Source organism: Schistocerca nitens, chromosome 9 (assembly GCF_023898315.1).
Source record: "Schistocerca nitens isolate TAMUIC-IGC-003100 chromosome 9, iqSchNite1.1, whole genome shotgun sequence".
Lineage (NCBI taxonomy): Eukaryota > Metazoa > Arthropoda > Insecta > Orthoptera > Acrididae > Schistocerca > Schistocerca nitens.
In genome coordinates, this window is record NC_064622.1 from 451,720,103 (window position 1) to 452,551,273 (window position 831,171).

At 42.6% G+C, this 831,171-nt stretch overlaps 4 protein-coding genes, 1 non-coding gene and 1 pseudogene across 7 annotated transcripts; 5 read left to right on the forward strand and 1 right to left on the reverse strand.

Moving 5' to 3' along the window:
• Nucleotides 1-24,895: 24,895 nt before the first annotated feature.
• LOC126204314 (nucleoredoxin-like) lies at nt 24,896-156,734 on the forward strand. The gene is made up of 4 exons (XM_049938699.1): nt 24,896-24,906; nt 33,652-33,778; nt 73,635-73,892; nt 156,630-156,734. The coding sequence occupies exons 1-4, from the start codon at nt 24,896-24,898 to the stop codon at nt 156,732-156,734; spliced, it is 501 nt and encodes a 166-aa protein (XP_049794656.1).
• Nucleotides 73,734-368,730, forward strand: LOC126203881 (nucleoredoxin-like). Its single transcript, XM_049938263.1, has 6 exons — nt 73,734-73,892; nt 156,630-156,730; nt 345,136-345,334; nt 355,719-355,809; nt 356,433-356,554; nt 366,842-368,730. Exons 3-6 carry the CDS (start codon nt 345,170-345,172, stop codon nt 367,076-367,078), a joined length of 615 nt encoding a protein of 204 aa, XP_049794220.1. The 5' UTR covers nt 73,734-73,892; nt 156,630-156,730; nt 345,136-345,169; the 3' UTR covers nt 367,079-368,730.
• LOC126204809 (5S ribosomal RNA) lies at nt 250,770-250,887 on the forward strand (annotated as a pseudogene).
• Nucleotides 264,858-264,932, forward strand: Trnas-uga (transfer RNA serine (anticodon UGA)). The gene has a single exon. It is a non-coding gene; the product is annotated as a tRNA-Ser (tRNA).
• A 9,205-nt stretch (nt 368,731-377,935) lies between the features above and the next one.
• LOC126203622 (cell division control protein 45 homolog) lies at nt 377,936-528,693 on the reverse strand. Of its 3 annotated transcripts, XM_049937993.1 has the most exons (15): nt 528,639-528,676; nt 528,399-528,496; nt 528,118-528,270; nt 514,585-514,722; nt 514,431-514,496; nt 493,307-493,480; nt 472,835-472,896; nt 451,918-452,109; nt 443,696-443,827; nt 415,582-415,786; nt 413,604-413,659; nt 413,382-413,520; nt 397,686-397,885; nt 390,100-390,176; nt 377,936-378,574 (listed from the first exon to the last, which is right to left on the reverse strand). In XM_049937993.1, the coding sequence occupies exons 2-15, from the start codon at nt 528,447-528,449 to the stop codon at nt 378,510-378,512; spliced, it is 1,710 nt and encodes a 569-aa protein (XP_049793950.1). In that variant the 5' UTR covers nt 528,450-528,496; nt 528,639-528,676; the 3' UTR covers nt 377,936-378,509. The 3 variants fall into 3 exon arrangements, with proteins under 3 accessions (XP_049793950.1, XP_049793951.1, XP_049793949.1); XM_049937992.1 differs by having other exon boundaries at nt 377,937-378,574; nt 528,399-528,693; XM_049937994.1 differs by lacking the exons at nt 514,431-514,496; nt 514,585-514,722 and having other exon boundaries at nt 528,399-528,693.
• A 227-nt stretch (nt 528,694-528,920) lies between these two features.
• LOC126203419 (mitochondrial fission process protein 1) lies at nt 528,921-530,276 on the forward strand. The gene is made up of 3 exons (XM_049937725.1): nt 528,921-529,108; nt 529,188-529,315; nt 529,418-530,276. Exons 1-3 carry the CDS (start codon nt 529,057-529,059, stop codon nt 529,709-529,711), a joined length of 474 nt encoding a protein of 157 aa, XP_049793682.1. The 5' UTR covers nt 528,921-529,056; the 3' UTR covers nt 529,712-530,276.
• Nucleotides 530,277-831,171: the final 300,895 nt, after the last annotated feature.

Sequence of the window (831,171 nt, forward strand, 5' to 3'; positions counted from 1 at the left end):
ATATCTATTTAAAAAAGCTAATAAAAATGTTCTTAACGCCTTTGTAAGAGACAGTCTTCACTCCTTCAGATCTGATCATGTAAGTGTAGAAAAGTTGTGGAATGTTTTCAAAGAGATAGTATCAACAGCAATTGAATGGTTCAAATGGCTCTGAGCATTATCGGATTTAACATCTGAGGTCATCAGTCCTCTAGAACTTAGAACTACTTAAACCTAACTAACCTAAGGACATCACACACATCCATGCCCGAGGCAGGATTCGAACCTGCGACCGTAGCGGTCACGCGGTTCCAGACTGTAGCGCCTAGAACCGCACGGCCACTCCGGCCTGTTCAATAGCAATTGAGAGATATATACCACATAAATTAATAAGTGATGGTACTGATCCCCCATGGTACACAAAACGGGTCAGATCGTTGTTGCAGAAGCAACGACAAAAGCATGTCAAATTTAAAAGAACGGAAAATCCCCAAGATTGGTAAAGTCTTACAGAAGCTCGAAATATAGCGCGTACTCCAATGCGAGATGCTTTTAACAATTTGCACAACGAAATTCTGTCTCGAAATCTGGCAGAAAACCTAAAGATTTTCTGGTCATACATAAAGCACACCAGTGGCAAGGCGCAATCAATACCTTCACTGCGCGACAACAACGGTGAAGTCACTGATAACAGTGCCACTAAAGCTGAGTTATTAAACACGGTTTTCCGAAACTCCTCCACCAAAGTAAATATTCCTGAATTCCAATCAAGAACAACTGCCAAGATGCGAAACATAGAAGTAGATATCCTCGGTGTAACAAAGCAGCTTAAATCACTTAATAAAGGCAAGGCCTCCGGTACAGATTGTATACCAGTCAGGTTCCTCTCAGAGTATGCTGATAAAATAGCTCCATATTTAGCAATTATATACAACCACTCGCTCACAGAAAGATCCGTACCTAAAGACTGGAAAATTGCTCATGTCACACCAATACCCAAAAAGGGAAGTAGGAGTAATCCGCTGAATTACAGGCCTATATCACTAACGTCGATTTGCAGTAGGGTTTTAGAACATATACTGTATTCGAACATTATGAAGTACCTCAAAGAAAACGATTTATTGACGTATAGTCAGCACGGATTCAGAAAATATCGTTCTTGTGGAACACAACTAGCTCTTTATACTCATGAAGTAGTAAGCGCTATCGACAGGGGATGTCAAATTGATTCCATATTTTTAGATTTGCAGAAGGCTTTCTACACAGTTCCTCACAAGCGTCTTCTAACCAAATTGTGTGCCTACGGAGTATCGCTTCAGTTGTGCGACTGGATTCGTGATTTCGTGTCAGAAAGGTCACAGTTCGTAGTAATAGAAGGAAAGTCATCGAGTAAAACAGAAGTAATATCCGGCGTTCCTCAAGGTAGTGTTATAGGCCCTCCATTGTTCCTGATCTATATTAACGGCATAGGAGACAATCTGAGTAATCGTCTTAGATTGTTTACAGATGATGATCTCATTTACCGTCTTGTAACGCATCAGATGGTCAAAACGACTTGCAAAATGATTTAGATAAGATATCTGTATGGTGCGAAAAGTGGCAACTGACCATGAATAAAGAAAAGTGAGAAGTTATTCACATGAGTACTAAAAGAAATCAGCTAAATTTCGATTACGCGATAAGTCACACAAATCTGAGGGCTGTAAATTCAACTAAATACTTAGGGATTATAATTACAAATAACCTAAACTGGAACGATCACATAGATAATATTGTGGGTAGAGCCAACCAAAGACTGCGATTCATTGGCATAACACTTAGAAGGTGCAACAGGTCTACCAAAGAGACTGCGTACACCACGCTTGTCCTCCCTATTCTGCAGTATTGCTGTGCATTGTGGGATCCCCATCAGATGGGACTGACGGATGAAAAAATGGCTCTGAGCACTATGGGACTTAACATCTATGGTCATCAGTCCCCTAGAACGTAGAACTACTTAAACCTAACTAACCTAAGGACATAACACCCAGTCATCACGAGGCAGAGAAAATCCCTGACCCCGCCGGGAATCGAACCCGGGAATGACTGACGGATGACATCATAAAAGTACAAAGAAGGGCAGCTCGTTTTGTATTATCGCGAAATAGGGGAGATAGTGTCACAGACATGATACATGAATTGGAGTGGCAATAATTAAAACAAAGGCGTTTTTCTTTGAGACAGTATCTTCTCGTGAAATTTCAATCACCAGATTTCTCCTCCGATTGCGAAAACATTCTGTTGGCACCCACCTACATAGGGAGAAATAATCATCACAATAAAATAAGAGAAATCAGGACTTGCACAGAAAAATTTAAGTGCTTGTTTTTCCCGCATTCCGTTCGAGAGTGGAACGGTAGAGAGACAGCATGAAGGTGCTTCATTGAACCCTCTGCCAGGAACTTTATTGTGAATAGCAGAGTACTGATGTAGATGTAGAGATACAGTTATGCGGTTTGATGAAAACGGAAGCTTAAACTTGGAAAGTTTTTTTGCGGATACACTTCTACATGTACTGCCTTTGTTTCCCCTAGAACTTGAATTGATATTCGACTTCTCTTCACGTCTTTGCCAACATATCTTCCGCTATCCTGGTTAACTTATTATTTCACCCTCAGCTTAAACGCACAACGAAAAGTCAAGAGGGGCTATGTCTCAAGTACATGGTGTCCATGATGTTGGGCAGTCCCTATTGATCCATCTGCCTTCAAAGGTTTCATCCAATGACTGAAGAACAAATAATTCCCACTGAGACGATGCACTATCTTAGTGAAACATTGCCTATGGCTTCAATTACTGTACTGAGGTGCAACATAAAGTTCCAACACGTCCCGGTAATGGTAGGTTGTGTGAGATATAACGGTAAATAATTATCATGTACAGTTAACCTCACTAGAAGTTCGTTTTCGATCTGTTCCTGTACAACAACAGAACCCAGCCAGAAGAGAAGGCTAGTGGAATACTACATACGATTAAACAATAATGTCACTACAACAAACTCACGATAGCCGAAAACAAAACAACATTGACATTACTGAATGGATCACTCTAAAGAAATCCTTCAGTTAAAACAGAGGATACAAACATGAAACGAGCGAGCACATGTTACACTCTATGTTTGGGTACACATAGATGAGAAATTGAACTTCCACGCATATATAAGGCTAACAGCTGACAAAGCAGTACTCTGCTTCGCATCTAGCACGTGGGTACAGTGACTGAACCTGGTCAGCAACAAAGCACCAGTCAGACGATCTGGAGGCCTCGGTACCAACTTAGTGAATGCACTGTGTGTGATGCGCTGAATGTGCCCCATACATATTACGATCAAATACAGAGCTGCAAGGTACTGGTTAAAGATAGGGACACTAGATAAAATACACGCAGTCACTGGTGTACCGATACGGACGACACGTCACCTTAAAAGTTAGCGTTTGGGTACAAGGCCAGGCGAGTGGGATGTAAGTAATAAGGGACATAGACTTTACTACTTCCTCCCTCACATAAGGGACCATTTGAGAATGAAACATATCGACCCCACTCGCGCTTGGTGCATTTCTTAACTGGGCACAGACCTTGTCCACACACTTAAACCGCATGATTCGGAGAAGACACCTACACCACATGTGGGGAAGAAGGCTCCCCACCACACACTGTCTTCCTCCGTTGGGAATACACTGCATTTAGACTACACAGAAACAGACGTACATACATACACAGCAATAAGAGATGCAGAACAAGGAGCCCAACTACATACATTATCAAATACTACACATGAAGAATTCCTGCGAATGCAGCGCGACAAACATGCCTATATGTAGAGAAACAACAATCTCTAGAGAGTGGACAGCGACACCCACAGTGACAGTGACAGCAGGGACACTGAAGAGGAACAGGAGGAGGAGCAAGTTGAGATGTAATAGTAAATAAGACACCTGGAACTATGAATGAGATATAACATGCCAAAATGCACTGACAAATTGTACATATCAGTCACGTAAGAGTTACGGATAGCGAATACTAGAGTAAATGAAGTGTAGGATGTTGACAGTCTAGCCAAGAAAACTCCCAATTTAGGTATGAATACCCAATATTAGCCCGCCCGGCTAGCCGCTCGGTCTAACGCGCTGCTTCCCGAGCGACAAGGAGTGCCGGTCCCCGACACGAATCCGCCCGGCAGATTCGTGTCGAGGTCCGGTGTGCTGGCCAGCCTGTGGGTGGTTTTTAAGGCGGTTTTCCCTCTAACTCGGCGAATGCTGGCTGGTTCCCCTTATTCTGCCTCAGTTACACCGTGTCGGCGATTGCTGCCCAAAGACTGTCTCCACGTACGCGTGCACCATAATTACTCTACCATGCAAACATTTCGGGTTACACTCGTTTAGAGTGAGACGTTCCCGGGGGGTCCACTGGGGGCCGAACCGCGCAATAACCATGGGTTCGGCGTGGGGCGGCGGTGAGGTGGGTGGACTGCTGTGGCCTGTTGTGGGGTTGTGAACCACTGAGGGCTACAGCGGAACGAAGCCTCTCCGTCGTTTCTAGGTCCCCAGTTTAATACATACATACATACATACCTAATATTAATGCATAGGATTGGAAATACCATTCTCCACTTCTAACAACTGCTATGACTGTGATCGACAAATCGAAGAAACCATTCCGAGGTATTCACCGCCTGTCACAACTGGTGATGGCACTAAGAAATCTCTCCTGTATCGTAATTTTACATTCTTCTTAAAACAACAACATTTTATTTATAACTCAGTTTCAAGTTATTATTATTTAAAAAAGCATTATTCTGTATCAACTGTCGCAGGTAAAACAAAAAAAAAAGTACCTACTAAGAAGTTTACAAACGGAAACGGTAATACGTACGACCTGTTTTAAAACATCAGGTAACAGGTCTTTAAATTTACAGTAAATAAATAATGAATAAATACGAGGGTTGTTTTTTTAAGTAAGGGCCGTTCGCGCGTATAGTCCCGTAGTTCGCGCGGACGCCGCAACAACCCACCGCGCCACTTGCCGGCATCCTTCCCGTACACACTGATGCAAGTTGCAGCTCTGTAGCTGACGTGTACGCATTGCTGTGCTACTTTATAATGTTTGCGATTATTGAATCGCCCGCCCCGTGTGAGATACAGTCAGTGATACGTTTTTTGACCGCGAGAAGGCTATCAGCTGCAGAAATTCATCGTGAGTTAACAGAAGTTTATGGCATGAATGCAATGAGTGAAGGTAAAGTGCGTCAATAGGTTAGAGAGTTTAAAAATGGCCGTCAAAACGTCCATGACGAAGAACGCTCAGGCCGGCCCTCTGTGATCACTGATGATTTGGTGGCTGCAGTCGAAACAAAGATTCGTGAGGACAGAAGATTCACAATTTCCACTCTTTCTTTGGAATTTCCACAAGTTTCAAGATCGGTTTTGTACAAAATTGTGTCTGAAAACCTAAACTTTAAGAAACTGTGTTCTCGGTGGGTACCCAGACTCTTCACAGGGAAGAGATTTGCCACTTCATTGGACTTTTTGATTCGTTACGAGGAAGAAGGGGATTACATGTTGAGTCAAATTGTCACTGGAGATGAAACATGGGTATCCCATATCACTCCCGAAAGCAAGCGACAATCGATGGAATGGCGACACACAACCTCACCCGTCAAGGTCAAAGCTAAACAGACGCTTTCAAAGCGCAAGATTGTGGCAACTGTGTTCTGGGACCGGCGCGTTGTTTTGCTAGTGGACTTTATGCCACGAGGAACGACAATCAACTCAGATGCCTACTGTGCAACTCTAAACAAGCTCCGCAGAGCAATTCAAAACAAAAGGCGCGGCATGCTGACAAAAGGAGTTTTGCTCCTGTACGATAACGCTAGGCCTCACACCTCTCAAAAGACTCGGGATTTGATTGATTCTTTTGGCTGGGAAGTTTTGGACCATGCACCATACAGCCCCGACCTTGCTCCTAGCGATTTTCACCTTTTCCGATACCTGAAACACCATCTTGGCGGGCAGCGCTTCAATGACGACGATGAAGTGAAAGCGGCCGTGAACTCTTGGCTGTCGGAACAGGCGGCCGAATTCTTTGAAGAGGGAATTAAAAACTTAGTTGTACGGTATGACAAGTGCTTAAATAAACAAGGCAACTATGTAGAAAAATAGGTAAAAGTGTGTAGAATCAGAAAATAAAAGTTTTTTTACTAAAATATTTGTATTTTTTTAACATAAAAACGGCCCTTACTTAAAAAACAACGCTCGTATCTGCTGTACCACGAATAAGAGTTGTCCGACCCACAGCTCGGCACATTATGCCTGCTTACTTTCCCGGAGATGTCAAAAGCTGCTTCATCGGAAAAACAAACTTTGTGGAGGTACTCATTATCTGCATAGATTTGTTACAGCATGTTGCTAGCAAACACAGCACGTCTGGGCTTGTTAGCTGGCTGCAAAGCTTGCCGCAGATGGACTTCGTATACATAGAAATGCGGCCGTCTGTGTAAAATCTCCACCACTCTGCTCTGAGGTATTCCTGTTTATCTGCAAACACGACGCAGCGATATCTGCGGACTGCACTGAAACGCTGTACGCACGCTACCAACAGCGTCGTCACTATCTCCAGGTCTCCCGCTTCTTGCCGTCTCACCAACGCTGCCAGTTTATTCGTAACGTCCTTTGATGCCCTTCTCGTCTGGCCCATCTCGATAATAGCCACATCAGAACTGTCGCTGAACTGTAATAGGCGACCGCGCTTCATGAAACCAAACAACACAATATCCCTTCTCCTGCTCAGAATGGTTCAAATGGCTCTGAGCACTATGGGACTTAACAGCTGAGGTCATCAGACCCCTAAACTTAGAACACTTAAACCTAACCTAAGGACATCACACACATCCATGCCCGAGGCAGGATTCGAACCTGCGACCGTAGCAGCCGTGTGGTTCCGGACTGAAGTGCCTAGAACCGCTCGGCCACTTCGGTCGGCGTGGCGTTACAGGAGAGTAGTAAAAGATTGGATGGACAATTCTGATAATTGACGAGTGGATGCTGAATTTAATTGGGGAAAGAAGAAGTCCATGGAATAACTTGACTAAAAGAAGTGATCGGTTGATAGGTCACATTCTGACGGTCAAGGAACAAGGAATCGTCGATTTGGAAACGGGGTCGGGGGGGGGGGGGGGGTGGGATGAAGGATTATGGAGGCAGATCAAGGCTTGACTACATTAAGCAGTTTCAAATACATGTTTTTTGCAGTAATTATGCAGAGATGAAGAGACCAGCGCAGAACAGACTAGCATAGGGAGCTTCATGAAACCGGTCTTTACTGAAGACCACAACAACAACAACAAAACAACAATATACTCAACAACAACGCAACCACAGCGAATATCGTAAATGCTTCATTCTTGTAACTACCTCGTATATACCGACGAGATCCGTATCTACATCCCAATCCTAGTTGCTGCCTTATCAGGTATGAATGAAGAACTTCGGCGACAAGATGAGAACACATTCTGGGTCCTTAAGATGTCATAGGTCTTCTTCAAACCATACGTATCATTGATCCGTGGACAGTCCTACAACATTTCCGCCGATACTTTTCGATGGTGTCCAATTACCCTACCAATAAATAGTAAAATATCTTGTAATAATCTAGAGTCAACTTCTAAAGAAATTTTTAGAGCATGCAGGAAATCTCTGTCTTGCTGTCATGTAATCTAAAAATTTAGATAAATATTCCCACCTCGTATTAAACAAAAATTGGTCTAGCCTTTAAGTTGCTTAGTATTTAATATTGTGGCGTAGTAAAATAGTAAAAACTACAGATGTGTTGAAATTGTTATGCACGCTTGCGTATGCGGTTGTTTGCTCGCGTGAAATAATCTCGACAGTTCATCGACCGTGTGTAGCTGTCTCTTTGATGCCCATGCCGCACTCTTCATCACTTAAAAGTCTGTATAGGCTGGTACGGTGTCATAACTCCCGGTGCGTGCCAGATGGGGGACAGCGCCTTTGAGCTCGTCTCCCAGCAGTTCCTGCTGCCACGAACGCGTCACAGCCCACGCGAAATACATTCCGCTCAGATGTAGCCGCGCGAAGACAGCGGAAGGCGAGCCGGTGAAGTCTTATAATGACGTCTCTCGGACAAGGGGACACAGTACCGGTGTAGAAAGGGGCGAGGCTCACCCACTGTGCATCACTTCGGCCCTCGTACCGGCCTAACATACGCCAGCCAGCAGGGGAGTTAAAACACTCGCTGTGTGGCGGTTGGAGCCAAACCCACCGACGCTGTAGCCACGGTCAGAAACCTCAGGAGGATGCAACCGAAGCAGGTGTTGGAAATTAACGTACGAAATGAAGGCATGATGAAAGGATACGACAAAGAAAGCAGTTTATCTAAAATCTCTACCAGAACAATTGTCAGGTTAATTGGGACGCAGAAGTAGTTGATTTTTTAAAAATTTATTAGCTTTCGAAGCGGACCGATACAGCCACCTCAAGACTGCAATGTTATGCTGCAGTTCGTTTAGTTTATATCATACCCTGGTACGAAGTTATATAGGCTTAACAAAGGACAAATTGCGACATAACACAATTTTACATGCACAGTATACTGAAACAAGGAAACGAGACAAGCGTAACACAGCCTACACAGAGGTAATATGTTAAAAAATCCTACTAGCAACACAATAAGAAATAATAAATCGCCGTTGTACACATTTTGAATACTCTCAATTGAATCCATATTGATAACTACCTAAATTAACTACCTACATTATCAGAAAATTGTTCAGTTTGTGTTCAGTAAGAACTGATTCAAAAACTCCAGGTAGAGAGTTGGATATCAGTGCAGGGACATAAGTACCATGTAAAGTCTAAACAGAACCGGAGAACAGTATAAAAGGGCCAGATTTTGGTATTGTAGACGTACGTGTAGATACACCAGTATTGAGACACATTCTAACATTCTGCGTAGTGTCTGTTGTTCTATATCGTGTCTCCCTCCCACTTTTGCGCAACGACGCTCTGAGCGTGTTTTTTAGGGAATTGACTAGTTTGAACCTGGGACCTGTTGCTGGTAAGGAGACGTCAGACCACACATGACATGTAGAGTTCAGAAGAATTCAGTGAGACTAGCCATCATATAACCAAATACTTAATGATTTCAGCGTCAGCTCCACTGCACTCCCTGTAAAAGAATCTTAATACTAGCTAAATTTAGTGGAAGGGGTTCAAGGCTTTCCTATTTTTAGTTAGCTGGTAAAATAACGTCGAGAAAGCAGTTAAGTTTACCATTGGAAATTTTATTCTACTCACAAAACATTGTTTATAAATTGCACTGTTGATAAAAGGAAATGTTTTAATACAGGATGGTAAAAGCCAACTGCGTTCAACAAAAATGTGAACGAATATTCCCTGAGTGGGTTTCCAAGTTCTACAATGGATCAAAGGATGACCTATGCCATATCACATCTATAATCTAGGTTTAAATTAAGTTTCACAAAAGAGAAAACTATCAAAATGGTTTACAGTGACCCTCAATTATCTTTAATTACTTATCTAACTTTTCGTAAATTACAGTGGCTGATGTGGCTTCTCAATAACTATATAACAGAAAAATCATCGCGTTTCAGATTTTTACTTCAAGTGGCAAATGTGAACACCATGAGCTTTAATTGACGATCGACACTAGTATTACGCAAAAAGGGGGTGTAACAGATGAGACTTCTGCAGTTCTGAGTGAAGCTTTATGCGCTGTTATGCGGCATCGCGTGCGTTCATTACCTTGTCGGTGTTCGTCAGGGGGCGGCAGGCAGCATAGCTCCGCTCACCTCGCCGTCTCGGAAGCAACTCTCTCCTAACTTCTCCTTACTACAATTTACCGAAGTTGGTTTAAAAAAACTATCTGGCTGTGTTTTCATCTGACCAATCAGGGTCTCAATGTTAACCTTAAGCTCCGACTACAAAAATTCTGTCTATCCAATGAGAAACGACCGAGCGAGGTGGCGCAGTGGTTAGACACTGGACTCGCATTCGGGAGGACGACGGTTCAATCCCGCGTCCGTCCATCCTGATTTAGGTTTTCCGTGATTTCCCTAAATCGCTCCAGGCAAATGCCGGGATGGTTCCTTTCAAAGGGCACGGCCGACTTCCTTCCCCGTCCTTCCCTAATCCGATGAGACCGATGACCTCGCTGTCTGGTCTCCTTCCCCAAAAACAACCAACCAACCAATGAGAAACGTTATACTTTTCGTGGTGGGGCAATGTTTTTAAAGTTTGCAACGTAACAGAGACGCGAAAAAGTCTCACGCTAAAACTTGCAGCTGGTGTGGTCCTTTTAGTGTTATCGTAAGATCTTTACTGTTCTTCTGGAGGGCTCTATCTTTTAACATGGGCTGGGGGGTGGTCCTGACGTAACAGAGACGCGAAAAAGTCTCACGCTAGAACTTGCGGCTGGGGGTAGCCCTTTTTGTGTTATCGTACGATCTATACTATTCTTCTGGGGGGCACTAGCTTTTAACATGGGCTGGGGGTTGGTCCTAGCGGTTAGCTGGCGACGTGGGTGTCCGTCCCTTATCGTAGGGCCTTCCAGCTTAACACGGTTCTGCTCTCGGCTTCTGTTCTCGTTTCTGCCCTCGGAACGGCGTCTGTCTCACGGTGGGAAGGTATGACACCCATTTAGGCATTCTTGTGTTAGTCTGTGGTATTCCGTTTGCTCACTCGTTACTCGTATTACTTTTGTTAATTTAATGTCACGATTTATTCGGAGCTATGTGATATACTACTGGATTTGCTTATCATGTCAGGGTTTTCATGGAAGGTGTTGGATTTGCCTGACACCTTACAACATACATACCAGATGTACATAATAACATACATTTAGAGATTGAGCGTTCCATATCCCGCTGGATAGCGCTTGGGAACGTAGTCAGTTAATAGTGTTTTGGTCTTCCTTTAGCATTCTAATTACATCAGAGGCACAGGGAGCTTTACCGGGATATCGGCACTGTTGACGAATCTGTACAGTATTTAATACGTTGCTATATCGTTGGATGCTAATAAGATTTTGAGGCTGCTTGGAAACTGATGACCAAGAGCCCGAAGATTACTTGCAAGTACGTTTCTGTGATACGTGTTCCGACGACATTGTCAAATATATGGCGTGGATCTTCTTCCTACCAGCAAACAAAAAGAAGGATCGCGCTTGGACGGAGCCGATAGTGGAGTTTGTTGAACTTCCAATGATTAAATTTCCACCTTACTATAAATGTCGTGAAGCTTCTCGATGTTTGTCTTCTATTGTATCGTGGTTCTTTTGGATTTGTGGGATAAATCAGTGTGTAGTAGCCGCCTTTGATTTTAGTTGTCCTCGACCATTCCTGTTCCCAGTCTGTGGATAACCGCTTTTCGAGCATGGATATCATATCTGTGAGAGGGACTGTGTCGTATTTAGTACCGCTGTGTAGTGCTCGCTTCACTAGGATAGCTACTCGTTCAATTCCAGGTATTAGAAGTGACCTTTGTTCCATACCATCACGATTTTGCGATAGTTCCTCTGCACTCAAAACACAAAATCGATAACTGCTGCAGCTATTGGTTGGTACAGTTATTATGACGGTTTCTAATCAGTGGTAGGCCTGACACACTACCAGAGATTGTGACTATTGTGTCTGCGGTGGTCGTCTGTTGAAGTAAAACAGTGAGGGACTCTGGTTTGTAGCTCAGTTCTTAACTCTCGATTGATCTGTCACCTCGATGCTTCTCATGCTCACAACTACGTCAACTCGCTGCGAAATGACGTAACTGTCTTTTGAAAAACCCTTCTGTATTTTGTTGCTGAAATGAAACAATTACACAGTTGTGTGAAGAGAGCTTACATTAATTAGAGCTACGTATCTTAAGTGAATCTTATCACATCGCTTCAAAGAGTATATCGGTTTAAGTTACATACCAGACGTACAACATTTTCAGATATTTTCTCGGGTGTTAAGGTTGTAGACAACGCCCGTTTCTCTCTGCCATCCAAAACACAGCGAATCCGCGATGCCAAAGTAAAGGCGACCCATTCACAGCAGATGGGGGCGCTCAATGGATGTGTGTGATGTCCTTAGGTTAGTTAGGTTTAAGTAGTTCTAGGGGACTTATGACCACAGCAGTTGAGTCCCATAGTGCTCAGAGCCATTTGAACCATTTGAACCTGGTGATGAAAAATGCTCTATTTACAATTATCTATCGATACCGCCAATTTTGAGTCGAGCGCTCGTCATAACCTTTAGGGGTGATTTTCTCAAAAACGCGGGGGTGTTGACCCAAAATATCTTAGATTCCTTCGTTTTAGGTTGTGCACAAGAGACCTACCAAATCTGAGCCGAATCGGTTGGCCGTGTCTGAGGCATTCGCCTTGTAAGACTCCCTCTAAAACAAATCAGGATCTGTTTTTATCCATTCCGAGGCGGAAGGCCAACGGTTTTCCTACACACTATTACGCATTGTAATGTTTTGTGTTATTGGCGTTTCCATAGTTTTGTCCACTCCCGGCAGCCAGAAGGCCGTTATTAGGTAACACGCGCTGCGATAACAAAACAGAAATTCGTCAACGTCAACGCCATCTGTGAGCGAGACCTAGAACCATCCATTTCTTCCCAACTAATTACTGTCACACGTGTAAGAACATTTAGGGTATCAAGATAGATACCGCTCGTTACGTAAAGCTCGGCATTTAACTCACTCTGATACCGCACCTGTAGTCACTGAGATTACTGATAAATTTCTGGCGGGCGTTTTGTCATTTCTGAAGTGCAGAGGCTGATGGGGGATCGGTCAGTATCCCGTGCCTGTGTGATGTTAGATGGTTTACAATAACTCCTACGAAATATACTTTTATACATTGACTGTTAGTGTCATGAAGAAATAAGAACACCACGTATATTTAGGAAAACATAAATTATATGTACATGAAACATACGATCTGTATAAAATTCAACTTTTTAACAGACCTGATCGCTTTGCTAGTATCCTGTGTCCGCGCTTCGTTCATCACTTCTGAACATACGAGGGTAATCCCAAAAGTAAGGTCTCCTATTTTTTTTATAAGTACATGTACCTGTTTAGTTCTACAGTGGTTTACACCAGTTTACAGATTGAACATTTAGCTATTTTTCGACGTAATCACCATTTCTGTCGATGCATTTTTGTAGACGCTGTGACAATTTTTGTATGCCTATGTCATACCAGCTCGCCGCCATACTGTTCAGAAAGTTATGCACTTCTTCTTTCACCTCCACGTCGGAGCTGAATCGCTTTCCGGCCCAATGGTCTTTTAACCTAGGGAACAGGTGATAGTCACTGGGCGCCAAGTCAAGGACTATAGCGTGGGTGGGTGATCATGTTCCACTGAAAACTGTTGGAGGAAGGAAACGGTTTGCCGAGCGATCTGTGGGCGAGCGTTGTCATGGAGAATGTGTACGCCATTGCTCAACATTCCTCTTCTCCGGTTCTGAATTGCCCGTTTGAGTTTTTTCAGAGTCTCACAGTACCTGTCAGCGTTCATTGTGGTCGCAGTGGGCATTAAGTCGCCAACAATCCGATCCCAAAAAACAGTTGTCATGACTTTACCGGCAGACTGTGTTTGAATTTCCGCGGCTTTGGCGAAGAAGGATGCCGCCATTGGCGTGATTATTGCTTGGTATCAGGTTTAAAGTGGTATGCCCAGGTTTTCGTCACCCGTGACAATTGAGTCCAGAAAGTTGTCCTGTTCGGCAGCAAGGCGGTGAAGAAATGCGCGGGAAGTATCAACTCGTTGCCGCATGTCGTCCTCAGTCAGCATGCGTGGCACCCATCTTGCGCACACCTTCCGGTAGGTCAATGTTTCCGTTAAAATTCTGTGAGCGGTGCTTCGGGAAACCTCAGGAACCAACGTGCAGAGATAATCCAGGGTGATCCGCCGATCTTCATGCATGCTTTGCTCAACCTTCAACACTGTATCCTCAGAAGTTGACAGTCTCCTGCTCCTTTGTTCGTCGTGAATTTCGGTCCGACAAGCTAAAAACTCTGCACACCACTTACGAACATTTTTGACATCCATGCACGACTCACCATACACTTCCGTCAATTGGCGATGGATTTCAATCGGCACAGTGCCCTTTGCGTTCAAAAACCAAATAACTGCGCGCAATTCGCACTTGGCGGTAACATCCAACGTGAGCTCCAGTCTCAACGGCTGCCAAATCAAGACTGAGCACATCAGCGGAGCGTGCTCATGTTTACACACAGCGCGTGAAGCAATCTTCATAACAGTGTGACCAACTGCCACACAAACTGAGTTCTGTACTTATAAAAAAATAGGAGACCTTACTTTTGGGATTACTCTCGTATTAACGTAACGAACGTACAGCTGCGTGTTCGGTACCTACTAACTGCCTAAAATACTATATATGACGGTAGTATCTGTTCCCGAAAGAACAGTTACCGTCGATGACCATGCAGCTTTGCTCGAAATGAAATGATAATTAAATAGACACCCTAGCTGCAAGCAGGCGTTGATACACTTCATTGGGGACATGTTGAAAATGTGTGCCCCGACCGGGACTCGAACTCAGGATCTCCTGCTTACATGGGGCAAACATCTATTAGGCGCACTACGAATGTAGTGTTGTGGACATGTTGGGAATGTGGATCTCACGGGGAGCGTGCAAGGGATAAGTCCCTGCAGACGCACTATCCTCTGTGCCCGCGGTGGCTCAGATGGATAGAGCGTCTGCCATGTAAGCAGGAGATCCTGGGTTCGAGTCCCGGTCGGGGCACACATTTTCAACATGTCCCCAATGAAGTGTATCAACGCCTGCTTGCAGCTAGGGTGTCTATTTAATTATCATTTCATGCCTAAAATACGTTTCCTACATTCACGAGTATCCTTCGTCAGCCTAGGAGGATAGTAGCGGAACATGTTATTGGGGAGAATCTCAAGTTACACTTCTGTGAAAAGAGCGGTGCTTCCAAATTGTGATTCAGATCTGCTGTCATAGTAGTGGAGTGTGGATACAGCTTGTACAGGCCTTGTCATTTGCCTCAGGGTACCCAGTCGGCGTCTTCAGCAGACTAGGACCTGTCTGTACGCACCACGCACGCATCGTGATTGTGAGACACGAATTCCATTACCGTTACGTTAGTTGGGTCCCTATTTTGAAATGGTAAACACGTTCTGCCATCAGTCTGCAGAGTCGACGTCTCGTTCGGCCTGTTGTGATGTGGTACAAGTGGACTTTCCCACACTTCGTGCCTGAAGGCCAGCAACCACATACACTCAGCTGCGGCTGGTGGAAGTTGTAGTATCGTAGGTTATCGGTACTATCAAGATACCTGCGGGCACCGCGAGCAGCACTTTGACTGTCTCCGCCAATGAGGAACCTGCAGGTCGCGGACCAATTAAGATGGCCACGACGGTGTTACAAACGACGGCCGCCTGGGCACTGGTCCCCACTACTACTTCCACTTCTACTTGTAATTCCGCGTTTGTAGTGAGAGTCCGTGCTGCTAGTTGGTGCCGAACATTACTTCCAGCTCTAGCGGAAAACATTCACTGTATATAGAAGCACGCCGATGTCAGGTCTCTGCTTATTTCCAGCCACGGCTGTACCGACTTGTCAACAGTGTAGCAGTTCTTCAGAATAAGTGGAGGGAAGGAAAAAACTCAACACCAAGAAGGAGTTGTGCGACATAAACGAAAGGTGGTAGGCATGTTTCTTCATATGAAAGATGATGTGTATTCAGATTGGCGCCAGTGGCTTAAGAGTGGCTCTAGTAGGGTTCGCTTTAAATACACGCTGTAACGGTCGTGAGAGGTGAGCGCTAGTCACCTTTGAGATTGAGCGTGGTGAGTGGATGTCATTCAAGAATATCTTTAAGGCGACAATGACGCAGTTATCAACACATCACTGAGTTTCAACGAGATCGTGTAATAGGGCTGCGAGAAGTCTTGTGCGATATTGCAGAAATATTTGGGAGGAGTGTAGCAACTCTACATGACAGCTGGCAGTGGTGGTCATGAGAATGGACGGTCGCAAGAACACTGTGCTCCGGACGGTCACGTGGCGCTAACAAGAGGGAAGACCATCGAGTTCGGCGTCTGACGCTGACACATCGCGCTGCATCTGCAGCAGAATTTCGAGCAGTAGTTGACACCAAAGTGACAAAACGAACTGCTACAGATCGGTTACTTCGAGGACAGCTCCGAGCCGGACGCCCTGCATCGCGCCTTCCATTGACCCAGAACCACTACCACTTCCCAGTTGACGGCCTACAACCAACCTGTCTGCGCGCTAGAAACACTGCACCAGAAAATGGTTCAAATGGCTCTGAGCACTTTGGGACTTAACATATGAGGTCATCAGTCCCCTAGAACTTAGAACTACTTAAACGTAACTAACCTAAGGACATCACACACATCCATGCCCGAGGCAGGATTCGAACCTGCGACCGTAGCAGCCGCGCGGCCACTGCACCAACACCCGGAGTTACGATCTGGGGTGCGATTGCGTATGACAGCAGGAGCAATCTCGTGGTCATCCCACGCACACTGACTGCAGATTTGTACGTCTGTCAGGTGTTCGATCTGTTGTGCTGCCATTCATGAACAGCATTCCAGAGGGTGTTTTTCAACAGGATAACGCTCTCTCACATACTGCTGTTGTAACCCAGCATGCTCGATCAATAGGTCTGTCTCCATTCGAGCACATGTGGTACACCATCGCACGAGAGCTGCAGCGCCATCCTCAACCAGCCTTAGCCGTCCTTGTCGTGACCGACCAATTGCAACAGGCATGGCAGTCCGTCCCACAAACTGACATGCAACACCAGTACAACGCAATGCATGCATGTTTGCATACTTCCATTCAACATTCTGGCGGATGGCCGTTTATTAATATACCAGCATTTCACATTTGCAGTCGCTTATCTCGCGCTTACATGAACCTGTGATCTTAAAATGTTAACCACTTAAATATGTGACCTAAAGAAATGTGTTCCCAAAATTTGATTATTCTACATTAATTATTTTTTGGTGTTCCGATTTTTTTCCATCAGTGTATTCATTCAAACTACATTTGTCTCAACTGATGTTTTGCTTGCCTGTCCAAGTTCGAACGGCGATAGGTTCTTTGGGCGTATTCAACTCACTTGTCATTAGCAACCAGGTCATAACTGTTTCCGACGCGCAACGCAACAGAAGTTGGTCGTTTAGCCAATAAGTTCCGCGCGCTCCAATAACTATGGGGAAGGTATGTAGCTGACTTGGCTCCGGGAAGTGAAACGGAGAGGAGGGATTGTCTGAGTGTCAGCGTGGCAGGGCTCCGGCGAAAGCGTGCCGAAAGACGACTGCAAGGAAGCGGGATAAAAGCTCCCTGTACTACTGTTAACTACTGGCGTAGTTATGTATGCCGGCCGGAGTGGCCGAGCGGTTAAAGGCGCTACAGTCTGGAACCGCACGACCGCTACGGTCGCAGGTTCGAATCCTGCCTCGGGCATGGATGTGTGTGATGTCCTTAGGTTGGTTAGGTTTAAGTAGTTCTAAGTTCTAGGGGACTTATGACCACAGCAGTTGAGTCCCATAGTGCTCAGAGCCATTCGAACCATTCTTAGTTATGTATAACGGAACTGCGCCGCGTCGCTCCACTCGGTTCGGGATTTTCCGGAGCGCTTCGGTGGGGTAACAAAACAGGCGTCTACGACACGCTTTCTTAGCTCTAAACGCTTTCATCCGTTCACTCTCGCGAGGAAGACAGAATTTGGTTTCCTCCGTTTCATCTGGGGCAGGCTACTCACTCGATGCTGAGACCACGCTCGTGTTCAAACCGTCTACGTGCCCCCCGCCCCCCCCCCCCCCCCCACCCAGCAGTGCTGTTATTTGCTGCCGCTGCTGTTGGTAGCGATGTTGTGTAATGTGTGTGTGTTTTGTGAGGTGATGTGTGGAGAGGGGCCAAGAGTACGTGGGCAATGCCTTTTCCTTTCCTTTTTTTTTTTTTTTTGCCTTAAATGAAACTCAGAGATCTTCAGCAGAGAAACAAGCGGCAGATAATCCAATTTATAGAGCATTATTCCAGTGTCTGGAACTCTTATCCAGGAGACATGACAACAGGCCTCGAATTCAGATTGACGTTGCTGGGATTGTAACAGGCCTGTATAATCTATGTGAAAGTGCAACAGAAATGACCGGGGAACCTGAATGGGAATCCTTGCAAGAAAGAAAGACGGGTTAGTTCTCGCGAAACCCTGTTTGGTATATTTAGAGAACTTGTATTGGAATTAAGAGTGTGCAACCACTATGCTGCTAACATTGTAGGGGTCCTGACAATAACATAACACGGGTTAGGACATGGTCGAAGTCTGACAGACTAACATATTTCCCTTGCTCATTACGCTTGTGGAATAGGACAGAAAATCTATAATACTTTGTAGGATGTTCACTCCGTCATGGTCGTATGCAGCGTAGTAAGCAACACTCTGAAGCTTGTAAGTGTGTTACAGGTTAGGTTGTCAATTCGTTGCGCCGTTTCCGAGTTAATTAGCATTGAAGTCAGCCCACCAGGCCGTTGCGCGCCCAAATTCAAGCGGCCCGCCAGACACGATAAGTGTCAGTTGTTCTCTTCTTCGACAAACAGCGTAAGTACTGAAACACCCTTGGAGCACACAGTTTTAATCTGCAAGGGTGTTTCAGTACTTACGCTGTTTGTCGAAGAAGAGTTTTTCAGTTGTTATGAGGAATTTTTTAGTTTTCCAGAAAAGTTTTTTTAGTTCAATGTTTTAAATATCAAGGACAGAAAAAAGTGTGGTAAACAAAGAAAAGTAGCCCACTGGTAGGTCGTGTCACATTAACAACTCTCTTTATATAGAAAATTTTTTAAAAAATACGTAAGGGTTGCTGAGGTTCTTAATGGACGCCTGTACCTTGACGCTCGACACTTGGGCAATCGATTCAGATCGTGGTGATGGGAGAAGTTTTCACCGCCAGTATTTGGCCGGCAAGATGATCTGAGGGGCTGGCGTAAAGTTCCTGATAATCAACCTAATATATATATATATATATATATATATATATATATATATATATATATATATATATATATATATATAATTCACAAAAAAATTACAAGAAAGTTGAGTAACAGGTAGTGTTTACTGCCCATTCTTATATTATTTCATGTGTAAATTTTCGAACGTGCTTTTATTATTCAGTTCTGTTTTCGTAGCCATTTTCGCTTGTGCTATAAATCAGTCGGGACATGAGAGGCAATCAACAACCGTCGGTATGCGTGTGAATTGAAAATATTCAAAAATATACGAAATCCAGATAATATTTAATGCATTATATTTTCTACCTGGTACATTTTTTGCTTTCACTGTGAACATTTTGGATAGCTATTTTGATCAACCCATACTACGGATCTAGAGTAGAAGCGTAGACATGTAGTTATTAAATATGCTCATCGTTAGCAAAACAAAACCACGAAAAATAATAATAAGAGCAGAGGAGACCGGGGCTCGAACTTGCGACCTTTGCCTTTTGCTAGCAATTACTCTACCGACTTAGCTATCCAAGGACGACTCACAACCTGCCCTCACAGCTGCACTTCCACCAATACCTTATTAACTTACCTCCTAATTTCAGAGAATTCCTCCGGCATACCTTGCAGGATTCGCAGTCCTGGAAGGAATGTCATTAGGTACTGGCGGAAGTCTTCGGGTAGTTCAGTCTGTAGAGCTCTTGACCGCAAAAGGCAAACGTCCCGGTCTGACACACGGTTTTACTCTGTTTCGAAGTTTCAAACCAACGCACACTCCGTTGCAGAGTGGAAATCAACCCGGCATGGAAGGTTCTCTGCGAAAAACAGAGAAGCTATTGTCTGGGAAACGAAAGTACGCGTTTTAGAGCAATCTGTCACTCATCTGCGAGAAAGTAATAAACCTTCGAAAACTCTTCTTTGAAACTCTTCTGAAAAACTGTTTAAACCATCTTCCAAAAAAATTAAAGGGCTTCTCACTAAATGAAAACTCTTCTTCGGAAAAAAATAAAATCTCTTCTTTGGGACGAACAAACATCTCTTCTTTTAGGAAAGAAAAACCGTTTTTCTTTGACTCTACGGAGGCAGGTAATGGAGAAGAAGAATATGAGTAGGTGCTACAATGATCGTAGCATCTATATCTATTCAGACAGCCAGGCAGCCCTAAAATAATTGGCAACTCCTGCAACAAGATCTAAGATTATTGCAGATCGCCACATGGCTCTGGTGGAGCTAGGGGGAAGCAATAGGGTGTACCTAGCGTGGGTCCCTGGCCACTCAGGGATCTGTGGCAATGAACAAGCCGATAGATTGGCTAGGATGGGGGCAACAACTCCATTTATTGGACCGAAACCTGTCTTGACAATCACCAAGGCTATGATCAAATTAGAACTACGGAACTGGCTTAGGAAACAGCACGTAGGATATAGAACCAAGGTCCATAAACAAAAACATGGTAAGGTAATGATGCCCAAGCCATGTTTTAAAAGAAGCTCTGTAATCCTGGGATTGAACAGGAAAGAGATCAAACTCATGACTGGACTGATGACCGGGCATGGGAACTTCCAAAAACACCTACACACAATGGGTATAATGGAAGAGGACCCTAAATGTAGGATCTGTGATGAGGGTGAAGAAACTGCATCACACCTAATCTTTGAATGCATGGCATTGGAGAGTAAAAGATACAGAATCTTCGGGACCTGAAGAAATTGTGTCTAATATAAAACTGGTAGAAGGACTCCTTGCACTATTTAAGGGCACTGGTTGGCTCTACTAGATATACAGGGAGCGATACCGCACAATAAACCTAGTTTCGGTGCGGGCAGTGGCGGGTTAGACCTAAGCTGTTTTAGCTCTCCTGTTAAAATAAAAAAAAAAGAAATCAATAGAGAAGAAAGCTTTACGGACTTCCAAGGCCTCCAGAGAACATTGAGTGGACAGCTTATCCTCGAGAAGGAGATTTGTTTAAGAGAGTATAAAGTGGAGCCAGTTGTAACATTAATGACTGAAGGAAACAGAGTTGCAGTATAAGGTAATCGTCTGTGCAGTGAGGTATATGGAGACAGTAAAGAGGCGGGGGCAATAAAAGCACTTCTGCCGTGATGGAGGAGAGTAAGAACCTCCGGGGGCAGCTTTCTGCCTCGGGATTGGCCGGCTCTGGCTTTACGGCCGGCGGTCACGGCAGCGCCGGGCCCCCGTCTGCTCTTAAAGAGATGACTCGGGCTCAGCCTTTCTCTGATCTCCTCTGCTGTGATACGGGCCGCGGCCGTCTCCGCCAGTGCGGAACTGCCCGTGTGCCGGCTGGCCTCTGGAGCGCACTCACGTTTCCTCCTGCTGAGACCAGCTCTGATACTGATGCCGACACCGGTTTCCGAAAGATTTCGGTCGTAAAAGTTGGACGCGTAAAGCTCAGGACAGGAAAAGTACAGGGTGCGGCGCTTAGATGCGGACAAATTTCAATTTGAATTTCTCACCATATCGCAGTTCCACCGGAGGTCGCTATTGTTATTCTTGAAAGCCACAGGCATCTAGTAAACAGTTGTTGTTGTTGTGGTCTTCAGTCCAGAGACTGGTTTGATGCAGCTCTCCATGCTACTCTATCCTGTGCAAGCTTCTTCATCTCCCAGTACTTATTGCAACCTACATCCCTCCGAATGTGCTTATTCATCTCTTGGTCTCTCTCTACGATTTTTACCCTCCACATTGCCCTCCAGTGCTAACTTTGTGATCCCTTGATGCCTCAGAACATGTCCTACCAACCGGTCCCTTCTTCTTGTCAAGTTGTGTCACAAACTCCTCTTCTCCCCAATTCTGTTCAGTACCTCCTCATTAGTTATGTGATCTACCCATCTAATCTTCAGCATTCTTCTGTAGCACCAGATTTCTAAAGCTTCTATTCTCTTCTTGTCTAAACTATTTATCGTCCACGTTTCACGTTCATACATGGCTACACTCCATACAAATACTTTCAGAAACGACTTCCTGACACTTAAATCTATATTCGATGTTAACCAATTTCTCTTCTTCAGAAACGATTTCCTTCCCATTGCCAGTCCACATTTTATATCCTCTCTACTTCGACCATCATCAGTTATTTTGCTCCCCAAATAGCAAAACTCCTTTACTACTTTAAGTGTCTCATTTCCTAATCTAATTCCCTCAGCATCACCCGACTTAATTCGACTGCATTCCATTATCCTCGTTTTGCTTTTGTTGATGTTCATCTTACATCCTCCTTTCAAGACATTGTCCATTCCAGGTTCTTTGCTGTCTCTGATAGAATTACAATGTCATCGGCGAACCTCAAAGTTTTTATCTTCTCCATGGATTTTAATACCTACTCCAAATTTTTCTTTTGTTTCCTTTACTGCTTGCTCAATATACAGATTGAATAATATCGGGGATAGGCTACAACCCTGTCTCACTCCGTTCCCAACCACTGCTTCCCTTTCATGCCCCTCGACTCTTATAAGTGCCATCTGGTTTCTGTACAAATTGTAAATAGCCTTTCGCTCCCTGTATTTTACCCCTGCCACCTTCACAATTTGAAAGAGTGTATTCCAGAAAACATTGTCAAAAGCTTTCTCTAAGTCTACAAATGCTAGAAACGTAGGTTTGCCTTTCCTTAATATATTTTCTAAGATAAGTCGTAGGGTCAGTATTGCCTCACGTCATCCAACATTTCTACGGAATCCAAACTGATCTTCCCCGAGGTCGGCTTCTACCAGTTTCGTCTGTAAAGAATTCGTGTTAGTATTTTGCAGCCGTGGCTTATTAAACTGATAGTTCGGTAATTTTCATATCTGTCAGCACCTGCTTTAACCTCAAAATGACCGAGATGTTACGGGCGAGTGCGGAGTACAGCCGAACAGCCGCGATTATCAAAAGTCTTGGCTCTGGACATCCGCCCACTGAAATAGCTCGATTCTTCGGTTACCCGAGATTAACTGTTTACGATATTGTGGCCAAGTTTAATGCTCCGCAGAAGTCAGGGGTTCACGTCCCAGGTATCGCGTCCTGTGACAGTGATATCAGGCCGCCACATTTGTTTGAAAAGGGGGAATCTGTCACGAAAGAAATTTTTATGCAAGTTTTGACGAATTTTGTGAAATCGTGGATGGTTACTGTGACCTCAGGGAGACAATATGGCTTTCAACAGGACGGTGCCCCGGCTCATACGAGCCATTTAGTGAAAAACTGTCTCTTGGATAACGTTGACACCCTGTTAAAAGAGTTCTTGCCGCAGAATAGTCTGGATCTGAACCCCCTAAACTACTATGTTTCGAGTGTAATCAGAAGAGTTACCAATAAGATGAGGCACCCTAAGGTCTCATCTCTACGCACCGCTATAGAAGCAGCATTCTCGAGTATGGACAGCGCTGTTTTATAGTGCCTGCGATCACTTCAGGCCAAGATTGGAGGCGGTCATTGCGGCTGAAAGGGGTTGCATCGAGCAACGTTACTTTTGAAAGATACCACTACTTACATATAAAAGGATTTTCATTTTAATTTGTATTTTGTTTTAATAAATCTGGTTTTTTTTCGCGCCACTTGTTGCCATTTCCAGCTCGTGATTGGTTCAAACACAGTCACATGATATTTGGGTTGCCGGAAAAGTTTCCGACCTCGACATGAAGTTTGCAGACCTTGTCAACAAAAGTTGGGGCATTTGTGTCCGCATGCACGGTAAAAACAACAAGCAGACGGACATTTAAAGATATAAACATCCCAATGAGCCTTAAGTGGGAACTGTGTAACTAGTGTGACTGATGACCTCAGAAGTTAAGTCCCCTAGTGCTCAGAGCCATTTTGTAACTAGTGTATAAAGCCAGTACTCAAGTGGTTCAAGTGGCTCTGAGCACATGGGACTTAACATCTGAGTTTATCAGTCCCCTAGAACTTGGAACTACTTAAACCTAACTAACCTAAGGACATCACACACATCCATGCCCGAGGCAGGATTCGAACCTGCGACCGTAGCAGTCGCGCGGTTTCGGACTGAGCAAGGTAAGGCATTCACCAACATTGTTGTCCAATCAGCCTTTTTGGTACTGACTGTGGCTTCTTTATAATACCATTTAGCTGCCAAATCAGTGATTTTTCACAATCATTTCGCTTTTTTCACCATCATTTGGCTTCTTTTCTAGCTTTAGCAAAGCATTAAAATCCATGTTGATTAATGGAAAATTACTCGCTTCAGTTTTCCACCAAAATGTATTATTAAATTGTATTAAAATTCACAGCAAAGCAAAATAAGCTGTGTTGGTGTGTGTTGTGAGCTTTTAAGCATGTACATACACAAGAAAGAAAACGTAACTACGAAAAATAGACAGTTCAGAGCCTTACTGGAAACGCTGTTGCAATAGAACTAACATTAACAAAGTATCGCAACTTCACAATAATGGAGGAAGCTGTTCTAAGCAAAGCGGACTTCTATTTAAGCTGGATGAATTAGAACTCACACGCTTCACAGCTGTAATAAACTATGCTCCTGCGACTGAACTGAGGAGAGGAACAGCGAACTTCTGTTCATTGCAGTTATTTGTTAAGTGTACTAAATAATGTAATATTATGCTACAGATATTCTGGAGTTTGTACTGTAAGTGCGAACAGAAACATTATCTATATTTTTACTGTGAGAAGAAGAAAGTTATGCGAAAGACACTGATGAAGATGTTTATTTACATTCACTTTTTCTTCAAAATATCGAGGTTTTAAAAATAGCCTCATATTCTACATGAATATCACGGAAATAAATTCTCAGATTTTTATATCTGCATTCTAAGTACTGTCGCATCCAGAAATCATTTCTCTCGTGAGACAACCATGGCGCTTCTGTAAGTTTTTATTCCTTTTCTCTTATGTCTCCGGCTGTTACGGCCATTAAAATGAAATGTCGTATACGCATTTAAGATGTAATGCAAGATCCAGTGGAACAGTTATTTTCTGGAGTTGTTTTAAACTGAATAACTTACATGATATGAGTAAATCTGAGTAAATTAGTTTTCAAGGACTTGAATCCAAAGTAAAAAAAGAAAATCCATCAAAGTATTATCAGCAGTGATTACATTTTTAATTTGTCTGTGTATAAAATTTGATCTGTTTTATTTCGACTTTTTTCTGGCTTGTTTTATAAACACATTGAGCTTATTTCCTTTTGGAGAGGTGCAACACTGCTCACCAAAATATCGGGTATTTCGGGCGTGCAGCTGTTGTTTGACAGTCGTTTTAGGGAGTCGATGCCAGTGTTTTCGTGAAAACGGATAAAATCCAGTATCGAGCTCTCACTAGAGTTTTGTTTTAGAAAGGCAATATGCTTACGCAAATTAAATACTATCTGAACGCTGTGTACGGGGCTCTACGCCATTATTTACCAACCTCAAATTTTGGGTAGCTGAATTTAAACGTGGACGTACCAGCTCGGGTGACGATGAACGTTCGGGAAGGCCAAAAACTGCAACCACTAACAATAACATTGCTCATTAAATGAAACAACAAGTTCACTGTTACCAGTCACCGTTTTATTTATTTCCACGACGCGTTTCGAAGGTTTAAACCTCCATCATCGGGTGGATTTACATTAGTAAGTATTACATTTGTGTGTGTGTTGTGTTACGATTTTTGGAGGAACTTGTGGCACTGCCTTCAGTGGTCACAGGTTCCTTTTGCTGTCGTAACACATCACATACATACATACATGTGATGTGTTACGACAGCTAAAGGAACCTGTGACCACTGAAGGCAGTGCCACAAGTTCCTCCAAAAATCGTAACACAACACACACACAAATGTAATACTTACTAATGTAAATCCACCCGATGATGGAGGTTTAAACCTTTGAAACGCGTCGTGGAAATAAATTAAACGGTGACTGGTAACAGTGAACTTGTTGTTTCATTTAATGTCAGTAACAGTCACGGTAAAGCCTAACCTAAAAATGTTCGCATTTAAACATTGCTCAGATTCACCAAACTGTCCTAGAAAACAAGGAAAAACCTATTACAGGATCCTACTACGCGACATTACTTGACAATCTGAAAGCGGAAATTGAGGAAAACGCTCACATTTGCAGACGAAAAAAAATTTTTTTCTCACGAAGATAATGCATCATCTCACTCCACAGCCGCTGCAATTCTGAAATTCCACGAAGTTCGATTTCAACTCCTTGACCACCGTTCTTAGTCAAAAGAACCAGCACCAGGCGATTTTGTTTTCGTTCAATGAAGTGTCCATCACTTTTGTAAACAGAGGAAGTCATAAACTACTATTTGGACAGGTTGAAGAGATGTGGGCGTTTCTGGAAGAAATGTTTTATTTTTTTGTCAGGTCGGAAACATTTCAGACTACCCTCATATTGGACCTATTCGACGCTTGTGTCACACAGGAGGTATTGTCCATCTCTGTAAGATTCGTGTGAATAACACCGTAGTGCCATGCTTTCGGCTGTACTTTTTAAGCCCAGAAGAGAGGAAAAATTTGTAGGTTTCCTTCTGAACGGAGAGCAACACGTACTCTTTTGCCCCTGCTTTCATATTTTATGGGTATGTGAGATCATATTCGCAGAAAGTTCAGAGACTAAGTACAATAGATTTTATATTTTGTTTTAGTTGTCCTCGGAATACGGTTGTTGCCTCCGGATATTCCCGTACGAAGACTTTTAAACTTTCCAGGATTGTAGAAGTTCGATGGATCAGTAACTACGACATAATAAATGTTCACAGTTCTGACTTTCATATTGCTAAACACTTCAAACAAGTAGTTGACAAAAATAATTTCCTTCTAGTGCCATAAGCTAAAACTTCCAAATAAATGCAAAATATGTATACGCTTAACAAGTGCCTTCAAACGACTCCATCTTACAATTCCTCTTCTTTCCAAACGAACGCCACATCAACGATTACATTTATACGCAAAGAATCTGATTATTTACATCACTGACGAAGACTATTCAAATTAGTTTAGATATTTTCTAAGTAAAGGCGAACAAAATTCATTTTGAAATGTTGTAAACGACTTTGTAAAATTTAGAGTTATGTTCGTATCCACATCGAATGCAAGCGGTAACGCTCAAAATATGTCGTTTGCTATGAGATTATTGTCCTGCAGTCAGTATCAGAGAATTCATCTGGTGCATTAGGCTTCATTACATCACAGCATAAGTATCAGTTATACTTCCCGTCAAGATCTGCATGTGTGGTCTGCTTGGTGTCAGGCAAGGATACTATAAATTCTTCAGGCTTTGCTGATACGTCTGTCAGGGAGATAGTGTTCACTTGTTTTCGCTATATGCATAATGCGTTTTTTCAGCATATTGTTTTGCTTCGGCAAAATTTCCTTCTCAAAAACCCAAAATTATTACTACATACAACAATATATAACATACCGTAATTCTGCCTTGATAACAAATGAGCGATTATGAAAGCTGTGTAATAAAAAATTTTGCAGCAGCTGGAATCTCGTCTGTTTAAAACTGCTTGTGAAAATGAAGTTTTGCGATCTAATATTGCTTACCTTTTTCTGGTTCTGAGGACTCGAGATGGTCAGTTAAATGCTACAGGTATTAATGCCATCATTAAGTATTGGAGCTTACTGCTTCAGTGGAAGGAACGAAATCTATTGCTGTCGCTGTTAATGACAGTATCACGAAAACTGAAGTTTGAGCTGATCAGAAGATATATCTTTGACATATTATCCTTCCATTTTTCGTCGCTGAAAATTCGAGATATTCACTACGAAGCTTGTACTCTATATCAGCAACTCTTGAGATACCTGAGCTCGCTTCTTTAATAAAACACGCTCAATAAACCGTAGCAGTAAATGTATAATCAGTAACGCAAAAGGACCGATACGGCCGCCGCCAGCAAGCTGAGAAAAGAAGGAAGGATGCGTTCAACTTCCCGTCTACAGCGCGGTCATTAGAAACTGTGTACAAGCTCGAATTACGAGAGGACGGGGAAGGGAATCAGCTGTGCCCTTTCAGAGGAACCATCCCAGCATTTACCTCGAGCGATTTATGGAAATCACGGAAAACCTTTACCTTGGTAAGCAAACGGGGGTTTGAGCCGTCGTCCACCAGAAAGCGAGTCCCGTATGCTGACCACTGCGGCACCTCCCTCGGTCCCATAAGTCAGTCAGCCGTACCTTCCCCACACGCAGACATAGGACGCCGTCGCTGTATGAAGCGGAACCGGCGTGCTCTGTGGCTGCCTTCTCTCCTCCGACGACCGAGGCTGCTGTGGCACCATACACAGGGTCGCTATGCGCGAGAGTCTCCCACCAGAGCATAGAGTCCAGCCACCTCCGTACTTAGTTGCAGAGCTTAAGACACGTTCAGCAATCCTTTACACCCGCGAAACAAATGTGTGTACCTGCTGCTAACCGTAAGCTACAAGGCAGCTTCGAGAGATGAAATAGTCAAGGCAGCAGACGATCAAATAGGTAAAAGGACAAAGCCTAGTAGGAATCCTTGGCTATCATAGGAGATACTGAATTTAATTGACGAAAGTACAAAAATCCAGTAAAGGAAGCGGGCGAAAGTGACTACAAAGGTCTAAAAAATGAGATCGACAAGAAGCGGAAAACGGCTAACCAAGAACACTTAGAGGACAAATGTAAGGATTTAGAAGCTTATTTCATTAGGGGAAAGGTAGATAACACCTACAGGAAAATTAAAGAGGCCTTTGGAGAAAATTTATGAATATCACGAGCTGAGGTGGAAGAACTTGCTTCAAATGGCTCTGAGCACTATGGAACTTAACAGCTATGGTCATCAGTCCCCTAGAACTTAGAACTACTTAAACCTAACTAACCTAAGGACAGCACACAACACCCAGTCATCACGAGGGTGGAAGAATTGAAACGTGGAAGGAGTATATAGAGGGTCTATACAAAGGAGATGTACTTGAGGGCAGTGCTACACAAGTGGAAGAGGACGTACATGAAGATGAAATGGGAGATATGATACTGCGAGAAGACTGTGATGGAGCACTGAAAGACCTAAGTCGAAACAAGGCTCCGGGAGTAGACGAGATTCCGCTAGAGCGACTGATAGCCTTAGGAAAGCCAACCGTGATAAAACTCCTTCCATCTGATGAGCAAGATGTATGAGACATGTGAAAAGTCCTCAGACTTCAAGAAGAATATAATAACTGCAATTACAAAGAAATCAGGTGCTGACAGGTGTCAAAATTACCGAACTATCAGTTTAATAAGTCATGGTTGCAAAAACACGAATTGCTAGCAAAAGATTGGAAAAACTGGTAGAAGCCGACATCGGGGAAGATCAGTTTGGATTCCAGAAAAATGTTAGGCTATATTAACCCTACGATTTACCTAAGAAGATAGGTCAAGGAAAACCAAATCTATATTAATACATTTGTAGATTTAGAAAAAGCTTTTGACAATGTTGACTGAAATACACTGTTTCAAATACTGAAGGTAGCAGGAGTAAAATACATGGATCTAAATGCTATTTACAGCTTGTACAGAAACAAAACGGCAGTTACTGAGGTCGAGGGGCGTGAGAGGTAAGCAGTGGTTCAGAAAGGTGTGAGACAGAGCCGGCCGGGGTGGCCGAGCGGTTCTAGGCGCTACAGTCTGGAACCACGCGACTGCTAGGGTCGCAGGTTCAAATCCTGCCTCGGGCATGGATGTGTGTCGTGTCCTTAGGTTAGTTAGGTTTAAGTAGTCCTAAGTCTAGGGGGCTGATGACCTCAGATATTAAGTCCCATAGTGCTCAGAGCCATTTGAACCATTTGAAATACAGACATGAAGAATAAAGGTGTAGGACGTTAATAAAGTTTATTTATTTAAAAAGCTTTAAGTTTTCACATAAAACATTCAGAGGCATTACTTTTTAGCACGACAGTGTTGGGATGAGGCCTATGTTGTTCCAGAGTTAGCTCCTTGACAGGTGCCTGTCGTACAGGAACATCGTTTCGTTCCAAATTACGTCGCAGCTACAGCCTGGCAATCTTGAAAAACATTACTGTTTATTGAGCAAAATTTTGTTTTGCAAAGCTATTCGTTGCAGTCCCTTTTGCTGCAGCTTGTCCGTATGCTTTACCGAAGAGATTTCAGTATGAAGAGTACGATTTATTAAATTAAATAACACTTGTTGTTATTCAGTTAAAAGTTATTCAGTTTATCAATTACTCTACTGATTGGTATAAAGTTATCGTTCTATTACTTGTTACTGTATCGATTGTAATTATTTAATTCTGTCATTAACCACTGCTCATTTAATATGTTATTAATTATTCTGTTACTTATTATTCATAAATTATTAGTCAATTAAATATTACTAATGACATTAAGCCAACTGTCGCATTTGTTTGATATGTAGCTCAAACAGTTGCTGCGACAGTATGAGAGGATACACTTCCCATCATTGAGCCACCAGCTCATTCGTGGAACAAGTGCAGTTGACCTACACATTTGTGGCACATTCTTGAATAACTTGAGAGCGTTTGGGATCCACACCTACATCTACATCTACATCTACATTTATACTCCGCAAGCCACCCAACGGTGTGTGGCGGAGGGCACTTTACGTGTCATTCTCATTACCTCCTTTCCTGTTCCAGTCGCGTATGGTTCGCGGGAAGAACGACTGTCTGAAAGCCTCCGTGCGCGCTCGAATCTCTCTAATTTTACATTCGTGATCTCCTCAGGAGGTATAAGTAGGGGGAAGCAATATATTCGATACCTCATCCAGAAACGCACCCTCTCGAAACCTGGCGAGCAAGCTACACCGCGATGCAGAGCGCCTCTCTTGCAGAGTCTGCCACTTGAGTCTATTAAACATCTCCGTAACGCTATCACGGTTACCAAATAACCCTGTGACGAAACGCGCCGCTCTTCTTTGGATCTTGTCTATCTCCTCCGTCAACCCGATCTGGTACGGATCCCACACTGATGAGCAATACTCAAGTATAGGTCGAACGAGTGTTTTGTAAACCACCTCCTTTGTTGATGGACTACATTTTCTAAGCACTCTCCCAATGAATCTCAACCTGGTACCCGCCTTACCAACAATTAATTTTATATGATCATTCCACTTCAAATCGTTCCGCACGCATACTCCCAGATATTTTACAGAAGTAAAGTGCTACCAGTGTTTGTTCCGCTATCATATAATCATACAATAAAGGATCCTTCTTTCTATGTATTCGCAATACATTACATTTGTCTATATTAAGGGTCAGTTGCCACTCCCTGCACCAAGTGCCTATCCGCTGCAGATCTTCCTGCATTTCGCTACAATTTTCTAATGCTGCAACTTCTTTGTATACTACAGCATCATCCGCGAAAAGCCGCATGAAACTTCCGACACTATCTACTAGGTCATTTATATATATTGTGAAAAGCAATGGTCCCATAAGGACACCAGGTCGGATTAAAGGAAGAGATCGAAGCAATTCGCATGTGTTTCATGAATGTCTCTAAAGCAGTATGGGACTTAACATCTGAAGTCATCAGTCCCGTAGACTTAGAACTGCTTAAACCTAACTAACCTAAGGGACATCACACACATCCATGCCTGAGGCAGGATTCGAACCTGCGACCCTAGCGCAAGCGCGGTTCCGGACTGAAGCGCCTAGAACTGATCGGCCACAGCGGCCGACAATTCGGATGTCTGCTCGCAGATTTGTTACCGGCAGGTTCGATCAGCACAAATGTTGCACAAACGTTCCATACATTCAAATAGTAATCCCTGGAGGGAATAGATGTTCTTTTCGCAAAACAGTATTGAGAGAATTTAGAGAATCAGCATTTGTGGTTGACTGCAGGATGATCCTCCATTTATCAACATACATCTCGCATGAGGACTGTGGAGACAACCTAAGAGAAATGCAGGATTGTACGGCACCATTTACAGATGAAACAGGAAAGAGAACGGCTATCAAAGGCATGGTATCTTCCACAGGTCACGGTGCCACAAGAAAGTCGGCAACGCGAATCAATACCACAGCCATTCGCTACAATCCGCAAAAACGTATGGCAGGCACTCCTGAAGACGACGCCTTCCTTTGGAGCACAGCTGTGCCCTCGCACAGGAGGTCAATATGGAGCCGAACAAGGAAGCATTGGTTGGTTGGTTTGTTAGGGGAAGGAGACCAGACAGCGAGGTCATCGGTCTCATCAGATTAGGGAAGGACGGGGAAGGAAGTCGGCCGTGCCCTTTGAAAGGAACCGTCCCGGCATTTTCCTGGAGCGATTTAGGGAAATCACGGAAAACCTAAATGAGGATGGCCGGACGCGGGATTGAACCGTCGTCCTCCCGAATGAACAAGGAAGCATTCCACCTCAGTTTGTAAGCTCAGCTTCAGCAGTCAACAACAACGCGAAGGCCCGCATCTCGTGGTCGTGCGGTGGCGTTCTCGCTTCCCACGCCCGGGTTCCCGGGTTCGATTCCCGGCGGGGTCAGGGATTTTCTCTACCTCGTGATGGCTGGGTGTTGTGTGCTGTCCTTAGGTTAGTTAGGTTTAAGTAGTTCTAAGTTCTAGGGGACTTATGACCACAGCAGTTGAGTCCCATAGTGCTCAGAGCCATTTTTTGAACAACGCGAAGGGGCAGTGATCATGAAGTTTCAGATAAACATGTACATTAGTTAAAGTTGAACGTTAGACTTCAGAAGAACAGTTTTTAGAATGAGATTTTCACTCTGCAGCGGAGTGTGTGCCGATATGAAACTACCTGGCAGATTAAAACGGTGTGCCGGACCGAGACTCGAAGTCGGGACCTTTGCCTTTCGCGGGCAAGTGCTCTACCAACTGAGCTACCCAAGCACGACTCACGCCCCCTCCTCACAGCTTTACTTCCGCCAGTACCTCGCCTCCTACCTTCCAAACTTTACAGAAGCTCTCCTGCTCAGTTGGTAGAGCACTATCCCGCGAAAGGCAAAGGTCCCGGGTTCGAGTCTCGGTCCGGCACACAGTTTTAATCTGCCAGGAAGTTTCAGAACAGATTTTGATTGCGTGAAAGAACAGGTGTTTTCATAGTCAATGACAGTTCTAAATATTCTGCGCTCTCCTGTTGCAAAGAACTGTCTCAAGCTAAACATTCATGTAATAAAGTGAACCAGTATTTCATCTGTTGTAGTTAAAAATGAAACTTTTGCCAGAGCCTAGAGTTGTGACCAGTGGTTTCGTCTGGTCACAACAACTGGTACAAAACGCCATCTGTCAGGCAACGTACCGTTGCTTCGGAAGTATGTACGTAGATTTAGGCTAACGTCGAGAATGCCTTCGGGAAATCTAGGAAACGGACTCAACGTGTTCACGTGCCTGTTTACAAGACGATCTGTGTGAATAAAGCAAGTTGTGCCAGACACGAGTTATTTTTCCCGAATGTGCGCAGATTCGTTGAAAGGAGCTTGTTTTGCTCCAGCAAATCCGCAGTGTTTGAACTCGGAATGTGCTCTAGGGCTCCGGAGCAGACGGACGTGAGGTTTTTAGACGTGCCAGCAACACTTAGCAGCGCCTGTGCGGCCTACAGAGTATTTATAGAGGCTTCGCAGTGCAGAAGCGATAAGGCGCGAGACAGCGGGCGCGGGCACGCGCCTCTGTGAGTGCTCCCAGAATAGAGGCGGCAGGCTGTACACAGTGGCTGCTGTGCTGTGCTGTGCTCTGGAAGCGAGACGAGGTCAAGGGCCGGCTGCCGGGCCGCGCTCTCACACCGACACTCGCGGCGCCGCTGCTCGGTGCAGTAAATGCGAAAATGTGCACACAGGTCTCAGACTGTGGACGACGGCCATCGGAACAGTAAAAAAGTCCGATTAAAATTACTTGATAGTTGCGTCTGTCACTTGCCGCTACAGTGTTGCCGCGTCAGCTGCGGGATACTGCTCGGTTATAGGCGACACACAAGCACGACGAGTCGACGAGTCACATCACAACGCTGTTTATGTGTATCGCGGAGCAATGTTGGAAGCGGCAGCCGCGAGGTATGAAGTAAATGCGAGGTGCTCTGTCGGCCAGTAACTGAACTGCGGCAGACGACCCGTATTCTGGCGCTGAATTTAAACTCGTGTCCTAAGTTAACCGCAGACTCGTGATGTCCAATGTGTCCGCCGGCCGCGGTGGCCGAGCGGTTCTAGGCGCTCAGTCCGGAACCGCACGACTGCTACGGTCACAGGTTCGAATCCTGCCTCGGGGATGGATGTGTGTGATGTCCTTAGGTTATTTAGGTTTAAATAGTTCTAAGTTCTAGGGGACTGATGACCACAGCTGTTAAGTCCCATAGTGCTCAGAGCGATTTGAACTATTTCCAATGTGTCCGAGAAAACGGAGGTTAGCAGTCTGCAGCAGAACTAAAATAACGATCTCTTTGTTCACAGCGATTAAGCTTATCTCTACGGGAAAACTCAAAACACAAAAATTTCAGTTTCAGTGCTAAAAAGCAAACTGTAATTTCTTACTGTCATTCTTTGGTTACTTGAAAGTATCGTTACACTGCTACACGAACTGCGGCTTTACCAACCGATAAACAATCCTTTTCCACACTTCTTTATAGATTAAACACGATACTGGCAGATTCCAAATGAAGAAAGAATGATTGGAAGAAAAAATAAGGGCTAGTAAAAGAGTTGATAACATAATGAAAACGATGCGGCAAAGTATCAGAAATTAAAAAATTTAAATCAGTTGAATAAAAATAATAATGCCAGTTTTTTCCCTGGACAGGAAAGGGAAACACAAAAAGAGAAAAAAAAGGATCTACTTGCCGCCACCACCACTTCTGTCCTAAGAAAAAAAAAAGAACTGCTCCTCTTCAGGCGTTGGCGCCGACCTATGCCTGTCCCAAAACAACTAACCTATTACTAAAAGGTGGTAGGATAGGAAGAAGGTAGGGGAAGAGAAAACTCAGGACAGCAATGAAAATGTAAAGAGTTTTGTACGAGCTTCTTTTTCCAGAAATTCCGGATTCGCTCGCGTCTTCAGATGGTGGAACATCCAAAAGTGTCTTCTCGAATTTTTTATGGACATTCCATTTCTAGTTCCTCCTGAGCATCACGTTGGCAAAATAAACATCAGCTTCGCATGGCTTCAACGTCCCAACATGAAGGCGGGTCGTAAAAGGCGCTCCATAAAAATTTGAAAAAATTGCTGGTATTGGGGGATGAGAAAAAGTGCGCAGTTACTTCGTTAAGGTACGTCCAATAACTCAGTTTCGACTTCTCTTCGGGATCAAAAAGTTGCCGGACCGTATGGCTGCGTATCCAGTTCACGGCGTTAGTTTTCGCTCTGTGGTAATGAATCACATCCGGGAATAAAAACGTCAGGACAGTGATATGAGCAGGTGTCTGTCGGGTAAGGAAAGCCAAGAGCGTCCAGACATCAGACGACGGACCAAATGGGAATCGGTGGGCGTCTGTGTCGTCCACACCACAGTGAACACAGAGGGGTGTGTCAGCGAGGCGGACGCGTTGCAAACGAAACTGGTTGACCTGTTGGCCACTGACGGTGATACATCAACAGAATCGAACGCTTGTGTCAAGAAAGCCTGCACGCACTGCTTTCTCTACATGGCGCCATATGGTCTGGGGAAACTTGTTTCCAGAATGAGATTTTCACTCTGCGGAGTGTGCGCTGATATGAAACCGACATTCGAACTCGGGACCATTGCCTTTCGCGGGCAAGTGCTCTGGGGAAACTTGTGTTCGGTGTGATCTGGGAGCCGATGCGTTTGTAGTGCGTCGTGTACAGTCTTTGTCCGGAGTATTCGTGGGAGTGGTAAGGATTGGAGGATGCAACATAATTCCATAAAGAAAACAGCGGTGGAATGTCTGCCAATATGTGTTGTGGATTGGCAAGACAGCCAATCCACTAGGAGGAAGCCGAAAGGCACGCGTTTAAGCTCACGCATGCTGGCGTGAGGTCTGGAACAGGACCCGGAAATGAGACTAGTAAAAAACGTACGTAGCTTCTGGAATACTTAACTTTAATCCATAATTGGTGAACATCGCTATTGACGGTACATGTTTTACAGCATCAATAGTAACTAGTAATGGCGCCTTGCTAGGTCGTAGCAATTGACGTAGCTGAAGGCTATGCTAACTATCGTTTCGGCAAATGAGAGCGTAATTTGTCAGTGAACCATCGCTAGCAAAGTTGGCCTGACAACTGGGGCGAGTGCTAGGAAGTCTCTCTAGATCTGCCGTGTGGCGGCGCTCGGTCTGCAATCAGTGGCGACACGCGGACCGCGGCCTATTTAAAGGCTACCACCTAGCAAGTGTGGTGTCTGGGGGTGACACCACAATATGAATGTGGCTGACATGGAGGCCGGAGCATATTCATGTAAAAGCAGTCCGGTGAAATTCATCGGGCAACGGCGCCGGGATTTCGGTTGGGAGCTAACAGAAAGTGCCGTGACTCTGTCTGGCACGTGGAATAGCGGACCACGTTACGCTCCCATGGGAGGACAAGGGAGGCATACTGAACTTTGAATAACACCCCAGAAGAGACAAAGGATCCCATCGCCATCAACATACGACGGGCGAGGATAACGGGACTGGGAACGCATGTGCCACGTGAGGGACGGGAGAGACGTGGTAGACATTCACGTATCGCGCACACTTTTACAATGTCGAGGGATCTTAGCCGGTGATCAACAAGGCCAGCCCTGATCGTTTGGAGCAGATGTCTGCTGTTTGTTGCCCCCGAACGACGAAGATCATTTGTAAAATCAGTACCTAAGCAGCGGGCGGTGGTGGCCACTCTTAGAGAAGCGACACACCTCTCATGTAGGCCCACTCCGATGAGCATAAGTTGAGATTTGGAACCGTTAAGAGAACTGCCCGATGTCTCACTGTGTCACACATGCGCGGACATCATCTTCACTGCGTAGGTATAGGTGGAGATCGTCAGCACAGCTGGGTTTCCAACCTACATCCTCTACTCGACAAGTTCATGCGCTAACAACTATGCTACGATACCATCATGCTAAAAATTGTTACATGTATGACTGTTATTCCAGTAGCAACTATAATTTGCAACCTTCAAAAATTTGACCTCACTTAATATCGTGCGAAACTTTTCTAATATCAACAGATCTCTGTGATTATAGTAACTGTATATGTGGTACTGAATCACGTCGTATGCGGAAGAATCTAGCAGTGTTTGGTTAATACTGTGTATGAAACACATGAATATCGTTAACATAGTTGTGTCCATGTGTTGCTCTATGGTAATCATGAACGATGAAATACGACATTAATGGACCGGATTCAGGATCCAGACAAACAAGAAAGAAAGCTGGACAAGGGGAACTGATGACTTGTTTTGGCAGTTTGGCAACAGCGTAGAGTTAGAGCGTGACGTTGAGCGCTCTGATGGGACCAAAACCAGCTCCAGCTCGTGATGTGTCAACTACCAAGTAATTTTAAGCACACTACAGTCGAGCTGATTGTGGAGATTTGTTTAAGGAGACCCGGCCGTCCCTGAACGGGCTGCGTTTTTAAGACTCCCTTCCCCCTCACAATATCATTGATTTATAACGCACAAGTAGATCAACCTTGTACAAACAATTAGTGTTATTAATCAAAGCATTTCCAAGAAAAAACCTCTTAGATATCTATTATATTGTGATATTGACGACAGTGTTTATAAAAGGCTAAAAACCAAAAGACTGTTTAACTAAGGTACCATTTTCTTTGGTATCACGGACAGCGTAGTTTAGAGAAAAAGTCAGGCTACAGACAAGATACAGGGGAGTATGTCATGCCTCGGTTTCCTCTTCTGATGTTAATATCTGAGAAATACACAAAATTTATTTTACTACAGGTAATACACTCCTGGAAATTGAAATAAGAACACCGTGAATTCATTGTCCCAGGAAGGGGAAACTTTATTGACACATTCCTGGGGTCAGATACATCACATGATCACACTGACAGAACCACAGGCACATAGACACCGGCAACAGAGCATGCACAATGTCGGCACTAGTACAGTGTATATCCACCTTTCGCAGCAATGCAGGCTGCTATTCTCCCATGGAGACGATCGTAGAGATGCTGGATGTAGTCCTGTGGAACGGCTTGCCATGCCATTTCCACCTGGCGCCTCAGTTGGACCAGCGTTCGTGCCGGACGTGCAGACCGCGTGAGACGACGCTTCATCCAGTCCCAAACATGCTCAATGGGGGACAGATCCGGAGATCTTCTGGCCAGGGTAGTTGACTTACACCTTCTAGAGCACGTTGGGTGGCACGGGATACATGCGGACGTGCATTGTCCTGTTGGAACAGCAAGTTCCCTTGCCGGTCTAGGAATGGTAGAACGATGGGTTCGATGACGGTTTGGATGTACCGTGCACTATTCAGTGTCCCCTCGACGATCACCAGTGGTGTACGGCCAGTGTAGGAGATCGCTCCCCACACCATGATGCCGGGTGTTGGCCCTGTGTGCCTCGGTCGTATGCAGTCCTGATTGTGGCGCTCACCTGCACGGCGCCAAACACGCATACGACCATCATTGGCACCAAGGCAGAAGCGACTCTCATCGCTGAAGACGACACGTCTCCATTCGTCCCTCCATTCACGCCTGTCGCGACACCACTGGAGGCGGGCTGCACGATGTTGGGGCGTGAGCGGAAGACGACCTAACGGTGTGCGGGACCGTAGCCCAGCTTCATGGAGACGGTTGCGAATGGTCCTCGCCGATACCCCAGGAGCAACAGTGTCCCTAATTTGCTGGGAAGTGGCGGTGCGGTCCCCTACGGCACTGCGTAGGATCCTACGGTCTTGGCGTGCATCCGTGCGTCGCTGCGGTCAGGTCCCAGGTCGACGGGCACGTGCACCTTCCGCCGACCACTGGCGACAACATCGATGTACTGTGGAGACCTCACGCCCCACGTGTTGAGCAATTCGGCGGTACGTCCACCCGGCCTCCCGCATGCCCACTATACGCCCTCGCTCAAAGTCCGTCAACTGCACATACGGTTCACGTCCACGCTGTCGCGGCATGCTACCAGTGTTAAAGACTGCGATGGAGCTCCGTATACCACGGCAAACTGGCTGACACTGACGGCGGCGGTGCACAAATGCTGCGCAGCTAGCGCCAACACCGCGGTTCCTGGTGTGTCCGCTGTGGCGTGCGTGTGATCATTACTTGTACAGCTCTCTCGCAGTGTCCGGAGCAAGTATGGTGGGTCTCACACACCGGTGTCAATGTGTTCTTTTTTCCATTTCCAGGAGTGTATATTTAAAAATTTCTATCAATGATCACACACACATCATCATATTTTAGAATTTTCTAAAATTAGTGGGCAACGGAGGTAGAGGAGGTCATTCTGACTGTATACTAAAATGCCATGAAGCTGGTACACCTGTCTAATATCGTGTAGGGGCCCCGCCAGCACGTAGAAGTGCCGCAACACGACGTGGCATGGACTCGACTAATGTCTGACGTAGTGCTGGAGGAAATTGATACTATGAATCCTGCAGGGTTGCCCATAAATCCGTAAGAGTACGAGGGGGTGGAGATCTCTTCTGAAGAGCACGTTACAAGGCATCTGACGTATGCTCAACAATGCTCATGTCTGGGGAGTTAAGTGGCCAGCGGAAGTGTTGAAACCCCTAAAAATATTCCAGGAGCCACTCTGTTGCAGTTCTGAACGTGTGGGGTGTCGCATTGTTCTGCTGTATCTGCCCAAGTCCGTCGGAATACACAAAGGATATGAATGGATGCAAGTGATCAGACAGGATGCTTACATACGTACCACCTGTCAGAGTCGTATCTAGTATCACCGAGCGAGGTGGCGCAGTGGTTAGCACACTGGACTCGCATTTGGGAGGACGACGATTCAATCCCGCGTCCGGCCATCCTGATTTAGGTTTTCCGTGATTTCCCTAAATCGCTTCAGTCAAATGCCGGGATGGTTCCTGCGAAAGGACACAGCCGACTTCCTTCCCCATCCTTCCCTAATCCGATGAGACCGATGACCTCGCAGTTTGCTCTTCTTCCCCAAATAACCCAATATCATAGGCGTATCAGATGTCCCATATCACTCCGATTTGAAACGAGACTCGTCCGACAAAGCAACATGTTTCCATTCATCAACCGTCCAATGTGAGTTTTGACGGGCCCAGGTGAAGCGTAAAACTTCGTGTCGTGCAGTCATTACGGGTACACGAGTGGTCCTTTGGCTCCCAACTCCCATATCGATGACGTTTCGTTGAATGGTTCGCACGGTGACAGTTGTTGATGGCCTAGCATTGAAATCTGCAGCAATTTGCGGAAGGGTTGCACTTCTGTCGCGCTGAATGATTCTCTTCAGTCGTCGTTTGTCCCGTTCTCGCAGGATCTTTTTCGGCCGCAGCGATGTCGGAGGTTTGATGGTTTACAAGATTCCTGATATTCGCGGTAAAGTCGAGAAATGGTCGTACAGAAAAATCCGCAGTTCATCGCTACCTCGGAGATGCTGTGTCCCATCGCTCATGAACCGATTATAACACCACGTTCAAACCCACTTACATCTTGGTAACCTCCCATTATAGCAGCAGTAACCGATCTAACAAATGCGCCACACTTCTTGCCTTACATAGACGTTGCCGAGCGCAGCGCCGTATTCTGCCTGTTTACATATCTGTTTACTTGAATACGCATGCCTGCACCAGTTTCTTTGGCGCTTCAGTGAATGTGCCAGTCTTCACGAACTTATCAGCTTATTACCATGCAGCTTTAGATCTCTCAAGCTGCATATTCCTGTTCGTCACCTGTTTCTTTATCCTTCATAACCTTCTCTTCATTCTTTTTTTTATCCTAGTCTCCTTGGTAACAGATTCTGTAGCTTTCTCCACTTGGCTTACTCGCAGCCGATGAGTAACAGCCAGACCTTAAACATTACTCCATCCAGTCTAGATGTATCATATTTTTCAGATAATGAATCCTAGAAACAGTACAACCATTGAAAGGTATCACTGCACCCATTACATCTATCTTCAACACTATCAGTTCCCCAAATACAGTGTTCGAATTTCATTCCCCTATGCAGCTGTTGAAGCTTTCGTTGGGATTCTGGAAGAAACCATGAAGATGTCTCCAAAGAAGATTTGTATTTGCCAGATCGCATTGTTTAGGCTTAATTGCCCCATAACAGCAAGGAATGCCAGTGAGTGTGTTGTATGTCTGTACAAGCAATTTCTGAAGGTGACTCTTAAATCAGATGATGTGTATTATTCGAGGTTACTTTGAACTGGTTTCTTTATTCTTGGAATTTATAACACAGGAAACACATACACTGAAATAGCATAACATAGTAACAACTGTGAAACACATGTATTTCAAATACCGACAACAAGAGTAAACAAATACTGTATACTTACGCTCTTTATAAAGACAGGGGACGTGGCACCTGTTCAACATTACGTTCACACTAAATTTACGAACAAATGGAAAATGGAAAAGTAGATAAACTATACGATTTTGTAATCTCTACGAAAGCTCTTATATATAGAGCGGATATACCGGGTGATCAAAAAGTCAGTATAAATTTGAAAACTGAATAAATCACGGAATAATGTAGATAGAGTGGTACAAACTGACACACATGTATGGAATGACATGGTGTTTTATTAGAACGAAAAAAATACAAAAGTTCAAAAAATGTCCTACAGATGGCGCTTCATCTGATTAGAATAGCAATAATTAGCATAACAAAGTAAGACAAAGCAAAGATGATGTTCTTTACAGGAAATGCTCAATATGCCCACCATCATTCCTCAACGATAGCTGTAGTCAAGGAATAATTTTGTGAACAGCACTGTAAAGCATGTCCGGAGTTATAGTGAGACATTGGCGTCGGATGTTGTCTTTCAGCATCCTTAGAGATGTCGGTCTATCACGATACACTTGCGACTTCAGGTAACCCAAAAGCCAATAATCGCACGGTCTGAGGTCTGGGGACCTGGGAGGCCAAGCATGACGCAAGTGGCGGCTGAGCACACGATCATCACCAAACGACGCGCGCAAGAGGTCTTTCACGCGTCTAGCAAATACTTCGTTTTTTTTTCGTTCTAATAAAACCCCATGTCATTCCATGCATGTGTGTCAGTTTTTACCTCTCTATCTACATTATTCCGTGGTTTATTAAGTTTTCAAATTTATACTGACTTTTTGATCACCCGGTATTATTTTTCAAAATTTTTGGTAATTTTTCACGAGCAGGTCCCCTTACACACCGAAGATTTTAAGCACAACGTGTGAGTTCATTTACCAGTCAGTTACGCACATCTGTATTACTTAACGGCTAAACCAGTGCGCATTTCCACACACCGACGGCTGTTGTGTCGGCCCGCCTCCACGTTGTGTTTACGCAGTTTCTCACATCCAATGACGCGAATACCGGGCTGGTACCCACGTGCGGCTTCAGCTGCACACTTCGCGAACATTGAGAAAACGGTCTTATACTTTACATGTGCTGTAATACTGCAACAGACAGCTGTGGTGTACAAATTCCCTCGCAGCGAGAAATGGTGGCGATAGGAACGATATTATCCGGGCTCCCACTGCCATTAACAACGCCTGAAGAAGGTATGATTACTGACCAAATTTAAAAATTTAAGATGCTGTCATCTGCCCAGTAAGAGGAGTGATCTCACATTAAAGGTTTGACACAGTAGAGAAGTATTAAAGCTAGAAACTATGACTATGTTCTGAGACAGCATAACTCTTGGCACAAGAACTAACCAGATGACATCCATCCAGCTACTCAACAAACTTTAAACATAATTTCAAAGCTGTTCTAATCTTTTTGATTACTGTATGGCTGAATAATGTGAAACTAATAAAACCAATATAATTAGGGTTTTGGGCCTCCAGCCACAAAGGTTTTACATGCTTAACGTCAAGTATTGTCAGACTTTTGTACAATGGAGTTCGATTATTTGCAAAACTGATGTTGGAGTCATTATTAGTCAAGAATAAGCTTGATAATTACTGCACAAACAACTCTGTCCATGGCCATGGAACAAGATAAACATTAAATTTACATTTATAAGGATAAAAGTAAACACTAAACTCACAAGTACGAGACATCGATGCCAGACAGATTTATGCTGGTGACAATCAGTAACATGAAATATAGCATACAAGTTTTCAACATAACTTTTCAGGATGGCTTTGGCAACTCACATGCCAATCATTCCACATTCTTCGATGTTTTCTGCTGCAGACACGCCACACTAAATATAAATTATGTAGAAATGAGCAGAATTACTGCGGAGTGAATTAATGTTTCAAAACAATCTACTCTTGCATGACCCATATTATTAAACAGCTAAAGCATGTCACGGAGCCAGTAGCAGGACGACTATCTAAAAGCTCTCAGAGGCAGCAAAAATGATTTTCAATACTTCATGCAGCTATTCAAAATTCAAAAATTGTAAGTGGTGTAATAACCTACTCATTAAGAGGTTTAATCCTGAGTTAAAAGTTTAACACGGTAGGACAAGTAACAGATGTAGATACTGTGTATATATCTTGAGGCAAGTCACTGAGAGAAAATTACCCAAACCCTATTCATTCGCTATATGTGAGTGAGAGCACGTAGCGATTCCAAACAAACTTTGTACATTATTTCAAACCCACACGAAATTTTGTCTCGCTTACATGCTTAACGTAAAATATGTAGCCCATTAACTGATTTGTAAAGTAATCAGAAGTTTGAAGTTCTTTTAGACATGGGAGTTGAATTCTTTAAAGAATCGGACGTAGGGGCTTACTGGTGTATAAGGAAACACAATTAGTTACCTCAGACGATTTTGGAACAGAGAAGACGCCCATTTGAAGCGACTTTCGTGAAATGCACGCACTGTGCCCATTTGATCGCTCACAGCCTTCTGTACATCCATTACGTAGTAGATAGTATTTTTTCTCCGTGCTCCGAAAGCTTCTGTCTTGATGGTACCACTTTAGAGGTTTGGGTCTAGACGTTCTAGTGTTCAAAACGGCGTATTGCACTTTAAGAGGAAAAAATGACTTACTACAAAGGAATTATCGGAATTGGTTCGGAAATCGTTAGATGTGATGGATATATACAGACAAACAAATGATTACAATTTCAGGAAAAAATTGAATAATTTATTAAGCAGAAATAACTTCACAAATTGAGCAAGTAATAACGCGTTGTTACATCTCTGGCCCTTCGCGAGCAGTTATTTGGCATGCCGTTTATTGATAAATTTTCTGGATGTCTTCCTGAGGCATACTGTTCAAACTCGATCGTCAGAATACAGTCCTGGACTCACATTCCAACAAAATAATGCCCGCCTGCGCACCGACAGAGTTTCTACTGCTTGCCTTCGTGCTTGGCCAGCTAGGTCGCCGGGTGTCTCCCAATTGAGAACATTTGGAGCATTACGGACAGGGCCTCCAACCAGTTTGCGATTTTGACGAACTAACGCGCCAGTTGGACAGAATTTGGCACGATATCCCTCACGAGGACATTCGACAACTTTTACCAATGAAAGCCAAGCTTCCATAGGGGCCAGAGGTGGACCAGCGCCCAACTGCCTGCTCAATTTTCAAAGCTCTTTCTCTTGAATAAATCATTCAACTTTTCTGATATCGTAAACCTTTCTTTCTCTGTGCATCTACATTACATATACCGACTTCCGTCGTATTCTCATAATTCGTTCGTGCTGCGTCTTCTTTTTTTGTCTTTTTCTTTTTGTCTTACAGTGTGAATACCCCATCTACCACGACGGTGTTAAATGTAACGATGTGCAGAATTGTCATAAGGCGAGGAAAGCACTTATGATAAAAAGAAAAGAGAGCCACAGAAAAATCGTAGATATCAGAAGAAGAGAGAGAAACATACACTCCTGGAAATGGAAAAAAGAACACATTGACACCGGTGTGTCAGACCCACCATACTTGCTCCGGACACTGCAAGAGGGCTGTACAAGCAATGATCACACGCACGGCACAGCGGACACACCAGGAACCGCGGTGTTGGCCGTCGAATGGCGCTAGCTGCGCAGCATTTGTGCACCGCCGCCGTCAGTGTCAGCCAGTTTGCCGTGGCATACGGAGCTCCATCGCAGTCTTTAACACTGGTAGCATGCCGCGAAAGCGTGGACGTGAACCGTATGTGCAGTTGTCGGACTTTGAGCGAGGGAGTATAGTGGGCATGCGGGAGGCAGGGTGGACGTACCGCCGAATTGCTCAACACGTGGGGCGTGAGGTCTCCACAGTACATCGATGTTGTCGCCAGTGGTCGGCGGAAGGTGCACGTGCCCGTCGACCTGGGACCGGACGGCAGCGACGCACGGATGCACGCCAAGACCGTAGGATCCTACGCAGTGCCGTAGGGGACCGCACCGCCACTTCCCAGCAAATTAGGGACACTGTTGCTCCTGGGGTATCGGCGAGGACCATTCGCAACCGTCTCCATGAAGCTGGGCTACGGTCCCGCACACCGTTAGGCCGTCTTCCGCTCACGCCCCAACATCGTGCAGCCCGCCTCCAGTGGTGTCGCGACAGGCGTGAATGGAGGGACGAATGGAGACGTGTCGTCTTCAGCGATGAGAGTCGCTTCTGCCTTGGTGCCAATGATGGTCGTATGCGTGTTTGGCGCCGTGCAGGTGAGCGCCACAATCAGGACTGCATACGACCGAGGCACACAGGGCCAACACCCGGCATCTTGGTGTGGGGAGCGATCTCCTACACTGGCCGTACACCACTGGTGATCGTCGAGGGGACACTGAATAGTGCACGGTACATCCAAACCGTCATCGAACCCATCGTTCTACCATTCCTAGACCGGCAAGGGAACTTGCTGTTCCAACAGGACAATGCACGTCCGCATGTATCCCGTGCCACCCAACGTGCTCTACAAGGTGTAAGTCAACTACCCTGGCCAGCAAGATCTCCGGATCTGTCCCCCATTGAGCATGTTTGGGACTGGATGAAGCGTCGTCTCACGCGGTCTGCACGTCCAGCACGAACGCTGGTCCAACTGAGGCGCCAGGTGGAAATGGCATGGCAAGCCGTTCCACAGGACTACATCCAGCATCTCTACGATCGTCTCCATGGGAGAATAGCAGCCTGCATTGCTGCGAAAGGTGGATATACACTGTACTAGTGCCGACATTGTGCATGCTCTGTTGCCTGTGTCTATGTGCCTGTGGTTCTGTCAGTGTGATCATGTGATGTATCTGACCCCAGGAATGTGTCAATAAAGTTTCCCCTTCCTGGGACAATGAATTCACGGTGTTCTTATTTCAATTTCCAGGAGTGTATATTTAGGAAATATTGGTTCGCAATACTGAGAGAAGATACGATATTGATTTATTGATCAGCCAGTTAAGGATGTGATTGAAAAGTAAATTGGGAGGGGGGAGGGGGGGAGGGGGGGGGGGGAGCGAGACCGATAGACGGAAATAAGCTCGAAAGTGTTTCTTCGTGAATACATTGTAGCTGGTAACATTTCATTGATGAGTTTTGGTTCTGTTGACATTTAGTTTACTATCATTCATGTCCCTTGGGATCGTACGAACGCTTTAGGCGTAAACGTTATTGTTCCAGCGTGTATGACTTTACGAGACGACTGGCCCTCTCACCGCTAGGAGCGCTGGTGTCGCTCCTGCTGTAAGACGACAATTTTTCGGACCAGCGAGTGTCGCAACCCTCTGATGTCAAGACTGTGGTACAACTGACCGCCTGCTCATCTGAAAAAGGGAAGTCCAGCCTCGCAACGTTTCGGGACTGTGGGAAGGGAGGCGAGGCAGTGCATCATCGCTACGCTCTGGTCGCGCTGACGCTTCCGAAATGAGAGCTCGGCTCGGCTTGGCACCGCGCGAAGAGTTCTCGTAACGTTCTAGTAATCAGCCTCCACCACTTTGTGCTCAGCAGCTGAATAATGTAAAAGTCACCACAGAGGCATTACGCCACATCCGGTTTCGTTGTAAATAGACTTCTTCAGGTTACACCAGAAATTCTCCGTAGTCTTTCTACCTAGCTCTCCCAAAGTAACAGAAATGTGCCGGTGTCATGACTTAGTACGTATTAGTTTCCTTGTATGACGCCAAAAGTACAGTCTGGAGCACGAGGAGCACAGACAGAGACTTCGCCGACCGCCCGGTACCGGCTGGTTACAGTAATTAACCTGCACACTACTCGCGGAGTTTCAGTATGAGCTGTAATTATCACATGCCAGCGAAACTTGGTAGATATACTAATGCGTTAATGCACAACCGATTTACGCTGAAAACAAATTAGTTCCAGTTATGGCACCAGATGCAAATCTAGCGGTGTACACTGATTGTGAGAGGGGACGACATCCACGCTGACGTTTGACAAACCATAACGTGAGTGAATAGCACGGCTGTCGAGATAAGAAACCGTCCACTGTTAATGAACGTGCTTTATGAGAACGGCAGCCATTACTGTACTGCATTAAGAGAGTATCGCCGACTGAAAGGTCTGAGGAGAAGCCCGATGTAGATGATTTAAACAAGGCGATAATGAAATTAGAAAACACGTGCGATCTTGGTGTGGCACCTGAAGAGGAAGGCGTCCTGTCGCAGTGGTACTTACTGACTGGGTTGCTTTTCCTGTAACTGACGATGCAGCACGTGCTGCCGGTAGTGCTAGTGCTCGTGCAGCTTCACGACAATTGTCTACCCCATGGCCGACAGTACGGAAAGTTTTTTACACTGCTACATGTACAAGATCCAGACGGCGCAGCCACGGAAATTTCATCATCCACAGCAACCACCTGGTAGTATAAGCACAGCCGGCAGTAAATACTGGGGACAAAAAACGACGCTGCGCTGCGCTGCACTGGACACTCCAGACAGGACAGCTTAATGGAAAAAGTACACATGTGAACATACTGGTCGGCTACTGTTGAGCGGGATGTATCGATTGTAGGATATCATAGTCGTTTCAGACGAAAGTAGGTGATAGTGTAACCTAATTAATACATAGATATGATTTAAAATACTCCTCACTCATTGTTCCGTATTAGATGCATGTTCTTAATTAGATTACGTATTTCGATCACAATGTACTCGTATCATCCAAAGAGCTAAGTAGTTGCTTCGGCAACCTGTGTTCTCCATTCAAAACCACATATCAGAATAATCTGACCACCCCAGACCTAAGTAGTTGAGTGAACAACCCGTCTTGCCTTTCCAAAACAACATATCAGAGTACTATGGACCATCTTCAGATCTCACTGTGAGCCAGCAGTCTACCTTTTCTACTCAGAACCGCATAAGGAGAACTCTTGATCATCCTAAGATCTCAATTGTTGCTTCAGCAGTCCATCTTGTCTACTCGCAACCAGATATCACAGTACTCTGGATCATCATCAGATATCAGTAGTTGCGTCAGTAGCCCGTCTTGTCAGAACCACATATCAGAGTACTTTGGATCATCCTCAGGTCTCAGCAGTTGAGACAACAGCTCATGTTGTCTACACGGAACCACATATCAGACTACACTGGATCATCTTCAAATCTTAGTAATTGAGTCAGCAGCCCATCTTCTGAACTCAGAATCACATATCAGAATACTTTGGATCATCCTCAGATGTCAGTGTCTGAGACAGAGGACCATGTTTTACACTCATAACCACAAATCAGAGTACTCTTGATTATCTGTAGATCTCAGTAGTTGAGTGAGCAGTCCATCTTGTGTACTCACGAACACATATCAGAGTACCTTGGATAATCGTCAGATCTCAGTAGTTCAGTCAGCAGCCCATCTTGTCTACTCATAATCACATATGACTACTCTGGATCTTCTTCGGATCTTAGTAGTTGAGTCAGCAGCTCGTCTTGTCTACTAAGAACCACATATCACTCTATACCATCCTCAGATGTCAGTGGTTGAGAGAGCAGACCATGTTTTACCCTCATAACCATAAATCAGGGTACTCTGGATCATCTGTAGATCTCAGTAGTTGAGTCAGCAGCCTACCTTGTGTACTCAAGACCCATATCAGAGTACCTTGGATGATCTTCGGATCTCAGTAGTTCAGTCAACAGCCCATCTTGTCTACTCAGAACCACATATGACTACTCTGGATCTTCTTCGGATCTTAGTAGTTGAGTCAGCAGCTCGTCTTGTCTACTAAGAACCACATATCACTCTATACCATCCTCAGATGTCAGTGGTTGAGAGAGCAGACCATGTTTTACCCTCATAACCATAAATCAGGGTACTCTGGATCATCTGTAGATCTCAGTAGTTGAGTCAGCAGCCTACCTTGTGTACTCAAGACCCATATCAGAGTACCTTGGATGATCTTCGGATCTCAGTAGTTCAGTCAACAGCCCATCTTGTCTACTCAGAACCACATATCAGACTACTCTGAATCAGCTTCAGGTCTTAGTAGTTGAGTCAGCAGCTTGTCTTGTCTACTGAGAACCACATATAAGAGTATATCATCCTCGGATCTCAGTAGTTGTGTCATCAGTCCATCTGGTCTGCTCAGAACTACATATCACTCTTCAGATCTCAGTAGCTGAGTTAGCAGCCCATCTTGTGTACTCAGAGCCACAGATCAGAAAACTTTTGATCATCCTCAGATATCAGTGGTTGAGATAGCAGAACATCTTTTACACTCAGAATCACATATCAGAGTACTCGGAATCATCTGTAGATTTCAGTTGTTGAGTTAGCAGCCCATCCTGTGTATTCAGAACCACATATCAGGCTACTATGGATCATCATCGGATCTCTGTGTAAGCAGCTCGTCTTGTCTACACAGAACCACATATCAGGCTACTCTGGATTATCTTTAGATCTCAGTAATTGAGTCAACAGCCCATCTTGTGTACTCAGAGCCATATATAAAACTGAGTCAGCAGCCAATCTTGTCTACTAAGAACCACATATCAGATTACTCTGCATCATCGTCAGATCTCAGTAGTTGCGTAAGCAGGCCACCTTGTGTACTCAGGACCACATATCAGACTACTGTAGATCGTCTTCAGATCTCAATAGTTGAGTCAGCAGCCTATCTTTTTACTCAGAAGCAGATCCAGAGTGTTGATCATTCTCAATTTTTAGTGGTTGCGTCATCAGTGTATCTTGTCTACTCAGAACCAGATGTCAGAGTTCTTTGTATCATCATCAGATATCAGCAGTTGTGACAGTAGCCCATCTTGTTTACTCAGAAACAGATATCAGAGTATTCCTGATCATCATCAGATCCAAGCAGATCCGTCTTGTCTGCTCATAACTACATATGAGATACTACTCTAGGTCATCTTCAGATCTCAGTATTTGAGTCAGCAGTTCGTCTTGTCTACTCACCACACATATCAGGCTACTCTGGATTATCTTCAGCTCTCAGTAATTGAGTCAGCAGTCCATGTTGTGTACTCAGAACCACATATCAGAGTAATTGAGTCAACAGCCCAATCTTATCTACTCAGAACCACATATCAGAGTCAGAGTAATTGAGTCAGCAGCCCAATCTTATCTACTCAGAACGACATATCAGAGTACTCTTGATCATCTTCAGATCTTAGTTTAGTCGGGATCTCGTCTTGTGTACTCAAAAGCACATATCAGACTTCTCTGATATAAGGTTCTGAGTAAATACGAGGGGTTGCTGACACAACTACTTAGGTCTGTAGATAATCCGGAGGGCTCAAAACATGTAATCTATTTAAAAATATGCAGCTGAAATGGAACAATGAATGAGAATGATTTTAAATATATATACAGTTACTGAATGTCTCAAGACAATTATGTCGACGCAGTGTATACAGATATAAGCTTAGCTGGTAAGTAATATACGAAATTACTTAACATCTGTGAATGCCGACTGCACAAGTGACTCTTTTAGGTGACAGTCAAGTGTAAAAGTCATCTTTTATTCATACATTTTGGAAAAGCTGCATACAAACGGAAGAGTAGGCCAGAAAGCAATTATGTACAATACGAGAGGAACAAAAACTAGCGCCTACAAAAATTCGTATCGTCACTATAGATGTGAAACAGTAAGTTTCTGTGACTAACAAAATGATGGCGACTGATGAACATTACAAACGGAAATAACAACTTTTCCACTGCAATCTGTAATCTTACTAATGAACGGAAGGAAAACTTCCCCCTTGTGTATCTCTTGTTGATCGCTGATCCTGATTTTCTCCCTAGGGCGAAGTGCTCGATCTGCCCCTTTGTTACAGTAACCATTCTTCTTGAACGTCAACCATAGATGTCCAACCTCATCTTTTAAATAAGTCGGTTCACAAATTTTGTACGCCCTGTTCACCAAGGTTTTAATCACACCTCTTTTTTGTCTGGAGTGGTGGTTATGAACATAACGGTCAGCATGTGTGGCTTTTCTATTGCCACAGATAACTTCCTAGCTGACTTCATGGGAAGGATTGTGGTCTCCTCTACACTGCCCATATATCTGGTGCTCTCTCGAGCACTGGTTGCAGTTCGCCAGTTTATCGCTGAAGGTGTCTCCCACAGTCGGAGAGAAAACGTTAAGAGCAAGTTTTATACATCGACCTCGACCTATTAGCGTATTGTACGATCAGTTAGGTGCGTTCAGTCATATTGTTAGGCCGCGTGGGGTAGCCACGTGGTCTAGGGAGACTTGCCACGGTTCGCGCGGCTCCCTCCGTCGGAGGTTCGAGTCCTCCCTTGGGCGTGGGTGTGTGTTTTGTCCTTAGCGTAAGTTAGTTTAAGTTAGATTCAGTAGTGTGTAAGCCTAGGGACCGATGACCTCAGCAGTTTGCTCCCATAGGAACTTACCACCACCACCACCATCTTGTTAGCAACAAAAGTAGATCAGAGAACAGTTAGATACAATATCATAATTATTGTTTGCTTTATATTGTACAGCACATGTCTGTCCTCTCGGGCGCTAGCCACGTGGGGCCGTTTAAGTTCTGTGTGCCGTTGACTATGGCCCTCCTGGACCCATGGATTCCATTACCGCACGTCAGTCGTGGAATCCTGACTGATACAGTATCACGAAATGATAAATGCTGTCTCAATAGGGCACAAAAGTGCCACTGTCCAAATCTGACACATGCTGGTAGATGTATCTCCTTCTTACACGAGGCATAACAACATATTCTGACACATAGCCAAAATGCAATCTGTAAAAAACAAGCAAAGACTGTCGGAACAGGGCATCACCAGATGCAGGTATGGAGGAGTACGTGGTCAGCACACTGCTCTCCCGGCTACTCCTCAGTCAAGTAACTCCTCTATTGGCCTCACGAGGGCTGAGTGCATCTCACCTGCCAACGGCACTCAGCAGACCTGGACGGTGACCTATCCAAGTTCCAGCCGAGCCCGACAGCGCACAACTTCCGTGACCTGACAGGAACAGATGTTACCACTGTGGCAAGGCCTTTGACACAGAAATAATCTGATCATGCGAATTTCTCTGTGACGGATCACAACTGAGTTTGACCTTTTCCCGCTTCACATTGCTTTTCACTTTTTCATGGCACACTCTTTCTCTGTACTCCTAATGCCGCATTTTGACACGAAGATAAAAGCAGCAGCTGTCCATCAGCGCCGTCGACAGGCCGGGTTTAATTAGCTGCTCACAAAGGAAGCTACTTTCCTCTTTGTGCGCGTGTGAACACGTTCAGCCCCGCGCCGATATCGCTTTTTAGAGTGGAGTTGCCACTCAGATGAGGCGTATTGTCTCCAAACTCGTCTACACACAGGACGGCACCCCAGAGCACAAACGGCGATTTGCGTAGCAGTGCACTGCTGCGCTCTTCATATGCGAGCCCTCTATTGATTGGCTGCGCAGCGATTCACGGTGCAAGCTGAGCCTATGTCGATGTTTCTGTTTGACACTGAAATGCGTGCTAAATAAACTTCACTTCGCGACGGTCTCAAGTAACTGCAGCTTCGCTAATCATCTTTCAATTCCTACTGCGATATTAAACTAACACAGCAATAGCGAGAGGCTGTTTCCAATATTACCGGTGCACTGCATGTTCCGAATGCCCGATTCTGTTCACACACAAGAAAAATCACGTCAGACCCCACTAATACCTATACTGGTGACAGATCCTGAGGTGATTAAGTTAGATTTGATCCTAATGCATTTTATTCCGCTGTATGTTCTTGAACGACGGATAAAACAAATGGAACTATTCCACAAACAGCTGAAATGCTCGCATACCATCGTTCTAACCACAAATACCAGAATACACGGTAGGGATCACGAGGTGCATGCGCAGCAGCAAGCCGCGCCACTGACGTCAGAGTGAACCCAACCAGCGCTCAGTAGCCCGGAACTGCCATTATGTATTGAGTTTTAATTGCGTTTATGAGCGAAAAAATTGTTACTTACGACAAGGAATTTTTGTTGCTGACAGGCAACTGAGTACAGAGTTCCGTCTTAACTGTCACTGTATTGTGGGATTTTTAGAGAAAGTTTTGAAGTTAAAATAATGTTTTGTTGAGTGTCCTAAAAGCAGTGAGACGAAAAGGAAACGGATAAACGATTGTAAACTTGCAGTTTCGTTTTCAATTGAAACTGCTTGTAGCCGGCCGCGGTGGTCTCGCGGTTCTAGGCGCGCAGTCCGGAACCGTGCGACTGCTACGGTCGCAGGTTCGAATCCTGCCTCGGGCATGGATGTTTGTGATGTCCTTAGGTTAGTTAGGTTTAAGTAGTTCTAAGTTCTAGGGGACTAATGACCTCAGCAGTTGAGTCCCATAGTGCTCAGAGCCATTTGAACCATTTTTTTTAAACTGCTTGTGTTTGTTTAATACATTTTATTGCTTCGGATTATGAAAGGGATTTGAAAAAAATCTGTTGAATATCGCTTCGAAATGCAAGTTGAAGGCTGATGCTCTTCCAACTCTAGCTCTGTTACCCTCCAGTGCTGGTTGAGGGCGTAATAATGAGCCTAATAAACAGACAAATATTCGGGCACAAACACGAAGTTCCCATAAGGAAGTAGAGGATATTTGACAGGTGAATATATAACCGACTAATGAAGAAAGCACTGCTATACAAAACGATAACCATGAAAAGAAACACTGCTGTGAATGCAATAATGGGTACTTACTCCAACAAATAGAAATTACAGAAAAAAAAGACTTTAGCCAAAAGATGCAGATCTACAGGATTCTCCCTCTCGCCAGAGCTCTGAATTACTGTAATTAAAACATGTGTAAGAAGTGATTCAGAGCCCTTATTCTATGAAAAACAGGTGGTTATGAAAGGACGGTGTAGTAACTGATCATCTGAAGACATTGCAAAGGCAGCGAATTTGCGGTTCCTATCTTATAAAGCGTTATCCGTTGTCTCTAAGCTAGTCGTAGTTTGTTTTCCAGAAATGAACAGCATAGAGAAAGAAGTGATGACACTTTCTACAGGACCTGACCATCATTTTGCAGGACAATCCTCAAGCACGTACAGTGCAAGCTGTTACTGATTTGTTTGACTGAAGGGGCTGCTACGTTATATACCACCTACTGCACTCCCCTGACTTAAGCCCTCGTAAGTTCAACTCGATTTCTAAACTGAAGGAAATAGTTCACGGCATTCGCTTCAGAACTGCTACAAATTCGTCGGTCAATAGATCGCGCCGCTCGAACTGTCAACTGGCACTTCTAAGAGTATCCTAAGACTTCCGCATCAGTGGCAACGGGTTATACACAATGCTGGTGATTACTTTGAAGGTCAGTAAAACTTTCAAACACGTATCTATTTTGTACGAGTTATAAATAAATAGTTGTCACTATTAAAGCTCCAACCCTCGTACATATTAAAGGATTAGGAACTAAAAAGACGCCGGTATTAGAATTCAACGTTGTGCCAAAATTTCAAAGCAATCCATGAAGAATGTTCGGAGATTTGAGATTTTGAAGAAACGAAGATCTACGTGATGCAGATGTTCCTAATCGCAAATTTCCGAAAGTATTTAACCGGATGCTTTGAAATTTTGAGACAACGTTGCATTGGAATACCCTTGTGTTTTTATTTATATATATTTCTATGTATGTAATATATAATTTTTATTAATTTTATAACAGGGAAACATTGTTACACAAAATCTCGCATGTGTATCTGTTTGTATGAACCTAAAAGCAAGCCTGTATAGGAAAACAACATTGTGCCAAAATTTGAAAGCCATCAGTCTAGAACTTTCAGAGATACACGATTTTGAAAAAAAAACATTTACATTTTGATTTATATACATTTCAATATATATTTTTATGTACGACATGTGCAACGTTAAGCATAATTTTAATTGTTTCGAAAGTACATATGCCAAGATTCTGTAACTCACTTTTATAATTTTTGTATGAGAGATTTCGACTGAAATTAATTTTACTGTTCGTACCATTGTAGCAAGGATTACATTGTAGACCAAGTAGAAATTGGAACTCGTACTTTTTGAGAATGTATTGATAGTATATTTTTGATTTGCATAAAAGATGGATGCACTCTAAACAGAAAGAAACATTACCGTTAAAACGTTTTCAAATTGGTGTGCAAAGAGATCTGCGAGCGCAAACCCGAACAGGTGGATACTGATGACTCTAGGATCTTGACTGGTGCTGTGATTGGGTGTTTTTGCTTCGTTTGAAGGGCATATAACTGGAATACGGGGCAGTACAGACAGTATCGAACTGCTGTACTAACGGTTACACGAAGCAAGCCAAATATTATGAACTGACCAACCGACGCGAAACGTCACTGAAAAGTTACGTGAAAAGGAAATAGTGGTACTCTATACTTCAGGAAGTTTATTTTTTTATCCAGTGCATCGAGTACCAAGTGTTATAGTTACAATAATGTGAAACTGGTGTGAAACAATTTTCTTTATTAGTGGAAGTTCCCAACCGAGGAATTATCTCTTCAGTTAAATGCGACGTCAGTGAAAAGTATTTTTGGCGTTTAACTAAATTCTTTTAAATTTTTTTTCGACGCTATTTACCAACATTGTTTCAACTTTGAGGGATTACAATTACTGAAGATTCTGAACCAACAGCTACCATTTCAAATTCGCTATGTACAAAGACCTCTCATGAAATGAATAACGGTCAGTAATAGTAACAATGCCAAGCGTTATTTTTCGTAATTAATATTATGAGGAACGTCTCCACACGTCAAGATAATAGTTTCAAGATAACGAAATATGTGTGTATTCCTAAGGGACCAAACTGCTGAGGTCATCGGTACCTAGACTTACACACTACTTAAACGAACTTAGGCTAAGAGCAACACACACACTCCCATGCCCGAGGGAGGACTCGAACCTCCGGCAGGAGGGGCCGCGCAGTCCGTGACATGGCGCCTCAAACCGCGCGGCCACGCCGCTCAGCTTCAAGATAACAAATGGTTCAAATGGCTCTGGAATTTAACATCTGCGGTCATCGGTCCCCTAGACATAGAACTACTTAAACCTAACTAATCTCACACACATCCATGCCTGATTGTTATCGTTCAGCAACAGCAGTAACTGTGCATCAGTTCAAATGGTTCAAATGGCTCTGAGCACTATGCGACTTAACTTCTGAGGTCATCAGTCACCTAGAACTTAGAACTAATTAAACCTAACTAACCTAAGGACATCACACACATCCATGCCTGAGGCAGGATTCGAACCTGCGACCGTAGCGATCACTCGGCTCCAGACTGCAGCACCTAGAACCGCACGGCCACTGCGGCCGGCTGTGCGTTAGTTCTTTTACTTTGAGCAATCAGATTAATATTGTGACAAAGTCTTTTCAGTAACTTGCCATAAAAGTAGTGGATGCAGTATTTCAACATACTTTAATTATTCCTAATCATTAGCGATGAAGTCCTTTAATTGGTCATTAAAATTAAAGTACATCAAAAACCCTGCCGGGTAACCGTGCGTGTTAAGTCGCCGCTATCGAGACGGGGAGGTGCGCCGGCCCCGGAGCGATTCCCCGGTGGATTTACGGAAAGGCCCGGTGGGCCGGCAAGCCCGGCTGTGGTTTTTACGCGGTTTCCCACATCCCACTAGGTCAGGGCCGGCCAAACGCTGCACAGTGTGCAGACGTGCGGAAGTGCTGCACATGTGCGCACGTGTGCGACAGCGACATCTGTTATTAGTCATGTGTCCTAAATGAATGGCGGCGGCTCCACTTCCCTGTTTATGTGGTACACGCAAGAGCTTGTTTGTGAAAGATTTGTCTCGGTGATGAAAATGAATAAATCAAGGTTTCGATCAAGCATACGTGATGGAAATCTTCGCAACTGCTTGCGTTTGTCAATGAACCGCGCTTTTGCGCCCGATTTTAACTATATCATTTCTCATGACGAGTGATAGACGTGTTTGGATTTATTCCATTCATAATTAAAAATTATTGTTTACTAATTGTTCATTATTGCCTCATTCTGCTCCATGTTACATTATTATCAGGAAAATTGGTCATTAAACCGATTGTTCCAATGTATACTTACATTTAGGAGTTTTTATTAGTGTGAGAAGGGCTACGCTCAGCTGAAGTCGATAAAACATAACATTCATCTAATTGTCGGTTACTATGGAGATTTCAGACGGAACTGATGAAAGATGTAGGAATAATGGTACTGAAATAACAGGTGATCATCGAGAGGTCTGTGGTTATCATTCTGTTCAGAGGTCAGTGAGACAGAAATTATGTGTGTGTAACTGAGGGCACCGAGATTTAGTTACAGGAAACCTTACATTAGTTTAATGTTATTTGAAATCATGAATAAGGTTAGTTGGAAGTCGCTAAGTGCTCTCTTTCTTAAATACTAGATCAAAAACATTACTCGCATTTACGTGCCGTCAGTCAAGCTGCCTTAATAAAAACCCACGAGTGTTAACTGTATTGCTTGTCTTACTGGGTTAAACTGTTAACATAAAAGTAGACGTCTCAATGAGCAGACTGTGACAGTAATGTTCAATACGCGAAATACCTTCCTATGGTTGGCTTGCAAGCTGTGGAAAGAGCACTAGAATGCGCCGGTACAGAGTATCCCAGCAAGTGGATAAAGCGACATCTATGCGTAGAAACATGCACTACATGAACGCTGACGGCTGCGGCGTGCACGCTGTGACCCGGAAGTTGCACATGTGCAGGAGCACCGCACGCGTGCAGAATTTCTGGCCGGCCCTGCACTAGGTGAACACTGGGCTGGTACTCAAGTCCTGCACAAACATGCAGAAGAATTTCGCTTACTTTCACATGAATAGCACTACACACAGAAAGGTGGGTTGCACATATTCCGACCCGAGGGATAATGGACTTGGGGCAGGAAGGTCATCAGGCCGCCCCTTAAATTAAATACACTCCTGGAAATGGAAAAAAGAACACATTGACACCGGTGTGTCAGACCCACCATACTTGCTCCGGACACTGCGAGAGGGCTGTACAAGCAATGATCACACGCACGGCACAGCGGACACACCAGGAACCGCGGTGTTGGCCGTCGAATGGCGCTAGCTGCGCAGCATTTGTGCACCGCCGCCGTCAGTGTCAGCCAGTTTGCCGTGGCATACGGAGCTCCATCGCAGTCTCTTTAACACTGGTAGCATGCCGCGACAGCGTGGACGTGAACCGTATGTGCAGTTGACGGACTTTGAGCGAGGGCGTATAGTGGGCATGCGGGAGGCCGGGTGGACGTACCGCCGAATTGCTCAACACGTGGGGCGTGAGGTCTCCACAGTACATCGATGTTGTCGCCAGTGGTCGGCGGAAGGTGCACGTGCCAGTCGACCTGGGACCGGACCGCAGCGACGCACGGATGCACGCCAAGACCGTAGGATCCTACGCAGTGCCGTAGGGGACCGCACCGCCACTTCCCAGCAAATTAGGGACACTGTTGCTCCTGGGGTATCGGCGAGGACCATTCGCAACCGTCTCCATGAAGCTGGGCTACGGTCCCGCACACCGTTAGGCCGTCTTCCGCTCACGCCCCAACATCGTGCAGCCCGCCTCCAGTGGTGTCGCGACAGGCGTGAATGGAGGGACGAATGGGGACGTGTCGTCTTCAGCGATGAGAGTCGCTTCTGCCTTGGTGCCAATGATGGTCGTATGCGTGTTTGGCGCCGTGCAGGTGAGCGCCACAATCAGGACTGCATACGACCGAGGCACACAGGGCCAACACCCGGCATCATGGTGTGGGGAGCGATCTCCTACACTGGCCGTACACCACTGGTGATCGTCGAGGGGACTGAATAGTGCACGGTACATCCAAACCGTCATCGAACCCATCGTTCTACCATTCCTAGACCGGCAAGGGAACTTGCTGTTCCAACAGGACAATGCACGTCCGCATGTATCCCGTGCCACCCAACGTGCTCTAGAAGGTGTAAGTCAACTACCCTGGCCAGCAAGATCTCTGGATCTGTCCCCCATTGAGCATGTTTGGGACTGGATGAAGCGTCGTCTCACGCGGTCTGCACGTCCAGCACGAACGCTGGTCCAACTGAGGCGCCAGGTGGAAATGGCATGGCAAGCCGTTCCACAGGACTACATCCAGCATCTCTACGATCGTCTCCATGGGAGAATAGCAGCCTGCATTGCTGCGAAAGGTGGATATACACTGTACTAGTGCCGACATTGTGCATGCTCTGTTGCCTGTGTGTATGTGCCTGTGGTTCTGTCAGTGTGATCATGTGATGTATCTGACCCCAGGAATGTGTCAATAAAGTTTCCCCTTCCTGGGACAATGAATTCACGGTGTTCTTATTTCAATTTCCAGGAGTGTATATCAAGTCCACTACCAGCCACACCAAACCCGCGCCGATGCGACACAAGGCACAATAAAAAGGTCAAATAAATAAAAAAAGCGCACATTTAGTTTCATTGCATGAACAACAACATAACTCTGACCACCACTATACATTTTGAGAAATTGAACTTCTTTGGAAACGTGCTAATTTTTTAAGTGTTCTTCTATGTCGTTTCTGAGTGTACCCTTACGTGTGCATGCACGTTCGAAACTTTTGAAGCTTTTCACTATAGGAAGTTCCTTATAAACGTATTCCGACCACACAGGGAACAACGTATTAAAGTTTTGAAGTTGTTATTTTGAAACTAATTTGGGATATCAGCTGAAAATCCACTATTCACTTAATAAAATTAATATTTTACGACACCTTTTATAGGAACTGTGACATTACTTTAACAATCTGTCACACAGGCAGAGATCTACAAAAAATGCTCGTCCTGTAATCATATTTTTCAAAATTACTGGTAGTATAGCATTGCGTGTGTTACAACGGGGTAGGAAACACACTTGACCTCTTAGCAACAAATTATCCTGAGCTAATAACGAGCATCAAAACCGATTCAGAGGGTTAGTGAACACAAGGTTGTCGTAGCGAGACTGAATATTGTAATCCCCAAATCCTAGAAAAATAAGCGAAAAATATACCTGTTAAAAAAATCAGAAAAAAACTCACTTGACGCCTTCCTGAGAGACAATCTCCACTCATTCCAAATTAATAATATAAGTGTAGACCAGATGTAGCTTAAATTGAAAGAAATAGTATCGGCAGCAATTAAGAGATTTATACCAAATAAATTAACAAACGTCGGAGCTCATCCTCCTTGGTACACAAAACGGGCCAGAACACTGTCGCAGAAACAATGAAATAAATATGCCAAATTTAAACAGACGCAAAATCCCCAAGATTGGCGACCTTTAACAGAAGCTCGAAATTTACATAGTTTCCACAACTAAACTATGTGTCGAAACCTGGCAGAAAATCCAAAGAGATTCTGGTCGTATGTGAAGTATGTTAGCGGCAAGAAACAATCAATGCCTTTTCTGCGCAATAACATTGGAGATATTATCGAAGACAGTGCTGCCAAAGTAGAGTTACTAAACACAGCCTTCCGAAATGCCTTCACAAAAGAATACGAAGTAAATATTCCAGAATTGCAATCGAGAACAGCTGCCAACATTAGTAACGAAGAAGTAAATACCCTCGGAGTAGTGAAGCAAATCAAATCTCTTAATAAAAGCAAGTCTCCTGGTCCGGACTGTATACCAATTAGGTTCCTTTCGGAGTATGCTGATGCATTAGCTCCATACTTAACAATCATATGCAACCGTTCGCTCCCCGGAACATCCGTACCCATAGATTGGGAAGTTGCACAGGTCACACCAATATTCAAGAAAGGTAGTACGAGCAATCCACTAAATTACAGACCAATATCGTTAACGTCGATATGCAGCAGGATTTTAGAACATTAATTGTGTTCGACCATTCTGAATTACCTCGAGGGAAACGGTCTATTGACACATAGTCAACATGGGTTTAGCAAACATCGTTCCTGTGAAACACAATTAGCTCTTTATTCACATGACGTGCTGAGTGCTATTGACAAGGGTTTCAGACCGATTCCGTATATCTGGATTTCCGAAAGGCTTTTGACACTGTACCACACAAGTGGCTCGTAGTGAAATTGCGTGTTTATGGAATATCGTCTCAGTTATGTGACTGGATTTGCGATTTTGTGTCAGAGAGGTCACCGTACGAAGTAACTGACGGAAAGTCATCGAGTAAAATAGAAGTGATTTCTGGCGTTCCCCAAGGTAGTGTTATAGGTCCTTTGCTGTTCCTTATCTATATAATCGATTTGGGAGACAATCTGAGCAGCCATCTTCGGTTTTTTGCAGATGATGCTGTCGTTTATCGACTAATAAAGTCATCAGAAGATCAAAACAAACTGCAAAACGATTTAGAAACGATATCTGAATGGTGCGAAAAGAGGCAGTTGACCCTGAATAACGAAAAATGTGAGGTCATCCACATGAGTGCTAAAGGGAATTCGTTAAACTTCGGTTACACGATAAATCAGTCTAATCTAAAAGCCATAAATTCAACTAACTACATAGGTATTACAATTACGGACAACTAAAATTGGAAAGAACACATAGAAAATGTTGTGGGGAAGGCTAACCAAAGACTGCGTTTTATTGGCAGGACACTTAGAAAATGCAACACACCTACTAAGGAGACTGCCTACACTACGCTTGTCCGTCCTGTTTTAGAATATTGCTGCGCGGTGCGGGATCCTTACCAGATAGGACTGACGCAGTAAATCGAAAAACTTCAAAGAAAGACAGCACGTTTTGTATTATCGCGAAATTTGGGAGAGAGTGTAACAGAAATGATATGGGATTTGGGCTGGAAATCATTAAAAAAAAGGCGTTTTTCGTTGCGACGGAATCTTCTCACGAAATTCCAATCACCAACTTTCTCCTCCGAATGCGAAAATATTTTGTTCAGACCGAACTACACAGGGATAAACGATCACCACGATAAAATAGGGGAAATCAGAGCTCGTACGGAAAGATATAGGTGTTCATTCCTTCCGCGCGCTATACGAGATTGGAATAATAGAGAATTGTGAAGGTGGTTCGATGAACCCTCTGCTAGGCACTTAAATGTGATTTGCAGAATATCCATGTAGATGTAGATGTAGAAGTAGATGAAATTGGACGAATTCTTTTCAAAAGAACTATAGGAACCATCCAGGCGTTCGCTTAAAGTTACTGAGGGAAATAGCGGAAAACCTAACCGGAGCCGGCCGGTGTGGCCGAGCGGTTCTAGGCGCTTCAGTCTGGAACCGCGCGACCGCTACGGTCGCAGTTTTGAATCCTGTTTCGGGCATGGATGTGTGCGATGTCTTAGTTAGGTTTAAGTAGTTCTAAGTTCTAGGCGACTGATGACCTCTGATGTTAAGTCCCATAATGCTTGGAGCCATTTGAACCATTTTTGTTGCGTCACCTATACACGCAATTTATTTACAAAAGACTCTGGATGCGACAGCGCGCGTGCTCTTGAGTACCACCACCAGGATGTTGGTTCCTACGGCACATCTGTTCCGTGCGCCCAGAAACTTTTTGTTTGTAGCTGTTACAGACCCTTGCCCGCCCCCCGGTAGCTAAATGGTCAGCGTGACGGGTTGTCAATCCTTTGGGCCCGGGTTCGTTTCCCGGCTGGGTCGGGGAATTTTCTCCGCCCAGGGACTGGGTGTTGTGTTGTCCTCATCATCATATCATCCTCATCGACTGCAGGTCGCCGAAGTGGCGTGAAATTGAAAGACCGGCACCCGGCGAAAGGTCTGCCCGACATGGGGCCCTAGCCATACGATTAAATAAATATTTATAAAATTCTACATGATATTGTTTTATTGTGCACTAAATATTCAAATATTCTTGCGGAGTGTAGGAGCAGACGACATGCTGTTGATCAAAATATCTAACTAACTGAAAATATTAGCCATCTGAAGACGGTCATGGTAAACCGAAACCGGTTATGGCACTAAATAAAACATTTAAAAAGTATTTATATTTGGTTGCGACATTCGCCACAAGATCCATCATGGATAAAACAACACAACATTGTTATTTTTCTGTTATGCACCAACGTATTTAAACCATTTGTGTATAAATCAGTTTAAGTCAAATTTCTATCAATGTTTGTTTGGGAGACTGAAACGTTCAAAGATTTAGGGGTGGGTGCAACATGCAGTACACATAGCAGCCGATGCCACGGAGCGAGAAGCTTCCTCGGTGCGCTGTCTGAAGACATCTGGGGTTGCCAGTTTGGTAACTTAAACACGATTCTTTAGAGTCCCCACAGAAGTAGATCTACTGTGTGTTCAATCGGACGGCCCTGAGTGCCATTCCTAAGGACCACGACGCCCTACCCAGCTGACCATGATGCTGTATCGAAGTATGGCCTCTAGCGTCTAGGCTGACACTTTCAAGGAGGGTACCTAAACCTTTGACGATAAAAGCTCGATACATCTCACCTGCCGGAGTACATGGGAAGTAGTGTGGACTGGTGATTTCATCTCCAAAAATTGCACATCACACATTAATGAACCACCTCCTTTGATATGACATACCCACCTAGCTTTTTTTTTTTTTTTTTGTGGCCTGGTAATGCGCATTACGGCGATTCACTGTACCACAATTAGTGAACATGGATTCATCAGAGAACTTAACACTAAGTAAGGCGTCCAGAGTGGCATTATTCACGATCCATTCGTAGCAATTAACTTTTCGATTGAAATCATTCCTTACTTTGTTTTTGTTTTTGGGGCGCAAAAACGACTAAGGTCATACACGACTAAGTCAGAACCGTAGAACACAAGACGAAAAAAGGAATTAGAAGCGACTACACGTTAAGCTCAATCGACGGAAGGAAATACAGCTAAAAACGGGGACTTTCTCTTGGAGAAAGGGTCGTAAAATACGCCATAAAGACAACGGAGGTCCTGAACTAAAGATTAAATGCCCTTCGCCATATTGTTACGATTTATTAAAAGTGAAACGCGCTCGACAGTCCTGTATCTGTGACGGGTGGTATGGGATGAAGTTGAAACCTTGTACTATTCGCTGCATATGTAATGGCCGGCCGGTGTGGCCGTGCGGTTCTAAGCGCGTCAGTTTGGAACCGCGTGACCGCTACGGTCGCAGGTTCGAATCCTGCCTCGGGCATGGATGTGTGTGATGTCCTTAGGTTGGTTAGGTTTAAGTAGTTCTAAGTTCTAGGGGACTGATGACCTCAGTAGTTAAGTCCCATAGTGCTCAGAGCCATTTTTTTTTTTTTTTTTGCGTATGTAATGCAACCGACTGCAGCAACTTCCCACAAGCTGACATGCGGATCATGGTGTTTTGCAATTAAGAGAAAAACCTCGATAATATCACTCCTTGCTGGTCTTTCTCTACTGTCACCACCTCTTGTCTTCTTCATTACAGGCACTGGCGCTACAACACTCTAAATGCTTACTACGCGGACTGTATTAAAAATGTGTATCGACACTTTTCATTCCCGTGTTCGTATTTTAATGTGTATCTCGCAATACGTTCAGTTTCCGTAGTCATTATTTGATTGGTGCTCTATTATTAATTACATGATTATTATTACGGTTATCTCGCTGGACGGATGACGCACAATTATCTACATAGAATGGTTAGCGCGTTAGCGCTCTGTACCGAAGTTCACGTGTTCTACCTCAACTTCGGCTAGTGGTCTGTTTTCTTTTCTTTCTGTTCGCCATGCCGTACAAGGATTCCGGCTCTGACAAGAGCTTGGAGTACGTTTATTGCAGTCCATTGAGAATGTAAACTGCATATTTTGCTAGCAGATGACTGTATTTCCGTAGGGTACGTGAAAATCATCCTTTATGTTTACTAATATTGATGTTGCGCTTGATCCCTGATTTTTCGAAACATGAAAGCTTGTAGGGAGTCTGTTAATTCCTATGTATCTACATGTACAGTTTTCTTCTAAAAGAAATAAAGCCCGAATTAATTAAACGCAATCTGACTTTCTCACGTGGTGTTCTACAGATACCGACACTTATATAGCAGGGCGGAACATTTCGTTTCATTCAATAGCTCCTAGATTAGCAAGACAAACTCAGATTTTTGCTTTCATCTAAGAAGTTCTTATAATTCGTCGAAATGACCTCCCAACGCCACAATACCAAAAAAGAAGGGATTAAAAATTTCGAGTTACCACTATCTTGAAGCTGCCGAAGTGACTTATCTTTTCTAACCTGAAAATAATCTACTAATCCAAAATGTTATTCTTTGTGAGCACCTACCACGAGCGGAAATGGTTATGTGATTGAGAAAACTGAGTTGGGTTAGGTACAAGAATATTTTGTTGAATCATGTCCAGGTAGCTACTGGGCTATACCTCAGGCTTGTTCTGTTCTACTACTGTATCTGACAAATTTGACGCTTCAGTTAATTAACTCACGAAAGATGCGAATTTGAAATATAGATACGAGATCTGCTCTAGCTTTATAATTATTGTTGCTCTGCAAAATTTACAAAAGCCTTACACTGTTCAACTGATTAATGTACAAACACATGCTGGTGTCAGCACAGCCATGCAATGATCGAATCCTTAATACAAGTTTGAAAAATGGTGTGAAAAGTGCAAGATCTATATGGTAAATGAAGTGCCGACTTACTACACCCAATCACGAGTTAAATTTAGTTCGTAAAGAGAACAAGATCCGCCGCACATTGATAAGAAGATCTAATAAGCAACCACATTGGTCCAATGCAACACACCAAGTTATAAGCAAAAAGTACACATTACCTCGCGATGCTGAGCAGACAGACAGACGGACAGGTATATGCTGTTGTTCTTACGTTCTCAACAGCAACTTGTCACTGCACGCTCCCTCCCTTGGAGTGCATCTTATAGCAGCGTCGCTCACTACCACTTCGTACCAACATCACGCCTTCGGTCCACAGCATTGCCAAAACAGAATGCATCGGACAAAGTGTCCTATCTTATCACATACAGCTTCTAGCGACCACATTCTGGCCACCACTGGCTGCCTGCTCGTAACCACAACAACAATCACTCCACAGCTGACTCCTACACTCCAACTGTCACTCCCTCGTTTCAAAAACAATCCTGCCCAAGGTAAGGCGGCCACGTCCTCGCGATTCATCGGTTGAGCCAAATTCGTTTAAAGATCTACAGTCGACGTGGCAGACAAAATGCGGAAATCCATGCCAGTAGTCCACATGTCAATAAATGATAAATAAACGTACGAAGGATGATTGATTAAAGTAGACATCTTACGAGTTAAAATGCTATTGGTTTGCTGTCTTTTTTGTATTTCATTGTTGGAAACTGTTATTAAAGTATCTTCTAACGCGTTATAATTGCTTTGTTATGTTACTAAAGAACACATATTACGATGTAGAGGATAAGAATGAAGGGAGGTAGGCGGTCGGAAAATACATTACTGGCGAAGGCCAACGAAACAAATGCACAGTGTTTTTAACTTAGTTTTAGAAAAGTAACCTTTAATTGTGAAAAGGATAAATAAACTTACAGAAATGTCTGATACAGCACATATCTTACAGTTTTATTCTCGCGTAACACTGATAGCTCCCGACGTTCCCTCTGGGTGGCATGCGTGAATGATGATGATGATGATGATGATTGGTTTGTGGGGCGCTCAACTGCGCAATCATCAACACCTGTACAAAGTCACAATTTTTACACAGTCCACTTTCTTTTCACAATTTAGTCTAGTCACTCTCACAAATGATGACGCTGATGAAATGATGAGGACAACACAAACACCCAGATCCCGTGCAGAGAAAGTCCCCAACGCGGCCGGGAATCGAACCCGGGACCCCGTCCAGAGGCAGCAACGCTAGCCCCTAGACCACGACCTGCGGACATGCGTGAATACGTTATGTCAACAGCCATCGTGGAGTCATACAACGGTGCAGAACGTCTGCAGTATTGAATCCAAATCCACTACAGCAATTCAGGAACAACTCAGAAGTAAATATCGCAAGCCACTACCTCAAAGAGAAATTGTTATTAATTGGTACAATCGTTTCACCGAAACTGGCTGTGTATCGCATAGGATGCCGGGTCAGGGTCGGCCAGCAGTCTATGGCGCGGCAGTTGAACAAGTTTGGCGGTTGTCTGGGTAAATCAACGAGATGTGCCAGCTTAAAACTTAATATGGCTAGCGTTACGGTGTGGGACGTATTACGAAAACGTCTATCACTTAAATTCTACAAACTGTAACTGTTGTAAACTTTAAGAGAAAGTGACAAAGAAAAGCGAACTCAGTTTTGTATAGAAACGTTTAACAAAATGCCGAGTGAAGATGATTCTCTTAATAAACTTGTGTTCAGTGATAAAGCCACCTTTCACGCCTGCGGTAAAGTGATTCGGCGACATGTTCGGATATGTGATGAACAAAAACCACATCGCGAATCGAATGTGTTCGGGACTCCGCTGGGATGGCGCATTTTAGCCCGTATTTTGAGTGTTATTAATTCGGTGCAACAGATAGACCACGTCCAGAAGAACAGTGAAAGTTTGTATACGCGTTTTCTGGACAACTGAACAATTTGATTCCAGGAATTGAAGTTGGCTTGAAGATGCAAAGAACAATAGTATTGTGGTTTTTCGATATAGTGTCATAGCTCAGATTGCATTTTATTTACGTTTTTTTTCGGTAGCGTGTTAAGAACTGACAGCCAACGATATTTTTTCGCTTTCTATTGCATTTATTCATGTTATCAAATGTCTGTTCTAACTAATTACATTGCAAGGAAGTGTAGACGGTGCCAACGTGTGAGGAAAAAAAAAGTCGTATTTGGAACTCTGAAATTATTATAATAAAAACGGCAAGCGATTTGCACCAACTGCTTTTCCATAATTATTTTCAATGTTTCTCCGGTTACTTTTCTACTTTTTAAAGACATGTATATAATATTTTTTACGTTTTCTATTTAACTGATTCATATTGTCGATTCTATTCTAATTACGTTACAGTGACACTGTATAGAAAATAGTTTCATGCAGAAATACTTAGATACAAGGTAAAAACATTCTACAGTGAAGATCGCATAAAAATTTCGTTATTTAAAACAACCGGTTTCGACAGACTTTGATGTCAACTTCAAATCTTAGAAAATATTTTTGTTACGAAAAGTGTTCATTTTAAGTTGGACCTCACACGAGGGTGGTCATTTAGATAAAAAGACAGCACAATGTAAAAGGTTTGTCATAACTAAAACATTTAAAAACATAAAGCACGTTATGCAAATGGCCATGTGCAAATACGCTGAAGAGCCAAAGAAAGTGGTACACCTGCCTAATATCGTGTAGGGCCCCCGCGAGCACGCAAAAAATGAAATGATCGTATGGCATTGTTGGCCGGGAGGCTCCATCCGGGGACGTTCGACCGCCGATTGCAAGTCTCATTTCAGTCGACGCCACATTGGGCGACTTGCGTGCCGGTGATGAGGATGAAGTGATGATGAGGACAACACAAGACGCAGAAGTGCCGCAACAAGGCGTGGCATGGACTCCATTAATGTCTGAAGTAGTGCTGGAGGGAACTGACATCATGGGCCGGCCGCGGTGGTCTCGCGGTTCTAGGCGCGCAGTCCGGAACCGTGCGACTGCTACGGTCGCAGGTTCGAATCCTGCCTCGGGCATGGATGTGTATGATGTCCTTAGGTTAGTTAGGTTTAAGTAGTTCTAAGTTCTAGGGGACTGATGACCACAGTCCAATAGTGCTCAGAGCCATTTGAACCATTTTTAACTGACATCATGAATCCTGCAGGGCTGTCTATAAATCCGCAAAAGTACGACGATGTGGAGATCTCTTCTGAAAAGCACGTTGCAAGTCATCCCAGATACGCTCAATAATATTCCTGTCTCGAGATGTAGGTGGGCAGCTGCACTGTTTAAGCTGATAAGGGTGTTCCTGGAGCCTCTCTGTAGTAGTTCTGGACGTGTGGAGTGTCGCATTGTCCTGCTGAAATTGACCAAGTTCGTCGGATTTCGCTGTGGACACGAATGGATGCGGGTGACCAGACAGGATGCTTATATACGTGTCACATGCCAGAGTCGTATCTAGACGGATGAGGGGTCCCATGTCACTCCAACTGCTCACGCCCCGCGCCATTACAGAGCCTCCATCAGCTTGAACAGTCCCTTGAAGACATGAAGGGTCCATAGATTCGTGAGGTTGTCTCCATACCCATACACGTCCGTCCGCTCGATACAATTTGAAACGAGGCTCGTCCGACCAGGCAACATGTAACCAGTCTTTAACAGTCCAATGGCGGTGTTCACGGGCTCATGCGAGGTGTAAAGTTTTGTGTCGTGCACTCATCGAGGGTACACGTGGACGTTTGACTCCGAAAGTCCATATTGATTATGATATTTCAGTGAATAATTCGCACGCTGAAACTTGTCGATGGCGCAGCACTGAAATCGTCAGCATTTTGTGGAAGGGTTGCACTTCTGTCACGCTGAACGATTCTCTTTAGTTCTCATTGGTCCCGTTCTTGCAGGATGTTTTTCCGGCCGCAGCGATGTCGGAGATTTGATGTTTTACCGGATTCCTGATATTCACGGTACACTAGTGAAATGGTCCTACGGATAAATCCCCACTTCATCGCTACGTCGGAGATGCTGTGTTCCACCGCTCGTGCGCCGACTGCAACACCACGTTCAGACTCACTTATATCTTGATAAACTGCCATTGTAGCGGCAGTAACCGATCTAACAACTGCGCCAGACACTTGTTGTCTTACATAATACTATGACTGACATGGTGGCTCTATTATTGTGTCGTTGTTTTGTCAAGTGCGCGTCACTAGGTTCGTATGAGCAGTTGCCAGCGGGCTCGTGCGCATGCGCACAGCTGAATTCGCGTATGAGCAGTGGCTTCATCCGCTTCTGGCTACTTAAAGCGTGGCTGTTTGCTGTATAAGCAGTAGCAGCAAGTAGCCAGAAGCTACCCGGAAAAAATTTTCTGACGCGCCCAAGCTGCCTGATTCGCGCATGCGCAGAGCAAGCTGAGTTATAGTGGGAAGGGTCCTTCCCCACGTGACCCGTGTTCCGTGTATATGTTTCGTGTCTTCGTTTACAGCTCCCACGTCAAATGAAAACAAAACAGATTCCTGTAGCCGGGAGCCATCAAGTGAATTAATATACATTCTCATAACCATGAAAGGCCAAAATAAGTTATTAGTTTCAATTTTCTGATTTTATATTATTTCCACGTTATTAGCAAACAACCATTAATTTCTTAATGAAGCTATTTCCGTCTGTTTGATAGAGAAATTTGCTTCAGTTAATTTTTTTCCGCTGAGGCAGTTAGTTTATTTGAAACGAAGTGTTTCATTTCGTACTATTGGCTACTTTCAACCTCGTTCAATTTAAAGCGCAAATTTTCATTTTCTGGGACGAATGACGTTATACCATAATAAAGAACGAAACATGAGAATACAGTACTGGACCTCCAAGAAAATTGGTATCACGAAAACCACATGAAAAGCTGAATATCAGGTACTTCAGAGTGCATCTGGACAAGGAAATGTGCAATTAGAACGGAATGAAGCATTTTAGTATGGTTTATGAAATTCCGATGCTGCTCGAGTAGTCTCTGATGTCCTGTTCCTTTTATGACACTCTAAGATCTCTTAATGCTATATACGTACGAACATACGTAAAGATTGACTTGAAGCTAAGTAGGCAAATTTGGTCAGTAGTTTTGAACTAAATATTTTGTTTCAAATATAATGACAGCTGTAGCAGAATTTTACAAATCTGCCTTCTGTGAAAGTGTTTTACGATCACTTGTCTAGTACTTCCTCTAGGCCTGAAGTTAATTATTAATTTGTGTTTACGTCTTAAATTTTGTAGAATGCCATTCTATGCTAAATTTTAGACTGGCAGCATACCGTGTTTTATCGTTTTAACTCCCCACATGGCTTCATATTTATTTCTAGAGTAAAACATAAACTTTCAGTTGTACAGTTTCTTTGCCTCACATACAGCCATGTTAATTTTTTTACATTTTGAAATAGTCATGAAATTTATTGTCCTTTATTCCGGTGTAAGCTACACAAGAAACTGTCTCTTTTTTTTTGTTGCAAGAAATTTGTATTCCATCCTACTAGCTTTTTGCGGTGCTGTGTAGATGTAAACCTGTTGGAAATGATACATAACAATATTGCAGAGTACAAAAAAATCTCTCGAAGTCACGCCTTAGTAAAATTTTATGGTACTTCGAGCTGTGGAATCTAATTTTGAAATGACAATTTGCCAAGAACTGCTTCCTTATTTGCATCCTTTATCTACATCTACATCTACATGATTACTCTGCAATTCACATTTAAGTGCTTGGCAGAGGGTTCATCGAACCACAATCATACTATCTCTCTACCATTCCACTCCCGAACAGCTGGCGGGAATAACGAACACCTAAACCTTTCTGTTCGAGCTCTGATTTCTCTTATTTTATTTTGATGATCATTCCTACCTATGTAGGTTGGGCTCAACAAAATATTTTCGCGTTCGGAAGAGAAAGTTGGTGACTGAAATTTCGTAAATAGATCTCTTTGCTTTAATGACTTCCATCCCAACTCGCGTATCATATCTGTCACACTCTCTCCCTTATTACGTAATAATACAAAACGAGCTGCCCTTTTTTGCACCCTTTCGATATCCTCCGTCAATCCCACCTGGTAAGGATCCCACACCGAGCAGCAATATTCTAACAGAGGACGAACGAGTGTAGTGTAAGCTGTCTCTTTAGTGGACTTGTTGAATCTTCTAAGTGTCCTGCCAATGAAACACAACCTTTGGCTCGCCTTCCCCACAATATTTTCTGTGTGGTCTTTCCAACTGAAGTTGTTCGTAGTTTTAACACCCAGGTACTTAGTTGAATTGACAGACTTGAGAATTGTACTATTTATCGAGTAATCGAATTCCAACGGATTTCTTTTGGAACTCATGTGGATCACCTCACACAATTTCGTTATTTAGCGTCAACTGCCACCTGCCACACCATATAGCGATCTATTCTAAATCGCTTTGCAACTGATACTGGTCTTCGGATGACCTTACTAGATGGTAAATTGCAGCATCATCTGCGAACAACCTAAGAGAACTGCTCAGATTGTCACCCAGGTCATTTATATAGATCAGGAACAGCAGAAGTCCCAGGACGCTTCCCTGGGGAACACCTGAAATCACTTCAATTTTACTCGATGATTTGCCGTCTATTACTACGAACTGCGACCTTCCTGACAGGAAATCACGAATCCAGTCGCACAACTGAGACGATACCCCATAGGCCCGCAGCTTGATTAGAAGTCGCTTGTGAGGAACGGTGTCAAAAGCTTTCCGGAAATCTAGAAATACGGAATCAACTTGAGATCCCCTGTCGATAGCGGCCATTACTTCGTGCGAATAAAGAGCTAGCTGCGTTGCACAAGAACGATGTTTTCTGAAACCGTGCTGATTACGTATCAATAGATCGTTCCCTTCGAGGTGATTTGTTTGAATACAGTATATGCTCCAAAACCCTACTGCAAACCGACGTCAATGATATAGGTCTGTAGTTCGATGGATTACTCCTACTACCCTTCTTAAACACTGGTGCGACCTGCGCAATTTTCCAATCTGTAGGTACAGATCTATCGGAGAGCGAGCGGTTGTATATGGTTGCTAAGTAGGGAGCTATTGTATCAGCGTAATCTGAAAGGAACCTAATCGGTATACAATCTGGACCTGAAGACTTGCCCGTATCAAGCGATTTGAGTTGCTTCGCAACCCCTAAGGTATCTACTTCTAAGAAACTCATGCTAGCAGCTGTTCGTGTTTCAAATTCTGGAATATTCCATTCGTCTTCCCTGGTGAAGGAGTTTCGGAAAACTGTGTTCAATAACTCCGCTTTAGCGGCACAGTCGTCGGTAACAGTACCATCGGCACTGCGCAGCGAAGGTATTGACTGCGTCTTGCCGCTTGTGTACTTTACATACGACCAGAATTTCTTCGGATTTTCTACCAAATAGTGGGATACGATAAAACAATTGCTCTAAGTACATCTCAGTATGTCCTCTCAACAACATGCCGCACGGCTACACACGGTCACGTGATGCCCCACCAGAAATACGACGAAAAGCGTACGAGGAGAGCAAGAACCAAGCACGAGCTGCCTACGTCGTCGTAGCTGCGCACGCGCAGTACAGCCTGTTGTCCGGCGCTTTCTGGTGCATGCTCAACCGGACCTACTGACTGTGTGTGTGTGTTTGCGGTGTGTGCGCAGGCGCGGCTGTGCCGGCGCTACCGCGCGCGCTCGGGCTGCCCGTCGCTGGTGCTGCTGGAGGGCGGCACGGGCCGCGTGCTGTCGGCGGCGGCGGGCGAGCACCTGCTGCGGGACCCCGAGGGCCGCGGCTTCCCCTGGCGGCCGCGCCCCGTCTCCCACGTCCTGCACGCCGCCGCCCTGGTAGCCGCCGACGGCAGCTCCACTGCCTTCCGGGACGTCGACGCCACCATCGCCGGGCTCTACTTCTCCGCGCACTGGGTGCGTACCTGCCTACACCGCCTCTCCGCCATTCACCTGCTGACTCGGCCAGGTTGCGAAGTTTCAACCCTTTCACTGCCGAAGGCGTGCGTACACTCCTACTACACCGTTCCCCGGGTGTCGTAGACGTGCGTACGCGTGCCGCTTCAATTTTCCTCCAATGCTCTGTACGGATGTCGGAATGCGTCCTGAGCCGCCGACCTATCTCTGCTCTGGACGAGTTACTTTCATATCTCGCTGAATGAAAATGTTTCGAATACACTACTGGCCATTAAAATTGCTACACCAAGAACAAATGCGAATGATAAACGGGTATTCATTGGCCAAATATTATACCAGAACTGACATGTGATTAGATTTTCACGCAATTTGGGCGCATAGATCCTGACAAATCAGTACCTAGATCAACCAACTCTGGCCGTAATAACGGTCTTGATACGCCTGGGCATTGAGTCAGAGCTTGGATGGCGTGTACAGGTACAGCTGCCCATGCAGCTTCAACACGATATCACAGTTCATCAAGAGTAGTGCCTGGCGTATTGTGACCAGCCAGTTGCTCGGCCACCATTGACCAGACGTTTCCAATTGGTGAGAGATCTGGAGAATGTGCCCGCCAGGACAGCAGTCGAACATTTTCTGTATCCAGAAAGGCCAGTACAGGAACTGCAACATGCGCTCCTGCATTATCCTGCTGAAATATAGGGTTTCGCAGGGTCGAATGAAGGGTAGAGCCACGGGTCGTAACACATCTGAAATGTAACGTCCACTGTTCAAAGTGCCGTCAGTGTGAACAAGAGGTGACCGAGACGTGTAACCAATGGCACCCCATACCATCACGCCGGGTGATACGCCAGTATGGCAATGACGAATACACGCTTATAATGTGCGTTCACCGTGATGTCGCCAAACACGGATGTGACCATCATGATGCTGTAAACAGAACCTGGATTCATCCGAAAAAATGACGTTTTGCAATTCGTGCACCCAGGTTCGTCATTGAGTACACAATCGCAGGCGCTCCTGTCTGTGATGCAGCGTCAAGGGTAACCGCAGCCATGGTCTCCGAGCTGATAGTCCATGCTGCTGCAAATGTCGTCGAACTGTTCGTGCAGATGGTTGTTGTCTTGCAAACGTCCCCATCTGTTGACTCAGGGATCGAGACGTGGCTGCACGATCCGTTACAGTCATGCGGATAAGATGCCTGTCATCTCGACTGCTAGTGACACGAGGCCGTTGGAATCCAGCACGGTGTTCCGTATTACCCTCGTCAACCCACCGATTCCACATTCTGCTAACAGTCATTGGATCTCGACCAACGCAAGGGGCAATGTCACGATATGATAAACCGCAATCGCGGTAGGCTACAATCCGACCTTTATCAAAGTCGGAAACGTGATGGTACGCATTTCTCCTCCTTACACGAGGCACCACAACAACGTTTCACCGGGCAACGGCGGTCAACTGCTGTTTGTGTATGAGAAAGCGGTTGGAAACTTTCCTCATGTCAGCACCTTGTAGGTGTCGACAACGGCGCCAATCTTGTGTGAATGCTCTGAAAAGCTAATCATTTGCATATCACAGCATCTTCTTCCTGTCGGTTAAATTTCACGTCTTGAGCACGTCATCTTCGTGGTGTAGCAATTTTTATGGCCTGTACTGTATTTATCACACGTGCCTCATTCCTTGCTATCAGTTGCAGAAAAACTCCTTTCGATATCTTGAATCGTTAATGAAACAACGCCGATTTTTATGACCACATGATTCGCAATGCGCAGGGACGTAAATGGGCGAATCGCGCTCGACCGTCCTTCAAACATAAAACCCAATAACTCGAGAATCAAATCAGATACCCTTCTCAATTTTAAATCAAGTTTCGATATCTTATCAACATCTCATTCACTGCAATATACGAGGTGTGTTTTTTTAAGTAAGTACCGTTTTGAAATTAAAAAAAAGACGTTCTAAGATATCTCAATAATTTTATTTTTACATGAAAGCCTGTACCTTAACCTACTTTTCTACATAGTTTCCGTCAATATTGACTTGTCATAACGTTGTACCAGTCTTTGAATACCCTACTCATAGAAGTCTGCCGCCTGACTTATTAACCACTGCATCACCACTGTTTTGACTTCGTCGTCGACTTGAAGACGCTGACCGCCCAGATGTTTCTTCTAGTGCAGGAACAGTTGGTAGTCACTGGGTGCAGGATCGGGGCTGTACGGAGGATGATCTAGAGTGTCGCATCGAAAAGATGTGATGAGATCTTTGGTCTGATTCACCACATGCGGACGGGTATTGTCTTGCAGCAAAACGATGCCCTTCCTCAGCTTCCATGGATTGTTGCTTTGATTCTGGTGTGACGTAGGCCACCCATGCTTTATCGCCCGTAAGAATTTGCCTTAAGAAATCGTCATTGTGGTACCGTTCATGGAAAGTCAATGCACTGTCTAAACGTTTGGTTTTGTGCACATCCGTTGACATTTTCGGTACCCAACGTGCGCACAATTTTCGGTAATTCAAGTGCTCGGTCACAAAGCCATACAAAACACTACGAGAAACATTAGGAAAGTCATCCCGCACGGAGGAAATCGTAAAGCGTCTGTTTTCTCTCACCTTATTGTCCACTTCCTGAACCAAACTTTCATTAACGACCGAAGGACGCCCACTCCGTTGTTCATCATGCACATTTGTGCGGCCATCTTTAAATTCTCTGACCCACTTTCTTACCATTCCATCACTCATAATGTTTTTTTCCGTAAACTGCACAGATCTCACGATCAATATCGATCGCTTTAAGGCCTTTAGCACTGACAAATTTTATAACAGCCCGTACTTCACAGACGGCGGGGCTCAAGATTATCGGAGGCATCTTAAACACTCAGTACACAACGTAAACAAGGAAGAATCAGACTGTAATGGTGTCAGTGCGTAGATTAAGGTACAGGCTTTCATCTAAAAATTAAATTATTGAGATATCTTAGCACGTCTTTTTTTAATTTCAAAACGGTGCTTACTTAAAAAACACGCCTCGTATGAGCTAAAATTAACCATACGTAAACTTTACGGAATGCGTTTTTACCTCTGCAAAATATTCGCTCAATGTATTACTTAATTTGATGCAGCGCAGTAGACATGACGGATAGCGAAAAGGAATTCAGTTACTTATCGGCTGATGATATCAGACAGTAAGATGTGCAAAAATAATTTTTTCCCCTAATAGTTTTCGAAAAATCGGACGCAGCGAAGCCTCTCAGCACAGGCACCAGCATTCGGCGAGCATCACAGCCGCAATACTGAGGGTACTTCCTTTGTCTGATGTGTGGCACCATGAAAGCCACGGTTGAAAGCAGTCAGTCAGATGCAGTATTTCTTGATATCCGAAAAGTGTCTGACCACACCTACTCTTACCATGGTAAGTACGGGATATCGAACCAGATTTGTAACTGAACTGACGGTTTCTTGGTGGGAACGACGAGCCATGTTACCTTGCGTCGAAAGACATCGACAGATGTAGAAGTAACTTCAGGTCAGTCTCAGGGAAGTGTGTTGGGCTCTTGCTGTTCATGTTGTATTACACTCATGCTCATAAATTAAGGATAATTGCAGAATGTGGTGCCACACAACGTGGCACTACACTATCATCACCATGCACACGTATACAGGCCGCAAAGTCGGTTGGCATACTCTGTATCAAGTGGTCGAGCAGATGCTGGGGTATGGTCCCCCCATTCTTGCACATTACCTGTCGGAGCTCCTGAAGTGTCCTAGGGGTTTGTAGACATGCAGGGATACGTCGACCGAGAGCATCCCAGACGTGGTCGATGGGGTTTAGGTCTGAAGAACAGGCAGGCCACTCCATTCGCCTGATATCTTCTGTTTCAAGGTACTCCTCCTCGATGGCAGCTCGATGGGGTCGTGCGTTATCGTCCATCAGGAGAAAGGTAGGACCAACTGCACCCCTGAAAAGGCAAATGTACTGGTTCAAAATGACATCCCGATATACGTGACCTGTTCCAGTTCCTCTGTCAAAGACATGCAGGGGTGTACGAGCACCAGTCATAATTCCACCCCACACCATCAAACCACGACCTCCATTCAGGAGCCTTTCACGGACATTAAGGGGTTGGTATCTGGTTCCTGGTTCACGCCAGATGAAAACCCGGCGAGAACCACTGTTCAGACTATACCTGGACTCGTCCGTGAACATAACCTGGGACCACTGTTCAAATGACCATGTACTGTGTTCTTGACACCAGGCTTCACGGTCTCTCCTGTGACCAGGGGTCAGTGGAATGCACCGTGCAGGTCTCCTGGCGAATGAAACATGTCTGTTCAGTCGTCTGTAGACTGTGTGTCTGGAGACAACTGTTCCAGTGGCTGCGGTAAGGTCCCGAACAAGGCTACCTGCAGTACTCCATGGCCGTCTGTGGGCACTCATGGTGAGATATCGGTCTCCTTGTGATGTTGTACACTGTGGACGTCCCGTACTGTAGCGCCTGGACACGTTTCCTGTCTTCTGGAATCGTTTGCCATAATCTTGAGATCACACTTTGCGGCACACAGAGGACCCGTGCTACAACCTGCTGTGTTTGACCAGCCTCCAGTCGCCCTAGTATTCCACCGCTCATAACGTCATCAATATGTGTTCTTTGAGCCATTTTCAACACACAGTTACCATTAGCACGTCACCGTGCGAGGACGGTAAGTGAAATGCACCGCATGGTCATACCCCGAGGTGATTTAAACTCGCAAACCGCCCACCAGAGCGTTGTTTCACCATGTATGAGCATTATTCTTAATTTATGAACATGAGTGTAGTTTGGTGCATAAGTTCGCAACCTTTTCATTTTTCATGATGGTATTCCGATTGCTATGGATTTATTTATTGATGGTCATTTTTTATCTGTAGTCCACTGGTCCTTTTTGAGTTTTATATGTTGTTATTTTGTCATTTCGAGATAGTGAGTGGAGTCGTGGACGCTAGAAAATGGCGTGCCAAGAGTAGAAATCGGAACATTTTAGACATATTCTTCTGTTTGAGTTAAGTAGAGGGAAGGCAGCAACGGAGACAGCCAGAAACATTTGCGCCGTGTACGAGGATAATGCGATTGGACTAGGTGCGGCAAGAAAACGGTTTTCTCACTTTAACGAGGATCGTTTTTTGATGATCATTTAAGGACATTAACCCGCAGTGGTCAACGTCATTGTGCTGGAGAACTGGCAGATGTGATGATTTGTGATCATTCCACCATCGTGCTACATTCCCGTGCAATAGGAAAGGTTCAAAACTCGGATCTATCGGTACTGTACGCTGTAAACCAAAATCACAAATGTCAGCCATAGGTGCATCTGTGCTTGCTCGCCATCAGTTGGCTCGCGAACAACACCGATCATTCCTATCCTGGTGACAAGAAAATGTGTCTTCATCGTAACGCAAGGTAAAGAAGGAAACGGTTGCGCCCCAATAAAGCAGCAAGTCACATTACAGATATCTTCGCGTGTCCACAAAAGATAACGTTCTGCGTCCAGTGGAACAGCGACGGAGAGCTGTAGTACGATTTTCTTCCCCGAGGTGTAATCATCACTGCTCACATTTACTGGCAGCAAGTGAGACTGTGGTATCAACGATCGATACCACACTTGTTAGGGCTTGCAGTTATCGACCGCGGTCCGTATTAGTATCGTTGGACCCGCGAGTCGCGACCAGCGCCGCTCCGCGGCTTGTATCAAGTTTCTAGCGAGCTCTCGTCCACTCTTGCTCGGGACGTCAAGTAGTAAAGTAGCATAGCCTTCAGCTGATAGGAAGCAACCTCTAACAAGGCGCTTAGTAACGTATGGCCTATGTGAGGCCTCAATAGCTATCTGTTTATAATTATATGTATGCAGCCAAGAAAAATCCTGTACAACCTGTTAAGTACAATATATATTATTTTTTACCAACGACTTCTAATTATTTTAGTAGTTGCAGGTCCAGACCATGCATCCAGCACCTTAGCGACGTTACTGACAAACCTGCTATGATTTATGTATTTCTATTTAGCACTGGCCACCAGTCAGCACTGGCAACGACTCGTACGTCGTCATCATAACAGGGATTTTCTCTGCCTCGTGATGACTGGCTGTTGTGTGCTGTCCTTAGGTTAGTTAGGTTTAAGTAGTTCTAAGTTCTAGGGGACTGATGACCACAGATGCTAAGTCCCATAGTGCTCAGAGCCATTTTTTTACTCACCTTATTCACTTGATCTTGCGCCCTCAGATTTTCCACCTTTTACGCCGTCTACAGAAGTTCCTTTCCAGATGAAAATGCGTTCCGAACATGGCTCGACTAGTTCTTTGCCTCAAAACCACGCGATTTCTACAGTCGCTGAATCCCAGCGTTGACACAGACTGTTGTAAATACATTATTCATCACTAAAGTCTGTGTTATCTGTATGTGTTGTATTTGTTGAACTTATGGAAAAACGCTACGAACTTATGCACCAACCGAATATATTAATTACTGTGCAGACAATATTAAGAGTAACCTCAGACATTTCGCAGATGATGAAGTCATCTGTAAGGAAATATTGTCTGCACGATTATTCATTCAGATCTTGATAAGGTTTCGAAATGGTTTCATTGTTTCTGACTTATTTAAATGTAGATAAATGTAAAACTGCGCATTTCACCTGACAGGGAACCTAGTATCCCATGGATACAGTGTCAGTGATCGCAACTGGAATCGGTGAAGAATTCGTACGCATAGGAAATGGAATCATAGCATAGTCTCACTCGTAACTAAAGGTGCTGCCACATTTCGATTCATTGCTAGAATACTAAGGAAATACAGTCTAAAAACCAGATGGCTTACGAGACACTCCCATGTCCCATCCTTTAATGTTGCTCAATGTGTGAGACCCATACCAAACAGGACTAAGAATGGATATTGGACTTATTCAGAGAAGAGCACCACAGACGGCCCCAGTTTCGGATGTCCCACAGAAGGTCCTCGCGGAGATGCACTAGAAACTCAACTTACAGATGTCTGAAGGTGGATGCAAGCTATCTAGTGAATGCTTAGTTACACATTTCCAAGAACCAGATTTAAATGAAGAACCTAAGAATATACTGCGACATATTGCGCATCGCTTCTGTAGGAATCGGGAGGACAAGATCATGCAAAAATACAGCACACACAGAGGCGTTTACACAGTCTTTCATCTCACGTGCTATACGCGTATGGAGCGGGAAGAAGCCAGAAAAAAATGATAAAAAGGGGATATATTGTGCCTTTCACTTAACACAATTTGCCTAGTATTGCTGTTGCTGTATTTAATTCCAGCAACCCAGGTATTACCTTTCGCTGAGCTTACTAATGCTTGGAGCTGTAGAGCAAACGACTTGCAGTTTCTTTCTTTGAGCCTTATGCATCGTTTACGGTTACAAATAGGCTGCTTTAGGAGCGTGATCCACCACACATCGTCAGCGATTTGTTTGAAAAATGTTAATCTTTCAGTTCGTTTTGTCAACGTTGATAAGTTATTATCAAAATGACAGTTGCTTTTTCTACAGAAGTTATACTGCTGATTTCTCACATGCAAAGAATCTCTGCAGATCAAAATACTTCTACTATTCTTTGATAGCAGTTTCGTATCAATAACTTGAAAGTTCCAAAGTTATTCAGAAAACTATCCGTTTCGAAATGCTGTAAAACACGGCGTCAGTGTCTTTTAAGTTCCGATGTTAGTCAATTAACGGTCGAGATTCGAACTCGTATAGAAGATGGGGTTGTCAAATACAGTCATGGAATAAAGGTATTCATACACCAGGTACAATAACAGTGTGGGGGGTTTTCTTCCTAATCTGTAAAGATAAAAGTATTAACTAAATGAGCCTTCTGCAAAAAGTAAATAAAAATTCTGTACCAGCTGGCTTCACACAGTGCAGAAGAAAGCATTAATACATACAATGAAAATTACAATGTACGTAAATATAACGACAATGTTAATACTTTTTAGGCATTCCTCTTCCATGTATCACTGCTCCTAACCTTTTTCAAGCTTACTACAAAGACGTTCAATTGGATTAAGGCTTCCAGTCGTTTATGGAGCGCGAGAAGAGTTGCTACTTAAATGCCTCTGCGAATACTGTAATAATTAGTCTAGTCTTGTCTTCACGGTACCTATGAGAGCAACACATAGGAGCTGAAGAATATTTATAGATACATCATTCATTTCCCCCACCATGAGCCATAGACCTTGCCGTTGGTGGGGAGGCTTGCGTGTCTCAGCGATACAGATGGCCGTACCGTAGGTGCAACCACAACGGAGGGGTATCTGTTGAGAGGCCCCAGACAAACGTGTGCTTCCTGAAGAGGGGCAGCAGCCTTTTCAGTAGTTGCAGGGGATGATTGACTGATCTGGCCTTGTAACACTAACCAAAACGGCCTTGCTGTGCTGGTACTGCGAACGGCTGAAAGCAAGGGGAAACTACAGCCGTAATTTTTCCCGAGGGCATGCAGCTTTACTGTATGGTTAAATGATGATGGCGTCCTGTTCGGTAAAATATTCCGGAGGTAAAATAGTCCCCCATGTGGATCTCCGGGCGGGGACTACTCAAGAGGACGTCGTTATCAGGAGAAAGAAAAATGGCGTTCTACGGATCGGAGCGTGGAATGTCAGATCCCTTAATCGGGCAGGTAGGTTAGAAAATTTAAAAATGGAAATGGAAAGGTTGAAGTTAGATATAGTGGAAATTAATGAGGTTCAGTGGCAGGAGGAACAAGACTTTTGGTCAGGTGAATACAGGGTTATAAATACAAAATCAAATAGGGGTAATGCAGGAGTAGGTTTAATAATGAATAAAAAAGTAGGAATGCGGGTAAGCTACTACCATCAGCATAGTGAACGCATTATTGTGGCCAAGATAGACACGAAGCCCATGCCTACTACAGTAGTACAAGTTTATATGCCAAATAGCTCTGCACATGACGAAGAGATTAAGAAATGTACGATGAGATAAAAGAAATTATTCAGATACTGAAGGGAGACGAAAATTTAATACTCATGGGAGACTGAAATTTGATAGTAGGAAAAGGAAGAGAAGCAAAATTAGTAGGTGAATATGGAATGGGGGTAAGGAATGAAAGAGGAAGTCGCCTGGTAGAATTTTGCACAGAGCATAACTTAATCATAGCTGACACTTGGTTTAAGAATCATGAAAGAAGGTTATATACGCGGAAGAGGCCTGGAGATACTGACAGGTTTCAGATAGATTATATAATGGTAAGTCAGAGATTTAGGAACCAGGTTTTAAATTGTAAGACATTTCCAGGGGCAGATGTGGACTCTGACCACAATCTGTTGGTTATGAGCTGTAGATTAAAACTGAAGAAACTACAAAAAGGTGGTACTTTAAGGAGATGGAACATGGATAAACTGACTAAACCAGAGGTTGTACAGATTTTCAGGGAGAGCATAAGGGAACAATTGACAAGAATGGGGGAAAGAAATACAGTAGAAGAAGAATGGGTAGCTTTGAGGGATGAAGTAGTGAAGGCAGCAGAGGATCATGTAGGTAAAAAGACGAGGGCTAGTAGAAATCCTTGGGTAACAGAAAAGATACTGAATTTAATTTATGAAAGGAGAAAATATAAAAATGCAGTAAATGAAGCGGGCAAAAATGAATACAAACGTCTCAAAAATGAGATCGACAGGAAGTGCAAAATGGCTAAGCAGGGATGGCTAGAGGACAAATGTAAGAATATAGAGGCTTATCTCACTACGGATAGGATAGATACTGCCTACAGGAAAATTAAAGAGACCTTTTGAGAAAAGAGAACCACTTGTACGAACATCAAGAGCTCAGATGGAAACCCAGTTCTAAGCAAAGAAGGGAAAGCAGAAAGGTTGAAGGAGTATATAGAGGGTCTATACAAGGGCGATGTACTTGAGGACAATATTATGGAAATGGAAGAGGATGTAGATGAAGATGAAATGTGAGATACGATACTGCGTGAAGAGTTTGACAGAGCACTGAAAGACCTAAGTCGAAACAAGGCCCCGGGAGTAGAACTACTGACGGCCTTGGGACAGCCAGTCCTTACAAAACTCTACCATCTGGTGAGCAAAATGTATGAGCCAGGCGAAATACCCTCACACTTCAAGAAGAATATAATAATTCCAATCCCAAAGAAAGCAGGTGTTGACAGATGTGAAAATACCGAACTATCAGTTTAATAAGTCACAGCTGCAAAATACTAACGTGAATTCTTTACAGACGAATGGAAAAACTGGTAGAAGCCGACCTCGGGGAACGATTTGAAGTGGAATGATCATATAAAATTAATTGTTGGTAAGGCGGGTGCCAGGTTGAGATTCATTGGGAGAGTGTTTAGAAAATGTAGTCCATCAACAAAGGAGGTGGCTTACAAAACACTCGTTCGACCTATACTTGAGTATTGCTCATCAGTGTGGGATCCGTACCAGATCGGGTTGACGGAGGAGATAGAGAAGATCCAAAGAAGAGCGGCGCGTTTCGTCACAGGGTTATTTGGTAACCGTGATAGCGTTACGGAGATGTTTAGCAAACTCAAGTGGCAGACTCTGGAAGAGAGGCGCTCTGCATCGCGGTGTAGCTTGCTCGCCAGGTTTCGAGAGGGTGCGTTTCTGGATGAGGTATCGAGTACATTGCTTCCCCCTACTTATACCTCCGGAGGAGATCACGAATGTAAAATTAGAGAGATTAGAGCGCGCACGGAGGCTTTCAGACAGTCGTTCTTCCCGCGAACCATACGCGACTGGAACAGGAAAGGGAGGTAATGACAGTGGCACGTAAAGTGCCCTCCGCCACACACCGTTGGGTGGCTTGCGGAGTATGAATGTAGATGTAGATGTAGATCAGTTTGGATTCCGTAGAAATATTGGAACACGTGAGCCAATACTGACCCTACGACTTATCTTAGATGCTAGATTAAGGAAAGACAACCCTACGTTTCTAGTATTTGTAGACTCAGAGAAAGCTTTTTACAATGTTGATTGGAATACTCTCTTTCGAATTCTGAAGGTGGAAGGGGTAAAATACAGGGAGCGAAAAGCTATTTACAATTTGTACAGAAACCAGATGGCAGTTATAAGAGTCGAGGGACATCAAAGGGAAGCAATGGTTGGGAAAGGAGTGAGACAGGGTTGTAGCCTCTCCCCGATGTTATTCAATCTGTATATTGAGCAAGCAGTGAAGGAATCAAAAGAAAAATTCGGAGTAGGTATTAAAATCCATGGAGAAGAAAAAAAACTTTGAGGTTCGCCGATGACATTGTAATTCTGTCAGAGACAGCAAAGGACTTCGAAGAGCAGCTGAACGGAATGGACAGTGTCTTGAAAGGAGGGTATAAGATGAACATCAACAAAAGCAAAACGAGGATAATGGAATGTAGTCGAATTAAGTCGTTTGATGCTGAGGGAATTAGATTAGGGAATGAGATACTTAAAGTAGTAAAGGAGTTTTGCTATTTGGGGAGTAAAAGAACTGATGATGGTCGAAGTAGAGAGGATATAAAATGTAGACTGGCAACGGCAAGGAAAGCGTTTCTGGAAAAGAGAAATTTGTTAACATCGAGTATAGATTTAAGTGTCAGGAAGTCGTTTCTGAAAGTATTTGCATAGAGTGTAGCCATGTATGGAAGTGAAACATGGACGATAAATAGTTTGGACAAGAAGAGAAGAGAAGCTTTCGAAATGTGGTGCTACAGAAGAATGCTGACAATTAGATGGGTAGATCGCATAACTAATGAGGAGGTACTGAATTGGGGAGAAGAGGAGTTTGTGGCACAACGTGACTAGAAGAAGGAACCGGTTGGTAGGACATGTTCTGAGGCATCAAGGGATCACCAATTTGGTATTGGAGGGCAGCGTGGAGGGTAAAAATCGTAGAGGGAGACCAAGAGATGAATACACCAAAGAGATACAGAAGGATGTAGGTTGCAGTAAGTACTGGGAGATGAAGAAGCTTGCACAGGATAGAGTAGCATGGAGAGCTGCATCAAACCAGTCTCAGGACTGAAGACCACAACAACAACAACAACATTCATTTCTGGTTCCTGAATCCTTGTAAGTAGGCTTCCTCGACATTATTTCGTCTTATCTTCAAGAGTTTTCCAATTCATGTTTTTCAACATACGCGAGATGTTCTCCCATGAATAAAACAAACCTGTGACCATTTGTACCGCGCTTCTTCGTATACGTTCAATACCACTGTTGTGGTATATGGACTATGATATGGTCTTAAGGCTGTATCCCGGAGTACCGTTACCATCAAGGTTGTATAACCTCCTAAAGATACAGAAGACGGACACCATACATTCACCAGTGTATGGAGTAGCTGAACATCAGGTGCAACTACTAAAACCTCTCATAAGTCGCTGCACAAATCATCTCAAAAACTCAATTGAGTTTGCGAAGGTGCTTCAGGAGATACATCTAGACAAGGGTCACCTGCTTGTCAGTTCCGAGACCCGTCTCTCTTCACACGGGTACCGCTAGAGGAATCCTAGGGAGCCACTTCGACGAAGACCCTGTGAACTTTTCCAACACATACTACTACAAACTGTTACACCTAGCCATTTGTATAAGTCGACTGATTTCAGTTGTGACTCATTGATGCTGTAGTCATGAGAAGCTAATGTACTGCTTTTTGCAAGGTTCATAATTTTACATTTTTAAGATGTAGACAAGTTGCCAATCTTTGCACCACTTTGGAACTGTGTCAGGATCTGTCTGGATACTTTTGCAGATTTTTCAAGATAGTATTTTATTATAGATAACCCCAGTATCTGCGATAAGTTGAAGGTTACTGTTAATACTGCCTGCTAGTTAATAAATGTACAACGTGAAAAACAGGGGTCTGAGCTCATTTCCCTGGATCTCGCCTACTTCTGTCAATGAGTTTCCTCCCAACATAACACGTTACGTCCTCCCAACGAAGATATCGAGTGACAAATTTTGCTTGGTATCCCACATATCGTAAACGTGCTCCTGTTAATAAAGGTGGGTGAGTCTTTCGCACGTCAAGAAAACTGCACCCTCCTGACTGTCTTGATGTTGACTGGTGGGTAAGTTCGCAGCGTTAGTCCATAAGTTTAATAAACCCAACAAACATAACAGACACTTTAGTTATCAATAATGTTATCTCCTTCAGTATTTACAATAGTCTGCCCGCGACGGGGTAACTTTTCGATTACGCAGCTGAAGAAATCAGTTTTGAAGCGAAGAACTCGTCGAGCCACGTTCGGAGCGCATTTTCACACGGAAATGAAGTTTCCTGACGGTTTTTCAGCAGCGAACGGAAAAGGTGAAACTCTGAGTGCGCAAGATCAGATGAATAAGGTAGGTGCAAAATGACTTCCCAATCCACCTTCTGTATAGTGGTTATTTTCAGTCTAGCACAATGCGGACGGACGTTACCTTGGAGTAACATCATTTCACGCAGTTTCCTGGTTCCTGTTGTTGGACATCTCAGTTGTTGACAGTAAATGTCAGCAGTGATGGTTACACCGTGCAGAAGCAATTCCTAGTTCAGCACATCGTCGCTGTCGCACCAGATCCACTACGTTATCTTTTAGTTCAGCACATCGTCGCTGTCGCACCAGATCCACTACGTTATCTTTTAGGTCAGCACATCGTCGCTGTCGCACCAGATCCACTACGTTATCTTTTAGTTCAGCACATCGTCGCTGTCGCACCAGGTCCACTACGTCATCTTTTAGTTCAGCACATCGTCGCTGTCGCACCAGATCCACTACGTTATCTTTTAGTTCAGCACATCGTCGCTGTCGCACCAGATCCACTACGTTATCTTTTAGTTCAGCACATCGTCGCTGTCGCACCAGATCCACTACGTTATCTTTTAGTTCAGCACATCGTCGCTGTCGCACCAGATCCACTACGTCATCTTTTAGTTCAGCACATCGTCGCTGCCGCACCAGATCCACTACGTTATCTTTTAGTTCAGCACATCGTCGCTGTCGCACCAGATCCACTACGTTATCTTTTAGTTCAGCACATCGTCGCTGTCGCACCAGGTCCACTACGTCATCTTTTAGTTCAGCACATCGTCGCTGTCGCACCAGATCCACTACGTTATCTTTTAGTTCAGCACATCGTCGCTGTCGCACCAGATCCACTACGTTATCTTTTAGTTCAGCACATCGTCGCTGTCGCACCAGATCCACTACGTTATCTTTTAGTTCAGCACATCGTCGCTGTCGCACCAGATCCACTACGTCATCTTTTAGTTCAGCACATCGTCGCTGTCGCACCAGATCCACTACGTTATCTTTTAGTTCAGCACATCGTCGCTGTCGCACCAGATCCACTACGTTATCTTTTAGTTCAGCACATCGTCGCTGTCGCACCAGATCCACTACGTTATCTTTTAGGTCAGCACATCGTCGCTGTCGCACCAGATCCACTACGTTATCTTTTAGTTCAGCACATCGTCGCTGTCGCACCAGGTCCACTACGTCATCTTTTAGTTCAGCACATCGTCGCTGTCGCACCAGATCCACTACGTTATCTTTTAGTTCAGCACATCGTCGCTGTCGCACCAGATCCACTACGTTATCTTTTAGTTCAGCACATCGTCGCTGTCGCACCAGATCCACTACGTTATCTTTTAGTTCAGCACATCGTCGCTGTCGCACCAGATCCACTACGTCATCTTTTAGTTCAGCACATCGTCGCTGTCGCACCAGATCCACTACGTTATCTTTTAGTTCAGCACATCGTCGCTGTCGCACCAGGTCCACTACGTCATCTTTTAGTTCAGCACATCGTCGCTGTCGCACCAGATCCACTACGTTATCTTTTAGTTCAGCACATCGTCGCTGTCGCACCAGATCCACTACGTTATCTTTTAGTTCAGCACATCGTCGCTGTCGCACCAGATCCACTACGTTATCTTTTAGTTCAGCACATCGTCGCTGTCGCACCAGATCCACTACGTCATCTTTTAGTTCAGCACATCGTCGCTGTCGCACCAGATCCACTACGTTATCTTTTAGTTCAGCACATCGTCGCTGTCGCACCAGGTCCACTACGTCATCTTTTAGTTCAGCACATCGTCGCTGTCGCACCAGATCCACTACGTTATCTTTTAGTTCAGCACATCGTCGCTGTCGCACCAGATCCACTACGTTATCTTTTAGTTCAGCACATCGTCGCTGTCGCACCAGATCCACTACGTTATCTTTTAGTTCAGCACATCGTCGCTGTCGCACCAGATCCACTACGTTATCTTTTGTGGTTGCGCGCAAGTGTCTATACGGGGACTTCTGCTTTGCTTGGGCTCAACCATTAGTTTCCTTTCCTCATGTTAGCGAATAGACAGCATTTCTCGCCACAAACGACGATACAGGATAGGAACTGTCGGTGTTGTTCCCGGGCCAATTGATGATGAGCAAGTAGAAATGCAAATATGTCCACCCGCCGATTTTCGTTATTTTGGCTTAGAGCATGCGGTATACTTACACCCGAGTTTTGAAGCTTCCCTGTTGCACAAATTGTCGCACGATGGTGGAATGATCACAGTTCATCATATCTGCAAGTTCTCGAAGGCACTGACGTGGATCATTGTAGGTTAATGTGTTTAAACTATATTCGTAGAACCACAAAGATCTTCCTCATCGTGAAGAGTCACTAACGTCAAAACGATTCCCCTTAAAACGAGAAAACCACTCTGTTGGCGCGCTCTGTCCATTGGCATTGTCCCCATACGCAGTGCAAACGTTTATGGCTGTCTCCGCTGCTGTCACCCCTCTATTGAACTCAAACAGAAGAATATTTCGGAAATGTTTCGATTTCTCCACTTGGCGCGTCATTTTCTATCGTCCAAATCTCCACTCACGATCTCCAAATTACAAAATAACTGTATATAAACTCAAATATCAACAGCAAACTACAAATATAAAAATTACAATCGATAAATAAATCTATAGCAACCGGAATAGGAACATGCAAACCAAAAACGTTGTAAACTTATATACCAACCTAATACACAGTTGTTGTAGGATTACATGTGAGGAAAGCGGAAATTAGGTTCCGTATGACGGACTTATTCGGAATCCATGCTGGTTGGCGTGGAGGACGCTATTCTGTTCGAAATATCTTACTGCCTTTTAGATTAGCTGCACTCAACTAATCGGATGATACTTCACTTCAAACGTTTAAATAGAACGCTACATTCGAAAACCGAATGCTTACAACACATTCTTACAGGTTGGGTGTCTATCATGAATTCGTGTAGAGGTCTATCATAAAGGGAAAACCACACCGCTGTCATTGTTGACTGCAATGGCTTGCTTGCTCTGTTGCCAGGCGTATCGTGGAGGAAGAATTATCAGTACATTACAGCAAGAAAACATGAAACGAATATACCTGGCAGATTGTTCCAAAGTAACTGCAGGAGTAAAATACCAGAATCCGTTTGCTACCACATGCAGTTGGTTTGACTGTACTATAAAGAAGTGCACTGTACTAAAAAGAAGTGCACGTTGAAGGTATCCCTGAATTGAGAGTGGGTCAGCTACGTTCCGTATGATAATCGTTTGATGTTCAAAACACATAAATACTGAGTTGTATACATTCTTTTTCGGAATTCCGTATAGGATATCGGAGAGTCAAACGCCATTGAACTCGTGTCATTCGGATCTACGATACAAGAAACGGAAATCACTATCGTTCCACTTCACGGAGCGGAGGTTCTGCCGTTGTCCCTGTGCTTAAAATATTGCTGACCATTAAAACTGCCAACCACGACGTCGGCACGCAACGAAGTTGAAACTGGTACGAGATATACTACATCTGTGATATGCAAATGATTAGCGTTTCAGTGCAGCCACACAGAGCACGTGCGGAGTCTCCACCTTGGGCTCGGCATCGTCGCACGAGCTCAGCCGTATGGCAGCGGCTCCCGTTGGGTACACAGCACGATCACCTCTGATTCGCAGAGCAGGTGGTCTACACAGTAGGCGTTACATTGCTGACGTTTTAAGGCCGGTAGCTCTGTCTTATCTACGAGGTCCCAGTGACGTTACCTTTCAACGAGATAACGCAAGATCGCATGTCGCCTGTGCTGTCCTGACCTACCTCGATACCGAGTGAGCGTCCGCCTGTTGCTCTGGCGCGACACGTTAGGTTCACCGCGTGATGTCTCTCTGTGACGTCACTACGCTGTGTCGGAGCCCAGTTTCGACCTTCGGGGATGCCTATCGACTTTCGTGGTCGCAACGAGTCTGAGCTTGGTGAGCCCTCCGTGGCACAGAGCTGACACTTGGTATACTTGCTGCTGTGACTTAATGATTCCGAGATGTAGTGTGGCTGGTTGCTGTTTTCACTACCCAATTATTTACAAGTATGAAAGTAATGTGTGGCTAACCAGGTTATCTTCATTACAGACATTCTGTCGGCAAATGCAGCATCATTCTGCGTACCTCTTTAAGTGTTAATAAACGGAAACATATATATAAGTTGTGCACCAGTGAATAAGTCATATCTTGCCTGATCTTATTCGTCCTGAACATGTTTGTTGACTTTGTTTTAATTTACCTATTTTTCCATTTGAGGACCACATATATAACGTAATGTCGTCTAGTTATGTATTCAAAAGTATACGTCCTTTGTACACCAGAATAATAAATTTAGTATTAGCATAAGGCTGTTCTGAAACCTTTAACAGATTGCAAATAAGGAGTATCTTTGCGATTGTGGTAGTCACTTCTGCACACGAATTAAAGAAGAAACTCATATCTTCAATTGGTACATTCATTGCACTTTTCGCAACTACAGGATTGCTACCTTTTCTTTCTTTGAAAGTGAATACCTGCCAATTGCGTGTTTGTTTCCCTATGGGAGAAGTGTGCTGGTTTTGTGAAGTTTGTTCTTATTTGTGCCAATAATTATATATCATTACGAGAAAAACTTCTTCCTTTCCCTTAAAAGTAACCGAAACAGCAAGAAAAACCAGCATCGTTAACATTCCTGTACTGGTACCATAATACATTTCTACTGCAAATGTACTTTAATTGAAGAAGTTCTTCTTTGGCAAAGAAGTGTCCTAAAATAAATATACAGGGTGAGTCACCTAATGTAACCGCTGGATATATTTCGTAAACCACATCAAATACTGACGAACCGATTCCACAGACCGAACGTGAGGAGAGGGGTTAGTGTAACTGTTTAATACAAACCATACAAAAATGCACGGAAGTATGTTTTTTAACACAAACCTACGTTTTTTAAATGGAACCACGTTACTTTTGTTAGCACATCTGAACATATAAACAAATACGTAATCAGTGCCGTTTGTTTCATTGTAAAATGTTAATTACATCCGGAGATACTGTAACCTAAAGTTGACGCTTGAGTACCACTCCTCCGCTGTTCGATCATGTGTATCGGAGAGCACTGCAACATACATCGCGTTTCTACAGAATGATCTGCCAACGTTGCTCGAAAATGTCCCACTCGAAACGCGTCGACTTATGTGGTATCAGCATGATGGTGCACCTGCACATTCCGCAATTAACACTAGGCTGACCCTTGACAGGATGTTCGACGGGCGTTTCATAGGACGTGGAGGACGCATAAATCGGCCAGCGAGTTCTCCTGATCTTACACCTCTGGACTTCTTTCTGTGGGGTACGTTAAAGGAGAATGTGTACCGTGATGTGCTTACAACCCCAGAGGATATGAAACAACGTATTGTGGCAGCCTGCGGCGACATTACACCAGATGTACTGCGGCGTGTACGACATTCATTACGCCAGAGATTGCAATTGTGTGCAGCAAATAATGTCCACCACATTGAACATCTATTGGCCTGACATGTAGGGACACACTCTATTCCACTCCGTAATTGAAAACGGAAACCACGTGTGTACGTGTACCTCACCCCTCATGGTAATGTACATGTGCGTCAGTGAAAAAGACCAATGAAAAGGTGTTAGCATGTGGACGTAATGTGCTGTTCCAGTCTCTTCTGTACCTAAGGTCCATCACCGTTCCCTTTGGATCCCTACGTAATTCGGTGCTCTCCGATACACACGATCGAACAGCGGAGGAGTGGTACTCAAGCGTCAACTTTAGGTTACAATATCTCCGGATGTAATTAACATTTTACACTGCAACAAACGGCACTGATTACGTATTTGTTTATATGTTCAGATGTGCTAACAAAAGTAACGGGGTTCCATTTAAAAAAACGTAGGTTTGTGTTAAAAAAACATACTTCCGTGCATTTTTGTATGGTTTGTATTAAACAATTACACTAACCCCTCTCCTCACGTTCGGTCTGTGGAATCGGTTCGTCAGTATTTGATGTGGTTTACGAAATATATCCATCTGTAACGTTAAGTGACTCACCCTGTATAGCTTGTAAATTTTCTTTTGTGGTCTATAGACGACTGAGACTAAGTTACCTTTTAATTCTTTTTCTGATGTACCAGTCTTTCCTATGATTTTTATCCTGAGTAGTATCTAGTTTCTTTACCAGACGATCGACGTGTTGTGAATATTTATTGACATGTGCGTGCTTCATCCTTAATTTGTAATTTATTGACAATGGCAACTCAATCCTGGTAGAGAGCGCTCTTGTACCTCCTGATCGAGCGAGGTGGCGCAGTGGTTAGCACACTGGACTCGCATTTGGGAGGACGACGGTTCAATCCCGTCTCCGGCCATCCTGATTTAGGTTTTCCGTGATTTCCCTAAATCGTTTCAGGCAAATGCCGGGATGGTTCCTTTGAAAGGGCACGGCCGATTTCCTTCCCAATCCTTCCCTAACCCGAGCTTGCGCTCCGTCTCTAATGACCTCGTTGTCGACGGGACGTTAAACACTAACCACCACCACCACCACCACTTGTACCTCCTAAGGCAAGAAAAAAGGACGCACCACGACCGAATCATCCGATTGGGACGGAAATCGGCAGATCTGATGTATGTGTACAGACAATCAAATTATTATAATTTAAGAAAAATTGGATGATTTATTCAAGAGTGAGAGCTTCAAAAATTGAGCAAGTCAATAACGCGTTGGTCGACCTCTGACCCTCATGCAAGCAGTTATTCGGTTTGGCATTGAATGATTGAGTTGTTGGATACCCTCGTGAGGGATATCGTGCCGAATGCTGTTCAACTGGCGCGTTGGATAGCCAAAATCCTGAGATGGTAGGACAGTCTTGCCCGTAATGCTCTAAACGTTCTCGACTGTGAAGAGATCTTGTGATCTTGCTGAACAAGCTAGGGTTTGGCAAGCACGAAGAGGTGCAGTAGAAGCTCTCATTGTGTGAAGGCGTGCATTATCTTGCTGAAATTTAGGCCCAGGATGCCTGGCCGTCAAGGACAACAAAACGGGGCGTAGTGCCGCTGATGACAAGCAAAGGGGTCCTTCTTTGAAACGAAATGGTACAGCAGACCATCGCTCCCGGCTATCGGGCTGCATGACGGACGACGGTTAGGTTGTTATCCTACTACTGTCTGGGGCATCTCGAGACACGTCTTCTGCCTCGAATCTCATTGGCTGGAGTGAAATTATCTTCAGCGATAAACCCCCTTTCGAATTGAGCCCCGTTAACCAGCTAGGACGCGTGTGGAGGTGCCCGAGACAGTGGTGAGATACCAACCTCACTTATGCCCGTCATGGGGCCTGACTGACAAGGAGGAGTGATGGTCTTGGGTGCCACTTCATTTCATAGCAGGACCCCCATTGGTTGTCGTCGGCTGCACCCATACTGCACAGAGGTACGTCGACGATATTCTACGCCCGGTTTTGTTACCCTGGGAGGCAAGCCATCCTGGGCCTACATTTCAGCAAGATAATGAACGCCTGCACACAACAAGAATTTCTACTGGTCATCTTCGTGCTTGCCAAACCCCTATCTTCGTCAGAAAGGTCACTGGATCTCTCCCCAAATGAGTACGTTTGGAGGATTATGGGCTAGGCCATCCAAACCATCTCAGCATTTTGATTACCTAACGCTCCAATTGAACAGGATTTTGCACTAATCCCTCAGGGGGGCATCCAACAACTCTATCAACCAATCCCAAGCCGAATAACTGTTTGCACAAGGGTCGGACATGGGCCAACACGTTAATGTCTTGCTCAATTTGTAAATCTCTTTCTCTTGAATAAATGATCTTTTTTTTTCTATACATGTATATCGATTCGGAAAACTCCTCTCGGGAACATTCCTCTGAGTAGTATTCACGTGGGCGTCCATGGGTCCAGAGCAGCTCGTGCGACGCACCATGACAGCCAAGGAGTACCGTACACTGGTTGCAGACCGTGTACACCCGTTCATGACGATCATGTTTCCCGACAGGAGTGGCAATTTGCAGCAAGATAAAGCGCCATATTATAAGGCCAAGAATGTGACAGAGTGGTTCGAGGAACACAGTGGCAAGTTTCAATTGATGTGCTGGTCCTCCAACTCGCCACATCTGAACCCAATCGAACACATATGGGATATGATTGAAGATGGTGTCAGACCTCACTCCCTTCCCTGAAATTTGCGAGAATAAGCTGATTTGTGTTTGCAGATGTGGTGCCAATTCCCTCCAGCGACCTTCCAAGGCCTCAGTGCTTCCATCCCACGACACGTCGCCGCTGTTATCCATACCAAAGGTGAACATACCGGCTGTTAGATAGGTAGTAATGTTCTCCCTGAGCAGTCTATGTTCTTTAATGACGAAATACATAAATCTCAACAAGGTGAAAAGAGTTTTGTGCTAATCTAAACGTTTTCACAAATATTTGGCGTTAACGGTGTAGCGGAATAACCTTTTATATGAAACACGAAACTGAAGATTTAAGTGCGAACCGTTACCTACCGATGCTCGGTAACTGTTAACTCCGTGTTGCCCTGAGCTGTAATAATAGTGGCAGTTTGACAGGAAACTGAGAGAGTGTGTAACTCTAGCTTTGGTCACGCTGCGGAGATCACCGGGGCTTCTCTCCGCTGCAGCGGCGTCGGCTGTCTATTCCTGGCGGCCCCTCCTTCTATGCGACTCCAGCCACGGCCGCCGTGGCTCGCATCGCCTCGTTAATCATACAGAGCCTCACTCTGGCCGCTCACATCTCACAGCCCGAGCCCCAGCCTGCCGACTCTCACACGGCTTATGGCTAGGGGAATAATAACGGAAGTAGGAGCCGTGAATACGCTCCCTCTGCTGCGGAAAACGGAACTCATTTGGGTTGAAAATCATGTTGTGCCTTCATGACCTACTATGAACAACTCAACTGCAAACGATATTGGATTGTCACAAACGATCATCAGACTGGAAGTTTGCCGATCACGGTTGACAAGCGTGTATGTTAGACTACCTCCGCTGTGTCGTGGTTCGGTCTACAGTGATTTATTCTAACTGTTTACTGTTCACAGTTTGCGTGCAGTATACTCTTTTTTTTTCTGCTGACATTCCATTTTGTGAAAAATGTTGGATCTTATTTATCAGGTGCTAGTGTTCAGTTTGCGTTTTTAACCTCATGTAGAACGTGGTTGAACATTCTGAATGTCTCCACACAAGTACTGTCACTAAGAAACGTCATGTGGCTGATGATTTTTGACTGGAAACTTCTAACAATTCTAAAAGCTTTTCATACCAACTGAAAGTGGTACAACGTGATTTTTGTGAAGTATGTACAAACCGTGGGAACCACCAATTACAAATACTCATTTCTGTGTTTGAAGGTGTGGAGTACCATATACGCTTGACGCCTCACGACACTGGTGTTCATGACCTTAGCTGTCACCAAATAAGTTTTGAGCAATTAAAACTTGGACCATACCGGGACTCATTCAAATCGTTTTGCTTACCGCAAGCAGCTGCCAGAACCACTCACCCCATCGGAACGCGGCGCCTGGACCGCTGCAGACATCCAGTGTCACTTATTATGCTTTTCTACAGTTTGCGTGATGCCACCATAACCGTTCATCCGGTGGAACGAAAAAACCTTTGGTTGTTCGTTCGGAAAAATAGGAGCAAAACGTAACTTCTGGAGACGTTTTGGGATGGTCAAACTGACTATAGTAACCGCTCGCGAGAGGCGTCAATACAGGGTTTGATTTTCAGTCTGCACAAATTGTCATCTGTTACGATATACACTCCTGGAAATGGAAAAAAGAACACATTGACACCGGTGTGTCAGACCCACCATACTTGCTCCAGACACTGCGAGAGGGCTGTACAAGCAATGATCACACGCACGGCACAGCGGACACACCAGCAACCGCGGTGTTGGCCGTCGAATGGCGCTAGCTGCGCAGCATTTGTGCACCGCCACCGTCAGTGTTAGCCAGTTTGCCGTGGCATACGGAGCTCCATCGCAGTCTTTAACACTGGTAGCATGCCGCGACAGCGTGGACGTGAACCGTATGTGCAGTTGACGGACTTTGAGCGAGGGCGTATAGTGGACATGCGGGAGGCCGGGTGGACGTACCGCCGAATTGCTCAACACGTGGGGCGTGAGGTCTCCACAGTACATCGATGTTGTCGCCAGTGGTCGGCGGAAGGTGCACGTGCCCGTCGACCTGGGACCGGACCGCAGCGAAGCACGGATGCACGCCAAGACCGTAGGATCCTGCGCAGTGCCGTAGGGGACCGCACCGCCACTTCCCAGCAAATTAGGGACACTGTTGCTCCTGGGGTATCGGCGAGGACCATTCGCAACCGTCTCCATGAAGCTGGGCTACGGTCCCGCACACCGTTAGGCCGTCTTCCGCTCACGCCCCAACATCGTGCAGCCCGCCTCCAGTGGTGTCGCGACAGGCGTGAATGGAGGGACGAATGGAGACGTGTCGTCTTCAGCGATGAGAGTCGCTTCTGCCTTGGTGCCAATGATGGTCGTATGCGTGTTTGGCGCCGTGCAGGTGAGCGCCACAATCAGGACTGCATACGACCGAGGCACACAGGGCCAACACCCGGCATCATGGTGTGGGGAGCGATCTCCTACACTGGCCGTACACCACTGGTGATCGTCGAGGGGACACTGAATAGTGCACGGTACATCCAAACCGTCATCGAACCCATCGTTCTACCATTCCTAGACCGGCAAGGGAACTTGCTGTTCCAACAGGACAATGCACGTCCGCATGTATCCCGTGCCACCCAACGTGCTCTAGAAGGTGTAAGTCAACTACCCTGGCCAGCAAGATCTCCGGATCTGTCCCCCATTGAGCATGTTTGGGACTGGATGAAGCGTCGTCTCACGCGGTCTGCACGTCCAGCACGAACGCTGGTCCAACTGAGGCGCCAGGTGGAAATGGCATGGCAAGCCGTTCCACAGGACTACATCCAGCATCTCTACGATCGTCTCCATGGGAGAATATCAGCCTGCATTGCTGCGAAAGGTGGATATACACTGTACTAGTGCCGACATTGTGCATGCTCTGTTGCCTGTGTCTATGTGCCTGTGGTTCTGTCAGTGTGATCATGTGATGTATCTGACCCCAGGAATGTGTCAATAAAGTTTCCCCTTCCTGGGACAATGAATTCACGGTGTTCTTATTTCAATTTCCAGGAGTGTATATTGACACCTTCTGAGCGGCCTTCACTGGTAACATATCATATCATGCCTTTCCGTTCGTTTTATCGAACTGATAATCCACAAATAAAATATTCAGTGATGTACCGCCAATTTAAGGCAAAAGTTTTGGCAGGAAATCATACAAAGAACTGTGAGATGACAGATGTATTCGAGATTTTTCTGTGACAAATGCTGGTTCATTTGTTCGTGTGACAAAGAACAGTGATTGACAGAGTAGACAAAGAACAGAACGGCTTTGTTTGGTCACCAGGCTGGTGTAACAATGACGATGGATAATCCTTAGCAAGAGCGACTGCTAACAATGGTTGGCGCACTCTTTTCTCCCTCAAGACGTTTCACCACTGCTGCACCTTCACGCACAGCGATCGATCCGCTCTGAAACAACATTTAGTCTCTTCGCAATATCCTGTCTCCCAAGACCGTACGTAAGAGGGCGTCTTAGCAGTTTGCAACACAGATGTTGTCAGACAAACTCTGCGTCGCTAAATGAGGCGTGTCCAGATGGTCTGTCGCACGGCTAGCAGTTTCAGTTTCAGAAAGTTTCATTGCAAGAAACGCATGACAAGAAGGACTGTTCAAAAGTATTCATGATGTTAGCAGCATTTGGACATTGATATGCGTCAACGATAATAGGTGAAGATTTGTGCCGGATCGGGGCTCGAACCCCAGGTTCCCGCTTTACGCGAGCGGTCTGCTTAACTGTTTCGGTCATCCGAGCACGCTTCCCCTTCGACCCGAAATCCCAGCCTGTTACTCACTACTGATGTAGCGACACCTACCCATCAACCAGTTTACGCGCAGTCCCTGATTCCAGTAAGAGATCAGGCATAGTGTGCATCACACTTTCCATTCGATACAGATATGTTGAGACGTTTCTCGACATAATTTCTGCATTACTGCCGTCCAATATTGTCACCTTGAGCCTTATGCACAGGAGGGAACAGAATATACTAACATACTTTATGAGCCGAGAGATTCTCTCTCTCTCTCGAGAGAGAGAGAGAGAGAGGGGTAGAGGGGGGGGGGAGAGGGAGAGATAGAGAGTAAGAATCTCTTTTCTCGAAAACATATTCTATTTCCTAGTGTACGTAAGGCTTAAGGTGGCAGTTCTGGAGAAATTAGGCCGCGTAACATATCAACATATCTGTACTGAATGGAAGTATAAATGTACGAGCGGTAATCTTACAGTTCTAATCATCTCCTCGAAAAAGCAAGCTGCGATCATGAATGCTAGATATGGTGTTAGTCCTTCTCTATGCACTCGTCCTTCAGTATGATGATGGCAGAGACCTCGGTTGTAGAAATCTGCCTTTTGGCTGTAATGGAAACGAGCCACCTCGTCTCCGTTCTGGCAATGGCTGTCACGCAAAGTTTTCTTTAACTGGGGAAAGAGTAACAAGTCACTGGGTCATAAGAATACGGAAAGAGGGGAGATGGAGGAGGGGCAGGGGCAAAATTTCGCATCCCAAGCAGCAGCATGTGTAGCTGTGTCGCTTGTGGTATTAACTGAGACGTTGTCACGGCGTCTCTTCGGACAGTTCCCTGCGACACGTCGTCTTGACCCTCGTCACACGATTTCAGTAGGATGTTCCTGTGAAGGCTTGCCCGTTACGAGCATCACTAGTAATCAGCACACCATGGTTTTTTTTTTTTTCGGTCATCAGTCTACTGACTGGTTTGATGCGGCCCGCCACGAATTCCTTTCCTGTGCCAACCTCTTCATCTCAGAGTAGCACTTACAACCTACGTCCTCAATTATTTGCTTGACGTATTCCAATCTCTGTCTTCCTACATCTACATCTACATCTACATTTATACTCCGCAAGCCACCCAACGGTGTGTGGTGGCGGGCACTTTACGTGCCACTGCCATTACCTCCCTTTTCTGTTCCAGTCGCGTATGGTTCGCGGGAAGAACGACTGTCTGAAAGCCTCAGTGCGCGCTCGAATCTCTCTAATTTTGCATTCGTGATCTCCTAGGGAGGTATAAGTAGGGGGAAGCAATATATTCGATACCTCATCCAGAAACGCACCCTCTCGAAACCTGGACAGCAAGCTACACCGCGATGCAGAGCGCCTCTCTTGCAGAGTCTGCCACTTTTTATTAAACATCTCCGTAACGCTATCACGGTTACCAAATAACCCTGTGATGAAAGGCGCCGCTCTTCTTTGGATCTTCTCTATCTCCTCCGTCAACCCGATCTGGTACGGATCCCACACTGTTGAGCAATACTCAAGTATAGGTCGAACGAGTGTTTTGTAAACCACCTCCTTTGTTGATGGACTACATTTTCTAAGGACTCTCCCAATGAATCTCAACCTGGCACCCGCCTTACCAACAATTAACTTTATATCATCATCCACTTCAAATCGTTCCGCACGCATACTCCCAGATATTTTACAGAAGTAACTGCTACCAGTGTTTGTTCCGCTATCATACAATCATACAATAAAGGATCCTTCTTTCTATGTATTCGCAATACATTACATTTGTCTGTGTTAAGGGTCAGTTGCCACTCCCTGCACCAAGTGCCTATCCGCTGCAGATCTTCCTGCATTTCGCTACAATTTTCTAATGCTGCAACTTCTCTGTATACTACAGCATCATCCGCGAAAAGCCGCATGGAACTTCCGACACTATCTACTAGGTCATTTATATATATTGTGAAAAGCAATAGTCCCATAACACTCCCCTGTGGCAAGCCAGAGGTTACTTTGACGTCTGTAGACGTCTCTCCATTGATAACAACATGCTGTGTTCTGTTTGCTAAAAACTCTTCAATCCAGCCACACAGCTGGTCTGATATTCCGTAGGCTCTTACTTTCTTTATCAGGCGAAAGTGCGGAACTGTATCGAACGCCTTCCGGAAGTCAAGGAAAACAGCATCTACCTGGGAGCCTGTATCTAATATATTCTGGGTCTCATGAACAAATAAAGCGAGTTGGGTCTCACACGATCGCTGTTTCCGGAATCCATGTTGATTCCTACAGAGTAGATTCTGGGTTTCCAAAAACGACATGATACTCGAGCAAAAAACATGTTCTAAAATTCTACTACAGATCGACGTCAGAGATATAGGTCTATAGTTTTGGGCATCTGCTCGACGACCCTTCTTGAAGACTGGGACTACCTGTGCTCTTTTCCAATCATTTGGAACCTTCCGTTCCTCTACAGTTTTTGCCCTCTACAGCTCCCTCTAATACCATGGAAGTCATTCCCTCATGCCTTAGCAGATGTCCTATCATCCTGTCCTCCTTATCAGTGTTTTCCACATATTTCTTTCCTCTCCGACTCTGCGTAGAGCCTCCATTCCTTACCTTATCAGTCCACCAAATTTTCAACATTCGTCTATAGCACCACATCTCAAATGCCTCGATTCTCTTCTGTTCCGGTTTTCCCACAGTCCATGTTTCACTGCCATACAATGCTGTACTCCAGACGTTTATCCTCAGAAATATCTTCCTCAAATTAAGGCCGGTATTTGATATTCGTGGACTTCTCTTGGCCAGAAATGCCTTTTTTGCCATAGCGAGTCTGCTTTTGATGTCCTCCTTGCTCCGTCCGTCATTGGTTATTTTACTGCCTAGGTAGCAGAATTCCTTAACTTCATTGACTTCGTGACCATCAATCCTGATGTTAAGTTTCTCACTGTTCTCATTTCTACTACTTCTCATTACCTTCGTCTTTCTCCGATTTACTCTCAAACCATACTGTGTACTCATTAGACTGTTCATTCCGTTCAGCAGATCATTTAATTCTTCCTCACTTTCACTCAGGATAGCAATGTCATCAGCGAATCGTATCATTGATATCCTTTCACCTTGTATTTTAATTCCACTCCTGAACCTTTCTTTTATTTCCATCATTGCTTCCTCGATGTTCAGATTGAAGAGTAGGGGCGAAAGGCTACAGCCTTGTCGTACACCCTTCTTAATACGAGCACTTCGTTCTTGATCGTCCACTCTTATTATTCCCTCTTGGTTGCTGTACATATTGTATATGACCCGTATCTTCCTATAGCTTACCCCTACTTTTTTCACAATCTCGAACAGCTTGCACCATTTTATATTGTCGAACGCTTTTTCCAGGTCGACAAATCCTATGAAAGTGTCCTGATTTTTCTTTAGCCTTGCTTCCATTATTAGCCGTAACGTCAGAATTGCCTCTCTCGTCCCTTTTCCTAAAGCCAAACTGATCGTCACCTAGCGCATTCTCAATTTTATTTTCCATTCTTCTGTATATTATTCTTGTATGCAGCTTCGATGCATGAGCTGTTAAGCTGATTGTGCAATAATTCTTGCACTTGTCAGCTCTTGCCGTCTTCGGAATTGTGTGGATGATGCTTTTCCGAAAGTCAGATGGTATGTCGCCAGACTCATATATTCTACACACCAACGTGAATAGTCGTTTTGTTGCCACTTCCCCCAATGATTTTAGAAATTCTGATGGAATGTTACCTATTCCTTCTGCCTTATTTGACCATAAGTCCTCAAAAGCTCTTTTAAATTCCGATTCTAATGCTGGATCCCCTATCTTCTAAATCGACTCCTGTTTCTTCTTCTATCACATCAGACAAATCTTCACCCTCATAGAGGCTTTCAATGTATTCTTTCCACCTATCTGCTCTCTCCTGTGCATTTAACAGTGGAATTCCCGTTGTACTCTTAATGCTACCACCGTTGCTTTTAATGTCACCAAAGGTTGTTTTGACTTTCCTGTATGCTGAGTCTGTCCTTCCGACAATCATATCTTTTTCGATATCTTCACATTTTTCCTGCAGCCATTTCGTCTTAGCTTCCCTGCACTTCCTATTTATTTCATTCCTCAGCGACTTGTATTTCTGTGTTCCTGATTTTCCGGGAACATGTTTGTACTTCCTCCTTTCATCAATCAAATGAAGTATTTCTTCTGTTACCCATGGTTTCTTCGCAGCTACCTTCTTTGTACCAATGTTTTCCTTCACAACTTCTGTGATGGCCCTTTTTAGAGATGTCCATTCCTCTTCAACTGTACTGCCTACTGCGCTATTCCTTATTGCTGTATCTATAGCGTTAGAGAACTTCAAACGTATCTCGTCCTTCCTTAGTACTTCCGTATCCCACTTCTTTGCGTATTGATTCTTCCTGACTAATGTCTTGAACTTCAGCCCACTCTTCATCACTACTACATTGTGATCTGAGTCTATATCTGCTCCTGGGTACGCCTTACAATCCAGTATCTGATTTCGGAATCTCTGTCTGACCATGATGTAATCTAATTGAAATCTTCCCGTACCTCCCGACCTTTTCCAAGTATACCTCCTCCTCTTGTGATTCTTGAACAGGGTATTCGCTATTACTATCTGAAACTTGTTACAGAACTCAATTAGTCTTTCTCCTCTTTCATTCCTTGTCCCAAGCCCATATTCTCCTGTAACCTTTTCTTCTACTCCTTCCCCTACAACTGCATTCCAGTAGCCCATGACTATTAGATTTTCGTCCCCCTTTACATACTGCATTACCGTTTCAATATCCTCATACACTTTCTCTATCTGTTCATCTTCAGCTTGCGACGTCGGCATGTATACCTGAACTATCGTTGTCGGTGTTGGTCTGCTGTCGATTCTGATTAGAACAACCCGGTCACTGAACTGTTCACAGTAACACACCCTCTGCCCTACCTTCCTATTCATAACGAATCCTACACCTGTTATACCATTTTCTGCTGCTGTTGATATTACCCGACACTCATCTGACCAGAAATCCTTGTCTTCTTTCCACTTCACTTCACTGACCCCTACTATATCTAGATTGAGCCTTTGCATTTCCCTCTTCAGATTTTCTAGTTTCCCTACCACGTTCAAGCTTCTGACATTCCACGCCCCGACTCGTAGGACGTTATCCTTTCGATGATTATTCAATCTTTTTCTCATGGTAATCTCCCCATTAGCAGTCCCCTCCCGGAGATCCGAATGGGGGACTATTCCGGAATCTTTTGCCAATGGAGAGACCATCATGACACTTCCTCAATTACAGGCCACATGTCCTGTGGATACACGTTACGTGTCTTTAATGCAGTGGTTTCCATTGCCTTCTGCATCCTCATGTCGTTCATCATTGCTGATTCTTCCGCCTTTGTGGGCAATTTCCCACCCCTAGGACAAGAGAGTGCCCTGAACCTCTATCCGCTCCTCCACCCTCTTTGACAAGGCCGTTGGCCGAATGAGGCTGACTTCTTATGCCGGAAGTCTTCGGCCGCCAATGCTGATTATTTATCAAAATTTAGGCAGTGGCGGGATCGAACCCGGGACCGAAGACGTTTTGATTATGAATCAAAGACGTTACCCCTAGACCACGGGTACTACCTACCACATCATGGTAGTCACAAAAAACACCCTCAGCTTCATCTTACCGGTGATGGTTGCGCGGTAGTGAATGTACATGTTTCCGTTATTTGCTCCGCTCCTCAGTCTTGGTAGCTTAAACCCAGCACTGATCCGCGGTGATTAGGGGCTCAAGATGACGTGTGGATCGCCGCAACGTGGCTGCAACATTTCCTCTCTGCCTCAGTTCGACGGGCCTTCTAAATGGGTGTGAGCAGCCGCGGCAGAGAAAATCCCCAACCCGGCCGGGAATCGAAGCCGGGACCCCGTGATCGAGTGGCAGCAACGGTAGCCACTAGACTGCGAGCTGCGGACGGAAGGAAGGTGACAGTGTCAACAGCAACCTCATCATGAGGATATACAAGAAGGTTCACCAAGAACGCTTTGATGAGCATCCTCGTTCCTGTACACAGAAACCTGACTGAGTGGGTCCAAGTCATGACATGAAAATACCCCCTAAACATCAAGTAATCACCTGAGGTCTGAACGGCACCCTCCACAATGTGTTAAACACCTGTTAGTGAGTACACTTGATTCCATGCTTGTTTTGAAAAGAAGAAACAGTGTCATGTCGTGTGACACTACATCCCTACAGCCAGCTACTGTCTTTTATGTAGTTTGGCCCACTGACGACGTCACCTTTACCTCTCACGGTGTGCAATGATGTTTTGTCAGGTTGTGTATTGTTGTTGTTGTGGTCTTCAGTCCTGGTTTGATGCAGCTCTCCATTCTACCCTATCCTGGGCAAGTTTCTTCGTCTCCCAGTACTTTCTGCAACCCACGTCCTTCTGAATCTGCTTAGTGTATTCATCTCGTGGCCTGCCTCTACGATTTTTACCCTCCACGCTGCCCTCCAATGCTACATTTGTGATCCCTTGATGCCTCAGAACATGTCCTACCAACCGGTCCCTTCTTCTTGTCAGGTTGTGCCACAAACTCCTCTTCTCCCCAATTCAATACCTCCTCATTAGTTATGTGATCTACCCATCTAATCTTCAGCATTCTTCTGTAGCACCACATTTCGAAAGCTTCTATTCTCTTCTTGTCCAAACTATTTATCGTCCATGTTTCACTTCCATACATGGCTACACTCTATGCAAATACTTTCAGAAACGACTTCCTGACACTTAAATCTATACTCGATGTTAACAAATTTCTCTTTTTCAGAAACGCTTTCCTTGCCGTTGCCAGTCTACATTTTATACCCTCTCTGCTTCGACCATCATCAGTTATTTTGCTCCCTAAATAGCAAAATTCCTTGTCTAATTCCCCCAGCATCACCCGACTTTTGTTGATGTTCATCTTATATCCTCCTTTCAAGACACTGTCCATTCCGTTCAACTGCTCTTCCCAGTCCTTTGCTGTCTCTGACAGAATTACAATGTCATCGGCGAACCTCAAAGTTTTTATTTCTTCTCCATGGATTTTAATACCTACTCCGAATTTTTCTTTTGTTTCCTTTACTGCTTGCTCAATATACAGATTGAATAACATCGGGGACAGGCTATAACCCTGTCTCACTCCCTTCCCAACCACTGCTTCCCTTTTGTGTCCCTCGACTCATATAACTGCTGTCTGGTTTCTGTACAAATTGTAAATAGCCTTTCGCTCCCTGTATTTTACCCCTGCCACCTTCAGAATTTGAAAGAGAGTATTCAATAAACATTATCAAAAGCTTTCTCTAAGTCAACAAATGCTAGAAACGTAGGTTTGCCTTTCCTTAATCTAGCTTCTAAGATAAGTCGTAGGGTCAGTATTGCCTCACGTGTTCCAATATTTCTACGGAATCCAAACTGATCTTCCCCGAGGTCGGCTTCTACCAGTTTTTCCATTCGTCTGTAAAGAATTCACGTTAGTATTTTGCATCTGTGACTTATTAAACTGATAGTTCGGTAATTTTCACATCTGTCAACACCTGCTTTCTTTGGGATTGGAATTATTATATTCTTCTTGAAGTGTGAGGGTATTTCGCCTGTCTCATATATTTTGCTCACCAGATGGTAGAGTTTTGTAAGGACTGGCTGTCCCAAGGCCGTCAGTAGTTCTACTCCCGGGGCCTTGTTTCGACTTAGGTCTTTCAGTGCTCTGTCAAACTCTTCACGCAGTATCGTATCTCCCATTTCATCTTCATCTACATCCTCTTCCATTTTCATAATTTTGTCCTCAAGTACATCGCCCTTGTATAGACCCCCTATAACTCCTTCCACCTTTCTGCTTTCCCTTCTTTGCTTAGAACTGGGTTTCCATCTGAGCTCTTGATATTCATATAAGTGGTTCTCTTCTCTCCAAAGGTCTCTTTAATTTTCCTGTAGGCAGTATCTATCTTATCCCTAGTGAGATAAGCCTCTATATCCTTACATTTGTCCTCTAGCCATCCCTGCTTAGCCATTTTGCACTTCCTGTCGATCTCATTTTTGAGACGTTTGTATTCCTTTTTGCCTGCTTCATTTACTGCATTTTTATATTTTCTCCTTTCATCAATTAAATTCAATATTTCTTCTGTTACCCAAGGATTTCTACTAGCCCTAGTCTTTTTACATACTTGATCCTCTGCTGCCTTCACTACTTCATCCCGCAGGGAGCCAATGCCGTAGACATCAGGCGCCGACGGCAGCACGCACAACTTGTTTGTCGTGCGGGTTGCAGCAAAATCAGCTCCTACAGTTCAGGCGACGTGGGACAGTCCAACTCGGGAACTCACGACAGAGCCCGTTGACGTAACGCGCCTCTTCACGCATCCGCCCTGTTACGTGCAGCAAGTATCGAGGCTGCTATTTAGACTAGTACAGCTCTCCAGACAGTAATTCTGTCACAGCCAGCAACCTGGAGATCTCCACTACGCCGCGCCAAGGGCTGTACCATCGACATCTGGACAGCACGCCGCCTCTTCAGCTGGGACTCTAAAGTCATCAGCGACATGCTCGTTGAGACTTGTTATGATTGTACTGTTGTTCTTCCAGCCGACAAGCTAGTGCCACACTGGTTTCTATCCTTGTCGGACTTAGATGTTTCGCTACTGTTGGCTCTCAGTTCTTCTTCAGCGAAGTACACGATAAGAGTTCTTAAGTGTTTTTGCTTCTTGACTGCGGCTTGGATTTGGATTTTGGCTTTAAATCTGAAGTAAGAAGCTTATTTTTCCGTGTTAAGCTAAGGTTATTAGGACTTGATGACACAGCTCATTAAAGAGCGTGTGACAGCAAAAACTTAAGTCGCTTCTTTAGGTCTTAAAGATGGTGTTCTCTGAAGCGTGTGGAACTCTTTCAAATATCACGGAACTTATTTATTACTTTTTTGATTGAGAAAGTTTAAGTGGTTCCATTACATAAGAATGATAATTTATTTTGTTTCGCTTACTGAAGCTCTCGCATCCATTTATTGAAGAACCATCCTTTCTTGTGTTTCATTGCGCAGAATATTTCTGTAGAAATTATGTTCAATAAACATTTGTTTGTTCCCCCTAGCTGGTCTGTTTTCTGTCCACTAAACTTTTGTTTGTTGCCAATAACTGGGATGCCTACTTGTGCCCGAAAGCGACAGACACATCAAGAGGCAGTTCCCTTCGCTATATTCACTTCGAAACTTGTCAAGACAGATGTTGAATTGACTGAAAGAGATACTTGCTTTCAGTTATGATCTTTTTATAGCCACGTTTCATGCTGTATGACCGAGCGAAGTGGCGGAGTGGTTAGCACACTGGACTCGCATTCAGGAGAACCATGGCTCAAACCCTCGTCCGGCCCTTTTTCCACGATTTACCTAAATCGCAGCAGGCAAATGCCGGGATGGTTCCTTTGAAAGGGCGCGGCCGATTTTCTTTCCCATCCTTACATAATCCGATGGGACCGATGACCTCGCTGTTTGGTCCTCCTGTCCCAAATCAACCAATCAACCATTTATGCTATATGGCTGCGAGTAGTGCACTGTCCGTTGTAGATACGTTGACCTTCTAGAATGACATTTTTTACTAATCAATTAACTTCATTCACTATGTGCTCATGGGCGTGTTCAAACACGATCGCTTGTTTCTTGCATTATGCGACATCAACTCGTATGACTTGACTGATTCCATACAACTGTCTGGCAGGTTGACACCACTTCTCCGCCGTGACTTGCGTCAGTTGTGGGCAGTCACGTGACCGCCTGGTGCTAGTTCTGTTCCGTATACAATCGTTCAGAGCAACAACTGGGCTGTTTTAAGGGGGCGTCTGGCGTGCTGAGCTTGCGATGGTACATTGTTTGCCGTATAGTTCTACTAAATCAACGTGGATTGTTTCAAAACTGTTGCCCTTCAAATGACAAAAAATAATTACTGCACCATTCTGCACTTCAGCATTGGGCCGCGCCATTTTGCTTTAGTTCTTACGGTACTGTGGCACAGGATTTCAGTGTGGACCGGGACTGCGGATATCTACTTACAACCCAGCAAAAATTGAAATAAATGTCCTGACTGACTGACTCATCATCGCCCAGCCCAAACCGCTAAGGATATAAATATGAAATTTGGAGAGAGTGTCCGTCTTATCCTCTAGGCGTCGTTTAAGAAGAGATTTTTCGAAATTGCAAATTGTTCAAATGGCTCCAAGAACTATGGGACTTAACATCTGAGGTCACCAGTCCCCTACAACTTGAACTACTTAAACCTAACTAACCTAAGGACATCACACACATCCATGCCCGAGGCAGGATTCGAACCTGCGACCGTAGTAGCAGCGCGGTTCCGGACTGAGGCACCTACAACCGTTCGGCCGCAGCGGCCGGCTTCGAAGTTGCACCCCTAAGAGGGTGAAATAGTGGGAAACGTTTTTTGAAAATACGTCGCTATTATGGCAATTTTGAAGCTAGAACGACGAAAATTGATATTTGGTTTCTTAATCAGTAACAAAGAAATACGTGTTTAAGCATTTTTCGAAGTATAGCCCCTATAGCGGTGAAATAGTGCCTGAAAGTTTTTGTTGAAAATAAATCATTGTTATGGAACTACTAAAGCATTTTTAAAGCTACATCTATCAAAAAGATATCTGAGTTCCCGGTTAGAAATTAAAAAATCCTGTTTCAGTGTTTTTGGAAATTCAACTCGTAAGGGCGTGAAATAGGGGATGAAATCTTGTATGAAGATATTTCATTATGGAATCATTTTTAAAGCTACCTCTATGAAAATTTGAATTTTGCTTCTCTGTTAGAAATAAAAACTACGTGTTTCCGTGATTTTTGGAAATTAAACCCCTAACGGGGTGAAATACGTGATGAACATTTTTAAGGATGTATTTCGTAATATTTAAACGTTTTTAAATCTGATATTAGTCTTCTAAAGAAATCTCTGTTAGGGGATGAAAGTTTCTATGGACATGTGGTGACAAATCACTTTTTCGTGAGAAGTACTCTCGGAAAAGACGTTGCTACTGCCTCAATTGGCATCAAATGTTGCAATCGTGAACATGAAAAATCGATTAAAGAAAATCAAAAAGTTCTGTGTAGACCATACAGTCTTTGCAAGCGAAGTAACAGAAGCTAAGCTAGTGTGCCATAATTATTTGGAGGCGGTAATTAAAACTTAATGCCCACAGTTCACAGACGCTCCTTCAGTGGTGAGACGGCGGCTTTGCGTAAGGTTTCGAAGAGAGTTCCAAGGGTTTTGCAGATCCGAACATCCACTGGAGCCACGCCATTAGGCTCGTATACAGACCAGCCCAGCGCGCGGAGCTGGACGTAAAAAAACCAACAATCAGTTGGCGCCCCATAAATCCATTAGCGCTCGGGGCGCGCCTGATGTGATTAGCACGGCGTGGCCGCACCGTGGTTTGTTAACAGCGGCGCACCGGCTGGCGGATAGCAGACCTTAACGCATTCACCGGTGAGACTGCTGCGCGTAATTCACTTACCGGTTATTGGCGACGTTACCTGCGTCACGGTCCGTCTATGCACACTTCGACTGTGTGCGTCACTATTTGCTACTCGCCAATGTCTATCACGGCACCCTAATTAGTGCAGTATGATATCTGTCGCTGCGGTTAGGGCACATTTACTCTGTTCACATATATGAACAAGCATATCACGTTAGCAGTTGTGTCAATGTGTGCGTCCGTGAGATAAAGATATGTTTACCACTGTGCAGATTCTGCGAAAAAAAGACGACGTCCCAGCCATTTTTGCCTTTGCAACAGGAGTGCTTTCGCTGCAACAGAACAAAACTCTCTTGATTGAATCGCTCATGAGTATTCAGAGGCTGTCGCTGGTGTTCGATGAAGCACTCCACTTAATTACTTTCTGTGAACTGAGTGATTATCTAACAAACGTACATCAGCACAGATATACCCGTTAATTAACAAGACGCCACTGAATAACTGTGAAATATTGATTATTGTATTTTTGAAAAGAACTAATTTGCTAAGTCCGTAAAGGAATGAAATTTTAAAACTCAATCACGTGAGAGCATGGCTTGAGTTCCATTGTATACTGACGTGACGAAAGTCAGGCGATATGCACATATTCGAGGGGCGTTTGAAAAGTCTTGCAAAAATAAAAACTACTTAAGTGTTTGGGGTAAACCATTTTTATTTCTCGACTTAGTCTCCTTTTAGACTTATACACGTCGTCCAACGCTGTTCTAATTTGTTGATCCCTTCCGAATAATAGGAATTGTCCAAGTTTGCAAAATAGCTATTATTTGCTGCAATCCTCCTCGTTTGAATAAAATCTTTGTCCCGCCAGCCATTTCTTCAAATTGGGGAACAAATAGTAGTCCGAGGGAACCAAGTCTGGAGAAGAGGAGGATGTGAAACGAGTTGGAATCCTATTTCCATTAATTTTGCGACCACAAGTGCTGAGGTGTATGCTGGTGCATTGTCGTGATGGAATAGGACTTTTTTGCAGTTCAATCGCCGGCGTTTTTCTTGCTGCTCGGTTTTCAAACGATTCACCTGTAATAGTTGTACCATTTTCCAGATAGTCGATGAGAGCTATCCCTTGCGAATCCCAAAAGACAGTCGCCATAACCTTTCCGGCAGAAGGAATGATCTTCGGCTTTTTTGGTGCAGATTCTCTCTTGGTAACCAATTGTTTAGATTGTTGTTTGGTCTCAGGAGTATAGTAATGTATCCATGTTTCATCCACAGTGACGAAATAACCCTTAAAGTCTTGCGGATTATTCCTGAACAGCTACAAACCATCCTTGCAACACTTCACACGATTCCGTTTTTGGTCAAGCGTGAGGAATTGCAGAACCCATCTTGCGGTTAGCTTTCTTATATCCAAATGTTTATGCAAAATATTATGTACCCATTCATTCGAGATGTCCACTTATCAATGATTTATGGAGTCTTGAGCTCCACAGGGCGTCCAGAACGTTCAGCATCACTTGTGTCCATATGGCCACTCTGAAAATTTTGAAACCACTTACAAACTGTTCTAATCGAAGTTTCAGAGTCGCCATAATGTTTATCAAGCTTCTCTTTAGTCTCCTGAAGCGTTTTCCCTTTCATAAAGTAATGTTTAATCACCACACGATATTCTTTTTCGTCCATTTTTTGACAATCACTCGACTTGATTAAAAAAAAAGGTTCAAATGGCTCTGAGCACTATGGGACTTAACTTCTGAGGTCATCAGTCCCCTAGAACTTAGAACTACTTAAACCTAACTAACCTAAGGATATCACACACATCCGTGCCCGAGGCAGGATTCGAACCTGCGACCGTAGCGGTCACGCGGTTCCAGACTGTAGCGCCTAGAACCGATCGGCCACTCTGGCCGGCCTTCCTTGATTGTGCCAAACACAAATAAATAGATCAATATGTCTGAAACTTGGTGTGCGTTCTCTCCAAAGATGCTACTAACTAAACATGACCTCGATACGCGCCAGTGGTGCCATCTCTCGGACTTTGCACGGACCTTTCAAACGCCTCTCATATATATGGCGATAGTATTGCTTATACAAGGTATAAAAGGGCAATTCGTTGGCGGAGCTGTCATTTATACTCAGGTGATTCATGTGAAAAGTTCCGAGGTGATTATGGCCGGACGGTGGGAATTAATAGACTCTGAAAGCGGAACAGTAGTTGGAGCTTGATGCATGTGACATTTGATTTCGGAAATAGTGAGAGAATTCAATGTTCCGAGGTTCATAGGGTCAAGAGTGTACAGTGGATATCAAATTTGAGGCATTACATCTCACCAGACAACGCAGTGACCGACTTCCTTCTCATAACGACCGAGAGCAGCGGCGTTTGCATAGTCAGTGCTAACAGACAAGAAACTCTGGTTGAAATATCGGCAGTAATCAATGTGGGGCCTACGACGAACGTTTTCGTTGCGACAGTGCAGCGAATTTGACGTTAATGGGCTATGGCAGTAGACAACCGAAGTGAGCGTTTGCTGACAGCACAACATGGCCTCTCCTGGGCCAGTGACTAATGGTTGGACTCTAGACCACTGGAAAACCGTGGCTTGGTCATATGAGTAGAGATTTCTGTTGGTAGAAGCTGATGGTAGGGTTCGAGTGTGGCGCAGACCACACGAAACCAAATTGTCAACAAGGCACTGTGCGAACTAGTAGTGGTTCCATTGTTGTGTGGTCTGTGTTTACATGGAATGAACCGATCATTGACTGGAAATGGTTACGTTTGGCCACTTGGAGACCATCTGCAGCCAAGAACACAATGTAGGCAAACAAAGATGAAATTTTTATGGATGACAATGCGCTCTGTCACCAGGCCACAATAGTTCGCGATTGGTTTGAAGAACATTCTGGACAATTGGAGCGAATGATTTGGTCACCCATAACACCCGATATGGAACATGATCGAGAGGTCAGAAATCCTGCATCGGCAACACTTTGGCAATATGGACAGCTGTAGAGGCAGCATGGCTGAATATTTCTGCAGGGGGCTTCCAATTAGTCATTTAGTCCATGTTTTGTCACGTCGAGTTGCTGCACTACGCCGGGTAAAAGAAGATCCGACACAATATTAGGAGGTATCACACGACTTTTGTCACCTCAGTGTATAAACACGCATTGTGTGTGGTGAGGTACGACCTGTTTTTCGCTGTTCACTTTCTTGTTACTGTTCCGTCGTGTCAGTTGATCTGCGCTCTACAAGGCCGAAAGGCGACTGACAGCATATTTTAAGAGCGACAGTTTGTTATCGTTCACCATGCGGAGAATCGCTGTGTCGCCCTAATCGCCAACCCGAGAATCCTAAATGAAAGTGGAAGGCGATTAAACGTGAGAAATATTAAGCGTAATCATCGATTAAGGGCACCTAAAATTGTAAGCCACCTGCACCAAGAATGTGGTACGCTAACATGTGATTCAAATTTTGATATGGTTTTTCATAGACGGCCGCACCGAAAGAGTGGCAACGAAAGAGCCGTAGGAGAAATAAGTCAACCGAGACAAACGGCGCAACTGGAGAAAGAGTTACATTGATGGCATCTGATGAGAGAAAATTCAACATGTTTTCTACGGGTGGAATAACTACTCTGCGGCGATAGCTGAATGACAAAGTACAGGCTAAGCATTTGTATCCTATATTGCAAAGCACGGCAAGGGGAGGTGACGGTGGAAAGGGGGTTCTTCCTCCGAACTGTACGAATGCTATAATATTATCTTGGAACTCTTCCATTTGGTCAGTGTTTGCATAGAAAAACAGTAATATCACAAATTGAGTCCGCCTTGATGCAAAACACCGTGTTATTTGTTTATTTCTTTATTATCCCAAACTAGTTTCGGCGACAAATATCACAATCATCAGTGGGTTTTTTTTTAATCTAAAACATGCAGAAAATGGTATGCTTGTACAAACACAGTAAAACATTATTACATTTTAACAGATCGTCTTTTGAAATATAGTTTTATTGATACTTTCATACTACCCTGTTATTGTACGCTACAGCATGTTTTAAGCTATTATTGGCGCTGTTTGTGGCATATTTTCTGTGCTCGTTTTTCTGTTGCCGTCTTTATTACTTAGCGAACATCATGTCATCTGCAACCATATGAGCGGCTGTTAGTAAACAATTATTCAGAGGTGAACAACACTATCACAACCCCAAGTATATACTGCTGACATACGAAGCCACAACACTACCACAATCCCAAGTATATACTGCTGACATACGAAGTTCATCTCTGAATATTTGCTTACTTACAGCCGCTCACGTGGTTGCAGGAGACATGATGTTCGCTAAGTAATAAAGACGGCAACAGAAAAACGAGCACAGAAAATATGTCACAAACAGCGCCAATAATAGCTTAAAACACGCTGCCGCATACAATAAATAAGGTAGTATGAAAGTATCAATATAAAACTATATTTCAAAAGACGATCTGTAAAAATGTAATAATGTTTTACTGTGTTTGTACAAGCGTACCATTTTCTGCATGTTTTAGATTTAAAAAAAAACACTGATGATGGTGATATTTGTCGCCGAAACTAGTTTGGGATAATAAAGAAATAAACAAATAACACGGTGTTTTGCATCAAGGCGGACTAAATTTGTGATATTACTGTTGTACTAATGCTATTCAGACAGTTCTTCAGTCGCCAGATTTTTCTTTTCTTTATTGCATTTGGATTCCCCGGGGGGGGGGGGGGCTGGCAGCAGCGTAATAGGCCGCTCTATAGCGTACAGAAAAGTTGAAAAACATAATGAGAATATAAACAAACAATAAAAACAGGTGATAAAACGGTGACATTGTAAAAACTGTAATATGGTGAAAAGTTGTGGAATTTAAAATATAAAAAGACGGCGTTGACGATGCGGATGAAGACACACAGTAAGTAGACAGGCACAATTAAAAAACACAGCGACAGTCTGGTTTCTGTTCGCACGAGATAAAAAACACAACTAGCGACAGTATGGTGGCTGTTCACTTTAAACAGCACTACAGAGGCGACACGGCGGCAGATGTCGGTGGGGGGAGGACCCGGACCGATGAGGGGGTTAGGGGGGAGGCGAGATTAAGGGGGGGAGCCGGTGGAGGGAGGGGAGATAGAAAAAAGGGGGCGACAGGGCGGACGCGAGGAGTGGGGAAGGCAGTGGAGGGGAAAGCAAAAGGACTCGGGGGGGGGGGGGGAGAGAAGGGAGTCAGAGGAAGGGTAGATAGGGAAAAAGAAAGATGGAAGAGGAGGGAGAGGGAGCCGGGGAAAAGGACAGATTGAGGGAGAGGAAGAGGAAGGTGAGGATCACAGTTGATAGGAGGGATAAATGGAGTAAGAGAGGGCATGAGCCGGGAGGGGGAGTTGATGGAAGCCACCTTGGGAAAGGAGATGAAGGGTGCAGAGGTGGAGGATAGGGGGGACACAACAGTGAAGGTGCGGCAGAGGGCAGGGTTGGAGAGGAGAGAAGCAACCAGGGGGTGAGGGGGATCAAGGCGACAGGAGGTGCAGAGGACGCAGATATGTTAGAGGAAAAGGAGCAGATGGGGGAAAGGAATCAGGTCATAGAGGATCCACATGGAGGATGGGAGGCATATATGGAAGGCGAGGCAGAGTGCATGGCACTCGAGGATCTAGAGGAACAGAGAATTTGGGGGAGGGGGGGGGGGGGAGTTGCTGGCATAACAGAGGATGGGACGGGTTAGGGATTTGTGGGTGTGGAGGTCGCCAGACTTTCACACCATAGACAGTTTAAGAGGCGAACTCGATAAAAGGGTAGCGAGAAGTACAATAAACTACAAAGAAGATCTGAAAAATGAAGTGGGGAACAATAAGAAGTGTTTGAGTACAAAGAAGGACCCATTGATAAGGAAGAAGAACTTTCGGAAGCTGTACACGGAGCAGTAGGTACACTATCTGATCAAACTTATCCGGACACCGCCATGTGTTGCTGAACCGACCGCTAGATGTCACGAGAGGCGGATCCGCCAATATAAAACGAGGCGGCGAGTGCTGTGTTGTCGGTAGTGGAGCAGCGACAGCAGAATGGGGCCGTCAGGAGAGCTTAGTGACTTCGAACGTGAACTGGTCTCTGGATGTCACCAGAGTCACAAACCCACCAGGGACATTCCAACCCTTCTAAGGCTGCCCATGTTGACTGTTGGTGATGCGACTGTGAAATGGAAACGCGAAGGAACAACCACAGCAAAACCAATACAAGGCAGACCATTCTGCATTGAGGAGGGTTGTTGTAAAAAATCGTGTAAAGTATTCGCAAGTGCTACCAGCAGTCTAGGCAGCACAGTGACCCCTCATAAGCCACACATTCCTCCAGTCTGAGTTGAGTGACGCTTGAGGTCGTGTAATGGGTGACCCCACTGGACCACTGGACAGAGCTTGACTGAAAACGAGTTATTGGGAATGATGGATCAGGTTATACCTTGTAGCAGTCTGATGGAAGGGTTTGGGGTTGACGACTGCATGCTGACCGTTACCTAGCACCACGTTTAGCGCCAACAGTGTATTGCAGAGGAGATGGTTTCAGTGTATGGCACTGTTTCTCGTGGTTATGGTGTGGTCCACTTATTGCACTTAACAGCTTTCAAGCGTTGCGCACTGCGTACGATAGAGGAACAGTTCGGAAACGATAATTATTGTACCAGTGTGACAGTGCACCCCGTCATAAAGTAGTGCCTGTGAGGACAACAACATTCCTGAAACGGACTGGCCTTCCCAGAGCCCTGACCTGTACCATGTGGAACACCTCTGGGATCTCTTCACTTCGATTCAGTATCTTCCCATTACGAGGTGCATTCAAGTTCTAAGGACTCCGATTTTTTTTCTCCGGACTAGAAAGAGATAGATACATGTGCATTGTTTTAAAATGAGGCCGCGTTCATTGTCAATACGTCCCAGATATTGCAGCAACGTACGGCAGATGGAATTTTACCGCCAGCGGCGAGAATGAGAACTGTTTTAAATACTTAAAATGGCGACGTTTTCCTTACTTGAACAGCGTGCAATCATTCGTTTTCTGAATTTGCGTGGTGTGAAACCAATTGAAATTCATCGACAGTTAAAGGTGACATGTGGTGATGGAGTTATGGATGTGTCGAAAGTGCGTTCGTGGGTGCGACAGTTTAATGAAGGCAGAACATTGTGTGACAACAAACCGAAACAACCTCGGGCTCGCACAAGCCGGTCTGACGACATGATCGAGAAAGTGGAGAGAATTGTTTTGGGGGATCGCCGAATGACTGTTGAACAGATCGCCTCCAGAGTTGGCATTTCTGTGGTTCTGTGCACACAATCCTGCATGACGACCTGAAAATGCGAAAAGTGTCATCCAGGTGGGTGCTACGAATGCTGACGGACGACCACATGGCTGCCCGTGTGGCATGTTGCCAAGCAATGTTGACGCGCAACGACAGCATGAATGGGACTTTCATTTCGTCGGTTGTGACAATGGATGAGACGTGGATGCCATTTTTCAATCCAGAAACAAAGCGCCAGTCAACTCAATGGAAGCACACAGATTCACCGCCACCAAAAAAATTTCGGGTAACCGCCAGTGCTGAAAAAATGATGGTGTCCATGTTCTGGGACAGCGAGGGCGTAATCCTTACCCATTGCGTTCCAAAGGGCACTACGGTAACAGGTGCATCCTACGAAAATGTTTTGAAGAACAAATTCCTCCCTGCACTGCAACAAAAACGTCCGGGAAGGGCTGCGCGTGTGCTGTTTCACCAAGACAACGCACCCGCACATCGAGCTAACGTTACGCAACAGTTTCTTCGTGATAACAACTTTGAAGTGATTCCTCATGCTCCCTACTCACCTGACCTGGCTCCTAGTGACTTTTGGCTTTTTCCAACAATGAAAGACACTCTCCGTGGCCGCCAATTCACCAGTCGTGCTGCTATTGCCTCAGCGATTTTCCAGTGGTCAAAACAGACTCCTAAAGAAGCCTTCGCCGCTGCCATGGAATCATGGCGTCAGCGTTGTGAAAAATGTGTACGTCTGCAGGGCGATTAGGTCGAGAAGTAATGCCAGTTTCATCGATTTTGGGTGAGTAGTTAATTAGAAAAAAAATTGGAGGCCTTGGAACTTGAATGCACCTCGTACTTATCCTGTCTACTCGTGTAATCATCGGCATTCTTCCCTAGCGCCACATGTGTCAGAACTCTTTACCGTCGACTTTTCTCTTCTGTACGAGTCTACTAACATCTCCAGAAAAGAGTTCCTAACCATTAAATTTATATTAGTTGTTAATAAATCTATCTTCTCCGATATGCTTTCATTGTTATTGTCTAGTCTGCATTTTATATCCACTCTTCATCGGCGACCGTAGCGGTCGCGCGGTTCCAGACTGAAGCACCTAGAACCGCTCGGACACACCAGGCTGCCCTCGTACATTGGTAAGAATTTAGCCTCAAAGTTATCATAACGTCCACAGATGAGCTGCCGTATGTGCAACGGAGTTGGACCTTGTTCTTCATGAGTATTTGTGTGACTTATCCACAGTGGAGGAGGCCTGTGAGCTTATTACACCACCTCGCCTGCCTCAGGTGAAAAGGAACGTTGCACGAAGTGTGCGTGGCTATGCACCAGATTGGGAGAATGTTGTGATTTCTCCAAGGGTCGCGAACACAGGAGGGGGGCGGAGCAAAACACTCTAAAATTTCCATTTTAGATATAATTGAGTTGGCTAGTTTGAAGACGTATCATGCCTCAAGAATCAAATTTTATTAGTGGCACAAAAACGTTATTGTATTACAGAGAACTGCCTTCTACTACTCTGAGTGTCTTATTCTCTTAAGATCATCTACTGTAATTCAACTATGTTCCATTACCCTTGTTATACACTTGTTGATTTTCATCTTATAGGCTGTTTCCAAAACACTTTCAAGACCTTTGCCGTATGTAACAGAATTACAATGCCATCTGCGAATGTCAACGTTTTATTTTCTGCTCCCTGAACTTTAAGCCGCTTTCCAAATTTCTCTTTTATTTCCTTTACTGCATTCTCAATGTACAGATTGAATAATATCGCGGATAGATTACAGTCCTGTCCTACTGCCTTCTCAACCGTTGCTCCCCTTTCTTGCCCTTCGTCTCTTATAACTGCAGTCTGGTTCTGCACAACTTGTCAACTTTTCGCTACCGCCGGACGGAGTGGCCGAGCGGTTCTAGGCACTTCAGTCTGGAGCCGCACGACCGCTACGGTCGCAGGTTCGAATCCTGCCTCGGGCATGGATGTGTGTGATGTCCTTAGATTAGTTAGGTTTAAGTAGTTCTAAGTTCTAGGGGACTGATGACCTCAGATGTTAAGTCCCATAGTGCTCAGAGCCATTTGAACCTCTTTTTTTTTTTTTTCGCTACCTCCATTGTATCCCTGCTGCCTTCAGAAATTCAAATAATGTATTCTAGTCAACGTTATCAAAAGCTTTCTCTAAATCTACCAATGCCTTCGTTCAAATTGTCTTTTAATGCAAATTGTAGTGTCAGTATTGCCTCGCCTGTTCCTTAATTTCTCTGGAACCCAAACTGTTCTTCGGTGAAATCGGCTTTTATCAGTTTTTCTTTCTCATTTTCAATGGTAAGATACGGGATCTGTTGATTTGAAACATTACTTTACGTCAAGATCGCAAATTTTCTTTATTGATTACCGGGTTTCGCTCACTGACGAGCCATCTTCAGATCTTGAGCAGTTTTCTACAATCTGCCTACGCCTAAAGGGTCATATCTATGTTATTCTTTGAGTCCGCCAATGGGAAAGACATGCGATCTGTTGATTTAATACATAAAATCAACAAAGAAAATTTGCTGCCTTGACGCAGCATTTTTATCCACACTTATTTTAAATCAACAAATCGCGTAGCTCCCCATTGATCAGAGAATAACATAAACATCCCTTGACAGGCGAAGTGAGATTGTAGAAAACTGTTCAAGATCTGAAGATGGCTCGTCAGCGAGCCGAAACCGGTAATCAATAAAGAAACTTTGCGAACTTGGCTTAGGAATTTTATCGGCACATGTTCTACCAGTAATATGAATGCGTGGTGTCTGTTCTTTCGCATATCTCCGAAAGAACGACACCACGCATTCACATAACTGATTCGTTTAGATGAGCGATGGATCCACCATCTTCAGTGCGGATGCAGAAATACGTTGAAATGTTCAAATGTGTGTCAGTTCCTAAGGTACCGAACTGCTGAGGTCATCGGCCCCTAGACTTACACACTAGCTAAACTAACTACACACACACATATGCCCGAGAGAGGACTCGAACCTCCGGCGGGAGAGGCCGCGCCATTCCTGACATGGCGCCTCTAACCGCGCGGCCGCTCCGCGTGGCTACACACAAATACCTCCGATCTCCTGCGGGAGTCTCACATTAGTGAGCAGATAGGAAATGGGCAGAGACTGAAGATAGGTGGCGCTCGGTGGGAATGTAGTTCGCCCGTGAGGCGTGCCGAGGTGGTCTGCCCAGCGGCGCTCATCGCTGTGTCCGGGTGGCGGAGTGGTTTCCGCACCTGCGGGAGACCCTGGTCGGGTACACATTTTTGCTCATCGCTGCTGATTCCGTATAATGTACCAATGCACCGGACATCACTGATCCCTGCCCTCTCCTTTCCTTCCTCCTCACTCGAGCTCCAGTTTTCATATAAACAGTTTTTCGATTATCCTGTAAACGGCATGTATCAGTATTCTGCAGCCAGAAGCTATGAAACTGGTGGTTCAACGAGTGTTCACGCCTGTTGCATCTGTCTTCTAGACAGTTTTGTCATGTAAGTCTGACAGAGGGATCTGACACGAGACCTGCTGCGGTCCAAAGGAAGTAGCGAGGTTCGATCAGCGCGCACATGTGAAATTCTGATGGTATATGGACGAAATGCGATGTCGCATTCAGCCGGAATAAAATGGTGTGAACAATACGACCAAAGTCGCACAGACGTGTGTGCCGCTGATGGGGCAATCCAGACCTGCGCCACGCGATTTCCATCTTTCCGGCAATCTGAAAACACATATATGGGGGAAAGAGGTTTTTCAACGATGAGAACGTTCAGGTAGCGGTTCTCGAATGGCTTCGTGGACAATCAGCCGATTTCTATTGTCGAGGAGCTGAACGATTGGGAGAACATTCCAGCCGTTATTTTAAGAGACTTGGTGACTGGGTTCAAAAATAGTGTCATGTATCTGTGTCACTTTGAACTGCAGTGCAGCATTCGAGGAAAGCTAATTGGCCTACCACAATAATGTGTAACGTTTATAAGTCCTCTTGTATGAACGATGATGTAGTTCCTACTTTTCATGTAGCCAGAGAAACGTATATGTACTGAAGCCAAACGTGCCGCGGTGGAGACTGTAGCGCTGGTTCTTGGAATGGCTCCAAAAAAGTGTCTGCTGCAACTGGTGAGGTTGGGGATCCCCGTAGCCGCGTCATCCACGTGTTCGTTCCGCGGGAGGAGAGTTGCCGGTACTCGAACAGTTGCCATCCCCATCCGTCCGCGAGTCTAATGACCTCGTCGTCGACGAGACGTTAAACGCTGATTTTCTTGTCTCCCTTCCTTTGTTGCACTTGTTTATAAAAGTTCCCTTTCCATCTCAAGCACATGGTAGTAAGGTAGTGATGCACAAGAAGACAGCTACAAAGCATTAGAGAAAATTTTCCTGGTATGAGGAGCGTTCAATAAGTAATGCAACACATTTTTCCCTCTGCCAGTTGCGGTTGAAAAAATGCGAAATTTTTTGTGGGACATCGTGAAATATTCCCGCATCATATCCTACAGTTTCATTAAGTTCCGGTGGGGGTTATCGGTATACGTAGCCTTCAAAATGGCATCTGTAGTAGAAGTGTGTTCCAACCAGAGAGCTGCCACTGAGTTTTCTTCGGCAGAAAACTAAAGCATCGTAGATAATCATAGGCACTTGCAGAGTGTGTACGGAGACCTGGCAGTGTACAAAAGCACGGTGAGTCGTTGGGCGTGGCGTCTGTCGCCATCGCAACAAGGTGGCGCAAATCTGTGCGATCACCAGCGTGGCGGTCGGCCGCACACAGCTGTGACTCCCGCAATGTTGGAATGTGCGTACAGTCTCATTCGAGGTGATCGACGGATCGCAGTCACAAGTGGAACCATCTATTGGTAGTGCTGACACACGCATCCACCAGTTGGGGGTACTCAAAGGTGTCTCACCGCTGCCGGCCGAAGTGGCCGTGCGGTTCAAGGCGCTGCAGTCTGGAACCGCAAGACCGCTACGGTCGCAGGTTCGAATCCTGCCTCGGGCATGGATGTTTGTGATGTCCTTAGGTTAGTTAGGTTTAACTAGTTCTAAGTTCTAGGGGACTAATGACCTCAGCAGTTGAGTCCCATAGTGCTCAGAGCCATTTTTTGTCTCACCGCTGGATTCCTCGGCACCTAACAGGAGACCGAAAGAGCAACGAAGGACCATCTGCACGGAATTGCTTGCGTCTTACGAGACTAATCGTGAAGTTTATTTGCCGAACATCGTCACAAGCGATGAAACGTGGGTTCAGCACTTGGAGTGTTCTTCCTCATTCATCCTATAGCCCGGATCTCGCACCTCCGATTTCCATCTGTTTGGCTCAATAAGTATGCACTGCACGGGAAGAAGTAGGTGGACGATGGAGAGGTTATAGATGCAGACGGACGTTGATTCCGCCCTCGATCAGTAGATTGGTAGCATGGTCGCATGCAGGACCTCCCAGTAAGTTGCCGTATGGCCGTCGCAATGAATGGAGATTATGTTGAAAAATAGGGTTTTGTAGCCAAAAGAGTGGAGAATATTGTGTATTGGAATCCTGAATAAAATCAACCCGCTTTCAGAAAAAAATGTATTGCATTACTTACTGAACGCCCCTCGTACATTGGTTCAAATGGCTCAAATGGCTCTGAGCACTGGGACTTAACATCTGAGGTCATCAGCTCAAAATGGTTCAAATGGCCCCTAGAACTTAGAACTACTTAAACCTAACTAAGGACATCACACACATCAATGCCCGAGGCAGGCTTCCAACCTGCGACCGTATCGGACGCGCGGTTCCAGACTGTAACGCCTAGATAAGGTCATCAGTCCCCTAGAACTTAGAACTACTCAAACTAACCTAAGGACGGCACACACATCCATTCCCGAGGCACGCTTCCAACCTGCGACCGTAGCGGTCGCGCGGTTCCAGACTGAAGCACCTAGAACCGCTCGGACACAGCAGGCTGCCCTCGTACATTGGTAAGAATTTAGCCTCAAAGTCATCATAACGTCCACAGATGAGCTGCCGTATGTGCAACGGAGTTGGACCTTGTTCTTCATGAGTATTTGTGTGACTTATTCACAGTGGAGGAGGCCTGTGAGCTTATTACACCACCTCGCCTGCCTCAGGTGAAAAGGAACGTTGCACGAAGTGTGCGTGGCTATGCACCAGATTGGGAGAATGTTGTGATTTCTCCAAGGGTCGCGAACACAGGAGGGGGGCGGAGCAAAACACTCTAAAATGTCCATTTTAGATATAATTGAGTTGGCTAGTTTGAGGACGTATCATGCCTCAAGAATCAAATTTTATTAGTGGCACAAAAACGTTACTGTATTACAGAGAACTGATGATTATCCACTCACTTCTATAAGTTTGTGTATCCCGCCTGGAAGGCGTGGCTCTGCTCCTGTGATCCGCAAAACACGCCGAGTGAAGGAAGCGAGTAGGAGCAGGAGTGGTAAAGCACTTCGGTACTGCGTGTAAATATAAAGATGGTCACTATAGGCAGAAACGTGTTAGTAAATTGTTACATAACTTTTCGATGATGGGCGCGTAGGTGCGAAGCCGTATTCCCGTCTAAGTAGTACAAAGTCTCACTAGCACGCTAGCCCATTCTGATAGTACATGCGATGTTCCCAGGCCGTCTGCTCTTGATGAAATGGGCAGAAAGCAGAGCTGCGCTTGTTGAGGTCCACAGCGTCGGCTAGAGGCGCTGTGGTCGGCGTAGTTCGTCCGCTCTCGTAGTGCCAACCTACGAGCGTGCCCTTACACTGTGGCATCGGAACTGTCGATACCACAGAAGCGTATGAGGATTCTGTAACGAATAAAAACTCGGTGCCCCCGATTCCTCGAGGGAGGGGGGGGGGAGGGGGCAGTAGCAAGTGCCCTCTTGCCGCCCCCTACTCCCCGCACCCCGCGCGCCGCGCCGTGTGGACGCCCACGCAGCTGGCTGAACATGACGCCGCAGATAACAGAGGCTGCGCGACGCTCTCGTCGCAGCATCAAAGAGCCCGGCCTGAGCGGGGGTCCCCAGCCGTTTTACGGTAGCGCAGCACAGCACAACGCCGCCGCTTTTACTGCCCACATCTGCCCGTCTGCAGCTCCTAAACAAGAGGTCTGCGCTCCCAGCTATCTCCGGGAAGTCGCGATTCTACTGCGGCAAAGTCGTGCTTTGGACAACGTCCTGAACGGGAGCCGTTGTGACCGGGAAAGGAATATTATTACTTATCTCACCTAAAAAACCTCTTGATTTTCCATTAACTACTTCGCTATGCTTCGAACTGTAGTGATACTTTAGTCGAATCGTTTCAGATGCACTGTTGTCGAAGTATATTGAAAATCATCTCCAAAAAAGAAATGCACACTATTTTTTTTTAAATCCATCTTTTATTCTACATGTTTGAAAGTTTTATAGTGTGTAGATACATCCATTAGGAACAATATTTTCATTTCTCCACATAATTTCCATCCCTCTCAACTGCCTTACGCCATCTTGGAACCAGCGCCTGTATACCCGCACGGTAAAATTCTGGACCAACCTGTTGGAGCCATTGTTTGGCAGCGTGCACAAGGGAGTCATCATCTTCAAACCTTGTTCCACGAAGAGAGTCTTTCAGTTTCCCAAAGAGATGATAGTCACATGGTGCCAGGTCAGGACTGTAAGGCGGGTGTTTCAGTGTTGTCCATCTGAGTTTTGAGATCGCTTCCATGGTTTTTTGACTGACATGTGGCCGTGCATTGTCGTGCAACAGCAAAACATCCTGCTTTTGCCAATGCAGCTGAACACAACTCAGTCGAGATTGAAGTTTCTTCAGTGTCGTCACATATGCATCAGAATTTATGCTGGTTCCACTTGGCATGATGTCCACAAGCAAGAGTCCTTCGGAATCGAAAAACACCGTAGCCATAACTTTTCCAGCAGAAGGTGTGGTTTTGAATTTTTTTTTTTTCTTGGGTGAATTTGCATTATGCCACTCCATTGATTGCCTCTTCGTCTCTGGTGAAAAATGATGGAGCCATGTTTCATCACCTGTCACAATTCTTCCAAGAAGTTCATCTTCACCATTCTCGTACTGTTCCAAAAGTTCGCTGCATACCTTTTTCTCGTTTCTTTGTGAACCACTGTCAACATCCTGGGAACCCACATGGCGCAAACATTTTGTAACGCCAACGCTTTCAGTATTCTGCAAACACTTCCTTCCCCTATCCCAACGTAGCGTGACAATTCGTTCACTGTGATGCGTCTGTCGGCAGTCACCAATTCGTTAACTCTCTGCACATTGTCTGGAGTGTGTGCAGTACGAGGCCTGCCACTGCGAGGACAGTCCTCAATATTGCCGTGCCCGCTTTCATCGCGTAACCTGCTTGCCCACCGACTAACTGTGCTGCGATCAACAGCAGCATCTCCATACACCTTTTTCAACCTCTTGTGGATGTTTCCCATTGTCTCGTTTTCACAGCACATGAATTCTATGACAGCACGTTGCTTCTGACGAACGTCAAGTGTAGCAGCCATCTTGAAGACATGCTGTGACGACGCCACTCATGGGAACAGGTTGAACTAAGTTTGAAAAGAAGCGGGAAGCATGTATCTACACACTGTAAAACTTTCACACTTGCAGAATGAAAACTTTATTTTTACAAAAATAGTCTGCATTTCTTTTGGAGTGACCCACGTAGTACACTGAAAGACAGAAAAACGACGCACTACGAAAGAGTTGTCCCAATGGAACGGAAATTGGTAGATGTGATGTATGTGTACTGACAAACAAAAAATGGTTCAAATGGCTCTGAGCACTATGGGACTTAACATCTGAGGTCATCAGACCCCTAGACTTAGAACTGCTTAAACCTAACTAATTTAAGGACATCACACACATCCATGCCCGAGCCAGGAGTCGAACCTGCGACCGTAGCGGTCGCGCGGTTCCAGACTGAAGTGCCTAGAACCGCTCGGCCATCCCGGCCGGCACTGACAAACAGATCATTACAGTTTCATAAAAACCAAATGATTTATTCTATAGATAGAGCTTCACAAATTGAGCCAGTCCACAATGCACAGGCCGTCATGCGCGCAAATTCAAGGATATTCCCTGAGGAAGTGTGGCCAAAGTTCTTGTTCGTTTGCTTTCCTCAAACCGAGTAAAGGTAACTTTTTCTCACTAATCTTCAGTTTTTCACTTCCAAAAAGCATATTTTAACTGGTAATGAACATTTGAAAAAGTGGTTACTCACGGACCTCAGACGTCTGTGCATTGCCGCTTTTTGGTGCGTGCAAGAGCTTGATTTTGCGCTCGAAACCATCTGATTGGCTAACTTCAGTGTTAAATAAATCGGAAATGGCACAACGTATCGATTTTTTTTTCTGAATAATTATTTCTGAGTGCAAGATTCCCTAAAACAACTTACAAGCTTTTCATACTGTTGCTGACCACCATGCACATATAATCAACATATCACTTGTCGTTTAGGGGTCTTCTGAAAATAGATTAAGCTGCATTACTTCAGCCGCCGTAGCTGAGTGGTCAGCCTTGTGGAATGCCACGTGAGGGGCCCGGGTCGGAGATTTTCTCGGCTCAGAGACTGGGAGTTGCGTTGTTTTCTTCATGATTTCACTCCATCGTCACGCAAGTTGCAGGTGGTGTCAACTAAAATGGCTTGCATCACGTGGCTGGGCTCCTCGCCTAGACTCAGGCATCGTTAATCACTTGAGAAGCAGGTAACACGTAAATTTAATATCCAACTCTATACACTTTTATTGGCTCCGTAGACATTAGACAATGTGTGTGTCCTCAACGGCGGACGACAGGGGACAGACTCTTCACATGTTTACAGTTCCATTATAAGGACAATTAGATTTCTTTTTTTTCTTTTAATTACAGTGCTTAACGTCGAATAGTTAACACTTTGAACTCTTTGGTTAAGTAATCATATGCTTGAAGTGCTTTATGCATGGGAGCTAGATTCTTGAAATCCAGAGTTCGGCAACAGTCGGCTGCAGGATCTGCTCGCTATCGCCGGCAGTCGCTTCAGTACTCACAGCGGACGGGACGGCTTCTCCGGTCGCTGGAGTGGACTCTCATCGTCGGCGTATTGCCTCGTCGTTGATCTCGACATGAAACAAAGAAAACGAACACTGATGCAACAAACAGTGGCAATAAGAAACAAATTAGATAAGATTTGAAAACGCTTTTACTTGCATTAAATTTAACCAGCGGTAAAATGCTTCTATCGGAACACAAAAAACGTGAATATGTTCCTGTTTATTTAAATACTGACTGAAAAATGTGGTACCAACTGCCTCATTCTAACGTCCTCACCATCTTCCAAAGTTTTCCCAAAAATTTTGACATACGAATATACTCGCGCCTTTTTTTTGAGATGCAACTCACCTCAAACTCCCACAAGCTCCCCTAACTGTAAGACACTGACAACGACCGCTGTAAATCTCTCATACCCATCCGCTCCCTGCTGCCCTTTCTCACTCATTCAGCCCAACTCACTGTCATTGTCTCTTTGTGTCGTTCTGTCATTGTGTCCTGTGTCACGGCCACAGACTCCCTCCCTTTCACTGTCTCCCTCGCATGCTCTCTCTCAGTATCTCATTTCTTCCTTGCTGCTACTGCTGTGTCTCCTCATTGTCACTCTCTGTGCCTTCCTCACCGTCATTGTTTATACTTTGTCTCTCACTGTCACTGGCTCTCACCCTCTTTCACTTTTCCTTTCTATTTATTCCTCCCCCTCCCCACCTTGCACTATCTCCTTCACTCTCTACCAAGCACTATTCTATCACTGTCAACTATGTTTCACTACCACTGTATCCTTCTCATTCTATTACACTGCCATTATCTCCGTTGTTCTTTCTATAAGACAAACATTGTCTTCCAGTATTTTTAACTTCTCCGTCTCTTTGCCACTCTTTTTTGAAGGTGCCGAGAATGATAGAATGAGGCAGATAGTACTCTATTTTTCAGTCACAGACTTTTAAACAAACAGAAAGATATTCGCATTTTTTGTTCTCCTATAGGACCATTTTTCTGCTGGTTCCCTCCTTATCCCTGCTGCAGCAGGGTATGTAACTAATATGAAACGGCATGTATTGGTCAGTAAAAATTAGATACTGTAAGCTACTTATGTGGAATTAAAATAAGGCAAATCTAATTTTACAGCTATTTCCGGATTTTACGTGCAAAAGAAATTTTCATGTGCTTCAATACTACAACAAGGAGTTCCCAGTTACTAAAAGAGATACGTTATACTATATTTATCCATGGTGCGTCACTTTATAAACAACGTTTTCGCCTCACACGAGATTTTAATGCGTATTTTACATGTGAAAGTAGGATAACTTTGAACCTATTGTACCCCAGGAAAAGAATACAGATATCAGTAACATTTTCAAGTTTGTTCGTGATAAGGATCTTAGGAATATATCGTAAAAATTTGAGCTATTTGTTGGGCATAGCCGTTTGGAATCAGCGACTCGGTTTTGGTACCCAAATCCCATGTTTTTCGGGTTTTCTCAGCAAACACCTAAGAACTAAACGGAGTCTCTATAGGACCCTGAAGTCACTCCGCAGTCCGCAAACATCGAATGCAAAAAGTATCAATCTATTTAATGCTCCATTTGCCTAACCAGGATGAAGTGTGTAATATTCAAACATTGGCCCTGTACTGTAGAATAGAGCAAAACTATCCTTCTGCTGGGTATAGTAATTGTCCGTATCCCTAAGTCTCTCCAAGACTCTACCTATTCATCACCAATAGAATTTCCAGTTTTTATGCATATCGGTTACGTTGCCTTTTCATCTGTATTCCCCAAGGTGGAGTGACAGCTTGCGATATTCTGTTACACCACGACAGGCGAACATGAATGACCACGACTACAGAAATTCCAAGGGGCATAGAAAAAAAATAGAATCTGTGAGCGGAACTAGTGTAGCAGTATGAACGAGTGTAGCAGACTTCATCTTTCTTCATTACATGTCTAGAGAGCAGGAACCCTGATTCGTACCGTGGTGTGCCTTCCACCTACAGAAATCTTCCCTCGGCGCAACGAGCTGAAGCAGCGATTCACCAGAGTAATCACTCGCAGCGCCGGTTATTACAATTCTGGACTTAATTCCGACCCGTGATTAAAACGTTTGCGAGTCGCGATAATGAGCGAGCGAAAAAGTTCCGCCAGCCGCCATCGGCTGATTTTTGCGGACGCGGCGGAACTTGAAATAAAAAGTGCCAGTGAGAGCGGGCGTGGTGGAGGGGGGGATGGCGGAACGGCCGCCCCCGTGCGACTCTGCCCGGCTGCCGCGCCCCTTGCCGCCGCCCCACAGCCTTTAATCACGTCGCTCTCCCAGCCTTTTAACCCGGCCAGCACCTGGCTTGCGGCTTCCCTCCAAAAGCCTGCGCCGCCGCGTTTCATGTTTGCGACGCGGCAGTCGGCAGAAAGGACTGCGGAGAGCATCGGGCGCGGAAAGCTCGCGCGCCGCCCTACATACCGGGGGCCGTCCGATACCGGCCGTGGAAGCGCCGCATCGCCCAGTCTACCTCTGACATAGGAATGGCAAAAAACGACCGGTTAAAACCGATAACGATTGTTTAGTTCTGAATAACCGCTATTTCTCGATGTTGTTTGATCTCTGGTAAAATAGGTGGTTTTTTTTTTTTTTTTTTTTTTTTGGCTGTGTCGTCCGAAAAAGACACCACAGAGCAAAATCACTACAGGGGCAAAGATGCGAGCTGGTGCCAGTGTCATAGACACTCGCCCCTTGAGCGACTTCCATCAGCGCCACGGGCTGCGCTGAGGATGAAGATATCGACTTCGCCTCGGCCAATTTCCGGACGAGTACAATCCGCCAGTGACCGGACGACAACGGAGAAAAGCCTACTCGGAAGACAGAAAAGCAGCTCTCGCCCACCTGGTTATAGATCACCGTCCAGGGCTTACTTAGACAGGAAACGTCGTTTAGTAAACTCTTAGAAGTGAACAAACCGTTTTTTCTAAATTGCATTTGCTATGTACTGTGAAGTTTACTACTGAGGGTTTTCTGTGTTATACAGGGTGAGCACAAAGTCTTGCCCTGATTATAACAATTTATAACAGAATAATCGTTTGACATAATAAGTTACATTTGATGCCGTAACATAGGTTAGTGTTACTAGTTTTTTTAAGACCACTTACGTTAATAAACCTCAAGGTGTTCTCCCTTGGCAGCTCGGACAATGTCGAGGCGGTATTCCAGTTCCCGCCAGGTGTTTCGTAACAAGTGTTCTGTCACAGTACCCACAGCAGCTTGTATCCTAGCCTTCAGTTCGTCGACGTCAGCAAATGGTGTGACGAAGACTCTGTCCTTGATGTAGCCCCAGAAAAAAGAAGTCAAGAGGCGTAATGTCTGGAGTGGGGAGTAATGTCCGGATCGGTGGATTGGAAGGAACGGTCCTACACCCTGGCCACCACGCTCTCCAGACATTACGCCCCTTGATCTTTTCTTTTTCTGGGGCAATATCAAGGACAGAGCCTTCATCACACCAGTTGCTGACGTCGACGAACTGAAGGCTAGGATACAAGCTGCTGTGGGTACTGTGACAGAACACTTGTTACGAAACACTTGGCGGGAACTGCAGTACCGCCTCGACATTCTCCGAGCTACCAAGGGAGCACACGTTGAGCTTTACTAACGTAAGTGGTCTTAAAAAGAAAACTAGTAACACTAACCTATGTAACGGCATCAAATGTAACTTATTATGTCAAACGGTTATTCTGTTATAAATTTGTATAATCAGGGCAAAGCCGGCCGGAGTGGCCAGGCGGTTCTAGGCGCTACAGTCTAGAGCCGCGCGACCGCTACGGTCGCAGGTTCGAATCCTGCCTCGGGTATGGATGTGTGTGATGTCCTTAAGTTAGTTAGGTTTAAGTAGTTCTAAGTTCTAGGGGACTGATGATCTCAGAAGTTAAGTCCCATAGTGCTCAGAGCCATTTGAACCAACCAGGGCAACACTTTGTGCTCACCCTGTATTACATGGAGTGTTGCTGACTTCATTATTCAACAAGTCCCGAAGATAAGTAAACCTTTTTCACTCATTTGTGTGACGTTGAAACTAATTCGTTGGAGTGTTGTAGAACCTTCTTTCTCCTACCCTGTTACCTGACCCTGGGGTCAGTGTAATAGTGGTATGGAGAAATAGTCTTAGCACCAGAAGCCGTTTCACGAACTCACAAACTCGGCCCACCTTAACAACAGTGGCAACTCGGCCTCCCCAACAGTGGCGGCGTGGCCATTACAAAAAATTTTTACTGACAATCGAGCAATAATTTTTATTCACAACATTTGCGTTGGTTTGAAATATTGTGTTATTATACAAACTGGAAGAACAGATCAGTGCCATTTTAATAACAATGCCGACAGAAACGAGCAACAAACAGATGGCATTAGAATTGGTACAGCATTGATGTGACAATAATGTTAGTATTGCCGTGTGTCGTGGCTTGAGGTACGTGTATAATGGCACCAACGAAAATATTTTTACGAAGTAATGTAGCAGTGAAGTACCGTGCTTTATTTGCTTTATAAGATTAAACATTTGTCTTCCGTTTCTATGAAATAATAAAAGATAAGGAAATTACGCTAACAGCAATAAATTAAAAACTTAACAACTCATTCATAGTATACAATCAAAATGGAAAGTAACTGGTTTACTACCTGCGCCTACATAAATGCCTTTATCTGCTTATAGCCCTTAAAAACGGACAAATTAGCACGGAAAGCAGATGACATAAAGGTTTTGTAAGTATCATGCCGCGTCATACTGTAAAAAACTATACTGCAGAAACGAACGTTGGATTCTCCAGTATATATATATATATATATATATATATATATATATATATATATATATATATATATATATATATATATATATATATTGTACGTTATGACGCTGTACGATACTTGCAAAACTTTTACGTCAACTGACTCTGGCCGCGGAATCCTACGCAGTCATATTACGAAAACCCAGTGTTTCAACCTCAGTTTTTCACTCTTTAGCTCTGACTGTTCGTAATGCTCACTTAGTCGTACGATCCCCGCTCACAACATGATTATTGAGCAGAGCTTCAAAATATTGGAATCAATAGGAAATTACTGGTAAATTTTTGTACTGTTCAGCCACTTACTACTTTTCAAGAAATGCAGCGTACGGTGGACGGACTAATGTGTTTTATTTGTATATTTAATTTAATGTTTTGATTTCATTTATCTTGAAACTGAGAGAGTCAAATTGTCTTCTGCCTTTGTTCACATTCTGCGTTTTTTACAGGAAGTAATAGGAATTAAAAAACCGAAAATCGGATATTTTAGAATCAGGTTATTTCGACCGGTCTTAACAGTCAGGTAAAACCGGCTTGAAAGAAAAAAAACAACAATGTAACAGAAAACCGGCTGTTTCAGGGATATCCGCCATCCCTACCTCTGATCAGTTGTCTCGCCTCTCCAACAGCAGACGAGAGCCCTGTGTGGGTCCCGAGTTCATCGTGGCGGTGTCCTTTACGCTTCGTCCACACGCCGGTGCCAACGATGCAGCCAACGTTGGCGAATAGTTATGGGACAGCAGAGTCCTGACGGACAGGTTTCGTCCAATGCATTTGCGGTTGTGAACGTGAGTAATTATGTCCTGTTATTGCGAAACAAAAAAAGGGCTACATGTTAAAGAAGATGGTGAGCAATGACTGTAACACATATACACTAAAATACGACCTATTGTGCTATTGTGTGACATTCAGAATGCGAACACATGATCTGGAACACTCAGTTTTAAGATCAGTCTTCGAGTGGTTTAACACACCCTTTACTATTACGTTGGTGCACAAGTTCATGCCGTTTTTCCATAAGATTAATAAACACAACAAATAAACATAACAGAGACTTTAGTCACCAATTTACGAGGGTGAGTTAAATGAAAACCTTAAATATTTTTTAAATATTATTTATTGTGCAAAGCTGTATCACTTTTCAACATAATCTCCCCCACTCTCAATGCAAGTCCTCCGGCGCTTACAAAGTGCGTAAATTCCTTTAGAAAAAATTCTTTTGGTAGTCCGCGCAACCACTCATGCACCGCGTGGCGTACCTCTTCATCAGAACGGAACTTCTTTCCTCCCATTGCGTCTTTGAGTGGTCCAAACATATGGAAATCACTTGGGGCAAGATCTGGTGAGTATGGTGGATGAGGAACACACTCAAAACGCAGGTCTGTGAATGTTGCAGCTGTTGTACGGGCAGTGTGGGCCTTGAATTGTCATGTTGCAAAGGACACCTGCTGACAGCAATCCACATCGCTTTGATTCGATTGCAGGCCGCAGATGACTTTTTAGGAGATCTGTGTGTGATGCACTTGTGACAGTGATCACTCTAGGCATGTAATGCTCCAAAATGACGCCTTTTCGTCCCAAAAGAGAGTCAGCATAACCCTCCCTGCTGACGGTTCTGTTCGAAACTTCTTTGGTTTTGGTGATGAGGAATGGAGCCATTCCTTGTTCGCTCTCTTCGTTTCCAGCTGGTGGAAGTGAACCCAGGTTTCGTTCCCAGTGACGATTCTTGCAAGGAAGCCATCACCTTCTCGTTCAAAGCGCCGAAGAAGTTCCTCACAAGCATCGACACGTCGTTCTCTCATTTCAGGAGTCAGCTGCCGTGGCACCCATCTTGCAGACACTTTGTGAAACTGGAGCACATCATTCACAATGTGGTCTGCTGACCCGTGACTAATCTGGAAACATGCTGCAATGTCATTCAGTGTCACTCTGCGGTTTTCCTTCACTATGTCTTCAACTGCTGCAATGTTCTGTGGAGTCACAACTCGTTGTGCCTGACCTGGACGAAGAGCATCTTCCACTGAAATCACACCATTTGCGACCTTCCTACTCCATTCGTAGACTTGTTGCTGTGACCAACATGCATCACCGTACTGAACCTTCAGTCGTCGATAAATTTCAATAGGTTTCACACCTTCACTACGCAAAAACCGAATAACAGAACGCTGTTCTTCCCAGATGCAAGTCGCAAGTGGGGCGGCCATCTTTATACTGATACTGAGACGGTATGTGTGCATCTGCACCATACTGCCACATACAGGCCATTCTGCACGCTGTATGTAGCACGCTTACCAACTTACAGGATAACGGCGCGAAATTTCGATTTGTTATTACAAACTTAAGGTTTTCATTGACTCACCCTCGTAATATTCACCTTCAGTATCTACAACAGTCTGCCAATGCTCGGGTAACTTTTCGATTACACGACTGTAGAAATTACTTGGTTTTCAGACGAAGAACTCGTCGAACCACGTTCGGAGCGCATTTTCAGCCAGGAAGGAAGTTCCCTGAAAGTTGCTCGATAGAGAGCGGAAAAGGTGAAAATGTCAGAGCGCAAGATCGGGTGAATAAGGTAGACGCGGAATGAGTTTCCTCCAAAGTCGGTGCTAAATCCGATTACATCCTGACACATGCACAGGCAGCATGGCAGCAGGACAAGAGAATGTTTTCTTTGGAACGCAACGCTGGAACAGTTCCGGCCACAACTGCGTGGTGTGCTGCACATAAACGACGTAATAAAGTGTTTCAAAAGAATCTTAGCTGGTCCCTTCACTGTAAAAACTCTACTTTTTATCAGCATCTGCTCAAAATTTATGAAAACTGATATATATATATATATATATATATATATATATATATATATATATATATATAACTCGTGTTTTTACTTGAAAGTCAATTCTATTTTTTTAAGACCCGAAGATGATAGCAAAGTCTGTCGAAACTGGTTGTCTTAAATAAAGAAATATTTTATGCGATTTAGGCTGCTGAATATTTATTAACAAGTAAAACAGATCGAGCCTCTCAAAACGAGAAAATTCAGCGAAAATGAATACAGTGGATGGCTGATGGCTCTGAGCACTATGGGACTTAACATCTATGGTCATCAGTCCCCTAGAACTTAGAACTACTTAAACCTAACCTAAGGACAGCACACAACACCCAGCCATCACGAGGCAGAGAAAATCCCTGACCCCGCCGGGAATCGAACCCGGGAACCCGGGCGTGGGAAGCGAGAACGCTACCGCACGACCACGAGATGCGGGCAATGAATACAGTAATATGAATATTTATGGCATTTAACTAATGTATAACTTTTTCTGATTTTGCGGATTATCCGGATTTTCGATTATCCAGATGACCTGCGGTCCTACCAAATTCGGGTAAGCGAAGTTCCACTGTAACTGCAAGGATTGCTCCCCACAGAGCGCTATTGTACACAGGTAGAGCCCAACAGGCGTATCTTTGAATCCCACAGCGGTCGTAACTGCGGCCTGAATCGGTGTGTCCGCCGTGTGTTTTACTACGTCCTGCCTGCCACGTACCGCTGTAGGCATCGCCGATGCAGACCGCGTTAACCTCTCGGGTCCAATGTTGTCACCGTGCAGCGAGGTTTGTGGTAAAACGACACACACAGTGGCAAAAGATGGAATCATTTAAAACGCCAAATATCATTCATTAATTTCAAGCATCAAACTTTTAAGCTGTGTTGAACAGAGGGTACAAACTGTACGACTGTGTATTTACCGCCAGGCACGATGAAAATTCTGGTCTACGGTACCCCTTAATGCTATCACAGATCGTAAAACTAACAAATGGATGCTATTTGTCTTATGGGCTAAATGTACGACAAACCACAGCACCCTCCAAGGCTCAGGTATGATTCAGTCCTTATTACATACTGGTTTGATTATACACTCCTGGAAATGGAAAAAAGAACACATTGACACCGGTGTGTCAGACCCACCATACTTGCTCCGGACACTGCGAGAGGGCTCTACAAGCAATGATCACACTCACGGCACAGCGGACACACTAGGAACCGCGGTGTTGGCCGTCGAATGGCGCTAGCTGCGCAGCATTTGTGCACCGCCGCCGTCAGTGTCAGCCAGTTTGCCGTGGCATACGGAGCTCCATCGCAGTCTTTAACACTGGTAGCATGCCGCGACAGCGTGGACGTGAACCGTATGTGCAGTTGACGGACTTTGAGCGAGGGCGTATAGTGGGCATGCGGGAGGCCGGGTGGACGTACCGCCGAATTGCTCAACACGTGGGGCGTGAGGTCTCCACAGTACATCGATGTTGTCGCCAGTGGTCGGCGGAAGGTGCACGTGCCCGTCGACCTGGGACCGGACCGCAGCGACGCACGGATGCACGCCAAGACCGTAGGATCCTACGCAGTGCCGTAGGGGACCGCACCGCCACTTCCCAGCAAATTAGGGACACTGTTGCTCCTGGGGTATCGGCGAGGACCATTCGCAACCGTCTCCATGAAGCTGGGCTACGGTCCCGCACACCGTTAGGCCGTCTTCCGCTCACGCCCCAACATCGTGCAGCCCGCCTCCAGTGGTGTCGCGACAGGCGTGAATGGACGGACGAATGGAGACGTGTCGTCTTCAGCGATGAGAGTCGCTTCTGCCTTGGTGCCAATGATGGTCGTATGCGTGTTTGGCACCGTGCAGGTGAGCGCCACAATCGGGACTGCATACGACCGAGGCACACAGGGCCAACACCCGGCATCATGGTGTGGGGAGCGATCTCCTACACTGGCCGTACACCACTGGTGATCGTCGAGGGGACACTGAATAGTGCACGGTACATCCAAACCGTCATCGAACCCATCGTTCTACCATTCCTAGACCGGCAAGGGAACTTGCTGTTCCAACAGGACAATGCACGTCCGCATGTATCCCGTGCCACCCAACGTGCTCTAGAAGGTGTAAGTCAACTACCCTGGCCAGCAAGATCTCCGGATCTGTCCCCCATTGAGCATGTTTGGGACTGGATGAAGCGTCGTCTCACGCGGTCTGCACGTCCAGCACGAACGCTGGTCCAACTGAGGCGCCAGGTGGAAATGACATGGCAAGCCGTTCCACAGGACTACATCCAGCATCTCTACGATCGTCTCCATGGGAGAATAGCAGCCTGCATTGCTGCGAAAGGTGGATATACACTGTACTAGTGCCGACATTGTGCATGCTCTGTTGCCTGTGTCTATGTGCCTGTGGTTCTGTCAGTGTGATCATGTGATGTATCTGACCCCAGGAATGTGTCAATAAAGTTTCCCCTTCCTGGGACAATGAATTCACGGTGTTCTTATTTCAATTTCCAGGAGTGTAGATACAGTTGACTGTTAATAATTCCAGAATCAAGAGACATAACAAAGTGAATAATTAAGAGCTCAACGATTGGTACAGAATCAGGAAAAAATCGAAGTAAGTTATAAGTTAAAAATAGCAATGTACGAGGGAGCATTAAAAAAAAAACGGAATAAGATTGCCAGGGGCGGAGCTTGCGTAGTACGCATTTCTCCCGCTAGACGTCTACAGCACAACTCATTGCCTGTTCATTGCGGCCTGTGTTGTCGACCTGTCTTGTTCTATAGTGACTGTTTTTGCTAGCGCTGTTTTGTTCTTGTTTGGTTTTTTATGATGGCAAATTTAAGTGAACAAAGTGTAGCTGTGAAATTTTGTTCTCTACTCGGTAAAAATGTTGCCGAATCTGTTTTAATGTTGAAAACAGCTCACCAAGGTGACGCTATGGGAAAAACTCAACGTGTACGAGTGGTTTGCTCGATTTAAAAATGGCGTCATGTCGATTGATGACAAACCTCGGTCTGGACGTCCATCAACTGTCCGAATCGATGAAAAAATTGAAAAAATTCGAGAGATTGTCCTCACAGTCAACAGACAATTGATCAACTGTCAAAGATTAGTAGGTTGTCTTAGTGTTCGGTTCAGCGAATTTTAACGGAAGATTTGGGAATGAAAACGGTTTATTCCCCGCCTTCTGACTGACAATCGAAAGCAGCGTCGAGTTGACACATCTCGTGGTTTGAAACAACAGCTTGAAACTGATCCAGGTTTTGTGTTAAACGTATTAATGGTGATGAATCAAAGCAACAGTCCGGCCAAGGGAAGACGTCATCGTCACCTCATCGAAAAAAATCAAGTGAAATCAAACATCAAAACAATGCTGATTTGCTTTTTTGATGCTAAGTGCGTACGTATTCAGAGTGTGTTCCCCCAGGTCAATCAGACCTTTTATTTGATAGATTTAAGAAGATTGCGCAACAGTGTTCGTCCCAAAAAGACCGATTTGTGGCAGGAAGGATATTGGTTCTTCTGCTACGACAACAACCCTGTACACACAACCATCTCTCTTAGATAGTTTCAGGCTAAAAATTGCACGGTTCTGCTGCCCCATGCACCTTACTCGCCTGGTCTGGCTCCGTGCGACTTTTTCTTATTTCCACGCATGAAAAAAGACACCGATTTGACTACTTTGAAGAAGTCAAGAAAAAAACGAGAGAGAAGGTGTCAGCTATTTTCAAAGATGACTACAAAAAATGTTTCGAACTGTGGAAACACCGATGGGACAAATATATTAGTTGTAATGGAGAGTATATTGAAGGGGATAAGGTTATGTTGTAAACATTTTGTAAATATATACCTTTTAAGAAATAATTCCGGTTTTTTTGGGTACCTGCTCGTAGTTTCAATACGACTCGTATTTCTTTACGAGAGGAAGCAGAGTCAAAAGACCAAAACTCAAATCAAAGGAATGTTTACTTTTACCTGCTTAATTATTTCTATTTGTTTATAAATTAAATTCCGTGCCTGATACTGAAGTGCTACCGCAAGAACAGCGCAGAAGTATTAAGCTATAAACTTCTTTTCCTTTCATTATTCTGCGATACGTATCAACGTGAAAAAGTTTCAAAAAGGTCTTAAATTATATGTAGAGTTTCTTGGGCGTCGCTAAGTGTTCCCATTTTGAAATACTGGATGAAAATAGTTGGGGTTATTTGCGAACAGTGAGTTACAGTGGCTCAAGACATATACACAGTTTCCATCTTTAATGTTTGACTTATTGTGTTGAATGTTTATCGTAAATTTATACCTCTTAATGAGTAGATTATGAAAGCGCGTTAATACTGAACACCAAATTTTTTATTCGTCTGGGAGCCGTTAGACAGGCGACGTACTGTGGCGGCCCTGTCACTGTTTCAGTCATTTAATAATACAGACATAACCTCCGACATGTATGTTTCGTCCTCTAGGTTGACTAAACCATTTCAGTAAACATTCTTCAAGGAATGGGAACCCTGTTCCCTTGGTCCGCTTTCTCCCTCCTTCTGATACTTTTCAGCAGTCTAACCTTTAGTTTTATGTTTGTTAACAGCGCCAATGACGAAATACCGAAACTTTTTGTTGCATCCTCTACTCCACGGGCCAACTAACCCGCTTTTTTTCTTGAACTTTTCAATCAATTTCACAATTGATTTGCGTATAGTAATAAGTGACGCTTTGTTGAAAAAGCAAAGATGTGTCGCGAAGTGATGACTGGGAACATAATTATCTTAACAACTGACGTAACAGTTCGAGTAATCGGGTGTGACACATCCGTTACTTGTATTACAGAGTCTTTGCGGTACAATCTGTCGTGACAACCGCTTCGATTAATGGAGGAGGAGAAGGATATTGGTGTTTAATGTCCCGTCGACAACGAGGTCATTAGAGACGGAGCACAAGCTCGGATTAGGGAAGGATGGGAAAGGAAGTCGGCCGTGCCCTTTCAAAGGAACCATCCCGGAATTTGCCTGGTGTGATCTAGGGAAATCACGGAAAACCTAAATCAGGATGGCCGGACGCGGGATTGAACCGTCGTCCTCCCGAATGCGAGTCCAGTGTGCTAACCACTGCGCCACCTCGCTCGGTTTCGATTAATGGAGCGTGGCATAACAGATATACGATTTCTTCGATTTATCAAGATTTTTTCAAGGGACTACACAACTAATTCAATTTATCTAGAAGTTATATTCATAAAGGGTCGAACTAATATGAGTCGACTGTATGGTGATAATGTTGCATTCCGAACGCGATTCCTGTGATGCGTGACGATGACTATTGCGACCGAAGCACATATTATTGTTAGACAGTCATGACAGCGTCAGCAGAATGCAACGACATCCATCTCTCTCAAAGTCGTGTCTCTCTCCAGTACGGCACATCTTGTCATATGTGGTGGAGTTGCCAAGAAAACAGTACAGTTTCACGTCTGTTCTGCCGTTAATGAACTCTTCGCTAAATCCATATTTCTTTCTGTGACATGACTTAGCATCGTATGCCTCAACAAATTTGCGATAAAATTCTGCTGGGTAAAATTTAAACTCAAAGAGTTGACCATACTAAGGTTTTCTATACTCGATTGTACTTCCCTGAGTTAAACGATGAGGCTGCCAACTGTGGTGGTCTGCTGCTATGTGGTCAGGGATTTGTTTCTTTCCATTTTTAATACCGAGATGGACACCTGGCTTACTGAGCGTTCAGATTTTTCGTTGGAGATGAACAACTATTGAAACGTCCCCTTTTGAACAATTATACAAGACTGACACACAATATTTTTAGCGCAACGCAATCTGACTTTCAGTAATGCCTACAAAAGAGTGGCCCTGACTAACATTAACCTATACGTTTCACAAATCACTTACCTCACAAAAATCTTCGTTACTCGAACTGCTGCAATACAGCGAGCGCCACTACTGCCAGCTAAATAAAAGATTCAAACTACGGAAGGCACTAACTACTGATAGGCATAGTTAGCAAATGAAAGATTTTAATAGAGAACAAACAATGTATTTACCTTAATAGTGTTGAAAAATCATAAATACATAGCAGTTCATGACATCCAGTCTTACAAATTTCGAAACTCCGCCATTTCTCTCCCCACATCCACCACTGCTGGCGGCTCACCTCCAACTGCGCAACGCTACGCGCTGTTCACATCCAGCTGCCCAACACTACAATGGCAGACAACAATGCAAACTAGCCACAGACTGCACACAGCACAGCCAGTGATTTTCATACAGAGCGCTACGTAACGTTGCCAATAAGAAAATATAAACAGCCTACTTACACTATGTGAAATGACATCTAGATACGTGCAATATCATTATATCGTTTTGATCAATTTTTCGGTGTGATGATATCTCTTACTTGTCTTTTGTCATGAAAGCGTAACGTGATGAATGGAATATTAGCCCGAAATGGAATACAAACGAAGTCAAGTGTAGCATATATGAAACACTACTGGAAGAACAACTGGAATTGATCATCGAAACTGGGGATCTCGAAAGAGACTATGGGGTCTTAGAGTCGCTAATCAATGAAGCAGCGGCACTCTTAATACCCCAAAAAGGACGAAGGCTCAGCTGGTGGGATTCAGGGAGGCATTAAGAAAGTACAAAAATCTCCCTAATGACGAAAACTTTATTGCTCTTTATTGCACAAGCTACAGCCAAGAAAACTTTCAAGTACAAAAATAGAAGGAAAATCGTGGCGAAATTTCTGCACTGCGGTCTGCAAAGAAATACAATCAATAAGTAACGTATAATGCGGTTCACAATAGACATGCACACACCTCCACCATGCGACGACGTTTTAGAATGGTTCTTGTGCGTGACAGCCCAAATTGAGATAATGGACAAGGAAGACAATGCGGAATATCGAGAGGACTACAGTGTAATTATACAATCCTTTTTTTGCTGGAAGCACTCCACATTACGCTCTTCCAAGTGAAGGCTACTGCACCTAGCCGGGATTATTGACTACCTAATTCTATGATACATCCCATAAAAACGTAAATTGATGGTGCTGAAAATTTACAATAGCGTATGGATTCAAATATTAAGATAGACTCGCTGAAAACATGTCATGTTATCCGCATCCACAAATCGGAAAAAAAGATGTGACAAACCTTACTTAGTACCGTGTTCGACGAAGGTAATCGAAAGAATTATTGAGCGGCGCTTAGAATAGTGGCGTGAAAAGAAAGAAAATATTACCGAGAAAAACTGGGGCTTCGCCAAGGAAATGGGGCACCTGGAATCTTTCTACGGTTAGTTACTGACAGACTGCAAAACTTCTCTCAGAATAATTATATGATAGTTGCGATCATAGATGTGACTAAAGCATACGACAACACCGTCTTGTCACTCTGAAGGACAAACCTGCGGAAACTTCAGATTCCACTCGTGCGTAAAATTGTAAGCTTTCTGAACAATAGAAAGATAATCATGTTGCAACACGGAACTACATTAGGACCCAGAAACACTATCAAAGGACTCCCACAGGGATCAGTCTTGGCTTCCTTATTCTTCAATCTCTATACTGTAGACCTCTTCGCCACTAACATACAACCATTACAATACCGAGATGACGTATGCATATATTCTGAAGACAGTAGTCGTCAGTCCTGTCGTCTGAAAATGCACACCGTTCTCATACGTTTGCACAAATGGTGCACAGAAAGTGGCCTCGAAATCTCTGATAGAGAGTCTACTGTAATGATTTTCAGTTGCCACGGAGTTCTACTTCCCCAAACAATGCAAGTACGACAACATAATTTTACAGTTGCGTAAAAAACACAATATCTTTGGTTGACTATCGACGATAAACTAAAGTTGGCTCATCACGTACGATATACCATTACTAGATGCGAAAAAGCATGCAATGTCATCAGAGCTATGGCTGGAGTATGGTGGGGCTCTGATCAGCGGACAGCGATGACTTTATACCGGCCTCTACTAATGTCACAGTTTGACTATGGACACATGTGCTACGGATCAGTGTCAGACAGCACGCTCCAAAGACGTAGCGCTATGCAATACAATGCCTTCCTGGAGAGAGGTGGGGGGGGGGGGGGGGGAGTGAGAGTTCACGTCAATCCCAACCGATGCGTTAGTGACTGAAGCGAATAAACCTCAGTTAAAGCTGTGAAGAATATTCCTCTGCAAGAAATTCCTCCTGTTTTTCTATCTCGACGAATAGGATCCCCTTGGTGAGAAAATATGGAAATTAACATCCTACTGTGTGAGCGGACGATATTGGGTAAATGAGCAACTTCCATCCACCACGGCTCAATATATGGAGATGCAGGTATTCAAGCGCAAGATGTGGAAAAGTCCTATTATAATGCACTACAACGGGCCACACGATAGTCGACTCTACAGATTGATGCCAGGACCAAATTTTTTTTTTTTTTTTTGTCATCACTCTACTGACTGGTTTGATTCGGCCCGCCACGAATTCCTTTCCTGTGCTAACCTCTTCATCTCAGAGTAGCACTTGCAACCTACGTCCTCAATTATTTGCTTGACGTATTCCAATCTCTGTCTTCCTCTACAGTTTTTGCCCTCTACAGCTCCCTCTAGTACCATGGAAGTCATTCCCTCATGTCTTAGCAGATGTCCTATCATCCTGTCCCTTCTCCTTATCAGTGTTTTCCACATATTCCTTTCCTCTCCGATTCTGCGTAGAACCTCCTCATTCCTTACTTTATCAGTCCACCTAATTTTCAACATTCGTCTATAGCACCACATCTCAAATGCTTCGATTCTCTTCTGTTCCGGTTTTCCCACAGTCCATGTTTCACTACCATACAATGCTGTACTCCAGACGTACATCCTCAGAAATTTCTTCCTCAAATTAAGGCCGGTATTTGATATTAGTAGACTTCTCTTGGCCAGAAATGTCTTTTTTGCCATGGCGAGTCTGCTTTTGATGTCCTCCTTGCTCCGTCCGTCATTGGTTATTTTACTGCCTAGGTAGCAGAATTCCTTAACTTCATTGACTTCGTGACCATCAATCCTGATGTTAAGTTTCTCGCTGTTCTCATTTCTACTACTTCTCATTACCTTCGTCTTTCTCCGATTTACTCTCAAACCATACTGTGAACTCATTAGACTGTTCATTCCGTTCAGCAGATCATTTAATTCTTCTTCACTTTCACTCAGGATAGCAATGTTATCAGCGAATCGTATCATTGATATCCTTTCACCTTGTATTTTAATTCCACTCCTGAACCTTTCCTTTATTTCCATCATTGCTTCCTCGATGTACAGATTGAAGAGTAGGGGCGAAAGGCTACAGTCTTGTCTTACACCCTTCTTAATACGAGCACTTCGTTCTTGATCGTCCACTCTTATTATTCACTCTTGGTTGTTGTACATATTGTATATGACCCGTCTCTCCCTATAGCTTACCCCTACTTTTTTCAGAATCTCGAACAGCTTGCGCCATTTTATATTGTCGAACGCTTTTTCCAGGTCGACAAATCCTATGAAAGTGTCCTGATTTTTCTTTAGCCTTGCTTCCATTATTAGCCGTAACGTCAGAATTGCCTCTCTCGCCCCTTTACTTTTCCTAAAGCCAAACTGATCGTCACCCAGCGCATTCTCAATTTTCTTTTCCATTCTTCTGTATATTATTCTTGTAAGCAGCTTCGATGCATGAGCTGTTAAGCTAATTGTGCGATAATTCTCGCACTTGTCAGCTCTTGCCGTCTTCGGAATTGTGTGGATGATGCTTTTCCGAAAGTCAGATGGTATATCGCCAGACTCATATATTCTACACACCAACGTGAATAGTCGTTTTGTTGCCACTTCCCCCAATGATTTTTGAAATTCTGATGGAATGTTATCTATCCCTTCTGCCTTATTTGACCGTAAGCCCTCCAAAGCTCTTTTAAATTCCGATTCTAATACTGGATCCCCTATCTCTTCTAAATCGACTCCTGTTTCTTCTTCTATCACATCAGACACATCTTCACCCTCATAGAGGATTTCAGTGTATTCTTTCCACCTATCTGCTCTCTCCTCTGCATTTAACAGTGGAATTCCCGATGCACCCTTAATGTTACCACCGTTGCTTTTAATGTCACCAAAGGTTGTTTTGACTTTCCTGTATGCTGAGTCTGTCCTTCCGACAATCATATCTTTTTCGATGTCTTCACATTTTTCCTGCAGCCATTTCGTCTTAACTTCCATGCACTTCGTATTTATTTCATTCCTCAGCGATATGTTTGTACTTCCTCCTTTCATCAATCAACTGAAGTATTTCTTCTGCTACCCATGGTTTCTTCGCAGCTACCTTCTTTGTACCTATGTTTTCCTTCCCAACTTCTGTGATGGCCCTTTTTAGAGATGTCCATTCCTCTTCAACTGTACTGCCTACTGCGCTATTCCTTATTGCTGTATCTATAGCGTTAGAGAACTTCAAACGTATCTCGTCATTCCTTAGTACTTCCTTATCCCACTTCTTTGCGTATTGATTCTTCCTGACTAATGTCTTGAACTTTAGCCTACTCTTCATCACTACTATATTGTGATCTGAGTCTATATCTGCTCCTGGGTACGCTTTACAATCCAGTATCTGATTTCGGAATCTCTGTCTGACCATGATGTAATCTAATTGAAATCTTCCCGTATCTCCCGGCATTTTCCAAGTATACCTCCTCTTCTTGTGATTCTTGAACAGGGTATTCGCTATTACTAGCTGAAACTTGTTACAGAACTCAATTAGTCTTTCTCCTCTTTCATTCCTTGTCCCAAGCCCATATTCTCCTGTAACCTTTTCTTCTACTCCTTCCCCTACAGCTGCATTCCAGTCGCCCATGACTATTAGATTTTCGTCCCCCTTTACATACTGCATTACCCTTTCAATATCCTCGTACACTTTCTCTATCTGTTCATTTTCAGCTTGCGACGTCGGCATGTATATCTATCGTTGTCGGTGTTGGTCTGCTGTCGATTCTGATTAGAACAACCCGGTCACTGAACTGTTCACAGTAACACACCCTCTGCCCTACCTTCCTATTCATAACGAATCCTACACCTGTTATACCATTTTCTGCTGCTGTTGATATTGCACGATACTCATCTGACCAGAAATACTTGTCTTCTTTCCACTTCACTTCACTGACCCCTACTATATCTAGATTGAGCCTTTGCATTTCCCTTTTCAGATTTTCTAGTTTCCCTACCACGTTCAAGCTTCTGACATTCCACACCCCGACTCGTAGAACGTTATCTTTTCGTAGATTATTTAATCTTTTTATCATGGTAACCTCCCCCTTGGCAGTCCCCTTCCCGGAGATCCGAATGGGGGACTATTCCGGAAGCTTTTGCCAATGGAGAGATCATCATGACACTCCTTCAATTACAGGCCACATGTCCTGTGGATACACGTTACGTGTCTTTAATGCAGTGGTTCCATTGCCTTCTGCATCCTCATGTCGTTGATCATTGCTGATTCTTCCGCCTTTAGGGGCAATTTCCCACCCCTAGGACAAGAGAGTGCCCTGAACCTCTATCCGCTCCTCCGCCCTCTTTGGGCCGTTGGCAGAATGAGGCTGACTTCTTATGCCGGAAGTCTTCGGCCGCCAATGCTGATTATTTATCAAAATTTAGGCAGTGGCGGGATCGAAAACCGGGACCGAAGACGTTTTGATTATGAATCAAAGACGCTACCCCTAGACCACGGGTACCTTACCAATTTAATGCTTGAAAATCAGGACGCCACTAACGCAACGGCCATGAAATTCCTGTCACCGTACCGTGATACGTGCGTGAGCGGTGCGTGTAGTGCCTGGTGGATACTCCACTATTATGACGGCCGGGCTATTCATACAGACGCCCACATCAGACACAATAGTAGTCTTACTCTCTGATAGTATGTCAGGCCTGCAACGGATTATAAAGCATCGCAATAGTTGTGGCTCTGAGCACTATGGGACGTAACATCTATGGTCATCAGTCCCCTAGAACTTAGAACTACTTAAACCTAACTAACCTAAGGACAGCACGCAACACCCAGTCATCACGAGGCAGAGAAAATCCCTGACCCCGCCGGGAATCGAACCCGGGAACCCGGGCGCGGGAAGCGAGAACGCTACCGCACGACCACGAGCTGCGGACGTCGTAATAGTTGTACCAACCCCATAGTTGCAGTTATTGTTGACGTTGTGATTCACGTGCAGAGGAACTTTAGCAACATCGTGATGTTGTGGATGAAAGGCCGCGCTGGTATACTAGGAACATAAGAAGTAAGTTTCCTAGCAAAGTAAGCGTCTCAACATGGAGCTATTAAATATGTTAAACTCCCTCTCACAGATACGATACCCATATTCAGAAAGCAGATGTCCCCGGAAAGGCAAGAGGAATGGCCAAGGACTTCTCAGATCAAAGGCAGCCACTATGTACTAATTCATCCCACGATTCCAAGAGTACCGCGGTATACACACATCAAACAATGTTTTGCATCACCTCGGTTCCCAGAACTAATGAATACAGACGTTGTCTGTGGATATTGTATCACAGGCACAGTCCTTTTGACTGTTCAGAGATTAAATACGCCCAAAGATGTAAATAGCCATGCAGGGGCAGCGCCTATTAGACGGAGTGTGTCCGACAGCCGATCAGTTCCAGTCATCCCACGAGCAAGGAGGTGCACGGCTGGTGTTGTCTGTAGTTCAACCATGCGTACACGGTCAATGCCGCGGTTCGATCGCGTCCGCATTGTTACTTTGTGCCAGGAAGGGCTCTCAACAAGGGAAGTGTCCAGGCCTCTCGGAGTCAACCAAAGCGATGTTGTTTGGACATGAGGAGATACAGAGAGTTGGACTGTCGATGACATGCCTCGCTCAGGCGCCCAAGGACTGCTACTGCAGTGGATGACGGCTACCAAAGGATTATGACTCGGAGGAACCCAGACAGCAACGCTGTCATGTTGAATAACGCTTTTCGTGCAGCCACAGGACGTCGTTTTACAATCAAAGTGTGCGCAATAAGCTGGATGATGCGCAACTTCAACCCCGATGTCCACGGCGAGATCCATCTTTGCAACCACGACACCATGCACCGCGGTACAGTTGGGCCCAAAAACATGCCGAATGGACCGCTCAGGATTGGCATCACGTTCTCTTCGCGGAAGTGTCACATATGCCCTCAACCAGACAGTGATCGGAGACGTGTTTGGAGGCAACCTGGTCAGGCGGAACGCTTTAGACACTGTCCAGCGAGTGCAGCAAGGTGGAGGTTCCTGATGTTTTGGTGTCGTACGTATTATGTGGGATCGACGTATGCCGATGGTGATCGTGGAAGGCGCCGTAATGGCTGTACGATACGTGAATGCCATCCTCCGGCCGATAGTGCAACCATATCGGCAGCATATTTACGAGGCATTCGCGTCCCAATCGTGCACATCTTGTGAATGACTTCTTTCAGGATAACGACGCTCGACTAGAGTGGCCAGCATGTTCTCCAGACATGAACCCTACCGAAAATGCCTGGTATATATTGAAAAGAGCTGTTTATGGACGACGTGACCCACCAACCACTCTGAGGGATCTATACCGAATCGCCGTTGAGGAGGGGGACAATCGGGACCAACAATGCCTTGATGGACTTGTGGATAGTACGCCACGACGAATACAGACAAGCGTCAATGCAAGAGGACGTGCTACTGGCTATTGGAAGTACCGGTGTGTACAGCAATCTTGACCACCAACTCTGATGGTATCGCCGTGTGGTGGTAAAACATGCAATGTCTGGTTTTCATGAACAATAGAAAGGGCGGAAATGATGTTTATGTTGATCTCTATTCCAATTTTCTGTACAGGTCCCGGAACTCTCGGAAACGCGGTGATGCAAAACGTTTTTTGACATGTGTAATAAAACACAAACATCGAGGAGCTTCACGGTTGAAACTTAGTCGTACTTCTATCTGCTCAACCAAAGCGTCACCCTGCAGTGAGGAAGAAGGTCCAAAGCATGTATTGCTACAGTGTCGTCGGAACACGTATCACAGGAATGTGCTTAAAGTAATTTTCGAACGCCTAATCATCAGTTCCGAACAGCGTCCAAACCTTGTTAGCATCCGACGATACTGCAACGTATTAAATACTGTACGAGTTCGTTAATAGTGCCTGCGGTGCTAATCTAATGCTCGTGGTAATTAGAACACCAGGACAAGACAAAAGCACAATTAACTGACTATTTTCCCACATGCAGTTTAGCAGTATGTGGAACGCTCAGCTTATACATGAATGTCATTATGTTCCTCCTATATATACGTATGACTGTAATACTCAAATCTGGTTATTGCATACTGTTCTCATATTCTGGCTAGATGGTGTTTATAGACCTGCATGGGGACATACAATAGCACAGTGTATTATTATTTTAGATACATAGTCATTAATATTGACTGAACTGGGAATATCCCAAATCTGTATCAATGGCGTTTCACAGTTTTTTATTGTGTTACCAGAAAAATTTTTACAGTATGTTACCTCTGTGTATCCCGTGTTACAGTTTCGTTCCTACATAAAACAGTATGTACTGCACCAATACAGTGAACTGCTATTCCAGACAACCGGGCCTATATTGACCTACTCTCAAGTGCATCTCTCGGTCTCTTCTGAAGCAGACAGCCGGGTTGGTTTCTTAAATGCGTGGTCCCCTCCCCCACTTCCACCTCTTGCTAGATTTGAATAAGTACCTCGTCTCTCTGATGACTCATCTAATGCCTCGCAGCCTGAGTGCTACGGAACAGCAATTAGCGAATAGCCCTGCGTCCCACTTGGACAGGTTCCCTTTAGAGCGATTTCTCAGAGTTTTCAGGAGCACGGACTGGCTTCGCGTGGCTGTTGACCTTGGGACAAGAAGTGTTGAAGGTGAGAGACGGAGTGCCTCTAGGTTCTAGGAGGAGAGAAATTACGAGGAAGGGAAAGATTATTCAGCGCAGAAGAGGAATTTAAAAGTCACAGTGCGAAGTAAGTTGAGGGCGAAAAGTTGTAGCTGTTTGTTTGTCACTCACTTATTTTTCTTCCTAGCGATCTTCATATGCTTTGCTAGTTATTTATTCCAGTATTTGGTATTTTTCTAATGTTGCCGCCACAGTCGTCAGGTGACCTAAGAGAGGAAAGCCGCCTGCGGCAGCTGTCTGTGATCTGCTTAACCTTTGTTCTGCGCGTTATCGTAACTGTGCGTGTTTCGTGTCTTCCGAGACGAAGAGCGGAGACCAGCCCGACATTTGCCTAAACGTGCGTGGAAAATCGCCTAAAAACCTCATGCGGACTGGCCAGTGCCTCAGATCAACGGTAGTTAATCCACTCTGACCCGCTTCTCTGTCACTCATCACCTGCCTGTCTAGCGAAGAAGCACACTACATGTTAAGCGCATCTTGACAGCCACCTGTTTATCTGGTCTAATCGCTCAGCCCGTGCGCTGTCTTCACTGGATGCATGCGACGCATACGGTTCCGGAAGAGAGGCAGATTTGCTGCAGTTGCCGGGGCAACAGTATGGGCGATCGACTGATCTGGACCTGAAACGTTAGCCAACACGGCCCTGTTGTGCTGGTACTGGAAAATTGGAAATTTGTGGTAAGTTCCTATGGAATAAAACTGCTAAGGTCATCGATCCCTAGGCTTACACACTACTTACAAAGGGAGGCCGCCAATTGTGAAATTCAGATTCGATTCATACTGCGCATAATAAAAGCTCATGGCAAGAGGTGTAATGTGGCAAAGCACCAAGATGCACTTCTCAGCCGTTGTCGAGAAAATCGAAAGTTAAAAGAAACCGTTGCGGTGAAATACTCTCTACGATTAATAACTTTCTACAGCGTCGTGGTGCAGCGGTAAGCGCTCGGGTTCGTAATCCGAAGGTCGCCGGATAGAATCTCGCGCCATGCAACCTTGCAACAATTGCAACAATTATGCATATAATAAGTTGTTGAAAGTCGTTTGTCATGGAAAAACTGGCGACTTAGGACATCATTAAGTTTTCCGCAAACAAAGTTGTATTTCACAAATGTTATTAATTGTCTTCATAATGTTAACCACGTATAGTTAACGGAAGACGTAGAAACGATATTCCGAAACGAATACGTATACCGTAAGTCAAACGTTCGAACTAGAATAGAGACCCCACGAACACAAATTTGCTGTGGCTTGCCACATTACACCTCTGGCCATGAGCTTTTACTATGCGCAGTATGAATCGAATCTGAATTTCACAATTGGCGGCCTCCCTTTGTTAACCTAACTTCCACTAACGACAACACACACACCCATGCCCCAAAGAGGACTCGAACCTCCGACGGAGGGAGCCGCGCGAACCGTGGCAAGGCGGCTGTTTTGCTGGTACTGTGAACCGCCGAAAGCAAGGGGAACCACAGGTGCTATGTTTCCCGAAGACATGCAGCTTTATTGCGTTAGTCAATGATGATGGCATCGTGTTGCGTAACACGTTATGGAGGCAAAATGATTTCCCATTCGGATCTAGCTGTGGCGACTACTCACAAGGATATTGAGTCAATATGTCTTCCATTCGGATCTACATTTGGCGATTACTCAGAAGGATATTGTCATCCTGAAAAACAAGACGATAATCACTTAACAGAAACAAAATATAAGCTGTCGTATAACCAAAGAGGTGTTAAATCCAGTCGGGGAGAAAAAATTGTAGCACAGAGTGGCTAAAAGAAACTGTCGGGCAGTGGCACACAGCACGTTATTAAGCATTACATTCTGGTTACACAAAATGCAATACTCGAATCCAGGTCTGGACGTAGTCGATTATGGGTTGTTGTTGTGCGGCCGGCACAGAACCTTCGCGAAATCTAAGTCTGTAGGAGCTGTCAGCGTTTGAAACAAAAGCCGGAACGCAGGGCCTGAGCAGCGAACGAGAGCAACACGCAAGTTATCCTCCGCTAGGCGTGTCGACGTCTTTATTCTGAGCTGGAAGTGGCGTCACCTGATCCTACGGGAAGCACTGCGAACAGGCGACTCGATATAGAGAAGCGGAAAAAATAAAAAATAAAAACATTGGCGTCGCTGCTGATCAGCCACTCACGTGCGATTTCATCTACGCTCACTGTGTGGCGGCGATTTGCCCACCGCTGGTGGTGGGACCGCGCAGGTCCGCCAGCATATGTAGGTGTCCGAATCGCTGGGTACAGCAGAAGGGATCAGGTGACAGGACACAACCTGAGACACCAATGAATCATCACCTTAGTAGTGGGGGGAAGTGGGGGGGGGGGGCGTAAAAATCTTAGAGGGAGACCAAGGCTCCGATACAGTAGGGGCAGGTTCAATTGGATGCAGACTGTAGCAGTTAGGCGTAGGTGACGAGGCTTGCACAGGATAAAGCCGGCGTAGAGAGTGCCATCAGACTAAAGCTGAAGACCTCAAGCTGAAGTCGGTTGTCATAAAGTGGGTTGTAACCTATCCCCGATGTTATTCGGTCTGTACGTTAAGAAAAATGTGAAGGAAACCCAGCGGAAATTTGGAGAAGAGAAATTCAAGGAGAAGAAATATAAAAAAATCTTACGTTTATTGAGGATATAATTTTGTCAGAAACGGCAAAGCATTCGGAAGAAAAGTTAAACGGAATGTATACTGTTTTGAAAAGGGATTGTAAGACGAACATCAACAAAGCGAAACGAGATTAATGAAATGTAGTCAAGTTATATCGGGCAGTCCTTAGGGAATTAGATTAGGAACTGACGCACCAAAAGTACTGGAGCAGTTTTGATATTTAGGCAGGAAAATAAATGAAGACGATTGTAGTAGAGAGAATGTAAAATGAAGACTGGCAATGGCAAAAAAGCATTTCTGAAAAAGCGGAATCTGTTAAGATCTAATATAAATCCAAGTGTCGAAGTCTCTTCTGAAGCTATTTGTTTGGAGTGTAGCCGTCTGTAGAACTTGAATGCGGACGATAAAGACTTCAAGACTTCAGGCAAGAAGAGGATACAAGCTTTAGAAATGTGCTACAGACGGGTACTGAAGATTAAACGGATAGATCGAGTAACTAATGAGAAGCCACTGAATCGAATTTGGTGAAATGGTGTAACAAGAAATTGTCAACGGACTGGAAACCACGAAAACGACAGTAGATTGGTCTCGGTTTCCGGAGGACACCGATTCTGATCTCCGTCCGGTCACCCGGATTTACGTTTTCGTGGTTTCATTAAATCTCGGAATGGTTCCTTCGAAAAGGATACGCTCTATTTCTCTGCCTGTCCAGCACCCAACCCGATTTGCGTTTCATGTTGAATGACCTCGTCGTCGATTAGGCTTGAGACCGGGTCTCCTTTCGTTTTTCCAGTCTGTGGAGAGTTCTGACCCACGTTCGTGAGGTGCTAGTTGAACATTTCAGGGGGAGAACCTTTTAGGAGTTTAGAAGCTGTGGAGAGGAAGACGTGGCAAAAAACGGCAGTAAGGCCCTCCGTGGGGAAGACCGGCCAGCACAAGCGGTAGCGCACTGCTCGCGAAATACAGCGATTCTCGTTCGAGCCTAGATAAGAAATACAATTTAAGTTTGTCACAATGTTCATTACGGGAGAGCTGTTCAGAAAGTAAGGGAACATTGCGAATTCCACGACAACAGAGATATTTACTGATAACTGATGCAAACACCTTTTTTTAGAGTGTTGGTGTCTCGTTTAGTATTTTTATTTGCATGTACCGTGTGTAAACATTAGTGCAGAATCGTCAAATGTGCCTAAGGCATCACTGGGCGGGAGTCTGTTTTATCATTTAACGCCACTTTGCGGCTTGGCCGTCGATGATGATGTAATGACGGTGAGGTCATCACGCACGGCAGTACCGTGCAGAGAAAAACGCCAACACGGCAGGGAATCGAACTCTTCCACGAACGAGAGTCAGCAACGCCAACCACGAGACCACGAGCTGCTAACGCCACAGTACTGCAGCGGAGATTTCAGTGTCTACCACGACTGCAAGTCAACAAAGTATTTATTACGTCAGATTATGTTTTGAAGGTAATAATTATAATTTTATGAATGTCATCCTGTTTAAAGGCTTGTGACCTACATTGTACAATATATAAAAAAAGGTATCGTTTGTTTTTTAATTGACTCCGCTTCGAGCAGACAGTTCTTTCTTCCCGCCTTCGCCGACTCGCTCACAGCCGCCTTCCGTTCTCAAAGCGTTGTTCCCTCTACTCGCGGTCGGCACTCGCTTATATCCCGAGCCGGCCCAAGCCCCAAGACAAACCTATGTACTAGGAAATCGGTCGTATTCATGTCAGAGATACTACTGGCGCCGGTCCTACCACAGCTCAGCACTACTGTTAAGTTTTAACACACAGAGTAAAATCAGTAAATCCGTATATCCTAGCCAAGTACATTCAATTTCAGTTTGTATTCAAAAATGGTTCAAATGGCTCTGAGCACTATGGGACTCAACTGCTGTGGTCATAAGTCCCCTAGAACTTAGAACTACTTAAACCTAACTAACCTAAGGACATCACGCACATCCATGCCCGAGGCAGGATTCGAACCTGCGACCGTAGCAGTCGCACGGTTCCGGACTGCGCGCCTAGAACCGCGAGACCACCGCGGCCGGCTCAGTTTGTATTTGTAAACATCGGGTCGCGACACTTAATTCTGTCACTGACGTAAACTTCCCAAAATATATCTTTCACTGGCTATGACTTAAAAAAAACTAACAGTGCCATGTGTTGGTACTTTGGTGTACTACAAAACTAACGACGCAATTTATTGGTTCGTTGGCTATGCTGTGATGACTAAACATACGAACTATTACGCCGAGCAGATTTTAACTTACAATATATTTCTCGTGTTCCGATTTTGATGAAATGAATCCTGTATGTTGCCCCAAGCTACACTCAAATCACCTGTGAAAATCCCGTAAAAATTTGTGTAGTACTTTTGGAGGTTAGAGTGTTCAAATAGACAGACAGACCTGACGATTTACAGTTTTATTATTAGTACACAGATACCAGGAAAAATTTCTCTTTACTCTCATACATAGAGAATTTCAGCTTTTACGTAAAGTATTCACAAACTGAAACAACTTTTTATACTTTGTTAGCACATCATATATTTTTGCAACCTAGAATGCAGTGTAACTGTTATTCTTTTGCCGGCCGGAGTGGCCGTGCGGTTCTAGGCGCTACATCTGGAGCCGAGCGACCGCTACGGTCGCAGGTTCGAATCCTGCTTCGGGCATGGATGTGTGTGATGTCCTTAGTTAGGTTTAATTAGTTCTAAGTTCTAGGCGACTGATACCTCAGAAGTTAAGTCGCATAGTGCTCAGAGTCATTTGAAGCATTTGTTATTCTTTTACAGTTCGTCATCTCAAACGAAAGAGAACTTAATATAGAAAACTTATTTGCATTTGTGGTTTACATTATTTCATTCTATGCGAAAAACTATGTGTCTATGTGTCATGCAATATGTTTTCACTTACTTTTACTAGTTTCCACAGTGTCTTCAGTGTGAAACTGCCTTTTGAACATGCATTGTTTCACTGTTTAGAAGATACGAAAACAGTTTGGTTTGGACGGGAGTTTTTGATGTTGTTTTGACCGTAGGCTCTGAGAGGTCTCTCTCTCTCTCTTTCTCTCTTCTCCTCTCCCCCTCCCCGCCCCCCCCCTCTCTCTCTCTGTGTGTGTGTGTGTGTGTGTGTGTGTGAAGGAGGGAGGAGATGGGGGGTGTTGTTAATGGGTATGGGTCGTCTGAAAGTTCTGTTAGGTCACAGAACAGAGTTCTGTTGCACAGAGCTGTGCTTTGGTTTATTATTTCTTTACCTGCTACTATGGCGTTCTGTGTGTTGTAGTTGGAGACTGTTGCTATATATATATATATGAGAACTTTTCGGCTACTGTTGATGTCTGTTAGTGTGTGGTTTGTGTTTCCCTAATATGAGGTACTGTGGTACGGGTGTGTTGCAGTGCCCGCCCTGCAAGGCGTTCACTCCGCAGCTGGTGGAGACCTACCACAAGGTGCGCGCCCGTGGCCACCGCTTCCAGGTCATCTTCGTCAGCTCGGACCGGTGAGTGCTCACTGCTCACTGCTCACCTCAGCTCTGCTGCGCGTCCGGCCACTGCTGTACTGTCAAAGACGCAGCCGTATCTCATTACTGTCTGCTCAGCAACTCGACAGCTATCACTTTGCATCTTTTGTCCAGGAACTGTAAATTTTCTGCCTAAAGCGTTTCTGCTTAGTAAAAGACAATCACTAGTAAAAAAACACTTTGGTGCTCAAAACAACCTTCGACTTGAGATCAGCATTACATAAATCTACTCGGAAATACACTACTGGCCATTAAAATTACTACACCAAGAAGAAATGCAGATGATAAACGGGTGTTCATTGGACAAATACATTATACTAGGACTCACATGTGATTATATTTTCACGCAATTTGGGTGCATAGATCCTGAGAAATCAGTACCCAGAACAACCACCTCTGCCCGTAATAACGGCCTTGATACGCCTAGACATTGAGTAAAACAGAGCGTGGATGGCGTGTACTGGTACAGCTGCCCATTTAGCTTCAACGCGATACCACAGTTCATCAAGGGTAGTGACTGGCGTATTGTGACGAGGCAATTCCTCGGCCACCATTGACCAGACGTTTTCAAATGGTTCAAATAGCTCTGAGCACTATGCGACTTAACTTATGAGGTCATCAGTCACCTATAACTTATAACTAATTAAACCTAACTAACCTAAGGACATCACACACATCCATGCCCGAGGCAGGATTCGAACCTGCGACCGTAGCGGTCGCTCGGTTCCAGACTTTATCGCCTAGAACCGCAAGGCCACTCCGGCCGGCCAGACGTTTTCAATTGGTGACAGATCTGGAGAGCGTGCTGACCAGGGTAACAGTCGAACATTTTCTGTATCCAGAAAGGCCCGTACAGCGCCTACAACATGCGGTCGTGCATTATCCTGCTGGAATGTAGGGTTCCGCAGGGATCGAATGAAGGATAGAGTCACGGGTCGTAACACATGTGAAATGAAATGTCCACTGTTCAAAGTGCCGTCAATGCGAACAAGAGGTGACGAGACGTATAAGCAATGGCACCCCATACCATCACGCCGGGTGATACGCCAGTATGGCGATGATGAATACACGCTTCCAATGTGTATTCACCGCGATGTCGCCAAACACGGATGCGACCATCATGATGCTGTACACAGAACCTGGATTCATCCGAAAGAATGACGTTTTGCCAATCGTGCACCCAGATTAAATGGCTCTGAGCACTATGGGACTCAACTGCTGTGGTGATAAGTCCCCTAGAACTTAGAACTACTTAAACCTAACTAACCTAAGGACAGCACACAACACGCAGCCATCACGAGGCAGAGAAAATCCCTGACCCCGCCGGGAATCGAACCCGGGAACCCGAGCGTGGGAAGCGAGAACGCTACCGCACGACCACGAGATGCGGGCGTGCACCCAGGTTCGTCGTTGAGTACACCATCGCAGGCGCTCCTGTCAGTGATGCAGCGTCAAGGGTAACCGCAGCCATGGTCTCCGAGCTGATAGACCATGCTGCTGCAAACGTCGTGCAGATGGTTGTTGTCTTGCAAACGTCCCCATCTGTTGCCTCAGGGATCCAGACGTGGCTGCACGATCCGTTACAGCCATGCGGATAACATGCCTGTCATCTCGACTGCTAGTGATACGAGGCCGTTGGCATCCAGCACGGCGTTCAGTATTACCCTCCTGAACCCACCGATTCCATATTCTGCTAACAGTCATTGGATCTCGACCAACTCGAGCAGCAATATCGCGATACGATAAACCGCAATCGCGATAGGCTACAATCCGACCTTTATCAGAGTCGGAAACGTGATGGTACGCATTTCTCCTCCTTACACGAGGCATCACAACAACGTTTCACCAGGCATCACCGGTCAACTGCTGTTTGCGTATGAGAAATCGGTTGGAAACGTCCGTCATGTCAGCACGTTATAGGTGTCGCCACTGAAGTCAACCATGTGGGTGCTCTGAAAAGCTAATCATTTGCATATCACAGCATCTTCTTCCTGCCGCTTAAATTTCGCGTCTGTAGCACGTCATCTTCGTGGTGTAGTAATTTTAATGGCCAGTAGTGAATATTTGGGTCAAAAATTCAAATTGTTCCGACTTCGACGAAACGAATTGTGCACCGGATGCCGTTAACATCAGTCCCGTTCCCGTTTTAATGACAAACTAAAAATAATAAACCGCTAGGAACTGTAACTGATAGTTTTGCAAAATCTGGACTCGGCTGAATAATTCAAACTACTCAAAAATAAATGTTTGCTGCTCGGCAAAAGAACAACATAAAGGAAATAAACAGGATTCTCTTTCTGGCAAATGACGTTGGTAAGAGGTACCTGCGTGCAGAGAAACACTAGCAAACGAAGGGATGTTGGCGTGTCCACGTGGTGTTAACGCCAGACGGAGCCGCGCGGTGAAATCAGAACTCAACTTCTGTCGTTATTCTCCCAGTACAGTACTTCCGTGCCTGCACACGTTTCCTTCCGAATTTTTCCCCAGAAGCGACTCTGCTAATGATCTGGTATGTGCTTCTGGTATTGCGCTTGTGGCAGAATGAGCAATAAGTGTATTGTTTCCTTAACTGCTTTTGCTTGCATCAGCAAACTTCTCGGCTTTGAAACTGTTCAGATTCTTAAGTGTCTCACAGTAACACCTGAAACTCCGTGTGACATCGTCGAGACACGTGTTACCACTTATTCGACAAAATCACACGTTGCTGCTGAGTCTAGCCTTGAGAACAAGCGCAAACCGTGCTCTCGGTGGACGGTCTTATCCATGTAGGCCGTGACGAAAGCTCGCATTACACGCCGTTTGAATGAGTGAGCGATCGACTAGACTGCAGTTGGCGTATGCGTTGGTCAGTAGGTGCACACAGCCGTCAAACACACTGCACGCACACTGTGCATGGGGGCTTAATTAAAAAAAAATGCAAATACTTTTTAAAATTTTTTCAGTCGCTGTATGTCCGATTACGAAGTCTCGTAAACGGTTGGCCCTGATCAGTTTTAGTACGCAATCTGACTGCATAGAACAACAACAAGGAATGAAATAAAAATTTTCGTTAATACAATTAATTAATTAAGTCCCCAGCAACTATAAAACCTACGAAACCAAAGCATAAGTATAGCTGTTCTGTGTGTGGAAGTATGACTCAACGTACACATCTGGCACGGTTCTTCTTCAATAACACAAAAAAAATTTAAATATCATTTATACTGAAGTAATTAAAGAAAATAGAAATACTATAATTACGCAAGAAAACCAGAATTACACTCTAATCCAAGAACACAAGCCAGATGCTTTGTTGACTGGACCTGTAATGACGCATTATTTAAGACACTGAAATAATGAAAAAAAAACAGGGAATATTTTACCTTCATATATATTGACGAAAAGCACTCTGATCATTACAATATCTCCATTCGAACAACATCTGCTGTCTATCCCATCAAACAACTGCATAAAACATGGAACAAGCACTCCCTACTACAACATCTCGACAAGGACTTTTCACTACGACATCTCAATAATCACTGTCCACTACGACTTCTCGACAGGAACTGACTACTGCCACATCTCGACAAGAACTGCCAGTGGAGGCGGCGAAACAAAACTCTCTGGCGCGATCTCTGGCGCTGTGGCTCAGTGTAGCCACCTTTCAACTGAACGGTTTTGCGTCTGACTACCCACATCCACACTACGCGTCTTGTAATGCAGGCGTAAAGGTACACCTACATCTACATGGTTACTCTGTAATTCACACTTAAGTGCCTGGCAGAGGCTTTATCGAACCATTTTCATATTACTTTTCTACCATTCCACTCTCAAATGGCTCGTGGGAAAAAGGAAGATCTAAATCTTTCCGTTCGATCTCTGATTTCTGTTATTTTATTATGATGATCATTTCTCCCTACATAGGTGTTAACAAAATATTTTCGCATTCGGAACAGAAAGTTGGTGATTGAAATTTCGTAAGTAGATCTCGCCGCAAAGAAAACCGCCTTTGAATCAGTTACTTCCAACCCAAGTCGCATGTCAGTGACTCTCTCACCCCTGTTGCGCGATAACACGAAACGAGCTGCCCTTCTTTGCACTTTTTCGATTTCCTCCGTCAATCCTACCTGGTAAGGATTCCATACCGCGCAGCAATATTCCAGCAGAGGACGGACAAGTGTAATGTAGGCCGTCTCTTTAGTGTGTTTTCGCACCTTCTAAGTGTTCTGCCATCAAAGTGCAGTCTTTGTTTTGCCTTCCCCACAATATTATCTATGTGGTCTTTCCAATTTAAGTTGCTCGTAATTGTAATTCCTAGGTATTTAGTCGAATTGACAGCCCTTAGACTTGTGCGATTTATCGTATACCCAGAATTAATCGGATTTCTTCTATAATAACACTAACGCCCCACCACTGATTTTTTTTAAAGAATCGTACTCTCATGTGTAAATTAGCTTATAATCCAGTGTAAAGTTTGTCGGAAGTCACTAAGTGGTATTATTCTCAAATATTGAATGAATAAAGACTGGGCAATTTGCACAACGTGAGCGAAGCTATCATATATTATACCCCTTAATAAATACACTCCTGGAAATGGAAAAAAGAACACATTGACACCGGTGTGTCAGACCCACCATACTTGCTCCGGACACTGCGAGAGGGCTGTACAAGCAATGATCACACGCACGGCACAGCGGACACACCAGGAACCGCGGTGTTGGCCGTCGAATGGCGCTAGCTGCGCAGCATTTGTGCACCGCCGCCGTCAGTGTCAGCCAGTTTGCCGTGGCATACGGAGCTCCATCGCAGTCTTTAACACTGGTAGCATGCCGCGACAGCATGGACGTGAACCGTATGTGCAGTTGACGGACTTTGAGCGAGGGCGTATAGTGGGCATGCGGGAGGCCGGGTGGACGTACCGCCGAATTGCTCAACACGTGGGGCGTGAGGTCTCCACAGTACATCGATGTTGTCGCCAGTGGTCGGCGGAAGGTGCACGTGCCCGTCGACCTGGGACCGGACCGCAGCGACGCACGGATGCACGCCAAGACCGTAGGGGACCGCACCGCCACTTCCCAGCAAATTAGGGACACTGTTGCTCCTGGGGTATGGGCGAGGACCATTCGCAACCGTCTCCATGAAGCTGGGCTACGGTCCCGCACACCGTTAGGCCGTCTTCCGCTCACGCCCCAACATCGTGCAGCCCGCCTCCAGTGGTGTCGCGACAGGGACGAATGGAGACGTGTCGTCTTCAGCGATGAGAGTCGCTTCTGCCTTGGTGCCAATGATGGTCGTATGCGTGTTTGGCGCCGTGCAGGTGAGCGCCACAATCAGGACTGCATACGACCGAGGCACACAGGGCCAACACCCGGCATCATGGTGTGGGGAGCGATCTCCTACACTGGCCGTACACCACTGGTGATCGTCGAGGGGACACTGAATAGTGCACGGTACATCCAAACCGTCATCGAACCCATCGTTCTACCATTCCTAGACCGGCAAGGGAACTTGCTGTTCCAACAGGACAATGCACGTCCGCATGTATCCCGTGCCACCCAACGTGCTCTAGAAGGTGTAAGTCAACTACCCTGGCCAGCAAGATCTCCGGATCTGTCCCCCATTGAGCATGTTTGGGACTGGATGAAGCGTCGTCTCACGCGGTCTGCACGTCCAGCACGAACGCTGGTCCAACTGAGGCGCCAGATGGAAATGGCATGGCAAGCCGTTCCACAGGACTACATCCAGCATCTCTACGATCGTCTCCATGGGAGAATAGCAGCCTGCATTGCTGCGAAAGGTGGATATACACTGTACTAGTGCCGACATTGTGCATGCTCTGTTGCCTGTGTCTATGTGCCTGTGGTTCTGTCAGTGTGATCATGTGATGTATCTGACCCCAGGAATGTGTCAATAAAGTTTCCCCTTCCTGGGACAATGAATTCACGGTGTTCTTATTTCAATTTCCAGTAGTGTAGATTACGAAACCATTTAAAATTTTTGTATTCGATGAATAATTAACGAAATACTGAAAGCGAAATTTTTATTACTCGAAGTCCTTAGATAGCCAATCTGCAGCTAGAACTGGGTTTCAGGATAACCGTCTCAGCGGTTCAGTGGTATACGAGTAGACAGAGACTGGAGCACTTACTCGTCTCTGCCTGGACTATGCATGCATCTGCTACGGATCTGCAAGCAAGTCCGCCCTATTTAAGCTGGACAAAAATACAGTATAAGGCGCTCCGCATCTGTGTTGGTCGGTGAAATCGACGCCAACAAGCATACTGTTAAGGGAGACAACATTAAATGTACCACTACATCTCTGACAGCATTACCTTTATCATGGCAAAAAAATAGTCAGTTTAGGTGATCGTTTGTTATCCGAGTATCCGGACGGTGGCGATCGACCATTTTACCGAACGCTATTGCATTCAACAAAGAAGTTCCGACACACGCTCCACACTACTTTGAAATAGAACAACTCTCGCACAGAGTGATGCGAGCTCCAGCTGTACCGTGTTACGATCTAAATTGTACCTATGATAACACTTTCAGAGCAAGTGATAATAATAAATAATAATATATAATTAATAAGTTAGTTTTTTTGGAATGCGTAATCAATAATTGATTAGTCAGGAGGAAAGCTAATAAATGAAAAGTAAAATGTATTTAAATATCTCATTCGCATACAAAAATCACTTTCTTAATCTTTTTTTACCTTTTTTGTTGTTTGAAGTGAAGTTCTGTAGACTCTTAACATGCTGGAAAAACGTTTAGCTTGCGATCTTAAAATCTCAGGGAAATGGAAAATTGTCTTCTCCCGTCGCGAGAAAATTCAGATCAGTTCTAAATTAATTTTGTGAGTATCGCGTTGACAACGTAAGAAAAAATGTAGTAAAGCAAAATCTGTAACATTTTATAAATTGGGGATTGATAACCGTTACTATGAAATAAAAGCGGAAATGCCAAATTAAGCAATTATTATTTCACAAAGTACTTTTTTATACAGACATCTGACATCTCGAACACTAATCTCACAGTTTTGAACAAAATTAAGAATTGCGCCGTATTTCGGCGAAACACGTAGAAATTGCAGTAATCTCAGCTCGAATCTGGAGCGAAAGAAAAATATTCATAGTAAAGTCATTTCGGTAATCGCAGTTGCAGATAATAATTACACAACTAAGTAAATTCCTAACAGGAATACCATTTCAGTTCATTTGAAACAAAATGGAAGAATATAGGAGTCTGGTAGCGTAAGATGCTGTAGGAAAGGCGCGCGACTAAAGAGAGAAAAAGAAAAGATCCTGGGCGTGCATATTCGCTGACTTGCAGCTCAGTTAATTGGCACAAAGATTAAATTATATCTTTAACTTTTGGTATTTCGATAGGAAAGGAAAATAGTACATTATCACGTCGCGGGCAGGACACAATATTACATGATATGAAAAGACTTATGGACACATAACGGACACCAAAATACTATACACAGATGGTACCAAGAATGCTAATGGCACTGGTGGAACACGAACTTGGGGGTATGTGCCACCCTGAGGATAATAGATGTTCTGATAATGAATTTTATCCATAGTGGGTGCTGTCGAACTACGTGACTGTTCCTTTATGGGGTTGTAGAAAAATATCCGCTACCAGTCACAATAAAAGGTTGTTTATTCGTCACACGACCGGTTTCGGGCTTGCGCCCATCTTCAGGTGTTTATACATGTACTTGAATGTATAAACACCTGAAGATGGGCGCAAGCCCGAAACCAGTCGTGTGACGAATACACAACCTTTTATTGTGACTGGTAATGGTTTCAACGTCGTCTGCAAACAGATAGCGTAGTGCCCACTGCCAGAATGTTCAACGTGGTGCAAAGTGTGAAGCAAGCAGGCAACCGTGCCACGGAGACGCAGTCGTGCTTCCTACAGCCTACTGTACCAGTTTGAAAAGGTCAATTTGTGGCCTTCGGAGTGGCAGAATGGTCGTTTCGGAGAATTGTCACACAAATTGGATGTGCACCGGCGCTGGTGTCAGCGGTCACGTGAACATTCCGGCAGGTGCAGACGGGATTCTGGATGTCCACGCAGGACAGGCGCCCTTTGGGATCGTCGTACTGTAATGGTCCCATTGGCAAATCGTGCAGCTACTAGAGCACAGATAAGAGGGCTTGTGAACTGCTTATTAGCACGGGGACTACTGGCACGCACGCTTCTAAGCAGTCTGCCACAGCACGGAAGTACACGGCTCGCCTGGCGCCGACACAGTATCACTTGGAAGATGGCGCGCCGTGGTCTTCAGCGATGAAAGCGGAATCTGGCTGCACGCAAGTGATGGTCGTTTGCGCGTACCGCGTAGACGTGATGAGCGGTGTCTCGTAGAGGGCATCCGTCAAAGCCCACTGGCCCCATCCCAGGCCTCATGCTCTGGCGTGCGATAAGCTGCTACTCTCGTTCACCCTCTCTGTTTCTGGAGGGGACACCAACCAGCGCTCGATATCTGCAAAATACAGTTCGGCAAGTTCTTTGGCCGTTCTTGCAAGAGGAAGGTGATGTGCTGTTCCAACAGGATAATGCTCGCCCACACACTGCTCGTGAAACTCAAAGTGATCTGCAAGACGTGAAGCGACTTCCCTGGCCAACACGATCTCCAGACTTGTTTCCAGTCGAGCACGTGTGGGGTATAATGGGGCAAGAAGTGCGATCCGTTAACCAACAACTCTTACAGAACTAGGAGGTCAGAATACGCCTTCTGTACGATCGACTGGATGCCAGGGCCAGCGCTCGCATTGCCGCTCATGGAGGCAACACCACGTACTTAATACGGCTGTTTCAGCATTGGTCGATACCTGGTACATCAGAATCGCTTGAGCTATTGATCTGTATATGTAATAATTTTATCTTCTAGAATGAAATTTTCAATCAGCAGCGGAGTGTGCGCTGATATGAAACTTCCTGGCAGATTAAAACTGTGTGCCAGACCGAGACTCGAACTCGGGACCTTTGCCTTTCGCGGGCAAGTGTTCTACCAGCTGAGCTACCGAAGCACGACTCACGACCCACAACCCGTCCTCACAGCTCTAATTCCGCCAGTACCTCGCCTCCTACCTTCCAAACCTCGCAGATGCTCTCCTGCATACCTTGCAGAACTAGCACTCTTGGAAGGAGACGAGGTAATGGCGGAATTAGAGCTGTGAGGACGGGTCGTGAGTCGTACTTGGGTAGCTCAGTTGGTAGAGCACTTGCCCGCGAAAGGCAAAGGTCCCGAGTACGAGTCTCGGTCTGGCACACAGTTTTAATCTCTCAGGAAGTTTCATTTCATCTTCTGCTTATACATTGTTGCAACAATAAATCTTGAGTGAATTGGAAACTTTTCAAACGGTGTACTAATATTGTTTCCGACAATGTAGTAGCCATTTTAGCAGCACCGAAGAAACTGCATTGAGGTCAAAATTAGTATCTTAACTGATTCCCGAACAGCAGTGAAGAATTTGAAAAAAAATTTTACACTACGTCGCAACAACCCAATCGTTTACAAAATTATGCAGTAAGTCAGTAGGCTACACAGTCAACCAAAAGCAGTCACCTTAATCTGGGTCAAACGCCTTAGCGGTATCCGCGGCAACGAACTGGTCGACCCAACTGGCTAAACAAAGCCATGCAACGCCTTAAAGAAAATGGTGCTCTGAGCACTATCGGACTTAACATGTGACGTCATCAGTCCCTTAGACTTAGAACTACTTAAACCTAACTAATCTAAGTACATCACACACATCCACACCCGAGGCAGGATTCGAACCTGCGGCCGTAGCAGTCGCGCGGTTCCAGACTGAAGCGCGTAGAGCCGCTCGTCCACAACGGCCAGCCCAACGCAGTAAACGACGAGGTGAATGAGTTGGCATGAGGAATGGAGCAGACAAACCAACGACAAAAGGAAATATTACAGAGGGAAACACCCTGTCATCCGGACAACACATTGATATATGAAGCACACGTTGTCAATAGAATTTTATACAACCATTGTACAAGTGAAATTCAGTCACCGTCGCGTCAAGAAACACTTTCTTTGCCTGCGACTGATCGATAACCCTCTTTGTACTAACGGAGTATGTTGTGTACATAGTTCCGCGTAGTCAGCGCGTACACACATTTCCCACTAGAGCGCGCCCCGCTAAGCACAACAGCGCAGGCGCAGCGCTCGTCCGTCTCCGCAATACGAGATGGCGCTGCCAATGAGATGGACGAAATTCTGCTTCCGCCGATCCGCGTATTAATATGTAACGCAGCCAATGAGATTGCTGCTGACGTAGAACCTTTTTTCCTCGCGGATCGCACTCGCGCAGTGATACCTGAACGCACGAGGTATTATAACGAGTGTACAGACCTCCGATTAGTCACTCTGCATTTGTCTGCACTAGTCTACATTTGTCTGCTCTAGTCTGCATCGGTCTGTACCAGTCTACATTAGTCTGTACCAGTCTGTACGAGTTCTACATTTGTTTGTACCAGTCTATAGTCAAGATTCAGTCGGCGCCTAATAAGATTACCATATTCCTGTACATAGCCATGAAGATAAATGTATAGACACTTTTGTCAAGTATTAGAGATATATGTGAGAATAAGATTAATGTACCAATACCAAAGGAACTTCAGATTGTCAATTGTAAATAGCATCCATAACCAAGTTAAGTAATTTTTATGCTTGTTATTATTTTAATAAATGTGTGTTAAAATTAATCAAGTTCTGTTTAAAGTTGGTCACCGTCAATCTGCTACTCTATCGTTTGACCTAATGGCAGAAGATAAACACGCCACGATAAGACCACGAAACATATTGCTGACACTCGCCTACTTCGTTAGAGTGACAAGTCAAATAATCTGATGGTGTGTGTACTGATGGTCTTACAGTATGCACACCACAGAGAAGAAGAATATTAGCATGAACCGAAAAGACAAACATTGTAGATCGAAAGCTAAGCCAGCTGTGTGCTATGGGGTACAAAGGCCACCACTGTGTTGCCACTCTTATAGGAAAACAGGCGTTAGGGTGTATAGACTCATAAACACAGCTGTCAGTGAACTAGCAGTCCCCCATATAATCAGCCACGTGTAAAACTAGACCCGGCAGTACGGCCGGGAGGAGGAGGAGGAGGAGGAGGAGACGGCAACAAATCTTTACAAATGTTGACCCATTAATATTTGGGTCAACATTTATAAAACTCTCTCTGTAAAACGCCCATTAATATTTGGGTCAACATTTGTAAAACTCTAATTTCTCCCTCTCAAAACTCACCCTATGGGGACAGAGGGAGAGTTTTAGTTTTAACGAATCAAAATTTACGAAGTAAATAAGTATTTTTTATTTATCCATAACCACTTTCCACGCAAAAATGAGAACATGGATTTTCTTGAATTACAGCGCCAACTACCAAGAATCTAAGCAAATGTTTAAGACAAAAGTACGTAGTTTTTTATGTAGAATCTGATTCTGAAATAAAAAATAGGGGTTCGCATTTGAAATTTTAAAGTTGCCTCGCGCCCCATTCCCAGGGGGCTGGAGTGGCTGGCTAATTTTAGCGCCAGCAGATGTCCCGTTCGTAAAGAATCGACTTTGGATTCTACACATTTTTTCGTGGGAAGCTTATTTTTCGAGTTATTCTGGTTTCTCAACTTAAAATTTACACCCCGTATATAACTTAATTCTCGCTAGATACAATGGCCAGCCCTGTCAGACGTTGCAGCCACAATTGGTCCCAGTTATCTAGGTGTAAAATAAGGCTCAAATGGTTCCGAGCACTATGAGAGTTAACATCTGAGGTCATCAGTCCTCTAGAACTTGGAACTACTTAAACCTAACTACCCTAAGGACATTACACACATTCATGCCCGAGGCGGGATTCGAACCTGCCACCGTAGCGATCGCGCGGTTCCAGACTGAAGCGCCTAGAACGGCTCGGCCACGCGAGCCGGCTGAAAAATAAGGATCGGTGAGCTGTGACCTCGCAGATGCAGGATATGAAGTGAAGTGTGGAGGGCGGAGTTGAGAGCCTGGCAGGTGCTGTGGGCGCTTGTGAGACAGTATTAACTGATTAGACATTTATTAGCTTTAGTTTGTAATTGAAATGTCTTCGCGGCAGCAGGGGAGGGCTGCGGACGCGTCACACTGATGTGCTCGCTCAGCCGCCTCTCAAGACTGTTGCCGAGATCAGGACAAGACGCGCAGCAACGTCTCTGCACAGGGCAGACCACACGGCGGGCTGCAGGCGCTGTCTGTGTGGTGGTGTCCCACACCTCGGCGACACTTCTGACAGGCACACTCGTTTACCTCGTAGGGAGTGGCCCAGGCAGCTTCCAGCGGCTCAGCACGGGCGGCAATGGCTGTGCGGAGTTACGGCGCGGCCTGCCACCCTGAGGATGGCCAGGTCACTGGTGTCAGCTCTCAGATGGGAGACAGGGGCAGCGGCAGCAGCTAGCGCGACTCGTTGCCACAGCCACATCGTGACAATGTGGCTGAGCGAGCCGGTGGTAGAATACTCCTGGTCTTCACATCAGCGGATAAGAGCTCGGCAGCTCACAGGGACTAAGTCCCATAGACCAGGCTGGCTACAATCTCGAAGGTAGCAGTCATCTGGCGAAACGTACACAGCACATCACTAGTCCTGCCTCGATGCTGGCTCACTGCAACTGGAAGGTAGAGAGGCTTCAGAGCCCGAGTATTTATAACTGTCTACATCTGCATCTACATATATACTCCGCTAGCCACCAAGCGGTGTGTGGTGGAGGGCATAATTCGCGCCAGTCAATTCCCCCCACCCCCGCCGTTCCACTAGAGGACCGCGCGAGGGAAAAACGAGTGTCTGAACGCCTCAGTACGAGCTGTAATTTCCCGTATCTTTGAATGGTGATCATTGCTCGATTTGAAAGTTGGTGGTAATAATATATGCTCTACATCCTCGGCGAAGATCGGATTTCGGAATTTAGTGAGCAGCCCCTTCTGTTTAGCTGGCCGTCTACCTGCAAGTGTGTCCCTCTTCAAACTTTCTATGAGATCTCTAACGCTCTCGCGATGGCTAAATGTACCAGTCACGAATGTTGCCGCTCTTCTTTGGAGCTTCTCAATCTCGTGAATCAGACACAACTGGTAAGGATCCCATACAGGCAAACAATACTCTAAGACTGGACGAACTAACGTACTATAAGCTATTTCCATTGTTGAACGACTGCATCGCTTCAAGATTGTACCAATAAACCGCAATCTACTTACCCGTTACTTCTGTAATCTGATCATTCCATTTGCGGTCATTTCTAATAGTCACACCCAGATACTTGACGCATGTTACCGCTTCCAAAGACTGGCCATTTATTTCGTACTCGTACATTAATGGGGATTTTCACCTTGTTATACCCAGTAGGTTACACTTACTAATATTGAGAGATAACTGCCAGTCATTACACCACGCATTTATTTCCTGCAAATCCTCATTGATTTGTTCACAACTTTCGTGTGATACTACTTTCCTGTAGACTACAGTATCATCGACAAACAGTCTAATTCCGCTGTCAGAACCATCAACTATATCGTTTATGTAAATCGTAAAAAGCAACGGACCTATTACGCTGCCCTGGGGCACACCTGAAGTTACGCTTGTTCATGTTGAAGTCGCCTCGTTCAGGACGACATACCGCTCCCCGGCTGTTAGAAAACTTTCTGTCCAACCGCATATGTTATCGGATAGACCATAAGCGTGCATTTTTGGAGCAAGTGACAGTGCGGAACTGACTTGAACTCCTTTCGAAAGTCGGGAAATATGACATCAACCTGGGAGTCGGTAAGTAGAGCCTGTTGTACATCATGCATCTGTTGGAGGCAGTGACGTTATGTCTTGGCAAGCGTGACCGAATGTGGCCCTGTTTTCTAGGCTTGTCAGCAGTCTTCACCACACATCGGTGTCCAGACAGTGGCTTCCACCTCTTCAACTTTGTGATTTTCTGTAGGCTGAAGGGCGTTCTTGTGTAAGATTTATGCATTGTTGTGGTATCTTACGGTGTTGTCAATATGGTGTTATGTTCCATCCACAATGAGATCATCTTGCTGAATTGGCGATTCATACATCTCGCTCAAGCGATGGCTTCACTTGTGTGCCACGATATTATGGTGTCAGCTCTCCTGTCTGTCTGACGTTTCACTATGCTCCAGAGTGCCTTGCTACGGCTTGGTGATGGCTGAGGAAAATTTAAAAAAAAAAAAAAAATTACATTCATCTAGTACATCTTTCTGCAGTGCAACGGTACAGAATACCGCAATCTTCTCCCAATGGGAACCTGGCACACAGATATGAAACTCTGCGTCAATAGTAGCCACCTTCAGTTACGATGAGCTCCGCCTTTTGAAGCCAAGCCTACTCAGCTGCTCCTCCCGTCACCACGTGCTTCTTGGCTGGCGCTGCGACAGCTGCTTCAGGTGGCCGCTTTGCCTGCCGCTTCTGTCTGTCGCCTCACAGCGTGCAAAAGGCCAAGATTCCAGCAGTAAGGGCTAAACGTGAGGCTTACAGGGAATAGTTTGCGTAAAAACATGCAATCTTCTGTAACGACTTTGTCGTCGACGGTACGTCAAACCCCAATCTTTCCTTCTTGTGATACCCTGCATGCATCTTTTCAATTCTCATCTGGCAACCCACAATTTTTTTAACGTTGTGAGCATTTAACGTCCATGTTTCACTTTTGTAAGCTAGTACTGGCGGTATACACTAGCTACACAATTCCCATTTAAGGCTCATTGGGATTTTGCTTGTGCTGTTTATGTCTTTAATTGTCCGTCTGCTTGTTATTTTCAATTATCCTCAGTATATAAATTTGTTAAGTTTTTTTAATAACTTCATCATTAATCATTACTATTTTCCCATCGGTAACTGATTATATGACTTCGGTCCTACAGTGTTCGGTAACGTTATCCCTTACTGAAGTTCTTCTAGATCCGAAGCAAACAAAACGGCACTATCTACAAATGAAAGACGGTTCAGATAATATCCGTTAATACGTTTTCCGTTTTCAACTCATCTTAACGATCTGAAGACCCCTTCCAGAGGTAGCAATATAAATTAAAGAGAGTGAGCGAATCATCCAGAGTTCGAAGTGCCTCAGTAGTCGAGGTCGAAAAGTGAATTCTTCTCGATGTACCGTTAAATAGCTGCGGGGAACTTGACAGAATGTACGGCTGCAGGTGCCAGAGTACACCTCCCAGCAGCTGACTGAATTGTTTACGTCTCGACTGGATTCTGTGATAAGTGAAACTGGGATATTTCTGTCCGCTATCAGGCGGTCACAATTACTTCAGTCGGCGGTGTACCTGGTGGACGTAACAGGCCGGCGCTCAAGTTGATGCAGGCTACATCTCCGTGTAGCGAGGACGATGCCTGCCCAACCACGACTATTAAAGCCCATAGCCTCTGTGGCCAGGGGACAATTCCGTTTCGCTGGCCTTGTGGTGGTGGTGGTGGTGGTGGGGCGCAAAGTGGCAGCGGGCTGAGGCAGAGCTCGGGCGCCTCTCCCCCTGTGTCCGGCCGCCGACACAAGTGCTCTCTGTGACGGGCCGCCTTTGATCTCGAGCGCCGGCCACTGGCACAGCGTAAGCAACCACACTCACCTCCCGCCCGGGGTCCGGTCCGGGGGTAATATTCCGAGCGGATTGCTTCTTTTGTAAGGATCCAGTGGCCGGACATCGAGTCTGAGCGTCAGCTTGAAGATGTGCACTTCCATTAAAGACAGGAGAAGGGGAGAGCGTGCGTCGTGGAGGGGACGTAAAACCTCATTGTAAAGGAGGAGAAAAGGGCCGAAAAATTACGTTTTTCCGTTTCGGGGTAATTTCCGTTTTAAGCTCCCACACTGTTGCTGCTCTTGCGGAGATACTTCAGTGACGTACTAGCGTCCAGTTACACTTAGAGCGAACCAGGAAGCCAACAGTCCTGGTACAGATACAGCTGAGAGAGGATAATAACATAAGTTGATACAAATAATGCGAAAAATATTTTTTTCTGTGGCATGCACAGTAATTCCATGATCGAGCTGGCTAGCGCACGATAATCTAGTGGTGGTCGACCTCGATATAGACTCGTGTGAGTTGCCCAAAAATAGGGCGACTATTCGACGAAAATTACTCTCACCGTCTCTATTCAGGACGAGGAAACGAGGAGTGCAGTGGGACCGAAAGTCCCATGTTTATTTTTACACTCCCAGTGACGTGCATTTAGGCGACAAATTCACTTCTATTCATGTTAGATATCAGTCCCCAAATAGTTACAGTACTCGGCGAGGACACATGGAAATCTCTTACGGCCTATTATGCTAGGACCAAAACATAACGCATATGAAGCTGAACTCGGAAATTTGTGTTGCAGAAACGTTAACTGCAGATTATTTTCTCGCGAACTGGCATCAGTTTTGAAAGGCAGGTCTTCTCAAGTTCACTTTCAGTCCTGAGTTCACAACCTGGTGATGGTACAAAAGCACAGATTTCGCTTCGGGCAAAGAGAAGCTGAAACCAACTAAATATTGAAGAAGAGATGAACGAGTGCAGATAACATGTGCTCCCAAAAAAGTGAGGTAGAGCAAGTAGCTATGGAGTTGGACAACTCTCCAGACGATTCCACATCTACATATATAGTCTGCAAACCACTGTGAAGTACATGGCAGTGGATACTCCGCATTGTACCAGTATTAGCGCTTCTCCCCGCACCACTAATTTTTTATAGAAATACTTAATCAATAGGAAAGTGTTGCTACTCAGTCGATGTAGAATTCAATTTTGCTAACGTTAACTTTTTCGATAAAATCCTTAGTTTCGGAGCAATTTGAAAAAAAAGGGGAAAAGTGTTAATTTTTTTATTGTCACTGCTGAACATCCACTCAGAAATCGGGGCAAACTCAGATAATTCATACAAGAGGCTTAGGTGAGTGATTAAAACAGTTTCCAGAATTCCATTAGTTTTTGGAATACAGAAATCTAATTTTGTTAGGCTATATGTTTTCTTCTCGATTACTACGGGAAGCACATTGAAGGAACCGTTGTAGATTCCTAAATTCCTTATTTTGATCTGTTGCTTGAAAAATTTCAAAGGCAGCTATCGCGGGATAATTTACGTTTATCTCCAAGCGTTTACCAGTTCAGTTGTTTCAGCATCTCGGCGATGTTCTGCCAAGGGTCAAACAAATCCGTGACCATTCGTGCTGCTCTTTTCGTACACTTTTAAAATCCCCTGTTAGTCCTATTTGGTACTGGTCCCACACACTGGATCAGTATTCTAGGACGGGTCGCAGGAGTGGTTTTAAGCTATGACCTTTGAAGACCGATTGCATTTCCCCAGTATTCTATCAATAAAGTCTGCCACCTCCTTTATTTACGACTGAGTCTACGTGATCGTTTCTTTTCATATCCCTACAAGTTGTTACATACAGGTATCTGCGTGAGTTGACAGATTTCAACTCTGGCTCGTTGTCATTGTAGACAGAGGATAGTGCTTTTTTTTTTGTTTGCGGAATGCGCAATTGTACATTTACGAATATCTAAAGCCAGTTGCCGATCATTTGCATCAGTTCTCGAGATCTAACTGATTATTATTTGTGCAGTCTTTTTCAGTCAGTGGTTCATTATAGATGAGTGCACCGTAGCAAAAAGTGTGAGGTTACTGTTAATATTATCTGTAACGTGAAACACACTATATGAACAGCAAGGGTCCCAACACACTTCCTTGGGGTACACTTAAAAGTCACATCTGCATCCGTTGGGGTACTCTCCATTCACAATAACATGCTACATCCTTTGAATGTTGGCCTCCGTAAGAGTCCCTTTCTGTGCAGCGACCGTACGATATAAAATTGTGAAGAATGTAGCAACCAGTCGCGGAAACATAATTCATTTATCTTTCTGCAAATCGATTTATACACACGTCAGTCATAATCGGTGCTTGGCGACACTTTGTTGCTTATACGTCGCTTTTTGAACGCGATGTGTTGGCTGGCGGTAGTATTATTAATGTCTCGTCTTCATGAAACATGGCACGTGCCTAGCTTACTACCACCAGCCAACACATCGTGTTCAAAAAGCGACGTATAAGCAACAAAGTGTCGCCAAGCACCGATGATGACTGACGTGTGTATAAATCGATTTGCAACAAGATAAATAAATTATGTTTCCGCGACTGGTTGCTACGTTCTTCATAATGCTACATACTTCCAACGAATAAATCCTCAATCTGGTCACAAATTTCGCTCAATACCCAGTAGCGATCGTGCTTTCGATAATAAGCGTTGGTGTGGTACAGAGTCAAATGTTTTCGGACGTCAGCATATACTGCATTTATCTGACTTCTTCATCCGTGGATTTCAGGACATAATGATCGACTTTTTCGGAACCCACGCTGGTAGTCACGGAGAAGGTCAAAAAATGGCTCTGAGCACTATGGGACTCAACTGCTGTGGTCATTAGTCCCCTAGAACTTAGAACTACTTAAACCTAACTAACCTAAGGACATCACACACATCCATGCCCGAGGCAGGATTCGAACCTGCGACCGTAGCAGTCTCACGGTTCCGGACTGCGCGCCTAGAACCGCGAGACCACCGCGGCCGGCCGGAGAAGGTCATTCTGTTCGTGATACTCGTTACGTTTAGGCTCGGACGATAGGGCGTTTCAAAAGTAATATCGTGGTTTGAAGACCTTGTAGCATTTATTACATTCAACTTACGGTCATAAATAATACACCAAGTGAAACAGCAACTGAAAGAGTTCTGTTCGATGCCTGCACGCATGATGATGAAAATTTTCTGGATCGTTTCGTCGTTGTTGATGAATCGATATTTCACCCAAGTGGAAATGTGAGCACACGTAGTATGCGCATCAGGGCGTTAGGAAATCCCCACGAGACGGGGCAGCTGTAACGTGAATGTTTTTTGTGTCATATCCCGGTGGAAAGTTTAGGGACCTTTCTTTTTCAGTGAAGCACTTGTAACTGGTGCTTCTTATCTGGATGTTCTAGAACTATGGTTCTTTCCTCAATTGGAAGAAGCCGAACCACAGAACTTTACTCGGCAGCAAGATAGTGCGCCGCCTCACTTGCATAACTCAGTACGCGACCGCTTAAACGATGTTGTACCTGACCGCTGGACTGACCGCAAGGAGCTGGACAGCAGAGCTTGCTTCGCATGGCCACCACGTTCTTCTGATATGACGCCATTCGATTTTTAACTGGTGGTTCATAAGGCTTGATGTGTATGTTCCTCCGCAATCAACCGATCTACAAGACTGAGGCAGTCGTTGCAACACGTACTCCAGACACACTGATCAAGGTTTGGTAGAACTCGTCTATCGACTCTATGTGTGCCATCTGACGAATGGTGCTCACAATGCTCTTACATTTGATGTATTATTTATGTCTGTAGTTTGAATGCAATAAATACTACATAGCCTTAAAACCCCGAAACCGACGGCAGTATGACTGCAGTATTTTGCGTCGACCTCGTGCCCGGCCTATTTGTGAGCTTCTTTCTGCTGCGGGGGCGCGAGACAGCGCGGCTGTGGGCGATGTTTGCGGTGGATGTACAGCAGAAGTAGCCGCTTGCAGGCGGGGCTGCCGAATGCCTGTCAGCAGCGGCCACGGGTCCCCTCAGCTGCTGCGTGAGCTGCCAGCCGCCAAGATCCCCACAGACATAATCCTAGAGGGGGTCTGGAAATGATAGGGGGGGGGGGTGGCGGGGGGCTGGAGGGGCGAGCGAGTTTACGACTTGGGGGAAAGGACGGAAACAAGCAGACCACCTCGGAGACGAGGGGAGAACACACACACACACACGCACTGGTACCCTCCTGCCCCCCACTGTTCGCCAGACAGCGTGGAGCCACCTTCGCTCTGCTGTGGGCAGACTGGAAACGCCGCAGGCACTTCGCAACTGTTACAAACGCATGCCGGACATTTGCCAGGCCGGAAATTTGCCACACTTGCCCCTTCGCCAGGTAGCTTGAGAAGCGATCCCTCAGGTAAGGGACGCCCTTCCTCGTACTTCTTCTGTCCGCTTTCAAACTGCCGTCTCCACATCTTAGTCGATACAACCAGTACGTACGGTACCTTCTTCTTCGACATCTTGGCGAAATACAGAGCTTCTTTTTCGAAATCGAAATATTTATAACTTTTCGGAAATGAAAGCAATACTGACGACTATGTCAGTATGTAATTAGTTCTGCCAAGTATAAACATAGATCCCTCTGTCTGTACGGTAGCTTCTTTTCACGCTTATTGGTTGCGATAGAAACAGTCCATCGGCAGGGGAGCAACAAGAAAGGAACGATGTAAAGAAAAGGCGAATGTACGCTAATCATTTCCTTTTGATCACTGCATTAGTGCCTACTTTAATTACTACAACTGCCCAAAAGACAATAAGGAAAGAAGAAATGGGAATGTGAATGTTTGAAAAGAAGAACGACGTACTCCATATTAATTTACTCTGTAAAATCCGATATCCCTTGCGGCGAAACATTAGTTAATAATGTGTAACGGGACAATGTTCAAAACATGATTGAAAATACTCTCACTAAATAGAGATAAGAACATCTATGATTGACATGTCATCTATAGTCGACGTACAATTTTAAAATGTTAGAAATAAGGAAATGAAGCAATACAGAATGCTATGCTCGTAACGTACGTTGTTGTTCTACATTGTTTAGCTCTGGTATTTACAGGATCACAGAGAAAGCATCTTAGGGTCTGGAGGGAAAAGCCATAATTGTAATTATCTGCACTACAACAGAAACAAGAAGGACAACTTAAGGAAAAATAATGTAAGCTCACAATCGACTTTGAAGCAGATACTTCCTGTGAGTATGGGCAGAGGTTATATTCAACAACCGGAATAAGTTAATAACTGGCTCCTTATACCGACCCCCAGTCTCAGATGAAACAGTTGCTGAACAGTTAAAAGAAAACTTGAGTCTCATCACAAATAGATACGCTACTCATACAATTATAGTTGACAGTGACTTCAGTCTGCCTTCCGTAATTGTTCTAAATGCTTTTTTTAAATTATTTTGAACAATTAGTTCACGAGGCCATTCAAATTGTAAATGGTTACGAAAACACACTTGACCTCTTAACCACAAATAATCCTGAGCATCACGACGGATACAGGGATTAGTGAACACACTGGGCGTAGCGAGGCTCAATTCCGTAACAAAAAGCTTCACCAAAACTAAACGCGAAATATATTGATTTATAAAAGTAGCTAAAAATTCTGGTGACGTCTTCCAAAGAGACAGTCTACAATCCTTCCAAACTACGTAAGTGACGACCATGTGTGGCTTAAGTTCAAAGAACTAGTATCAACAAAACTCGAGAGATTGATACCAAATAAATTAATAAGAGACGGAACTGATCCCCCATGGTACACAAAACACGACAGAAAGCTGCTGCAGGAGCACCGAAAAAGGCACGTAGAATTCAGACGAACGTAAAATCTCCAAGATTGGCGAAGTTTTACTGAGGCTCGAAATTTGATGCCGATTTCAATGCGAGATGCATTTAATAGTTTCCACAACGAAAGTCTCTCTAGAAATGTGGCGAAGAATCCAAAGAAATTCTGGTCCTACGTGAAGTAAACCAGCGGAAAGGCTCAGTAAGTACCTTTACTGCGTCACAGCGATGAGAAGGAGGAGGGGGAGACAAGGGATCCAACCCTTCGGAGCAGGTAAAATTGAAGCAAATGTCCGGCGTGGCAAATGTCCGCACACCGTTACACACATACTGTGTGGACTCTGTTCAGAAGTACGTTAGGGCAGATACTTCAGCAGGACAACGTGGAGCGGGCGGCCGGAGTTGCCGTGCGGTTCTAGGCGCTACAGCCTGGAGCCGACGACCCCTACGGTCGCAGGTTCGAATCCTGCGTCAGCCATGGATGTGTGTGATGTCCTTAGGTTAGTTAGGTTTAATTAGTTCTAAGTTCTAGGCGACTGATGACCTCAGAAGTCGCATAGTGCTCAGAGCCATTTGAACAACGTGGAGCACACAACACAAGCGTAACCCCCGCCCCTTTACACCGACGCGTTCGAAAAAGTGCAAAAGCGAATAAGTGTTCTCTCTGAAGTAAACACTACACGCGTGTGAGAAAACTGCACTCGACCGAGTTCGGTTCTGCGGTGTCGTCCAAAGAGCGCGCCGGCACATCGATCTCGCTACATAACGCACGTCAGTACCTCAGACGTTAGCGATGTCCTGCTGCAATCTGCAATGGCGAATGGGAGAGGCTGAAGAAGACACGTCGCTGTCTCTCAGCACAGCAGAGCCACCGCGCGTAGGTCAATATAGAACCAAGCAAGAGTGCGCTCTGCCCGTTTTGTGACCTCAGCTGCAGCTAACATCATCGAGTAGGGCTAAAGAGTTACTCAAGTTTCAGATGCATTCTTGTAAATGTGGGATACTGTACTTCGAGAGGAGAGTCTGTTAATTACACTACTGGCCATTAAAATTGCTACACCAAGAAGAAATGCAGATGATAAACGGGTATTCATTGGACAAATATATTATACTAGAACTGACATGTGATTACATTTCCAGGCAATTTGGGTGCATAGATCCTGAGAAATCCGTACCCAGAAGAACCGCCTCTGGCCGTAATAACGGCCTTGATACACCTGGGCATTGAGTCAAACAGAGCTTGGATGGCGTGTAAAGGTACAGCTGCCCATGCAGCTTCAACACGATACCACAGTTCATCAAGAGTAGTGACTGGCGTATTGTGACAAGCCAGTTGCTCGGCCACCACTGACCAGACGTTTTCAATTGGTGAGAGATCTGGAGAATGTGCTGGCTACGATAGCAGTCGAACATTTTCTGTATCCAGAAAGGCCCGTAGAGGACCTGCAACATGCGGTCGTGCATTATCCTGCTGAAATGTAGGGTTTCGCAGGGGTCGAATGAAGGGTAGAGCCACGGGTCGTAACACATCTGAAATGTAACGTCCGCTGTTCAAAGTGCCGTCAATGCGAACAAGAGGTGACCGAGACGTGTAACCAATGGCACCTCATACCATCACGCCGGGTGATACGCCAGTATGGCGATGACGAATACACGCTTCCAAAGTGTGTTCACCGCGATATCGCCAAACATGGATGCGACCATCATGATGCTGTAAACAGAATCTGGATTCATCCGAAAAAATGACCTTTTGCCATTCGTGCACCCAGGTTCGTCGTTGAGTAGACCATCGCAGGCGCTCTTGTCTGTGATGCAGCGTCTAGGGTAGCCGTGGCCATGGTCACCGAGCTGATAGTCCATGTTGTTGCAAACGTCGTCGAACTGTTCGTGCAGATAGTAGTTGGCTTGCAAACGTCCCCATCTGTTGACTCAGGGATCGAGACGTGGCTGCACGATCCGTTACAGCCTTGCGGATAAGATGCCTGTCATCTCGACTGCTAGTGATACGAGGCCGATGGATCCAGCACGGCGTTCTGTATTACCCTCCTGAACACACCGATTCCATATTCTGCTAACAGTCATTGGATCTCGACCAACGCGAGCAGCAATGTCGCTATACGATAAACCGCAATCGCGATAGGCTACAATCCGACCTTTATCAAAGTCGGAAACGTGATGGTACGCATTTCTCCTCCTTACACGAGGCATCACAACAACGTTTCACCAGGCAACGCCGGTCAACTGCTGTTTGTGTATGAAAAATCGGTTGGAAACTTTCCTCAAGTCAGCACGTTGTAGGTGTCGCCACCGGCGCCAACCTTGTGTGAATGCTCTGAAAAGCTAATCATTTGCATATCACAGTATCTTCTTCCTGTCGGTTAAATTTCGCGTCTGTAGCACGTCATCTTCGTGGTGTAGCAATTTTAATGGGCAGTAGTGTAGTTCATCAAGTGATGCTTCAATAGTCAATGACGGACGTAAATTATCAAGCACGCCTGTGGCAAAGGACTGTATCAAGTTAAGTAACTTTTTTTATCACTCATATAATGAAGTGAAGTAATATTTCATTTATCGTAGTCCGACGAGCCATCTCCCAGAGCAATCAAGGAACCCACAGTTGTGGCCAGACGACTGTAGTTTCGTCTGGTCGGCACAGATTCGCTTTCGCTTGTGTTCTACTGGTTGTCGATCTTTTAGTGTACCACCAAAGGAAGTTTGCATTCCCTCCGCTTCGGCGTTTCTGTTGTTGACACGAGTTGCATGAGCAATGGCGTGTCGTCTGAAGACAATGCTGATAGATAAATATAGATTTCATATGTGGTGCTGGGATCCAAGAGATCCACAGTACAAATGCCGAACAAAAAGAAACATTACTGGTAGAAAATGGCAGAAGCACTCCCAGGTCCAACTGGGGACCTGAAAAAGAAGATTACGCATTAGATGTTTCCACCAGGCTGAAACGGAGTGACTAAACACAAGCTTAGTACTTCTTTTCATTAAAGTGTGAAAGCGCTGTACATTTGCTAGAAAGTAAACAAGTCTGAATAGTCTATAATGCTGCCTAATATTTAAAATATATGGGAAAGTCCTGGTCATTGTGGTTGATTACGTTCGTGCTAAGTGAAATTACGTGGCTGGTGTATCATTCTTACGTTTGAAATTTGTCATGGTAAATAGAAAAAGCGTACCTTGGGTCACACTATCTAACATCTAAGAAACTACATAGGAGATTTTATTAAATAATATAGGTGACAGATCGCATGCGAGTATATATTTGATATTTCAGTAACCATATTTTACCATGTTGAGATTATATTCCTTATTGTACGGTACTTCAATAAAATTTTTGAAGTGCCTCGCATATGCCACTACAGACATCGCATACACAGCTGCTATTGAAGTACGAAGAAGTCACAAATGCAAATGCCTTCAGTTGTTAATGATTAGAGTGTAAATGCTAGCGTTTGTTTAGGTTATCCTGGTCGTTTGCTTTTACATTTTCTCATCACCTGTAATGAGAAGCCAGCGAATAGCGTCAACCGACGTATGTGCAAAGGTTTGGAATAATGCTAAGGAAAGCTGAAGCTGCAGTTCAGCGTTAAGCGCTCTACCTCCACACATTTCACGATTGCATACAAAGTGAGACACTAAATTTTTCCTTTCCTTCTCTATTTTGCTTATTTCGTGAAAAATAGCGCTTCCGCCATGGTTCATCATCCTCTGTGAATACCACACTTCCGCGTCGTGGCTCTGGCTATATCTGTTGATCCCATGTACCGAATACTAGCTCCAGAAAACAATAATACAGCGTTCGCAGGCTTTGTTTGCTATCTCGTGTTCCCCTCCGTTGCCTCCTGGTTAAATGATAGTCCACAGAGACAAGCGAAAGGCAGTCAACGCTGGCGAACTGTCTGTGAACGCACATTCGTTTGTGTTCGGTTCCATTCGCTTCGTTGTAAAGGGGTCTTTACCTTTCATTCAACTCGCAAGCAATACAGTGAACAAAGATGAAATTGGCATCACTGTCTTCTGGAGCAACTACATTATGTTTTCATATTAGTTCCAATTACGGCAGCAAAATTTTATCACCGTACATTCAAAGCTCGTGAAACCACATTTCTTGTTGATTTTACCGTATTTTCAGCAAGCGGTCAAGATATTAGGATCATTCCAATAGTAAAGAACGTACATCTTCAATCGAACTTTTGAAAAAAGCTTGTTTTCCAACATATTTTGATATCTTAACTAATTTTAAGTGGCCATTTTTGGAGTTCAAACGTTTATCGTAGTGCTGCGCAAGGTTTCCTGCTCCTTCTGCATACTCAGTAACCGCCTGTTTGCTGAAACAGTCATTAGCGCCCTCTACAGGTCATTGTCGTTTCCGTCCAAAAAATATCTCAACTTTGGGGAAATGTTGGTAATCACTCGTGCCGCAGTTCTTGCTATAAGCCTGATTTTACAAGACTTGTCTGTCACAACTGACGGTCGGCATGGTCGTTCTTCATTGTGACTGCGTAGTCTTTTCTGGCGTAATAATTCTTTATAGTCTCTTCGAGTTTGCTGCCAGATCTTAAAATTGACATGATTCGGTATTTCGGCGAACCAGCTGTCCACCATGTTGAGGACAGAAGCTGGTGCTGCTCGGTCCCGCTGAAAACTGATGTCAAGGCTAGAAACGATCTTCCTATACAGGCCCTCATACCGACCATTGTAGAACATCAGCGCTAACAAAATGTACCGAAGTCATAGATTATCCTCAAGCTCTCGGGTCGGCTGCACCAAAGAACGTTCTTCATTGATGAGAGATCGCACAGGGCTCCACGTCCTAGTGAGAGGAAAACCCATGTCACAATTAATCACGTTGCCCATCAACCTAATTTCAGTCGACTCCTTATAAACACATAAACACTGTCTCCAAAACTGGGTACTGGCTACTATCAGAGTCTCGTCAAATTTTATCACATAACCCTTGTTTCAACAACGTTTCGCTACCACCGAGTTTTCAGGTTGTTGTAGCCTTCTATAATGGCGATGTTCCACGCGCCTCTCCTGAAGTGTGTGAGCAAAGTTTCCATCGGGCAAACAGGGAGAAGTTTTAATACCAGATTTAAAGAACATACTACTGGAACAACACATAATAAATCACTCTTCGGACAGCATTTAGATGTGGAAAAACATGCAGAAATCAATATAAAGGAAAATCTGAAGATACTGCATGTAACCCAAAAAGGACCTGTGATGGATATTCTAGAGAGCCTGGAAATTTTTATACGTAATAAACGGAATCCGGCAGCGATGCTGAATGAACACAAAGAGTGTCACGATAAAAAAATTTTCGAGTTATTCGAAAATATTATTTGTACACAATGATGCTACATTTCCTTTTATTATTTTAATACTTTGGTTCCTTTAATGGATATTACAAACGTGTCGTAAACTTTTATCCTATCTTTAGATTTTTTAGGTTATCCTTGATTGTCGATATTTCCATAACCTCAAATAACTGACAACATCTCTGTGGATGAAGAGCCATGACGTACCACTACCACGGCAACGGACGCCGAGGCCAGGGCAAAGATAACACCATACGAACTCATCAGCTGCTACCATGACGACGGCGTCCTCGCTACACAGACTAGAGGGCGCCTGATACACGCTTTATAATCCATGGCAACGGCGTCCTCACCACGAGGAGTAGGGCTTTGTAGTCCTTCCATATTAGCTGCTTTAGTAAACTGACTCAAATGTTTTCTACGTAAATGTACGAATAGATATATCATAATACAAGACGACACCAGTTTTTGTGTGTCAGAAATTGTTTTACTTTATATTATGGCACATAATGTAATATACACTCCTGGAAATTGAAATAAGAACACCGTGAATTCATTGTCCCAGGAAGGGGAAACTTTATTGACACATTCCTGGGGTCAGATACATCACATGATCACACTGACAGAACCACAGGCACATAGACACAGGCAACAGAGCATGCACAATGTCGGCACTAGTACAGTGTATATCCACCTTTCGCAGCAATGCAGGCTGCTATTCTCCGATGGAGACGATCGTAGAGATGCTGGATGTAGTCCTGTGGAACGGCTTGCCATGCCATTTCCACCTGGCGCCTCAGTTGGACCAGCGTTCGTGCTGGACGTGCAGACCGCGTGAGACGACGCTTCATCCAGTCCCAAACATGCTCAATTGGGGACAGATCCGGAGATCTTGCTGGCCAGGGTAGTTGACTTACACCTTCTAGAGCACGTTGGGTGGCACGGGATACATGCGGACGTGCATTGTCCTGTTGGAACAGCAAGTTCCCTTGCCGGTCTAGGAATGGTAGAACGATGGGTTGGATGTACCGTGCACTATTCAGTGTCTCCTCGACGATCACCAGTGGTGTACGGCCAGTGTAGGAGATCGCTCCCCACACCATGATGCCGGGTGTTGGCCCTGTGTGCCTCGGTCGTATGCAGTCCTGATTGTGGCGCTCACCTGCACGGCGCCAAACACACATACGACCATCATTGGCACCAAGGCAGAAGCGACTCTCATCGCTGAAGACGACACGTCTCCATTCGTCCCTCCATTCACGCCTGTCGCGACACCACTGGAGGCGGGCTGCACGATGTTGGGGCGTGAGCGGAAGACGGCCTAACGGTGTGCGGGACCGTAGCCCAGCTTCATGGAGACGGTTGCGAATGGTCCTCGCCGATACCCCAGGAGCAACAGTGTCCCTAATTTGCTGGGAAGTGGCGGTGCGGTCCCCTACGGCACTGCGTAGGATCCTACGGTCTTGGCGTGCATCCGTGCGTCGCTGCGGTCCGGTCCCAGGTCGACGGGCACGTGCACCTTCCGCCGACCACTGGCGACAACATCGATGTACTGTGGAGACCTCACGCCCCACGTGTTGAGCAATTCGGCGGTACGTCCACCCGGCCTCCCGCATGCCCACTATACGCCCTCGCTCAAAGTCCGTCAACTGCACATACGGTTCACGTCCACGCTGTCGCGGCATGCTACCAGTGTTAAAGACTGCGATGGAGCTCCGTAAGCCACGGCAAACTGGCTGACACTGACGGCGGCGGTGCACAAATGCTGCGCAGCTAGCGCCATTCGACGGCCAACACCGCGGTTCCTGGTGTGTCCGCTGTGCCGTGCGTGTGATCATTGCTTGTACAGCCCTCTCGCAGTGTCCGGAGCAAGTATGGTGGGTCTGACACACCGGTGTCAATGTGTTCTTTTTTCCATTTCCAGGAGTGTACTTTTACGAATTTTACGAGTTGACTACGGAACATTTGTTATTTATAATGAACACTATAATTGTAACTCTTTTTGTATGGAATATTCCGTTTTCTGTTATTTACTGTCACTTAAATTTATGTTAAACCAAGGTGACCATTACATATAATAAACTGTATTAAATACCGTTGATCGCCGCTGGGGTGGTTGCCTTCTATTCACGTGACCTCAGCACGCTATTTAAGACCATACGAAGGGTTAGTCTCATCGTTCACTTGTGCCTTCAGATTCATCAGTGTTATGTGCGCCGTGTCAACGTGTTTTCAGTGTCGTTATCGTCGCGTGTGAACGGCTCCGTGTTTTTTGTGTATCTGTGACCACTATTTTTTGCCCATCACTCTGCTCATTTTAATTCTCCGTTCTTGTACTGTTATTGTCACCACTATGGCTGAAGAGCGGCGTAGCATGCCGCTGCCAGCCTACCTGCTTGTTCAGGTGTTAAAATAACAATAAAGTAAAAAAAAAAAAATTGTGTCGCATAGTTTCCTGCCGCTATGTAAACAGGAGTAACATATTTTAAATTTACGTAATTTTAACTGTTGTATAATAGAGTCTTTCTGACGGATATCTATAATTTCATAGTGTAAACTCCCAGAAGGTGACCCCTACGTCGGGTTGAAACCAGTTGGCGGTATAATAACAATAAATGCGATTAAGACTGTTTTTTAATAATTGATTAATCATACTAATCGCTGGTTCATCTCCACAACCATGATGTCCAAAAAGCGCGTAAAGAAGCCTGTAAAACGGTGTATCCCGCCAAGTATGAGTGCCTGTGACAGATTTCGCCTGATTTCATGCAGCCCACACAACGTAACTGTCATGCATCTCCTTCTTCATGATAATCCTCAGCCTCAAAGTGCAGGAGCAATCAAATGGCTACTGCAGCGTTTTCGATGGGAAGTGTTTCGTCACCCACCATACAGCCCGGAATTCGCTCCCTTAGAGTTCCCTCTCTGCTCACACGAACCGCTGGATTTGAAGACAACATTTTGGCACAGCTGCAGATCAACGTAGAGAATTGGTAGCAAGCACAGACGACTGCCTTCTGTGACGAGATTCATGGAAAGTTGCTACAATGCTATGACAAATTTCTCAGTCGGAGTGTTGGAAGGTGTAGCTACCTCTAGTAAATAAAACATTTTTATTTTCGCTGTGATTGGCATTTCGCGACCGATCGGACATTACTTTCTAAACAGCCCTCGTATATGCCAGGCTTCCAAATCATTCTTGACATATCCAAGTATTGCCCTAATCTTCTCACGTGGATAGCACGCAGTCCTATCAAGCTTACTTAAAATTCTTCCAATCTTAAAGGATATTACCCTCGCATAAAGAGTAACCGCCACAGAGCAATAATCCTTTCATGCACATCCGGGAATTATCAGTTCTACAATTCGACGAATCTGCTTCTCGAAGTTTCCATTTCCCTTAAACACAGACGCCAAATACTGCATGCTCTGTACGTTAGTCCTAAGTACGTCACTGTGTTCGTTGTTGGATGGCAACTCTTTGCATACAGATATCGATCAGAATGTGTCGGTTCTCGGTGAACAGTATGTTGGGGTGCCTGTGGGCCAACAACAAAATGTAAAAATACAGAAACAAATATGAACTATCAATTACGCAAAAACATTACTCCTGCATGAAGTACACATGTTGTCTATTACAGTCTCACAAAATAAATGCGTTGTCGTTTCACAGATCGCATAGGTGAGGAGCGGAAATATGTGAGTGACTCCAAGCTACGTAAGCGGAGGCCAAGAGCGGCCAGAGACGTTCCTGTTGCCGGCCGTTGTGACCGAGCGGTTCTAGGCGCTTCAGTCAGGAACCGCGCTGCTTCTACGGTCGCAGGTTCGAATCCTGCCTCGGGCATGGATCTGTGTGATGTCCTTAGGTTAGTTAGGTTTAAGTAGTTGTAAGTTCTAGGGGACTCATGACCTCAGATGTTAAGTCCCATAGTGCTCAGAGCCATTTGAACCATTTTTGAACATGGGTTCCTGCTGATGACCCACCGGTCCCATCCCGGTCGCCTTTAGCTTTCGAGGGTAGCAGCAGTTGTAGCGCGTACAATGTTCTCGTCTTCAATTCGTTTATGGGAAAAAGTTTATTTTTTTGTTATGACTAGCACGAAAATTACTGGAACCAAATAAACACATGTCAACCAAACGTCAAATGTTTTCTCCTGCAATATCCGAGTATTTAAATTAACTGTGCATCGAACTGTGATACTAGCTGTGCCAATAATGATGGTTTGTTGTGAAAAAGTACGAATTCCGGCACAGGACTTGACAAAATGCATACATAAATTAGAAGCTTTATATCAACAATGATGGTAACTACAAAAGCATGTTGAATTTTTATAATTAATTGTAAATTTTTTTGACGACGTATCTAATTTGTCTTCTGCATGAAAAACGAAAATAATCACTGCATTAAGTCGTGAGGCACAACTGTCAGACGCAGGTGTTAAGCAAGTAAGGATCGAGCAAATCCCTGAAATGATCAGTAATGGAATTGAATTCATATAAAACACAAGAATTTTTTACCAAACTTGACTTGAATGCGTGATGAGCTCATTGCTACAGATTCTTTTCTGTGGTAGAAAAAGAAACTTTTACCAACGATCTACACTGATACTAAACTAAAAGTCTCAAAACGTTCGGGCTCAGGGAGCATCAAGCTAATTGTGGTCTATAATACATTCTTTACAAAAGATGCGGAAGTCAAGCAATCTGTGCTGCAGGTGTATCTACGAGGCTTGCCCAGGAAGTAATGCACCATTTTTTTTTCTCAGCCGAAAACAATTCCACGAGTGCGAAACGTTACTACGTATGTATGATTCGAAGTTTCCTGAGTGAGCGCGCCAAGTTTCTCTCACTTCCGACAGATAGCGCAGCTGTTGGACAGTTTCAAAATGGCGTCTGTAGGTAATGTACGTTACAAGCAATATGCTATCTTTGTATTTCTCAGCACAGAGAAAGAAACTGTGGGGAATATTCACAGATGGTTATGCAAATGCTATGGAGCATCTGCTGTCGACAGAAGTACAGTTAGTCGTTGGGCACGGAGGGTGAAGTGATCAGAAGGCGGTTCTGCGGAGCTCCACGATTTTTGGAGCGCTCGGGGAGATCATACAGGGCTGTCACACCTGACATGTCGCAACGAGCTGATGTTGTCATTCGCCATTAAAGGACACCATTCGTGGAAGACGATGAGGAGGTGATTCACACAGCGAAACACTGCCTCCACCACCAGGACAGGATTGGTACCGACAGGGCATACACGCCCTTGTTTCGCGCTGGAGGAAGGCCATAGAACGGGGTTTAGATAACGTGGAAAATTAGAGTGTGAAGATAACACATCATTCTTTCCTGTGTGTAATTCTCATTATGTTCAATAAAGAATTGTTGAAGAATAAAAAATGCGGTGCAATACTTTCTGGACAACCCTTGTAAGTATCAACATCAGTTTTCAGGGCGTAGCAGAAAAACAAGGGCTTTTAACTGAAAATGTGATTTTTCTCATAATACTTGCCTTATAAACAACGTGCATAATAGTGTTACGGACTGTGTTATTTAAGTTAACAGAAATATGAAAAGGTGTGTCAGTGACCATTGAATTATATGCTGAAGCAACATGTTTCGAGGTATAAACCTCATCTTCAGGCTACGATGGCAGCACAAAAACATTTAACGGAAAGTACCCACAGATGTATTTAAGTTATTCTGTACAGTCTTGGAATGTGCTGTTCTAATCCCGTGGAGACTCAGAAGGATGACCTAATGTGAGGGAATATTCTCCTCTTATCCTGATTTGCTGTTCACATAAATTTTTTAAACAAATATTCACTTACGTTGTTGATACGAAATGGCTGTCGTTTTGGTGGTGTGTTCAGTTACTACCATTGGTATGGATTCTCGGATCTTGTTTAACCATACTTATAAACTTCTGAAGGATTCAAAACACACGACATCACAGTCAGCTTTCCTATGTGCTAGAAAGAAATTCGCCACCAAAACAGAGCTTGTTTAACTATTAGTATGTCAGCCTTACCTTATGTCGGTATTCCGAATGTTTGCTGCACATTTTGCTGTTCGGTCTCTGATGTTGGTCGACGAAATGTATTCCAATAAGGGACGCTGGTAGTGGTCTCTGATAAACTTTTCATATTTTGTAACAGTCTACATCTACATCTACATTTATACTCCGCAAGCCACCCAACGGTGTGTGGCGGAGGGCACTTTACGTGCCACTGTCATTACCTCCCTTTCCTGTTCCAGTCGCGTATGGTTCGCGGGAAGAACGACTGTCTGAAAGCCTCCGTGCGCGCTCTAATCTCTCTAATTTTACATTCGTGATCTCCTCGGGAGGTATAAGTAGGGGGAAGCAATATATTCGATACCTCATCCAGAAACGCACCCTCTCGAAACCTGGCGAGCAAGCTACACCGCGATGCAGAGCGCCTCTCTTGCAGAGTCTGCCACTGGAGTTTGTTAAACATCTCCGTAACGCACCGCTCTTCTTTGGATCTTCTCTATCTCCTCCGTCAACCCGATCTGGTACGGATCCCACACTGATGAGCAATACTCAAGTATAGGTCGAACGAGTGTTTTGTAAGCCACCTCCTTTGTTGATGGACTACATGTTCTAAGCACTCTCCCAATGAATCTCAACCTGGTACCCGCCTTACCAACAATTAATTTTATATGATCATTCCACTTCAAATCGTTCCGCACGCATACTCCAGATATTTTACAGAAGTAACTGCTACCAGTGTTTGTTCCGCTGTCATATAATCATACAATAAAGGATCCTTCTTTCTATGTATTCGCAATACATTACATTTGTCTATGTTAAGGGACAGTTGCCACTCCCTGCACCAAGTGCCTATCCGCTGCAGATCTTCCTGCATTTCGCTACAATTTTCTAACGCTGCAACTTCTCTGTATACTACAGCATCATCCGCGAAAAGCCGCATGGAACTTCCGACACTATCTACTAGGTCATTTATATATATTGTGAAAAGCAATGGTCCCATAACACTCCCCTGTGGCACGCCAGAGGTTACTTTAACGTCTGTAGACGTCTCTCCATTGATAACAACATGCTGTGTTCTGTTTGCTAAAAACTCTTCAATCCAGCCACACAGCTGGTCTGATATTCCGTAGGCTCTTACTTTGTTTATCAGGCGACAGTGCGGAACTGTATCGAACGCCTTCCGGAAGTCAAGAAAAATAGCATCTACCTGGGAGCCGGTATCTAATATTTTCCGGGTCTCGTGAACAAATAAAGCGAGTTGGGTCTCACACGATCGCTGTTTACGGAATCCATGTTGATTCCTACAGAGTAGATTCTGGGTTTCCAAAAACGACATGATAGTCGAGCAAAAAACATGTTCTAAAATTCTACAACAGATCGACGTCAGAGATATAGGCCTATAGTTTTGCGCATCTGCTCGACGACCCTTCTTGAAGACTGGGACTACCTGTGCTCTTTTCCAATCATTTGGAACCCTCCGTTCCTCTAGAGACTTGCGGTACACGGCTGTTAGAAGGGGGGGGGGGGGGGGGGCAAGTTCTTTCGCGTACTCTGTGTAGAGTCGAATTGGTATCCCGTCAGGTCCAGTGGACTTTTCTCTGTTGAGTGATTCCAGTTGCTTTTCTATTCCTTGGACACTTATTTCAATGTCAGCCATTTTTTCGTTTGTGCGAGGATTTAGAGAAGGAACTGCAGTGCGGTCTTCCTCTGTGAAACAGCTTTGGAAAAAGGTGTTTAGTATTTCAGCTTTACGCGTGTCATCCTCTGTTTCAATGCCATCATCATCCCGGAGTGTCTGGATATGCTGTTTCGAGCCACTTACTGATTTAACGTAAGACCAGAACTTCCTAGGATTTTCTGTCAAGTCGGTACATAGAATTTTACTTTCGAATTCACTGAACGCTTCACGCATAGCCCTCCTTACGCTAACTTTGACATCGTTTAGCTTCTGTTTGTCTGAGAGGTTTTGGCTGCGTTTAAACTTGGAGTGAAGCTCTCTTTGCTTTCGCAGTAGTTTCCTAACTTTGTTGTTGTACCACGGTGGGTTTTTCCCGTCCCTCACAGTTTTACTCGGCACGTACCTGTCTAAAACGCATTTTACGATTGCCTTGAACTTTTTGTATAAACACTCAACATTGTCGGAACAGAAATTTTCGTTTTGATCTGTTAGGTAGTCTGAAATCTGCATTCTATTACTCTTGCTAAACAGATAAACCTTCCTCCCTTTTTTTGTATTCCTATTAACTTCCATATTCAGGGATGCTGAAACGGCCTTATGACCACTGATTCCCTGTTCTGCACATACAGAGTCGAAAAGTTCGGGTCTGTTTGTTATCAGTAGGTCCAAGATGTTATCTCCACGAGTCGGTTCTCTGTTTAATTGCTCGAGGTAATTTTCGGATAGTGCACTCAGTATAATGTCACTCGATGCTCTGTCCCTACCACCCATCCTAAACATCTGAGTGTCCCAGTCTATATCTGGTAAATTGAAATCTCCACCTAAGACTTTAACATGCTGAGAAAATTTATGTGAAATGTATTCCAAATTTTCTCTCAGTTGTTCTGCCACTAATGCTGCTGAGTGGGGAGGTCGGTAAAAGGAGCCAATTATGAACCTAGCTCGGTTGTTGAGTGTAACCTCCACCCATAATAATTCACAGGAACTATCCACTTCTACTTCACTACAGGATAAACTACTACTAACAGCGACGAACATCCCACCACCGGTTGCATGCAATCTATCCTTTCCAAACACCGTCTGTACCTTTGTAAAAATTTCGGCAGAATTTATCTCTGGCTTCAGCCAGCTTTCTGTACCTATAACGATTTCAGCTTCGGTGCTTTCTATCAGCGCTTGAAGTTCCGGTACTTTACCAACGCAGCTTCGACAGTTGACAATTACAATACCGATTGCTGCTTGGTCCCCGCATGTCCTGACTTTGCCCCGCACCCGTTGAGGCTGTTGCCCTTTCTGTACTTGTCCAAGGCCATCTAACCTAAAAAACCGCCCAGCCCACGCCACACATCCCCTGCTACCCGTGTAGCCGCTTGTTGCGTGTAGTGGACTCCTGACCTATCCAGCGGAACCCGAAACCCCACCACCCTATGGCGCAAGTCGAGGAATCTGCAGCCCACACGGTCGCAGAACCGTCTCAGCCTCTGATTCAGACCCTCCACTCGGCTCTGTACCAAAGGTCCGCAGTCAGTCCTGTCGACGATGCTGCAGATGGTGAGCTCTGCTTTCATCCCGCTAGCGAGACTGGCAGTCTTAACCAAATCAGATAGCCGCCGAAAGCCAGAGAGGATTTCCTCCGATCCATAGCGACACACATCATTGGTGCCGACATGAGCGACCACCTGCAGATGGGTGCACCCTGTACCCTTCATGGCATCCGGAAGGACCCTTTCCACATCTGGAATGACTCCCCCTGGTATGCACACGGAGTGCACATTGGTTTTCTTCCCCTCTCTTGCTGCCATTTCCCTAAGGGGCCCCATTACGCGCCTGACGTTGGAGCTCCCAACTACCAGTAAGCCCACCCTCTGCGACCGCCCGGATCTTGCAGACTGAGGGGCAACCTCTGGAACAGGACAAGCAGCCATGTCAGGCCGAAGATCAGTATCAGCCTTAGACAGAGCCTGAAACCGGTTCGTCAGACAAACGGGAGAGGCCTTCCGTTCAGCCCTCTGGAATGTCTTTCGCCCCCTGCCACACCTCGAGACGACCTCCCACTCTACCACAGGTGAGGAATCAGCCTCAATGTGGGCAGTATCCCGGGCAGCCACAGTCGTAGCCCGATCGGGGGATGCGTGGGACGAGCTGGCCGTCCCCGACAAACCCCCATCCGGACCCCCACAGTGATGCCCATTGGCAACAGCCTCAAGTTGTGTGACCGAAGCCAACACTGCCTGAAGCTGGGAGCGAAGGGATGCCAACTTAGCCTGCATCCGAACACAGCAGTTGCAGTCCCTATCCATGCTAAAAACTGTTGTCTAAAGAACGTCTGAACTAATGTACAGAGAGCACAAACAAATCAACACAAAATTTAAACGGTTATTAAAATACAAGATTGCCTAGTATATGCAGTAATGGTGCTACTTGCGCACTGCTGACACACTGCTCGGCGGCGGAAGGAGACTACGCGATTTTACACTATTCAGGTACTAAAACGCGATGCTACAACTCTCAAACACTATAATACGCCCGAAATTTATGAAAAACAATGCAAGTACCAAAAACACTGTCAATTAATGGCCTATGTGGCTTAAAAAAGTTAATAGAGGAATATTAATTACTAATTTAATGGTGCATTAAAAATCAGATATAAACAGATCTAGAATAAGTCTGCAGCGATATAACCGTGAAGTGCATAAGAAAAACTACGTATATTCAAGGGAGGATAAGGCGCACTTGTTACAGAAACTGGTATTCATGCGTTTCGAGTCTCGTCGATACAATTTACAGGATGTGCATGATTGTGACCTACTACGTCACGCACATCAAATTGTATGTAAAACGTAAATACAATGATTTCAAGCGAAGCAGCGGGCGATTACATAACTTCAAAGAGTGCTGCACCATAGGAAGATGTAAGATAACGAAATTTCAAACGAAGCGTCAGCTTGAGGACGCACAGCAAACGACGGAATTGGCTCGAAAATTTGTAGATGAGATAAACAGACTTATCCCATCGTTCAGTAAGAAAATTCTTTCCAACTCCGACCAATCGGCATTTGAAGAGGAAATGCATATGAAAGGAACCCTAGAAATTAAAGGTACCAAGAGAATTGTATCAAGATCAACTAACACCAATGCCTTAACGCATTCGTATACAATTATGTCGACTGGTAATCTAGATTGAAAAGTGGTTGGAAAGTTATTTGTTGTGCTGTGAGCAGTTGGAGGTGCCCTGCCCCCTACGATTCTTTCTCGTGCGCGTGATTTTGCATGGACAGTAGAGAATATTTATGTCACATCAAGCAATATTGCGGAAATGGGCGTAAGAGAACTACAGCTAAGGTATGAACACTGTTTTTGGCCAACAGCTAGTCAAAATAATTTCCTTGTGCTCGATTCCTGGCGTGCGTATAAAAATCATACTCGTTCAGAACAAACTATCCATCTTAGAAATATTTTGACACTGCAGTTCATACCACGTGGAACCACTGGACAAATTCAGCCTCTGGATATTTGTTTTTTCCGTCCCTATAAAACATTATCTCACTATGTGCTGCTGTGCCTTAAAGGATAGCTTCATGACAGACTGTTTCCCATTTGGTTGCATGCTATCACATTCCATCAGTTCTCATCACGCCGGTACACTAATATGATTCTATATGCTTTCTTTAAGAGTGGATGCCTAGTTGAACTTCGATCTTAATAGTGCTAACCATTCATTCGGTGTTCATGGTGCAAGTTAATGGTTTGTTTTGAACATTTCTTGAATCTTGACGGTGTCCATTTTGCGAAGCGTAATACGTACAGCCCATAGAAGGTTGATCTCTGCACCTCCCGGACACACATTTTCTATCACCTTCTCGATGCACATGGTGAGTCATTAGCAGCTAAAATTTTTCCCGTCTGTACTGTTAAGACAACGCTTTCGAATGAGCCTGACTAAAGATTGAACTTGCGCCCACACACTCAGAGAGTTCCAGGTGAGACTAGCAACTGTAGCCAACGTCCTCAACTATTTTTTGGATATATACCGACCTGTGTCTTCCTCTACAGTTTTTATCCTCTACTGTTCGTGTAGGACCATCGAAGTTATTTCCTAATGTCCTGTCGTTCTGTTCCTTTCTCTTATCAGTCCGTAATGATAGCACTGTCGACGGATGTTGATGTATTAATCTTCCTGCCTTCCTATTTTTTCATGTCAGTGTTTTCCACAATTTCTTTTCTTGCCTATTCTGCGGAGAACTTCCTCATTTACTGTCGTATCAGTCCACTTAGTTTTCAGCATCCTTTTATAGCACCAAACCTCAAAGCGCTTCGATGCTCTTCTTTGCCGCGATTCCCACAGTCCATGATTACCTGTCATACAACGCAGAGACCCTAACACTCTTTCTCAGAAATTTCTTGGTAGAATTAAGGCCTTTGCTCGACTCCTCTTGGCGAGGAATGCCTTCTTTGCCTGGTCTTGTCTGATACTTACATCCTCCTTGCTTCGTCCGTGGTGGGTAACTTTGCTTTCACGGGAGCAGAATCCTTTTATTTCGTTTACTATGTGTTCTCTAGTTGTGATGTTAAGCTTATGGAAAATTTTATTTTTACCTTCCTCATTACAATTTTCTTTCTCTCAATGCATATTCTGAGTTCATCAGCCTATTCATCCCATTTAAAAGGTTGCATAATATTGCCTCACTTACACTGAGAACAGCAGTAACATAAGCGAATCTTAATCTCCTGATCTTATATTTAATTCCATCATTGTTTCTTCGATGAACAGATTGAACGGCAGGGGAGATGAACTCCCTCCCTGTCTAACACCATTTTAAATCCGAGCACTTCGTTCTTGGTCGCCTTTCCTTCTTGGTTCTTATACATATTCCACATTACCCGTCTTTCCATGTATCTTACTTCTATTTTTCCGAAAATTTCGAAAATCTTACACCAATTTACGTAGTCGTACGCTTTTTCTAGGTCGACAAATCCAATGAACGTGTCTTGATTTTCCTTAAGTCCTGGTTCCACTGTCAAGCACAACGTCGGAACTGCCTCTCGTGTCCTTACTTTCATAGCGCGAAATAGAGGTCTTTAGCTGACCATATTTCCGGTTATCTCTAATGTAGCAACGCTTAACCCCTTCTCATCCGCTTCTTCCCGGCTTGTACCAGATCTACGTGACTGAATACGAAGGCATTTACATACGGTACGATAAGTTAAGGTAAGCGTGTTTGCTATAAGGAAATGAGAAGTCTTCTCTAATATGTTTCTAAATGTAACCGCCATATAAATCGGTGCCCATTTGAAAGTAGTACACGAGACTTACTTCTTACAGTTAATATCAAACTTTTGTTCCACAAAGGGGACGAAAATACAGAATCGGATGAGAGTTTGGATGTAGGTCTTTAAATAACGCTTCCTGACGATTATTTACGTGTGCAGCCCCTGTCGGCTCCGGTCGCAAGTTCTGACAGCGCCATCACGAAGCTAGGTCCCCGAAATACTGCGCTCGCTTTGTCTGAAGTATTGGCTTTTACCACGCGATATATTCGAACAGAGCTTGTTCTTGATACACGTGTTTACACCAGCAACTTGAGGAGTCAATTCTACATCCTTCGAATGCCAGACACGAGCGAAGTCACACCAGAAATGTCTGCAGCCGTGGCGCTTGTCACCGGTAAGTCAATAATGATAGAAATCCTAGGGCGTGTCATTCTGCTTCTAGCTACTGAAACTGTACCAATCAAAACTGTAGAGCCGGTGTTTTACCGGGTGGCTCTAACTGAAGAGTAGCTGCTCACAGAAGACCAGTGTGGGCTCTAATTATTGTAAGGTAGCGAAACTTCGTAGATATTCTAATGCGTTAATGCGGAACTGATTTACGCTGGAAAAAACTAGTTCCAAGTTCGGCATCCAGGTGGCAATCTGGCGCTGTGAATACAGGAAAGACGTATAGACGTACAAAAACGTTTCCATATGTAATGGATATGAAATAGGACGTGGGCATAAAAGGTCGAACAAATGAGGCAGGCGTAATGTTGATTTTAATATTACGAGTAACTGCCACATACGCACTTTGTTCGCTATAATCACAGGAGACGTCGACTAGATGCTGCATGCGTAAAACGATGTGATCAGTTGTTACTCTTAGCAGTTGTTACTCTGAGCAACGCGTTCCTTTATACTGTGATTAGGTAGACACCGAACGTGTCCCCGGTAAACGTGTTCTTTTAAATATCCCCAGAGTCCAAGTCTCACGGATTCAGATCAGATGATCTTACAGGGCATGCATCTGAAAAATCTCTCGAGATAACACGTTCGTGGGAGGTTGCATTAAGCAGCTCTTTCACTGGGCGAGAGACGTGAGATGTTTCCCCGTCTTGCACGAAAACAGAGCTTTCCACACAGTTGCGCTCTTCCAAACTACGAATCACATGCTGTGCACGGAGGTGCCGATAACGTGCAGACATCACGATACACCTGACAGGCCCTCTGGCTGTATTCCCTTCAAAGAAGAACAGACTCAGAATAAAGACTCTTGCGAATCCACGCCACCCAGTCACATACGGCGAGTGCAGTGGCTCTTCGTGCAGAACGCTCGGTTTAACAGTATCCCAAATTCGGCAGTTCTGTGAGTTCACTGCACCCTGTGATGCAAAATGACCTCGCCACCCCGGCCACACGTCACCAGAAACCGAACAGCAAGTTTCAGTTGCTGCATCGCAAAACCTTCTGTACTGTTGACCTTGGGATGCACAATGTGGTGACACTGCACGAGCACTAGCACTAGCCAGGTCACGTGCTGCATGGTCAGATACAGCAACCCTGTAAGTACACTACTGGCCATTAAAATTGCCACACCACGAAGATGACGTGCTACAGATACGAAATTTAACCGACAGGAAGAACATGCTGTGATATGCAAATGATTAGCTTTTCAGAACATTCACACAAGGTTGGCGCCGGTGGCGACACCTACAACGTGCTGACATGAGGAAAGTTTCCAACAGATTTCTCATACACAAACAACAGTTAACCGGCGTTGCCTGGTGAAACGTTGTTGTGATGCCTCGTGTAAGGAGGAGAAATGCGTACCGTCACGTTTCCGACTTTGATAAAGGTCGGATTGTAGCCTATCGCGATTGCGGTTTATCGTATCGCGATATTGCTGCTCGAGTTGGTCGAGATCCAATGACTGTTAGCAGAACATGGAATCGGTGGGTTCAGGAGGATAATACGGAACGCCGTGCTGGATCCCAACGGCCTCGTATCACTAGCAGTCCAGATGACAGGCATCTTATCCGCATGGCTGTAACGGATCGTGCAGCCACGTCTCGATCCCTGAGTCAACAGATGGGGACGTTTGCATGACAACAATCATCTGCACGAACAGTTCGACGACGTTTGCAGCAGCATGGACTATCAGCTCGGAGACCATGGCTGCGGTTACCCTTGACGCTGCATCACAGGCAGGAGCGCCTGCGATGGTGTACTCGACGACGAACCTGGGTGCACGAATGGCAAAACGTCATTTTTTCGGATGAATCCGGGTTCTGTTTACAGCATCATGATGGTCGCATCCGTGTTTGGCGACATCGCGCTGAACGCACATTGGAAGCGTGTATTCGTCATCGCCATACTGGCGTAGCACCCGGCGTGATGGTATGTGGTGCCATTGGTTACACGTCTCGGTCACCTCTTGTTCGCATTGACGGCACTTTGAACAGTGGATGTTCAGATGTGTTACTACCGTGGCTCTACCCTTCATTCGATCCCTGCGAAACCCTACATTTCAGCAGGATAATGCACGACCACATGATGCAGGTCCTGTACGGGCCTTTCTGGACACAGAAAATGTTCGACTGCTGCCCTGGCCAGCACATTCTCCAGATCTCTCACCAATTGAAAACGTCTGGTCAATGGTGGCCGAGCAACTGGCTCGTCACAATACGCCAGTCACTACTCTTGATGAACTGTGGTATCGTGTTGAAGCTGCATGGGCAGCTGTATCTTTACACGCCATCCAAGCTCTGTTTGACTCAATGCCTAGGCGTACCAAGGCCGTTATTACGGCCAGAGGTGGTTGTTCTGGGTACTGGTTTCTCAGGATCTATACACCCAAATTGTGTGAAAATGTAATCACATGTCAGTTCTAGTATAATATATTTGTCCAATGAATACCCGTTTATCATCTGCATTTCTTCTTGGTGTAGCAATTTTAATGGCCAGTAGTGTAACTTCCACCGGGATAGGATGACTTCCTCGTCCAGGTGCCACATCGAGCTCACCAGTGCTTTCAAATTTCATAATCATTTTCTTTAAAGAATTTAATATCATCGGGCCTCTCCTCAGACCTTTCAGACGGTGATAGCATCTCAATGTAACTCTGTAATTGGTGCCGTTCACAGTTTCACTAACATCGCACAGTTTCTATAGCGACACTATTCACATACTGTACGGGTTGTCAAATGACAGCTAGCTGTCATATTGGGATAGAAACAATGTACAACGATAGACTTGGACTTGGTGGCAAAAGTAGCGACTATTCTTTTCCAACGTAAATCAGTTCAGCTTTAACGCATTAGCATTTCTACCGTGTTTGCTGCCACACGGTAATTACAACCCACACTGGACCATGGACCATCGTGAGTAACCACCCGGTACATAAGGCCTCTTTATCGACTTCTGCAAATTAGAAATACCTTACGATTGGAAAGTTTGTCCACTGTAGCTACGGAAATTGTGTACCATATTCCTGCTCCTTACGACTATTATGTGTTGCACCACACAGTGGCGGTCTCAAAAAACAGTCAGCATCACCTGTGTCTGATAATAATTGTGTCTTTGCCATTTTTAGCGGCAGTGAACATCATGTTTCCTCTGCTTGCTTTGCTTCTCTGTCTGGGGGTCACAGTGATACACCGAGCATTCGTCCATGGTTATTAGGCAGCTAAATAAGTTACGTGGATTGGCCCGACGCGGCTGTCTCGGTTTGACGGGCGTTTGGATTTGGCGCGAGCAGTCGCAGAAGCCAGCGGACTGCGACGTTTGTTATGTCCGAAATGTCGTGCAAGATGTTGATAAGCGATGCGTGACTGATTTTCGCATTTTCGACTATAGCCCCCGTTTTTATACGTCGTTCTTCGACCACCAGGGCCTTCACTTCTCTTCCGATTCTCTGTTCACAGAAAGATGCGTGCCTCTTCATTCTGCGTCATTCAGGCTTGTTTGACCATGCTAGAAGCGTGTGAAGCGCCTGACCACCGTAGTTCATCGCACCCGTACGTTTCCAACAACTCAGCGTGTATATCTGCAGATTTTATTCCCTTGAAACGCAGAAAGTCAGTTACAGCGCGATACTACACTTCATCAATGGACTGGACTATATTTTAATGTGTCCTCCAACGGTGTGCTAAGCTACTGTACTTTGGGCATTTCGTTGTGTAACAGAACTCCAGACATATACCTGCACAAAAACAGTTTCCCGAGGTCATAAATAAAACCTCACGAAAGCCCATAGCAAGAAAATAACTTGTTGTGATGTTCGCAGCTATATCTAAACGTGGCTTATCTGTTTCTGCCTCTCTTAACTACCGCAGTAAACACTGCGTTTCTGAAGGGCATACTCCTCACGCTGTTGGAAGGTCTCCCACTTGGTCTTCCTGTCGGGATTTGTTTCCGTCATGATGGAGCCTCAAAATACTACCCACATCTTGTTCGTAAGCATCTGCAGCAGGCGTTCATTTAAAGTTGGATAAGAAAAAAGGAGGATTTTTTTCCTGGCTAGGTCAATCACCTTATCCAACGTCACTCCATTCCATATTCTATGGTCATGTTAAAAGTTTTGTGTTCGAAGCACTGGAGAGACTGAAGGGATCACGATGGGCGTTCCTCCAGCGTGTGTCACTGTTCGAACAAAACTAGCGTTGTTCGAACGCGTAAGAAAGAACTTAGCGAGACGATGTCATGCATAGGAGCTGGGGACGCCGCGTACAAAAACTGTTTACAATGTAGCTCCACGTGCAAATAACTAAACTTTTTACAGAAATGTGTGTACGCGAATTTTTATCGTTGTCAGCAAACCGACAGCAAGTTTGATATTTTATTACTTTTTTTTGTTCCCTGTGTCAAAGTGATACGTTTGCCCTTCTCTTTCGTTCGTGAAAGATTAGGTCATCATAGAAATTCCTTGTAGCACGAGAGACGTCTGTACCACAAGGTACAACTATTTAAGCAGGTGCGGGTCTAAATGGAAGGGAGCAGGTGCTGCAGTCCTGTCGGAGAATAATGGAGTAGCATGGAAATTAAGTGTCTCAAACAATGCAAGAGGTTCCAGAAGTTACGTTTAATAAAAAACACTATTCAACTGCTTATGTGGGGTCGTGCACAAGTATTGGCTTGCGGCCTCACTGACAACAGAAAACATACCAGCTATAAAAAGTCGCGTATTACATTCACCGGCAGAACTTACCTGCTGTCAGCAACAAATGCGACACAGTTAGTGAGACCATAGGTATAGTAGCCGCGAAACGACAGGAAGTTGAGTATGACAAGACACAAAGGGACAGATCTTCCACCGAGGAGAAAAAAAAAGATAACAGAAAGACGAACGTGCCGAACGTAGGCGGAAAAGAGCGAAAGAAACAGCGTTCCCCGCATTTACTAGAGCTACTCTATAACCATAACCTGGAGAGCTGTGTCCACAGTCAGAGTGCTAAGTGAAATACTGGCAACGGCGACTGCACCCGTCACTTTTATGCTGCGTAAATTATGAGGTTACCAAAGTTGTGAGAGGTTGTTGCTATTTTTATTATAGGTCTTAAACTATTGTCTCAACTTTTTGGAGAAATGCTTTTCAAATGCTATATTTCTCTGAGTTGCAATTTCTTGGGTATTATGGTAAAGCGGAAGAATAAGTGCTAATGAAAAAAAAATTACTATAGTATTAAAATATTTCAAATATTTTTTTATTACTATTAAAACGTTAGGCATATCTCGGAAGCCTGCTAGGCCAGAACGAACGGGAATATCAACGACACGCAAATGCCAGTCATTTACAATTATTATGTTGCTCAGCTCCAACACCGAAATGTCAGACAATGTTCTGAAGTTGTTCGCAGCTACATAAATGGCAGATTCGGTTATGAACTCTTTTAAATTGCAGGAGTGGTTCACTTTCTTATGGCGAGAATTCGCAATCCGTTTCTGGAACGGATAACTAACTGTTACGTGCCGAATTGACTGGGCGTCGTTTTATCGATAGTTCTCAGTTTCGAAGGCGAGCATTGTGAGTTTCCGTACCTGCTTGTTTGCGGCTTCAGCGTTGTTAGTGTTAAGCCAAGAGGCAGGAGCCGCTGGTCGAAGAAAGGGGAGTTTCCAAGCTTTATTACGCTGAAAATAAGATCAAATGCTGCCGAGGAAATGAAGTACTAAGCCAAGAGTGATAGTGTGAATATTACACTCTTGTACTTTTTGAACTCCAGTCCCAATGGGTTACTTTCCGGACAAGCCGAGGACGTACGCAGCGCATCGCCTGGTCCGAGCGGAATTCTCCTGGACTAGGAGAGGCGACACTGCCACACCGGGTTAGGTCTCCGGCATCGCCCAGTATTTCTCCTTGGGAGCAGCCAGGAACGGGATGCACTCAGCTTAATGACGACGAATGGTGGAGTTCTTTCAGCAAAAGTAGCAGTTCTTGTTTTCCCTTCCAGTGTTAACAGACGGAAGAAGAGCGTACTGACCACATCCCCATTTAACATTTCCGTCCAGTGTTGGCTTAGGTAAGGGGTGAGAGGGCGTATAGACGGCAGGTAACTATCCAATACGACAAGGGTACTATAGAGTGTATTTTAATCAACCTTTCCGCTCTTGTTGTATTAGTATCACTTGTCTATTCAAAGCGGGAAAAATGCCTGTCCTATACTGATTAAACAGTTCCATCTTGTGGGCAAATATGTTTTGAGTGTATTTCAATCAACCTTTCCGTTCTTGTTGTATTACAATCACTTGCCTATTCACAGCAGGAAAAATGCCTGTCCTATACTGATTTCACAGTTCCATTTTGTGGGCAAATATTTTTGGGGTGTATTTTAATCAACCTTTCCGTTCCTGTTATATTAGAATCACTTGCCTATTCAAAGCAGGAAAAATGCCTGTCCTATACTGATTACACAGTTCCATTTTGTGGGCAAATATTTTTTGAGTGTATTTTAATCAACCTTTCCGTTCTTGTTGTATTAGAATCACTTGCCTATTCACAGCACGAAAAATGCCTGTCCTATACTGATTTCACAGTTCCATTTTGTGGGCAAATATTTTTGGGGTGTATTTTAATCAACCTTTCCGTTCCTGTTATATTAGAATCACTTGCCTATTCAAAGCAGGAAAAACTGCCTGTCCTATACTGATTACACAGTTCCATTTTGTGGGCAAATATTTTTTGAGTGTATTTTAATCAACCTTTCCGTTCTTGTTGTATTAGAATCACTTGTCTATTCAAAGCAGGAAAAATGCCTGTCCTATACTGATTACACAGTTCCATTTTGTGGGCAAATATTTTTGAGTGTATTTTAATCAACCTTTCCATTCTTGTTGTATTAGAATCACTTGTCTATTGAAAGCAGGAAAAATGCCTGTCCTATACTGTTTACACAGTTCCATTTTGTGGGCAAATATTTGTTGAGTGTATTTTAATCAACCTTTCCGTTCTTGTTGTATTAGAATCACTTGTCTATTCAAAGCGGGAAAAATGCCTGTCCTATACTGATTTCACAGTTCCATTTTGTGGGCAAATATTTTTGGGGTGTATTTTAATCAACCTTTCCGTTCTTGTTGTATTAGAATCACTTCTATTCAAAGCAGGAAAAATGCCTGTCCTATACTGATTACACAGTTCCATTTTGTGGGCAAATATTTTTTGAGAGTATTTTAATCAACCTTTCCGTTCTTGTTGTATTATAATCACTTGTCTATTCAAAGCGGGAAAAATGCCTGTCCTATACAGATTTCACAGTTCCATTTTGTGGGCAAATATTTTTTGAGTGTATTTTAATCAACCTTTCCGTACTTGTTGTATTAGAATCACTTGCCTATTCAAAGCAGGAAAAATGCCTGTCCTATACTGATTACACAGTTCCATTTTGTGGGCAAATATTTTTTGAGTGTATTTTAATCAACCTTTCATTCTTGATGTATTACAATCACTTGTCTATTCAAAGCAGGAAAAATGCCTGTCCTATACTGTTTACACAGTTCCATTCTGTGGGCAAATATTTTTGGGGTGTATTTTAATCACCCTTTCCGTTCTTGTTGTATTAGAATCACTTGCCTATTCAAAGCAGGAAAAATGTCTGTCCTATACTGATTTCACAGTTCCATTTTGTGGGCAAATATTTTTTGAGTGTATTTTAATCAACCTTTCCGTTCTTGTTGTATTAGAATCACTTGTCTATTCAAAGCGGGAAAAATGCCTGTCCTATACTGATTTCACAGTTCCATTTTGTGGGCAAATATTTTTTGAGTGTATTTTAATCAACCTTTCTGTTCTTGTTGTATTAGAATCACTTGCCTATTCAAAGCAGGAAAAATGCCTGTCCTATACTGATTACACAGTTCCATTTTGTGGGCAAATATTTTTGGGGTGTATTTTAATCAACCTTTCATTCTTGTTGTATTAGAATCACTTGTCTATTCAAAGCAGGAAAAATGCCTGTCCTATACTGTTTACACAGTTCCATTCTGTGGGCAAATATTTTTGGGGTGTATTTTAATCAACATTTCCGTTCTTGTTGTATTAGAATCACTTGCCTATTCAAAGCAGGAAAAATGTCTGTCCTATACTGATTTCACAGTTCCATTTTGTGGGCAAATATTTTTTGAGTGTATTTTAATCAACCTTTCCGTTCTTGTTGTATTAGAATCACTTGCCTATTCAAAGCAGGAAAAATGCCTGTCCTATACTGATTTCACAGTTCCATTTTGTGGGCAAATATTTTTTGAGTGTATTTTAATCAACCTTTCCGTTCTTATTGTATTAGAATCATTTGTCTATTCATAGCAGGAAAAATGCCTGTCCTATACTGATTACACAGTTCCATTTTGTGGGCAAATATTTTTGTGGTGTATTTTAATCAACCTTTCCGTTCTTGTTGTATTAGAATCACTTGTCTATTCAAAGTGGGAAAAATGCATGTCCTATACTGATTACACAGTTCCATTTTGTGGGCAAATATTTTTTGAGTGTATTTTAATCAACCTATCCATTCTTGTTGTATTAGAAACACTTGTCTATTCAAAGCAGGAAAAATGCCTGTTCTATACTGTTTACACAGTTCCATTTTGTGGGCAAATATTTTTTGAGTGTATTTTAATCAACCTTTCCGTTCTTGTTGTATTAGAATCACTTGTCTATTCGAAGCAGGAAAAATGCCTGTCCTATACTGATTACACAGTTCCATTTTGTGGGCAAATATTTTTTGAGTGTATTTTAATCAACCTTTCCATTCTTGTTGTATTAGATTCACTTGCCTATTCAAAGCAGGAAAAATGCCTGTCCTATACTGATTTCACAGTTCCATTTTGTGGGCAAATATTTTTGGGGTGTATTTTAATCAACCTTTCCGTTCTTGTTGTATTAGAATCACTTCTATTCAAAGCAGTAAAAATGCCTGTCCTATACTGATTTCACAGTTCCATTTTGTGGGCAAATATTTTTTGAGTGTATTTTAATCAACCTTTCCATTCTTGTTGTATTAGAATCACTTGTCTATTCAAAGCAGGAAAAACGCCTGTACTATACTGTTTACACAGTTCCATTTTGTGGGCAAATATTTTTTGAGTGTATTTTAATCAACCTTTCCATTCTTGTTGCATTAGAATCACTTGTCTATTCAAAGCAGGAAAAATGCCTGTCCCATACTGTTTACACAGTTCCATTTTGTGGGCAAATATTTTTTGAGTGTATTTTAATCAACCTTTCCGTTCTTGTTGTATTAGAATCACTTGTCTATTCAAAGCGGGAAAAATGCCTGTCCTATACTGTTTACACAGTTCCATTTTGTGGGCAAATATTTTTTGAGTGTATTTTAATCAACCTTTCCATTCTTGTTGTATTAGAATCACTTGCCTATTCAAAGCAGGAAATATGCCTGTCCTATACTGATTTCACAGTTCCAATTTGTGGGCAAATATTTTTTGAGTGTATTTTAATCAACCTTTCCGTTCTTGTTGTATTAGAATCACTTGTCTATTCAAAGCGGGAAAAATGCCTGTCCTATACTGATTTCACAGTTCCATTTTGTGGGCAAATATTTTTTGAGTGTATTTTAATCAACCTTTCCGTTCTTGTTGTATTAGAATCACTTGCCTATTCAAAGCAGGAAAAATGCCTGTCCTATACTGATTACACAGTTCCATTTTGTGGGCAAATATTTTTTGAGTGTATTTTAATCAACCTTTCCATTCTTGTTGTATTAGAAACACTTGTCTATTCAAAGCAGGAAAAATGCCTGTCCTATACTGTTTACACAGTTCCATTTTGTGGGCAAATATTTTTTGAGTGTATTTTAATCAACCTTTCCATTCTTGTTGTATTAGAATCACTTGTCTATTCAAAGCGGGAAATATGCCTGTCCTATACTGTTTACACAGTTCCATTTTGTGGGCAAATATTTTTTGAGTGTATTTTAATCAACCTTTCCATTCTTGTTGTATTAGAATCACTTGTCTATTCAAAGCAGGAAAAATGCCTGTCCTATACTGTTTACACAGTTCCATTTTGTGGGCAAATATTTTTTGAGTGTATTTTAATCAACCTTTCCTTTCTTGTTGTATTAGAATCACTTGTCTATTCAAAGCCGGAAAAATGCCTGTCCTATACTGATTTCACAGTTCCATTTTGTGGGCAAATATTTTTTGAGTGTATTTTAATCAACCTTTCCGTTCTTGTTGTATTAGAATCACTTGCCTATTCAAAGCAGGACAAATGCCTGTCCTATACTGATTACACAGTTCCATTTTGTGGGCAAATATTTTTTGAGTGTATTTTAATCAACCTTTCTGTTCTTGTTGTATTAGAATCACTTGTCTATTCAAAGCAGGAAAAATGCCTGTCCTATACTGATTTCACAGTTCCATTCTGTGGGCAAATATTTTTGGGGTGTATTTTAATCAACATTTCCGTTCTTGTTGTATTAGAATCACTTGCCTATTCAAAGCAGGAAAAATGTCTGTCCTATACTGATTTCACAGTTCCATTTTGTGGGCAAATATTTTTTGAGTGTATTTTAATCAACCTTTCCGTTCTTGTTGTATTAGAATCACTTGCCTATTCAAAGCAGGAAAAATGCCTGTCCTATACTGATTTCACAGTTCCATTTTGTGGGCAAATATTTTTTGAGTGTATTTTAATCAACCTTTCTGTTCTTATTGTATTAGAATCATTTGTCTATTCATAGCAGGAAAAATGCCTGTCCTATACTGATTACACAGTTCCATTTTGTGGGCAAATATTTTTGGGGTGTATTTTAATCAACCTTTCCGTTCTTGTTGTATTAGAATCACTTGTCTATTCAAAGTGGGAAAAATGCATGTCCTATACTGATTACACAGTTCCATTTTGTGGGCAAATATTTTTTGAGTGTATTTTAATCAACCTATCCATTCTTGTTGTATTAGAAACACTTGTCTATTCAAAGCAGGAAAAATGCCTGTTCTATACTGTTTACACAGTTCCATTTTGTGGGCAAATATTTTTTGAGTGTATTTTAATCAACCTTTCCGTTCTTGTTGTATTAGAATCACTTGTCTATTCAAAGCAGGAAAAATGCCTGTCCTATACTGATTACACAGTTCCATTTAGTGGGCAAATATTTTTTGAGTATATTTTAATCAACCTTTCCGTTCTTGTTGTATTAGATTCACTTGCCTATTCAAAGCAGGAAAAATGCCTGTCCTATACTGATTTCACAGTTCCATTTTGTGGGCAAATATTTTTGGGGTGTATTTTAATCAACATTTCCGTTCTTGTTGTATTAGAATCACTTCTATTCAAAGCAGTAAAAATGCCTGTCCTATACTGATTTCACAGTTCCATTTTGTGGGCAAATATTTTTTGAGTGTATTTTAATCAACCTTTCCATTCTTGTTGTATTAGAAACACTTGTCTATTCAAAGCAGGAAAAACGCCTGTACTATACTGTTTACACAGTTCCATTTTGTGGGCAAATATTTTTTGAGTGTATTTTAATCAACCTTTCCATTCTTGTTGCATTAGAATCACTTGTCTATTCAAAGCAGGAAAAATGCCTGTCCTATACTGTTTACACAGTTCCATTTTGGGGGCAAATATTTTTTGAGTGTATTTTAATCAACCTTTCCGTTCTTGTTGTATTAGAATCACTTGTCTATTCAAAGCGGGAAAAATGCCTGTCCTATACTGTTTACACAGTTCCATTTTGTGGGCAAATATTTTTTGAGTGTATTTTAATCAACCTTTCCATTCTTGTTGTATTAGAATCACTTGCCTATTCAAAGCAGGAAATATGCCTGTCCTATACTGATTTCACAGTTCCAATTTGTGGGCAAATATTTTTTGAGTGTATTTTAATCAACCTTTCCGTTCTTGTTGTATTAGAATCACTTGTCTATTCAAAGCGGGAAAAATGCCTGTCCTATACTGATTTCACAGTTCCATTTTGTGGGCAAATATTTTTTGAGTGTATTTTAATCAACCTTTCCGTTCTTGTTGTATTAGAATCACTTGCCTATTCAAAGCAGGAAAAATGCCTGTCCTATACTGATTACACAGTTCCATTTTGTGGGCAAATATTTTTTGAGTGTATTTTAATCAACCTTTCCATTCTTGTTGTATTAGAAACACTTGTCTATTCAAAGCAGGAAAAATGCCTGTCCTATACTGTTTACACAGTTCCATTTTGTGGGCAAATATTTTTTGAGTGTATTTTAATCAACCTTTCCATTCTTGTTGTATTAGAATCACTTGTCTATTGAAAGCGGGAAATATGCCTGTCCTATACTGTTTAGACAGTTCCATTTTGTGGGCAAATATTTTTTCAGTGTATTTTAATCAACCTTTCCATTCTTGTTGTATTAGAATCACTTGTCTATTCAAAGCAGGAAAAATGCCTGTCCTATACTGTTTACACAGTTCCATTTTGTGGGCAAATATTTTTTGAGTGTATTTTAATCAACCTTTACTTTCTTGTTGTATTAGAATCACTTGTCTATTCAAAGCCGGAAAAATGCCTGTCCTATACTGATTTCACAGTTCCATTTTGTGGGCAAATATTTTTTGAGTGTATTTTAATCAACCTTTCCGTTCTTGTTGTATTAGAATCACTTGCCTATTCAAAGCAGGACAAATGCCTGTCCTATACTGATTACACAGTTCCATTTTGTGGGCAAATATTTTTTGAGTGTATTTTAATCAATCTTTCCATTCTTGTTGTATTAGAAACACTTGTCTATTCAAAGCAGGAAAAATGCCTGTCCTATACTGTTGACACAGTTCCATTTTGTAGGCAAATATTTTTTGAGTGTATTTTAATCAACCTTTCCGTTCTTGTTGTATTAGAATCACTTGTCTATTCAAAGCAGAAAAAATGCCTGTCCTATACTGTTTACACAGTTCCATTTTGTGGGCAAATATTTTTTGAGTGTATTTTAATCAACCTTTCCGTTCTTGTTGTATTAGAATCACTTGCCTATTCAAAGCAGGAAAAATGCCTGTCCTTTACTGATTTCACAGTTCCATTTTGTGGGCAAATATTTTTTGAGTGTATTTTAATCAACCATTCCGTTCTTGTTGTATTAGAATCACTTGCCTATTCAAAGCAGGAAAAATGCCTGTCCTATACTGATTTCACAGTTCTATTTTGTGGGCAAATATTTTTTGAGTGTATTTTAATCAACCTTTCCGTTCTTGTTGTATTAGAATCATTTGTCTATTCATAGCAGGAAAAATGCCTGTCCTATACTGATTTCACAGTTCCATTTTGTGGGCAAATATTTTTGGGGTGTATTTTAATCAACCTTTCCGTTCTTGTTGTATTAGAATCACTTGTCTATTCAAAGCAAGAAAAATGATTGTCCTATACTGATTACACAGTTCCATTTTGTGGGCAAATATTTTTTGAGTGTATTTTAATCAACCTTTCCGTTCTTGTTGTATTAGAATCACTTGTCTATTCAAAGCAGGAAAAATGCCTGTCCTATACTGATTTCACAGTTCCATTTTGTGGGCAAATATTTTTTGAGTGTATTTTAATCAACCTTTCCGTTCTTGTTGTATTAGAATCACTTGCCTATTCAAAGCAGGAAAAATGCCTGTCCTATACTGATTACACAGTTCCATTTTGTGGGCAAATATTTTTTGAGTGTATTTTAATCAACCTATCATTCTTGTTGTATTAGAATCACTTGTCTATTCAAAGCAGGAAAAATGCCTGTCCTATACTGTTTACACAGTTCCATTCTGTGGGCAAATATTTTTGGGGTGTATTTTAATCAACCTTTCCGTTCTTGTTGTATTAGAATCACTTGCCTATTCAAAGCAGGAAAAATGTCTGTCCTATACTGATTTCACCGTTCCATTTTGTGGGCAAATATTTTTTGAGTGTATTTTAATCAACCTTTCCGTTCTTGTTGTATTAGAATCACTTGCCTATTCAAAGCAGGAAAAATGCCTGTCCTATACTGATTTCACAGTTCCATTTTGTTGGCAAATATTTTTGGGGTGTATTTTAATCAACCTTTCCGTTCTTGTTGTATTAGAATCACTTGTCTATTCAAAGCGGGAAAAATGCATGTCCTATACTGATTACACTGTTCCATTTTGTGGGCAAATATTTTTTGAGTGTATTTTAATCAACCTATCCATTCTTGTTGTATTAGAAACACTTGTCTATTCAAAGCAGGAAAAATGCCTGTTCTATACTGTTTACACAATTCCATTTTGTGGGCAAATATTTTTTGAGTGTATTTTAATCAACCTTTCCGTTCCTGTTGTATTAGAATCACTTGTCTATTCAAAGCAGGAAAAATGCCTGTCTTATACTGATTACACAGTTCCATTTTGTGGGCAAATATTTTTTGAGTGTATTTTAATCAACCTTTCTGTTCTTGTTGTATTAGAATCACTTGTCTATTCAAAGCAGGAAAAATGCCTGTCCTATACTGATTTCACAGTTCCATTTTGTGGGCAAATATTTTTGGGGTGTATTTTAATCAACCTTTCCATTCTTGTTGTATTAGAATCACTTGCCTATTCAAAGCAGGAAAAATGCCTGTCCTATACTGATTTCACAGTTCCATTTTGTGGGCAAATATTTTTTTAGTGTATTTTAATCAACCTTTCCATTCTTGTTGTATTAGAATCACTTGTCTATTCAAAGCAGGAAAAATGCCTGTCCTATACTGTTTACACAGTTCCATTTTGTGGACAAATATTTTTTGAGTGTATTTTAATCAACCTTTCCATTCTTGTTGTATTAGAATCACTTGTCTATTCAAAGCAGGAAAAATGCCTGTCCTATACTGTTTACACAGTTCCATTTTGTGGGCAAATATTTTTTGAGTGTATTTTAATCAACCTTTCCGTTCTTGTTGTATTAGAATCACTTGTCTATTCAAAGCGGGAAAAATCCTGTCCTATACTGTTTACACAGTTCCATTTTGTGGGCAAATATTTTTGGGGTGTATTTTAATCAACCTTTCCGTTCTTGTTGTATTAGAATCACTTGTCTATTCAAAGCGGGAAAAATGCCTGTCCTATACTGATTTCACAGTTCCATTTTGTGGGCAAATATTTTTTGAGTGTATTTTAATCAACCTTTCTGTTCTTGTTGTATTAGAATCACTTGTGTATTCAAAGCAGGAAAAATGCATGTCCTATACTGATTTCACAGTTCCATTTTGTGGGCAAATATTTTTTGAGTGTTTTTTAATCAACCTTTCCATTCTTGTTGTATTAGAATCACTTGTCTATTCAAAGCAGGAAAAATGTCTGTCCTATACTGTTTACACAGTTCCATTTTGTGGGCGAATATTTTTTGAGTGTATTTTAATCAACCTTTCCATTCTTGTTGTATTAGAATCTCTTGTCTATTCAAAGCAGGAAAAATGCCTGTCCTATACTGTTTACACCCATTTTGTGGGCAAATATTTTTTGAGTGTATTTTAATCAACCTTTCCGTTCTTGTTGTATTAGAATCACTTGCCTATTCAAAGCAGGAAAAATTCCTGTCCTATACTGATTACACAGTTCCATTTTGTGGGCAAATATTTTTTGAGTGTATTTTAATCAATCTTTCCATTCTTGTTGTATTAGAAACACTTGTCTATTCAAAGCAGGAAAAATGCCTGTCCTATACTGTTTACACAGTTCCATTTTGTGGGCAAATATTTTTTGAGTGTATTTTAATCAACCTTTCCGTTCTTGTTGTATTAGAATCAATTTTCTATTCAAAGCAGGAAAAATGCATGTCCTATACTGATTACACAGTTCCATTTTGTGGGCAAATATTTTTTGAGTGTATTTTAATCAACCTTTCCGTTCTTGTTGTATTAGAATCACTTGCCTATTCAAAGCAGGAAAAATGCCTGTCCTAAACTGATTTCACAGTTTCATTTTGTGGGCAAATATTTTTGGGGTGTATTTTAATCAACCTTTCTGTCCTTGTTGTATTAGAATCACTTGCCTATTCAAAGCAGGAAAAATGCCTGTCCTATACTGATTACACAGTTCCATTTTGTGGGCAAATATTTTTTGAGTGTATTTTAACCAACCTTTCCATTCTTGTTGTATTAGAATCACTTGTCTATTCAAAGCAGGAAAAATGCCTGTCCTATACTGTTTACAAAGTTCCATTTTGTGGGCAAATATTTTTTGAGTGTATTTTAATCAACCTTTCCGTTCTTGTTGTATTAGAATCACTTGTCTATTCAAAGCGGGAAAAATGCCTGTCCTATACTGATTTCACAGTTCCATTTTGTGGGCAAATATTTTTTGAGTGTATTTTAATCAACCTTTCCGTTCTTGTTGTATTAGAATCACTTGCCTATTCAAAGCAGGAAAAATGCCTGTCCTATACTGATTACACAGTTCCATTTTGTGGGCAAATATTTTTTGAGTGTATTTTAATCAACCTTTCATTCTTGTTGTATTAGAATCACTTGTCTATTCAAAGCAGGAAAAATGCCTGTCCTATACTGTTTACACAGTTCTATTTTGTGGGCAAATATTTTTTGAGTGTATTTTAATCAACCTTTCCGTTCTTGTTGTATTAGAATCACTTGCCTATTCAAAGCAGGAAAAATGCCTGTCCTATACTGATTTCACAGTTCCATTTTGTGGGCAAATATTTTTTGAGTAAATTTTAATCAACCTTTCCGTTCTTGTTGTATTAGAATCACTTGCCTATTCAAAGCAGGAAAAATGCCTGTCCTATACTGATTTCACAGTTCCATTTTGTGGGCAAATATTTTTTGAGTGTATTTTAATCAACCTTTCCATTCTTGTTGTATTAGAAACACTTGTCTATTCAAAGCAGGAAAAATGCCTGTCCTATACTGATTTCACAGTTCCATTTTGTGGGCAAATATTTTTGGGGTGTATTTTAATCAACTTTCCGTTCTTGTCGTATTTGAATCACTTGTCTATTAAAAGCAGGAAAAATGCTTGTCCCATACTGATTTCACCGTTCCATTTTGTGGGCAAATATTTTTTGAGTGTATTTTAATCAACCTTTCCATTCTTGTTGTATTAGAACCACTTGTCTACTCAAAGCAGGAAAAATGCATGTCCTATACTGATTACACAGTTCCATTTTGTGGGCAAATATTTTTTGAGTGTATTTTAATCAACCTATCCATTCTTGTTGTATTAGAATCACTTGTCTATTCAAAGCAGGAAAAATGCCTGTCCTATACTGTTTACACAGTTCCATTTTGTGGGCAAATATTTTTGAGTGTATTTTAATCAACCTTTCCGTTCTTGTTGTATTAGAATCACTTGTCTATTCATAGCAGGAAAAATGCCTGTCCTATACTGATTTCACAGTTCCATTTTGTGGGCAATTATTTTTGGGGTGTATTTTAATCAACCTTTCCGTTCTTGTTGTATTAGAATCACTTGTCTATTCAAAGCAGGAAAAATGCATGTCCTATACTGATTACACAGTTCCGTTTTGTTGGCAAATATTTTTTGAGTGCATTTTAATCATGATTTCCGTTCTTGTTGTATTAGAATCACTTGTCTATTCAAAGCAGGAAAAATGATTGTCCTATACTGATTACACTGTTCCATTTTGTGGGCAAATATTTTTTGAGTGTATTTTAATCAACCTTTCTGTTCTTGTTGTATTAGAATCACTTGCCTATTCAAAGCGGGAAAAATGCCTGTCATATACTGATTACACAGTTCCATTTTGTGGGCAAATATTTTTGAGTGTATTTTAATCAACATTTCCGTTCTTGTTGTATTAGAAACACTTGCCTATTCAAAGCAGGTAAATGGCTGTCCAACACTGATTACACATTTCCATTTTTTGGCCAAATATTTGTTGAGTGTATTTTAATCATCCTTTCCGTTCTTGTTGTATTAGAATCACTTGCCTATTCAAAGCAGGAAAAATGCCTGTCCTATACTGATTACACAGTTCCATTTTGTGGGCAAATATTTTTTGAGTGTATTTTAATCATCCTTTCCGTTCTTGTTGCATTAGAATCACTTGTCTATTCAAAACGGGAAAAATGCATGTCCTATACTGATTACACAGTTCCATTTTGTGGGCAAATATTTTTTGAGTGTATTTTAATCATCCTTTCCGTTCTTGTTGCATTAGAATCACTTGTCTATTCAAAGCGGGAAAAATGCATGTCCTATACTGATTACACAGTTCCATTTTGTGGGCAAATATTTTTTGAGTGTATTTTAATCAACCTTTCCGTTCTTGTTGTATTAGAATCACTTGTCTATTCATAGCAGGAAAAATGCCTGTCCTATACTGATTTCACAGTTCCATGTTGTGGGCAAATATTTTTGGGGTGTATTTTAATCAACCTTTCCGTTCTTGTTGTATTAGAACCACTTGTCTATTCAAAGCAGGAAAAATGCATGTCCTATACTGATTACACAGTTCCATTTTGTGGGCAAATATTTTTTGAGTGTATTTTAATCAACCTATCCATTCTTGTTGTATTAGAATCACTTGTCTATTCAAAGCAGGAAAAATGCCTGTCCTATACTGTTTACACAGTTCCATTTTGTGGGCAAATATTTTTTGAGTGTATTTTAATCAACCTTTCCGTTCTTGTTGTATTAGAATCACTTGTCTATTCATAGCAGGAAAAATGCCTGTCCTATACTGATTTCACAGTTCCATTTTGTGGGCAATTATTTTTGGGGTGTATTTTAATCAACATTTCCGTTATTGTTGTATTAGAATCACTTGTCTATACAAAGCAGGAAAAATGCATGTCCTATACTGATTACACAGTTCCGTTTTGTTGGCAAATATTTTTTGAGTGCATTTTAATCATCCTTTCCGTTCTTGTTGTATTAGAATCACTTGTCTATTCAAAGCAGGAAAAATGCTTGTCCTATACTGATTACACTGTTCCATTTTGTCGGCAAATATTTTTTGAGTGTATTTTAATCAACCTTTCTGTTCTTGTTGTATTAGAATCACTTGCCTATTCAAAGCGGGAAAAATGCCTGTCCTATACTGATTACACAGTTCCATTTTGTGGGCAAATATTTTTTGAGTGTATTTTAATCAACATTTCCGTTCTTGTTGTATTAGAAACATTTGCCTATTCAAAGCAGGTAAATGCCTGTCCAACACTGATTACTTATTTCCATTTTTTGGGCAAATATTTGTTGAGTGTATTTTAATCAACCTTTCTGTTCTTGTTGTACTAGAATCACTTGCTTATTCAAAGCAGGAAAAATGCCTGTCCTATACTGATTACAGAGTTCCATTTTGTGGGCAAATATTTTTTGAGTGTATTTTAATCAACCTTTCCGTTCTTGTTGTTTTAGAATCACTTGCCTATTCAAAGCAGGAAAAATTCCTGTCCTACACTGATTACACAGTTCCATTTTGTGGGCAAATATTTTTTGAGTGTATTTTAATCAACATTTCCGTTCTTATTGCATTAGAATCATTTGCCTATTCAAAGCAGGAAAAATGCCTGTCCTATACTGATTACACAGTTCCATTTTGTGGGCAAATATTTTTTGAGTGTATTTTAATCATCCTTTCCGTTCTTGTTGTATTAGAATCACTTGTCTATTCAAAGCAGGAAAAATGCTTGTCCTATACTGATTACACAGTTCTATTTTGTGGGCAAATATTTTTTGCGCATCCAGCGAATTACTTTTTTCAATATCACATTCGCTTAACATTTGGTGACTGTGAAGGTTTCAGGCAGAATGAAGTCGTTAGCGGCGTTACCTCTGCACAGTGTGACACTACACCAGGGAGATGGGACGAGGGTGTGCCGTATCAAGACCTAGCTGCTGGTACAGGGTGTAATGTTATGTGTGCCGCACTGCGTTTTTTTTTTTTAACTAATTTGTGCCTGATTTTATTCTGAGAAGCTCAGTAATGTAGGTAAATACCGTAAATGTAAATGTGATTCAAAAAGTACTTGAAGTGAAGCGCAGCTGGACTGCAAGATGCTCTGTAGCGCGCAATCCCCGCAACTATAGTAATTGTGAATCTTTGAGCATGGACTCTAAAAAAATTGATTTATTAAAGAAAAAAGAGGGCTGTTAATCTGTATCTTGTGGAAAGAGGACATTTTTGCTAGGCTGTCGCTCAGAACGTATTGTTACATTTAATGGAAACCGATATTTTAGTGATAAAACCGAGTAAAGTATGTGTAAGAGTTGCCAAATATTTATGTATACAAATTTTCTGGAAGTGAAGAACAGAAATATCTTGTTTTTGGAAAAGGAGGTGAACATCATTGTCGTCGCCGTCGATCAATCGACAGAATTTTAAGTGTACAAAGTTCACTAAAATACAGGAAAAGAAATGCAGTCTCTATAGTTTTCATTCAATAAGTAACAACCTCTCATAATTTATTAATTACAGTAACTGGATTATATTCTTGTACAATAGTATGGTGCTGAACTCCACTAACCAATTTTTATGTATCATGACGTGTAGTTTGAAGGAAGTTTGTGTGCCAAGCAATCTCTTTTCTGTCGAAAAGCAGATTGCTGTTTGATCTTATTTACTTACAACAGTGGTTCCTTAGGTATGAAAAGCAACGAAACCTTGACTGAAAGTAACTAACAGAGTCGTATTTTAAACCTTAAAGAACAATAACTTCCTCCAAATTGTAATACGTCACCAACTGGTGCAGAAGCTGATCATTCAAGGAGGCAGCAACCAAAATTCATGTACCAGTTACAACTTTAAGTAAAAATCTCAATCAAAAATCAATCTCTCTCTCTCTCTCTCTCTCCAAACACGTATATAAATATTCACATTATTAAGATAAAAGTCATTTTATAGGGGCTCCTCTAAATGTGGACTTCCGAAAGTACGTTACACATGGTAAGACCACTGCGCAATCAGATATGCACGTTGCACGACTAACAAGGGAATATATGTTCTGTGTTTGCGGCAGACAGTTCTGCTGCGGTACGGGTAATAGGTGCACCTCAGTGTGTGGGTAAATTGAACTGTCTACTGGAAACATACTCTAAAGTTGGGTACACGGAACAGTACGGCTCTTGGTGGCAAAACATCACCGTGAAATTGTGGCGGCATGCGGGCCAAAGCCCAGCCGCAGTGAAATGGTGCCAGCAGTTTGATGAAGACGGCACAGGCGTGGGTGATGCTGATCAAGAAGCGAGGCCATCACACCGACCAGAAACGACAACGCCCGGGCTGCCGCGGAGCCGATTCGCACGAATCGCAGTGCTTTATCTGCGGACATTGCTCAGCAGGCAGTGGAAGCCTGTCTGAATAGGCAGTGTTGATTCCAGCGCCTGAGACAGTCTACCTTACCGGAAACAGCCCACACTGGGTTCCGCCATCACTGTCAGCTGCAGTCAAAGGAGCAACATTTGTGGCGTCTCTCTACTTCCTTCAGCTTTACTCCGCAATGATTTCCTAAGCCGCATCATTACCGGCGATGAGACATGGCCCCATCATTTCACACCACCAACAAAGGGAGCTCATGTCGAATGAAGCCGCGCCTACTCGCCTATGAGAAATGCAAAGTTGCGCCATCAGCAGGGAAAGTCATGACCACAGTTTTTTTCACTGTGGAGGGATTGTGTACACAGAGCTTATGGGAAAGTGCCCAACGCACACTGGACTCGAATTCGGGAGGACGGCTGTTCAAACCAGCGTCCGGCCATCGTGATTTTCTTAAATCGCTTGAGGCAAATACCGGGATGGTTCCTTCGAAAGGGCACAGCCGACATCCTTCCCCATCCTTCCCTAATCCGATGGGACCGATGACCTCGCTGTTTCGTCCCCTCTCAGAAATCAACCAACCAACCAAAGTGCCTAACCATCCAAAGCTGTGGTACGTATTAAAAGTAAGACTGTGTTTAAAAAACAGTAACAGCGTTTTACACAGTTTTACGAATTCCAGCGGTGTGCTTACCGTGTACTGTGCGCCTTGAATTATGTGTGCGCCCAGTTTGTTCCATTTGCGTGCCATCATCGCTGAAAATGTCTGTAGTGCTTCTTTAGGAAGATGTGTGGCTCGGCGTGATAAGAAGTTGAGATCAATAGAAGGGACTGTAAGGCCGTGGGTCATCTGTTACTGACCAGTTACAAGTCATGAAATCTACTTAACATGCCTTCGAATAAGACAGCCCCGTGACGCATGGCTGTCTTCTGACAAAAGAACCATCAGACACGTTAATCGCGAATTTTGATGAGTCTGTGATGATGTAGCCGGCCAGAGTGGCCGTGCGGTTCTGGGCGCTACAGTCTGGAGCTGAGCGACCGCTACGGTCGCAGGTTCGAATCCTGTCTCGGGCATGGATGTGTGTGATGTCCTTAGGTTACTTAGGTTTAAGTAGTTCTAAGTTATAGGGGACTGATGACCTCATATGTTAAGTCCCATAGTGCTCAGAGCCATTTGAACCATTTTTTCGTTTTGAATTTAAACGTTTTTCCGGTATCGCTTGTGAAACATTCGTGTGTCTGCAGAGTAGATTTTCATTAAATGTGCATGATGCTCTACAAGTTTATCACTCGATTGTTTCTGCGACAGATGCCATCCGGAATTGTATTCCACTAGCACAGAACGCGATGCAAGACATAGCGAGTAAGATCATTGAGTACTCTGTTCCGTAACAAACGGAACACACATTTGAAGAAATTTTACTATAATTATTGATTAATTAATGAAATTATTAAGGCGAAATTGAGTATTTTTGAATAATTTGGCATGGCATATATTATTTAATGATATTCTGTACGATGAAATTGGAAAACAAGGAAGTACACAGGTGAGTTTTGAACCCATACTGCTAACATGGTGGTCACAAACCTTAGCCGCTAAGCTACGCTCATTTTTTCGAAGCATGATTGAAGTTGCAGGTGTGGGAGTTGCACATAAAACTTCAACATCGATTTTGTCGATAAGTTGGGGGTCGTCGCATGAAAAGCCGTTAGCCAGATACTCAGAAAAGGTCCGTCTGCAGTCTACAACATACCGCAGACTCATCAAAATCCATGATCAACATGTCTGATGGCCCCCTTGTGAGAAGCAAAGAACCCCGCGTTAGTGATACATGTGGAATGTTGGTTACAGTTCGCCACATTTCAAATGACGAGAGGGTAGAAGACGGTTTATTAACAGATCATCCTTCCGCCTTAAGTCATGACGAGATTAATGTGGCGCGTGGTCTACGATTGTGTGTTTTGTTTGACCTTCTAGCTAAGTTTGAACCCGGAGATTGTAGTGTGTGTGTGGGATGGCTGGTTCTTCCAATTATTACATTCGTGATCTACATCTACATCTACATGGTTGCTCTGCAATTCACACTTAAGTGCTTGGCAGAGGGTTCATAGAACCATTTTCATACTACTTCTCTATCATTCCACTCTCGAATGGCCCGTGAGAAAAAGAAACACTTAAATCTTTCCGTTCAATCTCTGATTTATCTTATTATGTTGATCATTTCTCCCTAAGTAGGTGGGTGTCAACAAAATACTTACGCATTTGGAAGAGAAAGTTGGTGATTGAAATTTGGTAAATAGATCTCGCCGCAAAGAAAACCGCCTTTGTTTCAGTGACTGCCACCCCAACTCGCGTATCATATCAGTGACACTCTTACCCCTATTGCGCGATAACACGAAACGAGCTGCCCTTCTTTGAACTTTTTCGATGTCCTACTTGGTAAGGATCCCATATCGCGCAGCAGTTTTCTAAAAGAGGATGGGCAAGTGTAACCTAGGCTGTCTCTTTAGTGGGTTTGTCGCATCTTCTAAGTGTTGTGCCAACAAAGCGCAGTCTTTGTTTCGCCTTCCCCACAACATTATCTATGTGGTCTTTCCAATTTAAGCTGCTCGTAATTGTAATTCCTAGGTATTTAGTCGAATTGACAGCCCTTAGATTTGTGCGATTTATCGTATACCCAAAATTTATCGAATTTCTTTTAGTACCCATGTGGATGACCCCGCACTTTTCTTTGTTTAGTGCTAATTGCCACTTTTCGCACCATAAAGAAATTCTCTCTAGATCATTTTGTAATTGATCGTCTGATGAATTTACTAGACGGTAAATTACAGCGTCATCTGCAACCATCTTTTCTGAACTAGAATGTGCTTTCACTTTTGTACCGTTAAGAGTGAATGTATGTGCTAATATGTGGAAGAATGCGAGAGAACGAATGTGACCTTATATAGCGTTTAGGAGGTCTGCATGTCACACGTCTGAAAACTATGTATCTTCGCGGTAATTGTAAGGGTGTTGACAACCACGATGTTGGGCGCTCTGAACGAACCTTGAAGTCCCCGTCTGCGCCACCCGCTACGTCGAGCAGGCGGGACCGCTAAGCCGTCGCCCGCTTTTTGGCCCTTAATTGGCCTCGCCTTGCCCGCTGGCAGCTGCCGGCTGGCGGCTTCACACTCTGGTAAAAAAGCGCCGCGCCTTTGTAGAGTGCCGCCCATTGTGTGAAAGCGGTCACAGCGCAATTCCTCTCTCACTGCTCCGAAAAACAACGGAAGGCTTCGGATGGGGGGCGGGGCGGCCAAATGAAAACCCTCCACGGCTCCTCCACTCAATTCCGGCCGCCGCCGCTCGGCGCCAACTTTTATCGCGACTTTATCGCCTCCTCCCCGGCCTGCTCCCAAGTTAGAGCAGATGCCTTACGTCCTTTGATGGCGATGTCCGTGGAACGATCTCAGTTAGGGGCGGGAGTGGCAAAGGGAAGACTCGCGAGAACCAGTCCTGCCTAATCCTATTTCCTCTGATCTGTTAAAAGCAGGCACCCTGCTCTGCTATTGCAGGAGCTGTGTCGTCTTGTGGAAACAGTCTGCCGCGCCAGAGTCAGCAAATTTCCATGCGGCCTCTTACTGAAAACTTTGTGTTACAATGGGCGGAGAACAGCAATCTGATATAAGTAGGCGTGAGCAGGGTAGGGGACGTCGAATCGTACAAAATATTCCAGATAACCACAGCTGAAAACTCGTGGTTATAGAAATACAACCAATGGGAAAAGAGCGTGATGCACTTCATCCGTTTAAACTAATTTCCACAAGATAGTATTTTTTTATGCAAATGAGCGAAATCACTAATTAAATTTTCTGAAGATAATGATTGGAGCTGAACACTCAAAGATAGGCGACCGCGGCTTTTTAGGTTAGGTGCAAATTTTTTATCATATCTACCGAATAGAGCTCGACTGTTAAATGAACTACTCTAAAACCACCGTAACGTCTTTAATTTGTTCAAAAAAATGGCTCTGAGCACTATGGGACTTAACTTCTGAGGTCATCAGTCCCCTAGAACTTAGAACTACTTAAACCTAACTAACCTAAGGACATCACACACGTCCATGCCCGAGGCAGGATTCGAACCTGCGACCGTAGGGGTCGCGCGGTTCCAGACTGTAGCACCTAGAACCGCTCGGCCACACCGGCTGGCTTTAATTTGTTAAATCAATAAACTATACTGTGTAGAAACAGGACTACACTAAGACAGTCGACATGTTCAATGTTATTAATCAGTATATAATAATAAATGTGAGCGTAGCTTGTCAGTGCGTGCTGTTAGCAGCCCACCGCCGCAGCCCTATGGGGGGTTATGTGGTATGGTAACCCTCCGTCCCCCAAACACGAAGAAGGTTTCGGTTTCGAACTGCAGAGATTGGAATCTGAGATATGGGTGTCAGTAGACGGCATCGCATGCGAGTGCTTGTTGTGGGACGTCAGTGAATAAGCTGTGGATTGAGTTCCTAAGTGACCCATACTGGCTAGAACGTTCCTTCAAGAATGCTCGAGTACGTTGGATAATGTTACAGAAGCAGACTTTCCAGAAAATGAACATCTGCGAAGCTACTACCATAAACAGAAAGCCAACCAGCGACGAACGCGCTGGAAATGCCATGTAAGCAGGCGTGTTTGGGTCTGTCTAGCAGTGTGGCATTTGAAACGCCCGCTAAACCCACAGGGAAGAACAGGTGATTTGGATTGTGGAAAGGGCCAAATAAGTTGTGAGTCAGGTTCACTCAAAATTGTAATGTAATTCTAATTTAATAACACCTTTAAACCAAAACGGCAAATAGCCGAATCTTTAGCACTATGAGTTTCAAAAAGGCAATTATTTCACGGCTGAGGGCCTCCAAACAAGAAATCTTAAAAGTCAACAAAATAAAAGTGCAGTTAAAATAGCAAGTAAAATAATTAAAATATATATGGTATCGCAGTTAGGCTGGAAAGCCTCACGGCAAAGTAGATAGAACAAACATATGCAAGGCGCAATACAAGCGGCTGAGGGCCACAATTAAATTTTAAATTTCTAAAATATATTACCATAATCTTTAAGGCAGAAGGCCGCAATATTTTTGCTTAAAGGGTCTGTGTAGTAGTATGGCTTTGACCGACCTCCGGCTGTATTGTGCTCCTCACTGATTATTGCAATAAACCTTTATTTATGCTCTCTGCACATCAGTAAAAAATATTTGTGGCCCTCTTTATTTCATTACTAGGTGGGAAAGGCCCGTTTCTCGTTGTCATCATTTTCATTTGTTTTCTGAGCAAGTTCCAGATCAGTCGAGAACATCCAAAAATTAACATTCAGTAAATCGTGAAAATGTGTTTCACGGCCGGAAATAGTGTCGAATGCTCAAAAATACTCTTAACTACTGTTAAGCCCACTTCAGTATTCAACAGAGACCTGATCTGAAATAAAGTACTCTGTAACTCAGTCATTTCTAATATACAGGGTGTTACAAAAAGGTACGGCCAAACTTTCAGGAAACATTCCTCACACACGAAGAAAGAAAATATGTTATGTGGACATGTGTCCGGAAACGCTTACTTTCCATGTTAGAGCTCATTTTATTACTTCTCTTCAAATCACATTAATCATGGAATGGAAACACACAGCAACAAACGTACTAGCGTGACTTCAAACACTTTGTTACAGGAAATGTTCAAATTTGTCCTCCGTTAGCGAGGATACATGCATCCACCTTCCGTCGCATGGAATCCCTGATGCACTGATGCAGCCCTGGAGAATGGCGTATTGTATCAGAGCCGTCCACAATACGAGCACGAAGAGTCTCTACATTTGGTACCGGGGTTGCGTAGACAAGAGCTTTCAAATGCCCCCATAAATGAAAGTCAAGAGGGTTGAGGTCAGGAGAGCGTGGAGGCCATGGAATTGGTCCGCCTCTACCAATCCATCGATCACCGAATCTGTCGAGAAGCGTACGAATACTTCGACTGAAATGTGCAGGACCTCCATCGTGCATGAACCACATGTTGTGTCGTACTTGTAAAGGCACATGTTCTAGCATCACAGGTAGAGTATCCCGTATGAAATCATGATAACGTGCTCCATTGAGCGTAGGTGGAAGAACATGGGACCCAATCAAGACATCACCAACAATGCCTGCCGAAACGTTCACAGAAAATCTGTGTTGATAACGTGATTGCACAATTGCGTGCGGATTCTCGTCAGCCCACATATGTTGATTGTGAAAATTTACAATTTGATCACGTTGGAATGAAGCCTCATCCGTAAAGAGAACATTTGCACTGAAATGAGGATTGACACATTGTTGGATGAACCATTCGCAGAAGTGTACCCGTGGAGGCCAATCAGCTGCCGATAGTGCCTGCACACGCTGTACATGGCACGGAAACAACTGGTTCTCCCGTAGCACTCACCATACAGTGACGTGGTCAACGGTACCTTGTACAGCAGCAACTTCTCTGACGCTGACATTAGGGTTATCGTCAACTGCACGAAGAATTGCCTCGTCCATTGCAGGTGTCCTCGTCGTTCTAGGTCTTCCCCAGTCGCGAATCATAGGGTGGAATGTTCCGTGCTCCCTAAGACGCCGATCAATTGCTTCGAACGTCTTCCTGTCGGGACACCTTCGTTCTGGAAATCTGTCTCGATACAAACGTACCACGCCACGGCTATTGCTCCGTGCTAATCTATACATCAAATGGGCATCTGCCAACACCGCATTTGTAAACATTGCACTGACTGCAAAACCGCGCCACGGCTATTGCTCCGTGCTAATCCATACATCAAATGGGCATCTGCCAACTCCGCATTTGTAAACATTGTAGTGACTGCAAAACCACGTTCGTGATGAACACTAACCTGTTGATGCTACGTACTGATGTGCTTGATGCTAGTACTGTAGAGCAATGAGTCGCATGTCAACACAAGTACCGAAGTCAACATTACCTTCCTTCAATTGGGCCAACTGGCGGTGAATCGAGGAAGTACAGTACATACTGACGAAACTGAAATGAGCTCTAACATGGATATTAAGCGTTTCCGAACACATGTCCACATAACATCTTTTCTTTATTTGTGTGTGAGGAATGTTTCCTGAAAGTTTGGCCGTTCCTTTTTGTAACACCCTATATATATATATATATATATATATATATATATATATATATATATATATATATATCACTTAACACGTTAAATTTCCGCTTAATACAATGTTCGCTTTGAAACTTCCTGGCAGATTAAAACTGTGTGCAAAGGTCCCGAGTTCGAGTCTCGGTCCGGGACACAGTTTTAATCTGCCAGGAAGTTTCAAATCAACACACACTCCGTTGCAGAGTGAAAATATCATTCGGGGATGTTCGCTTTATTAAGCAATTCACTTTCACTTAAATTTCTTTCGCTTTTTCTCAGTTTCCAGAAGTAAACTGACGCATGCGTCTCGCTCACGCCTACACATACAATTTTAAGCAACAATGCATCCCCACCACAACAGGATAAGGGAACATTCGAGAATGTTCTCGAAAATCCTGGAACATTCTGTAAAATTCTATAACATATTAGAATATTCTCGAAACTTGTAGAAGATTCTATAACATTCCATTGAAACGAAAGTAACATCAGATTTGTTCCAAGGAAGCGTAATAGTGCCTCTAATGTGTTCGTATACATAAACGATTTATCAGACAGGATCAGCAGTACTACAAGATTGTTCGTTCAACATACTGGCGTGCACATGGAAGTATCGCCGTTCGACGATTCTAAGGAATTGCACTAGAACTTGAACAAAATTTTCGCTTGGCGTAATGAGTAGTATCTGTCTTTAACTGTGGATAAACGTAAGATAGTGTCCATAACGAAGAGAAAAAAGTTGACCTGGTGCGAATGGGACTCGCGTACTGAGGGTTTCGTACAAACTTAGTTATGTAAATAGACAGCCCTAGCACCCGGGAATCGAGGATTTAAATGATTTTTGCCTGTTATCGATACTGATACTGGCAAGGTCTCGGGGTAAATTTTCATTTGTGTGATACAGTTACAAGTGTAAAGCTTTTCTCCTTGTCAATATTCTTTATTGTAGGTCTACGGAGAGTACGCTGTATATTTTGATGAGTGAGCTTGCGAATGTCAAAATGTTGACATAAATGGCCGTACCTTTTGGTTGCATTGACTCAGAAGCTTACATTTATTACACCGCCAAAAGACTATAGACCTTACTACGTGACATAAATTTCAACTTGATATGTCCACCCGTTCCTCGGAAAAAGGGGTCTTAACAGATAATCGGACAGAGAGACTGGTAGCAAATGACAAAAATTTTTTATCGTGTAATATAATTACAAATTAATAGTTTTGTCATTTTAACCTTTGCCTGTAGCGTGAAACCGTGCATCTTGCCTAATTTCATGATTCTAGGTCAACGGGAACAATCCCGTAGGTTTTACTGAGTGAGTTTGCGAGTATAAAAATATGTGACACTAATGGCCGTATCTTTTGATCGTATTCATTTAGAAGCTTCACGTTTTTACATACCAAGAGACTCTAGGCATTAATATGTGACATAAATTTCAACCTGATACGTGAAACATTTCGCGAGAAATGGGTTTTATACAGTCGGACGGACGGACACACGGACAAAAGGTGATCCTATGAGGGTTCCGTTTTTGACAGCTGATGTATGGAACCCTAAAAAAGGTAGTGTTAGTGGTGAACATCTTGAGCACGTTACATCGTGTAAGTATTTGGGGTATGTTAAGAAGCGATATCAAGTGGGACGATCACGGAAAATGAGTGTTAGGGAAGGCGAATGGAAGGTGGACACTGGGAAAATGCAATACAGCCGTGAAAATCGCATACAAGACCCTAGTACAGGGACCGCGTTGAAACGATGACGATCCGCCTCTAAACCTTCCTTCTTGTTATTTTTTTCTTTTTTTCCCAATCTTTCAATTTTCCCCGGAAGTCAGCGGGCGGGTGCTTATTGAACTTGGTACTTTTGAGTCATGCTAATATATCTGGCATTGGAGCAAAGTGATACCAATTCGGAATAATAACGTGTCTTAAGGCACGTTATATTTGAAGTCGCACTTGAGCCTGCAGGGAATGGCATTGTTTAGTCAGTGAGCTTCATCAGCCTACTCGTTCCCCATTAGTACGTTGAACTTCTTGCCACGAAGGTAATCAACGATTGTACGTATTTCTGTTGGACTGTAACCATTTACTTCTCGACCATCGGTCAATAATTATAGAGGGTGTTACAAAAAGGTACGGCCAAACTTTCAGGAAACATTCCTCAAACACAAATAATGAAAAGATGTTATGTGGACATGTGTCCGGAAACGCTTAATATCCATGTTAGAGCTCATTTTAGTTTCGTCAGTATGTACTGTACTTCCTCGATTCACCGCCAGTTGGCCCAATTGAAGGACTTCGGTGCTTGTGTTGACATGCGACTCATTGCTCTACAGTACTAGCATCAAGCACATCAGTACGTAGCATCAACAGGTTAGCGTTCATCACGAACGTGGTTTTGCGATCCGTGCACTGTTTAAAAATGCGGAGTTGGCAGATGCCCATTTGATGTATGGATTAGCACGGGGCAATAGCCGTGGCGCGGTACGTTTGTATCGAGACAGATTTCCAGAACGAAGTAAGTTGTCCCGACGGGAAGACGTTCGAAGCAATTGATCGGTGTCTTAGGGAGCACGGAACATTCCAGCCTATGACTCGCGACTGGGGAAGACCTAGAACGACGAGGACACCTGCAATAGACGAGGCAATTATTCGTGCAGTTGACGATAATCCTAATGTCAGCGTCAGAGAAGTTGCTGCTGTACAAGGTAACGTTGACTATGTCACTGTATTGAGAGCGCTACGGGAGAACCAGTTGTTTCCGTACCATGTACAGCGTGTGCAGGCACTATCGGCAGCTGATTGGCCTCCACGGGTACACTGCTGCGAATGGTTCATCCAACAATGTGTCAATCCTCATTTCAGTGCAAATGTTCTCTTTATGGATGAGGCTTCATTCCAATGTGATCAAATTGTAAATTTTCACAATCAACATATGTGGGCTGACGAGAATCCGCACGCAATTGTGCAATCACGTTATCAACACAGATTTTCTGTGAAAGTTTGGGCAGGCATTGTTGGTGATGTCTTGATTGGGCCCCATGTTCTTCCACCTACGCTCAATGGAGTACGTTATCATGATTTGATACGGGATACTCTACCTGCGCTGCTAGAGCATGTGCCCGCATCTCGTGGTCGTGCGGGTTCGATTCCCGGCGGGGTCAGGGATTTTCTCTGCCTCGTGATGGCTGGGTGTTGTGTGCTGTCCTTAGGTTACTTAGGTTTAGGTAGTTCTAAGTTCTAGGGGACTTATGACCACAGCAGTTGAGTCCCATAGTGCTCAGAGCCATTTGAACCATTTTTTTTGCTAGAGCATGTGCCTTTACAAGTACGACACAACATGTGGTTCATGCACGATGGAGCTCCTGCACATTTCAGTCGAAGTGTTCGTACGCTTCTCGACAACAGATTCGGTGACCGATGGATTGGTAGAGGCGGACCAATTCCATGGCCTCCACGCTCTCCTGACCTCAACCCTCTTGACTTTCATTTATGGGGGCATTTGAAAGCTCTTGTCTACGCAACCCCGGTACCACATGTAGAGACTCTTCGTGCTCGTATTGTGGACGGCTGTGATACAATACGCCATTTTCCAGGGCTGCATCAGCGCATCAGGGATTCCATGCGACGGAGAGTGGATGCATGTATCCTCGCTAACGGAGGACAAATTTGAACATTTCCTGTAACAAAGTGTTTGAAGTCACGCTAGTACGTTCTGTTGCTGTGTGTTTCCATTCCATGATTAATGTGATTTGAAGAGAAGTAATAAAATGAGCTCTAACATGGAAAGTAAGCGTTTGCGGACACATGTCCACATAACATATTTTCTTTCTTTGTGTGTGAGAAATGTTTCCTGAAAGTTTGACCATACCTTTTTCTAACACCCTGTATACGAAAATTTTATACAGTAATCGCCTTTTCCCGTACGAAAATTTTTGTTTTCCTCTTACAGACGTTGTTGCCAATATTCGTAGTCTCACTTGGAGATGGTCTAAAACCAAACCTAGAATGAATGAATAGGGGCCAGCCGTGGTGGCTGAGCGGTTCCAGGCGCTTCAGTCCGGAACCGCGTGACTGCTACGGTCGCAGAATCGAATCCTGCCTCCGGTATGGATGTGTGTGATGTCCTTAGGTTAGTTAGGTTTAAGTAGTTATAAGTTCTAGGGGACTGATGACCTCAGATGTTAAGTCCCATAGTGCTCAGAGCCATTTGAATCATTTTTTGGATGAATAGGGACCAAGTAATGAAAAACTACAGGAACGAGAAGCGACAGTTTCTGCATAGCTGGACCAAAAACATTTTTTTTTGTTCTACGGCTGAATAACATCATTCATCATATTTGCAAAAGTGTTGTAGCCGCCCCAAATAAATGAAACTTAAGGATATACTACGAAAGTCTGCATTGCGCATTTTGTTAATGACAAGAAGAACTACATAAATAAAGAAGTTCTTGCTTGGAGCGAGAATTGGCTTGTAAGCAAGCGAGGTTGTTAAAACCTTTCGAAGACAGAAACTGCAACAAAAATAAGTTCTGAAATATCTTGCCTCATAGCAAAACGTTGCTGGCCATTTACGAATCGAGATTTTGTAAAATATTCTTTCGAGACAGCTACTAAAATTATTTGACCTGATTCTGTAAGACATTTTGAGAAATGTCGGTGACACAGGATGCTGTGCAAAGGATAATTACTGCAACGTTGGCAAATATCAAGGACCTGTTAAAATTTTATCCAAAGAGCTTTCTTTACTTCTCACAAGCTATTGATGAATCAGCTGACGCATCTCCGCATCCCAGTGATTAGTATCTGCACGTCGGATAATTTACGAGATTGTAGTATGTGATGAGTTGATTGGAGTGAGCTTATTGTCAGGACAGTGATGTGTTCAGTGGACTCTTAGAATAGCGTCCGAACATAGATTTAGATCTCACTAAAGTTGGATTGGTATCGTCACTAAAACACCATTTAGGAGCGTTCGGTGATGATTTAATACAATTACACAGTGTAATCCACTAGAAGATTTCGTGCCCAATGAAAATAGGTTTCAAACATCTCATGAAGGTTGCCGTTGCAACAATTAATTTAATAAAATCTTTTTATCTCAGTTACAAATAGTTTAAAACTTTTCTAGAAGACAATGGCAAACAGTGATTTGATTTTTTACGTAGAGATAAAATGAGTAACCTGAGGTGAAACGCTGGAATAGCTTCTGACTTTAATTAATATAACCGAAATTTTTCATGACTGAAAAGAACAGGAAGATCCCTGACTTAAAAAATACGGTTTGTTTATATGACCGAGCATTTTTACTGACATTATTAATCATTTAAATACGTTAAATGCGAAACTTCAAGGCAAAAATCAATTTGATTACTCAACTCTGCTATATTACATTTTTTCAATGTAAATTAAATCACTTTCAAACTTAACTGAAATCTGACACCTACGTCCAGCTTTCAGACTGGAAAGAAATGTTAGAAAAGTAAAAAGATAACTTTAAGAGCTTATACGATGAAAAAGCCTTCACGGCTCCTTTCACTGATTTTCACAGGATATAGCTATTGATTGCTAGATTTATTTAGAAATCCTGTGGCTGTTTTGCCTGAAAATGCACCAGAAGTGGTGCAGCTGAAACTCATCGACATTCAGAACGATGAGAAACTCCGCCTTAAATTCAATAAAGGAAATGTGTTGAATTTCTGTCGTTGTGTCGATAGACACAATTACAAGTTATTGATAGACAGTGCATTAAAGTGTGCGAGCCTCTTTCGCGAAACTTATATACTTGAACAAAAATTTTCCATAATGAACATTTGTTGATGTTAATGTTAATCGAGAAACAGAACAGCTCGATGAATAACAATTCGGAGTAAGTTTTACACTTGACTGCGACAAAGATTGAGCTAAACACCGAAATAATTATGGAATCAGTCGAGTGTCATGTTTTATGTTAAATTGAGTAAATTCTGTTGAAAGGCGTCGATCAATCCACCTTTCATATAATGTTGTAGTTTTGTAATTGCGTTCGTTGATCAAGTATGCAGAGCATCTTTTCTCTGCCTGCGCTTTCTCAAATTTTACATCAGAAAGGAAGCTGACGCTAGGTGTCAAATTGATTATGTTTTAATCTCAGTTTTATTACATTTGATATTTAGCACATTAGCCTAAGTATCTGTATCCACCTGTCCTAAACATGGACAATCGCTTCAGTGAATGAATGTGGGAGTAATTACAAACAATAAATAAAGAGCGTATAAATAAATAAAGAGCGTATACGATGAAAAAGCCTTCACGGCTCCTTTCACTGATTTTCACAGGATATAGCTATTGATTGCTAGATTTATTTAGAAATCCTGTGGCTGTTTTGCCTGAATATGCACCAGAAGTGGTGCAGCTGAAACTCATCGACATTCAGGACGATCCGGGCCCATCCGACCGGGCGCTGATTGGCTGGGTTGGCGTTATCAGTAGCAGTTTCCGCTACAGAGGCAGCAGCACGCTCATTCGACTCGAGGCAGCCGCACAGTACAGACAGCCATGCCTCACCGAAGGAGAAGATATGCTAGAAGATCGAGACTACCAGTGTACAAGAATGTTGATACTTTTGATCTGAAACCTAAACAGACTGCTCAACAACAACTTCTTGGAGGACCTATTACATTTGTAGGGTGTAAGATTAATTTTTCTTGCACAACAACAGAAGTCGTTCTTCCCGCGAACCATACGCGACTGGAACAGAAAAGGGAGGTAATGACAGTGGCACGTATAGTGCCCTCCGCCACACACCGTTGGGTGGCTTTCGGAGTATAAATGTAGATGTAGATGTAGACATATGCGACGGATGAATTCAGCAGGAGTTCTTGGGATACTCATCTGTCCAAATGTTGTCAGCGTGCGACGACGTAACTGGTACTTCTGGAGGCGAGGGAGGTAGTCCGCGCAGGTGGGCTGAACATCGAGCTCGGGATGGCGCAGTGCTTAACGCACCTGCCTAGTAAGCAGGAGATCCTGGGTTCGTATCCCGGTCCGGCAGACATCTTCACTCGTCACTGATGACTCCGCATAATGTCCCGAGGCAGCTACATCGTTAATCCTTTCCTCCCCCTCCACCTTCAATTTATATGTAATGTATCAGTGCTGCGGATTTTACGTGTTGTCTGTGCTTTTGGACATGTCCGGAAGAACAGACCCCATGCATTCATATAAAGTGTTTCTTATGCTGATTTCATACTCCACTTTAAACTGAGCGCCACAGCTTACCCATGTAGGCATCAAGTTCCATGTTAACGACTTTATAAACGACACTTTTATCCTTGTCATGGCCTATAGCATACTTACCTTACGAATCCCGCAATATCTAATGAAAGCAGATGAGCAGTAGTCTGGAACAGGGGTACCCAGAGTATTTGTCACTGTGTGCCACTTAACGTTTTCAGAAACTTGTGCGTAACATTATAGCTTGTTCACTTTTTAACGAACTACGCTGAAAGGCAGGGTGGGGAGGGGGACACAAGATTGAGAGATTGAGTGATGACTGCCGCAGGGGTGCGGAGTGGGGGAGGTGGGTAACAATTTGTGCCATCTTGCTCGGTGTTGTCAACAGACATAGTGTTTTGCGTGGTGCTGGCCAACTACTTTGTATGGTAGAAATGTGACACACACAGGTAGTAAAGTTTTAAAGTTTTTTGGAGACACTTTTTTGTAGAGTCGATGAAGTTCACATGTGGTACTTAATTTTTAACAAATTATATGACATTAAATTAAGCCAGTTATGATACAAATATTAACGAATAAGAGATGAATCACATTTAAAATGTTTATTAAACTTTTGCAGCACATATAATATAAACCAGTTTTGCAAGAGAGTAATAAACGGAACATGCAGTATAATAAATTAGAGCCCAAAAAGCAAAAATATTCAGAATCAAATCAACCTTTGACGACAAATGACACTTAAAATCAGTAATTAGTTTTTAAATGTAGGTTCTGATGAAAGAACAGAGCTTCAAAGTCTGGCTCCATTGAACTCAGCTAACCTTCTAAGTCTTCTTCAAGACTATTTCTGTTTCTGTACTTATTTTTAATGTACAACAATTCAGAAAATCCACTTTCACACATGTAAATAGTGACTTCTTGTTTGAAACAAGAAGGGCATTACTTTTTTGTTCCTATCTAAAAAGAGAGCAGAGGTTTATTTTATTTTATCTTATTTTAAACAATCTTCCATTGAACTGTGGCTGTCATATCAATGAAAGTTTCTTTCATGATTACTTTTTCCGGTACTTCTCCTGACAATCGATTTCTTATCAAGCCATATTTTGCGTAGTCTTTGCGAAGTACATCCAGAATTTTTTAAAAGACCTCTAAATGTGTTATATCGAACCAAATCGTCCATGGGAGCTAGTTCATTCTCTTCCAAAACTGATATATATATATATATATATATATATATATATATATATATATATATATATATATATATATATATATATATATTGAGTACTTGTGAACTAAAACTCAACTTCCGTTTGAAAGGCGATATGTTGCTGAGAAACGTCCTTGTAGGCACATATTCAAAATGTGAAGCCTGTCAAAAATGTCAGCTAAGTAGGCCAATACTGATAACCACAGACGATCGGCGAAAAAATTCATGTTATTGTTTTTGTCACTGTGACACATAACAACCTCGGACCTCAGCTCAGATAACCGATTTAAAACATTGCCTCGAGAGAGCCATCTTCCTTCAGTAGGATGAAGCAAATTTTAAATGTACCGCCCATATCTTAAAACAATAGCGATAAGGTGTATAACCTCTACAGCGTCTGTCAAAACAATATGAAGGGTTTCGTGCATATCCTTAGAGAGGCAATGCTTCTCGATGTATTGTACGTTTGCTTCGACAGTCAGATGCAGCTTTTTTCCTACGTTCCCGTTGCGCTTCTATGCAAATACCATTTTTGGTAAAGAATACCTACTTTTCACAAATAAAATGTTTTCTGCTGTAGCATTTGACTGAAACGATTTGTAAAATAAAAACTCTTATGTCTTTACGATAGTCAAAACATTAAGAAAACGAATAACTGTTTCATATTTATGACATCTGTACTCTCGTCTATCAGCGGAGCGAAGTAAGTGAGCTCTTGCAATTGTAATAAGAACGTTTCTTCAATAATGGAAGACATGTCTTCGAATCTCCTTTTTTACCGTATTTTTGGATAACGGAGGTTTTTGTGTTTCTTTGGTCGCACGCTTGGAACATGTCTAGTCGCGTGCAGTAAGAGAGACTGACCGATTGTGTGAGAATTTTCCTTCCTTGGTAATTCTAAAACTAGCTAAGTATGAGGCTTTTATCAAGTTAGTATGAGTTTTGATAAATTTTTGCCTGCATTTGCATTCGTTTTCCCAAACGCATATTTCTTTTGAAAAAGTCAATAGCTTTATTAACTAATTCAGAGTAGTCATAACTTCGATGACGTTTTAATAAATAAGGGTTCATGCTTTGATTTGGAAGCGTTTCTAAGCATATAACGCGTTGAGGAGTTTGGTTATCACTGGTTTCTGTAGAGTCCTTTACTGTAATGCTAAAATCTGAATAATTTTCAACATAGCTGCTGTCAGGTGTTGATTTAAGACTTTTGATGGCATCGTTGTAGGTAGAAGGGGCTTCCTGGTTTGAAAATCGCTTCGTGGTTACCTTAAAACAAAATAACGTGTAAGTCATACTATCAAGTTAAACTTCTCGTCACAGTTGTAGCAATGAAGAATCAGCTCGATGTAATACGCGCACTCCGGCTCCAGGCGCAAGGTTTCTTCATGTCGCGGTGCCATTTAACGTAACGCCCAACAAAACAACAACGACGACGAGAGCCCGCCCACTGCATAATGACCACTGCGACGCACACATTGGTTCAAATGGTTCAAATGGCTCTGAGCACTATGGGACTCAACTGCTGAGGTCATTAGTCCCCTAGAACTTAGAACTAGTTAAACCTAACTAACCTAAGGACATCACAAACATCCATGCCCGAGGCAGGATTCGAACCTGCGACCGTAGCGGTCTTGCGGTTCCAGACTGCAGCGCCTTTAACCGCACACATTGGTACACCGCATAAGTAGGCAGCAGTTACAAAGCGGCACGAAAACTTTCGAATAACTTCTGAGAAAACTCGATAAAAATATCGCCAGCATCGAAAAAAATGAATCATTCCCAGCCAAGGGATCGGCGACTAATGATGTGAGGAGGGTGTATACGATCCGACTTTCCTGTGTTCTGAGTACAAAACAACCATTCTGCGGTAAATCCATGTTCTTACATTACATTTATCAGTCAGTTTCCTCAGTATCATTTTACTTTAAAAATAAAGTTACATAAAAGAATAATTTTTCTTAGTACATGTTTTGTTTACTTAAATGCGTACCAAATGAAATGTCCCTAAGTACCACCAGGAATGCCTGTCTAGAATATACACTCATGTTGAGAAGAAACAGAGCGCCCTGAAAGACTGGAGATAAGACGTTCATATTCACAGGACATGTACGTTAGTATTTTCTGCAGAAATGATTGAACCATGTCGGCCAGCGGGTTCAAGGTCAACGTCGATAGGCTATCACGGCGCAACACCGCCCCCGGTAAAAATGTGCCTGAGGCTCTCGTTGTCGCTATAAACCGAAGGTGATGGATCAGTGTGACTTGGGCAGGCGTGCCGGTTGTCTGTCAGAAGTATGCGTGAAACGGACCGTCAAATCAGTGAGTTTGAAAGAGGGCGCGTTATTGGGATGAGAGAATGTGGTGCATCCATCCGGGAAATTGCTGTTCATGTGGGACGGAGTGTTTCGGCAGTGCTACGAGCGTATGCAGGATGCACGACGAGATGCATCACCCAGACCACCCCCAAGAAGATCGTGTCAATCATCCGATCCGATCCGATTGGCTCTGCAGGATAGATTTGCTTCCTCTTCGGCTCTGGCGCAACAGTGGAACAGGGTAACGCATAGTACACTATCAGGGGTGACAGTCCTTCGCCGTTTATTAGGGCATGGGTTGCGTGCGCGTCGTCCACTTCACCGCCTATCTTTGACGAATGTGCAGGAACGTGCTAGAGGGCAATGGTGTATGGAACTGCATCACTGGGGGCAGGAATGGCATCAGATAGTCAAAATATCCACGGGTGTGCTGCCGGTCTACAGTGTCCAACGGGCACAATATTTCGGCGATCATACATGTCGCCATCATCAGGTGAACTGACGGACTGAGCTCCTGTGAACGTGCCGGCACGGAGATCCGTACGCTATGCCTGCTCAGAGGGAACTGGGTTCGGTCGCGGCGGCGGCCGATTTAAATACCCTCCGCCCGCGGCGCGCTCCATCCGCCGTCCGCGCCCCGCGCCACGGTCGCGCGGTGGAACAGATTGCGACGGCGTCTGAGATGACGTCGGTGTGATGGCTCTGTCCGCCGTGGTCGTCACAACTATACGTTTGCTCGATTTACTCTTGATTAACTTTTTAGGCATGTCTTGACTTCCACGTATTTTCTTTTTAATGGAGAATACTACGAACAAACGGAGGGAGTCGCCATGGGTAGCCCACTCTCACCGGTGGTAGCGAATTTGTACATGGAGAACTTCGAGGAGGAAGCCCTGTCGTCATCCGTATGGAAACCTACTTGCTTTTTCCGTTACGTGGACGACACGTTCGTCATCTGGCCACATGGTATGGATAAACTCCTTGACTTCCTTACACATCTAAACTCCATACACCCCAACATCAAATTCACTATGGAGACTGAAATGGAGGGTAAATTACCTTTCCTTGACGTCTTGGTCAAGAGAAGGGCTGACGGCACCCTAGGTCATGGGGTGTATCGGAAGACAACGCACACTGATCTGTATTTGCACGCAGACAGCTGCCACCACCCTTCACAGAGGAATGGGGTACTTAAAACTCTAGTACATAGGGCGCGCACTATCTCTGACGCAGAGAGTCTACCCCAGGAATTGGAACATCTGAGAACTGTATTTCGAAAAAATGGGTACTCAGAGTGGCAGATTCAACGTGCTCTCCGCCCAACCACTGCAGCACAACCTGTTGAGATGGATGAAGTCACGAGGGAGGAGGTAGGCACTGCATTTATTCCATACACAGGCGCACTCTCGGGGAAAATCGCCCGCATTCTGAAGAAACACCGGGTCGGAACTGTGTTTTGTCCTCCAAATAAAACTCGTGCACTGGTGGGGAGCGCCAAAGATGACCTCGGTTTGAGGAAGGCCGGCGTGTACCAGATTCCGTGTCAATGTGGCAAGTCGTATATTGGTCAGACGATGCGTACCGTCGAGGATCGATGCCGTGAACACCAGAGGCACACTCGACTGATGTATCCGAGCAAGTCGGCGGTCGCTGAACATTGTTTGTCGGAAAATCACGCCATGGAGTATGGCCGCACGAGGATTCTGGTACAGACGTCGAGATACTGGGACAGCGTTGTTACAGAGGCCATCGAAATTCGCACCAATGACGACCTCATAAACCGTGACTGTGGCTATAATCTTTGCAAGGCTTGGGAACCAGCGATTGGATTAATCAAGAGTAAATCGAGCAAACGTATAGTTGTGACGACCACGGCGGACAGAGCCATCACACCGACGTCATCTCAGACGCCGTCGCAATCTGTTCCACCGCGCGACCGTGGCGCGGGGCGCGGGGCGCGGACGGCGGAGGGAGCGCGCCGCGGGCGGAGGGTATTTAAATTGGCCGCCGCCGCGACCGAACCCAGTTCCCTCTGAGCAGGCATAGAGTACGGATCTCCGTGCCGGCACGTTCACAGGAGCTCAGTCCGTCAGTTCACCTGATGATGGCGACATGTATGATCGCCGAAATATTGTGCCCGTTGGACGCTATAGACCGGCAGCACACCCGTGGATATTTTGATTATCAAATACGCCGGGAGAAACTCAAGAATCACAGCATCAGATAGTGTTGCCGGACGAATCCAGGAACTGTTTGTTTGAAAATGATGGCAGAGTTTTGGTTCGCCGCAGATAGTGGGAGCGGAATCACAGTGACTGCATTGGCACGAGACATACAGCGCCAACATAAGGCCTTACAGTGTGGGGTGCTGTTGGGGACAACCACAAATCACATTTAGTGCGTCTCCAGGTCACTGTGACCAGTGTGACCTACGTGAATGACGCGCATGCGAACCGTAGCCCCACCCTTTCTGCACAACATCCCAGACGTCACTTTTCAGCAAGACTACGCACGACCACACATTGCCGCACGAACTCGTGCCTTCTTGTCATAACCTTTTGCCCTGGCCCGCCAGATCACCAGACTTGTAATCGAAAATGTGTGGGATATGGTGAAATGTTGGATGCAGCGCTGTGACCCAGATGAACTTTGGAGCCGGATGAAAATGGCACGGGTGGCTGTACTACACTACGTCATTCGCATCTTATACGCGTCGATGCCATCACGCATGGAACAAGTTGTCAGAGCCTCCTAGGCAACAGAACGCGTGCTGAACACAGGTGACTGAAATGCAAGTCATTTCTGCAGAACGTACTAATGTACATGCCCTGTGGATATGAACGTCCTGTCTCCAACCGTTCGAGGTGTTCTGCTTCTTCTGAACGTGAGTGTATGATCCTCGTTGACTTGTGAATTTGTGGCAGGAATGTTTCTATACTGCAACGGAGAGGCGCCGTGCGCACTCGGCAGTAATGAGATGATCCACTCACATCGAGGCGGAGAGATTAAAACTGTTTTACGGCCGTGGGCGGCACTCGCTGCGGAGCGCCTGCCAACGCCGCCGCGCGGCTTTCGACACGGCGCTTCTCGGCGTCTCGTTTATTTCGCACTCCCGAAAACTCGTGCGGCTCCTGTCTCGCTTAGAAATATTCAGAGTGGAAACTTAATTTCTTTCGTTGTTTTTCTTCTTCAAATATAACTTCCCGCCGCCGCAGGCGTCCTCGTAATATTAAGGCTTACCTCGCAGGTAGCGAGCGGCGCCCTTCGCCAACTCTTCTCGCGTTGCGTTGGCGCTCTGAACGCGGCCGGGGGGGGGGGGGGAGGGGGGAACTCGTCTGCTTTCATCCGCGGTAACAGCGCGGTCCCGAGTCCCGGGGAACTGCAGTTAACTCACTCGGCACGCTAGACGGCGTGCGAAAATAGCGACGTGCAAATTTCATCGCGAGAAGCGGGGATAGGGGTAGGCACTTCGGTGTGATTTATGGCTCAACACCGGAAGACGCACTTCACTTTCCACCACACGACTGACGTAGAGCCACGCTCCTGTTCCGAGCGGAGGACTGCGGTGAGAATGTCGAAAGTTTCCAGAGTCTTGCCTACTCATCCAAACATTACTTGCTGTCACCCACATCTTAAATGCATCGCAGCGGCCTAAGATTTTAATCGTGATAACAAATAAATAATTTGTACAAAAAACAGACAGCAGTTATGCAGTGGAAGGACGTGCAAAGAAAGCAGTGGGTAAGAAGGGTGTGAGGCAACATACCCCTGACGTCATTCATTGTGTACATTGAGCAAGTAGTAAAATAAACCATGGACCAATTTGGAGATGGAATTGAAATTGAGGTACAGGATATAGGACTTTAGATTTCTGAATAACATTCTAACTTTATCAGACACGGCAGAGGAGTAGGAACAACAGTTGACTAGAATGGATAGAGTCTTGAAAAGGAATTATAAGAGGAACATCAATGAAAGAAAAAAAAGTGTACTGGAATGTAATCCACTTAAATCTGGAGACGTTGAAAGAAAAGCGAGGAACTAACAGTAGTAAATGAACTATGTTGTCTGGGCACCAAAATAACAGATAATGGTCAAAGTAGAGAGGATATAAAATGCAGAGTGGCAACAGCAATAAAAGAATATCAGAAAAAGACTAATTTGTTAATACCTAATATCACTTTTTGCGTTAGGAAATATTTTCTGAAGGTACTTGTGTGGAGTGTTCAAAAATGGCTCTCAGCACTATGGAACTTAACATCTGAGGTCATCAGTTCCCTAGAACTGAGAACTACTTAAACCTAACTAATCTAAGGACATGACACACACCCATGCCCGACGCAGGATTCGAATCTGCGACCGTAGCGGTCGCGCGGTTCCAGACTGAAGCGCCTAGCCGGCCGAGGTGGCCGAGCGATTCTAGGCGCTACAGTCTGGAACCGCGTGACCGCTACGGTCGCAGGTTCGAATCCTGCCTCGGGCATGGGTGTGTGTGATGTCCTTAGGTTAGTTAGGTTTAAGCAGTTCTAAGTTCTAGGGGACTGATGACCTCAGAAGTTAAGTCCCGTAGTGCTCAGAGCCATTTTTTGAAGCGCCTAGAACCGCTCGGCCACACCAGCCGGCTTGTGTGTAGTCTTGTACGGAAGTCATACGTGGATGATACGCAGTTCTGCCAGGAAGAGTCTTTTGAAATGTTCTACAGAAGGACACTCAAGATTAATTGGGATAGCTCGAGTAACTAATGTGGAGATGCTGAATCAAACTGGGAAAAAAAGAAATTTATGGCATAATTTGACTAAAAGAAGGAATAGGTTGATAGGACACGTCCTAAGGCATGAAGGAATCGTCAGCTTGATAGTGGATGGAAGTGTGGAAAGTAAAAATTGTAGACGGAGACGGGAGAATGAATATAGTAAGTAGATTCAAATAGTTGCACTAATTATTCGGAGATGAAGAGAGTGGCACGAGACAGACTACCGCGGGGAGTCCCATCAGAACAGTCTTCAGACTGAAGATCACAACAACAAAATAATAACAATAATTCATGATTCAGAAAAATACATCATTTCGAAAGCACGTTTCCGAAAATTTCAGACGCACCTATAGTACCACGAAACCAGAACAATTTTGACAGCTCCACAGTTTTCAAGATACACTGGTATGAACAAAAATATGGAAGCACAAAAAACACGACACGTTACCATGCCTAGGAAATCCGTTGGCAAACAGCTTCCAGTCGTCTCGGAATGGATAAATGCACGTACTATATGGATTTAGAGGGAATCTTGTACCATTACTCCTGCAAACTAGAGGCAAGTTCAGGTAACGGCGAAGGAGGTGGATAGCGATTACTCACCCTGCTCTCCAAAGTACACTACTGGCCATTAAAATTGCTACACCAAGAAGAAATGCAGATGATAAACGGGTATTCATTGGACAAATAAATATATTATACTAGAACTGACGAGTGATTACATTTTCACACAATTTGGGTGCATAGATCCTGAGAAATCAGTACCCAGAACAACAACCTCTGGCCGTAATAACGGCCTTGATACGCCTGAGCATTGAGTCAAACGGAGCTTGGATGGCGTGTACAGGTACAGCTACCCATGCAGCTTCAACACGATACCACAGTTCATCAAGAGTAGTGACGAGCCAGTTGCTCGGCCACCATTGACCAGACGTTTTCAATTGGTGAGAGATCTGGAGAATGTGCTGCCCAGGGCAGTAGTCGAACATTTTCTGTATCTAGAAAGGCCCGTACAGGACCTGCAACATGCAGTCGTGCATTATCCTGCTGAAATATAGGGTTTCGCAGGGTCGAATGAAGTGTAGAGCCACTGGTCCTAACACATCAGAAATGTAACGTCCACTGTTCAAAGTGCCGTCAATGCGAACAAGAGTTGACCGATACGTGTAACCAATGGCACCCCATACCATCACGCCGGCTGATACGCCAGTATGTCGATGACCAATACATGTTTCCAATGTGCGTTCACCGCGATGTCGCCAAACATGGATGAGACCATCATGATGCTGTAAACAGAACCTGGATTCATCCGAAAAAATGACCTTTTGCCATTCGTGTACCCAGCTTCGTCGTTGAGTACACCATCGCAAGCGCTCCTGTCTGTGATGCAGCAGTGTAACCGCAGCCATCGTCTCCGAACTGATAGTCCATGCTGTTGCATACGTCGTCGAACTGTTGGTACAGATGGTTGTTGTCTTGCAAACGTCCCCATCTGTTGACTCAGGGATCGAGACGTGGCTGCACGATCCGTTACAGCCATGCGGATAAGATGCCTGTCATCTCGACTGCTAGTGATACGAGGCCGTTGGGATCCAGCACGGCGTTCCGTATTACCCTCATGAACCCACCGGATAAAAAAAAAAAATGGCTCTGAGCACTATGGGACTTAACATCTATGGTCATCAGTCCCCTAAGAACTACTTAAACCTAACTAACCTAAGAACAGCACACAACACCCAGTCATCACGAGGCAGAGAAAATTCCTGACCCCGCCGGGAATCGAACCCGGGAACCCGGGCGTGGAAAGCGAGAACGCTACCGCACGACCACGAGCTGCGGACCCCACCGAATCCATATTCTGCTAACAGTCATTGTATCTCGATAAACGCGAGTAGCTTTGTCGCGGAACGATAAACCGCAATCGCGATAGGCTACAATCCGACCTTTATCAAAGTCGGAAACATGATGGTACGCATTTCTCCTCCTTACACGAGGTATCACAACAACGTTTCACCAGGCAACGCCGGTCAACTTCTGTTTGTGTATGGGAAATCGGTTGGAAACTTTCCTCATGTCAGCACGTTGTAGGTATCGCCACTGGCGCCAACCTTGTGTGAATGCTCTGAAAAGCTTATCATTTGCATATCACAGCATATTCTTCCTGTGGGTTAAATTTCACGTCTGTAGCACGTCATCTTCGTGGTGTAGCAATTTTAATGGCCAGTAGTGTAGATCACAGAGGTCCAATAATATTGCGATCTGGTGACTGCGGTAGCCAGAGATGCGGTAGTTCATTGCCGAGATCACAACAACAGTCCTAAACGATGCGAGCTGTGTGAACAGGAGCCCTGTCGTCTTGAAAAGAAGCATCACCGCCTTGGAACAGACATTGTGCCACGGGATGGGCCTGACCAGCCCAACTGGTCACGTGATTGTTGGCAGTAATACGATACTGCAGAGTAATCACGAGGCCCGGGGAATACCGCGATATGCTTGCCGAAATCGTCGTCCAACACCGGCCACGGGACGTAAACTCGGTCAGAAGTTCGAAGCGGTGCGATCAAACGATATTCTTCTATTGTGCCATCATGCAGGTTTTATAGCTTCGGCACCAAGTTTCTCTGTTACGCCGTTTGCATCACTGATGGTTGGATCTGGAACCTCAGTTCGCCCTGCAAAACCCTGCTGTTATCGTGCTGACAGATTTCGTGAGTGCGACAATCAGTTCTGCAGCGACTTTTTTCCGCTGTCGTCTCTTCTTTTTCGACACACTCCTCTTCAACGACCGTCCGTCTCTATCACTCGACACACACTTTCGCCTGCATTGTGACTTAGTGGATAATGTTTCTCCGCTTTCTCTGTAAGGGCTATAAATCTTCGCTACGGTGCTTCTTGAAACACCTTGTTTACGGAAGGGTTCACCATACGAGGAACAACAATTTACCCACGTCCGAATTGACTTACCTCCGACAAAACGCACTCACAACTACACGGAACACTGTTTTGACTACGACTGACACTCGCAACGTACTGAGGACATTGCACAGGTGCTGTTCGTTGTCAAATACAACAGCACCACCTGCAGGCTTCGCTGCCATCTGTATTTGTGTTCAAGCATGCATTTCTCGTCCTGCTTCCACAATTTTGTCCAGCCCCTGTAGGTTGATTAGTGAGATAGTAGAGAAATTCAATCTACAATGGAGACTGTTTCCAGAACTCACTAGAAAAACATGGTGAGACCATAATGAAATTTTACTGTGTAGCGAAGCGCGCGCTGATATGAAACTTCCTGACAGATTAAAACCGGTTGCTGGACCGACGCTACAACTCGGAACCTTTGCCTTTCGCAGGTAAATGCTCTCCCGGCCGAGCTACCTAAGTACGACCCATGACCCGCCGTCACAGCTTCTGTAAAGTTTGGAATGTAGGAGACGAGGCACTGGCGGAAGTAAAGCAGTGAGGACGGATTGTGGGTCGTGCTTGCGAAGCTCAGTCGGTACAGTATTTGCTCGCGAAAGGCGATGGTCCCTAGTTCGAGTCTCGGTCTGGCGCACAATTCTAATCTGCCAGGAAGATTCATAGTGAGTCCATTATTTACACAAACTTGTGCATTGTGTGAATAATGAAATGATCGTACGTTGTCCTCGATGGTGAGTGTTCATCGGAGGTGAGAGTATCATCTGGAGTGCCCCAGGGAAGTGTGGTAGGTCCGCTGTTGTTTTCTATCTACAAAAAATGGTTCAAATGGCTCTGAGCACTATGGGACTCAACTGCCGAGGTCATTAGTCCCCTATAACTTAGAACTAGTTAAACCTAACTAACCTAAGGACATCACAAACATCCATGCCCGAGGCAGGATTCGAACCTGCGACCGTAGCGGTCTCGCGGTTCCAGACTGCAGCGCCTTTAACCGCACGGCCACTTCGGCCGGCTTTTCTATCTACATAAATGATCTTTTGGATGCGGTGGATAGCAATGTGCGGCTGTTTGCTGATGATGCTGTGGTGTACGGAAAGGTGTCGTCGTTGAGTGACTGTAGGAGGATACAAGATGACTTGGTGTAAAGAATGGCAGCTAACTCTAAATATAGATAAATGTAAATTAATGCAGATGAATAGGAATAAGAATCCTGTAATGTTTGAATACTCTATTAGTAGTGTAGCGCTTGACACAGTCACGTCGATTAAATATCTCGGTGTAACATTGCAGAGCGATATGAAGTGGGAGAAGCATGTAGTGACAGTTATGGGGAAGGCGGATAGTCGTCTTCGGTTCATTGGTAACATTTTGGGAGGATGTGGTTCATCGGTAAAGGAGACCGCTTATAAAACACTAATACTACATATTCTTGAGTACTGCTCGAGCGTTTGGGATTCCTGTCAGGTCGGATTGAGGGAGGACATAGAAGCAATTCAGAGGCGAGCTGCTAGATTTGTTACTGGTAGGTTTGATCATCACGCGAGTGTTACGGAAATGCTTCAGGAACTCGGGTGGGAGTCTCTGGAGGAAAGGAGGCGTTCTTTTCGTGAATCGCTACTGAGGAAATTTAGAGAACCAGCATTTGAGGCTGACTGCAGTACAATTTTACTGCCCCCAACCTATTTTTCGCGGGGAGACCACAAAGATAAGATAAGAGAGATTAGGGCTCGTTCAGAAGCATATAGGCAGTCATTTTTCCCTCGCTCTGTTTGGGAGTAGAACAGGGAGAGAAGGTGCTAGTTGTGGTACGAGGTACCCTCCGCCACGCACCGTATGGTGGGTTGTGGAGTATGTATGTAGATGTAGAAGTATGGCATTCTCCATCCGGGGAATTTTCGGCGCCGAGTGCAAGTCTTATTTCAGTCGACGCCACATTGGAAGACATGCGTGCCGATGATAAAATGACGATGAGGACATCAGTCCACGAACTGAGAAAAACTCCATCCTGGCCTGGAATCGAACCCGGGCCCGCTGCATGGTAGGCAAGCATGTGACCACTCAGCTCAGCAGGCGGACATTGTATGAACAGATCTTATCTAACCCATCCGTAGAAATGACCGATGGTTATAGGAATTGTGCTGTCGCGACGTATTTGTTAAACTCCCAGCAAAAAGGGAATGAGTCGGGGATGTAAAAGCTACGGTTCAAAGCACCCTGTTCCATTCTGTGCCTGGTAGCGTTTGTATGCAGAAGTGTATGTAATACCCAGGGAAGCGAGAAGAACAGAGTGACTGTGAAGCGCGAACGCTGCAGTTTCCTTGGCAGTGAGACTGGAGCCGGGAGCAGCTGTAGAGCAGCTGGAGCCGGTCCCGGCCCGCCTCACGCCTGCTCCGCCGCTACCGGCCACACTGAGGCTACTCACAGGGGCTGGCGCTCCCCGCCCAAGACGCACACCCGCGCCAACCCCAGCCAGCGGAGGGCAGGGGCGTTGCCATGGATACGGACGCGCCGCGCCGCGCAGCACGGTGGCGTGCGATCGTAAAGTTTGGTGTTCTGTTTTTATGTAGGGCCGTTTATCACGCTCCCCTCTCCGGACGCGGCGCTCCCCTTCGCAGCCCTCGCCCTGCCCTGTTTCGTCTTGAGAATGAGGCGCCCTGCTCTCCCCTCCCCTTCGGCCCCCTCCCGCAGTATCGCAGCTTCCTGAGCGCCCCGCGTGTTTCCCGTGGCCATCCCGGCGCCTGCCGCATCTCGCCGTCCCCCTCGAGACTCGGCTTTGATTAATAGCCTCCCCCGCACACACGCTTCCCTTATTCATTAAACGCCTCGCCGTTCAGAATGGAGGCGCGAGAAAGATAACGTTTCAGTCGTAACCGTGAGGGCGTGAGGTGAGGACCCTCCAGCGTTAATGGCGAGTGTTCCTCCGTCAGCAGCTGGCGATACGACGACAGGCTCAGCTCTGAGAAAACCTCGTCTTCTTTACTGGCGTTCTGGCGACGTACTTATGTCTGTCCCAAGAGCTTCACTGTACTAAACATATAGTACTGGTAAAACACCTGCAGCAAAGGAAATTATAGAGCGAGTGAGGCGTACCGCTAACAGTACCAAGACTTATAGCTACCATGCATGTGACTATTACGAAATGGACCGGAATACTGGAAATTATTACTAGCTGAGACAGGTTTTCAGATGATAGGAGGAGGGTAGGTATACGCATTTAAATACTAATATATCAAAAAATATATACCCTATATTTATTCAAACGTAACATGTAAAAATTTGAAGTAAATCGGGCAAATACACTTCAGGTTTTTGGTAACAACTTTTCCCTTTTACATATTACATTTTTATTTACATACACACATAAGAAAAACCATCACCTCGGTTCAAAGAGTTCCGGAAGCTGAACAGAAAATTAGAATAGAGATCAACATAAACATCATTTTCGCCCTTTTTATTACTCATGAAAACCACATACTGCATGTTGTACCGCCATACAGCGAGACCTCCAGAGCGGGTGGTCCAGATTGCTGTACACACCGGTGCCTCTAATACCCAGTAGCACGTCCTCTTGCATTGATGCAAGCCTGTATTCGTCATGACATGCTGTCCACAAGTTCCACAAAGCACAGTTGGTCCAGATTGTCCCACTTCTCAACGGCGAATCGGCGTAAATCCCTCAGAGTGGTTGGTGGGTCACGTTGTCCATAAACAGCCCTTTTCAATCTATTCCAGGCTTGTTCGACAGGGCTCATGTCTGGAGAACATGCTAGCCACTCTAGTCTACCGGTGTCGTTATCCTGAAGGAAGTCATTCACAAGAAGTGTACGAAGGTGGGCGCGAATTGTTGTCAATGCAGACGATTGCATCGCCAATATGCTGCCGTTATGGTTACACTATCTGTTGGAGGATGGCATTGTACAGCCGTTACGGCGCCTTCCACGATCACCATCGGCGTATGTCGGCCCCACATAATGCCACACCAAAACAGCAGAGAACCTCCACCTTGCTGCACTCCCTGGACAGTGTGTCTAAGGCGTTCAGCCTGATCGAGCTGCCTCTAAACACGTCTCCGACAACTGTCTGGTTGAAGGCTTATGCGACACTCATTGGTGAAGAGAACGTGATGCCAGTCCTGAGCGATCCGTTCAGCATGTTGTTGGGCCCATCTGTACCGCGCTGCATGGTGTCGTGGTTGCAAAGATGACCTGGCCATATACGTCAGGAGTGAAGCTGGGCATCAAGCAGCCTATTGCGCACAGTTTGAGTCGTAACACGACGTCCTGTGGCTGCACAAAAAGCATTATTCGACACGGTGGCGTTGCTGTCAGGGTTCCTCCGAGCCATAATCCGTAGGTACCGGTCATCTTCTGCAGTAGTAGCTCTTGGGCGGCCTGAGCGAGGCATGTCATCGACAGTTCCAGTCTGTCTAAATATCCTCCATGCTTTGGTTCACTCCGAGACGCCTGGACACTTCCCTTGTTGAGAGCCTTTCCTGGCCCAAAGTAAGAATGCGGACGCAATCGAACCGCGGTATTGACCGTGTAGGCGTGGTTGAACTACAGCAAACAAGAGCCGTGTACGTCCTTCCTGGTGAAATGACTGGAAGTGATCGGCTGTCGGAAACCCTCCGAGTAATAGGCGCTGCTCTTGCATGGTTGTTAACATCTTTGAGCGGGTTTAGTGACATCACTGAACAGTCAAAGGGACTGTGTCTGTGATACAATATCCACAGTCAACGTCTATCTTCAGGAGTTCTGGGAACCTGGGTGATGCAAAACTTTTTTTGTTGTGTGTATTGGGAAATGGGCCAGAGTACCGGAAATTATTCGTAGCTGATAACAGGTTTTCAGCTGATACGAGGAGGTTAGGTATAGGTGTTTATATACTACATATATTACAAAAAATGTACAGCCTATATTTGTTCAAACGTTTACTTGAGTAACATATAAGAATTTGAAGTAAATCGGTCAAATACAGTTGAGGTTTTTTTATTTTTCCCTTTTATATATTACTTTTATTTTTATATATTATATATATTGCCGGCCGGAGTGGCCGTGCGGTTCTAGGCGCTTCAGTCTGGAACCGCGAGACCGCTACGGTCGGAGGTTCGAATCCTGCCTCGGGCATGAATGTGTGTGATGTCCTTAGGTTAGTTAGGTTTAAGTAGTTCTAAGTTCTATGGGACTGATGACCACAGATGTTAAGTCCCATAGTGCTCAAAGCCATTTGAACCATTTTATATGTATTAAAAATATACATATTATTGTTCATTTAAATATTCATTAGGGTATCGTGTAAAATTTTAAGTAAATCTGTCAAGACGTTTCGAAATTTTCATAACAATGGTTCCTGTTTTATATACACTACTGTTGGAAAAAAGGTCGAACACAAAGACCGAGAGATGTGATCACAGTGAAGTTTGTTCCACCGATTACACTACGTAAATGATTAGCGTTGCAGGCTTATACATGCTCTGTGACTGTGGAAATTCAGAAGGGAGTAGCTGCAGTCAGCGCGTCCACAAAACATCGTCTGTGTCTCCAGGAGGATCTGAACGGACAAGGTCCCGACCGACCATATCCTAGACATGTTGGATGGGCGACATGTCAGGCGAATGGGCAGGCTGGGGCAGCAGTGGTACCCGCTGTCCTCCGAAGGGGGCTCGCATATCCCTCGCCTCATGCGGCTGGGTGTTGTCTAGGGGCAGTATCTCGGGCTGTAAAATCTCCCAGATTTAGCGGTAGCTGTTCAGATTGCCCCCAAGAACATGGAAGCCGAGGTCGCGTATTACAGGCAATGGCGCCCCAAACCGTCACACTTGGCGTTTGTCCGCTATGCTGCTAACAATACTAAAACTAAAAAAAAAAAGGAACCTCGTAAAAACAGGTCTCTGTAGACCCTAACGCTATTGACCGACTGCCGTGTCAACCTCAGCCTATAGGCGTCACTGAATGCTCATATGGAGCGGCATGTGGTCAGCACACCGCTCTCCCGACCGTTGTCAGTTTTCGTGACCGGATCAGTTACTTCTGAGTCAAGTAGCTCCTCATTTGGCCTCACAAGTGCTGAGTGCACCCCGCTTGCGAACGCGTGTCTTCAAGGCTGTAGGTTTCTAACCTTGGTTTGGTGCAACAGGTCCTTTGTAAAACGCCACAGGAAGAAATCTAGTGGTATGATGTTAGGGGATCGCGTCAGCTATTGAACTGGACCATTTCGTCCGATCCACCTAGTAGGAAGCGTTCCATCTAGAAATTGGGGGACATTTAGCTGCGAGTGGGGTGGTGCTCCATCCTGATGGAATATGACCTCAGGTTGCAGATGTTCCAGTTTTGGCACAACAAACTCTTGCAACATGTCCTGGTAAAGATTACCGTTGATGACAAACTCGATGAAAAAGAATGGACCAGCTGTGCAGTTGTGCATCAGAGTACACCAAAGACTGACCTTGGGGCTGTCTCTTTCCACTTGACGTGTAACACGAGGATGCTGTGAACCCCGTATACTATAATTACGACGATTCAGTTTGCCAAATACATGAAACGTTGCAAAAATTTCCAAAAAGTTATTGTTAGCGTCAGCATTTCCACACCAAAATGTTTGCACTAAGGTTTGTCCGTAGGCTTTAATGCCTTAAGTAGCTGCACCTTGTAGAGGTATGGCAGTAACTTCTTATGCAAGACATTGTGCACTTATCATTTGGCCGCCTACGCACCGACTTTGTTGGATTCATTGCAAGCTACTGCGGTACGTTGTCCACGTTGCCGTCTGAAACACATGGGCCACACGCACACGCTTTTATGGGACGAAAAAAAAGCTAATGAAACATCTTCTCACATGTTGAAATTCATTTGCTAGTAGCTACTATAGTTTTAAAAATTATTTAAATCCAAACTGGTAAAGATAATCTCTCGACACCCAGTATAAGACACAGTCCATGATTACTCTACTCTCTGCCAAATTTAGCTTAACCCAGAATAATGAAGATGAGCCTTTCTCCTAGCGTTGTAGCATTGCTATCGCTTTTGAATTTCAGTGTTTTATATATATTCCAACGGCCTTGCAGCAGTGGTAACACCGGTTCCCGTCAGATCACCGAACTTAAGCGCTGTCGGGCTGGGCTAGCACTTGGATGGGTGACCATCCGGTCTGCCGAGCGCTGTTGGCCAGCGGGGTGCAATCAGCCCTTATGAGGCAAACTGAGGAGCTACTTGGTTCAGAAGTAACGGCTCCGGTCTCGGAAACTAACATACGGCCGGGAGAGCGGTGTGCTGAACACATGACCCTCCATATTCGCATCCTGTGACGCCTATGGCCAACGTTGGACCTTCATGGCCTGTTCGGGAGAAATTATGCACTAATACACTCCTGGAAATGGAAAAAAGAACACATTGACACCGGTGTGTCAGACCCACCATACTTGCTCCGGACACTGCGAGAGGGCTGTACAAGCAATGATCACACGCACGGCACAGCGGACACACCAGGAACCGCGGTGTTGGCCGTCGAATGGCGCTAGCTGCGCAGCATTTGTGCACCGCCGCCGTCAGTGTCAGCCAGTTTGCCGTGGCATACGGAGCTCCATCGCAGTCTTTAACACTGGTAGCATGCCGCGACAGCGTGGACGTGAACCGTATGTGCAGTTGACGGACTTTGAGCGAGGGCGTATAGTGGGCATGCGGGAGGCCGGGTGGACGTACCGCCGAATTGCTCAACACGTGGGGCGTGAGGTCTCCACAGTACATCGATGTTGTCGCCAGTGGTCGGCGGAAGGTGCACGTGCCCGTCAACCTGGGACCGGACCGCAGCGACGCACGGATGCACGCCAAGACCGTAGGATCCTACGCAGTGCCGTAGGGGACCGCACCGCCATTTCCCAGAAAATTAGGGACACTGTTGCTCCTGGGGTATCGGCGAGGACCATTCGCAACCGTCTCCATGAAGCCGGGCTACGGTCCCGCACACCGTTAGGCCGTCTTCCGCTCACGCCCCAACATCGTGCAGCCCGCCTCCAGTGGTGTCGCGACAGGCGTGAATGGAGGGACGAATGGAGACGTGTCGTCTTCAGCGATGAGAGTCGCTTCTGCCTTGGTGCCAATGATGGTCGTATGCGTGTTTGGCGCCGTGCAGGTGAGCGCCACAATCAGGACTGCATACGACCGAGGCACACAGGGCCAACACCCGGCATCATGGTGTGGGGAGCGATCTCCTACACTGGCCGTACACCACTGGTGATCGTCGAGGGGACACTGAATAGTGCACGGTACATCCAAACCGTCATTGAACCCATCGTTCTACCATTCCTAGACCGGCGAGGGAACTTGCTGTTCCAACAGGACAATGCACGTCCGCATGTATCCCGTGCCACCCAACGTGCTCTAGAAGGTGTAAGTCAACTACCCTGGCCAGCAAGATCTCCGGATCTGTCCCCCATTGAGCATGTTTGGGACTGGATGAAGCGTCGTCTCACGCGGTCTGCACGTCCAGCACGAACGCTGGTCCAACTGAGGCGCCAGGTGGAAATGGCATGGCAAGCCGTTCCACAGGACTACATCCAGCATCTCTACGATCGTCTCCATGGAGAATAGCAGCCTGCATTGCTGCGAAAGGTGGATATACACTGTACTAGTGCCGACATTGTGCATGCTCTGTTGCCTGTGTCTATGTGCCTGTGGTTCTGTCAGTGTGATCATGTGATGTATCTGACCCCAGGAATGTGTCAATAAAGTTTCCCCTTCCTGGGACAATGAATTCACGGTGTTCTTATTTCAATTTCCAGGAGTATATGAACAGGCAGAGTACGGCGCTACGGTCGGCAACGCCTATACAGGGTGTTACAAAAAGGTACGGCCAAACTTTCAGGAAACATTCCTCACACACAAATAAAGAAAAGATGTTATGTGGACATGTGTCCGGAAACGCTTAATTTCCATGTTAGAGCTCATTTTAGTTTCGTCAGTATGTACTGTACTTCCTCGATGCACCGCCAGTTGGCCCAATTGAAGGAAGGTAATGTTGACTTCGGTGCTTGTGTTGACACGCGACTCATTGCTCTACAGTACTAGCGTCAAGCACATCAGTACGTAGCATCAACAGGTTAGTGTTCATCACGGACGTCGTTTTGCAGTCAGTGCAATGTTTACAAATGCGGAGTTGGCAGATGCCCATTTGATGTATGGATTAGCACGGGACAGTAGCCGTGACGCGGTACGTTTGTATCGAGACAGATTTCCAGAACGAAGGTGTCCCGACAGGAAGACGTTCGAAGCAATTGATCGGCGTCTTAGGGAGCACGGAACATTCCAGCCTATGACTCGCGACTGGGGAAGACCTAGAACGACGAGGACACCTGCAATGGACGAGGCAATTCCTCGTGCAATTGACGATAACCCTAATGTCGGCGTCAGAGAAGTTGCTGCTGTACAAGGTAGCGGTGAGCACGTCACTGTATGGAGAGTGCTACGGGAGAACCAGTTGTTTCCGTACCATGTACAGCGTGTGCAGGCACTATCGGCAGCTGATTGGCCTCCACGGGTACACTTCTGCGAATGGTTCATCCAACAATGTGTCAATCCTCATTTCAGTGCAAATGTTCTCTTTACGGATGAGGCTTCATTCCAATGTGATCAAATTGTAAATTTTCACAATCAACATATGTGGGCTGACGAGAATCCGCACGCAATTGCGCAATCACGTCGTCAACACAGATTTTCTGTAAACGTTTGGGCAGGCATTGTTGATGATGTCTTGACTGGGCCCCATGTTCTTCCACCTACGCTCAATGGAGCACGTTATCATGATTTCATACGGGATACTCTACCTGTGCTGCTAGAACATGTGCCTTTACAAGTACGACACAACATGTGGTTCATGCACGATGGAGCTCCCGCACATTTCAGTCGAAGTGTTCGTACGCTTCTCAACAACAGATTCGGTGACCGATGGATTGGTAGAGGCGGACCAATTCCAAGGCCTCCACGCTCTCCTGACCTCAACCCTCTTGACTTTCATTTATGGGGGCATTTGAAAGCTCTTGTCTACGCAACCCAGGTACCAAATGTAGAGACTCTTCGTGCTCGTATTGTGGACGGCTGTGATACAATACGCCATTCTCCAGGGCTGCAGGAGCGCATCAAGGATTCCATGCGACGGAGGGCGGATGCATGTATCCTCGCTAAAGGAGGACATTTTGAACATTTCCTGTAACAAAGTGTTTGAAGTCACGCTGGTACGTACTGTTGCTGTGTGTTTCCATTCCATGATTAATGTGATTTGAAGAGAAGTAATAAAATGAGCTCTAACATGGAAAGTAAACGTTTCCGGACACATGTCCACATAACATCTTTTCTTTCTTTGTGTGTGAGGAATGTTTTCTGAAAGTTTGGCCGTACCTTTTTGTAACACCCTGTATAAGACAACAAATGTTTGGAGCAGTGTTGGATCGGTTACTGCTGCTATAATGGTAGGTTATCAAGATTTAAATGAGTTTGAACGTAGTGTTATAGTCGGCACACGAGCTATGGGACACAGCATCTCAGAGGTAGCGATGAAACGGGGCTTTTTCCGTACGACTATTTCACGAGAGTAGCGTGAAAATCAGGAATCCGGTAGACTATCAAATGTCCGACGTCGTTGTGGCCGGAAAAAAAAATTCTGCAAGAACGGTATCAACGACGACTGAAGAGAATCGTTCAGCGTGACAGAACTGCAACCCTTCCGCAAATTGCTGCACACTTCAATGCTGGGCCATCAACAAGTATCAGCGTGCGATCATTCAACGAAACATCGCTGATATGGGCTTTCGGAGCCGAAGGCCCACCCGTGTGCCCTTGATGACTGCATGACACAAAGCCGTACGACTCGCCTGGGCCCATCAACACCGACATTGGACTGTTGATGACTGGAAAAAATTTGCGTGGTCGGACGAGTCTCGCTTGAAATTGTATCGAGCGGATGGGCTTGTACGGGTATGGAGACAACCTCATGAATAAATGAACCCTGCATCTCAGCAGGTGATTGTTCAAGCTGGTGGACGCTCTGTAATGGTGTCGGGAGTGTGCAATTGGAGTGGTATGGGACCCCTGATAGTCTACATACGACTTTGACAGGTGACACGTACGTAAGTATTCACTGTAATCACCTGCATCGATTCATGTCCATTGTGAATTCGGACGTCTTGGGCAATTCCAGCAGGACAATGCGACACCCCACACGTCCAGAACGGCTACAGAGTGGCTCCAGGAACACTCTTCGGAGTTTAAACATTTCCACTGGCCACCAAACTCCCCAGATACGAACATTATTGAGCATATCTGGAATGGTTTGCAACGTACAGTTCAGTAGAGATCCCCACCTGCTCGTACTCTTACGGGTTTATGGACTCATGGTGTCAATACCCCCGAGCACTACTTCAGACATTAGTCGGTCCATGCCACGTCGTGTTGCGGCACTTCTGCGAGCTCGCGGGGGCCCTACACGATATTAGGCAGGTGTGCCAGTTTTTTTGACTATTCAGTAAATATACACTCCTGGAAATTGAAATAAGAACACCGTGAATTCATTGTCCCAGGAAGGGGAAACTTTATTGACACATTCCTGGGGTCAGATACATCACATGATCACACTGACAGAACCACAGGCACATAGACACAGGCAACAGAGCATGCACAATGTCGGCACTAGTACAGTGTATATCCACCTTTCGCAGCAATGCAGGCTGCTATTCTCCCATGGACACGATCGTAGAGATGCTGGATGTAGTCCTGTGGAACGGCTTGCCATGCCATTTCCACCTGGCGCCTCAGTTGGACCAGCGTTCGTGCTGGACGTGCAGACCGCGTGAGACGACGCTTCATCCAGTCCCAAACATGCTCAATGGGGGACAGATCCGGAGATCTTGCTGGCCAGGGTAGTTGACTTACACCTTCTAGAGCACGTTGGGTGGCACGGGATACATGCGGACGTGCATTGTCCTGTTGGAACAGCAAGTTCCCTTTCCGGTCTAGGAATGGTAGAACGATGGGTTCGATGACGGTTTGGATGTACCGTGCACTATTCAGTGTCCCCTCGACGATCACCAGTGGTGTACGGCCAGTGTAGGAGATCGCTCCCCACACCATGATGCCGGGTGTTGGCCCTGTGTGCCTCGGTCGTATGCAGTCCTGATTGTGGCGCTCACCTGCACGGCGCCAAACACGCATACGACCATCATTGGCACCAAGGCAGAAGCGACTCTCATCGCTGAAGACGACACGTCTCCATCCGTCCCTCAATTCACGCCTGTCGCGACACCACTGGAGGCGGGCTGCACGATGTTGGGGCGTGAGCGGAAGACGGCCTAACGGTGTGCGGGACCGTAGCCCAGCTTCATGGAGACGGTTGCGAATGGTCCTCGCCGATACCCCAGGAGCAACCGTGTCCCTAATTTGCTGGGAAGTGGCGGTGCGGTCCCCAACGGCACTGCGTAGGATCCTACGGTCTTGGCGTGCATCCGTGCGTCGCTGCGGTCCGGTCCCAGGTTGACGGGCACGTGCACCTTCCGCCGACCACTGGCGACAACATCGATGTACTGTGGAGACCTCACGCCCCACGTGTTGAGCAATTTGGCGGTACGTCCACCCGGCCTCCCGCATGCCCACTATACGCCCTCGCTCAAAGTCCGTCAACTGCACATACGGTTCACGTCCACGCTGTCGAGGCATGCTACCAGTGTTAAAGACTGCGATGGAGCTGCGTATGCCACGGCAAACTGGCTGACACTGACGGCGGCGGTGCACAAATGCTGCGCAGCTAGCGCCATTCGACGGCCAACACCGCGGTTCCTGGTGTGTCCGCTGTGCCGTGCGTGTGATCATTGCTTGTACAGCCCTCTCGCAGTGTCCGGAGCAAGTATGGTGGGTCTGACACACCGGTGTCAATGTGTTCTTTTTTCCATTTCCAGGAGTGTAGATATCCACACACATTCACTTACGAAATATGTTATTAATAACCCATTTCATTTCAAATGCATTAGCAATGTGCATAGCCGTAACATTAGGAGAAAAACACCTCTTTTCTCTTCCGGGCTAACTCTGAATTTGGCAGAGAAAGGGGTGAATTACTGTCACAGAAGTCTTTGGCCACTTACGGAACAGCTTTAAAAGTATAAAAGTATGACGGATAGCCATCCGGCACTAAAAAAAAAAATTAAAATAATTTCTCAATGTCAACTCCATCTATTCAATAGATGAATTTTTAGATATAAATTAGTAATTTTATACTTATTGAAAAACTTAAATGTTAACATGTAAAGTGACCTTTTGTTAAAGTGACACGTTCCACGTCATTATCAAGTGTCGTGATCGTGATGTGTGGACCAAGTATAAATCAAATCTAATCCATAGACCGGCCGGGCGGTGCGCCCCACTTGCAGCGGTCGCGCGACAAGAGCGACAAGAGCCCGAGAGTGCCGACTTGTGTCAGAGGCTGCAGAGCGCTCTTCGTCGGTCAGCTAATCCGCCTGCGGCACGAAACACGAACCGCTGCGGCGCAGGGGCTATCGAACGCAAGAGTCCGATGCAGCGGCGAAGTGTCACCATCGTAACCGTGTGCGCTTCCACTAACGTGCGCAGCAGCACGTGGCGAAAATCACCTCCGCGCATGAACGACTTTTAAACAAATTCTGATTATTTGTTCGCTTAGAAAGGCGAGTTTCCATGGAAACTAAAGACTAGAATAATTGCATTTTCTCATGAGAAATTTTCAACCCTACATAATGTGGTGTGATTAGAAAAGAAACAGTAATTTCCCTGCCCCACTTCCGATTCTTAAAAGAACGGAATTATCATTATAAATTGCCCCTGTCTAATACGTAGTTTACATGATTGACATGCAAAAGTAGCTAAAATTGCTATCGCGTATACTACGGGAGGAGGAGTTATATTGGCCCGCATCTCGTAGTCGTGCGGTAGCGTTCTCGCTTCCCACGCCCGGGTTCCCGGGTTCGATTCCCGGCGGGGTCAGGGATTTTCTCTGCCTCGTGATGGCTGGGTGTTGTGTGCTGTCCTTAGGTTAGTTAGGTTTAAGTAGTTCTAAGTTCTAGGGGACTGATGACCATAGATGTTAAGTCCCATAGTGCTCAGAGCCATTTGAGGAGTTATATTGTTTCAAATGGTAAAAACTGATATTATTATTTAATAGTAGCTTTGCCTCTTTAGGTTGTTGAAGTGAACATACAACTCTGTCGCTTAAATAAAACTGATAACTGACTTTACGAATGCGTTATCGTCTGCTGTTTGTTTGAGTTCCGTCTAAGGACCGCGTCGAAATGTGTAAATTTATTTATACAGCGTCGCCTATATAAACATCGGACTTCGAAGGCTACTAATAAAAAAGGCAGGTCCTTATTTGCAGATACTGAAATTACGAGCGCTTCATAATGCGCATCAGTCGTCCACACTTCCACACAAAGCGTCAACTAGTACAATTACTAAGCCCAAAACTATTTGTTAAAAATGACTTCAATTCGAAAGGTAACTCGGGGTGATCAGATTATTTGAATGAAAAATGAGATTCTTTTTGTCGTGATATTATTTAATTAAAATAGCTCAAACGTACAGAAGACCTCCATGTATAACGTCGAACTGTCAAGTCTAGAGGGAAATGAATCAGTCGTAAATCATCGTTTTACAATCATTACATGAAAAAAACGTGACACGATAATGAACATTACATAATACTTTCTTCGGATTATGGTTACATTTCTTTGATAAATGACTACGTTATCTTAGGCAATTTAACAATACCTCAAACACTTTATACCTTTTATTTAAAATAATGTGACGGCAAAAAACGTTTTAAAATAATAAACTGACTACGATTAGTAAAAGTAGCGCCACACAACGTATAAAACAGCTTCAAACGTGTGATGACTTTACAAATGGGTTAATATGTTGAATATTTGAGTGTAGCAAGCAAAATATTTATGGTTGAAGGCATTATAGTTTTCACTCATCTCAGTGTTTAAAACGCCAAACCTCTGAATATGTGTCATACAATAATATAATTGTACTGTTAGATTCAGTGGCCTATGTGGATACAATTTGCAAAATGTGTTGTGAATAGGATTAGTTGGAAAAATACAGTAAATTAAAACTTCGCATCTAACGCTGAAGTTTTAGTTTATTGTCAGCGAAAAATACTTTACCTTTCATTATTTTGTAGGGGATGGCAAAAAAAGTTTCGAACAGTTTTCAGATTATGTACGAAGTTTCTCGGAAGGCGGCGAGTGCTCCCATTTTCAAACACTGGTTGAATGCATTTAGGGTAATTTGCGAGCCCCGAGTTACGTTGTCTCAGGCCCCACACCAAGTTTCTAACTCTAATACTTGACTTATTGTAGTAAACTTTAACGTAAGATTATACCCATTAATGAGTTGATTGTGACAATATTATAAATTTTTAAATTGGTTCAATAATTTAACGAAATACTGGAAATCAAATTTTTGTTGGCGCTGGAATCCGTTGGATAAACAACCTGCAGTCAGAAACCAGGTTCGTGATGAACGCCAAACACTTGATGCTACGTGCTTGCACAGTTCGTGTTTAAAACTGAACAATTGATGCTACGTGCTTGGTGCTTTTAGAGCAAGCTGCTGAGCTGTTCGTGCACAAGCAGCTGCATTTGAATTAATAAATGAAAAGCACTAGTCTGCTTTTGTTCCATTGTATTACTTTTATTGTGTTAACCGGTTTCCGGTTACAAGGCCATTTACTGAGTATTGTCACCAAAGAAGTTACAATGTCTGTAGACATTGGAAGAGAAGTTACACGTCTAGATTGAAGCAGAAACATACAGTAAGTAACATCTTTGACAGTGTGGCGGTAATGCAATGAAAAAGTAAAAAGAGCTGAACAGTCAATAAATAAAAATGTGGTAGACAAGAAAAACATAAACACAAAATAGGAACAGCATGCCTACATAAGTTTCTATTAATAAACAAAACTAATAAAATAAAATTGATACTTGACAAGGCTACTTCAGGAGGTATAAGACATGGACAGTGATACACAAACCAATTAAAAGAAGAAACTATTATCAATGTAACTACAGAATATAAGGTATAAGGAACTTAACCACTATCAATAAGATAATTACATTGTTAATTGTTTCTTCTTTTAACTGGTTTGTCTATCACTCTCCATGTTTTATACCTCCTGAAGTAGCCTTGTCAAGTACTAATTTTATTTTATTTTATTAGTTTTGTTTATAAATAGTAACTTACATAGGCATCCTGTTCCTATTTTGTGTAAAGGTTTTTCCTGACTGTTAAGTTTTTTTACTTTTTCATTGCATTACTACCACACTGTCAAAGATGTTACTTACTGTATGTTTCTGCTTCAATCTACACGTGTAACTTCTCTTCCAATGTTGTCTACAGACATTGTAACTTCATTGCAACACATTATTAATATGGAGTTTCTTGCAGTGTTTCATCTTCTGCATTGGCTGCAGCAGTCCATACTGAGTTGCTGGAAGTGTACCGCAACAGTGCACCACCGTGTGGCACACAGGTTGGGTGGCAAAGACGCTTGCAGTGTAGTCAGATAAGTCTGAATGGCTAGCAACGAAGTGGCAGACCATGTGTCTGAGATGAATCTGGAATCGCAAGTGTAGTGGACGCTCTGGTTCTTGGAGACTGGCTGTGACGATCGAGGGGACAATAGAAAAAATTAACATCAGTCGTAGATCACTTATCACCTAACACGAATTTTGAACGTCGCAAAGATAGCCGCCCACTGGGCTGCACGACTCAGTGGAAATGTTGCAAATTTGTCAGGCCAATCCACATTAATTCTTTGGTCGCCTAATCACAATGGACGGATGGTGGGTGTACTGCTTCGACCTCGAGATGAAGGGACAAAGCGAACAGTTCAGTCATGTGAATCCGTCACCGCTGAAAGTGGTGACTTCTCCATCATCAGGCTAGGTTCAAATGGCTCTGAGTACTGTGGGAGTTAACATATGAGGTCATCAGTCCCCTAGAACTATTTAATCCTAACTAACCTGAGAACATCACACACATCCATGCCCGAGGCAGGATTCGAACCTGCGACCGTAGCAGTCGCGCGGTTCGGAATGAAACGCCTAGAACCGCTCGGCCACCGCGGCCGGCTCAGGCTAGGTGACGCTAACTGATTTTTTTTTTTGGGGGGGGGGGGCGGGGGGCCTCTGCTGTGATGTGTTATTTACATATTATGATGGTAAGGAGCGAATAGTCACCGCAGCACACTACCGACATCTCCTGACGAGGTTGTGGGATGCTGTCAAGACGAAAGGTCGCGGGAAGCTGCCGATCGGGGTGTCTTTGCTCCGCGACAACGCTCAAGGCTATTGTGTATAATATACAGTCACACGTGTTTCTTCTTTGGGGTATCAAATTTCCCTGCCCCCCATATCCTACTCTTTCGCCTTTCGTATTCTCCACACATAATGCTATGACTGGACTAAACTACAACAGTCCAGCAATAAAATGGGTTTTCTCAAAGTTCCATATGAAAGTTGAATAATCTTTAGTTTGACTCGATGATGTTGACAGTTCCAGAGGAGGTCACAAAACTGGACAGAGTAATTGCATGCTTGGCTCTCCTTGACTTCTATGTGAGGACGCTGCCGTGCTGAGAGAGAGGAGAGAGAGGGCGTGTCTTCTTTACCCTATCCCATTCTTCGCTGTTGACTGTAGCGAAGCATCGCTAATACCTACAGTACCGATGCGTGTTGCCGACCGTGGTGTTGCATTGCGATGTTTGGACAATACCAGACATGCCGTCAGGGGAATTCGCCCTTTCTCGCTTGAAGAAACTGTAGCAGGAGTTTCCAGAATGGGGACGATGTGATTTTGGAGGTGAAAACTTTCATGAATAGGTAAGAACCAGACTTGCCAGCTCAAGTCTCTTTCTTTGGATTTGGGTTCTTTGGGGAAGGAGACCAGACAGCGAGGTCATCGGTCTCATCGGATTAGGGAAGGACGGGGAAGGAATTCGACCGTGCCCTTTCAAAGGAACCATCCCGGCATTTGCCTGGAGCGATTTAGGGAAATCACGGAAAACCGCCGGACGCGGGATTGAACCGTCGTCCTCCCGAATGCGAGTCCAGTGTCTAACCACTGCGCCACGTCGCTCGGTAGAAGTCTCTTCCAAATCATACATTGTTAGAAAAAAATCTGTCGCACTGAGAGGTGAATATGTAGTGAAGTTATGAAACCTCGCCACCTTTCAAGATCGCAGCATGATTTTTTCAAAGAGATAATTAAAACTTTGTGACGACCCATCATAGTGATCACAGAGACAGGCGTCGTGACTGCCGAGGCAGGCTGCATGCGGGCAGCAGTCAATACCGGCCTAGTGTACCGCACATTCTTAGGTGGCGGTGAGGGTGCTAGCAGGCGCGAGCTCCACAGTGCACCGGCTCGGGAATGGGCCCGGCCTGGCGATACGATAGCGCGAGGGAGGGCAGCGGAACTGGAGGAGTGGGGAGGCGAGCTGAGCTGGCGCCGTTCAGGAGGTAACGTGTGGAGCTGGCTGCAGCTGCACGGCAGGAGGGGACGGCGGTGCCGGAGGGAGCGCGCCCGGGGATCAGATGCGGGAGAGCGCGCGCCCAGATACGGTCCCGCGCCGCCGCCAGTTTGCCTCTGCTGGCGCATTTTAATTAAATGAGCGTCGCGCAACCTGACGACCGTACACAGTCCTAATGGAGATTACAGGACGCCCCGCGCGCCGCCATACTGCGTCCAGCACGATTTCTACTAGTGGCAGTGCAGACAAAGTGGAAAAAAAAAACAACGAAAATAGTACCAGAGATGGAAGGGAAGAGAGATAGAGAGAGAGAGAGAGAGAGAGAGAGAGAGACGGTGAGAGAGGTTGCATACGTGTTCTGCTTGCAGCAGAGCTCAAAGTAATCTCAAACAGCAGTCAACCAAGAACTCATAGAGAGACGCTGGATTCAGCTATGCTGCCAGACTGAGGACAGCTGTGGTCCCGGCTTGATGAGAGTGGTAGCTCGTGAGGCAGACAAGTGCACCACCCATGGTTTTTTTTTTCAAATAACACTAAACAACTACATTATTTTTGTTGTGAACTGCTTTTTACACAATCGTAAGGAGAGGTGGTCCACAGAGAGGAGCAGCAGCTGTCGTGATAGCGAAGCTGGACAGAAGCAGAAATGATTAGTGAACATGTAAATACAGTAAACAGAAGTCTTGCTGACCTTATATCACTCTCCAAGATCCGCAAAGAAACCTTACGAATGAACAAAGAGCAAAGAAGTACAGCTATCTGTCCAACTGCTAATTAGTTGTTGAATGTTTTCTGTGACATGATGCCCTATAGTAAAAAACAATTTTCAATCGATGAATGTTCTGATCAGAAATTGTTGTGTACATAGTTCCGCGTACTCAGCGCGTACACAACTTTCCCACTAGAGCACGCCCCGCTAAGCACAACAGCGCAGGCGCAGCTCTCGTCCGTCTCCGCACTACGAGATGGCGCTGCCATAGAGACGGATCAAATTCTGCTTCCGCCGATCCGCATATTAATATGTAATGCATCCAATGAGACTGCTGCTAACGTAGAACCTTTCCTCCTCGTCGATCACACTCGCGCAGTGATACCTGAACGCTCGAGGTATTATAACGAGTGTACAGACCTCCGATTAGTCAGTCTGCATTAGTCTGTACCAGTCTATAGTCAACTTTCAGTCTGCGCCTAATAAGATTATCATATTCCTGTACATAGCCATGAAGAGAAATGTATAGATACTTTGTCAAGTATCAGAGATATGTGAGAATAAGATTAACGTACCAAGACTAAAGGAACTTCAGATTGTCAATTGTAAATAGCATCCAGAACCAAGTTAAGCCCGAGCGAGGTGGCGCAGTGGTTAGCACACTGGACTCGCATTCGGGAGAACGACGGTTCAATCCCGTCTCCGGCCATCCTGATTTAGGTTTTCCGTGATTTCCCTAAATCGCTTCAGGCAAATGCCGGGATGGTTCCCTTGAAAGGGCACGGCCGATTTCCTTCCCCATCCTTCCCTCCCCCGAGCTTGCGCTCCGTCTCTACTGACCTCGTTGTCGACGGGACGTTAAACACTAATCTCCTCCTCCTCCTCCCTCCAAGTTAGGTTATTTTTACGCTTGTTATTATTTTAATAACTGTGTGTGAAAATTAATCAAGTTCTGTTTAAAGTTGGTCACCGTCAATCTGCTACTGTAAGCGTTCAAGTGGCATTTCTATCGTCTGACCTAACGGCAGAAGATAAACACGCCACGATAAGACCACGAGACATATTGCTGACACTCGCCTACTTCGTTAGAGCGACAAGTCAAATAATCTGATGGTGTGTGTACCGAAGGTCTTACAGTACGCACACCAGAGGAATGATAATCAAGGATGAACTCGAGTTTAAAAAAAAGATGGCCAGGTGCGAGTAGTGCTCGCGTAGTAGGGCTCCGCGTATACAGGGTGATTTGTTCCACCGTTTATAAAGTCGAGGGATCGATAGATCGATGAGAGGATGCGCAACAAAACGGTCTAATGATCTTGGGTCTAGGAAATGCAAAGTTTCCATGCTAGAGACCGGTTATTCAAACACACTTTGTCACAGGAACTGCGATCTAATACGTGCCATACCGTGCAGCCACGGTTACAGTATGCATGGTCTCCTCCTAGAGGGTGGTACTGTTCCTCATACGTCATGTCCTAGCGCCCTCTCCTGCCATAGTAATTAGTAGTGTTGTGTCCGATTCACTTCTCTTGGTGTCTGACCTTGTGATGGATGTGATGTGTGGCATCCATCTGTTGTAGAATTGTATAATATGTTTCGAGCTCAAACATAATGATGTATCCAGAATGAGATTTTCACTCTGCAGCGGAGTGTGCGCTGATATGAAACTTCCTGGCAGATTAAAACTGTGTGCCCGACCGAGACTCGAACTCTCATTCTGGAAACATCCCCCAGGCTGTGGCTAAGCCATGTCTCCGCAGTATCCTTTCTTTCAGGAGTGCTAGTTCTGCAAGGTTCGCAGGAGAGCTTCTGTAAAGTTTGGAAGGTAGGAGACGAGATACTGGCGGAAGTAAAGCTGTGAGACCGGGCGTGAGTCGTGCTTCGGTAGCTCAGTTGGTAGAGCACTTGCCCGTGAAAGGCAAAGGTCCCGAGTTCGAGTCTCGGTCGGGCACACAGCTTTAATCTGGCAGGAAGTTTCATAATGATGTATCTCGAACGCAGTGACCTCGTCTATCCCAGTCAGTGTACATTCCGAAAACATCCATCGTGTGAAACTTAACACGTCCTTTTGTCTCGTAACATTCGGAAAGTCGGGGAAAAAGACATTCAGACAGCTGCAGTATTTCCTGACTTCTGAAAAGGAGTTGAGTCACTACAAAACCTACGCTTATTAACAGAAGTACAGTCATATAGAGTACGAAAAGAAATTTGTGACTGGACTGAGGATTTCGCCGGCCGGAGTGGCCGTGCGGTTCTAGGCGCTGCAGTCTGGAGGCGAGCGACCGATACGGTCGCAGGTTCGAATCCTGCCTCGGGCATGGCTGTGTGTGATGTCCTTAGGTTAGTTAGGTTTAATTAGTTCTTAGGCGACGTCTTCCGAAGTTGTCGCATAGTGCTCAGAGGCATTTGAACCATTTGACTGAGGATTTCTCGGTAGGTAGGAATCATCACATTTTGAACTGAGTGTCAGCGACAGATGTAGAAGTAACTTCATCCGTGCGCTATGTAAATGCATTGTCACTATTGCTGTTCATTTTGTCTGTTAATGTCCTGGCAGACGCTATTAATAGAAACTCCGAACTTTACGAGGATGATGCAGTTATCTGTACACATTGCTTCCGTATTCGAATCGAGAGCTTGCCGACATGGTTTTTATTTACGGAAAGGCAAATGGCAACGGACGGCGGGTAAGAAGGTTTTATCAGGAGACCCATCCCCGCCGTCAACAACCATAACATTCAGTGCCTGCAACAGAGTTTCGCCGATGGTCGGAGGCAGGCCCATTTCAGGAAGCAGGAAATTGTGAAGGAAGTGCCCGAAATGTTCGGACACCAGACTTCAAGGAAAATGTGCATAACACTGTGGAAGGCGACCGCTGTGTCAGTACCAGGCAGTTACCTCGCCAGTACATGGTAAGCTAGGCGACCGTGTGAACAATTCTTCATGACAATTGTTACTACCCCTATCATCCCGCCAGGCTAGCCGCACGGTGTAACGCGCTGTTCCCCGGGCGCCGTGCGAGAAGGCGTGCCGGTCCCGGCACGAATCCGCCCAGCGGATTAACGTCGAGCTCCGGTGTACCGCCCAGCCCGAGGATATGTTCCTAAGGCGGTTCTCCATCAGCCTCGGCGAATGCGGACTGGTTCCCCTTATTCCGCTTCAGTTACACTATGTCAGCGATTGCTGCGCAAACACCGTCTCCACGTAAGCGTACACCATAATTACTCTGCCACGCAAATATTTCGGTTATACTCGTCTGGTACGAGACGTTCCCGGAAATGGTCCACTGGGGGCCGAACCGCAAAATAACCCTGGGTTCGGTGTGGGGCGACGGCGGGGAGGGTGGACTACTGTGCCCTGTTGTGGAGTTGTGAGGTCCCCGGTTTGAATACACAATACAGTACTATCTTTATCACTTACAGCGTGTGCAAGGATTACTAGCCACAGACTTTCCACACTTTACGCATGGGGAACAGTTTTGGCACTGGTTTCTTCAACAGGCAGTCACGATTCTGGGATTTGTGTCACCCATCCCATTCACAGATGAGGCCAGCTTCACGCGTAGTTTCATAACATCTACATCTACATTTATACTCTGCAAACAGCTATGAAGTACATGGCAGTGGGTGCTTTCCGTAGTGCCAGTTATTAGGGCTTCTTCCTGTTGCATTCACATATTGAGTGTCGGAAGACTGATTGATTAAATTTCTCTGTTTCTTGAAACTTTAGGCTTTCGCTCTGTAACTTACGTCTGACTTCAAGCTTCTGCCAGTTCAGATTTCTCGTCATGTCCTTGATCCTGTCCTATGAATCAAACAAACCTGTGGTCCCCATTCATGCTGCTATTGTTTGTATATTACACCTATCTGTTACAGGTCGCACTCACTTGGACAATATTCTAGGATGGAGTGCACAAGTGATTTTTCAGCAATCTCTTTTCTAGACTGACTGCAGTTCCTCAGTATCCTGCTAATGAGCAAAAGTCTGGTACTTGCTTAACCTATTACCGAGCTTATGTGATCGTTCCATTACTATACGCATGAACTGTTACGCCCAGGTGTTAGTAAAAGTTGATTAAGTTCAGTTTTGGCTCCTTGATGTTATCGTCATAGGACACCACGTCCTTTTTAGTACTGTGAAGTGTATATGTTTACATTTCTGAACATTTAAAGCAAATGGTTCAAATGGCTCTGAGCACTATAGGACTTAACGTCTGAGGTCATAAGTCCCCTAGAACTTAGAACTACTTAAACCTAACTAACCTAAGGACATCACGCGCATCCATGCCCGAGGCAGGATTCGAACCTGCGACCGTAGCAGTCGCGCGGTTCCGGACTGAAGCGCCTAGAACCGCTCGGCCACCGCGGCCGGCATTTAAAGCAAGTTGCCTATCTTCACATCCCTCTGAAATCTTATCAAGACCTGACTGGACATTTGCGCTGCTTTTTCAGGGTGTACTGCGTTACAGATAACTGCATCATCCTCGTAAAGCCCGAAGTTCCTATTAATAGCGTCTGCCAGTACATTAATAGACAAAACGAACAGCAATAGTGACAGTGCATTTCCATAGTGCACGCCTGAAGTTAGTTCTACATCTGTCGCTGACACTCAGTTTAAAATATGATGCTGCTTTCTTCCTACCAAGAAATCCTCAGTCCAGTCACAAATTTATTTTGGTAATCCATATGATCGTACTTCTGTTAATAAGTATAGATGTTGTGGTGACTTAACTCCTTTTCAGAAGTCAGGCAATACTGCATCTGTCTGAATGTCTTGTTCCACGACTTTCCGGATGTTACGTGACAGAAGAACGTGTTAAGTTTCACACGATCGATGTTTTCGGAATGTATACTGACTGGCATAGACGAGGTCACTGATTTTGAGATACATCATTATGTTTGAGCTCAGAACATATTATAAAATTCTACAGCAGATGGATGTCACATGTGGATCACTTCTACTGCCTTCATGTTGACTGGTGTAATCTGTGCTTTCTTCCAAATACTGGGCACAGTATTCTTCGAGGGACCTACGGTATATTTTGGTTGAAAGATGGGCTAACTCAGTTGCAAATTCTGTGCAGAATCTGACAGGAATTCCATCAAGGCTTGAAACTTTTTTCAGTTTTATCGATTTCAGTTGTTTCTCAATACCACTGATACTAATGCCTATATCACTAATCTTTGTAATGGTGCGAGAGTTAAATCATTTGCTGTGGCTGAGTCTGGTGACGGACTGTATATGACATGCTGGCTCCTGGGAAACTCGAACTCACGACCCTTGTCTTACAAGATAAGCGCTATAGCTCCTTCCCATTATATGTTTCAGGAGATTTTGCTTTTACTTGATCTGCTTCATTCTATTTGCTTTTTTTGATAAATCAGAAGTGAGTAAGGCTTACAAGAAGAATAGAAAGAATTACAAAAAAAGAAGAAAAGTTTCGTGAGCTCTCGCAGATTCACCTGCGATTACCTTCTTCCTGCTTTCAGAATCATTTCTGTCGCCTGTAGAGTGCTGCTGGGAAATTATGCTTGGGAGACTTTTACGATCCCAGTCAGAGCAATAAAATACAGTTTCAGCTTACATGACAATGTTTATTTCACGACGTGTGAAACACCCACAAAAGATCACTCTTTATTCGCTCCTCGTATCTACCACAAACGTTTGCCCAGTGCGCATGAGTTAATTCAAACACACACACGCACACACACGCACACACACACACACACACACACACACACACACACACACACAGCCACACACACACAGCCACACACACACACACACCACAGCGCGGAGAGAGAGAGAGAGAGAGAGAATTTAGCAGCTACAGTAGTTGTGCAGAGCAGCTACATCTATCGCGTAATATCCAGTTTCCGTTCCATGACAACAGATCATGCTAAAGCGGTACTCTTCTGTTTCCAGTGTATGAAATAAGTTTGGAGTGAAGCTTTCCATCCGTACCGAGTTCCTTAGAGATGGGTTTCGTCCTTTGAGAACGACACGTTATGCCACAAGCAGTCAACTCAGTTATGCGTCAAAACATTAGTTCAACTTTCCAAGTTTCGCAGATTCTTGCGACTGCAGAAGCATCCCATTCATTTAGCTCCTTGAACTAGCACAGCTGCTTAAACACTACTCTCTTTCACGCACAGCGTGCGAGCTATGGAATTTCTAGAAAGTTAACAACCTTTCGTTCCCGTTTTTATATTAAAAAATTTCGTATACCGTAAAGTATATGGAAAATGTTAGAGCCAATATATAATTTAATAACGATGGAAGAGCGTACCAGTCCTGGATTTGTGGTCGTGGAGATATTGTCTTGTTTTGGGGATGTTATAGTCCGGAAGAACTCGTAACGCAAAGCAAATAAGCACTGATGAAATTTTGCTGTTGACAGAGCTTGTATTAAAGCGAAGACAGCTTTAATATCATTATTTTTATTTACTTTTAATCAATGTTTCCGCAGTCACCACATAACTCTGGTAATTAGCAGCGTCGTACGCCAGCAGTGCATGGTCTATATGTGACAAAAAAGCGTAGTTTGCTTTTGCTGCAGTCACGCAACGCAACGTATTCAAGAGAGATTCGCTTCAGTAGTGATAGGCAGGAACTATTCGAGCCATTTTTTAAATAAAAATTTAAAGAGTACTCCCTGTTATTACACAAATCTCTGTCCATGTGCAGCGCACTGCAGGCCTGTTACCCGAGAAAAACAATGGTTCAAATGGCTCTGAGCACTATGGGACTTAACAGCTGAGGTCATCAGTCCCCTAGAACTTAGAACTACTTAAACCTAACTAACCTAAGGACATCACACACATAAATGCCCCAGGCAGGATTCGAACCTGCGACCGTAGCGGTCACGCGGTTCCAGACTGAAGCGCCTAGAACCGCTCGGCCACTCTGGCCGGCTGTTACCCGAGAAGTAACCACAAAAATGGTGAACTTGTCGCATATAAATTCGTGAAAGAAAGACGTGGAGATATGGACCAGGAGAGCGGCGATGCGCTGCCACATGTAAAGCTCGTTGAAGAAGTTACTGGCAAGCTAAGAGAAGAGTAGAAATGGAGCTCACATTTTTATCCTGCATCTCAAAACGTTGGCGAGCACCTCGAGGGCCAGTCATAAAGTTTTAATTATAGCCACGAAAGAAATAATATTCCGCAATTAATTCTTTTTTCACTGCAGGTACACGTTTACTGTCATGGTACACACTCTGCAATCCTGGTGCTGCAGCACTGTAGCACGCCGCTGGGGAAGCCAAAACCACGTGGTGCTGCCCATCTCTACTTACCGAGTATCCTACAGTTCACAAGGCTTCGTGCGTAACCTCATTTTGACGCAACACTCTGTATAGAAGACGTAAAGAGCTATATGTCGACTATCGTGATCATTCGCTCCACAATACGTGACGCAAACATGACGTTCAAAACAGTACCATTCGCCTCAAGTACAGACAACTGGAGGTACGCTTTTTCTTTACTGCAAGGTACTTCAACCGCGAGGTTACGTTGTTTACAGATGTGTCAAGTTCTACATTCAAGTGGACTGGGCAGTAGATAGGGAAGAGATTAAAATGTTTGCAAGAACGAGATCCGAAATTTACTACTCATGAAGTTACACTACAGTAGGTGTTTTTGCTAATACGCCTTAGTCAACCCGGAAAGTGAGACGATTTGCTGATTTACAAGCAGAAAACAAGCTGAAGATAGCTAGCATAGAATTCAATAACGTATATACTCAACAGTGTACATTAAGTTGTCTCAAAAACATAAATTTATTTTTATAAACTCTGAAAACTAGTTTCAGAGTTGGTATGTAATTAGAAAGGCTTGGTAGCGATTCTACGAGTAGCTCATTTATCTTGTGTCCTATGAATGAAAGCTGTTTCACAACACCAGAACATGGAGGGCCTCTCGAAAATGCGTCGGAACTGGTAAAATCTGTTATAACAAAAATTACGAAATGCGTCAAATGGTTCAAATGGCTCTGAGCACTATGGGACATAACTGCTGAGGTCATCAGTACCCTAGAACTTAGAACTACTTAAACCTAAGTAACCTAAGGACATCACACACACACCCATGCCCAAGGCAGAATTCGAACCTGCGACCGTAGCGGTCGCGCGGTTCCAAACTGAAGCGCCTAGAACCGCTCGGCCACTCCGGCCGGCATGAAATGCGTCATATTTGTTTTTAAACATTTACTTTGATAGGAAACATTCTGTTTGGAATAGAATGTCGTGAAAGATCTAGCTCGCAAATTTTCTTCTGCTCCTTGTATATGGCTCGGAGTAAGTTAGCATTAAATTCTTTTGGATATGCGTCAGTCTTTCCTATGCTTTTCATTGTGAGTGATGGTTTGTTTTACCAGATTATTAACGTGTTTTAAATACTTGTTAACAGCTCCGTGTTTTATGCTTTATAAATCATGACAAGCCAAGTGGCCGCGCGGTTTGAGGCGCAATGTCACGGACTGCGCTGCCGCTCCCGCCGGAGGTTCGAGTCCTCCCGGGGGCATGGGCGTGTGTGTTGTTCTTAAGTATAGTTTAAGCAGTGTGTAAGTGTAGGGACCGATAACGTCAGCAGTTTGGTCCCTTAAGAATTCACACACATTTGAACATTTGGTAAACCACTGACAGTAACAACTCACTCCTGAGAAACGCGAAGGAGAAAAAATTTGGACGTACTAGGACACGACCGAGTCACTGAGAGAGAGAACGTTATAGAACCGAATTCTTGTAACCACTCCATGATGAAATGGCGAAATTCCAGCCTTCTTGCCGTATCTTAAATGTGATAAACAGTTTAACCGACGATATGTGATTACGTGACTTTAATTACAACAAACTGTACGAAGAACATATTTTTATAAATCTTCAACGTGCTGCTTCTTTGAAACGGCGCACTTTCATTATAAGCAAGTTACGATACGGGAACTATCCACTTCGGAATTCAATGTGGGGGTTCCCAAGCACCAGACATCGAACGTGACGCCCTTGAATCATTGAAGCACATACAATAATAATTATAAAGGTAAACGTAAACTCCGTCCACAGGCTCTGGCGGACCCAGAAGTACCGACAGGAGCCGGCCGCGGTGGTCTCGCGGTTAAGGCGCTCAGTCCGGAACCGCGCGACTGCTACGGTCGCAGGTTCGAATCCTGCCTCGGACATGGATGTGTGTGATGTCCTTAGGTTAGTTAGGTTTAAGTAGTTCTAAGTTCTAGGGGACTGATGACCACAGATGTTAACTCCTATAGTGCTCAGAGCCATTTTTGGTACCGACAGGCCGCCGTGTCATCCTCAGACCACAGGCGTCACCGTTTGCGGATATGGAGGGGCATGTGGTCAGCACACCGCTCTCCCGGCCGTATATCAGTTTACGAGACCGGAGCCGTTGCTTCTCAATCAAGTAGCTCCTCAGTTAGCCTCACAAGGGCTGAGTGCACCCCGCTTGCCAACAGCGCTCTGCAGACCGGATTGTCACCCATCCAAGTGCTAGCCCTGCCCGACAGCGCTTAACTTTAGTGATCTGATGGGAACCGTTGTTACCACTGCGGCAAGGCCGTTTGCCAAATAATGACTATAAGAATAAAAAAATTATATATGGTGTTATTTCGAATGATAATATGTAATTAAGGAATTGTGAGGTATATCGAAACTACGTAAAAAATACACTCCTGGAAATGGAAAAAAGAACACATTGACACCGGTGTGTCAGACCCACCATACTTGCTCCGGACACTGCGAGAGGGCTGTACAAGCAATGATCACACGCACGGCACAGCGGACACACCAGCAACCGCGGTGTTGGCCGTCGAATGGCGCTAGCTGCGCAGCATTTGTGCACCGCCGCCGTCAATGTCAGCCAGTTTCCCGTGGCATACGGAGCTCCACCGCAGTCTTTAACACAGGTAGCATGCCGCGACAGCGTGGACGTGAACCGTATGTGCAGTTGACGGACTTTGAGCGAGGGCGTATAGTGGGCATGCGGGAGGCCGGGTGGACGTACCGCCGAATTGCTCAACACGTGGGGCGTGAGGTCTCCACAGTACATCGATGTTGTCGCCAGTGGTCGGCGGAAAGTGCACGTGCCCGTCGACCTGGGACCGGACCGCAGCGACGCACGGATGCACGCCGAGACCGTAGGATCCTACGCAGTGCCGTAGGGGACCGCACCGCCACTTCCCAGCAAATTAGGGACACTGTTGCTCCTGGGGTATCGGCGAGGACCATTCGCAACCGTCTCCATGAAGCTGGGCTACGGTCCCGCACACCGTTAGGCCGTCTTCCGCTCACGCCCCAACATCGTGCAGCCCGCCTCCAGTGGTGTCGCGACAGGCGTGAATGGAGGGATGAGAGTCGCTTCTGCCTTGGTGCCAATGATGGTCGTATGCGTGTTTGGCGCCGTGCAGGTGAGCGCCACAATCAGGACTGCATACGACCGAGGCACACAGGGCCAACACCCGGCATCATGGTGTGGGGAGCGATCTCCTACACTGGCCGTACACCACTGGTGATCGTCGAGGGGACACTGAATAGTGCACGGTACATCCAAACCGTCATCGAACCCATCGTTCTACCATTCCTAGACCGGCAAGGGAACTTGCTGTTCCAACAGGACAATGCACGTCCGCATGTATCCCGTGCCACCCAACGTGCTCTAGAAGGTGTAAGTCAACTACCCTGGCCAGCAAGATCTCCGGATCTGTCCCCCATTGAGCATGTTTGGGACTGGATGAAGCGTCGTCTCACGCGGTCTGCACGTCCAGCACGAACGCTGGTCCAACTGAGGCGCCAGGTGGAAATGGCATGGCAAGCCGTTCCACAGGACTACATCCAGCATCTCTACGATCGTCTCCATGGGAGAATAGCAGCCTGCATTGCTGCGAAAGGTGGATATACACTGTACTAGTGCCGACATTGTGCATGCTCTGTTGCCTGTGTCTATGTGCCTGTGGTTCTGTCAGTGTGATCATGTGATGTATCTGACCCCAGGAATGTGTCAATAAAGTTTCCCCTTCCTGGGACAATGAATTCACGGTGTTCTTATTTCAATTTCCAGGAGTGTATATAATTTGTAAACATATTACGAAAAAATAGCGACGTAATTTGTCATGTAGCTTGGCAACTAGAGGCTAAATAAATGCAATAAAGATACTGGTCATCGGGACTCAATTCGAAGCGAGCCCCATTACTAAAGACAATTCCACTCCACCATTAGGTTTCGGGAATGCAGCCGCATAAATTCTGCTTCTTCTTCTAATATTTCGGCTGTATACCTTTCAGCCATTTTCAGAGAGAGCCGTACGACTGACGCTCCAGCGCTCGCTCCATCCTTTTAAACTCGCGGACCGCGCCACTGCGCATGCGGCCACAGATAAACAAGGCGCCAGTGATGTTAATCGGCGGTAAAGACGTACAATATGTATGAGTTACGTCTGTGGCTGCGCATTCGATCCATGCTGGGAGGTCGATGTATTACTGGGAGCTGAACTGTAGCGACGTCTTTGTAAGTTCAATATTGAAAGTGCCGATTCCATGATTTATCTAATGTGAAACCGCTGTCTCTATTAATTAAATTCTTCGTCAAGCGGATTTCAATGGCCTCTTTTACTACGGAGTCCCAGAAAGATGAAACAGAAGTCAGAATTTCGACATTTTCATATACCATAGAGTGACCAGAATCAATACAATGCTCTGCCACAGCCGATTTACTGGGTTGCAAGAGCCGAGTGTACCTGCGATGTTCCGTACACCTCTCTTGGACTGTACGATTCGTTTGTCCGATATATGAAAGGCCACATTCACAAGGTATCTTGTAAACTCCAGGCTTGCGGAGTAGTAAGTCATCTTTAACGGAACCCAGGAGTGCAGCCGTCTTCGCCGGTGGACGAAAAATCACTTTTACTTTATGCTTAGTGAGGATCCGTCCTATTTTGGATGAAAGGCTTCCCACATACGGCAGGAAAGCCATGGATTTAAATGTTTCCTCGTCATCTTCTGCATTCCTTACGGACACCTTAGGTTTTATTTGTAGTGCCTTGCGTATCTGTTGTGGAGAATACCCGTTGTCCTCAAAAACTCTCTTCAGATGTAAAAGTTCGTCTTTTAAACTACTTTCATCAGATATGACGTGTGCTCGGTGTACCATAGTTCTTAGAACACTACTCGTCTGCGAAGGATGGTGACAGCTATTTGCATGTAAATATAAGTCCGTATGGGTCGGTTTCCGATATACTGCATGACCCAAAGTGCCATCTTCTTTGCGCCGAACCAAGACATCCAAAAATGGAATACATCCCTCCTTTTCCACTTCCATTGCAAACTGAATTTGTCCATGGATGGAATTCAGATGGTTTAAGAAGTCCTGCAGTTTGTCCTCGCCATGGGGCCACACTACAAAGGTATCATCAACGTACCTCCAAAAAACTGTAGGCTTCAAACTAGCAGACTCCAGGGCTTTCTCCTCGAAGTCCTCCATAAATAAATTGGCCACCAAGGGTGACAAAGGACTACCCATGGCAACACCGTCAGTCTGTTCAAAAAAGTCGTTATTAAATAAAAAGTATGTGGAGGTCATCACATGGTGAAACAAAGCTAAAATCTCCTTATCAAAACTTTTTCCAATGAGATCTAAAGATTCAGAGAGAGGTACCTTAGTAAATAGCGACACTACATCAAAGCTAACTAACAGATCGGAGGTGTTCAGTTTCAAAGATTTTAATTTGCCAATAAAATCTGCAGAGTTCCTTATATGATGATCACATTTTCCCACAAGCGGCCTCAATAGTGACGCCAGGTGCTTGGCACAATCATAGTTGGGAGAACCAATATTGCTCACAATAGGACGTAGAGGAACGTCTTTCTTATGGATCGTTGGGAGTCCATAAAGCCTTGGAGGCACTGCACCACTTGGTTTCAGTCTTCGTATGACTTCCAGTGGAAATGGGGAGGCATTCAAAAGCGACGCCGTCTTCCTTACCACCTTGTTGGTGGGGTCCTTACTGATCTTCCGGTACATACTATCATTCAGTAAGCTGTATATCTTATCATGATAGTCTTCACGTGGCATTAAAACAGTGGCATTACCTTTATCAGCAGGGAGAACCACCGTTTCAGTATCTTGGCGGAGCATACGTAGTGCAGTCCTCTCTGCCACAGATGTATTGCTTCTTTGTGGGCGAGCCTTCATAACAGCTCGACAAGTTTCGCGTCTTATTTCATCTGCAGAATCCATAGAGAGTGGTCGAACAGCTTCTTCAACGGCACTGATGAATGCAGGTATAGGCAAAACCTTTGGCGTGGGTGCAAAATTCAATCCTTTGCTTAAGACCATCACCGTAGCATCGTCCAAATCTATGACGGGTAGAGCGAGCGCTGGAGCGTCGGTCGTACGGCTCTCTCTGAAGATGGCTGAAAGGTATACAGCCGAAATATTAGAAGAAGAAGCAGAATTTATGCGGCTGCATTCCCGCAGTCTTTGCGCCGAGAAAACCTGAAGATTCACAATTCCACTCCAGTCAATCAGATTCCAGGCTGGAGACGTGTCTGGAGACTCCCTGGACAGGGGTGGGATACCGACCTGACCGTTGCCGGCCATACTGTCAGACAACCACGAGTGATGGTCTGGAATGTCATTTCTTTTGATAGCAGGACGCCTCTGGTTGTCATCTGCGGCACTCATACAGCACCGCGGAACGTCGAGGACATTCAACACTTGTCCTCCGTGGCAAGTCATCCTGGGTTTACATTTCAGCAAGACAATGAGAGTTTCTGTTGCTTGTCTGTGTGCTTGCCAAATCCTGCTTTGCCCAGCAAGGTCACCAGATCTCTCCCCAGTTGAGAACGTTCGAAGCATTATGGGCAGGGCCTTCCAACCAGATCGGGATTTTGAAGCTCCAACCCGCCAATTGGACAGAATTTGGCGCGATATCCCTCAGGAAGAGATCTAACGACTCTTATCAGTCAAAGTCAAGCCGAATTGCTGCTTGCATTAAGCGTCACGGGCGGACCAACGCGTTGTTGACTTGCTCCATTTATGTAGCTCTTTCTCTTGAATAAATCAGCCAGTTTTTCTAAAATTTCAGCCATTTGTGTGTCTGTAGATATACATCAGTTCTACCGATTTCCGTCCCATTCGGATAATTTCTTTGTGGTGTATAGTTTTTTTTCCATTATCGAGTGTAATTTGTAAACATATTAAATAACTGCATAATTTTGCCATGTAGGTTGGTAGCAAGGGGCTGATTCCTCGTCCTAAGAACCAATAACAACATATAACAAGATCTTCCCATTTCTCTGTTGTACACCTCACATATTTGAAAGGTGCGATAAGCAATAATGTCTCTTTCATTAAAACTCTCCAGTCCTCCTACTTTGGACACTTTGTCTCCAAGATACTGTACTATAGGTACAGTAACCCATCCATTACCATGCTGATTAGCATCAGCATTATCCAAAGTAAAATTCAGTACGCCTCCACAAAACATTGGAGGAGCATGCAAAAACACTTGTCCATTTACAACAACAGTGGTCATCTGCATGTTATCCACTGCTTTATACACCCTTCGCCTCCTATAATAACGAGGCATCTCTGTAAGTCGTCCGATACTGCACGTGCGGCTGCTCGACGACTGTCGCCGTCTTTCCACATAAATTACTTGTATAGCTGCCAGTTATCTAACCGCAAAGCTCGCTTTATCAACTTCCGGTCCCTCATTTTTAGTGCGCGCAGGGTTAAGTAAAGCTAGTAATGCCGCGCGAACCCCACCAACTTCCCCTTCCGCCCTTCCTTTCACGCAGCGCAATATTGCGCAACAACTCATGAGCTCTAGACGTCTCTGGAAGTCGTGGCTCATGAGTTGTTGCACAACACTGAGCCGTGTGAAAGGAGGGGCGGAAGGGGAAGTTGGTGGGGTCCGTGCGGCGTTACTAGTTTTACTTAAAGCCGCGTGTGCTGAAAATGAGGGACCGGAAGTTGATAAGGCGAGCTTTGACGTTAGATAACTGGCAGCTATACAAGTAATTTATCTGGAAAGACGGCGTCAGTCGTCGAGCAGCCATATGTGCAGCAGCATCGACGACTTACAGAGACGCCGCATTATTTTAGGAGGAGAAGGCGTTCGCGTCTTACAGTGTATAAAGCAGTGGATAACATACAGATGACCACTGTTGATGGTGTAAATGGATAAGTGTTTTTGCATGGTCCTCCAGTGTTTTGTGGAGGCGTACTGAATTTTACTTTGGATAATACTAACGCTAATCAGCATGGCAATGGATGGGCTACTGCACCTATAGTACGGTATCCTATGGCTGAGAGCCTATGGTTTTCAATCGTGATGCCATTTCTGTTTCGCATTGTCAATGTGAGTGTTTGACGGTTACAGTAAATGGGCAGTGGTTCATCACGTATAAGCTAGTGGACTCCCAAGGGAGTTTCCATGTGATGGCTGTAGCCACGTTCTCTCTTGGAGTTAAATCGGCATGGAGTCTGTAGTTTTCAAACACGATGCAATTTCAGTGTCAGGTTAAAGGAAATGGGCAGTGGTGATTCGGATGGAAAGTACTAGACTCCCAGGAGGGTTTCCATAAGGTGACCATAGCTACGTCAGTATCAAAAAAAATGGTTCAAATGGCTCTGAGCACTATGGGACTCAACATCTTAGGTCATAAGTCCCCTAGAAATTAGAACTACTTAAACCTAACTAACCTAAGGACATCACACACACCCATGCCCGAGGCAGGATGCGAACCTGCGACCGTAGCAGTCCCGCGGTTCCGGACTGCAGCGCCAGAACTGCTAGACCACCGCGGCCGGCTACGTCAGTATCATGGATGTTAACTAGCACAACGTACCAACAATGGCTTCGATGTTTATGCATTAACGCTGCATCTGCCTAATGGTGAGACCACTCATGAAGGTGGCATTAGTCTCTTGGAGATTACTCAGCATGGAGCCTGGAGAATGTAATTGCAAAGCAATTTCCATGTTGCATGGATTAATGTGAATGCGTGACAGTGACGGTAAACGGTCAGCTGTGCGTCGGATATAAGTTACTGGACTTCCAGGAGAGGTTTCATGTGGTGACTGTAGCAGCGTTTGTCTCTTGGAGAGAAGTCGGCATGGTGTCTGCAGTATTCAATCCAGACATAATGTCCATTTCGCATAATCGATGTGATGGTGCAAGGGAAACAGTAAATGGACAGTGGTGCATCGGGTATGAGCTACTGGACTCCCAAGAGAAGTTCCATGCGGTGATCATAGCTCCATTAGTCTCTTCGAGAGAAGAGGGAATGGAGCCTGCAATATTTAGTCGCGATGAGATTTCTGTGTCGCATCGTCAATGTGAAGCTGTGCGGGCTACAGTACATTGGCAGTGGTGCATTGGGTATAAGCTACTAGACTCCCAGGCGAGGTTCCATGTGATGACCATAGCAGCGTTAATCTCTTGGAGAGAAGTCGGCATGGTGCCTGTAGGATTCAATCCAGACGCAATGTCTGTGTCGCATCGTCAGTGTGAGGGAGTGAGGGAAACAGTAAAAGGGCAGTGATGCATCAGGTATAAGCTACTGGACTACCAGGACAGGTTCCATGTAGTGGCCGTAGCCACATTAGTCCCTGGAGAGAAGTCGGCATGAAGCCTGTAATATTATATGAAATGTCTGTGTCGCATTGTCAATGTGAGGATGCGTGGGTTACAGTAAACGGGTAGTGGTTAATTGGGTATAAGCTACTTGACTCTCAAGACAGGCTGCATGATGTGACCGTAGCTGCGTTACTGTCTTGGAGATCACTCGGCATGGAGATTATGCTTTTCAATCAGGATGCAATTTCAATGTCGCATTGTCGATGTGACGGTGCGAGGGCTACAGTAAATGGTCAGTGGTGCATCGGATACAAGATACGGGACTCCCAGAAGAGGTTGCATGCAGTGACTGTAACCATGTTAGTCTCTTGGAGATCTGTCAGCATGGGCCTATAGTTTTCAAATGCAATACAATTCCTGTGTCTCATCGTCGATGTGATGGTATGAGGGTTACAGTAAATGGGCAGTGGTGTAGCAGGTATAAGCCACTGGACTTGCAGGAGATGTTCCATGCTGGGACCGTATCCGTGTTAGTCTCTTGGAGAGAAGATGGCATGGAACCAGTGGTTTTCAATTGCGATGGAATTTCTGTGTCGCAATGTCAATATGAGTCTGTGAAGGTTACAGTAAATGGGCAGTGGTGCATCGGATACAAGCTACTGAACTCCCAGGGGAGGTTCCATGTGATGACCGTAGCCACGTTAGTCTTTTGGAGAGATGTGTACGTGCAACCTATAGTTTTCAATCACGATGCAATTTCTGTGTCGCATTGTCAATAGGAGGGTGTGAGGGTTACAGTAAACGGGCTGTGGTGCATCGGGTATAAGCAACTGGACTCGCAGGAGAGGTTCCACGTGGCTACCGTAGCTGTGTTAGTCTCTTGGAGAGAAGTTATCATGGAACTTGTAGTTTTCAATGGCGATGTGATATCAGTGTCGCATCGTCAATGTGAGGTTGTGAGGGTTACAGTAAACAATCAGTGCTGCATCGGATACAAGGTACTGAACTCCCAGGGTAGGTTCCATGCAGTGACCATAGCAGAGATAGTCTCTTGTGGAGAAGTCGGCTTCGAGCCTTTAGTTTTCAATTGGAAAGCATTTTCTGTGTCGCATCGCCAATGTGAGGGTGCAAGGGTTACAGTAAATGGGCAGTGGTGTATCGGGTACGAGCTACTGAACTCCCAGGAGAGGTTCCATGCAGTGACCAAGGCCGCGTTAGTCTCTTGGAGAGAAATCGTCATGGAGCCTGTAGTCATATATCCCAACGAAATTTTCTGTGTCGCACTGTCTATGTGAGGGTGTGTGGGTTACGGTAAACGCATAATGGATAATTGGGTATAACCAACTGGACTCTCAGGACAGGCTGACAACCCTGCACAGTCGCTGCTGCGCTCAGTCGTTAAGTGAAGGCCGTCGGCCACCATTGTGCATGGTAACAGGTAGTTGGTTCAAATGGCTCTGAGCACTATGGGACTGAACTTCTGAGGTCATCAGTCCCCTAGAAGAACTACTTAAACCTAACTAACCTAAAGACATCACACACATCTATGCCCGAGGCAGGATACGAACCTGCGACCGTAGCGGTCGCACGGTTCCAGACTGTACCGCCTAGAACCGCTCGGCCTCTCCGACCGGCTAACAGGTAGTACCTGATATTTTGCAGTCTCGGCACACTTTTAACACTATGGATCTCGAAATATTGAATTCCCCCAGCGATTTCCGAAATTGAATGTTTGATGCGCCTAGCTCCATCTACCATTCTGCGTTCAAAGTCTGTTAATTCCTGTCATACAGCCATAATCATGCCGGAAACCCTTTTATATGAATCACCTGAGAACAAATGACATCTCCGCCCCTGGGCTACCCAATAATAGTGTACGCGATACTTCTACCTGTTGTATATGTGCATACCTCTACCTCATGACTTCTGTCACCTCAGTGCCCTGGTATGTAAAGATGGTGACTGCTGCCAGCGTTGTTCTATAAGCGTGCAATGATGCATTAACGGGTCTCTTCGCCTATATACAAACGGTGTTATTTAGAGTGCGACCTGTTACGAGAGGGAGGAGGGGTGTTGCATTCAGTAAAGCCTACAGTCTTTAACGAGAGGGCAGCGCACGAGCCGGCGCGCACGCACACTTCAAAACACAGTAGCCAGACGTGGAGTTGTAGTGGGGCTCTAGAGAAGGGAGGAGAGGGCGGCTTTAGTAGGGGTCGGAGAGGACCGTGAAATATGCATGCAGGGCCACGCATTGCCAGGCACAGGTGGCGACCTGCATTAAGATGCGCTCCATTATGGATGGGGTGGGAGTCTCGCTGACTCGCGCTCTCTCCCTGCCCCCTCCCCCTTCCCCCCTCTCAATCCCACCCTCCCCTGGCTGAGAACTTGGCGCTACGAGATTTAGTCGCCTATCGCAGCCGTTTCGTGTTAATTCCTTACGTGGAGTCCTTGCATGGTACCTTACGTGGAGTGTTTGCATAGTACACCGTGACAGCGCAGGCCTATACGAGAGGTCGTAACATATATACCAGAAGCCTGAGTAACCACCTTCTATATCGCGGACCGATGCGAGAGTGCAGGAAGAGGGTCAGTGAGGTTCTAAAACAGGGCTTCACAACATACGTTCTCGTGGAGCAAGCTGTGAGCAGCAAGGCGCGAGCACGAGCAGCGCGAGCACGCTACCCCCACTACCGGACCAGAGCGGAGAGTGGGGAGAGTCACGTGGGGCACACAACAGCTGCCGCCAGTCAGTGTAAATCCGCGGCCACCTGCAGGGATATCACTCACGAATTATTACTGCGACAAATGAAACAAATGAAGGAGAATGTATACGTGCCACATAATTTTATTAGCTTAGCGTATGCCTCTACATTCGTATTAATTTGTGAACTGTTACACAATAAAAGGTATCACTGAAGTGTGGGATTCTCGGTTATCTTGTACTTTTTGCCCTTTACAATTGCGTCTATGTTCGGAGTAATTGTTCTTGTGCATTTTAGGCGCAGCGTGCAGTTTAAATTTCGATCAGACAATGCGTTTCTCAGGCGCGTCTTGTTACATTTCATTGCAGAGAACAGATGTTCACAAACATACGTGGTACCAAACATTGATATTATTGTAGCCGCCAGTTTGTGCAAACGAGGAAATCTATCCTGAGGGAAGTGTCTGTAGAATTCCAAAATGTTTTTCTTGTTCTGAAAGTTGTCTCTGTATTCTCTGTCACACTGCAGGTCAATAATTTCTTGCTGCAGCTCAGGACGAATCTTTTAAATATTCGCTGAATATGGAGAGAACAGATCAAAATCACTGTCTAGTTCTGTCAGATCTCGAAAGCGCTGATCAACTAAACTATGTGAATAACGTTCACAGTCTTTGTGAACATCTTGCATGGATGATAATTTAGGAAAATGGGCTAGGTTTCCTGTTTCCAGCTGACTCACCCAAAGTGTCAATTTCATTTTAAAAGCTCGTATTCGATCTATGAAATGAATAATTAGCAGATTTTTACCTTGTAGTAAAATGTTCAAAGCATTCAGATGGCTAGTTAAATCTGCTAAGAACGCGAGATCACATTCAAACGTGCGCGCCCATTTCCCCTCCCTCCCCTCCCTCACTACTCCGTGACCTTGCACCTGCTCGCGAGCATGTGCCTGAGCAGACGCGAGTACTCGCGCTCAAAACCGGCCAGTTGTTAAGCCCTGTTCTAAAAGGTACCACAGGAATGCGGATCCATGGTGACTCTTGTGCTGTGGTTGAGAATCCATAGCACAAACAGGTCGATCGAGGTGGTTCCACAGACTGATTTTAATTCTGGGGAGTTTGATGGACAGGGGAGTATGCTGAACTCATCCAGGTGCTCTACGAATCGCTCACGTACGCTGTCAGCTGTGTGACTCGTTGCATTGCCCTGCTGTTAGATTCGTACCGATGAAAAACTGCATCAAGGGGTAGACATGGTACTCAAGGTGCACACTTGTGTTGATGCATTGTTCCTTCCAGAACGATGAGATAACTCGGAGAATGCCACGAAAACATTCTTCAGACCACAACACTCCCTCCTCCAGCTGGACAGACGGTGCATTAAAAGTGATTAATCTGAAAAGGTCACCTGTCGCCACTCAGTGGACGTCGGTTGCGTTTGCGCGGGATTAGCCGAGCGGTCTCAGGCGCTGCAGTCATGGGCTGTGCGGCTGGTCCCGGCGGAGGTTCGAGTCCTCCCTCGGGCATGGGTGTGTGTGTGTGTTTGTCCTTAGGTTAATTTAGGTTAAGTAGTGTGTAAGCTTAGGGACAGACGACCGTAGCAGTTAAGTCCCATAAGATTTCACACACATTCGAACCGGTTGCGTTCGTCGCCGACGAACAGCCGTCAGCATGAGTGCGTGAACCAGGCACCTGTTGCGGAGGCTCATAAGCAGCAACCTTCGCAGAAGGCACTACTGGTAGTCCCGTAGTTCATCTCGGCGCTCAGTTGCTCAACAGTTGCACTTCTATTTGCCCGTACACATCTCCGCAGCCATCGTTCACCCGTGTCATATGTATACTTATATGGATATGGTGTCTGTTCTTTCGGACATGTCCGAAAGAACAGACACCATTTCCATGTAAGTATATAATTCTGGCAACACCAGCCATGACCTTCTTGTTCTGTGCGGATGCACACATATTCCCCGAACTCTTACGGGACTTGGAAAGAATGTCCTCCACGAGTAACGAGTGTGTTGGCGTGGGACACTACGAATGTAGCGTGTGGACATACAAGGTGAGAATGTGGGTCTCGCGGGAGGCGCGCGCGAGGTAGTCCCTGCAGTCGCGCTATCCTCTGTGTCCTCGGTGGCTCAGATTGATAGAGCGTCTGCCATGTAAGCAGGAGATCCCGGGTTCGAGTCCCGGTCAGGGCACACATTTTCACCTGTCCCCGTTGATATACACTCCTGGAAATTGAAATAAGAACACCGTGAATTCATTGTCCCAGGAAGGGGAAACTTTATTGACACATTCCTGGGGTCAGATACATCACATGATCACACTGACAGAACCACAGGCACATAGACACAGGCAACAGAGCATGCACAATGTCGGCACTAGTACAGTGTATATCCACCTTTCGCAGCAATGCAGGCTGCTATTCTCCCATGGAGACGATCGTAGAGATGCTGGATGTAGTCCTGTGGAACGGCTTGCCATGCCATTTACACCTGGCGCTTCAGTTGGACCAGCGTTCGTGCCGGACGTGCAGACCGCGTGAGACGACGCTTCATCCAGTCCCAAACATGCTCAATGGGGGACAGATCCGGAGATCTTGCTGGCCAGGGTAGTTGACTTACACCTTCTAGAGCACGTTGGGTGGCACGGGATACATGCGGACGTGCATTGTCCTGTTGGAACAGCAAGTTCCCTTGCCGGTCTAGGAATGGTAGAACGATGGGTTCGATGACGGTTTGGATGTACCGTGCACTATTCAGTGTCCCCTCGACGATCACCAGTGGTGTACGGCCAGTGTAGGAGATCGCTCCCCACACCATGATGCCGGGTGTTGGCCCTGTGTGCCTCGGTCGTATGCAGTCCTGATTGTGGCGCTCACCTGCACGGCGCCAAACACGCATACGACCATCATTGGCACCAAGGCAGAAGCGACTCTCATCGCTGAAGACGGGCTGCACGATGTTGGGGCGTGAGCGGAAGACGGCCTAACGGTGTGCGGGACCGTAGCCCAGCTTCATGGAGACGGTTGCGAATGGTCCTCGCCGATACCCCAGGAGCAACAGTGTCCCTAATTTGCTGGGAAGTGGCGGTGCGGTCCCCTACGGCACTGCGTAGGATCCTACGGTCTTGGCGTGCATCCGTGCGTCGCTGCGGTCCGGTCCCAGGTCGACGGGCACGTGCACCTTCCGCCGACCACTGGCGACAACATCGATGTACTGTGGAGACCTCACGCCCCACGTGTTGAGCAATTCGGCGGTACGTCCACCCGGCCTCCCGCATGCCCACTATACGCCCTCGCTCAAAGTCCGTCAACTGCACATACGGTTCACGTCCACGCTGTCGCGGCATGCTACCAGTGTTAAAGACTGAGATGGAGCTCCGTATGCCACGGCAAACTGGCTGACACTGACGGCGGCGGTGCACAAATGCTGCGCAGCTAGCGCCATTCGACGGCCAACACCGCGGCTCCTGGTGTGTCCGCTGTGCCGTGCGTGTGATCATTGCTTGTACAGCCCTCTCGCAGTGGCCGGAGCAAGTATGGTGGGTCTGACACACCGGTGTCAATGTGTTCTTTTTTCCATTTCCAGGAGTGTATATCAACGCCCGTTAGCAGCTGAAGGTATTAATATAATTCTAATTTCGTCTCATAATTGGTCCGTGGTACACCACACCCGCGTCTGCGCCGGTTTTGGATAGCGCCATTTTGACATGCGCGGTATACTTTTAACTACGGCGAAACGCGATCAGTTTAAGGACCTAGCCGTTTCGGAAATGATTCAACTCTTGAGCCCTTAGCGAATGATCGTATCCTTCTGAACGTCAGATAAATCGCTGCGTTTCTGCATTGCGACAACGACCGCACTCTTTTCCACGTTTCCCTGCACGCTTTATGCACCCTCCACTGCTAGTGCTGCCACCTGTCGCCTGTGACTGATTGTTGCACGTTGACGTCGAATTTAGGCGGTGGTTTCATTAATGTGAGTGGACCATGTAGTTATAGCCTCGCAAAAATCTACCTGCGACCATGAGGCTTAGTGATTCTGCTAGCCCTCCTTTATGTATTCAGTGCAATACCAGCAAAGACAGACGACCTGACGGAAACCTTATTTGTAGAAGTCTGCATTCTGGCCGCAATTTAATCTGAGGGCCAAGGAGGGGGGGATAGCAATAACTAAAAGACAACCAGTTCATTATGAGGCTGCCATGTGAGATCATAATAAACGAAAGCATCCATTTTCTCCTGAAATAGTTTCCCTAAAGTCGCATCAGGAAGACTGTATAGCAGTGACGACAGTCAAAACGAAATAGTGTGTTTTTTGTCCATAGCAAAAGTAAGAGGTTCTCCAAAAAATCCGAAAAATTGCAAGTGGAATTCGCGCACCGATGCTTCCATACAAGCGTACTTATGTAGGCTACATCGATGATTCATCCAACCTGGGAATGGAGAATTTCGACGATTTTTGCATGCTATTGATATCGGTACTAACAGGATACCAACATATATGACATAAATGGCTGTATCGTTTGAATGCGTTGCTGTAGAAGCTTAAATTTTTTTACACCAGCAAGTACCCTCGACTTGATACGTTAACCGTCTTGAACAAATAGACAGTCAGTCCGATAACAAACGACAGAAAAACATACACATGAACAATTTTCGGATTTTTTCCTTAATTGCACTGTGAAACCTTGCTTCTCGCCAAATTTCGTGATTCTAGGTCAAGAGCAAGTACGCTATAGATTTTGATGAGTGAGTTTGTATCAAAACATTTAACAGTCGGACAGACAGACAAGAAAGTGATCCCGTAACCTTGTCCGTTTTCACCGACTGAAATACGGAACCCTGAAAACGAACTTTAGAAAAGGATGTGATCATGAATCATATTCATAAAATTGTTGTCGTTACAAAGGAAAGAGTATTAGAGTTTGATGTCCCGTCGACATCGAGGTCATTGGAGACGAAGCATGTAACCACTTTTAGTCGGTCTTAAGCTGTTCAATAAAGAAAATTCAATGAATATTAGGATGAATTAATAATTTTTAATAAGTTTATTAAATATTATTTAATAGAGAGTAGTTAAAATCACTAAGAGAGTGTAAGTTGCAGAAGCTAAAATACGTACCATTTTTCGTTTTTCTAGTATTACGAATAACCTGGAATCTTTTGTTTCATTCTCTGTCTGTCGTTCGCTTTGTTTCGGGGTGTTCATGTTGGCTCGTGTGAGCATTGATGTATGATTTTTTGTTTTGTTTTTTGTTTTCGGAAATATATTGAAAAAAGAAGTTTCAGCGTTTTATTTACAAAGTGTATAGCTAATGTTCTTAATTCGTGTGTATTAAAGTGACTAAAGCTAATCAAATACTCAAGTAACACGGATGAATCTCATAAAGAATAGCAAGTGAATATTTTTCCACTACGATAGGCTGTAACCTTAATAAACTGAGATTATTTTATAAAGAATTAAAGCGCTGTCGTACGATACGCTGCAGCGCTACAGTCAATTGTCTGAGTAAGATCGATTGTTACTTTTCTTACCTCCATATGGATTGCATCCCGATCAGGCTTCGATCTCTGGATTGGACTGTTCTGTTGAAAACATTGCGAAAAAAAAGATATGAGGCAAATGATAGATAAAAATGAACATTTTAGCCAAAGATACAGAATATTAGCATGAACATTTCCTGCCTACTGCGATAAAACCAGAACATTACGTAAAAATAACAGTGGGATTTGTCTCAGCACATACGATTATCCAACACTTACCGGGCTAGAACTTTACAAAAGATTTACGGTGAACCACATATGAAGATTACTAACTAGTCTAGGTCTGTGACGTCTCCTTTGGCAAGGTTTCTGCGTAGCAATCACGTCCCTGAGATACACTTAGTCAAGAAACTGCAAGAAGAGAGACAGCGCGAGAACGAGCTACGCGCACCACGACGACAACGAAGAAAAAGACGAGAGACGGGGGACGCCACACAAGCTCAAGCTCAGCAGTTTCAAGTTCCGCTGTTTGGAACCGAATAGTGAGGAGTTTAAAAAGTGAAATATCTTCGCCATCAGTTCAGTATCGATTCTTTCTGTATTTTGTACTTCGGCAGTTCTGATATGCAGTGTCGTCGGAGCAAAGCCATTAGCAAGAGTGAAGCTCCAGTAACCGTATTGCCTACTGTCTACCGTACCACGGAGTGTGTGACACGGCGAACCTCTATTTTGCTGGCGATTAAAACTGCAGCGTCACGAAGATGGCATGCAACGCACGTCAGATTCTGGAATCCCATCATTGCGTTAGTAGAAGGATCAGCAGTTGTATAATGTATTATTATTTCTTAACTATGGATCACAGTTTTTTGCTCTCCCTTTTTTGCAGCGGGTGAATTAAACTGACGAAAAGTCTACAGGCTAAAGTTGAACGAAACCCAAAATATTGCTCTCTGGGAATAACTGGACTGGCAGGGTATTTTCGAGATCGTAGAAATTTGGAATATCTTAAGGGCACCAGTTTGATTCTCTCTGAATTTGAAGACAAGTAGGCTCTTAGTAATTACTACAATTCGTTGTTATCTCGATGGGATGGCCACAACGGCGGCTGGAGAGATATCGCCCAAGCCGGTTATTTCCGTTCATACAACAAGTTTCACCCACATATTAATGAGATTAGCGGTATCAAACAATAGGACATGAATCAACGCTTGAACAAAAGTAAGCAATTATTCTCACTTAGTGGGACTTCCATTGATACATTCACTTCAACATATGAAGGCCAGGAGGAGTATAGGAAACGAAACAAAGAAAGTTATAAGAGAAATATGTCAGATAAAAGACGGACATCTCTCTACAGAGATAACTTACACTACTGGCCATTAAAACTGCTACACCAAGAAGAAATGCAGATGATAAACAGGTATTAATTGGACAAATATATTATACTAGAACTGACATGCGATTTCATTTTCACGCAATTTGGGTACATAGATCCTGAGAAATCAGTACCCAGAACAACCACCTCTGGCCGTAATAACGGCTTTGATACGCCTGGGTATTGAGTCAAACAGAGCTAGGATGGAGTTTACAGGTACAGCTGCCCATGCAGCATCAACACGATACCACAGTTCATCAAGAGTAGTTACTGGCGTATTGTGACGAGCCACTTGCTCGGCTACCATTGACCAGACGTTTTCAGTTGGTGAGAGATCTGGAGAATGTGCTGGCCAGGGCAACAGTCGAACATTTTCTGTATCCAAAAAGGCCCGTACAGGACCTGCAACATCCGGTAGTGCATTATCCTGCTGAAATGTAGGGTTTCGCAGGGATCGAATGAAAGGTAGAGCCACGGTTCGTATCACATCTGAAAAGTAACATCCACTGTTCAAAGTGCCGTCAATGCGAACAAGAGGTGACCGAGACGTGTAACCAGTGGCACCCCATACCATCACGCCGCGTATGGCGATGACGGATACACGCTTCCAATATGCGTTCACCGCGATATCGCAAAACACAGATGCGACCATCATGATGCTGTAAACAGAACCTGCATTCATCCGAAAAGATGACGTTTTGCCATTCGTGCACCCAGGTTCACGTTGAGTACACCATCGCAGGCGCTCCTGTCTGTGATGCAGCGTCAAGGGTAACCGCAGCCATGGTCTCCGAGCTGATAGTCCCTGCTGCTGCAAACGTCGTCGAACTGTTCGTGCAGATGCAAACGTCCACATCTGTTGACCCAGGGATCGAGACGTGGCTGCACGATCCGTTACAGCCATGCGGATAAGACGCCTGTCATCCCGACTGCTAGTGATACAAGGCCGTTGGGATCCAGCACGGCGTTCCGTATTACCCTCCTGAACCCACCGATTCCATATTCTGCTAACAGTCATTGGATCTCGACCAACGCGAGCAGCAATGTCGCGATACGATAAACCGCAATCGCGATAGGCTACAATCCGATCTTTATCGAAGTCGGAAACGTGATGGTACGCATTTCTCCTTCTTACACGAGGCAACACAACAACGTTTCACCAGGCAACGCCGGTCAACTGCTGTTTGTATATGAGAAATCGGTTGGAAACTTTTCTCATGTCAGCACGTTGTAGGTGTCGCCACCGGCGCCAACCTTGTGTGAACGGTCTGAAAAGCAAATCATTTACATATCACAGCATCTTCTTCCTGTCGGTTAAATTTCGCGTCTGTAGCACGTCATTTTCGTGGTGCAGCAGTTTTAATGGCCAATAGTGTAGTTACTAATGTGTCGCTATAAGTTGCATTGACACAGAAAAATAAAGAGATAATAAGAAAAACGTCAAACTGGCGAAAGGTGTACTACATGCTTGGATGTTCAAATGATGACCATTTCAGCACAACTGCACATAAGCAGGTAACAGTAGCACCCTCTACATTCTGCGTATAAAATGATTTTACGCAGCGGGTACGTCGTTCAGAAATCGTATTTCAATTTGTGAGTTGATCGTTTTATGCCTGGTGCAAGAACAAGATATGTCTACCAGCATGTATCGGTATTTGGCAGCGGTAGGACAATGGTATTTCGGGACAGCGGGTTACCGTTCGCAGATACTATTGCTCGTGTTGGCCGCGATCCCGTGGTCGTCATGGGAGTATTGAATCGGTGCGTTCAGGACGGCCGTACTGAACGTCATATAGCAGGGGCGGCCGAGAATTTGGCTGGTGGGCCGCGCCCTGACACGGGGACCGTTGCCCCTCAGGCTCGCTAGACGAGTTGCGGCTTCTGACGCGGCGCAGTCCAGATGAGCGCCGAAAGACAACCACAGCAGTGGCGGACGAGTGTCAGTTCTGCCAACTTCATCACAACGTACATGTCGAGGCTTCAAGGCTCCAAAATGACCGAGCAGATTGCATTTGCCATAATCATACGGGCCCAGCTGCTGACCTGATGGTAGGAAGCGCCGATGGCTACACAGCACAGTCATCTCTGATTCGTAATGCCATTAATCTGGACTCCAGCAATAACATTTATGTCTGATAGCTACATCTGATACTGTAGTACGTACGTAAATCACTGTGTTGGTTATTTTCTCTGTGCATCGAACAGCCTTTCCACAAACACGTTACATAATTTACTACCTGATGTTTTCTGCAAGGTTGTAGCTGCACCACTAAGTGCACTATGCCTATCAGTATAGACTAACGATTTTTCGTCCATGCGTTCAACATCTGACCCGCTACTCAGGGAAAAATTCACTGTCAAGCCAAAACATTGTGGCCACTGCCCACAGCGATGTTGGGATGTCGCCTGTTGGAATTGCGGGCACGTGACTTGGCAAAAAAAGTGTGTGAGTGGAGTAGACACAGACAGGGATCATCCTCGTGAAGGTACGGGCTGCAAACGGGGAAATCCATCGAGATAAGTGACTTTGATATAGGGCAGATTATAATTACGTAGAGCCCGTGAACGAGTATCTCGAAAACGGCGAAGCGGTCGAACGTTCACATGCTATGTTGTGAGCTTCTAGGGAAAGAGGTATAAGGACAGTGAAACTACCACTGGCGCTAAATGGTTAGACGTGCAAGACTCTTCACAGCACGTGGGGTTCGGAGGCTTGTCGGCTTGGTATAGTAGGATAGATGGTGATCTGTAACATGTATGCCAAGAGAGCACATTGCTGGTGCACGCACAAGTGTTTGGGAGCATACCATTCATCGTACAGTATTGAACATGGAGCTCCACACTCCCTGTGTGTTCACATGTTGACCCACCGACATCGTGAAAGCCCGCCGGTGTGGCTGAGCGGTTCTAGGCGCTTCAGTCTGGAGCCGCGCGACCGCTACGGTCGCAGGTTCGAATCCTGCCTCGGGCATGGATGTGTGTGATGTCCTTCAGTTAATTAGGTTTAAGTAGTTCTAAGTTCTAGGGGACTGATGACCTCAGATGTTAAGTCCCATAGTGCTCAGACCCATTTGAATCATTTGACATCGTCAGTTACGATTGCAATGAGTACGGAACCATCGGAACTCGACCGTCGATCAATGGAAACGTGTCGGCTCTTCGGGTGAATCACATTTTTGCTACACTAGGTCGATGGTTGTCTTCACATTCGCCGGCTCGAAAGTTGCAGCGCGTCACGGACGCAGGCTAGCGGAAGTAGTAGTATGCTATGGGAGGCATACTTCTGCGCTTACATGTGACCTGTGGTAGTAATTGAAGACACGCTAACAGCTGAGAACCAGCAGGATTCATGCTCGATGACTTCCCCAATGTCTCAGCAATATAATTGTTCATATCTCTGAGGAAGAACCGTGCTAAAGTGGTATGAGAAGCATTATAGCGAACTCACGTTGATGTCTCGGGGACTAGAGTCGCCTCATGTAAATCCTATGCAACCCACATCGATTGCTGTCGGGCGTCATCACTGTGTACACAAATAAGCGGCCCGTTATTTACGCGAATTATATGATGTATGCCTACATATCTAAAGCAACATACCTCCAAAAACCTACCAACAAACTGTCGAATCCCCCATACGCAGAATCAGTGATATATTTCGTTTTAAACACGGACGAACAAGTTATTAAGCAGGTGGTTTTAATGTTTTGGCTGATTAGTGTAATCACTAACGACTTGCTCTTGCCACATGTACTTGGAGGTACTACCCAAACTGAAAGTTACGAGTTGTAATAGCTATAATTTTTACTGATGTAATGTTGAGATGACCGACGTAAATCACCGACAGATTAGCACTTATACTAATGGGAAAGGAAGGCGACGTTATTTTCGGGAAACAATGTTGAGAATATTTAGAGAACCGGCATTTGAAGCTGACTGCCGAACGATCCTACTGCCGTCAATATACATTCGTGTAAGGACCACAAGTAAAGATACGAGAAATTTGGGTTCTTACGGAGGCATAAAGTCAGTCGTATTTACCTCGCTCGCCGCTGTGGCCGAGCGGTTCTAGGCGCTTCAGTCCGGAACCACGATGCTGCTACGGTCGCAGGTTCGAATCCTGCCTCGAACATGGATGTGTGTGATGTCCTTAGGTAGGTTTAAGTAGTTCTAAGTCGGGGGGACTGATGACCTCAGATGTTAAGTCCCATAGTGCTTAGAGCCATTTGAACAATTTTTTACCTCGCTCTATGTGCGCGTGGAACATGAAAGCAAATGACATGTAATGACCGTACGGTGGTTTGCGGAGAATCTATGTAGATGTATATTACTCCGTGTATAACAGTTAATTCTCTTACCCATTTTGCCGGCCTGTGAGGCCGAGCGGTTCTAGGCGCTTCAGTCTGGAACCGCGCGACCGCACCGGTCGCAGGTTCGAATCCTGCCTCGGGCATGGATGTGTGTGACGTCCTTAGGTTAGTTACGTTTAAGTAGCTCTAAGTTCTAGGGAACTGATGACCTCAGATGTTAAGTCCCATAGTGCTCACAGCCATTTGAACCATTTCTTACCCATTTTCATTGTCCAATATTTTCAAGGACGTTCTAAGAGTCAGACACGATTAACACCTTTAAGAAAGCAGAACTTTTAAAAGTGCCACTATCTCTGGCATAAATGAGAAGCGCTTTGAGGAAGTCTGAAGGCTTTCTAGACTTGGATCTGATGGCATAGGAAAGCACATCCAGTATACTCCTCTTCGCCGGGCAGTCCCGACCTACCTTGGATACAGAGGATTGTCTGGTTGTTGGTCTGGCCAGCATGCTCTCCAGACCACTCACGTACTGTGGACGTCGGGTGGAGGTTTGACGAGAGACAGGCACGCCACCGCCCACCAGCCAACCAGTTTAAGAGTTCGACTCGATGCCTACCAAGGTTAGAGCAATTCGGTGCCAGTTGGCAGTTCTACAGTCCACAATTCTCACCCTGTATTCCCTAAATCACCTAAAAGGTCGTGGTTCAATTACATTAATGTGAACACCACCTATGGTCGACGTCAAACGTGCAACAATCACTCGCAGACAGCAGGTGGCAGCACAAGCAATAGAAGATATATAAACCATGTCGGGAAAACGCGGAATACAGTACAGTCGTTGTCGTAAAGAGGAAGCGAAGCAAATAAATTTGCAACTTCAAAAAAAATGTTCAAATGTGTGTGAAATCTTATGGGACTTAACTGCTAAGGTCATCAGTCCCTAAGCTAACACACTACTTAACCTAAATTATCCTAAGGACAAACACACACACCCATGCCCGAAGGAGGACTCGAACCTCCGCCGGGACCAGCCACGCAGTCCACGACTGCAGCGCCTTAGACCGCTCGGATAATCCCACGCGGCTAAATTTGCAGCTGTTGAGAAGCTGGCCACCCAAATGAACCAAGGGGCAACCATTAGTTTCTGCTCCACGACTGTCCAGCGAATGTTGCTGCATACGGGCCTCTGAAGCAGGCGCCTGGTTCATGCACCGATACTCATTGCTGTTCATCGGCGGCGAAGGCTGGAATTTGCCCACCAGTACTGCAACTGGACGTCCATTAAGTGGCGACAGGTGGTCTTTTCGGATGAATCACGTTTTGTGCTCCATCGGCGGGATACGTCTGAAAGCAAACACCCTGTAACAAGCATCAGAAGAGTCCGGGAGGAGGGAGCTTTATGGTCTGGGAAATATTTTCGTGGTATTCTATGAGTGAGCTCGCTATTCCGGAGGGCGCAATGGATCAACACAAGTATGCATCTATCCTTGGGGACCATGTCCACCCCTACATGCAGTTTTTTCTCTCCTCGTCACGATGGCATCTACCAGCAGGACACGGCTACGTGTCACAGTGTACGTGCATGGTTTGAAGAGCACCAGGATGGATTTGTGGTGATAAGGAGTAACTACTTTCGTCTAGCAACATCTTTGGTTTTTTTATTGCTCTGGGAGAAGATTCATTTTTATACACAACAAATGAACTTTAGTTCGTATCATTACATGAATGAGTAAAAGAATTACTTAACTTTGACACAGCTCGTTGCCACAGAAGTACTGGATAATTTACAACTGTCATTGACTAGCCAAGCATCACTTGATGCACTACGTAACAAACTATTCTCTCGCACAACAGTGTTCCACATTTCAGTGAACAAGTCCATCAGAAACTTTAGCTGTCACGTTGGTCCTCTACTATGATGTAGACTCCTTCAGAGTAGGTCACGGACTGGGACAGAGCTTTTGCTAGCTCGACACTCTATTGCCCTCAGAGTGAGGGCTATGCTATACAGTGGTTTTTGGGAGCGCCTCTCATACGTCGTGGCGGATTGCAGCGAGGCGTCGCTGCCACGCGGGGTAGCCGCACGGTCTGAGGCGCCATGACACGGATTGCGCAGCATCTCCCGTTGGAATGAAAGTGTGTGTGTGTGTGTGTGTGTGTGTGTGTGTGTGTGTGTGTGTTGTTCTTAGCATAAGTTAGTTTAAGTAGTGTGTAAGTCTAGGGACCGAGGGCCTCATCAGTTTGGTCCCTAAGGAATTCACACACATTTAAACATTTGAGCGTTGCTAATGTCTGTGTTATTGATTCACATAGTCAACTTTCGTGCGGAAACACAATCTCTGGACAATACCACAGAATTTACCATACTCCCCTGGCCACAAACATCCTCGGGTTTAAATCCAATCATGAATGTATGCGACCGTCTTGATCGGGCTGTTCGCGCCATGAATCGTCAACCGATAACTCCAGCGCAGCTGGCTGGCCACGGCACTGGAGTCGGCGTGGCTCCACATCCCTGTCTGGATCTTCCAGAACTTCACTGACACTCTTCCTGCGCGCCTCGCAGCTCTACGACTAGCAAAGGTGTTTGTGGAGGCTTTACCGAGCGAGGTGGCGCAGTGGTTAGCACACTGGACTCGCATTCGGGAGGACGACGGTTCAATCCCGTCTCCGGCCATCCTGATTTAGGTTTTCCGTGATTTCCCTAAATCGCTTCAGGCAAATGCCGGGATGGTTCCTTTGAAAGGGCACGGCCGATTTCCTTCCCCATCCTTCCCTCACCCGAGCTTGCGCTCCGTCTCTAATGACCTCGTTGTCGACGGGACGTTAAACACTAATCTCCTCCTCCTCCTCCTCCTCCTGTGGAGGCTTTGGACAGGTGGTGACATTAATGTGACTAAAGAGAGAATAATTAGGTATTATTGTTATTACAGTGAGGTGATAAAATTCATTGCTGCGATATGCACATATACAGATGGAGGTAGTAATGCATACACAAGGTATAAAGGTATAAGGTCAGTGCATTTGCGGAGCTGTCATTTGTACTCAGCTGATTCATCTCAAAAGGTTTCCGCAGGACAGGAATTAACAGACTTTATTGAGTAAAGGTAGTTGGAGTTAGACGCATGGGACCCTCGATTTCAGAAATCGCTAGGGAATTCAATATTCCGAGATCCACAGCGTCAAACGCAAATTTCAGGCATTACCTCTCACCACGGACAATGATCGAGAGCAGAGGCGTTTGCGTCCAGGGCATCACTGTTAAGACACAAGCAACACAGCGTGGAATAACCGCAAAAATCAATGTAGGACGTACGACGAACATTTCCGTTAGGACAGTGAGATGAAATTTAGCGTTAATGGGCTGTGGCAGCAGACGACTAACTCGAATGCCTTTGGCAACAGCACAACATCGCCTTTATGGCCCCTCCTGCACTCGTGACTATATTGGTTGGATCCTAGACGACAGGAAAACCGTGTGCTGGCCAGGTGAATCACGATTTCAGTAGGTAAGAACTGATGGTTGGATTCGGCCGTGGCGCAGACCCCACGAAGTCCTGGATCCGAGTCGTCAACAAGGCACTGTGCAAGCTGGTGGTGGCTCCATAATGGTGTGTTTACGAGGACTGGGCTGGATCCTCTAGTCCATTTGAACCGATTCTTGACAGCAAATGGTTATGTCCGCCTACTTGCTTCCAAACACCGTCCCGCAATCGTTCGCGATTGGTTTGAAGAACATTCTGGACAATTCGAGTAAATGATTTGGATACCTAGGAAACCCGACATGAATCCCATAGAACATTTATGGGACATAATCGAGAGTTCTGTTCGTGCAGAAAATCCTGCACTGGCAAACATTTTCGCAATTATGGACGGGCTTAGAAGCAGCATGGCTCAATATTTCTGCACACGAAAAAATGTGTGTGAAATCTTATGCGACTTAACTGCTAAGGTCATCAGTCTCCAAGCTTACACACTACTTAACCTAAATTATCCTAAGGACAAACACACACACCCATGCCGGAGGGAGGACTCGAACCTCCGCCGGGACCAGCCGCACAGTCCATGACTGTAGCGCCTACACCGCTCGGCCAATCCCGCGCTTTATGCACGTGACTTCCAACGACGTGTTGTTTACTACGTCGGGAAAAAGGGAGTCAGACAGGATATCAGGACAGATCCCATGACCTCTGTCACCTCAGTGTATACTGTAGCCGTCGAATAAGCAAAATCTCGTAATTTGCCAGCCTTCCTGGGGTTGTAGTTTTAACGGCCAGCGGTACATTTGCATAAGGCTGTAACGCTGCTGCTCGACTCGGAGGCAGACGTTGGAAATTTGCTGGTACGGGCGCAGGCAGCACCTGTTCTCGACTAGAGGCTGAAATTGAATGCAGCCCTCCCCGGCGTCCCTAGGAGTGGCGGCTCCGCGCCGGATATTGCGGAGCGACCCATCCATCCTCCTTATTAGAGCACGGCAGCAGCCGGGACGGCGCGGCCAATTCCGCGCCCTCTTTGTTTATTCCGTCCGCGCTCTGGCCCTTCTAGCGGAGCTGTGTAGCAGCTGCGCTGTCCAATCGAGAGCGGCCGCCGCCACGCTGGTACCGGCTCGGCGTACATGACAACTACGGCGGGCGCTCGATAAGTAATGCAAGACTTTTTTTTTCGGTTGACTAAGAGCAGAATTTGTTGTGGGACATCGTGGAATATTCCCGCTTCAGCTCTATAGTTTCACGAAATTCCTACACGTAGCGGCGCTATAATAAGCCTTCAAAATGGCGTCTGTAACAGGGGCGCATTCATATCAGAGAGCTGTCACTGACTTTCTTTTGGAGGAAAACCAGAGCATCGCAGATATTCGTAAGTGCTTGCAGAAGGCATACAGAGACCTGGCAGTGAACAATAGCGCGGTGAGTCGTCGGGCGAGGGGTGTGTCGTCGTTGCAACAAGGTCGCACAAATCTGTCCCATCTCCCGTGTGCTGGCCGGCCGCACACGGTTGTGACTCCTGCACTGTTGGCACGTGTGGACACTCTCATTCATGGTGGTCGACGGATCTACATCCACATCTACATGACTACTCTGCAATTCACATTTGTGCTTGGCAGAGGGTTCATTGAACCACAATGTTACTATCTCTCTACCATTCCACTCCCGAACAGCGCGCGGGAAAAACGAACACCTAAACCTTTCTGTTCGAGCTCTGATTTCTCTTATTTTATTTTGATGATCATTCCTACCTATGTAGGTTGGGCTCAACAAAATATTTTCGCATTCGGAAGAGAAAGTTGGTGACTGAAATTTCGTAAATAGATCTCGCCGCGACGAAAAACATCTTTGCTTTAATGACTTCCATCCCAACTCGCGTATCATATCTGCCACACTCTCTCCCCTATTACGTGATAATACAAAACGAGCTGCCCTTTTTTGCACCCTTTCCATGTCCTCCGTCAATCCCACCTGGTAAGGATCCCACACCGCGCAGCAATATTCTAACAGAGGACGAACGAGTGTAGTGTAAGCTGTCTCTTTAGTGGACTTGTTGCATCTTCTAAGTGTCCTGCCAATGAAACGCAACCTTTGGCTCGCCCTCCCCACAATATTATATATGTGGTCTTTCCAACTGAAGTTGTTCGTAATTTTAACACCCAGGTACTTAGTTGAATTGACAGCCTTGAGAATTGTACTATTTATCGAGTAATCGAATTCCAACGGATTTCTTTTGGAACTCATGTGGATCACCTCACAGTTTTCGTTATTTAGCGTCAACTGCCAAACACCTTTCTACACACTCAAAGGTGCGTGTCTCCTGCGAGTGATTTCCTCCTCACCCATAATAGAAGTTCATGAAGACAAGGAAGAACTTTTTGTGCGGAATTCCTTGCATGTTACCAGGCTCACTGTGACAATTTGTTTTCGAATATCGTCACAGGCGATGAAAAATGCGTTCATCACGTTGAACCGGAAACAAAACGGCAATCCGTTGAATGACGCCACACCACTTCCCCAAAGCAAAAATTCAAAGCCGCACCCTCCGCCGCTGAAGTCATGGCGACGGTTTCTGGGTTTATTCTGTTTGATGTCGTCCCTCATGGTGCAACGACCACCTCTGAGGTGTATTGTGCTGCCCTCAGGGGACTGAAGAAACGACTTCAGCGAGTTCGTCGCGACAAGAATGCAAACGAACTTCTCCTTCTTCATGACAGCGCAGGTACTCACACGAGTCTGCGCGCCGCAGAGGAGCTCACAAAATGTCGTTGGACTGTTCATCCTCATCCACCCTACAGCCCAGATCTCGCACCTTCCGATTTGCGTGCGTTTGGCCCTATGGAGGATGCACTCCGCAGCGTGTAGTACGTGAAGGTTACTGTTGTAGCAATATATTGGCTGCTACGTCGACAGGTAGAGTGGTACCATGTGGGGGTACAGGCCCTCCCAGTGCAGTAAGCCGATCACATTTAACGGAGACTGTGTTGAAAAATAGGGTTTTGTAGCCAAAAAATTGCGGGAATAACATAGTGTATTAGATTCCTGAATTATGTATCCACTGTCTGTAATATTGTCTGAAAATTATACTGTGTTTATAACTCAGTGAACAATGCATTAGTTTGCAGAGTGATTTTATTTGAAAGCAGCCTTTCTTTTGTAGTTTTGCGTAGTGTGCAGTGAAGCTGAGATAAACATTTATTCCTTGTTTTTCCATTTTGTGTTCAGTGTTTTATGAGAGGCGCCCATAGCAATGGAACTTGAACTGCATGCAGTTGCTAAATCCACGGCCCGAGCTACGACTTCTCTCGTACCCGCATTACCTGTATGTTAGATGTGTTGCATACCCATCGGGAGTCACCACATTGCTATCGCTTTGTTGTGTATGCCCCAAGTGTCTTACCAGAGTGCCCTAGAAACTGGAAGTGGCGAACCGTCTAGAGACTGAATGTGGATATATATAGGGCCACCTAATCTACGGAACATATATGTTCTACATAGTTGTCTTCCTGTTTGTTACTTTAAAATAAACAGAATTTATAACAAAAGTGACATTGAATTCAGGTTTTATTCGCATTTTGTCCAATTACAATGTAAGGCAGATGGACGTTGTAGTGAAAATAAAAAACAATACAAATCTATCATATAGTGCTTGAAATCGCAATTTCCCCAAAAAAGGTAAAATTTAAAAAGACGTAAAACAGAAACATGTCAAAATGGTTTAAATATTTTGTCGAGCTTATAAAAAACATGTTCCTGTTATTGCTAAACAACTGTCCCACTTATCAGTTATAACAGGAAACTATTGCCTTTGATCATGGCGAAGAATGTTCTCTTGAGTAGAAAGTAATAATAATATAGAATTTTTGTGTTTGTGTATGTAAACTGTACTCGCACCAAAAGTAACTGTTTTATTTGCATAAAAACGCTGAAGTTAGGTGAGATGCTAATTTCTTTACTTAATGCTATTTATATTTTGTAAGGATATAAAATAGACAGTGGATTAGCTCCAAACGATGGGCGGTTCTAATTATGTGTAAAAGAAACAAATAAACAAAAACCAATTCCTCTCAAACACATTCATTTATGTTTCTTTCCCTATCAGTGCTATTAATACTACCGCTAATCTGTCACACATTCATTTGTGTTTTTTTCCCTACCATTGCTACCAGTACTACCGTCGATACTACCACTTACTACGTCATTTATGTACTGTACCAAAGTTACAAAACCGTATCTCAGTACTCGAATGTTGCACAGGTCACACCAATACACAAGAAAGGAAACAGAAGTAATCTGCTGAATTACAGATCCACAGCACTGATTCGATTTGCAGTAGGATTTTGTAACGTATAACGCGTTTGAACATTATTAAATACCTGGAAGAAGCCGACTGATTGACATAAAGCCATTACGGATTCATAAAATATGTTTCTTGTGAAAGACAAGTAGCTCTTTGCGCACACGAACTAGTGAGTACCATCGATATGGGATATCAGCTTGATTGTAAATTTCCAGACTTCCAGAAGGCTTTTGACACCATTCCCGACAAGCGGTTTCTTTGCTGCCTATGGAGCATTGTCACAGTCGGCTGACATTTCCTAGCAGGAAACTCACAGTTCGTAGCAACTGACGGGAAGTTATCTAGTCAAACGGAAGATATATCTGACTTCCACAAGGAAATATTATAGGCCCTCTGCTGTTTTTAATCCATCCAAACGATTTTGGAGAGAATCTGAGGAGTCCTATAACAGTATTTGGTTTTCATATGATGCTGTCATTTCCACCTAGTAAAGTCATCAGAACATCAGTAAGAATGAGAAAATCATATAGGCAAGTCATATGTATGGCGTGAAATGTGGCATTTGACATTAACAGTAAAAAGAGTACTACAAAAAATCCGTTAAATTTCGGCTGCACGATAAATGACACAAATTTTTAGGTCGTCGATTCAAGTAAATACCTACGTCTTACAATTATGACTAAATTGGAACCATCACATGGACAATATTACAGGTTGGGGGTGAGGGGTGGGAGGGTGAACCGGAGACTCCGTTTTATTGACAGAACGCTTGGAGGATGCAAGAAATCTGTTAAAGGGACTGCATACAATATGCACGTACGTCTTCTTCTGGAGTACCGGTGCGCGATATGTGATTCTTACCAGATAGGGTCGATGTAGGATACGGAAAATCGTAAAGAAGGGCAGTTCGTTTTATTTTACCACGACAGAGGGGAGAGAGAGTGACGGATATGATACTGAGTTGAGATTCCAATCATTAAAAGAAAGGTGTCTTTCCTTGCGACGGAAGCTTTTCAGGAAATGCAAATCACGAATTTTCTCGTTCAAATGCGAAAATATTTCATTAACTCCTACTTACAGTGTGACACATGGCAGACGGACAGTTTTGAACTGCCTGTTATTGAGAGCACGGTGGTGGGAAAAGATGGCGCTGGGAGTAGCTCTTGTCCACACAGGACGCCATTTCTGTTATAACAGAGCAGCGGGACTTGCAACATAATTTGCTCGTCTACGACAGATTCGCTAGAAATGAGGAGTCTGCCACAGCTAAGCAGCGAATGTTTCGTGTACAATTCGTTCTCGGTCGACACGGAGTTGTTCCGAGTCGTAACACAACCCTCTGATAGGTGGAACACTTCAGATCATGGAGAAGGTAATGGATAAGAAGGCCCGAGACGCAGTGAAACGACGCCAGAAAACGTTGTAAGAGTGTGGGAAGTGATAGTAAGAAGTCCAGGACAGTCACATAGACGTCATGCTAGGGACCTAGCAATCAATCGTGAAGCGGTTATACGAATTTTGCATGCATCAAAATTCCATCTGTACAAACTCCTTATTATTTAACAACTCAAACCAACTGATTTTGGTGTACACGAAGACTTTGAATGTAGAATGCGAGTGATTTTGAGTGATAAATTGATTTTATCGATGAGGCTCATTTACATTTAAATGGGACCGTCGTCAAACAGAACCTGCGATACTGGGCTTCTGAGCATCCACACCATGTTCATCAGCGTCCTTTACACTCTGAAAAAGTAACAGTTCGGTGTGCTTCTGTGTCGTTCGGCAGTATTGGGCCATATTTTTTTCGCAGGAAATGGGGCCACAGTCACTGTTAATTCGACTCGCTGCATACGTTTGAAATGTTCTTGAAATCAAAAGTGAGAAGACGAAGAATCCCTTTAAAAGATCTGTGGTTCCGGCAGTGACGCTCTTCAGCAGAGAAAGAGGAAGAGGAAGAAGAAGAGGAAGAGAAACGGCCAGTCAGCAGCAGGACTCTCGCCCTGCGGTTGCTGAGCCCAGCACAAAGGGCCGAAGGGTGGGAGCGGGCAGAGGTGAGCTCCGGCCCTTCTTGCACCCGCGCCCCACTTTGCACGTTATCTCGCCCTGCTCTCGCCCTCGCTGCTGTCTCTTTGCTTGCTCAAAGAGGCCTGAGTATCGAAGAGGCTCATATTTCCGTCCTTTCCCGTGAGGTACGGATTGCTATTGCACTTTAAAAGACCATTAACCCTCACTCTTTTCCCTTCTCCTCGCCACTTTCACTCTCCACTGATGCCTCTACTACATTGGCTCCTCTCCCCCTTCCCCCTTCGTGAGCATAGTATTGTAAGAGGGGCTTTCAATAAATAATTGCGGTTAAAAATTGCGGAATTTGTTTTGAGACATAATGGCTGGTTCTGAGCACTATGGGACTTAACTTCTGAGGTCATCAGTCCCCTAGAACTTAGAACTACTTAAACCTAAGTAACCTAAGGACATCACACACATCCATGCCCGAGGCAGGATTCGAACCTGCGACCGTAGCGGTCGCGCGGTTCCAGACTGTAGCTCCTAGAACCGCTCGGCCACCCCGGCCGGCGAGGCATAATGAATGAGATTTTCACTCTGGAGCGGAGTTTGTGCTGATATGAAACTTCCTGGCAGATTAAAACTGTGTGCCGGACCGAGACTCAAACTCGGGACCTTCGCCTTTCGCGGGCAAGTGCTCTACCATCTGAGATACCCAAGCATGTCTCCGCAATATCCTTTCTTTCAGGGTGCTAGTTCTGCAAGGTTCAGGGAGAACTTCCGTAAAGTTTGGAAGGTAGGAGGCGAGGCAGAAGTAGAGCTGTGAGAACGGGGCGTGGGTCGTGCTTGGGTATCTCAGATGGTAGAGCACTTGCCTGCGAAACGCAAAGGTTCCGAGTCTCGGTCCGGTACACAGTTTTAATCTGTCAGGAAGTTTGTTGTGAGAAATGCTGGAATATTCCTGCTTCAGCCCCTACAGTCTGATGAAGTTCCAATAGGCGGCGGCGCTAAACGTATCCTTCAGACTGTCATTTGTAACAGAGGTGCATTTCTGGCAGAGAGCTGTCACTGACTTTCTTTTGGCGCAAAACCAGTGCATCGCAAAGACCTGGCAGAGAACAAAAGCACGATGAATCGTTGGGCGATACGTCTGTCATTAAGGCAGCAAGGTCGTGCAAGTCTGTCCGACCTCCGGCGTACCGGCCGGCCGCACACATCTGTGACTCCTGCAATGTTGGAACGTGCGGACACTCTCATTAGAGGTGATCGACGAATCGCAAACACCTCACTGCATAGCTGGATAACTGGATATCTCTGTTGGTGGTGCTGACACACTTGTCCACCAGTTGGGGTACTGAAAGGTATGTGCCCGCTGGGTTCCTAGCTGCCTAACAGAAGACCATAAAGAGCAACGAAGAACCATCTGCTCGGAATTGCTTGCGTGTTACAAGGCTGTTCGTGACCATCTTTTGTCGAACATCGTCATAGGTGCTCCAACATGGGTTCATCCCTTCGAACCAGAAACAGAATCGCAGTTCATGGAGTGGCGCCACACCACCTCTCCTCCAAAGAAAAAGTTCAAAGCCGCACATTCAGCCGTTAATGTCATGGCGATGATCTTCTGGAACTGTGAAGAGATTATTCTGTTTGATGTTCTCCTTAGTGGTGCAACGATCAGTTCTGAAGTGCACTGTGCTACCTTGAGGAAACTGAAGAAACGACTTCAGCGTGTTCGTCGCCGCAAAACGCAAACTTTACTTCTCCATGACAACGCAAGGCCTCACACAAGTGTGCACAGCCGAGAGGAGCTCACGAAAATTCACTGGACTGTTCTCCCTCATCCACCCTACAGTTCGGATCTCGCACATTCCGACCTCCATCCGTCTGACACAATGAAGAAAGCGCTCCAAGGGAAGCAGTACGTGGATGACATGGGGCTTACTGATGCAGCAAGACGTTGGCTCTGACATGGACCAGTCGAGTGGTACTATGCGGGCATACAGGCTCTCGCAGTAAGGTGGCACAATTCCGTCGCACTGAACGGAGATTACGTTGAAAAATAGAGTTCATAGCCAAAAGGGTAGGGAAGAATATGACGTATTGGAATTCTGAATGAAACCAAACTGCTTTCAGAAAAAATGTGTTTCATTACTTATTGAACGCCCCTCCTATGTTGCCACACATGTTAGTCATACTATTCTATAAATTTTGAAAAGTTGAATGTTATACTGAGTTTATGGACTAGGTTCTCAGATTGAATGGGGCGAAGACTTTGGAGGGTGAGTGTTCATCGAAGACAAAACTAGGGTCTGGAGTGCCCCAGGGAAGTGTGGTAGGACCGCTATTATTCTCCATGTACATAAACGATCTGACGGGTGGGCTGAACAGCAGTTTGCGACTGTTTGCTGATGACGCTGTAATGTTCCGGACGTTTTCGTTTTTGAGTGAATATAGGATGATACAGCATGACGTGTACATACATTCTATATATTGTGACGAATCGAAGATTCGTGTAAATTTGGAAAAATGTAAGTTACTACAGATGAGTAGGGAAAACAATCCTGTAATATTCGAATGTAGTAATCCACGTCGATTAAATATCTAGGAGTAACGTTGCAAAGCAGCACAAAGTGGAACGAACACGTAAGGACGGTAGTAGCGAAGGCGAATGGTCGACTTCTGGTGATTGGTTAAATTCTAGGAAAGTGTAGCTTATCTATAAAGGAGGCCGTGTGCAGAGCATTCGTGGCGAGTGGATCCCCACTAGATAAAATTAATGAAAACCGTCGAAACAATTCAGAGCCGTGCTGCTGGATTTCTTCCCAGTAGGTTTCATCAATACGCAAGTATTAAGGACATGCTCCGTAAACTCCTGGAACGAAGGAATCGTTTCTTTTTTCTGAAACATATTCAGAATCTACATTTGCGACACACTGCAGAAAGATCCTGCTGTCGCCACCATAGGTCCCGTGAGAGGAACGCAAAGACAGAGCTCGTATGGAAGCATGTAGACAGTCGTTCTTCCCTCGCTCCATTTGCGTGTGGAACAGCGAATAACAGTGGCGCAAGGTACACTCCGCCACGCACCGTATGGTTTCTTGCGGAGTATGTAGATGTAGAATCCGGTAATGATCCCTAAATTTTTTGATTGGGTCATAATTTTTAGATTATGGCATTTATCGACTCTTACAAGATAAAGAAGTTTAAAGAAATATCAACTGCCTTGCGAGCTTGTCTCTTACTCCTCTGTCTTTTACCATGATACAGCAATGCGCGCTCAACCTGGCAGTATTCCGTTTGCTTTTGTCCCTGAAATACCCTGCCGCGAGCTCTCCCTCCGTGTCAACCGTTGTACTCATTAGCCGGCCGGTGTGACCGAGCGGTTCTAGGCGCTTCAGTCTGGAGCCGCACTACCGCTGCGGTCGCAGGTTCGAATCCTGCCTCGGGCATGTATGTGTGTGATGTCCTTAGGTTAGTTAGGTTTAAGTAGTTCTACGTTCTAGGGGACTGATGACCTCAGATGTTAAGTCCCATAGTGCTCAGAGCCATTTGAACCATTTTGTTGTGCTCATTACAATTTGAATTTTAAGTTATAATTTATATTACACTTGTTCGTACCAGAGCATCACGTGACTCGTACGTTCTTTCAGTCCTGCTGCCTAGAAGTTTCCCAGAAAACCATTAGAGACTTTCTTAAAAGAATGCCATGTTGTGTTATCTTTGTCTTTTACCACTATTTCAAACTGAATGTCTTCAAAAAGTGCTGTGAAGTCTGAAATTATAAACGCACCTGCTATCACTTTTTTCGAAATTGAGTCTATGTAGAGACTTGGCCACTTCTCGAGGTCGATGGTTTATCATGCCTAACTGAGGGTCCTCTAGGATTCTCAGAAACCCTTTCTGGCGGTCCAAGAAGTTCAAGAACAGGAATTTCTTTGTCCGAGCGTACAGAGTCAAAATCTGCATTTAGGGCCTGGTGGTTTAAAACACTGGCGGGACGACGATCTAAAAGTCGGAACACAATAAACGACGCACGCTTCCAGTCATCTGATAAATATTTTCTTGTAATAAATATGACCAAAACTCGTTTACTGGTACAACTCTATTCAAGTGTAGAGCCTATTGTTCAGTTCATCAAAAGTACCAACTTTAGGCTGCCAATAAGAAGTATTTTACATGAAATAAAATTGTATTTTTCTTTAGTCTTGCTAACATCAATGACTCATAAGTTCATCTTTAAAAAATACTTTACGCAAAAAACTGATAGTTAGTTAAAAATGAAGAAACATACGCGTAATCAAGGATTGTATCATCTGCATTTCTCAGGAAGATCTACATCTACATCTGCATGGTTGCTCCGCAATTCACAATTAAGCTCCTGGCGGAGAGTTCATAGCACCACTTTCACACATTTCTCTAACGTTCCACTGTCTTACAACACGCGGGAAAAACGAACACTTAAATCTTTATGTGCAAACTCTCATTTCTCTTATTTTATTACAATGATATTTCTCCCTTATGTAGGTAGATATCAACAAAATATTTTCGCATTTGGAAGACAACGTTGGAGACTGAAATTTAATGGGAAGATTTACCAGCAGTGTATCGTATGTGTCGCATTCTCCCTCCAATACAAAACGAGCTGTCCTCCTTTGAACTTTTTCGATGTTCTCCGCCTACATCTACACGGATACTCTGCAAATCACATTTAAGTGCCTGGCAGAGGGTTCATGGAACCTCCTTCACAATTCGCTATTATTCCAATCTCTCACAGTGTGCGGGAAGAACGAACACCTATATCTTTCCGTGCGAGCTCTCATTTACCTTGTTTTATCGTGGTGATCGTTTCTCCCTATGTAGGTCGGTATAAACAAAATATTTTCCCATTCGGAGGAGAAAGTTGGTGATTTGAATTTCGTGAGAAGATTCCGTCGCAACGAAAAACGCCTTTCTTTTAATGACGTCCAGCCCAAATTCTGTATCATTTCTGTGACACTCTCTCCCATATTTCGCGATAATACAAAACGTGCTGCCTTTCTTTGAGCTTTTTCGATGTACTCAGTCAGTCCTATCTGGTAAAGATCCCACACCGCGCAGCACTATTCTAAAGGAGGACGGACAAGCGTAGTGTAGGCAGTCTCCTTAGTAGATCTGTTACATTTTTTAACTGTCCTGCCAATAAAACGCAGTCTTTGGTTAGCCTTCCCCACAACATTTTCGGTGTGTTCCTTCCAATTTAAGTTGTTCGTAATTGTAAAACCTAGGTATTTAGTTGAATTTATGGCTTTTACATTAGACTGATTTACGGTGTAAACGAAGTTTAACGAATTTCTTTTAGCACTCATGTGGATGACCTCACACTTTTCGTTATTTAGGGTCACCTGCCAATTTCCGCACCATTCAGATATCTTTTCTAAATCGTTTTGCAATTTGTTTCGATCTTCTGATAACTTTACTAGTCGATAAACGACAGCACCATCTGCAAACAACCTAAGACGGCTGCTCAGATTGTCTCCCAAATCGTTTATATAAATAAGGAACAGCAAAGGACCTATAACACTACCTTCGGGAACGCCAGAAATCACTTCTGTTTCGCTCGATGACTTTCTGTCAGTTACTACGAACTGTGATGTTTCCGACAGCAAATCACGAATCTAGTAGCACAACTGAGACGGTGGTCCACAGACACGCAATTTGATTACTGGTCGGAATGGTGTCAAAAACCTTCTCGAAATGTAGAAATATGGGATTAGCTTGAAATCCCATGTCGATAGCACTCATTACTTTATGAAAATGAATAGCTGGTTGTGTTTCACAAGATATTTTCTGAATCCTTGCTGACTGTGTGTCAACAGATCGTCTTCCTCGAGATAATTCATATTGTTCGAACACAGTATATGTTGCAAAATGCTTCTGCGAATCGACGTCAGCAATATAAATATATCATTCATCGGACTGCTCCTACTTCCTTTGTTGAGTGTTTGTGTGACCCGTGCAGTTTTCCAGTCTTTAGGTACGGATCTATCGTCGAGCAGTAATGAAACTATAAAACTTAAGAATGGTCGATGTTTACGCTTCTTTACCAGCTCTGTTCCGACTGACTCAATGAAGTGTGAAGATCGACAGACATCTAAAAGTCACCTGACTCCCGTGTTTTGTTTCTCACTACAAACGAAAGCACGGAGCAAAAAGGTGTGTGGCCGCGGCCGCTGGTCACCGCAGCGGAGTGGAAAATACTCGGGGAAATCGCGGCAAGCCAATAGGGAGCGGAGCGTGCAGGGAGAAAATAGCGGCCTGGAGGTAATAATACAACAACAGAAGTCACTCAGCTGAGTGTTTGGCGAAAAGTACAGTTCTGGCAGTCACTGAGGCGTCCCTTTGGTTCGTCGGCTGAGGCGACCTCGGGGCGCACCGTATTCTGGCTTCCTTGGTTACTACCATCGCCGCATTCACAAAGTCATTGCGGAACTTTAATTTACTGGACCTAATTTGAAGTGAAGACGCAATCTAATTCGCATTCTTACAAGGGAACCTCCCCATCGCATCCCCCTCAGATTTAGTTATAAGTTGGCACATTGGATAGGCCTTGATAAACTGAACACAGATCAAATGAGAAAACAGGAAGAAGTTGTGTGGAACTGTGAAAAAATAAGCAAAATATACAAACTGAGTAGTCCACGGGTCGCATAGGCAACATCATGGACAAAGTGAGCTCAGGAGCGTCGTGGTCCCGTGGTAGCGTGAGCAGCTGCTGAACGAGAGGTCCTCGGTTCAAGTCTTCCCTCGGGTGAAAATTTTATTTTCTTTATATTTGCATAGTTATTATCTGTCCGTTCGTTCATTGACGTCTTTGTTCACTGTAATAAGTTTAGTGTCTGTGTTTTGCGACCGCATCGCAAAACCGTGCGATTAGTAGACGAAAGGACGTGCCTCTCCAATGGGAACCGAAAACATTTGATCGCAAGGTCATAGGTCAACCGATTCCTCCACAGGAAATCACATCTGATATATTCTATACGACACTGGTGACGGCATGTGCGTCACATGACAGGAATATGTTGTCGACCCACCTAACTTGTACACTTGGCGAAGGGGTAAAAAAATTCTTCTACCTTGCCCGATTTAGGTTTTCTTGTGGATGTGATAATCACTCCCAAAAAAGTGATGAAAACATAAGAGTTTGTCACATAAACTGAAAATAAAAAATTAAACTTTTCACTCGATGGAAGATTTGAACCAAGGACCTGTCGCTCCGCAGCTGCTCACGTTACCACGAGACCACGGCGCTCCTGCATTCCCAGTGTCCTTGACGTTGCATATCTTCCCATGAACTACTCAGTTTGTATATTTTGCTTATGTTTTCACAGTTCCACACAACTTCTTCCTGTTTTCTCAATTGATCTGTTTTCAGTTTTTCAAGGCCTATCCACTGTGCCAACTTATAACTAAATCTGAGGGGGGTGCGATGGGGAGGTTCCCTTGTTAGCACTACCCAAAAGTCGTGGAACCTGGCGTCGCTTGTAAGTGGGACCGATGAAGACATGCCTCATACACTGAGGCGTCGAAAGTCATGGGATACCTCCCAATATCGTGTTGGACCTCCTTTTGCTCGGCATAGTGCAACAGAACGGCAAGACATAGACTCAAAAAGTCGTTGGAAGTCCACTGCGGAAATATTGAGCCATGCTGCGTCTATAGCCGTCCAAAATTGCGTAAGTGTTGCCAGCGCAGGATGTTGTACACGAACTGCCCTCTCGATTAAGTCCCATAAATGTCTGGCGATATGGTGGCCAAATCATTCTCTCGAACTGTCCCGAATGTCCGTGAAGCCAATCGTGACCAATTGTGGCGCAGTGACGTGGTGAATTTTCACCCATAAAAATCCCATTGTCGTTTCGGAACATGAAAATGGTCTCCAAGTAACCGAACATTACCATTTCCAATCAAGGATCGGTTTAGTTGGAGCAGAGAACCCAGTTCATTTCCCGTAAACACAGCCCACAGCATTATGGAGCCGCTACCAGCTTGCACAGTGCGTTGTTGACAACTCGGGTCCAGGGTTTCGCGGGATCCGCGCCACACTCGAACCCTACCGTCAACTCTTAGCAGCTGAAATCGGGACTCATCTGATCAGTCGTCTAGGGTACAACCAATATGATCAAGAGCGCAGGAGAGGTGCTGCAGCCGATGTCGTACTGCTGGCAAAGGTGTTGGTGTCGGCCATCTGACCAGGCCACGGTTTTCCAAACGTCCAGGGTCCAACTGCTAAGGTCACGAAACCAGGAGAGGCGCCGCAGGGGATAGTCTCGCATTATGTCCTATATGAGGTCTGCCGTTATTTTAAGCAGTGTTGCTTGTCTGTTAGCACTGACAACTCTACGCATACGCTGCTGCTCTCGGTCGTTAACTGGATGCCGTCGGCCATTGTGTTGACGTGGTGAGAGGAATGCCTGAAATTTGGTATCCTCTGAACACTGTGGATCATGTTGTTGTTGTTGTGGTCTTCAGTCCTGAGACTGGTTTGATGCAGCTCTCCATGCTACTCTATCCTGTGCAAGCTTCTTCATCTCCCAGTACCTACTGCAACCTACATCCTTCTGAATCTGCTTAGTGTATTGATCTCTTGGTCTCCCCCTACGATTTTTACCCTCCACGATGCCCTCCAATACTAAATTGGTGATCCCTTGATGCCTCAGAACATGTCCTACCAACCGATCCCTTCTTCTGGTCAAGTTGTGCCACAAACTCCTCTTCTCCCCAATCCTATTCAGTACCTCCTCATTAGTTATGTGATCTACCCATCTAATCTTCAGCATTCTTCTGTAGCACCACATTTCGAAAGCTTCTATTCTCTTCTTGTCCAAACTATTTACTGTCCATGTTTCACTTCCATACATGGCAACACTCCATACAAATACTTTCAGAAATGACTTCCTAAGACTTAAATCTATACTCGATGTTAACAAATTTCTCTTCTTCAGAAACGCTTTCCTTGCCATTGCCAGTCTACATTTTATATCCTCTCTACTTCGACCATCATCGGTTATTTTGCTCCCCAAATAGCAAAACTCTTTTACTACTTTAAGTGTCTCATTTCCTAATCTAATACCCTCAACATCACCCGACTTAATTCGACTACATTCTATCATCCTCGTTTTGCTTTTGTTGATGTTCATCTTATATCCTCCTTTCAAGACACTGTCCATTCCGTTCAACTGCTCTTCCAGGGGCTTTGCTGTTTCTGACAGAATTACAATGTCATCGGCGAACCTCAAAGTTTTTATTTCTTCTCCATGGATTTTAATACTTACTCCGAATTTTTCTTTTGTTTCCTTTACTGCTTGCTCAATATACAGATTGAATAACATCGGGGAGAGGCTACAACCCTGTCTTACTCCCTTCCCAACCGCTGCTTCCCTTTCATGTCCCTCGACTCTTATAACTGCCATCTGGTTTCTGTACAAATTGTAAATAGCCTTTCGCTCCCTGTATTTTACCCCTGCCACCTTTAGAATTTGAAAGAGAGTATTCCAGTCAACATTGTCAAAAGCTTTCTCTAAGTCTACAAATGCTAGAAACGTAGGTCTGCCTTTCCTTAATCATGGAATAATGAATTCCGTAGCGATTTCCGACATGGAATATCCCATGCGTCTAGCTCCAACTACCATTCCTCATACAAAGTCTGTGAACCCCCGTCGTGCGACCATGAACAAGTAGGTCATCCTTTCCCACGAATCACCAGAATACAAGTGACAGCTCCGTTAATGTACCACCGTTCTATACGCGATACTGCCGCTATATGTGAATGAGCATATCCTTATCCCATTACTTTTGCCATGTCAATGGAAACCGGAACATTCTGCGAAATCTGGGACATCTCGCAGCACGAAGAACCACAGCTTCCGTGCAGACACCGGCATAATTCGGTGTTGGCGGGGGATGTTAGAGGAAGCCACGCGCACAGACCTGTACGACCCATCCGAAACGGTAGCATATACGGGGTGTTTTTGTAAGAGCGCCCAAAAATTTAACAGGACATAGACGAACAATTTGAGGTAGGGAACCTGGGATCGGAGAAACCTGCTTAAGGAGATAATAGGAATAAAATCACATTACTGTGTACTTTATTTACGTTAGTTACAGTTAACTGCAAATACCATCATTGACACAATGAACTTACCATTTGTACTGTCTCTTACAAAATATGCTGAAACTGACGGCCATCAACCTCAATGGAACCATGACAACGGCGGACAAGATTCTGATGCACCCTGACAAATATCCCAGGTGTGTTTCTAATCACATCACAGGCAGTTAAAATTCTGGCAACTGATTCCGTCTCCGTATCCACTGGAGTCCCACACACAAATGGCTTTAGATATACGCATAGGAAATAATCAAGGGGATTCAGGTCAGGTGACCTCGCAGGCCGTGGAATAGGACCTCCTATTTCGATCCAGCGACTAGGAAAGATAACCCCGAGATGTCTGCGGACGTCCACACTGAAGGAAATCTGTAGACTGCCATGCTGAATGGGTGTGCCATTGATTCGTAGCACGTTCTGTCATGGCCAACGTAAATACAACAGAAATAAATACAACAGAACCACTATATAGAGAAGTAAAGTAAGCAAAAACCTGCATCACGAATTCCTAGTAAACAGGCTCGTCGTTCTTGTTTCCTTACAGGAAATAAAGAATGTACATGTAAATGAACAGCACAGTACATGTAAACCTGTACGCATGTTAGTTATAAATAAGCTGAAAACAATAATGCTAGACAAAGCGGTAACCAAGTTTACCTCCGTATCTCTTTAAGCTGGCTTCTCCGACCCCAGGTTTCGTGCCTCATATTGTTCAGTGGAGCATTCTCTATGTCTTGTTACATTTTTGCACGCTCTTACGGAAACACCCTGCAGGGGCGTGTGCCCGTGCTGTTAACAGCTAACAGCCGTACGTGCCACGAGCGAGAGCTGTCGGCCGGGCTGAACTGTTAGCAGGCGGTAGCGGGTAGACCAACTGCAACTGCACGCCGACAATTACAATAACCGCAGTATCACATCAGCGACGCTTCGGGTGGCTCGTCACTTCTACTGATGAATTTAATTTTTGTTTTGATTTCACTCCGCTAGGCACATGGTGGAAAAATGCTAGGCTTAAATCAGCAGCGCAGCGGAGGTTGGTGGTTAGTAAAACCTTCTGACGTTTTTGTTCTGTATTAGCTCTTCCCAGCCACGCACTGTTCTGGCTCAGACTGGTTAAGTGGAAAAGAAACAAAAGACAAAGCATACGTTCCTAATACATATGGGAAATGAATATACGCCCTAATCTCCCCCCCCCCCTCTCCTCCCACCGTAGGCCTGCTTCTCCTCCCCCCTTTCTATGCCCATATTTTCCTTTCTGCTTTCATTTCCCTCCAAACCCACAGTCCATCTCCTCTTCCTCCCTCTCTCTGACCAAGCCTTGCTTATTGTTATTGCAAATTCAAATACTGTAATAGTATTCTAATCATAACATCATAAGCCATAAATACAACTTTCCTATTTCATAACAACTTTTTTCTGTTATATGTAGATTTATACACTGTAGCCCCAAATAAACTGGTATAGACATGCATGTTCAAATACAGAGATATCTAAACACGCAGAATACAACGCTGTGGTTGGTAACGCCTATATCAGACAAGTGTCTGGCGCAGTTGTTAGATCGGATACTGCTGCTACAATGGCAGGTTGTCAAGATGTGACTTTGAACGCGGTGTTAAAATCAGCGCACGAGCGAAGCGACATGGCATCTCCGAGGTGGTGATGAAGTGGGGATTTCCCCCTACGACTATTTCACGAATGTACCGTGAATATCAGGGATCCGATAAAGCATCAGATCTCCGACATCGCTGCTGCCGGAAAAAAGATCCTGCAAGAACGGAACCAACGACGACTTAAGAGAATCACTCAACGTGACAAAAGTGCATCCCTTCCGTAACTTTCTGCAGATTTTAATACTGAGCCAGGCATCAACAAGTGTCAGCGTCCGAGCCATTCAACGAAACATCAGCCGAAGGCCCACTCGTTTACCCTTGATGACTGCACAACACAAAGCTTTACTCTTCGCCTGTGCCCGTCATCACCGACATTGGACTGTTGATGACTGGAAACATGTTGTTTGGTCGGACGAGTCTCGTTTCAAATTGTGTCGACCGGAAGGACGTGTACGGGTATGGAGACAACCTCATGAATCCATGGACACTGCATGTCAGCAGGGGACCGTTCAAACTGGTGGAGGCTCTGTAATGGTGTGGGGCGTGTGCAATTGGAGTAATATGGGACCCCTGATACGTCTAGATACGACTCTGACAAGTGACAGGTACGTAAGCATCCCGTCTGGTGACTTGCGGCCATTCATGTCGATTGTGCATTCCGACGGACTTGGGCAATTCCAGCAGGACAATGCAACATCCCACAAGTCCAGCATTGCTACGCAGTGGATCGAGGAACACTCTTCTGACTTTAAACACTTCCGATGGCCACCAAACTCCTAAGACATTGCCTTGCAACAGGCTGTTCAGAAGAGATCTCCACTACTTCGTGTTCTTACGGATTCATGGACAGCCCTGCAGGATTCATGGTGTCATTTCCCTCCAGCACTACTTCATACATTAGTCGAGTCCATGCCATATCGTGTTGCGGCGCTTCTGCGTTCTCGCGGGGCCCTACACTATGTTAGGCTGGTGTACGAGTTTCTTTGGTTCTTCAGTGCATATTAAAAATATATAACTAATGTCCGTCCGAATGTTCATCAGAGCGTTGTATAAAAAACTGAAGTAAATTGGTCAATAAGTTTTCGAGAATTTGGTAATAACGTTTCGCCTTCACATAATACACATTTTTTATATATTATATGCTTTAAAAAACAGTTACAAAAATTGCGCTCGTATTGGAATGCAACGTTGGATCAAAATTTTGAATCGTGAAAAACTTTCGGAGATTTAAGATTTTGAAAAAAAAACGACCATTTACATTTTTATTTATACAGGTGCAAACGTTAATTTGTTCAAAATCTTAAGTCTCTGAAAGTTCTTCACCGATTGCTTTGGAATTTTGTCACAACGTTGCATTCGAGTATTGCGTTGTTGTATTCCTACTGGAAAAAAACTGGAGAACCATAAACGGATACGTTACTAGCAAAAATCTCATGTACGTTTGTTCAAAAGCGTAAATCTCCGAAAGGTCTTCACCGGTTCCTTTAAAATTTTGCTACAAGGTTGCATTCGAAGACGCACATGTTTTTATATACGTACTATACCGCCATACATATATGGCGCTCTTGTAGAGTGGATTTCAAATATCCAGCTTGTGTACTACTAGGCTGTACTTGCGCTTTTTGTCGATCGACGACCAGTGTCTTCATGTATGAAACTTCTGCGCCAACGTCTCGTAAGACAGCATATTGCTAAAACCAGGAGGCGTGGATCACGGGCGAATTGTAGACATGTTGGCGTTTTGAGTTCCTTTCGGAGATTTCGTGTTGTCATGATGGTTTATTTCTTCTTCTCCATAACCATAGGGCGCAGCTGTTTGAGATTTTTGGTGGAATGATTTTCAGATATGCAGTAAACTCTTGTCCTGCAGAAATTTGTTTGCAAAGAGAAAACCTAAAAAATTCAAGCAAATTTCTGTCTGCAGTTTTTCTGTTACGCGAAAGTAAGACTCTCTTATAACACTCATTTCTATTGTTTCTAGAACTAATTAGTTTTCTGGCATTGTTCATGACAGCATACTGTTCTACTACAACTGCATTTTACGTTCACAAAAGAAAATAGCGCTTTTAATTCTCGTGCGCATATTACCTTTATATTACTATTTCATACGTACTCATTTTGTAAATAAAAATGAAATGACAGTGAAGGAAAGACTTCACAGGTATACTAAGGGGTTTTACAACGTATGACGTAAATATATCTCATGCAGGTTTACCTTCATCTGAAGGACATCTCACAGCTTGCCATCGAAGTTTCCCTTGATTGACGCAGACATCACTTAAGTGTTCCTGCAAACCGTATTTGCCTAAAATGCTGTTACGCATAATACAGATACATCTTACAATATTGTCTACAGTCTTCGACAATAAGCGCCACTTTAGTGTCACAATACCAAAGGCAGACACCACTAATTTCCTGCATCTCGATACCGACTTTGTTGGGGGCAAAATACTAGGTTCTGCACCGTCCAGCATTTTATCCTTTAGTAATATGTAGAAGGCAGATGCTTGAAATGCGACACCACAACTCTGCTCCACCGGCTCGACAGTAGTAAACTTGCAATGAGCATCGGCAGGCGGACGAGGAGGAGTAGATTAGTGTTTAACGTCCCGTCGACAACGTCATTAGATACGAAGCACAAGCTCGGATTAGGGAAGAATGGAGAAGGAAAGCGCCCGTGCCTTTTCGAAGGAACCATCCTGGCATTTGCCTTAAGCGATGTAGGGAAACCACCGGAAACCTAGATCAGGATGGCCGGACGCGGGTCTGACCCGTCGCTTTTCCGAATGCGAGGCCACTGTCTAAGCATTGGGCTACCCCTCTCGGTCATCTGCAGTTGTCCGGAGGATAATGGAAGAGAATGTCTACTAATTGAAAAAGATTGGTCCTGAATTGTTTGGACATTGAACATGAATGTTTTTGCAATCAATAGCTCCAGTAGTGTTAGGAAAATTATATATGTATTATGAAATCCTACTGCCTTCTCTCTTAAGGCCTCCTTGAAAGGCATATGCACGTGCTTTGGTTGCAGTTCTTTCATTCTGCGACAACTATTTCAGCAATAAAGTTGCATACCGTTGATGCACCCACTCTAAATTGTAAGCAAGACTAAAAGTATTAACCGTAGCAGTAATATATGTTTTTGGTTTAATTTTCCTATATCATATGTAACGAATTCTTCAAAACTAGAATACTAAAACAACGAAAATATTTTATTTTCAGAGGCTATACTAAGAAAAAAAGGAAGTACTCGGGAGACCAGTTCGTAGTAGAACACGGAAAATTTCCAGATGTTGCAGATGGTACCAGTCTATCGAAATGGCCTTATTTCAGTTTGCTGATGTTTCTGAATTACTTTGTGCCTGTCTTGCTAGCCAGTCTAATCCACTTCAGCATGCGTTTCTGAGGGTAGGCTGCCAGATGTGTGTCGCAGATACAGAACCTTCTCATGTGATAACCTTTTATCACTTTCAATATTTTGAGCGAGGCAAAAACGGAAAGAGGAAGACTTGCCAAAGAAAAGGCTATAATGGAAGTATTTTAGAGACAGAAAGGTAAAAACTCCAATATTTATTGAAAAAATGCTACACGAAACTGTGTGAAGATCACGAAAATGAGGTCAGATTGGTTTTCAAAAGTTTGCTGGCCGACGTAAAAAAATATACAGAATGGAAGAAATTATTTAGGAATCGAACACAGAAAGTAATACACGAGTTGGCTTATCCACATGCACCCACATCTGGCATAGTGGAGTCGTGTTCCTCTGCCCACATTTAACCATTTGGAAAGTAGTTCATAACTGCAGTTTGTTATAAATTTTGCAATTCTTTTGATTAGTTGGATATTTCTACAAATTTATAAATAACTATTCCAACAGTCTTCCAAATACACACAGTAATTAATAACATTTAGCTGCTAGTCCCCCCCCCCCCCCCATGAACCATGGACCTTGCCGTTGGTGGGGAGGCTTGCGTGCCTCAGCGATACAGATGGCCGTACCGTAGGTGCAACCACAACGGAGGGGTATCTGTTGAGAGGCCAGACAAACATGTGGTTCCTGAAGAGGGGCAGCAGCCTTTTCAGTAGTTGCAGGGGCAACAGTCTGGATGATTGACTGATCTGGCCTTGTAACATTAACCAAAACGGCCTTGCTGTGCTGGTACTGCGAACGGCTGAAAGCAAGGGGAAACTACAGCCGTAATTTTTCCCGAGGACATGCAGCTCTACTGTATGATTAAATGATGATGGCGTCCTCTTGGGTAAAATATTCCGGAGGTAAAATAGTCCCCCATTCGGATCTCCGGGCGGGGACTACTCAAGAGGACGTCGTTATCAGGAGAAAGAAAACTGGCGTTCTACGGATCGGAGCGTGGAATGTCAGATCACTTAATCGGGCAGGTAGGTTAGAAAATTTAAAAAGGGAAATGGATAGGTTAAAGTTAGATATAGTGGGAATTAGTGAAGTTCGGTGGAAGGAGGAACAAGACTTTTGGTCGGGTGATTACAGGGGTATAAATACAAAATCAAATAGGGATAATGCAGGAGTAGGTTTAATAATGAATAAAAAATAGGAGTGCGGGTTAGCTACTACAAACAGCATAGTGAACGCATTATTGTGGCCAAGATAGACACAAAGCCCATGCCTACTACAGTAGTACAAGTTTATATGCCAACTAGCTCTGCAGATGATGAAGAAATAGATGAAATGTATGACGAGATAAAAGAAACTATTCAGGTAGTGAAGGGAGACGAAAATTTAATAGTCATGGGTGACTGGAATTCGTCAGTAGGAAAAGGGAGAGAAGGAAACATAGTAGGTGAATATGGATTGGGGGGAAGGAATGAAAGAGGAAGCCGCCTTGTAGAATTTTGCACAGAGCATAACTTAATCATAGCTAACACTTGGTTCAAGAATCATGAAAGGAGGCTGTATACATGGAAGAAGCCAGGAGATACTGACAGGTTTCAGATAGATTATATAATGGTAAGACAGAGATTTAGGAACCAGGTTTTAAATTGTAAGACATTTCCTGGGGTAGATGTGGATTCTGACCACAATCTATTGGTTATGAACTGCAGATAGAAACTGAAGAAACTGCAAAAAGGTGGGAATTTAAGGAGATGGGACCTGGATAAACTGAAAGAACCAGAGGTTGTAGAGAGTTTCAGGGAGAGCATAAGGGAACAATTGACAGGAATGGGGGAAAGAAATACAGTAGAAGAAGAATGGGTAGCTCTGAGGGATGAAGTAGTGAAGGCAGCAGAGGATCAAGTAGGTAAAAAGACGAGGGCTAATAGAAATCCTTGGGTAACAGAAGAAATATTGAATTTAATTGATGAAAGGAGAAAACATAAAAATGCAGTAAATGAAGCAGGCAAAAAGGAATACAAACGTCTCAAAAATGAGATCGACAGGAAGTGCAAAATGGCTAAGCAGGGATGGCTAGAGGACAAATGTAAGGATGTAGAGGCTTGTCTCACTAGGGGTAAGATAGATACTGCCTACAGGAAAATTAAAGAGACCTTTGGAGAGAAGAGAACCACTTGTATGAATATCAAGAGCTCAGATGGAAACCCAGTTCTAAGCAAAGAAGGGAAGGTAGAAAGGTGGAAGGAGTATATAGAGGGTTTATACAAGGGAGATGTACTTGAGGACAATATTATGGAAATGGTAGAGGATGTAGATGAAGACGAAATGGGAGATAAGATACTGCGTGAAGAGTTTGACAGAGCACTGAAAGACCTGAGTCGAAACAAGGCCCCGGGAGTAGACAACATTCCACTAGAACTACTGATGGCCTCGGGAGAGCCAGTCATGACAAAACTCTACCATCTGGTGAGCACGATGTATGAGACAGGCGAAATACCCTCAGACTTCAAGAAGAATATAATAATTCCAATCCCAAAGAAAGCAGGTGTTGACAGATGTGAAAATTACCGAACTGTCAGTTTAATAAGTCACAGCTGCAAAATACTAACGCGAATTCTTTACAGACGAATGGAAAAACTGGTAGAAGCTGACCTCGGGGAAGATCAGTTTGGATTCCGTAGGAATGTTGGAACACGTGAGGCAATACTGACCTTACGACTTATCTTGGAAGAAAGATTAAGAAAACGCAAACCTACGTTTCTAGCATTTGTAGACTTAGAGAAAGCTTTTGACAATGTTGACTGGAATACTCTCTTTCAAATTCTGAAGGTGGCAGGGGTAAAATACAGGGAGCGAAAGGCTATTTACAATTTGTACAGAAACCAGATGGCAGTTATAAGAGTCGAGGGGCATGAAAGGGAAGCAGTGGTTGGGAAAGGAGTGAGACAGGGTTGTAGCCTCTCCCCGATGTTATTCAATCTGTATATTGAGCAAGCAGTAAAGGAAACAAAAGAAAAATTCGGAGTAGGTATTAAAATTCATGGAGAAGAAGTAAAAACTTTGAGGTTCGCCGATGACATTGTAATTCTGTCAGAGACAGCAAAGGACTTGGAAGAGCAGTTGAACGGAATGGACAGTATCTTGAAAGGAGGATATAAGATGAACATCAACAAAAGCAAAACGAGGATAATGGAATGTAGTCAAATTAAGTCGGGTGATGCTGAGGGAATTAGATTAGGAAATGAGACACTTAAAGTAGTAAAGGAGTTTTGCTATTTAGGGAGTAAAATAACCGATGATGGTCGAAGTAGAGAGGATATAAAATGTAGACTGGCAATGGCAAGGAAAGCGTTTCTCAAGAAGAGAAATTTGTTAACATCGAGTATAGATTTAGGTGTCAGGAAGTCGTTTCTGAAAGTATTTGTATGGAGTGTAGCCATGTATGGAAGTGAGACATGGACGATAACTAGTTTGGACAAGAAGAGAATAGAAGCTTTCGAAATGTGGTGCTACAGAAGAATGCTGAAGATAAGGTGGGTAGATCACGTAACTAATGAGGAGGTATTGAATAGGATTGGAGAGAAGAGAAGTTTGTGGCACAACTTGAGTAGAAGAAGGGATCGGTTGGTAGGACATGTTTTGAGGCATCAAGGGATCACAAATTTAGCATTGGAGGGCAGCGTGGAGGGTAAAAATCGTAGAGGGAGACCAAGAGATGAATACACTAAGCAGATTCAGAAGGATGTAGGTTGCAGTAGGTACTGGGAGATGAAGAAGCTTGCACAGGATAGAGTAGCATGGAGAGCTGCATCAAACCAGTCTCAGGACTGAAGACCACAACAACAAACAGCTGCTAGTGGTCATAGATTTAGCATCAATGGAGAAAATTGAAAATGTGTGCCGGACCAGGATTCAAACGCGGGTCTCCTGCTCACTATGCAGACACTCTGGCCACTAAGTTATGCAGGGACACCGGTCACCGCAACTGCACGGACTTCCTACCACGCTTCCCGTCAGACCCACATTCTCAACCTACCCACACGCTACCGACTTACTGCCCCTGCCCATTACCCTCATTACTCGCACCGTTTCGTAGATTCCCGTAAGAGTTCGAACTTGCTGTACGTCTGCACTGAAGGGATCACTGTCCGTCTTCACCTTAATTACATATGTCGTGTCTGTTCTTTTGACCACTCAGCCATCAGAGCTTCTGCCTAGTGAACAGACGCCCAGCTTCGACTCCCAGTCCGGCACAAATTTTTAACTTCCCCACTGATGTAAAATCAACGTCCGCTAGCGCTAAATGTCGCTAGTTCCTTTGTGTCTTGATTCATACGGCTGTAGGATCAAAACTGATGTTTATTCTTTCGGATATGTCTAAGAAAAGACGCCACATATGTATAATAAAATCTTTTAAATGTGTTCATATTCAACTCTCCATTTTTTATCAGAAAAACATTTGAAACAAATAATAAAGGAAACACTATTTCAATAATGATTTCACTCTATCATAATTACACTACTGGCCATTAAAATTGCTGCACCACAAAGATGACGTGCTACAAAAGAATATGCTATCAAACGCAAATGATTAGCTTTTCAGAGCAATCAGGCAATGTTGGCGCCGGTGGCGACACCTACAACGTGCTAACATGAGGAAACTTTCCAACCGATTTCTCATACACAAACAGCAGTTGACCGGCGTTGCCTGGTGAAACGTTGTTGTGATGCCTCGTGTAAGGAGGAGAAATGCGTAGCATCACGTTTCCGACTTTGATAAAGGTCGGATTGTAGCCTATCGCGATTGCTGTTTATCGTATCGCGACATTGCTGCTCGCGTTGCTCGAGATACAATGACTGTTAGCAGAATATGGAATCGGTGGGTTCAGGTGGGTAATACGAAACGCCGTGCTGCATCCCCGGGGCCTCGTATCACTAGCAGTCGAAATGACAGGCTTCTTATTCGCACGGCTGTAACGGATCGTGCAGCCACGTCTCAATTCCTGAGTCAACAGATGCGGACGTTTGCAAGACAACCACCATCCGCTCGAACAGATCGACGACGTTTGCAGCAGCATGGATTATCTGCTCGGAGACCTTGGCAGCGGTTACCCTTGACGCTGCATCACAGACAGGAGCGCCTGCGATGGTGTACTCAAAGACGAACCTAGGTGCACGAATGGCAAAACGTCATTTTTTCACATGAAGCCAGGTTCTGTTTACAGCATCCGTGTTTGGCGACATCGTGTATTCGTCATCGCCATACTGGCGTATCACCCGCCGGGACGGTATGGGGTGCCATTGGTTACACGTCTCGGTCACCTCTTGATCGCATTGACGGCACTTTGAACAGTGGATGCTACATTTCAGATCTGATACGACCCGTGGCTCTACCCTTCATTCGAGCCTTGCGAAACCCTACATTTCAGCAAGATAATGCACGACCGCATGTTGCAGGTCCTGTACGGGCCTTTCTGGATACAGAAAATGTTCGACTGCTGCCCTGGCCAGCCCATTCTCCAGATCTCTCACCAACTGAAATCGTCTGGTCAATGGTGGCCGAGCAACTGGTTCGTCACAGTACACCAGTCACAACTCTAGATGAACTGTGGTATCGTGCTGACGCTGCATGGGCAGCTGTACCTGTACACGCCATCCAAACTCTGACTCAATGCCCAGGCGTATCAGGGCAGTGTTCTGGGTTGTTCTGGGTACTGATTTCTCAGGATCTACCCACCCAAATTGCGTGAAAATGTAATCACATGTCAGTTCTAGTATAATATATTTGTCCAATGAATACCCGTTTATCATCTGCATTTCTTCTTGGTGTAGCAATTTTAATGACCAGTAGTGTACTAGTCTTCGTTCTGGTGAATTAGGTTGCCTATACCAGCAGATGAAGATGAAATGGGAGATATGATACTGCGTGAAGGGTTTGACAGAGCACTGAAAGACGTAAGTCGAAACAAGGCCCCGGCAGTAGACAACATTCCATTAGAACTACTGATAGCCTTGGGAGAGCCAGCCGTGACAAAACTCTACCATCTGGTGAGCAAGATGTATGAGACAGCCGAAATTCCCTCAGGCTTCAAGAAGAACATAATATTTTCAATCCCAAAGAAAGCAGGTGGTGACGGATGTGAAAATTACCGAACTATCAGTTTAATAAGTCACGGCTGTAAAATACTAACACTGAATTGTTTATAGACGAATGGAAAAACTGGTAGAAGCCGACCTCGGGAAAGATCAGTTTTCATTCCGTAGAAATGTTGGAACACGTGAGGCAATACTGACCCAACGACTCATCTTAGAAGACAGATCAAGGAAAGGCAAACCTACGTTTCTAACATTTGTAGACTTAGAGAAAGCTTTTGACAATGTTGGCTGGAATATTCTCTTTCAAATTCTGACGGTGGCAGGAGACAAATACAGGGAACGAAAGGCTCTTTACAATTTGTACAGAAACCAGATGGCAGTTATAAGAGTCGAGGGGCATGAAAGGGAAGCAGTGGTTGGGAAGGGAGTGAGACAGGGCTGTAGCCTCTCCCCGATGTTATTCAATCTGTATATTGAGCAAGCAGTAAAGGAAACAAAAGAAAAAATTGGAGTAGGAATTAAAATCCATGGAGAAGAAATAAAAACTTTGAGGTTCGCCGATGACACTGTAATTCTGTCAGAAACAGCAAAGCCCCTGGAAGAGCAGTTGAATGTAATGGACAGTGTCTTGAAAGGAGGATATAAGATGAACATGAACAAAAGCAAAACGAGGATAATGGAATTTAGTCGAATTAAATCAGGTGATGCTGAGGAAATTAGATTTGGAAATGAGACTAAGTGTCAAGAAGTAGATGAATTTTGCTATTTGGGGAGCAATATAACTAATGATGGTCGAAGTAGAGAGGATATAAAATATAGACTGGCAATGGCAAGGAAAGTGTTACTGAAGAAGAGAAATTTGTTAACTTCGAATATAGATTTAAGTGTCAGGTAAGTCGTTTCTGAAAGTATTTGTATGGATTGTAGCTACGTATGGAAGTGAAACATAGACAACAAATAGTTTAGACAAGAAGAGAATAGAAGCGTTCGAAATGTGGTGTTACAGAAGAATGCTGAAGATTAGATGGGTAGCCGGCCGGAGTGGTCGAGTGGTTCTAGGCGCTACAGTCTGGAGCTGCGCGACCGCTACTGTCGCTGGTTCGAATCCTGCCTCGGGCATGGATGTGTGTGATGTCTTTAGGTTAGTTAGGTTTAAATAGTTCTAAGTTCTAGAGGACTGATGACCTCAGAAGTTAAGTCACATAGTGCTCAGAGCCATTTGAACCATTAGATGGGTAGATCACATAACTAATGAGGAGGTATTGAACAGAATTGGGGAGAAGAGAAATTTGTGGCACAACTTGACTAGAAGAAGGGATCGGTTAGTAGGACATGTTCTGAGGCATCAAGGGATCACCAATTTAGTACTGGAGGGCAGCGTGGAGGGGAAAAATTGTAGAGGGAGACCAAGAGATGAATACACTAAGTAGATTCAGAAGGATGTAGGTTGCAGTAGGTACTGGGAGATGAAGAAGCTTGCACAGGATAGAGTAGCATGGAGTGCTGCATCAAACCAGTCTCTGGACTGAAGACCACAACAACAACATGCCAGTTACATCATGTTTTCATAAGCAGATGTAAAATATAGATGATGTTGCTAACGTCATCCTCAAACATTGGAAAAACCTAGGATTACGACGTGTTAATTCTTTCTTTGTGGTTCTCCAGAAGAGTTCTAAGAAGTGGATGGGTAGTTGATGTAGAACTGGGGAAAAAAGGAATTTGTGGCATAACTTGACTAAAACGAGGTTGATAGGACGCATTCTGAGACGTCAGACTATAGGGAAGTGAGGATAGTAAAAGTTACACCGGGAGACCAAGAAATGAACACAGTAAGCAGATTCAGATGGATGTTGGTTGCAGTAGTTATTGGAGATGAAAAGGCTTGCAGATGACAGAGTAGCATGGAGAACTGCATCTGACCAGTCTTCGGAATGAAGACAACGACAATAATAATAACTCCTTCTTTAAAACTCTCTTTGTGTAAAAGGATTTAATCAAATGTTTGACCGGTTTTTAAAGTTTGTTGAATTCGTAGGTGTCTAGGGGATGGCCAGATACTTGTCGCATTACCCTGTTACTGTTCTGTTAAGTTCTTATAACTTGATTAAGTTGTAAGCAGAATTGTGGTTGGTGAAATGAATAAATGTTCTTATTACCAGCTGGGAACCGTCCAGTTATTAAAATATTTACTGAATCCTAGCTAACACTGGGACTGCAACTACAGACCGATTCGCGAGCTCGATCAAGAATGCACTACGTCCGACTCACCACATTGCTGTTCAAAGTTAAAATTTGAAGAATCGGTTGTGAATTACTTCTGAAAGTCCACCAACCTATACATAAATTTCACATATCTTTAAACACGAGCCGGCCCCGGTGGCAGAGCGGTTCTAGGCACTTCAGTCCGGAACCGCGCGACTGCTACGGTCGCAGGTTCGAATCCTGCCTCGGGCATGGATGTATGTGATGTCCTTAGGTTAGTTAGGTTTAAGTAGTTATGAGTCTTTTCCTCAGTTCTCTGTCCAGATTGCTGCAGTAAATTCTCCTTTTCTTATCAAATGCCTTTTTTGTCATTGCTATCCTTGTTTTAATTTCTGTGCTGCACTTCCAGTCAGTGTCTATCCTGCTTCCAAGATACTTAAAATTTTGCACCTGTTCTAATTTTTCTCCATTCAGTGTTATTTTTACTTCTTTATTTCCTCCTAGTACCAATACTTTTGTTTTCTTTCTGTTAATTTTCATTCCATAATTTTTCCCGTTAGCTTCAATGGTGTCCACTAAATCCTGTAATTCTTTTTCCCCTATGGCTAGAAGGATCTTGTCATCAGCAAACCTCGAACACCCTACTCTTCTTTCTCCAATTTCTACTCCTTTTCATCTGATGAGCATTGGCCAATCATATTTTCCAAGTAGAGGTTGAAAAGGGTAGGTGATAGACAGCATCCTTGTCTCATTCCTTTTCCTAGTCCGATCCAGTTTGTACTTTCTCCTCTCACTTTAACGGAGGCTTTTTGGTTCAGATATAATGAGTTTTACATGTCTTCTGGTTTTCCAGTCCACTCTTTTTTCCCTCATTATAGTCGCCAGCTTGTCCCAAACCACATTGTCAAATGCCTTCTGTAGATCGGTGAAGCACATATAGAGATCTCTTCCTTTTTCAATAAACCTTTTTCCCAAGATTCGCAGGGGCCCTACTGCACCTTTGGTGCCCTCCGTCTAAAGCCAAACTGTTGCTCGCCAAGATTATCCTCCATTACTTTTTCAAGTCTCTTATTAATTATTCTTAACATCACTTTGTCTGCATGTGAAATGGGGCTATGTGTCATGTGCTCACTGCATTTCTTGGTTCCTTGTTTTTTCGGTAATGGAATCATTACTGTTGTCAGTAAGTCCTCAGGTCATTCAAAATTGTCATATATTTCATTACATAACCTCAATATTTCTCTTATTCAATCTTGGTTCAAGCATTTTAATATTTCTCCCGGTATCGTATCTGTACCTACTGCTTTTCCATTTTTCATTGCAGCTGTGGCAGACTTTACTTCCTCCATTACGATGGTTGGTCCTTTCTCATCATCACTTACACAGTTTAAACTTAAGGAGAATTAAATCTCAACACATAGGTATTGTAGTCTACCACCTAGTACGACCACTACACTTTTTGTTTTGCAACTTATTTTGCACTAAAATGCGCTTCTTTCTCATAACTCAAACTGTATGGTACTACTTGAAATTCTTAAGCTGTTTTACAGTAGCACTCTTCAAGCGCTATCGGATGACACATTGTTGCTAGGATCGCTTGAGGCGTTTGGAAGTTATTAACTTTTAGAAATGATAGATAAGTACCGGGTGATCAAAAAGTCAGTGCAAATTTGAAAACTTAATAAACCACGGAATAATGTAGATAGAGCGGTAAAAATTGACACACATGCTTGGAATGACATGTGGTTTTATTAGAACCAAAAAAAAGTATTGCCAGACGCGTGAAAGATCTCTTGCGCGCGTCGTTTGGTGATGATCGTGTGCTCAGCCGCCACATTCGTCATGCTTGGCTTCCCAGGTCCCCAGACCTCAGTCCGTGCGATTATTGGCTTTGGGGTTACCTGAAGTCGCAAGTGTATCGTGATCGACCGACATCTTTAGGGATGCTGAAAGACGACATCCGACGCCAATGCCTCACCATAACTCCAGACATGCTTTACAGTGCTGTTCACAACATTATTCCTCGACTACAGCTATTGTTGTGGAATGATGGTGCAGATATTATTTCCTGTAAAGAACATCATCTTTTCTTTGTCTTACTTTGTTATGCTAATTATCGCTATACTGATCAGATGAAGCGCAATCTGTCGGACATGTTTTGAACTTTTGTATTTCTTTTTTTTTTTTTTGTTCTAATAAAACCTCATGTCATTCCAAGCATGTGCGTCAATTTATACCTCTCTATCTACATTATTCCGTGATTTATTCAGTTATCAAATTTATACTGACTTTTTGATCACCCGGTATATTCCATCATCAAAGTCTAAACTATTAGAGCGGGTGTCTAGACGTGCTTCATCACCCGATTTCTGTCTTTCTTGTGGTTACACAGCCTATTACTTATGTTTATTAGTATGGATTTTACATATTCGGCGGCTTTGGAATACTTTGCGGCCTCACAGTTTTCGCCACGGCTGCACCCTCACGCCACTCTCACGCGGAGACCGTGCGCGGTAATCTCTTCAGACGGTCTGCTCACTTCCGACAGCCGACATACTTCGTGGTTCGTACATTTCGCCGCTTAATGAAATGAAGCCTGAACTGTCAAACGCTGGACGAGCGGTCAGTACAACCAACACCGACTCAAAGGAAGGCCTCGGCGCTTGTTCAGCTAGGCACGGCGAACGCCAGGTCTGTTGCAGGCATACTCATAATGGTGGTGTCTCCCTCTCTGACACAGGAAAATGTGAAACAGTTGGCGGTAGTTGACCAACACACATTGTTCTGAGAGATTTCTGCAATCAATTAATTGTGCAATTCATTACACTTCTTAACAAATAGTGTGCTCCTGAAATTAAATTTCCACCTGTTTTAAGGATTGACATACAAAAACAACTTCATGGTCCAGCAGCAACAGAATTCGTGCTTCTTTACCTTATTTGTAAATCTGAGAAAGTTACGTTTATACTGGGTTGCTTTTACAAGAAACTGTGAACATATTGGTGCTCTTGGTTAGGCATCTTGGTTGACTATGGGGTGAGGAGCACTGAATTTTAATGAAATATCTTGCGATTGTACGCGTTGGGGGAAGGGGTGGGGGACAGAAGAAGAGGCAAAAGAGAGATACTTCTTTTATCAAATACATTTTTTTTATCTTATAAAGTTTTTCCTTTCAGTTGCAAGAGGGGAATATTTATCTTTTCTAATGTGCATGTTTAAAAAAGTTTAAGCTCAGCAGCATTTTCGATGTATTAAGCTATTTTGTTTCCTGTTTAGAATTCCTTTCGCTGAAAACGACTGTAATCTAATGAATGGCAACAGTTGGACATTTACACATGTAAATTAGTTCATATTTCCAGTGACGATGTCAAACGAAAATAAATAAATAAATAAATAAATAAATAAAAGAAACGAGTTAATTGTAAGGGGGTTGTGTAAGTTTCGATAGCAAAATGGATCAAGTAAATATAGTTACTTGAACGTAAAATTTCCGAAGCTTGCAATGGGGCAAAGCATCTTCTCATATTGATCTACGTTTGTTTCGACAGGATTCAGTAATACAGAACTATGATCTTCATTTGTAGCTATACGATAGTAAGAAAATCTTTCATCTAAATAAAACTGCAGAATCCAAAACAATTCCAAACATTTTGTCCAAAAATAAGAGATTTATAGTGATAAGCACGCCCAGGCGTTTCAGCCTGCAACAGACCTGGCGTTCGCCGTGCCCAGCTGACGTGACGTCACCAACAAGCGCCGAGACCTTCGAGTTGGGGTTGGTACAACACGCTACAGCAAAGTCACCGAAAGAAGCTCCATTACGGCTTAGCGCGGCCACTTCGCGCGTCCACCTTGTAAATGGACCGCCAAAAGTCGTCGTAGATATCTTTTGCTAATTGCTGATAAACGCACTATTTCACTCCCATTTACGGAGCTTGTTAGCACTTGATGTTAGGTTGGCGCCATTACAAAATATTGTATTGTAGTAATCGCTGCTGCTTGCTGGATCGCTGCTGCTTGCTGGATCGCTGCTGTGTCTCGTTGCTGATGCTGGCTCTAAATTTGGTTGTCTAGGGTAAACACATGAGGTTCCGTGTTTTTCATGTGCTTTTGATGATAAAGAACGAGCGAAACCAACACGTATGTAAACATCAAATATTTATTACTTTAGTGGCCATATTAATTCCACTGTCCACCAAAGACCATAACACAACACAAAGTAATACTTCCTTTACATGTTCTTTGACTTGTTTTGCCAAACAATAACACAGAAACACACTTCACCAAAGTGACATTCCGACTGCCCTACTGCCTCCGACTGCCCTCTCGACCCTTCTAGCTGCTTGTATTTATAACATTGTCAAAGAACTACTAAAAAGAGATACAGTTTATGAGTCACATGTACATCTGTTATCATAATTTGTGCAGAAAAGTTATTAATTTGCATCGAGTGACATAATTTAACATGTTATTAAAATGACAGACAGATTTGTTGACTTGACAGAATAATTCTTTGTTACAAAAAAGTCGTTTTTTAGAAGTTTGTCAATTGACTTCTCTAATTTGCATAAATAAGTAAGTAACATGAATTATGAAGAATTACATAGGTTTTCGTCTAAAATAGGATTGATTACGTGAATACTGAGTGAAAACGCTCCTAGTGAACAAATAGGTTTCACTGGGCGAATTTTATTTAAGGAGATCCAAAATACGTAAGTTGGCCACTATTTCTCGTACTTCATATTAATTATTTAAGATGAACTTAGTGTTTTTACATGATGACATTTGCTGTATCAGTGATCAAGTGATATTAACTTTTGTGTGGGTCAGTTATTCAGTATAATTTAATGGGTTGACTGTTTATGGAGACATGTTGTGCAATCATTGTTAACATACACAATAACTTTTCTATAATCATAAATACTCATTAAACTGGTTGAATTTGGAAGGGATCGCATACTTCATTAAAGTAAAGCCTTTAATATGTATCGTTACAATACCCCCCTCGGGTAATATCATTTACAGAATGTTAATGATATTAGCCGACTAGGACAAATGTGTTAATTACTGTGCATAATGAGTATGTATACAACAACCGTTACACCGTTTCAAAATGACTTTTTCCTGCAAATATTTTAGTTGTGTTGTTTGAAATGCACTTTGTGTTATGTCAATCAGTATGACAGCATAATAAAATTATTTAGTAATATATGAAAGTAAAAAAATTGTTGCTTTGCTCCCAGTGAGCCACATGGAAAATGATCAAAAACAGACACAAATATATCACATGCGATTTTAAGATATATAAAAAATAAATATGTAAATTATTTCAAAGTCAGCTCTCATTGAGTCACAGATTAGTCAAGATGATAGAAGGAACATAAATATATTACATAGATGGACAGGTCAGATGTCCATAGCAAAATTTTGCAACTGTCTGCTCGTTTTGAGCCACATAAAAGAAATGAAAACCAAGAACATAATTATAAGTATGGACATGATATATAAACACAAACACTAGAGAAGTCACATGTATGAATATAATACGCATTTAAAAAAAAGAAAATATTTAAAAAACTTGTCTCCCATTGAGACACATAGTCAAGATAGTACAAGAACATATTAATACCAAAATTGCACACTTAAATTGGTCACAACATAACAAACATCAAATTTGGTAAACATCTGATTGGCTGTAGAAAATTGTCCACAAATCTTATGTCTAAGAAAACAATAGTAACACAATGATGGGTCTTGCACCACAATTTTTTACATTGTCTTTTATATTTGGTGCAAGTATGTCCCATATTCAACAATACAAAAAGAAAGTAATAAATGTTGGTCACCTTCTTGCCCATTGCAAGTAAAGGAGATATCACAATATTTAATATTCAATAGTGACAATAAAAATATAAAAACATTGTCTCAGACATCTGGAACTTTTCCAGGGTCTGTAGTGGTAGTTGCTATTTGACACACCCAGTAAAAATCTTTGCTGGTAAAACACTTTACGGAAAATGGGTAAGTAACTGTATTCAAACAGGGAAATGTGCTTAATCATGTTTATATGGTTTCAATTCAGTGATGTTTCTTAATCCAAATAACCTTCTTGATCTGGGGAAGATAAGTCTATACGCATTTAGGATGTGGGCTTTCTTTTATTCAAATGGACAAATGTCAATGTTTACTTTAACATATAGCCAACCTAGATCAACATCTTTGTCTATTTCAGTATTTTCAAACAATAGATCATTTTCAATTTCTTTAGTTCCTAAGTCTAATGTCTTTTTCCTACACTTAGCCACATCCCTCTCTGTTTGCAAACCATTGACATTTAAATATAAACCTTTGTTTTTATCTGTTCCTCTTAACACTCTGTTGCCACTCAACAAATTATTGTTTTCACCCCATTTTTTATAAAGTCCACTACGGATTCTTATCCACCATATAGGATACAAGGTTGCACTTACCTTTGCTAATTCTTTCCAAAAGGCATCTTTGTTTATACAGTTTCCATAGTTGTTCCACAAAACTTCTAAAAACTTTTCCCCTTTTTCTTGAAAACACACATTTACATTCCATCCCTTTATATTTTCTTTAATGTTATTCTTATTACCATTCACATAGATTAGCATTTCATAGTTCCCAATAGGCAATAGCTTGTCCTCAGATACACATTCCCTAGTCTGCATTTCACTTAAATTAACCTCATTATTACCCATGTTCGTCACATCACTTACCTTTACCACATAATCACTTTTCAATTCTGCAAATACTTTTATTTCTTCCTTCACACTCTCATCAATAACATCACTTGATTTAGGATCATTATTTAAATGTCCCTCTATTACTTCTTCCTCCTCCTCCACAACAACCCCATCTTCAGTTTCCCCCCTATGTATCTGAATCTCAGCAATTGAGTCTTTGGCTCCATTAAACACATCGTCATCCCCCTTCTTATCAAATAAACCCCCCAAAATAGATTCTACTTGTGGTGTGTCTGACTTGTTATTCACACCAGAATCCTTTTCAGCCCAACTATGGAACTCTGCAATACCTTCAACTTCTGCACTTTCACTAACTACCTGTGCTTGAACACAGTTTTTATTAACTGTATCACTTTTACTCATAGTATCCCAAAACCTTTTATTAAATTCTAATTTATTCATTCTAACAACTTCAGTATTTTCATGGTATTTACTCTTTACATTGTATCCTCTCCTTTTCCAGGTTCGGTTATGTGTTGTCCTGTCATAATATTGTCTAGCCCCAAAACTACGGACATCTAGTGGGACTGTCCACCGTTTCCCGGCTGGTTCCCTCGGTCTGTCTGCTTGTAGTTACCATTTTGTTCACTAGTTTCAAGAAACCCCCTTCTCTCTTGTTCTCTTCCCCAATACCTATTTCTATCATTCCTGTTATCTCTCCTCCATCCTCCCTCCTGTGTATTGTTTCTGAAATCATTTTCATATCTCCTATCTCCCCTATTTGGAGCATTATTTCCAGAATTTTCAAAGTCTCTCCTCCCATAATAATCTCTATTTACATTCCTGTTCCACCCCCCATACTGGTTGTTGCCAGAGCCAAAACTTTGGTTACTTTCTCTTTCCAAGGCCCTATCTAATCTATCTACAAATTTCAGGAACTCTTCCATTGAATCGTCTGGTCCATGGACCAATTCCCACTGCAGTCTCTCTGGTAATCTTCTTTTTAAAACATCAATTTGTGTCATAATATCAAAAGAGTTATTCAAGTGAGCAAGTTTTTTCAATTGATCTCTGCAAAATTTTTGCATTCCCCCTACTTTCCCTCTATACACTGGTCCATTTAGAAATTCTGACTTCAATCTGGCTTGTATGGACTGTGACCAAAATTTACAAATAAATTTGGCTTCAAACTCTTCAAACGTATTCCAAGAATCATTATTCTCATTTGCCCAGGATAGGGCCTCCCCTTCTAGAAACCGTTTTACTAACTTAATTTTTATGTTGTCTGACATTCCTACAACAAACATATCCTTACATTGGTGAATAAAGTCAATAGGGTGCAGATTTTCACCAGGAAAGCATTTCACTTGGATGTGCCCATACATTGTATTTTGATTGTAAAACATTTGTTTTGACATTAATGCATCTTCCAATTGTGTATATTTAGTGTGTATATTTTCTACTTTTCTATCTACATTAGTGGTGTACAGGTTGTATTCCTGGTTAAGGTTTTCTGATGTTTTGTCTATTCTCTGATCTAATCTTTTAGTTTCAGTATCTACTCTGTTGTAGATGACAGCAATGCTGTCTGTGTTAGCTTGTATGTTTTCATTTAAACTTTCAACTTTAACTTGAAATTCTTTTCTGAAGTGTATCAACTGTTCTCTAGTGTCCCTACTGAGGGTAGTTTTAATTTCCTCACACTTCTCATTGAGCTGAGTACTTAATAGATCAAAATCCAAACTTAACTTATCCAGTCTATCTGTGTTTTCTTTACTTGATTGTTTAAAATCCAAACTTAACTTATTCAGTCTATCTGTGTTTTCTTCACTTGATTGTTTAAGTTGTGAGCTTATTTGAGTTGCAAACCCTGCTAGCCACTCTGTTAAGTTTAATTGTTCACCATCCCCTGGTTCAATTTTTACATTTCCTACGCTCTCATCCCTCTCAGGTAGAGACATGTTCACTAATAATTATTTTAAATGACAACAACAAAATACCTTGCTTTATGCTATGATGTCGTGATCGGTGTTCTTGTTGGCTTTCTTCACTTATATTTGGTTTTATTGAAGCTGAAGTCTTGATTGATGAAATCCATTGACATAATCCAGACGTTAATCTCCCGAGCGGTGTGATGATAGTTCTTCGTAGTCGCACAAACACACTTTATTTATTTATTTTTTGACATATTTTCACTGTTGCCACAATGCACAAATAAACTTTTTTGGAATGCTAAGCACTTACGAAATTTATCGGTGCACTATTATCATCGATGCACTTAAAAATCCTGGACGAGCCCCCACTTTTGTAAATGGACCGCCAAAAGTCGTCGTAGATATCTTTTGCTAATTGCTGATAAACGCACTATTTCACTCCCATTTACGGAGCTTGTTAGCACTTGATGTTAGGTTGGCGCCATTACAAAATATTGTATTGTAGTAATCGCTGCTGCTTGCTGGATCGCTGCTGCTTGCTGGATCGCTGCTGTGTCTCGTTGCTGATGCTGGCTCTAAATTTGGTTGTCTAGGGTAAACACATGAGGTTCCGTGTTTTTCATGTGCTTTTGATGATAAAGAACGAGCGAAACCAACACGTATGTAAACATCAAATATTTATTACTTTAGTGGCCATATTAATTCCACTGTCCACCAAAGACCATAACACAACACAAAGTAATACTTCCTTTACATGTTCTTTGACTTGTTTTGCCAAACAATAACACAGAAACACACTTCACCAAAGTGACATTCCGACTGCCCTACTGCCTCCGACTGCCCTCTCGACCCTTCTAGCTGCTTGTATTTATAACATTGTCAAAGAACTACTAAAAAGAGATACAGTTTATGAGTCACATGTACATCTGTTATCATAATTTGTGCAGAAAAGTTATTAATTTGCATCGAGTGACATAATTTAACATGTTATTAAAATGACAGACAGATTTGTTGACTTGACAGAATAATTCTTTGTTACAAAAAAGTCGTTTTTTAGAAGTTTGTCAATTGACTTCTCTAATTTGCATAAATAAGTAAGTAACATGAATTATGAAGAATTACATAGGTTTTCGTCTAAAATAGGATTGATTACGTGAATACTGAGTGAAAACGCTCCTAGTGAACAAATAGGTTTCACTGGGCGAATTTTATTTAAGGAGATCCAAAATACGTAAGTTGGCCACTATTTCTCGTACTTCATATTAATTATTTAAGATGAACTTAGTGTTTTTACATGATGACATTTGCTGTATCAGTGATCAAGTGATATTAACTTTTGTGTGGGTCAGTTATTCAGTATAATTTAATGGGTTGACTGTTTATGGAGACATGTTGTGCAATCATTGTTAACATACACAATAACTTTTCTATAATCATAAATACTCATTAAACTGGTTGAATTTGGAAGGGATCGCATACTTCATTAAAGTAAAGCCTTTAATATGTATCGTTACAACCTCAACCTGTCACATAAAGCAATTCCGTATATGTCCCTACGGCAATGCCTCAATGTTGTCGCAGTTCTGCAAATGAGTATTGTTTTTGCCTGCAGCTGCTTGCACTTCTCATTTCTAAGCTGACAGAAGCGTTTCCGATACCAAGGATCTTTTTTGATGCGCCGAATTTTACATGCAAAAAACAATTATTTTCTGGAAGGTTTTTGAAGCGTGTCACTCTATACTTCAAAATTGTTCGAATAAGTTCGAACTGTGCACGAATGTAGATGAACCGATAAAGTCAAAACGAAATTTTTTTATCCAATAATCTTTATCCGTTGTGTAGCATGTAAATTACGTTCTCACGTGAACCGAATGCGCGGAAACGGTTTAAAGCGAACAAAATAAATTAAAAAATGGATTCTTTCGATAAATTTGAAAACTCGCTTTCATAAAGCGTAGCTTCATTCGGATTTTACGTGCAAAAGAACACGTATTTGTGAGTTTTTTACACACGCCACTTCTATGTTTCAAACGTCTGCGAATCGGTTTAAATTTTTTGAGAAGGTAGGCAAATACAGCAGCTAATGGCCGTCCTGTTGTTTTATGACAGCTTTATCCGTTGCCACGATATAAGCAACATCCAGGTCTGAGAAGCAATAAAGAAATCTATACCTGGTCAGTCATCGGCCGAGTCAACAAATATCTACATCGATTGCCAAGCTATGGCGGTCTAGTGTCAGAATTACGGTACAGTAATGGGAACCAGAATGATAAATGTTCCTATCGGAGCACAGAAAAAGGCGAATATGTGCTGGGCGGAGTCAAGGATGTAAAAGAAGGGAGCTAACTTTTCGATTTATTTGGAAGATTCAAAGACGTTTACTCAAAACATATTGAAATACTCCCACTTTTTTACGAATTAACCCTACTGTCCCAGCGCAGTGACATCACTTAGCTGCAAGGTACTGGCACATCGTCATATTGGAATTTATAGGCTAAAGTTCCTGATCGTGTGCCCAAAATCCAGAAGATTCGCCAGCCATAGTAAACAATATATAAAATCACATGGCCGAAGAGCATACATGTAATAGGTAAAATAGTTTTTATGCCTGGCGCTGGGTTTGTTCCAGGGGAGAGAGTAAAATAATTTTTTTGATTTCTGGATTTGGGGGGGGGGGGGGGGAGGTGATGTCCTCCCCGAGGAGAGCATTCCTTTCCCAAACTCACCCCTGTTACATGTATGGTGAAGGATATTATAAGAAACAGACACACATTTACATGCTTCTAGAGAACAGGACGCATCTATAATAAAAAGTATCCGAGAGTGAAGGTCCATGTATAATAGGAACTGTACCGGAGTAATTACGTGTGCATCCTGAACTACACACATCAAAAAAGGTTTTGCGCCACCTCGGTTCCGAAATTTGTACAGAAAATTGGAATAGAGATCAACATAAACATCATTTCCGCCATTTTTACTGCTCATGAAAAAAACACATAGCATGTTGTACCACCATACAGCGAGACCTTCAGAGGTAGTGGTCCAGATTGCTGTACACACCGGTACATCTAATACCCAGTAGCACGTCCTCTTGCATTTATTCATGTTTGTATTCGTCGTGGCATACTATCCACAGGTTCATCAAGGCACTGTTGGTCCAGATTAGCGCACTCCTCAACGGCGATTCGGCGTAGATCTCTCAGATTAGTTGGTGGATCACGTCGTCGATAAACAGCCCTTTTCAATCTATCCCAGGCATGTTCGATAGTGTTCATGTCTGGAGAACATGCTGGCCACATTAGTCGAGCGATGTCGCTATTCTGAAGGAAGTCATCCACAAGATGTGCACGATGGGGGCGCGAATTGTTGTCCATGAAGACGAATGCCACGCCAATACGCTGACGATATGGTTGCACTGTCGGTCGGAGGATGGCATTCACGTATCGTACAGCCGTTACGGCGCCTTCCATGACCACCAACGCGGACGTCGGCCCCACATAATGCCACCCCCAAAACAGCAGTGAATCTCCACCTTCCTACACTCGCTAGACAGTGTGTCTAAGACATTCAGCCTGACCGGGTTGCCTCCAAACAAGTCTCCGACGATTGTTGAAGACATATGCAACACTCATCGATGAAAAGAACGTGGTGCCAATCCTGAGCGGTGCATTCGGCATGTTGTTGTGCCCATCTGTACCGTGCTGCATGATGTCGTGGTTGCAAAGATGGATCTCGCCATGGACGTCGATAGTGAAGTTGCGCATCATGCAGCGCATTGCGCACAGTTTTGAGTCGTAACACGACGTCCTGTGGCTGCACGAAAAGCGTTATTCAACATGGTGGTGTTACTGTCAGGGTCCCTCTGAGCCATAATCCGTAGGTAGCGGTCATCCACTGCAGCAGTAGCCCTTGGGCGGCCTGAGGGAGGAATGTCATCGACAGTTCCTGTCTCTCTTTACCTCCTCCATGTTCGAACAACATCGCTTGGTTCACTCCGAGATGCCTGGACACTTCCCTGGTTGAGAGCCCTTCCTGGCACAAAGCAACAATGCGGACGCGATCGAAACGCGGTATTGACCGTCTAGACATGGTTGAACTACAGATAACACGAGCCATGTACTTCCTTCCTGGTGGAATGACTTGAACTGATGGCTGTCGGACCCCCTCCGTCTAATAGACTCCTGCGTGGTTGTTTACATCTTTGGGCGGGTTTAGTGACATCTGTGAACAGTCAAAGGGACTGTATCTGTGATACAATGTCCACAGTCAAAGTCTATCTTCAGGAGTTCTGGGAACTGGGGTGATGCAAAACTTTTTTTGATGTGTGTATAACAACATGTTGTGTCACATTGCACGACATGACATTATGTATCATGTATCATGTTACTTTACTTCACGCGATGCATTATACTACATCACATGGGTACTAATACTGGCAAGTAAAAAAGTGCGAAGATGTTTTGATTTAACATAAATGTCTTTAAAACTGCCAGATAAGCCGGAAAGTTAGTTGCCTTGTTTTAAATCCCAACCTCTGCACAGGACAAATTCGCCTCTTTTGGTGCCACGACAGGAGCATTTTTCATTCTGGCAGATAACATTCGTACTTGTTTACTGTCAAAGAAATTTATTGTTCTATTCCTTTTTAATAAAAAGATATTAAAAGCCTGTGTTATTCAATACATTCCCGCTTGTTTCAGCAATTTTGTACCAACCATATTTCTTTTGTCATCAACGTTATATTCTCTTCAGATCACTCCATTGGTCACGCAAATCACGCCAACAACAATGGATAGAAGACGAAAGCTTCCTGTAATGCTAATGCTAAAGCGGAGAGGACGTGGAGTTCCTTTGATGGTTCACTGAAAGAGCGACCGCCAACAGAACACTAGTGAATTTGAGCCGAACACGACTGAATACAGTTCGCTCGCACTCATATACCGACCTTTTATGCTGCTGCGCGTTTGCTCCAACAAGAGGATCATGCCCAGTAAATCACTATGATAGCCAAAGTAACCCTCATGTTGACGGCAGCTCTACTTTAAACAAACAATACGAATGTACAGCTCAGCTACTCTCTGTGTCGATAGTTTCTTAAGCGTTGAATAAACATGGCTTTAAACCCGAGAATTATCGAAACTATCGTCCGCACGGAAAGCAGCCTAAAGCATTTTCATTACGTTCAGCAAAATTCTGCAAGCCCATCATAATAGCACAGTAGCCTCCAGTTTGTACTCGCCTTCAAATTTTTCGCAACGGCAGGTTTCTTGGAGAAGTCTGAGAAGTTTTTTGCACCTATTTGCGAGTTCATTTTCTGAACAAACCAGGAAACCTTACAAAAGTGGTTCAAGTGGCTCTGAGCACTATGGGACATAACTTCTGAGGTCATCAGTCCCCTAGAACTTAGAACTAATTAAACCTAACTAACCTAAGGACATCACACACATCCATGCCCGAGGCAGGATTCGGGTTTGACGCACAACAGAAACAAAAACTCTAAAAAATTGCTTTGAGGAGTGTTATTAAGTATAAAATATTTGAAGCATTTTGATATTAAGTATAAAATATTTGAAGCATTTTAACAGAGCCGCCAGCACTTGAGCGTGTAGTGCACAGGTCTTGTAAACATTACGTCGTTGATTCGATTCTCACTAGTAGCGCCCTGTTTAACTTTTATTTGATTTTTATATTCATTATCAAATAAATTTAATTAAAAATACTGAATCATTATTATTTATTAAAATAACATAATTCATTTTAAATGACTAATCACACGAGAAGAAACTAAAATTGATATGCAATGGCGAAATTCCTTGTTATTAAATTAAAAAAATTGTTTATACCGTACTGTTGGATACTAGAAATAAAATAGTATTTTATTTTCTGTTTGGTATTTCCCATTTCTCAACCAGTTTATTATGTATACTCGCATTGTCATGTGATTAGTAATTTAAAATAAAAAGACACGATTTTTATAAAAAAAAACATTTCCATTTGATAATAAATACATAAATCAAGTAAGAAAAGAAAGTTTCTGTCAGTGAGAATTGATATAACGACTTTAGAAGTCTCAGTTGCTGGTGACTATAGAAAACTGATGCGGTGTGTTGTAAATAACACCGTTTGGAAATATTCAGATCCTCAAAGGCCAGTTTTCTGAGGTTTTTCCAGAAATGAGCTTTACTATTTCTTCTTTCTTCAAATGTTTGGCATTTGCCGGATACACACTTTTGTTCAGTGCTTCAGTCATCTGTGGTTAGTATTTATTTTCTCTCCACCTCTTTCTTGCTCTAATTATTGATGTTTTGCCTATTTTTCGATAACAATTTAATTATTATTCTGAGAATTCTAATTTCATTCCTTCTTGTGACATGATCTCTCCATCTATTTCTATACCCCTTAATCTGTTCATTTATACTTGCCATGTATTTTCTTTCCTCATTCACCAATAAAAACATTTTATTCAGCAGAATAGATATTTTATTTCAGACAGTAAACTCTATCTGCTAATAGACACAGAAAAAAGGATTATTAATGTTAATATTTCTGAAATATATGATCTCCAATTTAGGTTTTTGTTCATGTTCTAAAGCAATTTCATAAATGTATGTAAATAGTAATCACACAATAATTTGTGGCATGTAACAATTTGCCACTGCCGACAAATAATTCTTTATGGTAAATTTTATGATAAGTCTCAAAATAGTTATTTTTCACAGTACATAAATACATTTCACATTTGACCACATGTCTCTTATCTTTGTATTGCAGCCATTTTGCATTTTGAAGCATTCCTTACCTCAACGAATTTTGGTGGTTTGCCGACAATGTAACATCTAACTTCTGAAATTGGTTGCTACACAACTCTACCTGTCTTTTTATTCATATATATCCTGCAGCATGTACATCTTCACTGTCAGAGAAACTGACTGTACAAGGACATCCTCTTCTCCTAACTAGTGGCACAACCTCTTAACATTCTTATTGCTCACCTGTCAGCTTCATCGACCTCAGCAGGACAATCTTTAGTCAAAAATGAGATTTCCCTCTTCGTAATCATATAATTCCGCAGTGCTGTCATAAAGAAGAGTTTCTAATTGCTCATCAGTTAATTATTCACGAATTGCTGCAGAGTGTAGAAATAACAGGTGTTTCAATACTCTATTATCGAAGACCAAATTGAAATTCGCAAATATGCATTATGACCTGAAGTCCACATATGAAGACCTTGAGAAAATGGTTTATTTTGTAGTAACGAACAAAATTACACCGATCTGAACTAATTCTCAACAACACGAATAGTTTCGAATGCTGTGTAAAAAACGCAGATTCTCAGTCTAATATGTAGGTGTGTTATGTTAACCGGGGACCTAGAAACGACGGAGAGGTTCCGTCCCTGCCGCAGCCGCAGTGGTCCACAACCCCACGACGACTACCGCAGTCCACTTCACCCCTCCGCTGCCCCACACCGAACCCAGGGTTATTGTGCGGTTCGGCCGCCCGCGGACCCCCCAGGGAACACCTCACACCAGACGAGTCTAACCCCTATGTTTGCGTGGTAGAGTAATGGTGGTGTACGCATACGTGGAGAACTTGTTTGCGCAGCAATCGCCGACATCGTGTAGCTGAGGCGGAATAAGGGGAACCAGCCCGCATTTGCCGAGGCAGATGGAAAGCCGCCTAAAAACCATCCACAGACTGGCCGGCACACCGGACCTCGCCACAAATCCGCCGGGCGGATTCGTGCCGGGGACCAGGCGCTGCTTCCCGCCCGGAAAGCCGTGCGTTAGACCGCACGGCCAACGGGGCGGGCCAATATGTAGGTGTAATAATTATTTAGATACCATTTAAATTTGCAGACGAAACCATTTTCTGCGTACAAACAGCTGTAAAGTAACACACCAATTGTTCTTTACAAGGCAACGTGCCCTGGTTTTGAAACTAAGAACTAGAAAGTTCACACTGGCAGACCGTCGTTCTATAGCCGGAAAAATGCGCCAGTTTGAGGAGAAAAATATTAATTTGCAGCTGTTATTTTCCAAGTTTCCCTGCCACGAAGTACCGACGGTGTTGCCATTGTTTTGTAAAACTAGATTAGGGATTTCTTTTCACACCTTTTCACTCACCTCATTAATGAATTTCACTCTTGGTACCTCATTTTCGTTTGTGAAGGGCATGGTATTTCCCAAGAAGTTGAATTGATTCAGTCTCTGTGTTTTCAAGTGTTTCTCACAATTTTGTTGGGGTTGACATCGTCGTGCTGCTTTATGATATCGATACCGGGGCACTGGCCTTCAAATCCTGAAAGTACACTACCGGCCATTAAAATTGCTACACCAAGAAGAAATGCAGATGATAAACGGGTATTCATTGGACAAATATATTATACTAGAACTGACATGTGATTACATTTTCACGCAATTTGGGTGGATAGATCATGAGAAATCAGTACCCAGAACAACAACCTCTGGCCGTAATAACGGCCTTGATTCGCCTGGGCATTGAGTCAACAGAGCTTGGGTAGCGTGTACAGGTACAGCTGCCCATGCAGCATCAACACGATACCACAGTTCGTCAAGAGTAGTGACTGGCGTATTGTGACGAGCCAGTTGCTCGGCCACCATTGACCAGACGTTTTCAATTGGTGAGAGATCCGGAGAATGTGCTGGCCAGGGTAGCAGTCGAAAATTTTCTGTATCCAGAAAGGCCCCGTACAGGACCTGCAACATGCGATCGTGCATTATCCTGCTTAAATGTAGGGTTTCGCAGGGATCAAATGAAGGGTAGAGCCACGGGTCGTATCACATCTGAAATGTAACGTCCACTGTTCAAAGTTCCGTCAATGCGAACAACAGGTGACCGAGACGTGTAACCAATGGCACCCGATACGATCACGCCGGTTGATACGCCAGTATGGCGATGACGAATACGAGCTTCCAATGTGCGTTCACCGCGATGTCGCCAAACACCGATGCGACCATCATGATGCTGTAAACAGAACCTGGATTCATCCGAAAAAATGACGTTTTGCCATTCGTGCACCCAAGTTCGTCGTCGAGTACACCATCGCAGGCTCTCCTGTCTGTGATGCAGCGTCAAAGGGTAACCTCAGCCATGGTCTCCGAGCTGATAGTCCATGTTGCTGCAAACGTCGTCGAACTGTTCGTGCAGATGGTTGTTGTCTTGCAAACGTCCCCATCTGTTGACTCAGGGATCCGTTACAGCCATGCGGATAAGATGCCTGTTATCTCGACTGCTAGTGATACGAGGCCGTTGGGATCCAGCACGGTGTTCCATATTACCCTCCTGAACCCACCGATTCCATATTCTGCTGACAGTCATTGGATGTCTACCAACGCGAGCAGCAATGTCGCGATACGATAAACCGCAATCGCGATAGGCTACAATCCGACCATTACCAAAGTCGGAAACGTGATGGTACGCATTTCTCCTCCCTACACGAGGCATCAGAACTACGTTTCACCAGGCAACGCCGGTCAACTGCTGTTTGTGTATGAGAAATCGCTTGGAAACTGTCCTCATGTCAGCACGTCTACGTGTCGCCAACCTTGTGAGAATGCTCTGGAAAGCTAATCATTTGCATATCACAGCATCTTCTTCCTGTCGGTTAAATTTCGCGTCTGTAGCACGTCATCTTGGTGATGTAGCAATTTTAATGGCCAGTAGTGTATGAAGATAGCCGAGGTCAAGTCCCGTAAGGTCGCCTAGTGAGGCGAAAATTGGTCTCCAGTCAGCGACGTTGATGAGAGCGCTTCTCGTGCTGGCCGCTGGTGACGGACGCTCAGGCTCGCCGTGGCTGCCTTACAGGAGCGCCGAGAGCTTCGAGTCGTACCTGTCGACGATGCCGTGGCTGGCGGTGGCCTACGAGGAGGCGGAGACGCGGCGCGAACTGGCGGCGCTGCTGCGCGTCCAGGGCATCCCGGCGCTGGTGCTGCTGCACGCCGGCGACGGCAGCGTCATCACCGACGACGGCCGCGCGCTCGTCAACGACGACCCGGACGGGCTGGTGAGTGACCTTGCAAACGAGATGCCACACGCTGTATCGAAGACGGAAAGAGCTCTCTACCAACTTTCGTGATCGTTCGGTTCACAGTATGCGAGACGAACATGACGTTAAAAACAACAACGTTTACCACATACGGGGAGAACTGGACGTCACGGTTTCTCTTTACTGCAGGATACGTTAACCTCGAAGTTTGCGTTGTTTATAAACACATAAAGCTCTGAATTCATGTAGACTGGGCTGTGAATAAGGGAGAAATTAAAGTGTTGGCAAGAACTATCTCTGAACTCTGGTGACGCAGTGGTTAGCACACTGGACTCGCATTCGGGAGGACGATGGTTCAATCCCGCATCCGGCCATCCTGATTTAGGTTTTCTGTGATTTCCCTAAATTGCTCCAGGCAAATGACGGGATGGTTGCTTTGAAAGGGCACGGCCGACTTCCTTCAAAACCTGATGAGACTGATGACCTCGCTGTTTGGTCTCTTCCCCCCAACAACCCAACACAACTTGTAGAACAAGATGTACCATTTTTTGTAATATGCCTCTATCAGCCGCAAAAGTGAGACGACTTACACAGATTTACAAGGGGGGAAAAAAAATAAAATGACTAGTTTCACGAGTTGCTTCATAATTGGAAATGATGCGTAGTAGTGGTGATGGTGGTGGTGGTGGTGGTGGTGGTGATGGTGGTGGTGGTAGTAGTAGTAGTAGTAGTAGTAGTAGTAGTAGTACTAGTAGTAGTAGTAGTAGCAGCAGCAGCTTTATTCATCTGTAGATCTCTTTTTACAAGGCTATAGGACATGTCAAAGTATTTACAAGTTTAGACCAATTCGTATACATATACATTTACAGACTTCTAGTTAGAGACACTAATTAGATTTACTCCTGGTATAGAATACTTCTTTTACAAATAACTTATTAAATAATGTAAAGCCACACTGTTCACTCATATCTATCAGTCACTGCACACACACACACACACACACACACACACACACACACACACACACACACACACACACACACACTGGCAATTACTGGGCCATTTTGTTTACTGCAACTTCCCATTTGCTGTCCTGAAAAACTGAGTCAGTATCCCTCTATAATGAATGAGATGTTGAGCTCAGAAAGAGGAAGAGGTGTTAGTATTATGCTATGCATAGCTTCAAAGTAAGTTTTTCTAGAAAAGGAAAAAAAAGCATTATTTATTTGTATAACCTTTTTTTTACCAAACCCCTTCTGTGTTTAATCTAAGTATTCCTTCAATGTATAAAATGTATTGCATAACAGGTACTTTTTAGCTGCCTTTTAAATAATTATATTTTTGCAATTTCTTTAATCTCTTTTGATAATTTATTAAGAAGTTTTATTCCTTGGTAGAAAACGCTGTTTTGAGTTTTATATTTATTCTCTCTTGGTAAATGTAAGTTGAGTCTAGCTCTTGTTCCATGGTCATCAACAGAGCTGTTTGTGAGTAATTACCATTGTTATTTTTGATGCGTACAACTGACTGGTGAATGTATTCACACAGACCAGTTAAAATCCCCAGTGTTTTGAACAGATCTTTACAATGAGCTCGACTACTCTTTTTGGTTATCATTCTTATGGCTCTTTTCTGGAGATTGAAAACTGAGTTCATAATATTTTGTGCATTTTTCCTCAAAAAAGACTGCCATAGCTATGAATTGAATGTACATATGAACAGTATATAACTAAAAGACTCTGCATGTTGCACGCTGATGATAGGATTCTACGGGCATAATGTGCTGATGACATTCTGTTTGCAAGTACCTTTGTGTATTCACACCACTTCAACTGAGAATCAATATTCATTCCTAGATATTTTGCATTCGTTACGCAATCTATAGAGGTGCCATCTACATTTACTTTAACATTGTCATTTTCCCTCTTCAAACTGAAATTCATGGAATTACTGTTATTTATGTTTAATGTCATTTTATTGCTTATTGACCAATCGTAAACTTCCTTGAGAGCTTCATTTGCTTTCTCTGCAAGGAGTTCTCTTGTTTTTTCACAGTGACTATAATGTTGCTTTCATCAGCGAAGACAATTTTTTCACCATGTGTAACCCTACTTGGAAAGTCATTGACGTGTATTAGGAATAGTATTGGTCCTAATATGCTATCTTGCAGAACTCCCATATTAATGTATTTTGGTTCTGATAAGTGTTTTACTAAATCTTTAGATCTATTTGAAGTATGTGTTATCCCTACTTTTTGTACCCTATCTGCTAGTTATGATCGAAAGCAGCCATTAACTACCCGTCTTATCCCTAATACTTCTCATTTATTTTATAGAATCTTGTGGTTGACTGTGTCAAAGACCTTAGAAAGATCAAAAAATATGCCTGTAACACACTCATGTTTGTCAAGAGCATCAAGTACAACTTTTGTGAATTCTATTATGGCTGACTCCGTATTTTTGACATCTTGGAAACCAAACTCTGATTTTTTTAAAAGATTGTATTTATTCAGGTAAGTCATTAATCTGTCTTTTGTAATTGCTTCTATTATTTTTGAAAATGGTGACTGCAGGGAAATGGTCCAGTAATTTTCTGTGTCTTCTGCATTACGTTTCTTAAGCAAAGGTACAACTCTTGCCTGTTTTAACTGCTCTGGAAATGTCCCTGATGTGAAGGATTCATTTATTATGATTAGTCATTCTAGCAGACAAATGAAAGCAGCAGCTTACTTATGTTATGTCCAATGAATGACAGCTGTTTCAAAAATTAAAATCTGTTGTGCCAATATTATGAAAAATGCCACATTGCAGGTTCAAGATGTACTTTAATCGAAGAAATTTTTGTTTGGCAAAGGAGCATGCTAAATGGAACAACAACCGATATCTTCAATCAGTGGTAATACACAGAAAATCAACATCCAAATTCTCACAAACAGTATGATTACATAACATTATTAACAAGCTAACTGCTGCACCATTCAGAGACCTCTTCAATATAATAATAACAAACATTTAGGTTCTGCCAGTCAACTTTTTGTAGCTGCAGCTATTCAGCATTTTCATTTACTTGTTATACATTGATACGCCATTATCTTGAATCCTTCTTGATTCATCAGTTTCATTTCATTAATTTCGAAGTCATGTTTTGGCAAGCACAGCACATCTCTTTGATATTCCACTTTCCCTTCCATTTCAAAAGAATATATTAAATGAATTTGCTACTTTTGGTCTGCTTGTAGCTCTTTCAGTAGCACCTGTATTTACTCTGCAGGTCTGGCTTTCAGAAGAACTGCTCATTAAATATGTGTAGTGAAAACATTGAGATTGACTGGATGCTGCTTTTGGTCACACTGAATTATTCTGGAAATTCCCCATTAAGGAAACCTCTTATCAGAAGTCTTCCGATGCAGACTCTTTCATGTATGATGTGACAGAGTCAATGCATCAGCCACACCCATATACAAATGCCAGTCTCCAGTCACTCTCCAGCTCCAACAGTTAAGAAGTATCACATTATGCTTCATGCATTTTCATAATACTGTGAAGAGCAATTTCAAATTTACCTGATATCCTGAATTGTGTTTTAGTGTAAACAATTTCCAGTTATTGTTACACTACCTTTCTGAACTATATTTCCCACCAAAGAGCCTAACCCAGAGGTAGAAAAGCTGAGGCCTGCACTTGGCTTAAAAATACTACTTACTTGCTGATTAACTGGGTTCATTCAGACACCCTCATTCCAGGTTACTAATTAGCAGTAATACTTATTTCAAATTCTTTTAACACTTTAATTTACCTTATCCCTGCACTGCCAGACTACTTATTAAGTTGTGGGTTTCTCTGAATACTCTTGTTTATAATAAAACTACTGACACTGTGGCAGCTAAAAGATCGATTAATTGTGTTTGACTGGTGAAGTACACTCCTGTATGTATAGACTATCTTTGTGCTGTTCTTGTTTGGTTTTTTGAGTGTTGTATCATGTTTTTTGTCTTTGATAAATAAAAGTGGTTTTTAGTGCATCTGAAATTAGTGTGGGTAGGTGATGTTATCCCTATAATCCTTTTCTTGTGCTATGTACAAATCACATCAAATTTTCGAGATTAGCTTCTTTTCTTCCAGTACTCTGTAGCACTGCCAAAAATTACCCATCGTTACTCAGATCTCCTGCTCACTAGGCAGATGCACTAACCACTATGCCACCCGGGGCATAGACGCTTCGCAAAACTACATGTACTACCCTAGCATGTCTCCCTCCTAATTCCAAATTCCCATCACACCTCAGCCCACTTGGTATTCCTCCTCAACTTCAACAGCATTGCTCTCCAACTGTATTGGATTAGCAGCTCACCACTGATTGAAAAGGGGGTCCTGGCTGAAACCCAGGCACAGGAGCTTTAATGATTTGAAACTATAAGATGCTAGTCCAACACATCTGGAGAGCCTTTGCAATGCTGTTTGAGTTTGGGGGGAACACCAAGTGGGGTGAGGCATGAATGGGGAATTTGGACTGAGGAGGGAGGCTTGCTTGTGTAGTCAGTGCATCTACCTAGTGTGCAGGAGGCTCAGATTTGAATCCAGGCCTTGGTACAAAGTTCCATTTGTCACTTTAGTCTGCGTATGTACATTATTTACAAAAGGCAATGAAAATTATTTATAAAAGATAATGTCAATATTACTTTAATGGGGAAGTTGTCTGCATTAAATAAATTTATTTATAAAGGCTACTTAACAAATGGTTATGTTTACTACAACAGAAATGAAGGTGAGGCAAGGTTAATCCATAACCAGTACCTTTAATCAAATTTGCATTTGAAATAACATTTTAAATCCCATTTACTGACCTGAATATGAGGGAGCAAGACCCAAGAGAACTCAAAATTCTGTTTACTTTTCACGTTCTTCAGAAGGTGGAGCTTAAGCTGTAATGAAAACAAATTTGTTAATATGCCACATGAGAGATTAAATATAACTTTTGTCTAACTCAATCACACTTGCTTAGTTTTTGTAGCTTTTTCATTTTTTTTGTTTTTTTCTTGTGATGATCCTTCTTTGAAAAAGGATTAAAGTACGAACTTTGCAGAGACTCAAATTTTGTAATGGAAATGATCTTATGATGAAGAGAAATTGATTGTACATTCATGACTGTACCTCTGGCCAGATTCCTATTCACACTGTCCCTTTTGTCCAGGAGAAAGGTCCTTGGAACATGGCTCTATAAAAATCAGAGCTCAGACATGGAGATAAAATATTGCATAAACAATACTAGCAACACTTTCATAAAAGTCACAAAAATTCCCATTAGTACAGACCTAAATCTAAATCTTAGAGTTCAATTTGTAAGATGTGATGCCTGACCTGCACTTCTATATGGCTCTGATGAATGGACATTAAATACACCAATAGCAAAGAATGAACGGGCATAGGCAGAGGGTGCACACTGACAACACACAATATCCTGTTGCACAGCATGCACTACAACATGACAGTCATAACCTTGGTGCTTGTTTCTCCGCACGTGCAATCTGGATTCTTTCCCCAGACACCAGTTTCTCAGAACTCAGCATGTGGGGAACTGGCACTACAACATGTTCTTGGTTCTCACTACCCACCTGGCCTAAATTTATGTTAATTTCTTTGGTTTCAGCATTTATTCACAGTAGCTATTCCTTTCTTAACTCCATTCTAGTTTTCTACCTCTTTCATTTTCTGACCTGTCTATTTTTTGCCATCCCCCTCCCACCCCTATCACATACAATGCCCTTAGCTTTTCACTCTTATTAACTTGTGCATGATGTTTTAGCAGTACTCTCTGCTTTTCATATTACCTTATCCTCCACCTTTAAGATTTTAGTTTTTCAAATCTTGCCCAGTGCTGTCCCCAACAATTAATCTTTCCTTCTTATTCTGTCTGGTAAGTCTCTCCTGACCCAGTGTTCTGGTGACTTTTCCGAACTCTACCCCTCTTCCTAAACCTCCCTTCATGCCTCTTCCTTCCTCTTCAACCCTTTTGCCAGGAGGAGGAGCCACTGTCTCCAAAAGGTTACATATGTAATACCTTCTTATGAGTGTTCACATGCTTCCGCTTGGTGAGTAGACTTTTATCTATCCAATTACATTATGTTTTCAAAAATTGATTTTTTTCCAAAAAGCATTAAAATGGTACTTTTTGAAACATGAATTTGTTAACACCACCACCTAAAAGATTAATATTGCTGCTTTTATTTGAAATAATCGATCTGACATCTTTCATACCTTTTTTTGTTGGAGCTCAAAGTTTTTCAGTCCAAAATTGGGTTTTTGTCCAGTGCTTCCTTGCTTCTATGCCATAATCCATCGAGCATACATTTACAGGGACAGATTAGGAAATGTTTCATATTCCTGATATTCTCCAGAATCACATATGTTGTCATATTCATTTGTCAGGCCCTGCTTGATTGGGTTTGCCTTAACTGGTGCCACACCAATTCTGGTGCTGTGGAGACTCCTCCAAATCTTCCATTTCATGTTCTCACCAGTAGTCATATACTGTAGTGGAGGGTAATCATTTGGAGTTTCAGTAAGTTCTTTGTTTGAGAATCTCTTGAGGGATTTGAGTCTTTCAAGTCCAGAGGAAATGCCAAATAAGGTATGGCATTTAGCATATGTATGCTTCAGCTTCTCACGAATTGGGTCTGTGAACTCAGCTATGCATCGTTTATTCAGCAGCATGGGTTTAATCTAAACAGTTATTAGTAGATGCTTTTCACTTAATCTTTAAGTTGGCCTGTTTGATATGTACAGATATGGACCACAGTGGGCAAGCATATTCTGCAATGCAGAAGCATAGTGCCTGATATTGGTTCTCAGCAGCTTTGGTGTAATTTCCTGTTTGCTGTTAGCCAATTTTTTCAGTATATTTCTTGCTGCGACTTTATGACGGGTCTTCTCACAGTGATGTTTGTATGCTGAAGACCAGTATACTATGACACCAGAGTATGTTGTTTATGTGTGTGTTCTAGCTTGATGCCATTCCAGCTTACATTCAGCTCTTGGTTTTCTTGTATTTGCAACTAAAGTACTTACATTAAGGCAAAGCAAAAATAGATTATCTATAGTAGTAACTTCTGTAAGGTTTGGAATGTAGGAAAGGAGTACTGGTGTAAGTAAAGCAGTGAGGAATGATGGTGAATCTTTCCTGGAGAGCTCAGTCAATAATACAGACTATGAAGAAGCTCACCGATATCTGGCAGAACAGAGCGATAACCAACAGTACAACAATCCAGCTTTTTGAAGTACTTGTGTTTTCCATCTTCTTTTATGACTGTGAAACATGGGCACTCAATGCCAGAATAAGCAGCATATGGATGCATTTAAGCTTTGGTGCAGCCTCAGGATGCTGTGCATAAAATTAACTGAAAGAAGAACTAATACATCTGTTACTGAGCAACTTAATTTCTCCAGCCATCCTTCTCCTCATGTCAACAAAAAAAATTCACCAGTTCTTTGTCCATATTGTTAGAAAAGAGGGAGAAAATCCAGGAGAAATAAATATGGGAGGAAATATCAAGGGCACAAGACCACAAGGGAGAGCAGCGAACAGGAGTATAGACCAAAGCAAGTCAGCAGTCTATCAGCAGGTGCTAAGAGAAGCAGGTAACCATCCGGCAACAGACGCTCAGTTCATGGGGTCACAGTGTTCAGCAATAAAAACTATGACTTGTGTGATGATGAAGTAGTTCATGTTATGTACGGTTTTCAATTAAAGCAATTCACAACACACATTATTTTAATATTTTATCTTACTTCCAGGATACTCAAAATAAATAAATGAATGCAATCACAGTTTTTTATAAGAGGCTTGATATGTGGATAATGGGGTGACGCAAGAGAGTTGCATTGAATGTAATCTTTTAAAATTCCTCAGAAACCAGTCAATCCTTTCAGTTGCTGGACACTATATATTGTAGTATCATTAGACTGTCAATGGTCTTGGTTGACCTTCCATGACTTTTACTTTCATAATATGAGATCCTGAATGATGTCTACTAAATGTAAATTTCATACACATCCACTGTAAACTATGCTCATTCAGTTTCTGAGGACATGTTTGAGCAGTGTGTTATATTCTAGTTGAGATGTAAGCCAATCGAACAGTCACAGATAGTTTTGTTCTATTTAACCCTTAACCCAAAAATTTGTCTTTAGAGTCCATTGTCCATTTTAAAGATCACGTGTAATTGCACTGCAAAACATTCAATCTCTCTTTCTCAGTATCTTCAGCTTATTACCAGCTGTGTGGAAAGCATCATTCAACAGTCAGTATGACTTTGTCAGTCTAACAATAAAGTACTGTATATTATTTAGAGCTGATGCACAATTAAGTGCCTGGAATAACACATGTTTCGCTTTATGTGTAATAATTAGGTATTTCCAACAGACCACAAATTTCTAATTACTATATATTTTGCTCTCCAACTGCTTTTTTAGATTTTTTATTTTACAGCATTTTATTATAAGTGTGAATTTATGTTATTTTTTGGATATAGCATAGAGAAACTTTTGAAATGTAAGAGGAGCAAGATGTCTGCAGCTAATCCAAATTTTTAAGTTAGGTACAAGAACTGATGTGTGATATAGATGACGAGATAAATGGGAACGACCATGATATATTTTAGGATTCTGATGCTGGTCCCAACTTTGTGGTAGCTGACAGTTGCTATGAAATAGATAGTGATACTTTTTTCTTTGTCATCAGTCTACTGACTGGTTTGATGTGGCCCGCCACGAATTCCTTTCCTGTGCTAACCTCTTCATCTCAGAGTAGCACTTGCAACCTACGTCCTCAATTATTTGCTTGACGTATTCCAATCTCTGTCTTCCTCTACAGTTTTTGCCCTCTACAGCTCCCTCTAGTACCATGGAAGTCATTCCCTTACGTGATACTAGCGAGAAAAATACTTTATTGGAAGAAGAGCCTGATGTGATCTGTACCCAGTGCTGTTTTTCTGGGGGAACGCTGGGGGATGCGTACCCCTAAACTTTTTCGTCGACAAAGTAATTTTTTTACAATGTTGAGAACTTGGAAGAGTGCCAATGATTTATTTCATGGACGTAAATTTTTTATTTCATTTTTTCGTGTTGGTAACTGCAATACGAACGATACCAGTGCAGTTTTTGGTGGGAAAATCGATGTCATTGATTGTTTCAAGCATTTCGAAGCTGCGGCAACCGTTCTCGACAACTGAATCGCTGGCAGCCAGTTCGACAAGCATGTAGTTAGTGCCTTCGCCCGCTAATAGTGGGCGATGAAAGTGCTAAACGGATATGTGTATGCTCAAATAGCATACTTCATTTGAGATGATGTAAACTGAAGTGTTCGATACCACTTTCTCTTGTATGTTTGTGTGTTTCTTTGTATCGCCTGCTTCATTTGTGTTTTAAAGTAAAATGAAGAGTCTAATACAATTTTTTTTGTAGTTCAACATGTTGATGACGTCATGGCTAAAAGCAGACGGGTGGTATCCTATGCTTCAGTTATAACTAATTTTCGCTGCATTATATCCCATGTCGGAGTACCCTCAAACTTTTTTTAGAAAAAAAGCACTGTCTGCACCACAGATAATTTCTCGCAGCAGACACACTGCTAGAACAAAAATTATTTCAAATGATTTCAAGGGGGGATGTTCTGAGCCTGTTAGTGCAAAAAAAAAAAAAAAAAAGAGAGAGAGAGAGAGAGAGAGAGAGAGAGAGAGAGAGAGAGAGAGAAAGCATTGCATTTTGAAAAAAAGGAATATTTGGACTAAGAGCCAAGATTTGAATTTTGGGACAAAAGCCCACTAAATCTCAAATATTTGTAGGATTTATTTGATTATGAAATGTTAGAGGCATAACAAGTGACAGAATGGAAAAAGAGGTAAAAGTGTATAAAATGATCTGGGTCCACTAAAAGAAAATGGCACATGCACCAAATTTGATCAACTAATTTACCTGAAGTACTGTACAAAGATATGCTTTGACTATGCAAAAGTCGTGTGATTTAATATTTTCAGTTAATCTGATTATTAATTTCATTTATATTTTCTGTTATTTTTCATTTATATTTGTGACTGCTGTAACAATATTAGCAAATTTTTGAAGACTGATAATAAATGACAGCACACACGTATGATATTTGGTTCATTTTAGATAATGTAATCATCTAAGTCCTTATACATGCTGAATAATATTAAATTTATTTTCAGTATGAATTAGCTGACTATTTACTTAATTTCTGGCAGCTAATGTGAAGTACTGTGATAAAAAACATTACAAAGTTTGGTGGACAACATGTTTCTAGTTATGCACATTTGAGAGATGTTTAGGGTTAAGGGTGACGAAAATAGAGGAAGAGAAGCTAACTGCACAGTATGACAATGTTTCAGGAATTCCCATGGCAGCCCAAGTTGGTGAACATCTTGACAGAGAGGTATGCTGCAAGAATACATGACCATCCAGCTATTATCCTATTTGTTGGTGAGTATTCTGTCTGCATTGTTCTCATGTAATATGCGTGTATAAAGCAATGTTAATGTGGTACTCTTGTGAGCAAAAGTAGGGACATAGAGCAAAAACACAATGTACAAGTTAATCTATATATTTAAGTAAAAAGAAAAGGTTATAGCAATGTAAAGTAACCATTTTACAATTTTAAGAAAGCTCTCCTTTCTACAACATTCATACCCCTTCCCCTATTTGCCCCAACAAAAATGTCTGAACTTTTAAGTCAACATTTGTTTTGAGTGATTGTTGTACAATGAGCAACACAAGTTTTGCATAACTGATTGATTATAACATTTGATCAATCATCTGGTATGAAAGTATGTCATTTACAAATTCATATCCATTTGGAATAAAATTTGTAAGTTTTACTACCAATTTTATCAACAGTTTAAGAAGAGTGTATGTTTAGTAACACCAAGTCATCTCTAATTTTCACTATCGCCATATTATATGATAGCTTTTTGCCTGCATGTAAATTGCAATAGTATACTCTGTTTTAGTATTATTACTTTCTATGAAACAAAGCAAATAAAGATGGGTAATAATGAATGATAAAAGTAACAACCCAAAAGCTAACTGATGATTTCTTTTTACAGAGGGGGAAGAAAGTGAAATGGAGTTTGCCGAAGCTGTTCTGTTGCCTGCAGCTGAGGAATATGATGCAGAGCACCGGCTCGATGACACTGAAGATAGACTCCAGTTTTTCATTGGTTGTGATGTAAGTCTCTTTTAAGCTTACTAATTATAATGAACACGCACTACCAATTGCTTGAAATGGTCCCTAGTGGAGATAAAATATCTCAGCAGAAGTATGCATAATCTGACACGAGTTGTAGGTACAAAGACTGCGCATAAATACTGAAATCAGCATGCTCAGTATGCATTATTTGTCCAATAATTGCTGAGACTGAAGTAGTTTAAAAAGGAATCTGTTGCAAATATGTGCACAGTGGGATAATATTCTTCAGAATATGACTTATGTAGCAATACAACACTGCAGGTACTTTCTTCAGTCTTCATACACCCCCTGGAAGTTGGCAACAAACCAGATACCACACTGAAGTTGGCTGGACTGCCCCAATCATCATAACAAAATGTCTTTTGAGGCCTCTTGTAAGCCACAAACATCATATCAATCATCCTTGTTTAATGTACCACTTTATTGCAAAAAGCTGATTGATGGTTCACTCTCAGCACTTATACTTCAGGCACACTGTTCACACATCCACGACTTGAAGGCAACTAAGCCAGTTCTATCTAACATAACAGCCTGTCCATAGAGACTGCCTCTGCACCCCTTCCTGATGGGAGGGATGGATGGATGGTGTTATAGGGACCAAACTATGAGGTCATCAGTCGCTTAATCCTTTGTGTGTCAAGCCGGGAATAGTCCCCAGAGAGAAAGTACACAAAAGACACATCATAATGGTCTCAACTGTATACAAGGACCAAGAACGCCAAGAGACAGAAGCTAGCTGAAGTGAGAGAGGGGTAAAAGGGTGAAGGTCGGAGAGTTGTGACCCCCCCAGAAAACAGCTGGAGGCCCCTGGGACATATGTTACCGGAGGCAGACCATCTGCGTTCAACCAGTGCTTCCATTCTCCACCTGCATTACCACAAGAAAACTACACCAGTGTCCAAAATTAGAGCAACAAACTGCTATTTACCCATCCTGTGTCTAATTCACAATATAATCATACAAACTGTCAACAAATGTCGTTACCATCATGTTCAGCACCGAAGATGGCATTACGATCAACGGATAACCATGCTAGCAATGATGTCAGGGCACCTATCAAGCAGGGTAGTGTTTGCTGGGTAGTTCCACATCTATAATCGCTGTGTGCAGTCAAAGATGGTGCAGTATGGCACAGAGAATATGCCTACAGACTCTCTGCTGTAGAGGGTCATAAGAAGAATGGAAGCAGGAGAGTCGCAAACTGATGTGACCTGATGGCTTAATGTAAATCTTTCCATTGTTTCTTGAATGAGGCAACAGTTTATAGAGACCAAAACTATATCCCAGAGACCAGGACAGGGCCAACCACATGTGATATCAGAAAGAGTGGATCTTCATTTGGTTTTAAGGGCATGATGATACTGTCTTAGTACTGCATGACAACTGGCATCTGACCTCGCAGCATCCAAGCAAACGGTGTACAGAAGGCTTCAGCAGAGTGGACTTTATTGTCGGAGCCCTGCTGTATGTATACCTCTGATGCATCTTCACAGAAGACAGTCAAACAATGTGGACTAATATTCTTTATTCAGATGAGTCCCAATTTGGTCCGGAAAATCTTGATGGATTCGTATCTGGAGGGAATATGGAACACAATTTCAGGACCCGAACTTTGTGAAAAGGAGGAATGGCAGGAGCCACAATGGACTACTGAGTAAGGGCAGCCATGGGCCCCTCGGGTCAGAGCAGTGACAGGGCACTCCTCCAGTCCCTCAATCGACCAACAATACTAATGTACCCTATGTCACAGAAAGGAGTAAAAACCTTCTTCACAGTAAAACATAAAACCAAATTGGTCAGTCTGGCATCATCTGCTAGCCCAGAGGTAGCATGTCTACAAGGTTAAGGTTTTGCAAATAATGTGGTCAAATAAGGGTAGTTGAGTAGGATGTGGACCACTGTGAGATGGGCACCACTTGGAGAATGTGGTTGTCAGCTAGCCAAACATTACCAATGTGAAACTGACAGAGGACAGTAGATACCATAAGTAAAGCATGAAGGGAAGATTGCCACATGGTCATGAGGTCATTTATGGTTCGCAGTTTATCCAGGCAAATCAGGGCACAGCAATCCACTTTCCAAGCCTCGAACAATTGCCAGTGTAGAGTTGACCAAAGATCTAGTTCTGCCGCCTCCATCCCCAAAGTCAGCATCTAGGTAGCCAACTTGGCCGACCAACCAGCATCTTCATTCCCTGGGATCTCAATGTGACCAAGAGTCTAGACAAAGACTTTTGTTAACCCTCATTGCCAGTTTTGTAATGGCCTAGTTGCTACTGCCGTGGACACAGAGTTGTCACTGTTATTACAGTACACCGAGTTTGGGAGTTCGTGAAACAGCTTTGGTGCAGTACACTGCTAAGACAATTTCTCCCTGCCACTATTACACAGCTATGCCCCAGGGTCAGGTGACAGGATAGGACAACAAAGGTTCTACAACACTCCAACAAATTAGTAAGCAAGTCACACAATTGAGTTAAAAAGGTTTACTTACCTTTGTAACTTGTTGAATAATGAAGTCTGCAACACAAAAAGGCCCTCAATGGCTAAGTGCAAATAATCATAGGTAAACTTCACAGTACATAGCAAATGCAATTTACAACAATTGACTGTTCATTTCTAAGAGTTCACTAAACACTGTTCCCTGTCAAAGTCAGCCCTGGTCGATGATCTATAACTAAATGGGCTAGAGCTGCTATTCTATCTTCTGAGTAGGCTTCTGTCCATTGTTGTCCGGTCCCTGGCGGATTGTACTCAGCCGGCAACTGACCAAGGCAAATTCAACATCTTCATTCTCTGCACTGCCCATGGTGCTGGTGGAACTAGCACAAGTGGAAACCCTCTTTGGCACTGGTACCAGCTCGCATCTTTGTGCCTGTGGTGCTTTTGCTCTTGGCTGTGTCTTGTTTGGACAACACGGCAAATATGACTGACCATCCAGCATGGTGGAGGTCATACTGGAGATCTTGCATAACAACAACTAATGGATGTCCAGGGTAGCACTGGTCAACAGCCTGGAAACTACTCAAGGAGACGCTGATGACTAAGAATGACTCGTCAGTGCAAGAATGCAGCTGGCTGAGGGCTCAAGAAATGGCCACCAATTCTGCAGTGAATACAATGAAACCATTCAGCAGGCAGTGTAGTTCACTGTATCTTGCATATGTGCAGGCAAAACCAGTTTGTCTGTAAAACCATCAGTGTGTACCATGTCTGAGCGTCAAGGACATCCAGAAACAAGTGGTGGAAAATCATAGGATCTACCAAGTCTTTCAGTCAAACTGACAGGTCAAGGCAGATCTGAGGATGGAGTATACACTATGGGGCACAAGCTACAGCTCCCTGACAAGAGGCGACAGTGGGGAAAGATGGAGTTCAGAGCAGAGAATCTGAACTGCGCTCATGACTCCAGACCTTGGCCTCTGTTGTGCACAGTTGAGAAAAAGTGGTTGGCTCTTGATCTGTAGGGGATCTGCAAAGAGGCTGTTCACAGGGCTGGTCCAAAAGCACTTGTTGCAAGTCGGAACCCACAGTGGTGTACCAGGTCCGGCATCTGCAATGTTGGAGGGCCTGTCACAAGTCGAACCCCACAATGGTGTACCAGATCCTGCATCTGCAATGCTGAAGGTGATGCTGAACCATACAGGAGGCTCTCATAATCAATATACAACAGGATCAGAATTTTGTAGAGCTGCAAAATTGTAAAGTGGTCTGTACCCCAGCTGGTGTTACTGAGATGGCAAACGAGTATTAAGCTGTGACTGAAATGTTTGCTTAAGTTGGCAAAGACAGGGAAGCCATGTCAACTGGGCATCAAAGACCAATCCCAAAAAATGGTAAGTACACAAAAGGATAGTACGAGGCAACAGAAGTACGTGCCACATGTTTTGGTGGCAGAAAACTGGAATCCACGAGTCAGAGCTCAGGACTGTGTGTTTTGTATGGCACACTGCAGTCAGCGTTTAGCAAAACTGACATTTGAGGAGCAATAGCAGATGCAAAATCTGTCGGCATACAAGGAGAGTAACACTGTAGATCCCACAGCTGCAGCTAGACCATTAATAGCCACTAGAAAAAGGATCATATCCAATAGAGAGTCTTGTGGGACCTTGTCTCTTGTATATGGGGAGTACTGTGGGAACCACCACCTTGGGCCTGGAAAATATGGCGAGACAAGAAGTTCCAGATAGAAACTGGGAGTTGGGCTCAGAGACCCCACTCATGGAGGATGTGATGATGCAATGTGGTGCCATATGTAAATGAAAAAGACAGCGATAGGATGTTGACTCTGGAAAAAGCTGACCGACTAGTGGTCTCCAGACAGAACAACTTGTCAGCAGTAGAATGGCCTTGGCAAAAACCACCCCAGTATGGAGCTAAGGAACCCTGAGACTCAAGGTACCAACATGTAAGATTAATTGTGTGATAGCTTCCCATCTCAAGGGAGTGTCTGCCTGGTTTCAATACTGGGATGATCAAGCTTTCTCACCACTGAGGCAGGAACTCACCCTCGCTCCAGATACTGCTGAAAATGGCAAGACTGTGACACTAGCAATCCACTGATAAGGGTCTGAGTATTTGGCTGTGGATGCAGTCTGACTCTGGAGCCACGTCAGAGTGAAGGGCTAGGGCACTGCAGAATTCCCACTCACTGAACGGGGCATTATGAGATTCTAGGTGACATGTAGTAAATGGTAAAGTAAGTCACTCTTTCCCGACCGGGAAGGTGTGCCAGTCCCCGGCACAAATCCGCCTGGCAGATTAGTGTTGAGATCCGATGTGCCGGGCAGCCTGTGGATGGTTTTTAAGGCAGTTTTCCATCTGCCTCGTTGAATGCAGGCCGGTTCCCTTTATTCCGCCTCAGACTATGTCGGCAATTGCTGTGCAAACAATCTCCACATACGTGTACACCATAAATACTCTATCATGCAAATATTTGGAGCTACACTCGTCTGGTATGAGACATACGCAGGGCGGGGGGGGGGGCTGTCCACTGGAGGCCGAACCACACAATAATCCTGGGTTCGGTGTGGGGCAGTGGTGAGTGGGTGAACTGCTGTTGCCTGTTGTGAGGTTGTGAACCAGTGAGGGCTATGGCGGGACGAAGCCTCTCCATTGTTTCTAGGTCCTCAGTTTAATACCCAATAAACAAGTTGCTCTACCCACTGTTTGAGGACACAGAATGCAGGCTGAGGATTCTCATATGTAGAAGCTCAAGCATAATGAAAACCAAAATGTTTGGCAACACCATCTGGCTCAGCACACCACATACCGGTGTCCATAGACGCGTTGTTGAACCTTCGCCAAAATCTATGAAGGAGGGGTATGTGGTCCAATGGTAGCAACTTACCGCTCTCAGCATTATAGTTTGTGTTGTTTTATGAGGTGGTGGACCTGAGCATGGAGCTGTTTAAAGGTAATGAGGTGCTCCATCGACTGATGCCACTTATGGCAATGGAGAGCCCATCTGTGGTCTCTAATGGCCACGATGATTTTGGGGATTGCTGAATCAGCTGCTGATAGAATGGCTGCAGTTGGGCTTCAGGCAACCATATAGATACCTCCACAGGGTGGGGTGTGAAAGGCAACGGCAGTGGTGAAAGCGTTCGTCTGCTTTGGATAGAGCTCATCTGAATTTACACCTATGGACACCCTGGTGAATGATGCCAAGGAAGGGTCAAAATGATCATAAAATGATCACTGTCACCCAGGTTATCATCGATTTATGCCACTTCTCCAAATCTGTACTCAAGATGTTCAGTGAAGAACAAAGGCGTTGAAGTTCAAAAGGAATCCATCTCAGAACAAACAAGTATGGGGGAGTACTTCTCTCCTTGTCTCTGCACCCTACATTCCTCCTATGGGTGTAGCCATGGAAGGAAACATTTTGGTGTCATATCTCTCAGCATTGCAGTATGACTTAGCTTCAGAAGTGACTGATGGGACTGTGTAGCCATCAGCAGAAGAAAATTTAATTTGTTTAATGTGAAAATCTTCTGCCATGGTACTGCCCACACCAAATGGCAGCTCTCTCCATAGGCACCACCCAGCTAGAGCAGCTGTTACCTGGCTAGCAAATCATCGTCCAGAGCCCCATGCCCCAGCCATATTCCTTGGCTTCATGGGGTGTTTCCACCTTGGGCACCAACACTGCAATCCCAGCATCGTCCAGAGGCTACCACTGTATGGGTACTTGACAACTCCCCACACAACAGAATGGCTACTGTGCTGGGTTTTGGGCATAGTATCATTGCAAAAAACACACTGGGTATCCCTGTGCGATCCACACTTCAGTAAAATTTAGAAAGGAAGTATCAAATCAAACCAAAGAAGGGGACCGTATAATAAATAATGAAAAGGTTTAGAAGGCTGGAATATAAGAAAGCAAGTGTCCAAAATACAAACGAGATCCAAGCCAATTGGCACCTAGAATACCATCTAATAGTATGTACTCACAAAAGAGATCCCCTCCCTCACACACACACACACACACACACACACACACACACACACACACACACACACAAACACACACACACACACACACAGAGAGAGAGAGAGAGAGAGAGAGAGAGAGAGAGAGAGAGAACCGATAAAATTTATCCTTTGGCATGAACCTTACATTGTGCTGTACTGTCAGTCACATAACAGGAAAAGACTGTTTCTTTAATGCAACGTTCATGACAAACTGAAAACCTCATAATACTCTTCACTGTGCCCCTCATAAACCCAGAAGAGTGATATTTCTGTTATTATATAATATGTATGTTCTCTTCTTGCATTATTTCAACTGTCCGCAGCGCAGCTAACAATCTGTTTACCAGCCCTTTACATTTCTGAATGTTCCACAAAGAACATTGGAATTCTGATTTTCCACTATGCATCTTAGCTGTAACATACAGTAAATAATTCAAAACTGAAAGAAACAATGAATATGCCAGTTTAGTAGGTGCTCATAAACTGCTTCCATAACCAAACACTTGGAAGCATCACTAGTAAAGATGATACTTGTGAACACCATTACTGCTGTATTTTGCAGTTTGAAAGGGGTAAATCTATGATTTTAGTTCGCTGCATGTTTTGTACCAAGTTCAATTGCAATTCCTTCAGCAATGATAACACACTAATAAGTCATTAGTTTGAAAGACTTGATTGCATTTGTAAAGGAGTTTGGAATGGCTAAGAAGAGTGTTTGAACTGAATGCAGAACATGAGTCTTTTGTATGTTCCCATATGAAATCTTTTAAGTGGTCTAGTCATAAATTACCAAATTCAGTGATGGCTTTGGAGGTTTCAAGGACATGTTTTCAACTACAGTCATATCACTCACAGCTGTTACATATTATAAAGCTGACAGTTTACACCCTGACTCCGAATCTGCAAACAAAATGCTGCTGCAGTAAGAAGTATTGCCTTCAGTAGTGAAATTTTATCTTTATGGAATCATAAATGCCCATAATGTGTACATCAGTGGAATTGAAAACTCCAATTTGGTTATGCAATCTTAATTTGACTCGCAAAGTATGAACTTGCTTTTAGGATTCACTTATTATGTTCTTTTGAGACATATTTTTCACAACACAGTCAGAGCAACATTTGACAATGCCATAGCCAGTTTCCATCAGCCATGCTGAGAATGCAATGAAAACTGCTTAGAGCAGTCCTAAGTTACAAAACATACCAGGGAATTTTATTTGATAACAAGATGCTGCTCCTCCACACTGGTGTAGCTGTTCGCAGGGTTAATTAAATAATGATACCCCTAGCTGGTGGGCACAGAGGGCCAGATGACACAGTTCATTTGCCAGGTACACTTTGTTCACTTGATCTGGTACTATGCAGTAGCATTTTTTTTTTTTTTTACTTATTTATTTTCCTGTAGGAATGGCAAAAATGCAAAGCTCTGCCACTCTGGCCTCAAAACGGGCCAACTGCGACTGATCAACTGCCGTGTTATCTTCAACAAATGGCATCACTTGGATGCGGTATGGTAGGGTGTGGGGTCAGCACAATGCTCTCCCAGCTGTTGTTGGCTTTGCAGCTGCTACTTCTCTCAGGTGGCTCCTCAATTGGCATCATGAGGCTGAGTGTACCCATTCCAGTCCTCCCACCAAAGAAAAATCCCTGGCAATGACAGGAATTTAATGTGAGTTCTCCACATGGCACCTAGCTACACTGACTACTCAGTTATGGCGGTGCACCTGTGGGAGAGGAAATTTATAAAGGACTTTGTGCGCCCTCTACCAGCACGCTTGTCCAACTAGAGAATCACAAATGAAGCAGCTGTCAATTTCTTCCAGACATGCTGATAAACATATGGGAAGAAATTGTTTTTGGGCTATATGTGTGTGCCACATGACGTTTGACTCCCTTCCATTTGATGTATTACTGTAGGTAAGAATTAATAATATTGCGTAACTTTTAAAACACTGACATTTGACTTGTTAATTAATTTGTTGTAACTTAATTTGAACACACAGTCCCTTATGAGTACAAGGCTAGTCAATGTTGACACATTCAAAACATGTAAGTAACGTAATAATTTTCTTAGAATATGGGTTCAAAGATGCTAGAAATCTTTGAAATGACAACATGTCTGCCTGCAAAAGTCACATTCTCAATCTAGTCTCCATAAAGTTCTACAGTTTAGACCGTCATTTTCAAGAACACTATCTTTGAATTATGGATGTGGAATAATTTATGATGTCAAATACGTTTTTACATTCGTTGATCAAAAATTATGAAATAGGCTTCAAAATACTGTAAAATTGCGCAAAAATATTCACAGGCTTTTTTATTTATTTATTTTATTTACTGTTTCTTGTCATGACATGTTTCAGGACTCGCCCATCATACGATGACAGATAATAAACAAAATTTCTTTTTACATGAGGTAGAAATTACAAGAATATTATACTGCTCATTACAATAAAACAGTCAAGAGTAGTACAATGTGAACCTACAATAAATACCACAGAATACATATGCACAAGATGACTTTGACATACCAGTCATGTATCATCAGTTAACTTAATGCTGACAAGAAACCTAACAGGCATATGGCTAGAGCTGTGGTCTCAAGCTGCAAAAGAAGATACGGCACCCACTAAAAGCCAATGGAGCATAGATATGTGCACTGAGTACCACAGCTTTGTGTGGTTTATGTGGAAGGTCCACATCAAGTAACGACTTAGCATACATGTATGCAAAAACCTGAAATTATGCACTGGTCCACAGTCCAAATCATTGGCAATTTACTGAATAACGTTACAGAATAAACTTGTCTGTATTCATGAAAAACAATCATGCAATACAGGCAGTTTTAGATAGACCTTGTAACTTAAGTGAAACTTTTGATAACTAATTCCTTCGGATGCAACTGAGAAATAACACTGCAGCTAAATCTGTATTGGGCAAGAACACAATCAGTTATGCCCAGACCAGAACAACAATGTGATTGACAGCTAGTTGTTTACATGAAAGCTACCACAGCAACAACCAACCAGAGAACGAACTTGGCCATGTCTTCTGATTTGTTGGCCTTTGCTATATCAGTCTACAGACAACAATTACGGCCATTAACATACTGTTGTTCATCGTATGCTTTCTTTGTTTGTGCAGATTCTTTTTTATAATATGCCAAAGACTGTAGATAGGTAATAGTAAGAGAGAGCAACAAAATGATAAAGGTTATTATGATCCCATAAGGTGAACTGAGTGCTGCAGATTAATGGAAAATGTGCAAATCAAATCAGTACTGATCTGAAAAGCTGTTGCTACTGCAGCCACATTGGGTGGGCTTGTAACAGGCAACTGACAACATCTCCCCTTTCCGCGTCTAACTGTCAATTATTGTGTTAGTCTGATCCAGGTGTAATGAAATTAGGCTTCATATGTTCAATACATAAACAAATGTTTCCTCTTTTATTGTAAATGATGAAGGTTATTAGCCACATAACTAGAATTTTAATGGAGGATAATTACATATCTCCATGATTGATTATATCAGGGATCTGGAAACCTGTTACTGAATGCATAAATTATGTTATCAAATTCATTGCCAATTTTACAAAAGTTATTTTTATAAATAGCTTTTTTTCTGAACTTTATTTATCTCCTCCATTTTCACTCTTCATTAAAATCATCCCTGTGCAACATTATTTATAACACCATTGTCACCTAGAAAGGAGGTTATTAGTCATTTCTTCATAGATTACATCGCAACGATGGTAACACATTAATTTTGGTTTCCCACCTCTCTTTGCAGAGTGATACGAGTGACTTACTCCGTGAACTGGTGGGCATTGATGATGCTGTACCCCTACTTGCTGCTGTGGACATTCCTAGTGGAAGACTGGCGGTTATGGAAGATGGTGCTGAGATAACCGAGGACTCTGTCCGGCAGTTTGTTGCAGCTTTCTGTGATGGCTCTTTACCCACTGTTGATATAGGATCTCCACAGGATCAGGAAGAGGGACAACTTGTAGAGATAGGGCAGTGTTAGAAATAGAATCAGCAAAAAACCTTTTGGATACACAATGTAACTACAGATGTAACTGAATCGTGTGACTTTGAGCTGAGTATTCCAGAGGCAAGTAAATCAGATCAACAGTAAAATTATGCTGCAAGAAAAAGTACATAGGATTAATGGACAGCACTTCATAAGATTTTATAACAAATACTGGATTATACTGCTCTATAAGCTTATCTTAACACTCTTTGAAATATGAAAATATCTTTTACAGTAAAATGTCTTTCACAATAAAATGAAAGAATTAAGCTTAGACAGTAGTACGGTAACATGGCAAAATGAATAAGGCATGTTTCGGTAATCCAAAATTCAATCAAGTTTATTTTTAATTACAGAAGAATGAGATCGATGATCGTTAATGGCTGAAATGCAGTTAAATGACAAAAAATTGTTTCTCTTTCTTAGGAGTAATAGGGTATATTAACACCTTTGGTAAGCAAGGAATCATAGTAATAAATCCAGAATAAACTTTCAGTAACATTATAAAATTTTAGTTATTTCATACCACAAACAAGAAGACTATTTAAACAATGTAGCCCATAATTATAAAATTGCAAATGTTAACAACAGATACAGTATTTTAAAATGTTTATTTTAATGAATTCTTTTATAAATGAACCAAAATATATGTACCAAAGATATCTATATTGGATGCTATAGCACTGTCAGTGATATTAGCTGCTGTCTTCTACATTCATGTTGCATCATGATTTTCAAATGAGATATTTCAGACATAGTTGTAGCCATCTTTCAGTTTTCTACATGAATGGGACTCCATGACATTTGTAAGGAATGGAATAAAAGTATCATCTTTAAAATGAAGTTGTTCCCTCTCCTGATAATTAACGTAAGGCTAAAGTATGCTGCCATAAGTTCAAATAATAGAAACCACCTTAAATTATCATCCTTTTTATATTCAGTAACACAGATTAAATCTATAAACGCTTTTTTGTACATATAACTGCAAATAAACTTGTGATGTGCATCCTGAATATTTAGATGAGTGAGAGATAATAGAAAATGTGTCATACTGGGTCATCTGAGGATTAACATTTCATGCTGGGCATGACTCACACCTATAGGTTTTGACACGTAGCTATACAGATGGCTCCATCAACTTTCAGACTACTCATTTGTCTTCAAATATGGCTACACACAGATCAAAACAGGTTGCTAGCATTAATAAGTGTGAAATACTTTGTTGCATTAAGTTTTTAAATAAATGTTAACTAAAATAAGAGCTGTCCTGAAAAAAAAACTTTTTACAGGCTGCTTTCACAGTTAAGATTTGTTGCATGTCAGGCATTTTACATGAGAAGGCAAGTGACTGAAGATTTAGGTAGCAGCATATTCATATCTTTCTGAGCTGAAGTCAGTTATAATGAAAAGTGATAAATATCAATTTGACTTTTATGCATATAAAATGCAGAATGTTCCACTTTATTTCATAAGACGGTATCATCAGCAATTTTTCTTCTTTAGGGCCAGCAGCATAACATATGTCTGATGACGATATGATTATTAGAATAGATGCACTAAACTGCTGCTTAAAATAAGTAATCTATATTCATGACAGACTGTTTCGGCCTTTATCAGCCTTTGTCAAGTACATCTAGATCGATGTGACGTGCATATTATGTCATCAGTGAACTGTCGTACAACTGTCACTGTTTTAGTAAGATGATAAATGATGTCAATATGGTGAAAAAAAATGTTGATTACAATTTGACAGCAGTTTGACAGTTACACTCTTACGATGCTATATGGTAAATATATAGAGTGAAACTGTTAAACTACTTTCACACTGTAATTATCTCTTTATTTTCAATATACTGACATTTACCATCTTATTAAAACAATGACAGTTATAAGACAGTTCACTAACAATGTAATATGGATGTCACATCAATCTAGATATATTTGACAATGGTGATAAAGGCCAAACAGTCTGTCATGAATAAAGATTATTTATTATAAGTGGCTATTTGGCACATCTAATCTAATAATTATGTCATTATCAGACATATAGTACACTCCTGGCCATAAAGAACAAAACTTGTTGACAATATCATCTTATGAAATAAGGGGAACATCATGTGTTTTAATAATAAATATCACTTTACTTCTAATATTATAATTAGGGCCATCATCATTGCTTATGAACTGTATTTCATTATTTACCATAAATCTAACATGAAAATATAATTATTCACTGCAATGCTGTAGTTACGTAATTTAATTCTGTAAACAGTTGTTTACCATGTGTTCATTTGCAAGCACCACAAATTATGATACACAATTGAATGTTAATATCTCCATTGTTTTTTCACCGTGTTCCTCTTTTCAGTTCTTGTATTCCACACGAACTGAGTCTTCCTCTTAGCCACTCATCTAGTAAAACTGTTGTTATCAGTCTGTCCATATCTATTGCCTGTGTCCATACAGAGCAAGTAATACAGTTTTGTCTTGTATGCTTAGGCCCATCTGTTAAAAATGTCTAGTTTGTAACAGACTTAAATTTATGCTACATACTATACTTTAAAATGTCTGACAGTTACTGCTTATGGAATCTGGCCCAAGCTGCCAGAGTTAGTGCTCATGTGTGTGTGAGGTGTACTTGCTTGTGTGCGTGAATGGTATTGTTTCTCTTTTGCTGATGAAGACTCTGGCTGAAAGCTCTGTGTAAGTGTCTTAATTGTCCCTGTCTGCAACTTAACCTGTCTTCTTTACAGTAAGTAGCGATCTACCTATCCTACAATTGATAAATTACAATGAAGCAAAAAATGTGGCCCATACTTCGAACTCTGGATCTCCAACTTTAAGGAATCAGTGGAAATACAACTGTCTGAGGACCTTATAAATTGGGAAGGTGGTCTCCAGTTGGTTACTACACTGAACTCTGTCACTGCAAAATTTCATGTTCCTTATAGCTAACGATGCTCTGTTACGAGAGAAGATAAGAAAATATTGTACAATAATTTTGTTACCAAACAGTTTCATAAGTAACAAAAAAACACAAATGAAATTACATCTTTTACCTACTTTTCTATGTAGTCACCAACTTTCTCAACACCTTTCTCCCATTGTGGTACCAGTTTCAATAAGCCCTGTTCATAAAAGTCTGTTTGGCCAGAGTGCAGCAATCCACATCTGTTGCAAAGCATTGGACAGCAGGAATTTCTTCATGCAGCCAAACAGATGAAAGTGTCATAGTGCACAGTCCGGAATGTATGGTGAATGCTGGAGCACCTCCCACCCAAATCTGGCGATTTTCTCATGAACAGGAACAGCAACATGGAGGCGAGCATTGTCAGGAAGAATTTGACACTATCAGCATTAATGTTGTGGCGATTGTCAAAAAGGGCATGATGCAACTTAACCAAAGTTTTAACGTAGGCTGCAGCATTCACAGTGGTCCTTTGTTCAGCAAAATTCACCAATTACACGTCATGCATATCCCAGAAGCTGTCACAAGCACTTTCCTAGCAGATTGAGTCACTTTGAATTTTTTTCCACTCCATACAGGCCTGCTTGGTTTTAGGCGTATAGTGGTATGCCCACAACTCACCACCACTGATGATTTCTTTCATAATGTCATGCCCTTACACAGTGTAACATGTTAAGTGATCCAAGTTTGTCATCATTTGTTGGCCCTGTAAGTTACTAACCAAGTAGAAACAGGCCTGAGTCTCACACTAAATAAGCAATATAGTATTCTGTAGCTGATGAGACTGGAAGAGCAGAACATCAGACCAATCCTACTTTAAGCTATTAGGCACCCAGAGAACGTTAACTCACCGAAATTTCAACACAATGTCGTACACCACACCCTAGGATATGTTTGCAAATGCACATGTGGAGTATTCAAAATTGCTGCCTCAATGGTCCACTCATTCTGCAGGGTTGCAGCTGTTTCTGGCCTACTGCTGGAGTGTGGCGAATCACTGAGGTTCACTTGGCCCACATAGAACATAGCACACCATTTGGAGGCATTTCTGTGGTCTACACAGTCGTCCCCTTATACACCAGGCATGCCCCTGTGAATTTCACTCAGTTTATGCCCTTTGGCCCAAAAATATTGAACGACACTTTGCTGCTCTTCACAAGTTGACAACAGTAACATGTGCACTACGTCTGTTACATCGTTCACGCTTCTCTCACTAGAGCTGCACACGAAAACAAAATACCCTCTGTAGTGCAAACTTCAAGCTATTCAACATTCCAGCTGCAATACCAGGGGAGAAAAAAAAACCTATTGTGCATTATTTTCTGATCCTCCCTCCTATTTTATTGAATGAAGATAATCAATCTGACATTCATAAGATGAGCTTCAACCACAGGGGATACTCAGAGCAACATGTGTGCACTCAAGTTACACTTGCATCATGACATTTGGGAGTCTAACACACCTGCACTGGCATGGTTTTAGAAACAGATGCTCAGTGTACTTTCATCAGGATATGCATATACCTGAAGATGGGCAACAGACTCTGTGCTTAAATATCATGGCAGAAATTTATTTACATAAGGGAAATCACTAAAAATTTCATGGAACAATTGAAGTGGTGAGAAAGTTTTAAATCTATTGTTTTCTTAAAAAAAAAGGGAGAGAGAGAGAGAAGAAGAAGAAGAAGAAGAAGAAGCAGCACGTAGTACTTTGGACACAAGTATCATGCGTTAATGAATATTGCTATATACTGACATGAAAAAGTAAAACATACATAGTATACCTATCATTTTCTCAATTAATTCCTATTTTACATGATGAATAGTGGAATAACATGATCACCGCATTCATAAGCACATTTATTTATTCCAGAAAGTCCTCTTGCCCTTTGATACACCATAACACAATTCAAAATCTTTTGCAATATTTTGTGTGGGATTATCAACACCATCAAAGTTTTGCCATCATAAAATTGTCAAAACAATGTCATAGACATGAGAACACGTATTTGTAAATAGTTTGAGTCTCTGCTTTAAACACTTTCATAGAAAGATTTAACAAAGGGATAACACTGAAGAACATTAAGGCCGGTTAATTCAGTGTTTCGAGAGTTTTTTTTTTTTTTTGGACTTGACAGTGCATGCTTGTTGTTCAATACAAGTCATGTTCTAAATGCTAGAGGAGCATCCCTCTGTGATCCTTTCTTCAATTACTATAAGTCACTAGTCAAATGAAAAGAGATCTGAAAATAGTTTGAGTAACACACTCAATAAGCTTATAATGTTATCTAGCTGAAGAGGATGGAAAAACAGAACATCAAATCAGTTCTACAGCAGGAACTGTGGACTAGAATTAAGTTTTTCAGGACAGCCATGAGTTGCATTCAGTAGATTGTAGGGACCGGTTTCACTTTAGAATATTACAAGAGCGCGATGAGAATCTCTGGAATTTGCACTGTGCAATATACAACAAAGAGTGACAATATGAAATCTTACACTGACATTTGAAGCTATATACAGGGTGTATACGAGGACGAGGAAAAAAAAATTCCCGGATTTTTCCCTGTTAAAGGTGCACTTCCTCCCGAGTGAAAATACGGTTTTTCCATGTTAAGTGAGAGTATACTTTTCCTCGGAACTGTAAAACTTATCAGTCTTTTGAATGGTTATGGTTTTATACACAAGCGTAGAATTTCCCGGCACTTTAGAAAACGAAACTCAGGGAAAAAACACGTTTTGGGAAGATGTCTGACATGCAGTTTTGGGAAGATGTCTGACATGTAGCAACATGTACACTGCATATTTTCTTATTATGAAAGGATAAATTCGAATTCCACCAAACATCGCATGTTACTTGCTAAAACATTGAAACCACTGTTCCATTTATGGAACAATCAGTATGCCGGGAAAGCTTTAAACATCATTGAAATCATGATTATGATGCGCTTCTGTAAGCCTGTCATAGCTCATGTCACGTGATCTCGCCAGCCGACGACAGCGGATATTCAGAACATAGGACATGTGATGCAGTCAGCCCAGAGTTTTATGTTCCTTGCCAATAGCAACATCACTGTTAAGCAACGCAAACACACAAATAGGAAAAGTTAATGGTTTAAATTAATATACGTAATGCTGCTACAAGAAAAGAAAAGCTTTCACATATAGTGTTGCCCCTTTTTGCGCATGTTACACTTTAAGCTACATCACACAAATGTGCAAGTAAAATTTTTAAGAACGACATAAATGTCAGGTCTTCTGGGCTCGAAATTATTCTAAATCATCGTACTCAAAGAGTTGATTTTTAAGTGAGAGTCAAAAGCTCTGCGTGTTAAGAAATTCATCGTACATTCTCGCACATAGTTCATCTTGCATAAAAGGAAATTTACTTTGAAAGTAACGCTTTTCAAACCACCATTTGCAATATTTTACCGCAACCTGTTAGAAATAGGTTCGTTTCAGCAGTTGCCAGAAAGTGCCAGATAAAAAGCGTCTTACATAATGTCACAAAAGAAACAAGATATTAGAGGATACTCCAAGAGCACGGTAATTTCATGAACCGTACTAAAATGCATAATTCAGCTTAAAGTGCACATTCATATGTCCAGATTCGGACGTAAGTTTTCTTGGAGTACCAGTACTGTATTATCTCATGTTTGGTTCTTTATTATGGCGTAATGCCATACATTCTATAAGATGAAAACATGCACCTGAAATGCAGTGAACAATTGAAACTAGCCAATAGTGTGGCATTAAACACTCCGTTTCAAATAAATTGGCTGGTTCAACGAAAAAGATTAATGAAAGCCAAATTTCTTTAGCAAATCGACAAAAATAAGTTCATTGTTCTGCAATGCGATAATGCTTGACTGTTAGAAAGGGGAAATAAAATAAAATATGAAACTAATAACATATTTTAGCCTTCTGTAATTATGTGAATGTATTTTAATTCACTTGATAGCTCTTGATCACAAAAATCCATTTTGTTTTCATTTGACGTGAGAGCAATAAATGAAAAGGAAACAGCAAAATCACTAAACGTAACCACGGGTCACATGAGACTACCCACCTCCCTATTACAACTTGAGACTGCTCTGTAGATCTGCCTACGATATTTCCGAACCGGGGAAATACTAGAGAGTGGTGCCCCTCCTCCCTCGAGCGTTTGAGGTAGGATGCCAAAAATTAAAAAAATCGACTTTTCAAAAATATGTCCATTTTGCAGTGCACATCTTTCTGAAGAGCTGGTACATAAAACATATGTGTTTGAGGAAATGTAATATATATTATTTGGTCTTAAATGTGCCAAAGTGTAGTGCCACGCCTCTTCACACAGCATTCTTCTATCGCATGTCACTGTATTTCATTCTGTGGAACTCAACCATGTAACATTTTGTAATGGTTTTGTGTGACATAAAATTAAATATAGGATACATAAAACCAATAGACAAGCAAGACAGTACACATTTCTTCAATCCTTAAGTCCTTGCATTGATCTTCTCACTAACCTTAGTACAGCTTTACATGGTGTGCTTTCCTTTTGGGCAAGAATCTATTAGCTCATCAAAGTTCGTCAAACGTTTTGCTACATGAAAATACCAAATGTCATTGACTAATACTGAAAAACGTATTAATACTAATATTACCCAAGACAAGGGTGCTTTCTCGATCTGATTATGTGTGTTTTGTCACTGTCTGCTAGATAACAGGTCTGCCTAATATTGCAGGAATTGTAACACACACCGAATAAACGACACTGTTTTGGCACAAATGGTCATTTTTATAACACAACAGAACATAAGCACGAAGTACCAATATCACATGCCTATTACACCTACTACAAGCAAAAAGTTTCATGTTAGGAAATAGTTTCACATTTCATTTATACGCTCTAGCTTCTGAAGCATGAGATCGAAAAGTAGTAGTACAAAATTTTTATATAAATTTGGAATCGTCATATTCTTCCATAATTTGTGTGATGTACCCGTTTCTTCTCCTTCCTCAGTCTAACAAACAATCTTGTCATCACTAATTCTGTAACTATTCCTGCCAGGGTTAAAACTTATTCTCCGGTTTACTTGACCAAACCTGCCACAATCATCGTTTTAGTTATCCCACGTTTATTCTCCAGTTCGTGTTATTACGTGTTCGTACAACGCATTTTCCGTGCTACTCCTGGAACAGAACGTCAGCGGCTGCCCACCCCAGAAATTGCCGACCGGGACAGATATCGCGGTTTGCTCCCATCCCCTATATCCAGGCCTGTTGTGCATGTGTGAATCTGACAGCTTAGGAGGCCCAGTAAAATTTTTCTGGGTAGTATCCGGCTGTTTGCTGCTATTGCTTATACAGTTAACTGTCACACTTCTGTAGCCAGAAGCAGAAGGTACTACTCATACGCAACTCAACTGGGCATGTGCTCGCTCACAACTGCTCAAACGAATGTTCTGTAAGCAGTTGTGACATCACGCTCATCGGAGGCAATTTGCTGTTATGAAGCATTACATAGGCTTCCTAAAGCTGTTGACACATTTCTTTGTTGGCAATTGCTTGTGTGAGCACTGTGTTTTGTTGCTGTATATGGCACATTTCTTTGTTGGCAATTGCTTGTGTGAGCACTGTTTCGTTGCTGTATATGGCACATTTCCCTGGCAACTTAGTCCCCCCCTCCATGTTTTATTGCTGAAGTAGCGAGATACAGTAATATCCTTTATTAGAGTATTGGTTCTTACCAGTCAATGCTACAAAAATTTAATTGAAAACTGAAACAATGAAGAATTCCCGGAATTCTAAAAAATCCCGAGTTTTTCCCGGTTTTCTCCCGGATGAAAACTTCCCGAGTTTTTCCCGGATCTTCCAGTTGTCCCGGGTCATATACACCCTGTATATAAAGACCATATTAAGAATGTATGAAAATTTTCTAATAATATCTGTAATGCATCTTAAGGGAGTTAACTTGGCTAATAAAGTGTGAGAATGAGTGCATTCTGGGAGTAATACTAGAAGTTGTAGGGCAAGCAATTCTGTGCACAGAAACAGGAAAAATCCTTGGACTGAAGAGACAGCAGGCAGCACTTGGAAACCAAGAAATAGATTCTATGTTTTGCATGCCTGTCAACAACCCAATGTCTCTATTATTTAGTGAGTTATTATTTTTACCCCCAAACTATTTAAATTTTGCCAGAACTTTCCATACCAGTTTGTTGAATAAATATATATACATAAAGCTAGAGGTCCCATTTGATTAAATCAAAACAGTGAAAACTTCCAAGCTCAGAAAGGAGTTAGTAAAGAATACTTTTTCACCAAAACTATTTTCTATAATCATGGAAGAGGTCTTCAAATCACTCAACTGGGATGAAGAAGGAATAAATGTTCAATTTGTGTTGTTTTGTTTGCATGAAACCCAGAACTTCAACAGAGGGTGGAAGAACTGAACACGGTAAGTATGACAGTACGCTTGAAGATTAATCACTGTAAGACCAAAATATTGAACAATCAGAAAGCCTGTGGGTGGCCCTGCAGCAATGATGGGAGATGGATTAACATCAACGAAACAAGCAGAAAAAAATGATGCAGTAAGCTGTAGATTGTAATCTATGGAGAATTCTGCATGAGGCCAATATAAAGCAGCAAATGATAAACAGCTGTTGTTGATGATAAGGTCCGGCTCAGCTTTCATATCATGCTGTAAGTTAACGAGTACCAAAGATTTTGCTTTTATTTGGTGGACACGTGATGCATTGTGGACCAAGCTTCAGGCAGGCCTTGACAATATGCCAAGTGATACATGTGCCAGCCAATAATATGATTCTACAATTGGTCACTGTAATAGTGCTACCACAGCACCCTACAATTTGGAATTCTGCTGTCATTGGTTGAATGTGTTGCATGATGGTGTAGCACAATGTGGCTTCTACACAGTCAGAGAGAGAGTATAAATCCTCCCAAGTTCCACTACTAGTATGATTCCTTCGGTGTCATGCAGTCTATTGCCACAGTCTCCGCATCAGTCATTGGTCAAATGTATGACTAACTGTCAGCAAGCCCTGATAGTTCCAAGCTTCAGGAGGTGCCATTGGCTAACACTCAAACCAGTCTCTGAGGGTCCTAGGTTTGACATGGGACCCACACACATCCCACCAGTATTCTACCACTGCCTAACTTGGCCTCATGACACCAAGCATACCACTAGTGACAACACATCTGCCCCTTCCCCTAGCCATGACCGGCACCTGTGTCACTACTGTTGAAGTACTGTGTGGAAGGCATCAAGTAATAATGAATATTCATCTTTCAGTGCCCATTCTTGACTCTGCATGCCCCACAGTATTGAAGAATCTATACCACAGCCTCCCACACATAGAAGTCTGTAGCCAGCACCAGTCTACAGTAACAAATTTCCTCGCACCATTCAAGTAATGTAATAATCAAAATGAAGGTTGACTTAAATACTATAGTGCTCTCCTATGCATGGTCCCCCCTCTCAGTCAAGAACCAGTTTGGCAGCTGTATACAGGAAAGGCAATAGTTTGTCTTGGATTCTATGCACAACTTGTTGTAACATTAGGAAAACATTGTGTCATGGAAAAGGCATGTTAAGAGACTGGAAAAAATCTTAGGACAGGGCAATAATCAAACCCTGACCCTTTGTATATGCAGTCTGATACTTTCAATTCACAAAGTACAAAGCAGAATAACCATTAGGAAAGATACTTCATATGTGTCATGGACGGTCCACACAAAAACGTAAAAACGTGTCCGTAGCAATAACTGGCAGAGTTTCATTCAAAAGGATGGAACAAATGGTTAAAATATCAGTACAACATTTTTAATTTCGCACAAAATATAATTTTTCTTGTTAAAATATTGTATATGAATACATTTCATTGAACATTTCAAATATTTTTTGACTCTTTACACCTACGTGACAATTGTGTTAAAACACTTCAGTCAATTTATGACTCCTCTGTTCATAATATATTTCATTGTCTATTTTTTGTAAAACATGAGAAGTATATGAAAATTTATACAAAATGTCAATATCACATACAAGAATTGACTGCTCATAAAATAATTTTACTATCAGGTAATGTCACTACCAAGATCCCATAACAGCTAAGCATTAAATACACAGGAAGTTGTAAATCTTATTGTACACTCCAAATCACACACACACAGACACACACACACACACACACACACACACACACACACACACACAATATTAACTGTTAAACCATTCATTCACATATACCTTAAAAGGCACTATTCATTATAGTATAATTGATATTTAAAGCTTGTTTTTGAAAGAACATGTGACGGAGTATGAAGAGATTTTTTGTCATTTTTGCCAACTGTGCTAGCACTTGTGTAGAGGTACTAACATGTGAAAGACTCCTTCAGACAAGGCACTGCAATTGTCTGTTGTGTAAAGAGTAAAACAGAGATACATGAAGAGTCAGCTAAGAAGAGTAGTCAGTGCATCGAAGAACTTTGCTCGGTCATCTGTCTTCAACTGAACAACTGAAAAGAAATAAATGTCCATGATTAATTAGTATGTGAATCACAAAACAGAGTGGGGCTATAAAATATAATTCTTTACTACAGGCTAGTTACTTTTTACTAAACTTATAATGTAACAGTAGGCAGTTCACATTTTGTTTTAACTGTTTTTGACCAAACCTTTTGTTTATTCTAGAGTTTGACACACAAGCCCAGCCCTGAACTATTGTCACTGAACTACTTATTTCCTTTAAAGTTTCAGGAACTCATTATGTCTCAAGCAACTCGTTACATTTTCATACACCTAACTTTTTGTCTTTCACTTTTTGATACTCCCCAAAATGCCCCTATCTCACAGTCAGTGAGCCGTACAGAGAGCTGTAAGTGGTGCATAAGAGGAAGAAAGCAGTCGTGGGAGGGGGACCGCGAGTGAGAGGGAGGCTATGTACCTCCGCTACCCACCATAAAAATATAAGAGCGTCAAACGGCACACACCTGTAACACGAGACTAAGGCTACTCATGGAAGTGATGCTGCTGTTGATAGCAATTGTCAATGTCATATGAATGTTATTGCTGCTTACATTTTACTCTCACTACCAATAAAGCAGCTGGCCTCTACACTGACAAAGAATTGTTCTGTCATACTGTCAACAATTATTCACCTTCGAATTTATGATCGTGACTGTACTGAGAGGTCTGCTTAATTTCATACCACCAAACTGTTCCTTTACACTTCAAGTGAACTATTTAAGCAAATGCAACAGTCTAAATTTCTTAATACTGTTTCACTGCAGCACAAATTAGATCACTTGCATTTATACAAATTTTATGTAATGAGGTAATATTTAAAAAAGCGGGGAGGGGGGGGGGCTGCTCACACACGGTGAGGCTAGCATCAGTTTTAAATACTTTGACTCTTTCCTTGGTGATTTAATGAGAGGGCACAGTTCTGCTCCTCATGTACCTACATGAAACTAAGTAAGTTTTTATGAAAACCATTCAATTATTCCAACATTCTGAAGACAAAAGGCAGGTGATGTTAACTTTAACTTAATGATAACTATAATCTCACTATTTCATCCCAGGCTTAAATATTTAACACACTTGGCACAAATCCATTTTCATCACCAACATTCCCACTTATATATATAGTCTCCCCAGAAACCAGTGCAGAGAGTCTTTGTTCTTATTACCATTCCAAAAATGAGGAGCAGTGTGTTAGAAGTGCATATTCATTAACGTATATGTCATGACCAAAGTCCAAAATCGGCCAAAGCGGAAACCGGCTCGCCAAGAAGTTGCGAAATCGCCAATGTCACTTTAAATTGGACAGCCAATGTCTGATCTTTTCCTGATTTCGGGTTTTGGCCAGCCAGTTCACGAAGTGGCTGGGACTGATCAGCCAAACTTCGAAGAAAGAAGCAAAGCAGATTTGATTGAACAGTTTCAAACTGTATAAGTCAGGAAATGACTGTAAACTGACTGGCCAATGTCCAAGCTTTTCTCCAAGTTTGGAATCTGGCTGCTCAGTTTGCGAACTGCGGTAGACAGAATCAGAAGGTAAAAACGAGTGGACAAATATGTATAATTTCAAGATGTATGCAATCTATCTATTTTATCAATCTCACTTATAAAGAATATAAACTTTTTACAATCTATTTGCTTTTAAATCTTTTTTAATACAACCACTATTCGCTTATTACAACAAGTTAAGCTTTTATGACTTTGGAATTACACAAACTATCTTATTTCTGCATTTGCAGCGATTTATTGCACATTTAGTAGAGCAATTGCATCGATTGTATCCTTGGCTACTGGTCAATGACTGTAAAGACGATATGGTTAGTAATGATATTTCTTCTTTGGCCACGGATTCCAGTATGAGCAGTTTCTCATGCAGAAGAGAGAACTCATTTCTGGAATGTAGTTGCTTGAGAACACCATGTTCTGTTCCCAGCTCGTAAAAAGTGCCCTCGAAATTCATGACAACTGCAAGAACGCTGGGATCTCCACAACCTCTGTCAACATCTGGTATAAAGATGTGAACATTGTCTCCAGCTTTTGTAGGTGGGAATTTTGCATCTGAATTTTTAAATCTCTTTCACCTTGCGCTTGCAAACTGTCATAAACTCCTGCCCTCTTCTTCCCAATTTCTTGTTTATTATAACATAATTCACAAATAATTTTCCCTCCATATCCCTCCTTTGCTTCATTTCTTCTTCCACAAATTGCATGTACATCTTTGCCAAGGATATACAACAACGAGCTGCACTTCACTCTTCTTCATAAACCAAATCACCTTGTTATTGTCTGGTACTTGGTCTTGACCCCCACTTTTGCTTCACAGCCAAACATTGCCTTGTATGGCAACTGCTGAATTCCATGATGAAAAAAACAGTTTTTCATGATTGGATGAATCAAAGACCCTCAGCCCAATGTGCTAAGTTATTTGCCTGCATCGATGTCATAATGATATTCTGTATATCCTGGTTGGCTCGTTCGATGGAACTTTGGCTTTGGCTATGTCTGGGTTTTCCATGTACCAATTTCAGTTCAGGCCACATGTTATTTAGCTCGTAACTTGATTCGAAAACTCTCTAAGAAAATCGGACTGCTACACATCTGTAGCACCTATCATGGGAAAGATGTCAAGAAAATAATAAGTAACTTCTTCTGCTCTTTGGCTTTTCGGGGGTTGCAATAATATAAACTTGGTTACGTCACCTTGGTAACTGAGTACAACTTGTACTCCAAGTCAAGGCTATTTTGTATGTCTATCAGATCTACCTGGCATTCTGAATTAAATTATTTAAAAATTAGAGGTGTGGAAACTAAACCTTCCTTGCAATTCCTTTTCCATTGTGTGTGACCTCCATGTCCTATTTTCAAGTGAGTATCATGCATTATTTCGAACAGTTTTTCTGTATGAACATAGTTGAAAACAGTGCTGTTCTCTCCTGTTACTGGTGCAAAAGTATTTCTTTTCCATCAGCTTCAGCAATGTTATATTCTCTTAGTAAATGATAGGCAACACTCTCTTTTCTCTTCTTTGCTTTGGCTTGTTAAATGTCCTCTATAAAAAACAGTATCTACTGCTTGTGATTATTCCACTGTTATTTACTTTTTCTTGTGGCAGCGTATTCAAAGTGTTCCAGAAACCTGCTTTCCACATCAAATGTCATTTCCGCATTTGCATGTATCCCACCTCCATCGTGAATATCGTATCCGTGTGAAGTAGCCACGGGTCATTTACAGAAGAATGATATGAACAATTGAAATCGAATGACATTACATGTGATCAACCTAGGTCCCACTACTGAATAATTAGTAGCGGTATGTTTGATTACTGATTTAGGGCACATCCATTAATTAAATGAGCTCAAAATGGAGGAAATTAGTCTGGCAAAACCTCACCAATTCTCATTTCAAGGGGGAGGTCAATGATCCTCACGTTAAAATTTTAATTCAGAAAACCCCCATTATTTCAAAAGTTAACATTTTGTTTTATAAAATTAATACATAGCATAGACCATATCTGAAAGGCATGCTGCAAAAATGCCATATTTAATTTGGGAAGTTCTCTCCTGGAGCGGCCAAATTCACATGTCAGCTGAGAAAGAGTCATGATAATCAGCAACTCTCAAATGTATGTTGTTGTGTTTACAATTAATTTGTACCTTAACTTTTATAATGCGGGTCTTAAATGGCCTGTTGATAAGTCGAAACAAATGTTCCTGAGAAAGGTTAATCTTCTGTGAAAGGAAGTTAATCTCAAGTTCACTGACAAGAATTCTCTTAGAGGTCATATAAATTTAGAAATTGAGAAGGTACATAACAATAAGGCTCGGAAGATGCTACAACCAACATTGTCTTTCACATGAATAGTAAAGTTCAAAGGCTTTAGTCTATATCAATAAACAGTCAGTTTTTAGGGATGTGTTATACAGTTAGACCTACTATTTTCAGGAACCTTTTTGTCTGTCTGTCTGGTGGTTATAAACATAAATACTAGGGCCTACAGGGTTGGTGTGTTTAAAGCAAGGTGTTTTCATGCATTAAAAATGTTTGACAAAATTTCTCTATAAAACATGTTTTCTTAAAGTGTTTTTAATAAAGGTTTAAAAGAAATAATGTTTGTTAGTAGAGCGTTTCATATAGATTACAGTAGAGGAAGCACTGACAGAACGAGCGAGGAATTAGGGAAGATGGTATCGCCACCTAACTTGTATTTAGTTATTTGAAGAATTTTTTCCCCCCTCAAAAAACTGCGATCGTAGAGAGCCATTTGTCAGCAATCAGTGTATCACTATAATTTCCCTTAAGATAATGCAGTTATTTTCTCAGCCACTTTCACAGAAAAAATGTAATACATGAAAGACAAGTATGTTTAGTAAATATATTTCCTATTTCAAATGGCCAGAGAAGACCTCACGTGAGGGGGGCAGTACATTACATTTCACAAAACATCACAAATGGATGGGGGAAAAAAGGGAGGGAGGGAGATGGAGAGGGAAATGGAGAGAGAGCAGCTCACATACTTAACCGACATACCCTAAGCACATCTGAAATGCGCTAATACCACAAACAAAAATACCAGAAAACGCAACAGTAGTCACAATTAATCCAGTTTGTCACAAAGAAAAACAACGCACAGAGACAGGACCTTCTCCAAAAAGCAGCACATACCATGTGCACAGCACAGTTAACACTGAAAGTGACAGAAGTGCTGCCTACCATACAGGAGGCTCACACTGCTGCCTCTTCACAGTATGCAGTGTGGTTTAGCCATGGATTTCCCAATGTATGTGCAATCACACCATGTTTTGGCCAGGAATCTCCAGCCAATTCATGAAAAGGCTGGCCGAAGCCAGATATCAATTCTTTCCAGTAATTGGACTTTGGCCAATCCTCTCGGCCAAAGTGCGAAATGGCCAGCCAATTCGCAATCTGGCCAGCCTTCAGGCTGTGACTACAATTATATAAAGACCTCTCACTATTACTGATTTTTTCAATGGTTCGGAAATATTGCAACCACCTTCTTGAACGTCTACTTTTCTCATTAATAATTTCCACTTCTTTGGCATTTTTCTCTGTCTAATTCTTAATCACTGCTAATCACTCATGTAAGTCCTGCCTACTAAAGATGTTCTTTTTACTTTTTTCCCTTCAAAACCGGACACAGCAATCTGAACACTGGGTGAATAATTGTATTGTGGACTGATATACTGTCCAATGAAAGACACATCTACTGGAATCATCTTTGAATGCTCCATATTTGTAAATGATTCAGCTTTCTTGTCAGCTCCAAAATATTGCAGGTAATCTTTGTGAATATCTTCCTTTCACCATCCACACATTTTGCTTGATATATACAGATGTGTAGTCATAACATCAACACCACCTGATACATTAGCCTCATACTTCAGGAACATGCATATACAATTCAATGGTTTCTGAATGGAGTCAGACAAGCAATGTGGACACAGGAGCAGTCACCAGCTCCTTCCCCTACCACACAAAACAAGACCACGGTTATTGTACCTGCTGTTGCTACAGCTCATGCTACACCCCATCGACTATGCTTCCAACACTGTACCAATAACCCACAAGTGAAACCATTCTGTTTAAGATTACAATTCTATCAAGTCTTCCAATAGGCAGCTCTTGCTGCATGTGCACAATAATCTGTTTTTACCTGTGCCTCTAATATTGTCTGCCAATATCTGGGCACTCTACTTCATGGCACAGTAGAAATAATAGTTTGATTTTTTACTGCCTGTGAAATGTGAGAGCAATTCATAAAAATGTGGTTCTGACATCCCAATTATATTTGCAGCTCCACAACAATGTTTAATAACACACATATGTCCACTCACGCAGGGGTTTTGTTCAGCAAATTACATCCCTTGATTGTGCATTGCCTACTGCTGAGTAGAAACGGGGGAGAGAGAAAATAAGTTTTATAACTTAAAATCATTGTACTCACAATTACTGCTTTGTACCTAATTGAGGAGTGATTTTTCTTTTTGACAATAGCATGAAAGTAGAAATCGTATTGAGACTCAAAGAAAATATAGGGTCACCTCGAGAAAAAATACTGATCCACAATCTACCATAGTTGAACACTATCATGTTTGCCCGCCTGGCTGTGCATTTTCCTGGGCACAATCACTCTCCGTCAGAATAAATATGAATAATACCAAATGTTGAGACCCCTCTACTGAATATGAAATGGTATCCAAAAGTTCTCAAAAATATATTAATTAAAATTATTATGTCTTAACTTGATCTTATACTACACCATCACCTGCAACACAATCTTCTTGGGAGTGACAACAACAGTTCCAATACTTCTGCCATCACCTTTCAAACACACCCTGGAAGTCTATCCTTGTTTGAGTGTTTACTATCTTTGTGTTTCAAACTGAATCTCCTCCACAATTCAAGTGTTTGCTCCTTCAACTAGAGACCTCATTTTGGAGAAGAGGTAAATGTCACTCTCAAATAAGTCCTATAGTGAACATGATGGGTGGGAGATAAATGCAGTCTCGTTTTTAGTCAAAAATTCATGAATAATGTAGGCTATATGCGACTATGCAGTGTCATGTCATAGTGGATCAATCATATATTAACAAGGGCCTAATGTTACTTGTGATTTGTCGAGCTCTTTTTGGCCAAAGTGAAGGATGACTCATCCATTGTCACAACTGTTGTTTAGTTTTGGGGTCACAGTCGGAAATCTAACTTTCATCACCAGTGACAGTCTTTGAAAGAAAGATTGGATCATTTTCAACCAGTTGTTTCAGTTCCCTGCAAGTTTCCATACCACGTTACCTCTGATTGCCTTGAAGTAGTTGTAGCGCAAACTTCACTGCAGTCTTTCTGATGTTCAATCTTTTGACAGAGCATGTTCACATGGCTTATAACTTATTTTCAAAGTGTTGCAGAGGTCTTTGACGGCTTGCATATGATCTTGCAGAATCAGATCCCTCACTTTCTGAACATTTTTTATGTGATGCTATGCTATATGTTTATGTTTACATGAAGTTTTTAGTAGTAAAAAATGTATGTTTTTCTATTAAGCATTGAAACCTACTTCTGTACATGTTGAGGGTACTGCCTACATGGATTTTGAGTTTTTTAGACTTGAGATGTTAATTATTAGCATAAGTAGTTCTGAATAGTCACTTAATACAAGTCACATATGTGTGCTTACTATACCAATGCACAAAGAGTGGAACACCATTATTGATTTCAGCTAATCTTACACATGATCTTACCGGAAACCAAGGATAGATGTATAATGAGGCACAAGCTTCCTCGAATATACATTCAAAACCTGCAAACTAGACTTAACTTATGAAAATATCCACACTATTGCAGCACCGAGTGTACAGCTCCTCAGAAGTTTAACAGTTAGCACTGACTAGCAGCTTCTACTTCATAAATGATTTCATAATGTTTTTCATCTTTTCTATGGTTGAAAACTAAAGGGTACATGCTTGATACACTCGTGAACATTAATGTTACTAATGTTTTTTCCTTGCATATTTTAGCCACCAGTCACACAAAATGTATCATTATTGATTTCAACCCGCTAGTATGCTGTTATCAGATGATCCTTCTCAAAGGAAAAACTAGTAAAAATTAGTTGTATACCACCAGCACGTTAAACTATGCCTGCCTGAAGAAATGATTTGACAGGTGTATGTGTAACTTACCTACACCCAGTGGCAGATACATATTTGGGAGGGGGGGGGGTTGTGTGCACCCTCCCCCCCCCCTTACATAGCCACCCGAACCACCCCCGCCAGTCAGCCCGCACACTATTCGTTCATTTCTTTCGTCACTCAACTCGAGTGAATTAACTTATCGAGTAGATGTACTTTCCTATGTAGCATGCGCATCCGCGTCATCGTATTTTATGTTTCTATCTGGCATGTAGATAGCTGACACACACCAACGAGAAAAGTCGCGGCCATTCTAGTGATCTCGATACGTTACTCTGTCTGGCATTTGTTCAAGAAAAGTCATGAATATTCTACTGTTTTCTTGTAATTTGCTCATATTGTTGAAGAGGCAAGGGCAGTTATGGAAGAGTTAGGTGTGGAGATGAGAGTTCCTCGTCTTACAGGTGGACAAAGACAGGGGGAAAACTGCGATCATAATGATGATGCTACGACATATTAGAAAAGAACTGTTTTTATTCCAACACTGGACCACGTTACGACTGACATGAGAGAAAGTTTTGCTGAAGAAAATATTTATCATTTAAAATTCAACATACTTTTGCCCTCACAACTACTGAAACATGATGGTAATGATCTGGCACATAAATTGAATCAGTGCTTAACTGAACTGCTGTTCTTTGAAGAACAATCACTCGTTTGGTTAAAAAGAGACTAATGGGAGAGATTCTTCAATATAAGGAAGCAAGCATAAACACCCTTAATGATCGTGATTATGTTATGAAAGAGTTGTCTGTCTGTCCTAGATCTGACTATCCTACTTTGCACATGCTGTACAAAATATTTTCTTGTCTACCTGCTTCTACTGCTATTGTAGAAAGAAGTTTTTCAACACTGTTGTTGTTGTTGTGGTCTTCAGTCCTGAGACTGGTTTGATGCAGCTCTCCATGCTACTCTATCCTGTGCAAGCTTCTTCATCTCCCAGTACCTACTGCAACCTACATCCTTCTGAATCTGCTTAGTGTATTCATCTCTTGGTCTCCCTCTACGATTTTTACCCTCCACGCTGCCCTCCAATGCTAAATTTGTGATCCCTTGATGCCTCAAAACATGTCCTACCAACCGATCCCTTCTTCTAGTCTTTCAACACTGCAGTGTACAAAAACATGGCTGAGGTCGACAATGGAGGAGGATCGACTTAATGGCTTAGCTCCGCTGAGCATTCTCCCTGACATTGATTGTCCTATTGACGATATAATTAACCAATTTGCCAGGAAGAACAGGTGCATACAATTCATCATTTAAGGAGGAGAACCACAATTGTAACTTTTTTATATAATCAGGGCATTGTCTTGTAGATGTGTAGAATCAGTTTAAATAAAACTTTCTTAAACTTTGCATGTGACTTGATTATTTTTTATTACAGTAAAAGTAAAGGTAGCTCAAGATGTTTCCAGCGCCCCCTCCTTGAGGATTTTCTGTATCCCCCACTGTGTACACCAGTAGTTACTTAAATTTTTACTGGCTTTCACACTGAGACAGATCTCCAATCATTACTTACATTTATGTGACTCCCGGCTGAAATGTAAAATTAAAAACAAAATCATTTACATGATGAAAACTGTGTTCCCCAAGGTAGTGTGTCTCACATGGGTAAATTAATGTTACTCTAGGAGAATATTCATGTTTTCTGGTTTATCATACAATTTTTCTTTGAAAGTTCCCAGACATAAATATTAAAAGATCGATGAAATGACAGAGACTATTTACCATTAAATATAAATTTTCAAGTCATTGGAGGTACCTTTTGAAAACAAAAAAATTGTCTAAGGAAGGGAAAAAGAAAGGGAATGTGTTCAGTGGTGGAGGTGCTAGTAGTAGTAGTAGTAGTTGTTGTTGTTATCACCATCTTCTGTCCAAAGACAGATTTGAGGCAGGTCTCCAAGTTGCTTTATCCCACACAAGCCTCTTCATCTCCGCAAACCTACTACAACCTACATCGCTTTGAACCTGCTTACTGTACTCACCCCTCTTTGACACTCTTTACAATTTCTCTCCCCCACATTTCCCTCTAATATCAAGTTGACAATTCCATGATGCCTCAGAATGTATCCTATCAACCAACCCCATTTTTCACGAAGTTACGCCATAAATTTTTATCTACTCAGTTTGCTTTGGTATCTCCTCATTAGTTACGTGATCTACACATCTAATATCCATTGTCCTTCTGTAGCACCTCATTTCAAGAGCTTCTATTCTCTTCTTGCCAGAACTGGTTAGTGTCCATATTTCACCTTCATAACAATCTTCCGACCACTTAAATTTATTTCTATGTTAATGAATTCCTCTTTTTAAGAAATTTTTTCATTGCTAGAGCCAGTCCACGTTTTCTATCCTCTCTACTTCAGCCTTCCTCAGTTATTTTGCTGCCGAAATAGCAAAACTCATCTGTTATTTTTAGCATCTCATTTCCTAACAAATTCTCTCAACATCGCTTGATTTAATTTGACTACAAGGTCAGTACCTAATAACAATTTCTGAAACTAAGGGTCCTTCTTCAAGAATTGAGGCAAAGTTTTGTTATTTCAATGTCATGTTTGCTACATCACCATTTTCATTCTGTTCAATGCTGCTGGTCAGAATTATTGCAAGAGATGGTGAGAATAGAGAGCAGCAAGCTGGAGTGACGGGGGTGGGGGGAACCCACAGAGGAGCAAAAGCGATAATGGCAATGGATAATCTGTTGCAATGACTAAACAAAGTAAGAAAAATACTGAAGTAATGTACAATGATGAACCACTGTGGAGATTCTAAAATTACTAGAAATGGGCGGGAGGGGGGAATGTTCCACAATTTCCACACCCTCCTTTTGTAGTACAATCTGCCCTAAATGGAAATACAAATTTTACTGCCATTCTGTGTTTTGCACATCAAATTTATGATACACCCTTGTGATACCATGTGTCATCAGCCATTCCTATTAGAAAGTGCCATTCATGTGCCAGTATATATCTAGCAATGGTGGGTGGTGAAGGGTATGGTTCAAATGGCTCTGAGCACTTCTGAGGTCATCAGTCCCCAAGAACTTAGAACTACTTAAACCTAACTAACCTATGGACACCACACACATCCATGCCCAAGGCAGGATTCGAACCTGCGACTGTAGCGGCCCTGCAGTTCCAGACTGCAGCGCCTAAAACCGCATGGGGTGAAGGGTATCTTGTACCATTGTAGGTCACTCCATTTCCTGTTCCACTCACAAATGGAGCCAAAAAAACAATTGTCTGTTTTCCTCCTTATGAGTCCAAATTTCTCATCTTTATGGTCCACACGCTAAATATACATTGGCAGCAGTAGAACTGTTTTGCAATCAGGCACAAATGCTGGTTCTCTAAATTTTCTTAGTGGCATTTCATGAAAAGAAATTTTGTCTTTCGTCCAGGGGTTCATTTGAGTTCACACCTGCATGTGTCTAGTGGTGTCCCATGAGGAAGTGTGAATACGTTTGTTGAAATGTTTGTGAATCATGTATTCCCTTGTTGGATTTGAGCCTAAAAACCACATCCAAGCTGCCTGGCACACCAGCACTCATCATTTATCTGCCAGACAGATTCAATCTGCTACTTAAGTATCTGCCCGAATCCAAGAACTGGGGTGCTAATGCACGGGCGGGCATCATTATATATGATTCAACCACTTAAAATATAAGAAACAGACACATCACATTCTACATTACCACACCACTGAAAATGCTTGAATAATTACATCAGAGTTCTGTTTAGCTGCTATTTATAGTATAGAGACAGTTGCTATAAACATGTGAAATGTGTTAGTTATACATAAGCCTTTTTACTCACTTGAGGTGTCAAAGCAATCCATAGTCATTCGAGCCCGTATTTTGATTGCAGCTTGTTCAAATGCCTTCCCAAAGAAGCTACAAAAAATAAAAACAGGCTGCATAAGAGAACTGTGGAAATCATTAAAATGTTAGTTAACTGATTCTGAAACCACAAATCAAATTTATGACTAATAATCAAGAGTTGTCATTTATTATTTTTTTAAATGATGCATTATATTTAATGTTTATTACAAGTGACACCAAATATCAGACAATAACATTTTAGGCTATAAATTTAATTTTTATCTATGGTGCTACTGACCAACTTCATTATCAAGCACCTAGAAAAACATATTAACTTGTATAACAGTTCAAATATTTTAACAACATAATAAATGATGATGAAATTAGGCATGTAATACCATCTATTATTTACATTTCGTTTTCTTTTTCTTTGAGTTACCAATCTCTCGACTGGTCTGATGCACCCAGCCACGAGTTCCCCTCAAGTGCTAATCTCATCATATCAGAGTTGCACCCTAAGTCCTCAATTAATTGTTGGAAGTATTTCAATCTGTGTCTTCCCCTTTAGTTTTTACCCTCTACAGCTCCCTCTAGTACTAAGGAGGTTATTCCCTGATAGCTTAACACATTCTATCACCCTGTCCCTTCTTCTTGTTAGTGTTTTCCATATGCTCCTTTCCCCACCGATTCTGCAGAGAACATTCTTACTCCCTATCTTAACAGTCAACTTAATTGTCAACATTCTTTTGTAGCACAACGTCTCAAATGCTTCAATTATCTTCTGTTCTGGCTTTCCCACTGTCTATGGTCCACTACCATACAGTGCTGTGCTCCAAATGTAAATTCTCAGAAATTACTTCCTCAAATTAAGGGCAATATTTGATACCAATAGAATTCTCTTGGCCTGTGGTACTCTGCTTTTTATGTCCTCCTTGTTCTGTCCATCATGGGTTATTTTGATTAGAAGGTAGCACGATTCCTTAATTTTGTCTATTTCATGGTCACACATTTTGATCGTAAGATTCTCATTAACCTCATTTCTGATGTTTCACATTACTTTTGTCTTTTTCCAGTTTACTCCCAATCCACATTCTGTACTTATTAGAGTGTTCATTTCTTTCAACAAGTCCTGTAATTCTTCAGTTTCACAGAGGATAGCAATGTCATCAATGATTTTACAACTGATATTCTTTCACCTTGAATTTTTATCCCCTCTGAAACTTGCCTTTCATTTTGGTCATTGCTTCTTTGAAGTATAGACTGAACAATAAGGTCAAAAGACTGCAACCCTGTCTTACAACCTCTTTAATCTGAGCACTTTGTTCTAGGTCTACCACTCTTATTGTTCCCTCTTGGTTCTTGCACATATTGTATATTACTGTCTTATCTTTCTCAGAACTTTAAACATCTTGCACAATTTTACACTGTTGAATGCTTTTTCTAGGTCAACATATCCTATGAAGATATTTTGAATTTTCTTCAGTCTTGTTTCCACTATCAACAGCAATGTTGAACTGCCTCTCTGGTGTCTTTATCTTTCCTAAAATGAAACTGATCATCATCTAACAGCTTCTCAATTTTCTTGATGGTATTTTTGTTCTATCATTGCAACTAGAAAAAATGCACATCTTTTTCACTAGCCACATTTCACTTTATAGAGGTAAGGCACTATCAGTGGTCTGCAATTAAATTATGTACATTTTGATTTGCTTTAAGATCGAAAAACAGTTCGTTAACAATAGGCTGATTTCTACTTACGGTGATTTCCACTTGAAAATACCCTCAAGAATTGTAAAGCAACTACGGACAATATATCCACACAAATGAAGAATTTAATGATGCTTCTTCAATTTTCTTTTCAATTCTGCTGCATATGATTCTCGTCAGCACCTTGGACGCATAAGCTGTCAAACTGATTGTGTGAGAGATCTCATGCTTATATGCCCTTGCTACCTTCAGATCTGTGTGAAAGATTTTTTTCTGGAAGTCCGATGATACACCAACAGTCTCATATATTCTACACACAAAATAAAACAGTCGTTTGAGTATTACTGTCCCCCAATGATTTTAGAAATTCCGACAGAGTGTTATCTTAATGTTAGCGCCCTTGCTTTTAATTTCATCAACCGTTGCTTTGATTTTTCTATATGCTGAGTCAGTTGTCCAGACGATCATTTATTTTTCGATTTCTTCACATCTTTCTTACAACCATTTCATTTTTTTAAATGTCTTTCCTTAGGGATTTATACTGCAGTATTCCTGTCTTCCCCAGAAAATTTTTGTTCTTCCTTCTTTCCTAAATCAGTTTAAATATTTCTTCTGTTATCCAATGTTTCTTCATAGTTACTTTCCTTATAACTGACTGTTGAATGTCCATGATTGTTCTTTTTAGAGATGTCCATTCCTCTTCAACTGAACTGCCTACTCTCGTGTTCCTTACCGTGGCATCCACAACCGTAACGAACTTTAATTGTATCTCATCATTCATCAGTAACTCAGTATCCCGCTTCCTTCCACATTGATTCTTCTGGACAATAATCTTGAACTTCAGTCTCCTCTTCAACATTACTAAACTGTGATCTGAGTGTAGATCTAGACCTAGGTATGCCTTACAATCCAATACCTGATTTTCAAATCTCTGTCTGACCATGATATAGTCCAGCTGGAATCTTCCCACACCTCCGGGTCTTTTCCTAGTATACCTCTTCTTGTCATACTTGAACAGAGGATTTGCTATTACCATCGGTAATTTACTGCAATACTCCTTTTTCATTCCTTCTGCCAAGATCATATCCCCTCATAGCCCTCTGTTTTATTCCTCCCTTACAACTGTGTTCCATCTCCCATGATTATTAGGTTTTCATCTCCTTTCACATACTGAATTATGAGTTTAATATTCTTTATCTCTCCAACTTCTGTTTGTGATGGTGGCATATATACCTGGTCTATCGCTGTTGATGTTTTTATGTCGAATCTGATGAGAACAACCTTATCACTGAACTGTTCACAACAGCTTACTATCTATCCTAGTTTCCTACTCATAATGAATTCTACTCCCATTATACTATTTTCTGCTACTGTTGATATTCCTTACTTTTTTCTGGCCAGAAATCAACATCATCTTTTCATTTCATTTCACTGACCACTACTACATCTAGACTGAGCCTTTGCATTTTCCTTTTCATATTTTCTACCTTTCCTACTAAGTTCGACTCATAAAATGTTATTCCATTTTTCATTATTCCATCTTTTTCGCGTGGTCACCGCCCCCTTGACAGCCATCTCCTGGAGATCTGAACAGGGGCTAATTCAGAATCTTTTGCCAATGGCAAAATCATCATGATACTTTTTTAATTTTAGGCCACATGTCTTCTGGAAACACATTATGTGTCTTAAATGCAGTAGTTTCCATTGCCATATGCATCCTCATGCTGTTGATCATAGCTGATTCTTATGCCTTTTCGGGGCACTTTTCCACCCCAAGGGCAAGAGAGTGGCCTGAACTTCTGTCTGCTCACTTGCCCTCTTTGCTCTTTGACAAGATCATTGGTGGAATGCGGTGACTTCTTATATTAAAAGTCTTTGGCCACCATTGGTGATGATCTGTATTCATAATTTACACAGGACCCAAGATGATTTTATTGCTAGTCAAAGAAGCTACACCTAGTCCATGATAACCACTATTTAAATATGCAGTAATATTAGGCACCAATGTTGCATGAGAAGTAATATGCAAATCTTGTCAGTCCACATTTGGAGCCACATATCAATGTGGGTATGTTCTGTATATAACAGAGGGAAACATTCCACGTGGGAAAAATATATCCAAAAATAAAGATGATGTGACCTACCAAACGAAAGCGCCGGCATGTCGAAAGACACACAAACAAACACAAACATACACACAAAATTCAAGCTTTCGCAACCAACGGTTGCTTCATCAGGAAAGAGGGCAGGAGAGGGAAAGACGAAAGGATGTGGGTTTTAAGGGAGAGGGTAAGGAGTCAGTCCAATCCCGGGAGCGGAAAGACTTCCCTTAGGGGGAAAAAAGGACAGGTATACACTCGCTACAAACACATATTCATCCGCACATACACAGACACAAGCAGACATTTGTAAAGGCAAAGAGTTTGGGCAGAGATGTCAGTCGAGGCGGAAGTACAGAGGCAAAGATGTTGTTGAATGACAGGTGAGGTACGAGCGGCGGCAACTTGAAATTAGCGGAGGTTGAGGCCTGGTGGGTAACGAGAAGAGAGGATATACTGAAGGGCAAGTTCCCATCTCCGGAGTTCTGACAGGTTGGTGTTAGTGGGAAGTATCCAGATAACCTGGTCCTACTCCAAATCCCATGCCACTTTCCTTGACGTTGACCTCCATCTGTCCAATGGCCAGCTTCACACGTCCGTCCACATCAAACCCACCAACAAGCAACAGTACCTCCATTATGACAGCTGCCACCCATTCCACATCAAACGGTCCCTTCCCTACAGCCCAGGTCTTCGTGGCAAACGAATCTTTCAGTCCGGAATCCCTGAACTATTACACCAACAACCTGAAAACAGCTTTCGCATCCCGTAACTACCCTCCCGACCTGGTACAGAAGCAAATTACCAGAGCCACTTCCTCATCCCCTCAAACCCAGAACCTCCCACAGAAGAAACCCAAAAGTGCCCCACTTGTGGCAGGATACTTTCCGGGACTGGATCAGACTCTGAATGTGGCTCTCCAGCAGGGATACGACTTCCTCAAATCCTGCCCTGAAATGAGATCCATCCTTCATGAAATCCTCCCCACTCCACCAAGAGTGTCTTTCCGCCGTCCACCTAACCTTTGTAACCTCTTGGTTCACCCCTATGAAATCCCCAAGCCACCTTCCCTACCCTCTGGCTCCTACCCTTGTAGCTGCCCCCGGTGTAAAACCTGTCCCATGCACCCTCCCACCACCACCTACTCCAGTCCTGTAACCCAGAAGGTGTACACGATCAAAGGCAGAGCCACGTGTGAAAGCACCCACGTGATTTACCAACTGACCTGCCTACACTGTGAAGCTTTCTATGTGGGAATGACCAGCAACAAACTGTCCATTCGCATGAATGGACACAGGCAGACAGTGTTTGTTGGCAATGAGGATCAACAGACTGAAGCCATAATTAGCTGTCTTCACTTGTGTCAAACAAATACTCAAAGTTAATACACTAGTATCGAAAAGTTAAGCATAATCGCGAAAGCATGAAAATGAAAAGAGGAAACGTGAGGAATCACCCAACATACTGCACATGCTTACCTACTAACCCTATTTGTTAACTCAGTGTAGGAAAGAAGAACTCTGTGGTATGAATACTTTTATAACAGAGAGTTAACACAAACAGTGCATGAGACAACTTAATGTCTCAGTCTTGTTTGTCTGTTCATAGTGAGCAGAGTTGGTGAATCTGACAGTGTAATGCCACAAAAAATGTATTTGGACCCTGTTTAGCAGGGGAGAATACACTCTGTCACCAGGAAGTAGGGCAGACACAGACCATTACCTTGGTACCCTTGGATGCACTACGAAGTGTCACTGTTTTGGGATTCAGGAGATGTTCATAGGCCAATAAAAAGTCAACACTAATCACAGCACAACAGGACCAATATCTGGCCATAACGGCCTAATGAAATTGCAGTACACCTGCAAAACAATTGGCTGCAGAGCTTGCAGCTGCCTCAGCAGTTGGTGTTTTTCTGACAAACTGTGTAACGGAGACTCAGAACAGCAGAGCTGTTTGATAAACATCCTGCTGTATGCATACTGATCACTCCAGCACAGGAACAGGCCCATGTATTGAGGAGTCGGCAAGATCAAAATCGGATCATGGATGAACGAAGGAATATGCTCTTCACAGATGAAACCCGCTTCAGTTTGTAAAATGATTCTCACTCCACATTACACTGCAGAGAACCTGGTAGCCTATACAACCACAGGAACATCACGGAAAGCGACCGGTTGGGTGGTGATGCCTCATGGTATGGAGAGGCATCATCCTGATTGGTTGTATGGGGCTGCACATCTTCATCGGTGGTGAACAACATAGAGCCATAAGGTAATAACATAAATGTTGATTCAGTTATTTACATTCATAAATTATTCAATCCTGTTTGATACAAAGCACAGTAACACAGATGTGTGGCTCTACATGTGGACTGAAATTGATCTGCACATCAACTTCGTGCAACATGGTGCATTACTGCCTGCAGGTACCTTATGTCAAATTTGTAACTTTTCATTTATGAGGTTTTAATGATTCAAAATGTCATACAAGTTAAGCATTTCACTATTCAGCAGTTAGTATAAATTGGCCAATAGTACAACAAATAAAAGCAAATTTACAGCCCAAAAATGACACTGTTTCTTTCATAAAATACATCAAGGCTGTCGATTCATACACAAACGCGATCTCAATGTTACATCTAAACCACGATAAAAATGCTTTCTATGACCCTGGTACATTTGTCTGTGCCACAATGTACACTTCAACAACTGAAGATTCAAATGTCTCGGAGATCACAAAATATTAACATATTTAAAAAGGCTAGCATTAAATAAATACTAGAGACAAAGTCTCATTTCATCAGCCTTTGTAAACTGAATAACTTCTGAATTGTAATGCAAATATGAGCGTGATTCAATAATTATACAAACAAATAGTTGTACAGCAAAAGTGGTTTATTATTATATATCGATGCAATTTTCTTTTTATTCAAACGTAGGAGTAGGTCCTACTTACGTATTAGATATACTATTACTAAGTTATGTTAAATGAAACTTTAAGATATTCTAAATGTATTAACAGCCATCAATGTTTTTCTTAATCACATTTTAGCCACATGTGAGGCAATTAATCGATGTATCCAATATTGTGCAAATGAATGGAATCATTAATATGGTTGGATAACCGGAAACACATCTATTACTAGTCACACTATAAATGCTGAAGAACAAGCAGCTCAGTGCTTAAATCGGAAACACAAAGACAAAAAATGTAATTGTTTATAATAAGTGCAATTCTCTGCAAGTAATAGAGAATGAAGTTTAATAATGTATTACGTACATTCTCTGTAAAATAATAATAATAATAATAATGATGATAATAAACCAATGGATGTGCTTTAAAGCTCAAGCAAAGACAGAGCAGAAATAGCGTGGTTCACAGCAGGCCAAAACAAAGCACTAACAAGAAGCTCGCCCAACAAAAGTAAAAACAATATTCTCACATAAGAAACATGTCACATTTTCATGATTAATTCAATAAATATACAAAAGCAGTTATCAGACACTACATTTGAAAGTTTTTATTTCAAACTTACTAGAACATATGAAAGAGAATCACTTGTTTCCACTAGCTGTAATCCTTACAGACTAAATGTGAGGAACACAGAAATTTTTGTACTGTAAATAAAGTGTCCTTTTCTCAATAAGTCTGCCAAGTCTGAACTAAGACATTTCTTAATAATGTGAATGCTTAAACTTTGTGTGCATTGTCATTTCACACAAGTTTATTCAGGAAAACATCCATAACTGAAATATTTAAATTTTATACTTACTTCTTAGGTGAATCCTCTGAAACTGGAGGAATACCAACAACAAGACATGTCCCTTCTGACGGATCAAGAGGGGCTGAGGCAACCATGGGTAGGCCATGAGCTTTCTTGTTGCGGGAAACAGCTACATAAGCCTGCAGTGCAAACTGTGCTAGCAATGCAAGACTGTGAGGACGAGAAAACATCTTCACATCTATAGAGCCCTGTGGTAACACATGAAACATTACTTGCAAAACATATAACACACTGACACTGAAGACAAATCAAATAAACACAAGACACAGAAAATAAATAAACCAGCAAAAATACATTTCAAAAAGTAAAAATTCATGTCAGCACTGACAGGCATACCTATGCAGTGACTCCCACTATATGCACTCCACGGTACAGTGATGTAGACTGTACGAGAAGTCTATGGTTCCATGCTGCATTGTGTTTGTTCATTGTTTTTGATTATGTAGTTACTCCTTGTTTTGTCTCATTGACACTGAACATAATGCAAATTTCATACTTCTGTGTAATTATTTTACACGGGGAAATAAATCTTTTCATGATGTGATCATGCATAACAGTCCTTCTGCACCGGCTTCAACATTCCATGCCACATCAAAACTAAGACTGTTACTTATACATAAGCTGCATTGATTTTTTTGTTCAGCACAAAGATGAATTCCTCACCAATGCCTACCAAGCCAGCCTCAAGTAATGGAGTTATCAGCAGGATTACAATCAAATCACCCCCTTTCTGGCAGCATAAACCCTTCCCGGTTCATGTAATTAGAGTGCCAATTCATCTTAGCACAGATAGATAAAACGAAATACAGTTAAACGTTAGCTGCGATAACAGAATATCTTACGCCTCTGGGAACCAAACAATATGCTGCTATCACGAAAGCATTGATTATGTGACCACAACAGTCTGAAGTTAAATAAGGTGGAACTTTGATTTCACAGTCTCCAATTTTATGTTTTTCAAAATTCTACACCATCAATTCGTTGCCCCTGTGAAAAACCCATAAGATCAATGTTAAACATTCCCTGATTTTACATTTCTTCCTAGCAGGGTTTACCTTGAGTCTAAGTTTTTACTTGACGTCTTGCTTGACTTCATCCCATTTCTTCCTATTGACATTTGATGTGACTGATCGAGTTATAAGTTGCACAACAGACAGATTATTCACACCATGGATGATGGCAGAGTTATGGAAATATTTTAGATCGTTCTGCAGAGGACAGATATGAGAGAGGAAACGCTGACATAATCGATGTTCAGTGTTGCCAACACAACTTGCAAAATTTAGTTTCACGGTGCAATTATGATACAACTACTGCTAGGTTGCAGCGTTAATGGAACAAAAAAGACAGTGAAAGCGAAATGTTCTGGACCAGGCTGATATGTGATGAAGGGGACCAGCCACAACCTTTCCTTGTGCCACTTATAACTCTGTCTCATCTTTTTTATGTATTTCCGATGTACTGTATTCAGCAACAATATCAATCGTCAACTTTTTACGTTCAAATACTGAGACTCAAAGAATATGCTCTGTCATAATCGAGGATATGTCGCCCATTTCTAGCAAGTGAACTTTTATTGGCTGGCATCTTGTTAAGTCACCCAATAGCCAGACCAGCAACCACTCCACACTTACACATGTAAAATGAGCTCACCTACTGGATGTGTGGAAAGAGTGAGTGGCCCTTCAGTGACAGGAGTGCTGGTAGGGGTGAATGCATTTTGTGAAGGGCTGAAAATAAACTTTTCGTGCAACTGATATACTTAGACAGAGGTGTCACACGGAAATAGAACAAGGGTTTTGCGACAGCACATTTTAAAGATTTTTTTGTTCAAATCCGGCTCGATACAGTTTGCACCTCACCTCATGTATACATTTTGCACTACACAATGGAAATTGTAAAGATTGGTAGCAGTGATAGAGGTCATGAAGCAAAACTGTAGCACCTGAGCTTTGTTTCAAATTTACGTTTTACATAGTGTTCAGAAATTCACTGAGCCGACTTCTAATAATCCTGTAATGTCAATTCAGGAATCAAACTCATTTTTTCACATCTCTGTTTCTCTCATCAAGCCTAAAATAACATTTAAATGGTGGTGAGCGTATGAAGTGCAGCTGATAAGAAAGCATCAAACAATAACAGCAATGGAGACAAAGTACATCATTAAGCAGATGTCCGCATTTATGCCTATGGCTTAACCACTTAGCTTTTGGGATGTTTTTGGTTTATTCAACACATTAATCAATTTTTTATTTTTTCTGGGTGAGCACAAAGGAAAATCTGTCAAAAATGTGAGTTTTGAACATATAATTTGTGGCCATACCATGCCGGAAAATAGCTCGATTGCCTTGTACCCAGATGCCTTCTTCAATTTTGTGACGATTTTCTACTTGTTGTTACAAATATGTGATATTTTAAAAACTGATGAAATTCATCACCACAAATTACCATATAAACATTGAATTCTACATTTAATTTCCTTCATTTAGATTTATTCAAAGTACTGGAGAGGACTGCGATTTTTAATCATATATGCCAATTACATGTGTTTTAGGTAATACTTTGAAGGGTTTTAATGTTTTCCTCAATTCTGTATTTTTTTCAACTTCGCGGTTTTTAAATCTGGACTGCACAAAAATGTAAAACAAAGGTTTCACTGTATCTGGAAAAGCTTCAACAAACAGCCGAATTAGGTAACAGAGCTCCATCACAACTGCTTTGTCGTCTGCGTACTCTTGCAAGTAATACTGTCGGTGATGATGTGTTACACAATATACAGCTATCCCAACTACCAGAAGATTTTAACAGTATGTCCTGGAGATTTGAATGCATAGCAGAAACAGCTGATCGTGATGATGGTTAATGCACAAGATAACTCAACCTCAGAGACTTTGTTGTCACTACTGTCTCAACTAGCTAAGCTTACAGTACAAGTGAACGTTCTACAAAAATCACAGAAAAGGCAATGCACAAATTCATGATCAAGAAGTTGAATTCTTTCACCAGTGGCACACAACATATTCTGTACCACAGAAAATTTGGTGAGGATACATGGAAGGGTACATCACTGTGTAAAGCAAATCGTGATGCATACAGTAGCAGCTACAACCATACCCACCTGGCAACACATGATGTTTGTTTATTATGGACCACAACTCAAAAGTGCAGTACCTGATAGACACCAGAGCAGAAATACCAGAGCATTCTGCAATCAAGTTACCATGTTGTAGCCATGACGATGGTTGCCTGTATGCTGCAAATGATACAAAGATTATGACATACGGACACGTCACTTTACTACTCAACCTTGGACTCTGGCGTACCTTTGAGTGGCAGTATGATCACAGCATCACACCCCATACTAGCAGAAGACTTCCTCGTGTTCTACAATCTGGTACCCAACCTGTCAGCAGCAATTAAGCGATAACTGGGGACATGAAATATACACGACTACTAACAAGTTTCCCAGAGATCACCAGGCAATCAATAATATTATCACCTGTCAAACACTTGACAGTTCATTGTGTCCTCACTACCATCAACTTATGCACGCTCTCAAAGTTTAGCATTGGATAAATTACAAATTATCAAACAAGAGTTCCATAGCATGTCAGCTGAACATATCTTCTGTTCTTGAAGTAGCGGCTTCACAGGGCACCCAAAAAGGACAATGGTTGGCACCTTTATGGTGATTACCAGCGACTGAATGCAAGAGCCATTCTGAGCAGATATCCTGGGCCACATACAGAGGATTTCTCTGCCGGTGTACAAGGCAACACAATTTTTTCAACAATAGATTTGGTCAGAGTATACTATCAGTAGGGGCCAGGAAAAATTAGCATTTTGCGATAAATGCGAAATAGATGTGAATTCTGCCTCAAAATGCTAAAATCCAAAATAAGTTAATAGGGCTGTTTCATAGCGAATTGTATCCAGATGAGCTATTTATCAGAGACAGTTTGAAATAGCTTTATTTTATGCATACAATGTCGAAAACGTAATCAGTTATGGCATTTTACATAATCTGGCGAATCCCAATTTGGAAAGATAATTTGCGCAAGAGACTACTTGCAAAATAAAGTGTATGAATGCAACAATGTATCAATGCCCTCAATGACCTGGTACCACGCCAATTGTGAATGGTTAAATGGTCTATTTAAGATCCACGTCCATAATGCAACATAGTACTCAGTTATGGGACCTAGCATTTTAAAAGAAAGAAACACTTACTATTATTTGTTAGCTAAAGCTCGAAAGGTAGTATGATGCGGGCAGTTTTAACATTGCATATTAGGAGGCAGATGTTTTGAACTGTAGTTGCGTTGAATACCGCCTGAACTACTTTGTTAACAATATGCACTAACTTCAACCAGCAATTGTGTGGTAGCCGTTGCCAAATGCTATGTGTTGTGTGTTTCTCGTTGTTTTCTCTTCTTATTTCAAAACAAGTGAAATCACTAATTCTGGTCCATCATGGATTTCGATTTTGACCCTTACAACACCAGAAGAGATTGGTGATCCCCGTGACAATGAGTTAGTTCTGCTGTAGGCTGCTGCCCAGCGAAATGGAGGCGGGGCCTGTTTCCCCGCATTGCTCCTTCCCCTGTGACGGTCAAAATTCTAGTCCTGTTTACGCTCATGGCCATCTGCGACTACAGCCTATGGCGCCCACCCTCTGCGCTAAAGTGATTGGAAAACAAAAATCTAACATTTTTCGACAGCTCCAAAATTCTTCCCCTAACATTAACATTGAGTTGTCGTACGTTCGGTTCTACTTCTACAGTAAATGTTGACAAGTTCTAACTGCAGCGTTGACAAGCATGGGTCGCAGGACTATGAGAGCCTACAAAAGATTGAAATTAGTAGCTGTAGATTTTTTAAGTCTTCAAAATGGGCAGGACAAGACAAATAATGTTCAGAAATACCTTATACCGGAGACGCATTTAATTAATTGGTGGGAAGAAGCTTCTGCTTTTCAACAGAACAATCATTTTTGATAGCTTAAATGCACCCAAACAAAGAAAAGAAATGCCATTTCTGAAGAAAAAGGTGTTCAAGTTTTTGCAAAAGCAAGCATTCCAACAAAAGTTCCAAATCAGCACTTTTTTTAGCAGTCAATTTCAAAGAACTAATAATTTGTTTGTCTTCACTTATGTAGTGTGACAACCTTTTAAATTTGTGCGTCTAATGATTTATTACCAAAGAAAATAGATGAGAAGTTCAACAAAAATAGATGCAAAATTTGCAAAAAATAGATGGGAATTTTACCAAAAATAGATGCTACATTTTCCAGTCCCTAGCTATCAGATTCCTAAAGACATTCCTAACATGGCTGTCACCACACCGTTTTGTTTATTTGAGTTCAAACAAATGCCATTTGGGCTTTGTAATGCAGCAGAGACTGTTCAGTGATTGATGGACAAAATAACATGTGATCCAGAATTTATGTATATATAGAGACAATATGTTCTTTATATCTACATCTGAAGAGGAACACACACAGCAGTTGACAAAGTTGTTTGAATATTTGGATGCAAAAGGACTGACAGTGAATGCATCAAAACATATTTTTGGCATCAAGAAGTCCACTTTTTTGGCTACACAGGGGATGCACATGGCATCTGACCACCACAAGACAAGGTGGAAGCCATATGTGAATACTCACAGCTGGTTACAAGTCAGCAGTTGCGATGTTATCTTGGTGTAATAAATTTCTACCAGATGTTTTCGTCACATCATGTATCAATAATAGCACCACTGAATAACTCCTAAAGGGTGCACATTGGCCAAACAATAGACTGCGATGGACACACGAGGCAGAGTCTGTCTTCGGTGCTATCAAAACAGCACTAGCAGATACAGCTCTACTAGCACACCCTGAAGCAAACACACTGTTAGCATTAATAGTCGATTCTTCTGCTAACATAGCTGGAGCAGTGTTACAGAAGAGGATAATCCACTCACTTTCTTTAGTCAAAAGCTGTCACCCTCACAGCAGAAGTTGGCAATGTATGGTTGTCAGCTGTACACAGGCTACACTGCAGTAAAAAAATTCAAGCATTCTTTGGAAGGCCACCATTTCAGTATCCTTATGGACTATAAGCCGTTAACATATGCCTTCAAAGTGAAGCCAAGAAAGACATTGCCAAGACAACTGAGGCATATTGACTACATTGGCCAATTTACAACCAACATCATCTACATGCAAGACAAACTTAACATACTGAGGCAATGGATGTAATTGAGCTGCAGCTATTGAATTTGATGCCATGGCATGGATGAGGAGCTGCACACATGGCTTGTGCAACAATCATTTTTTCCAACTACAAAAAGTGACAATACCATGCACTAACATGGATTTATATTAAGATGTTACCAAGTTAAAGCCTCAGCCATTTGTTGTGCAGCAATTTCGAGCCCAGGCAATCGCTTCATTGCACAATCTAGCACATCCTAGAGTGATGAACCACAAAGGCGGTTAAACAATCTCTCATCTGGCCCAGCATGAACACTGACTGCTAATCATATACCCAACAATGCATGGCCTGTGTAAAGAACAAAATCACACTGTGTGTCAATGCACCACTAGGTACATTTATACTGTCTAACCGGTGAGTTGACAATGTCCACATGGATTTTGTAGGCCCACTATTAATATCTGAAGGCTGCAGTTACTGACTTACAATTGTTGACAGATACTCAAGATGTCAAGAAGCATTACCTATGGCAAACATCACTAAAGACATTGTGGCGAAAACATTTTTCAATGGACGGATTGCACATTTTGGTGTACTGTTGAGCATAATGACAGATCAAGGAAGCCAATTTGAGGCTTAACTCTTTCAGGCCCACCTGTCAGTTTTGTCCAGTACAATCTCGGGAACAAACACGACGCCGCACATTTGTCTTTGCAGATTTAGCAATCTGTTCATCAATTATGTGGTACGCGGACCACTGCAACCCCCCTATGATGCTCCATGTACAGTAATCAGTCGAGGCGATGACAATTTCTAAATCGAGATCCATGACAACCTAACACTGTTGTACTTGACCATATCAAATTAGCATTTCAAGATTCACAGCCGAAAGAAAAAGAACTGACATCGAGAAACACGAAGAAGGGACACGCAGCAACTAAAGATCCTTCCCCATGACAAGCTACATAGGAGCCTCGACAAATATCGCATGCTGCCATGCAGGAAACATCAGCAGGCCTACCACCCCACAGCTAGAACAACATACCAATCCCAAGGAGAAGCTCCAGGGTTTCAAAAAAGGTGTGAGAACGCGATCTGGACAGCAAGTCACATTTAACGAGAAATATCGCTGACATTAGTGGGAGTGGGGGAGGTGTGTGTGTGTGTGTGTGTGTGTGTGTGTGTGTGTGTGTGTGTGTGTGTGTGTCCGTCCCACTATATATACACTATGTGATCGAAAGTATCTGGACACCTGGCTAAAAACGACTTAAAAGTTCGTGGCGCCCTCCATTGGTAATGCTGGAATTCAATATGGTGTTGACCCACCCTTAGCCTTGATGACAGCTTCCACTCTCACAGGCATACATTCAATCAGGTGCTAGAAGGTTTCTTGGGGAATGGCAGCCCATTCTTCACGGAGTGCTGCACTGACGAGAGGTATCAATGTTGGTCAGTGAGGCCTGGCACGAAGTCGGCATTCCAAAACATCCCAGAGGTGTTCTATAGGATTCAAGTCAGGACTCTGTGGAGGTCAGTCCACTACACAGATGTTATTGTCGTGTAACCACTCCGCCACAGGCTGTGCATTATGAGCAAGTGCTTGATCATGTTGAATAATGCAATCGCCATCCCTGAATTGCTCTTCAGCAGTGGAAAGGAAGGTGCTTAAAATATCAATGTAGGCATGTGCCGTGATAGTGCCACGCAAAACAACAAGGGATGCAAGCCCCCTCCATGAAAAACACGACCACACTATAACACCACCACCTCTGAATTTTACAGTTGCAACTGCACACGCTGGCAGATGACGTTCACCGGGCATTCGCCATATGCACACCCTGTAATTGGACTGCCACATTGTGTACCATGATTTGTCATTCACACAACGTTTTTCGACTGTTCGATCGCCCAATATTTACGCTTCTTACAACAAGCGAGGTATCGTTTGGCATTTACCGGCAAGATGTGTGGCTTATGGGCAGCTGTGCTTGTCTATGAAATCCAAGTTTTCTCACCTCCCGCCTAACTGTCATAGTACTTGCAGTGGATCCTGATGCAGTTTAGAATTCCTGTGTGATGGTCTGGATAGATGTCTGCCTATTATACATTATGACCCACTTCAACTGTCAGTTAACAGACGAGGTCAGCCTGTACGCTTTTGTGCTGTATGTGTCCCTTCACATTTCCACTCTACTATCACATCAAAGACAGTGGACCTAGAGATGTTTAGGAGTATGGAAATATCACATACAGATGTATGACACAAGTGACACCCCATCACCTGACCACATTTGAAGTCCGTGAGTTCTGCAGAGCATCCCATTCTGCTCTCTCGCGATGTCTAATGACTACGGAGGTCGCTGATATGGAGTACTTGGCAACAGGTGGCAGCACAATACACCTAATATGAAAAACGTATGCTTTTGGGGATGTTAGGATACTTTTTATCCCATAGCATTCACACACATTGTGGTACAGTGATGCACACTGTATGAGAGTTCCATGGTTCCGTGGTATATTGTGCTTATTCTTTGTTTTTTATTTTACAGTTATTCCTTGTTTTCTCCCATTGACACTGAATGTCATGAAAAGCGTGTACTTCTGTGTAATTAATTCTTATGTGGAAATAATTTTTTTTTTTTTTTTTTGCAAATTAACCACACCAATATACTTTTCTATATTATTCTTACATTCATTCTGAATTATTACTATTTTTTTTTTAATTTTACTACCGACTTGTAATTCTATTGTAAGCTTTTATTCTGTAATTATGTGTAACACCAATGAACATATGAAATGTGTAACAATTTTGAATACTGAATACATGAAGTAGCAAGAGTCTCTGTTGTAGTTTGTTTTTGTAACAAACACCTTGCGTTTTATATTCTCTGACACGTGTACACTTAGCTGATGATCAGTCATTACTGTGATTTATAATGGATCACACCCTCTCTTGTGCTAAGATACCAGGTGGGTTTATGTATATGTGTTACAATGTAGATGAAACAAGTATGACAACGGGCGTTCAATAAATAATGCAATACACTTTTTTCTGAAAGCAACCTGGTTTTATTCAGGATTCTAATACGTAATATTATGTCCCACTCTTTGGCTACACAATCCTATTTTTCAACATAATCCTGCACAATTTTGCGACCTTACACCACCTCACAGGGAGGGTGTGTACATTCACACGGGACCACTCTACTAGTCGACATAATACCCAAAGTCCGTCTACATCAATAACCTCCCCAGCATCCACGTACTATTTCGTGCAGAGTGTAGCATTTATTGCGCCAAACTGATGGAAGTCAGAAGCTGGGTGGATGCAGAAGAATAGTATACTGAAGTTTTGAGAGCTTCTCTCAGTTGCACAGACTTGTAGGGCACCTTACATTGTCAGGGAGAAGGAGAACATTGTTTGCATTTTTATGGCAATGAAGACAGTTCAGAAGTTACAGCTGCGTGCAGTCGGCTGGCACGTGGGAGGTCAGACAGATTTGCGTAACCTTGTTTTGATGAAGATTGATGCCTCACCCAACAACTCATTGTGCTTTTGTTCACTGCCAGGTCTCCGTATACCCTCTGCAAGCGCCTATGATTATCTGCAATACACTGATTTTCCACCAAAAGACATTAAATGACAGCTCTTTTCATGGAATGCATCTTCATTTCAGAGGCTACCTTTAGCACTGCCACCTATTACAACTTCATGAAACTATAGGGGGTGAAGCAGGAATATTCCATGATGTCCAACAACAAATAACGCATTTTTTCAACTGAAATCGGCTGAGAAAAATAATGTTATGCATTACTTATTGAACGCCCTTCATACATGGATTCCATTTTGACAGATGCTATGATAGGTGATTAGCAATTGATATTTTTGTATTACCTTGTATATCACCAACATACAACTGATTAGTATTTGTGCATTTCTATGTATTTCCTGCTTTGTTTCTTTGAATGCCGATATCAAATGATGCTGGAATTAATATTAAAATTGGTAGCAATAAAAGACAATTAATAGTGTGACACATATTTAAAAAAGTACATTACTGCTGTTTGCAATTGGCTTAAAAAAAAGTTCAAATATGCATATGTTAGTGCACACAAGCACCATTTCCTGTCTCTTCCTTTGACACATTATCCCTATCACATTCTCATATGAATAACATACAATAAGCAAAGAAAGAGTGCAAAATAAATTGAAATACTATTGAAATACCATTTCAGGTTGATTGATGAATCGTACTGATGTATGTTTCATTGATCCATCTGAAATGGATAAAAAGGAAATAAATGTCTACACAACTAGAAATAAGTTACCTAAAACCATTAATTCATTTAAATGCACAACATAGAATTATATCTGTGCTGCAGAAATATTTCACTCACTATTAGCAGATCTTCATCCTTTTAGTGAAATTTGTAGTGATATCAGAGTCATTAAACAGAACTGCACTATCCAGTTTTTTTAACAGGAATCTCCTCCTCTTGACATCAGTGGTAACTTCTTGTAATATCGTTTTGAGGTTCAGAACATTGGCTGACGGTATAGGACTTCTGAACGAACCTGGTACTCTTCATTGTGTACTCTTTTAGATTAATTTTGTTAACTATTTGCACACTTTTTCTTTCCCTCTTGGCTCCTAAACCCAGCAAAAATTTGAAGGCTATGGATGAGTAGTGCGTGTATCAATCTCAGAGCTGTAGCACAGTAGCTGACACAGAAGTGCTGTATATTCTCTTTCTTTCTTGTACACTGTTTTGTGAACTGTTTTATGAGAAACCCAGTGATAAGGGCATTTCCGATCCACAAGGCTCCTTCAAGAAATATGTAAAGTTCAGGTACATACAACAGCTCCCACCATGAACCATGGACCTTGCCACTGGTGGTGAGGCTTGTGTACCTCAGCGATACAGACAGCCATACCGTAGGTGAAAGCACAGCGAAGGGGTATTTGTTGGAAGGCTAAACAAACATGCAATCATGCAGTTACTGAACAAGGGAAGCAACCTTTTCAGTAGTTGCAGAGCTGCAGTCTGGATGGTTGACTGATCTGATCTTGTAACAGCAACTACAACAGCCTTGCTGTGGTGATACTGTGAACAGTTGAAAGCAAGGTGAAATTACAGCCATAATTTTTCCCTAGGGCATGAAACTCTACTGCATGGTTAAATGATGATGGCATCCTCTTGGATAAGATATTCCAGAGGTAAAAAGTCCCCCATTCGGATCCCCTGGAAGGAACTAGTCAGGAAGACATTGTTATCAGGAGAAACAAAACTGAAGTTCTGCAGATCGGAGTGTGAAATGTCAGATCCCTTAATCGGGCAGAGAGGTTAGAAAATTAAAAAACTGAAATGGGTATGTTAAAGTTAGTTATAGTGGGAGTTAGTGAAGTTCGGTGGCAGGAGGAACACGAGTTCTGGTCAGGTGAAGACACATTTATAAACACAAAATGTCTGCCCCTGGTAGCTGAGTGGTCACCACAATGGACTGTCATACCTAACGGCCCAGGTTCGATTCCCGGCTGGGTCGGAGATTTTCTCCAGTCAGGGACTGGGTGTTGTGTTGTCCTTATCATCATCATTTCATCCTCATCGACACGCAAGTCACCGAAGTGGCGTTAACACGAAAGACTTGCACCAGGCGAATGGTCTACCCAATGGGAGGCCCTAGCCACACGACATTTCAATTTCAACACAAAATCAAATAGGGGAAATGCAGGAGTAGGTTTAATAATGAATTTAAAAAAAAAATCAGTACACTGATAAGCTATTATGAAAAGCATAGTCAATGGATTATTGTTAAGACAGACATCAAGCTCGCTGCCACCACAGTAGTACAAGTTTATATGCCAACTAGCTCTGCAGATGATGGAGAGATTGAAGAAATGTATGCTGACATAAAAGAAATTATTCAGATAGTTAAGGGAGATGAAAATTTAATAGTCATGGGGGACTGGAATTCAACAGAAGGAAAAGGCAGAGAAGGAAAAGTAGTAGGTGAATATGGACTGTGGGAAATGAAGTAGGAAGTCACCTTGTAAAATTTTGCACAGAGCACAATTTACTCATACCTAACACTTGATATAAGAATCATGAAAGAAGGTTGTATACATGGAAGAGACCTGAAGACATCGGAAAATTTCAGATTGGTTATATAATGGTAAGACAGACTTCAACACCAGGTTGTAAATTGTAAGACATGTGGAGGGGCACATGTGGGCTCTGACCAGAATTTATTGGTTATGAACTGTTGATTAAAACTGAAGAAACTGCAAAAGGACAAGATTTTAAGGAGATGGGACTTGGATAAACTGAAAGGACCAGAGGAACGATCGACAAGAACAGGGGAAAGGAATACTGTAGAAGAAGAATGGGTAGCTTTGAGAGATGAAATAGTGAAGGCAGCACATTATCAAGATGGTAAAATGATGAGGGCTAGTAGAAATCCTTGAGTAACACAAGAGATATTGAATTTAATTGATGAAAGGAGAAAATATAAAAATGCAATAAATGAAGCAAGAGAAAGGCAATACAGATAACTAAAAAATGAGAACAACAGGAACTGTAAAATGGCTAAGCAGGAATCGCAAGAGGACAAACATAAGAATGTAGAAGCATATACCACTAGAGGTAAGATTGATGCTGCTTACAGGAAAATTAAAGATACCTTTGGAGAAAGGACAACCACCTATATGAAGCCACATTTGCAAAATACTAACAGGAATCATTTAAAGAAGAATTGAAAAACTGGTAGAAACCAACCTCAGGGGAGATTAGTTTGGATTCTAGAGAAATGTAAGGAATATGCGAAGCAATACTGACCCTATGACTTATATTAGAAGATAGGCTAAGAAAAGGCAAACCTGCATTTGTAGTCTTCGAGAAATCTTTTGACAATGTTGACTGGAACACTCTCTTTCAAATTCTAAAGGTGGCACAGGTAAAATACAGGGAGCAAAAGCCTATTTACAATTTGTACAGAAACTAGATGTCAGTTGTAAAACCCAAGGAGCATGAAAGAGAAGCAGTGGTTGAGAAGGGAGTGAGAGAGAGTTGTAGCCTATGTCCAATGTTATTCAATCTGTGCATTGAACAGGCAGTAAAGGAAACAAAAGAAAAATTTGGAGTAGGAATTGAAGATCAAGAAGAAATAAAAACTTTGAGGTTTCCCGATGACATTGTAATTCTATCAAAGGCAGCACAGGACTTGCAGGAGCAGTTGAGTGGAATGGACTGTGTCTTGAAAACAGAATATAAGATGAGCATCAACAAAAGCAAAACGATAATAATGGAATGTAGTCAAATTAAACCAGGTGATGCTGAGGAAATTACAGTAGGAAATGAGACACTTAAAGTTGTAGATGAGTTCTGCTATTTGGGAAGCAAAATAACTGATGATGGTTAAAGTAGGGACAATATAAAATGTAGACTGGCAATGGCAAGAAAAGCATTTCTGAGGAGATAAATTTGTTAACATCAAGTATAGAATTAAGTGTCAGGAATTTCTCTCTGAAAGTATTTTTATGGAGTTTAGCCACCTATGAAAGTGAAACATCGACGATAAATGGTTTAGACAATAAGAGAATATATGCTTTCAAAGTGTGGTGCTACAAAAGAATGCTGAAGATTAGATGGGTAGAGCACATAACTAATGAGGAAGTACTGAATAGAACTGGGGAGACAAGAAATCTGTGGTACAACCTGACTACAAGAAGAGATCGGTTGGTAGGACTCTGAGGCATCAAGGGATCACCAATTTATTACTGGAGGGAAGTGTGTGTGTGTGTGTGGGGGGGGGGGGGGGGTTAAAATCAAAGAGAGAGACCAAGAGATGAATACAGTAAGCAGATTCAGAAGGATGTAGATTGCAGTAGTTACTCAGATATGAAGATGCTTGCACAGGATAGAGTAGCATGGAGAGTTGCATCAAACCAGTGTTTGGACTGAAGATCACAACAACAACAACATACAACAAATGTTTGTGTCAAGGGAAGGAGTACAAAACGGATATCCCAGCTCTTACTGGATACAGTGTATAACTGAGATGTGTTTACTACTTCTAGTCCATGCCTAGTTCCTCTTTTTAGGATTTTCTGAAAACAGCAAGGAGAAGGTCTGCAAAGATAGAAAGTATCTCTGTCCAGTTCAAAGGCTGACCTCTTCTTTTACTATAAAACTGAAGGTTAACTATTGGTTCAATAACAAGATATTTCCACAGGCATGATTTTGTCAGTTCTTACTCCACATGCTACTTTTATTTCCATTTACCAACACATTAGCGCTTGAGCAAAAATAATTAGTCATTAATTTTAGGATTATAAACAACACAGTGACTTTCCTTTGTTTCATTGCACATTTTTGCATTAAGTTGTGGTTGGATGTGGTATCTCATATGAACAGTCAAATCTTCTTCACTTCAGCATATCTGACACATACTAGAACTGATAGGCATACTGCTAATAGATCATTGAAGTATGTATTCTCATGGATGGGAAGCTCAGAATTACCTTACTTGAAACAAAAGTACTGGAGCATGAGAGAAAATAATATGTGATGAAACATTAAACACACTGTATAAAATGGAAAATCTCATTCAGAAATTTACAGTCACAAAGACATATGCCTTGAACATTATATACCATCAGAGTGCACAATTCCCAGGCAACAGAAGCACACTTGAATCATAGAAACAGACCTCCCAGACTATTCCTCTTACTCTTTTAAAGGAGGAATCTGTGAGTCTGAAAGTTAGGAGTTTTGTTCAATATATTTGTAAATGTTTCTGTAAACTGTATTGGAATCTGTGCCAACTGAAAGAGGGAGGGGGCGAAAAACCTACCAACTTCAACACAATAGTGAATTTCAAGAGCCACCCTACCAAGAAGATCATCTGTCACTATCTCAGTAGATATAATTCTGTGTGTTCTGCATCTATTTAGCTACTTGTGGACTTTGCTTTTATTTGCATCTAAGTGTTAATCTTTGGACATTTTATTAACCATTACCTCTCAGCAAGCACTAAGGTTTAGCTCACTAGAAGCTGTTCTATAATAAGACAATGATGATATTTGTTTGGCTGTATGACAACCATGTCTGTCTATTACTGACTTTTAGTACTTCACTATTCTTCTAAATTTGTTGGGTGGAGCAATTACATATATACACCATTCCTACACAAATATAATCAAAACACGGTTTTGTCCTTGTGCCAATTTCTCACATTTTTTAAGTTTCTGAGGCAGGAGCTTCCTGTTCCGCAAGCTATAAATTAATAAATCTTGAATGTACCTTATTGTAATATTGTTCTTATTATAAAGCCTTTGCAGTATTTGCAGTTGTCTGTAATTGGCTTATTATGTGCCACAAAGCAATTAAGAATGGGCAATTATAGCTTAGAATTCTAATAATAAAAATAATAAAATCAATAGGAAGATTAACATGAACTTACTATCAATATGAGAAACCACCTTACCTCTTGAAGAACCATGTACAGAAATGGACCTGCTGATATTACCAATCGCATTTCAAGCATAGACTGAACATGCCTGAAAATACACATTAATAACTTTTTTGCCTTCTCTATTCCATCCTCCAGTACATCTCTCTTGTTTCTGTAAATTGGACAAACAAGATATTTCAGGTTAAGAAAATCAAATTACAAAAATAATATGTTTTCAAAGCACTGAAATCAAACCTTGAGAGGCAATCTAAAGCATCCATGAAGCAGTCAGCAGGCAACCGATCCTTTCCCTGCAAAAAATCAGATCATTAATTCAGTGTCTGTGAATTACAAGCTAGGCATTAAAATAATTCTGGAGTGTCTAAAGAAGAACTTCTTTATCTTTTGGAACATTTGCAAATGTTATATCTTCAAATAAACTGATGAAATTTACAGGTGTGCTGTCATGGCTGTAACAATATAGTTCATACAATAGAAAGCTTAGGGAGTTTATGCAAGTATTCTTGGGAGAAACTGACATTTTTCTCTTTACATGCTCTTAGGTAAATTTAGAGAACTAATTTTTAAACACATATTTATTTGTAGGACTGCAAAATTGGAGTAAGAACCAAATGTAAAAAAAGGAAGTTTTATGGAAGCATGGCATGTTCAGAAAATAGCAATTAATACAATAATATGAAGATGAAGAAGAAGAAGTTCTACACGAACACATAGAACAAAACTGTTATAAGGCTAAAAATTTGTAACATGGATGATGGGTGAAAAATAAAGTGTACAAAAATATAATTTGGGAGCTTGTATGAAGCAATAGACTATTTTTCTAACTGTGAAGGCAACATTGTGGGAAGAAAACTTATCTACTTTTCATCAACTATGTCAAGCATAGAAACATACTACAAGTGGCATGAAGAGACAGACAAGAAGCAGTAAAATGGAAGGGAACAGAAATGGATATCAACTAGTAAACAGTTCTTGAAAAGGAAAATAAGAGTTTATAGTCCCATTTGATAAGGAGCACAAGCTCAGACTGGGTACTGAGAAGGGAGGAAATTGGCCATGCCCTTTCAAAGCAGCATTTGCCTTCAGCAACTTAAGAGAAATCACACGAAACTTCCTCGTTAGCACAATGCTGATTTGAACCGCTGTCCTCCCAAATGTGAGTTCAGTAAGCTAACCAGCACCATGTCGCACAGTTAGTTTATCTGCACCACATATTGACATTGAAGAAATAATACCACATAACTGACTGGTATCACCACGTCACTCCCCCCCCCCCCTCCCAATAGTGTGTGTGTGTGTGTGTGTGTGTGTGTGTGTGTACACAATTCCTTTCCCATTACCCCCTTGCAGTGTGTGTCAGCTAGTTGTGTGCTGCCATCTCACACCCTAGTCTGTGGAATGGCATGCTCAGCCGTCTGCTACATGTCCCCTCTACCTGCAACCTTAGCTAGACGACAGATGGCTCCCGACTTTCCCACAAGCCGCTTCCCCTCAACCCGCTCCCTGCCTCTCTTCATCCCTAGCCTTACCCCACCCTGCACCACCACCTCACCCCAGTACACTCACCATGGACCAGGCAAGAGCTTGCAGTCGAATGAGCACAATGTAAGTAGACAGGCGTGTGTGTGTGTGTGTGTGTGTGTGTGTGTGTGTGTGTGTGTGTGTGTGTGTGTCCTACAGCTTGAGAAAGGAATTTCATTCCAAAAGCTAGCAAAGTAAAGTTCTGTATCTTTTGTTTGTGTATCTGTCAACAACGCAGCATTTCTGGCTTCCTGTGAGTCATCTCTTTATTCCTAAATAACCTGTTATTCTCAACCAGAATGTTCCATGCATTATTACATCAACTAATAAATCTATCAATCAGCTCATCAACAGATTACAAAAAATTCACTCATATATAGGATTTTTATTAATGAATACTAGAATAAGTCAACTGGGTCACCAGAATGCAACACAAATCACTAACATCCAGCACAGCTTTATATCAAGTATGTAGAAATGAACTAACAGAAACTAACTTAACACTTACCACGTAGACATCTTTCAGATTGCAGCAATGCAAAATGAAGAACGTTACATTAAAATTTTCTACAAAATTCACAAAAAATATTTCACAATTCGTCTATAATTCTCTGTCTCTCTGATGAAGTAGCAAGAAGTGTATTATTTGTGCCTGTTTAATGACATAATTAAATACCAAATGAAAACATACCGTATGCTCCAACAATGCCAACATAGCATAAACAACATCAGCTGCACAGTATCTGCCACGGAAGCCGTGCTGCAATGTAAATGACGCATAAACAATGCCATCCATTTCATATTTCTCACCCATCTTCTCCATCTTTGAATGGAATTCTTGACGAAGGTCCAAGTCCATTGAACTGAATTTTTGTCGACTTTGAGCTAAAGGTAATCTGAAAGTGAAATCGGTCTCTATTATTTTCCTAATGCAATAAACACAACTGATACAGCTTAGCTAATATGTGCAAGTAACATTTTGTTTTGACTACAATCAAGACAGATAAGCATGGTGTCAAAAGGTAAGTAACTTTTAGCATGAAAGCAATTGAAATTTTTCAACTAAAACACCTGTACCGACAGCCAAACCCTTCAAATGCTGTAGCTCCCTTGGGTTTTAATAACAATATTCACTACAGATCCCTTCAATTGGACACCATATTGAGTAAGAATTGTGCATTATTTCTTTCTTATCTGAAATATTTATGCAATTGCCTCCAAAGTTTTTGGTCCATTTATAATTAAATTAGAGGTGTTACCTGGTTTCTTCTGCCACTGCTTGGTAGAACAACTTCATATTTACAAACGAAAAGCACAATGACGCTGATGTTATCTTCAGACAATAATTGACTAGCATCATCACAGAGGATAACAACACTGAATCTAGATTTGTAACTTTTATAGGTTCTATGAAAATTGTGGGTCGAGCGGCACGGCCAGCGGTCGCCACCACCACATCTGCTGGCTGCTGCTGTGCCGGACACTAATCTGCCGGTAGTCAGCTGCATGTGCGCTTCCCAAGTTAAGTGTAAACAACATTGCCATCTAATTAACTTACGCTTACCTTTATTTACAGTAGGTGCTGAAAATGATGTCCCTATGTGGTAAGAGCAGTCTGACATCTCCTGAAAACATTAGCAAACACTCGACAAATTTCAGCTGATAAAATCTGAGAAATGACCAGCCGATTCCTGTCTTCCAACTCTTTGAGCATGTGGGGACTGTTTGCACACACCTTGGCTTTTAACATTCTCCATAGATAAAAATCTCAACTGGAGAATGAGGCCAGTCAACTAGCCTATCATCAAAAACACTTCATATTGCTGTCATAGAAACATTGGTGTTGTGTGGTCTTGCATTGCCCTGCATGAAATAACAGTACATCTTTTCGTTGAGTGCTAGTTCCCGAAAAGAAGGATGCAGTATATTGCTCACATACCTGTCAGAATGTATTGTTTAGTGGAAACAGATTGGTCCAATAATTTGTCTTGCACTAGTTGCACACCACACTCCTATTTTTGGATCATGCAGAGAATGTTGTAATTCATGAGCATTTTCTGAGCTCCAATGTTGATTGTTCTGAGAATTTACATGCAGCCACACTTCATCAGATTGTTGGGAAAAAAATTGTCTCAAGATCAACTTCCCACTGTGCACAGACTGTAACAGCCAGATGCAATAACGATGTTGAGCAACAATATCCGAGTTCCTCAGTTGATGCGCTACTGTCATTTTTGTATGGTTTCAATTTCAGTCTGTGCACAGCTCTTTGAACAGATGACCCACCAGTCTGAAGTGCCAAACAGCACAGAGATTTTCTCAGACTTCCTCCCGAGTGCCCCCCCACCCCCCCTCATCTTACCTAATTTATTTTTAGTTAAAACACTGGTTCTCTGGGATTTAATTTGTGTGACACAGATCCAGTCTCTTGAAATTTCTTCATTATTCTGTGTATCATCAAATTACTGGGAACATGTACACCAGGAAATTTTCGTATGAATTCAATCCAACATCCACATACAATTCTGTTTTTGCATAGTTCAACACAAGAAACATTCACTGATCCTTCTTGTTTACCGAACCGAAATGGGAACTCAACAGGTTACTCAAAACGAAACACTCGAACACTCAGTTAGGCATTATAGATGACATGCACATGGTGTTTCTGTCCTGGTCCTGCGACATATAGGTAGGGATAGTCCCAGACTTGGCACCATTGCAATAATCATGTCTAGCAACAATATTTGAAGCTATTTAAAAAAAAAAAAGAGACACCAGTTCACTCAATCGCACAGTACAGGCGGTATACACAAAGTATTGGTGTCCAAGAATTATGCATAGCGACAACCAGCAGATGCAGCAGCAACAGCCAGCAAATGCGTGATGCAAACCTCTGTAATAAAACTGGTTATGGTGAGATAAAAGTACTAACTGATCTTAGAGCATATGAAATGATCAATTTCCTAGTTGAAGACTTAAAACAAAGAAATCCACTATCATATAGCGGTATAAAAATGTATAAATGTCAACATACATAAACACTTCATGTAATTACTATGACGATTATGGACATTTTGAAATGATATACAATGATAAACAATTATTTGTACTTTGTTTTTGTAATGTATGCTTTACAGATGATTTTGCATGAACAGATCAATATACAATAGTGTTTTCTTTGCCACAGGTTGTTATAGGTAAACCTCTGTTGTAGTTCGGTATCAGTGGGGTGTGGGAGTATGGGGTGAATGTAATGTGTATGTTTTGTTAACATGGTGGCTGATGATAAATTTGTATTGTGAAATGAAATGACTAAAAATATACCTATTCAACAACAGAAAATCCACCAGTGTTCATATTATATGAGAAAATGTAGCCGAGCATCCACTAGACCAGTACAACAAATTGCATTTCAGAATGTACTTTGGGTCTACAACTTTCAACAACAAAGAACAATAACAGATGGGGATTATAAAAACTGTATATTTTAAATTCTACTGTTTCTACCTCTCTCTGCAGTGTGTCATTATCTCAGCATGCCAAGTGCCACAAAATTGTGACCTGCAGTTCAAATTTCGACTGACTTCAGAATTAATGAACATACACTGGGTTATAAGAGGGTGGTGACAGTCAGAATATGGTGCCATCGGCTACGATTTTCTCAAAGTTAAATGTGAATACTGTGTTGGACTATATTCTTGTTGCAGATTAAAAGTGCACATATTGTGAAAATTTTATATGTATAATTAGCCAAGTAAGAATCACAGTTACAAAACAGCAACAATAACAGGAATAGGAGATCACAACCAAGAAGAAGAAAAGGATAAAAAATAAAAAGTGAGGTGAACAATTAACAACGTCGATGTCCAACAATGAAGTTAAGTACAGGAAATATTTTCTTTATTGGTGAAGCATTTGGTTGCACAATCATTAACAATAACAGTCACTGGACAGGAATCTGAAATAGCGGACGATAATACAGAAATGGGAGATTTATGTAGTGTTGCAAAACAAGAACGGGATAGGTTTATTGACAAAGCTATGGAGTCATGTAAATTAATAAAATGAGGTGATAATAATGACATACATACTATGTCGGCATTGTTAATAAAAATGAGAAATGATAATTAGGATCTGTTAATTGAAATGAATAATGACAATAAGGATCAGTTAGTAAAAATGAATAATAATAATAATAATAATAATAATACAGATCAGTTTGCAAAAATTAATGAGCTACTTGAAAATCACAAACAAGAAATTAATAGCCAGTTCACAGAATTTGGTCATTCAATAGGAGTGTTACTTGTTGTATCAGTATATATAGAGCTCAACTAAATGATATCAATCCAAAAATTGAGAGGTTAGGTGGTCGAGTAGGGTCTGTTGAGTCCAGGATGAAAGAAATTTATCTTAAATTTAACACTAAAGTCCAAAATATCAAAGATGAACTCCCTGAAGACAAGGAAAAAAAAAACAAAACTGCTTTCGAAAAAGTGCATGCAGAAATAAGTACTGTTGACAAAAATGTAAATAGTCAAATTTTGAGTTTGGAAACTAATGTTGACACCAAAGTGGCACTTGTTGAAAGCAGTTTTGTTGAACATGTGAAGACAGTAGACAGCAAATTCACAGGAAATGAATTATAAACGAACAACAAAACCAGCACCGTACAAGTAGTGTTTCTGTTCTGTGCAAAAAAGTTAAAGAATTGCTCAGTGATGAAGTTAATACAGTAGACATTGCATTTTACATTCTCTAATTTTACAATTTTCGTGATTCTGCGCCATAAATTCATAGCCGCTATGAAAAACCCGTAAGAGCAATGTTAAAAATTCCCCAATTTTACACTTCTTCCTAATAATATTTACCTCGATTCTAAGTTCTTACTCAATGTCTCGCTTGACTTCATCCCGTTTTCTTCCTACTGACATTTTATATGACTGAATGAGTTATAAGTGGCCCAAAAGACATATGGTTCACACCATGGATGATGGCAGAGTTATGGGAATATTTTATGGAGAGGGGTGATGTGAGAGAAGAAATGCTGACAAAATCCACGATTGGTGCTGCTAACACAACTTGCAACATTTAGCTTCACTGCACAATTATGATACAACTACTGCTAGGTTGCAGCAGTAATGGAAAAACAAGACAGTCAACGGGAAGTGTTCTGGACCAAGCCAATATATGATGAAGGGGCCCAGCCACCACCTTTTCTTGTGCCACTTATAACTCAGTCCCATCTTTTGGTATGTGTTTCCAATGTACTGTATTCAGCAACAATATTAATCATCGACCTTTTAAACTGGAACACTGAGTCTCGAAGAATAAGCTCTGTTATCTTCAAGGAAATGTCACCCATTTCCAGCTAGTGAACTTTTATTGGCTGGTAACTTGTTAAGTCACTCAATAGCCAACACAGTAATCACACCACACTAACACACACAAAATGAGCTTGGCTGCTGGATGTACGGAGTGAGTGAGTGGCTCTTCAGCAATGGCAGTGCTGGTAGGGGTGAATGCATTTTGTGAAGTGCTGATAATACGCTTTTCATGCAGATGGTGTGCTTAGACAGATATGTCATATGGAAATAGAACAAGGGTTTTGCGATAGCATATTTTAAGGACTTTTGTGTTCCAATCTGACTCAATACAGTTGCAACAACTTTGTACACTACTTATGCATATACTTTGCACTACATACACCACACACTGTACATCATAAAGAATGGCAGCAGTTATAACGATACAGCCTTCCCCAAAATTCATATGAAATGTCTGATACCACCAACTCTTTCCATGCATCCGGACAGTTATCGAACAATTCAGTGCTTCCTAAGGCCTTGTATGTGTGTCTTTATATATACACTACTGGCCATTAAAATTGCTACACCACGTAGATGACATGCTACAGAAGCAAAATTTAACCGACAGGAAGAAGATGCTGTGATATGCAAATAATTAGCTTTTCAGAGCATTCACACAAGGTTGGCAGCATTGGCGACACCTACAATGTGCTGAAATGAGGAAAGTTTCCAACCGATTTCTCATACACAAACAGCAGTTGACCGTCGTTGCCTGGTGAAACGTTATTGTGATGCCTTGTGTAAGGAGGAGAAATGCGCACCATCACGTTTCCAACTTTGATAAAGGTCGGATTGTAGCCTATCACAATTACCGTTTATCGTATCGCGACATTGCTGCTCGCATTGTTCGAGATCCAATGACTGTTAGCAGAATATGGATTCGGTGGATTCAGGAGGGTAATACGGAATGCCGTGCTGGATCACAACAGCCTCATATCACTAGCAGTCGAGATGACAGGCATCTTATCTGCATGGCTGTAACGGATCGTACAGCCACCTCTTGATCCCTTAGTCAACAGATGGGGACATTTGCAAGACAACAACCATCTGCACGAACAGTTCGACGACGTCTGCACCAGTACTGACTATCAGCTCGCAGACCATGGCTGCGGTTACCCTTGATGCTGCATCACAGACAGGAGCGCCTGCGATGGTGTACTCAACGACGAATCTGGGTGCACGAATGGCAAAACGTCATTTTTTCGGATGAATCCAGGTACTGTTTACAGCATCATGATGGTCGCATCCGTGTTTGGTGACATTGAGGTGAACTCACATTGGAAGCGTGTGTTCGTCATCGCCATACTGGCGAATCACCCGGCGTGATGGTATGGGGTGCCATTGGTTACATGTCTCGGTCACCTCTTGTTAACATTGAAGGCACTTTGAACAGTCGATGTTACGTTTCAGATGTGTTACGACCCGTGGCTCTACCGTTCATTCGATCCCTGCGAAACCCTACATTTCAGCAGGATAATGCACGACAGCATGTTGCAGGTCCTGTACGGGCCTTTCTGGATACAGAAAATGTTTGACTGCTGCCCTGGCCAGCACATTCTACAGATCTCTCACCAATTGAAAACGTCTGGTCAATGGTGGCCGAGCAACTGGCTCGTCACAATACGCCAGTCACTACTCTTGATGAATTGTGGTATCGTGTTGAAGCTGCATGGGCAGCTGTACCTGTACACGCCATCCAAGCTCTGTTTGACTCAATGCCCAGGCATATCAAGGATGTTATTACGGCCAGAGGTGGTTGTTCTGGGTACTGATTTCTCTGGATCTATGCACCCAAATTGCGTGAAAATGTAATCACATGTCATATATTTGTCCAATGAGTACCTGTTTATCATCTGTATTTCTTCTTGGTGGAGCAATTTTAATGGCCAGTAGTGTATCATTCTGTCCTATTTGATAAAAAACTTGATATCCATTGTGAAGGCGTATGGAATGTTCTAGAAGATTGTGCGTTGCCATAATTATTGGTGGATTGTTGTCATTGATAAAATTCTGTACATATACTAAATTAAGTAACTAAACTAGAAATTGAAGTGATAAGTCCTGAGCAGTAAATAACTAGAGACTGCAGAGATGTCAGCATGAAAAAATCAATGCTTCTAATTAACAAAATGGTAATCTAAAGGTCTAGTAATAGAAAGCATCTTTATCTTGAGAATCAGCTTAAGAGTTATTACTAAGCGGTGTATTTTCATTTGTTATTTATTTTTATGTCTTCCTCTTTGTCTTTGTAATTACATTTCTAATTAACTCTCTAATTGTTTACATCTCACAGTTTTCCAATTTCAGAATTTGAGGCCTTATTTGTAACTTTCTCATATGCAGTCGGATGAAGCACAAGATTTGTAATATCATTTAATGTTATGAACCAGATCCAAACTGTAATTAATTATGTAACTAAAATAATATGAGAGACATTATTGCAATTAAAGTTCAGAATGATTTTCTTAAGGAAAACTAAATATATTACTATAAAATATTGTTATTCAAATATTGTATTTTATACCTTATTCGGCTGTATCATCAGTTTCTGTACGTTTTGTAAATTTTAATTGTAATATTGAAATTGTACAAATTTAATAATGCATTAATTTGGAAGCTATTGTTAAAATTCTATATAAAGAAATGCAGCGATACTGCGACAAGTCAGTTTTGAAATTACTTTTGGAAGTCAAAGAGATCAGTGAAGTCTGTCCGTTTTTGGTTTACATGATGAGTGTGCAGTTCCGATGTCAATTAATGTGAATAAATTTTGTTAAGCTTGAAAATTTTGCATTAATTCATCAATGGACCAAGCAGAAGAAGCTAAAGTTAAGTAACATTCAACGAGAAACGTTACACAGTGATAGAGAGAGAGCATGAAGCAAAACTGTAGCACCTGAGCTTTCTTTTAAATTTACATTTTACATATTGTACAGAAATTCACTGAGCTGATTTCTAATAAACTTGTAACATCAGTTTTATCTAGCATAAAATAACACTTTAACAGTGGTGAGCATAAGACATGCAGCTTTTAAGGAAAGCATTGAACAATAAAAGCAATAGTGACATACTTTGTCATTAAGCAGATGTCCACATTTATGTTTATGGTTTCACCACTTAGCTGTTGCGATGTTTTCGGTTTAATTCAACACATTCGTCAGTTTTTGCTTTTTTCCTGGGTGAGTACAAAGCATTATCTCTTAAAAACACTTGTTTTGAACCTATAATTTATGGTTGTACTATGTCGGAAAACGGATCGATTACCTTGTACCTGGATACCAATTTCAATTTTTTGATGGGTTTTTACTTGCTGTTACACATCTGTGATTTTTTAGGAACCAATGAAATTCACTACCACAAATTATTATATGAACATTGTATTGTACATTTTATTTCCTTGCTTAAGACATATTATATACAGTGTGTTGGAAAGGATTGTGATTTTTAATCGCATATGCCAATTACATGTTCTTTAGCTCATATTTTGTGGATTTTAACATTTTCCTCAACTCTTTTCGTTTAATTTTGCATTTTTTAAGTATGGACAGTATGAAAATGTAAAATAAGGGTTTCACTGTAAGTACACTAATTTTGTTCTGCGGTCTAAAGTATGTTGCTATATTTTCTATAAAGCAGTTCAGTTCAAATAACTCTGCATGGACTAAGTGTTTTCTTTCGATCATAGTGCATAACTAATCAATAATATTACAGTAACTAAAGTCACATTTCTAAATATTAGTATACAAAAGACTACAAAGAAAATGTTTTTGTGTAGTGATTACTTACAGGCATTTGTTGATCACAATACTTCTAAGTTTTTCAAAATACTTACTTTTCATAAAATACAGGTTCTACTATCATACCACTGTGATAAAATCAATGAATGTAATTTTATGTCAAAGAATAGAGAGAGTTACAAGTAAAAATATTTGTTATGTGTACCATCGTTTGCTTATCCCATTCATCTTAAATCACATATGTAACAATCTGAAAGCTACAGACTAGGTAAAAAGTTAGAAGACTTTAATTGTTTTGAAAATTTGTGGGTAAAGAACTTCGTAAAGACAAACTTCTGCTCTTGTTGTCCTTTGAATGAAGTAATATTGCTAAGGTAGTTGAAAACGTTGTATATCATGTAATGAAGATTGTACAAATATATACTGATTTGTTGTACTCCAAAATCTTGTTCACATAACCAGTTTAATTATTTTGTACCAAAATTCTTCTCGCATTTCAGCTTTTTTTTGGGGGGGGGGGGAGGGGGGGGAGGTGGGTGTTAATTGCAATAAAACTGGTTATGATGAGATAAAGGTACTAACCAATCTTGAATCATTTGACTGGTTTCCAAGTTGAAGACTCAAAAGCAGAAATCCACTACCATGTGTCTGTACTAAAATTTGTAAACGTCAACATATATAAACACTTCATGTAATTATATGATGATTATTGACTTTTTGAAAAGATATACAATGATAAACAATTATTTGTACTTTGTTTTTGTAATGTACGTTTCAAAGATGATTCTGCAAGAATAGATCATTATAAGACAGTGTTTTCTTCGCTACATGTTGTTATAGGTAAATCTTTGTTCTGGTTCAGAATAAGCTGGAAATGTGAGCAGGGAGAACATGTTATGTGTGTGTTGTGTTAGCATGGTGGGTGACATCAATTTGTATTGTGGAGTGAAATGACTAAAAATACGTCTATTCAACAACAGAAAATCTGCCAGTATTCACATTATTTAATAAAATGAACCTGAGCATCCTCTACACCAGTATAAAATATTGCATTTCAGAATGTACTACAAGACTACAATTTTCTACAATGAAGACCAATAACAGATTAATATAATGAAAACTGTTTATTTTGAATTCTACAGTTGCTACCTTTCACTACAGTGTGTCACTGTCCAAGTGTGTCAAGTGCAGTGAAACTGTGGCCAGCAGCCCAAATTTCAACTGCCTTCAGAATTAACGAACAGACATTGGATTATAGGAGGGTGGTGATAGTCACACCGCAACCTGCTCCCACACTTTTTTCATGAGACACTCTGTGTCGCTCAATGAGAAAGATGATATACAGATGGTGAAACAAAAGAACATGTAACAATTGGACTACATATTCCAATACACATTATTTGGTTGTAATGGTTCATATTTATTTACTGTGTACTTTCAACATTTTCACTTATGTTACAATTTCAGTGTCACTGTCAAGGTTACATTTACTCTATTTTGCCCATCACTCTCCACAAGTAAGACCCTTTACAAAGTTTTTCAACAAGACTGAATCCTCTTTGATGACAAGTTATTCTCTTATGATGCACTTGCATGCTGAAAAATAGTAAATAAACGAATACTGTAGAACATCCACAGTTTTGTCTTATTTATTTATAAATTAGTTTTGATGACAGTTGAACATTTTTGCTGGAGGTCTAAGACAAATTTGTCACCCTTTTACCAAAATTCACTTGCAAGATATGTGTGTTGACAATGAGTGGCAAAGCCATCATAATCCACAAAGTACGAGGGAGATGAGTGAATGTCCAATGAAGGAATGGTTTCCATTCTTTTATATTATTTAATCAACATCAGACAGCTTTCATTGTAAATTTAAGCAGACCAGACAAAAAATTGTTATCTCCAGGAGACATTACATTACACCACTCCTAGCCTCGATAATGGCGTCAATACAGGGAGGAAAATAGTTGACAATTTTCTTCAGGTATTCACTTACGCCATATTAAACCAAAGCCACGCATTAATGATTACAGGTATATCCTTACGAATTACGAAACTGCACAAACATTGATTGCTATGTTTCACCCACTGTTCCAAATAGTCCCACACACTTTCTGTGGGATTAAAATTGTACGATTTAATGGGTCAGTTTATGTCCAATAGCATGACTTAGTGTTCACCAAATCAGGAACCTGTTTGTTCAGCCATGTGACAGATCTGTTGTCATCTTAGAAGATTGAATTGTCCACAAAATACTCATTATGAAAAATGAATAAGAATGAGCAACACCTGCTCACCGACAGTACTGAAGTAAACATCCTGCTTGATGTTCACAGTAACCTGAATGACTGGCCCCAAGTCTTGGAATGAAAAACACGCTCAAAACATCACAGAACCACCACCGGCCTAACTACACCCTCCGTACACTGCAATCTAAATCCCTTATTTAGATGACAATGCACTTGACACCTTGCTTCACCTGAAAAGAAAAAAAATCGCAACTCACTGAATCACACTATGCACCTCCAGTCAAATACTGGTACAGAAGCAATAATTAGTTTCCTTTCCCCTTCCCTCTCACAAATGCCTGGATGTTTCTAACTACAATTATCGACTTCCTACTCCTGTGAAGATCCTGTACCATCACAGGCCGAGTTATTTGCTATCATTTCTAACATCTGAGGGTCAATTTATTTAAATGCTTAATCACATGTTGCAGCTACCTCGGGTTCTGCTAAGGTACAAATTTAAAGTAATCGTTGCTGACCGGCAATGTTTTGAATAAGATACAACAGTTTTTGCTAAGCACTAATGCTAGGTGGCAGTAGTTAGCAGTCCACAGTCAGCAGGCAGAGGAGTCGCGTGACCTACACAGTTGGGTTGAGAATATGTACGGGCCAGCAATGTTTGATTAAAGTTGCTAATCTGTTTGGTATATGATTATCTATACCACGTTATTTCATTTGAGAGTTTCAGCGCGAAATGGTACAAGTCAAACAGTGGTGTGCAGAATATTAAGTAATTGTGAATGTGTCAAAGGATTTGCTGGGTCATAAAAACAATACACAGTACCATTTCTGGCCTCAAAACAATTACTGTTCTTCATATTACCTGACATTCTCTAGTTTCTTAAATCATCTATCACTGGATTACACCAAGGTAACAAAAGTCGAGGAATACCTAATAATATCCAGTTGGACCTCCTTTTGCCCGGCATAGTGCAGCAACTAAACACAGTAAGGCCTCAACAAGTCATTGGAAGTCTCCTGCAGAAATACAGAGCCATGCTAACTCCATGGCTTGTGACAAAGTAAGCTGGGATAATTTTAATTCCCCTCTTGTTTTGCCATCTGCCTCCTTAAATTGGTTTTGTTACTTTAAACTATTTATCATTAGCATACATGAATATAATCTGCATTTTCATATAACGGAAGGGTTGGCCCTCAGTTTTAAGAATTTAACACCAAATCTAGTTTTGTGCTCAGTTTTGTGTATGTAATTGATTTTCTAATTTATTTTGACTATTCCTAGTTAGTACCTTTCATTACAGTGTAAAATAAAACAAAAATAAATTCTGTACTAATTATAAGCATTTGGAAGACAAAATACTAGTAATCTTAAAGTCTCTATTTGAAAACATGTTGGCAAAGCCAGCCCTTAATTAATTCCCAAGTACTTTTCAGTTTTGTCAGAAGTATTATTTGCGTACTTATATTTGTTAATTTCATGATTTAAATACATAATTTGACCTAAACCCTGTAGTAGAAGAAACTGTTAAAAAGATACAAGTTTTTGATGTATTCCGTTAATTTAATGAGCTAAGTTTTAATTGTTATTTCTGTAAATTAAACATTGAACAATGTGAAATTTCAGTACCTATTATTGTGGTGATATATAAGGGCTAGAGTTTTGGTCACAAGACAGTCAGTCCACAGCCGAGTTTCAGACGATGAGGAACTTGTGTTGGTTAGAACGACAACAATGCACCAACTGAACAGTGTAATAAGTGGTACACAATTAGGCCGTGTTAGTGACAGTGTCGGATCCATACGTACCTGTTTATTCTTCAAGAACTGTGAACTTTGTGGCTAGGTTTCTACTATACAACAGGAAACTATTGTAGCAGTATGTGGAGCTTTGCCTGCAAACTAATAATGAGGCTTATCGAAAGTTAAACAATAGGGCACTGGCCATATAACTGTGTATTATTAGGGGGTTGTGAAAAGTGAAATTAAAGTACTATGAAACACAACTGTGCGCCTGTTGGCTACATTATATACGGTAGTCAGTGTCGGAATCCACAACCCATTTTTCAGCCAGTGTAGCAACGCAACAAGTCGACACCGAGGACAACAAACAAAGAAATACCGTATTTACTTGAATTTAAGCCGCACTCGAATCTAAGCCGCACCTGAAAAATGAGACTTGAAATCGAGGAAAAAAAAAATTTCCCGAATCTAAGCCGCACCTGAAATCTGAGACTCGAAATTCAAGGGGAGAGAAAAGTTTTAGGCCGCACTTCCAAATCGAAACAAACTTGGTCCATTGTAATATGAGACACAATTTAGGTTGAATGAATGACGATACAGCTGTAGTAGTTTGGTTCGAGTAGTAAGCTTAGCAGTTAAGCTTTACCAGGTAGCCGTTGTTATGCGTCAGGCGCTCCGTCCATATTTATAAGTACCCTTCCTTTTTCACGTGCTTCGTCTGGTTTGAATTGATTGCTTATTTTTCTTTGATCTGACAAGTGCAGTTCTCTTTGTTATAGGTGTTTCCGTCACTCAAAGCTGAAAATGCATTACTGTACTGTGTCATGCACTGTTTGTCGCATTCTGAAAATGAGGGTTTACGGCCTGTCGCCGCTCGCGGCATGGCTTGCTTTTGTGCACGCTACCGCCGCTTACAATTAAAAAAGAGAGGAATCGTCTCATTAGCGAAACAATGGCATGAGACTGCTATTTGTTGCTACTTACACTGCTGCTTTCTTTGATTATGATCAACAAGAATCAAATAATAGACTGCGTATGATAGAAGATGTTCTGAACGAGAATGTAGCGAAAATTTTTTCCGTTTGAAAATCTTTGCAGACGCCTCTTTAGTACATTACATTGTGCATGGAAATTAGTCATCTTAGATTTAAAAATCTAGTCAATTGCCCTGCTTCATTTTTGACTGTATCACTATTAGGCATAAGAATAATACGAATATAAACATGACATGGTATGTACACTCCTGGAAATGGAAAAAAGAACACATTGACACCGGTGTGTCAGACCCACCATACTTGCTCCGGACACTGCGAGAGGGCTGTACAAGCAATGATCACACGCACGGCACAGCAGACACACCAGGAACCGCGGTGTTAGCCGTCGAATGGCGCTAGCTGCGCAGCATTTGTGCACTGCCGCCGTCAGTGTCAGCCAGTTTGCCGTGGCATACGGAGCTCCATCGCAGTCTTTAACATTGGTAGCATGCCGCGACAGCGTGGACGTGAACCGTATGTGCAGTTGACGGACTTTGAGCGAGGGCGTATAGTGGGCATGCGGGAGGCCGGGTGGACGTACCGCCGAATTGCTCAACACGTGGGGTGTGAGGTCTCCACAGTACATCGATGTTGTCGCCAGTGGTCGGCGGAAGGTGCACGTGCCCGTCGACCTGGGACCGGACCGCAGCGACGCACGGATGCACGCCAAGACCGTAGGATCCTACGCAGTGCCGTAGGGGACCGCACCGCCACTTCCCAGCAAATTAGGGACACTGTTGCTCCTGGGGTATCGGCGAGGACCATTTGCAACCGTCTCCATGAAGCTGGGCTACGGTCCCGCACACCGTTAGGCCGTCTTCCGCTCACGCCCCAACATCGTGCAGCCCGCCTCCAGTGGTGTCGCGACAGGCGTGAATGGAGGGACGAATGGAGACGTGTCGTCTTCAGCAATGAGAGTCGCTTCTGCCTTGGTGCCAATGATGGTCGTATGCGTGTTTGGCGCCGTGCAGGTGAGCGCCACAATCAGGACTGCATACGACCGAGGCACACAGGGCCAACACCCGGCATCATGGTGTGGGGAGCGATCTCCTACACTGGCCGTACACCACTGGTGATCGTCGAGGGGACACTGAATAGTGCACGATACATCCAAACCGTCATCGAACCCATCGTTCTACCATTCCTAGACCGGCAAGGGAACTTGCTGTTCCAACAGGACAGTGCACGTCCGCATGTATCCCGTGCCACCCAACGTGCTCTAGAAGGTGTAAGTCAACTACCCTGGCCAGCAAGATCTCCGGATCTGTCCCCCATTGAGCATGTTTGGGACTGGATGAAGTGTCGTCTCACGCAGTCTGCACGTCCAGCACGAACGCTGGTCCAACTGAGGCGCCAGGTGGAAATGGCATGGCAAGCCGTTCCACAGGACTACATCCAGCATCTCTACGATCGTCTCCATGGGAGAATAGCAGCCTGCATTGCTGCGAAAGGTGGATATACACTGTACTAGTGCCGACATTGTGCATGCTCTGTTGCCTGTGTCTATGTGCCTGTGGTTCTGTCAGTGTGATCATGTGATGTATCTGACCCCAGGAATGTGTCAATAAAGTTTCCCCTTCCTGGGACAATGAATTCACGGTGTTCTTATTTCAATTTCCAGGAGTGTATATTCTTCCGCGTCTGCTGTTGCCTCACTGTAGTTTCGTAGTTTATTAGGTGGACAGGATTTAAATGAGATAGCAGCAAACACGAAAGAATACATGGCAAAATGTTTATATTCGTATTATTCTTATGGTGAAGAGAATACTGCATGTGATTCACAATTCATAAAAGTTCCTATTAGCAACCATTTCTTCTCACAGTTAGGAAAAAATTCAGAAAGCAGAGTTGGCCATATTGACAAATATCTCAGTCTTGCCAGTCGGATTTTCGTAGTACATTGAAATGCTGCTACGTTGAGGAACAATACGGAATTTGTATTTACTTCGTTGGATAATGTATGAAAATGCAGTGGTCGAAACTCGGGGCGGAGAAAAAAAAGCTCGTCTTCCACCTTTTTTTTATTTATTTACTGACGCAGAGGTTTTGGTGCCAGTATTTGTCTTTGTGCCTGGGAAGCATGCCTGCGTAGCGCTACATATATTCGACGACAGAAGTTAGTTGTGGCGGCACCTACCAACATTTTTCAGAACTTCCACTTACTTTGCACTCGATTCTAAGCCGCAGGCAGTTTTTTGGACTACAAAAACCGGAAAAGAAGTGCGGCTTAGATTCGAGTAAATACGGTAAATAAAGCAGGCGGAACCGCTACAAGCTGCCCATAAATGCGAAAGTGTTGCCAGTGCTGGATTTTGTGCATGAACTGATCTCTCGATTATATCCCACAAATGTTCTATGGGGTTCATGTCGGGCGATCTGGGTGATGAAATCATTTGCTCAAACTGTCCAAAATGTTCTTCAAATCAATTGCAAACAACTATGTCCCAGTGACGTGACACACTGTCATCCATAAAAATTCCATTGTTGTTTGGGAACACGAAGACCATGAATGGCTGCAAATGGTCTCCAAGCAGCCGAACATAAATCATTTCCATCAAAGTCTGGTTCAGTTGGACCAGAGAACCCGTGTCAATTCCATGTAAACACAGCTAACACCGTCATGGAGCCACTACCAGTTTGCACAGTGCCTTGCTGACAACCTGGGTCCATGGCTTCGTAGGGTCTGCACCATAGTCGAATCCTACCTTCAGCTCTTACCAACTAAAATTGGGACTTCTCTGACCAGGCCATGGTTTTCCAGCTATTTAGTGTCCATGTGACATGGTCACGGGCCCAGGATGCAGGCAATGTCATGCCGTTAGCAAAGGCACACACATTGCTTGTCTGCTGCAAGAGGCCATTAACGCCAAATTTCGTCGCACTGTCTTAATGGATACATTTGTTGTATATCTTGCAGTATTGCCTGTCTGTTGGCAATGACTAATCTATGCAAACACTGCTGCTCTCAGTCATTTAATGAATGCCACTGCATTGTCTGTGGTGACAGGAATTTCCTGAAATTTGGTATTCTTGCCATACTCTTGACATTGTGGATCTCAGAATACTGAATTTCCTAATGATTTCTGAAATGAAATGTCCCACTCGTGTAGCTCCAATTATCATTCTGCATTCAAAGTCTGTTAATTAGTGTCGTGCGGCCATAATCACTTTGGGAACCTTTCACATGAATCACATGAGTACAAATGACAGCTCCATCAATGCACTGCCCTTTTATACCTTGTGCACGATGCTAACCCCATCTGTATATGTGCACACTGCCATCCCCTGACACTTGTCACCCCAGTGGATATCTGTTTCCTAATTAATGGAATTGAGAGGGACAGCAGTAGCGACTTAATTATAGCACACATCATCCCTGTCACTGTGTATACCCTACCCATTATAACTAATTTCAAATAAAAAACTTACACACTCATTATAATCACACAAATACATGAATAAATTAATGTATAATATTTATGCTTATAAGATAGAAGCAAATGAAATGTGATAAAATTGCTAGATTATATCTCTAAACATTCTTTTGTACAACAAAGAAGAGGAAACTGCCACATGATGTTTTGTTTTGCTTTAGAGTGCAAAAAACAACTGGGGTCATACGTGTCCATGTCAAAACTATAGAACACAAAGACAGAGAGAAGTTAAAAAATGACTATATGTCACTCCCAGTTGACATTAGAGAAGACAACTAAAAACAGGCACGTAGAGCCAAAACCAGGCACGTGGATAAAGGGCTAAAAGACACGCCACACACAAACGGAGGTCCAGAACTAAAAATTAAATAGCCTTCGCCATATTGCTTTGGTGGATAAAAAGTAAAACACAGTCGACAGCCCACACGTAATTTGCTAAAACAGCCGATAACTCAGATGGTAAACCCAAGCAGGAATGTAAATGGTTAAAAAATGGGCGTTCTGTCAGGAAGTGGCAGATAGTTAAAACTTGGGCACAATGTGTGCAAATTGGTGGGGTAGCGCCACTTAGCAAATGAGAATGGCTAAAAAGGCAATGCCCAATACGCAGCCTAGCTCAAATGACCTCCTCCCAGCGGGAGGGACGAGAGGAGGTCGTCCAAGCCGCTGGGAGAGGCTTAATAAGCCAGAGCTTATTCCCGTGAAAGGAGGACCATTGGCGATGCCAAAGGGACACCACCTCATGACAACACAGAAATCATCGGAGGGAATATAGGAACTAGCGAGCTGAGGTATGAGGACTGTAGCCTTGGCAGCAGCATCAGCACCCTCGTTTCCTGGCAGGCCGATATGACCGGCAACCCACAGAAACATCACACTGGCTCCAACAAGAGTGAGCAAGTTACAGTTTTCCTGGAAGGGTCGCTGAAAGAGTATGGGCAGAGGACGCAATTGAAAAGTCTGTGATGGCCTGATACAGGGCGATGAGCTTGACTGTAAATACTTAGCAGTGTGCTGGAAGCTGATATCGAAAAACACAGGTGTCAATGACAAAGGCACATCTGACCCCACAGTCAGCCCGAGAGCCATCAGTGTATACAAAGGTACTATCGCAAAGTACGTTTCCTGAAGGCAGAGTACAAGGGGACACTGTAATGCTAAAAGCAGCTGTAAATCCTCTTTGCGGGACAGGAGGCCACGAACATTCCATTGGAGGAGAGTCATGATGAGGAAGAGATGTCGGTGGCTGCCGAGACAGCCTGTGAAGAGTCGCTACTACAGGGCACAGGAGCAGGAGGATCCTGCTCCATGGTACCCACAGATGCATCGGCTTGCTTATGCAGTCAGTCTGTGGAGTTCAACAATGAAAAATGGTTGGTGATGTGCACCCTCAAGAAGATCTTTGAGTCAGCGAAGGGGAAGACCGTTTGTCTTCGATGGACTTCTTCGAGCCTTTCTAGTTAGACGAAGACTCGGGTGCTGTGTTGTTGGTGGCTTTGTCTCTTGAGGTGAGAGTTTGATGGCTTGTTGCACAGCTGGACAGGGGTATGGCAATGCTACCTTGACACTGAGCGATTTCACAACCTCAGAGCTGAATTGGCGGTCGCATGTCTGCGTGGCCATGTCCTTCATGGAGCGAAGGGGAACAAGAACAGAGCTATAGGTGTCAGAAGGGAGAATGCACGGTTTGCGACTAGCCAATAACTTGCAAGCGACTGGGTAAGGCACTTTTTCTTTTACCCGAATCTCTTGGACAGCGCCCTCATCAAGATACATGGGACAATCCCGAGAGGAGGCAACGTGGCCGCCATTGCAGTTAATATAGCAGGGAGGAGGAGGCAGACAATTGCCCTCATGCACATCCCTACCACAGGTTACACATATGGCTGGGTATTGACAAGACTTTCTCGGGTGGTTGAAATCATGGCACTGGTAGCAGCGAATCGGGTTCAGAATGTACGGCTGGACTGTGATAATTTCATAGCCCGCTTTGATCTTGGACGGAACCACCACTCTACCAAAGGTGAGATAAAGAGTGCGGGTGGGCACTAAGGAGGAATCTACCTTTTTAATTACACGATGGACGACAATAACACCCTAATCAGAGAGGTAAGATTGGATTTAGGCCTCGGTTAGACCATCGAGCGGCCTAGTGTAAATTTTACCACAGGAAGAATTCAAAGTTCTATGGGCCTCGACACAAACAGGGTAGCCATGGAGAAGCGAGGTGGCAACCAGTTGTGTTTGAGGATCAGAAGTAGTATCTAAAAACGAAGTGCCATTCTGTACTCAAGAGCAGGATTTCACAGAGCTGGCAATTGCACTAACATATTTCTGAATAATAAATGGCTTTACCATGTCAAAAGATTGACCGTCTTCAGTACGTGAGACCATGAGGAACTGTGATACAGCAGGAAGGGTATTTGAATCATTAGCCTCATTATGTTTACATTCCGTGGACGTTGATTGTTAAGATGATTGACTCGTTGCGAGAAAATTCCCCATCATTCCCATCGTCTCAGATGGCGCACTCTTTCCAACTGGGGGTCCCCTTCACAAGGGGGCGCACCTGCCTTAGAGGATTGTTCACATCTCAGGTCACACCTCCCGAACACCTGACAGAGGGACCGATCGGCAATTTGGGAAGGTTGCAGCTCAGGCAATCAACCCTCCCTGGGCCTGGCCTGTACTGGGGGGTACGTGCAAACCCTGTCGACCCAGGGCTGGGAATTATGCATTACCCAGTCACCTGTAACGTGTCAGACGTGTGGGCCGGCCTTCAAGGGCACACGGGGAGGAAGAAGAAGAAAAAGAGGAACCTCAAACACCGAAGCAGAGGAACGAGAGGAGAAGGGAAATGAAGAAAGGAAAATGGAGCAAAAAACAATGATGAGTCTGTTCTTGCATCAGCAACAGAAAATGCAGAGCATTCCTGATAACACACCAGAGTTGTTTCCCAAGGGAGGGGAAAAAGAATAGCAAGAGGACAGACATACAGCATGGAAGGGGAAACATGCTGCAAAGGCTGCGGCCCCTTGGTAGCCAAGCATGAACTGGCAAAGAGTGGCGAGCCCCCTGGGGGAGGGGGTGGGGGGGGGGGCACATGATGTGATATTATTGAGGGCACAGTAGGAACATTCTGCAGGACAGAACTTGGGAGACATAAAAGAACAGCAGAGGGGGTGGGGGGAGAATCTGCACTCTTCTTTCTTAGTATATGGAAGAACTGCCAGCCCTTGAAACTTTGCATTTGTCACTGTTTGCTTGTCCATATCTGTGTGCCTGTTTCTGACTACAGAGCACAATTTTCGATCAGTATTCAATTGTTTGACCATTTTAGACATTATTTATCTAGGAGATGATTACTTATGACATATATTTAGATCATTTGCTTGGTATTCCAGTCTGAAAGGCTGGCAGAGAGCATGGAATTGGATCCTGAATGATAGGCAGAGCTGACAATGTGCTAGCACTAACACCATCTCGCTGCAGCACCAGACACCATTCCACTGGCCAACTGGAGTTCATGGCCACCCTACAAGTTCCACTGTGCAGTGACATGGAACTAGGTGATGCATTTGCTTTGCTATCACATCACTGTCATAACACATCACTGGTTTTCTGCTGCTGCTTTTGCTATGTCTCAGGTGTTTTCTCCAAGGATTGTTCACTGGACTTTGTTTATCTGTAGTGCCATCTCCACCTGCCCCCTTCCTCATTGTTTGCCTATTCTGTTCTCACTTGGGAGATCTGCTGCTGACAATCCCCGATCGTTCAGACCAGCCTCATCAGGTCTGAGTCATTCCTGACATTCAGTCAAATCTCAGTCACAATAACTTGTTTATTAGTCAGTTAGCTATAAATTTTTCTATTTAATTGCTAATCTCCTTCATCTGAGACAAATAATGATTTACCAGTTCCCACAAACTGTTTAGTTTCCTTTTTATCATAAAGATGACAAGTTGCAGGCAGGCAACATTAAAAGCCTTCATTAGAAAAAGAGAAACACACAACATTAATTCAACCAAGCAAGCAACCACACAACACCTCATGCACACATGAGCACCACTTTTGACTGCTCAGAAGAGAATGCAGCTACCACATGGGATGGAAGCAGCAGTCTGGAGGGGCGGGAAAAAGAAAGTGATAGCAGTGTAGGAGTGGAGTGTGAAAGGAACAATGTCTGATGGAATGTGCAGGAACCAGAATGCAAACAGGCACAGTGTAAAGAGGTTGTGGGGAAGGGAGGTGGGGAAAACAAAGTGAAAAGGGAGAGAAGCGGACAAAGATGGGCGGGTGCATTGGCAGAATGTGGCAAACAAGGAGGGTGGGAGATGAGAATGGGAAATAAATGACAGGATAGAGGGGGTGGAAACAGTTGGGTGGAGGGTTTGGGGACAGTATGTCCCTGTAGGTTGAAATCGGAATAATTATGGGAGTGGGAGAATAGGTTGTCAGAATAACTCCCATCTGCGCAGTTCAAAAAAGCTAGTGATGGAGGATAGGATCCAGGTGGCTCGGGTGTGAAGCAGTCATTGAAATCTGTTATGTTCAGCTGCATGTTTTTCCATAGGGTGGTCTACTGTGTTCTTGGCATATAGTCTGGCCGTGGCCATTCATTCTGGTGGATAGCTAGTTGGTAGTTTTACCAACATAAAAGTCTGTGCAATGACTGCAGCAGAGCTGGTAAATGACACAGCCGCTTTCACATGTGGCCCATCTCATTATGGGGTAGGATAAACCTGTGGCAGCACTGGAATAGGAAGTGCTGGGTGGGTGGATTGGACAGGTCTTGCACATACGTCTTCCACTGGGATATTATCCTTGTGGCAAGTGGTTGGGATTGGGAGTGGCATGGGAATGGGTTAAGAGGATGTTGTGGAGGTTAGGTGGGTGACGGATGTGGTCCAGTTGTTCCAGTCTGAGATGGTACCAGGTGACGAAGGGAAGCTCCTTCGTACCTGGTTGTTGTGGGTGGTGGCAGCATTTGGGTTGAGTGGGAATATCGCAAAGGAAAGCTGTTTACAGACTAGGTCTGGGGGATAAAACTTATCTGTGAAGGCCTCTGTGAGACCTTCAGCAGATAGGAAAGAGTTCTTGCCACTGCAGATACACTGTCTTCAGATGGCCAGGTTGCATAGGATGTGGAAGAGATGAGAGCTGTCTAAATGCAGGGACTGCTGGTGGTTTTAATGTGGACAGAGCTGCGGATGGAGCGATCAGAAAGGAGGATGTTAATGTCTAGGAAGGTGGCACACTAAGTTGAGGAGGACTGGTGAAACAGATAGGAGAGAAGGTGTTGCAGTTGTGAAGGAATGAAGTCGAGATTACAAAGATATCTACAGTATTACAGTGCTAGCATTATCCCAAATTATGATGCAATCTTCCTTCAGATGACATGTGGAAATTTGGGTCTGGTCATGAGTAATGCTAAGACAGCCAAATGTTAAGGCAACCACTCATGATAAGTGGGAAATCTGGATTTGAGTTCCAGTATAGCAGGAATTTTCATTGTTGTTATCCTATTATACAGCTGATAGTTGCTCATATTCGCAATACTGAAGATATCATCAATGAACCTAAACCAGACTACAGGTTTTCGTGTTTTGGGAGGCTAGGGATGTCTCCTCTAGATGGCCCATGAACAAGCTGGCTAAGGATGGTGACATGTGGATGCCTATGGCTGTGCCACAGATTTGTTTGTATACCTTCCTTTCAAAGGAGAAGTAATTGTTGGTTAGGACCAAGTCAGTAAGATGTACAAGGAATGAGGTAGTGGGTTTGGAGGACTTTGGGAAAGGTAGGATTTAATAGCAATAAGACCATGGGCATGAGGGATGTTGCTGTACATGTAGGTGGCATCAACAGTGATGAGTAGTGATCCAGGAGGTAAAGGGGTGGGGGTGGTGGAGAATTGGTGATTCCAAGTGGATGGTATCTTTGGTGTGGGATTACAGGCAATTGGTTGCAAGTGTTGGTCAACGAGGGCCAAAATTATATCACAGGGGGGCACAATAACAGGCCACAATGGGGTGTCGAGGACTGTTGGGTTTGTGGATTTTGGGAAGCATGTAGGAGGAGGGTGTGTGGTGTCATAGAGGTGAGGAAGGAAATCGATTCAGGGAAGAGGTTCTGGGTAGGGCCTAGGGCTTTAAGCAGGGATTGGAGGTTGTGTGGGCCTTCTGAGATCAGATTGCTCTGGCAATGTTTATAGGTGAAGGAATTAATTGCAGGTTATGAATGGCAGTGACTACCTGACGGAAGGCTTCAGTCAATTACCTAATTCCTCCGTACATAAACTCTGTCAAAGTGATCCCAAGCCAGAAGTTCAACACAACCCCAATTCCTGCTTAAAACTTAAGCCATGCCCAGAACCTATCCCTGAATCCATTTCCCTCCTCACCCCTATAACAGCCTGCACGCCTACTTTCTCATGCTCCCCACAGTCCACAAACCCCAACAATCCTGGATGCTCCATTGTGGCTGGTTATTCTGTCCCTTCTGAAAGAATTTTGGCCCTCATTGACCAACACCTCCAACCAATTGCCAGACATCAATTCTTCAACATCAAAGATGCCAACCATTTCCTTCATCAACTCTCCACCATCCTCACCCTTATATCCCCTCAATCCCTACTTGTCACTAGTGACGCTATCTGCCAATGCACCAAAATCCCTCATATCCATGGTCTTACCACTATTGAACACTACCTTTCCCAACATCCTTCAGACTCATACCCCACTATCTCACTCCTCATACCTCACTAATTTCATCCTAACCCACAATTACTTCTTCTTTGAAGAGAAGCCTTTCAAACAAATCCGCAACACAGCCATGGACGCCTGTATGGCACCCTCCTATGCCAACCTGTTTATGGCCTGCCTAGAGAACACCTTCCTAGCCTCCCAAAATGTCAAACTCATAGCCTGGTTCCAGTTAACTGATGATCTCTTCATGATCTGGACTCAGGGCCAAGACAATATATCTTCATTCTTTCACAATCTCAACAGCTTCTCTCCCACATGCTTCACCTGATAATCATCAACCCACCATGCTACTGTCCTTGATGTGACCTCAAGGAGCTTTGTCACCCAGTACCATCCCACAACTAGAGCAACTGAATCACATACTTCACCAGGACCTTGATTACCTATCATCATGCCTAGAAATGAGGGATATCCTACCCAAGATCCTTCCCACCACTCCTAAAGTGTTCTGCCAACCATCCAACCTCCACATCATCTTCGTCCATCCCTATGCCAATCCCAAACTGTTGCTACAAGGTTCATATCCCCATGGAAGACCCAGGTGCAAGACCTGCCCAATCCACCCAATCAGCACTTCCTATTCTGGTTCTGTCACAAGCTTATCGTACGCCATCGGTGGTTGGGCTTCCCATGAAAGAATCCATGTCATTTACCAGTTCTGCTTCAATCATTATTCAGCTTTTTGTATTGGTATGACTATCAATCAACTGTCCATAAGGATGAATGGCTGCCGCCAAACTGTGGCCAAGAGCAAAGTAAACCACCATGTGGCAGAACATGCAGTTGAACATAACAGGCTTGATTTCAATGGCTGCTTCACTAATGAGTCATCTGGATCCTCCTCTCCACCACCAGCTTTTCTTAACTGCGCACATTGGAGTTATCGTTACAATACATTCACCCACTCCATAACTACCCGGCCTCAAACTACAGCAACATACTGTCCCCACACCCTCTACACAACAGTTTCCAATCCCCCCCTCCTCAAATCACTTCATCTCCTCCCAATTCTCATCTCACACACACTCTGTTTGCTGCCCTCACCAATGCATCCACCCATCTCTCCCTGCTCCTCTCCTTTTTGGCTTCGTTTTTCACGCCTCCCTGCCACACAACCTCCTGACACTGCACCTGTTGGCATTCTAGTACCTGGACACACTTTCAGACAGTGTTCCTTCTTCCCCCACCACTACACTGCTATCCTTTTCCCTTCACAGACCATTCCAGATTTCTGCACCAGCCTATGGGGATCTTGCAGTCTAGTGCAAGTTACCAGCATTGGCGGTCATCCATGCATGAAGTGTGCTTGCTTGTGTGAATGAATGGTGTGTGTTTCTCTTATTCTGATGAAAGCTGTGGTTGAAAGTTTATCTATGTGTATCTTTTTATTGTGACTGTCTGCAACTTAAAGTGTCATCTTTACGGAAAGTAGCAATCTTTCTTTTCCTACTCTGTTGATATTCTTACATGGAGTTTCCATTGTTTAATTTTCTTTTCCTTACGACCTCTACAGAAAGAGTTTCTTTTTATAAAACATTGTTCTTGGCTATTTTCCAATTTTAGTGCTATAGAACAGGTACCAGTAGTTCATAATCCTTAATCACTGTAGTCAGTCATGGTAGTGAATCTGTGTGCACTTTTCAATCAGCTGTGTGGAATCAGTGCAGTAGATGTTGCAGAAAGGAACTATCACATTTGTACAAACCCTTGAGTTCACAGTGAATGTAATTGGCCTATTTGTTTGCGTACCAACAAGGTCTGTACGAAGTGCCTACATGGAATGGTGTTTGACTCACAGACATTTAACACAACATGAGAAGAGTTGTTGTAAAGACATTCAAACCAATGGGGTGTAGTGAAGAGTGTCATGCCTTGTCAATGATAGTCGGGTTTCCAACCTAACAGCAACTGCTGCTGTCAGTGACTCCAAGCCCATCTAAAACAGCTTCCGAGAAAACACTGCAAAGGGTACTGCATGCAACAGACATTTTGAGTTGGGTACTTCGCAAAAGATCATGCTCACAGTGGCATGCAATGCTGCATATTCTTAATGAGCCACATTTTGCCATTTCTTCCAGTTCCATTCATTTATGGTACATGAGAGGAATGACTGTTAAAATGCCTCTCTGTGTACTGTAATCAGCTTCTTATTCTCTTTGCAGTGCTATGTACTTTATGGCAGGCTTCAGTATTTTCCTAAATTCTTCAAGTAATACCGGTTCCTTAAAGTTTGCAAGTAGGTTTTCAAGGGTTGGTTGATGTCTGCCCTCCAGCATTAGTCTATTTAGGCTTTTCAGCATTTGCACGATTTTCTCCCATGAATTACATTTATCTACGATCATTTGTGCTGCCCTTGGACTCTGCTCTAAGATGGGATGCAACACAGTTTTGCAAGCAGCCTTCTTTGTTGACTGACTGCATTTATTCCATTATCCTACCAACGAACCAAAGACTGTCACACGCTGTCCCTACAACTGAGCCTATGTCATCGTTCTATTTCACATGTTCCAGCGTAACATCAAGTGCTGGCACATCGGCATGGAATATAACCTCGGAGAAGACTGTGAGATGATGTCAGCCAATAGTAAGCTAACTAGGACACTAGAAGACGAGCCATCATCCTAACTGTTTACCTGAGACTTGTGTCTTATATTAATAGCTTGCATGGAAATTGTATATAGCGAAGGGCATTGATTATTTGCATGTCGCCAATTGCATCAGAGTTAAGTGTGGTCAGTCCAATTTATTGTAATAAACTCCATTAATATGATTTGCTTTTATATTAATATGATTTGCTTGTATGTTGTCTAGCTATTCAAGAAAACAGCTCCCTAGGCACCCTATTTTGCATCAGTGGGCAGGATCCAACATCACAGTCCCGCAGACTGTTATAATTAATAAAATGTTCTGGGCTATTATGCCATGGTCAAATGGATTTCACTTTAAAACATGACGTTTCATCCAAATCTGCGGAGGACATTTTCAAGGGGGATTATAGCATTGTTGAATGTCTGATTCACACCCTGGCTCACTGCTGAGCCAAGGGAGAAATGCAAAATTCCACTTTTGAATGTTCGTTCACAAAGAAAAGTCTATACAGGAATACTGTTCCACGTTCATTCTACATTACAGAAAATATGATTGATGATAGTGTCAGTGACAGTGAGAAACAGCTAAAACAGTTAAAATTAAACTAGGCACTAATGCCTAGGTTCTATACAGAATTTGCAACTGAGTTAGCACCCCTTATAATCGTAGGTCCCTGCAACAAATTTCATTGGCTACAATCATCTCTGTAGGTACTATGAATTCATTTATATGAATTTTCAAAGTTGTAAAGTCCTTTTTGAAACACTCTGTATAATCTAGGGGAAACAGCATATTAAGAATTAAGACTCTTGATAATATCTTACAACAAGGAACTTTCATTCAGTACAATGTTAGTCTTTTTCTTGACACTTTTGGTAGGGTCAATGCCAATCCTGCAGTAAGCTGAATCAATTAATATACAGTACATCTTTTGAATGTAATCCTGCTTTCCAACTCCGCTGTAGCATTTTGTCTGTGTGTGTGTTTGTGTTGGGGGGGGGGGGGGGGGCAACTTAATATGTAACCTTTATGGTAAGTAGCAATCTAACTTTCCCTTATATTTACAGGAAGATAAAATCTCAATGTGTACTGTCAAGTCGTATCTCTGCATTGTGTTCCACAATGTACTAGTTCTGAGCACATGTCCCCACCGGAAACAATACAGTTATGGCTAAAAATCAGCACCCGTATGGTTGCCAACTCCACCTTATCAAGAGTAAATTGAGTAATGGTCTTATTGATGAGAACCTGGAATTACACCAAAAATTAAAAACAACAACATATAAATTTGACTACCCTAAGAAGATGCAAGGCCACTGCTCACATTACTGTTTTCGTCAGTCACTGTCATGATTTAATTTTATGGATACTTTACAACATAATTTTACAAGATATGATACTGTTGTTAAGTATGATATCAAGTTTTATTTAATGTACCTATAGGGTAACTAAGACAATACTTGAAGAAGAGTTTGATGAGTTAATCTTATGGAGCACTGTGGAATAAAGAAAGATGTGGTCTCGACTATTGAGAAAGAAATGTTAAAATAGCTTGGATATACAGAGAGGATAGGCGAAAGGAGGTAGATGAAAAAGTTACACATGACAAATGTGGATGGGAGAGCTCGAACAGGTCAATCTTAGCAAACATAGCTCAATCAGATTCAGTACATTTTTAGCGAAGGTCAGCCCTGGACTTCCATAACAACAACACTTATCAATGAACCTACCTATACAGTTCAAGTTTACAAAATTTGGCTCTTGTAAGATATTTCGGTAGTTGTACTGTTGATATTTGACCAATTATATGGTAAGAATCAATAAATTTACATTTTAGAAAAAAACAGACATAAAACAAAGTCAAACAAAAACAGGTAACTCACCCCATCTCAACCAGCAACTCGTTCATCTTCTTTTCACCCTTCAGTGTCCAGAGTCGGAGTTTACAAGAGGGGTAAACAGAATACCGCAAGCTACTTTCCACTGTCCAGTGGCGATACAATGCCAAAAGAAGACTAGCAAGTTAAGAGAAAAATAAATCATTTTTTATGAAACATGTACATCAAAAATATTATTCTCACAAGACTCATTATTACAAGTTGGAAATTTGTGTGACCTTATTATTGTTTCTTTATTTTCAGTGAAGCTAAATCAAGGTAGGAATGTAACATATATAGGAGATTACATCACTAATCACCAAGAAAATACTCCCAACTCTCCTGCCTACCAGAAGACAGGGTTTGTATATGGAACCGAGAAGCTAAAAAATTAACATTCAAACACAGAGTTACTGGTTTTGCACAGGTGAGTACATCAAATACAGCCGGCAGACTTTAATTTCACATTTAATTATACATCAAACAAGCCAAGATCTAAGTATGAGACACACACAAATACAAAATTCTCAGAATTTTGACAGTGTTGAAACACATATCTGGCCACCGCACAGACACCACTTATTATTCACTTCATGGTGATTATAGACTATTTCCTGAATCTATTTCAGTGCTGCAAAATAATGACAAGAATTATTTACAGAAGAACAGAAAACTGATTATAAGATGACTATCAGTAAGTAAGTCAATAAGTAACCAAAAGCAAAATGAGGTAATGGAATGTAGTCAAATTAAATCAGGTTCAATATATTATGAAATAAGACACTGAAAGTGGTAGAAGAGTTTTGATATTTGAGCAGCAAAGTAACTGATGATGGCTGAAGTACAGAGTATAGAAAATGCAGACTGGCTGTAACAAGGGAAGTGTTTCTGGAAAAGAGAACCTTGTTGACATCTGATACAGGTTTAAGTGTTAAGAAGTCTTTTGAAGTAATTGTCTGGAGAGTAGCCTTGTATGGAAGTGAAATGTGTGCAATAAGTAATTCAGAAAAAAAGAGAATAGAATCTTTTCCAATTCTGTAAGTTTACCTCTGAAGAGTGAGTAACTAATGGGGCAGTACTGAATAGAACTGGGGAGAAAAATCTTTATGGCACAACTTGACTAAAAGAAATCAGTTGACAGGACGTGTAATGAGGCATCAAGGCATTGTCAATCTGGCGATGGGGAGAAAGTAGCGAATGAAAACTGTACATGGAGACCAAAGGATGAATACAGATTCAAATGGATGCAGATTGCAGTAGCCTAGTTATTCAGAGATGAATAGACTGGCACAGGACAGACCAGCATGGAGACAACTGCATCAACCCAGTCTTTGGACTGAAGAAAAAAACAACAACAGCAGCAGCAGCACACTGTGACAATGTACCACCACCCATTCGCTTTTGGAGACGCTGAGGTTGACTACCCACTTCTGGAAAAAACACTCTCCAGGCCGGAATGTGATTTGTGACTTCTCAACATCTCATGAGTCATTATAGCAATCTACTCAACTTTTGATTCTTCGTTGGGAATTTCAGAGTTATAATCACTGAGGCACATTAGTAATCAAATCTTGGAGGATGCAAAAACCTGATCTAATTTGTATAACAGTACAGCAAAACCCCTTTTTATACTTTTCAGCAGACTGACTAAACAAAGTGTACAATGCAGGAAAGTGTAAAATACAGGTAAGCATACTAAACACAACCAGTGAAAATCAATAAATTACTCTTACTGTCATTCTATTTTGTTCAAAATATGAAACTGAAACAATTTAAATTTTGCCTGTTTAAAAAATCTGAAATAATTGTTTTTGTTTCTTTCTAACAGTAATTAGCTCTACTTGCCTCTGCACAGCATACAAAGCATCAATCATAAAAGCAGTGACTGGCTGCTGACACACACAAATGCATGCACAGGTTTCCTTCTTTGTTCCGATCATGTCCAATGGCATAAATAAAATACAGAATCAAAAGTATTTTGTGAAACCACTTTAAAAAGATATTCATGTTCTGATGTGAGACGTATTATTGATAATCAACATAAAATTATGGCAAATAATACTTGTAACACAATACTGGTGAAAACACTCAATCTGGCAGTCTTCGTAGACAGAGAACAATAGGCATGAAATCTACAGCTTGTTTCTGACAAGGTCACTCAGTTCAGGAACATCCTGTGTGATAAGGAGGGTGGAAATTGCTATCATGTTACGGAGCATATTGGGGAAGAATGTTTACATTACATCAGGTCGTACCAGCCTAAGGCTGGGGGCCTAGTATGGATTAGCGTATTTCACACAGAAGTAACAATGATTCAAGAAAGCCCACTATATAGGCGGCTATCTTCAAAAGTGTTGCTGATCTGTGTATACAACTATGAAATTAAATTAAAGCTGTTGTAATACAATGCATTGGGCAGAAGGAAGTTTGCTACTAGAGTCACTAGGATCAGAGCGTGATTATCATTAAGGCAGTGACTCAGCATACTTTCCCACCAAACACTGCAAACCTATAACACAGACTGCTGTGACCCAACACGCTGACAGTGGAATCTCACTTACTGTGCTAATGCTACTTTACATGAACAATAAATCTACATGTATTCTGTGTTTTCTGCTTTGTTCCAAGGCTGACTTTCAGCATGAATATGATGCAATTTTTTGCAGGAATCTGTATGAAAAACAATATTAAACGTTGTGATAACATCAAAGAAAATTAAAATGTGGGAAATGTTGTGACACGGAATCATTAATTATGAGAAAGAATTGTATTGAGAGAACAGGCGTTCTGTCGGGACAACAAAGATGAATGTAAGACGTAGGAAATTGTAAAATGCGGGGACATAAAAATGAGTCTTTACTGTATTTATTGATTTTTTATTTAATCATGATGCAGATTAATTTCCTTCATTCTTTGATTTTTTTTTACATAATTTTTGTACACAGTGCATATATTTTGTCAATTTGATGGAATACCACAGTTTACAAACTATAAGACGCACCTTAATTTTTATGCAAAATTTTTTTGAAATAACATCTTAGTTTATAAACCAAACTGACCTTCAATATTCCTGAAAATTTTCACATGAACTTTCTTCTTCTCCTTGTCCTTCTTCCTCTTCCTTGCCATCGTTGTCCTCCTCATACATAAGGTGGTCTTCACTGCCATTGAGAGTGTTATTTATGAAAGATTTAACAATAAAGTCTTCTCTCACTCTAGACCACAACTGGTTTATCAAGAGACACACTTGTTTGACTGTAGGTCATTTTAGAGCTCCCTTCGGTGTGAATTCATGTTGGTTTCATCCATCATTCATTTGTTCCATTCCTCTCTCATAGACACTTTAAATGGTTTATTAATTGAGACATCAAGAGGTTGCAATTGAGAAGTAAATCCTCCTAGATTACAGCAAGCTCTGTATTTCCCTGTCTCAATTTCTCTTTCACAGAATTATTCAAATGACTACTAAACTGATCTAGCACAAGAGAACAGTGCTTCAATAAAGCACATTTCCTTCTACTCCCACACTCTGTTAATCCATAATTTCATACAAGCCTTGTCCATTCATCCTTCATTGTGTACATGAAAAACACAACTTGGCAGTATTTAAGAAGGTTTTGGCAATGTATTGGACTTGAAAATGATCATTGGGTTAAGTTTAGTACTGTTAGCACAACATAAAAGGACAAAAGTGTAGTGCATTTTTTCATGTTCACTTGCTTTTATATTTACAGTTTTAGCACCTTTTATGGTAACAGTTCTGTTACTCAGACATCAAATTTCAAGGAGTTTCATCCAAATTTGCTATTTAGCTTAGTTTCACGCTGCTTTTCTTTCAATGTTGAACAATAATAGAATGGGAGGATAATATTTTCTCTGTATACTCTTGTGGGATTTTCTGAGGTATTTTGGTTCACATGCTAAGTCCATGATGCTTCATAAACCTTTAGCACCAAACAACTTCACTTTTAACGTCTGTTTATCTCCACTGTAGCGCTAGGTTATGAGTGTGTATTTGACATTGTCATATTCCATCCTGGATTTTCCATTGTTTGACTGTGTATTTGAACCATTTTTTTTATTAATTTCAATGCCATTTTGACAGTGTCCTTGAATTCATTTCAATACGCCATCTCCTAGTATTTTCAATCCTCTATTTACCAAAATGCCGCTCATCAGCTCTGTTTCCCTGTTCTTCTGCATACGCTGTTACTTTCAATTTATAGTTCAAATCATATGAATACCTTTTATTTTTCCATTACAAACCACTACTAACAAAAATACTGTAATGTTACTGATAACACAAGTCATTTTCAATTCGGGCTCACTGGCACTGTAGACAGCAATGACACTGTACAGGCTGGACAGTGTTGGGTTTTGTGATGGTGTGATGGTGGGATGGAAGGGAGACAGCATTAGTAAGCTTGTAAATCCCTGCAACTCATGTTTGTCACATCGGTGCACTGCTGCCGCCAGTTGAATCCAATGTTGCAGATAGATAGGTTTTCTGTGGCATCAAATATATGGCCATTTTCAAGACTGGTGCGAATTTTAAATCAAACACTGGATATATTTATATTAATTTCAAGTATAAGACACATCTAAATTGTGGAGGCAATGTTTTGAAGAAAAAAGTGCATCTTATAGCCCAAAAAATGTGTTAGTAAAGTTAGTAGTTCTGTCAGTAAAACAATTTTCAATACTGTAATATAGTCCAAACAGTAGTCTGAGACTCAAACTGGTTCTTGTTACTGAATAACACAGCAAATTTGCCAATATTTCTCATTTTAGTGCAGATTTTCAATAAACTTCTTGCATTCTGTATTATTTATAGCACTTAATCTAACAACTGTTGTTGTTGTTGTGGTCTTCAGTCCTGAGACTGGTTTGATGCAGCTCTCCATGCTACTCTATCCTGTGCAAGCTTCTTCATCTCCCAGTACCTACTGCAACCTACATCCTTCTGAATCTGCTTAGTGTATTCATCTCTTGGTCTCCCTCTACGATTTTTACCCCCCCCCCCCCCCCCACGCTGCCCTCCAATGCTAAATTTGTGATCCCTTGATGCCTCAAAACATGTCCTACCAACCGATCCCTTCTTCTAGTCAAGTTGTGCCACAAATTTCTCTTCTCCCCAATCCTATTCAATACCTCCTCATTAGTTACGTGATCTACCCATCTAATCTTCAGCATTCTTCTGTAGCACCACATTTCGAAAGCTTCTATTCTCTTCTTGTCCAAACTATTTATCGTCCGTTTCACTTCCATACATGGCTACACTCCATACAAATACTTTCAGAAACGACTTCCTGACACTTAAATCTATACTCGATGTTAACAAATTTCTCTTCTTCAGAAATGCATTCCTTGCCATTGCCAGTCTACATTTGATATCCTCTCTACTCCGACCATCATCAGTTATTTTGCTCCCTAAATAGCAAAACTCCTTTACTACTTTAAGTGTCTCATTTCCTAATCTAATTCCGTCAACATCACTCGATTTAATGTGACTACATTCCATTATCCTCGTTTTGCTTTTGTTGATGTTCATCTTATATCCTCCTTTCAAGACACTGTCCATTCCGTTCAACTGCTCTTCCAAGTCCTTTGCTGTCTCTGACAGAATTACAATGTCATCGGCGAACCTCAAAGTTTTTACTTCTTCTCCATGAATTTTAATACCTACTCCGAATTTTTCTTTTGCTTCCTTTACTGCTTGCTCAATATACAGATTGAATAACATCGGTGAGAGGCTACAACCCTGTCTCACTCCTTTCCCAACCACTGCTTCCCTTTCATGCCCCTCGACTCTTATAACTGCCATCTGGTTTCTGTACAAATTGTAAATAGCCTTTCACTCCCTGTATTTTACCCCTGCCACCTTCAGAATTTGAAAGAGAGTATTCCAGTTAACATTGTCAAAAGCTTTCTCTAAGTCTACAAATGCTAGAAACGTAGGTTTGCCTTTCCTTAATCTTTCTTCTAAGATAAGTCGTAAGGTTAGTATTGCCTCACGTGTTCCAACATTTCTACGGAATCCAAACTGATCTTCCCCGAGGTCCGCTTCTACCAGTTTTTTCGTTCGTCTGTAAAGAATTCTACAATATGAAAATGATAGACAGCTACTCACTACAAAAAGGAGGCATTGAGTCACCAATGGGCACTATGAAAAAGAGCACAAGTAATATTTTTAGCTTACAGATAAATTTCTTCTTCTGAAGTAGAACTTTGTCTGAAAGCAAAAGATATTTCTAGCATTCTTTTCTGTTGTGCCAGTCTGCGACTCGGTATCATCCATATGTGGGGAGCAGCTATCAACCCTTCCCATATTGTTGTTATTTCATCATGGACTTTCCATTGTTTCACCTTATTTTTAACATCCTTCTATGGAGCCACATTTAAAATACTTAAAATTCCTTCTTTTACAAGTTTATTTGCCAAAATGGTCACTAGTGGAGAGTATTCACACTGTCTCATTGTCTTAATTCAGAAATATTTCAGTTCCTCATTTGTTCCCCTCTTCTACATCTTTCAAGGGCACCCTACCAAGTCTAGGTTATGAAATGAATCCATAATCATATCTGGTTCAGTATCACTCTTAAATATTAGGCATAATCCAGATGGTACTTTTCCAAGTATCTCAATTTGTTTCAAGTACATTTTTTCTTCCGTGAGAGTGTTCAGAATGAAGCTGAAACTTATCACAGACCTCTAAACAACTCCCTTCTTTCCTATTGCTGCCACCAAAGTTGTATTTGTCAATAAATATGCCTTCCTTATGCCCCTCATCCCATTCTATAGCAATCCACTCACGCTAGACTACTAAATATCTATCAAATAGTCTCAATTATTTTTACCATTTCCCAAATTTCCTCGTTATTTTATACGAATCACGATGTGACTTACACATAAACTCATAGGATGGTGTTCTTGTTGTTGTTAGCATTTTTTAGTGGAAATAATAGTGTCAGTACCGTTGTGCTCATATTAACTCACTGTATTATCCATTTTTCCACTCAGAAAAATGTCAATATTTGTTACAGCATTCACCAATACTATTGTTATAGCCTAATAGTCAATTCACCAAAAGTCTTTCTATTTACTTTCACTACTGCTAATTAAACGTCCGCATATCCATTTCCTCCTCCAAATATTCCACCTATTCTTTTCACGAAAGTCATGTAATGAAGTCCTGCACGGAAAAGTACAAACAGCTGCCAAAATGAAACGTATATTACTTCATTGTTAAGTCTGCAATAAATTTATCCATCATTTATTCATTTGTTGCTTGCAGACTGAGCCATGAAAAAATATTAAATTTACCATTTACATAATGTTTCTAGTGTCATCTGCCTACTATATTACAGTTCTCCGGAACTGTTTGCTTTTTTATCAAATATGATGTGCTCAGTAGTACACTAAACTTTTTTTTGGAAAATTATTTTTCACCATATGAGAGTCCAATCCTATATTTTTTAAAGTAATGTCTGCATTAAGGTTAAACAACTAAAATTCATCAACATTTAAAACAATATTTTGCAAGTCACTTTACAGTATGTGGAATAGGGTACTTCCTGGTAACACGATCATTTTTCCTCTTCCCTGTTCAGTTGATGAGTAATGTGTGGGAAGAATGTCATTAATATTTTGCATTAGCTGCTAATCTTGTGGTTAGGATTTATGTCTCAACTAAGGAGACTTTCTCAGAAATAAATGAGGAAAGATTAATTATTTAATCTCCTACTATCTTTGACATTCCCCTATTTTTTAGGTTACCTAGCAGCCCTTTGACACTGGCTAATCCTTATCTTTTACTTGATTGCACCCAATTTTTGTTGCATTTATGCTTATAATTTAGTTATTACTATTCCTTATCTCTGATTTGTCTATTGCCCTTTCTGACTTCAAGCTAGTTTTAGCAATTTGTATTTATAAATTCAAGCAGTAGAATGCAGTCCACCCATCATGTGGAGTAACATGAGAAGCAATATGACTGCATAGGGCTGTATTAAAACAATAAAAATTAGGTAGTAAGTATGAAATTTGGAAAATTTTTTATTCCTACTTTGAGGGTTTTTAGTGTGTGTGTGTGTGTGTGTGTGTGTGTGAGAGAGAGAGAGAGAGAGAGAGAGAGAGAGAGAGAGAGAAATTTGTGACACTCCTGTTCTATTTGCTCTAGTTTTCAATGAGTAAGTTATGATTATTTTAAACAACATCAAAAAGGATACTCTTTGGTGTATGTGATTTTCAGTTTTGGACAAAGCCTTTGGATCTCATCATTACCAAAATCATCATCTGGCATATTTTGGTGCTGACTCAGTCTGGCAACATGATTTTGCAGATTTCCTGTCTCCAATACATATTGCTGATTTTCAATTTTACCCATAAGCAGTTGTTCTGTCACACCAACAATGCACCACCTACAAAAATTGAAAGTTGCATTAGTTATAGCATATGGATATAACCTTTATTTTTTATTTTTGTTTCATTCTTTTTGGAAAGCTAACAGTAAATGATGTGATTTTTTCTCAAAACAAATAACTTTCTTTAAAGGAATAATCAATTTTGATGCATTTATTAGATTTTTTAACATTGATCAGTCATACAAGTAAAAGTTTGATGTCATTTATATCTGTCCACATTTTGAACACACAAGGAACTGCAGGCTTGTGTTTCTTACTGCTACTGACCATAAATAGCTGTATATTAAAGAAAATTGCACTCAGAAAAATATCAACTTCACGAACTGACCCATGGACTAGTTGGTAATTACCTACAGGAGGCAAATCTTTGAGGACAGCGAACAAAACAGATAACAGTAACACTATTTACATGAATCAGATGTTCATTCTTCAAAGGATACAAAAGAAAATCGCTGACGGGATAGTGGACAGGAGAGAGCAGCAGTATGGGTTGGTCACCCACAACTCACACCAACAAGAACCACTCCATATGAGGAGAATGAGAGGCAAAATCTCTTTTCTTTTCCTCTCATTATGAGAAAACTCTTGTTTTCCTAATCTAGGCCTCCTGTTACAGTTGTTGTGCATTTCTGTTGGCTATTCTTACCATTATTAACCTACTTTGGCTGTCATTATTTATGCATAGCATGAAATAACTGATGTTAAGTTGGAGGAGGGAAACAAGTGGAACTCTTTGACTCATATCATGGGACCATGGCCCAATATACTTATACTGGAGAATAATGATATAACGGCAACAACTGTTGTGTTCTCATGTATGCTGAAGACATGAACAAACCTGGAGCTCCTATTAGCAAGCAACACAAACATTACAGAAAAATCCTCAAAACTTTGAGAACAGAAATCGGCCAGTGAAGTGCACAATTTACTCCTTGCAAGCATTGTGGATTTTGGAGTAACACTTTTATTCTTTACTGATTTATAACTGTTACTTCTGATTGTGACTGAGAAAATAAATGTTGTGAAACATATGTGGTTTTCATTTCTGGTCTACGTAATTCGTGACCCCAAAAATTCATACAGTTTAAGTCACAAAAACATTTCTCGCATTACATTCATTAAACAGTGTTATTTTTACAAATCACTGGTGACAAGATCTGGCAGCTGCGGCAAGAGATTGAAGTTTTAGAACTTTTGACACTGAGACAGCAAGATAGGCACAATGAGACCACAAGCTCCAACAGTCACAGCAACATTGCAAGAGTACACCCTCAATGGTTCGTTAGCGTCAACTGTGTCGCATCTACAATTGTAAGTACCACCATTTACGCTCACACAATCGAACATACAGTTTGCGATCTTAGAGAACATTTTTACACAACAACGGGTCACAGAAGACCATTAAAAATTTATATTGGCAATTAGCAACTTGGACCAGAGAGCAACAACGATAGCTTCCGATGAAATTCTACACCCACCTCATTAACAAGCATACCTCGCACTGAAGACCATTAATCACATGCTGCATGAAGTTAAAGGAGCAGAGGCTTCTGCAAGACCTTTAGCATGAGAAATACGGGGCCAGAAATCCAGAGGAGTTTTAGAGGCATTTGCGCATTATAGTGGATGTTAGCATAACGAATCTACCAACCAATAGCTTCTGCCAAAAGTGCAGTTGACATTAATAATGAGTGACAATCATTATCTAAGTTACTCCAAGCAGCTGATAGCGCATATGCCACATTGGAGTCTCCTGCTGTGGCATTCGTAGCAATGACAACAACATGTCACAGCAGAAGGCAAGAAACATGCAATGGAGTTCCTAGATAAATATGGGCCAAATTGTGTCAATCATCAAACATCGCTGAGGAACCCCAAGAGTTACAGACCATGGTTGGAAAGGTTGCCATGTAGTTACAGATCTCGGAGTTATGGACAGACTTCGATAAGAGGACATGATTGTTGCGTAAATTCAACCTACAGCCATTACAGCACAGTCAAGGTCAAGCTAACACTGATAATTCTGGTGGTATCACAGATGGTTCGGTCCCTGAGCTACAAACTGCATGATGCCATGTGGGTATCCAAATGGCTACGGCAGTCTGAATTAGGCACCAAGGACTGCGGCACTCGCAAACTGTGCCACTGACGTAAGAAGAGTCATATCACAGTTGTGTGCAGATGGATACACAATGAGGGCGAGGCCCACCGTGGCATGCTCGTTTCTATTCCGACGAGTCACAGCATGGCATATCATCAGATGCATGTGGTTGATAAGATTTCGAGCTTACGGTTTTTAATAGATACCACCTCAGAGGTCAGCATCCTTCCAACCACAAGCACAGTTCAAATGATGGTGCATGAACTCTTACAGCTGCTAGCTGTAAACAACTCCAGCATCAGCACGTGTTGTCACAAAGACCTGACAACAGGCGTTGGTTTTTCTACTCAATATGAGTGGAGTTTTGTGGTAGCAGACATCATGCAACCTATATTAGGTGCTGATTTCCTGTTGCACATTGCACTGGCCATATTCTTGGCAAATGTCTGCCTTATAAGCAGGGAATTCAGAGAGGTTCTGTGGACAACATAATAAGAGTAAAATCAATAACTCAAGAAAACAGTCCATGCAGTAAGAATTGGTGCAGTCACACAGCATTAAACACAGTACTGTGCACTATACAGGGTGTTACAAAAAGGTACGGCCAAACTTTCAGGAAACATTCCTCACACACAAATAAAGAAAAGATGTTATGTGGACATATGTCCGGAAACGCTTAATTTCCATGTTAGAGCTCATTTTAGTTTCGTCAGTATGTACTGTACTTCCTCGATTCACCGCCAGTTGGCCCAATTGAAGGAAGGTAAGGTTGACTTCGGTGCTTGTGTTGACATGCGACTCATTGCTCTACAGTACTAGCATCAAGCACATCAGTACGTAGCATCAACATGTTAGTGTTCATCACGAACGTGGTTTTGCATTCAGTGCAATGTTTACAAATGCGGAGTTGGCAGATGCCCATTTGATGTATAGATTAGCATGGGGCAATAGCCGTGGCGCGGTACATTTGTATCGAGACAGACTTCCAGAACGAAGGTGTCCGGACAGGAAGATGTTCGAAGCAATTGATCGGCGTCTTAGGGAGCATGGAACATTCCAGCCTACGACTCGCGACTGGGGAAGACCTAGAACATTGAGGACACCTGCAATGGATGAGGCAATTCTTCGTGCAGTTGACGATAACCCTAATGTCAGCGTCAGAGAAGTTGCTGCTGTACAAGGTAACGTTGACCACGTCACTGTATGGAGAGTCCTACGGGAGAACCAGTTGTTTCCGTACCATGTACAGCGTGTGCAGGCACTATCAGCAGCTGATTGGCCTCTACGGGTACACTTATGTGAATGGTTCATCCAACAATGTGTCAATCCTCATTTCAGTGCAAATGTTCTCTTTACGGATGAGGCTTCATTCCAACGTGATCAAATTGTAAATTTTCACAATCAACATGTGTGGGCTGACGAGAATCCGCACGCAATTGTGCAATCACGTCATCAACACAGATTTTCTGTGAACGTTTGGGCAAGCAATGTTGGTGATGACTTGATTGGGCCCCATGTTCTTCCACCTACGCTCAATGGAGCACGTTATCATGATTTCAAACAGGATACTCTACCTGTGCTGCTAGAACATGTGCCTTTACAAGTACGACACAACATGTGGTTCATGCACGATGGAGCTCCTGCACATTTCAGTCGAAGTGTTTGTACGCTTCTCAACAACAGATTCGGTGACCAATGGATTGGTAGAAGTGGACCAATTCCATGGCCTCCACGCTCTCCTGACCTCAACCCTCTTGACTTTCATTTATGGGGGCATTTGAAAGTTCTTGTCTACGCAACCCCGGTACCAAATGTAGAGACTCTTCGTGCTCGTATTGTGGACAGCTGTGATACAATATGCCATTCTCCAGGGCTGCATCAGCGCATCAGGAATTCCATGCGGCGGAGGGTGGATGCATGTATCCTCGCAAACGGAGGACATTTTGAACATTTCCTGTAACAAAGTGTTTGAAGTCAAGCTGGTACGTTCTGTTGCTGTGTGTTTTCATTCCATGATTAATGTGATTTGAAGAGAAGTAATAAAATGAGCTCTAACATGGAAAGTAAGCGATTCCAGACACATGTACACATAACATATTTTCTTTCTTTGTGTGTGAGGAATGTTTCCTGAAAGTTTGGGCGTACCTTTTTGTAACACCCTGTATATGCATGACTCCAAGGCTTGCTGGTTGCACAAAACTTCCGTAGAATAGCTCCGTAGTGGTTGGTTAAGACCAAGGCGGTACTCGGAGAAATGATCTGTGCTGGTGTTATACAAACGTCAAATAACCCTTGGGCACCCTGTTACACCTGGTGCACAAGGACGAAAGCACATGGCGCCCATGCATAGATTACTGAATGCTAGAACGGTTCCAAATAAACACCCAATACTTAATATCCAAGAATTTGCCCCTGCTGTGGCGGGCACAAAAGTTTTCTCAGTGTTGGATTGTCAGAAAGCTTACAAGCAGATCCCAGTAGTGCATACTGAGATGGCAAAGACAGCAGTGATTACACCTTTTGGCCTGTTTTGAGTTTTTGTTTATGTCATTTGGTCTTAAAATGCAGCTCAGGCCTGGCAGAGATTCAATGACAAAGTAATAAAAGGCTTTCCATTATTCTTCACATATCTACATGATATATTAATATTCTCAGCTGACACACAAGTTTATGACACACATACATGAAGTACACCAGTGGTTGTGTTGTTATGGCATGGTATTAAATGAAGACACGTGTGTCATGCCTGAAAGTGAGGTAGCTTTCCTAGGTCATAAAGTTTCAGCTGGTGGGATCCAACATTCGCTTGAAAAGAAAGCCATGTTGTATTGTCTGTCATAGACAATGGAATAAAGCAAAGCCAATGGACTATAAGCAACTTGACGGTTTCTAGATATGGTACACATTTACCGCTGTCTGTCGCCGGTAACAGCTGCCACTTGGGCACCACTAATGGATGTACTTGTGAACTAAGAGCACCAAGCACATTTTTATATTATGGAGCCCGGAAACGAGCAATGCTTTCAGCCAATTACAAAACAGCCTCATAGATGCAGTGTTGCTTGCCCACCTTGCCCTGTCCACACTTTTGGATGTTGTTGCCAACCAGATCGTGACTGGAGCAGCACTACAATAGGAAGATAATGGACACTGACAGCCTCTGAGGTTCTTCTTCTGAGAAAGCTACAGGGCAGACGGACAAAATGGAACGCCTACGATAAGTTGTTAGTGATATATGAGAGTGAGAGACATTTTTGCCCTTACATTGAAGCCTGGCCAGCGACAATTTTCATGTAGCATAAAGCCATCATATTGGCCTTCAGCAACATCAGCAATAAATGTTCATCATGGCAATTCTGGCACATAGAGTTCATCAGTCAGTTCACCATGGACATATGACATATTAGAGGCACAGAGAACATAGTCATGGCGTTATGTTGCAAAGTCAATCACCGGCATGCCAGTCAGGAATGACAGGGAGAGTAGGCCACGAGAAGAAGTCCGCCAATCACATGCTGACCAGACCTCCCTCCAGGATGACAACTCAACAGCAGCGGCCCCTATGTGAAGATGACATCAGCGTCGTGACCGACTGATGATGCCCCATTGTGATAGTAGTTTCGAGATTAGTGACATCAATAGCAGCATCAATGTTAGTCACTTCGCTTGTACTCTTTATGTAGCATGGACTTGGTATTGTGTATACTGAAGAAGATGATTTTGTATGTCGCCCTCTGCTTGCGACACATCTGTGTAATTGCCAAAGTTAAGTATTGTAATTTTCTTTTTGTAATAAAACTCATTCATATGACTTGTTTGATTGTTTGTCTAGCAAGCTGAGTATGCAGGCTTCCCCGACACTACACACCGATTATTTTTCCTGGGTATGCAGTTTAGTCAGAATCTTATATTACAAAAACCTCACCACAGCACAAGTGTCTGATCAAGAGCAGCACGATTTGTGAGACAGGATTGCAAATGGAACAAATAGACATACCAGGAAGCAAGGTCAAGGTATGGTGCAACACCTCATGACAAAGCCCACTGCCCTACATAGGCAGCAATTTCGCGAAGTGGCATTTGACACTGTCCACAGCCTATCACACCCAGTGGCAAACGCCACTATCAAGTTGCTAACCCCACAGTTTGTGATGCCCATCAATTAAAAAGTATGCCAGAAATTGAGTTCACTAATGTCTTCAATGTCAGAATTGCAAAATGAGGCAACACATTCATGCAGAGGTCAGAGGTTTTGCAGGATCACCAGCAAGGTTCACTCAAGTACACCTCAACTCAGTGGGTCCACTTCCACCCTCAGAGAATTATAGACATTTGCCCATGGCAGTAGACAGATTTACAAGATGGGCAGAGGCCATACCAGTCACAGAAGTAGCAGCAGAAATGATAGCAAAGGTGTTTGTTGTGCATTGGTTAGCACATTTCAGTTGCCCAATGCACATTACGATAGACTACAGCTGATGCTCTAAATCTAATCTGTTCAATAACTGGCTAGAATGTGTGGGTACCAGCACCATCACATAACCAGTTATCATCTGGTGAGCAACAGAATTGTGTAAAGGTGGCAAATAACACAGAAGGCAGTACTTTTGTGTCACATGTTAGGAATGGAGGATGTGAGGGGAAATGGCACGGGATATCTGTTTGCGGACTACATCTGGGAGCTAGTGCCTCTCTGTGAAGGCCTTGGTAAGACCTTCAGCATACTGAGCAAGGGAGTTCTTGTCACTGCAGATGCACCATCCCTGGGGGGCCACAATCTATGGGAGGGCTTTTTTGGTGTGAAAGCGATGACAGCTGTCAAAATGCAGGTATCTTTGGTGGTTGGGGGCCTTAATGTTGACAGAATTGCAGATGCAGCCATCAGGGAGGGGTCGGTCAGTATCTAGGAAGGTGCCACACTGGGTTATAGAGGACTAGGTGAAGCAGGTGGGAGGTTGTGAAGGAATTAAGATCGTGTGTCTTGCTCTGAATCCAAATCATGAAGATGTCATCAATGAAACTGAACCAGACTAGGAGTTTGGCATTTTGGGAGGCTAGGAAGGTCTGAGCATGAGAGATGTAGGTGTTTAGGGAGATGGTGTCAACAGTGATCAGTGATCCAGGAGGTAAAGGGGTGGAGATGGTGGAGTAGTCAGATAATGGGTGGAGGCTTTCTGCCAGGTAGTCACTGCAACTCATAACCTGCAATTCGTTCCTCTATCTACTAACTCTGCCAGAGTGATCCCAACACAAAAGTCCCACACAAACTCCAACTCAGGACGAAGACCCCTTTCTTCATTCCTTCATAACCCTAACACCTTCCCTCCAATCTGCTTCCCTGATTCTCTTCAACCCAGCGTGCCACCTTCCTTGATGTTGACCTACTCTCCTCTGATGGCTCCATCCATACCTCCGTCCACATTAAACTTACCATCCATCAATAATACTGCATTTCAACAGCTGTAATTCCTTTCACACCAAAAAATCTGTCGCATAGAACTTGGTCACCCGGAGACGGCACATGTGCAGTGACAAGTACAAACTCTCCTTCTTGCCCAGTATGCTGATGGTCTCATCAAGGTCTTCACGAATAGGGTCTACCCCAGACCTAGTCTGCAAGTGATGTCCCATGCCATTTCCTCTCACATCCCCCAATTCTCCCACCATCCTCAAGAACCAGCCACAACAGAGAGCCACCTTCATCACCCAATACTGGTCCGAACTGAAACAATTGAATCGCATCCTTTGCCAGGGCTTTGATCACTTATCACCATGCCCTGCAATGAGGGACATGCTACCTGAGATCCTTCCCCCCCCCCCCCCCCCCCTAGAGTGGTGTTCCATCGCCTATCCAACTGCCACAACATCCTATTCCATCTAAACACCACACCAAATTGCAACCTCTTTCAACAAGGATCTTGTTGTTGTTGTTGTTGTTGTTGTTGTGGTCTTCAGTCCTGAGACTGGTTTGATGCAGCTCTCCATGCTACTCTATCCTGTGCAAGCTTCTTCATCTCCCAGTACCTACTGCAACCTACATCCTTCTGAATCTGCTTAGTGTATTGATCTCTTGGTCTCCCTCTACGATTTTTACCCTCCACGCTGCCCTCCAATGCTAAATTTGTGATCCCTTGATGCCTCAAAACATGTCCTACCAACCGATCCCTTCTTCTAGTCAAGTTGAGCCACAAACTTCTCTTCTCCCCAATCCTATTCAATACCTCATTAGTTACGTGATATACCCACCTTATCTTCAGCATTCTTCTGTAGCACCACATTTCGAAAGCTTCTATTCTCTTCTTGTCCAAACTGTTTATCGTCCATGTTTCACTTCCATACATGGCTACACTCCATACAAATACTTTCAGAAACGACTTCCTGACACTTAAATCTATACTCGATGTTAACAAATTTCTCTTCTTCAGAAACGATTTCCTTGCCATTGCCAGTCTACATTTTATATCCTCTCTACTTCGACCATCATCAGTTATTTTGCTCCCTAAATAGCAAAACTCCTTTACTACTTTAAGTGTCTCATTTCCTAATCTAATCCCCTCAGCATCACCCGATTTAATGTGACTACATTCCATTATCCTCGTTTTGTTTTTGTTGATGTTCATCTTATATCCTCCCTTCAAGACACCATCCATTCCGTTCAACTGCTCTTCCAAGTCCTTTGCTGTCTCTGACAGAATTACAATGTCGTCGGCGAACCTCAAAGTTTTTACTTCTTCTCCATGAATTTTAATACCTACTCCGAATTTTTCTTTTGTTTCCTTTACTGCTTGCTCAATATACAGATTGAATAACATCGGGGAGAGGCTACAACCCTGTCTCACTCCCTTCCCAACCACTGCTTCCCTTTCATGCCCCTCGACTCTTATAACTGCTATCTGGTTTCTGTACAAATTGTAAATAGCCTTTCGCTCCCTGTATTTTACCCCTGCCACCTTCAGAATTTGAAAGAGAGTATTCCAGTTAACGTTGTCAAAAGCTTTCTCTAAGTCTACAAATGCTAGAAACGTAGGTTTGCCTTTCCTTAATCTTTCTTCTAAGATAAGTCGTAAGGTTAGTATTGCCTCACGTGTTCCAACATTTCTACGGAATCCAAACTGATCTTCCCCGAGGTCCGCTTCTACCAGTTTTTCCATTCGTCTGTAAAGAATTCGCGTTAGTATTTTGCAGCTGTGACTTATTAAACTGATAGTTTGGTAATTTTCACATCTGTCAACACCTGCTTTCTTTGGTATTGGAATTATTATATTCTTCTTGAAGTCTGTGGGTATTTCGCCTGTCTCATACATCTTGCTCACCAGATGGTAGAGTTTTGTCATGACTGGCTCACCCAAGGCCATCAGTAGTTCTAATGGAATGTTGTCTACTCCCGGGGCCTTGTTTCGACTCAGGTCTTTCAGTGCTCTGTCAAACTCTTCACGCAGTATCTTATCTCCCATTTCATCTTCATCTACATCCTCTTCCATTTCCATAATACTGTCCTCAAGTACATCGCCCTTGTATAAACCCTCTATATACTCCTTCCACCTTTCTGCCTTCCCATCTTTGCTTAGAACTGGGTTGCCATCTGAGCTCTTGATATTCATACAAGTGGTTCTCTTCTCTCCAAAGGTCTCTTTAATTTTCCTGTAGGCAGTATCTATCTTACCCCTAGTGAGACAAGCCTCTACATCCTTACATTTGTCCTCTAGCCATCCCTGCTTAGCCATTCTGCACTTTCTGTCGATCTCATTTTTGAGACGTTTGTATTCCCTTTTGCCTGCTTCATTTACTGCATTTTTATATTTTCTCCTTTCATCAATTAAATTCAATATTTCTCCTGTTACCCAAAGATTTCTATTAGCCCTCGTCTTTTTACCTACTTGATCCTCTGCTGCCTTCACTACTTCATCCCTCAGAGCTACCCATTCTTCTTCTACTGTATTTCTTTCCCCCATTCCTGTCAATTGTTCCCTTATGCTCTCCCTGAAACTCTCTACAACCTCTGGTTTTTCCAGTTTATCCAGGTCCCATCTCCTTAAATTTCCACCTTTTTGCAGTTTCTTCAGTTTCAATCTGCAGTTCATAACCAATAGATTGTGGTCAGAATCCACATCTGCCCCTGGAAATGTCTTACAATTTAAAACCTGGTTCCTAAATCTCTGTCTTACCATTATATAATCTATCTGATACCTATTAGTATCTCCAGGATTCTTCCAGGTATACAACCTTCTTTTATGATTCTTGAACCAAGTATTAGCTATGATTAAGTTATGCTCTGTGCAAAATTCTACAAGGCGGCTTCCTCTTTCATTTCTTCCCCCCAATCCATATTCACCTACTATGTTTCCTTCTCTCCCTTTTCCTACTGACGAATTCCAGTCACCCATGACTATTAAATTTTCGTCTCCCTTCACTACCTGAATAATTTCTTTTATCTCGTCATACATTTCATCAATTTCTTCATCATCTGCAGAGCTAGTTGGCATATAAACTTGTACTACTGTAGTAGGCATGGGCTTTGTGTCTATCTTGGCCACAATAATGCGTTCACTATGCTGTTTGTAGTAGCTTACCCGCACTCCTATTTTTTTATTCATTATTAAACCTACTCCTGCATTACCCCTATTTGATTTTGTATTTATAACCCTGTAATCACCTGACCAAAAGTCTTGTTCCTCCTGCCACCGAACTTCACTAATTCCCACTATATCTAACTTTAACCTATCCATTTCCCTTTTTAAATTTTCTAACCTACCTGCCCGATTAAGGGATCTGACATTCCACGCTCCGATCCGTAGAATGCCAGTTTTCTTTCTCCTGATAACGACGTCCTCTTGAGTAGTCCCCGCCCGGAGATCCGAATGGGGGACTATTTTACCTCCGGAATATTTTACCCAAGAGGACGCCATCATCATTTAATCATACAGTAAAGCTGCATGTCCTCGGGAAAAATTACGGCTGTAGTTTCCCCTTGCTTTCAGCCGTTCGCAGTACCAGCACAGCAAGGCCGTTTTGGTTAATGTTACAAGGCCAGATCAGTCAATCATCCAGACTGTTGCCCCTGCAACTACTGAAAAGGCTGCTGCCCCTCATCAGGAACCACATGTTTGTCTGGCCTCTCAACATATACCCCTCCGTTGTGGTTGCACCTACGGTACGGCCATCTGTATCGCTGAGGCACGCAAGCCTCCCCACCAACGGCAAGGTCCATGGTTCATGGGGGAAGGGGAAGGATCTTATCCCTGTGAAAAACCAGGTGCAAGACCAGCCCAATCCGACCACTCAGCACTTCCTATTCGTCCTGCCACAGGTTTATCCTATCGCATCAAGGGTTGGGCCACCTGTGAAAGCAGGCATGTCATTTACCAGCTCTGCTGCAGTCATTGCACAGATTTTCATACTGATATGACCACCAACCAGCCATCCACCAGGATGAATGACCACTGCCAAACTGTGGCCCAGAGTAAAGTAGATTGCTCTGTAGCACAACATGCAACTGAACACAACAGGCTTGATTTCAATGGCTGCTTCACTACCTGAGCCATCTGGTTCCTACCCTCCACTACCACCTTTTCTGAACTGCACAGATGGGAGTTATCCTTATGACACTCTCTACTCACGTAATTATCCCAGCCTCAACCTAAGGTAATATACTGTCCATGCACCCTACACCCAACAGTTTCCATTCCCTTCTCTCCATGCTCATCTCACAATTTCTTTGTTTGCAACCCTCTGCCAGCACTCTCGCCCGTCTCTCCATGTTCTTTCTTGCTCCATTTTCCCCTCCTCCCTGCCCCACAACCACATGACGCTATGCAAGCTGGCATTCTATTTGCTGCACACTCCACAAGACAAAGCTCCTCTCTCCCCCACCTGTACAATGCTATCCCTTCCTTTTCCCCACCTTCTCAAGATTGCTGCTTCCATCCGTGTTATAGATGCATTCTGGCCCAAGCTGAGGAGTTTGAGGCCATGTGTGCGTGAGATTGCTTGCTTGTGTGAATAAATGGTGTGTGTTTCTCTTTCTTTGACGAAGGCTGTGGCCAAAAGCTTTAAGTGAAAGTTTCTTAATTGTGCCTGTCTGCAACTTAACCCAGCCCTAATAGCAATATAGTGAGTTGATCAAATGGCACACAAAAACTTAAGCTTAGGAAGACATCTTGCACAAGCTCCACAGAGAAAATAAAATATCAGAAATGGGAAGAGAGATCAACAGCAACTGTTTACGATCTGCCATTTCACTGATGATCAGATCAGTTATTATGAGGGAGGAGTAAGTGACAAGAAAGTTTAAGAGTGTCAGAAATGACAATGGATAATGTGTACCATTAAAATAATATAACTCAAAACACGAGAAAGAAAATAGTACTTTCAACAAAAAGTCAAAGAAATCATAAAATGCACCTAATATAGATATTCAGGAACATCCAGAACAGATGTATGTGACACAGACAAAAACATATCACAAAACTGAAAATCTATACAACTGTTATGAACTTTGCTGCTGGTTTACCAGCAGCAATGTCATCAGCTTGTGAAAGCTTTCATTCTGTCAATACGATCTTTGTTTCTATACATGGATAATAGTGTGGAACATCTAACAAAACACGAGGATCATTGAAAAAGTCACACCAACTGTTTTTTGTCTTGAAAATGGAAATAAATTAAAAAATTCTGAAATATGCAAATGGGCAGTTAGTTCATACGTAAACACCATATGCAGGGAGACGAATGAATATACACACACACACACACACACACACACACACACACACACACCACCACCACCACCACCACCACCACAAAGATAAAGCACAAGAAAAAAAATGAAACAAATTTTGTCATTTCAAATGTGTTTCATTGTCAACTGTAAATGTATGCAATAGTACAGGGAAGGAACACAGACCTGTGACATCTCAGAGTCCCTAAAAATAGTCTGCCAATGAATCCATCACACACTGCCAATGCTGTGAAAGAAGTTTAATACCCATGGCCTCATCATGAGTGAATCGTAGGATCTCACATGTCACTGTTGGGGCAATGTCGTAGGATTTCACGCGTCACTGCTGTGGCAATGTCTTTATCAGTTTGGAAGCTGTTCCACACAATGGCTCTTTTAGTTTTGGTATGAAGTTATAACCACGTGGTGTTATGTCTGGTGAATATGGTAGATGCACCAGTAATTCTCACCCCCATTGTGCGAGCAGATTCTACACACACACATTGTCGTAGGAGCTGTCACGCTCTCCTGAAGAATTAATGCATCATGTACACATTCAGGATGTTTCTTCTGAGTAGCCCATTGTAGGTTGTGTTGCAGGAAAGTGCAACAGTGGTACAGTGCATTAACAATTTGTCCATGTGGGACAAAATGGCACAAAATCACTCCTCTCATGTCATATGCTGTGATGACCATTAACTTGACAGACAGGGATTGCACTGAAATTTCTGCCTGCACCGTGACCTGGATGATGCCATTCTGCGGACTGGCATTTGAGTTCTGCCCCATAGGCCCTGGCCCAAAATTCATTTAGGCAATGATTCTCGCACGCATACTGTCTCCGTGCTCCTCATAACATGCTAGATGCAAACAACACATTTTGTAACATGTCAACTTTTCCACTTCACTTAGTGCATGACACACCCACTTTGCAGCAACTTTATGCATGTGTAGCTCATCATCTAAAATTCTGCAGATTGTGGTCTTCTCAATACCTGTACGTCACTGTAATTCCTACAGCATCCACTTTTTGTTGTACTCCAAGCATTGGGTGATCTGGGTGTGAGTACAGCCCATACGCACACCGATAGGCCACCCGTATCAGTATAGGTTGGCCGTTGCACCTCTGCCATGCCTGAATGCACCTACCTACCGGGCAAACGTTCAGGGCACTAGAGCAGCATTTCCTACCACTTCCACAAGTTCCTCATGGCATTGTTGCACATTCCTTCCACGCTGAACTGCAATCTCTACATAAGAGTGCTTTTCAAGTCAGGTAACATCCATCCTGAATGGCTGCTCAACACACACTGTTGTCTCTCTTCATGCTTCGTTCTCCAAGAAAGGACTGCCATCTAGCATCATGCCATGTTACTGTGGATTCTTGGGAGACTTCTGATGTCACTGAATGTGCGTAGTTTGTAATGTGCTATTGTGTATTGTTGCAACTGACAGTAAATCACGTTTGCAATGACTAACTTTTTTTTGTCTTTTTTCTTGTGCAACATCTTTATGGCAGTGTGTGTGTGTGTGTGTGTGTGTGTGTGTGTGTGTGTGTGTGTGTGTGTTGACCTATCTCCCTACATGTAATGTTTACATAAGGACTACTCTTTGTACATAAAGTAATCAAAGGAAAAGTCACTTGAGGAAACTATAAAATTACAGGGAGACAGAATGACTGGCTAGTTATTGTCTTCTGAAGGTGAAATTTCAGTACTGTCATGACACATTTGAACAACAGAGTTTTTCCTCCCATCGTTAGAATAGGTGAGTTCCTCCCATCCTAGTACCTGAGTGATTTGCCTCTACTTTCTTTGAGAAATGAACTTATAGTTCGAAAAGTTTTCTTCACCCTAAATGCGACTATCAGCAGTACTGAAATTTTTTCTCCTGAAAGAGACACTGTCTATTTTTAATGAAATAGATAAATGATCAATTGAGGTAGTAGAAGGGCCATCCTATGGCAAAGAGGCCAAAGTTAGAATAAAACATCTGCCCAGAAGCAAAATAGGGTTAAAAAACCAACAAAGTAGACATAACTTAGACTAGAAAAACAGAATGCCGTGGACCATTGTGGGTGTTTGGATGCAATTACAAAGTAATCTAGATGTGAATCTGGAGAATGTACTAATAATTTCACAATACAGTACACAACTGCCATAATAGAAATGATGAACTAGGAGTGGAACCAACAGAAATCAATGCAGAGAGCCAGCCAACACCTTCAATTATCAGTATCAACAATGAGGAACATTCAGCTGAAACAGTTCATGTTAACCTCATAAATATACAAAACATACACAAGCTGCAGCTTAAGAATCCCTTACAGAGGCATGTGACTTGTTATAAATCTATGGTCATTGCACAGAGGACGAGTAATTAGGAATGGTAAACTGATATGTCAGTTATTTAGAAAAGCCAGTATGCCTAATGGCTGGGCATGGATACTAAGAAACTCTATAATGTAACTAGGATTAAATATGACAGGCCAAACAAAAGTAAACCGATTTTGTGCTACTTCTAAATGATGTGTTTGGTTAATTTTGTCTTAACCAAGAGCAATATCACAAATGCTTGTAGCCAGAGCATTAATTAATAGCACAACTTACAGTGGAGACAGCCCAACACGGGGATCATTTCCCCACAAGACAAACTTCCTCCACAATGGCATGCGAGTATTTAGGAGTATCTCACTAACTGTCTATAATGTCAATGGACTGGTTATGCGTTGGTCACAGCTGACATAGCCATTTGCACATTGCCTTCCTACTTGTTGGTTTTCCCAGTGGCAGATTCTTGAGGAGTTTCACCAACTACAAAATTTGCACACATCACTTCCACTAACATCATCAGAACTGAATCCACTGTTGTCCTAAGCTTTACAACAGAGGTTTAAGAGAGTTTGGCAAGAATGAGCATCAGTGATAGCGGTTAGATGTTTGTGACAGTCACTAGGACAGCGTCCAGCACCTTTACAGTGCAAAACTCTGAACTATCTTCACGGCGACAGTTAAAAGAACATGAAGTTATATAACAAGAAATCAGAACTTCAGCCACTTATGGGCAATGAAATAAATCAATGGTGAAAGTCAAAAATTTGTGTCGGACCAGGATTCAAACCTGGCTGCTCCGCTTCTCTGGAACAGCTGAGCCCAAATTCTCAACCTGTCGCGCGCAAAGTAATGCCCCCTTCCATTAATCCCACTGCACATAGCAGTCACTGAGCTCCATATCACTTATGGTTGTTGGGCGTATGGCGGATGACAGTCAATTTTGTATCCTGCCACAGTCCAGGATGTCTCCAGACATTTCTTCAGTCTGGAGTCTCATTGACTGGAGAACAATAGGCTATTTTCCTATATTAAAAATATGGTTAAGATTGTTGTTATTCTGAGTGATTATAACATTCAAGTAGCAGTTACAGTAACTATTCACACAAGAGATCTGTTATTTTTATCCAATTAAACCTTAAAAATCATTAAATATCAAGTTTGGTCATGTGATCAAAAATGTTCTATTACTAGCTGAAGCTCTGGAGACTTCACAGACCAGGAGTAAGATGAAGTTATATGTGTGTCATAGAAGTGTTAGCCAAAGTTGCCAGGTTTTGATGTATTTCTTCTGCAAACAGCTTAGTCATTTAGTGACAGAAATTGCAATTCCAAGTTTTAACTAATATCAGAAAGGAATTTTGTGAACACTGATATTAGAAACCTTACAAAAGTTAGTGTGTTTATGCTCCACCCATTTAGTGGAGCTATGTGCAGCAATGGACATTCTTTTCCCTGATACCTGTAACATCATTACACATACTCAAAACCAGGGGACTGTAGAACTTTTGCAAATGGATATGTATCTTGTAACTAGTTCGTTGACTATCAGTCATGAACCACGACCCAAACCACAATAAAATTGTGGTGTCACCGCCAGACACCACACTTGCTAGGTGGTAGCCTTTAAATCGACCGCGGTCCGTTAGTATACGTCGGACCCGCGTGTTGCCACTATCAGTGATTGCAGACCGAGCGCAGCCACACGGCAGGTCTAGAGAGACTTCCTAGCACTTGGCCCAGTTGTATAACTGACTTTGCTAGCGATGGTTCACTGACAAAATACACTCTCATTTGCCGAGACGATAGTTAGCATAGCCTTCAGCTACGTCATTTGCTACGACCTAGCAAGGCGCCATTATCAGTTGCTATTAATATTGTGGATCATGTACCGTCAGACCGACGTTCACCTTTAACGGATTAAAGTTAAGTATTCCACCAGCTACGTCCGTTTTTCTATATTCTAATTTCCTTGTCCTGTTCCAGACCTCACGCCAGCCTGCGTGAGCTAAAACGCGTGCCTTTCGGCTTCCTCTATTTATACGGGTTGGCTCTCCTGCCAGCCCACAACAAAAATTATTATTGGTGACTCTCAATGCTGATTTCCTCTACATAAGAAACTTGGCAGAGGGACAGCTCAGAGCAAGCATTCTGTGATGCAGTGAATAGCACATTTAACTGTGGGTAAAGAGGACATGAGTTCAAGTCCTGGAAGGGCATTATATTTTTAAAACTTTTACACAAAATACTAAAATAGTGTTAGCAAGAACTCATTGTATCAATTGTTTAAATGGTGGGTTGTATTATATATAACTTCAAATTAATTTAGTTTGATCAATGGACAAATGAAGTTAAAAGCATTTCCTTTGCATACAAACAATTCATTCTTTTGGAAAGCATGGTGAGTAGTGAAGATATCACCATAGTCCCACAGTACAACGAGGTATAGGACGATGAGATTTTGTATGCGGAAAGAGAGAAAACATGTACGACATGCAGGTAACACAAATGTAAGGGCTGTGATGTTTGTGGGTGTAGACTAACATCAGTATCTGGAGTAGACTTATTTCGTAAGATTATGAAACTTCAAAATTTTAAACAATAAGGATTCTAGCTGTACAGTACAAAGATAAAAATATTGTTTCTAATAAAGTAAAAGGTGTTTGGTTACATTAACTAGAAAATATCTTTTTGAATGTGTCGTGTGTGAATAGCAAATGCAAATGTAAGAGCATGTAAACGACAAGGAAAACAAAATAGTACTCTGTTTCTTATCAGTGTGGTAAAGTTTTTTAATTTTAATTTGGTTTCGTTAATGAGAGGACTGCCAAGTCATAAGTTAAGATATTCTTTTGGGCTGGATTTGAATCTGTGATCTACGGATATCATTTCATATAATTTGACAGTCTACCACTCTAACAACGAAACTACTAAAAAGGTACATGTAATAGGATAAAATGACAACTTTCACTAAGAGTTTAATTTTGTAGAATGACACTATCCTTCCTTGTAACAGTGGGAAAGCATACCTTGGAGGTAAATCAATGTTAAGTTCAAAGTGCAAGACACTCTTAATCAAGCTATGGAACTTGTACGTTGACTACTGGCATTTTACCGGTACAGTGAAACCACATTTTACACTTCTTCTCATTCTTTGGAAGAGCAAAAACAAGTTTTCATAAGTTTTTACAGATGTATTTGTACAGTGTAGTACTACACACCATTTGCAAACCATTTTTTGAAATATAAATTCCAAAACAAGACATCACTATGAATGAGCTTTATGAAAGTAGGAGCAGCAACCTAGCCAGTGACGTTACAGGCATCACACAACTCAAATAGAGCATTTTAGTCGGCTTTCCAATTATTTGAATTTCATATGTTTTTATAAAAGAATAATGAAATTCAAGAGGGAAAAAACATGTTATGAGGATAAAATGACATAATTAGCCATTTAAGACAATTTCCAGGAAAAAGTCAAATACTCTATTGTCTTCAGAGATGAACTCACTCAGAACTGGCTGCCAATGACCAGTGAAGACATGTCTGGAGATGCCTCAGACAGGGTGGGACACCAACCTGACTGTCGCCCACTATACAGCCCGACCACCAGGAGTGATGGTCCGGAGTGCCATTTCTTTTCACAGCAGGGCCCATTTGGTTATCACCCACGGCACTCTTACAGCACAGTGGTAAGTTGTTGCCCTTCAAGGCAAGAAAATCTGCACTTACATTTCAGTATAATATTGCCCACCCGCATATGGTGAATGTTTTTAAAACTTGTCTATACACTTGCCAAACCCTACCTTGGCCAGCATGGTCACCGGATGTCTCCTCAATTGAGAACATTTGGAGCATTATGGGCAGGATCCTCCAATGAGCTCATGATTTTGACGTTCTTAAGCACCAACTGGAAAGAATTTCGCACGATGTCCCTCAGGAGGACATCCAACAAACGCTTATCAATCAAGGCAAGCCAAATAACAACTTGCATAAGGGCCAGGAGTGGACCAATGTGTTATTGATTTGCTCTATTTGTGAAGCTCCTTCTATTGAATAAATCTTCCAATTTTTCTGAAATTGTAATCATTTGTCTCTCTGTACATGGAGATCACATCTACTGATTTGTGGCCCACTGGATCATTCCTTTGTCGTGCGTCTACACACCCCTCCCCTCCCCCACACACACACAAATCAGAGGGAAGGAGAACAGGTAGATCTAAATAATCAAGGAGCTGTGGGAAGTTCTTGGATGACCCAGTTAGTAAAAAGCAACTACGTCACTGACTAACTAACGTGACTTGTAATTGACAATTCACGATCCCAGTTCAAAGTTGCACATCTAATGGTTTCCCATGGCAACAGAAATTTGATTTTCAGTATTTCACATAATTACTGACTGAATTATAATTTTTAAATGTTGTCATAACCTACTCAATAAGAGTTATAATCTTATTTTAAACCTTTAACACAGGAAGTATTACTGTTAGAATTTGTGTAGTACAAGTATTGATATACTTCACACATGACTTCACAAAAACCACATTTACCATATGGTAATGTGAAGGAACTTCTAATAAAATAACGTGACTTCTAACAAAATATAAGAACGTGTAAATTAAAATTAGTTTTAAGTTCACACTTCACACCGTGGAACTGAATTCCTACGATCTGATCATAAAACAACACGAGGAAATTTTCTGCTCTTGCCAATGAACACTAACAAAGCACCAATTCTTACAATGCTCGAGTAGTACACACCTTCCGCATTCTGCACACATGGCATTTGTAAGTGGGCTGTCAGGATACTGTCAACTAAAGTTTTTCCCATAAGGGCTGCCAGTTTCATATGATACAGCCGTAAGTGAGGACCAGCTGGAGTTTGTTTTTGCAACACTGGAGTGACATATGACACATAGAACTCTAATAAATGATTTTAATTAGACTACAGTTTTAGATGTCCTGTCATTTGCCTAGAAAATGACTTTTGTAACCTACTGCATTCAGCAATTCCTTCCAAAACATAACAAACTAGTTAGAAACGTAAAAAGGTTCGCTGCAGGAAACACCCAAAAATGAATGGCCATCTGACTTTTCAGTGGTTCTGAATGCCACTCTACATTTTTATGCCTGTGGAAGCTGATGACCAAATGCTGTTAAATAATTAACAAATAAATGGCGAACGACAGAATACAGGACAACTCATGTTTGTTATCTGTTTGTCAAGTGGTACCATGTACTATTATATTTATAAGTCATCAGGACTTGGGTATAATGCACTGAATATAGTTACACAGTAGCTCAAATGAATCTGCAACAAACAAATTAAAAATTTACAACCGATGCTGCCCTACCTCCAACTGTGAATAAAGAACAAGTCTTTATCTGCAGATTCTTGATATTTGTGACCTATCCTGAATTGTGGTTTTCCAGTGAACACCTACATCTGTAGAGCTTTTACTGGTATTAATACATATCAAGTCATTACAACCACACACCAAGGACTACAAAAGTATGTGAGTTTCTACCCTGTAATATACCACTAAAGGAAAATGTAAAGACCAAATGACTTACCACAACATTTCATTGTCGTCCTTTGAAAGTTTCCACGCTAATTCAAACATTTCCACAGCACTCTGAAAAACAAAAAAAGAAAGTTACTAACAATTATCATTACAAAGCTTGTTAAACCGTATCTATAAGTAAAAGTCTGCATTTGGAATTTATGCTCAATTGAATTCCTTTGCACATGTTGTTCCGTGGAAGTCTGAAAGACATCAATGCAGGTGCTTCGAATACAGTGAGCAACTGCATTTGATTTTGTTCATTCTCATTTAAGCACCTCAAGCTCAAATGGCCACTAAATCACCTGCTGCAGGATCATGGCACATGGCGTGAGCCTAAGCAAACATGAAAGTGAAGGCTGGAGCTCAAGGCAGTGTTTAGAAAAGATTTTCCTAAGTGACTTACCAGATTATTTCCAGCTCGAGCATTATCGTCCATTAATACGAAATCTGGGCCCACAGCACTTTGCAACAACCGCACGAGGTCCAAAAGTCTCGTTACAAAACCTGACAGCACTTAAACCTTGTTGATTCACCCATACAATTGCATCCAGATGTGTTCAAGTGGTCAACGTAATACAAGCTTGTGCCATTAGGGATCCTCCTTGATATCTGTCTCTTTCCACAATGTTTGGTCCTGAAATCATGTTCCATGTTCCCTCCAGATACAAATCCGTTGAGAATCACTCTGCAAGCCAAATCAGGACTCATCTGTGTAAAGAACATTGGCCCATTGTTTGACTGCCCAGGTGGCATGCTGACGACTCCACTCTAGACGTACCCATCTGTGAAGATGCATGAAAGAGAGAGAGAGAGAGAGAGAGAGAGAGACACATGAAGCAGGTCTCCGACAATAAAGTCCACTCTGCTGAAGCCTTCTGTACACCATCTGCTTCAATACAACTCATCCAGTGGGTGCTGCAAGGTCAGATGCCAGTTGCTGTGCAGTACTAAGGCAGTACCATAGTGCACTTATAGCCAAATAACAGTCCTCTCTTTCTAATTTCACATTCAATCAGCCCTACTTTGGTCCTCGGGATAAACTGTTGCAACATTCAAGAAACAACAGAACCATTCACATTAAGCCATCAGGCCACATCACTTTGCGACTGTCCTGCTTCCCTTCTTTCTACGGTCCTTTATTGCAGAGAGTCTGGAAGGCATCTTTTCTGTGCCATACTGCACTGTCTGTGCCTGTGTACACAGCAATTGTGGATCTAGATCTATCTGGTAAACACTACCATGTTTGATAGGTTTCCTGGCATCACCATTGGGGCGGTTGTGAGTGTTCTGCATGGAAGACATCTGTTGACAGTCTGTGCAATTATGTCGCGAATTAGATGCAAGACATGGAAAACAGCAGTTTGTTGCTTCAATTTTGGACACCAGAACAGTCTTCAAGCCACTACATGCTCATCATCAGATGGTGGTGTTACAGATACATTACTTGGACAATGAGCAGCTAGACACTATAGGCGTGGTGCTGGAGAAAATAACTGTATTTCCATTATTCTGTGAGCAACACAGCCATAGCACCTTCCTGCACATGGTTCAGGTAATGTTCCTGTAACAACCCCGTTGGACAATGAGTCTGCAGTGGCTTGAAGACTAGTTAATATTGCAGAAAATAAATTTGTTGTTTACACATAAAATGGCAGAAACTCTGCTCTTCTCTCTTTCAGTTTGACGATGACACATTTGAAGGCACATGTCCAAGAACATGCCCAAATTTGAATTCTAAAGCATTATCAGCTTCTGTGAACAATACTGAAACAGAAATTGCATAGAAATTTGTATCACAAATCATTGTTCATTTACATTAATATCAGGCGGGGCATTTCTCATACAAGTTTGCAGACACTGATTCACGATTTGGACAGGTGGACGTCTCCAGAATTCCACCTCATCTCACAACAGTGTCATCCAACACTGAAAGACAGACCAATGAAATATGGATGAATATGATGTCCAGAATTGCTAGCCCATAGGTACAAATGCCTGATTGCGTACACCAGATATATGAACTGACCCATATAGGAAAAAGTGTTAACCCATCTATTACTGTACACAATGTTGACCATGAAATCATCTTCATTATCATCATCAGGAAGTCCTTCAGTAACCATATCGGATGTCATCTAGTACTACATGTTTTGAGCAAAGTCCTAAATTTTGTGTGAGTTATTAAAAAATGGGGTCAATGGCTTATTTTACGATTTATGCTGCCAAACACACTGTCCCTTTCATGAAGAAAATTGGTGACATGAATTTGTTAGAGACAAGTTAGACACAAAAAACAGAGACATAGGCAGAACAGCCGTTTTAGAATGCAGTTAGCATAATTGAGCCACAGAAATATAAGATATGCCCAAGAAAAGAAGACCTTCGCTGAAGCAATGTTACATATAATCCCAGTGTGTGTGTGTGTGTGTGTGTGTGTGTGTGTGTTTACCTAGAGATAACACAGTGGTATTTCCAGTTGCACTAGTGAAGTTAACAGCTTCACAGCAATTTTCTCATTTCTGGAGAGTTAATTCTGCAGTTCACTGCATGATGGATTCCCCTCAATCAGCATAAATAGTGGTTATCCAGTTTCTTTGTGTGGAAAGTGAGCATGCTTCACAAGTTTATCGCACAATGAGTGACATGTATGGTGAGCAGTGTCTCCCATGGTGCACAACATTCTGGTGGTGTCAGCATTATGAGGCAGGATGTGTAAACATCAAGAACATAATTGATTGATTAACTGAGGGGAGGGGGTGGTGGTGGTGGTGGGGGGGGGGAGGTTATGGGACTAAATGGTGAGTTCATCAGTACTGCAGTTCCAAAGGTACTCTCGGAAGAGAGAGGATCTGCTAAAAGTAGACGGATCCAGCTGGACAGGTAAAACTATAAAACGAGCAAGTTAAAACACAAACACACTACTAGGCATCAAAGGGTAGACCAAACCTAAATACAGGAAAAACAAAAATCAAACAACAGAAAACCCAGGATGGAATGTAACAATATTATGACAAGGAAAGTAGCTACTCACCATATAGTGGAGATGCTGAGTTGCAGATAGGCACAACAAACTGGAAAAACAAACATCAAACAATGGAAAACCCAAGATGGAATGTAACAATATTATGAGAATGAAAGTAGCTACTCACCATATAGTGGAGATGCTGAGTTGTAGATAAGCACAACAAAAAGAGTCTCACAATTAAAGCTTTCAGCCATTGGCCTTCGTCAACAATAGACACACATATGCATATACACACACACACTCATGCAAACCCAACTCACACACATGACTGCAGTCTCAGGTAACTGAAACCACACTGGAAAAACAGACAGATAAAAGAGTGGTCTTCGCATGGGGAAGTGGTCATGGGTCTCAGACCGAGAAAAGATGAAGAGAGCCCCAACCACAACCACCCTGCCCCTGCTCCAGGAGTAAAGAAAAACTCTATATCAGGAAATAAAAACAACTTTCATGGAGGAAACTGAGGACCAGTTCAACCATCCGTGAATTGTCTGCTAATGTTAACGATTAAGAATCTGGAAGACTATACTTAATACGAAGGGCCAAAAGAAGGGCACATTCCACCAATCTATGCAATACTGTCAGTCCAGCTCCACAGCCACATTGTGGGAGTGGCTCATCAAGCAAGAGCAAACAATAGGTGAGCCTGGTACGATCAATGTATAGATGACATAAGACAGTAGTTGTCTTGATTGTGTAGAGTTTATCAATGAGGGCAGCAGTTCACCATGTATCATTCCACTTTTGGGCAGAGACACATTTGATGAAGATCCACATTCTCTGCAGCTGGAACCATGGAAGGGAATTTGGGGGGGGGGGGGGGGGGAGTACCTACTTCTCTCACCAAACTGTCAGCCAGTTCATTCCCTGGGATGCCCAAATGACTTGGGGCCCAGAGAAAGACAACTGAGCAGGTGGCATGGCCAAGGGCAGAGAGAAGATCATGGATAGCAGAGACCAAAGGGTGACGAGAGTAGCATCGGTCTATAGCCTGAGTCATACATGTTAAAACACTGTGAAGGGAGGCCTGCGTAACAAAGTGGCCTGTTAATAGCCAGCAGCTCTGCTGTGAACACACTACTACATGACCGCAGCAACAAATGGTGTTCTAAGCCAATAAGAGATGTGAAAGCGTATCCTGCCTTATCTATTGTCTTAGAACCATCAGTGTAGAAGATGGTAGCACCCTGGAACTCTGCAAGAATGGAACATACAACATGCCAAAAGACCATAGGGGTGACAGAGACCTTTGGATCCTGGAATAGGTCAGTCCTAATCCATGGTCTAGGCACCATCCAAGGGGGCGGGCAGGGGAGGAGGAAATATACGGGGCACATTCTAGCAAGTTGAGATGAAGATCCCAATAGAGGGAAGTTAGACACATGTCAACAGGAGGGAGACATCTGTCATTTGCAAAGAGGAGAGGGTAGACGTGATGGTCAGGGAATCGGCATGTGGCAATTGCGTAAGAAACCATGAGTTCGCTCCCCACTTCTGGGAGCAGACTGTCAATGGGAGTAGTACGAAAGGCACCAATAGCCAGATGCATACCACAATGGTGAACAGAGTAAAGTACTTTCAGAGTGGAAGGAGCTGCTGTGCCATAAACTACCATAATCTTGTCTGGACAAAACCAGAGCACAGTAAAGAAGGAGAAGAGTAGCATGATCTGCACCCCAAGAGTGTTAAGCTTCTGCAAGAAGGCAGGCTTCAGGCGGCAAATATGAGGCAGCCATGTCAGCTTTTTATCAAAAATAAGGCCCAAGAAATGGGTCTATGCAACAAAATCTAGGTGCTGGTCATCTAAATAAAGTTCCGGATTGGAGTGTACTGTGGACCAACAGCGCAAATTCATAACCTGCATTTTGGAGGGAGAAAACTGGAAGCCATGGGACGGGGCTCATGTAGAGGCCTGTCAGATGGTGCCTTGGAGCTGGCACTCAGCCGATGCTATTGAATGCGAGCTGCATCAGATGCAAAAATCGTCTACGTACAACACTGGGATACCAAGAGGCCCAAAGGAGGCCACAATCCCACTGATGGCTATGAGGAAGAGTGTGACACAACTGAAAATCCTGTGGGCTACCACTCTCCTGGATCCAAGGGGTGCTGAGTGAAGTGCCAACTCGAACCCAGAAGAACCTTTGGGATAAAAATTAACATATAAAAATAGGGAGAGGGCTGCAAAAGCCCCAGTCATGGAGGTTAACTAAAATGTGAAGGGACCAAACAGTCTCGTATGCCTTACGTAGGTCAAAGAAGACCGCAACAAGGTGCACACTCCGTCTTCAGGCCACAAGTGGCCCATCGGGACCATCCGAGCGCCATGTCATCCTCAAGGAGGATGCGGATAGGAGGGGCGTGTGGTCAGCACACCGCTCTCCCGGTCGTAACGATGGTTTTCTTTGACCGGAGCCGCTACTATTCGGTCGAGTAGCTCCTCAATTGGCATCACGAGGCTGAGTGCACCCCGCAACAAGGTGCCGGCAGTGAGTAAAAGCCGGTCGGATTGCTGATTCCAACCTGAGTAAATGGTCTGTTGGAGATAGTCTTTCCTGAAAGCTATACTGATACAGGGAGAAAAAGCCTCGAGATTCAAGTACCTGATTCAATCAGAGCAGTTTACCATCCTTTCAAGCAGTTTACAAAGTACATTGGTCAGGATAATTGGGCAGTAGCTCTTGAGAGATGTTGGGTTCTTCTCAGCTTAAGGACGAGGATAACTATACTGTCTTGCCATTGCAAGGGGAAGGCACCCATAAGCTATATGTGGTTGAAGACCCTAAAAAATCTTGCCTCTGGGTAACATCCAAGTGTTGGATCATCTGGTTGTGAATGGTATCTGGGGCTGGGGCCATGCCATGTAAAGAAGTAGGGGCCTACAAGAATTCCCATTCAGTGAACTGTTCATTATACAGCTCAGCTTGGCGGGGGTTGAAACAGAGGGATTCTGTTCAACTCATGTTTCCGCTGGAGGAAGGGACCAGTATAGGAAAAAGATACCGATACTGTCTCAAAGTGTGTCGCGAGGTGTTCTGCAAGGACTGATGGGTCAGTACACACAGCACTCTGGAGAATAACACCCTGTAGAGTAGACTCTGGACAGTTGATTGTCGCTGGCAGCCCGGAAGGCTACAGAGTTGGGACCAAACCCACACTGAAGAGGCTTACATCTCCATGGAGGAAACATACTGCTCCCAGCATTCCTTTTTACTCTGTTTAATAAGGCAGCAAGCCCAAGCATGCAGACCCTTAAAAGGGATAAGGTTGGCATGTGAAGAGTGTCATTTAAATCACTGCAGCGGCCATCGACAGTTCTGGATAGCGACTGCTACATCCTTGGCCAACCACAGTACTGGTCTCTGATGAGGGGGAGCTGTGGATAGGGGGATAGCAGAGTCAACAGCATGAAGATTATTGATAGAGACGTCCTGCATGACTACATCGATGCAATTCAAAATGGAGATGTTGAAGTGCACAGCAGACACATGTAAAGACCAATTAGCCCTGTGAATGCCCAACATGGGGGCCCATCTGCCTGATGGCAGCAGGAGAACGATGGAATCACCAGAAAGTGATCACTGTCACAAAGGTCATCATGGGATGACCAAAGTAGGGAAGCCCCGAGAGCAGGGGAGGAGATTGTGAGATCGATAGCAGTAAGGGTGCCATGAGAGGCACTCAATTGCATTGGGGAACTGTCATTGAGGGGAGGCAAATCAAAGTCTGTAATAATTTGGTCAATTAGAAGACCCCTACAAGTTGAAGTGGCACTCCCCCACAGGGGGTGGTGTGCCTTGAAGTCCCCAAGGAGGAGATACGGGGGTGGGAGTGCAAAGGTGGACATTTCAACGTAAGGAAGTGGCTTACCTGGAGGGAGGTAGATGTTGCAAACATTGATTGCTGGGGTTGTTTCTACTCTAACCACTATTGCTTCCAGTTTGATACAAAGGGGGATCCAGTCACCAAAGACACTGGTGTGAATCAAAATGCGGACCCCCCGACGCGCTATCCCGGGGCTGGCACGGTTACGGCAGAACACCCAATAACAACGAAATGTTGGAGAGTGGTCATCACGGAAGTGCGTTTCTTGAAGAGCAAGAGAGAATACAAAGTAAGAGGAAACAAGGTATTGAACCTCCAGTAGGTGTCACTAATGTCTGTTGCAATTTCACTGCATTATCATGTGGAGAGAATCCAGGTTAGACAATACGGAGCCGAGTGGAGGTCATGTCAATTGTTCAGTGGTCATCACCGACAAGGGTGGGGTGACTTCCATAAATAAGACAGCAGACTCAGGTTGCGGGGTGGGGGGATAGCACCTCTGAGGGCACCAGGTGGGCCTTGTCCTGGGACTTACATTTCTTCTTCTTCTCTTCAGATGTGGAGTAGGGCAGGGCACAGAGGGAGAGCAGGCTTCTGCAAGATTCGGAACCAAAAGAGAGCGAGCAACCTTGGGACGCACAAGTGAGGCGCCTCATGGCCGAGTTGGTAGTAGGCTTCCGGCCTCAGGTATTAGTAGTGTGATTCCTGTGTGTGAGGGGGCTCTGCCAGATGGGACATAACAGCCCCACCACAATGACTGGATACATGTGCTGATGGCCTAGCAGGGTGGAGGGGGGCGACTGGGGGGAAGGAAGAGGGAAAGGAAGGGGGAGAAAGGAATACACACCGTAGATGGTAGAAGGGAGTTCTTCCCCAAATGGCTCACGCTAAAAACAGAAAATTTAGAAGTGGAAGCAAGGACCAAAACACCAAAAAGGATGAAAGACAACAGGCTAGAGGAACAAAACTGCAAGCAATACAGGGAACTAAGTGGATAACCAGGAAGACATAAATAAATAATGCCGAGAGAGGGGAAGGAGGGGGATGCTGGGAAGGAGCAAGGATTGGGAAGTAGGGGCACGGTGAAGGAAATGCAATAGCTCAGGGCTCCACGTGCACCACGCTCGAACTCATGAAAGATGCGTGAGTTGTTTGGTTGGTTGGATTAAAAGTGGGGGAGGGGGGGGGGGGGATCAAACTGCGAGGTCATAGGTCCCTTGTTCCCAGTAGATCTGCTACCCAAGGAAAAGAAGAAAACAAAGAAGACATACAGCATAATAACAGGAGGCAGGAAGTACCAGAAGAACGACAGAAGGAAAACAAACACTCAAATGGACAAAGCAGGACAATAAAACCACAGAGAGATGCAAGAAACAGGGAGAAGAGATTAGAAACAAGAAAGCAGATTACCATGGCTGGCTGACCATGAGAATAGAAAAGGAGAAGCCAGCCACTCTGCAACAAATTAAAATCTCCACCCTTGAAGCACTAGGGTGGAGGACAGGGACAAAGGACATGTGCTAAAACTCAGATCCAATGATAAAACCTACCCTCACGAATAAAACATAAAACTAAAGCTGCTGTCGAATGTAAAACTAAAGCTGCTGTTGAGGCATTGTCACCCAACACCAAACGTAGGATGCTGGGAAAGTTAAAAGTCCGCCGCAGAGCGGCTAAAAGGGAGCAGTCCAGCAAGAGGTGGATGACTGTCATTTGGGAGCCACAGCGACCCTGAGGTGGGTCCTTGTGACAGAGGAGGTAACCATATGTGAGCCACTGATGGCCAATGCAGAGCTGCCAAAGGACAACTGATTCTCTGCGAGAAGCCCGCATGGAAGACTTCCACACATTTGCAGTCTCCTTAATGACACGCAGTTTGTTTTGCATACTGTTATGCCACGCCGTCTCCGAAAGCCAAAAACCTTGCTGCGTAAGACACAAAGCAGGTCCGTTTCAGAGATGCCTATTTTCAGGAGCAGTTTCTGCATAGCATGTTTGGCCAGCCCGCCAGCAAGTTCGTTGCCTGGGATTCCGACATGTCCTGGGGTCCACACAAACACCACTGGACAATTCCAGGACAGAGATGGACTCCTGGATGGTCGCTACCAAAGGATGGCGAGCATAGCACTGGTTGATAGCCCGTAAGCTGCTCTGGGAGTCAGAACACAGAAGAAACGACTCACCAGAACAGGAATGGATGTACTGAAGTGCATGAGATATGGCCACAAGCTCTGCAGTGAATAGACTGCAGCCAGCGGGCAAGGAATTCTGTTCAATATGGCCTCTGTGGACACAGGCAAAGCCGTCGCTGAAAACCACTTCAGAGCCCCGGAACACAGCAATAATCGAGAGCAAGTGACGGCAGAGAGCAGCGGGGTTAAAGGAGTCCTTAGGGCCACGCAAAAGGTCCAGACGAAGCTTTGGCCGAGAAGTACAACATGGTGATGTAAGTGAATGGACCTCAAGTAGAGGTGGTAAAGGGAAGGACTCCAGTTCGGAGAGAACGGATTGCACGCAAACCGCAATCGTGAACCCTGACCTGGGCCGCCTATGCGGGAGATGAACTGCCATGGGTGGGAAAAGGAGATGGTAACTCAGATGCTCAGGAGAACTACAAATGTGTGCAACATAACTGGCGAACAGTTGTGCACATCGGATCCAAATGGAGGGACCAGGACACTGGTCACTAGACTTGTTCTAAAAGCTCCCGTCACTAGGTGAACGCCACAGTGGTGCACTAGGTCAAATAAACACAATGCTGAGGGTGCCGCCGAACCATAAACAAGACTCCCATAGTCAAGGCAGGATTGAACCAGGACTCTGTAGAGCTGCAGCAGTGTAGAGCGATCTGCACCCCAGTTGGTGTTGCTCAGGCAGTGGAGAGCATTGAGGTGCTGCTAGCACTCCCATTTAAGCTGACGAAGGTGAGGTAGCCGAGTCAATTGTGCATGAAAACCAGTCCTAAGAATCGATACGTCTCCACTACAGTGAGTTGATCATCATTAAGATAAAGTTCGGGTTCTGGATGAACGGTATGATGCCGACAAGTGCATGACACACGACTTCATGGTTGAAAACTAGAATACGTGGGCTAGAGACCATGATTGCACCTTGTGAATGGCTCCCTGTAGGCACTGCTCAGCAACATCAGTACTGGAGGAGCAATACAAAATGCAAAAGTCACCCACATACAGAGAAGAGGAGACCGACGGCCCTACAGCTGCTGCTAGGCCGTTAATGTACACTAACAATAGAGATACGCTCAATACGGAGCCCTGCAGAATGCCATTCTCCTAAATATGAGGGGGGGAGGGGGGGGACTTGGCTCTGAGCACCATGGGACTTAACAGCTATGGTCATCAGTCCCCTAGAACTTAGAACTACTTAAACCTAACTAACCTAAGGACATCACACAACACCCAGCCATCACGAGGCAGAGAAAATCCCTGACCCCGCCGGGAATCGAACCCGGGAACCCGAGCATGGGAAGCGAGAACGCTACCGCACGACCACGAGATGCGGGGGGGGGGGGGGGGGGGGACTATGGGAGGCACCAACTTGGGCACAGAAAGTACGGAGCAACAGGAAGTTTTGGATAAAAATCGGGAGTGGGACCCGGAGACCCCACTCATACAATGTGGCAAGAATATGATGTTGCCAGGTCGAGTTGTATGCTTTACATGAAGACGGCAACCAGGAGTTGGCATCTGGAAAAGGCTGTTCAGATGGCAGACTTGAGGGACACAAGATTACAGCAGTAGAGCGACCCTGACGGAAGCCCCTACATGGAACTAGTAGGCCACCTGACTCCAGGACCCAATACAACTGTCGACACACCAAACATTCCAGCAGCTTACAGAGAACATTGCTGAGGCTGATGGGCCGATAGCTATCAATATCAAGCGGATTTTACCTGGTTTGAGCACCAGAATGATGGTGCTCTACTGCCATTGCGATGGAAAGATGCCATCACGCCACATCCGGTTGAAGATGATGAGGAGATATCGCTTGTAGTCAGATGAGAGATGTTTAATCATCTGACTCTGCATTCAGTCCAGTCCAGGAGCTGTGTAGTGGCAATGTGCAAAAGCGCTGAGGAGCTCCCACTCTGTAAATTGGTCATTATAGGGTTCACTGTGGCATGTAGTGAATGAGAGGAGTTTCCTTTCCTTCCGCCATTTGAGGGTACGAAAGGGTGGGGAGTAATTTTCCGACACAGAGGCCTGAGCATAGTGCTCAGCAAAGTGCTCGACAATTATGTTTGTTTCGGTAGAGAGCACGCCGTTGATGTTAACACCAGGGACACCTGTTGGGGTCTGGTACCCAAAAAGACATCTGATCTTCGTCCAGACTTGGGAAGGTGACATATGGCACCCAATGGTCAACACGTATCTCTTCGAACGCTCTTGCTTCCGTCGTTTTATAAGCAGGTGAATGTGGGCACGGAGCCGCTTAAAGGCTATTAGTTGCTCTAGAGATGGTGCCGCTTATGTCGCTGTAGAGCTCGCTGACACACTTTAATTTCCTCAGTGACTTCCAGCAACCACCAAGGGAAGCGACTTTAGGTGACCACCAAGGGTCTGTCTTCAGGGGCACTCTAGAGAACGAGGGATCTCGTTCCCACAGAAATTATAGTTGTAGTGACCTGCTGAATCACAATATCGATGGCACCATGTGGGGGAGATTCAACGGTGACAGCAGAGGTGAAGGCTATCCAGTCTGCCTTGTTTAAAGCCAATGTGGGTAGGTGTCCTTGGGCATGACACCAGGGGAGTGACAGGAAGATGGGGATGTGGTCACTACCACACAGGTCGTCATGTGCTCTCCAGCGGATAGATAGGAGAAGTCCTGGGCTACAAACTGATAAATCAATAGCCAAATAAGTGCCACGAGCCACACTGAAATGTGTGGTGGCCCCAGTACTTAAGAGGCAGAGGTCGAGTTGGGGCAGTAAATTTTCGACATCTCTGCCACAGCCAGTAAGCATGGTGCTACCCCACAAGAGGTTACGGACATTAAAATCTCCCGAAAGTAGGAAAGGTTTAGGGAGTTGATTAATCAGTGCAGCCAATATGTTCAGGGTTACCGCACCATCTGAAGGGAGATATATACTGCAGACAGTTATTTCCTGTGTCGTCTGTATCCTGACAGCCACAGCTTCAAGAGGAGTTTGGAGGGGCACAGTTTCACTAAATACCGAGTTCAGGACATAAACGCAACTCCACCTGACACACTATTATATTCGCTACGGTTCTTGTAATATCCCCTGCAATCGCAAAGGGCAGGGTTGGTTGGTTGGTTTTGTGGGATTAAAGGGACCAGACTGCTACGGTCATCAGTCCCGCAAAGGGCAGGGGTCCGCATGGCCGGGAACCAGGTTTCCTGGAGGGCAATGTAGAAAGCAGGTGTAAAGCTTAACAGCTGCCATAGCTCAGCCAGGAAATGCAAGACTCATGTAGGCAGCCTACGCCTCAGGGTCACCTGCTGCCACTGTAAGCCCCCTGGGGGCATTGGGGACATGCCATGCCCTGGAAAGGTGTACATTGGCACCACCAGTGCCAAGATTTCAGATGTGGAATAGCTCATACGGTCGATTTGTTGGATGACCATATCTGTTGTTTAACTGTTGATAAGCAAAGAAACTGTGCATCACATAATCCATGAGAAGTTTCATGATGGCAAAGTTTGTGCACAGACGGCGCCCAAGCATCTCTCAGAGAATCAGAATATGGTGAGGATGGTGTTTGCCTGAACCATCTGTTGATATATGCGGAGCAAGGAACAGATTTCACTGCTGCGACTGTGGCATGTGATGAAATGTGGCGCCACCACTTCAACCCTGCCTTCAAATGGATGAACATGGAGTGGTGCCATCTCGTCTCCCTTTGTTCAAAACCAGCCCAATCAGCCGCAATGGCTGCACATATGATGATCACTTTCTTTTTCAATGTAGAAAGACCTCTACCCATCTGGCTATCACAGAGTGCAACAGTTAATGATCAAAGGTATTGCAACACACTGCTAAGGCTGAAATAGGCCATCAAGAACAATCGCACGGGCAAGCTCTCAAATGGCATAGTGTTTCTCCATGACATTAGGTCGTATTTGTAGAAAGATCCTACAGCACCTCCAAAAATTTCAATGGGAGGTCCTGGAATATCCTCCTTACAGTCCTGATAACTCCCCATCTGACTCGCATATCTTCGGCCCCTTAAAACAATCTCTGAAAACTCAGAGGTTCATCTATGATGAGAAAGTACAGGACACAGTGGAAAACTGAATCTGGAGTTCCTTTGCTGAAGTCATCCAGTTCCTACCGACAAGCTGGGATCAGTGTATCAACATCAGCAGCAATTATGTATTGTTGTACTGTTCCAAGTAAACTGCAATTATGATACTGTTTTTAAAATGTCTTTACATATAACTACAGTCTAATTTTCATTTGGACACACCTTACACTTGATGATGAAGTTGGTCTGAAAAAATTAATGGTCATGAAAACACCACTGTCATTAAACTAGTAACATTTTTAGAGTCAGTCAAAGAAGCAACAAAATGCTCAATGGTGAGAGACCTCTAACAATAACTTTTTTTGAGTGCAGACTGGAAAGTCACTGCAATGCAGCAGCCGGCGATGCAGAGGCAATTTTACAACACTCAATTTTTTCAATTATTGACTAAAATGCTGTCACAATTATATAATGTTCTAATATCTCACACCTCCCCTGCCTGTGACATTACACTTGTGATATAACACTAAGTGTTTGGTTTCATGGTTATGTTGTAGCATTTGTAGTATTAGTTTTTCGTTCACGATTCTTTTGATGCTGAAAAAATATAATCTGCCGCCGACTCATTTTTATTAGTCACCAACTGCAGAAAGGAAACAAAAAAGGACATTTGTGCCTTCTTGTTCCAGTAGCAGTCATACTGAGTGGATGCAAGTCAGAAGCACATTCATAATTTTATAATGTTTTACTCAATGTAGTGGCAAGTTAATGAAAGATTTGGTGTTGCATACATTATTTCAAATATCACCGAAAACTTTATGATATTTATATTATAGGCTATTTCACAAAGTGAAAATCAAGTACGGAAAGCAGATTGCAATACCTGGAATAACAGAGCATTTCAGATTTGAGAGAGCAAGAAATGATGATGATGATGATGATGATGATGATGCTTACTACTACTACTACTACTACTACTACTACTATCCTGCAGCAATACGTATATAGCCAAATCTGGTTAACGAATTTCTGACTCCTGGTCAGAATATTAGCATCAACACCAGATTACTGATGCAGGCTTACTATTACCACAGTGGCAGCATGGTGTGCCAACCTTTGAAGCCACACTACTTCCCATGGTGCCCTGTATGATCACAGCATTCTCACTCCAAGCATTCACACTCATGTATGCTACATCCTAGTGAGAATTAGTGAGGGGAAACCACCACTCTGCTGATGTTTCATTTTCCAGTCAGTCAAGAACATACACAGTTGATGGGTGACGGGTGACTTTAAAGAGCATTATGGTTCAATTCAGTGATGTCACTGAGCTGTTGGAACACCCACTGGATGGCTCCAGCACATCCACTGTCACCAGAAAGTACAAACGCTGGTTACAGCTGGTGGGGAGACACTGTGGCTCACTTCAGGCAGTGCAGCTTTCCGAGCACGGTCTTCCCTGTCGAGCCACCAGCATGAAAAATCACCTGCCATCACAATGCTGATGTGAGGATTTTGTGCCATGTGCCTCAACTGATGAGCATTTGGACTCAACTGGATTTGCAGCCTGCATATTATGTTGGGTTGGTATCGGCTCGGTTCCACTTGCATTAAATGTGAAACACAAAGCGCAAAATGACTTCTTGTCAATAATTCTGGATTTTGAGTTATTGTTTTTTACATTCAGCATTAAATTACAGACAGTTAAAAAAATAAAAATAAATTAAAAAATTTAATTCAGTCTCTTAATCTGAGTTCGTTACAACAGACTGAATATTTGTGATGGAAAAGAAGTGTTTTGAGATAATGCTTTAAAAGTTTCACTTTATTACCATTGTTTAATTGGACATATTTAAGAAACAAATTCTGCGTATATATTACCCACAAAATGTTCTTGGTCAAAAGGTACAGAGTTTTTTAGGTTAACATCACATACTACGAGATTAACCCCTTCAGACCTATAACACATTACAGTGTACATAAATCTAAAACCATGTAAATTGCCTCTTGACAGTGAGAAATTAGTGAACCCTTTGCTGCTTTTGTTGGCAGACTACTGGTATGTTATTGCCAGCTGCAAATTGGCAACATCTGAGAGCATTTATAATTCTCATATAAAAACAGACCTCTCGCCTTGTTTGGTGCTATTGAAATCACAAAATGTTGTTCTTTTATAAAAAGCTACTCTGAGCTTCTTAAAATGCCTCTTAAATTTAAGAGATGCTATTTTGTGGAACACTACATATGGAGCTGCAAGATTTTGAAAAGCAATTTTTGTCGGGGCAATGTTGTTTCCCCATAACAAAATGAGGCCCATTTTCAGAAGAATGACATTGATTGATTTTAATGTTACTATGATTGCTTTTAATGATATTATTGACTCCTGTTAAATTCAAACAACTTTCAAATCAACATAAGCATGTACAAAATGAAGTAAATTATTACCAAAAATGAAAATAGATTATGTAAACATCACTACACATTTTTGCTTGTACTGAAGATTTTGCTTCTTTGACAAGAGCTGCTGTTTTGTTTTCCATTTGAGTGGAGATCAATTGTGTCAAATAAATTATTGTGTTATTAGCTCATTAGGGACCCACTGTGTGGCAGAACAGTTGGGTTATGGAAGTCGTATAAAGTTTGTTAAAAGGTGGTCGTAGTAAGCTGTAGTGTTTCTATAATTTGTACAAATATTTTTCTACTCATTATCGACTAACCGTCGTAGCCTCCATGTTAAATCACACTGCCAACTGAATGACAGTTGTGGTTTTTGCCAAGCACATATATAATAACTGCTAGCTGTCTTTATTGTTAATGTTTCAGCTATTGTGTTTTTTGGGTGGCCCCGTTTCGAATAAATAATGTTTGGCAAGAGCAGGGCAGGCATTACCTGCAGGGGAAGTAATGGTTGTTGAAATCAAATCTGTAGGAGAGCCAAAAGTCCTACAAGTCTACTTTGGACATTACAAATATGTTCACAAATACATCAGTTAATGAAGCATCAGACATAATTAAACATAATTTACAAACACATAAAAGCATAGCAGTAAGTGAGATTGTAGAGCAGTTACACTTCTTGCAATGTAGTCTTGTAGTCTTGATTTCATGACTTTATCTTTAACAGAAAAATTTACCAAATGGAGACCGCTTAGCGATGGGTAATAGTTTGTTAAGTATATTGTCAGGTTTATTTCTTACTGACTTGGAAATTAACTTTTTTGAGAAATTACTTGATATAAAAGAGGAAATACTGTATTATCACTAGTATGACGATGACACTATAATTTTATTTAGAGGCACTAAACAAGATTTAAATGAAATAACTAACAAACTTAATCAAATGTACCCAAAAATTATATTCACAGACAAACATGAAACTGATAGCTGAGTTAATTTCCTTGATTAACAGTTGCAGAAAGCCTACATATTTGGGAATCATTATTGGAAATAATAGAATCATACAACCCAACATAAAAAGCATATTTTTATTTAGCTTTAAACAGCATGTTACAGTTACCACTCACTGACGAAGAAAGTTTCAGAATAACAAACAATCAAAAAGCTGTATTTGGAACAATTCTCATGAAGTGACGAAACCGTACTGTGCTATAAAGAAAAACAATGAATGGACGGAACAACAAAAATACGGGCAGACCAGTAGAAGGAAAATCACAAAGACAAAGAAAATTCCAAAGACAAAACGTTAATGTCGAATTTCGGAGAAACATTCCCTTAGACACTGGAAGGAGAATGTGCATAAGACCAAGTACTGTAATTCAGGATTATATTAAAAAACTGTTAAAATTTTCAGAGTACATACATTGGCCAAACTGGAGAATGTATAAATATTATAATAAAGAAAATTTCAATTTAAATTCCAATTGTACAGCATTTGGTGAACATTTGAAGACAACTATCCATACTTTTGGCAAGATTCAAGATAGCATGAAAATTAGCCAGATAAAGACCCTTTATCGGAAGAACTGGAAATTTTCATAAAAAAGAAGAGAAACAGACAAAATTTATTACATGAACAAAACAAATTTATTTCTATAGATTCTTCCAGTTGTTCGACAAAGTGCCAGCGATTGTCTGTTAAGACACAATCTTAACTACCTGCCATTTTATCCTTACCAAAATATTTTCAGAAGTGTCCTTTTTGAAGATGCATTGAAAGATATATTTTTAAGGATCTTTTAATGTATTTTTTGAACAATTACTTTAACAGATATAGCAGCATAGTGAAATTTGACTAACACATGAATGAAGTGTGTACATACACAACCATAAAAGCAGCAATTGACATTTAAATTTGTATCTTCTATGGCAGTTTAAAAGTATTTCATTACAAATGGTAGTTGCTGAGCATAGTTTAATAATGATGTGGTAACTAAATTAAATTGGTGTTTCATGTGGTGAATTCAAACCATTTTTGAGTCAGTCAGTAAAAAATATTCCATTATCTTTGGATGCAAATGACCATAGACATCACAAAAACTAATATTATATAACCAACTTCATCTCTAAGATCTGTAGTGCAATTACTGAATTCTTTGACTGTATGTTATCTTAGTGTAAATTGAATACGTTCTTTTACGTCACTTTAAGATTCCAACACTCTGTAAATTCCACAGTATATGGTGATGTTATTGTTAAATTGCCCAAAACCGCTTCATAAAAAATACTGACTGCAACTTACGGCTATCCTACCAATTCAAACAGTGGTTCCTCAAACCTCAGGTGATTACTTTTTGGGGGGAGGGGGGAGTGATTTCTTGAAAGAGCCAAACTGGAGTTTTAAAATCATAAGGATCTGAGTGCTTGGACTGACAAAAACTGTGCAGTGTACTAACAAATGTGAGTAGATGGGTAACGTACTCACACAAATGTGTGTTATGTGATCATTTTAAAGGAAATGTAAATGGCATCATATACCCAAGATCTTCAGGGTATTTTTTTTTATTTATAGGGTTAACAACAGGGTCTTATGAGCATTAAATTTTGTAAATTTCTGTAGAAGTGATGCCATCCTGTATTTTCTTTTAGTAATAGCTGTATATTGTGGTTATTAGAAATTGTATTACTGAATTGTAAATGCAAACTGGGGGTTCAACTCTTGATTGTGATCAGTCTTTTGAAATTTTTAAGTTGCTAATAAAGATAGTGCCTAAATGCTGTTGCATAACTCTCAAACCGGCACCACCACTCCTAAAATCACAAATAGTCTGCAGTTATATTTGTTTAATAAGGTAAACACATTCACATTTTTGTACCACAGGACTTCTTCTTCTTTGTTTTGTTTGCAGATGATAACAAACATTGCAATAAGTTACAAGTCAAGTACAGATTTAGAAATGGCTGCTAATCAAATCTTCACAGAAAATAAATGGTTTAAAGCTAATTCACTGTCATTAAACTTTGAAAAGACCCACTACATGCAGTTCAGAACCTGTAGGAGATGTCCTTCCAGCATGTGTATGGCATATGAAGACATGCAGATCGAAGAGGTAGACAATGCTGAATTTCTGGGATTACAACTCGATAATAAATGCAGTTGGGAAGGGAATACCACAGAAATGATGCAGTGCCTGAACAAGTCTGTACTTGCAGTGACAATAATGTTAGGTGTAGGAGTCATAAATATAAACAGCTTGCATACTTTCATTCTATTATGTCATATGTTATCATATTCTGAGGTAACTCATCAAACTGAGCAAAAGTTTCTAGAACGCTAAATTGTGTAATAAGGCTCATTTGTGGCGTCAATTCAAGAACATTATGGAGACAGCTAACTTTGTATTCTAACCACTGCTTCTTAGTTACTTTATTCCTTAATGAAATTTGTTGGAAGTCATATATCTCTATTTTCAACCAATAGCTCAATACATAGTATCATTACTAGGAATAAGAACAACCTATATAAAGACCTAAAATCACTCACCTTGGTCCGAAAAAGAGCCCAATATTGAGGAACACAATTTTTCAATAAATTGCCTGCATCCATTAAAGACTTGGTTTCAGATAAAGCACAGTTTAAACAGAATTTGAAAGACTTTTTGATAGGCACCTCCTTTTACTCTATAGGTGTATATCTTAAAGGGAACTGTTAGACCAGCTTAATTAAAAATGTCTGTTAGATTGCAGTTTTGACAGCACTTGGTCACAACAGTCAAGATTACGTAATTTGTGTACAGTAAATTTATTAAAAGTGCATAACTATGTTTCATTCTGATAGTGTACTAATTATGTAAATATTAGCAATTCCAGTTTGCTGTAATGTATTCACCTATTTCATCAATATCCTGTCAAATGATCAGGGTAATGGGTATTATGTTCAAATGTTTATGCTGTTTATGTTATACTTTCTAACTTGTTCCACACCCACAAGAAGCATCTAATTTTTGGGTCTGTGTAATGAAAACTGAATCTAACCTAAAAAAAAAATACTAAATACAAAATAGCTCCTGCTCTGACAATCCCTTACACTTCCATTTTTCTATGAGTAAGAAAGTTTACACACACCAACCACCAATTAAAACATGAATGAAACTGAGGATATATTATTTAACAACTACTGGATTACAAGCATGGAAATTGCTGATGGTGTTAATATACTGTACAGTTAATATCATGCAATTTTAATGGACTTTTGGGTGATATAACACCAGAAGCGAAATCCACTGCAGTTCTTTAATTCCTAGCAATAATTACAAAACAGTAACCTCATTGGTAAGGGCTGGCAATTACTGCCAATTGAACAGATCTTATGTGGATAAGGACAAATGATAAAATGTGTGTGCATGATTATGATATGGGATGGGAAGCTCAGTTGTCCATTCAGATACTGCCTGAAGAGCTACCAGCACGTATAGCAATTTAATTTCACGGTGCTCCTTATCATTATTCTCAATTACATTAAGTTCTCCAGTTAATCACCACAGCCATTTTCTTGATGAACCTACAGGAAATTGCAAGTGTGATCAACATTTGAATGTTGACTCATGATAATTCATTAATTCACAGTTAAGTGCTGTTCTCACGATTTTTGCCATTAACATCTCCAGTCTGTAACTGGAGTTTCTGTCTTGCTAAATAAGCCTCCTTGCAACTTTCTGGTCTCCCACAGATTTCAGTAAATTGAAAGCTACGATAAAACCTTCTATGTACAATGTTAGAATGCAGGAGCATTCGTTCTATTTATTACAAAGTTTAGAGTAAAGAAATTTAAATATGCAAACAACATTTTTGTTTGTAATCAGATGATTACCATTTCTATCAATCCTTCAATAAGATATAGTGAGTACTTTCAAAAAGTGTAGCTGACAATGAAACACATCAATGTCAATTTCAGTATAACTACATAAACTTCTTAAGTAGAAAAATGAAACAATATACTCACGGAACGACCATAGTAACTGAACTGTGTATACTCAAACATGATTCGGTTTCTATTTTCTTCCCATAACCTGCGTTCTCTTCTTTTGAGGATGGCTTCTTCCCCCAAACGCCTGCGTTTAGCCTGACGGGATTCCTCCTCTCCAGAGCCTTCACTCTCTTCATTTTCTTCTTCTGACTGGAATGAATTTATTTGAATTTCATGATGGAAATAAACAAGATAAACTTATACTAGCACTTCTCCTTTTTAAAAGAAATTTCCGCCATTTGACTGCTAGTTAATCACTTTTTTTACACAATCATGATTTCGGATTTGAAGCTATTCTCAAGTGCATGCTGGATTATTAAGATAAGTCACAGGCATTATTAAAATAATGCCTGTGACACACCATCATGGGAAAAACATTTTCCTGGACTTATAGGCCAAATGTCATATTACAGGATAAGAGTAAATATCCAAGATACGTAATACTGATGACATTATGCGCAATGTGAAAACCATTAATAAACACTATGGCATATTTAGCAGAAAATATATTCCTATGATCTGCATTCATCACTTCTGTTCATCAGTCGGAATAATGCCAGCATAATTATGTATCTTGGAAATGTACTCTTATCCTGTGAAACCATAACTGGTCTATAAGATCAGAGATATTTTTTTCCCACGATGACATTTCAGAGACATGTCAAACTTATTTTAATAACTCAATGTGCACTGGAGAATGTTTATAAAGCCAAAATCATGACTGTCTAAAATAAATGATAAATTAACAGTGAAATGGCAGAAATGTCTTTAAAAAAATTTATATGACTGGTCCTCTACGAAGGAAAGATCATTATACAAATACGAGGGTCATTTGAAAAGTAAAGAATGTTTTGTCTTAACACATGACTGTATCCTACCCCACCACCACCCCACCACCACCACTACTGCCGCCGCAAATCACCCAATGACTTGGTACATAACCGCTTCAGTTTGACGGCAGCTATGATCCAATATGGCTGCTTACTGCTTAGTTGAGTGACTTTAAAATGTATGATAAAATTCATGATCCCACTAAGTGTGAGTGCACAGTGTTACCTGCATTTTAAATGGGCAAAAAATATGACCCATCAGTATTTATAGTCAGATAACTAATGTTTACCGCAATGTGACAAAAAAGGCATTAGTTTGGGAGTGGTGTTTCAAGTTTAGGGGCAGACAAAAAAATGTTCACGATGAAGATCACTTGAGCCGGCTGTCAGTGGTGACTGACAGACTCGAAGCAAGGATTGAAACAAAAATTAAAGACGATAGGCGTTTCACAATTAGTGGATTGCACTCATTTTTTCGAGACATTCAAGAACTGCGTTGTATGAGATTGTTAGTGCAGATCTGGGCTATAAACATGTGTGTGCCAGCTGGGGTCCTCGAATTTTGTTCAACGAACGCAAAACCAAATGAATGGCTGCTGCATTGACATTTCTCAGTCACTACAAAAAGGATAGTGATCAACGTTTGATTCACACTGTCACTGGTGATGAGACTTTGATGTCAGGAAACAAAGTGCCAATCAATGCAGTGGCATCATACGCAATCCCCATCGAAAGCCAAAAAAGCAAAACAAATTTTAAGCACCAGAAAGATTATGGCTACAATGTTTTGGGATCGTAAGTGTGTCCTGCTCATAGATTACTTACCTAGAGGTGAGACCATGAATGCAGTGGCCTACTGTCAAGATGATTCAATGACTTAGCCATGCCACTAAAAACAAGTGGTGCAGAATGCTTGTTACTGGAGTCAAACACCTACACAATAATGCACATCTGCATGCAGCAGGTGTGACATTGGACTTGTGTCAGTGATTTCAGTTGGAAATGTTCCAACTGCTGTACAGTCCAGACTTGGCACCAAGTGATTGTCCCTTTTCCCCTAACTGAAAGACTTTTTGAGTGGACAATGCCATGGAAGTGATGATGAACTTAAAGAAGCCATTAATCAGTGGTTCAACAACTTAGTGACAACTGAGTATGCAGAAGGCATAGAAAAGCTGGTAAAACGGTGTGACAAGTGCTTAAATTTGAATGGTAACTACGTAGAAAAGTAGCTTGGGTATAAAATTGTATGTAAAACAGTTTTGTTTAATTACATCAAATAAAACTTTCTACAGAAAAAAGTGTTCTTCACTGTCTGAATGACCCTCATATAACCAACATCAATAAAAACTTATTCCAGCAGTTATTACAGATTACGTATTAGTCATAACAGCCTGTAAATTGAGTTATTTTGGTTGGTTGGTTGGTTGGTTTGTTTGGGGTATAAAGGTACCAAACTACAGGGTAATCAGTCCCTTTTTCCTGACACAGGCAAGGCTCAAGGAAAGAAAAAAAAAAACACCCACCACCACACCTAAAAAGAAAATGAATGGAACAAACAAAAAACAGGGTAAACATATACCACAAGTAACATAAGGTGGTAAAACCATAGAGCATATGGTCAGGGCTGGCTGATCACAATAATAAAAGAGGATGAGCCAGCCACTCTGCAACACAGTAAAATGTCCACCCCAAAAAGACAAGACGAGATGAACACATGTAGGGAACAGACGATCCCCAAGACAAACAAATGCAAAGAAAGTGTGACAGAGTTAAAATGTAGGGAGGGTGGCAACCTCATAGAGAAGGCTAAATGCCCACCCTTAGATGGAATGATTTAAAAAACCCTAACGAATAAAACGTAAAACTAAATCTGCTGTTGAGGCATTGTTGGACAACACTGTAGGTAGGGTGCTGGGAAGGTTAAAAGTCTGCCACAGAGCGGCTAAAAGTGGGCAGTCCACCAAGATGTGGACGACAGTCATATGCGAGCCACAGTGACGCCAAGGTGGGTCCTCACGACTGAGGAGGTAGCCATGTGTTAACCACGTATGGCCAATGCGAAGCCGGCAGAGAACTTCAAAGTCCCTGCGAGAGGCCCACATGGAGGTCTTCCACACATTCATAGTCACCTTTCACCTTAATAGCACACAGTTTGTTGTGCGTACTGAGATTATGCCATACTGTCTCCCAAAGCTGAAAAAAGTTGCCGCATAACAGGTCAGTTACAGGGATGCCAATCTCTAGAAGTGGCTTCCGTGTAGTCCTGCCTGGTCAGCAAGTTCATTTCCTGGGATTCCGACATGGCCTGGGGGCCACACAAACACCGCGGAATGACTGGATCGTTCCAGGGCATAGAGATGGACCCGTGGATGGTTACTACCAAAGGATGGCGGGGGTAGCACTGGGTCAATGACTTGTAGGCTGTTCAAGGTGTTAGTACAGAGAAGAAACGACTTGCCAGGGCATGAAATGATGTGCTCAAGAGCATGAGAAATGGCCGCCAGCTCTGCAGTGAAAACACTGCAGCCATCTGGCAAGGAATGCTGTTCAATATGTCCTCCACAAACATACGCGAAGCCAACATGACCATCACGCATCAAGCTGTCAGTGTAAACCACTTCATGGTGCCAGCACTGTGGTGTCACCGCCAGACACCACACTTGCTAGGTGGTAGATTAAATCGGCCGCGGTCCATTAGTACATGTCGGACCCGCGTGTCGCCACTGGCAGTGATCGCAGACCGAGCGCCACCACACGGCAGGTCTCGAGAGACGGACTAGCACTCGCCCCAGTTGTACGACGACGTTGCTAGCGACTACACTGACGAAGCCTTTCTCTCATTTGCCGAGAGACAGTTAGAATAGCCTTCAGCTAAGTCCATGGCTACGACCTAGCAAGGCGCATTAACCATATCTGGAGAGAGTCTCACTTGTATTATCAAGAGAAATGTACCACAATGAATTAAAGTTAAGTACACGAGAAGCTCCGTTCTTTTCTTTATAGCTTTCATCACGTATCCTGTTTCAGACTTAACGCCAGTCGGCGTGTGTGTACGCGTGCCTTTCGGTTACCCGTCACTGTGGACTGGCTGCCTTGTCAGTCCACTACAAGCACATCTCAAGAATCAAGAAGTGACAGCAGAGAACTGCAGGGTTTACCGAGTCCTTAGGACCATGTGAAAGATCCAGGCGAAGCTTCGACCTAGGTCTACACCATGGAGGTGTACATGAATGGACCTCTAGTATTGGCAGTAAAGGCAAGGACTCCACTTCAGACACAAGAGATCGGATGCGAACCGCAATCTTAAGCCCTGACCAGTCCTAAGAATCGATACGTCTCCACTACAGTGAGTAGATCATCGTTAAGATAAAGATCAGGTTCCAGATGAACGGTACAACATCGACAGAAGTGTACGACACATGACTTCGCGGCTGAAAACTGGAATCCGCGGACTAGAGACCATGACTGCACCTTGTGGATGGCTCCCTGTAGGTGCTGCTCTGCAACACCAGTACTGGAAGAGCAGTACGAAATACAGAAGTCATCTGCATACAGAGAAGGTGAGAAGAGACCAACAGCCCAACAGATGCAGGTAGACCATTAATAGCCACTAAAAATAGAGATACACTCAATACAGAGCCCAGTGGGATCCCATTCTCCTGGATATGGGGGGAATTATGGGAAGCACCAACTTGGACACGGTAAGTATGGAGCGATAGGAAATTTAGGATAAAAATCATGAGAAGGCCCCTGAGATGTCATTCATATAATGTGGCAAGGATATGATGTCGCCAGGTTGTGTCATAAGCTTTTCGTAAATCAAAAAAGATGGCAACCAGGTGTTGGCATCTGGAAAAGGCTGTTCGGATGGCAGACTCGAGGGAAACTAGATTATTAATGGTAGAGCGACCCTGGAGGAAACTGCCATGGCATGGAGCCAGTAGGCCACGAGACTCCAGGACCCAACACAACCGCTGACTTACCATATGTTGTAACAACTTACAAAGAATGTTGGTGAGGCTGATGGGCCGATAGCCATCCACATCAAGCAGCTTTTTACCAGGTTTGAGCACTGGAATGCTGGCGCTCTACTGCCATTGCGATGGAAAGACACCATCGCACCTGATCCCATTAAAGATGACAAGGTGATGTCACTTGTAGTCAGACGAAAGATGTTTGATCATCTGACTGTGGATCCGATCTGGCCCACGAGCTGTGTCGGGGCAATGTACAAGGAGCTCCCACTCTGTAAATGGAGCATTATAGAGTTCACTGTGACGTTCAGTGTATGAGAGGGCTTTGCTTTCCATCTGCTGTTTGAGGGTGCGAAATACTGGGGGATAGTTCTCTGATGCGGAGGGTCGAGCATAATGCACAGCAATTGTGTTTACCCAATGGGTGAGATGTACCTCTCCCAACACGCCTGTTTCCGACTTTTTATAAGCTGTTGAATCCGAGCACGGAGCTCTTTAAAAGCTATTAGGTGCTCTAGGGAAGGGTGCCGCTTATGTCGCTGTAGAGCTTGCTGATGCTCTTTAATGGCCTCAGCGATTTCCGGCGACCACCAAGGTACTGACTTTCGCCGGAGGAACCCTAAAGAACAAGGGATCATGTTTTCCGCCGCAGAAATGCAGAAATGATTGTTCTGGCGACCTGCTCAACTAACATGTCGACAGTGCCATGTGGGGGAGATTCAATGGTGACTGCAGAGGTGAAAGCTTCCCAGTCTGCAATGTTTAAAGCCCAAGTTGGTAGACATCTGGGGGAATGGCACTGAGGGAGTGACAGGAAGATGGGAAAGTGGTCGCTACCACACAAGTCGTCGTAGGCTCTCTAGTGGACAGGTGGGAGAAGTCCTGGGCTGCAGAGATAAATCAATGGTCGTGTAAGTGCCACAAGCCACACTGAAATGTGTGGGGGCCCCAGCATTTAAGAGGCAGAGGTCGAGTTGAGACAGGAAAGTTTCGACATCTCTACCTTGGCCAGTAACCACAGTGCCACCCCACAAGGGGTTATGGGCGTTAAAATCTCCCACAGTAGGAAAGGTTTACGGAGTTGATCAATCAGTGAGGCCAACGCGTTCAGGGAAACTGCACCATCTGGAGGAAGATATATGTTGCAGACAGTTATTTTCTGTGTCGTCCTTATCCTGACACCCACAGCTTCAAGAGGGGTTTGAAGGGGCACAGGTTCACTGCATACTGAGTTCAGGACATTGATACAAACTCCACCTGATACTCTATTATAGTCACTACGGTCCTTGTAATATCTTCTAGAGCTGCGAAAGGCAGGGGTCTGCATTGTCGGGAACCACATTTCCTGGAGGGCAATGCAGAAAGCAGGTGTAAAGCTTAACAGTTGTCATAGCTCAGCCAGGTGGTGGAAAAAACCGCAGCAATTCCACTGGAGGATGATGTTATCGTGAGGCTGGGAAGGCATGAAGCATGCCAGCATGCAAGGACGCAGGTTACGCCTCAGGGTCACCGGCTGCCACCTATTGAATATTTGTATCCATTCCTGTTGTGGGTAAGGCATCAGTGGGATCCAGGTCCTCAGGGGATCTCCACCTCATCCGCAGGTACAGAATTGGTAGGGAGTTGTGGTGCTGGGGCCACCGGAGGGACATTTTTCTTAGCAGACTTCATTGTTTGATTGCCCTCTCGCTTCTCTTAATGGACTTGCTGGGAGGACTTTTCTGAAGTAGCTTCAGACATGGAGGAAGACCATGAAGATCTTCATACAGCAGCTTTTGGCTCCTTTAGCCATTGGTGAGTGTCACTGTGGAATTGGTGAAAACCTTGGGAGAGAGGGTTCGAAGTGACCCCTTCCGTACGAGAGGAGCCAGAGAAGGCTGTTGCTTCTCCGGCTGGGGAGAGGGGACCAATGTCCCCTGCATTTGGGTGGGCCTTGCTCCCGAAGTAGGTCCTTTTAGAGCAACGGAAGGAGATTTTCCCCCTACCATCAAGGGAGCAGATGTATTCTGGAGGTCCAGAGGGCCCACTGTTCGTGGCACAGAGTGTGGTATGACTGGTACTTGTGATGGCAATGGAATGTAGCTACAGCATATGTGGATGTCAACAGAATGAGGCGTAATTGTTCAAATTTACGTTTAGCCTCTTGGTAAGTCAACAGGTCCAGGGTCTTATACTCCATGATTTTCCACCCCTTTTGGAGTACTGTGCAGTCTGGCAAAGAGGGGGATTGCTGCACTCTGCAGCTGATACAGGTGGGAGGAGGCACACAGGGAGTATCTGGATGCAGTGGACGTCTGCAGTCTCGACATGTGGCGTTGGAAGTGCAGCGGGAACACGTGCCCAAATTTCCAGCACTTAAAGCACTGCATAGGGAGTGGGATGTATGGTTTAACATCATAGCAGTAAACCGTCACCTTGACCTTTTCGGGCAATGAATCACCCTCAAAGGCCAAGATAAACGCACCAGTAGCAACCCTGTTGTCTTCGGGTCCCCTGTAAATGTGCCGGATGAAATGAACACTCCACCATTCTACATTGGCATGGAGCTCGTCATCAGACTGCAAGGGGAGGTTGCGATGGAAAATAATCCCCTGGACCATGTTGAGGTTTTTATGGGGAGTGACGGAAACAGGAATATCAGCCAGGCAGACACAAGTGAGTAACGCCCAGGATTGGGCTGGGGATGCTGTCTGAATCAAGACTGCATCGCTTCTCATCTTGGACAGCACTTTCACTTCCCCAAACTTATCCTCAAGATGTTCAACAAAAAACTGAGGCTTCATAGGTAGAAAATAGTCGCTGTCCATTTTGCTACAGACTAAATACCGAGGCGAATATGGCTCTCTCCGTTCTGTAGCCCTACGTCCCTCCGATGGTGTAGCGAGGGAGGGAAACGATTTAAGGTAATATCTGTCAGCATTATACTCGACCTTGCCCTTCTTAGAGACTGCTGGCGCTGTACGGTCACCAGCAAGAGGTGACTTAGTCCACTTCATTGTGGATCATCTGCCCTGATACCACCAACTCCTATCAGGGACTCTCCCCACGGGTGCCACACAGCCACAGCAAAGGCCACCTGGCATGATGGCTATTGCCGGGAGTCCTGATGCCTCAGGAAGACAGGCAGCTACTCCTTGGCATACATGGGAAATTAACAGCTCGGGCATCAGCAGTGCGATCCCTGTGTTGTCAGGGGGCTACCACCAAGTGGGTACATGATAGCCCCACCACAACAGACTGACTACCATGCTGGATATTGGGTGCAGAGAAATCCAATATCGTCATGGGGGCAAAATAGGACAGGAAACAACAGAAGAAGATGACATACCCCGGAAAATGTCCTCGCCCAAACAGTTGAATTGTGGGTGGAGATGCAAAGCCATATGGAGCACATTTCTGTATAATTTGGAAAGTGGCAGGTCAAACCATAAAATGGGAACTGAACTTATAAGGCTACAAAGTGTGACTCCTTTTAGTCGCCTCTTATGACAGGCAGGGATACCTCGGGCCTGTTGTAACCCCCGGTCCCGCAGGGGGAAGTTATTTTGGAATTCAAAAAGCAAATCAAATAGCGGGAAATTGATATGAATCCACATGTACTGTAGAAATCAGACCATGATATTCAATTCTTCTTGTCACAGTTCAGAGAGTATAACACAATATACTTGCTTCTCAAGTAAGGTCTATGTACAAGTGTGTGACACATTACCAAGGCAAATATGTCCAATGGATAAGAAACCAACAGTTTGTTATTATTAACGGTTTCCCAAGTCATTTACATAAGCTTTTCGTGGCTTCCAGTCTCTCAGACACAAATCAGGAAAATAGTTTCAAAATAATCTAAATTTGCACAATACCAATCTTAAACAGTAAGCAGAAAGCTGACATCTAAAATGTACTCTACCCTATACAACTCTATATTGATCAGGGAGACAAATAAAAAAATCAGGCACCATGAAGGGAAAGTAGTGGGTTGTGCACAAAACACACAGTTATCAGTACTGGTATAGTTAAATAAATTGTACTGGCTGAAAATCTAACTTTAACTGACATTCACCATAATTTAAAAGTTCTTTATGGTGAAACAACTTGTGACTGAAAGGCTAAGAATGAGTAGGCAGTAAAATTTCTTGTGCAAGAGACTGAGGGGTGGCAACTAGGCTTTATTCCTCAGCCACAATGCAGTTACTTAGTGGGGAAGGCTGCTTGGGGAACCAAATTCAGATACACACAGCTGTTACACTATTTATGCATAACACATTTAAAAACCTACTAAATCAACAACATGGAACCAAACGATGCAAAATACACATTCAGTACATCATAGCCCAAACTATTCAAGAACTTAAACACACAACTTTTTTCAGTTTCTCCACAGACTTGAATCTGAAACTCCAAAATTTTCATCTTTTTTTTCAAATTTAAAGAGAAAGCTAACTGAGCTATGCAGGCATAACTCAAGTCCATCTTCACAGGTTCATTTTTGTAAATATCTCTCATCTACACTATGAGATCAAAATTATCTGGACAGCCCCCAAAAACTTACTTTTTCACATTAGGTGTATTGTGCTGCTACCTAGTGCCAGGTACTCCATATCAGTGACCTCAGTAGTCATTAGACATCATGAGAGAGCAGAATGGGGCTTTCCGCAGAACTCACGGACTTCGAACGTGGTCAGGTGATTGGGTATCACTTGTGTCATATGTTTGTATGCAAGATTTCCACACTCCTAAACATCCCTATGTCCACTGTTTCCGATGTGATAATTAAGTGGAAATGTGAAGGGACACTTACAGCACAAAAGTGTACAGGCCAACCTCATCTGTTGACTGACAGAGACCGCTGACAATTGAAGAGGGTCCTAATGTGTAATAGGCAGACATCTAAGCATACCATCACATAGGAATTCCAAACTGTATCAGGATCCACTGCAAGTACTTTGACAATTAGGCAGGAGGTGAGAAAACTTGGATTTCATGGTAAAGCAGCTGTTCATAAGCCACAAATCACACCAAACGACACCTCGCTTGGTGTAAGGAGCGTTAACATTGGATGACTAACAGCGGAAAATATTATGTGGAGTGACGAATCATGATACACAATGTGGTGTTCCGATGGCAGGGTGTGGCTATGGCAAATGCCCGGTAAACGTCATCTGCCAGCATGTGCAGTGTAAACAGTAAAATTTTGAGGAGGTGGTGTTATGGTGTGGTCATGTTTTTCATGGAGAGGGATTGCACCCCTTGTTGTTTTGTATGACATTATCACAGCATAGGCCTACATTGATGTTTTATGCACCTTCTTGCTTCCCACTGTTGAAGAGCAATTCGGGTATGGTGACTGCTCTCTTTCAACATGATCAAGCACCTGTTCATAATGCACGGTCTGTGGCGAAGTGGTTACACGACAACATCCCAGTAATGGACTGGGCTGCACAGAGTCATGACCTGAATCCTGTAGAACACCTTTGGGATGTTTTGGAACGCCGACTTCATGCCAGGCCTCACCGCCTGACATCAGTACCTCTCCTCAGTGCAGCACTCCATGAAGAACGGGTTGCCATCCCCAAGAAATCTTCTAGCACCTGACTGAATGTATGCCTGCGAGAGTGGAAGCTGTCACAAGGCTAAGGGTGGTCCAACACAATATTGATTTCCAGCATCACCGATGGAGGGCACCACGAACTAAGTCTTTTTCAGCCAGGTGTCCGGATACTTTTGCTCAAACAGTGTACACTCTCAAGTCACTCAGACATTCTCCTGTATGTTTTGGTCTCAAGGGCTTGAGTTCAGGTCCCAAATGATTACACAGTTTTAATCTGTTGGGAATTTTTATTTCTTTTATTTTAATCTGGTTAAATACGCTGTTTCTGTTACTTTGAATCCAAGCTACCAATTATATTCCTATTTTCAGTGCTGCTTGCTTTTTTTATCTTCCCACTGAGGATTCATAACATCTTGCATTTCTCCTTAATGCCATCTTTATTCAGTCTTTCAGGTCTTCTCAACTTAGCATACAAAACAACTATTTCATTTTCAACTGAACATGTAGGACAACAGAGAACATTCCTAATCTACTTCATTAGTAGTACACTGTGCATCACCAATTATGTATATGATTTACATCTTTTTCACTTGCTTTCTCAGGCTCTGTGCAGTTAAAAAAAAAAAAAAAAAAAAGGTAAAGTTGTCATCAATCAAAAGGGTAGTTTGAACACCACAGTGTTTTACCAGGCACAGTTCTGCTGGAGATGGTATGCCACTGCTTTCCACCAACATTCTGAGCTGATGTACCCAGTCAGTTATAGGGAGTTCTGTAGTATAATGTGAATTCCAAATCACAATACAATTTAGAGTTTTTCACATTAACAGACATAGCCAGAGGTGCAAGAAATGATGACCAGCAATAGAACTCAAGATATTTGGATCTGCATAATAGTACTTTACCACTGTGTCACCAAACCACACTTTTATCTGACAACAAGTTTAAGTACAGCTTTTAAACTGTGCTGGGTGTTTTAAAGATCAAGTGTAACAGCTGAAAATGTTACATCTGCATAACACTTTAATTACAACAATGAATTAATATGTTTCAGGATTACTGAGAAAGGAAGTGGATTGGACTTGTGTAAATCAATAATTTTGATACAATTTGTGTGAGCAAACATCACAGGATGAATTGCAAGTATCTGTTGCAGTCAGTCATATATCATTGCTCACACTGACACCAATTACACCTGTCATCTGATATCAGAGACAATTCTCAGTTCATTCTGGAGGCTAGCAGAAATGAAGGATCTTAACACAGTTGTCTGTTGGCATCAATGTTACGAGTATCACTCTTATACAGCATGATGCCAATCCTTCATCTCAGAAAATCCTTTCATGGATTTGTTCGCCATCTCCATGAGTCAATTAACAGACGAAATTTGTTCTCCTACACATCAGCATGTAAGGTGTTCTTTTTTTTTTTAAAAAAAAAAATATGGTTTTAGGAAGTTTTTCAGATTTTGTTTGACTACTGACACATACTCATCCACCAACTTTTCCTTTGCCTTTTTTTTCATGCATTTTATGAAAATATTAATAAATACAATACACAGCATTATTTCAGTTTATTTGCAGAGAAGTAACGTAAACACCAAACATAAAAAAATAAACAAACAAAAAACATTCCACAGAAGGAATCAAACCCAAGGCCCTCAGATTACCGTTCTGTACTCTTTTTACTGCAGCAACTGTTGTCTGCAAGTTATGCTGACATAAAAGGCTCATTACTCTCTCAACCCATGCTAAAAATTTTATTTTCCCCTCCTAAACACTTGGCCATCTGCAGCCACAACTCCTGTCACTTTCATTTCTCATGGAGCAGTGCATATACCATAAATGTGGATGAAATCTATGACAAGTAGGCACAGTCCCCTTGTGAGAGATATTATGTTTGTATCTCAACAGGTTTGTATAACTGATACAAAAGATAAATGGCGACATTCGATGAACTTCAATGGTAGTCATTTCAAGACTGTCAAACTGGTACATGTTAAACCCTTCTGGGCAAAATGGAGAGATGAGTAGAACAAAAAGTAACTAAGCTAGCCTTGATACAAATGAACCTTTACCAATGACTGTAAAGCTCCTTGTAAATGAAATACGTAAATGTAAAGCCCAAATCAAGTTGGCTGGACAACAGTTTGCACAATGATCACATGTAATTTCTTTTAATAATTCGCTCTTCAGGAATTATTTACCCTAAGACATATATAGCCTACTTATCTTGTGTATATAATGGGATGCAGAAGAGATATGTTACATCAATTTACAAAAATGAATGTAATTGGACTACTTCTTATTAAAAGATATACCTAATGCTACGTTACTGTGACAAGCAGAATGGTTCGTCCATACCAAGTGGTCCAGCACTAGTTGCTTGACCATCTCAGAAAAATTTTATATTTGCTGGGTGAATTCCCCAATGTTTAGTAGCCACAAAATATTTTTTTAAAAAATTTATTGTTTATAATTTTGGTGGCCATATCTGTTCCAGGCCACATGCGTTTTTTCGTATTTCCAAGCATCCACTTTTGTTACAATTATTCAGTAGCGGATTGTCCTAAGCGTTTCAGATAAAATGTGTTTAGTTCAAAACACCCTGGGCTACAAATTAACATCATTATCACTTAGCTGAATGTATTCTTTAATATATTTTTAATAGTTCAAAGTTATTAGCCACACATTAAAAAAAAAACTCAATTTTTGAACATCACTTGTGTCGTACATCTGTATGCAAGATTTCCACACTCCTAAACATCCCTACATCCACTGTTTCCAATGTGATAATGAAGTGGAAATGTGAAGGGACACTTGCAACACAAAAGCGTGCAGACTGACCTTATCTGTTGACGAGAGACACTGCTTCACAAAGCATGGACTACATCTAAATCAGTTTGGCAAAAATAAACTAGCAGCAGACATTGGAAAAGCTTTTCATGAAATAATAGGCCTAAACAATAACGATCATGAAAGCAGACCAGTCATAGCCCTAACTAACGAGGGAAACTAGTGAACTGGGCCGACTCTAGCAGGATTTGGTCCAGTAACAAAAATCTGCAACAAGTAATTAATACACAAACGAAAGTTCACTCAAACAGCAATACAATTAAAGACAAACAAAAGTTAACAGTGTTTCATCAGAACATAAGAGGCCTATACTGCAAGCTGGATCAGTTCACAGCAAATATAGAAGACACAAAAGGTATAAACAGTGCCCACATTCTGTGTCTAACAGAATGCCACATCACTGCTGGTATTGAAGTGGTCCCTATTCCCAACTATGTTTTGGCAACGTCTTATTGCAGGAACTATATGGACAAAGGAGGAGTAGCTGTATATGTAAAAAACAATGTCTTGTTCACGGCAATAGATGTACAAAGATTCTGCTTTGAGCAACATTTTGAAGTATGTGCCATAGAGGTGCCAGACACTGTCTCCAGATTAACAGTTGTGGCAGTTTACAGGGCACCATCTGGTAATTTTAAAGTGTTTGGTAAACAATTAGATACTCTTTTGTTGTACTTAAGTAGAAAAAATGGGGGCATGGTAGTTGTTGGGGATTTTAACATAGATTTCTTGGTTCATTCTTCCTGCAAGGTGGAGTTTGAAAATCTTATGTGCATGTACAACCTTGTTCCCGTGGTTAGCTCGCCCACCAGAACCACAACCTTTTCCAGTACTCTCATTGATAACGTTTTTGTTGATCAGAGTAAAGTCAACCATATTAATATTGAAATGGTTATAAATGGTCTGTCTGACCATGACGGACAACGAGTTACTTTCAACAGTTTGGGAATTCCTCTGAGTGACACCTCACCTAGATGGAAAACAGTAAGGAAAATAAGTGAGGAAGCTATTCAAACGTTCAGATCATGCCTTCAGCATACTGACTGGACACCTGTTTATCTAGCAGAAACTGCTAATTCAAAATACAATTTATTCACAAATGAGATAGCAGGTACCTTTGAAAGTGTATTTCCAAAAACATCATACAGAGTCCAACCTGCTAGGTCTGCAAAAAAACCATGGCTCACTAAGGGCATCATAGCTTCCTGTCAGAGAAAAAGACAACTCTACATAGCATCAAAGACTTCTAACAACCCTGCTCAGCTAAAAAATTATAAACTCTACTGTAAAATTCTTGCCAAAGTAATTAAAAACTCTAAAAGTATGTGTATAGCATCTGAAATTACTAATTCTGAAAATAAAATTAAAACAATCTGGAATGTGATAAAGAGAGAAACAGGGACTGTAAATTACACCAACGACAAAATATTGTTTTAACTGTTGACAACTCAGAGATAACTAATAGTGAGGAAATTGCTGAAATCTTTAACCAACATTTTTTAACTGTCCCAACACAGATAGGTTGCCATGGTTCTGTAGATAAAGCTGCCTGTATAATGAAAAATAATTTTCCAGAACCTTTCAGTCAAATAAGTGTGCCTCCCATTACTGCCAATGAAATCAAAAAAATCATACAGTCCTTGAAAAATAAACATTCTGCTGGTATCGACGATATTTCAAGCAAGCTGTTGAAGGCTTGCTGTAGTGAAGTGACCGAAGTTTTGGCTCACATCTGCAACACATCCATGCAACAAGGAGTGTTTCCAGACAGAATGAAGTACGCTGTTGTCAGGCCCCTGTACAAAGCAGGGGATGCTACAAATGTGTCAAACTATCGCCCTATCTCTCTATTAACAACATTTTCAAAAGTCCTGGAAAAAGCTCTGTACAACAGGATTGTGGCACACCTTGGTGACCTGAACATCATTAACAGTCAGCAGTTTGGTTTTCAAAAGGGAGTTTCAATAGATAACGCAATCTTCTCATTCACAAATGATGTTCTAGAGTCTATAAACAGAAAGAGGCTGCCAATTGGTGTCTTATGTGACCTATCAAAGGCGTTCGACTGTGTAGATCACCAGATACTCCTCAAGAAGGCCTGTCATTATGGAATTACTGGACCTGTAGGGAACTGGTTAAAATCGTACCTCGAAAATAGGAAGCAGAAGATTACTCTAGATGTTTCAGATAGTGTATCACAACATATAGTGGACTCTGAGTGGGGAATTGTGCAGCAGGGAGTGCCACAGGGATCAGTGCTTGGGCCCTTGCTGTTCCTCATATATGTTAATGACCTGCCTTTATCCATCAATAAGCAGTGTAAATTTACAATGTTCGCTGATGATACGAGCATTGTGGTGGATAATGTGTCAACTACTGACTTAGAATCCGAGGTCAATGATATCCTTAAAGAAGTTCTGGGTTGGTTTAGTATTAACTCCCTTTCAATAAACCTGAAAAAAAACAATTTTATCCAGTTCCAGACAACCCACAAAAACCCAAAAGAAATAGTTATCACACAGAATGATCAAATGATAAAGCAAGTGTACTTATCAAAATTCCTAGGTGTATACGTGGACAGTAGGCTGAACTGGGAACATCACGTTCTACAAACACTAAAACGGCTGACGTCGGCAACATTTGCTTTACGAATTTTGTCACGCTTCAATGACATTACCATCTCAAAGTCAGCTTACTTTGGCTATTTTCATTCAGTCATGTGTTATGGCATCATCTTCTGGGGCAATACACCTGCCGCAAAGAAAATCCTCACAGCACAAAAAAGAGCAATAAGAATCATTTGTGGTGTACCCCCACGAACCTCATGCCGAAATCTTTTTAAACGACTTGAAATACTGACAGCAACATCTCAGTACATATATTCGCTGATGTGCTTCATAATAAATAACCCCACTCTGTATGAAACGAATTGCCTACATCATGAACATAACACCAGAAGAAAAGAGGATTTCCACTGTGAGTTAAAGAACTTGACACTTATTCAGAAAGGGGTAAAGTACGCTGGAACCAAAATTTTCAATTCCCTACCCAACAGCATCAAAAGTATAAGGAGTAGTACATCAGTATTTAAACGTAGCTTGAAAAATTATTTACTTGAGACCTCACTTTATTCACTAGAGGAATTCTTTCAGAGAAATAAGTAAAACCCAGATTGGAAAGATGTTTTTAAATTTTTTGACACTGTTTACTGTTAAACTAATGTAATAATGCCCTAATGTAAAAATTCCTGTTTTTCTCATTTCCATTTTTGGGTCACTTTTAAACCCAAAGTGGGAAGTTTTGATTACTGTTCAAGGTTAAAATAGATGCAATAATACCCTGAATATGAAACTGCTATCTTCACATTTATGTTGACTAGTTTTTAAGCTAATAAGTATGACTTTTGTGCACTGTTATTAATACTATAACAATGTCTTTATTCTATGTATTTTATTATGTACATTGACACGTTCCACATCTGAGTGACTTGCTCACATGTACAGATCTATGGAACAAGTACATAAATAAATAAATAAAATAAATAACAGAGACGGCGCTGACAGTTGAAGCAGGTCCTAATGTGTAATAGGCAGACATCCATCCACACCATCACACAGGAATTCCAAACTGTATCAAGTAACTGCAAGTACTATGACAGTTAGGCAGGAGGTGAGAAAACTTGGATTTCATGGTCAAGCAGCTGTTCATAAGCCACAAATCACACCAAACGACACCTAGCTTGGTGTAAGGAGTGTTAACATTGGACAACTGAACAGCAGAAAATATTATGTGGAGTGACAAATCACGGTACACAATGTGGCGGTCCGATGGCAGGGTGTGGATATGGCAAATGCCCGGTAAACGTCATCTGGCAGCATGAGCAGTTTCAACAGTAAAATTTTGAGGTGGTGGTCTTATGGTTTGGTTGTGTTTTTCATGGAGGGGGGTTGTACCCCTTGCTGTTTTGTATGGCACTATCACAGCATAGGCCTACACTGATGTTTTAGGCACCTTCTTGCTTCCCACTGTTGAAGAGCAATTCGGGGATGGTGACTGCTCTCTTTCAACATGATCAAGCACCTGTTCATAATGCACGGCCTGTGGCGAAGTGGTTACACGACAACAACATCCCAGTGATGGACTGGCCTGCACAGAGTCATGACCTGAATCCTCTAGAACACCTTTGGGAAGTTTTGGAACGCCGACTTCGTGCCAGGCCTCACATCACTATAAATTTCAACTTTGAGATTCAATTGAAGGTTACGGAAAAATGATTACAAACATGAGTCAAAAATATATTTTTTAACATCTGCGATATCTGGTAGGCTAATCAAATAAAGTATACCAATTGCAAAATATAACACACCACATTACACTAGCTAATGATTATTTGTTGAAACAATGCTGTGGTAATTGTTTCAGAAGGCTAACAATTGCATCTGCAAGCCTATACAAGCCTGATTGTTGTCTTCCCCCCTTACACCAACATTTGTCTTACTCACACTTATTTAGCTAGAAGTTCTTGAAGTGTGCCGTTGAAAAAGGGTGTCTCAGTGTTCTGTTGGTGTTATTATTAATGAAGTATGTCATAAAAGTGTGTATGGAGTGTATCCTAAAGACATTACTTTAATTGTTGTCGGCCCCGAGGTCAAATCAACATGCAAGTACCATGAAATCAAATACTTAAAAAATTTCATCACCTTTTTGGTCAGTCTTTCATGGACCCTTTTGAGAAACATAAGAAACCTATAACAGAAGGTCTGTGAGAAATAACATTTGATCATTATTCTAAAAATTAAATACATTTTGTCAATCTCAAACCAGGAAAATCATTGTGTCCAACAGGTTATTCTAAGATATTTGTAATTCACAAAGAAAGGATGGAGAAACCTCAGATACAGAATTTTGTGACTTATCAGCAACCATTAAAAAAAGCAGATACAGCTTGTGAAATCCTGGGTATATTGCCTGCTAGTAAAATTAGAAAACTAAGTCAAGATAAAAGAAAAGTGCCTTGATTACAAAAATTGAAAAAGTGGCAGCTACAGTTAAAAAGAATTTGGAAGTTTCATTTCAAAATACAATTTGTACTAAAACAAATGGAAGTTATAAAACTTCACCAACTGAATATGATGATTTGATAGAAAAACTAAAAACTAAATGCAGTAGTTCAAACAAAGAGGATAAAATTAAGATTATCAGTTTACTGTCGAATTCTTGGAGCCGAGCAAAAGTTAGTGATGAATTTAATGTGTCAGAACATCTTGTTAAGTTAACAATGCAATTAGTAAAAGAACAGGGAATTTTACCAGTATTACAAAAGAAAAGTGCATCTAATTTGGTAGATGAAAACACAATCAATAAAGTTATTAAGTATTATGACGGTGACAATAACAGCCGTTTGATGTCTGGCAAAAAAGACTGTGTTTCTGTGAAACAAAATGGTTCTAAGATTCAAAGACAAAAAGGGTTAATATTGTGTAATTTAAATGAACTATTCACTGAATTTAAAAAAGAAAATCCTGACATTAAAATCGGAAGATCAATGTTTTGCGAGTTGAGACCAAGATGGGGTATTGTTGCAGGGGCATCTGGCACCCATAATGTTTGTGTTTGTTCGTATCATCATAATGTAAAGTTGATGATAGATGGGCCAAACTTAGAGTTCCTATAAAGACCTTTTGGAAGTTATGGTATGCAATATTGACAGTTACAAGTGTATGATCAAGAGAAAATGTGAAGATTGTCCAGGCAAACAAGTCTTACTTGACATGTTTGAAGAATCCAATGAAGACAATTTGATACCTGACAATGCAAAATACAAACAATGGGTGACACAAGATACAACTGAAATGGCGACAGTCATAAAATCACGAGAAGAGTTTTTGAAATATTGGTGGCTAACCTTGAAAATCTGAAAATGCATCATTTTATTGCAAAAGCTCAGAGTAAATTTTTGAAAAACAAAAAACATGCCTTGGCAGCTGATGAATGCTTAGTTCTTGCTGACTTTTCAGAAAATTATTTCTTTGTTGCTCACGATGAAGTACAAGGGCACCACTGGGTAAACAAACAGGTCACAGTTCATACATTTGTATTCTATTATATTGACGAAGATAAACTAATGAGCCACAGCTTTTGTGTCATAAGTGACTACCTTGAACACAACACTAAAGCAGTGTACATTTTTCAACTAAAATTAACAAACTACATTAAACAGCACCACCCTTCCATAAAAAAACTGATTTACTTTTCGGATGGGGCAGCGAGTCAATATGAAAATAAATTATTTTTATTAACATCTCCTTTCATAAAGAAGACCTTGGGTTTGATGTAGACTGGCACTTTTTCACTTCATGCCATGGGAAGAAAGCTTGCGATGGTGTCAGGGGTACAACAAAGTGAGCTGTCACAAAAGCAAGTCTGGAGCGGACCGATGACAATCATATCATAACACCTCAAGAAATGTTTCAATTCTGTAAAAAACATATCAAAAGAATTACCTATATTTTTGTACAATGTGAGGAAATGCAAGAAGTCTAGGACAGTGTCTTGAAGGGAAGGTACAACACTTATCAGAAGATTAAAGGCACTCGATCTTTTCATTGTTTTGTACCCCATTCACACAACTTACTGAAGTGTAAGATCACATCAATTTCGCCTGATAGTGAACTTCATCAGTGTGGAAAACTTGTACAACTGGTTCTTCAAAATAAAGACATAGCGGCTTGTGTTTCCAATGAACAGTGGTGGATTGGCGAAGTTGATAATATTGACTGTCAAAACCAAGACGTACATATTGTATTTTATCACCCTCCAGGACCAATGACATCTTTTAAAAAAACTGAGAAGGATCAAGTTTGGATGCCACTTAAAAATGTACTAAGGAAGCTGTCTCCCATGGAATTTACAACTGTGACTGGGCGAACTTATAATCTAACATCCAAACTCAGTAAACAAATTTCTTAAATGTTCAATGAACGATGTACTAAAAACAAATAACAAGAGAACAATATAATGTAATTTGTAGGCTTATTTTCAATAAAAAAGTAAGTAATCATAGACATGACTAAATTATATACTGTAACTGATATATTTTATTCCATAAGCCTAGATATCGCAGATGTTAAAATCATATTTTTGACTCGTGTTTGTAATCTTTTTTCCATAACTTCCAATTGAGTCCCAAGGTTGAAATTTATACTGGACTTTGATATCATAAAGGTCTATTAACTGAGAAATTTTCAGGTTTTTATCTGGTCCCCCAACGAAGATATTACAGGCCACAAAATGGAAAAATTAAAAAACAATCCATTTTTTAAAATAGTGTATTTTTTAAATGTAAGCTGCTCACCATTGATACTCTATAAAAAGTGACTATACAATACAGTATAATAGCAGAAAAAAATATTAAAGATGACAAGTTAATCATTCTTTGGAAAACTACTGTTCAAAAATTGAGTTTTTTTTAATTTGTGGCTAATAACTTTGAACTATTAAAAATATATTAAAGAATACATTCAGCTAAGCGATAATGATGTTAATTTGTAGCCCAGGGTGTGTTGAATTAAATGCATTTTATCTGAAAGGCTTAGGACAATTCACTACTGAATAATTGTAAAAAATGTAGATGCTTGCAAATACGAAAAAACGCATGCGGTCAGGAACAAATATGGCTGCCATTTCAAAATAATAAACAATATTTAAAAATATATATATATATATATATATATATATATATATATATATATATATATATTTGTGACTACTAAACATTGGGGAATTCACCCAGCAAATATAAGATTTTTCTGAGATGGTCAAGCAACCAATTATTTTTTTCTTGGACTACTTGATATGGACTGACACAAATAGGAAATATGTTATGAAATAATTTACCTCATCATCCCTAAAAATTTGATCAAATTCAGGAATTCCATCTTCTTCATTTGACACCAAAAACACCTGAGGAAAGAAAAATCACAAATAAACTGCAACTATATAGTGTGTACCACCGGTATAGTGTTAAGCGAATCTGAGTGTAAATAACTACCTGAGTATTATTATAAACATTGCAAACATCAAATGGTCGATGACTGTCAAGTATGAAGAACTTTACATCTTCTTCAGGTTGTAATGCTTCAACTATATCAATGTTACCACCACAATTTATGAGCACAACACATTTTACCTGAAATCACAGAGAATAAAAAAGGTAACATGAGATTTCAAGCATTCTTTCACAAACCAGTGCACATGAGACAGACAGACAGACAGACAGAGAGAGAGAGAGAGAGAGAGAGAGAGAGAGAGAGAGAGATGACGATGATGATGATGATGATGATGATGATAAAGCCTGCAAAGGGTACTAATACAGTTATAAAATACAGGAACATTTCATTTTAGTGCAGTTTCTGATTGCGGAAGACGTGTTAGGACGTGAAATTCATGCCCGAATGTCTGCTGCATATTTCAGACACAGTATGTCACATGCACATGTGCTTGCATGGAATAAACAATTTTGAGAAGGTTGGGTGTCACTGAAAGACATCAGTGGTCAGGACAGATTCAGCAAGTCGTTACTCCTCCTGTCATTCACTGCAGTGGATCCTGCCATCAAAAATGACTGACAGTGGAGTGTAGAAGACATTCAGGTCACATTGGGCATAAATCATGGTACCACACAGGCCATTATGACAGAGCATCTGAAGTTCCAGAAAATCATTCAGTGGTGAGTTCTTCACAGTCTGATAGAGTAGCAGAGGTTGAGCCGATTGTCAACATCACTGTAGCACCTGGAATTGTATCATGATCCCATTTTATCACAGGATGAAGCACGGTGTCATCATTTTGAGCCAGGGAGAAAGCTTCAGAGCCAATAGTCCAATAGTGGAAGGACATGGATTCACTCCCCCCATCCAAAAAAAAGTGGTCCAAAGTTGTGACTGCCAGATCCGAGAAAGTCTTGATGACCTTTTTCTTTGAGTGCAAGAGCCTCCTGCTCACTGAATTTGTGAAACACAGCATCACAATTAACACACAGCAATACATACACACTGAAAAAATTTAAACACGCTGTCAAGTCCAAATGCCCAGACCGTATCATTCTGTTGCAGGATAATGCTTGCATGCAGGCTGCCAAGATTGTTTTGACTACGCTGCAGTAGTTGTGCTGGGGAGCCCTTACATCCTTCATACAATCCCCATCTCTCCCCATGCAATATCCACATTTTTGAAGCCCTCATGGAGTCTTCATTGTATTTTATATTGAACTGCAGAGCAACTGACCCTTCTTCTAACATCAATTTGCTGTAGAGCATGGAAACAACACAGACTTGTTCCGAACTACAAGAAAGGTTGCAGACATATCTTACTGACATCCACCGTTGCAGAAATATGGGACATATTTTATGCTACCATATGATGGCTATTCAAGGCCACACAATCTTACACTAGGAAACAAGATGGTTTCTGAAAGAAGAGTCTGTGTGAATGCCAACCTTCTTTGTTTACTCCTGACATCTGAAGGAACGTCATACTGGAGCTCAGACTGATGCTATGTTTCATGAATTCCAGAAAACTTTTGATTACATTTCTGCACTGTTGCTCATAAAATATGGTAAAACTTCAGAATATGCCTGGAGAAAATTAGAAGAGACTGGTATATATTAGAGTAACATGTAAGGTACTGAAACACAAATAGGAAATAAATCTACTAATACAAATCATAAGATTTTAATGGAGTGACTCACTACAGCTACCAGAAATTTGAAGAACTGAATGTTTGCCATCGGCTGTACAAATTCATTCTTTATCTTCAACCAGTTTAAGTAACTGATAGCACAATTCTGCCTTATTCAAGACACCTTTGGAGTTTTGTTTTACCCAGAGAGGTTTCAGCACTTTTTGTGCTATTTTTAACGGGTTGTTTTACTCCTTTCTGTAAAATTGTTATTACATATTAACGTTTAGAGAAAACGTTTAGTACAAAATATTTACATTTGTGAATGAAGCGATTATTGTCAAATATTGTTTACAGTTCACAGTTGAGGTATGTGTTACTGACCTGATGCACTGTTTATTGCAATATGTCTAATGTTCTGGTTTTATGGCTTATTAGGAAGAAGGGGTAGATGTATGCATTAATTTTCATACCTTACATGAGGCTATTGAATGTTTAAGTTGGCAGCTGTAAATCTGCTACACAATCTACAACTTGTCATCTGGAAACAGCAAAACATAATATTTTTTGTTTATTATGCACTTTTGAATGAAAATGAGTATGTTTTGCGTTATTTTGCATGTTACTTATGGCTTTGATGTTATGGTGATCGTATCCTTCGTCTGTGGTGTGGTAAGATGCTGATTTCTACCATTTTTGTTGTTTCACAAGCAGAAAACTGTCACAGCCAAAAATCAATAGCCCAAGGAAAGAAAGTACTAAATGAGTACACAACACTGTGCAATGAAACCCTCTTTGCACAACTGAAGAACGTTCTATATGATTAACACTCATACCAAAACTTCACATGATCAGCCCCCAGAAGTAAATTTCCCTCTACCCCATACTGCACAACGTTCACTCTGGAAGCCTTTTAACACCCCACCCCCCCTTCCCCCAATCCCCCCCCCTTCCAACCCTGAAAACACACACACACACACACACAAAGAAACCAAACGCCAATTCTGCCATATGCAAGGCACCTTTGGAGTTTTGTTTTATCCAGATGTGTTTCAGCACCTGTTGTGCTATCTTCAGTGGGTTACTTTACTTCTTTTCTGTAAAATTGGTATGTGCAAGTCTGCGCACCTCACCCTGACAAACATGCCATGAAACAATTAATGCTACACGGCCACAACAACACATAATGCCGGCAAAAAAAAAAAATAAAAAAAAAAAAAAAAAATTGCAGAAAATGCCTATGTAACAACAAAAGTGGTAGAAATCAGCATGTTACCACACCAAAAGGAAAGGATACAAACACCACAACATCAAAGCCATAAGTAACACACAAAATAACGCGATACATACTCATTTTTGTTGAGAAATGCATAATAAACAAAAATTAAAAATTACTTTTTGCTGTTTACAGACGACAAGTTGTAGATTGCATAGCAGACTCACAGCTACCAACATAAACATTCAACAGTGTCATGTGAACTAATGCATGCATTCACCCAAATAAGCAATAAAACCAAAACATTAGACATACTGTAACAAATAACATACAACACATCAGCCCAGTATACATATCTCAGCTGTGAACTGTAAACAAACTATATATAATATTTGACAACAATCACTTTATTCACAAAAGTAAATATCTTGTATAAAATGTTTTCTCTAAACGTTAATATATCATACCAATTTTACAGAAAAGAAGTAAAGTAACCCACTGAAGACAGCTCGAAGGTGCTGAAACACATCTGGATAAAACAAAACTCCAAAGGTGCCTTGCATACATAAAGCCTACTGCTTGTATGGTGGGACAATATGGCATCAGAATGATATGGAGGTTCCAGTGTGACACCTGGGTGACCTGGTCTGGTATCACAGTGTCACTTACACCAGAAGGCTGCAATTGGCTGAGCATGGCCCCAATATAGTATATAGCAGTGTGCTCTCTGCCGCCGTTGGATAAGCAGCTGCCAGCAGAAAGTCGTATACTCCTAGCTCACTTATTTGTTACATAGTTTAATTAATTTCTTTGCGTGTTTTTGGTACTTGCATTGTTTAATTCATAAATTTCAGGCGTATTATAGTATTTGAGAGTTGTGGCATTGCGTTTTAGTACCTGAATAGTGTAAATTCGCGTAGTCGTCTGTCTTCTGTTTTTGTTTTGAACGGCCAGTGTCGGTTGGTCACAGCCAGTGTGCTCCCTGCCGCTGTTAGATGAGCAGCTGCCAGCAGAAAGTCGTATACTCGTAGCTCAGTTATTTGTTACATAGTTTAATTCTTAATTTCTTTGCGTGTTTTTGGTACTTGCATTGTTTAATTCATAAATTTCGCGCGTATTATAGTATTTGAGAGTTGTAGCATCGCGTTTTAGTACCTGAATAGTGTAAAATCGCGTAGTCTCCTTCCGCCGCCGAGCAGTGTGTCAGCAGTGCGCAAGTAGCAGCATTACTGCATATACTAGGCAATCTTGTATTTTAATAACCGTTTAAATTTTGTGTTGATTTGTTTGTGCTCTCTGTACATTAGTTCAGACGTTCTTTAGACAACAGTTTTTAGCATGGATAGGGACTGCAACTGCTGTGTTCGGATGCAGGCTAAGTTGGCATCCCTTCGCTCCCAGCTTCAGGCAGTGTTGGCTTCGGTCACACAACTTGAGGCTGTTGCCAATGGGCATCACTGTGGGGGTCCGGATGGGGGTTTGTCGGGGACGGCCAGCTCGTCCCACGCATCCCAATCGGGCTACGACTGTGGCTGCCCGGGATACTGCCCACATTGAGGCTGATTACTCACCTGTGGTAGAGTGGGAGGTCGTCTCGAGGTGTGGCAGGGGGTGAAAGACATTCCGGAGGGCTGAACGGAAGGCCTCTCTAGTTTGTCTGACAAACCGGTTTCAGGCGCTGTCTCAGGCTGATACTGATCTTCGGCCGGACATGGCTGCTTGTCCTGTTCCAGAGGTTACCCCTCAGTCTGCATGATCCGGGCGGTCGCAGAGGGTGGGCTTACTGGTAGTTGGGAGCTCCAACGTCAGGCGCGTAATGGGGCCCCTTAGGGATATGGCAGCAAGAGAGGGGAAGAAAACCAATGTACACTCCGTGTACATACCGGGGGGAGTCATTCCAGATGTGGAAAGGGTCCTTCCGGATGCCATGAAGGGTACAGGGTGCACCCATCTGCAGGTGGTCGCTCATGTCGGCACCAATGATGTGTGTCGCTATGGATCGGAGGAAATCCTCTCTGGCTTCCGGCGGCTATATGATTTGGTGAAGACTGCCAGTCTCGCTAGCGGGATGAAAGCAGAGCTCACCATCTGCAGCATCGTCGACAGGACTGACCACGGACCTTTGGTACAGAGCCGAGTGGAGGGTCTGAATCAGAGACTGAGACGGTTCTGCGACCGTGTGGGCTGCAGATTCCTCGACTTGCGCCATAGGGTGGTGGGGTTTCGGGTTCCGCTGGATAGGTCAGGAGTCCACTACACGCAGCAAGCGCCTACACGGGTAGCAGGGGTTGTGTGGCGTGGACTGGGCAGTTTTTTAGGTTAGATGGCCTCTGGCAAGTACAGAAAGGGCAACAGCCTCAAAGGGTGCGGGGCAAAGTCAGGACATGCGGGGAACAAGCAGCAATCGGTATTGTAATTGTAAACTGTCGAAGCTGCATTGGTAAAGTACCGGAACTTCAAGCGCTGATAGAAAGCACCAAAGCTGAAATCGTTATAGGTACAGAAAGCTGGCTGAAGCCAGAGATAAATTCTGCCAAAATTTTTACAAAGGCACAGGCGGTGTTTAGAAAGGATAGATTGCATGCGACCGGTGGTGGCGTGTTTGTCGCTGTTAGTAGTAGTTTATCCTGTAGCGAAGTAGAAGTGGATAGTTCCTGTGAATTATTATGGGTGGAGGTTACACTCAACAACCGAGCTAGGTTAATAATTGGCTCCTTTTACCGAGCTCCCGACTCAGCAGCATTCGTGGCAGAACAACTGAGAGAAAATTTGGAATACATTTCACATAAATTTTCTCAGCATGTTATAGTCTTAGGTGGAGATTTCAATTTACCAGATATAGACTGGGACACTCAGGTGTTTAGGACGGGTGGTAGGGACAGAGCATCGAGTGACATTCAAGCAATTAAACAGAGAACCGACTCGTGGAGATAACATCTTGGACCTACTGATAACAAACAGACCCGAACTTTTCGACTCTGTAAGTGCAGAACAGGGAGTCAGTGATCATAAGGCCGTTGCAGAATCTCTGAATATGGAAGTTAATAGGAATATAAAAAAAGGGAGGAAGGCTTATCTGTTTAGCAAGAGTAATAGAAGGCAGGTTTCAGACTACCTAACAGATCAAAGCGAAAATTTCTGTTCCGACACTGATACTGTTGAGTGTTTATGGAAAAAGTTCAAGGCAATCGTAAAATGCGTTTTAGACAGGTACGTGCCGAGTAAAACTGTGAGGGACGGGAAAAACCCATCGTGGTTCAACAACAAAGTTAGGAAACTACTGCGAAAGCAAAGAGAGCTTCAATGCAAGTTTAAACGCCGCCAAAACCTCTCAGACAAACAGAAGCTAAACGATGTCAAAGTTAGTGTAAGCAGGGCTATGTGTGAAGCATTCAGTGAATACGAAATTAAAATTCTATGCACCGACTTGACAGAAAATCCTAGGAAGTTCTGGTCTTACGTTAAATCAGTAAGTGGCTCGAAACAGCATATCCAGACACTCAGGGATGATGATGGCATTGAAACAGAGGATGACACGCGTAAAGCTGAAATACTAAACACCTTTCTCCAAAGCTGTTTCACAGAGGAAGACCGCACTGCAGTTCCTTCTCTAAATCCTCACACAAACGAAAAAATGGCTGACATCAAAATAAGTGTCCAAGGAATAGAAAAGCAACTGGAATCACTCAACAGAGGAAAGTCCACTGGACCTGATGGGATACCAATTCGATTCTACACTGAGTATGCGAAAGAACTTGCCCCCCTTCTAACAGCCGTGTACCACAAATCTCTAGAGGAGCGGAAGGTTCCAAATGATTGGAAAAGAGCACAGGTAGTCCCAGTCTTCAAGAACGGTCGTCGAGCAGATGCGCAAAAGTATAGACCTATATCTCTGACATCGATCTGTTGTAGAATTTTAGAACATGTTTTTTGCTCGAGTATCATGTCGTTTTTGGAAACCCAGAATCTACGCTGTAGGAATCAACATGGATTCCGGAAACAGCGATCGTGTGAGACCCAACTTGCTTTATTTGTTCATGAGACCCAGAAGACCCATAAGATATTAGATACAGGGTCCCAGGTAGATGCCATTTTCCTTGACTTCCGGAAGGCATTCGATACAGTTCCGCACTGTCGCCTGATAAAGTAAGAGCCTACGGAATATCAGACCAGCTGTGTGGCTGGATTGAAGAATTTTTAGCAAACAGAACACAGCACGTTGTTATCAATGGAGAGACATCTACAGACGTTAAAGAAACCTCTGGCGTGCCACAGGGGAGTGTTATGGGACCATTACTTTTCACAATATATATAAATGACCTAGTAGATAGTGTTGGAAGTTCCATGCAGCTTTTCGCGGATGATGCTGTAGTATACAGAGAAGTTGCAGCATTAGAAAATTACAGCGAAATGCAGGAAATCTGCAGCGGATAGGCACTTGGTGCAGGGAATGGCAACTGACCCTTAACATAGACAAATGTAATGTATTGCGAATACGTAGAAAGAAGGATCCTTTATTGTATGACCATTACTTTTCACAATATATATAAATGACCTAGTAGATAGTGTTGGAAGTTCCATGCAGCTTTTCGCGGATGATGCTGTAGTATACAGAGAAGTTGCAGCATTAGAAAATTACAGCGAAATGCAGGAAATCTGCAGCGGATAGGCACTTGGTGCAGGGAATGGCAACTGACCCTTAACATAGACAAATGTAATGTATTGCGAATACGTAGAAAGAAGGATCCTTTATTGTATGATTGCATGATAGCGGAACAAACACTGGTAGCAGTTACTTCTGTAAAATATCTGGGAGTATGCGTACGGAACGATTTGAAGTGGAATGATCATATAAAATTAATTGTTGGTAAGGCGGGTACCAGGTTGAGATTCATTGGGAGAGTCCTTAGAAAATGTAGTCCATCAATAAAGGAGGTGACTTACAAAACACTTGTTCGACCTTAGTATTGCTCAACAGCGTGGGATCCGTACCAGATCGGGTTGACAGAGGAGATAGAGAAGATCCAAAGAAGAGCGGCACGTTTCGTCACAGGGTTATTTGGTAACCGTGATAGCATTACGGAGATGTTTAGCAAACTCAAGTGGCAGACTCTGCAAGAGAGGCGCTCTGCATCGCGGTGTAGCTTGCTCGCCAGGTTTCGAGAGGGTGCGTTTCTGGATGAGGTATCGAATATATTGCTTCCCCCTACTTATACCTCACGAGGAGATCACGAATGTAAAATTAGAGAGATTCGAGCGCGCACGGAGGCTTTCAGACAGTCGTCCTTCCCGCGAACCATACGCGACTGGAACAGAAAAAGGATGTAATGACAGTGACACGTAAAGTGCCCTCCGCCACACACCGTTGGGTGGCTTGCGGAGTATAAATGTAGATGTAGATAGTAAAACAAAATTTCTGTGGCTGGGTTGGCTGAAAGGCATCAGTTTGATAGCAAGGGGTCACAGTAGAAGGGCAGTTTGGTGGTGGTTCTCATCAACTGTTGGCAAATAAAAGTAAGAATAGTATTTGACAGTGGTAGTTGGGCACAATGAAAACTCATGTCGGTCGTGGGTCTGGTCTATTGTCAAGAAATATCATTACAAACATTGTTTATGATTGTGTTGTCACAGGCCAGTCTCTTGTTCAGTTGCATACGTGCACTGGAAGTAATTAAAACATCATCTGCCCACAACTGCAGAATGGTATTTGTAATTAATATTGTGCAACATATTAAAGTGTACAGTGAACCGTTATGTGAAAAACCACAACAATAAACAAATGACACCCCTTAAAAATACCAAACTGTGTGCCCTTTACTACTATTCCAGTAGTTAAGGATTTCCTCCAAGTACCATTTTAAGATGGCAGAACGAATGAGAAAATAGCATTCGATAAACACCACCATGACAATGAGTGTACGAAAATACATGGAAGCATAATGAAATATGGCAGAATGCTGCTATACAAAACAGAATGTTTGGAAAAATCTAAGCAGTTCAATCAACACCTCTGAAATTTGAACATTCTGTAAATACCACACAAAGTTTTTGAAATGGTCATTTTAAATGTGACTATTGTAAATAAACAGTCATATTCCTATCAAACCTATACTCAGGCCAGACTACACATCGTCTGTCATCGCAATAAGCATTTTTTTTTTTTTTTTTTTTTCCATTCAGATTCATTAGCTTCGCCAACTCTCAACCAAATGAACATCTAATCTTATCTAGCCTTTGGACTACTCTACATATCAATGTGTCACCGCATCCACTTTTCTTCCACTCACAGTAAGACAAAGAAACATCATAAATAGATCAATAGTGCTAGTTTGCACATTTGCTGTCAGAGACGCTACTACCACCAATTTGTGACACTAATCTGTACACAATCTACAACACGTGCTACCACAGCCACCAGTTAGCTTAATTTTCCTTAAGTTTAGCCAAAATATCATACAAGACTTTCAGTTTGATTGAGGAGGTCCAAGCAAACTATTCCCGATTCTTAATGGGAAGGCATCATCAGAAGTAAAGAAACCTTGGAAACTATCCCCACATGGTGAGAACATTGGCAGCAGAGCCTAAACAGAAATAAATTTAATGTAACACACTTACACAGTAATATCTTGCAATATTTGACTACACAATTGGTTTGATCAGTTACTGGAATCAGCCACAACTATCAAGTATCTATGAATGTATGTCTAGGGTGGTTTAAGGTGGAATGACTAAAAATCTAGCTACAGGGCAGGCAGATGCCACGCTCAGGTATATAAGAACAGCTCCATAGATGCTCATGAATTAAAGGAGTCATCTGCAGAGCTATCGTTAGACAGATTCGTGAGTACTGTTTGATGGTGTGTGTCGGATTAAAGGAAGAGACACAGGAGTTTCAAACATCTGTGCAATTTCAAATTTTTCAATCAACATACTTTTTGAGCATATCAGCATTCCAGATAGCATAACACATTTGGTATTGAAATGTGACAGACATGGAAAATCACAAGAAGCCTATTACGTAGTATAAAATATGATGCAATAGAAGCTTTAATGGGCAATCCATGCACACTTTATTATATCAAATTTTGTTCAAATTTTGTATTGCTACATGTATGACAGTACATGTTATCATAAAACAAAGATGATGTGACTTACCGAACGAAAGTGCTGGCAGGTCGATAGGCACACAAACAAACACAAACATACACACGAAATTCAAGCTTTCGCAACAAACTGTTGCTTCATCAGGATTTCCCCCAAGGTAAGTCTTCCCACTCCCGGGATTGGAATGACTCCTTACCCTCTTCCTTAAAACCCACATCCTTTCGTCTTTCCCTCTCCTTCCCTCTTTCCTGATGAAGCAACAGTTTGTTGTGAAAGCTTGAATTTCGTGTGTATGTTTTGTGTTTGTTTGTGTGTCTATCAACCTGCCAGCACTTTCGTTCGGTAAGTCACATCATCTTTGTTTTTAGATATATTTTTCCCACGTGGAATGTACATGTTATCAGTAATTCAAAAATGTTTTTTTAGTTCTCGATAAGTAGTACTTCGCCTTTAGGTGCCCCTTAAGTCAAGACTGCCGAAATTTTGTAACCAGAATGCAGAAGTTTTCATCATTTTTGGAGTGATGCCTTTCAATGAATAGTTACATTACACTACTTCAATAGGCTGGATGATGTAAGATACATGTTGTGTACTTTGTTTCCGCCTAGTACTGGCACAGATGAAGATCCTTCTGCCAACACGCAGGAAAAAAATGACATGCTGCAGACACTTTCACAGCTCTGTACCTGGAGCCAATTCATTTCAGCTCAGTTCATGGAGCTAAACCATTCCAACAGGTGCTAACATATATTGTGTGATGGTACAGAACACAGTTCTGACTTAGCAGTCACTATATACAGAGCACTAGGACAGTTAAACAAATGTCTGCATATTTACTTTCTGTCATACTGACAATATCATAGATTGCCAAGAGACAACAAAGTTATTTAGATTTCACTGTATTAGATATGGAACATCAAATTGTTACCAAAAGCAAAGTAATGTTTCTGTCATAACTTTGACTAACTGTTATTGGTTATTTTTTAATGTGTTGCCACATTTCTGTCAAAACAAGTACTGGATTTAACTAGTAATACTTTAGCATACAAACTGCCATCCATTTTAATGAACTATAATAGAAAAGTTTTCTGCTACTTAGAATGTTTGGGCTGAATTAATAATAACATTCAGTTAGATCAGTTAAAAAGTAGCCATTAAGTGACACTTTCTAAACAGTGAAGGATTATGTCTACTAAAAAAACACAGAGTAGGGATTAGTTAAAAAATGAAACAAGTAAATAATAATGAAAAAAACAATGAAAGATTTACATTTCAAATAAAACTTTCATACACTTTTTTCTTCTCCAAAAAATATTACTACAGAAGTATGTAAAGTAAAATACAAACACCTTATCCACTTAGGGCCTACATTTTTTATTTTTGACACAATCAGTTATGGTACAAGCATAACCTGCTTCAATCTTCATAGGCTATGGGTAACAGTTGATGACCAACTTTTCCTACCTTGTCAGTGTCACCCCTAGCATCTGAAGATGGTCTTTAAAGGCCAAAGCTAGTTATGATTGTATATAAAAAAGTATGTCAAGAATAAAAACTAATACCTTACAATAAGTCAATCACCATCCCCACAAATGGAATATTACTTTCTTACCCAAAACCTTATCATCTTTTTGAACTCAGCATTTAACTCATTACATACGCATGTTCACTAGCTCTTTTTCAAGATATCAAATGAGAAGTTGCAATACACAAAATCGGAACCAAACACCATCCTTTGTGATCAGCTGATATGTGTGTGCAGTGTGTACAGTGACTGCGAGTAAGAAATGAATAAATAGTGTAGCACTAGCATTTTGCATTATTAAATAACATCTTTGCAAAACTATACTGGGCATTGGGGATAAACTGAATCAAATAGCTTGGTTTTAAGCAGACTGGCCTTATATTCGGGAGGATGGAGCTTCCAATCTTCAGCCAGTCATCCTGATCTAAGTTTTCTACGGTTACCCTAAACTACTTTAGGCAAGTGCTGGGATGTTTTCTACTACAAGGCCATTAACAACATGTCTCATCCTTGTCAAACTATACGCTGCCTGAAGTTCATTATATGCCTGCATATATGAATTATGTCTTAAACGGCAAGCTATATCTAATATCCTTGTAAAAGTGATCTATGGTGTAAGAAAAGTACTAAAGCTACACATATGAATATAATCTGAAGTGGTGAGGTGGGGCACGATTTCTAAAATTGGACTACTAATGTAAAGAGTAGCAATAACCTAATGCCCACAGATTAGGAACATGCTGAATTTCTGCAGATACAGAGGAATATTCAATACTAAGCTCCAGCTTTGGCCAGTGACACAGGAAACATGTAACAAATGCCATAAAAAAAACACTGCGGGGACTATAAACAACATGGCGACTATAACATGATGTCAATGGTGATTTTTTTTTTTCCCAACAGGCTAAAGTATAGATCAGTCTGTCATCTCAACCAGATTTTCTACTTTCACACCTGTTGGCTTCCCAACTTAGAATCAAACTGTCATCTTCCAACTAAACATTGACCTTGTGCTAAACTACAGAGAAGTCTGTCACCACAACAAGGTTTTTTGCCTTTACATTTGTTGGTTTTGCCAACTAACAACCAAACTATCAAAATACACAACAAAAGGTGACATCACAGCAGGCACTATCATTAAGTCATTGGTCAAAGCCAATAACTAACAGACAATATTCATCTTGACCCCATTTCTGATTATTATATTTTCAGGGAAAATGAGGACTGAATTGTCAAGAATCATGTTTGGGTAATGACAAACACATAATTGTGTTCTGGCTACATGGTGGACCATGTTTATCATGTGTCAGGGAAGTTCTCTATTCAAATATTAGCATAAAACTCTATTAAATGGCACTTTCAATAGTTTAAATGACACTGAATTCATATGTTTATAGTCTTGGAAATTGTAATGTATGCTAATCATACTACAGAATTTCATCAATGGCTATGGGTAAGAGAGAGAGAATTACATGTGCTCTAAGCACCATTTGTAATTGCAGCTAAGTCAGTACCTTCAGTTTCAATCGTAAACAAACATTGGATGGCACTGTGTAGTATAACATGCCACTGCAATAAAAAATTTAAACTGTGATAACACTTAACAGTTTTAGTATTTTCATTAACATCTTACAAAATTATTCTGTTCTGGAATACTAACACATTACAGACACTCAAAACTGACAGTTCTCATAAGGCGATAGAAACAATGTGTTTCCGTAGGCCTACTCATTCATTTCACTCCACAGAACAGCTTGGAAGCAAAACTAAACATAATGCAATTATCTAGGTCTTCACTGACTGATCTGTGGAATTTAAAAATAGGAAAACAATGTGTGTACCTCACATTAGTTGTGCCTTGATGTCTTTCACAGGCAGTACATCGGGCGAGTACTAGTAAGCAAGGTTTCCAAAACTATGAGTTATTTACTATGTGGTTAACCCAAGAATGATCTTACTGCAAACTGCAAGTGTCAAAGTACTGTAATTAACTCCCACCATTAAAAAGAGGAAAAATGTATACTTAACTTTCATGGATACTTAAATTGTCGAGTTTTACCTGATCAGAATTTTCTTTGTAGGCCGTTTCCAAATCTTTTATTCCTTCAATTGGAACTAGTGTATAAACAACACTGTCAGCCCTTAACAAGCAATGCAAAATCCTACATGCACATATGGCATCCACGTCATGGTTCACGAGCAACAAAATTCTCTGCAAGACGAAACAAGTTCACCTTATGAAAATACATGAAAATTTTGCATGCAAGAAGTTTAACATTTCTGAATTAAACTACTTTCATTAATGATGAATCTGTTTACATCGCACTCTGATAATATTACCTTTCCAATTAATTCACCGTAAAAGTCCTTTTTTATATCACCCACAAACATTATTTCAATTCAACGGCACTCCGACATTGGCAGTCATACCGCAGAAGCTGGCGACACGAGATTATTTGCCAGATTCCAGAAACAAACGATTGGTTCAGTAATATTGCACTTAGTCTTAAGCAGGATTAAGCCTTCATATTAAAATTTACTTATCACGATTACAACTTTCACTCCAAAACAAATACATACAATTCTCGTCCCAGCTGATTCGAATATGTTCACAATAGTGGCGCTAATTCAAATAACTTTAGTAGAGAAGATATATCTAATGCCCAAATAATTTCTGCTTAATAAAATTCATTCGTGCATCAAATTATACCATTTGTTAGCTGCTGCAGCACATTTGCTTCCTATGAGAGACATCTTTCCTTTTTAGTTTCAAGTTTCTTTTCCATAAATCTTACTTAATATCTTGTAAGTCAGAATATACACATTTAAAAGGTGGCTTCCCTGCCAAGTGCAGACGAAGCGGTATTTCTGGTTGGGGGCCAACAATTTGTGAATTGATTTGCTTAATATCTTTATGTTGTGATAATGGCAGTGTATTAGACCCGTTCCTGGATAGAAAAGAAAGAAATAAGTATTAAATTAATAAGCATTGCAAAAAATGTCAGAAATAGAGAGAGACATATTTAGAGATAGCCCATTGAGGCTCTTAGGTAACGCTGAATTACACATTCCGAAATGATCTTAAAGTTGTTTACGTTTCGTAATATTGAAATTTATGTTTGTATTTAGGGTACTCGAATGAAGTTGGTGAATCCTTTCGACCACTAATCCATGTAAAATGGGTATATCTAAGCTATGGGATTGCTTGTGCGTATGTTGTGGCTGATACTATAGATAAAACCTATAAAGTTTTTAAGGTGAATGAATAATAACTCTTATGCACGTAGACAACATGAAAGTATATTAGTGCGTATGTTTTCCGGTGTTTCTGTGTCGTCAAAAAGTTATGAATATTTCAGATTCCATGCGACAACGTGCAGCAAAGACGGAGAAATGTGAAGTTAGCAGCGGTTGATACTCTTCTTTGGCAAAGTTTTGCTTCCGTAATAATTCCTGGATTTACAATAAACCGTATTTGCGCAGCGTCTTTACTGATTCTTAATAATACAACTAAACTTCCAAAAACCACTAGGAAGTGGATAACAACAGCAGTAGGCCTCGCGTGCATTCCTTTCATCGTGAAGCCAATAGATCATTTTGTAGATATTGTAATGGATCGTACTTTCAGAGTATGGATATCAAAAAAAAGTTAACTGGCATTATTTCTTGTGTTGTCATACAAATAGATAAAATAGCAAATTAGTACAGTTGTTAGCGCAGAGAAGAAGAAATAACTAGTTGACAGCTGAGTAATGGCTGTTGTGGATCACAAACAGATACACGAGGGCGTTAGTACTATATAGAACAATATATTAATAGATTAACGAAATGGTAGTGCCTTCAAGATAAAAGGAATTCTCTTCGCCCGAGGAATATGCACTGTTAAATAAAATTATTGAGTGAATCTAATAAAAGTATTATAATGGTCTGCCTTCGTCCTTCAATATTAATAAAAAGCAAAGACGGAAGCAATATAGCTGGATTCGCAGTTGAAAGAGTGTGTTCATTGCTGTAAGCTTTCAACAACTTAGTTATCAAATTTCAAGCTCAGGAAGTCACTTGTTGCCTTCTTCTCTATCTTGATTATATAATGACCAAATGGTATTTTCATATGTATGTGTGGAACAATATAATGTGCATATACTTTATAGTTTGATAGTGAAAGGTTTGGTACAAATTCAAGCTACCTTTTGCAATTAAATTTTCTCGTTAAACTGAGTGCAGTATTTTCATTGTTGTTGTATAAATGAATTTTACATTCCAGCAATAAAAGACAGATTTAATAAGACTGTATAGAACTGTTTTGTAAATAAAATTTTGCCGGAAGCTGTATGCTTGTTAACATCATATTTCATAAAAATACTTTGTAATGCATAGACAACATCAGTCACAGCTGAATCGATAAAGATCAGCAGTCACGGATGTTTTCTTGGATAGTTGGTTCTCATGGATAATTTACTGCTATTTTATGTTAGAGCGCACACATTATAAAATACAGAAGTCTACACATATAAAATAAACCTTGTCTCAAACACAGGTCATTGAATGAACAACATAATTTACTTTTTCACTGGCTTGAATGAAGTATGGATTGAACAGAACATAGGAGATACTGGCCCATAAATGAAGTAATTTGTAATTCATCAAAGTCATCGGATTTGTCTTCCACGAAACCTCAGTCTACATGTCATTTAATAGCTTTTATATCATCTATTCCAGATGCTGATGTCTACATCTGTATCTGTACTCTGCAAACAACTGAGGTGCATGGCAGAGGGTACATCTCATTGTGCCCTTATTAGGATTTGTTTCTGTTCAATTCATGTATGGAGTGTGGGAAGAATGATTGTTAATACTGAATAAGTGTTTAAGGAGATGAAACAGGAAGGATTATCAGTCTCCTAATCACTCCTCTACAACAGAAGCAATGCACCCAACCTCTCTGTGTATAGAGTAAATTCTGTGTGGAATTGAATTGAATTTTATTTGATCCTGTAAGATTACATTGTGTACAGTAAATGTACGAGTAATATTGGAAATGTCAAAGTTGTAACATTCATTATCACTTATTTTTCTACCCCTTTAGCTTACATTTTTACATCATTGATAATGAATAACAATATATACAAATTTAATTGCATAAGTATTCTGCAACACTGTAAAACTCTTTTTCAATGAGATAGTCTCTAATTTTCTTTGGAAAGTCATTGTTAAGTACACCATCTTGCAGGTTTTTAGGCAGACTTCTTAGTAGTCTGATACCAGAGTATTGGGGTCCTTTTTCTAGCATTGCCAATCGGTGGGGTATGCCCCATACTTCATTCTTCCTTCTTGTATAGTGGGTGTGTACACTAGCATTTGTAATCCAGTCCTCACTATCTTTTGTGATGTACATTATTGTTTTGTATACATACAACGATGAAAAACTTAAGATACCTAACTTTTTGAAACAGTTTCTGCACATTTCAGAGGTCTTTCTTCTTAAAATGGTCCTAATTGCCTTTTTGTGAACTCTCATTTTGTCTCTTGTTTGTTTGAGTTTCCCCACACAGTCACTCCATACTGTAAGTATGGTTCAAAAAGTCCATGATAGACTGCATCATTAAGAATATGACAGAGCTCTGTTTCTTACGGATATTATTAATATTTTTTTAAATTTTTTTCCAGTTCATTATCCACAAGAATACCTAAGGATCTAGCAGATCCTACTTCTTCCAGCATTGGGTTAGATAGAGCAGCAATCAGTCATAGAATTAAGTTGCTTTAATATGACTGATTGCTGCTCTATCTAACCCAATATAACCACAGTCATTGCGTGCACCCGCCCCATGGAGGGCAACCTGATCTTCCAGCATTGTTCCATCAACCTCTAAATCCATGTCTACAGCTGTCTCCTTGTTTTAAACACTGCATACATAGTCTCTTTTAGTTTTATAACCAGATCTTTTTCCAACAGCCATTGAGCTGTGACATTTGCAGATATGTATGCTCTTCTATCAAGCTGTTCCATATTTTGGTCACTATTTAGTATTGTCATGTCATCAGCATACAATATTTTCTTTTCTTCCAACTCAACACCTAGATCATTAATAAACACATTAAATAACAATGGCCCCATTACCGAACCCTGCGGCACTCCATATTTGATGGGTTTGGTTTCTGATTGGTATGAGTTTCCTAATGATACATACTGCTTGCGGTTGCACAAGTATGATTTTATCCATTCACCTGGTCGCTCTCAAATGCCATAGTTGCCTAATTTTTGTATCAGCATTTCCTGGTCAATGGTGTCAAATGCTTTTGAAAGATCCAGAAACATTGCAGAGACAACCTTTTTTTCATCTAAGGACTGTAAAATTTATTCTGTTAGACTGGCAGTTGCTGATTTTGTAGATTTACCCTTTCTGAAACAATGTTGTGAGGGTATGAGAATGTTTGTCCAAATAATTAACTAATCTGGTATACATAAACATTTCTAGGATTTTCGAGAAACCTGATATAAATGAAACTGGTCTGTAGTTGTTGGGACGTCCTTATCCCCTTTCTTGTACACTGGCACCACCTTTGTTACCTTCAGTTTTTCTAGAAAAATTCCATATCTGAAAGAACAGTTTGCTATGGTCAGCAGTGGTGTTATTATCTGCTCTCTTACCAGCTTTATTACATGATTTGATATTTCGTCATCACCAACTGATTTCTTGGACTTCAGTTTCTGTATTGTTTTCCGTAGCTTATTTTCCGTGACTGGTCTTAACAACATTGTACTGCATGATCTTTTTGGTACTTTAATACTCTTCTGTTTTTGAATATTTCTTTCCCATTTTAAGTTTTCTACTACACTGATATAGTTATTATTCAGTATGTTTGCTATTTCCATACCATTTGTGACCACTGTGTTGTCTATTTTAATTGACCTAATACCTTCTTCTTTGTTTGACCCATCTTTTTCCTTTCTTTCAGCATTAATTGCATTCCAATCTACCTTTGCCTTGTTTTTGGAGTTCGTTATGGTGGTGTCAATTGCTTTTGCTTCTGTTATTGTTTTTCTATACTTCTTTTTTAACATTTTATTGTTTTCAGCTTCGCCCATCCGTCTGAGATCCTGCAGCTTCCTTCGCTGTTCAAGTATTTAACTGGTAATCCACTTTGATCTTGCAGCCTTTCTTTTCTCTTTACTTTGGGAAATGCTACAGAAATGGGAAATGTTACAGAAAGAAAAATGGCTAGGAGTGTACAAAATGAATGATATAAATGAAAAATCCAACACTTTCATTGATACATTAACCCATTTCTTTGAACTTGCATTCCCACTGAAAACATTAACCATACGGGGAAACTCTAGAACAAACAGCTGGATCACAAAGGGAATACGGGTTTCATGCCAGAAGAAAAGACTACTTCATGAAATATGTAACTCAAAAAATTCCTTACCTGTAGTACGCGCATACTATAAAAAATACTCCAAAATATTAAGAAAAGTAATACAAAGCAGGAAAAAAATGCATAATGATGAAATCATCTATAATTCAGCAAATAAATCAAAGGCTATGTGGAGTGTTATAAAAAAAGAATGTGGAGAATACAGACAACCTTGCAAAAATATAACACTATCACATAAAAATAAAATAGTAACAAACCCCTTAGAAGTAGCCAACACATTTAACAACTTTTTCACGGGTGTTGCTGAAAATACGTTACAATCAAACTTTATGAGCACCCAGGTAAAAGAATATAAAATAAGTGCATGTAGAGAATCAATGTACATCAGTTCTGTTTCACAAGATGAAGTATCTAAAGCAATAAAAGGACTAAAAAATTCCAAATCGGCAGGTATTGATGTTGTACCTGCAACAATGTTAAAGAAGAGCGCATCAAACCTAATTGAAGTACTCACACATTTATGCGACTGCTCACTTCAGGCAGGCTCTTTCCCTGATGTGTTGAAAACATCAAAAGTTATTCCTGTATATAAAAAAGGGGATAAAGGCAATGTAAACAACTACAGACCCATCACAATTTCCTCCTGCATCTCTAAAGTACTGGAAAAAGTTATGTATGAGAAACTTATGAAATTTATAAATAAAAACAGCATCCTGTGTAATGAACAACATGGATTCAGAAATAAGAGGTCAACGACAACTGCTGTTTATGAGTGCATCAATTCCATCCTAAACCTGATGGACAAAAAACAGGAAACAATAGGAGTCTTTATTGACTTGACAAAAGCTTTTGACATGGTGGACCATAAAATTCTGCTATCAAAGCTAGAAAGATATGGTATTCGAGGTCTGTCCAACAAGTGGATCAGTTCCTTCCTGACTAATCGTATGCAGGCAGTGTGCATCAAGCACACAAATATTGGATTAAAAACTGTATCTAATCACTTATCCGACTATAAACAAATAAAATGTGGTTTTCCCCCAAGGATCAGTATTGGGACCCCTTCTGTTTCTTCTGTACATAAATGATCTAAGCTTAAATATTGATGCACACAAAACAATCATATTTGCAGATGACACGGCGATTCTACTAAAAGGAGACGACGATGAACAGTTACAGCAGACAGTAAACACAGTCACGAAACAACTTAGCAGCTGGGCACAGAGTAATCAGCTTGTAATAAATAGTAAGAAAACCGTTGCTCTAAAATTCCACAATGTTCCTAACAAGGACATGTTTATCCCACCAGTCTCTATCAATGACAAACCAGTTGGTAACAATACTGAAACCAAATTCTTAGGACTTCGGCTGCAGAGTAACATCAGATGGAATAAGCATATTGAATATCTCAATGCAGAACTGAGCAAAACATGTTACCTTCTTTGTTCATTAAAATCATGCTGTAGTGAGAAAACAGTATTGAATGCATATCATGCATACTTTCATTCTCGTCTTTGATATGGGGTCACCTTCTGGGGAAACGCTAAAACAGCTAATAGCACTTTTAAACTACAAAAAAGGGCCATTAGAATGTTGTTTGGGTGCAAGCCTAGAGACTCTTGTAAACCCCTGTTTAAGAAATCTGGTATTCCTCCATTACCGTGTGTATACATTATGGAAGCCCTTTTGTTCTTTAAATTAAATGTAATAGGCAAGGACCGGAGACTGCAAAAAACTGTGATATACATGAGCACTTTACCAGACAAAACAGAAACTTACATATGACTCAAATCAGCTCAGCACTGTGCCAAAAAGGTACTTTTCACATGGGAGTTAAGCTTTATAACAGACTTCCTGTAAACATAAAAGCTATCACTGAGATCAATACATTTGGAAAATCTCTAAAGTCATATTTACAGCATCACTGCTTTACTCCATTGAAGAATATTTAAATTTATGAAATGTGTTATATAAATACTTACGTGTAAAGTGTATTATTGTAAGCTTAAATATGTATTCCTTGAAATGACTTTCAGCCTGTATTTTTATAACTTGACTTGTCCAGTGTCTCATGCATAAGCTGCTATGTAGACAACTGGACCAATAAAATACAGTCTACATTAAAATGGTATTTAAGTGTTGAAATAAATGCATCATATGTTTCATTTACACTCTGGGCCTGTAGGGTTTCATTCCAGGTTTCCTTACTTAACAGTATTCTAAAGATGTTGATATTTTGTTCACAGATGATCCTAATTTCTTTGGTTGTTCGTTTTGGTTCTGACACTGTGTCATTACTTCTGCAAAAGCTGATTAGTTGTCCATGATGATCAGATATTTCTGTCTGAACTACATGTGACTCATAGTTACACATATTAGTAATTATGTTGTCAATAACTGTCTCACTTTGTGAAGTCACTCTTGTTGGTGCAGTTATTGTTACTTTCATGTTGTGCTGTATTAGCAATTCTTCAAAATCCTGTCTTATTTTTGTGTCTTTTTTCCCATGTCGATGTTGAAGTCTCAACACGTAATAAGATTTCTCTTCATATTCATTCTCAATAAGTTAGCAAGTTTTTTCAGAAAGATGCTAATATTGCCACATGGTGATCTGTACACACAACACTCTCTAAAATCCTCTGTCACGATACCAGTAACTTCAAAGTCTTTTTCTCTAGCTATGCGCAATGTATCATCTTCACTGTTTACATTCTTTAAGAGAGTACCTGTTTTAATTTATATATAAACACCACCACCCTTATATTTAGATTTGCAGAAGTAACTAGCTAGTTTTTAGTGCTTTATTGCAACATTACCTATTTTGCTTTCAGTTAGTCGATGTTCACTGATGCATAATATGTCTGGTCTTACTTCACTCAGGAGTACTTTTGCTTCTAATTTTTTTGTTACCAAAGTACTGAATATTTTGATGAAGTACTTTTATGTAATTTTTCTTTTGTTGGTTTACATGTAATGAGCTGTATTCTGAGGAATTTTTTTTGTGCTTATAGTTTTCTTTTCCAGTTAGAGTGTATGCTTTTTCACCCCCTTCAGGCCATATTAGTTTCCCTTCTTCTAATGATTTTGCAGACATCTGCAAACATTCTGCTGAATGTTACAGACCCCAGTCTATTTAAATGCAAGCCATCCTTAGCTAGTGAGTTTTCACATAGGAATTTGTTTGGGTCTATAAAAACTGCCTCAAGATGATCACATTGTTCTTTAAGAGCACAGTTTATTTTTGTGATATATTTTTCACTCCCTGACCTTCTGTTTATGATTGTGCTAAGTATCAGCCGAGATATTGCATGCATATTTCTTGCAGAACGAATCATGTTTCTTGTTTCGTTTGCCATTTCTTCCTCACTGCTGCTCCGTAACGAATTTGTTCCAACATCTATAAACACCCCTTTATAATTATGTCTGGTTTCATAATCTGGTTCTGTAGTAGCTCGTCTTGCATTTACCATATTTTTAAAATGTTTACCGAGTTATTGCGTTCTAATTCCAAGTCGTACGTCGATCTTGCAATTGGACACAGCGATATTCTTCAGCAGCGAATCGCTAATTATTAAAAAGTCATTTTCCTTTTGTTGCATATCTGTCACCTTATTTTTCCTTTTGCCATTTGTCACCACCTTCCATTTAAATTTTATCTTCCAGTTTTTGGCTTACTGTGTTTACCGAGAGATCAACGGGAACATTTCAAATGTTGTTGCTTTTAAAGTCCGATCATTCACTCGTATTTTTGTGATCTTCTTGCTTTTCTGTTTGATGGTTTTTACACACACAGGACTTCTTTTCTTGTATTAATGTATCGTTTTTTTCCCTGATGGTCGAAAGTTCGGATTTTAATGCCTCAATGTCACTTTGTAGTAACTTTATAATTTCGTTTTTTGTATCAACTGCACTTACAAGATCGGCCGTTTCATCACATAAACAACCGTGATACGTCCACAGAAGAATGAGAAGGTGTACTAAATGTTTGTGTTATGTAAATCTGAGGTGGAAAATGGGAAGGAGCCCAGTATTCACCTAGTGGGATGTGCACAGACCTCTTGTCATTAATCCACCTGGCGGATTTAATCCAGGTCTAGCATACCTTCATATCCCGTAAGCAGTTGAGTTAATACTGAAATGAGTTCTATTCAGAAGGTACCATCATCTCTCTCTCTCTCTCTCTCTCTCTCTCTCTCTCTCTCTCTCTCTCTCTCTCTCTGTGTGTGTGTGTGTGTGTGTGTGTGTGTGTGTATAGTCTAATGTTTATGTTTTCATGCCATATTTAACACATTTGGCCAACTTTAGTGCACTTTTCCTCTTAAAAACTGAAATTACAATGTAAGTTAAGAAAACTTAAATTATATAACGAACAAGTCTAGAATGGGTATTTTGATGCATGCATTTATATTGTACATAAGCTATCAAAAATGAAGAGGGGAGGATATGTGCTATGTAACTTTTACCTCTTCACATTCTGTTGTTAGTGTTCTATTCAAAAGACTGGAAATTTGGAAGAAACTTTCCATGTACTTGAATCTTCCATGTTAATATTATATCCAGTTCTCTTTAAAGTGTGACATCATGTGTTAAATAGCTGAAGTCTGGGATGTTCTTGTTTTTATGTTGCAGTGGTATATGTTACTCATCTATTTGTTTACAATATGGTATGTAGTTCTTGGTAGTGCCATGCCTGTCATTTATGCGATTAGTTCATGTTCCATTTGCCATGTGGGTTCCCAACACTAAGACATTCTTCATGCTGTATACGTTCCTTCTGGCTTGTCTAGTGTTGTTTGCTAGACCTCTATAGAGCTAGTGGAGATGCCAATCCATGTAAAATTATTTGCTGACTTAGGTGAATGAATAGCTCTATTTTTTTCTATTCCCCATCCAGTTCCATGGAGGTCCCATTAGTTTGTTGGTTGTTTTTTTGGTCAAGTTTGAGGTAGATATCAAAAGAGTGGTAGAGTCTCAGATGTATAATTTGGTCCTCTCCTCATATTTCTGGGGTTGGGAGATTGGCCAAACATTGAAGTTCTTCAGTAGCTATAAATGGTCTGCAAGGTTAATGAGGGACATTATTTATTCATTTTGTATAAACTGAACTTCATAGGATTTGCACACCCTATCACTTAGAAAGTGAAAGCAACAACTGATGTTCTTAGCATAGTGGGAATAGTTTCCAATTTGTTGGAGACTGTATTTAGAGACTGTTATTTTGGGCTGGAACAACTACCTGGAGTTAACATTGTGTATCTTGTGTTGTAAAGTCCAATCCACAGTGACTTTCAAACATTTCAGAATAAAGCAGTGTTCTAATTTTTTACCATCTTATTTCTTACACAGCTGTCTAATGCTGGGTGGAGGGAGAGGGAGGTGTAACAGAAAACAGACCTCTTAAGTCTTATTAACTATACAACAATTTTCTTTTACTGATACCAGAATGATAATGATAAGAGAAATGTAGAACTGTTGATTAGATTCCGGTTGATAATTTTAAATTTTCCAGATTTTTTTTATTGGCTTGCTGAGAAAATTGGTCGCAAGAAACTCTGAACTTACAGTTTAGAGAGTGTAAAATCTATAGAAATCTGTGTTTAACACATTGACTGCCACGTGAGTTAAATATAACTCACAGGAAGTGTTCTCTTCCGGCCACATGAAATAAATACTACTCATGGACGTTTTTCCATTTAAAGCTCTGTGGTTCAGGTGTAACTCACAGGAGTGTTCTGTGACTCGGTGTTATAGTAGGTTATGGCCACAGGAACAAATCATGTTCGTAGCCTATGGTTATCAAGAGCTCAAGAGTAGCTATTGACATATGAATTTGTGAGTTACATATATAACTCATATGGCTCAGTCGTATTAGACTTTTCTTCTTTTTATTATTTAGTTTGACATATTACTTAGACAGTAGATTGCAAACCATATACAGTTTTATTTACATTCTTCAACTCTAATTGCAACAACAATGAAAATGAAAAATTTGGGTCATTCCACTTTGTTTCTCTAACACCTGTATGCATTGTGCTTTATGAAAAAACACTCTATGCAAAAATAAGAGTCACAATTCTTACATTTCCATGCAGTCTGTTTGCATTTCTTAACAGCTTGCTCTCGTCCAAATTCACTCTTCATTTTTTCATAGCACATTGTGCACCTACATGTGGCTGCTCCCATGTTCACAAGTGCACAATCTGCAGGTAACGCAGTGGCTTTGGTTAGAGATGTCTCAGGCACATCGGCATCTTCTGTATGGAGTAGTCTCAAAGTAACTTCCTTTTTGAATTCCGTGATTGATATATCCTCTTGTTGTTGATGTATCAGTAAAACACATGAGCATTCACCAGTGCTGACCCTGTCAACAATTCAATTACAAGCTTCCTGTACCATTTCACACCCCACCTTAGACAATACGAGTATGACTTCACTTGGTCAGAAAGATCTATAAAAGACTTTGACTGATTATAGTCAATTATCATTGCTGTTTTTTTCTTTGTGCCCTTCGTGGTTAGAACTTCTGCTTCTTCTTCTCTATGAACAGTACTCAGCATCAGAACATCCCTCTTATCTTTCCATTTCAGTACTACTACACCTGTGGTACTTTCCTTTGGTTTGTGTTCCCCCTTCTTCAGTTTTGCCTGTACAACATCTTGAGGATTCAGTTTTCTGTTCTTAGAGTACCAACTAAATGTGTTGATTGTTCAAGAAGCTGGTGTGCTAGATGAACACTTGTGTAAAAATTGTCTGTATATAAGATTCTTCCCTCATTTAGTAATCCACTCATAAGGCTCATAACAACAGAAGTGGCAGGAGGAACACCAGAATTCACATTCTTCCCACAGTAAACTTTCATATTCCAGGTGTAGCCACCCTTCAGACAAAGTTTGAACAATTTAATTCCAGATTTATGGCACTTATTCTTTATATACTGAATGAAACTCAGTCTTCATGAAATGGCACAAGTGTTTCGCCAATGCAAACTTCTTTCTCCGGCACAACTGCACGTTGAAATCTCTGAAGTAATTTGTCAATAAGAGGTTGAATTTTGAATAAGCAGTTTCCTGGTGGACACTGGTTGTTATCGGAAAAATATCACATACATAAAAGCAGTTCAAAACGATTGTGTAACATAACATTTTTTACATTGTTGTGATAGAGCATATTTCTTGACCAATAATTTGGAATCCTCTGTTTTACATTTAGTGACACCCATAACAAAAATCCTAAAAATTGTTCAATTTCAGTTTTGCTGACAGCAGTCCACTTTCTCAGTCATGAATTAACAGTTACTGAATGACTTTCTAAGACTTGTTTTGCTTACAAATTAGTTTGTTGAGTCACATATTCTAAAATTTCATCAGTTACAAAATATTTGAAGAAATCATATGGTGTCTTGCCTTTGAGAGTTAGCGCAACAGAAGCATTTACACCAGAACTGGAGTGAACAAATGTGAAGTCTTTCATATTTTTACCCACAACTGGCCCTTAGACAATCTCATTAGAATTTGTTCTAAGTGTGTCATCTTCATCTTCAGAACTTTCTGATATTAGTCTTACTTCAATTGAACCTGAATCAACTGCAGTAGTTACAGCACTAACACGGTTAGAGGCGCTTTGTTGCCTGGTTTTTACAGCTGTGAAGTCTGGTTCTTTGACTGAATGTGGATATAAGACTCTTATTCCTACCTTCACTGATGTGATTCCATCATCAGAACTTCCGGTTTCACTTCCGGTCTCCTCTGGTAAAAATTCGTCTGACCTATCACCAAATAATGACACAGAATCATCATCACTTATGTCTGTAACTTCATCTAAAAGCTGCTGTACATGCCTTTGTTAATCTTCATAACTTCTACAAAACATTTTCTTCTGCCACAATATCACTCTGTTACGGGGAAAACAACACTGAATAAAGACTGGAAGAACAATGCAGGAAAGCAATAATGGACCTGTACACAAATAATGCTGTGGAATGGAAATGCTGTGGAATGAAAAACTGACAGGAGTACAAACCAAAAATTATTAGTGACATAGCAAATGACACACCTGGTACCTTTACTCTGGGGCCATGTGAATCATATGTAATTCACACAATTTTTTTTTTTTTAAAAAAGGTACTAAAATGCCATATTTTCACTTTATTTGCACTTAACAAGTTTACTTGGAGCAAACTAAAGCAGGATATTGAAAAAAAGTAAATGGCCCCAAGGGGTCGGTAACCCAACTATACTATGGCAGTCAATGTGTTGTTTGTGCTAACTCATCGGGCCAGGATACTAGAAACCTATTGCAGAATTGTGTTCCACTTTCAAGTGGCCTGTGATCTGTAGCTCTTCTATTAGTCAGTAAGCTGCGATATTAGCATCTGTTTTGTGCATTGCGGGCACAAGGTGCACCTAACTGCAGATTGTGGCATATGTTGGAGCAAATGATGCCCATCATCCAGGCTCCAAGTTCACACTTGTATTTTTCCAGTGACTGGCAGAGAAGGTTGAGAAAAACACAGTGGAGTTTCAAGGAAGCTCACGATTAGCAGCTTGTCTCCAGAACTAATTGTGTCTGCCTGATTGCGAGTCAAGTGGAAGGACTGAATTAGAGAACTAGAATGTCCTGTGACAAGGAAGATTGTGACTTCCTGGACTTGTGCCATAGGGTTGAGAACTGTAGGGTTCTCTTAAATGGGTCATGTGTACACTACACTTCAGATGCTCTACCCAGGCACCTAACTGTGAGTGGGATGCACATAAGGTTTTTTTTTTTTTTTTAGATTATGCAACTCTCCATCCAGTCCAGGTAATGACAGCTGTACGAGACTCAGAAGTATACAAGCAAGACCCAAAAGATTGCCACCCACAGATGAGAGTATTAAAATGCTAGTAGTTAACTGCTGAAGCATCTGCAAGGAAGTGCCAGGATCTGAAACACTCATGGAAAGCAGTGAGGCTCACATAATACTGGGCACAGAAAGCTGATTGTAACCTGAAATTGATAGCACTGAGATTTGGGGGGGGGGGGGGGGGGAGGGAGGGATTTAAGTATTTAAGTGTATATCAAAAGAACAGGCTAATGGGAAATGTAGGTAGTGTATTTGTTGCAATAGACAAGAAACTCAGATCCTCAGAGATAGAAATTGAAGCCTCATGTGAAATTGTTTGGGTGAGACTCAGTACCAGGGTGGGCATAAAATAGTAATTGAGATTGTTTGGGTGAGACTCAGTACCAGGGTGGGCATATAATAGTAATTGGGTCCTCCTGTCACCCACCAGCCACATCTCCTGATGTAACCAAAAACATGTATGTCAGTTCCTCAATCGTTGGTGAAGACTTTAATCATCCAACATCAACTGGGAAAATCGCAGTTTTCTAGTAGTGGACGTGATAATACATCCTGTGAAACATTACTAAATGCCTTATGTGAAAACTATCTAGAGCATATAGATTTTCAGAACCCTACTTTTGATGGAAATATTTTAGATCTAATGGCAACAAAGAGACCTGAACTTTTCGAGAATGTCCACATCGAAACTGCTATCAGTGACCACGAGGCGGATGTGGCAACAATGACTACCATAGTTCAAAGGATAACTAAAACAAGTAGAAAGTTGCAGTCGAGCACAGTTAAAAGACACTTAAACATACGCTTTTGGTCACATCCATATCAGAAAAAGAAAGAGAAACACACACCATTCATTTATACTATAAGGTCTACAACTTTGCTTCCACTGTATTTTCCCCAACATTTGAGGCTTTAGTGAAACAAATTTGTTATACATGTATCATTCAAAGTATTTTCCATTGCTGGCCACTACTTTCTCCCATCCTTTGGGCAGTGTATGAATCCTGCGTCGAAAAAATTGTTCATCTTTTGAAGCAGTCCACGAATCGATCCAATTTGTAACTTCTTCATGAGATCGGAAGTGTTGGTCAGCCAGACCATGTGCCATTGATCTAAAAATGTGATAGTCAGAGGGAGCAATGTCTGGAGAATATGGCGAGTGGGTAGGACTTCCCATTTTAACATTTCCAAGTATGTTTTGACCTCTTTTGCAATGTGGGGTCAAGCATTGCTGTTGTGCTGCAAAATCACTTAATTGTGCCTCTCGCTGTATTGCGGCCGTTTGTCTTTTAATGCTTTGCTCAAATGCATTAATTGCGTTCGATAACGAGCATCTGTGATTGTTTCACTTGGTTTTGACACCCCATAGTACACGATGCCGGGCTGGTCCCACCAAATGCAGAGCATGATCTTGGAGCCGTGAATATTCAGTTTGGCCGTTGACATGGAAGCATGGCCGGGATATCCCTATGATTTTTTGCATTTAGGATTATTATAATGAACCCATTTTTTGTCCCCGGTCACAATGCGATGCAGAAATCCCTTCCATTTTTGTATCTGAATCAACTGTTCACAAACACAAAAACCCCATTCACCATCTATTGGTTTCATCTTACACGGGACCCAAGTTCCTTCTTTCTGAATCATGCCTATAGCCTTGAGACATTTTGAAATGGCTTGCTGTGTCACTCCCACTAATCGTGCCAATTCTTCCTGAGTTTGACGTGAGTCTTCACTCAGCAATGTCTCCAATTCTGCATCTTCGCAAACATTCTCTCTTCCACCACTATGCCAGTCTACAACATTAAAATCATCATTCTTGAAGTATTGAAACCACTCACGAGATGTTCTTTCACTAATAGTCTCCTTACCATATATACTTGAGAGCATTCGATGAGACTCAGCCGCTGTTTTCTTGTGCGTCTGCAACTTAGCATATTACTTTTACGGTAGGTAGCAATCTATCTTTTTCTACATTGTTGATATTGATATTTCTACCTGGAGTTTAGATTGTTTGAAAACAAGTAGAAAGATATGTGTGTTCAGTAAAATAGATAAAAAAAATCAGTAGTGTCATATCCCAATGAGGAACTTGAAACTGTCAGCACAGGGCAGGAGTGTGTAGATGAACTATGGCTCACGTTTAAAAGAATAGTTGACCATACACTGGATAGATATGTACCCTCTAGAACAGTTCATGATCTCATTTGTAAAGCTAGGAATTATTTTTGATTTACAGAAGTCTTCTCTGAACAAGAAACACTTCATAGCACTAGGCACTCATCAAAATGTATTATTTGATTTCTTGCCACAAAATTTAGGAAACAAATTAGAGGCACAATATCCTGTCAAATCTTCACACATACTTCACTAACAGTGCATGGTGGAGGTGTGAGGGAAACTTGACTGTCTGTATCCTTCCATGTATCACTATCTGAAGATCCCTATATGAGATATGTTACGGACATAGAAGAAATGTTGCATAGTCTACCCTGAATACCGGTTCTCTAAATTTACCAAAGATGGTTTTTATAGAAGAAAATTACCTCCATCCTTAAGACTCTTATTCCCTGATCATCTTTATACTTACTGGTGTATCTTCACTCATGATGTACTCGATTTCAGTGTGTGCATGTCCATACAGTTCACAGGGCTGCTTATACAGGCTACCTGGGTCAGCCCGATGGCACGTTCTTGGGAGCCGCCAAAGAAACACTGTTATTTATGCGATCACAAATGAGGGCTCAGCCTGTTCTTTACAATGTATTACTGTTATCCAGTCAGTGTGTTCAGTGCTTTGCACAACCTGCATCTTATGTGTTGCTCTATAAAGTACTATGTTCCATAAATCATGTTTGTTCTTGCTATAACAAACTTGATGATGAGTAAGAGTTATGTTTTCTCCATGTGTTAGTATCAGTGCTAAGTCACCCAACAAACATCTTGATGGAAGAAATACTCCAGCATCTCATTGCCCAGCAGCAACCTTTCGCAGAAGAACAGGAGGCTCTCATCACCATTCTCAATCAAATAAAGTCTGCATTTTCACAGCAGGTTACTCTCCCATCACTGCAATCATTGTCCTATTTAGCCTATGATTAATCGGCTGAAGATTGGGACTTCTACAAGACACAGTTATGCCAACATTTCCAGGTTTTTCATGTGGGCAATGCAAAGCTGTGTAGGGCTTTCTTTCCAGGCTTTCACTACACTTGTGTCAGTTTTGCCAGCTTGTGCCTTTGCAAGAACCGGCCAGTTTATTCTTTGATGAAATGTTCAACCTTCTCTCAACCTATTAAGGTGACAGAATGCATGTCATTATGATGCATATCAAATTTTATCATTGTCAGAAGCCCAAACCAATCTTACAAAGTGTGGACTGCAGAATTACACGGTTTGAGCCATTGTCATAAATTTGTCAGTAGTACCCATCACAAATCCTATGCTGATCACATGGTGCGTGATGTGATTCATCTGGCACCAGATAGGGAAGTCGATGAAAAAGCACTTCAATGTGAGATTCGGACACTTACGGATGTGCTAAGTATAGTACAGTCCTTTGAAGTGTCATGAGCTACAGGCGATCAAATTCCTGCTTGGAGGAAAGTATCGGAAGTTGCTCAGTCAACCCCTGTTAGGCACATTGCAAGTGATGTGGTAACCATTGCAGCAGTACAACCTTCAACTTAGCATCGCATGGCGCAGCGTCAGTTACAGCAGCAGCAATAGGCCACATCACAGCAGTGGCCATATGCCCATCTTCTTTCTTGCTCTTACTGCTCCATCCAATACGAGCGTGCTGTGTGCCCTAAGTGTAGGGCCATTTACAACGTGTCAAAAGAAAGGCCACATTGCATTAGTGTGTAGCTCCTCTTCAAACGTGGTGGATACAGTAGTACCGATGGACATAAACTGTATCTCTACAGTGACTGTTTCTCTGAACAAATTGTTTGTTGACTTGTGTGTGTTTAATAAACTGCCAAAAATCCAAGTGGGCACTGGAGCTGCAGTGACTTCAGTAAACACACAAACATATGTGGACTTGGGCTTCCCTCCCCTCACACAAGTTTTACTGAAGTTGGTTAGCTAAAATAAACAGCAGATTCCAATCCTAGGTCAGTTTCCACTCTTGTCTCTTACAAATCTGTTATTCGTCCTCTCACCTTTCTTGTTGTGGATCATTCCCATACCATAGACCTGTTCAGGTTAGAAGCATTTAACACTTTTGGTTTCTCTATTGCTATGAGGTAAATTTAGTGTCAGGTCAAGTTCCATATCAGCAACAAGAGTCCTTCTGTTCTGAGAGTTTTCTTCTCTGTTTTCACCTGGGCTAGGTTGTTCTACTGGTTTTCATGCCCACATTAGCATGAAAGAGTCACGTCTTTGTTTTTTTGAGGCACAACAGGTGCCTGTCTCATTGTGCGACTCTGTCAAGACCGAATTAGACCATTTTATGTCACTTGATGTCATTCAGCTTTTTTCTTGCAGTGAATGGACTACACACTAGTCATTATTAAGAAGATGACAGGTAAGCTTCGCCTCTGTGGTGACTTCATTGTCACTATTAATGAACAGTCCATCGTAGATACATACACTTTGCCATGCCCTGATGAGTTGCTCACAAAATTGTAGAGCGGCATTTACTTTTCCATGACTGATTTGTCAGAAGCCACTAGGTGCCTTTTCATTATCAATACACCTTTTGCCCCATACCAATATCAACTCTTGGCTTTTGGTATCACTAAAGTGCCTGCAAATTTTCATCATTTTTTAGAACAGCTGACACCCTCTGTACCTTGCTGCATCAAGTACCTCAGTGATATTGTTGTTTTGGGTTCTTCCACTGAAAACCACTTTAGCAATCTCTGATCATTGTTTTCTGTTTTGCAGTCTGCGGGTCTCAAGTGCAATCTTGCCAAATATCAATTTTTTCAGTGATCAGTTGAGCACCTATGTTTTGAAGTTTCTCATGCTGGGGTCAAGCCGTTGTGTCACCATGTTGAGACATTTGCCCCTTTGCCTCCGCAAACCTCCATTAAGGAATTAAAGGTCTTTCTAGGTAAAGTTGTGTACTACCATAAATTTTTACCTGACACATCCACTGTTGCTCAGTTGCTGCGCATGCTTCTGCATAAAATGTACCTTTTTCTGGTCCCCAGCTTGTGATCGAGTGCTAGCTTTGCTTAAATCTAAGCTTCAATCTGCCCTGTATCAGGCCATTTTTCAGCCAGGTCGGCATGTCATGTTGGCTACAAATGCCTCTCAGCACGGTCTTGGTGTGATGTTGGTGCACATAATATGCGGGTGGGTCTGAATGACCCATTCCTTACACTTTTACACTTCTAAGAATTTAACTCCTGCTCATCAGTGGTATTTTCAGAACCAGAATGTGCTCAATAGTTTTCCCATCACTAATGCCAAAATAACATTGACCTTTGCCACGGGTCCTGTTGTTATTCATGTACTCTCTTCTGTGCAGCACAGTTGGCCAGAAAAACACCTGGGCCATGCCCCTGATCCCTTGCATAATTACTTCATCCTCCAGCACTGTCTTTATGTGATTGATGGGGTTTTTCTGTTAGCTATGGAGGATGCTGCTCCCCAGGTTGTGATTCTCACTTCCTTACGCTGTAATGTGGTCGGTCATTGGGCGACTCTCACACCAAAGCTTTGGCGCACCAGCATGTGTATCGGATGGGTGTAGATGGGGACATTATGTGACTTGTTGTGTATTGCGGTCCTACGGGCATCTTTTTCCCACAGGCTGACGCCGCAGCACCCGTGGGAGTGTCTACAAGTCGAATTTGGAGGACCCTTCCTAAATCAGCATTGGCTTATTGTAGTGAATGCCTATTCCAAGTGTCCCTACAGATGTGTTGTCCATCCGCATCCGCAGTGGCCACTATTTTAGCTCTGTCTTAAGATGTTTGCAAGTGAGGGCCTTCCATATACCGTGGTTACTGATTACAGCTCCCAGTTTGTATCTCAAGAATTTATATTTTTTGTCAGCTTAGTGGTGTTCACCATCTCACAGCTCTCCTGTTTCATCCTCACCCTAATGGTGAAGCTGAATGTATGGCTCAGACATTTAAAACTCGCATGCAAAAGTATGTATCTGGCAGGTCCCCTGAAGTTGCTTTAGACCATTTTTTGATTTTGCACTGTTTCACTCTGGTGGAGGGCAAGAGGCCTGCATTGCTGCTACATGGACACCAACCACGGACCATCCTCACCTGCTGCTTCTGATGCCACGTCTGTGGGCATCGCCGGCTCCACAATGGATTCGGCCAGGTGCACCAATCTGGACTTGTGGTTTCAGCTGCTGGCTGAACTGGATACCTGTCATCACGAAGCATTTCTTGCACCAGTACCTGTGCGTTGTCTGCGGATGTCCTGTCACTTCGACCATCTGCAGCTGCACATGGCAGAGCCTACTCTGGAGGGCCTACCACTGCTGCCACTGATGCTTGTTCCTGTGTCACAGACGGTCTAGTTCACGCTGCAGAGCCGGTCACTGTCCGGAGCTCCTACCTCTGCCCACAATCCTCAACCATCATCACCAGTGCCATCCCCAGTCCTGCCCTATGGCCTCTCAAGGGTCATCGCTTCCATCCCTACTCACTGATGCCTGCCTGCCACATGCTGTGGCAGCCACAATTATTGGGTGATGAAATGGATATTAGTGCTGTGATTGGTGTTTTTCACGTTTTCATGACCCATGATCTCAGTGCCCTTTTCTTTTCTTTTTTTTCTTTTTTCCCCTTGGTACCAGCACTTTTTCAGCATCAGTGCTCTTTTTCATGTCGTGCATTTTTCTGTGCCTAGTGCTTTATATGTATGTATGTAGTTTTCCCACCATCTAGCAGGAAGGAGTGATGTACCTTCACTCAAGATGCACTATTTGAGAGAATGTGCATCCGTACAGCTCACAGATGTGTTTATAGAATCAGTGAGCCACTAAAGAAACTGCATTACTTAAGCGATCGCAAATGATTGCTCCACCTTTCTTTACACTGTATGACTGTTGTCCAATCAATGTGTTCAGTGTTACGCACATCCTGTACCTTACATGTTGCTTTATAAAGTACTATGTTCCACAAATCGTGGTGTTCTTGCCATAACACTTGCATATGGACAGTAATGACCTGTTACAGTCGTAGAAGCATGTGAGAATTCCTCCGATGTCTGCTTTCAGGTCTACTTGATAAATACTCTAAATGTTGGGGCAATGTTCCAGATTTGGTTACACTACTGTCTTGTATGTAGTTTAAATATGATAACAGAAAGTCCATGATGAAATATAACAGTGAAAGGAATAAAGGTAACAATTCACGAAAACAGTTGAGACACTGAGTCACTGAGAGGCACGTAAACAAGACTGAAAGTGTTGCTAGCTTTCAGGTACACCCTTCTTCTGAGCTGTAGAGTACACGAACATGTAGATTCCTGTGCCACCAGTCCTCTGTCCCTGTAAGTTCTGGGCATGCACAGTGTGGTGCAGTGGTGGAACATTGTGTGTCACAGGGAACGGGGCTCTTTGCTTGACTGCCTGACTCGCAACGACAAAATAAACCTCTATAAAATAAATAAATAAATAAATAAAAAAAATCCTCAGTCTCAAGGTGTGCTGTGCGCTGAGGAAAGGTGTGGCTGTTGAGGTGGAACAGCCATTAGCTGGCAACCTCTGGGGAACCTACTGCATCTCAGTTGTGTAAGGCTTACCTAGGCATGTGGGCCTTTGTCTCAGTGGACTTGTATTTCCCTAGCTGCTTGTGGGACCAAGATGGATCCTTGGAAATTTTCCCTTCCTCCTCCAAGCAGAAAGAGTGGGCTGCTGGAAGGTAACAGCACCCAGTCTAACAAAAGGGTCAGATAGCCAGTCCCCCTGATCCAGTCACTTGTACCAGAACACATTCTGTTTCTCAGAATATGTTTTTCATAGTTAAAAGAATAGAGAGTAGTTTCAACAAAATTTCACCATTTTATATACAAAAAGGATTGATGAGCATTGCTGGAACATTAAACTCTGTCAAGTGCTTGCAAAATGAAATGGGACCCTGTTGGTCGAAACGTCAAGTTACCGACAAATGAAGAACATTCAAAAACTGCAATGCCTTGGGGAATATGCAATTGAAACAGCACTGCACAACACCCTGAACTTCAGCAAAGGTTGTGTGACTTGTAGGGATCTGGTTGACATATCCAAAGAATAACTGACAGCTGAATGGTCTCAGGAAGGTATTGATGTACAAAACATTGTGAAAAGGGCGGTTGACAGTCTAGTGAAATCATACTCGTTTATACTGACTTTCAGCAGCATGAAACTTCCAGAGCATGTTAAGTCTGGCTTCCTTCACCTTAGTGTGCAACCTTGTCTCCCGAACTCTATGCACTGTTTTAAGTGCCAATTCTTTGGGCACACTACTGCTGGATGCAAGGCAGAAGCTACTTGTGGCAAATGTGGGAAGGTCGCCTGTGAAGAAGTTGGTTGTTCATCTCCTGTGAAGTGTGTCAACTGCTTTGGGGATCACCCTGTCTGGAGTCGGGATTGCAGTGTCTTTCTTGAAGAAAGGAAATAAAAAAAAAACTAAACATATATCACATGGAGTAGCCAAAAAGATCTGTAAGGCCATGCAGCCCCCAATGTTCTCATCCTTTGCTTATGTTCTTAAACAGCCAGTCCCTAAAACCGATTCTGCTACACAAATGGTGGTTGCCAGTGTCACCACTAGTACCTGCATCAGCCAGTGCACTTGTTCTGCAGCAGTTATTTCAAAGCCCATACATCTACTCAAAACCTCAGACAAGGCTGTGGTTGCCACTGCTGCGGAGCTCCCTGTCCTTCCAAGGTTCAGCCTCGTCCACTGTCCAGTGCTGCTACCATCATAACCATGGTTGTGCCCTCAAAGCGAACTCAGGGCAAAAAATCCAAGACACAATGTCAGCCACTGACAGAGCCAGAAAGTCAACTGACCGATGATGTTGAACTCATCCTTTCTTATGTATCTCTTGATTCTCCATCAGCACTAATGGAACCTGATGTCAGACTGGGGCAATCATCTCACCCCAAAGCTGAGCTTCCTCATACAGTAGGCTCCCACCCCAGGCATAAAGACAGCATGAAAATGCAACCCCCATGATAAGTGGTTCTCTTTTCTCCAAAGGTCTCTTTAATTTTCCTGTAGGCAGTATCTATCTTACCCCTAGTGAGATAGGCCTCTACATCCTTACATTTGTCCTCTAGCCATCCCTGCTTAGCCATTTTGCACTTCCTGTCGATCTCATTTTTGAGACGTCTGTATTCCTTTTTGCCTGCTTCATTTACTGCATTTTTATATTTTCTCCTTTCATCAATTAAATTCAATATTTCTTCTGTTACCCAAGGAGTTCTACTAGCGCTCGTCTTTTTACCTACTTGATCCTCTGCTGCCTTCACTACTTCATCCCTCGGAGCTACCCATTCTTCTTCTACTGTACTTCTTTCCCCCATTCCTGTCAATTGCTCCCTTATGCTCTCCCTGAAACTCTGTACAACCTCTGGTTCTTTCAGTTTATCCAGGTCCCATTTTCTTAAATTCCCACCTTTTTGCAGTTTCTTCAGTTTTAATCTACAGTTCATAACCAATAGATTGTGGTCAGAGTCCACATCTGCCCCTGGAAATGTCTTACAATTTAAAACCTGGTTCCTAAATCTCTGTCTTACCATTATATAATCTATCTGAAACCTTTTAGTATCTCCAGGATTCTTCCATGTATACAACCTTTTTTCATGATTCTTGAACCAAGTGTTAGCTATGATTAAGTTATGCTCTGTGCAAAATTCTACAAGGCAACTTCCTCTTTCATTTCTTCCCCCCAATCCATATTCACCTACTATGTTTCCTTCTCTCCCTTTTCCTACTGACGAATTCCAGTCACCCATGACTATTAAATTTTCGTCTCCCTTCACTACCTGAATAATTTCTTTTATCTTGTCATACATTTCATCAATTTCTTCATCATCTGCAGAGCTAGTTGGCATATAAACTTGTACTACTGTAGTAGGCATGGGCTTTGTGTCTATCTTGGCCACAATAATGCGTTCACTATGCTGTTTGTAGTAGCTAACCCGCACTCCTATTTTTTTATTCATTATTAAACCTACTCCTGCATTACCCCTATTTGATTTTGTATTTATAACCCTGTAATCACCTGACCAAAAGTCTTGTTCCTCCTGCCACCGAACTTCACTAATTCCCACTATATCTAACTTTAACCTATCCATTTCCCTTTTTAAATTTTCTAACCTACCTGCCCGATTAAGGGATCTGACATTCCACGCTCCGATCCGTAGAATGCCAGTTTTCTTTCTCCTGATAACGACGTCCTCTTGAGTAGTCTCCACCCGGAGATCCGAATGGGGGACTATTTTACCTCCGGAATATTTTACCCAAGAGAATGCCATCATCATTTAATCATACAGTAAAGCTGCATGTCCTCGGGAAAAATTACGGCTGTAGTTTCCCCTTGCTTTCAGCCGTTCGCAGTACCAGCACAGCAAGGCTGTTTTGGTTAATGTTACAAGGCCAGATTAGTCAATCATCCAGACTGTTGCCCCTGCAACTACTGAAAAGGCTGCTGCCCCTCTTCAGGAACCACACGTTTGTGGGAAGATAGTTAGTGGTAAGATAGATACTGCCTACAGGAAAATTAAAGAGACCTTTGGAGAAAAGAGAACCACTTGTATGAATATCAAGAGCTCAGGTGGAAACCCAGTTCTAAGCAAAGAAGGGAAAGCAGAAAGGTGGAAGGAGTATATAGAGGGTCTATACAAAGGCAATGTATTTGAGGACAATATTATGGAAATGGAAGAGGATGTAGATGAAGATGAAATGGGAGATACAATACTGCGTGAAGAGTTTGACAGAGCAATGAAAGACCTGAGTCGAAACAAGGCCCTGGGAGTAGACAACATTCCATTAAACTACTGATGGCCTTGGGAGAGCCAGTCATGACAAAACTCTACCTTCTGGTGAGCATGATGTATGAGACAGGCGAAATACCCTCAGACTTCAAGAAGAATATAATAATTCCAGTCCTAAAGAAGGCAGGTGTTGGCAGATGTGAAAATTACCGAACTATCAGTTTAATAAGTCACAGCTGCAAAATACTAACGTGAATTCTTTACAGACGAATGGAAAAACTGGTAGAAGCCAACCTCGGGGATGATCAGTTTGGATTCCGTAGAAATGTTGGAACACGTGAGGCAATACTGACCTTACGCCTTATCTTAGAAGAAAGATTAAGGAAAGGCCAACCTACATTTCTAGCATTTGTAGACTTAGAGAAAGCTTTTGACAATGTTGACTGGAATACTCTCTTTCAAAATCTAAAGGTGGCAGGGGTAAAATACAGGGAGCGAAAGGCTATTTACAATTTGTATAGAAACCAGATGGCAGTTATAAGAGTCGAGGGGAATGAAAGGAAAGCAGTGGTTGGGAAGGGAGTGAGACAGGGTTGTAGCCTCTCCCCGATGTTATTCAATCTGTATATTGAGCAACCAGTAAAGGAAACAAAATAAAAATTCGGAGTAGGTATTAAAATCCATGGAGAAGAAAGAAAAACTTTGAGGTTTGCCGATGACATTGTAATTCTATCAGAGACAGCAAAGAACTTGGAAGAGCAGTTGAACGGAATGGATAGTGTCTTGAAAGGAGGATGTAAGATGAACATCAACAAAAGCAAAACGAGGATAATGGAATGTAGTCGAATTAAGTCGGGTGATGCTGAGGGAATTAGATTAGGAAATGAGACACTTAAAGTAGTAAAGGAATTTTGCTATTTGGGGAGCAAAATAACTGATGATGGTCGAAGTAGAGAAGATATAAAATGTATACTGGCAATAGCAAGGAAAGCATTTCTGAAGAAGAGAAATTTGTTAACATCGAGTATAGATTTAAGTGTCAGGAAGTCGTTTCTGAAAGTATTTGCAGGGAGTGTAGCCATGTATGGAAGTGAAACATGGACGATAAATAGTTTGGACAAGAAGAGAATAGAAGCTTTCGAAGTGTGGTGCTACAGAAGAATGCTGAAGATTAGATTAGTAGATCACATAACTAATGATGAAGTATTGAATAGAATTGGGAGAAGAGGAGTATGTGGCACAACTTGACAAAAAGAAGGAACCGGTTAGTAGGACATGTTCTGAGGCATCAAGGGATCACAAATTTAGCATTGGAGGGCAGTGTGGAGGGTAAAAATCGTAGAGAGAGACCAAGAGATGAATACACTAAGCAGATTCAGAAGGATGTGGGTTGCAGTAAGTACTGGGAGATGAAGAAGCTTGCACAGGATAGAGTAGCATGGAGAGCTGCGTCAAACCAGTCTCAGGACTGAAGACCACAACAACAACATGATAAGTGGCCTCCATACTCCAGTGAAACGGTAACGGGTTGAGGCTACATGTGGAGGAACTGGAGCTCGTAGCACAGGATCACCCATAGTGCACCTGCATGCATGAAACACATTTTAAAGCATGTAATACCCCAGTCCTACAGGGCTCTACAGTCTACTGCTAGGATGACCTGACTTGGGAAAGCAATGCTGCTGTATTCGTAAACAATGCACGCTACTCCTCTGCTCTCCCCCTGGCTGCTGATCTGCAAGCAGTTGCACCTGAAATTCATACATGTTGGAGGATCATAGTTTGCTCACTGTATTTACCTCTGTCTCATGCAATAGACTCTGAGGCTCTCACAGATCTTATAGAAAAACTCTCTTGCCCATTTCTCCTCTTGGGAGATGTGAATGCTCATCATGTCCTATGGGACTCGACCTCCAATTGCCTTTGGGATCATGTTTTGGTGGGCCTCATGACATCTCATGAGTTGTGGCTCCTAAACATTGGTGCTCCCACTAATTTCTGTGCTGCTACTGGGTCATTCTCAGCCATCGACCTCTCTGTCTGCTCTCCAGCCCTTGCAGACATTGTGCATTGGGAAATCATTGATGATCTTCATTCCAGTGACCATTTCCCACTCCATCTTGACCTACTGGATGGATTACTGCTTCAACAGTACCCACCAAAATGAATGGTCAGCAGGGCTAACTGGATGCTGTTCAGCTAGCTGACTGTGTTTGAACATCGCAACAGTGTCCAGAAGTGGGTGGGCCGCATCACACGAGTGATCCATTATACCACTGACTTATCCATTTCAAAGTTCTCAGATCATCTTAGAAGGCAACTAGTACATTGATGGACAGATGAGTGTCATTTAGCAATCCAGGACAGGTGTGGAGCTCTTCAGCGATTTATGTGCCTCCCTACAGCAGACTTCCTCATATCCTCACGGCCTTTCAAGTCATGAGAGCCAAAACTCTATGTGTAATTAAGGAGCATAAGCAACGGTCATGGCGATCATTCTGGACTTTATAAACTGTTCAGCTTGTTCTACAAAAGTGTGGGAAGCCATCCGGAGGATTTCAGGTAAACACAATCATTTCCCAATAGCAGCAGTACTGAAACAGGGGTGTCTCTAAACAACACCTGGAAATATCACTCAGACACTGGCAGAGCATTTTGCAAAAGCAACTGCCAATGGAAGCCAGGATCCAGCATTTCATCGCCACTGTATGACTGTAGAGACAGGTAAGTTGGACTTCAGGTCAAACAGTGCCGAGTCCTACAACTCCCCCTTCTTCTGCCTTGTTTATGCATGAATGAAATACTGGTATTTACTAGGGACAACCATAACAAAAGAAAATATCTTCATATGTAACTTTGGTATTTCGTTCACATGAAACTTGGCAGAAGCTTAAGCTAGATGTAAACATGTTGCTTTCTTCAGTCTGAAAACTGATTTGACACAGCTCTCCACGCTAGTCTATTTTGTCTATCTCTGCATAACTACTTTATTCTACATCCATTTGAATCTTGTTACAGTACTCCACCCTCACTCACCCTCTATACATTTTACCCTTCACACTTCCCTATATTATCAAACTGATGCTTCCTTGATACATCATGATGTGTTCTGTGAAATGTAATCTTCTTGTAGTCAGATTATACCATAATTTTTTCTCCCAATTTGATCCTCATTAGTTATTCATTCTACACATTTAATATTCAACATTCTTCCACAGCCCTACATTTCAAAAGTTCCTATATCTTCTTGCCTGAACTATTTATTGTCCACAATCCATTTCTGTACAAGGCTGCATTCCAGACAATTACCTTCAAAGAAACCGAGCGAGGTGGCGCAGTGGTTAGCACACTGGACTCGCATTCGGGAGGACGACGGTTCAATCCCGTCTCCAGCCATCCTGATTTAGGTTTTCCGTGATTTCCCTAAATCGTTTCAGGCAAATGCCGGGATGGTTCCTTTGAAAGGGCACGGCCGATTTCCTTCCCAACCCTTCCCTAACCAGAGCTTGCGCTCCGTCTCTAATGACCTTGTTGTCGACGGGACGTTAAACACTAACCACCACCACCTTCAAAGAAGACTTGCTAATGATTAAATTTATAGTTAATGTTAACAAATTTCTGTGTTTCAGAAACACTTTTCTTACTATTGTCAGTCTGCTTTTTATAACCTCTCTACCCCTCATCAATAATTTTGCTGCCTTAATAGAAATCTCATATTTTACTGTCTCACTTCAAAACCCAATTTTCTCAGTACCAACTGATTGAATTTGAGTACACTACATTATCCTTTTTTGCTCTTGCTGATGTTCATCTTAGAGCCTCCTTTCAAAACATGATGTATTGTGGCCTGACAGAGAGGCAGCAGACTTTCAGAGGAGTGCGAAAAACAAACTTGAGATTGAAGCTGAGGTATATCCAGTCAGACCCAGAGATACACAGAAAGAACAAATGACTCTGTCCTAGGTGAGACATTCACGTTGACAAAACAAGACAGACAAGTGAACACCAAGCAGCTAGATTCAAAAGAGTGAGAAAGTGAGATGATGTAACAATGTAGTAGAGAAAATCCAGATATGATGGCACTCATATCCAGCAAAGGCAAACACCAGATTGATGGATTACCAGCAATGTGGTCCTCTGTCACATCTAGAGCTTTTGGCTGGAGCATTTGTGTGAGTAGTGTTTTCTTCTTGATTACCGTGCTTCACATTTACTGCCATGACCTATTAGTTGCCTTGCTATTTCTTTTGGTCATTGTCTGGCTATTTTTTCTGGCGCATATTCAAATTCCCCAAAAAGGGCCCTTACAGATGGAAGTGTCCTGGACAGTCGGTTGTAGATGGTCATAGTGGACCTCCTGTCTGCCTGCTGGCTGAGGGACCATGCCTTAATTGGCTGTTGGCCTCCTGAGATGCAGTGCTGTTGTTGGAGTTGTTTGACTGGTGAATTTCATCTCCACATCACTGTTGACCAGTGCAGCGTGTAGTACAATAGACCCATGCATGCCAGGGTGGGCCAACAAAATTTCAGTCCCTTTTTTCAAATCATAATACTGCAGAAGATGTGAATTAGGAAGACAAAAGAAGGCATAAGAGAAATCAAATAGATTCATATCTTGAAGTCATGGATGCACACTAAGTTTGTGGTAATTACTAAGTTAATTATCAATGTTATTTAACATCATGCATAACAGTTATAGATATACCCTTTAACACCCCTACACATAACCTGTAGGTGGTGCGAAAAAGCAACAGTGGTAAGATCATACCAGACTGCCTGATAGAGACCTTCCTGTCAAAGGACATACAACAATCAGAGGGTCATTTCCAGGACCCATAAGTCTGTAGAATTGGACCATCTTTTCACGTTTGTCAACTTTGTGTCAAAGGGATAAGTCAAGTGATATGTGAATGCCTTTCCAGGCTCTTGTACAGATATGCATTTGATGCCATCGTGCTTCAAGAAACGCATACAGCAGATGAAGAACAGTTATGGAGTAGAGTGAGAATAACAGGCTTTAAATTAATAGCCACTGTCTACTATTCAAGGTATGGCCTTGCAACATAAAACGTTGTGAATGAATACTTCAGTGGAATTGCTAAGAAACTGCAAGAGAAATTTCTAGACACACATGTTCTACACCGCCATGACCAGCCACTACACGCAATGGTGCTCTTTCCAACAACACAGAAAGAGGTGGCATGGGTAATACTCTGATTAAACAATAAAAAATCCACAGGGTTGGATAAGATCCCAGTCATCATCCTCAAGAAATTTATAAACCCCCTTAACAATAATATTTAATGAATCTCTCAGATCTGGCAGCTTTCCTGAATACCTGAAACAAGCTAAAGTAATACCAATACTAAGAAATGGTGATCCAGAAACTGTAGGAAACCACAGACCAGTTTCCAAAATGATAGAAACCATAATGAAAAATAGACTAATGAAGTACTTAAATAAATACAACCTTCTATGCAATGAACAGTGTAGTTTCAAGCCCACAAGAAGTACACAGCCAGCTTCAGCAAAGTTGACTTAAATTGTTCTTGAAGCACTAGACAAGGGTGAGAATGCAACAGTGCGTAATTGATACTAAATTCTTCAGAACGAATGTAGATTGTCAGTTTAAATGGATAGAACATGTGAGAATTTTCACAAAGAAGCTATCCTCAGAATGTTATGCCCTGTGAATTCTTGCACCTGTGTGCAGCATTTCATGGCTCAAAGTAGCCTACTTTGGTTATATGCATTCAATACTCAGTTATGAGACAATGTTTTGGGGAATAATTGCTGTGAACATACAGACTATTTTCAAGATACAGGAAAGAGCTGTACAAATAGTAACAAGTAGTTGTAACAGGGCACACTGTAAAGAATTGTTCAAAAAGCTAGATATTTTGACAGATCTGTGGGAATACGTCTATCACAACATAATGTGTATAAGAACAAATCTTAATCTGTACCCCACAAACAGCAAAATACATGACCGTGGAACCAAATCCCAACAGTGCTTACATCTTAACAGGAGAAACAAGTCAAAAACTCAAAATAGTGTATTATACCATGGAATAAAATTGTGCAATAGACTTCCACAAAAAATAAAAGATGCAAATGATCTCCACACCTTTAGGCAAGGCCTAAAAACATATTCACTAAATAATAGCTACTACACTTCAAACGAATATTTAAAATATAGATTGTAACTTAATGTTTATGAACAATGCACTATGTAATAGTTTCATGTTACAATAGATCTAAGTGTAGGAGCTATAAATATTGTAAGAGGAATGTTTATTTTATTAAGAAATACTGTACAAACATTTGATGACATCCATACAATATATATTCTTCTGCGGATGAATAAATCAATCAATCATATAACGAGCTACCAGCTGCTTTGGTAAACTCTGAAAATGACATTTGTATTACTACAGCAACAATTGTCATCACGTACAAGCCCCCAGAGACAAACTGACCTAACTCACCCCTAACATGTCAGCAGCATGCATCTTTATTCCTTCGTCACTTCAACAGCCATCATCTCTGTGGCTACAAGGATGACCTTAATGGTGAGGCACTTAACTGGATTGACAATGAAAATCAGGAATTACTTTATGATGCGAAAGATCTGCCCATTTTTCTTTCAGCTCATTGGTCTGGAGGATACACCCCAGATCTTAGTTTTACAATTCAGTTTGAGGATTTACTCACTCAACTATGAACAACACTCAATGGTTTCCCCAATAGCCAACACGGATCTATTATCTTAGAGATATGGATGTCTATACCTGTTGTACAATCACATCCTAAACTAAAATGGAACCTCAAGACACCAACTGGTTGCAAAGCAGACAGACTTTAGTATAATAATGTAAATAGATAGATAAAAAATCTACTCACCAAGTGACAGTACCATTAGCCATCATGTCTGACTCTGGATTGCCTGTAGCACATTATCACACCATCTTACTTTCTTGCATCATCACTCTTTGGAATCTGTTTGTTCAGTGTTCACTTTCTGTCTCGAGTTGTCAACATGAACGTCTCACCTAGGACACAGTCATTTGTTCTTTCTGTGGACCTCTCGGTGTGTGTGGGTTTACCTCGATCTTGAGTGTGTTTTTTACATTCCATCTGAAACTGTGCAGCTTCTCAGTCAGGGCACAACATATAATGTTTTGAAAAGAGGCTATAAGATGAACATTAACAAGAACAAAAAACTGATAATGTAGTGTTGTGAAGTTCAGTCAAATGTAAATGTAAATGCCGTGTGGCGAGGGCCTCCCATCGGGTAGACAGTTCGCCTGGTGCAAGCCTTTCGAGTTGACGCCACGTCGGTGACTTGCGTGTCAATGGGGATGAAATGATGATAAGGAAAACACAACAGCCAGCCCCTGGGTGGAGAAAATCTCCGATCCAGCCGGGCATCGAACCCGGGCCGTTAGGTAAACAGTTCAGGCAAGAAGAGAGAGAAACTTTTGAAATGTAGGGCTGTAGAAGAATGTTAAAGATTAAATTGGTAGACTGAATAACTAAAGAAGATCAAATTGGAGAGAAAAGAAATGTATGGTGCAATTTGACTAGAAGAATGTTCCATTTCACAGGACACATCTTGAGTGCTATCTGTCTGTGAGTAGATTCTCAGTTTTATAGTCGCATATATCACCATTTATGTGTAAAAGTTAGTTTCAATAACCCGTTTGTGAACACATTTATTTTAGCAACTCAGTAAACTTATTTTTCTTTAATATTTGATACTTCTATTTTTGTAATTTAGGAAGAAAAAATGTAGTTGTAAGTATTCTTCCCACTGATCTTTGGTGAGCTGTTACAGGTTGCCATTATTTGTGAAAAATAAAATAAAAATGGTGTTTTGTGTTTTATTTTACTTTATTCCAAAAATATTTACAATTTATGTTTCCGACTAACTTATTTATGTTCAAGTTAACAAGTAAGGGCCTCTAAACAAGCGATATTTTCTTTCCCAAACAAATGTTCAAATAAGTGTCAAAATGTTGTTCTTTTTTCCAGATAATTGGCAGAGGTACTCTGCAGTATATATATGCAAGCTCCGTCTTTAGGCCACAAGTGGCCCTTCCGGGACCGTCCGGCCGCCGTGTCATCTTCCGAGGAGGATGCGGATAAGGAGGGGCGTGTGGTCAGCACACCGCACTCCCGACCGTTAGGACGGTATTCTTTGACCGAAGCCGCTACTAATCGGTCGAGTAGCTCCTCAATTGGCATCACGAGGCTGAGTGCACCCCGAAAAATGGCAACAACACATGGCGGCGGGATGGTGACCCATCCAAGCGCCGGCCACGCCCGACAGCGCTTAACTTCGGTGATCTCACGGGAACCGGTGTAGCCACTGCGGCAAGGCCGTTGCCCTGCAGTATATATATATATATATATATATATATATATATATATATATATATATATATATATATATATATATATATATATATAAAAACAAAGATGATGTAACTTACCAAATGAAAGTGCTGGCAGGTCGACAGACACACAAACGAACACAAACATACACACAAAATTCAAGCTTTCGCAACAAACTGTTGCCTCATCAGGAAAGAGGGAAGGAGAGGGAAAGACGAAAGGATATGGGTTTTAAGGGAGAAGGTAAGGAGTCATTCCAATCCCGGGAGCGGAAAGACTTACCTTAGGGGGAAAAAAGGACGGGTATACACTCGCACACACACACATATCCATCCACACATATACAGACACAAGCAGACATCTCACAAGCAGAGTCAGAGCGCATGCAGAGGGAGTGCCACGTCCACTGGAGACCCCAGCGCTTTGCACTGGAGGTCCTCAGCCTGGGCTCCGTGCAGCTCAACTTCGGCGACCCCCTCATGATCGGTGCTCTCAGTCTGGGTACGTTTCATGCACTCTCAATTATCCAACCATCCTCATACAACGCAACGTAACTGTACTTTACAATGATACTGCCGCGGCGTAACGCGGGTTGCCGGTTCAAACCCGATTACCAGCAACTAACTGGTATTCGTCGTTTCTGGAATTCTCTTGAAATTTCTTATATTTGTAAAGTTTCTATGTTCTGAAATATTCGAAGTTTGTATAAATACCAGCATTCTGGAATGTTCGATGTTCGCATGAAGAGCTGCATTCTCCATCCAGGAGCTCAGTTCTGTTGTGGCCGTACCTTGGTGTCAGAAATAAACGTGCATTTAGTCCTACATGTCGTTCTCCACTGACGACCCTGCCTTCGGATTCTTACTTGCTTGTAGTTTCGGGGTAGCACTGTTTGGCGGAGATGGTAGGCACTTCAAAACATCTACATTACTATCTACATTCCAATTAGGCTATGTGAAAGCCGTGGCCTACATAGACAAAAGCCGAAATACTAAAATACTTATACTCTGAAGACCTGTGCATTCCAAAACCTCAGTAAGTCAGTTTCACATCAGGCATCCAGCGGTGTTTTCCACGGATAGTCGGCAGCACCCAACGAAATGACTGAAAGTCCACCAAGTTGCCAAATATGACAAGTGGGATGGCATGATCTGTTTACCAAACGTATACTTCAGCTTGGACGCCACAGCCCAACAGTGGTTCGAGAACAATGAAGTGAGCAGCAAGTCCGCTTAACGGAATAACAGTTGAAGAACAGGGCCCAGCATCATTTGCAAACGGCACAGTCGTACATGCACAGTGGTTCGGCCCTATGCCTCGTCTTGAATCCGAGTACAAAAGAAGTCGACAAAATTTCACACAGGATGGAAGGAGTGGCAGAAGATGTCTACCAAGCTTTCCGGGTAAAGCACGGCACGACGGCAGAGGAATTCATCAAGTAGTGCCAGCGAATCGCAGAAATGCAGCAGAAGACACTCCCATGAACGAGGTATTACGGAGTGCCAGATGTGGTCACTGTGGTAGTTGTGGAGGACTACCATAAGCTCACCTGAGTTCAGATAGTAAGGGAAGAGATACAAACAGTGTATGGCCACCAGAAAAGTCGGACCGAGTACGTGATAGATAACAGTCACCAATGACGACATCAGACGTCAGGAGGTAATATGTTATGTTGAAGAAGAAGTGTATCGATCTACACTCCTGGAAATGGAAAAAAGAACACATTGACACCGGTGTGTCAGACCCACCATACTTGCTCTGGACACTGCGAGAGGGCTGTACAAGCAATGATCACACGCACGGCACAGCGGACACACCAGGAACCGCGGTGTTGGCCGTCGAATGGCGCTAGCTGCGCAGCATTTGTGCACCGCCGCCGTCAGTGTCAGCCAGTTTGCCGAGGCATACGGAGCTCCATCGCAGTCTTTACCACTGGTAGCATGCCGCGACAGCGTGGACGTGAACCGTATGTGCAGTTGACGGACTTTGAGCGAGGGCGTATAGTGGGCATGCGGGAGGCCGGGTGGACGTACCGCCGAATTGCTCAACACGTGGGGCGTGAGGTCTCCACAGTACATCGATGTTGTCGCCAGTGGTCGGCGGAAGGTGCACGTGCCCGTCGACCTGGGACCGGACCGCAGCGACGCACGGATGCACGCCAAGACCGTAGGATCCTACGCAGTGCCGTAGGGGACCGCACCGCCACTTCCCAGCAAATTAGGGACACTGTTGCTCCTGGGGTATCGGCGAGGACCATTCGCAACCGTCTCCATGAAGCTGGGCTACGGTCCCGCACACCGTTAGGCCGTCTTCCGCTCATGCCCCAACATCGTGCAGCCCGCCTCCAGTGGTGTCGCGACAGGCGTGAATGGAGGGACGAATGGAGACGTGTCGTCTTCAGCGATGAGAGTCGCTTCTGCCTTGGTGCCAATGATGGTCGTATGCGTGTTTGGCGCCGTGCAGGTGAGCACCACAATCAGGACTGCATACGACCGAGGCACACAGGGCCAACACCCGGCATCATGGTGTGGGGAGCGATCTCCTACACTGGCCGTACACCGCTGGTGATCGTCGAGGGGACACTGAATAGTGCACGGTACATCCAAACCGTCATCGAACCCATCGTTCTACCATTCCTAGACCAGCAAGGGAACTTGCTGTTCCAACAGGACAATGCACGTCCGCATGTATCCCGTGCCACCCAACGTGCTCTAGAAGGTGTAAGTCAACTACCCTGGCCAGCAAGATCTCCAGATCTGTCCCCCATTGAGCATGTTTGGGACTGGATGAAGCGTCGTCTCACGCGGTCTGCACGTCCGGCACGAACGCTGGTCCAACTGAGGCGCCAGGTGGAAATGGCATGGCAAGCCGTTCCACAGGACTACATCCAGCATCTCTACGATCGTCTCCATGGGAGAATAGCAGCCTGCATTGCTGCGAAAGGTGGATATACACTGTACTAGTGCCGACATTGTGCATGCTCTGTTGCCTGTGTCGATGTGCCTGTGGTTCTGTCAGTGTGATCATGTGATGTATCTGACCCCAGGAATGTGTCAATAAAGTTTCCCCTTCCTGGGACAATGAATTCACGGTGTTCTTATTTCAATTTCCAGGAGTGTGTGTGTGTGTGTGTGTGTGTGTGTATATATATATATATATATATATATATATATATATATATATATTGTCTCTGCCTGTTGTACAATACAATTGGCAATGTCTGTATGTGTCTTCTAAAATAGGCAAATGGTCTCCCACTTTTGAAAGTTCAATTGATCTAGGTATCCCTCTTGTCCTTTACTCACTTTATACAGAATAAAGGCATTTGAAGTTGCCATGTCTAATAGGAAGTAGAGAATATGATGTCACCACTTGGTGCAACACTGACCTAATGAATAATTTTTTCTTAGTTGATTGAAGAGATGTAGCCCTCTCATTATATTACTGTGGAAGTTCACATTGTGAGCATAATTCGTTCCAGAATCTTACTTGTAGTGCAAAATACAGATTAAGCAAAACAATTTATCCCATTCAAATGGGTGTAAAATACAATAATGCATTCCATGCAGAAAAAGTACTAAAAGTTTTATTTTATTCATGCCATTTATTCTAAGAATATTATACATACAGTATTATATATGTACTTTATTATTCACAATGTGTAAGCAATTCTTTTTTACTACAACACTACCCATATTCATTTATTTCTGTCCACACTTCCAACATTTGGTGAAAATGTGACACAGCATTATTATCAAATTAATTTGTAGCATGCATAGTCACTGCTTTATTAGGGTAATGATTTCTCTTATTGCACCAGAAGATTGCTGCTTTGCTGTTACCTCCTCCTCCTCCTCCTCCTCCTCCTCCTCCTCCTCCTCCTACTTCGCCATGCCCCACAATTCTGTGGATGTCAGTTGTTCTCTTAAAAGTTCTTGAACCACCCATGGCTTCCCTTAAAGACTTCTTTGCATGTCAATGATCCTGGCATCATCTTAGTTAGGTCAGCGAAAATCATTCTTACTTTCTCACAAGTGATGTTCTTGTCAATTGTGTTGCCGTGGAATTGCTTTTCGGTTATCCGTATAAGGAGCAACCTTTCAACATCATCCAGAATACAAAATCATTGTTTAGATTCTCTTGTCACTCCCTTTGAAGCATCTATGTCCTTAATCTTGTCCTTATTCTTAAGGATAGTGCAAATAGTTTATGTAGACTGATTGTATATGCATGCTAAATCTGCAACACTCACACCACACTTGCATTTTTCAGTGATTTTACATTTCATTTCTAAGGTCATTTTTTTATTTTATGGTTGTCTTCTTGCAGCTTTATCTCTGGAAACGTTTTTACAAAGGTTATTAAAATCTGCGCACAAAAAAGAAAAAAAAGTGTGTGAATACAAGTTTAGAAAAATGTGTGATCACAAGCTGTACTAAGATGGTAGCAGAAACAGTGCTAAACCCAGATGGCAGGATGTACTAAAGGTGTTGTTCACTTGCCACTGTTGACAATGAAAGGTGTTCCTATGGTCGAACATTTCTCCCACTGCGTGAGAATGGCTGGTGACATCACACTAAATGACATCACTCGTTATGCAAAATGTTGCTCATTAAATGAGTCTTTCTTTTTTCAATTTGTTTTTCTTGTTATGTGAACTGCATGTTATGGGAGGTGCTTGTTAAACAAGGTTCCACTGTATTTTATGTTGCTACAACAATGTAAGGGGTGGATAGATTGCTACTTACAGTAAAAAATAATATGTTAAGTTGTAGACAGGCACAACTAAAAGGCACTTACACAATGACTCTTGGCCACAGCCTTCATCTGGAAAGGAAATACATACACATTCACTCACACAAGCAAGCACACCTCACACACACAAGACCGCCATCTCTGGCAGCTCGGGCTGGAATGTTTGTTTGTTTATGTTGCTACAGACATTAGACAATTAATACTGCTGGTACTATCATCCCCTTCCTTCCTTGATTCAAGTGTGATGTCCCTGTGCCTGTCTGATATTGTCAAAATAGTGGCAGGTTTGTTGTCTATCCATTTTATTGCAGTGATACCACTTTTGCATTGGAATTAAAATTCTCTTTTCAAGGTAAATTTCTCCTTCATTATTAAATGCAGCCCATTCTGATTAACTCTCATGGTGGCTATAAAATAGATACCATTGTTCAACAGAATTTGCATGAGATTCACAGTGGTGAATAAGTTATCAGGTGCCACCAGACTCCCACAATATTTCAGGTCTTGGATAAGGCTGATGACTGCTCACTCTACCAAGGAATTTTCTGTAGGCTATCATTTGATTTCCCTGTGTAAATATCAAAATTTGTGATTCAGCCTGTCTTTGAGTCCACTATACATCATGTCTTCTACCTTCATTTGACCAGTTTCAAAAGCATGGACTGTTTGAGTGATGCCCATTTCTTGAAAGCTAAGCTTCCATCCGCAGCAAATATAATACTGGCTGACTATGGTTTGTGAGGTGTGTTCTCCAGAAAGGTTACAACCTTATGAAGTTTATCGTGATTTGGATGTCATCTTGGGGGACCCATCGAATTGTAATTTATGTGAATAGTTTCATGTATCTTTTGAAACATTTGAATGTTATATGTTTTAATATATCAGACTGACATAGAGCACATTCTGAATTTGAGTGATATGCTACCTGTGGCAACGCAATACTGTGCAAATATTCAGAGCAGTGCAGCCCTGTAACTCCCTACAGATAAATTTGCCAGTTGTTTTGTTGCCTCACTTACAGTCTGACCAGATTGCAGATTCTATTTCAATTGCTGTGCATACAGATTTGTCTGCTGAACCACATGCTCTGTCATCTCTGGTAAATAAAGAAAGGAAATAGACATCCTCTGTGTTGTATTTTGTCAATGAGCTGCTACTTGTGTATCAATGTGAAGCAATTTGAAAACAGCAGAGTCATGTCTTCATATTATCGCCGCCGCACACATGTTGTGGCGGCTAGGGTCGAGTTCTATCAATGCAAGAAACAGCCCCATCAGTCTTACCGGGTGTGGACCGCTACCCTGCACGGTCTTAGTCGCAAGTGTCATTTTGTCACGGAGCAGTCGCGAGAGTCGTATGCCCACATTATGGTACGCGACGTCATTGTTCGTTCGGCCCCTGATAGGGAGGTCCGGCAACGGGCCCTGCAGTTAGAAGACCCTTCCCTCGAGGAAGTCCTGTCCATTGCTCAATCGTATGAAGTCTCTCACGCAGCAGGTCAACAGCTGGAAGCGTGGTGCGACGTCGCGGAGGTTCAGGGCGGCGCGGCCGCGTCCACTGTGTCCGGGGTGGACGACGTGCGAGTGGTACAATCTGGCCGTTACGGCCGCTCCCGCACGGCGCGTAAACAGAATTCCGGCCGCCGGCCCCTGTTGCCATCCTGTGCGTCGTGCTATCTACATCATGATCGGTCAGAGTGCCCCCAGCGTTGGGCCATTTGTCGCAAATGTAATAAAAAAGGTCACATTGCTAAAGTTTGCCACTCAGCCTCAAAAGAATCGAAGGAAGCAAGTACAGAGGACATGGATGTTGACATTCAGGAAGTTTCATCGGGCCAGGCTCCCGACGCATCGGCACGCAAACTCTTTATCGAGGTGTCGGTGCGGTCGCGCCGGTTACAACTGCAAGTAGATACGGACGCGGCAGTTTTGTTGTTGAATGCACAAACTTATTCCGACCTTGGATCGCCCCCGTTGGTGCCAGTTTACCGGCGTCTACGCGGTTATGGTAAACAGTTCATTCCCCTACTGGGTCAATTCACTACCGACGTGACTTACAAATCAGTCACTCGGCCTATTACTTTTATTGTTGTCAGTGATGCGAGCTCCGCTAACCTTTTTGGCCTGGATGCCTTTCAAGCTTTCGGTTTTTCTATCACTGACACCATACAGTTGGTCTCCGCAGACGTTCCCTATCACTCATTGGAATCTTTGATCTCAGACTTTCCAGATATTTTTGAGGAGGTCCTGGGGCGTGTTTCCAATTTTGAAGCTCAGTTAACGTTGAAGGCGTCGGCTCGCCCGCGTTTTCTACGCGCGAGGCAGATCCCCTTGGCTCTCCGCCCTCAGGTAAAGGAAGACCGGCTGACAGCCCTAGGGGTCGTTCTTCCCGTTTCTTCCAGTGAGTGGGCTTCGCCCCTCGTTATTGTCAAGAAGCCCTCAGGAAAATTACGTCTTTGTGGCGATTTCAAGGCCACCATTAATTCCCAATTGGTGGTGGACACCTATCCTTTGCCTCGTGCTGATGAATTGTTCTCCGCCGTGGCGGGAGGCCAATATTTTTCGAAAATCGATCTGTCGGAGGCTTATCATCAGATACCACTTGATGAGGACTCCAAGTGGCTGGCGGTCGTCAACACCCCGTTTGGCCTTTACCAATACCAGCGGTTGGCCTTTGGAATATCCAGTGCCCCGGCGATATTCCAGCGTTATCTTGAGCATGTCACGACGACAATCCCTCATTGTATTAATTACCTGGATGACATAATTGTCACAGGCCGCAGCACGAAGGAACACTTGCACAACCTTCGCACCCTCTTTCTCAAATTCAGGTCTGTGGGCTTGCGTTGCAACCTGCATAAGTCAACCTTCTTCCAACCGTCCATTGAGTATGTGGGCTACACCATATCTCGGCATGGCATACAGCCACTAGGAAGTTTGGTCCAAGGTATCATCAACCTTCCTTGGCCCACTTCGCTGAAAGGGTTACAAGCTTTTTTAGGCAAGATAGCCTATTACCACCGGTTCATTCCCAGGGCTTCCACTACAGCCCACCCCCTGTACTGCCGCCTGCACAAGGGTGTTCCTTTTGATTGGTCGCCTGCATGCGAGCGAGCGTTCACCTCGTTGAAGGGCCTCCTCACGTCAGCCCCTTGTTTGGCTACTTTTGATCCCCATAAGCCGTTGGTCCTGGCTACAGATGCTTCGCAGTATGGGGTGGGGGCGGTCCTGGCCCATCGCAACGCAGATGGTTCCGAGCAACCACTGGCGTTTGCGTCGAAAACACTTAGTCCCGCGCAGGCCCATTAGTCCCAGGTGGAAAAAGAGGCTTTGGCCATTGTCTACGCTGTTACCAAGTTTCACCCTTTCTTGTATAGCACGAAGTTTCAGTTAATCACTGACCATAAGCCGTTAATATCATTATTTGGCCCCGCCTCTCAGATTCTGGATAGGGCGGCCCACAGACTACAGCGCTGGGCCTTGTTCCTCTCTAAGTACCATTATGACATTCATTTCCACCCTACAGGACAGCATGCCAATGCCGACGCTCTTTCCCGGCTTCCGGTGGGCCCGGATCCTACGTTCGATCGAGAGGAGATTATGTGTTTTCATTTGGATGTGGCGTCCCGCTAAGCGGTTGATGGCTTCCCGATCACTAGTTCTCGAGTCGCCAGGGAAAAGGCGGCTGACCTGGTTCTCCGGCAAGTAGTTCGACTCATTCAGCAGGGGTGGTCATCCCGCCCTCCGGGCCGGGTCTTGGACCCTCTTCGTAATTATTTTCTTCTACGAGACCGCCTCTCGGTCTTGGAAGGAGTTCTCCTTCTGGCTACCGATGATACAGCTCCTCGCGTGGTTGTTCCTGCAAGTTTACAAAGGGAGGTCCTCACGTTATTACATGCAGGGCACTGGGGTGTTTCCCGTACTAAAACCTTGGCTCGCAGACATGTGTACTGGCCCGGTATTGACAGAGAAATTGAGCACTTGGTGGCCGCCTGTTCCCAGTGTGTGAGCCAACAAGCATCTCCCAGGGCAGCGTTCTCTTCATGGCCACCGGCAACCCAAGCATGGGAACGTGTTCACATCGATTTTGCGGACCCGTTTCTCAATGGCTTTTGGCTCATTGTCATTGATGCTTATTCCCGATTCCCATATGTGGTTCGCTGCTCCTCAACCACTTCAGAAGTTGCAATCCAGGCACTCGCAAAAATCTTTTCTGTGGAAGGTCTGCCAATCACCCTGGTCTCGGACAATGGACCGCAGTTTATTTCGCAGGCCTTCCAGGATTTTTGTAGGCGCTTCGGTATTCAGCACATTTGCTCTCCTCCCTTCCATCCACAATCGAATGGGGAAGCTGAGCGCATGGTGCGCACATTTAAGACGCAGATGAAAAAGTATGTGCACGAATTTCCTGCAGAGGAAGCATTGACGTTTTTCTTGATGGCATACCAGACCACACCAATGGGAGAACGCAGCCCCGCAGAGCTCCTCCATGGGCGTCAACCTCGGACTCTGCTGCAGCTCCTCCGGCCTGGTCCTTGCCAGTCTTCACAAAACGGAGTACCTGGCTTTCCACTGGGTATGTCGGTCTGGGCCCGTGGGTTTGGTCGCAATCCACGTTGGATACCGGCGGTGGTCCTGCGCCGAAATGGACGCCGGCTCTATACCTTGCAGGCGGGGGATTGGGTGGTACGTCGTCACCAAAATCAGCTACGTCCACGTTCGGGCACCCACCCTCCGACCTCTCGGACACCGGCTTCCCCATTGCCGGCACCTGTATTGGTTTCACAGGGGACGTTACCTCCTCTCCCCGCTGTGACTCTGCCGCACTGCGATGGTTCTCAGCCTTGACAGCCTCCAGTAGCTCCAGCACCGGCATCGCCGTCGTTCGAGATGCCCCAGCGAGAGCTGGCCCCCCCTAGCAGGCCGGGTTTCTCAGGGGGCTAGTTCACCTGTGGTCGTCCCTTCCCCTTCGTCCCCGCCACTGGGTCTTGCCGCTCCCGAGGTGGAACAGGATCCGGAGTTCGACAGCTTGTCGCCCATTCTGTCCCGGGGCTCCGGTTGTGGGACGACGGGGGCCTCTTCGTGTGGGTCACTTCCAGCCGTATTCGAAGGTTCTGGCTCGAGGGTTGGCAGATCCCCTCGACTCCGGCAATCCAATGGATGTGGAGGTCATCGCTCCTGCCCGACGCTCCACCTTCCGACGCAGTGGATCACAGTGGCTTCACCTCCCGAAGGAGGAGGAGTGTAGTAGCCACCAGAAAGATCGCGGGAGGCGCACATTGGCATGGCGTGTCACGGACGGTAGTTGCCGCAAGTAGAGTCCCGTCCACCAGAGGGCACGCGAGAATTCGGATGCGACCTCTGCCGGCGTAACAACAAGAACAACAACAACAACTCCGGCAGCATGGGCCGTGCCCGGTCAGTCAACATCGGGCATGCCTAGGACACAGTCCCGGTCTACGCTAAGTGAAGTGCGACGTAATGTGAACAGTGTTACTACACATGTGACCATTTCTCTTGTATCATCCTCTCTTCTTCACTTACGGCATCATCATTAGAAACATCAATGTCTGGAGCACAGGTACTGTTTTGAGTACTATTGTTATCAAGTTGTATAACCAAACATGGATCAGGGTCTTGTGCAATGTCTGGCACAAATTCATCATCTACATCTTCATCAGTTTATGTGTCAGAATCCTCAGGATCACTAGGTCATGAAAACAGCAACTCCAGTGCTTCTTTTTCTGTGTATTTCTCTTTATAAACTCATTTCTTAGATGTATTTCCTATAAAAGGTAATAAACATTTGTGATATAAATGACAAATAATAAATTAATTTTCAAAATATGTTTGTACTCGTATTCGAGTTTATTTACCACAATGTGTAGAACAATCCTAGAAACTCCCTTTATCACACAATAAAGTAGTGAGCTGGTACAAGTGACCATAGCATATACTGTAGAAACAAAGCCATGTGTTCTGACTTGACAAGTGACAACGGAAAGCGACTGTTGCAAGTTTTGTACACCTTGTATCACGTACTACAAAAAGATGTCAGACATATTCAGAACAGGAGGGTAAAACAATTAAGTTGGTGGCAAGTATGCTTCCCACATTCCACAAAAAGAAGTATTGATTTTGTGGTACTGGTAAGTACACTTCCCATGTCTCATTGAAAAATTACTTTACTGGCATTTAAAAGAATATTATTTTATTTATGGATTCTTCAATCACTTCGTGTTAGAATGATTCCATATCTAAGGTTGAATAACAAATAAATTGTTTTTGTACTACTGATTTTTGCTTATTTCTAACTAGTTTTGGCTTATTGCCCATCTTCAGGAAACAGCTGGCTAGTGTCCACATGGGAGATTAGTTTTTAGATAGTGAAACATTATAAGCAAAGATACAATCCACTTGCACAGAATGTAGTGCACCAAACTTGTTTTTTTTTAACATGGTAAATTACACTTTACACAGTGGACAATATTAAATGCAATAAATAATTAAACTACACAACATTATAGATTAAATGGCTGTAATGCTAAAGTTTGTGAGGTTGTGACATAGGTTGTGAGACTCATCATTTTTCATTTGTATTGTGCACCAAACATTAAAAATTGTATTTTATGCAGTGGACAATATTAAACACAATAAGTTAATTAAAATATGCTGTATTATGGTATTACAGGTTATATGGTTATGATGCTATAGTTTGTGAGGTCATGACATGGGTTGAGAACTGTATAATTGAGCACTAGTCACTTATGTTGTGAAACAAACATGTTTTACACTGTAAGTTATAGTTTACGCAACTGACAATATTATACATGGCACATGAATAAAATATGCAATATTACAAGTTATATTGTTATAATGTTGAAATTTGTGAGGTAAGCAAGAAAAGGAATATGAAATTTTATTGTGTTTTAGTTTTGTGATGCAATATGTGTCATTATGATGGTCTGTGGGTATGTAACTGATTGATTGCATCATGTGAAGCTTAGAGGTGGGGATGTGCTCAGCTGTAATTGATCATTTAGAACCAATTGGGAATTTTGAGCTAAATATTTGTTTATCTCAAGTGCTTCTAACAGGCTTAGATTTCTTTGTGTGTTGGCTGTATGTACAAATTCTGTGTGGAGTTGATATATGTGTCCTTCCTTCAGTACATGTTCGGCATGGTGCAGTCTGACTTACATAATCTTGAACTGCATTCATGTTCGGTCAGCCTAGATGCTGTAGCCCTGCCTGTTTGACCAATAAACAGGGTTATTAAGAAAAATAAGAACAGATTTCAATTGCTTATTATAGACAAACTGTGAAAGATAGAAACACGTTGCACATGTGACTGGATAGAGGAAAATTCAAAGTTTTATGTTAGCTCAGACACTACGCTACACTGCACTCTCAACATGAGCACCATGGATTGTTCAAGAAACAACAAAATATTAGTCCACTTCATTCCACACACAAATCAACAGGTCCCTGTTTATTAAATTGGCAGCCCAGCAACAACAATTCAGTTTCTCAGATCTTGAAGAGTAGGTGCCATAAGTGGGAAAAAGACTTTGTCTTTTATGTAACCCCGCAGATAAAAGTCACAAACTATGAGGGCTGGTGACCTGGGAGAACAAAGACAATGAACAAGACATTGTTGTCCATCTCTTTCAATATAACCATGTGGGACGGTGTTTTTAAGATAACAGTGTACCTTATGGAAGATGAAAGAGAGGCAGGGCACCATCGTGAATGAAAATGAAATCATTTGAATTTTTGTGAAGTTGAAGAAACAACCAATTTTTCAGCATGACCAGATATGACATTCCTCTCACAGTTTTCTTCTCAAAAAAGAAATGTCCACAAACTTCATGAACAGAAATGGTACAACATGCATTCAGCTTCAGTGAGCCTCTTTCATGTTAGATAATGCTGCCAGGATTTTGTGACCCACAAATTCTTACGTTATAGTGGTTAACTTTACCCATAGATAAACATCAATTCATCCAAAAAGATGAGTCATTTGGAAATAATGTCCTCTGCAATATCCTGGAAAACTGAAATGTAAAATTGATACTTTCTGTTATGGTTATTAGGACACAACTGCTACAGTAACCGTAACTTGTAAGACTTCCTATACAATGTCATTTCAGAACATGCCACACCACTGTTTGAAGTTCCTGGTCTCTCCATCTTGAGGTCTTCTGATGTCTCCATGTGAATGCACCTCAGATACGCTTAACATTTTCATCACAGTAGCATGAAAAGGATAGATTCCTACTCACCATATAGAGGAGATGTTGAGTCACAGACAGGTACACTGAACATGTGGTGGCCGGAGACAGTGGATGTGTGTGTGTGAGTTGTACTTGCATTAATTTATGTGTGTTGTCTACTTTCGAAGAAAATCTTTTGACAGATAACTCAAATGTTTAGTAATATTTTGGTGTGCCTTCTGTGACTCAATGTTTTCTCTATATGGTATCAATCTTTCCTTTTCACAATACTGTCATTATTCCATCCTGGATTTTCCACTGTGCGATATTTTCATCAGACATGCATGACTCACCAGTGCTCATTCCTCCGCATATGCAATCAACTTCCAAGAATTTTCTATGCTTGTCATAAATCTGTTTGTGCAGAGGTGACTCCTTGCTGAATCCGCAGCAGAGCACATGTTGCGCCTGAACAATTGATTGTCTTCGTGCAAATTCCAACACCCAAAATGATTTCTCTTGCAGTGTAGCCACCATATTGCTACAAAGAAACAACAGGGCAGCTGTGTCAAAACTTTAAACCTTCCTCTATCCAGTAACATGTGCAATGTGTTTCTATCTTTTATCATTTATCTGTAATAAACATATAAAATCTGTTCTTTCTCTTTTAATCACCTTGTACAGTTTGTTGCAGCCATTGTAAGTTATTTTACAAACACCACTGTTACTTAATAAATCTGTTTTGTCCTTGCTGTTGAATAAGATATGAGCTACAGTGCCTCTTACATAAATTGAAGTTTTACGGTTTAGTTGCAGAATTTTAGAGTTTTGACTAATTTATCAGATAGCTTTCCTAGATGAGGGATAGTACACTAGTTGGTTTTAGATATGACTATTGTGGCAGAGGAGACTTATATGTAGGGCAACATTTTTCTTCTTTGTTTCTTATGTGGAAAATTGTCAGTTAGGTCCTGGATATAGCCATTGTTGGTTGCAATACATTTACATCTACATCTACATTTATACTCTGCAAGCCACCCAATGGTGTGTGGCGTGCCACTGTCATTACCTCCCTTTCCTGTTCCAGTCGCATATGGTTTGCGGGAAGAAGGACTGCCGGAAAGCCTCCGTGCACCCTCTAATCTCTCTAATTTTACATTCGTGATCTCCTCAGGAGGTATAAGTAGGGGGAAGCAATATATTCAATATCTCATCCAGAAACACACCCTTTCGAAACCTGGACAGCAAGCTACACTGCGATGCAGAGCGCCTCTCTTGCAGAGTCTGCCACTTGAGTTTGCTAAACATCTCTGTAATGCTATCACGCTTGCCAAATAACCCTGTGGCAAAACACGCTGCTCTTCTTTGGATCTTCTCTATCTCCTCTGTCAACCCGACCTGGTACAGATCCCACACTGATGAGCAATATTCAAGTGTACGTCGAACAAGTGTTCTGTAAGCCACCTCCTTTGTTGATGGACCACATTTTCTAAGGACTCTTCCAATGAATCTCAACCTGGCACCCGCCTTTCCAACCATTAATTTTATATGAGCGTTCCACTTCAAATCGTTCCGTACGCATAATCCCAGATATTTTACAGAAGTAACTGCTACCAGTGTTTGTTCCGCTACTATGTAATCTTACAATAAAGGATCCTTCTTTCTATGTATTTGCAATACATTACATTTGTCTATGTTAAGGGTCAGTTGCCACTTCCTGCACCAAGTGCCTATCTGCTGCAGATCTTCCTGCATTTTGTTGCAATTTTCTAATGCTGCGATTTCTCTGTATACTACAGCATCATCTGCGAAAAGCTGCATGGAACTTCCAACACTATCTACTAGGTCATTTATATATATTGTGAAAAGCAATGGTCCCATAACACTCCCCTGTGGCATGCCAGAGGTTACTTTAACGTCTCTAGATGTCTCTCCATTGAGAACAACATGCTTTGCTCTGTTTGCTAAAAACTCTCCAATCCACCACACAGCTGGTCTGATATTCTGTAGGCTCTTACTTTGTTTTATCTGGCGACAGTGCGGAACTGTATCGAATGCCTTCTGGAAGTCAAGGAAAATGGCATCTACCTGGGACCCTGTATCTAATATCTTATGGGTCTTCTGGGTCTCATGAACAAATAAAGCAAGTTGGGTCCCACACGATCGCTGTTTCCGGAATCCATGTTGATTCCTACAGAGTAGATTCTGGGTTTCCAGAAATGACATGATACGCGAGCAAAAAACATGTTCTAAAATTCTACAACAGATCGATGTCAGAGATATAGGCCTATAGTTTTGCACATCTGTTCGACGACCCTTCTTGAAAAGTGGAACTACCTGTGCTCTTTTCCAATCATTTGGAACCTTCCGTTCCTCTAGAGACTTGCTGTACATGGCTGTTACAAGGGGGGCAAGTTCTTTCACATACTCTGTGTAGAATCGAATTGGTATCCTGTCAGGTCTAGTGGACTTTCCTCTATTGAGTGATTGCAGTTGCTTTTCTATTCCTTGGACACTTATTACGATGACAGCCATTTTTTTGTTGGTGCGAGGATTTAGAGAAGGAACTGCAGTGCCATCTTCCTCTGTGAAACAGCTTTAGAGAAAGGTGTTTAGTATTTCAACTTTACGCGTGTCATCCTCTGTTTCAATGACATTAACATCCCAGAGTGTCTGGATATGCTGCTTTGATCCACTTACTGATTTAACGTAAGACCAGAACTTCCTAGGATTTTCTGTCAACTCAGTACATAGAATTTTACTTTCAAATTCACTGAATGCTTCACGCATAGCCCTGCTTACGCTAACTTTGACATTGTTTAGCTTCTGTTTGTCTGACAGGTTTTGGCTGCGTTTAAAATTGCAGTGAAGCTCTCTTTGCTTTCGCAGTAGTTTCCTAACTTTGTTGTTGAACCACAGTGGGTTTTTCCTGTCCCTCACAGTTTTAGTCGGCACGTACCTGTCGAAAACGCAGTTTACGATTGCCTTGAACTTTTTCCATAAACACTCAATATTGTCAGTGTCGGAACAGAAATTTTCATTTTGATCTGTTAGGTAGTCTGAAATGTGCCTCCTATTACTCTTGCTAAACAGATAAACCTTCCCTTTTTTTATATTCCTAATTACTTCCATATTCAGGGATGCTGCAACGGCCTTAGATCACTGATTTCCTGTTCTGCACTTACAGAGTTGAAAAGTTCGGGTCTGTTTGTTATCAGTAGGTCCAAGATGTTATCTCCATGAGTCAGTTCTCTGTTTAATTGCTCAAGGTAATTTTCGGATAGTGCACTCAGTATAATGTATAATTTAATGGTGTCTCTGTTTGGAAATTATGTTTTGAGATTGGTATGGATGTAAGATGATGCATCAAGGAATGCAAAACAGCATATTTGTTGTTATTGTTTGTTGTGAACATAAAGGTATAACCATGTCTGTTGTGGGTTTTCTATAAATTTGGAAAATATGTATATTTGTAGTTATATCTATGTTGAAGTCTAAGAAATTAATGGATCTTTCACCAATCTCCATGGTGAACTTTATGTTTTTGTATTGTGAATTCAGGAATGTGTTCAATCATCTTTTGGTACCAGTCCACAGACACAGTACATCATCTGCACATATTTACCAATATCACTGAGGGAGAGTACTTTCGAATTGAAAATAATTTTTTTTTTTGTGAAACTCTTATGTCTCCTACCTGTACAGGGTTTACACCTGCTCTGTACAGTAGTTTTGTCTAAATTTTGAGGCATTCTTTGGCTGGTATGTTTGTGAATAAGTTGCTAACATCAAAACATACTCATTTTACACTATCTGGAATAAGGAAGTCTTTAATTTTGCTGATGAGCATCACTGAATTTATAATTTCAAACTTAGATTTAAATTTTGTTTTGGTTTTGACACAGAAGTGTAATTCTTTTGTAATTTGGTGTTATTTAGGTTGGCATAAGGGGTCATAAAGATTGACCTTCCTTGTTTAATTTAGGAACTTTACACAGTTAGGGGTGACTGAGTTCCTGATGATCAAATATTTAGCTTCAGGTATTATGTTTTTGCAGGTCTTGGTTAAGTTTTTAATTTCTTCACATAAGGCTTTTGGTGGGATCTTTGGTGAGGATATGGTAGGAATTCTGGTTGTGAGGAGTTGTTTCACTTGGTCAACATAATCGCTTTTGTCCATGAGAACCATGGTTAATAGGTAAACTGTTTTTGTTCTGCTGATTTTTGTTTATTTCTAACTAGTTTTTTTTCTTATTGAGCCATCTTCAGGAAATGAGATCCATCCTTCATGAAATCCTCCCCACTCCACCAAGAGTGTCTTTCCGCCTTCCACCTAACCTTCGTAATCTCTTGGTTCATCCCCATGAAATCCCCAAGCCACCTTCCCTACCCTCTGGCTCCTACCCTTGTAACCACACCAGGTGTAAAACCTGTGTCATGCACCCTCCCACCACCACCTACTCCAGTCCTGTAACCCGGAAGGTGTACACGATCAAAGGCAGAGCCACGTGTGAAAGCACCCATGTGATTTACCAACTGACCTGCCTACACTGTGAAGCTTTCTATATGGGAATGACCAGCAACAAACTGACCATTCGCATGAATGGACCCAGGCAGACAGTGTTTGTTGGTAATGAGGATCACCCTGTGGCTAAACATGCCTTGGTGCACAGCCAGCACATCGTGGCACAGTGTTACACCTCCCGGGTTATATGGATACTTCCATTTAACACCAACCTATCAGAACTCCGGAGATGGGAACTTGCCCTTCAATATATCCTCTCTTCCCGTTACCCACCAGGCCTCAACCTCCGCTAATTTCAAGTTGCCGCCGCTCATACCTCACCTGTAATTCAACAACATCTTTGCCTCTGTACTTCCGCCTTGACTGACATCTCTGCCCAAACTCTTTGCCTTTACATATGTCTGCGTGTGTCTGTATATGTGCAGATGGATATGTGTGTGTGTGCAAGTGTATACCTGTCCTTTTTTCCCCCTAAGGTAAGTCTTTCCACTCCTGGGATTGGAATGACTCCTTACCCTCTCCCTTAAAACCCACATCCTTTCGTCTTTCCCTCTCCTTCCCTCTTTCCTGATGAAGCAACTGTGGGTTGTGAAAGATTGAATTTTGTGTGTGTGTGTTTGTGTTTGTGTGTCTATCAACATACTAACGCTTTCATTTGGTAAGTTACATCATCTTTGTTTTTAGTGATATTTTTCCCACGTGGAATGTTTCCAAAAATATGTTCTTTCTGAAGAGTTTGATATGTTAAACATATATGGTCGTGGAAGTTTTAAGACATATGATTTGGTCTAAAGTGTGCCAAATCATAGTTCCACACCCTTCAAACAGTATTCTTCTATTGCAAATCAGTGTATTTCGATGTGTGCAATTCAAACATGTATATTTTGCTATGGAAGCCATCAAACCTATATTGAAGACAGTGAAAATTAAAATGTCCTGTAGCGTCTCTCCTGCTCTCAGTCGGCTGGTTTGACATCCAACCCCACCCCCCCTCCCCCACCCCCTTAAAAAAAAACTCACATTTACTACTGGGTGGGATTATTTGTGAGAGGAAGAATAAGAAATCTTCAGAAAATTTGAATCTTTATTGCCTATTAGCTATTAACTTTCTCTTTTGTGTGACATAAAATTAAATATAGGAAACATAAAGGCACTAAAGACAAGAGTACACATTTCTTCAATCCTTAGTGTCCAGCATTTTTTCCCCTCTTCTCTTGCTACAGCTTTACATGGGGTTCCTTCCTTTCCATGAAAGAATTTATTACATCATCAAAGTTCATCAAACTTTTGTTACATGAAAAATCAAAATGTCGTCTGATACTGAAAAAGCTGTTAATACGAATAGTAGCCGAGATTGGTGTAGTTTATTGATTTCATTATGTCTATTTTGTCACTGTGTGCTAGATAAAATGAAAGAGGCCTTTCTTTTAACAAATGCTCATTTTTATCTACCTCATTTACATCAATAACACAACAGAATATAATTCATGAATACTAATAGCAAATGCCTATTAGACCTACTACAAGCAAAAGGTTTTATGTTAGGAAATAGTTTCACATTTCATTCATATGCTTCAGTTTCTCAAGTATGAGATCAAAAAGTAGTAGTAGTACTAAATTTTTGTATAAATTTGGAATTATCATATTCTTCCATATAATTTGTGTGATGTTCCAGATTCTTCTCCTTCCTCATTCTAACAAACAATCTTGTCATCACTGATTCTGTAACTATTTCTGCCATTGTCAAAATGTATTTTCGGGTTTACTTGACTAATCCTGCCAGAATCACTGCATTTGTTCACCAGTTAGCAGTAAAGCTCACATAAAACTAGATACAGAAAGGTAGTTGAAACCTGAAAGTGATAGCCATGAGATTTTTGGGGAAAATTTGTGTGTATATCGAAAGGATAGGCAAATGGGAAATGGACAAGGTGTTTTTGTCACAGTGGACAAGAAACTCAAATCCACCGAGGTAGAAATAGAAACTGCATGTGAGATTGTTTGGAGAAGACTCAGTACCAGGGATGGACATAAAATGATTATTGGATCCTTCTATACCCACCAGACTCATCTCCTGATGTAACTGAAAACTTTAGAGAAAATCTCAGTTCACTTGTACGTAAGTTCCCCAATGATACTGCAATCATTGGTGGAGACTTTAATCATCCAACAATTAACTGGGAAAATATCATTTCGTGTGAAACAAAAATAAATGCCTTCTCTGACAACTGCCTAGAAGAGATGGTTAGCAACACCACTCATGGTGAAAATGTATTAGATCTAATGGCAACAAATAGACCTGATCTCTTTGACGATGTCCACATCGAAACTGGTATCAGTGGTCATGATGCTGTTGTTGCAACAGTGATGACCAAAGTACAAAGGAAAACTAACACAAGCAAAAAGATATGTATGTTCAGCAAACTAGATAAAAAGTCAGTAGTGACATACCTCAGTGAGGAACTTGAAACTTTCAGCACAGGACAGGAGCATGTACAGGAACTCTGGCTCAAGTTTAAAAGAATAATTCACCATGCACTGGATAGATATGTGCTCAGTAGAACAGTTCATAATGGGAGGGACCCTCCATGTTATACAGTCACAGGAAAAAATCTTTTAAAGAAGCAGAGGTTAGTGCATAATAGCATAGGGCTATTAATGGAGAGATGTTGAATGAAATGTGTACGGCTGTCAAGAGTGCAATGCATTATGGCTTCAATGACTATCACAGCACAGTATTGTCAAGTGGTCTTTCACAAAGCCGAAAGAAATTTTGGTCATATATGAAGGCTGTTAGTGGCACCAAAGTTAGTGTACAGTCACAAGCGAATGAGACAGGAACTGAAAATGAGGGTGTTAAAGCAGAAGCTGAAATGCTCAACTTCATTTTCAAATGTTCCTTTATAAAGGAAAATGCAGGAGAATTACCACAATTTAATCCTCATACCACTGAAAACATGAATGAAATAAGCATAAGTGTCAGTGCTGTTGAGAAACAGCTGATATTGTTGAAATTGAACAAATCTCCAGGCCCCGATGGAATCCTTGTCAGATACTATGCTGAATTTGTGACTGAGTTAGCCCTCTTGTAACTATAATCTATCATAGATCCCTCTAACAAAAAACTGTGCCCAGTTCTTGGAAAAAGGCACAGGTCACACCTGTCTACCAGAAGGGTAGTAGAAGTGATCCACGAAACTACTATCCAGTATCCTTGACATTGATTTTTTGTGGATTGGTTGGCTGATTGATTGATTTCGGGGATGGGACCAAACAGCGAGGCCATTGGCCCCTTTGGGTTAGGGAAGGATGGGGAAGGAAGTCAGCCGTGCCCTATCAAAGGAACCATCCTGGCATTTGCTTAAAGTGATTTAGGGAAATCACGGAAAACCTAAATCAGAATGGCCGGACGTGGGTTTGAACCGTTGTCCTCCCAAATGTGAGTCCAGTGTGCTAACCACTGCGCCACCTAACTCAGTGATTTTTTGTAGAATCTTAGAACATTTTATAAGCTGAAACATAGTGAGGTATCTTGAACAGAATGACCTCCTCATTGCCAATCAGCACGGATTTCGAAAACATTGATCATGTGCATCCCACCTTGCACTGTTCTCACACAACGTACTGAAAGCTTCATGTCAATGCAGTCAGTTAGATGCAGTATTTCTTGATTTCTGAAAAGCATTCGACCCCGTTCCACATCTATGCTTATTGTCAAAAGTACTATCATATGCAGTATCGAGTGAAAGTTGTGACTGAATTGAAGACATTTTGATAGGGAAGACACATCATGTTATTTCAAATGGAGAGTCATCATCACATGTAGAAGTAACTTTGAGTGTGCCCCAGTGAAGTGTGTTGGGACCCTTGTAGTTCATATTGTATATTAATGACCTTGCAGACAATATAAATAGTAATATCAGGATTTTCGCAGATGATGCAGGTATCTATGATGCAGGTACTGTTGAAAGAAGCTGTGTAAATATTCAGTAAGATCTTGATAAGATTTAAACGTGGTACAGAGATTGGCAACTTGCTCTAAATGTTCAGAAATGCAAAATTTTGCACTTCACAAAATGACAAAAATTGACAATAATATCAATGAGTCACTGTTGGAATCGGCCAATTCACACAAATACCTGAGTGTTACACTTTGTAGGGATATGAAATGGAATGATCACATAGGTTCATTCATGGCAGATGGTAGACTTTGATTTATTGGTATTGGGAAAGTCTACAAAGGAGATTGCTTACAAATCACACGTGCAACCAGTTCTATAATATTGTTCAAGTGTATGGGACCCATTCCGGATAGGACTAGCAGGGTATATCGAACATATACAGAGGAGGGCAACACAAATGGTCACAGGTTTGTTTAATTCATGGGAGAGTGTCACAGAGATACTGAAGGAACTGAACTGGAAGACTCTTGAAGATAGACGTAAACTACCCCGACAATAAAGTTTCGAGAACTGCCTTTAAATGATTACACTAGGAATATACTGCAACCCCCTACATATCACTCACATAGTGATCGTGAGGGATAAGATTAGAATAATTACTGCACACATATAGGCATTCAAACTATAATTCTTCGCGTGCTCCATATGTGAATGGAACAGGAAGAAACCCTAAAAAGTGGTGCAATGGGACGTACCCTCTGCCATGCAGCTCACAATGATTTGCAGAGTATAGATGTAGATATAACATGTATGTACATGTTTTCTGTGCCATTCCAAGATAGGACTTAAGGGACTGCTAACTGGGGACTGTACAACTGGCTCTTAGTATTATAGCATTCTGGCAAAAATTTTTTGTCAAAATTTCATTGTCTTGGATACACTGAGAAGATAATATGTAATCTTTCTCAACTGTTATTACTGTTAGTCATTTATTTCCACTCTGGTAGTTTGAATCTATGGGTTTTGCTAATAATTGTAACAATCCAGAATGAGATTTTCACTCTGCAGCGGAGTGTGCGCTGATATGAAACTTCCTGGCAGATTAAAACTGTGTGCCCGACTGAGACTCGAACTCGGGACCTTTGCCTTTCGCGGGCAAGTCCTGTGAGGACCGGGCGTGAGTTGTGCTTCGGTAGCTCAGATGGTAGAGCACTTGCCCGTGAAAGGCAAAGGTCCCGAGTTCGAGTCTCAGTCGGGCACACAGTTTTAATCTGCCAGGAAGTTTCATATCAGCGCACACTCCGCTGCAGAGTGAAAATCTCATTCTGGAAACATCCCCAGGCTGTGGCTAAGCCATGTCTCCGCAATATCCTTTCTTTCAGGAATGCTAGTTCTGCAAGGTTCGCAGAAGAGCTTCTGTAAAGTTTGGAAGGTAGGAGACGAGATACTGGCAGAAGTAAAGCTGTGAGGACCGGGCGTGAGTCGTGCTTCGGTAGCTCAGATGGTAGATCACTTGCCCGCGAAAGGCAAAGGTCCCGAGTTCGAGTCTCGGTCAGGCACACAGTTTTAATCTGCCAGGAAGTTTCAATTGTAACAATGTTTATCACTGGCACACCCAACCAACCACATAAACAAACAGTGATTAGCAGTCATCTGTTCAGGTTTATTCAACTCAGGTCATATAGCCACGTCCCCTTTTGTCAGCAGTAAATTTTTTATTTCTATATGTGACAGGGATTTCTCTGGTGGAGATGTCCTGTACACTACACACGCATTCAAAAGTCAACTTATGACTCATTCGGAAATCAACATAAAATGTGTTTAAAAATGTTCAAAAACCAACAGGGATGCATTTCAAAATCATATGAATAACTGACAGAGCAACATATGCTGGATGTAGGTGCTTTGTGAAACCAGGTCTTTTCCTTCAAGAATATGAATTTGGTGCCCCCTGAAATTGCCACTTGGGACAGATACTCTGGTTTGCCTCCTCCCCCCCCCCCCTCCCCCCTCTAGATCCGGACATGCAGGTTATTTGGTTATAATGCAAAATTTTGTGAGGTCATTGGATGTCAAACTGAGCACGCTCCATTTACGTCATGCACCACACATGTTTATTAACAGTTAATTCAATTTATGCAGTGGACAATATTGAAAACAATAAATAACACAACACTGTTTGGTGGTATGTATATTTCCCATAGCCCCTGAACACCACAGGTGACATCTGACAATGATTAAAATCTATATGTCACAATAAACAGAAACTACAGATGGTAAAGCGTGCCCCTAGGTGCCAGGGCATACGGAATTGGTACAATATATTTCTATGCACACAGTAAAGAAACATAGTTGGTGGTACGTATACTTCCCAGAGCCCAAGAAAGAGTTAAAGGGTAATGCAGATAATTTTTCGTTTTAGTGCTCTACCTGTGGATATCTTTGTTACTCTCAGCTCTAATAGATTGTTGATAACAAATTTCATAAGTGTATAAATGTACTGCAAAGCTTCAGCTAATATTCCCGACAACTTGAAAGGATGCCTACAAAATGTGCATCTTCTTTCAGATGAAAGAACAGACACCATTTTTACTGTGCAGCCACTATGAATCAAGACACAAAGGAATTAATGACATTAGCTGTCAGTGGGAATTGATTTAAATCAACGGGGGAAGTTGAAAATTTGTAGTAGTCTGAAATTCAAACCCAGGTCTCTTCATTGCTAGTCAAATGCGCTGACCCCTGCACCACCTGAATACAGTGGTCCTTGCAACTGCACAGACTTCTGTAGCATGCCTCCCATCAGATCCATTTCTCAACTTATCCATACACTGCTGATGTAGCACCCTTTACCCATTATCCACATTACTTGCAGCATTTCGCTGATTCCTGTAATAAGAGTTTAAGCATGGCGTACATCTGTACTGAAGTGATAATTGCCCATCCTCATCTGCATTATACATATGGTGTCTGTTCTTTTAGACTGTGATTGATAAAGTGTCTTATTACTAAACTGGTGGGTAACAAACCTGCAGTTCATTACCTTTTAAAACATTGTAGAAAATGGTGTAAGAAGTGACATTGGGTGGTAGTTAATGACACCTGTGGAGCCATCTTTCTTATGGAGAGGCTGAACAATGGTGTACGTCAATGTCTTTTGGAAAACATTCTGACCTAATGATGGATTATGTAAGTGATTAAGAATATTAGACATTATGTCACTATGATGTAGTATCTTAGTGGATATGTTTACACCCCATATGAGATTCTACTTTTGCTTTATCTTCTAAACCATTTGCAACAATTTTCCGAGCTATTTAAAAAAAATTAATTATTAAAAATTTTTGCTACACATCAACTGTCTTTTTAACAGAAATAAGGTCATCTCCTGTGGCTCTTTCCCCTGTCTTTTTCTTAACAATATACCATTCTGATTTCATTTTACTGTCTGATTCATCAGCTTCAGACAGGATCTACATACTCCTGTATTTTTACAACTTTTTTTAATATGTTGCAGTACTATATAATATAATATAATATCACAGTACTGTAAATTATTACTTGCTGTGGCTATTATGTATGTATGTTTCATTTTTCCATTGTGAAGAGACTGATACCTGTCGTAAGCAAAGGTTTCTTTAATGGTTTTTTGTTATTACATTTAATTATCCTTCTATGGAAATATCTTTCAAACATGAATGCAAACTCATTAAAATATATTTGATTCAGAGCTAACATCAGACTTGTAAACTTCATACTAGTCAACATTTTTAAGATTTTTTTAAAAAAAAATCTTCAGTAGTTTTCCATTAATCAGTCTCACTGCTTTCCCTGAGTGTTTCTAAACTGACCATGGAGCTAAGTTACTTACTGTAATTAACAATGTATCATGATCTGACAATCCATTTACCACCAGACAAGCATGTGTTTCTTTAATTTTTGCTTGTCATATATATGCATTATCGATAAGGATATTACTTGAGCAACCCAGTTATTTTTTCTGGCATCTCATTTACATAGATCAAAAACAGGATTATTCCTAGAACTGAAACTTGAGATAGTCTATACCTTATTTTTTTGCATATTACCATAAAAAATAGGGGTTCTGAAGATTCCTCTCTCTTTGTACTTAGTTCTTTACTCTGCTGATAATCATTGAGGTATGACTGGATCCACCCTTTTGACTGGCATCTTAATTCCACAGTTATGTAAATTATGCAAGAAAATGACATGATCAAAAACACTGAAGGCTTCATTAACCAAGAAATATACTACATACATGTGGTATTTAATCCACTGTGTTTCCAACAATTTGGGCTTTTGAGCCTTGAAATGAAGCTGTAAGTCATATATCAGCATCTCTCTACTTATAAATGCTGTTAATCTTCTATGAAACATTTTCTCCACATTTTTTTCTGAATTCTGACGGAACTGGAACTGGCGAATAATCAGTGATTTCATATTTGGCATTAACTTTGCAGTATTTAGTATGCTTGAAACTACATCTCTAGTCTTGTACCAAAAGGAAGCAAGGGAGACGGTGTTGTTATGGGTGGATGGTATCCTCTTTCTACAACACAAATGCACACTTGAATTATCACGGTTCTTTATTTACGTTAATATGGTTCTTTATTCACATGAACATTTACTTAACTTGAATAGAGTCCATGTTTTGTGGTACAAGTTCATCAGTAACAGTCCTCTTGCAGACAATATCAGTAATCTTGCTATTACAAATCACACTGTTGGTAAAGTACAAGTCCCCATGTAGTCACTAATCTGGTTGCTATGTACTGTCATAGCCTCTGATGAACTGAGACCACTCTGTGAGTATACTGACAGACGCCAAACTGGAAGAGTGAATCAGTGTGGCCCTCTAGTCAGCAGCAGTGGCCTAAATACATGCTATTGAGAGGGAATTGGCAGTGTATTACTTGTCGTTTTGTCTCTGGCCTCTCTCGTGATAGGCGTGCTTGATACAGTGCCTACTGTTGGTCTTTGCACTTCATCTTTACTGACCAGTGTGCTGGCGACAGCTTACACCAGCACATTCCTCCCTCCTGAAATGCCACACCATTGTCATGTAGGGAGGATGCGAATGACAACTGGGGGGAGGCAGGAGGCTGGACGTAGAGATGAGCTGGGAGCTGTGACTTTGGAGGATGCTATACTCCCAACTGTACCCCACCATCTGGCTTGATAGGCAACAGGAACATCGTCCGAAAAACTGCTGCCAGGGCGCACATCCAGGCCTGAGGGTGTATCCTGGGGTGATGAGGGTGACAGTGATGATTACTGTGATGGTGATGACGAGTACATGTTCATTGGGTCAGCGAGTGGGGATGGCGCGGGGTGAGGGCGCGTCGTCCATATGCTCATCCTGGGGTGCCCTGATAGTTCCACTGGCAGCTGCAAAAGCTGCACAATCCCATGAAGCATCAGTGGGAATAAAGGCAGCAGAACCATGGGGCAAATGATTTGCATGAATTTGGTTCTGTTGGTGGCACTGCAAAACATCAGGACCTGCATCAAGTACATAAAAGAGCTTATGGGTTCCTGGATCACGTCTCTTTCCCAGTGTCCATGGCTGCCATAAACCCTGAAATGAACAAGATCCTGTGGTGACTGTTGTAAGTGTAGCAGCATCCAGTGGCAGCAGCCATGCAGAAGTTCCACCAGTGATGGTTCATCTCATGGGTGGGAGCAATAGGAGGCAAGAAAGAGTTGCAGCACCTGTTCCTGTGTGTGGGTGGTGCAAAGCTTGGCCATCTATTGTTTAAAAGTGAGTACAAATCGCTCTGCTTCTCCGTTAGACTGGGGGTAAAATGGAGCACTTGTTAGATGAAAAATGCCATTTCATTCACAAAACTGTTCAAAATCACGTGAAGTGAACTGTGGTCCATTGTATGACACAAGTACTTTTATCAAACCTTCAGTACAAAATATGGAGGACAACACTTAAATGGCACTACGTGATGTGGCAGAAGCCATAGGCACTTCTAATGGAAACTTGCTAAAAGAGTCTACCACTATGAGCCAATGAGTGTTCCAAAATGGTCCCAAAGAGTCTATGTACACTGATTGCCATGGAGATTGAGTCTTAGGCCAAGCTGAGAATGTCTGTGGTGGAGTGGATTGGTTTTTCATGCAAGCGCGACACTGGAATGTTGTCTGTTCAATATGGGCCTCCATGCCCTGCCAAGTACAGTGCCGTCGCACCAACTATTTAGTGCGAACAATTCCCCAATGTCCTTGGTGGAGCAATCACAACGCATCTTTTTGAAACACTTTGTAAATAAGCACATGTTGTCCACTGTCATTTTGAACTAGAATCACACATTGTTTAACTGAAAAGTTTTGCCAATGTGCAAAATGTCAGTGCGCAACTAAGTTCTGGATACTGTTCAATGAATGAGCCCAAGATATGCAAATGTAATGCAAACAGAATATTGAGATCTGGGTCTGTTTCTGTGATCTGTGCAATTTTTCCGTAGTGCAAGGGAAAAGATTCCAGCAATTCAGAGTACTGTGCTTTGATTTGGCAACAAGATATGGCAGATTCATCAAAACCAGAGCCTGGGCTGATCGGAAGGTGAGATAGGGCATCTGCATTGCCATGCTTTGCCGTAGGTGTGTACACAATTTCATACTGATACTGTGAAAGCAACAAAGCCCACTGTTACAATTTTTGACAAGTTCATGTAGGAAGGTGAGATACGGCATCTGCATTGCCATGCTTTGCCGTAGGTGCGTACACAATTTCATACTGATACTGTGAAAGCAACAAAGCCCAATGTTACAATTTTTGAGCAGTTCATATAGGAACCAGCTTTGACATGAAACAAGGACTGCTAGGGTTTGTGATTGTCACTAAAAAGAACTTGAAACCATACAAATAGCGATGGAATTTGATCACACCATACACCGTAGTGAGAGCCTCTTTTTCTATGTGAGAATAATTGTACTGAGTTTTAATGAGCGACTTTGATACAAAAGCAATGGATCTGGCTGTGCACCAATTCTGTGTGAAAGTACAGTGTTGATTCCACAGTGTTGAATTGCAAAACTACTGGCTTGGCAGGGTCAAAATGTGCTAGGCATCTGTCACCAAGCAAAGCATTTTTAAGTTCCTGAAATGCATTTCAACAGTCTTTATCCACACAAAAGGTACGTTTTTGTGATGCAAGCAGAGCCACAATCTGAATAGCATTCGGTATGAACCGAGTGTAGTATGTCATCTTGCCTAGTACTGACTGCAGTTCTGACACATTGCAAGGAACAGGCAATTCACAGATTGCAAGCAAATGTGTGCCCTGACTGTTTATCACACAACCTAAGTACAGTAGTTTGGTTTGGAAAAAAAGTCACACTTTTCAAGACGACACTTGAGTCCTGCTTCTGAAAACACTTGATGAAGAGTACGCAAATTGGCAATGTGTTCTTCTGGTGTACGACCTGAGACAACAATATCATGAAGGTAGTTTGAACAAAATGGCACTTTTGCAGTCAGCTGTTCCAAGTAACATTGAAAAATGGAGGTTGCGGGAACACTGCTGATGGGCAAACACAAATACTTTAACAGTCCTAAGTGAGTGTTTACAACAAACACTTTCTGTGATTCTTCTTCTAGTTAAATTTGCAAGTAGGTACCATGCAAATCTGTCTTAGAAAAGTAACGCCCTCCACCATGAGTTCCTCCGGGCGAAGTAATGGATAAGTGTCAACTAGCATCTGTAGGCTGACTGTAGACTTGAAGTAAATACAAATGCAAATGTGACCAGAAGGCTTAGGCCACAAAATGAGAGGACTTGCCTATTGACCAGCTTGAATTGGAGCAATTACACCATTATCTTGAAGTTCTTTCAATTCACTGGCTACTTTGTCTCTTAAAGAAATTGGAATGGGGCGGGCCTGGAAAAACTTAGGCTGTGCATTACCATTCATTGTAGCATGTGCTACAAAGTTATTAGCTTTTCCCATTCCTTATGAAAATAGCTACATTGTCTTTTGGTTCAAAAGCAGACACTGAAAGTACATTGTCGTGGATGCTAAGTGCAGACAAATCAAAGGTATCTAAACCAAATTTGTCCGCACTGTCTCTTGATTTCAACACAATAAAATTCACTGTCATAGTGTGAAATTTGTAAGTAGTAGGCAAACAACACCAGCCAAGTGCTGGAATTTGTGGTCTGTTGTAAGCAGTGAGATGCTTGCCAGATTTAGAAAGGCATTGTGATCCTACCTGTTTGTACGTGGCATGATTAAGAAAAGTTACGGAGGCACCTGTGTCTAACTGTAAGTTCTCACAATGGCCAGCAATTCGTAATGAGACAAATAGTTCGTTAGAACACCATTACACAGCACTACGGTGAGAACGAGGGTGTAATGGGACACACTCCTCTATTACCTTTCTTAACAGAAGAAGTTGATACCAGGAATATTTTCAAATCTTGTATAGGTGAACATTATTTCAGCTATTTAACTACATGAATTTCATATGATTGTGTGTACAATGTATTATATTTCAGGCTAAAAATGTATAAAAATAAATTAATTTATTACAGTCGATTTGTATTTACACTGTATGTACGGTCAAAATTACTCTTCTTTTAGAAACATTTAAAGTTATGAAATATCTGGCATACTTAAAATTCCTATCATTAATTTCAAAATCTGACAATATTTAGTAAATTTATTTCTGAATTTATTTACAAAATAATAATATAACTTGGTGAAGATTCTTAAGTTTGTAAACTCTTTGGAATATTGTTAGTAGCACAGAGAGTAGTGGTAGTGGGCATGCCTTTGATGGAATTGGATGTGTTTTTATGTTAGCCAATAACAATGTAAATTTCTATTTTAGCGAGGAGATTGTAAAGACGTATGACATAGAAAAATGGGATAAAACAAAAAAGTCATAGAAACAGAAATTACGCAGCAGACTTACTTAACTGTTATCAAGTCATCTGGAATACACAAAGTCAAAAATTTCAGCCTCAAGAATTTACCCATAGATGTGATGAACTGCAGCCAACAAAGAGAAAATGAAGATAAGTAAAAAAGTTTATTTGTACATCTTACTCCTCTTGAAGCTTTTGAAATGAATCAATTAATTAGAAGAGTGAAAATATACTGGTGATATGTGGGAGGGTAAAACTACAAGGCACAACCTTAATCTTACTTTTGTCAGAACCTGTTATAGGTTTTGAAAACACAGCATTCACTGCATGCCCATGAGCCTGTTTTTTCTGGGGCAAAATTAGCATTTTTGTGCCATTGCAAACAAACTGCTTGGACATGCCCTTTTTCCCCACAATTGTAACACGTGTTATGTGATGTCTGCATGGTTGTCCACACAGCTGTGTACATGCTTGTTGTTGTGGTTGCATGGGCAGCCACAAACAAGGGACGACTCGAGCCGACAAATTGGGCCCTGGTCAAACTTATCAGCCACTGTGGCACCCAAATCATATTGCTCTAAGATCAGCAATACTTGGCAAAGTGATGGATCAGGATTCTTTAAGATCTGTTCCTGTATTCTATATCTGGGACATTGAATGTTATTGCATCACAGATCATTAAATCACTGTAAAAGTTTCCACAACTAGACTTAAATGTACACTTCCTAGTCATGCCCGTTAATTCCATGTATGACTCACGGTACATCTGTTTCGGCTTTTTCTGCAAGCGAAAGAACTGATATCTAGCTGCAGATACTTGGAATAGCTGGTCATGGTAATTAGTTAATGCAGTGTTTACTTGGTCATAGACAAGTTCATCAGAAGACACAGTTGTTTTGTATTAACCTGAACACTGGGGATCCCACAATCGAAAGGAAATATTGTAACTTTACAGTACCTCGAACATGATGAACATGACTATGTTTTTGGAACTGAGTCAAGTATTCAATCCATTCCTCTTCTGTTTCCTTAAATTGCCCTAATGATGGTATAATGGTCAGTGGCACTTGTTGGGTGGGCTCGTTGGTCAGTTGTGGTTGTGCAGCCGATACAGCTTTTGCAGCCAGCTGCTGTTGTGCTGTTGTCAGTAGGGTATCAGTTTCTTGGTTCTGAAACTGAAAAGCTTGTGTTAGGTCTGTCTGTGGCTGAGGCAGGGGGGCAGAGGGTGGAGGAGGTAGGGAATTCATGCTTCACACACATACATTATATGAAAAAGCAAGCTGAGACAGCATTTTTTGGCTTTTGGGGAGACAGGCTCAAATTTGTGCAAAGCCTTATTCCTGTCATGGATTTCACATAAGGTATATCAATTACTGTGTCAGCTTATCCATTTACAAGAACCAGTGGTTCTTGATTTTGATAACATGTGCTGTTTATTGTCCAACTATCATCGCAAATGAATGCATGTCATAGTGGCATGAGTTGAATTCTACTGATACCACAAGAAACGAAATCAGACATATAGGGCCTGGGCAGCCAAACTTCACAACCTTTGCTGTAAGTGTCAATTCATTATTGATGCCTATAATGGTTGTTTTGAAGACTGCATGGTGTGCAATGCAATTATCTGTTTAGCTCTGAACAAGGTAAAAACCTCCCATTGGCAGCCTTTTGCAAACAGAATAATATTCTGAAGTTTCTCAGGCAGGGGGTGACCAAAGTGAAGTGTGGCAGTTGTTTCACAAGATGTACCCACTAGGACAACAGGTAGTGGCAATGGCAGTCGTAAATGTGCGGCCCAGCACCGAGGAGACCACGGCTGGCCCAAGCAGCTGTGACCAACACAGCAACAGTGTCAGCATTTTCTGTTTCAATCTTGTCCTTTCTCTTTGTCCAGCACAAATGTTTGGCATTTCCTAGCGCTGGACTACTTGTAACACTTGCCTCCATGTGTTGTTTGCAAAAGATTGCTCAGGATATGGACATGGACATAAACTGTGTGACTCCCATGCTTGTGACTTCTCCAAAGCTGTTTATTGGGTTAATTGTTTCTGCCAAGTGCTCCAGCTACAGGTTAACACAGGCGCTGCAGTGACATAATTGAATTCTCAAACCTATCTGAGTTTAGGTTCACCACCATTGACAACAATCATGCAGAAGCTTATCAGTTATAACAAATAGAACATTGCACTTTTGGGACAATTTACAGCATCTACCTCTTACAAATCAGTGGATTGTCCCATTACATTTTTGGTGATTGCTGATGCCAATGTTGACAACTTGTTCAGGATGGACACATTTCAGGCATTTGAATTTTCTGTCACTGATGCAGTTCACATTCTGTCCAATCAGGTACCATATTCTCAATTGGAAACACTGTGTGGGGAGTTTTTGGACTTGTATCCTCTCCCATGTGAGGAGGGACTGTTGGTGAAAATACTGTGTGTCCAGTACCTTTAGAAAATTGATTTGTCTGAAGCATATCTGCATGTTCCTGTGGATGAAGAGTCTCAGCAAGTTCTGGTTTTGAATACTCCTTTTGGTCTTTGTCAATATTTTTGCCTTCCTTTTGATGTGGCTAGTGCCTCTGCTATTTTCCCATGATTTTTACAGCACCTGACCATGCCTGTCCTGGGTTGCATTAACTATTGGGATGATATTGTTGTCATGAGCTCCTCCACAGCTGATCGCCTGAAAAATTTGTGCATTTTGTTTTTTGTCTTACAGTCCTTAGGAACCTCACAAAATGTCAGTTTTTTCAATCTTATATTGTTTATTTGGGGTTCAAAGTCCCACTAATGTGTTTCACTCTCTGCCAGAATACATCTCTGTTGTTATGTCTATACCTAACCCTTCGGCCATGAAGGAGCTTTGAGGCCTTCCTAGGGAAGATAGCCTACTACCATAAATTCCTGCCTGGGAAGGGGGGGAGGGGAGGCGGGGGGGGGGGGGCAGCCAATTTGAACCACCCATTGTTATGCAAGAATGTACCATTTTGCTGGAACCCAGATTGTGAATGTACTTTTCAAATATTGAAAACCAAATTACTCTTGGTCCCTTGTTTAATTATGTTCTCTCCCTGACTAGCACATAGTTTTAGCAACAGTACAGCCTCGGCATGATCCTAGTACACCAATATGCTAATGGCTATGAACGACCAGTTACTTTTGCCTTTAAATCTCTCATTCTGGCCCTCTAATGTTACTCTCAGATGGAAAAAGAGGCTCTTGGCAAAGTCTATCCTCTCCAGAATTATTTTTTTTTTTTTTGCTCGAAGCTTCACCTTATTACTGACCATAGGCCTTGGTTTTCTTATTTAACCCTCACACTTCCTTACGTGACAAGGCAGCACACTGTCTACAATGCTGGGTGCTCTTCTTGTCTCACTACAATTATGAAATCCATTTTCAACCTATGCCTAAACATGCCAATGCGGATGCCTTGTCTTTCCTTCCTGTGGGTACTGATCCTAACTTTGTCACCAAGAATAGCTTTGCTTCCATCTTGATACTGGAGTGCAGACCACAGTCTCCAATTATGAGCTCGTGCATAGCAGCTGCCATTGCCGCCAAACCTGTTGTTCGCCAGGTGCTTTGATTTCTTCTAAAGGGCTGAGGAGATAAACTGTTGGGTTGGGCTTCGGACTCCCCGGTGCAACTATTTTTCCTTATGGTATCGACTCTCTGTTTTTGATGGTGTTTTGCTGTTTTCCATGGAAGACCTCTCTCCCAGAGTAGTCATTCCCACAGTGTTACTGTGTGATCATCTATGCTTTTGCCACCAGGGCCATTGGAGAGTTTTGCACACAAACTGTTACCTAAGAGACCCGTTTTTATCCAGGGGTTGATAGTGAAATTTTCTGTTTTGTCGCAGCTTTTGAGCAGTATTCCTGACAACAGGCAGCTCCCAGGATGGTTATGTCCCCCTGGCCTACTCCACCACAGCAATGAGAACACATTCATGTAGGCTTGAATTCCTATTGGTCTTGGTTGTGGATGCATTTTCTCATTTCCTTACATTATCTGGTGTGTACTGATGTCAGGGAAGGTTACAGTTCATATACTTTTGAGTGTTTTTTTTTTCTGTTGAGGGGTTACCTTGTCCCTTAGTTTTCAATAATGCACCCCAGTTCGTTTCTCACACCTTTCAATTGTTTTGTGTTCTGTCACAGCATTTGTCATGTTACAGCTCCACCATTCCACCCTTAATCAAATGGTGAGGTGGAATGACTAGTGCATAAATTCAAGTCCCAAATTAAAATTTTGTTGTGGATTCTTTGCCAGATGATGCCCTTCTCCATTTTCTGAGCATATATTGCTTCATGCCTATGGGGGAGCAGAGCCCGGCTGAGAATGCTTCACAGTTGGCAACCATAGAAACTCCTCCACCATCTGCAGCATGCACAGCACCTGTTGCAGTTATGTTCATCCAGTCACTTCATGCTAGGATTGCTGGAGTGGACACAAGGGTTTGGTCACCGGCACAAGCAGATACGAACCACTGTTGTCTGCCACCAGGGTCTCTGTCTTTGTGCCATGCCTACAGCCTACAGGCTGGTGACATGCCACATTGATTAGTTGTGCTCCTGCTTGCTGCTGGAAGCTGTTTGTTCATGGGTGCAGCCGCCGTCGCTGCAGTCCACCCCGCTGCCCTCCATCTTGAGGTCATCATTGCCCGCTGTGGAGGTGCCTCCATCCCATTGTCTCTCTCCTCCATGTGAAGCACCCTGGAGCTACAATTTACTGGCACCAGGTGCCTGTCCATCTTTGACCTGGGGTCCGTTGATGCAGTTTGCTTTTCCAGTTAAGCTGCTTCCACTGGCTCCCTCGCCATATTGTCTCAGTCATCATCGCCAGTGGGTCCAGCCCCTTCTCCTCTGCACTGGGACCTGCCGGCTGATGATAACACAGAGATTGTGATGGCACCCTCCTCCTTGGTGCTGTCATTGGGTGCTTCATGGGCCCACTGCCCTCCGACATGCCCTTGTCTCCACAAATTCTGGCTCTATGCTCCAGTGCCTGCCCAGCGTATTGTCCCACCCCCACCATTGGCATCAGCTGCCATCACTCCAGATCCAATGGATGTGTGTCTTGTTGGGCTGTTCTTTTAGTTGTACCACTCACATCAGTTGTTCTGTGTATTGCTCATGTTACACCTTTTGTATACGTCTTTTGTCTTGTTATGTATGGATGTGACTAAAGCAATATTTGCATTACTTGGATCAGTTTTGTGTATTACTTGATTACTACAGACTACATCATCTTTCCCTGGGGCTGGGGAGGGGTGGGGAGGGGAGTGGAGGGGGGGGGGGACAGGACAGGACGGGAGTGTCCTTGGTACATTTCTCATTATTATACTTTCCACATGCATGCAAAACAAACCTGTAGTGGTTAAAATTACATCAGTTTCAACGAGGCACTCCTGCTTATATTATTTTTATCAAAAACTATTTTTTTGTTTTGAAAGCCCACAGAAAATTTTAATCTCTTGTTACAGAAAATTATTTGTTTTCAATGAAAGTTACTGGCCTGAAAGTATGGGCCACAATAGTTAAGTTACAGCTGGGCTTATGTTGACTGAGCTTAGTGAATCTATAATGTCATATCTGAATATCTTAGAAATCAGTATTGAAGTCACCAGATATAGTAATATTTTTCTTGATCGAGTTAATGTCTTCCAAAAGTTAACTTCATACGATTACAAAACAGTTTGTCTTCATCTGGTAACCTATATCCACATCCAATAACTGTATTTTGCCATTGCTTTAGCAATTCAATTGTAGAGTGTTCTACATCTTTTTCACATTATTATATTTTGTTATACTACTGAATTCCATATTTCCTCAGACATATATACAGCTATCCCCATGACTGGACATTTTCCTACTAAACTTGAATAATTTTTCATTCAAAACACTAGATTTTAAATAAAATGTCTGATAACATATAATATATCATACTGTATATATGATTAAATGCAGTAAATAAATGAATGTCATAAATAAACCCATAGCACTGCATCATAGTCAAAATAGTGGAATTGTGGAATTTGCATGAGAACAGAATACATAGTTTTCATTCATAGTGCTCATTTTATTCTGTATAATAGATATCAGATTGAAAAAAAAATGAGGAATGAAACACACATAAAAATGATTGCATATCATGATCCAATAATTTAGAATATGCTCTTGTTGTTATTGACAGTGCATTTATATATGAATACGAATGTTAGTGCAGGTTAGAATGGAAGCTGTACTTCCTTGTGAGGAGCAAGTTCTTGAAGATAATTGCACAGTGCTTGTCTCAGTTCTCTGTTCTCTTCCAGGAGTTGATTGTGGACCAGCTGTAGCTCTGTGTGACGCATTTGCACCTTTGCAACTTTTTGCCAGAAATGATCCATCAGAGTAAGAGTGTCACTTGTCTGTGAAATTTTTCATGTAATATTAGTTTACCATTGGAAAAATAATTTAAACAGTGTATTTGTGAATATAATCATTTATATTTTGCAATAAAAATGATTAATTCAAAATCTGAACAGGGAAAAGTGTTAAGAGAAATCAATTCCCATTAAAAATTCCCTTGCTGTCCAGATAAAAAAATTTTAATAGATGTGTAAATAATACAAGACAAACACCTAAATGACAGGTGTCCAGTGTTAAAAATACATCTGAGTGTGAGTGACTTCATGGTAGATTTTCTTAAATAAAGATAGTTTCTTATCTATTTTCATCTCTCTACCATTTCAGTGATTACAACACATTCTATTAAGAAATATATATTGAGATTCTAGTTGTTTATAAATGTAAAGAAGAGAATGCACATACTGGCATAGGAAATTCATATGAGGGTGGATCAAAAAGTAATGATGCCTGTGTCATAAAAATTTTAATAATGAATGCGCAATAGCAGAATTAGTACAGGTCATAGCCTAATAATTCCAATCCCAAAGAAAGCAGGTGTTGACAGATGTGAAAATTACCGAACTATCAGTTTAATAAGTCACAGCTGCAAAATACTAACGCAAATTCTTTACAGACAAATGGAAAAACTGGTAGAAGCGGACCTCGGGGAAGATCAGTTTGGATTCCGTAGAAATGTTGGAACACGTGAGGCAATACTAACCTTACGACTTATCTTAGAAGAAAGATTAATAAAAGGCAAACCTACGTTTCTAGCATTTGTAGACTTAGAAAAAGCTTTTGACAACGTTAACTGGAATACTCTCTTTCAAATTCTGAAGGTGGCAGGGGTAAAATACAAGGAGCGAAAGGGTATTTACAATTTGTACAGAAACCAGATGGCAGTTATAAGAGTCGAGGGGCATGAAAGGGAAGCAGTGGTTGGGAAGGGAGTGAGACAGGGTTGTTGCCTCTCCCCGATGTTATTCAATCTGTATATTGAGCAAGCAGTAAAGGAAACAAAAGAAAAATTCGGAGTAGGTATTAAAATCCATGGAGAAGAAGTAAAAACTTTGAGGTTCGCCTATGACATTGTAATTCTGTCAGAGACAGCAAAGGACTTGGAAGAGCAGTTGAATGGAATGGACAGTGTCTTGAAAGGAGGATATAAGATGAACATCAACAAAAGCAAAACGAGGATAATGGAATGTAGTCAAATTAAATCGGGTGATGCTGAGGGGATTAGATTAGGAAATGAGACACTTAAAGTAGTAAAGGAGTTTTGCTATTTAGGGAGTAAAATAACTGATGATGGTCGAAGTAGAGAGGATATAAAATGTAGATTGGCAATGGCAAGGAAATCTTTTCTGTAGAAGAGAAATTTGTTAACATCGAGTATAGATTTAAGTGTCAGGAAGTCGTTTCTGAATGTATTTGTATGGAGTGTAGCCATGTATGGAAGTGAAACATGGACGATAACCAGTTTGGACAAGAAGAGAATAGAAGCTTTCGAAATGTGGTGCTACAGAAGAATGCTGAAGATAAGGTGGGTAGATCACGTAACTAATGAGGAGGTATTGAATAGGATTGGGGAGAAGAGAAGTTTGTGGCACAACTTGACTAGAAGAAGGGATCGGTTGGTAGGACATATTTTGAGGCATCAAGGGATCACAAATTTAGCATTGGAGGGCAGTGTGGAGGGTAAAAATCATAGAGGGAGACCAAGAGATGAATACACTAAGCAGATTCAGAAGGACGTAAGTTGCAGTAGGTACTGGGAGATGAAGAAGCTTGCACAGGATAGAGTAGCATGGAGAGCTGCATCAAACCAGTCTCAGGACTGAGGACCACAACAACAACAACATAGCCTGAAGTGCTCTAAACAACACTATCATTCAACATAGTCACAATGCATTTATACACATTTGTGCTTTTATTGAACCCATGCAACAAAACCAGTTTGGAAAAATTAAGGGTTTTGCACTTTGAGTTTCTTATGTGTGGTTGTATAGGCTTTGCTGTTGATCATGAACTCTAACACATCTGTGTTCTCAAGTCATTTCATCACAATGACCTCAATTTGCATCTGTTACGAATGTTGTCTGCCACCCAACACTGAACATTGCTGACATCCATTACAATGTCCCCACACACATTCTCCATGGATAAGTTAAAACACCTTTAAAATCATTGATCAAAAAGCAAAATCTGAATCTCTTCCAAACTGATATAGATGCCTGGGTTCAATGATAGCACAAATGTGTACAAATGCTTATTCATTATTAATTTTTTATGACACATGAGGCATTACTTTTTGATTCATCCTAATATTTATAATTGTAAGTGATCATCAAATAGTGAATCTTTCAAATCTCTTCCTAATAAAGGAAGAAGACAACTGAGAAATCAGTGTAGTTGCAATGGTTACAAGAATTGACTCTTGTTTCTCTACTGACTAAAATCTTTGTCCATTAGCTGCTTGTCATGTCTTTCTTTGCTAATGTCTAGCAATCAGAAGAAATATGTTCCTGCATTGCAGGCCACATCTCTGATTCATGCCTTTATTTCTATGTTGCTGTCAGAAGGAAGATTGTTCCATTCTCTAGAGGAGTGCATTTACCAGTGCGTGAAGTGATGAGTGTTTGACATTGTCATTTCTAAAATACTATTTCTGATTATCTTTTATCAGCGTGTGATAAAAAATGAAATCCTCATCTACATTTGCCTACTGACTTTTAATATTTGTTCACTCACCCCCTGTAACTGCTCCATTATCATAGCCCTTTGCATCTCTTGTCCTGTAGTATCTGGAACGTCTACTGAAGATTTTTGAAATGGTACCACTTTCTCCTCTTGCAGCTCATATTTGCGGCAAAGAGTTGTCAACTCCAGAATAAGTTCTGCCTTCTTTTGCAACTGTTGCAGTCTCTAGAATTAAAATGAAATGATGTTTACAGCATATATTAAAAATATGCAGATTGACTGGGCAGTACATACCTTTGAGACCAAACTTCCAGTACTGCCAGACATAAGTTAAAGCTACCTGTTTTGCAAATGATGGAAAACAAAGATGAAGAGAGAGGATGGAGTAGGAAAGTAAGGGCTGTGTTGCTGTTCCCTTCTCTCTATGCACCTGAGTTTGAGCTCCCACCCAGTCAGGATAATTTTGTCAACATCAGTTGATATATAAATCAAATGATTATTGGTTCATCAATTGACTGATTGTTACTGATTGTCTGATAATCCCTTCCTCTTCATCCTGCTTCTGTGGTTTTGCCAAGATAACCACTAACAGACAGATGGTTTAATGAAAACAGACTCATTGTGAATGCCAAAAAAACAACGTGGATCAACTTCAGACATATTACAAATAAAATAAAAACTAACCTTACAGTAGAACTGGGTAAGCGTAAGATTGAACAAGCATCATACGCTAAATTCTTGGGAGTATGGTTTGATGAACACTTAAGATGGGAAAAGCATGTAATATCATTGAACAAAAAATTAAGTCAAACATGTTATATACTTAGAATGCTTAAAAGCTCATGTAATATTAAAACAGTGTTATGTGTTTATTTCTCATTCATGCACAGTTTATTAAGATATGGCGTACAGTTTTGGGGGAACATCAGTCTAACAAAACACTCATTTGGACTACAAAAGAAGGCAGTCAGAATAATAAAAGGTATAGGATATAGAGACTATTGTAGGCAAGCTTTCAAAGAATTAAAAATCATGACACTACCATCTTTATACATATATGAAAGCATATGTTTCTTAAAAGAACACGAGGAATTTTCTACATTAAACAGAGAATTTCACAACTACGAAACAAGGAATAGGAATGATTTCCACAGAGAAATTCATAAAACAGCTATGTATCACAAAAGTGTACTATACCAACCCAAAATCCTCTACAGTGCTCTCCCCAAAGAACTAAAAATAATACCAAAACTGTACATATTTAAAAGAGAATTAAAAAACATGTTATTGAACAATAGTTTTTACAGTATTGAAGAGTTTATGAGTCGTTGACAATAAAAGCGCAGTTAATATTTCCCTGACATAATAAATATGTGTAATTGCTCACATTTAAATACTTGCTGTTTCTATGGAAGTGTGAAACAGTGTTAATGTAAGAATGTAAATAATCTTTGATGTGAGAATCACTAACTTTTTTTTTGTACGTTGTTATCCTACTTGTATATTTTTATGTTAATGTTCTAAAAGTTATATTAAAATTGTAATGTCTATGTGACAAGTAAATTCAATTACAAATTTTCATGTACACGTATTTTAAATTGTAATGTTTATTGACAAGTCCTATATCATTTCGATGATGTACTACAAGGACGCTAATAAATTGAATTGAATTAACAGACTTTATTGTAAAATGTTATAATGATCCCATGTCTTTGTGGAATGGTTGTGCATGTGGTGGTCTACATGTTCATAAAAGTGTTTGTGAGAAAATTTTTCCCAATTCTTGGTGGAGGGATGACACATGAGTCTGGAACATGTGTGCTGCTGTTTCTTTCCGTGTTTGTGGCAAAGTAAAACATTTATTAAAGTGTCTGAAGGCACTGTACATGATTGACTTGTTATATATCACAAGATTTCCCCCCCCCCCTCTCTCTCTCTCTCTCTCTCTCTCTCTCTCTCTCTCTCTATCTCTCTCTCCCTCCCTCCCTCCCTCCCTCCCTCCCCCCCTCCCCTCCCTCTCTCAACATCAAAACCAATATTTAACACTTTTTTCCATGTGATTCTCTGTATGAGATATGTAAACAGATATTTTGTATTTTGTGATTCTGTGATTCTACTGCTTGGAAGGAACCAACTATAGTGCATGGCTTATGGCCTCCAAGAATATATTTTCATGGATTTGTTTCTTCAAGCTCATCAACTCATCAGATGCACACTGATGCCTAATCACTGTGAAATGTTCCCTAGTCACTACAGGGAAAGCACATGCTGAGACCAGGGGTAAACATGTTAATGGACCCCACAAACTGAAGAGTGTAACAGCAATCAGAGTTGTGTGCCGGACTGAGACTTGAACTTGGGACCTTTGCCTTTTGGGCAAGTGCTTTACCAACTGAACTACCTAAGGATGACTCACGACCCATACTCACAGCTCCAATTCTGGCAGTACCTCATCTCCTACCTTCCAAACTTCACAGAAGCTCTCCTGTGAACCTTGCAGAACTAGCACTCCTGGAATCAGAGTTCATGTACATACACAATCGTTCAAAGGGCATACTGCCATTACAGCTTCCATGACAGTGAGAAACTATTGATCTGAAGACGTTAATGTCAACAAGTTGCATCAGATGTTTTACGTTTTGGCTACCCAAGGACTCTGCAGGATCTGATTTAGAAGAGAAAATGGTTTTATGGTCAAAATGAACTACACAAAAGAATGGCTGACAAGTTTTATGAAATTAAGCAGACCGAATGGCAGATGTGTGGAAAAATTGAAAACAGAGGTGCAACTATGAATTATCAGAAAAATCCCCCATTTCCCAACATCTGAAGAGGTGAAGTTTACTACCAATGGCAACTGTCATTTTACTCATTTAATGGACATTGTCTTGCTACAGGAAAGCCCATGTTCTATACCTACAATCAAACCATTTCAAACAAAGGTTCAAATGAAGTTTAGTCTATGCTACGGCATTATGGTACTAATGCCATATCCAGCAGTACCTGTGAGCTCCATGTATTCTGTGATTATTGCTCAAAACAGAACAAAAACTACAGTCCTTTTCATTTCTGTCATTTATTGGTGCTCCCAAAGGAAGGTTTGACTACATCCATATAACTTTTTCAGTGAAGGGTCATTTCTATCTCGAATGTGACAAAAATATTGCCTAGTGATCACAAAGACAACATGCAAAATGCCAAATGACTGGTGTCAAGTAATAAAAATTCAAGAAGACTTCCAGAACCCTTTGTTATAGTGGACTGTAGGCAAGACCTTGTCAGGATGTAGAACCATTGGCTCTAACCCACAATAATATCACTGCCCCACTGCAGCAAGAACAACTGTATCTTTGCCCGATCAGTTTTCTGTAGTGCATGCTCTGTGCTGCATGCATTGTGTATACACTGTGAGAATAAAGGTTTTTGTAGTGACAGTTTCTGAATGAAAGTTTCAAGAAGAAATGTCCTTTCACTCAAAGAACTATCACACAGTCCCTCATGATGCAGAATGATAAACTAGCCCACTTGCAATGGCCTTATGTTGGTCCATATAAAACCTACAAGATCACCGATGCTCCTCAACTCCAAGAATTAGAGAACCTCCTATCTCTGCACAGTTGTCTACAGCTTCTTGGCATCCCTAAATCAAAGTAAGGTGATTTGCAAATTTTGAAGCAGTTTTGTGGCCCAGAAGCTCAACAGTATTTTAGTTGATTATCAGTTGGAAAAATCAATGATGAAGATGAGTGAGATAATATTTCATAATATTACAAATGCTTTTAACTCTGGACTTAAGAGTTTTTCCAGCTGTTTATATACTAGTCTAAATAAATGTTACTGATTTGCATTATTAGCTAACAACTCTGCTGTCATATACAAAGCCCAACAATAGTTTCTCTCCTTTTAAATTCATTCAAGTATTGTAAAGACTTTTGTAATAATTGTTACCTTGTAAAATTAGTTCAGTGTATGCTATATTAATTGTTTTCACTGTCATATTGCATCATTGCAAGTAGATCTACTATTATGTCAAGATAAAAGATTGCTTTATTGAATATGTCCTGTGCATCAAGTATAAAAGTGATACATTCATAGTAATATTCAGAAAAAGGAATAATTTTTAAGCTTTTAAAGTCATTTATGATTGGACTTAGATCATTTTTACTTTGCAAGTTTTGTCTATTGTTGTGTGATACATTTTTTCTTTGTTGTACTGCACTACTGTAAGTTGTCATTATGCCATGCTATAAGATATAAAGTAGGCATGAATTTAGGGGGAAAAATCTACAAATTATTTATGATTGAAACCTGATAACAGTCCTCAAAGTTTAAAATTTAATTTTTTCAGAATGTTCCAAACTGGACTTGGACCATTATTCTTGTATACTCTGCCTATGCTTTGTCCACAATATAATTTTACAAGCACAAGTCACATGTCAAAGCACACCTGATATCTGACAAAGTAACCAGTTGACTTTTCTGTACATGTGCCAACATCCCATTTTTCAGGAAGCAATTTTAATGAGTTCTATGTCATCAGCGAAAAAACATATTAAATTTAAGTTTACCCTATCTCCAATATTACCGACATAAATTAGGTACAGCAGTGGTCTTAATTTACTGCCTTGTGGTATCTCTCTCTCTATCATTGCTACTGTTGATGTGAAGCTTTCCACCCATCACTAGATGTTTCTGTCTTGTGGATATTCTCTCTTTTATCTTCTCCAGAGGTTTGGAGGGATCAATGGCTATACAACCAAGTTGCGCACTCCTGTCATTCACTTTTGATACAAAAATGGTTCAAATGGCTCTGAGCACTATGGGACTTAACATCTATGGTCATCAGTCCCCTAGAACTTAGAACTACGTAAACCTAACTAACGTAAGGACATCACACACATCCATGCCCGAGGCAGGATTCGAACCTGCGACCGTAGCAGTCGCGCGGCTCTGGACTGAGAGCCTAGAACCGCTAGACCACCGCGGCCGGCTTTTGATACAGCCTGCTGAAATTCAACTAGCTGTGACTCATGTGAAAGTCCTACTCTGAATTCATACTGGCTCCTACATCACCACCTTAGTCCTGCACATACTCTCGAATATATTTACTGAGGGTCCTTTCAAGTATTTTACTTACAGTTCAGGTAGGCCTCATATGTTGTAGTTTTTGCTATTGTCCCTTGCTATTTTCCCTTGTATATAGGAATTACTACTCCTTTCCTGCATCTGGGAGCACACTATTATTTATGTAGATATCAAACAGGAATCTTATGTAAGACAAACAATGCTGCAACCCATGATTTTTAGTATTTCTCCACTTACTCTGTCCATTGTGCTGCCTTCCTTGGTCATAATTCTTTTATGGCTGTATATATTTCCAACTTATTGAATATGTGACCCTTGAAAACATTCCTCTCTTGTCCCAGGAGATTCAATGAGGAAATTAAGATGTATGTAGGCAATGAAGTGGCAAAAGAAATGAATTTAGTGTAAAAGTACTTGGTTTCACAATTCAAAACAGTGTGAAACAGGGCATACTTATTGACTCTTAAGCATGTAAGCTACCTAAGAACATTTTTGCAATCACTGTGATTAGCAAATTTTGCAAAGATACTGTTATTCTAAAGATTCCATAAAATACTTTATTTTCCTCACACATGAACTTTGGAATCACACTTTGGGGAGCAACAACAAAATAATTCTCAATGAGTTACTGATTATTCAGAAAAAGCTAAATACAAGGAATCTTGCTGTGGGTTGTTTTCAAAAGCTGATGTATTGATCATAATAAGCATGTATATTCTAAAAGGTTTATTGCTTGTTAAAAGGCTACACTCAACATATATTCTGTTTTGCACGAGTAAAATAATAGAAATAAAGAAAACAATTATATCATCAGCCACAAAATAGCATTCTGTGAAAAAGAGTCCACACTGTTTAGAATTAAAATTACCCAGCTACTGTGCCATGACTCCTCCGGGGTGATAAATTGTTCCTGCATTGATCAGCAGGACAGCATCATAGAGAGGGTAGCAGTCACCAGTCTGAAGTTCAGATACCATTATGCGAGGCATACTCAAAGAGCTAGTACACTCATTTAGGATACTGATAAAATGTAAGGTACCAGCCAGCAGCCCTGAAATCTCAAACTGTGAAATACTACAGCTTTGGCAGGACTTGTGGAATAGTTGACTAAACAAGAAAACTGAGGCAAATGAAGTCGTTGCCACACAATGCTTCGCTGCCATTATAGCCTGCTGTTTATTCCAGGGTAGAAGTGCTGTCATTGGAGAAATACTAACCAGCCAACATCAACAACATGCTGTGCAAGGCAGCCTATGCCAGCCAATGACTATGAGAGGGGGACAACTTGTGAGCACAAGATGATGTTGCCATCCTCCATCTGTGGAATTTGCCACCAACAGCTGCAGGCTCCTTCCTGAGCTGAGGGCAGCATGCAGTCAACTTGGTACCCTTGCTCCGATGGGTCAGCTGCTAAATGACTACCTGCTGTTACCAGCCACCTTCTTGGTGGGCCGTGCGTCTGATCCTGCCTAGCTGCACTGTTCCTGGCATCTGACCTGTGTAGGCCTACATTGTCACTGACCATCACCTGTGGTAGACAAATGTCATCATCCTCAGTGTGCCAGGTTCCAACATTTAAACTCCATCTATCCTAGTGTGTTGTCATTGTGATCATGGAACAGCCGAGCCACGAGGAGCTGCCATAGTCATCCATCACTAATGGTACAGTGCTTGCAACTGGCTTTTATGGCCACAAAGGTGTCATCAGCAGCAGCTTCCCACATGCATTGCCTGCTGGGCAAGCAAACTGCTAACACCAACACACCATGCACCCATGGCCACTTATGTCACTGAGGCCAATGACCTCCCCTCCATGTACAGCACCATTGTTACCATTGACCTGGATGAAGAACTGTTATAACTAGGGATGTTTTACTGACAGATTGCTTTATGATTACAGTCACTACCACCCTCTCAGCGCACATTCAGGCATGGTGATGATGCTCCATTCTGATTTGCCATCAGCCAGTTCACCTGCTGCCTTTGGGCTCATGTCCTGATCCCAAAATTTTGGCATCAGAAGTGATGTAATGGCAAAAACTGCTGTTTTTGAGGGAAGAATTGGTTCTGATACCTCCACATTTGATGTCAGAAGTTTTGTAATGTCAACAGTTGCTGTTTGTCAAATGACACTCCAGCTGTGACATGATCACTGGCTTCAGTTTGCAGTTTCAACACTATGAGTGTAGTGAGTGAACTTGTTTTTTTCTGGCCTCTTAATGGTAGAGAAGAGTTATTTACAGCTAATGAGATGCAAGCAGCTGCCCTGGAGGAAACATTACAAAGTTTAACAGGCTAAACAGCACAACTGCTAGCAGACAGTGCAACTATATCTTAAAAAAAAAAATAAAAAATAAAAAAAAACTGTATGAGCAGACAAATCACATATAGAACAGTAAGTAAAGGCTTAGGAGGAAAATAATTTGACTTTGCATTTTGGAGTTACTCCAGAAAGTGCAGAAAAAAGGCAATGTGAATTTGAGTATTGCTGGTTAGAAAACAGGTACCTCTATGGTTATCTACTAATAATTTATACTATGTTTATGTGAAGTATTGAGAGGTCAAAAAAAGGGATACCTGTGCAGAAGCAGAAAGTAAGGCAAAATGAGTAAATTGTGTGAGTTAAGTTGTAGCACAAAGTTGTAATGCTGTAGAAGTTTGAGAGAGTAATGCAGAATTATCAGCTCCAGTTTCCTGTAAAAATGTTGAGTCTAAATCACCTGTAGTACCATGTGAAGTGAAACTGTTCTGTACTGAAATAAATGAGGGTGTGAATAACAACATGGCTGATATTGATTTAGGTGCAATAGTATCTACCCCACTGGCTGATAATAGGTATTGTGTAGAGGCCGTAGAGTATGGGCCAGATGTACAGGGAAGTGCATGTACCAATGATTTTTGCATCATGCAAAGTGGAACTGCAGTCTAATTTTGTTGTAAGTACTGCAAAGGGTGCATAAGAAGTTACTGATATTGTTAACTGAGTTGCAAATGTTGTGGGTAACATACTGGTACATACACATTTATTTCTGAAGGATGCAGATCCTTTACAACCTGTGTTGGTGCACCTCCTCAGAAGTGGGGATGGGGTGAAGAGAAGGGGGAAGGGGGGGGGCAAGAAGGAACAGAAGGAAGGAGAAACACACTTGTAAGACTAATTATTGGACCAACAAGGCTGAATCCTTCTGGAACTGGGTGCATGAAGTTCAGAATGAAGTTGATGAAATTGGAAATGTAGCTATGGTTTGTAAGAGAATATTTGATGTAATTGTTCCTTGTCAGTGCACCGTCTCACTCAGGGAGATATTGTTTCAGACAAAATAAACTGCTTTAAGTGAAACACCACAGCAAGATTCTCCTGTCAAGAGGAACAGAACAAGTAAACTGTGTACGAAATCATCAAGATTAATTTCACGCAATAAGGAAGCTGGTTTTGGTGAACGAAGGTATGAGGAAGTTAAGTATTGCAAAAAATAGTCAGTCTGTAATAAGCTTTTACTAAGTGAAATAAGTGGAACTATCAATCAGTATGTTGTGTGTGGTAGTGCCATATGTGGATTTAGTACAAGGATAGTTTTAAGGATGTGGTGTCTGAGAAAATGTAAATCAAACTATTGTTGAAATGACAAAGTTCTGGATGACACACCAAAGTAGTGAATTAAGCCACCTGATAAACAAGGAGGAATGCAGAGCATGGGAAATTAATTGTGTGCCACCATTTGCTGTTAAATATTTGTTAAGGTATTTGTGAAGAATAGAGAATTTCATTAGGCTATTTTACTAACTTTTTCTGAGATGTTTCAAAATAGAATTTAGATTAACAGACCACCAGTGAAGTACATTATTTACACTAAATTAGAGTCAGGAAAAGTGGAGAAAATTATTTTTTTTGTCCAAAAATGTAAATACTCATAGGCCAAAATCTGGGGACCAGATTTGTCAAAGGAAGGAGGGATGTTCGTGCTACAGCTGCACTGTGGTGATTAACTGTTCCCACATTGATCAGCAGGATGATATCACAGAGAGGAAAGTCCAGGCACCATAATGCAAGCAGGTATTTTCATACAAGTGCACTTGTTCAGAATGCTGAGCAAGTGGTGAAAGATACTAGCCAACACCCCCGCAAACTAAAGATTTGAAACCTTACAGTTCTGGCAGGCAGAGCTTCTTGAGAAGTTGACTAAAAATGAAAACTTGAGCAGATACAGACATTGCTGCCCAATGGCAAAACCATGCCACTTTAGGATGCTGTTGGTTCTTGGCTGGAAGTGCTGCCATTGGAGAAATGCTAACCAGCCAGTTCACATTTGTGTACCTTCTTGCTAACCCCCCCCCCCCTCAAAAAAAAAAAAAAAAAAAAAAAAAAAAAAAAAAAAAAAAAAAAAACAGACCTCATCAGATGTTTCCCATACAGGAAAAACCTATTTTTATGCTCCCATATTTTATGTTGTCCCACTTTTTATGTTCATGTTGGTCATTCCCAACAGAAGTTCTGTTCTCTCAATACAATAGTTTTCCATTGTATACGATTCCGCATTACAACATTTCCTGCATTTTAAGTTTTCTTTGACATTATTCTTCTTCTTATCCTTCTTTGGTAGTGCTACAACTATTGGTGAGCCTTGGCTTCTTCAACAATTTTTCTCCGCATTTCTCAGTTGTTTGCTTCTCTTTTCCACACCTGGACTATTACACCATCAGCTGAATGAATCACACCTTTCATCATTGTCTTTGGAATTCTATTCTATGCCATTCTCTTCATGTATCCTAGTCTTTGTATTAGCTGTGATTTCACAAATTTTACTATGTCCCTACATCATATTAATACTTGTAATTTGGATAGTAGTGTATTCTCCAGCCTTCGTCCTCACTTATTGGATCATAGATTTTGAGTAGTATTTTCCACTTAAAGGTTCTTAATTCATTTTATGATGTTCTGTTAATGTCCATACCTCTGACCCATTTGTGAAAACTGGGCAGACTAGGGAGTTATATATCAGTAGTTTTGTTTTCCTTGTAACAAGCCTGTTTCTACAAAGATGCATCTTTGCATAGCGAGCTCTGTTCCCTGCTTGTATTCTTTCCCTTATAGCCTTTCCAGCACTGTTATCATTTATTATTAGGGCTCCCAAGTAGTTAAAAGAGGATACTCCTTTGAAGCATTTCCCATTGATGTTTAGGGGTTCTTCTGGCCTCGGTTGTGACATTATCATATATGTTGTTTCGTTTTCATTTACTATGAGGCCAATTTTGAAAGCTTATCTTTCCATTGCCTGGTATGTTTCTTGGCGTGTATTGATATTTCTTCCCACTACATAGCAAGGCATCAGTGTATGCACATATCCAGGTAGTTTTCATAAATATGGTGCCTCTTTTGTTGATTTTATTTAGTATACTTTGCAAGGCCATATTGAATAGGACAGTGGAAGGCATTTACTTTTGCTCTTGTCTCTGTCATTGTCATTCTGATTAGTCTTATTAGTTTAGCACATACGCCAAATTCTTCCAGTGCTCTGTACAGTTCTTGCCAGTTTGTGCTGTCAAAGGGTCGTTTGAAGTCAATGAATAGGAAATGCAGATCTATATCATATTCATATAACTTTTCTGTCATTTGTCTTATCACAAATATTTATCTGTTGTTCCTGTTTCTGGTTGAAAACCACATTGATATTCCACTAGTATGACTCCTGCGCAGTTCTGTATCCTTTTGTTTAATATACTTGTGTATATTTTATAAGCTGTGCTTAGGAGTGTTATACCTCCTAGTTTTCATATGCTGTTTTCTTATAAATGGGGTTTATTATTCCAGTTTTCCAATTATCTGGGTTAGTTTCCATTTCCTACATATCTGATATTAATGAGTGCATTTCCTTTATTACAGCCTCTCCGTCAGTTTTTATGAATTCAGGGATTATACTGTCTTCCTCAGGGGCTTAATTGTTTTTCATCTTGTGCACATCCTGGAAGACCTCTTGTAGTGATGGCTTTTTTGCCTCATTGACATCACTGTCTATTTCCAGCTCCACTCTTTTCTTGTGTGCACTGTCTCTTCATCTTTTTTGCTGGTATTTAGTGTATCTTTGAAATACTCTGCCCATCTTCCCATTATCTGTTCTTCCTCCCTTATCATTTTTCCATCTTTACTGGAGCATACCATTATTTTTTGCTGGAATCTGCTCCCTAATTTGCCTACAATACTCTGCCCATCCCCCAATTATTTGTTCTTCCTCCCTTATTATTTTCCTGTTTCTACTGCAGCATGCTATTATTTTTGGCTGGAATCTGCTCCCAAATTTGCCTACAGTATGAAAGAACTTTCTTATTTCACTTTGTTCCTTTAACTCCTCTAGCTCTTGAAATTTCTTCTTAGGGCACTCTCTTTTCTTTTTCTTGCATAGTCTGTTAGCTGTTGTCCTTGATTCTCTATATTGTACCACATTATTTCAGGTTTCTCTCTGCAGCACACTTATTCTTGCCCTGTTCTTTTCCTCTATTGCTGACCTGCAATCTTCATCAAACCAATCCTGGGTTCTTCTGTTTCTTCTTATCCCTATTATTTTTTCTGGAGCATCTTTATTGGCTTTTTCAATCCTGCTGCAGTCTCTTCATTGCTCAACTTTCTGCTTAGCACTACTTGATTTTTTTTATTTCATTGGGAATTTTCAGTTTGTGAGTATTCCAGTTCATCTTTCATTCTCTGTTGCCATTTATTAATGACTGTTTCTGTCTAAAAACTGATTTTATCACAAAATGGTCTGAGCCACAGTTTGGTCCTCTGCAGCTCCGTACATCTATAATTCATGCAGTCACTACAATATGATCAATCTGATTGACTGCAGACTTCCAAGTACACAAATGGATCCTTTTGTGTGGGAAGTAGGTACTTTTAATAATCGTATTATTCCTTTCTGTGAATTGGCATAATAAGTCTCCATTCTCACTGTTTTCTTCATGCAGTGAATATTTTCCAGGAACTCCGTATTGATACCCATTCCTCCCTATTTTTGCATTAAAATGTCCTGTTACTAGCATCAGGTCATATTAAGGTACTACTCAGCGTACTTTTTCCAAGTCTTTGTAGATCTGTTCTTTTATTATAGCCTCTTTTTCCTCTGTTAGTGCATGTGCATTTACTATTGATAGATTCCTAAATTTCCCTCTTAGTCTGAGTCTCATGTACTTTCATTTATGGGTTCAAATTCTAATTTCCATAATATTCTTTTCATTAAAGTGTGGGGTTATTAGCCCAACACCCAACCTGAAAGACCAGGATTTTTATTAGGTTTACTCCTCTAGGGAAGCTGGCTTCACTATGCCACTACAGCCCTCCCCCTGACCTATGTTGTGGAGCACACTTGGTCTGGCTTCTCAGTCGAGACCAGTCTTGCTTGGGTTACCCTTCCAGTAGCTATGCTACTGCTAGCACAGCTCTCGACTTCAACGAAATACGCAAACCGCCCAGCACTGAAGGTTCCTACTATAAGGCAGAGCACCTGGGAGGCCTTTGACATTATTACAACCTTTAATATTGATTTTTATACAGATTTTTGCAAAAAGTGCATCACCCTCCTGCTCAAAGCCAGCATTGGAACAAAGCAGAAAGCGCCGACTGTGTGAAAGTTATTGATCCTGTAAGCTAGCTTTAGTGTCGTTAGCAAGATTTTCATTGTCAGCATGTTGGGTCACAGCCAATTTTGTTACAGGTTCGCAGTTTTTGGAAGGGTGAGAAAGCACGCTGAGTCACTACCGTAATGATAATCACGATCTGATGATAGTGACTCTAGTGGCAACCTGCCTTCTTCTCATTGTGGTGAATTACAATAGCTGTAATTTAATTTGACAGTCATTTATACATATGAACACCACTTTTGAAGAAGGCCATCTTTATAATAATAGCCTTTTACGAACTCTGCATGAAATACACCAGTCTGTGCTAGGTGCAGAGTCTTAGGTTGGTTCGACCTGATCAGACGATAAACGTTACTCCTCAAGATGCTCCATAACATGAAGACAATTTCTGCCATCTTTCTAACCCAGGACATCCGTGAGCCACATGATCTCCTAGTTGGCAACAAGCTATAGATTTTGTGCCTATTGTTCTCTGTTTACGAAGACCGCCAACTTTGGTTTTTTAATCAATATTATGTTTCAAGTCATGTTTACTGCAATTTTATAATGATTATCAATAATAGGTCTCACATTGAAACATAAATATCTTTTTAATGTGGTTTCATGAAATACTTTTGCTTCTGTGTTTTATTCACACCATGAGACATGATCAGAATGTGTTTTTCAACACTCAGCCACTGCATATGTGACTGATGCTTGTATACTGTGGAGAGACAAGTAGAGCTAACTGCTGTTAGACTGAAACAAAAACAATTAATTATTTCAGATTTTTTAAATAGGCAAAATTTCAATGGTTTTAATTTCATATTTTGAACATTATAAAGAGAATGACAGTAAGAGTAATTTGTTCATTTTCACTTGTTGTGTTCCTGTCTTCATCTGCTTCCTTGACTGCAAGAAAGCCTTTGACTGTGTTGTGTGGTATAAGTTGTGGAAGGTGCTTGCAGACTTTGGTGTCTCATAACATTTGACAGCACTGAAGTCTATACAGTAACAATCCTGCAGCTCTGAAGACAAGTGCTGGCACATCTGATTTCTTCAATGTATCAAAAGGTGTCAGACAGAGTTGTATTCTAGCCCCAAGCTGTACAACATCTATGCAGAACATGTCGTTAGAAATGCTCTTGATGGGTGGACTAAAGGTATCTCAATCGGTGGTAGAACTCTTAACAGCCTCTGATTTGCTGATGATACTATGGTTTTAGCTAGCAACTAAGATGAACTTGCTGAGCTCTTAACAAAAGCAAAGAACATTAGCCTACCATACAGATTGGACATCAATCTCAGGAAGTCCAAACTCATGATAATTGACTGAAGACTACAGATTCAACTCACAGTTCGATTATAGGAACAAGAGGTCATGCAATCTTTCATCTATCTTAGGTCAATCATCTGTGACACAGGAAGCTGTGAAGATGAGAACACAGATCACACTAGGGTGAGTGGCTCTGAAGAATCTCACCAAGATCTGGCAGAACAGAGCAATAACAAACATTACAAAGGCCTGGCTTATTGAAACACTTGTGTTTTCTGTCTTTTCTTATGATTGCGAGACATGGACCTTAAAGCCAGAAACAAACAGGGCTTCAATGAATTTGAGCTCTGGTGCTGCATAAAATGGACGGAAAGAAGAACAAATGTGTCCATTAGTGAGCAACTCAGTATCTTCACATACCTTTCTCTTCGTGTCAACCAAAAAGTTCTCCAGTTCTTTGGCATATAGTGGAAAAAGATGGAGAAAACCTAGAGGAAATAATCATGGAGTAGAACACTGAGGGAAAGAGACTGAGAGGAAGAGCAGTGAACAGGTGGATTGATCAGATTAAGAAGATATTGGATCTACCTTTTCAAGAGGTTCTAAGAGAAGCTGATAACCATCCAGGATGGAGATGCTTGGTTCATGGGGTTGCAACACTCAGCAATGAGCACAATAATGTTTCCTATACTTTCCTGTATTTTTACCTTTCCTGCATTTTACACTTTTTTGGATCAGTCAGCTAGAAAATGTAAAAAGTGGGTTTTACTGTATTCAGCAGTATCCTGGTGTGTACGATATGCTGTACAATGAAGCCTATGCCAGCTGATGAGTATGAGATGGGAACCACTTGTTCCATAGTGTGTTACCATCAGCCTATTCACTGCCACCACAGGGGTCACTTCCCAACCCATTGCCCAGTGTACTCATGACTCTTCCCACAGTGAAGATAAAGTTTCAGTTTAAGAAATTCCTACTACAAAACCTCTTCTACATAATAGAAGAGAATCATTGTTACATACCAAATAACAAATATTTTTTTTTTTTTAAAAAAAAAGGACTGTGTAAATACAGTAGGGGCAAACCAGTTATGAGTAATCTTACCACTGTTAATTGACGGTTTATTAGTTTGTTATGTAACAAGAATTGTAATCTTTGCTGTTTTTGTATTTGTGCAGTACATCATTTGCTGTTGAATGAAGTATTATTATTTTTATCATTGTCATCATCATCATCATCATCATCATCATTATTTATTATTGATTGCATAACATGTCAAATGTCTCCAGGGAACTGACACATTATGAAGTAAATCCATGCAATACAAGACAATTTTGGTAAGTCAAGCAGCTACAGGTGTGTCTTAATATGCACTGTAGTCACCTGTGTGACCAGTCTTTTACTTTTCTCTCTTTCTCTTTTCTTTCCTTTCTTTTTTTTATTTTTATTTGTTTTTACAGGGTGCAAGACATTAATGTTCGATTATTTTAATTAATGCCATAATCAGAAGGATCAATATGACAAAAATATTTCCTGCTGTTTGTTTTCCAACATGCAAATGGTTGGACATAAGGGGTTATTCATAAGTACCTCCGAGATTTCAGAAAACAGCTGCACAAAAATTGCAATGCACTTTGGAAATCTGTTCATTTGGTTACCTATCTGCAGGCACAGACTTACTCAGTGTGACAATATGCAGTGAAGTGGAGCAGAGAGTTAACAATGAACTGAAGACAGCACAACCTACAGGTGTAAGCTTTAAATATCATAAGAATTCTGCAAACCATTAGCAGGTTTCCCTTCACCAATGGGACTTTGATACATAGCAATAATATGCAGCAAATTCCCATTGGTCCTCTGATAACCTATTGTGGGACATATATATCACTATGCTAGTGAAAAGGTTAAGAGGAAATGATTGTCAAAGATGAAATATTAAAAATGTAGGTAATTGACACATATCACACATGTCAGTTGCTGTGAAGATCTGCACAGTTTGAATGATGTTAATAACTTTCAATATACTTGTAAACTGACAACACTGTTCTTATTTCTGAATGAAAAAGGAGTTACTAGCTTTTTCTGTGTGCAGAGTCATTATGTTGCTTCTGCTGACCTCATCACTTATCAAAAATGATAACATATTGAGCTGCATATCTTCTGAGTAATGTCAAAACTGCAGCAATCCTGTTATTACTATTACATTTAGAACTACTCTTTCCCACTTAGTGAATGTAATGTCATTGAGGTCATGAGTGTATTTCCCCTATCCTGTTCAATTCAGTGACTGAAGAAATTTATGCTGGAGAGGTGTATATATTGTCATTACTAACAATCTATGGTTACAGCAAATTTGGCATAACTTACACCTCGGGCGCTGATAACCTCGCTGTTGTGCGCCCTAAAACACTAATCATCATAATCATCATAACTTACACCTGTGAGACACTGCTGTTAGGAACAGAAAGAAGCTGAAAAGTGCTTCTTTAGTCTTTCTGATTTGGAAAGTGTGGCTGTTGAAACGTTTTCCAGAAGTCTAAGCATGACTTTGAATAGGTATTGTGCTATAATTCTATTGAGTTCTCTGATATTTTTATCAGTCTAACACTGACTGCAAGTGGTTCATCTATTTCTGCTTGAATACTTCCGACAGAATGCCCTTTGTTCATCATAATCTAACTTTCATTAATTAAATTTGTAGTGTAACAGACACTTTCAGCTATAGCACAAAACTACTTGAAATTATTCTCTCTTTTCATATTCACTTTATCAGTTTTTATAATGTGATTCAAGTTTTTGAGTTTGGTTTCCCATATATAAATTATCGCCAAAACTGCTAACATTTCTTGAAAATCACAATCTCTCTTATTCATGGTCACATAATAGGTTTTATGGAGGATAGCTCCCATGAACTAATCTCACCAAACCTGATACAGGACAACTGATGAAATTACTTTTTGATGCTTCCTCTATAAAGCATTTTGAAGCAACTGAAGTACTGCAGTCAAAGGACAAGGTCAAAATATCTCAATACAGGCAACATGTTTCATCTGAAAGACTATGTTTTAATCAGTAATAGTTAAACACCAATAAAAATCCTATGATAAGTTATTAAATGCTTTACCTGGCACAGTCTGATTCCAGATTTTTAATCAAACAATCAAATGCAAAAATTTCATGTACATGTCAACTATATTCTGTCCAGTTTTATTTTCCTAGTGATTTTGATTTCAAATGCTTTTAGAGATTCACCCTAATTCATTGGTAAAGAGTTATCATTCACTCTTGGTGGCCTGATTATTATGGCCTCAGATTATTCTGCCATTCAGTGCCAAAGAAAGCTCATCCGTCACTCTACAGCAACGCGGGGTCATTGCTGGGGGAGTCCTCACTTTATCAGTTTGGTGGACATTTTTGCAATATTGTGGAATTTGAGGTAAGCCTAGTGCCCCTAAGACTGGTGGTGAGGTGGAAGAGCTTATATGTAAAACTAACTGCAAATGATATATATTACTGTCAAATCCATATTTTTTAATTTGTGTAGTTTCATTAACAATAATTGGGATATAAGTTGGGTAAGGAGAGGCAATGTAAAAATAATTTACAGTGAGCTACATTAGTGTCAAGTCCATTGTTTTTGCAGGTGACTGGTCACACCCATAGAATATTCTTAGACTTGGACTTAAATGCTGTGGTGGTCAACAGTCAGCTTGAACAAAGTGACAGTTATGTAGGTCATTGTAATTATTTTTACATCACCACTCCTTTCTCACTTTCACTCTCAATTATTGTCTGATGAAATTAGAAAAACCCAGACAATATGTATTCAAGAATAATATTTGCCATTTTCAGTTGTTTCTACACATGATCTCCTTCACCCCACCTCAAATCCTAGGGGTTCTAGGCTTATCTCAAATCCAACAGTATTTCTCTTTTCCCCCGTATTAAGTCATAATAGCACAAAATGTGGCAGGATGTGGCCATTACCTCACACAAAATATGTCCAATAACATCCCATTGAGGAATGTGAGACTACTTGCTTCAAAATGTGTTCTGTCACAACCTGTGTCACCACCCAGTAGAGATATTGCACTCCTAACTCCAATCAGCCTTGCCTGTAATTCTACTTTTGCAGGCTCCAGACCGATGCTGAGCAGTGCATGGGTATCATTAATTACAGCAGATGCACTGGTCAGTACACCATTTCCAACTGCATAATTAGCCAAGTACTATGTTGTAACAACCACAGTAAACACAGCTGTGCCTCTGTAGGTTGCTGTAAAGACTCCCAGCCAAGTAATCCACTAGGTTACAGTGAATGTACATATTTTCATCACAGCTGTTCACAATATCCCTCCTTACAGGAGAAAACTCCTCTCCAAGGAAATAAGTGCAGTTACAAAACAAGTTTTAGTGTTAAATTTATTAAAAAATTTCCACTGGACTGCAAAAAAAAAAAAAAAAAATAGAACCTTCCTTCCCCACTCCCTCCTGCAACATGTAGCCTTCTTATTTGCACTCCACCTGTAGGTCATCTATGTTTAATAGTCCCCCCCCCCCCCCCAAATAATAAAACACCTTGCCTTCCTGTATGTTAGGGGTTTCAACTAAAAAGACACTTGTACAGCATTTCATTCCAAGAGATAAAATATTCATAGTAGCTGTTGTGGGAAATAAAACTAACTCTCAGACACCATGTCTTGGAGAATTGATTAGCCAGCCACTCCACCCAAAGTGACACCAGGATGTTTATTTATTTATTTTTTTCTTTAAAAATTGCCTGCCTATGGTGAGGTTAGAACTACCACTGAACTTGCAGCAAGATATGGTGGCTGTGAGGCTTAAAACATTCAGAGCTAGCTTTTTCAACATCTTTTGTATCTATGTATCTTCAGAAAGCCTTGTTCCTAAGGAAATCATTAATCTTGTAACTGAACAGGGTGAGCTTGTTATCATGTGTGACTTTAATGCAATGACAATCAACTTCAGCAACCGAATTGCTAACAGAAGAACTGAGCTTGAAGAAATATCTGATGATGCCTCAGTCATTCAAATAGTCAGCCAATTGCCCATGTGCATTGGTCAAGCAGGCCTTTCTATTCCAAGCCGTATTCTCTTTCCTGTTCTAATTGCTGCTATGTGGTTTTCTTGCTGAACAGGTAACAGTGATCAAACTCCCCTTCGGTACTAGGATCACGTAAAACAAATCTCAGGCAATTAAGAAGATTAACCTAATCTCCAAAAACGATTATAAATACCTGTTCAGAAGTGTGTTCAAACCAAACTTGGCTGGTGGCACCATAAATCATCTAAACCTCTTCATTTACAGAACTGTAAAAGTCTTTGATTCAGTGATTGCTGAGGTGCAATCTACTAGACTATCAAACCACAAAGAGGAAACTTTCACTGCTTATATCTTGACTATCCATGGTAGTGGATGGTAGGAATGCAGCTACACATAACAACAAGTTTGACACGATGGCATGACTTATGAACTATGCTTCCCTCCACACTTTGTAACCAATATCAAATCAGTACTGACAAACAGAACTGTGTGAACGGCAGTAGGAGGACAGCAACACAACTCATTTGCACCTGCAGCCAGAGCTACACAGGGTACTGCTATCACCTCATTTATACTTTATAGCCTTTGCACTGCCAACATAACTTGCCAAGCCAAATAAAATGAGGGTTTTGCCACATACACAATCATTACATACACATGCTTAGGAGCTGCCCCTCTGGGAAGCAAGGAACTTCACAGAGAAATATCTACAATGATCAGAGAGCAGACATGTTGACATCAAACTGGCATATAAAGCCAAACTATAACAAAAGTCTGCTGCTCTTGTTCTACCACCATCACCTAGTACAATGACACCAACTCATAATCAAAGACATAACACTTAATCTGTGAACAGAAGAAATAATGCTCTCCAGGTGCACAAAATACGAACAGGGAAGCAGTTGAGAATAACGTGGAAAATACAGTGAAGTACCAAAGAAACTGGTACGGCAGCCTAACATTGTGTAGGGCCCCACAAGCATGCAGAACTGTTGAAACATGATGTGACATGGACTTGACTAATGTCTGAAGTAGTGCTGGAGGGAACTGAGACCATGAATCTGTAAGAGTACAAAGGGGTGAAGATCTCTTCTGAACAGCATGTTGTAAGGCATCTTAGATATGCTTAATAATGTTCATGTCTGGCGAGTTTGGTGGCCAGCAGAGGTGTTTAAACTCAGAAGAGTGTTCCTGGAGCCACTCTGTAGTAATTCGGACAAGTGGGGTGTAGCAATGAAAGGATGCAGGTGATCAGACAGGATGCTTACATACGTATCATCTGTCAGAGTTGTATGTAGACATATCAGGGGTCCAATATCACTCCAACAGCAAATGCTCCACACCATTACTGTAGTAGCCACCAGAAAGATCGCGGGAGGCGCACATTGGCACGGCGCGTCACGGGCAGTAGTTGCCGCAAGTAGAGTCCCGTCCACCAGAGGGCATGTGAGAATTCGGACGCGACCTCTGCCGGCGTAACAACAAGAATAACAACAACAACTCCAGCAGCATGGGCCGTGCCCAGTCAGTCAACATCAGGCATGCCTAGGACACAGTCCTGGCCTACGCTAAGTGAAGTGCGACGTAAACGTGAACAGTGTTACTACACAATTGGCGACGAGTAGGGTCGTTCTTTCGCATGTTGCGTCGTTGTTCCGGTTTCGCAGTTTCTCCACGGCATGGAGGATTTGGTGCGAGTTTTGGTTGCGCAGCAGACGGAACTCATGGCCACCATGAAACAAGTGCTTCCGGCGTTGCTCTCCACGCCGTCTGCTCCGGCGCAGTTCCCTCCTCCCTTTTCCCCGTATGACGAGACGGCGGAGGATTGGGACGCATATGAACATCGCCTTTGGCAGCATTTCCAGGCGTTTCATGTTGCCGATGCGGAGGTATGTCGTGCTCTCTTCTTGTCTTGGATATCTCCCTCGCTGTATCAAGTTTTGCGGCAGCTAGCGCCGTTGCAGGAACCCTCGTCCTTGTCTTTTGACACATTGTGTTCGTTGCTGTCTTCATATTATCGCCGCCGCACGCATGTTGTGGCGGCTAGGGTCGAGTTCTATCAATGCAAGAAACAGCCCCATCAGTCTTACCGGGCGTGGGCCGCTACCCTGCACGGTCTTAGTCGCAAGTGTCATTTTGTCACGGAGCAGTCGCGAGAGTCGTATGCCCACGTTATGGTACGCGACGTCATTGTTCGTTCGGCCCCTGATAGGGAGGTCCGGCAATGGGCCCTGCAGTTAGAAGACTCTTCCCTCGAGGAAGTTCTGTCCATTGCTCAATCGTATGAAGTCTCTCACGCGGCAGGTCAACAGCTGGAAGCGTGGTGCGACGTCGCGGAGGTTCAGGGTGGCGCGGCCGTGTCCACTGTGTCCGGGGTGGACGACGTGCGAGTGGTACAATCTGGCCGTTACGGCCGCTCTCGCACGGCGCGTAAACAGAATTCCGGCCGCCGGCCCCTGTTGCCGTCCTGTGCGTCGTGCTATATACATCACGATCGGTCAGAGTGCCCCCAGCGTTGGGCCGTTTGTCGCAAATGTAATAAAAAAGGTCACATTGCTAAAGTTTGCCGCTCAGCCTCAAAGGCATCGAAGGAAGCAAGTACAGAGGACATGGACGTTGACATTCAGGAAGTTTCATCGGGCCAGGCTCCCGACGCATCGGCTCACAAACTCTTTATCGAGGTGTCGGTTCGGTCGCGCCGGTTACAACTGCAAGTAGATACGGGGGCGGCAGTTTCGTTGTTGAATGCACAAACTTATTCCGACCTTGGATCGCCTCCGTTGGCGCCAGTTTACCGGCGTCTACGCGGTTATGGTAAACAGTTCATTCCCCTACTGGGTCAATTCACTACCGACGTGACTTACAAATCAGTCACTCGGCCTATTACTTTTATTGTTGTCAGTGATGCGAGCTCCGCTAACCTTTTTGGCCTGGATGCCTTTCAAGCTTTCGGTTTTTCTATTGCTGACACCATACAGTTGGTCTCCGAAGACGTTCCCTATCACTCATTGGAATCTTTGATCTCAGACTTTCCAGATATTTTTGAGGAGGGCCTGGGGCGTGTTTCCGATTTTGACGCTCACTTAACGTTGAAGGCGTCGGCTCGCCCGCGTTTTCTACGCGCGAGACAGATCCCCTTGGCTCTCCGCCCTCAGGTAAAGGAAGAGCTAGACCGGCTGACAGCCCTAGGGGTCGTTCTTCCCGTTTCTTCCAGTGAGTGGGCTTCGCCCCTCGTTATTGTCAAGAAGCCCTCAGGAAACTTACGTCTTTGTGGCGATTTCAAGGCCACCATTAATTCCCAATTGGTGGTGGACACCTATCCTTTGCCTCGTGCTGATGAATTGTTCTCCGCCGTGGCGGGTGGCCAATATTTTTCGAAAATCGATCTGTCGGAGGCTTATCATCAGATACCTCTTGATGAGGACTCCAAACGGCTGGCGGTCGTCAACACCCCGTTTGGCCTTTACCAATACCAGCGGTTGGCTTTTGGAATATCCAGTGCCCCGGCGATATTCCAGCGTTATCTTGAGCACGTCACGTCGACAATCCCTCATTGTATTAATTACCTGGATGACATAATTGTCACAGGCCGCAGCACGAAGGAACACTTGCACAACCTTCGCACCCTCTTTCTCAAATTCAGGTCTGTGGGCTTGCGTTGCAACCTGCATAAGTCAACCTTCTTCCAACCGTCCATTGAGTATGTGGGCTACACCATATCTCGGCATGGCATACAGCCACTAGGAAGTTTGGTCCAAGGTATCATCAACCTTCCTCGGCCCACTTCGCTGAAAGAGTTACAAGCTTTTTTAGGCAAGATAGCCTATTACCACCGGTTCATTCCCAGGGCTTCCACTATAGCCCACCCCCTGTACTGCCTTCTGCACAAGGGTGTTCCTTTTGAGTGGTCGCCTGCATGCGAGCGAGCGTTCACCTCGTTGAAGGGCCTCCTCACTTCAGCCCCTTGTTTGGCTACTTTTGATCCCCGTAAGCAGTTGGTCCTGGCTACAGATGCTTCGCAGTATGGGGTGGGGGCGGTCCTGGCCCATCGCAACGCAGATGGTTCCGAGCAACCACTGGCGTTTGCGTCTAAAACGCTTAGTCCCGTGCAGGCCCATTACTCCCAGGTGGAAAAAGAGGCTTTGGCCATTGTCTACGCTGTTACCAAGTTTCACCCTTTCTTGTACGGCACGAAGTTTCAGTTAATCACTGACCATAAGCCGTTAATATCGTTATTTGGCCCCGCCTCTCAGATTCCGGATAGGGCGGCCCACAGACTACAGCGCTGGGCCTTGTTCCTCTCTAAGTACCATTATGACATTCATTTTCGCCCTACAGGACAGCATGCCAACGCCGATGCTCTTTCCCGTCTTCCGGTGGGCCCGGATCCTACGTTCGATCGAGAGGAGATTATGTGTTTTCATTTGGATGTGGCATCCCGCCAAGCAGTTGATGGCTTTCCAATCACTAGTTCTCGAGTCGCCAGGGAAACGGCGGCTGACCCGGTTCTCCGGCAAGTAGTTCGCCTCATTCAGCAGGGGTGGTCCTCCCGCCCTCCAGGCCGGGCCTCGGACCCTCTTCGTAATTATTTTCTTCTACGAGACCGCCTCTCGGTCTTGGAAGGAGTTCTCCTTCTGGCTACCGATGATACAGTTCCTCGCGTGGTTGTTCCTGCAGGTTTACGAAGGGAGGTCCTCACGTTATTACATGCGGGGCACTGGGGTGTTTCCCGTACTAAAACCTTGGCTCGCAGACATGTGTACTGGCCCGGTATTGACAGAGAAATTGAGCACTTGGTGGCCGCCTGTTCCCAGTGTGCGAGCCAACAAGCATCTCCCAGGGCAGCGTTCTCTTCATGGCCGTCGGCAACACAAGCATGGGAACGTGTTCACATCGATTTTGCGGGCCCGTTTCTCAATGGCTTTTGGCTCATTGTCATTGATGCTTATTCCCGATTCCCATATGTGGTTCGCTGCTCCTCAACCACTTCAGAAGTTGCAATCCAGGCACTAGTAAAAATCTTTTCTGTGGAAGGTCTGCCAATCACCCTGGTCTCAGACAATGGACCGCAGTTTATTTCGCAGACCTTCCAGGATTTTTGTAGGCGCTCCGGTATTCGGCACGTTTGCTCTCCCCCCTTCCATCCACAATCAAATGGGGAAGCCGAGCGCATGGTGCGCACATTTAAGACGCAGATGAAAAAGTATGTGCACGAATTTCCTGCAGAGGAAGCCTTGACGTTTTTCTTGACGGCATACCGGACCACACCAATGGGCGACTGCAGCCCCGCAGAGCTCCTCCATGGGCGTCAACCTAGGACTCTGCTGCACCTCCTCCGGCCTGGTCCTCGCCAGTCTTCACAAAACGAAGTACCTGGCTTTCCACTGGGTATGTCGGTCTGGGCCCGTGGGTTTGGTCGCAATCCACGTTGGATACCGGCGGTGGTCCTGCGCCGAAATGGCCGCCGGCTCTATACCTTGCAGGCGGGGGATCGGGTGGTACTTCGTCACCAAACTCAGCTACGTCCACGTTCGGGCACCCACCCTCCGACCTCTCGGACACCGGCCTCCCCATTACCGGCACCTGTATTGGTTTCACAGGGGACGTTACCTCCTCTCCCTGCTGTGACTCTGCCGCACTGCGATGGTTCTCAGCCTTGGCAGCCTCCAGTAGCTCCAGCACCAGCATCGCCATCATTTGAGATGCCCCAGCGAGAGCCGGCCCCCCTAGCAGGTTCGGTTTCTCAGGGGGCTAGTTCACCTGTGGTTGTCCCTTCCCCTTCGTCCCCACCACTGGGTCTTGCCCCTCCCGAGGTGGAACGGGATCTGGAGTTCGACAGCTTGTCACCCGTTCTGTCCCGAGCTCCGGTTGTGGGATGACGGGGGCCTCTTCGTGTGGGTCACTTCCAGCCGTATTCGAAGGTTCCAGCTCGAGGGTTGGCAGATCCCCTCGACTCCGGCCATCCAATGGATGTGGAGGTCATCGCTCCTGCCCGACGCTCCACCTTCCGATGCAGTGGATCACAGTGGCTTCACCCCCCGAAGGAGGAGGAGTGTAGTAGCCACCAGAAAGATCGCGGGAGGCGCACATTGGCACGGTGCGTCACGGGCGGTAGTTGCCGCAAGTAGAGTCCCGTCCACCAGAGGGCACGCGAGAATTCGGACGCGACCTCTGCCGGCGTAACAACAAGAACAACAACAACAACAACTCCAGCAGCACGGGCCGTGCCCAGTCAGTCAACATCGGGCATGCCTAGGACACAGTCCCGGTCTACGCTAAGTGAAGTGCGACGTAAACGTGAACAGTGTTACTACAATTACAGAGCCTCAACTAGGTTGAACAGTCCCCTGTTGACATGCAGGGTCCATGGATTCATTACACATACATATCCATCTGTTCAATACAGTTTAAAATGAGACACATCTGACCATGCAACATGTTTCCGGTCATCAACAGTCCAATGTTGGCGTTGATAGGCCCAGGCAAGAAATAAAGCTTCACATCTTGCAGTCATCAACGGTACACAAGTGGGGCTTGGGCTTCAAAAGCCCATATCGATGATGTTTCATGGAATGTGGAATGGTTCACATGCTGATACTCATTGATCATCCAGCATTGAAATCTGCAGCAGTTTGTGGAAAGGTTGCACTTCTGTCACATCTTCAGTTGTCATTGGTCCTGTTCTTGTAGTATCTTTTTCCAGCCACGGTGATGTCAGAGATTTGATGTTTTACTGGATTCCTGATATTCACAGTACACTCGTGAAATGGTCATATGAGAAAATCCCCACTTCATCACTACCTCAGAAATGCTGTGTCCCATCACTCATGTGCTGACTATAACATCTCATTCAAACTCATTTAAATCTTGATAACCTGCCATTGTAGCAGCAGTAACTGATCTAACAACCATGCCAGACACTTGTTGTCCTATATAGACATTGCCGATCGCAGCACCGTATTCTGCCCATTTGTATATCTCTGTATTTGAATATGCATTCCTATACCAGTTTCTTTGGATCTTCAGAGTACATGCTAACAAGACAGTTAAAAAGTACAAACAAAGAATGAACTTAATAAAATTACTGAAACTGCACTTTGTTGGAGCATGCACAAAGAATGTTGTCTACACAAAGACTTTTGTTCATTCTGTCTTCAAATTCAGTGCCAGGATGTGCTCTGCCTCATAAGTTAATTACAATAATTGATTGTAACAATTCAGACTCATACCTGTACTACATTACCAATCACCATGGGACACTGTACTCCACAATGATGAAGTCACTAAAAGAGTAGCCCTCAGGGGCACAGCATTTGTTTGCTGAGTACGGGCTCAGCAACCCTGGAGTTCCTGAGCTGAGGACTGGTAAGTGCCACCAGTCCCCTGCCACCGTAAGCTCTGGACATGCTTCAGCGATTACTGCGCAGCGTGGTGGTTGAACGTTGTGTGTCACATGGAATGGGGATCTTGGCTTGACTGCCCGGATCATGAGGATGGAATAAACCTCTAAAAAAAAAACCTCAGTGTCAATGGGTGCTGTGCACTGATGAGATGCATGGCTGTTGAGGTGGAACAGTCATTAGCGGGCAACCTCTGGGGAACCTGCCGCACCTCAGTTGTATAAAAAACTCAGGAATGCGAGGCTCTGTCTGAGTGGACCCTTATTTCCCTAGCTGCTCCCATGAAATCTTCTTCTTCTTCTCCTGGCAGGAAGGGTGTACCGTCTGGGAGTTCTCACACCCATTCATCAAAAGGAATGAGGGAGGCTAGTCCTCGTGATAATCAACTTCTTGTCAGTAATGGGGCTCAAGGAGTCATGAATCACAATGTCTTCAAAGTGATCAAGAGAAAGGAGGGGATGTTTGAAAAAGTGTCCCCTTCTATAGCTATAAAGGCTTAGAAGGACTGACTGGTACCCTAAAGTCTATTAAGCGGTTAAGAATTGGTTCCTTACTTGTTGAGACTAACCGGACTAAGCAGGTGGAACTCCTTATAGTCACAGCAATTGGGTGAGTATGACATCATTGTTGAGTTGCATAAATCCCTCAACTCCAGCAAAGGTGTAGTAACCTGTCAGGATATTATGGATATAGACATTGCTGAACTCAAACAAGAATGGGCACCACAGGGGATCATAGATATGGAACAAAGGACTCACAAGAACAATGGAGAGATTGAGAAGACTGCCACTTTTATCATGACCTTCAATCCTCCAACACTACCTGAACATTTCATGGCAGGTTTCCTCTGACTTTGGGTTCAGCCCTATGTACCAAATCCTTTGCGATGCTTCAAATGCCAGCATTTTGGCCATACAATGCTGAGTTGCAGAGGTGAAGCAAATTGTGGGAAGTGTGGAAAGGCAGCCCATGAAGCTGTGACTGATTGTCCATCTCCAGCAGTCTGCATTAACTGCTCTGGGAGCCACCCAGTCTGGAGCTGAGCCTGCCCTGTTTTTGCAGAGGAATGAAAAATTCAGGAAATCAAAGTGAACAAGCAGATCCCTTATGCAGAAGCCAAAAAGGACTATCAGGTGATGAAACCCCATCTTTGCCACTTCTTATGCTTCGTTGGTGCAGAAACCTTTTACTAAGGTCGACAATTCAACTCAGACAATGTGTAGTGTTTCCTTATCCACCTCTAGCACCTGTACTTGCAGCTGTATGTGCCAAAGTAAAGTGAAAGACATAGTGATCCATGCAGCTATGTTGGAAGAGACAAGTAATGCTTCCACAGTGCACAGCCCGAAGGCACCCCAAAAGCAGAGTGCCCCTCAATGCCAAGTTTCTTCAAAGAAAAGTGGCTCTCTGCCCCATTTCCCCTCATCCTTGCTGGGAAAGGGAGCAGGGAAAGGATCACAAAATTCAGGTCAAAAGCTGACCCAGGTACCATCAGATGTCATTCTGGCATGTCTGACTGATGATGAAGTCATCATGGATTTTGATGCCTCATCACCAGACCCAGTCAGCCCTAAAACCCTGTCGTACTCTAAAAACACATCACCACCCTGGCGCGAAGACAGAGGTAAATCAAGCCCACATAGATGAAATGGATCCCATACTCCAATGGAAGATAAATGGCTACAGGACTCATCTGGAGGAACTGAGACTCCTTGTACAGGACAGACCCTTTTGCCTCTGCCTTCAAGAGACTCATTTTAAAGAGTCTGACACTCCTGTAGTTGGAGACTGCCACCTTTATAGAAACAACGACCTTACTGGGCAAAAGGTGGGGTTGTAATGTTTGTAAAGGACACTTTTCACTCCTCACCTATTCCCTTAACAACAACACTACAAGCGGTTGCGGTTTGGATAGTGGCTGATGTTGACATTACAGTGTGCTCTGTGTACTTACCACTCCATGAGCCTCTTGATAGTGGGGTCCTCACTCATCTACTTGATGAACTACCCTGACCCTTTCTCCTTTTGGGGGACTTCAATGCACACAGTGCACAATGGGGTTCTAACACCACAAGCCCCAAGGGTTGGGTACTTGAGGATATGCTACACACAACAGATCTTATACTGCTGAACATGGGTTAAGCCACACATTTTAGCACCGCTACAGGTTTGTCTACAGCCATAGACCTCTCCTTCTGCTCGCCTGCTCTTGGGGACACTGCTCTGAGTGGATGATGACCTTCATGGTAGTGACCATTTCCCTATCTGGATCCGTCTGCCTGATGGAACAGATCCTGGAAGAAAGTCACCAAGATGTTTATTCAGGAAAGGTGACTAGATGCTTTACAGGTATTTAGCTGTTTTCGAGCAATGTGATGACATCCAGACTGGGTAGATCATATTACAGCTGTGATTCACCATGCCGCTGATCATCCATCCCAAAGTCTGTGGAAGTGCCTAGGACACTACCTGTCCCTTGGTGGAACAATGAGTGTCATTTTGCAATCAGGCTCAGGAGGGCAGCTATGCACAGATTCAATCGATGCCCTACAGATGCGAATCTTGCAAACTTTTGAATGATGCATGTAAAGGCCAGGAGAATAATTCAGGAGAGTAAGCAGAGGTCTTGGTAAAGAGTTCCTGAACTCCATCAATTAGTCCACATCTGCAAGTAAAGTATGGGAAGCCATCAGGAGGATCTCAAGGCACAACTGTCGACTGCCAACAGCAGCTGTCTGAGTACAGGGGTATCTTGTAACATTGATGAGGGACATAGCTCAGACAATGGCTGAATCATATAAATTCATTACAGCTGATTCCAGCCAGGATCCCACCTTCTGTCAGGAGAAGGTTGATCCTGATTTTCATTCCACTAACATGGAAGAATACAACCAGCCTTTCTCTCTGTGGGAGCTGGATTCTACATTGTCAGTTGCTTGTGATATGACTCCTGGAAGCGACCTGATAACCTGCAGCATGTTGCAACAGTTAGACCAACGGTCAAGTCAAGTCCTCCTTCAGCTATTTAATAAAATTTGGATAACTGGCGACTTTCCCAACTCGTGGAAAGAATCTATTTTAATCCCAATTTTAAAACCACCAATGGATCAGACAGACCTTGGTCGTTATTGTAGTATTAGCCTGACAAGTTGCATTGGAAAGATGCTGGAGCATATGGTCAATCGGCGCCTAGTGTGGGTTCTTGAAACCAGGTCCCTACTCAATCGCTCCCAAGTTCAGGAGATATTGCTCCATTCTTGATAACCTGACCCTGCTTGAAGTTGCAATTCAACAAGATTTCTTTCATAAGCAACACCTTATCAGTGTTTTATTTGATTTGGAAAAAGACATACAACACTACCTGGAGGCGTAATGTTTTGTCGCAGCTCCATCAGTGGGGATTCCGTGGACGTCTACTGACCTTCATATGATCCTTTCTCTTGGACAGATATTTTAGATACAGGATTGGCAATGCCCTGTCTGACCGTTTTTAAGCAGGAGAATGGTATTCCTCAATGCCATTGCAGTCAATAGTATTACAACCACAGTGCAATGTCCAATACTTTGTTCCTTGTTTGTGGACATCTTCTCCATCTTCTGTGCTTTCTCCAGCCTCGCCAAGGCCACTCGGCCATTGCAGCTGATGAACAGGCAGTTGGAGGAATTGTCTTGCACCACAGGTTTTAAATTCTCATTAGAGATAACAGTTTGTGTTGATTTTAATCATTCCTGCTGTCTGTCTAATTTGCCCATTTTAAAACTGGAGGACACCATTCTCACTTTTAAGGAAAAGGTGAGGTATCTGGTTCTTATCTTTGATGAGGAGTTAGCATGGTTGCCTCACCTTAAAGAATTGAAACTCAGATGTCTCAAAGCCTTAAACATCCTGAAATGTGTCAGTCATAGGTCTTGGGGAGCTGACAGGGCACATCTGCTCCAACTTTATAAGGCATTTGTGCAAGCCTCTGGTATGAAAAATATATAGAGCATTGTCCGTTCCTACATTGCCAGCATCCAGTTACATTGTTCAGCCACCACTGAAATGGCTGTTCGACCATCCGCCACAAGCAACATGGCCATTTGGGGATCCGTGCAAGGAAGAGCCTTGAATTATTACGGGGTGGGGGGGAACACATTAAGGTCCAAAGCCAGGGTTGGAGTAGGGCTAGGGCATCCCCCTGGCTACTACGAAGCCCCAGATTGCTTTTAGAACTGATTGCTTACAAGAAGCATTGTACTCCAGACCGTGTTTTTAAACTTAAATTTAAGGAGATTTTACATAGGCACCCAGATTTTATTACTGTCTACAAGGATGGTTCTAAGCAGGGAGATTTATTCAGCTGTTCTGTCGTGTTCCCTGACATTGTCCTCAGGATAGGGCTCCCAAAACAGTTTTCATTTTGTTATGCGGAACTGTTTGCTATCCCGAGTGCAATGGAGCAGATGAGATGGTGTCGTGACAGAAAATTTATCATCTGCTCTGATTCTCAAAGTGCCCTTCCTGCTGTTGGACAGATGTACCCAGCAGATTGGATGGCACAACAGGTACAGGACACTCTCCTTTTTCTTGCACAGGCAAAACAAGGAAATCATTTTTTACTGGGTTTCAGGGCACGTAGACATCCAGGGAAATGAACTTGCTGATGCTGCTGCCAAGGAAGCTTGCTTCCTTCCTCCTCCTGCTCGCTATTCAGTCCCTCTGTGAGCTGTCACTTCATTTGTGACCAGGCAGGCCATATTTTCATGGGGGTCTCAGTGGCTGGAAGTGAGGAATAATAAACTAAGTTCCATTAAGACTTCAGTGTGACCATGGATTACCACCTTCCACTCACAATGGTGTGAAGAAGTAGCCCTTACTCGGCTCAGAATGGGACATTGTCCATTGATGCATGGCTTCCTCTTATGTTGGGAGGAGCCCCCAGTATATCAGAGATGTGGGACACAGCTGTCAGTACAACATATTTTAACTGAATGTGTTTTGTATAATGACCATAGGGTTGGACTGAGTCTCCAACAGGATTTTCCCTCTATTTTAACAGATAGCGAGGTGAGTGTTGTTCATGCCTTAAGATTTTGTGTGGTGTCCGGAATTCTTCCCAAAATCCTGGGTGTGAGATCTTAATGTGTAACAGAGTGGCTGGGTCACAAATTATTTCTAAGTTGTCATCCAGCTACGGTTATTTGTCCCTTTTTTATCAATATCTTTACAAGTATTTTATCCGTAATTTTATTCAGTTATCCTGCTGTGTCTTGCTGGGGTTCTATTACGGGCTTTACTGAGCCTCACCTTCTTGGGTTTGCTTTATGTTTCCTGTGGTGGGTCACACATAGTTTTCCAGTTTATTTATATTCCTCCATAGATTGTGAAAATCTTCTTCAGCATAACAATAATGCAAGGGTGCTGATGACCTTGCTGTTAAGCGCCCTCCACCCTAAATCATCATCATCATCATCATCATCATCATCATCATCATCTAAAAGAGTAGGCAGTTATGGACTATATCACAGGAAAATGAGTGGTCTAATTCATAAACTACTTGTCTCACTTTAGATTCCACCTCCACACTTAATTCATGGTAAAAACTGGGAAATAAAAGAAATAGCAACGGAAATATTTAGCAGTGACAGGAGACTTCACTGGCTGTAACAGAATGATAGGTGAGTAAACAAGTTAAAAGAAAACTCAAACAAGCAGAGAAATATTGAATCAAAAATAGGCCTTCCTGACTTGGGCTTTTCTGATGGTTTTCCCCAATTGCACGTTGAACACAAAGATGAGATATTGTATTGTGGCACTCTGGACCAGACTGGTTACTGGAAAGAAATGATTTTCTGATGAATATAATAGGGAACTCATATGTGGTGAAAATGCAGACCTGTATGCAATAATTGGGACCTATACAGTGGAACATCACTTAATGAGCACCTCTCATAATGTGCAATTCACATGATGAGCAAAACAAACTGTAAAAAAATGACTTGCTTAATGAGCGATGTTTCGCATAATGAGTGACGATGATTTAATGTGACATCACCAGCTGTTCACGCACCATGGGGGAAACATCAACAATATAAACAACTTTCATTGTAGGCAGAGACATATGAACAATGTCTTTAACACATGCCGCATTTGGGTTTAGCACTCTTTCTGCTACCATCTTAGTGCAGGTTGTGATCTCACAATTTTCTAAACTTGTGAACACACAGCATTTTTTAATGTGCAAATTTTAATAACCTTCATAGAAATCTCCCTGAAGATAAGGCCATAGGAAGACAACCACAAGAGAAAGAAAATGTCCTTAGAAATGAAATGTAAAATCACTGAAAACACAAACATGGTGTGAGTATTGGTGATTTAACACGCACATACAATAGGTCCACATTAACTATTTGCACTATCCTCAAGAACAAGGACAAGATTAAGGAGATGGATGCTTCTCAAAGGAGTGACAAGAGTATAGAAATAATGGTTTTGTATTCTGGATGATGTCGAAAAGTTGCTCTTTACATGGATAAATGAAAAGCAGTTGCAAGGTGACACTATTAATCAGAAGACATTTGTGAGAAGGCAAGAATGAGTTTTGTTGACTTAATTAAGAAGATTCAGGACCATTAGCAGCAGAAGAAGTGTTTAGGGAAGTTATGGGTGGTTTGAGAAGTTTAAGAGAAGAACTGGCACCCACAGTGTTGTGAGGCACAGCAAAGCAGCTAGTTCTGACACAAAGACAGAAGAGAGCTTCATCAGCAACTTCCAGCTGCTCGTGGATTCTGGGGGTTATGTGCCACATGTTTTTAATTGTGATGAGATGGGTCTATTCTGGAGAAAGATGCCAAAGCATACCTATATAACAGCAGCAAAGAATGCATTGTCCACTCACAAGTCAATGAAAGACCATCTCACACTGCTATTGTGTGTAAATGCAAGCAGTGATTTGAAAATTAAACTGTTGCTTGTTCACCATTCAGGAACTCCACAAGCCCTCAAGAAGTGCAAAGTCCAGAAAAGCAAATTAAATGTGATGTGGAGGTCCAACAACAAGGCTTGGGTAAAATGTGATCTGTTATGTGATTGGATCAATGAAGTGTTTGGTCCTTTGGTAAAAAAGTATTTGCTTGAGATGAACCTGCCACTCCAAGTCTTGCCTGTTATGGACAATGCTCCTGCCCATTCTCCAGGCCTACAAGATCACCTCCTTGTAGAAATTAAATTCATTGAACTCCAGTTTCTGCCTCCATTACTCCAGCTTATGGACCAGCAGATTATTCCTAACTTTAAGAAGCTCTGCACTAGAGTAGTCTTTGAGCATTTTTTGTGTTGACTGAAGCTACTAATCTCACTCTCGGAGAGTTTTGGAAATATCATTTCACCATTGTTGCCTGTGTCAAGATGATCGAAAAGATGTGGGAAGGGGTTGTCAAGAAAAGAACTCTCACATCTGCCTGGAAGAAACTTTGGCCAAAGTGCATTGTCAAACGTGACTCTGAGGCATTTGAGTCAGTTACCTGTGGAGCCTGTAATCAACTAGATAGTGTCTTTGGCCAAGATCATGGGACTACAAGTGGATAACAATGATATTGATGAGCTTGTGGAAGATCACAGGCAAAAAATGACCACCAAAGAGCTTGAAGAGTCGCAGTGTGTTTCACAGCAGGAAGCTGTGGAGAGGAGATCTTCTTCAGGGGAGGAGGAGGGGGAGGCGGAGGAGGAGGAGGAGGAAGTGGTGGTGGTAACAGCAAAGTAACAATCTTCTGGTGCAATAAGAGAAATGCTGAAGTCATGGGAATCAGTTGCACTGTACACTGAAAGTCATCATCTCAATAAAGCAATGGCTATGCATGCTACAAATTTATTTTACAATAATGCTACGTAGCATTTTCACCACATGTTGAAGCATTGGCAGAAGCAAATGACTATTGATAGCTTCTTAGTAAAAGAGAATTAGTTATGTAATAAAGTACATAATACTGTATGTGTAATTTTCTTTGAATAAATGGCATGAATAACACAAAGCTATTAGTACTTTTTCTACATGGAATGCATTATTATATTTTACATTAATTTATAAGGAATAAATTGTTTCACCTAACAAGTGTTTCACATTATGATTATGCTTTATGCTTGCTATGCGAGGTTCCACTGTACCATGTTTCAGCTTTTTTCAATTGGAACTGTTCCATTCTAATTGTAAAATGAACGGATACTTCTTACACCAACTCCAACATAATCGCATGTACAAACAGTAATCCAGTACTGTAAAATGCTTTTTTATTCCAGTCTCTGATCACAAATGAATCCTTTAGACAATGACCGGTTTCAGTCTGTAATGACCATCCTCAGATCTAAAATATATACATCTAGTGAGCAGTGTGTCTTTTAACATAAAACAGCAATATGTATCACAATATACTGTCATACACCAGGGAAATGTACAGATAAAATATGGTATAACATACCTTTTTTACACCATGTCCTAAAGTGATACGGCCATAATGGCATCGTCAAAACATATAAATATAATCAGCATAGCAATGTCACATAGATTTAAAATATGGTGTAGAATAGGCCACATCGTCCACATGGAACGTATAGCTAAACTATTTAATTTTATATGTTGTTTAAACGTTTTCTGTAGGAGACATGTCACGATGTATGTAAAGCCCTCTACTGGTTAAGTTCTTAAGATTGGTGCATGCCTACATAAGATCCTAGCAGCTGACCCAACAGAGGGCGCTGTTCATTGATCTGTCTCTTTTTCAGCTGTCATATAGACATTTTTTCTTTCATAAGCAATTTATAGGTTGCCACAGGCAATGCATTATGTTATATGAATTATTGACCGTAAATTCACCATAAAAAAAAGGGTCGGACCTATACTCTTCATATATTTTCTTTTAATAATTTTACATGGGTAACTGCATTCATCTTTTAATGTATCACAATTGGTTTCTATGATAGTCATCAATTTTAATAAGTCTACTACATGCATTTTATCTAATGTGCTTTCATCAGATTATGTTTTTGCGTATATGATGACTACACAGACTCTGTACACAATTTATTAAATTGCCAATACTAAACTCTTTTAAATAACAACAAATTCATATAACTTACAAAACTTAACAAATGGTTAAAGAGTGAGCTTTAAAAACAATAACAGTGGCTTGCCACCATAAAATCAAGAACCTTATACAATAGTGCTTTTAGAGTTTATCCAAAAGACAAAATCCAATAATAAAACTTGGCATTTCAGTTTACAATGATTTATATAAAAACTTTGAGAAAGATAATGGCACTTGGCACCATAAAATGAAAGAAGTGCAACACACAACCAGTAAATATAATAACAAAATAATAATTTGATACAACCAAAGGGCGAAGGCAACTCCCAATGCAATCACAGATGAGCGAGCTCTCAACACTTCAGAGCCTTCCCACTAGAAACGGTTCCTGAAATAAAATGCTGTGAGCTCCCTGAGATGCCTCCCACAACTGCCCATCACTTACGCACCTTGGTTATGTTCTGTAACACATGACAGATAATATCAACACAAGATAAAATTCAAAAATACAGTATAACATCCCGACAGCACATGATAACCACAGCGCCATTAACTCGGGCGCTCTTAAGTACCGGAAGCCAACACACAAATCTCAAACAATTCTCGCTTCCTAAAACGAAACAATAAAAGCCATGCACACATGAATAGTCAAACCACAGTCTTAGAAGTGCCTTAATGACACCAAACGCGACTATTCCACCAAGTTAATAATAAGACAGTAAAAAAAAATACAGAACATACCACTAAATGCTGTTACACAACCGAATTGACTAGATCGTGTTGTTCAGGTCCCAGAAGACCACATATACCAAGCAGCAGTAATTCATTATGTACATACTGTACAAAACCGCCCTTCTTAGGCAGACTTTACCTAACACATCAACTGCCAAATGTACCACACATGAACGCAACTCCAGGCAGGACTCCAGTTGAGCAAATAAATTAGTATCAACAAATATCATAATGAGCCACACACACACAGCAAAATGTTCCAACAACACCGTCCCACATCGGAAAAGTTCATAAACCGCTGCTGGAGCTTCCAGGGGAAAATCTGAAGAACCAACTGAGCCCACACCCTGACCTGGCAGACGACTCCAAAATTCAGCAACTAGTTGTCTCCAGGCCAGAGTATCACAGGACCCCACCAGACCTCCACATCAGACAGGCAGGAAGAACAAGTACGCCGACTCCAATTAATCACCACCGCATGGCCAGCACAGTGGCAAGTCGCCTCCGCCCCAGAGCACTCTGCTCGTATTGCGAGGCACAACAACCTTAGCGCTAGTCAGTAGCAGGTCAGGCAGAGTGAACTTCATGTCTGTGCAGTACCTGGAAAACCAACTACCCTCACACTTTCTGCCGGCCACCACAAAAACACGCCAGTGACGTCATAGCAAATCGCCACCGGAGCGCCACCCGCACCAAGACAGCAAACTATAATTGATTACAGTGCACGCTCTGAACAAGATCACAGGGTTGAGGTGTGTGCCATATCAGCGACATCTAGGGAGGCTGTAGGCAAACAGGTTTCTGGATGCTACTATACCTCAGTAGCTAGTTGGCAATAATCACTATGTGGATGATGTAGCCTATTCTACACCATATTTTAAATCTATGTGACGATGCTATGCTCTTTATATTTATATGTTTTGACGATGCCATTATGGCTCTATCACTTTAGGACATGGTGTAAAAAAGGTATGTTATACCATATTTTATCTGTACATTTCCCTGGCGTATGACAGTATATTGTGATACATATTGCTGTTTTACGTTAAAAGACACACTGCTCACTAGATGTATGTATTTGTATATTTTAGATCTGAGGATGGTCATTACAGGCTGAAACCAGTCATCGTCTAAAGAATTCATTTGTGATCAGAGACTGGAATAAAAAAGCAGGATACTTCTTACATAAAGTGGATATGAGTCTGTAGGTCTATTCTGAAATTGGCAGAAATATATTTATTTTTGTTATGTATCGACTGAAGGATATGTTTTAGTCTATTTTGTAGCACCAGTGTAACACATTTAATATTTTTTAATTATTGTATTGACTTTCACATAACATAATGAAAGAAGTCACCATAAGTATGTGGTTGATAAAAAGAAGTTTATAATAGTACAAATTTGTAAAGAGTGATGCTGACAAATAAGTATGAGCTACTTGGAATATTAACTGTTGTAAAATAAAAGTATGATTAGATGAAGTACACTATAGACTGAGGAGATGGATGAAAATTTGTACCTTGGCTGGGATTCAAACCTGAGTATCTTGCTCACTAGGCAGATGCGCAGCCACTGCACATCCCTGGCACAGTAGCTTTGTACAACTGCTTCGACTACCCTAGCATATCTCCCTGTTCAATCCAAATTCCCATTCACACGTCAGCCTATTTGGTATTCCTCTTAAACTTGTGCTGCATTGCAGAGACTCTCCAACTGAATTGGAGTAGTGCCTCAGCATCGAAGGAAATGGTGGATCCTTAATGAAACTCAGGCATGGGTGGGAGGTGGGGAGAAACAGACTATCTGCAGTACGGCACAGGGCTACCACTACCATAACCCAAGACTGAAGACCCATCTGGAGGTCTGAAGAACCATCTTTGAGCCCAATGACCTCCCAACAAAACAATAAATAAACAACCAAATGAAGCTATGTGGTTACAGAGACCTTTTCAAGCATGAAACATCTACAATGTATATATGCAAACTGAAGCAACAAATAATAATTTGTACCAGGGCAAGGATTCAAACCCAGGTCTCTGTCACCACAGCATCAAGCAAAAGTAAGGATCCTTGTTCAATACTAATGTGCTATATTAATACAGTAAGAGAGCCTCTGCAATGCTGTATGAGCTTAGGAGAAATACCAGGTGGACTGAGATGTGAATGGGAATTTAGGTTGAGAAGGGAGGCATGGTAAGGTAGTCTGTGCAGCTGTGCAAAAGAGTGGTGTAGTGATTGCACTTCTGCCTAGTGAGCAAGAGACCAACGTTCAAATTCTGGCCTTTGTGCAAATTTTCATACATTGCTTCAGTCTGCATATATAAATAACAGGTGTTTGAGACTTGAAAAGGTCCCTGTAACCACATAGTTTTATTTGTTTATATTAAGATCTGGTAAATGTCATGAAGCAGCATTGTTATTAAACATTGAATTGTATACATTTTTGGTTTTGGTACCAACAATGCTGAGGTGCGAGTGTACACAACGAATTTCTTGGCTGGTTTCTTAGGGAGTTCTTTGTAAAAGTTGTAATATGAATGTTTTAGGTAGAGGGAGGGGGGGGGGGGGGGGAGGAAAAGAAGGAGTGGCTTTTAAATAGAAGGTTGAAAATGTAGGATGGTGGGGATAGTTCATCTAGTTCTGTAAGTTGTAGAGTGAGGCATGCGAATAAAACACATTCCTAGAAAGGAAACCAAGTAATGGAATCTTCTAATTTTTTACGAAGATCCAGCAAAATTCATGTATGCGAATCTAAGGAACATGCATGAACCTGACCTTACTCTGTGATGAACAGCTATGACAATGACAATTTAACAATAACAATTGACTGCGGTGAAAAAATAGGTAAAATTTATTGTAGGAGTAACCTTTTCCCTGCAGCTTCATTTGCAATGTATTTGACACATAGAAGTTGTGATCAAAAAGTAATGGGGATTTTTGTTTTTCATAAAGAAGCTTTATTTAATAATCAACATCAATTTTGTTCCCTTCAGTGTAATCCCCCTCAGATATAATACACTTTAGCTAATCCTTTTTCCAATCTTGGAAGCACTTCTGGAAGTCACTTTTTGTTGTGATGTTCAGCTCCTTTGGTGATTCTGTTTTTGTCTCATCAGTGGGATAAAATGACATCCTTTCATGGTTCTCCTTAGCCTTAGGGATGGTCACAGGGGGCCACATTTGGTGATATGGTGGCTGAGACAACATAACAGTTTTATTATTTGTGAAAAATTCATAAGCAGGCATTGAAGTGTAAGTGGAAGCATTATCATGATGAAATTTCCATGAGTAGTTTTGCCACAATTATAGTCATTTGCTTTGGACTGCTTCATGCAAACTGTGCTTGACTTCCAGGTGGTATTCATTATTGACTGTACAAACATAAGGCATGAACTCAAGATGCTCTGTCCCATTGTAATCAATCTTCACATGTGGTCTAACTTACTAAATGTTTTTCAGTCTTGCCACTTCAGGCAGTTTGCATTGTGATGACTGGGCCTTGGTTTTGGCATTATGCCTAACACCATGGTTTGTCACCTGTTGTAACCTTCTTTAGAGATTCTAGATCATTGTTGACTTCATTCAACAATTCCTGAGCAATGCCTGTGCAATGTCATTTTTGGTCAAAATTCAACAATCTTCGAACAGACTATTCTGCTACACATTTCATGCCCCCCCCCCCCCCCCCCCCAAAAAAAAAAAAAAAAAAAAAAAAAAATGCTTGGTGTGAGGCAGAGCATATGCCATTACCAACAACCTCTCTGATAGTGATAAAACAGTTTTCCAGAACAATTTTCTTTACTTTTTACACATTGTTGTCAATTACTGATGTGCTACGGTGTCGGGCTGTTACCTTCTTCAACACCTTCTCTACCCTCTTTGAAACATTTATACCACTTGTAAACTCTTGTCTTACTTGTAGTAGATTCTCTAAAAGCCACAGTCAACATTTCGAATGTGGTGCTGCACTTTATTCCATTTTTCAAAATCTAATGCAAATTCTTTGATCCATGTTTATAAAAAATAAAAATTCGCTGATCAATCTAAGACACAGATAATCTTTCTGACTGTTAACAATAAACTAAATATTCAAAACAGCTGAAAATGCAACATGAACGTGTGTACAATTTTGTTTTAAATTGAAAATAAGATTTTTAAAGCATGCAAAATCAAAAAATTTTGATTATATTTTGATCACACCTCACATATTGAACCACCTCATCGTCCCTATTCCTCTTTGCACCTCGTTGTCTGTCTGTCTGTCTGTCCACCTCATGGTCCCACCATCTATCTACCTGTCTATCTTCTCCTCCCCACTCTCTCTGTCTCGCCATCTTCTCCTCATGCTCTATCTGTCCATTTCCTCCGGCCCCTCTCTCTGATCATATTTTCCTTTCTCCTCTCTCTGACCCTCACCTTCCCTCCTTTCTATCTCCACCTCCCGCTTCCTTTTTTACCTGCCCACTACCTGCTACACCTTCCACCTGCCTCAGGCATCTCCTCATCTTCCCCTCTCCTCCATTTCCTCTTCCCCATCGCTCTGCCGGTCTCATCCTCCATTCACCTCAACTTGTCCCCAGCCATGCTCATTGGCTCATGTAGCCCCCTGCAATGTAGTTCAATAAAGCAGGCCGATACTACTCTCACAACATTCCTGTCATGCTAGGCAGTCTGCACGTTGGAGCCTAGAAAGCCATTTCTTATCCCTGATGTGTAGGCTACCCTGCAAAGCAGGCTAATTTGGCAGGCTGATACTCAAAAATGGCTCTGAGCACTATGGGACTCAACTGCTGTGGTCATCAGTCCCCTAGAACTTAGAACTACTTAAACCTAACTAACCTAAGGACATCACACACATCCATGCCCGAGGCAGGATTCGAACCTGCGACTGTAGCAGTCGCATGGTTCCGGACTGCGCGCCTAGAACCGCGAGACCACCGCGGCCGGCTCAGGCTGATACTGTTCCTACACATGCCTGTCAAGAAGGGCAACCTATACATCAGGGACTGAATAAACACGTTTTTGCCTATATCTGTGTTATTATTGCAGCTAGGTTAGATACCCATGAGTCCTGCTGTTTCTGTGCCAGATTTGATTGAAATTGATCCAGGGGTTTGTGAGGAGATCCTGGGCATGTACACATACACCCATACACTCTGCTTTATACTGGGTGTCCCTGAAATGTTGTGACGAACTTTGAGGTGTTGGAGATAGTGTCTCAAGGCACAAATTTAGAATAGGAACGTGTGTCCAAAAATGTCATCCAACAATGTCACAGTGTGTCAGAGTTACAGAGTTGCAGCATCTACCACTAGGCCACCCTTTGACAGCAAACGTGGCTTTATATGTTAACAAACCATAGGCAGAATGTCTCACAATTTTGTTTGTTATTTAGTGATCACATCTGATTGCCATGATCACTGTTGGGAAAGATGGAGCTAGCTGTTGTATAGAAAGGCCTAATTTCCTACGAATGTGATGCTCTACTGCCTTTGTGGTTTATTTTATGTTATTTGTTTATTTATTTTCGTGTTCCATAGATCTTTGATGTGCTTGTATCGCTAGGATGTAGAATTTGTCAGATTCTTATAGTAATAATCACATCTAAATGGAAATGAGGCTTACAAACTAAATCATGTACAAACAGATACACGAGGCTCAACTGTTTAAACAACAACACAGATTGTTCTGGCATAATGACAAGTGCTGGCATGACAATCAAGAATGGAATAGCAGACAGGGCTGTGAGATGACATCTGTGAGATGCTGACTAGGACAACACCAAGACAGGAGTGGTCTCTACAGGAAGAGAATATAAGTAACATGCCACCTAGCTGCAGCTGGAGTGGAGTGGAAGATGGGCCATCACAGAAATGATATAGCAGTGACTTATGAACTGTATTGGTTTGCCTGCACTGAATTTGTATGTTCTGAAGGACATTGATTATTTCCATGCCGCCATTTGCTTGTGACACACCTCTGTGAATATCCAAAGTTAAGCATTGTTAATTTAACTTACTGTAATAAACTCTATTAATATGATTTGCTTGAATTGTTGTCTAGCAATACGAGAAAACAGATCCCTAGGCACCCAGTATTAGATGAGTGGGCAGATACAAAAATTGACAATGAGGATTCCAAAGAAAAAAATCCCGCACCTCATGGCCATGGATTTTTCTTTTGTGATTTGCTGGCGCCCTAATTCTCTCTTGTCTTTTTTTTCCAGGGGTGTTTGCTTGCTTTAACAGTCTCTTATCGTGCTTTTGCTAATCAGTGTTTTCAGGTGGGTGCTGCAGAAATTTTCTTTGCCTTCGTACTTATTTTTCTTGCTTACCTTGTCTGCTTCTTGCATCTATCTTTTTCAACATGCCCGCCCCACCTATCCCACCCCCTGCTCAGGCGCCACAGATGCCAGTGTTAGATGCAAGGCAGCTAATGCAGACATTTCAGTGTTAGAGCCAGCAAATATCCTTGGCACTAAACACTGTACAGCACCTCCTGGTGAACCAAACTACCAATGCAGCACAAGCAACACCTACAGCAGGCTTTTTGCCAGTTTTGTGAATAAGAAGAGGAATGGCTCAAGTGGTTGTAACAGTTTGAAGCCCATTTAATTGCTCACAGCATATCAGGTACTGTGAAACTTCCCTATCTATTGTCCACAGTAGGCAGTGCAGTGTTTAGACTCCCCCATAAACTGTTTCCTAATGCCACTCTAAGTGAACTTCTGTATGATAAGGTTGTAGATTTGCTAACTAATTTTATGACCAACAAGTGAATGTGGTAGCAGCTAGGTATCAATTCTTCAATTGCAAAAATCAAACAATGGAAAATCCAGGATGGAATGTAACAATATTATGAAAAGGAAAGTCGCTACCTACCATATAGCATAGATGTTGAGTCATAGATTAAAACTTTTGGCCATTAAGGCCTTCATCAACAATACGCAGCATGTGTGCAAATTGCATTTGCATGAGTGTGTATGTGTATGTGTGTCTGTCGTCTGTCATCTATTGTTGATGAAGGCCTTAATGTGTGAAAGCTTTAATTGTGAGAGACTTTTTGTTGTGCCTACCTGCAACCCAGCATCTCCGCTATGTGGTGAGTAGCAACTTTCCTTTTTATAATATTGTTGCTTTAATTGCAACAAAATGGTCAGAACAAACTTATTGCTAGTGGGTAACAGATTTTCAGGGTATGACGAAGAAATGCAAATTCAAATGTGCTTGTGGTGCTTTATATTCAGATGTTATGTTGCATGATATGATCATGTACAAGGTTACTGATGTCAAACTCAGAGAACTGATTTTGAAACAGTCCAATCCATGATTTTAGCAAGTAATACAAATAGTAGATCAGTATGATTCAGGTGCCCCGTCAGCTGATAAATTTGAGCAGCCAGCAATTTGTCGGGTTGAGTCCCTTGTTTGTGACCGGTCCATTCAGCAACAGCAGCTTGTGCTCACCGCTCACCACGCCATGTAAACAACTCTCAATGCAGCATAAGCAGCTCACTAAACAGGTGGCTACACAGGTGAACAGAACTAAGTCATGCTTAATCACGGCACAAATGCCAAGACTGCCCCTTCTGAGAAGAACAGTGTTATGCTTATGGCAAGAAAGGATATGTACAATCCGTATGTTTGCAATGGAACAAACATAGGAATTTGACCCACTCACAAAAATCTAGTCACAAGGCCCATGTCCTTAATGCAATATATTCAAAGTCTGCAACAGGCATTAGCAAAACTAGCGAGAAAGCAGTTTCTTTAGTGCTATGCCTGTCCAACAAATTTTTTTTCACTTTCTTCTTTGTGGGAAATGTGGGAAATTTCAGTTGGACACAGATGCCTCTGTTCATTGCTGAATCGTTTCATATATGAAATGTTACTGTTGTGTCGATTCCCTAAGGTCTCGACACAATGAGTGGCTAGGTGCACGCGAAACTAACGCAGACGGGCGTAAATTCTGAAACAGGAGACTGGATGAAAACTATAAAGAAAAGAAGAGAGATTTTAATATACTTAACTTTAATGTAGTCTTGTTCTTGTTGAAATACATCTCTTGCATAGTAGTAAGCAATTAGCAATGATACACATGGCGCCTTGCTAGGTAGTAGCGATGGACTAGCTGAAGGCTATTTAATCTGTCTCTCGGCAATTGAGAGGAATACTTGGTAGGTCTAGTCGCAAGCTATGTCGTCCGTACAACTGGGGCGAGGTCATGTCCGTGTCTTGTGACCTGCCCTGTGGTGGCGCTACGTTTGCGAATACACAGTGGCGACACGCGGGTCCGACATGTACTACAGGACCGCGGCCGATTTAAGTTACCACCTAGCAAGTGTGGTGTCTAGCGGTGACACCACAGTTACTCTCCCCATGCCTGTCTAAAACTAGCATGCATCTGATGGCTTATAATGGACAAAACATTACTGTTCTTGGAAAATGTACTTTCCCTGTCATGTATTGCTCGCATACACAAACAGTGACTTTCACGGTACTACAATCCCACGACTGTGAGAAAATATTTGGTCTTGATTCATTTGATTTGTTTGCCTTTAACATTGACAATGTGTTGTCAGTGACTGCGTTCAGTACAAAAGACAGTGTAGCTAGCTTGCTGAAAGAATTCCTGGAACTCTTTTCTGAAGGTTTAGGCAAGTCTAACAATTTTGTTGCACATATTATTCTAAAAGACAATACCCAGCCAAAATGTTGCTGGGCCAGAACTGTTCCCACTGCATTACAGGACAAGGTCACTGCTGAACTTAAAGAATTGCAAGATGGTGGAGCTATTGTGCCCATCCAAGCTAGTCAGTGGACAAGTCCACTGGTTTTGCTTTCCAAACCTTCAAGTTGCATTCACCTCTGTGTTGACTTTAAGTCTGCGGTCAACCCTCAAACTGTGATTGATATTTGCCCATTGCCATGCCCAGAGGATCCCATGGACAGATTAGGCACAGGTCACTACTTTTCAAAACTTGATTTGTTCGACACATATCTTCAAATACCGCTCGATGAAGACTCTCAAAAATTGTGTGCAGTGAATATTCATTTGGGCTTGTTTAAATATTTGCATTTGCCTTTTGACAGTGCTTCAGCACCTGCCATTTTCCATAGCATTTGGAACAGCTGACTGCTCAAGTGCCAAACTGTTAAAACTGTTTGGACGATATTGTTGCAGCAGGTCGTACACCTGAAGGTCATATTGCAAATTTTGTTTCATGTGTTATCTGATGCAGGACAAGTGTGATTTTGTTAAAGCTGAGTTACAATATCTCGGTCATGTCATAAACAGTCAAGGCGTACATCCTCTTCAGTTGCATTTATTAGCCATATGAGATTTGCCAGTTCCTTGCAATTTCCCTGAATTGCAGTCAATCTTAGGGAAAATGAACTAGTATATTCGGTTCATACCAAATGCTGGACAAATCGCAGCCCCATTGCATCACTTGCGTAACAAGAATGTCCCCTTTGTTTGGACAGATGAGTGCCAAGTAGCATTTCAAAAACTTAAAGATGCATTGCTCAGTGATTGATGCTTGGTTCACTTTGATCCTGACAAACCAGTTGTATTGTAAGTGGACGCTTCCTCTTACAGCATCAATGCAGCGCTTTTGCACAGAATTTGTGATAAAGACAGGCCTATTGCTTTTGAATCAAAAGTGTTGTCCAAAGCTCAGTGTAACTATTCACAAATGGAGGAAGAGGCTTTGGATATTGTGTATGGTGTCACCAAAATCCACCACTATTCATATGACAGAAAATTCTATTTAGTAATACATCACAAGCCATTGCAGTCCTTGTTTCATCCAATGAGACCAGTTCCTTTATGAACTGCCCAAAAATTGCAAAGATGGGCTTTGTTGTTGTCTCAAAACCAGTACAAGATTGTGTATCATCTGACAGCCCAACATGGCAATGCGCGACTTTCATGTCTTCTGATTGGCCCTGATGCAGACTTTGATGCTTCTGCCGAATCTTGCACTCACATCAGTACTCAGGATTCTGAATTTCTTCAGTCTTTCCCACTGAAACATAGGAAAATTGCACACGCCATGGAAGCTGATTCATATTTGAACATTTTGCTAACACACATTCGCACATCTTGGTCTTGTTGCTTGCATAGCATAAAGAACTCTGTAGTGCACCGATACTTTGCATGTCAGCATAGCCTTACTACATGGAAAGATGTGATTCTTGTTCAAAATGACAGTGGACAGTCATGTGTATTGATCCCTAAAGCTTTGCAAAATGAAGTGTTGCAGTTACTTCACCAAGGACACTGGAGGATTGTTCATTCAAAACAGTTAGTGCATTGACACTGTACTTGGTAGGGTGTGGACACTCGAATAGAACAGATGACATCACAGTGTCGTGCATGTGTGGAAAATCAGTCTGCTCCACCACAAAAATTCTCTGCTTTGCTTAAGTCGCAATCATCATGGCAACGTGTGCACATAGACTTTGCGGGACCTATTTGGAACACTCTTTGATTGATTGTGGTTGACTCTCATAGCAAGTTTCCTTTTTGCTGTGCCAATGAACTCAACAACATAACGTAGCACAATTCAGGTGTTGTCCTCTATTTTTTGTCTCATAGGTTTACCTAAATTCATAGTCTCAGACAACAGTCTCAGTTCATGTCAAATCAATTTGAAACATTTTGTGAATGCAATGGTATACAGCATCTAACTAGTGCATTGTTCCATCCGCACTAAAAAACAGCAAAACGGAATGTTTTGTCAGAACCTTCAAGCAGCAGAAGGCCATTCTTCGCTCTGCACACACCGAGGATCAAGCATTGCTACTGTTTCTCACCTCCCATCATTTGCACCCATGAGATGGACCATCACCGGCGAAATTGCCTCACAGCCTCTGCCATCAGAAAGTGCTCCATCTGCTCCACCCTCCTCAGCATGCAGGAAGGTCAAAAGTATCATTTTGCACCACATGATATTGTGTTTTACAGGGTTAGTGGCAGCAGACGGTGGGCATGAGGCAAAATCATGTGTCGACTTGGTGCTTGCATGTATCTCATTTCAGCTCCAGGTAGAATGCAGCACTGATGTCACAATCAGCTTCACCACTGTCACATGCATGGTGATCATTCTCTGTCTCTTCCCCCAGATTCATGGATCCCGAGGCCAGCTCAGCCACAGCAGCCACCAGAGGGTGTCATCGCGACACTGTGGGATGACCCCATGAAGACAGAGCCTTTGCCTCCTCTGCCTCCTATTGTCCTATCAATGGAGCTGGACCTGCCCACTCAGCAGCAGCCAGTGCCTTCTACATCTGGTTATTGGCTCCCGGAGGTGGATGCGTACTCTTCTGGTCGATTTCTGGGGGACGTTTCCACCAGTGCGAAGGCCGGATGGTGGGGTATGACTGGAAGCTTGACGTCCCCTGCAGCCACAGCTTTTGGTCCAGCAAAGCATCCATACTCCTGCCTCCTCCATCGTTGTTGCGCTCCCTACATGAAAATGATGTTCCATCACTTGGAAGGGGGGGGGGGGGATGTTCTGGTGTAATGACAAGCGCCAGCACAGCAATCAAGAACAGAAGAACAGAGGGGCTGTGAGGTGAAATAAGCCAATAGTAAACTGCCTAGGACTACACCAAGACAGGAGTGGCTTCCTAGGCACCCTATATTAGATGAGTGGGCAGTTACAAAACAGATTATAGTAGTAATAATGATTACACAAACAAATTATAAGTCTTACATTCTAATACATACAAAAAGCATTCTGTCATCAATTGATATGCCAGTGCTGCATGGTCAGTTATTTTAGGAATGCTTAAAACTGAATGCATTGTACTAATTGTTACACACTGTCAAAAAATTCCTGCAAAGAACACAAAGAACCATTCAAAAGATAAAGTTTCAGCTGTTTTTTCAATTTAGTCATATCTACAATGACTGATTTAACAGGAAATGGAAGTTTATTGTTTACTTTTATGCTCGAATAATTTACTCCTTTCTTTACCACACTGAGATTTTTTAATTGTTGGTGAAGATCATTTTTACTTCTTGTATCATGATCATAATATTCACTGTTTGTTTTGTAAATTGTATGATTGTTGTTCACAAAGCACATTAGTGAAAAAGTGTACTGAGATGGCATGGTGAGGATACCAAGCTGTTTAAAGAAGTTCCTGCAAGAGCATCTGGGGTGCACTCTAGCTGTAATTCTGGTAACTCTTTCCTGTGCAATAAAGACTTTGTTTGCTTGTGACTGGTTATCCCAAAATATGATGCCGTATCTCTTAAGCGAATGGAAATATCCTAGGTATGCAACATTAATAGTTTCCTAGTCACAAACAGATGAAATCTTGTGAATGGCAAATGCTACTGAATTCAGTCTTTTACATAGGTCATCGATGTGGACTGATCAGTTTAGATTGTTGTTTGTGTGTAATCCAAGGAATTTGGAAGACTCAACTCTTAATATTTCTTTCTCACCACATTTTATTTCAATATTTTCCTGTTTTTTATTTGCTGTTTGAAACTGAATGAATTGAGTCTTGCTAACATTGTGTGACAGACCATTTGAACTGAACCAATCTTGAGCTTCTTTGAATATAGTGATTGCAGTGTTCTCTAGACTGCAGCTGGGTGTTTTGTCAGTCATATTGGTTGTCTCATCAGCCAAAGGGCGATGTGTGCTTTTAATGTCAACAGCATGGCAGATCACCGACAGAGATGAGGAAAAGTAAGGGGCCAAGTACCAAGCCCTGTGGTACTCCACATTTTACTGTGCCACAATCAGAGCAAGCAAGTGCCATTGCAGAATTGTTCAATATTACATCCTGCCTTCTGTCATCTAGATATGATTCAAGCCACATCCTTACTTTACCATTTAATCCACAGTGCTCAGTCTTCATAAGCAGAATTTTGTGATCTACACAATTGAAAGGTTTAGACAGATAACAGAAGATTCCAACTGGTAACATTTTATTGTTTATGGATTCAAGGAGTTGGTTGACAAATGAGAAAATGGTGTATTCAGTTGAAGTACCATCTTGGAATCAAAACTGATTCTTATTAAGGATTTTATTTTTATTAAGATAATAAATGATTCTCTTGAATATTAGTTTCTCTATGACTTGTTAACCATGAAGTTGCCCGATAGTTGAAAACATCAGCTTTATCACCTTTTTTTGAACAGTGATTTCACAGTTGCGTATTTGCGTCTATTCGAGACAGTACCTTAATTTAAGGACTCATTAAATATGTGACAGAGAACTTCAAGAATAAATCTGCAGCAGTGCTACAGTACTTTGATAGGTATATTATCCACACCAGTGAGATTTTTATTTTTCATTTGCCGTATTAACTTCTCAATCTCTTCACTTGTAATATAGGGTATATGCATCTGATTAATTTAGTTCTGCACTGATTTTTGTAGAAGACTCATGGATTCAACTCTAGACCCTTTACAACCAATTTGATCTGGTAATGTCAAAAAGTTGTTGTTGAAGATATTGACAACTATATCAGCCTCATGACATGCTTCGATACTGTCTGTATCTCCTATAATGTTTTCTGTCTCCCTTTTGACCACCTTCCAAATAGTTTTTATTGTATTATTTGAACTGTTAATTTCAAATTTAATAAACATGCTCTTGCACTTTTTAATGATGCTCTTTAGGATGGTATAATTTGTAGTGCTCCCTATCTTGTGGTTTGTTGGAATTTCTGACTGAGACATAAAGCATTCTCTTTGTTTTACAGTATGTTTTGATTCACTTCATGAGCCATTGCCTTCTGTTATCACTCAGATAGGTGTTTTTTGAAATTCTCTTGGGAAACACTGCTTCAAAAATGGTAACAAATTCATTCAGGAATATGTTAAATTTGTCATTGACATATTTGGTCCGATATACTGTGTCCCATTCCAACTGCTACAAACGTCTGCTGAAGATTTACAGATTCTCAATATTGATTAGTCTAAAAGCTCTATTGGTAAAACTGGCCTTGTTAGCCAGGTTTACATTATGCATTTTTAACAACTGTCCATCATAGTCAGAAAGACCATTTAAGATTCATGTTACAAGTATGTCATCAGTTCTGTTGCTGTCTACGAAAATACTGTCAATCAGACTTGTGCAGTTGTTAGTCACCCTTTGAGAAAGTCAACAACTGCCCTCAGATTAAAAGAGCTCATTATATTCTCAAAATCTGTAAGGAAATTTACATTAAAATCTCCAAGCATGGTTACTTTCCAGAGGGTGCTTTGTAAACAGTAATCAATAAACAGGCAGAGTATTAATGTGGAGTTCAATGCAACAAGCCTCAAAATGTTGACCAACACAATTTTATCTGTCTAAAGACTTGCACACAATATTATTTTTAACATAAATTACTATTCCACTTTTATCCATTGTGTTTCTAGTGTAATAAGCCACTAGATTGTATTTGTCACAGAAGAAACCAAGTAGCACAGTTGCCATAGTGTAATGGTTATGATATTAGATTGTTGGTGGGAGGGTCATGAGTTCAAAACTCACCTGATCTTAAACATTTTAATTTCTATCTTTTGTTCGAGTACATTCTAGAAGTATCCACAAATGGCAAGAATCATGGTACTGGAATGTTCTGTAGCTGTATATATACCGTATGTGTTCTGGCCAGAGGCAGTTCACTCTGTGCTCTTGTATGTGCAAGTGCTGAATGAACCTTCGTTAAGTGAAGTTAATGTTCATCATTCTCCTGCTTACACCTTCCTGTACGTGACATTATTCTGGTGGAGGCGCTGGGTATTGGAACTTGTGATACCGCACATTATCGACAACACAGTGGCTCCCATCGGGCCACGACAGAGCTACCGTTTACGTGGCAAGAAATCCAAGTTTGAGCCATATTCAACAGATCACAATCTATTGGAGACAGAAGAATAAGAGGCCATCACAATGACAGCAACTGTGTGCCACCACATGAGACATCCTTCTGGGTTCTCTGGTGACAATGGCCAAGATCCAAACAAGTGGCTGAAGGTATATGAGTGAATAGCCAAATTTAACAAATGGGATGACACTGTGCATTTGGCTAACATATTTTTCTACTTGGGGGGCACTGCCAAGCAATGGTATGAGAATAAGGAGGAGAAGTTCACAAGCTGGGAAGTATTCCGGGAAGAACAGCTCAAGTATTTCGGTGACACACAATGACAGAAGCGCAAGGCTGAAGATAAATTAAAGTGCAGAGCACAGCATCCAGGAGAAATGACAGCATCCTACATTCAAAACGTCTTGGAGCTGTGTAAAATAGTGGATCCTAGAATGAAGGAGGAAGATAATGTTGCACATCTCATGAAGGTTGTTGCTGAGGACATGTATCAAGCCCTACTCCTGAAGGAGGTTTTGACAGCAGACAGCTTTATAAAATGGTGCCAGTATATTGAGATGTGATCGAGGAAGCAACTGATTTCACAAGTGTTCTTTGTCAGATAGTGAGAGAGGAAGTTCAGAAGGCACTTGGATTGCATGGCGAGCAAAAGACTGAGAAGCTTCAAGAGGTCATAAGGGAGGAAGTGGAACAGACATTGAACCCAATCTCTCATCCATTTCCCTTTAAAATGGTAGAAAAGTCGAGACCTAGGTGGAGTTATGTTCCTACAATGCCACATGAGGAACCTGTTTGGGCACCAAGGAAGACTGATGTCTGGAGGACACAGGATAACCAACCAGTATGTTTACACTGTGGACGACCGGGACATGTGGTACGCTATTGTCGATAAAGGCGGCGGACAGCAGACCAATCTTAGCTGACGCCAACTCCGGGACAATGAAGATGAACACAAAGATGTGGGTGCAGGATGACGTAGGTCACCATCGCCGCAAGCTAGCTGCTGAAGAGGATGCTCCCCAACACGACAATCAAGGTCTCCATTGCTGTTTAGAAGCTCCAGGTGATCACCTAGATGCCACAACCTGGAAAACTAAAGGGTGCGACCTTCCTTGGAGGTGAGGCTGCTGAAGAGAAAAATCCTCCACCGTTGATCACTACAAAAATGATAGGAAACTACGTCAATACCCTCATGGATGGCTGACCAGCCCAAGCTCTTGTGGACTCTGGAACATCATATTCACTCATTTTGGAGTAGTACCATCGCCAGTTGCAGAAAACCGTATTTGTCGACAACAGAACATCTCTTCTGAAGGTGGCTAATGGGAAATACGTAAAACCTACAGGAAGATGTGGGTATAAGTGGCCATACCCAGCCCTTAGAATTCATCGTCTTACAAGAGTGTAGTCATGACGTCATTCTCGGATGGGACTTTTTGAAAGATTCTCAAGTAATTATAGATTGTGGTTGCTTGAAGATTATGCTAGACAAGATGAGATGCTATGGACAGGAAGATGTGCATCTGAGTGTGTGGAGACTATGTGTGCTGGATGAAGTGATCATTCCTGCAGTCAGCGCTAGAAAGGTGTCATGCCATGCATCAACCCTTGGATCTTGTAGTGGAATGTAAGAGAAGCATACCACTGAAGAAGAACTTGGTCATTCCAGCCTCTGTTGTCTCATTTAAGAGTGGATTTGGTGAATTGTGGATAGTTCATTGTCACCAAGAACTGCAGATGCTTTCTAGATGCAAGTTCATAGCAAATGCTGAGCCATTAATTGCAGAACAGCTGAGCATCGTAGAAATCTCCCACGCTGAGTCTGTGGGCAAAATTAGTGCTACCACTAACCATCAACCAATAAGCCAGAGAGCTTACTGGGTGTCAGCAACAGAACGTTGAATAACTTGCACCAAGGTAGAGAAAATGATGAAGAATGACATCATTCAGCCTTTGCAGAGCACATGGTCATCACTAGTGGTTCTCATCAGGAAGAAATATGGCAGATGGCACTTTTGTGTTGATTACAGGAAGATTAATAAGATAACAAAAATGGATGTTTACCCTCTTCCATGAATTGATGATACACTAGATTGTCTGAAGGGGGCTAAGTTTTTCTCAACCATAGACATATACTCGGGATACTGGCAAATTGAAGCAGATGAGGCTGATCATGAGAAAACTGCAAAACTGCATTCATCACCCCTGAGGGCCTGTATGAGTTTTAGGTAATGCTGTTTGGTTTGTGTAATGCACCAGCAACTTTTGAACAAATGATAGATAATCTTCTAAGGTACCTGAAGTGGACCGCCGGCCGGTGTGGCCGAGCAGTTCTAGGCGCTTCAGTCTGGAACCGCGCGACCACTACGGTCGCAGGTTCAAATCCTGTCTCGGGCATGGATGTGTCTGATGTCCTTAGGTTAGTTAGGTTTCAGTAGTTCTAACTTCTAGGGGACCTATGACCTCAGATGTTGAGTCCCATAGTGCTCAGAACCATTTGAAGTGGACCATGTGACTTTGTTTTTAGATGACATTATAGTATTCTCAGAGACATTTGACGAACACAGAAAAAGACTGAGGGCCATTCTTAAGTGTCTCCAACAAGCTGGACTGAAACATAATCCAAGATAGTGTCTCTTTGGAACAAAATAAATCAAAATACTTGGGCACCTTGTGTCAAACAAAGGTGTGCAGCCAGACCCAGAAAAGGTGAGAGTTATAATGGAATTTCCTATTCCTAAAAGTATTAGAGATGTGAGAAGCTTTCTCGGATCGTGTTCTTATTACCCTCGTTTTATCAAAGACTTTTGTATGAAATTCAGGTCACTCCAAGAGTTGTTAAAAGCCAATGCTATATTTATCTGGGGTGGTGCTCAACAAGATTCTTTCGATGTGCTGCATAAAGCTCTGATGACTGACCCTGTACTTGGTCTGTATGATGACAGAGCATCTACAGAACACAGATGCCAGTGGGTATGGGATCAGTGCTATTCTGATGCAGATTTCGGATGGAAAAGAGAAGGTTATAGCCTATGCTTCTCGGACACTTACAAAATCTGAGAGAAACTACTCAACTACAGAAAGAGAACGTCTTGCTGTGATCTGGGCCATGTGCAAATTTCGACAGTATCTCTATGGAAGGCCATTCACAGTTGTTACAGACCATCATTCACTTTGTTGGTTGACATGTCTTTAGGACCCGACAGGACGACTCGCCATGTGGGCACTACGTGTTCGAGAGTATGACATTACCATAGTGTACAAAAGTGGAAGAAAACACCAAGATGCCGACTGTCTCTCAAGAAACCCTGTGAAAGACCATCAAGACTTTGATGAAGATAGTGGCTGTCTCACTGCACTCCAGGATCTCTGTGCTGAGCAGAAGAAGGACGCCAAGATATCTCAAATTATGCTTGCCTTAAATCAGTCAGAGGATGTGAAAGAACAATTTAAGTTAGTTAATGGATTACTTTGCAAGAAAAACTTTGATCTGTTTGGAAAGAGGTGGCTACCAGTGGTTCCTAAACACATGCACTTAGATGTTCTACAGAAGTTCCATGAAACACCATAGGCGAGACATTTAGGATTTATTAAGACATATGATAGGATCTGCAAGAGATTTTTCTGGCCAGGTTTATTTAGGAGTGTCCATCATTATGTATTGCACTGTTGAGAGTGCCAGAGGAGAAAGGCAGTTCCTCAGGAACCACCTGGCCGACTCATACCAATTCTACCAGTCGAAACGCCTTTCCAGCGTGTTGGGATTGACCTCCTTGGGCGATTTCTGACGTCTGCTAGTGGCAATAGATGGATTATAGTTTTCACTGATTATCTGATGTGTTATGCCATTAAAAAAGCTGTGAAAAGAGCCAAAGCAGTAGAGGTGGCCAAATTCATTGTAGAAGACATTGTATTAAAACATGGTGCCCCAAGGTCATTAATTACGGATCTAAGGAAAATTTTTTAATCGAAACTTGTGACAGAGATAAACCGTCGGTGCAACATTACTCATTACATGACGACTGCCTACCATCTGCAAACTAACAGGCTTACTGAATGCCTTAATAAGACCTTGGCCGACATGCTATCAATGTTCATCAATGTTGGGCAGAGCAACTGGGATGAGGTGCTACCTTTTGTGGCGTTTGCCTACAGCACTGCCAAACGAGACTCCACAGGATTTACGCCATTTTTTCCTGGTGCATGGGCATAAGGCAACAACAATGATGGACACTGTGTTTCCATTACTTCCTGATGACGTGGACAATGACTACATTGGCCAGGTGTTAACCAGAGCTGAGGAAGCTCGGCAGTTAGCTCAACTCCGCATGCTGCAGGCTCAAGAAAACAATTGCTGAAGTATGATGTGAGCCACCACCCGTTGTCTACTAGCGTGGTGACCTTGTCTGGATCTTCACTGCTGTTCAGAAGGTTGGTCTCTCTGAGAAGCTCCTCAGGCGCTGCTTTGTACCTTATAAGGTCGCAAGACAACTGTCTGATGTTACTAATGAAGTTGAAGATTTCGACCCCAACACAAGACAATGAAAGGTCAGAGATAAGGTCCACATCCTTCTAATGAAGCCCTATAAGGATCCTGCAACCCAGGCTAAATTTGAAGCTCCAGTGACAGGCAACAAATGGAAAGGTAATGAAGAATGTAGCGGCAAGGGAAGTTCTAAGAAGATAACTGCCAGGGTGAACATCAGTCATCGGTAGTCAGAGTATGCAGGACTGATGACTCATTCCCGGACTAGAGGACGTAACACCGAGACGCCATTCTCTTAAGGAGGGAGCAATGTTGCAGAAGAAACCGAGTAGCGCAGTCGCCGTAGTGTAGTGGTTGTGATATTGAATTGTTGTATGGAGGGTCATGAGTTCAAAACTCACCTGAACTGAAACATTTAAATTTTTATCTTCAGTTTGAGTACATTCTAGAAGGATCCACAAATGGTAACATCATGGTACTGGAATGTTCTGTAGCTGTAGACATACCGTATGTGCTCTGGCTGGAGGCAGTTCGCTCTGCACTCTTGAATGTGCAAGTGCTCAATAAACCTTCGTTAAGTGAAGTCAGTGTTCATCATTCATCTGCTTACACCTTCCTCTACATGACAATCTAGTTACACCATTTCAATCCTTTCCATATAATGTTCAGTAAAACATCATTTATGCTCGTTGTTTATTGCATCATTGTCATTAATGCAAACAGACAACTAGTCCAGTTTGTTTCTTAGACCCATTGTATTCTGATGAAAAATACAGTTTGTCATTTCCTAAACTCTTTGTTCTGATGTCACTGTTGTCAATTGAAATTAGAGATTATAGGCTGTGTATCTGCAAATTTTGGACTTAAGTTAGTCTTGTAAATGAGGCTGGATACCAATAATCCTGTAGAATTGTGCATTTCCTGGTTCTTGTGCTTCTTCTACTTGCCTCTGTTACTGCTGATGATGATGGACACACATCAGATGGAGCAGAGTCTCACACTCCTGTACATTCTGGAGGGACTAGGACTGATGGAAGCATCTTGAGCCACTGATGAAGAGTCACCAGTAGATGAAATTTGTACCATTGCCATTGGTGAATGCGGGGGGACAGCAGTTGCAGGTTTGATGACTACATTTTGAGATTCCACTGTTGTGGCAGTGTTCCTGTTGAGTAATCTGTTGTTTGCATAGGTATGGTTGGATCTTCAACACTTGTCACTGCTGGCAGGGAGCTTGGGATACTGTTTATTTTTCTTGTTGATAGAACAGCTTTCATTATTTTAGCATACATGGCATCTTCATCCCTGCTATTTTGGTGCAGACCACATTTTGTTAAGTGCTCTTCCATAGAGCTGTCAACTGGTATGAAAGTTGCATTGGGAAATGATTTACAAATTTTTCATAGTTTTCTATTAGTGTTCCTGATTTCAATATTAACACACAATTTTCCTATTAAATCATGCCTCCATGGAATAGCAACAACAGAAAAAGTAATTTGTGGGTTATTTTGAAGTTTGTCTTTCAAAACCTTTATTGCCTCCCTACTTTCATTACAGTAGATGTCATTTGTGCCTCCTATCAAAATACACTTGCTTTCGGACTGTAAGGAGCTTTTACAGATTTTTAGAATTTAAGATAAAGGCACTCATGGTCTGACAGTGCCAGTTGCATCAAGTCTTTGGTGATCATTATGTAAAATTTTGTCAATTCCTTTACCATGGATGTCTGCAAGAAAATGTATTTTGCTCTTTTTCTTTGGTACATAGGTTTATGCATGATTTACGTGATGTACATTTTTGTTAACAGTGTCCTTCACATTCATTTCTCATTATGTGCAATTAATGGTATGCACAGCTTCTCACTGCCAGTGTTTTTTCTAATGATAAATTTAGATGATGTTTCACCATTCTGTCGACATAGTTGTAGTGGGTGTGTGCCTGTCAGGAGGTGCCATATTAAAACTCGACCGAGCTTTTCAAATGATTTATTTGTTTTTGCTACAACGCTCCGTTCACCTAGGTTTGCATTACTGGCCCTGTCCTAAACGGTGGTGCCACTACATGGTGGTTTTGAATGTTCACTTCCACTTACTGGTTTTGGTTCAATCCCTTCATTCATGGAAAGAGCTTGAAATTTGTTTTTAATCACCAGTTGTTTGATGTTTTCACTTTATGGCAATTTTTTTGTGCTCAAACTTTTGTTTTTATATGGTGTTTTATTCTACTTGTTTGAATTTTTAAGCAGAAAAAAGTGCACCTTTGTTTGCCTAATGGCTCACTTCCCAATTTTGATCATACAGTTCACACACACTTTACTTTTACCATAATTTTTTTTTTTCGTTTTTCACAGGAACGCTATTCATTTGCACACGCAATACTACCATCTTGCTCATTGATGACAATTTTGGACATAGGTTTCCATCTGTAGTTTTTTTTCTCTGAAAACCCTCTAAAATCTCCAACATTCTTTGGTATATGGGGGAAATATAAACTACAGATGGAAACCTGTGTCCAAAACCATCATCTTCCAAGGCAGCAGAGCACTGCATTCGTAGGAGACAAGGCTTGTCTACATAGCAGCTAGCTCCATCTTCGTCTCTGGTGATTATGGCAGTCACTCATGATCAGTGAATAGCAAACAACATTGCAAGACATTCCACCTACTGTCTGTTATTGTACGAAGTAATGTTTGCTGCCAAAGAGTGGTCTATTTGCAGGCTCTGGTATCTATAACTTTGATTCTCTATAGCGTCATTGGATGAAATTTCTGGACATGGGTTCCTATCCTTGATTTGTTTCTCGAGAGACTTCAATAAACCCTTGAAGTTTGTCACAACATTTCCCCTGTATGAATAATAGACTTATTCTCAAATGATGTTTCTGGACATGGGTTCCTATCCTTGATTTGTTTCTCGAGAGACTTCAATAAACCCTTGAAGTTTGTCACAACATTTGACAAATGACATTTCTGGACATGGGTTCCTATCCTTGATTTGTTTCTCGAGAGACTTCAATAAACCCTTGACGTTTGTCACAACATTTCCCCTGTATGAATAATAGACTTATTCTCAAATTATTTTGCAATACATTTCAAAAATGTATATGTGGTACTTGAATAAACTGTATGAAAAAACTTAATTTTTATTGTTAGAGTGGACAAGGAAAGCTGCAATAACCAGTAGCCCAAGGCTCCATACTGCTCAAAAGCAAACATAAATAAAATGTACTATAGTAGAACTAAACCTTCCCAGCCATTACACTAGTAGGTACAGCATCATAAGAAAAACACTTCCCACTCAGCCTTGCGGAACTTGACACGGAATCTGTGGATGCATAAGTTTGCCATTTTTCAGTTGTCTGTATCTTGTAAGTGGCGTGTTAAAGTGGGTTCATTATTTCACATACAATTTCAGAAACTCACTACCATTTTTGCACCAGGTACATGTTTAGCCACTCAAAACAATTTGAAACAAGACGTGTCTGACCAGGCACATGTTTCCAGTCATCAACAGTCCAATGCTGGTGTTGACAGGCCCATGTGAGGCATAAAGCTTTGTGCCATGCAGTCATCATCAAGGGTACACAAGTAGGCCTTCAGCTCTGAAAGCCCATATTGATGATGTATCGTTGAATGGGTTGCACGCTGACACTCATTGACAGCCCAGCACTGAAATCTACAGCAGTTTGCGAAAGGGTTGCATTTCTGTCACGTTGAATGATTCTCTTCAGTTGTTGTTGGTCCCATTCTTGCAGGATCTGTTTTTTGCTGCAGAAATGTTGGACATTTGATGTTTTAGCAGATTCTTGATATTCACAGTACACTTCTGAAACGGCCGTATGGGAAACTCTGCACTAAAACCGCTACCTCGGAGATGCTTTGCCCCATCGCTCATGTGCTGACCATAACACCACACATTAAAAAATCTTGATAACCTGCCATTGTAGCAGCAGTAACTGACCTAGCAACTGCGTCAGACACTTGTCTTACATAGGTGTTGCCAAACACAGTGTCATATTCTGCCTGTTTGCATATCTCAGTATTTGAATATGCATGGTTAGTTGGCTCTTCAGTGTAGTTGGGAGAGAATATGTGACAGTTTGAATAATTTTTTGTGATTTGCTATGTCTGGATATAGATATTTCATTGTGAATATGATTTATTTATCTCCAGAATATGTTGAGATCTCAGGTATCTGCATACTTTATTAACTGAATAGCTTGCTAAATTGTGCAGTGGAAACAAATTATGCTTATTGTTGATTTTGTGCTTTTATGATTGCAGCTGTTGGCTATACTGTGCCTCAGGAAAACAAAACTAACTTCATGCAGGTCCTTTCTCTCTTCTATCTGAGCAGGTAATTGAGAAATAAATATTGCAACAGAATATTCAATGCAATTTCTTGAAAAATTAGAAATGTTGGAGCTTTCAAATGCAATCTAATTTTTAATCCAAAATAACAATGAACAAGACATGCTCATTAAGATTTATTGAATTATAGGTGAAGGAATTTCCACAAAATACACAACATTTTCTCATGAAAGCCGTGTTCTTTTCAGTTGCTAAAAATGAGCAGTTACTTTAGATGCATAATGAGAAGAGCTTCACTAAGCTGTAACTGAAATGTGAAATTACATGTTATCAAAAATTAAGGTAGAACATATATCTTATGATGTGAGAACACAGACTTCCTTGATGAGATTCACTGAAAATATCTTCTCAGTCTGTCATCTGACAAACACTGTTATGTTAAAGCAGTGGTTCAATAAGTTTTCTACTCATCATTTTTAGGTGTAAACTTCTCAAATCATTGCTACAAGATTGTACTGTTACTCTGCTGAATACGCAAGATTATTTCATTATATCTCAGAATGATTGTAAACAGTTTGTACAACATAAGACATTGAATTGAGCAAATATTATAATTTGGTTGAAACATCAGTGTTGTCGTTGTTGTTGTTGTTGAATCAAATGGCTTAAAAATTTAAAAAAGAAGTTTAAGATATGACATAGATCAATCTCACCAGTTTACAGCACTTTGACTGTTTTGATTGCAGCTTTGATAACTAAAATAGTATTAAACATAAGATTTGTCAAAGTGTAAAGTGTTAAAAGCAGTTGAGCTACATTATTCCAATTTCCATTGCTACCAAAGTCAAATTATTTGATACGTGTAACTGAATACAGACTGTGTTGCATATTAATTTTAAGGTCATGGGAGTGGTAATGCGATTTAAACACTAATATGATGAAAATAATTGAAGAATCACCAAATGATTACTTTTTGAAGCTAATTAACAATATCCTAAAAACCTAACTGACTCACATGTGATATACATAACTCAACACCGTTGACAACATTGATTTATAAGAGGAAATAGTGTGTGTATTGCAAGAACCTAAAGCCATAATTTGATTTAAATAAGAAATCTAGAAAGAGGACACAGCCTTACAATTTAATTGAATATTTAGTCAAAGAAATAAATTTACTGGATTGCAGAAATTAAATTCTATTCAGCCAATAATTTGGAAGATAACTGTTCAGGTTCCAGGCATATACAGGGATATGCCCTGCATCAAGAGTCTCACTTTCTCCATTTGAATCATGAATCCATTCAGGTTCAATAATGGCATGGGAACCACATTTTGGGCAATGGATTTCTATGACCCATCAGTCAACATGAGTGTGGGTTTGTCTGATGTCTTTTAAATTTCTTGTTTCTATTTTTGTTTATTTGATGTGTGTTTTTTAATGACTATGTTGGTAATGATAGCCATTTTGGTATGCTGATTTTTATGCTTTGTGATCCCTTTGTTGTGGTGTATTGTGTGCTTTTGTGCCATTGGCATTTTGCATGACTTATTTGTTGCAGAAGTGGAGAAAGTTGCTATTTTTCAATGATACATGCAGGAGCATATATTTCTGCTTACTGAGGCAAAGGGTATGAATGTTGGTAGCTGCATCAACTTGTATAATGTTTTTGTCTCAACATGTAATGATTATGAATGATTCATTGAAAAAATTCTGAGTTGTTTTCACTGATGAAATGTCATGGCACATAAGTGAAGCAGTTTTTTTTTCATCTGTAGGTTGACCAAAGAAGCAAATGTTTCAGGGAGCCCTCTGATTGGTTAAGACAGTGAGAAAGCAGATTTGAGTGGTTAGTGTCTTAGATATTAAAATGGAACAGAAATAAGGAAGCTAAAAAGTAATTTAGATAGATACAGTAAAGATATATAAATCATCTATGTGTAAGAACTTATACAATTCACTAGAACAATACCCACTAAAAGAAGATGTGTGGAAGAGAGTCCAGGAAGATAAATGGAACAAATCACAGTTGGCTTTTATCATGGGGAGGCAGGCAGAATGATTCACAATGGAACACTGGATGTGAGGTCGCTGAGGTGGATTGTGGATGCATTGGGTCAAGAGCATGAGGGTGTTTGTGCTGTAATGCAAATGAATTGCACTTTCAGAAACAGATTCTGATTTTATATGTATGCATGTGCTACATAAAACTGTGAACCAACTCATGGCAACAGTATGATGTCTGTAATGCTATAAGTCACTTGGTAAGAACTGTGCATGGTTGGCTTCAACACCTCGTTCAATAGATATTAACTTACACTGTCCAGTCACATTAGTGTGACCATCTGTGAAAAGCCTGAATAACCACTTTTACAGTGCAGGCACTGCAGGATGTGAAGGAACAGAGTCAAAGACATTCTGGTCACTACCAATTAGGCTCCAGTACTGTGACCAGTTGTGCTAAGTTTCTCAGTGGAGGATCCAGGGTGCAAACAGCCTGATCAAGATGGTCCCACAGTTTCTCAATTGGGTTTAAGTCTGGGGAGTTTTCTGGTCAGGCGAGTACATTAAACTCATACTGGTGCTCTTCAAACTGTGCAAGTACACTGTGAGCTGTGTGACATGTTGCGTTGTCCTACTGGTAGATGTCATCATGCCAAAGAAAAAAACAAACTGCCAAGAATAGATGCATACTTGTGTTGATCTATTATGTCTTCCAGAATGATAAGATCACTCTGGGAATTCAACAAAAACGTTCCCAGGACCCTAATGCTCCCTCCTCTGCCATGGCCTCTTTTGATGATGGTTGGAGGATGTTTGCTTTCACATATTTCATGCTATACATGCCAAGAGCCATCTGTCCGATGGATCATAAAATGTGATTCATCTGGAAAGGCCATCTGTTGTCAGTCAGTGGATGTCCAGTTGTGACACTGTTATGGAAATTCCAGCCTTTGTCACTGATGAACAGCAGTCAGCATGGCTGCATAAACCACGTATCTGCTGCAGAGGCCCATCCCAGCAAAGTTCACTGAACAGTCATTGAAGATACACTGTTGGTAGACCCTTGCTTCAGCTGGGCAGTCAGTTGCTCAACATTTGCATTACATTTGCTCATACACATATCCATAGCCATTGTTCACTCCTGTCATCTGTGGCCTTTGGTGCACAACACTTGCCTCAGTACCAGTTTTGGATAGTGCCATTTTGCCATGCACAATATACTTTAACCACAATGGTGTGTGAACAGTTTACAAACTCAGCCATTTCAGAAATGCTTCCACCCTTGGCCGGCCGATGTGGCTGAGGGGTTCTAGGCGCTTCAATCTGGAAACGTGCGACCGCTATGATTGCAGGTTCGAATTCTGCCTCGGGCATGGATGTGTGTGATGTCCTTAGGTGTAAGTAGTTCTAAGTTCTAGGGGACTGATGACCTCAGATGTTAAGTCCCATAGTGCTCAGAGCCATTTTGAGCTTCCACTCTTGGCCCAAAAGCAAATGACAATGCCTTTTTGGATGTCAGATAAATTGATCCATTTCCGCATTACAACGACTACTTTATATACCCTCCACTTCTAGCGCTGCCACTCATCATCTATGAGAGATGCACAGTGATGTCAAACAAGGGGTGGGTGGGTGCCACACCAATGTGACTGGACCATGTATGTATCCTCTATAGACTGCCCAAAACAAGGTAATACAGTTGTCAACCAGACATCAACTGCATTTTTGAATGATTATTGATCTGCCTGTGACTATCCCAGTTGATTATCTGCCTCCAAACTTATTTTTGATTAAAAACTAGACATGCCTTTAAAAGTTGCAATAGTTCAAGGAGTTGCCATGAATATTATGTACTAATATTTATTTATTAATATATCAGGTATTATAATTAATATGCAGCTACTCACATGTGTCCAGTGTGGGCTCTAATTATCATATGGCAGCACAACTTGGTAGATATTCTAATGTGTTAATGCGTAACTGATTTAAACTGGGGAAAAAAATTAGTTCCAACTTTGGCCACCAGTTGCTGGCACTGCGAATGCAAGAAAGACACACAAAAATTTTTTCACATGTAATGGATTAGGAATGGGACATGGGCAGAAAACGTCAAACTAGTGAGAAATGCAAAATGTTGATTTTATTATCAACCATTTCTTACCCAGTTCTTTCAATGTGAGTGGTTGATGAGATGATGTACAGCACCAGATTTGCACTTGGTGGCCAAAATTGGAACTAATTTTTTCCAGTGTAATTGATTCTCTATTATTGCATCAGCATATCTACCAAGCTTTGCTGCCACACCCTAATCAAAGACCACACTGGACCGCCATAAATAGCTGCCCTTTAATTACAACCACCTAGTGCCTGAATAGCACCTTTCCAGTATACAAATTAAATGGACATTGAAAGGTAAATAGTATGCAGGGATATAATACATAGTAGTTGCTGTTGCCATCATTGAGTAGTAACATCCATTAGATTGGGAAGAACCAGACCAGTGGCCCATGAGTTGATACTTAGTGACTCAGTTTATTCAGTTAATACTTTGTAGTTGATTTAAAATCTTTCGAATTCTAGTTTCTATAAAATATTTCCATCTGAATAAAACTTATTTTCTTGTTTTGAAAGTCTCAATAACTAAAAGAAGTACTCTCACAGCTCCTATTTAAAATAAGTTGACCGCTGGAATACTTTCAACTTTTTCTTTAGTGTAGTAGCTACATTATTATCTGTTTGTATTTATGTTCATGGTTCCAGACCTTTTCAGATTTGGAGATTGTCTTTTGGCTTTACTACTGCTGCCACTATTAATTATCCACTGAATTTGGAAAGACTGGAGTTTAGCTCCCACATTTATGATTGCTAATTAGTTTTGACAACTAAACAGTTATATTATTATCTGTTCCGACTGACTTCGTGAGTGTTCGAGTAGGATATATGTCATGAATGCAAGGCCATCACCCTTCTATATAAAGTGGCATTCCATCTGGGATGGGGACAAAGGAGGGACCACAAAACTCTGCCCTGACCAGCTGAGATGTAGGAAGCCTTGGGAAATGGGACGAGGAATGGCAAAAATATTGGTGTCCTTGAAACAGTGAAAATAGCAAGTACAGACATCCCATATGGGCTTATACATAAACACTAATATCAACAAACTGTTAAATCCAAATCTGTTACAGAATTGACAGTATTCATACCATTCACCATTTAGATCTCCACATGGCCTGTAACTACACAGGACCTAAGTGTAAAGAGTGATAGAATATCAACTGAATAACAGTAACATTAATCATATTAGAAGTCTGATTTACCATGGGAGAGTAGTTGGGGCTGACTATTACAAGTGTAGGACACTTGCTTGATTTTTTTTATCCTTTGTACCTTCTTTTTCTCCTGAAGTATTTTGCTGTGTTGTCAGCAGAGCAATTGACACAGAATTCTCTAAAGAAGCAAATGATTTCTGCTTCATGGGCTGCTTTGCCACATGTTACCTTCCCACTGCATGGAAATATTTGTGGCTATAACGTTGGCACTTTTAACTCTTATCAGTGCTTGCATAGAGGGTATCTGTGCACACTGTAGTGCAGTTGTTGCTTGTTTGAAAAGGCCAGTGACCATTGATCACAGCAGTCAGCCACTAGACTTCACTGATGATGCACTAGCAGAATAGCAAGTCTCATATTTTTCTGTTTGCTTTCATAATAAATTCTTAAGTTAGTAGTAGTAGTAGTAGTAGTAGTAGTAGTAGTAGTTGTTGTTGTTGTTGTTGTAGGCAGTAGTAGTAGGCAGGTGTGTGTGTGTGTGTGTGTGTGTGTGTGTGTGTGTGTGTGTGTGCAGGACTCAATCTGCAAGCAGCTGAAGATGCTTATGGCCATCGTCAGCCATCTGCAGACTGCTGCCTGAGCGTGTAGCAGCAGCAGAGAATCTGGCTTGTCACAAGGGACCTGAGGTGTTACTTGTTTTTCCATGCACTCTGCTCGCAAGCCACTTTTGAGCATACTCAACACAGGGCAGCTGCATCCAATTATCTGGATATGAGTAGCAGACCTAGGTGAAAGTTAATTATTGGATGTTTTTAGTGGCCACCCGACTGTGCCACAACAGTTGTAGAATCATTCAAAGAAAGTCTATGTTCAGTAGTGCAGACCCAGTCATGCAATAGTGATTGTAGGTAACTTCAACCTGTCGAGTGTAGATGGGGTTGTCTACTGATTCAGTGTAAGTGGTACGGACAGAACAGTCTTCTGAAGAACTTTTGAACATGTTTTCTGAAAACCATCTTGAGCACCTTGTTTAACAACCCACATGCAATGGAAATATTTTAGACCTTATATCTACAAACGTGCCAACCTTATCAAGGTCTTGTCGAGAGTGTCAGTATAGACACAGGGATTAGTGACCACGATGGTATCATAGCAATTATGGTTACTAAAACTAATAAATTCATCAAGAAGGCTTGGAGAGTGTTCATGTGACTGGATTCGTGATTTCCTGCCAGAAAGGTCACAGTTCATAGTAATAGATGGAAAGTCATTGAGTAAAACAGAAGTAATAGCTGGCATTCCCCAAGAAAGTGTTATGGGCCCTCTATTGTTCCTGGTCTATATTAAAGACATAGGAGACAATCTAAGCAGCCCTATTAGATTGTTTGCAGGTGATGCCATCATTTACTGTCTTGTAAAGACATCAGATGACCAAAACGAACTGCGAAATGAATTAGGTAAGATATCTGAAGAAGAGAAATTTGTTAACATCGAGTATAGATTTAAGTGTCAGGAAGTCGTTTCTGAAAGTATTTGTATGGAGTGTAGCCATGTATGGAAGTGAAACATGGACGATAACTAGTATGGACAAGAAGAGAATAGAAGCTTTCGAAATGTGGTGCTACAGAAGAATGCTGAAGATAAGGTGGGTAGATCACGTAACTAATGAGGAGGTATTGAATAGGATTGGGGAGAAGAGAAGTTTGTGGCACAACTTGACTAGAAGAAGGGATCGGTTGGTAGGACATGTTTTGAGGCATCAAGGGATCACAAATTTAGCATTGGAGGGCAGCGTGGAGGGTAAAAATCGTAGAGGGAGACCAAGAGATGAATACACTAAGCAGATTCAGAAGGATGTAGGTTGCAGTAGGTACTGGGAGATGAAGAAGCTTGCACAGGATAGAGTAGCATGGAGAGCTGCATCAAACCAGTCTCAGGACTGAAGACCACAACAACAACAACAACAACAACATCTGTATTTTGCAAAAAGTGGCAATTGACCCTGAATAAAGAAAAGTGTGAAGTTATTCACATTGAGTACTAAAATAAACCCGCTAAATTTTGATTATGTGGTAAGTCATACAAATCTTGAGGCTGTAAATTAATCTAAATACTTAGGGATTACAATCACAAATAACCTAAACTGGAATGATCACATAGATAATGTTGCGGGTAGAGCAACCCAAAGACTGCGATACATTGACAGAACACTTAGAAGGTGCAACAGGTCTACTAAAGAGACTGCTTACACCATGCTTGTCCGCTCTATTCTGGAGTATTGCTGTGCGGTGTGGAATCCGCATCAGGATGACATCAAAAAAGTTCAAAGAAGGGTAGCTCATTGTGTACTACCACAAAATAGGGGAGATAGTGCCACATACATGATATGTGAATTGGAGTGGCAATCATTAAAACAAAGGCATTTTTTGTTGTGATGGGATCATCTCATGAAATTTAAATCACCAGTTTTCTCCTCCAATTGCAAAAACATTCTGTTGGCACCCACCTACATAGGAAGAAATGATCATCATGATAAAACAAGAGAAATCAGGGGTTTGCACAGAAAAATTTAAGTGCTCGTTTCTCCCTATCACCGTTTGAGAGTGGAGCGGTAGAGAGACAGTTTGAAGGTGGTTCATTGAAACCTCTGCCAGGCACTTTATGGTGTAGATTACCATCCCACTTAGACAATAACTGGACATCATTTAGTTGCATTATGATGGATGTAGAGGAGTAATGGGGAAAGTTTTAATTGATTGTAAATCATGCCATCAATGAGTATGTTCTGAGTTAATGGATTAAGGACAGGAAAACCAACTGTGATTTAATAACAAAATTCAAAACATGCTGGGGAAGCAGAGATTGTTGTTAAAAAAGAACACAAAATTTTGACAGGCAAAGGTTAGTAGAAATTCAAGTGTTTGTGAGAAGTTTGATGTGTAAAGCATTTAACAATTTCCACCATCATACCTCAGTGAAAGGTCTTGCCGAAACCTGAGAAAATTCTGTTTCTATGTGAAACAGCTAAGTGGATCAAAGACTTCTATCCAATCAGCTGTCAACCACTTTGGTGTGGGTATAGAAGACAGCAAAAGGAAACCTAAAGTGTCAAAATTACATGTTTAAAAAATCATTCATGCAGGAGGATAATAGAAACATATTGTCATTTGACCACTGCACAGACTCTCATATGGAGAATATAGTAATAGGCGTCCCTGGCATAGAGAAGCAACGGAAAGAGTTGAAAACTAATAAGTTGCCAGTCCATATGGAACCCCAATTCAACTTTACCATGAGTACTCTGTGGCACTGACTCCTTACTTAGATTGCATTTTTCACAAATCTCCCACTGCAAATCCTGAAGCGAGAAAAAAACTGCAGGTCAATCCCATGTATAAGAGGGTTAAAAATGGTCCCCCATAATTGGAGACTGATATCCTTAACATCAGTTTGCTTCAGAACTTTGAACATATTCTGAAATAAATTTCATTGAGGCAGTAAAACTTCTGTTCACAAATCAGCACAGATGAAGAAAGCATCTCTCGTCTGAAACTCAGGTTGCCCCATAGACACATAATATCTTGTAAATCATGGGTGGAGGGCAATAAGTAGCTTACATATTCCTAGATTTCCAGAAAGTGTTTGACACAGTGCCTAACTACCCAACTACAGAGAGTTAATGGAAGTCCAAGCCTATAGATTAGGTTTCCATATATGTGAGTAGCTCAAAGAGTTCTTAAGCAATAGATCTCAGTACCTGACAGTGAGGTTCATCAGAGATAAGGGTATTGTCTGGAGTGATCCAGGAAAGTTTGATAACACCATTATTATTCGTTATACACATAAATGATCTGACAGACAGGGTGAGCAGCAATTTGTGGCTGTTTGTTGCTGATCTTGTGGTGCATGAGAAGGTGTCAGAAGGTGTCATCGGTGAGTGACTGTAGCAGGATACAAGATGACTTAGAAAGAATTTGGAATTGGTGTGGTGAATGGCTGTTAGCTCTAAATGGAAAAAATGTAAATTAATGCAAAAGTTATGTAATGTTTGAATACAACATTAGTAGTGTGCTGATTGGCACAGTCACATCGATTAATGTCACGTTGCAAAGTGATACGAAATGGGACAGGTACATAAGGACAGGAGAAGGGAAGCTGTATGGTCGATATTGGTATATCAGGAGAATTTTATGAAAGTGTAGTGTATCAATAAAGGAGACTGTGTATAGAACACTAGTGTGACCATGTCTTGGATACTGCTCAAGTACGTGGGATCCCCTCACGAGGTTGGATTGTAGGAAGAGACTGAAGCAATTCAAAGGTGTGCTGCTGTATTTGTCACCAGCAGGTTTGATCAGCATGTGAATGTTACTGAGATGTTTTGTGCTCTCATGTGGGCATCCCTGAAGAGAAGACAATGCTCTTTTCCTGAGGAACTAGTGAGAAAATTTAAAGAATTGGAATTTGAGGCTGATTACAGAACAGTTCTATTGCCATCAATGTACATTTCCATTGGGACCAATAATTTAAGATAAGAGAAAGTAGGGCTTATATGGAGGCATATAGATAGTCATTTTTCCCTTGCTCCATCTGTGAGTGGAACAGGAAAGGTAATCAATAGTTGCAGTACAAGGTACCCTCCACCACTTACTGTACTATGGCTTGTGGAGTGTGTATGTAGGTTGTGATGTAGATTGATTCACTTCATAATGTTCAAGACCTCTGTTACTTCTTCATCAGATCATTTCTTCAGCGACTTCTTTGCATCAGAACTCATAGTAGCATGGGAGGGGAACAACGACTTGAGTGAGGGGAATTATGATTTAGCACTGCGACAGGGAATTCTCCTAGCTTCTTACAGTTAATCAGATGGCTGACTTGTGTAACTGTGGTTGTTTCTATTAATAATGCCCCACTTCTAACATGTTTTATCGTTTTTAGTGCTGCAGCTACACAATCCAGTGCTTTCTAAACATAAAAAGAAGACATTTTGCCAAATGTCCCTTTTTCCATGTTATTTGTTGAGCTCCTCTCAGTGGATAGGTGGTAGATGCAACTAGTATTCTATCCAAACCATGGAGGATTTGTGGTTATGTGAGTCGTGAACCATTTTGGTCTCACTAGCTGATAGGAAAGTAATGACCCACACAAAGAGAGTTCACATGGCTGGGTAAGCCCTATACAGTTGAGGTGTGGTAGGTTCCCCAGTGGCTGCTTTCTAACAGTTGTTTAGCATTAACAGCCATAAATTGCTCCAGCATGTGGCACATTTCGATGTTGATATTTTTTATAGACATTTTTACCATCTTCATGCTCCAGGCAGTCAAACCAAGTTCCTCATTCCCTGCAACACATGGTGTTGCAACATCACGTTGCACAATGGTTGCCAAAGCACGCACAGAGCTTATGCCTACTGAGCAGCTTACTGGCTCTCACCAGTGCCCAGATTGGCAACACTAGTTAGCCAGACCTGTTGGCCGGCCGCGGTGGTCTAGCGGTTCTAGGCACTCAGTCCGGAACCGTGCGACTGCTACGGTCGCAGGTTCGAATCCTGCCTCGGGCATGGATGTGTGTGATGTCCTTAGGTTAGTTAGGTTTAAGTAGTTCTAAGTTCTAGGGGACTGATGACCTCAGTAGTTAAGTCCCATAGTGCTCAGAGCCATTTGAACCAGACCTGTTCTCAGGTAGTAAAGAAAGAGCCTCCACAGGTGCCCATCATTTGGTTTGTTCCTGGAAGCATGTGTGGCTCATTGAATGTCACATATCCAACAAGCATTTGTACCATAAGTAACAATGACTCCATATTAGCTGCTTAGTGCCTTTCAAATTCCATCAATTGCACTTGTCAAAATATGAAAGGCACATTAAACAGCTGAAAAGTATTCATTTATTTTACACGTTAATGAGATATCTATGACACCATGAAATGGACTCTATTAATTGACATAACTTATTGTTTCCACATTTTATACCAAATATACTACCACTAGTTGAGATGTTGTTCTTTTACAAGAACATGTTCATTGTAACTACAGCAATCTGTACTGCAATGAACCTAGCAGAATTACTATGCTTGATGAACATATAGCATTAAATTAAACACACATCTCTTAAAAAATTACTACTGACACTGAGGTAGGTAGTTATTTAGAATCTGGGCTGCTATATCCTTTCTTTCTGTTGATGTTATTTACATTGTGCAAGTATCCTAATCTTTTTGTCAAATTTAGGTCACTGTGACAATGGACGATAACATTGCATACCTTGGTGGTGGCTGCACAACATACAGCGAGGTGCATAGCTTGCTTTTTGTCAGTTAGGGTGCCCGCCTCCTTGTCATTCATAAGGGTTGTGTACAATGTTCCATAGTTGTCCCTTTCCTTTTGTAACACACCAAGCCGATCTGACTGGTACTGGCGGACTTCTTGCAGTTGAAACTGCAGGTCGTGTAGTTCTTCCTATTTAAAAAACAAACAAAGAAAAGTAATACTCCTCAGAGTATCATTAATGTACAAGACTGAAAAATAAAAACCTTGTCTCTGTAAGTAGGCAGCTTAAGAGTGCCATACTCCTCCAAGCTTTTTGTGATTAGGTGTTACTTATCTTCCAAATATTTTATAATTTTGTACAACTTGTAGGTAATTGTATTATCTTATACTAATGAGTCTTCTACAGAGAGTAGGTATTTTCTAGCCTCTGGTTTCACTGTTGTGAAATAATACATTCTATAAAGTTAATAGTGTTTCATTTTACTCAGTGGGTGCTGAAGAATGAACATGAATAATCATTACAAATGTACCATGTGGATCAATACTAAGTCCACTTTTGTTCTTTTTATGTATGAAGGCTGTTCAAAAAGTATCTGACTTTTATTTATAAAATCAGTCTTTACTGAGATACAATTGTTTGACACTAGTCACCTACAAAGCAGTCCCCTTTACTTTCTACAAATCTCTACCAACACTGCTGCCACTGTTGGAAGCCTCACACAATAGCTTCTTTTGGTAAGGTGCACAGCTGCTCCACTGAATTCTGTATAATATCTTCATTTTCTGACATCTTGTCCCCTTCTGAATCTTTTTTAGTTTAGGGAAAAGCCAGAAGTCAGTTGGTGTTAGGTCAGGGGAATTGGGCAGTTGACAAACCACAGCTGTGTTGTATTTGTCCAAAACACTCTGAATTAATTGAGAACAATGAGTGAGTGTGTTATTGTGGTGAAGGTGCCAACAGGCCACTGCCCACAAGTTTGCATCTCACTACTTCACAAAGGTGATGCAGACAAACATCCACGATGCATTTTAAAAGTGGCAGAAATTTTGGGATCAATGTATTCATTTCTAAGGTCTGTATTATACCGTACATAATTTTGTGAAATATCTTTTATAAAAGACATTTTATAATATCTTTGACAGAGTACTGGGATACTTTTATCATATATTTTATAAAAGTTTGACGATGGCCGCACCTTTCATAAAAAATCTGCCAAAGAGTATGGGGCTAAGGCACTACTTTTAAGATTAATGGGACAGAGGAAGAGGTAGGTGAGATGTGGTGACTTTAATTAATGTATTTTGCAAACCTTAGGATATCACCTTGTTTGTTTTTTAGCCAAAAGCGAAATGCAAAATCAGAAAATGATAAGTAGCGTTCATATGAGCTTACTCCACACAATGCAAAAATGAATTGGCAAATATCTCCCTATAAGAAATTTACAGCTAACAGTCATGAAGGCACATATTATGCCTTTTCAAATAAGTAGTAATGACCCATCAGTACCAGAAGTAGGGTCTAAAGAGTAATGGTCATACAGTAAATGAAACAAAATTACCTGTATAATTACATGAGCACATAGATAAACCCACTGAGACCTCAGTTTATCATGTTACGCTCTTACAAGTCCCTGTCATTGTATTAATTTTGTATATTTCCACTTGTTGTTTTATGATATTATGTTCTGGGGCAGGGCACCTAAAGTAAATAATGTGTTTTTTCAGCAGAAACCTGCAGTAAGAATGTTGTGTAGATAGTAGATTAATAAAGTAGATAACTGTACATGTTACAGAAGCCTTCTTAAGAATCTTGGAATTCTTATTACCACTCCCCAATTCATTAACTCATTAACTGCTTTTTTTGCACATAATGAGAATCAGTTTCAGGTGAACCATGGAGTACACAGTCACAATACAAGATACAAAAATAATTTTGATGTAGGTTAGGCCTCCATATCTAGGATTCAGTGTGAAGTTATTTACTCATGTGTGAAGATATTCAACAAACTCTCTTCTAACATAAAACAAGAAATATGGAACCCCTACACAACCAAAAGAAAATTGCAACCATACCTCATTAGTTGCTCTTAGAAATTATCTGAATATCTACATTCAGGAACTGAAAAGTTTTGTCAGCTACATGGCCAGCAGAATTGTTCATTGTTCAGCTGTGTGGAAAGTAGTGATGTACTATAAATAAGGCTCATTTTCTTTGAAAAATTTCATTGTGACCAAGTAATAACAAGCTACCAATAGCAATTCTATGCCATTACTTTGGTAGTCAGCAACTTCCTTCAGAGTTGCACCTTTCTACTTCATTTACTCAATTTATTTAACTGTCACAAGATGAATAGCACTAAGCAGTAATAATTTATTCTTAATATATCATGCATATTAAGTTTCTACAATATAGACTATAGAAGTTAATGTCATGGCCACAGGCTACTTTATCAAAGTTAATAACTGATTATGGCTTTTCAGCAATCAGCAGATCTAAAAATTAGAGTGGCAACATGTAGGTGCATATTCAGTATTTGAATACACTATTGATTGGCGACTCCATAGTGTCCTGTGCACTACGACCAGATAATGGGTATACTTGGAAGGATAGACAGCATTGGTCGTATATTTTTGTTTATTATCGCAAAATCGATTTTCGGTCACTTAGTGACCATCGTCAGTGCTGTAATATCTAACTTAAATTAGTAAGCACTGGTGTCAATAAGCTTACGGCGATCACGTAGACTCATTATGGCCGCACGAGTCTATGTGATCGCCGTAAGCTTATTGACACCAGTGCTTACTAATTTAAGTTATATATTACAGCACTGAAGATGGTCACTAAGTGACCGAAAATCGATTTTGCGATAATAAACAAAAATATACGACCAATGCTGTCTATCCTTCCATGAATACACTATATTTGTTATTAATTTTAGTAAAGTATCCTGTGACCAAGACATGGGCTAACTTGACACAAAGATCGTGACTCCTCCATAGGCCAAAAGAGCCCCATTTCCCATTCTATAATGTCAATTTACTCTGTGACTCATTCCACAGCTGTAAATGTTTCTGTTTCTCCATGGGATCTACAAAATGTGATGAATGAACAAATGAAGGCACAAGAAATTTTGTGATTTTATTTATTTATTTATTTGAGACAGAGCAGCTATGATAGTGACACATGAGTGTACACAATATGGATGGGCAGTTGTCCCCTCCTGGAATCTGGATCACAGACTCCTTATTCATTATAGGATTCTCAACCTTTCCTAGAAATTAAATTATTTTCTGTGATGCTACTAAACCCCAGATTTACCAATGCCGAGTGCAACAGGAAACACTGTGACATTAGCAAGCACTATATAACTTGGGGTTGCTTTGTTTGTCAAAATGGTCACCATAAATTATAGCATTTCCTCATCGCTATTGTGATACAGTGCTGTTTATCAGTGATGGCCAATGTGCATCTTTAGAGAACATTCAGGAAATAATTAGAATCACCAATGTGTTTGACACAGTGCAACATACGGGTGTCCTTCTACCAAATGTACATTCCATTTGACATTACTGCACAACAGTGTTCAAAACTGAAGAGGTAAGGAGTGTATTGGCCCTACTGGTAGATTTGAGAGATGTTTTGTAAGATTTCTCACATTCGTATTGTCGAATACTGGCTGTGAGTTACCTTTTACCCACACAACGCCAAAACATGTTTTTCTGAACCCATGTTGCACTTTTATCATGAGAGTCAAAATTAAAAAACACTAAATAACATAATTAACATGATCGGATGTGAAGTTTCATATGCAAAAAATGACAACAATGTTGCATGAGCGTTATTTATACAGAGTGGTCAGAAACAGTCCGCTAAGCTTGTAAGGGTGTTGGGAGGTAGGATGTGCTGGGAAATAACTGTAAAATTCGATATGTTGCACCGTTTCCGAGTTAATTAGCTTTGAAGTTAGCCAACCAGGCCTCTGCACGCGCAATTTCAAGTGACTCGCCAGAGACGGTTTTGCCAAACGTGTTCTTAGTTTGGTTTCGTAAAACCGAAAAAATTGGACATGGAACGATATTGCGGCAGGCTGGACAGTCTCGAGCGTTATCATGTACGTTATAACAACTGACAGTAATTGTATCTGGCGGGCCGCTTGAATTTATCCGCCCAACAGCCTGACTGGCTATCTTCAGTGCAAATTAACTCGGAACTGCGGAACGTATCGAATTTCTTCTTAACAGTTGTTTCTCAGCAGAACCTACCGCGCAACACCATTATAAGCGTTTCAGACTACCCTGTATAAATTTGTTTCCTGTTTCTCGCCTTGCGAGTAGAGGTCGAGTGGGATCGACTTTTTCAAACTATCTATACGATGAAATGGGTTAATAAGGTCCCAGGCAAGGAACGTAGAATAAAGGTATATCACACCACAGTTATCCTTCCTAGTGGACCCTCGTTTGCGAGTAATCAACGAAAAAAAAAATCGGAAAAAAGATATCTTACACAAACTGGTTGCGTCGCGTTATGGTTATACTACAAGTCTAATACATAGGCTATTAACGTTTTCAGTTGCTCTATTTTTTTTCTTCCCATCATTCTTTTTCGAGTTCGAAATTTTGTGCATGTGAATTTAAGTATATATTTATATTTATCTACATGGTATTTAAATGCTTCGAAACGCCGGTCTATCGGTTAGAAAAGAAAAGAGGAATTATCTACTTATATGGCCAAATGTGTCAAAAATTTAATTTTTGTTAAAATATATACATTATATCAGATGGCAGTTGTCATATAAACATTTTAAAATTAAATTCATGTTGCACTATTGGCAAAATTATGCAGATGAAGATTTAAACGATGAAAGGGATTATAAGTATAACGAAATTCAAGCAATATGAGCATTGTGAATAATGTATACAATTACATGGACGAAAATACAAGATGATAAAATGGAAGAAATTAAATTGATGTTAATGCTTGGAAATAACCAAAATCACATGCACAAAGATTCCAAGTGGAAGAAGAGTTATTTGAAGATAAAACGAGAGCAATCTGAAAACTTAGTACAGTGATTAAAATGACGTGACAAAGGAATATAAATGAAAAACTACATGTAAAAGCATTAATCGAACAAAAATAATGATCAAAGGGATTTGGATAATGATTTTTTAAAAAAATTCAGTGTGATGACAGTTGAATCGACAACATTTTACATATGAGGCTTGTAACATATCCGTTATGCTACGCAATAAGTCTTTTTTTTTTAAAAAAAATAATTTTTGAGGTCATACAGCGTCATGCTACATATGGATGGATTCAAAGAGTCGACCCCCCTGCTGGGGACCTCTCCTCGTTCGAGGAGTACCAAACACTGGTATTTTTCACTAATTATTTTTGCTAATATCAAAACAGAATTTCTTTCAGTATCAACGCATTAGTGAGCTCACGTTCGGATAAAAATCTATTGTGCAGTACTTCATAGCTTCATTTAGTTACGTGTTGGGTTTAAATAATGTTAAAAAGTGTACTTCCCAGATATTAATGAAATATGTTCACCTTTTTGTATGAAAATAATCTTATACTGGATTAGATACTGAGTGGACAACTGTGAAACGTTGTGATTCTTCAGTTTCTGCTGGCGTATTTGTCGATAGAACAGTCCACGGGTGTACAGCCAGTCCATAGTGTCCGACAGGCAGAATATTCCGGCAGTAAGACATGTCGCCACCGTCAGGTGCGTTGACAAACTGAGCCCCCGAGTGAGATTACCACAGACACCAACGCAAGCATCTTCCCGACGGCCGACGCGCGTCCCCGAGCGTGAGGGAACGGCTTGTGTTGGGAGAGGATTTGAATCAGCTACGCGCCCTACGGCTGGGGTCACAGCTGCTCCAACGTCGGTGGATTCTTGGCCGGTCGTGGGATTGCCCAGTTGCCGTTCGTCGGTTGACAGGCAGCACTATAGTTGACGGTTCAGACATACAAACCTCCCTCACTCCATCACTGCCTCAATGTGATATGCACAAGTGTCGAATAGGTCTTGCTGTTTGTCTCCACCTCACGTCAGAGGCATTCACACGCAAGCTTCGCTTCGGAGCACAACACGTCACCTATGATTTAGTCTTACAGTAAGTATGGCGGCACAGTATTCGTTTGAAGAACAACTAGGTATGGTTTTTGTTTGTGGACTAGCCAACGGTAAGCAGCATGAAGCTCGATGATTGTATGGGAAACAGTACCCAACATGATGCCACCCACACCTGCAAATGTTTAGAGCAATTCTCAGGCGGCTTGACGAAATAGGCTCATTAGCGGGATAGCAAGGTGATGCTGGTAGATCTCGAACATGACGGGATGCTGCATTTGAAGAGACTGTTCTCGAGTGCTTCGAGGAAGCACCTACGACAAGTACTCGACCGGATGGACACGACATGGGGTCACTCATCAGTTAGTCTGGGAGGTTTTGAGCGATGATGGCCAGCATCTATTTACTTTCACCCTGTCCAAGACCTAAATCCTGTGGCGGACTGTGAAGACAGGCTAGGGTTTTGCCGGTGGTTTCTGTGATGTTTTGCCTGAGATCCCGACTTCCCTGCCATTATGTTGTTAACCGACTAGTGCACCTTCCATTGGGACTTCCTTTACAACACTCAAAACGTTCATTACTGTGCAAGGGGAAATCCTCAAGTCACGTATGTCCACGGACATCAGGAACGACTTTCGCTCAACATTTGGGCAAGCATTGTGGGTGACCATGTGATTGGGCTGATCTGCCTATGTCCTCGACTTAGCAGGGCAAATTACCTTCACTTTTTGCAAGAAACTCTACCCGGCCTGCTGGAAGATATTTCCCTGGACATAGATGATGGGGTGCCTGCACATAACAGTTGTGCACTGCGCAGATATTTAAATGAACTCTTTGATGACCAGGTAATTGGCAGAGGTGCTCATAGGACGTAGCTCCTGCTGTCACCAGACCTCACGCCACCGGACTTTTTCATGTGCAGATTCTTCAACGTTCTAGTTCACCCACCTGGACATGAACCACCTGGAAACGAAGAGGAATTAAGGAATCGTGTTCAACATGCCGCCAATCACATCAGGGCAATGCCAGGAATCTTTGAAAGAGTTTGGCAAAACACTGTTCGACGTTACCAAGTTTGCGTCACGTCAGAGGGTCGCCAGTTCGAGAATCTGCTTTAAGTAAGCAATGTAGTAGCTACAAAAAAAGCTCTTATCAGGGCCTACACAATTTGTAAGAGACTTTCTGTACGTGAATTAAAGCTGTTGACAAGTTTGTTCCCGGTACGTCATATCATGAAACTGCACTGGATGTGTCGGAACCCTGGCGGATTTACCCCGAGGCCCCCAGAGTGGAAGGCTGGCGTACTACCACCGAGCGTGCAGGCCGCCTTGGATACATTGCGTTCTCCGGCAGGCAAAGCATTCGCGGTCATGCATCATCAAGAGTATCCGGCAATGGGGCAACCCCGCGGCCAATCGGAGTGTGTGGTGCCAAGTTTCCGTAGTTTAAAAATGGTGTATTGTCGACCTACATAGCATTAGTCATTTTGGTTTCTACTGGGTTAAAATTTCGTGACACAATTTTTTCCCCGCCCTGTGTGTATATTGAGCGTAATAGGAACTGCTACACCTGCCTAGTATGTAGGGCCCCTGCGAGCATGCAAAAGTGCCGCAACATGACATGGCATGAACTTGACTGATGTGTGAAGTAGTGCTGGAGGTAACTGATACCCCGAATCCTGCAGGGCTGTCCATAAATCCGTAAGAGTACGAGCGGATGGAGATCTCTATTGCACAGCATGTTGCAAGGCATCCTAGATATGGTCAGTAATGTTCATGTCTCTGCGGAGTTTACTGGCCAGCGGAAGTGTTTAAATTCAGAAGAGTGTTCCTGGAGACACTCTTTTGGCAATTCTGGACGTGTGGATTGTCGCATTGTCCTGTTGGAATGGCCCAGGTCCGTCAGAACGCATAATGGACAAGAACGGATGCAAGTGATCAGATAGGATGCTTATGTACGTGTCACCTGTCACAGTCGTACCTAGACGAATCAGGGGTCCCGTATCACTCCAACTGCACACGCCCCACACCATTACAGAGCCTTCACCAGTTTGAACAGTCCCCTGCTAACATGCAGGGTCCATAAATTCATGAGTTTGTTTGCATACCCATAGACGTCCATCTGCTTGATACAATTTGAAACGAGACTTGTCCGACCAGGCAACATGTTTCCAGTCATCAACAGTCCAATATTGATGCTGACGGGCCCAGGTGAGGTGTAAAGCTTTGTGTCATGCAGTCATCAAGGTCACCACGAATTATCTCGAGTATGTAACAGAACCTCCGATAACTGAGGACAGAGAGTGTACTACTCACCACGTTCTTTACGACATTGGAAAGCTCATTCACATGCATTCGGGGTCTCGTTAGCAGCAGAAGCCGCTGTACAGAACTCGCATTCAAGCACAGACGTGTCGTGGTTTCCATCCCATTCTAAGAGGTCAAAATGTAACCTACTTCATGCATAAAATAGATTATAACCTCACCTGACCTAACCTAACGTCTTTGTCCGTGCCAAAAACTGACGAAGGAGATCGACACACTGAAGCAAACCTGTAGGCCGATGTTATCTGGCGACCTCCGGTGACGGTATCTGACGATTGTCGTCAGTGCCCCTGTAATCGCAGCCTCAGGAGCTCAGTTCGTCAGCACTTCTTACGACGGTGACATGTCTGACCGCTGAAATATTGTGCCCGTTGGGCACTATGGATCTGCAGTACACCCGTGGAGTGTTCCACCAGCTGTGAAACGATTGGGATACAATGAGTTCCGTGTACATCCCGCCAGACGAACCCGTTCCCAGACTCCCTGGTCTCTCCCCCGCCCCCCTGTGTACTCACGTAGAGGTCGGCGAGGCGGTCGTCGCCCGAGTCGCTGTCGAGGCGCTGCAGGCGGTCGTGCTCCTTGCGGCGCGGCGCGGTGCGCTGGCGGTAGTCGGCCACGGTGCCGTGGCAGCGCGCCCACAGCAGGTTGACGCGCCGCTCGCGCTCCGACCGCATCAGGTTCATCGTGTCGCTGTACTGCAACACCGCGGGCACGCTGCGCAATGTCCAGCCGGCTCTGCGCACCACGCCTAGGGCTACTCGCGAAGTGCCACCTCAGGAAAAAGCGAGTCTCCGACCGCCAAACTTGGTCACGGTACTTGTTCTCCTCCACATATTCACCCTTTCAATGCTAACATTCTTCCCGACGCACAGTGGGCCAGAATCTTGGCATAAATTTTAAATGTTAAAAACCAGACAAAAGCCAAGATCACACAAAACATTTTCATTCAACACAACCGGTTTCAACAGTCTTTGAGTCATCTTCACTTTTTAAACATCTTCTTATTGTAAAACACGTTCATTTTGCGCTGAACGTGATGAACGAGATGTCAAGTGGATAAAACTCAGCATATTACAAACGTTTGTCATCGCTAAAATATCAAAAAACACAAAGCACCACGTCCAAAAGGCCACGTTCATATATGCATCGCTCACAGACGCTTGTTACATGACATGTGTTCAGCATATTGTCTACCGTATTTGTATCATGTAACAACCATTTGTGAGTAATATGTACATGGACATGGCCGTTTGGACAAGGTACTTCGTGTTCTTAAATATTTAAGCGATGAAAAATGTTAATACACTACTGGCCATTAAAATTGCTACACCACGAAGATGACGTGCTACAGACTCGAAATTTAACCGACAGGAAGAAGATGCTGTGATACGCAAATGATTAGCTTTTCAGAACATTCACACAAGGTTGGCGCCGTGGCGACACCTACAATGTGCTGACATGAGGAAAGTTTCCAACCGATTTCTCATACACAAACAACAGCTGATCGGCATTGCCTGGTGAAACGTTATTGTGATGCCTTTTGTGAGGCGGAGAAATGCGTACCATCACGTTTCCGACTTAAGGTCAGATTGTAGCCTATCGAGATTGCGGTTAATCGTATCGCGACATTGCTACTCGCGTTGGTCGAGAACCAACGACTGTTAGCAGCGTTGGTCGAGAACCAATGACTGTTAGCAGAATATGGAATCGGTTGGTTCAGAAGGGTAATACGGAACACCGTGCTGGATCCCAACGGCCTCGTATCACAATCAGTAGAGATGACAGGCATCTTATCCGCATGGCTGTAACGGATCGTGCAGCCGCGTCTCGATCCCTGAGTCAACAGATGGGGACGTTTGCAAGACAACAACCATCTGCACGAACAGTTCGGCGACGTTTGCAGCAGCACGGACTATCAGATCCGAGATCATGGCTGCGGTTACCCTAGACGCTGCATCACAGACAGGAGAGCCTGCGATGGTGTACTCAACGACGAACCTGGGTGCACGAATGGCAAGACGTCATTTTTTCGGATGAATCCAGGATCTGTTTACAGCATCATGATGGTCGCATCCGTGTTCGGCGACATCGCGGTGAACGCACATTGGAAGCGTGTATTCTTCTTCGCCATACTGGCGTATTACCCGGCGTGATGGTATGGGGTACCATTGGTTACACGTCTCGGTCACCTCTTGTTCGCATTGACGGCACTGTGAACAGTGGACGTTACATTTCAGATGAGTTACGACCCGTGGCTCTACCCTTCATTCGATCCCTGTGAAACCCTACATTTCAGCAGGATAATGCACGACCGCATGTTGCAGGTCCTGTGCGGGCCTTTCTCGATACAGAAAATGTTTGACTGCTGCCCTGGCCCGCACGTTCTCCAGATCTCCCACCATCTGAAAACATCTGGTCAATGGTGGCCGAGCAACTGGCTCGTCACAATACGCCAGTCACTACTGTTGATAAACTGTGATATCGTGTTGAAGCTGCATGGGCAGCTGTACCTGTACACGCCATCGAAGCTCTGTTTGATTCAATGCCCAGGCGTATCAAGGCCGTTATTATGGCCAGAGGTGGTTGTTCTGGGTACTGATTTCTCAGGATCTATGCACCCAAATTGGGTGAAAATGTAATCACATGTCAGTTGTAGTATAATATATTTGTCCAATGAATACCCGTTTATCATCTGTATTTCTTATTAGTGCAGCAATTTTAATGGCCAGTAGTGTAATATGCTGAATTTTATCCACTTGATATTTTGTGGATGACGGTCAGCGGAAAATGAACATGTGTTACTGCAAAAAGATGTTTAAGACACATAGGCGACAGCAGGGACTGTTGAGACCGGTTGTCTTGAATAACAAATATTTTGTGCTATCTTGGCTTTTCAATGGTTTCTAACAATTAAAACAGATCACCCTTCATTACTCTCATAACGAGAAAATGGAAACAAAATTTCAAAATCTGTTCTAATACTGCTGAAGATGGGTATAATGGGGTTCCTAACCCAACTGTTAATGATTTTTATATCAGAGTTGATAAAGTCGAAATCCCTGATCGAGTATAGTGAAAAGAATCTAGGAAAAAGTAATGAAATGGACAAAAAATGTTTTCGGGGACCATTGGTAATTTTTACGGTAAGATTTATTACAGAAAATAAACTGTTAATAAAAAACAGGAGTTTTGTAAATATTCTTCAGCTTCTGCTTCTTGTTATTCATTTCCTTTTTCATCTTCTTGCTCACCAACATTTATTTGCTCTTTATTATCCCCGCAACTGATTCCTCGTAATCGTCTGCTGCAGGTGCCAAGAGGGCAACATCTTCCGACGACAGAGTTTTCACTTTCCTCGGAGATGGTTCCCGCAAATAAGAAATATAGGGATCGGTTGTTGCCAGAAGTTTTCGGAAGACATCCTCCAAATTTTTCAGCCGAGAAGACTTTCAGGCGAAGCTAAGGTTCTATTGCCTTATTAATTTGTTTGATGACTCCTGCTCGTCTTCCGGCAGCTGACCAGTTGGTAAAATTCCAGAAGCAGTTATGTTCCGTCCACGGATTAACAGTCTATGCTGTTGGCATATTGTAGGATTACATAATGCCTGGCTGTTGCAACAGCGAAGCTTCGAAACTTTTCAGCGTGAATTTTCTATTATGTTTTCTCAGTATAAACAAAGAAATTTTCCAACTGTCGCTTAGAAGACGGCTAAAAGCCGGAGTTGCGGCTAGTAGCTGGATTTTATAGCTGATTCGTGAAGATAATAGTACATACATACGGACGGAATGAGAAAGAAGACGGACTGTCGTGAATCTAAAACTAACCTCTTCTTTTTCACTCGCGTTTTACAGTTCTTTTTGGTTGCATTCCGGTAAGAAGATAATGAACAAAAAACAGATACTTAATGAATGATTAAGTAATGAAATAAGTATTCGTAACTGAGTATAACCCCCCATCAACCATGGACCTTGCCGTTGGTGGGGAGGCTTGTGTGCCTCAGCGATACAGATGGCCGTACCGTAGGTGCAACTACAACGGAGGGGTATCTGTTGAGAGGCCAGAAAAACATGTGGTTCCTGAAGAGGGGCAGCAGCCTTTTCAGTAGTTGCAGGGGCAACAGTCTGGATGATTGACTGATCTGGCCTTGTAACAATAACCAAAACGGCCTTGCTGTGATGGTACTGCGAACGGCTGGAAGCAAGGGGAAACTACAGCCGTAATTTTTCCCGAGGGCATTCAGCTTTACTGTATGATTAAATGACGATGGCGTCCTCTTGGGTAAAATATTCCGGAGGTAAAATAGTCCCCCATTCGGATCTCCGGGCGGGGACTACTCAAGAGGACTTCATTGTCAGGAGAAAGAAAACTAGCGTTCTACGGATCGGAGCATGGAATGTCAAATACCTTAATCAGGCAGGTAGGTTAGAAAATTTAAAAAGGGAAATGGATAGGTTAAAATTAGATATAGTGGGAATTAGTGAAGTTCGGTGGCAGGAGGAACAAGACTTTTGGTCAGGTGAATACAGGGTTATAAATACAAAATCAAATAGGGGTAATGCAGGAGTAGGTTTAATAACGAATAAAAAAATAGGAGTACGGGTAAGCTACTACAAAAAAGTCCATAGTGATCGCATCATTGTGGCCAAGATAGATACGAAGCCCACGCCTACCACAGTAGTACAAGTTTATATGCCTACTAGCTATGCAGATGACGAAGAAGTTGAAGAAATGTATGATGAAATAAAAGAAATTATTCAGATAGTGAAGGGAGACGAAAATTTAATAGTCATGGGTGACAGGAATTCGGTAGTAGGCAAAGGGAGAGATGGAAACGTAGTAGGTGAATATGGATTGGGGGTAAGAAATGAAATAGGAAGCCGCCTGGTAGAACTTTGCACAGAGCACAACCTAATCATAGCTAACACTTGGTTCAAGATTCATAAAAGAAGGTTGTGTACATGGAAGAAGCCTGGAGATACTGACAGGTTTCAGATAGATTATATAATGGTAAGACAGAGATTTAGGAACCAGGTTTTAAATTGTAAGACATTTCCAGGGGCAGATGTGGACTGTAGATTAAAACTGAAGAAACTGCAAAAAGGTGGGAATTTAAGGAGATGGGACCTGGATAAATTGACTAAACCAGATGTTGTACAGAGTTTCAGGGAGAGCATAAGGGAACAATTGACAGGAATGGGGGAAAGATATACAGTAGAAGACGAATGGGTAGCTCTGAGGGATGAAGTAGTGAAGGCAGCAGAGGATCAAGTAGGTAAAAAGACGAGGGCTAATAGAAATCCTTGGGTAACAATATTGAATTTAATTGATAAAAGGAGGAAATATAAAAATGCAGTAAATGAAGCAGGCAAAAAGGAATAAAAACCTCTCAAAAATGAGATCGACAGCAAATGCAAAATGGCTAAGCAGGGATGGCTAGAGGACAAAAGTAAGGATGTAGAGGCTTATCTCACGAGGGGTAAGATAGATACTGCCTACATGAAAATTAAAGAGACCTTTGGAGAAAAGAGAACCACTTGTATGAATATCAAGAGCTCAGATGGAAACCCAGTTCTAAGCAAAGAAGGGAAAGCAGAAAGGTGGAAGGAGTATATAGAGGGTCTATACAAGGGCGCTATACTTGAGGACAATATTATGGAAATGGAAGAGGATGTAGATGAAGATGATATGGGAGACACGATACTGCGTGAAGAGTTTGACAGAGCACTGAAAGACCTGAGTCGAAACAAGGCCCCGGGAGTAGAGACAACATTCCATTAGAACTACTGGCGGCCTTGGGAGAGCCAGTCCTGACAAAACTCTACCATCTGGTGAGCAAGATATATGATACAGGCGAAATACCCTCAGACTTCAAGAAGAATATAATAATTCCAATCCCAAAGAAAGCAAGTGTTGACAGATGTGAAAATTACCGAACTATCAGTTTAATAAGTCACAGCTGCAAAATACTAACACGAATCCTTTACAGACGAATGGAAAAACTGGTAGAAGCCGACCTTGGGGAAGATCAATTTGGATTCCGTAGAAATGTTGGAACACGTGAGGCAATACTAACCTTTCGACTTATCTTAGAGGAAAGATTAAGAAAAGGCAAACCTACGTTTCTAGCATTTGTAGACTTAGAGAAAGCTTTTGACAACGTTAACTGGAATACTCTCTTTCAAATTCTGAAGATGGCAGGGGTAAAATACAGGGAGCGAAAGGCTATTTACAATTTGTACAGAAACCAGATGGCAGTTATAAGAGTCGGGGGGCATGAAAGGGAAGCAGTGGTTGGGAAGGGAGTGAGACAGGGTTGTAGCCTCTCCCCGATGTTATTCAATCTGTATATTGAGCAAGCAGTGAAGGAAACAAAAGAAAAATTCGGAGTAGATATTAAAATCCATAGAGAAGAAATAAAAACTTTGAGGTTCGTCGATGACATTGTAATTCTGTCAGAGACAGCAAAGGACTTGGAAGAGCAGTTGAACGGAATGGACAGTGTCTTGAAAGGAGGATATAAGATGAACATCATCAAAAGCAAAACGAGGGTAATGGAATGTAGTCGAATTAAATCGGGTGATGCTGAGGGAATTAGATTAGAAAATGAGACACTTAAAATAGTAAAGGAGTTTTGCTATTTGGGGAGCAAAACAACTGATGATGGTCGAAGTAGAGAGGATATAAAATGTAGACTGGCAATGGCAAGGAAAACGTTCCTGAATAAGAGAAATTTGTTAACATCGAGTATAGATTTTAGTGTCAGGAAGTCGTTTCTGAAAGTATTTGTATGGAGTGTAGCCATGTATGGAAGTGAAACATGGACAATAAATAGTTTAGACAAGAAGAGGGTACTACAGAATAATGCTGAAGATTAGATGGGTGGATCATATAACTAATGAGGAGGCATTGAATAGGATAGGGGAGAAGAGAAGTTTGTGGCACAACGTGACTAGAAGAAGGGATCGGTTGGTAGTACATGTTCTGAGGCATCAAGGGATCACCAGTTTAGTGTTGGAGGGCAGCATGGAGGGTAAAAATCGTAGAGGGAGACCAAGAGATGAATACACCAAGCAGATTCCGAAGGATGTAGGTTGCAGTAGGTACTGGGAGATGAAGAAGCTTGCACAGGATAGAGTAGCGTGGAGAGCTGCACCAAACCAGTCTCAGGACTGAAGACCACAACAGCAACAACAACTACAACCGAGTATATACTTTCTAGAACAGTCTGCATTAAACAAAAAAATGAAAATAATAAAAAGAAAAAAACCTCACTGATTTCGCTGAACAAAAATGCTGCGTTGGACCTGAAATTCAATCTTCGGAAGAAGTAACTAGCCGCTTCTAACAGCGGAATCCAATTGTTCCAACATTACAGTAGCTAATATATTAAACGAAACATTTAACAGCGAACGTTTTATTTTATTTATGACCAGATTTTCGGGATTCCAAAATGCGACGGCGGATGTCTTGGCGGAGACTTAGATTATAAAACTATTCATTTTGGCTGTTAAGGAAATGTTCCACCTCGAAAATCGCCTGACAACTCCTGTCACGCAATGGTTTCTTCATCTAAGGAAATAGAAGGCAGTCGCTGGGCACCGTATAAGGAGGATGCAGGGGTGAGGCAAAACAGGACAGCCCAGAGAAGCGGCGTGTGTGGCTGGGTGCTGTGCAGCATTAGATGGCGGCAGCGTCCTGTTTCCTTCAGACAGCTTCCGGAGATTATTATTATTATTATCGTATGAATCAATTACAGTAATACACGTTTAGCAAAATAAAGAAGTATATATAAAAATGAACATGTGAAATTATATACAGTACACACGTTTTAAAACGGCTCAGACTACACTCGGATGTTGATGGACTCGATCCAGCAGAGTGCCTCGTGGGGTGCTTGATGGAGCTTCTCAATGCTACCAGGGAAGCGTGTGATTGGACAGTCATTCACAATGTGGCTCATTGTTTGGGTGTCACCACAGTTACACACACTGTCACTTGAAAAGCCCCACTTGCACAGGTTGTATTTGCACCTACCCTCTTCAGTCCGATATCTGTTTAACTGCACCCACATCTCCCATGGTTGGTGGAAGCCAGGAACTGGAATTGTTGGATTGTCTACAAGTTTGTGGTTTCGGGTTCTTGTAGCTTGCCGCTCACGTTTCCACTCAGCGTCCTGGTCGAATCCTGTGGATAGCATTTGGACTCCCATTTCATATGCTGGTGTTCTAGATTTGAGGCATTTCCTGGGCAGTGACAGCAAATCGTCATGAAGAGGGATCGATTTTTTTTCAGAAACTCGCTGACAGAGGTTGTAAAGAGCAGCCTTTCGACGGAGGTCTGGTGGACAGATGTTTGAAAGCACTGGTAGCCAGCAAGTAGGTGAAGACCGGACTGTACCACTAATTACTTTCATAACTGAGTTCAGTTGGACGTCTAGTTTCACTACGTTGGCGCTTCGGAGCCGATTTGGTGCACAGTGTTCTGCTGCAGAGTATACCAGTGCAAGAGATGCTACTCGTAGGAGTGATGTGGTTGCTCCCCATGTACTGCCTGCCAGCTTTCTCACAAGGTTCACTCGTGTTTGTATCTTCTTGGCCAAATTGAAAAGGTGTTTTTTGTATGTTAAAGTTTTGTCCAGAGTGACTCCTAGGTATTGTGGGCTTTCGTTGTATCTGACTGTGCCAAGAGGGCCCAACTGTGGATTGATCTTTGCTGATGAAAGGCAATTAGAGAGATGGAATAGGCTTACCTCGGTTTTAGAAACATTTGGTCTCAGTCGCCATGTCTCAAAATACTCATAAAGTTTAGTAAGGCTGTTCGTTAGGTGTTCTTCACATTCAGAAATGTCTTTACTCTGATACGAAATTTCCAGGTCATCTGCATATTGAAATTTTCGGCAGGTCAAATTCGGCAGGTCAGCTGTGTAGAGGTTGAACAACACTGGAGCAAGAACAGAGCCCTGAGGTAATCCGTTACTGATTACATGTGATCTGCTTTTCTCTTCTCCTTGATGTACTTCCGGAGATGCTTCGTCAGGACATTTCGGTACGGTTCCCTGTGACAGCTTGATCCTTATGAGTATAATCTACCAGCGGGAAAGGGCTCCTATCGGAGCACAAAAAGGGCCAATATCTTTCTCTTTGAATGACTCAGCACAGAATGTTGCAGCGCTGTTCCCCGTCACATGCTGCACTTCGCAGTGGTCGGCGCCACTTTGTTTCGCCCGCTCTAGCAGTTTGCTGCGGTACTATGACGCGAGAACTAAGCTGTGTACTAGGACTGCAGTCATGTACCGCCAAAGTATGAAAGAACTTTGTCTTTTTGAGTTGATAATTAAAACCTTACGACTGTCGTTGGTAGAAACTTAGCGTGTACCGTGAGCTCGAGCTCGATAGCAGGTAGCCCGGATGACGCTTTTATCCAGGCACGTGTATTTTCCAACCGCCGTGAAACTTCTGTGATCGCGAGAACCTGAACAAGGCAGGAACCAGGTCGTGACCCAGGAGTAATGTCTTCAATGTTTTTCAGGAAAGGACCGCATGTACACCAATCGCAGAAGATTGTTATTAGCCAGTCGGGTGGTTTTAAATGGCGGGGGGAAGGAGAGAGAAAGTGCTGCAGAAATGGGCAACAGCAGAAGGCTGTCATCCGACCGACATAAAGGCAAGGCACTGAATCATTACATCTCTTTCAGATGAGTCAAGTTCCATGAAAAACTATCAGTTGTAGCGATAACTTTACTAATAAACAGTTTAACATCTCAATTTTCGACAGGAGACAATTGTGGCATACGGTAGCACTTATATACGTTTCCAGCACTGGATTCGTGTTTGTTAAGTCTGGTGACAACTATTATACAGTGTGTTTGAAAAAGAACTCCCTAGTTTTAATGTGTCCTATAATCTGTACAAAGTGACATTACACTATTCTAGTTTGTGGTGTTTGATTCATCAACTCTCAAAGTTTGACTCCCCTGCAGTTGGCAGGTCTGCTTGACCTTGATACGGCACCAGTACTGTTTTTTCCTCTGTTCCCTCAGTTGAGTCCACGGCGGTTGGGACAGTTACACCTGAAAAGTTGGTGAAGCGAGAAGTGAATAGCGACTCGACGCGTGCAGGGCAACAAATGGACTCCACGTTGACGTCTACTAACATTAAACAGAACTTGAAGGAATTCTCTTTCATGATATGTAGTCATTGATGCAATTTTTCATTAATTTCCCCATTAAATTTATACTTAAAACTATGGAGTTCTTTTTCAAACACCGTGTGTTTTGCCGGTTGGACACGGAATCCAGTTAAATGGAAGCAAATAAATGTTATTTCGCAGTTTCCTTTCTAGGGATTTGTTTTCTTCTTGTATTTAGTTTATACTTTTGTTTAGTTTAAGTATAGCAGTAACGTTCAAAAATGTTCAAATGTGTGTAAATTTCTATGATACCAAACTGCTAAGGTCATCGGTCCCTAGAAGTACACACTACGTAATAGAACTTATCCTGAGAACACCACACACACACACACACTCACACACACACACACACACACACACACACACACACACACACACACACACACACATGACCGCGGGAGGACCCGAACCTCCGGCGCGAGGGACCGCACCATCCCTGACTTGGCGCCTCTTACCACGCGGCCACTCCGCGCGACCAGCAGTAATGTAGAAGAGAGTAAGAGAAGGTTGTAACATATCCCCGATGTTATTCAGTCTGTACATTAATCAAGCTGGAAACGAAACGAAGAGATTAGGCTACGAGACAGGGTCTGTCAGAGACGGTAGAGTTGTCTACTTGGAAGATCAGTTCAAAATAATGGCGATAGCGTTTGGAGAAGACGTTATTAGATGAGTACTTATAAAAATAAAAGAAGTGTAATTCAGTGTAGGCGGATTAAATCAGGCGACAGTGAGGTATTCAGATCAGGGAATGTGACGTTAAATGTGGTGGATGAGTTTTGCCATTTAGGCAGCAAAATAATTGATGATGGGTAGAGAGAATACGAAATTCGGACTGGCACTAGTAGGAAAAACGTGCACAAAAAAGAGAAAATCGTTAAACAGTGTGAAAATGTGGTAACTGCGATATAATGACCAGTTTTCGTCAATTTTGATATAAAACAGCATCTGATCACTGCTTCCTTTTTTAATGTTGAACGTTTCCGTTCTATACGAGCATTATCCTATGTGTCTCATGCTCACTGTATACATCGAAAATTGTAATACATTAAAAAAAATTGAAATTAAAGACTATTTTTTGTTCTACAATTTTTAATATAAATTCCAGTGTTATGAGGCCTTTTCCGAAGGCATTTGTGTGAAGTGTAGCCTTGCGCGGAAGTGAAACGTGGATAATACGCTTCTCAGACAAGACGAGAACAGAAGGATTTGAAATGTGGTGCTGCAGGGCAAAGACAGATGGGTAGATCGAATGAGGTGATCCTGAATCGAAATGGGGAAAAAGAAATTTATAGCACAACTGCACTAAAAGAAGGAGTTGATTGACAGGAGACTCGCTGAGGCATTCAAGAAAAATTAGTTTGGTAATTGAGCGAAGTGTGAGGGTAAAAGCTGTAGATGGAGAGCAACGCTGCAACACAGTTAGCAGGATCAGCAGGATGGGGGTGGAGTACTTACACGGAGACGGAAGAAGCTCGCACAGGATAGACGAGCGTGGATAGCTGCAGCAGACGAGACTTGAGGGTGAACACAACACCTAAACGATATGCGAGCGGTCGTACTTAGTATCGCCAGAAAATACGCTGACGGAAAAAAAAACCCGCAGAACCAAGGAGAAATTGTGCGACACAAAAGAAAGTTGGTAGGCGTGTTTGTACATCCGCAGCAGAATTGGTTACTTCAAGGACAGATCCGAGCCAGAGGCCCTGTAGCATGCATTCTTGTAGGATGGAATCACTGATGGTGGCAGTGTAAGGATCTACTGGCGGATAGTAAGACTCGGGTGGTATCCGACGTGCATGTCACATTTGCAGACAGACTCAAGGTGCCCCACAGTGCAGTAGAGAGACTGCAGCAGTGGATACCGCGAGCAGACCGTGCAGCTCACAGGATTGCTGAGGTGACAGACTGTGGGCTGGCCTGCAACAGCTCGTCTGTGAAGCATCACCAACTTTACCTCATGTTTTAAGAAGAAATAACTACACTTGCAAGATATCAGCCTCAGCAATCGGCCAGAGTGAAAATTTGAGCCGTAATTCTGATTTGTATGCAGTTATGTCCTTTTGAACAAGCAGCTTTTAAACGTCATGTGCAAGGCTTGTTTGCCATTTGCCCCACTTCAGTGCAGCTGCATAATGTCTGAGCGCCAAGTATTGTACAGCGGAGTGATTACCACACCCCTCCTATTAGTGGTATGTTGTAGGCGAGGGAGGAGGAGAGGGGAGGTGGACACATCTGCCCAACCTGTTTTGAAATCCTGTTCGAAAATACACATTATTCTATGCGAAAAATAGGTAGGCTGCCTAACATGAGCACATAAATGTTTAATATTATTCAAACAATCTTATCATATTGATATTCTGCCTCTATACACATGGGTTGGACAAAAATCAGTGACAGTTTGACTCTAATTCGTACCAGACTTTATTGACAAACGTACACCGTATTGCATGGCTTCATTATAACGGCCCCACATCTCGACCACCTTCCCCCACAGATATGGAAGACGTCTTACGCTATCAGCGAATCCGTCTCTGGCGATGTCCAATAATGACTGCCCTATGGCACAGACGATGTTTTCTTTTGTGTTCTGGTGGTTTCCATGAAGAGGTTCCTTAATTCTGGAGAACAAGTAGTAATCTCATTGACTCACATCAGGTGATGTTCCAGTATATCCAAAGCCCACGTATACAGGAGTTCCTCCACGGGGTTTGCTGTGTCGCAACGTGCATTGTCATAAGCGATAATGCGGTGCAGTGCCAGAAGGAAACATTGTTGTGCGATCTGATCACATGATACTTCAGTTTTGATAAAGGCACGTTGTTCGTGTTTCCTAAACATACTGTCAGGGCGCTTCAACTGGCCTCCCGCACTTTCAGACAGTACGCGCAGCGGTTGACTCAAACGCAGCCGTTGCCGCTCACTGCACTACTTCAACTGACCTTCTGCTGTCAGCCGGCTTGCCATGTGACGCACATCCTTCGTGTTATGGAGTGTTGCCAATACTTTTTGTCCAACTGTCAACGTCTCTCAAAACAAAAATGAATAAAACTGAGTCCGCAGCTCGTGGTCGTGCGGTAGCGTTCTCGCTTTCCACGCCCGGGTTCCCGGGTTCGATTCCCGGCGGGGTCAGGGATTTTCTCTGCCTCGTGATGACTGGGTGTTGTGTGATGTCCTTAGGTTAGTTAGGCTTAAGTAGTTCTAAGTTCTAGGGGACTGATGACCATAGCTGTTAAGTCCCATAGTGCTGAGAGCCATTTGAACCATTTGAATAAAACTGAGCAACTAAAGAATTATTATGAAATGAAGTTGATGGTTTTCGAGGTACAATTTAATCATGCCAATTACGTTGAAGAATGGCGCACCTACTGCAAATGTATTTCGCTTTAATAGTGTTAGGTTTAAAATCCAAAGAAAATAACGCACATCAGAAATGTTAATAAGTAAATAGCACTGCGGTACTTCTCTCTCGATACAATGATTCCTTTCAATCATTTAAACTGCATTTGTGAATCGCAACGTATAAATGTTCAAATCAAAGAGATCTCTGGCACCAGCCAAGTGTTACAAGCCGCGCACTTTGACACAATGAAGAAACCATGTTACGAATGTCAAAAAAGTACAGACTGAGGCAAATAAAAGTGGCTCGGGCGAGAGGATACAATTGGACATGAGTGTATCCATATAGCCACACCCTGTGACACGCACACCACGTGTACGGTCTATGTCATTGTGATCGGAGCAGAGCAAAGGACGCTGGTACTCAAAGTGGACCAGCGGGTGTTCGTTGTGAAACGTTATGTGACGACAAAGTCGTGGAAACAGTGTGATCAGTTGTTCGCTGGGAAGTTTAATGGTGTCAAAGTGCCAGCAAAGAGTGCCATGTGACGCTTAGTCTGAAAATGGCGTCAGACTGGATCTGTTTTGAACAAGTCAGAAAACATTCCGAAACATGACCGCACATGTGGCTGCAGTTCATCAGAAAATGTCCAGAGTCCTACCAAATCAACCTAACGCCTGCCGTCAGAGACCAGCATATCGCGTCGATCATGGAGGCCAGTAACCCAGCTGGACCTGCAAATGTATTCCTACCGAGTGTCTGTTTTTCATGCATTAAAACCAGCAGATGATCCTCCAGTTTTGTGACGCGTCGATCATGCGGACGAATATCCCATCTGGACCTGGGCATGCAGTCCTACTGAGTGTCTGTTGTTCACGCACTAAAATCAGCAGATGCTCCTCCAGTTTTGTGAGTGGCTGTTTACTGAGATAACAATGAATGGCTTTGACATGGATCTGTTCTTTATGTCTGATGAATCGTGGTTTCACCTGAGTCGTTATTTCAACTCATAGAATCACAGGTTCTGGGCAGTGGAGACTTCGCATAACTTCTACGGAACACCATTGCATAACAGAAGGTTGAGGTTCGGTATACAGTGTCTGCACGCCGCATTATTGGTATTGTCTTCTTTCATCAGATGCTGACTTCGTCGCATTATTTGCCCCACCCTTTATTTCATAAACCTCTTACTCCAATGTACAGTACAGGGTGGCACACGGGAGATGGACGGTTTTGAACTGCGTAGTACTGAGGGCGCGGTGGTGGGAGGTGGTCGTGGTGGGGATAGTTCTGATCCACACAAGACGCCATTTCATTTACTCAGTCACTATGGAGCAGTGGGACTTGCAACGTCGAGTGTTTGTCTATGACAGTTTCGTGAAATGTGGTGAGTCTATTAGTGCTACGCAGCGATTGTTTCGTGCGCGGTTTAATGTCGGTCGACATGGAGCTGTTCCGAGCCGTAACACAATCCTCAGATGGGTGGAAAACTTCAGATCAACTGGAAACATACTGGATAAGAAGCGTCCTGGCCCGAGACGCAGAGTAACGACACCAGAAAATGTTGAAAGGGTAAGGCAAGCGGCAGTCAGAAGCCCAGGACGGTCAGCTAGACGTCATGCTAGTGAGTTACGAATCAATCGTGAATTAGTTAGACGAATTTTGCATAGAGAATTAAAATTCCATCCCTACAAAATGCTCACTGTCCAACAACTTAAGGAAACTGATTTTGCTGTACGAGAAGACTTCGCTTACAGAATGCAAGTGATTCTGGGATCGAATGAAAATGAAATTTTATTGATGAGCGATGAGGCTCATTTTCATTTAAATGGGACCGTGAATAAGCAAAATCATCCACCAGCGTCCTATACACTCAGAAAAAGTAACAGTCTGGTGTGCTCTTGGCTCCGTTGGCATTATTGGACCTCATTTTTTTTAAGAGAACAGGCCCACAGTTACTGTTAATTTGGTTCGCTACATTCGTATGCTTCAAATATTCTTGAAACCAGAACTAAGAACACAACGAATCCCTATAAACCACGTTTGGTTCCAGCAGGATGGGGCAACATTGCACACTGCAAACACTTCAATGACAATTCTTAGACGCATGTTTCCTGGCCGGATTATCTCACGTTTTGGCAAATGTTCCTTGGCCTCCCAGGTCTCCCGACTTGTCAGTATGTGACTTTTTTCTGTAAGGGTACCTTAAGAACTGTGTCTATAACCACAAACCACAAAATTTGGACGAGTTGAAGAATGCAATCATTCAAGAAATTGCTGCCATCCCTGCAGAGATTTTAGTCTGTGTGATGGAGGATTTTGAGAAGAGACTTGAGTCCTGCATTCGAAATGATGGACATCACCTTGACGACGTTATTTTTCACAAATAACTTTGTTAACTAAAATGGCAAATAATGAGCTTTGATTTTGTGTAAATAAACATGCATTAATTTTAAAAGTTGGCTGAGTATTATTTCATTAAAAACCGTCCGTCTCCCGTGTGTCGCCCTGTATTTCGCAGCTGCAGTGCGGTGGAGCGAATGACAACCCATAACTGCGCACGTGTAAAAGCTGTACTTTCAGATAGTCGTAACTGCGTGGTGTCAGAATTTTGGCACAAATTGGTCCATGGATTCGACTGCTGAGGCTGATATCTTTTAAGTGCGCTTTCTTGTCCTTAAAATTTGAGGTCTAGTTCACGATGTTCCCCTTTCAGCTCGCCAGTCAGGTGGGGGCCAGGCGAGGCAGCCCGTGGACCGTAAAGCCGTCGGCACACGGACCGTGCATCCGAACGTTGAGCGTTGAGCGTGCCGAGTTTCTGACGTCATAGCGTGGAATAGCACGTTAGGGAGTCTTTCCGAACGTGCAGAGCAATACCTGACATGTCAGATATTCTGAGCGTGCGGCTGAGCGTTGACCAATGAGATGGCACAACGCCACCTACGTCACACGCACGCCATCTCCCTTCTGCACAGAGTTGTGATGCGCCATATTGGCATTCATTTCAAGCCTATACGTAGATATGCCGTTTATGAGCACCAGCAAATTGAGTATTACTCGAAAACCCGTTGTTAACTGTGTGTTTCGTTGCAAAAAATATAATGAGAAACATCTTATTCGTGGCAAAAGTATTATTGTAACTTGCGCGTTATAAGAGTATGCCATTTGAATGCAACGGCACACTGAGGATCCACCAAAAACAGCATTTTTCTTGGTACAATTTGTTATAATTAAATTTCAATTAGTAACATAGCTACGATTAGCGCTTTTAGCAACTCGTAATATATTAGGATAGGATGTACAAGCTTCGTTCTCAGTGTAGTGTAGTGAGTAGCATTACCAACTTCTACCTAGATGCCAGAAAAGATCTTGGTTCGCGTCTCGCGCTGTCTAACTTTTTTTCCCCTAACATTCGTGTAATAGATTCTGACGCATTATTATTAGTTTAATATAAGTTTATACTATAGTATTTGATGTGATGTAAATATAAGTGCACCTTATTTTGAGGAGTGAGTTTGTTCGATTGGCTTAATCTACAGGACAGCTTGCGCTACTTGTATAACGATACTTTGCCCCTTTTTCTTTTACGTCTTGTAATTCACATGTTGTAAAAATTCTGCTACTGAGTAGCAACAGTGATCAAGTAAAAATGACTTTAGGGTTTTGCTAAAATGTGGGAATGCTGAAATAATGCTTACCTTATGTGGAGAACTATTGTAAATTTGTGTCACACTGTTTGTAATAGAAATTTTATAAGTCTGTGTTCTTACTTATTAGACATGGTACTTTCCTTTTCGTCTTAAAACATGTACATGGATATTGAAGTTTTTATTTGTGTATATTACATATAGAACAACGTGACTAGCCTATGGGTAATGGAGGAAATGTGCGTTTTGATAGAGTTAATGCGGGAATTTTACGCGCATCCGTTCAAGTGAACAGTGTGATTTACGGGCTAGAAACATACCGCAACTGCCGCTGGAGTGCGTTGTGATCGCGTATAGCACGTTGGGGCCCACGTACCGTATGCACAAGTCGCGTCGTTCCTGAGCGTTCAGCAGCACGTTGAACTCAGCACGCTCAACGTTGGCGTTCGACAGCACGGTCCGTGTGCCGACGGCTTAACGGGTAGTGCGCGAGACACGGGCTGGTAAGGCTCAAACCCGCAGCTCGAATGGCTGTAGTGGCGACATGCGGTACAAAGATAGAGCATCTCGTGGTGCCTGTTGACGCACGCTTTCTGGACACCTGGGGGTCTACAAGCGCTCGAGTCGGCCCTCAGTCTCTCCGGCTACGGTCGGGCGGCGCCGGTACCTCGTTGCGCAGCTCGCAGGTGCGCGTCTCGGCGTCGTCGTGGTAGGCGGCGGTGGCGGCGTTGTGCTCGGCGCGCATGCGCCAAAGCGTGGCGCCCAAGTCCTCCTCGCCGTGGCGCTGCGCCTCCTCCGCCCGGCGCCGGAACTCCGCCCCCGCCGCCAGCAGGCGGTCTCGCTCCGCCTCGTACCACGTGCGCACCTCCACCAGCCGGCGCTCGTTCTCCTCTGCACAAGGCCCCACAAGTTACAAGGCCTGACTACCGACGAAGGCACTGCCGTGTACACGCACTGTAACGGATCATTTCCTGGCCTACAAGCAGGGCGAGTACCGGCAGCATGCGGATAATGGGTCGATCTATCTCCAATCCTTATACAAATAGTATCGGCAGCAATCGAGAGATTTATACCAACTAAATTAACAAACGACGGAGCTGATCCTCCTTGGTACACACAACGGGTCAGAACACTGTTGCAGAAACCACGAGAAAACATGCCAAATTTAAACAGACTCAAAATCCCCAAGATTGGCGATCTTTTACAGAAGCTCGAAATTTAACGAGGACTTCAATGAACAGTTTCCACAACAAAACTTTGTCACGAAATCTGGCAAAAAATCCAAAGAGATTCTGGTCGTATGTGAACTATGTTAGCGGCAAGAAACAATCAATGCCTTCTCTGCACGATAGCAAAAAATGGTTCAAATGGCTCTGAGCACTATGGGACTAAACTGCTGAGGTCATTAGTCCCCTAGAACTTAGAACTAGTTAAACCTAACTAACCTAAGGACATCACAAACATCCATGCCCGAGGCAGGATTCGAACCTGCGACCGTAGCGGTCTTGCGGTTCCAGACTGCAGCGCCTTTAACCGCACGGCCACTTCGGCCGGTTGCACGATAGCAATGGAGATACTATCGAAGACAGAGATCCTAAACTCAGCCGTCCGAAATGCCTTCACAAAAGAAGACGAAGTAAATATTCCAGAATGCGAATCGAGAACAGCTACCAACATGAGTAACGTAGAAGTAAATATCCTCGGGGTAGTGAAGCAAATGAAATCCCTTAATAAAAGCAAGCCTTCTGGTCCAGGCTGTATACCAATTATGTTCCTTTCGGAGTATGCTGATGCATTAGCTCCATACTTAACAATCATATAGAACCGTTCGCTGGACGAAAGATCCGTACCCAAAGACTGGAAAGTTGCACAGGTCACACCAATATTCAAGAAAGGTAATAGGAGTAATTCACTAAATTACAGGCCCATATCGTTAACATCGATATGCAGCAGGATTTTAGAACGTATATTGTGTTCGAACATTATGAATTACCTCTAAGAAAACGGCCTATTGACACACAGTCAACATGGGTTTAGAAAACACCGTTCCTGTGAAACACAACTAGCCCTTTATTCACATGAAGTGTTGAGTGCTATTGGCAAGGGATTTCAGATCGATTCAGTATTTTTGGATTTCCAGAAGGCTTTTGACACTGTACCATACATGCGGCTCGTAGTGAAATTGCGTGCTTCTGGAATATCGTCTCAGTTACGTGACTACATTTGTGATTTCCTGTCAGAGAGGTCACAGTTCGTAGTAATAGACGGAAAGTGATCGAGTAAAACAGAAGTGATTTCAGGCGTTCCCCAAGGTAGTGTTATAGGCCCTTTGCTGTTCCTTATCTATATAAACGATTTGGGACACAATCTGAGCAGCCGTCTTCGGTTGTTTGCAGATGACGCTGTCGTTTATCGACTAATAATGTCATCAGAAGATCAAAACAAACTGAAAACGATTTAGAAAAAATGCCTGAATGGTGCGAAAAGTGGCAGTTGACCCTAAATAACGAAAAGTGTTAGGTCATCCACATGAGTGCTATAAGGAACTCGTTGAACTTCGGTTACACGATAAATCATTCTAATCTAAAAGCCGTAAATTCAACCAAATACTTAGGTATTACAACTACGAACTGAAATTGGAAAGAAGGCATAGAAAATGTTGTGGGGAAGGCTAACCAAAGACTGCGTTTTATTGGCAGGACACTTAGAAAATGTAACAGATCTACTAAGGAGACTGCCTACACTGCGCTTGTCCGTCCTCTTTTAGAGTACTGCTGCGAGGTGTGAGATCCTTACCAGATAGGACTGACGGAGTACATCGAAAAAATTCAAAGAAAGGCAGCACGTTTTGCATTATCGCGAAATATGGGAGAGAGTGTCACAGAAATGATACAGGATTTTGAATGGACATCATTAAAAGAAAGGCGTTTCTCGTTGCGACGGAATCTTATCACGAAATTCCAATCACCATCTTTCTCCTCCGAATGCGAAAATATTTTGTTGACCCCGACCTACATAGGGAGGAACGATCACCACGATAAAATAAGGGAAATGAGAGCTCGTACGGAAAGATACAGGTGTTCATTCTTTCTGCTCGCTGTACGAGATTGGAGCAATAGAGAATTGTGAAGGTGTTTCGGTGAACCCTCTGCCAGGCACTTAAATGTGATTTGCAGAGGATCCATGTAGATGTATATGGGTTGTGGTAGAAGCCGACGAGGTAGGCTCGATGCCGGCTGATCTTCCCAGGACAGAAGATGTTTTCAAGCACCTGTTAGAAGTAAACTTTTGCGAAGCTCTGGCAGGAAGTGTTGTGTCTAGACAAGACAGCCTAGACACAATGAGAGGAAGCCGAAAGGCACGCGCTTAAACTCACGCAGGCTGGCGTGAGGTCTGAAACAGGATACGTAATGAATGCTATAAAGAAAAGTACGTAGCTTCTGGAATACTTAACTTTAATCGACATTTGTAGAACATCGCTCTTGATGATACATTAATAGAATCTCAATATCAATTGAATACGGCGCCTTGCTAGGTCGTAGCAAATGTAGCTGAAGGCTATGCTAACTATCGTCTCGGCAAATGAGAGCGTATTTGTCAGTAATCCATCTCAGGCAAAGTCGGCTGTACAACTGGGGCGAGTGCCAGGACGTCTCTCTAGACCTGCCCTGTGGTGGCGCTCGGTCTGCTATCACTGACAGTGGCGACACGCGGGTCCGACGTATACTACTGGACCGCGGCCGATTTAAAGGCTACCACCTAGCAAGTGTGGTGTCTGGCGGTGACACCACAGGAAGCAGCAGCGCTCTACAAAGAAGTGCTACCAATGGAAGCAGGCAACTGTTCAATGAAAATGAATGGGTGTGGCTACTGACTCTGGGTGACAAAGAGGCCCGAAAGTTAAATAACTTCGTGGAGAGTTTTAGTGACTGTGAAATCCAGAAACCGGCCATCAGCCCTCGTCGGGTTGTGATGGCAAGTCGTTGAGCCCTATAGGACAGAGCAGAGGTTTTAAAGTGTCTAACTCAGGTAGGGAGCTAGTGATCCAGAGTGCTCAAGACAGTTACTTTTCAAATATGGAAAGACTACAAGAATCGGAAGTCTGCCCCTGTTCCCAGGTGTAGAATTCTGTTTAATTCTTTTTCCGATCTTTCTAGGCACTTGTTGTGGTGGAAATTTTAAGGTCACTACAATACATACAGAAATGCACTTGAGTCCGGCTTCAGCATACTCAGTAAAAATGATCGGGAGCGCCAGCAGGAAGAATTTGAGGAGGTAGGTGATAAATATGCATTTGTAAATACGAACTACCTTTGGACCACAGTTATTCAAATACATTTAGGTATCAATCACAGTTAAAATTTCTCTCAGTCATTACCAGGATGTTCAATTTGTGGTTGCTATGAGCAAAGGTAACTGACAGGCGGACGTAGACTAGTGAGACAGCTGTAGTGCGTTTTTATCAGGTCGTGATCGTTCTGCTAGCGGCGACTTGCAGCCGCGTGAAGGGAGCGGGCTGAGGTGTTGCAGACGGCTTGCCTCATGTCTCGTGGACTGGCGGTGGTTGTGCGGTGGGCAGTGCGTGTCTTTAGCTGCTACAAGCGCTGGATGTCCGGCACAAACGCCCACCAGAAAGCCTCCATTTGGCCGTCTCTACCGCAAGTATCCATCTCCGGCGATCTCTTTGCGTCGTTCAGAGCTATGTCCCCGGGTTCAAAATGGTTCAAATGGCTCTGAGCACTATGGGACTTAACATCCCAGGTCATCAGTCCCCTAAACTTAGAACTACTTAAACCTAACTAACCCAAGGACATCACACACATCCATGCCCGAGGCAGAATTCCAACCTGCAACCGTAGAGGTCGCGCGGTTCCGGACTGAAGCGCCTAGAACCGCTCGGCCACTCCGGCCGGCTGTGTCCCTGGGTCTTGCCACATGTTAGATTAGTTGGCTAGCATTCTTTTCTGGTCAATAGCATTATCGTTCACTACCACTGTTAAACATTTTTGTACCACCCAAAAGTTCCACATTCTCACTGTAAGAAGGGAAGAGTACACGCAGATCTGAGAATTCCTTCACTGGTCAAGCTCCATGTTGCCAGTTAAGAATAAATATCCTGTGTCCCGTCCACGCAGATAAACAATCTGGCAGACGATAGCTTGGATGTCCCAGAAGGGGAAAGGGGGGATTCCTTTTCTGTCCACTGACGCCCGCCTGTCTCCTACAGGGGCGGCCAGGATCTGAGGCCGGGGGCGGGCAGATCTCTATCCACAGGTCCATGGCACACTGCTGCTTCTTGTTATTCTACAGGTACTTTATAGGAAGAGGCGACTTACGTCAGATTCTGGAGCCAAGAAGCTAGCTGGACTGCGGAGTTTTAGTGCACGAGATGGACTTGGCGAGGTTTAATAGAAGCCAGTAAATTATATTTGTCTGTTTGAAACTTTGAAGTGTCTGGTTCTCACTTGTTGCCTCTTCCAAGCTCTCTGCTTTGAGATTTACGTCTATTACTGTTTATTTAGTTGCTCCGAGATAAGATTTTTAAAGGAGATGACGTGTAACTGACCACATTCAATACAGAAATAAGATGCCAACCTATCGTTTGTGACGTCCCTCTAATTAATGACTTTCGACTTTGTAATTACACGCGATCACGATCTGTTATAAATGTCAATACAATGTACGTAAACTTCCTTTGTTATTCCCCAACAATGATTGTTCCTAACTATATTTTCCACATCCACACTTTTGTCATTCTGGACTGATCTTTACTCATTCACCGGCACCACTTTCAACTTTTACTACAGTCTCCTATAGGTTGCTGATTCATGTAGGCTAATTTCCAGTCAGTAACTTTAGTTCTACTCATGACAGAAAAGCTAACACTCGTTCCTTCTGCTTAACTTATACGGGGTGCTCTAAAATTCCCTTTACAAGCTTCTAGGACGTGTAGAGGGGATTGAGTGTATATAATTTTGAATTGTAACCCATGTTGGTAACGCGACCAGTTTTACAAGTAATTGATAGGGAGTGAACCAGTGCATCATTTGCATTACAACTCCACTCCATAATAGCCAAAGAAACAAAAAGGAAACTTAATGAGTATTCACAAACATCACAGTTACTCTTCCAATTCAGGTGTGCGGTGTTCCCTTGGAGCACTAGTCACGCCTGCTGATGGTGAAGGCACCCCTTTCTCGAAGCCGTTGTGTAACTGTGGCGAAAAGGGTATCCGATGGTGTTGGACGTTGCAGATAACGATCTTGGTAAAGGCGACGAGTATCTCTTCCATTACCGCGAGCTTCGCCATTCAGAAGGATCATATCGGTGTATTCTGCAAACGTGTAAACCATGTTGCTCTAACATTTACACACATATGAATGAGCCACGAACCACTGCAGAGAGGTACGATCGATGTGAAATGACACCAGCCGATCCGATGTAACCACCCGCACCATGACTATCTTGTTGCATGGGTACCTAGCAAACACGTTTTCAACCGGCTGTAGCACGGAAATGTTACGTTTCGGGACGTGAATTACTATTCAGAATACACTCCTGGAAATTGAAATAAGAACACCGTGAATTCATTGTCCCAGGAAGGGGAAACTTTATTGACACATTCCTGGGGTCAGATACATCACACTGACAGAACCACAGGCACATAGACACAGGCAACAGAGCATGCACAATGTCGGCACTAGTACAGTGTATATCCACCTTTCGCAGCAATGCAGGCTGCTATTCTCCCCTGGAGACGATCGTAGAGATGCTGGATGTAGTCCTGTGGAACGGCTTGCCATGCCATTTCCACCTGGCGCCTCAGTTGGACCAGCGTTCGTGCTGGACGTGCAGACCGCGTGAGACGACGCTTCATCCAGTCCCAAACATGCTCAATGGGGGACAGATCCGGAGATCTTGCTGGCCAGGGTAGTTGACTTACACCTTCTAGAGCACGTTGGGTGGCACGGGATACATGCGGACGTGCATTGTCCTGTTGGAACAGCAAGTTCCCTTGCCGGTCTAGGAATGGTAGAACGATGGGTTCGATGACGGTTTGGATGTACCGTGCACTATTCAGTGTCCCCTCGACAATCACCAGTGGTGTACGGCCAGTGTAGGAGATCGCTCCCCACACCATGATGCCGGGTGTTGGCCCTGTGTGCCTCGGTCGTATGCAGTCCTGATTGTGGCGCTCACCTGCACGGCGCCAAACACGCATACGACCATCATTGGCACCAAGGCAGAAGCGACTCTCACCGCTGAAGACGACACGTCTCCATTCGTCCCTCCTTTCACGCCTGTCGCGACACCACTGGAGGCGGGCTGCACGATGTTGGGGCGTGAGCGGAAGACGGCCTAACGGTGTGCGGGACCGTAGCCCAGCTTCATGGAGACGGTTGCGAATGGTCCTCGCCGATACCCCAGGAGCAACAGTGTCCCTAATTTGCTGGGAAGTGGCGGTGCGGTCCCCTACGGCACTGCGTAGGATCCTACGGTCTTGGCGTGCATCCGTTCGTCGCTGCGGTCCGGTCCCAGGTCGACGGGCACGTGCACCTTCCGCCGACCACTGGCGACAACATCGATGTACTGTGGAGACCTCACGCCCCACGTGTTGAGCAATTCGGCGGTACGTCCACCCGGCCTCCCGCATGCCCACTATACGCCCTCGCTCAAAGTCCGTCAACTGCACATACGGTTCACGTCCACGCTGTCGCGGCATGCTACCAGTGTTAAAGACTGCGATGGAGCTCCGTATGCCACGGCAAACTGGCTGACACTGACGGCGGCGGTGCACAAATGCTGCGCAGCTAGCGCCATTCGACGGCCAACACCGCGGTTCCTGGTGTGTCCGCTGTGCCGTGCGTGTGATCATTGCTTGTACAGCCCTCTCGCAGTGTCCGGAGCAAGTATGGTGGGTCTGACACACCGGTGTCAATGTGTTCTTTTTTCCATTTCCAGGAGTGTATTATGTACTCACTCCCCTACACAAGTACCAGAAGATTGTAAGAGAAATTTTAGAGCATACATATATACATCCTGTGCTAGAAAACTGGTACAAATTACTACCTAGTAGTTGGCACCCTCAATCAGGTTACGCGTAGCACTTGCTGATGTCTGCACATGCGCACTGACACGTTCCCCAAGCGTGTCATATTTCGCCGAAACGACGTAGCGCGCATGTGCTTTCTCAGGCAAATCGATGCTTGCACATTCAAGGTACAGCTGACACAATCTAAAAGCATTACTTATTTTGTCGGGTCCACATAAATGCACATGCGATACAATTTTTGCTTTCTCAGTCCAGGGAATTGTCAAATATAAATATTCCCGATTTATCATTGGTTCCCATGAATAATGTTATTCGACAGGTCATAAGAAGAAGAAGCAATGTATTTAACAGACTTAAACCATTCCCTATTATATAAATCACTCGTTTAAGCGCAGTTAATGTGTGCACAAAATGAAACTGCAACTGGAAGAAGACGAAGTTTAAAACCGGAAACAGGAGTTGGCTCTGAGCACTATGAGACTTAACACCTGAAGTCATCAGTCCCCTAGAGCTTAGAACTACTTAAACCTAACTAACCTAAGGACATCACACACATTCATGCCCGAGGCAGGATTGGAACCTGCGACCTTTGCAGCAGCGCAGTTCTGGACTGAAGCGTCTAGAACCGCTCGGCCACAGCGGCCGGCACAAATAAGTCGTCTGGCTCTAGGCTCTTAGTGCTACCCATGCAAAACCAGGATGGGACGCAAGTCAAAGATATTTGGAATGAATAAGAACATCAGCTGCCTGCCCTACCAATTCGCCCTATGCCCAGTAGTAGTTATGTACCATGCATGGCAATACCGACTTTGCTGACGGCTTTGGTACAGTGGCAACTCGATGGGAGGCAACTGCCTTCAGAGAGAGAATAAAATCCTCTATTTTCAAAATAGATATAAATGCAATATGTATCAGATTCTGTATGCCAAATAGAGCAGATGTAAAACTCTGTATTAGCTATGTGTTTAGGGAGGCTGAATTGAGCTACAGGAAGGTTTGAACAATTCTGCGTCCAGAACGAACTTATACCTAACTCTACTACAACCCAGGTTTGCGCTTTTCATCTCTGCAAAGGACATGCTTCCTGAGAACGCCAGCTTACTTGAAGAGGAACTGCCCTGCCGAATTGGGCTGCTAAGCCACAAATGATAAAAACAACAGCACTCTAATAGCATGTCTGTTTCAGTGAACAGGGAAGAGCTGTTAGCGATTGTCATTCCAGCATTCTGCTGACACCCATTGCTCTTGTAGCTATGGTGCCAGCTGATCATATGAAAGTAGCTGGCCCTCATGGCCACTCCCAGAAGTCTCTGATCATCACAAGCTAGGTCCACTTGTGGCTGATAAATACGGCCATCGACTTGCCCAAAACTAAGTAGACGCTGGTGGCCACATGCTGGGATGGCGTTAGTCTGAAGGACTGGTTCCTTGTTGTGTTGCTGTGTATGGTTACGCGACTGCTAGTCTGGTGTGTAGTGCCAACAGAAAAATTCGGAGGCGGTGGTGTTATGGTGTAGTCGTGTTTTTCATGGAGGGGACTTACACCACTCGTTGTTTTGCTTGGCACTATCACAGCACAGGCCTAAATTGATGTTTTAAGCACCTTCTTGCTTCCCACTGTTGAAGAGCAATTCGGGGATGGCGATTGCATCTTCCAGCACGTTCGAGCACCTGTTCATAATGCACGGCCTGTGGCGCAGTGATTACACGACAGTAAGATCCCTGTAATGAACTGGCCTGCACAGAGTCCTGACCTGAATCCAATAGAACATTTTTGGGATGTTTCTGAACGCCGACTTCGTGCCAGGCCTCACCGGCCGGCATCGACAGCTCTCCTCAGTGCAGCACTCTGTGAGGAATGGTCTGCCATCCCCCAAGAAACCTTCCAGCACCTGATCGAACGTACACCTGCGGGAGTGGAAGCTGTATCAAGGCTAAGGGTCGGCCAACCGCATATTCAGTTCCAACATTGAAGGGCGCCACGAACTTGTAAGTCATTTTCAGCCATGTGTCCGGATACTTTTGATCACATGGTGTACCTGACACTTGTATGTTGTGTATTATCATGGCCCAACGATATGTTTTAATTCATTCAACTGCAGTGACTGCACGTACACAACCCGCGTTTTAACACCTACCGCCCAAGGTGCGCGTATAAAACGCCAGCATCTGGAATGGTTCTTTCTCTTCCGAAGATGTTATGTAATTCTATGATTTTTAATTTTCCTTTGTTTGATCTGTCTTCCAGTTACAAACTGGCATTTGAATCTCTTGCTGGTACCAGGCGGGTCGCTAGCGATGTAACTCAACCGATGAATCATTACCAGTGAGTGCAGGTGGGACTAATTCTGCAGCGCGGGTTGCGGGGGCGACAGGGCTATAATTGCCGAGTGGAGCTATTGATCTCAACACATGTACTATTTCCTGCGGAATTTTGAGGTTCTCTGTAATATTTTTACATGTAGACGGAAGTGCCGTAAACTGGAATCCCCCCCTACACTAAAGCGGACCTCCTGGTCTCTCGGCTATGCATTCTTCTGAACGAACGAAATGTAAGTAGTAGTTGAGACTTGTGCCCCTCTGTAGCGGAAAGCATAAGTTGCCCGCTTCATATCTCTCTTATTAGTTCGCCATCACACGTTTCGACAATGGAAAACGTTTTTGCACTGTACGGTATTTTTTTCAACCTAAATGTGTTCTTGAACACTAAGGTTTAAGGTTAGTGTTTATGATTAAATGGTTTTATTTAGATGTTTAGTAAAAAATGTAGTTTAGTTAAAAAATGTAGACTGTAGTTGCGTAAAATAGACCCCCTTCAATTGCTCATACCGGGCCCCTTACTTTTCATGTTTAAAGCCTGTTGGTATTAGTACACACTCTTATTCTCTTGCAGTTATATTTTGGATTCGAAGACGATAAAAGGAAAGGTTAATCAAATAAAGGAAGTTCATCTAAAACGTTGGAAGCTATTAATGCAGTTCACAAAAGAAGTTTGGTAGGAGAATGGCCAGCAAACAGTTTATCCTAAAACAATATTTGCGAGGGTGCCAACCAGAAGTACGGTACATCTGAAGAAGCAGCAATAAAGAAATCAGGCACACCGACAATTTGGCTACAGATCTTGAAGGAGAGCTAGCTTGGTATTGTCTTGCTTTGGGCTTACTCACATTGACATCTGAAGAATAGCCTCACACATGGCAGAGATAAATAGCACTGAACATCGCTTCACACACGAAGTTAGTAAGAATATGTGGGTTAGTCTTTTTCTTAAACCAAACTGTAAGAAAGAACCTGTCAAAAAGAACACCTACAAGAACATCCTATAGCAGGGATCTTGGGTTCAGCAAAGAAAACACTGGGAAAATCTACAACCTCTTGTAAAATGTTATAATATATCTACTTTGAAGCTAGATAATGTTTTCTATGATTTAATACGTTTCCAATTTTGTTGAGTGCTATTTTGATTATTTTTAGAGTGAGTTCGATTTTAGCAACCATTTTTCAAACTCGTTAAGTGCACGGATTTTGAAAATAATTTTTTTCATAATAGCATTTAATTATATTTTCTAAGAGTATAATGTAAATCGTGCATGGCATTATAAAGTAAATACTGCAAGATTTTGAAACATAATTTTTAATGTTTTCTGTTCTCTAAAATTCAAAAACAGTTTTGGGCAGTTTTCTCTACTATTGGCAGGGACACTGAGGCGACTAAAGTCATGGGATAGAAGCACGCGCATATACAGATGACGACAGTATCAGGTACAGAAGGGCAGTGCATTCGGGAGCCGTCGCTTGCACTCAGGTGATTCGTGTGAAAGGTTTCCGACCTGATGGTGTCCGCACGACGAGAAAGAACAGACTTTGAACGCGGAATGGTAGTTGAAGCTAGACGCAAAGGACATTCCATTTAAGAAATCGTCAGGCAATTCAGTATTCCGAAATCTTCATTGTCAAGAGTGTGTCGAGAATACCAAATTATAGGCATACATCATACCACGAAAAAAGCAGTGGGCGACGGAATTCACCTAACGAACAAAAGCTGCGGTGTTTGCGTAGAATTGTCAATGCCAACAGACAAGCAACACTGCGTGAAGTAACTGCAGAAATTAATGTGAGACGCACGTTGAACATATGCGTTGGGACAGTGCGGTCAAATTCGGCGTTACTGGGCTGTGGCAGCAGACGACCGACGCGAGCGCCCTGGATAACACCGCGGCGTCGCCAGCAGCATTCCTCCTGGGACCGTGACCATATCGGTTTAATCCTAAGCTTGTGGCGGCTTCATAATGACGTGGCCTGTGTTTAGTTGGAATGAACTGGGTCGTCTGGGCCAACAGGACCGATCACTTACTGGAAATGGCTATGATCGGCTACTTGGAGACCATTTGCAGCCATTCATGGTCTTCATATTCCTAAAAAAGGTTGGAATTTTTATGGATGACACACTTGTTTGAAGAACATTGTGCACAATTCGAACGAATGCTTTAGCCACCCAGATCATCCGACATGAATCCCAACGAATTTTTTTTTTTTTTTTTTTTTTTTTTTTTTTTTTTTTTGTCGTCAGTGTACTGACTGGTTTGATGCGGCCCGCCACGAATTCCTTTCCTGTGCTAGTAGCATTTGCAGCCTACGTCCTCAATTATTTGCTTGACGTATTCCAATCTCTGTCTTCCTCTACAGTTTTTGCCCTCTACAGCTCCCTCTAGTACCATGGAAGTCATTCCCTCATGTCTTAGCAGATGTCCTATCGTCCTGTCCCTTCTCCTTATCAGTGTTTTCCACATATTCCTTTCCTCTCCGATTCTGCGTAGAACCTCCTCATTCCTTATCAGTCCACCTAATTTTCAACATTCGTCTATAGCACCACATCTCAAATGCTTCGATTCTCTTCTGTTCCGGTTTTCCCACAGTCCATGTTTCACTACCATACAATGCTGTTCCCCAGACGTACATCCTCAGAAATTTCTTCCTCAAATTAAGGCCGGTATTTGATATTAGTACACTTCTCTTGGCCAGAAATGCCTTTTTTTCCATAGCGAGTCTGCTCTTGATGTCCTCCTTGCTCCGTCCGTCATTGGTTATTTTACTGCCTAGGTAGCAGAAATCCTTAACTTCATTGACTTCGTGACCATCAATCCTGATGTTAAGTTTCTCGCTGTTCTCATTTCTACCACTTGTCATTACCTTCGTCTTTCTCCGATTTACTCTCAAACCATACTGTGTACTCATTAGACTGTTCATTCCGTTCAGCAGATCATTTAATTCTTCTTCACTTTCACTCAGGATAGCAATGTCATCAGCGAATCGTATCATTGATATCCTTTCACCTTGTATCGAACATTTGTGGGATATAATCGAAAGGTCAGTTCATGCACAAATTCCTGCACTGGCAGCACTTTCGCAATTATGGACGGCTGTAGAGGCAGCGTGGCTCAGTATTTCTGCAGCGGACTTCCCAAAGACTTGTCGGATCCGAGCCACGCCGAGTTACTACTTACTACAGTGCGCCGGGCAAACGGAGGTCTGATACGATGTTAGGAGGCATCCCATGACTTTGTCACCTCTTTGTGTAGCAATGTACTGTAAAAGTGCACAAAATGGAAGCGAACATTTCAACCAGTCTTCAACAACAGTTTGAGAGCTACAGAGTAGAGTCAGTGAGAGGCGGCGCTCCACTCTGGAAGAGATGCCACTCACCGAGCAGCCTGTCGACGGCGGCGGTGTGGTCCCTCTGGTTGTAGAACGCCTGCCAGTCTTCAAAGTCGATCTCGTCCAGGAGACTGCTTATCACGTAGTTCTTTAGCTCCAACCCGAAGTCGAACCGATGCCACATTGTCTGCGACAGTTGCAGCAAGAGGTGCTATTTAGTTAAATGTACCATGGATCATATTCAAATTTGATATGAAATGTATCAATTGAACAAAAAGTGCATATATCATTAAAAAATATGTATACTGTTACGTCCTAATCATTCACTAGTTTGCAGTTCACTGCTTATTTTTATTCAAAAATGCCTGTACGGTAAAGAGGCTGTTTGAAAATACTTCTCTTATCATCAGATATTTTCTTGCCGCGAGAAGATTATGAAAGAGTTTTACAGCTGCGTATTTCATTTCTTTTGTGCCAAAGTTAGATTTACTGCAGAGAAGTGGGGATCATTTCTTCCTCTAGTACTGTACTGGTCAGTATCTCTATTACTCTAAAAATTGCAATGGATTGTTGAGAACAAATGCGAGCAGTGGATAATTATACTGTGAGCCTGAGGTTAATATTCCCAATCTCTTAAAAAGATATCTGTAATATTTACGTGCATTAAGTCTACATGTAGGAGTTACCCAAGTCATGCTGAAAAGTCGATAGAACGAAAAATCAGTCCAAGTTGCAAATGCCATTTTAGACTTTGTTATGTTGATTTGAAAACGCGTCTCCACCCGAAATTACTCATTTATTAAGACAAGTTGCTGACCCATGTTACTATAGCATGCTGGAAGTTCGTATGCAAAAAGGTGTTTACTTAGTGATTTCCGTGGTTCCAAAGCTCATGATTTTTCTCGCGGGAAAGTCAACTGAACCTAAACGCTTTACCATGTCAACCACTTGGTTTCAGCAGTTAGGTTTTCATCAATATGGGCACCCAAGTACTTAGAATTTTTTATCCAGTTTTACATTCTTTGTTTGTGCACTACATTAATAGCGAGCAGCGTGTGTTGACAACGTAAAACTCGATGAGCTGCGTTTTTTATTTTTTCAATGTTCAGAGTTAGCACATTCCTACAAAACCAATTAGAATCTGTAACTAAAATATGATTTACTATTTTAGATTCTAATACTAATCGTAGGTAGTAAAAATGTAGTTCAGTGAAATACAGCAAGAACTGTGACGTGTCTGTGAATGAACTTTTCGTGGGCACTTCTCAAAGGTTGCTATTATGTGTTTCCTTTTGGGGAAGCAAAGGAGAACATTGCTCAAAATCAGCGAAAGTGGTTAATGGTGTCACCGCCATACACCACACTTGCTAGGTGGTAGCCTATAAATCGGCCGCGGTCCGTTAGTATACGTCGGACCCGCGTGTCGCCACTATCAGAGATTGCAGGCCGAGCGCCGCCACACGGCAGGTCTAGAGAGACTTCCTAGCACTCGCCCCAGTTGTACAACCGACGTTGCTAGCGATGGTTCACTGACAAAATACGCTCTCATTTGCCGAGACGATAGTTAGCTTAGCCTTCAGCTACGTCATTTGCTACGACCTAGCAAGGCGCCATGTTCAGTAACTATTGATATTGTAAATAATGTACAGACATGAGCTACGTTCAACATTAATGGATTAAAGTTAAGTATTCCACTAGTTACCTCCTTTTTTCTAAAGTCTAAACTCCTTGTCCTGTTCCAGACCTCACGCCAGCCTGCGTGAGCTTAAACGTGTGCCTTTCGGCTTCCTCTAAAATTCGTGGGTTGGCTCTCCTGCCAATCCACAACAGTTAACAAAAGGTTTATCTAGCGAGACAAACAACGAAGGCTGGCCAATCAGATGTAAAGAAACAGCCAGCGCAAATTTTGCAGAACGCTGTGGGGTAGGGGCGAGGCGGGAGGGGGGGGGGGGGGAGTGAGAAGCACTTCGCTGGTACGTCGCCGAGCGATTGTTCATGACTTTTGTTGCGGACTCAGATGATGAGCGTCGGTTTGATACGTTGTTGGTAGACATCCGCCTCCTTGCCACCACTTGTCACACATCGGTCTACATTCTGGCGCTTCAATCAGGCCGCCACTACCCAGGACATGTTGTTCCACGACTCGCTAAACGACACACACAACGACTCATTGGCTGATAATGAAATTCAGTAACATACCACAGTAAAAGTTCACGTTACAGCGTTATGTTTGTCACAGAGCAATAACTAATACCCAGGAAAACACCCCCATACAATTATTAACACTAAATAAATGTCGTGTGACTATGGTCTCCCGACGGGTAGACCGTTCGCCGAGTGCAAGTCTTCGATTTGACGCCACTTCTGTGACTTACGCGTCGATGGGGGTGAAATGATGACGATTAGGACAACACAACATCCAGCCTCTGAGCTGGGAAAATCTCCGACCCAGCCGGGAATCGAACCCGGGTTCTTAGGATTGACATTCTGTCGCGATGAGTACTCAGCTACCGGGGGCTGACGTTATTAACACTGCGGTCACGTTTATATTTTCTTTTTAATCTTTCTGTGTGATGGAGAAATGTTAACTGTTTCGGAAGTATTGTTTTAAAGACTAGGTGCAGTCAATTTAGCCACGGCGCAAAATATACAGTTATTTTGTTGAAATGGCAGCGATTATAATACATTTTAATTAAATTCCATGCAGCTGACATACCTAATATTTTTGTTATTTACTGACTGCAAATAGGACAGTCACGTACAACTTTCATAGTTAATACACGTCGTTGATGCAAATTAGCGTCTCAAGCTGGAAATCATTGTGAAATCTATTACCATTTAATGAGCTTCACCACACGGATTTAGCAGTTGTTCACTGCAGAAGTAGCTTTCCATTATGGACTACTAACAAAATTGATAGACGCCAGTATGGGGCTAACAACAAAGTTCATCATTATAAGGCAGAAAAAATAGTGACAACCATAAAAAATTTGATTTTACAAGAGAATAAGAAATGAAATTTAAACTAGAACTATATCAGCATTACGACTCAGAATCATGGACGCTGTCCGTTACCTGTACTGTACATTGCAAATCAGAAAACTGTCCAGCTAAAGGCATGGAATTAAGAATTTAAAAATTGCAGCATTAATGCAATTATTATATATGGAAGTTCTACAGAAATTAAGGATAAATGTCTACAAGAATTTTTGATATTTCCAGAAAATCGAACATAATAAATAACGAGTCTTTTAGAGACGCTGGCGGACGAACTTCGTGTTAGAATCTCCAGAGAAGAAACAAAGCTCCTGTCAAACGTAAATAACAAAACTGTGTGATAATTTCAAATAAAATAGAAAGAAACTTGGTGAAATGATATAGGTACACTATTCAGAATAACCTCCAATAGAAAAATTGAGTGACAGAATGACAAAAGCGAACATCTCAACTACGAAAGAGATATGGGTCCATAAATACCGGCATATGGAACTGTAACAATTCTGTCAAAATGTGCATATGTTTGCGACTGCTTAACAATGAATTACTAATTATAGAGACCAGAGATACTAGAAACAAGATTTGCAAGAGAAACAGAAGTTTAGTGGAAAATGAGAAACAATGAGGAAGTTTAGCAAAGCGTAAAGAAAGTATGCGAGGTAATATAAATGTGTAAATCTTTAGTGAAGAACGAGGGCACAGTAACCAAACAAATGAAATGCTCGAATAAATTTGCATCATCCGCATAAATTTCCAGTAAATATGGTCCTACCCCTCTTAAATTCGGCTCAATGAGACGCTATCCATTGCGCGACTTGTTTCATTACCTTTTAAAAGTAAACTGGCATGACTCCATTTTCCGATCACGCGGTGTATAGTCTTGCATCTCAGGCGTATGCTCAACTACAACCACAACCACCACACCTCACTTTAGGGGAATCTCATAGGACCGTTCTTGTTATCTATGTAAGTAAATTATATATGCACAGGGTGAGCAGCAATCTGCAACTGTTTACTGACCATGCTGTGCAGCACGAGAAGGTATCACCGGTGAGTGGCTGGAGGAAAACGTAAGATGACTTGGGCTCAATTCCTATTTAACACGATAAATAGCAGCTTTTTCTAAACGTAGGAAAATGTAAGATTATGTAGATGAGTTGGGGAAACAATCCCATAATGTTCGATAACAGTCTTAGTAGAGTACTTCCTGACATAGTCACATTGATTAAGTATCCAGGCGTAACGTTGCAAAGAGATGTGAAATAGAATCGCCGAGTTCCGTTTATCAGGAGAGTTCTCATTTATAAAGGAGACTTCGTGTAAATCAATAGTGCGATCCATTCTTGAGTACTGCTGCAATGTTTGGTAGGATTAAAGGAAGACATCGCAGCTGTTCGGAACCGTGGTGCCAGATTTATTACCGGCAGGCAGGATCAACACGCAGGTATAACGGAGGCGCTTGGTGAACACAAATGAGAGTCCCAGGAGGGAAAACGCCGTTCTTTTCGCAAAATGCTGTTGAGGAAATTTAGAGAAGAGGGATTTGCATCTGACAGCAGAAGGATACTACTTTCATGAACGTTATGTAGCGTAAGGATCACGAAGATATGATGCGACAAATTAGAGCTCATACGGAGGCACGTAGACAGTGCAACAGGAAAGGGAATGAGTAGAAGTGCTACGAGGTACCCTCCGCCACGCTGCATACGGTGGTTTGCGGTGTGTGCATGTAGATGTAGATGTAGATATAGACAAGCGCCAGACTGAGCATGCTTTGGACCAGCATCCTCACACGCTGGATGTCTGCAGGAGGACCGCCGTCGAGCAACGGGGCAGGCCTCAGCAGAGACGAGTCCACCGCACCCCAAGCTCTCTTCCGCGACGAACATTATGGAGTGCAAAGGCAGTGTTGGACGCTATTAAAGTGATGCCTCCGGAAGATTGCAGATTTTTTTGTCCTGTGTGCTTGTGTGGATCAGCAAACGAGAAAACAGAGCCTGCAAGAACCCTCCACTCGTACTAAATCTCCATAAATGTCTTAGTTTAGCCGGCGAGTCCGTAGATGGTGGTGTAAGGGACGTACAGTACAACTGGCCACGCTTTCGCACCCAAGTTTTGCAATAATAAAGCCAGTCCGTTCTTGAACTGACTTAGTGAGCCGCCGCGTATGAATTCTTCTTACCTGTTATGTGGAAATGCGCTCGTAGTTTTATGTCGCCTTGCAGAACCGTAGCATCGCCGTCAGATTCTGAAAGTGCAATACTACTTTCTGCATATTACGTAATAAAGCGATAAGAAGTCGTTTTGTGCAAATGATTTTTACACGAGATGCCATTACGGTGCGTTTATTTAACTCTGATTATAACCTAACTATTAACGGTAAGAGAGTATGGTCTACCGCACGACTGGAATGAAAGGCAACCTATAGACGACTGCTGACTACGGCGCACCGTCTGTAGCTTGAGCGTACAATCGGTATAGTTCGCATAAGATCGTACATGCTCGTTTATACCAAAGTTATTCATTCATTCATTAGCATCAACGTCTTGTGGCATTGTAAAACTACTGAAAGACAGTATTTACGACCCATAGGCCCCTTGTCCACGTCAAGAATATTCGCCCATTGGCCCCTTGTCCACGACAAGAATATTCGCCCATAGGCCCCTTGTCCACGACAAGAATATTCGCCGGATCGGCGTTTCTGCCGGCCGGTAGAAAACCGGACGCCCTTATCCACGGAGACGGCGCCGGAAACACTGCAGTCGAGTCGTGTGCAACGGAGCAGTAGGATGGATAACAGCGACCTTTGCACTCTCGTTGCACTATATTATTTTTACATCGATTTAAATTTGGTGCCTTCTGTACGCTACATGAAAAACTACGACAGGACGACACAATGCACTTTAATTTTTACAGGATGCCGAAAACAACGTTTGACAAATTACTGTCAAATTTACAAACTCATTTGCAACATGAAGGCATCAATATGCGAAACTGCATATCTCCTGCTGAAATGCTTGCAGTGACACTGAGGTAAGTACACAATTGAAACTTACTTATTAGACACTATTAATTTGCTGTATCAAAAATTAACGCCACAATTTAAAAACGCTCTTGATAAACAAAGTAGAATGACAGTGAATACGGTTTTCTTATTTCCATTAACATGAAAGAAACAATGTTCGATTTAGAATTAGTTTCAAAAATCAAATATCTCGGAAATGTTGGATACGGTGGAGGTAGGACTTGCATGCGTTTCCAAAGACATGTCCTCATTAGGTGGCCTTGTACAAGTTGATACTTGATAGGGTTCTGCAGAGGTGTACGCCGAATAGTTGCTATCTTGATTTGGCCTTGGTGTATGGTACGATGATGTCCCATCAAAAGTTTGGTATTCCTATGAGACATAGTTCCAGGAATCTTGGGTAGATTGCTGATGCATGTTCCTGTATTGTGGTTTCGACCTAATTCTTTTTATAAGTTTCATGACTTCGTACTGGAAGTCTACGATATCATCATCGTTAAATTTATCTACAGTTGGGGCAATCCCCCTAAAAAAGACATACTTCTACTGTGGCCCTGCTCAATAGAAGCATCAATGATAGTCATCATTTTTCTGTCCAACTCATTTGTAGCTGTTTTGTTTTTCTGCGGCTTTTCTTTAACTTGGTGACAATGTTTTTCAGACTGATTGTCTGCGGGGTTTACGTCGTCACTATTATCCGGCATATTTGATGAAGTTTCTCGTCTGTCTGCTATTTTTTTTTTAGAAAATGTAGCTGCTCATAAAATATGTAATTCCTCTTCTTGCTTTCTCCAGAACCGCCCTTATTTCCTTCGTTTAATTTCCTGTGGCATTTCATCCAGTTATCTCTTATGTTTGCCCAATTTTTTACTACCATCTTTCCTGAAAAGAAAAGAAAGCCGGAGTAGAATCAAATCCATATTTTTTCCTCATTTCAGGTACCTTGCAACAGGAAATACTTTCACCGATCTCCATTACAGTCAGACTGGGAATAAAAACAATTACTAGAATTGTACGTGAGGTTTCTATGAAGATGTGGTTGTTATTGCATAACACATATACGCCCATTCTGGAGGAAAATGACTGACTGAATATAGCGCGTCAGTTTGAAAATACTGCAAAATTTCCAAACTGCGTAGGGGCCATTGATGATAAACATATCAGAGTTATCAAACCACAAGAAAGTGCATAAATGTTTTTCTGTTATAAAGGCTATTATTCGTTAGTGCTGATGGCGGTAGTGGATACAAATTATAATTTTATTTATGCGGATGTCGGTGTTTATGGTAAAGATTGTCACTCAAGTGTTTTGCAAGAAACGTCTGTATGGAAAAAGTTGCAGACAAGCATACTGAACCTACCTCCTCCTAGGGTATTCCAAAATATTCCAGGGGAATCGCCTTATGTTTTCGTCGCAGATTAAGCGTTTGCATTGCATAATAATTTACTTCGTCCCTATGGTGGGCGAGATCTTGATATCATTAAGGGTATTTTTAACTATCGCTTAAGCACAGCAAGACAATTTGTAGAGTGTGCTTTTGGCATAATGGCCAATAAATGGTTTTTCACCGACCTTTAAATGTCTCCACTGACATAGTGAAGGCTTGTACTGTTCTACAAACTTTCATCCGTAAAGAAGAGGGTCTCAATACTCTGCGTGCGACTAAAGATGTGGACTCTGACCTGCGAGAACTGCCACGTACACAAGCAGTACGAGGTGGCGTATCAGAAATCAGTTCGCTAATTACTTTGTTTCTGAAAATGGGAAAATTCTGTGGCAAGGTAAGTTCGCCTAACGTATTTATATTTTATGTGAAACAAACAATAGTATAGAGAGAAGGAATGTGGCGTGTAATGAAAATGAAGCAAAATAAATTCCAGATGAAGTTAAACTACATACCTATATCATTTTTTTCCTTATCTCCAAGCGTTTTAAAATTTTCTTTAAGTTGTGTACACACATCCTTCCACGCTTCCTGTTGTGTCTAGACAAGACAGCCTAGACACAATGAGAGGAAGCCGAAAGGCACGCGCTTAAACTCACGCAGGCTGGCGTGAGGTCTGAAACAGGATACGTAATGAATGCTATAAAGAAAAGTACGTAGCTTCTTGAATACTTAACTTTAATCCACATTTGTAGAACATCGCTCTTGATGATACATTAATAGAATCTCAATATCAATTGAATACGGCGCCTTGCTAGGTCGTAGCAAATGTAGCTGAAGGCTATGCTAACTATCGTCTCGGCAAATGAGAGCGTATTTGTCACTGAACCATTGCTATGAATGTCGGCTGTACAACTGGGGCGAGTGCCAGGACGTCTCTCTAGACCTGCCGTGTGGTGGCGCTCGGTCTGCTATCACTGACAGTGGCGACACGCGGGTCCGACGTATACTACTGGACCGCGGCCGATTTAAAGGCTACCACCTAGCAAGTGTGGTGTCTGGCGGTGACACCACACTTCCAAAGTCAGTCTATCCTTATATTCTTCGGTTGTCTTGTCCCACAGGACTGGTCGTTCGTCCACCAACGCAATCAACTCTCACGGCACCCGGCGAGCTGCCGGCTCGTGGACACGCAGACATGTTCCAACATCTCCAACTGAGGACCAGGCGCACCGTCCGGCTGCCGGCTTTGCAGTGAGCAACCGAAGGTGCATCCGGCAGCCGAGCCGGTCGTTTTGACGTGTCGTCCCGTGGACAACCCCTCATAAGAAACAGCGTGTCACTACAAACCCGGCGAATCGGCCGGACTGGCTGCCGGCGGATGTTCTTGTCGTGGACAAGGCCCACACACTCCCCCTAATTTCTGAGTGGCAAAGGGCGACTTTTGTTAGCAAATATTTGTTAATAACAATTATTTGATCCGCGCCAGAATAAAAGTGCTTTCCCTACGTATCTCTTCGCTGCCGTCACGAGCGATTCTTGCATCGGCACCTCACTCCACTGGCTCTGAAAGAGGCAGATGGTCAACTGCCTCTGCCAGCCAGCGTGGTAACCTATCGCTCGGTTCTCACTTCACGTATGTGACATAACAAAACTGGAAATAAAGTAACATGTGCTCTTATCTGCAAGTAAGGGGCACCTCGGAAGCCAACAGTATACGGTCGTAGCGCTGCGCTTCTCTGCCGTACACAGAGGAGCACCAGAGCCAGCCGCTGCTCACTCGACTTACCTCGACGTCCTGCTTGAGGATGGGCATCTGCGTGCGGTAGATGATGTCCCGGTACTTGCGCTGCACCGCCTTCCGGTTGAAGCTCGACACTGCCATATGACGCGTCAGTTTGTCCTGCAAGCAGTCACAGATTTCAGGGAAAAGCTACCGACGTGCGCATTAAAGCTCTGGTAGCTTTGGCACGGCACAGCGAGGCGTCCTTAGCTGGGTTTCTGGAGAAAATACAAACTGTATGCAATATATTTAGATTGGAAGGACAGAAGGTCACTGTTAAATTTGTAGGCTGATCAAATATCAACTGTAGAAAACGACTGCAAGTCGGGATCCACAATTCGATTCTGGGAGGGGGGAGGCGAGCATATGAAATATTTCAGTGTAATAAAAATAATTTGTTAACATAATTTACAACAAATTGCAGTTCAGAGAAACATATTATTTTAAAAGCATTCTCCAGAAAATTTTGAAATTCACATGTGCCATGAAGTTGCTTTAAGAACTACGATTCCAGTAAACTTTCAAACTTTGACAATGTCATAATTTACGCCAGTGCTTCCCAAGCTGTGGGTCGCCGAACGACTTTTATAATAACTAATTAAATTTCTTACCGACTGAAAATATGAAGTCTTATTCCAAGAGGAAAGTTTTATAATCTGAACAATTGTATACAAAATCATTCTAAGAAAGAAACTATTGTGGCTTAATAACGTGTTCTGGGCGAAACGACAACAGCGCAGGCGCAGGACTCATCGGTAATTGCGATAGTGCAATATCGTTTTCCCTTCCACTTGCGACAATGTGACTCATGACTGTGAGAGCGTGCTTTGTTTGTTTGTTGGTATAACGTGTGCATGCATGTTTATTGTGGAGGCTTGATTCATTTTATTTCACTACGGACGCGTGGATTAAAACAGGATCGTGCCGTAAAAGACAGACTTCATCCAATTACGACGAACCTTCCACATCGGTACCAGTCCATCATCTAATATACCTAAAGGTGACTGTGTTAGTGAAGTTAGTGAACTGAACTCTTAGAAGATAGCAAAATTTTGCTTTCGTAAATACCATGATGATTATTTGAATTATGAGTCTGTGTTTGCTGACATAGATCACGAGCCGCTTCGTCAGTGTGTTGTGTGCATTGAAGTACTTGCTGACGAAAGTATGAAACCCTCAGAACTGAAAAGAGATTTACCAAAGAAACATCCAGAATACGTAAGTAAGTCAATCGATTTTTTCCTAAACAAAAAACCAGAAATTTTAAAGTCAAAATCAGTGATGACAAAATCGACTTACGGGGAAAAAATAAGCATGCTAAAATCGCTTCATGTTGACTATCATTATCGATAGCCAAAAAGCTCACACCGTAGGAGAGGATATTATTTTACCAGCGGCAAAAATAATACCTGATGGTTTATTTAGCGAAAAGCACACAAGACTAATTGACGAAATACCCGTATCAAACACAACGATAAAGCGAAGGATCGATGAAATGTCAGAATTTGTAAAACAGTCCATGATCACAATTTTCAAGTGAAGTGACTAATTTTCACTTCAGCTTGATGAAAGCACAGTTGTAGCCGGCGAAGCTATTTTTTTTAGCTTTTGTTAGGTTTGAATGTAATGGGAGTATAGAGGAAGAAATCTTCCTTTGTAAACTTTTGCCAGTGACAACAACACGGGAAGAAATTTTTAAATGTCTTGATGGCTTTATTGTAGAAAATAGAACAGAGTGGACAAAATGTGTTGCACTGACGACTGATGGTGCCTGTGCTGTGTGTGGCGTTTGCTCAGGTTTGATTGCCAAAGTTAGGTCAGCTGCCCCTTCTGTTCAGTGGGCTCACTGTAGCCTGCACCGAGAGGCCCTTGTATGTAAAGGTGTGTCTGAAAGCCTAATGATTTTATTTTATAAATGAAGTAATGTTGTGTAAAGAAATGAAAGTGAGAAATCTTACCATTTTAGTTATTTGTTAAATCGACAGGAGTGGGTTAACGTGTTTAGCAATACCAAGTGTTTAATTAGAACTTATACGAGATTTGAAATAATAAGTAGATCATTATAATAGGCAGGTTGGTCAAAATATATGAAACATGAAAACTTAACGATAAATGTTTACCGTAAAATAATAAATTGAATATTAACTATGTCAAATCAGTGGTGTGATTCCACTAAAAGTCAATAAGTCACAATAAATAAAGTGCATTAAGTAACGCTCCTGTTTTAATATTCTTTGGTTTGGTGCCAACACAGTGAGGCACTTGTCTGTAAAATAGCAGTTCTAAGGAAGAAGTCAGTGTGAGTACTTCGAAGGCAGAGTTTTTGTAAAAATGATTATGCCAGGATCATGGAGAGGTGATACCACACACTGTTTGAAATTAAAACAGGAATTACTAGAAATGTCAGATTTTGGAATGAGGGACTGAAAATTCCAAAATGTAATAAATTGAAAACGTCTACAATTTCAGATATGACTGTTAACGCTGTAATGAGACCCGATTCCTTGGATTTTGCTACCTTCTCGAACGTACCTCGGCCTGAAATGTGCAGTGTAGATACTATTAGTGCAGTGCTTTCCTGATGATCTGATTTATTTCCATTTTTTTTTTGTGCAACAGTAATGATATAAACCTCTTTTAGTGGAATCATAAACCGTCCGAAGAAAAGTAAAAATCAGTGAAGAACATAGTGTATTTAATGAAGAATGGACATATATTTCTTTGTTGATACAGAGAATAAAGTAGTGTGTTTAGTTTGTCATGAAACGATGGTCTTATGTAAAGAGCGCAGTCTGAAACGACATTACGGAACAAAACATGGCAAACCTGTCTGCAAATTACCCAAGGAAGAACGCAGAATAGGAGCTATTGAGTGTCTTAAAAGGCTGAGAAGCAACAAACCTTATTTACAAAGCAATTAACACTTGAAAATAGTGCCACAGAAACAAGTTTCAGGGCAGCCTATAACCTTGCTAAACGCAACAAGCCTATTTCGCATGGCGAGTTTACTAACACCCAAACGTTCAGATGTCAGACACTTAAATCGGAACCAAACGTTGTACGTCTATAGAGTATGAACCAAAACAAAGATTTAGTTCGTACTGTGTGCCGTCGTCCAGTAGAACATGCGTAAACAGTAATTAAAAGTATCGCGAGAGCTACGGAGCACAGGAAAAGACGTATATGTGAGTAGTTCTACTGTGGATCTTGCGTGAGTGAAAAGGCAGTTATTTTTATATCGTGTGACTAGGGCCTCACGTCGGGTAGACCGTTCTCCGAGTGCAAGTCTTTCGATTTGACGCCACTTCGGCGACTTGCGCATCGATGGGGATGAAATGATGAATAGGACAACACAACACCCAGTCCCTGAGCGGAGAAAATCTCCGACCCAGCCGGGAATCGAACCCGGGCCCTTAGGATTGACATTCTGTCGCGCTGACCACTTTATTTTTTATTTTTTTTGGGGTGGGGGGGGGGGGAGGGTGTAGTGGACCGGTGGGGGCTCGGGGGACAAAGTCGGCTGGGGTCGAAACCCGAGGCCTGGCAACAGTGTCCGCCTCACCACCACCGAGCCTGTGGTGCATAGGGAAGTGGGAGACACAGGAATCAACAGAAGTGGAAGGCGTTGTTGTTATTTATTTATTTGCATTGTGTTTTTGTAATATTCACTACTATCCTGAAATTATGTGAAACACATCGGCGACAGAGAAAAAGTAAATATAAATTCTGGGTAAAGAAAAATAAAAGAAAAAGGAAAAGCAAAAAGAAATAAAATCCACGAATCTGCGACGCGCTCTCCCCTCCGCGGAGGTCAGAAGTGGAATCGATCTTAGGCGGCTTAAACTCAGACACCGCCGGGGGAGGAGGGGTAGGTGCCCTCTGAGCCAGGCACCCCCCCACCCCCCAACTTAGTGGAAGTCTAACAAAGATCCCTCTAAGATAGTTAGCAAATAATGTTCGGTAACGTGACGTGTTTTCGAGAGCTGCATCGGCTGTACATAAATAGGTCCAGAAGTCGAGGCGGGATTTAGGTCCCTCATGAAAGAGATAAGCGACCGCCCACACTTTGACCCACGTAATAGCATGACATTTGGCGGCGAGAAAATGTGTGTCCTCCGGGTATAGAAACATTCGAGGTTCGATTGTGTCTGGTGGCGCCCGGAGATAGCAGGCAACGATTTGCTGCACGAAGCGCCATACATCTTGTGAAGAGGCGCATGTCAGACGTTGTTCATCAGTGTCCAGTTGCTGGCAAAGGAGACAAAGAGGGGATTCTGACAAGCCAATGTTGTGCAGTCGCTGCTTCGTGGCAAATTTCCTGTTGACTATGTGATACCACAGTGCCCAGACGTTCGTAGGGAGGAAGGGCTGGTGGACGGTAGTCCACACTATGGGCCACTGGATGGAGGGATGTTTGGTCTCCATCACATTCCGGGGAACACAGCGCATCAGCAGGCTGTAAAAATTCTTAGTCCCGGGTGGGCGCGTATCTGGGAGACTGCTATGTATGTAACTGTAGCCGACGAAAAAGGTCGAAATATGAGACAAATGAGGCATGATATGGCCGACAGACACCGGTGGTGAGTGGAAGTAGGCAAGAGGACCTCAAGCAAGCTGCGTGTTAGAGATGTACTCTGTCCAATCCACTGTTTTCTCATGCTACTCATGTACAAGGCTGCAGCTCGCATACGGACATTGACGAGCCCGACGCCCTCATCCAGTGGTGGCAGGGTAAGTGTCTCATAACGGACTTCAAACATGGAACCATCCATGAGATAATAGCCAAAAGCCGCCTGAAGGTTGCACCCAATTGCAGTTGGCAGAGGGAGAACTTGCGCGATGTGGACCGACTTTGATGCCACATAAAGATTAAGAAACTCAACCCGTTGAAGTGTGTCCCGTCGGCGCAAGATGTTCTGGCGGACGTCGTTGCGGATGACGTGTAACAGGCAACGGAAATTCGTTGCCGCTGTGCGTGTGACCGTGGGGGTAATGGTAATGCCCAGGTACCGGAAAGTCCGCACAAGCGCAGGGGTGCCACTTCACCCTCCTGGAAGTGTAGTCCAATGTGCATTGCAGAAGATTTGGCGACATTCATGGCACTGCCAGCGGCAGCTCCATAACGGGTAATCAATTCGAGGACTGCTGGAGCGAATGAGGAGGAGGTGATCAGCATATGCCCAACAGCGAAAAGTGTGTTGGCGTAGGGTGAGGCCAGAGAGCTTGGTCGTCAAGCACCCACGGCGGCCGTGTCTCTTGCGGACAGGTACAAACGATAGTACTGATTTCAACAGTGTCGTCGATGGTCGTGCTCCGGAGGCGTGTACCGACGCTGCTCACTCTTTAGGAACTAACACGATGGACTTTTCTTCTCCTGGACACCCGTGCAGAGATAGACGGGACATTGGAGCAACGTCGCAGCCGCGAGTAATCATAACCAGGGGCCTCTTTGGTAGCCGATGAACCACACCGGCAGCCTGTCTCCTGTAACCCGTGGGCGTACGACGTGGAAGACGACTCTTTGGCGGGCACACGACATACAGAAGAGGGCGAGTTATATAGTCCTCCCTATCTCCTGCGGACAGCAAGAGAATAGAAAGGTCAGGGTGTCGTGGGGATGACGAAACCCGTCGCCACCGATGACTGCCACTGCCTTCGAGGTCGAACGACAGTCGTATCGATTCGCGACGATTAACATCAATACCATCCAGTCGCGCGAGGAGCTACCATTGCTACGCGACACACTTTATGTGGCCTATGTTGACGTGGCCTTATTGTGGGAGGTATACGTATTTGGCTTCCAGGACATCACCGGATACACGACTTGGATATCACATGCGTCGGATACGGACAGTGGCGTCGGAGAACTTCTCAAAGAAGGGTTAACAGCCACGGATATACGTTACCTACCGAATGTCATGGGCATGGCGCTTACGGTCCAAGAGATACACTTCGTCAATGTTTACGCACCGTCCGGTACCAGTAAGAAGCGTGAACGTTCGCTGTTCTTTACTGAGGAGTGAATACAATTATGCCCCGGAAGGCTAGATGATATGGTGATCGGGAGAGATTTTAATTGTACACAATCTCCTAAGGACCAAATTTCTCAGCATTCACCATTCCCAGCACTCGGGGCTGTCATTTGCGAGCTCGGTTTGTTAGACGCTTGGAACATCATCTATGCTGATAGATAATAGGGTTTCACGCACTTTACGGAACATTCTTCTATCAGAATTGATAAGATATAGACCTCCCACTCTCTCAGGGATGCGGTCACGGCAACCGAGCTGTGGCCAGCAGCATTTACTGACCACACTGCTTACATCTGTACCATCACGCTTCGACGCCAAAAAGTGTGGCGAAGCCGCAGGCCGTGGAAACACCGCTCGCCTGGCTTCACTGGAATGTCAGCCGGCTGTGGGAAACACGTAGAGACTGTGCCTATGACGAGGCTGGACTGTGCCAAGCCTAGCCTTCGACGTACGTTGAAGACTTCTAGTAGGGAAGCTGCAGCATGAAGGCGCAGCACTACAGGGTTCTAGTACTCCATCTTGAAGGGCTGTTCCGTTATGCCCGCATCACCGGATCGCCAGATGACCCTCAACCGAACAAAAGCGAAGATTTTGAAGTTGACGTGTCAACACCTGGAAGGGACCACCATTCGTACACGACAAACGGTCGGAATCGCCAACGAACGGCCCTCCATGTACCATATAGCCATGGAAAGACAGCGGAGACAGAGGACATTGATCCATGAGGTGACGACAGAAGATGGCGTCCGTCACGTCACACAAAGAGACATAAGCAATACAGACTGTAGCCATTATTCTCGCCTGCACGCGGAGAAGAGATCTGACTCAGAGATTATTACTACTGTCGCTGATTTGATGCACGCAACGTTTACTCCCGAACTCCAACAGGAACTGCTGGAACCGGTAGCTGAACAATAAATCTTGGATGCCATAGGGAAAGGGGCACCCAGTAAATCACCAGGACCGGATGGGTTACCCCAGGAGTTTTACAGGACGTTCCAGAGATATAGGTGCCCTAGTGGACGACTATATGTCATGAGCTCATGACACCAGAGGTGCAACTTCCGGCTGCATTTGTGGAAGGTATCATCATTCCAGTCCGTAAACCTCGTTAAGGTTCACGTATTACAGACTACCGATCATTAACTTTGTTGAACTGTGATATGAAAATCTTACCATGTCTACTGGTAGCTCGAATTCGGAGTACGACATCTCATGTCCTAACAGTGGATCAGGCATCGATGGGTGGGGCGCATAATATCCGCTCCGCCCTGTGCCCCTACAGGGACCTGATTGCCCTTGCTAAAATGCGTCACGTTCCGGGATCTCTGGCTGCAATAGACTTCAGTCAAGCATTTGATCACGTCACTCATATGTACTTAACTGCTGTTCTTCAGAATATACTCTACTGGCCATTAAAATTGCTACACCACGAAGATGACACGCTACAGACGCGAAATTTACCCTACAGGAAAAAGATGCTGTGATAAGCAAACGATTAGCTTTTCAGAGGATTCACACTAGAATGGCGCCGGTGGCGACACCTACAACGTTCTGACATGAGGAAAGTTTCCAACCGATTTCTCATACACAAACAGCAGTTGACCGGCGTTGCCTGGTGAAACGTTATTGTGATGCCTCGTGTAAGAAGGAGACATGCGTACCATCACGTTTCCGACTTTGATAAAGGTCGGATTGTAGCCTATCGCGATTGCGGTTTATCGTATCGCGACAATGCTGCTCGCGTCGGTCGAGCTCCAATGACTGTTAGCAGAATATGGAATCGGTGGGTTCACGAGGGTAATACGGAACGCAGTGCTGGATCCCAACGGCCTCGTATCACTAGCAGTCGAGATGACAGGCATCTTATCCGCATGGCTGTAACGGATCGTGCGGCCACATCTCGATCCCTAAGTCAACAGATGGGGACGTTTGCAAGACAACAACCATCTGCACGAACAGTTCGACGATGTTTGCAGCAGCATGGACTATCAGCTCGGAAATCATGGCTGCTGTTACCCTAGACGCTGCATCACAGACAGGAGCGCCTGCGATGGTGTACTCAACGACGAACCTGGGTGCACGAATGGCAAAACGTCATTTTTTTCGGATCCAGGTTCTGTTTACAGTATCATTATGGTCGCATCCGTGTTTGGCGACATTGGAAGCGTGTATTCGTCATCGTCATACTGGCATATCATCCGGCGTGATGGTATGGGGTGCCATTGGTTACACGTCTCGGTCATCTCTTGTTCGCATTGACGGCACTGTGAACAGTGGACGTTACATTTCAGATGTGTTACGACCCGTGGCTCTATCCTTCATTCGATCTCTGCGAAACCCTACATTTCAGCAGGATAATGCACTACAGCGTGTTGCAGATCCTGTACGAGCCTTTCTGGATACAGAAAATGTTCGACTGCTGCCCCGGCCAGCACGTTCTCCAGACCTCTCACCATCTGAAAACGTCTGGTCAATGGTGGCCGAGCAACTGGCTCGTCACAATACGTCAGTCACTACTCTTGATGGACTGTGGTTTCTTTTTGAAGCTGCATGGTCAGCTGTACCTGTACACGCCAACCAATTTCTGTTTGACTCAATGCCCAGGCGCATCAAGGCCGTTATTACGGCCAGAGGTGGTTGTTTGGGTACTGGTTTCTCAGAATCTATGCACCCAAATTGCGGGACAATGTAATTACATGTCAGTTCTAGTATAATATATTTGTCCAATGAATACCTGTTTATCATCTGCATTTCTTCTTGGTGCAGCAATTTGAATGGCCAGTAGTGTACATTACACGGGCGCTTTTGTCCAGGTGGTACTCCGCCTCCTACGTGGCGCAACATCGAAAGTGCTTGTCAATGGTCGATTCTCGAACACCTTACAAATTCACCGCTCTGTTAAACAGGGATGCCCACTATCGACAATACTGTACGCTTTAACATTAGAACCTTTGTTGTGCAAGCTGCGACAATGCCTCACGGGTTTTTCTCTTGGTGGCTTCGTTTTTAAGTGCACTGCGTATGCTGATGATCTGACGTTAACTATCCGTGACGAACATGATGTTCGCAAAGCTTTGACGGTGAAGCTTCGCGGAGCCGTGTAAATGTACATAAATTGATGCCTTTGAATATTGGCATTGGGATGACACCTGCAAGCGTCACCCCACTCAGACTGTGCCATAAAATACGTTGTCACGGATGACATTTCACGCACGACGACCATTAATTATCGGAGATTCTTGCAACACATCCGTTCTGGACTTGTGGATCATCGTCTTCGTGCATTGGACCTTCATCAGGGGAACGAATTTGTTAAGGTCTATCGGGCATCACGAATTCCGCATGTAGCGCAAACACCACCGATGCCTAATCACATAGCTCGGAGCATCAAGACGGCATTCGGTTCCTTTGTCAGCGCTGGAATGGTATTTAGGGTTCGACACGACTCCCTTACTCTTCCTAAAGAACGTGGAGGAGATTAATTTACTTAAAACCATAGCAGTCAATAATGAATATACCCCAAACATAGTGGACGATATCCTAAAAAAGAAAACTGCAAGAACTACCACGCTCAACACCTCATGCACTGAAATTAACCCAAAAAAAAACGTTTTTCTGTTCCTTTCATAGGACCCATTTCCTATCAGATTCAGCGCATGCTTCGCAACAAATACAACTGCAATGTTGCCTTCTCTACTAATAATAATCTAAAGAGAAACTTCATTCATAATTTGAAATCCATTCGCTCCCCTACAGAGAGTTCTGGCGTTTATAAGATCATCTGCGATACCTGCTCCTCCTATTATATAGGGCAAACTGGACGTGGTTTCACCATCAGATATAAAGAACATCTTTTGAGAAAGAACGGCACCAGTCCCCTAAACTCATCCTTTGCTGATCATCTCTTAATTACTGGACACGTGCCTAAAGCCATAGGAGATAACAATATTCTGCATACCGAAAAGAAGGGGCGTAGGTTGGATGTCTTAGAGGAATTGGAGATTTTCAAACATCTCTCTCGTCTTTCTCAACGAACAGCTGCAGCTGCGGAATAAAAACTTTTTCGACTCTATAAAGCCATTGCTTGATATTTGATTCAGATTTCCTCATGCAGTTTACCGAAATGTTGTTTTCCTGTCACATCTTTGCTGTTTTCTTGTATGTCATAACTAACGTTTTTTACGTTACAAAACGTATCTCTATTTAAAGCAGATAAATATGTAACTTTATCCTGTTATTATCAGCTGCATCACAATTTCATGTGTCTAAATTTGAATGTACAGTAGTCTAGTTGTTTCTGCGGCTACTAGATGGTGCTCGTAGCAACACCATGTTTACTTGCCCACACTTTCTAAAGTGGGCACCTCAGTCTTGTTGCAACCCTTGTTCACAGTACGAGCAGCCCTTAGCGGCTCGCCATCTCACAACTATTCATGACGTCGCCTTTCCGGCTTAGATCTTTTTTTAATATGTGACTTGTAAGTACTCCATCTTTTCCAGTCAGTACAAACATTAACTTTATTAATGTATTATATACCTAATATGTTTTAGAACAGTTAGTCTAATTCTGAAGACGACGCTCATAGTAGCGTCGAAACCTGGTCAATTTTGACTTAATATTTGTGACCGAGGGCTTATTTGTTCTAATATAGAACGTGGAGGACTTGGTCTTGTCAATTTACATGATCGAGCAGTACCTCTACACCTTAGTATGCATCTCAAGCTTCGATGCCCGATCAGCCTCACTTGCCCACTGATGGAGGCTCTGGAACCATATTCCCTTGACGTGTAGTACGTGGCACTTAATGAAATAGCGGCGCCCTTTTCCTACTTTGGGAGGTTTTAACTGCAGTATAGCTACCTACGGGACGTTCTCCACGTCTCTCGGTTACCAACGGCCACTGACATCTACCGCGCACTAATCCGCCACCCGTCGCCTAATGTCGTCGAACTGATATGTCCCTACCGTGCGTTGGATCGTAGCATGGCGCACTGTCAACGCGGTAACGCTCGATGCAGGTGCACGTTCGACATGGTACTTGGCGGTGAACAGAAAACAAATTACTCGAGAGAGACTCCGTAGGATCCATCTTGCAGATTCGCCTTTATGTGTGAACTGCAAACGACCAGGATACGGATCAAAGCGGCTCCATTGTGGACCGACGGAAGAGATCTGGTATTTTGTACGTCAGATTTTGGCTCTCTTTTTAAGAATGTCGCCCTCTTATGTTGATTCCCGCACTCTACTCTATTCGGACGCTGTTTATTATCCGAGGACAAAACACAACCCTGTCACATGGATCAGAGGTTACGCGATTCATTATTTATTTGGAGGTGGTGTCATAGAACTCGTGGATTTTTGGAACTATTTAAACGATCGTCATTGTGCTACTGTGAAGAACCCTAAGTAGAGTCAATACTTTTCGAACTTCTTGCGGAGCATCTTCCACGATCCGCCCCGTAGCTGGGTTATTCATCGCAGTAGATGACACTGATACACACACACAAGGAGATGAGCAGATAACGCTACCCACGCGACGTTACAAGAAGACGTGCCAAGAAAATGGGGCGGCGGCGTCCGTGGAGTATCGACGCCGCATGTGCGTGTTATAGAAGTGCAGCTTTTTGTTTATTTTTCTTTCTTTCAGAGACAATTCATGAAAAAGGCGGATTTATTTTTTGTCAATAAATAAATGAATATTCTCCTATGGCCCCATTTACCCCTTCCATATGTTCCTGTTTGGCGACGTTGACATCGTGGCCAGGCCTCGTACAATGACCCCTGTCCACTTTGCCCCCGAGACCATTCTTTCTATTTCTTAAAGAAAAAAAAGGGTAGAGCGTACGCTCGTCGTACCAAATGTCCAGATTTCAAACCCCATCGATGACACTTTTTTTAACTGTTTACGTGTCAAACTATTATATGGGAGAACGCTTTCCTGACATGGAAAAGGACATTACAGAGTTCGTAGAAATGTGCTTTCGCTTCGTTAGTTGAAAGTTATGTACTTATTATTGATTGTATTATTTTGTTTATTATTAATTATTATAATTACTGTTACTCCGCACCTGTCATGTGATTGTTTCTTTATATTTCTATTCTGGTTGTATATTCTGTGAAATTACAAACGTATTCTGTAGGTTTACTACTTTCAGAGAAACGAAGCGAAAGCAGACTGCCAAGAGAACATTGCTGTAAACTCCAAAAAATCCCTTTACGTTGTTCCATACAACACTTTTACTGATAATACAGTAAAAATATTTTTCTCATGAAAGGTGTTTGAACACAGGATCCTTGGTACGAGGATCTAACGCTGTACGAACTTCCCCACGGAAGCAACATAACTCTTCACAGCTATTCTTTTCCTGTGCTCTGTAGTTCTGGTGTTACTTGTAATTAACGTTTACGCCCGTTCTGCTGGACAACAGCACATAGTACGAACTAAATCGCAGTTTTTTTTATACTCCATCGACATACAACATTTGGTACCGATCTAAGTTCCTGACTTCTTGAGGTTTGGATGTAAGCAGTGTATGGTGGAGTGTGCCAGCAATTGTGTCCTGATATTGGGAAATTTGAAAACGTTTCATCGTCAAGAAGCATTATAATACGGTGCATTGACTTAATTAGTGACGAACTCACAGAATAGCTAAAGACTGCGAGCAAAGGTTTTGTTTGGTTCTCCTTGGCAATGGGCGAGAGCACAGATAACGAAGACAACTTCTAACCCTTATGCGTAGAATCAATGAAAATTTCGTCGTCACAAATGAATTACTTGGCCTAGGGTCAATTAAAGATAGAACCACTGGTTTGGACTTGGTTGAGTGTGCTGGGTATCGTGCGAAGAAAAGTGGTTTGTCTCGAACAGAGAGGTATGCACTGCAGTAGATGGAGGCAGAGCTTTCAGTGGGAAAAATGTAGGGATGGTCAAGATTTTAAGAAAACGAGTTGCAAGCACAAGGCACAATCAGGTCCAGTGATATCTTGTTTTTTCAGGGCATTTTGCATCGGGAGCCTGTGTAAAGCTGTACTGCGCTCAAAGCATGTGGTGGATTCTCTTGTTGTGAATACAATCAGAACAAGAGTACTCCAACATCGACAGTTCAATCTCTTCTTCACAATGTGGGGACAGAGTATGAAGTCACAACTTACCAAAACAGTGTAAAGACGTTGAACCTGTGCAAAGCATTAAAAAAGAACTGGGACCGAAGAATAAAATGCTCATGATTTTTTTACATAAATAGAAAGTAAATACGAGATGACGTTTGCTGCTGATATATTTCAGAAACTGATGTACTGAATGTGATATTGCAGGGTAAGGGGTTGTTTACATGTGATATCCAGACGCATGTAAAAAGCATTCAAAGCAAAACTAGGCCAGTTTGCAAGGCAAACTGATGAAGGCAGTTTTTGTCTTTTCCCTTTATTAAGTGTTGTGTACATAGTTCCGCGTAGTCAGCGCGTACACAACTTTCCCACTAGAGCGCGCCCCGCTAAGCACAACAGCGCAGGCGCAGCGCTCGTCGGTCTCCATACTACGATATGGTGCTGCCTTAGAGACGGACCAGATTCTGCTTTTGCCGATCTGCGTATTAATATGTAACGCAGCCAATGAGATTGCTGCTAACGTAGAACCTTTTCTCCTCACGGATCACACTCGCGCAGTGATACATGAACGCGCGAGGTATTATAACGAGTCTACAGACCTCCGATTAGTCAGTCTGCATTAGTCTGCATTTGTCTGCATCAGTCTGTACCAGTCTATAGTCAAGTTTCAGTCTGCGCCTAATAAGATTACCATATTCCTGTACATAGCCATGAAGATAAATGGATAGACACTTTGTGAAGTATCAGAGATATGTGAGAATAAGATTAACATACCAAGACCAAAGGAACTTCAGATTGTCAATTGTAAACAGCATCCAGAATCAAGTTACGTAATGTCTATGCTTTTTATTATTTAAATAAATGTATGTCAAAATTAATCAAGTTCTGTTTAAAGTTGGTCACCGTCAATCTGCTACTCTAAGCGTGTAAGTGACATTTCTATCGTCTGACCTAACGGCAGAAGATAAACAATCCACAATAAGACCACGAGACATATTGCTGACACTCGCCTACTTCATTAGAGCGACAAGTCAAATAATCTGATGGTGTGTGTATGGAAGGTCTTACAGTACGCATACCACATTAAGAAAATAGAAAGTGTTTTAAAGTGTATCTGCTAAGATCACGGATCATCTGTGGAGTTTGGAAAACTAGTTCACTAGAAAGTTTCAGGGCATTTTAAGAAAACTGAGCCTGAATTTAATTTGCTATATTATCCCGTCGTTGCTGGTACTTACACAGTAGCTGACGAGCTTGAACTTACTGACATGCAGTCAGATTGCACCATGAAAGAAGTGCGTTGTGCTGTGACATTAGTTGACTTTTACAAATCTTCGTCGGCTGAAAAATTGCCGTGAATGAAGAAATTTTCTAGGAAAAAAGTTCTCCCTATTTGGGACAACATATATTCGTGAACAAAGTTTTTGTTTGTTTGTTCGTTTGTTTGAAGATCAACATGAATAAATTTCTATGCTCTTTGACAGAAATTAACATGCAGACTTTGATGGGAACCTCAACGAGGAATGACACTGATATAAACTGTAAAAATGTGTCACAGGATATATTTAAATCATTAGATTGGTTTATTGCCTATACACGGAGATGATATGAAATTAGCAAAACAAATAAAATGAATAATACTACTACTCCACTTATATTTATTGATTTGTATACTAATACCTTTTCTGAAATACAAAGCTAGCTAATGAATGTAATCCGCTAACCTCCGCTTCCACAAAGCTCCCCACCCCTACCCTAAGTAGGCGGTCTTATTAAAGTGCTTGTCGCCCCTTTCGTCCGTACCTATTATGGCCAAACAACCTGTAAAGGTGTACCCAAATGTTCGCTTGTTGGGAATGCCACTGGCGTCGAGGCTTGCATCACTACAGCTGCGGGTTAAACCAACACCGACTCAAAGGAAGGCCTCGTCGCTCGTTGGTGACGTCACGTCAGCTAGGCACGGCGAACGCCAGGTCTGTTGCAGGCAGAAACGCCTGGGCGTGCTTATCACTATAATTCTCTTATTTTTGGACAAAATGTTTGGTATTGTTTTGGATTCTGCAGTTTTATTTAGATGAATGATTTTCTTACTATCGTAAAGCTACAAATGAAGATCATAGTTCTGTATTACTGAATCCTGTCGAAACAAACGTAGATCAATATGAGAAGATGCTTTCCCCCATTGCAAGGTTCAGAAATTTTACATTCAAGTAACTATATCTACTTGATCCATTTTGTTATCGAAACTTACCCCAACCCCCTTACAATTAACTCGTTTCTTTTATTTATTTATTTATTTTCGTTTGACATCGTCAATGGAAATGTGAACTAATTTACATGTGTAAATGTCCAACTGTTGTCAGTCATTAGATTACAGTCGTTTTCAACGAAAGGAATTCTAAACAGGAAACAAAACAGCTTCATACATCGAAAATACTGCTGTGCTTCAACTTTTTTAAACATGAACATTAGAAAAGATAAATATTCCCCTCTTGCAGCTGAAAGGAGAAACTTTATAAGATAAAAAAAAATTATTTGATAAAACAAGTATCTCTCTTTTGCCTCTTCTTCTGTCTCCCACTCCCTCCCCCAACGTGTACAATCGTAAAGATATTTCATTAACATTCAGTGCTCCTCACCCCATAGTCAACCAAGATACCTAAAGAAGAGCACCATTATGTTCACAGTTTCTTGTAAAAGCAACTCAGTATAAACGTAACTCAGATTTACATATAAGGTAAAGAAGCACGAATTCTGATGCTGCTGGACCATGAAGTTGTTTTTGTATGTCAATCCTTAAAACAGGTGGAAATTTAAGTTCAGGAGTACACTATTAGTTAAGAAGTGTAATGAATTGCACAAATAATTGATTGCAGAAATCTCTCAGAACAATGTGTGTTGGTCAACTACCGCCAATAGTTTCACATTTTCCTGTGTCAGAGAGGGAGACACCACCATTATGAGTATGCCTGCAACAGACCTGGCGTTCGCCGCGCCTAGCTGACGTGACGTCACGAACAAGCGCCGAGGCCTTCCTTTGAGTCGGTGTCGGTTAAACGCGGTAGCCGATCACGCGAGGCTGCTGCACAAACTAAACCTACCTTCAACTACCGTACTTACGTACGTGACCGTACTGGACAGCGAGTGCGACTCCGGTGAGGTTGCAGCAGCCGTAGAGGAATACATTCGGCCGAACTTAACGATGAACGGAGTTCGGTGTGCGCGGTCCGACTTGAGACTCCGCGCAGAGGATGCCGGCAGTGATCGTGAGGGACTCTGCCTACTAACAACGATTCTAGCATCCGCCGCGCGTAGGGTCGCCGGATCTCCCGATTCATCCGGATACAATCCGGTTTTTAATGTTTTATTTAAATTCCCGTTTTCAAGTTTGTGAAACACTAAAAAAAAAAGATTTTTGGACTGCTGATCAAGCTGTTGCTCTTTCTTGTCAGATGTCAACTGGCAGACTGAAACTAGACATAAATTGGGAGACATAAAAGCAAGTTGGCATCACTTCAGGTGATCGTCGAATGTCGTGGCACGGCGACCTGACTTTCAACTTCGCCGCTCTAGAGTGGCTTACCGCGGATCGAGCCGGCCGTGCTCGTGTAGTCGCCATTGATACTAACTGTTGTAGAGTACCTCTAAAGATAACTGTAACTGCAATTTTAGGGAAAATTACCCGAATGAATTTCCATTTCTTCGCGAACGAAGAACTGTGTACGAGGCACAATGCTTGATGTGCAGGTAGCTCTCAGATATACGAGGGCTATCCACAAAGTACATTACGTTTTCGTTTGTGTCCGTTAGGTGCGGGGCTAGCGCGGCCATCTTGGTGTCATGGCATTCCGCCGCTCAGTCGGCATCCTGCCGTGCTAGTGAGAGGTTCGTGCTGTACTCCGTTGAGTTACTGTGACAGTTTGAAATGCCAGCGTTAATTGAAAATGCCGCGAAGTGTGAAGTGCGTGCTGTGATAAGGTTTCTGACTGCAAAAAACTGTACACCGATAGAAATCTATCAGCAGCTTTGTGAAGTGTATTGGGACAACATAATCACTGAAGGTGGAGTGCGTCAATGGGTCATAAAATTTAAAATGGCCGAACTAACGTTCACGACGAAGAGCGAAGTGGAAGACCCAGCATAGTGACTGCCGAACTTGTCGAAAAAGTCGATGCCGCGGTCCGTGGAAACCGTAATTTCACAATAACGGAACTCTCTATGAGTTTTCCACAAATTTCACGAAGTTTGTTGCACGAAATCATTACCGAAAAGCTTGGTTACCACAAGTTTTGTGCAAGATGGATACCAAAAATCTTGACAGAGATTCACAAAAATCAGCGAATGACTGCAGCGTTAACGTTTTTGGACGCTTACGAGAAAGATGGCGACTCATTAGTCGATCGCATCGTTACTGGTGACGAAACATGGGTTAAGCATGTGAACTGCGAGACAAAATTGAGTCAGTGGGGGCACACAAATTCCCCCCAAAAACCCAAGAAATGCATGCAGACAATGTCGGCAAGGAAGGTGATGGCGACTGTCTTTTGGGACAGAAAAGGTGTGATTTTTTTGGATTTCCTGGAAAGAGGCACTACAATAAACTCTCAAAGGTATTGCCAAACTCTGCACAACCTCAGAAGAGAAATACAAAACAAGCGCAGGGGAAAGTTGGGCTCAAAGATCTTGCTGATTCACGACAACGCCCGGCCCCACACGGTAAATGCCACTCGTGAAGTTCTCGAATCTTTTAAGTGGGGGTTGTTTCCTCATCCGCCGTACAGTCCCGACCTGGCACCGAGCGTCTTCCACTTATTCCCAGCAATGAAGAAGTGGTTGGCAATGCAGCGTTTTGATGACGACGCACAGCTTCAAGAAGAGGTAACCACGTGGTTGAAGGCGCAGGCGGACGAATTTTACGACGAAGGAATTTCCAAGCTCGTCCATCGCTACGATAAGTGCCTTAATTTAAATGGCAACTATGTAGAAAAGTAGTATTTAAGTGTGGCTTTCATCTGTATATAACAAAAAAAATTCCAATACTTTATTTATTTTTAATTCCAAAACGTAATGTACTTTACCGAGCGAGGTGGCGTAGTGGTTAGCCACTGGACTCGCATTCGGGAGGACGACAGTTCAATCCCGCGTCCGGCCATCCTGATTTGGGTTTTCCGTGATTTCCCTAAATCGCTCCAGGCAAATGCCGGGATGGTTCCTTTGAAAGGACACGGCCGACTTCCTTCCCCATCCTTCCTTAATCCGATGAGACCGATGACCTCGTTGTCCGGTCTCCTTCCCCAAAACAACCAACCAACGTAATGTACTTTGTGGATAGCCCTCGTAATATAGTTATTTGCAAGAAAATAATGCATGGAGAGCTTGCAGCTTTGCGTCCTACGTCCATGAGTGGCCGGTGTCTTACATGTAGCTCGATACTAATCTCGTTTTATTTACTTCCAGATGTTTCTTCTCTATATCACGTGGTAGGAGGTCAGGTATTATTATCATGTAAGTAAAGAAGGACAAGGCACATCGCGAAGAACCGGTGAGTTCTTCCCGCAAACATACGGCGAAAGTAATCTGAAGATTGTGGCAGCTGAGGCAGCATATGCAGTTCATACCATAAAACGTCATCAGAGTTTTATCACGATGGATTGTGCCAAAAATTATTTGGAAAGGCTTTCGATGACTTAAGCCTGCAATTAAAAAAAATTTACATATGTATGACATCAAAAAGTCTTATTTCATGTCTATAAATAATGTCTCCTCTACAATTATGTTTTTCCTGAAAAATCCTCTGGTTGAAGAATACGTATGGTTTCTTCGTAGTGTCCCCACTTACCTGCACAAACAAATGTTGTTGCGCATTGATGGTGAAAAAAAGACTGTAGTGGAAGTCATTTTGATTCTGCCACCGAGCGAGGTGGCTCAGTGCTTAGCACACAGCACTTGCATTCTGCACGACGGTTGAATACCGCGTGCGGCCATCCTGATTTAGGTTTTCCGTGATTTCCCTAAATCGCTTCAGACAAATGCCGGGATGGTCCTTTAAAAGGCCACGGCCGACTTCCTTCCCCACCCTTCCCTAACCAATCTGACTGTGTCCTAAGTAATACTGTACCAAGTCTGAACAAAAAGGCTAAGAAGTAAGAGATTTCATGACCAGCTTGTTAACGTGTTCAGAAAATATATGAAGGCATTTTACACTGTTTGTAGTGATTCTGTTAGCAAATGGATGAGGTTGTACGATGCATTAACTGTGCTTGATTGGTCAACTCTAGGCAAAGAACATGATTGGGAAAAATGTGGAAAATCTATACCCTATACGACAAACAGAACTGTTCTTGCGAATGACAGTGAATTGTTCTATGAAACAAACCGCATAGAAATGTTTTTAAGGGAACAGCTCAACTCGGAAACCAGATCAACATCTTTAGAGAAAACAGTATCTGATAACTGGTTTAATTTCATGAACAACCGTTCTCGGGAGGAAAACTGTACAATAGTCTTTTTTTTCAATCCCCGCCCACCATGCAGCTCTGGAAAGGATATTTTCCTCATTAATTATACACTGAGGTGATAAAAGTATTGAAATACCTCCTAATGTCGTGGCTGGCCTCCATTTTCCCTGCAGAAAACCGTTGTGGCACGTACTCAGCAAATCGTTGAAAGTACCCATAGAATTATTGAGCCATGCCGCCTCTACAGCCGTCCACAATTGCGAAAATGTGTCCGCTGCAGGATTTTGTGCACCATCGCTTGTGTCCCATAAATATTCAATGAGATCCACGTCGGGCGATCTAGGTGGCCAAATCATTCGCTCGAATTAACCAGAACGCTCTTGAAAGCAACGGCGAGCGATTGTGGCCCGATGGCGTGGCTCACTGTCATCCATAAAAATTCCACCGTTATTTAAGAATGTGTCTGGCTGGAGATCTTCTCCAGGGGACCCAGTTATTTCATGTAAACAGAGCCCACTCCATAATGGAGGCATCACCAGATCCTCCCCCGTGGGGTCTGCGCCGTACTAAAACCCTAGCACCGCCTCTTACCAACTGAAATCGGAACTCATTTGTCCAGGCCACGGTTTTCCAGACGGTTTTCCAGACGGTTATTACCCGCAGTGTCGTTTGACTGTTAGCACTGACAACTCTACGCAAAAGCCTCTGCTCTCAGCCGCTAAGTGAAGGCCATCTGCCACTGCGTTGTACGCGATGAGAGATAATGTCTGAATTTCGGTATTCTCGGCACACTTTTGACACTACGGATCTAGGAATACTGATTCAGTAACGATACCATTTCGCGTTCAGAGTCTGTTAATACCCGTCGTTTGGCCATAATCTCGTCGAAAATCTTTCCACGTGAATCACCTGAGTACAAATGACAGCTGCGCGAATGTACTGCCCTTTTATACCTTACGTACGTGATATTGCCCCCATCTATATACGAGGTGTGGCTAGAAAAAAACCGGACTAGCACTGGTGAAACAATAAAACGAATGCAATAAGGCTGAAAGTCGCGTGGCCTGTCACGTAACTCTCGCTCCGCCTACTGCTCGAGTTTCATCTGCCTCCTGCACTCAGTCTGCCCGTGGCGTCTGTTTTAAGTAGTTGACGTTTTGTCTGTGCGTCGGAAAATGTTGAGTGTACAGAAAGAACAGCGTGTTAACATCAAATTTTGTTTCAAACTAGGAAAATCTGCAAGTGAAACGTTTGTAATGTTACAACAAGTGTACGGCGATGATTGTTTATCGCGAACACAAGTGTTTGAGTGGTTTAAACGATTTAAAGATGGCCGCGAAGACACCAGTGATGACACTCGCACTGGCAGACCATTGTCAGCAAAAACTGATGCAAACATTGAAAAAATCGGTAAACTTGTTCGACAAGATCGCCGTTTAACAATCAGAGCAGTGTCTGAGTTAACAGGAGTTGACAAGGAAAGTGTTAGGCAGATTCTTCATGAAAGTTTCAACATGAACAAAGTGTGTTCAAAAATGGTTCCAAAGTGTCTCACAATTGAACAGAAGGAACGCCGAAGAATGATTTGTTCTGACATCCGGGAAAACATTGAAAGTGATCCCACCTTCTTACAAAATGTTATTACTTGCGATGAATCGTGGTTTTTTACTTACGATCCCGAAACTAAACGCCATTCGATGCATTGGAAAACTCCTGGTTCTCCACGACAAAAAAAAGCACGAATGTCAAAATCGAAATTCAAGGCAATGATGATTGTTTTTTTGACATCAAAGGGATTGTGCACATTGATTGGGTACCAGAGGGACAAACAGTGAATCAGCATTACTACATTAGCGTCCTGGCTACCCTACGTGAGCGAGTACGGAGAAAACGGAACGATTTGTGGAGAAAAAAGTCATGGATCCTTCACCAAGACAATGCCCCAGCTCACAGTGCGTTGTCAGTGAAGACGTTTTTGGCAAAACACAACATTCCCATCTTAGATCATCCACCCTACTCACCTGATTTGGCCCCCTGTGACTTTTTCTTTTCCCTAAAGTCAAGTCAGCTTTGAAAGGAACTAGATTTGAGACTGTTGAAGCAGTAAAAGAAAAAGCGACGGAAGTAATGTACGGACTTACCGAAAATGATCTGCAGCATTGCTATGAACAGTGGAAAATTCGTATGGAGCGGTGTAGAGACCGAGGAGGAGAGTACATTGAAGGAGATAACATGAAATTGTAAATAATTGTAAATAAATGTTTTTTCCAGCATCAGTCCGGTTTTTTTCTAGCCGCACCTCGTATATACATATCATATCTCATGATTTTTCTAACCTCATTGTACATAGGTCTCATAAAAGAAACAAGACTTTCTCTACAGTGTGTATAGGGTTTGTTGATTATCACTTATAAGTATAAAGATCTGATTTGTTCTCAGTGCTGTGATAACGTCAACTCCAAGAAAGTGTTACTTGAGAGGGTCCCAGGAAGCGAGAAATATGCTTCCTAAAAATGTAAGCCATTATGGTTCACAAAAATTATTTGTAATAACGCCCCCCCTCCCCCCCCCCCCCCGGCTTTTTAATTCGGAAATGTGGTAACTCAACGCCCACTGTTAAGTTGGCCTGCACGTATAATAAACGTGGCATAGTAGCAGAAGCTATCACTGTTTCGATCTTCCGCGAGCATACAACCACTACCACCGTCATACCTTAGCAAAATATCTTGCTGAAAACCCAAGTAAATTCTGGTCTTACGTAAAATCGGTAAGAGGGTTGAAGGCTTCGATCCAGTCACTCACTGATCAGTCTGGCCTGGCAACGGAAGACAGGAAAACGAAAGCTGAAATTTTAAATTTAGCATTTGAGGAATCTTTCACGCAGGAGGATCGTACAAACATTCCGCTGTTTGAGTCCCGTGCAGATTCCCGTATGGAGGACATAGTGATAGACATCCCTGGGGTTGTGAAGCAGATGAATGGTTTGAAAATAAATAAATCGCCAGGTCCTGATGGGATTCCAATTCGGTTTTACAGAGAGTACTCTACTGCATTGGATCCTTACTTAGCTTGCATTTATCGCGAATCTCTTGCCCAACGTAAAGTCCCGACTGATTGGAAAAAAAGCGCAGGTGACGCCTGTATATAAGAAGGGTAGAAGGCCGGATCCTCAAAATTACAGACCAATATCCGTAACATCGGTTTGTTGCAGGATTCTCGAACATATTCTCAGTTCGAATATAATGAATATACTTGAGACAGAGAAGTTGCTGTCCATGCATCAGCACGGCTTTAGAAAGCATCGCTCCTGCGAAACGCAACTCGCCCTTTTTTCACATGATATCTTGCGAACCATGGATGAAGGGTATCAGACGGATGCCATATTCCTTGACTTCCGGAAAGCGTTGGACTCGGTGCCCCACTGCAGACTCCTAACTAAGGTACGAGCATATGGGATTTGTTCCCAAATATGTGAGTGGCTCGAAGACTTCTTAAGTAATAGAGCCCAGTACGTTGTCCTCGATGGTGAGTGTTCATCGGAGGTGATTGTATCATCTGGAGTGCACCAGGGAAGTGTGGTAGGTCTGCTGCTGTTTTCTATCTACATAAATGATCTTTTGGATAGGGTGGATAGGAATGTGCGGCTGTTTGCTGATGATGCTGTGGTGTACGGGAAGGTGTCGTCGTTGAGTGACTGTAGCAGGATACAAGATGACTTGGACAGGATTTGTGACTGGTGTATAGAATGGCAGCTGGCTCTAAATATAGGTAAATGTAAATTAATGCAGATGAATAGGAAAAAGAATCCCGTAATGGTTGAATACTCCATTAGTACTGCAGCGCTTGACACAGTCACGTCGATTAAATATTTGGGCGTAACATTGCAGAACGATATGAAGTGGGACAAGCGTGTAATGGCGGTTGTGGGGAAGGCGGATAGTCGTCTTCAGTTCATTGGTAGAATTTTGGGAAGATGTGGTTCATCTGTAAAGGAGACTGCTTATAAAACACTAATACGACCTATTCTTGAGTACTGCTCGAGCGTTTGGGATTCCTATCAGGTCGGATTGAGGGAGGACATACACTCCTGGAAATTGAAATAAGAACATCGTGAATTCATTGTCCCAGGAAGGGGAAACTTTATTGACACATTCCTGGGGACAGATACATCACATGATCACACTGACAGAACCACAGGCACATAGACACAGGCAACAGAGCATGCACAATGTCGGCACTAGTACAGTGTATATCCACCTTTCGCAGCAATGCAGGCTGCTATTCTCCCATGGAGACGATCGTAGAGATGCTGGATGTAGTCCTGTGGAACGGCTTGCCATGCCATTTCCACCTGGCGCCTCAGTTGGACCAGCGTTCGTGCTGGACGTGCAGACCGCGTGAGACGACGCTGCATCCAGTCCCAAACATGCTCAATGGGAGACAGATCCGGAGATCTTGCTGGCCAGGGTAGTTGACTTACACCTTCTAGAGCACGTTGGGTGGCACGGGATACATGCGGACGTGCATTGTCCTGTTGGAACAGCAAGTTCCCTTGCCGGTCTAGGAATGGTAGAACGATGGGTTCGATGACGGTTTGGATGTACCGTGCACTATTCAGTGTCCCCTCGACGATCACCAGTGGTGTACGGCCAGTGTAGGAGATCGCTCCCCACACCATGATGCCGGGTGTTGGCCCTGTGTGCCTCGGTCGTATGCAGTCCTGATTGTGGCACTCACCTGCACGGCGCCAAACACGCATACCACCATCATTGGTACCAAGGCAGAAGCGACTCTCATCGCTGAAGACGACACGTCTCCATTCGTCCCTCCATTCACGCCTGTCGCGACACCACTGGAGGCGGGCTGCACGATGTTGGGGCGTGAGCGGAAGACGGCCTAACGGTGTGCGGGACCGTAGCCCAGCTTCATGGAGACGGTTGCGAATGGTCCTCGCCGATACCCCAGGAGCAACAGTGTCCCTAATTTGCTGGGAAGTGGCGGTGCGGTCCCCTACGGCACTGCGTAGGATCCTACGGTCTTGGCGTGCATCCGTGCGTCGCTGCGGTCCGGTCCCAGGTCGACGGGCACGTGCACCTTCCGCCGACCACTGGCGACAACATCGATGTACTGTGGAGACCTCACGCCCCACGTGTTGAGCAATTTGGCGGTACGTCCACCCGGCCTCCCGCATGCCCACTATACGCCCTCGCTCAAAGTCCGTCAACTGCACATACGGTTCACGTCCACGCTGTCGCGGCATGCTACCAGTGGTAAAGACTGCGATGGAGCTCCGTATGCCACGGCAAACTGGCTGACACTGACGGCGGCGGTGCACAAATGCTGCGCAGCTAGCGCCATTCGACGGCCAACACCGCGGTTCCTGGTGTGTCCGCTGTGCCGTGCGTGTGATCATTGCTTGTACAGCCCTCTCACAGTGTCCGGAGCAAGTATGGTGGGTCTGACACACCGGTGTCAATGTGTTCTTTTTTCCATTTCCAGGAGTGTAGAAGCAATTCAGAGGCGGGTTGCTAGATTTGTTACTGTAGGTTTGATCTTCACGCGAGTGTTACGGAAATGCTTCAGGAACTCGGGTGGGAGTCTCTGGAGGAAAGGAGGCGTTCTTTTCGTGAATCGCTACTGAGGAAATTTAGAGAACAAGCATTTGAGGCTGACTGCAGTACAATTTTACTGCCGCCAACTTATATTTCGCGGAAAGACCACAAAGATAAGATAAGAGAGATTAGGGCTCATACAGAGGCATATAGGCAGACATATTTCCCTCGTTCTGTTTGGGATTGCAACAGGGAGAGAAGATACTAGCTGTGGTACGAGGTACCCTCCGCCACGCACCGTATGGTGGATTGCGGAGTATGTATGTAGGTGTAGATGTAGATGAAACCGACAGCCAGTTTTTGAGAGCAGTCTCGGCTGGACGCTGCAGACTACGCACCCTCAGGACCTGGCGCGCCTTCTCCTGCGCCTCCAGCAGCTGCTGCTGCTTGAGCGCCTCCTTCTCCTCTTTCGTCAGCTTCTTCTTCCCCTTCTTGGGACCCATGCTGGGCAGCTATGCCTGAAACAGAAACAACGCGATGCTGTTCAGTGGTAAGATACTGCAAAACTACGATTTTTTAAAACACAAATTTTACACAAAATTTTTGGCTCTCATATCATAAACGATAAAGTCACGTTAATGTGACCACCTGCTATGTTCGACGTGAACTTGGAATAATCACTCACAGACGGCAGGTGGCAGCGCTAGCATGAAACGTGTATAAAGCGTGTCAGACAGACGTAGAAAACAGTCCAGTCGTTGTCATAATGCAGAAATGGAACGATTTATCTGATGCCCAAAAGGGCATGATCATTGGCTTTCAGGCCAGGAATGGAAGCATTTCTGAAACGGCTAAGTTGTTAAGCTGTTCGTGTCCAGAGTGGTTAAAGTACACCATGCATGGCAAAATATCGCTACCCAAAACGAGTGCTGAGGTCCATAGGTGCTGAGCGGTCTAAGGCGCTGCAGTGGTGGACTGTGCGGCTGATCCCGGCGGAGGTTCGAGTCCTCCCTCGGGCATGGGTGTGTGTGTTTGTCCTTAGGATAATTTAGGTTAAGTAGTGTGTAAGCTTAGGGACTGATGACCTTAGCAGTTAAGTCCCATAAGATTTCACACATATTTGAACATTTTTGGTCCATATATGACAGGGGTGAGCGACGACTGCGGACATGTATGAGGCTGAAAAAACGTGCAACTGTTGAGCAAATGACCGCCCAGATGAACCATGGGGCTACCCACAGTGTCTCCTCAACGACCGTTTATCGAACATAGCTGCATAAGGACCTCTCCAGCAGGCTCCTGGTTCATGCCTCGAAGCTGACCGCTGTTAACTGGCGACGAAGACCGGAAATTGCACGCCAGTACCTCAGCTGGACGTCCGCTGAGCCGGCCGCGGTGGTCTAGCCGGCCGCGGTGGTCTAGCGGTTCTAGGCGCTTAGTCCGGAGCCGCGCGACTGCTACGGTCGCCGGTTCGAATCCTGCCTCGGCCATGGATGTGTGTGATGTCCTTAGGTTAGTTAGGTTTAAGTAGTTCTAAGTTCTAGGGGACTGATGACCATAGATGTTAAGTCCCATAGTGCTCAGAGCCATTTTGAACGTCCGCTGGGTGGCAGCAGGTGGCCTTCTCAGATGGGCCACCTTTTATGCTCATCGAACAGATGGCCTTTGGTGTTTACGGCCCTGCAGCAATCATTGGAAGGGTCCAGGCCTGAGCAGGGAGCGTTATAGTCTTGGGAATGTTATCGTGGCATTCCCTGGGTGATCTTCTCATACTGGAAGTCACAATGGATCAACAGAAATATACTTGTACCCTTGGGAACCAGTCCATCGTTACGTGAAGATTGTTTTTCCATCGGCATGATGCCATCTACCAGAAGGACAATGCAACCTATCACACAGCCTGCAGTAGTTAGAATAGAACCACGATGAGTTAACAGTATTCCTCCGCCCACCAAACCTCCCGAATTTAAACACAATCGATTGGCTTCCACGCTGTTGATATTCAGCCCTCAAACTTAGCGCAGTTGCCCACGGCACTGGAGTCTGCATCGATCAACATTCCTGGCGGGACCTTCCAGAAGCTGACTGAATATCTTCCCTGGCGTCTGCAACGCAGAAGTTGGCTATTAAGGTTCTTTATACGTAGTCACATTAATTTGACATGCCATCTACACACATCAAAAAATTTTTTGCACCACCCCGGTTTCCAGAACTTCTGAAGACATACGTTGACTGTGGATATTGTATCACAGACACAGTCCCTTTGACTGTACAGAGATGTCACAAAACCCGCCCAAAGATGTAAACAACCATGCATGAACACCACCTATTAGAAGGAGGGGCTGCAACAGCCGATCAGTTCCAGTCATTCCACCAGGAGGGAGGTACACGGGTCGTGCTGTATGTAGTTAACCATGCCTAGACGGTCAATGACGCGGTTCGATCGCGTCCGCATTGTTACTTTGTGCCAGTTAGGGCTCTCAGCAAGGGAAGTGTCCAGGCATCTCGGAGTGAAACAAAGCGATGTTGTTCGGACATGGAGGAGATACAGAGAGACAGGGACTGTCGATGACATGCCTCGCGCAGGCAGCACAAGGACTAGTACTGCAGTGGATAACCGCTACTTACAGATTATGGCTTGGAGGAACCCTGACAGCAAAGCCACCATGTTGAATAATGCTTTTCGTGCAGACACAAGACGTCGTGTTACGACTCAAACTGTGCGCAATAGGCTGCATGATGCGCAACTTCACTTCCGACGTCCATGGCGAGGTCCATCTTTGCAACCACGACACCATGCATCGCGGGACAGGTGGGCCCAACAACATGCCGAATGGATCGCTCGGGATTGGCGTCACGTTCTCTGCACCGATGAGTGTCAGATATGCCTTCAACCAGACAATCGTTGGAGACGTGTTTGGAGGCAACCCGGTCAGGCTGAACCCCTTAGGCAAACTATTCAGCGAGTGCAGCAATGTGGAGGTTCCCTGCTGTTTTGGTGTGGCATTATGTGGAGCCGACCTACACCGCTGGTGGTCATGGAAGATTAGATTAGATTAGATTTACTTTCATTCCAATTCATCCGTAGTGAGGAGGTCCTCCAGGATGTGGAACATGTCAGAAAAACAATACATGACAAATATTTACAACTAAAACAAATAAGCTAATGTACCATTCAACAGGTCCCAAGTGGAATGATCGTCATTTTTTAATGAACACTATATGAAAGTCATTTTACAAATACTAATGCACTGAATTTAAAATAAAAAAGGTTTTTATTTATTTATAAGGTAATAAACATGTAATAAAACTAGTATAATACTTATTTACAATGAACACATTACTGCACTGAAATGGTGCAGAAGTTAGATTGTACTTACACACACACACACACACACACACACAGAGGCACGCACACACACAACATGTCAAAACAAAACTGTAACATTCTATACCCCACTGAAGATGCCCTGAAGTAAACACACACACACACATTTACAATGAACACATTACTGCACTGAAATTGCGCAGAAGTTATATTGTACTTATATATATACACACAAATCAGTTGGTTTTACTGAGAAATTCATCAATGGAGTAGAAGGAGTTGGCCACCAATAAATCCTTTAGGCTTCTCTTAAACTGAATTTCATTGGTTGTTAAGCTTTTTATGGCTGCTGGCAAGTTACTGAAAATGTGTGTTCCTGAATAATGCACACCTTTTTGTACAAGACTAAGTGACTTTAAATCCTTCTGAAGATTATTCTTATTTCTAGTATTGATTCCATGAATTGAGCTGTTGGTTTGAAAAAGTGATATATTTTTAATGAAGGAATAAATATATTGGGAAGCAGTAGTTAGTATCCCTAGTTCCCTAAACAGGCTTCTGCAGGATGTTCTTGAGTTCACACCACATATAACTCTTACTGCACGTTTTTGAGCCCGGTAAACTTTAGCTTGGCTTGATGAATTACCCCAAAAAAAATCCCATATGACATTATGGAATGAAAGCAAGCATACTATGCCATCATTTTCATTTTTATATTCCCTATGTCTGACACAATTCGCATTGCAAGTAGAGATTTGTTAAGATGCTTCAGCAGTTCTGTGGTGTGCTCCTCCCAGTTGAATCTATTGTCAAGCTGTAATCCCAAGAATTTAACACTGTCCACTTCTTCTATCTGCTTGTCATCGTATGTTAGGCATATATTCGTGGGACACGCCTTACAAGTTCTGAACTGCATGTAGTGTGTTTTTTCAAAGTTTAGTGACTAAGAATTGGCTAGGAACCAGTGATTAATGTCCACAAATATTTTATTAGCCGATATTTCTAAGACTACACTTGATTTTCTATTTATTACAATGTTTGTATCATTGGCAAACGAAACAAACTTGGCATCTGATAATGTTACTGATGAAAGGTCATTGATATACACAAGAAAAAGTAAGGGTCTTAAGATGGAACCTTGTGGGACACCACATGTAATTAGTTCCCAGTTGGATGATGCCTGATAGCTTAATACATGTCTCTTTCCTAATAACACACTTTGTTTCCTGCCAGAGATATAAGATTTGAACCATTCTGCAGCATTTCCTGTTACACCATAATATTCTAATTTACTTAAAAGGATATTGTGATTTACACAGTCAAATGCCTTTCACAGATCACAAAATATACCAGCTTCCCGTAATTTTTTGTCTAATAAATTAATTACATTACCACTGTAAGTGTAGATAGCGTTCTCAATATCAGAAACCTTTAGAAAAGCTAACTGAGACTTTGGCAATATGTTATTTGCGATAAGATGGTTATAAAACCGATTGAACATTACCTTTTCTAAAATTTTTGAGAATGCTGGCAAAAGTGAAATTGGACGGAAATTTGATGCTACTTCTGTATCTCCCTTCTTAAACAGTGGCTTCACTTCAGCATATTTCAGCCATTGAGGATATATTCCACTGATAAACGACTGGTTACACATATAGCTTAATATGTTACTTAACTCAGGATCACACTGGTTAATTAACTTTGTAGATGTTTCATCATACCCACTAGATGTTTTTGATTTTAAATATTTTGTGATCGACATTACTTCTGCTGGGATAGTTAGGGTCAAATTCATATTATGGAATGTCTGGTCTGAGGTATTCCATAGAAGCATTTACAAAACCTGACAACCCCATCTTTTCAGTAACGATTATAAAATGATTGTTAAACAGTTCTGCAACACTGTACACATCTGTCAGCAATGCATCATTTACTCTTAATGCTATTTGTCCCTCTTCATGTCTGGTTCTACCGGTCTCCTCCTCCACTATATCCCATATAGTCTTTATTTTGTTATCTGATAAGACAATCTTTTCCTTGTAATATATTTGCTTTGATGTCCATATTACAGTCTTCAATATTTTGCAGTATTTCTTATAATGTGCTGTAGCATCAACATCAGAACTGTTTCGGATTGATAGATACAGTTTTCTTTTTGTTTTGCAAGATACCTCTATTCCTTGCGTAATGCATGGCTCTAACCTTGGTTAGTTTTTGGGGAAAACAGTGTTCAAATAAGGTAAGCACTTTATTAGCAAAAATGTTATTTTTTTCATTCATGCCTTGAGCACTGTAAACATCAGTCCAGTGAATGTCTCTGAGGAGTGTTCTAAAATAATCAATTTTTGGCTTATTGATTACCCTCTTGAGCTCAGATTTAACAGATTTCATATCCTGTTCAGTATTAAGATTTAACAGAAGGAATTGCATGTCATGGTCTCAGAGGCCATTGACTATTGGTTTTGTATTATAATTTTGTTCATTGGACTTTTCTATAAAAATATCAATGGCTGTTTGTGAGCAATTGGTTACCCTAGTTCGGAACTTTACATTTGGAATTAAGTTGAATGATAATGTTACTAACTCAAATAAGTTCTTATTGGGAGAGTCTTTAAGGAAGTCTACATTGAAGTCACCAGCGACCACTATTTCTTTGTTTTTGGTTGTTAAATGGGACACTACAGCTTCAAGGTGGTTTATGAACACATTAAAGTTACCTGAAGGTGTTCGATATACGCTTAATATTATGAAGGATTTTTGTGAAATTCTACTTCTGTTACGCATGCTTCCATATGCTGTTCTACGCAAAATTTATGAATGTCTATGTTCTTAAATTTATGACAGTTCCTGATGCATGTGGCAACTCCTCCTTTCTCCATTTATGCTCTACAAAAATGAGATGCTAACCCAAATCTTGTAACACTTAAAAGTTCTATACTAGTAGTCACATGATGTTCAGAGAGGCAGATTATGTCAGCTGGGTTTGAGGACTCTAATTCATGTATGCAGATAATTAATTGATTAATTCTATTTCTCAGTCCTACAATATTTCGATGCAATAAATATAGCTGACATTTCACACTGACTGAGTTAAAATTGGGTAAAGTTGAAATTTCTGCTGAATGTTGAAAATTTTTAATCAATACAGTTTATGCTGATGTAATAAGCTAGAATTATGTTTTTTGGTTTCTTTCTCAAACTGAAGGTTTGTCTCAATCCTAGCCTCTCTTAAAACTTGGTTTCCTTCTGTGCTCCCTACCCTAAAAATCTGTCTTTTCTTAACCCTATAACCACTGGTATGTTATCACTCATGACAATGCGTCCCCCCCCCCTTTAACTTTCCTGCTATTTTCCCAGCCAGTTTACCCTCCCCTTTCCTGTTGAGGTGAAGGCCATTCCTAGTATAATCCCACCTGCTGACAGAACCAACAGTAACCACACCAATATGTGACCCTGTACCCGACATAAGCAGCCGTTCGAGCTCCAAATTAACTCTCTTGACAGAAGAGTTCAAATGAGGTCGTTCATGGCGTCCAAGAACAGATACAAACTCAACACTAGTATACTTCGATGCTGATGAAATCTTTGCCACGTCACACTCTGTACTGTACCCAGGATCTCTGTCAATACTATTACGTGGCACACCCACTATAATCACAGTGTTTTCCTTAGTGAAATCTTTGCAAAGTGATCCTAAATCCTCTGTCACCAGCTCCACACCAGCACTAGGTTTAAAAAAATTTGTGACCTGGTATTCTGATCCTAATTCATCCTGTAAAAGTTGGCCAACACCTCTTCCATGGGAACTACCTAACAACAACACTTTCTTTCTCTTTACTGATTTCCCTGCATTCTTACTTTTCAATTTGCTGCTGAAAGTTTGTTGTGCCCTGTCTACACCTGCAACTGCTTGAGGCTCACCAGCTTCTAACTGAAGCAACAGGTCAAATCTATTTTCCACATTCACCATGAAGCTGTCAGACAAAGTTCTAGGCCTGTTCCTCCTGTTGCCTGTAGCCACTTCCCACCTCTCTTTACCCTTCTCCCTCCTTAACCTGTCAAGATCTCCCCTGGCCTTGTCTAAATCAGACTGAAGGGCGGCAATTTTTGGTCCTGATCTAGTATCTTCCTATTTCTACCACATGTTCTACAAAACCACTGATGAGTCTCATTTACTTCCCCTATTCCCACGCCACAGCAGTCACCCACAAGGAGAAAACTACAGCACCCATCACACCAAAGCCCCGACCTAACAATTCTATGGCAATTCAAGCACTTTTCACTCATAATAAACGTAATAGTTTATTGAGAATAAGTCAGTTAAATTACAGATAAACACGAAAATATGATTCCACAAATTTGGCCTATACGCAACTGTGTGTAAACAAAAACAACAGTGCAAATTTTCTTAAACATCAACTTAAACTTTCTGCTACTTTCCGGAAATGTGAGTTAAATAATTAAGAGGTACGCTACAGTTAAATTTCTGGAGAGAGAGAAGAACAACTAAACGAAATTCTATAGATTTGCTGTAAACGTAAACAGAAAATACCACTGTAACCCCACTGTACGATCTTTTCGCGTTTTCTGCTGTATTACGTAAAGAAAAATGAAACCATTAATGGTACGCTTAAAAAGCACACTAATACACCTATTTACCACGTAATCAGTACCAAACTAAATGTTTTTATAATCTAAAATGACTTATATTTACGAGAACACAAAAACTCGCGCTAGTCGCCTGGTTGCAGTCATCTGTGTCGGTCAGAACGGACACAGAGTGCATTTATGTTGTCATCGCGTGACTACGTAATCACATCTGATAGGACGTATTATATGTGCAGTATTTCAGACGTTTAGTGAATACTGTGAAGGAACGGTACCGGCACTTGTCAGAGTTTGGAAGGAGTATCACAGTGCACCAGAATGCGTTCACCTGGTTGAATTGTTCAGTCTCCATGCATGAGGGTGTTTCACTAACCTTTTGTTACTCAGTCCGTATGTGGCACTAAAATAAGTGCCCTAATTGTGATGTACTTCTGATGAATTCTTTGCACTTCTCGTCAATCTGAGATCTATCAGAAGCACTATATCTGTATCTGATAAAACTTCGTTATGTTACATCACAACCGACTGCGCCATTCAATTGCTTGAATTATCCGTCTCTTTTCATATAAATCTTTTAATTTATATTTAGTGTATCAGGAACTCAAGTTTTCGGATTTGGTTTCCCTTTTAGAAATTATCTGCAGCGTGATTAACATTTATTGAAAGTGAGAATGACCTATTCCTCGTCACATAACTGGTTCTGTGGGTGACTGCTCCCATGAATTAATCTTGCCGTTCGTGGGGAGGCTTTCGTGCCTCAGCGATCCAGATAGCCGTACCATAGGTGCAACCACAATGGAGGGGTATCTGTTGAGAGGCCAGACAAACGTGTGGTTCCTGAAGAGGGGCAGCAGCCTTTTCAGTAGTTGAAGGATGATTGACTGATCTGGCCTTGTGACATTAATCAAATTGGCCCTGCTGTGCTGGTACTGCGAACGGCTGAAAGCAAGGGGAAACTACAGCCGTAATTTTTCCCGAGGGCATACAACTTTACTGTATGGTTGGATTGGGGTTGGGTTGTTTGGGGAAGGAGACCAGACAGCGAGGTCATCGGTCTCATCGGATGAGGGAAAGACGGGAAGGAAGTCGGCCGTGCGCTTTGAAAGGAACCATCCCGGCATTTGCCTGGAGCGATTTAGGGAAATCACGGAAAACCTAGATCAGGATGGCCGGACGCGGGATTGAACCGTCGTCCTCCCGAATGCGAGTCCAGTGTCTAACCACTGCGCCACCCCGCTCGATAGTACTGTATGGTGACATGATGATGGGCGGGGACTACTCAAGAGGAAGTCGTTATCAGGGGAGACAAAACCGGCGTTCTACGGGTCGAAGCGTGGACTGTAATATCCCTTAATCGGATAGATAGGTTAGAAAATTTGAAATTGGAAATCGATAGGTTAGAGAGAATGGGAATTAGTGAAGTTTGGCGGCAGGAGGAACAAGACGATGATGATGACGATGTCTGGTCTGTGCGGCGCCCAACTGGCCGATCATCAGCACCTGTAGAAACTACCAATTTTTACACAGCCCATTTTCTTTTCACAATCCAATCTAGTCACGCTCAGAAATGATGATGGTGAAATGATGAGGACAACACAAACACGCTGTTCCCGGGCAGAGAAAATCCCCAACCCGGTCGGTATTCGAACCCAGGACCCTGTGATCCAGAGGCAGCAACGCTGGTCCCAAGACCACGAGCTGAGGACCACGAGGAACAAGACTTCTGGTCAGGTGAATACAGGCTTGTAAATACAACATCAAATAGAGGTAATGCAGGAGTAGGATTAATAATGAGTAAAAAAATAGGAGCCACGGTAAGCTAATACGAACAGCTTAGTGAACGCATTACTGTAGCCAAGATAGACACGAAGCACGCGCCTACCACAGTAGTACAAGTTTATATGCCAACTAGTTCCGCAGATGACGGAGAGATTGAAGACGTGTATGATGAGATAAAAGAGATTGTTCAGATAGTGAAATGAGGAGAAAACTTGTAAGTCATGGGGGACTGGAATTCGATAGTAGGAAAAGGAAGAGAAGGAAAAGTAGTAGGTGAATATGGAATAGGGATAAGGAATGAAAGAGGCAGCTGTCGGGTAGAATTCTGCACAGAGCACAACTTAATCATAGCTGAAACTTGGTTTACAAATCACGAAAGATGGTTGTATACGTGGAAGAGACCTTGAGACACTGGAAGGTTTCAGATTGATTATACAGGGTGATTCAAAAAGTATACCACAACTTTACGAATTTAAAACTCTGCAACGACAAAAGGCAGAGCTAAGCACTAGCTGTCGGCGAATTAAGGGAGCTATAAAGTTTCATTTAGTTGTACATTTGTTCGCTTGAGGCGCTGTTGACTAGGCGTCAGCGTCAGTTGATGCTAAGATGGCGACCGCTCAACAGAAAGCTTTTTGTGTTATTGAGTACGGCAGAAATGAATCGACGACAGTTGTTCAGCGTGCATTTCGAACGAAGTATGGTGTTAAACCTCCTGATAGGTGGTGTATTAAACGTTGGTATAAACAGTTTACAGGGAATGGGTGTTTGTGCAAAGGGAAAAGTTCTGGACGGCCGAGAACGAGTGATGAAAATGTAGCACGCATCCAGCAAGCATTTGTTCGCAGCCCAGGAAAATCGACTCGCAGAGCTAGCAGAGAGCTGCAAATTCCACAATCAACTGTATGGAGAGTCCTACGAAAAAGGTTAGTTATGAAACCTGAACGTCAACTACCCGAGGCGATGGATCGGCCGCCAGGCAGCCCGTGACAGAGCACTTCATCACTGGCCTCCAAGAAGCCCTGATCTTACCCCCTGCGATTTTTTCTTATGGGGATATGTTAAGGATATGGTGTTTCGGCCACCTCTCCCAGCCACCATTGATGATTTGAAACGAGAAATAACAGCAGCTATCCAAACTGTTACGCCTGATATGCTACAGAGAGTGTGGAACGAGTTGGAGTATCGGGTTGATATTGCTCGTGTGTCTGGAGGGGGCCATATTGAACATCTCTGAACTTGTTTTTGAGTGAAAAAAAACCTTTTTAAATACTCTTTGTAATGATGTATAACAGAAGGTTATATTATGTTTCTTTCAATAAATACACATTTTTAAAGTTGTGGTATTCTTTTTGAATCACCCTGTATAAATCAGAGATTATATAAAACATTTAGGAACGAGGTTTTAAATTGTAAGACATTTCCATGGGCAGATGTTGACTCTGATGACAACCTACTGGTTATGTCAACCTATTGGCTATGCACTGTCAATTAAAACCGTATAAACTGCAAAAAGGTGGGTATTGAAGGAGATGGGACCTGGATAAACCGAAAGAGCCAGAGGCTGTACAGAGCTTCAGAGAGAGCATTAGGGAACGATTGACAAATACAGGGAAAAGGAATACAGTAGAAGAAGAATGGGTATCTTCGAGAGATGAAATAGGCAGCGGAGGATCAAGTAGGTAAAAAGACGAGGGCTAGTAGAAAATCTTGGGTAACAGAAGAGTATTGAATTTAATTGATGTAAGGAGAAAATATAAAATTGCAGTAAATGGAGCAGGCAGAAAGGAATACAAACATCTCAAAAATGTGATCGATAGGAAGTGCAAAATGGCTTCGCAGGGATGGCTAGAGGACATATGTAAGGATGTAGAGGCATATATCACTAGGGATAAGATAGATAGTGCCTACAGGAAAATTAAAGAGACCTTTGGAGGAAAAAGAACCACCTGTATGAATATCAAAAGCTCAGATGGAAAACCAGTCCTAAGCAAAGAATGGAAAGCAGAAAGGTGGAAGGAGTATATAGAGGGTCTATAGAAGGGCAATCTACTTGAGAACAATACTATGAAAATTAAAGAGGTCGTAGATAAAGATGAAATGGGAGATATGATACTGCGTGAAGAATTTGACAGAGCACTGAAAGACGAAAGTCGAAACACGGCCCCGGGAGTAGACAACATTCCAATAGAACTACTGATAGCCTCGGGAGAGCTAGCCTTGACAAAACTCTACCATCTGGTGAGCAAGATGTATGATTTAGGCGAAATACCATCAGACTTCAAGAAGAATACAATAAAAAACTTCCTGGCAGATTAAAAATGTGTGCCCGACCGAGACTCGAAGGGCAAGTGCTCGCAGGAGAGCTTCTGTAAAGTTTGGAAGGTAGGAGAGGAGATACTGGCAGAAGTAAAGCTGTGGGGACCGGGTGTGATTCGTGCTTCGGTAGCTCAGATGGTAGAGCACTTGCCCGCGAAAGGCAAAGGTCCCGAGTTTGAGTCTCGGTCGGGCACACAGTTTTAATCTGCCAGAAAGTTTCATAGCAGCGCACACACCGCTGCAGCGTGAAAATCTCATTCCAAGAATACAATAATTCCAATCCCAAAGAAAGCCGGCGTTGACAGGTGTGAAAATTACCGAACTACTAGTGAAAAAAGTCACGGCTGCAAAATACAGGGTGTCCCAAAAAAGAATGACCCGATTTAACTTGTAATAATATTGAGACAAATGTCACTAGGTAACTGCAACAGCGATAGATGTAATCGGCATGGTCTAGAGATTCAGAAAAAAATCACGAGCGCTGACCTGGACGTGCGCAGTTTCCTCAATGCCAACGTGCCTCAACGTTGGATAGGACGTACAGGACCGCGAGACCAGGCTTTACACTTTTGGCCTCCTAGGTCCCCTGACTTAACACCATGTGATTTGTTCCTGTGAGGATATGTTAGACAATGTGTTTATGTTCCTCCCTTACCTCGAGACACTAATTAACTAAAAACCAGAATATCAGCTGCTGTAGCTTCAGTGACAGAAGACACCTTACGGTCAGTTTGAGATGAATTGCCGGCCGCGGTGGTCTAGCGGTTCTAGGCGCTCAGTCAGGAACCGCGCGACTGCTACGGTCGCAGGTTCGAATCCTGCCTCGGGCATGGACGTGTGTGATGTCCTTAGGTTAGTTAGGTTTAAGTAGTTCTAAGTTCTAGGGGACTTATGACCACAGATGTTGAGTCCCATAGTGCTCAGAGCCATTTTTTTGAGATGAATTCGGCTATCGGCTAGATGTCGTCCGTGCAGCCAATAGAGGACTACTGAACATTTATGATGGGTTTTGATAAACTTCTGTCTTTTCTGAGTAATTTAGTATGCAATTTGGTGGTGTTAAACCCTTCTTCCTAATAAATAATTCTATTTAAAGTTGGCTCAATCTTTTTGGGAGATAGTGTACTAGCACTAATTCTTTACAGACGAATGGAAAAACTGGTAGAAGCCGACCTCGGGGAAGATCAGTTTGGATTCCGTAGAAATGTCGGAACACGTGAGGCAATACTGACCCTACGACTTATCTTAGAAGGAAATCTTATTAAGGAAAGGAAAAACCTACTTTTCTAGCATTTGTAGATTTAGAGAAAGCTTTTGACAATGTTGAATGGAATACTCTCTTTCAGATTCTGAAGGTGGCAGGGTCAATACGGAGAGCAAAAAGCTATTTACAATTTGAACATAAACCAGACGGCAGTTACAAGAGTCGAGGGGCGTGAAAGGAAAGCAGTGGTTGGGAAGGGATTGAGACAGGGTTTTAGCTTATCCCCGATGTTCTTCAATCTGTATATTGAGCAAGCAGTAAAGGACACAAAAGAAAAAACTGGTGTAGGAATTATAACCCAGCTGGAAGAATATAAAACTTTGAGGTTTGTCGATGACGGTCTAACTCTGTCAGAGACAGCAAAGGAATCTGGAAGAGCAGTTGAACGGAATGGTCAGTGTATTGAAAGGAGTATATATGATGAACATCAACAAAAGCAAAACGAGGATAATGGAACGTAGTCGAATTAAGTCAGGTGATGCTGAGGGAATTAGAACAGGAAATCTGACACTTGAAGTAGTAGATGAGTTTTGCTATTTGGGGAGCAAAATAACTCATGATGGTCGAAGTAGAGAGGATATAAAATGTAGACTGGCTATGCAAGGAACGCGTTTCTGAAGAACAGAAATTTGTTAACATCGAGTATAGATTTAAGTGTCAACAAGTCTTTATTGAAAGTATTTGTGTGGAGTGTAACCGTGTATGGAAGTGAAACATGGACAATAAATAGTTTAGACAAGAAGGGAATAGAAGCTTTCGAAATGTGGTGCTGCAGAAGAATGATGAAGATTAGATGGGTAGATCACGTAACTAATGAGGAAGTGCTGAATAGAATTGGGAGAAGAGGAATTTGGGGCACAACTTGACTAGAAGAAGGGATTGGTTGGTAGGACATGTTCGGAGGCATCAAGGGATCACCAATTTAGCATTGGAGGGCAGTGTGGAGGGTAAAAATCGTAGAGGGAGACCAAGAGCTGAATACACTAAGCAGATTCAGAAGGATGTAGGTTGCAGTAGTTACTTGGAGATGAAGAAGCTTGCACAGGGAAGAGTCACATGGAGAGCTGCAGCAAACCAATCTCTGGACTGACGACCACAAGGACAACAACAACAACAACAAAAATTCAAATTGCTGTAATCACTATAGGACTTAACATCTGAGGTCATCAGTCCCCCAGACGTAAAACTACTTAAACCTAACTAACCCAAGGACATCACAAACATCCATGCCCGAGGCATGAAACTGTGACCATAGTAGCAGCGCGGTTCCGGACTGAAGCGCCTAGAACCGCTCGGCCACCGCGGCCGGCCAACAACAACATGAGGAAGACTACTCAACATACTTTTCAACACCTTCATTAAAAAGCATTAGGAAGCCAATGAAGTATCATAGTTAAAGTACGAGGTCTAAATACCTGGACGCAGGTACTTTGATTCATATAAAAGACAATGTGTAAATTAATATTAATTGAAACATTGATACAAGCGCATCTATAAGCTATGAAATGCTTTCCCTTGGCAGGTTACGGGTCTATTAATTCTAATAATAAAAATGAGTCATTTCGTATATATATCAGCCGCTTTCTCTGTTATTTTTATCGTGATATTTTTATAGTAATTCCAGTTTTTGTATGTTTCTATCCTTTCTATTCTCATATCAACCAAATTCAAGCAATGCAGTACAAACATGTTTTTCATGTGAACTGGCAATCTGTGATGGTCCCTGAGCTCTACTTCGATCGAATGAATCGTGCTGAGAATAGGTGTCCAGTGTTATTGGCAACTGTACAAATGATCATTGGATCCTAAAGTCACTGCTGTGGGGCTTGGTTGACACCATAAGAATGATGTTACAGCCGCTATTTCAAAAGAAGCTGCAAGGAATTCTCGGATGCCGGGTCGGGTCACATCGTAATTCCTCCGCGATATTTCGTCAAACAGACACGTTGTCATCTTCAGGTGGTTATCAGGGATCACCTGAAGATGGTAACGTGTCTGTGTGCCGAAATATCATGTAGAAGTTACGACGTGACCCGCCAGGACACCCGAGAATTCTCTACTTTAGGAATGCACCGGGAAAACGTCAGATCACGTACTAAACGAAGCAGATGTAGACCAAAGTGGGTAGTTTTACGACTGAGTTACGGCAGCTGCTGGCAGAATGTTGGGAGCAACAGGTGGTGGTGTGGTTTGACTGCTTCAGATAACAAAGTGAATGTTCGTCTCTGAGCAATGCCATGCCGAAGACAGCCATATTGAATAGCACCAATATCTTCTTATCTTGTGCTAAATAATAATAACAAACAAAAATAACGTAAAGTTTTATTTCGTCATCCAGCCACTTCAAACAACTTCCGACATCATATGGAACTTCGGACCTGAAACCCTCAACAAGGCAACTACAAAAACATAAGTAGGGTAACTGAAGGTAATAACGCCAGGCATTCAGTTAACTGTCTCTAACGTTGTATAGAAATATGCAAAATGTCTAATTTTTTTATTTGTTATTTCCTAACACCTTCCTTATGGATTCATTAAAAATAATTGACTTTCATTTGGCAATTTTTACAGGGTGAAAATTATTGAACTATATGAAAAAAACGTAAATTACTTGCAAACTTCGGAGTGTTCACACTTTATTCAAAATGTAAACGTCACTACACATATTTAGATTTAGGTTGTGACATATTCGATATGCCTGCCATCATTGACGATATTGCGACGCAGTAGAACAGCGAAGTTTTGCATGACCCGCTGAAGTGTCGGAACATCGATTGAATGGCTGTTTTCATCTCAGGAATGGTTTTGGGGTTATTGCTGTCCACCCTGTCTTTAATATAGCCCCACAAAAAGGAGTCACATGTGTTCAGATCCGGAGAACATGACGGCTAATCGTGGAACATGCCAGAGGCCGCTGGGTACCCCAGAGCCAGAATGCCGTCCCGAAAGTGCTCCCCCAGGACATCAAACACTCTCCTGCTTCGATGGGATCCAGCTCCGTCCTGCATGAACCACATGTTGTTGAAATCAGGGTGAATTTGCATAATGGGGATGAAATCATCTTCCAAAAACTTCACGTACCATTCAGTGGTCAGTGTGCCATCAAGGAATACTGCACCAGTTATTCCGCAGCTGGACACTGTACACCACACCGTCATCCGTTGTGGGTGAAGAGACTTCTCGATCGCAAAATGCGGATTCTCAGTCACCCAAATGAGCCAATTTTGCTTATTGACGAACCCATCCAAATGAAAGTGGGATTCGTCACTAAACCAAATCATACAAGCGCATAATAATTGCCATCATGCCCTGTGGCCAACCGTGCAGTTTGAACCTCCTGACGCAAACAGTTCAGAAGTTAAAACGGTTTTATTTTACTCAGTTCAATAATTGTAACCGTGTAGATATAATGTTTATGTAGGAAAGGGAAAACTGATTTGTAAGGAGTAGTGAAGGTAACAACGGCACCTTGAAATTCTCTCACATTTATGTCACCCATCATACCATAAATTAGGCACTCCCATCAGTTCCATAACATTAAGCCATGACAACGCACCCTCATTTAAACACAGAGCAGAATCTAGCGCACCTATTTTCCAAGCATAGAACAGTTTTTGTTATCTATTCCTATGTAAAACTGTTCAAACTTTCATTTGGATTTTGAGTCTTACCATGTAAAGATTTCTCTAATCATCTTGTGTCACTAAGATCCCTATACAGGGTGAAAAAATGCGTTATTGTAAGCAATAATGGTAGTGATACATTCAACAATTATGGAAACAATGCAACATTGAAGCATACAATGAACTTATAAGTCAGTTACATTCAAGGACACTGGTCCGTGAATACCACTAGAAACCTTGAAAAAAATTGAGTTTTCTAAAGAGTGTAACTCAAAGAGTAAGATTTGTAAGCCCATATAATGTCACCTCTTAAGACATCTTTTGGGAACATCTTTATGTACGAACCACAGCTTTAGCTCTCGCGCTTTTTTTAAAATTCATTTTTGTTGCAAGTGAAATAAACTGTGCTCATTATTTATGTACATTATAGGTATGCATTACTGAAAATACAAACAAAGTAGATCGTTTATTTTTTCCTGTAAGTTCTTTACACTATTATCTTTAAAGCAGACTATTAAAAAGATGGTGCTGTAATTATTTGTGGTATAAAAAATTTTAACTATGATTATCAAAAATTTTGGAATTGAATTCAAGGTTTTTCTTCAAGAAAGCATTTGATTTTCTAAGTTAACTCACAAGTGTAGTCTACTTTTTAGATAAGTATGTTATAAAACTATACAAAATTCCAACTTTCTAACTTTAATAGTTTTTAGCCAAAGTGTACCAGAACATGAAATAATTTAACTTTTGGGAAATTGTTTTTCCTATTAAACTTGCATGGCATTAATGCATCCCAGGCCTATATTGATATTTTTTCCTGTGTTCTTCCTCCTCCCTTCTGTTTTCACACTTCTTCTTCTTCTTGCTTCTTTGGTGGCTTCCAACACTGATTTTTCTGCATCAAAGAGTCTCCTTCGGTCAGTGGCTAGTAGAGTTCTATGCATATTTAATCCACCAGGCACTCCCATCAGTTCCATAACATTAAGCCATGACAACGCACCCTCATTTAAACACAGAGCAGAATCTAGCGCACCTTTTTTCCAAGCATTTAGTCCTACTAGAACAGTTATTGTTATCTATTCCCATATAAAACTGTTCAAACTTTCATTTGGATTTTGAGTTTTACTACGTAAACATTTCTCTAATAATCTTGTGTCACTAAGATCCATTGATAGTGACCGGGCCAAATATCTCACGAAATAAGCATCAAACGAAAAAACTACAAAGACCGAAACACGTCTAGCTTGAAGGTGGAAACCAGATGGCGCTTTGGTTGGCCCGCTAGATGAAATAAAACACGTGCCTACCTCGACTTACTTTTTATTCTACGACCAGTATTTTGAGCAGACTGACGGTGTTGCTATGGGTATCCCTGTGTTTCCCATAGTAGCTAATCTTTTTATGGAAGATTTCGAGGACAAAGCACTTCAGACGGCGGTTTTGAAACCCAAATGTCTTTGGAGATATGTAGATGATACGTTTGTAGTATGGCCGCATGGGACAGCAACGCTTCCTTCTATTTCTGGAACGTCTGAACTCCCTCCATCCAAGCATCTGTTTCACCATGGAGGTAGAGAAAGATGGTGAGCTTCCGTTTCTGGATGTTTTAGGAAATAAGACGGCTCCTTGGGTCACAGTGTGTTCCGGAAGCCTAAGCACACAGACTTGTATTAACAAGCTACCAGCTGTCATCATCTCTCACAGCGCAGCGGTGTATTACGGACGCTAGTGCATAGGGCTAGAGCCATCTCAGATCAGGACAGCTTATCGGCAGAGCTTAGCCATCCCAACCCACTCTGTGCTTGCCCAGAACGGATAATCCGAGAAGCAGATCCGGAATGCATTTCGACCAGCATGTCCCAAACTTCAAGAACAGCCTGAAGAAGCAGAGAACACCACGGGGTTGGTTTTTCTACCGTATGTCGGTGGCGTGTCTTTTAAGATGGGCAGAATTTTCAAGAAATACCGGATTAAATGTGTTTTCCGGCCTCAAGAACGAGTGCAATCAATGCTGGGCTCCGTTAAAGACAACCTCGGCCTGAGGAGACCAGGAATATACACTCCTGCAAATTGAAATAAGAACACCGTGAATTCATTGTCCCAGGAAGGGGAAACTTTATTGACACATTCCTGGGGTCAGATACATCACATGATCACACTGACAGAACCACAGGCACATAGACACAGGCAACAGAGCATGCACAATGTCGGCACTAGTACAGTGTATATCCACCTTTCGCAGCAATGCAGGCTGCTATTCTCCCATGGAGACGATCGTAGAGATGCTGGATGTAGTCCTGTGGAACGGCTTGCCATGCCATTTCCACCTGGCGCCTCAGTTGGACCAGCGTTCGTGCTGGACGTGCAGACCGCGTGAGACGACGCTTCATCCAGTCCCAAACATGCTCAATGGGGGACAGATCCGGAGATCTTGCTGGCCAGGGTAGTTGACTTACACCTTCTAGAGCACGTTGGGTGGCACGGGATACATGCGGACGTGCATTGTCCTGTTGGAACAGCAAGTTCCCTTGCCGGTCTAGGAATGGTAGAACGATGGGTTCGATGACGGTTTGGATGTACCGTGCACTATTCAGTGTCCCCTCGACGATCACCAGTGGTGTACGGCCAGTGTAGGAGATCGCTCCCCACACCATGATGCCGGGTGTTGGCCCTGTGTGCCTCGGTCGTATGCAGTCCTGATTGTGGCGCTCACCTGCACGGCGCCAAACACGCATACGACCATCATTGGCACCAAGGCAGAAGCGACTCTCATCGCTGAAGACGACACGTCTCCATTCGTCCCTCCATTCACGCCTGTCGCGACACCACTGGAGGCGGGCTGCACGATGTTGGGGCGTGAGCGGAAGACGGCCTAACGGTGTGCGGGACCGTAGCCCAGCTTCATGGAGACGGTTGCGAATGGTCCTCGCCGATACCCCAGGAGCAACAGTGTCCCTAATTTGCTGGGAAGTGGCGGTGCGGTCCCCTACGGCACTGCGTAGGATCCTACGGTCTTGGCGTGCATCCGTGCGTCGCTGCGGTCCGGTCCCAGGTCGACGGGCACGTGCACCTTCCGCCGACCACTGGCGACAACATCGATGTACTGTGGAGACCTCACGCCCCACGTGTTGAGCAATTCGGCGGTATGTCCACCCGGCCTCCCGCATGCCCACTATACGCCCTCGCTCAAAGTCCGTCAACTGCACATACGGTTCACGTCCACGCTGTCGCGGCATGCTACCAGTGTTAAAGACTGCGATGGAGCTCCGTATGCCACGGCAAACTGGCTGACACTGACCGCGGCGGTGCACAAATGCTGCGCAGCTAGCGCCATTCGACGGCCAACACCGCGGTTCCTGGTGTGTCCGCTGTGCCGTGCGTGTGATCATTGCTTGTACAGCCCTCTCGCAGTGTCCGGAGCAAGTATGGTGGGTCTGACACACCGGTGTCAATGTGTTCTTTTTTCCATTTCCAGGAGTGTATAGAATCCCGTGCCACTGTGGGAAGTCTTATATTGGGCAGACGTGTCGTACGGTTAAAGACAGATGCGACGAACATAAACGTCACACGAGGTTGGGTCAGCCAGAGAAATCTTCGGTTGCTGAACACTGCCTTGACACGAGACACGGCATGAACTATGAAGAAGCCAAGATCCTCTCGTATGCTTCAACATTCTGGGACTCCATCATCAAAGAGGCGGTCGAAATACGTATAAGCAGTGACCTAATAAACGGAGACACGGAGTTTCACCTGAGCAAAACCTGGGAGCCAGCCTTGGCGGCACAAGGAATCGTCAGCCGCAGATTAGCAACTGCACCGAGTCAACGCAGGTGGGAAATCTTAGCGCAGGTGCTTAAATCGCGCGCCAACACCTCTCGCGCACCAGCGGGGTCCGTCGCTCCCGGCCGCATTTTCCCGCGCTGCGGCGCGCTTCAGCAGACCGCGACACGTTTCTCCAGCAGAGGTCTCTGGTATTTGACGCCGTCTACGATTGTTCCTTGATGACGTTATGCCCACGCTGGCGCCTGCGCTGTTGTAGAAAGCCAACATATAAATTGGTGAGCTTCTCTGCGACGCGACCGTAGCACCTGAAGATGGCGAGCAGTTGTCGCGCTGAAATATTGTACGGTTTTTACAGTATTATCCGGCGTAATTCCCGGGAACCTATGAAGCAATCGGTGCGATATTCCTTGATGGCATGGTGACTACCGAACGACACGAGAAGGTTTTCGAAGATAGTTTCATCCCCATTATCCAAAATGACCCTGATTTCGACAAGATGTATTTTATGCAAGACGGAGCTCGACTCCATCGAAGCAGGAGAGTGTTTGATGTCCTGGAGAAGCACTTTCGGGACAGCATTCTGGCTCTGTGGTACCAAGAGGCTACTGGCATGGTCCTCGATTTGCCGCCATATTCTCCGGATCTGAATACATGCGACACCTTTATGTGGGGCTATATTGAAGACAAAGTGTACAGCAACAATCCCAAAACCATTTCTGAACTGAAAACAGCCATTCAGGAGTTCATCGACAGCATCGATGTTCCGACACTTCAGTGGGTCATGCAGAATTTCGCTATTCGTTGGCGCCACATCATCGCCAACGATGGCAGGCATATCAAACAACTCATAACGTAAATCCGAATATCTGTATTGACGTTTACATGTTGAATAAAGTGTGTGCATGCAGTAGTTTGTAAATAATTTACGTTTTTTCCTACAGTTCAGTAACTGTCACCCTGTATTTTATCGATGCGCACGTCAGAAAAAAGAGATATCAAGTTACGTTACTTTTAAAAAATCTTTGGTCTTGTCGTTAGACAATCTTTGCCTCTCTGCAGTGTGATACATTTTTAACGAAGAAAGATTTGTTGTAAAGGACAACAAGGATGAATATGATGTATATACAGGAAGGCGGAAAGGATATAAATTTTAACTAATGTTATTATTTTTGAAGAGACGGAGTTTGAGGTAAGACTGCAGATAAGAATTATTATTGTCAGCTAGTTAACTTGCTCAGAGCTGAGAGAAAGACAATCCCACTTCGTTGAGTTATGCATTAACACATTAACTGATTAAGGTGTTTGGTTTGTATAGAAATTCTCTGTTAATATTGTACCCCCTTCTAATCATTGTTCGCTTTGTTGAGCATAGTTCAGACATATTGAAACGTCCACTTAGAAAAATTAAACATGACTGCTTAAACTGACACACAATATTTTTTAGCGCAACGCAGTCTGACTTTCAATAATCCCTACAAAAGAATGGCCCTGACTAACATTAACCTATATCTTTCACAACTCACTTATCTCACAAAAATCTTCGTTGCTCGACCTACTGCAATACAGAGAGCGCCACTACTGCCAGCTAAATAAAAGATTCAAACTACAGAAGGCACTAACTACTGATAGGCATAGTGAGCAAATGAAAGATTTTAATAGAGAACAAACAACGTATTTACCTTAATAGTCATAATATATATAGCAGTTCATGACATCCATTCTTACAAATGTACTGTTTCTGATGAACACACCTCCAGATTACCCATTCTCAAAAATCCGCCATCTCACTTCCCCACATCCACCACTGCTGGCGGCTCACCTCCAACTGCGCAACGTTACGCGCTGTTAACATCCAGCTGCCCAACACTACAATAGCGAACAACAATGCAAACCAGCCACAGACTGCACACAGCACAGCCAGAGATTTTCATACAGAGCGCTACGTGGCGTTACCAATAAAAAAACCTAAACAGCCTACTTACATAGCCACCATGCTCCCCACAACAAATTTTACAAATTGTTTTGGGCAGTGGCCAGTAATGATTTGATAAAATTTTTCATAATTACAATAACAAAGATATCAAATGCACACACTTATTGATACAATGTTGGTCAAAAACTAAAATTTTCTCACAGTCCATAAAGACAGTCCTGATCATTCATCACAGTAAAATTGCAGTGTTTTTTTTTCTCAAAGTCTGAGCACTAAAAGAGAATGCACATGGAAGTACTGGAATTCCACGCAGTCTTGAAGAAGCAGTGTTGTCCTTCCAACGGAAAGACAGTGCTGACTCTTGACATGCAGACAGGTAATGGGCCACAACAGAGCAAACCCACAGCAGAGTCAGTCGAAGTTTTGAAGAATATTGGTAGGTAGTTCAACACAGAGCAGACCCACTGTAGTCCTGGTAGAGAGTATGGTATTGGTGGGCCACCAGAGGTGCAGACCCACTGCAGTCCTTGTAGAAATAATGGTACTGGTGGGCCATCAAAGATGCAGACCCACTGTAGTCCTTGTAGAGATGGTTAGCAGCCATCTGTTGCGACTGTGTAGGTGCACAATCACCATCGAAGAGTCTTGCGGAGAATATAGCAAGTCCATAAACCACCACTTGTGCACGCACAAAGTTTTTGGAATTGTCCTTAGAAGTCTAGCAGACAATATAGCAAGTCCATAAACCACCACTTGTGCACTCACCAACTTTTTGGAATTGTCCTTAGAACCAGCAATGCTGTTAATCAGTCCCTTGCTGAATTATTAACACACGTCCAAACACTAACAGTCCTCTTTTTTCACATCTTGTGCGTATACTATGATCAACAGAAATATGTGCAGTGAGATGAATGCTTACAAGTTACTTAATTTGATGAACTGGTGTCAATTACAATTTTATAACATGAGAATACAATAACAAATGTACAAAATACATAATTAAAGAACATAACAATACACATAACATTTGTAGTAATACGGGCTTTACAAAAGAATCGAAGTAACGTATACATCAGTGTTACAGGAATTATGACATAAGTAAATATATAAAGTAATGAGAATAGTTTTCGAAACATTAATTTCACGTATGAGCATTGAAGCAGAACAGAATTAATAATGTCTAAACATCTTTACAAAGTAAATAACATATTATTAATGCAAATTATATTTGAGTATAATAGTATTCCTCATCATAGTGAATGTAGCTGAGTATTAGAAAAATTCTACAACATAAATCGTATCAGATAAACACATAAAGACAAAAAAATGGTTCAAATGGCTCTGAGCACTATGGGACTTAACATCTGAGGTCATCAGTCACCTAGAACTTAGAACTACTTACACCTAACTAACCTAAGGACATCACACACATCCATGCCCGAGGCAGGATTCGTACCAGCGACCGTAGTAGTCGCGCGGTTCCGGACTGCAGCGCCTAGAACCGCGTGGCCACCACGGTCGGCACATAAAGACAGGAAGAACACAAATACACAAGGGTACACAAACATATAGCGGAATAATACAAAGGGAAAGGACAGGGTTTGTTTTACTGCAGTATTTTGCAAACAAAACTTTCTTTACTTCTTGGAGATCTCCCTTCATTCATCATTATTCCCAAAAAGTCCTATCTATACCTCCTTTCTGTATTCTATTCATATTTCTTTCAAAATAATTATTTCTCATTGTACAATACTCCTTTTGGCTCAAATCTTTTTCATATAACTTCTCAATGCATTCTTTCCCTATTCTCCATAGTCAGTTTCTTATATAGTCTATCCCTTGTTAAGCTAACTTAAATCTACTGAGCTCAGATGCTAAACTAAGGGACGAGGCAATGCAGCAGTACAAAACAATTAACACAAACAGCAATGACAAAAAAATGCAAATTGGCAAAGCAAGCAGCATTATAGATATTAGCAAAGCAAATACAGCTAATATGAGGCAATGAGCAGCAACAAGAAAAATAAATCAGTAGTAAATCTGGCTTAACAGAGTGATACAAACTGAAATTTAGTAGCACTATGCCTGGCAAACAGCAGCAGCAAATGCAATAACTTGTACCTAAACATGACAAAGCTCAAGCAGAAATAATATTACAGTAAAAATGGCCATGTTTAATACCTATGTCACATTTTAATACTAGAGTGATGCATCACCTTAACTTACACTACTAAAAAGTTACCAGTGATTGACAAAAATTATGTATGCAATTCCTGTGAAGGGAAATGTCCTTTTGTGATCTCTCTTTTTTTTTGAGGTAGATCATAAAGTTATTATTTACTGGATCTGTAGGCATAAAATATCTATATTAGTACATCTATAAAATTTTATTTTAACCAATGCTGCAGTGCAGCTAGAAACTAGATATTAAACAAAATGAGCAAATAAATACATAAGGCAAGGCGTGGAACGTCATTCACTAGGCAAAAGGCGTCTCCAACGGCAGTAAAAAATCTCTCAACTAGAAAGACAATAGATATAAAATGTTTCTCATCATTCATTAGCCATTTTAGTAAATATCATAAATTAAGAGCTCCACAATGTAATCATATGTTTTAAAGTTTGAGCGTGTCATATTTGCGATGCTTCCTACAAAGAAATGTCAATAGCGAGGATAATGGCCCCCCCTTTTTTTTTACCTAATGGCTTTTTCTCCAGGCGACTGGCACACCTGGGCCACTTAGCTGGGACACTTAGCTTCCTTACCGAAATATTTATAACAGTAGTTTGCACTACAGTGACAGTCTCATATAAAAATTTCACAGGTCAAGAATTTGCGTTACAAATGTGCAGAAACAAAATCCTGTAAATACAACAGTGTCCAAAAAATTTTCGCCGGCATTGTGATACATTCACGCATTTACACACATTTCATAACTCTTGAAGTACGATTCTTGGTTTCCAACATTCTTTTTCACAAACCAGAGTCCCTAACTTCTATTCAATTACACATATACATATTCGTCGACACTTCTTCAATACTTCATCATAACAGATATGTAGCATAATCAAATTCCTCATATAGCATCAGCTTATTGATCGTAAACATACCTCAGCAGCATAATACAAACCGTCATTGTAATAATATCATAACACCTCAGTCAAATCTCAAAATCGTCGTAGCTTTCTGCAATAATTTCAAAACCTAAAGAAAATTCTCTGCTCATTTCAATAGTGTCATCTACCTCAAACATACTTTAAAAATCATGTTCCCATACCAAATACATCATTCAAAGCTCTCATAGTATCACAATGGTTCCGAAAAACATATGAACAGTTCACAAAGTACAGACAAAATACAATTTCATAAGTGTGAAGTTATCCAACTGTGTAATTACGTAAACATGTGTCACTGAGGTAGTAAAAAAAATGTTTGTCTCTCTCAGTTAAATGATCAGATAGCTGTGTAATTATGTGTTAGAGAAATATGGCACCGATGTGTAAAGTTGTGTAAGCAAATACCATATTAGCTAGTGCTCCTTGTGCTTGTCAAACACATGATACACAAAGTAAGCGTGTACCCTCCTGAGGATTAATGTAATTATACCCTCAGGTGTTACAGATTACAACAATGGAATGAAATGTACCATGGAAAACTTTCTTTGTAATTCAAAAATTTTGAAAAATAAATGGTTCAAGTACAAAATTAATCACTCAAATGCGTGTCCTGTAGCGCTAAATGTGCGTCTTGCTGTAAGATAATTCTGTTGGAGTGTCGTAGTTATTGTCCTCTGTAAGCAAAGTTCTGCTGAAGTCAATGTACTAACCTCACCATAAACGAAAGTGAAATTCTTTGCGTATAGATATCATAATTATTACGTACCTTACCGTGATCAAGAAAGTACTATAATGTAACGTATTGTTGTGCTACGGAAAAGGCTGTCTGATTGTAGCTATACCACAAAAGTTACTATTAAAACATGTTTTACTTTCCAGAAGAATTCAGAAAAACTGTGCAGATATAAAACAGATACACCGCAAAAGCAACAATGTAAATTGTGTCACATATTAGTAGCGTCGTGATATAATCGTGTAGCTATCAAAGAAACCGAATGCTAAGTCATCTTTAATCTCACCGAATGTACTTCAAATAAAGAGTATCTTTTCAAGTAAACCAAAATGTTGCATTAAAATCTCATTAGCAGTACCAGTATATGTTCTAAGTATGTAAGCCTGATAGTCGTTACGTAATCGTGCAACTAACAAGCAAGAATGTACAAATAACAACACTGTGTCGTCTGTTCACTATAACAATGCATTCGTAATTTCTGTTTAAATAAGTTCTCTTGGTTCTTGACTGGATATTTAACTTAAAACATTGTTGCATGGTAACAGTTTCTTAAGTCTGACAAAGCATACTAGAAATGTGAAGTGAAAAGTTTTATGGCAAAGACAAAGTTAAAAAGCAGATTATCTTTCAATAAACGGTTTTACGTGTGAAATGTGGTGTAAACCTTTACTCTTCCTAGTACGCAGAGTTTCAACTTCAACGCAATTATCATGTTATACGTCGGATTCTGTAAGGTCCATTGTAAACTAGAAAGAATTTGTGACTCAAGCGTTTCTTCTTATGTGGCAATGAATGAGCTTTAATGAGAACTTCCTGACCAATATATAATTTCTTTGCATTTGCTTTACCGTGTAGTTTTCTCCTTTTGTCTGCTGCAGATTTTATATTTTTAATAGCCAAATCAGTTATGTCTTAGTGTCGAAGTTTACGTGTATTCGGGAAAGGTACAAGCTCTCTGATTCTGTTCGGTGGTTTTTCATTCTTCAGTACAAGAGTAGGTGGTAAAGCAGTGGAGTCATGAGGCATTTCATTCAGCACATTTTGAAATAAGTGTAAATACCTGTCCCAATGCTGATGCTTTCTGTGACAATAAAGTCTGCAAAGCTTATTGATTTCTTTCATAATCCGTTCAGATGGGTTACAATGTGGTGAGTACAATGAAATAAAAACAGGTTTGATTTTATGATTCCGAAGCATGCGTGACCAAGCAGCAGATCTGAATTTCGGTCCGTTATCTGAAATGACTTTAGCAACGTGGCCAAATTCACATAAGAAATTTTTTACAAAGGCGTTGGATACAGACCGTCCAGTGGCTTTACGTAATGGAGTGAAAGAAACAAATTTTGAAGTAAGTTCAACAGCGACTAGAACGTACGAAAATCCATTCGATGTTCTGACAAGGGGTCCCAAGAGATCAACAGCAGCAAATTCTTTTAATTTAGAAGGAATGATACGAAACAACGGAGCACGATGTGAGATAGTAGATGGTTTCGCCTTTTGACAAAATTTACAAATAGACAAGACTCTTCGAAATCTCTTTTCCATATTGTTAAAATAACAAGTCGTTCGAAGAATATAATAACATTTTCGTGGACCAAAATGTGCGTAGCTGAAATGAATGTACCAAATGAGCTTATTAACAAAATCATCTGGAATGCATAGTACCCATAGCTTGTCATCAACAGTGCAGCGTTTGAAGAGTATGTTGTTTCTAACCAGATAATAATGCCGAATCTGAGCGCGTGTCTTTTCATGTCATTTACTTTTGATGTCTTTCCAAATCGGATCTTTATCTTGTTCATGAGCAATGTCCGTTAAAGATGTGGTGATGAAGTTTTCAAAGGCGACTTTCTGAATGTAAAGAATACTGAAATTTTTCTCGAGGTTGCCCAGCCGGTGCGCGTGACAGTGCGTCCGCAACAATGTTCTCCTTGCCGGGAATGTAGACTATTGTGAAGTGGAATTCTTGCAGAAACAATGCCCAACGTTTTAACCTGTCATGATTTAAATTTGAAGACATAAGAAATTGTAATGCACGATGATCACTGTATACTTTTACGTGCTTACCAGAAAGAAAGAAACGGAATTTTTTAAATGTCCAAACGATAGCTAAAGCTTCTAATTCAGTAACGGAATAATTTTTTTCAGATTTTGTTAGCACTCGGCTAGCAAAAGCAATGGTTCTCTGAACAGTAGTGTCATTTTCTGTGGCTTCTTGAAATAAATGGGCACCAAGATCGACTTTAGAAGAATCCGTGCTAAGGCAGAAATCTTGTGACATATCTGGATGAGCTAGTATTGGCGCGTTAAGTAGCGATTCTTTCAAAGAATTGAATTCTAACTGTGCTTGTTCGTCCCAGTTCCAAATAGTATTTTTTCCAGTGAGAGAACAAAGTTTTGGTGTAACTAGAATTTGCATATTCAGAAAACGACGGTAAAAATTTACGAGACCTAGAAAACTGCGGACTTGTTTTTTTGTGGATGGAACTGGAATGGCTCTGATTGCTTCTAACTTTTCAGGATCCGGCTGAATGCCTTCAGAAGAAATAATATGTCCCAAAAACTTCACCTTTGTCCTACCAAATTCGGACTTTTCCAAGTTAACTGTAATTCCAGATTCTGCAAAAATATGTAACACGCTGTAGAGGATGCGATTATGTTGTTCCAATAAGGCTTCTGCTATCAGAATATCGTCCACATGTAAGGTGTAGTGACGTTTTAAGAACTCAGGTAATATGGAATTTAGCCCGCGAATGAATGGTGCCGAAGAAATGTTCAAACCAAATGGAAGTTTCCGAAACTGATAACAAACGCCGAAACAAAGGAAAGCTGTGTATTTTCTACATTCTGGATGAAGTTCGATCTGATAAAAGCTGGATCTGAGATTAATAGAAGACAACACTTTTACACCATTAAAATTTTGAAGACGTTCTTCCAACGTTTGCGGCCTGTCTGTTTCAGGTGTGATGATAGTATTGATTTGTCTCGAATCTATGACAAGCCTGATCGATCCATTTTTCTTCTCAACAACATGTAATGGATTGTTGTATGAGCTTACTGCAGGCTCAATAATGCCCTCGTCAAGCATAGATTGTATTTCTGTTCTAACACGGTCCCTATAATGTGCCGGAATTACGTATGGTCTAACACAAAATTTAGTATGCTCACGAACACGAAATTGGTATTGAAATCCCTTGATTGTTCCTATTTTGTGAGTAAAAACTGTGGAATGTGCTTGTAAAATCTCAAAAAGGTCTTGCCTATCAGTGTCATTACAATTCTCAATTGTTTGAATTTTATTCTGAATTAACTCATTAGTATCAAATGCGCCGTCGATATCATCCCTGTCAGTACTTGCAGAGTGATTGTTAGTGTCAAGTTCCGTCGAAAATTCTGAACTGTGTCTTACAGGAGGTAAAGCCGATTAATTTCTTCGTCATGGTTTGAGAGCCAATCTTCAAATTTCTAAGCTATTGACTTACCTTCTTCCTCTAAACTTATTTCAGCATCGTTAAAGTTTAAGATTGCTTTGTATTCATTCAGAAAGTCTGCTCCCAATATAATTTCCGTCGACAGTAATGGAACAATAAGAAAGTTCATAGAGAAGCTGTGGCTTTGACAAAAGAATTCTAAATTGGTTTGTTGGCGTACATCTACACTTTTTCCAACGATTGCACCTTGTAATTTAATCTTACGTAACGGAAATGTGGGGCCATCGTTCGATTTGTTGCATTTGCTAAAGGCTGTTTCACTAATTACTGAAATGGGACTGCCAGAGTCAAGTACTGCCGTAAATTTTACGTCATTTACTGTAATGTGAATCACAGGATATGCAATGTTGATATGTTTTACGTCGTGTTCCTGGAGTAAGATGTCCCTAATGTCTTCCAGTTTTACGTAATTACTAGCTACGGCAGCTGCGTCGTCACTTTCATAAGAACGTTTTGTGGCTGCCAGTGGTATGAGTCATTGCCTATTGTGACTTTGTTGGCGCATGTCGTTCTCGGGATTTGGAGACCTAACTTCTACAAATTCACCTTGTCGAGAGGGCCCTGCCCTGTTTCAATCCCGCCAGTTCTGATGCAATTCAGGTCTTTCGTTACGATCATATCGTCTGTCGTCATGTCGGTAGATTCCATAGTTTCTTTCTTGTCAGTCACGTGGTGGAAAATTTCTCCCTGAATCGTAACTGCGCGCTTGACCGTTGCGTCTAAAGTTATTCTGTCTCCCTTGATAATAATTATTTTGGTTCCCATATTGTCTGTTTCTCTGGTTGTCTCTGTGATAGTCACTACCGCGGAGAGGTGATCTTTCCCTGTAATTATTACTACACTGCCAACGGTTGTCATACGGGTGGCGTCTGTTTTGGTCACGATTTGTGTTGTGAGAATGGCCTTGTTGTGTCCAGTTATTATTTCTTTCATCACGGAATTGCGACGGATGTGACATGTAATTGTTGTGTTCCTCCCTGCGATTGTCAGTGTCAATTTCTAATTCTTGTAAGAGTCCCTGAAAAGCTTCAATGTCATCTTTGCAACGTCCTGCCAAAATAATATGTCGTAAATGTTCAGGTAATTTGATTAAGCAAATGCGGATGAATTCTGAGGGGCTGTATGGGTTTGACAGGTACTCATTCTTGTGCAACATGTCTTCAAAATATTTCACAAGACTAGAAAATTCAGATTGTTCGGAATGTTTCATCATTATGATGCTATGTTTTACTCGATCTTGTGTAGCTGAGAGGAAAGCATGATAAAATTCTCCTTCACTGTGGCAATCGTGAATGACCGATCGCATTCTTACAGCTGGTTCATTCTCTAAATAGCCACACATAAATTCTAATCTGTGCTCTAATGACCAGTTGGGAGGAAAACAATGAGAGAATTGATGAAGCCACGCTTGTGGATGAATGTCGTTGCCGGAATTCTTAAATGTTTTGAATTTACGTGTAGTAATAAACAGTTTATAGTGAAAATCATCATGTCGGCGAGTCGCATATCGGTCATTGTTACTTCGTTTCGGCGGTTCCGTCTCAAAATTCGGTGTACCTTGCCAATTTCTTGCATAATTTCCGAAGTACCCCGTGTTATTATTTTGTGGCTGTTCCGTATTTCTATGTCCCTCTTCCCGTATTGGAGCGCGAGTGTCCTCTGAAATAAGTAATTCTTGTATTACCTGTGTCAGCTGATCTTGTACTTCCCGGATTTCTCTTTGGTGTTGCGTATTAATTTGATTCTGATTTTGTTTGAATTTCCTAATTTGTTCGCACTCTTCTGTGTCATTAAAGACTACCGGTTTTGTGTCATTCAGATTATCATCTACCTTCGTAGATAAATTATTTAGCTGATCCGAAAGTTCAGCTACTTTCTCTGATAATGAACTAATTTCCTCCATGTGTCTTTCTGAACCAATTTTCAGAGTATCTACTGTGTCCTTTAAGTTTTCCTGAGTTTTTGCAAGTTGCGTAACCGAATCGGTAGATGCAACTGAGACAGTTTTAGCTTCCAAGGTCTCATGATTTTCATGAACAATAGTTTGCAGTTCTTTTATGGCTGCTTCGTGATTCTGTAATGCATTTTCATGCCGCGAAAAAATAGGTTGAAAATGCTCACAAATTTGTGTTTTTACGTCATTACAGACTTTTTGACATTTCGATTCAGTGTTATGTAACTCAGTAGTTAAATCTTCACGTGTTTGTTCAAGCATGGTGTCTAACTTTTGAAGCTTTTGCTGTTTGTCTCTGATTTTGTTCCATTGTGTCTAACTTTTGAAGCTTTTGCTGTGTTTGTCTCTGATTTTGTTCCAATTTGTTGCATTAATTGCAATAATAATGTATTAGTGCCTGGAATCTGTTTCTCTATGCTTTTTGGCAGTGCATTTTCACCGGCAACATTCACATTTTGACAAGCAGAAAATGTGTCTTGACTCATTTGAGAAAACGGTGAGGACCCAAAACCTCTACAGTATTTGCAATATTGTGTTCTGTCATTTCGGATTCCTGAGGCGAGCTGTTGCCGACCGATCGATCTATAATGCTTCCCTGTTCACTACTTGTTTCACTGTCTACACCATTATTTGCCGCCCGCTCCATTTCCCTATGCACAATTACCAAATTACTACTTTGAATGTCTGTTAATTCATTACACAGTGGTGCTGATAAGCTACGCTCGTCGTCACTATTATTTCTCTGTTTACTCTGGAGCCTAGTGTTACGTTTTTCACACGCCATTATTGTCACAATATTTCACACGATAACACAGAAAAGCACAATTTGAAGAGCAAAAATAAGAGAACACATTCACATAGCACTGAAAATAATATCTAGTTAGGTGCAAGCGCAGCTGCGAAATACTTGGTGCAAGTCTACATGCATGCCACAACTGTTTTACTGTACAACAATGAAAGACTGCAACTACATAGGAGATTCTCTCTACAATTACGCGCTAGCAATAAACAATAGCTACTAATTACACAAACTACAAGAAAAAAATCAGAAGATTCCAGTGAGGTATCCTCGGCTAAGGGTCGACATATGAAACGTCCCCTTAGAAAAATTATACATGACTGTGCTTAAACTGACACACAATATTTTTTAGCGCAACGCAATCTGACTTTCAATAATCCCTACAAAAGAATGGCCCTGACTAACATTAACCTATACCTTTCACAAATCACTTATCTCACAAAAATCTTCGTTACTCGAACTACTGCAATACAGCGAGCGCCACTACTGCCAGCTAAATAAAAGATTCAAACTACGGAAGACACTAACTACTGATAGGCATAGTTAGCAAATGAAAGATTTTAATAGTGAACAAACAATGTATTTACCTTAATAGTCATAATATATATAGCAGTTCATGACATCCATTCTTACAAATGAACTGTTTCTGATGGACACACCTCCAGATTACCCATTCTCAAAAATCCGCCATCTCACTTCCCCACATCCACCACTGCTGGCGGCTCACCTCCAACTGCGCAACGCTACGCGCTGTTAACATCCAGCTGCCCAACACTACAATAGCGAACAACAATGCAAACCAGCCACAGACTGCACACAGCACAGCCAGTGATTTTCATACAGAGCGCTACGTGGCGTTACCAATAAAAAAAAAAAAAACCTAAACAGCCTACTTACAATATGTCATGTGTTTTACTCTGTCTTTTTGAATATATATTTCATTCTAAAATCGTTGTCTTGGAATGTCATTTCATAGGAACAGTTACGATCCCCATCCCACTGTTTATCGTTACGCATTACCACATGTAACTGTTGGAATTCAGAAATAGAAAGCTAGCTTAGCCGCTGCCTGCTTGCTGTTTGCTGTTGTGCTTTCGTGAAATCTGCAACAATGTTGTCAAGATGCGATGTAAGTGGAAATTTTGATTAGGACCAGACAATTGTTTTACTTCAGTTGCGCATTTCATATAAAGACAAGTTGCACTCTGAGCCGTTACAGTTCAGTTCACATTAATAATAGAGAATATCAAAACAAATTTATTTCGATAAGGAACACACGGTCTCTGAAGTCAACTTGTAGTGTTAGGGAACATTTCGTTAGTGGTATTGACATAAGCTGCTGTGTCGGTGTTGCTGACTGGTTATGTGCACTGACATTCAAAAATATTTGGGGAAATGTGAATCCACGAGGTACTCGACCTTGTGCTCATCAACACCGATTCGGTGTTAATGTGTGGACCGGTATTCTAGATGACAGGTTGACTGGACCACATGTTCTCTCATTCCGCCACAGCGGATGGAGACAGCGCGTCTTCGTGGAACGTGTGTTCGCAGGGCTGCTGGAGGATGTACCACTGCAAGTTAGACAAAGGATGCGTTTCCAGCGCGATGGGGCGCCAAAACAGTTCAGCACTGCTGTGAGGAATCGTCAGAGAATCACCTTCGGGAGCTGATGGATCGGCCGAGGTCACCCTTGGCCTGCCAACCAAGTCACCTGGCTCCACGTGTCCGGAATTCTTCCTCTGGGACCATATGACGCACATGGTGTACGAAACAGAAAAACATCTCGTCGCTAGAATTGCCGTCGCTGCCGGTCCCATTGCGGATATGCCAGAGGTCTTTGAACGGACACGACAGTCAGTGGTCCGACGATGTATTCGAGCATACGCGCCAATGGTCACGCATTCGAACATTTCCTGTGAATGGTACTGCTGTAATTGGCATGCTAAACTACCTTCTGTGTAAATCGTCCCTTGCATCAGAAATTTCCGTCAGGGATCGTATGTACCGTAACTAAATATATTTGTTTCCATGTTCTCTACCTCATGTATTAATTTTAACGAGTAGTTTCGGAACATCTCGTGGATTGCAACTTGCTTGTCACAAGTCACGTTATGGCACACGCTCTGTTCAAGTGTACCGCGGTCATTTGCGAAAGAAAACTAAACTAAAAACATAAGCCGCAAACGTTACAAAGTGTATACTGATATATTGTTTGTTAGTGTTTACGATTAACATTTTTAGTAAAATGCGGAAGTCTACTGCGACGTCACAGTTACGGCTGGCTTATGCTACTTTTCACGGATTGTCGAAGATAAAAAATCGCTTTGTGTCAGGACTTCGGTCTCTCTTTTAGCTCATTCTTAGTCTGTTTAAGCGAAATACTTAACTGCACACAAGCGTTAGTTTGCCACACTCTTGTTGTGATCGACTACGTAACGTCGCAAAACAAAGAATGACATTCCTTCGCAAACAATCGTAGCTGCTAGGATTACGAGTGTTGAAAAAAGCTTGATTTCTTGAGGTATTATAATTCCGCTGTCTCAGTGATCGTACTTTTCCCTAGTGACCTCGACGTCAGAGTACCGTTAAACGCCGTTCTCGCTTTCTTTTTCTTATTTTAATGTGGATTATCTTTTGTGTATACGTCTGGAGGATTAAATACCTCGTTTCCCCTCTCTTTTACGAGTTTTTTATGTAACGTTGAGCATTAATCCCTGTGATCCATGATACAGTCTTGCATTCGTATCCAAGTCCTACGTCAACATCAACGCCTAATTAAATAGCAGCAAAATAAATTATTCATTTGTTTCATTAGATTTGTTTTTGGTTCTACAACGATTTTTACGTAACGTTTGTGAGTTGTACGAAACAATCTCCGTTAGAACCCACTTTGTAATTAGATCGAGCATTTTCGTTACATTTCAGACGTTAGTGACTGTAACTTTTCTGTAGCACTCAAAGTAATTTTCATCATGGATATACATTCCATCAACATTGATATAAAAAGTATTGTGGTGAGTGACAGAAGGTGGACGAAACTAAGGAAATATCAAAAACACAACTCATTACCATGGCCAATACGTTGTAGGAAAACCGTTGGCATTCAAAACAGTCGTCTCAGAATGTATAAATACAGGTCGTGTATAGTTTTCGAGAGACGCTTATACCATTCTTCCCTTCAAAATACTGGCAAGTTCAGGTAACGGTGATAGAGGTGATTACCAAAGACGCGCCCTTGTCTCCAAAGTAGACCGCAAATGCTTAACAATACTGAGGTCTGGCAACCGTGGTGGCCAGGGGAGATCCAACAGTTCATCCTCGTCCTCACAAAACCAGTCCTGGACCATGCGAGCTGTGTGAACAGGGACGTTCTCGTCTTGAAACACAGCTTCAGCTCTGGGTAACAGACATTTTACCATGGGGCGGAGCTGATTAGCTAGAATGCTTACACAATCCTTGGCAGTAATGCGACCGTCCAGAGCAACCATGTGGACCATGCAACACCACAATGTGACTGCCCAAATCATCACCGAAACCTCGTCATATTTCGCTTTTAACAGCAAGCAACCTGCATCATGGGCTGGGGATAGCGTTAACTCGGCCAGAAGTTGGAAACAGTGTGTAACAAGATACATCCGTCGAAATTACTCTCATCCTTTGCTCCATTGTCCAGGTTTTATGGCATCAACACGACGTTTTCCTGTTACGGGCATTTAAATTACTGGTGAGCTGTTTTGGAATTCCAGGTTGCCCTGCAATTCACCGCTTATGGCGTTTCCTTTGTGCTGTTTTGCTGCTGAAAGGGTCCGCGAGTGCGATATTTATTTCTGCAGTGACTTTTACGGCTGTTATACGGTACCAAAATGTGCCCTCCATCGTGGAATTTCTTGAGAATCAGGCAATACTGCGTCAGTCGCCCGAAACTTCCATCCCTTTTATTTCGTGAACGGTAAGATATGAACATATAACCCGCAAATGGTAGCAGGGAGAGCGGCACGTAATTTCTATTGAATGGGCAATATTGTAAACTCCAGTATCAACCTGTCTATTGAACCAAGCTTTTTTTAATGGAAGGATGTACTTTTTTTGTAAAGACATTTGAAACCCATAGAAAGCCAAGTATAATGACATAATGCTTCACAATGTTGACGTCGAAACTTGTCGCAGAAGTATCCGAGCAATGTGTCTAAATTAAAAGGGCAAGACGGCCGGAATCGTCCACTGTGGTGTAAGCACCGCCAAGTGGAGCTTTATCGCGAGGTTTTGTTGCTCTGCACAGCGAGTAGATAGGCCTGCGTCACGACGTCAGAACGTATTTCCTCCCAGCCCTGAATTAGGCGACGTAGATACAATTGCTGTAAACGGAACGAAGAGCTAACTTGTAGAGTATGAGATGCGGCTTCGCGTAATTAATTCGTATGTGTGTACAATACCGTCTTCAGATGAACAGCTTTCGTCCAAAGAACAAAAGAGATGAAAGACTCGATACAACGGAGGAGTCTGTCACGACAACCTCACCTGGCGGCGTTTACGAGGTCTGTGAGAAAAGTGATGAGACTGACAAGTTTGCCAGCGATTTGGCAACGCTGTCTTGTTCTACTTGTGCTCTGCTTCGGTCCTTGTTTCAGTTGTGTACACCAATCACGTGAATTTTGAGAGCAACATCAGTGAAGTTGTGTGTTACGAAAATGGAACAGTGGAATTTAGAGCAACGTTATGCCATGAAGCTTTTTATTAAACTTGGGGAATCCGCAAGTATGACCATTGAAAAGTCGAAAAAGACCTACGGGGAATACTCCTTATTAAGAGTACAAGTTTTTGATGGCGTAAATCGGTTTTGGATGGCTGAGAACGCGTTGAAGATGGACCTCGCTCAAGGAGACTTTCAACTTCAAAAGCCGACAAAAACGTCGAACGTGTGCGTGCTTTTGTGAGATCAAACCGACACCAAGTATTTTACAAAGCTGTGCCTGAAAGACTCAGGAAAAGGTTGAATCGAGTGAGAGCGAACACTGCAGACAAGTAGATGTTGCGTCATGACAACGCCCCATGTCACACGGTCACTTCCATTACGGGGCTACTGACCTAAGAAAAGGCATTCCTATTGTTCCACAGCCGCCTTATTTACCTGATCTGAGCCTCTGTGAAATTTTTTTTTTACTGAAGCTGAAAAACGTATTTAAAGGAGGTCTGTTTGGGATGCTCGGAACATTCAGAAGCATGTGACTGACCGACATGTTAAACGTCCTACCAGTTGAAGCCTTACAGCGCTGCTACCAAGACTGGGAACAACGATTCCGGCGATGTACAGCTACAAGGCCCCCGGAGTAGACAACATTCCATTGGAACTACTGACGGCCTTGGGAGAGCCAGTCCTGACAAAACTCTACCATCTGGTGAGCAAGATGTATGAAACAGGCGAAATACCCTCAGACTTCAAGAATAATATAATAATTCCAATCCCAAAGAAAGCAGGTGTTGACAGATGTGAAAATTACCGAACTATCAGTTTAATAAGTCACAGCTGCAAAATACTAACACGAATTCTTTACAGACGAATGGAAAAACTAGTAGAAGCCAACCTCGGGGAAGATCAGTTTGGATTCCGTAGAAACACTGGAACACGTGAGGCAATACTGACCTTACGACTTATCTTAGAAGAAAGATTAAGGAAAGGCAAACCTACGTTTCTAGCATTTGTAGACTTAGAGAAAGCTTTTGACAATGTTGATTGGAATACTCTCTTTCAAATTCTAAAGGTGGCAGGGGTAAAATACAAGGAGCGAAAGGCTATTTACAATTTGTACAGAAACCAGATGGCAGTTATAAGAGTCGAGGGACATGAAAGGGAAGCAGTGGTTGGGAAGGGAGTAAGACAGGGTTGTAGCCTCTCCCCGATGTTGTTCAATCTGTATATTGAGCAAGCAGTAAAGGAAACAAAAGAAAAATTCGGAGTAGGTATTAAAATTCATGGAGAAGAAATAAAAACTTTGAGGTTCCTCGATGACATTGTAATTCTGTCAGAGACAGCAAAGGACTTGTAAGAGCAGTTGAACGGAATGGACAGTGTCTTGAAAGGAGGATATAAGATGAACATCAACAAAAGCAAAACAAGGATAATGGAATGTAGTCTAATGAAGTCGGGTGATGCTGAGGGAATTAGATTAGGAAATGAGACACTTAAAGTAGTAAAGGAGTTTTGCTATTTGGGGAGCAAAATAACTGATGATGGTCGAAGTAGAGAGGATATAAAATGTAGACTGGCAATGGTAAGGAAAGCGTTTCTGAAGAAGAGAAATTTGTTAACATCGAGTATAGATTTAAGTGTCAGGAAGTCATTTCTGAAAGTACTTGTATGGAGTGTAGCCATGTATGGAAGTGAAACATGGACGATAAATAGTTTGGACAAGAAGAGAATAGAAGCTTTCGAAATGTGGTGCTACAGAAGAATGCTGAAGATTAGATGGGTAGATCACATAACTAATGAGGAAGTATTGGATTGGGGAGAAGAGAAGTTTGTGGCACAACTTGACCAGAAGAAGGGATCGGCTGGTAGGACATGTTCTGAGGCATCAAGGGATCACCAATTTAGTATTGGAGGGCAGCGTGGAGGGTAAAAATCGTAGAGGGAGACCAAGAGATGAATACACTAAGCAGATTCAGAAGGATGTAGGTTGCAGTAGGTACTGGGAGATGAAGAAGCTTGCACAGGATAGAGTAGCATGGAGAGCTGCATCAAACCAGTCTCAGGACTGAAGACCACAACAACAACAACAGCTACCAAAGGGAACTGCTTTGAAAGGGACAATACTGTTGTCTGAGCAATACAAAACCATTGGTAGACAGAAACTCAGCCTCATTACTTTACTCACACTCCTCGTATATTGCAATAGCCGATTACAGCATGCTTCGCCTATCAGTTTAGTTCATTTCTCGAATATTTTTGCGAAAAGTTTCAGCGCCAGCATTAAAGAGTACTGTATCACTGTACTCGTATTTTCAGCAGCTTTCGAATGAAAACTACCTACAAAGAAAAAAAAGAGGAAAAACTTACTTTAATATCTGAGTGGAAACAACAGTTAAAAGTATTGCACATCTAACATAACTAGTCCCCCCCCCCCTGCCGACTATTATTCGTCTTCCGAAACACTGAATGCCCAACTGGTGCCACCGCACTTACAATACACCAAGTGGACGTGGATACGGTAGTACTCAAGTCGGATTACATCTCATTCGCAATAGGTTTGTGGTTGACATTAGAGCGTTGTTTGAGTATACTCTCTCCTCGACGTACTTTTTATTCAATGACCAGTTCTTTGAATAATATGACGGTGTCGCCGTGGAGAGTCTCCCCTAATGGCTATTCTTTTTATGGAATTATTTGAGGACAAGCACTCGCCTCAGCTACTTTAAAACCAACAGTATTTTGGCGATACGTGGGTGACAGTTTTAGAGTTTGGCCTCATTGTTTGGACAGTCTCCAAGAGTTCCTTCAACAGCTGAACTCCATACATAGAAAAATAAAAGTTACTGAGGACTTCGAGAAAGATGGTCATTTTTGGTTTTTAGACGTCTTGGTGCGGTGTAAGTGCAATGGCACAACTGAGCATTCAGTATTTCGAAAAGACGCTCATACTGATCTTTATTTAAAATCTACTAGTCGTTCTCAGATTCCGATAGCCCGCAGAAATGGAACACCTGAAACCAGAGTTCCTGGACAACGGATATTCGTATCAACAAGCACAAAGAGCCCTACAGACGTACAAACGACAGAACAAGGAAGTAGAAAGTCCTATGAACAAGGAAGTGGATGAGACCTTCCAAAAGACTGCTTGTCTACCACGTACTGGAAATGTTTCAGCTAAAATAGGCAGAATATTAATAAGACATAAAGCAATCTTTCGACCTGCTTCAAAAATATCAGCGCGTTAGCGATCTGACAGAGACGACTTATTGTTGCACAAAGCGGTTGTGTTTACAAAATTCCGTGTGAATGCGACAAATCTGGTTTAGGGCAAACGACCCGCACTGTGCAGGATCACATCAGTGGCATACTCGTATTCTCCAGGTGAATAAGTCCGCTATCGTTCAACATTGTTTTTCCAATGGTCATCCATGAAATATAGTTGAAACAAAAATTGTGGCCCATACGTCAAACTATTGGATCTCAATCATCAAACAATAAGTGGAAATACGGCTCTCCGAATCAATTATGAATCGAGGCAGCGGTTTCCAGTTAAATTCTGCGTGGGACCGGCTATAGAAAAACGTCGTGCTCTGCCTACTCGGCGTCGTCCTGCAATCTCGCTGTTTTTATATCGAGGCGGCGAGCTTTCACCACGGAGGGCGCGCCGAGCAACGCACAGACTTACAGCAGAAGCGCATGCGCTCAAGCAACGCTTGCCCAAAGCCAACTATAAAAGCACACCTCGCATGTGCGGGCGGGATCTTAAACTGCCGAGCTTAGTGTTTTGCTCATCAGTGTTCACTTCTAGATGACCAGAAGTCTCTACCCCGAAATATCGTACTAGCAAGTTACAGACATTCGGCAGTTCTGCCGAAATTTTTTAGAACAGACATGATGTTACTTTCAAGCTTTTTATTCTGACTTTTACACAATTACGTTTTATCACTTTGCTAGGCGAGGAGCTTCCTATCGTTACTCATCACACGTTTTATGTGCATTTCAAGTGTGGATTTTATTTCCACACACTGCATGTCAGTTCAAGTTTTATTGACACGCGCTCTCTTTGCCATATGAAATAATTTTAATTAATGACTGAGCATATTGCGTTTTAACTACTGAATTTACGATACTGGCTATTCATGTGCCCTAGAATTGGTATCCTCTACAGGCCACAGTTAATTGTGTAAATAAGGACGCACACAGGCCATTACCAGAACTTACTATGTTCCTAGATGGTTCAAATGGCTCTGAGCACTATGGGACTTAACTTCTGAGGTCATCAGTCCCCTAGAACTTAGAACTATTCAAACCTAACTAACATAAGGACATCACACACATCCATGCCCGAGCCAGGATTCGAACCTGCGACCGTAGCGGTCGCGCGGCTCCAACTGTAGCGCCTAGAACCGCTCGGCCACTCCGGCCGGCTATGTTCCTAGATATCTACACTGAAGTGCGAAAGAAACTAGTATAGGCATGCGAATTCAAATACACAGATATGTAAACAGGTAGAATACGGCGTTGCGATCGACTACGCCTATATAAGACAACAAGTGTCTAGTGCAGTTGTTAGATCGGTTACTGCTGCTACAATGGCAGGTTATCAAGATTTACGAATTTGAACGTGATTTTGTGGTCGGCACACGAGCAATGGGACACAGGATCTCCGAGGTAGGGATGAAATGGGGATTTTCCCGTAAAATCATTTCATGAATGTACCGTGAATATCAGGAATCCGGTAAAACATCTGATCTCGGACGTCGCTCGCATTCGGGAGGAATACGGTTCAATCCCGCGTCCGAGCATCCAGATTTAGGTTTTCCGTGGTTTCCCTAAATCGCTCCAGGCAAATGCCGGGATGGTTCCTTTCAGAGTTCACAGCCAACCCTTCCCCATCCTTCCCTAATCCGACGAGACGGATGACCTTGCTGTTTGGTCTCTTCCCCCAAGTCAATCCAATCCAATCGGACATCGCTGCGCCCGGAAGAAGATTCTGGAACAACGGGACGGATGAAGAGAATCGTTCAACGTGGCAGAAGTGCAACCCTTCCGCAGATTGCTGCAGATTTCAATGCTGGGCCATGAACAAGTGTCATCGTGAGAACAATTCAAGGAAACATCAGCGATATGGACTTTCTGAGCCGAAGGCTCACTCGTATACCCTTGATGACTGCACGACACAAAGCCTTACGCCTCGCCTGGGTCAGCCAACATCGACATTTGACTGTTGATGAATGGAAACATGTTGCCTGGTCGGACGAGTCTCGTTTCAAGTTGTATCTAGCGGACGGACGTGTACGGATGTGGAGACAGCCTCATCAATCCATTGATCCAGCATGTCAGCCGGGGACTGTTCAAGCTGATGAAGCCTCTGTAATGCTGTGAGGCGTGTGCAGTGGGAGTGATATGGGACTCCTGATTCGTCTAGATACGACTACGGCAGGTGACACGTACTTAAGCATCCTGTCTGATCTCCTGCATCCATTCACGTCCATTATGCATTCCGACGGACTTGAGGAATTCCAGCAGGACAATGCGACACCCCAGACGTCCAGAAATGCTATAGAGTGGCTCCAGGAACACTTTTCTGAGTTTAAACACTTCCGTTGGCCACCAAACTTCCCAGACTTGAACATTATTGAGCATATCTGGAATGCCTCGCAACGTGCTGTTCAGAAGAGATCTCCAGCCCCTCGTACTCTTACGGATTTATGAACAGCCGTGCGGGATTCATGCTGTCAATTCCCTCCAGCACTGCTTTAGACATTAGTCGAGTCCATGCCACGTCGTGTTGCGGCAGTTCTGCGTGCTCGAGGGGGCACTACACGATATACAAATAGTATCGGCAGCAATTGAGAGATTTATACCAAATAAATTAACAAACAACGGAGCTGATCCTCCTTGGTACACAAAACGGGTTAGAACACTGTTGCAGAAACAACGAAACAAACATGCCGAATTTAAACAGACACAAAATCCCCAAGATTGGCGATCTTTTACAGAAGCTCGAAATTTAACGCGGACTTCAATGAAAGATGTCTATAACAGTTTCCACAACGAAACTTTGTCTCGAAACCTGGCAGAAAATCCATAGAGATTCTGGGCGTATGTAAAGTACGCTAGCGGCAAGACACAATCAATGCCTTCTCTGCGCGATAGCAATGGAGACACTATCGAAGTCAGTGCTGCCAAAGCAGAGTTACTAAACTCAGCCTTCCGAAATGCATTCACAAAAGAAGACAAAGTAAATATTCCCGAATTCGAATCGAGAACAGCTGCCAACATGAGTAACGTAGAAGTAAATATCCTCGGAGTAGTGAAGCAACTTAGATCACTTAATAAAAGCAAGTCTTCTGCTCCAGACTGTATACCAATTATGTTCCTTTCGGAGTATGCTGATGCATTAGCTCCATACTCAACAATCATATACAACCGTTCGCTCGACGAAAGATCCGTACCCAAAGACTGGAAAGTTGCACAGGTCACACCAATATTCAAGAATGGCAGTAGAAGTAATCCACTAAATTACAGGCCCATATCGTTAACGTCGATATGCAGCAGGATTTTAGAACGTATATTGTGTTCGAACATTATGAATTACCTCGAAGAAAACGGTCTATTGACACACAGTCAACATGGGTTTAGAAAACACCGTTCCTGTGAAACACAACTAACCCTTTATTCACATGATGTGTTGAGTGCTATTGACAAGGCATTTCAGATCGATTCCGTATTTTTGGATTTCCAGAAGACTTTTGACACTGTACCACACAAGCTGTTCGTAGCGAAATTGCGTGCTTATGGAATATCGTCTCAGTTATGTGGCTGGATTTGTGATTTCCTGTCAGAGAGATCACAGTTCGTAGTAATTGACGGAAAGTAATCGAGTGAAACAGAAGTTATTTCTGGCGATCCCCAAGGTAGTGTTATAGGCCGTTTGGTGCTCCTTATCTATATAAACGATTTGGAAGACAATCTGAGCAGCCGTCTTCGGTTGTTTGTAGATGACGCTGTCGTTTATCGACTAATAAAGTCATCAGAAGATCAAAACAAACTGCAAAACGATTTAGAAACGATATCTGAATGGTGCGAAAATTGGCAGTTGACCTTAAATAACGAAAAGTGTGAGGTCATCCACATGAATGCTAAAAGGAACTCGTTAAACTTCGGTTACACGATAAATAAGTCTAATCTAAAAGCCGTAAATTCAACTAAATACCTAGATATTACAATTACGAACAACATAAATTGGAAGGAACACACAGAAAATGTTGTGGGGAAGGCTAACCGAAGAGTGCGTTTAATTGGCAGGACACTTAGAAAATGTAACAGACCTACTAAGGAGATTGCCTTCACTACGCTTGTCCGTCCTCATTTAGAATACTGCTGCGCGTTGTGGGATCCTTACCACATAGGACTGAGGGAGTACATCGAAAAAGTTCAAAAAAAAAGAAGCACGTTTTGTATTATCGCGAAATATGGGAGAGAGTGTCACAGAAATGATACAGGATGTGGGCTGGACATCATTAAAAGAAAGATGGAATCTTCTCGCGGAATTCCAGTCACCATCTTTCTCTTCTGAAAGCGAAAATATTTTGTTGACACCGACGTACATAGGGAGGAACGATCACCACGATAAAATTAGGAAATTCAGAGCTCGTACGGAAAGTTACAGGTGTTCATTCTTTCCGCGCGCTATACGAGATTGGAATAGTAAAGAAATGTGAAGGTGGTACGATGAACCCTCTGCCAGGCACTTAAATGTGATTTGCAGATTGTCCATGAAGATGTAATGTAGATGTACCAGTTTCTTTGGCTCTTCATTGTAGACTGACGTTGATACTTTTCTATTATGTATGGTTGGAGTGCGAGGCTAATTCAACTTAGGTAGCACCACTGCTTTTCTATTTGTAACAGATCTGAAGCTGGCAATGGCTGAAACCGATGATTGTGATTTGTGCAATTTATGTGATCAAGATGGACCTTTATAAAAAAATAATTCTAGATGCACCACGCTGTATAGACGTAGATAGTCGTAGGGCATCCTGTGGGCCGTGTGTGCTAGACAGGGAACCTAAAGTAGGCGGAGGAGTTTGTGTCGGCCGGACAGACACCGTGATGACGGGCAAGAGGAGGGGAAGGGAGCGGTTACATGAGTAGCAGAGTCATCTTACATTCCCAGTGAAAGGTTTATTTCTTGCTCCCAGTGTCCCGTGTTTACTAAACATCTGCTGCATCGACTCACATGTCAACCGTGTGTTTAGTGTTTCAGGAATGCCGACATGAGTCAGACAGCGGAAAGTGCTTCGGTGTTATGTCAACAGAGAGGCCTGTTGCCCACGTATGAGAGCCGGCTGTGTGAGTGCGTCAACGACCGTTCACCTGGTCACGGTATTCTGTATGCTGGGGGAAGTCCACTGTCTTCAGTACTGATCATACACTTGCAGATAAATCGAGGATGTTTACTGTTTCACTAGCACTATTACAGCTGCATTTGCAGTCGTGAGTCACCTTGCTGCCCTGCTGTCCATTCGCATGTTGTACACGGGAACAAAGACTGTACCCTTCTGTATGAACAAAAATTTCGACATACGCAAGATATGTAATACGTTTCTGAATTGATTTTCGATGGTCGCTGCCATTGTCTTTCTTGTAGTGGCAGTAGCAACAGTTCCAGTCGTTTGATTACTTTAGAGATGAATTAATGTGTTAAATATTCGACTTTAAGCAAGTAAATTGTAGGTCTAAAATCTTTATGATTGAGGACGAGAAATATTAAATATCTTTGTTTTATTAGTTTCGGTCAATTCAATGCTAATGAAAAAGTTTAGAAAAGGTTTCAACTTACGTTTGAAGTTTATTGGAAGTCTCTAAGTGCTCTCACTATCAAACACTGGGTAATTCGCGCTCCGTTTTAAGAAAAGCTAACTTATTGTGCATCTCAATGTTTATGACTTCATATCTCATGGACTACTGTAATGTATCGGGAGCTAATTCGCCGTCTGCCAGTCAAAGTAACTGTTTGGTAGCAACAGCAGTTAGAAGTGATTGCGAGCTCATTACTATCACCGCTGTTCTTCGGATATCCGATACTTTCCTGTTCAAAATGAACTGTTGTGTATCAGATTGTAGCTAATATCTTTCGTAGGAGAAGAACGTAATTCGTTATTCACGCCGAATACGGCCATCACTTGTACTGACAAAACTGACTAGCACAATTGAAAGCAATTGAAATTGATCTGCTTTGGTAACTATTGCCAAGAAATCATCGGACATTAAAATACTGATGACAATTAAAATGATATTAAGACGATACTATATCCTCAATTAATCTCATTTATGTCCCATGTACGTTTAGCTGGAAGTAGTAGAGTATCATTGTCTGTTCACTGTTAATCGTAATAGAGCCTACAACTTCGGAACATATGATATTTTTGATACTTAATTACATCTACAGCTACATTACAACTCCACAGTTCACACTTAAATGCTTGTAGAGGGTTCATCAAACCACTTTAATTCTATTTCTCTACCGTTTCACTCTCTGACATCATGAGGGAAAAACTAAAACTTCAATCTTACAGTGCAACCTATGATTTCTCTTATTTTGTTACAATAGTCCTTTCTCCCTAAGTACTTTCGCTTTCGGAGCAGAAAGGAGGCGGTCAGTCGTAGCACAGACTGATCTCCCCTACACTAGTATTAGCTTTTGACGGGGTACAGTTTTTTTCGTACGATGGATCGTTTTCGAAACATTTAGTTGTCTCAAATGAAAAAGAAAACACGCTATACACAGAGTTCCTAATTTTAATACTTGTCTTATTGTGTTAAATCGTTACCGTATGATTACACCTCTTAATGAATAGATTATGACAGCATTTCAATTTTTTGAATTACGTCAATAATTATATGAAGTGAAACTTCCTGACAGATTAAAACTGTGTGCCCGACCGAGACTCGAACTCGGGACCTTTGCCTTTTGCGGGCAAGTGCTCTACCATCTTTTTCCTTTTTTCTTTTTTTTTTTTTTTTTAAATGATGATGATTAGGACAACACAACACAAAGTCCCTGACCGGAGAAAATCTCCAACCCTGCCGGGAATTGAGCCCGGGACCTTAGGATTGACAGTCTGTCGCGCTGACCACTTTTTTTTTTTTTTTTTTTCTAGAGTAGGTCAGGGGGCAGAGTGGGCAGGAGTCGTACTTGGAGGCCTGGCCACGGTGTCCTCGTCTCCTGACAGGATAAGGGAGAGGCAGCAGGAAGGAAACATTGATATTGTACTTTTTTTTATAGTAACAATAATATTTTATTTATTCATTTAATTTTAATGTCCCAAAAGAAAAATCATATAGAAAAAAGAAGGGACATAAATATAGGGCCGAAGTGACATCCTCGTCACTTCACTGGGAGTAAATCCTATCCCTCGAAACAACGTAAACCTGGGACTCCCCACCGCTTCGGGGGGTTATGAAACATGCTGCCTAGAAAGTTCGCAAAATGCGTTTTATATTTAGAGTGGCGTCTGATGATTTCGTGTTGTTCTAGTAGATAATGCCAATAGTCCATGACCGATATCAAGGTCCGCGAGAGCACGTAGTGCGATGCGTGTCCTCCAATCCATCGGATTGCCGATGTTTTTTGTGAGGGGAAAAAGACAGGGTCAGGGAAAAATAAAGCGTCCGTCGTGATCGTTGATTCGTCGGTGTGTCGGAGGAGGGCCATGATGCGTTGCGTCAGCCGCCAAACATCCTTTGCCTCACCGCACTGCAGAGAGTGTTCGTCGGTGTCCTGCATGCCACATCTAAGGCAGAGCGGGGAATCCACCATGCGAATGTCGTACAATCGTTGGCGGTTGACCGTCTTTCGGTTGATTAATGTATACCATGACGATCGCGCTGCTGTGGTGAGGAGTGGTGTGTGGACAGCTCTCCAAATCTGTCGCCAGTTTCGTGTTGGGTACTTAAGTTCGACAACATTGCTGCCATGATGACGCCGCAAGTATCGATATATCTCACGGGTAGTGGGGATCCTGGTAGAAGGTATCTGTAACTGAACATAACTAAAATCAACAAAAAATCGCGCGACGTGAGAAAACGAGGGCGAGATGGTGCCTACTGCTACGGGTGGTTCAAAGGACGTTGGAAGAAGCACATCCAGGATGGCCGACGTCGTGGTGTGTTGCCGCTGGTTCCAAGTTCGTAGCGTCGCTCGCAGGTATAGAGCTAGAGCCTTGTTCCGCACATCCGTGAGGTTAAGTCCTCCAGAATGGTGTGGGAGAGGTAGAGTCTCGTATTTGATCTTAAACAACATTCCTTGGCTGACATAGTATCCAAAGGCCGCCATTAATCTGTCAGCGATACCATGTGGCATTGGCAGTACCCGTGCCAAGTGCGGCAGTCGCGAGGCCAGGTGAACATTAGTGTAGTCCACCCTTTGAAGCAGGTCGTGCGTTCGGAGTGAATTGTTGCGTATGTGCAGTCGGACGTTCTGGAGGAGACGTCGATAGCTCGCCGCCGCTGATTGCCGTAGCGATCGGGTGAACAAGACACCTAAGCATCGCAAGATGTCCACCGTCGTAAACGGACGTCGCAGAGCGTCCAGCCCTCGACCGATGTGCATGATCTTGGTTTTAGTCGTGTTGACCCTGCTTCCCGCAGCTACCCCGTACGTAGTAAGAAGGGTAACCACCTGACTGACTTCGTTCTCCGACCGGACGAGTATCATCAAGTCGTCGGCATATGCACGACACGTGAAGGAGCTCGCACGGAGTCGGACGCCTGTTAGAGTCCGTCTGAGAGTCTGCATCAATGGTTCGAGCGCTATTGTAAACAGTATCATCGACAAGGGACATCCTTGCCTAACTGAGCTGCGAACAGGAATCGTTCCTACCTCCCTGCCATTGACTCTCACCGTCGAAGAAGCGCCGCGAAGGAGGCGCATGAGGACAGTAATAAAATCCTGTGGTATCGCCATGCGTCTCATGGTCGAGTCAAGGAAATCATGGTTGATCCTGTCAAAGGCACGATCAAAATCCACCGATACGAACGCCGCTCGCATGCGACAAGCTTCCGTCAGGGAAATTACGTCACGGTATTCGCCGAGGATAGAATGTATGTTGCTCCGAACCCCTAGACAAGCCTGGTCTGGTGGTATTGTCTTGGATATTACAATCTTGAGCCTTGCCGCCAACATTCGCGCAAAGATCTTATAGTCAGTATTGAGCATCGTGAGCGGTCTAAATTGATGGGCGCTGTCACTCGCTGTCGATTTCGGTATTGGTATAAGCAGTCCCGCCATGAACTGCGACGGAACGTCCGTGTCAGGGCTCAATAACTCGTTATACATCAATACCAACTGGGACATCATTAAATCCGCAAATGCGCGGTAAAATTCGAGTGTCAACCCATCTGGCCCAGGGGATTTATGCACCGCACCCTTCGCGAGTGCGCCCCGGATGTCATCTTCCGTTAGGGGTTCCAATAGCGCCTCTGCATCCGGACCATCCACCTCCGTTTGCATCTGTCGCAAAATTTCTTCTTCTGTCCGATTGTCCGTCGGCGTCCCAGTGAAAAGGAGGCGGTAATGCTCCAGAAACTCAGCAGCAATGGCCTGTTGTGACGTCAAGGGCCGACCATCGTCATCATGGAGGACTGTGATTAGGGATCGGCGATTACGCGCACGTCCCTTGGACACATGATGCATGCCAATACGTTCTCCATCGACGTTGTCCAAGCACCGAGCACGGATCGAAAGTCCCTCCAGTCGACGTCTCGTGATCGATAAAATGCAGGCCCGAATGCGATGGACTTCCGCTTGACGTTCGGGCGATGGGGCCTTGGAGGACAGGTCGCGGAGCACCATGTAGTAATAGTCAAGTGTATCTCGGAGCCATTTCGCTTTTTCCTTGCCATACGTTATGAGAGCTCTTCGTATCGCCGGTTTTGCACACTGCAGCCACCACGAAAGAACCGTACGGTGCAGCGGCAGACGGCGAGTGCAAGTCTGCCATGTTTCTTCGATCCGCTGGCGACATTCGAGATCCACCAATAAGGAGGAATTAAGTTTCCAGGAACTACGACTCCGCCAGACCCGCTGCCGTGGGAGGGTTAACGTGCATAAATACGCAAGGTGATCCGTAAAAGCTGTGGGCCAACGTTCAGCGGCCAACACGTGATCTCTTAATCCGTCAGAAACATAAATCCGATCCAGCCTGCTCGCCGAGTGGCTAGTAAAATACGTGTAGCCCTCTCGCTGCCCATGGATCTTTTCCCACGTATCCATAAGGGCCATGTCCCGGCAGATCGTGTTCAATGCGTGGCAGGAGCTGAAATTAGGAGTTTGATCCTTCGGTGTGAGTACACAGTTAAAATCCCCCCCTACCAAGATGTGGTCATACCTCCCATGGAATAGGGGGGCAATCTCCTCCGAGTAGAATCGTGCACGCGCCTGTCGATTGTCAGATCCGGAGGGTGCATAGATGTTGACGATACGAATGCCGTTCACGGTCATAGCCAAACCCCGAGCCGAAGGAAGGTAATCGAGGTCACACATCGGAATCCCTTCCCGGACTAGTATCGCTGTGCCACGTCCATCATCTGGAGTCGGCGCTAGATAAGTGTTGTATCCATGCACGTCGGGAAAAGCAGCATTGAAGGTTTCCTGCATCAGCAGAATATCAACGTCTGTGGCGTAAATCATGTCCCGGAGAAGTTGCATCTTTGCAAGCGAACGTGCGGTGTTAATGTTCACTGTGCCCACCTTATATGCTTGGTTCGTTGTCGTTGTCATGCTCGTGTCATGTCATTGAGAACTCCAAGGGCTTTAGTCCACTATTCGTGCTCAGAGGGGTGCCCGCCAACGGGCTGCCCTCCTTCGTTGTCGTTCCGTGGTGTGCATCCTGTAGGTGAGTGGTCATCATTTGGGGGTGGCAATTCCTGTAGGTCTTCGACTGGTTCCGCCCAGTCGCAGTGGTCATCCATCCGAGAAACGTCCTCTGATGTATTTCGATGTGGCTGCCGGGACATTGGTGTCCCTGACTCCTTCGTCGGCAGAGCTGGGTCAGTCGGTGTCAATGAAGAGGGACCATCTGAAGGGCAGGACATCCGGTCACCATCGGACGGAATCCTGTCAGCGTCCTCTAAAGGCACGTGTTCTGTGTCAGACAGGTCTTCGGCTAGGATACCTTCCGTGTCCCATAGGCTAGGGGGGGACGTGTCACCCGAACTATGGCGACGCTTTTTGCGACGCTTCGGCGATCGCTGTTTGCGTGCCCTGCCCTCTGCTGCCTCACTGTGTTCGTCGGTCGTTCGTTGGTCCGTTGCCGGCGCCACCGTCTGGACCTCCACTTCCACGTCGCGTGCTACATGTGAGTTTTCGGAAGGGTCCTCCCTCAACTGTCGTGACATGGGTGTAGGGACATTCTCCGAGTCACCTCCATGCTCCCGTAACTCGGTCTGCTCTTGCATAAACACGTCCTTGTCACGCTCCGAACTTGGCAACACTTCCCGGCGGGCCACCGACACGTACGTCATCGGCAGTTGCGTGGGAACTTCTCGCTGTGACGCGTCTCCATGTGGCAGTTGCACGACGCGGCGCTGTATGCACTCCGAGCGGATATGTCCTTCTCCACCACAGCCAGAACAGGTGCGTGGCTGGCCATCGTAGATCACAATAGCTCGACATCCGCCAATGTATAAATAAGACGGGATATGTTTAGTAAGGACGATCCGAACCTGTCGCACGCCTTTTAGCACAGGATAGGTATTAAAACTAGCCCAGCGTTCAGGCGTATGACTAAGTACCGTTCCATATGGTCGCAGCGATTCAGTAACCATCGATTCTGGCACCTCAAACGGCAATTCAAAGATCCGAACGACCCTCACACCCAATCCTGAAGGAGCTACTGTTACATCGCTGATATGGCCATCAGAGTGTCGAAATTTAAATCCTCTTTGAGCAGCGGAGAGAGTTCTTTCACACGCAGCTTCATCGGCCATCTTGGCGTACATTGTACTGCTGACAATGGACAGGTGTATTCCAATTATGTCTGCAGCAGGTAAACGAACTTCGTCCCTCAAAAAACGCTCTATTTCGAAAGCTTTGGGTCTGGCATATTCGTTGTCGAACGTAAATTGGAGCGTAGTCTTTCGAAAATTGTGTGCCATGGCGATCGAGTCAGACAACAACACGCGCGAGTACCGGCGGTGTAAACACTTCCTCGTTCACGCGCGCCCGCGGCCGGGACAGCAGGTCCGTGCCGCGCCACTGCCTAAAGCAGACTGTCCGTTATCACTTTTTCCCTTAGTGTTCCATTCGCATGTTGTACACGGGAACAAAGACTGTACCATTCTGCATGAACAAAAATTTCGACATACGCAAGATAAGTAATACGTTTCTGAATTGATTTTCGATGGTCGCTGCCATTGTCTTTCTTGTAGTGGCAGTAGCAACAGTTCCAGTCGTTTGATTACTTTAGAGATGAATTAATGATTGTAGGTCTAAAATCTTTATGATTGGGGACGAGAAATATTAAATATCTTTGTTTTATTAGTGTCGGTCAATTCAATGCTAATGAAAAAGTTTAGAAAAGGTTTCAACTTACGTTTGAAGTTTATTGGAAGTCTCTAAGTGCTCTCACTATCAAACACTGGGTAATTCGCTCTCCGTTTTAAGAAAAGCTAATTTATTGTGCATCTCAATGTTTATGACTTCATATCTCATGGACTACTGTAATGTATCGGAAGCTAATTCGCCGTCTGCCAGTCAAAGTAACTGTTTGGTAGCAACAGCAGTTAGAAGTGGTTGCGCGCTCATTACTGTCACCGCTGTTCTTCGAATATCCGACAGTTTCCTGTTCAAAATGAACTGTTGTATATCAGATTTTAGCTAATATCTTTCGTAGGAGAAGAACGTAATTCGTTATTCACGCCGAATACGGCCATCACTTGTACTGACAAAACTGACTAGCACAATTGAAAGCAATTGAAATTGATCTGCTTTGGTAACTATTGCCAAGAAATCATCGGACATTAAAATACTGGTGACAATTAAAATGATATTAAGACGATACTATATCCTCAATTAATCTCATTTATGTCCCATGTACGTTTAGCTGGAAGTAGTAGAGTATCATTGTCTGTTCACTGTTAATCGTAATAGAGCCTACAACTTCGGAACATATGATATTTTTGATACTTAATTACATCTACAGCTACATTACAACTCCACAGTTCACACTTAAATGCTTGTAGAGGGTTCATCAAACCACTTTAATTCTATTTCTCTACCGTTTCACTCTCTGACATCATGAGGGAAAAACTAAAACTTCAATCTTACAGTGCAACCTATGATTTCTCTTATTTTGTTACAATAGTCCTTTCTCCCTAAGTACTTTCGCTTTCGGAGCAGAAAGGAGGCGGTCAGTCGTAGCACAGACTGATCTCCCCTACACTAGTATTAGCTTTTGACGGGGTACATTTTTTTTCGTACGATGGATCGTTTTCGAAACATTTAGTTGTCTCAAATGAAAAAGAAAACACGCTATACACAGAGTTCCTAATTTTAATACTTGTCTTATTGTGTTAAATTGTTACCGTATGATTACACCTCTTAATGAATAGATTATGACAGCATTTCAATTTTTTGAATTACGTCAATAATTATATGAAGTGAAACTTCCTGACAGATTAAAACTGTGTGCCCGACCGAGACTCGAACTCGGGACCTTTGCCTTTTGCGGGCAAGTGCTCTACCATCTGAGCTACCGAAGCACGACTCACGCCCGGTACTCACAGCTTTACTTCTGCCAGTATCTCGTCTCCTACCTTCCAAACTTTACAGAAGCTCTCCTGCGAACCTTGCAGAACTAGCACTCCTGAAAGAAAGGATACAGCACTTGCCCGCGAAAGGCAAAGGCCCCGAGTTCGAGTCTCGGTCGGGCACACAGTTTTAATCTGTCAGGAAGTTTCATATCAGCGCACACTCCGCTGCAGAGTGAAAATCTCATTCTGGAATTATATGAAATACCGAACACCAAAGTTTTGTTGCCCACAACTGGGCCCTAGTGACTGTTTACGGCGTGCGGTATACAGACGAAGAAGTTTCGCTCGGCTTCCATTTGAACTGCTATGAAATAAACACGGTTCTCGCAACGGTCGCTCTTGTTTCATACGCTAAAACTCTGCATGGCCACGAGGAAATCTGTGATGTGTTCTGCACTAATGCCGTGTGCAGTTGGCGGACTGCTGTCTAATTTCCTGCACTATGAGTATTGCGCAGGCTCTGCGTATTGGCGGTACATAGCTCGATCACTCGATCGCTAAGCACCTGAAGCTCTCACATGAAGCGTGCTACGCTAACGAGACCAGCTCTTCGCAACGAGACTTATTTTGGAACAAAAAGAAAAAGCGCTAAATGAAAATTTACAAAAACAAACCTCCAGAATCGACAGGGAGAGAAAGTGTTGGCAAGAGCTTATTGTATTTTGCAGTAAGATTACTTCCAGCTACACGTTAGAATATCTAAAGAGTATTTATAAAGTGATGCGAAAAATACAGTAGTGTAAGAACATTTTCGTAACCGGCACAGAGATGTCTAGAATGCGGCGCAGAAATTTGCTGTGATTAAGCCTCACAACAAGGACAAAAATACATTGTACATTAATGAAGAAAGCTCTACGTTACGTATGGAGGATTGTGTTGATCACTAAGTCGTGAAACACGACCATAACTATGTCCTTGATGGACAAAATGAAACCGATAATTCGCTGTAGCACTGGTGTTTGTTATCACAGCTGTTAACGTTGTACGTCGAAAAACTGAAAGAAAATCTCGAAAGAGCAATAAAAGGGCAAAGGGGAAAGAGATAATAAACCTGTGATCATTCGTGCTCCCAACGTTCATTGCCCCCTATCTAGGAAACAGATTTGCACAGGATGGCTGAATCAAGGAAGATGTCTGAAGCAGGCTGCACAGGAAAAGAAAGCTCTACCGGTATCAGATGTTGGTACGGAAGTAAGGAAGAGGTTCCTGAACATGTAAGTCCGGAGCACAGCATTGTGCGGAGGTGAAATGTGGACGATCAGAATCCCGAAGAAGACGTAACAGAGGTGTTAGAAATGTGGTGCTACCGAAGAATCTTAAAAATTATGTGGAAAGATCAACTATACAATGAGGAATTACAAAAATGGAGCTGAGGAAAAAGTCCCAGTTCGGTATAACAGAGAGTAGTCTGAGGCATTGGAACCTTACATTGCATTTAATGCGAAACTCTCGCCCAGTAAAAAGTCCCAAGCGAATGGAAAAAGGCGCCGGTGACACCTGTGTACAAGAAAGGTAAAAGAACTGATCCGCATAGTTACACATCAATATCCTCAACGTCGGTTTGCTGCAGAATTATTGAACACATTCAGAATTTGAGCATAATAAATTTCCTTGAGATGGCAAAGTTTCTTTCCACAAATCAGCACGGACTTAGAAAGCATCGCTCGTGCGAAACTCAACTTGCCCTTTTTTCCTATGATATTCTACAAACCACGCATGGACGACAACAGGCAGAATTCATATTCCCAGATCTTCGGAAAATATTCGATACCGTGCTTCACTGCAGGCTGTTAACAAGGGCCCGGGCATATGGTTTAGGTTCCCAGATATGTGGGTGTCTCGAAGACTTATTAAGAAATAGAACTCAGTATGTTGTCCTGGACGGCGAGAATTTATCAGAGACAATAGTATCGTCTGGAGTACCCAAGGGCAGTGTGACAGGACCGCTTTTATTATCTTTATACGTAAGTAAACTGGCGGATAGAGTAAGCAGCAGTTTACGGCTGTTTTCTGATGACGCTGGGGTGTATGGCAAGATGTCGTCGTTGAGTGACTGTATGAATATACAAAATGTCTTAGACAAAACTTCTAGTTTGTGAGATGAATGGCAGCTAGTTCTAAATGTAGAAAAAAAGTAAGTTATTGCGGATCAGTGGAAACTGTAACGTTCGAATACGGCATTAATAGTGTGCAGCTTGACACATTCACTTCGGTTAAATATCTACGCGTGATACTGTAAAACGATATGAAAAGGAATAAACATGTGAGGTTGGCAGTAGGAAAGGTAAATGCTCGACTTAGCTTTATTCTGAAAATTTTGGAAAAGTAGAGCTCAACCATTAAGGAGACTGCGTATTTTTATGCGGCCACACTCTTGAGTACTCTTTCGTTGTTAGGGATCATCAACAGGTCGGGTTGAAGGAAGACACGAAGCAGTTCAGAAGCGGACTGCTAGATCTTTTACCGGTAGGTTCGATCAGCAGGCAAGTATTACGAAGAAGCTTCGGCATCTCGAATGGGAATTCCTGGAAGGAAGACGATTCTCTTTCCGCAAGGCACTATTGTGCAAATTTAGAGAATCAGTATTTGAGGCCGACTGCATATCGATCCTACTGGCGCCAACGTACATTTCGTGCAACGGCAGTGAAGGTACGATGCGAGTAAATAGGGCTCATATGAGGCATATAGACAGTGCTTTTCCCTCTCTATTTGCGATCGGAATAGGAAACGAAATGACTACAAGGTACAGTCTGTCATGCACCAGACGGTGGTTTACGGAATACGTATGTAGATGCAGATATAGAAGCGTATGGAAGATCCTTCGAAGAACAGGGAACGGATTAGTGGGAGAACTGCTGGAGCATGCAGCAACAGTTAACCTGAGGATGGAAGCAGCAGCGGAGGGGGAAATACTAGGGGCGAGCGAGGAGCACCGGCCGAAGTGGCCGAGCGGTTCTAAGCGCTACAGTCTGGAACCGCGCGACCGCTACGGTCGCAGGTTCGAATCCTGCCTCGGGCATGGATGTGTGTGATGTCCTTAGGTTAGTTAGGTTTAAGTAGTTCTAAGTTCTAGGGGACTGATGACCTCAGCAGTTAAGTCCCATAGTGCTCAGAGCCATTTGAACCATTTTGAAACGAGGAGCAGATCATGTAAAACAGGCTGTAGACGACGTTGGCTGCAGTGCTTACTCAGAGATGAGAAGATTAGCACAAGGTGCAAGACTGCGTTATACCAGTCAGCGAGTGGCGAGTTAAAAGAACCGGTGCGAAACTTCCAGCTTGCTGATTAACTTGCGTTTCAGAGGTGCGCTGCCAGGTGTCCTCGATGAGCTGTTTCAATACCCCGCATGTTCGTCACCAAAGCCTAACATTCTCTCCAGAAACAATTAGTATAAAAATAATTGATTGATCTCAAAAATATTACGTTTCAGACTGGTAGAAACATGTCTCTTCGTTTACAAAAAAGGAGAATCGTTCTGCGTGAAAGGATCAATAATCACTACGTCGATAAAAAATCCTTCAAACGAGCTCATAGCTATTTCGCGCGGAAATTGTCCCCTCAACTACGCAGAAACACTTTGTAGCCCATAAAGATTCAAAAGTATGTCCTAGACGAGAGGAAGAGGCTGTAAAACAAAGTGTTCTCCGAATACCACTATTTCGTGGTTGCTCACTCCATTCCTTTCATGCCATTCTGCGGGAGAGGCGTTTAAGTCACTCGTAGGGCTTGGTTTGTATACAAGGGCCGAGTGCTCTGCAGAAAGAGCGATATTTGAACACCCCGCTGGTTGTTACATCTGTACTCAGGAATGTAGTTTTGGGAGGGCGAAACAAGAAAATCCTACTGGTGACATTTTCTGTTATCTTTGAGTCATAAATTTCACTACAAGAGCTTCACTTAATTTAGATAAAAGACAATGCCCTAGAAAATATATCTTAGGCAACAAACGATATGTATGTCAAGTTTGGCAGAAATTGCTTGAGCCGTTGCAGAGAGAAGCTGATATGCCACTGTCTTGGCAGCGCCCCTCTTCCCTCTCTCCCCACTAGGAGTGAAACGTCATCGTCATTGGTAGTAATTGTTACTAACCAGCGTAATGAGTGCGAAAATTATGGATCAAATAGTAATATCGGTTGTGTTGAATATTACTGCTTCTCATGGCTTCTCACGGCCGGGAATGATTGGAGTATATTAGCCCCAAGGAATTTTTGTAAAAATAAGTACAAAAATAATACAAATAATGAGTAATGTATATACAAAATTTGGTTGCCATTTGTCCAGATGTTTCTGAGTTATGATTCTGCGTCTCCTCCGTTTCATCCCATCCCCATCTCTGTGGCTGGAGTGGCTTTCCAGACAGTAAGTAATATGTGAATCAAGTTTGGGTGAAGCCGATCGAAAGCCTTAGACGGTCCTGTATAACGTACATGAATACAATGATGTTTTTATAAAGACGTACATGAATTTTGAGACTAGAAAGTACAGACGGATGTTATAAAAATATTTTTAAGTCTGGTGGACACGACAAATTACTCCTACGGCGAAGAAGATGTCATAAATCAGATCTTCTTACTGTAAACAGAAATCAGTAAATTCAAAATCCCCCTCATCTCGACTTGTGAACTACAGGCTTTCCTGAGGGCATCATTACTTCGCCGATATAACAGTTTACTGAGTGAGAGGTGGAATCATTTATACAACACAAGTATTTCCGTATGATAAACATTATGTATTACATTGATCAAGAGAAGTACATGTTCAAACCTATACCAAAATAATATACGATGTCATGTGATATATAGTCGAACATCATTCGTCTCTCTCTCTCTCTCTCTCTCTCTCTCTCTCTCTCTCTATATATATATATATATATATATATATATATATATATATATATATATATATATATACTCCTGGAAATGGAAAAAAGAACACATTGACACCAGTGTGTCAGACCCACCATACTTGCTCCGGACACTGCGAGAGGGCTGTACAAGCAATGATCACACGCACGGCACAGCGGACACACCAGGAACCGCGGTGTTGGCCGTCGAATGGCGCTAGCTGCGCAGCATTTGTGCACAGCCGCCGTCAGTGTCAGCCAGTTTGCCGTGGCATACGGAGCTCCATCGCAGTCTTTAACATTGGTAGCATGCCGCGACAGCGTGGACGTGAACCGTATGTGCAGTTGACGGACTTTGAGCGAGGGCGTATAGTGGGCATGCGGGAGGCCGGGTGGACGTACCGCCGAATTGCTCAACACGTGGGGCGTGAGGTCTCCACAGTACATCGATGTTGTCGCCAGTGGTCGGCGGAAGGTGCACGTGCCCGTCGACCTGGGACCGGACCGCAGCGACGCACGGATGCACGCCAAGACCGTAGGATCCTACACAGTGCCGTAGGGGACCGCACCGCCACTTCCCAGCAAATTAGGGACACTGTTGCTCCTGGGGTATCGGCGAGGACCATTCGCAACCGTCTCCATGAAGCTGGGCTACGGTCCCGCACACCGTTAGGCCGTCTTCCGCTCACGCCCCAACATCGTGCAGCCCGCCTCCAGTGGTGTCGCGACAGGCGTGAATGGAGGGACGAACGGAGACGTGTCGTCTTCAGCGATGAGAGTCGCTTCTGCCTTGGTGCCAATGATGGTCGTATGCGTGTTTGGCGCCGTGCAGGTGAGAGCCACAATCAGAACTGCATACGACCGAGGCACACAGGGCCAACACCCGGCATCATGGTGTGGGGAGCGATCTCCTACACTGGCCGTACACCACTGGTGATCGTCGAGGGGACACTGAATAGTGCACGGTACATCCAAACCGTCATCGAACCCATCGTTCTACCATTCCTAGACCGGCAAGGGAACTTGCTGTTCCAACAGGACAATGCACGTCCGCATGTATCCCGTGCCACCCAACGTGCTCTAGAAGGTGTAAGTCAACTACCCTGGCCAGCAAGATCTCCGGATCTGTCCCCCATTGAGCATGTTTGGGACTGGATGAAGCGTCGTCTCACGCGGTCTGCACGTCCAGCACGAACGCTGGTCCAACTGAGGCGCCAGGTGGAAATGGCATGGCAAGCCGTTCCACAGGACTACATCCAGCATCTCTACGATCGTCTCCATGGGAGAATAGCAGCTTACATTGCTGCGAAAGGTGGATATACACTGTACTAGTGCCGACATTGTGCATGCTCTGTTGCCTGTTTCTATGTGCCTGTGGTTCTGTCAGTGTGATCATGTGATGTATCTGACCCCAGGAATGTTCAATAAAGTTTCCCCTTCCTGGGACAATGAATTCACGGTGTTCTTATTTCAATTTCCAGGAGTATATATATATATATATATATATATATATATATATATATATATATGTGTGTGTGTGTGTGTGTGAAACACCCATGATGTTGTATTATCGACTGGGGGGATTTTAGTAATAAGCACTAAAGTAGACGAACAGAAAATTCAAAGTTCTTTTTTAGTAAGTCTGCTTTTTTAACCTGTGGTATTTGGTAGTAACCTAAGTAGACTTATTGATCAAGCATAGAAGTCAACTGCACGAGACATAACGAGGGCAACTGACGATAGTGTTTGTTATTACTTTACAGCAAAAAAGTTTACTTTTTATTTCATACAAACTCATAGTTCACAATTTACAACACGTGACATCATCTATGTGTCTCCAAAATAGTTCTTAGTAGTCTACTTCCAAATGTAAAAGTAGTCGATAAGCAAACGGACAAAAAAATGTAAAGTTAATTCTACTGTCAAGAGAAGATCCAATATCTTGCTTTGCCTTATCTCGACAAATGTTACGGTGCTTCGTAAAATTTAAATTTTTAGTGTCGCACTGCACATTTTCGTGGGTGATTAAAAAAGCACAAACAAGGCAAAACGGCCGGAATGGGCTGGTGCCGTGTGAACTGAGTTGTCGAGTCACGTACCGCCACTGTATCGAGCCCTTCCACTGTTCACATGTTTTCACAAAATTTATTTACTCAGACGTGAGTATGTACATGCGTTTGAAATAGTTTCCATAACCTCCTCTCATATGCTAGAAGTGAGCATACAGCTGCATTTACAACACTCGTATCGGATGATAACTTCGCTGTTGAGCGCCCGTAAGATCCAAAAGTCATAGCTGGCTGTATATGATTTTTGTACAAAGCAGTGCCAAGAGGACTGACGTTTTGCCTGAGTACCGTACGCCAGTCTTCTGGCTGCGTTACAGTGTGCAGAGCTTTCGAATGTCGTTAGAAAAGTTCAGGGTGACAATTACTGAACCATATGAGCAAAAAATGTAAATTAATTACACATTACAGTGTGCACATACTTTATTCAACACGTAAACGTCACTAAAGATATTCAGATTTAGGTTATGACATGTTCGATTGCCTGACATCATTGACGATGATGTGGTGCAAACGAATAGTGAAATTCTGCTGAGGTGACGGAACATCGATGCTGGCGATGACCTCCTGAGTGGCTGTCTTCAGCTCAGCAATGGTTTTTGAGTTGTTGCTGTACGCCTTGTCTTTAATATAGCCCCACATAAAAGAGTCGCATGTGCTCAGATCTGGAGAATATGACGGCGAATCGAGGCCCATGCCAGTGGCCTCTGGGTGTGCCAGAGCCAGAATGCGGTTCCCAAAGTGCTCCTCAAGGACATCAAACACTCTCCTGATTCGATAGGGTTATGTTCCGTCTTGCATGAAATACATGTTGTCGAAATCAGGGTCATTTTGGATAATGGGGATGAAACCATCTTCCAGAACCTTCTCGTCTCGTTCGGTAGTCACCATGCCATTAAGGAACATCGCACCGATTATTCCATGAGTGGACAATGCACACCACACAGTCAACCGTTGAGGGTGAAGAGACTTCTCGATCGTGAAATGCGGATTCTCAGTCCCCCGACTGTGCCAATTTTGCTTATTGACGAACCCATCCAAATGAAAGTGGGCTTCGACGCTAAACCAAACCGTGCATGCGCATACTAATTCCCATCATGCCCCACGGCCAACCCTGCAGTTTGAACGTCCTAACGCAAACCGTTCAGAAGTTGTGACGATTTTATTTCATGTGGATAAATAATTGTCACCGTGTATGTCGTTCCATTACTTGGTTGAATATCGAGATTCTTGGAAGAGTGAAGCTGATTCGGCGTTATACAGAAATACATGCTTCTCTGCGTTCCATCATTTGTGCTCCGAATGTTTTATATGATTCACATTTGCTTTAGAGCGTTTCATCTTCTTGGAGTGTTGCTCGTCTCTGTCCGCGTTTACAGCTTAGCGATCGTTATGTCTGATTGGGACACCAAAAACCCAGGCTTCATTCCTAGTTTTGTCAAGGATACACCATTGTGTGGACATCTGGATGGTAGTTAATCCAGCCACATGAGAACAACTGGGATGTGTAGTCTCTAGTTTCGAAAGCCGACATTAAGATATGTAGCAGCGAAGTGATCGCGATATACTCCTGTAATTCTACCTTTCGGAGATGCTGTCTCTGTTAACCATTTGTAGGCCAAACATATTGATTTGTAACAATTCCATCATGGTACTGCAAGTCCGACATTAGATTGATTCATCCCGCTCTTCACATGCAGGGCTAGGTCCCTCAGCGTTACTGGCAGCACATACCAAGTACGGAGATACAAATCTCTTCAGGTCACACACATTCTGGCACAAGTAAGTCGAGAATGCATCCGAGGCAGGGTGCGGTGGCCGGCATGAATCTTTCACGAGGGCTGCACCGGGTAACAGGTGCCCAACAAAACGGGTCGGACAGCGGAAAACAAACATCCACGGGCAGGGCGGACAGATCTGGCTCTACAGCGCTCGCTCGTGATCGGCGTGGCGAACTGCCCGGTAAGTTTGTTCAATCGTCAGAGTCCAACGGCACGGGAAACAAGAAAACAAGGAAAATCACTGCGTTAAGGACGAAAAAGCGTGTCCAAAGAACGTGCAATGTTTTAAAAAAATGTCGTGACCTGCACTAACAGTTACAAACTACATCCTCACCTGGATGTCCCACTGGGAACAGCCGAGTAGGAAGTTATCGGAAGAGGACAAAGAGGGCTTCATAAAATGAATTACACAGTTTAGAAAACCAAGTGTTACAGGAAACTCTAAAATACCAAGAGACAGGTGTCAGCTTCTAGTTCGTACTGTTTAGTGAATGGAAGGAAGACAAAATCTGCTGTCCATGGGACTACAAATAACGGCATATCGGAGTACGCCGAACAGATCGCCGTTGTGAGTAGGAAACAGTGCACTGTAGTTACGATGCAATATTTCTCAGAAACGAATCACTGCCAAAGCTAAGAATCAGATTTATACTACTTCGACACTTAAGCATCAAGGCTGCTCAAATGCATGCTTTCTAGCGTAATACTACGTGACTGTTTTTCGAAACTGAAATATGTGCTTATTCTGTGCCAATTTTCATCAAAATCATTCAACTCACCTGAGTGTAGCTCGTAAAAAATGGAATTATAGTGACTTCTGCTGCTAGATCGTATTTCTAAAAGAGATTAATTCAACGGTGTTTCACTCTTTCAGATCCGATTAGCAGTTTCAGAAAAATTATAATATTGTGATCTTTAGATTTATCTGTTCTGGACATGAAAACGATTGCCGTCTTATGCGGAAGTTGGTGTTGTTCTGCCAGATTGTCGCGAAGGCTGATGGGACGCACCACCTTGCACCTGAGAGACTCAACTTTCTTCTTCTTTTTCTTCTTTTTTCTTTTTTTTTGAGTCATCAGTCTTTTGAGTGGTTTGATGCGGACCGCCAGGAATTCCTCTCCTGTGCTAACCTCTTCATCTCAGAGTAGCACTTGCGACTTCTATCCTCAATTATCTGTGATGTATTCTAATTCCCGTCTTCCTCTACAGTTCTGACCCACTATAGCTCCCTCTAGTACCACAAAATTTATTATCTGCTATCTTAACAAATGTCCTATCATGCAGTTCCTTATTCTTATCAGTGTTTTCCATATATTCATTTCCTCGCAGATTTTGTGCACAGTCTCCTCATTCCTTACCTTATCAGTCCACCAAATTTTCAACATTCGTCTGTAACATCACATCTCAAATGCTTCGATTCCCTTCTGTTCCGGTTATCCTACAGTCCATGTTTCAGTACCATACAATGTTGGATTCCAAATGCACATTCCCAAAAATTTATTCCTCAAGTTAAGGTCTATGTTTGACTTACCTCGGCCAGAAACGTCCTTTTTGCTAGCGCTACTCTGTTTTTTTTATGTCCTCCTTGCTTTGTCATTCTTGGGTCACTTTGTTTCCAAGCTAGGAGAATTCCCTTACTTCGTCTACTTCGCGATAATCCATTTTGATGTTACGTTTCTCGCTACTTCCATCTTTGCTGCTTCTCTTCACTTTCGTGTTTTTTCGGTTTATTCTCAATCAATATTCTCTACTAATTATGCTGTTCACACCATTCGACATCAGCGAGTCTTATCATAGGTATCCTTTCACCTTGAATATTAATCGCACTCTTGACTTTTTTTTTTCGTCATTGCTTCTTCGAGGTATAGACTGAATAGTAGGGACGAAAGACTACGTCCCTGTCTTATCCCCTTTTTAATTCCAGCACATCGTTCTTGGTTTTTTCAGTCTTATTGTTTCCTCTTGGCTCTTGTACATATTGTGTATTACCCGTCTTTCCCTATACCTTACTCCTATTTTTCCCAGAATTTCGAACGTTTTGCACTATTTTACATTGTCGGATACTTTTTCCAGGTCGAGAAATTCCACGAACGTGTCTTGACTTTTCTTTAGTGTCGCTTTCATTGTCAGCCGCAACATCAGAACTGCCTCTCTGGTACCTTTACTCTTCCTAAAGCGAAACGGATATAAGTCGTCTAATTTAGCCTCAATTTTCTTTTTCATTTTTCTGTATATTATTTTTGTCAGCAACTTGGACGAATGAGCTGTTAAACTGATTGTGCAGTAATTCTCGCAATTGTCAGCTCTTGCAGTCTTCCGAATTGTGCGGATGATATTTTTCCGAAAGTCAGACGGTATTTCTCCAAACTCATACAGTCTACACACCAACACGACTATTCGTTTTCTTGCCACTTCCCCCCATGATTTTAGAAATTCTGATGGAATGTTCTCTATCCCTGCTGCCTAATTTCATCTTAACCATACAAAGTTCTTTCAAATCCTGTTTTTAATACGGGATCCTTTAGCTCTTCTCTATTGACTCCTGTTTCTTCGTCCGTTAAGTCATCTTATGAGTCCTCCCCCTTGTCTTCAATGTACCCTTCCCACCTACCCGCTTTCTTCTCTGCATTTAACAGTGGAATTTCCATTGCACTCTTAATCTTACCGCCCTTGTTATTAATTTCACTTGGCTTTTCTGTGCTGAGTCAGTCCTTCCGCCAGTCATTTCTTTTTTCATTTCGTCACATTTCTCATGCAGCCATTTCGCCTTAGCTTCCTTGTACTTCCTGTTTATTTCGTTTCTAAGTGACTTGTATTTATAAGTTCCTGAATTTCCCTGAACATTTTTGTACTTCCTTCTTTTGCCGATCAACTGAAATGGTTTCTTCGCAGTTACCTTTCTTCCACCTATATTTTTCTTTCCAACTTCTGTGACTGCCCTTTTTGGAGATGTCCATTCCTCTTCAACTCAACTGCCTGCTGAGATGTTAATTATAGCGGTACCTATAGCCTCAGAGAACTTCAAGCGTATCTACTCATTCATTATTACCTCCGTATCTCACTTCTTTGCGTATTGATTCTCCTGAGTAATCTCTTTAACTTCAGCCTATCCTTCATCACTGCTGCATTGCGATCTGAGACTAAACCTGCTCCTGGGTACGTCCTCCATCCAGCATCTGATTTCGGAATCTCTGCCTGACCATGACGTAATCTAACTGGAATCTTCCCTTACCTCCCGGCCTTTTCCAAGTATACCTCCTCATCTTGTGACCTTGAATAGAGAATTCGCTATAACTAGCTGAAATTTATTGCAGAACTCAATTAACCTTTCTTCTTCCTCATTTCTACTACCAAGCCCATATTCTCCAGTAACCCTTTCTTCTACTCCGTCCTCTACGACCGCATTCCAGTTCCTCAGCACTATTAGATGTTCATTTCCCTTTACATACTGAATTACTCGTTCGATACGCTAATGTATTTTTTCTGTTGTCTCGTCTTCTTCTGCTTGCGACGTTGACTGTATACCTGAACTATTATTGTCGGCGTTGTTTTGCTGTCTATTCTGATAAGAACAACCCTATCAACGAATTGTTCACATCAACTCACTGTCTGCCCTAATTTCCTATTTTAAAAGGGTCCTACTCCCGTTATACCATTTTCTGTTGCTGTTGGTATCGACCTATATACTTATGATCAGAAATGCTTGTCTTCTTCCATTTCACTTCACTGACCTCTAGATTGAGCCTTTGCATGTCCCTTTCCAGATTTTCCAGCTTCTGACATTCCACGTCAAGACTCGTAAAACGTTATCCTTTCGTGGTTATTCAATCTCTTCCTCATGGTCACTTACCCTTGGCGGTCCTGGACTTCCAAATGGGAGACTTTTTCGGAATCTTTTGTCAATGGAGAGATCATGATGACACTTTCTTTTTCTATTGCAGACCACGCGTCCTGTGGATAAACGTTATGTGTCTTTAATGCAGTTTCCATTGCATTCTGCATCCTCATGCTGTTGATAATTGCTGATTCTTCGGAATTTTAAGAGGAGATTCCCACTCCAAAGGCCAAGAGAGTGCCCTAAACCTCTGTCTGCTACTCCGCGCTCTTTGCAAAGGCCGTTGGCAGAACGAGGGTGACTTCTTATGCGGCAAGTCTTCGGCCGCCATTGCTGATTGCTATTATTCAAAATTAAGCAGAGGCGAAGATTGAACCCGGGACCCAGAACGTTATCATTACTAATCAAAGACGCAACCCCCCCCCCCCTTTGTTTTATTTCCTGCTTATCGCGAAGGGTTGCCATTACCTTTTTTGTTTTATTTTTTTCCGTCAGTTCGACGACATGAGTATCAATGAGGGCAAGTCTCTCCTGACGTTTTTGTTTTTAATTTTGTTTCGTTGATAAACAACACAGAGAGACACTTTTAGAACTCGCCACATGCGGCGTTGATACTCCACGAACGCCGTAGCCTACCAAGTCTTTTTTTATTCTTTTAATTTTTTATATTTTTTATTTTTTTCATTGAGGACCTCAGTCAGCGGTAGGTTGGAGGAGGCAAGGCGGGCAGGGGTTGGATTCCGAGGCCTACCCGTGGTGTCTCCTCCATCCTACCACCGAAGTGTGCTGAAGCATTTTATTTTTTATTTTTTTAAATCAATAATGTGAACGAAAAACAGCCGCTGCAAGCAGACTGAGACTGTTTCTGTCACCGTATAGGGGATCGTGGAAACATCACGTCTGCGCTTCAACTTCTTCTCACACCCGGCGCATCCCACCTGGGTGGTGAGTCCATGAACGACGACCCCAAATAGTTAGCAAAAAGGTTCCGATATTGCGTTCTGTTCGTTAAGACCATGAACTCGTCCATTATGTATTGCCACAGATCGAGGATTTCCTTTTCGCAGTGGTGGTACATGTAGTGTACCGTCATTCCTTTTGCCCAACTGACCAATTTCATCTGGGTCATCGGGAAATAGATGGCGTCGTCATGAAAGAGACCCAGGGGCACGTTCGAAGCAAAAAAGTGGCGTAGGAGGAAGGCCAGTATCTGGCGGATCAGTTTCCACCACTCGCATGCTGGGTCACAGTTCATTCTGTGTTCATCGGTATCTAGCATCGCTCACTGGGGCACATGGGAACATACAGTTAAGTGAACGGCGTGTAGCCTTTGTGAGGTGGATGGATCGCCAGACCCGCGTCCAGTCGGCCTTGGTGTGTTGTCGTACAATGTCCTTAACCGGGTTCCATCGTTGGAGAATGCTAAAATAAATCTTTGCTGTTGGATTCTGTGTCTCCGGTATAACACCCAACATATAGCTGTGTTCCATGGGAAACATCCTAATATGCGATAGCGAGGGCGATAATTATCCAACAGGTACCGGTGAGGCCACCTCTGCTATCAAGATACCAGGAAGATAGTCCACTGGTAAAAGCCAGAGTTAGCGCATTGAGCGAAAGTACAGCGCCAGTGTCAGTGCTTGGCGTGATTGAGTCCAACACCTCCTTTGTGGGAGGATAAAGTAAGAGTAACAAAGCAGATCTTAAAACCTGCATCAGCATTCATCACATGTCCGAACACTGCCTGTTCCTGGATGCCATTATGTCTGTCAATGGTAATATGTGAGCGTGATTGTTATGTTGAGATGCCATGTACACTTTGACGAACTGAGTTCGTTGTAGCATGTCCAACGATTTACATTTGTTGAAGCGATTGTGTGTGCAGAGTCGTTCTAAGACTTCGATACGTAAAGGCCGTCTTACATTGTATTTGTCAATGGAACGATATCTGTAAACATTTGAGCAGTGGGACCTGTGCGACCTTTGTAAGGGTAAATCACGTTGTGAAGGCATGCCTCGTCTCAAAATGGTTCAAATGGCTCTAAGCACTGTGGGACTTAACATCTGAGGCCATCAGTCCACTAAACTTAGAACTACTTAAGCCTAACTAACCTAAGGACATCACACATATCCATGCCCGAGCCAGGATTCGAACCTGCGACCGCAGCAGCAGCGCGGTTCCGGACTGAAGCGCCTAGAGCCGCGGCCGGCGCCTCGTCCCATCTCCATATTGTCGGAACCAGGAAAGCGCCGTACGTACAGCTATTTCGTCACTAGTCCGTGCGTGGTCGTGCGGTAACGTTCTCGCTTCCCGCGCCCGGGTTCCCGGGTTCGATTCCCGGCGGGGTCAGGGATTTTCTCTGCCTCGTGATGACTGGGTGTTGTGTGATGTCCTTAGGTTAGTTAGGTTTAAGTAGTTATAAGTTCTAGGGGACTGATGACCATAGATGTTAAGTCCCATAGTGCTCAGAGCCATTTGAACCATTTTGAACCAGTCCGTGCTAACAACATCACATCATCAGCGTACGCGCCACATCGAAAGATCATGGAGCGGAGGTTAAGACGTTCCAAGCGTCGTCGCAGTCCGTCAAGAGCGGGCTAGAGGGCAATGGCGAGTAGTATGGCAGAAAGAGGACTGCCCTGTCTGACGGACCTGTTGGCGCGGACGGGGGCGGACCGATAGCTGTTTACCATAATTCTCCTGACCGCCCCACTGATTAAGCGAAGCACAATAGACGTCGTCACATCTATGTGATCCATAACAGCACGCACAAAACCGTCTTCGGCGCGGTCGAAAGCCTGGTAAAAATCCAGCGGAACAAGAGCGCTCTGGAGGCGGCATATTTGCATCAACGCCACCACACATCTATAGGTGCTCAACGTCGTAAACACATTAGGGTTCATCCGAGACAGGTGTGCTCAGTGTGAATGGTCGCCATTACTGTAGATTTGAGCCTCTCTCAGAGGGTGCGTTACTAACAGTTTGTAGTCGATGTTTAGCATTGTCAATGGGCGAAAATAAAGATTTGGGCACTGGAATCAAGAGGACCTCATTGAATTCAGATGGCCGTGTCGGATCGGTGTATCGGTTGACGAACTCATCATCCATTGTTTCTTCCTTGGGCCGTTCTACTGCCTCGGTCGTTGTGCGACATTTCTTATGGCGTTTCGGCATTTCTGTTTAGACTGTCTCTGTGACCGGCGCAGGGCAGGGGCTGGATGCGGCATCCTGTTCTTCAATTTCCACCGCAACGTCGTCCTGTCGTTGCAGCGGTTCATGCGGTCCTCCTGGGCTCGACGAGGGGACAACAGCGGCATCGGCGCCAGAAGAAGCTGGGAACCCCTCAGGAACTGTTGCAGCGGCCTCCAAGGCTTAGAAGGGGCGTCACGTAATCGGCATACAGGTCGCTACCGCAGCGGAATACGATCGTCTGAGAGCATCTGCACGAGACGGCGTTGCAGGCATTCTGTACGTGCACGGCCTACCTGTTCACATCTGGAGCAGGTCTTCGGTTGACCATCGTAAATAATTATCGCCTGACAACCAACTTTCGTGAGATACGAAGGTATATGGTGGTGCAGTTGTCGCACCCCGTCAAGGACAGGGCAAGTTTCGAAGGTCTTTGATTTTTTCGCCGTATGGCCAAGGACAGTATCATACGGTCGAAGAGCAAGGGTAAACTAATCCGCTGTAACATCAAATGGTAGCTCAAACACACGCACATTTTGTGTACTCCCAGTCCAGTGCGTTCAGATGTTACCCTACCACGTTTCCATAAGAGTGACAGAATCTGTAATCATCCGTCGAGTGTCTGAGAAGTTTGTCACATGCCTCATCGTCAGCGAACTTAAGATATACAGCGCTGGAGACGACAGACAAGTGGGTACCCAGCAGCTCTTTCGGATCAACATGTATCACGTTTCGTAAAAATTTCTCTACTTCGTGGGTCTTAGTTCGAGAGTACGTTGCGTCAAACTGCAGCTTGATCGTGGCTTTCCGATGCCAAAGAACCATCGAGTGTCAGGAACGTAGCACCGCTCCACATCCAAAGACTGACTGTGCCAGTCTGCCATTCAAACATACGTGAAACGCTTGTCGTTGCAGTAATTCTACCCACGCGGAGTTCTTATATTTCAACTGTACTCGAATAACGATTTTCAAAATAAATGATACTGTGAGTTAAATTCGAATCAATGTCGACATCTACTGTATCCCATCTGTTATATTGCTTCTATTTGACGATGTTAACACCAAGCTGAAGCTCCACAGACCGCTAGAGTTGTGAACACTGACATTTCTGAACGTGGACATGTGCTACGTTCTGTTCTTGCGCTCTAAATTATTCAGGCCAGCCAATCTTTCTGCCCCTCATTACACATGCATGTGTTTCAGCTGGCACTTTCCCCTAAGAAGAGGAACCGTTAAGGCTTTATCAATGAAGTAAGGACCAATCACGTAATTTCCAATAATCCCACACCAAAGGTTCACCCTCCACTGTGATGTTCAAATGCCTCAGTCCCCTGCGTATTCTTAACTGCCCAGAACTGCATATTTCTTACATTGTGCTTCCCATAATTTGTAAAGGTAGCTTCCTCAGTAAAAAGAATACTTTCAAGGAAGAACTTACTGTACTAATGTCATATCAGAACCGAGTAATGAAATTTAACAAGAGCTACTTCGGTTTTCAAGGTCCAGTCGATCGCGGAATAAAAACAAAAATGAAAATCCTACGAAGTTTTGGACTAATCAGTTGCGCAGTGTCTCTAGTATGCCTGTCAATCGCGCCACGTCACAATTTTCGCATCTCAGCGTACAGGGAGCGGATAAACTTTCGTACAACAATCGTGTCTCCCACCGAGTGTGAATTATGTGCTTAGGGGTTTCGCCTGATTTCATGCAGCCCACGTAACGTAACCGTCAGACGTGGCTGTCCTTATGGCAATGCCTGGCCGGACACTGCAGGTGCAACAAAGATGCTCCTGCAGCTTTTTTGATGGGAAGTGTTTCACGACCCACCATACGGTCCAGACTTGGCTCTTTCTGATTTTCGTTTCTATGTACACGTGAACCGCTGTTTATGACACCATTTTGGCACACAGACAGCGAGCTGCATATCAGCGTAGGGAATTGGGGAGAGCATACGCACTATCGTCGATGACCACGACAGATGTCTCAGTAGGAGCAGCGACTATGTAGAGAAGTAGCTGGAAGTTGTAGCTTAACTTTGCAAATACAACAATTTTCGTTTTGTGAATGTAAATCGCCTATTCTTGCTGCAATATATGTTATTTTCCAGACGCGTTTCGCCTTTTACTTCAGGGCATCTTCAGTGGGGTATAGAATGATACAGTTTTGTTTTGACATGTTGTGTGTGTACGTGCCTCTCTGTGTGTGTGTGTGTGTAGGGGGGGATGTGAGTGGGGGGTGTGTGGGTTGGTGGGTGTGTAGATGTGTGGGTGGATGGGTGAGTGCGTGGCTATGGGTATGGGTGTGTCAGTGGTTACTCAGTGCGAGTTGTAGAACGTTGAATATGAATGTAATAGCTATCAGAGAGTGGGTGGAAGTTTTAATGTTAAGCTGATCTGAGTTTTGGTTTGAATGTTTTGTAGAGGGATTCATGGACTAGTGAGTGGAAAGGGGTTGGGTGGTATTATTGTTATTATGAAATCAATAATTCTCTGTTGGAGCGTTATTCTATTATTTCATCTATTAGTGTATACAACGAGTCGTTTGGGATGTGTACTTGATCATTTAACAGGGTTTTCTTTTATTGTCTGGTTTTCTGTATGTGGTAATTTTCTTGCAGGGTTAGAAAACGTTTTTAATTGTTTATTCTAATTATTTGCATATTATTTTGAAAAATGGTTCAAATGGTTCTGAGCACTATGTGACTTAACATCTGAGATTATCAGTCTCCTAGACTAAGAACTACGTAAACCTAACTAACCCAAGGACACCACACACATCCATGCCCAAAGCAGGATTCGAACCTGCGACCGTAGCAGCAGCTCGGTTCCGGACTGAAGTGCCTGGAACCGCTCGGCCACAGCGGCCAGCTGCGTGGATTTGTATTTGTATATCATTGTGTACCATCCTTTGTTTTGTCTTATATTTTTCTGATTATTCTGTGTAGTTGTTATGGTACTAAGTGTTGGTGATTGTGTTTGTTTCTGTTGTGGTTTTGTTTTTTCTGCTTTTATTTTACTTTTAATTTCGTTGCTTAACCTTGTGACTGTGGTACTATTGTAACCACTGTTTTTTGCTATCTGCATTATTATGTCTCTTATTAGTAGTTTTCTTTGTTGAGTGGCACTGTATTGAGTATATGTAGCATGTGTCAAATTTCTGCTTGTTCTTTTTGAAAGTGTGTGGTTCATGGATTACGGAATGATTATTTCAGTTACTGTGCGTTTACGGTAAATTTCAAACATATGCTTAATGTTTTGTTATTTGATTGTTTTATGCACAAAGTTAATCTGACTATTCTGTTCTCTTTCAGTTGTGAATTTCATATTTTTACATACCTTGTTGATGTCAGTACGTATTTTTTTAATTTTTGTTTGTGATTCGTCTATTAAGCAGAGTATGTCTTCAATATACCAGAACAAGTATAATATGTTTTATTCTTTTGCTACCATTTTTGTGAAAATAATATGTTCGGTGTGGATCATAAAAACATTTGCTAAGGCTCCTGAAACTGGGGACCCCATTGGTAATCCACCATCTTGTAAATAAAATTCATTATTGAATTGGAAGTAATTTTATTCTGTCATGATATTTATTAATTTGGGTATTTCATGAATCTGTTCATCAGGGAGTAGGTGTTTTCAGGTTTTTATCTATGATGTCTAAGGTTTCTGGTACTGTTCAGTTGAAACACAAAACCAGAGACTACAACACAACAGAACCATTACCAACACTCAGTACCATAAAACTTACACAGAATTATAAGAAAACTATAAGAGAAAACACAGGGTGGTATACAATGACATACAAATACAAACTCACACATAAAATCACCAACATTTCTAAAGACAGGGCATAAACATAGCATACTCTACAGACAAAACTGCCAAAGACAGAGACATATACCTAAAAGTAGGTATATATAAATTACAATGTAACAGTTGTAAGGGCAGATACGTAGGACAAAGAGACAGAACATTTGACGTCAGATACAAGTTACACATGAGAGCCTGGAAGTATGGTAGAAATCACTGGACATTTGCAGAGCATCAAAGAGAACACATTCACAAAGAAACCTGTAGAGAAGATGACTTTAAAATAATTAGAACCAACAATTAAAAACACCTCTTCATCTTTCAAAAAATTACCAAATATAGAAAACCAAACAATAAAAGAAAACCCTGCAGAATGATCAAGTACACATGCGAAACAACTCATTGTTTACACTAACGGATAAAACAGTACAGTAACACTCCAACAGAGGATTACTATTATAATCATAATACCACCCAACCGCTTTCCACTTATTTGTCCATGGATCCCTCCGCAAAACATTTAAGCTAAAACTCAAATCAACTGAACACCAAAAGTTTCAACTATTCTGTAACAGCTATTACATTCATATTCAACATTCTACAAGTCGCACTGAAATACCATCACCAACACACACACACACACACACACACACACACACACACACACACTCACACACACACGCGCGCGCGCGCGTGCGCGCGCAGATATAAACACAACAGAAATGAATAGACGTTAGTTTTCTGAATATACTTCGTTAGGTTGCCAATGTGCATATAAACAAATAAAACATAATGAGACATAAAGTCAGCTTATAGCAACTACGAATTTAAATCACAGTTTTCGATCAACTATCAACAACTAGTGACAGAAGACTACTAGTGCTCCGCAGCAACAAAGGCAAACAATATGGATATTGTGAAGATAAAAGTTAGAAACATAAAAAAATGCTTATGTTTCCTAAGTGAAGTTATAGTGCGACCTCCAGCATGTCACCAGATTAAAGGAAACGCAGATGCAACCAAAATCATTTAAGGAAAAAACGAGACGTGAACTGTTTTATAATCTACAAATTTCGGATATCAGAACAAAACTGTATCATTCTAGATCCCGCTGATGATGCCTTAAAATAAAAGGCGAAACGCGTTTGGAAAGAATAAAATACATTGCAGTTGGGAAAAATAAAATACACTGCAGCAAGAAAAGGCGGTTTTATTTAAAATACGATTATTTCCGTCCCTGCTACGGCTGGTGGTGATGCAAACAAAATCGTTAAAAGAATTTTCGTTTTCACTTTCGTTTTCATTTTTGCACAGACCGGACCTTGAAAAAAAAATAGAGAAGAGAGAAGAAGCTTTCCACAGAAGCTATGTACAGGGAGTGACCATAGGTGAAATCACACATGAATGGCTGATAAACTGCAGCGCCATTTTTTGCCACGGGTCTCTCGATTCGTCTGTTCGCAATGCTTTAGTCGGATTATTGGTTTGAAGAGCTTTGAAATCTGTTTCAGTCTTTAGCATACCACATCTACGGATTTCTTGTCTTGGGAAGAAAGAAATCGACTTCGAAAGTTTCTGGCTTCTATTATCTACACACGTTTCGCCTGTCTATCTTAATGTCACCAGTAGTTCAATAAGTAACACTCAAGATTATAAATCGTGTCGACAGATCGATTCTCTTTGTCAGCAAAGTATCTTTTTTACTTTTATTTGAAATGCTTTTATAGAATTTAACCGTCAATTAACAAATCCTATATCATAATCTTTTTATGTTTAATTTTTTATTATATGAAAATGGTGTTATCGATACTAACAGAAGTTTCGTTTCCAAAAGTCAGATACTGTGAAATAGTTTTACCGTGCTGTCATACATTAGCGTTTCGAAACATCATTACGAAAGTATAATTTCTACAGTTTTTCGATATGAGCCATACTTTCTAGATCCACAATGATATCTAGAATGAGATTTTTACTCTGCAGCGGAGTGTGCGCTGATATGAAACTTCCTGGCAGATTAAAACTGCGTGCCCGACCGAGACTCGAACTCGGGACCTTTGCCTTTCGCGGGCAAGTGCTCTACCAACTGAGCTACCCAAGCACGACTCACGCCCCGCTCACAGCTGCCAGTACCTCGTCCCCTACCTTCCAAACTTTACAGAAGCTCTCCTGGCAGAAGTAAAGCTGTGAGCACGGGGCGTGAGTCGTGGTTGGGTAGCTCAGTTGGTAGAGCACTTGCCTGCGAAAGGCAAAGGTTCCGAGTTCGAGTCTCGGCCCGGCACACAGTTTTAATCTGCCAGGAAGTCACATCATATCATCTAACATACATTAGCTGGGAAGGAAAAAACCATCTAAGGAAAAAACTATCTAAAGTTTAGAGGCTAGTAACTTTAACAATGAATATCCAAGCAAGTTACTCCGAAATCGCTTCAGAGCGTCTAAAATAATACAAACAATACACCTTTTTTCCCTTGTCGATTTCCATTTCTTCCACAACGTTGTAATAAATGGCTAATACACTACATCACGCCACACTTAAATTTATTCCACATTAGCTCAGCACCCGGTGCTTCTCTCGGCTAGACCATATCGTCCGCACAAATATTTTCTTTTCTTAAATAGAATTTTTATATTGTTTGAAATTTCCGGCACCTTCTAAACTTTTCATGCTAATTAAGGCCCATGGTCTTTTCCGAATGTTCTTTCTGCCAAAACGCGATTGTTGTAGCTAGAGTCCAAAGTTTTTGTTAGTCATGCCTTTTGCGTTCTTGTGCTGATATTTCCCTAGAAACTTTCATTCCCTAACATATATTAATATATAACTGAGGAGAGAGATACCAATTTTCATAGGTTTAGCTTTAAAAGCGCTTTCATATTGAAATATTTTCATAAAACTTTTCGTCTCCTATCGGTCAGCGGTTTCCGTCAGATCACGGAAGTTAAGCGCTGTAGAGCTTGGATGGGTGACCGTGCGGTCTGCAGAGTGCTGTTGGCAAGCGGGGTGCACTCGGCCCTTGTGAGGCCAATTGAGGAGCTACTTGACTGGCAAGTAGCGGCTCCAGTCACGGAAACTGACAACGGCCAGGAGAGCGCATCCAGTGACGCCGGTGGGTTGAGGACGGTACGGCGGTCGCTAGACTCTTAAGGTCTATTAGGACGGAGTGTAGTTCATTCCCTATTTCGCTCTCTTATGGGGTTGAATTTCCAAAAATTTGATTTGTAACCGATAAGCCAAAGGCCGGCCGGGGTAGCCGAGCGGTTCTAGGTGCTACAGTCTGGAACACCGCAACCGCTACGGTCGCCGGTTCGAATCCTGCCTCTGGCATGGATGTGTGTGATGTCCTCAGGTCAGTTAGGTTTAAGTAGTGCTAAATTCTAGGGGACTGATGACCTTAGAAGTTAAGTCCCATAGTGCTCAGAGCCATTTGAACCATTTGATAAGCCAATTACCAGTTTTCATAGATGCAACTTTTAAAATGCTTTAGCAGTTCTTTGATTACGATTTAATTTCAAAAAAACTTTCACCCAATACTTTGCTACTTTAGTGGTTGAATTTCCATAATCGCTGAAACACGTATTTTCTTTTATTTATGACTTTGAAACGAAATACCACTTTTCGTAGTTATAGCTTAAAAATTGGCTTAATAGCGACGTATTTTCAAAACACCATTCATCCTCTTTTTCTCCTCCTTGGAAGTGGAATTTCGATCAGCCCCTCTTGAAACATGCCTAAAATACAAAATCCATGCCCTCTCCAAATTCTAAGTTTCTATCCTTACCGGTTTGGGCAAGGCACTGACGAATAAGTTAGTTTGTTAGTGAATCGACTTGGTCTTCTTTCAGCCCCTAAGGGGTGGAATTTCGAAAAATCCTATCTTAAACAACGCTTACAAGTTAAGGTGAACACTCTCGGCAACATTCAGGTTTCTATTCTTAGTGGTTTGGGCTGAGCAATGCTGAGTCAGTGAATGAGCCATTCAGTCGGGACATTGCCTTTTATGTAGGGTGATCCGCAAACACGTTTACTGACTGACGTGGCACATGGGGCATATAACGAGGATCAGTAATCACATAGGAACCGCGGTCGCAGAAGGCACCAGGAGCTACTAAATGGCGTTGCAGTTATTTAGTCAACTGTTACAAATGGATGCGTCGAGACACGCCTGGCATCGACGCTGGATTCAACGGCGCACCCCCTCAAAGATAGCTACTGTATAGCGAAGACATCCTGCTGTCGCAACGATGCTGCCCATTCGGTACTCCAGCGATGTAACAGGTGTTTCACACGCAATGCCTTTCATATACCCCCACAGGAAGACATCGATTGGGGACAGATCGGGTGATCGTGGTGGCCATGCGAGTGGTCCGCCGCGGTTATGAATAGGTACGGGAATATCATTCAGCAAGTCCGGCAGAACACCTCACAGGAATACGAGATACGTGCAAACATCAAGTTGGTCCGGGAGAATGTACGACTCAATCAGTCTCAGCCGGCCGAAGTGGCCGTGCGGTTAAAGGCGCTGCAGTCTGGAACCGCAAGACCGCTACGGTCGCAGGTTCGAATCCTGCCTCGGGCATGGATGTTTGTGATGTCCTTAGGTTAGTTAGGTTTAACTAGTTCTAAGTTCTAGGGGACTAATGACCTCAGCAGTTGAGTCCCATAGCGCTCAGAGCCATTTGAACCATTTGACTCAATCAGTCTCCAACGATGCCAGCCCACACCTTACCGTAGCGTCCTCTCGTGGCGTTTGCGACCCCAGGTTCCTATGTGACTACTGATCCTTGTTGTACGCCCGCTGTGCCATGTCAGTTTGTAAACATTTTTTTTCAAATGCATGCCAGGATTAAATGTATATTAGTCTTACACTAAATAACAAGCTAGAATTTTTGCACAATGGGGACACACTCGTACTGTAGTGAGGCACTAACAGTCCTGGTCCAGTGCATAATTGGACACACTTGCAATGTAGCAGGATTTGAATGCTGACTGAAGAAACAAGAAACAAGAGTATACTGACCCATCGAAACGATAAACACGTAAGCAAAATCGATGTCATTGAAAAACGAACAACTGAGAAGAACGAAACCCGGCTCCAACAAAAGGAATGAAAAGACATCTCGAAACTTTGAAATACACGTGAAGGTGTAGCCTCGTTGTCCTTTTCCTGCGCCGGCCGAAGTGGCCGTACAGTTCTAGGCGCTTCAGTCTGGAACCGCGAGACCGCTACGGTCGCAGGTTCGAATCCTGCCTCGGGCATGGATGTGTGTGATGTGCTTAGGTTAGTTAGGTTTAACTAGTTCTAAGTTCTACGGGACTAATGACATCAGAAGTTGAGTCCCATAGTGCTTAGAGCCATTTGAACCATTTTTCTTTTTCCTGTCCAGGTACCGGCATTCACGGGACGAGGGCCAGCCATGGCTGCACTGTCCGGGCGAAATGCGATCCAAGAGGAGTGTTTCGATATTGAGAGATATGGTAATTCCTTTTTCAACGTGTACGTTTTTTTATAAAACAGAAAGACGTCGACTAAGTTAATACAAAAAGTGCAATGACGGATGATAACAAGGTTAAAAAAAAAGGATTTAACGGAAATATTAAAAGCGCTGTCGTTATATGTCATTGCTCTACTTCCATCACGAACAAATAAAAAACTGAAAGGGAAAATTTCAGTCTACTGAAGATTAGGAAACACTTAAAGTATAACAGCCACATACCGAATTATCGTCACCAAAACTTTTTCTTATTTCCGTACATATTCTCTGACAGTGAAAAAGAAACAGCATTAGGAAGTCTATGAAAAGGCGTATATTACTACACTCTAACACAAAAAAATGACGCACCACTAAGGAATTATTCGAATGGGATGGAAATCGATGGATGTGACGTATACGTACAGACAAACAATTTTAGAATAATTGGATGATTTATTCCAGAGAAAGAGCTTTACAAATTGTGCAAGTCAATAACACATTCTTCATCCTTTGGTCTTTATACGGGCAGTTATTGGCTTGTAATTGACTGACAGAGTTGTAGGAGTCCTCCTGTGAAGTATCGTACCAAGTTCTTCTGTCCAATTGCCGCCTCGTGTCATCAAAATCCCGAGATAGTTGGTGGGCTCTGCCCATAATACTCCAAACGTTCTCAACTGGGGAGAGATCCCGCAACCCTAGTGGCCAAGATAGGGTTTGGCAAGCACGAAGACAAGCAGTAGAAACACTCGCCTTCTGCAGGCGGGCATTATCTTGCTGAAATGTAAGGCCAGGATGCCATGAAGGGCAACACAACGGGGAGTAGAATATCGTCGACGTACCACTGTGCTGTAAGAGTGCCGCTGATCACAACCAAATGGGTCCTGCTATGGAGAGAAATGGCATCCCAGAACATCACTCCTCGTTGTCGGGCCGTCTGGCTGGCAGGCTGATATCCCACCGCTGTATGGGGTGTCTCCAGACACTCCTTCGGCCTGGAATCTCATTGACAGGAGTAGAATTGTCTTCAGTGATAGTCCCGCTTCGAGTTGAGCTTTGTCATCCGCGGCGCCGTTACAGCACAGCGGTATGGAGATAATATTCTACTCCTGTTTTGTTGCCTTCATAGCAAGCCAGCCTGGGCTTACATTTCAGCAAGATAATGCCCGCCCGTGCACCGCGAGAGTTTCTATAGCTTGTCTTCAGGCTTCCCAAACCCCAGCTGGAACAGCCAGATCAGTGCGCGACTGAGAACATTTGGTGCACTGTGGGCAGGGCCCTCCAACGTGCTCGCCATTATGACGACCTAACGCGCCAACTGCACACAATTTGGCACGATATATCTCAGGTGACATCCAACAACGCTATCAGTCAATGCCAAGCGGAATAACTGCTTGGATAAGGGCCAGAGGTGGACGAAAGCTTCATTCACTTCGTCAGTTTGTGAGGTTCTTTCTCTCGAATCAATCATCTTGTTTTTCGGAAAATGTAATCATTTATTTGTCTGTACATGTACCTCACGTCTACCGATTTCTGTTCCATTCGCATCACTCCTTCGTGGTGCGTAAATTTTTTCTATCTTAGAGTGCATTTTGATACAAGAGGAACTGATTTATTTACAGAATGAGATTTTCACTCTGCAGCGGAGTGTTCGCTGATATGAAACTTCCTGGCAGATTAAAACTGTGTGCCGGACCGAGACTCGAACTCGGGACCTTTGCCTTTCGTGAGAAAGTGCTCTACCAACTGGGCTACCCAAGCACGACTCGCGCCCAGTCCTCACAGCTTTACTTCTGCCAGTACCTCGTCTCCTACCTTCCAAACTTCATAGAAGCTCTCCTGCGAACCTTGCACAACTAGCACTCCTGAAAGAAAGGATATTGCGGAGACATGGCTTAGCCACAGCCTAGGGGATGTTTCCAGAATGAGTTTTTATTGAAACTGGATAAGTTGTTGATTAAGCGACGAAAGCAGCTCCGAAATGTTATTGAGTGACAGAATCACTGATGAGATATCGCGTGTCGCTTGCTTCGTCGCCAAGTATTACAAAGCTGTGTCAGAGCCAACACTTTACCGGGCTCCAGTATTTAAATTAATCTTACAAGGACAGCATGTTGAGAGGGACGAAGAGCTTCAAAACAAATATTTGTAGCGTGAGGCACGTAAGCAGATGAACTGATGCGATATTATAGGACGCCTTGCCCGGCGATGAGTCACTGGAATAGTGCTTTCTGTGCGGAGCAATTTAAGTGGAACGACCGCGTCAGTGTAGCTGTGGGAGAGGAAGCTGTCGGGCCCAGATTAACTGGCAGAATGCAGAGGAGGCGTGTGTAATCCACGCATGCAGGGGGTCGCCTACGAAACGGTCGTTCTCGATTAAAAACAATACGCGGACTTCTTGGCAGAGGACGCGACGCGCGAAGGGACTTATATATCTACGATTTAAGTTCGTCCGTCCACGTGCCTTGATGTAAACCTAACGTGTCACGCAAAAGTCGTCACGCTGTCACGCTGACATGTGAACAAACGCTGGGTCGGAAATAATCCTACGTGACGGGGGATACGGTTTGATTTTTGTGTATTCAACAGTCATGAATTAATCCGTGGATCACAGCAGATACCGACGCGTGTGCGCTTCTTGCCATGGATAATAAATAATGTTTTTGTCTTAAGTCGTTCTTCGCGTGGATACTAAATACATTTTTTGAGTAATCTGTCTTCTGGCTGGTTTGATGCGGCCTGCCACATTCCTCTCTTGCGCCATCTCTTCATCTCACAGCAGTACTTGCACCCTACGTCCTCAATTATTTGCAAAATGGTTCAAATGGCTCTGAGCACTATGGGACTCAACTGCTGAGGTCATTAGTCCCCTAGAACTTAGAACTAGTTAAACCTAACTAACCTAAGGACAATCACAAACATCCATGCCCGAGGCAGGATTCGAACCTGCGACCGTAGCGGTCTCGCGGTTCCAGACTGCAGCGCCTTTAACCGCACGGCCACTTCGGCCGGCTAATTATTTGCACCCCTAATATTAAACAGTTTTACAATACCCATTGAAGATATTACTGCTGAGACAATTACGTCCGCTCCGTGCGATGCCACACCAGAGTGTTTTTACAGACGACTCGCTCAGTGGTGTTTACGTCGTTGGTTGCCTCGCGACCATCTTTGTTGAGCTCTTATTTGAAATCCTATTCTCAACGTTATTTGGCTGTACACTACGTTCGGAAAGTTGCTGTACAGTTATGACATACGTTGGAAATTACGCCCACAAGTCTGAGCCCGCTTAATTTCATTGGGACACACTTCCTGCTTGCAGTTTCTGCTTGTTACCGACATTCCAATTTTTTGATCATGCAATGGCGTTTCCGGCACAGCACGGGGATTCTCCGTTGCTCATAATCGTGTTCTTTGTGTGCTAACACGATCAGAGAGGTGGAAAGACGCCTCGTCTGTCTGGAAGGTGACATCAAGAATATCAATGGTATCCTCTCAATAAAAGATATAAAAGATGTAAAGTAACGGATTTGCTTTTCATGATCGGCAAAAAATGGTTCAAATGGCTCTGACCACTACGGGACTCAACTGCTGAGGTCATTAGTCCCCTAGAACTTAGAACTAGTTAAACCTAACTAACCTAAGGACATCACAAACATCCATGCCCGAGGCAGGATTCGAACCTGTGACCGTAGCGGTCTTGCGGTTCCAGACTGCAGCGCCTTTAACCGCACGGCCACTTCGGCCGGCTCATGATCTACATTTTTCAATTCATGAGCTACTGCAACTTTATACTGGAACAATTTCCATACTCGCCTAACGGATTTACGCACGGTTGCAAGCCCGATGTCGTTTTGTTGCAAGTAGAGCAATGATTCTTCTTGGTTCTGCTGCGTAGTCAGAAACAGTCAACAACTTCTGTTCGTTTAGTTTAGGTGGTCTTGCAGTTAGATGAGCATCTAACACTGAGACTGTCTCTGGAAATTTCTTAAGAAGTCGATGAATCGTATTACTATGAGGTACAGCTGTCTCCGGGAACTTTTCAGTAAATGCCTTCTGCGCTAAACCTGAACATTTACTGCATTGTCGGAACACATGTTCAACAAGAATACGTTATTTGCTGTCATTATTATTGGTTCAGAGAGAAATTATTCTTTTAATGCCTGCTGTGTGTTCAACAAGACGAATACGTGATTTCCAGTCATATTATTATTGGTTCAGAGAGAAATTATTCTTTTAATACCTGCCGTGTGTCAAAAACAAAATATTGTCGCTTCTCTATTCGCGAGGATACTAACATTTCAGCATTTGTTAGTCCTTTTAATTGCGGAATATGGACGTCGTCTCGGGCACTACATCTGTGCCAGATTTCGAAGTTATTGTCGAAGAGAGCGGGAAGAGGAATTCCACATGTAGAGTTTGTTTACTGATTTATATTTAGTTTCATAGTGTTAGACATAGTTTTATTTAAATAAGTTCATACTTAGCCTGTATTTGTTGTATGTGACACTTTTTGGAAACACTCTGCTGCTTCAGGTCAGAGTTGCTGAATATTTTATAACTGTAATTCTTATTTGCAGCCCGCATCTCGTGGTCGTGCGGTAGCGTTCTCGCTTCCTACGCCCGGGTTCCCGGGTTCGATTCCCGGCGGGGTCAGGGATTTTCTCTGCCTCGTGATGGCTGGGTGTTGTGTGCTGTCCTTAGGTTAGTTAGGTTTAAGTACTTATAAGGTCTAGGGGACTGATGACCATAGATGTTAAGTCCCATAGTGCTCAGAGCCATTTGAACCCTTTTTTTCTTATTTGCATAATACAGTTTCTGTGTGATAATTTTGAGCTGTTCTGTTTAGAGGTATTTGACTTTCTTTTAGTCGAATACTAAACGCCTAAGATAGTTCACCCTACCCGCGCCTTATCTGCTCTCTAGGAATATTTGCTTTGTGTGAAAAAGATTGGCATTGTTGCTGAATTTGGTACCGCTATCTCCACTTTTCCTACATAGCTAAAGTGTACGAGTATTTTCTGCAAGCAGCTTCGATTTATTTGCCGTAAATATATAAGTTATGTTGAAGAAAGAAAAAAAAAGCCAAACAGATAATTGCAGCATCCAAGAAGAAATCTTGGGAAGACTTTGGAAACAGGTTGGAGACTTTGGGTGAAGCTACTGGAAAATCATTCTGGAGTGTAATTAGCAGTCTTCGAAAGGGAGGTGAGAAGGAAAAGACAAGTATTTTGGACAGTTTTGGAAAACTGCTGGTGAATCCTGTTGATGCCTTGGGCAGATGGAGGGAATATTTTGAAGAGTTGCTCAATGAAGGTGAAAATACGATCAGTAATGTTTCAGATTTCGATGTACAATGGGATAGGAATGATGATGGAAATAGGATCACATTTGAGGAAGTGGAGAAAATGGTCAATAGATTGCAGTGCAATAAAGCGGCTGGGGTGGATGAAATTAAGTCAGAACTCATCAAATACAGTGGAATGTCAGGTCTTAAATGGCTAAACAGGATAATTAAAATGGCGTGGGAGTCGGGACAGGTTCCATCAGACTGGACGAAAGCAGTAATCACACCAATCTTTAAACATGGAAACAGAAAAGATTGTAACAACTACAGAGGTATCTCTTTAATCAGCGTTGTGAGTAAAATCTTCTCAGGTATTGTTGAAAGGAAAGTGCGAGTATTAGTTGAGGACAAATTGGATGAAAATCAGTGTGGGTTTAGGCCTCTTAGAGGTTGTCAGGACCAGATCTTTAGCTTACGGCAAATAATGGAGAAGTATTACGAGTGGGACAGGGAATTGTATCTATGCTTTATAGATATAGAAAAGGCATATGACCGGGTTCCTAGGAGGAAGTTATTGTCTGTTCTAGGAGATTATGGAATAGGAGGCCAACTTTTGCAAG

What these genes read in the sequence shown, in the direction of transcription:
- LOC126204314 (XM_049938699.1), top strand. An exon ending in CGGCGCCGCTGCTCGGTGCA is followed by an intron (nt 33,779 to 73,634) that starts GTAAATGCGAAA and finishes GTGTGTGCGCAG; the next exon opens with GCGCGGCTGTGCCGGCGCTA. An exon ending in TCTACTTCTCCGCGCACTGG is followed by an intron (nt 73,893 to 156,629) that starts GTGCGTACCTGC and finishes GGTGTGTTGCAG; the next exon opens with TGCCCGCCCTGCAAGGCGTT.
- LOC126203622 (XM_049937993.1), bottom strand. Translation starts at nt 528,449, where the DNA reads ATGTTTGTGGGTGATATAAAAAAGGACTTTTACGGTGAATTAATTGGA. An exon ending in TGTACATGGTTCTTCAAGAG is followed by an intron (nt 397,886 to 413,381) that starts GTAAGGTGGTTT and finishes GTGTTACCACAG; the next exon opens with GGCTCTATAGATGTGAAGAT. An exon ending in GGATTGCTTTGACACCTCAA is followed by an intron (nt 378,575 to 390,099) that starts GTGAGTAAAAAG and finishes ATTTCTTTTCAG; the next exon opens with TTGTTCAGTTGAAGACAGAT.
- LOC126203419 (XM_049937725.1), top strand. Translation starts at nt 529,057, where the DNA reads ATGTCAGAAATAGAGAGAGACATATTTAGAGATAGCCCATTGAGGCTC. An exon ending in TAGCCCATTGAGGCTCTTAG is followed by an intron (nt 529,109 to 529,187) that starts GTAACGCTGAAT and finishes GTTTGTATTTAG; the next exon opens with GGTACTCGAATGAAGTTGGT. An exon ending in AAACCTATAAAGTTTTTAAG is followed by an intron (nt 529,316 to 529,417) that starts GTGAATGAATAA and finishes TGAATATTTCAG; the next exon opens with ATTCCATGCGACAACGTGCA.
- LOC126203881 (XM_049938263.1), top strand. Translation starts at nt 345,170, where the DNA reads ATGCCGTGGCTGGCGGTGGCCTACGAGGAGGCGGAGACGCGGCGCGAA. An exon ending in ACGACGACCCGGACGGGCTG is followed by an intron (nt 345,335 to 355,718) that starts GTGAGTGACCTT and finishes ACAATGTTTCAG; the next exon opens with GAATTCCCATGGCAGCCCAA. An exon ending in AGCTATTATCCTATTTGTTG is followed by an intron (nt 355,810 to 356,432) that starts GTGAGTATTCTG and finishes TTCTTTTTACAG; the next exon opens with AGGGGGAAGAAAGTGAAATG.